General features: G+C 41.5%; 21 protein-coding genes and 1 long non-coding RNA gene across 42 annotated transcripts; 8 read left to right on the top strand and 14 right to left on the bottom strand.

Moving 5' to 3' along the window:
• Window positions 1-8,193: 8,193 nt before the first annotated feature.
• On the bottom strand, window positions 8,194-20,545 carry LOC119651101 (heparin sulfate O-sulfotransferase). Its single transcript, XM_038054456.1, has 7 exons — window positions 20,056-20,545; window positions 19,767-19,993; window positions 9,544-9,629; window positions 9,329-9,467; window positions 9,163-9,260; window positions 8,849-8,971; window positions 8,194-8,773 (listed from the first exon to the last, which is right to left on the bottom strand). The coding sequence occupies exons 1-7, from the start codon at window positions 20,189-20,191 to the stop codon at window positions 8,530-8,532; spliced, it is 1,053 nt and encodes a 350-aa protein (XP_037910384.1). The 5' UTR covers window positions 20,192-20,545; the 3' UTR covers window positions 8,194-8,529.
• A 411-nt stretch (window positions 20,546-20,956) lies between these two features.
• On the top strand, window positions 20,957-31,590 carry LOC119651102 (probable RNA polymerase II nuclear localization protein SLC7A6OS). Of its 2 annotated transcripts, none has more exons than XM_038054457.1 (5): window positions 20,957-21,161; window positions 21,245-21,412; window positions 21,473-21,903; window positions 30,972-31,147; window positions 31,215-31,590. In XM_038054457.1, the coding sequence occupies exons 2-5, from the start codon at window positions 21,245-21,247 to the stop codon at window positions 31,436-31,438; spliced, it is 999 nt and encodes a 332-aa protein (XP_037910385.1). In that variant the 5' UTR covers window positions 20,957-21,161; the 3' UTR covers window positions 31,439-31,590. The 2 variants fall into 2 exon arrangements, with proteins under 2 accessions (XP_037910385.1, XP_037910386.1); XM_038054458.1 differs by having other exon boundaries at window positions 20,957-21,186.
• Window positions 31,591-31,613: 23 nt separating this feature from the next.
• LOC119651098 (intraflagellar transport protein 88 homolog) lies at window positions 31,614-41,271 on the top strand. Its single transcript, XM_038054455.1, has 8 exons — window positions 31,614-31,886; window positions 31,984-32,147; window positions 32,216-32,417; window positions 39,122-39,722; window positions 39,785-39,981; window positions 40,040-40,874; window positions 40,927-41,031; window positions 41,087-41,271. The coding sequence occupies exons 1-8, from the start codon at window positions 31,752-31,754 to the stop codon at window positions 41,218-41,220; spliced, it is 2,373 nt and encodes a 790-aa protein (XP_037910383.1). The 5' UTR covers window positions 31,614-31,751; the 3' UTR covers window positions 41,221-41,271.
• Window positions 41,272-48,583: 7,312 nt separating this feature from the next.
• Window positions 48,584-61,511, bottom strand: LOC119653048 (peroxisomal acyl-coenzyme A oxidase 3). Its single transcript, XM_038057512.1, has 12 exons — window positions 61,074-61,511; window positions 60,869-61,001; window positions 51,104-51,241; window positions 50,735-51,050; window positions 50,502-50,676; window positions 50,275-50,435; window positions 50,072-50,193; window positions 49,546-50,014; window positions 49,326-49,480; window positions 49,132-49,263; window positions 48,920-49,075; window positions 48,584-48,859 (listed from the first exon to the last, which is right to left on the bottom strand). Exons 1-12 carry the CDS (start codon window positions 61,091-61,093, stop codon window positions 48,752-48,754), a joined length of 2,085 nt encoding a protein of 694 aa, XP_037913440.1. The 5' UTR covers window positions 61,094-61,511; the 3' UTR covers window positions 48,584-48,751.
• A 6,823-nt stretch (window positions 61,512-68,334) lies between these two features.
• Window positions 68,335-122,439, bottom strand: LOC119653049 (choline/ethanolamine kinase). Of its 6 annotated transcripts, none has more exons than XM_038057517.1 (9): window positions 121,952-122,439; window positions 81,592-81,704; window positions 81,388-81,526; window positions 76,952-77,095; window positions 76,721-76,893; window positions 76,455-76,658; window positions 75,910-76,011; window positions 75,235-75,664; window positions 68,335-69,864 (listed from the first exon to the last, which is right to left on the bottom strand). In XM_038057517.1, the coding sequence occupies exons 1-9, from the start codon at window positions 121,973-121,975 to the stop codon at window positions 69,772-69,774; spliced, it is 1,422 nt and encodes a 473-aa protein (XP_037913445.1). In that variant the 5' UTR covers window positions 121,976-122,439; the 3' UTR covers window positions 68,335-69,771. The 6 variants fall into 6 exon arrangements, with proteins under 6 accessions (XP_037913445.1, XP_037913446.1, XP_037913442.1 ...); XM_038057518.1 differs by lacking the exon at window positions 121,952-122,439 and adding an exon at window positions 113,782-114,182; XM_038057514.1 differs by lacking the exon at window positions 121,952-122,439 and adding an exon at window positions 81,790-82,030 and having other exon boundaries at window positions 75,910-76,008.
• Window positions 122,440-122,712: 273 nt separating this feature from the next.
• Window positions 122,713-140,244, top strand: LOC119653050. 2 transcript variants are annotated; one of them, XR_005249634.1, is made up of 7 exons: window positions 122,713-123,073; window positions 123,146-123,387; window positions 132,789-132,977; window positions 133,034-133,143; window positions 139,686-139,914; window positions 139,989-140,087; window positions 140,138-140,244. It is a non-coding gene; the product is annotated as an uncharacterized LOC119653050 (long non-coding RNA). The 2 variants fall into 2 exon arrangements; XR_005249633.1 differs by having other exon boundaries at window positions 122,715-123,073; window positions 139,974-140,087.
• A 10,998-nt stretch (window positions 140,245-151,242) lies between these two features.
• LOC119652842 (enolase) lies at window positions 151,243-153,487 on the bottom strand. Its single transcript, XM_038057179.1, has 2 exons — window positions 153,330-153,487; window positions 151,243-152,943 (listed from the first exon to the last, which is right to left on the bottom strand). Exon 2 carries the CDS (start codon window positions 152,934-152,936, stop codon window positions 151,635-151,637), a length of 1,302 nt encoding a protein of 433 aa, XP_037913107.1. The 5' UTR covers window positions 152,937-152,943; window positions 153,330-153,487; the 3' UTR covers window positions 151,243-151,634.
• Window positions 153,488-162,619: 9,132 nt separating this feature from the next.
• Window positions 162,620-165,136, bottom strand: LOC119651166 (probable serine hydrolase). Its single transcript, XM_038054584.1, has 3 exons — window positions 164,936-165,136; window positions 164,670-164,732; window positions 162,620-164,046 (listed from the first exon to the last, which is right to left on the bottom strand). Exons 1-3 carry the CDS (start codon window positions 164,979-164,981, stop codon window positions 163,202-163,204), a joined length of 954 nt encoding a protein of 317 aa, XP_037910512.1. The 5' UTR covers window positions 164,982-165,136; the 3' UTR covers window positions 162,620-163,201.
• Window positions 165,137-165,243: 107 nt separating this feature from the next.
• Window positions 165,244-165,987, bottom strand: LOC119651167 (exosome complex component RRP40). The gene has a single exon (XM_038054586.1). It carries the CDS (start codon window positions 165,934-165,936, stop codon window positions 165,247-165,249), a length of 690 nt encoding a protein of 229 aa, XP_037910514.1. The 5' UTR covers window positions 165,937-165,987; the 3' UTR covers window positions 165,244-165,246.
• Window positions 165,988-170,958: 4,971 nt separating this feature from the next.
• On the top strand, window positions 170,959-187,564 carry LOC119653163. Its single transcript, XM_038057703.1, has 3 exons — window positions 170,959-171,172; window positions 178,103-179,834; window positions 187,127-187,564. The coding sequence occupies exons 1-3, from the start codon at window positions 171,099-171,101 to the stop codon at window positions 187,367-187,369; spliced, it is 2,049 nt and encodes a 682-aa protein (XP_037913631.1). The 5' UTR covers window positions 170,959-171,098; the 3' UTR covers window positions 187,370-187,564.
• Window positions 187,565-196,323: 8,759 nt separating this feature from the next.
• LOC119652164 lies at window positions 196,324-196,814 on the top strand. The gene is made up of 2 exons (XM_038056109.1): window positions 196,324-196,392; window positions 196,449-196,814. The coding sequence occupies exons 1-2, from the start codon at window positions 196,324-196,326 to the stop codon at window positions 196,812-196,814; spliced, it is 435 nt and encodes a 144-aa protein (XP_037912037.1).
• A 16,122-nt stretch (window positions 196,815-212,936) lies between these two features.
• Window positions 212,937-327,914, top strand: LOC119652981 (solute carrier organic anion transporter family member 4A1). Of its 2 annotated transcripts, none has more exons than XM_038057391.1 (8): window positions 212,937-213,394; window positions 267,762-268,072; window positions 279,620-279,785; window positions 294,222-294,324; window positions 317,762-318,132; window positions 318,200-318,746; window positions 326,768-326,950; window positions 327,029-327,914. In XM_038057391.1, exons 1-8 carry the CDS (start codon window positions 213,193-213,195, stop codon window positions 327,270-327,272), a joined length of 2,127 nt encoding a protein of 708 aa, XP_037913319.1. In that variant the 5' UTR covers window positions 212,937-213,192; the 3' UTR covers window positions 327,273-327,914. The 2 variants fall into 2 exon arrangements, with proteins under 2 accessions (XP_037913319.1, XP_037913321.1); XM_038057393.1 differs by lacking the exon at window positions 212,937-213,394 and adding an exon at window positions 225,645-225,847.
• Window positions 327,915-344,646: 16,732 nt separating this feature from the next.
• LOC119652599 (solute carrier organic anion transporter family member 5A1) lies at window positions 344,647-521,108 on the top strand. Of its 2 annotated transcripts, XM_038056827.1 has the most exons (15): window positions 344,647-345,178; window positions 414,968-414,988; window positions 470,137-470,326; window positions 483,237-483,784; window positions 483,979-484,335; window positions 484,402-484,509; window positions 488,128-488,228; window positions 488,281-488,455; window positions 488,520-489,065; window positions 489,129-489,540; window positions 489,625-489,773; window positions 489,845-489,995; window positions 498,863-501,705; window positions 508,780-508,947; window positions 509,298-521,108. In XM_038056827.1, the coding sequence occupies exons 3-13, from the start codon at window positions 470,193-470,195 to the stop codon at window positions 499,767-499,769; spliced, it is 3,588 nt and encodes a 1,195-aa protein (XP_037912755.1). In that variant the 5' UTR covers window positions 344,647-345,178; window positions 414,968-414,988; window positions 470,137-470,192; the 3' UTR covers window positions 499,770-501,705; window positions 508,780-508,947; window positions 509,298-521,108. The 2 variants fall into 2 exon arrangements, with proteins under 2 accessions (XP_037912755.1, XP_037912756.1); XM_038056828.1 differs by having other exon boundaries at window positions 498,863-499,313; window positions 508,780-521,108.
• A 4,895-nt stretch (window positions 521,109-526,003) lies between these two features.
• LOC119652676 (protein tyrosine phosphatase type IVA 1) lies at window positions 526,004-705,165 on the bottom strand. 5 transcript variants are annotated; one of them, XR_005249575.1, is made up of 7 exons: window positions 704,637-705,165; window positions 562,447-562,521; window positions 546,644-547,387; window positions 533,574-533,740; window positions 533,372-533,503; window positions 527,263-527,791; window positions 526,004-526,235 (listed from the first exon to the last, which is right to left on the bottom strand). XR_005249575.1 is itself a non-coding variant. In XM_038056945.1 (6 exons), exons 3-6 carry the CDS (start codon window positions 546,761-546,763, stop codon window positions 527,680-527,682), a joined length of 531 nt encoding a protein of 176 aa, XP_037912873.1. In that variant the 5' UTR covers window positions 546,764-547,387; window positions 562,447-562,521; window positions 704,637-705,165; the 3' UTR covers window positions 526,004-527,679. The 5 variants fall into 5 exon arrangements, 4 of the variants coding, with proteins under 4 accessions (XP_037912873.1, XP_037912875.1, XP_037912874.1 ...); XM_038056945.1 differs by having other exon boundaries at window positions 526,004-527,791; XM_038056947.1 differs by lacking the exon at window positions 704,637-705,165 and adding an exon at window positions 576,438-576,651 and having other exon boundaries at window positions 526,004-527,791.
• A 13,075-nt stretch (window positions 705,166-718,240) lies between these two features.
• Window positions 718,241-742,633, bottom strand: LOC119652209 (protein croquemort-like). Its single transcript, XM_038056149.1, has 6 exons — window positions 742,452-742,633; window positions 720,238-720,376; window positions 719,863-720,165; window positions 719,003-719,799; window positions 718,854-718,944; window positions 718,241-718,794 (listed from the first exon to the last, which is right to left on the bottom strand). The coding sequence occupies exons 2-6, from the start codon at window positions 720,361-720,363 to the stop codon at window positions 718,636-718,638; spliced, it is 1,476 nt and encodes a 491-aa protein (XP_037912077.1). The 5' UTR covers window positions 720,364-720,376; window positions 742,452-742,633; the 3' UTR covers window positions 718,241-718,635.
• Window positions 742,634-742,969: 336 nt separating this feature from the next.
• On the top strand, window positions 742,970-760,941 carry LOC119652287 (dTTP/UTP pyrophosphatase). The gene is made up of 4 exons (XM_038056283.1): window positions 742,970-743,092; window positions 743,160-743,416; window positions 755,259-755,405; window positions 760,793-760,941. The coding sequence occupies exons 1-4, from the start codon at window positions 743,003-743,005 to the stop codon at window positions 760,932-760,934; spliced, it is 636 nt and encodes a 211-aa protein (XP_037912211.1). The 5' UTR covers window positions 742,970-743,002; the 3' UTR covers window positions 760,935-760,941.
• A 9,729-nt stretch (window positions 760,942-770,670) lies between these two features.
• Window positions 770,671-783,009, bottom strand: LOC119652866 (argininosuccinate lyase). Its single transcript, XM_038057223.1, has 3 exons — window positions 782,262-783,009; window positions 771,060-771,460; window positions 770,671-770,994 (listed from the first exon to the last, which is right to left on the bottom strand). The coding sequence occupies exons 1-3, from the start codon at window positions 782,977-782,979 to the stop codon at window positions 770,683-770,685; spliced, it is 1,431 nt and encodes a 476-aa protein (XP_037913151.1). The 5' UTR covers window positions 782,980-783,009; the 3' UTR covers window positions 770,671-770,682.
• Window positions 783,010-787,839: 4,830 nt separating this feature from the next.
• LOC119652306 (CD63 antigen) lies at window positions 787,840-802,389 on the bottom strand. Its single transcript, XM_038056316.1, has 5 exons — window positions 801,930-802,389; window positions 788,808-788,996; window positions 788,554-788,724; window positions 788,251-788,484; window positions 787,840-788,168 (listed from the first exon to the last, which is right to left on the bottom strand). The coding sequence occupies exons 1-5, from the start codon at window positions 802,011-802,013 to the stop codon at window positions 787,965-787,967; spliced, it is 882 nt and encodes a 293-aa protein (XP_037912244.1). The 5' UTR covers window positions 802,014-802,389; the 3' UTR covers window positions 787,840-787,964.
• Window positions 802,390-809,160: 6,771 nt separating this feature from the next.
• Window positions 809,161-810,410, bottom strand: LOC119652162 (odorant receptor 2a-like). The gene is made up of 3 exons (XM_038056108.1): window positions 809,827-810,410; window positions 809,279-809,639; window positions 809,161-809,211 (listed from the first exon to the last, which is right to left on the bottom strand). Exons 1-3 carry the CDS (start codon window positions 810,408-810,410, stop codon window positions 809,161-809,163), a joined length of 996 nt encoding a protein of 331 aa, XP_037912036.1.
• A 5,782-nt stretch (window positions 810,411-816,192) lies between these two features.
• Window positions 816,193-837,149, bottom strand: LOC119653100 (tetraspanin-3-like). Its single transcript, XM_038057614.1, has 4 exons — window positions 836,714-837,149; window positions 832,864-833,226; window positions 829,391-829,606; window positions 816,193-816,338 (listed from the first exon to the last, which is right to left on the bottom strand). The coding sequence occupies exons 1-4, from the start codon at window positions 836,783-836,785 to the stop codon at window positions 816,222-816,224; spliced, it is 768 nt and encodes a 255-aa protein (XP_037913542.1). The 5' UTR covers window positions 836,786-837,149; the 3' UTR covers window positions 816,193-816,221.
• Window positions 837,150-845,746: 8,597 nt separating this feature from the next.
• LOC119651921 (CD63 antigen-like) lies at window positions 845,747-879,262 on the bottom strand. Its single transcript, XM_038055749.1, has 5 exons — window positions 879,082-879,262; window positions 858,545-858,660; window positions 847,399-847,764; window positions 845,975-846,202; window positions 845,747-845,899 (listed from the first exon to the last, which is right to left on the bottom strand). The coding sequence occupies exons 2-5, from the start codon at window positions 858,611-858,613 to the stop codon at window positions 845,825-845,827; spliced, it is 738 nt and encodes a 245-aa protein (XP_037911677.1). The 5' UTR covers window positions 858,614-858,660; window positions 879,082-879,262; the 3' UTR covers window positions 845,747-845,824.
• Window positions 879,263-893,003: 13,741 nt separating this feature from the next.
• LOC119651024 lies at window positions 893,004-1,038,586 on the bottom strand. Of its 8 annotated transcripts, none has more exons than XM_038054329.1 (15): window positions 1,037,893-1,038,586; window positions 970,464-970,822; window positions 945,328-945,681; window positions 945,025-945,251; window positions 928,208-928,539; window positions 921,391-921,578; window positions 920,291-921,320; window positions 920,089-920,229; window positions 912,011-912,055; window positions 911,089-911,922; window positions 910,806-910,931; window positions 910,167-910,720; window positions 909,452-910,106; window positions 895,412-895,490; window positions 893,004-893,513 (listed from the first exon to the last, which is right to left on the bottom strand). In XM_038054329.1, the coding sequence occupies exons 2-15, from the start codon at window positions 970,611-970,613 to the stop codon at window positions 893,468-893,470; spliced, it is 4,761 nt and encodes a 1,586-aa protein (XP_037910257.1). In that variant the 5' UTR covers window positions 970,614-970,822; window positions 1,037,893-1,038,586; the 3' UTR covers window positions 893,004-893,467. The 8 variants fall into 8 exon arrangements, with proteins under 8 accessions (XP_037910257.1, XP_037910256.1, XP_037910258.1 ...); XM_038054328.1 differs by lacking the exon at window positions 1,037,893-1,038,586 and adding an exon at window positions 970,907-971,105; XM_038054330.1 differs by lacking the exon at window positions 1,037,893-1,038,586 and adding an exon at window positions 970,907-971,105 and having other exon boundaries at window positions 920,089-920,187.
• Window positions 1,038,587-1,114,594: the final 76,008 nt, after the last annotated feature.

Raw genomic sequence — 1,114,594 nt, 5'->3', positions numbered from 1 at the left:
CTTGTTACACCATTTTCAATGGTTATAACAATTATTAAGAAACTGCAGTAAGTGAAGCATATACCGAACCTGGGAAGCTTACAGGCAATGGACAGTTTCTTGCAATTAACAGACCAAACCGAAGAAAAGTTGAGGAAGGCCTTAAGGTTGTCTTGGTTGCTTTATTCGAGAGCAGTTTTAGTGCAGGTTTCCAGTTTACGTGGATGGTAAAGGGGAGACGTTTGGTTGGACTCATGAAACATCCACTTGCATGCTCGGGATGGTATCCAACTCAACTCCGGTTCTAAGAAACCTGACTGACAAAGCCAAACTGCAGGTTCATGATTGTGTGCAGATACGTAAACTTCTTTCACTCACTCGTTCAAACAAAAAGTGCTTCTGTGGAAAGCATGCGGCCAGAATGGCACAAGATTTCATCCAAACTTTTCCGAAAGCCAATGAGCTAATCTCCAGCCAGCAAAAATTAGATGCTTCCTCTAATATTACTTTTCCTTCTCAAGATACCCCCTCAATCTTTTTTTGCATTTTTGGCTTTAAGCAAAGCTCAACGACGGTTACTTCCTAATGTACCGTTTAAAATAGTTTGTACATCTCCAAAATCCATCTCTAACTGAAACCAAGTTGTTAGTACCCCCCGGCGTCTGTTAGTCAGTGGCGTAACCACGCTGGAAAAAAAAACCAAATGCGAATATCATCACCAACAAGCTTGAGTAATGCAAAATTACACTTGGATCTACCTGGATTGTAAAATATGTGCATATATTCAACGAGATACCAAAGTTCAAATGCAATTTAGTGTAATTTACGTCAAGCCGTAATTAAAGAGATGTTCACAGGCAGTTGTAATTATAACGTGACAAAGTTTATTGAGGGTATATTAGGGAACTTTAAAGGTTTTATGGGAGATAAAGTTTTATTAGAGTTTGAAGAGAAATCAGGTCTCTTAAAATAGTAAACCAACAGCGAAGAGGTACAAGTAAACGATTTTAGTAGAATTAATGGTATTCAGCACAAACTGGACACTCCTGTGAGTTATTGAGGAAATTTCCAGGACAATTGTTTAATTATTATCTCCGTTGGGGCACCGTAATTAATTTTGTCTTTTTCTTGGAAATATTATGGTCGATTCATCTTCTATCATATCTCCGGCTAGACGACAATTAGCAATTAACAAACATACTAGAAGGTCTAAAAGGCCCACAAGATTTGGACATTGTCATCTACAAGGACGGAGCTACCTATAAAAGCAAAAAAGTGGTGATAAAGCAAACATTCTCCACGTGTCAACATTGATGTGGAGCCCGCTTTTGAGGAAAAGTGCAAAAAAGCAGAAGTGCATTGAGTAAAACTCCAATCAACATTGCAAGGTTTTGTTTGTAAAGCATGGGGGGGGGGGGGGGGGGGGGGGGTTGGTGTTGTAAAATTTTTCTTCACCGAGTGTAGTCATGTGGGGTAGCAAATAAGAGGTTTCGATTAGTACCTTTCGAAACTAGTCTTAGTTTCGGCATATGTTGAAAATCTGGGTAGCGCGAGGAGTCGAAATTGATGATTTCTTTAAAGGGGTCATCCCCTGTCTCGGATCCGAGGAATCGAATTTTTTTTGACATCAATTATATCTATATATAGTGTAGAATATACGGACAAAGTGATTTTTTTTATATTCGGAGTCGTTCGGAGATTATAGTGTTAAATACGTAATAAGTCACATGCCAGATTTATGTCGATCGCCGTAATAAAGCTCGTATTTATCGGTCCGGATGACGTTCGAATGACTTCCCTGAGAATTGAAGCCAAGGCTGTCCATGTGTTTCTTCAAGAAACCTAAGGTTTATGGACTAGGTATAGCAGATTAATAATCAGTTAAGATTTTATGGCTAAAAATCGCATTCTACTTTTTAAATGCGTTTTCCTGCATGTTGAAAATCGGCTGCCACCATAGCCCAAAATCTATCCAACCAAATTCTTTGAAATTTTCACGACTTATTCAGAACATATTTCTACGGTCCGCAAACTAGCATAATTGCGATTCATTCAGTAGATTTTTTTTCTATTCATTAAAGAAGCGTTAAAAAAAAACACCAAAATTCACAAAAAAAAATTTAACACGGCGCCAAAACTTTAGTTTTTAATATTTTTTAATAATCCTAGTTTGCGGACTGTAGTTAAGTCTGCACGTTAAAATGCCGTTTACTTTTTTTCTTTAAGATGATCGGAGCACCCTCTAGCGTGGCAGCAGAAAAAACACCTTTTTTTGAAGATGGGTGTATAAATTGCTCTGTATTTCAATAATGAGCTATGCTATCGGGCTGGAAAAATTATTACGCATGCTCAAGATATGAGTTAATATATGCTGTATCTTTATCCCGTTCTTCACAAAAAATTTCTAAAAAAGCGAAAAAAAACGGCCCTTCACACGCGATGACCCCCTTAACGGGCTCATTCTCAGAAACTTGAAACTACCTAACTGGAAAATCAGAAAAAAATAATGAAGCCTCTGTGCGGTGTGCAGGTCTCTCCTTACAGATATCTGGCCAAGTTTGAAACTTGTTAGCACTGAAGAAGGGAACAAGTGGTTCCCGAAATATCGGTATTTGCAAGAATAAACATTCACACCAACGGAAAAGAAACAACAAGTTTTTAATATTTCGAATAATTAATCGTTGGAAACACCGCATAATTTCACTCAGAGTATATTAGTTGTTGGGAAATTGTGTAAAACAAAACCTTATTAAAATCGATTTACTGTCTGTCCGTCTGACGGATTTTTCTATGAAACGGTTCGAAATCCCCAATATTTACAGAGATACAGACGTTTAAAGTTTTTCCCAAGATTCATTCATGGTACTCAGCAACGTGATACCTCTACAATTGCTGCACTGCGTGATATCCCCCTCTTTATGTATGAGACAGATAATGCCTCGTTGCCATTCGTCAGGCATTGATTCGCTGTCCCATACTTTGAGCATCAGTTGATGAACCACTTAGTGTAATTGGTCGCCTCCATATTTAACCAATTCGGCTGTAATTCCATCGGCTCCTGGCGGCTTATGATTTTGAAGCCGATGAATTGCGCGGACTGTTTCTCCTATACTTGGTGATGGCAGTATTTATCCGTCGTCTTCAGTTGGCGGGACCTCCAACTCGCCGATGTTGTGGTTGTTCAGTAGTTCATCAAGGTACTCAACCCATCACTCCAATATGCCCATCCTGTCGGAAATCAGATTTCCCTCTTTGTCTCGGCAGGATGAGCATCGTGGTGTGTAAGGCTTCATCCTGCTGACTTGTTGGTAAAACTTCCGCGCCTGGTGCGGTTGCTCTCTGTACTTTTCGAATTCACAGGCCTGTTGGTTCTCCCAGGATTCCTTTTTCCGTCTGTGAAGTCGCTTCTCCGCTCGACGGAGTTCGTGATAAGTCTCCGCGCGTGCCCGCGTTGTTTGAGAATGCAGCATTACTCGGTTATCAGCATTCTTCCATTCCGTTCCTAGCTTACATTCATCGTCAAACCAGCCGTTCCGAAGTATATTTGTGGCAGTAGTTATGATAACGTTCTTCAGGCGATTGTGAAGATCATCGCGAATTTCACTCCTTTTCTCGAAATCCCCAATATTTACAGAGATACAAGCGTTTGAAGTTTTTCCCAGTATTCCTCCAAATTTCAGCAATTTTCCTGGCACTCAGACCCCACAACCTATATATTTTGAAGCTCAGACCCTCCCACAACACCAGTGATCACGAAATTCACTCCTTTTTTCGAAATTCTCATATTACGGAGATATAAGTGTTTAAAGTTTTTCCCAAGATTCCTCCAAATTTCAACAATTTTCCTGGCACCCAGACCCCACATTTTTCGGTGAAAAAACGACATGTTTAAACATGAATAACTCGAAAACTAATACTTGTACTGTAACTGGGACGAAGCAGTAGAATGCGTGTCAAGATATACTGACGTCTTCTACACCGATTGCTCAAAACAGCAGGAGCAGGAGTCTACCACGCGGATAGAAACGTGAAGTGGGCTTTTCCCTTGGGACACAACGGTCTTTCAGGCTGAAATGTATGCGATCCTAAGAACGGACGACGTGCGGTTGAAGGGCAGGCACATCGCAATCTGTAGCGATGCATTGAACGCGTTGAATAGTATTTTGATCACTTCAAAAATCGGCCAGGAATGTATAAACCGATTGAACTCTAAGTGTAATTGTGCAGTATTTCCAGCGATTAATTATTTGAAATAATAAAAAACTTGTTTCTTATTCGCTAGTTTTGACATCTTTATTTTTGCAAATACCAATATTTCGGGAACCCGAAATATGGGTATCTGCAAAAGTCAACCAGTCACCAGCGAATAAGAAAAAACAATTTTTTTATTATTTCAAACGATTGAACTCGGTTTTTAGATTCAATACGGTGGAATTGTTTTGGGTACCTGATTATTGTGGTGTAGAGAGAAATGAAATCTCGGATGCCTTAGCAAATGAGGCTTCAACCTCTCCCTTGCCAGGACCGGAATCACTAATTTTAGTGTCACTAGCATTAGCTGATGCTGCTTTCAAAAACTGAGAACAAGCTCCCCATAATGACAGGTGGCGAAACCTTAATGTAGCTAGACACAGCAAACTTTTCCTGTCAGAAAAAAAAAACAAATATACTGCAAAGTTTATCCTGTCGAAAAGCAGGAAGATCTGCAGAAGTAGTGTGGCATTCTGACTGGCCATTATTCACTAACTGGGCATATGTTCAAAATAGGAACTATCCAAGATGATACGTATCTATCCTGTAATGAGGAAGCGGAATTTATGGAACATTTTCTATATGAGTACCCCGCCTATGGGCGCATTAGATATCCGATTTTTTGATCAGCATCCTCCATGCTCCACATCCACTAACGGAAATCCTGCGAAACATAAACGAATCCGGGATATTCCGTTAGACGGGAGAATCGAATACAATGGACCATTAAGGTCTGAATGCTCAGAAGTTTTACCTCTTCCCCACCTGAAACACACACACACATACTGCTTGTACGAAAAAATTTCATCAACCATTTAATCGATTTCTGTAGTTATTTCGCAAAAAAAAACTTGATATGATGAATACCCGATTGGGGGATATTATGCCACTCCTCCACCACAGCGGTCTCTCCCAGGGTCATAGAGGCTGGTACTCTTTCTCATACACGTCATCTCGAGTTGAAATGCATTGATGTCGGCCTTAACCTGGCCTGCGGGTTTATGAGCCTGTCTCCGGAAATCGCCTGATGGCATCCCATACCGTAGTACGTATACGACTGTTGGCTATACCAAACATCAGCTAAAGCCACTGCACCAGTTGCATCGAGTGGTATTTACAGTCAGAAACAATAAATGAACAGTATACACTCAAATTAAACTATTTTCACACACTATAGCAGAAAAGAACGGGGAAAGGTTACGACTAAATTCCAAAAACCCGTCCTCAGTACAAATTTAGGAAACGAAATAACGGTGTTAATGCTTAATTAATTGCAAGGGTACCCACTTGACAAAAAACGTAACAGTTGATATTATATATATTATATAGGTGAGCGGTTAACTGAATATTACTACAATTTTATGTAATTGGCTGTAAAACCCATGCAGTAATATAAGCTATAATATAAAGTATTGTCCTGCCAAATAGATAGAAATCGCACTATTACTAACAAATAAAGTAATTGGTCAAAGCTGTCGCTTTAGTGCAAATTCTAAGACTTTGAATGTGAGTAGAACGCGAAAGTGAATTTTCTGACATAATATATGCATATACATTACGTGCTAAGTACTAATGGGGCAAATGTCCGCTCAAATGTTTTTATATAAGCAATACACAAAACCTATCATAATTGAAGCGTCCAGCTTCTAATTTCCCGACTTGTTTTATTAAGGTTTTGTGTGAACCAAATCATCATGAACGTCAACAGTGCAACAACCGGTATCCTGTCTAGGCCGCCTTAGTAAGAAACTCCAGACATCCTGGTTTTGCGCCGAAGTCCACCAATTCGATATCCCTAAAAGCTGTCTGGGGTGCTGGCCTACGCCATCGCTCCATCTGACGCAGGGTCTGCCACGTTTTCTTTTTCTACTATAAATAGGCCGGAACATATAGGGGGGGCCAATAAAGATTCGGATCACTATCTCGTTGGCATGGTGCTCCGAGCTCGAATAACAACATCACCCACAATCCCCTCTGACAATGCGGTGAAAGTGAATACTAAAGCCATTCACAACACAGCCCTCTGCAATACCTATAAGGGGAATGGATGCCGCAGATAACCGCAGTCAACAGAGATCCTGAAGATGAAGCATCAACAAATGATCTTCACAATCACCTGAAGCACGTTATCATAAATACGGCCACAAACATACTTGGCCCCAGCCGCAAAAAGAGTCGGAACGGCTGGTTTGACGATGAATGTAAGCTAGCAATGGAATGGAAGAATGCTGCATATCGAGTAATGTTGCATTCACAAAGGACGCGGGCACGTGCGGAGACTTATCACGAACTCCGGCGAACGGAGAAGCGACTTCACAAACAAAAAAAGGAAACCTGGGAGAACTAACAGGTCTGTGGACTCGAAAAGTACAGGGAGCAACCGCACCAGGCGCGATTGTTTTACCAATAAGTCAGCAGGATGAAACCGATGTGTAAGGTTTGCTCATCTTGCCGAGACAAAGAGGAAAATCTGATTTCCGACAGAATAGGCATATTGGAGCGACGAGTTGAGTACTTTGATGAACTACTAAACAACCAGAATATCGGCGAGTTGGAAGTTCCGGCAACTGAAGCCGACGGACAAATAATGCCACCACCAAGTATAGGAGAAACACTCCGTGCATGTTTGATCGAATTAAAAATCATAAGTCGTCTGGAGACGATGGAATTACAGCCGAATTGCTTAAATATGGAGGCAACCAATTACACCAAGTGGTTCATCAACTGATGCTTAAAGCATGGGACAGCGAATCAATGTCTGACGATTGACAATGAGGCATTGACATCAGTTGCACCATCTTTTCATCGACTTTAAAGCCACCTATGATAACATAGCCAGGGTAATACTGCACACGAAATTGATAAGACTGACTAGACTGACCCCGACTAATGTGCGAGGCCAGATAAAAGCTGTAGGATCACTCTCAAGACCATTCGACATCAACAACGGTTTAAGACAAGGGGATGTCCTATCATGCGTCCTCTTTAACCTGGCCCTGAAAAAAGTGATCTGTTATGCTGACGTTAATGCAAGAGGTACGATCCTCTTTAAGTCCACCCAACTATTGGCCTTTGGTGACGATACCGACATCATGGGAAGAATGACCCGAGACGTACAAACCGTCTTCATACAGATCGAGCAGGCGGCGCGAGATCTTGGTCTGTACATCAATGAATGCAGGACAAAATATATGGTGACAACGTCAGCACCGAAAACCAACCAACCAACAACATCGAATCGCACTGGTCAAACGGGAGGAATAAAGATAGGAGACTTTTGATCGTTGATAATTTCTCCTACCTAGGGTCGAACATGACAACCGTTAACAGCTACGATGACGAAATCCGCGCATGGTTGTTGTCAGCCAACAGAGCCTATTTCAGCTTACAAAAACTGTTTTCGCTCGAAACGTCTCACCATAGGGTGAAAGCTCTTGCTGTACAAGACAATGATCTTGCCAGTCCTCATGTATTCCTCGGAGATTTGGGTTCTTAGCAAGAAGAATTGCAAACTCTTGGCCACGTTCGAGAGAAGAATCCGATTCCGTAGTCTACATAACGACGAAAACTATGAGCGATACCATGACCGTCAGGTTGTGGCTAAAATCCGGCTCAATAGGTTACGGTGGGCCGGTCACTTAATCCGTACGGATGAGGATGATCCCACCCGAAAAGCCTATAAGGGCAATATCTATGGTAGAAAAAAGACGAGGTAGATCGTGCCTGAGATGGAAAGATGCTGTAGGCCATGACGCCAGACGGCTTTTAGGTGTGCTGAATTGGTGGACCTCGGCGCAAAACCGGAATGTCTGGAATTCCGTATTAAGGCAGGCCTAGAACGGATATCGGTTGTTGCGCCGTTGATGACGATGATGTATTACAGTAACGGTTTGCAAGGAGATGCATACCGCCCACCATGAAAGTGAAAAAATACATGAAAATAAATATAAACAATCGTTTTACTTCTTTATAAAATCTTAGCACTTTATTTCATTCGTTCTATTTTCCTATCCGTGTTTTAAACAAAATTAGTTTCTTTGCTTCTTAGCGTAACAAAATGGTTTAAGGGAATATATTGTAAAATATATAAAAAATAAAATTCAGTCATACAATCTTTAAGCTGCGAAAAATAACAGAATTTCTCAAGGAAGGGAGCGCATAAAATATCAAAAACATTATCTATCTACAAATGTATATGAAAACTATATTGGAAAACAAGACATATCGAATGATTCGAGTATTTTTAATACATAAAATAATTACTAAATTATTTCTAAATAAAATACACGTTGAATGTTATTACTTTGGTCGTATTTTCTCATACATAAAAGTTTGTAGCTTATTTTTATCGGGAATAGTCAATTTCTTTCTTGTGAATTGAAACTGTTTCAAGGCAAATTCATATAATTCATTCTCCATTTTCCATATTTTAGATTGTTTTATTGCGGCTATAGTCTCATCACTGGGTGGAATTTTTGATGAAGTTTGCCGTAAGTGTGATTTATTGGAATGTTGATAGTGTTCTTTGAAGCCTTTAAATAGCCTGTAAGGCAATAAAAGAGAAATTAAATGTAATTTGACTAGACAGTGACGACAGTGACTCCTAGTGCAAACTCACCGTGGCAATGATTTCTCTAGGAGATCTATGAAATCTTCCATCTCCTCAGTTACTCCTACTAAAAAGTACTCATTAACAAGATTTTGCTTAGCTTGATTTAGTGCCCATTCGCTGCCAGGGTCCCTGTTAAAAATACATAAATATGAATCATTGGCACTATCTTGACATTGAAATTGGAAACAATTTTCCCAGTTTTATAGATGATACTTTGGAACACGATGTAACTCTAACAAATATATATTTATTGCCATTTTCCGCTTGCACGATTCTAAGCGAGAATTCAATAAAATAATAAAGTTATGAATAGTACTCACCAGCATTCTGCTGCATGCCCACAGAAAAATGGTATTTGCAGCCACATATTTTTCGGATCACAGTCGGGTTGCTTTTCTTCCACGCACTCATCAAATGTCTAACGAATATGTAAAAATATAGACGTCACTTACTAATAAAAGCACTCTTCCAAGGAAAATAACTTACCATTTTATTACCAGCTTTCTTTCTCACTAAGTTTGGCCTATAGTTATCACCGTAACGTAGGAAATAATAATATGAAACTAATCTATCTAACGGCTTACGCACTAAATTAATGTAAATTGGTTTGAAGGGCATTTGAAACCTGGAAAAAAATACATTTATTCACAATCAGATAATGGAGCCCGAATCGCCAAATTTTTAACATGTCTCCTATTTACCTGGAAAAATCAAGAAAGGCCATATGACCATGATAAAGTGCTGGCTTCATGGCATTCCACCCTGTAACATTCCGTACAAAACTGACCTGAAATTAAAAATGATGAAGTATAATAAAAAAAAATTATGGGATTAATACAGCTGCTTACGACAAAGTGTAGAGCAAGTAATAGAATTGAATTACTTGGGGTCAAGAATAACGTCATCAAGAAATTAGGCAAAAGAAGTAAAAACACGAGACACGAAGGTGGCTTGTACATCCTTGTACTCAAGGAACATTATGTGGCAAACTATACATATGCATGTGATAAGCGAAGCTCGTTATTTTAAATATGCCTAAGACTAAAAATAACATATTCAATAGAAACGCTGACTGACAAAAAAGTCACAACAGATCGTTAACCCATTTGAAATACTAATCCTAACTATATTGAGCGTCAATAGAAGTGATCAGATGAATAAATAAGAGTGTAAGGAAAGTCTGTGAAAACAATTACATACATAAATGGAGCTAAAACTGGCAATAGGACCAAATCCTCTATCGAGGAAAAGAACAAGAATTAATACAATTTTCAAGCTGGTATAGCACCTATGTGCCATTGTTCGTGGTTACCTGAAATGCATTTCAGCTCCCCCCACGAGTTCCCGAGATGCCTTCACCCCTCTACTGTTCTGCGCCAAGTGCCCTTGAGACGACCCTCTTGTCGACCATCTTGGGAGAGTGGACCCTACTGCATGACGTAGTCACCAATGCAATTATCGCCCATTCTTAATGCGTGAACATCATATTGCGTATGCGTGACAGGTCTGTACGACGACCAAGTTCTTCGTTTAAAATAGTATTAGGTCAGCACACTGATGAAATGATACGTCGCAGACAGGTCTTCACCATAATCTCAACTTGATCTTGGGGTTAGACAAGGCAGCGGAAGAAAATCTAGTACTGTTAATGCGTGGGGCAACATCCAGTTCGGTACCACGGTCGGCAGAAACCACGGTTCCTACATATACGAATTGATCGACGTCTAAGGTGGCCTGCCGAATAATGTAGACAGGTAAAGGACAATGACCCGTCAGGCTTAGAATCTTGATTTTGTGAATGTTTAGCATATCTTCAGTCCAAATCTACTTGCCTCCCTTTCAATATCAAGAGCCACTTAACTAACGTCCATCACCCGCTGAGAGAGCAAGCGGATGTCATCAACGTAGTCAAGATTTTTGATGAAAAATCGAAAAAATTGAACTCCTCCGCTGCCTCCGGACAAGGCAGCATTAAAAAGGTCACCCATAACAAGAAGAAATAATATCGGTGACAAGATGTAACCCTGGTGGACTCTGAATTGGACCTCAAATTCCTCTTAGATTTTATCTCTGTGCAGCATGTGACATGTTACGCTGTCATATGTCGCTCTGATAATAACTATTAGTTTCTACGGAATGCTCCTCCTGCGTAGAGCACCCCAAATATACTTCCTGTTCACGGTGTCCAAATCCTTCTCGAAAAAGATGAAGAGCAGATAACCTTCGCATTGCCACACTCAAAAGGAGTTTCCTTTTTGGAATCTTAACGATTCTTACATTCTGTAGAAAAGATCTCGGATTTGCAAGATTTCCATACGAATGGAAGTCACAGAGTTGCACTAATTGCAGATGCAGCGATAAATAACTCTGCGGGGGAAGAGAAAAGCAATGAATCCAAGGAAATATCAACCACAACTGAGCCATTAGGAGAAGATGCAAAATATAATGTCGAAGTTGACAGAACAGTCCATCAGGCAATTACAGAGTTTGAGAAGAGTACACTTATAAAGGAAGATGTGGCGTTGTTGCACAGCTTCAAGAACGCGACAGTGACAGTTCGCAGCGATATGCAAGGCTGTTTGTGAGAAAGAATTTAAAGTGTTGAGGGATGGATTGAGGCAAAGTCGGAGGAACCTAGGATAAAACCAGACATTTTGGAATCGTGATTGATGATGTCAACGAAGTAGGAATTAAAACGAAGTTTATTATCGAAGATTACACCTAGACATTGAAAGAAAGTCACTAATGATAGGGGTTGTCTACCAATAGAGTAAGAAAAGTATTTGGAGAAAGTTTAAACGAATAGTGCATCTAGTGGCGACATTTGGAGTCATCTTGTTAGCCGCAAGAGAGCATAGTCCAGCGGAGACGAAATGAAGGCAAATAATTTAAAGTAGCCTCGGGCAGGTGAGGATGAAGGCAAGGTCGTTAATGAAAAATAAGGATAGTAGGGGCCAAGTATAGAAGCCTGGGAATCACTAGCGGGAGCAGAGAAAGAGCGGGATAAATAACCATCAAAAGAAACTCGGCAGAAACGATTTTATAGGTAGGGAAATAATAACAGAGTAGGTCACAGGATTGTTGTGTTGTGAGCAATTGGCAGTGGAGTCAATAAAATTGATGAAAGAAGGGAAAGACTGGGTGGGGTTATGGGAATAGTGAAAGGTTTCAAATCACCGCGGACAAGACCGGCCTTGACGCTAAATAAGTAACTGGTATGCGCTTTTTTAATCATAGACTTCACAGTAGAGCCTTAAAATGAGCAAAATCGGAGTCATTCTTAGAAGCCAGAAACTTCTTCCGCAGTGCATTCTTCAGGCTAATATTTTTAAGGAACTCTGTAGTGAACCAAGTTGGATAAAAACGAAGACAAGAGGACGATCAGAACCGAACCTGCAAGCGACTTATCTGAAGTGACTCTTGCCACAATGCCTCACCAGAAGTTATTTGGTACAATGGGAACCGGGATGGCCCTCTGAGAGCACATGTTCCAGGAAATTCTTAGAGGATGTGCTCTCGGCCCAGTTATTTGCGGTTGGTCCCCTTGTGGGAGTTTCATGGTTGTTGTACAATTCAGCCGCCGTACGCCTTAATTGCGGCTGAAGTGTGAGATAAGCCTCGGATCCATTGGTATGAATGTTGAGCCTGCACTGAGTACAAACCAGCACCGCTATGCCAGTCACGGCGGGGCTCTGATTGTGGTCCCCAAATCAAGTGTCTTTCGAAGAAGACCGTAGGATTATGCCTATATGGCGGATACGCCCCCAGGATTTTCATGTCGCTGCTCAGAGACTCTAAGCTGTCGCCAGCATATTGTCTACACTGTATGCTTCGTTGGTTTGAACAAAAGAGGATGAAGCAGCACAAAAAACCAGTCGGCACGCCGGAAATGTGGCCAGCTAGTCAGCACTTGAGTCAACGAACATTAGAAGCTGAGCTTATAAAACGGGGCAGAAAAACAGATATCAATTCTAGTCCCACGGTACATTGTGGAATATGACCATCAAATTGAGAATGTTCAAAGATGTCAAACAAAAAATTAGGCCAATACGATAGTCTTCATTGGAAAAGAGCATCAGGAGCACCGTTTGAATACAGATATGAATAATGCATATTTATATCTGTATTCGTTGATACCATAAAAGGGAAATGTAAATTAATAATTATAATATAACTAAAATAATTAAAGTTTTGTCAAGTATTAAAATATTTAGTATATATTTAGACTAATGACATTTATGGGCTTAGTCCGCTGAAGAATGCAGCAAGTGGCTGCCGAAATACGTATTCCGTAAATAGTAAAAAATTCATGCACTTAAAGAAAATTGGAATTTGTTAATTCCTGAGCATGAATTGAGTCAATGAAGGAGAGCCGAGCGTTACAGGCAATACTATCAAAGATGAGCTTTTTCAAGCAAAACAAAGCAGCAGCGGATAGGGCCGCCCAGGCAGAAGAAATCTTTTGATGAGTGCAACGCTGTCCATTCTGCTCGACGGCGCGGAGGTTATAAGGATGGGTCGGTGAAAGAAATGTCACTTCTCGGCCCCGCCCTCCTCCTTTGTTCATTAAGTTTCAAAACAGAAACCAGCTTTAAAAAGAACTAATCGAGACTTTTCATTTGACACCTCACATGAATACATTCGGTGAAAAAAATGTTACACCTCCCTTTTGTATGTATAGAACATAGAACGATGTAACTCATTGTATATGTGGGCGTTCATAGTTCCAAACTTCCTATCAAATTTTGTGTCAATCGATATAACCGTTTCTGATAAATGCGTGTCACAGAAGAACAGACTGACCGATTTCAATAAGGTTTTGTTTTACGCAAAATACATGGGAAAATGGGAAATAAAAATAAAGAAGTACCTTGTAAACAGAAGACGAATTTCTACGTTCGAAAATTGGAACCAATTCTAATTTCAGAATGGCACTTGTAAATAAATTGTTTGCTCTAATTTCCAAGCTTTTCTAATTTCTGCGAGCGGTTACAGTAATATGTTTCAGTTGTTTACCACGATTAGGGGTTTCAGTTGTGTTCGGATATCTCAGTGGTTAGACCACTAGGCTGTCATACTGCCACTTCCGTCTTCTGATCACAGTGCGGACGAATGCCAGGCTTATTCGCCGGATCTACCGATGTTAATACGTTGGGCAACATCCAGTTCGGTGCTACCGCCGGCAGAATCCTCGCTTCCTAGATATACAAATTGATCGACGCCTTCGCTTAATGCAAAAAAGGGAGCGTGCGATGACCCGTCACATTGAGAACCTTGGTTTTGTTGTTGTTTATCTTTAGTCCAACACTACTGGCCTCTCTTTCCAAATCCAGAGCCATTTGGCCAATGTCCATTATCTCGCGGTAGAGCAAACAGATGTCATCAGCATAATCGAGGTATTTGTAGAAAGATGTCAAAGTCCACTAAATTTCTCCACGTCCTCTGGACAAGACAGCATGAGGGACGTCACCGATAACAAGAAGAAATAATATCCGTGACAGGATGCGGTGCAGCACGTGACATTTTGCGCCATGATATGTCGCTCTGATAATAGCTATTAGTTGACCCTTCTGCGCGCCATCAGTCCAGTCCAATAGAACCTTCAACCACTTCCGTTCATCGATCCGCTTCCACGATTCCGCCGTCAGCCAGGTCTTATGAGGTCTCTTCGGAATGTAGCCGACGACCTATGCAGCACCCGAGAAAAGAACAATTTTAATGACAGCCCAATGCCCATCGATATTCTCAGGCGGGTTACTCAGTATCTCTGCCATTCGATCAGCAACTCCGCCATGCTAGGTAGAGGAGGGTTTGAGGCAGCGTACTCTGTACTATCATCAGTAAAATAAAAATAAAATGCTGAGATCAGAGAAAGAGATAAATAAAATATAGTTGGAGTCATTCCACTATGCTAAATCCTACCTGATCTCTCGTGGTGACAGGTCCCGCGACAGACCGACCAAGAAAATGCATACAATGTTGTTACAAACAAGTTGATCGGATTGAGTCATAAGCCTCGGAGAAATGCTAGGGCGTCCACCACAGTCTACGCGGCAGGACGGGCCCCGATCCTGTCGAGAAATAGGCAAGGGTTCTTGACGCATGGACGGCGTCAGGACGTAAGCAAGTTAGTCCAAACGAAACGAACAAAACAAATACGTGTCTGCACGCTAAATGTTGGTACCCTAACTGGAAAGATCGAGGAACTCGCAAGAGCCCTTCGGAAAAGGCGCATTGATATCTGCGCTCTGCAAAAAACCCGATGGTCTGGTGCCAAAAACTGTGACATTGAACGCGAACGCGGTAAAAACGGCTATAAACTTCTCTATGTTGGTAGCCCACACACTCAAGATGGTGTTGGCATTGAAATCTCAGAGGGTTTCCGTGATTTAAAGAAGTCGAACGATTTGATGATCGGCTGATGAAGCAAATCGACTATATTCTCATAAGACGCCAACATTTTACCACTGTCACTGATTGCAAAGCCGTTCCCTATGAGACTATTGCACCTCAACATCGGTCGTTGATTGCCGTCCTGCGAATTAAGCCACCGATAAAATAGCGTGAGGAACGTACTGACCCACGGCGCATTAAATGGTGGCGATTTAGTGAGAACAAAGAAGAAATGATCTCACTCACACGATTACCGACTATTACAAATGTGGAAGAATCGTGGGACCAAATGAAAGACACGATCCACAAAGCGGCCTCTGAAACCCTCGGGGTCACCAAGCCGGGTAAACGGTACATCAACCGAGATACTTGGCTTTGGAATGACGATGTTGGAATGAAAGTCCGTGAGAAGAAACGCCACTACCACAAATTTCTCGACGATAAAACGCTTGCTAATTGGCAGATTTATAAGAATGCAAACCAGGAACCAAAGAAAGCAGTCGCTGTCACCCGAGCAGATCATTACAAAAATCTTTACGATAAACTAGACACTCGGGATGGCGAGAGAGATCTGTATCGAGTTACTAAAAGCCGTAACGAACGTACACAGGATATCGAATACTTATGTTGTGTTAATGGAAAGAACTGTCGAGTCTGCACGGCTACTCATCTGAAGTGGCAATAGTTACGAAACTTTACCAGGGATATACTGGTACCATGGGAATCGGGATAGCCCCTGGACTCACATATTTCAGGAGAATTCCTATTGTATGTGCGTTCAGCTCGGTTGTTTGCGGTTGGCCCCCTAGTGGGAGCTTCATTAAGGGGATCATCCCGTGTGTCGGGTTGGAGAAATCGATTTTTTTTTGCACGAATTGTATCTATATATAGTGGAAAATATGTGGGTAAAGGGATTTTCCGATATTCCGAGTAGTTCAGAAATTATAGTGTTAAACAGGTAAGGAGTTTGCAGCAGCGGCTAGAGTACTGGATGAGAAAGAGCATCGAATCTTTTTTTACCTGTTAGTTCTTTACCTGAGCCTTATAAATTCGAACACAGGTATAAATATAAAAAGATGGAAAACCAATCAATTGTCTAAACTTATTTGCTGTTTGGAATAAAAAGGATAATCCAGTCCAGAGTGAGCACTGAAAGGCTTTCAAGCTATACTCAGTTATAGTTTGTTGTAAGTATTGTGCTGTTTGTGTGTTCAGTGATTTTTTTAAATGGATCGTACGAAGGGAGATCGCTTTAACGTCATACTCGCACTAAAAAACGAGTATTTCATGGGAATCGATACTTATCAGAGAAGAAAAAGGACTTCGCATCAACATCAGCAAAGAAACTTTTAGCAAGCAACATGGATGTTCCAATTGCGACAAGTTTTGTATATTGTATATTGGATTTTGCTGGAGTTTGCTCCGGTATTTCTGCAAGTTTCTGCAAATAATAAAATATACGTAGTAGTAAAAAAGGAATGCGCAGGACATGTCGAGAAAAGAATGGGAACGCAGCTTAGAAATGCAAAGAAGAATCGCAAAGGCATTGGTGGAAAAGGGGCTGGAAAACTTACTGATAAGGTTATTAACGACCTCACTACATTTTTTGGGCTAGCTATTTGTCGACACGCAAATTCGATAGAAGGAATGAAGCAAGAAATTTGGGCAACTTTCTTCCATAAATGTTCTACAGATGAAAATCCTCAGCATCAAAATTGTCCAGCAGGCGAGGACAGTTGGTGCAAATGGCGCAAAGCTAAAGGAGAACTGGATAGTTTCCACCACGAGAAGGCACCTTTGACTGAAGAAGTTCAAACAGTCATCAAACCAATCAACGAAGATTTGTCACGGGATGATCTCTTGTACAGATGTTTAGGAGCAGAGACCCAGAATAACAATGAGTCGTTAAATGCATTGATTTGGACTTTCGCTCCTAAACACCCTCATTCTGGGGCCAAGGATGCAGAAATAGCCACTTTTCTGGCTGTAATTATTTTCAATGAAGGATTCAATGGCATTTTCAAAATCCTAGTGACAATGGGATGTCAAGTTGGTCACATATGTCAGGTTTATGCCGACCGCCTAAATGGAGCGCGAATTTGGCGGTCCGAACGACGATCGACTGACCTCTCTAAAAGAGCCAGAATTGAAACCAGAGGGCCACAATCGGCCTTACAAGACTTTTTTGAAGAAACGGAGGGTGCTCTCTATGGACCAGGTATAGCAGATTAATGCTGAGTTAAAATTTTACTGTTGATAATCACATTTAAATTTTCAAATGCGTTTTTCTCGAAACTACATCTTGAAAATCGGCTGCCACCATAGCTCAAAATCTATCCAACCAAATTCTTTGAAATTTTCAAGACTTCTTTAATACATATTTCTACGGTCCGCAAACTAGGATAATTGCAATCGGACTGGTAGTTTTTTTTAATTCATAAAAAAAGCCGTAAAAAAACACCAAAATCCAAAAAATAAAGCCCACCAAAAATTTACCTTCTAATATTTTCTAATTATCCTAGTTTGCGGACCGTAGAATATTGTCCACATTAAAATGCCGTTTAGTTTTTCTTCTTCAGATGAACACAGCGCCCTCCAGCGTGGCAGCAGAAAAACACCTTTTTTTGGAGATGGGTGCATAAATTGACACGAATTCCGAAAACTAGCTACGATATCAAGCTGAAAAATTTATCACATATACTAGAGATATCAATAAACATATGGTGAAAAAATCACCTTTCTATCTTTATCCAGTCCTCCAAAATAATTTTTCAAAAAAAGGCAAAAACGGCCGGGATGACCCCCTTAAGGTCTCAGCGTGGTGTTGTGTTTCAACACGGGTGCCGTACTCCTTAATTCGGTAGAGATTTTGGTAGATCTTGCATCCACCAGTATGAATGCTGAGCCATGCACTCAGTATAGACTGGTACCGTCGTAGCTTGCTGCGGCGGGGCTCGCATTGTGGTCACAAAATCAATCCGTGTCTTAAGAAGACCGTGGGATTAAGTCCACGAGACAGGTACTCACGTAAAACCCCCACGACCATCGATGTCAGCGCAACTGAAGTCGAGGAGGCAATAAAACGAATGAAATCGGGGAAAGCCACAGGACCCGACGACATCGCATCTGAGCTCTGGAAAACGAAGAGCTGGCACCCACCACTGTGGCTCTGTGAATTCTTTAGTCGGGTTATCGGGAAGGAAGAACACCATCTGACTGGTAAGAAAGTACCACTGATCCAATATGGAAAAAGAAAGATAGTCCAGCAGAATGTTCAAATTACCGTCCGACAACTGTAATCGCGAAATCGTTGAAATAACCGTTAATCAAGCTGGATTTGTCAAAAACTGCGAAACTACTGACGCAATACATGTTGCGCGGTTATTCATGGAGAAACACCGTGAGAAGCATCGCCCTCTGTACATTGCATTTCTGGATCTAGAGAAAGCGTTTGACCGTGTGCCACACGAACTAGCTGGTATGCTTTACGACAACACTTAGTACCAGAAGAACTCGTGCGCTGGGACCAATTGCTCTACCACGATCCGAAAAGTAAAGTTCGAAGTATGGAGGGCGTATGAAAACCGCTTCGTGTCTCTGTTGGCGTTCATCAAGGAAGCGCCCTCTCATCACGTCTCTTTGAACACCGTCACACGGGACATCCAACGTTTTTCTAGCATCGAATAGCAAAAATGATCTCGTACAACTTGTCCAAAAATAGAATGATCGCCTCATGAAACACGGTCTCAGATTGAATCTAACTGAATTTTTGACGACCGATCCCCATGCGTTATGAAATTGCTTCACGCATTAACGCAACCTGGATGAAGTGGCTTTCCACAACTGGTGTTCTTTGTGATCGACGTATCAACGAACTTCTCAAATCTAAAATTTACCGCAATGTCGTCCGTCGCCCTCCATGGTTCTGAGTGTTGGCCGAAATGAGGATATCCACGATCGTTATGGGGTTGCACCGATCGTGGGAAAATTGCGAGAGAGGCGTCTTCGATGGTTGGGTCACGCAATTCGTGCTAACGAGAATTCACTTGCCACGATTGGTCTGAATATCGAAGTTGATGGTAAACGACCAAAAGTCAGGCCGAAACAACGGTGACTTGATACGCTGGATAGAGATTTAAAAAAAAAGTCCCACCATCTGACTCCGCTTATGCCCAGAATGTTCAGTTTAGAGAAAGCAAGAAAGCAAGCATCCTTAGGACCCTCGCTACCGTTGTCGAGGAGCCTGTGCACATTCCAGAAACCAATCGCAGTCCGTGTTTTCGATAGCCAAAGGTCTGTGCCGTGAGGTCAGTCCCTATCCGAGACATTGTTGACTTTTCGGTAGCAATAATGTTTCAAAATTTGCAGTTTGCTAGTGCACAAATTTCTATCCCTTTTAGTCGCCTCTTACCGCAAGCAGGGAAGGCTTTGTGTATATTCTTAAGCCCCAACTCTCAGGGCGGATATTGGTCACCTTCGCCTTGGGCAGCACCATAAGGATTAAAGCTCTTTTAAAAGAAATTCAACTCACCTGGTTCGGCAACGATAGCACATGCATGTTGGCCGTTACGTTGATATGTAGCACATGATACTTATTCCGTTTACAGAGATCGTAGGCAATATTCACGAAACTCGTTGACCCTGTTTTTGGGACACGATTATAAATCACAACCAAATTTTGATCGAAATCATATGTAGCAGGCGCTGACAAGGCTAAGGAAGACGAAGGACCCCCGGCGGCTGATCGCAACGCTGCGCCTGGAATAGGAATTGTAAATATGTAAGTACGTCATGAAAAAATGACTGAAGTTGGGTCCTACCATCTGCCAAGCGGTTACTCCTAAACTCTGTAAACAAAATCCAATAGAATGCGCAGCTAATAACCACCAGAGCCGCCACGATAATCAACAAAAATAACTGCTTTGAAGTTAACATTTTGCCGCGTCGAAATCTCATCGGATTCAGAGTAGAATTTCATTGCATTTGAGGGACAATTTCTTTTCCGTATGGGACGACGTTGGCGAAATTGACGAGAATATCACTGGCGCGCGTAGCTAACGACCGTCTAACAGCAAGTTTGCTCCACTTTGTGTTACTACCCGAAAATTTGTACAATTGGCGTTTCTGTTGGAATATTTATTGGTAATCAAAATATAGGTGTGTTACATGACGGCCGGATAACACGAGCGGAGAATGGGCAATTGATGTTTTGACATTTTGACATTTCTTATCAGAAATCGGGCGCCTGCGGCACAGCACATCTTGCGATTTTTTCTTGGACGGGGAATTTTGTAAGACACTGTTGGCATTCTTGGATGGAGTATGCATCCTCTGCGATTTTTATATATTTTCTTTGCATAATAACTGTTTATTCAATTGATCATTGGTTTTGAATAAAATCGAAGCTTTTAACATATACGGGTGGTTTCACTGAATTAACTTTAAGCCAGATTTCACCACCTCCGAAGCAACTTTGGTAACAAAGGAAATTCTCGTAAAAACTGCAAAGATTTTTCGAAATATTAAGAAAGTTTAAATTTAAGAAGAAAATTCAAATAAAACAAGGTTTAATATATGTTATCTTAAAGAATGACAACTTGTAATTTCCGAAAAAGAAATTCTGATGTGAACCTCATTCCCGAAAAATAACCGCCACTTTTGCACCTAAAGTCATTGAACGAACTCTCTCTCTTTTTCCGCTCCCTGAGATATTCGTGAAGCTGATAAAAATCAAAAGTGCGCGTGCTGTCAAAGTGTGGAATTCGTTTGCGCTGTTGCAGAATCTCAATTATCCGGCGTGCGTTCAGAAGTTCAAGCATATTTTCCGACATTGCTGGTCAGCCGTACAGCGGGTGCAGCACTTGATTGAGTGCTGATAGCTGGATAGTGTTACAGAAGCTGCTGATAGCAGGCACAAGCATAGAAAGTGAGTTGCGGACCATTATTTTCACGTAACCTTGGCGTTCGTTGTATTCCTTGTAAACATATTCACCTCTCATTCCACTCCAGATGGCAGCGGTCGTACGTGTGAAGCGTCGAATAGACGAGGAACCGCTCGGGGCATTTATAATAAACTGCAAAAAACCAAAACTCAATGAACAGGACTCCGAGTCCCTGCTGGCATCCAAGGATGAAGTCTCAACGATTGTGAAATTCGCCGGAACCCTAGAGTCACAGGTAAGCCAATAGAGCTTAGGCTAATGTTACCAATGACTCATTCCGTGTTTCCTCAACCAGGATGAAGAAGCCACTTTGCAAGTGGCAAAACTAACAAAAGACGAGGCCAAGGAATTGGTCTCGAAAGTGCACAAACATCCCAACGCACTGGACCGGAATCGACAACAAATGCGCGAAAGAGCACATGAGAATCGATTTAAAGTGGTGAATTGCTACCGCGCGATAGAGAGCAGTCAAAGTGCTGGCGACTCAAAAGAAGTGACTATCGTGGACGTAGAGAAACAAACCTCGGAATCCCTGGTGAGCAGTAGTCAGGAGGGAGCTTCTGTGGAGGCAACACAAACAAGCTCTACGTCGAGTACAGCATCGACATCAGACCCGTCGGGCGTCTCACAGAACGGGCAACCACATAACTATGTCTACGACCTGTACTTGGCCGACGAGGCGGATCAATATGTGGAAAATGCAAATTTGGCTGATAATTATCTCAGGTTCGTGTACCACGTCGATCAGTTCTATTTCTCCATGCGTTACATTTAGGGTTAGTGCAGGTTTGCGCGAATCCCGCGAGTGGAAATAGTATTATTGCGCCCTGTCTGGTCGTTCTGAATTCCAGGCCGGGATATTAGATAATTCACTTTGCTGCTCTGCGATGAAAATAAATCCACGGATAATTTTAAGGTTTAAGTTATGGAAACGGCAAATAATATTTACAAAACAATTTTGAAAATAAAGTCGTTGTTAAGAAATGTAATTTGTTGAGTTTAAATGGCCTGCCTGGCTGCGTTTTGTTTAAAATTGTTCTTTTCTCTCTGATTTATTTTCAAAATTGGTTTGTATAATTTTCAGGAACGAATTCGATTTCTCTTTTAAGGGATTATCCCGTTTAGATCGTTAGCAAAAAGACTGGGTTTTTAAATATCATTTTTGAGCTTCTAAAGGTTTGTCATTTTGTTTGCCATATAGGAAAGCTGCTTCAAAACTAACACTTAAAGTAAAATGAATTTGTGTGTGTAATTGTTCGCCTGTATACCCTCCGGGAAAGAAGCAGTAATTTCTCTTTTCTTGGTTTCAATGCGATTGTTAAATTAATACCAGACCTGTTTGGGATTGTTGCTGTCGCCTTCGGACACAACATTATTTTCCAAAGAGTCCCATATCCCATATCAAACAGACTATGACATTATCTTAGCTTGCACTAAAAACCTACAATCCAATGTCGCAATTGATTCCGTGTACCTCCCTCCGTCAACCAATGTACTACTTTTCGCGCAGAAATCAACAGGTTCTTTCAAATTTTCGGGGGCAGATCAAACGTTGTTCTAGCTGGTGATATCAATGCACGTGTTCAAACATGCGGTAAAACTACCAATTCTCCCAAGGGCCGAGCTCTTTCGGAACTCTCTGGAACAGAGTTTCGAATACTCTATAATAAGAAACCTGCCTACCACAATCTCATCAACAACACACAGACTTACCCTTGGGTCCCGGCCCTAACAATAATCAATATCTCCAGCTTAGGATGGCTATGGGATACGCTGATCAACTCCAGACAATCCGGTTTTGCGCGAGATCCACCAATTCGAAATCCCTAAAAGCTGACTGGCGTCCTGGCCTTCGCCATCGTTCCGTTTTAGGTAGGGTCTGCCTCGTCTTCTTTTTCTACCATAGATATTGCCCTTATGGCCGCCGGGCTGGTTTATGCTCATCCATACGGATTAAGTGACCCGCCCACCGCAACTTGTTGAGCCGGATTTTATCCACAATCAGTCGTTCATGGTATCACTCATAGATTTTGTCGTTATGCAGACCCCATCCTTATGTAGTGGGTCAAGAATTCTTCGGAGGATTCTTCTCTCGAATGCGGCCAAGAATTCGCAATTGCTAATAACCGAAAAGTATCCGGGGATTACATGAGGACTGACAAGATCATTGTCTTGTACAGTAAGAGCTTTGACCCTATGGTAAGACATTTCGAGTGGAACAGTTTTTGTAAGCTGAAATAGGCTCTGTTGGCAATCAACAACCGTGCGCGGATTTCATCGTCATAGCTGTTTTCGTTTGTGATTTTCGAACTTAAATAGGAGAGATTCTAGCCGATCTCGAAGTTGTAGTCTCCTATCTTTATTCTTCCCGTTTGACCGGTGCGGTTTGATGTTGTTGGTTTTTGGTGTTGACGTTGCCATCATATACTTTGTCTTGCCTTCATTAATGTGCAGCCCAAGATCTCGATGAAGGCAGTTTGTAAGTCCCGGGTCGTTCTTCCCATGATGTCAATATCGTCAGGATAGGCCAGTAGTTGGGTGAACTTCAAGAGGATCATATCTCTCGCATTTACGTCAGCATCAAGGATCACTTTTTCCTGGGCCAGATTAAAGAGGACGCATGATATGGCATCCTCTTGTCTTAGACCGTTGTTGATGTCGAATGGTCTCGAGATCCTGCTGCTTTTATCTGGCCTCGCACATTGGTCAGGATCAGCCCAGTCAATCTTATCAACTTCGTCGGGATACCAAATTCTCTCATAGCTGTGTATAGTTTTACCCTGGCTATTCTGTCCTAAGCGGCCCTAAAGTCGATGAAAAGATGGTGCAACTAATGTCTATATTTCAACAGTTGCCGCACAGAGAAAATCTGATCTGTAGCTGATTTGCCTAGAGGGAAGCCTCTTTGGTATCAGCCAATGATGTTCTGAGCGTAGGGTACTATCCGGCTTAGCAAGATAGCGGAGAATATCTTATTGATGTCAGTCAAAAAGGTGATACCTCTATAATTGTTGCACTGCGTGATAGCCCCCCCTTTTTATGTTTGGGACAGATAATGCCCCGTTACCAGCCGTTACGCATAGTTGGTCGCGTCCATATTTAACCAATTCGGCTGTAATTCCATCGGTTCCTGGTGACTTATGGTTTTTAAGCCGATGGATTGCACGGACTGTTTCTTCCATGCTTGGTGGTGGCAGTATTTGCCCGTTGTCTTCATTTGGCGGGACCTCCAACTCCTGATATATTGGTTGTTAAGCAGTCCATCAAAATACTCAACTTAACACTCCAATATGGCTGTTTTGTTGAAAATCAGATTTTCCTCGTTGTCTCGGCAGGATGAGCATCGAGGTGTATAAGGCTTCATCCTGCTTGCGTTTTGATAAAACTTTCGCGGCTGGTGCGGTTGCTCCCTATACTTTTAGAGTTCACAGACTTGTTGTTTTTCCCAGGCTTCCTTTTCCGTTTGTAAAGTCGTTTCTCCGCTCGACGCGTTCGCGATAAGTCAGTCCGTTCTAGCTTACATTCATCTTCGAACCAGCCGACTTTTCTTGCGGCTGGGGCCAAGTATGTTTGTGGGCGTGTCAATGATAACGCCCTTCATTTGTTGATCCATTTCCCCCTTATAGGTGTTACAGAGGGCTATGTTGTGAATTGCTTCAGTATTCATTCTCACCTTGTTAGAGGGGATTGTAGGCGATGTTGTAATTCGAACCCGGAGCCCTATGCCAACGAGATAGTGATCCGAGCGTATATTGGCCCCCTATATGTCCTGACATTCATCAAGGCTGAGAGGTGGCGCCGTTCAATCACCCGCTGATTGGTCAATTTGGTTGGAAGTGGTCTCGTCTAGAGAGCTCCACGTATGTTTGTAGACCATTATTCGCGCAAACCATTTCGTGCGATACTGCTAACTGAATAATTCGCAGTCCGTTGTCATTGGTATCCTTATGTAAGTTATGGGGGGCGGTGTATCGTCTGAATACGGGCTAAGTGCCTACTTGACTATTGAAATCTCCAAGTATAATTTTGATATCATACCTGGGACAGGCTTCGAGGGTCCACTCAATTGCCTCGTAGAAGGTATCCTTCTTCGACTCCGCAGTTTCCTCTGTAGGGGTGTGAATGTTTATGAGGCTTATATTTCTAAATTTGCCTCGCAAACACAGAGTGCATAGCCTTTCGCTTAGGTTTTTAAAGCTGATAACAGCAGGTCTCATATTTTGACTGACTAGGAAATCCACTCCGAGCACACGGTTTACTGGATGGCCACTATAATATGACGTAGTGACTCTTCTCCAGGAAACCGTTCCTTGTCCAGCGCATTTCTTGCAACGCTGGGATATCAGCCTTATATTGGGACAAGGTATCGGCTAGCTACTGAGCAGCATTCGGTCGGAACAGAGAGCGCATGCTCCATGAGAAAATGCGTAAATCGTTATTCGGTTGCCGGGTTCGTCCATCCAGTCCGAGGCTCCTTCTTTGGCTTCGGAATTTCGGTTTTCCATGTAGGGTGGTCTACCCTACCCAACCCTCAACTTGGAGGACCAGTTGGTACAATTTGTCCTGTTCTTAGGTGCGGGAGACTCGCGTTCGTTCAGCCTTTTCCGTCTGCAGTTTTTCATTAAAGAAGAACTCCCAGCGATCACCACGTGGAGTTGGAGATAGGGCATGATAATAGAGCTGTTGGTGTTGGTGCAGCATGCGTTTCCCAGGTTGTATACTCCAACGTGGGTACCAATCCACGTTTCGCCTTGGGACCTACACTACATTTTGACCAGCCTTGCAATCACCTTCGGACACAACATTATTTTCCAAATAGTTGCATATCAAACAGACCATGACATTATCACACTTTGCACTAAAAAACTACAACCCAATGTCACAACTGATTGCGTGTACCTTCCTCCGTCAACCAACGTATCTACTTTTCGCACAGAAATCAACAGGCCGAGCTGTTTCAGAACTCGTTTGACCAGAGATACACTGATAACAAAGCCCAATTTTAATCTCATCCACTTCTACCACTCAAAAGTCAGAATTCTATAAAGCACGCAGTTTACTAAAAACAATCTAGTAAACATAACCCTTCCCACAGAAGTAAACAGTATAACCTCATACCTACAGTTTGAAGTGCGTAAAGTCACCTTTCACATTGAAAACAACTCTAGGAAGCCAAAAGGCTGGTGGAATCCATTTCTAAGGCCTTTTTTCGACGAAAAGCAACCTTGCTACAATGCAACACACATCAAATCCAAGGAGTTTTATTTTATTGAAAGAAGCTTCAGAGGAATGGGAAAAAGAAGTTCGGGAGGGCAAACGTCAGTATTGGAACACCAAAATAATTCAATCCTCAAATCTTTCAGGATTCTGGACCTTCATCAAACCATCCATCCAAAATCCCTCGAAGGAAATTCAACCTAAAATTCTCGTGGAATGACGAATACAACGTCAAATACATTGATCTGCTAAGGGTTCAATATCATTCACCCGTCGCGATTGCCTCCGTCTGAACCAACTATGGCTGAGGTACCCCAACCTTTTTCATTGATGAAAGTACTTTTTAAACACGTTTCCCATCCGCTCCAGGGGTGGATGGCATCACCTATGGTATACTACGTAGCCTGTGCCGGTGCCAGCTGGGTGGAGAATCATTTGTGTAGTTCCAAGCAATTTCAGACTAATATCGCTAATCAACGTTTTTGCCAAAACACTCAATGCAATGGTTAAAGATCAGAAGATTTTGAATGTTTGCTAAACCGAAGCTACGCGTTGCTTCCTAAATCCACAAGTACATGTCCCAATGAACTTCTGTTACACAGAACTTTGGAAAAACAGGAAAAATTGCATGTGTCAGCCATTTCCTTTGACATCCAAAGTGCCTACGAAAAGGTTAAGTTAAACCAACTGAAATGTTACTTTACATTTCATGCTATTCCTATAGACATTATTGATTTTCTATCAACTTTTCAACTTTATTCTTAAAATCTAGTAATTATACTAAAAGTAATATGTATATTATTTATATTTATGCTCCAGGAAAGATTCACAAAAACCTAGATTAGCTACCTTACAACTATCTTAAGTCTAGCTTAAAGTATCTTAATAACCTAGAATCTATCTTTGCTACGAGCAGAAATTATAGAGCGGCCCTGATTAGAGGGTTTTCCAAAGATTCAACTTTCTGAAGAAATTTGGCTAATCTTCTGCTTGAACATTTGCAAGGCGATCAGTTGAAAAGTCCCATGCCTTGTTAAGCATAATTTTAAGGCATTTGTTTTGTGGTACCTGTAGTTTTGATTTGTGGCTCCCTGCAGCTTGAAACCAAACTGGTTATGTTATTATGGGTTGAATAGATGTTTTGTACAGTAGCATTTTATTCTAAGGTTTACAGAGATAGTCCCACGCAATATCTTGGCCTCCAATATCGCGAGGCACCATTCATTATCTTTTATAGTCAGCCAACATTCGGAACCATAGAGGGCGACAGGACCGACGACCCTGCGGTAAATTTTGGATTTGAGACCTTCATTGATATGTCGATCACAGAAAATAGCAGTTGTAGAACGTCACTTTCTCAAAATTGTGCTAATACATAAAGCAATTACATAACGCAGTTCACTATTGGTTGATATCATCAATCCGAGATATTCAAATCACTCAGCGCTGGGCAAGTCACTGTCACTGATGCCTGTTTCACTAAGATCGGTCGTCAAAAATTCTGTTGTTCGGATTCAATCTGACACCATGTTGCCTCATGCATGATCATTCCATTTTTGAACTGCTTTTTTTGCTATGAGATGCTAGGAATACATCATCTGCATAAAGCAGTGTACAGGATGCTGCCTTATATAAATCTCGGGTGTGAATCATAATGAAACAAAAAAACGCCTAGTTCAGGCTTAAGGGAAGAATAATGTAAAAATTTCAGCCCGGTCGGTTCAACATAATTTTAGTTGTGCTTCCCACCAGTTGACAAAATGTGAGTTCGAGAGAAACGCGTTTAAAATTTTCGTTTTGTATGCACGTCAACATGATGTAAGGTGATTAAACATTAGAACGTTAGTTCTAATATAGTTCTTGACGACCTTTCCGCCGTTTTGAGTAAATTGGTCTGAAAGATTTAGGGCGAAAAGGATCCTACCCGCTTTCGGAATAAAGACTACTTTTGCCGTCTCGATGCACTTTGTAGATATCCTCCATATGCCCCTTACCACCATCAGAAGAGACTCTAAGATGATGTCTACGCCTCTCTGGATTTGCTGGGAAGATGCCATCTACTCCGGGTGATTTCAGTGGTTTAAAAGTTCCCAGCACACCTTACCCTAGCTTCTGAGCATATCTCTTTTGGTAGTTTCTAGTTTTCCTTTCTTGCCCTTTTATTCGTTGTTGGGGTGTCAGGCAGAATGTGGTCGCCTGCCGCCCTGGGAAATAATTTCTGAGAAGCAGGTATACTCTGTCTTCCTCATTCTCGGTAAATGTCCCATCCTCATCCTTCAAACAGACAGAAGATATTACCCCATTACCCCGTCTTTGACTACAGCTTTGTAAAATCTGATTGCTTCTGTAGTTTGTTCGATCCCTTCACAGAATTCCCTGAAGCTGTTCCGTTTTGCTTCCGTGATCGCGATGCTATACGCAGTCAGTGTATTTTTGTACCTCTGCCAGTCCCCGGTTTGTTCTGCCTGGTTGAAGAGTTTTTGTATCTCTGTTCTCTTGCTGGCTAAGTTCCTATTCTCCCAAGGTCCATCCATTGATGACAGTGTTAACCGGACAGCTAGCCTCATATGCGTCAGTGATGACTATGTTGAGATTTTTTCCACCACTCTAGTTCCAGTTTGCTCCTGATATCGATCGATGATCACCTTGAAGGTGAACCCTGTTGTTGCTCAGGTGCATTGCATAAGCATCCCAATTCCTTCTCCTGGAATTCATTATTTTTCTTTTTATTTCGGAGTTGCCCTCACTGTCGAATGTGATTATTCTGTGATCAGACATAGAGGGTTCATCCGCCACCCTCCTCCAATTCCTGATCAACCCATTCATTAGAGTATTTCTTGGAATCATGTCTGGTACTTTTTGTCTAGTGCCGGTCACGAATATTGGATGCTTCCCTATGTTATACATTTCTAACTTATTGCAAAGAATAAATTCAAGAGGGTACTTACCTTTGGTGTCGCTGTTTCCCCAGACTTCGTGACAGGCGTTGACATCGCAGCCGAGGAGAAGTGGTAACGCTTCAAGTAAGACTTGGATAAGATCAAGATAAAGTCAGGAACTCTGAAAGACATATATATTTTTTTAAGCTCTTTTCCCCTGTCGGGGTATCACCCTTCACCTCGGACATGGTGTACTCCTGCGCGTCGCTGTCCATCCTAACCTCTAAAAGATCTAGAGCTAGGTTGTTCAGCTTCTCCTCTTCACTGGGCGGCAGGTCTACTTCTCTGACTGATCCACTCCTTTCCGTCTGTCCCTCTCCGATTAGGAGGTCTATGAGATCTTCCGTCTCTATTGTTGCTTTCGGGAGAAACACTGTTATCATGCTCCTGCTGTATCATCCCCAGCACATATTGACAGTTCTGCTCCTTCCAAGCCTGCCCTTGCAAATCTGCCTGACGATAAGGTCTTCGATAGTTTTCTGCTCCTCACGAGTGAGTATTTGCTCGGGAAACATTTCTGACAGTAAGGCCAGTCGCCCTTGACCGCACTAACATAGCTAATGGCGGGCTTCTTGATTCCTGCCTTCATAACAGATTTCCTCTGATTTTCTCCCCTCTTGGTTTCAGGTTTGCATTTTTTGGGAGCATTCTCTTCATGCGGACTAATCTCTGCTGCTCCCCGCTTTCTTGGCTCCGATAAAGTTGGCTTAGCTATATTCTGAGTCTTCTTCACGAGTATAGGGGTTAGGAGATTCGCCGTGCCATAGCCCCCCTTAACAAAGGTCAAACTTACTCACTGAAGTGACCAGATATCAGTAAGGCTCCGTTGGAACACAGTCTGTTACCCCCGACTACAAACTATGTGGTGGGCACGGATCGCATGACACCCTGGAATGGGGGAGGTGTTGTTCGACTCCCCAGTCTAGATCCGTATCGTTTTGATAATAGAAGAGTCACCTTGTACAGGGTATAGCTATCACCACTCACTAACGGTCTTGGTAGACGAGAGGCTTGGCCCCTGGAAAGCCACACATCACCCTAGATGAGAGACAGCTCACTCTCAGAGGGAAATATGTTGGCCCCAGGGAGCTGTATTCAGCGTCAGTCTATCCTCCGGGTTAGTTGCCAACAATTCTGGTTTCTTCAAATTTAATTCCAGGCTAATCTTTGAGGCGATCATTTCACGTTCATGCGAGTTGTTCGAGAGTAGCATTTAGGATCTCTCATCGAACCAGTTTCTCGTGTTTCTCTTTTATATGTCCGGACTGCTTGCCACTTTCAGCGTCTGCGGTTTCAATAACGAAACACCCACTGGTCACCACACGGAGGTGGAAGTGGAATTCGGGGGTAGAGAAATTGGTGTTATTTACCGCAGGCATTCCACATAAGAGCTCATCTGTGGAACAGATCATTAGCAACACTGGCTTTCAATAGAAACACTCAAAGATACCAGATCAGAGCGATTTGTTGGACTCGAATTGAATCGATGGTTCCACCGGATATTTATTTAAATAAAGGAGTAGAAGTAACCTTTTCAGTCGACATAAGCCACGGCCATCATCTTATCACTCTAGATGGGACGTTCCTTTATATAGATGCTTCATTTACTGTTCATTACTGGTACAAATTTCTTTGCAGCGTTCGTCCATTTGAAAATCTTGTTTATGAGGATTACAATGACGATTATTACGATGAGTACGACTCAGAAGATTCAAATCAAGAGAACTATTTCAAAAACGATTATCCTGACACAGAAGAAGAAGATGATATGACCGTTGAAAATATGAGGCAAGCTATGGAAGATGCAGATTTAGGTATAATTAACCATTCCTTCGTTAAGTTTGTTGCACTTTCTCAACTTTTTATCTGTAAATTACATAGATGATCTATCCAGTGATGATGAAGAGAATTGTAGGAATGGATTCGTATATTCAATCGATTCAGATGCAATAGGATTCGAAGATGATATCGACTATTGTGATGTGAATCGCTACGGAGAAACATATGCTCGATATAGAGGACGATCAAAAAGACGTCCTGAGGCCATTTACAACGATAATGAGAGCGACTATAGCGATTATCGTAACTCGGACGATGATGAATGAAATATATAAGTCTGATTTTTGTTGTGATGAATTTTACTTAGATAGTGATAGTTTTGTGCTTATTTACATGAATTTAAATCGTAAATATGAAGTTTCGAAATAAAAATGCGAAAATATCCGAATTGCTAATTTGATTGAAGTTCCTACATGTAGAACGCATGCGTAATAGTGAAACTGAATGTACCATACATTATACTTCCCCTCATTTTTCGGGCGGTTACCATAGTTACAATCAGTGCAAACTAATTTCAAGAGGAAAAACAAACTTTTCTTTTATAAGTGTTATTCCTGGTGAACTGTTCAAATTAAAATAATGGAGAAGTCTGAAATAAGTGACGATATTTACGATGGGTTTGTTCAGCACCCAATGGAAAAGCTGTACTATGAAATGGAAAGTCAAGATAATTTCGAGCCAAACTTTGGACCAATGACTGCTGATTTATATTCGGTAAGGAAATGAATTTCGACGTGGCATCATTCACATTTTACTTGCAAAGGCTATACGAAAATTACTGCGAGATAAAAAAAAATATTCAATTTTTCAGCGTGGCAATCTAATTAGCAGTGGAATCCCTGGAACAGCTGATAAAAGGCCATCAACTGCAGTTCGTGCCGTTGGATATACTTCCGAAGCCGGTCATATGTTCGACCCAATGTTGCGTCATCGAACCAATAAAAAAACCATTGTCCTTGAAAAGAAGAATTTGGAGTGAGTAATGATCTAATTGTGGGGAGTGAACTAACATCTGATTGATTGATTTAATTCGACTTTTATAGACCGCATGAGAAATATAAACAATTGGAAGGAAAAATACAGAATTTGGTCGAAGAGTCTATTTTGATCAGTACGGGCCCGAGCCCAAATTATGTACAAGGATTGAATAAAGCCAAAGAGGCTTCATCGTTGGATAGGACATTGTTAAGGCTACGAGATCAGAATAGTGGAACGGCTTACCATAATTTTGACTTGACATACACAGTGAGTTAGTTGTATTACAATTTAAAACGGTTTTTTAGGACTTTGTTTATAAATGAATTGTAGTCGCTTGCATCGAAGCCATGCAATAACCGAATCCCGGGTGAACAAAACTATGTCACCAATTTGAAATGTTCTTGATATAAGTTTCACGAAACCTGAAAGCTTCTGACAGATTTTAATTTCACTTTCAATTATATTCCAAATTGCTTGGTAAATTGAAGTATCACTAGATAACATTAGCTTTTGAAAAAGTAAAGGGAATAGCTTTGAAGACATCTCAGATTAAACCATTCGCAATTATTTGTCATATAAATAAAATTATTATAGTTTCCGTTGATGATGGCCAGGAAGTTATACTTTTTCGGGTTTCATCTTCAATTTCACTTTTGTGTGAAACAAGACTTTATTAGGATCGATTCAATGGCTGTCTGTCATACCGGAAACGGCTGTGGTCGGTGACTCCCTTTACATATAGCAACTACCGCCATTTTGTGTTGAGTTTGCAGAAGGGGGATGTAATTTTTTTTTTCATCGAATAGAGTTATGTGGAATACCAAAGGAAAGGACCCGATTAGTAATTTTCAAAAATAGTCTTATTTCTGATATGGGGTGTAACAGGTGCCGCCATGAAAAGTAACACCTGTCGTTCTCAGAACCTATCCAATCGAAAAATCTGAAGAACAAAATCACAATGGTGTACTATGCAAAATTTACGCACGAAAATACATCTGATTCCGCTATTTGATCAAAAAAAAGTTAATAATAGCATGTTACCATATTTTAGAAATTTACCCGAAAATGCAAAATTGAGTTGCGAAATTAATGCGTCAAAACATTGTTAGTATCATATTTAAGTGAATTTGTTCGATATCAAGATCATGTATTCTTCCATTTAATGCGTAATATTCCTAAATGTTCCATAATTAAGTCCATCGTTTCTACATGTCAATTAAAAGCTAACATAATGAGGCAACTTTTATCAACTTTACAGGTTTAAAATATCGTTACGATATTGCATTTTGAAATTTAGATGAAAAATCGATTTTAAAATTCCTTTAAAGTTTGAACAGTTGTCTTCGGGGTGACGATTTTTGCAATATCCATTTTTAAGAAAGTTTCCGAAAATGGTAGCAAATCTGAGATTAAGCAGCTTTATTGTGAAAAAAATAGTTACTTATAAATCACTCACAGTATTGCCCGTCGCTAGTTTCACCTTTTCCCGATTTCTCTGGGACAGTTCGAATATCGTTACGATAAAAGTGTTCGTCTCTTGCTGCTATCCACGAATCAAGCCATTTTTCGTTGTTTCATATGAGCGGAACTACTGATCAGCCGAACGGCACAAGCAATGGTCGGACGGCGCAATATCTAGGGAATATAGCAGGTAGGGTAGGGCTTCTCAATTGAGTGTCTTAATGTAGGTTTTAACGGGTTTCGCAACATGAGGCCGAACGATGTCTTGCAGTAGAGTCACTTTTCCATGCCTCTATTCATATTGTGGCCATTTTTCGCGCAGTACTTGACTCAATTGCATTGTTCGAAGGCGATACTGTTGCTTGATGATGGTTTCATTCGGATTCAACACCGACCTGGTCCATCAAATACATAGTATAATCTTCGCAGCGTGTATATTCGGTCGAACCCGCAACGTAGGAGCATAACCGGGCAGTCCCCATGACTTTCTTTTCTTTGGGCTGCTGTAATAAATACATTTTTTATCACTCGTCACGTGCGATGAAGTAACCGCCTCCTTTTTTGTTCTACTTGACCCCAGCCGCAAAAAAAGTCGGAACGGCTGGTTTGACGATGAATGTAAGCTAGCTACGGAACGGAAGAATGTCGCATACCGAGTAATGTTGCATTCTCAAAGAACGCGGGCACGCGCAGAGTCTTATCACGAACTCACAGACGGGAAAAAGAAAACCTGGGAGAACCAATAAGTCTGTGAACTAGACAAGTACAGGGAGCAACCGCACCAGGTGTGAAAATTTTACCAACAAGTCAGCAGGATGAAGCCTTATACACCTTGATGCTCATCCTGCTGAGACAAAGAGGGAAATCTGATTTCCGACAGAACGGGCATATTGGAGGGATGTGTTGAGTACTTTGATGAGCTACTGAACTACTAGAACATCGGCGAATTGAAGATCCCGCCAACTGAAGACGACGGACAATTACTGGCACCACCAAGTATAGGAGAAACAGTCCGTGCAATTCATTGACTAAAAAATCATAAGTCACCAGGAGCCGATGGAATTACCGCCGAATTAGTTAAATATAGTTAAAATAGTTAAATATGGAGGCGGCCAGTTACACCAAGTGGTTCATCAACTTGTGTTCAAGGTATGGGACAAGGAATCAATGCCTGACTATTGGCAACGAGGCATTATCTGTCTCATACATAAAAAGGGAGATATCACACAGTGCAGCAATTATAGAGGTATCACGTTACTGATTATAAGATAAGATATTCTCCGCTATCTTGCTAGACCGAGTAGCCCCATACGCCCAGAGCATCAGTGGCCCATACCAAAGAGGCGTAACTCCAGGCAAATTAGCAACAAATCAGATTTTCTCTGTGCGGCAAGCGATGGAAAAACTGTTGAAATATGGACACCAGTTGCACCATCTATTCACCGACTTTAAAGTCGCCTATGATAGCATAGCCAGGGTAAAACTGTACACGGCCATGAGAGAATTCGGTATCCCGACGAAATTGATAAGACTGACTAGGCTGACTCTGACCAATGTGCGAGATCAAATAAAAGCAGCAGGATCACTCTCAAAACCATTCGACATCAACAACGGTCTACGACAAAAGGATGTCCTATCATGCGTCCTCTTTAACCTGGCCCTCGAGAAAGTGATCCGTGATGCTGAGGTAAATGCAAGGGGTGCGATCCTCTTTAAGTCCACCCAACTAGTGGCCTATGCTGACGATATAGACATCATGGGAAGGACGACCCCAGACGTACAAACTGCCTTCATCCAGATCGAGCAGGCGGCGCGAGATCTTGGTCTGCACATCGATGAAGGCAAGACAAAGTATATGGTGGCAACGTCAGCACCGAAAACCAGCCAACAACATTAAAGTGCACTGGTCAAACGGCAAGAATAAAGATAGGAAACTACAACTTGGAGACCGTTGATAATTTCTCCTACCTAGGGTCGAGCATGACAACCGATAACAGCTACGATCCGCGCACGGTTGTTGGCAGCCAACAGAGCCTATTTCAGCTTACAAAAGCTGTTCCGCTCGAAACGTCTTACCATAGGGTCAAAGCTCTTACTATACAAGACAATGATTTTGCCAGTCCTCAACAGGTTGCGGTGGGCGGGTCACCTAATCCGTATGGATGAGGATGATCTCATCCGGAAAGTCTATAAGGGCAATATGTATGGTAGAAAAAGAAGATGAGGCCGACCTTACCTGAGATGGAGCGATGACGTAGGCTTTTAGAGATATCGAATTGGTGGACCTCGCGCAAAATCGGGATGTCTGGAGTTCCTTATTAGGGCAGGCCTAGACCGGATACTGGTTGTTGCGCCGTTGATGATGATGAAGCAGTTGTTCACAAAAAAGTTCCTGGTCTCCAAATCATAAGGAGCCCAAGTTCCTTGCTGTTGAGTTATTCCCAAATCGGGTAACTTTTAATCAAACTGTTTCTGAATTGACACGGCTTTGATGGTTCGGTCTTCAAGTGGACAGTTATCAACATCGAAATCACCGTCTTTAAAGCGACGGATGTTGCGGTACGTTACGTTATGGTACGTTGTTTCGCTTAGAGCAGCATTGTTTCAACTGTCGATGCGCTTCAGCCGCCTTTTGCTTTGAATTAAATAAAAAAAGTAACACTTCCCGCAGATGATGAATATTTGGCACAAAATCAGACATTATTTTGCAATTATTTTTGTTGTACTTATCAATTTTAAACTGTGCTTCATTATAGTATAAATATCTGTATACTCTAGTCTGATTAACATCAGTTACAATTTCCGTATATTTTGTTTGCTGGCAAAGGCCGCACTGATTTTTAATAAGTTTATCGATGCCAACAGTCTTGTATAATATATTTTATCTCTGTTGAAGTTAAATGTTCCTTGTATACCTGTCTACTGTCTGAGTCAGCCTCAGACATAAAGAAGTCTCTATCAAACAACAGGCAGACAGATGTCTGTGTCGGAAGCAAACAGTTGGTTAGGCAATTGACTCATACAATACGTGCATATAAATAATCGCTACTTACGAAACCCGGATAGGGAGATACCGGGGACAAGGGGAATTGTCCCTCACATTGCTTACATACATTTGTGCGCATCACAATTCAACATTTCGCTGTGTTTACAAATTACAAACAACCGATCAAATATTAAATTTCGGATCATCTATGTGCGTACCGCGAGGTGTGGTTTTGCAATTCGTACACATATATGTAGATATCTACAAGTGTGTTAGCTGGAAGCCGAAGTAACGAATTGTGATGCGCACAAATATATGTTGCACCGTGGTCTAGACTGGCAATTACTTATATACACGTACTATATGAGTCAATTGTTCAACCACATGTTTGCTTCAGACCCAGATATCTGCCTGACTGTTGTTTGATACAGAGCAGACATTCATCTGAGGCAGGTTCAGACATTTGTCTGATATAGAAGTAGACTGCTTGAAACAGGCTTTTATCTAAAATAGACATTTGTCTGTCTGATGTCTGATACACGTACAGATATTTACGTGACAAAAGCATAGAAGAAGAAGAATGTGTCTTTATTTTCAAGTACAAAAATTCTTCAGGCTTAAAAATATCTTTCGAATTTATATGTACATACTTTTTTGTTTACTCCCTGCAACGCCTTTTCATTTTCTTATTGGATATTAAGTTCAACACTATACGTACGTACATAGATCAGCTCATTAAGGCGCCAATATTCGCTACCCGCATTCCAATACAAAAAATTCGAATTCGCACTTGTAAATACAAATATTCAGCCAACAGAATTCGTATTCGTACTCGTAAATACAAATACGTTTGTATTCACTTTCGGACGTGAGAATACAGCCATATTCGTATTCACTTGTGTAAATACCAAAATATTCACTTTTTCGAATACGAATATATTCGTAGCAAATCATCGTATGAATTTATTCGTATTCATATTTATGAATACAAATATGCCCAAAACTGCTGCCCAGAACTGAGCGATTTAAATACAAGGTGTCTCAAAAGAAATTTTATATTTAGTGGATCGATTAAAAAAAAATAAAGCCGTATATAGAAAAAATGTTTATTAATTATTAAAATACAGTTTTTGGGGATTTATTTTTAAAAAATAATATCGTCTAAATGTAGACCCTCGCGTTCTTGGCACTCATTTAATCGAACAGTAAAATTACTTATGACGTCTCGGCAGGTTGACTCAGGGATGGCTGCCATTTCGTGATGGATATTTTCTTTCAAATGCGCCAGTGAAGTTAATTTATTGGCGTAAACTTTAGATTTAAGATAACTCCATAGGAGTTAAATCTGGACTGCGTGGAGGCCAATTTATGTATATATTATTTTATATATTATATATATGTTATATTGGACGTGTGAAGTTGCTCCGTCCTGTGGGAACCATGTTCTTTGGTTATAACCAGGACAGTTTTGCAGTTCAGGTACCAAGAAGTTGTCTAACATCTCCACATAACGCTCTGAAGTCACTGTAACTGCACGCCCCCTTTCGTCTTCAAAAAAGTAAGGATCGATAATTCCTCGCACCGATATCGCAGCCCATACGGTCACTTTAGGCAAATGTAGGAGTTTCTGATGTTTGTGTTTTGGATTCGTTGCATTCCAGTAGCAGCAGTTCTGCTTATTTACGTGGCCATTAAGATGAAAATGGGCTTCGTCCGAAAACAAAATGTTGGTAAACGTTGAAAATCGCTCAATCACCTGATTTACGAAATTAAGCCTCTGACTGGCATCTTGGGCCTTTAATTCTTGCACCAATTGAATTTTGTAGGGGTGCAGCTTTAGGTCTTTGGGCATAATGTGATGTAATGGTGATCTATGCACATTTAAAGCACTTGTGTGCTTCCGAATTGAAAGGTTCGCGTCGGCACGAACAGACTGATTAACATTCTCCAGGTTTCCTACCGTTCTTGATGACCTAGGTCGCCCGGATTTTGATTTATCCAGCGGTGATCTAAACTTCGCGTTAAGTTTTGAAATGATTCGAAGGATGTTATATGTTCAATCCAGACCAGAAGTCAGCCTGAACTATGTCAATATGAACCAAGGTGCATTCCAGGATGATTTTAGTTTATATCTTCACGACATTGTCAAGACAGAAGCCCATTTTTGGAATTTTAACATCATCCCTTCCACATACTGGGAAAGATATCAGATTCTCAGGATTCAGAACCCTCAAGAGAGCTTCTAATTTCGGCATTTAATAAGGTCTTTTGCAGCAAGAAATATTTCCCACTACTACACTATTAGAAACTAATAGAGAAAAATGGCAAATAAAAACCTCTTAAACTTCACTTAAATTTAGTCATTACCCTAGCTTAAGCTATTGCTGCTATTATTGAATGCTATTATTCATTGTATTTATTTGTTTCTTCATTGTTTTAAAAGATTACTCTCATTCATAAAAACGGTTGTTGAATATGAGAAAATCCCTCTATGACACAATGCCTTAAACATTTTTTTCTACAGGTATTTTTCAATTTAGCCAATCTCTACACAAAAAATGAAATGTACGTCGAAGCAATCAACACCTATAGCATTATGACTAAAAACAAAATGTTCCCAAATGTGAACCGTCTTAAGGTAAACATCGGAAACATTTACTTTCGCATGGGCAACTATCCGAAAGCTATAAAAATGTATCGAATGGCCCTCGATCAAGTTCCTAACAATCAAAAGGAACTTCGTCTTAAAATAACTCACAACATTGCAATACTTTTCATTAAGTTGGGACAATATTCAGACGCTGCGGCCAGTTTTGAATATATCATGTCTGAACGTCCTGATATGAAAAGTGGAATGCATTTAGTTTTGTGTTACTACGCCATTGGAGATATTGAGAAGATTAAAAAGGCATTTCGGCAACTGGTCGATGTTCAACTTGATTATGACGAAAGTGCCAAAATACAGGCAGACGTCGAGGATAATCAAAATCAACAATATGTATTAGATGTGATTCGAAACGATGAACTCGCTTCTCTTTTCAATGTGAAGAAAAAAGGAGCGGAAAAGAGTATTATGCTGTTGGTGGATCTTATTTCGAGTATAATCGAAGAGAACTACAATGACGGTAAGTGTTAGGCATGCTTTTCCGTAATTTTAATAATTTCAAGAGCTGATCCAATTTTCCAGGATATAACTGGTGTATTGAGTCAATAAAGACATCGGGATTCGCAACTCTTGCAAATGAATTAGAATTGAATAAAGCGCTTGTATATTTGCGACAGAATGATGTCAACCAAGCTATTGAAACGTTGCGTTTCTATGAAAAGAAAGAGCCGCAAGTCGCCGCAAATGCAATTACAAATTTGACATTTATTTATTTAAAGGTGAGCAGATGTCTTCCCTGCTGTATTTATTGAAGAATGATCGCCTTTATTTCTTTAGTTGGGTGATCTTCAAAACGCCGGTAAATATGCCGAGCTAGGTCGGAAAATTGATAGTTACAACCCTGCAGCTTTTGTGAACAGTGGGGTCTACGAATTCCAAAAAGGAAATTTCGAACTTGCTAAGCAGTACTTTGAAGGTGCCCTAGAAATTGATATGACCTCCTTTGAAGCAACTTACAATTTGGGACTTGTTCATAAACGACTTGGTGATATCAATGGTGCAGCTGCATATTTTCATAAAATCAAACAAAATCTTTCACATGCAAAGCATCCTCACGTCTACTATCAAATGGCTAGCATTCACGAGAGTTTCGGTGAGAAGAATGAAGCTTTAGACTTCTACCTGCAGTTGCTTGGCATTCAGCAGGAAATGGACCCAGGCGTCCATCAGAAAGTGGGAGAGATTTATGAAAGCTATGACGACCGTCAGGAAGCCAATCAGTATTACAGCGAATCATTTCGATTAAACCCCAGTGATATAAATATTGCATCTTCAATTGGATCATATTTCATTCAATTACAAGCCGCAGAGAAGGCAGTTTACTATTACGAACGTGCAGTTTTGGCGCATCCAAATGAGCCGAATCTAATGCTTCGAGTTGCAAGCTGTTTTCGTCATATTTATAGTCCTCGAAGATATTTGCAATTATTTGAAAACATACACTCAAGATTCCCAGAAAATTTGGGTTGCTTGCGAGCACTAATACACGTCACTCAATCACAAGGGATGATGGAGCTTTGTGAGAAATACATGGCGGAATACAAACGAATAGAGCGAATTCTACAAACAAGACAAAGGATAAGTAGCACTGGAACAACATCAGGAATGAAAAGTAAAAGTTGACTTAATTGTATTGTACTGGATCATGTTATTTCTATTTTTAGCTCCTCAACGTCTTGACACTGGAAAATCGTCAAGAAGTTCAGCTGGACATGAAATGAATTCATTGAAATCTTTCGGTGGTGACAGTCAACAAATTGAAAGCATTGGTACTAAGATCATGATTTTCTTAAGAAGCAGGGTTGTAATTTGGATATTTGTTAGGTAGTGCAGGTGTAAGGTACTATGCGGATCCATTGGGTCCTCCAGCAGAAAGGCCACGTACTGGACAAGTTCCAAAAACAGCAAGTCGAGAATCAGATGATGATTTAGATGCAGAAGAATTACTACCAATTTAATTAAGTCAGTTCAAAATCTTTTCAAATATATATTGAATATGTTTAAATGAACGAACGCTCATAATTTTCCTCGAGTATATAATGTGGTGGTTAGAGCACAAGGCTATTGTACGGAAGGTCGCGGTTCAAATCTCTCTGGTGACAGTGGGATTTGAATCGTGATTTGATGTCGGATACCAGTCGACTGAGCTGTGAATGAGTACCTGGGTCAAATCAGGGTAATAAACTCGGGCGAGCGCAATGCTGACCACATTGCCTCCTAAATCATACTGTAGTGTACCGTTAAGGTCTTGAATGAAGTGCTCTAACACACTTCAAAGTCCTGATTCAATATGGATGGATGCGCCAACGCATTAAATTATTATATATAATATGGTAATGAATGGAAGATATTTGTGTTAGAGCTACTGTTAACACGAATAACTACATATGATTGCAAAAATTGAACAGCGACACTGCGCCGCAGTATTCTTATGTATAATTCAGTTCTTCGAACTTATTCTTTAGGTATTTGGACAACGTGTTAAAATCATTCTTGCCTATGCGGACATTCGAATTCATACTTGGAAGCTTCACATTTTGTAACTGCGACTTCAATGAGAAGCGATAAAATAACTCGTCTCTTTGCCAAATAGCAGTTTTATGGACTATACGAATAAGCATCAGTGATGAACGTATGAGTAAAAATTGTGAACGCAATGGTCAAGTAAAGGTTGAAAACGTTTATTGAAGATCATCGTCATCGACGGCGCAACAACCGGTATCCGATCTTGGCCTGCCTTAATAACGAACTCCAGACAACCCGGTTTTGCGCCGAGGTGCAAAAATTCGATATCCCTAAAAGTTGTCTGGCGTCCTGACCTACGCCATCGATCCATCTCAGGCAGGGTCTGCCTCGTCATCTTTCTCTATCGTAGATATTGCCCTTATAGACTCCGGGCTGGATCATCCTTATCCATATGGATTAAGTGACCCGCCCACCGCAACCTGTTGAGCCGGATTTTATCCACAACCAGACGGTCGTGGTATCGTCATAGATTTCGTCGTTAAGTAGGCTACGGAATCGTCCATCCTCATGTAGGGGGCCAAAAATTCTTCGAAGGATTCTTCTCTCAAACGTGGCCAAGAGTTCGCAACTTTTCTTGCTAAGAACCCAAGTCTCCGAGGAATACATAAGGACCGGCAAGGTCATTGTCTTGTACAGTAAGAGCTTTGACGTTTCGAGCGAAACAGTTTTTGTAAGCTGAAATAGACTTTGTTGGCAGTCAACAACCGTGTACGGATTTCATCGTCATAGTTGTTATCGGTTGTGATTTTCGACCCTAGATAGGAGAAATTATCAACGGTCACAAAGTCTCTTATCTTTATTCTTCTCGTTTGACCAGTGCGGTTTGTTGTTGTTGGTTGGTTTTCGGTGCTGACGTTGCCACCATGTATTTTTTCTTGCATTCATTGATGTGCATTTACCTCAGCATCACAGATCACTTTCTCCAGGGCCAGGTTAAAGAGGACGTATGATAGGGCATCCCCCTGTTGTAGACCGTTGTTGATGTCGAATGTCTTGAGAGTGATCCTGCTTTTATCTGACCTCGCACATTGGCCAGGGTCAGCTAAGTCAGTCTTATCAATTTCGTGAGGATACCGAATTCTCTCATGGCCGTGTACAGTTTTACCTTGACTATGCTATCATAGCCGGCTTTAAAGTCGATGAACAGATGATGCAACTGTTGTCCATATTCCAACAGTTTTTCCATCCCTTACCGCAGAGAGAAAATCTGATCTGTTGCTGATTTGCCTGGAGTGAAGCCTCTTTAGTATGGGCCAATGATGTTCTGGGCGTATGGGGCTATCCGGCCTAGCAAGATAGCGGAAAATATCTTATAGATGGTACTCAGCAACGTGATACCTCTATTATTGCTGCACTGTGTAATATCTCCTTTTTTATGTATGAGACAGATAATGCCTCATTGCCAATCGTCAGGCATTGATTCGCTGTCCCATACCTTGAGCACAAGTTGATGAACCACTTGGTATAACTGGTCGCCTCCATATTTAACCAATTCGGCTGTAATTCCATCGGCTCCTGGCGACTTATAATTTTTTAGCCGATGAATTGCACAGACTGTTTCTCCTAAACTTGGTGGTGGCAATATTTGTCCGTCGTTTTCAGTTGCCGGGACCTCCAACTCGCCGATGTTCTGGTCGTTCAGTAGCTCATCAAAGTATTCAACCCATCACTCCAATATGCCCATTCTGTCGGAAATCAGATTTCCCTCTTTGTCTCGGTAGGATGAGCATCGAGGTGTATAAGGCTTCATCCTGCTGACTTGTTGGTAAAACTTACCCGCCTGGTGCGGTTGCTTGCTATACTTTTCGAGTTCACATACCTATTTGTTCTCCCAAGCTTCCTTTTTAAGGTTTTGTGTGAAACAAAACCTTATTAGAATCGAGACGGTGTCTGTCTGTCCGTCTGTCTGTCTGTCTGTCCGTCTGTCTGTCTGTCTGTCACACCCGATTTATTCGGAAACGACTAGACCGATTGTCACGAAAATTGGTGAGAGTATGTAATCTGGTGATCCCTTTACATGCAGTAAGTGGCGCCATCTTGTGTTAAGTTTAAGGGGGGCTCCCCATACATGTGAATGGAGGGTGCAAATTTTTTTTTCACAGAATGTAGCCATGTAGGGTATCAAATGAAAGGTCTCAGTTAGTACTTTTCGAATCTGGTTCAATATTTGATATTAGATGAAACATAGGGGAGTGAGGGTTCAAAATATGACCCACAAAAAGTGTAACAGGTCTCGTTCTCAGAACCTATCCAACCGAAAAATCTGAAAAAAATCACAGTAGTGCATCTCTACGAAATCTAGGCCCCAAAATATATCCGGTTCCGATATCTGCACAAATAAAGTTAATAATAGTATATTCCCACATTTTAGAAATTTACCCGGCCCCCCCTTATGTTCATCCCAGAAGTACAAAATTTGGCATGCGTGTAATGAAGAACATAATGCACAGTTTGGTCAAGTTTGAAGAAAATCCAACTATTATTAACAAAGTTATAGGGGGTGAAACTTTACAATTTTTTGTGAATTTCGTGCACTCTACAACCTGCATGACGTCATCATCACATATCAATTCGTCAATACCACAACGAAATGAGTTCTTATGAATTGGGTCCCAGAGAATTATTTTGTTTTAGTTTTTTAGTTATTAGTCAACCAGACATGTGTGTATGTAGGTATATAATATATGCGTGCTAATGAACTTTGCGGGTAGTGCCTAATTCAAATAGATATAAGAAGTAAATCGGAAATATGGGTACGATCAATTTATATACGTGCATATATGTGTACAGTATTCGGAAATAGGCAGTTTGTTTGTTTAGGGTGAGCGTGATATCTATGGCTGTAATATGTACGTATGTCTCGTAGTTTGGAAAAATATGAAGGATTATGTTGGATTTGTAGCTATAAATGTGCGTTGAAGTTTCTCACATAAGATGAACACAAAACCTTTATACCCGAAGCGTGAGCTTCCGGTATTCCGACTTGTTCCATCTGTGAAGTTGCTTCTCCGCTCGACGGAGTTTGTGATAGGTCTCCACGCGTGCCCTTCTTCTTCTGTTCCGTTGCTAGCTTACATTCATCGTCAAAGCAGCCGTTCCGACACCCTTTGCCCTGGGCGCAAGTATGTCTATGGGCGAATTTATGATAACGTTCTTCCGGTGATTGTGAAGATCATTTGTTGATGCTTCATCTCCAGGATCTCTGTTGACTGCGATTATTGCGGGATCCATTTCCCCCTTATAGGTATTATGGAGGGCTATATTCTGAATTGCTTTAGTATTCACTCTCACCGGATTGTCAGAGGGGATTGTAGGCGATGTTTTCATTCGAGCCCGGAGCCCTATGCCAACGAGATAGTGATCCGAGTCTATATTGGCCCCCCTATATGTTCTGAGAGGTGGCGGCGTTCGATCAGCACGTGATCAATTTGGTTGAAAGTGGTCTAGTCTGGAGAGGCCCACCTTTGTTTGTGGACCCCTTTCCGCGCAAACCAGGTTCTTCCAATAACCATTTCGTGTGAGACTGCTAATTGAATAATTCGCAGTTCGTTATCATTTGTATTTTGATGTAAGCTATGGGAGCCAACCTATCGCCTGAATACGGGCTCCGTCCCTACTTGGCTGTTAAAATCCCCAAATATGATTTTGATATCATATCTGAGACAGGCTTCGAGGGTTCGTTCTACTGCCTCGTAGAAGGTATTCTTCCCCGACTTTGCAGTCGACTCTGTAGAGGCGTGAACGTTAATAAAGCTTGTATTCCTCAATTTGCCTGGCAAGCGCAGAGTGCATAGCCGTTCGCTTATGTTTTCAAAGCCGATAACTGCAGGTTTCAGTTTTTGGCTGACTAAGAAACCTACTCCGTGCACATGATTTACTGGATGGCCGCTATAATATATGATGTAGCGACTCTTCTCCAGGAAACCGGTCCCTGTCCAACGCATCTCCTGCAATGCTGTTACATTAGCCCTATATTGGGACAGGGTATCGGCTAGCTGCTAAGCAGCTCCATCTCTGTACAGGGAGTGCACGTTCCATGAGAAAATGCGCAAATCGTTATTCCTTTTCCGTCTGCAGCTTTTCGTTAAAAAAGAACTCCCAGCGGTCACCACGTAGTAGAGCTGTTGGTGTTGGTTCAGCAGCCGTTTCCCAGGTTTTATGCTCCCATCGCGGGTACCAATCCACGTTTCGCCCTGAGACCTATACTACCCTTTGACCACCAAGGCTGGTATGGAGCTCCTAAAGCTTTGTACTAGCGTGTGCTGACAGCAGCTTCCTGGAGGTGTTGCATTTATAGGTTCCTGATGGGCCCCACAACATCTCTTAAGTTACCAGGGAAAGTTTGAACGTGCTCGAATAACAGCAATCCACGTATTCGCACACTACTTCAAAAATTCAGAAAGATTACTGCTGAATGTATATAATACCTCCCAGCCAGTTAAGGATAACGTTGATGACCACATCAACACTGCTGGCTCTAGAATCTTCTCAAGGTTGCAACCTTTATCATCCCAAAAGCTCGCTGTTGCACGGAAAGAGTTGAATGACTACTTATAGAGACCTTCTGATAGGTGTTAGTCATCTCTACTCCATCTGGACCCCAAGAGAGATTACAGACGACTGAATATCTCTCATCTAAGACTTCGCGAATTACTTAGCAAACCGTCATGTTTTTATGGACCTTGGATCTCGCCGAGCCATACCACCTGTACCACATGTAACTCCCGGAGATATTCCAAAGGCAGCAATTTACATACCTTTCTGACTCTTGAGTTCACACGAATAACTTTTGGCTTATGCAATATACCGCAACCCTTCTAGAAATTCATCCACTCTGTGCTACGGAGCTTGGGCTTCTATTTTGCATACTTGGATGATATTCTGATCACCTTCTCCATCGAGTCCGGTCGTTTGGTACATCTCAAGGACTCTTCTCTGACCATAGTCTAGTTTTCAACGTTAGAAAATGCAAGTTCCTCTAACTGCAGGTAAAATTTCATCACCGTTGATATCGTACTACCCGAACCAGGCAAAGTACAAACGATCGGATTGCCTAAAACAATGAAAAAAGTCAGGAGATTCTTGGGCATGGTAACTTATACCGCTGTTTTCTACCCGAAGCCGCTTACCACCAGTCTCTCCTTAATACCGCCCTGTTTAAGCTTGAAACCAAGGAATCGCGGAAGGTCGTGTAGTCTCTGGAAGCGTCTAGGCGTTTGAGAGCACCAGACAACAGCTGGTAGGTGTTATACTTTTGATATTACCTCAACAGGATGCATCCCAGCCGTGCTCAACGACACCTCAGGCATCGCAATAAGCACTGCTATCCACAAAAAGGTAAACTAAAGTTGACAGTCGTTGAATTTCTTCTCGAAGCAGTTGAATCCCGTTCAACGGAACCACAGCACCTACGATGATAAGGTATTAGTCGGGCACCTGAGCATCGAATACTTCCGTTTTTCCCTTGAGTTCAGGCCGTTCACTTTGTTCACGGACTATAAGACTCTCAATCCCGACAAAGCGACTTCGGCACTTAACTTTCATTACCCAATTTACTTCGGACATTACCATGTGTCCAGCAAAGGCAACGTAGCCACTGACGCTTTGTCCCGGATTTCAGAGATTAACATCTCACCCACAGTAAATTTTTCGACAATCGCTACGGCCTAGAATGGTGACTTATTTCTTCAGAGCCGGCAGTCGGACTTCAAATACACGTTCAAGGAGATCCCTATCTTCGGCACAGGAGGAATTAGGAATTAGGCCATATATTCCGGTGCTTTCTTTATGAAAATATTTCGCTAAGTGCACGGTTTTTCGCACCCCGGCATTCGGACAACGAATCGGCTAGTCGCTAACAAATGTTTCTAGCCATTCAGCAAGGACATTAATTGGGAGAGTCCATCGCATGTCAGGAGTGTAAGGTAATTAGACATGTTAAGAAGAAAGTAGGTGTACTCGCTAAGTCAACAAAGCGCTTCCACACCATACATCTCGACATTGTAGGCCCTTTGCGAGGCCCGCACGGTTAGAAATATTCTGTCACGATCATTGATCAGTTTATGTGGTGGTCTGAGGCAATACCTCTCAAGAACGTTACAGCACGATTATGTGCTGAGGCTCTCTATCGAGGGTGGATACCGCACTTTGGTGTTCCAACTGTAATAATCTGCACTCTTCTCAGAGATCGAAAAGCTCCTCGGTTTCAAACGTCATCGGACAACTGCATATCATCCACAGTCCAATGCGAAGCTGAAACATTGGTACCGGACCCTGAAGGCTACTATTATGTTTTAGTTGCACGTCTTGACTTTTGTTCTGCTTAGTCTCAGTACAGCCGCCCACGAAAAAGTTGTTTCCACCCGATGAACTCATCCGCTGAACATTTACGACTCCCTGGCGACCTGGTCCTCGACAAGAAAATCGGTGTTAGAGAGGTTGGTTTGTTGCGGCTGCTACGGGAAGCCGTTGGCAAATTGAAGTCACCTCTGCCTCATCACGCCCAACCCATTGGTCAACATCCCTAGGGACCGCGAAGTCTGCACTCATGTCCTGGTGAGCACTGATGTAACCCGGAAGCCGCTGCAACATATCAATAAAATGCAGTCCAAAAAGGAGTGCTTAGCATCATAAATTGATTCTATTGCTGGCTCCACAATGCTGCCCTATCCTAAAAGGCACAGAACAATCGAAAGGTGCAAAAGCGGTCGAATGATTTATGTGCGCCTTATGCTCCACATAACTAATAGTGCAAAAAGTCACACCACACTGAACGTAAAATTCAAAATACATAAATATACGTAATATATTATATTATGGAGAATAAAACTTGCATACATTCACCACCAAATTACTCAAACTTAAAACTCACGAAAATATTCTAAAACGTAAAACTAAAAGCACTGGTCACCTGTAATACTCATATCTTCCAATATGCATTTACATTAACAGACATTTCAAAGTTTATAGCTTTGGCTTCAAATAATCCTTATTAACGACATCAGCCCACCATTCCGGTCGTTCCAATGCCTGCGGGGCTAACATGATGCCCGCTTCCAAATGTTGATAAACCTAAAAATGATATACAGATTTTAGCTAGTTATTTTATGACGATCCTATTCCTTCTCCTACATTTCCATCGCTCATTCCTAGTGCTGAGTTCAAAATGAAATCCGGCGGAGCAATGGAATCCACTAAAGCCACACTTTCTGGTTTCAATTTAGGCAAAAGTTGTATGATTCCTTCCTTGTACAATTCAGCTGGTTCTGGACCCTTGAAATATCCACCCTGAAACGATTCACGCATGTAGTATCGAAATGTTTTTTTAGGAATCTTCTTTCAACCTGGTAAAACATTCCTAAATTCTTGGTAATTAAATCAGCACCAAAGAGTGATAGCACCATTGATAACACTCTCTTCTCGGGACTTTCAGGCAGCTCATTGACGCGGTTGAAAAACACGAAGAAAATGTTTCTCTGATATAGGAAATAATGCTTATTGATTTTTTTTAGATCGAGCAAATAAATTTCATTCAAACCTGTCCATAAGCAATTGATAAATTCCTTGCATAGAACGTTTGGCTATTGTTTCGTACATCAAATGTGCTCAATGATTTCGACTTCAATTCTTCACATTTTTTGACTGTAGACTTCAATAACCAGGAACACAACCAATTCAGTGCATGCAGAATAGCTGTAAAATAAAAATACATAGTAAGATATGATCACAGCAAAATCGACAAATAATGTAATACTCACTTTCTGGGCTTAGAGCATCGTTCAAAGACGTACTTTTGAAGCTTGACCTCAAAATCGCATCCACGTCACTGAGAAAATCACATGACTTCAAAACACTTGCTTCCTTAAAGGAATTCACCCCTTGCTTGTAAAGCGAAATCAACCAATTGGATGCTTGCTGAATCAGTACGTTATTCTCTCCTTCATATGTACAATTTGCGTCATTATCATTTCTCAAGTCCCCAATTCCGGCGATTTTCAAATATCCGTGCCCTCCACATGCTTCCCGACATTCCTGAATAGCATCACGTGCTGCCCAGGTACAAACTGGCTTTACGGCTGATGAAAGCGCATGAATTTCCATTCCCAGTCGGGATACATCTTGCCCTTCAAAAGTTTTCAGCTGCATGCCAAAGTTCATGTCAATGAACCATGTGGAAAAGATTTTCAAAGCGTATGTTACGGCCAAATGAGGGATTAGGCGATATTGCTGTGGAGGAGGTGATTGTTGAGTTTCAAGTCATAAAATTCGTGATTTTCATAATACCTGTGATTGGTACTCCAAGATCGGAAGCTCTTCTGCGGAATCATCAGGACCAAATTGTTTTCTTACTGCTGCATATCTTACAGCAATTGATATTGCTTTTGTTAGATATACCGTTGCGATGCCTACGGATTGTACGAATATTATGCGATTTTTCAAATTAAACCGATCTACATATTAAAAGCTCCTCAAAAACTCCACCTTACCACAAATATTGACCCGACCAGCGGATAAAGCGCCAAGAGAAGCACCCAGTCGTTTCCTGCTATCCTTAATCGCGGTAACGAAGCTGCCATCTGGTTTGATGTCTCCCGTCTTAGACAACAAATTCTCTCGTGGAATACGATAATTTCTGAACATGACGAACCTGACAACCAAATAAAAGACCGCATTCTGGCTTTTTTTCAATTATAAGCAGCTTTTGACAACTTACCCATTATCAATCCCATTGAGACCTACTTTAGCTCCAAGATCACCAACTAACACTCCTGGATGAGCCTTGAGGGTCTTAGTGTCGCGAATTGGTACCAGAAATGCATTCAGTCCTTGATTTTTTCCATCATTTGTAAAAAGTTGAGCGTACACGACAGCATGAGTGCATGTTTTGCCTTAGAATTTATAATTATATAGAATAAAAGTGTCACAGTAAAATACGAAATAGTTTACCCAAATTTCCGACCCAACATTTAGCCGCCTCGAAATCCGGGGTATGTAAGATAAATTCTTCTGTTTTAGAATCGTAAGTGGCTCGTGTTCGCATGCCACGTGCATTTGTGCCGTGAGAAATTTCTGTTAGAGCAAATGCTCCTAAAACTTCTGCATTTAGATTGCCTTCGATATAGGGGAACAAACGATCGGTACCCAGGGAACGCAAAACACTTGGGAACATGCCGAAACATAGTGTGTATTTTACAGCAAAACTTCCATCATAATTAATGAGGGCTTGGGAGAATGCGATGGCCAGTCTTGGGTTGCGGAAGAACTAAGGAAAATCCCATTATTTTTTGAGAGATTTAAGTGTACATCGATAATTACATCTTCCATAGTATAAAATTTTTCATTCCAAATTATCATTTGTTGCCGCGTTGCAATGTGACGCAGATCATCCATTGTTAGTGCTTTTTGGGATCGTTGGAATTCAGGATGTTCCTCCATAAATTTCCATATTTTTCGCTAAATATGAAGAAATTTAAAAAATTCATTTTAAAGACCTTTATGTAAAGTTGCTGAAATATTTTAATTCAAGTTTAGACAATCTAAAGCAAAGGTTGTGGGAATTTTGGCGGCGTTCAATCAACAGCTAATCTTCGTAATTCGACTCGTCCAATACAATTAAAGTGAGTTTGTCTATTGTTATAATACCAATGTGTAGCATCTGCGACTTAGCGACATCAGCATTACTTCATCCGCCTCTATTCCGGGATCAATGTAACAAGAGAATGCATTGAATATTGCATAATATTCCCTTTTTTCTCACATTTTTTTATACCCTTAGTTTTTTCAATTATCCCTTTCGATTTTATCTACATGCAATATTTAACATTCCAAATACTTAATTTTACTTATTTTTAAAACAACCTAACAACTGGTCGCTTTCCTCTAAATTCAAGAACCCAATTTTATTCGAATAATCCCATTTTTGTCATTGCGATTGGCGCCCAAAGTGCGGCCCAAAACTTCCTAGGTTCAAGCATTTGTTTGGTTCAAATATTTGAGTCAGTGGAAGATAGTCTATTCCGGCTCACCACTTCATTTTTGTTCCTGGTGTTCCTGGCTAGGCTCTACGTGCACTTGACTTCACCTTTCAAGTTAAGGTTTCACGCCTTTTGCCCTAGAAGCAGTTCCTATGCCTCATTTTCCCATCCCACCTTGTTGAGTACAGTTTCCTATCCTATCCTTGGTATTATATGGCAAAAGCTGGTTATTTCTTGTGTTGTCTTTGAAATTTAGCGTCTCGTAGGTGATTTCCTTCCTACGGGTTTTTGCGGCTATACGTTGAAAGGTATTGCCATCCAGGCTTCTGAGGAGTGTCCTTCTCCACTTTTATGTGAAACGGTTACCTCTTCGTTTCACTAAATGAAAATTGAATATTCTTTCTTCTTCGTCAAGATGAAATGACGGGTGATGGATGAAATCTTTGATGGAATACGGAGGCGGTCGGGTAAATGCTGTGCCCTTTGTCCTCAATAATTCATCCTCATTTTGTCCTTTGATTTCAAACCAAGAATATTGAATTCTCGCGATTCCTTTTTGCTTGACATTGCTCACCTAATACTCTGCGACAGGGAGCAATTCGATTGGTGTTTCTCTGTTGATAGGCACTGTGGGCGGGCGTTTTCTGCACACATGTTGAAAACAAATTTTTGAGGTTGGGATGGCACTTTGGCCATCCATGAGTTTTCCGAGAAGTGTATGAGAGCTGAACATTGGTTTTAATTTCGCAAGATTGTTAGTTTGATTATTTGATTCTCCTAACTTATTTGGTGGAATTCTTTCAACTGATTAGGCGAATTTTACTTTCATATAGTATAGCGATGGTGGCCCGAATCCCGACGAACGGGGAGCAGCGGGTCGGGCGCCGACCCTTCATGGGACTCGTGAGAAGCAGCGCGGGACTCCGGCCACCCTCGATGATTCAGCATATCCTTCGACAGATGACACAAAACGGGGTTTTCTAACTCATGCAAGAAGAACGTACGATGTAACGCCGGTGTCGTATCAGGAGCCTAGACTGACCTTGTTTGTCAAAGAGGTGTTGGGCGAGGAACAGTGCTCATCCACTCTGAAAAAACCCGCCGATGATGGAACGACCCCCAGCTCCTGTGTCGCTGTCTTTGCCGTTGTCCCCTTTGACACTCCCAATCAGTTCGACTGCTGGTGGCATGATGTCCCCTGATAGGATATCACATATCTTAAACTCTTGGATTTTAAAGTATGAAGATTCAGATAGGTCATTGCCTATAGACAAATTCCTTTTTAGAGTCGACCCATTCAACTCTACAAGAGAACTTCTCTTTATTGCTAGAGTACACGTATATACTCTTTGCAGGAGAAGCGGTGGACTGGTACGCTGATTTTTTTTGGGACATCAGACATCTGGTGTGAAGACCGCAACCGCCCAAGGAGGCTGAACTGGTTGCAGTTTGTGGCCCGAAATCATGCGGGCAATCTTCTCCATTCACATCCTTACTTTTCGTGAGCTACGTGGCTGGACCGAGAAATTTGAAAATCAACAGAATCGCTTAACCGTACGCCAAATGGTTAAAATTTCAAGGTTCAAAGCGTCACTTCTCGGAAGTGGACACGGCAGAAACTTCCTGCAAAATGGCCACCCAGGATCTCCTTGGCAGTCGGGAAACGGGGGTCGAAGCTATACAGCCTTTTGGTTGCTGGAATTGCGGTGGGTTGGGACACCAGTGGCAAGATTACATGAGGAGTCACGTTGCTTTTGCTAATGCTGCGGAACTCCTAATGTCATGAAGCCACAGCGCCCTCGCTGGGGACTCCCAAAAAACTGTAGAACTCGATCACCTGGAGAAGGAAGCGGCAGGACCCAATTGCCATCACAATCTTAGCCATCTCGACTCCCGGACTACCTCCTTGAGACGCTCGGACCCAGCTACTATGAATTACCCAGATTTAACCCCACCACCTATTATTTCACAAAAAGCTACTCGACAGTAGGCAGAGTGTCGGCCAACATCACGTTTCGTGATCAGAGGGAATCAATATCGTTCTCCTTATCCCGTTGTTAACTCAACATTTATTATTCAGCGGTGATTTTGCTAGCAAGTTCAGTTTGGTCAATGGCCAATGTCGAGAACGTCAACCAACCACAGTTGACGACACACTAGCGACCAGGGCTCGATGCAGTCATTGACAGTTTTCTATCTTTCGAGCCGGAGGTTTTAGGAAGTACAAGTCTTTAGGAGCTTGTATTCTTTTCCTTTTGACATGTTTTTCGTATTTAACAAAGTTCAATACACAATTTCAAAAAAGTACTCCTATTATAACTCCGAGATATTAGAAATTAAACTGATTTCCGTCTGTAACTATTTTCTTTCTGCACAAAACTCGTTCTTCTCACCATGACTGCCAACTGTCTTTTTTCTTATTATAATTATTTTTTTATCTGACGTTTCTCGTCAGCTACTGTGTTCTTCACTCTTGTAGCGAGGTCTGAACTGAGTGGAGCGCCGTTGACGTCATCTGTCCGCTGGTATTCGCGACATTCAAAATAAATTTCGAATGCCGCGAATCCTGCCGCGCCACAAGTCTAACGACACAATGCTGTTAATAATAAACCGATCAAACAGAAAGACTTCTCAGTTTCTTCTGCCATCGAGAAACTCCTCTACAAAAAGAATAATCGGATGCTGGCTTTAGAAGTCATCGAAAAATCGCAAAGCGCCTAGTGTTCGTCAGTCACCCTTGGTGAAACCTGGTGAAGTGCGTCTTTGTCTTGATGCGTGTAAGGCAAACACTGCCACCGTGAAGGACGCTTACCGTTTACTTCTCATTGAGCGGATTTTCAACCGTCTCCGAAAGACTACGTTTATTACAAGTCTAGATCTGAAGAATGCGTTCTCGCAATTGCACGGGATGACGCGTCCAAGGAAAAGACTATCAGTAGGGGCTCTTTACTCTTCTCGCAAAAATGTTCACCTTAGGCATCGGAAGTCTTGTTGCTAATTTTCATCTTGTGGCATATTCTAAAGGTATGTATAAATGATGTTCTATCGAGAGTAACATTTAGGATTTGATAATGTTTAGTGGTGAAGATAGGTTGGTTGGGTATTGATAGATCCAACTGCGTCTTTACTTCTTTGGCCCATATGGTAAAAAGATCGTTTTGAATCTTAGGTCCAGAAAGTTTCAAACTCTTAATGATGAAGAAAGTTAAGTTCATTCAGATATCCAGGGAGACGTGAATCAGATGCCGTGTGGGTTGCAAATTTCGAGTGGTTAGGGCGTCTTGACAGCATGCGATAATAAGATAATGAGTGACAGCTTCTGATAAGTTTTTTTACTGTGAGATTCCTGTTCAAGTTAAAGAGCATCACAATTGCACCAAATGGGACTTCCTGTATAAAAGAGAAGGATGCTTTCTACTTCCTACTGCATGCAGTTCGGGCGAAGTTTTCTTAAGCTGACATCGTGATCGTGATGAATGATCTGAGGGACATCGAGCTTCGATTCCCGAATTCAATATATGTCGTCTAATAGTGGAACACATTTCTTACTATGCGAATGGCCTGAGAATATAGATACGCCGTCATCAAAGGCCTCTGTTGCTAGTCAAGTTGTTGCTCATGTTTTAAACTGCTTGCTATGAGTCTGCGACGTACTAGAGCTCGGTTACGTAATAAAGTATGAAGCCTGCATCATTTCGTAATTTTTTCAAAATTTAAAACTTTACCATTACACTAGTCATGGAAGCAGTAACTTATGCACAACAAATATTGAAATTCATCATAAAAACACAACTCTATTACGAGCTATGGTGTCTAATGAAGTGCAGTATTCCAGGTTGGCCGGTAAGTAAGTCACCTTAGAGCTGCGTGGCGAGGATAGGCGAAGGAAGATTAAAACCTTTTTCGAAAGTCTTTGGAAGTTAAAGTACGTTACCAGAAAACGAAAGTGATGGCGCGTAGGTGTGGTTAATGTGCTGTGCTCCCGCCATCAAGGGATAATCCCCCCTTGATGGCGAGGAGCACAGTAAAGCATCTTAAGTAAAAGAGCTCAGAAACACACTCCAACATTTCAGTCTCTGCTCTGATATTGGCAACATTATTGCTCGGTTGTTGTCGCCTGAATAGGTATATTTTCATAATAAACTATTCACGCATGAACAATACTAATTTAAAATATACACTAAGTTAATTTCCTTCATTCATTCATTCCTTTTCATTTTTCATGTTATAATAAAGTCCAATGTCCTATAAATGAGCCATTTTTATTGCTTCCACAAAGTAGAATTCATAATACAGTTCGATACTCTTCCTAACCCACAATCAGCTATTTTTCTTTACATATTAAATTCCATTTGCTTACGTAATTAGGTCATACAGTTCACTACGTTTAATTATAAATACATTGTACACTTCTTTTTCCTTTCTGTGTAGTTCATTTATTTCATTTCACATAATTCAAAATAGCCAACATATTTCCATAGAATTTTATGAGTTTGTATTTTTAGCTTTCACCCGAGTAACAATCTTTTTTAAGGTTTGGTGTAAAACAAAACCTTATTGAAGTCGGTTTCTGTTTGTCTGTCTGTTACACGCATTTTTCTCGGAGACGGTTACAACGATTGACACCAAATTTGGTTGAGAGGTGGGTGGTAACTATGATCGCTGTTATCATTCTACGTCAAATTTAAGGTTTGTTTCATCAAATATAGTCGTGTGGGATATCAAATGAAAGGTCTGCGTTAGCACTTTCCGAAGCCGGTCCAAATATTGGCATTTATTGGAAAGGTGGGGAGTGCGGGGGGTCGAAACGAGCACTTAGAGCGATTGCTATGAAATATTTTTCTAGCAACCTCTTGGCAGAAGGTTAAGGTAGTCGTCATACCGAAACCTGGGAAAGATGACTATTCTAATCCAAAGAACTTCAGACAGATCAGCTTGACTTCATTCTTGCTGCAAGGCTTGCTGTTGATTGGGATCTTGGAACGGAGTGTAGAAATATACAACGTACCGTTGATCAGTTAATCCAAATAAAACCATATGATATCATTCACAAAAAGGAGAAAACTGGATAGACTTTGCCTCGGAAAGATGAAGGGTACAACCCTTCAACTCTCCGAAGAAGTGAAATATCTGGGAGTCTAGATAAAAAACTTCTTTGGAACAAACATATAGAGGTAAAGTTGAAATGAGCTCTCACAGCTGTCCATCGGGTGCAGCTCTAAATGCATTGCTTAATTTGCAGTCCTTGATATATTTACTCAAAGCACTGCAATGAGAGCAGCTCATAGACTAATTGGATTGGATCTATAGGGAAACAATGGATGTAGGGGGCACAGAGCATTGGATGGTCTCCCCCACCACACACACCCAACCGAAAAATCTGAAAAAATAAGAGGCTGCCACTCCTATAAATAGAGAAGAAGTAGAACTTTTGCAGATCGTTAAACAACACATTAGCTAACTGATGAGATTTTCAAAAAACTGAAGAGTTCTAGAGCCAGCACGGCGTCGAAACCGCTAGTCGTGGGGCGGTTCGACGTCTAGGCACCACGACGACCAGGAGCACAACCTCGCCTGCTGCAGCTATTTCGCCACAATCTGTGGCGACCATTTCAGTAGGTTCGCGTAGGCAGCGGATGAAACGGACTGAAGAGATGAACCTCTTCATCAACTGCTCCTACTACGAAATAACAGCGGGGGCGGGTACAACATCTTACTGCCCCTTGTTGCACCAAAGATTCGTCGAGCGTTTCCCGCAATTCGCGCACGTGACTGTGCAGCGAGTCGCAGACCAGTACCGCTTTATTACTCGCAGTGACACAATCCCGGCCACCATCAGGGAGCGTGGTCGACTTGAGGTTATCGTGGAAACTGGTGACCGAGAGTCGATGGGGACAGAGGCGGCGGCATCAACAAAACCACACCACACTGCAGGCACTAGTTTCAGTACTCGCCGAATCACTCTTCTCCACCGTCCAGGTTTCCGCTGAGGTTCGGTACGAATTCCAAAGAGCGTGTATAGAATTCTCGGAAATGGATCCTTTACATAGACCAGGTATTCCCAGGCTCTATGCATCTCCAGCAATTCCGAAAATTCTATCTTAAGTCAATGATGAGATTGCATCTCGACTGTGTGCTGATATGTCGCTGCTGGAACTACAAACACTTGTGTATTGTGGTGCAGTTGCGGCTATCAGATTGCACGGTCAGAAGATTCGCTTTCGTGTTATTGGTTTGAGTGACCAAAAAAATCCACCCTGGAAAATTCGTCTGGAACATGGGCGGGACTCACTAAGGCAAGACATTACTAGACTGATTCAGATCAGCACTGGCAATGCCAGCAGACGAGTGAGAAATAAAATGGAACTATGCCATCCCCAGTGAGACGCCCGTAGTTGAAATTCTGGACACACTAAAGCAGAAACTTTCTGTAATATAGAGTCGGTTACGACGGTGTAGCGAAAGTTATTCTAGACCTGTTCACAATGCAACATACGCGAATCACCACCGAAGGACCCGCCATGCCAATAAGCCTGGCATGAATTTTACTGATGTTACCGAAGAGGAAGTTCGACGAGCCATAAACAGCTCGAAGAACTGAAGGGGCCCAGGTCTGGATCGGGTGCAGAATTTCTGGTATAAGAAATTTACCAGCGTACACAATCGGTTGATACACAGTATGAATAAGGTCATGAATCGGCCGGACGAATTTCCACCCTTACTCACCGCGGGGATTACCTACTTTACCCCTAAGAAGGAACCCCGCAGATACAAGACCGATTACTTGCTTACCAACCCTCTACAAATTCATCACGTCCATTATTAGTGAAAGGATCAATGCCCACCTCGAGACCAATAACATTCTGTCCAAGGAGCAGAAGGGCTGTCGAGTTGGGTCAAGGGGTTGCAAAGAGCAACTCATTATCGACTCGGTAGTTGTAGGACAAGCAACTAGAGGCCAAAGAAACCTTTTTAGTTGCTATATCGATTATGCCAAGGCTTTTGATAAAGTTCCGCATACCTGGCTAATCGATATCCTACATCTGTATCGTCTTTGGCGACAGTCATGGAAGGGTAGCGTACCACCTTATCAGTGCGTACATCTGTGGGTGCTAACACCTCAGAGCCCATCCTTATACGGAGGGGCATCTTCCAGGGGGATTCGTTGGTCCCCTTTGGTTTTGTATGGCACTGACCCCCCTTTCATAGCTACTGAATGAAGCTAGAGGGCATAGTTTTGCAATAAAGTATGGCCTACGTGCTCTGCTGTCCGAATTCCTGCGACGTGTAAAGCTGGTGCTGAAATCGCATCTCTCGGGGAAGAATAAAATAAGCGCGTTGAATGTATTCGCTATCCCTTCACTGGCTTATGCATTCGGAATATTGCCGTGGACGAAGACCCATCTGGAAAACGTCCAGCGGCGGATACGGACAACTATTTCCAAATTCCGAATGCATCACTCAAAGTCTGACGTGGAGCGGATGAACCTGCCTCGTGACATCGGAGGTAGAGGCGTGGTTGACGTGACGACACAACATCATCGCCAAGTCGACTCGCTGCGCGCTAATTTTTACAGCAAAGAGCAGGCGGGTCCCTTGCATGCGGCTCTCTGTAAGGCAGACTGTGGACTGATTCCACTTAATTTGAAGGATTGATCTTTCAATCCTCTGAGTGGGATGAAGTCCGACCAAGAGCGGATCGAATTGTCTTTGAGACAAATGGCTGTCAAAGACAATTCACGTGTTTCAATTTGCATTTGTCGAACAGATGGGTGTGTGCTGGGAAGCTCTTTGCTGAGATGGAGGGGTTCATGTGTGCCATTCAGGACGGCGTAGTCGCCACCCGAGCTTATAAAAAGCTCATCATGAAAGAACGGGTGGAGAACGACCAGTGCAGAATGTGTGGTTCGGCGTTAGAGACGTTGGACCATCTCATTTCTGGCTGTACTGTTATGGCACCGGTGCAATACATTACCAGGCATAATGCTGTATATAAGGTTATCCATCAAAACCTTGCATACAAGCATGGGCTGATCATGGGGACATGTCCGGTTTACCGATATGAGCCGCAAGCAGTACTTGATAGTTCTGCTTACAGCATGTATTGGGACCGGCAAGTTCTGACTGATCGCCACACTCTACACAACAAGCCTGACGTACTGTTAGTTGACAAGACGGGTCGCTCCGCGTATATTATTGATGTTGCTATCCCCCATAATAGCAACATTGAACCTATGAGCCATTAGCTCGGAAAATCAAAAAAATTTGGCGTCACGAGCGGGTGGTTGTAGTTCCCATAATATTGTCAGCTACAGGTATTGTACCTAAATCCCTCACGGCTTCCCTTGATGTCCTGGGACTTTCGCACAGTCTGGTTCAAACCATGCAGAAGTACACCATTCTGCATACGTGCTCGATGTTGCGGGGAGTACTCGACGGATTCTTCCATTGTTCTACCACTGGCCACTACCACCAGCGCCTCCGTCCGAGCTTAAACGCTTCGCACTTAGTGCTAGTGTTAGGTAGAATCCGGCATCTGTCGAGATTGTGACAACTCGGAAATAATAAAAAGATAAGAAACAAACTTGCACTTTATCTCGAATTAGGGTTTAGGTTGAATAATACAAAGCTGGCAACTGACGGCTTATTACTTTAGTTATGAAGGAGGTTTTATGGTTTCCTAATGTAAGAAATTCTCGATATGCATATGACCAGATAATATGGGTATAACCGGATGAGATGCAATTGCATTCTCTTTCTGACGTCATTCACTTGCAGTTAATCATTATATGATTGCCTGGGGTTTAGAGCATAGTAAATTCAAATATGAAGGCCAACTTTGACCTTTGAATTACTAAACTTAGTCAACAAAGGAGTCTCTGCCAGAAATTATCTAATCTATCTGACGTTACGTTGCTGCTTTTCTGGAACAAACTCAAGGGGGCATCCCGGAGAAATTCCGTGATAAGATAAAATATTATTATTAACTTAATGGGCATCGTCCGCATACTCACGCAACCACACACGCTCTATAAAGCCACTTCAATAATATATTCGGTGCTTCACATCGTAAAGATAATCATTTAAGAGAATGTTTTTCAATTACCTGTAATTTAATGTAATCCGGATCTTCCAAAATAAGTCTCATTCGTTTCCAACAGAAACTGGCTGATTTCCGGTAAGGTGTTAACGGTCCATTACGAAAAGGCGGGAAAATTTGCTCATCGGCCAATAAAGCACTAGAATCCAAGCGTTGTGTGTCAATTGCCTTCTGTTTTTTGCAGTGTATTGTGTTTACAAATTTCACTAACCTTTGATCGCTTGTTGTCATCTTTGGCCCCGGATTTTATTATCAAAATGGATGGAGTTTCTCACTTGCTCTATTGCTCTAAGTTAATACTAATCATGCGTTCAATTGATTATTTACTGACTAGAAACACTTTTTATAGCAAAGTACATTGAAATTTGCAGAAAAGAAGCGATTCGGGTCAAGAGAAGTTCTGACTTTCGGTTTCTCACTTTCGATGTCACGAACGATATTTTATGTGATTTTTCCCCGCTTAATGTGTTAACCCGCTATTACCGGTCGTTGCACACTTTGATATATCCGGTTGTCGCGTTCTACAGGTGTCACCCGCGCCTAATGACTTTAATTATCTTGAATATTGGCGAGCGCCACTGCTTCGCGCTTCACTCTCAAACCACAAATGAAAGCAATTCTCACCATGATCGTTGAAATTTTAATGACCTATGGTCGACGGTTTTGATTAGAGCGCGATTGTTACATATCTTTATGTTAATGAGTGATAAGAACCATTGGTGAGTGCAAATTCTTTATTTTTATAAAACTTTGGGGGGTAGTACGTGATGTTTTGTAAACGATCAAGGAATTCAAGTGTACTTTGTAACAAGTATGGCCAGATGATTTCCTTACTAAATCGATCAGTGATTTGATTGTTTGGCGCATCAGTAATTCTTTTCCAAATGATATTGAAGCAATCGTACAACTGCTAAATGGCGCAGAGCGAATCCGGGAACCGGAACTTCAATAGTTTTAAGCAACGTAGCTCTGGGAACCGCATTCGCCGCATCATCGCCACATCAATGCGTGAATCTCCCACAACTACTTCAGAACCGACGCGGGAAACACGATCAAGCGTTCCGAGTTCTGTGTTCTTTGTACTATGGACTTCCTTTGAAACTGCCGGCGACCAGGCCGCGGTGGAAGTCCATATTATAATACAAATAACGCAGAAATCGGAGCGTCTAACTACTCTCTTTGGACGCCGGCTCTTCATCGTTATATATAATATATATACATATGTTTACATGATCCGCACCATCCAGAGGTGTTTCACTAATAAGTTTAATAATGACGATGAATGTTGAAGATGGCCAATCCGATCATCCGGGCTGATTGGCATCCAGGGCTGTGGGGAGAAAATCTGGGCCCAGGGTGAAAATTATTCGGGGCCCTCTATTATCCCTTAGTGCTAGTCGCTGCTTTATGTGTCTCTATTCCGGGTCCGAGGGTAATAAGGTCATTACCTTCTTTCTTTCCCCTTTCCTCAGGCCTGGGAAATCCGCTGGGCATTGCGCGTTCGGTAAGCACAATTCGACATCCTTGAGCTGTTTCGTCATCGCAACTAATGCTACTTTGTTGCTCGTTAAGTACATCATTGTACATGACGTTCCACAATAGTAAGATACCTGTTGAGGTAATGCTCTTTGAGTTCTTTAAGTGTCGTACCAAAGCCGCGGTTCCTCTGGTCGGCTGTCGAGAAAACCAACGAGAGACGGGAATTTCAATCGTCGTTCGAGAACACGTTCTTCAAATCCACATAGTTTCAGCCAAGCCAGTAACCAGTTTCATGATTTCGAAAGTCAGATCGATTTACGGAAACCTAATTGCCAATCTCAAAAGTTTCTAAACCATCAACAACTCAGAACTGTCATTATATGTATATGGGCCCGTAAGATAATCCTCGCCCAGAAGTTTACGAAGTTTGGGTACCAAAAGAAGTTCTCCCATAGTGCAGGAAATATGTTTTCTGCAATGCATGATTTGGACAACTCAGTAAACATATCCCACTTTTTTTTCTTTATCAAGAGCTGAAATACCTTATTAAGTTTGTCTGCCGGACCCAATATCATATTGCAAATTCGCAGTAGCTCTTCCCTAATTTCAATAGTACACATCTTCCGATACCCTAACGACAGTCACGAAAAAAATCTTTAAATGATTTTCAACAGAAGATTAGTCCACGAAATCCGCGAACAATGGAATTTGATTGTACCGGGAGAATCGGGCCCGAAGTAAATGTGGACCCCTTTGTATTATCAAGCAAACCTAATAGTTTTAAAATCCCTTTTTCGGACCTTTGAGACATCTCCAGGCCCGGGAATAATCAACCTTCCTCATCCCCTCTCATTGGACCTCCCTGACGTTTCACAAAGGACTAAATAGAAAAACATGTTAGTTCATTGTGAAGCGTAAAAGTTGCAAATTATGTTTGCCAAACTGCAAATCAGGTTGGTTCAGCTGACTGAAAACGTTAACCGCGTTAGAAGCAATGACAACTAGGATGCTCAGAACACAAACATGCTTGCAGACATGAGTATGACTGAGACCCCCTCCCTCCTTCAACTTCACATGTGTTAGAGCCTAGGAAAATATCTCTCCTGTAATCGCTGTACCACAAGACTTCGAACAACTACTTTGTTATTCAATCGGAATAATAGTAGCTTGAGGAACGTTAGTATTCCGAGCTTGGGTACATATTTGAATATTATTTCCGAGTTATCACAATCTCGGCAGATGCCGGATTTTACCTAATACTAGCACTAAGTGCCAAGCATTTAGGCTCGGACGATCCTATCCACTCAAAAACTAAAGGGGCACTGGTGGTGGCGGCCGGTGGTAGGTCAGTGGGAGAATCCGTCGAGTACTCCCCGCAACATCGAGCACGTATGCAGAATGGTGTACTTCTGCATGGTTTGAACCAGACTGTGCGAAAGTCCCAGGACATCAAGGGAAGCCGTGAGGGATTTAGGTACAATACCTGTAGCTGACAATATTATGGGAACTACAACCACCCGCTCGTGACGCCAAATTTTTTTGATTTTCCGAGCTAATGGCTCATAGGTTCAATGTTGCTATTATGGGGGATAGCAACATCAATAATATACGCGGAGCGACCCGTCTTGTCAACTAACAGTACGTCAGGCTTGTTGTGTAGAGTGTGGCGATCAGTCAGAACTTGCCGGTCCCAATACATGCTGTAAGCAGAACTATCAAGTACTGCCTGCGGCTCATATCGGTAAACCGGACATGTCCCCGTGATCAGCCCATGCTTGTATGCAAGGTTTTGATGGATAACCTTATATATAGCATTATGCCTGGTAATGTATTGCACCGATGCCATAACAGTACAGCCAGAAATGAGATGGTCCAACGTCTAACGCCGAACCACACATTCTGCACTGGTCGTTCTCCACCCGTTCTTTCATGATGAGCTTTTTATAAGCTCGGGTGGCGACTACGCCATCCTGAATGGCACACATGAACCCCTCCGTCTCAGCAAAGAGCTCCCCAGCACACAGCCATCTGTTCGACAAGTGCAAATCGACAAATGGCTGCCAAAGACAATTCACATGTTTACCGTGCATTGCCTTCGACTCCCATTCATCGATCCGCTCTTGGTCCGACTTCATCCCACTCAGAGGATTGAAAGATCGATCCTTCAAGTTAAGTGGAGTCAGTCCACAGTCTGCCTTACAGACAACCGCATGCAAGGGACTCGCCTGCGCTTTGCTGTAAAAATAAGCGCGTAGCGAGTCGACTTGGCGATGATGTTGTGCCGCCACGTCAACCACGCCCCTACCTCCGATGTTCATGTTGACGTGTTGTAGGATGCAGTGAAAATCGCATAAAATATGGGGTGTTTTTAGAGGCGGAGAATTTCAAGTGGAAATAAAAAACAGAAAGATGTTTTTAATATCCATGGGATTAATTTTAGTTCTCAAATAATTTTGGTATTAATATTTGAATATGATTGACCACTTGTCCAAGCCACCGTGACTACTTATATGGCATAATTTCAAGGTCTTATTTTCACACACTTTTTGCCGGAAATCAAGCTATATTTTGGCAACAATTTGTCGAATGTTGACTTCCAAGTGCTTGTTTCTATAGACTGTATGGCATGAGGCGCCGGCTTGCTAAAACCGCATATCAGCATGGATTCCAATTGGAGCAAGAAAAAGTTAATAAGCATGTCTCTATAGCACTTACCGTCGACCGTACCATTTTTGAAAACTTGTGGACCAATGCTCACACTGGCCCATGAAGCGCACCAAAGGTTGGCTTTTTCTATTAGGTTCTTGCAGATGAAATATCGGGTCTAATGAAAATAAATTTTATTAATCAAAATAAGCACCAACAGATTTGACGCACTTCTCCCGGCGAGATGCCTTGTTTCGTAGAAGTTCGACTTTCTAGGTCGGGTGAATATGGTGGATGAGGCAGAGTCTCATACTGCAATTCGTCTAATTTTTGGGCCGGTATTCTGAATAAACTTCCACTTATAGTCCATTGAAGTCTTCCACACCTTCTGGATAAGGCAGCGGGAAAAATGTTATCGATAAGAAGAAATAATATCGGAGACAAGATGCAACCCTGGCGGACTCCGCAACTGCAGGAGGAGGAAACATGTTATAGTCCATTGAAGTCTTCCACACCTTCTGGATAAGGCAGTGGAAAAAATGTGTATCGATAAGAAGACTCCCCTTTGATCCGCAACATCCTCTAAGATTTTACCTTGGTATAACCCGTGACATTTTGCGCCATCATATGTCGCTCTCATAATGGCTATCAGTTGCTTCTCAATGCTCTCCTGCGAAGAGCGCTCTAGATACACTCTCTGTTCATGTTGTTGAAAGCCTCTCGAATTCGATGATGAGCACCTGAAGTGAAGATCTAAACTTTCACTGTTCCAGAATGATCTGTAGGGTGTTGATGTATTCAATGCAGGAGGACCCGGAACGGAAGCTTGCTCGCTCTCTGTCAATCAAGCTTTCGAGATGTTTTTTGACGTTTTCCAGGAACATTTTAGCTATTTTTGATGGCAGGGAATACGCAGATACCCCTTTCAATTGTGACACTCAGAACGGGTCGAACGCATCAAACTCGTAATCACTCGCTACGGTCAATAGAGCCTTCAATCCCTTCCGTTCACATCTTATGCCGCAATTTTTGGACCTGGCCAATGACCTGCGTAGCACCCGAGAAAAGAGCATTTTTTGTGGCAGTCCAATGTTCATCGATATTCTCCGGCGTATTACTCAGTGTATCTGCCGTCCGATTAGCAAAGTAGCTCTTCCACTGTCGTGCGATAGCTGGATCAATCGGTCAATGTTCAATTTGGCGAGGTCCTAGCATTCCAACGCGGACGTAACGCGTAAGCGACTATCAGATGGTGATTCTTTTCGAAGCCAATGTCACCACCTCTCTTGTTACAAACATCTAGGGGACAATTCCTGCTGGTCATCGCAAAGTGGTCAATTTGATTGCTTGTACCCTATCGATCATCAATGACGAGGCAGTGAAACTTGCACAAGTCCATAAACCTTCCACATTTCTCATTATTGTCGTCAAGACCCTGCTTCCCCATCATATGTCCGAGTAAGATGTTGTCAGAGCCCCCTTCCTATCCATATCAACCATCATGATCACAATGTCATCTTCAAGAAGCTTCCCTTGAACTGCATGTAATTACTCGAAGAAAGCATCCTTTTCCACTATATCGGAAGCCTCTTGCCGCCTTGCGGTAGTCGTCAGAAACAGCTTGAAACCGGATTCGTGTCTGCTACCACTTGGCTTTCCAGAGTACAAAAGCACATTGCGATAAGTACGGCAAAAGGGAGAGAAGTCTCCAAAGTCCCACCATCTTACTTCGCTTACGCCCAGAATATCCAGCTTATATCGTTTGAATTTTCGTTTGAACTCTCTCGCGATAACTCTGAGGACCCTCGATATTGTTATTAAGGAGGGTGCACTAATTCCAGAAACCAATCATAGTCCGTTTTCGATAGACAAAGGTCTTCGGTGTGAGGTGTGTTCCTATCCAAGGCGTTGTTGAAGTTTTGGTAATAGTAAGGTTTCGGAATTCTGCAGGTTGCTAGCCCACAAATGTCTATCCCTTTTAATCGCATTTTACAACAAACAAGGAAGACTTTGAGTGTATTTTTAAGCCCCAACTTACAGGGCTACAGCAGGCCTAACATTTCAAGTTATCAACATTTTATAGAGGAGGCCTAATACTTCTGGTCTAGGTTGTATATGAAAGAAACAGAAGACGCGGAAGATATTGTCCCACTGCGTGGAAGATATGCTCCGGCGTAGGATGGGACGTCAGATAGCCCCCATCAAATCAGTAAACCTCCTTACAAAGTTGGAATGCTTAGAGTTCTTTTCTATTGATGATGATGATGAGAAATTATATATTCCCGGTTACTCTACGTTTTATTGTGGAGGGATGAATAAACTCATCGTTGTTCTCTGGGTTCCTTTTGTTTAGTCTAGCTGGCTTACCAAGTGGGACGGAGATGCTTGAGAACGAAAGATTATTTCTATTATTCCATAGCGATAAATGAACCTTTACTAAATAAACAGTCTCAACATTTTTTTAAAAATATTGTTGAATGAGATGAAGGTCTCGGCATTATCGGCAGTGTCGAAGACAATTTTGTATCGAGGGTGGATTTGTTTTACATCAACAATTCTTTGAAATTTAAATTCAAAAAACTGCAAACCATCAAAAGTTTTTTTTATTCCCTGTGAGGATAGAACCTTATCCACAAATGCTGAATATGACTTCTTGAACGTGTCAGCACTATGCAATAAGCTCATTAGTAGTTGTTCCCAGCTTATTTCTCTGCGAAACGAACATCGGGGACTTTTGAACCTTGCATATCTTGACAAACTGATCCATCAACATCACATTTTCTATATTTGCTAGATATTTTATTCCAATTTATACAGATTCACTGGTTCTTGAATCTCCTCTTTATGTAACCATCTGCCATTGCGAGAAACTTAAATTTTCGCTCTCTTCTGTCCTGATGGCACTCGTAGTGTAGAAAGGCATTTCAGTTTCCTGTTGCCCACTAGCAATTATCCTAAAAAATTGGTATCAGTTTGGGAAATAAACAAACTAGTCATACCCGTTCCATACTCAACAGGATTCAAAACAATCACGAATCGCAGCAAACCGTTAGCGACGCCAGGAATGATTTATAAAAGATAGGATAGATTCGCTGTCTAAAACTGTTTTTCCTCTTTTAAGGATGTATCTTGTGCCAAATATGATATACTGAAAATATGCTTCAGTGCAATTTATCAAAAATATATTTTCTAGTAAGCAGAAGTGTTTGGGAGTAGTAGGGGAAGTTTGTTTAATTGGGGAATGATACTCGTTCCCTCTGCTTCAAGGAAGATAATCTATTACAAGAAACGCTATTTAAATTGTTTACTCTTATCTGGGAAGCCGGGGATTTTGAAAAAAAACTAAGTTGTAGAAGATAACATTTATTCAGATCTTAAATAATATAAAAAACGAAATCAATAAGTCTCTTTTCTAAATGAAAAGAATCTTCATACATTTTCTGTCATATTAATTAAACTTAATTTTAAATATTTCAACTTAAAGTTTAATACAATATGTAGAATATTATGCGTTAGGTGTTTCACCGCGTTATTAACTTTCTTGTCTCCTTGGCCGAGACTTTATCGGATATACATAGTTACTTGCCTTCAAGGTATCTTTTCAAGTTTATAAAAATTGTAAAAGCAACTGTTAAATGAGAAATTAAAATTATGACCTGGCTTAGATAGTTTTTCGCGAAAATGATATTTAATTTGGAATTAACTGCAACCAAGTATTCACTGAGCACCAATCGGAACACCGCGAATGTTTAGTAAGTTTTAGTTGCACAATTCTGTCTATTTTTTCTGTGCCTATTAAAGCTTGGTTTGACTTTTTTCTGTGTGCTGAGAATGTTTTTAATCGTTGCAAAGAACGCAACCATATTTGAAAGGAATCAGTGCGAATGTTTTAATTTATTCAATTCTAAAACATTTTAAGATAATGCTTAATACACTGGCTCGTTGCCTCTCATAATATATCGTAGTTAAGTTCACATTTCCAATGTTAACCTTTGTTTATGTAAATTCATTTAATGGGTGATGTTTTCATTTCAAATGAGATCTTAGACGCTGTGATAATTTTTTGAAAAATGACTGATTATAAGCGAGATCCACATGAATAATATAATAATCATGATAACCACGACAGCTGTTATATTTCTGTCTGTTATGTATCTTAACTTGAATCGCTATAATTTCTCTTACTTTGTATATTTCCTTAGTTGTAATGGAAGTTGTAACGATTTCAGATGTAATTTTGTTGAACGGGCGAGAACGGTGAATATGATATTTACAGGATATTGTGTTTCTAATGATTATTCGATTTTTAGCTTAAGTACATATGTTTGTTTACAAGAAATTAAATATTTTTATTTTTGGATTTCCATTATATTTCCGTACTTTTCAAAATTTTTCAATATAAATAATTTTAACTAATTAATATTGTACAAAATAGATGTCCAGCAATGCTTTTAAAAAGCGACATTTCGACATCGTATTTTGAAAACCGAATTCGAATCATATTATAAGCGCCGTTTATGTTAAAGATAATTAATTCATCTTCCATTCACTTTTCCACATTGTATTCAATCACTCCTTTCCGCTATCGAGTCTACTTCCGTTCAATCTTGCTTTCCGGAAATGTAATGTAGTATTTTATGATTTTTCGTATCACGTTTCTCTCGTATGCTGTATGTGATGTTGGATGATTCATGCTTCGTTACCGAAATCATGAATCGGAAGGGAATCTACTGATGTGGTAACATTTGTGTAGAATATTCCTTCCTTAATCATTATTTTGTCGCTTATTTAGGATCCAGTGGTTTGTGAGCCCTATACAAGCTGATGAATTCCTTCTTTTTTACCAAATATTCTCTCAGTCGTGATAATGCGTAATCCTGGTAATAAATTGATAATATATATTTATCTGTTTTTCAATGCAAAAAAGTTTGTGAGATTAGTTCCATAAATAACTTGGTTCGCATACTTAGATAAGATATAAAGTGATAAGAGATATGCATCAAATGCAGGTTTATGATGTGAATTCATACTTTTTCTGGGAGAGAGAGAGTTGCGAAGCTTGGTCATTGGATGATTTGCTCTTATAAAATTTCAAGAATCTTATCCATCGGATTAAAGCAGCATAGGCATGCCTACAAAGTCTATGCATAATTGTTTTAGCTGATAATAGTAGAGTTAAATCGATTGAGTACATTTCAGTGTACATTGAAATGAACACAGGAACGTAAAATTTACATCGGCCATCCTGGAACAGTGTATTCCATTGCATAGCATAACCTCCAATGGAACTATTGTCCTTTCTCAATGTGTGATCTACTCACTGCCACTTTAGCTTCCAGATCAACACGTCAATGGGCATCTGGCCCGTATACCTACAAAATTCTGCATTTGTTATTGTCTTAGAGCAGAGGACCTCGAGAAACAGCGGCGTCCACTTTGAGGAAATTACAAAAAGGTATTTTAAGACCGTCAACTTTCATGTGAACTAGCAATGCAAAATGCCAAAATTTTATAAGTTATAAGTTCGTTCTTTAATCAAATATTACTTTCATATAGTGGAAAGACAGTTCAAGGACAAGCCTTTTATGATATATGCTTTTCAATTTTATCATCTCAGGTTTACATGAATATTAGAATTTTTGATATATCAAATTGCCAAAGTGATGGTTTTTACCTCGTAAGATTTTGATATTTGGTACCCGTAGATAGCTCCGTAATTAAATTTTATACTTCTAAATGAATGTTTTGATTGTCATGTAGATCAAGAACTTTTATTCCAATTGTGTTTGAAATAGCTGTTGACAACCCCAAATAGGGTTTTGAATTTGAAATTAATTTGGAGCTTTTTTGTCTCAGATGCTTCCTAGAATTCAATCTTCTTCAACGGCATACCCGCTTGTTCAACAAATTAACTTGGAAAGACTTCGCTTTCTTGATTTCATCTATCAAGTCATCATTCATTATTCAATCCAGATGGTATTTATGGTCGCTTGATACTGCTTATGAGTTTCAAAAGACGATCTGTGGTGTATTATAGAAATTTCAAAAGATCTGCGTGCATCGTGGGTTTACCATGGGGACCATAGATCCAAAAAGCCTACCTTGAGATACTCCGGGGAAGAAGTCATTTTAATTTTGAACACGTGGCCAACATGACAAAGGCGATAAATTTGCCCGTGTTTTCCCTTAACCTAAATTGATGAAATGGAATGCTATTTTCCCCTATTTAAATTATGATTATTATAGATTATTTCAAAAAGTGTCGAAAGCATGGGCTTTCACAAGTGACAATGTGTTTTGAAATCATGGTTACTTCGGATAAATTTAATCTTTTGGAAAAGATTTTAAGTTGAATTAGTGCACTTCCGAGTCCCTCAGATACCTAGGCTTGTTAAGCGGAATCTGCGATCATATCAAACCAGTACATTAGGTGGCAGCTAAACTTTTTTCAGTTTCTTTGATTCAGTTCTAGTTCTATTTTCTAATATAAAAGATTGTTTTTACTCTGAGCGCTTTTTCCACCCTAGTGAAACCGTATTCATCGATACTTTACACATTGGTGTTGCTCTTCAACGAAAAGTGAACTAAATCTAGCAATCGTTGAGCTTCTTTTCTACGCAGCTGAGCCCCAATCAACGGAATTACAGCGCTTACGATCGTGAGTTATTAGCCGCTTACATCGCAATTAAATACTACCGGTATTCGCTTAAAACCATAGTGTTCACGGACTATAAACCACTCACCTTTGCTTTGAAACAAAAGCCCGACAAAGCATCCCTTCGCCAACTTCGGCACTTGAACTTTATCAGCCACTTCACTTCCCACATTTAACACCTGCCTGGAGACGATAACGCAGTTGGTGACGTTTTGTTATGTGTTGCAACATCCCCGCCATCGTCGTTTTCCCAGTAATCGTAAAGGCGCAGAAGGACAACGCAGTTCTTCAGGGCCTTAGGATCAACTCCAGATACTCATTTAGGGAGTTTCCTGTCTTCGACTCAACGTCTAGTATATACTGCAAGACCTCAGACAAGGGACCAAGTCCATATATTCGGACGATTTCTGTAAGCAAGCATTTGACGCTGTTTACGATCTAGCGCATCTAGGCATCTGGACAACGAATCGGTTAGTCAACAATGTATTATTTTTCTGGCCGTCCAGCAAGGGCATTAATTCTTGGACCATATACTGCCTCGAATTTGCTGCAAGACCGGCCGAGCTGGTATATGAAGTGAACCTGAGGCTCCCCAGCAACTCTGTAATTGACATTAGGTTGAGACTTAACAGCACCGGTTTATTGCATCAGCTAAGGCCACCACCACCCGCCAACCATACGTAAAGCAAACGTTCAAAAGAAAAGGATTTGTATATGAATACTACAAAAAAAAAAATTGAAGCATTAATGGAAGCACACACCCACAATAGCCTGTCTCATTGGCATACCGAAAGTTTTGGACTTCGTGTAGCAATGCGGGCTCTTCCTTAAGTTAGTATCATTCATACTGATGAAATACTGATCGTATAAGGTCAATAGATGACTTTATGAACAACCTTACACGGTCAGTTTCCCATAAGTCTAACATCAGTCGAAATTACAAAATTATTACAAACTGATTTTTAATGGCAGTGGCTGATGGACTTAAGAATCTGACCAATGAATATTTAAATTTTATATAAACTCTGTTAGTCTGGTCGGACTGATGACAGGCAGTGTAGTGCAATTGTCTTCCTGTTGTTAGTCAGAACATGGCTTTCGTATGGCTTGGATGTTTAATTGCGTGCAACACATTTTTTTCCTCTTATTTATACTAAACACGTCAGTCCTTAAGTTTCTCATCAGTCAATTTTTGATGAAATAATTAATTACAGGCTGATGAAAAATTGATCGTTTAAGATTGCTCTATGGTTTTTACCATCATAAGAGACATCGAACGTAGTGAAACTCGCCTAAATTCTTATTTGTATGAACGCTTCCGATGTTCTACTAATTGGCAATCAGCCCTCGACCCACTAAAATATCAAACCATTCTCCGGAAAAGAAAAATGAAGTTGACGTCGAAAATGGCCTCTAATCTTAGAATTCTGTACCCCAAAAACAGTATATACTTCTTCTATCCTCATTTATTTTAATGTTATTATAACCTCGTATCTTTCCAACACTTCTTATATAAATCGTACAAATGACCTTGCAATCGTTTCAAATCGCTTTATCCAGCACAATTAACCCACATCCACCCTCACCCCGACGTTCCAAATTGCTTTTTGTAGATTCGACCACTGATGCCTTGCGCTTTCATCTTCATTGACAGATGAAGAGATCACGCTTCAACACAATGCAGGTAAAGGAGGATGGTTTGAGGCAACGTACTTTGTACTATCCTCAGTAAACCAAAAATTAAAGAGATACAGAGACAGGGAAAGAGATACATAAACGCGTAAAAATGGCTATAAACTTCTCTATTTTATTAGCCCACACACTCAATACGACGTTGGCACTGCCATCTCAGATAGTTTCCGTGACGCCAGAGATACTACTTTGGATATATACTGCAATAGTTAGGCCAATGATTACATATGGGGCGGTAATCTGGGCAGAAAAAACCGAACTCAGTACAAAAGCCAGGGAATTACATAAGCTACAAAGGCTGGCTGGGGCAATGAGGACATGGCCAACGGCATCCCTGGAGGTCCTTCTGGTATTAACCCCTCTCCATCTGCACATACAGATGCAGCCAAGGAGGGCAATATTTGGGATGGCCGGGAATATGGCTGAGGCGGGGATCTGCCTAAACCGAAGGAAGATTGATATTCTTTCTAGGTTGTATCCCGAATTACTGATACCAGGGGATAACATGATAACGAGGTTTCACTTCAATAAGAAGTTTGGAACACGTTGAAGTAACAAGGCAACTGATTATTTGGTGCACTCACTGAGGGATCCCTCACAGCAGAGGGAGCGGGTGCCAGTGTCATTGGTCCAAGGAAAATGTACTTTGAGCCAATGGGCTGGAACACAAGCATATTCTAGGCGGAAATATACGCCATTGAAAAAGGTGCCTCCTTTAATCTGCAAAGGAACTACAGGGGGCAGAACATAGCTACTATTCTCACCGATAGCCAAGCAGCGATCAAGGCACTTAGGTCCAACTAGGTGTGGGAATGCCTTGAGAGACTGAATACACTCGGCTCATCCAACAAGATCTGGATACTTTGGGTTCCAGGCCATGCTGGGTTGGTAAGCAACGAGGCAGCGAACGAACTAGCCAAGAAGGGAGCAGGGACGCCTTTACACGGGCCAGAGAACTTCTGTGGAATCGGAAACGGTTTCACGGCTATGATTCTAAGAAATGAAAAGAAACGGTTGAGGGAACTATGTTGGGCGGACCTACCAGGGATGGAGCAGTCCAGGGTGCTTATTGGGGATACGAACCCATGCGCACAAAGGATTGCTTAAACCTCACCAAAAATAACCTCCATAGTGGGAATTCTCAATGGTCATTGTCGGCTGAACTATCACCCAGGGAAGCTAGGAATATCTATGAACACTGCCTGTAGGTTTTGTGAGGAGTATGACAAAACCTCTATACACGTCCTGGGACAGTGTCCGGCTCTTATGCAAAGTAGGTCGAGGCACCTGGGAAAGCACTTAATATCAGATGCAAAGCTGAAAGATCTGGAAGTAGTGAACATACGAAAGTTCCTGACGGTTATAGGTCAGCTTGAGATACTATGATCAATAGGTACACTATACCCAGTAAAAGGGGCACAATAGTTCTTTAAGGACGCGGTGCGTCTTTCCCTTAACAAAATAATAATAATCTAAATGTAATGTTCCATATAGGGCCACAAAAGTTGCTACTTCAAAAAAAGTTGCTTTCAGAATTTCGACGTCGGTCGACATGAGGGAATGTTTTAACCTAGGCATGTGATGCAAAATTGAAGTGGTTGCACAGCGTTACTTATCGCAATTTTGCCCAAATAGATTTAAAAATGTTCAGCAAACGTTGCATTGCCAGATGAATATTCATATTTTGACATCAATTTATTTTCGCTAAAGGAGGGGGAACAAAAAAAACGGCTTTAACGAGGACATCAGAAATTTTGAAAAATTCTAGCAGTTCAACTATGCCCGCGAATACTATGAGATGTATTATAACATTTAGAATTGTCTTCCATGTTGAACCAAATTAATTACTGAACTACTCTCGTAAATTGTCTAGAAAACTAGGATAATTCAATTTACTTACCCAATAGCCGAATTCAATTACTTGATGAACGTTTACGATCGCCCACAGTGCCCAAAACAGATGTGACGCCATTGTGAAGCAACTAATTTCTTCATTTATTTCATCTAGTTCCTCTTGGCTAGGAACGTAGGTATCTGAGTCCTTGATAGTTCTCAAGTATTGTACTATGAAATCTTCACGCTGTTTTATTGTTGGGTATTTATTTACGCTATGGTAAAAATAGGGGAACTCCTTGCTTGTGTAATCTATTGTCCATTCAACAAAATGATTCGCAATATCAAATCCTCGATAATTATAGGCACAATATTCGTAGTCGATAATTATCAATTCTAGATCACAGTCCTCTTCATCATCATCAAGCTGGATGCCGTTGATCATAGATGCATCAGCCGATACGACTTCACTAGCACCATTGATTATTAGGTTTTCGCTGCAATAGAAACGAGAATGAATCTTTTATCATTTAAATATAGTAGACAAAAAAGTAATCAACGTGATTCGTTTTGAAATCAAATGTGAACGAGATGAATGCAGATTTGCCGTACTCAGCCGCAATATGAATAGTATGACATTTTCTAAAAGTATAATCTATAAAATGTTTGATAAGCGAAACATAATGGTGCCTAATATTCTCTGTAAAATGAATAACACTTGGAAATCAAATATTTGTCCAACCTGATATTTCCATTCAGTATATCCTTACTACCATTATCATAAGCCTCAATGTCGTTTCTCCTTGGTCGTGTGTGACCATTTGCCATAGCACCATGTTCACTACTGAAAGAACATAAAAAAATTTTAGGTGTTCATGATCACATCTCTAACTAAATATCACATCAACGAAAATAGCGCAAATTTGAGTAAAATATGAATTGAATCAATTACTATTTTTTGCACGCATGTAGAATGTGTGTGTTAGATTCGCAAAAATCTTCAGACATTTTTTGATAGTGAAACAACATGAATGAGTATGAAGACAACGATATTGGGAAGTAGAGACTCGGCGACCATAAGCGAATTACAGAGAAAATGCATAATTCAACAACACACACACACCGTCGACAACAGTGGTGTCTGCCAACAGTTTCCAACCCCTCTTTTTCCACGACATTTCTTTCAATAAAAATAACTACTTTTTTCTCTCTTTCACAATTTCCAACTGGAATTAAAAAGGCCATTTTTGGAAAATTAAACAATAGATGGAATCGTGAAGAAATTACCTGAGAGTATCTCTTGGCATTAGCCTTTCATCTGACTCTGGAAGTCCTTTGACTAAGATATTACCCTCCTGAAGGTCGTTATGACAGAATAGCACAGGATAATTGGAACTTTCAATCACAGACTTAAGCCATTCGACTTCCTTCGACAGATCAGTCTTACGGATTTCTTGGATGATATCACGGTTATGAGGTGAGCAATCATGTCTGTAAAAGAGGAATGAGGATTTTAAAAAAGTAACCAACTTTGAATCATCTTTCAAACTTACTTTGTTGTTTCGAAAACGGTTTTGATATTCTTCAGCCATCGGCCCATTGATTTCCACATCCACTCGGGCTCCTTGGAAATTGGTAGGTTCAATGAATGAATCTTTGCCATTTTGGCTGCAATTTTCATTGAAATGCCTGGTTTCGCTAGTTCACCCGTTTTAAGTGGTCTTGCCTAGTGTTAGATTATTTACTTGCAGTCGTTGAAAATATATTTACGTCAGGCTTCTTACCGGTATGTACTGTTCAATGCGGCCGCCGGGAAAGATCCCATGTAATTTTGGACCCAGATTACGTTCACTGAGCAATGTGAAAACAACTAATTCGGTAAGCATTGCCGAATCGCCATGTGATTGCCCATAAATTCTCAAAAGTACCTGTAATGAAGAAAAATATCTTGTTTAGTTAAGAAGGAGAGAGAATGAGTTTTTACACAGAACCGATATGGGTACACCAACACATCTTTATCGGTAAACAGGTTAATTCGGAACTATAAAAATAATTTTTATTTATTTTTTGTTATCAATGAAAAATGGTTCCAGTACTCTCGTTTTTGGGATTTCAAGTAGAAGAAGTTCTTCTCCACCCCAATGCAAGGCCTCACACCGTTCTTTAAATCAGCTGCCGTGCAGTGCAGTGCAGCATTTAAAGGTTCGTTTTTGGACTTTGTGAGAATCCTGCACACCAGTCTCCTACTTATCGACCACCCTGGCATTTCTGCTACAAGTCGCAAGTAGGGGCTAATTATATATCTTTTGTGGTATATTTTCGATACCTATTACGTGATGATACGGTCTTTGGAAACGGACTTTCATTATTTGATGATCGGCTAATGAAACTCACCATTATATCAGCTGATCGCACTATTCACTTCTTCACCGCGTACGCACCATAGACAGGTCGACCTGATGCCGAGAAATATGCCTTCTTGCAACTTTTCGATGAAAATACTTGTCACGTGCCTGCTGACGACTATATTATCATTGCCGCGAACCTTAATGTTCATGTGGGTCAAAAGGCAGACTGTAACAGATTCCATGGGGGAAAGGGGTTCGGAGCGCGCAACGAGGGTGGCGAGCGTATAATCGATTTGGCAGACACCCATGACCTTGTACTTATGAAAACATGATTCATCAAACGATTGTCTCATCTTCGTACATTTTATAGTCGGAGTAGTAAAACGCAAATCGACTATATTCTCATAAGACGCCAACATTTTACCACTGTTACTGATTGCAAAGTCGTTCCCTATGAGATCATCGCACCTCAACATCGGCCATTGATTGCCGTCCTGCGAATTAACCCGATATAGCAGCGTGAGGAACGCACTGGCCCGCGGCGCATTAAATGGTGGTAATTTGGTGAGAACAAAGAAGAAACGATCTCACTCATACGATTGCCGATCATTACGAATGTGGAAGAATCATGGAACCAAATGAAAGACACGATCCACAAAGCGGCCTGCAACCCTCGGGGTCACAAAGCCGGGTAAGCGGTACATCAACAGAGATACTTGGCTTTGGAATGATGATGTTGAAATGAAGGTCCGTAAAAAGAAACGCCTCTACCACAAATTTCTCGACGATAAAACGCCTGCTAATTGGCAAATTTATAAGAATGCCAACCGGGAGGCAAAGAAACCGGTCGCTGTCACCCGAACGAACCATTACAAAAATCTTTACGATAAAGTGGACACTCGGGATGGCGAGAGAGATCTGTATCGACTTGCTAAAAGCTGTAACGAACGTACACAGGATATCGAACAGTTCTGTTGCGTTAATGACAAGAACGGTACTTTGCTTACCAACCGTGGAGCCGCAACGGAAAGATGGCGAGAATACTTCGAGCAGCTTTCAACTGAAGGATTTGCTCATCCTCCACTTCCACAATCATTGCCGACATTTGGACCAGTTCCACCTGTCAGCGCAACTGGTACTCAAAGGTGGCGGTGAGGAAGACGGGGCGGCAACCCTGTCGGCCAAACCAAAACCAAGTGGCCGAGGAGAATCTCCATAGTGGTGGCACCGGAAGACGCTGTACTCACTTTGGTTTGCTGGCCGTGATGCAATAGGCGAATGCTCCACAGGCCTAATCGTCACGAAACCTTACTAAGGGTATACTGGTACCATGGGAACCGGGATACCTCCTGGACTCTCATACTTCGGGTGAACTCCCGTTGTATGTGAGTACAGCTCGGTTATTTGCGGTAGGCCCCCTAGTGGAAGTTGAATGGGGGCTGTGGTTATGCTCAAGCGAGAAGAGACCTTCAGGTCTCGGCGTGGTGTTGCGTTTCAACACGGGTGCCGTACTCCTTAGTTCGGTAGAGATTTAGGTAAATCTTGCATCTACCAGGATGAATGCTAAGCCATGCACTTGGTATAGACTGGTACCGGGGCTCTGATTGTGGTCACAAAATCAATCCGTGTCTTAAGATTAAGATTGCAGTCTCAGTCTCCACGACAGGTACCTACGCTAAACACCCAAGGTCTTAACTGTTACTCACGGTTACTCACGGAGAAACACCGCATCGCCCTCTTTACATTGCATTTCTGGATCTAGAGAAAGCGTTTGATCGTGTGCCACACGAACTCATCTGGTATGCTTTACGATAATACTTAGTGCCAGAAGAACTCGTGCGCTGCGTTCAATTGCTCTACCACGATTCGAAAAGTAAAGTTCAAAGTATGGCGGGTGTATCAAAACCGCTTCGTGTCTCTGTTGGTGTTCATCGAGGAAGCGCCCTCTCACCACCCCTCTTTGTTCTTGTTATGGACACCGTCACACGGGATATCCAACATCCAGCGCCCTACACACTGCTTTATGCAGATGATGTTTTCCTAGCATTTGATAGCAAAAATGATCTCGAGCAACTAATCCAAAAATGGAATGATCGCCTCATGCAACACGGTCTCAGATTGAATCTAAACAAAACTGAATTTTTGACGACCGATCCCCATGAAACAGGCAAAATCCCCGTCAGCGGCAGTGATTTGCCTAGAATTGAACTATTTAAATACCTCGGGTTAACGCTATCAGACAATGGAGAACTGCGTTATGAAATTGCTTAACGCACTATCGCAACCTGGATGAAGTGGCATTCCCCAACTGGTGTTCTTTTAGATCAATGTCGTCCGTCCTGTCGCTCTCTATGGTTCTGAGTGTTAACCGACTATAAAAGACAATGAGCGGCGTCTTGGAGTAATGGAGACGAAGATGTTACGTTGGACCAGTGGCGTGACACGTTTTGATCACATCCTAAATGAGGATATCCGCGATCGTTATTGGGTTGCACCGTTCGTGGAAAAGTTTCGAAGGAGGCGTTTTCGATGGTATGGTCACGCAATTCGTGCTAACGAGAATTCACTTGCCAAGATTGGTCTGAACATCGAAGTCGATGGTAAACGACCAAAAGGCACACCGAAACAAGGATGGCTTGATACGCTGGATGAGAATTTAAAAGCATCGAGATTGCACCCAGATCAGGCATTCGATAGAGCCAAATGGTGAAACCGATCATGACGAGCCGGCGCTGCTTGTGAATGGGACAAAGGCTGGAGAAAAAGAAGAAGAATTACTTGGGCATTTACTGACTTAATATGTTTCATTTACATAAATGTGTATTCGTAATTGGACAGCAAGGTTTAAAATTTTTTTCCAATTTTCTCGATTTTGTTTATACTATTTTGTACGAATTTTCATAGTTTTAACGGAGATTTGGTTTGAATCTGGGGTTTCGTTTAACTTTTTTTTCGCATTTACAATGATTATTTGCAACACCACTTTCTCTCCAGATAAAGCTTAGTCAGGCTCCGCAATAAAAGTCTCAAAGAAATATTCATACAATATATTTCGTTAAATAAATAATTGGCTTTTCAGGCGAATCAATCCTCAATTGTAAAGCTATTTCTTACGAAACCAACGTTTGTGCAATAGTGTTTCATTCAGTGTGTGTCCTTTGTTTTTCAAAGTATCCGATTCTTTTCTAATTAAAAAAAAATTGTAAAAGGGGGTGTATATGATCTCTCCTAATCAATTTCTTTCTCTGAGGTTTTAAATCTCTACCCCACGCTGATTTCGCCCCACTTGTGTTTATGATAAAAATAGTCAATATCAATTTATCGCAATTTTTTATAAGATATAGATTAAATTTTGTTGTTAAACTTCTTATCTCTGCGTATTTTTACACCAAAAACATGATGGCCAATTAACGCAATTCGTTCAGTCTTTTAATCAGATAAGATAAATGGATTGAATGGTCCCAATTTATCAAAAGAAATGGCTAGACGTTCCCTTTCTTTTCCTTTTTCAATTGATATAAATTTGAGCTCCTGTCACTAAACCAAATCCACTCTCTTTCTCCCAAGTTTATTGATGTCAATATTGTTATTATTCTTTTTAGGAATAGGCATGGTGTAAAGATAAACCAAAGAATAGCTGAAGTCACTATTGAATCTGAGATTATTTACTTGAATTAGGAAATTTAACTTATTGATCTAATTTAGTGACTTGCCATGACAATGTTAAACTCGTAGAATTTATTCTAATTATTCAGAGCGGTTGCTATAATTGTGCAAATGATTACTTGGAAAGTCAGAACATCAAACTGTCTTGAATTGTCAACAAAGTTGCCACCCACCACCACGGCGTAAATATTGATTTAGATACTAACCTCTTTTGGTTCGCCTTCCTGTTGTGAACTATCCCTTCGAAGCCGCTTTATCGATTGTTGAGAAATTGTGGAGGCAGAGTTGTTATTATCAAAGCCATCTGGTAAGCTAACGTAGTACAAGAAATTGGATAAACCCCCACTGAAAAAAACAAAAAAGTTTATATATAAAGCAGAATTTGAGTGGAAAATCAATGCAACCCTTACCTGATTCTTCGAAATTTTATATCTTCAGCATTCACCGTCTTCCAAGCACCATGTAAGTAGTCACGGCATATTCTCGCTGCAACCTCCCTCATTTCATCAATTGATGCAGAATTCTATGGAAAAGAAGTGGAAAATGAAGGTTACTTAGAACTTGTTTACAAAATCAATGCAGATTAGCTGTTAAGGGCTAAATCGTACATGAACAGATAATGGCACCTTCGGAATATCCCCGGAACGAATAAAATGAATTGAGTTTCTCTGATAGAAACGTCTTAAAAGGCTTGTGCACTGCCTAATTATGCGCGTTATAATCTTAAATATGTAAAATTCAATAAAACTTATTACGAAATCGGTATAGAGTTCCGAAAGGCCTGAGATTGATGACTTTAATCGATAAGACGTTGTTGCGCCGAGCATGACGAACTGTTATGGGGTATGTAGGTTGGAAAAGCCACCGAACATGGAAAAATTTTTATGACGCATGGCAAGTAATGAAGGCCATTGTTAGGTGGAGGCAATAGTCATATTATAATTAGAACCATCGTTTTATTTAAATTTGTGTAACGGAATCATTTATGTACACCAGATTGTCTTAGGTTGCTTTTGATAGGATGTGGACACTGAAAGTTGGGGGGGAATGATATTGGACACGTGGACAGTTTCGAATATTATTACTTGTCACTGAATTTAGACAACTGATTGGAGTTAAAACAATTTGAATGTTCTTTCACAGACAAACTGACAGTAAAGGCAATGTAGGTGGGATCTAAATGTACATATAAACTGCCTAATGTGAGGGGAAATATGAAAAGATAGGGTAGACAACATTCAATCAATTATAAACGCAACCAGCAGTTTCTTATTTTGTCTTTCTCCCATAAAGCTGAAGTAAGTACAATCCAAGGGCGTGTATTGCACACCCAACAAAATTTAATCCTGGATGGATGATAAAATGTCAAGCTCGGAGCTTCTCGGAATACTCCTTGATCGAAATCAGCAAGTTAAATTCTGAAAATATTCTATTTTACGGCAATTTTATGCCTTTTCAACCTCTATGTACATTTTTTTTCACCAAATATAGTTATGTGGGATATCAAATAAAATGCCTCGATTAGTACTTTTCAATGCTGGTCTCTCTTTGGGCATTTCATGCACAAGGAGGGAAGGCGGGGGCTGGGAAACAGGCATTTCTTTCACGGACCCATTCTCAGATCCTACCCAACCGAAAAATCTGAAAAAAAATCACGAAACTGCCACTATGCGGTGCCTAGGCTCCGAAATACTCTCCATACCGATATCTTTTCAAATAAAGCTAATAATAACTATTACTAGGGCAGAGGCGAGGCAGCGTCTGATGAGTTGTCGTAAATAAAACCAATAATTAGGCCTTGATTTTGATGTGTTCCTGGTCTAATATCAATGTTTATAATTCGTTCTTTAAAAATCTTTATTTTTAGTAAACACCAACGCAAACAATGGAGAAAAAAAGTCTGGCATCTTCCTAAGACGCCAGTTGGGTAAACAATGTTAACGAAAGGCCCTTAATAATTAAGGGGGCCACTACACATTTTCGTCGAAAATTGGCAGTTTCTTTATTTATTAATATAATCCTTTCTGGAGATTTTGCAATTGGTTTCATACAAATCTGAGCAGTAAACTTTTTAAACACTTTCTACACAAGCATACCTCACAAGAGCAGTATTCGCAACGGATCTTGGTCAAGTTTCAGGCTATTTGTTTATATTCTAGTGTGAATTATCGACTAAAAGTAATGGATTCTAACCGCAAACTAGTTCTAGATGAAACATAAGTTCTTACTGCGCAACAGGAAACTTGATAACAATTATAAGAGGTGTATTTCGGCTTTTTTCATTTCCTGTAAAGTCATGCCTTTTACCTTTTGGGAACAGTTTTTCGTAAAGTAATCAACATATCAGAATATTTTTTTTCACACATTGATTTAAAGTTGTCTAAAGAGTACACTGAATGAAGCATTTTTAGACCCGAGGGGATTTATAGAAAAAAAATGGTTTACTTACAAAAAAAATCGATAAAAAATGTTAGTCAAAACCTAAACTTTTGCTTCATTCAGTATGTTCTACTACTAATTGGTAATATGCTCAAATTATGAAAACAATTGTTCCAGCCATCAAGGAGAAAACGTTCCTGTTCTAGGTCAAAATTCTCCATAAGAATAAGGGATTTAAGGATTTGTTTCTATACAAGACCGAAATGTGCATTAAATACTGTTAAATGCTTTTTAATGTAGTTTGAAAGAATATGTTTTCGGCTCTTCAAAATAATCGATCCTATGATTCGGACCAAAATCCCACTCACAAAAATCTTCCAATTTCCTTTCTAAAAAGGAAGTGATGACATACACTGTGGTCTAGAAAGCAATTGCTTCGTCACCCTGGCTTTTCACGAAAGCTAACAAAATATTTACGGATCTCTGCAATGCTGAAGATTGGTACCTTATTTTCATGAATGATAAGTTACATACGCTTACTAATATCGCGGTAGAGACACTAAGAATAAATTCACTCGTCAACAGTGGGAGAGTATATTATTATCACTCACTCAGGCAAAGCCCCCAAAGTAGATAGGGTAAAAGTCATATGACGGACACTATTTACTATTTTTACAACTTTTTTCGTTTTGAGAAAAAAATGTTAAATACCTATTTCTACATAAAAAGATAGTCAACTGTGACATGAGACTTAGAAAAACCACTTGCTCTTGTTGAAGCTGTACAAATAATAATAAAACTTAAAAAATGAGGAAAAGAAGTAAGTTAAGGTCTGGTACGGATAACCGGCGCGGCGTGACTTGTATGATATGGTGACTGGGTTGGGTTCCTGTAATGAACAGCATGGCGTCGAAACCGCTTTTCGTGGGGCGGTCCGACGTCTTTGAGCTACGATGACCAGGAGCCCCGCTTGCTCCAGCTATTTGGCCACAATCTGTGGCGACCACTTCAGCAGGTTCACGTAGACAGCGGATGAAGTGGACTGAGGAAATGAACCTCTTTATAATCCTCTTAATACGATATAACAGCGGCGGGAGCAAGCACAACACTCGCTGCACCAGAAATTCGTCGAGCGTTTTCTGTAATATGGACATGTGACTATGCATCCAGTTGCAGACCAGTACCGCCTTATTACTCGCAACGACACACTGGTGACCAAGATTCAGTGGGTGAAAGGCGGCAGCATCAACAGCACCATACTGCATTGAAGGCAACAGTTTTAACATTTGTCGAATCACTCTTTTATCGTTCGCTGGATTCGAGTGGGATTCCAAAGAGCATGGATAGAATTTTCGGAAATGGATCCTTTGCATAGATCAGGTATTCCCACGCTGTATGCGTCTCTAGTAACTCTAAGAATTCTATCTCAAATCAATGCTGAGATTGCATCTTAACTGTGTGCTGATATGTCGCTTCTGCACTACAATCACTTGTGCATTTCGCTGCACATTTCACGGTTAGCGGATTCAATTTCACGTTATTGGTTGGACCGACCGAAAAAAATCGTCTGGAATGTCGTCATGACTCTTTGCAGCAGGCCATTGTTAGGTTGATTCAAATCGATATTGACAATGCCGGAACTATGCCATAGCCCCAGTGAAGTATTTGTAATTGAAATTCTAAGCACACTAAAGCAGAAACTTTTTGTCATATGCAGTCGGTTATGACGGTATGGCGAAAGTCAATTCAGACGTGTTTAGAATGCAACGTACCAGAACAACAAGCGGAGCTTTTTCAGATCACTTAACGAATCCCAACAGAGCATCCAAAAAGTACAGTTTTGGGAAACGAAAGCAAAAGAGTATTGGGGGTGGAATTCGGGGGTCACCCGTCCAAAATGCTTAATGAATTATAATCCTCTACAAGCTTATAATTTCCATTATTAATGGAAGGGTCAATGCGCACCTTGAGACCAACATTCTGTCCGAGGAGCAAAAGAGCTTCCAAGTTAGATCAAGGGGTTGCAAAGAGCAACTCATTATCCACTACGTAGTTGTAGGACAGGTAACTAGAGCCCAAAGAAATTTCCTTAGTGGCTATATTGATTATGCGAAGGCTTTTGACAATGTCCCGCATAACTGGCCAGTCGATGTCCTACGTCGGTACCGCATTGATTCCAAACTAATGAAGTTTTAAGCAACAGTCATGGAAGGATGACATACCACGTATGCCGGACATAGCCTTGGTAAACTCCACATTTAAGTTATGACCGAAACAGACTTCTACAAATACCTAGGAATTCTGAAGGATGCTCTGCTATTCGAATTCCTGGGACGCGTGAAACTGGTGCTAAAATCGCATCTCTCGGGGAAGAGCAAAATTAGTGCATTGAACATATTCGCTATCTTTCCAGCGGCGGATACCGACAGGTTTTTTTTAGGTAGAAACGTATAGGAATAGCCAAACAATATCAACAAATCAAATTGAAAGAACATACGTCTTGAAGTTCTATGAACTTTCCAATTTAAATCTATGTAGGTTTCTGTAATCTCTTTAGCCTCGTAAGAAATCAGGCAAAATTATACGTAATATAATCAGGTGTATTGCAACATTTGGCATCAATCTCATCCATGCTGCCTGGAGTAGTAGTTTACGAAATAAGTATTATGTTTGGCGTTAGTTGTAAGAGTACGGATTTTCTCCTAGACTGTTCAATTGAAAACTTGTTATATCCCATCTCGATGTCTACTCAAGTAAAATGAGTAATAATATAGTACATATTACTATATTTTGGAAGTTTGCTGCAAAAAACCCTTAAGTTCCTCCTAGAAGTACAAAATTTTGCAGCAATATGTAGATGTGTAACTAAATATGTGTAACTAGATAATTTGGTGGAAATCAAACTACTGTTAACAACATCACAGCACGCCAAAATTGTCATTTCGTTTTGACTTAAGACGTAGTACCCAAGGCACTAAAAAAATGTCAAAATAGCATTAAAATAACAGTCTAACTTTATGAAAGTACGCATATATTTATTATGAGAATTTTCTTGCTCCCTGCTCCTCTTATTTTTAGGTTTTTTAGTCAATCAATAATAAATAGTTTTTCTATTCTAATTATAAACTGTAAAAATCAATAAATTTTTGATAAATAATGCTGAAGTATGATCTCCAGGACTAAGTCGTCGTCGAAGTCCGAAACTTTCAGTTTTCGATTTGTTTATCGAACCACTGCAGATATTGCTTTTATTGCCTTTTATGGTGGAAACTTTGGGGCTTTTCTTTATTTGTTTTACCGGCCTACATACTTAGTTTGTCAAGTGGTGGGTACAGTTGTACTTGATATTTGAAATTCAATAAAATCACAAACCACTTTTCAGTTCATATCTACAGAATACCAAACAATTTATTGCGTTTATTTTCGCTAATTACCCTCGCTTTCTCTATGAATCTCTTAATATGAAATAAATTCAAAATTGATATTTCCCTAGTGCATTCCATTTCCAGAAATCAATTATTGAATCGTATTGCAGTTGCGGTTTTGGTGAACAGAATGAAATCATCATTTGAATGATAATTTTCTCAATTATTTGATTTATGTACTATTGTCTACAGCTGGGTTACATATCAATTTACAAAAACCGCTTGTGAACAATCACGTAATTGTAAATTCTTGGAAAATGTATAGTCTTTAAGTAAAGACAAATATGTGTATGAAATATTCCATAAATCTCACTTAATTCTCAAGCAGATCCATAGAAATATCAACTTAACTTGAACAATAAGATCGTAATCGCAACCAGGGTCATTAGGAAAGTTTTTCAAAAAAATTCCACTTCCATATACATATTTAAATGCACTTATTTGTAGACATAGTTATCAGTAATCGCCGGAAAAGTGTTCTTCCTGCTATTTGCACTATTATAAGCTTTAAGAGCAGAACACAATTGATACTTGTTGTATTATACAATTATAATATAATATTCTGATTATAGTAATTTTCGGAAAATTCTTCAATTGTGGGTATTATTTTAATCTTCTGAACCATTCATAGATTGTAGTTAGTATATTTATGGCTTTGTTTACGATTCATATGTATAAATATCAGCAATGTATGAATAATTGATGTCGTTGCAATCATGCAAAAAACCACATTTCGTTTAGGCACAATGAATCAAGATAATTTGTCTAATGTGCGACAATTCATTAAAATCACCTTTTAATTGATTATTAAGGTAATCCATTTAATGGATAGGTAACTTGATAGCTACCATAATCGGATTGTCTTTTATTTTGATAGTATTTAATTATTTTATTTTCGAGAAAAATAGTAACTCTCTAGCGGAACAAATAATCGCACATCTAGCAAGCAAAGAGTTAGCTTTAATTGCAATGTTTTGATAAATTAAGCTTAGAATATCACAAAAATCGAATTTATTAAGGAAAATTACGCTTATGTTTTGGAGTTACTCATCCATAATTGGTACTCAAATGACAATGATCACCAGTTGCGCAGTAGTTTTTATGTCGGGCTTTCCAGTATCATTGTTTCAACCGGACGTGGACGAACTTTCAACTTTTTACTGACCGAAGCTACTGCGCATTAAGATAAATTTCAGACTAGCAATTTTAACCCTTATTCACATTGTTTTCAGCAAAGAAATCAGTAAGTTAGTTAGCAGATCCTTATTTTACTAGCGGCAGAAACAGCGCCTTTAGCATTTCTAATTTTGGTAGCCTAATCCTCTCCTTTATCACGACCCACAAAGGATGTAAGCCCTTCCTTCGATCTGCTTCTTTGACGCTTGAGAGGTAGATCTAGATGTCTTCATCTTTTTCTATTCTACCGTGTAGCATTTCATTGATTCCCTTTGCCCTCAATTAATAAAAATAACATATGCAATATACACGCTTGCTTTTGTTGTTGTTATGCTATTACTGCCTTCTAGATGTACCACGAAGGGAAGACCGGTTGACTGATGGTTACTGAACGAGCTAATCTGATGTGTGCTCTTAGAGTTTCATATTACTGTTGAACCGCGGTAGGAAAGTGAAAATCAAATTTTGAATAGTGCTCATTTAATTAAAGTTATGGACGCTGATGTTGGATGCAGCGTTTCCCAGAAGTTTCACGTCATGGACGTTTTTGGATTGATCTTTATTTAGGACGACAAGTTACAGGTTGATAGACTGACAGTACTACAATTCTCAATACCGCTTAATACTTATTCACCACATCACAGTTAGCTTATTTTTCAAATTGTTAGTTTCTATGATTGACATATGGATGGATATAAACGCGCGGCACCTGTTAATAGTCAGTTAATTGCAATTGGCAAATTATGAATCCCAAAGTAGTTGTCTTCAAATCCACCGTAAGGGTGAGTTTCTATCCCTTTGAAACTTTAATAAACCTTCAGTGGCGTTGTTTTAAAAATGATATTTTATCACTCAACCAATTATTCACAGGCGACACAGATTTTATAATGGAGTTTAGTAGATAAGAGTACTCTTTGAGTTGAGGATGTTTTCCTCTTCCGTCTAACCCTCCAAAGAGCTCAGTGTAGGGGATATTTCAAATTTAGCAGATGTAAAGGAAGGGTAGCTCAGAGTGATAGATGGCAGCAACAAAAATGCCGTCGTTTCATCGCGTATTGCCTGGAGTTCCTTATTAAGGCAGGCCTAGACCGGATACCGGTTGTTGCGCCGTTGATGATGATGTTTGATATTTAGCCATTTAGTTCACTTCAACTATTTTTTTCTAATTCAGTTTGGATTGCATTTTGGGTTACATGTAAGGCAATGCTTAGAATTAAAACCATTTTAGATTCAAGTCTTTCCAACCAAACCTAGAGATAGGTAGGCGATGCATGTAACATTACAAAATTGTTATCATCGTAAAGTGTAATATCACATTAACTAACGTCACCGCATTACTTAACATCATCACATTACCTATTATCACCACATTACCTAACATCACCGCATTACAAAAGTGATGCTGATATTATTTATGTGGTAGGTAATATTTTGTAATGTGATATTACATTACAAAACATCAACGCTCTTTGCAGTACAAGTGACGGCTGCAGTTGTCCAGTGCCATTCTGATGCCGATACAGAGCATCGCTTGCGAATCTCTTGTAGTTAGGATTGGTATGATGATTCTTAATTTTAAGTAATTGATTTGTAATGTTGTCGCTTGGTAACATAATGAATGAATGTCGGCTGCTTATGTGTGTCCACTACTTAGTGGAGTATAGGGCATCCACACAAGCAGACTGTGCTTCAGTTTGTCTATAATCACACTTACCGCTGTGCAAGTGATAAGCTCACAGCAGTGTTATATTTCCTAGTACAATTGGCCTAGGCGACTGTCGAGTGCCAAAGCTGCCTATCGGGCGCGAATCTGTTCTTTCGGCTCACTTTGTTGTGAAAAGTTGATTTCAATTTTGTGCCCAAGCGAGATAACTTCTAAGTGTAGTAATGTTTGTTCGCAGAAATCATTTTTAAGGTTTTGTGTAAACACAGAACCTTATTAAAATCGGTTTACTGTCTGTCTGTCCGTCTGTCTGTCTGTCTGTCCGTCACACGCATTTTTCTCGGAGACGGTTATAGCGATTGAGACCAAATTTGGTAGAAAGGTGGGAACTGTGATCGCTCACGCATGCAGTGAATTACATCCTTTTACGTCGAATTTAAGGGGGGGGGGGGGTCCCCATACATGCAAAAGGGGGGTGTAACATTTTTTTTCATCAAATATAGTCATGTGGGGTATCAAATGAAAGGTCTCGATTAGTACTTTTCAAAGCCGATCTTAGTTTTGACATTCGTTGGAAGGGTGGGGAGCGCGGGGGGTTGAAAGTGATCACTTCTTTAAGGGGGCCATTCTCAGAAACTACCAAACCGAAAAATCTGAAAAAAATCAGGAGGCTGCCACTATATGGTGCCTGGGCTCCGAAGTACCTTCCATGCCGATATCTGTTTAAATAAAGTTAATAATAGTATATTACTACCATTTTTTGTAATTAGCTAGAAACCCCCCTTAAGTTCATCCTAGTACCATGGAATTTTGCAGTGATATAGGCTATAATATAGAGCATGATCTTACCAAGTTTGGTGGAAATCGCACTATCACTAACAAAGTTAGATTACCTCAAATTTGTTGCTTCTTTGAAAATTGAAGACTATGAATGTCAATATCACCCGAAAGTGGATACTCTCACATAATATATGGATATATTACGTGCTACGTACAAAGAAATACACAAAACCTTTCGTACCTGAAGCGTTTAGCTTCCGGTTTCCCGACTTGTTCCCTATTTTTCATGTGAAGATATTGTACGTGCTATTAAACTTTTACTTGAGACCTTTTTGTCCTCTCTGGCATGAAAAATTCATTCATTTTTTATTGATACCTATAGCGCGCTACCGTACTTTTACGCTATGAATGTAATAAGTCCATCTAAATCACTCTAGTGATAAGTAGTATTTGATAATATTGCTGCTGAGTGTTCATACTTTATGTTGATGATATAGCATCATATGCACGAGTAGGGTAATGGAAGGTGATGTTTGCGATATTACTTTGTAATATCACTTTTTTTAAAAAGTGATATGATATCACATTTACCTAACAAGGTGATGTTTCGCGCACCTCTAGTATAATAAAAACATGTGTTATCTTATTGAAAGCCCATACTTTGAATTCAACTAGTACACGTTTGGTTGCAAATTGGGTCCTCTGTCTTTCAATAGTAAGCAACAAATCTTACTCAGATCTGTGGATGACGGTTCAACTCTTATAAAATATTAGCTTCTTTTAACGGTGATAATCCTTATACACTTGGTAGTCGTTGGATCTGCAAAGCCTGATAATCGCCATCGACTGCACAACCAATCACTTCGTGTGGATAATTATGATTGAAGACCATAGATTCATAAATGTTGCTCCATAGATGAATCTCTGCTATCACTAGTATATCAATATTGTTTTATAAGTACGAGGGCTTCTAATTCATTCTTTAAATCTATTAATGGATTTATTAATAGATTCTCAGTAAGTGCTGCGAGCTCCATTCTATTGATTGCATTTCGATGGCGAAAGCGCTGGGAGAAACTAAGTCAGTTGGATGTTGCCAACAGTATCTTTAACTATGGCGACTTGCTTGTTACATAAGGGAGTTCTATCGCATTGAGTTAAAATAACTTATCTGTATTATACATTGTCGACTAGTTTTGCTTTAGCTTTACCGCTAAATTTCACCTCGATTTTTTCTATGTTCACTTCTTGGTCTACACCTTCATTTAGCATCGCTAGCCACATGGAACATTTAGCAAGTTTATGTCGAACTTGATTTTTTATTTCTATTAATTATATTATAGTTACCTTTTCTTCTTTCATGGCGATACCTTTCGAAGCCTTCGCCTCCATTCTTTTGATCAACGTTCGCGCTTTCGAATTCGTGAACCCTAACACATTGCTTTTGGAAGTTCCTTTTTACTCTAAGTGTGTTATTGCGGTGCTTCTAGCGATTAAATTAATGAAAATATTTGAACGTTTTTTCCGCTAGTTTTTTTTTTTGGTTTTAATGCGCATATTCCCATATTACCTAAGGATGGACGATTCCGTAGCCTACATAACGACGAAATCTATGAGCGATACCATGACCGTCAGGTTGTGGAGCTCAATAGGTTACGGTGGGTGGGTCACTTGATCCGTTTGGATGAGGATGATCCAGCCCGGAAAGTCTATAAGGGCAATATCTATGGTAGACAAAGAAGACGAGGCAGACCTCGCTTAAGATGGAGCGATGGCGTAGGTCAGGAAGCCAGAGAGCTTTAAGGGATATCGAATTAATGATAATGATTCCGACATTTCGGAAACCACTTGTTCCCTTACTCGGTGCTATAGTTTGGACGGAAAACACTGAAGAAAGGAACAAGTTTTTCAGGAATCACTTGTTCACTTCTTTAGTGTTATACATCCGGACGTTAAATGCATATTAAAATAAAATACCTATACTAACGGAAAACAAACCAACCATTTCCACTTTGTTTTTTCATCGCCATGGTTTGTCTACGATCCCTGATTCTTTATTTGAGATATACAACTACCTATTGCACCTAATTTGCCTTATACCATCTCCTTTTATTGGGTCTAAAATTCTACTGAGGACTCGATGTTCAAAGGCATTGTTTGTCGGCTCTGAGATTTAGATCATTGTTCATGTCTCGCTACCGCAAACAGGAACAGTTCAGTATTGACAATACCAGGTAAAATTTTTTGTTTGGAACATGATTTGTCTTATGAAATTGTCCCTTTCATTAGTTTTTGCAATTCTTACCCCTAAGAATACAAAACTATCGTTTCTACTCCTATTTTTAATACTTGATTGGTGTCTCCTTTCTCGTTTATCATATTTTTCATTTTATTCTTATTTATTTGTGGACTATATTTTGTTACTTCGTCGATCATCTTCTGCGTTCACTCACGCATAGATTAGTATCTGGGTCTAGGTCTTACTGCTATTTTTCCCATAATATGCTCCAGTACCGTTCTAAATAAAATACGGAATATTTGAACTTTTTACCGAAACAGGATACAATTTGGCCATTTTACAGCGGCACGTACCACCACCAAAGAGGTCCCAATTAATTTCATCTTGACCCTATTTATCGCATTATTTCGACCTGGATCTGGGTTTTACACAGGCACATCCAATCTTAACTTGGAGGTAACTTGTGAATCGTATTGGTATTATGACGGCACAATATTGATGTAGCGGGTAGCGGGTTGACCCAGGATGTGGTCATATGAGAAGGATACTTTTCAAGAAAACCGAAACCGAACAATTGCGACAACAAGGATGTTAAGATGTCGAGATCACCGAACAAGAAGGTTTTGTCACTGTACACCACGAAGTGACGTGTGAAATGCTGCTTCAACGGTACAAAAGAAAGTCTTTTCTTCATCGTATTGTTACGAGCGACGAAAGGTGGATTTTCTTAGAGAACCCTAAAGGCAACAAATCGTGGGTGAGACCAGGTGAAGCATCGACATCGACGGCACGACCAAATCGTTACGGTCGGAAGGTCATGCTGTGTGTGTGGTGGGACCAATGTACCATCGCATAAGTCGAAAGTCGTTCGCGACACGCTGGAAAAACTCAAGTGGGAGGTGCTTAACCATGCGGCCAGACCTGGCTCCGTCGGATTACCACCTCTTTGCCTCGTTGGGCCACGCACTTTCTGAGAAGCGCTTCGACTCGTACGAAAATTTGGAGAATTCCTAATATCAGACGCAAAACCTGAAATACGTAGAAGTAGGAAACACCCTAAGGTTTTATTTTGCTTATAGGACCGATGGATATACTATTGTTAGTAGATGTACAATGACCCTTACATGGTTCTTTAAGATACACTGTGAGCCATCTATTAGTCTACGTGCATAATCGCAGCACCGCAAAAAGGTAGCACCTGAACAGTTGCACGTGGCGCTAGACAAACCAGCTCATTTCATAAATATTTCTCATTTGAAGAATTATCTTATATTTCTAATTATCTTACCCAATAGTTAATATAATGTTCAGCGATAACTTATGTCATTATGCAAACAATTCACCAAGCGTATATCACTTCATTTGACATGCAATCGACAAATTAATCTCTGATGCGTTGTTATATTTTTGATATGACATCGAAACTGAAAAATTCCATCTGACCATTTGTCCAATTTTTGATTTGATGACGGAATTATTTTCAAAGATTCCATTGCAGAATTTAATTGATAAATTAAAAAGTTAATATATAAACTATTAGACGGGAATACCAGCCTAGATTTCTAAGAGATAATTTATATTTTATTACTTTTTCCTACTATTCAAATTGAACATAAATTCCATTGAAATAAAAAGAAAATCATTGACTGTTATCAATTCAATTAAACATTGCGATTCATTCAACAGTTTTATATGAGCTTAGAGTTCTCACTTCAGTTTTAAGTCGAAGTCTAATGAATTTTATGAATAATATTGTGTTTTTGGGTGCATATTTTTCAACGTGCATCATCAGTAATTGAAGAAAGTTCCAATACATTCAGCCGCTCAGAGACCGAAATCAGTTATTAAATTGATATATATAGTCTGTGTGTTCAGGCTGTGAGTGTTAACTTGAGCTACAGCAAAATATTGATTGAGCTCGTATAATTCTCTTCATACCCTGATTAAAGCAGAGTAAATAACCTGCTGTCTATTCGAAGGAGATAAGCTAACTTATTTAGAAAAATCAAAAACTTATTAAATATACTATATGGCGGCATTTATTATTTGATTCGATGAAATTATTATGTTCAAGAATAATATCCGTCCAATATTAATTTTCTACGCAGCTACAATATTAATTTATATATGTACATTTGCCGATAACACGAAACTGGTTATGATTTAACTATCTAACTAACATAAATTTCGCGAATCAGCGTTTATTAAAACTGGCAATATTTGAGAGAATTACGGGCTATTGAACTTTATCTAAAATGGTTTTGAATTACAGGAAAAATGATTGTTAAACACTCCTCAATCATGACTCGTCAAAGTTTTCGTTTATATATTTGAACGCATGATGTTAACTAGGTTGTGAAGAGATTGAGTTTTTAAAGTGAACCCTCATTTACGCAGCTAATGTTATTTTTCGCTTTTTTGCTAAAAGGTTTTTTTTTTGTTTTTCAGATACTAGAACAACTTCTACATCCCAGTTCTGTGTGCTAAAGTTCGAGTTACATTGGCTAAATTTCCTTCATGAAGTTCGGGTTGAACCGTTTCTCAGCTTTGCTGATTGTTCAATCACATTCATTCAATTTCCCCGAGTATGGTAAGAACCCTATTTTTAATATGTAAACCGTTTCATCTCTTTTGACTCTCCAATCCTATCCTAACAATACCTCCAAGGTCGTTCTGGGCAAAATCTAAATTTTTATAGTGATTACAGGGTGCAGGTGAAGCTAAAGGCAAAGAGGCAAACAAACAGCTTAGGGTAGATTTTTAGGATTAAGGAAACTGTGTCCATTTCGATGAACCCAGAATCGCCTAATGTCCATTCTGACATCAATATAACTAGTCAATAAAATTTATAATTGGGATGGCTCAGTGATTACAACTTCGCAGCGGAAGTTATGGACTGATGACAGAGGTAATGGTATTGTAGGTTGAATGTTGGATATCAATCGATTCAACTACGAACAAGCTCCTGGGTCAAATTAGGATAACAATAACAGATGAGAACAATAATAAGTGGCTTTTTCGGGGTTGCGATTTTAGAATAATATTTAAATAGGCCCAGGTTACAGTTGAAGTAGTCATGAATATTCAACTTTAAAAAATCGTTCAAAATTTTCAGCGTGTGTAAAATGTAGAATAAATAAAAGAAAGCCGATTGTTTGTTTTTTGAATTCATTACACCTTCAAAATTTACCTCTAAATATATTTTAGAAAACTCTTCTGTTAACGGTTTGAAACATGAGCGCATTTTCGACTCCTCGCAGCTACTTATGGAGTCTCATGGACTCGAATATGTTTCGCTTCTTTCCAAAATCCGGATTTTTTCTATTCATTGATAAATGAATAATAATAATAATAATGTCCTGGAACTTTCGCATAGTCTGGTTTAAACCATGCAGAAGTACACCATTCTGCATACGTGTTCGATGTTGCGGAGATTTCTCGACGGATTCTCCCATTGACCTACCACCGGCCACCACCAGCGCTCCTTTAGTTTTTAAGTAGGTAGGATCGTCCGAGCCTAAATGCTTGGCACTTAGTGCTAGTATTAGGTAAAATCCGCCGAGATTGTGATAACTTGGAAATAAATTGATGTGCAAAAAACTGACGAAAAAAATGGTTGATTTTTCAAATCTTTTTTCAAAAAAACTTTACTAAAGTCGGTTTACTGCCTGTCTGCCTGTCATACCTTATATCTCAGAAACGGTTACTCCTATTGATACGAAATTTGGTGGAAAGGTGGGACCTGAATCCCATTGCATGTAAAGAGTAACATAGTTGTACGTTGAGTTTAAGGGAAGGAGGTCCCCACACATGCAAAGGGGGTATAATTTTTTTTGCACCAAGTATAGTCATGGGGGGCATCAAATGAAATATCTTGATTAGTACTTTCTGGAACCGATATTAGTTTTGACATTGGTTGTAAAGGGGAAGAGTGCGGGAGTCCGAAATGGGTCAGTTACTGCAAGGACCTGTTCTCAGAAGCTAACCAACCGAAATATCTGAAAAGAAGTGCGGTGGTTCATGCACATGGTATCTAGGCCTCAAATTACTCTCCATACTGCTACCGGTTTAAATAAAATGAATAATAGTGTATTATCATATTCATTATATGTAAGTAATTTTTTGAAAATTGGGAAAGTATCCGCCTTAAGTTTATCCTAGAATTACCAAGTTTTGAATTTGAGTGTCAGTATCATCAATGGTCAGACAAACTAATTGCATAAACATTACGAGCTAGGTACAAATGGAACAAATGTCCACTCAACTATGCTTACATAAGCAGTAAACAAAACCTTTTATACCTGAAGTATTTAGCTTCCGGTTTTCCGACTTGTTTACCCTTTGTCAATTTCTCATAAACGGGGGTGAATTGTGATGAAAGGGACCTTGCGATGAGGTACTTTTTGAGGTGTCAACTTTCAATTCATAAAAATTGGCTTTTTCCGTTTTCTCATGCAAACCAGCACCTTCAAATCATTTTTTCACAAACCAAATTTGTTCGAGTTGGCGTGAAAGATTAAAAAAGAAACACTTGATCAATCACTTTTTAGAATGGAATGAGCTACGATGTGGTTAATTAACACTAAATACAACAAGTTAAAAAAAAACAAATCCGAATATCGAAAGTTGGTGCTTCGGGTATAAAGGTTTTGTGTTGTGAGCAACTTTTTATGCACTTTTTTCCATTCATATATGGTTGAAAACCCAAAATATTCTTTCGTATTTTTTTAAACTACAAGATATAGGTACATATTACAGCCGTAGATCTTATGCTCACCCTAAACAAACAAAACATTGCCTATTGCCGAATACTATACTTATACATGTACGTGTATAAATTGATCATACACATATTTCCGATTTACTTCATACATAAAAGCATACATATGTACATATACAGGACGTATATTGAATATCGTTGATTTAATATACAAATATGTCTATCTAAATTAGGCAGTACCCCAAAGCTTCATTAGCATATACATATAAAAACATACATATGTATATCTCGAGTAATTGATATATATAAATTATTAAAAAACTAAAACGAAATATTTCCCTGCTACAAACCATTCATATGGGCTCACTTTGTTGTGGTATTGACGAATTGATATGTTATGATGACGTCATACACGTTTTAGAATGCACGAAATTCACATAAAATGTAAAAGTTTCACCTTCCATAATTTTGTTAATAATAGTTGGATTTCCTTCAAACTTCCCAAAGTTATGCCTCATGTTATCTCTTATGCTCGTGTTTCTATGAACTTAAGAGGGTTTCCAGCTAGATGTATTTTGAGGCCTAGATTTCATTTATATACACCACTGTGATTTTTTTCAGATTTTGGGTTTGGATAGGTGAGCATGAGACCTGTTACACTTTTTGGGGGTCATACTTTGAGCCCTCACTCCCCTACGTTCCACGGGATATCAAATATGGAACCATGGATTCACAGATCACACATTCTCACCAAATTTCATGACAATCGGTTCAGCCGTTTCCGGGCAGACAGATATCGATTCGATTCACACAAAACCTTAAAACGGCGCCTTTTTTTTTGTTGGTCGAACATTTTTCATTCTAAGCCATCTTATGAAAAATTTCACACTGCTTAAAACCCTGTATTTATTTTTCCTTTTATTTTTGATACCTTCCTTTCGAAACCATCCATGCCGTCAATTTTTAATATTTTATTAAACGATCTGTAGCAGACAAAAAATATTCTTATATATATGGTCGTCATTTACCCCTTGTTGGTGTATAGTGCGAGGTGTTTGAGGAAAAATGTTATCGTCCATTGAACACTTTCACGCCCTCCGGGCAAGGGAGCATGAAAAACGTCACCGATAACAAGAAGAAACAATATCGATGACAATATGCAACTCTGGTGGACTTTCCTTTGGACCTCAAATTCTTCTGAGAATTTACTTCGGTGCTGCACGTAACAGTTTTATCTATATGTCGCCCTTTTTTTACAAAATAAAAAAATTTGGAAAATTGGAGACCGTCACGTTTCCATAAAATTAAAAATGACGGTTCTTCCTTTTTGGACTAAAATTTAGTTTATTCAAGCAAACATCGTATTTCGGGAATTAATTGTTCCTTTCTTCAATGTTCATTTCCTTCTGCAGTTAATTTTTCAACATTTTTGTAAACTTGCTGGGAACATCTATTTTGTCTGAGTTGCAAATGGCATTCTAGGCAACGATTGTTTTTTGCAAACACACTATAATAGTAGAATCAATTCCAGCTACAACTCTTGAAATTTCCCGAACATATTAACCATATTCTCATAATTTTCCCCAATTTAATATGATAGTCAATTTCAATATCTTCGTTTTCTAACCCGCTTTTCGATTCGTTAACGCTTTGCAAGTATAAAAAAAGTTATATCCATAACCCTGCTACATGGTGCGACTACTTTCAGATATTCTCAAAATCTGCTGAGTCAGTATAAAGTCGTTAAAAATCGTGCATGGTACCTTTGATAACTTTGATAGAGAGATACCTTTGATCACTTTGGTAGAGAGAACTTTATCGTCCGTATAATATACATACATATGTAAAAGTAGAGAAAATAATTGTTTTTGGGATTTCGGGGTCAGATCCTCCTTCTTTATTATTAGGTTGTTGCACATGAAGTGGCCGATTTGCCAATCAAGTGGAGTTAGTTGCGATTTTGCTCTATCAAACCACGACCAGTTGGCACTGTTGGTGTCGGATAATGAAGTATACATACTCCTACATTTAATCAAGGAGTCATTTCAGTTTTAACTATCGTTGTGATAACAGTGAATAAAAAGGAAAAAAGGATGGAAAAGAGCCAAGAGCGTATAGTCTTGCTGTATGAGTGAGTTTAAATTCGGTCATAAAGCAGCGGAGGCGACCAGGAACATTAACAGCGCATTTGGAGCTAATACGGTAAGCGAACGAACCACAGGGCGGTGGTTCGAAAAATTCGGGTCAGGCGACGTAAACCTTCAAAGTGAGCCAGGTGGACATCCAGGACCGTCGATTGACAACGACGAGCTGCGTTTGCTAATCGAATCCGACACACGTCAGTCTGTGAGAAACATTGCAGAGAAACTGGGCGTACACTATTTGACAGTTTCCTGCCACTTGCAACAACTTGGAAACGTGAAAAACCTCGACAAATGGGTTCCGCTTGTCCTTACAGAGCAAAACATGGTGCTTCGAATGGAAAGTCCTTTACTCTCCCGTAACAGAAGCGATCACTTTTTGCACAGAATAGTGACATGCGATGAAAAGTGGATATTATACGACATTCGTCGCCGATCAGCACAATGGCTAAATACTGATGAGCCACCGAAGGATATGCCGAAACCGAGCCTCTATCCGAAGAAGGTAATGGTGGTATACAGCTGGAGTTATCTGGTAATGGTGACTATTGGTGGTCTACAGCTGGAGTTATCCACTATTTTTTTTGACACCCGGAGAAATGATAAATGCACAGAAATACTGTGCCCAACGGCCGAGATTAGTCAACAGAGATGGTGTGATACTCCTTCACGACAATGTACGATCTCATGTATTCAGAACAACGGTTCAAAAGTTGAACGAATTGCAGTATGAGACTCTGCCTCTTCCACCATATTCACCGGACTTTTCGCCAACCGACTACCACTTTTTTAAGCATTTGAATCATTTTTTGGCGGAAAATTAATTTAGGAATGAAGAGGCCATCAAAATTGCCTTCGACGAGTTTATCAACACCCGAAAATTGAACTTCTGCGAAACTGGCATACATGCTCTTGTATCGCGCTGGGAGAAGTGTTTTGAATCGACTGGCACCTATTTTGATTAATTAAATAATTTTTTTAAGCTTTACAGTCGTTTCAAGTGTTAGTACCAAATCGGCTATTCCATGTGCAACAACCTAATACTTTGACTAATCTGATCGTTACGAGTACTGAGGAACAAAGTAGCATCATCTACAACCTAATGATTGAATTTTGCCCATCACCTTAAAACGATATTTATTTCATGTAAATTTGGCGCCAATGGGAAATTATGAACAATAAACCAAACGTCTCTTTATTTGCAATCCAAACCGTCCAACTTTTTACAATGATAAGCTTTTATAACCGGTATTGTCTGCTTCCAACAATCAAAAGTTATGAAAAACTACCATTTCGTTATCGAAATCACTGATTTACACAGAAATCGTGACTACATTGAATCCAAGTTCAATGTCGTTGAATGTGATTACACTATGCTAACTACAAGTCACGCAACGAGAAATCCCGCCAATGTTTACGTATATTCCAAAGGTGAAGTTTTTTGTACATACTTAACATAGACATAAACTCAACTATTCGAACGATTTTTTAAAAGCGTACATATTTTCATAGGCATACACGAGTAAAATTGCAAATAAAGTTTTCATTGCGTCATATGTACTCATCCATTTCTCTCAGAAAGTACCAATATAGAATTCGACGTCAGTGTTTTGAAAGATATTCATTGAAAAACGATTTTTGTTAGGGGCTTAAAGTAATGTCGCAGAAGAGGCAAAAATGAATTTTCATAAAAAAACTATGTAGATGATATTTTAACAGTGGGAAAAATAAAGCCATTCGAAATTTCGGTGGTGGTAAAAAACTTGTATCGTTAGTGGATGTCGGATACCAGTCGTGTAATCTATGAATGAGTACGAATCGTACGTTAAATCAGGATACTAAATACGGTCGAGCGTCATACTGATCACTTTGAGTGCTAGTGTGAGGTCTTGAACGAAGTGCTCCAATACGCTCAGGGCCCAGATCAGAATTGGATTTTTGTGCCATCGAACATTATTATTAGAACAAAGAACAACTTCAATTTCAAATAATGTAAAAACTCTCTCTTAAATCTAAAGGGAAATGTCGAAGAAAATTCAGATACTCACGAAGTAGGATTCCTTCTTTGATATACACGTAAATTTAGATTTGATTTTTAACTCTTCCACTGAAGAATGGAATCATTGGTTCCGGAAATACTATATACGTATTTTTTATTTAAATTTTTGTTCCGAGTCCGAGGGGGATCCCCTCTCCTCTGCTTTCACCCCTCTCTCAGCCTGCAGTCATTGCATGATCCCTGTCATCGCAAAGTGTGCCAATTTTTACATTTCAATTGCACTCGAGCAACTTGACCAAAAATGGAATGATCGCCTCATGCAACATGGTCTCAGATTGAATCTGAATGAAACTGAATTTTTGACGACCGATCTCCATGAAATAGGTTCAATCACTGTCACCGGTAATCACCTACCCTAAACTATCTAGGGTCAATGCTATCAGCCAATGGAGAACTGCGTTATGAAATTGCTTCACTCATTAACGCAACAGATGAAGTGGCGTTCCACAACTGATCGACGTATCAACCAACGTCTCAAATCTAAAATTTACCGCAATATCGTCCGTCCTATCGCTTTTCATGATTCTCAGTGTTGGCCGACTAAAACGACAATAAATGGCGTCTTGCGGTAATGGAAACGAAGATGTTGCGTTTTACTTGTGGCGTAACACGTTTTGATCACATCCAAAATGAGGATATCCGCGGTCGATGTGGGATTGCACCGATCGTGGAAAAACTGCGAGAAAGGCGGTAATTCGTGCTAACGATAATTCACTTGCCAAGATTGGTCTAAACATCGAAGTCGATGGTATGCGACCGAAAGGCCGGCCGAACCGGTGGCTTGATACGCTAGAGAGGGATTTAAAAGCCTCGAGATTGCATCCAGATCAGGCATTTGATAGAACCAAATGACGAAACTGACGGGACAAAGGCTAAAGGAAAAGAAGAAGCCATTTCCGAGTAAATTGGCAGCGGAAATATAGGAAGTCGTGCGCCTCATGTATACAGGAAATATGATTATTTTGTGTCGTCTTCAAGACGACAGGGGAGGGGGGAGGGAGTGAGGATAATTTGCCTTTTTCTTTAAACATAGTCATGCGAGATATCAAACAAAACAAACAATTTTTAATATGAACTGAAAAATAAAAGTCTGTAACTACCGAAGTACATTTAGCCGTCGTAGGTAGCGACCGCTGCATATATTGTTCTCGGAAATCGTTATCACTCGCTAAGAAAAAGAATCAAATGTTGAAAATCATGCCTGATTATGCCTATTAGTTATTTACGTTCTTCCTATATTTGTGAAATTACAATTTTGTTCAGATATTGAAAATTGCATACTGTGCATTGAAAAAATAATAACAAAAATAATGCCGGAACATATGAATATTTAGATTTTAGCTTTGCAGCATGCCCTAAAAATTTGTCAAAAGGTGATGCTTGTTAAGATGAAGAAATAAAGTAATTTCAAATATTACCCGGAATTTGCCACAGTATCAATACAAGTTGTACGATGGGTGATTCAATAATTGATATGTGCTCTATGAATTGAGACTTAACAATATGATCAAAGTCTTCCCTGCTTGTCGTAAAAGATGATTGTAAATATCAAAACATCACTGCTACCGAAACAACACCTCGGATAGGGATTGACTTATGATATGACGCTATGACCTTTGGCTATCGAAAACGGGTTATGAATGGTTTCTGGAATGTGCGACCGCTCCTTGATAACGGTATCGAGGCTCCCCAGAATTCTCGTTTTCTCCAACTTTAGCGAGAACATATATATAAGTTGGAGATTCTGGACCCAAGCGAAGTAAAGTGGTAGGATTCTGCAGAGGTCTGTGTGCCAAGGTGGACTTTGACAACACTTGCTCGAATGTGTGATGGCGTAGCACGGTTGCCTGCCATAAGGTCAGTTGGATTTCAACAGACCGACACCATATAAGCAATCAGCTTGATCACTTCGCGGTCAGCAGTATATTTAAGAGTTTCCTTCTGGAATTGTGCAGCAAAAGAAGTGCTGATTTTGGCCTCGTAAGGGATCCACCATCTGAAGGCCAAAAAATTCTCTTTTCTCGGATGCTAGGTCGTTGGTGCCGCCCCGATTGGGCGTCATAAAATCTAGTAGACAGTTGAATCGTGGAAGCGGGTCGATGAACGGAAGGGATTGAAGACTCTACCCACTCTACTCTAGACCGGTGTGAGAAATGACGGGCGTGACGTGCTGGAACTCCGATGCCGTGCGAAATTCCCAGAAGTTCAAACTAGTGTGCGTAGTGATACAAGGGAATTCGTTATTGCGCTGGACAGGGAAGCTGAAGATGCCATAGAATGAAATGATCTTAGAAGTATATACCGCATCACGGTCGACTCCTAATCCATGCTGACGAGCAGCTGAAGAAGTGGAAAGAACACTTACCATGGTTTTAACCGTATCACATCCGGTAAGGTTCCTCCTCTTGTGGACGAAATGGCTAGTCATCGTAACATCCGGATGCGAATCTTCTTTCAAGCAGAAAAGAAATCCTTTAAACAGAAAAAAAACATTTCGACCATTGATGCACGCACTGGGCTCAAGGAACACTTCAAAGACTTGATAGACAGAGAGAAGACTTGTTTCCGCTCTGAACCACATCAACACCTTACATCTTGGAATAATTCGCAGAGTTTAAATCTTCGCTGCACCTGCTTTTCATCAATTTCGAGAAAGATTTCCACAGGGAATGTATCTGGCATGCTCTACGTAGGAAGGACAGTCCCGATAAACTAATAGTTACTATCAGAGCGACATGGCACATACTGGCACGAGCTGCATCGGGGTAATATCTCAAAGAAATTTGAGCTCCCAAGCGAAGTCTGCCAGGATTGCAGGCAAGTAGAGTTGGACTGAAGATAAACTCCAACAAAATTAATGTGCTCAGTCTTACGTGCCATCGCACACTATCTATCTACATTAATGGGCAAAGCATTGAAGACGCAAACAATTTGTATATCTAGGGAACACCGAAATAGATGTCATTCGATGTATTAAGAGCACTAGATCCGCTTTCGCTGCTTTGTCTAAAATCTGTAAATGCCATTATCTCAACATCAAGTTGAGACTGTTTTGTTCTAGGGGGGAGTACAGTTGGAGTCACTAACACTCAAAAGCTTCTAATCTTTGTGAACACCTGTGTGCGATGTATCATCGTAGTATGCTTCTGATATTATTTCAAACAAAGAACTTGGTCGGCACACTGCCACGGCATGATGATGTTGTCGGAAGGTGGAAGTGACAGTGAAAGGACACAAATTAAGAAGAGTGACAATTGCATTGCTAGCTAAGCTATGCAATGGAACCCATTCACCTAAGATGGTAGAGGCTGGATCATCCCTAGAACACTTGGCACAGAACAGTAGAGGAGATTTGTGGGCATCTCGGGAAGTCGTGGGGGACGTTGACGCGCATTTCAGCAAACCGTGAACAATGGAACGTAGGTGTGGTTCATAGCAACCATGTATAAAAGTACAAAGAAAATTATAAATTTAATTTAGTTTTCTACATGCAGGTAATATGTGTGCTATGAACTAAAGCCGGTTTTTCTTTCCTGGAGAATTGGAAAATTATGACAGTTTTTAATTGATGTTGCGTGAGGGATCAAAGCGCTCAAAGGAGCCTAGCCTAGCTAGCACAGAGGCGTGAAAGAACGTGTCAACCGAGCACTTTGATGGAGCTTCAGTCTTTGTAGGTGGACCTTCACGGTCAATTTCGCCAACTTTTTAGGTTTCTGGGATAGGTCTTCCATCTAGGTCGTTCTGGGCACATACGATGATCGTCTGATCCTCCTATTTCCCCAAGGTTCATTACAATAGGTATGTTTTTTTGACGGCTTTTTTTTAACATCTTCACAACTAAAATCCCATTGAACCGATCGGGCTGAAACTTCTACATTTTATTCTACACATTATTTATATTTTCATTAATTATTTTTATTTTTATTTTGGATTTTCAATGAAAAATATGATTTTTGAAGATTTGACTTTGGAGCTCCGCCTTTTCAATGTTTAGTAAGATGAATTGTGGGAAAAAAGACTAAATTTTGTTTTCTAAATGCCGAATAAAGAGTTTTTTATTGCTCATATATCGGTATTTCGAGGACCAGTTGTCTTCTTCCTCAGTTAGAGTTTTAATCTTAGGAAGTATCTGTCCAGATACCGCTATATGAGCAATAAGAAACTTTTTATTCGGCATTAAGAAAAGAATATTTAGCCATTTTCCCCACTATAAAATAAGACGAAAAAACGACATCAGATAAAACAAATGGAATTATAATCGTGGTTTGGACGATAGATACAGAAAACGTTTAAATTTGTGGTTCCAAATAACTACAGATTGAGAAATGCTTCGCGCCAACAATCCACCTTTTTATAGAGGAAACTATCAAATTCGTTAATTGAGTCAGTATCATAATTCAAGACCCCAAAAAAAATATATTAAAAAGATGAAAAGATTGATTGATTGATTGCTAAAAATATTCTAAAAAATGTGAAAATATCGAATTTCATATAGGAAAACTCCTTTAACAAATCCTATATTTGGCCTTTAAGCAAAGCAATGATAATTAAAATTAAAAATTCGAATTTTCCTTGTGTTTTACTAAGCATTTATGCCTTTATCGAATATGCTAGGATTCGAGTGAGAAAATTGAATCCTTGGATTTATATTTAATACGTATGTGGTGATGCAAAGGAGGAGAACATCTATAATAATTATCAAGGTGTATATGGTGGTGCAAAATGTCACGTAACGTATCGATGTTATATCCGAAGTATTCACAGTTTTCAGCCTTAGAAACAAAATATTTCCTCCATACAACAATCATTTATTTAAAGCTGCCAATTGTTTGTAAATAACTTTGCATTAATTTGAATAAAGACGCCATCAGCAAACAGAGCACGTTACGTTCCGGGAAACATTTCGACGTAAGGATTGTTTATTCTGGATGTCTATTTGATAAATTCAGAAACCAGCCTTGATCTCATCGATGTTTGTTCATAAAATGAATGCACCCAAAATCATACAAATTTTATATACTCAAAACACAATATTTCTGCAAAATTTCCCAGTTTAGTAATGTAAATATCTACTTATGACCTTATGGCATAATCAGCCATGCATAAAATTAGTTCAACGTATTTTTTGTAAACAAAAACATGTTTACACAGATTATTGAAATTCCTATGACTAACATTTTTCACAGAAAAGTGGCAATATTTTTTACACGTGAACATACCGCCGGAAATTGTACCGTGAATGAATGAATGAAAGCTTGTTGATAACAAGCCAATCAACTAATATTTTGGAAAATAAATTGGCAATAGCAGTTCAGTTATTATCCTCGTTCAAGGCATAGTTAATATCAATAATTAAAGGTCATAAGAGTGGGAGATCTCTCGCATTCTTAGTAAGATAATTACCCTGCATTACGCAAATTGAGATAATTACGAGAAATAATTACTAGCGCTCCCCGTTTTGCATTATTCCCAATATCTAGTTCATACATCGCATAATTTGAAAGAATCTGATATTTCCATCGTGATCATGCTGATAAGTTATGCACCGACCATTGTTATGAAAACTAATAATTTATGGCGATCTACATATGCGGCTGATAACAGACCGATAAGAAAATTATTAAATTCCTTGAGCAGAGAACGTGAAGAAAAAAAATCAGAAAAATAATTGATCAACCTTTGATATGAATCACACGATTCGAGTTAGTTGGAAGTTATTCACCTGCGTGCCGGCATGCTTGCTGTGTAGTAATGATGCAATACTATTATGATTACATTTGTGAATTTTTTATGGTAATTATGAGAGCGTTCTTTATAAAATGTGCGTGAATACTTCTGAATTCTTGGCTTTCATGTGGATTTTCTATTTAAAAATGCACAAATATGAATCATTTAAACGTCATTTGGACGTTCGTATTTTCATATAATATAAAGGGTGATCCAAAACTATGGGACTTCTTTTATTTTTTTGTTTGTTTTGTAATAAAGTCTACAATTACCGACGGTTTTTTGTTAGTCTTACAAATGCCATCTACAGGATATAGTATTTAATCATGTAGAAATTTTCTGAAGAAACCACTTCTTATCGGGGAAGATTATGAAAATAACATATATCATGGATAAATTATCAAATTGATTCGAATTACAAGGTCATGAAAGTCTACCAACTTCCAATCGCCTCTGGGCAAAAAACATTGGCCTTCAAAAAGCTAGATGCATTGAATTTTGCAAATGAGCTACACCCGGCTCTAAAGTCTTTGAATAATAATATAATATAAATAAACGCGAACTGAGAAATTTGATGTACCTAGATAACATCAAGTTGCATAGACGGTACCTTAGCAGTCTGTCACCAATAATAGACATGTTCAGCCGTGATATTGGAAAGGAATTTGGATTAGACAAGTATCGAATTCAAGTCATCCGCAAAGATCATTACGAGCCGCATGCCGGAAGTAGCCTTGGTGACCTCCATATCCAAGCTTTGGCCGAGACAGACTTCTACAAATACCTACGAATTCTGCAAGGAGCCTTTGCTCGAGTTGGTGATCTGGAGGATTCTCTGCTGTCCAAATTCCTGCAATGTGGGAAGCTGGTGCTAAAAACGCATCTCCCGGGGGAAAAACAAAATAAGCGTCACTGACGTACGCATTCTGAATTCAGACTAGTATGTCGAATGCGTCATCAAAACTCTGCGTGAAGCGGATGAACTTGCCTCTTGACATCGGAGGCAAGGGCACGGTTGACTTCGTGGCACAATATCACCGCCAAGGCGATTCGTTACGCGTTTCTCCTTACAGCAAAGGGCAGGCGAGGCCCTTACATCCAGCATGTTTGTAAGGCAATTTGCAGGCTGACTCCACCTAACTTGAAGTATCGATTTTTCAATCCTGTGAGTGGGGTGAAGTCTGACAAAATGCGGATCGATAAATGGAAGTCGAAGTCAATGCACGGTGAATTGTCGATTTGCATTTATCGAACAGATGGATGTATGCTGGGGAGCTCTTTGCTGAGACGGAAGGATTTATCTGACGGCGTGGTCGCCATCCGAATTTATCAAAAGCTCATAATGAAAGAACGGAGGGAGATACACCAGTGCAGAATGTGGGGTTCGGCGTTAGAGATGTTGGACTACCTCATTTCTGGCTGCACTGTAATGGCAATATACGGACAGCCATGTTGCTGTATGTAAGGTGACCGATCCAACAAAACCTTGCATACAAGCATGTGCTGATCATGACAACACGTCCGGTTTACCGGTATGACCCACACGCCGTACAACAAGCCTGACGTGCTGTTAGTTGACAAGACGGGTCGCTCCGCGTATATTATTCCGAGTGGAAAGTGTGTTTGGCACAACAATTAAATTGGATCAGGGCCTTGAAGTGTGTTAGAGCACTTTATTCAAGACCGTAACGGTACACTACAGGATGACAGTACCCTATAGAAGGTAATGTGGTCAGCATTACGCTCGTCTGGGATTATTATCCTGATTTGACTCAGGTACTCATTCATAGCTGAGTCGACTGGTATTCGAGGTCAAATCACGATACAAATTCCACTGCTACCAGTGCGATTTAAACCGCGTCATTTCGTACGACAGCCTTGTGCTCTAACCACTCAGCTATTCGGACAGTGTGCTTTTACATTTGATTTTTATAAATGTTGGGTGCCATGTAACGCGACAGATTTTCCATAGGATTGAGACGCAAACTATTCACTGACAGCTCCAATATTGGCATTTTGCATTCTTTGAACCGCAAAATTGACATTTTGGAGTCATATAAGAAGGCGTTGTCGTTCAGATAAATGTAGTTTTCACCCATTTGAAAGGGATAGGAGCACCTTCCAGCATTTTGGGAGCAATGAAGCAGTGAGTTGCTGGAAATGGTACCCAAACCATAACACTTTTTCCTAAAAAATCGTTTTTCGACGTAGAAACATTTTTTTTTGTTATTTCATGGCAATAACAGAGGACAGTGCCAGAATCGTCTAAATATTTTTTTTTCATCTAAGAGAACAGTTTTTTTCCACTCGATTGTCCATCTTATCTACTTTTTGCCAAATTACAGTCTTGGACTTAATTTTTTTTTCTATTTTACGTAGATTGGTAATTTCATTGATTTTAACCGATGTGCAATCTGTTAGGTTGTCACAGGAACTTTCAATTTTTGTTGTATTTGAGTTGCATTCAAATTATTGTGATTAGATTCATATCTAATGACATTTATTTAGAATCTAAATAAAAAACAGTTGATTTCTTTCTAAAATAGGGTAGGTTATTTATCTGCATATACGTATTTCGGGCACAAGTTGTGCCCTTCCTCAGTGTTGAATCAACTAAGATATTTTGTTCTATTCTGGTCCTTAAATAGTAAAATTTAAAGTAGTGATTTTTTGATTGCTAATGTTGCCCGGTGCCATCCTTGTCACCTCTCTCAGAAGCTTCGATTGCATTTTGCCCGTGTCGTAGTTCAACCTATTCCCTTCTGATTCCCTGAGGATCGCCAAGTTCTTTTGCACGTACAACTTCCTACTATTTTCTTCCTTGATGACCGCTGCGTTGTCGCATGTGATACTATGTCTCTCCTCAATGATGTGCCGAGCTATCACGGGTTCCAACGTTGTGTTCTTCTTATTCTTTTTTCCTGGCTATTTCTGCTTCTCTCTCGTGCTTTCCCCAGCCTACCGAAACCAGTCTTTTCGTTCGTTCTATGTAGCACTTCTCACAATCTGGGCATGTCACTTTATATATCCCGCTGGATTTGTGTTTTAATTTGCGGTTCTTGGGAGATCCTAGAATGCTTTTGAGCTGATGAATCCTACTCGATGGTACCATGTTGATGTTTAACCCTTCCATCGTTTTTATAAGTTTCGACGAAGCAGAGTGGGTGATTCCAATTCTTCCTTTCCCTTCGAAGTTATTAACGAAGTATGTCAGTGCCCTTATTTCTTGTCGTTTCGTCTTTTTCCACATGAATTTTTCAATAATCGACGGGCCCCTTCACTACGGTGTCGATGATATACACCTTTTCTTCCTAAATCTTTCAGCACAGAGGGGCATGATGTGCAATCGGTGGATCATTCATTGCATGGAAAGGGGTCATTTTATCTTAAACGGAGTGGTTCGAATTTCCCGGAATTGTTCGCTGCTTGTGTCTAGGCTTTCTATAGATATCAAAAGAAATCCTCCTTTCCTCAGTGATGATCCTTAAACCAAGAAATGAAAGTTCTCCCTTGTGAATTTTAGATTCTGACGTACCTTATTCAGGAGTTCCAGCATCTTCTCCATTTTGTCTTCATGGGAAATGGTGGAAATGTCATCTAGATACCTTGGTCAGATCTTTGGGAGCAGGCCTTTGGATTGTAGGTCATCCAGTACCGGGTTGGGTATCCGAAGTTGTTATGTAGTTCCTACTCGTTTAATTGAATCCGGCAAAGGGTGAGGAAAGATCTAGACCTATTCATTATGAAGTCCAGAAATATTACTCTTCTATTCGGATTAACCTTCTTGACCGACGGCCTTATCAAATGGTTTAGTTTTTTTCCCTAAGGTTACTCTTTTCCGTGCCTTTTCGCATTGGAACCCTCTCTGGATCTTGTCCACAGAGTCGATCATATCTCTCCGTTGTGGATTTTAGATCTCTTAGGGAGGATCGTCTCAGCCAAAATACTTGGCACTCAGTGTTAGTATTAGGTAAATTAGGTAAAATCTGGTATTTAAGAAATTAGATTTTTGTCTGCCATTTGTAGTCTGACTGGCAAAGAGGCATTATCTGCCTCATACATAATATGGGAGATATCACGCAATGCAGCAATTATGCTGAGTACCATCTATAAGATATTTTCCGCTATCTTGCTAGGCCGGGTATCCCCATACGCTCAGAACATCATTGACCCATACCAAAGAGGCTTCACTCCAGGCAAATCAGCAACAGGTCAGATTTCTTCTCTACGGCAAGTGATGGAAAAACTGTTAGAATATGGACTTCAGTTGCACCATCTTTTCACTTTAAAGCCGCCAGGGTAAAACTGTACATGGCCATGAGAGAATTCGGTATCCCAACGAAATTGATAAGACTGACTAGGTTAACCTTGGGCAATGTGCGAGGTTAGTTAAAAGCAGCAGGATCAGTTTCACGAACATTCGACATCAACAACGGTCTACGACAAGGGGATGCCTCTTTAACCTGGCCCTGGAGAAAGTGATCCGTGATGCTGAGGTAAATACAAGGGGTACGATCCTCTTTAAGTCCACCCAACTACTGGCCTATGCTGACCATATCGACATCATAGGAAGAACGACTCGAGATGTACAAACTGCCTTTATACAGATCGAGCAGGCGACGCGAGATCTTGAGCTGCACATTAATGAAGGCAAGACAAAATATATGGTGGCAACGCCAGCACCAAAAACCAACAACACCAAACCGCACTGGTCAAACGGGAAGAATAAAGATAGGAGACTACAACTTTGAGATCGTTGATAATTTCTCCTATCTGGGGTCGAAAATCACAACCGATAACAGCTACGACGATGAAATCCGCGCACGGTTGTTGTCAGCCAACAGAGTCTATTTCAGCTTACAAAAACTGTTTCGTTCGAAACGTCTCACCATAGGGTCAAAGCGCTTGCTGTACAAGACTATGATCTTGTCAGTCCTCATGTATTCCTCGGAGATTTGGGTTCTTAGCAAGAAGAATTGCAAACTCTTGGCTGCGTTCGAGAGAAGAATGCTCCGAAGAATTTTTGGCCCCCTACATGAGGATGGACGATTTCGTAGCCTACATAACGACGAAATCTATGAACGATACCATGACCGTCAAGTTGTGGATAAAATCCGGCTCAATAGGTTACGGTGGGCGGGTCACTTAATCCGTATGGATGAGGATGATCCAGCCCGGAAAGTCTATAAGTGCAATATCTATGGTAGAAAAAGAAGACGAGGCAGACCCGGCCTGAGATTGAGCGATGGCGTAGGTCAGGACGCCAGACAGTTTTTAAGGATATTGAATTGGTGGACCTCGGCACAAAACGGGATGTCTGGAGTTCCAGAGAGAGGCAGACCTAGACCGGATACCGGTTGTTGCGCTGTTGATGATGATGATGATGATTTGTGGTCTAGCCTAAAATTGATAGACAAGGGGTAGCTTCCTCCAAACTACAATTTTTAGTTTTCTATGTAGATATATATTTCGGGAGCAACTTACCCCCTTCATCAGTACAAAGCTACTAGTTAGCCGAGATCTGACGAGATTATGATTGATAATCTTTTTTTTTTAAAAAATCATTTTCAATTTTAAAAAAGCTACTGCCACCGCGATATGAAATGTGCGAATAACTTTTTGTGAGCAGAATTGGAAGGTACGGATTATTGTGATATGTGGTTTCAACGGCTGATAGCACTTCACAAGGTACTATCCTGAAGCAATGATATTAATTGGTCGCATTCGTGTGATGGGACTTTTTTCTTAGAGGTTGGGTCAAGGATAAAGTTTATACAAATTAGCCATAAACAATTCCAACCCTGGAATCCAGTACTCGCCGAGTCATTAATAAAATCTCAAGAGCAATACTTCGTAAAATCTTGGTGAACACCGGAGGCGAGTTTTTTACAAAAAAAAAGTCATCTTCAACTCAAATTTTATAGATAAAGAATAGTATTTTGGATTTCTTTCGCTTTGTCAAAAAAAATAAATCGGGCAGCGATTTATAGAACACCCTTTACATGCCTACGTATTGTTGTATAATTCTGATAATATACGTTTCGAATGTATTGATCGTTGAAAGCGTTTATCGCACTTATGACGCTTCGAACGGGTTCTGCAGAAATTAGTTTTAAGCGGATTTTCAGAGTAATCGATAGGCACGTGGAATGCCAGCCTTCCTTATCATACATTTTCCGAGCAATATCAGCTGTGAAAAATTTATTTGATTTCTTTTAAGCTTGGAAACAGCTTGTATTTTTGGTTTCCGCTTACTGCCACTGGCATCAGACTTAAATTTACATAACTTACCGGTAGTGATATAGGAGACATCTTCGATCAATTCCTTCTACTTCCAACAGCCAATTAACATATGTATGTAAATTTTCAATTTTCCGATAGTGCGTAACACCTTTACACTAAAATAGAATCGTACGATTCCACGTTAAAATATCGGACTTTAATATCAACAAATAAAATTTTCCGATTTTACTGTTGTGTTATTGTTCAATGATTTCTTTAGCAAATATTATGTATATATATGTATGTTTGTATGCACGTATCACAATCCTCACTAATATGCAATGCACAAATAACAAAAGCTGATTTGTAAAAGAACCAACTGTTTTAACCAAGTATTCGAATACAACTGACGATAGTAATGCACGCGAAGCATATGAGTTCCCGACCAGTGTGCTATGAGCAAGCTCCCATACTATTGTATGAACAAGAATAGCATTCACCAAGTGTGCGACATCGATATCTGCTGGCGAAACCAGTAATTGTAATCAAAACGTTCGCAGTCTTCAGAATGGAAATGAAAAATGCCGATATAGTATTCAAGTACGTAAGATACTGATAAGGTGCTCGACAGTGCTGATTTTCTAGATTAGAATTCATTTGAGGGTTGCAAATATGATACATAACATAGTAACAACTTGTATGTTAATGAGTCTGCCAAAGTGGGACGTTATCTCCCAGTTGAGTCAGAACAATGCATATATTTTATACTCGCATGTATTGTTCAGTCGGTAGACTGTATAATCCCCGTAGAAATGAGGTAGGGATGTCATGACCAGGTCAACCAAATTCAAAACCGGTACTTAAGGCTGGGTCGATATACACATTCCAAGCCGGTCTTATCCTTTTCATGACCCAGACCGGGACAACTTATACATGCATATATGCTTAGCGATTTTTTGCATGCCGCATCCTTGGAAATTCGCGTTCGTGACGAGGGTAATTTGCACTTGTACTTCGTCTTTGTACAAGAGTACATCCAATTCTTTCATCGATTCACGAAATCATGCAGCCGGGGGTAAATAATGTGGCGAATAAATAAGCAATCCGTGAAATAAAAGCAAAACATGGTTCATGATTTATGTATGTATATTCGTTTACTTCTCATTGTTTAGTACTTCCCCTTTGATGATAGAGTTGGCGTTTGTGCCTGTCAGAGATACCAGTGATACAATATATAGCGAAGTGTTTACGTAAAAATATCGTGGACTAACAACAAAAGGACTGAAAAACATTCATTTGTAGTTATATATAATTTATCGATTATTCAGTATTCCAGTCTTTAAATTTATCTATTTATAAACTTAGAAATGGACAACAATGGATTGAGTTGGGCGTCCTAGGAAGACGGTGTTCTGCCAGATTGTGTGTGGGATCTACTACTACCAGCTCCATCCCGACTTTCCAATTGCTGCTTTCTTCGCAGACACTATAAAATTTTACTTTAGGCCGGGGGGGAGTACCCACATAAAAGGGATGTGTACTTTTTTTTTCATCAAATATAAACATGTGGGGTATCAAATTAAAGGTCGATTGGTACTTTTCGAAGCCGGTCCTAGTTTTGTTGGAAAGGGGGGAGGGGGAATTGTGGAGGGTGAAAATGATCATTCTCTTTAACCCATTCTCAGGAACTACCCATCCGAAAAATCTGAAAAAAATCAGGGGGCTGCCACTATATGGTTCATAGGCTCCAAAATACCCTCCATATCGATACCTGTTCAAATAAAGTTAATAATAGTACAATACTATAATTTTTTGAGCAATGTAGGCTACAGCATAGAGCACGATCCCGCCAAATTTGGTGAAAGTCGCACTATTACTAACAAAATTATACTAGGTAAAAGCTGACGCTTATCTGCAAATTCAAGATTATGAATGTCAATATCACTTCAAAGTGGATATTTTCACATAATATACGCATATATTACGTGCTACATACTAATGGGACAAATGCACACTCAAATCTCTTTATAAAAGAAATACACAAAACCTTTCATACCTAAAACGTCTAGATTCCGATTTCCCGACTTGTTTCACCATTACCTGGAACAAATTATGAAGTACTGTGCCCACATTCACGACTTTTTCAAAATTGTTAAACCGTTGTTGCTTTTTGTTGTACAACTCCTTCGTTGCACATTTTTCATTTCTTGTAAGAATAGTGCACCTCAATCTCTAAAAGGTCCATAGGGATCACTCCGGCGATGACGCATATGCGATATTGTCTATGATACACAATGGACGATTTCAGCGGAAAATCATGCGTCTTTCGACGACCTCATTTTCCCCAATCTGTGTGTTGACAGTATTATTTTTACTGCTACTAGTAACAAGGGTCGTCTTATATTTTAAGCAGATCAATTCATTGACCCTGATTTGGTATCAATCGTTTCACTTACGTATAGTTTACTTCTTTGGTCGGTCTTGTGACCCAAGACGATCAGAAGATCATTTAAACACCTACCGCCGTTTTTTTTCTGGAGTTCGAAAGTCGAGCACTCAACAGATATTACATTTCCTGCGGAACTGCATTGTACGAGTGATGGAGCGAAAATCACTCGTCTACAATAAAAGTTTTCCTAAAAGGTGATTTTCATCATTCGCTCTTTGCCGCAAATTTTTCCAAGAGATAGTTTTCGATTAGGCGAGCTATGTAATTAGGCACATCTGATTCAGCCCAACTCCTATTGATTCAATTCAGAACAAAAGTATTTTTGGCATCCAGCGCCACCAACTCACTTGACGAAGATCATCCGCAATCCGTACGCTGAACTCGATATTGTCTCAATGGCTCGATTAACTTATTGTATATCACCATCTCCAGGGTCAGCCTGTTTATTTCTATGTCCGGAAACCCAGAGGAGAAAGACATTAAGCAAACTGCCTAGACTAGCATTTGCTCACCCGCTTGGAGGATATTATCATCGACTCGACTCTTTGATGGCCGCTTAACTGTCAGACTGGGAATCGACAAGCCTCTAGTATCGGTAGTATCTCCGCCTAGAATACAGTGGGATATTCTGAAAAATTGCACGGCCCAGATAAAGTTGTAGGAATCTTAGAAAGACCCCGCTGCAATTTCACGATTCGTTTTTGTTCCACCGAAGAAAAATAAGGTGTCGTAACCTTGCAGCAAGCCAGTGCTCCACTCCACCCTCATTGGGAATCCTACAGCAAAATTTTTCTTGAAGCTTAGCTTTCACATAGCATAGTTTGTTGGAAGTTCCCAAAATCGCTTTAGTAACAGACCCAGAGCCTTAGGACTGCGCTTTTCAGCACCCTGATTCTTGAAGTCTGTCAACATTGTACGGTATCGGAGATCGAGTGGAAAACGTTGTAAAGGTACGTTGCAAGCGTCTAGTTGGCAGCCTAGTAGTGTTCATACATGCAGTTTTTCCTAATTCTTTTAAGCTTGATTCCACTGTATTCCCCATCCAACTAAGGCCAGCACACAATAGAACTATAGGCTGTCTACATTCAAGAATCATTTTTGAGCAGAGCTTCCATTTTTTCACGAAGATATTTTATCAATCTATGCTTGATTTCTTGACTGGCAGAAGATGATATGCCAGACCGCTTGTAGGGATATCGAATGTATGGCGCCATTTGTTGTTAAGGCTAGCATAAACAGGGTACCGTTTATACAAATACAAATGTTTGTATTCTTGCTCCAGCTCCTGCTGATCGTCTTTTGACTGAATCTTCCAAATGGAGGCAAAAAGATCTCAATGTCTCAATTTCTTGGTTTTACCAGTAGTTTGGTTTCCTGTTGAAGAGTAAAAGTCGTCTAGGTTCATGTAGCTGTCCCGATTACGCGTTGAGATAATTTTCCGATCTTATCCATCGTAGATCCTTTCCTTCTATCACCATCAGAAATGTATTCTCCTCCTAAGTCTCGGCGGATCAGCCAAACACTATGTCGTTGGCAATTCCTTTGCTTCCAATGTCGAAGAATATAACCTGTTAACCGCTATGGATGTAATTTTTGCTTACACACTACCTTACCCACTTCTTCCGAAGGAGCTAACTATTAGTCACTTTTTCCAAAGGCGTTGTATGAATTCGAAGTATCTAAACCTGCCATTGAAGATACCTAGTCCCTGGAGCTTACATCTTTACTTTGCCAATAGTAATCAGTTTAAACGCTGGATCTGATGGCAAGTATTTTTCTCTCCATACATATTGTTAGTGCCCTTTATGACCTTTACTTCTAAACCATTAAGGACTAAACTGCTCATCATGTATAGCGCGGATTTTTTTCCGCGAGGTAAATTCATCTCCTTATCATTTACGCGTTCTTACTTCAGCTTGTATACTTAATACCATAGGTCTAGGAAGGAATATGTCTATGTCACTGAACTTATTTACTTCAACATCAAATGTTCTGTGTTCGGTAGATATTGCATACACTATCACCCAAGTCCGCCAAGTCGGGATTCTGGTTATGTTTATTCAGTGTTCATCAAGGAAACACCCTTTCATCACTCTTCTTTTTTCTTATTATGGACATTATGTCCTGCACACTGCTTTATGCAAATGATGTTTTCCTAGCGTCTCATAGAAGAATTGAACTGAATTCAACTGAGTTTTCGACGACTAATCATAATGAAACAGGGACTGTCACCGTCAGTGACCAGAGCTGAGCGATTTAAATATCTTGAATCAACGCTATCAGCCAAATGTGAACTGCATTAGCGCAACCTGGATGAAAAAGGCACTCCACAACTGGCGTTCTTTGTGATTAAAGTATCCACGAATGTCTCAAATCCAAAATTTACTCGTGTCGCCGCCCTGTTGCCGTGATCACATCCGAAATGAGAATATACGCGATCAATATGAGCAGGATCGTAAAAAAATTTGCAAGAGAGGCGTCTTCGATGATATGGTCACGCAATTCGCGTTAATAGGAATTCACTTGCCAAGACGGGAAACGACCAAAAGGCCAACCGAAACAGTGGGGGCTAGATACGCTGGATGGGGATTTGAAAGTCTCACGATTGCATTCACAACAGGCTTTTGACAGAGCAAAATGGCGCAACCGATCACGACGAGTCGAACGCGCTTCCAAACGGTCGGAAAGGGCCGAAGGAAAAAAAACAGAATCTTTTTGGGCACTATTGAAAAAATTAGTCCTTTTTCGGGTTTTCCAATTATAAAAAAGCCGGAGAAAACCACTTACATATCAATAAAGCTAACTGCATAACTACATTTCTCACTACTGATGCACTGCGATCTTTGGATATCCACTGTCGAGCTGGTTTCCGAAACTCTCTACCCTATTCGTCTCTCTCTTGTGGATATTGATTTCTAACTTCTGCTTCTACGTAGTTAGTTTAAACTGCGACTTCCAGATTTTGTCATTAAGGTGATGTTCTTTTCGAACCACATTTTTTTTTAGAATGGAGGAGTCCTGAGTCCGTGATCCAATTGGAGAGAAACTTTCTCCCAATTTTCTGGTCCATGGGCTAGTCATTTTGGGCTAACACCCAAAGTTCAAAAAATATACAGACGACTGCGTCCAAGGCAGAGACAACTCATCATATGCTGCCTCGCCTCTGCCTTCGGAGCAGCGTGACCGAAGGGGTTACTTTAAATGGTTCGCTTCCTTATATTAATTCACAAAAACCTCTTTGCTGCAAATTGTATTCACAGGAAAAAATGCAACGTAAGAAGGCCTTGAATGTCTCATAGAAAATACTATTCTTATTTGTATTAGAAGTCGCCGACGATGCATAGCATTTTTATTTTGACAATATCTTTCCTTATGCCTTCAAATGGTTTTCCTCTTTTCGGACGTTATCTTGAGCAGATGTCCTCAATGTGATCAAGCTTTTTGAGGAATGATATCATAATTTTCTCAACTCCTTCATGTTCTCCATATAAAATAGTATAAACAACGTCAGCCACCACAAGGGGAAATAGGGTGAATTCTGATTATAATGTACACACCACATAACGCTTTGGTTTCTCTGAAATATTCCACCTGTACAGAGCAATTTTTTGCTTTTTAAATTAGGACCTGGTGACCTCTAATTTAAAAAGCGATCTCCTTTTTACTTAAAGCAACTCGAAAGTTCAACACCAAAATTACGAATTAATATTTGCAATAACGCATGGATGGTGACTTTCACTTGTTTTCGAAGGCTCTAAACTTTCGTTAACAATTGTCTACGTCGTCTCATTAAAGTACTTCGGTCTGATACAATTTTTAAGAAAAAATTCGAACGCGCGGATAGTTACTCGTGGACGTATAGATCAAAAGGCGACAACTCCATTGTGGGTTATGCCAATCAATGGAACCTACTATCTCCGGGTGGCTGACGAGTGAGTCGCTCTAGATATATATAGCGTAAAACAGTGGAAGCGGAATATAAGCTTCTCGGAAAATCGCGGGGGCAGCTGAAGCACATTGCCAAAAACCGATAGCACTTGTGTCTAGGTTTTGTTGACGTGCTATACCCCACGAAGGGATTTGTGGCAACCACCATTCGCAGTCGTCATTGGAGCTTTACGCCTGTTGCGGCCATCGATCTGCCGTCATGTTCAGCATCCAAGTAGATTTAAAAAGGTCTGTTTTTCAGGTAGCCGATAGCTTGACTTAATCCAAAAAACACTCTTCTGTCGACCCTGAAACTAGATAATTTACCTACTGCTGAGCGACAGTCATATCGGGTTCAATTAAGGACATCATGCAAATAGACACTGACGCACTGCGTAAGAGATGTTGCACTACTGTAAGTGATAAGCAGCTCCAAGGTAGATGTAAGCGCCTATGATGAAGACGCGGTGAAATTTGCTAAAATCTAGGCAAGTCATCGTTATTATTGTTGCAATTCATAAGGACTTATTACACCGTCATATGCTCAACTAAAATGTGATCATAGTTCATTTTTGAATTCAGACCAGGATCGGAATTTGACAGTAAATATTTATTCTGATATCGGTTCCTAGATCGCAAAGGCGCACCTTATAAGTACCAGTGTTTACTCCTGACAGGGTACATTAACATAGTTAAAAAAATGGGAACGAAAAACTCTCAAGAGTGGCACCATCTGCAGTGTTGTTTTCATTTGCATAAATTTTGCGTTCAGATCGCTGACGATTCTGCCAATCGGTAGAAAAGGTCGATGCGCTTGTGAGAAGCCCATTGTCACTTAGCACCACCACTTGAAATACCACTACTTGGCAACGAGGTTACCCGATATGCGAACGTCATAAGTTATACTTATCTCGTCAATTTAATTATACGTAGGCGGAAAAATACCATAAGGCATTCTCAATATCAGTAAGAGTTATCTCAACGAGGTTTGGAAAAATTTTGTCAGAAAATTTCCAGATGCTTATCCAACAATAATAGTTTGTTATTGAATGCGAATTACCTTCATTATTTAAGTGCTTATTGTTTACTTCCAACTTCTTATCTGATCACTACTGTTTGCGTTAATCTGGTAGGAACCAGTTCCGAGGAAACCTTGCACCTATCACTGGAAATTCAATTGTAAATTTCCTTTTTAAGAGTTTTTGATTGGACTGTTCAAAAAGGAGATCTTCCTTATGATAATCTTGTGATCGGGAAAACATATACGAATGGAAGCTGAGCAAATCTAGATTACGTTTAGAGTCATGCATATGGGAATGATTTTATTGCTTTACAATTTTTAATTGACAACAGATTCTGCTAAGCCGGCAAACCAACAATTTGCGGTCAATATTTGTTATCAAGCCATGTATCAAATATCAAGTTGCGATTTATCTCTCCCAAAACATGTTATTAAAAACAACACTACACGGAGGAACGACATAGAAGTGGGACACGTCTCACACGGACATTTGTAGTACAGCATCACAATATCTTGCATGACATGGAATTATAAAAACTTAACCACTGACCTATTAAGATAATGCGCTTTTGGGACAATTTAGCTATCTGGAATAAAGCCAGCAATTTTTTGGAACTAGAACACGATGTCAAATGTGTTAAGGGATAAATTGGCACAACCAGTATAGCAGTATAGACACACTATGCGCCAAACTGTTCTTTTTAAACCTCAATTTTCTCTACTGTTGTTCACCTAAAAATAAATAAAAAATAAGAGAACAATTTTAAAGAAAGGCCTTTCGGCCAATCACCAATTTAATGTACATTTAATAGCTATGAATAATGATTTTAATAGCTACTTACTGGGGCTGGAAAAATGCAATCCATTTTTGACTCTGGGAGAAAATACACGTGTTTTAACTCTAGCACTTTGCTTTCACTAAGCCACTGTACAGATGTTTAAACAGTTTTATTTATATTTCTAGATTTGCACAAGACACTAGTCTGAAATTCAGATGAAATCACTTGTTCACTTCACTTCGTAGATAAACTCAGTTGCAATAAAACGGACTAAATTTTCTGTTTACTCGAAAACAGCCTCTGTTGTCAATTGTTGTGTCTCCCAAAATACTCAGCGAAAGTACGCAAGAATATTTCACTGAATGAATGTTGCCCTTCGTGAACAAAACAAAATGTTATTTTTAGCAAAAATTTGGCTGCCTCAACTGAGAAATTTTTCACGATTGGAAAGATTTCCTTCAAAAAAGCAAATAAATGGTTTTCACTCGTTCACTCCCCGCTGCCAGTTTACGCAGATTAGGCTCGCTACTATTAGCAAAATAACCTATTCTTTGCAAATAATAAATGTTCATCAATTATATGATTGATTCCGCAGTTTTTATTGTTTTTTAGTTGCGAACTTATATAACGCCTCCGAGTTTTCGATATCAAGTCTATGTTCTTTGTGGGATTCAGATAAACTAAGCCTCATCTGTGCGATTCCCCTGAACTAAACAGTGTAATGTTTGCACACAGGTTTTTCCACGTTTCGTGCTGCTCCTGCTTTAGTAATTGAGAAGCAAACATTGCAGAGACTGAAACTATTTTCTATTTGCAAAAGATGGTCGTGACACAACTCAAAGTTGTTTGCGTTGGTCTGGTTTCCTCCCCCGAAAGTAAAAAGTTTATAAGCAGTTGAATCATTCATCGCATGCCTGAACGGAATGAATAATTTATAAATGAGGAAGAGAGCATGTTATTAAAAGTTGCTTTTTTCCAAAGTTAACGGCCTATACACAGGTCTTGCCCCCCAGAGGAATGTTTTCGCGAAAAGAGTTAAATTTTTGACGATAGTGAGTGGGTTAATTCTTTTATTTTCCTCTCTAATAGAGCAAAAACGAGTATAATATATGTAGAATTGTGGGCACCTGCGGAATAATTCAAGTTTTGCTCGAAAAACATTCGAAATGTGTTGCTATACAAAAAGTTGGTAAAAATGTTTTTGTCCTTTAACATTATTGCAATATTAAGAACGAAATTCTTTGTTTTTGATTTCAGGTAAATGTTCGTGTTAAGTAAAGAAGAACGTCATTACCAGGGTCTTATGTGCTGCAACTTTACTTGGGATTGATTTCTTCCGCTTTGACGTACACAATAGATGATGCGAAATAGTATGTAGGAATCTGAAGGGACTCGACAAATTTTAAAGTGTGACAAAACCGTTGAGACCGTCCAGAGTTAATTGTTATCAAGCATAAAGTCAACGCTATAACCCGAAAATGGTAAAATTTGGCGCATAGGTATGCATAATAAGATTTAATTTGTATTATCTAGAGAAGTTCCAATTATTCTGTATCATTTATGTAGGGTTCTAGCTTTATTTTGCACTTCTTCATGTCCAAAGGAACAGCTACCTCCTGGCGTAAAGCCACCAGTATCGCCGTGTCGGCCTAACGCCACGTTCCGCTCCGGACATGGATTGATTTGGAGACCACAATAAGAATCCCGCTGTGACTGGCACAACAATACAGTTTATACTGATGGCAGGCTCAACATTCATACTGGTGGATACAACTCCACATTTAAGCCCATAAGGAGCGCAATGCTGACCACATTGCCTCCTAGTGTACCGTTACGGTCTTACCTCTGGTAAAACTTCGTGGCTGGACTCACTTTAGATGAGTCCTGTGCAGACTGATTATAGCGTTTCCCGGTGGTTCCACTTGGAGGTTCTCCTTGACGACTTGGTGTTGACTCAGCCGACAGGGTTGCTGCTTCTCCACAATCAGAGCCCCGCTCTGCTCAGATATGTGAATTCACTTTCGCATACTGCATCATGGTCAGCAAACCAAAGTGAATACAGCGTTTCACGCTGCCACCACGTGAAGATTCTTCTCGGCCACTTGCTTTTGGTCTGCCCGGTCTACCTCTTCGTCACTTCTAAGTACCGGTCCAAAGGAACAGGAGGATTTAGGAAGCTGATTTCCACCGCATGAAAGATTCCACGTTTAAGAACCCATTTAAAACAAGTATTCGTATAATATAGCCTTACAGTCTGATGCCGACCGTTCACCATCATCATCAACAGCGCAACAACCGGTATCCGGTCTAGGCCTGCCTTAGTAAGGAAATTCAGACAACCCGGTTTTACGCCGAGGTCCACAAATTCGACATCCCTAACAGCTGTCTGGCATTCTGACCTTCGCCATCGCTCCATCTCAGCCCGGGTCTGCTTCGTCTTCTCTTCCTCCTTAGGCAGGGTCTGCCTCGTCTTCTTTTTCTACCATAGATATTGCCCTTATAGACTTTCCGGGCTGGATCATCTTCATCCATACGGATTAGGTGACCCGCACACCGCAACCTATTGAGCCGCATTTTATCCACAACCAGACGGTCGTGGTATCGCTCATAAATTTCGTCGTATGTAGGCTACGGAATTGTCCATCCTCATGTAAGGGGGGACAAAAATTCTTCGGAGGATTCTTCTCTCGAATGCGGCCAAGAGTTCGCAATTTTTCTTGCTAAGAACGCAGGTCTCCGAGAAATGCATAAGGACTGACAAGATCATAGCTTTGTACAGTAAGAGCTTTGACCGTATGGTAGGACGTTTCGAGCGAAACAGTTTTTGTAAGCTGAAATAGGCTCTGTTGGCAGCCAACAACCGTGCGCGTGTTTCAGCGTCATAGCTGAAGAGAAAGAAGAAGCTGTTATCGTTTCTGATTTTGAACCCTAGATAGAAGAAAACGTCAATGGTCTCAAAGTATAGTAGTACCTGACGCTGCCACCATGTACTTCGTCTTGCCTTCATTAATGTGTAGCCCGAGATCTCGCTCCGCTTCTTAGATCTGGATGAAGGTAGACTATATATCTCGGGTTGTTCTTCCGATAATGTCAATATTGTCAGCATAGTAGTTGGGTGGATTTGAAGAGGATGGTATCTCTTGCATTGACATCTGCGTCGCAAATCACTTTCTCCAGGGTCAGGTTAAATATGACGCATGATAAGGCATCCTATCTTAGACCGTTGTTAATGTTGAATGGTCTCGAGAGTGGTTCTGCTGGTCAGAATCATCGTAGTCAGTCTTATCAATTTGGTCGGGATATAGAATTCCCTTATGGCCGTGTACCCTGGCTATGCTATCATAGGCGGCTTTAAAATCGATGAAAAGATGGTGCAACTGATAGCCACATGCCAACAGTTTTTCCATCGCTTGCCGCAGAGATAAAATCTGATCTGCTGCTGATTTTCCTGGAGTGAAGCCTCTTTGGTATGGGCCTATGGCACTATCCGGCCTAGCAAGATAGCGGAGCATATTTTATAGATGGTACTCAGCAACGTGATACCTCTATAATTGCTGCACTATGTGATATCTCCAGGCAGATGATGCGTCGTTGCCAGTCGTCAAGCAATGATTCGCGGTCCCACACCTTGAGCATCAGTTAATGAACCGCTTGGTGTAGTTGGTCGCCTCCATATTTAACTAATTCGGCTGTAATTCCTTCGACTCCTAGCGTCTTATGACTACGATGCCGACCGTCGGCGGCCTAAAGTCGTTGCCTCCTTTTTTCTCGATTAATCGACAGCGCGCTCATACGTTCCGGAGTTTTCCAATTCTTCGGTTTGCTTTTGAATAAACCTTGGAAAATTTTCTATCAGGCATGGCCTTGTAGCAAATAATTGATTGTCTGTCCTCGAGTCTGATCGCTACCGGAACATAGGAACAAAGTTGTTGTTAGCTAGTTTTACTATATACTCAAAAATGTTATTAAAATTCGTTTATTATCTGTCCTTTGACTCTTACCAAACACTTATGTATATGGAACTCTTATTTACGAAAACCCTTCCCTCTTCATTTTCCCCGCGGAACTGCATGTAATACTACGTCGCGGAGCTGGATCAAAATATCTGGTGCTCGTGGTAATCTTTGTATTCACTTCTACTTCCTTTTGAATTACCATCATCGTCTTTTCGAATTTACAAAAATGTTTTTGGGTTTTAAATTTTTCCCCGTTACAGCTGCAATGCTGCAATCTCCATATCCGCATTATTTGATCCCTCTTAGAATATGAACATATGATTTTGTATGTTCAGTGGTATCTTTCTGATTTCACTTCCCTTGCCACTCAACGGCTTTACCTGTGCAAACTGCCACCAGCGTGTAGAAGATTCTCCGAGGGAAAACGCGCGATCATAAAGACGTTATCAAGTTTGCTGCAACTTTTGTAGATCTCGTCTTTCACAATACACACTTTGGAATATTTGCTAATATTAAGATGGTTCACCCAAGACTTGGTTGGTCTGGTAATGGGTACTACCTTGTGTTTCTTTAAAATATCTGGTAAATTCTGGGTAGAGTATTTTCAATGCTACCATGACTGATGCTTTAAGAACTTTGTTCGGGATACTATCCAGGCCAGATGCGTTATTTTCGGTTATTATTTTCGCTACTTCTAGGATCTCCTCAGTTACCATTGGGACTACCTGGACAGTGAGGAAATAAGCAGTGCTCAAAATCGCGGATATTGAGTGGTCCGAGTTGGCTTCCTTACACAGTAACTTTCACTTTGGTATCATATAAGTTGTTCATGCTTCCTAGTGTCGCTTATACTTACTTACATCCAAATCGGCTTCTGTTTTGCTAACTGTGTCTTCTACCCTTATGGCAGACCTTGCGGCATCCCTCTATCTCGAAGTTTCACCAAACATTTTACCATTTTTTCGTCATACCGGTTGACTGCACAACTTATAACCGTCTTCTTGAACCGATGATGGCCACTATATATGTGATATTTATTGATGTACTGCTGGAGGTCCCTCCCTAATGTATTGCTAATTATTATGACAACTGCCACCCCATTCCCTCGTTCGAAAAGTATTGACACTTCCAGTATTTGCGAATAAAGTATTCAGACAAGAACTTAAACCAAATAATATACGGGCTATTTTGTTCTTTTCCTCAATGCCCGATTCTTCAGTCTATGCGTTAAAATCGTCCGCCATTATTCTAGTATTGTGGCCCCTTCTTTCCACCGCTCACCTCTCATTCATAACTTTGAATTCCTCTCTCGGAAACTTGATGCCGCACAGCAACTGTGGGCTAGACATAATTATGCTGGTCATAGGCCCCTGCCTATCACATGGATTTTATTCGCAAACATTCGTCGTCCATTTTGGTGGACATATGGCAGCTATGAAATCTTCCTCGTGGAATTAATTGCATGATTTTATTTTGAATTCAAGGGGGATTACCATACATATAAGTCGCATGCAGTCATGTGGGTATCAAATAAAAGAACTTGTTAAGTACTCTCTGAAAGAGGTCTTAATTGTCGATGAAGACCCTATAGACGTTGTGACTGCAATTCTCGATCGCGGTTTTGGTCGTTTGTATCAAACGTTCGGGAAACCCATTGGGCTGAGTCATTTGCAATGGCAAACCGAATTACGATGCCGAGATCGAAGTAACATTGCGAAAATTCCAAGAACATTACAAAAATAAACGACTTGCGGTTTCGTCCAAGGCAGAGGCATCTCACCAGGCGCCACCCCTGCCCTGGGAGAAGTAGTTATTAAGTGTTGTTTGCTCCCTTATATACAATTCATAATATGCCATGGGTATGAATTATATTAAGGAAGGATTTTAGGGAGGCCCGAGTGCGGACCGGACCAATTGGAAAGGAACTTTCCTCCTTTTTTTCTGGTCCACGGATCCCTCTGTTCGGGGTTAGGACCCAAGTTTACAATAATAGACGATTTACGATGAGGCAACGTCTGATGCGTTGCATCTGCCCTGGATGAAACCGCAAGTTGCATATCTTTGAACATTTGGGTTCTAGCCCAGAACAGTGGTGTCCGTGGACATGAAATAGAGGAGGAAAGTTTCTCTTCAGTTGGTTCGGTCTGCCATGAGTTGATGGTGGACTCAACACGTCCAATATAATGGTTTACGTCACGTCATATTTTAGACTTCGAACGATATAATATTAAAGCCAGGTTTTTCATGAGATGAATACCTGAATGATCACGATATAGTTACTCAGGGAAGATCAGGTGGAGCTTTCTCAAGTTAATGACACGATCACTGGTCATTCTTATTATAGGTAATAATGTCGGATATTCTGACCTGTCATCGTGTCATCCACGTTCTTCATTTGGAGCAAATTAGACTGCGAACGCTTAGAAAACCTCTCCTGAACTGCCCGTAATTGTCCATAGAAAGACTCCGGTGATGGTTTCCACTGCACAATTATGATGCTCCTTAACCTGGACCGGAATGTTGCATTGAATTTCCTGTTGGAAACCGGTTCCCAGGTCCAGAGAGCACGCCTTGCGGTAGTTGTCAGTAACAATCCCATACGAATTCACGCCTGTTACTATTTGACTTTCCAGAATACAAAAGCATATTGCCGCGAAAAGGAGAGGAGAAGTCCTCCGAGTTCCATTATCTGACTTTGTTCACGCTGAGAATGTCTAGTTTATATCGCTGGAATACTTGCTCGAGTTGGAGAAAGCAAGCATTCTGAGGACCTTCGATACATTTATCGAGAAGCGAACGCACAATAAAGATACCAATCATAGTTTTATCTCGGTAACCAAAGGTCTTTGGCGAAAGGTCAGCCCCTATCCCTGTTGATATTTCGGTATCAGTAAGGCTTCAAAGCTTGCAAGTTGCTAGCCCACAAATTTCCATCTCTTTTATTCGCCCTTTATTACAAGCAAGAAGTACTTTGAGTGTATTCTTAAGCCTCAACTACGAACGCCGAAAAACTAGCAAATAGAAAAATTCGACTTATTATTCTATTTGATTTAATCGCTAGAAACACCACGGACATACATTCAGGTGGTTTCAATTAAAGCTCAGCTCGGGCGGCAAATATCTCCGCCTTTCTAAATATTAGTTCCTAACAAGTCTCGTTCAAATTAACTGCATTTCAAAGAAAATAAATTTGCAATTCAAATTTTTTTGCAGTCTGTTGTCTTTTAATGTTAACAATGCAAGGCAAAGGTATAAAGCTTTTTTCGCAAGCATCATCCATGATTTTTAATTTCGTTCATTGCGTCCTCTGTGGTGTGTCTCTGTGGTGGTCTTTCAAGAATCTAAGAAGAACTTCTAAAGGCAGGCAACGTGCACATCTTTCGTTGAAGAGAAACCTACCAGGATATCTTCGTCTTACTGTCTGAAGATTGGACTGGACAACGGTTTTTAAATCCTTCTACTATAAAGAGAGCATGAATATCGGTATAAGGCCCGCCACAAAAATATTTGCCTCCCCGCAAAAGTTCAATTCATCCCATTGAGCACCATGTATCCTTCTTGCGACGTTACCTTTCAGAAGCTTCTTCACAGCATATATATAAGAATAAAAGTATAACAATAAAATCCAGCGCCTATCACACCATTATGGAACAAGACTCCGAGCTCTATCGACTAAGTTTAAGGCTAAGTTTTTCTCTTGCGAGAGGTGGGATGGTCTTCGCCAGCAGCTTTATGCAGACACAGGGGAGCTCTCTCCAGACAACATTGTCAGAGAGATGCTGAGGAGCGCTGGCAGTTGGAATCGTAATGCGTATTATGTTCGGGCTCTTCTTATTGCGAAGAAGATTGAACTCGACCGGCGGAGGGATCAGACGGTAAGGGGTTCTCTGAAAATCAACTCCCGTTGATGAAAGGAATTCCCTGACTTGAAGGCTCCCAAAGCCGGGAGAGCGAGAGGGCTAGCCCGAAGTAATGTGTCAAACGGTTCCAGGCTAGTTCTCTGATAACAGGGAGGTGTTTAGTTGATAGTCCGCCAGCATGCTGTTGCGGGAGTCCAACACTCTGTGCGTAAACACATTCACCCACCCTACTCCCAAAAAAAGGCTAAATTTTAGTTGATATGATCCTTCCACTTGTGCTATTTGCACTACTTGACTATCAGACTACCAGACATTCTTCTGCTTTCAAAAGAATGACATATATATATATTATTTCCACATGGAATATGGTAGTTATTTGTCCAAGCGTGTGTGCCACTTCCATTTTCGGTATTTCCGAAAATATTCCTGACCCTGAACCACTTTTCAATAGTGTCCCGTCAGTTAAAATTAAGTTCTGCGTCTATAATACTAATGGACCTGCGGTAATTTGTTGATCACACATCTTTCAGCGATTACGATGGAGTACCTCTTCTCAAAAACGTTTTAAGTTGGCAGATATAAGAGCCATTTGATGTTTCCAAGGGGTTCATAAATAGACATGTGCCCGCACGTATTTTCGTCGTTCGAAATTTCAATGGTACCCAGTCTAGTTGTACTGTGAAACCAGGATTTCTAAAATTGTTTGTTGAGGTGATTTTTCCACGATAATTTTAAGTGCAGATATACTCTCATTTGTTTGTTGGGACCAGCTGGATTTCCGGAACCGCTAGAGTGCATAAAATGTAGATGAGGCCTGCTTGAGATGGAGCCATGGTTTAGGTCAGGACGCCAGACAGCTTTTAGGGATATCGAATTGGCGGTGCAAAACCGAGGTGTCTGGAGTTACTTACTAAGGCAGGCCTAGACCGAATACCGGTTGTTGCGCCGTTGATGCCGATGATAAATACAGTCTGCACAGCGCTCACAGTTAGTCTGTTTTCTAAACACCAACTCTGAATTGTCTATAAAATTGCAATTCAATGTGTCTGTCTTTTTTTTTTTTTTACTGAGGGAAATTCATCATGAATACGCATCTGGAATCTAGGGCACACATGCCAGACTCTTACCGACTAAAACCTCCCATATTTTCTCCACACTCTCCCCACGGGACCATCGTTTCGGTATTGCTTCGCGAGTTTGTTCAGTTCTTAGCTGTTCACTCTAAACGAGCTGCTACCGCTTTGCGTGGCCCTGGGATAAGCCTGTGTATCCACCGGCCATTCTCCGCCTGGTCCCATGCTGTTTGCTATGCAGCCAGTGACCGCAAACGCTCCCTTTGCTTGTTTAGGCTTCCTTCCTGATTTTCGTACAGACGACTTGCCTCATTAGTTAGAATATCTACCGGGATCATCCCCGCAATCACGCATGCTGCCTCATAAGATGTTGTTCGGTAGGCGTAACATGTTCGGAGAGCGCTTAATGGATATGCAGCTTGTAGCTGTATATGATTTTCTCCGATTTTCATCGAAGACGCCCACACTGACGCCGCGTATAAAAGTATAGAGCTGACTACTCGCGATAAGAGTAATCGTCGATTGTGCTTCGATTACTCTTATCTCAAAAACGGCTATACCGATTGCCACGAAATTTGGTGAGAAGGTGGAAACTATGAACGCCCAGAGTGCAGTGAGTGACATCCTTCTACGTTGAAGGGGGGGGGGGGGGGTGACCGAATATAGTCATGTGGGTTATCAAATGAAAGTTCTTGATTAGTACTTTCCGAAGTCGGTCTTAGTTTTAAGATTTCTTAGAAAGGCGGGGAGTGGCAGGGATGGAAAGTGATGATGAAAGTGTGCCCAGGCCTCAAAATACTCTCTATTACGATGTCTGTTCAAATTAAGTTAATAATAGTATATTACCATATTTTTGGGAAAAATTAGTAAAACCCCCCTTAAGTTTATCCCAGAGTTATAAAAGTTGGTAGTAGTATAAAATATAATATGATGCATATTATCTCCAAGTTTGATCAAAATCATACTATTAGTAACAAAGTTACAGTAGCTCAAAGTTGTCTTTACCGTGTAAATTTACAACACGAAGTACTAAACTGGCATGCTAAATGAATATACATAACGGGTTACGTACAATTGGGATAGTTCTACACTCAAATATACTCACAGAAGAAGCAAACAAAACCTTTCGTACCTTAGGCGCCCAGCTTCCGGTTTCCCGACTTGTTTAAGACTTTATTCGGCGATCTGTTCCACCTATCTATGTCGGAGCGAAGAATGAAGATGAAGAATATTCTCCTAGAACTTTGGAACCTCAAATGGATGGCTTGAAAGCTTCACCTTTCACTATATACATAAACAACTTCTACAAAAGCGTAGATTTGACCCTCGAACTGTTATCACTGAAAACCTTAGTACAAAAAGATAACCCTCAATCGTCTGTAACTAAGGGTACAGTCAGCTTTCCTTGTACATTACTGACGCTTATGGGAATATCAGCCATTGTGTTGAGATGTCTTTATTTTACATTGAATTACAAAAAATCATTAAACGATAAAAAAAAATCGTTCGTGAAGCCCTAATCGACGCAAAAGGACGAAACGTCGACCATTCTTTATTCGTTTAAAAGATAAGATTAGACCGGGAAATTTTACTTGGGTTTAGTTAAGGACGGATTGTATAACTATTAGCATAAAGCGTTAATCTCTAAGTGGGCTTTAAGTGAAGATAATAAGAAAACACTTGCTCAATTGACTATCCTTGACGTCTGTCTGCAATGAGTACTACTAAAAATGTCTAAGGTTAGTGCACTTGCCATGAACGTTGCTACCAGAGATATCAATGTTCATGATGATTTCATGGCGTTTTGATCAAATTACGAGACTATAACGAGCAACGCAAAAGAATAGCAACTCGTTATCAATAGCGCAGCAGACTAAAACAAGTCTGTATTTGGGTGCAGAATAATCAACACATTTTATTGTATCTTATTTCCTTTTTTAACGTACTCGCATATCTGCTCGTATAATGTAATTAAACAACGGCATTGTACTCGTATATGATATCATTCCAGGTTAACCAACTCGAGATTAGTTTCGAAATATTCCGTTACTACGGTTATCAAATAGGAGAAGAACCTTAACTACTTCAGTAACTTTTAACCTAAAATTGAGTCAACTCTAAGCCGCGTGCTATTTTCGAATGAAGATGAAAGATTGGAAGATTGGTAGTTTTCAAAACAATTGGAACTATCCTGGCAATTGTAAGTAGAGAAATGAATTTTGGGAAGCAGATTTAATCTTGTCCTTATGTATTTAGAATTTTCAGGCAGGCAGATAGAGAGAGAATATTATAGCGACAATGATCATCTTCGCTTTCCTTTTGCCTGTATTTGTTGCCAATTCTGGAAAAGAATGCTCCAAAAAACAGTAAGATATCAAATTTACCATTTCTAGGGTGAGCTTAGTAGCCAATCTTTTACCTGAAAATAATAAGGAGGGGTTTTATTCGTTGACTATAATTTGCCTTATTCAAACAAATATACATAATTCTCCTTTTACACGATAGTTACGTTCTAAATAAAATCGTGTAGAAATTGGTTCCAGACTTAAAAAAGCAACTTCAAAGTACAATAAACAGTATTAAACAAGGCGGAATACCGGAAGCTAGTGCTTCGTGTATACAGATCCGCGTTCATCGTATGTGAAAAACACCCAGCATATTCTTTCATATTTTTTCAAACTGCATGATATACGTACAAACATTGCCTATTACCGAATACTAAACTTATACATGCACGTATATAAATTGGTCGTACACATATTTCCAATATACTTCGTGCACAAAAGCATACATATCTACATACACAGCACATATATTGAATACCGCGGGTTTAATGTACAAATATATCTATCTGAACTACTCCAAAGCTTCATTAGCATATACATACATATGTCTGTCTCGAATAATTGATATTGATATATAAATGATTAATAAACTAAAACGAAATCCACAGTTTCCTTTCTCTGAATTGTTCTTATAGTACCTTCACGAATACCAAAATGCTTTCCTATAACAATTGCATCTTGTCCTGTTGCAAGTCGATGTAAAATTTAAAATTTAGTATCTAAACTGATCGCTTTCCTCTTGTTAATTACTACAGATGATTTATGTGTTAGGCCCTGCAAAGTACAGGCATACCTCGACTTATCACGTTATTTAGTTCCATGAAAGTGCGTTATAAGTCGAAGCGTAAGAAATACATGCTCGTATGCGTAGGGTAAAGAAGAGTAGAATACTTCGTTAATTGCCGCTTGTTGCTTATGAAGTACCAAAACTAACATTTCGCATGTAGCACCTATTAAGAATCAATTCAAACTACATACAAAAATGTAAACGGTTTTAGTTTATACTATCAAAATAAAGAGGATTTATTAGAAAATATTATCCAATACTATTGTATCGTCTAAACGTTCCACCAACTGCCTGAAAATTCGACGCAGATAGTAGGCTTTAAAGGTAACGATTACACTTTGGTCCATGGGTTGCAGCAGGGAAGTGATATTTTGCAGTAGGAAGACCGCTTTCACATTTTCATCGCTTTGGTTGAGAGTTGCAGGATATCCATAAACCTTGTACGATAAGTTGTTCTTCCTACAGTATTCTTTGACTCCTGGATAGAATTAATTTCTAAATCATTCAGCGAATAACGCCAAAGTTACCCAAACCTTTTTATTATGTCTCCAAATAACTGGCAGCGTGGTTTTCGAAATATTTTTAAGGTCCTTGGATTTTTCGAATGGTACACCAGTAGAGGCTTCAGTTTGGAATCGCCAGCGGCATTTCCGTCTAAAACAAGTTTAAGCCTGCCTTTGGACACTTTGAAGCCTGGTATTGTAGCTTCTTCCTTGGAAATAAATGTACGGGATGGTAAACGTTTCCAGTAAAGTCCTGTCTCACCGACATTAAAAATTTGTCTCGGGCTGTAACCGCCTTCATCAATAATACTTTTAAGCATGTCGGGAAACTTTTTCGCTTTTTCATAATCAGCACTAGCCGCTTCTCCAGTCAATTTTAAATTATGCAGACCAAATCTTGATTTGAACTTGCCGAACTGTCCTCGACTTGCATTAAATTCGAAGTCTTCGTTTTCACTTCTGACGTTATTGAAAAAACTCTTCGCCTTTTCTTGGATAACTGCAACTGAAATTGGTATGTTTCTCTGGTTCATGTCGAGAATCCAGGCATACAGTTATTTTTCCGTCTTCTCTAATACATAGGGCCGGTATTTTGTTATTGTGGTACTTACTGGTGAAGAAATACCCGCCTTAATATGCTCGATAATTTTTTCCGCATTCCTTTTTGTCTGTCTGATAGCACATGCTTTCAATCCTAAGGAAACGGCAAATTGCACGGCTTTCTCTCCTTCGTCCAAACGTTTAATTATTTCCATTTTTGTTTTTAAATTAATAACTTGCGTCTTCTGCTGTATTCTTTATCCATACTGCTATATGGGTTTTTGATCCTTTTTTTGTTAAAACAATTTTGTCGCTTAGAATAAGAAGGTCCATCCAAAAAGAAAGTGTAAGTCGTTAATTTCTTACTCGAAATCAAACCAATATTGTATTAGGCGTCTTCAGTTCTGCTACCAAGATTGAATTAAAACTAACGAGGCTGTAATCTTGCAAACCAACCATAATAAACCAAAATAATTTGTTCAGATGGTTCCTTTTGTTCACAACCATCGAAGTTTGTTCACGTGCACCAAGTTATTCCCTTTCAACAAATATGTTAATACGTAACTAAAGATCCCGAAAACAAGGAATCAATAAAATACATTCACACCTCTCAAACGCTTCTAATAATCGAAAACACCGACCACTTGTGTGACCATTCAGAGCTATATTCAATACATATGCCAAAATGGCGTCAGTAATTAGAAGAAATATTTTAACTTGAACATATGTGCATACACATTGCCTCCAATCCAATTTTATCTAAGCGGACGAACTCCAACAATGAAAGTGTATAGAATTAAAAATATGTATGCACATAGTGCTAAAAATTGTGGGAGCAAAGCAAGTTAACTCGACGCATCATCATCACCATCAACGGCGCAACAACCGGTATCCGCTCTAGGTCTGCCTTAATAAGAAACTCCGAACATCCCGGTTTTGCGCCGGATATCCCTAAAGCTGTCTGGCGTCTTGGTCTACGCCATCGCTCTATCTTAGGCAGGGTTTGCCTTGTCTTTTTTTTACCATAGAAATTTCCCCTAATAGACTTTCCGGGCTGGATCGTCCTCATCCATATGGATTAAATGACCCGCCCACCGTAACCTATTGAGCCGGATTTTATCCACAACTTGACGATCGTGGTATCGCTCATAGATTTAGTCGTTATGTAGGCTATGGGATCGTCCATTCTCATGTAATAATAATAATAATAATCGTTGGCGCAACAATCCATATTGGATCAGGGCCTTGAAGTGTGTTAGAGTACTTCATTCAAGACCGTAACGGTACCCTACAGTACACTGTAGGAGGCAATGTGGTCAGCATTGCGCTCGCCCGAGATTATTACCCTGATTTGACTCAAGTATTCATTCACAGCTGAGTCGACTGGTATCCGACGTCAAATCACGATACAAATCCCACTGCCACCAATGAGATTTGAACCGCGACCTTCCGTATGACAGCGTTGTGTTCTAACCACTCAGCTATCCGGACACCCTCATGTAGGGGGCCAAAAATTCTTCGGAGGAGCATGCTCCTTAATATTGCGAGTGTGTTCAGTCAAAAATGATATAAGTCGAAGTGTGATAAGTCGAGGTATACCCGTACAATAAAAAATTAAATTCAATCCAAAAATTAATCATTTAAAACTTACCTGTTATTGGATTAATAAATTTTATTAATTTTACTTCTAACTTTTTAAACCCCATGGCAACTAAAAGTCTTTTTTAAGGTTTTGTTTGTAAAACAAAACCTTATTAAAATCGGTTTACTGTCTGTCTGTCTGTCCGTCTGTCTGTCTGTCTGTCTGTCTGTCTGTCTGTCTGTCTGTCCGTCACACGCATTTTTCTCGGACACGGTTGTAGCGATTGACACCAAATTTGGTAGAAAGGTGGGAACTGTGAACGCTCATGCATATAGTGAGTTACATCCTTTTACCTCGAATTTAAGGGGGGGTCCCCATACATGCAAAAGGAGGGTATAAATTTTTTTTTCATCAAATATAGTCATGCGGGGTATCAAATTAAAGGTCTCGATTAGTACTTTTCGAAGCCAGTCTTAGTTTTGACATTTGTTGAAAAGGTGGGGAGTGCGGGGGGTTGAAAGTGGTCATTTTTTTAACGAACCCATTCTCAGAGACTACCCAACCGAAAAATCTGAAAAAAATCAGGGGGCTGTCACTATATGGTGCCTAGGCTCCGAAATACCCTTCATACCGATACCTGTTCAAATAAAGTTAATAATAGTACATTACTATAATTTTCAGCAATTGACAGGAAAACCCCCCTTAAGTTCACCCTAGAATCGTAAAATTTTGCAACCATATAGGCGATAGCATAGAGCATGATCCTACCAAATTTGGTGAAAATCGCACTATTACTAACAAAATAATACTAAGTCAAAGCTGTCGCTTCTCTGCAAATTCGAGACTATGAATGTCAATATCACTTGAAAGTGGCTATTTTCACATAATATATGCATATTTTACGTGCTACATACTAATGGGGTAAATGCACACCCAAATCTCTTTATAAAAGAAATAAACAAAACCTTTCATACCTGAAGCGTCTAGCTTCCGGTTTCCCGACTTGTTTCAATTCTCAAAACCACAACGATTGGCAAACAAAAAAAATTACGTCTTTACTGTATGTATAATTCGGGGAATCTCATTCAAAGAGAAAATATGTGCGCATATAATCGGCAGAATAGATAAGTTTGGTATCGAAACGTTTTGGTAACATTTGGTTCCAATTTCAATTTCTCCTTATATTTTTACATTAAACTGAGTTGAGGAAAATATAGTACGATATTAAATTATATAATTTGTGAGTAGTAGTAGAATCAGCGGAATTCACAAAATATAAAAAAAAAAATGTATAAAAAATTCTTAGAATATTTAGAAACGTGTTAAACCGAAACAATTCGTGTAAAAAGAGAAAAATGTTATCTTTTTAACCCGGTGTTAAATGAAATTCGTGTAACAAGATAATTAGTACCGTAGTTAGGGAATCAGTTTTTCTTTAAACAAAACACACATTTGTTTGAATAAAGAGAATCGTAGCCAACAAATGGAACCCCTTCTTTTCCTTTTCACACAATAAGTATATATATACATATGTCTGCAATTTAACGCTGGATGTTGCTTAGCGCGCCAATCACGCCTACGCGCCATCGTTCCGGTTTTCTGTAATGTGATCTAACATCATCATCACGAGCGGCGCAACAACCGCTATCCGGTCTAGGCCTGCCTTAATAAGGAACTCCAGACATCCCGGTTTTATGCCGAGGTCCACCAATTTGATATTCCTAAAAGCTGTCTGGCGTCCTGAACTACGCCATCGCTCCATCTCGGGCAGGGTATGCGTCGTCTTCTTTTTCTACCATAGATATTGCCCTTATAGACTTTCCGGAGTGGATCATCCTCATCCACACGGATTAAGTGTAACCTATTGCGCCGGATTTTATCCGACGTTTTGAGCGGAACAGTTTTTGCAAGCTGAAATAGGCTCTGTTGGCAGCCAACAACCGTGCGCGGATTTCATCATCGTAGCTGTTATTGGTTCTGATTTTCGACCCTAGATAGGAGAAATTATTAACGGTCTCAAAGTTGTATTCTCCTATCCTTATTCTTCCCGTTTGACCAGTGCGGTTTGATGTTGTTGGTTGGTTGGTTTTTAGTGCTGACATTGCCATCATATACTTTGTCTTGCCTTCATTGATGTGCAGCCCAAGGTCTCGCGTCACCTGCTCGATCTAGATGAAGGCAGTTTGTACTTCTCGGGTCGTTCATACTAAAAAGGAATTTCGTGTGTTAATAAAGCATTGCTTTTTGGCGAAAAAAAATACTGTTAAAGCTAAGGCTTGGCTTGGTAAACATTATTTAGACTTTGAATCAGGAAAATCAACCGTTGAGATTTGGTTTGCTAAGTTTAAACGAGGTGAAATGAGCACAGAGGACAATGCACGCAGTGTACGTCCCAAAGAGGCTGTTACCGATGAAAACATAAAAAAAGTCCACAAAATAATTTTGGTCGACGGCAAAGGGATGTTGATCGAGATAACTGAGGCTCTAAAAGTACTAAAGGAACGTGCTAGACATATCGTGAATCAATGTTTGTGTATGCGAAAGCTCTGTTCAAAGTGGGTGCCGCGCGAGCTCACAATCGCGAGATTACGATTCTGAGCAGTGATTGAAGCTCTTCCTCCATGAAAAACACAATCAATCCACCAGAATCGGAACGATGTGAGTGGACTGTAGGTGGTGAAACGACTCCAAAGCGCGCAACGTACGAAACAATTGCCTGGCTATGGCATCAGTATTTTGGGATGCGCATGGTATAATATTCATCGACTATCTTGAGAAGGGAAAAACATCAACAACGACTATTACATAGCGTTATTGAAGCGATTGCAGGATGAAATCCCGAAAAACGACCCCATTTGAAGAAAAAGAAAGTGCTGTTTTATCAAGACAATGCACCGTGATACAAATCGATGAAATCGATAGAAAAATTGCAGGAATTCGACCCCCGGTGAATTTTTCCTGTTCTCAGACCTCAAGAGAATGCTCTTCCTTCACTTCTCCCGCCATGTATTCCCGAGGCAATCCGCTTGTTGGTTATCCCATCACATGGCATAATCAACACTGAAAGAATTAATATGAGCATGTTACCGAGTTTCTAATAATATATCTTTGTTTAAACGAACACAATTGGTAACCATGTGAACATTTTTAGGAGAACCATGAGCTCAGCCCATCAGCATAACAGTCTAACGGAGTCATAAGCACCGATAACCGTGAATTTCCGAGCAGGCCCTTACATAAAAATTGAAGATTATTTAGCTGGTAAAACCATAGCTCGGAGAAAATGCAAATACTGAAGCAGATTATTTAACATGAAGATGCCTGGCAAAAATCATGCAACGCAAACCCAAGCTCCGGTTCAGTACATTATCATAAAAAAGGTAAAATGTTAACTATAAAACAAATTTCTGTTGACTATTATATTTCTTGTAATTTCAAGTCTCTCCTCACGAAGGTCCGCTGCTGACTGAGTAGCTTCAATTTGGAACATGACTGTTGTGTGTTGTGTTTTCGATCGCAGTACAAAATAGGATAACATTACTTTTGTTTTTAGGTAAGTTTCCAAAAGCTATTTTCTAAAAAGATTATTATCATGCTGTATAGCAATTTCTCCGCAAATCATGGTAAAGCAATTGTTATTATCCGCTCTCACCATCCACATAATTCAAACTAAGTACTTTGAAGAAAGTGGCAATCGTAATCGTCATACTCAACATCTGAAACTGAAAAAAAAATCGACTGACTGTTAAAGTATTCTAAAGTAGTTATAAATTTTAATTTCCGCATTTAGTATAGAGTTAATATAAGTTTAATATATATGTATATTTAAAATATATATGAATCATGTATCCATCATTATTATGTATTACAGTCGGAAATGCTTTCCATACTAAAATAATGGATATGTGTAACTGATATGGCTAGGAATCATTCCCAATAGTATAAATTATTAATTAAGATATTTCTGCGTAATTGTGATATCTCCTATACAATAGCAACATGACATACAATGTAATTTTCCGTTCCAAAGAAAACTAATCCCAATCTCGAACTGACAAAAGCGATAGGAAAAGTATGTACGGGTCTCCTTATTCGATGCGTAATCATCAATCTGAAGATGGAAAAATAGTTGGAGGAGCTCAAACTTTATAGCCACATGTACAAGCCTATCAAGTTTGAGCTCCTCCAAATATTTGTACATTTTCAGATTTCAGATACGCCTAACCAAAAACATCAAAAGTAAGGGCATCGTAAGTCAACTCCTGATTTATAAATTACAGTAGCCGCTCGAAAATTAGAACTCACAAATTAGAGGAAGCAGTTTATTTAGATGTTGCGCTTTGAAATTGGAATAAGTGGTTCTAATTTTCGAGCTTAGAAATTCGGCATTTTCTTATAGATATAATATATCTATATATATATAATCCATCTGACAATGTTGTCCGGAGAGAGCTGTCCTGTATCTGCATAGAGTTGCTGATACTTCCCACGATGATATAATCGGCGCCCCATTACAAGACACTTATGCGAATGACACTGCCGTCTTAGAAGCTAGATAAGGAAATAATTAAACTCACCATGCTATAAACCTAAGTTGTCGATGAGCCGAGTAGTTTATCTGCTTCTGGACTCGTCAAAAAGAGAGTTGCCACCACCTGCCATGAATCCCCACCATTGCGCTTTAAACACTTTTTTGATTTACAATTTTCATTTTTATTTGCGGCCTCACTCCTCCTAAATACTGGAAACTTTATGAGGATGCTAGCCTCGTAATTATTGTTGAATATATTTTTGGCAAGAATGAAGAAAGATGGAGTCTAAATTATCTTGTCTTCCTTTAAAAAAGTGCAAGGCTTGCCTAAGCAGTTTTAACTTGAGTGTAGTCTTCTTGGTCGTGATTTAAAACTTGAATGGAATGCTGAAGTCAAATGTGTGGGTTTAAATCGGTTTAAGGTTCTGCTTGTAAATACAAGACAGACATCCGATCTAGACAAAAATGAAGAACTGAAAACATTTTTGTATCCAGTTGGTAGTATTATGGTAAACACCTTCACCACGCCTTCGATAAAATATTTTCTCGGCAAGAACCTGAATCCTTTGAAAGAAATTTTCAACTAAACAATGAAACTTGCTTTTGGAAGGTAAGTTTTCCTCAAAAACATGTTCGGTTGCATGTCAGCTACTTAGTTTCCAGACCGAAGCCTTTTTTCAATTCTTTGTCACTTAAGGGAATCTATTGTAACAGTGCCAATTACTAGCAGACACCTGTCTGGAATTATAACTTTTAATTGCCTTTCTTTTCTACCGAAGTGATCTACTCCCTAAATGTTAGCTAATTGATAGAGGGTTAAGTAGAGCAGTCACTCAGTAAAAGAGTCAGTCTACTTATTCACAGCTTTCACTTTGTGAATATCGCAACGAGAGGCAGGATCGATATTGGATTTAAATAAACATATGACATATATAATCACGGCTTTGATTCAACTTCTCTATCTACCTGGCATCTCCCAAACTGTAAATTTTGGAATGTAAGATTCTTTCGGTTTTAAGCTAGCGTTTCCCAGCATAGATACGCAATAAATTCACGAACACTGCCTAAACGGTCTGTGTGGCGACCGTTTATATACCGTTTATATACCGTCCATACTGATAGTCCAGTCGGATCTCACCCACGTTCCGACCGCTGGTCAACGACGGATTGTTCGGGTATAACTAACAGCTCGGCCCGATCGTGGATAGCGGCCTTTAGAAACGATGTCGTACTAGTCGTACTAGTTCGCAAATCACCTCCTCTAATATAGAAATCGTTATCCAATTCCTTTAACATTTGCTTTAGGAATGTAACTTCATTTTTCCAGCTCAGTTCGATGATTTATTTTATCGGCCACTGCATATTTAAAAGGTATAAAATACTATTTATAAATGCAATATTGCTTATTTAATGGTGCTAAAACACTATCTACCGCATTAAGCCATCGGTGAGTAGCTAACCATCTATTTGGATGTCTAGGCCCATTTTAGCTTAGTCAGAATGTTATCCATTGAGCTGGGATATAAAAATATACTCCAGGTATTGCCTGAATGTCGTAGAAGCTGGCTAAAAGGAACAGAAATTTCGGGGCTAGCGACCTACAACTTTCGAAACTTTTCTCCTCCAGAGACGTCTTAATCTAACGCACCTCGGATAAAGAATTGTTTTAAAACTGCCACATTTGCCTATCGAAACGGTTTTTAATTAATTGGTTTCAAGGATGTGCGTAGCTCCTTGACTAACGCATTAACGCTTTGCGCAACTTCTACTAGAATTTCGACCATATTAGCTGGACATTCTGGCCATTCTATGCACCAACAGATATTTTAAATATAGAAAAGTAGAGCAACTACACGCAGTTCAGGTGTGGCTTCCGGTTGATGTGATTGTGATAGGATTAAATGATTGAGGGAGTGGGAAATTGTAATTTTTTTGGGAAGGTGAAGCTATGTGACACTAATCACGAAAAACGCTATATCTCTGAAATAATAAAACCTTGTTATTTCTTTTTCGTTGGTGTGAATATTTATTCTTGCAAACACCGATATTTCGGGAGCCACTTGTTCCCTCCATCAGTGCTAACAGGCGATATAAAGTTTTTTATTATTTCAGATAATTAATCGTAGGAAACACCGTGTATGCTCGCATATTTTTCTTTTTAAAATTCTATATATGAAGCAACGTCTTAGAATTTGCTATTATATTTTCAACAAAATACTCAGGATTGAAAACTGTTATTTCCCGAAACAAAACTACATCAAACTTTTTTGAGCTGCAGAGAGCAATTCTTCATTGTCAATTTTTTTAACATGTGATCCAATGAATTTTAGTTTCAACTTAAAACTTCCAATTTAATGTCTGCCCCAGGATATTTTTTGATTAAAGGATCATTTCACATTTTGCTTTTTCACATCAAATTCCGGCCACGATAGTCAAAGATAAGATGCATATTTTGCATATTCGTCCTGTACTACCATTGAGAAGTCGACTATTTTAAAATTTCAAAGAAATTGCCACATATTGGCATGTACACACAGAGTCGAAATAGGCGGAGACTAATCGAAGCGCACGAGGCGCCCGTACCTGAAACTATTGAACAATGTAGAATTCCAAGCAGAGTTGTTTTAGTAGGAAGAATTAACTGGAACTGTTCAAAAAAAAAAATATTTCAACTTTCACCATTTTTTTCACTAATTATGGCAATACGGTAGCCTGATTTTCTAAAGACATTTAACATGTCACAAAAAGTCGTATAAATTTATAAATGTGAAAAGCATATAATCTAAATTGATTTAAAAACGTACCTTTAATTTACAAAAATTGGCAAGAATATATTCTTTTATTTCCTTCTTCTAATTACTTTTGGTGAACATTATGGTACCGTACAGTCTGCCACTTTGGAAATAATGTTACTTTTAAAGTGATCCCATATTTATGAATACTATGCCCCGGCCAAAGTTACCACATAGAAACACGGTTTTCAAATTCGTCGAGAAAACATTTTAATGCATCTGACCATCGATAGAAATGTATCTTTCTTTTATTTGAAAATTTACTCCATTTGTATTATAAATTGGGAGAATCTAAAAATTCCTTACCCATCAACGTAAATTATGCTATTCTGTTCTCTTTGTAAGCAGCCGTTGTGAAATTTTGCATCTTTAAAACGGTACTTACTGCTTACACAGATGAATAACAATAACTTATAGTCACTAATAGATATAACAGAATTAACCTTTTTAAGGGGGGCGACCACATTAGGCGGTTTTTTTTATTGAATAGATCATTGACCTAACTATCCCAGGATAGGCTGCAAAATTTTCAAAGCGAAATTCGTGTTTCTTTAGATTTTATGAGCGTTACAGGGTGCACGAGGTAATCGCTTTATGCCCTTACGTAATCTTGTGGGGTTATGTAAATAGCTTATTTATAAATACTTTCGATTTTGATTATTTTCATTTGTATTGAGAATTATATTCTTAGAAAATAAGTTAATAATGTAAAATTAAAACCTTGTTAGGTTCAGTTAAAAAATTGGATTCACTCTGCGTCTCGCAGCTGGTGAACTATAGTTACGACTTTCAACGGACTAATAGTCCTAACTAAGATGGACTTAAGGCACCTTCAAAATTGTCGATCATTTGTCTTAAAATGATTAAATTTGCTGTCAAAACTTAAAGGGAAGCTACGCTAACTACACGGGCTCAAGACATTACTCAAGATTATTCAAAAATTCCTAAATATTCCATTGTTTATAACAAGCAACACACGATGACAGCACAATTCATAATCGCACTTTCATTAAGATTCTACCATCCCGTGCCGAGAGCTCAAAATTGAGCGAAAGTCAAAGTACTGAGCGGAAGTCGAATACAGTTCAACATAGTTCACTCGGTGCGTTTGCATACGGTAGGAGAAACTTTAAAACCATTTAAGTCCATCATAATTGTGGCTAATGTCGCATAACTTTGTTATTTTTGGCTTAAATTATTCCAAAAAAATCTCACTTGTTCGAAATATGATAAATATAATGTCCAAATTGGATTGAATTCCAATTAATTCTCCCCATTAAAAAAAACAAGACAAATCATGGAAATATGGCTTGCCCTTCCAACGGTTTCCAAAAATTGATTTTTCCTTTTGTGTATATTTTGAAAGCAAAATATGTTGGGTGTATACTGCAGAAATTTTAGACCAAAATTCAAAATATTTACCAAGTTACAGCTAGCAAATGAACACATGCCATGTTGACGTGCATATAAAACGAAAAATTTATATGCGTTCTTTTTCGAAACCACATTTTTTCAGTTGGTGGAAAACAGCAAAATTCTGTTCAACCGAGCGTGTTGAAATTTTTACACATCAGTAGTTCTCGCCCCATTATGTATTTTAAGTAATAACTTCGAATTTTATTCGGAATTTTCAATGAAAAATAGATGTGATTATTGAATATATTTAGTGAGGTAAAATAGAGTAGAATAGAATAACAAAGTGTTTGAATTGGTGTTTTCAGAATATTACAAATGGGGATGGACCTTTTTTAGAGAAGCTCACTTTGACCGCAAACAACAAATACAAACGATTATCAAATTCATTAATTAAAAATGTTGTATCATAATTTAGGAATCTAATAATAACATATGAAACGATTGAAAAGATTACATTTATTTTTTTTTAAAATGATCCACTTTTATTCTCTTCCGTTTGATTACAATCAATCAAGACAAAGGCGCTTTCAATTCGTTCCTGCTGATTTTAGCATTGCAGAGGTTTGAGGACAGTCACAGACCTGGATTCTTTGTATCTAGAGCTTTATCGGTAGAGTCACGAAGGTTTTTGTATTTATTTGGTAAGTTACTAGATATTTCTTAGTGACCTTTGAGAATCTTTTGTGCATTTCCTTCCAAGAAGAAATTCTTCAACAACATCCATAGTATCTGTTGATGTTGCCTAAGAGATTAAAGTTTTGCTATAAAAGGAATCAGTAAGATGCTGTAATGTAAGAAGGGTATTAAGATCGGCAGACAATGCAATTTCCAAAGACGTATGTATATGTGGACAATTTCAAATTGGAAGTGCAAATTTAGGGAATTCTCAGTTGCCATCATGGGAAATGTTTGCGGCTATAAATGTTCCTTCAGTTGGAAACCGGCCATTTTGAGAAACATGAATACCTTTAATGAGAAGCATATATACAACTTATGCTCAAGGTTTGGGACAGCGAAAGCAATTATAGACGCCCATATTAGAAGGCTTCACTCCTCAGTTCTCATGTATTCCTCGGACCCTTGCATGCAGCAAAAAAAATCTAACTCTTAGTTGCGTTGAAGAGAAGAATCCTCCGAGGAATTTTTGTATTTACAGTTCTTCGAGCTGTTTATGGCTCGTCGAACTTCCTCTCCGGTAACATCCGCAAAATTCATGCGTCTTGGCATGGTGGGTGCCTTCGGCGGTGATCCACTCAGAATGCTGTACGGATAACCCCCAAAGTCCACCTCAGTATTCTTTCGCTTCCGTCACTGAAAACTGTGCTGTCTGGGCGGCCTGTTGGGATTCGCTAAGAGATCTGAAAAAACTCCGCTGGTTTCTCGCGTATGTTGCATTCTGGATACGTCTGGAATGACTTTCGCTATATCGTCGTAACCGACTGCATACGACAGAAAGTTTCTGCTTTAGTGTGTCCAGAATTTCAACTACGGGTGTTTCACGGGGAATGGCATAGTTCCGTTAAACCCTCTGCACTCTCTTCGGTAACTCAAACCAATAACGCGAAAGCGAATCTTCTGACAATGCGATCAGACAGCCGTAACTACCCCACAATACACAAGTGATTGTAGTTGCAGCAGCGACATATCAGCACACAGTCGAGATGCAATCTCATCATTGACTTGACATATAATTTTCTGAGTTGCTGGAGATGCATAGAGCCTGGGAATACCTGAACTATGCAAAGGATCCATTGCTGAGAATTCTATACACGCTCTTCCTTCGGCGAGTACTGAAACTGTTGCCTGCAGTGCGGCGTGGTGTTGTTGATGCCGCCGCCTCTGTCCCCATCGACTCTCCGTCTCCAGTTTCCACGATGACCTCAAGTCGATCAGGCTCCCTGATGATGGCGGGAATTGTGTCGCTGTGAGTTATAAAGCGGTACTGGTTTGCAACTTGCTGCACAGTCACGTGCGCGAATTGCGGGAAAAACTTGACGAATCTCTGCTACAACAAGGGGCGGTAAGATGTTGTACCCGCCCCCGCCGTTATTTCGAGGTTCATTTCCTCAGTCCATTTCATCCGCTGCCTACGTGAACCTGCTAAAGTGGTCACCACAGATTGTGGCAAAACAGCTGCCGCAGGCGGAGCAATGTTCCTAATCGTCGTGCCGCCTAGACGTCGAACCACCCTACGACTAGCGGTTTCGACGCCGTGCTGTCCATTACGGGAGCCCGACCCAGTCATCAAGTCAGACGACTCCCGCCGGTTATCCGACTTCACATTTCTCCTTCTTCACATTTTTGGTAGTGCATTTTATCCCTAGCTGTCTGATGATGATGAGTGAGTGATCTGCAAGACTGCAAAGTTCCTGCACTTTCCTCACCTACCCCCTGAGAATCCCTTCTCCTTTCACAACCGGGCTTAGGACCGGCTACAGCGGATATATATATTTTTGCTAAAGCAAAATTCTTCCTTTGAGTCAATGAGTTATTTATTATCCCATATGCGCATTTCAGTAACAACTTGCTTCATCAGTGAATTATGAAAATTTGAATATTTCCACATCGTCGATTACATGCCCTGCTTCTATTATGTGTTTCCCCACGGATGATCTTATGTGTTGCCTATTCTGGCGTTTGGCTAATTCTACCTCCTTTAGGTGCTCTATCACCCGGGCATGAACCAGTCTTTTTGTCTGGTCAATATACGTTTTGGGGGCAACTATTGCACTTCATCCGTTGTATCCCGCTCTTTTCTGTGTTGTTTTTGGTCGTTGTGATTTTTAGACAAATTCGTTCATATCTCGTTAACTAATTCCTTGGAGTAGGTGATGTCTATCCTATATGTTTTGCTTTTATTTTTTTTTCGTTTAAACAAGATTGTGTAGTTGTTTGGTCTATCATCCGAGGATAAAATCCGTTTTTTGTTGCTATATATCTGATGAACATTCTTTCTTTGTTGAATCTTTCATCGGTTAGGAGGCGGTGTATCATGGAGTGACATGCGGAATCTCATACACTACGATGAACAATTGAAGAGGTGGAAAGAACACTTCACCACGGTTCTTTCTCCTCTTGTAAATGAAATGGCTAGTCAATATAACATGCGGATACGGACCGTTCCTCCGAACAGAAGAGAAATCATTTCGGCCATCAATGCACTCAAACGGAGTAAAGCCACTGGGCTTGACGGTCTCCCCGCAGAGTTATTTATTGCTGCACCTGCAGTTACTGCTGATCTGCTGCTTCGACTCGTACAGAAATCTTGGAAATCCGACACTTTTACCCAAGAGTGGAAGAAGGGGATGATCGTCAAGATCTGCGTGCTCCCTACATGCAAAGATAATGGCTAAAATAATTCTGGAACGCATCAAACAGCATCTTGTTCGACAGAAAGTAGACTGGTTTTCTCTCGGGATCCTCCTGCATTGATCACATCAGCATCCTAGGGATAAGTTTGGAACAGTGCCGGAGTTTAGATCTTAGTATTCGATAGCGTGAACAGAGAGTGTATCTGGAGTGCTCTACGCAAGAGGTACATTCCAGAGAAATTAACAGCTATTAACAGAGGGACATATGACATTTATGGCAAAACGTTCCCTGTGGCAGCGACGCAAAATCTCGAAGGATTTATCACTCCAAAGTGGAGTCTGCCAGGGTTCCATCCTGTCACCAATATTATTTCTTCTTGCTATCGGTGAAGTTTTTCATGCTGCCTTGTCCGGAGAACGTGGACGATTTCAGTGGACAACGACACGTTTCCTTAAACACTTCGGTTACGCTGATGCCATCTGTTTGCTCTCCCACAGGGTCATGAACCTTAGCCAAATGGCTCTGGACTCGAAAAGAGAGGTAAGTAGAGTAGGATTCAAGATAAACACCAACAAAACCAAGGTTCTCAGTCTGACGGGACATCGCATTCTCCCTATCTATTTTAATGGGCAGGGTATGGAAAGCGTGTTCAGATGGGTCAAGTGGTTAGAGCCCTGGGTTGTCGTAGCGGAAGGTCGCGGTTCAAATCGCACTGGCGGCAGAGGGACTTGTAATCGTGACTGGATGTCGGGTACCAGTCGACTCAGCTGTGAATGAGTATCTGAGTCAAATCAGGGTAATAATCTCAAGCGAGCGCAATGCTGACCATATTGTCTCCTACAGTGTAGTGTAACACACTTCAAGACCCTGATCCAAGATGGATTGCTGCACCAACGATAATTATTATGATAATTATGGAAAGCGTCGATCAATTTCTATATCTAGAAAGCGTGGTTTCTGCGGACGATAGCACCGAACTGAATGTTGCCCGACGCATTAAAAGCGCTAGATGCGCCTTCACTGCCTTGTTTAAAATCCGGAAATGCAGTTATCTCCACACCAACATCAAGTTGAGACTGTTCTGTGTTAGTGTTCTTTCTCTGTTGCTATATGGAAGTGGCACATAGAGAGTGAATTCCACAGCTCCAAGTTTTTGTCAATACCTGTCTGTGTCATGTCATCGTGCGCTGGCCCGACACTATCTCAAACGAAGAACTTGGTCGGCCTGCTACTCGTACACACTTTGATCGGAAGGACCTGTGGATAGGCCACAGTTTAATGAGGGCGACAATCACATTGCGAACTACGCCATGCAGTGGAATCCACTCTTCCAACATGGGACGAGCGTGTCATCCCAAGGGCACTTGGCGGAGAACAGTAGAGGGCGTCGCGGTAAGTTGAAAAGCATTTCAGGTAACAGCAAGCGATGGCGCGTAAGTGTGGTTGATGCACTATACCCCACCAAGGAGTGAATGGCAACCGATTTTCAGATAATATGCGAAGTAGCGCACTTTTTGCAATGCTTACTATGTCTGCTAGCTGGTGCATTTTGAATCGACGATCATACAGTATCTCTTTCTAAATTTTCTGCATTATTTCTGGAGTCATCACCTCATTTGTTCAAGCGCTGCGATGTTCGTCTTGGCAGTTGGTACGGCCTCGTCTAAACTCTGCTACTCAAGTTTTTACTATTGTAAACAAAAGATGAGGTTAGGCCGAGTACTTACGGGATATCCTAGATATAATATCGGAAATCCTCAGCTACTGGGATATGTCCAGATTGGCAATGATGCTTTGTAAGTTGATATCCGGGATGAACTTCAAATTTTAGAAGATATTCTCCTAATTGCAAGAAATGGTCATGATAACAATACAATAAAAGTACCCGATTCCATCAGTCAATCGCTAATTTGCAAACAGCAAGTTTGTCAAGGGCTCATTGGTGTCGGTTTCTTGTCGGGTCATATATGAAGCGAACAATTCTAATATTCAAACTGTTTGGCTGCACCTATTCTCTGGAATGTCCAAGCACTTCGCGACTCTTTTCTTATTACTTCCAACTCTAGATCCCTCGCCATCAAAATTTGATGAAAAATTTCCCCAAGCTTGTTTCGACTTACGAAAGGTTTACTAAACAATAAATGGCCAAGGTGACCCTCAAAATATCAGTCACATCAAAAATCTTCTGTCTCCGGAATAAGAAAGCTGTTGACACTCAGCCTCACTTCCCGGAATCAAAATATTATTCACCTCTAACCCATCGTTGAAAATGACGCACACACCTCCTACATGAAAACAAAACGTGATTGCATGCACGCTCCTCTGAAATATCCACACGCGCTTCCTCCGTATCAATTTCACTCTCCATCAAACGCCAAGCAAAGGTTGAATGTTGATGTTGTGGACAAAGTCTTTAATATTTTTCGAGAGCAGATCGTGATTATAGATTATTTCGAGAATATGCCTTCTTCTCAATGCATTGAGATCGTTCGTTTTATTTGTTCATAGATAAGAGTGCGGCAGTAACACCATATTCACAGTAAAAGCCGGCATGATCGTCTCTAATCCTTCCTTCGGAGGAATTCGGCAGTACAGAGGGGAACGAGCAACAATATTTCACGTCTTAAGACATAAAATGAAAGTCACGTATTTTCAGATTATTGTAATTTACTTTTAATATTCCCTGGAAATACATATTTTCGCTTGGCGTTTACACACTAGTACGGTGCGCTACAAAATCTCAATTTTCCAAGTCTCAGTAAAATAAATTAAATGAAATTATGAAATAATCATTGAAAAAGAGAGAAATCCTTAACATCTAGCGAACAACAGTTTAACACTATCATCAAATCTTTGTGGATCATGCATAACATATTTCGCATTCTATTGCCGTCCTGCAACGAGCCGGCCAAAAAATTAAAACACATTTTAGCGTTGCTGATGATTAGAATACGTTAAGCCAATGATTTCTTAAAGAAACGACAGAATGAACTCTCACGGCTCGCTGCAGTCGCACTGCTCCAACTCATGTCTTTTAACTATCAACGATTTACTTGGGGGAGCGGAAGCCCTTGCCGGCGTACTTGGCGTTCGCGCCCAACTCCTCCTCGATACGAAGAATTTGGTTGTACTTGGCCAGACGCTCGGAACGGCATGGGGCTCCGGTCTTGATTTGACCAGTGCTCAAGCCGACGACCAAGTCAGCGATGAATGTGTCTTCGGTTTCGCCTGAACGATGTGATACCATGGTGCCCCAGCCGTTGCTCTTGGCCAGCAAGTGGGCCTTGATAGACTCGGTCACTGTACCGATCTGGTTAACCTTGAGGAGCAAGCAGTTGCAGGCCTTCTTCTCAACGGCAGTTTGAATGCGTTTTGGGTTTGTTACTGTCAAGTCGTCACCGACGATTTGGATGTTGGTGGCGGCGGTCATGGCGCTCCAGGCATCCCAGTGGTCCTGGTCGAAGGGATCTTCAATGCTGACGATGGGGAACTCCTTGATGAATTCTTGGTACAAGTTGGTCAACTTGTCGGGGCTCAACCATTGGCTCTTGTCGCTGTTGGGGTTCTTGAAGTCCAAGTCGTATTGTCCGTCCTTGAAGAATTCAGAGGCAGCAACGTCCATGCCAATTTCGACTTTTCCGGTGTAGCCAGCCTTGCTGATGGCATCTTGGATGAGGAGCAGAGCATCTTTGTTGTTGAGGATGTTGGGAGCGAAACCACCTTCATCTCCGACTGCGGTCGCGTCCAAGCCGAACTTATCCTTGATGACCTTCTTCAAGTGGTGGTAAACCTCCGAACCGATTTTCATGGCTTCCGTGAACGAGGCGGCTCCGGTGGGCAAGATCATGAATTCCTGCATGGCCAATTTGTTGCCAGCGTGGCTACCGCCGTTGATTACGTTGAAAGCCGGCACAGGCAAGATAATGTTAGCGTTTCCGGCAAGGTCAGCGATGTGTTTGTACAGTGGCACTCCCTTCTTGGCTGCTCCGGCTTTGCAGACGGCCAACGAAATTCCAAGAATGGCGTTGGCACCGAATTTCGACTTATTTTCAGTTCCGTCCAACTTGATCATGAAGCTATCGATGGCTTCCTGGTCGGTCACCTCGAGTCCCGCCTTCAACAGCTCGGGGGCGAGGGACTTGTTAATATGGTCGACAGCCTTGCGAACTCCTTTGCCGTGGTAGTTGTTCTTCTCTTCATCACGTAATTCAAGGGCTTCATGGACACCGGTCGAAGCGCCTGAGGGAACAGCAGCACGGAAGAGACCCAACTCAGTTGTAAGGTCGACTTCCACGGTTGGGTTGCCACGGGAGTCAAAGATTTGACGGGCTACGATGCTCTTGATCGGCATTTTTGCACTGAAAAGGGAAAAGACACAATAAGATAACAATATCGCGTCGAGTTTATCTCAAAATTGCAGACAAATTACGGTGATAGTGATTTGACCTCTACAGCGAGGCTAAGGTCAAACCCTTATCAGCCGCCAAAAGGCAAGTTTGGGGCATAACCACTGGCAGGGTTTCTTCGGGAAATCGAAATATGCATTCATTTCATCCGCAGGGACTTGCACAACGCTTCCGCCCTGTAAAAATTTTCCACTTGCTCCCTGCGGCTCGGTGGCCGCCTTCGTCACGATTTTCTTTCTCTTCTCACTCAGCCGGTCCGAGAAAATCTCATTCGTTCCGGTCGAAATTGAGTTTCTTGAAAATTGCTTCTGTTAAATCACTAATGCTTGTAAACTTACATTAATCGAAAAATGATTTATTACAGGTTACACTGAAAACGGGGTTTACACCTTTAGTTTGCGGCGGAACAACGCGAACTCCACTGGAAACGAGCGACGACTTGGCCAATTCTTCCCGCACTCGGATAATCGTTGGATTGATAAAAGCTCGACTAGCTGGGCTCTGACCTTCCACAAGGTGACATAAGTGGAAGTGCCCGATGTGCGCAATGTCGTGATGATGAGTGAAAGCTTGAATGCAGGTTCCACGTATGTGGTTTGGATATTTGATGTGCGAAGGAAAGTTAATCAATTTCTTATTGGAACCTTTTTTTGGCGGGTTTTAGCTCAAAATTAACTGACAGGAAATGACGTGTGTATTTTCTGACGTTCTTTTCTCCAGAAAGGGTGATGCTAGTCCAATAATGGTTGTCAAGTGTGAAATAATGAATTAGAAAGTGAGTTAGTCAATCTATTGAATATAGTTTGTATTAGACTATTAAAAGAAAAGAAAGTGGTACTTGAAATGGTTAAGATTTGATTTGGAGAATGCAAGAAATTACTTTGGTGGCGACGGAAGGACTGATACCTGCGCTGCTTCCGAACTTCATAAATTTCAAAGGTGAGCTGATTACATTATATTATATCGTAATAAATTGAACCGAACTGCGAATTAAAATGCTTCTTGCGGTGTATCTTGCCAAAAAGGATAACCCAAGGCCTTGGATAGAGAAGATAAGTGAGGGGGTACAACCAGAGTGGGCCATCCCCACAACAGCATATAATAAGAGATTTGCGCGATTTCTAAACCTGTTTTTGTTGAAAACCAAACCTTATTAAAATGACTACCGCTATAACTAAACCCAAAGACTGCATTTTCGTCTCCTCTGCCTCTTTCAACCTGCACTGAGTCTCCTCTACCATATCGTTATCTGCAGCCCAGTTCTCCTGGCACCCAAGCATTTTCCCAATTATATTTTCCGGTGCTACTGTTCCTCCGAATGTTTCTCCTAGACTGTTCCTTTTCTCTGCGAATCTAGGATGGGTAACTAGGGTAGGTATCAGTGGCCGCTCCAAGGAGCCCAATTAGCGCTTTGGTGCGCCGTTTTGATGTCACAAACTCCTAAGACCGTGACTGTTGTTATGGGAGCAGGGAGGCAGAGTCCAGTCGGCTCAGATCTTTAGAGCCAGCCCGTAGCATTCACGAAAGAAAGCAGCTCTCCCACCCTGCAGCTAGAAATCTCTCTGAGGTCCCCAAAGAATGGTTTACCCAGTGTCCGCAGCCTGACTCTAGCCAAAGCTGGGCAATCGCAGAGAAAGTGCATGAGTGTTTCCCTTCCTTCTCTCACAGCTTCGGCAATGCGTATTGTAGGGTATGTCGAGCATAGCGGCATGATCTCTTATGGGCCAGTGCCCCGTGCAAACCGCCGTAATCTAGGATAATGGAAGAATATATGATCCTTGTCCTCCGGAATACCGTCGTAGCTGGGACAGTAGGGTGAACTGTCCAGTTTAAACCTATAGAGATTTCACGGTAATCGCCATGTCCCGTAAGAAATTGCGTGAGATCATAGTTTATCTCACCATGCGTTCTCTGCATCCACATCTTGATACTGGGAATCAATCTGTGGGCCCATCGATCTTTTCCGCCCGTTTCCACCTGTTTAAAGATTCCATCATTCCGGCTACCGCGTAGGCCGCTTTGTCTGAGATAGTTCTATAACCATAGCACACTCTTTAGGCGGTTTTTCTGTAAACCGCGCTCATCTTCTGAATATTGCATGTGGTATCAAATACAGTTGACCAAATTGGCGCCGCGTAAAGCAGTATAGAGCTCACCACTCTAGTTATAAGCAATCTGCGAGTGTATTGCGGGCCACCAACATTTGGCATAATCGTTGCCAGGGCCATGCTAACATGTTGTAATGCTGCTTGTAATTCAGCTTCGCATCTATCATCACTCCAAGGTATTTAATTACTGAGTTTGAAGTGAATATATGCTTCCCTATTCTGATACGGCCGGCTTCCTGTGGATTACTTACGCCACTTCGTGATACGCAACGCCTGTGTTTTATTATTATCTTTCAGCCAATTCTTTGTAGTAGTGATTGCTTCGGATGATGATCCGCCAGATGTTTTGCAATAACAGTGCCCTCTACCTGTTAAATAGCTGTCGACTAGCGCAGTTAGGTAACTGGGTACACCAATCGCCAATTTTCAGCGAAGCCAATGACCAGTTTGATTGCGTCGAAGGTTGATCTGGCCATACCGAAGCCAAATTGTCGATCTGATGTGCCTTCCAGACCCCCTATATCCGGGAACAATCTGTTGTAGATTATTCGCTCCAATATTTTCCCCATATAGTCCAATATAAATATAGGTATGTAAGAAGAAGACCAGGAGGCTTACCTGGTTTACGAAACAACACTAGCCTTTGTCTATTCCATGTCTCGAGAAAGATCCCATCTGCCTGACAAGCAACCACTTTACGAATGTGTCTGGCCAGTTTAAGGGCTTTGTTTGGTATGCCGTCGAGGCTCGGTGCTTTATTATCTCCCAGCCTACCGCAAACTTCCAGTACTTCTTTCGTCGTTACTGGAGGACTAAAGCCACATCTAAAGATGTCTGTATACTGTAACCGCTTGTGCTCTCCTGTACGAACAAACCCTGAACAATTTTCATTAGGAGATCGGGACATGTAATTGACCTCTAAATATCCCCATTACAACCTGGTAGGGGCTTCCCCATGGCTATAACCGCCTCAACGCAGAGCTGCTTGAAGTAGTCCCTCTTGCTTCGCTGTGCAACCAGCTTCACGTTTCTTCGAGTTTCATTGTTGCAATTTTCATCGCAGTTGGGCCTTCTACTGGGGAAAGTATAACGTCTCGGGATCGATGAGTCACATGCCATCGCATTACACTTCCTGATATCGAGGGCTCTTTCCGAGGGTGTGCCTATATCCTCATTCTTAGCTGAGCAGGTTTCAAACCGCTTGACTTGTTCTTCAGGTTAAAGACTATTGCCTGGTGATCACTGTGAGTGTAGTGTTCACTGACGTCCCAGGATATATCGCGAGCTAGTAACAAAAGTCAGATCCACAACTTAACCGGACCCTCCTTTCCGGTAAGTATTAACCTGACCGTCGTTAGCCAATATGGTATCTAACTGCGCGAAAGCCTTGAAGAGACAATACCGTCTTGCGATGACTCTCCCGGCATGCCCAAATGCCGTCTGTGTACCTGTATAACGGATGCCTCCTGCAAGTCGTGAAGCTTGACCTGTTTCGCTAAGGTAGTGTAGATTCCACCTTAGAAGTGACCTCCTCTAGGTTCTTGCACTGTGTAACGATCTCATGCTTTTGAACACGCACGGCAGCACTTTCCCAAATAAACTTTTAACTTAGTTGCGGAAGCCTTTGGCTTTGCTCTCTTCGGACCTTTTCAGTTCCAGCATGTGATCTCCCTTTTTGTTCCTACGGATCCTGCTTACAATTCGCCCTTGTCTTTGAGATTAGTGCTTGAAATGATGATCGCCTCAGGACGGATCCTTATCCTCTCCTTCTTCTTTTTTGCTTTTTTTGGTCCAACCGTCGTGTACTTTTTGATCAGATATTGGCTCCCTTATCGACGCCAGTGTTTCAAGCACTATTTTCCCCCCAAAAGAGGTTTTAGGCCTCTCCTCAAAGCGGCTGATTCCCTTTTTTGTTTTTTTTTGGTATTTTCTGGATATCTTCCTTTTCCCGAACACTCTTTTTTCGCTGCCCATCGGCGAGTATACGGCTGGGTGTCACCCGCGTTGACTGCGTTACCATCGAACGAGCAATTTTAGGACTCTCCTTTGTTCTTTCGCATCTTTCCGCGATTTGTTATATGGAACCCTGATGGCTCTCACTATATGCTTGACTGCACGTTGTATTTATTTTTGATAAATTCCGACAACTCAATAATTCTCGCTCCAAACAAATGACTCTTCCAGGTCGAATTTCTATTCTACGGCGTCCATTTTCCTTTCCGCACATTTTGAGGCATTAACGCGGTTCCTCCGGCCCACCCTTGGATATTGGAGGAGATCTCATTATCGTTGAACTTCTCCTAAACGAATCCGACTCTCGATCCTGAAGAGCCTCACGCACGCCTTAAATTTATTGGGATCCCTAAAATTGTGCGGTAGTATAGCTGTTAGTATGAGGCATCCTACTGGTTTGGTGGAAATTCTAATATTATTAACAAAATTATAGTGGATCAAAGTTGCCTCTTTCCCGTGAAATTACTATTACCTAAAAGATAAAATGTCACATCGAATTGAATATCGGATAGATTCTACATATATAGACTATGAGCTATGTATAAATGGAACCATCGTGTACCCAAATATTCTTACATAAAAAATCAATAAAACAATTCCTACCTGAAGCGCCAGGCTTCTGGTTTCCGACTTCTTTATAAGGGAATTGAACAAGACGAATACTTTACCTTACTAAACCCTTTGCAATTTTGCAGTTCGATGGCCCACTCTGGATCTGATATGATTTGGCTCCAAAGCCATTTGGCTAAGACCGAAGATCCGTTGAGAGAGCAAACAGATGGCGTCAGCATAGTTGAGATGTTTAAACAATATGTTATCGTCCATTGAAGCCCTGCACCTCCTCCAGACAAGGCAGCATGAAGAACGTCACCGATAACAACAAGTAATAAAATCGGTGATAGGATACAACGCCCTGGACCTCAAAATCCTCTGAGTTTTCACGTTGGTGCTGCACGGGACATTTTGCGCTATCATATGTCATTCTGATTAGTTTCTCTGGAATGCCCCTCCTGCGTAGAGCACTCCAGAAGAGCAATGGCAGCGATATTTGATTACCATCGTCATTATTTTTGGTTAACCCACTTTGCTTTACTATCTGTGAGTATTCCAATTTCTTCGGTCTATCAATAGGCGCGGCAATGCTTTCCACAAGGCTCAGTTTGTTTTTTTTCGGGAGTTGCTATCCACGACGGTGGCATTCCTTTACATCCTAGCTTCTTCTTCTTTCGCTGCTTCACAGTCTTTGAATTAGCCAGTTTCGGCCCTTACAATTTGCACACTTTGTCGGAGAAGGTTTGTTGTTGTTTCCCGCGTTTCCCGCGATAAAACGCTAGCCAATTGGTAAATTTACAAGAATTTCAATCGAAAAGCGGTCCATTACAAAGATCTTTACATTAAATTGGACACTTGGGACAGTGAGGCAGATCTATATTGGCAACAACGGCACTTTGCTTGGCGATCGACCAGCTGCGACGGATAGATGGCGGAAATATTTTGAGCAGATTTCAACTGAAGAATTTGTTCATCCTCGTGGTGGCACCGGGAAATGCTGTATTCACTTTAGTTTGCTGCCTAATTAGGGCGATCAGAACCGAATCTACACGGAGACTCATCTAAAATGGCTTTGGTCATGAAATCTTACCAGGGGTATACTGGTATCATGGGATGTTTTATGAGAAATTCTGGAATATGTGAATTCAGCTTGGTTGTTGTGGTTGACCCCTTGTTGGATTTCATGTGGGTTGTTGGTTGTACGTTCAAGCGAACAAGAGACCTTCGAGTCTCAAACGTGGTGTTGTGATTCAACCTGGGTGTCGTACTCCAAAGTTCGGTAAAGGTTTGCGTATCTTGCATCCACCAGTATGAATAAACTGAACCTCACACTGAGTATAACTGGTACCATTTTGCTTGCGTCAGTGGGGCTCTGATTGTGGTCACAAAATCAATCCGTGTATTAAGATTACCGTGGAGTTAAGTCCACTGGACAGGCGCTGACGTTAAACCCATAAAGATATAATTGTCAGCGGCACTAAAATCGAGGAAGCACTAAACCGATGATGACATCGCACCGGAGCTCAGGAAAGGGAAGAGCACCATCTGACTGCCAAGAAAGCATGACCGTTCTGATATGAAAAAGAAAGGTAGTCCAGCAGAATGTTCAAATTACCGTCCATCGCTCAAATAGCAGTGAATGAAGCCGGGTTTGTCAAGAACTGCGAAATTACGGTGTTCATCAAGGAAGGACCACCTGTCCTCTCACCACTCTTCTTTGTTTTTGTTATTGACACGGTCATACGGGACATCCAACGTCCGCGCCCTATACACTGCTTTATGCAAATGTTGCTTTTCTGGTGGCTCATAGCAAAGCTGATCTCGAACAACATGTTCAAAAATGCAATGATCGCCTCATGCGACACAGTCTCAGATTGAATCTGAATCAAACTGAATTTTTGACGACCGATCCTAATGAAACAGACACTATTACTGTCAGTGATCTGCCTAGAACGATTTAAATATTTCGGATCAATGTAGTTAACCAATAGTGAACTGTGTTATTAAATTGCTTCACGCATTAGTGCAACCTGGATGAAGTGGCGCCTGCTTGCTCTCAGCGGGTCATGAATCTTAGCAACAAGGCCCTTGATTTGGAAAAGGAAGTAGGTAGAGTCGTATCCAAGATAGATACCAACGAAACAAAGGTTCTTTGTCTGTCCACAACTGGTTTTCTTTGTGATCGACGTATCGAGGAACGTCTTAAGTCGAAAATTTACGGCAGTGTCGTCCGTCATGTCGCTCTCTCTGATTCTGAGTGCATTTCCTGAGTATCGTCCTTTCGAAGCGTTGAAGGGCTTCTGCTGCATTGTATAAGAAGGCTTTTGGTGGCAGAGAAGAGGGCATTTTTTAAGGCAGCTGAGGCCTTAGAAGCTTTGAAAATAGATAATCTGACGTGGGGGTTGGATTTAAGTTTGTTGTAGAGAGAGATTCCCATGTGTTTAAGGTTTGGTTTTCTCTTGAGAGTGTGGTTGGCAATGCGTAGATGAAGGTTCCTGATGCCGGAGAAGCATTGTCATTGGGGAGAAAGGGCAGATGAGGGGCTGCCTGAGTTGCCGTTGGCGTAGGGGATAAGTTACAGGGGGAAGGGGAATATCGTGGAGGAAGTTGTTAAAAAATTTGGGGCATAGGATGAATCCCTGAGGGACTCCTGAGTTTACTGGGAAGTCGATGGAGCGAAGTCCATCGAAGCACACGTGGGAAGTTCGGTTGGGAATAAAGTTTCCAAGGATTCTGAATAAGGGGAAGGGGCATTTCGTCTGAATTAGCTTGGAGAGCAAGCCCTCTTTCCAAACTGAATTTCAAGGTCTAAGGCGGAGGCTACGGTGCAATGCCTATTTTCCAGGTGATTGAGGAGGTGATCTTGCAGGTATAGGATTGCTTGGTCGGATCTGAGGTTTTCGAAGCCGAATTGATTAAGTGGAATGGTAGAGTAGTGTCTATTGAAGTGATTTAGTAGGATAGGTTCGAAGATTTTTTCAATATTGAAAAGTAGAGAGATAGGCTTTATATATTTAAGATCGCCCAAGCATCCCTTTCCAGGGATAGATATTAGGAGAGCTGATATCCATGATATCGGAAAGTGTTTGTTGTTCAGGCAGTTGTTGAAGAGGATGGCGAGACGTTCTCTGATGGTAGGCGCACGCTTCCACATGACAAAGTTAGATATACTGTTGGGGCCGGTTTATTTTTTATTGTTGGACGGGAGCTAAAGAATGAGGCGAATGGGCCTATATCAATCGGATGGCTGGGGGAAAGGAGCAAAGATAAGACCCTTCCAAGTGCAACCTTTTATCGTTGACAGTAGTGGCGACCACCCAGTTCCAGATGGGGTTCGCGGGCGATTTGGCTCTAAATAAGTGGCTGAAGTAGTCTACGCAGGCGGATGTTTTTTCCTCAGGAGAGTGGAACTGGAGGTTACCTATTTTTATCGGGGAGTAATTGACGTTGAGAGTAGATTTTTTTTCTTCCAACCATGGATTAATTATTTAGAAAATTTGTGGGCCAGGCCTGAGTGGTTTGAGAAGTTTCTTGTAGGATGAATTCAGTTTGGACCTAATAGTTCCATTGATTTTGCTGGGCAGGTTTTCAGTGATCTCGGAGAGAAGACGGTAGTCAGTGTTACATCTGCTCCATAGCCGGTCAAATCAACGTTTCCTGCGCTGCAGTAGTCTGTTTCTGTCGCCGACTAAGAGGAGGGTTGCGGTGGAAACACACCCGTATTTGTAGTAACCAGGCTCTTTGACTGGAGCATATTTGTTGGATGTAGTTTCGAAGGCAGAGTTGAATTTCCAGATATAAATATCTAGCTCATCGTTACAGTGAATGCGTGATTTGTCCGGGGGAGGACTCAGCGTACTGGATAAGTCGCGATGAAAATGGTCCCAGGAGCAGGACGGGAGTGCGGGATGCTTTTAGCTCTCTGTTTACATTGGATTGATTCCAATCTACGGGGGCATTTGGAGAAATTGCTTTGGTGACGCAGTTGGTCACATTTAGCGCATTTGACGGGCGTCGCCGACTCCTTGTCGTTGTCTTGCTCAGTCGAATTAGGGCAGTCCCTAAACGACGTGTGGACCCGCGCACTTGACACATCTGGGGTCATATACGCAGTTTGAGGAAACGTGGCCAAATTGTTGGCAGTTAAAACATTGGGTGACATCTCCTTTTCTGGGTTTCTCATAGCGGAACCGCTCATGAAAGTAGGGCATTTTGTTGCGTGACAATGGTGGCATCTGTCTCGGAAATGAGGGTCACATGAAAGAAGTTTAAATTGTTGTCGTTGGCTCGCGACCACGTGGTGGAAAGTCTTGATACGCGAATCGGTGTAAGCTGTGTTAACTCTTTGATTTCCGATGCCACGTCGTCGAGAGTGAATTCCTGTGGGGAGATTCCTCTAAGAATGAGGGTTCTCTTCTTCTCCTCTTTCTGGGTGAAGGAATGACCTTCCAGTTTGGTGATCTTGATTAGGTGAAGGAGTTTCTTATGGGTATTGGGGGAATTGAGCCGGATTTCGAAGCTGTCTCAAATTTGACTGTTTTGTCCATATTCTTGATAACAAAGCCCAGTGCCCTGGCAATCAAGCCGTACAGAAAAATCGGAGGGAGAAAGTTAGTTCTATTCTTATCTTTAACTACGGGCGGGTTGGCCGATTCGGCGCATTTTGAAGTTCCGGGACGTGCGTGCGTCGCTTCGGGGCGATACTCGTTGGCAGAAAGAAGATGGAAGCGGTTTTTGTTCGCTGGGAACTCGGTGTCCGAGATGTCCAGATCCGTTTTTTTTTCGCTTGAAGACCGACATACCTGAGGCAGAATGAATCATTCGCTTAGGCGGACACAAGCGAACCGATCAAGAGCCTACTCCACTTCTACCAGAGATTGGCAAACTGGATTAAATGTCTAAATGCGAAGCTTCCTGACCAACTTCTCTACTCTAATTAGAATAAAACGCGTATCGCAGTTGATAATAATTTATTTATGCTCCAAAGCCATTTAAAATCAAAACCAAACACATTTTACTCATCCATTAAACATCCAATGTCGTCATTTTGTTCGTACCTCAACTTTTTACTTTCAAAGAATTCCAATCTTACAGATATTATCGACCTATTTAGCGTGTATAATTTGTGCACATCACAAAGTTGTAATTTAATTTAATGTTTCCTAAAGCCTACAGAGCTAATTGATATTTTACACCATTCACGTTTTCCTTGGCTTGCGATACAATAAATATAAAAAATATATTTCTTATGATGTAGTTAAAAAAATAAATAATACCTTCATTATGTGTTCACTTGCTTTAAACCTAGTTTGGGGGAGGAATGGCAGAGGCAATCTGCTATGATCTATGCGTCTGACGTCCAATGTAGGACCATTGAAATTTGTAGATTGAAAGGATATTTATAATTTTTAGCAGCCACCAATTCCAGCAATAAACTTGTTCTTCCCGTTACGATCCGATCGACACATTAATCTGCAGCATTGCCCCCGTCTGTTCATAATTCAGCCTCAGAAAACGTTCCCACCGGGCCTCTCCCATTACTGGTCCAGGAACTCTCCTATGATCCCAGAGACACGTTCGGGGGTGACCAAATGTAAATGATGTGTTCCAGGTACTTCCTTGTAAACAACTAAGCTGGCGTTGCGCCTCATAGTTTCTATCACATTTCTGTATACGTCGGGCCTTTCCAATGTCATCCCCGGGTCCGCGCGGATATTTAGGACTTTGCATTTAATCTGCTCTGCATAGCACTGAACCTGTTCTTCTGTGAACATTGCTAATCCCGACACCTTTAACCGTAAATCACGAACAAAGTGAAAGCCCGGCTTCTCGTAATGCTTTGGAGTTGGAACCATGCCACGCTTCATAAGAATTTTAACACTGTGGCGGTCCACGGAGCCCTCGTATGCGTCCAAAACTAAATCAATCATCTCGTCGTAAGCGTAGCAGGGCATCATTGATGTCGGTAAGGTTTCATATTTCAGCAGACGGTCAATAGCCAGGCCGGTGTTCATTGCTTGTTTCCTATGATTCCGTATCGGCGGTCCATTTATATCAATGCTGATGAATTTATCGACGTCCAGTGGAAAACTTGCGGCGTACATAAAGCTCAACGCACCGCCCAGAGAGTGTCCCATCAGGGTGATATTGCCCCACTTGAAATGCTTGACAATGCGACGGATCAGCGTGATTCCGTCCCAGAAAAGGTAATATTGCATTCCAGGTGGGTAGTGGGAGGATTTCCCGTGTCCAGGCAAGTCAATGCAAAGATAGGAAAATTTGTCCGGCAACAGTGGAATGAGACGGTCAAAGGTCCCGCAATTGTCTTGCCACCCATGCAGGCAGAGGATAGGCTGTCGTTCTCGTGCGCCCCACCATTTACCTGGAATTTATAGGCTCATTAGTGATTATATTACAAGTTCGGCAGCTAATTAAAATATTCATGGGTTGACAATTTCACTTCCCGCCTCAACCGCTCTTGCTGTATTACCGGGTATTAAATAACCGCGGCAATGACACATTTCGCATGAGGAATGCATGAATTTTGTTTAAATGTTTCACTTAAGGCCACCTTTGACCTGGACGTTTCCAAATGCTGTCTGTGCTGTATGCTAATCAGCAATAAACCTTATGACGCACGACCATTCATTCCACACGTGTTGCATCATTCATTCTGCTCGTCTTCAATAATTGTGCGACAATTAATAAAGCAAAGCTTATCTAATCAATAAATGGCGGAGGAACCATCCAGCTTAGTTCACACGACTTTCGCGGATATGAATGAGGAATGGACTTGAAACCCAACTCGCGCATGATGAATCGACGCTTATATAGCAAAATATTAAAGCCGCAAGCATCATGACTAGGCAAAAATTAAACAATTGTTTATTTTGTCGCACATCAGGTGTCAAGTTTCATTATGCGTTTTGCAGCCCTTTCTCAGGAAAGTTATGAAACTTCACACCGTAGCGAGCTGTGCTCACACTTGCTTCAGCTGAAACGTACCAGCTACGATTCCCCAGGGCACAGGTATCTCTACTTCTTGCCAGCGATCATCATTGTCTCCATCTGCAAGTAGAAAATTGGTTTCGGTTAAATATGAAAGTTGAGCATGGTCAGCCGTTGGGGAATTCCATGGCATGATTTCAGATCAGCTGCTTGCCCAATAAGATGACTATTGGACAATGCCATTGAAGCCACACGAGATAATGCCTCACAATCTGGTGACCCAACGTAAATAAGATAGGAATGGAATCTCTCCAGAAACTCACTTTGAATGTTCTGCTGGGAGGAACCAATCCCATTTGCTTGAGCCATTTCGGGCTTCAGAGTAGAAGGGAAATCAAAGGTGGAAAATTAAATTGTTACGTGGGATGTAAAGGCACCGCACTGACTCGCTCCGAATCACAAAACACCCGTACAATCCACTACTTGTCAATAAACTGAAATTTCTCCGAGAAGCCCACGCTTGCATAATATTCGATGAACCGCTGCAAATGGACACCAGGCCGGCAATCAGTTTTGAAGTAGCTGATGACAGCTAGGCGCAGAGAACATTATGGAAATGAAACACTCTTTCTACTTATGTAAACAATATATTTCCAATGTTTTCGCACAATTTCCTAATATCATCATTCGAGACGAATTCTGTAGCTAGAATGGCATTCCCTACAGCAATCGTCTCTCGCATTGTCTTCGCCTTTATCCATATTCTTCCATTCATTCCGACGGCGACTTCGAACGGCATCTCTCTCTGCAAGGCTTGCAGCAAAGGACAGTTCTTATTCAGGATCTTTCTAACTAGGTTAATGCTACAGTTGAACACGAAACCGTCATTCAACACGCCCAGCTTCTCCTTTTTGCCATGTGAATTCACGCAGACCAACTCTGGCTCCAAATCTCGGCTCGCCACGACCAACCTGGCGTAGAGCAAATCCCCCAGCTGTATGTCAGGACGATTCTTCTTTGTGGCTCCTTCAAAGGCCAAGTACGACAGGCAAGCTTGCTCGTGTGCTCCAATATCGACGCGAAAGATATCGCCCGCCTTCTGGGTTACTACGCCGAGGACGCATTCACCGCGCACCGGGACGTACCGACGCTGGTAGCTGTCAATCCAAAACATATTTGGAGCCTTTTTACACAAAACTCCTGCCTTGCATGCCAAAACAGAGTCATTGGTACGACGGAGGCCAGGACCGAGGACGACTTTTTTGGTTTTTGCTACCTCTTCGATTTCAGAAACGGCTTCACCGGGCACTAAAACCGCGCTCATGCTGAACGTGTACGGGGAGAATTGTTTACTAATTTCAAACTGTCATTTGTAGGGCACATGGTATGGAATGACAGCAATTGGGCCAATTTCCGACTGATGAGTAAATGGAAATGAGATTTCGAGACATTAGAGATCGGGGGAATTCCCCTTTCCAATAGGAAGATTTCTCAAAACGCTTACTTCTTTAGTTTTTCTAATTTTATTTTAATTCTACGTAAGTCTAAATAAAATATATGGTCAATCATACTATACTAGTTTTTCGTTGTGTTGATTAGACGACACCCAACGTTCTCTTGTTGGTTTAGGTTTAGTTGTTCCTTGGGCACGTCAGTCACAGTTTTCCTGTGGCTGGCGGGTGGTGGCGACGTCAGCTTCTGCATTGCATCCCTAAGCAGAAGCAACCAACCCGGTTCGCTGGAGAGTCTCAGGTTCTCCCCGAAATTGCAGGTGATGGTACATTTCTTAGTCTTTTCGGCGAACCCCGATAATTGCCGAAGGTTCCGACGACCTACTGTCCAATCCTCCATTTCGGCAGGCGGATCTACAAAAGACTAAAGGAGCAGCCCATAGAGCGCCTGGCAGAAGTGAGACGGGTAAACTTAACCACTTACTGACAGAGCTAACGCTAGGTGGCCATGCGTCAAGCCAACTGCTGCGTGAAATGAAGCAAAGGTGCTATGCGTTCAGGAAGTAGGATCTAGTCCTACTTTCGTTTCACGCAGCAGGCGTTTTATAAGCTGCTCCTTTAGTCTTTTGTAAAACCAGTCCTCGAAGACAAGTTCAACTGTCTCCTTATCTAGCCCGATCAGCGCATGATCGAAGCAAATGACGTCCCTTGTGACGACAGCGAAAGTAATTTGGGCCTCTAGTTGGAGGAACCACGCTGCTGGGCTCCTTCGCCAAAACGGCGGCACACATACAACCACGGCAGTTATCGAGGGACTTGCCTCTATTCTAGTGAACATCGTGAACGGAAGCGAACAACTCAGGAGAGATAAAAAAACGCGCAAGCGGAACGAGTGCAGAAAAGAGCAGAAGAAAGGAGCGGCGTGACGTGTTTTACTTGAATAACACATAATAACAGGGAACAACCGGTACCCGGTCTAGGTCTACCTTAATAAGGAACTCCTGACATCCCGGTTTTGCGCCGAGGTCCACCAATTCGATATCCCTAAAAGCTACCTGGCATCCTGGCCTACGCTATCGTTCCATCTCAGGCAGGGTCTGCCTCGTCTTCTTTTTCTGCCATAGATATTGCCCTTATAGACTTTCCGGGCTGGGTCATCCTCGTCCATACGGATTAGGTGATCTGCCCACCGTAACCTATTGAGCCGGATTTTATAAACGACCAGACAGTCGTGGTGTTGCTCATAGATTTCGTCATTGTGTAGGCTACGGAATTGTCCATCCTCATGTAGGGGGCCAAAAATTCCTCGGAGGGTTCTTCTCTCGAACGCGCCCAAGAGTTCGCAATTCGTCTTGCTAAGGACCCAAGTCTCCGAGGAATACATGAGGACTAGCAAGATCATTGTCTTGTACAGTAAGAGTAAGACCCTATGATGAGACGTTTCGAGCGGAACAGTTTTCGTAAGCTGAAATAAGCTCTGTCGGCTGCCAACAACAGCGCACCGATTTGATCGTCGTAGCTGTTATCGGTTGTGATTTTCGATCCTAGATAGGAGAAATTATCAACGGTTTCAAAGTTGTAGTCTCCTATCTTTATTCTTCCCGTTTCACCAGTGCGGTTTAATGTTGTTCGTTGGTTAGTTTTTGTGCTGACGTTGCCACCATACATTTTGTGTTGCCTTTATTGATGTGCAGCTCAGATCCTGCGCCGCCTGCTCGATCTGGATGAAGGCAGTTTGTACGTCTCGGGTGGTTCTTCCCATGATGTCGATATCGTCAACATAGGCCAGGATCGCTTTTTCCAGGGCCAGGTTAAAGAGGGCGCATGATAGGGTATCCCCTTGTCTTAGACCGTTGTTGATGTCGAATGGTCCTGAGAGTGATCCGGCTGCTTTATCTGGGTTCGCACATTGGTCAGGGTCAGCCTAGTCAATAGTCAATTTCGTCGGGATACCGAATTCTCTTATGGTCGTGTGTAGTTTTACCCTGGCTATGCTATCATAGGCTACCTTAAACTGATGGCCATATTCCAACAGTTTTTCCATCGCTTGCCGCACAGAGAAAATCTGTTGCTTATTTGCCTGGAGTGAAGCCACTTTGGTATAGGCCAATGATGTTCTGGGTGTATGGGGTTGTCCGACCTAGCCAGATAGCGGAGTACATCTTATAGATGGTACTCAGCAACGTGATGCCTCTATAATTGCTGCACTGCGTGATATCTTTCTTTTTATGTATGGGGCAGATAATGCCTCTTTGCCAGTCGTCACCTTAAGTATAAGTTGATGGACCGCTTGGTGTAATTGGTCGCCACCATATTTAACCAATTCGGCTGCGATTTCATTGGCTCCTGGCGGTTTATGATTTTTAAGCCAATGAATTGCACGGACTGTTTCTTCTATACTTGGTTTTGGCAGTATTTGTCCGTCATCTTCAGTTGGCGGAACCTCCAACTCGCCGGTGTTCTCGTTGTTCAGTAGTTCATCGAAGTACTCAACCCATCGCTCCAATATGCCAATTCTATTGGAAATCAGATTTCCTTCTTTGTCTCCATGAGATGAGCAGGTGTGTAAGGCTTCCTGCTGACTTTTTGGTAAAACTTGCGCGCCTGTTGCGGTTGCTTCCGAACCGCAAGCAAGCACACCGAAAGGCAAGACTTGCGACCAAGACGGCTCGTGGCACACCAAATGGCTGCCTTCCAATTTTAGTATATAGTTTCCCGAGCTCCGAGGAGAATAGATTCAAATTGTATTCACTGGTCTGTGATGATGACGGCGGGAACACTGAAGCGTGCAATCAAATCTCGACAGAAGGCCACAATACATGACTGTCCTGTTATGTCTTTCAGAGGTATTGCCTCAGCTCACCGCGTAAACCGATTAATAATCATGAGGCAATACTTGTAGCCGAGCATGCCTTGCAATGGTCCTATAGTGTCGAGGTGTATAGATTGGAAGCGCCTTGTCCACCTAGCGAATACATCTACTTCCTTCGTAGCATGTTTAGTGACTGCACTTTTGGCATGCGATGCACTATATGCCGCAAGAGTTCATGTTCTTGCTCATGGACGGCCAGAAATACTTGCGGGAGACTAGCCGACTCGTCCTCCGAATGCCAGGATGCGAAAGATCGTGCACCGAGAGAAACACTTCCTTACGAAAAGCGCCCGGAATATATGGCCTAGGTCAGAGATCTCGCAGTAGGGAGGAGAGGTGAGCAATGTGAGTCGAAGATAAGGAACTCCTTGAACTTGTATTTGGAGTCCGATTGGAGGCTCTAAAGTACTCCGCGAAAAATTGACTGCGGCTGGGATGTTGATCTCGGCGATCTGGGACCAATCGTTCGAGACTAAGTTATCTTTACCGGACATATGTTGAATGTCCAATGTGAATTGGCCTGGTGATGAGCGGCTTTGGACAGGAAATGATGGTAGAAGTTTATCATGCCCAAGAGCCTTCTAAGGTCTTTAACCGTCTTTGGCAGCAATCGCTTGCATCTTATCTGAGTCGGGTTCAATGCCGTCAGGGGTGACGGAATGGCCTAGAAATTTCACTTGCTACTGAAAAAATTTGTCAACGTTAAGAATTAGGCCATTTTGAAGGAGATGTTGACGCCAAATGGTTGGACTCGATGGAAGATGCAACCAGAACGTCATCGAAGTAGACGAAGCAGAAATACAAATTTCGTAATACAGAGTTGATGAATCTCTGGAAGCATTGCGCCACATTGCACAGGCCAAAACTGAGAAACTCGAAGAGTCCAAAATGTATGCAAATTGCTGTGTTTGAAATATATTCGGGAACTGCAGAGATTTGATGGTAAGTCTTGGCGAGATCCAAGGTCGAGGAAACACGACAGTTTGCCAAATAATGCGCAAAGTATTGGGTAAGCGGAATGTGATACCGGACACGAATTGTCTAAGCATTTAGGCCCACAAGGTTACCATTCGTCATGGGGCTTGGGGACCAAATGGAATGACGATAATCAACTGCTGTTGGAAGGTTTGCATATACCCTGCTTAAGTAGTAGAGAATGCACCTTCGAGAAGATTGGGAATGTAGTGCTAGACGTCATCCTTAACTAGCTGAGAGAGACTACATTCGGTAGTAATGTTGCGCTATTTTTGCAGGAGTGCGCGAATGCGTGAATCGGCAACATCTTGAAAAATAGTTTGTTGGGTCTGGAGACGGGAATTACCCGATAATTGCCACCACTAAGGGGGTCGTACACTGTAGGGCGACGTGTCGCTGCACTTCCGATAGACGTCGCCTTGCCCTCAGCGAACTCAGCTTTTTTGATTCGCGATACCAGTGGATGGGGTGGTGCATTTCGTAGCTTGATGCGCAAACCTACGGTGCTACCAGCACTTCGTTATTATGAGGGGAAGCAGCGTGTAATGGGTTGCCTCTGCCCCGGACGAAACCGTTAGTCTTTCTTTTTGTATACTTGAGTGCTATGCCCCAAACGAGGGGTTTTTGGATCAAAAAAACGTGGGAGTAAATCGCTCTTTGGTTCAAGTGAATGTCAACTTAGGATCCGTCATATCCCAAACGAAATTCATTATTTTGTTGAAACTAAATGCTCTGATTGGGGTAAGATTATATGCATTTTTGTCTCTTATTAATCAAGTTTTAAACGCTCAACTTCGTCTATACCATTCTCCTTAAACCATTTACTATCATTGCGAACTGGCAAAACTACCTGAAATCCCAACCTAAAAATTCCTGTTTCCAAATAGTTTTCGGCACCACATAAGTTATCTTTGCTCCCAACTCCATAAATATTCCGTTGAGTCTAAAGATGGCGCCGCGATCTGTGTAGAGGGAGGGTTTCATCTCTCGTCCGAGCTTCATCTCTATATGTTGCCACCCCTGTCACTTTTAAAAACAAGTTTTGAAGAGGCATAGTCAGTTAAATGTCGGCCGAGACAACTTTGTCAAAAATTAGGATTTCATTCGCTCGAGTTCTACAATTATTCTGCGAGTTTCTGCAAGGAATTCTGTAAAGATCAGATAAATATATTTGTGTGGTACTTAACAATGTCGGGGTTGGAACAATGGAATCGGAGGGACAGTGCTGTGTGTCGTCTAAAAGAGTTCCTGTTGCGAGAACGGTTTGTGTTTTTGTTGTTTGTTTTTGTAGATGTGCTAGTTTTTTTATTTATCTAAACATGCATGAACATGAAAGTTAGTGTGGACTCTAGTTGTGGAACCTGTCTTTCAACGGAGTAAGACTAGAAGCAGTTATGGTTAGATTTTCGCTATTATTAACGGTAACGGACATTATACGTTTTTTCCTCTTCCATTGAATAATGGAAACAAGCGGCTGTTTTTGCAAGAAGTTGTCGCATATTGAGGTTTTGTGTTTGTCTTATTGTTGGGCAGAGAAAAATGTCTTACTCTCCATATGGGGAAACTGCTAATTGTGTATGTAATTTATACCTGATATTACATTCATTTTTAATGGCCAAAACCGCAAGTTTCTTGAGTGGTATCTAAATCCTCAATCAGCATATGCGCCTGTGATTCCCACTTATGACAAGGATTTCCATTCTTTGCCTCAAGTTATTTAATACTCATCCCCTATAATTTTGTACCAGTCAGTCCTTGGACTAATGATGCAAGCTCTTTTCTGGGAATCTAAAGTGGATTCTACTCTATTCTGCAGCAACACTCGATAAAAACTTCCGGCTGGCATTTAGTTGCACATTAATATTTTTCCAGATTTTAAACAAAAAGCTATCCCTTTAATGGAGCATTCTGAGTTTCATATTTTCTCGACGATAAAACGCCTGCTAATTGGCAAATTTATAAGAATGCCAACCGGGAAGCAAAGAAAGCGGTCGCTGTCACCCGAGCGAACCATTACGAAAATCTTTACGATAAACTGGACACTCGGGATGGCGAGAGAGATCTGTGTCGACTTGCTAAAAGCCGTAATGAACGCACACAGGATATCGGACACTTCTGTTGCGTTAATTACAAGAACGGTACTTTGCTTACCAACCGTCGTGCCGCAACGGATACATGGCGAGAACACTTCGAACAGATTTAAACTGAAGGATTTGCTCATCCTCTACTTCCACAATTATTGCCGACATTTGGAGCAATTCCACCGGTCAGCGCAATTGAAGTCGAGGAGGCAATAAAACGAATGAAATCGGGGAAAGCCACAGGACGTATGAGCTCTGGAAAGCGAACGGGACAAAGGCTGAAGAAAAAGAAGAAGAGGGAGGTGAAATGCATTTGAGCACAAAGTGTAGGACTCTTGCTTCAGGTAGACTACTGGCTAAAACATCCCCCTGGGGTGTGCAGGACTCTGACCCGAAATTGTTCGTCACATTATCACAAGCCAGGCCTATTCAGCATCGGAGAAAAAGCCCGTGGATTCAGGCAGCCTCAACTACGTTGGCATCTCTCCTATCCATCTCCCTCTTCTTCGTCTTAAGAGTATCTTGGGTGCAACATACCACTCGGCTCCAAGTGTCTTCGCTCTGCACCATGGTGTCTGGGGACCCAAGATACGCTTCCATCTGTGGCGCTCCTTCCTTCTGCAGAAGAAAAATGTGTGCCAGGCATCATCCATCATGTCCGATTGTGTGTAGGTGAAATTGAAAATACTCGTGCCCACTGTGCAGTCGGGTTATGTAATAGTCAACCTCACCGTGCTTTCGATTGAACCAAGCCGCACGTCTTTTATGAGATAAGCAGTCCATCTACCTCTCGATTCTATTTTCCAAGATTGCTGCCATGCGCAGAGAGTACGAGCTCTCTCTTAACAAGCGACAGTTTCATTATTTTCCTCGCTTTTTCCTGAGGTATATAAGCCTCCGTTCGGCAGCATGGAGAGTGATCGGAATAACTCCCGCTATCACTATTACAACTGGATCCCGCACGGTAAAATAGGCAAGCGCAACCCGCAAAACCTCTTGTTTACGGTACATTTCCTTTCTGAGGGAGGCAGCCCATAATTTGGAACCGTAACGAAGGACGGAGGAATCGCGCTCAAGTGACTCCTGTTGGATAAAGGACCTCCGACGTTGGACATTAGTCGGCAAAGCCGCAGACTGCGGTGTTGCGAATCTGCTCGAAGAAGCTCATCGTGTCGTATCTTGATACCGAGGTGTTTCACCGCCGGGTTCGACAAAACCATGGTGTTCTCAATTTGAATAGGGAAGGCTGTAGGAACCCCCTTCTTGATCAGCACAATGACTTCAGTTTTCTCTAGAGCTATGCAGGATCCATGTTCAGCCATCCATCTGCTTATTCGTCGCACCACCATTCCCAGTGCCGTAACACTGTCCTGTATCCGATCGGATACGATTCATCAGGCATCTCGAAACGTAAAAGGCTATCGTATAAGGTGTTTTGGAACACCAGACAAAGGATAGATCCTTTAGCCTGGAGTATGGAAATGATTTTGCAGTGTCACAAGCATGTCACACCACCTCGCAGAATTAAAGTCGTTTCTTACGCCTAGGGTCATAAGGCGACTGTGTACCTCAGCCAGTTTTACCGCTGGGCCCACCATCGCAATGGCAACAATTGTGGATCGTCCCGCTCTGGTGAGTAATCTCCCGCAGGACATATTGTGTCAGTCAGTCGTTACTTCATGAGCTTCTCAAGCAACTTCCCCGCTGTGTCCAACATACCGAGTGGACGATACATTGACATCGCCTATTGGTCGCCTTTGCCCTTGCTTATCAACACAAATCTTGCTACCTTCCCACGGGAGGGAAAAATGCCCGCGTTGAATGCGCTAATTTATATACAAGTTTCAACACTTCGCTGGGAATGCCAACCGCTCCTAGTGCTTTTTTGTCCTTCATGGACAGGACTGCCTCCTCTAGTTCCTTTGCAGTGAAGAGTGGGCATTCCTCATCGACAGCGTCAATTCGGATGAGTTGGACACGAAAAAGCCTGTACGATTTCATCCATTTTCATCGAAGTCTGAGGCAATTCCTTCGTAGGCTTGTGATTTCAGCCGCTCGCCAGCACACGGGTAATTTTCCGGAACGTAGTTTCCTTTTGGGAGACGATGTATTATTACAAGCTGCGGTAATAAGGCTCATTGTTGAATGAACTAGCGATTCAGTTGCAGTCCTTCTGTCTGCGCCTGGATCTTGTCGCTGATTTACCCTTCTTGAGAGAACTTTGACACTTTTCAACGTCGATTTTCCCGATGTTTCATCCGGTAGGTGTTTGCCGGACGACAGAACATTGGGAAGAGCCGTTTGTCATTTCGACGGAAATGTACTGATGATCATTGGCCGTGAAATTGGATTGCTGACACTAAGGACTCCGTAAAAACAGTTACGTCAGGGATAGTGCGCTCACAACCAGGGCCTCGGAATGTCCTGACCTGGCGGCCATCGCCAAAATCGGCGTGCCTTGAAAATCTGGTTGAAGCATGCCCAATTCGGCCACCGACTGCTGGCGGCTTATGATACGATCGGAAATTAATTTTTCTTCTTTATTTCGACAGAATGAACGTCGAGGTATATAAGGCGTCGGTTGCTCCCTGTATTTTTCGAGTTTGCAGACTTATTGGTTTTCTCAGGCTTCCTTTTTCTGTCTACGAAGTCGATTCTCCATTCGACGAAGTTTCCAGGGAGGATTGTCAGCGGTGGTATTTCTATTCGAGCTCGGGGCACCATGAAAACGAAATAGAGGTTCGGGTTTATCTTGGCCCTCTATGTGTTCTGACATTAATTAAAGCTGAGAGGCGGCGGCGTTCGATTAGCGCGTGGTCAAATTGGTTGGAAGTGGTTCCGCCTGAAGAGGTTCACGTATGTTTGTGGACCGTTTTCCGCGTAAAAGAGAAGCATCCAATAATCATTTCGTACAAAACTGCTGGTTGGATAATCCGCAATCAGTTGTTACTCGTAGTTTTGTGTACCATAAGCTATCGCCTGTATAGGGGCTCCATCCCTACTTGAATGTTAAAATCTCCAAGTATGATTTTGATATCATATCTGGGGCAAGCTTCATGGGTTCGTTCAATTGCTTCGTAGAAGATATCCTTCTCCGACTGCAGTCTCCTCTATAGGGGCGTGGACGTTAGTGAGGCTTATATTTCGAAAATTGCCTCGCAAACGTAGAGTTTTCCGCGCCTAAAAACGGGACAAATTGTACCAACTGGTCCTCCAGCTTGGGGATTAGGTACGTGGGCCTCTACAGACAGGACCACTTTCAACCACATGTTGATCGAACGCTGCCATCTCTCAGCCTTGATGAATGTCAGAACATATAGGGGGCCAATATAGACTCGGATCACTATCTCGTTGGCATGGTGCTCCGAGCTCGAATAACAACACCACCCAGAATCCCTTCTGACAATCAGGTGAGAGTTAACACTGAAGTCATCCACAACACAGCCCTCCGCAACACCTATAAGAGGGGAAAAAACAAATGATCTTCATAATCACCTGAAGATCGTTATCATACATACGGCCACAAACATATTTGGCCCCAGCCGCGAAAAGAGTCGGAACGGCTGGTTTGACGATGAATGGAAACTAGCAACGGAACGGAAGAATGCCGCATACCGAGTAATGTTGCATTCTCAAAGAATGCGGGCACGCGCAGAGACTTATCACGAACTCCGTCGAGCGGAGAAGCGACTTCACAGACGGAAAAAGGAAACCTGGGAGAAACAACAGGTCTGCGAACTCGAAAAGTGCAGGGAGCAACCGCACCAGGCGCTGAATTTTTACCAATAAGTCAGCAGGATGAAGCCTTACACACCTCGATGTTCATCGTGCCGAGACAAAGAGGAAAACTTGATTTCCGACAGAATGGGAATATTGGAGCAATGGGTTGAGTACTTTGATGAACTATTGAACAACCAGAACATCGGCGAGTTGGAGATCCCGCCAACTGAAGACGACCGACAAATATTGCCACCACCAAGTATAGGAGAAACAGTCCGTGCCATTCATCGGCTTAAAAATCATAAGTCGCCAGGAGCCGATGGAATTACAGCCGAATTGGTTAAATATGGAGGCGACAAATTACACCAATTGGTTCATCAACTTGTGCTCAAGGTGTAGGATCAACGACTGGCAAAGAGGCATTATCTGTCTCATATATAAAAAGGGAGATATCACACAGTGTAGCAGTGTATCACGCTCAGAACATCATTGGCCTATACCAAAGAGGCTTCACTCCAGGCAAATCAACAACAGATCAGATTTTCTCTCTGCGATAAGCGATGGAAAAACTGTTGTGCATCAGTTGCACCACCTTTTCAACGACTTTGAAGCCGCCTATGATAGCATAGCCAGGGTAAAACTGTACACGGCCATGAGAGAATTCGGTATCCCGACGAAATTAATAAGACTGACTAGGCTGACCCTAACCAATGTGCGAGACCAGATAAAAGCAGCAGGATCACTCTCAAGACCATTCGACATCAACAACGGTCTACGACAAGGGGATGTCCTATCATGCGTCCTCTTTAATCTGGCCCTCGAGAAAGTGATCCGTGATGCTGAGGTAAATGCAAGAGGTACGATCCTCTTTAAGTCCACCCAACTACTGGCCTATGCTGACGATATCGACATCATGGGAAGAACGACCCGAGAGGTACAAACTGCCTTCATCCAGATTGGGCAGGCGTCGCGAGATCTTGGGCTGCACATCAATGAAGGCAAGACAAAATATATGGTGGCAACGTCAGCACCGAAAACCAACCAACAACATCAAGCCGCACTGGTCAAACGGGAAGAACAAAGATAGAAGAATACAACTTTGAGGTCGAAAATCACAACCGATAACAGCTATGATGATGAAATCCGCGCACGGTTATTGGCAGCCAACAGAGCCTATTTCAGCTTACAAAAACTGTTCCGCTCGAAATGTTTCATCATAGCGTCAAAGCCCTTACTGCACAAGACAATGATCTTGCCAGTCCTCATGGACTTGGGTTCTTAGCAAGGAAAGTTGCGAAATCTTGGCCGCGTTCGAGAGAAGAATTCTCCGACGAATTTTTGGCCCCCTACATGAGGATGGACGATTCCGTAGCCTACATAATGACGAAATCTATAAGCGATACCATGACCGTCAGGTTGTGGATAAAATCCGGCTGAACAGGTTACGGTGGGCGGGTCACTTAATCCGTATGGATGAGGATGATCCCACCCGGAAAGTCTATAAGGGCAATGTCTACGGTAGAAAAAGAAGCTAGACAGCTTTTAGGGATATCGAATTTGTGGACCTCGGCGCAAAACCGGGATGTCTGGAGTTCCTTATTAAGGCAGGCCTAGACCGGATACCGGTGGTTGCGCCATTGATGATGATGAAACGCAGTGGGCATAGCCTTTCGCTTATGTTTTCCATCAGAAAATGCGCGAATCGTTAGTCCGTTTTCGTTGCCGGGTTCGTCTTTGTGTTGTCAATCCAGTCAGAGTCTCCTTCCTTGTTTCCGTAACTTTATTTTTCCGTGTAGGGTTTCCAGCCCTACCCAACACACAATTTGGAGGATAAGTTGCTACAATTTGTCGCGTTTTTGGCCCGGAAGACTCATCCTACATCCTTCTCCGTCTGTAGTTTTCATTAGGAAAGAACTGTCCGGAATTACCAGGTAGAGGTGGAGGTAGGGTTTGGTAGTAAAGCTGTTGGTGTTGGTTCAGCAGGCGTATCTCCAGGTTTTATGCTTCATCGTATGTACCAATCCACGTCTAGCCCTGCGAGCTATGTCACCCTGTGACTGCTAATAATACGTCAGATTTGGAATTTTTTAAGCCTCAATTTGAGGAATGTGATACGGAAAGTTCAAATTGCGAACATTATTGGTTTATTTTTAAGGTAACAGGGGTATTAAAGCAGCAGACATGACGTTGAGTATGAAAAAATACTGTTCACATGTTTTAGAGGTGGTTTTCTATCACCTTCCCGTTTTAATTAATATGAATAATAGCGTGTTCTTGTCGAATTGGGTTGCAAAAACATGCATGATATTTATGTCACTAGTTCGCATGGTAGTATTCTTGTTTTCAGATGAGCTGCTACAATACAATTTCTTAATTATTGGTATTTTTTAGCCCCCCGAACGCTAGAGAGAGTCTAAACTCGTCAGACGGTTCGGATGAAAGCTTCTCTTTGGATCTCGATGAAAGTTTTCAAAAAGTGCTAAGCGCCCATATGAAAAAAAGAAATAATATCGTGGAGGACAAAGAGAACTTGTACAAAACAGCATGTGAAAATACTCTCTACGCAACAATTAATCAAACAGTAGCGGAAGCTACAACCGATAGGTCCGAAACTGTGTACAGCTTCAATGATTCTACAATAATAGAAGATACTTCCAACGATTCCGACGATTGCTTTGAAGAATTGGAAAGGATGTGTGATAAGACATTTTCAGATCCCGATAATACAATCCACCAATATCTGGCCAAAAAGAAGCTTGAGAAGTGTAGCCTTAACAAAGAAAATGAAACTGTTAACATCTCACAACCTTTGAAGGAAGCTAACAGGCAATTGAATGCGAGCAAGGTCGATTCAGGAGAACAATTGAACGATATTGAAGAACCTTCGGGATTATGGGACATCACAATTGCTGGTGATATATCGGGCATTCAATTTACCCCCAGCAAGCCAACGAAGTTTCAACCAGTAATAACGGCAATCAGAGAAGAAAGTATATCTAAATTATCGAATCAATTTTCGAATTTGGGAGGTTCTATGCATGGGGCTGAAGAAAACTCATATAAGTCGCGTAGTGCTAGTGAATCTGGTACTGATGAATCTCAGAAAAGTACAATTGTTTTCGGTGGAAAAGAAGCGGAGAAAGATGTTGATACTACAATTTTGATTAATTTGAGTTGTCCTCAGCTAGATGACACTTTATATGATGAGAAAACAACGACGACAGATTGTTACATTACAGCTCATGATACTTTCCCGACTTCGGAAGTAAGTAGAAACAATTCAAAAAAAGTACATCACAACGTAGATTCGTTGATTACAAGAGATGGTGAAAAGTCATTTGCGAATCATGCAAAAGATCTTTTGAAAGATTTTAGTCGAACTCCAAAGCAAAAAACATCTCAACAAAAATTCAACGTCACGCACGATTTGATCGATTTAGACGCCTCTCTGCATGTCCCAATTAAAGAGGAAGAGAATATCACTGATTTATTTGCAACCAAAGCAGATGACACAATTATTTTACTTTCGGACGACGAAGATCACGAAGCACACAACACTGCATTCTCTTTAGACATGGAAGAGTCGCAGACAGACTTATCAGGAATGGAGTACAACGAAAAGCAGCTCACCTTCAACGACACCTTGGAAGAAGTGGATTACATACTTAAGCAGGGAATGAAATATATGGCAGAAAATCAGGAGCAGCTTAAACCTCTGAAGAAAGAAAGGTTTCCAAGTCCTGCGCCATTCTCACCACAAACACCGCAGACAGTCATCAAAAAGCCGAAACCATTCCTTTCACATGAAAAACCAAAGAATTTGGAAGAATTTAAACGGCCGCTTGGTACTAGCAGAATCCCACATTGTAAAGCAGCGACGGTTGGAAAGAAACCCGCTTTTTTCAAACATATTGTCAGCCCGGTTGGAGCATATATTAATAATACTCCGCAAGTACCATTCAAGGTAGATTTTAAGGCAACAACTAACGTGCTCCAACCGAAAGCAGCTCGCGGTTTAGATTATGGTGCGAAGGACAGTAGTTGTAAGAAGAAAGAACAGCCATCGAAGGAATGTTTCTCCAGTTTACCTAAGAAGGCGTATATTTCGTCTGAGGTTAAACACGTAAGTTTATTTTCTTCATTATCATGTTTTAGTAGATTTTAATATTATGAATGTTATCAATGAGAACGAAACTTGCATGCAATAAGGACTAACGACCTATTTCTGGTAACATGGTTTATTTTACGAATTCAAGATATTTTTTTTAACTGTCCATTCTACAATTCTTTGTTAATTTTTTTATTTGTCCCATCACATCCTCTAATTTGTGCAGCTAGGCAGTGTTTTCTACTAAATCTTTGCATGTATCCTGAGGTTTTCAAGGTGGAGGAAGTTGTTTTCCTCTGTGTCAGGGTGTTTCTGAATCCCTTGCAGATAAAAGATACTTTTTTATATTTTCGCATGTGATATATTGTCGAAACACTCAATGTCCAGAAAAGTACACACAACTGTTTCTTTTGAATCTATGTATTTTGGTGTGGATGTATCAACTTTCCCTTTTACTCTTATTCACCTTTAGAACAGTTTCACTGTCTCGTCAAGTTTCGCGAGAACCTTTTTGGTGTTTATTTTTGACTGTGTCAGTATAGTTCTATCATTCGTAGCATTTCTAGACATGCTCCCGTGCGAGTTGGTTCGTTGTTGAATAGAGTTAGGGCTCAGAAGAGTCAAGTATTTATGAGAACATTTTGATTTCAAGATAACGTGGAAGCACCCAATCCATGAACAACATCAGAAATCTTGCAGATTACTCTGGTACTGACAGACTGCAATATGTAATGCCTGGTGGCTTTCATCACAACGAATTCATTGAACCCATAATAAAACCCATTTTGAAGTGTGCATACATCCCTTGGTGGCCGAGATTAAATTGATGGCGCAGATATAAAGACTCGGATGCCTAAGAGTTACCGGAACAGTAAGTCGTTCTACGCCGACCACGCCACTCAAAGCCATCCTAAATCTACCCTCCATTCAGTTAGAGGTGCAACGGAAAGCAGTTAACGCCGTATAAATGTTTGATACCGTTGGCGCGTGCAAATGTGGCTTATCTTGCGGTCGTGCCTTCATCTGGAAATTCCTCGGCAAACATCACGTGGCTCTGATGCCTGCCGATCATTTGGGTTCCAGATTCGTTTTTGAAATTATTTACTCCGTCGTAATCAAGAAAAGAGAAGAATGGTTCTGAGTGTTGGCCAACTAAATGAACGGCGTCTTGCGGTAATGGAAAGGAAGATGTTATGTTGGACTAGTGGCGTGACATGTTTTGATCACATACGAAATGAGGATATCGGCGATCGATATGGGGATGCATCGATCGTGAAAAAACTACGAGAGGCGTCTTCGATGGTATGGTCATTCGTAATTCGCGCTAACGGGAATTCACCTGCCAAGATTGGTCTCAACATCTAAGTCGATGGTATGCGAACAAAAGGCTGGCCGAAACAACGGTGACTTGATACGCTGCATGAGGATTAAAAAACCTCGGAAATCCAGATAAGACATTTGATTGAACCAAATGGCGAAACCGATCATGACGCGCTGACCCCGCCGTGGACGGGGAAAAGGCTGAAGAGAAAGAAGAAGAAAAATGGTCGATAAATGGCCACGAGTTTTCTTGGATTACAGACCTAATAATGTTCATCGACGGGTCAGTCATGGAAGACGAATCGAGCGCATGGGTGTTCTCAGGAAATCCGATTATGGAACTGATCCGCCCTCTGGGAAAAATGACGACTATATTCAAGGCGAAGATGTATGCCATTCATTGGCAGCAGATGAATATTTGTGACAAAAATGGTGGGGTCGCATCATTCGAATCTGACAATCGGGCAGTGTTTTCAGCACCAAAGAGACGTAACAAGCCAGTTGGAGTGGAGTTTTCACCAGTTGCTGTTGCAACTTAGCAGACTGAACGAAACATTCCTGTTGTGGGTGTCAGTGCACTCGAACATCGCCGGTAATTGGGTCGCTGATAGACTGGCTCGCCAAGGGTCTGAATCCACAATGGTGGGGCCAGAGTCACTTTTTGGTATCCGTCCTGACCCTGTCAAGTCTACTCTGACGGCCGAAATGGCAAAGATTCATACAGTCTAATGGAAAAATTTTAGCTCCTGCTGGTAGGCGAAATTCTTCTGAAAGAACCAGAGGCCGCTAGAGCGGTATTTTTATTGTCTACTAAGAAATGGGTCGTGAAAACTCTAGTAGGATTTTAATGGAACATTGTTTCTTAAACCACCACATGGAATAAATTGGATGGTGGCCTCGGCTACATGCAGTCAATATGAGGATGATCAGGGGCCGCTGCACTTCATATGCCGCCTTATCAGGTCTCACGAAGTCTAGGGTTCATACGCACTAACATTCAACCGCCTAGATAGTTGCTGGACGCGGTTAATCGCAAGACGTGGTTGGGTGCTGCGAGACGCGGTTGGAATTACTAGCGGTTGCCCAACCGTGTAAATAGAACACTTTGTTATTTTTTAATGCTTTTATTGCAGCCTCGACTTCCTCGAGTCTGTGTGTGTATAAGGGGGAGAGGCAAACCCTCAGAGCATGCAGGATCTCCACTAGTTGATGTGATGCTACCCGATGCAGCTGGGGAACATAAGCGCCTCCATAGGCGAGGCACTGACATAGAAAACGATGCGTGGATTCCGCTTCCTCATACAATGGACACGTATCATCTTGGAGAATCGCTATTCTGAACATAGGTCCCGCTGGTGAATTATGGTCAGTCAGAATGCCCACAATACATCCGCAAGTTGTGATTAATTGATTTTGATTGGAGAAGTTTGGTGTGCCCAGCAGCGTTAAGCCTCTGTTATTATCGGAAACTTATTCCCAGCTTTTGATGCCCTATGCTATTCACACTCTAATTGTTGGTCAGGTATCCAGAGCAGTTCCTCCGTATTGAATCTAGAAATAGAGTTCAATCGGTTTCTACATTGCTGAATGACTTTTGAGTTGACCAAAAAATTGCTTACCGCCCTCAGCGCAGTTTGACTATCTGCCCTTTAATCGTTGGTCAATCACCCAGGTTCCAGTCCTTCAGTTTGTGTTTGCGATGTCTTACTTTTTGAGTCGGTGGAGGATACAAAGAATCGTAGGGTAAGTAAGGAGAGGTAACAATGATGTTTCTCCCCTTGCCGTTAATCTGGTATTGTAAGATGCCCGCAACAAACATGGGAACACCATGGTGCGGTTTAACAATTTTAACATCAGGACACAGGCTCTCGGTTTTGAGGATTTCTAATCGAAGAAGAGCCCCCTTTACTGCCATCCTCCCCTCCCTGTCATCAGAAAACTAGCCTGGAACCGTTTGACACATTACATCGGGCTAGCTTTCCCGCCTTTGGGAGCCTTCAAGTCAGGGAATTCCTTCACCAACGGAAAGGGAGGGGAGGAAGGAATTGTCAGTTCAGGGAACCGCTTGCTATGCGATCCCTCCGCCGGTCGAGTTTAATCTTCTTCACAATAAGAAGAGCCCAAACATAATGCGCAATACGATTCCAGCTGCCAGCACTCTTCAGCATCTCTGAGAATGTCGTCTGGAGAGAGCTCCCCTGTATCTACATAAAGTTGCTGACGAAAGCCGTCCCACCTTTCGCTAGAGAAAAAGGTGTGTTCAGCGTCGTCTGCCACTCCATTTTGCAGAATACACGATCAGGAGATCGCGCTTTCCCGATCCTGTGCAGGTAAGACTGAAAACCTCCATGTCCATTTGTCGATGAGCCGCGCAGTCCACTTGCCCTTTGGCTCATTTTGCCAAGAAAGTTGCCACTCGGTAATGGTGCGTTGACGTTCTTCATGGGCAACCACCTCTCTTAAGTTCTTGCCCTTACGGCGGTAGATAGCTTTACGCTCTTTGGCAAGGGGGTCACTCCCACGATCACCATCACAGCCGATTCCAAGACGGTGCGATAAGCAGACGCCACTCGCAAAGCTCCCCGCCTCTGAATTTGAGCAAGGTGTTTACGATGCACCTCCTTGTCAAGGGTAGCAGCCCATCCCTCCGCACCATAGAGCAGAACCGACTGCGTTGCTCCCGTAAGGAGACGTTCCCTAGTTGATATAGAGCCCCCGACATGCGCCATTAGCCAACTCAAGGCCGCGATTCCAGCTGCAGTCCTGCCCGCTGTTGCTTTGATTTGCTCGAAGAAGCTCATCTTCCAGTCAAGCATTTAACCAAGGTAGGCCGATTGATATGGGACCCAGGATCGAGATTCTCCTTCTGGTCAAGATGACAACTTCGGTCTTTTTCCAGCGCAAGGCTGAAACCGTGAGCAGTCATCCATCCGTTTACCCGTCGCATCAATATGCCAAGTCTGCTTTGCGCCTGTTCAACAGTGCGTCCGGGAACAAGTGCCCCAATGTCGTCTGCATAACCGACCAGGTGCGATTCTTCGGGCATATCGAGTCTCAGCAGATTATCATAAGAAGCATTCCAGAGGTCCGGCCCTAGGATGGATCCCTGTGCTATTCCCGACGTGATTTCCATCCTCCTTTGGCCCCTTAGCGTCTCATAGAGCAGGGAGTGGTCTTTCAGATAATCCCTCGATATCCACAAGAGATAGCGTGAAATGATTTTTCTAGTGTGCTAGCATATCTGTCCATCTTACGAAATTGAGGGCATTTCTGACATGAAGCCTTATGAGGAGCACTATCCGCGGCTGTGTGGCTCGGCTCGATGAACCGCACCTACGACCTCCATAACATCATCCACTGTAGATTTCCCGTTCTGAACCCGAACTGCCTTGAGGATAAGTCCCCGGCAGCGCGCATTGCTTCAGCGAGTCTACTCCTGATGGGCTTCTCGGAACATTTTTCTGGCCGTGTCCAGTGTACACAGCGGTCGGTAAGCAGACGGGAGCTCCGGGTCTCCTTTACCCTTACTGATCATCGCGAGTCTGGCCACTTTCCAGCGACAAGGAAAAATGCCCTCCAAGCAAGCGTTGAACACTTCCAGCAGCAATTCTGGCCGTTGGCGGAACACCAGTTTGTAAACTTTCACCAGGATGCCATCAGGGCTTGGCGCCTTTTTATTTTTCATAGAGAGAACTGCTTCTTCGAGCACTCTCATTGTGAAAAAGGGGCAATCCTCGACACTTTCCGCGCTATTCCACCGAGTCGTGGATCTTGGCCAAATAACTCTGGATTTGAAGGAGGTAAGCGGATTAACACCAAAAAGCCAAGCTTATCAACATGACAGGTCATTGTATTCTTCCTATTTGCATTAACGGGCAGAATGTTGATGAATTAGTATATCTTGGTAAAATTTGGCTACGCTGTACAATATTTCAGAGTGGTGGACGAGGTGGTCGCCCTAGAAATACGGAGCGTTATACAGTAGAAGAGGAGTTTAGGCTTCTCGGGAAGATCTGGAAGCAGCTGAAGCAATTTTATGATACACGGGCGAAATAATAGTCCTTAAACTTAGAGATAACTGGGATAACAATGTTTTGCAGCAGAGATAACTTGTTCGGTTCATTAATGTTTGCCACTCTCAACATTATGCTGGCGACAAACTGTGCGTAATCAGAACGAATTAACTCACATATCAGACATAATTTGAAAAAAAATTAGTAGTGTCAAAAAGTGCTCGTGTCGAAATGGATGCCCTCGAAATGACCTTGTAGAGTTGAAAATCTTTTCTGTATCTAACAGGTCAGGGCATTTGTCAGAATCCGTGGTTCCTGCCGGGATCCCTTATTGAAGGACTGAAATTCGTATAGCCGTCTTTTATATTTCTTTCTCCATATCTTGCTCAACAAACAAATAGGGTGATATGGTCTCCTAGTTTATCTGGTTTGGGAAGCAATATCAATTTTTCCAGTGGGCGAATGGTCCACCATTTGTTCTCTGTTCCTTTTCGAGTGAGGGAGACTAAGTCATCGATAAGTCACCTGTGATTATCATTACCCCAGGGGTTCATATTGATCTCTTCCATTCTTTAAATCTTCGTTAACTGCCGGTATATGAATTACTGGCAGAAATTTCTTTGCATGAAGCTGCATCAGGCAGCTATCAACAGTCCACCTGCATTGGGTTGCCTGTTGAAGAGGATTTGCCTTGTGATCATATTGGCATTAAGTGGCCGATGCTCAGAAAATATGTCATTATCAGGGTTCTTGGAAAATATGTTCTCGTGTTAATCTGTTTGGAAAGCCCATAGTCTCGTTAATATATCGAAATGATACGTTGACATGGACTCTAGACCATTACTTGGAGGGTACATACATATGTATATGTTTCTCATTTCCGCGAGCATTCCTAATCCAAGTTTCTAAAGAGATTTGTATCGCAATGTGCAAGTAGTTCACACACTCATGTCCTTTGAATTGCAAGCGATGTGCCAATATCCTTATCGAAAACAGCATGGGTGCCGGCTACATGTTTATACTGATGGTTGTAATCTGCCCTGCTATGGGGCGCTAGCTGCCTATTTGCATTTAAAGTCCGTTTTCATGACTTCGCGAATATTATTTGGGGTGCCATCGTTGCACTACTATTTATCTCTATCTGCTAGTCTTTATTTTTCTTTTTTCAACAACTTTTCCTTTATGGAATGGATATTTTTTCTTCGATTAGGGACCTCTGACTGTTCCTTAACTTTTCTCCATCGTGATGATTAAGCAGCTGAAAACTAGGAAGGAGTAATTCATCACGATTCTGAATCTTTAACATCTGGTGAATTTTGATTTCTCATAAACTATAACATGCGAATACGGGTTTCTCGTCCAAACTGAAAACTATTTTTGCTATCAACCCGCTAATGGAAAGAACTCACAACCCTTGCAGCCTGTGCTGAAGTACTGCTTGAAATCATGAGAATGTAATGTCTTTCCGAGTGAATGGGAGAAGATGTTCATTCACTTCCGAAGAAAGGCCTCGTCTTTGCAGCAACAACTGAAGGAGTATTTACATGTTTCCTGCTAACGCGATACTTCGAAAGTTTATACGAAGAGCAGGCTAGTTTACGATTTGGATCTTCCTGTACCGAACCCATAAACTTCTTTTGAATCATTGTAAAACAGTATGCGGAATTTAGATTTCCAAGAGCTTTGAATAGAGAGTTTAGCATGAATAATACAATGAAGTCCTGATGGTTTTCAATTCGTTGAGAGTCTTACTCTCCAATAGGTGTTTGTTACCGTCTGGTGATTTAAGGAACGGTTTTTTTTTTGTATATTTGAAGCTAGATTTAAAACATAGTTCTTCTTATCTAGGTGGTATATATTATTTTTCTTCAGTGGCCTAGGCCATAGTTCTACCACAGACCAATGAATAAGCTCAGATATGAGTAATGCATATTGCGAATTATAGTGCTTTACCTTCCAATTTTAACGTTCCAGGTTGTTGATCAACGCAAACCAGTCACAATTCCTGGTGGAGAAAAGATACATAGATATCTACAGCCTATTAAAGTTCCAGCAGTTATACGGCATGAAGGCAAAATCAAATCAAATATTCCGTCGGCACATCAGCGGGCTCCTTCGATAAACATGGTAAACAATAGTTTAGCTGATTTGTCAACGGTTGCGGGTGATATATCACTACATGTTCTGAAAGATGCGAAGCGAAATTTAAAACATTGAGGGAAATTTTTATTTATTTTAATGTGAAAACTGCGGCATGTATAAAGCTGTTCTTGTGGTGATTTACAGTGTTTATATATATTAATCTATTGTATTGTATATGAAATGTGTTAAGATTTAAGGATCAACATTTGATTTATCTCGTATTTTTTACAGCTTAGATTGAATAAAGACATTTTAATGATTATAATTATATTAGGACGCGTTTACTAGTCTGAATTTCTTTTTAGCAGTGAACTATATATTTAGGAACATTAAATCAGGTCGTCATCATTCACAGATCGTCTCAAATTTAAAGTATCTTTGAGGGGTGTAAATAACTCATAGAGAATTTTTGTTAGGCCGATCGACTGATGGCAATCACTTTTATGACGAGTGTAAGTTGTTGAAATAGTATAGTTTTCAGTCATTTCTTCACTGGACCCGCCGAATTGAAATCTACTCTGTTTTATCAGTAGGTAAATTGAGTAATCTCATATTTTTAGAAAATGTTTTTTCCAGTAATCACAATTTCGCTTGAAGTCAGATTTTTATCTACTAGGAATAGTAAGGGTTCGTATAATTCCACGTAATAGTCGCTAGAGTTCAGTTTCAGCAGTTATGGACGTTGGATGTCCCGTCTGACAGTGTCCATAGCAAGGATAAAGAGGAGTAGCGAGAAGGTATTTTCTTGATGAGCACCAACAAAAACAAGAAGCCCTTTTGATAAATCTGATACATTTCGAACTTTACTTTTCGGATCGTAGTGGAAAAATTTAATCCAACGCATGATTTCCTGTGTAGTAGGTATTCCCGTGGAACATAGCAAAATTGTTCGTGGAGTTCGCGGTCAAACGTCTTCTCTAGATAGATAAATGCAATGTAGAGGAGACGATGCTTCTCATGTTGTTTTTCTATAAGTAACCGCACATTGTGTATTACGTCAGTAGTTTCGCAGTTCTTGCCAAACGCGATCTAGTGCACGGTTATTTGTCAAGAATGCATTTCAAAATCTTTATATGTGATAACACTTGGATCGGACCATAATTTGAACATTCTGCTGGATTCCCTGTTTTTAAGGTTTTGTGTGATACAAAACCTTATCAGGATCGACTCGATGTCTGTCTGTCTGTCTCGATTTTTTCGGAAACGGCTAGACCGATTATCACAAAAATTGGTGATAACATGTGAATGAAGAGTGCAAAATTTTTTTTACAGAATGTAGCCCTGTGGGGTATCAAATAAACGGGCTCAATTGGTGTTTGGTTTGGTCTCATATTTGATATCGGGTGGAAGGTAGGATAGTAAAACCGTAACAAGTCTCTTCTTAGAACCTTTCCAACCGAACAAATAAAGTTAATAATAGTATATTGTCCACTGTTGTCCGGATAGCTCAGTGGTTAGAGCACTAGGCTGTCATATGGAAGGTCGCGGTTCAAATCTCACTGGTAGCAGTGGAATTTGCATCGTGATTTGACGTCGGATACCAGTCGAGTCAGCTGTGAATGAGTACCTGAGTCAAATCAGGGTAATAATCTCGGGCGAGCGTAATGCTGACCACATTGCCTCCTAGTGTACCGTTACGGTCTTGAATGGAGTGCTCTAACACACTTCAAGGCCCTGATCCAATATGGATTGTTGCGCCAGCGATTATTATATAATAGTATATTAGCATATTTTAGAAATGTAGCCGGAAACCCCCTTAAGTTCATGCTAGAACTACAATACTACATTTGGTACTTGCATAAAGGATAACATAAGGCATAACTTTGGCAAGTTTGAAGGAAATCAAACTATTATTAACAAAGTTATAGAAGGTGAAACTTATATTTTGTGTAAATAACGTGTACGACGTCATCATAACATATCAATTTGTCAATACCACAACAAAGTGAGCTCACGTGTATGAGAGGTCGTATTTCTTGTAGTTTGAAAAAAGTATAAAGGAATATTTTGGGTTTTTAGCCATATACGAATGGAAAAATGTATGTAGGAAGTTTCTTACATATGATGAACACAAAACCTTTACATCCGAAGCACCAGCTTCCCGTATTCCGACTTGTTTCCAGATTGGAACGTGCGTGCTTAGTTATCAGTCAGATGGTGTTCTATCCTCTTCAATAACCAGATTGGCAGAGCTCATTTGCGATGTAGTCAGGTTTTGTTTGAAGGCTTTCTCGACTTTTGTTGCGCTGGCATAAAGGTTCTGGGGGGTAACGTGAGTACTTGCCATATGGGCATAATCACATGGTTTTCTTCGGACACGGATTAATTTGGAGATCACAATCAGAGCCCCGCCATAACTATAGTACAGTGGTACAAGTTTATATTGATTGCATGCTCACCATTTATACCAGTAGATGCTAGGAGTCCTAACACCTCTACCGCAACTAAGGGGTACATTGCCCGAGTCGTACAATCCAACTCCACGCTTGAGTCCACAAGGAGCTCTGCCCGCCATATGGGCATAACCACCATGAACCTCCCCCAAAAAGGGTCAACCGCAAATAATCGGATCGATAGCATATTTTTCAGGAATTTTCCGGTAACATATGCGCTCAGAGGACCATCCCAGTTCTCATGGCACCAGATAACATCGGGTGACGCTTCGTGGGAAGAACTACTTCAGATGAGTCCCTTACGGACTCGGGCCTGATCGCTCTCCTCGAGTACGTGGGGACGATACTCTTGTTGCGTTGGCAGGAGGACTTGCTTCAAATCTCGTTAGGGCATGTGGATTCTGCTTGAAATGTAACATCGGGTAAAATCGTTCGCTTTTCTTGCTTCCCGGTTGCAATTTTCATTTGGACATTGTGATTCCAAGTATCTAGGTTGTCCCTGGTAAGCGGGAGGCCGCTTTGTGGATGTTTTTTTTGCATGATTTCTCGATTCTTCAACGTTTGTAATGGTCGGCAATTGTGTGAGGACACTTCTTTTTTCTACGGAGATGGAAAAATCTCACCCTGGTAGAAGAAATAAGACAAGCGACTTAATTTTAAAAAGCTCTGTTGCTATAAAGTCATAATAGTCATTAGAATATTTTCTTTTTCCACAATTCTAGCAATGACTCTAATTTAAATTGAATACACAAGTTATCCCCATCGACTGTAATGTACTTAGCCAACATTTGATTTAATTTTGGAAACGGTTTTTGTGGTGTTTGGTACGTCCATCAGAAATATCTTCAATTTTTTCATGACTTCAATCACGACTGCAGAAACGCATTTCTCGTATTTATTCTGCGAGTCAATTGAACAGAAAGAAATCTCAAAGAGCTAAATCAAGTTCTTCAGTTTTCAATATGATTAAGGTGTCATTTATGTATTTGTTGCAAAGCACTAATTCTCGTAAAGGGTGACTGATGTACGTCAGGAAGATTTGTGCTCTGTTCCCCGCATTAGAAAATGGAGAAAAATGGATCTTATGGGATTTGCTTAGGTCCGACTAGTATCTGGTGGTATTTTCTCATCACATGACGCGGTGTGAAAGTTGTTCATTCACAGAGGGAATGAGCAGAACTGCGAACGTTTGGTGTCAGAAATTATTTAAAAATTTAGTCTTTGGTAGCCTGTATATGGTCCTCTTCTCGTCACCGTTCTTGAATACTTGATGCAGGATCCTGGTCGCTAGCGGGTAATCATGGCCAGTCAGTACAGGCTGTGTTCTCTTGTCGAGTTCTCTGGTGATTATCATTTTCTAACTGTCGAGAAGTCATTGGTGTTTTTTTAAGGATTTATGTAAAACAAAACAAGCAATCGGATCACTGTCTTTCTGTCTATTTTTCTATTCGTCTGTCTATTTAGTATAATAAATATATTACCATATTTAGTAAGCTTGTCAGAAACCAGGATATTAAACAAAACTCGATAATATAGAGCACAATATTGAGTATTACATTGAAGTAATTAGTCTGACATAATTAACGCATATACATTGCGAGTTATGTACAAATGGAACCAAAGAACAAAATATTCCTACATAAGAAAAAAAACGTGCATAGAAATTTCCTCACCTAAGATAAAAACAGAACCTTTATACCCGAAGCGCATAACTTTCGGTATTCCGACTTGTTTTCACGTTGAATCAGATATTTAAACTTTTTTTGCTGCCACCAACACCGAAAAATTATCACTTTGATAGTTTCCGGTTCCGGGGCAAAAACATCTTCTTAATTAAAAAATCTACGTAGGCACTAGATAATCATTACCGTGAAATACATACCCATTTATATATATGAATTGATAAAAAAACATAACGTCCAATCGACAGACGGAAGCTACTTTTGGTTTGAAATTTGTCAAAGGCTAATTAAAACTAAAACAAAAAGCAGATTGACATCTTTAATGTTGATTTTTGGCACTTAGTAGGCATTTCCATATGTTGAACAATTTTTCTCTCTGGCTTAGCTACTGCTAATGTTGTTTATTCATCATTCAATCACACCACACATATATAATACATGTATAAAAAACAATGATTTACAATAAAAATTATTTTATTTTCGATTTGATTCAACAAAAGATGAAATTTTCGCCGCCAGTGATTTTCTTCCTAAACATCGTTGCAACCGATGAAGACCTTTTTCGGCTGAAAACTAGGTTTTTTCGGTATAGGCTCATTCGTAGCGCGCCATTTACATGCCCGAATAAACCCTCATCTTGTTCGAGAATTCTCACAATGGCTTTTTAATCGTCATCTTTTGTTTTTTCGACAATCGGAAAATTTACTATAAATGCAGCAATAATCCGAGTAATAAATTCGGTCCCCAGTTCGTCTTGATCGGTTGGTTTATGTATTTTGTTCTGTCAAAGGATTGACCTGATTGCGGTCGCGAGGTTTTCAAATCACCATCCAGCGTGTCAAACCACCGTTGCTTCGGCTGGCTTATTGGTCTTTTCCTATCGTCCTCGATGTTCAGATCAATCTTGGCAAGTGAAGTCTCGTTCGCGCGAATTACGTGACCATACATACCATCGAAGATGCCTCTCTCGCAATTTTTCCACGATCGGTGCAACCTCATATCAATCGAATTTAATCATGAATTGTTAGGTTACGGGTCCAAAGTAACATCTTCGTCTCCATTACTGCGAGGTGCCCTTCATTGTCTTTTATAGGCGGCCAAGACTGTGGACCATGGAGAGCGACAGAGCGAACGACACTTTGATAAATTTTGGGTTTGAGACATACATTGATAGTTCGAGCACATAGGACGCCAGTGGTGGAACACCACCACGCCCAGGTTGCGCTAATGCGTGAAGCAATTTCATAACGGAGTTCTTTTTTGTCTGATATTAAATGAAATCTAATACAAACTCCTTTTTGTGGATTCGTTTTTGTTATAATTTAGTAAAATTTGGAGAGAATGTCAGGAACAAATGTGACATTCTAACCAAAAACTGGTCGAGATGTCGGAAGCTTCGCGCTTCAAATTTAAAGTTTTGTGTTCATCTCAACCCTCTATGGACGATTTTCCAATCCTGCATAGCTAACAGTACAAAATATTGCTTCATATTTTGCCAAACTCCAAGATACTTATTTGTACATACATATCAAAGACAAATATCGTATTCATCCTAAATAAGCAAACATTGACTATTATCGCATGCCAATGCATACATATATGTGTACGCATCTAAATTTATCTACCGGATCTTCATGCACTTTATTCCGTGCACAAAAGCATACATATATATATATAAATTAAAAACCGCTGGTACCAACGTGCACGCAAGCCTATAATATTGGTTACTACCACTACTACTAAACTCTGGTAATTGACACTGATATCATCATCATCAACGGCGCAACAACCGGTATCCGGTCTAGGGCTGCCTTAATAAGGAACTCAGTTTTGCGCCGAGGTCCACCAATTCGGTATCCCTAAAAGCTGTCTGGTGTCCTGACCTACGCCATCGTTCCATCTCAGGCAGGGTTTGACTCGTCTTCTTTTTCTATCATAGATATTGCCCTTATAGACTATCCGGGCTGGATCATCCTCATCCATACGGATTAAGTGACCCGCCCACCGCAACTTGATTTTATCCACAACGTGATGGTCATGGTATCGCTCATAAATTTCGTTGCTATGTAGGCTACGCAATCGTTCATCCTCATGTAGGAGACCAAAAATTCTTTGGAGTATTCTTCTCTTGAACGTAGCCAAGAGTTTGCAATTTTTCTTGCTAAGAACCCAAGTCTCCGAGGAATACATGAGGACTGGCAAGATCATTGTCTTGTACAATAAGAGCTTTGACCCTATGGTGAGACGTTTCGAGCGGAACAGTTTTTGTAAGCTGAAATAGGCTCTGCTGGCTGCCAACAACCGTGCGCGGATTTCATCATCGTAGCTGTTATCGGTTGTGATTTTCAACCCTAAATAGGAGAAATTATTAACGGTCTCCTATCTTTATTCTTCCCATTTGACCAGTGCGATTTGATGTTGTTGGTTGCTTGGTTTTTGGTGTTGATGTTGCCACCAAATATTTTGTTTTGCCTTTATTGATGTGCAGCCCAAGATCTCGTGCCGCCTGCCCGATCTGGATTAAGGTAGACTGTACGTCTCGGGTTGTTCTTCCCATGATGTCGATATCGTTAGCATAGGCCAGTAGTTGGGTGGACTTGAAGAGGATGGTGCCTCTCGCATTTACATCGCGAATCACTTTCTCCAGGGCCAGGTTAAAGAGGACGCATGATAGGGTATCCCCTTGTCGTAGACCGTTGTTGATGTTGAATGGGGGGGGGGGGGGTGCGTGTATACCGAATTAACAAATGATATAACCTCAAAAGTCGCAGTCGGACGCACACAAACTATATGGCAATTAAAGTGTATACATGAAGCAACTGAAATGTGAAAAAAGTACGAAAGAATATTTGGAGACTTTTTTAAAAGCCTCTTCAAAGTTACAACTTGAATGATGGTGATTATTCTAAATTTACAGGCCAGCAAGACAATTTAGTGACACAAATATTTTATTTCAAAACTACTATTTGAAAGTATATACCCTGCTAAATATATTCCATATTCGGAGATGAGCTTCTATTAAAAATATGAGCCGCTTCGCGCGAAAGGTAAAGGTCAGCTGATGTAGCGATTATTTAAAAAGGAATGAATCCTTAACTTTGCCATTGTTATGTAATAAAAAATATAAACAATGGTAAAAACTCGTAAACCTATTTTTCAATTTTCGATGTTTGTCCACTAGACGATGCACTGTGAGAGCTGTGCGAGAACTTGGGTAGCACATTAACGAAGACAAGACGAAATTCATGGTGGCAATGTCAGCATCAAAAACCAAAAAATAACATCAATTAGCACTTCCCAACTGAGTACAATAAAGATAGAAGAATTCAACTTTGGAACTGTTGAATTTGCTCCTATCTAGGGTCGAAAATCACAATCTATAACGGCTATGACGACGAAATAAGGTCGAAGCTTTTGCCAGTCCTCGTGCTCCTCGGGGACTTGCTCTTATTTTTATGATGAAAAATTCCGAACTCTTAGCTGCATTTCAGAGAAAAATCCTGTGAATAGTTTTTCCTATTCCACAGAAGGGTGCTCTATATAACGAGGAAATTTATGAGCGATAAGTTGCGGTGGATGGGTCACCTAAAGATGGGGCCTGGAAAGTCTATGAGGTTAATATTTATAATATAAACAAAAGAAAACATGGTAGACTCATAAGGGTTCCAACCGTAAATAGCCGAGTCGAGAACATCCCAAGAATTCTCCTGGAACATATGTTCTTATGGGCCCACCCCGGTTCACATGGTACCAGAAAACTTCGGGCTTCATGGCAAGAGTCACTTCAAATAGATTTCTTACAGAGTTGGGTTTGGTTGCCCTCCTCAAGTACGTGGGACGATACTTCCCAATAGCATGACTGGAATTAGCGCGATGCGGAGAACCGTAACGAAAACTTTCCACCAGTGAATTGCCACTCTGCACCCTTAAGACTTGTATATGTTTTTTTTTCAAGCCGAATTTCGAAATTATGGTACCTCTTTCTCAATGCTGCACCTCAAAATTAGCGTAGGCTGCCATCAAGTACAACCGGACTAAGGCTCAAGTGATATTCTTAAATAAATATATATAACATTTGCAAAATGAATCCATAATTCATCAAATTAAATTAACGTTTAAACATATCAAATTAATTCTATTGCAAATAAAATTACCGTTCTAATAAATTAAATTAATCTTTTAACAAATAAAATTAAGTCTAATAAATGAATAACCATGTTTGAAAACAAATTAACTATCTTTCAAGACAAATCAAAGATCTGTGGTGAAGTTTTAACATAAATTAAAGCGTGCGCGGGAAGAACTTTTCAATTTTCAGTGGGGAAATGAAGCCTTAATTTTCTCTAAACGGTTTCGACGTAAGTATGTCGACGGTGAATAACGGATGGACTAAACTTGGTATAAACCTGAAACTTATTCACTTTGAGTTAGATAGGTTTAACGCTCCGCGTATTATGGTGGTCAGAAAAGAGTATGCCATCGAATTATCGAGAGATGCCAGTCAACGCGACAGAAGGTGATGTTCATTGCCGGGTTTGGTTTTAATTTACACCTTTAGCGTCATCAGGCTCGATCAAAAAACTATCTATTAAAATCTATATAGGTCGTGATAGTCCAGTCATTAAAGCTGAAAACTGGGTACGACCTCCGAATCCTTCCAGTCAAGACCGATTGACATGCAATTTGGGGTGGGTGTAGAGGGTGGCATAAGAAACAACAGTTATCTAGCGCAGATGTTCGCCTCCCCCCCCCCCCCCCCCCCCGCGACGCAGTTTATGTGAAATTGTTACCCGAGTGGCCGCGTAAAATAAAAGGTGAAAGATGTCGCCTAAATCCCTTGATGTTTCATTTGAAAAGCGCCAGTTGGTGATTTTTAATTCGAAAACGTTTTCTCCGGGCTTATAAAAACGAGGATAGGATTGACAGGAAACCGCGCTCTGGTCGACCTGAAAAAATGTCGTTGCAAGACAAGCGAGTTATCCTTCGAAAAGTTCAATGTAACCCTAAAGTAAATGGTGAATTGGTTAGTCGAGAGTTCACCAAAACATACTGTAAGCAAATTTCGGGTCAAACAATTAGAAACTGGTACCGGTTTTAATTCCCGAACTGCTCGCAATACCGTACATCTCCTCAGTGAATAAGAAAAAGCGCCTCAAGTTTGCAGAAAAGTATTTTTTGAAGGACGGAAGTTTTTGGAAAACGGTTATCTTCTGCGACGAGTCTAAATTCAATTTGTTCGGTAGCGACGGGAAGGTAAAAGTCTGGCGAAAATCAAGCACTGAATTTAATGAGAAAGATGTGGATGTGAACATTATACAAGTTTGTTTCGCGGCGTTAGGGGTAGGCGCACTGCCGTTTATTGAAGGAAAGAACAAAGACAACAAAGACAAAGACTACATCAAAATTTTAAAAGAAAATCTGCGCCAGAGTGATGAGAAACTATGAATTTAAGACTCGTTCCAGCTTTACCAGGATAACGATCCGAAACACAAAGCGTATGCAATCCCGGGCATGGCTCCTTTACAACTGTCCTGAAGTATTAGCCATGCCTCCCCAATCACCGGATCTTAATCCCATTGAAAACCTATGGGACCAATTATACCGCGATATTCGCCAGCGCCCACCCGTTATAAATAAAGCAGAAACGAGAACGTGACTCCTCGAAGAATGGAATAATCTTCCTAGACATTATCTTTGAACCCGGGTGGAATCGACGCCTCGTCAGTTGCTAGCCGTAATTAAAGCCAACAGTGGATGCACGAAGTATCAAAAACTGTTTTGATCCTGTTTTTTGAGCGCGATTGATCTCATTGTGTTGACATACTTTTTTTTGACTGTGAAGTTGAATTTTCTTTCATTTTCCTCCGGCTGTGCTAATTTGGTTCAATTTTCTCCATGTTTTTTTTGTACATTTGTATTGAATAATGTTTCTTTTGTAAGTTACAACCCATTCTGGCATAAAGAAATTGTTTTCCTACATTTCCCCTCGTGTTCATTTTATTGAGCGTTGTTGACAATTTTTTTTTGAGCACTGTATAATAACTATGCTAAGCTATGATTAAAATAATGAAATTACCTGAATTTTGAATAAAAAATCAATATAAGCTAAACGTGGTTTTCTCACATAAATTAACAGTTAGCCGAATCTCTTGAAAATCTACTGGCCCACATCAGCGTTATATAACTTTTGTTTCCTATCCCACCCTGTATCTACACCCCAAATTTCATGTGAATCGGTCTTGATTGAAAGCACAGTTAGATACTAGACAGCTACCTCACTCCCCCTTGCCCCTCAAGGGGGGAAATCAGTGCGAATACACACGATTTCAAATTGTTTTGCCCTTGAGCATGAGCGAGATGTACCGAAAACCCGATCAGCTGTGTTTGACATACCGCCCGGACTTGCCAATGCATTGGTGAGATTGGCAAGTTTTTGCTTATGTATAAGTGAATACGTGAAACAACTTTTTGCTATATGGGAGAGCACGCCGTAGTACCAGAATAGCAAAAGCTCACCGATCTCTTTCTTACCAATACGATTTGACGAAGATTATGCCTTCTCCTTGTTTAGCGTCTCTGATGTGTACAGATAAGCTTCTGCAAGCACATTTGCAAGTGGGGTAATTTTTGTAAGGGTACTGCCTATAGTAGATCTACTGTGATTGAAAGAATTCGGAGGTCGCACCCGATCTTTAGCTTTAATGGCTTGATTAATATACCGCAACATATACGCAACAGTAACAACTTCAATAACATTCGATTGATGCCACAAATCAATTTCAAAGTTAGTTTCTGATCTACTACTGTAGCCGATACTATGAAGGCTATCTGAACGGTGTTGGGGTTTGACTACATGAGAATTGCGCTTTGTAGCTTTAATTTGCGTTGAAGATAAACCCTACTTTGCATACAACCTCTTTTGACTTTACACTTTATTTATAAGTCAAAAAATTGAGAGAAAAATACGAATTAACTCTCGCCTTTTATGCCGAGCAACTTGAAGGAGATTGTGTAATACAGACAAGTATTCGAAGGAACTGTTAAAATCGTCGTTAAACTTTTAATTACTAAATATATGAAGAAGTTATGTATTTACGATGTAACCAATAACTTATTACTATCCATGAAATATTTACATTTTCTTTGCAGTTCGATTCGCAATAGATCGTTGGAAGTTGTGTTTGAAGTTTGGGTCGGTTTCGGTGTTATATTATTTTTTCGGTATTTCTGGTGATTTGCAGCGTAATTCATTTACTTAAGATATCTTAAATCTATCTGCAGATGGAATATTGTGGTGCATTAGTCTCAATATATTAGTCAATATCGTACTCACCATTAGCTTCATACCAGCCAACGATGAGCAATGAAAAGCCTTCTTACTTTTTTTCCCTTCGCTACGCTTAGATAAAAGTTAGTGTTTTTTCTGTGAGTAATGGCTCACGATCTATTTTTTCTCTTCATCTTAACATGGATTAGTTACATTTTATCGAGCTTAAATGTTCGTTGTTTAGATGGATCAACTGCGAACAGTGCTAGTAAAAGTGAAGGAAGGAGTCATTAGAAACAAAGATCAGGGTTTTCCATTATATGCAGCTAATTGAAGGTGAATTTTATCTCTATCGAAGTGCACTCTGGCGAAGTGTTGTAATTGTCGTAAAGTAAATAGCAGAGGCTTCGGTGAATAGATAAATTGTATATAACAATACCTAAGAAAAACTTGATAGATTTCAATGGTTATTCACGACAATAAAAACCTATAGAAGGCGAGAATGGAATGAAAACTGATGTTAGAAATGAATGTGACATTATTGACTAGTACTGCAAGCAACGCTTTTTATTGAAATTCAAAATATTTCTAAAGTTATATCGTAAAGAATGGAGCGCGTCCCAATAGGTATAACCGGTAGCTGCTCCAAACGTGCCTTCTAAATTATACCCTCGATCATCTGCTGCAATATTCGGTTAACTCCTTTCTAAAAATATATACTTTTAGAAAATAGGAATTTGACCCAGTATTCGAGAAAGAATTTTGGAACATCTCATCAGTGAGCGTTATCTTGAAAAATCAATTATTAAAACTTTGAAAAGTTTCACTCGAAACCACATTTTCAGTTTCGGAGAAGCACTCACAAAAAATTACTACACGCCCGTGCCTTCATTCGCGTCATTTTATAATAATAATAACCATTTAACATAAAAAACGATTTTAAAAAAAATATTTGAGCCTCCACATATTGTCCCCGCCTGGAATATAGTCGTCATTTTTTCGAGAGGTTGGGTCGATTCTATCTTCTTATTTTCCGACCTCTCTAAACATGATGACACATTATTGAATAATTAAAAGGTTTGTGTCAGTCTGGCTGGTACATTTTTCTTTCGATGATGACGACAGATTATATTTTCTCAGAGACGAGTTTGGAAATTATATAGTTCGATTGCATCTCAAGCATTTTTACTAAGGGGTTTTGACATGAATATGCTGCACGTGGTCAGTTGTTTTCATTTTGGCCGCTAGGTGTGGCTTACGTAAGGGCTGTCTGGTCCTCAAGAAGCAAAACCAAGTTCCTAAGACACTTTACCGCAATCAACTTTTTCCCGGCAACAATAAGGATCTTTTTAAGTTGAAACTTGTGTCCATGTTTTATTTTCTACAGTAATTATAAATTTAGCAAAAAAAAGAACTAGTTTTTTTCCTTATTCTGTAAATTTGTTTTGTTTTGTATAGCATACAATTGTTTCGAAGACCACGTGTCTCCTTCATCAGTGCTAACACCTAGTTAAATGATTTGTTTTAAATTACGCCTATTTATACGGTTACTTTCAAGTAAATAATTATCGTATAACTGTTTTATATTTTCCCCCACTCTTTCCGTTTTTTTTTGTGTTTTTATTACCGGCTATTTTCTTGTTTGCATACCTTTTTTATTAAGCTCGTTGTGCAGTTTCCTTCATCGTGATTCAAGGTTACCTGCCTCCCTCCAAAGAGCATATGGTTTCCGCTGCATCTAAAAGATGTGCGTTTCGCACCCGCTTTATAACATCCACATCATCTATCTTTACGGTATGTCCCCTTTCCACCATATACCTTGCTACCATTGACTTAATGTTTCGGGCGTCGCCGCTTTTTTGTTTGGTATAATCTCTTATGTGCTCCTCGAATGTTGCCTTTGTCAGACCAATATACATTTTTTCACATTCCGGACAGCTGACGTTATAAATTCCACTCATCTCTTCTTTTTGTGTAAAACAAAACCTTATTAAAATCAGTTTACTGTCTGTCTGTTTGTCCGTCTATCCGTCTGTCCGTTTCTCACACACATTTTTCTCGGAGACGGTTGTAGCGATTGACACTAAATTTAGTGAAAACGTGGGAACTCTGAACGGTCATGCATACAGTGAGTTACATAATTCTACATCGAATTTCAGGGGGGGGGGGCTCACACATGCAAAAGGGGGTGTCCATTTCTTTTTCAACAAATATAGTCATGTGAGGTACTTTCCGAAGTTGGTCTTAGTTGTGACATTTGTTGGAAAGGTGGGGACTGCGGGGGGTCGACAATGATCATTTCTTCTCAGAAACTACTCAACCGGCTGCCATTATATATTACCTGTGCTCCGAAATATCCTACATAATTTTACTTATATTACTATAATTGACTGGAAAACCCCCCTTAAGTTCTTCCTAGTAACACGAAATTTTTGCAGCAATATCGGCCATGGAGCATGATCCTATCAAGTTTGGTGGAAATCAGACTATTACTAACAAATTTATAAAGGGTCAAAGTTGTCGCTTTTTTGCAAATTCCAGACTTTGAGTGTCAATATTTGACTTCACATAACATATGCAATGGAACAAACGTACATTCAAATGTGTTTATAAAAGAAATACACAAAACCTTTCATTCCTGGAGCGTCCAGCTTCCGGTTTCCCGACTTGTTTGTTGTTGAAGAGTGTTGTGAGTTTCATTCTAATTTGTTTTCTGCGCAATATTCTATATATTTCCTCCTTACTATCTATATTCGTTTTTCGCTGCTGTGTCTTTTATTTCAATTTCCTTTTGAAACGCTCCTCCGTCAATGGTGTCGCTAGTAATATGTGTACTATACTATGATAAACCGCGATTTTCTGCCCATATGTGTGGCGAGCAGGCGAGTCCCTTGCATGCGGCTGTTTGTAAGGCAGACTGTGGGCTGACTCCACTTAAGTTGAAGGATCGATCTTTCAATCCTTTGAGTGGGGTGAAGACGGACCAAGTGCGAATCGATGAATTGAAGTCGAAGGTAATGCACGGCAAACACGTGGACACGTGGCCCACCGATTCTCTGTGGGATTCCTGTGTGCCATTCAGGACGACGTAGTGACGTATGAGCTTAAAAAAGCTCATAATGAAAGAACGGGTGGAGAACGACCAGTGCAGAATGTTTGGTTCGGCTTTTGACTGCACTGTTATGGCACCGGTGCAATACGCCACCAGGCATAATGTTGTATGTTCTGATCACGGAAACATGTCCGGTTTATCGATATAAGCCGCAGGCAGTATTTGATAGTTCTGCTTGCAGCATACCGCACAGCAAGCCTAACATGCTATTAATTGACAAGACGGGTCGCTTCGCATATATTATTGATGTTGCTATCTTCCATAATACAACATTAAACGAAAATTTGTGTAGAAGAAGGTGAATTATGAGCCACTGGCTTGGGAAATCAAGGAAATTTGGCGTTTCGAGCGGGTGGTTGTAGTTCCCATTATATTGTTAGCTACAGGTATTATACCTAAATCCCTTACGGCTTCCCTTGATGTCCTGGGACTCTCACATAGTCTGGTTCAAATCATGCAGAAGTACACCATTCTGCATACGAGCTCGATGTTGCGGGGAGTTTTCGACGGATTCTCCCATTGATCTACAACCGGCCACTATCACCAGCGCCCCTTTATAATTTAAGTAGGTAGGATCGTCCGAGCCTAAATGCTTGGCACTTAGTGCTAGTATTAGGTAAAATCCGGCATCTGTTGAGATTGTGACAACTCAGAATAAATAAATAATCGTAAAATTTACAAAAAAAAAAAAAAAAATAAATTGAAAATTTTATAAATAAAACTAAAAAAAATATTCAAGCATAAGAAATAAGGAATGAATTAAAATAGAAAAGTAATAAAACAACCGCCCCTTTCAGAGCCTTAAAGGAAAAGGTCTACAACGATATCTCCCATTTGTTTATAAATGGTACTTTTGTATAAAATCATAAACCCTATGGGGTGAAATTTCAAGTATTATCTTGTAGTTCATTTTCGTGTTCTAAATGGTATGGATGAATGTAAATCTGTTTCAGAAATTAGATTGTAAGTTTCATCTTAATCTTGTCTTTTGTCTCTAAAGTATTTTAATCGAGAGTTCAGGTTCATTTCATAGCACAAGCTTCACTAGCGATCACCATTGCAAATCACGTGTTAATTTCATCATCATCATCATCAACGGCGCAACAACCGGTATCCGGTCTAGGCCTGCCTTAATAAGGAACTCCAGACATCCCGGTTTTGCGCCGAGGTCCACCAATTCGATATCCCTAAAAGCTGTCTGGCGTCCTGGCCCACGCCATCGCTCCATCTTAGGCAGGGTCTGCCTCGTCTTCTTTTTCTACCATAGATATTGCCCTTATAGACTTTCCGGGTGGGATCATCTTCATCCATACGGATTAAGTGACCCGCCCACCGTAACCTATTGAGCCGGATTTTATCCACAACCGGACGGTCATGGTATCGCTCATAGATTTCGTCATTGTGTAGGCTACGGAATCGTCCATCCTCATGTAGGGGGCCAAAAATTCTTCGGAGGATTCTTCTCTCGAACGCGGCCAAGAGTTCGCAATTTTTCTTGCTAAGAACCCAAGTTTCCGAGGAATACATGAGGACTGGCAAGATCATAGTCTTGTACAGTAAGAGCTTTGACCCTATGGTGAGACGTTTCGAGCGGAACAGTCTTTGTAAGCTGAAATAGGCTCTGTTGGCTGACACCAACCGTGCGCAGATTTCATCATCGTAGTTGTTATCGGTTGTGATTTTCGACCCTAGATAGGAGAAATTGTCAACGGTCTCAAAGTTGTATTCTCCTATCCTTATTCTTGTTCGTGTTTGTGTTTGACCAGTGCGGTTTGATGTTGTTGGTTGATTGGTCTTCGGTGCTGACGTTGCCACCATATATTTTGTCTTGCCTTCATTGATGTGCAGCCCAAGATCTCGCGCCGCCTGCTCGATCTGGATGAAGGCAGTTTGCACGTCTCGGGTGGTTCTTCCCATGATGTCGATATCGTCAGCATAGGCCAGTATTTGGGTGGACTTGAAGAGGATCGTACCTCTTGCATTTACCTCAGCATCACGGATCACTTTCTCTAGGGCCAGGTTAAAGAGGACGCATGATAGCGCATCCCCTTGTCGTAGACCGTTGTTGATGTCGAATGGTCTTGAGAGTGATCCTGCTGCTTTTATCTGGCCTCGCACATTGGTCAGGGTCAGCCTAGTCAGTCTTATTAATTTCGTCGGGATACCGAATTCTCTCATGGCCGTGTACAGTTTTACCCTGGCTATGCTATCATCGGCGGCTTTAAAGTCGATGAACAGATGGTGCAACTGTTGTCCATATTCCAACAATTTTTCCATCGCCTGCCGCAGAGAGAAAATCTGATCTGTTGCTGATTTGCCTGGAGTGAAGCCTCTTTGGTATGGGCCAATGATGTTCCGGGCGTATGGGGCTATCCGGCCTAGCAAGATAGTGAAGAATATCTTATAGATGGTACTCAGCAACGTGATACCTCTATAATTGCTGCACTGTGTGATATCTCCCTTTTTATGTATGAGACAGATTATGCCTCGTTGCCAATCGTCAGGCATTGATTCGCTGTCCCATACCTTGAGCACAAGTTGATGAACCACTTGGTGTAACTGGTCGCCTCCATATTTAACCAATTCGGCTGTAATTCCATCGGCTCCTGGCGACTTATGATTTTTTAGCCGATGAATTGCACGGACTGTTTCTCCTAAACTTGGTGGTGGCAGTATTTGTCCGTCGTCTTCAGTTGGCGGGACCTCCAACTCGCCGATGTTCTGGTTGTTCAGTAGCTCATCAAAGTACTCAACCCATCGCTCTAATATGCCCATTCTGTCGGAAATCAGATTTCCCTCTTTGTCTCGGCAGGATGAGCATCGAGGTGTATAAGGATTCATCCTGCTGACTTGTTGGTAAAACTTCCGCGCCTGGTGCGGTTGCTCCCTGTACTTTTCTAGTTCACAGACTTGTTGGTTCTCCCAGGCTTCCTTTTTCCGTCTGTGAAGTCGCTTCTCCGCTCGACGGAGTTCGTGATAAGTCTCTGCGCGTGCCCGCGTTCTTTGAGAATGCAACAGTACTCGGTATGCGGCATTCTTCCGTTCCGTTGCTAGCTTACATCCATCGTCAAACCAGCCGTTCCGACTCCTTTTGCGGCTGGGGCCAAGTATATTTGTGGCCGTATCCATGATAACGTTCTTCAGGTGGTTGTGAAGGTCATTAGTTGATGCTTCATCTCCAGGTCCTCTGTTGACTGCGGTTATTGCGGCATCCATTTCCCTCTTATAGGTGTCGCGGAGGGTTATGTTGTGGATGGCTTCAGTGTTCACTTTCACCTGATTGTCAGAGGGGATTCTAGGTGGTATTGTTATTCGAGCTCGGAGCACCATGCCAACGAGATAGTGATCCGAGTCTATATTGGCCCCCCTATATGTTCTGACATTCATCAAGGCTGAGAGGTGGCGGCGTTCGATCAACACATGGTCAATTTGGTTGAAAGTGGTCCCGTCTGGAGAGGCCCACGTATGTTTGTGGACCGCTTTCCGCGCAAACCAGGTACTTCCAACAACCATTTCGTGTGACCCTGCTAATTGAATAGTCCGCAGTCCGTTATCATTTGTTTTTTCGTGTAAGCTATGGGAGCCAACGTATGCCTGAATACGGGCTCCTTCCCTACTTGGCTGTTAAAATCCCCAAGTATGATTTTAATATCATATCTGGGACAGGCTTCGAGGGTTCTTTCTACTGCCTCGTAGAAGGTATCCTTCTCCGACTCTGCAGTCTCCTCTGTAGGGGCGTGAACGTTTATGAGGCTTATATTTCTAAACTTGCCTCGCAAGCGCAGAGTGCATAGCCGTTCGCTTATGCTTTCAAAGCCGATAACAGCAGGTTTCATTTTTTGGCTGGCTAAGAAACCTACTCCGAGCACATGGTTTACTGGATGACCGCTATAATATATGGTGTAGTGGCTCTTCTCCAGGAAACCGGTCCCTGTCCATCGCATCTCTTGCAACGCTGTTACATCAGCCCTATATTGGGACAGGGTATCGGCTAGCTGCTTATCAGCTTCATCTCTGTACAGGGAACGCACGTTCCATGAGAAAATGCGCAAATCGTTGTTCCTTTTTCGTTGCCGGGTCCGTCGTTTTAAAATCCGTCCTATCCGAGGCTCCTGTTGTGGCTTCGTAACAAGTTGTTTTCCGTGTAGGGTTGTCAGCCCTACCCAACCCCCAACCTGGAGGACCAGTTGGTACAATTTGTCCCGTTTTTAGGCGCGGGAGACTCGCCTTCATCCTTCTCCGTCTGCAGCTTTTCGTCAAGAAAGAGCTCCCAGCGGTCACCACGTGGAGGTGGAGATAGGGTTTGGTAGTAGAGCTGTTGGTGTTGGTTCAGCAGGCATTTCCCAGGTTTTATGCTCCATCGTGGGTACCAAACCACGTTTCGCCCCGGGACCTATACTACCCTTTGACCACCGTGTTAATTTAGTTGTCGTTTATGGTTTTTTTACTTCATCCGTGGGACAATTCTACAGAGTAAAGCGAAATCTCGGCTGGGTCCGGTCGAGAGCGGGTTCCCTACAACACCCTGCTGTGATGTTCGGTTGGTTTGACGACAGTCACAAGCACATTCTGGGCTGTTATGTTGCCAATGCAATGTAAAAAACTTTTGCAACTTAGCCTTTGCTCGGCTGCTCGGTGGACAGTCATTTCATGCGTGGAATCCGCCCCCAACCAATTATCAAACGCTTGAGCCATGCATGGGTCGACCTCCCGCCCCAGGAATGCAATTTAAATGTTCAGTTGCCTTCAAATCGTGGTTTAGTTTAAAATTAGCTCCATAAAAGGTGCACTGCATGAAGAATGCCCGAAATCGCTACCGGCTCAATTTTGTTTTTCATAAAAAGAAGCTGAAAGACTGCGGAATGGTTCCCCGAGAGTGTATGGGCCAGAGTTTTCCGATTAAATACCGCTTCCAACAGTTTTCAATAACTGCAGTAATTGCGATTAAGTTTAAAGAAAGCGAGTCTTCGACCAGGATAGCGACTTTGCTCCGTCCCAAGCATATTGATTCGATTTAATTTTCTTCTATCCATTTGCTTATGCTTTTCAATCTCCCAATTACAACTCTACAGCATTACTTGCAATGTCAAATATTGGAATGACTACTACTATCTAGTACCAAGAGATGAAATTACAAACTGTTATTTGATATTTTACTGTATGTTTTCACAGTACTTTTTTTTATATGTTTCTGGGGCACCTCACTTATCACGAACTCTGTCGAGTGGAGAAGCGACTTCACAGACGGAAAAAGGAAGCCTGGGAGAACCAACAAATCTGTGAACTAGAAAAGTACAGGGAGCAACCGCACCAGCCGCGGAAGTTTTACCAATAAGTCAGCAGGAAGAAGCCTTATACACCTCGATGCTCATCCTGCCGAGATAAAGAGGGAAATCTAATTTCAGACAGAATGGGCATATTGGAGCGATGGGTTGAGTACTTTGATGAGCTACTGAACAACCAGAACATTGGCGAGTTGGAGGTCCCACCAACTGAAGACGACGGACAAAGACTGCCACCACCTAGATTAGGAGAAACAGTCCGTGCAATTCATTAGCTAAAAAATCATAAGTCGCCAGGAGCCGATGGAATTACAGCCGAATTGGTTAAATATGGAGGCGACCAGTTACACCAAATGGTTCATCAACTTGTGCTCAGGATATGGGACAGCGAATCAATGCCTGACGATTGGCAATGAGGCATTATCTGTCTCATACATAAAAAGGGAGGCATCACACAGTGCAGCAATTATAGAGGTATCACGTTGCTGAATACCATCTATAAGATATTCTCCGCTATCTTGCTAGGCCGGATAGCCCCATATGCCCAGAACATCATTGGCCCATACCAAAGAGGCTTCATTCCAGGCAAATCAGCAACAGATCAGATTTTCTCTGTGTGGCAAGCGATGGAAAAACTGTTGGAATATGGACAACCGTTGCACTATCTATTCGACTTTAAAGCCGCCTATGATAGCATAGCCAGGGTAAAACTATACACGGCCATGAGAGAATTCGGTATCCCTACGAAATTAATAAGACTGATTAGGCTGACCATGACCAATGTGCGAGGCCAGATAAAAACAGCAGGATCACTTTCAGGACCATTCAACATCAACAACGGTCTACGACAAGGGGATGCCCTATCATGCGTCCTCCTTCATCTGGCCCAAGAGAAAGTGATCCGTGATGCTGATGTAAATGCAAGAGGTACGATCTTCTTTATGTCTATTCTATGCAGACGATATCGACATCATGGGAAGAATCACCTGAGACGTACAAACTGCCTTTATCCAGATCGAGCAGGCGCATTCGGCGCGAGATCTCAGAAAGAAGGCAAGATAAAATGGTGGCAACGTCAGCACCGGAAACCAACCAGCCAATAACATCAAACCGCACTGGTCAAACGGGAAGAATAAAGATAGGAGAATACAAGCTATGATGATGAAATCCGCGCACGGTTGTTGTCAGCTAACAGAGCCTATTTCAGCTTACAAAAACTGTTCCGCTCGAAACGTCTCACCATAGGGTCAAAGCTCTTACTGTACAAGACAATGATCCTGCCAGTCCTCATGTATTCCTCGGAGACTTGGGTTCTTAGCAAGAAGAATTGCGAACTCTTGGCCGCGTTCGAGAAAAGAATCCTCCGAAGAATTTTTGGCTCCCTACATGAGGATGGACAATTCCGTAGCCTACATAACGACGAAATCTATGAGCGATACCATGACCGTCCGGTTGTGGATAAAATCCGGCTCAATAGGTTACGGTGGGCGGGTCACTTAATCCGTATGGATGAGGATGATCCCACCCGGAAAGTCTATAAGGGCAATATCTATGGTAGAAAAAGAAGACGAGGCAGACCCTGCCTAAGATGGAGCGATGGCGTAGGCCAGGACGCCAGATAGCTTTTAGGGATATCGAATTGGTGGACCTCGGCGCAAAACCGGGATGTCTGGAGTTCCTTATTATGGCAGGCCTGGACCGGATACCGGTTGTTACGCCGTTGATCATGATGATGAGGCACCTCACACCTACAATTCTGATATCCGCACTTGGACGATATTTCACACTCCACCTCACCATAACTTCAACCACAAAATTCTCTCAGAAGGTTAAACAATTATCCATTTCACCGAGTTTTTTTTAGATCTTCTTGACCGTGTTGACCTCAAACGGGTTTCCACCCAGACATCGACTCAGCTAGGCCACAGTGTATGCATGCGCAATATTTCGTCTTAGCTAGAAACAAGCGTTAGGAATGCATTTCATAATATGCAAAATTATTTAAAGCTATGTGTAAACAATAACAATGTTTTCGAAATGTTAGAACATTTTTATATTAATCTTGAGGAGGAGTGTAATGGAGGTGTTGAAGGGAGTTAATTTGTTTATTTATTTAATTTATTTAATTAACGGATAACAAACAGAAAGAATTCCAATTAATTATTGTCCTCAGGAGGAGGAGAAAGCAAAAAACTTATCCTACGTTTAAAACTATTTAAAGTAGGGAAGTTAAAAGGACCAAGCTGTTTTGCATTATAATTTCGGCAAAGCCTGGGAATCGGAGAATGAAAATAGACTTCGAGCTCCGCGAAAGGCACGTTCAAAATATCTGCGTTACGTGTGTTATAAGACCCAGGACGGCAGGTGATCTCGTCAGCGGCGGAGCAGTCCATCAGGCCCGAGGAAAGTTTAAAGAATGTGCATAGATCCAGATAGGATCTACGCTGTTGTAGGAAGGGAAGGTTTAGAAAGCGGAGGCGGGAGGGGTAATCCACACGAGGGAAGCTTTTCTTAAAGAAGAGGAAGAAGAGGGAACGGGTGAATTTACGTTGTACATTTTCAAGGGCAAGACAATCACAGTTACGAGTGGGTGACCAGATCACGGAGCAATACTCGAGGGTATTCCTCACAAGGAAATTGAAGAGAGCTAAGGAGGGTTGGATGGAGTCAAAATCAGAGGAGGAACGAAGAATAAAGCCTGACAATTTTGCTTCTCGATTGATGACATCGAGGCAATGGGTGTCAAAGCGGAGCTTATTGTCGAAAGTGACTCCGAGGTCTTGAGTGGAATTTAAGCAGGATAAGGAATGTCCGTTAAGCGAGTAGGAGAAAGAAGTGGGTGAGGATTTTAGGGAGTAGCACATAGAGTGACACTTTCTGACGTTTAGCGCTAAACCATTAGTCGAGCACCAACGAACCAGAGTGTCCAGGTTATTCTGAAGGGAAACACAGTCCATAGGCGACGATATAGCGGAAAACAGCTTAAGGTCGTCTGCATAGAGCAAACAGGGACAAGTAAGGAGGGGAGGAAGGTCGTTAATAAAAAATAAAAATAGCAAAGGACCCAGAATAGACCCCTGTGGGACGCCAGAAGAGGGGGAGAAGGAGCGGGAAGTACAGCCGTCAAAAGAGACGCGGCAGGATCGGTTGGAAAGGTAAGAGGCAAGCCATAAAACAAGTGGTATGGGAACGTTTAGGGACGAGAGTTTGGATAGAAGTATCTTGTGATTTACAGTGTCGAAGGCTTTCGCGAAGTCAGTGTAAATGGTATGCACTTCTTGCCGTGAATTTAGACATTTGGCGACAAAGTTTGTAAAGTCAAGCAGGTTGGAGGCAGTGGACCTACGTTTAACGAAGCCGTGTTGTTCTTTCACTATGTGTTGCCCAAAGTGGGCGGACAACCAGTCGCTGACATATCTTTCCAGGATTTTGGAACAGGAGGAGAGGAGGGAAATGGGACGGTAATTCTCGGCAAGCGAACGATCGCCACTTTTGTGAATGGGGATAATGAGAGCCTCTTTCCACAAGCTGGGAAAATGATTCTCTTCAAGGCTTTTGTTGAAAATAAGAGATAGGGGAAGGGAGATGGACTTACCAGTTTTGATCAAAAAGAGGTTTGGAAGACTATCGTAGCCAGGTCCGACCTTGGCATCAAGTTCGCCAATGAGGTATTCGACAAGGATAGGAGTAAGAAGGGGAATGGTAGGCGATGCGGGGCAGGCTACATCTACTATCGGGAGGGATTCGGAGGAAGGAGGAGGAACATAGACTGACGAAAAGTAGCGGCAGAGTAAATCACAAGATCGTTGGCGGGAGTTAGCAGAGAAGCCAGAGAATTTAATGGACGGAGGGGATAACTGGGCGGGGCAGCGGGAGTTGCGAATGTGAGACCAGAAAGGTTTCAGATTTCCGCGCTTTAGTGAGTCTTCCACGCTGGACAAATATTCGTGTCTGGACTTACGTATTAAAGATTTGACCGAGGAACGAAGGGATTTGAAAAAAACTAAGTCAGCAACGTTTCTAGAAGACAGGAACTTCTTTCTCGCAGTCTTTTTTTGACGTAGTTTTTTGTGAATTTCAGTGGTGAACCAGACGGGGTAAGAGCGTAAGCACTTAGGAGAGGAGGGAACGTAACAAGGAAGAAGATCAGATAATATGGTATAGAAAGTGTTGAGTGCTTGATCACATGTAAATGGAGAGAGCATGGGGACCCAGTTGATTGACGCCAGGGCTGAGTTCAGACCTTCGAAGTTCGCCTTACGAAAGTTGAACTTGGTAGGCTTGCGAGCGACAGGAGAGTGGAGTCGGGATATCTGAACATCGAACTCGAGAGGAGGATGATGGGCGTCAGGGGCAACGTAAGACGGAGCATGAAGGGATTGGGAAAGATAACGTACAGGAAGGTTAGAGAGGACAAGGTCAAGAGTGCGATCTAATTGGTTTCTAGAAAGGTTAAATTGGAGGGCCCCACAGGTGTACATGAAAGTGGATAGAGGAAGGGAAGAGTGGGTCGAGTTATTAGGGAGGGAGGGAAGGCCAGGTGTAAAATTGGGTGAAATGGAAATATGCTGCATATAAGGAGATGAATCTCTAGTCCGCTCGTTATAAAACAAAGAGGACTAAATGATTCTAAGAAGTCATGGACACTGCAAGGTACATAACTGAGCCAAGAAGACAATAAAGTTTTAAAGGTCACCACAGTTGGGAACAAAGTGGAGAGGTTTAGTTTCATTTCTATTTCTCAATTAAAAAATGAATTTTGCAGCTGCAGATATTTTCTAGGACTTCATATTATAACGATTTAAAGCCTCATCTTGGTAGCCATTTATAATGAACATCCTAGTTAATTATTATCAACCAGGAGGACAGAACTTAGGGATCCAAAATCGCCAAATTTCTAAAGGAGAATTATATCTCTGTTCTGTTTGTTGACAATGCCGAACACAGGTTGATTATGTGATCACCCCCAAACCCTTACCTGGGTTCTGGGTTGCTTCTCATTAAACTGTCATAGTCCATATAATTTAAACCGTCTTCAGGTATAATAATTCGGACTTGTTCACTTGAAATCTAGTGCTAATTTACCAGTTAACAGTTATTGGAATGTATAATGAAACGAATCATATTTTTATATTTCTCGGTGGTATCTGTTGGATTCTTTTGTAACAAGAATGTACTATTTACTTGTATAGCAAATATGTATGCATTTCAGGCTCAGCATTCAATTAAGATCTCATAAGATTCCAAACAAAAGCATCTTTCGATTACGTCCCTTCACTTTTTTCCCATCACAAGACTGAGTCCACTATCCGAGTTGCCGAGGAGCCATCAGAAGGTATGCCAAACCATCAGTGATTAAGATTACGCGGGTATTCTCAAATCAACACAAATCGGCTTCTGAAGCATGTAGACATGGTAAAAGCAGTCCCAGCATCAGACATGAGATAATAAGTGCATTTGAGTCATCTATTCATTCATTTTTTCTCGAATAAATCCTCCTTTTAAGAAGAAATAAATAAAAGCGGAAGCCCATCTGCGACGCGTTCGACTCCCAGCACAAAGAAGGTTCCTCAAGAACTAGATGCGTCCGTAGGAGATAATCACGTGGTCTTCGATGTGGACCTTACAGGTCGGGGCATAATCATTTGGGGTATTTATTCAGTGCGATGCGAAGGCATGCGCCTGGAATTCGTGCCCACACGTATGGGGGTGGTTTCGAGATTTACATCGTTTTTATGAATGAAAATGGTCCACAAGCATTGCGGGTGAATTCTTGAAGATGGGGTCGCCGGTTCAGCCAATCTGTTCTGTCGTATGTAGTGTCGTAGATACATTTCTTATCAACTCTTGAATTTAGATATTGGATCGGTGAAATTTGTGGAAGTTTAGAGTCAGTTTCGGTCCAGACTGCACTGAACAAGGTCGCGTCGAGGATAAGCGCTAAGTGGCGATTTGTTTGTTTTTAGGCGCTCAGAGGTATTCCTTCAACATTTGAAAGTGATAGTTTGTTTTAACCTTCGAAAGATACATAGCATACGCAGTAATGTTTACACACTAGTCCGTCGTATGTTTACCTTTTTGAGATAACAAATTGTTTGTTTTGTAGTCTCGGGATTTCTTCCCGTCGTTTTTCGATAAAAAAGCGTAGGTGGACTTAACAAAATGGATAATGCAAACGATGAAGTGAATCAACAGGGCGACCCGAATAATAAATTCTTAAGTGTTCAAAATAATTTGAAAGTGAATAAAAGTAACATTGTCACGAAAACCTACGGATGGGGAAAGTTTCAACCGAAATTCTTACAAGGATTGCTGTCGGCAAAATGGGCCCTGTTTTGGCTATGTTGGGCAGGTGCAATGCAAGGTATGGAAATTATTTCACCTTTTACTTATGATTTTATCTGTGATTAATTCAAATAAATTCCTCCAGATTCATTGCTTATGTTTTTGAAAATTATCGCTGATGATGTTTCACGGTTTTGTCAATTTATAACGAGTTTACCAATGTCTTTAATTACAACTACGGATATGCCGAATGCGAATGTTACAACTTGATATTGTGTCAACAATTTCACGTATTTTTAAATGCATCTTTATATCTATTTGACATAGAAGGATACCAGTTATTTCCAATGAAAAACGATCATATAATTCTCTTGTCAAGTGAGGAGTAGCCAATTGCTAAAATTCCTCAGAAAATTAGTTTACGATATCTCCACCCAAATTTCACACATGTAACTTCAGAATTTCGTATTTAGTTTTGGTTCCTAATCATTTTTTAACCGCAACACTTATTTCCGGGTTGCAGACTAGTTAGACATGTTATCGTAAGTTTTGATTTTTGCGGAGATATAAATCTAGAGAGCCTATGGCCTTTATTTTGGCAAGGTCGGACGCTACTAAAGCTGATTTTAATTACATTTTGTGAAAAAATGCGAGGCGGAAAGGTTATTTAGTTGCATTTGGTTTATTGTTTTGAGCTTTAATTATTACTGGATCGATCAGTTGAAAGGTTTCTTTTGAGGGACCTAAGTTGTGCGTTTATATTTGCATCAACCAAACAAGCCAGATTATATTTTTAAATAAATTATTGGAGCGGTGACAATACATCGCAACTTTCCTTGCTAAGAACCCAAGTCCATGAGGACTGGCAAGATCATTGTCTTGTATAGTAAGAACTTGACCCTATGGTGAGACGTTTCGAGTGAAACAGTTTTTGTAAGCTGAAATAGGATCTGTTGGCAGCCAACAACCTTGCGCGAATTTCATCGTCGTAGCTGTTATCGATTGTGATTTTCGACCCGAGATAGGAGAAATTATCAACGGTCTCAAAGTTGTAGTCTCCTATGTTTATTCTACCCGTTTGACTAGTGCGGTTTGATGTTGTTGGTTGGTTGGTTTTTGGGTTCTGACGTTGCCACCATATACTCTGTCTTGCCTTCATTGATGTGCAACCCAAGATCTCGTGCCGCCTGCTCGATCTGGATGAAGGTAGTTTGTACAGTCTCGGGTCGTTCTTCCCATGATGTCGATATCGTCAGCATAGACCAGTAGTTGGGTGGACTTAAAGAGCATCGTACCTCTTGCATTTACCTGAGCATCACGGATCACTTTCTCTAGGGCCAGGTTAAAGAGGACGCATGGTAGGGCATCTCCTTGTCGTAGACCGTTGTTGATGTCGAATGGTCTTGAGAATGATCCTGCTGCCTATATCTGACTTCGAACATTGGTCAGTCTTATCAATTTCGTCGGGATACCGAATTCCCTCATGGCCGTGTACAGTTTTACCCTGGCTATCATAGGCGGCTTTAAAGTCGATAAAAAGATGATCCAACTTGCGGCCATATTCTAGCAGTTTTTGCATCGCTTGCCACAGAGAGAAAATCTGATCTGTTGCTGATTTGTATGGGCCAAAGATGTTCTGGGCATATGGGGCTATCCGGCCTAGCAAGATAGCGGATAATATCTTATAGATGGTATTCAGCAACGTGATACCTCTATAATTGCTGCACTGTGTGACATCTCCCTTTTTATATATGAGATAGATAACGCCTCTTTGCCAGTCGTTAGGCATTGATTCGCTGCCCCACACCTTGAGCACAAGTTGATGAACCACTTGGTGTAATTGGTCGCTTCCATATTTAACCAATTCGGCTGTAATTCCATCGGCTCCTGGCGACTTATGATTTTTAAGCCGATGAATTGCACGAACTGTTTCTTCTATACTTGGTGGTGGCAATATTTGTCCATCGTCTTTAGTTGACGGGACCTCCAACTCGCCGATGTACTGGTTGTTCAGTAGTTCATCAAAGTACTTAACTCATCGTTGGAATATTCCCATTTTGTCGGAAATCAGATTTCCCTTGTCGTCTCTGCAGGATAAGCATCCAGGTGTATATGGCTTCATTCTGCTGACTTGCTGGTAAAACTTGCCCGCCTTGTCCGGTTGCTCCCTGAACTTTTCTAGTTCACAGACTTGTTGGTTCTTCCAAACTTCCTTTTCCGGCTGTGAAGTCGCTTCTCCGCTCGCTGGAGTTCGTGTCCTTTGAGAATGCAAGATTACTCGGTATGCAGCATTCGTCCGTTCCGTTGCTAGTTTACATTCATTGTCAAACCAGCCGTTCCGACTCTTTTTGCGGCTGGGGCCAAGTATCTTCGTGGCCATATTTATGATAACGTTCTTCAGGTGATTGTGAAGATCATTTGTTGATGCTTCATCTCCAGGATCTTTTTTGCCTACGGTTATAGCGGCATCCATTTCCCTCTTATAGGGGTTGCGGAGGGCTGTGTTGTGGATGGCTTCAGTGTTAACTCTCACCTGATTGTCAGAGGGGGTGGTTCTGGGTGGTGTTGTTATTCGAGCTCGGAGCACCATGCTAACGAGATAGTGATCCGAGTCTATATTGGCCCCCCTATATGTTCTGACATTCATTAAGGCTGAGAGTTGGCGGCGTTCGATCAACACATGGTCAATTTAATTCAAAGTGTCCCGTCTGGAGAGGCCCACGTATATTTATGGACCGCTTTCCGCGCAAACCAGGTACTTCCAACAACCATTTCGTGTGACTCTGCTAATTAAATAATCCGCAGTCCGTTATCATTTGTATTTTGATGTAAGCTATGGGAGCCAACGTATCGCCTGAATACGGACTCCTTCCCTACTTGGCTGTTAAAATCCCCAAGTATGACTTTGATATCATACTTGGGACAGGCTTCGAGGGTTCGTTCTACTGCCTCGTAGAAGGTATCCTTCTCCGACTCTTCAATTTCCTCTGTAGGGGCGTAAACGTTAATGAGGCTTACATTTCTAAATTTGCCTCGCAAGCGCAGAGTGCATAGCCGTTCGCTTATGTTTTCAAAGCCGATAACAGCAGGTTTCATTTTTTTGGCTGACTAAGAAACCTACTCCGAACACATGAATTACTGGATGGTCACTATAATATATGTTGTAGTGACTCTTCTCCAGGAAACCGGTCCCTGTCCAACGCATTTCCTGTAACGCTGTTACATTAGCCCTATATTGGGAGAAGGTATCGGTTAGCTGCTGAGCAGCTTCATCTCTGTACAGGGAGCGCACGTTCCATGAAAAAATACGCAAATCGTTATTCCTTTGTCGTTGCCGGGTTCGTCGTTGTATTATCCGTCCTGTCCGAGGCTCCTGTTGTGGCTTCGTAACAAGTTGTTTTCCGTGCAGGGGAACAGCACTACTCAACCCCCAATCTGGAGGACCACTTGTTACAATTTTTCCCGTTTTTAGGCGCGGGAGATTCCCCTTCATCCAATACATGTGCTTTTAAAATTGCGACATTGGCCCTACAAGTTTTTCGGTAACTTCTGTAGGAATAGACCTCCAGATATCCTTTATGTGATTGTTCAAGTCCTTTTTGCTCCTTATCTTCCTTGGGTGTAGCTACTTTTTCACATGTACCAAGTGTTTTATCGGATTTGAATTCAGGCTTCGAGGTGGATGAGGAGAAGCCTGACTCGATTTGTCATTGCCATTGTTGTAAACTAACATTATAGCAGATGACAAGGTTATATAGCAACTGCTGCTGGTATGTCAAGGTTACCTATTTTAGTGAAGTATTCTTGGATTACCTAGAGTGACCCTGGTTTTTTAGACTCCATTGCACTCCACAATATGAGAGAGGTTGAGGAAGCAGTTCTCACCATGGAATACAAGAAGGCGTTAGGTCCTTTTTAAGGTTTTGTGTAAACACAAAACCTTATTAAAATCGGTTTACCGTCTGTCTGTCTGTCTGTCTGTCTGTCTGTCTGTCCGTCTGTCTGTCTGTCTGTCTGTCTGTCCGTCACACGCATTTTTCTCGGAAACGGTTATAGCGATTGACACCAAATTTGGTAGAAAGATGGGAACTGTGAACGCTCACGCATACAGTGAGTTACATCCTTTTACGTTGAATTTAAGGGGGGGTCCCCATACATGCAAAAGGGGGGTGTACATTTTTTTTGCATCAAATATACTCATGTGGGGTATCAAATTAAAGGTCTCGGTTAGTACTTTTCGAAGCCGGTCTTAGTTTTGACATTTGTTGGAAAGGTGGGGAGTGCGGCGGGTTGAAAGTGACCATTCCTTTAAGGGGGCCATTCTCAGAAACTACCTAACCGAAAAATCTGAAAAAAATCAGGAGGCTGCCACTATATGGTGCCTGGGCTCCGAAATACCTTCCATACTGATGTCTGTACAAATAAAGTTAATAATAGTATCTTACCATAATTTTTAGCAATTGGCTGCAAAACCCCCCTTAAGTTCATGTTAGCACCATGAAATTTCGCAGTAATATAGAGAATAACATAGAGCATGATCTCACCAAGTTTGGTCGAAATTGCGCTATTACTAACAAAGTTATAATACGTCAAAGTTGTCGCTTCCTTGCAAATTAAAGACTATGAATGTCAATATCATCCGAAAGTGAATATTCTCACATAATACATGTATACATGTATACGCATTTATTACGTGCTACGTACTAAGAAATACACAAAACCTTTCGTACCTGAAGCGTCCAGCTTCCGGTTTCCCGACTTGTTTGTAAACTGGTATTACGCCAATGGCCAGATTGTTGCTCGGCGTGCTCAACGCTTGCCTGAAGGAGGACACTTTTCCTTGTCACTAGAAGATTGCGAAACTCGCGCTAATCGGTAAAGGAAAGAGGGTCTGCATACCGACCACTGTGTATGCTTGACGCGGCCGGGAAAGTGGGGGGAGAGGGTACAGAGCAGGGAGATCCACCGTGGATGCTGTTATAGAGGTCGTGGATGCGGTTCATCGAGCCGAGGCAGACAGCCGCCGATCTCGACGGATAGTGCTCCTCTGACGCTTGATGTTAGAAATGCCTTTTATTCCGTAATATGGACTGATATGCTAGGTACATCAGAAAACTTATTTCACGTGCCGAGCTATCTCTTGCCGATATTGGGGAATTGGGAGATGCCAAAGCGTTAGAATTCATGTCGGGAGTAGCGCAGGGTTCCACCCTACGGCCGATTGGCGAGTTGACTATAATATCACAACGAGCGACTCAAAGATGAAATTGCTCGAACAAATCAAAGCAGCAGCGGACAGGGCTGCAGCTGGAGTCTCGGCCTTTAGTCGGTTAATGGCGAATGTTGGGGGCCCTATATCTACCAGAAGACGTCTTCTTTTGGGAAAAACGCAGTTAATTCTGCCCTACGTCGCGGAGGTATGGACTGATGCTTTTGAGAAGGAGATGCATCGTAAGCGCTTTGTCCAAGTGCATAGACGGATAGTTTTACGAGTATTTTTATTGCCTGCCTGCCTCAGAATTGGCCATGATGGTGATCACGGGAGTGATCCTCGTTGCCCTCCTTGTCAAGAAGTGTAAAACTATCTATAGCCGCAAGGGCGAAAACTTAAGAGAGGTAGGTCCGTGGAGAACGTCAACGCGTCCTTATCCGGTGGCAACTCTCTTGGCAAAATGGGGCAGATGGACTGCGCGGCTCATGGCGAATTTAGATACGTGGCTGAACGTAGTGAGATTGATTACTTCCTTACACAACTTTTAATTGGGCATAGAGGTTATCAGTCTTACTTGCTCAAGATTGGGAAGGCACGATCTTTTGATTGTGTGTTCTGCAATGGAGTGGTAGACGACCACACTTTTTTCCCTTGTGAGTGGTGGGATGGCGTTTTTGTGAAGCTTTGTGCAGATGCAGGGTAATTCTCTCCAGACAACATTGTCAGAGAGATGCTGAGGAGCGCTGGCAGGTGAAATTGTGTTGCGCATCATATTCGGGCTCTTCTTGTTACGACGAAAATTGATTTTGACCGGTGGATGGACCTGATGGCAAGGGGTTCCCTGAACTAACAACTCCCTTCCTCCTCCCCCTTCCCGTTGGTGAAAGAAATTCGCTGACAAGAGAGCGGGAGGGCTAGCCCGAAGTAATATGTCAAACGGTTCTAGGCTAGTTCTTTGATGACAGGGAAGTGTTGAGTTGGTAGGCTGATGGCGTATTGTTGCGGGAGTCTAACACTCTCTGCGTAAACGTAAAAAACCCTAAATGATGATGATAGTGCTACCGCCCTGTTTAATTGACTCAACATTATGATCGTGAGCTATCGGAGCCAAACATGTCGAATTAAGACTCATCGCAAAAATTATCATCAGCATCATCGCGGTTTTCCAGCGCTTTTCTATCTTCTTAACAAACTTTTGAGTATTTTTCTCTATCTTTTCAATATTTCTTTGGGAAAGAATTACTTTCTCTCGAAGTATAGGCCCTATATCTCCCTCTGTGAAGAAAATATCTAACGGTTTAAGGATGAACTGTTACTATACATTTGTTCCTAAATTTTGCAAAGAATACTGCAGTTGTCTTGGAATTGTTCCGTATGTCTCGCAAAATGTGACGTTTTGATTGCTCGCACTAGATTCGCGTAGGTTCATCACTGTTTTGCGTAATGAACAGTGGAGTTTGTTTTTTTTTGTTTTGTTGGGTTACTTCCTAAATGCTTTCATTATTATTGTAATATTTAATGATCACCTCTTATGAGTGGCAGGACAACGACTTATGTCCATTTTCAGGCCCTCAATGCGCAATACTTGCAAATACAATACGAAACATAACGGTCCTTTTGAGCAACAACGATGTTACTTGTTGCCGATATGAGATGATAACTTTCAGTGTCCCAAGTTTTTTTTTTGCTGGGATAAGCGCCCACTTTTCGAAATAATAAAAAACTTGTTCTTTTTCGTTGGTGTGGATATTTATTCTTGCAAATACCGATATTTCGGGAACCACTTGTTCCCTTCATCAGTGCTAACAAGATTCGCAGCATATCACGTACTCCATGGAGGTAAAATCTCTAAGAAATTTTAATTCCAAAGCGCATTCCGACAAGATTACATTCTGTCACCGATATTATTCCTTCTCGCTATTAGTAATACCCTTCACGTTGCCTTGTCCGGAGGTCGTGGAAGACTTCAATGGACCATTACATCCTACCTTAAACACATTGACTAGGGCGATGACATCTTGCTTGCTTTCTCATTCAGTTATGACCTTGGCAAATAGGTCTGGATTTGGAAAACGAGGCCGACAGACTCGGATTGCAGGTAAAAACCAACAAAACCAAGGTTCTCAGTCTGACAGATCTTCGCACTGTCCCCCAACTGAATTAATGGGCGAATCATCGAAGGCTTTGATTGATTTGTATATCTAGGAAGGGTGGTTTGCGCCGACAGCGTTAACAAATTTAATGTCATTCGAAGGAGTAACAGCGGTAAATCCACCTTCGTTGCTTTGTTCAAAATCTGGAAATGCGATTAACTCAATTCCAACATCAAGTTAAGGCTTATATGATTATGCTCATAGCAAGCCCTCTTCATTGTTACTCGGAAATTCCATCCCTCTAACTCTGGCTTAATACAATTTCAAACGAAGTACTTGGCCGGTCTACGGGGCAGAGACGGAATTGGCAGCCGATAAATTATACTTCAAAGAAAGGCAAAAACCCCATTTCTGGCTATTCAATGAAATTTATTAGCCTAGAAAGTGACTGGTCTTAAAAATACATAGTGCAGAACAGTAGAAGAGAATTAGGCTTCTCAACAGGATCTGGAAGGAGCTGGAACTGATTTCGGCGAAGTAGCATCGATGACGCATGCGTGTGGTAGGCGCGTGTGTGATTAAACCTTTCGATATTTAACTATGAATCTAGTATGCGGTGCAAAATGAAAATGTTTTTCATGATAACAGATAGATATTGCCATTTTACAACTGCTTATAATTCTCTTATCGTTCACTGTTTACTTTTTTTTATGTACTTGCGTATGATATGTAAGTCAAGATAAAAGATTAATGTAATTTATTGGATCGAAACAATTTTAATATTTATGGAGTTATTATATTTTTAGACAATTAAATGAACAAGTTGAGAAGCGGGACTGCTTTATTTCTTATGTGAGGAACTTTGTTTACGATTGTCTATAACTTCGTCAATAATAGTACTACACTAAGGGTGTCCAAAAACATGTGAAAATGGAAGCAACAGATTGCAACTCTCCAAGTGGTACGAAGTCACAATCCACCCGCGTTTTTAAGAAACCAGGTCGCGGCCGAGGCACAGATTTTGGAAGATTTCCATGAAACGCTGTTCATCTTTTCCTTCAGTTTTTTTCGCATCTGGAGGGGAGCTCGGCTCGTCATGATCGCCACTTTGCTCGGTCGCAGGCCTGATCTGGAAGAAGTCGGGCTATATCATCGAAGATGCCTCCCTGCCAATTTTTCCTCGATAGGTGCAATCCTAGTGTGGATCTCCTTGTCCCAAATTGAGGATGCCCGGATGTGATAATGGCGTGTTGCCCCACTAGTCCAATGTAACATCTTCATCTCCATTACCGTGAGACGTCGATCATTGTCTTTCATAGCCCAGCCCAGCACTACTTTCAGGTTGACCTCCCCGTAAATTAGTCAATTGGCGTTTTAGAGGCGTTCATCTCACGGATGTTCATTTGGACATCGTCATTTCAAATAATTCAAATATCTCGGTTGATGAACCACTTACCAAGCTTGCTGACTCCGAGGGTTGCATAGGCCGCTTTGCAGATTGAGGTTGGATTTCCACAAAACGGTGCAGTCTCTATTTTATCCAAGTATTTCATCTACATATTAGTGAATATCTGAAGGCTTTTGTAGTTAATTTTGACCATATGGGTGCAGGATCGTGGAAGGAAAATCCGGGCGCGGGGTTAAAAAATATGCAAAAAATCGTGGCGGGGTGAAAATTATACCGGACTTTATATAATCGCTTTTTTTGAAATTTAGGGCAAATTCCGGGCCCGGGGGAATCCCCTCTTTTACACTTCCTTCTCGTCATCATCATCATCAACGGCGCAACAACCGATATCCGGTCTAGGCCTGCCTTAATAAGAAACTCCAGACATCCCGCTTTTGTGCCGAGGTCCACCAATTCGATATCCCTAAAAGCTGTCTGGCGTCCTGACCTACGCCATCGTTCCATCTCAGGCAGGATCTGCCTCGTCTTCTTTTTCTACTATAAATATTGGCCTTATAGACTTTTTGGGTGGGATCCTAATTTGAGCTGGATTTTATCCACAATCTGACGGTCGTGGTATCGCTCATAAATTTCGTCGTTATGTAGGCTACGGAATCGTCCATCCTCATGTAGGGGACCAAAAATTATTCAGAGGATTCTTCTCTCGAACGCGGCCAAGAATTCGCAATTTTTCTTGCTAAGAACCCAAGTCTCCGAGGAATACATGACTGGCAAGATCATAGTCTTGTACAGTAAGAGCTTTGACCCTATGGTGAGACGTTTCGAGCGGAACAGTTTTTGTAAGCTGAAATAGGTTCTCTCATCAGGCCTGTTTAAAATACAAAATTATATACATACATCTGGCGGAAGCAGTGGCCCATAGTTTTTCATCCATGACTGACATTGGTTTTCATGTTTGTCTTATCAATAGGATTTGGCGAACATTATGCGTTTAGTGTGGTATAAAGTTGTATCATGTATCATGGCCAATTATGGCATGAATTTCCTCTAAGCGGAGCTAGTAAGAACTTTCTCTGGAAAAAAAACGTGCACGACTGTGTTAAAGAATGGACCAACAGACTAGAAAATCATGTCCATTGGAATTCTCTTCTGATGCTTCATCTCCAGGACATTTGTAAGGTGCGGTTATTGCGGCATCAATTTCCCCGTCATAGGTGTTACGGAGGGTTGTATTGTGAATGGCTTCAGTGTTCATTGTCACCTGATTGTCAGAGCGGATTGTAGGTGGTGTTGCAACTCGAGCCCGGAAGACTATGCCAATGAGGTAGTGATCCGAGTTTATATATATAACATATATATGTTCTGACATTCATTAAGAGGTGGCGGCGTTCAATTAACACATGGTCAATTTGGTTGAAGGTGGTCCTGTCTGAACAGCAACCATTTCGTGTGATCCTGCTAATTGAATAATCCACAGTCCGGTATCATTAGTATTCTTATGCAAGCTATGGGAGCCCACGTATCGGTTGAATACGGGCTCCGTCCCTATTTGACTGTTAAAATGTTCATGTATGATTTTGATATCATACTTGGGACAGGCTTCGAGGGTCCGCTCAACTGTCTCGTAGAAGGTATCCTTCTCCGAGTCTGCAGTTTCCTTAGTAGGGGCGTGAACATTAATGAGGTTTACATTTCTAAATTTGCCTCGCAAACGTAGAGAGCATTTTTTGGGTGACTAAGAAACCTACTCCGAACACATGGTTTACTGGATATATGGTCTAGTGGTTCTTCTCTAGGAAACCGGTCCCTGTCCAACGCATTTCTTGCAATGTTGTTACATTAACTTTATACTGGGATAGGGTATCGGCTAGCCGCTGAACAGCATTCGGTCTGTACACGGAGCGCGCGTTCCACGAGAAAATGCGCAAATCGTGCCATTTTCGTTGCCGGGTTCGCCGTTGTAAACTCCATCCTTTCCGAGGCTCTTTTCGTGGTTTGGTAATGTAGCAATTTGTAGTAAGCCGCTCCGAGGAGCCCAATTAGCGCTTTTGTGCGCCGTTTTGATACCGCAAACTCCTAAGATCCCGACTGTTGTTATGAGAACAGGGAGGCAGAGTCCAGCCGATACGGATCTTCAGAGCCAGCCCGTAGCATTCACGAAAGAAATCAGCTCTCCTACCCTGCAGCTAGAAATTTCTTTGAGGTCCCCAAAGAATGGTTTACCCAGTGTTCGCAGCCTGACTCTAATCGGGCTATGTTATAAGGGTTCCAAATGTTTCTTGACTTGGCACAGCTTGTAAGCCTTCGCCATCTTAGGTCCGCGGGTGCTAGGTAGTGCGAGTAGACTCCGCCCACGACAACCGCTAGCGGAACACCGACTATATTCGCCGAAGGACTGCCAAGAGCAGAGCCTTGCCTGGCCAATCAGTCAGCCCACATAGAGGGGAATGTTCCTTTGCCCGAGGACCCAGAGGATAGTGACCTTGACCATGCCAGCCAGACGGTTCAGCGCGTCTTTGCATTGCCCCACCAGCCTGGAATATGTCCTCGCTGAGTACTTGGCTGTCGGCTCGAATCTCGCTCCAGCCATCGACAAACTTTCAATATCGCCAGTACTTCCGCCTGGAATACACTGGCGAAACCTGAGAGACCATACACCATGTGTATTCGAGAAAACCTCCGCGCTGACTCCACAGGCCATCTTTGATCCGTCCGTAAAGCATACTGTATCATAGTCTTGCAACACGCCGCCGGTCTTCCACTTTGCCCTGGTTGGAAGTTCCACAGCAAAGTTTCTCGCGCAGTTCAGCTTGCGTGTGGCATAATCCGTGGGGGATTCCCAGATTTCCCGAGGTATTTCATCTAGAATGTTGCTGTGGCCGTAGGACTTTGCTGCCCAGCATCCGGACTCACGTAGTCTTACGGCACTGCACGCTGCAACATATTTAATGTGGAGGTGTAGGGGAAGGAGACGCAGGAGTACATTGAGAGCATCTGCGGGCAGGACTGCAGAGCCCCAGTAGCACCTGCACACGCGGTTCTTTGAATTCTATTAAGCATCGTTCTATTGTATTTTTTCTTCAAAGCCTGCCACCATACACCTGCCCCAGAGTTGCTATTTTTTTAATTTAACAATGAGGTTGTATTGTTTCAATTGACACTGTTTAAATATTAACTTTTCAAAAAGTTGAATATAACATGTTATTATCTTATCATCTAAGATACTATTAGGAATCGTAACAAATAGAATTTATTTATGAATGCAGTGTACATTGTAAAACTTCATGATAAGAGATAAGTATCGGAAGGTGCCACTTTTCAGCTGCTTATAATTCCCTTATGGCTCACTGAGTACTTCAATATTTTGCATACTTGCATATGAAATGCAAGTTAACAAAAGATAAAAGAGAATTATAATTTATTAGTTCGAAGTAATTTTATTATTTACAATCTTATTGTATTTTTAGACAATTAAATTAAATTTGTTTGATTTTGATAATCTGAGTCTTATGAGTTCTCTTTCTATTTTCTTTCGTCTTATACCCGTTCCGTGGCGGGACCGGTTCATTTAGATCGGATTCTCTACTTCTGTCGGTCTGGTGTATCAAGTCATTGCCGTTTGGTCGACCTTTGGCTCCTTTCCTATCAACTGGGCAGTTTTAACTAGTGCAACTCATTAGTGCAGATTACAGGACCATATCATCGAAAATCCAGCTTGCACTGATTCATGGATTAATTACATAGTGCAATTCACCCTTGGCTGAGAACAGTTCACCATTCTCGATCATTTCTGGTCGTGATCCTGACAGTTTCATCAGGGTCGGTTGTAAAAAGCTTTGTGTTAATCAGATTTAGTCACACATCGTGGACCACGAGGCGCTTTTGGATGAGTTGCGCGAGCTTCGCTTTATTATGAGAAGCTAGAAAGGATTGTTTGCATACAGAAGTGTGTAGGCTTCTAAGCGTTGAATGTTCCAAATAACAACGTCCATGACAAGAACAAAGAGGAGTGGCCGAAAAGCGCTTCCTTAACAAACACTAAGAGAAGTGCGAGAAGACAATGAGGTAGGTCTTCTAAACCAAAATGGTTAGGAACTCGGAGTACCCAAACCTTATTATAGTAAACGAATGCTTTGAGCCTATTGAGGGACTTTCATAGCAGTTTAGAGATTACCTGGTTGAACCTAAGTGCATTAGTTGTTGTCTGACTATTAGTCAGAACGGCAATGTTCACCCCCCTATAAGGAAGTTGAAGGAACTTCATTGGCATGAATAATACGGGACACCGCATGAAACGAATATCGTCAATCTTTTTCGAATATCTAAACATTCTGATGATTACCATTCTTGTTTGCATCTGTATGTTAGATGAAAAAGTCAATTCCGGAAAGACCTCCACTGATGCCGTTGGGCACGTCCTCTTGTCCCAGTGATATACACACAAGCCAGCGATTGAAGTTTTTGTAACTTTTATGCTCCGTAGGTAATAATTGGTTCTACTATTGAGATTTATATCCAACGAAGTATTTTCAGGGAGCATTCTTATTAAGGTTTTGTGTAAACACAAAACCTTATTAAAATCGGTTTACTGTCTGTCTGTCTGTCCGTCTGCCTGTCTGTCTGTCTGTCCGTCACATGCATTTTTCTCGGAGACGGTTGTAGCGATTGACACAAAATTTGGTAGAAAGATGGGAACTGTGAACGCTTACGCATATAGTGAGTTACATTTTTTTACGTCGAATTTAAGGGGGGTTTAAATTTTTTTTTCATCAAATATAGTCATGTGGGGTATCAAATGAAAGGTCTCACTATGTACTTTTCGAAGCCAGTTAGTTTTGACATTTGTTAGAAAGGTGGGGAGTGCGGGGGGTTCAAAGTGATCATTTTTTTAACGAACCCATTCTCAGAAACTACCAAACTGAAAAATCTGAAAAAAATCAGGGAGCTGCCACTAAATGGTGGCTAGGCTCCGAAATACCCTCCATACCGATACCTGTTCAAATTAAGTTAATAATAGTACATTATTATAATTTTTAGTAATTGGCAGGAAAGCCCCCCTTAAGTTCACCCTAGAATCACAAAATTTTGCAATAATGTGGGCTACATCATAGTTCGATTTAACAAAATTTGATAGGATCATGCTCTGTTACTTACAAAGTTATAATAGGTCAAAGCTGTCGCTTCAGTGCAAATTCAAGACTGTGAATGTCAATATCACTTGAAAGTGGGTATATGCATATATTAGTGCTACATACTAATGGAACAAAACACTCAAATCTCTATATAAAAGAAATACACAAAACCTTTCATATCTGAAGCGTCTAGCTTCCGGTATCCCGACTTCTTTCTTTTCTGTTATGGACATGGAAATCATCAATGCGCTTGTAGCTTCCCGATATATGTTCCCAACATGCGTCTTCCAGAGTAGTTTTTGGTCTAGTGTGATTCCAAAATAGTTGCCCGCTGTTTCCCGGTTAACCTCCACACTATGGAGTCTGCCGTTCTTAGATAATCAAGCTTGCGCTTTTTTGTGAATGGGCCTACAGTGGCCTTGATGCTCGGGCACTAACAATTCTGAATCCATTTTTCATCTTCTATCACATAGTGTGCCCTTACAAGTTAATTCAATATCATCAGGGTAACCAAATCATCAAATACTATACTCCCCATTAACGGTGATAGTACTTCACCCCGCCAATCTTGAGTAGTCCTCATAATAATAGAATTCGTAGCTGGTCGGCACCGCTAGTTGCCTACGTCTTAACGTTCTCATCTAAAAGGCCAAGGTGTCCCCGACACTCTTGCGGACTAGGGAATTTCGTATTTCTGCGTGCTAGGTGTTTCGATGTCCGCACATCCAGTGCTACTTCTCCAGTTTCTGTATCATCGCGTAAGACATTCATCAGCTGATACAGGGCAGTTTCGGCTGACCGTCCTGCCTGTTGACACTAATGTTTAGATTATGCATTAGAACGTTAGTTCTAATATAGTTGTCGATGACCTTCTCCACCGTTTTGAGTACGAACGATGTTAGGCAAATTGGTCTGAAGGATTTGGAGTGAAAAGGGCCGTTGTTAACTGCTTTCGGAGTTATGATCACTATGCTGCTTTTTACCACCCTTAGGAGATTTTTAAGCGCCTCTGAAGTAGTGCTGGGAAAATTCAATCCACTCCGGATGACTTTAGTGGTTTCCTAGCATACTTCTTTTGCTAGTTTTGAATTTTACTGTTTTCTCCTTCTATCTGTTATTTATCAGAGTAAATGTTGCTGGTTTCCAGCAGGGGCGAAAATGAGGAGGACCCTTCCCCTTTCAGACAGAGAGAGGGTATTCCCCTATCCTTGGCTACAGCTTTGTATAGTCTGAATGCTTCTATGGTTTGTTCTATCCCTTTACGGAATTTCCTGAAGCTGTTTCGCTTTGCTTTCCTGATCTCGTTATTATAGGTTGTCAGGGTTAGCCTCCTGTTTGTTTCGCTCAATTGAAGAGTTTCCGGACCTCAGTTCTCATTCTGGCTAGGTTCCACCTCTAACGCAAGTATTGCGTATTGGACATGCTATGTATTAGCGCGGGCGGTGACCACGCCGTTCTGAATGGCGTACATAAACCCCCCGTCTTTGCAAAGAGCATATAGCCATCTGTACGACAAATGGAGATTGACAAAGGGCTACCGCGGACAATGGATCTGCTCTTGCTATGACTTAACCCCACTCAGACGATCCTTTAACTTGAATGGGGTTAGCTATCAATCTGCCTTTTCCTTGTTGTAAAAATAAGCGCTTAGTGAGTCGACGTGACGGTGATGCTGTTTGGCAAAGTCAAGTACGCCCTCCAAACCCCCCCCCCCCCCCCTGCTTCCTCGAGACAGGTTCATCAGCTCCATGGTAAAGTTTGGGGAATGCAATCGGAGTTTAGACATACAGAGCAGTCCATATCCGCTGCTAGACGTTTTCCAAATTGATCTTCATCTACGGTAGTGCATATACCAGTTAAGGAATAGCAAACACATTCGCTGCGCTTACTGCTGGTGGTATGCTATCCTTCCATGATTATCGCCAAGAACTTTATCAATGGAATCAATGCGATATTGAAGTAGGATATCGATTAGCCAGGTATATGGGACGCTGTTCAAAGCCTTGATCCAGCTGGGTATTCCGTCTGTTCTTTGCACAGAATATCTCGAGGTTTGCATTGACTTTTCCGCTAATAATGGATATTATGAATTTGTGAAGGTTTAGTAAGCAAGCAGTCGGTTTTGTGTTAGCAAGGTCCAAAATCGTATCTTTTTAGGGACCAGATTGTTGACGCAGTGACAAAGGATGTAAATTCCTCCGGCCGACTAATGACTTGGTTTATGATAAGTGCCAACCGACCGTGCACACTAGTGTACCAGAAATTCTTCAGATCCAGACCAGGGCCTCTCCAGGTCTCCGAGCTGTTTTTTTGGCTCAACAAACCTCCTCTTTGATGACATCCGCAAAATTCATGCCTGGAATAGTGGCATGGTGGGTGGTTTCGTCGGTAATCCCTTTACCATGCTGGGTAGGTAATCCCAAAAGTCCACCCGAATATTTTGGTGCTTGCTTCACTGAAAACTGTACTATCTGGAGGCTCTGTTAGCATTCGCTGAGTGATATGAAGAAGTTCCTCCGGCATATGTTCTATTAGTGTGTCTAGAATTTCAATTACAGGTGTATCACTGGGGATGGCATAGTTCGGGTAAATCCTATGTACTTTATCCGTCACCTATCTGTTGGCAGGCCAGTGCCAGTCCTGATTAGAGTCTGCTTGGCAATGTTTTGCTTTAATGAGCCACCATAGTGGACCTCTTCAGCCACTCAAATCAATAACATTAAAGCGAATTTCCTGGAGTTGCTGGAGATGTATAGACCCTGGAAATAACTGGTCTATGGAAAGGATCCATTCCCAAGAATTCTATACACGCTCTTCGAAATTCGTCTTAAAGCTCAGTGGAGACTTCAGCTGGACGGTAAAGAAGAGTGTTGCGGCGAGTACTGCAACTGTTGCCTGCAGTGCTTCGTTGTTGGCGCCGCCGAATCTGCTCCCATCAGCTCTTGGTCACCAGTTTCCATCATCATCATCATCATCAACAGCGCAACAACCGGTATCCGGTCTAGGCCTGCCTTAATAAGGAACTCCAGACATCCCGGTTTTGCGCCAAAGTTCACCAATTCGATATCCCTAAAAGCTCTCTGGCGTCCTGGCCTACGCCATCGCTTCATCTTAGGCAGGCTCTGCCTCGTTTTCTTTTTCTACGATAGATATTGCCCTTATAGACTTTCCGGGCTGGATCATCCTCATCCATAAGTGACTCGCCCACCGTAACCTATTGAGCCGGATATTATCCACAACCGGACGGTCATGGTATCGCTCATTGATTTCATCGTTGTGTAGGCTACGGAATCGTCCATTCTCATGTAGGGAGCCAAAAATTCTTCGGAGGATTCTTCCCTCGAACGCGGCCAAGAGTTCGCAATTCTTCTTACTAAGAACCCAAGTCTCCATGATGACCTTAAGTCGAACATGCTTCCTGATGACGACTGGGATTGTGTCCCTGCGAGTAGTAAAGTGATACTGCGCAGTTACGTGCACCCATTGCGAGGATCGTTCTACGAGTTTCTGGTTCAATAGGGGCGATAAGATGTTGTATGTACCCCCGCCGTTGTTATTTCGTAGTATGGGTGGATGATAATTTTCTCCTCAGGGGTCCAGTCACCAAGTTAGACGACTTCCGCCAGTTATCCATACCGGACCTTAGATTTTTATTATTCTTTCTCTTCATTTAATGGAATCGGCTGTTATACCTATGCAACTGCTACGTATCCTGATAGCTTCCTCAATGAGTAATCTGCGAGGCCCCAAAGTTCCGGTAATTTCCTCACCTACCCCCTGGCACTGAAGCTATCCTTCCTTCTGTAATACCCGACCTTGGGTTCTATTTAAGAGAGAAATTTTTTTTTGTTGAAGATATGGGATTTGTATATTGTCAAGCGCTCGTAAGTTGTACAACAACTAGTAATATTTGCTATTCCTTCCTGGATCCCAAATCAAATATCAAGTGGTCGTTGACTCCATACCTCAAAATAAACCAAATCAATTTGAAGAAAAAATTTAAAGCACCTAAACATCCATTTACGCGAACAAAAGCCACTACAGCCGTGAAGCCCCACGAGAGAAGTGTAGCAAAAATGGACGGTAGCAACTGTGTTCCCTTCGTTTACCACAATTTCTTGTGCGAGTGTGTGAATGAAGAAAAATCCTTCATAACTAATCTTTCGCAGTGAGATTGCTTTTAGGAGTCGTCATTCATGGCAGTTCATTAAATTTTCATAGATTCCTTTTCGAATTCGAAACAGTAGTTGAAATGCATTCAGGTCAATGAGCCCATTTCACCTACATATGTACATCTGCATCCTGAACGATATTAAGTTGTTTTGTGACGAAATGGTAAAACGCTGGGCTCTGCCATTCAGGATTCATCCAGGATGGAGCTCGATTTAAGAGCACGGTAGTAGTAGAGTGCATTATTGAGCTTCATACGGCGAAAGTGGTGTAAGAACGTACCCGCATATTAGATGGTGTCTGAGTTGGGGTTGTCCGGTTTCATCTAATATGATTTTCACGAATGGTAGCTATAATTATTCCAAATAGATGACGATGATCAAGGATTTAAACTAATAACGTTTATTAGATGTTAAAGAGTAGAGGAGTTCGGTGTGTCAGAGAAGGCTGGGATAGGGATTGGGGTTTCTTTGGGTGGGAGGACGTATTGGGCATGTAAATGACGACCTGTGTAGCGAACTACTTTACCTTCCCTGTAGTAATCTTTAGTCATCTATTTTATTTGAGTTTGAGTATACTGTTCATGCGACCAGAAATAAACTTTATTTCTTGTCCCGTGGTACCAAATTTCAGCTCAAACCATTAGCTCTCTTAACTTCCTCCTATCTGACAGCAACTCAAAATCCCCTTGTCCTTTTGCAGATCATGAAAATAAAAAAGAGTAAGCACCCAAATTAAACTTTTTCTTATTATCATCATCAACGGTGCAACCACCGGTATCCGATCTAGGCCTGCCTTAGTAAGGAACTTGAGACATCCCGGTTTTTCGCCGAGGTCCACCAGTTCGAGATCCCTAAGAGCTGACTGACGTCTTGACTTATCCATCGGTTCATCTGAGGCAGCGTCTGCCACTCTTCTTTTTCTACCATAGATATTGCCTTTATAGACTTTCCGGACCCGCCCACCGCAACCTGTTGAGCCGGATTTTATCCACAACCAAACGATCGATCTGGATGAAGGTAAACTATACATCTCGGGTTGTTCTTCCCATTATGCCAGTAGCGTCAGCTTACATAGGACACCTCTTGCATTAACATCTGCATCGCGGATCACTTTGTCCCTTTGTCTTAGACCGCTGTTGATATTAAATGGCCTCGAGAGTGACCCTGCTGCTTTTATCTGGCCTCGCATATTGGTCAGGGTCAGCCTTATCAGTCTTATCAATTTCGTCGGGATGCCGAACTCTCTCATGGCTGTGTACTCTTTTACCCTGACTATGTTATCTTACGCCGCCTTGAAGTCGATGAAAAGATGGTGCAAAATCTGATTTGCTGCTGATTTGTCTGGAGCGAAGCCTCTTTGGTATGGGCAAATGATGTTTTGGGTGTATGTGGCTATCTGGCTAGCCAGATAGTGGAGAATATCTTATAGATAGTGCTTAGCAACGTGATATGTCTATAATTGCTGTAGTGATATTGCCTCGTTGCCAGTCGTCAGGCATTGATTCGCTGAACGGTTGAGCATCAGTTGGTGAACCGCTTGATGTAGATGGTTACGCGCATAGTTAACCAATTCGGCCTTAATTCCATCGGCTCCTGGCGACTTTGCGAATTTGCACGGATTGTTTCTTCCATGCTTGCTGGTGGCAGCATTTTTCCGCCGTCTTCAGTTAGCAGGACCTCCAAATCGCCGATATTCTGGTTATTGAGCAGTTCATCAAAATACTCAACTCATCGCTCCAATATCTCCACTCTGTCGGTAATTAGATTTCCCCCTTTGTTTTGGCAGGATGAGCATCGAAGTGTATAAGACTTCACCCTGCTGAGTTATTGGTAAAATTTGGGCGGTTGGTGCAGTTGCTCTCTATACTTCTCGAATTCCCAGACTTGTTTGTTCTTCCAGGCTTCCTTTTTCCGTCTGTGAAGTCTACTCTCCTCTCGACGAAGTTCGCAATAGGCCTCTGGGCGTGCCAGCGTTTTTTGAGAGTATAGCATTGCCTGGTATGCAGCATTCTTCCATTCTGTTGCTAACTTACATTCATTGTCGAACCAGCCGTTCCGACTATTCTTGCGGCTGTTTGTGGCCGTATCAATGATAACGTTCCACAGGTGGTTGTGAAGATCATTTATTGATGCTTCATCTTCAGGACATTAGTTAGCTGTGATTATTGCGGCATCCATTTCCCCCTTAGAAGTATTACGGAGAGCTGTGTTGTGGATGGCTTCAGTACTCACTCTCACCTGATTTTCAGAGAGGATTATAGGTGGCGTTGTAATTCGAACCCGGAGCACTATGCCAGCGAGATGTTCTGACATTCATCAGGGCTAAGAGGTGGCGACGTTCAATCAACACATGGTCAATTTAATTGAAAGTGGTCCCGTCTTGAGAGGCCCACGTATGTTGGTGGACCTCTTTCCGTGCAAACCTACTTCCAACAACCATTTCGTGTGATACTGCTAACTGAATAATCCGCAGTCCGTTATCATTGGTATCGTTATGTAAGCTATGGGAGTCAACGTATCACGTGAATACGGGCTCCGTCCCTGCTTGACTGTTAAAATCGCCAAGTCTTTGCTATCACACTTGGACAGGCTTCGAGGGTCCGCTCAACTGCCTCGTACAAGTTATCCTTCTCCGACTCTGCAGTCTCCTCTTTGGGGGCGTGAACGTTAATGAGGCTTATATTTCTATGCTTTACAAACGCATAGCTTCTTATGTTTTCAAAGCCGATGACAGCAGCTTTCATTTTTTGGCTGACTAAGACACCTACTCCCAGCATATGGTTTACTGGATGGCCGCTTTACTATATGGTGTAGTGGCTCTTCTCCAGGAAACCGGTCCTTATTCAACCCATCTCTTGCAATGCTGTTGCATCAGCCTTATATTGGGGCAGGGTATCGGCTAACTGCTGACCAGCATTCGGTCTGCACAGGGAGCGCACACATTCCATGAGAAATTGCGCAAATCATTATTCCATTTTCGTTGCTGGGTTTGTTGTTGTAAACTCTATCTTGTCAGAGGTTCCTTTCGTGGTTTATGACTTCGGTTTTCTGTGCAGGTATATCAGTCCTACCCAACCCCCAACTTGGAGGACCAGTTGGTACAATTCGCTCATCTGTAAAAATAATTTTTCGTTATTTTTCTTCCAGTGGAACTCTTTTTTCCTGTAACCGCTGGTTTCTTTTTATTTTTTGTTCGTTTTATGGTCCCAGACTTTCTTGTTATTCCACGAAATATTTCTACGCCAATTTTAACTCGATTTTTCGAGCTGAATGCGTTTATGCACATAGTGCTGGACTCTGTCGTCAATCTTAGGTACTTAACCGTTAGGGGGGGGGGGGCGCTTCCACTTAATTATTAGCCCGTCTATCGACATGGGACATATGGTCGGGATTCGCTTTTTAGTCAGGATGGCTACTTCGTTGTTTTTCCAGCGCAAGACTGAAACCATGAGCAGTCATTTGTCTTACGCGTCGCATCGATATGCCAAATGAGCTTCGCGTCTGTTCCATCGTGCGTCCGGCAACAAGTGCCGCAACATAATCTGCATAACAGACCAGACGTGACTCTTCTGACATGTCGAGTCCCACGGCAGTCTACGTGAGAATTGTTCCAGAAATCCGGCCCTAGGATAGATCCCTGCGCTACTCCCAATGTGAGTTCTTCTGGTCGAAACGGTGTCGATGACCATCTTCGATAACTTGGTGGTCTATACCTCCGGCGCCAGGTTGACACTAGTAGAACTACCATCGCCAGCTGTAAGTAACTGAAGGGTTTCGCTCCGTGGGCCGGCCGTTGCTGCTTCGCTGTTTGCAGCGGTTGCTTCCTGCCCGAGCCCCACTCTGTTCCTTTTAATTTCTTCTTTAACCTCATTCTGGAACCGATTGTCCTTGAAAGCGGTAGGTTTTGCCTCCTCTTGGCTTCCCAGGGGTTTGTTGTTGTATTCCTCGACAATCCCCTGGTATTTAGCGAAGTCATCCCTCTCGTATCAGCTTACTTATTCCTCGCAACTTTACTCATGGAATATGAATGGCCTTCTGGTACTGGTTCTTGAGAAGGACTTCATATGACCTCTGCTTCTTCGCCAGCGTCTAGTAGTCAATATTTTTGTCGGCTGTTGTTCATGGGGGAACACACGACGTTGATGGTTTTGAGGTAGGAGTATTTTGGCTGGTACTCAATGCATATAGTTCGGCGACAGTGTTTTTCACGTTGGAAACCACTAGTCCGCCTGTCGCCTCGTTAGTGGAAGTCCCTGCTGTTGGTACTAGCATAGCGGCCGGCATCAATTGCTCTGCACTGGATTTCATTAAATTCATTACCTCTGCATTTGCGTCGGCTTAGCGTAACTTCGCTTCTTCTATTTCTATTTCTAATTCCACTCGTTATTGTATGAATGGTGAAAATGCAGTCACCTTTGCTTTTTAGATTACCTAATAATTTGATCGTGTAAGTTTGATTTGGAGAAATGTTAATTTCATTTGAAAAGTCGTGAATCTGATTTGGAAAGGTGGGAATTTGGTGTGGAGAGTCGTTAATTTGATTTGGAAAGCTGTTAATTTCATCTGGAATGTTTTTTAATTTGTGGTGGAAATGTTATATTTTGATTGAGAACATTGAGTTGCCATTTAAAACTAACTATTCATATGTCTGTCAAGTTCAACCTCCTGTCCGACAGAACTATCGAAAAAACATTTTATTCATAGATCGATCATTGATTGTTGACCACGCTTGTGTGCCTTGTCTAGTGTGGACACCTGGTTTACCATGAGATCGCATAGAAAGCTTTTTAGTTCGTATATAGGGGTATGGATACGCTCAAATCCTTAAACTCCTTGGAAATTTGAAAGAAGATATCTCCGCTACCAGGACAGCATAGCAATTAATAACAACATTTTTATTGTTTGAGGCGTCAGGAAGAATGTCCTCCATGCAGGAAGAATGTCCACACGAGACAACCAACGATATTTTTCAACAATTGAGTATATAAATTTCCGACATTTCATCAATTTTTCTTCACCTTTACATACATATTACATTTTGTCAAAACATATTTTTATGAAGTCACTTCCATTTCAATTTGTTACTTCCTGCGAAAACACCACTCAATTCTCTGTTATCACATCAAAATGTCAGGACACCAATTCCATTACGGGGGGTGCCTTGTGAAATGTCAAACCTTCGTACCTGCTATTCAATGGCCATAAAAGCGAACTATGGGGATGACGGGAGAAGGTTTTCTTACCCCTGAAGTTTTCACAACCTCAAGAAGCTTTATAAAATACTATTACAAGGACACACTCGGGTCCTTTCATGTATTTAGCTCACTGACAAAATGATTTTTAAGTTGTTACAAATTACCACAAGTGTTAATGGGGTGGTTTCCTCGAACATCCCGTGGGGTTTCCCCAATGAGACCAGGAATAGAGTAAATTTTCTCTACAATAATTCTTCCTTTGCTCAACTCCAAGGAGTCCGACATTTCTCATTTCCAAGAATGAAATTCATTTATCAGATAAGAAAGCAAAAATTGAGGACTTGGTCGTATGAATGACTGAATGTAATCGAAGAACATACTGGCATACAACGATTCCCCGACATTTCCGAAATAAATTTGTGGCGGCTGAAGCCGTTTGTGCAAACAATTCAAGCAATTTATTTGGCTATTAATGGACGGCTTTTTGTTTGGACTGCAACAATATCCACAATCAAAGAACATGGAAACCCTCTTCTACGACATCTTATCAAAATATGAAAAAGGAAATTTATGTCCGGACCAATCTGGATGTGATGTTTGGATCCAATCAGATTAAAAATGTTTTTACAGATGTGGGGAGGATAGATGGTAGTTGAGACTCCATTATAGTTTGTACGGAGTCATATTGCAAAGAACGCGGAAGTCATCTTTGTTGTAATAAAGCGTTCAAGAAAAAAGGTTTTTGCAATTGAAGTGCAAACTCAAAATATCCTGATATACAGAAGTTTCCGTTTTCCGTGAAAAGTCGTCACAATTATTCGAGAGGTAGAGAGAGTAGGTTGGCGAGCAAAGATGAACCGTTCTCTGTAGAAAGGCAATTTGCTCCTCGTGTCATTGCAGGGCTATACAGATATTATAGAAATAAATATTAAACACTCATATTCGATATATTTACATATGTTTAGTATGTAAGAAATGACGCCTTTCTTTTCCTTGTTCAGAAGTTGGGTAGGTATCAATGGCCACTCCGAGGAGCCTAATAAGCGCTATGGTACGCCGTTTTGATGCCAAAAGTTTCGTAGTTGTATGAAATTCGAAAGACTAGGAGAATTCGGATGCTTCTAATGGAGATGTTTCGTTATATATTGAGCACAAACTACATCGAAAAGGATGCAATTTAGACTTCTGAATTGTTTACCGATAAAATCGAAAAAGGTTCTTCAGAAGTACCGAAGGAGGAAATGATAAAATAGTTACCTTCAAAGATGAGTACTGGACAGTGAATCGTATCGGCTTCATGGTATGAGCTTTATACCATGCCCAATAGTTGAGGAGGAGTCATCGATGTGGACTCTTGCGCAGAGAATAGCTTCGATGAGTGTAAGTTTCTCATTCTGAATACAAACTGGTGAGCCAGTTTGTATTCAGAATTCAGGGAACATTAAAGTCTTGAACTTATGGGTATGACAATGATTACGAATATGGAGCTTATACTAAATAGGACGATTTGGATTATAACAAGGATTCACCATCAAAACATACTGTATTTCCCGCTTTATTCTTCTTCTTCTTTAAACTTTGTCTCATTCAGAAGTAGGGTCAGCTCGTCTTGGCCGGTTGCGTCATTTTGTTCTGTCAAAGGCTTGATCTGAATGTAGTCGGGAGTCCAATCCACTGTTCTTTTGGCCGGCCTTTTTGCCATTTCCCATTGACTTCGATGTTCCGACCAATCTTGGCAAGTGAATTTTCGTTAGCGCCTTTCAATGTCATAGGCGGTCAAGACTTAGAACCATAGTGGCCGACACGGCGGAGGATACCCTTTTTAAATTTTGGAATTGAGACATCTTTGCTATTAGACGCTAGGTAAACATCATCTGTCCCGTGTGACAGTGATCATAAGAAGAAGAAAGAGGAGTGGTCGAACAGACAGACAGAGATACGAAGCGGTTTTGATACATCCCTCATACTACAAAGTTTACTGCATTTCTTCTCCCATATTGGAATGGTGGTATTTTCTTGCCACTCAGATGATGTTCTACCTTCCGCAATAACCCGATTGAAGAATTCACTGAGCCACAATGTTTGCTCCCAACTTTTCGTTTTTCAGAGATCAGATGCGATGTCATCGCTTTCTATTGCTTTCCCCGATTTTATTTGTTTCATTGCTTCCTCGACTTCATTTGCATTGGCATCTCCTTACCCCTTACCCATTTCTCGACAATACTGGGGCCCTTCCTGCCGCGTCAACTGAGGTGAACGCCACAGTATTTTTGCCAGACTTATAACACGATCATTTTGTTTGTAACGACATTGGAAGCATTTTCTTGGTCGTATATGTTCTGGTTCGGGGCGATTTACTTTACTACGAGCTCGTCTGTCTTTCCAGTGAGGGTGCCAATATTTAGCATGCAGGCACGTATTTGTTTTATTTGGACAAATTTACTTACGTCCTGACGCTGACCATGCGTCAAGGACCCTTGCCAATTTCTCGACAGTACCGGGGTTCATCCTGCCGCGTCGACTGAGGTGATCGGCCTAGTATTTTTGCGACGACATTGGATGCATTTTCTTAGTGGTATATATTCTGGTTCGGGGCGATTTACGTCAAACTCCCTCTCGCTCTACTTGAAAATCCGGCTTTGTTTTAGTGCTGTTAATGCTGTGAGTGACATCACTCTTGGCGCCACTATTGACAGAAATAACGTCAGCTAAATATATTGATTGATTCTAACTTTTACATATGGCGTATCAGCGGGGTGACAATACCCATGGGTTTTATTTAGCTTGTGAGCATTGGTAACCGAGATGACTTTGATTTTACTTGGAGGAGTACTTTTTCGTTTTTTAGCTTTTGCACGGTCAGTCTTTTGAGAGTGTCCCATCGATTTCGATGTTCAGGCCGTACCACGCAAAAGTCTCTCTCACTTTTGCAGGATGAGTGCAATCGATAGCGCATGTCTTTGGAGGTCGACCTATACTCAGTGCGAATGGCATTGCGGTAAATTTCGGATTTGAGACATTCGTTGATTCGTCGAACAGGAAGATCACACAGGTATGAACCGCCACTCTATCCATGTTGCGCTGATGCAAGCAGCAATTTCTTGGGTCAGTTTACCGTTTGCTGATAGTATTGATCCAAGATACTTAAAACACTCAGTTTTAGGCTGGTCGCTGCCACTGACAGTGATAGTACCTACTTCATTGAGGTCAGTTTGTTTTATTCAGCTGCAATTCGAGATCATCCTGCGTTGGTCAAAGCACTCTCCGCATAGAGCAGTACGTAAGACACTAAAAGTTGGATATGCCGAGTGAGAAAGACTAAGAACAAATAGGAGCGGCAAAAGGGCGCTCCCTTGATGAACACTGATGCGGTTTTGATATATCTGCTACTCTTCGAATTTTAATCCTCGGTGGAGTTATAACTCTCGAACGAATTAAAGGAATTAAATTTGTGTTTCAAAATCTTTTTATAACATATTGCTTTTTCTTGACGGCACTTCGACAAGCCTCCAATTCCCCCCAGAGTTGTGGTGGTGCTATTTTGATATGAAAATGCGGTAGGATCTAATATTTATCGACACCATCCCGCAGGGGAGTAGGATAGGGAGTGAGAAGTCGGAGCTCTTTTTGCTCCAACCCTATTGAAAAATCTTTCCTCAAAGTTTGTGTTGCCTTAAAAGGGGGGACGAGCGGTTATTCGAATACCATCTTGGTAAGCTTCGATTTTTCAACCCCAACCTCGAAGCGGCGGGAGTAAGGAGAACCGTGATAGACCACCCTTTAATCTCACTATAAACCGGCCGCATTCATCTCCTCTAAAAGTTACGACAACCATCATGGTGGTTTTTAAACGAGGTTGGGGAGAAGGAACCTATCACTTCTCCCTCCATACTCTGCGTACATCGTGCGGACGTGATGGTAAAAATTCAACTTTTGCCACCACCTCTAATAAGTATGTACTCCAGGCGGGCATGAAACGCAGTTTCTCCGAATTACGAGATGGTTGGATTTAGTTAGCTCTCCGACAGTTTATTTGTTTGTTTTTCCTGTTATATGACACCTTTGATATATTCTTCGCACTTTTTAAGGCTTACTCCAATATGTCTCACGAATTCCTTTTTTATGGAAATATTAATATAAGTGTTACAAAAATCTTTGTTTGCTTATCCAATTCTTCAACGCCAACGCAAGCAAAATCAATATGAAAGTTAATCGACGGTTGATTTTGTGAGCTTTATCCGTAGCTTTCGATTCGAATCTGGAGATACTTCAGTGGAACATACAGTCGTCTCTGCTTTATTGAAGTTCCGTGAAACGCCTTTTCTAGATTGATGAATGCAATGTAGATAGGGCGCTGCTTCTTACGATTTTACTCTATAAGTAACCCCGCCGTGTGCATTGCGTCAGTAGTTCCATAGTCCTTAATGAACCCGGCTTCGTTGACTGTAATTTGAATGAGGTGATGAACGTGGTTGTTAAGAATGCGTTCAAAAATCTTCATGGTGTGGGATAAAAACCAAATCGGTGCAGCAAACCGCCTTTCCTATTTCCGTTCGATTTCAGTTTGGATTCTATGCGCCAATCGTGTGGAAAAGTTTCTTACCTGCTTACGGTTTAGGCCTGCCTTAATAAGGAACTCCAGACATCCCGGTTTTGCGCCGAGGTCCACCAATTCGATATGCCTCAAAGCCGTCTGGCGTCCTGACCTACGCATCGCTCCATCTTAGGCAGGGTCTGCCTTGTCTTCTTTTTCTACCATACATATTGCCCTTATAAACTTTCCGGGTGGGATCATCCTCATCCATACGGATTAAGTGACCCGGCCACCGTAAGCTATTCAGCCGGATTTTATCCACAACTTGGCGGTCATGGTATCGCTCATAGATTTCGTTATTGTGTAGGCTACGGAACCGTCCATCCTCATGTAGGAGGCCAAAAATTCTTCGGAGAATTCTTCTCTCGAACGAGGCTAAGAGTTCGCAATTTTTCTTGCTAAGAACTTAAGTTTCTGAGGAGTACATGAGGACTGGCAAGATCATAGTCTTGTACAGTAAGAGCTTTGACCCTATGGTGAGACGTTTCGAGCGGAACAGTTTTTGTAAGCTGAAATGGGCTCTGTTGGCTGACAACAACTGTGTGCGGATTTCATCATCGTAGCTGTTATCGGTTGTGATTTGCGACCCTAGATAAGAGAAATTTTCAACGGTCTCAAAGTTGTATTCTCCTATCCTTATTCTTCCTGTTTGACCAGTGCGGTTTGATCGGGTTAGTTGATTCGACTTCGGTGCTGACGTTGCCACCATATATTTTGTCTTGCGTTCATTGATGTGCAGCCCAAGATCTCGCGCAGCCTGCTCGATCTGGATGAAGGCAGTTTGTTCGTCTCGGGTGGTTCTTCCCATGATGTCGATATCGTCAGGGTAGGGCAGTAGTTGGGTGGACTCAAAGAGGATCGTTCCTCGTGCATTTACATCAGCATCACGGATCACTTTCTCGAGGGCCAGGTTAAAGTGGACGCATGATAGGGCATCCCCTTGTCGTACACCATTGTTGATGTCGAATGGTCTTGAGAGTGATCCTGCTGCTTTTATCTGGCCTCGCACATTGGTCAGGGTCAGCCTAGTCAGTCTTATTAATTTCGTCGGGATACCGAATTCTCTCATGGCCGTGTACAGTTTTACCCTGGCTATGCTATCATAGGCGGCTTTAAAGTCGATGAACAGATGGTGCAACTGTTGTCCATATTCCAACAGTTTTTCCATCGCTTGCCGCAGAGAGAAAATCTGATCTGTTGCTGATTTGCCTGTAGTGAAGCCTCTTTGGTATGGGCCAATGATGTTCTGGGCGTATGGGGCTATCCGGCCTAGTAAAATAGTGGAGAATATATATTATAGATGGTACTCAGCAACGTGATACCTCTATAATTGCTGCACTGTGTGATATCTCCCTTTTTATGTATGAGACAGATAATGCCTCGTTGCCAATCGCCAGGCATTGATTCGGTGTCCCATACCTTGTGCACAAGTTGATGAACCACTTGGTGTAATTGGTCGCCTCCATATTTAACCAATTCGGCTGTAATTCCATCGGCTCCTGGCGACTTATGATTTTTCAGCCGATGAATTGCACGGACTGTTTCTCCTAAACTTGGTGGTGGCAGTATTTGTCCGTCGTTTTCAGTTGGCGGGACCTCCAACTCGCCGATACTGGTTGTTAAGTAGCTCATCAAAGTACTCAACCCATCGCTCCAATATGCCCATTCTGTCGGAAATCAGATTTCCCTCTTTGTCTCGGCAGGATGAGCATCGAGATGTATAAGGCTTCATCCTGCTGACTTGTTTAAAACTTCAGAGGGGATTCTAGGTGGTGTTGTTATTCGAGCTCGGAGCACCAACGAGATAGTGATCCGAGTCTATATTGGTCCCCCTATATGTTCTGACATTCATCAAGGCTGAGAGGTGGCGGCGTTCGACCAACACGTAGTCAATTTGGTTGAAAGTGGTTCCGTCTGGAGAGGCCCACGTATGTTTGTGGACCACTTTCCGCGCAAACCAGGTACTTCCAACAACCATTTCGTGTGACCCTGCTAATTGAATAACCCGCAGTCCGTTATCATTTGTATTTTCGTGTAGGCTATGGGAGCCAACGTATCGCCTGTATACGGGCTCCTTCCCTACTTCGCTGTTAAAATCCCCAAGTATGATTTTGACATCATATCTGGGACAGGCTTCGAGGATTCGTTCTACTGCTTCGTAGAAGATATCCTTCTCCAACTTTGCAGTCTCCTCTGTAGGGGCGTGAACGATAATGAGACTTATATTTCTAAACTTGCCTCGCAAGCGCAGAGTGCATAGCTGTTCGCTTATGTTTTCAAAGTCGATAACAGCAGGTTTCATTCTTTGGCTGACTAAGAAACCCACTCCGAGCACATGATTTACTGGATGGCCACTATAATATAGGGTGTAGCGGCTCTTCTCCAGGAAACCGGTCCCTGTCCAACGCATCTCCTGTAACGCTGTTACATCAGTCTTATATTGGGACAGGCTAGCTGCTTATCAGCTTCATCTCTGTACAGGGTGCGCACGTTCCATGAGAAAATGCGCAAATCGTTATTCCGTTGTCGTTGCCCGGTTCGTCGTTGTATAACCCGTCCAGTCCGAAGCTCCTGTTGTGGCTTCGTAACAAGTTGTTTTCCGTGCAGGGTTGTCAGCTCTACCCAACCCCCAACCTGGAGGACCAGTTCGTACAATTTGTCCTGTTTTTAGGCGCGGGAGACTTGCCTTCATCCTTCTCCGTCTGCAGCTTTTCGTTAAGAAAGAGCTGCTAACGGTCACCGCGTGGAGGTGGAGATAGGGTTTGGTAGTAGAGCTGTTGGTGTTGGTACAGCAGGCATTTCCCAGGTTTTATGCTCCATCGTGGGTACCAATCCATGTTTCGCCCTGGGACCTATACTACCCTTTGACCACCACTTCTATACCCTACGTAAACGTGGTAAGCGACCGAATTCAGGCCGTAAGTGGTGTATATTGAATGGTTATGGGAATAAGGTGGAATCGTTATTTTTCAAATAGAGATTACATATATTAAGCGCACAAAGTATCGCACTGAATATCACCATAATCATTCTGGTATCAGTCCGACTGGCCACGACTATTGGACAGATGAACAGAATCAATGAAAATTCTTTAAAAAATTTGATAAAATCTATGAATCTGATGTGGTTGGGTTGATTGGGACTAATGCCAAACTGATGAGAAACTGATCCTGTAAGGTAAGGTCGTTGAAGAATATGTCTTCTATGGCCAGAATTCACTCATTTGGCCTATTGTCCGTGAAAAAGTCTGCAACTTGAAATTTTCAATGGTTGCACAAGTCGTGTTTTTGAATTAATATAAGGGAGCAAATACCACCTTGTAACCACTACGGTCATGCTGCTCCCAGGGCAGAGGTGAGGCAGTGTCTGATGAGTTGTCTCTGCCCTGGACGAAACCGCAAGTCATACAATCTATCATAGTTTATTTTGAGTGAAAATCAACTTGCTTAGTTACTCCTTATGAACATTCTTTACAGTCAGTTGGTTAGTGCACTAAAACAATATGCTTACCATTTCCTTAAGAATGTTTCTAATAAATGAATGAATTTCTGATATACAATTGTCGATAACATATAATAGCTAACATCCGCATAGTTGCTAAAGGCATCGTAAATCCGGAAAACCCCTTACTGTAGCGAAAAATATCCATATAAATGGAGTCCATTGGAACCACTCCGATGCCATCTTACAATAAAACCAGCCAATATTGAAAATGTGTGTGTTCTTGACATTTTTCTCGTGGAACGCGTGTACCCATACACAGTTCCGTTACGCCTTGATTTGATTTCAAATTGAAAGCAATTCAATTTTTTCTCAGCTCCTTGGGTATGTTCGTATCATATAATTACCTTTCGTGAACAGAAATTCACCTTTTAGGGATGGATAGCAGAAATTGCAGCGTCTTATTTTATAGACATGGTCCAAGGATGTTCTTATATTCATAACGCGTGTACCCCACCACCAGGATCGTTAGGATGATTTTAGAAAAGAGTCCTAGTTCAGTCTATATCTTACACAGAGCAAAATTAAGTTTACAATAGTCGAAAGGCAATGACAAAATTATTGGTCCTACTGCGTACTGAAATAGAAAGTGGATGCGAGGACGAGATGCATTCTCCATAGATTGTGCATAAATGTTGAAACCATTTATTACTTGCTCGCTATCTAGAAATTATCATTAAAAAATTGCAGTTTGGTGTATTGCGTGGAAAAGATCGGGGGCGGATTCAGTTTTCTGGAGAACTAAAGGTCCAAAACATGTTAGTGGTTGACGGTTTGCTTGTGGAACCCTACATTCAATGGCTGAGGTTAAGAGTATGTTCAGTAAGTTATCTTGAAAGAATTGTGAATATTTTGCTAATACAAAAATTGTTAAAATCTGTTCTTCCGTCCATTTGTCTGCCCGTCGCTTTTTAAAGTATTGTGTAAAACAAAGCCTTATTAAAAGTGGTGCAATGTCGGTGGGTCTGCTGCCTATCTGTCACCTTTCTCAGAAACGGCTGTATCGATTGAGATAACTGTGTGGTGGTGTATAATTTTTTCACCAAATATAGCCTTGTGGGGTATGAAATGAATTAGTACGAAACCGTTTTTAGTTTTGACATTTATTGGAAAAGTAAGGAGTGTGGGGACTATACGTAGTATAGCTATAAGTTCTGTCAGTCAAACAAATCTTGATTTCTCACGACGTAATAAACCAAATCAATCGAAAAGTACACCATTAGAAAAGGGAAAATAGCGCTTTCAAAAGAAAATTAAAATATTCAAAATGGCCACCAATAGCAGCCATACAGGCCCGAAGTCTGTGAGGCCACGCGTCGATCGCTTCACGCACGGTATGAAGCGGCATTTCTCGAGCTGCACGCACGATGCTAGCCTTCAAACTCTTCAAATCGGTGTAAGTTCGATCGCAGGCAGTCTCCTTTAACTTAACTCAAAGGCTGTAGTCCAGAGAATTCTAATCTCGGTTGCCGAGGCACATTCATCCGCGGGTCTGAAGTCAGGAACATGCGTCGTTAACCACTGCTGAATTATCTTGGCTTTGTGAGCGGGGGCCGAGTCCAGCTGGAAGCACCACGACTCTCCAGCGAATAGAAATAAATTCACTCAATGGCTCGACTACATCTTTTAACATCTTTTCGTACACGCTCGCATTGGTTTTGACGCCGGCCTCGCAGAAATGAATATCAGTTACTCCGTGATATGAGACGCCCCACCATACCATGGCAGAAGTCGGATGGTGACAATATTGGGCTCGCGAAGCATTTTCTTTGGCTTCATAACAATTGTGAGCATATACTCGATCATTTTGTTGGTTGAATTTTTCTTCGATGGTAAACATTTTTTCATCAGAAAATAGCATTTTGCAATATTTTTTACTGGGAAATCGTTACAGAAGATCAGCACAGCAAGTTCGCCGTATTTCCTTCAGTTTTGGTGTTAACATATGGCTTACGCACCAAGACCGAGATCTAGTCGTAAAATACGACTCGTACTTCGAGTTGAAACGTCCATTTCCGTCAACATTCGTTTTTGCTTGCGGAGAGGGTTGCGACGAGCACGTCCACGCACAGCATGCACGACATTCGAGCGACATGTGAAACGCGGGCGCCCCTCCCGCGGCCTATCAACCACATCAGCTGTTTCGCCACCGCGTCTAGCATTTTTGCGTCAGTAGAACCACTTTGCGATGCATTTTGAAGGTTGATTTGCTCTTGTTCCTGTATAAAATTCAGTTAACATAAACATTATTGCCGACAGACCGCTCGAATGGTTAATGCCGAACCTCGTTTTGATTTTGATGACCGATGAGGCCTGTTTTACATTCTCTGGCAATGTTAATAAGCGAAATTGCCGCATTTGGGGCGCGAGATCCACGAAAAGTCATTCCATGACAGAAAAGTGTCTATTTTGGCTAGCATTTGTGCCAAAACCTTTTTTTTATTCAAAGAAAACGAAACAGTCAAAGGAAATCGATGTCCGTGGATGTTGGTTCATTATGTTTATGCACTAATGCGTAAAAAAGGCATTGATGATTGATTTCAACAAGATGGTGCGTCATGTCACACTATTTTGTGTAAAACAACACCTTATTAAAATTGATTTACTGTCTGTCTGTCTGTCACACGCACTTTTCTCAGAAACGGTTACATCGATTGACACCAAATCTTGCGGGAAGGTAAAAATTGTGACCGCCCATGCATGTAGTGAGTAACATCGTTCACTATAGAACGTAAGAGGGTTTACATACATGCAAAAGAGATGTGTTATTTTTTTTTCACCAAATACAGTCATGAAGTCTCGAATTCTCGATTAGTACTTTGCAATGCTTAGTTTTGACATTGGATGCAAAAGAGGGAGAAGTCGGTGGCTAGAACGTGGTCATATCTTTCAGGAAGCCATTCTCAGAACCTATCCAAACGAAAAATCTGAAAAAATTGACCCAATATTAGCGTAATAGGAAAACTTCCTATTGGCGTTAGATCTTATAATATGCTTCCATCGTAAGCATTTTGCACATGGGGTATGATGTCTATTTTTTCCTACTTTCCTATCACCTTAGCCTGCAATTATTTCGTCGGTAACGTTAACCACTGTGTCGATGACATCCACTTTTGATCGGGTAGTGTGTAATCCTTACTGTTATTCCAACGTGTCTGCTGTCTGCCTTCCAATCGAAAGCAGCTTAATAATAATGCTATCTAGCAGCTTTTCCATGCTGTCCAGTAACTAAATGAGCCGATACGAGGATGACTCACGAGGTAATCCCATTGATTGGCTTCTAATTTTGAGCAAGTAAAATTAAGTTCGGCTTTTGTTACAGTTGGAATACCTTCTGGGGGATGTTCTCTTACGCTCGCAGTAGTGCATGTGCATTGATGCGGACAGAATATCGTCACTTTCTTAATAATAATAATCGTTGGCGCAACAATCCATATTGGATCAGGGCGTTGAAGTGTGTTAGAGCATTTCATTCAAGACCGTAACGGTACACTAGGAGGCAATGTGGTAAGCATTGCGCTCGCCCGAGATTATTACCCTGATTTGACTCAGGCACTCATTCACAGCTGAGTCGACTGGTATCCGACGTCAAATCACGATACAAATCCCACTGCCACCAGTGAGATTTGAACCGCGACCTTCCGTACAACAGCCTTGTGCTTTAACCACTCAGCTATCCGGTCACTTTCATACATAATGAAATTGTGCGCTTGGTTTCCACCTTCTTTCAGTTTATTCAGTACCGCACTATTGAATCTATCCCACGAGTTGATGTCAGCGTCTTGGCACAGTTCCTTAAACGATTTCTTTTGCTCATACGGATCGTTTCTCTGTGTAGTAACCTGCTCATCATCACTTCGCGTTGGTGACCCTTTTTGCTTGACATGACTTCATCTCTCCAGTACAGACTTCCCCTACTCGCCACGCTATTTTCCTCATCAGCGCACCACTTACGAAAGTAATATCTACCATCGAGCCTATCCTTCCTTTACGGAAGATATAGGTACTTCTGATATTAATATTAGTAGGATAGTATATTTCACCTTTTCGGTGGCTCATTATCATTATTCTGTTAACAGAAGTTCCATTGCATCCTAGAAAAAGTATTGCGCCCATTTTGCTGATTATAGTGTACCTATTAACTTTAGTATGTCAAGCAACCGACAGGAATTTCAATATATTTCCTACTTCTACTGCCTACTGCCTGGAGTTACTTTGCACAGGGGTGATAGTTTAGTGGGCAGTAGCCGGTGAGTACCTCCACTATAATCCAGAGACTCTTCTTGGTGAGGTTTAAAAAATCCTTTGGCCTTTGTGTTCGTATCCCCTCATGAGCAACTTGGACTGCTTCATTCCTGGTTCGCCCAGTACAGTTCATTCATTCAATATTTTTAGCCATGAACTCGTTTTCGATTCTACAGAAGGGTTCCAGGGATGCCGTTGAGCATGTTCCCATTGCCCCACTGATACTCACGCAAGCCAGTCTTTGAAGTTTGTGTAACTCCCTGGCTGTTGTGCTGAGTTCACTTCTTTCTGCCCAGATCACCGACCCCTAGGTAATCATAGGCCTTATTATTGCAGTATATATCCAACATATGTTTCGAACATGCGTCTTTCAGAGTTATTTTTGGTTTAGTATAATTCCCAAATATTTGAACTCTGTTTCTCATTTTACCTCCATTCCTTGTAACCTAATGGCTCTCAAGTGATCAAGTTTACGGTTCCTAGTGAATGGATATTATGACGGTTTTCGCTGGAATGATGCGCAGCCTGTTATCCTCGGAGAATGCCCTTGCAATCACTGTAGATTCAGCTCTTGCATGGTGGAGGTTTACCTTGGCTATCTTCGTACTGGCCATTGGCTCTATTAGTGCTTGGAGTTATTCTCCACTGTCGGATTATCACCCTCCTCCTCCGATATGACGCTTCGCTGCATATCGCTATCCACCTTGAGTCGTAGAAAATTCAGGTCTGGGTCGTCCAGTTTCTCCTGCTGACGGGGCAGCAGGTCTATTTCTTTGCTTGGTTCTGTCCTTCTAGCCTCTATGTCGTTCACGTTTGCATCAAGCTCTTAGACTGCCTGGTCTAGAGATCGCAGTAATTGATGGTTATCCCTGTTGTTTCTTACTTTCAGGTCTGATAAGGGGCATTTTTCGTTTGTTGTGACGTGGCCCTTGACACCGAATTCTGATCATGGTGTTGCTCGCGATCTGCTACCAGATAGCTGTTTTGCCACGTTACTTGCCTCAATCGAATCCATCGTGGTTGTTTATGCAAATTCAGCTTACTTGACCATAATGATCATCAGACAACTATAGCAGATAGCAAGGGAGATTTTCTTTCGGATTATCGAGATGACCCCCGCGATTTTGACTGTGCTAACTTCCAGCAACCAAACAAATTATTGTCGTTGACGTACCTCCGTATGCTTTCTGCAGTTCTTTATTATAACACTTCCGTTCAGAATTTTGAATTGTCGTACCAGTTCCCTTCATAGTCCTTATTTGTTTCAATTTTGTCGTTTTCATTCTGAGATTCTATTGGCGAATCCAATTCGGATTGTAGACATTATGCTCCTCATGATGCTGTTTCCTTGAAGTTTCTGCATTTTTTGATGTTGGAAGCTTTACTCCCAACATCTTACGTCACTTCTTTGTTTCTGTCTATGTCTTCTATTGCTTTCTACTTTAGGCCCCTCAAAACAACTTTACGAGAAGAATGGCAATTGGTGAAATTCTTTAATAGAATTGCACAGATATAAACGAAACCAACATTTGGAGGAAAATAAATAGATACTGCTGCATAGGAGCGATGTGAATTCAACTCATTATAAAGTTAAACCGAGACCTGATTCAATGTTCTATTTTTGAAGGAAGATTAAACGTTAAATCTCCACTCCCACTATCTTAAACTGATTTGTCTAATAGAATAATCACTGCATTTATCAAACAAACAACTCAGCATTAACCCATTGTTGCACTTCTTTAAATCAATTCCCATATTTTTGAATACTGTCGCGTGGCATGGCCGTAAATATCAATAAAACACCATTTATCCATGTCCATCGCCGGACCACCACTCACATCTTCATTAAATTGATGATTCAATTACAATCACTGTCTGGTCTTTTGCTGATAAATTGAAAATGTTTAGGATTTTTCTTCGAAATGAATTAATTGTGTGGGATTACATGCACACATGAATGTATGTACGTGTTCCGGGCGACCCAACACAAATCAGTTAAACGTTTCGGAAGAATTCGTTAAAAATTTAAGTGGCTCTTTTGCTAGTGGATTTAAAAAATTAGTTCGGCAAATAAATCGCCATGAAGTGGATGAATCAATCGTTTTCATGGTAGCTGATGCTTCCCATAAATAAAGTTCGATAATTTGGGATGCATTATTAAGATAGGGATGAATGGAGATTTCGGAACATCGATTTGGTATTAAATTTAGTAGCAACTATCATACGTCTGTCGGGCATATAGTAGTGATTGACTTTCAGGTGTATCAACCCCACTGTATTTGATATTAGGAAATATTATTAATCATCACTTCTTCTTTTGTCTTTGACATGCTCGGTAGTTGGGTATCAGCAACACTTCTTTGACAGCGTCTTTTACAACTTTGAAAGCTACTATGCCGGTTGTTCTAGAGGGATCGATCAGTGCTACTCGCAAGGTTGGAGTTCAAGAAAAAGTGTGTTGTAACACTGCCACTGTACCCAAAGTCCCGCCCTCGACCAATGCGTTATCTTCGCTGGATATCTTAGGCCGTGACAATGAATAAAGCTAATCGGCGAGTGCAACAAATCTAGTGGAAGTTGAACCGAATACGTTTTCTAATTTGCCAGTCCTGCATACTGCACGTGTAGAGTTGTAACATATACTGACAACTTCCCCCAAGACGCATTAGCGGAGATGTTACATTGCCCACTGACAGCAAAGTATTATGTTTCTTCAGACCCCTTGTCATCAGATCATCAGACCTCCAGGAGGTGTTAACATCGGTCCATCCCTTCATTGTTCTAAATTTATGTGTTGTCATGCCCCCAAACAACTTTTCCTATCCAGATTAGCGTCTAATACATTGAGGACGACGTTTTGAGGTATGTGTGGTTGCTTGTACTAAGCTGATAAAAGGTAACAATCCGAGCCAGGTTATTGCGTCTTTTAAAATAACACGCCCACACAACCTTGATGGATTGACCCTATCGCCGTTCTGCTCACCAGGTGATTTTATCAAAGATTTCAACCGGTGGAACCGCCCCGAAAATTTCCAAAGCGATCGCTGTCCTCGGCGATGCACTTAATTCGGATCACATTACTCGTATATTACCAAAATGTGACAGGCCTCAGAACTAAGCTGCTAGATTTGCAGTTATTGGTATTCTCACTGAACTGTGGCTTGATAAAAATTTTAACTCTGAGATGGGTACTCAGTATACTCCTGTTGTCCCTACCGCCTTGTTAAATACCCGCCCCTATAAGGCAATCACTGCTCACATTTCACCTTTGCACTGCGTCCCATTCCATATCCTTGTGCAGCTTCTCTAGTGGAAGAATTTTTTGATACGCTGGCGGATGATGTCTGAACAAAATATCCGGATCACCCTCTCTGGGGACTTCCTCTCAATTGAATAAACGATTTCTGTCGGTCCGCCCGTCTTTCGCAAATATACCACTCCCTCGTTTCTAGCCCTCATCATGAATCCCTGCGTCCATCACAATCAGAGTAACCGTCTGCTCGATCTAGTTTTTTTCCAAAACTATTTACTTTCGTTTCTTAGCATCTCCCAGTAACTCCGCTTATTTGAAAATTGATGCTCACCATCGCCCTCTTGATTCAGACTTATTAATGGATCTATCGTATAACCGATACATGAGGTTCCAAAACTTAATTTCTACAAAGTTAACTTTCTACCCCTAAATAATTTTTTTAGCTCAGTTGATTGAACCGCATTACGTCAAAATTGACCTTGCAATCAGGCTATCGTCGCAGCGTTTTATGACTTCTTAGAAAAACTGCTTCCATCCTTTGTTCCCATCTCGTGTCACTCCGTGTTCGCTCCGTAGATACCCGTTTTGGTGTACAGTAAAAATGTATGATGCCTTACGTGCAAAACACCGAGCTCGGCTAAAATTTCAAATCTTAAATAGGAGCGACTTGAATTTAAGCCTTTCTTATTTTTCATCAGGTTTTACATCTGACACGCCTTCCTACCCTCCTTCCCATAAACTCGGGATTCTTTCACTTGTGTCCGGATAGCTGAGTGGTTAGAGCGCAAGGCTATCGTACGGAAGGTCGCGGTTCAAATCTCGCTGGTGGTAGTCGAGTTTGTATCGTGATTTGACGTCGGATACCAGTCGACTCAGCTGTGAATAAGTACCTGAGTCAAATCAGGGTAATAATCTCGGGCGAGCGCAATGCTGACCACATTGCCTGCTAGTGTACCGTTACGGTCTTGAATGAAGTGCTCTAACACACTTCAACGCCCTGATCCAACATGGATTGTTGCGCCAACGATTATTATATTTCCGAGTTATCACAATCTCGGCAGATGCCGGATTTTACCTAATACTAGCACTAAGTGCCAAGCATTTAGGCTCGGACGATCCTACCTACTTAAAAACTAAAGGGGCGCTGGTGGTGGTGGCCGGTGGTAGGTCAGTGGGAGAATCCGTCGAGTACTCCCCGCAACATCGAGCACGTATGCAGAATGGTGTACTTCTGCACGGTTTGAACCAGACTGTGCGAAAGTCCCAGGACATCAAGGGAAGCCGTGAGGGATTTAGGTACAATACCTGTAGCTGACAATATTATGGGAAGTACGACCACCCGCTCGAGACGCCAAATTTCTTTGATTTCACGAGCCAATGGCTCATAATTCACCTTCTTCTCCACGTATTTCCGTTCAATGTTGCTATTATGGGGGATAGCAACATCAATAATATACGCGGAGCGACCCGTCTTGTCAACTAGCAGTACGTCAGGCTTGTTGAGTGCGGTATGGCGATCAGTCAGAACTTGCCGGTCCCAATACATGCTGTAAGCAGAATTATCAAGTACTGCTTGCGGCTCATATCGGTAAACCGGACATATTCCCGTGATCAGCCCATGCTTATATGCAAGGTTTTGATGGATAACCTTACATACAGCATTATGACTGGTGATGTATTGCACCGGTGCCATAACAGTACAGCCAGAAATGAGATGGTCCAACGTCTCTAACGCCGAACCACACATTCTGCACTGGTCGTTCTCCACCCGTTCTTTCATGATGAGCTTTTTATAAGCTCGGGTGGCGACCACGCCATCCTGAATGGCACACATAAACCCCTCCGTCTCAGCAAAGAGCTCCGCAGCACACAGCCATCTGTTCGACAGATGCAAATCGACAAATGGCTGCCAAAGACAATTCACATGTTTACCGTGCATTGCCTTCGACTTCCATTCATCGATCCGCTCTTGGTCCGACTTCACCCCACTCAGAGGATTGAAAGATCGATCCTTCAAGTTAAGTGGAGTCAGTCCACAGTCTGCCTTACAGACAGCCGCATGCAAGGGACTCGCCTGCTCTTTGCTGTAAAAATAAGCGCGCAGCGCTTCGACTTGGCGATGATGTTGTGCCGCCACGTCAACCACGCCTCTACCTCCGATGTCACGAGGCAGGTTCATCCGCTCCACGGCAGACTTTGGGTGATGCATTCGGAATTTGGACATAGTTGTCCGTATCCGCCGCTGGACGTTTTCCAGATCGGTCTTCGTCCACGGCAATATTCCGAATGCATAAGCCAGTGAAGGGATGGCGAATACATTCAACGCGCTTATTTTATTCTTCTCCGAGAGATGCGATTTCAGCACGAGCTTTGCACGTCGCAGGAATTCGGACTGCAGAGCTTCTTTCAGATCACCAACTCGAGCATGGGTTCCTTGCAGAATTCCTAGGTACTTGTAGAAGTCTGTCTCGGTCATAGCTTCGATGTGGAGGTCACCAATGCTATGTCCGGCATGTGGCTCATGATGACCTTTGTGGATGGCTTGGATTCGACATTTGTCTAATCCAAACTCCATCCGAATATCAGGGCTGAACATGTCTATTATTCGCAACAGACTTCTAAGATGGTCGTCAGTACTAGCATACAGCTTGATGTCATCTAAGTACATCAAGTGTGTCAGTTCGCACTTAGCACGTAGGCCATACTTTATTGCAAAACCATGCCCTCTAGCATCATTCAGTAGCCATGAAAGGGGGTTCAGTGCCATACAAAACCAAAGGGGACTCAATGAATCCCCCTGGAAGATGCCCCGCCGTATACGGATGGGCTCTGAGGTATTAGCACCCTCAGATGTACGGACTGATAAGGTGGTATGCCACCCTTCCATGACTGTCGCCAAAAACTTTATTAGTTTCGGATCAATGCGATACAGATGTAGGATATCGATTAGCCAGGTATGCGGAACGCTGTCGAAAGCCTTGGCATAATCGATATAGCAACTGAAGAGGTTTCTCTGGCCTCTAGTTGCTTGTCCTACAACTACCGAGTCGATAATGAGTTGCTCTTTGCAACCCCTTGACCCAACTCGGCAGCCCTTCTGCTCCTCGGAGAGAATGTTGTTGGTCTCGAGGTGCGCATTGATCCTTCCACTAATAATGGACGTGATGAATTTGTAGAGGGTTGGTAAGCAAGTGATCGGTCTTATGTCTGCGGGGTCCTGCACCGTGTCCTTCTTAGGGATAAGGTAGGTAATCCCCGCAGTGAGGAAAGGTGGAAATTCCTCCGGCCGACTCATGACCTCATTTATACTGCGTGCCAACCGACTGTGTACGCTGGTAAATTTCTTATACCAGAAATTCTGCACCCGATCCAGACCTGGGCCCCTCCAGTTCTTCGAGCTGTTTATGGCTCGTCGAACTTCCTCTTCGGTAACATCCGCGAAATTTATGCCAGGTGTATTGGCATGGCGGGTGCCTTCGGCGGTGATCCACTCAGCATGCTGGGCAGGTAACCCCCAAAGTCCACCCCAATACTCTTTCGCTTCCGTCACCGAGAACTGTATTGTCTGGGCGCTCTGTTGGAATTCGTTGAGAGATCTAAAAAAGCTCCGCTGGTTCATCGCGTATGTTGCATTTTGGACACGTCTGGAATAACTTTCGCCATACCGTCGTAACCGACTGCATATGACAGAAAGTTTCTGTTTCAGTGTGTCCAGAATTTCAACAACGGGTGTCTCACAGGGAATGCCATAGTTCCGGTAAACCCTCTGCACTTTATTTCTCACTCGTCGGCTGGCATTGCCAGTGCTGATCTGAATCAGTCTAGCAATGCCCTGCCTTAGTGAGTCCCGCCGACGTTCCAGACGAATTTTCCATGGTGGATCTCTTTTGTCACTCAAACCAATAACGTGAAAGCGAATCTTCTGACCGTGCAATCTAATAGCCGCAACTGCACCACAATACACAAGTGATTGTAGTTGCAGCAGCGACATATCAGCACACAGTCGAGGTGCAATCTCATCATTGATTTGAGATAGAATTCCCGGAGTTGCTGGAGATGCATAGAGCCTGGGAATACCTGGTCTATGCAAAGGATCCATATCCGAGAATTCCATAGACGCTCTTTGGAATTCGTCCCGAACCTCAGCGGAAACCTCAGCTGGACGGTGGAGAAGAGTGCTTCGGCGAGTACTGAAACTGTTGCCTGCAGTGCGGCGTGGTGTTGTTGATGCCGCCGCCTCTGCCCCCATCGACTCTCGGTCACCAGTTTCCCCGATGGTCGCCACAGATTGTGGCGAAACAGCTGCAGCAGGCGGAGCTGTGCTCCTGGTCGTCGTGGCGCCTAAACGTCGAACCGCCCCACGACTAGCGGTTTTGACGCCGTGCTGTCCATTACGAGAGCCCGACCCAGTCACCAAGTCAGACGACTCCCGCCGGTTATCCGTACCGGACCTCAAATTTCTCCTTCTTCTCATTGTTGGTGGTGCATTTTATCCCTAGCTGCCAGGTATTGAGATAGCTTCCTTAGTGAGTAATCTGCAAGACTGCAAAGTTCCTGCACTTTCCTCACCTACCCCCTGAGACGCTGCGATGGCGTACAGCCATTCAGACTGAAGCTATCTATCCCTCCTCCTTTCACAACCGGGCTTGGGACCGGCTTCGGCGGAGTATTATTATTATTCTTTCACTTCATGCCTCTTCCATTCCTCCACTGTCTCTTGCTATTGTTGAATTTCTTATTGAAACTTTTGATATTAATGGCGGTTGTGGTTCTGATGGTTTCCTAATCTTTTTTTAAAGAAATATTAGCAGAATATATCCGTTCCCTTTTTCGCTAATTTTCAACAAAACTTTATATTCCTAGACAATTGGAAGGAGGCACGCATCCTTTTCACAAGAAAGGCGATGCCTGATTAGCTCGAAATTAGCGGCCCATATCACTCTTTTGTCCTGGGTCTCACATTCCGCAAGGATGTAATATGTATGCCTACAAATTTAGAAAACGGTTACCTATTACCAAAATTTTATCCGAACAATTTCAAGTAACTTCATATCCTTTCTTTAGGAGCACTTCTTCTATAAGACTATAACCCTCGGTCTTCGGACGAGTGATAGCAACCTCCAGTTTTGAAAACCAACCAGTATGCAACTCGCGCTATTAGTCCATTTGCTTCGAGACCTTTCAGGCGGTTGTCACAAAGGATTGACCGGAACAGTGTCCTGTAGGCTATTAATTTACTTTTCTGTATACAATTTTTCCATATTGGTAGCTCGAAGTAACAGGTTTTATTAGTAAGCATGATTTATCTCTTGATTTTGTGTAAAACAAAAACCTGCTCGTGTGTCCATCTGTGTCTCCAGCACAATTACATCATCTGCATAAGCTTGAACGTGTGTTGGCAGACTTTGCAGTTTGCATAGTAGTGAGTTGATCAGCGTGGTGATAGCACACCTCCTTGGGGGCAGTCTTTTCTCGTTTCCGTTGTTAGGTAGCGATCAGCACCCACTTCAGCACACAGTAATCTCTGCGTTAGCATAGCGTCGATCCACTTAATTAAAGTTTCATCAACATCATGTTCTCTGGCGGCATCACAGAGCTTTCAATGTCGAAGAATGCCCCCATCGCGTACTCGCCTGTCAGAGTTGCGTCCTCTATCTTTGAAGCCATAGTCTATTTCCATATTCCGGAAATAGACCAGATGCGTTCATTTCACCAGCTTCCTTTTCTTCCGCTTTTCCTGATAGAGACGGAAAAGAAGGTTCTGACAGGCAAGTCTGTAGTTCCTTCTCGTTTGCGTCTAAAATTTCCTTTTTCCTCCTCTCCCATTTTTGGAAGTGGAGAGCTTATCTTTTACATATTTCTCCAGATTTTCCATGGGGGAACATGAATCTGGTGAGGCTTCCTAAATCCGTGCTTCGGCCACGACCTGATTTCTCAAAGTCTGTGACTTCTTACCACTTGGGGAGTTACAATCCTTTGTTTCCATCTTTATGCGTTTGTGGACACCATTAGGGTAGTAGTACCAAAGGCTCCTCCACCACGGCAAAAAGGTGTCCGAGATGGAGTGGACCTTGAATACGGCAATCAGACCCCAGTCTGCCAGGGGATTCGTCAGAAATGGCTCTTGCCACGAAGCCTCACCGGAGTGTATTTGGTACTATGGGAACTCGGATAGCCCTCTGAACGCATATTGTGACGAAAACCACTTTGGAAAATTACGTGTGACGTCCAATGTAAATCGTAGTTATGACAATTAGTCAGGACACCAAAATTGTATAACAATAGGGCGAATATTTAGTAACGATAATTGTTAACAGAGGACTCTAATGTCGGCAAGAAGATCTTGCCGCAAACTATAATAGTTTTCTAGTAAAGTATTTACATGTTTTTCTAGAATGTTCCGCGGGGTATAAAAGGGCCGGAAATCCGCCCACAAAGTCAGTCTGGTTCTAGAGCTAGAACAGATCGCGTCGGTTATGAATACGCCTAGAATTGTATTAGTTAAAGAATTGTTCTATAATTAATTATACAGTACGGTTGTATAATTTAGTGTTAAATAAACGCTTGTATCAAAATATTATAGAACGGGTTTTTGTTTAGTGCTATGCAATCCAGTGATACGAGTCTACGTAAAATAAGTAACGTAACCAGTGACGAGTACGGATAGCTAAGATCGTAACAATTGGTGACAGCAGTAGAAGTACGTAATAGCAAACTCGTAACAATTGGTGACAGCGGTAGGATCCCGTAAGCCAGGATGGTCAATTTCTGGTTCTTGAAAGTGGAGCAGCTGAAAAGGAGGTGTTAGCGCTAGATCTCCCTGCGACGGGAATTAAAGCAGAACTGCAGAAGAGACTGGGCGAAGCTTTGGAGTCGCGAGGTATTAATGTCGAGGAGCGTGAATTCCAGTGTGAACCTACACTGTCTGTTGAGAGTCGCGAGGAAGCAGCTGGAACGACCGCGATAAACAACAAAGACATAGTAGCTCTAATGCAAGCTATATATAGAATGCAACAAGAAGAATTTAGAAAGCAACAAGACGAATTTAGAAAACAACAAGAAGAATTAAAAAAATAACAAGAAGAATCTAGAAAGCAACTAGAGGGATTTACAAGACGACAAGATGAAAAACAAAGTAAATTTATGGAAGAATTTATAAGACGGCAAGAGGAGAGGGAAGCACGACAAGACGAAAGGCAGGCAAAATTTATGGAAGAATTCAATCAAGGGTTGGAAGAAATAATTCATGGAAAGGAGGTGAACGAAGAACAAAAGGAAAGCGCTCCGGAAGTAGCGTGCCGAGAGAATGAAAAGTTGCAGTATGAAGGTACTCCAGAAGTAGTAGAACAGATAACAAAACCTACAAAGCAATTGTGTGATTCTCCTGAAGAACCTCAGGAAAGAAAAGAAGCTAGTGCTTTAAAAAGTAAGTATCAGGAAGTACAGAAGGAAGTGATACAGCATGAGAACGCCAATGAGATTCCAAAGTCGATTGAAGAGATGGTGCAAGAAGTTGAAAAACGGCAGCAGGAAGTTGACAATTTACAGTCCAGTAAGGATATTCGAGGATCACAAGAAGTGATCAGTCAAGAGGTGGCTAAAGAGGAGGAGCGAAATTAGTAGACCATGGAGAGGTCATAAGTGAAGGGATGAGGCCATGTGAGAAGGTACGAAACAGGAAGATGAAATTTGTAAGCAATATGAGCATACCTGGCAGGATGATAGAAGTACGTAATAGCAAATTCGTAACAATATGTTCCAGGACAATTTCTGGAGGATATGCTCTCGGACAGGTTCATTTGCCCTTGGCCCTCTTGTGTGATTTTCATGGTGCTTGTGGTTGTGCCCATCTGCGGGCGGAGCTCTTTGTGGGCTTAAGCGTGGAGTTGCTCTGTAGAACTCGGGCGCCATACCTTAGTTGCAAAATAGGTATGAACGCTAAGCCTGCCCTCAGTATAAACCAGTACCGTTCTGATTGAAGTCTCCAAATCAATCCATGTCCGAAGAGGACCGTGCGATTATACCTACACGGCAGGTACTCACGTAAAATTCCCACGACGTACCTCCAACATCTAGTGTAGTGCCAACTGAATCCAGGTCATCGTCCGATTTTGAGAATTGGAAAACTTTGATCTTTTCCAAAAATATGGATAATTCCTTGCCCGGGGTGAAAACCATGTAGGACTCCTGTAATTCTATAATTATTCAATATATGTTAAAATTTCTCTATGATGGACCCCTGAAAAAACCCCGGTCTCCTGTTCATTCCTTCCTATAATAATATATCATAACAGCTTTACTATTATTTGTGTGGCTTCCTGCTTAGGCTTTGATTGCCTTCTAAGCTTGATTTTGATAGGTTTCCCAAGCAGAGCTTCTTGAAAATGCCTTCCCTGTCCTTATTGAATCTTTCTTAGATTTTCGGAATTAGTGCAAGGACTTCTGATAGTTTGTTTTCCTATTGTGTCCTTCTACGCAAATTGATTCATCAAGAATTATCGAAAAGTAATTGAACATCGACATTTTTCTGTACTGGTCCACTCCTGCTTACCCTTCTAAAACGGAGCGGGCAATAAATCGTTGCCTGATGTTGGCGGGAAAAATGTTAAATAAGGAAGCTAAGGCATCCATCACATCAGTACACGATGTTCTGCATCGGCATTTACATTCTAGCCCTTACACGTATCCTTTCCGCTTTAACTGCTGTACTAGAGGCTATCGCCTGCAAAAAGAATTCCCAGAGGAAATGAAGTAAACTCCACTTATCACGTGTACGTAAGTTTGTAACTGTTGGAAGCAACTTGTTACTTTGGATCGGACATTCGCCTGTGCACGTAGTTTGAGCATTAATCTCTGCCTCCTCCTGCTTGAGCAGGTTGAATGGCGGCTTGACGGCAATATTTCAATGTTTGATCTTGAGTAGATTCACTTAGCTCCATTGGAAACTGGGAATAGTTTCGGGTAGTTTGCAAATTGGATGAATTTTGTTTATTTGTTGAAAATACCATGAGGTGTTTGAGTCCTTTGAGTCCTTGAGGATGTAAACATTGGGGGAAAGATATAATACCTCCCCGAATATACTTCTTCAAATGCATGAGTCGGTAATTAGTATCTAAAGTGAATATTGTATATAGGAAACAATATGAAGTCACTCTTTCGTGATGAAGGCAATGCTTAGTACCACGTACAGCTACATATATGTATGAACAATTTGACAGTTTTAAGTATCCTAACGTCATCAGTTGTGAATATTCCATTGAACACGTGACTAGAAGCGCACCGTGTTTAAATTCGATACAGTTATATAATATGGACTCTCAACTATCAACCATCGATAACAGATATTACAAAATCATGTAGCTCTTCCACCAGACCAACAACAATCCTCTTAACCTCATGTCCACAACCATAAAGCCAGCATTCACTTGTCCTGGAACAAATGGTACAACACTCTCCGGTCCGTGTCACTCACATATCTAATGTATTTCCCCGAAAATGTGGAAGGACGAATCGTTTACACGCTCCCCTTCTCAATTTATCAATACATTATTGGATTTCGGGAGGAAACGGTAGCGCCGACCAATGTTGGAGTATGAAGGATTCTATCATTTCTTAGTCGCACTTTAGCTACTTGTCTCCACGATAAATGAACCAGGAAGCAGTCATTGAAGGATAAATGACATGAACGTGACTTGTTGATTTCTTTGCTGCTCATAAGTTCATACTCGTATATCGTTTCAATTAGTTTTATGAGTGTGAGAACGAAGGGACGTGAATTGGAAAAACCTTAAGGAGAAGGATATCTTCTTGATCCATTTCCTAGCTGTCTTGAGAGTTCTAATTTTTCAATACGTTTCGATTGTCACGAATTAATTTTCCATGCTCTTTAAGAGTGCTTAGGAGCAAAGGTTCCAGATCAGTGATATTGGAAGTAGGTCAGGTGGAACTGAGATTAGCGATGCCGGGAAGGTATGATATCCTTAAGAAATGTGAATTCATAGGAAGGGAAGGCGAGTTATCGTTTTCAACTCATGGTGCTGATGAAAGGAACTTTTAATGGTAATTTAAAGTTAACGGAGAATTGGCTTCTGTAATCGGGAAAATACAGTCTATGAAGTGTGAACCGTAGGAAATTAATCCCTCAATTTCTCAGTGGAATGAATATTAAACTTGAAATGCTTTATGGTAATCGAAATACGGTTTTCGCTCACTGGAATTGGTTGTGATAGTAAATAAAGAATGATTATTAACAGATTTTATGGGTAAAGGTTTTTATTTGTAGCACTTATAAAGCTCTCATATACGCGGGGCCATATGCTTCCTTTTCAACCTTCTATTTATTGGAGAGCTGTCTTTATTTGTACAAATCTACTTAATTTATATACTTTCCGATTTAGGATATCGACTACTGATTCATTTTTTATTTTTTTATTTCTACCGCAATGATTTTTAAAAATAAATGTGGCCACTTCGGTCACGCTGCTCCCAGTGCAGAGGTGAGGCAGTGTCTGATGAGTTGCCTCTGTCCTGGACGAAACCGTAAAGCCCTAAAATTTTTTTTGCAACTTAGGTGCTTCCCCAAGACTCAGGAGTCTGTGGACGGCAACCGTGGAAATAAGCTACTTCTCAACTGGCCCAGCCCGCTGTTAAGTAGATGGCGGGCTCAGGACTCCTCTAGTTTCTAAATAAAATCTAATAAATGATGATAGTTTAATGAAGCACTATCACCCTGTCGTCACCGTCTACTGACAACTCTCGCTGTGTGAAGTATTTTGTATTTGGCCTCATTAGAAGGGGGTTAGTCATTAGTTAATCTTTGTTGGCTTAAATTACGAATATTCTTCTTCCTCGTTTTCCATTCGTTTCACCAATTTTTCTATGAAATTCTCATTGCGCCAGTTTATTCTTACTGGCTTCAAGATATAGTTTTCTTCCTTTCTGAATTCTTCTTAGTTTAATAAGATGATGTATATGCGATAGCAGGCGGCGCGAGATCTTGGGCTGCACATTAATGAAGGCAAGACGAAATATATGGTGACAACGTCAACACCGAAAACCAATCAACCAACAGAATCATACCGCACAGGTCAAACGGGAAGAATAAAGATAGGAGACTACAACTTTGAGACCGTTGATAATTTCTCCTATCTAGGGTCGAAAATCACAACCGATAACGGTGTACGACGACGAAATCCGTGCACGGTTATTGGCAGCCAACAGAGCCTATTTCAGCTTACATCGTCTCACCATAGGGTCAAAGCTCTTACTGTACAAGACTATGATTTTGCTAGTCCTCATGTATTTCTCGGAGACTTGGGTTCTTCACAAGAAAAATGGCGAACTCTTGGCAGCGTTCGAGAGAAGAATCCTCCAAAGAATTTTTGGCCCCCTGCATGAGGATGGACGATTCCGTAGCCTACATAACGACGAAATCTATGAGCGATACCATGACCATCAGGTTGTGGATAAAATCTGGCTCAACAGGTTACGGTAGGCGGGTCACTTAATCCGTATGGATGAGGATGATTCGGCCCCGAAAGTATATAAGGGCAATATGTGTGGTAGAAAAAGAAGACGAGTCAGACCCTGCCTGAGCTGGAACGACGGCGTAGGTCAGGCGCAAAACCAGGATGTCTGGAGTTCCTTGTTAAGGTAGGCCTAGACCGGATACCGGTTGTTGCGCCGTTGATGTTCTTTTCTGAATCCAACAATTAGTAAAATCATTGTTGGGATAGTTTGTTAAATGCATTTTGGCCCAAAAGGTTTATGGGAGCTTCACCCTGCTAAGGGACGAATTTGCTCTTATTCTCTTGTAAAAATAGTACGACTTAGTCAGTAGAAGATCTATTGGGATCATTCCAATGATTGCCTTACCCGCTGGGTTTAAAATCGCAGCAGATTCTTAGCTCAGTTAGAGACTCCCATCTGGTTCACGTCGATGCCCAGCGCTTCTGTCGATATAGGAGGCAAATATTCACCGTTCCGGATCACTACTTCTCTATCCCGTAATATTATTCACCATCCATGCCAAACAAGAGCTACATTTAGCTCTGAAGCGAATTCCAGGTAACCGCGAACGATGGCGCGTAGGTGTGTTTGAAGCATAATACCCCATCAAGAAGTAAATGGCAACCATATACGCACGAGTATGTATTAACATGCCTTTGTTTTGGTAACAACTTGTACTCTCGATACCTATATTTCCTCTAGCGGGTTTGACAAAATTTCAACCATTACCATATCTTGAAGAAATGCTGTGCAACCATTAGTCCCTGCCTGTCCCCTCTCATTAATCATTGTTTGTTGAATAACCACTTTTCGCGAGCTAAAAATATGCATAAATTCATTCATCATGCATTCATTCATCACCACCCGTAGCCTGTCTCCTTGACATAAGTAAATTTTTCGATTCCATATGGCAATACGGATTGGTCAATAAGTTGAAAAACATCCGCAATTTGATCTCTTCGGCATATTATTAATGCTGGAATAACGCAAGCCTCCGGTCTTTCTGCAACTCTTTTTTGGGTATTTACAGTGGATATCACTAAGCCCGCTCCCAACTTCGATTCAATCAAAAGTTTTCAATATGCCGACGGTCTCATCATCTATACCTGGGCGAACGTGCCAATTAGGATTAACTCATCCCCATCGTTGTTTATACAGATCTGCAATAAACTCCAAACTGGACAATATTCCGCACTTTACCAGTGTAAAGAAAGACAGTTCCTCGGCCATGGTACCGACGATGTACGAACCACATCTCTAACCGGATGGAAACAAAAGATTGTAACTCTTCAAGTGGTAAGAAGCCACAGGCTTTGAATGCACTCGCGACTTTGGGAAATCAGGTCGTAGCCGAGGCACGGATTTTGGAAGTCTCACCTAATTCATCTAATACATGATTCCCTCTTGGTAGGAGGTGAAGGTAGTCTTCATACCAAAACCTAGGAAAGATGACTATTCAAATCCAAAGAACTTCAGGCATGTCCGGAAAGACTGGTTGAGCTCACATTCATGAGAAGGCGCTAAAGTCGCACCCCCCTAAATGAAAACATGCTTATCAACGGGGAAAGTCCTGCGAGTCTGCTCTTCATTCTTTCAAAGATAGAGGATGCAACTCTGAAGGGTGAGTGCGCGGTGGGGGTGTTCGTGGACATTGAAGGGGCTTTTGACTGTGCGTCCTTCCAAAAGCTCTGTGATGCTGCCAGAGAGCATGGTGGTCACGAAACTCTAATAAAGTGGATGTACGCTATGCTAACGCAGAGATTTTGACAACAATCAACAACAACAACGGAAGCGACGAAAGGCTGCCCTCAAGGAGGTGTGCTATTGCCACTTCTGTGGAGTATGCTGATCAACTCACTATTATGTGAACTGCAAAATCTGTGCTGGCTGTTGGTCGAGATCTCGAAATGGTGTGTAGAAATACACAACGTCATTTGATTGACTGTTGGTGTCTCAGGCATGGACTTTCAGTAAATCCAAATAAAACCACATTGGTATTATTTACAAAAAGGAGGAAACTGAATGGTCTTTGCCTTCCAGAGATGAGGGGTCCAACCCTTCAACTCTCCGAAGAGGTGAAATATTTGGGAGTTATTCTAGACAAGAAGCTTTTTTGGAACAAACATGTAGAGATAAAGATGAAACGAGCTCTCACAGCTTATGGGATGTGTAGGCGGTTCTTTGCCTCGACATGGGAACTTAGGCCTAAGGTAGTAATGTGGATATATGTTGCTATCATTAGGCCGATGTTCGCTTATGCATCCGTAGTGTGATTTGTTAAAGTGAAACAAAAGAGTTTTCGCTGTAAACTAGCCACACTGCAAAGAAATGTGTGCCTAGGTATCGCCTTGTGAATGCATTACTCAATTTGCAGCTCTTGGATATGTTTATTCAGAGCACTGCAATGAGAACAGTTCATAGACTGGGGGCACAGAGCATTGGCAGACGAACCAGAAGACTGCGTGGCAGGATATCCTGACGTCTTCTACACCGATGGCTCAAAGACAGAAAATGGTTCTGGAGCAGAAGTCTACCTCTCGAATAAAAACAAGAAGTGGACCTTTCCTTTGGGACAATACACAACGGTTTTTCAGACTGAAGTGTATGCGATCCTAAGGGCGGCAACCTGGATGATTGACGAGCGGATGAAAGGCACGCACATCGCAATCTGTAGCAATAGGCAAGTTGCATTGAGGGCGTTGAGTAGTACCTTGATCACTTTAAAAATCGTTCACACATCAACATTCAACATTTTCTATGTAAGTGGTCCGCCTACGGACGCATCAGACATCAGATTTTTGGTGCTGATGTGCTCCCTTTGCCACTAGGTCTGCTCCTTCGCTATACAGTCTTCTTGGAGGAGACAAACAATCGATAAAAGGAGATGGGGGAAAAACAGTGTGGATCTGCCGGTTTAAAGACCGATTAGAGATTAAGTATCGTTGAAAAGAGGCGAAAATTCAACAGCAACAACCAAAGTTGAATAACAACTGCAGTGTAGCAAAGTCGAAGTCAACTGCGACTCCCATATCACCACCAAAGAAAACTTGAAGGGGGAAACCACGGCCAGAGGCCATTCCCATCAAGACGAATGAAGGCAGATCTTTCGCGGAAATGCCCACTCTTCACTGGAAAGGAACGGGAAGAAGCCATTCTGTCCATGACAGATAAACAAGCACCAGAACCGGACGATATTCCTAGCGAAGTGCTGAAACTTGTATCCACATATATGCCGGACTTGCTACTCATCGCATTCAACGTACATTTGACAGCGGGTGGAAGGTTGCGAAGCTTGCATTGACAATCAAGGGCAAAGGTAACCCCGAGGCGCTGTCAGCGTACCGCCCTCCCATCCTTTTGGACACGGCGGGGAAACTTTTTGAGAAGCTCATCAAGACTGACTGACTTAATACATGCTGCGGGGGATTACTCACCACAACAATATAGAGATGGGCAACTCATGACTTAGTCGACTCAATTGTGCTACTCAGTCCATTGAGGTAAGTGAGTCGACTCATCAGGTGTGTATTTCAATAGTTCGTTCCTCAAATAAATGTTGCGTTTTAGGTAAATTTGATACCGATCGCCAGAAAAGACCTTTAGGCCAATTTGGCTGGCATTTTTGAAGTCTTTACCACAGTATATATACAGAGTCAACAAACTACTAGCGAAGGATTTACAAATGCGGTGCAGACAGACTATGTACATTGAAAGAGTAAAGAATTCACCACCTTCACTTGAATTTGAGCTATTGTTCGTGAGGCGCGAATCCTTGAAATCTCTCGCATTATAGCACAAATTTATGAAAGTTGCATAATTGTCATGCCCTTTCGCACGGAGTTCAAATGCATATCAGATTGTAACTTCTTCTGCAAAATAGGTACTATTACATACGCTTATGTATTAACATTATCTAGGAAAAATTCTTTTTCGAGAAATGCCGCACCATATTTCCGCACTTAGTTTAAAGCGTTAAAGTAATTATCCCCAGAGAAGCAAATTCAACATAGAATAGTTTTGTTTATACATTTCGTAAATATCCGCAAACTCAAATTCATTATCTGACCAGCATAAAGACCTTGAAATCGCTTGTTTAGATTTAATTTAACCGTTTTATTGTCTTCCCTCGTCAGGACTCATCGTTAATGGCTTCGTCAATGGAGTTATAACAACAATCGAACGTCGTTTCGGCCTGCGTTCCAGTCAAACAGGATTGGTGGCAAGTGGCTATGATATCGCCTCGTTTGTATGTCTCGCTCCTGTGTCCTATTTTGGTGGACGTCTTGGAGCATCTAAGCCCCGATGGCTAGCATGGGGTGTAATCATAATGGGACTGGGTTCGCTAACATTTGCATTTCCTCACTTCCTTGTGGGACCGTATCGGGCGTCCACTGCTGAAATAGACTTGTGTACAACCGGCGAGGGAAATGCTACTGTTCGACAGGTGAGTACTGACCGGTGTTGTTAACTATTGTGTGTTGATTGATTTTGTAATTTTGAGTTCTGTCCTATTTTATTACTTTGTGTGGTGTGTGATTTCACTAGCCTGACTGTTAACGACTTTTTTAAATGGTAAATATTCGTGAGTCTTCCGTTCGTTTTACTTCCACTATAGTCGAGAAAGTTTTATTGTAAGCTCCTGTTGCGCTCCAAGTTTTGCATCCTTAGTATAAGACAGACATTATTTAAAAAAACGCAGCAACGAGGTCTCTACAACCTAGTCTGGTTGTAGATAAAATTCACAGGTTGTGATGGGCGGGTCACTTAATCCGTACGGATTAAGCTCGGAAAGTCTAAGGGCTCTATGGCAGACTCTTTCTCAGATGAAGCGATGACGTAGGCTACCAGATAGTTTTTCATCATCATCAACCGCGCAACAACTGGTATCTGGTTTAGGGCCTGTCTTAATAAGGAAATCCAGACACCCCGGTTTTGCACAAGGTTCACCAATTCGATATTCCTAAAAGCTGTCTAGCATCCTGACCTACACCTGGATATTGCCCTTATATATTTTCGGGGCTGGATCATCATCATCCATATGAATTAGGTAACCCGCCCACAGCAACCTGTTGAGCCTGATTTTATCCACAACCAGACGGTTGTGGTATCGCTAATAGATTTCGTCGTTATTTAGAATATGGAATCGTCCATCCTTATGTAGGGGGCCAAAAATTCTTCGGATTTTTCTCTCGAACGCAGCTAAGAGTTCGAAATTTTTCTTGCTAAGAACCCAAGTTTCCGAGGAATACACAACGACTGACAATATCATAGTCTTGTACAGTAAGAGCTTTGACTCTATGGTGAGACGTTTCGAGCGATACAGTTTTTGAAAGCTGATATAGGCATCGTCATAGCCCTTATCGATTGTGATTTTCGACCCTAGATAGGAGAAATTATCAACGATCTCAAAGTTGTAGTCTCCTATCTCTATTGTTTTCGTTTGACCAGTGCGGTTTGATATTGTTCGTTCGCTTTTGGCGCTGACGTTGCCACCATGAGCTTCGCCTTACCTTTATTAGTGTACTGCCCGAGATCTCGCGCCTTCTGCTCGATCTGAATGAAGGTAGACTGTACATCTCGGGTTGTTCTTTCCATAATGCCAATATCGTCAACGTAGGCCAGTAGTTGGGTGGACTTGAAGACGATGGCTCCTCTCACATTTACATCTGCATTGTGAATCACTTTCTCCAGGGCCAGGTTAAAGAGGACGCATGATAGGCCATCCCCTTGTCTTAGACCGTTGTTGATGTTGAATGGTCTCGAGAGTGATCCTCCTGCTTTTATCTGGCCGCGCATATTGGCCAAGGCAGCCTAGTCAGTCTTATCAATTTCGTCGGCATACGGAATTTTCTCGAGGCCGTGCACAGTTTTATCCTGGCTATGCTATCATAGGCAACTTTAAAGTCGATGAAAAAATGGTGCAACTTATGGTCTTATTCCAACAGTTTTTCCATCGCTTGTTGCAGAGAGAAAATCTGATCTGTTGCTGCTCTGCCTGGAGTCAAGCCTCTTTGGTATGGGTCAATGATGTGGCGTATGGGGCTATTCGGCCTAGCAAGATAGCGGAGAATATCTTATAGATGGTACTGAGCAACGTGATACCTCCATAATTGCTGCACTGCACGATATCTCCCTTTTTATGTATGGAACAGATAATCCCTCGTTGTCAGTCGCCAGGCATTGATTCGCTGTCCCACACCTTGAGCATTAGTTGATGAACCACTTGGTGTAGTTGGTCGCAGATCTGTTAGTCCTCCCAGGCTTCCTTTTCTTATCTGTAAAGTCGCTTTCCCGCTCCACGGAGTTCATGATAAGTCTCTGCGTGTGTCCGCGTTCTTTGAGAATGCAACATTACTCGGTATGCAGCATCTTCCGTTCCGTTGTTAGCTTACATTCATCGTTGACTTTGCTTGTGCCGGTCCGACTTTTCTTGTGGCTGAGGTCAAGTATGTTTGTGGCTGCATCAATAATAACGTTCTTCAGGTGGTTGTGAAGATCATTTGTGGATGCTTCATAACCAGGACATCTGTTAGCTGCGGTTATTGCGGCATCTAATTCCCCCTTATAGGTGTTAAGGAGGGTTGTGTTTTGAATGGCTTCAGTATTTGCTCTCACCTGATTGTTAGAGGGGACTGTAGGCGATGTTGTGATTCAAGTAAAGTTAAGTTCATTCTTGAATTACGAAGCTTGTCATCAGTATAAATGACAATATAAGACAGAATACTGGAAAGTTTGAATGCAATCCAAGTGCCCAGTTTCTGGTATTCTGACTTATTTAAGTTCTTCTTTTGATTTGTAATGACTCACTTGGATCGGTGGTGATCTGAAAACCGTTCTAGGTGGCCGGACTCGGCCTAGAGAGGAGAGCTATTCTAAAAAGGTGAAGCTCTGCCTGCAAACACTGAAGCTCCATTGGAGTATCCCGCCGATACGCGATTGCATGCCTCTGTGCTTGCTAGGCTTGGGAATGTAGAAGGGGGCTCCTTTTGAACACTTCAATTTCTCACTTTATACAAAAATTTACGTGTCATTTTAACCAATGTGTTCACCAAGAACTAAAAACAAAACAAACATCGGATTATCGCGAGAACCTAGCGCAAGAAAACATACGAGCTAAAACTGGAAAATAAAAAAATACCGGCTCGACCGGACTCGTGTTGCCATAAGACTCGGGGCCTGCTTCAAATTTTCATGAGGCGCGGTGTTTGAGGTTTCCGCCATAAAAATGGCAGATGCTCCTCCTTCTTTAGGATTGATTAAATCAACCCACTATCGCTACTCAATATTTAATTAGAATAAATTTTTAAAATTTGCCGCACTTCTTAAAAATACTGCAGGCGAGGAGTTAAATGTTTATCCTCCACGTTAAAACTGCAGGTTCGTTCGACAGCACCCAACAGAACTCCCTAAAATGCTCGAAAAATGCCGCTCCGATATTTGCCACTTAAAAAATTATTATTATTTCCGAGTTATCACAATCTCGGCAGATGCCGGATTTTACCTAATACTAGCACTAAGTGCCAAGCATTTAGGCTCGGACGATCCTACCTACTTAAAAACTAAAGGGGCGCTGGTGGTGGTGGCCGGTGGTAGGTCAGTGGGAGAATCCGTCGAGTACTCCCCGCAACATCGAGCACGTATGCAGAATGGTGTACTTCTGCACGGTTTGAACCAGACTGTGCGAAAGTCCCAGGACATCAAGGGAAGCCGTGAGGGATTTAGGTACAATACCTGTAGCTGACAATATTATGGGAAGTACGACCACCCGCTCGAGACGCCAAATTTCTTTGATTTCACGAGCCAATGGCTCATAATTCACCTTCTTCTCCACGTATTTCCGTTCAATGTTGCTATTATGGGGGATAGCAACATCAATAATATACGCGGAGCGACCCGTCTTGTCAACTAACAGTACGTCAGGCTTATTGTGTGCGGTATGGCGATCAGTCAGAACTTGCCGATCCCAATACATGCTGTAAGCAGAACTATCAAGTACTGCTTGCGGCTCATATCGGTAAACCGGACATGTTCCCGTGATCAGCCCATGCTTATATGCAAGGTTTTGATGGATAACCTTACATACAGCATTATGCCTGGTGATGTATTGCACCGGTGCCATAACAGTACAGCCAGAAATGAGATGGTCCAACGTCTCTAACGCCGAACCACACATTCTGCACTGGTCGTTCTCCACCCGTTCTTTCATGATGAGCTTTTTATAAGCTTGGGTGGCGACCACGCCATCCTGAATGGCACACATAAAACCCTCCGTCTCAGCAAAGAGCTCCGCAGCATATAGCCATCTGTTCGACAGATGCAAATCGACAAATGGCTGCCAAAGACAATTCATGTGTTTACCGTGCATTGTCTTCGACTTCCATTCCTCGATCCGCTCTTGGTCCGACTTCACCCCACTCAGACAGCCGCATGCAAGGGACTCGCCTGCTCTTTGCTGTAAAAATAAGCGCGCAGCGAGTCGACTTGGCGATGATGTTGTGCCGCCACGTCAACCATGCCCCTACCTCCGATGTCACGAGGCAGGTTCATCCGCTCCACGGCAGACTTTGGGTGATGCATTCGGAATTTGGACATAGTTGTCCGTATCCGCCGCTGGACGTTTTCCAGATCGGTCTTCGTCCACGGCAATATTCCGAATGCATAAGCCAGTGAAGGGATGGCGCTCAACGCGCTTATTTTATTCTTCCCCGAGAGATGCGATTTCAGCACCAGCTTTACACGTCGCAGGAATTCGGACAGCAGAGCTTCTTTCAGATCACCAACTCAAGCATGGGTTCCTTGCAGAATTCCTAGGTACTTGTAGAAGTCTGTCTCGGTCATAGCTTCGATGTGGAGGTCACCAATGCTATGTCCGGCATGTGGCTCGTGATGACCTTTGCGGATGGCTTGGATTCGACACTTGTCTAATCCAAACTCCATCCGAATATCAGGGCTGAACATGTCTATTATTCGCAACAGACTTCTAAGATGGTCGTCAGTACCAGCATACAGCTTGATGTCATCTAAGTACATCAAGTGTGTCAGTTCGCACTTAGCACGTAGGCCATACTTTATAGCAAAACCATGCCCTCTAGCATCATTCAGTAGCCATGAAAGGGGGTTCAGTGCCGTAAAAAACCAATGGGGACTCAATGAATCCCCCTGGAAGATGCCCCGCCGTATACGGATGGGCTCTGAGGTATTAGCACCCTCAGATGTACGGACTGATAAGGTGGTATGCCACCCTTCCGTGACTGTCGCTATCAAAAGCCTTGGCATAATCGATATAGCAACTGAAGAGGTTTCTTTGGCCTCTAGTTGCTTGTCCTACAACTACCGAGTCGATAATGAGTTGCTCTTTGCAACCCCTTGACCCAACTCGGCAGCCCTTCTGCTCCTCGGAGAGAATGTTGTTGGTCTCGAGGTGCGCATTGATCCTTCCACTAATAATGGACGTGATGAATTTGTAGAGGGTTGGTAAGCAAGTGATCGGTCTTGTGTCTGCGGGGTCCTGCACCGTGTCCTTCTTAGGGATAAGGTAGGTAATCCCCGCAGTGAGGAAAGGTGGAAATTCCTCCGGCCGACTCATGACCTCATTTATACTGCGTGCCAACCGACTGTGTACGCTGGTAAATTTCTTATACCAGAAATTCTGCACCCGATCCAGACCTGGGCCCCTCCAGTTCTTCGAGCTGTTTATGGCTCGTCGAACTTCCTCTTCGGTAACATCCGCGAAATTCATGCCAGGTGTATTGACATGGCGGGTGCCTTCGGCGGTGATCCACTCAGCATGCTCAGCATGCTGGGCAGGTAACTCCCAAAGTCCACCCCAATACTCTTTCGCTCATCATTGATTTGAGATAGAATTCCCGGAGTTACTGGAGATGCATAGAGCCTGGGAATGCCTGGTCTATGCAAAGGATCCATATCCGAGAATTCTATACACGCTCTTTGGAATTCGTCCCGAACCTCAGGCGGAGCTGTGCTCCTGGTCGTCGTGGCGCCTAGACGTCGAACCGCCCCACGACTAGCGGTTTCGACGCCGTGCTGTCCATTACGAGAGCCCGACCCAGTCACCAAGTCAGACGACTCCCGCCGGTTATCCGTACTGGACCTTAAATTTCTCCTTCTTCTCATTTTTGGTGGTGCATTTTATCCCTAGCTGCCAGGTGTGTAGATAGCTTCCTTAGTGAGTAAGACTGCAAAGTTCCTGCACTTTCCTCACCTACCCCCTGAGACGCTGCGGTGACGTACAGCCATTCATACTGAAGCTATCCATCCCTCCTCCTTTCACAACCGGGCTTGGGACCGGCTTCGGCGGAGTTATTATTATTATTATTGCCCATTTCTTTAAGTATAGCTCCCCGATAATAAGTCCTTTCAAGTCGATCCGAGTGAAATTGGTTGAGATATGATCAAGCGACGACGGCTTTACGGTTTCTTACCAGGGCAGAGGCAAATCGTCAGACGCTGCCTCACCTCTGCCCTGGGAGCAGCGTGACCGTAGCGGCTCGCAAAAGAGCATTCAACATCTGCGAGCCGCTACGGTCACGCTGCTCCCAGGGCAGAGGTGAGGCAGCGTCTGACGATTTGCCTCTGCCCCGTAAAGCCGTCGTCGCTTCAATTTTTTTAAAAGTTTGGGTGCAAGCTCTAAGCGAGGGGTCCGTGGACAGGAAAGAGGGAGTAAGTTGCTCCCCACTTGGTCCGGTCCAGCATTAACTTGATGCGGACTTAGGACCCAAACATTCTCAAAACGAATATTTGAGATATGATCGTTGAAAAAAGAGAATCCGTACCATATATGATTTGCTATTGAAACTTTAAACGCGCCTTTCTACCATGCCATGTTTGAAACCGCCGACGGAAATTATTAAACCGATCTTTTTGAAACTTGGCACTTATTAAATAAAATCTTTCGATTTTTTTCGGTAAAGAAATGAATTATTAGCGAATAATCGGACCATTAACTTTGACTGTTCGCCATTTTGTGAAAAATCCTTCGCTCAAACATTAGCTATTATGTTATTTAATAGCTGTACTTACTTATACATATCATATTAAAGCTGTACTTTAATATGATATGTATAATGATCATTTAAAAAAGTTTAGTAGTTTTCATCAAAATGATCTATTTTTTTGGACTATAAGTGAAGATAACTTTTTCAGATTTTAAAATCACGCAAACTATATCACTGAAAAATAATAATAATCGTTGGCGCAACAATTCATATTGAATCAGAGCCTTGAAGTGTGTTAGAGCACTTCATCCAAATAAAAATAAAATTAGGTAGCTTGCTCCTACTACAATATATTTTAATAGTTAGTAAATACGTATTTCGAAAGCTACTTACTTTCTTCCTCAGTACTTAAGCTACTAAATCATTGGGAAGTTTTTCCTGAATTTTTAAATAAAACAAATTAAAAGTCTGTAGGGACAGATTATAAAAAGTTGCTTAAAAGCTAAAGATCCGTATGTGGGTACAGACTCTAAAAGGTAAAGAGAAAAACGTAAAAAGGTCCACATGCAGGTAGGGATAATATAATAACTTTTAGGGTTCATGGCCATCAATTATCAATAGTTAGTGGGTGGTGCGGTCCCTGTGTTTGTCAGCGAGTTTTTTGATTAGCCTTAATGCACAATTCCCTCCATCTGTGTTCATCAATTTTGCCGCATCCTTTCGCAATATTTCCAAGCTTTCCCATGCGTCCAAGGTGTGTGGCTTATTCACTTGTCGTACCAGCTCAAGATTTGCCCTCGTCACAGAATGCCCTTCCTCTATGACGTACATCGCAACCGAAGAACGCACCGTGTTGGCTCCTCGTCTTTCTCCCCTCTCTACTTCCTTTAGGTGTTCTTGGAACCTAGTAGTGATGAGGCGTTTTGTCTGGCCAATGTAGACCATCTCGCAGTCATTGCAGCTGATCTTGTAGATCCCACTTTAGATATATAGACAATAAATCAATTTTAAAAAGGGTTTGCTTAACTGTATTTCGGGAATCACTTCTTCGGGGCAATTCCTTCTGAAGGGAAGCAGATATCTTAAGTAATTAGTGTAGCCAAATTTGCCTAGAATCATCGGGAAACTTTTAGCTTCAGTTGATCTTATATTGTTGGTGGGGTAGTCAGGGGCCTAAACTTCCAACATACTGACCTATTGTATGCCAATGGAAGCGATCGACCCCGCACCTGCATGGTAGTCTCCAAAGACTTCCAGGCTAACTTGGTTAACGACCTATGTGATGGCGACACCACATCGGCTAAGCTAACCATAAAAAGTCAGCAGGGAGATAAAGAGATACTATGGCGCTCTGCATATTTTCCCTACGACGCAGAAGATGTTTCCAGTGGAACATTCATCAGAGCTATCCAATATGCCAAAAGTACAGGCATGGGGTAATAGCAGGATGTGATGTCAACGCTCACCACATATGCTGGGGAAGTTCGAACATCAATACAAGAGGATTGCGACTACTGGAGTATCTAGTAGGAAGCGATTTGCAGATCCTAAATGCGGGTAATGAACCCACTTTCTTCAACGTGGTCAGGTGAGTGGTCATCGACATCACGGTGGCATCTCCTGACATCACGTCTCTGATCGGAGAGTGGAGAGTGTCAAACGATATACTCTCGGATAACAGACGCATTGATTTCGTTATGGGCACCCACTCCATTTCGGAATTCGAGGAAAACAGATTGGGTGATGTATCAAATAGAATTGAGCGCCCGAATCACGATCCCTGGGAAGCGCATCAAATCCATTGCTGGAATTAAGAAGACAACCCAGATGATCACAACTAGCATGAGAGAAGCTTTCGAAGAAAGCTGTCCCCTCAAGATGCCAAAGAAGGGTAAAACACCATGTTGGAACTCGGATTTGGCAAAACCGAGGAAAATGGCAAGGATGCTCCTTAATCGTGCTCTGAAGGGTGAATTAGGCACTAGCTGGAATCGCTATAAAGAGGCACAGAAGGCTCTAAAAAAGAGCATAAGATTGCCTAAACGATCATCATGGAGACGCTCTTGGGGCAACCTTAAAGCTGAAGCGGATTCTGGTCAAAGAACGTAGCCACAAACTGGGTTAATTACGTTTACAGAATGAGGAGGAAGTACATGGAAAGCGATGAAGAAACGGCAAACCATTTGCTTGAAGTGCACTTCCCAGGCAGCATCCAAAATCTAATCTCGGAGCCAACAGCCCTCAACCGAGAGACTGGAATCTGGCATGCAAAGTAGTATCACTGGAGCGAGTGAAATGGGCATTTAACTCGTTCCATAGATACAAGTCTGCAGGTCCGGATGGCATCATCCCCGCTAGTAATAGAAGGAATGGATGCCCTGGGTCTGGGTCGGAATATATATCGTGCATGCCTAGCACACGCTTATATTCCAATTAAATGGCGGGATGTGAAGGTGTTGTTCATTCCCAAACCAGGAAAACCCACCTGCACAGACGCAAAAAGCTTTTGACCGATCAGCCTAACATCTTTTCTGCTAAAAGGACTAGAAAGACTAGTAGATTGGTTCATAAGGGATACACACATTCCTAAGTGGCCACTTCACCATAGGCAACACGCCTACCAGAAAGGCAAATCCACGGAGACAGCACTCCATGAATTTACGGCAAAAATTGAAAAGACGATGTCCGAAAAAGAATACCCCTTAGGCGCATTCATGGACATTGAAGGTGCCTTCAATTATGCCTCATTCGCGGCAATTTGTGATGCGGCAAGACAGCATGGAATCGAACCGCTGTTAATCAGTTGGATCCTTCACATGCTAGAGTGGAGGAAAATCCACATATCGGTCGGCCAGAAGTCTATTGAAGCAGGATGTCTCAAGGGCTGCCCACAGGGAGGAGTTCTTTCTCCACTGTTATGGCTCTTGGTAATGGATACCCTGCTGTGGCTCCTGGAGGACAAAAAAGTCTTCGCGCAAGCATTTGCGGACGATCTAGTTGTAATAATTGCCGGCAAGTTAGCGGACACAGTATGTGACCGCTTGAATGCAACTCTGCATGTAATCCACAGCTGGTGCCTCCGCAATGGATTCACGGTGAATGCTAGGGAGACTGGACTAGTTATTTTCACTAGGAACGCTACTTACCTTCGTAGGGGCGGAAATCCAGCTGCACAAACAGTCAAGTACTTAGGAGTACATTTCGACTCCAAGTTAACGGGGAAGCATCATATCCAGGAACAATATCAGAAATCCTGCAGATTGCTTTGGTGCTGTAGGAATGCGATAGGTAAGACCTGGGGGCTTTCACCCAAACGGATATACTGGATGTATACATACACAATAAAACCCATTTTGATGTATGCATGCATCGTCTGGTGGCCAAGACTGAACTTTGCTAATAGCAGGAAGCTGCTAACGCAGATTCAGAGACTTGGTTGTCTAAGTATTACTGGAGCAATGAGTACTAAGGCGACTGCGGCACTTGAAGCTATCCTAAATTTATCCCCCATTCACTTGGAGGTGAAACGGGAAGCGGCCAACCACGCATATAGACTCGATACCATTGGGGCGTGGAAAGGCGGCCAAGCAAACGGTCATGCGTCTATCTGGAAATTCCTTGAAAACATCCGGTAGCCCTGATGCCGACCGATCATATGGTTTCCAGATTCGTCTTTGAAAAGACATACACTGTCGTAATCACCGAAAGAGAAGAATGATCGACAAGTGGCCATGAGTTTTTTCAGATTACAGACCTAATAATCTTCACCGACGGGTCAGCCATGGAGGATGGCTCGGGCGCAGGGGTGTTCTCGGAGAATCCGATTATAGAACTGGTCTGACCCCTCGGAAAAATGGCGACCATATTCCAGGCGGATATATATGCCATTTCATTGGCAGCAGAAGAATGTCTGCGACAAAAATGGAGGGGTCGCACCATTCGAATCTGTTCCGGCAGTCAGGCGGCATTATCAGCACTAAATGGCAACAACATATGAAGCTAGTTGGTGTGGAGTTGTCATCAGGTGCTGCTGAAACTTGGCCGACTGAACGAAACATTCCTGATGTGGGTGCTAGGGCACTCTAACATCGCCGGTAATGAGGAGGCTGACAGACTGGCTCGCCAGAACCAGCTCTTGGAATCCGACCATCTACTGTCAAGTCTACTCTGAAGAATGAAATTGCAAAGATTCACGCAACCGAGTGGATAAATTTGGACTTTTGCCGGCAAGTGAAAATCCTGGTGAAAGAGCCTAGGGCCACTAGAGCGGCACTTTTGTTGTCCCTTAAGAAGTGGGAGATGAAAACCCTAGTAGGGCTTTTAACGAGACACTGCTCTTTAAACTACCATATGGAAAAGATTGGGGTAGTGGTTTCGGCTATGTGCAGCCAATGTGACGAGGAGGAGGAGACGGCCCTGCAATTTTTATGCAGCTACCCGGCATCCTTAGATCTCAGACGAAGACATCTTGGCAAGGTTTTCTGCAATAAAGAATCTGCACACTCTCTGCCTCTGGAGAATGTTCTCAGATTCGCTAAAGCCTGCGAGCACAGTAGGCGGGAAGCCATTGAATAGGCAACTTACGGGGATAGTACAATGGGCCTAACAATGGCCTGCGTGCTCAGAGCTGCGGGTCCCCCCAGTTAACTAAACTAACTAGATGATCTTATACTCTCGGTGATTATAACTAGAGTTATCTATGAGCCAGTTAGTATTATATGTAGTGTTTTTGTTACTTGCGTTCGTGTCATAACAAATTCCTCTTTCAGACGAAGTCATATTGTATTCTGAATTAACTCTGATTGCCCTATTTTTCCAGAACATAGATTCGATTAAATTAATAAAAAAAAGTCTGGATTTATTTGGATTTACTTAACGTTTATATATTCTCATGTGTGATATACATATATGTACTTATGCGTATAAAACGCACTTTATATTCTTTATGCATGGATGAATAAACTACGTTTATTATTTGTTGTTTTGTAATACGATATGTGTATTTTCCATAACATATCCCCATATTTTCCTTTCAGCATTGCGAGGGTTCCACGGAATCTGAAAATGAGAATCTCACATGGACCGTTTGGCTTTTCTTCGCTTCCCAACTTCTACATGGAATTGGAGCTGCTCCACTATACACACTTGGAGTTACCTATATTGATGAAAATGTCTCAAGGAAAATGTCATCGGTTTATTTAGGTAAGTTTCTTTAGTTTCGTATTTCATTTGGAGAGAATGTATAGTATGATTTGCTTTGTCAGGATTCAAAAGTATTGTATTTTTCTCCGACGTAGTTGAAGTTAAGAGCATGAATATTGGTCAGTAAACTCAGCCAATATATGCACGATAGTTTAATTCAATTTCTCCTGGATATTATCAGGATGATGACACGATCAAATATATACACCTCAATTTAAGATATTTCGACTCAATTTAAGATATTTCGAGTTTTTCCTGTTCCTCGTAACTGACGACTGAAACGGATAGAAATTCGTGGGCTAGCAACCTGCAAATTTCGAAACCTTCCTGCTACCCAAATGGCAAAAACATCTCGGATATGGACTGGCCATACGGCGACCATCTTTGGCTATCGAAAATGTCTTCTGAAATATGCCCACGCTCCTCGAAAATGATATCGAGTGTCCTCAGAATGGTCGCTTTCTCCAACTCCAGCGAGAATTCCTACGATGTAGGCTAGACTTTCTGGGCTGAAGCGAAATAAGATGGTGAGACTCTGGGGAGTACACCTCTTCTTTCCTTCTTACGATAATGTGCTGTTCTGCTCTAAAAAACCAAGAGGTAACAGACGCGGATGCGATATCGGATGGTTGTCGATGGCTACCGGAAGGCGCGCTCTCTTGTTCTGGATGCCGATTTATCTCAGCATTTTCACTACAAGATTCCGGTCCAGGTTAAGGGAAACACAATTGTACAGTGCTATGCACCAACGGATAGTGGAGAAGGATACTTTCTAGGACCAATTATACCTAGTTCAGGAGAGGCTTTTTAAAGGTGACATTGTGATGGGTGATCTAAATGCCTGGGCCCCAACAACATCTAGCTCGGACATGTTATGGGGAAGCACGATTTTGGCGAACGATAATGGTGGGAGGTTTATGGATTTCTGCAGCTTCCACCTCTTCGTTATTGGCAGCACATTGTTCGAGCATAGAGCTAGCCATAAGGTTAGTTGGGTTTCAACTGACCGAGACGTACGAAAAATCAGATTGACTACTTTGCGATCAACTGTAGATTTAGGAGTTGTTTTCTGAGTAACCCGTCTGAGAATATTGATGAGCAAAGATGCTTTTTTCTCGAGTGCTCCAGAGATTGTCGGATATATCTAGAAGGACCATTACAAGATCTAGCTGACTGCGGAATCATGGAAAAGGATCGATGAACGGAAGAGATTGAAGATTTTATTAATCGCTGCAAGTGATGGGGAGCGTGATGCTCGCCAGTAAGTGAAATCCTGGGAAGTTTAGTGTAGTGTAGTGTATGCCGGGGCAAAAGAGAATTTGTTATTGCATGTTCTTAAATGGTGAGTTATTGTACCATGCGGGTACGGAGTGTTCCTCCCAGTAGAACAGAAATCATCTCGGCCTTCAATGCACTCAAATGAAGTAAACCTGCTGGTCTTAACATTCAGTAAAGGCAATGGGATTTTGGTTGTGAGAGCAAAGTATGGAGATGTCGGTCAAGCTCCGAGAGAGGATTATTAGTTGGAAGCTTAAATAGTCGTTTGTAGAACGCCGGAATGAGTGAGTCTATATTTTGCTTGTGGCAGACATTGACGGTGATATCATATTACCAGGATTGAAAAAGGGATCTTCATTTATGGTGAATACCAGATTTCGCTAGATTCTACTCGGTACAATTTTTTATAGGAACAATTGAAAGGGCATACTGCCGATAATCGCTACAAAAGATACCATGGAAAAGCTAGTTAAGAGATTTTGCGAAATAAAGGGGGCACCAACCGAGCAGTCAGTAAAGATGAACGAGTTTACAGCCGGTATCGCAAAACCAAATTGAGTCTGGTAGAGTCATTTTTCGAATCCAATTTAAGCAGCATGTCGGGCCTGAGAAAACTTCCCGAAACTCTTAGCAAAAGGCGCGTTTATTCGCACAACTAGGGAAAATATTAACCAATGCTTTAAGAGACCACCATTTAGCATTTATGGAGGAGTGCTAACGCTCGATTAAATGGTAGAAGTGCCAAAGGCCACCCAAACAGGACAGTACTATAACGTAGCTCCGAGTAGTTTTCAATGCATCTCAGGCAACATCGGTAAGTAAACTGCTCAATGATAATTTGCTGATCGATCCTTACACCCAGAATAGAATCACTCGTATATTGATGAAATGGAGAACATATCAATGTTTGATAGTAACTGGTCTAGAGAAAAAGTACTGAGTGAATAATGGATAATGACTGACCCTATCCATTATAAATTAATACTATGCCGGAGTTGTTCATCCGAACCCAACAAACGCTTCAAACTAACAACGGTTACATATGGCACTGCGAGCACTCCTTACTAAGCTATGTACACTTCGCATCAATTGTCGAAGATCATGTCAAAATTTTTCTCCTCGAAGAATTGCTTCTTCTTCAAGGTCATCAGCTGTGTTCACGAGACAATAACTACTTTCCGAGTTAAAATAGGATGGTTACAACGAACAAACTAGGATAAACCAATCACAGAGGAACATGACGAAATATGGCGAAACTTTCGCTTGCAGTTGTCGGTAATCCAAAGAACTTCGATTTCAAGGTGGTTATGCTGTAGTAATCCAGCTTCCACTAATCCGTTGATGGTTTTTGCTCCTTTACTATTATTTCATTTGATGATGATAGGCTGGGGCTAGGGTGACAGGGTAGAGAAATCTGGTATTAACCAAAAAATGAGTGGCGGAATGTACTGAGCTCTTCTATTCCGACAGTTCAAAAACAGAACAGGGCTCTTTTAGGCCAATATATAATGGTCTTTGAGGTGTATGCGATCCTAAGAGCGGCAACTTGGGTGATTGATGAGCGATTGAAGAACAGGCCCATCACAATACTGATAGTCAAACTGCCCAAAGGGCATAGAGCAATCCTTCGATCTTCTCAAAAGTCGTTTAGGACTGTAGGCATCGTTTGAACTCTGTATCCATGTGGAAATATCACGGTGGAACTATTCTGCGTAACTGTTCGCCCCGATGTAGAAGGAGATGGAATCTCGGATGCTTTGGCAAAAAAAGGTTCGATGTTGGGACCGGAATCAGTACTTGGAGTGCTAGTAGGATTGGCTAATATTGGTAACAAAAATGGGAACAAGCTTTCTATAAGGACAAATGGTAGAACCTAAATATGCTGTACACACCAACTTTTCCTGTGAGAACCAAACATAGTGGACAGTTTATTCTGTCGAAATGCCTGCCGGTATGTGATCGCGTCGGTTGTGGAGGTAAAGCGTCAGCTTCCGAATCTCGTTGCTCTGGGTTCGAATCCCAGTCATCTTGTGTTTGGTACGTTGCTGTGAGCTTATCACTCTTACAGCGTTAAGTGTGATGATAGTGAAACGAAGGAGTGAACCGAAAACACTATATCTGATCGCACAGTACCGCAGCACTTCACAGCTCTAACCGTGGGATCGGTTGAACTTTAGACTTCGACTGTACGCAAATATACGCTGCACGGAACTTGCCAATCAATTAGAACAAGAAGTTGATAGGACAACAACATCAGACAGTCGAATGATTGAGATCTATTTGATTCTCCTTCTCTGTACTATAACAACAATTTTTGAATCTCTAAAGAATAACTTTAGTGCTAAGCTGAGATATCAATCAATAACTTAGTAAGAAGGATTAGTTTCACACCGGAAAATGTTTGTTTTATGTTTTCTGTCCAGTGCTTTAGAGTCAGCATACACAGAGCCCGGTTAAGCTTTATCGCATTGAGTAATAAAATCTTTGATCTTCGCGAATTTATTAAGACAGGTATCAGGTTGGCGTACGGCGAGACGCAGAATGAAAGAGGTGTGAAGGTATCCGGCTTCGAAGTAAACCTTGAGAGTACATTATCTGCGGCAGATCACCCGATATGTTACGGAAGCATTGGATGCAACCATGACCTGAGGGCGACTACACCCCAGTAGGTAACCCAACTACTGGTGGAACAACGAAATCGCAAGTTTGCGAAACGATGCATGGGCAACTGTGGGGTGGCGTGAAGCAGACGATTCACAAAAGTAGACGGAATTTCTTCCATCAGTTATGCGAAAATGCTGATTTAATCCCTTGAGGTAGGGTTTACAGGGTAGTAATGAAAAGACTGGGAAGATCGCTCTAAGTGACCTGCCCGCGCCTGTTACCACTCTGTTTGCTTACCATCAAAACAACGGAAGGCAAATGGTAGCCCAGGTCAACGTGTGTGTGATATATCCAGTTACCCAAGAGATTGGGTAAATATATAAAACGATCGGTGGCAATAAGGACCCAGATTTGTGTGGCACCCCTAGCAGAGTTTTGAAGCTGGCAGTAAGGCTAGGACTGATCTTTTCGTTAACACCTTTAAGGTATGCCTAAAAAAGGAATATTCTCCGCCTAGTGGAAGAAGCAAAAGTTGATGTTGCTTCCCCAATCCAATAGACCACTTGAAGGTCCAGCATCACATCGTCCCAGGCAGATTGGATGATGGAGAGAGTCATTTACAACATACTGGTATCAACTGTCGGAAGTGGCAATCGCCCGGAGTGCTTGTACTTGTCGTTTCAGACGAAGTTGCAATTGTAGCTTTGCCAATGAGCTGGCTGCAGTGGTTGCAAAAACACTCAGGGGATATGGAAGTTTGCGCGATGGAGATGATAAGAATGGAAAAACCTGACTGGAATAGGCCGGGTTGACCCTGGTGATTGAGAAAACGGAAGAGGTCTTAATAGCGAACCGTAAAAAAAGCGCCGTGAAGGTCGAAGTCGGTAGACATATAGTCGGCTCTAAGCCAGCTATCAAATACCTGGCGGTGAAAATTTACACCAAACTGAGCTTTAGGGAGCACCTTCAGTATGAACGTCAAAAGGCAGCTAGTGCCACCGCGGCGTTTGCAAGAACGTTGTCGAATATCGATAGGCCGAAATAACCAGAGGGGTGCGATGCATTCTGCTTTACACGTCAGCTGTGTGGTAGAGGCGCTTGCAAACTCTCCGAGAAGGTAGCAGGTGAATTCGGTTTACAGGCTGATGGCTCTGAGGGTATGCAGACCACGGGCATGATCTCAGTCGACATTCCCATGAATGAAATGCTATATCATGCAAGACGGATGGAAGGGTTAGCAAAATGCAGGAATGCGGCAAGGTCAGAATCTTATGATCTCTTGTAACACAGATGGGGCAAGTATTCAAAAGGTCGGGGGGGCGCATGCGAACTCAACGTAACAAGATTGACAGGAAGACATTTTACTTGTGCAACTAACTTTCCCGGTGTCCGGATAGCCGAGTGGTTAGAGCACAAGGCTATCATACGGAAGGTCGCGGTTCAAATCTCACTGGTGGCAGTGGAATTTGAATCGTGATTTGACGTCGGACACCAGTCGACTCAGCTGTGAATGAGTACCTGAGTCAAATCAGGGTAATAATCTCGGGCGAGCGCAATGCTGACCACATTGCCTCCTACAGTGTACTGGAGTGTACCCTTAAAGTCTTGAATGAAGTGCTCTAACACACTTCAAGGCCCTGATCCAATTGGATTGTTGCGCCAACGATTATTATTATTATTATTAACTAACTTTCCCATCAAAACTAATAGGATCGATATTGTGAATAAGTTTGCATTTATAGTATGTCCTCATTCTATATATAAGGAGTCGTTCAGTCGGTACCAAGTTGAAATTCAAATGCTTCAATTCAAATTGAATTGCAAATAAAAGCACTAGTCCTGCTTTCTATGCAAAGATATTGATAATACTACTAATTCAAAGTGTTTGACAATCCAATTACATCCAATCGAATTGTATCTGGAACTCCGGAAATAAATTCTCAAAAATGCAATAACATCCAATCAGGACCTCCCTCTGATCCTTTTTTACACGTCAAAAACGGAACTCCCATTGAGGCTAATTTTCCATTCTAAAGAATACGTTTTCCGACTCTCACCATCTCCACCCACCACCCTTGAATCCGGTTTATTACAATTACATACGCACAGCATCCAAGCGTATGGAGAATTGAAAAACTTCAAGGAACTTCCACAAAAATTTCGGACAAAAGGGCTCCAAACGTATACAGCCAACATTCATTTTTTCCACGAAACGATATGAGCCATGAAACAAGAAAAAAAATTTCATCAATGAAAGCGAAAAGTCCGTGAAATAAGGGAAAGTACTTTCGCTATGTGTACCACATATTTTCCTGTAGTGCGGAAATCCGATTTCACCCTTGGACGAAAGTATGGGGAAACGCAATAAAAATTCATGCTCACTCAATTTACCCCTAAATAAACTGTTGCCATAACTTGATTTATGAATACAAAGTTGTTTTCCTTATTTGCTTCATCATCTCTGCATGGCGTATGAACATGACGCGACATATGAGTAACAATTTTTTCGGAAGGAGCAGTTGGAGTCAAAACGAAGGAATAAACGGTTGATGGCTAGTAGACTTTTTCGGATGGGGGTAGTAAATGCAAAATTCAATCAACCTAGTTTCTGGAGCTACTTGAGATTCATTCATGAGGATGAATCTGATTTTGAGATGGAATCGTTTGGAATCGAGTGACCTTATCTTTGTTTTGAAAAGAATAGGGGAGGGGGATTCTTATAGCATTGATTTATTGGACAAGTTGAGTAATACAGTGATAATTAGAATGTCTAATTATAGTAAGTTTTCATAACGAATATCAAAAGGAAGCTGCTCCTTGTCATTGGGTGTCTTCAAAGGAATTTTGTCTGGGCAAAGAATGACCACCGTCTTCTGATTTTTGGTAGAACAGAATCTTCGGAAAAGGTCGCGGCTATTGTCACGAAATTTGGCGAGAACTTGGGATCTATGAATCCCTTTATATATAGCAAGTGGTGCCACTTTCGGTTGAGTTTAAGGGTGCTCCCCACACATGCGAAAGAGGGGGTTTACATTTTTTTCACAGAATGTGGTCATGGGTAGAGGAGTGAGGGTTCAAAGTGTAATATGCCTCGTTCTCAGAACCTACCCTACCGAAAAATCTACAAAAATTCACAATGGTGCATCTATATAAAATTTAGGCCTCAGAATACATCCCATTCCGATACCCGGTCAAATAGAATAATAGCATATTACCATATTTTAGAAATTTACCCGAAAACCCCCCTTAAGTTCATCCTCCTAAGTAATAGTATAATACACAATTTTGGAACGTTTGAAGGAAATTTAACTATTATTAACAAAATTATAGCAAGTCAAAATTTTGTATTTCACGTTAGTTAACGTATATGGTGTCATCATTCTTGGCTTACTTTCTCCTCTGTCCTAGCCTCAAACTGACAAAAGACAACAACACCGGCCGGGTGATTGCGTCTTTCAAGGTGACTTATCGTCACGAAGTCCTCAGTAACCCTTCTTTCTGGCCTGAAGGTGTATTCATCAAGCCATACAAGCGCCCGAATTCGCGGGTAAATTTCAGGACAACCCGCCTGCCTCTCCGAGCAATATAACTGGATCCATGTTTGCTGCCCGTCTGTTTTATCAGAATGTTAAGGGTTTAAGAGGTAGCTTTGTACTGATGAAGGGGGTAAGTTGCTCCTGAAATATATATTTACATTGAAAAATAAAAATTGTAGTTCGGAAGAAGCTACTGGTCTATCAATTTCAGGCTGGGGGCCTTCAATTTATCCGCGCTGACTCAGCAACCCCATGCCATCTGTATCCCCGAAAGTTGGCTGGACGATGCCACATTAAACTCCGAACTCCCTGAATGGTACTCCACTTTCCACTGTGGCAGGGACCGGAATGCATCTCGCAAGTCCACCGGTGGAATCCTAATTGCAATAAAAGATACACTCTCCCCCGAACTCGCCTTCTCCTCCTCTGGCTTCCCTTTTGGCTGTCTTGCTCTCGCGCCCTGTGAGTTGGCACTTACGGCTGTATTCAAATTATTTATTTATTTATTATTTCTATATACTGAAAAAGAAAAGCTTTTTAGTCAGTTTTTTTTAATAACGATACCTCGATCTGAATTCAATTTACTACCTCCCGGCGTCCAGCTGGTTAATTTTTCTTACCTGTTTTAGTAGAGAAGAAAGCTTAACTTCTGCAACACGTGGTAAAACGTCGGCAAATACGTTATCCTTTCCAAGCATTTGCTGAAATAATGATAAAGCTCAGACGGCGAAGTTGGTGAGAAAACGCTGTGTAAAGCTCCTGTTTCAGAGAAAAGATGAGTAGCTTATGGTCCGTGAACGACCTACTTTCAGTTGAGTACCGAAAATATTTTGTTGCGAAATCTGCGGCTAATAACTCACGATCGTAGGTGGTTCAGTTTTTTGAAGAAGAAGCTGTTGCCAGATTTGTTTCATTTCAGCAGCATTTACGGCAATGTCTGAAGCATTGAAGAATACGGCTAGAGGGGTGGTTTGCTGAGGGAATGTCAAAAGTGTGAATTCCGCCAGTTGTTGCTTGGTTTTCTAAAACACCTGAGCACCTCAGGGGACTACGTAATCAGGTGAGAGTTTTCGGTCTTCGGCCCAGACAGGTAAGCGTCAAGGATCGATTGACGGTAATCGTCAAGGATCGATTGATGGTGGGCGGCCTTGGGCAAGACACGATGTTCGACGTTTAATGTATCCAAAAACCTTTCCTTTCAAAAATGATGGAAACAGTATTGGACATGTAGGTTGAAATTCTTCCAGATGATCTAACAGAGGTCGTGCGGCTATTGTGCAGATCCACTAACAATCCATAGTGGCACAGAAAGTCTGCGCCTATGATAGGCATGCTAATATCCGCTATAACGGAGCGTAAGAAAAATTTTGTCGAAGTCCTAGAGTCATGTCAACCTCGTTGAGCAATTTGCTGCTACAATCTTGGCGTTTGTGCAATTTGCCGATGATTCCGGAATGCGGGGAGAACCGAGACTTCAGCGTCTGTATCTGTTAGGTAGTAGCGCCGACTCAAGTGATATTTTGGTATACTTTGTGGCTTATTCGGCGAACCTTCGGTGCTACCAGCAACTCCTGCAGTGATCTAATCCTACTTTCCGAACGCAAAGCACCGACCATCTCCCCTAACTGCGCCGTCTGCTGCAGCTGAGCCACTTGGTTTGATATTTTACACGACATCTCACCAACCAAAGCTTGTGACTCGACCTTTTGCATTTTATCGGTGGTAGCGTCAAAGTGTACATACATTCATACCAAGGTGGCCAGTGTGCTCTCCGAAAGTCTCTGCAGCCACAACTCATCTCGCGCAGCAGTTGGCATGCCGCACGTTCACCAAGCGTTAGCTCTGTCTTCTTCTTCTTTTTCTTCAGCCTTTGTCCCGTTCACAAGCGGGGTCGGCTCGTCGTGATCGGCTTCGCCATTTGGCTCTATCGAATGCATGATCTGGGTGCAATCTCGAGGCTTTCAAATCCCCATCCAGCGTATCAAGCCACCGTTGCTTAGGTCTGCCTTTTGGTCGTTTACCATCGACGACGATGTCCAGACCAATCTTGGCAAGTGAATTCTCGTTTGCACGAATTGCGTGACCATACCATCGAAGACGCCTCTCTCGCAACTTTTCCACGATCGGTGCAACCCCATAACGATCGCGGATATCCTCATTTCGGATGTGATCTAAACGTGTGACGCCGCTAGTCCAACGTAGCATCTTCGTCTCCATTACCGCAAGACGCCGTTCATTGTCTTTTATGGTCGGCCAACACTCAGAACCATAGAGAACGACTGGACGGACGACATTGCGGTAAATTTTAGATTTGAGACGTTCGTTGATACGTCGATCACAAAGGACACCAGTTGTGGAACGCCACTTCATCCAGGTTGCGTTAATGCATGAAGCGATTTCATAACGCAGTTCTCCATTGGCTGATAGCGTTGACCCGAGGTATTAAATCGCTCAGTTCTGGGCAGATCACTGCCGCTGACAGTGATTGTGCCTGTTTCATGGGGATCGGTCGTCAAAAATTCAGTTTTGTTTAAATTCAATCTGAGACCGTGTTGCATGAGGCGGTCATTCCATTTTTGAACAAGTTGCTCGAGATCATTTTTGCTATCAGATGCTAAGAAAACATCATCTGCATAAAGCAGTGTGTAGGGCGCTGGACGTTGGATATCCCGTGTGACGGTGTCCATAACAAGGACAAAGAGGAGTGGTGAGAGGGCACTTCCTTGATGAACACCAACAGAGACACGAAGCGGTTTTGATACACCCGTCATACTTCGAACTTTACTTTTCGGATCGTGGTAGAGCAATTGAACCCAGCGCACGAGTTCTTCTGGCACGAAGTGTTGTCGTAAAGCATACCAGATGAGTTCGTGTGGTACACGGTCAAACGCTTTCTCTAGATCCAGAAAGGCAATGTAAAGAGGGCGATGCTTCTCACGGTGTTTCTCCATGAGTCAGCAACTAATTTAGCTTAACCGTTGTAGAAGCAGTCTTTTAGCACATCGGAGACAACATATTCAACTTGACGAGCGCGTGGTTAAACCGCGTGGTGTCCATCGTGACGCCGGCTAATGCAAACTGTGCCTCAAGTTGGTGGAACCATGCTTGGCCAGAACGGTGACATGCGCGCTGTCACGACAGTTATTCTCTATATACTCTATACTTTACTCTATTTTGAAGGTGCCGAAACACAACCTGCAGCGGCAAATAACACTCAATTGAAACAAGGACTGAAGGTATTGAGGGTTTAGCGCGAGCAACTGCCGTGTAGTAATAATCTCACTTTCCTCTTCGAAAACGGATTGATTTGGACACCATAATTATACTAGTGGATGCGAGGCAGATCTAATTTCTCTGCCGCAAGTAAGAGCACGGCGCCCGAGTTATACAGCTCAGCTCCACGCTTGAGCCCACGAGGAGCTTTGCCCGCGAACCACTAGGAAACTCCCATAAGGTTAATAATAATAATAATCGTTGGCACAACAATCCAATTAGATCAGGGCCTTGAAGTGTGTTAGACCACTTCATTTAAGACCGTAACGGCACACTACAGGATTACAGTACCCTGTAGGAGGCAATGTGGTCAACATTGAGCTCACCCCAGATTATTATCCTAATTTGACTGAGGTAATCATTCACAGCTGAGTCCACTGGTATCCGACGTCAAATCACGATACAAATTCCACTGCCACCAGTGAGATTTGAACCAGCACCACCACTTCGGTCAGGCTGCTTCCAGGGCAGAGGCAGGTGCTCTCTCTACCCTGGACAAAACTGTAGTCGTCTCTAGTTTTTTTTTTTAAATGATTATATTCTCGGTACATTGATACTAATGCAGTGTAGTATAAGCCATGCCAAAAGGAATTCCACCATTGCGCCATGAGGGTAGCTGAGGCTGCCGCAAATGATGGTGGTTTGGTTATCGTGTACTGCACCACGAAAGAATTTGTGGGTGGTTGTAAGCCTTTGGATGGTCCTGTGAGGGACTTTAACGGTGGGGTGGGATTTTCATTTGTAATGATGAGCAACAAAAGAGGAAAGAACATTTCAGCACAACTCTGATTATAGATAAACCTTCAGAGATTCCGATTTGCGTATTTCCTATACTACTACTACTACTACTGTGGAATTTGTCAATCAACTTGAAACCTTAATCTACAGAGAACAGGTTTGCTTTCGCTTTGGTTTTCCTCCGCATCATTGTGGTATTGATTTAAGGTCTTCGCTCTTTATCGGTTTCAAGAAAGCTTTCGACAGTGTCAACAAGGCTAGTAAGTGAAGAATGGGGGGGAGGCATTCCGCAGAAATCAATAGCTGCTATCAATGCGAAATATGAGGGCGCAAAATGCAACTTGTTGCATCGAGGTAAAATTTCAAAGGTCGAATTTTATCATCGATGCTTTCTCTTTTCATTATTGGTGACTTCCTTCATGCCGTCTTGAATGGACTACGTGGAGATTTCAATGGAATATATCATCTTTCCTCAAACTCCTCAGCTATGCTAATGTTATCTATGTACCCTCTTAAATTTTGAAATTTAACCACGTCAACATCAACATGAGGTTCTTCAGCGCCAATGTTCTCTCGGGATACTATATGGGAGTAGCAAATGGAATGTGACTGCCACTGTTATTCGGAAGATCCTAGCTTTCACCAACGCATATTTTTCTTATGTCATCGGGGTTCTGTCGTTTGTGACAATAACAGATAAAGAACTTAGTCTGTATACGAGTCAGATGCTGTGCAAGTGTTGATCAGAATGTTGAAGTAGCAGTGGATAGATCACATTTTGAGAAAAAAGAGCAATTTCATTACAGGTTATGTTACGCAGTGGAACTCGGCCCAAAACAGGGAAGGAAAGAGAGCTCCTCGAAAAGTCGTCGGAAGAGCCAAAGCATATTGGAATTGACAGTGGTGGTGTATGAATTTGTTTTATGCGCTATGTTTCACATAGGGATTTTGGGTGATGGGATAAAGAACAATCCCATAAACATTAGTTAAACCTGAAATATTTTTCAGTCTTACTTCCTAGAATACATCGAACCAGATGAAGGCGCATTGTTGTCGCTTGCAACATATTTCGGCTTTTGTCCCGATAAGATATCATTAGTTTTTCATTAAATGCCTTTATTTACATCTGAAGAAATTTTCATCGAATGACGCGAATGTAGCAGAAGTGGTAATGAGTCCGCCCTGATTCTCGAATTGTATTAGGATACAAGTACGCAGCGCGGACCTGCATGGTCAACGTATTAACGGAGATTAATGCCGATTTGATTGATCAATCAGGGATTGAATTCATACGCTAGCTAGTCCAGAAAGACGCCTCTAAAATAATGTAGGAATTATGGACACAGATCGAATTGTGTTGAAACTGTCGACGCAGGATCGGTATTGGAAGGCTGACAAGGTATGTAGTATATGTCAGCCTGGAGACTAAAACTGCTGCTGTAAAATGTCATTATCAAGTTGAATTGCTGGAGAATGATTGCTAACGCCTTATAATAGGGGGATTTCAATTTTCTCATTGTCAATCTACTAATTTAGCTAAGATGCTTGATAGAATGTTTAGTGATCTTTTAAAGAACACTACCCCCGGAAAAATTTAGAACAGGATTTTCATTACATTGTACTCTAAATCCAACAAAAGTTTAGCAGCAACTTGAAGTGACTTTGTTTGGGACATGATGGATGTGACGTGTTATATCTTATCTTATATTTTCTACACACAATGCAACAAATGAACAAGGACGTTTCCTTATAAGTCTTCCCCCATTTTAATGGAACTATTTACATTTGAGTGCATTACACTTCTGATGCCTTAACCTGCATGAGACGCCTCCCCTGAATCCATTGATTGCAAAGATGTATGTCTACCACTAACCCACTTCTTAAGGACAATATGCCAGTTACTAGACTACCAATTTGCCTCAAGCAACCCAAAGAATAGTTGTTTTGCCTTTTTGTCTTCAGATTCTTTTTATTTTTCTCAATAGAATCCCACTTTCTTCCAATGTCTGCTGATTCCCTTGCAAGTGGAAAATCTTCAACGCTAAATGCAAATTTATAGACCCCTTTTAAGTGTCACAGGTGGTTTCAAGTCATTGAAGCAATTTATAGCCTCGCCTGAACGTTCAAAATACCTTCTACTTAGATGAAGTATGCTTGTTCGTGTGTATCGCATCCTGCGCCCTTCCTCCAATCTTGCCCTGGTGTACATTCGTTTTGTGTCTATTAAAGTGTCTTACCCGGATGATTACGAGCCAGTCGTTGGAGTGTGCCACACTCTGGATTTATTTCGATATATATTTGTTGCTACCTTCCACGCTCTTAAGTAGTCCAATATGCTCCACCTTGGGGGATGATTTAAAGCGGGCGAAAAAGACATTTCTCCTCATATAAATAATGAAAGCATTCATTGAAGATTTGTTTAGCGGCGGGCGTTCATCTGTGGTGGTTCATCGATATGATCCTTTGGCTTCTAAAGGCCGTGGTTAAGTAAAGTCTAAAGTACTTTTTCGCATATGAATGTGGAATCGAGACAAACAAACACTTGAACGGAATTAGGTCCTTTGTCTATGCGATTGCTAGAGACACTATTTGTGCATACGTGGTTAGAGTTGATGGGAAAGTGGAAGAAAGTATGTCCTTGAGTACAACCTGAATGAATTGTGTCTAATGGCGGTATTAATTTTAATGCCTACGCTGCAAGTATCTTTTGTATATTTCCCGACAAAGTTACACTTGAAAGAGGCGAAACCAAAATAAGACATGGCTGTAGCCTGTCTATTTTTAAATATGCTGGATTACCTTTGAGGGCAGAAAAATCCATGCCCTTGAGGACGGGGTCATATTTTTGTAAACGTTTGTCTAGAAAATCCTTTGCTTGAAAATTAACATGATGAGGCAATCGTACCGTATGGTAGAATTGTCGAAATACAAATATGTACACATATGATACAGCCTTTAATTAGCTTTAAGCAGGTGGATAATAAGGAAACATTTTTTACATTTACAGGAATATACTACACGATGGCAATTATTGGACCAGCAGTTGGATACGTTGTAGGTGGGCAGCTGCTACTTATATACACAGACTTTATGACTGTGGATTCAAATACGTAAGTAGTTTATTCTAAAAAGGAACATCCATATATTTAGCTGATATTTCCATGCATAATGCAGTAACGTTTAACATCATGATATATTCTGTATGTTTAATTAATAACCCTCAGTTGAAGAATTACCCTATAAATTTCATTGTCACAATTATCATCATCATCAAAGGCGCAACAACCGGTCTCCGGTCTAGGCCTGCCTTAATAAGGAACTCAGACATCCCGGTTTTGCGCCGAGGTCCACCAATTCGATATCCCTAAAAGCTGTCTGGCGTCCTGGCCTACGCCATCGCTCTATCTTAGGCAGAGTCTACCTCGTCTTCTTTTTCTACCATAGATATTGCTATTATAGACTTTCCGGGTGGGATCATCCTCATTCATACGGATTAAGTGACCCACCCACCGTAACCTATTGAGCCGGATTTTATCCACAACCGGACGGTCATGGTATCGCTTATAGATTTCGTCATTGTGTAGGCTACGGAATCGTCCATCCTCATGTAGGGGGCCAAAAATTCTTCGGAGGATTCTTCTCTCTAACGTGGCCAAGAGTTCGCAATTTTTCTTGCTAAGAACCCAAGTTTCCGAGGAATACATGAGGACTGGCATCATAGTCTTGTACAGTAAGAGCTTTGATCCTATGGTGAGACGTTTCGAGCGGAACAGTTTTTGTAAGCTGAAATAGGCTCTGTTGGCTGACAACAGCCGTGCGCGGATTTCATCATCGTAGCTGTTATCATTTGTGATTTTCGACCCTAGATAGGAGAGATTATCAACGGTCTCAAAGTTGTAGTCTCCTATCTTTATTCTTCCTGTTTGACCAGTGCGGTTTGATGTTGTTAATTTGTTCGTCTTCGGTGCTGACGTTGCCACCATATATTTTGTCTTGCCTTCATTGATGAGCAGTCCAAGATCTCGCGCCGCCTGCTCGATCTGGATGAAGGCAGTTTGTACGTCTCGGGTGGTTCTTCCCATGATGTGGATATCGTCAGCATAGGCCAGTAGTTGGGTGGACTTGAAGAGGATCGTACCTCTTGCATTTACCTCAGCATCACGGATCACTTTCTCGAGGGCCAGGTTAAAGAGGACGCATGATAGGGCATCCCCTTATCGTAGACCTATGTTGATGTCGAATGGTCTTGAGAGTGATCTTGCTGCTTTTATCTGGCCTCGCAAATTGGTCAGTCAGCCTAGTCAGTCTTATTAATTTCGTCGAGATACCGAATTCTCTAATGACCGTGTACAGTTTTGCCCTGGCTATGCTATCATAGGCGGCTTTAAAGTCGATGAATAGATGGTGCAACTGTTGTCCATATTCCAACAGTTTTTCCATCGCTTGCCGGAGAGAGAAAATCTGATCTGTTGCTGATTTGCCTGGAGTGATGCCTCTTTGGTATGGGCCAATGATGTTCTGGGCGTATGGGGCTATTCGGCCTAGCAAGATAGCGGAGAATATCTTATAGATGGTACTCAGCAACGTGATACCTCCATAATTGCTGCACTGTGTGATATCTCCCTTTTTATGTATAAGACCGATAATGCCTCGTTGCCAATCGTCAGGCATTAATTCGCTGTCCCATACCTTGAGCGCAAGTTGATGAACCACTTGGTGTAATTGGTCGCCTCAATATTTAACCAATTCGGCTGTGATTCCATCGGCTCCTGGCGACTTATGATTTTTAAGCCGATGAATTGCACAGACTGTTTCTCCTAAACTTGGTGGTGGCATTATTTGTCCGTCGTCTTCAGTTGGCGGGACCTCCAATTCGCCGATGTTCTGGTTGTTCAGTAGCTCATCAAAGTACTCAACCCATCGCTCCAATATGCCCATGCTGTCGGAAATCAGATTTCCCTCTTTGTCTCGGCAGGATGAGCATTACACATCGAGATAAAATTTCGAGAGAATTTGAGGTCCGCAACTGAGAATGGGCAGACTTGTACCTGAGCGCTACCCTGGTGGTTTACAATAGGTCGATTAAACATGGCTCAATCATTCAGGTTCCCCAACTCCTAGGTCCATTATAATTCGTAACAGTATATTAAATATGATTTTCTTCAGCATTTGACACATTTGACACTGCGTTGTCCATCATAATTTTGGAAGCTATAAATTCTGCGTTGTCCATCATAATTTTGGAAGCTATAAATTCTAGGTTTTGTTAACCTCAATCTTGCATTGAATTGCGTTGCGTCGCCCGTTGCCATATTTCTTCGAAAAGACACGATTTAAACAAGCTTTCCATTAATAATAATAATAATCGTTGGCGCAACAATGCATATTGGATCAGGACCTTGAAGTGTGTTAGAGCATTTCATTCAAGACCGTAATGGTACACTACAGGATTACAGTAAATTGTAGGGGACAATGTGATCAGCATTGCGTTGCCTGAGATTATTACCCTGGTTTGACTCAGGCACTCATTCACAGCTGAGTCAGCTGGTATCCGACGTCAAATCGCGATACAAATCCCACTGCCACCAGTGGAATTTGCACCGCGATATTCCGCACGAGACCTTCTGCTCTAACTACTCAGCTATCCGGACACCTTTTTGCCTAGAAAATGTTCTCACTTTGGCTCATGGTCGCTTCGAGGTTACCTCGTAAGTGCTTGTATGTCCACTTTCGTTCACCCCTGCCGGATGGTCTATGAGCGACTGCGTTATATTGCGAGTATTGCGTTAAAATGTAACTACTATAATTCCGCTATATATAGCTCACTGATTATGGCCAGATTACTTTCTTTCTTCCGGATGGCTTGAGAATCCTCTCTCCTCCCTAACAATTAGCTGAGAATGAATACTGAGGCCATCCACAACAAAGCCCTCCATAACACCTATGAGGAGAAACTGGATGGCGGAATAACCACAACTATCAGATGTCCTGGAGATGAAGTATCAGCAAATGATCTTCGCAACCACCTAAAGAACGTTATCGTTGACACGGTCAAACACATACTTGGTTTCACTCATAAGAAAGTCAGAAGGGCTGGTTCGACAGTGAAGATAAGTTAGCAATGGAACGGAAGAATGCTGCATACCGAGTAATGTTGTATTCTCAAAGAACGCGGGCACGCGCAGAGACCTATCACGACCTCCGTCGAGTGGAAAAGCAACTTCACAAACGGAAAAAGGAAGCCTGGGAGAACCAACAAGTCTGTGAATTCGAAAAGAACAGGGAGCAACCGCACCAGACGCGGAAGTTTCACCAACAAGGAGCAGACTCATACACCTCCATGTGCATCCTACCAGGAGCGGATGAAATTACAGTCGATTTTTTTAAATATGGAGGCGGTCAGTTGCATCAAGCGGTTCATCAACTGATACTAAAGGTGTGGAACAGCGAATCATTGCCTGATGATTGGCAAGAAGGCATTATCTGTCTGAACGCGTCCTCCCTACGCTCGAAGACCATATGGGGACCCTCTGATGGAGGCAGCAGTGGCATTCGGGTGGCACTAGTCCAACGTGGGTGCAGACTTCTAGATCCCTAGGGGTGTGGACCGTTAGCTGCGTGTAATATGATCACGAGTCGATTTAGGAATGGTCTCTCGCAGCAGACGCAGCAATCTGATCATTCTAAGACCGTCTTTCTTGTCGCCGGGGTCCGAGGTTCTCCCTGTAAACCAGCAGGGCTGGCAGTAAACTCCTCGTGGACGGCTGTACGGAGGCCAAGCAGAACGAAAGGTAAGACCTGCGATCAAGACGATTCGTCGCGCGATAATGGCTGCCTTCAGTATCCGATGCCAACGTTCTAACACGCCATTGGACTGCGGATGGTATGCGGTTGTCCGCTGGCGTTAGAATTCAATTAACAATGATCATGAGGCAAAACTTCCAGGCGTACGAGTCTCGCAAACGGCCTACAATGTCAAGGTGTATGGTGTGGAAGTGGTTTGTTGACTTAGCGAATATGTCTTGTGACCTTACGCTTTTGGGATACAATGCACTCTCTGACCCAAGAATTCACGCGTTTGTTCATGGACGGTCAGAAATATTTGCTGGAGACTAGTTGGTTCATCGTCCGGATGCCGCGGTACCCAACATCGTGCACCGAGCAAAACACTCCTTACGGAAAGCGGTCGGAATATAGGGCCTAGTTTCCTTTTCGGAGATCTCGCAGCTAATATAGAAAGATGGGCAACTTTTTAAGCCACAGCAATTACCGAAAAATTGACTGCGGCTGGGATGCTGATTTCAGAGATCCGAAATAAAGCATTAGCAACTAAATTGTCTTTACCGGACACGTGTTGAATGTCCGATGTATCATAAATTGGCATATGTGCCGAAGTTGGTGAGGGGACGCTTTGCCGGGCATCTGCCTTATGGCAAAACTTAGAGGCTTATGGTCTGCACGTCAAAGAAAAAACGAAAGTACTTGATGCTCAGATCAGATACGCGGTTAGTAATTCACATCATGAGCGCTGTAATTCAGTTGAGGGAGATTCCAATATTTTGTGAAGAAACCCGGCGGTTGCCAGCTTTAATTCACTGTCTGGTAAAGAGCAGAGCCTACTGCGATGTCTGAGGCATTGACGAAAATGATTAGAGCTTCTTCTTGTTGCGAGAATGCCAAAAGTGTAGCATCTACCAGCCGGTAGCTTCAAACGGTCGAACGGCTACAACCTCCCGCGATTCTTTGGTCTCAGGACCAGACAGGAATGCGTTAACTAAACCTTAAGGTGAGCGGCTTTGGGCAAGAATCTTCTAAAATCTTTGGCAGCGAAAAGCTCGCTATCGCTTGCACTTTGTCTGGGTCAGGTTGCCACCAGGGGTGATGGAACGGTCTAGAAATTTCACCTGCTGCTGGAGAAATCTTCACTTTCCAACGTTAAGAATTAGACCATTGTCGAGAAGACGTTGTAAAATGCACTCGAGATATGCTCAATACTCGGACTCGATGGAACATGCGACCAGAATGTCATACAGGTAGACGAAACACAAGTCCAAATTTCGTAGTACAGAGTGGATGAATCTCTTGAAGATTTGTGCCGCAATGCACAGGCCAAAAGCCGTCCATCTGAGCTCGAAGAGTATCTTCGGGAGATACAGGGATTCTGTGATAAGCTTTGATGTGATCCAAGGTCAAGATAACACGACAGCTTGCTAAATAAAGGCTTGGATGAGTAGAATGGCGTATCGGTACGGAATCGTCTGAGCATTCAGGCGTCTATAATCTCCACCAGATGGAGTGGAAATGAACAATCGCTGTTGGAAAGTCTGCATATACCCTGCTTAAGTAGTTATTCAAACTCTTTTCGCGCAACAACGTGCTTCTGCGTTGATAAGGGACGCACCTTCGAGAAGATTTGGCAACCAGTCGTGTTAATGTGATGCAGAATATCATATTTAAATGGTTGAGATATATTGCATTCGGTAGTAAGGTCCCCAAAAATGATGGAAAGAGTATTGTTTGCGCCGAGTCTTTCAAGAATTACATATCCATCAGCGGCCCATAGGGAATAGGACGTCCTCGTATATTAGGCACAGACCTCCTGTGTCACCTGTGATCTTAGCCAGAATAAAGCGCTACGAAAAAGCCCTACGCAAGCCAAGATTAACGTCTTCCTACTTGTAGCCATAAGTCGTGATGGGTATGAAGTTTGCTGCCGCTAATTTCAGCTGCTGAGGGAAAAGCACGCTGGATGTAGAGACTTCCGCGCCTATGTCTGTCAAGTAATTTCGCCTATTAAGGGGCTGGCAATGCGGTTAAACGTTGCCGTGTCCCACAAGGAACTCAGTTTTTTTTGGCCGCGCGAGACGTGCATGGACTGATGTTCGTTGTAGCGGCTACCCGAGGGCCCACTTCTCGGGGTGAACGTCGAACGTGTTCGTGACCACTTTATCGGAAGCATTGACCTCACGCAACACCTCCGCGACCACTGGGCACACGTGCATCTTATAAATTTTGTCTGCGGTCACGGCCAACACCTCCAAAGAATCACCGTCGGCACACGCTTAATGGCCTGCGTGCCCTTAAGTAGTCGCGGAATCCACAAGGGCTCAAGTTCTGAACCAACCTTGCCCCACTCAACTACTTCATCTCACGAAGTAGCTGGCTGGGGATACGGTCGCCAAGCGTCAGAATCGTCAGCAAGTGATGCAGCGTGGTTGTCTCACTTACTGACAGAGGTGCCTGATGAGCTGTTACTTAAGTCGAGCGTAGGAGTCCCGGCTCAGCACGACAGACGGGTTTGAATGACTCCTCGCCCAGACTGACCACCGCCTAATTAAACTTAGTGGCGTCCATCGTGACGTCTGCCAGCGCGAACTGCACCTTCAACTGGAGGAACCACGCCTCCAAGTTTCGAGTTCCGCCAAAATGGTTTTTTAGATGCCCTATTTTAACAAATTATAAAGAAGTGGAGCAAGTCCAGAAACCAAAGAATTCTGTTCTGTCTGTGATTATATGTCTTATAATAATAACTTTTCCTACTTTAATATTCCGTCCAAATTTTCTCCGTTCTACAGTAAATTGAGGTACACTAATCGATATTTCAGGGTTTGAATTTTTTTGAGAAGCAATGCAACTTTGTATCTTAGATAATAGAACATTGTGAGTGGAAGTTCGGATGCCTTGCATTTGCCGTTACTGTTACGCAGAAGTGGGATATTAATCAGGGAAAACTTGGACTGCTCTTCAGTGTCGAATAAATTTTTCGGCTTTCACTAGCCTTTAGGGAAACATTAATGTATCACTGAAGCAGACACCTTACTTCATAGAAGTTCTCTTCAATGAGTGCCCGTGGTTGTACAGTACTTTGCTAATGTTACTCCATAATTATTCCATTTTCATATTTGGCGGACGTATCTCAAGGGGCCGGCTAATATCTTTTGACTAATTTAAACATTTCTTCTCTTTTCTAGAAATATTTTTCCCTTTCACACAAGAGGAATACATATTGAATTGTATAAAAAAAAATTGTATTTTTTGGCTCCAACATGTCAGTGATATGAATGCCTTAAAAAATCAACTGATTGGCAAGCTCTAAAAAGTCTGACGACAAAAAAATTAAAATGGAAATTGAAGTAAAATGTGGCCGCTACGGTCCCTGTAAGAATTAAGAACTTTGAATTAAAAAACGTAAAATTGCGAGGTATCACGTTGCTGAGTACTATCTACAAGATATTCTCCGCTATCTTGCTAGGCCGTATAGCCCCATACGCCCAGAACATCATTGGCCCATACCAAAGAGGCTTCACTCCAGGCAAATCAGCAACTGGTCAGATTTTCGTTGCGCAGAAAGCGATGGAAAAACTGTTGGAATATGGACACTAATTGCACCATCTATTCATCGACTTTAAAGCCGCCTGTGATAGCATAGCCAGGCCATGAGAGAATTCGGTATCCCGACGAAATTAATAAGACTGACCAGGCTGACCCTGACCAATTTGCGAGGCCAAATAAAAGCAGCAGCATCACTCTCAAGACCATTCTACATCAACAACGGTCTACGAAAAGGGGATGTCCTATCATGCGTCCTCTTTAACCTGGCCCTCGAGAAAGTGATCCGTGATGCTGATGTAAAAGAAAAGAAAAGTCCACCCAACTACTGGCCTTTGCTGATGATATCGACATCATGGGAAGAACCACCCGAGACGTACAAACTGCCTTCATCCAGATCGAGCAGGCGGCCATTGAGGCGAGATCTTGAGCTGCACATCAATGAAGGCAAGGCAAAATATGTGGTGGCAACGTCAGCACCGAAGACGGATCAACCAACAACATCAAACCGCACTGGTCAAACAGGAAGAATAAGGATAGGAGACTACAACTTTGAGACCGTTGATAATTTCTCCTATCTAGGGTCGAAAATCACAACCAATAACAGTTACTACGATCAAATCCGCGCACGGTTGTTGTCAGTCAACAGAGCCTATTTCAGCATACAAAAACTGTTCCTCTCGAAACATATCACCATAGGGTCAAAGTTATTACTGTACAAGACAATGATTTTGCCACTCCTCATGTATTCCTCGGAAACTTGGGTTCTTAGCAAGAAGAAATGCTAACTCTAGGCCGCGTTCGAGAGAAGAATCCTCCCAAGAATTTTTGGCCCCCTACATGAGGATGGACGATTCCGTAGCTTACATAACGACGAAATCTATGAGCGATACCATGACCGTCCGGTTGTGGATAAAATCCGGCTCAATAGGTCACTTAATCCGTATGGATGAGGATGATCCCACCCGGAAAGTCTATAAGGGCAATATCTATGGTAGAAAAAAAAGACGAGGCAGACCCTGCCTGAGATGGAGCGATGGCGTAGGTCAGGACGCCAAACAGCTTTTAGGGATATCGAATTGGTGGACCTCGGCGCAAAACCGGGATATTCGGACAGACCGGATACCAGTTGTAGCGCCGTTGATGATGATGATGAAAATTGCGACATTTCGAATTATTTGACTAATTTATTTTTTTTTAAGTTATGCCGAAGGACTATTTATTAATAAAAATTCAAATGTTTGGCCTGGGCTGTAACTACACATGCGTTCAACAATGCCTGAAAATTTAAGTCAAATGGATCGAACAGATCGTTCACAATCATGTCTAAAAAAACGTCGTTTCGAATTAGGTACGTGAGAACAGTATACTAAAAACGCGTATTAGGAATTTGCTCAGACAAGAGAAACACTGAATTAGAGTCCTTTCGAACTAACAAAAGCTAACTTCCAGGCATGACGTAAGGGGGTGGCTTTCCACCTCCCTTTGGAGGGATTCCTCCCGGGCCCGGAATTTTCTCGGGAAAGAAATCTGATTCAAAAAAGGATAATAGGCAGGCCCGAATAATTTTCTCCCCAGATCCGTATAATTTTCACCCCGGGCCCGGATTTTCTCTTTACGGCCCTTTCCATATGCTGCACCGCCTTAGGTCTGGACAATAACAAAGATAACGGACACAAGATCAACTCGATGTATAGTGTATCCCGAGCCTCCACAAAGGTTTCATCTACAGGTCCTGCACAGCATAGCCCCGTAACTTCACTTTCCTGATGCCACCACGAATAGATACTCTTCTCGGCTGCTTGCATTTTAATGTAGTATCCAAAAAGTTGTCCTGACGGGGAGACATGAGATGCATAGGTTAGTCCAGTAGGGTGAAGACTTGATGAAGCATCTTTGAATAAATCATTTGATATCTTCCTATAGCCTCCTGCTGGGACTGCAGAAGAGGTGAGCATGCTCCACACTCGCGGAAGTTTTAGTCTGAAAAAAAGTTTAAAACTGGATGAACATGGCGTCTTCCATTAAAGTTATCTAATACGCATGGGTTCCAGCATTAATCATAAGGTCGTTTCCGGTTTAAGAACAACAGAAAATTAATTGGTGCACGCCGATATCAGCCCCAGATAGCAATGGTGATTACAATCATATGTGTACATAACATACACATATAAAAGTTGAACCAAAACATGAGAATTTGTGGATTCAAACAATTATCTTCAAACGTGATAATCGTTAGTTATTACTGTTAAGCAATTTATTACCACCGTTGGGAGTCTCTAGGTGAACTTATCAGATTAAAAGATCGTTGTTTCACTTTAATCCGTCATTATATTGTAAATAGTTCCAATTGACTAATCAGCTCCTTATCAGATGAATTTATTTATTTATTATAATATTTGTTTTCCTATTTTTATGCTTTTTGATTTAATATCACAATTCAATCATAAATTTGAAGTTCAAGCAAAATCAATGATTTTATTTTTTTTTTAACTGAGTTAATCAGTAAGTAACCAGTTTTTATTCAGTTTTTCCCTCATCATGGGGTCAACATCTCACTACTGTTATAGTCAATGCTTCAAATTAAAGGCAATTTTTCCCTGGAAGGGTTGAATGGTATTTATGTATGAACTTTTTTGTGAAAAAGGTGTTGATAGACAGATTATCATTAAAAACACATGATTCCTATAAACTCCCCGCAATCAACTCTTTGTCATTTTCCAAATGGAGACACCCGTGTTTCTGTTTACCTAAAGCTTTCAGCGCTCTCATTGCTCCTTTCGACAGTTCAGTAACTCGAACAACGATTACCTTCCCTAATATCTGCATTTATCATCGCCTCGGGTGGCATTCTGCTATTACCCGGGTAACAAAGAACAAGACTTCTGAGTCCTTGGTACCAACCAGTCGGTAGTCAACCTACGAAATATCATCACCCTACCTGATATTCCGTCACCCTATTATTCGAGGGTAAGTTGACTTGTACATTTGTCGGTCGTCGCTTTTGTCTGTTCTCCGAAAGTATTTTTATGTAATAAGGAGCGTAAATAACCCGCAGGGATGGATTTTTCTCTGTTTACGGATATCTCCTGTTGCTATTACTATGAATACCACCGTGACATTGTATCACATCACAAACGTAGAGCTTGCTACCTGTTCTACTGTGTTTTGCACGTCATGAATTTTCCCACTTTGGAAATTTTCTTTTAAATCAGTTGGGATTTCATTCATTTCATTACAAATTTATATTGGGGCTTGGGGAAGCGGGTGCGGATAATGCTATGATATTTTCTATTTTCCGGGTAATTGAAATTTATTAGCGTGGCTATAAAATTTCCTTGTTCTACTTTATTTCACTAGCACAATAGAAGCCTGTAATGGGTCCCAGATAATGCAACTTGCTTTGCATCTAATCATCTGAAAGTATTGACTTTCAAATTAGGTCACTTTTGAGAAATTAGCTGTTTTGCAGAAAAATGGCTTCGAAATTGTGAGTTCATCGTTGAAGCAATGCATTACAGCATCTCACGATAATCGTTCAAATTCGGATATAATACGTCCCAGCTTCTCATCAAAATAAGCGCCCCAGCACTACCAGCCTTTCAAACAAATGTCCAAACTAAGACCCACATGACCATATTTGGTGAACAAAAATATATACCTACTTTTGCATGTAAGGCGTAAGGCAATTTATACGCGCTATCACAGCAACACCATGCCATTTGTACCTCCGAAAGCTGGCTGGACAATGCTATATTAAACTTCGAGGCCCTCGAAGGGTACTCCCCTTTTCGCTGTGACCGGGACCTCGTAAATCCACCGGCGGTTGGGTCCTAATTGCAGTAAAATATACACTCCGCGTCCAACTTTTCTTCTTCTCTCGCTCTCCTTATGACTGTGTTGCCCTTCGTATTTCCCCGCCTAGCACCCTCCCATTAATTGTTTTTTTTATATATATCCTCTATGCTTGCCCTTTTCACCTGTATGAAGAATTGTTTGACAGTTTGTTTAAATTCCTTACAGTCAGATTCCCTTCCTTCCTTTACGGAGATTTTATCCTCTCCGTGCTCCACTGGCCTAACCATCCTAGCCTTCCAATTTCTTCCAACTAACTCTCCCATTCTTCTCACCTACTTTCTTCCTTTATGAACACTTGCTCTACCCTGAACTTCGATACCACCAAAAATTTCTTGGACCGCATTTTCGATCTCTTCCTATCCAACCTCCCCGAGCGCCACCGCTCTTTATTTCCTTGTACATCCCCATATGACGCTCACCACCGGGAACTTGAATTTGAAGTGTACCTCCCCCATTCAAACTTCAAAACTGCGGGTAAATCTACTAAGTTCAACTTCCGTAAAACCAACTTTTACGGTCTCAACTCGGCTTTAGCGTCTTTCAACTGGGTTTACATATTAAGCAACTCAACGTGTGATCAAGTTCTCAGCGCCTATTACAATATCCTGTCCGATCTCCTCATCTCTTATGTCCCTTCTTCCCTTGCTTGCCTGCGTTCGTACTCAACTTGGTTCCCAACGGAGATCCTTAATAACATTCACCTCAAACATACGCTGCGGAAGAAGTTTCGGGCTTCTAAGAATGACGCCAACCTTGCTCACGTTAAGCCTATGCGCTCCACTGTGAAGTCGATGATTAAAAGAGCACATAAAAGATACTTGTTTAGCGTCGAAGTCGCCCTTGCTCGCGGTAACTTGAAACCGTTCTGATCCTACTTTCGCCATTCCCATACTTCCATCCAATGCCAACTTCCCACAACAATCCTATGGCCTTCCCTGTACGTACTTCTCTTCCAGGTTTTCTCCCTCGACCACTCCACCCTCTGCGCCTCTTTTAACTGTAAATTGCTCCGAATCTCTGGTCATTCCTCTTCTTACGCCTCCCTTAGTTGAATTCCTCATTGGTAATCTTAACACCAATGTCGGAGCTGCTCTGCCATCTCTGATATTATTTTCCGTACCGCCTCTCATAATACACGCAGTGCGGACATTTTTGAAGTACCCCTCGCGGAACTTGAGATCTACTTTCACCCCCGGATTCCGAAGCTATGCCGGTCCTACAACGCTCTACAGCTTGGGTTTTGACTCTACCTCCTTCTTTTGCTTTAAGCGTAAGGTAAGCCATTTTCTTGCTCCTGCCTGTGAGGACAATGTGTAACAAGGAATTTGCTTCCTGTATATTGTTTCAAATAAGATAAATAAATTACCGACTGAAATTTTATTATATATCCTACTTCCAAGTGTTTCAACCTGACATCTGGTATTAAGTATCCCCCTATTTTGTACAAGTTTTGGTCACTGTTGCAGGACATATGTAGAAGTTTCATCACTCTCCTCACGGAATTTACGGACAGTGTCTGTAGATATCCCCAGCTTTCCCAGCCTGTAGTAACTAGTGAGGATTCCCACTATCATCTGGAGGCTCTTCTTGGTTGGTTTAAAAAATCTCTTGAGCGTTTGGGTTCATATCCCCCTATAAGCACCCTGGACTGTTCCATTCCTGATAAGTTCGCCCAGTAAAGATCATTCAGCCGTTCGTCTTTCAATGTCGTAGCCATAAACCCATTTTCAACTCCACAGAGTGGCTCTAGCACGTATAACGGCGTCGCTGCTCCTTTCCTGGTCAGCTCGTTCGCTGCTTCATTGCCTTCTAACCCAATGTGGACTGGAGTCCAAAGTATCCAGACCTTATTGAGCGAGCCGAGCGTGTTCAGTTCAGTTAGTAGAACTTAAATGCCTTAATAGCCGCTTGGTTTTCGGTTAGAATACCAGTGTTCTGCCCCTTATAGTTCCTTTCGAGGTTGGAGGAGGCACACCTGTCTGTGGCATATATTTCCGCCTGAAATATGGTGGTATATTTACCCATTGGTGCAAAGTGCGTTTTCCTTGGACCAATGACCTCGGCGTCTGCTCCCTGTTCCGTAAGGGATCCATCAGTGTACCAGCTAATCAGTTGCTGGCTTAAGGCGTATGCCAATGTCACAGTCCCAGTTTGCTCTGTTACTCCCATGTGCTTCAAATTTCTTTTTGAAGTGAAACCTTGTTATCATATTATCCCTTGATATCAGTAATTCGAGATGCCGCCTATAGAGAACACAAATTCTCCTTTGATCTCGATCGATTTTCCACTCGATGTCTCTTCGAAAATGTCTCTTCTCGGCTTTTTCCTGTGGACGTACACACGAGTATATTGCCAAATCTGTAGTTCATGTGGCAATTTCGACGTTTGATTGCCTCCAGTCATTCACCGCTATTGTGAGGAGTCTTAACTTGCCCTCCTCCTTGCTTCTGCATAATCGCATATGGAGATCCTCACTGTGAACAATTAGCAGGCCCAAAAGATGCTTCGTCTCTAGCACTCCGACTTTGGAAGGAAACACTGTCTGTGCTGTAGCACATGTCGAAAATTCTGCTCATTTCCAACCTGGCAATTTAGGGACCATAGTCTTAACTCATTCCGTAGCCTTAGTCGAAAGCGAATCTCGGTAAACACAAGCTTCGCATCCCATTTCTTGCACAGCTGTTTGACGACAAGGTCTTCGATAGATTCCTGCTCCTCACGAGTATTTGTTGCGGAAACGCTTTTGACAGTATAGCCTATTGAATGCTGGTTTCAGGCCTCCATCAGATAACCTAGGTACAATTTAGCACCAGCGCCACTGAACCTTGGCTTCTTCCTTCTTCCTGATCGCAGGCGTCCTTTTTCTTGTCTCTACTTTTTGAGCAGTGGCTTGTTGGTTGCAGTGCTCGTAGTGAGCCAAAGTTGACCTTGGCTCCACTGTTTGACCCCCAATTTCTTCTTTTTTGGGTGTAATAACCTGTATCTCAATGTTCCGGATATATGACTCCGCTTGCTGGGCCAGTTCATATGCGGTACGTGGTGTCGCTTGTTTGTTATTATTTTTTTTGAAATTTTTCTCTTTTTGATATAGTCATTTGGTTCCCAGGAGTGTGGGAGTTAAGAGGTGCGAGGTGTAATTGCCACAGGAAGGTCAAACTTACTCACTGAGGCGACTAGGTATCAATGATGCTCTGTTCGAATCAATTACCCCGACTGCGAACTATGCAATGGACATGGTTCACATAATACCCTGGATTGGGGGAGGTGTTTTTCGACTCCCCAATCAAGATCCATAGCATATTAATAGTAGGTTCATCTCGTACAGGGTGTGGCTATCATCACTCACTAACTGTCTTGGTAGACGGGAGACTTGACTCTTAGAGAACCACATATGTCTCTCGAAGCAAGATAAGTTAGCTCCCACTCTAAAACCAGCCTCAGAGAGAGACAGGTTGGCTGCTAGGGAGCTATACTCTGCTTCAGTCTATCCTGAAGCCCAGTGCCTAACCCCAACGACGCCCTCAGAGGTGACATAATGGTGGCGAATATCAGGGTGGACGCATTTACAGAGCTGGAAACGAAAATCCGAAAACTAATAGAGTTTGCTAATGCTGGTCAAAATGTACATGGTTTAGTTAAGGAGCAATTGAAGGCTACGATGGCTACTTACCTCAAAGCAAGAGGTCATGGAAGCATAAGTGGGATACGGTAGAATAACCTAAAACACCAAAGGCAACTATCTCCCTCAAGAATGTGGTGACCAAAAGTCCTCAGAACGATAATCCTACATCGGAGCACCACAAAACTAATGGCGAGGTTACTAAAAAAGCTGAAGAAAAAAACTGAACCAACCTACATGACAAATCTGACCTATGTTGAAAGTACGGAAGGGTAGAAAATTTTGCGAATAATTACGAAGGGAAACCCTAGCGACTACTCTGTAGAGGCTCGAATAGTAATGGTTGTGCACATTTGAGAGGGAGCGTCAAGCGCCCGGTGTTGCGGAAATGGGGAAATGAAGTTGATACTACTCAATCCTAACCACGGCCAAACGACACAGGATTTGCTTAGCTAGAGCATATATAAGAACAAGATCGACATTGTGGCTGTTTGCGAACAATATAAGGACCTACAATTCGATATATGGACAAACGACAAGAGTGGAAGAACTGCGTAAATCGTTCTATAGTGGAGCAAATGGAAATGCGGCAAATTAATTTATTCAATCTAAGATAATGGGGATATATATCTATCCAAGCACGGTGAAGAATTATTCTCGGAGGTATTGCTACAAGATACAAAAATTGTCAGGGAATTCAATGGGTTTGGCTACGCAGATTCTAAAACTGATGATAAAACTGAGGTTTGTGACGCTTCTATGCCGCGACGAACAGGATCACTGATGCGAAGACCAAGTTTCTGGTGGAATGCTGAAATTAATTAATGTCGTAAAGTATGCTTAAATGCGAGAAAGCGATGTCAATTCCACAGAAACAGGCAAGAATATGAGGAGCCACGCCAACTATATAAGGTTGCCAGAAAAAAGCCCAGATCACTACAGCAAAAAGCAAAACCATGCACTTCAAGCAACTCTGCAGGGAAACTGACTCTGATCCTTGCGCTGTAGACTACTTACTGCAACGCATTCTTGAGGCTGCTTATGTTTGAAAAGTAGTGCATGTTGTTTACGTTCCTTATGTTTTCATGTTTGAAGAGCAAGCATAAGGACATCGACGAAGTACTTAATATCCTAGCAGTAAAGTCTCAAAAGAGGGGGTCACTGGACAAGGGTTCTAGCCCCACTCCTTGGCGAAAACGATAAGGGCTACAACGACATCGATGAACCCCTGTGCGACCAGCCCGTGGGACTACAATCTGTAACTCAGTGGCTGTTTGGCCGAACGCTAGATCGATTTTTAGTTTAGCGGGAAACTGAACACTATAATCGTATCAATCAAAGAAATGATTGGGGAGAGAAGTCGATATATAGAGTGTCCAGGTGGTGTGTACTTATTTAACTGCAGTAGATTACTGCGACGATCTTTATAACTAGATCAATGTATTCCTGCAATGCTTTGTGGTAGGGATGAACAAATGTCCGGATCCCGGTGAAGGCGTTATTTCTGGAGTTTCACAGATTGCAGGATGTATTACAAGCATACCTACCCTCTGCTTCGTGGACAATTGAGCTCTGGTTACAAATTTCACATTCATCAAATGAGAGCATGTTCTCAGGAGTGTCATCACATTCGAAAAAACGCTAGAGTGCCTTTTGGAAATCTGCAGTGGAGATGTTGGATATGCATGTGTTGACCAAAGTCAATTTGTTGCCGACTTTCAAAGAAACAAGTCGGGATACCGGAAGCTAAACGCTTCAGGTATGAAAGGTTTTGTGTATTTCTTTTATATAGAGATTTGAGTGTGCATTTGTCCCATTAGTATGTAGCACGTAATATATGCATATACCCACTTTCAAGTGATATTGACATTCACAATCCTGAATTTGCATTGAAGCGACAGTTTTGACCTATTATAACTTTGTTAGTAATACTTCGATTTTCACTAAATTTGGTAGGATCATGCTCTCTGATGTAGCCTACATTTTTGTGATTCTAGGGTGAACTTAAGGGGGGCTTTTCTGCCAATTACTAAAAATTACAGTAATGTACTATTATTAACGTTATTTGAATAGGTATCGGCATGGAGGGTATTTCGGAGCCTAGGCACCATTTAGCGGCAGCCCCCTGATTTTTTTCAGGTTTTTCGGTTAAGTAGTTTTTGAGAATGGGTTCGTTAAAAAAATGATTACTTTGAACCCCCCGCACTCCCCACTTTTCTAACAACTGTCAAAAATAAGACCAACTTCGAAAAGTACGTACCGAGACCTTTCATTTGATACCCCACATGACTATATTTGATGAAAAAAAATTTACACCCCCCTTTTGCATGTATGGGGACCGCCCTTAAATTCGACATAAAAGGATATCACTCACTATATGTGTGCGCGTTCACAGTTCCCATTTTTCCACCAAATTTTGTGTCAATTGCTACAACCGTCTCCGGCAGTACAGAGAGTGGGTGCGTCGAAGATCATATTAATCTCGGTCGGATAAGCCATTGCTGCTGTCGGTAGCAGTCTGTTCTATATAACATGCATCATCATCATCCTGGACAATGTATAGTAACGTTTGATCTTCAAGTATCTTACTGGATGCAGCAACACCAACTTTCGCTTTTTCCGCTGAGCAGGGAATATTCTTTTTCTTAGGCACGCCCCGAAAGTGTAAGTGAAAATGTGGGGCTTAGCATTTTTGAAGCGACCACGCAATTGCCCACCTTCTTGCCTGGAAACAGCGGCTCTTAAAATTTGCAAATTCGTTGTTCCACCAGTAGTTGGGCTGAATACTGGGGAGCAATCACCTTCAGAAGAAGCATCGCATGCTTTATCACCCATCGGGTGTTTTGGGTGACTTTTTCTCTAGCCATACCATCCAGATAGCTGAGTGTGTTGTCGTACGGAAGGTCGCGGTTCAAATTTCACTGGTGGCAGTGGAATTTGTATCGTGATTTGACGTCGGATATCAGTCGACTCAGCTGTGAATGAGTACCTGAGTCAAATCAGGGTAATAATCTCGGGCGAGCGCAATGCTGACCACATTGCCTCCTAGTGTACCGTTACGGTCTTGAATAAAGTGCTCTAACACACTTCAAGGCCCTGATCCAATATGGATTGTTGCGCCAACGATTATTATATACCATCCAGGGGAATGTCGGGCTTAAATGCCGGGAACAAAAAGGTGTTCCCATTAAAAGCTTTCAACGGCCAAATCCCCGGTATTCTGAAAGAGCTATTTTTCGAGTTCGATTCGCCCTTGATTCCCGTCCAGATTACCTGGTGGTCACTGTGAGTGCTAAAACGGTGCTTAGGTGTGTCAAATCCTTCGAAAATTTATAAGCTTCTGAGTACCACATCTAGCTTTGCGAATTCGATTTTCGACTAACGTCCTCTTGCTACCAAAAGCAGGGCTCTCAGCATCTGCTCATATTCGGCAAGTGTAGTCCTGGGTGGAGCATAGCATGTAGACAGGGTGTTTCAAAACTACCGGACAAACTGTATGCCAGACGACACTTCATGCAGAGCGTCTGTTTCCCAATCTCGTTAGCTTATCACTTGCAAGGTAATAAGTATGATGATAATGAAAGAGAAAAGGAGTTTTATTTGTGAAAAGAGAATAAGCTATGCAGAAGTTATACCTCTCCAAATGGAAGGAAAATTTTGCTATTTTTCCCAATTTTTCTCGAACTTTAACATACACAATGTATTAATTTTTTTACAAAATATTAAATGCCGTTTTGCGCCTGGTATACGGTTTGTTTGGTACTTTTCCCTTTCAATTTTGCTTTGACGAATGCATCCTTAGGATGCTCCATTGTTTCTTGGAAGACTTGATTTTCTTAAGCCTATAGTGCTCTTTGCCCTCTTTGGTGTTTGTAATTATACCCACAAATATGTTTCTTCTGGTGGATGGTTTATAAGACTAGGTCCCGCGTAGCATGACAGTAGTTACTGTTGATTTGTATTAGCCTCATCTGCGATTTGCGTTGACAACTCTCCTGTATTCCGAGCACCTGATGCTGCGGAAATGTGGCGTTAGTCTACACCCTTCTTCTCTGTGAGCAGTAAGCAATTTGGGTTAGTCCCACAGTTCTTGCTGATATGGCCTTCCGTTCCGCATCTCCTACACTGTTTCATCCTGCCATTTGAACTGGAACAATTAAAAGATCACTTCAGCACTACTTACTCTCTAAGCGAAACATAACCAAGCCTATTCTTACTCTCCCTGCTACCAACAGTTTGAGTGCTGTCTCCATTGTTAAGCTGATGATGACGGTTTGTATTCCACCGTAGATTTTTCTTAGCGCTGAATCTTTTAGTCTGATAAGACCGAATTGCTTTTCCAAAGCCTTGCGAACCTCGTGGTGATCTTATCTACTTCCTTGCAGACTATAGTGATCTCCTTCCTGGTAGCTCTTATGTCGGCTTCCTGTCCTAATGACTTTCCATTTGATTCAAGAATTTAACCGGGGTTATATCCTTGAATTTCTTGAGCTCCAATATAAGGACTTTTTTTTGGAACCGTCCAATCCGGTTAACATTATCTCTCAAATTCGAAGTTTGCCTTCACTCGTCTGAGAATATCAGCGTATGACCCTTTTTGCTCATTTGAAGATAATGATGACCTCCGGTCTTATCTTATCTACCACATTTCTCCAGGTTTCTACATCCTCCTTGAAGAGTCCACTCCCTTTTCTCTGAATTGCAGCTACGCGTTGTTGATCCGTTCAATTTTTTGCGCATACTCTTTGCCGGTTCCTTGATGAACTCACGGAACTCCATGATTTTGTTACCCAGTGTGATAAAGGCGTCTTATATCACTCAGGTAGTTTGGCATCAAGGTCTTCCTTTTCCCATCCTCCCGATATACGTCATTGACGCATATGAGGCCAGCTGTCCGGCTAAGGCAATTAAGTCGCCAAGGGATGTACCATGGTGGAACAAGCACGTGGCCAGAATGAGAACAGAGGCACGAAAACTCTTCAACCGGGCAAAACAAACCGGGGATTGGCAGATGTACAAAAGTGCACTGACTGCATATAGCAACGCGATCAGGGAAGCGAAACGGAACAGCTTCAGGGAATTCTGTGAAGGGATCGAACAGATCACAGAAGCAACCAGGCTGTACAAGGCTGTAGCCAAAGACGGGGGAATATCCTCTGTCTGTTTGACGAAGCAAGATGGGACATTTACCGAGAATGAGGAGGAGAGGGTACACCCCCCTTCTCAAAACTCATTTCCCGGGGTTCTACCCCACGGTGGCAGGCGACAACACTCTGCCTGATACCCCAACAGCGAATAAAAGGGGAAGAAAGGAGAGCTGGAAACTGGCAGAAGAGGTATGCTCGGAAGCTAGGCTAAGGTAGGCAGTGGGAACTTTTAAACCACTGAAATCTCCCGGAGTAGATGGCATTTTCCCAGCATTAATCTAGAGAGGCCTAGAATTATCTTAGAGTCTCTTCTGAGAGTGGTAAGGGGAAGCATAGTACTGAGATACATACCAAGGGCATGGGGACGAACAGAAGTGGTTTTTATTCCGAAAGCGGGTAAGAAGGATCCTTTTCACCCTAAATCTTCAGACCAATTTACCTAATTTCGTTCGTACTCAAAACGATTGAGGAGGCCATAGACAACTATATTAGCACTAACACTCTAAAGCGTAATCCCCTACATCACTGTCAACACGCTTACCGGGCAGGACGGTCAACTGAAACTGTTCTGTATCAGCTAACAGAGGTACTACGGGATGCCACAGAAACAAAAGAAATTGCACTGTGCGCGTTTTTGGATATCGAAGGAGCATTCAACAATACATCGCACACAGAGATACAAGATGCCCTGAGCGGCAAAGTAGTGGGAAACACCCTGGCAATCTGGAAGTACCGACATGCAAATTCTACTGTCATGAACACCGGTGCTCAGAGGTGGCGGCGAGAAAAATGGGGTGGCAACCCTATCGGCCAAACCAGAACCAAGTGGCCGAGGAGAACCTCCATAGTGGTGGCACCGGGGTACGCTGTAATTACTTTGGTTTGCCGGCCGTGATTCAGTAGGCGAATGCTCCAAAGGCCTAATCAGGGCGATCAGACCCGAGTCTGCACGGGGACTCATCTGAAGTGGCAAATTGGTCACGAAACCTTACCAGGGGTATACTGGTACCATGGAAACCGGGAAAGCCCCTGAACTCACATACTTCGGGTGAACTCCTGTTGTATGTGAGGACAGCTCAGGTATTTGCGGTTGGCCCCCCTAGTGGGAGTTTCATGGTGGTTGTGGTTATGCTCAAGCGAGAAGAGACCTTCGGGCCTCAACGTGGTGTTGCGTATCAACACGGGTGCCGTACTCCATAGTTCGGTAGAGATTTAGGTAATTCTTGCATCCACCAGCATGAATGCTAAGCCATGCACTTGGTATAGACTGGTATCGTTGTTGCTTGTCTCATCGGGGCTCTGATTGTGGTCACAAAATCAATCCGTGTCTTAAGAGGATCGTAGGATTAAGTCTCACGACAGGTGCCTATGAAAAACACCATGGGCTTTACTTGTCATGAACACCACTCAAGGCTGTCCACTGGGTGGGGTACTAGCGCCGCTGATGTGGAGTATGGTAGTGGATGAACTCCTGGACGTGTTAACAAATACTGGAATACAAGTCCAGGGCTACGCGGACGGCATTGTCTTAATCTGTAGGGGCAAATATGAAGATACCCTATGTGATAGAATCCAAACTGAACTAAGGGATACTAGTGCTTGGTGCAGGAAGGTGGGGCTGCAGATCAACCCAGCCAAAACCACCATAGTACCATTCACTAGGAGGCGCAAGCTTGACCACCTGAGAGCCATAACATTACATGATATGGAGGTGAAACGAGAAACAAAGGTCAAATATTTGGGAATTACGCTAGATCAAAAATGTCGGAAACACATGTCGGAAAGCCACGAAAGCTCTGATGACTTTCAGATCCATAGCAGGAAAAAAATGGGGTTGCAGTCCGAAGATACTACTTTGGATATATACTGCAATCGTAAGGCCAATGATTACCTATGGAACGGTAATCTGGGCAGAAAGAACTAACCTCAGCACACAAGCCAGGGACTTACATAAGCTACAACGGCTGGGTTGCGTGTGTATCAGTAGGGCAATGAGGATCCCTCACAGCAGAGGGAGCGGGTGCCGGTGTCATTGGTCCAAGGAAAATGTACTTTGAGCCAAGGGGCAGGTACACTAGCATATTCCAGGCGGAAATATACGCCATAGACAAATGTGCCTCCTTTAATCTGCAAAGGAACTACAGGGGGCAGAGCATAGCTATTCCCACCGGTAGCCAAACAGTGAACAAGGCACTTAGGTCTACTGGATACTGGATTGGCAGCGGACGAAATATCCAAGAAGGGAGCAGGGACGCCTTTACACGAGCCAGAACCCTTCTGTAGAATCGGAAACGCTTTCATGGCTATGAATCTAAGAAATGAAGAGAAACGGTTGAGGGAACTATACTGGGCAGGCCTACCAGGGATGGAGCAGTCCAGGGTGCTTATTGGGGGATACGACCCCATACGCACAAAAGATTGCTTAAGCTCCGAATCATAGTGGGAATTCTCATTGGTCATTGTCGGCTAGGGATATCTACGGACACTGCCTGCAGTTTTTGTGAGGAGTATGACGAAACCTCTATACACGTCCTGGGACAGTGTCCGGTACTTGTGCAAATAGGTCGAGGCATCTAGGTGAACACTTAATACCCGATGCAAAGCTGAAAAATCTGGAAGTATGGATCATACTAAAGTTCCTGAGGGTGCTTGAGATACTATGATCAATAGGTACACTATAGCCAGTAAAAGGGGCACAATAGTTTTTAAGGACGCGGTGCGACTTTCCCTTAATAAAATAATAATAATACGCTCCTCACTCGGGATAGCGCTTTCGACCGTGGGTCCTTGTGCCCACATGGATGGTGATCTGGGAAGAATCGAGCTTCTTCGGAACGGGTCCGTCGATAGCGCCAGTTCTAGTCCTTCCCGCGCACTTGTACAATTAGACGCCACGAAAGCCAAGGTTCCCGCTACTGAGGCCCTGCGTTCGTTGAGTATATATGTATCTGGGCACCTATCTATATATATGCACATACATGTACTCGTATATACAGTTTGAATAGAAAAATAGCAAACGGATGGAAAGGAAAAGGAAAAAACAGTTGTTCATCTAAGGTGAAATTTAATACTTAAATATACAAATTCAATCTATCGTTACAACAATCTAATTTAACCAGGAAGTCATACAACAGGTTCTCGATTCATTCAAAACAGAATCAGACCGTCCTTTCGTCCTTTGCAAAGTTTTCGGCGACGTGTTTCCAAGTTCACCACCACAATCTCCGCCTCTATTTGTTTGAACAAATTGTTTCCGCAAACATGAAATTCTACATTATAAGGATTCCTTCCAATTACCGAGAAACAAGGGGTGTAATATAAAAGAAACTCTTTAACTGTGCAAACTTTATTCATTGTGCGTTTTAATCATAGAAGTTGGGTTTGAATTCCTACGAGTCTTGTCGCTTACCTCTGGCAAATGTATGTGGAAGTTTCACAGGTGTAAGGGCTGGGACTCATTGTTGGAATAATATTCGTAAGTCAACGCAACAATTTGCAATTTCAGGGCTTTGTTCATAAATCCCAGATCAAATTTTCAAATGTTCCTAACTCATTTTAATTGTGCTACATTTACCCACCATTTTACAATTGCAGACTCGGTTTAACATCACAAAGTAAAGTTTGGATTGGAGCATGGTGGATCGGGTTTGTATTTGCGGCTATTGCCTGCATAGTTCTCGCTATTCCGATGTTTGGGTATCCTGAATCGCTACCTGGGTCAGAGGAAATTCAACAGGAACGAGTCTCTGAGGCGCACAATGGCAACACAAGCGCCAATAAATCCTACACCAAACTCAAGGATATACCGAAGGCATTTTGTGCACTTTTGAGGAATCCGACGTTCTGCCTACTCAATTTAGCTGGAGCATCTGAAGGACTCATAATAGCTGGTTTCTCTGCATTTTTACCGAAACAAATCGAAAATCAGTTCAGTATCTCTCCGGTTTGGGCTGCATTGCTAATGGGTAAGGATTTCAACTCCTTAGAAACAGTAAGAACATTCATTTTAATAATTTCGTTTCATGATTCCAGGTGTCGTTACAGTACCAGCTGGAGGAGGCGGAACATTTCTCGGAGGATATCTTGTAAAAAGACTAAAGTTAACCTGTTCAGGGATCATTAAACTCTGTTTGATCGTGAGCATAACGGCTACCTTCTTCACTTTGTGTTTCCTACTGAGCTGTCCAAACTTGCCTTTTGCTGGAGTGACTTCGGCATACTCTTCTCAAACGAAACTGCTTTCAGACGTAGACTTCAGAAGGGTTGACTACGATTTAGATTCAACATGCAATATGAACTGTGGATGCAATAAATTCGACTATGACCCCGTTTGTGGAGCTGACGGCGTCATGTACTTTTCTCCATGTCATGCTGGATGCGATAAGGAACTCAACATGGATGGATCGAAAATTTATCTGAATTGTGAATGTATACATAGCTCTGCAAACAGTTCTTATGATGCTATCAATACGATATGTGAGACGACCTGCAATAATTTAGGATATTTCATAGCGGTCTGCTTTATGCTAATGCTGTTCACGTTCTTGGCAACCATGCCTGCATTATCGGCAACTTTAAGGTAAGTTTGAAACTTATTTAAATAAATCTGCTAAATGAACACACAACATTGGTTGATTGATTGGCTTACAAGGTTGACTCTTAGGCTTAATAGCGCTTGTGTGTGCACGAGGATGTGTGTTTGTGGTGGAGGAGAATCTTTTTATAGCCTCTGAGCACTCAGACCGTGGTGACCCATTGTAACCGATTCGTTTTCGTACCGCAGCATTTACGTTAGTGGATGTGATACCCGTTGCAACTGGACCACATCAGCACGAAAGATCTGATGTCTAATGTGTCCATAGGTGGGGGCGTTCATTTCCGCTTCCTCAGCACAAGAAGGACACATATCATCTTGTGCATTCTGAACATACACATATGCCCAGCTAAGGAATTATGGCCTGTCAGAATGCCTACAATACTTTTGCATATACTTTTGTATATCTTCCTGCTTTTCGACAGGATAAACTTTGCGGTATTCATGTTAGGTTTTGATAGCTGTGTCCAGCAACATTTAGGCTCAGCCACCTGTCACTGTTCTCAGTTTATGAAGATGGCCTTAGTCTACTGATACTCCAGTTGCTGGTTCCGGTCCCAGCACGGAGAAAATTGAAATTGAAAAAACAGTTGCATATTGTCCGAAAGCCCACTTCTCATTTTTATTGGTGAGGTAGAATCTAGCTCCAGAACCCTGTTTTGTTTTTGAGCTGCTTTCATTGCAGTGCTTGGAATATATATATCCAAGGGCTACAAACTGAGTAATGCATTTAGATCGATAATACCCAGACACACAGTTCTTTGCAGTGCGGCTAGTTTACTGCGACCATTTTTTTTGCTTGACCTTAACCCACCTCAATACATACATACATCAGCCTAATAATAGCAACGTGTTTCCACAATGCCGCATTAGGCCTGAGCTACCATGTCGAAACAAAGGTCCACCTACACAGCACATAAGCTGTGAGAGCTCGTTCCAACTTTACCTCTACATGATTGTCTGAAAAAAGCTTCACTTCTTCGGAGAGTTGAAGGGTTGTGTTTCTCATCCCTGAGAGACAAAGACAACGTGGTTTTATTCAGATTAACTGAAAGTCCATGCCTGAGGCATGGACTGTCAATCAAATCAACATCACGTTGTTTACGCAGAGTTTCGAGATCCCGATCAACAGTAAGCATAGCCACGTCATCAACATAGCTTCAGCATGTATTGAAAAATTTTGCAATTCGCATAGTAGTGAGTTGATCACATACTTCGCAGAAGTGGCGATAGCACACCCTCTTGGGGGAAGCCTTCCTTGCTTCTACTGTTAGATAGCGGTCGACCGCCACTTCGGCCCACAGCAATTTCTGCGTTAGCATAGCATGGATCCATTTATTTAAAATATCGTTGATACCATGTGCTCTGGCGGCAACACAAAATTTTTCGAAAGGCACATAGTCAAAATATTCACGAACACCCCCTCGCGTACTCACCCTCTATCATATGCATCCTCTATCTTTAAACCCAAAAAATGAAGAGCAGACTCACAGGACTTTCCGCGTTGGTATGCATGTTGGTCTTCATTTAGTGAGTGCGACTTATCCGCCTTCCCACGAATGTGATGCTCAACCAGTCTCTCCGAACCTTTCAGCAAGAATAATATCAGGCCGATCTGTCTGAAGTTCTTTGGATTTGAATAGTATTCTTTCTCAGATTTTCGTATGAAAACTACTTTGTCCTTCTGCTAAAAGGTAGACAAATAGCCCAAAGCAAAAATGCTAGAAAAATATTTCTTAGCAGTCACTCTAACTGTTCTAAGCCTAATTTACCATTGCTGGATAGATGCCATCCATGACAGGTGCTTTCAAGTATTCAAAGGATAGTTTTACAGCTTTTCCTTTTCGTTCAGAAGTCGCCTGAGTTTTTCCAGCTCGCGGTTCCATCAATCCACCTATTTAGCCTCGGTAAACAGGTCAAGCCTCTTCACATCACCCTGAAAGTGTGCGATCCATAGAGTAGGGGTGCGTCCTTCGTTTGCACTCATTAGACCAGCTGAAGTGATAAAATCAAATAGCTTCTCTTCTCAGAGTTCATTTGCTGCTGCCCCAACAAATATGTTGAGCGTTCGCTGCAAAATCTATTAAGAGTTCGAGACCACTTGATTCTGCATACGCTACCAGATCCCTTAGTTGCTGCGTCAGTGGAGAACACAAAGAATTATAGGGTAAATAAGCTGCAGCAACTATGATCTTTTTCCGCTCACCATCCACTCTATTGTGAGAAAGCGCACTGAAGATGCTGCAATTTGCCCTATCCTTCGTGAGTCAAAGACCATCATTGTTCTTCGCGCTCAAAATGGAAATGATATTCTACAGTTTCCTGATATGATTGAATTTTAATTTATCGAGGGAAAAGTGGAGCCCCATATGGTGAATGTCCCTGAGCACATTCAGACTCTTTTGGTCCAGTTCAAATACCAAACTGAAACTCTTCACGTTTGTAGATTGGTTTTCCCTGGTCTTCATGAACTTTACCCCGAGCGTTAGAAGTCCATGCCTGGGTTTTGTTCCCCCAGCATACGAATGATGTCCGCTGCCTTCCTTTGAGAGCTAGGTATCCAACATCCGACATGTTCTGTCCTGCCTCGCCCAGTGTTCACAATAGTGAACTTGGACCGACCGCCAGAACTCAAACCCAGGATTACCTGCTGGAGCTACTTTAAGGCAGTCTCATCAGTGCACTCCAAATGGAGGAGCCTATCGCGAAAACCTTGACTGTTAAATCTTGGCCTCATTCCAAGCTCCAGCATTTTTTTCCACAGGCACTCCCGGAGGATGGTAAATTGTTTCTCTGACATTTTGCCATCTTTGGAGGAAGTTTCCACAGCAGTGGCAAAAAAGAAGCTGCAGGTTGCGCATACGTCCTCTTCCTTCTCGCCTTCATGTCCGTATTCCTATGAAAGGGACCAGCCTCGTTGAGGTCTCTCTCGCTAATTTGATCATTTTCCGGCACACCGGTCTTAGCGCTTAATCCGTGTTAATAATATGCATCATATTACGAAAAACGCTTGAGAGAGAGAGAGTTCAGTTAATCTATTAATTAGATCCAATTTTCAAAGTTACTCAACTGCAACCGTGGTTGTTCAAATAACATTGCCAAAGACGAAGAAAATGAATTCCTCATCTTGCACAGCTTCAGAAATCTGTATTGTGAAGGAGTGTCCAACTTTATTTAAATTATTCTATTATTCAATTTCTCTGAGACTTCACCTCGGTGCAGCGCGTCACATTTTACTCCATCATATATCACTCTGATAATAACTATTAGTTTCCTTGGAATGCCTCTCTTCCAAAATGATCCGTAGAGTGTTGATGTGATCAATGCATAAGATAAGAGGGGGTTCATAAGATCTGATCAGCGAAGCGCAAAATGCCGCGAAATGCAATGACTTCAGAACACGAAACACCTTGCATGTGGTCGAAAATCTTTCGATGGTCCTGTGAAGGAGGTTAACGATCGGCTTCTCATCCGCGTTGATGAGCAACCGAATGAGATTCCACCTCTTGTGGATGAAATGGTTGGTCACTGTAACACGCGGATACGGACTATTCCTCCAAGAGAGTCATTTATCGATACTAAAGATCTGCTAGTTCCACTTGTTCCAAAATCCTGGGAATCCGAGACCTTTCTTAAAGAGTGGAAGAACGGGATGATCAATAAGATTCCAAAGAAGGGCACTCGTTCTAAGTGTGACGGTTGGAGGGGTATCGGTGTGCTCTCTGCTAAAATAATAAGCTTGATTGGCAGAAAGCAGGTTGCTCTTCGCACCGAATGCTCTTGCATTGACCACATCAACACTCTACCGCTAATTTTGGAACACTGCGCGGAGTTTAGATCTTCGTTTCACCTGCTCTTCATCGATTTCAAGAAAGCTTGCGACAGCATGAACAGGGAGTATATCTGGTGTGATCCTGGCTAATAGCTATTATTAGAGCGACATATAATAACGCAAAATGTGTCGTGCTTCATCGAGGTACAATCTCAAAAGAATTTGAGGCACAAAGCGGAGTCCGCGAAGGTTGCATTTGTGACTGATATTATTTCTTTTTGTTATCGGTGACGGTCTTCATGTTGCCTTGCCCGGAGGAAAGAGAATTAGTTTAATGAACGATGACATCTTTCCTCAAGCACGTCTAAGCTGGTGACATCTGTTGGCTCTCTTACCGGGTCATGGACCTTAGCCAGCTCTGAATTTGTAACGAGAGGCAAGTAGATTTGAACTGGAAATAAACTCCAGCAAAACCAAAGTTCTCAGTCTGACAGGTCAGCGCACCATCCCTATTTGAATTACTAGGCAGAGTGTCGAAGACGTTGATCAATTTATATATCGAGGAAACGTGGTTTTTACCGAAGGTGGTGCCGAACTGTCTGTCAACCAACGCATTACCAGCACTAAAACCACTTTCGCTGCCTTGTCTAAAATCTTAAAGTGCAATTACTTCAGCACCAGGATCAATTGTGACTGTTCTGCGCTAGTACCACTATTGTGTGTGTCATATCATCGGAGTACGCTGGCCTGGTACTACTTCAAACAACGAACTTGGTCGGCACAGAGGCCTTTCTTCTTTGGGCGATGTGATTAGAAAGCGGATGTGGCGCCCTTAGAGCAGTTGTCGCAGAATAGTAGATTAGGAGTACCGCTAATTCGGGAGGCCCTGGGAGGAGCTAAAGCACATTTTAGCGAACCGTGCAGGATGGCGTTTAAATGTTGTTGATGGGCTACACCTCACCAAGGGAGTAAATGGCAACCCCATATACATATATATGTGGTTCTCTGTACTCCACATCAAACAGTGCACAACCCACAATGAACTAAGAACATTGCCTCCGCCCTATAGATGATTGTAAACATGAGCACTTCGCCTGGTATTTCTGAAACTTATCGCAACCGTCACATCCTCTTCTACAGAGAACGAAAGCTTAAGTCTGGTATAACGCAGCTTATTTAGAGCAGAAACCAGTTCATAGCATTTATGCGGAATATAATACAGGAAATTTTTGAAAACCAGACAATTATCTTCCAAAACCTTTTTCGGAATAATGAGGTCAGCTAGCATTTGTATCGGCTTCAAAAGTATTTGTACTCGCAGTTCGTATAATATTGTCAATAGATGACCTGTAATTCGAATTATAACATTCTGTTCGCCATGGCAGCAACCATTGGATTGTATCTTTCTAACTTATTCTGCCGTTTATGAGTAACTTCTTTATCCTTCACTTTCATTCTTTCGAAATGCCAATATGGAGAGACACAGGAATTACATAAAGTGAAGTCAGCTGTAGTTATGGGGAATAACCACACTTCCGTCTAACCTAAACCTACTACTACTAAACCGAGGTTTTCCGCAGCGACCATACCTCGTCTGCTTTTTCGTTAATATTTGCAATGTTAGCCTTGTTTTTTAAGGTGTTGGAGTCTTAACGGCAGTATCTCTGCTGGAAACCTTAATTTCAGTTTTATTTATGCAACACATTTCAAAGGTCATAGGCATATCTTTTTAGAATATCGTCGATGGTTTGTGAAGACCAACTGTTGCCACAATTGGTGCTGTAGCACCTTTTCAAGAGATAAAAGTTAACTCCCATTGAAAGTCTATTTCGCTTTACACCGTGTTACCCACTAAAGTAATGTTAAGGCCACGCTTATATTCCAATTAAATGGCGGGATGTGAAGGTGTTATTCATTCCCAAACCAGGAAAACCCACCTACACAGACGCAAAAAGCTTTCGACCGATCAGTCTAACGTCCTTCCTGCTAAAAGGACTAGAAAGACTAGTAGATCGGTTCATAAGGGATACACACATTCCTAAGTGGCCACTCCACCATAGGCAACACGCCTACCAGAAAGGCAAATCCACGGAACACTACTCCATGAACTTACGGCAAAAATTAAAAAGACGATGTCCGAAAAAGAATACGCCTTAGGCGCATTCATGGACATCGAAGGTGCCTTCAATTATGCCTCATTCGCGGCAATTTGTGATGCGGCAAGACAGCATGGAATCGAACCGTTGCTAATTAGTTGGATTCTTCACATGCTACAGTGGAGGAAAATCCACATATCAGTCGGCCAGAAGTTTATTGAAGCAGGATGTCTCAAGGGCTGCCCACAGGGAGGGGTTCTCTCTCCACTGTTATGGCTCTTGGTAATGGATACTCTGCTGTGGCTCCTGCAGGACAAAAAAGTCTTCGCGCAAGCATTTGCGGACGACCTAGCCGTAATAATTACCGGCAAGCTTGCGGACACAGTATGTGGCCGCTTGAATGCAACTCTGCATGTAATCCACAGCTGGTGCCTCCGCAATGGACTCACGGTGAACGCTAGGAAGAGTGGACTAGTTATGTTCACTAGGAACGTCAGGTGGGGCAGCTATACGCTACCCACCTTAGCAGGGACGGAAATGCAGCTGGCACAAACAGTCAAGTATTTAGGAGTACATTTCGACTCCAAGTTAACGTGGAAGAATCATATCCAGGTACAATATCAGAAATCCTGCAGATTGCTCTGGTGCTGTAGGAATGCGATAGATAAGACCTGGGGACTTTCACCTAAACGGATATACTGGATGTATACATCCATAATAAAACCCATTTTGATATATGCATGCATCATCTGACTGAACTTTGGTAATAGCAGGAAGCTTCTAACGCAGATCCAGAGACTTGCCTAAGTATTACTGGAGCAATGAGTACTACGCCGACTGCGGCACTTGAAGCTATCCTAAATTTACCCCCCATCCACTTGGAGGTGAAACGGAAAGCAACCAACAACGCATATAGGCTCGATACGATTTGGGCGTGGAAAGGCGGCCAATCACACGGTCATGCATCTATCTGAAAATTCCTTGAAAAACATCCAGTAGCCCTGATGCCGACCGATCATATGGTTTCCAGATTCGTCTTTGAAAGGACATACACTGTCGTAATCACCGACAGAGAAGAATGGTCGACAAGTGGCCATGAGTCTTTTCAGATTACAGACCTAATAATCTTCACCAACAGGTCAGTCATGGAGGATGGATCGGGCGCAGGGGTGTTCTCGGAGAATCCGATTATAGAACTGGCCCGACCCCTCGGAAAAATGGCGACCATATTCCAGTCGGAGATATATGCCATTTAATTGACAGCAGAAGAATGTCTGCGACAAAAATGGAGGGGTCGCACCATTTGAATCTGTTCCGACAGTCAGGCGGCATTATCAGCACTAAATGGCAACGACATATGAAGCTAGTTGGTGTGGAGTTGTCATCGGGTGCTGCTGAAACTTGACCGACTGAACGAAACATTCCTGATGCCGGGTGCCGGGGCACTCTAACATCGCCGATAATGAAGAGGCTGACAGACTGGCTAGCCAAGGGTCTGCCAGAACCAGCTCTTGGAATCCGACCATCTACTGTCAAGTTTACTCTGAAGGGTGAAATTGCAAGGATTCACGCAACCGAGTGGAGAAATTTTGACTCTTGCCAGCAAGCGAGAATCCTTGTGAAAGAGCCTAGGGCCACTAGAGCGGCATTTTTGTTGTCCCTTAAGAAGTGGGACATGAAAACCCTAATAGGGCTTTTAACGGGACATTGTTCCTTAAATTACCATATCGAAAAGATTGGGGTAGTGGTTTCGGCTATGTGTAGCCAATGTGAGGAGGAGGAGGAGACGGCCCTGCAGCTGCAGCTGCCCGGCATCCTCAGATCTCAGACGAAGACACCTTGGCAAGGTTTTCTTCAATGAAGAATCTCACTCTCTGCCTCTGGAGAATGTTCTCAGATTCGCTAAAGCCTGCGAACACAGTAGGCGGGAAGCCATTGAATAGGCAATTTCCAGGGATAGTACAATGGGTCTAACAATGGCCTGAGTGCTCGGAGCTGCGGCTCCCCCAGTAAACTAAACTAACTTAAGGCCGAACTTAAATTTTTTCACATGAGTGAATCTAATCGTCACTCACTGAACAATTTTTAAAAAAAACCTTTTTTTCATTTCAATACTTTCCACGTTGTTCTACCCAAAGATGCGTTCACGACGACCAGCGTTCCTTTGCCCTCGGCATTCAGTGGATCAAAGTACGTATTTTCGGAACAATACCAGCACCTCTACTATTTGGCGCAATAATTGATGAAACCTGCATTTTATGGGAAGAATCCTGCGACGACAGTGGCGCTTGTCTTGTTTACGACAACAAATACATGAGCAAGTAAGTGGATCTTCTGCCTCCCTCACAAGTGCTCCCTATCCTTCCGGGTGAATATATCTAATTTTTATCATTTTATAGATACATGTGGATCCTAGCGCTGATTGGTAAAATATGTTCGGTGGTATTCTTTTTCGGCGCATGGTATTTCTACATCCCGCCCAAAGGACTCGATGATAAAGCATCAGAGGAGGGAAGCGATGCGGAATCACAACATCAACAACAGCCGAATCAACAGGTGATTATCAACAATACAAAGACTGATACTGTGAATGGGAGTGTGACAAACGAACACGAAGGGAATCACACTGAAGAACGGTATTGATAAGACAGCTACGTAGAATAGAATTCCTTGGTTTTCTGAATCGGAGAAAACTTGAAAGAAATAGATTCAGATTTTCGCGATGTAGATGGCAAATCTCAACAAACAACGATAAAAATTATCTATTGAATAAGCGTAACTCGGCTAAGTGTTCACCGATGTCTGGCTGTCTTGAATCCTAAAGATAATATCTGAATTCGGATTGACAAAAAATATCTTTATGAGTTCTTTCACATTCCAATCTTGCATAGATGTTTTTGTACTTTTATACGTATAAAACAGCTCTAGACTGCCAAATTTATTCTAATCTATGAAAGCTCATCGTTTCCACTTTTGTAACGATTACTCAGTGTAAATGTAGATTTTAAGGGGACATTCTTTTTATACTGAAGATCTAGGCAAACTTCAGTTAGTCGTTATAGATTTCAGGGAATATAACGAAATTATGACGACGGCGTTTTATTAAATGAGTTGTGGACGCCTGAGGTAGCTTAGAGGGCGTATTTATGTAGTCGATTATTAAGTAGTGATTAAGTGGTCGTATGTAGATGTAATTTATCGAGTACAGATTTGAATATGTATGTATCTGAACACTGCGTGAGATTAACGTTAGGAAATAAAACTTTTCAATGAAAAAATATCAAATTCGAAGGAGTTTATTTAATAGGTATTAGGTGAGCAGTTAATTTTCTATTCCTTTATATTTTTAAGCATTTGATGATTTATTTTTAGCAAAAGTCGTAGAATGACATGGTAGATTTTTGACCCGATAATATAATAGGTATATATGTATATTCGACCACCAATCAGAATAAACCAATGCCATTGTCAGCTAGAATTAGTTACCTAGGTCATATTTGTATATGCTATTTTGAACGACTCTTTTGACTGTATACTTTTAATTTTTGAAAGGATTTCAGGTCTTGGCGTTTAGGCTGCCTTTCCTCCAATCATTTCGACATCCATGGTGTCCTGCAGTTTGAAAATCCAAGCAGTAATTCACTGGTTTCGCCCAACGCTTTCGAGGTTTTGATTACCGGTCTTCGTCCTTCTGCTCTCCTTTAGAATACTATTTTAGGTATCCGAATGTCTTTCATGCCTTAAACATGGCCAACCCATTGCAAATGCCGAAATTTGATTAATTTGGAAACTTCCGGGGCTATATCTAATTTGCCATTGGTCATTCTCTTGTTTAGCTTTAACGTTTTGTATACTCAGAGCTTTGCTTTCCTTTGCCTGCTTTTTAAATTCGAAGGACCGATATCTATATCATCCCCATATACGACGATTTGGCATGACCTGTAGAGCAACGTGCCTTTTGTGTCCACAGGCAGCTTCCGTAAAACCTTCTCCAGTGCCAGATTGCACAGTAGAAGTGCCAGTCCATCTCTTTGCTTTAATTCGACGTACGTCTCAAACGCATCTCCCAGGCTATTAGCAACTCTAACTAGTGCTGTTGTGTGGCGCATTGTCATTCTGGTAAGGCTTACCAGTTTTGCTAGAATTCCCAAGTCAAGCATTAGTTTGTACAGAATGTTTTGGTCAATATTGCCATATATCAGCTTGAAATCAGCGAATATTTAATGGACATCGTTGTCTAATTCTTCTCTCGACAATTTTTGTGAAGATTTTATAGGACGTACAAAGTAGTGAGATACCTCTGTAATTGTCACATGTCAACTTGTCACCGTTTTTGTGGATAAGGCATATTACACTTTTTGACCAGTATTACGTGACCTGTTCTTGGTTCTAGATGGATAGAGCCAAATTATAGACAATTCTCATGGTCCATAGACTGCCTGATTTAATGAGTTCAGCGCGGATGTCATTTATGTCAGGCCCCTTGTTCATTTTTTGACATTTGATTGCTGACTATTTCTTCCAATGTTTGCTATTCAATGAATCTATTATGTTTGACTATAATTCTTGCAAACTCTAGTGATTGAGTTCCATGCGGGGGGCTGAGGAGTTCTTTGAGATAAGTTTTCGACAAAATGTCTTCATCATTTTGTTCTTCTTCTTTTTCTTTAGCCTTTTTCCGGTTCAGAAATGGTGCGGCTCCTCGTGATCGGTTGCGGCATTTAGCTTTGTCAAACGCTTGATCTGGATGTAGTCGCAAGGCTTTCAAATCACCATTCAGCGTATCGAGTCACCATTGTTTCAGCCGACCTTTTAGTGGTTTCCCATCGCTTCGGTGTTCAGACCAATCTTGGCAAGTGAATTTTCGTTAGCTCGAATTATGTGACCATACCATCGTGACCACACCATCGAAGATAAGATCGGTGCAAGCTCATATCGATCGCGGATATCCTCATTTCGGATGTAACACTCCTTGCGTGTTACGCCACTAATTCAATGCTATATCTTCGTTTCCATTACCGCGAGACGCTCTTCATTGCCTTTTATAGAATAAAGAGGTGTGGTGAGATAGCGCTTTCTTGATGAACACCGACGGAGACACGAAGCGGTTTTGATTCTTCCGCTGAAATCTACTCGAAATATTCTCGCCATCTATCCGTCACGGCTCGTCGGTTAGTGAGCAAATTACCGTTCCAGTCATCCGCAACAAAAGTGTGTGCCCGGTGGTGTTAGCTTTTGATAAGTTGATACAGATGTCTATTTTTGTAATGGAGTGTTTGGGTAACAACGATCGCTTTCTTTGCTTTCCGGTTGGCATTCTTACAAATTTGTCAATTAGCCAGGATTTTATCGTCGGGAAATTTATGGTAGAGACTTTCATTTTCACGGACCTTTATTTGGACATTTTCATTCCAAAGCCAAGTATCTCGGTTGATGAACCGTTTACCTGGCTTGTGACTCCGAGGTTTGCATATGCTGCTTTGAAAATCATCATCATCATCATCAACGGCGCAACAACCGGTATCCGGTCTAGGCCTGCCTTAATAAGGAACTCCAGACATCCCGGTTTTGCGCCGAGGTCCACCAATTCGATATCCCTAAAAGCTGTCTGGCGTCCTGGCCCACGCCATCGCTCCATCTTAGGCAGGGTCTGCCTCGTCTTCTTTTCCTACCATAGATATTGCCCTTATAGACTTTCCGGGTGGGATCATCTTCATCCATACGGATTAAGTGACCCGCCCACCGTAACCTATTGAGCCGGATTTTATCCACAACCGGACGGTCATGGTATCGCTCATAGATTTCGTCATTGTGTAGGCTACGGAATCGTCCATCCTCATGTAGGGGGCCAAAAATTCTTCGAAGGATTCTTCTCTCGAACGCGGCCAAGAGTTCGCAATTTTTCTTGCTAAGAACCCAAGTTTCCGAGGAATACATGAGGACTGGCAAGATCATAGTCTTGTACAGTAAGAGCTTTGACCCTATGGTGAGACGTTTCGAGCGGAACAGTCTTTGTAAGCTGAAGTAGGCTCTGTTGGCTGACAACAACCGTGCGCGGATTTCATCATCGTAGTTGTTATCGGTTGTGATTTTCGACCCTAGATAGGAGAAATTGTCAACGGTCTCAAAGTTGTATTCCCCTATCCTTATTCTTGTTCGTGTTTGTGTTTGACCAGTGCGGTTTGATGTTGTTGGTTGATTCGTCTTCGGTGCTGACGTTGCCACCATGTATTTTGTCTTGCCTTCATTGATGTGCAGCCCAAGATCTCGCGCCGCCTGCTCGATCTGGATGAAGGCAGTTTGAACGTCTCGGGTGGTTCTTCCCATGATGTCGATATCGTCAGCATAGGCCAGTAGTTGGGTGGACTTGAAGAGGATCGTACCTCTTGCATTCACCTCAGCATCACGGATCACCTTCTCGAGGGCCAGGTTAAAGAGGACGCATGATAGCGCATCCCCTTGTCGTAGACCGTTGTTGATGTCGAATGGTCTTGAGAGTGATCCCGCTGCTTTTATCTGGCCTCGCACATTGGTCAGGGTCAGCCTAGTCAGTCTTATTAATTTCGTCGGGATACCGAATTCCCCCATGGCCGTGTACAGTTTTACCCTGGCTATGCTATCATAGGCGGCTTTAAAGTCGATGAACAGGTGGTGCAACTGTTGTCCATATTCCAACAGTTTTTCCATCGCCTGCCGCAGAGAGAAAATCTGATCTGTTGCTGATTTGCCTGGAGTGAAGCCTCTTTGGTATGGGCCAATGATGTTCTGGGCGTATGGGGCTATCCGGCCTAGCAAGATAGTGGAGAATATCTTATAGATGGTACTCAGCAACGTGATACCTCTATAATTGCTGCACTGTGTGATATCTCCCTTTTTATGTATGAGACAGATTATGCCTCGCTGCCAATCGTCAGGCATTGATTCGCTGTCCCATACCTTGAGCACAAGTTGATGAACCACTTGGTGTAACTGGTCGCCTCCATATTTAACCAATTCGGCTGTAATTCCATCGGCTCCTGGCGACTTATGATTTTTTAGCCGATGAATTGCACGGACTGTTTCTCCTAAACTTGGTGGTGGCAGTATTTGTCCGTCGTCTTCAGTTGGCGGGACCTCCAACTCGCCGATGTTCTGGTTGTTCAGTAGCTCATCAAAGTACTCAACCCATCGCTCTAATATGCCCATTCTGTCGGAAATCAGATTTCCCTCTTTGTCTCGGCAGGATGAGCATCGAGGTGTATAAGGCTTCATCCTGCTGACTTGTTGGTAAAACTTCCGCGCCTGGTGCGGTTGCTCCCCGTACTTTTCTAGTTCACAGACTTGTTGGTTCTCCCAGGCTTCCTTTTTCCGTCTGTGAAGTCGCTTCTCCGCTCGACGGAGTTCGTGATAAGTCTCTGCGCGTGCCCGCGTTCTTTGAGAATGCAACATTACTCGGTATGCGGCATTCTTCCGTTCCGTTGCTAGCTTACATTCATTGTCAAACCAGCCGTTCCGACTCCTTTTGCGGCTGGGGCCAAGTATATTTGTGGCCGTATCCATGATAACGTTCTTCAGGTGGTTGTGAAGATCATTAGTTGATGCTTCATCTCCAGGTCCTCTATTGACTGCGGTTATTGCGGCATCCATTTCCCTCTTATAGGTGTCGCGGAGGGTTGTGTTGTGGATGGCTTCAGTGTTCACTCTCACCTGATTGTCAGAGGGGATTCTAGGTGGTATTGTTATTCGAGCTCGGAGCACCATGCCAACGAGATAGTGATCCGAGTCTATATTGGCCCCCCTATATGTTCTGACATTCATCAAGGCTGAGAGGTGGCGGCGTTCGATCAACACGTGGTCAATTTGGTTGAAAGTGGTCCCATCTGGAGAGGCCCACGTATGTTTGTGGACCGCTTTCCGCGCAAACCAGGTACTTCCAACAACCATTTCGTGTGACCCTGCTAATTGAATAGTCCGCAGTCCGTTATCATTTGTTTTTTCGTGTAAGCTGCTTTGAAAATACTACTTTTTACTTGACTCCATGATTTCCCTACGCCCGGTATGATTGGTAGTCTCGTAATTGAGATTATTTCTTCCTTTTTCTCAAGGAATTGTCACCATTTGATACTCAGTAAGCCAGTGCCTTCTTCACACTGTTTTATCGGCGATTTGACTCGCAAGAAAGCAACTAAAGATTGATGTGGAGGTGCATGGGTCTCATAGGGAACGGCTTTGCAGTCAGTGACGGGGATAAAATGTTGGTGTTTTACGAGATTATAGTGGAATCAAGAAGTTGCCAAAAGGCATCCTTCTCGGCATCAGGTCGACCTGTCTGTGGTGCATATGCGGTGAAGAAATGAATAGTGTGGTTGGCTGATACAAGGATATATGCCAATACCCTTTTTCCAACGGCTTTTGTAAGTTCCTCAGTCTTTCTAATGAGAGTACCAAAATTTAATGTGCAAACACACATTTGTTTTGCTCCGAATTTACTTACGTCGTGACGCCGTCCATTCAAGAACACTTTTCCATTTCTCGATAGAACTAGGGCCTGTCCGGCCGCGTCGACTGAGGTGAAGCATTTTTCCGAGGCTTAGTATATCTCACTATGATCATGTTGTTTTTAACGACTTAGGAGCATTTTCTTGATCGGCCTGTCGCGGGACCTGTTACCAAGAGAACATTTAACATAGTGGAATAACTCCAACTATATTTATCTCTTTTCCCGATCTAAGCATTTTATTTTTGTTTTACTGAGGATAGTACAAAATAAGTTATGAGGTTCGAAAGGACAGCAAATAGTGAGACATTGCAAGCCAAAAATTACCCCACCTGGCAATGGAGTAGCCACATATTTGCCGATACGACGCTTCAATATCGTCTCCGGAGCAGCAATATTGCGATCATTATAAATAGCGATGGAAGACCCTCAAAAGCAGAATCCACGTCGCCTTTGCCGGACAATAATAGTAAACTAAACAATTCGGCAGCGGAAATCCACCCTCCACCTCCAGCGAAGGAAAACATTAAGTCACTTCCAGGATTTTCACATTCAAAGGTTGATGAATTAATTAGCTTTTTGAAAAAAAAGAAATTAGAAGAAACAATGTTGACGAGGAAGACTACATATTTATGAGTAACGCTACAACATTCAAAACATTCCGGACAGGGATTCAAGCGATATGAAATTAAAACTGGTAACTCTCTCTTCGCAGAAACGGAGCTGAATGAGCTGCAAGAACAGCAATATTTGAGTTTTTCTCGATTATGTAATATAATAATAATAATAATCGTTGGCGCAACAATCCATATTGGATCAGGGCCTTGTATTGTCTTAGAGCACTTTGTTCAAGATTATAACGGTAATACAGAATACTGTAGAAGGCAATGTGGTCAGCATTGCGCTCGTTCGAGATTATTACCCTCATTTGACTCAGGTACTCATTCACAGCTGAGTCGACTGGTATCCGACGTCAAATCACGATACAAATCCTACTGCCACCAGTGAGTGATTTGAACCGCGACCTTCCGTACAACAGCCTTGGGCTCTAACCACTCGAAAAACCTAAAAAGATGGCGAAATTAACCGAGAAGCTCCGCCCGCAAATATTGAAGCTCCATCGAAGTGCTCTGTAGACACTTGCTTTGATTAGCTCTATGCTAGCCAAGCTTGGGAATGGCGGGGGTTTTCAAACACTTCGATCGAATGATTTTTGTTGGGAATTGGGAGAACCCTGAATCCGCCGTCCACTTTATGGCGGACCAGATCAATTGGAGAGAAACTGCTTTTCATTTTTCTGATCCGTGGGCTTCTCTTTTTGGGTTTACATGCAAAGTTAATTTTTTCTACAGACAACTACAGTTACGTCCAAGACAGGGACAGACTCTGATGAGCTGTCGCGGTACAAATTACCAAATATGTGTCCCAAGTATCGAACATTATTACATCATTACAAATTGGCACTTTCGCCATCACACATTGTCATTGCAAGTGGCGCTCAGCATTTCCTATAGCACAAAATTCGTTTGGTTCCATCAAATAAACCAGTAGAAGGTAGCTTATTCCGGCTCCCAACTTTATTACACGCTTTTTTCCCAGAAGCAAGAGTTCCTATGTCTCATTTTCCGCTTGCATCTCTTATCCTGTTCTCGGTAGTATACCTCAAGAGCTGCTAATTTTTTGTGCCAGAAGAACTCGCTGACGTCCTGCAGGCTGCCTTGTCCGGAAGACCTTGGTTACACTCACTCACTCTCATCGGGTCATAGACCTTGGCCAAATGACTCGGAATTTAGAAAGAGAGGCAAGTAGAGTTGAAATGAAGGTAAACGCCTAGAAAATCAAGGTTCTCAGTCTGACAGGTGATCCCACTCTCTCGATCTGCATTAATAGGCAGAGCATTGAAAGCGGCGAAAAATTTGTATATCTAAAAAGAGTGGTTTCTGCAGACGGTGGCATCGAACTGGATGTTGCTCAACGCATTAACAGCGCTAGATCCGCTATCGCGCCCTGTCTAAAATCTGGAAATGCAGTTATGTTAACACTAAAATCAAATTGAGACTATTCTATGCTAGTATTCTTTCTGTATTGTTATATGGGAGTAACACATGGAGCTGAAACTCCACTGTTACCCAGAAGTTTCAAGCTTTCATCAATACCTGCCTGGGTGGTATGATCGGAGTATACTCGCCTGATGCTGCCTCAAAAGAAGAACTTAGTCGACGCATAGGCTTGGCACTAGTATGTACTGTGATCGGAAGACGGAAGTGGCAGTAGATAGGACACACATTAAGCAGGGGTGAGAATTGCATTGTGGGCTACACAGCAGTAGTACTTGGCGCAGTAGGGGGTTAGTGTGAGCGTCTCGAGAAGTCGTAGGAGAGCTAAAGGGCATTCCAGGTAACAGGGAAGGATGGGGCGTAGGTGTGGTTGACGGGCTATACCCCACCAAGGGCTGAATGGCAACCATATTCGTCTATGGTGAAAGGAGGGATAAACAAAGCATACTTGGCCGAATCAATAAGTGGTACCGCAATATGGAATCTACGATGGAGGAGGAATAAAACGGTAAAATTCTCTTTCTCGACGTCAGAATGCTAAAGAAAAATAACAGCTTCGAATATAACATATGCAGGAAGCCAACGAATACACAACGCACCATTGCATCGTTAGGGCGTCTTACCACTCACAACAACATAAAGGGGCCTCTTCCTGATGCATGATCCATAGACTTTTGTCAATACCTAAGAAAGGTTTGAGAAAGAATATATTGGAGAGTTAACATAAATTTCGACGGCCTTTAGTCCGTAGTTTAATAAGGGAGATGCAGAATAGGAAGGAAAGGAATCGCTTGAGAACGTTGTTCGAACAAGAGAGATGAAGAAAGACCCACGAAGAACCAGCATAATATACTCGACGGAAATGTCCTCAGCCTTGCGACAAATCGTGGCCAAAGAAGGTATCGAAGCGGTAATGCGCACTCATGCTTGTATTCATTGATACCATAGAAGGGAAATGTAAATTAAGATATAATTAAGGCCTAGTCATTAAGATAATTAGATAAAATATTTAGTATGTATTTAGGTTGAGGACATTTCTGGGCTTATTCCGCTGGAAAAGTCAGCAAGTGATTGCCAAAATACTTATATGTATAATAAAAATCTTACTGACTTAAAGGAAATTGAAGTTTGTTTATTGTTGAGCATGAGTCAGTCAATGCAACGAGCCGTGTGCAACACCATATTTTACAAATTTACCCAGAAACCTCCTTTAAGGAGGGAAACCGCATTAGGAGGTTTTCAAAATCGGTTTTTTTATTACATAGACAGCTAACTCGGCTATTCCACACGCTGCAAAAAGTTGAATTTGTGATCCCTTGGATTTTATAAGCGTAGAATAGAGCACATATCAGACGCTTTATGGTGCAAAATTTTTAATTTTTATTATTTTCACCTGCATTGAGGTTCATATTCTTAGAAAATAAGCTAGACATGTAAAATTATTTTTCGTGTGGTCACAATCTTGGCAGATGCCAGATTTTACCTAATACTAGCACTAAGTGCCAATTATTTGGAATCGGACGATCCTACCTACTTAAAAGATAAGGGGCTCTGGGAGTGGTAAGTTAATAGGAGAATCTATCAAGAACTTCCCGCAACATTGAGCACGTATACAGAATTGTATACTTTGCATGGTTTGAACCAGACTGTGTGAGAGTCCCAGGACATCAGTGGCTCATAGTTCACCTTCATCTCCACGTATTTCCGTTCAATGTTGCTATTATGGTGATGGGACACATATTCAGTGCGTTTATTTTATTCTTCCTCCAGGGATTCGATTTCAGTACCAGCTTTATATGTCCTAGGAATTCGGACAGCAGAGCATCCTTCAGATCACCAACTCGGGCATACGTTCCTTGCAGAATTCCTAGGTATTTGTAGAAGTCTAACTCGGCCTTAGCTTGGATGTGGAGGCTACAAATACTTTGTCCGGCACGCGGCTCGTGACGACCTTTACGGATGGCTTAGATTCGACACTTTTCTAATCCAAATTTCATCCGAATATGACGGCTAAACATGTCTACTATTCGCAACAGACTTCCAAGGTGGCCGTGACTACCAACATGCAGCTAGCAGCTAGCACGTAGACCATATTTGATTACGAAACCACCCTCTAGCATCATTTAGTAGCCGTGAAAATAGGTTCAGCGTCATGCAAAACAGGATCACATAAAGTTAATAATGATTTTTAGTAAATGACTGCGAAACCCCCCTTCAGTTCATCCCAGAATCACGAAATTTTACAGCAATGTAGGATATAACATAGAGCAGTCTACTAAGTTTCGTGGAAATCCTACTATTATTAACAAAGTTATAATAGGTCAAACTTGTCGCTTCTGTGCGCCCACCGTAACCTATTGAGCCGGATTTTATCGACTACCTGACGGTCATGGTATCGCTCATAGGTTTCGTTGCTACGGAATTGTCCATCCTCATGTAGGGGGCCAAAAATTCTTCGGAGGATTCCTCTCTCGAACGCGGCCAAGAGTTCGCAATTTTTCTTGCTAAGAACTCAAGCATCCGAGGAATACATGAGGACTGGCAAGATCATAGTCTTGTACAGTAAGAGTTTTGACCCTATGGTGAGACGTTTCGAGCGGAACAGATTTTGTAAGCTGAAATAGGCTCTGTTGGCTGACAACAACTGTGTGCGGATTTCATCATCGTAGCTGTTATCGGTTGTGATTTTTGACCCTAGATAGAAATTGTCAACACCACCACTGCTAGCGAGATAGTGATCCGAATCTATATTGGCCTCCTATATGTTCTGACATTCATCAAGGCTGAGAGGTGGCGGCGTTCGATTAACACGTGTTCAATTTGGCTGAAAGTGGTCCCGTTTGGAGGGGCCCATGTATGTTTGTGGACCGCTTTCCACGCAAACCAGGTACTTCCAACAACCATTTCGTGTGACACTGCTAATTGAATGATCCACAGTCCGTTATCATTTGTATTTCGGTGTAAGCTATGGGACCCAACGTATCGTTTGAATACGAGCTCGTTCCCTATTTGGCTGTTAAAATCCCTAAGTATGATTTTGATATCATATCTGGGACAGGCTTTGAGGCTCTAGTGCCTCGTTGAAGGTATCCTTCTCCGACTCTGCAGTCTCCACTGACGGGGTTTGAACGTTAATGAGGATTATATTTCTAAATTTTCCTCGTAAGCGCAGAGTGCATAGCGTTCGCTTATGTTTTCAAAGCCGATACAGCAGGTTTTAATTTTTTGGCTGACTAAGAAACCTACTCCGATCACATAGTTTACTGGATCGCCACTATAATATATGGTGTAGGGACTCTTCTCCAGGAAACCAGTCCCTGTCCAACGCATCTCTTGCAACGCTGTTTCATCAGCCTTATATTGGGACAAGGTATCGGCTAGCTGCTGGGCAGCATTCGGTCTGTACAGGGAGCGCACGTTCCATGAGAAAATGCGCATATCGTTAATCCGTTGTCTTTGCCGGGTTCGTCGTTGTAAGATCCATCCTGTCCGAGGCTTCTTTCGTGGCTTCGTAACGTTGGTTTTCCGTGTAGGGTTGGCAGCCCAACCCCCAACCTGGAGGACCAGTTGGTACAATTTGTCCTGCTTTTAGGCGCGGGAGACTCGCCTTGATCCTTCTCCGTCTGCAGCTTCTCGTTAAGAAAGAACTCCCAGCGATCACCACGTGGAGGTGGAAATAGGTTTTGGTAGTAGAGCTGTTGGTGTTGGTTCAGCAGACGTTTCCCAGGTTTTATGCTCGATCGTGGGCACCAATCCACGTTTCGCCTTGGGACTATAATACCCGTTGACTACCTTCATGAGGATGACCATATAAAAGCACTTGGGTTACGATGGCATTCTGCCAGAGATTCATCCTCCTTCAAGGTCTTACGAGCTCAATTGTCACCATTTGAAGAGTTATCTATCCCTCGATGGTTAAATTAACCAAGCGGGGAAAGCATCTAAATCCACGGATTTTGCGACGCATATGAAGCCGCTTACGCAGCAGTCATTTACATACGCATACAAAAGCCGGAAGGAAAATTCGTCGTCAGACTCCTTTCGTCCAATTTAAGGGTAGCTCTCCTAAAGTGACAGCCTATACCATGCCTCGAGTACCCTGCGGGCACATGGATGGATACACGTTACACCATATTATTGGACCGATTCTACAATTGCACTATATTGGCTCCAGAGTCCAGCATCCAAGTGGAAGGTTTTTGTAGCCAATCGAGCGAGCCAGATCCAAACCAACTTGAATCTAAAGCAACGGAGATACATAGACAGCAAGCCAAACCCGGCAGATAGCGCATCACGTACCTCCCATCAACAACGAATTATGGTGGAATGGATCCAAACGGTTACGCGAGTTCGAGAACCGGCAACATGTGTCTCATGAGTGTCAAAAGTATAAATAGCTCGGGCATCACCCAGAAGTTCTCATCGTCTACGAAGTTTGTCAGGGTCATAGCATATGCCGTAGATGGAAGAATAAGCTGATTAACTCATTTTTACGACAAGACTCCTTTAGAGCGTACTGTGAGGAACTGGAAGGTGAAAGAGAGGCTTCAAGGCTATGCAGAGTCCTCAAAAGCGATGAGTCGGCCAAGTTGGATTCTTTTAGAAAACTCGACGGTACTTTCACGAGCTTGAGACTGGATTCAGTACAGGCCCTCTTGTCACATTCGTGGAAACGTACTTAGGTCGCACTCACTTAATGAAAACCAACACGATTACCAACGTGGAAAGTCCTGAGGGGCTGCTCTTCATTCTTTGGTCACAAAGATAGATGATGCAACTTTGAATGGTGAGTACGCAATGGGGGTGTTCCAGGACATTGAAGGGGCTTTTGACTGTGCGCCTTTTCAAAAAATTGTTGATGCCGCCAGAGCACATGGTGTTGATGATGCTTTAACTAAGTGGATCCATGCTATACTAACTATGATGAAATCCGCACACGGTTGTTGTCAGCCAACAGAGCCTATTTCAGCTTACAAAAACTGTTCCGCTCGAAACGTCTCACCATAGGGTCAAAGCTCTTACTGAACAAGACAATCATCTTGCCAGTCCTCATGTATTCCTCGGAGACCTGGGTTCTTAGCAAGAAGAATTGCGAACTCTTGGCCGCGTTCAAGAGACGAGTCCTCCGAAGAATTTTTGGTCCCCTACATGAGGATGGACGATTCCGTAGCTTACATAACGACGAAATCTATGAACGATACCATGACCGTCCGGTTGTGGATAAAATCCGGCTCAACAGGTTATGGTGGGCGGGTCACTTAACCCATATGGATGAGGATGGTTCCACCCGGAGAGTTCATAAGGGCAATATCTACGGTAGAAAAAGAAGACGAGGCAGACCCTGCCTAAGATGGAGCGATGACGTAGGTCAGGACGCCAGACAGCTTTTAGGGATATCGAATTGGTGGACCTCGGCGCAAAACCGGGATGTCTGGAGTTCCTTATTAAGCCAGGCCTAGACCGGATACCAGTTGTTGCGCCGTTGATGATGATGATGTTATGCTAACGCAGAGATTGCTGTGCGCTGAGGTGGGTGTCGATCGCTATCTGACTGCAGAAGCCACGAAGGGCTGCCCGAAGGAGGTGTGCTTTCGCCACTTCTGTGGTGTATGCTGATTTCCCAATACACGCTCAAGCTTATGTTGATGAGGTGGCTGTGCTTCCTGTTGATCGGGATCTTGGAACAGTGTGTAGGAATATACAACGAGCCGTTTCAGTTAATCCAAATAAAACCACAATGGTTTTATTAAAAAAAAAGGAGAAACTGGATGGACTTTGCCTTCCTGAGATGAGGGGTACTACCCTCCAACTCTCCGACGAAGTGAAATATCTGGGAGTCACTCTAGATAAAAAACATGTAGAAGTAAAGATGAAACAAACTCTCACAGCTTATGGGCTATGCAGACGGACCTTTGCCTCGGCATGGGAACTCAGGCCTCATGTGGTAATATGGATATACGTTGCCATCATTAGGCCGTTGTTCGTATATACATCCGTAGTCCTGGTGGGTTAAGGTGAGACAAAAAGGTTTTCACCGTAAACTAGCCGCACTGCAAAAAACTGTGTGTCTGGGTATCACTAGTATCATGAGCACGACATCCAGCGCAGCTCTGAATGCACTACTCAATTTGCAGCCCCTGGATATATTTATTCAAAGCACTGTAATGAGAGCAGCTCATAGACTAATTCGATTAGATCTATAGGGAAACAACGGATGTGGGGGCACAGAGCATTGGAAGAGTTACTGGGAGGACTGAATCCAGTTCTTACAATGCCTTCCGATTCTCGTGTCCCCACACATCTGTTTGATAGAAGATACGTAGTTATCCTGAAGCGTAGAGACGACTGGGAAGACCCAGAGGAATGCGTGGCGGGATATACGGAAGTCTTCTACACCGATGGCTGAAAAACAGAAGAGGGTTCTGGAGCCGGAGTCTACCTCTCGAATAAAAACGAGAAGTAGGCTTTTCCTTTGGGACAATATGCAACGGTTTTTCAAGCCGAAGTTTATGCGATCCTAAGGGTGGCAAACTGGGTGATTGACGAGCAGTTGAAGGGCAGGCGCATCGCAATCTGCAGTGACAGTCAAGCTGCACTGAGGGCATTGAGCAGTCCTTTGATCACCTCGAAAATCGTTCAGGAATGCAGAAACCGTTTGAACTCTATGTCTAGATTCAATACGGTATAGTTCCCAGAGTAGTTACTCTGGGTACCTGGTCACTGTGGCATAGAGGGAAATGAAATCTCGGATGCTTTAGCGAAAGAGGGGTCAATCTCCCCTATGCCGGGACCGGAGCCAGCAATTGGGGTATCAGTGGCATTGGCTAAATCTGTTTTCAAAAACTGGGAACAAGTTTCCCATAATCACAGGTGGCAGAGCCTAAATGCTGCTCGACACACCAAACTTTTCCTGCCAGAACCCAACATACGTACCGCAAAGTTTATCCTGACGAAAAGCAGGAGGACTTGCAGAAGTATTGTGGGCATTCTGACTGGCCATAATTCACTAGCTGGGCATATGTTCAGAATAGAAATTATTCAAGATGATACGTGTCCTTCCTGTAATGAGGAAGCGGATTCCACGGAGCATTTCCTATGTGAATGCCCCGCCTATGGACGCATCAGGCAGCAGATCTTTGGTGCCGATGTTCTCCAATTGCGACGAGTAGCATCACATCCACTAACAGAAATCCTGCGATACGCTAACGAATCCGGAATATTCTGTTAGACGAGGGTGGCGAGTACAATGGGCCAACACGGCCTGAGTGCTCAGAAGCTGTAGCTTCTCCTCCACCATACACACACACACAGCAATATTTTGTGTTAAGTTTAAGGGAGGCTACCTGCGAAAGGAGGATGCACAATTTTTTTTTTCACAAAATGTGGCCATGTGCGGTATTAAATAAAAGATTTCGATTAGTACTCTTCGAAACTGGTGCCATATTTGATATCAGGTGAAACGTAGGGGAATGAGAGCTCAAAATATGACCTTCAAAAAGTGTAACAGGTCTCGTTCTCAGAACCTATCGAACTGAAAAATTTGAAAAAAAAATCACACTGGTTTTACTAAACGAAATCTAGGTCTGACAAAAAATCCCATTCCAAAATCACACACACACGTACAAATAAAGTAAGTAATAGTCCGGATAGCTGAGAGGTTAGAGCACAAGGGTGTCGTCCGGAAGGTCGCGGTTCAAATCTCGCTGGCGGCAGTGGGATTTGTATCATGATTTGACGTCGGATACCAGTCGACTCAGCTGTGAATGAGTACCTGAGTCAAATCAGGGTAATAATTTCGGGCGAGCGCAATGCTGACCACATTGCTTCCTACAGTGTACTGTAGTGTGCCGTTACAGTCTTGAATGAAGTGCTCTAACACACTTCAAGGCCCTGATCCAATATGGATTGTTGCGCCAACGATTATTATTAATAGAATGTTAGCATAGTTGAGAAATTTAGCCGTTATCCGGAAACTAAGCTTAAGTTCATGCTAGAACTGCAAAATTTAGCAGTAATATAAGGATAACATATGGCATAACTTTGGAAGGTTTGAAGGAAATCCAACTATTATTAACAATGTTATAGAAGGTAAAAGAAACTTTTACAATTTATGTAAACTTCATGCATTATAAAATGTCTATGACGTTATCTTAACATATCAATTCTTCAATGTCACAATAAAGTGAGCTCATATGAATGGGCGGAAGGGTCGCAGGGAAACATTTTGTTTTAGTTTTTTAATCATTTATATATCAATATCAATTACTCGAGACAGATATATGTATGTTTTTATATGTATATGTTAATGTAGCTTTGGGGTAGTGCCTAATTCAGATAGTTATATTTTTACATTGAACCAGTGGTATCCAATATAGATACGTACTTTATATGTATGCTTTTATGCACGAAGTAAATCTGAAATTGTGTACGATCACAAGCGGTCGATGTTGAATTTAGGGGGTCGCAGCTCCCCAATTCTGCTAGAAGTAACGGACGCAACACGCAAGCGAACGTAAGCGATTATCAGATGGTGCTTCCTTTCGAGGCCAATGCAACGTCTCTATTGTTACGCACGTTCAGGAGTCAACTCCTAAACCTACCGCGAAGTGCTTGATCTAATTGCTCGTACGGCGTGGGTCAGTAGAAACCCAACAGTAGAAGCCTATCAGAAACTCGCTCCCAGGTCAAGAGACCGTGCCTTGCGGTAGTCATTAGAAGCAACCCGACACCGGATTCGCATCTGCTACCACTTGGCTTTCCAGAGTACAAAAGCATATTGCCGCAAGGAGGAGAGGAGTACTTTCCAGAGTCCTACCATCTTACTTCGCTTTATATCGCTGGAATTCCTGATCAAGTTGGAGAATGCGAGCATTCTGAGGGCTCTCCTACCGTTGTCGAGGAACGTGCATACATTCTAGAAACCAATCATGTGAAGTTTCTCACACAACATGAACATAAAACCTTTTTACTCGAAGCGTCCCGCTTAAAATATTGTGATTTGTTTTTCAACGGATGTTGTTTTAAGTGAAGCGTAGCATATTGGCCATTGGAAACAGCGCAGCGGAATCTTTTTCACAAGTGTTAGCCTACTCTCTTCCCCAAATCAGGACAAACCCTTTGAAAAGAAATTTCGATTTGTTTCTTTGTCGTTAATTAATTGACTACCCAGAACATAAAGAAATATCTACGTGATCATAAATCGTTGCCTAAGCTAAAAAGTTTCCTTATTTGAAGTTTTGCTGTCCAATTTGGAGAAACATTTTGAATTTATCTAAACCATATTAATGTTATATTTTTGGAAGTGCCAGTCGAACACAGCATTAATAAGACGCCAGCATATGGGTTTGACGTTTACTATGGCATGACTCAATGCAACTTTAAGAGAATACTCGAAGTCGAAAGAGGGGAAATTCGAAATAGTCCTCTTGAATTTCGAAGACGAATCCAGCCAAAGAAAAATTGGAGAAAACATGTCTTCAGTCTTTCAGAGAATCCAATAAGAGTTGGTTGGTGCGTGCCCTGTCGGGTGAGTGATCCGCTAAGTTTCTTTTGCCAAGTGCAAGTGCTCCAAAGGAACGAAAATATGCAAAGCGTGGATTGCACTTGAATTGTGACCGCCAGTGATTGTGTGCTTGTGTCGCTCGTCCGCAAGGTGAACTGCGTGACGCGTGTGATCCGAAATCGCCAAGTGTTGTCGCCTGTGCGTGGGTGGAATCGGCTGCAAACCTGAACAAGTGGAGCCCAACGTGCGACGTTTCTCGCGTTCTTTGGGGCCCGAAACTTTCACCGCGTCACGAACTCTCGTCAACTGCGGTCCAGCGTGTTTTCCGTGCGTCCGCGGCTGCAAAGTGTCGACTTCGGCGTTGCGGAAGAAAACCTGAACCCTTGCCCAGCTGGGCCGCGAGTGTTGCACAATCGTCGAGTCTTTGTTCCAGACTTTCTCGAGGGAAGGATTTACGCTCGGCCGCTGCCCGGAGGATCCTGCAGACGCGGAGGCGGACCCTCGCCGTCGCCATGTAAGTGATTTGTGGATAATTATTCGTTGCGAGTTAATTGCGTGGGTATTGATTGATGGCAGCAGGAAGGCTCTCGGTTTCATGGCAGCGTATCGATTTTTCCCCAAACTCCGCGGCGGCTTCGGGGCTTTGTTTTGGTCTCCGCAGTCATGTCCTTGCGTCAGCTGTTCGCGGCGCCCCCGCACGCTGCGCCGTGGTGGAAGTAATTTCCGCCGTGGAGCGAGTCGGCTGTCTTCGGACGGAATGGAAAACGCGGCGAGTGGTTGGCCCCAATGTAAACAGAGCGCGCCATGAAAAATTCATCGCGGCTCGGACCTGGACTGCTTTCTTACGCAATGACCCGTTCCAGCTGTTGGGCACCAGGCGTTTGTTTGGGATTTTGCAACGGTCGATCTCGCCGCTCGTGTGCAGGCGGACTAGAAAGATTTGGGTGCGTGTCATGTCCGTTTTCTCGCGTAATTTGTTGCAAGTGCGACCATGCATTTCACTGGGTGTTGTAATCAGACGAACGGCTCAAAAAAGCGCAGCCCCCGATTCAGTCCCAGGTCCTGTTTCCCTTCGGCCTCTTATAATTTGGTTCGAATTGGAAGTCGACGAGGAACATAAAAGCAATCTCGGACCAGCTGATGAGATGGAGCGAGGGGAAGTCGTCCGCGGGTTCTCTTCGTTTTCTCGCTCTCTTTGTTTAGAAGCACTCGCTCATGCATCTGCACTGACAGACCTTTGCGGGGGCATGCCACCGCACAGTCTGGCTCGTTCTGGTTCTTGTTTATTTTGTGGAAAATGAAAAAACGCTGAAGGTTTTTTACGACGTGGACAGGACAGAAGCTAATAAACTGAAAATGGTTGCATTCTCCACGGATTTCATTCCAGTAGTTCTGGCGAACAGAGCCCCAATGCATAGAGATATTTTCCTCATAAAATTGACCATAAACATGCAAATCAACGTCGCCAAATTCGCGTGGACAACAGAAAAAGTCGTTTCTAAGCGGGTCAGTTTCCCTTTCCCATAAATTTCCCATTGAGTTTCACTTGGACAGAAAAATGGTTGTTTGGAAACGAAGACATGGGAACCAGGAAGAAATGGAAATTTGCACGAACAATGATTTCTGCAAGAAAGGGGAGTGTTTCCATCGAGAATTGTCTAGTTGACCTGGATAATACGCACTTTATGCCGTGAAACTGACCCTTTTGGCGTGTGTTGATTAGGATGGTCAAAAGAAGGCGAAAGTCAGGAGTTCCTTATTCTAGGATTGACCAGTTTTAGGATCTTCTGAACTTTCTGATTGTCTGTGTGACTTTCTGACCTTTGTCAATCACTAGGACAGATTAGCTTCACATTTGGACTTTGGTGAACGTGGTCGTTCAGGACTGTACGTTATAGTAACTATGCAGACCCTAGCTGTAGCTGTTTGGGGAATGTGGGTGTGGACTTTGACAACTTCCGTCCTTCAGACCTCGCAGAAGGCCTGTCTTCAAAATGGAATTAAAGAGATAAAGAAAGGGGGATCAATTAGAAAAGAGGCCTAGGGGATACCGGGGATAGTTGGCGTAGATTTTGCTTTTCGATTTTTCTTTTTTTTTTTTACGATGATACTCGCTATAAATTTGATTACTGATAATTACAAACTAAAATGCCTAACCCCAGATGTGGGGCAAGTTGGCATTTTTTTATGGGTGGAGGTGGAAATTTTAAAATGACGCTACTGCACCAGATTGCAGCAGTATGTGGAATTCTCATCCACTAAAACCACACCCACTTCTCCGCCCATATCCTCGCGAGACCACCGTGAAGTATTACTTCTCGAGGAGGGCTCTGGTTTATACCAGCACAACTAAGTCACGCGTTCGTCGCGATTTTCGAGATCGTTCTAGTTCCTTCAGCTTCTCTTGTCTCACAGTTACTTTTCCATTTATTGCACTCCAGTTTGCTGCGGATCTTAACATCTCCTCCACGAAATTATGGGGTCTGATAACTGCCTTGAGGGCATCGATTAACCTCCTTCTTTCATTTGCGAATCTCGGACAATGGGACATAACATGTTCCGGGTCCTCGAGTTCCGACAATCTGGAGACTCATCTAATCCGAAGCGATGCAAGTACTTTCTGTATCCACCGTGTCTCGTAACGAACTCCATTAGGTGGTAATTTAATTCTCCATGTTTGTGCTCGACCCATCTCTCAATACACGGGATCAGCGTATGGTTTCAGTGGCCTTTTTCGGGATTATCCTACAGCTCCTTTCTGGCTTTTAGGAAGCGCGCAGTCACTTCAGCCGGATTCACCCTCCTTTTCCGGTAGAGAGAGTGTGCCTCATTTGCCAGAAGATCCAAGATCACCTGATACCGTCCTATATGCACTGCACACCCTCAACGCGATTGGCCAGTATGCCGAGCTTATACCTTACACACAGGAGGAGCCGCGATAAGCAGCCGGCGACTAGATTTTGGCCCTCCGATATTTGGCATCATCCTTGTTAGAAATGAACTAGCCTTTGTTGCCTTTTCGCGAGCATAGTCCAGATGTCTCTTGGTCAACTCGGCTCAACTCGGCATCGATCATTACCCCCAGGTATCTAATGATTGATTTTGAAACGACCTCGTAATTACCAACCCGGATTTTGACAGTGTTGTTTGTTTTTGCGATTGATAATACGGACCGCCTCCGTCTTATCTTCCGCCAGGACAAATTCACCATTTGGAGCCATGCTTTGATAGAATGAACGGTTTCACTTGCATTCAATTCCATGTCTTGGTGGTGTTTCGCAACTACTACTACTGCCAGGTCGACTACAAAACCACTCAATGTTGCCTCCCTTGGCATGCAATGGCCGAGCGCTGCGTCATACATTATGTTACACAGCAGGGGTTCCAGTACGGAGCTTTGGGGAACATCTGTTATCACAACATATTCCTTCGGTCCATCGTCCGTCTCGTCCCAAAGAAATCTCTCAATTATCCGAGCTAAGTAACCAGGGACATCCAGTTTAGCCAGGGTGTCTCTAATCCAACCGCAGTTGGCTAACTTAAAGGCGTTCCTGACGTCCAGCATTACCACCGCGCAGACCTTACCAGGGGCCGATGCCTCCCGGGCCAGGTCCATGACCGTTGCAGCGGCATCAACTATGGACCGCGCTCTACGAAACCCATACTGCCGCTCCGGTAGACAACCCGCTAGCTCGACGTATGGAAGTTGCCTGTTGCTCATTACAACCTTGTAAACAGTGCCCCACGGGTTCTTATTTGCTTCAAGGCGCAATTGCTTGTAGCAATTCCGTTTACTTTCCCGTATAGCTCTCTTAAGGTTACTTTGAAGATTGTGGTATTCTTTCTCCGACTGCTGATGTTCTAGCTTCCCTCTAGTGTTTTGGCAAAGCATCCTCGCTCGCAGACACGATGCCTCAGCAGTGTTTCCTACTGTGATGGAACTTCCGTCGCGGCATTGAGGGGTCGCAGGCCTCAGTTATAACGGACATAACTGGCAAACTTTTGCAACGCCGTTCCATTCAGGTTGTAACCTCCTTCTAAAGCCACCAGGAATGTCTCTTCCTCGAAAGCTCTAGTGGACCACCCAGTTATCCTGGTTTTCCCGCTTTTGATGTCGACAAAGATGGCCTGATGGTCACTGTGGGTATAGTGTTCACTCACCCGGCAGACCATCCCTCTCGTCAACGAGGTGCTGAAGTAAGTCAGATCGACGACTGAGCCTAGCCCTCTTCCTCGGAAAGTGGGTGCACATCCAGCACCTGCTAGTACGATGTCGAGCTCCGCGAGGGTTTCAAACAAGATTTGGCCCCTGGTGTTCGTCACTCGACTTCCCCAGTCTAAAGCCCACGAGTTGAATTCGCCGGCAATGATTTTGGGACTGTGGTCTCTAGCGTCTAACACCAAGCGGTCTAGCATCTCCTGCGTTAATATTGCACTAGGAGGAGCAGAGCAACTGTAGATATGGACGCCGTTCACTTTCGCCCGTATAAAGCCGGCTTCCGGGATTGCTATTTTTTCTTGAATGGTTTGCCGTCCACATGCCCATGTCGCCGCGTTTCCCGATGAGTCTTTCACCCACTTAGCACTAATGAAATTTCGGTACAGCTCACATATTACCGCCACGTTCACATTCGACTCTGGAATGGTTTGCGAGAGCAAGTCTTGAGCTGCCTCGCACTGGTCAAGTTTGATTTGTATCAACTTCATTTAGCCTTACAATTCAGCTCCCTCTTATATGCCGCGCATCTGCCACCACCTGCAACGTGCCGGTCATCTACTCACGTTTTCCCTTTGTACAACATGCATCGTGGATCTCCAGTGCAGTCTTTGATAAGGTGGCCCTCTTCTCCACACTTTCTGCACCTTCTCGACCTCTCTCTGCCCATGCACGCACATCCCCTGATGCGTGCATGGGCATACCCATAACGCATATAACCAGTGTTCCTTTATCCGCAGGAACGGACGCGCCTGATATAATAAATAGTCATTGAATAGAGTCGCAGGCAGAGCTAATATATTTTTTAAGCGGCCCGAAAGCACTCCTGTTCAAAGGTTGTAACTTATGGCTGCAGTGCGGGGGAAATGATAAAACCACAACCCCGTTCTCTTTAAGCAAATCAAGAACCTCAATAGACAAGTCGGGGTTGTGGTTATCAAGGAGAAGAAGAACTTGTTTCTCTTTCGAATACCTCGTAAAATGAATGAAATCTTTTACAAACTTTATAAAATTAGTCTCCGTCATCCAACCTAATTTGTTAGCACCTCCGTTTGAGCCACGTGATGCCCCTTGGTGAAAATGTTCCTTGAGCTTTATTCGTGGAAAAACAAAGGGGGAATCGTAGTACCTCCCGCTGAAACGCATGTTGCGAGAGTCACCTGACATCCTCTTTCAGCTGAGATTATGCGTCCTATTTGCTTTAATCCTTTTCATGTAACTACTTTCTCTGGTTTTTGCACTGTTTTGATTCCTATCTCGTCGTTGCATTTATTTTGACGCTCAAATTTATATTTATCTAATACAGATTTTAATTGAAGTAAAAAATCTTGAAACATTTGTTCTATTGAAATTGGTAGCTCTCGCCAAACTAATTGCTTCCGGAGTGCGCAGGGATAAACATCGGTGTCTCTTCATGAAGTTATAAAACCAATCCGATCCTGTCATCTTGTTTATTCCTTATAACGGGTATTTTCGTTGAATTTGCTTTCGCATGTGTGTGTTTGAGGTGAGGGAGAGGCGAAGCCTCTGAGCACTCAGACCATAGTGGTCCATTGTACTCGATTCCCCCGTCTGCTTTTCAGCCACATGACAATTAAAGTCGCCGGCAATGAAGGTATAGTCATCAGCAGGCACGTTGCAGATGTTTGCATCGACAAATTGCCAGAAGGCATCTTTCTCGGCATGAGGACGACCTGTTTGTGGTGCATACGCGGTGAAGAAGTGAACAGCGCGATCAGCTGATATAATGCTGAGCTTCATCAGCCAGTTATCAAATCGTTCAACTTCTTTAATGGCATCACGGAAACTCTTTGAGTTGGCAATACCAACACGTATTGAGTGTGTGGGCTACCAAAATAGAGAAGTTTATAGTCATTTTTACCGCATTCACGTTCTAGGTCGCAGCTTTTGGCACCAGACCATCGGGTTTCTTGCAGATCGCAAATATCAATGGACTTTTTCCGATGGGCTATTATGAGTCCCTCGTTCTTTCCAGTTAGGGTGCCAACATTTAGTGTGCAGACACGTATTTACTTTGCTCGGACTAACTTACGTCCTGACGCCTGATCTCAGCATTTTATTTTGGTTTTACTGAGGATAGCACAAAGTACGTTGCCTTAAACCCTCCTCTTTTACCTGGGCTTGGGAGGTTGTGGATTTCTGCAGCTTTCAGGACCTCGTCATTGTTGGCATATTATTCGAGCACAGAGTCTGCCATAAGGTCGACATTGTACGAACAATCTGATCGACCCCTTTGCGATCGACAATAGACAATGTGTGTAACAACAGAAACGCTGACATCGGTCTCGAAAAAGATCACCATCTGATGGTCGCTTACGTTGACTCGTGTCTCTCGCTTGTTGGAGAGCTGCGACCCCAAGTTCAACATCGACCACTTGTATGATCCAGCTGTCGCTCGTCAGTAGGGAAACTACCTTGCTGACCGGAGGGCAGATGCACTGAGTAACCCGCCTGAGAATATCTATGAGCATTGGGCTGCCATAAAAATAGCTTTTTGCTCAGGTGCTACCTTGGTCGTAGGCAACATCCCAAAGAGGCACTATAAGATCTGGCTGTGTGCGGAATAGTGGAAGCGGATCGATAAATGGAAGGGGTTGAAGGCTCTACTGACCGCTATGAGTGATGGCAGGCGCGAAGCGCTCGAACTTCAATACCGTATGAAATCCAGGGAAATTCTGCATAGTGTGCGTCGTTACAAAAGAGAATTTTCGCTAATCAGAGAAGCGGAAGATTCCTCTGAAGTGTATAATTAATTAATTACTGATTTTATAACCTCACACGGCTGGGCCTGCATACCCTCTAAATTTTGACCCACATCCCTCCTCGCTTGCGCGGAATCGCATATGGACTAGCAGCTCCAGAGTCTTATTAAAAGATTCCATCTACAAGGCTTCCGACTCTTTAAGAAAGGATGGGCTTCTAAGTTCCTTGTCCAGAATGTTACTGAGTCGCGGAGACTTGCTGGTGCTTGCAATGTTCTGACATAGTTCATCCAGGACTGCTCCCTGGTCGACTTGCACCTCTTCAGGTAGTCCTTGCATGACTGAAAGTATTTGTGCCTGTGGAAGATGTTGAAGACCTCTTTAGTGATTCTACATTTCACCACGGTGACAGTGGAGGAGGAATGCAAACTTTTCGGAACATTCTAGAGGAAGCTGAAACTTATTTTAACTAACCGACAACGAAAAGGTGTAAGGGTAAATGGCAACCATATACGCGGAAGACAAATGAAAGTAGACGAGGAGAAGTAGACGAGGGGGGGGGGCAACTTATTCCCACATAACAATACCGAGAGCTACATACTTTCACTTCTAGACTTTGGGCGAAACGAAAAAGATAGACGTCAGGATCTGTGCCATTGTTGGTAAAACCAAGGCATGAAGAGGCTGAACGATTTTAAAAAATTGAATCTGTCACTTTCACGATAATAAAAAAAGGTTCCGTCTCAATTATCTGCCGGAATACTGTGACAGAATAAATGAAAGCAGTATACCATCTACGCCTAAATAATCGCCATTTTTTAACCAAATTTTTCGCGGGAAATCACTCTCATATGGTGGCAAAGACACCTAAGAAATATTCTTCATTTTACCCAAAATGTTTGGAGAGAAATCAAATCTTCCCATAAACCTTGCAATGATTCATTGTAAACTCAGCTCCCAAATTCGTCATCCATTTCGGACCCTGCAAAGTAGGTCAGACTCGCTGTCAGTGGAAACAACACAAAGCATGTGAACGTGAAACAGAAACCCAAACAATTCAAGGCATAAAGTCAATTAGCTCTCATTACGGAACCCTACGATCTCCAGTAGCCCCTCCGGCTCGATTATGCTGAACGTATGACTCTCGCCACGCACATTTCAATTTAGATAGTTCGCCATAATATCATTATCGTTATCATGCAAGCATCGCCCACAACGTGTACCATGAACACAATGAATGTGCTAATTGACATTTTCTCGCAATTAATTGATAAGGTGAACTTTGGGATCCAGCCAGGCATCTTGAAGCCTCCAGTTTACGGGAACACAATAGGAACCTTCCATCCGCCACGTAGATACTATTCTCAGCAGTACTGTTGCGCGGTACTTGTTGTATTTTATCTCACGCGTGGAAATCTCCGCTTCCATAGTTCCCACTTCCCAGATAGTGGTCTGAAGCCTGTTTTATGGCTTAGCTGTGTCTTGACTGCGAGATGTTGCTGGGTAGGTTGTTAGCTTCTGGGATCTTGACCTTTCCGCTGACTTGTACTGCTTCGTAGCGCATCTTACATGGAATTAGGTTGTTTACTTTCCACGATAAGAACAGCTTTGTGTGCTGCTCGACAGCGGAGAATAATTAACCAATTCTGACGATGGCAGACTCATGACAAAGACGCTCATCCAAGGCGAGTCAGTTAGATTGTGATTTGGAGCTGATTTCCATTGTTTTGCCTTCCCATTTGTAAGTGATTTGACGTTAATGAACAACTATTACAGCGTTTCATGGTGCATCATGCAATTGGCTGGAAAACTGTGTGATTTGGAAACGTTAAACATCAAGCAGGTACCGCACCGTAGTAGCTGCAGTATTCTGTTTTGGTTATAAAACACTTCGCTAATATAAGGTCTCATTTTTCGAATAAGAAACTGGGACAAGGTTGAAGATTTGCTGAAGGCTCTAAGTGCGATATGAGAAAACTCAGCATTACAACTCACACGCGAGTAATGTTGCGGATAACTTTTTGAAAATTATAAAGGAATGCATGAAGAATACTTTTTTGGAATTCCGTGACATGTGCACACATGTGGTGCATATGCACCAAATCGCTTTAATAACGATGAGTAAGATTCAATGTAAAGTTGTATACATTGGAGAGAAAGCACTTTATCTAATAAATTACAGCACAAATAAATTTTTGGAATCATCCAAGGGAGAAGGAAGTGTTACTATAGAATGAATGACTGATAAATGTCTAGATATTTCTTGAACTAAGTGGAATGAGCCAGCTAGCTGAAAGCAGGCCCCTAAAATTGTTGACTATGTTAACTTTCTTCAAATGGTTTTAAAGTAGACATGGCTACGGCACACCATTGTCAATGGCTATCAGAATACTCTCTTCCTCAAGCTTAAATCGAAATCTATGTATCTTACCGCTACCACTTTCCATTTCGTATAATTTTGTTGTATGGTAAGCCTTCCAACGATAAACATGAGTCTGGGCAGAATTAGAAAAGAAAACAGGTGCCACATTCGTCCCTATGTGGCGCGGCAGGATCTCGAAATTTATTTCGAATGTTGCGGATGCGGACGGGTAGATGGCGAACTCTCCACTCAGTCATTTTCTGAACGCACCAGGGGAGTGGAGAATTAGCGGTGGAAAAATGCCGTTGGTTGGGACAGTAAGGACCGCATGGAAATAAGTCGGTCTCTTCTGTATCCAACCGCGGTGCTGAACACTCGGTATTAAGGTAGTAGTCTGGTAACTTATGCCTATTTTCATGACTTTTTTGGGGGTGGTTTTTTATAGGAAAATGAAAATGAATTATCTTGAATATTTAGAGTGTTTTTATTTAGATATTGAAAATATAAAAAAAAATTTATTTGAAAAAATTTAATAGTTTATAACTATTATTATTGTCACTCGAAGTTGGAACCTCAAAAAAAATGCACATGGGTGGCCCGGGTGATTTTGGCTCTTGATGTCATCTGAAATCAAATATTCTTGATTATTCTTAATCTATAGACATCTCATTCTGGTCGGATCTACCGAAGTTAAATTTCAAGCGTAAATCACAAAATGGCGGACTTTGAAAAAAAAAGTCCTTTTATTTTAGCAAAGAAAGGGTTGTAAAATAAAAAGTTAGGGGTGGAAAAAATTCTCTTTAGTACCGACGAGAACTATACGTGTGTAGAACAGCCTGTTAAAATTTGAAAGCAATCGGTTCAGTAGAAAAAAAGTTAGGACCCGGGCCGACCAGAAAAACAATGTTTTGAGAAAAACGCGCTTTTTCACATGTAAAACGCACTCATTTTTTTCAACTTTAGGATCATTGTTATAAATATTTGCTTCTAGTAAATTTTTATAAGTTTTGGAGTCCCCATCACCAATATATTTTTTATATTTTACACCGAGCTCTTCAACGGATCGTCGAAACATTTCAATAACTCCGTCAACCTCCATCTTACCAGAACTTCCTTCGTGATTCGCCGTACACTCAGTCTGATGATCCTCGTACCATTCTAAATATTCATCTTTATTTTCTTTACCCACCCACTTTTCACAAGCTTTACAAACTTTAGATTTAACGATAACGTCTATAACTTTATTAGAGTACTTTCCGATTAAAGAAACGATACCTAGTAGTGACGTAAAGCCACGTTTTGCCCATGAACCATCACCCGAAACTGTTATTTCATCTGCAATATTTCCTTCTTGCTCATTTGCTTTTTTTCCTTCTTGTGCTGCTTTACGAAATAAAACTTTAGCAACACTTTTAACAGCAATATGTATTGTATCAAGGATACTGTAGTATCCGCTCTTACTTAACCCTGGTCCCAAATCCATCATGGCACAAAAAATGTTTATACCCGATAAACCAACACCGAGTAGTCGCATAACAAAAGTAAGACGTCTGTTGACCTCAAACGCATTCCTCACTTTTGGGCAAGAATTAATAGTAGTGAATTCATTGCACTTACACTTTATACACAAGTTAAATCCCAATCCAACTTGAGATTTTTTTAGAAATTTTATATAACTCTTGCAAGCTTTACAAATCAGAACACTTTCTAAAGCACTGAATACTAAAGTAAAAGTAAGTTGAGCTCTCATCAATGGCTACTTCAATATCTTCTTCATTTTTTAATTTTTCAGCAGACTTGCTCACACATGTTACATCTTTTTCAGCAGTGTATCTATTACCGTGAAATTTTCGCTTGATGCCTGGATCTCCAGGACTTTTCGTACCACGTTTTTTTCCTTTCCTATCCATCTTAGATGCTTACGTGTCAACGCACGATCAAATACTAACGAGTACTGTGAATTTTGAGTTGAATATACTTTAAAGTAAAGATATATTATATAAATATATATATATATATGATATATATATAATAGAATAACAGAGTCAACCCAGGTATAAAAATGCGCGCAAACAAAAGAAGGGTCCAAGCGGTTGCAGCTGTGGGTCAACTTGAAAGGTTGGACTCCGAGGCGCTCTAGGAAACTCGTTATAACTCCCGAAATATTTCGAATTTCTGTCTGAAATTTTCACAGTATATTCTCAAGACATTGCACTTTCAAATTAAGCAAAAAAAAAATTTTCGATTTTTTGAACTCAAGTTACCAGACTACCACCTTAAATCACTCGTGACTTGAATCAACATTTAAAACGTTTTATTATTATTATATTTGTTATTTGACTTTTCAACGAGATTAAGAGTAGTTCGTGTTAATTGAGTTCCTCCAGTGTTTTAGCGTAGTTCCTCTTAAATTCAAAATATTGTAATCAATTACAACTCGGTAGATTTCGCGCTAGAAAATTCTATCTCATTTAAAATTGACGAGAGTTTGTGAGTCATTTGCTTGAAACACGAATAACGTGAAGAACTTTCCAATTTCGAGCAAAATTTCACTAAAAAGTTATACCTAAGTGGTGACCCCGATAAAAAAAGAAGAGGGAAAGGATCGCAGTGTTTTCCCCAGCTCAGGCATTCCTCCACTCATTTTGCTGCGCCGCACTTGCTACCAAACACACTTTTCCACGAATTTCGATTCGACGGTTCAGTCTATTTTCCACACGAGAACGTTATAAAACCACCATCGAAATTCACTGAATCGCTCGTTCTTCGCAAAATCTCGGTCTACAGTCCGGCAACGATCAACAACAGCAGCAAACGGCCGTCCCCAGCACCGCCAACGCCGCAGCTACAGCCCGACGAATTCGAACCAGCGCCGCCGTCGAGGAGGACCCCAGCTCGGCTTGAAAGTAGCGAAAATCTCAGGCTTCATATTTTATCCACGGAAGGAACTAGTTTATAATTATTACGACGTCGTTACTATTGTACTTTATCCTAAAAAGGTGAAATTATTATTATCTCATCTCTGTACTCATTTTATATCCGTATCAAATTCAATTGTTAGCATTCGCACTAATTGTTAATTATATTAAAAGTTAAAAAGTGATAATAAAAATTAAAGCCGCTGCAAGAGACGGCGTTGAGGTGTTTCGCATCGCGGGTTCTCCGTTTCCTTGGTGTTTTTGGTCTGCGCTGGAGAGCGTCCGCTTCGGTCGTCGTTTTTCTCGGTTCGTGCGTGCATTTGTGGGTGCGGCCTGCCGTGTCGGAGTAAAATTCACCGCGTTTCATTATAAACTCACCGCGTCTGCATCACAAACTCGTACTTTTCGGTAAGCAAAATGTCGTTTGACAGCAAAGACGCGGCAGGCCCATCGGACCCACAAGTGACCGCCCTCGCCGTACGCGTTCCTCCGTTTTGGCGGCGGAACCCCGAGCTGTTTTTCGTGCATTTGGAAGCGCAGTTCCAAATGTCCGGCATCACATCGGACGCGACCCGCTTCAACTACGCGGTGGTCGGCCTGGACGAAGAGTCCATACTTCTGGTGTCCGACGTAGTGAAGTCGGCATCGTACTCGCAGCTCAAGAGCGAGTTGATCAGGCGCCTGTCGGCAAGCGAGTCGGCAAAATTAGACCACTTGCTGGCGGGTTTAACGTTGGGTGATCGAACTCCCAGCCAATTGCTTCGTGAAATGAGGCAATTGGGTGGGAGCAAGATCGGCGACGATCTGATCAAGTCGCTCTGGCTGCGTCGGCCCCCGGAGGGCACCCAGGCGATCCTAGCCTGCGTCTCCGGTTCCTTGGAGGAACTAGCAGCGACGGCCGACCAGGTACAGGAGGTGTACGTTCGCCCAACCATAGCGGCCGTTCAACCACAGTCGGATGAGGTGAGCGACTTACGGCGCGAGATAGCGGCTTTAACTGCCAGCGTGGCCGAGATGCGGGCGACGTTGGACGCTCAGCGTTCGAGTGCCAGGTCACGAGCTCGCTCACGGTCTGCCACACGAAAAGGGCGTTCGGGTAGCAGGTCGTCAGGACAGCCTGCGGACCAAGGTATTTGCTGGTATCATCGTAAGTTCGGAGATAAAGCGACAAGATGTACGCTACCTTGCAAATTCGCGCCTACCGCAAAAAACTAGGTCCGCGGGGGGTCTTGGCGACGGCCACCCAGAGCGCAGCGCCACGTCGCCTAACTATTTTCGACCCCCTCAGCAGGCGCAACTACCTCGTCGACACGGGTGCGGAGGTTTCGGTTCTTCCCGTACCTCAGCATCATCAACTATATCCACAACCCCTCAAACTGGCGGCAGCAAATTCCTCCCGCATCAATACATACGGGTACAGACAAGTGGACGTGAGTCTTGGCTTGCGTAGGACGTTTCCGTGGCGTTTCATCCTGGCGGATGTCAGCTTCCCCATATTAGGCGCAGACTTCTTGTGTCACTATGGGTTGCTGGTGGACTTGCAAAATAAGTCCCTTATAGACCCCACAACCAACCTAAATTCGTCGGGCCAAATGGTATCTCACGCTGACAATAACCTTTCCGTTCTTTTGGAAGACATCACCGACTCTCGTGTTCGGACACTCCTCCAAAAGTTCAGCCAGATTACTACCGAGTGTAGTCTCTCGAAACCAGTGAAGCACAATGTGCAGCACCACATAAATACCACTGGTTCCCCGATTTTCTCAAAGGTGCGTCCTCTACCACCCCAGAAACTGGCTATCGCGCGGAAAGAATTTGAACAACTTGTTCAACAGGGTATCTGCAGGCCCTCAAACAGCTGTTGGTCTTCTCCTTTACATATGGTCCCTAAGCCAAATGGCGAATGGCGTCCCTGTGGGGATTACAGAAGGCTAAACGCACAGACTGTTCCTGACCGATATCCGATTCCACTCATCCACGACTTTGCGCATCACCTCGCGAATTGCCGCATCTTTTCGACCTTGGACTTAGCCAAGGCCTACCACCAAATCCCAGTAGCTCCTGAAGACATTCCAAAGACGGCAATATGCACACCCTTTGGACTCTTCGAGTTCACCCGAATGACTTTCGGATTGTGCAATGCGGCGCAAACCTTTCAAGGGTTCATCCACTCAGTCCTGCGAAACCTTGATTTCTGTTTCGTCTATTTGGATGATGTTTTGGTCGCTTCTTCCACTGAGTCTGAGCACTTAGCCCATCTCGAGTGCATTTTTCAACGTCTCCTTGAGGCCGGTTTAGTCCTAAACGTTGAGAAATGCAAGTTCCTTCAACAATAGGTGAGATTCCTCGGCCACTCCATTTCCTCTGAAGGAATACAGCCCGACCCAGACAAGGTGCAAGCAATCACAAGCTTTACATATTTGGAGCTATTTGATATATTGGTGAACTGTTGAGACTGACATTTTAGTCAATGTCTATTGGGTTGGGCAATAAGTGACGCCCAAACCAACCACAGTGTTCCAGGCTCAAATTACGACACCATCTACAATGTCCTATGACCATCAGGTGAGAGTGAATACTGAAGCCATTCACAACACATCCGTCCGTAACATCTGAGGCCGCAATAATCGCAGCTAGCAGATGTCCTGGTGATGAAGCATCAACAAATGATCTTCACAACCAAATGAAGAACGTTATTAATGATACGGTCACAAAGATACTTGGCTCCAGCCGCAAGAAAAGTCGGAACGGCTGGTTCGACAATGAATGTAAGCTAGCAACGGAAAGAACGCGGGCACGCGCAGAGACTTATCACGAACTCCGTCGAGCGGAGAACCGACTTCACAGACGAAAAAAGGAAGCCTTGGAGAACCAACAAGTCTATGAACTAGAAAAGTACAGGGAGCAACCGCACCAGGCGCGAAAGTTTTTTCAATCCAGGTAAACCAGCAACAGATCAGATTTTCTCTGCGGCTAGCGATAGAAAATCTGTTGGAATATGGAAACCAGTTGCACCATCTTTTCATTGACTTTAATGCCACCTATGACAGCATAGCGAGGGTAAAACTGTACACGGTCATGAGAAACTCAAGAAAAACTATTGTGTGCATCGGAAAATATTTATTTATTTTTTATAATGTAGGTACATGTCTAAAGTTTTTATTTACATTGTTTTGAAGATCAAATCTGTTAGGTGACGTCCCCCATTCTCCATACATTGCGTAAACCGATTTCTGGCGTTTGTCATGACTCTTGTTAGCATAGCAGGTGTTATGTTGGCAATTTCTTCTTGGATTGGTCTTCAAATCTTGTAGGGTTCTTGGACGGTTCACATAAACACGGGATTTCAAAAAACCCAATTGAAAAAAATCACAAGGGGACAGATCGGGAGGGCGTGCCGGCCATTCCAAATCGCCTCTAATTGAGATAAGGCGCTCTGGAAAGTGTTCCAGATGCTCTTGAAGTGTGTTCTGTTGCACCGTCTTGTTGGAACCAAGTGTCCCCCAAATCCAAATTTTCTAGCCGTAGGAAAAAAAAATTCTGTAGCATGTTTAGATACCGGTCCGAATTCACTGTCACTGTAACCTCATTTTCCATCGCATGTTTTGTTTGTTTCCAGCCAGTTTGCCAAAAGGCGATAAAAAGTTTTCTGTAAAGCAGAAATATAAAAATCGGTTTAGTCTCTGCCTCCCAAGTGCATTCCGAACTACTGGTTAGAACCATCCAAAGCTTCTCTAAACTCCTCAAGGAACTGTCCGCATTATTTCACGAGGCTGGTCCAGTCTTCCCAATAAGTGGGGCTTCAAACAATATCGCCTGGCACAGAATAGTTTTTGGATGCTTCAGTAGACGATTCCACACACCGTGTTCACTCATGAAGCGCGTTATGTCGCAGTTTCCTTCGCCGTGTTTTTGGTTACTCCATTCCTCGCCTGCTCAAAGTTTTTGTTTTCACATCTTGCTGCATGTCGGTAAGCTTCATCAGCGAGGATTTCAGTCAGAACTATCCCTGCGATAATGCATTCTGCTTCGTGTGATGTTATTCGATGGGTGCAACATGTTCAAGCATATTTTCGCGTCATTCTAGAATATTGAGTGTCGGTATCCACACTGGTGCCGGATACAAAACAACTAAGCTAGCAGTTCGCGATACAAGCAATCGCCAACTCGGCATCGAACCATCTATGGTATATTGCTTTACTCCCAACATCCTTCAAACGCCGTTTAAAACGCAGCTTTGTTCGATCTGTGTTGCCTCGAACTCCTTTTGCTATGTCAAAACTTGATCAGGAATCACACCGAAAGTGTCTCGGTTTTTGCTTTTGCTCAACAATTCAGTAGTAGAGGGAGATTTTTTTCCGTTAATTGCCGACATTACGTTTTTGGTGACAGTTTTAATTGTGATCTATGTGTCTTGATGGTTACTATTCATGTGTTTCCTAGCGAGTCATTTGACATTTGGCCAAACGAGTTACTTTCTATGATCCATGAAAATGGCTACTTTTTAACGTATCTACATGTCTACTTTTCCAACCGTGGCGTGGATGATTTTCAGGTGAATAAAATTCTTCCCTTTTCGTTTGTTTCCCGGGTTCTTCAACATACTGCCCACGCGGCGAGGTCGCCAGCACTAATCTCCGGAATGAGATGCTTAAGGTCTCTAATTATTTTATTTAGTTGGTGTGACGCGATAGCTCTAAATACAGGCATCATTGATCTTAACCCTTATAAAGTCTCGTTCGCAATGCTTCATTACTTGCTGCATGACTCGATTTCCGCAGGCTCACACTGCAGCTTTTCCATTTACCTCTATTTCCCAATCGCTTCCAGATAGTTGACTTCCTTTTGGAACACATAGACCAGTGTGGATTTATTTCGATCGAACAGCCAGTACGACCACGTCCTTCTATATCCCTAGATTACTCCTATTTTGCTCTGGTGACTTTACGAATACAGCAATCGTAGCAGTCTTCCAGAATGCTGGGAAATATCCCCCCTTAAACCATCTCGGATCACTGCAGAGGAGGATTTTCTTCTCTCCGTTATCGAGCAAAATCCCGGAAAGTTCAGAAAACGAACACTTCAGCACGGTCCTTAAGGCTATCACATGCTAAGAAGTTCCGCCGCTTGTAGATAAAATGGCTAATCAAAGTAAAAAAAAACGGTAAAGCTGCTAGGCTCGATGGGAGAGCTTAGATTTTCACTTAATCTGCGCTCCATCGATTTCGAGAAAGCTTTCAGTAGCGTAAACAAAAAGAGTATCTGACGTGCTCTACGCAGGAAGGGTCAATCCAGAGAAACTGATAGCTGTTATCAGAGCGACATATGATGGCGCAAAACATCACATGCTGCATCGAGTTAAAATCTCAGAGGAACTCCCAATGCCGAGTCCGCCAGGATTCTTGCTATCAGTAACGTTCTTTATGCTGCTTTTTCTGGAGAACGGGGAGGAGTGCAGCTACCTTAACGACATGGCAAATGGCTCTGGATTTGGAGAGAGGGGCAAGTTGGGTTGGACTGTACCAAGAGAACCAAGGTTGCCAGTCTGAAGGGTCATTGCACTGAACCTATCTACATTAACGGGCAGAACATCGAAAGCGTCGATCAATTTATATATCGAGGAAGCATGGGTTCTGCCGAATTGGATATCGCTCGATACATTAACAATGCTAGACTCGCTTTCCTAAAAATAAAAATCGTTGGCGCAACAATCCATGTTGGATCAGGGCCTTGAAGTGTGTTAGAGCACTTCATTCAAGATCGAAACGGTGCACTGTAGTATACTGTAGGAGGCAATGTGGTCAGCATTGAGCTCGCCCGAGATTATTACCCTGATTAGACTCAGGTACTCATTCACAGCTGAGTCGTCTGGTATCCGACGTTAGATCACGATACAAATCCCACTGCCACCAGTTCGATTTGAACCGCGACCTTCCGTACGATAGCCTTGTGCTCTAACCACTCAGCTTCGCCTAAAATCTGGAAATGGAATTATCTCAACGGCAACATCAAGCTGAGACTATTCTGTGCTACTGTTCTTCCTGTATTGCTATGTGGGAGTAGCACATGAACGCTCCAAGCCTGCATCATCACCTGTCTGCGACGTATCATCGGAATACGATGACCTGATACTATTTCAAACAACGAACTTGGTCGCCACACAGGCCTGTCTATCATGGGTGATGTGATCAGAAGGAATAACTGGCATATTAATGAGGAGCGCTATGAAGTTGAGTCTATTCTCCTAAGATGGCCGACGAGTGAGTCGCCCCAAAGTCACTTGGCGCAGATCAGTAGAGGGTGGGTGGGGCATCTCGGGAAGTCGTGGGAGCGAACCGCAAACGATGGTGTTGGAGTTGGAGAAGGCAAACAGGAGGAGAGAGGTCATTCCTCTCAATCGCGGAAAGGGTTATCGAAAACTTCTTAAGCAGGGTATTTGCAGACCTTCAGACAGTAGTTGGTCTTCGCCACTTCACATGGTTCCTAAATCTCCGAATGGAGATTTTGTGACGACTACAGACTTCTAAATGCTCAGACGATTCCAGACCGATGCCCCACCCACGATTTTGCGCACTCTATCGCAAACTGATGTATTTTCTCGACCTTGGACTTAGTCAAGACATATCATAAGATCCCTATAGCTCTCGAAGACATTCCGAAAACGGTAATATGCACACTTTCCCGCTTCAAAAAACTGCAAAGGATCTGAGAAGGTTTTTGGGGATGTTAAACTTCTATCGTCGTTTCTTACCCAAGGCCGCCCACCATAAATACATCCTTAACGCCTTGTTGTCTGCACCGAAAACCAAAGACTCCCGTCTGATTGTGTAGTCCCCAGAGGCTGTTCAGGCATTTGAGACCATCAAGCAACAGTTGGTGAAGGCTACACTTCTAGCATTCCCTCAGCAAGATACACTCCTGGCCGTGTTTGTCGATGCCTCACACTTTGTCGTACGTGCTGCTTTTCATCAAAAAGTGATTCAAATTTGACAACTTTTGAGCTTTCACTCCAAACAATTCAATCACGCTCAACGGAACTACAGTACCTATGATCGTGAATTACTCGCCATATATCTCGCAATTAAATACTTCCGGTACTCCCTTGACAGCAGGCCATTCACATTGTTCATGGAACATAAACCATTGGTTTCCAAATACACATTTGGGGAGTTTCCTATCTTCGGCTTAACATCTAGTATATACTGTGAGACCTCAGACAAGGGATCAATTCCATATATTCCGGCCAATTTATAATGGCCCAAGACGACGCTGGCCCCGCGACCAAGGCGAGATGCGCGCGATGCGTCCCTTTTGACTTGCGGCAGCCGGATTGAGGGAGCCATGCGTCTGGTTTCTCATTGAAATCCCCCTTTGGTTTCAGCTGGCGGTAGAGTGTTGTGGGGAAGCGAACAACTTGCGTGTCGCATGCACGCAAGTGTGAATCGCGTTAGCCATGACATTGAATCGATTTCAGTTGGAGGGTCAGGAGGAGAGTGGTCACTCCTAAATTAAAAAAAAGTAAAAATAATTAATACTGAAAAGTAATGGAATCAAGGGTTTAAACTATAACCAAACATTTATCTTGAAAAAAGTCAAGCGATGACGGCCTTACGGTTTCTTACCAGGGCAGAGGCAAATCATCAGACGCTGCCTCACCTCTGCCCTGGGAGCATCGTGACCGTAGCGGCTCGCAGATGTTGAGTGCTCCTTTATATAATTCGTAGAACACGACATGGCTACATGACCAGAGTCCTAAGCGAGGAGTCCGTGGACCAGGGAAGAGGGAGTAAGTTGCTCCCCATTTGGTCCGGTCCAGCATTAAGTTGATGCGGACTTATTTATGCAGAGTCCTTTCATCACAACCTATCCAGAATGTGTCGGCGAAGGACAGAGAATCGTAGAGAAGGTGCACAAAGGTATCTACAGCCTTTCCCCTCTTACCACTAAACTGGTATTGTAATATGACCGCGCAACTAGGTCCCGACTAAAGGAAAGGAAGAGGTCTTCTTTTACTTAACAACAAAGACAACTTTTATATAGGTAGAGGGAAAATACCTAATTATATACTCAACATCCTACACGGCTACTTAGGTAGTGCGCAGCGGGATACAAAGAAAACTATCCTTAGGAACATTTTATGATATCCACCATTCTTATAAGTTCGCACTAGGGATGTTATTGCCAATGGAAAAAGAGGTGGGATAAGTGCATGCAATAAGAAGTGCTTTGAAGAAAATTGGAGGTTGTACGTCAACGAGTTTTGTAAAATAAAATTTTTATGACTTCAGTGCGCGTATTTATTGGACAGAACTCATATAACCAGGATAATAATCTAGAAGTTTATTGAATTTCCCTCTCCCCAGTTCAAAGAAAAGTACGTTGTTTTCATCTTTGGTCCATTCGCCTCCGCCGTTAGACATCTGCCATATCAAACCACAACCATTTCGCCAAAAAATTATTCCATTGAACTCTTACTGTTTAGAATGTCAGCACTACGAATTTAGCACCGCAATAATTTTTACGAGTTCTTGTAAACAATCCACGTCGAATTCGTTGATGATGTCCAAGCGCATTATCCCCTGGAAATTTTCTCCAAAACACTTTCAATTTTGAGATCATACACGAATACATCATGGAGGATGTGCGTTAGGCTAATTTTAAACTTTTCAGCGAATGCAATTGAAATAAATATTTGTTCCAATATCCGGAAAAAGATCAATCATGGCTGGTTTCAATTTGATGTTTGCTTATGCGAACATTAAATGCTTATAAAATCTAACGGTGCCTGTTAACACGGATAAAATTATAATTGGAAAGCACGAGATAATTATTTAACTTTACGCAATTGCAGACAATCTGTTGTCTAATGGCCCATGGTATACTTAAGATTTATACGGTAGCATTAGAAAGCCAAAAAGCTTTTTTTCTTAAGGCAATATTTATTTCGAATTTACGTTCCTCGATGTTTACTGGGCATATTTTCCTTTTTACAACTATCTGTGCTAGTTTCCCATAACGTACATTTTAGAACCTCAAAAGTATGTCAATTGGACGCTGCCTTTATAATTAAAACTGTTTAAGTTTTATTGAAAAGTATCTAAACTGCAACTTTACGAAGCAGTCATGAGGCCGGGGTGTCATATTGGAACCAATGCACTGGGTAGAATCAAAGATATTCGCTGACACTACTAGTTGGAGTACAAATCTGACAAAATTCATGCCTCGCTTATTTAACTCATATGAACATAACATAAGCAACATAAAAGATGGATGAGTATAAAATCATGCACACGTAATTTACGCCAATCATCTACTGCGGAGTTTATTGTACACAAGACGGGCATTACATAATGTGAAGAAAAGCGGAAATAATGTTGATGATCTTGAATCTTGTGCTAAATGCCAAAATTCAAACTTTTTTGTGACTTTTGTCAATCAATCAGTTTAGAATATTTTAAAAATGAACATGTTTTAAATAAGTGCACATCATTCAAGTTGATGACTAATATTGATGGCATATTTGTTTGGATTTTTTAATGCGAATAATTTCCTTGGTTGACCTCCAAGATGGGGAGGGAAGGGGATTCTGTGAAGGAAAAAATAAAGTAGAAGCATCGGCAACTTTCGGAGTTACTTTCTTTGCTGCGATTTTTCTTGTTTTTGCCGCTCCATTTGTGTAACCACCACGCTTTCTTTTTGTGTGAAACAAAACCTTATTAGAATCGATGTTTGTCTGTCTGTCTTTTTTTTATGGATGGAGGTGAAAATCTTAGAAAGACACTGCCGCGCCAGGTTGCAGCTGTGTGTGGGATTCTCACCCACTAAAACCACACCCACTTTCTTCTTCTTCCTTTGCCGCGTCGCAAAGTATTACTTCGCGGGGTGGACTGCGTTTGAAGCGACCAAACCTTCCGTTCTTCGCGTCCTCCTTACGCGCTCTGCTTTTCCAAGTTCCTCTTGCATACTTTTGATTTTGAGTTCACAGAACACCAGTTTCCCTCCGACTTTAACATTTCAGGGAGTCTTCCAGAATCCTCTCTGAGAAAAATCATGGACAGTAGAACATAACATGCTTCGTGTCCTCAGGTGTGCAACACATTCAGGACAAAAGGGAGAATTATCCAATCTGAATTGGTGCACATACTTCCTGTAACCACCATGTCCTGACTGGAATTGCGTCAGATAGTAGTTAATCTCGCCGTGTCGTCGCTGGATGCACTCCTCAATACAGGGAATCAAAGTGTGGGTCTTGCCGCCTTCCGGTATTCTGCATCCTTTTCAGACGGATTCATTCTCCTTTTCTCGTACATGCAGCGTGTCTCCCTTGCCAGAATGTCTATCGGGATCATTCTCGCAATAACACACGCTACACTCCCTTAGAGCCACTAAGCGTTAAGTCATATTTACCCTCCTCCGATTACTCTCACACGTTAGTGCTTCCTTCCCAACTGGTACCACGTATAATAGTGTGGAGCGAACCACTTCGGCCACAAGTAATCGCGATTGTATTTTGGGCCTCCAATGTTAGGCATCATCCGCGCTAATGATACGCTAGTATTTGCCCTTTCTCATAGGCATAGTCCAGGTGTCCCTTGAAATTGATTTTAGCGTCAATCATCACCCCTAGGTATTTGATAACCGGTTTCGAAGGGATGATGTGACCACCAACACGCATATTAACCGTATTCCTCTTCCTACCATTGGTAATCATGACGACTGCCTCCGTCTTTTATTCCGCAAGGTCAAGCTGAACCATCTCCAGGCACGCTTTTATGGCGTTAATGGTTTCGTTAGTGTACGCTTCAACGTCTTCAGGTTGTTCCGCGACGACAACCACAGCTAGATCATCTGCCAAACCGATTATCGTGGCCTCCTTTGGCACGGGAAGGACAAGGACCCCATTGTACATGACGTTCCACAGGAGAGGACCCAACACTGAGCCCTGTGGTACTCCTGCGGTGACGGTGTACTGCTACTCACCAAAGTGTCCTTTCCGAAAGGTAACTGTCGAGGAGCTTAGTCAAATAACTAGGGACATCCGTTTTAGCCAGTGAGTTTTTTATCCACTCCCAACTAGGGAAATTGAACGCACGTCACCAGGCACAGCATTTTTTAGACGACATCGCGCCTCGAGCCAGCTTCAAAACAACGTCTACGGCGTGGATCGTTGAGTAGGCATATCGAAATCCAAATTATCGCTCCGATAGTCCATTCTTATATTCAATGATAGAGAGCAGTCTATTGTACATTGCCCTTTCGAGTATCTTTCCTATCGTGTCGATGAGGCAAATCGGGCGGTATGATGATGGGTGTCCTGGGTGCTTATTCGGCTTCGGGAGCAACACTAGTTTTTGCCTCTTCCACCGGTCGGGGACCGGTCGGAGAAAACTCCTTCTACCATGCATGTTTCAAATGCGCTGATAATCCAGTCGGGTCTGGTCTTAACAGCGAGTTTAAGAGCTCTATTGGGAACAGCAACCAGACCGGGTGCTTTGTTATCACCAATGCTGCAAAATTGTTTTACAGAATGTAGCTATGTCCCCATGCGTCCCACATTTGATATCAGGTGAAGCGTAGGAGAGTCAAGGCTAAAAATATGACCCCCAAAAAGTGCAACAGGTCTCGTTCTCAGAATCTATCCAACCGAAAAATCTGAAAAAAAATCACAGTAGTCTATCTAGGAATCTGAAACCTAGGCCTCAAAATATACCCCGTTCCGAAATCTGTACAAATGAAGTTAATAATAGCATATTAGTATATTTTAGAAATTTAGCCGGAAATCCCCCTTAAGGCATAAAGTATAATTTATGGAAGTTTGAAGAAAGTCCAACCATTATTAACAAAGTTATAGAAGGTGAAACTTTTACATTTTGTGTAAATTTCGTGCACTCTAAAACGTGCTTGACGTCATCATAACATATCAATTCGTCAAAACTACAACAAAATGAACTCACGTGAATGGGAGGTCGCCCGCAAACATTTCGTTTTATTTTTTTAATCACTTATATATCAATATCATTTATTTATGGTATGTATATGTAAATGAAGCTTTGGGGTAGTGCTTAATTCAGATAGATATCTTTGTACATTAAACCAGCATACTTCATATGTACATATGTATGCTTATGTACAAGTAAATCGGAAATATGTATTCGGTAATAGGCAATGTTTGTTTGTTTAGGGTGAGCATAATATCTACGTCTGTAATATGTACGTATTCATTGTAGTTTGAAAAAAATATGAATTAATATTTTGAGTTTTTAGCCATATATGAATGGACAAATCAGTGAGAAACTTTCTCACATAAGATAACACAAAACCTTTGTTTTTTTTTTATCAATATCCATGAAGAGAAACTGGCTAACGATGATCTTCTGGTGAAAGTCAATCTTTTCTATCAATTTCGTGAAATAATTCCCGTCATAGTGGGGAGGTCGGTTTCAGCGAGGCGTGCTGCCCAGGTCAAGACTATCATTTTCAGAGTTGGGCAAAATCATGATTTGATTATTTCGTTATTTCATGATTTATATGCATCTACATGTCCATGATCGTGTTCGAAGCAAAGTGCCAATTTTTTACCTACAGCAACTCCATACCAAAAATGTACATATCCCACAATAAATAAATCCTGCCTCTAAACTTAAAATTGTCCCAATGATTGTCTTTGTTTTAATACCTACAATTGCGGTGTTAACAATGAAATTATAATCATAATTTGCTGCTGCAAGAACATATTGCACAGCACAGACCTCCCCTCCTATAAAAAGACCAAAACATGATCGATAAATATTCTAGATGGCTAGAGGACCATTCACTATGGCTATCGAGGAATATCGTTAGCTTCTCATCACTAAAAAAGCCATCACCAACCACCGAAATCCATTATTATTAATATCATTTCCCCCAGCGTATCTCAGGTTGAAGTTATTAAAATTGGTAGACTGTCTGTCCGTTTGTGTGTCTGTCACACGCATTTTTCTTGGAGACGGTTACAGCGACATCAAAGGTGGTGGGAACTGTTAACGCTCACCGATACGGTGATCATCATTCTACGTCGAATTTGAGGGGGTCCCCATACATGTAAAAGAGGGTGCACATTTTTTTTCTCTGTGGGGTATCAAATGGAAGCTCTCCGTTAGTAATTTTCGAAGCCGGTCTTAGTTTTAACATTTTTTGGAAAGTTGGGAAGACCGGGGGGTCGAAAGTAATCATTGCTTTGACGGAAAAAAATCAAGCTGCCACGATACGGTGCCTAGACTCCGAAATACCCCTCTACCGATATCTGTTCAAATAAAGTTAATAATAGTACATTACTATAATTTTTCGTAATTGGCTGGTACCACCAATCCCAACCCCCCGCTCCTCATCCCCATAACTTCATACTAGAATCATGCAGCAATCTAGGCTATAACAGAGCCTACCAGGTTTGGTGGAAATCGCACTATTACTAACAAGGTTATAACAGGTCAAAGCTGTCGCTTCTGTGTAAATTCAAGACTTTGAATGTCAGTATTACGTGAAAGTGGACATTCTCTCTCTCTCTCTATTCTCTCATATAATATATGCATATATTACGTGCTACGTTCAAATGGGACAAGTGTCCACACTAATGTTTTTATAAAAGAAATACACAAAAGTTTTCATACCTAAATCGTGGAGCTTCCGGTTTCCCGACTTGCTAATAACAAGATTAGGCAATCAGGATTATGATTGCCTGATTCCGTGATTGCAATAGAAATCAGCAGAGCTCAATTACGATTAGAATAAAATTTAAATTATAATCACATAATCATTGATTATAATTTTACTGAACTCTGACCATTTATTAGGCTTTGTGTAAAACGATATCTTATTAAAGTCGGTTTACTGCCTGTCTGGTTTGTTTGTCGTTGAAAGGCGGAAAGGTGCATAACCTATCGTTGGCTCCTATTATCCGATTATCTGAGACCTACTCACTAAAACCACCTGTTCCTTCGCTCTGCGAGATTGCCATTTCGGTATTACATCGTGGGCAGGGTCAGTTACGAACTGCGGCTCGTTTTGGAAGCTCCTCCTTTAGCATATTGTGCATCGCCTTCATTAGTTTTCGCCCCCCCCAAGATGTTTCAAAAGCTAGCATGTGGTCCACAATATTCTGGGATGTCAACAGCGCCCTGGCGACAATTTCCAACTCCGCCCTCTGTGCAGCGAATCTCGGACAGTAAAAAACAACGTGAGTTGGCACGCCTAAAGCGGTAAAGATATGCGCGATATCTTCCGTGTCCGCTTAAGTATTGAGTTAGGTCGTAACTAACCTCTCCATGGCATCGTTTAATCCAGTTTGAGACATCTACCACTACAGAATTGCTTCAGTTCGCCAGCCAACTTTCGACGACGACGGTGTAAAATTCGCTGATTGCATATGTTGGGTCATAGAAACGTCAACCCTCGTTCGCCAAGATGTAAATGGCGACCATGCCTGCTATCACCCATGCTGCTTCGTCAGATATTGTACTTTAGAGGCACGATGTCCGCTATGGAGTTATTGGGTATGGATGCGCAATCCTTTTCCTATTTACCTTAAGTTGCAATGCCCAGACCCAGGCAGGAGTTGCATAAAGCAAAATCAAGCTAACAAGTCTACAGATAAGGAACCGAAGACTTTGCGTAGGTCCGCCTATATTCGGTAACATTTTCGTCAACAATATATCAATTCCGGATGCTAGTAAACTTTCAAAATGTGGCTTGAAGTTTGATTTTAGGTTAATCATGGCTCCCAGATATTGTTCTATGCTCTGCGAATGCCCGACCAGCGCGTTCTAGCCAAGACATGATTTCCCAAATTGTTTCATTTGTCAAAATCTTGATATAAATATGAATCCGATATCATCTCCAAAACCGATAACTTCGCAAAGGGGTGACCCCTTTGGGAAGTTGTAACCTCAAAATTCCATCGTTCATTATTATCCACAAAAGAAGACCGAGAATCGATTCTTGTGGAACCTCGCAGGTTCTCCGAGGTGTCTTAGGTTCATCGTCAGAATCGTAACAAAGTAATCTCTCCGTGAGGTATTTGGGAGTGCTTAATTTGCCTCAATTATTTTACAACAGTTTGCAGAATTGAAAGCATTCCTCACATCGAGAGTAATTACCATGCAGGATTTATTGGCGTCCATTGCTGAACTGCTCGAGGGTCCACCCACCTTTTCTGTGATCGATACAACCCTGTTGTAGATGACCCGCTCGAAAAGTTTGCCGATGTCGTTTGATAGGCATATAGGTCTAAAAGAAGAAGGATCGACCAAGGGCTTATTTGGCTTTCAGAATTAGCAGTAGTTCTGAATGTAATTACGATTAAATTATTTGAAATAATTTAAACTTGCTTTTTATATTCGCTACTGTTATTATTGATCTTGCAAATACCGGTATTTCGGGAACCACTTATTCCCTTCATGAGTGCTAACAAGCCAAGAGTTGAGAGGTTTCGATGAGTACTTGCCAAAGCAGTTGATGCAAAAGGAGGAAGAAACTACCGAGTCCAAAAATCTGAAAAAACCTCTCTCCATCTGTTGACCATAATAATAGGATATTGCCATATTTATTGTTATCACACTATTACTAACAAAAGGAAGTGTCAGTAGATAGGTCATATATTGAGAAGGGGCGCCATATTTATTGCGGGATATGCTATGTAATGGAGCTCACTATTCCAGAATGGCCTACGAATGGGTCGCTCTAGAGCTACGTGGTCGAGAAAAATTGAGGAAGAGTGCAAGCTTGGAAACTAGTTCAGGGCATATTAATGCATTTCCGAGATTAAGAGGCTCTAATCCAATGTGAAGTTTTTTCGATACCTTCAGCTGCCAAGGAGAAATTACGGGTCATCTGTGCCACTGTTCGGGTAGAATAAAACTCTGTAATTGTATGGATTAGATGATATGCAATAGACCGATGGTCTATCAAAGGGATAGTAGGAGTCGTCAATTTTACTCGAGATTCGATGATCTTCGACAAGTACTACAGGACTCTGTGGCTGGACGTTAAAACTGCTTTTCAACTCCAATAACTATATTGGCAAAATTGATAACTGCGGATGTTAGGAGAATCATACCTAGTTTCGGTTTTAATTTCACTAAACACATCGAATGGAGGCTACGTAAAGTTTAACGACGCAATAGTTGAGTTTGTTGAGCATCAGCGGTCAGATTCGGATCAAAATATCGGTCGTTATGGTTGTTTATGTTTGCTTTGTGTTGTTCCGTCGATGCAGGCTTGTCACTTGCACATAATTAAGCGTGCTGATAGTGAAATTGAAGCAGAGTCTTGTTGAAAATAAAATGTGGGAAGAAATAATAAGCAGGAGTTGACTCCAGAAAGGAATGAAAAGGAGTTGTGTAAATACATCGAATATTATGAAGCTCTAGTTAAAAGATACTAATTTTATAACACCTCACCCGGTTTTAATTTATATTTTTTAACTACAGTTGACATATGGGAGATATTTTATTAGCCAAATTTCACTTTGAAAAAAAATTTGAATCCAAAAATATTATTTTCATTTATTTTTTCTTCTTTTGCAGGTAAGTGTAGAAAACAAATTAATTCACTGTGCATAATTCTTATCGTAAGTAATGAATGAATTCAGTGGTTGTTGATGCATCCGCCACACTATTGAAGGTCAACATTTTGATCTTGAAATTTTTGTATAATTTATAATATCAACATCTAAAAATATTTTCTCTAAGTAGCTTTGTGTAGTTTGAAATAGATTTCCGTTTTGCACTAATGACTTTTTGAACAGAATTCTTGGGACATTCGCAAATAAGCTCGTAACAACAAAAACACGCCTTTGTGTTTCTGATTGTTAAGTTTTCATTTTCTCTCGAAACTGAATGGGGCCCGTTACTGAGCAATTAAAGAGTGTCTTCCAACAGCGTGTTTGAACGCATGGCTGACTACAATCGGTCCAGACGGTTAGTCTGAGTTCGCAAGTTCCTAAACCTCGAACGTTTTTGTTCTTAGGGTGTTAGCTTCATTTTCAGCTTTTCGCCTATGCCCTCTACTTTTTTTAGGGTTTTGGTCTTAGGTTGTAATTGTTAACTGAGTTCCCTTCGATGCTATATATTAAGTACCAAAAAATTGTTGGACCCTGATAAGGCGATATTATGGCTGCCTCAAAAAAGTCACTTTTTTAAATGGTTGACACAATGTCCCAGTTTTTAAAACTTTAAAAAAAATTTAAAGTGTATTTTGAATTATAAGATAAGTCCGTACCAGAATCAAGAATTTTAGGTAAAAAAATGAGGCAACTTTTAGGTTATGTCGGTAAAAAGAGTTAAATATGAAGAAAAATTCACAAAATATCAAGCTGGGGAGCTAGCATTTGGTTTTGTTTTCGTTCTATTTGATGTCTCTTTAGGATCTTGAGGGTCCAGCTCGACATAAATGGAATTTTATTTGCGAGATTTCCGCAATATCTATCTTTAGTCTCTATTGTTTCTTCATTGTTGTCTAAAGTAATAATTTAGGCAGGGATAATACAGTGAAATTCGAATAATTCGTACATGGATAACTCGTATTTCCGGTTAATTCGGACAAATTTGCCGCTTCCCAGAGTCCCTGATATTTTCTACCAAATCGTCAGACCCTTGATCACACGAATTATCGGGATTCTACTGAACTTTTCATTAGATATCCTTTCGTTGAACTTATTAGGGTCTAGAAAAGTATACTCTCATTTTTAGCGACTAGCTCCAGTGGGGTCCGGATATTGTCTTGGCGTGGCGATGTAGAATCTGTTGCCAAACACAAAAAACACGATCTGCAGAATTTATTCAACAAGTGCAAGCGATCATTGACGAGGACCCTTCAAAATCAATGAGGACATTGCGAAGGAGCCTAATGTTTCCGACGGTCTTATTCGTCGAGTTGTCCACGAAGATCTCCGGTATAGATCCTTCGTTATGCTCAGAAGACTGTTTATGTCGAAGCAAACACGAGAACAGCGAGTTATCTGATCAAAACGTCTTCTAAACAAACTTAAATGTCCTGAAGCGCCTGAGATGTTATCCTTTTTTTTCTGACGAAAAAAATTTTCACCAACACCAAAAGACCAACCGCAGAAATGACAGATGGCTATGTTGCAATCTGCAGAAGTTCCTGTGGTCATCAATACGAAGTTTCCAGCGAATGTTATGGTTTAGGGTGTTTTGGGCAACAAAGGACATGTCACGCCACCGCGCTTCTTTACTCAAGGAATTCCAGTGAATTCCGCTGCATTTATCGAGATTATAGAGACAATCGTGAGACCCTGGCCTGATAGTATACGCGATGACAGCCCATACATCTTTCAGCAAAAATCTTCTCCTTCACACAAAATGATGGCGACACAAGATTGGAAGGCCACCAATTTCCATGACCACATAACACGGCACTTATGGCCGCCTAGCTATCTAGACCTTGAGCGTGAAACCAATAAGCATCCTTAGAACATCATTTCTTCTCTGAAGGCTGCAATTATCGTTATGGTCAATATAAGTAAGGAACATTTGATTCGGACATGCAATTTTTTCGGGACCCGCATCGAGGAGGTTATTGCAGCTAAAGGAAATGTTATTGAATGATCTGCTAGATATGTTATAAATTAATGTTGTATAAAAAAAGGGTTTCATTAAATTTTGTTCACAGTAAAAGCTAATTGATTTTACTCCCCAGTTGCCCTCAAATACCAACGCCTCTGTATATTTTAAATTATGATTAAGAATGATGCAAGCTCTAGGTTTTTTACAAGAGGAGTCCCAAATTATCTGCATGCTTCCTCCTCGCAGACCGCAAATCTCCTCCCGGTACACCTAGGCCGATGGTAACCTTGAAACTTGCCTTGCAATTACTGCAGATACAGCTTCTCCATGGTGGAGGTTTACCTGGCCTATCTTAGTGCTGGTCATTAGCCCCGTTGTTATTTGGAACTCTTCTCCATTGTCGAAGTATCACTCACCTCTTCTGAGATGGCGCTTTCCTACATCTTAGAAGATCTAAGTCTAGGTCGTCCAGCGCCTCTTCTTCATTGGCCTCTGTAGTCTCCGATATTCCTTCGGGGATTTCAGTAGGTTTTCTACCGGATATCTCCTCCGAAGTGTCTTTCTTCGGCTTTTTCTGCCAAATCTATAGTTGATGTAGTAACTTCGACGTTTGATCGCCTCCAAGGATCGGTCATCTTTGCTCCTGAAGACTCTCCATAATCGCGTATGGAGATTCTCATTCTGGGCAATTAGGAGGCCCATGAGGTCTTCCATCTCCAGTGCTAAAGCTTTAGGAAGAAATACTGTCATCATGTGTGCTCCAGGTATATCATTCCCAGCAGATGCCGACAGTTCTACTCTTTCTCAGCCTAGCAATTTAGGGACTATAGTCCTAAGCCACTCTTTAGGGTTCTCCGTCGTTGAGTCCACCAGTATGTGAGCTTCGTAATCCATCTGCCTGACGACAAGGTCTTCGATAGATTTCCTTCGCCTTTTTTGGGATTAATTTGATCAAATAATGCATTCCATAGTGTGCAATTATTTTCAATTTCGCCATATATTGCACATTATTGAATGCATTCGGGTGAATTGATCGAGGCCACTGCAGCATGAACTCTAGATGGGCAGGGGACATCATTTTTGACTGTTGGTGAAGAAGGTTTAGATTTCGGACTTGCTAGAAGTGAGTGTGATTTGGCAGTTGTGCTGTTCTTTGTGCCGACAAACGAGGAGGATTTTGACCGCGAGAAATCACACTAGGAAATGAAGGAAATAGACCGAAATCGCTAGATTTTATTGAAAGGTCGCCATTTCGAGCAGCATTTTCTTTTTGGTTTCTAATTTGTAAACATCTCGTATTTTTTTTTAGATAACTTCACGAAGAAGTGAAAAATTGGTGGGATTCGGTGAACGTTGTCCGGACGGATCGAAACCGCTAAATTTCTGTAAAAGTAGATATTTTGGATCGCTAAGGAGCAGTTAGTTCGCCATCCTTTGTGAAGTCGAGCTCTCTGATTTCTAGGGGTGTGACAATTGAAAGGAGAACGGAAGTTTTTCGCAACGGAGTCACATCGAACGGGACCATTGCATTGTGTTTTCCGCGATTTTCCTTTTCAGTCAAGGAGAATTTATCTAACGACATTTTAGATTTTCAGTAGTCAATTGTTTTGTGCCGTTTTCTCTGAATTTTGTGGGTTTTATAGCCTTAAAACTGGCAAAGTTAGCAACCGATCGTGGTGAAAAAACAAAAAGTTGTCTTGTCTTTGACGAGTGAAAAATTGGTTTTGGAAAAAGAGTTTCTTTCCTGCGTCAGTTTCGCTTGAAATTGCGTGACATCGAGTGCGGGCACTTGGAAAACTACTCATAGTTTGAGAAGAGTTTTGCGTTCGGCGTAGAAGAGGCGCTATGCTAGTTTTCGACTCCAAGTGTTTTTGTTTAATTCATTTTTTGATTTCTGTGAATTGTTGTATGATTCCGAAGAAATACTGTCAGTGAATATTGTGGTTAATGTATTTAATATTTAGATAACTCCGTGGTCACTCGACAAATTGGAAATCTTATCGCTCGATCCGGTAATCGAGCTGCCTGCGAGTAGCGCGTGCATGAACAGAATTTCAAGAAAATTAAGAAATTTTCCTTTGGAGTTGTGATTGCAATGTTCAGTGAATGTCAGTTCTCGCCGTTCATCAGAACAGCTGTCGCGTTTCCCCGCAGTGTTTGTTATTCTTGACCGGAGAATTTATACGAAAACCAACCTTTAAACAACCCTGGCCTCGTATCTATGTCAATATTGACTCAGTCTTTGACTCGTTCATCCTACCAATTTCCGTCGAGGGTGAAAGTGTTTTGTAGGCTTTCCAAACAATTCCGAGGGACTTACGTTACATTTATTGAATTCATTTATTCTTTTTAAGTTTTTTTTTTATTTTTAAATTTTATTATTTTGCTTTTATGATTTTATTACTTTTTTGTTATTTTAATATTTTATTATTTTAGTTCTTAGCTTCTCGTTCTCTGGATCCATTCTCTCCTTTGAATATATCACGTGGAATGAAGAATAATTAACCTGATTTAATGATTCCTTTCTTCTCTCCTTCTCCCTAGTCCCTGCAAAGCTCTCACAATTATGAACTTGAGAACATCAGGGGCCGCGCCTCAATAACTATCAAATTCAGGAGAAGCAAGGATCGAGACTGTGGGATTTTCCCCCTTCGATCGCGGCACTTAGGTTCGGTTTGCTCGGGAAATGCTTTTTACAGTCCGGGAAATCGAATGTCCTTGACTGCACTCATGTGGACTGATTCACGTTGCTGCCCGTTTTTTTTGGCTCCGATAAAGATGGCTTAGCTTCGTCCTGAGTCCTCTTAAGCTCTTCTGATTTCAGACCTTCCTTCAGATATCGCAGGTACTATTTAGTACTCGCCACAGAGTCTTGTCTCCTTCCTTATGTCTGATATATTAATCTTAGACGTGCTTTTGCTGGTCTCTGCTTTTTGGAATTTGCCTTTGTTGGCTGTAGCCGTCGCAGTATATCAAAGTTGATTTTGGCTACACTGCTTAACGCCCCAACTTCTGTGTTGTGGAGATGTGGCTCCGCCTGATTGTGTGTTATGGGGTCTCGCCTTTTTTGATTTTATCTTTTTATTTTTTATTTATGTACTCATTTGGTTGGAATGGGGATTAGAAGTTCCGCTGTGGCGTAACTTCCCGTAGCACGGTAAGGTCAAACTTACACACTGACAGCAAACTATCCAATGGGCACGGTTCGCATGACACCCTGGATTGGGGAAAATGTTTTTCGAATCTTCAGTCTAGATTTGTAGCGTTTTGTTATTAGTAGGATCACCTCGTACATGGTGTGGCTATCATCTTTCACTAACGGTCCTGGTAGACGAGAGAGTTGGCTTCTGGAAAGCCCCATATCATCCTGGAAGAGAGACATATCACCCTCAGAGAGAGATAGGTTGGTCACAGGGAGCTATATTCCGCGTCAGTCTATCCTGCAGTGCACTGTTTGATCCCAATACATATATGTATTATCATTGAAGACCAGTTAGTTAGGAAATGAAAATTACATTACAATGCAAATTATATTTTCTAAAATATCTCAGATGGATGTAGTACCTTCTGAAAGCAAGCTTTTCCACTGTGAAAAATCACTCAAAATCAAATAAGGAAAAAAGCTTGCATAGTGAAAAACATGTGTGGATGGAGCATACCATTTCAGGACAACATATTTTAGTTGCCCTAAACATAATTATGCAGGAGACCATAATTAAATCATATTGATAATACTAGCCGAAGAAGCCCAATAAAAGCTAATTAGTACTAGTTGAAATATTTGAAACATTTTTCTGAGACAGTCTTGTTCTGATTGTCAATTGCCTAGTTTCCACCAGTCGGACGTGGAACTCCGACATAGTTATACATATCTATCTGCCCTCAACGCATACGTGGGCATAACACACCTTAAATTAACTAAAACGAGCCAATTCTAAATGTTCCACAAACACGAATTCGAGCTAGTAACCGGCTCACATTACTAAACTCGTTGCTTTTGCTATATTTCTTCTCCGTAATTATGTGCGAAATGTATACCATGCAGACTGTAAACTTTGTTAAACTAATATTCGGTGTTGTCTTTATAAAGCCATGTCAGCAGTTTCCATATTTTTTCCCAGTTTATATTTCTACCTATGCCTTTGGTTTCAGAAGTAAATTGAGTCATGCAGGGATCCAATATCTTTTGATTCGTATTCTTGCCAGGTTACTTGATCCTCTTAGTACTTATCAGATGGACAGAGTCTGGGAGAGATTAGAATTTCAGTCAAGGTCGGAATATCTACTTTGAAATGGCGGACTAGTCATCTAATTACGTGAACATGCAAATTTCATGTGGAAGTTACCGTTCGGAATGGAGAAATTCGCTGGTTTTATATGAATTCCGATGGATGTATACAAAACACTTCTTGCAAAAAAGCGCGAGGCCTACCTCAGAAATTATATGAGTAACTTTATACGAAAAAAACTGACAAGATAAAAGAGAAACAGACATTTCGTTAATATAGGCCTGGCCTGGGCTAGGCCAAAACGATCATAGTTAACCGGAACAAACGTGGTGCGAAAGTAAAAGTAGTTTGCTTTCGTAATCGTAACCCAAAGCGTGGACTGGTGAAGACTTTTGAAGTAGCGGCGGATGTGCTGAGTGCATATGGTTACTCGTCCACTAATGGCTCCAGTGGAGCTGCTTCAACGGGTTCCCAACGCATTCGCTTACTCACTCACCACTCAAGGTGTGTTGTCCCATTAGACGTTTAACGAGTTGTTTAACTCAGATCCGGAGCAACCATTACGGCTGCCTTTTAAATGCAACAACACGTTCATGTAAACTATGTTACAATGGCCTTCAATTGTTACGTCACATTCCGATTAACCAAAACCAATTTCAACTTCTTGTCTAGCCATTACCATGATAAATCGCGGATTAAATGCTGTGGAGGCGATTTGTGTAGACCGGTTTTTGAGCAGAATTACTGGTGTCTCATGGTCTCACAAGAATCGAGAGCCAACCACTCAGTAATTGGCTTAGCTGGGATCCCGAAGATTTGCAATATTCGTTCGTTTTGTCCAAAGACTTGATTAGATCGAAAACTTTCATTCACGCAGCCGATTTATGGATCTTTGAACTTCTTCATTTGAATTTTGGGGACAACATCAAATCCTTATTTGTAACTCGATTAATTTATGTAGAATATAAAATTTGCTAATCTTGCGAAAGATTCGGATGATTTCATTTCATTTCATTCAGGATTTTTCCGGTTCTACTGAGCTCGCAATGAATAATTAAGAGTCCACCTATTCCAGGGTGTCCAAAATTCAACATTGCCAGTTGTTTATTTTTAGAATATTTGTCCGAAAGATGGCTATGGTCTATGCAAGGGAAAGAATTAAGATTCAAAACTTATAGTGAAGGGGAAAATTTGAAAGTAAGTAAAAAATCGGAGAAAACAGGTTCAGATCTATTCATAATTAACGCATAGTATCAAGATGCTGGTGATCATTCACCACAAATCTTTGTTGTCAAGCAGCAATTCGATGTTGACAATTAACTATGATGATGTCAGTTGAAACAGCTTTGTCATCTTCTAACAAAACAATGACAACTGAAAGCAGGAATGGATAACAATAACGCGTATCAGATTCTGCAACCAAATTAGCTTGATGAAAGCCAGGGGTGGCACGCTATTGAGCACACCCTGATACGTGCGTCTTAAAGCCATACAAAACAGAATAAGTTTATATAGCAAACATTTATTTTGCTGAAAATTTGCACATTTGTTTATTGATATTCAAACTTCATTTTGTAAGATAAAATTGTTTTTAATTCAGGGAATATACACTTGGAAATATTCTTTATAAAAAAACCTACATCAAGCTGTCCACACACCTGAAAAAAAAACGAGAAAAATATTAAATAAATTTTAAAAAATCATAGAAATATATGAAAATGTAAGTTATATACTTACTTGATATTAAGTTGGATATCCTTTTTGTGAAATTACAACCAAACATCGTCGTTGCATAGAAGCCACCCATTTTTCACATTCATCCTTCGGGATCTGCTTTCAATCTTGTTTAATAACGGCGCAAAATTGTTGGACAGTGGTTCATTTCAGTGTGCCATAACTCGCCGTTTAATTATTGCCAGTAGATTTTCTGTTGGATTTAAATCCGTACTTTGTGCTTAGGCCAGTCTATGGTTGATATGGCCTCATCCTCGAACCCTTGCTACACAAATTGCGACTTATGACGCGTGACGTGACGTTGTCTTCCTGGAAAGTTGCCTTTGAATAAACTGACAACGGGAGGTTTGACAGCAAATTCCGGTAGGCTAAACGGTCAAGTGCCCCCTTGATTTTGACAATAAGCCCTACTCCATGTTTGTTGGAACAACTCCATACCATAACACTACTGCCACCAAATTTTACCGACTCCCTGGTGTACCTAGGATCCAATTCCTTATTAGCAGGACGTCGCATATAAGTTTATTTATTTATTCATTTAATGAGGACAATATACAGAAAATAAATTCCTTATTACATATTGTCCTCAGAGGGACGTGCAAGTGATTGGCTTATTTTACGCTTAAAACTAGAAAAGGAAAGAAAGAAAGCTGTAGGGCGTGGTAGGACCGGCATAGCCTCGGGATCGGCGAGTGGAAGTATATCTCGAGCTCCGCGAAGGGTATATCAAAAATGTCCGCACTACGTGTGTTATGAGACGATTCGATACGGAAAGTAATATCCGAGTTGGCGGAGCAGTCCATCGGACAATTGCAGGGTTTGAAAAGAGTACACATATCAAGGAAGATACGGCGTTGCTGTAGGGAGAGGAGATTAAGGGTGCGGAGTCGTGACGGATTATCAATCCGTGGAAGGTTCTTTTTGTAAAAAGAGGCCCGGGTGAATTTGCGTGGTACAATTTCAAGAGCGCGGCAGTCCCGAATGCGAAAGGTTTCTGACAAGGGAATTGAAGAGTGTTAAGGAGGAACGTAGGATAAAACCAGACATTTTGGAAGCTGTATTGATGATGTCAACGAAGTGGGAATTGGAACAAAGTTTGTCGTAAAATATTACACCCAGGTCTTTGAAGGAGGTTAGTAGTAAAAAAAGTTGTCCACTGAGAGAATAGGAAAAGGATGTTGGGGAGGGTTTAAGCGAATAGCACATCCAGTGGCATTTGTTGACATTCAGTGTTAACTTGTTGACCGAACATCAACGGAATAAATCATCAAGGTTGGACTGTAAGGGAGCACAGTCCAACGGAGACGAAACAGAGGCAAACAATTTAAGGTCGTCTGCGTAAAGCAAATACGGGCAGGTGAGGATGGAGGCGAGGTCACTGATAAAAAACAAGAAGAGTAGCGGGCCAAGTATAGAGCCTTGGGGAACACTAGAGGAAGGAGAGAAGGAACGAGATGAGTAACCATGAAAAGAAACTTTGCAGGAACGGTATGAGAGATATGAGGAAAGCCCGGAGATGCCTGAGGGAGGGAAATCTAATAATGAAAGTTTAGAGAGGAGAATGTTATGGTCAATGATATCAAAGGCTTTGGAGAAATCAGTATAAATAGCATGTACCTCCTGTCGTGAATTCAAGCATTTAGCAACAAAGTTAGTAGTTAGACCAGAAGGGTTGAAGCCGTAGATCTATGTTTCACGAAATCATGCTGCTCTTTGACAATGAGGTGACCGAAGTACGCGTCAACCAGTCGTTGACGTATCTTTCGAGGTTTTTGGAGCGAGATGAGAGAAGAGAAATGAGGCGGTAGTTCATAGTAAGAGAAAGATCTCCGCTCTTGAGGATAGGGGTTATAAGGGCCTCTTTCCAGAGACGGGCAAAGTAGCATTCATTTAGACTTTTATTGTAGATTGTACTCAGGGGGAGGGAAATCTGTTTTCTACTGTTAAGGAGGAAGAGGTTAGGAAGCGCATCAGGACCAGGTCCGACATTGGGGTCAAGATTAGCAATGACGAACTCAACCAAGGAAGGCGTAAGGAGAGGAATGGCCAGAGATTCGGAACAAAAAAAACACTGAAGAGAAGTAGGTGCGGAGTAGGTCGCAGGATTGTTGTGAGGAGTCGGCAGTGAACGCTAGTTATTTTTTCCAGTTATCATGTGTAACTTTTGGTTTTTTTAATTTTTACCATCCTCTGAGACTGTTCGTCAAATGTCGTTGTTTGATTGATCTGGTAGGAATGTTTACATCACAATTTTGTTGCATTGCGCTTCTTATTTACGTGGAAGTAGCGAAAGGATCATGCAATGATTGTCGAACAAGTGAAGAATCTCGTTTTTCTGTGGTGCTTCTCGGCTTACAACGTCTTACATTGGTAAAACTTTTATTTTCTGGTAGTTCTACGGTTTGAGCAATTTTGTTAAGCCATGCGGCTCCTCCACCGGTTGAGTTTTATTCCACAACTTCAGCGCGCCTTTCGAATCTTGTGCAGGTACGACTGAAAACTTCCATGCCAACTTAAAAATTGGATGAGGTTAAAAATGGAGTAAGGTCAGTCTCACCATGCTTCCGATTCAGCCACGCTCCTAAGTTGCCGATGAGCCGCGCCGTTCATCTGCCTCTAGTTTCATTTTGCCATGAGAGCTGCCAATCGTCTAGAGTGCGTTGCCGTTCTTCACGAGCAACCACCTCCCTTGGCTCATCTCCTTTGTGCTTGTATATGGCCTGACGCTCCTTAGCAAGAAGGACAAAGGGGATCACTCCCGCGATCACCATCATGGCCGGTTCAGTGACAGTGCAATGGCTTCTTTACAATTGCCCAAATGTCATTAAAACACCAGCTCAAAGCCCCGATCTCAACCCAATTGAGCATGTGTAGAGTATTTTGGAAAAAAGGCTTAGAGATCGCCACTTCACTAATGTAAACGAATGGCGAAGATCCTGAAGGAAGAGTGGCTGAAAAACGACGCAGAAACGACAAAAAAATTTGGTGCAATCGATACCACGACGATTGTGAGAAATTATTCGTCGTAAGGGAAGAGCCACAAGATATTAACTTTTTTTTTATTGAACTCCCACTAGGGAGCCGCCAATCCCAAATAACTGGATCTACAGCACATGGTCCAGGAATTCTCCTGAGACATATGAACTCGGAAGGCTATCCCAGTTCCCATGGTACCAGATGACCTCTGTTGAGGCTTCGTCGCCGAAGCTACTTCAGGCGAATCCCCGTGCAGAATTGTCTTCATGCTAAACAGATTCTTTCTTGAAGTCGATGTGTATCAGGATCTACCCATGCTTTTTTTCGCTAAAAAAAATCAGCTTTCCGTCCCAAGTGCTTTTGCGAGCAAAATGTCATAAGTGTTTTCGCGTCTCTCCGTTTTCCTCAAGTTCAATTCATATGGTACTCTTCTTTTGAATTTTCGCCAATTTTCCTAGGCGCCTGAAAACAGCGTGTTGACTAACGCTCAATTGCTCTGCGCGGTGCGGTGGTGTTTGCGATGATCGTCTTCCAACAATGTCGACAATTCCATATCTTCGTATCTTTTTGGTGGTTTTCCGCTTTTCTTCGCTACAACATTGATGTTACCACTTTTATAACTCCCAAGCCATTATTCACACGTATCTCTCTTTCCCATTTCGGAACTAATGTCAAAACTAAGATCTGCAAGTACTAATCGAGACTTTTCATTTTAATACCCCATATAATATATTACACCCCTCTTTTGCATACATGGGGACCTCCCACCCCTCCCCTTAAACTTAACCTATAGCAATACCGTTTACTGTATGCGTGGGAGTTCACACTTCCAACATCTAATTTCTTATCAATAGCTGTACCCATTTCCGAGAAAAGGGCGTGTGACAGACAGACAGACAGTGAATCGATTTTAATAAGGTTAACCGTAAAAGAATTGACACGCAAAAATTTGCATGAAAACAAACTGCATGCTAAATGGGCACTGTTACGTATTCATATCATTTATTCTAGTAAAGGATAAAATACCGGAACTGAATCCTTTTTCCCAGAAAAATTCATTCAAATATTGTGCCCAGACATTTCTTACAATGGGTGGTACAGATGCGTACCAATAACCATACCAATGTAGAAATCTGAGGAAACCAAAAAATAATTCAACATTGTTTCACCAACCATCGAAATTAATATCCGTAAAATGTTGTTATAAAATTTTCCATAACTTGCTTAAAATATTATTTATTATTTCAATGTGTAGAGTAATAACGTATTGGTTTTGTAACCAAATTAAATTACAATTACTATTTTTGTTGCAAAAGTAACTACAACTTTTAGAAAATGATGTTCCCAAAAAAATAAAGACAGCAAGTTCATTACCTGTCTAAGCTTTCACATCATTTTTGGTGGTATTGATTGCTATAAATCAACTGAACTTGAAGTGATGTTAGCTACCCACATTTCACGCCTCTGCTGCTATAATATAATAAATGATTATATGCAAAAGTAGAATTCGTGTGTTTGCGAATTATTCCTTTCACGAATGACCTTCATATCAATGTTTTAATAACAAATTCAGAAAGCTGATGAAGACAGTATTTATGATGATTTCGTTATAGTTTAGTAATATAAAAAGATTCAGTCATGTTCTGATAAGCTAAATTTTATCTTGAAAAGATGGGGGGGGGGAGGGTTGGACCCACCTACACCTAAACCCAGTGCCATTGAAGTGCCTGCGATACGAGTGCGTATGCCAATAACTAGCTGGTTCGACAATGTAGCCAGAATCCTTGGTAATTCTGTCCCTCCCACATTTTCATATAAAATACCACAGCACATTCACATTTTATCCTTATTCAATACTTCCCTTAACCTCAAATGAAACTGGGATCCCCCTTTCGGTCTCCTTGATAAAATCAGTGATGCCACATATTATTGTTTAAGGTATATAGCAGATGGCGTATTTGGATTGGAAAAGGCATAGAAACTGTCATGGCGCTGCGCTGATTACGCTTGACGCATCTTTTTATGCATCTCCCGGCAGCCATCTCTCTCTGGTAGTGCATAACGAATTCCAGCTCCCAAAGACATTCTACTTCCGAGCCTGTTCAAAACGCTACGTTGTCACTGCCGCCAATAAGATCGCTTTTCGTCACTCAACCCTATCCATTGTCGTGACGAAGTGGGGGATAGTCCTTCTATTGGTGACCGTTTGCATTGACGATCAAGTTCCCTAGACTTGCTTGAAAGTATTCCAGTGAAAAATTGATTTTATTTTGTGGGCTTTAACGCAGAGAAAGTGGTCCTTCTGGGGAAATTGGTTTCTAACGTGCTCCAGCAAATCTTGTACACACTGCACTACACAGACCAAAGTGCTAGTTGTAAAAATTATCCTGTACGTTGGGGATTAAGAATTGATAACTGGCATTTAAAAGGGATTGAAGTTAGTAAAATTCGAAATCACACAACTACCAATATAATGTTATTCACGCATCAGGTAAGGAAAGGTTTCAACGATATTGGCTGGAGAGTTTTGGCTTGAGCAAACTACTGGATATCATTCCGCTTCTTGCTATGAAATCAAACGATTCCTAATTTTCGAATTGATGCTAAAGGCTTCGTCAAGGAATCTTTATAATCTGGGAAACGGCTTCAGAAAGTGCAGTGCAGAATACGCCTTGACAGAAAAAAATTTACCAATGTGCTTGTCAAATAAGAACGACTGTTAAAGCGCGTCATATCACGGAAGTACTTGCAGATGGACGTGGTCTTTGGATGAGCTAAAGGGTCGAACGAGCGTTCCACCACGATTGTCAATCAAATAATATCCGACGAAAGTGGACATTGATAAACGAATGAAGGAAAATCTGAAAAGCCTGATCGACAAAAAGGCAACTGTTTTTTTACCTCTCATTTCTCTCTTTCGTATGCTTTTTGATGCGGAGCTTTCCTTGAACTCTACACAAAATCTTAAATTAATAGAAGCAGAAGGTTAAGTGCGAGGTTAGCTTTATCTACCTCTCTTCTCACTCATCGATTAACTTTCTCGCATCTTCTGTTTTCCTCAATCTACCTTGACTACACATTACCACGCGGTTAACTATTTTGCAAACGTTTTCCCAAACAGATCCTCCGGTGCCACCAGAATGGTGTCCCCCAATGTCTTCCCTAGATCTGTTTTGGATTCCAACCTCTTCATTCTCAACTGGTCTAATCATCCGAATTTTCCAATTGCTTCTACTCTCCTCTTTTTCTGAACACTTGTTTTGCTCTGCAATTCAACACCACCAAAAAGTCCTTAAACGATTTCTTCCTTTTGAACCTGTGCGATTCCCACTTCTCCATATTTCCTTCCACATCCAAATATGTCAAACTTAAGGCTAACCATCCCCCATTTGAACTTGAAACGGAGCTCTATCGTTCAAATTCCAAAGCCGCGCGTAAATCAACTAAGTTCAACTTCCGCAATTTTTACGGTCTCACCCCACCCTTAACTTCAATCAACTCTGATCACGTATTATCTAACTCAACGTGTGATGGTCCCTACCAATTTTTACAATATATTTTACAATTTCCTCTCCTGTTATGTTCCTTCCTCTCCGACTTATCCCCGTTCTTACCCAGCTTAGTTCATCACGGAGATCCATAAAACATCCGTCTGAAACATGCACTGTGCAGGAATTTTCTCGACCCAATTTTTCCCTTCTTCCATCAATTTTGCTGACTTCGCTGCTAACTCTCCACAACAATCTTGCAACCTACCCTGTTCTTACTCCTCTTCCGTGTTTACTTCCTCGACTACTACAGCCTCTACGCCTCTTATAAGTTCCTTAATTGAGCTTCTCCTTGTTAATCTTGACCCCAATGTCGGACCTGGTCCCGTTGGGCTCCTAACCTCTTTCTTGTAAACTATAAACAATAGGTTTCCCTTCCTCTGTGTATAATCTGAAACAAAAGTCGCGAAGAATACTACGTTCCTCGTTTTTGGAAGGAGAACCTTATTATCCCTAACCTCAGCCTTTGATATTGTTGACCACAATATTCTCCTCTCCAAACTACCTCTTCTCAATGTCCTCTCCTTAACTATCCAATGCCTTTCCTCCTACCTTTCAAGTTCCTGAAGAATTTATTTTTATGGTAATTCACAAAGATGTGCCCTGTGTTATTCGGGACACCGTTCCAGTGGGAACAGCTCAGTGGAGTGCCCAGTTGCAACTCATGTGTTGGGGGAAATTATAAATAATCTCTCCGTGCTTTCTCTCTGTCCAGACCTTGATGTTGGGAATTTGTCTGTAAGTCCAATGATCCTTTTCTGATCATCCATTCAGGGATTCGTCCCTTTCGGCATTTTTGATATGCCAATCAGAAGAGCTGTGGTCAATCGTCTGAAACGATTCTGAAGGCGCAACATATTCTCAGTATAGCCTTTCTATTGCACATTGAGTATAGCATGAAGTAAAGTTGTATAATCAGGGGTTGCGTAGAGCAGTATGGAACTCATCACTCTGGCTATAATCGGCCTGCGAATGCATCACAGACCTCTAACATTTGGCATCATCCTAGCCAGAACCATAGCGGGGGTGTACATTGTTTTTGGTACTAAAATAATCGTGTGGGTATCAGATGAAAGGTCCCGATTATTACTTCACGAAACATTTATAATGTTGTAGGGGAACAAGTGGTTAAACTACGAGTGACTACTGTTCATTGGGAACGACAAGTCAGCCAGATGAAATGAAAAGTTTAAAAAAATGAAAAACAGTGCGGCAAGTTTCATGCCATTGTTTGATGGGCGTTTACACGGGGCAACTTGTTTGATGATTAACCAAATTGCTGAGCATATCGTATCAGGGGTACCCCGCATAAGAGAATCAAGGAACCCTTCATAACTGAAGTTCTCAGCTTCCCATACCCCATTTGTTATTTCTTATTGCCTTACTCATAATGAAGATTCGGATGGAGGGTTGTAGGAATGAATGGGAGGTATATATAGTGTTGGGAAAAAAGAAATTTTTGTCAATAGATGACGACACTTAAACATATCTTGTGTTGTACTTATCGTATCGGGTCATACTACACGGCGATTTGAAGACGATAATCTGTGCAACAAGTGCCTCTTTCATAGTGTACGTTTCAGTCCCAGGTTACAGCGCGTCAAAATGGAGTCCAGCAAGCAAGACATTCGTCATATTTTACGTTTTTACTACCTGGAGGTAAAAATGTAACGAAGGCAGTCGAAAAAAAATTGTGAATAATGAAGTTGCCTTCTAAATGGCAACTATTTTGCGAACAAAACCGCGCATATTTGACTTAAATCGGATAATTCTAACTATGTTAAATAAAGCGTTAAACTTCGATCACAAATATGAAATTTCTTTTTCCCCAACTAAATATTAAAGGTTATAAGTAGATATATGAAATCAAAATAGAATGTTTTACAGCGTCAGTCTTGTCATTTAAAATCCGCATGTCGCAGTGCTCACTTTTCCTTCAAATGCTGATACTTTGTGTACAACTTTTCCTCAGAACAGCAATGCTGGATCAATCAACTGAATTCACATTTTTGACTGCATTCCTTGCATACGTATGCCTGTTTCTCAATCATTAGTGAGTTTGACAAATATCTACATATATACAAAGGCAGTGTAAGTGCACCACTTGGATTCAATAAATTAGTTACAAAGAAACAATGAAAATAATCATTGCGTTGTCTTAAAAATTAACACTGATGTGTGCATACCTAACGTTAATCGGAAGTGAGGCATCAAAATATCTCCGCATTTTTATTTTATCGATCATTTATAGCGTCAATGACGATCTTTGTTTGGATTCCGCAAATGCGTTTGGACACTATAATTCTACCTAGGGATTTGTTATAATTGAACTTCGATCATCCAATTTATGCACATACGAATTGTCACAGAGTAGACTTGTTAGCACTGATGAAGGGCAAGCCTTTATTATTTCAAAACAAGTCGGGAAACCGGAAGCTGGGCGCTTCAGGTATGAAAGGTTTTGTTTGCTTCTTCTGTGAGTATATTTGAGTGTAGAACTATCCCATTTGTACGTAGACCGTTATGTATATGCATTTAGCATGTCAGATTAGTACTTTGTGTTGTAAATTTACACGGCAAGGCAACTTTGAGCTGCTGTAACTTTGTTACTAATAGCATGATTTTGATCAAACTTGGGGATAATATGCTTCATAATATATTTTATACTACTACCAACTTTTATAACTCTGGAATCAACTTAAGGGGGTTTTACTCAATTTTCCCGAAAATATGGTAATATTCTATTATTAACTTAATTTGAACAGATATCGATATGGAGAGTATTTTGAGGCCCGGGCAGTTTCCTGAATTTTTTCAGATTTTTCGCTTGGGTAGTTTCTGAGAATGGAATCATCCCTTTCCACCCTTCCCACTTCCCGCTTTTCTAACAAATCTCAAAACTAATACCGGTTTCAAAAAATACTAATCGAAACCTTTCATTTGATACCCCACATGACTACATTCGGTGAAAAAAATGTGTACACCTCCTTCTTTTACATGTATGGGGACCCTCCTCTAAATTCAACCTAGAAGGATATCACTCACTGCATGTCTAGGAGTCCACAGCTCCCACCTTTTCACCAAATTTCGTGTCAATTGGTATAGCCGTTTCTGAGAAAAGTGCGTGTGACAGACAGACAGGAGAAGCTTTTGCGCAGATGGACATGGTTTTGGCTAACGAAGGTGCTGTAAACACCTTTCAGAAAGGGGGGTCAGACTCGGTTGTAGACCTGAGCTTTGTCAGCCTTTCGCTGGCACGTCGTATGTCCTGGTGCGTCAGCGAACGCTACACCCACAGCGATCACCAGGCAATCTTCTTTGAGACATGTGTCGAGCCACAGGGCAAAGAGCTATCATTCCCGAAACCGAAAAAGATTTCAGGCTGGTCTACAAAATCTTTGGATGAACAGACCTTCATAGAGGTGTTGTTAGATCAACATGATAAAGCAGGTCCCTCTACGGAAAGAGCCGTCCTTCTGGCTGAACGCGTCGCTAAAGCATCTGACGCGTCCATGCCTAGGAGGTGCTCATTCGCCAGTAGAAGACCAAACTACTGGTGGAATGATGAACTGACCGGTCTTCGATCAGCCTGCTACCGAGTCAGAAGAGCAGCTCAGAGGGCGGTAGGTAGAGTCGATCAGGGGCGAAAAGACTGTGCCTATAAGGCAGCCCGCAAAACCCTCAAGCTCGCCTTCCAGCAAAGCAAGAGGAAATGCTTTAAGGAGCTCTGCTCAGAAGCGGACGTAAACTCGTGGGGGAGTACTTATAGAATCGTGATGGGGCGATTCAGAGGCCGTTTTTCTCCGCAGATCACGTGTCCCACCTTCTTGCTGAAAATCATCCAGGGGTTATTTCCCCAGCAAGAGGAGAGCACCGACATATTCCAACCACCTCTGAACGTGACGGCAATTCCTCCAGTCATCGGAGACGAACTGCTGGAGATCTGCGGCAGAATTGGAGACAATAAAGCACCGGGTCTGGACGGAGTACTGAATAAAGCCCTTAAGCTTGTCGTGAAATCCAGGCCACATGTTTGAAGTTGGTACTTCTGCCTAACCCTGGTAAACCTCCAGGTGAACCATCCTCAAACCGACCCATATGTCTTTTGGACACGGTGGGGAAAATGTTAGAGCGAGTAATCTATAATAGATTACTCCCAGTTGTTGAGAGCCAAGGCGGCCTTTCAGATCGGCAGTTTGGGTTCCGTAAAGTCAGTTCAACCATTGATGCCATCAAAATGGTTACTGGCCTGGCCGAAGATGCAATCTACGGGAAGGGTAGTACCAGCAAATATTGCGTGGTAGTAACCGTGGATGTGAAAAATGCATTCAATTCGGCCAATTGGAATCTAATACGGAAATCTTTAGCGAAGGTTGGCATTCCCGCCTATCTCGCCGCAATTGTCGATAATTATTTAACTGAAAGGACGCTGTGGTACGACACTGATGACGGACCGCAGGAGTACGTCGTTTCCGCGGGTGTCCCACAGGGCTCTGTATTGGGCCCACTATTGTGGAGCATCATGTACAACAATGTACTTAATCTTCCCCTTCCGGAGGAACCCACAGTGGTGGGTTACGCTGACGACATAGCACTGGTTGTTGCCGCAAAGCATCTCGAAGATGCTGAGTTATACTCAAGCGAGGCAATCAGTGCTGTTAAAAGTTGGCTAAAGAGCTCAGGTCTGACACTGGCAGAGGAAAAAAACAGAAGCGATCCTCATCACCAAGCGCCGAAACAGAAACTACGCCTATATAAGAATCGGGAATCATATCATCACTTCCAAGCCGATCATCAAATACTTGGGGGTGGTGATAGACAGGAAGCTCAGCTATAAGCAACACGTGCAGTATGTTTGCGATAGATCGTTCACTGCTAGTATGGCCCTGGCGAGAATGATGCCGAACGTGGGAGGGCCACGGTATACTTCTAGGTTGCTAATATCTAGGGTGGTGGCCTCAATTATGCTCTATGTGACCCGTTTGGAGGGGGGCATTGCAGATGTCAGTTAGCTCTGACAAACTGAGTGCAGTATACAGAAGGACAGCCTTGAGGGTATGCTCTGCCTTCAGGACTGTCTCAGATGATGCAGCATTCATCATCTCTAGAATGATGCCGATTGACATCTTAGCAGATGAGATGGCGAATGTATACAATGCGAAGCCAATCTCTTCCTTATTACAGACGAAGAACGCTGAGAGGGAGAGATCCATAAATTAATTATAATCTCACCCAGTTTCTCTCGGGGCATGGAGGATATCGCCAGTACCTGTTCAGGTTTAAAGTAGATACCTCACCCGATTGTCCAAATTGTGATGAAGTCCCAGAGACCCAGAGCATGTATTCTTCCCCTGCCCGAGATTTGTGGAAGAAAGGAGGAAACTAGAGGGGACTCTAGGAGAGGTGCTGGTACCAGAAAATCTGGTGCCGAAAATGCTAGCACATCAAGAAAATTGGGATGCGGTCAACTCCATGATCGCACCTATTCAAACCAAACTGCGGAAGGCAGAGGAGAGGAGAAAAGCGCAGTCGCGTGCGCCGCGTATAGAAGAAAGGTGACTAAGCTAGAATGATGTGATGTGATGTGATATAATACCTTATGGTGGTTCCGCGGGGCAGGGAGGGAGTCGGGGGTGGTTTTAATGGGTAAAAATCCCACACGCTGGTGTGTTCAGACCAGTCTTTTGAAGATTTCCACCTCCTGAAAAAAAAGACAGACAGACATTGAACCGATTTTAATAAGATTTTGTTTTGCAAACATAACCTTAAAAAAAAGAATAGTCGCAGGTTTGATAGAAGCTGATGCTGTGTTCGATGAGAAAGTAGATTATTCACATAGCTTTTAATAGAAATGTGGCAAATTTTTTTTTAATTGAAACTGCACAAAAATTGTCAACCAGATGTTGCACAAATATCCAGCTGCTGGTAAGTGTTCCAAGGAGCCGAATAGTTCAGCAAATCCGTTTGTTTTCATTGGAAGCCCACCCATTTGCAAATGAAGGTAACGCGGCGTAACTAGCACATGTTCTAAACAAAGCGTGATTTATATAAAACAGTTTGCCTGCGATACATCCATTTTCAATCAAACATCAACAATAATTCCTCTGTTCAGCGCAACAGAGAACATAGCAAACAATCGAGTCTGTGTCTGATATTTCTAGCGTTGATGACGATCTGTTAATTACAGTGGCATCGCAATTCCCTGTAATTTACAGCAGACACGGATGTGTGCACATATCTAGATAGCTGAATTTTACGTCTAGATATTATGTTTCCACGCTTACATATGTACGTAGACTTGTGCTGCAAATTTCTTTTCTCGAAATCCTAAAATTTGATTTTTTTGCTCCCGTACCCAAGCAAATGGCTGATGTTATATAAAGTGTAGTGGACCAACTGGAGCATGAAGAGTCTTAAATGCGTCTTGATGGCTTCAGAAATTTCGACTCAATTTTGAACATTTTTTCAGTGTTGCGGAACGAAATTTGCACTGAAGTAAGTGCTAATTTTTACTTTTTTTAATTAGGTTGTTACATAAACTATGTTCGTGAGAATAGTTAGGTCGGTTTTTTAAGGAGATCACATTTTTGTTGAAAGTAAGTTTATTTTATTTTTTAATGCTAACAAGCTTAGTTATACACCATTTAAAAACTTGAAAGCAAAGACAATAGTTATTTCTTACGAAGAGAGAGAGACTAATCAATTATTGCTGAATATAGCAAGTGCTCCACAATAACGGAGAGATAAAAGAAATATTTCCTCTATTGCAACGAGCTTTGACCTAAAAAAATCAGTAATACTATTGGAAACAATTTCATTTTCGATATTTCCTGCAAATCAAAACCTTATTATCGTACACCACTATCTGACTGCCTATCAACCAGACAGAAAGATACTGTTGAAACTACCTCTACGCTGGTAGAGAATGGCATGCTCTTAATTTATATTTTTTAATTCTTCTTAGTTTCAACCTTGATTACAGCGGAGGGGCCAAAAACACAGAAGAAACAGCGAAGAAGTGGGATCGAACTCGTTCCCAGAACTATTAGAAGATACTAAAAAATATAGTGAACCTGAACCTGTTTATCAAAATACATCCTGTACCTGCGGCAAATAATAAAATCAGTAATAACATATATAATAATAATCGTTGGCGCAACAATCCATATTGGATCAGGGCCTTGAAGTGTCTTAGAGCACTTCATTCAAGACCGTAACGGTACACTACAGAATAGCCTGTAGGAGGCGCCCGAGATTATTACCCTGATTTGACGCAGGTACTCATTCACAACTGAGTCGACTGGTATCCGACGTCAAATCACGATACAAATTCCACTGCCACCAGTGAGATTTGAACCGCGAGTTTCCGTATGACAGCCGCCACTGGACATTTTCCAAATCGGTTTTCGTCCACGGCAATATTACGAATTCATAAGTCAGTGAAGGGATAGCGAATACATTCAATGCGTTTATTTTATTCTTATTTATCATTCAGTAGCAATGAAATGGGGTTCAGCGCCATACAAAACCAAAGGGGATTCAAAAATCCCCCTGGAAAATGCCCCTCCGTATATGGATAGGCTCCGAGGTATTAGCACCCTCAGATGTACGCACTGATAAGGTGGTATGCCATCCTTCCATCATGATTGTCGCCAAAAACTTTATTAGTTTCGGATCAATGCGATACAGAAGTAGGATATCGATTAGCCAGGTATGCGGGATGCTGCCGAAAGCCTTGGCATAATCGATATAGCAACTAAAGCGGTTTCTTTGGCACCTACTTGCTTGTCCTATACTTACCGAGTCGACAATGAGTTGCTCTTTGCAACCCCTTGACCCAACTCGGCAGCCTTTCTGCTCCTCGGACAAAATGTTGTTGGTCTCGAGGTGCGCATGACGAATGATGGACGTTATGAATTTGTAGAGGGTTGGTAAGTTAGTAATCGGTCCTGTGACCACGTCTTTTTTAGGGGCAAGGTAGGTAATTTCCGAAGTGAGAAAGGGTGGAAATTCCTCTTCAGTAACATCCTCAAAATTCACTCCAGACGTCCACTCAGCTCAATTGAAGGGTAACCCCCAAAGTCCACCCCAATATTCTTTTGTTTCCGTTACCGAAAACTGGACGTTATGTTGGGATTCGCTGAGAAATCTGAAAAAAACAACACTAGTTCCTCCTGTACGTTGCATTCTGAACACGTCTGGAGTGATTTTCGCCATACCGTCGTAACCGACTGCATACGACAGAAAGTCTCTGCTTTAGTGTGTCCAGAATTTCAATTACGAGTGTTTCCCTAAGGATCGCATAGTTCCGGTAAACCTTCTGTACTTTATTTCTTATCCGTCTGTTGGCATTGTCAGTGCTGATAACATACGTGCTAACATATATATTCGGAAGAAAGTGCACTCATCGAATATCAATTAGCAAGGCCTTTAGTTTTCCGAATGCTTAAATCCTTATCATTGATTTGCAATTTTAATTGTAAATAATATTTTTATCGCCTTTGATTAATGCTCCTCTAAGCCGGTCGTTGGCTTAGTTTAAAGGTATGTTGGACGTCTTGGACGCGAAAGGATGGAGACCAAAAATCATTACCGGTGACTAACGTATGGACCACAAAATGAGGAAGTTCTCTGACGGATGTAAAAGGGCGTTACTAGAGATTTTCGTGTTGTCATATGAGTTAACGGTGGTTTAGGTTAATAGGTGCCATAAAGAAGGGGCCTAATTTTCCTTAGTCATTCACTGGCGTGTTATATGGCTTGGAACGCCAAGCATTATATCCGCAGCGGCCACTGGCCAATCGACTTTGACCTGAAGAATAAGTCAGGTGATTTACTTCCAAGAATGAGAAACACGTCAGGCTAGTCTGCGAAAACAGTTGGCGTTTATGACAGTGTAGTTGGGCCAGGACATTATACCAAGGAAATCCTTTGAGAGAATCTTCCATATCACGGAGTGCATTGCAACGATGCGTGACTCATCTAGACGTTATATTTTTGCCAAGTAAACGGACTAACTGCTGGTGGAGCACGCTATCTTGCCAGTTGAGCGGCTCAGCTATCAAATGATAGGACTGATACTAGTTATACTGTGGAGCAAAAAGGATTGCTTAAATCAACTCTACGTAGAGACAGATACAAAACCGTGGGGATCAGCATACACGGGAATAATGGCTAGATTCTCTTCAATTTTGATGCTCCCGTCTCCTCTTTAAAAGTATTCAAGGTTTCCTAATGACGGAAAGTATGGCAGCATTTTCCAGGGACCTTTTTTGGGGCAGGATAAATGAACCTGTTTACGCACATAGTGTTGGACTTCCGCAATGATACGCGGTCGGACCACCAACTAAACACCTTCCTATCGTCAGCCCCCGAGCTCTCCCGCCTTGGGAAGACCATGGTTGTAATAGCAACGAAAAAGGAAGTACTAAAGATTTGCAGTAGGCTGGAAGATAACAAAGTCCCACGCCTTGATATTCCAAACAAAGCCCTTTAACTGGCTCTAACATTGATGTCGGACATTTTGTGGAGTTGTTTGAAGCATTCTTGATAGATGGAGTGTTCGTGATAGATGGAAACGCCAAAAGCTAGTGAGACTGTTTACCTAAAGCTGGTAGACCTCCTGGTGAACCGTTCTGGTGCAGATCTATATATCTATTGGGCACTATGAGAAAAATGTTGTAATGTTGTTACAACACCATTGCTCCCGGCTACAGGGAGTCTTGACGAGCAGGAAGAAGGCTTTAGTACGACACAAACAACGAACCCAGGAAATACATTGTTTGCTCCGATGATGTTCCAAAGGGCTCCGCTGAGCTGAGACCATTATTGTGGGACATCATATACAACGATGTTTTCAACGTTCCAGTGCTAACGTGGCCATGGTAGTGGGTTACGCCGATGACATAGCGATGATTGTTATTGCAAAACATCTCGTGGATATAGAATTGAATTAATCTGAAGCAATCATTGCTACAAGATCCAGGGTTAGCACTCGCTGTGGAGCAGACAAAAGGGGTACTTATTACGAAGTGTCGTAAGGAAATGACTACTTGGATCAGAATGGAAAACCACATCGTCACTTCAAAATCAGCAGCCAAATACCTTAAAGTGAGATAGATGCTTCATTGAATTTCAAGCAACATTTACAATATGCCTGTATTTTCAACATGAGCTTGGCAAAGATGATGCCATGTGTTGGAACCTCACGATGCTCTCGTAGACCGCTTAAAGCTAGACTGGTGAGCTCTATACTACTCTACTCAGTGCGAGTTTGGGCAATTGCATGCTCAAAGGATGGGTAGGTAGGTATCAGCGGCGTTTCGATTAGCGCTGTGGTGCATTCTTTTGATGTTGCAAACTCCTAAGATCGCGACTGTTATGAGAGAGCAGCTTCGGCAATGCGAATTGGAGGGTATGCCGAGCCTGTTGGCATGGTCCTCTATAGCAGTATGCCTGGCACAAGAGCTCTCTTGATCGGGTTTTGTTATAAGCGGGACAAACCCTCCTTGGCTTGACCTTTGCCATCTGAGGCCCGCCGCTGCTAAATAGTGCGAGTAGATTCCGCCTTTGACAGTCGCCAGCGGAACACAGACTATACTCGCCTAAGGGCTCCCAAGAGCAGAGCCCCGTCTGGCCAATCCATTAGCTCGCTTATTCCTCTCCATGTTCCTATGACTGGGAATCGAGAAGAGGGTGACCTTGAGCGTGCCGCCCAGATTGTTCACCGCGTTTCTATCAGCCTGGAGGGTGTCGTTGCTGAACACAAGGCTTTAGTGGCCGCTTGATTGTCAGTCAGGCTTTAAAATCATCTCAGACGAAGTGATCTACGTAGTAGCTGGAATTTTCGGCCGGAAAAGGGTCGATGGATCCATGGACTGATTCTCAGCATTAAGGTGTGGACGCAAAGAACGCGTGCTGAAATAAAGACATGATCTTATGCAGTTTCCCGCGGGGTCATGGTGGATATCGTAAATACCTATATAAGCTTAAACTGGACACCCCACTCAGCTGTCCTAGCTGCGACGATATTCCGAAAGACCCGGGGCATGTCAACTTCAATTGTACTACATTCGCTAAGGGAAGGAAAAGTTTGGAGGAGACATTCGTTAGGACGGTAGCATCAGAAAATCTTAATGGATAAATGTTGTGTGCCAGGAACGCTGGAATGCAGTTGACCACATGGTGGAGTGAATTCAGTGTAGGTTAAAAGAGGATGCGAAAAAGGGATTGCTTGCGAATGCAGTCAATAAAAGGAGGAAACTGGAGCCATGTTCAATCCGCGGCATAATACTTTGCGGTGATTTCCCGGAGAAGATTACACAGTACAGAGTATAGTTAGGGGTTAGGGACAGTAATAAATTGATAGAGACCTTCAATGCATTGTTGCATTAATGCAGATAACTTTAGTTTTATTGGTATTTATTTTCAGGCGAACTCTACTTGTCCCCTACCTCCAAATCAGAGTAGACGACGCATTTGAAGGAAGATGGCATAGTCAATTTTACTCCTCCACTTTCAGGAGCCAAGGCAGCATGGAGAGTGTGATCGATAAGGAAAAGAAACAATATTGATAGCAGAACACAGCCCTGTCAGACTCGGCAATGGATTTCGAATTAATCCGATATTTACTTCACTTGCATGATCATATATTGCTTTGATAACTCCGGAATGTCTCTCCTGCTTGTTGACGCGATTAAAAATTTTCTGGGAGCTCATAAAAGCAGGCGAAGTGGAGGTCTAAATTCCACATAATGTTAGATCTTAATGCTCATCTTCTTACTCTCACTGGGAAAAATGACAGCATTTAAGAAACGTCAGGGGCTGTAAAATATAGTTCAGTTGAGAGGCCTTAAGGTTTAGCGGCTTTAATTTTCGTGAGGCGAGAATTGAAAGCCAAGATGATTTCATTCTTATTTGCAGGACCCATCCCACAAGAGATGGGCTTCACTGTAAAATTTTCGAGGGTGATTACTGGCTGATTGAACATTCTACTATCTCCAACCTATTCGACCTTGCAATTTTGTTGCGGTTCAGCAATCAAGCACAAGATACCCTTGTCCAAATTCGCTTCACTCGACTTCTCCCCATCAATTATCACACAGTTCGTCTCCTATCTTCCCAACCGATTTTACAGAGTATCTCTTGATCTCATATTCTTTCGCCTTGCTCTGAAGTTCCTTAAGGGTCCTTATTGGGCCTCCTATTATTCCTATTTTCTATTTGCTTAGATAGGAGGAGGTGACTAGCGGCACAAAATATATTGTTATTGCGAAAGGAAGACTGGAAGCCAGGTAATTCTTACGTTGTTGTGGTTGATGTCTTAAGTTTGAGGTGCTTATACCTGTATCCCGCTGTTATTTTTGTCAGTTGGCGAAGCGAAAATGGGATATAATGATCTCATGATGCGCATTCGCCAAATTGTTCGGAGATTTTTTCGAAGGATGAGATGAATGGAAAACCATGTGCCAGTACATAGGAAATTGCTGCAGTTACTGAACGAAATTTTCAAACCTTTAAATAAATTAATAATTATGTAGGTGTGGATGAAGTATCAAGCCCTTTAAAGATAAGCCGAAATTCAATTAAAAATCATCTTCCGGTTATTTCGGCTTGCAAAAATTACATTGATACGACAAATGAGGCCAGGTCACAGCAAAATCTTCAATCCCATAAAACTGAAACTGTGTGTATATTATTCACAATTAAATGAATTGTTTAGATTTCCACGATTGACTTATTTGCTTGGCCTTTTAGCATCAATTAATATTCAGTAAGTGAACGAACTGTATAGTTGGATTACATTTGATTTAGTGGGTATATGTACTTGCTATTATGCACAGTAGACGTTGAATATGAATAAACTCTACACTCATGTTATGCAAATTTGGAGATGTGGAGATGCGTTATATTTTATTAGGTAGGAACTAGTTATTGATATCTTATATTCGGGAGATTTGAATACGTGAATATTGTAACAATCAACGATTCAACAGTTCTAGACTACTCGTAAATAGTCGCTTGATTTATTCGGAGGAAGAATAAATAGGGGGTCTTGAGATTGTCCGTGCAACCCAGTCTCAAGTTCAAATCCTGGTCTAGATTACAAGTTTTTGTCTATGCTTGGGCCTTTGCTTCACCGCATGTAATTTGAAAACAAGTCGGCAACTCGGAAGCTAGTTGCTTCAGGTATAAAAGGTTTGGTGTTTCCCTATGTGAGGAATCTGAAAAGCCCTTCGCACTAGGAGTTCAATATTATTGACAAATGTGAAGAAGAAAACCAAGAGCAGGTACAAACAAGTTGGGAAACCGGAAGTTGGATGCTTCAGATATGAAAGGTTTTGGGTATTTCTTATGTAAGAATATTTGAGTGGACATTTGTCCGATTAGAACCTAGCACGTAATATATGCATACATTATATGAGAGTACCCACTTTCCCATGATACTGACATTCAAAGTCTTGGATTTGTTCAGAAGTGACAACTTTGACCCATTATAACTTTAATAGTAATAATATGATTTCCACCAAACTTGGCAGGATCATGCTATATGTCAAAGCCTACATTGGTGCTAGGATAAACTTAAGGAGGGTTTTGCAGCCAATTATTTGAACAGATATCGGTATGAAGGATATTTCGAAGTCTAGGCACTATATAGTGGCAATCTCTTGATTTTTTTTCAGACTCTTCGATTGAGCAGTTTCTGAGAATAGGTCCCATCTTTCAAACAGATGTCAAAACTAAGACCTACACCGAAAAGTACTAATCGAGACCTTTCATTTGATACTTTTGAATATATGGAGACCCCCTTAAGTTTGACCTAGAATAATGTAACTCATTTTATGCGTGAGCGTTCATAGTTTCCACTTGGTGTCAATCGCTACAACCGTTTCCGAGAAAAATGCGTGTGGCAGACAGACGGACAGACAGACCTTAAACCGTTTTATGCAAAATTTAGTGCTCCTAGGATGAACTTAAGGAGGGCTTTTCAGTCAATTTCTAAAGGTTGGTAATATACCATTAGTAAGTTTATTTGAGTGTCCGGATGGCTCAAATGTTTCATATGACAGCGATCTTTTATCGTCAATCGACATTGCCCTTTACAGTGTACTTTAGTGCCCCGTTACGGTATTGAATGAAGTGCTCTAACACATTTCAAGAACCGGACCTGATCGTGCAATTATTATTAAGTTTATTTGAGCAGATATCGGAATGGGACATATTTTGATGCCTAGATTTCATATAAGCGCATCACGCTGATTTTTTTCAGATTTTTGGATTGAGTAGGTTCCGAAAATGAGTTCTAGCTTACTTTAAGTGTGCACATTTTAGATCCTTATTCGTGCACTTTGCAATTTATGTCAAAACTAACATCACATGACTATATACGGTGAAAAAAAATTACATCCCTCCTTTGCACGTATGGGGAGCCCCCTATTAAATTGCACGTAAATGTATGTCATTCATTGGATGGGTTTGATTTCAAAGTTCCCATATTTCCACCAAATTTCGTTCCACATTTCATCGAATACACATTGAAAATCGAAGTATTTGTTATGAATGCTGCTTACCGTTCCAAAGAGGCTCATTCAAACATTGAAGCGTTAATCAGGCTTGTTACCTTATCTTTTCAAGGAAACTCGTCTTTGGGTTAGAAAAGCCTAAGCAACAAAAACTTTCATATTAATTCGATGTTGCCAGTAAAGAGGCGAACTTGTCACAGGAGTCCAGGTGCAACCAAGACCATAGTAACTAGGAGTAATCTAAAAATAATGATAATAATTGATGTGTATATAATATGTAAATTAATTTTTTGTGGCAATTTCCATGAAAAACCCCCTTAATCGCAAGTCACTTGCAGTTCTGAGGAGTTCCAAAAAACAGCATCATTTTGCCAGAAAATATAGATTAGAATGAATTTTTCCTATCAACGACCCCCAAGAACGTTCCTCATCAATAATTTTTCAATGAAACTATATGGAGCGATAATTAATCTGTGGATTTAGATTTTAGCAGTGTTGTGCGGATCCAATTCTAGCTAGATTTCTAGAAAAGCGATACAACATCTATAATTAACAACTAGCACAGTCTAGAATTTCGGAACGACATCGTCATTTGGTACTGACCATGAAATTCATTGCTTTTCTGCTAAATGTTAAGTTAAACAGAGTTAATTGTTTCGTATATTTACGAATGATTATTACATGGGCATTCAATCATACTTCAAAATGCTTAAGGCAATTTTCGGAATGTTATTGATAAAATTGTCATTTGTTATAACAATTGTGTATATTATAATTATCAAATGTTTACGCGTACATATGTATGTAGAGAGTATATTATTTATATTATAATTTATACATGTACGGCTAACTCCACTAAAAAAGAAAAAATAAGAAAATATATTTGTCAAAAGAAGTAAACTGGAAAAGTAAACACTTTAAATCTAAATTGTATGAATATGTACATATACGACATTCAACAAAAAATATGTGTTGAAAATCACGTATCCACCAATAGCGACTACGTTACTGACTACTGCGACATCACTGATTTTCAATCGAATAGTTTATAAGTTTATTAGTTTCAAAATAGAGAAATGTAGACCATTATCAAATCGTAGCTAATACTTATCAGTCAAATGTTACAACAGATTTATTGCATCAGACGCAAAGGAAGTCGCATGCACGAGTACTTCTAAGAATAAATTGAGACAAATTCTTTAGCCAATTGATGAACTCAAAAATAATAATTGTATTATATTTAGTTTTAATTAAGAAACTATGTTTTCACTGCGTCGCTAGTATTAAACTATCAAATGTGCTAGCTTTTATTATAACAGCAACTTGGCATTTTCCTCTAGAGAACACAACTTTTCATTGTTTCTTTACTATTTACCAATTTGGTTGAAATTACCTATTTTTACATGGTTTGGATTTTTCTTGCATTCTGCTCTTTTTGGTGTGATATTAAAACTCTTTTCCGATTTGGCCCATTTTACTCACCCAAATTTCATCTGCTTTGTCATGCAAAACAACTGATATAATTTTTATGGATTTTTTGTTCCACTTTTCTAATAATTTCACCGAATGAATATATTCTTTAGGAATTTGTCTTACACTACGCTACGCTCAAACAGTCCGGGAACTTATGTAACTTTTGATCCGAAATATACAAGACATTTATTAACAGACGCATTTCTAACCTCGTGTTAATAGGTTTGACCGATTTTAAGAAAAGTGCGTGTAATAGTCATAATAAAGTTTTCTTTTACACAAAACCTTAAGAAGGTAAATTAGTATCGCGCAATGTATGAAAAAATGCATTTATGTTAATATTGTATTACGCCTATTCAATCAACATAAATGGGGAGAATGCTTCCATACAACATATCCTATCATAAACAATTAGTAGGTTAGATTTGATAGAATTTTAGTCGCAAAATTGAAAATGTACACACAATATTTACATTGGTTTCACTGTTACCATTGATAATTTTTTTTTTACTTGACGTGGAATTTTCATTTCGCTTACTTCCTTTATATACATGAATATTGCATATTTATCAATTCCTGCAATTACTTAATCAATCAGTTCATATTAGTGCCGCACAGTGCTAAATACTGCAAGGAGTATATCATCTTCATTAATGGCGTCACAACTGGTATTTTATTTAGATATGCCTTAATAAGGAACTACAATATCCCGGTTTTGCGGCGAGGTTTACCAAATCGATATACCTAAAAGCAGTTTGGCGTGTTGGCCTACCCCATTAGTCCATCTCAGCAGGATCTACCACGTCCTACCATAGATATTGAGCCGCATTTTATCCACAACCAGACGGTCGTGATATCTCCCATAGATTTGTAGCGCGGCAGGATTCGCAGCATCCGAAATTTATTTCGAATGTTGCGAATGCGAACAAATAGATGGCGCGGAACTTTCCACTTTGTAGAGCTCGCCACGGGAGTGGAGGACTAGCGACGAAAGTGTGCCATGAGTTGGGGGCAGAAAGAACCACATGGAGACAGAGCGTTCTTTTCTGCCTCTAACCTGGCGATAGACGGTTGTCTTCCGGTGTAGCATTTATAAATTTCCTTAAACGCTTTCGTTCGAATTAGTGGATTTGGATTTATGAATTTCTTTAAACTCTTTCGGTCTAAAAGTGATTTCCAAGTTGTTAAACATATACAAAAATATGAAATTACTGAGTTTGGTCTGAAGGGTGTAAAGAATCGTAAGAACTGTGAATTGCCAGACGATACTGAAATTTTCTTAAAGTTGTTGAAACGGAATTACACTCGGAAATCGTTAAGCAGACTAGTGCAATTGCACAGATTTCTTCGTTACATAGGCTGCGGAATGATCGATTCTCATGTTGGGGTCGAAAATTCTTCGGAGATAGGGGAAATTATCAACGGTTTGAAAGTTATATTCTCATATCTTTATTGTATTCATTTGATCAGTGGCATTATAAATAGGACAGAGGCCATCAGGCGGGATTAAGCGCTAAAGTGAGCTAAAGTCTGTATCAACTCCAAACAGTGCTTGCCTAGAAGCTTGCACTACCTCTCCACTGTTCCGCGCGATGTGTTTCTAAGGCGACCAACTTAGGATGTGTATTTCTATTGCAAGGCATAGTCAGTCACTTCCGTCTTCTCATGAACTCGTCGACGGGTATCTTCATCGACCTCAGTCGGAACAGCCTCAGATTGATGTTGGTGCATTTCCAGATTTCGGAAAAATTAGGGAAAGTGGATCTAGTTGTCTTGAAACGTCAACTACATTAAGTTTGGTGGCACCGTCGGCTGGAACGACGAAATGATCAATATTCCCAATGATCTTCCTATTCAAAAGGTGTGATGATTAGCCAGTTTGCGAACCTTGGTTCTCTTCGAGTTTATCTTCAGTTTGACTCTATTTACGTCCATCTCGTAATCCAGAGCCATTTGGCCCAGGTCCGTGCTGGATGAACAAGCACATGTCTTTATCGTATTCCATGTGTTTTAAGAACGATCTCATGCTCAATTGAACCCCTCCCGTTGTTCGGATAACACAACATGGAGAACGTTAGCAATATTGAGAAGAAATAATATCGACCACAGAATACAATTCGGGCGGACTCCTCAGAAACTTTCGTTCAATATAACAACCCCGATAATCGCGGCTTACTTCTCGGGAATGCCTCTTCTGCGTAGAGCATTCCATATACAGTCCTTTTCACGCTATCAAAATCATTTTCGAAATCGATGAAGAGCACACCAATTCCGCACACTGTTCCACCATAATTCGAAGGGTAATAGTGTGGTCTGTGCAGGAGCATCCAGCACGGATTCCATCCTGTTTTTTTTCGACTGAGCTTTCGAAGTTTTCCTTGAATGATTTAGAAAGGGAAAGATCTTGTATTCTCGGGACTTCCTTATAAGTTGAACTACCAACTCTGCGGAGACTACAAGGGCTGCACAGGAAAGTTCGACAGAGAGACCATCAAGTTCAGCAGTTTTACTTCGCTTGAGCCCTGGCGAAAGTTATTTTGCTTCTGGTTTGAGATGTTATAGGGTGGTGAAGTCTAAGTAGCGCCCGGGGAAAGAGCATTTTAATAGTGACCTAGCGCTCATCAATATTCTCACGCGGACTATTCTAGACATCAGTAAAATAGCTTTCCCATTATTGGACAGAAGTTGGATCATGTAGACAATGGGTGTAGAGGTAGAAGCTCCTCAACCCTGCTAGAAGCAACGAATGCAACAAGCAAGCGAAGGTAAACGGCCGTTAGATAATGATCCCTCTCGAGACCAAAGTCGCTTTTTTTTTGCTACGTACATCTAAAAGATAGTTCTTAAATCTACTGAATCTACTGCAAGTCGCGATGTAGTCATACGTTTCCGGTCAGTTAAAACCCAACTGATCTTATGACAGGCTCTATACTATGACAATATGTCGCTAATAACGAGGTGATAGAATCTGCAGACACCAACAAATCTCTTACCGTTACTTTTACGGCCGTTAAGACCGTGTTTCCCCATCACATCTCTGAGCATGGTATTGTCAGCGCATAGCTTGCTATTGAGATCATCCATCATAACCACAATTTCCCTTTTAAAAAACCTCACCTAGACTGAATTCAATTTCTCATAGAAAGCCTCCTTCTTCTTTGTGTTGGAAGTCTGCATTGGTGCGTAACACTCATTTTAATTCACATTTTTACGTTCAGTATTCCGTCCGCAAACAGCCCTCAACTAATGAAGGCATGACTTCTGGTTACAGTGAGCATTAATTCAACACTGGATTCATGCTTATTTCCCTTGGGCTTTTTGGCTAATAATGTGAAATTTGTTCGGAGGAAGTTATCCAAAATTCCCTTAAATTGGGTGACATGGTAGCTCCATTTCACATTTGCAGGAAACATGAAGATAAGCCGCCGACAAATCACCATTTTCAGGAAAAAGGCCCCTAAAAATAAGTTAAGCGTGTCGCTAGAAAGCACAGAATGTAATAGATTTCAAGCCCGAGTAGAAAAAATCAAATATAATAGAAAGGATTTTACAAGGATGGTTGAATTTCGCGCACTGTATGTAAACCTCGGTTTAGAGCGTTTTAGTAAATTTCTGTAGCCGTTTTCATTTTCTATAGGTAAGGTAGGTTGAAGGTTAACAGAATAATATTAAGATGGCCTTAGTACACCATTAACCGAATAATTTACGAAATTTCATCAAAATAGGTTCAGTAGTATTTGAAGAACTGTTATGTCTGCATACCTCTATCGGCTTGTTTGACTGCGCGGAAAACATTGAAACCTGTAGGATTGGGGTTTAAATCGCCCGGCTACAAAAGGTTGATGACTGGAAGAAAAAGCAGAATTGAGATGATGCCGTTTTGGCCACGGAATATTTTGGAAAAATTATCTTTTTAGAAAATCCCAGTTAGATTCCGTCTAGGAGGAAGAATTAGACTCGTATTTAGTAAATAAGTCTCCAATCATTCCTAGTTAAAGATTTCCTCATTTTAATCTATTTAGGAAATTCTATTTCAATATTAACTAATTACTTCCTACATTTCGTAGCCTAGTTGTTCTATGTTTGAGCCCTTTGACGCCTTTACTGGTGTTGAGAAAAATCTAGATTAATTTCTATTAGTTAAATATAAAGGGTAAACATCACACATCCCAACACAACACTGGAAAAATAATTTTAAGGTCATAAACGCAAAATATGTATATTGTTTATTCTCTAACTTACGAAACAATAATCAAATGATTTCAAAATTAGTCTGCATGATTCGGGATGCGTAATAAAATCAGATTATTATAGACACAAGTCTCTTTCATACGTAAGACAGTACACAAAGTAGTACAGTTTTGTAATCATGAAATGAAAAGATACTACGGCTATGCTTTTATGATGCAAAGAGGTCGAAAGGGTCAATTCAAAAATCATATCATAGCCTTCCATGTTTCTAATTAACGCCCCATAGCTGTATTCTGATGATCCGGACTGTTACTCTACTGTGATCATTATAAAGTATTTATGTATCCACACATTTTATTTAAATATGCAATCATACGTAGATTTATAAACATATTAAATTTTCTCCGCTGGAAGGTATAAACGGCATATTTTCTTCTAAACGAGTTTTCCATTTCTTCTTCAAAATCTTGATTCTTCAATCTTCACAATACCATACAAGCATATAATGAACTTTTAGTATTTTGATTTATTGGAAAATTAAATGTGAATCTGGTTTCCAATTCATTCTAATCTGGCAAATTATAAAAATGATTACTGAAAGCTGCGTAATCATTTGGAATCTTCTCTAAAATAGAAATTGCGGTGATGCAACCTGGCTCAGCCGCTTATTATATGTATATTTAATAGAAAAGTGAGGAGACCACTCAAATATAATAACTCTGCATCTAAAATAACTTTCCCACTCCTTGACTTAGTAGTTTACTATAAGAGTGCTTCGTGATTCTGCTTTCCTTTTTGATTGCTTGGTTTCATGCAACGAAATGTCCTCCGATTTTCCCTAAAATATGAATGTTGATGGCTAAAGCCTGCAAGTCTAGGTCCTTGGAGAACTCACCTTGTCCTTTTGTGAGATTGCTTTTTGAATAAATTATTGAATATTTCATCAGCCCTTTGTTCGAGATCTGGATATCATGGGTGGTTACTTTACCTTTTGGTTGATTGTGCTTGATTCTTGTTTTAGTGGACAGATGTCAAACGAGGAATGATTAATTTACTTTTTTTTTAAATCATCGCTATTTCATTATTTATGTGCGGCAAAATGTGTATTAACTTGATCGTCTGTACGGTCTTTAGTGTTTTGGGCTAAGCTTGCAAACTAACATTTTTCCTGTTACTGTTTTCCCATTTTCCACTTTGTTCTCCGTAGATTGTTTAAGAGATGCATGGTCACAAAAAAGCTTCGTAAATCGATTTGGCACCAAAATGAAACATTGATCTCAGAACATTAAGCTTTTGGAATGGATGTCTAGGACCCTGAATTATAAGAGAACCTGAATTAAATCAAGGTAATCGTCACGAGAAAATCCGTTAGTATCTCGAAATGAGGAGCCCTAACAAACTTGAAATGATCTAGATTGAAATTGAACTGTCTCTTTTTTAATATTTCACGGTTGCCCTAGTTGTGATAGGACTCCATCTCCAGTATCCAACTTCAAATGTAGAAGGGGTGTAGGGGTTCATTATGGATTTCACGAACTGAAACTGACTGAAACATATCTACCGTATTATTTTTCCTGTAGTTACTAATGAAAAATAACTCTGTCTTTTGTTCCGCATGGGCTAATTTGATTAATATGGCTCTAGCTAACCATAGATGGTGATTGATGTCATTGCGCCTTCGAAAAATGACGTTTTGAATATGGAACTATCTTGATGAAATATGAATACTATTTCTACTGTTGTGTATGCCGTTTTGTCCGGCTTGTTTATAGCTAGAAAAATCCAAAAGGGCTAGCTTTTAACGAAATATGTCGATGTTTCGGCATTTCAGGAAAATTTAGCATTTTTTTGGTTTTTGTAAATAAATCAGGGTGGATTGATTCAAATCGTGATTTAAATTAATGATTTTGTTATTTAAAATCATAATTTAAATTAAATTCGATTCTTTTCATAAAAGTTCTTAGTTTAAAGTTACTTAAATTAAAAATGCTTATTCAAATCCACAACTTTTATCATAACTATAATATGCATTAGAGTAAGTTACAATTGAATAAGAAAATCAATCAGCATGAAATATTTACTAAAAATTCCAACAACGAACATCAATTGTACAGCGTATTCACTATCCAGGCTGCTCCGAAGACCAATCGTTGAAAAAAATTCTTTATACAAAGACCGAGAAGCTTTCTGCTGTGATCAACTAACACAAGATAGAGGTTAGTTGACCAAGCTTACCTATGCTATTCAACTGTGATTTAGACGACTAGGAAGAAACACTCCAGCGAAAAGACAACTCACCAGAAGCTGCCTCACCCTGGATGAAACCGTAGTCGGCTGTATTTCAACGCGCATTTTTCTATCCGTATATAGCACACTACACTACATATTCCTTCATATTTTTCCAAACTACGAGACATACGTACATATTATAGCTCACCCTAAACAAACAAACTGCCTATTTCCGAATACTGTACACATATATGCACGTATGTAAATTGATCGTACCCATATTTCGGATTTACTTCTTATATCTATTTCAATTAGGCACTACCCGCAAAGTTCATTAGCACGTATATATTATATACCTACATACACACATGTCTGGCTGACAAATAACTAAAAAACTAAAACAAAATAATTCTCTGCGACCCAATTCATAAGAACTCATTTCGTTGTGGTATTGACGAATTGATATGTGATGATGACGTCATGCAGGTTGTAGAGTGCACGAAATTCACAAAAAATGGAAAGTTTCACCCCCTATAACTTTGTTAATAATAGTGGGGTTTTCTTCAAACTTGATCAAACTATGCATTATGTTCTTATTACACGCATGCCAAATTTTGTACTTCTGGGATGAACATAAGGGGGGTGCCGGGTAAATTTCTAAAATGTGGACATATACTATTATTAACTTTATTTGTGCAGATATCGGAACCGGTTATATTTTGAGGCCTAGATTTCGTAGACATGCATCACAGTGATTTTTTTCAGATTTTTCGGTTGGATAGGTTCTGAGAAAGAGACCTGTTACACTTTTTGGGATCATATTTTGAGCCCTCACTCCCCTATGTTTCACCCAATATCAAATATTGAACCAGTTTCAAAAAGCACTAATTGAGACCTTTCATTTGATACCCCACATGGCTACATTCCACCAGATTACATACTCTCACCAATTTTCATGACAATCGGTCTAGCGGTTTCCGAATAAATCGGGTGTGACAGACAGATAGATACACAGACAGACACCGTCTCGATTCTAACAAGGTTTTGTTTCACACAAAACCTTAAAAAGATTTTGATCTAATCTAATATGATATTTCGCCTGAATAACTGTTCATATTTTTCGACAGCAAACGGATTACTTTGAAAATATTGAAAATTTGCACGACAGGCCCTCGTATCACTTTAATATCCAAATTCTTGTCAATATACCTTCTTCATTCTCATTATCAGTTTATAAGTCCCATCGCATTCTTGTCATATTCGTTTGCAAAATTCATTCGTAACTAAATTTATAAGTCTATCTTTCTACTCATTCTTATATCTTTCTATTGGATAAATCAACTCTATGAGGTTTTCCAGGTATGTCAATCATCATCATCAACGGCGCAACAATCGGTATCCGATCTAGGCCTGCCTTAATAAGGAACTTCAGATATCCCGGTTTTGCGCCGAGGTCCACGAATTCGATATCCCTAAAAGCTGTCTGGCGTCCTGACCTACGCCATCGCTCCATCTCAGGCAGGGTCTGCCTCGTCTTCTTTTTCTACCATAGATATTGCCCTTATAGACTTTCCGGGCTGGATAATCCTCATCCATACGGATTAAGTGACCAGCCCACCGTAACGTATTGAGCCGAATTTTATGGTATGGTATGGTATGGTATCGCTCATAGATTTCGTCGTTATATAGGCTAGGAAATCGTCCATCCTCATGTAAGGGGCCAAAAATTCTCCGGAGGATTCTTCTCTCAAACGTGGCCAAGAGTTCGCAATTTTTCCTGCTACGAACCCAAGTTTCCGAGGAGTACATGAGGACTGGCAAGATCATTGTCTTGTACAGTAAGAGCTTTGACCCTATGATGAGACGTTTCGAGCGGAACAGTTTTTGTAAGGTGAAATAGGCTCTGTTGGCCGTAAGCAAACGTGCGTGTCATAGCTGTTATCGGTTGTGGTTTTCGACCCTAGATAGAAGAAATTATCAACGGTCTCAAAGTTGTAGTCTCCTATTTTTATTGTTTTCGTTTGACCAGTGCAATTCGATGTTGTTCGTTCCTTAATTTTTGGCGCTGGCATTGCCACCATGTACTTCGTCTTGCCTTCATTAATGTACAGTCTGAGATCGCCGCCGAGATTACCGCCTGCTCGATCTGGATAAATGTAAACTATACATCTCGGGTTATTTATTCCATAATGTCAATGTCGTCAGCGTAGGCCAATACTACGGTGGACTTGAAGAGGAGGCCTCTCGCATTTACATCTGCAGCGCGAATCACTTCCTCCAAGACCAGGTATGATCCTGCTGCTTTTATCTGGCCTCGCACATTGGTCAAGGTCAGTCTTACTAATTTCATCGGAATACCGAATCCTATCATGCCCGTGGACAGTTTTACCCTGGCTATGCTGTCATAGGCGGCTTTAAAGTCGATGAAAAGATGGTGCAATTGATGTTCATATTCCAACAGTTTTTCCATCGCTTCCCACAGCGAGAAAATCTGATCTGTTGCTGATTTGCCTGGAGTGAAGCCTCTTTGGTTCTGAACGTATGGGACTATCCGGCTTAGCAAGATAGCAGAAAATATCTTATAGATGGTACTCAGCAACGTGATACCTCTATAATTGCTGCACTGTATGATATCTCCCTTTTTATACCATATATGGGACAGATAATGCCTCGTTGCAGTCGTTAGACATTAATTCGCTGTCCTACACCTTGAGCATCAGTTGATGGACCACTTGGGGTAATTGGTCGCCTCCATATTTAACTAATTCAGCTATAATTTCATCGGCTCCTGGCGACTTATGATTTTTAAGCCGATGAATTGCACGGACTGTTTCTTCTATACTTGGTGGTGGTAGCATTTGTCCGTCGTCTTCAGTTGGCGGGACCCCCTAATCGCCGATATTTTGATTGTTGAGCAGTTCATCAAAATACTCAACCCATCGCTCCAATCTGCCCATTATGTCGGAAATCAGATTTCCCTCTTTGTCTCGGCAGGATGAGCGCGCCTGGTGCGGTTGCTTCCTGTATTTTTCGTGTTCACAGACCTGTTGGTTCTCCCAGGCTTCCTTCTTCAGTCTGTGAAGTCGCTCCTCCGTTCGACTGAGTTCTTGGTAGGGCTCTGCGCGTGCCCACGTTCTTTGAGAATGCAACATTACTCGGTATGCAACATTGTTCCGTTCCGTTGCCAGCTGACATTTATCGTCGAACCAGCCGTTTCGACTTTTCTTGCGGCTGGGGCCAAGTATGTTTGTGGCCGTATCAATGATAACGTTCTTCAGGTGATTGTGAAAATCATTTGTTGATGCTTCATCTCCAGGACATCTGTTACGGATATTGCGGCATCAATTTCTCCCTTATAGATGTTGCAAATGTGTTGTGAATGGCTTCGGTATTCACTCTCATCTGATTGTCAGAGGAGATTGCATTGTAGGCGGTGTTGTAATTCAAGCTAGGAGCACTATACTAACGAGATAGTGATCAGAGTCTATATTGGCCCCCTTATATGATCTGACATTCATCAAGGCTGAGAGGTGGCGGCGTTCGATCAGCACGTGGTCAATTTGGTTGAAAGTGGTCCCGTCTGGAGATGCCCACGTATGTTTGTGGACCGCTTTCCGGGCAAACCAGGTATTTCGTGCGATACTACTAACTGAATAATCCGCACTTCGTTATCATTGGTATCCCTATGTAAGCTATGGAAGCCGAAATATCGCCTAAATACGGGCTCCGTTCCTACTTGACTGTTGAAATTTCCAAGTATGATTTTAATATCATACTTGGGAGAGGCTTCGAGGGTCCGCTCAACTGCCTCGTAGAAGGTATCCTTCTCCAACTCTGCAGTTTCCTCTGTAGGGGTGTGAACGTTTATGAGGCTTATATTTCTAAGCGCAGGGTGCACAACCTTTCGCTTATATTTTCAGACCCGATGACAGCAGGTTTCATTTGTTGGGTGATTAAGAAAGAAAGCCCTATATTGGGACAGGGTATCGGCTAGCTGCTTGGCAACTCCATCTCTGTACAGGAAGCGCGTGTTCCATGAGAAAATGTGCAAATCGTTAATTCGTTGTCGTTGCCGGATTCGCCGTTATAAAGTCCATCCTGTCCGAGACTCGTTCCGTGGCTTCGCAACGTTAGTTTTCCGTGAAGGGTTGTCAGCAGGCGTATCCCAGGTTTCATGCTTCATGGTGGCTACCAATCCACGTTTTGCCCTGGGACCTATACTACCCTTTGACCACCCATTATATTATTATATTACTGCTCAAATAGAGGTTAAATCTGATCTAGTAAAATATTCTTTATCTGAGTTCAATTGAAATATAATACTAATATTGTAACTTCAAAGTGATTCCCTCTTCTACAATTAGTTTCAAATATTTGAAACCCTTGCCGAAGACATAACGCTTGTTTCCATACTTCATGAAAAGTGATATTTTCACGATAATAACAAGAAGTTTCAGAAAACTGCTAACCAAGGACATTTTTATTACTTATCAGTAAAATTCAATATTTACACATAATATTTAAATCAATTATTTTCGCAGCTATTTTTTACTGGTTTCATGTATTCTCAGGGAAACAACAATGCACTGATCGTAAATTAACGTCTCTTTTTCTATTTTCAGATTAAAATAATCAAGATAAAGGTAAGTGAAATTAAAAATAAGTTTCTTTGCATTAAATCTCAGCGGGAAAAGAAATATATCCGCGAAAAATTTATGTTTTGTTAATTTTTTATCTGCACGTCTGTTTGCCTTTCTTCTATGAATAAAGCTAGTTGAAAAATTATCGCTATCCTGTTTTGAAAATGCAGTATTTTTATTAATATGACAGTGCGTTGTAGAGATTTGTCTTTTCTAGACAATAATATCCTGAGCATCTTAGAGGTTAAATTCAGGATAGTGGCACATAAATTTACAAAAACGAGTATTCGAGCAAATTATGCTGCCATAAAAATTATCACATTCTAGATGTGATTCTAAAGTAGAATTTGAATATGTACTGTCTAAACTGGGACAGAAGAGAAGAAAGCAGGATAAATTCTCTGCTGTGGTCAAAATATTTATTTTGTTACTCATTTCCAGTATTTCGGGAACCATTTCTTGCCTTTGATTGTTCGAAGTTATTCTGTAGTTCTCTATAAAAGTATGAAATAATTACAAAAGGAATTTTCTTAAATTTTCTCTTCGCCAGTCTACATAGTTCATTTGTCAATTATGATTAAAGCAAAATAGCGAAAGTTGACCGAATGAAAGAACCAAATTTTTTGATAATATTTTCTCGATAAGTTGACGAAGGTTAATGTAAGGTTCTGTCAAGTAAAATGTTGTTTTTAAACTGAATTTATTAGAAAACAAGTCAGAAACCGCAAACTCGGCGTTTCAGTAATGAAAGATTTGTTAATTTTTTTAAGAATATTTGGGTGTAAGATAGTTCCATTTATACAAAGCTCGTGGTGTATAGGTATTAAATAAGTTAGACTACTAAATTTAATATCATACTGTATGTACAGTAAATTTACACGAAACAGGCAAATGACTTATTATACCTATTATTACCTCGCTAAAAATAGTAGGATTTTCACCAAACTTTCCAATAACATATCCTATAATGTGATTTTTTTTGCAGAGTTTTGGGCTGGATAGTTTTGTGAGAATGGTCCCTTAATTTAATAATAAGCATTCGGGCAATAATCCAATTGGATTGGCCTTGAAGTGTGTTAGAGCACTTGTGATTATTACCATTTGACTCAGGAACTTATTGACAGCTCAGTCAAATAGTATCCAACGACAAGTCGCGATACAAATGCCACTACCGCCAGTGAGATTTAAACCGCATTCTTCCGCTATGAGAGCCTAGCACTCTAGCCACTGAGTCACTTCCATGCTTTACTACTGATCTCAAAATCAAAACTAGCTTTGGAAAGAACCAATCGAAGCCGGCTATACTCTATAAAACCTACACCACCTTGTTAAGCTCAACGTAGAACAATGTCGTTCACTGCGTGCGTGTGAGTTATGAAACCGTCCGCACCGTCGGCATCTTTTAACGACCAGCATAAATCCTGGTTCTAAATAATAATAAACGAAGATGCATCTGCGCATCTTCTTTCCTCCGTATGACCAATATAAACATTTCGGTCTTTATCATTTGCCATATCTCGACTCTGGTCAAATGTTTTTTTTCACAACATGTCCTGTTGTTGAATAATAAACGAAGATGCATTTGCGCATCTTCGCTGCTCAGAATGACCTTAATAAAAGGATTGGATGTTACGTAGATAAGAACCATATGTTAATATGTGTTATGTATTAGATAGTTTCATAGAAGATAAGGAACATATGTATATTATGTAAATAATTTTAAGTAAATATAAATACGAGGTGACCGAGAAGGAACCTCAGTCTTGTTTCGATATTACAATAGTCTTGTTTCTATATCACAGTACGGAAGTACTAAAAGAAACAACTGTGTAACAAATACACACTAAGTGTTGTTACTTAACTTGTGTGTTCATAGTGCCAGCCTTTCCGCCAAACTTCTTGTCAATAGATATCACCGTTTTAAGGGAAGTGCGTGTGACAGGCAGACAATGGACTGATTTCAATAAGGTTCCGAAAATGGATGCTGGACGCTTCAGATGTGAAAGGTTTTATGTTTTCTTATGTGAGGCTCGCGAAGTTAAAAACAAATACAAAAGAGGGGTAGGGAAAAGTCAGCATTATACTTCTACTGCTTAAGATGCAGTGAATTCTTACGAAGTAGACAATTTTGACCTGCAATAACTTTACCATTAATAGCAAAGGTTGCACCAAACTTCCCAGTATTATGCGTGATACTATTCTTTATGCTACTGCGCTACATCCTAGACGAACTACCTTGGTAACTCTAGGCTTTCCCTACAGACTACATCCCACACAAGCCGAACTTTGTTGTGGGCTCTCCGACAAGAGCACAGTGGAAGACCTGTAACGTGTTGCACAATATCCTTCACCAACGTATCAAAGATGGTCTGTGAAGTCGGTGCAGGAGTTATCTCGGATACACACAACGTAGCCGAGTTGTATGGTCTCCCAGGATTCGCCAGTGTATTCCAAGCGGAAAAACTGGCGATAATGGAAGGCTGTCGGTGGCTGGATCCTGATCCTAACCCCAAGAGCAACAAAGCCATTCTGACCGACAGCCAAGCGGCCATTAATGAATGCCTTGTACATCAGTGGCGACATCCTCCAGGTTGATGGGTCAGTGCGGGAACACGATAAACAGTCTTCACTTCACTCATGGGCGCATAGAAAGAAATGAATGGGCTAACGGATCGCCCTGGCGGGGTTCTGCTCCTCGGGAAGCACAGTCTTTTCCCGCTTTTAAGGGTGGAATCTACTTGTTCTACTAAGAGCTCTTGCGATCGGGTCTCGTCAAAATGGATAAAAAATTACGGCGGTCTGCACGGAATACTGACCTGTAGGACATAGCCTACCATTCGTATTGCTGAAGCTGCGGAGAGGAAGAAGTAAATCTTCCCTTGCGATTGCCCAACTATAGCTAGAGCCACGCTACGGATACTAGGTAAATCATTCTTGGAGGAGCTGAAGAGATCTCTTCCAAACGTGCCAAATGTTCCTAAAGAGCTGGAAAGTAAAGATACGTTTTCCTCGGAGTTTATGTTTGATGCAGACCTAGACATTTTCGATTGGATTAATATCAGGCGATTATGTTGATCAAAAATGCCTTACTCGTGTCGTAGTCAATGTTTGTCGGTGTATTATAACTACCCACACAATAATGACTAAGAATAGCAACTTGTTCTATGTCCATTCCTTTCTACTTCAATTTTACTTGTTCTTGGCGCAAGGACAAGCAAGGATCCATGAAGGCAAAACCATGATAATTTTTTCGTAGGTTCTATCGAACAATGATTTGAGGGATCGTATTTAGTTCTTGCTGGGTACAAAAAATCATTGATGGCAGTTTATGTATTTCTCCGACAAAAGATCGACATAAACTAAAATATGCTGATCACAGTACCAAAAGACCTCCTATGCTTTTAATGAACTTACTGTACATCATTTATTATTAAAAATTGTTTGAAATTCTCCATCTAAATATCATTGATCCCTAAACAAAATTTAAAAAGTCATCATATTTTCGACATTAATACAAAATCTAACGAACAAATATCCTTTTGAATAACAAAACTTTCTTCCCATTCATACTTATTATTCATTTGGAATTTGGTCGGTAAAGCCATTTTCGGCGTGGGGGACGAAGATTCTTTAATCTTATTGTAGGCTGAGCTGACAAGACAAATCTTGTGAAGTGGTTATTGATTTTCTGTTATTGCTTGTATGGCTTGTTCTTTTCTTATCTTTGTGGCTATTGACCCTACCTCTGTGAAATGATTATTTTAGGTCCCAAGACAAAGTTTATCAATGTATGTAATAAACATGTGCTCCTTGAAGGAGAATCCTATTACCCGAGGAGACAAGTGCATTATATGATTTCTTAGTTCTTTACAAAATTAACACTTATCATTTCATCTTATTGTTATTTTGGGGAAGGTCACTACAAGTTATACCTAAGTGGAGCTTTATTATGTGATGTATGGATGTTACGAACAATCAAATCAAATCTAATTAAGGCAAATTTTTTTATACGCAATGTTTGGTGTGCCCTTCGCAACTATCTTCGACTTTTTATTAGTGTGTGTTTTTCTGACTTCATTAAATAGAGATCCGAAGGAGCCAAACCTGGAAAATTTGATGGTGTTCGTTGCGTGCTTGATAAAAACAGGAAAGAGGGAATGGTAGCATTGTGCGTTATCGCGAAGCAGTTTTTCTCACAAATCGTTTTGACCAATTTCTTCACGTAAGAGTTTCATGACGTCGAGAAATTGTTCACTGTCTGATCTTCACCATGCCCTTATCACCAATTTTGTGAAAAACAACGAATTCTTCAAGTCTTTCTTTGCCTGATTGTGTTTAAGGGCACATTAATCTTCTTTTCACGTAATTTTTCATTTGCTTCACCCAAAGATATTTTTGGGGACCCTCCTGGATGAAGGGATGATATCATTATCTATTGCCTTATTAATGCCTGAATTTATCAACCTCCCCGGAAGATGTTTGACGTTGCCATGACTTTCAAATCTGTTAATCTATTTGGGTACGAATGGCTTTGAAACTTTTAGGTGCGTAGCTATCTGAGTTATTTTTGAGTCCTTTTTTTGACAGGCAAAAAATTACCCCCTTAAAGCGCTTCTTGCACTTGGTATTAATTTTTACAGAGCTAACTACTTAAAATTGAACACAGACTGCTAGGAAATCCTGATTTTCTGAATTCTATGTTTATAAATAAGGCTGCGTTTGCATCTAACACTTATGTCGCGACATTTATGTCGGACGGAAATCGAAGAATTTATGTTAGACATATATATTTCCACCACCAGGTATTTCTGTCGATACTTCTAAATGAGCAAATGTAACCACCGATTAGTTGAAAATTCAAGGTCTTTGACACTTATCACAAAAGCTGATTGTTCGTCTAATTTTCAGGATAGAGAAATAAGTGGCGGGTGAATATGAGGGAAAAAAAGAGTAGTTTAAAGCCGAGATCGAAAAATTGATTAACATGTATCACGGTAAATCCGAAGTGTCGGATGTAACAAACAGTAATTATAAGAATAGACTCCAGAATCAGGATGCCTTTAGGGAAATGGCGGAAAAATTTAGAACAAGGGGCGAGAAATACGAAGCAAAACTCAACTTGGAGAATCAATTTTATAATGAATTTAAAAATGCAGCAACACAAGACCGGGCCAAAGTGGTCATGAGTAGTAAATACCAAAGTGGCTCTATATGGCCAAGAAACTTCTCTTAGTTACTTGCAAAATAGTTTTCATACTATGCGTGTACTTCCCTAGTGTCATTTCAGTGGTTATAACTACCCTGGTGTACCAAGGGTAGGAGGTATCTGTTGCCAAATCTTCATGCCGCCAGTTTACAAGGGAACAAACTTTGAAAGCAAACCTTAAAATCAGCAGGTTTCATTCTTAATAAATTCCAAGTGGTGCAGGATCTTCAATGCTGAGGCTCAGACATTAATTGGTCGGAGGCCTTTTCCCCTTCATTTTTAGAATAATACAAATCGGAGAACCGGAAGCTAGACATTCCAGGAATGAACATTCTTGTGTTTTTTTCTATGTGGGAAATCGTGAGTATACGATATTTCCTCTTTTACATATGTCTACGTTGCATTTTTTCAAGAACTATTTACAGAACTAACTTCTCAAACGTTAGATACTGTCTTCTATTTGTAGTTAAGTCTAAAATTGAGAGACCAGTAGCTTACTCCAAACTACAATTTTATTTTATTATGTAGGTAGCCTTGTACTGAAGAAGGGAGTAAGTTGCTCCCGAAATATATATACATAATAAAATAAAATTCTAGTTTGGAGTAAGCTACTGGTCTATCAATTTTAGAACTAACTTGTTCTAGAAGCAACTGTATCGAAAATAGTCGACTTTCATTAGTATCTTGTTTCAGAGTGAGAGTTGAATATTCTTCAATCGGGTTATTTTGGAATCTGACTAACTAGAAAGTACCACCGTTCCGATATGGCAAGAGGAAGGTAGTCCAGCAGATTGTTCAAATTAACATCCGTTCCGGTTGCTGTTCCATATCATGAAAATTTATGCTTGTCAAGACCGATCCTAATGAAACAGGCACTATCAATGGCGGTGACTTGCCCAGAATTGGACAAGTTAAATATCTCGGATCAAATTGCTTGATGCAGTAGCGCAACCTGGATGAAGTGGCGTTCCACAACTGGTGTTCTTTGTGATCGATACATCAACGGATATCTCAGACCCAGAATCTACCTTATTGTCGTCCACTCTGTCGCTCTCTAGTTCTGCGTGTTGACCGACTGTAGAAGCCAATGAACGGCGTGTCGCGGCAATGAAGACTAAGAGATAAGTGGACTTACTCACTATGATCACATCCGAAATGAGGATTTTCGCGATCGTTATGTGGTTGCACCGATCGTGGAAAAATTGGGGAAGAGGCGTCTTCGATGGTATGGTTACGTAATTCGCGCTAACGATAATTCACTTGCCAAGGCTGGCCTAAGCATCCAGGCCAAAGGAAAACGACCAAAAGGTCGACCGAAGCAACGGTGGCTTGATACGCTAGGCGGTAATTTGAAAGCCTCACCACTCCATCCACATTAGGCAGAACAAAATGGTGCAACCGATGAGGATGAGCCGACCCCGCTTCTGAATGGGACAAAGGCTGAAGAAGAAAAAGACCTTGATGGTTTTTTAATGAGTCCGTCCACTTAAAACAAATACAAATAAGTCGGAGTATCGGCTTAAGGTATAAAAATATCATCATTATCTTATGTGGGCAACTTTTAACATATTTTCCACTAAAAAAATTAAAAAATCACTCCAGATTTTACAGTACAGTAATAATAATACAATCAAAAGAAATTACACTGCGACCAAGAAGAACGATTGTGTCACTTTATTGGTTATTGTAACCTATTAACTGTAATCAATAGGAATTTTGTTCTCAACTTCCAAATATTTCAACTGGCATCTGTTATTGCTTTGAATATGGGGATCCTAAGTCCACATCCACATAATGTTGGACCGGACCAAATGGAGAGCAACTTGCTTCCACGTTTTTTGGTCCACGGACCCCACGTTTTGGGGCATAGCACCTAAGCATTCAAAAAACAAGGACTAACGGTTTCGTCCAGGGCAGAGGTAACTTTTCAGATGCTGCCTCACGTCTGCCCTGGGAGCAGCGTGATCGAAAGTGGCAACAGGTGGAAAAACGCTTCTTTATATAATCGCAAAAACACGATAAGGTTGCGAATTATATTCAAGTTAAACCGTCAACAGTTTGAGCCTAAGCTAGGCTAAAGCTAGGTTATTGTTTTGGATATGGGGATCCTGAGTCCATATCCACATGATGTTGGACCGGACCAAATGGAGAGCAACTTACTCCCACGTTTTTTGGTCCACGTACCCCTCTTTTCCTTTGCCCTGGACGAAACCGTTAGTCCCTGTTTTTTGAAATCTGTTATTTTTCCCTCGTTATCACTCTATCCCTTGTTTACAGTAATTCATTATATTGTCTAGAAAGAATCTCAGTCTTCCTTCACTTTGGGGAGCTTCCCACCTCATTGATACTCCCGCACATCCTGAATATCGCCCTCGATATCTGCATCTGTATGTGAAGATGGAGAGGAGTTAATCTGGCACGTTTGTATAACCCCTTATCTGTCATACTGAATAGTACTATGATGGTCTTACCTAGATTGATGCGCGGCCTCGCCTTCCTGTACTAAACACTGATGATTCTTAGTCCAGTTCAGTTGCATGAATGGGAAGCTACCTATAAAATTCACTTAAACTTATTTAACCCACTATATGCATGGGATTTCATAGTTCCTATAGGTTCACCAAATTTCATCTGAAATGATGCAGCCGGGAAAAGTGCGTGGGACCGGCAGACAAGTGTAAACGGCTCGTACATTTATTCCAAAATTTTCGAAATAAATGTTTGTAAGTTCTGTCATACACTTATTTATGATATAAATATATTCCAATTTCTAGCGGTATGTAAGCGGTCAAGGCAATGTCTGTCCGACATTCGCCAATTTATTCTGGACAGAAGTTTCAGATGTAAACGCAGCTTATGGAAATGATGGCGTGCCCGATTTTAATAAAGATATTGTACTATATTTCTTTTAGCATACTACATGCTCTTATTGCGTTTTGAATTTGAACAACTATTAATTTCTTATCAACCCAATATCAAGCGCTTATTCATGCATTTTGTTTGTCTAAATCTTGTATAATGGACTATATATATACGAATTTCAAATAATTTCTAACTTCACGAACCCATTGAAATAATTGCATGACAAAATAGTCTTCTCTGACAATATGTAATTTATTAATAGCTTTCGACTAAAGGAATATTAGCTAGCATCGTTGGCTGCATGAATTTATCATGATTTGAACATTCCATCAATATAATAGCTTGCCATGGATCGGATTACAAGGAAAGTTAGGGACCTACTTACTGTATTTATCTCTAATGTTCTTAGTGCAAAGCTTATAAAAGACTTAGAAAGAAAAGAAAACTGATCTTCCTGACCTAATTGTTATAAAGCCAATGGATTTAAAAGAGGTAGAAAAGTAGGAAAATTCCATTTCCTTGGCTCAATCATGAACAAGATTAGTGGCCATTATTTGTGGATATGCATATGTATATATGGAAATTACTGTAAAATAAAGTCAAGAGTGGTTTGTGGCTTGAATTTATCAAACTCAATCCTTTATTTAACAGAGTTCACTGACTGATTGCTGTATTATGAATGTGATATTACATCTTCGAATCCATAGGGAAAATTGGTATTAACTAATTTTTCTTTTAAAGTTGGCAACTTTCGTGGAAAGGAATTCATTTTAAATGAACTTATGAATCACAACAAAAGAAGTTAAAAAAAAGAATCAGGATAGATTTCAAAAGTTAGTTTCGACCTTGTAACACTGTGATGTTGTGATGTTTTCGTCCAATGTTTGCCTCCAGTTGGGCAGCGATAAGGGATTAATAATTGTGTCACGCATTACACACAAATCTCGCTTCTACCTAAATTTTATTAAAAAATACTTCGAGGAAAAAGGAAGGATTCTACTTGGAAATATTTAACTTACATTAAGCAGCCGTTCTTAGAAAGTATCCACTCTAAAAAATTGAAAAATAAATCCATACCTGTATCTGCTCAAACAAAGTTAATATTATAGTACATAATTTACTGGAAATCCCCTTAGGTTCAGATTAGAAGTACAGAATTCCCGAGTTATATAGATAACAGCGCAAGACACCATACTAGGAAGTTTGTTGAAAGCCCTACTATTATTAACAAAACTATGGTGAGTGGAACAGATAATTTCGCGCCAATTCACTGCACCCTAAAACATATGTACAGAGAATGTCAGTAGCACGTTATAGTGAATAGCCTGGCTTATCTAATATGAGTTATGAGCTTTGCACACACCGAACCATTGAGTGTCCTTTTATAGCTGGTTTTCGATTTGTTTGAAATTTGAATCTGCTAAATTCTTGTGGCATGTCGAAAATTTTAGAAATTTTTATGTATTTGGTTTTTTTTAGAAAATTTCCTAGTGAAATAAAGCAGAAACCATAAAAAATATTCATCAGAAACATGAAAATAACTTATTTTCTAGGTCAATGTCAATATAAACTTTTAAAATCATTAAAATTTGGGCAAAGTCTGATTACTACTTTGCTAAATTTAGCGCAATGCCACATAGAGTATAAATACGAATTATACGGATCAGATAGTCAAAACTAGCCCAGGGTAAATTCCTATCTGGATTTGTGCATTGCTGACGCATGCCTTTTTATGAAGGTTCTGTTTGATGGACGAAAAGTTCGCCTTCTGTCAATGGATAGTGGTGTCCAAGGGCTGAACTTGAAACAAACAAATTGGAAGAAATTCCAAGAGAGGTTTGTTCGGGGATATCGAGATGAATACTCGCCTTTTGATGGGGAAAACGATATTGCAATTGAGTCAGGTGAAAATATTTAAGTATCTTGCCAAGCTGGAGAACTTGACACTGGACACAACTGAACAAGTCGTTCCTAGGTTTATACCTTAGAGTAATATGGAAGGATGTGAAAACTGGAGCGATGAAAAGACTAAGAAGACTGAAAATCCTACTCACTCGCGTCAACAAAATATATTCGAGATATGGCGGCTATCACTATCCTATACTGCTTGAGTTCAAATGAATCCTTAAGATTGAACAGAATTGGGGTTCAGTCCTACAATGCAGGCTGATCTCATACCGAGTAATAATCTACTTGATTATTTTGTCTCTAGTGGAAAAATAACCTGTAAATTTAAACGGTATGGATGGCATTCCCAAAGTTATCCTCATGCATCTATCGGACTTTGCAATTCGCAAATACTTCATCCTGTTCAATAATCTATTGAACAAACCCCGGACAGTGGAAGAAAGCCCTAGTGTTCCCGATCTTAAAGGGAGGGAAGGATTCTTCCAGTTCTAAAAGCTACCGCCCAATCACTTTGCTATCTAACATCAGCAAGGTGTTTGAGGTGTTGGTATTGAAAGCCGTTAACGGGCATATCAAAAAGAAAGCATTATTGTTGAATGATTTCGATCTGGGCATTCGACAATACACACAATAACGAAGGCACCGTCGAATATTTGCGAGTGGATTAACAATGAGAGTTCGTGGGTTTCTGCCTTATAGACATGGAGAAAGCCTTTGACACCGCCTGGTTGGATGGACTGATCTTCAGGTTCTTGAAGAATGAGTTTCTCAATCAATTCGTAGCGATGATGTGTAGTATGCCGTATGGCAAATGCTTTGTTTTGTCATCACAGATGGAAATCTCACTACTAATAGAGTATTTCAGAACAGTGATTACACCTACACTTTTTGTAGTATTTGTTGGCGAATTACTTACCTTCTTCTAAGGCGTTAACTCCACTTGTTGCGCAAGAAAATATTGCTTTATCCCGTTTTTTTACTCATTATATCGTGTTAAAGTACATACATTAAACAACTTTCAGTAATTTTTTTATTGAAAAATATTATACAGTTATCTATGTTGCATATGACGTCAAAAAAAATGTATTATGTTTTGGGGTGGCCAACATTTTGCGAACTAGATCATTTGAACCAAAAAATAACACAAAAATTTAGTGTTTGATACAAGGATTTGAAAAAACGCATTTTTTCACAAAGTGGTGGGCAGTCATAATATTTCGATTTGGGTTTTTGGGTTATAAAACGGTCATTCTTTAGCAAAAAAAAATTAACACCACATTTGAATAATAAGTTTCAAAAAGATCGATTTAGTAGCTTCCGAGGAATTTTGGCCACTGGTTTCAAACATGCCATTTGTTGAAAAACGCATTTAAAGTTTCAATTGCAGGTCGTTTACGGTACCGATTCTTTGCTTTTAACAACCATATCTCAATCAATTTTATTCGGATCCACTTGAAATATTAAGGACGTGCATAACCTGCATCCAATAAAAACTTGTCACTTACAACTTATGGGGATCATCGGGTGTGTCGGATCCGAGAAATCGATTTTTTTTGGCATCAGTTGTGTCCAGATCTAGTGTAGAATATTTGGGAAAAGTGTCGGAAATTACAGTGTTAAACAGGTAAATGTCGGCTACCGTAATGAACTGCGAATTGACTGGTCCGAAGCCAAGGCTTTACATGCGTTCTTTAAGAAACCGAAGATTTATTGACTAGGTATAGCAGATTAATGGCCAGTTGAGATTATATAGTTAATAGTCAGATTCCACCTTTTAAATGGGCTTTTCTCGAAACTGCATCTTGAAAATCTGCTGCCACCATAGCCTAAAATCTATCCAACGAAATTCTTTGAAATGTTCATGTCTTATTCAAAACAATACTACGGTTCGCAAACTAGGATAATAGCGATTAATTGGGCCGTTTTTTATTCATTAAAGAAGCCGTTCAAAAACACCAAAATTTACAAAAAAAAGTTTAACAAGGCCCCAAAAATTTACCAATCAATATTTTTTTAATAATTTTAGTTTGTGAACCGTGGTTTAGTCCGCACGTTAAAATGCTATTATATTTATTTATTTTTTCATTAAGATGAGCACAGCGCCCTCTGGCGCGGAAGCAGAAAAAACCTTTTTTGGAAATGGGTATATAAGTTACTCTGTACTTCAATAATCACCTCTGCTATCGGGCTGGAAAAACTACTACGAATGCTCAAGATATTAATAAATATACGGTGAAAAATTCGTATTTGTATCTTTATCCAGCTCTTCACAAAAAATTCCCAAAAAAAGCGAAAAAAAACTGCCTTTACACGAGATGACCCCCTTAATAAATCTTCGAAAAGGTCGTTGCTGCCCACATATCACACAAGAAGGTAACTGAGGTGCAACTTGATCATCCAAAGATGTTAAATGACATTAAGTTTTTCACAAACAGCTGGCGGATGAAAATCAACGCGCAAAAATGTGAGACGATTCTGTTACGAAATTCCTTGGTGCATACGCAGAGGAATTTGAAAAGGAATTGGAGAGATTTCCACACTGTCATGAACGAGGATGATTCTGAGTGCATTTCTCATAAGAAGTGCGTTAGATTCTTAGATTCGTGCTACCTTACTCTGGTTAGACCACTACCTACCTACGGGTGTCCTATTTGGTTCAACTTGAGTGCTAGCCAGATGGAGAAATTAAGGATCTTTGGAAAGAAGGCTGAACAGAACTGCTTTGTCAACTTATGGGCAACTTTATATAACTAAGGAGAAAATCGACATAGTTTTCGTTAGATCGATTGGGAATCATATAGTGCGATCCTCTTCGCATGTTGAAATGTGTTTTAAAAATTCCTAGGATCCTTGCATAGGATGAAGAATGAAATTCTGAATTATCAATTTGGGCAGGTGATGTTTCAGGAGGTATTCGTTCCCTTATTGTACTCGTCCTCAAATGGCAGGTAGAGAAGTGCCCTTACCAGGAATAAAAATGTCATAAAAGATGTGTTTATTTCTTTCTTGAAGAAACATTTAATGAGCTACAGCAGCAATACCTTAATAATGAATTGTTTACAGCAAAGGGCGCAATGCATAATACTCAGTTAGTTTGAATTCACGAAATCGTTTACATCCGACGTAGATATGTTTGTATAGGATCAAAACAAAAAAAAAAAATCAGTTTGGCATTCAAATACGCCATCAAGAAGATCTTTTTAGTCGATGCAATTAGGAAACTACTTTTAGAGTCAGCGCAGTTACACAGAATGTAGATGCCGTAGATATAATGGCTAGGTCCATCCGACGACTGTTAAAGGTCTCCCAAAACAGGAAGAGTCAACTAGAGGAATCGGGTTGTAGGGCAACGAAAATAAAACGAAATTTATTACCTAAAGAAGGGAAAATCTTCCAATTCGGCATAATATTGAAGTGAGCCACCTCAACATTGAACATTTTTTCTACTTGGATTCGCCACTTGCTTAGGCCAGGAATAAGAGAGATGAATGCAGCGGCGAATCACTATAGCGCAGTGAACTTGCTTCGCAGTCCTTCTGATGATCTTTTACTTATTTGACCTTTGTCCCGCTCGGTAGAGGGGCCTGTTCATCTAGATGGGACTTGCTGCTATTCTCGGTCATAGTCTTGTCCGGGTGGAGACGAGAGGCTCTCAAATCACTATATAGTGCATCAAATTTTCGCTGTTTCGATCGATTTTTCAATCGTTTTCCGGTTAATTCATGGTAATCTAAATCAGCAAGTTCTCATCATGCGAATCACTGAACTATACCAACTAAAACACATCTCTTCCATTTTTTTCACGATGTGTACAATGCGATCATAGCGTGTTACACCACCAATGCGTCTTTGTCTCATAAGGTGACGTTCATGGTATTTGATAGTCGGCCAGCATTATCAGTACTGACACTGTACTAAATTTTAAATTTATATTGTTCCTTATGGAACGCTACTTCATCCAAGTTTCGCTGATGCGTGAAACAATTGCTTTGTGGATATCACCGTTGGCTGATAGCATTGATCGGATCAGAAGGTCCTTGTAACCGACAATGATAATGCTTGTTTCATAGTGGTCGGTCGTGAGGCACTTTATTTTGGCATGAGACAATCATTCCTTTTTTAGGCCAGTTGCAGATCGGCTTTGTTGTGAGACTCTATAAAATATCATCTACATAGAGCCATGCGACAGAGTAGATAACGAAAACAAAAAAAATGGTACCAAAAGGGTGGTGAACACCGACAAAGATTCGAAGCGGTTCTGATGTATCTGCCGTATTTCGAATCTAATTCTTAGGATCGCGGTGGGACAATTACACCCATCATATGAGTTCTTCTGATAGACAGGTTTGTGTAGCACATGACTAAATGCCTTGTCAGGAACGCAATGTCAATAAAGCGCTAACAAGTGGAATTACTTCAATTGCTGACAGTGCTTCGGAAGTTGGGAATGAGTAAAGTTTTCGGTTAAAATCTGTTTAAGTTATTCCCCACATTTATCCATGGCGGCTTATGCGGTCAGAAAATAATATATCGTTTTTGTCCAATTAACCAAGGAAATAACACGGGAAAAGGTACAGAAAGAATTATATGATTTTCTCGCCGAGGGGGGAGCATTAAATTTACTCACACTCCAGAGACTTGGAAACGCTTTGTAAGTTTGATTTTAAGAATACCTCCAAAGTATTCCCTGCTCATTGTCTAAAAAGCACAGATATTGTTGGCTTAGCAACATGCAAATTTCGAAACTGTATTCCTATCGAGACGTCAACAGCACCTCAAATATCACGACTATGACCTTTTGCTATCAAAAACGGTCGCAAGATGCACTCTCTTGACCTAAGAGCCGGTTTTTGACAGGACCTTGTATACGAGGTTTCGGTTCAGGTTAAGAAACATCACAATCATGCAATGGTGCATAACATGAGTGAGTTGGCCTGGAACTATGTGGCATAGAACACTGAAGGAAGAGTGAACTTCTCAAGAAACCCTAAGAAGAATTGGACCACATTATCAAGTACCGGTAATAATGGCTCGTGGGAGTGATTGGCACGATGTTCCTGACAGGCTTGTCGAAACTCGATCACAACGAAGGAATGGATAAATTGGTGGGTTGGCCTCGAACTACGTGGCATAGAACTGTGGAGGAAGCAAGCTTCTCGGGTAATCATAAGGGGAGTTGGAGCACATTCCCAATTACCGGCATTGATGTTGCGTGGGTGTGATTGATGGACCGTGCACCACATAGGGAACCCCGAAAAGTCGAGTGGATCGAACAAATCGAATTAGTCGATTTATTCAGAGTATCTATAAGGACACTGAAGAGCCACACTCGATGTAATTGACGCTGGTAGTGCCGACTTTTTGAAAATACTTAATTCGAGGATGGCAATTATGAGAATTAGAGGAGAGATCAAACATAAAACGCGTGGTAAATACGGGAATTAACATGGTTTCTCATGCCACTGATTCAACCAAGTAAACAATAAACCTTATTTTGCTTAAAAAATTTCTTTTTCTAATGTTAACGAAGACTTGCTTCACGAATTCTCTAATAATTAAGATAAGAAAGAAGAATTAGAAAAAATAACGCTTATCGTCAAAATTCAACAAAAGTGTTGGGTCGACTTTATTGACATATTATGTCCCATCGACACAAACTATTAAACGAAAACTTAAAACGTCATTATAAATAATTGTATTGTATTATTGCGGCATCCATTTCCAAATAAATAATCAAATTTATAAATACAACATTATTTTGCGTAATGAGACCCACATTACGCGCCCCAATCGGATGTATATTTTTAAGAGTATAAACAACATCAACAATATGATCGCCCAAGTATTTCTAGCTTTGTTTATTTTACATTCCATGCAATACAGCGGGATAGTCGTCATAATCACCAGTCACGGGGTTTCATTAGTTTCCCACATCGTCCGAGTACATTATGCAAAGTATCTGCAATGGGTCAAAATCGCATTACCCGTGAATTATAATCTGTTCGATTCGTTTTTGATCTGAATCGGAATGCAAATGGATTGCGTTAAAGGAAATCATCATGAACTGTAATGCCTGTAGACGTTCTTATGAACGTACATATGTGGCGCGCTCGTGCAATAGATGAGCCTGTATTTGCCAACTTCAGCCGGCACCACGTCCAAAATAATGCTATAATTTACACCGGCACATGTGTTTTGACGATAAAACAATACCTACATACCTACAAGCACGAGCATGTTGTACCAAGTACAAATATTTGTGTGTCTTATTAGCTCTAGTGCTGAAATACTTAGTTACCTATAAATATTACAAGTAGCAGATACAAGATACATTCATTTTGAATGTCGAAAGCGGACTTTGAATAATTGCCACTGCACTTGTACAGAATACGCGACCGCAGCAGAAGAACCAAAAAACACTGGATTCATACATGGCTCCGTACTTTTTGTGGGATTCGGGGGGCTCAAAATAGGTCAAACAATTTCAAAATTTGGATCGATTTCAATTGGATCCACTCTATGGTTACCTCACATTTTCACCTTTTCAAACTTTCGGTTACCTGACATTGAGGTGGGAAAGAAGTGGGGTTTGCATCTATCATGATGAGGCGCTGTATGGACATATACATGTACATATGTGTGCGAGGCTAAACCATATTCCTTACATAAGAATTTGTGATTCTTGCTGAAGAAACGAATTTGAGCAATGCGACGAATTTTAATAAGGTTCATCTGACAACCTCGAAAATAATGAAATTATAATTGCATGTCTGCTGGTAAGTTGTGCAGGATCATTTGATTGCTTCTAGGTCTTGATGTACGTGCCGAATATGGATTATCTCAAATTTATAATTCACTAGTTGGGCGAGCCAATTTTATCACTTACAGAAATAAAAAGTCTGGTCTTTAAACTTTGAAATTGAAATTGAATTCCAACCTTTCTTGTGATGAATTTTCGATATATAAGAGGGCATTGCGTATTGCTGGAAACTGAGATGTCACCATATTATGTATTGTTAATTGATTTATATAACCTCGTCATCTGTCCGCTGGTATTCGCAACATTCGAAATAAATTTCGAATTCCGCGAATCCTGCCGCGCCACAAGTTTACTGAAAGATTTGCCTTTGAAAATATTATCCGTTTTATTGGCTAAAAGTATTTGGTAATGTATACAAATACGAATTTCGGGGACCAACTGTCCCCGGTTTGCTTGTGTTTTATAAAACACTGAAGAAGGGGGCAGTTGGTCCCCGAATTTGTATATACTTTTAGCCAATAAAACTGAAAATATGTTCAAGGGCCAATCTTTCACTTAAAATTTCGGCTAACTAACTATCTCCTAATTCAAAACAGGACTTGATCAGATCATCAAATATTTAGCTTTAACGATCATCTACAAACTCTTTTACGTTGCGGTATACGGTACTTAATTCGCTATTATTCCTTGTCTGCCAAGCGCAATAACAAATTTGTTTTTGTCACGGCGCACGATGCACTAAATTTCTCAGGATCTCGCACGGCATCGGAGTTGGAGTGCTTACATTCACTATCACTAGCAATAATCACATGATGCTGCACCGGACCAAATGGAGAGCGACTTACTTCCACTTTTTTGGTCCCCGGATCCCTCGTTTGGAGCAAGGCACCCAAGCATTTAGAAAACAACAAGGAGTAACAGTTTCGTCCAGGGTAGAAATAACTCTTCAAACGCTACCTCACCTCTACCCTGGGAACCAAACCATTAGTCTTTGTTGTTTTTTGAATCCTTGGGTGCTATGTCCCAAACGAGGGGTCCGTAGACCAAAAAAGTGGGATTAAGTTGCTCTCCATTTGGTCCGGTCCAACATCATGTGGATGTGGACTTAGGATCCCCTATATCCCAAACATTAACTTAGTTTTAGCCTAGCTTAGGCGGTTTAATTTGAATATAATTCGCAGCCTTGTCGTGTTCTTGCGGTTATATAAAGGATCGTCACGCTGGTCCCAGGGCATAGATGAGGCAGCATCTGAAGAGTTGCCTCTGCCCTGGACGAAACCGTTAGTACTTGTTGTTTTTGGCAGTTATGTTTTTATTTGATAGCAGAATCACTTCGATAACAGTATGGATGGTTTCAAAGCATCTACTTATGGTAAGGAGGGGGGTCGTATTCTTCACTGTGATCTGTTCTTTTCTTCTGAACTTTCGGACAATACGCACATTACCGATATTGCAACGACGTCGATGTCTTCAATGTCTATCCTTTTGTTCTGTGAACCATTTTAGATAGGTTTTTGATTAGTAGTAACTTAAACTTAAAAATTACGACAACGCATTTCAGAATTATTGTATAGGTGGAATCATCATCAATGTTGCAACAATCGGTTTCCCGTCAAGGCTTGCCTTAGTATGGAGCTCTTGATATCCTGGTTTGTGGCTAGGTCCGTCAATTCCATATCCCTAAAAGCTTTCTGATCTCCTGGCCGACGTCATCTACGTTTCCCACGTCTTATTTTACTATCATAGATATTGCCCTTATAGAAACCGATACGGATTAAGTTATCCGCCCATTGCGCATAAATTTCGGCGTTATATAGACTACGGAGGATTCTTCTCTTGCTATTTTTCTTGCTAAGAACCCAAGTCTCCGAAGAATACATGAGAACTCTTAAGATGTCTTGTAGAGTAAAAGCTTTGACTCTATTCTGAGATGTTTCAGGCGATACGCGCGCAGATTCGTCATAACTGTTATCGGTTGTGATTTTCCACCCTAGATTGGAGAAATTATCAACAGTCTCAAAGTTGTAGTCTCCTATCTTTATGGTTGGTACTGATGTTGCCATCATGTACTCCGCCTTGCCTTCATTAAGGTGCAGCCCAAGATCTCGGCCCCCTTGCTCGATCTGGATGAAGGTAGATTACATCTCAGGTTATTCTTCGCATAAAGTTAATATCGTCAGCTTAGGGCCGAAGTTGGGTTGACTAGAAGAAGATGGTGACCCTCGCATTAACATCAGTATCTCGGATCACTTTTTCCATAGTGCATGATAGGACAAGCCCTTGTCTTAGACTGTTGTTAATGTTGAATGGTATCGATAGTGATCCTGCTGTTTTTATCTGGCCTCGCACATTGGCCAGGGCCAACCTAGTCTATTTTAGCAATTTCGTTGGGATACCGTCGGAATAGTGTATAGGATAAGGAGTGACTTCAATTTCTTCAAATTTATTTAATGTTTTTTGAGCAGTCTTCTGACTCGATGTGATCATTATATTCCCCAAGGATTGCCATTATTTCTTTCCCGGGTGACTGTTCCCTCCAACAATCTAGCATTACCGACGGTTATATCATCATTGCGGGTAATCTCAATGGTCACTTGGGGCGAAAGTTTAAGCACAGACATCACTTGGCTCACGTACTATTGTATAATGTATAAAAAAAAACGCCTGCATCGCGAAGTTCTCATAATTATATTGATCAATTTGTAAGTTTATCGAAATGCGAAATGTGAACCAAAGAAAGCGATCGCTTTTATTCGAGTTTTCCAATAAACTAAACCTACGAGATGATAGGAGAGAATTTCATCAATTTGTCAAAAAATTACGAGAGCGCATTCACGATATAGAGCGATGATTGGCGAAAGACGGATGGTGGGTATACTTCAAGCAGATATCAACAAACGAACCATGTCTGCAAACACTGCTGATATGTGGAGTGATTCCACCGATCAGCCCCACAAAAGTTAATAAGGCAATCATACAAATGAAACCAGGGAATGTTCAAATTACCATCTGGTTCATTCATTATCCGGTTGCAAGATAAATGCGTTCGCTGCATCAATAAAATCGACTGTCGACCAAGCAGAGTGTGTCAAAAATTGTGGCATTACTAACACAATTCATACCACGTAGTCGACTATAGAATACCACCCTTAAAAACTCTCTTGTCTTCCCGGATCTAGAGAATGCATTTGACCGCATACTAGACAGGCTCATATGTTATGACAATGCCACAGGAACTGGTGCTCTGCCTACCACGATTCAGAGCAAAGCTTGCTCTGTGGTAGGTACACAACAACCATTATATTCTTCTTTCTTCTCATTGTTGGCGAGGTCCTTCAAACTGTCTTTCTTTAGAGAAGGAAGCAAGAAGAGTGGAGCTGCAGGTAAATGTCAACTCAATCAAAGTATTCTGTCTGATGAGTCATCATAGGACTTCTATTTTTATTAATACCCAGAATATCGAGGGTTAAACAATTTGTATATCTCTCCGACGTACTAATAACGTTTAATTCGCTCTTTGCTATTTGGTCCAAAATGTGTAATGGAGTTATCTCAATCCCAACATCAAATTGATACTGATCCGTGCCAATATACTCTAGGGCTAATTATATAGAAGCAGCACATAAAAAGTTGGCAATAATCGAACCTATCTAACATCTCCTGACTATCAGTGCGGCAGTAAATTTGGAAAGCGAAATACGACGCACTGAGCCATGAAGTGACGTTGGATTTTGTATTTACCATGAAACTCAATGTCGTCTTCACCATGAAACTCCTCCGTAGGTGCGTAATAGTTTGACTGAAAATAAAATACTCGGGGATATCCAATAGTGTAATGTGCTTATTATAGATACCTAGGCGATATATAGCCTAACTGGCGGCCACTCAATAGTGGATTCCTCGTGCGATATTATTATTTGCCACTTCTGAATGGCCCATATTGAAAGTAGATATCGGTATTACTCGGTAGATAAAGTTTTATTGCAGCAGAAACTCACGGTTCAAATCTTCCTGGTGGCATTGGGACCTGTATCGTGACTGGATGTCAAATGTCCGTGGACTCAGCTGCAGATGGGTCTGTTACGATATGGAAAGTCCCTGCCGAAAGCTTCAGATACTTTTTGTAGGCAGTGATTAGAAATTACTGTCCCGAAGTGAGCCAGCGTAGGGAATGTACTGTACCTCCGAGTAAGCAAACACAAAATTGACTAAAAGCCGAGCTCCAATATTAAGCAAGTATGTCATTAGCTGTGTTCAAGCAGATGTTGACGTCTCTAGGAAGAGAGTTCTGCTGGTTTCATGTCTAAGGCTCTAAGTGAGAGAAGGCCTAGCAACTCCAGTTGGTCTTGAGTCGGGGGTAGTTGTTAAGTTTTCGTCCGATGGACCTCTTGAACACATCTGGCGGTGATCTTAGGACACTTGAAATGAATCAATTCTTCAACCATACAGAGCGCTTTTTTCCCGTACTATTCCCAGTGATTAAAGATATACATAGTAGAAGATTTCTGATGGTGACTAGAAATGGCCAGTTCCATCGGAACTATTGAATTCTAGCCATTTCAATCAGTGTCAGCTCCACCAGGGACTCCAGTAGGGAGAAGGCATCTCAGTACCACCTGACACTATCTCCGGTCAAAGTCTACGTATCCGGACAATTGCCAACCCCTTCGGAACCAGGACCGACCCCTAACCAGCCGAAAATCACAGCTCTACTACAGTCTATGGCTGGACTTTGTCCAAAGACAGTCACCACATTAGCCCAGTATTGGGTCCGACATCCCCACTCACTCACTTACCAGTAAAGTTCGCCCGAAGTGGCAACCTAGGGGAGGCTGAAAAGTGCGGCAACGGCTAGAAAGGTGTATGCCACGTCTACTCCGGGAAAAAACATCGGTCGGGACCTTCGCAAGTTGAAACAAAGGTAGACGCTAGAAGAAGCAAAACATCGAGCGCCGGGACGTTTGAAACCAACTGGTGTCGAAGGCTCGGAGGAGGCGTACGTGATGCTTCTGAATTCCGAGATTCTCCAGGAACTAGATTTGACAATCAGGGCCATGATGAAATAAGAAATAGAGAAGAAAAACATATAGTTCTTTTAATTGGTCTAGGAACAACAACAACGTACGAAGTAAAACCCAGATGAGACGCGTACAAAACAGTCAAGCTAGAGAAATAAACAAAAAATAAATGTACTTTGGGAAATAGGTCCCAAGGTGCATGGAGGTAATACATAGCAAGTAACTGAGTGAAATCAGAGAAATAATCACAAACGAGCCCAATGGTGACCATATCGCCTCCTACAGTGTACTGCAGTGCATCGATAGGCCTTGATTCAATTGGATTGTCACGTCAAGGATTAGTTTTGACTGTGGAACAGAAAGGGAACAGATGGAGACTTCCCAGTGGAAAAAAAAACAAAATTACAAGACTGCTCCCACCTTGATTACGCATAAATTCTATACGACGATTCCAAGACCTCCACGATGCAGAATAATTTAAGAAAAATGAAAATTTCTGAAGAAATTCTGAGGAGAATTGAAATAAAAAGGCAATACCAATACTGGTTTTAAATAATGATGTGCGCCGCCTTTATTTTGAAATACTACTTCATGACTCAACCACTCCATTTAATCACTAACTTAATTATCGTGCATTGCATTAACACAACAACCGCCGGCACCTTTTCTGGGCAATATACCACTTCTTTCTTCGTCGTATCGGTCACCACGCAGTTTATAATTGCTTGTCAATCACTTGACCTTCGATGCGGAGTCGATGAAAATAAATTAATTCTCAGTGCATACCAAAATAGAGTAAGTTCGAAGTCGTTTGGTTTCCTTATTCTCGCCCACACAAATATCGTGTCAATTATCGACTAACAAACGAAAAGTCATTAAGTATATGAGCCGCAAATGGCTTCCCAATCTACAGATTTCGTACTCCTTAGTATGATGGCAGCAACTTACGCATTACCAAAAACGTCTTTCAAATTGCTGGCTCCCAAAACAGAACGTCGGCTTACTGTGGCAGCATTTGAGGACTGGGTTTGAAAAACTTTAAGTTAATTTAGTATCTGATTTCTTCACCGCTATTGGAGCTTGAATGCGTTGAACTCAGTTCCAGCCTGAAGCCGGGACGAGCTTATATGCATAAATTCTACATGCACTCTAGAATGCGTTCTAGAACTTGAAGGGCTTCGGTTATGAATCTCTTCGGTTGCCATCTGCTTGGATGGCGAAATGATCTTTCTGGCGGCCTATCTAATCATTGATGTGATTCAGATTTAAACTGGAATCGTAGGTGGTGCAGTGTTGTAGATTGTTGCCTGGAAATCCTATTAGATAGGTGGAGAGGTAAGTCGATACGAGCTTGAAGGCGTTCTTTTCTAAACAAGAAGCTGAGGTTGTTCAAGCGTTAACGCAAATGATTTCAACTAAAGTGGATTTTGAAGAAAAAATTTAAAGGAGGGGGACCCCGAATTATAATTAAAATTGGTTCGACTTCATTTTTTCCGTGAGTTTTGATTTTTGAGATTATTTATAAATAAAAGACTGGTTGTATGTAGAATGTAACCTCTTAATCTCTAATAGTAGTGGACTATCTCCCTAGCTTGAATCTGAACTTAAACCAACCGTTGCCAGTTGTACTTTTTATACTTGCAGTCGAGGAGTCGTGCAAACTTCTCGAAAAGACCTGGGAGGCTTGCATCTGAAGCACATTTCAGTGAACCAGTAGCGATGGGGCGTAGGTAGGTGTTAATTAAGGCTTAAAACTTTGAGTAACAGTGGTGGTTGGTCAGCCTCCATGTGTTGGTTTCATAGAGTAGCATAGAGAAAACATTGACACAGAACAAGCTCAATTTAATTTTGATGTTGGAGTATCTGTCATCAGCCTCGAGTGAGACCACTTGGTGGTTGCTTGCTTTCGTCTGCGTTTTGCGTCCGCATCTACCCGCAGGGGTGAAGAGTCTCGTTTCCCGGCTTACGCTGTACTTTCTGGATCCGGCAATGAGAAAACTAATTTATTGACAGGGCGGCAAATATCTTGACGATCTCACCGAAGAATATTAATGGATATTGTTCTATCATCAAAAATGCTATTTCCTATGGTGCCAGTCAAGTTATTGGTGACACCACAAAGGAGATGCCATAAGAGTTGGCTGATTGCTGAAACTGTCTAGGGAAGACTCTTGCTGCTTATAGTAGGGGAGGGGGTGTGTTCTCCGGCACCACGGACAGTTGGAAGTGCTTATTATTCTGAAACATATCAGAAAATAGCTTGAAATCTTCACGGACAAAAGACAGGCTGGTTTTCTGTCCAGAACCCTAACCACATCAACACCCTGCGAATCATGTTGGAACATTGTGCGGAATTCAGATCTTACTTGACCTGTTCTTCATCGCAAAAGATTTTGACAGTGTGAACGGGAAGTGTATTTCGAATGCTTTACGCAGGAGGGACTTTCCTGAGACACTAATGAATATTGTCAATGTGGCCTATGATGGCGCATGATGCATTCTGTTGCCGATACTATTCCTTGTTGTTACCGACGGTGTCCCTAATGCTACCTTGTCCAGCAAAAGTGGAGGGGTTTATTTTTAATGTACTACATACGTTGACTTTCTTGAAACATTTCGACTACGCTGCTTACCCTCTCACCGAACCATAAACTTTGATGAAATGACTTTAGAATTGGAGAATAAGGAAAACAGATTCGGATTGAAAACAAAGCGAAGGTGCTGAGTCTGACTGATCATCGCAAACTTCCTATTTGTTTTAATCAAAGGCTTCGATCAATTTGCCTATCTAGGAAGCGTTGTTTTTGCTGCTGGCGGCACCGATTTTTATGCTACCGGGCGCAGTAACAGCGCTATTGGATAAAATATGGAAATGCAGATGTAATATGACTTAATTTTACTTGGACACTTCTCTTCGGCTATTTTCCATTATCTGTGAACTGTGTGAAGTTCTAGCCCACGTGACCATGCCTCCGTTTAGTCCAGCTTTCGAAGTTCGGTATCAACCTATGAGTCCAGTGTCCTTTTTTGCTCTCGTCCTATCGTGTCTGCCATTCTATTAGTGATAGATTCCTTAATGACTGTTGTCGAGCGGCATTATTTTCACCAGTTTCCTTGATTCGTGGAGCTTCAATCGTCAAGATATCGATAGGCACCATCCCTGCTATTATACATACTGCGTCGTCGGATGCCACTCTGTAAGCGCAGTCTAAGGGCACTGAGTCGACAAGCTGCTGCAATTTTTCTTCTGTTATTGATATTACCTAGTGCGGTTGCCCACACGGGTGCTGCGTACAATAACACCGAAGTAACCACACTTGAAATGAATTATCGACGACTTTGTCTTATATTCTACACTCGGTCTAGTCTATATTCGGTAGCATTCTAGTAATCAATCAGCTGATATTAGACTTCTGATTGAAAATCATCCTGAGACATTTGAGAGCAAGCTGGGAATATATATTTGGCCTCCGAATTTAATCTTTATAGACGTATTCTTCATACGCTTAGTGATCAGAACTAATTCTGTTTTGTGTTCTGCGAGTGATAGTCCAACATTTTCTAACCACGACTTTATCTGTCATATTGCTTCGTTGGCATATATTTCGACATGGTCAACGTGGTTTGCTACGACACCACCAGGGAAACGCAACGTTACTACTCCGTTGTGCATTATATTCCACAATAAAGGGGGAGGACTGATCCTTGTGGCACACTACAGATTTTTTGGTATTCATTAGGGCCCTCATTTGAATCGCAACAAAGTCTTCTTTCTGTCAAAAACACGAGAACAATATGTATGTGGCATATTGGCCTAAATGACGAAGGTTCGCCTAGTGGCTTGTTTGACTTCGGAATGAGTATTAATTTTTGTTTCTTCCACTATGCAGGGAAGACACCCTCTTTCAAGCACGCAAAGTTATTTGTACTATCCCTACTGCCAAGTTGATAGCTATGGTCGGTATGCCATCTAAACCACGAGCCTTGTTGATTTCCATATTATTGACCGCTTCCAATATCTCTTCGTCGCTTATCTCAGTTGGCTGATTTGATCGCTCGGAAATATTCTGAGGGGATGTCTGTCTGTTTGTGTGTCACACTCACTTCTCTCATTTCAATCAATTTCTTGATTACGTAAAAGTGATATCGGGGTTTTTGTCACGCGAGTAGTATGCTTACCACTGGGTTGGGAATTACACTTAGGCAATAATGATCTGCCACTGCAAGTTGTTAGTCTGAATCCACAGTGCATGGCTTCCAAGAAGATTAAAGAGGCAAACGAAATCTTACCTTTCTAAACTAAATCGAGACGGGAAGGACATTGGCGTTATTTTTTCATTTTTGCTAGAGAATTACCAATAGTCGCAGCCTGCATTTTGTCGTTCTCAGTTGTCTGATCCTCGTGATGGCTGATGTCTTCTTTGACGCACATGTGTTGTGTGGCACAATCAAAAGCCACAGCTTTCTAAGATAAAGAATATGTTTTCTCAGTAGGTGAAATGATTCGCAACTCACGTACAGTGCGCAACAAAAAGATAGCACAGATGAAAATTTTTATGTGCTACAGAAAGATAGCACCTAATATGTACATTCCTTTTAAATTAGCTCGGATTCCTGAATCAGCTCAATAAAAATTCGATCTTCAAAGAGTGATCATTAAAAATTAGACATTCAGTGTAGAGGAAAGAAAAGAAAGCATTTTATTCTATCTGTCCACTTTGTGTTCTATATCTTACCGACCTACATCCAGAAGTTTGGGAAATAATATGAAGAAATGTTCAGATGTGCTATCTTTTTTTCGTGCACTGTAAATACTGATGTAACCAGTTCCAAGGCATAATTTTTTGGGAAATTTGTCATTTTTTTGTCTCTTTACCTTATATTGTTTAACTTTTTCAAATTTTTTTCTTTTCATTGTTCGCCAAATCTTTTATTTAAAATGTCAATTATATCTAAGATATAATAGTTTTGAGTATTCATTATTTTTGATCAGTGTGCCTTTTGCTACCTTTGTGTGCATACAAATGCATAATGTTTTTGTTGGGCCAGGTTGTTTTTTTCGGAAACTGTGTGTTCGCGTGTTTCTTTAGGTGTTAATTTCTGTAGTTCTTCTGTTAATTCACAGCCTTTGTATAAGCCGGGTATTGTCCTTTACATTTCACATATTTTGAGGTAGAAGCTTCGGTTTTGGGGCGTTTCAATGATTCATGGTCATGAATACATTCCACAAAACTTGGATTTCAATAACGATGCCATTGCTTGTGGTTAAATCCCTTTTTGCTTCCACGATCCAGTGTGTTCCTGCTAGCTAGATCTCCAGGAGCTACTAAATTACTGGGAGTGAATCAGCTTGAAACGTTCTCTTAAGGATTTCGTTTTCTAACTGAATATTTCTAATTTGAATTTCTCTGGCTTGTTAAGTTTTTCTTCTTGTTTGCAAAACAAAACCTGATTAAAATCGGTTCAATGTCTATCCGTCTGTCTGTCCGTCACACGCACTTTTCTCCAGAGCGATTAAACCGATCCGAACGAAATTCGGTGGGTAGATGGGAACTATGAAATCCCACGCAAACAGCGAGTGATATAAATTTAGGTGCAGTTTATAGGGGGGCTCCCCATACATGCAAAGGTAGGTAGGTAGGTATCAGTGGCCGCTCCGAGGAGCCCAATTAGCGCTTTGTTGCGCCGTTTTGATGCCACAAACTCCTAAGACCGTGAATGTTTTTATGGGAACAGGGAAGCAGAGTCCAGTCGGCTCGGATCTTCAGAGCCAGCCCGTAGCATTCACGAAGGAAAGAAGTTCTCCGACCCTGCAGCTAGAAATCTCGCTGAGGTCTCCAAAGAATGGTTTACCCAGTGTCCGCAGCCTGACTCTAGCCAGAGCTGGGCAATCGCAGAGAAAATGCATGAGGGTTTCCCTTCCTTCCCCGCAGCTTCGGCAATGCGAGTTGAAGGGTAAGCCGAGTCTAGCGGCATGGTCCCCTATGGATATAGTCGTGTTAGGGTATCAAATGAAAGGTATGCACTTAAAGTGAGACAGGACTCATTTTCGGAAACTACCCAACCTAAAAATCTGAAGAAAATCAGGGTGGTGCGCTTAGATGAAATCTAGCCCTCAAAATATGTTCCATTCTGATATCTGCTCAAATAAACTTACTAATAGTATATTATCAGCTTTTAGAAAATTACTAAAAATCCCCTTGAATTCATCCTAGGACTAGCATAGAGGATCATATTTTACATACACATGCCAAATCTCGTGAAAATCTGGCCATTAACGCCAAAGTTATAGCAGTTCAAACTTAGCAATTTGACGTCATATTTAACGAGAATAATTGACATTAGAATGATATATTAAAATTTCATTCATGAAAAATCTACTTTTTCCCAGTCTTTTTTAAGGTTTTGTTCCCATACATGTAAAAGGGAGGTGTAAAATTTTTTTTCACCGAATGTAGTCATGTGGGATGTCAAATACAAGGTCTCGATTAGTACTTTTCGAAGCCGGTCTTAGTTTTGAGATTTGTTAGAAATGGGGAAGTGGGAGAGGCGGAAAGTGATGATTTTTTTAATGTATGTACCCATTATCAGAAATAACCCAAGCGAAAAATCTTAAATCTTAAAATCTTAAATCTCATGAAGCTGCCTCTATATAGTGCCCAGACTTCAAAATACTCTCCATATCGATATGTATTCAAATTAGGTTAATAATAGTATATTACCATATTTTTAGGGAAATTGAGTAAATTGGGAAATTGAGTAAGTTTATCCCACAGTTATAAAAGTTGGTAATAGTATAAAATATAATATGAAGTATATTATCCCCAAGTTTGATCAAAATCATACTATTACTAACAAGGTGAAGAAGCAAACAAAACCTTTTATACCTGAAGCGCCCAGTTTCCGGTTTCCCGATTGTGATGATCTTATACGCCTTGAACTCCTACTTGAAAAATCAATTGCATGTCATGAAAATAATCCATAGAATCATCCTTTTGAGGACGGATTGTCCAGCACAACTAACCTACCATCACAGCTCAGATTCATATTTTGAAATTTATAAATTTTCGTAAATCAACTCATTTACAAGACAATATTTCTCAAATTTCTTTGAAGTTCTTATTAAAGTTGTGTTCGATCAAGATTTCTTAGCTCATTTAATCACTTCTTAACTCGTTTAATGTGTGATTCAACAGAATGTATACCGTCGCTTTCATTCTGCGTGTGTCCAATGATTAGATATTTGTGGGTAATGAACTTGATATTTTTGAAGCAATGTGCTGCGTTATAATCCATAGCAATTATGGTTCATTGACCGCCACAATTATAGAATATATGTGTAAAGTAATGTCTTTAAGTTCGGTCACTGACAGATTTAATTCTTTGAAGAATCTACACGCACGTTAGTATTTCTCTGGAAACACGTTTCCTTTCTCATTGATACCAAACAAAGCAATCGACATCCGTTATTTTTAGACTGAAATTCGTAAAATTAGATACACTTATATTGGAAGCGGAGTAAAATATCGATACGTCATGCACAAGGCAAGGTAAGACCTTTTGAATATTTTGAAAATGACCTCTAAACTGTTGAGAGAAATACTAATACTGTCTTTCATAATCATTAAATCTTTCTCTAATCGGCGAATAATATGAGTATTTATGAATTTCATGACTTTGTTTGTTAGTTAAATTCTCTTATCTGCCGCATAGATCACATAAATCGCTTTTCCGGAGAAAGAAGTACCAAAAATCGCATAGTAAGATATATTTGGAGATTACGCACAGGCCTGGCACTTCGCACTGTGATCGGCGAAATTAGCGATAGATAGGTAACACAATAAGGGGGGGAGTCATTTGCATGCAGTGCAATCGTAATCCACCTTCCCGGGATGGCATTTTGCTTCTTCTCTATCGCTGCGATCCGACGTTGATTCTTGGCCTAAAGAACTCTCGCTTCTAGCCTTCTCGGTCGACTGACCGTATCCTTCAATTTCGGAATTCGAATGGTGTGTATTTTGTTGTGGAAATTGAGTCCACCTATCTTTTTGAAAGCTTCTAAAACGGTCATTTCCCCTTTATCTTATTCTTGATTAAGCGTCTGAAAATTCTCCTCTCGCCCATCCAGTTTACTTGGTTTGCAAATTTTGATGTCTGGTTCATTATCGGCCATCCTTCATTACAGGGTCTAACATTTGCATGAGAACTCACACTTATCTACCCTCCGACCTGGATCATTGTCCAAGTCTAAATTTCCTAATGCACGACTGGGAGAAATCAATGTCCTATTGATAGTTAAGCAGCAGAGGTTATAGGTCTTTTTTAGCAAGTACGATCTGTCTCTTGATTTCGTCAGTTTCATAATTGTTATTACGAAGGACCTAAATATAAAAAGCTATTCCAAGTTGTAATCGTTCAATGTGACGTTTTCTCTTGTATTTTTTTTTCTGATTTGGGTCATGATTTTAATTTTAATTCGACTTTTTTCGCCGACTCGTTGTATCAACTACTTCTTGGCGGTTACTTTCGATCTCACCAAGATGTTGATATTGTTCCGATAAATGTATAGAAATTATCCTTCTTCTAGCATCTTACTCCTCAGAGATATTGAATAATTTTGGGACCAGCCCGTAGACTTTTATTTATTCCGGAGTCTGTCACGAAACACCTTCTTAGCTAATTCCACAGCTTTACTTGATTGCTTTGTTGGCTCATTCTGATTAGCCTTACTAATTTGGACAGAATATCAAATTGTATGTAGTAATGATTAATTAACTATTCTACTCCTGAATATTTGAATATTTGATGTATTCCCAGTATTTTCATCAAGAAAATCTAGTAAATTGTTGATTCTTTCCCCTGAAAACCCTCCCTGGTGTTCACAAACTATATTTCTTGTGAAAGGTTCCAGTTATAATTTATTGTAGCTCCTTATGCTCAATAATGATATCCCTGCTTAGTTTCCACAGCAGAGTATTTCGCCTCTTTTTGTAATTAGGGCATATCATACTCTTGGGCCATAAGGAATCCCTTTCCTCCAAAATGAGACCAATTTTTGGTTAGTAAATCCTCATCTTTGGTGAAAAATTTGGATCCAATTTACCGGCAAATGTTATCCGCTACCTAGTTGTGAAGGGAAAAAAATTCAGTGATATGTTTAATGTGGTTAAAACTGTCTGTGGGGGTTGCCAACTAAACGTCTAGCAACAGTGGCGTCATATCTTCTTTTCAGCCTCTGCCAAAAAAAAACAAACCCACAAAATCAGCCATAAAAGTCATCGTATCCGTATTCCGGGATTATAAAGGCATAATTTGAATTGAATATCTAGCTCACGAGGAGACTATTATCGGAGAAAGATACTGTGTAACGTACTGACAAAAAGAGTCCGCACGACAATTTCAGACCTCACATCGCCAACGTTCGATGTATTTTCAGTGCACCCATGACTTCTTTAAAATATGTAAATTTCGAAGTATGTAAATTGCACCGTTGTGGAGAACACTGAAGTATTGGACTCATCGTCTTTTAATCTGCTCTATGTTTCCGTTGGATCCTCTTCAGCATCCTTTGCCAAGTTATTGTTCAATTTGCAGATATGGCCATTTGGTATTAAAATCGGTTCAATGTCTGTCTGTCTGTGTGTCACATGCACTTTTTTCCAGGATTGACCCGAAATTTGATGAGAAGGTGGGAACTGTGAACGCGCACACATGCAGGGAATTACATCCTTCCACGTTGAGTTTAAGGGGGGAGGAGGGAGGGGGTCCTCAAACATGCAAAAGGAGGGTGTAACATTTTTTTCCACCGAATATAGTCATGTTGGGTATCAAATGAAAGGTTTCGATGTCGGTCTTAGTTTCGAGATTTGCTGGAAATGCGGGGACTGCGGGAACACAACCGAAAAATCTGGAAAAAAATCATGAAGCTGCCCCTATACGGCGTTCAGGCCTCAAAATACTGTCCATGTCAATATCTACTCAAATTAACTTACTAATAGTATATTACTATGTTTTTGGGGAAATTGATTAGGAACCCCCCTTAAATTTATCGAAGGGTTATAAAAATATGCAGTAATATAGATTATAGTACGAAGCATCTCCCCAAGTTTGATCAAAATCGTACCATTATTAATAAAGTTACAGTAGCTCCAAATTGTCTTATCCTTGTAAATTTCTCTTCTGCACTCAAATATACTTACACAAGAAACAAATAAAACCTTTAATGTCTAATAATTTCCTCCGCCCCTCTTTAATTGCAGATTTTAACAATTACAATAACACTTCTATTTTCATCCTATAGCTTTCAAACAATAGAGGTCGGCCTAATATTACTATATTTGCTATTCGGCATCGAAATGTCATTGTAACTCAAGTAGAAGGGACCACTGTCAAAATTCACTCCGCAATATGTGTACTTCGCGGAAGCTAGAGGTGTTTCGTTTTTTGATAAGAACAAAATTTATCTAATTATATAGTATGTCCTTCTGTATGAGAGAAGCTTATCTTCTCTTAAGGATTCTCTTATGAAAATCTCCGTTGCATGCAAATTCTATAAGTCGGCTGTCATTTCCAAAATATAACAACGAATAAATTCATATTCTTGCATTTAATGGCCTGATAGCTGTAAGACAATAATTCCGTGGTCCAGACGTTTCTCTGTTTTTTAATACAATGTCCAAACGTAATTGAATAATCTCGCTACTTATTAATTTTCCCCTTTGGGTAACCAAGAGAGTCTGGACTTCTCAATCTGTTTGAAAAGTCCTCTGAAAGCGCCTGTTCTGAACAGAGCGTATACGTTTCAGGTTTCAATATGTTTCCGTCGTTGTAAATTCATCATTATTATCTCGTCATTGGCCATTCGATTGTTTTTACATGTTTATCAGCCTTGTACTTATTTTTCCCAACGGTTGTGACTTGTTGGTTGTGTGTTTTTCTCGATGCTTCCTCACTTCTATCTTGGAAGCAGTATGACTGAAAGTGAAAACCAGATGTCGGTTGCTCTTTTTTATTATTTCTTTATTCCTTTATTAGTCACAAATTATAATAAGCGAAATTGTCTGATTCAGGCTGGCCACGGCAGAGACAATTTTATTTTGGTATTTAGGGAACCCTGAGTCACTAACAGACCGCAACAATTGGGAAGAAGTAATTTTCCACTTTTTTGTGGTAAGGACTCCTCTTTTGAACATTGAGCCACTTGCTGACAGATCACCCCAATTGGGAAAAACATTTCCCAGGTTTTTGGTGTAGGGACTCCTTTTGAACGAAACGCCCAACTTGTAACTGACGGTTTCGTTCGGCACAAAGACAACTCATCAGTTCTTAAATGCAACATAAACACAACTGTTCTTTACCGTCCTCCCTAGGAATTACCTCTGTGGTTCATATTTTGAACTTATTTGTGAAATGATCCTAATTCCTTCCTTTTTGAAATTCTGTTACCTTTATCTGTAAGTAGCAGTATTATCATACGTCTTGGATATGTCAGTCTGAACTGAAAATACATTTGCTCTAAATAATACTTGACCGGTTGTCAATCAATCAATTACTGCCCCTCAACTTCAAATGCAGTAAATACATGAATCCTTTGGTAGTCTTTCAAAGAAGGAACATTACAAATTATTGTATATATTCATTTGTTCCATCTACAGTGCCGATAGTCTCTCAGATTATACTTTACTACCATTATAATGAATTTATATTTTGTTGGTAATGGTTCCAGAACATTTCTTTGGATTATTTGAAAAATATCAAAGTGTCCTATCTCTAACCCTATCTTCATATCGACAATGAAATTTCTGCATGGTAATGGTTCCACAGCAGTTTAGCGCTATTGCATTTCCACTAAACTTGTCTACAACAATGCAGCCAAAAAAGTTCGCTTTCTTTAGTTCTTTAATAAATCAGAAAGTACTATCAACTTCGTTGGATACTTCTGTGAAAGAAATTCTACCGCAAAAAGAAATCATTTCATAATCACTTTAGAAGTTTTTACCGTCTGCGTTTTATTATCAGAAAGCAGATCTTAAGATTTCGTCCAACAAACAAATGGAGAATGGAATTGTCTGCAAGAAGCTGCTACTGTATTTAAGATGATATTGCAGATGAAAGGTTAAAATTACTTTTTTATAGAAAGTTCTCCCTTGAAAGACAAAGCTACTGTTCCGTGCTTTCTTTATTGCTATGATTTTTTATAATTTTTTAAGTTTTAATTAGAAGACGAATTTCATACTTTACCCTGATTTGGTACCTATTGGAAGTCTTTGAACACAAGGGTCGACAGCAAGCGTGATCGCTATCAACGGCGCAACAACCGGTATTTGGTATAGGTCTGCCTTGACACGGAACTCCAGACATCCCAGTTTTGCGCCGAGGTCCCTAAAAGCTGTCTGGCGTCCTGACCTACGTCATCGCTCCATCTTAGGCAGGGTCTGACTCGTCTTCGTTTTCTACCGTAGATATTTCCCTTATAGACTTTCCGGGCTAGATCATCCTCATCCATACGGATTAAGAGACCCGCCCACCGTAAAGTATTGACCCGGATTTTATCCACAACCTGACGGTGATGGTATCGCTCATAGATTTCGTCGTTATGTAGGTTACGGAATCGTCCATCCCCATGTAGGGGACCAAGAGTTCGCAATTTTTCTTGCTAAGAACTCAAGTTTCCGAAAAGTACATGAGGACGATCATTGTCTTGTACAGTAAGAGCTTTGACCCTATGGTGCGACGTTTCGAGCGGAACAGTTTTTGCAAATTGAAATAGGATCTGTTGGCCGCCAACAACCGTCCAGGGGTTTCGTCATCGTAGCTGTTATCAGTTGTGATTTACGATCCTAGGGGAAATTATCAACGGTCTCCAAGTTATAGTCTCCTATCTTCATTCTTCCCGTTTGACCAGTGCGTTTTGATGTTGTTGGTGGCTTTTGGTGCTGATGTTGCCACCATATATTTTATCTCGCTTTCATTGATGTGCAGCCCAAGATCTCGCCCCGAAAGCCGCCTGCTCCATCTGGATGAAGGCAGTTTGTACGTCTCGTGTCGTTCTTCCCATGATGCCGATATCGTCAACATAGGCCACTAGTTGAGTGGACTTAAATAGGATCGTACCCCTGCATTTACTTCAACATCACGGATCACTTTCTCCAGGGCCAGGTTAAAAAGGACGCATGATAGGGAATCTCCTTGTCGTAGATAGTTGTTGATGTCGAATGGTCTTGAGAGTGATCCTGCTGCTTTTATCTGACCTCTCACATTGGTCAGGGTCAGCTTAGTCAGTCTTATCAATTTCGTCGGAGAACGGAATTCTCTCATGGCCGTGTATAGTTTTACCCTGGCTACGCTATCATAGGCGGCTTTAAAGTCAATGAGCAGATGGTGCAACTGATGTCCATATTCCAACAGTTTTTACATCGCTTGCCGCAGAGAGAAAATCTGATCTGTTGCTGATTTGCCAGGAGTGAAGCCTCTTTGGTATGGGCCAATGATGTTCTGGGCGTATGGTGCTATCCGGCCTAGCAAGATAGCGAAGAATATCTTATAGATAGTACTCAGCAACGTGATACCCCTATAATTGCTGCACTGTGTGATATCTCCCTTTTCATGCCAGTCGTCAGGCAATGATTCGCTGTCCCATACCTTGAGCATAAGTTGATGAACCACTTGGTGTAACTGGTCGCCTCCATATGTAACCAATTCGGCTGTAATTCCATCCATAGCTGATAAATTGCACGGACTGTTTCTCCTATACTTGGTGGGGGCAGTATTTGTCCGTCGTCTTCATTTGGCGAGACCTCCACCTCGCCGATGTTCTGGTTCAATATTTCATCAAAGTACTCAACCCATCGCTCCAATATGTCCATTCTGTCGGAAATCAGATTTCCCTCTTTGTCTTGGCAGGATGAGCATCAACGTGGATAAGGCTTCATCCTGCTGACTTGTTGGTAAAACCTGCGCGCCTGGTGCGATTGCTCCCTGTACTTTTCTAGCTCACAGACTTGTTGGTTCTCCCAGGCTTCCTTTTTCCGTCTGTGAAGTAAATTTTCCTGCCCGGAGGGCTGTGTTGTGGATGGCTTCAGTGTTAACTCTCACCTAATTGTCAGAGGCTATTCTGGGTGGTGTCATTATTCGAGCTCGGAGCACCATGCCAACGAGATAGTGATCCCAGTCTATATTGATCCCCCTATATGTTCTGACATTTATCAAGGCTAGAGGTGGCGGCGTTCCAGCGTAAACCAGGTACTTCTAGCAACCATTTTGTGTGACACTGCTAATTAAATAATCCGCAGAGGTGGCGGCGTTCCCGCGTAAACCAGGTACTTCTAGCAACCATTTTGTGTGACACTGCTAATTGAATAATCCGCAGTCCGTTATCATTTGTATTTTGGTGTAAGCTAGGGGAGTCAACGTATCGCCTGAATACGGGCCCCTTCCCTACTTGGTTGTTAAAATCTTCAAGTATGATTTTCATATCATATCACAGGCTTCGAGGGTTCGTTCTGCTTACTGAACGTTAATGAAGCGTATGCCTCTTAATTTGGCTCGCAAGCGCAAAATGCATAGCCGTTCGCTTATGTTTTTAAAGCCGATAACAACAGATTTCGTTTTTTCGCTGACAAAGAAACCTACTCCGAGCACATGGTTTACTGGATGGCCACTATAATATTATATATAGTGTAGCGGCTCTTCTCCAGGAAACCGGTCCCTGTCCAACGCATCTCCTGTAACGGTGTTACATCAGCTCTATATTGGGGCAAAGTATCGGCTAGCTGCTCAGCAACTCGTCTCTGTACAGGGAGCGCATGTTCCACGAGAAAATGCGCAAATCGTTATTTCGTTGTCGTTGTGTAATCCGTCCAATCCTAGGCTCCTGTTGTGGCTTCGTAACAAGTTGTTTCCGTGAAGGGTTGTAGGCCCTACCCAACCCCCACCCTGAAGGACCAGTTGGTACAATTTTCCCCGTTTTTAGGCGTGGGAGACGCGCCTTCATCCTTCTCCGTCTGCAGCTTTTCGTTAAGAAAGAGCTTCCAGCGGTCGCGACGTGGAGGTGGAGATAGAGTTTGGTAGTAGAGCTGTTGGTGTTGGTTCAGCAGGGGTTTCCCAGGTTTTATGCTCCATCGTGGGTACCACTCCACGTTTCACCCTGGGACCTATACTATCCTTTGACCAATTCAGTATAGAAAACAAAAAAAAAAGTAAATCATAGTGGAAATGAATCAGTTAAATAATATTTGTCGGCATGAAATGGGAACCAACAACCAATTACTAGATCACCAAAATCTGCAAAAAAATAAAAGACTTTCAAAGAAATGTTGTGCTTCATCGATGAATCTCATTTTTGACAAGCGTAATATTGGGTTTAATTAGTAGAATCCGCTTAAAAATAGTGGATTATCTTTTAGCCGAAAATAAGAGAGGATGTAGGCTAGCAACTGTTTTTAAAGACAATGAAAGAAAAAATTTGCGTAATGGTTAAAAATTTAGTTCAAATTAAATGGTATTAATTCAGATTTCAATGTGACCATATCAGCTGGAAAAATCGCCGAACGCTACAAGCATCTGTTTAAGAGGAAGAAACAACGTCTATATTTCTCAAGAAAGTATTCGCAGTGAACTGACGACCTTAGGTAAAGTGTTCTGGTTCGACGAGTCCAAAATTAACTGTCCTATTCAATTTGGAGACGGTTTCGTAATAGTGGGGAGATGTATGATGGGCAGAGGCATTAGAACAGTTGACAAAATCCCCAAAAAGAGGACTGGAACATCGTATATTGATATTTTGAGAGCCGAACTCCCGGAGTCTACAAAAAAATTTTATGTATATACTGCGAATATCCAGCAAAACATCCCGGCTATTTCGTATAAATTTGCCGGTCCTCAGAGTTAATTTTCTTTATTTTGCACTCACGATATTTCGTACCAAATAGTCAGCCCCTTGACCACACAAATTATCGGGATTCTACCGTATTACGATTCTTGAGTTGCTCCCACAGTCTGCAGACCTCAACTCTATAGGCCACCTATGGGGAGCCTTAAAGAGATCGATTACTGACAAGACGGGAAGTAAGAAAGAGTTGTGGATAAAAAAGCATCCTCCTTGTTGGGACATTTCCGCAAATGTGTGCAGGGATCATCTTGGTAGTATATAAAGAAGATTTAAGGCTATACTGGACACTAAAGTGAATATGCTCGCGCATATGTCAAAATTTTTTGCGCATAATATGGTCATGTGGGGTGTGAAATGAAAGGACTCATTAGTACTTTACGAAACTAATCTTATTTCTGTTATTAAGTGAAACACGGGGGAGTGAAGGTTCAAGATATGAGCTCCAAATGTCAAGCAGGTCTCGATCTCAGGACCTATCCAACCGAAAAATCTAAAATAATCACAATGATGTATCTATATGAAATCTAGGCCTCAAATTACATCCCGTTTCAATATTTACATAAATAAAGTTAGTAATAGCACAATATCATGTTTTAGAAATTTTGCTCTTTCGAATAACTTTTACAGACTTTGCTTGGATGCATATATCTTTCTGGGTGAAATGCGAGGAGAAGGAAATAGCATAAATGATTGCTTGTGGGGGCTATCTTAATTCGGAAGTATTTTTCTGGTAGAGATATAACCATTGTTCCGAGACCAACTTCCCACTTTAAACACTCCCCTGTTGATTGTAGGATTCAAATCTGGGATCGGGATGGCTCTATTCAATTTAGGAGCAATAGCTACGCTGAGGTCTCTCCTGTCCATCTCCACCGTTTTCGTCCTAAGAAAGCCTTGAGCTTGACTAAACTCACTTTGCACTATGGTCTCAACCAAGCGCTTTGGAAGTGCGTGACGCGCTCCGACAAAGAATCGTTGACAACGGCGTTCTCACCTTGTATAGAAGGAGGAAGTGTGACAAGTCTTACAGTAGATAGAATTCGAACGGTGATTTCAAAGTCAATAAATAAAGTTTCTTTCGCATAAATAAGTTCTGGAAAGAAATTCAGTGTAATGTTTGTGGGAAAAAGATCTCTTTATTTTTGGTATATGTGGATAAATACTCTAGTCCCTTTAGTGATAGATATATGTTAAGTATTATTTTAATGGAGGTTTTGCCACATTTTCCATAATGCTTCGGTTAAACGATTTCAAATTGGCATGTCGTATTCGGGTTCAACATTGTTAATTGACCAATTCAGATAAGAGCTCAACAAAGGCCAAATTTAGGCTTAGATCTTTGAGGTTACTTCGACTTATAAGCTGTATAGTTACAGCTTAGTACCCTGGGACAATATCCAATAAAGAAGATGGTGCTCAAACATTTCAAAACTAATTCCAGATAATTTTTTTCATAAACTTTTGTTGTGGTTTTATCGCTTCCCTCACAAACATTTCAAGAAATTTCGTACTAAATCATTTCAAAAATCGGGTGCTGGTCGTTCACTCTTTGAACCTCGCCTCTGGCTTCCACTGGGTAAAGGGATATAAACTCTATTATTTTACTGAGTGAACTCTCCTTCGACGCTAAAATGTTGTACCACAACAGAGCTTCAGCGCTTTTGCTCTTCCCAATTCGATGGGGTTGGATTTTAGAGTAAAGAAATAACCAGCCTTTTGGTCCTACGTGTTGTGTTTATGAGCACGAAACTATTTATGAAGGGAGTGTAAATGGAGTTTAAGATCGCCGGGCAAAAACGAATTTGCCACAGTTCGTTTAATCACTGGAGCTGTTTGTGGCTGCTTCACCAGTTGACATCACCATCCAAAATATTCACATAATCATCCGGGATGAGCTATGTTTGACTAGGATTCCGGCTCAGTGTTTCAAGCTGCTCGAACAGAAAAAAATCGATCGCCTCCAAATTTGTTTACCGCTTCTTAATCTATCTTGGACTGAGACAATCCCTTGGCTGTGTTGAGGCTTGTGTCTATCTGCCGCCTGTAAGCAAACAAAAGACGTTTACGCATCAGGGAATTTCCGTAATTGAGATTCAAAGCGTTTTTTTATACAAATAGATTGCCCATAATAACAAGTAATGTTTAATTCTTTCATTATTGTACTGTCTGTGATCAAATGAAGGTTGCTTTTCAGAGATAAGCGTGACAAAAATAGGGACGTTTTTTTACTTGAAATGCTCTGGAATTTCTTTGAACATATAGTCCAATCTCATGATCATACAATCCAAATTTATTGCCAGAGAACCAGTGGAAATTCCAGCTTCTGTTAAAAATACTTCTATGAATACATTTTTGCAAAATAAATTATTGTTCGGTCTGGTAGGTGTCATAAGCTCTATACATGCAACAAATTTTCACGAATGAGGTATGCTAGAAGACCCAAAAATCGCTTACTGAAGTAAGCTTCTTCAAAATTCTGCATAGTTGTGTAGTCGTTTAGGTTTCCCCCTTTTTAGAATTTTCCCCGCGTTTTTAACGTCTGAATCTTGCAAATATCCTACGGTCAAATTTTAATAAATCTGATCTAAAGCAATCTGTCCGAAAATATAATGATCACCTCATGCAACACGGTCTGAAATTGGTGCTCATAAATTTTGTTGTTGTTGAAACCAAAGCAAATAGTTTAGAAGAAAAGTAGTGCAATGAAATCTTGGAGAATTCAAGAAAAAATATAGGAAGAAGTTGTTTTCGTAATATGTTAAGGAGTTATATGCGTTTGGAGCCCAAAAAAGGGTTTTTTTTTTTTAAATTTTTCTGTGAATTCATTTTTAAATTATAGTCCCCAAACAACCACAACCATTTACCAATTGCTTCAGGAACTCTTTAGGAATAAAAAAACATTTTAGAACCGACACTTTTTCATGAAACGGCGGCTGTAGAAGCGCAGAAACAATTCAAGATTTTTCGAAGATTCTCCGTAGCGGCCGGTAGAAGTCCCTTGGATCACCATCTGCAAACATAAACAATTTTTTTCAAGCACTACATGAATGTAGCTAGTGAAGTACACATGATTATAATTTTTTTTCCCGCAGAATGGCAAAATTTAAAAAATATATTCATTTTCGACGGAAAAATTGATTTGAATTTTTAACCTTATTAAAATCGGTCTGTTTGTCTGTCCGTCGCACGTAGTTTTTTCGCAGACGGTTATAGCGATTGACGCCAAATTTGGTAGAATGGTGGGAACTGTGAACGCTCGCGCATATAGTGAGTTACATCCTTTTACGTCGAATTTAAGGGGGTCCCCGTACATGCAAAAGAGGAGTGTACATTTTTTTCATCAAATATAGTCATGTATGGTATCAAATTAAAGGTCTCGGTTAGTACTTTTTGAAGTCGGTATTAGTATTGACATTTGTTGGAAAGGTGGGGAGTGCAGGGGGTTGAAAGTGATCATTTCTTTAACGGACCCATTCTCAGAAACTACCCTACTCAAAAATCTGAAAATAATCAAGAAGCTACTACTGAAGGGCGTCTAGGCTCCGAAATACCGATACCTGTTCAAATAAAGTTAATAATAGTACGTTACTATAATTTTTAGTAATTGGCGGGAAAACTGCCTTTAAGTTCACCCTAGAATCACGAAATTTAGGATACAGCATAGGGCATGATCCCACCAAATTTGGTGAAAATCGCACTATTCCTAACAAAGTTATAATAGGTCAAAGCTGTCGCTTTTGTGCAAATTTACGACTTTGAATGTCATTATCACTTGAAAGAGGATATTTTCACATAATATATGCATATATTACATGCTCCATACTAATGGGACAAATGCACACTCAAATCTCTTTAAAAAAGAAATATACAAAACCGTTCATACTTGAAGCGTCTAGCTTCCGGTTTCCCGACTTGTTTGACTTTACTCTGCTCTCAGCAACATACAATTGTCATTTCACAGCTGCATTTTGTTCCTCGCTTCCCCGAATTTTTTGCTTTATCGGAAAGTGAGTACCCAACAAAATTTTCAACAGTCATTTGGTCTTCTGATTGAACTGGGTCAAAAAATCAGTTTCATCAATGAACCCACCAGAGTTTAAATGCAACTAACATCCATTTCTAAATTTAATTGTTTGGTAAGTTCGACAAATTCTGATCTGATCTTCTGATCACCCTTCCATTCCGTTTCCAGACAAAACATGGACAGTTTTGTCCACATGTCATTTAATTTTTTTACGTTATCTCACCTCAAGATTGTTCAATGCTTCTCACTCTTAAACAATAATTTGCTTGCAAAAATGTAAGCCTAATATGCTTCGCTATTTTATCCAAAATCTGGAAATGAAGCTACCTCAACATCAATTCAGGCTGCTTTGCATCAATCTTCTCTCTATGCTAGTATATGGAAGTAAGACATGAAAAGAGTGCCATTGTTACTCGAAGTTGCAAGGTGTTGATCAGAAGCGGGAAGTGGCAGTGGGTAGATCAGACATTGAAAAAATTCGTCAACGTTATTGCGGTCTATGCGATACAATGGAATCGATACCGGTAGTATGTAGGCGTGGCTGATGCGCTACGTCCCATAAGAGAGTTTATGGCGACGTTAAAAGAAGTCGTTAGGAAGCTCATTGCGATGTCTCGTATTTTCATGGGGGTGTGCATATTTATAATAAAGAAGAAAGATAACGTTAAATTTGGTGTATGCCAGTGTATACGAACATTACCAAATCAATCCTTCAAAAGGAAAACCGTCGCTCGATCAACCTTCTCGATTTTCAAATCGCGGGCAAGTCATCTTTAACTTTATTTTTTAGATCTCTTTAAGTTTTTCTTCTTCTATGACAACCAGCGAAACAGACCGGTCTCACTCACGTTTCCTTTTACATTACAATATTATTCAATGTCAAAAGAAGGGAAAGGACATTTTCTCATTTTGTAATTAATTTCGTTGCCTTTTGTATGACAGCCGGAATAGGACAATCTAAACTAACTTTAATTGTTGAAGACAAGTCCTAAGTGGAGGTTGGTTTTCTCCCAATAATATGTTTCACCATTGAGTTCTGTTTCCCCTTTGTTAATGCAATAGGACCAAATGAATGAACTTAACGGATAAACACAACATGTTATTGATTTTATAATTATACTGGTCTTTCCTTGGAACATACAAGCTAACCGTCCTATGAAAGCACTTCCGATTAAACATTAATGAAAATTTATATACCACATACCACATTAACCAGAGCATATAGTCCATTGTCTAATTTCTAGCCAAAATTGTTTTTGAAACAATGTCGGTCACTGCTACTGGTAGTAGATAGGACGACGTGCCAGGACTAAATCAATAGAGCCGCAACCTAAATAATGGCGCAGTAAGCATCCAATAAACGAACATATGTATGCACAGGGAACGTTATTCTGTACTTTGTCGTCGGCACATAAAACCTCCCTAACCTAATTTTTCCTTCGGCCTCTTCTCTGCAACATGGCATGATACCATGCTGTATGTTCACAGGTGAAATGGAGCCAATAGCAAAGAAAGTGATGAAAGTAGCAGGAAAAGGAACAAAAAACTCAGCGAAGAAAACTACTCTATTTGTACATGAAAAAGTCATGAATCAAAGAATTTATAGTGCACAGAAAAATTGGTGTGGGGATAAAAGAGAGGAAGTGGTTGTACAAACAAGGAGAATCAATGAAAATTGATTTCCTCACCAGGAACCACGATGCAATCCGTACCCGAAGTTAATGGAAACAAATTTGGTATGAAATAAGGATTGGTATGCAAAGCAATTCCTTTCCAATTAAGGTTACAAATTAGTGCAACACGAACAGAGAAAGTTTATATCCAAAAACAAAATCAATCTAAATCGTTTGTTCTATCAAATGAATATAATAACGAAAGTTAACCATTTCCTATTATATAAAATCCCACATGTTTCTACTATCGTCCTTTGATAAGAGGCTTGAATAAAACTTATTTTTTATTGGCTTAAAGATTTCTAGAAAAATTTCCAATGGTTTTTATGTAATTATGTAAGTATAATTGCTAGTGGTTTAAATAATAAATTACACAGGCCAACAGCAATTTTGATTCCGCCGTATTTCGAACTTTACGTACTGAATTCAAATATGGCACTTTTTGTCTAAGATCCGTAATAGATCTGACAGTAGTGAAGTACGCGTTATATTACGATATATCAAACATAAAATAAAACTAAACGTTGAGTTATTATTTTTGCTTTCCGAGTTGTCACAATCTCGGAAGATGCCGTATTTTACCTAATATTAGCACTAAGTGCCAAGAATTTAGGTTCGGACGATCCTACTTACTCAAAAGACAAAAGGACGCTGGTGGTAGGTTAATGCGAGAATCCACCGAGAATTCCCCACAACATTGAGCACGTGTGCAGAATGGTATACTTCTGCATGGTTTGAACTAGACTGTGTGAGGGTCCTAGGGCATCAAGGGAAGCGGTGATGGATTTAGGTACAATATCTGTTGCTGACAATATTATGGGAACTACAACCACTTTCTCGCGACGCCAAATTTCTTTGATTTCCCGAGCCAGTGAGTCATGAGTTCATCTTCTTTTCCACGTATTTTCATTCAATGTTGCTATTATGGGGGATAGCAACATCAATAATATACGCGGAGCGACTCGTCTTGTCCACTAACAGCACGTCAGGCTTGTTGTGTAGTATGTGGCGATGAGTTTGAACTTGCCCGTGTCAATGCATGCTATACAGGTAAGCAGAACTGTACTGCCTACGCCTCATATGGGTTAACCACACTTGTTCCCATGATCAGCCCATGCTTGTAAGCAAGTTTTTGATGAATCGCCTTACATACTGCATTGCTTGTTCGTGTATTGTACCGGTGTCATTAAAGCGCAGCCAGAAATGAGATGGCCCATCGTCTCTAACGCTGAAAAACACATTCTACACTGGTCGTTTTCCACCCGCACTTTAATTATTAGCTTTTTATAAGCTCAGGTGGCGATCAAGTCCTGAATGCCATACATAAATCCCTCCGTCTCATCAACGAGCTTCCCAGCAGACAGTCATCCATTCAACAAATGCAAATCGACAAATGGTTGCCAAAGATAATTCAGGTGTTTACCGTGCATTGCTTTCGACTTCCATTCATCGATCCGCTCTTGGCTTGACTTCACCCCACTCTGAGGATTGAAACATCAATCCTTGACGTTAAGTGGATGCAGCCCACGGTCTACCTTACAAATAGCCGCATGCAAGGGACTCATCTGCTCTTTGCTGGAAAAATAAGCTGGTAGAGAGTCGACTTGTCAATGTGTCAATCACGCCCCTACCTCCGCTGTCACGAGGCAGGTTCATCCGCTCCACGGCAGAGTTTGGATGATGCATTTGGAATTTGGACATCGTTGTCCGTATCCGCCGCTGGACGTTTTCATCGATTTTCATCCACGGCGCAATATTCCGAATGCATGAGCCAGTGAAGGGATAGGAATACATTCAATGCGCTTATTTTATTCTTCCATGAGAGATCCGTTTTCAGTACCAGCTTTACACGTCGCGGGAATTCGGACAGCAGAGCACCCTTCAGAGCACCAACTCGAGCATTCCTAGGTAATTGTGGAAATCTGCCTCGATCATAGCTCCGATGTGGAGGTCACCAATGCTATGTCCGACATGCGGCTCGTGATGACCTTTGCGGTTGGCTTGGATTCGATACTTGTCTATTCCAAATTCCATTGGAATATCACGGCTAAACATATCTACTATTCGCAACAAGCTTCTAAGAAGCTTAATATCATCTAAGTACATCAAGTACGTCAGCTCGCACTAAGCACGTAGGCAAAACTATGCCTTCTAGCATCATTCAGTAGCAATGAAAGGGGGTTCAACGAATTCCTCTGGAAGATGCCCTCCGTATACGAATGGGCTCTGAGATATTAGTACCCTCAGATGAACGGCCTGATAAAGTTGTATGCCAACCTTCCATGACTGTCGCCAAGAAGTTTATTAGTTTGTATCGCATTGATTAATGCGATACAAACGTAGGACATCGATCAGCTAGGTATGCGGGACCCTGTCGAAATCCTTGGCATAATCGAGACAGCAACTAGAGAGGTTTCTTTGGCCTCTACGTCCGCCTCTACTACCGAGTCGATAATAAATTGCTCTTTGTAATCCCTTGACCCAACTCGGCAACCATTCTGCTCCTCGGTACGGTGCGCATTGACCCTTCCAATAATAATGGACGTTGTGAATTTGTAGGGGGTTGGTAAGCAATCGGTCTTGTGTCTGCGGGTTCCTGCATTGTGTCCTTTTTAGGGACAAGGTGAATAATTCCCGCAGTGAGGTTAGGTGGAAATTTCTCCGGCCGAGAATATACCAGATATTCTGCAACCGACCCTGGTGTGGGTCCTTCAGTTCTTCGAGCTGTTTATGGCTCGCCGAACCTTCTCTTCAGTAATATCCACCGTATCCGCAAAATTCATGCCAGGCGTAGTGGCATGGCTAGTGTCTTCGGCGGTGATCCACTCAGCGTGCTGGGCAAGTAACCCCCAAAGTCCGCCTCAATATTCTTTCGCATCCGTCACCGAAAACTGTACTGTCTGGCAGTGCTGGGCATATTTGTATCCGTGAATACGAATAAATTCGTTCGACGATTTTCTATGAATACGAATACATTCGTATTCGAAGAAGTGAATATTTTGGTATTTACACAAGTGATAATGAATACGACTGTATTCTCACGTACGAAAGTGAATACGAATGTATTCGTATTTTCGAGTACGAATACGAATTCTGTTGGATTAATATTTTCAAGTGCAGCGAATATGAGCGGCTTAATAATCTGATCATGTTGTACGTACGTATGGTGGAATTGGACTTAATATCCAATAAAAGAATTAAAAGGCGATGCAGATGTAGACAAAAAAGTATGTACATATACACTTGAAAGATATTTTCAAACCTGTCTTAGTCTGTGTCAGACGGGCAGATAGATGTCTGTGTCTGAAGCAAACAGGTGGTTTGGCAGATGACTCAGACATTGCCTGCATATAAATAATCACCACTTACGAAATACGCATACACATACATATAAACATTTAAGCTTCTAAATAGGGAATAGTCCCTCATTGTATACACATATATTTGTGCGAATCTCAATTCACCATTTCGGTTTGCAACCAAACTGCAAGCCTTACTGTCTTCAGAATTTCAACTACGGATGTCTCACTGGGATGGCATAGTTCCAGTGGACCCTCCGATCTTTTTTTTTCACCCGTCTTCTGCTATTGCCAGTACTGATTAGAATGAGCCTGGCAATATGTTGCCTTAATGGGTCATGCTGACGTTCCAGTTGAATTTTCCACGGTGGATCTCTTTAGTTACTCAAACCAATAATATGAAAGCGAATCTGCTGACTGTGTAATCTAGCAGCCGCAACTGCACCACAATACACAAGTGACTGTTGTTGCAGTAGCAACATATCAGCATACAGTCGAGATGCAATCTCATCATTGGTTCGATATAGAATTCTCGGCGTTGCAGGAGATGCATTGAACTTGAAAATACCGGATTTATGCAAAGGAACCACTTCCGAGAATTCTATACGCATTCTTTAGAATTTGTCCCGAACCTCAGCGGAGACTTAGTTGTATGGTGGAGAAGAGTGCTGTGGCGAGTACTGCAACTGTTGTCTGCAGTGCAGCATGGTATTGTTGATGCCGTCACCTCTGCCCCCATCGACTCTTGGTCACCAGTTTCCGTGATGACCTTAAGTCGAACACGCTCTCTGATGACGGTCGGGATTGTGTCGCTGCGAGTAATAAAGCGGTACTGGTCTGTGACTTGCTACACAGTCACGTGCGTGAATTACGGGGAATTCTCGACGAATCTCTGATGCAACAAGGGTCCACTTTATCCTGCGATTCATTACGGGAGCCCGAACCATTCATCAAGTCAGATGACTCCCACCAGTTATCCGTACCGGACTTCAACTTTCTCCTTCTTCTCATTCGATAGTTTTGCATTTTAAACCTAACTAACAGATGTGGTGATACCTTCCTCAGTGAGTAATCTGCATGACTGCAAAGTTCCTGCACTTTTCTCACCCACCCCTGAGGCGCTATGGTGGCGTGCAACCATTCAGACTGAAGCTATCCATCCCTCTTGATTTCACAACCGTGCTTGGGATTGGTTGCGGCGGAGTTATATTTTTCATATTATTATTAAATATTATACACTATAAATCAAGTAATAAAAACTAAATCATCTAAGACCCTTGAATACTTTCAAAGCAAAACGGTCCTTTTAAACTCCTGCAGTAATCTATCATCTGTTATGATGTGGCTAAACCCAGCTGTAGTATCAAGTGATGTGTGTGCGTGTGAGGTGGCAGAGAGGTAAAACCTCTGAACACTCCAACGCTAGTGGCCCATTGTACCCAGTTCTTCCATGCAATAGTATATCCCAGATTCCTTTATGTATCGCAGGATTTGCGTTAATGGATATGATGCTACCCGCTGCAAATTGGACCATATCAACACCAAAAATCTGATGTCGGATGCGTCCATAGACGAGGTACTCACATAGAAAGTGCTCCGTGGATCCCGCTTCCTCATTACAGAATGGACGCGTATCATCCTGGAAAATTCCTATTCTGAATATATACACAGTGAATTTTGGCCAGTCAGAATGTCTAAAATGCTCCTGCGAGTCTTTTTGCTTTTCGTCAGGATAAACTTTACCGTATGTTCCCTCTTTTGCTAAGGCATCTGAAATGACCAGGTACCCACAGCAGTTCCATTGTATTGAATCTAGAAATAGAACCATCGAACTATATTTCTGGATGATTTTTGAAGTGACCAAAGGACTGCTCAACGCCTCCAATGCAACTTGACTATCGCTACAGATTGCAAAGAGCCTGCCCTTCAACCGCTCTTCAATCACCCCGGTTGTTGTCCTTAGGACCGCTTACACCTCAGCCTAAAAAATCGAAATTGCATGATCGACCCGGAATTACTGTCATGATATCACTAATTCATCACAGACCGGAATTTATGAATAAAATTCAGAATTGATTTACGTAAATGACAGTGCTGACGTCCCTATTAACTTTTCGATCCTTCGCTGGAAGATTCTCAACTTCTAAAAATGTTTCTGTGAAACTGTCGTTATTAATAGAGAACAACCGAGGCAGTAAACGTTGAAGGGTGAATTTTCAAAGAATAACATTTCATTTTCTTACATCTCCTTATATTGGCTTTGCTAATTTCTATCGAGCAGAATGTCCCAACTTGATTATCTCCTACTCACTATAATACCCTTAGAGATAAAAGTTGACACATCTGAACCTTTTACGAACTGAGTAATTTCGAAAATACAAAGCTCCTTTAATGCTTTAATGGTTGGATATGAAACTAAATTTAATTCCGCCATTGTGTAAACCACAAGTACGAGTAATATAGTCTCGTTGCTTGCACCGATTTAACAAAGGAACTTTAAGTACTACGTGTACAAGATGTACATGACTTGTCGGTGAAGACTTAACACGCTTAAAATAACAAATTGCTTACTAAATCGGTGAGCATGAAAGCGACAAGATATGCTAAAATTATTCCAATTCTTAAAAGCCCATGAAAAAAAAATTGTACAAGAATCGCCTACGTGCTAATAGAAGGCTAAAAACAATAGCAAAAAGTTAAAGAGAGAACACATCCTGAAAAGTACTTTTGCACTTCTTCGTGTTGTGTTGTTTGCCTGTCTTTCTGTCTACTTGAAAACGGACCGGATTCGGTCAGGTGAAGACAATGTGTACATACATAATATCCGCCAAGCCAAAGTACCGACTACTTATGAACACACCAAGAGTCTGCTCTCACATAACAACCTGCACTCGAAATAAGTTCATGTCGTCGCTGACAAGTGACAGGCTTTTAATACAATGCATACATCTCCTTCAAACGCTTCTCATTTTCATTCATCACATAAAGTCGGCAAGAAAGTGTTGTGGAGAAACCTAAAGATGGTGCCATGAAAAATTGAAGGGATTTTAAATTTATACCAGCGTTAAAAGGGGACACAACTAGGCATGGCGCAAAGCATCAACTTAGCATTTAGTGGAAATGTTCTCCAATGTCTTACAAAGCTCACACCGTCTTACTATGTTTATTTTTGTGGATACCATATTGAGAGATCGCTGGAAACATAAGAGGTTTGTTTAGTATCATGTTCACGAAGTTGTAAATTATCTTGGAATATTCCTCATTCTTCATTAACGCACAATTCCGGCTTCTATTGCTCATTGAATGATCCTCCAGAGAAAAGACATGTCCAATTCTGTTCTGTCTTCATTGTATCGAAAAGATAATGGATTCCTTCAAACAACCAGTTAGACTGCACAATGGGGCTGAAAGTGCTAACCAAGCTACAAATAGCTGCAATCAGCCATACATCGCTGCTTTGTTATTTGTCTGGTTAAGTAGCACTGCTGCGTGGTTATGATGTCATATTTTGTTCAATGGAAGAACTATAGAGTTTTGATTCGAGTGGCAGAGATCAGAGAAACTTCGTATCTACGAATATACACTGTTTGCTATTTAACTTGGAATGAAGCTTCCTCCGCAAATGAAACCAATAACCGAGCGATTTGAACGAGTATTTTATTGATTGATTATCCAGCGGAGAAAATCAAAAGCACTAAGCGGTTGAGCTAACAAAATATTTGGTTCTAGAATCATCTTAAACATCCTTTTATTATCGGTTGACAAATCAAAACATCTTTGATTATTTCATCACTTACTTACCCCAAGTCGTATCTCGATGTTATGCGGACCTGTAGCAGTGAGAAAAGCTTAAGCAAGTCGTCCCGTTAGGAAGGCGCTTATTGAAGGTTTTCTGTAAAACAAAACCTTATTAAAATCAATTTACTGTGTGTCCGTCAGTCGCACGCATTTTTCTCGGAAATAGCAATGACGATTGACACCAAAAAGTGGGAGCTGTGAACGTTCACCCATAGAATATGAGTTACATCATTCTACGTCGAATTTTTATGTGAATGGGGGGGTAGGATGTAAATTTTTTTTTCATCAAATATATCCATCTATATGCCAATACCTTGCATACCGATATCAATTCAAATAAAGTTAATAATCGAGTATTATTATAATTTTAGTAATTAAATGCAAGACGCCCTTTAAGTTCATCCTAGAATCATGCAGCAATATAAATAATAACATAGAGCATGATCCTACCTAATTTGGTGAAAATTGCACTATTGCTAACGAAGTTATAATAGGTCAAAGTCGTCGCTTCTGTGCAATTCAAATGTCAAATGTCTGTCAGTATCACGCGAAAGTGGATATTCTCAGATAATATACGCATATATTACGTGCTAGGTACTAATGACACAAATGTCCACTCAAATGTTCCAGCTTCCGGTTTCCCGACTTGTTTCGCTATTTTTGGGTTTTTTTTTAAAGAAATAAATAAAGATACAAATGCGCTTTTTTCACCCCATATTTAATAATATCTTGAGTATATGTAAAAAATTTTTCAGTCCGATAACATCGCCCATTTCCTTCATTTCTCGCTCTTTTAGCGAGTAATTTTCCTAAAAGGGCGAAAATTGAGCACCATTCGCAATCTGACTTATAACATCTTACCTGTTTAACACTATAATTTCCGAATCAAAAAATATCTGGATACAATAGACGCGGGGATTATTTTCACTAATGACGGAAAGAATTTCAATGCTTCTATGGTGTCAAATGTCAAAATTAATTTCGTGTGTGAAATGTCAAGAAGGACGGTGAAATATTGTTTCGTGGCTTGCTGCATAAATAATTCCGTAAAAACTTCGCTGGATTCCTTATATTCCACCAAGGAGTGAACAGGAAACACCAATTCGGTGGAGACAGGCCTTGGCGCCAACATTAACACAATATTATTCTACTTGGTGTATTTACTATTAGTACTAGTCTAGGGTCGAAAATCACAACCGATAACAGCTATGACGATGAAATCCGCGCACGGTTGTTGGCAGCCAACCGAGCCTATTTCAGCTTACAAAAATTGTTTCGCTCGAAACGTCTCACCATATTTTCGAAGCTCTTACTGTACAAGACTATGATCTTGGCAGTCCTTATGTATTCCTCGGAGATTTGGGTTTTTTGCCAAAAAAGCTGCGAACTCTTGGCCGCGTTCGAGAGAAGAATCCTCCGAAGAATTTTTGGCCCCCTACATAACGAAGAAATCTATGAGTGATACCACGACCGTCTGGTTGTGGATAAAATCCGGCTCAATAGGTTGCGGCAGACGAGTCACCCAATCGGTACGGATGAGGATAATCCAGCCCGGGAAGTCTATAAGGGCAATATCTATAGTAAAAAAAGAAGACGAGGCAGACTCTGTCTGAGATGGAGCGATGGCGTAGGTCGGAACGCCAGACAGCTTTTAGGGATGTTGAATTGGCGGGCCTCTGCGCAAAACCAGGGTGTCTGGAGTTCTTTATTAAGGCAATCCTAGACCGGATACCCGTTGTTTCGCCGTTGATGATGATGATATTTAATATATGATAAATAACAGTCTAACCTTTCGGTTTTGACACCCTCTTGTTTCTGGACCGTTGTTGTCATATTCTGCTCTATAGCTCGCTACCACTACTGCAGAAACACAAGGTAAATTGAATGATTGTCCTTTCACGTAACCATTTCCCTTTTTTCTTGGATTGATTACTTAAGAAGTAACAAGTAACAACCATCGAACCGAATGTTTTCACGTAGATAGGACTCAAATAACCCCCTCACAGTGATGCCACATGGAGCATCAATGAATCACTGCGTTTTCATTCCCACGTTATGAGAATTCAGTTCTAAAGCATTATAATTAATGAATGAACGGTTTTTTCAACCGATATGGTAATTGAGCAGGGGAAACTAATATTTTGGCGTAAAAAGACATATTGCCTTTTCTAATGCGGAAAGTCACGGGATGACCCCCTTAAAGGTGGATCAAGTCGGAATACCGGAAGCTACCGCCTCGGGTATAAAGTTTTAATGTTCATTTTATGTGAGAGACTTTCTACGCACGTTTTTCCATTCGTAAGTAGCTAAAAACCCAAAATATTCCTTCATTTTTTTTTCAAACTACAAGAAAAATGTACATATTACAGACGTAGATATTATGTTCACTCTAAACAAATAAACATGGCCTATTACCGAATATTATACTTATATATACTATACATGCACGTACATAAAGTGATCGTACACATATTTCCGATTTACTTCAGGCACAAAAACATAAGTGTGTACATATAAGCTATGTATGTTGAGTACCGTTTTTACAATGTACAGTTATATTTATCTGAATTAGAATGAAGTTAATTTGACAGTTCGGAGGAACCGTCCGTTACACGATCAGTATTTCATCCGTCTGCTATAAGTCAATTTGTCAAAAATGGACTGATGGAATGACGTGTTAGTATAAACAAAACGACAAAAAATAGTTTTCGTCGCATGGATTTAAACATCCAAACCATTCGGAAGTCATGTTTCGACTAACATTACAATGACAACTGCATTATACTCATTCCAGTTGGACTGACAGATTTCATTTAAAAATTTCATCAGTCCACCAGTTATTGCCATGGACCATAATTTTGTCATTCTAACATCACGTCTGCTACACCGATCTTCCTTTACAGTCTCTTCTTTCTTTTGTTCCTTTATTTTATTTTTAATTAGCTTGTTCTTATGTTTTATTTTCATCACACTATCCCCGATGTGTGTTAGTTCACATCGCCTAGAAAATTGATCACATTTTACAGACAGCGAATGAAGTAATACATTGTAATCACTTCACTCATTTTGCCCATTGTACATTCATAAACCTAACATAAGTATGAATTATTATATATTCAGGCCAAAATTGACCAGTAAGCTTACGCTGAAGTCGGCGGAAACAGAATTAAATTTGTTGTTTAGGAATTGAGGAAGTCCTTACACCGGACCAATTGGGAAGAAACGGACCACTCTGTTTTAGGTTAACACCTAATTTTTCAAAAACACAAAAAACAGACGACTTGCAGTTTCACAAAGTAGGATGACCAAAGAAGGTAGCTTTATTTCCATAGTATCAGTTATCATACTTTTTCTAGAAGCATTTTGTTTCCGAGACACTTACCTAGTAATTTTAAAAATACTATAAATTGTCTTTCCAACTATTGTATTAACACTCCGTGGGAAGATAAAAAAAGCAGCTAAACAATTTTATTGCGTATAAGAAAACGTATTTCAGACAACAGTGGTAAATTTTCTCTTAATTTTTGCCCTTGCCAATTGGAAAGCCACATTTATTAAATGTGGAATGTATCTTTACTGATATCAATATCAGGAATTGTCTGAAATTCTATTTGGGGAATTCTATAAAATCTCTAATTTAAAACTTTCTCAAAATAACATTCGAAAGTATTTTTCATCAATTTTAAACTTCATATTTTCATCCGTTTCAATTCCACAGTGACTCATTGCATGCTAGTAGTAAATAAAAAAAAATTGCTGGTGAATGACATGAACATCGCCATCGTGCACTAGCACTTGAGTGGTAGCCTATTAAAGTTTCTAAGGAATGAGTCAACTTGGCAGCCATAGGTTGGCAAAAGAATGGTTTTATGGCTAGTGATTTGCATACGTACGAATGTACCTTTGCTACCATATGTATACTTTCCATCAGGGAAATGCATTTTGATATTCCGAAACGAATTAGAAGGCAAACTATATATAATACAGAATATTTCTTTCTCCGTCCTTTTGGAGTGGCTAGCAGGAATTATTTGCACACCCACCGCCACCCTCTGCAACGCGCATTATCCGCTTAGAACATAGACTAACACTCATTATAGAAAGTCCACAAGTATATAGTCATGATTTCAAAGGAGAAAGTTTATTTGACGGGAACAACCTTGTATTGCATCCGTATATGGTGATTGCTTTTGAGTGGTTAAATTTCAATATTCACGTTACCTTTCGGCGTGCATTTGTAATAGAAAATGGTTTTCAGTTTTGAACTCCTTGTCGTTAGATAAGAAGGCTTTATTACTATAAAAATAGTTAAATTGCTCCGCTAATTGTGCAGGTGCATTATAAGTGCAAGGTCTTATCTATTATATTCTTAAGGTCACATCAATGTTTCCTAGGTGGGTTCGGTAAATATACGCCAATGACTTTTTGTAATAAATCAGTGACAATGACAGTGACTCAATAAAACCCGACAATGAATCTGAATTTTGACTTTTGAATATTTCACCCGTGTCAAAATTAAACTCATGCCCAAAATCATTCCAGTTCTTAAATTTATGTTGCTTTTGGAGAATAAGCCCAGTAACAAAAATACCAGCAATTTTTCTGTTTTTAGATTTAAAAATTTCGGATAAAAATTATTGTAAATGTCAATATCCTCATAAATCCTTGTTTATTACTGCCCTAATAATCATAAAAAACAACTCTTCCCTTGCAGATACCAACCAAATGTTATGATAAACGGAAATCTAGGCTCAATTTATAGCTTCGAAAATGCCCCAAACAGCTGGAGCACCGCAACAATCAAATGGCCTGCAACTGACTGGGGCAGGTATGTCGAACGATGCTCCTCCCAACACCGATGGATGTGAACAAAATGCGACTGGTGGACATCGAAAAGGACACAGGTGAGTTTGTTTAACGATTAAGTGTCTTTTTCTCTTTGTAGAAAATATCGGATCTCATTTATCGGTATTCGTTCATTCTCTTGACTTTCAGATAAAATGGGTTTTAATAGCCCCTCATTTTCCTTTTTCTGAACGTTGTAGGGAATCACGCAAGGTTTGGGAGAACTAATGAACCGTTCTCTAGAAGCCGGAGAAAATTATATTTGGATGAATTCATTGATAATGTAATAGTTCGTTTATCGTTATTCGCTCTATTGATTTATCGGCAAAGTGATTACCGGCATAAACGTTACTGTTCCTTTGTGGAAAGCATAGTTAACGTGTTTTCATGCACGAACTTATTATAATTTCATTCAAATTGGATCGTCATTGTATTTTATGAATGCCTAGAGGACTTATAGATTGTCTTTTTTAAGATATTGTGCTTCTAATGTTTATCCAAGCTATGGTAATACATTCGTCTGTCTACCGAGATGCAGTAGGCTGTCTTTATATTACGATACCTATTTGGAATATCGATGAAATGTTCCTAAAGAATAGGCGAGGACTCCTTATATGCTATTCCTGATGGCAATGAGAGGAACATGGTTGCTCTAGTTAAAAAATATGTGATGAGTGGCTAGCATCTGACTTTGGCCCTTATTTGCCGAATTTCGAATGCCGATTATAGTCTACAATTATTAACCCGATATAGATGCATTTTTGAATGATTTTTCAGTATAATATATTACCCTAAGCTTGTAAAAATAGTACAGTAGGAGCAAGCAAAGATAGGGGAACAAAATTTGTTCTCTCCCAATATGGCCATGTGGGGTATCCAACGAAAGGTGTCGATCAGTGCCTTAAAAAGCAACTCTCAGATTTAACATCAGCTACAAATTCCGGAGTAAGGGGTCAAAAATTGTGGATATAAATTGAGACAGGATCCATGTTTGGAAACTACCCAATGTAAAAATCTAAAAAAACAAATATTATTGACGCGTATATGTGAAATCTAGGTCAAATGAAGTTAATAATAATATATTACTATCATATGTTGTCGATGATCGTTGCTAGCTCGACAAACGGAACTAGCCGTATATCACCCTCTGCAACATCTTCCTAATAGTGTCTAATAGACCGATAGAGCGATATAAAGAGGGTGCGTCAGGCAGTTTTTGTTGCTTCGGTAGCAGAACCAACCTCTGCATTTTCCACTAGGCGAGAAACACTCCTTCCGCCATACACGATTTAAATGTGCTTATGAACTATGATTTTAACAGCCAACTTGGAGGCTTCGTTTGCAATCCTGTTCAATCGCGAAACCTTATTATCTCAGTTTATCGACAGATCTCTCGTGGTTCCCCATCGGTCACGCCCGGTATTGGGAAGACATCCTGCCGAAACTGTTGGTTTCCTGTTACTGCTACTTCGAAGATCGTGATATTTTTTCTTCATCTACCGATGTTCTGGCTTCCCTATTGTTTTTTGGCAAAAACTCACCCGCAGAGACGATGACGGCAGTGAAATTTCCTCGCTTCACCAGTAATTTGGTTTCTTACTGTGATGTAAACGCCGTCGCGAGATTATAGTCGCATGCCTCAGTTATCTGTTGGCATAGCTGATTCACGTTTCTAGCGCCTTTCCATTTGGGTTGTGACATCCTTCTAAGGCTAATGCCTCCTTTTCGAAAGCTCGAATGGATCAGCCAGATAGTTGACTTTGGTTTTTCCACTTGTGTTGTGCATTCGACTGTCGTCGGGTAAGATGGCGTGGTGGTCACTGTAGGTGCAGTATTCACTCACTCGCCACATCTTCCCTCGCATCCCAAGTTCGCTAGTACGATGTCCAGCTCCGCGATTTTTCCCATAATGTTCATCACTCGACTTCCGCAGTCTAGGGCCCAAGCGTTAAAGTTGCCGGCAATAAATTTAGGACTGTGATCTCTAGCGCCCAACATCGCGTTGTCTAGCATCATCATCATCAACGGCGCAACAACCGGTATCCGGTCTAGGTCTGCCTGAATAAGGAACTCCAGACATCCCGGTTTTGCGCCAAGGTCCAGCAATTCGATATCCCTAAAAGTTGTCTGGCGTCCTGACCTACGCCATCGCTCCATCTCAAGCAGGGTCTACTTCGTCTTCTTTTTCTACCATAGATATTGCCCTTATAGACTTTCCGGGCTGGATCATCCTCATCCATACGGGTTAAGTGACCCGCCCACCGTAACCTATTGAGCCGGATTTTATCCACAACCGGACGGTCATGCTATCGTTCATAGATTTCGTCGTTATGTAGGCTACGGAATCGTCCATCCTCATGTAGGGGGCCAAAAATTCTTCGAAGGATTCTTCTCGCGGCCAAGAGTTCGCAATTCTTCTTGCTAAGAACCCAAGTCTCCGAGGAATACATGAAGACTGGCAAGATCATTGTCTTGTACAGTAAGCGCTTTGACCCTATGGTGAGACGTTTCGAGCGGAACAGTTTTTGTAAGCTGCATCTCCTCATATTACACTAATGTTGCCCTAGGAGGAGTGTAACAACTGTAGAAATGGACGCCGTTGACTTTTGCCCTTACAAAGTCGGCTCCCGGGAATTCCATTGTTTCGTGTATGACTTGCGCATATCGACGCATTTCCAGATGAGTCTTTCACTTACGTTGCACCACCTAATTTCGGCAAGGTTTGCAGATGAACGCCACGTTCACATTCGCCTCCTGAATCATTTGTGGGAGCGGACCTTGAACTGCCTCGCAATAGTTGTATCTACCTCATTTGTAGCTTGTCCTACAATTCAGCTCCCACCTGCCATTGCCAACAACGTGGTAGCTGCCCACACCCTTTTCCCCAAGCACAATATGCATCGTGGATCTCTAATGCAATTTTTGATAAGATGGTCCTCTTTTCCATACTTTCTGCACCCTTTCGACCTATCGTTCTTGTTAATGCATGCTGCTGCAAAATTACCGAAATTGAGGCATCTGTGGCATCTATTGGGAGACTCTTATTCCCTGACGGCACACGACTCAGCCTTTCTCTTCTGTGCTAATCAGTTTAACCGCTGATTCCATCGGCAAGCTAATAATTTATGTGTGTATCTCCATACGCCTTCGTCATCCTCTTTATCACACTTTTTCTATTTCGCTAAGGTTAAATTGTTTCTTTAGCACAACACAGGTATGCTCCCGCGATGTAACCTCGTCTAGGTCTTTTCACTCGATTACTACCTACTGTTTTAGAGCTTCCATTTCTCTCTTTTTTCCACCTGGCCGTGAAAATTATCTATTCCTTCTCGCTGGATTTGTTTAGCGGCAATATCAGATCCTCTTTGTCCGTACGCCTAGTACGACTCAGATTACCGCTCTGGTCTATTAATTCGGGATCGGCTTTAACTTTGCGAAGGTAAAACATATCTCCTTTCTTAGAAAAAAAGATTATATCCGAACGAATCTTCTTTTCATTTATTTGTTCACTACTTTTATCCATTACTCGGGTTTATGAACTGCAGACTCTTCCTATTTTATTATTGAGCTCGTAATCGAAGCACTGCCAACGTTTCCCGGAACTATCGCCGGCTCAGCTTACTGTGTATCAAGAAGCTCACTAATTCCGTCCCTACCCCTTTTGTCCGTATTCTCGAGTAGCTTATTTTGAAAAGGTGTCACCTGCGTTTCTCGCATGATTTCGCCACATGACGCATGGACGTTTTTTTCCTCCTCTGCTCCCATATTGGGAACTTAATGTTCTTGCATCGTATAAAACTTCCTTTTTCGTCCTCCTTTGATTTCCGGCGTTTGCTCCTTTTTTCTTAACACATTCAATTTATTTTGTTTGATTTTGTTACAGGTAGTTTATGACTAAAATTAATACTAGACTTATCTCTAACAGCTTAACTTTACCTAGAAATTAACATTTTGCTTAATACTAGACTTAATTTACGGTGGTATTAATTTATCCTATGGCTAATGCTATAGAGGGGAAAGTCAGGAAAAACCCCTCTTATGTTGTTGTTTGTTCGTTGGATAATTGTGTTGCATGAATGGATGGAGGAAGGATACATATAGGGGAAGGTGGTGTTATTGGGCGGTGGAGTAGACGAGGCCAGGGCGATGTCGATCGTATGGGCGGTTGAATATGATCATCTTCCCGCCGCGATAACTGCTGTTTTGGGAGGAAAGGGTTAGGAGGTCTGAAGGGAGGGGATGGTGGCGGTATGTGGGGTTAGTGTTATGGTTGCGTATGTGGGAGTAAAACTGGATGAGGTTGTTTTCATGGGCTTGACATTTGATGAGGAATTTGGTTAGTGAGGTAAGGAGGATCTGGTCTATGCGGGAGCACTTTACCTCGTCGTAGACAGCTTGGTTGGAGTGGATATTGGACTGGGAAAGGGAGAGGCGGAAGAACCTCCTTTCGCGTACCCGAAGGCGCTCCATTTGAGCTGAGGAGACGTCACACCATGCGACGAATCCATATGTAATTAAGGGACGGATTAGCTGCTTATAGCAGTAGAGTTTCACTTTGGGGAGGATGGCGGAGTCTTTCTTAAGGATGGGCCATAGGGTTTTTAGTCCTGTTAGGGTCTTTGAAATGATGGAATTTACCTGGGGTATGGGTGATAGGCGGGTATTGAGGGTTATTCCCAGGTATTTAGTAGATTTGACGGAGGGAATGGTAGAAGGTCCGATCTTGATAGTGAGGTTGCGGGTGTCGGCCAGCATCTTGCGGGTAAAGGTGGCTCTACCGCGGAAGACGATGGCTTCGCATTTGCAGGGGTTGAGTAGGAGTTTCCAGGATTGGAGGAATTTGTTGAGGGTTTGGATTGAGGTATTGATGCGGTTTTGGGCGGATTTTATTCTCCGGGAAGAGGTGTAAAGGATCAAATCGTCAGCGTATTGGATGGTTTTGACTGCTTGGGGGGAGTTGGTAGGGTGCTGGAGCGGGATATCGGCGGTGTATAGGGAGAAGAGGGTTGCTGACAGAACTGAACCTTGGGGGATGCCTGCGGGAGGACTGTAAGGGTCGGACAGGGTATCGTGGATACGGACTAAGGATTGGCGATCAGACAGGTAGTTAAGGATGAGTTTGCATAATTGTGGGTGGAATTTGAAAGTGTGGGAGAGTTTGTAGGTGAGGCCGTCGTGCCAGACCGCGTCGAAGGCTTTCTGGATATCGAGGAGGCAAGCTGTGGTGGGGATGTTGTTGTTTAGTTGGGATAGGATGTCGGTTTTGAGGACTAGGAGGGCATGTGAGGTGCCGTGGCCGCGCCTGTTGGCAAACTGGAAGGGGGGGATAATGGCGTGGTCGGTGATGTGTTGGAGCATGATATCGTGGATGACGTGTTCGAAAATTTTCGATGTCACGTTGAGGAGGGAGATGGGGCGGTAGCTGCCCGGGGAAGCTGAAGGCTGGTCCTTTTTTAGGATTGGGACGATGTGGGCTCGTTTCCATGGGGTGGGAAAGTGTGCAGAGAGGAGGCATTGATTGAAGAGTTGGGCGAGAAAGGGGCTTAGGGTTTTGGCGCATTTTTTGAGGATGATGATGGGGATGTGGTCGGGTCCCGTAGATTTTTTATTGTTTCGAGAGAGGATAATGGATTCAACTGTTTGGGGTGTGACGGCTTGTATTGGTAAGCAGTAGGGTGTTGTAGGTTCGGATGGTGGGATCGGGAATTCGGTGTGGATGGCTGGCGTGGTAGTGATGTTGTGTATGTGTTGGCGCACCGCTGTTTCTGTGGGTGGGTCGGACAAATGTTGGGTGGTGTGGTGGGCGGCTAGAAAGCTGTTAGCAATCAGGTCGGCGTGGGCTTTGGGTGAGGTGTTGTGTGGGAGGACGCTGGCTGAGCGGGGTTTGGCTAGTCGGGGGCAGGTACCCCGGAGTTTATTGCATGTTTGCTGATTAAGCGAGATGTTCGCATGCTTTACCGCGTAGTGATCAGCGTATAGCGTCTGGATCTGGGATTGGATGCGTTGTGTGAGGGAGTGGATTTGTGACTTGAGGAAGTTAAATTGAGGAGCGTACCTGTGCCTGTGGAGTTGGCGTCGTAGGGTTGATTTTTGTTTGATGAGGTCTAGGATGTGTGGTGGCAGGGTGATTAGGCCCTGGTAGTTTAGTGGTCTGAGAGGGATGGTTTCGTCGCAAGCCTTCTGTGTGGATTCCGTGAGTTTTTCCACGGCTGAATCGATTTCGGTAGGAGACGGATTGGACGGGAGGCGGATGGTGGAGAGTTTGTCGGCTAGGTTGTAGTTGAGGCGTTGCCAGTTAGTGGCAGCGTAGTTGGGAAGGAATTTAGGCTGGGATTTGGGGAGGCGGTCGGTGATATTGAAGTGGAGAACCACTCCGTCATGGTCGCTCAAGCCGGGGATGGTTGGGAGGTCTTGGTGGGAGGTAGGCGTGCTGGGGTGTACGAGAAGGTGGTTCCTTACCAGGAAGAGGTCGATGAAGGAGTGGGTATTTTGCCTGTGGTAGGTGGGTTGGTTGGTGGGGAGGAGGGTGAGCTGTAGAGGGTGGGAGTGTTGTGAGTACCAGTTGGCTAACCTATTGCCATTGGCATTTATAGTGGTGTTATACCAGGTGTTATGTTTGGCATTTAGGTCGCCCCCTAGTACAAGGGAGAAACGCTTGTTTCGGCTGACTGGGAGGGCTTTGAGATGTTGTGTAAGGTTGGAGATGTCAGCGGGGTTGAGGGTTTGGTCGGGGCAGTAGAGGCTACCTAGGAATGTGATGGAGGAAGGTGTGGCGATGGAGACAATGGTTAGCTCCATGGATGGGGCAATAGTGTTTGGGATGTAGACCCGTTGAGCGTCTAGGGGATTTGCCACTAGTATGGCTGTGCCTCCGCCTGGGCGGTCAACACGGTCGGAGCGGAAGGTGGTGTAGTTGGGGATGTGCAGCTTATGCCTTGGGTGCAGTTTGGATTCAGTGAGGAGGAGTAGGTTAGGTTTGTGGACGGACAAGAAATTAGTTAGATCGTGGCGTTTTTGTCGACTGACCACCGAATTTACGTTCAGTAATACCACTTTAGTGGACATTACTGGGGGACACTTGGCAGAGGAAGGAGAGGAGAGCGAGTCTCTTCTCCATCGGCGAGGAAAGGGAGTTGTATGTGGGGAGGAATGAGGTGAGTTGGGAGGCTAGTTGGGTGGTGGAGGTGTTGAAGAGGGAGTGGATCTCGGAGCCGAGGTCAAAGGTGGGGACCGGGCGCGAGGCGTTCCTGGCCATCGCAGCGTAAGAGAGTGGTGGGGACGTAGGGTTGTACGGGGCGGGGACCTGAACGGGTTTTGGTTGGGGATCGGGTTTGGTTGGTGGAGCAGGGTTATGCTTTGTGGGGGGTGATTGTTGTGTTTGGCGGGCGCGGGCTTGCACGAACATCGGGCAGTTGCGATAACTAGCCGGATGAGTGTTGGCTCCGCAGTTGATGCAGGATGGATTTTCTTCCTGCTTCTTTGGGCATTGTCGTGGCCCGTGAGGGGTGTTGCATTTAACGCAACGGTAAGCCAGATTGCAATTTGACGCTGCATGCCCAATGCGCTGGCAGTTCCGGCATTGGGTGATTTCGTGTAGCTGGACGGCTTCGAACTTCACGATGCAGTGAAACATCGCCCTGGCTTTCGTGAGAGTGGCCTGCTGGAATTTGGGGGAAAACGTTACAAGGAAGAGGTGGAGGGGTTTCGCGTTTCGTCGGGAGGAGCTAGTCTCGTATTGACGAACGCTGATTGCTTCGGAGATGCCGAGGCGGTGTAGCTCCTTGAGGATTTCATCGGGAGAGTATGTAAAATCTAGTCCTCGGAGGACTAGGTTGATTGGTTTGAGGTGTGACGGAGTATACGTGAAGAAGGGGTGGTTTCCTTCTTTAAGTATGTTTTTTGCAGAATCGTAATCTGCCTGGGAGGTGGCGAGGACGTGGGTTGAGCGTATTGATGTTTTTTTAAGGGATATATTGTTGGGGATTGTGGACAGAATTTTGTTAGTGATATCTTTAGTGGTTGTGGGGTCAGCGCGGATAATTAGCGGCGGGAATTTTTCCTGACTTACCCTTGGTGGGGTGGATTTGGCTGGTTGAGCGGCTTGCTGCGTGGTTGTGGTGGTTGTTATCGGGGTGTGTGTGGTTGGTTGTTGTAGCTGTCGGGCTGGATGTTCGGTGACATTCATTGTTGTTGTCGTTAGATCGGGTGAGGGTGTAGATGCTATTGCTGAGGCTATTTTTTGTTGTGGCTTCGGTGTGGAAATTTCCATTTCTGCCATCGACCGTTCTTCTTGGTTCTCATGAATTGATGTAGTTGCTGTGTTGGGCTGCTGAGATGACTTGTTGAGGGCGATGGTAGATTCCACTAATGAAGAGCTGAACAGCGCAGAGAGCCGGTCGTACCGGCTTGTCATCTCCTTCAGGGAGGTTCTCAGTTCTTGGACCTGTCTCCGCAGGGCGGCGACATCGTGTTGATCGTCGTCTGACGTTTCGCGAGCCATGTCTGACTCGCTATCTTCTCGGGCGGGTTCCCGACTGGCTTCGGGACTTGATGGAGCCTCGCTTTCGCTGTCCCCAAGGGGGTGAATCCTCTTGGGCTCAGGATCCATCCCCTGGGGCGACAGTGACCTGTCCTCAACCGGGCGCTTTGACATAGCGCCTCGCCGCTGAATGTTTGATCGAAAACACTACGGTCGCGATTGTGTTTTGTTTTGTTTTTCACTCCGCACTTTGGATTTTTCACTCGGCACTTTCGTGAGCACACGTCCGATCGTCTCGGACGCTTGAGACTGAACTGACGGCGTTTGCTCCCGCCTACGACAAAAGCACCCATATGCGCGGGCGTCCTGGTATGTACATGTGCATGCCCGTTAACCTAGCGTTCGCTTATTCGCATGAAAGGATTTACCTGATGGCAGGTTTGGCAACTCTACACAGGTATATGTATAATATCCTGACATATGGAATAAACAAAACCTTCCATATCTAAAGCGAAGGGCTTCTCGTTTCCGACTTGTTTGTTTTACTGATTTCAAGTATTGAACATCAAATGAGAATTGGCAAAGGCGTGTATATTGAACACTAACCTGTATAAAAGTAGGTCTAGACCTGCCTTAATTAGGAACTCTAGACATTCCGATTTTGCGCCGAGGCCCACCAATCCAATACCCCTAAAAACTGTTTGGCGTCTTGGCCTACGCCATCGCTCCATCTCATGGCAGGGTCTACCTCGTCTTCTTGTTCTACCATAGATATTGCCCTTATAGACTTTTCGGGCTGGATCATTCTCATCCATACGAATTAAATTCCCCGTCCACCGACACCTATTGGGTGGGATTTTGTTCATAACCGGACGGTCGTGGTATCGCTCATAAATTTCCTCGTTATGTAGGTTACGGAATCGTCCATCCTCTGGTAGGGGACCAAAAATTCTTCGAAGGATTCTTCTCTCAAATACGGCCAAGAGTTCACATTTTTTCTTGTTAAGAATCCAAGTCTCCATGAGGGCTGTAAAGATCATTGTCTTGTACAGTAAAAGCTTTGATCTTATGGTGAGACGTTTCGAGCTAAACAGTTTTTTGGATTTGCTTGCTTTATTTAAATTTGGTTATGCATGGACTAGGCTGTCGCGACGGAACGTTGCGACTGAACTCCCACTTGTGGCAGAGAGATTCGTATCCTGACTGGAACTCCGATACCGGTCGACTCAACTGTTAATTAGTACCTAAGTCAAATCAGGAATAATCACGGGGGAATGCAATGATGTCCACATTGCCTCCTAGTGTACTGTTAGTGTTCCAACGTACTTCAAGGCCTAGTTCCAACTAGATTGTTGTCTGAGTGAAATTATGCGGTGTTTCCAACGATTAATTATTTGAAATAATACAAATTTGTTTCTTTTTCGTTGGTGTGAATATTTATTCTTGCAAATACCGATATTTCGGGAACCACTTGTTCCCTTCATCAGTGCTAACAATTACTATCGAAATATCGGTATTTGCAAGAATAAATATTCACACCAACGAAAAAGAAACAACAAGTTTTTACTATTTCAAATAGATTGTTGTGTCAAAGATTATTCCTTCCATTTTTTTATAAGGACTTGCGTGCATCCAGAGCATCCCAGCCCCTCAAAAGCGACTCATGGAACACATTACCAGTGAAGGTCTCTTTTGTCAAACATAATACTCGCAGCCGCTGTCTCTTACTATATTATCTCAAAACCTCTGCATTCCTTTGTAGAACCAATAATTAGCTGCTCCCAAATCAATGTTTCTGGAGCATTTAGGACGTTCTTTTTTGGACTTGCATCCGGAATTTTCTCAACATTATTGATAACTAATTTTCCTCAATTGTATTATGATTTATTGCATAATGCCAATGAGTACAACCATTTCTGTATGAAAAAAAAACTTTAAAAAGGGGATAGTAAACTTGGAGATGCAAATTTCAAGATAGAATGTTAAATCCAATTTGAACGGCTTGAGAGATTTGATAATGATATAATGTGTATGTTGTGCTTGTGGTGAAGGTGTGGGATAGCGAATCAATGCCTGATAACTGGCAAAGAGGCATTATCTGTCTCATACATAAAAAGGGAGATATCATACCGTGCAGCAATTGTAGAGGTATCGCGTTGCTGAATATCACCTTTAAGATATTCTCCACTATCTTGCTAGACCGAATACGCCCAGATCATCATTGCCCCAAACCAAAGAGGCTTCACTCCAGGGAAATCAGCAACAGATCAGATTTTCTCTCTGCAGCAAGCGATGGAAAAACTGTTGGAATATGGGCATCAGTTGCATCATCTCTTCATCGACTTTAAAGCCGCCTATGATAGCATAGCCAGGGTAAAACTGTACAAGGCCATGAGAGAATTCGGTATCCCGACGAAATTGATAAGACTGACTATGCTGACCTTGACCAATGTGCGAGGCCAGATAAAAGCAACAGGATCACTCTCAAGACCATTCGACATCAACAATGGTCTACGACAAGGGATGCCCTATCATGCGTCCTCTTTATCCGGGCCCTCGAGAAAGTGATCCGTGATGCTGAGGTAAATGCAAGAGGTTCGATCCTCTTTAAGTCCACCCAACTACTGGCCTATGCTGACGATATCAGCTTACAAAACTGTTCCGCTGGAAACGTCGCACCATAGGGTCAAAGCTCTTACTGTACAAGACAATGATCTTGCCAGTCCTCATGTATTCCTCGGAGACTTGGGTTCTTAGCAAGAAAAATTGCGAACTCTTGGTCACGTCCGAGAGAAGAATCTTCCGAAGAATTTTTGGTCCCCTACATGAGGATGGACGATTCCGTAGCCTACATAACGACAAAATCTATAAGCGATACCATGACCGTCAGGTTGTGGATGAAATTCGGGTCAATAGGTGGTGGTGGGCGGGTCACTTAATCCGTATGGATCAAGGGCAATATCTATGGTAGAAAAAGAAGACGAGGCAGACACTGCCTGAGATGGAATTTCGTCGTCCTAGCTGTTATTGGTTACGATTTTGAACCTTAAGTATGAGGAATTATCAATGATCTCAAGGTTGTCGTCTCCTATCTTTATTGTTCTTATTTGACCAGTGTTATTTAATGTTGTTGGTTCTTTGGTATTTGGTGCTGACAATGCCACCATATATTCCGTCTTGCCTTGATTGATGTGCAGCCCAAGATCTCGATCGGGATGTAGGTTGTTCTTCCCATGATGTCGATATCATCAACATAGGCCAGTATTTGGGTAGACTGCATTTACTTGTACTTCACGGATTACTTTTTCCAGAGCCAGGTTAAAAAAGGTACATGATAGGGAAACTCCTTGTGTTAGACTGTTGTAGATGTCGAATGGTTTCGAGAGTGATTCTGCTGCTTTTATCTGACCTCGCACATTGGTCAAGATCAGCCTAGTCAGTCTCTTATCATTATCAAATCGTCGGGATAGTGAATTTTCTCATGGTCGTGTACAGTGTACCCTCGCGATTTTATCATAGCCAGCCAAGTCAATGAAAAGATGGTGCAAATGGCGTCGTTCGATCAACACGTTGTCAATTTGGTTGAAAGTGGTCCTGTATGGAGAGGCTCACGTTTGTTTGTGGACGCCTTTCCGCGCACTACTAATTCAATAATCCTTAGGACACTATCCTTACGTAAGCTATGGGAGCCGACGTATTGCCTGAATCCGTCCCTACTTGGCTGTTAAAATCCCCGAGTACCATTTTGATATCATACATGGGACACTCGTCGAGGGTTGTCCTACTGCTTCGTAGAAGGTATCCTTCTACGACTCTGCAGTCTCCTCTACAGGAGCGTGAACGTTACTACGTTACTAATGAGGCTTATATTTCCAAATTTTCCAGTACAAAGCCGTTTGTTTATGTTTTTGAAGCAGATAACAGCAGGTTTCATTTTTTGGCTAAGAAACCTAGTCCGGGCACATGGTTTGCTGGATGGCCACTATAATACATGGTGTAGCGACTCTTCTCCAGGAAATCGGTCCCTGTCCAGCGCATCTCTTGTAACGCTTTTATATCAGCCTTACATTGGGACAGGGTATCGGCTAGCTGGTGGGCAGCATTCGGTCTGTAGCTATTTCCCAGCTTTTATGCTCCATCATGAGTACCGGTCCATGTTTCGCCCTGAGTTCTATAATACCCTTTGATCACTCAGGTATATTTATAATAGACAATATTTACCTTCAAAAACTTATGTTTACATAACATCTAATTCAACTCATCATCATCATTCATTCGTTCCCCCTTCGAATGTAAACATAGGTTGATACCTTCTTAGTATCGTTCAGTTATTTCCCTATTAGTTACCGTTTCGCAATTACCAATAGTGCCGCTAAATTCACTAGGAATTTTTAGTCAGTATATTTTTTGAAGATTTGTTGAATTACAAGTCAATTGAATTTATTTCTTTGACTTACTATCTCATATATGCATCATCTTTCTACTTACAGACGACAGGAGTCAATGTATGAAATGACAGGACTCTATTCGGAAAGGAATGGAGACGATAGCAGTGTCGATGTTCCACAAGAAGGTGGCAATGAATCTCCTGAGCCAGCTATACCAATTTTCTCACAACATTCAACTCAAACAAACCTATCAGATGCCGTAGTAAAATGCCATAGTCGCCAGCCATCTAGCTCTTTAATTGATAATCGAGAGAAGGCCGCTCAACAGTCGTGTCAACAGAAAGAACATCAATCCGAGGATGATGACTTGAATCGCGATTGTGGAATCCTAACATGTCGTCCATTTATTATTCAGAAATTCGCAAGAATCAAAATATTCGTGCTTCTGCTATCCATACTAGTCACATTGCAGCAAGCTCTGAGCTCTGGATATATTAATTCCGTAATTACAACTATCGAAAAACGATTCGAAATACCATCCAGCTACTCGGGACTGATAGCATCAAGCTACGAAATCGGAAATGTAATAACAGTCATTTTTGTTAGTTATCTAGGAAGTAGAAGACATATCCCCGTCTGGATTGGAATAGGTGAGTGTTTGATTATTCAGTAGAGACGCATTAAATTATTTATTTTGCTCGCCTGGCGTTGTCATTGCCAAACTTTAAGTTTACATAGACCTATCATAAAAATATCACAAAACTAATTATAGGATCGATGTGATGATCTTAGTGGAAATCGATGTAACTGTGAGACCAATTTTATTGAGTTCTTTTCTTTGCAGGAGCGGTAATCATGGGAATTGGCTCATTAGTATTTATGGTGCCACATTTCACGGGCGAACCGAATCCAGGAGTGACACTACAGAATAAAACCTCAGACAATATCTGCAGAGGTGTATCCTTGCGTGAACAAGACATGGGTTTAGGACGGCTTTCTAGTGGTTTATCAAATCCACCTTTATCGCCGCATAATATTCGTGGTGACAATTGCATTCAGGGCAAATCATCAACATTTGGTCCAGTTCTATTATTCATCATAGCTCAGCTATTACTGGGGTGTGGTGGCAGCCCGCTTTTTACACTTGGAACGACATATGTGGATGATCATGTAAAGACTGAAAGTTCGTCAATGTATATAGGTAATAATGTTTTATTTACAATAGCCGAAATTATTTCGACAGTAAACAAATGCTCTTGACTTTTAGGATGTATGTATAGCATGGCTGCGTTTGGTCCAGTTTTAGGATTTTTACTTGGTGCCTATTTATTATCATTTCATATGGACTCATTGTCTGGGAGCATCATTTCAATTGGTAAGTTAAATAAAGTTATTTTAATAAATGTAACACTACAAAGCAATTATATATATTTCACCGAATTCATTCATCGTCTGATGATTTTTGACTCATGTAAATAAAAATGAAGTAAATCTCTTAAGTCTAGTCTAAACAATGTTTTGTGCAAATTGCACTCATCCAATTATGCGGGCAAAATTATTCTTCGGTATTTATTCTATATATAGGTGATGCGAATTGTCAAATATCAACGAACCAGAAAAATGTCCCATTGTTCTTGGCCAATGGGCTTTCTACTCAAAAATAGAACATACAGCAGCTCCACATCTGGTAGAACTTTCCCTGTATACAAGCGATGCCATTCGTTTGCATACTTTTCGAATACCTGGCCATAAGCAAATTACGAGCTTATCAGTCCATTAGTTTTGCAAACAAATTAAGTCATACTCCGCCAAAATAAAGAATAAGATTATACAAGCTTGAACACCTGCTCGTATTTTCACAGACTTTATTTTCCACTGGGGTATTACGCAATTTATGTTACAGTTTGCGCCAGCTTTTGGATTTTATATAATTAATTCTGATATTGTTGTTTAAAGAAAGCTCATGGTTGACTCAGGAGTGTCTTGGAATCTACGTGTAAAATAAAAAGTGAACTAAAATCATTGACCTCTTAGACATAAAGATACATACAAAATCTAGTTTGAATTTGAGTGCTCTAATTGAGGTTCATGTTTTAATAACTTCATTCAATGAAATGAGATTGCTGTTTATGCAATACTCCAAGCACACCTAACATCATTAAAGTTACCAAAGCAGTTCATCAGGTTTGAAGTAGGCTCCATTCCAAGACATTCATTTCAGTTGAGCATTTTCAATTTTGTTTGAAACGATAAAAACATTGTGTCGATTGACGATGCCTTGGTGATGTTTACTCATTCAGTTCGTTTTATAATATCTAGAGGGAAGTAGTATATTCTTGGGTGGAAACAGGTATTCAACTGGAAACTTGGAGTGATTTTTATCGAGAATAGGTGGCGTCTACCATGTTCAATTTTCAGCAACCGAATCGAGCCGGATAGAGAAAATCCAACCCCGGGGTGAAGATGATGCGGAAAAACTAGACCCATAGTGAAAATTGTGCGTGCCCCATTATCACTACACCCACTATAAACCATTTCAAAAGTCTAATTCTCCTCTATACAATCGATCACGAATTAAGCTCCTTTTCTTGAAATTCTCAATATTAACGGAGATACAAGCGTTTAAAGATCCCCCACTTTACGGCCACTTTCCAGCCGCCTGTATCCTGTATAAAGTAACAGAGTATCCGAAAATATTTGAAAAACGTCTATAAGGCTCTTATCTTTTCCAGGAATTGTTTCCACACGCATCTGCTTGTGGGTGTTTGTGATCATCTGGATTGTACTCCAGATCTTCTCCATCCGCAAGTCTTTATTTATCTGTATTGGCTGTCGAGTGAGATGCTATAACCATCTTGCATGCTACTTCAATTGTCCTTTTACAATGTGGACTTACATCATTCACAACTTCTTCTTGAAAGATTTGTTTGGTTTACTAAACTCTTGTGATTCTTCGTCAAAAAGCACCACAAACGTATTCAACATTTGTTGCGCTTGCGTATCGTGTTTCCGTGCCTTTGTTCCGTTATTCTTTGGGTTGTTTAGCGACATTCTTCGCTGAGCTGCCTTCGTTTGCTTTTCTGGAACTTCAAGCTGTCAATGAATCTCTGATATTCCACTTTTGCTCTCAAAATCACTCACACTGTCAGCCCAATTCCAATTTGCAAGTAAGTAGCGATGCGAATGTCTCGAATTGAGCCCTCTCAATTTTGAAAATGTGGTCCACCGTTGTATCATTCTTTTTCGCCAACGACGGCGACCAATGATGTAGTGAAGATTGGAGTGAACAAAACGAACCGAAATTGTATGAACGCAGTCAAATGCATTACATGTTTACGAATTTTGTTATTTTGTTTTTTTTTTTTGTTGGGTGTCAATTTATTATGTAATTAGTATATTAAAACTTAATTTATTATGATCAATTATATTTTATTTCTTAATTGAAAAATATTTACAACTTTTAGTGGTGAATTCTCAGAGGAGAGTGCCTCTCCCTCTGCCAAAATTTCTGTTATACTTTAAACTCTTCAATCAATTCAGACGCCTCAAGCTGCAGCTTCAAAATCATTGCTCTGTTTGGTAAGGTCCCACTACCAACATTTTCTATTTCTTGTTGGATTCTAAAGAAGCGTTCAAGTTGTCTGCCATGGGTGATCTAGATTAAGATAGAATGGCTAAGTTCTATTACTTGAGAAAATATATATAATAGGGAAGAACTTACCATCGTCAGTTTACCTTACACTGATACTTCCTGGTTGCATTGAATATCATGACATCTTGATTGAGATAGGGAAATGACAAGGGTAAATTGACAGCACTATTCTACAATTGAGTCTTTACATATAAGTATCTGATTCCCAAGATGAAAGAATATGGGATATATTCACAGAGCTACTTGGTAACTTATCAAGATTAATCATCGGACGCAAACCCGTCTTTGTATTGTTAATATTGGCTGTGCAATAGTTTGTATATTTTATTTGATTCACACGCAAATATAGTCCGTCGTTTGCTACTCTTTTCGTTTTTGTGGCAGTCAGCCCTAATCATACGAAATGTGCCAAATCATATTTAAATATTTCATGCACTCGTTTCTCTTTTTCTTTTTTGTCTTATGCCTATATTCTAATTTATGCCATAACTGACATTGTCTCCTCTCAATCTTAAATGCACGATTTACTTTTATAATCTCTTTAAGTTTATCAGGGCCTCTTTGGTCGAACGGGCGTACATTTACATCATCTAACTAGGGTAGAAATGGGATCATTCATATAGCAATATGTTGTGTCGTTCAGATCTGGCATTTTTCCAATTCCATGCTTGAGAGCAGCCTTCGATAATGTTTATTTAGCTTGTCGCCTTCTTTTAATTCATTACCTCTTCCGAAACACTTTGCGGGTGTATGTTTTTGCTTCATGGCTCACTTTCTTGATAACAAGAAGGGCATCTTGTAATAATTTCCATCGGGGCCATCTCACTAATTATCCACTTGTTTTGTATATTTTTTTATATTAGCATGAACATTTCAATTTCTTTCCATTGGTGAATAATAGCGATATCCCTTCATATTGATGTTAACAGGCGTCAGTTTGTAATAAATTAAAAGATCAGATGAAACTTTTATCCGAGTGTACTTATCTTCTCAGAAATCTGGTTAACATCACTGTTAGTTTGCATTCTGAAAGTTCTCAATCTCTTGTTGAAGTTTTTGTCATTGGTCTTTTATCGCTTCCATGTTTACTATCAGATTGCCTGCTGATATTAATTACTTATTCAGATTCAGAAGAATTTGTTCCTTCACTGAAAATGAAATATTTGGGGACAATTTTGCAAAAAGCGTTAAGTCTGATTGTGAGAATGTTCGGAAAAGTAATCACAACAAAACATTTCAATATTAAAAAAATTACTTTCAAAAATCAATCTTCGAAGTCCACTAAATTTTCAAATGTATACATGTAAAAGCTCTAATAATAAACAATTTTATTCATTTCAGATCCTGGAGATCGCCGTTGGGTGGGTATGTGGTGGGGTGGATTCCTTTTATGTGGCCTACTTTTACTTATGGTAGCAATACCATTCTTTTCATTTCCTAAAGTGAGAGAATATACTCTATTGTGAATATTTGTACTAATAATTGTTTTTCTAGATCCTTACACATGAAAAGAAGAAGATCCGAAAAATGGAAATAAGATTACAACAGGTGCCTCCAAACAACTGCAATAGTTTGCAACGACAGAATCAAGAAAAGCAGAAACAACAACAAATCGAGAATGAAAAAGTCAAATCTACAGTGGATACTGGATATGGAAAAGATATCAAAGGTGCGCCGCAATTGTCGCATTCATTTGTAAAGATGACAATACTTAAATTCCTATTTATCTGCAGACATTCCGCAATCTATGTGGCGTCTCGTTTGCAATCCAGTGTACATAGTTACATGTCTCGGAGCTTGTATGGAACTTATGATTGTATCTGGATTTGTAGTGTTCCTCCCAAAATACCTGGAAACACAATTCAGTTTGGGCAAAAGCCAGGCAAGCGTGTTCACAGGATCAATAGCTGTTCCGGGAGCATGTATTGGGATATTCATTGGCGGATGTTTCCTGAAACGTTTCCAATTAAAGCCAAAGGGTGCAGTGCAATTTGTACTTATTTCAAATATCGTGTGTTTATGCTGTTACGGTTTGTTGTTTTTCTTGGGCTGTGAGAATCTGAAAATGGCTGGAACCACGATCCCGTATTATAATAGTTCAACTCATACATCGCCTGAACCGTTTCAAGTGAATTTAACTGCAGCTTGTAATTTCGGATGTGAATGTCATATGAGTGACGTAGAACCTGTTTGTGGAAACAACGGTTTGACTTATTTCAGTCCTTGCCATGCAGGTTGTACAGCGTTTTCATCCCGTTCGAATTATACAAACTGTGCATGTAAGTATCAAAGTTGTTAATATAAAATTGAAAATGGTATCAAACTTGTTTTTCTTTCTACAGGCGTTCACTCCAATATTTCGAACGAATTCAAAGGTGTTGGCGGAAGCACAGCACAGGCTCTGAATGCACGCGAAGACTTTGCTGAAGTTACTGTGGTTCCCGTGGCCACAGCAGGACCTTGCACTACTCCATGCAGAACAATTTATCCATTTTTAATTTTACTTTTCTTTATGACATTTATTGTGGCTGCTACCCAAATGCCTCTGCTTATGATAGTATTAAGATCCGTATCTGAGGAAGAACGGTCGTTCGCATTGGGAATGCAATTTGTTATATTCCGGCTGTTTGGCTATATTCCAGCGCCTATCGTATTTGGAAATTTAATAGATTCAACATGTCTACTCTGGAAGTCTACATGTGGCGAAAAAGGAGGCAGATGTCTTATATACGATATTGAAACTTTCAGATACAAGTGGGTTGTGTTTCACATATATAAATTTGCAAGCAAATTGAATGATAAATGAGATACAATGTTCGAAATTTTATATTGTTCTAGATACGTTGGTCTCTGTGGTGGAATTAAAATTGTAGCCCTGGCCATTTTCATGATCGACTGGTGGCTGGTTAGGAGGCGAAAGCAATTGGAAAAAGCAAAACCAATTACTGCCCAAGAAGTCGTTGGTTCTATAATTAGTTTAGATAAATGTTAGTATTATTATTTGGTCTGTATGTGTATGAAGTATGATTCTATCTCTAAAGTGTATTTAAAATTTCAGTGTTCGAAGAAAAAATCGGAATAGATAATCAAGGCATGCCATTCAGTGGTGAACTCGTACCTGCAGATGGTTATACAACGGACGGGAAAAAGGTCATAATCACTTCTCGGCATTCGAGAAATGATTCGAAGAGTATACAACTGGAATTTCGGTGAGATATTTTTTTATTCACAATTATCAGTTTTTATGATGCCAACCAATTTAATTAAAATAGATAAAGATGTCATAGCAAATAATTAATTTTGATCACTTTTGCTCTCGCTTATAATTTCTAATTTTCGAAGCCAATAGAAACCTACATCTGTTCAGAACAACCTGTATTGCAATCTGAAAGCTTAAAATGTGTCCACCTTTAATTCGCCTAATATACCCTTCCATAAAATGACTTCTTGAGAAGGAGGCACAACATTCAATGCATGAGTGCAATTCTGCAAGGGGTGAACGAAATCATTGTGAATGCTAGGGCGATTGGAAACGGCAGCAGCTTTGGGTCACATAAACTGAGTACCAGTTGCATTGGGAAGGCGGCCAATCATGCAACCATGCATGCATTCGTAAATTTCTAGGCAACTATTAGGTGGCTCTGATTCTTGCGGATCACATAATTTTCAGACTAGTCGGTGAGAAAGGCATATTTTGTCGGAATTCTTTTGTACTACGGACATAATATTCATCGAGGAGTTAGTCATGGAAGAAGGATTACGATCCTATTACCTAAACTATTCCTGGGCAGGGTTTGTAAGGAAAAGGAAAAGACGGTTCCTGCACTTCATATGCACAAACTGATCGAAGAAAATTGTACTTTGTATGTCTGGCATTTCAGTGTTTGTATTTTCTTACGAGGTTTGGTGGGTCAACGGTGTATAGTATCGTTTGTGATGTTGCTATTTGCATCAATTGCAAGTTCTAGTGTAAATCCATTGACCTATATTCGTCGACGGCGCAACAATTGGTGTCCGATCTCGATCTGCCTTAGCAAGAAGCTTCCAAATAGCCAATTGCTCCGAGGTCCATCAAATCGATGGTTGGCACTTTATCTGAAGCAGGATCTGCCACGTCTTCCTTTTCTACCGTAAATATGTAGGATTTCTGGGCCAAATTATCTTCATCCATATAGATAAAATGACCTGTCGCAGCCTATTGATTTGGATTCTACTCACAACCAAACGGTCGAAATATCGCTCATAGATCTAGGATACGGAATCGTCCATTCTCATATCGAGCGTGACCAAATGCATGCAATTTCGTCTGATTAGAATCCGAACATCTAAGGAATATATGAGGAGTAGATTTTGCGTTATAGAGTAGCTTTGACCCTATGTTGTTATTAATTATCCAGCGCTATTGACGGTTATTTTTTTTTTGTGCTGGCCGTGATATCGCCCATAAATTCTGTCCTTATATAAGCTACGGAATTGTTAATACATTTGTAGAAAGCCAAAAATTATCAACGGTTTCAAAGTTGTATTCTTCTATCTTCATCGTTCTCATGATAAGGCATCCCTTTGTCTTAAAATCGTTGTGTATGGTGAATAACGTAGAGAGTGATCCTGCTGCTTTTATCTGGCCTCGCACATTAGTCAAAGTTGCCCCTCAAGGCGGTGAGCAGTTTTACCATGGCTATTATATCATAACGAAGTCGACATAGCAATATTCCAATTATTTTTCCATTGGATTTTCCTGGAGTGAAGCCTCTTTGGTATGGCCCGATGATGTGCTGGTCGTATGGGCCGTATCCAGCATAGCAAGCAGAATATCTTATAAACGGTGCTCAGTAATATTATGTCTTTATAATTGCTGTACTGCGTCCCTTAATATATATGGGACAAATAATGCTTTGTTCGACTCCTAGCAATTTACCATAGAAATGTTAAGTCGATGAATTGCACGGACTGTTTCTTCCATGATTGGTAATGACAGCACGTCATCTTCATTTGGCGAGATCTCCAACTCGTCGATATTCTGGTTATTTAGGAGTTCATCAAAATACTCATCGCTCCAATATGCCCATGCGGTTGGAAATGAGATTTCCCTCTTTGTCTCAACAGGATGTGCATTTAATTGTATATGGTTTCATCTCGCTGACTAGTTGGTAGAACTCGTGCGCCTGGTGCAGTTGCGCCTTGTACTTTTCCAAATCACAGACCTTTTGGCTGATTTTCTACCTGTGCAGTCGCTTCTCCGCTCGACGAAGTTCTCGATAGTTCTCTGTGCGTGCCCGCATTCTTTGAGAGTGCAGCATTCTTCCGTTGCTAGCTTACATTCATCATTGTTATGACAATTTTCTGGGTACTACTGGAGCCCAAAAACGTTCTTCAAGTGGTTATAAAGGTTATGTGTCGGTGCTTCATCTGCGGTTATTGCCGCATCCACTTCCCCCTTATAGATGTTACGGATGGCTTTTTTGCGCTGTTATATCAGAGGTCAGGGATTTGGCCAGCTGGTTAGCAGCTCGTTTTCGGTACGATTTACGTTTATGAGAGTTTTATGAGAAAATGTGCAAATCTTTCGTCCTTTGCCGGGTTCGTCGCTTTAAAATCCACCCAATCCGAGACTGCTTTTGTGACTTCATAACAGTTGTTTTCCGTGTAGGGTTGTCAGACCAGTTAATACAATTTATCCCGTATTTAAGCGCGGGAGGCTTGCTTTCATCCTTGCCCATCTGTGCCATTTCGTTAAGGAAGAACTCCAAACGATCACAACGTGGTGGTGGAGATAGGCCTTGGTAGTAGAACTGTTGGCGTTTTTGCCTTTACCCTTTGACCCTTTGATACTTCTGCTGATTTGAATTCTTAAAGAATTGCTGACAAAATATTTGATTTTATTTAGTTGCAAGCTCGATTTACAATGTCATATGACCTACCATTTTTTCAAAAGGGAGGCATAGTCTTCGTATATGTCAGCTTTCATCCCTGCCATCGTTGAACGCTTTGCTGTAAAATTCTGCCCCAAACGTAACTAATGCAATCATCATTACATATTCCGTCAATGCCTGTAGTAGAGTAAGACTGAAACCTTTTTTTGGTTAAAGAGCAAATCACAATAATTTCGGTGTTAATTGTAGCCTTATGGGCACATTGAGTGCATAAGTTGCTCTCTGCTATTTCCTATTCGAGTCGTACTGGTAACAGCAAGAAAATCTAGTTTTTTATCATGATTTTCCTTGTTTTTGGTCATGTTAAGTAACATTTGTCTACCAGTTTCTGGTTATTTCTCCAAATAACTAAACAAATTGACAGTCCGGTATTTCTACAAATAAACAGCAATTTTGGGATCCTCGCTGTGGGTAGCCAGCTTTCTTCACTAATGTCCGCTTGACAAGCAAACTTTCACTTCTCAACTATGATAGGTAAAAGTGAGCAAAATCGTAGTCATAATTACCATTACAATTATGGGTAAGAATATAATCGGGAAGTGGGCATTGTAAATGGTTACGTGGTTGTAATCAAATTCCCAGTCCATGATTACAATCGCAATCGTAATCACCATAACCATAATCATGCAATCATATGAAATCATATGTAGTATCGTTTGTGTTTTATGAATCAGTTCACCTATTGGCTAGTTAACCTTTTAACTAAATACATTTGTGGATTGGTTCCAACGATCAGAGGAACTAACAACTGATTTGGTTATTGGCTAACAACTGAAATTATGTTTTCGTGCAAATTGATAACAAAAAACAAATGTCTGTGCTCATTTCAGACATCAGACAGACAAATATCTGTCTCGGGTAAATGTTTGTTCCAGACTGTTATGTCAGGCAAAAATCTGTCCTTGTATTAAACAAATGTCTGTCTTTGCTTCAGACATCAAACAGACAAATGTCTGCCTCAAATAAATTTCTGTTCCAGGCCTCAGACATCAAGGAGACAAATGTCTTTGTCCACCTCGGACAACAGGCAGACAAACTTCTATCTGAATCGAATATGCTTCCAACTAGATTGTACTTCGCGTCCTACATAGTTATGATTGCCTAGGCATACTTCGCGAATATTTTGTTTTAAAACTTGCTTCGTAAGGTTTTGTCTCTCATAAGCCGTTTGTTTTAAAACACTCCAACCATTTTTAATTTGGTCGATATCAGGAAACTTGGATGGCCAAGGAAGAGCGACGATGTTTCGACTGGAAAAACACTCGTTGACAGATTTCGCGATATGGCGGGGCACATTGCCTTGCGTAAAGATTGTAGAATCTACAATTACTTCCATTCGTTGTTTGAACGACAGAATAGCATTATTTAAGACTTTTAAATATTGTTGTTTCTTGCTGCATTCTACAAAGTGTAAGCGTCCGGTACTTTTGCTCGCTATCACTCCCCAGATCATTATTGAAGCAGGCTGTTTAACAATTGCTTAAACGCAAGAAGGGTGGTACTTTCTCCTCATCATCGTTAAACGGAAACAAACTAGTTTGTTAGCACCTTCAAAGTGGATTCATCAGTAAACAGGAGCTAAAGAAACAAAATTATCGGCAATAAGTTTTGGTAATAGCAAAGACTTTAAAATTACTTTTAATTTAAGTCCTACTTCTACCTAGTCAATTGCAACGAATGCTTTGCACTGCTTTGCGAAATTCAAACGGATCTTTTTCATTGTCTTTTATGACATTTGGCCTTTTTGTGGATCTTTATAATTTTCGGGCAATTTTCGAATGGACAAAAGGACCCCACTAATTTGCTTTGCTTTGTGGTCCTCCAACAATTTGACTAACGGTTTCCCAGAGGGCAGAGACAACTTATCAGACGCCACCTCACCTCTGCCCTGAGAGCACCGTGACCGAAAGTGGCAACAGGTGGAAATCGCTTTCTTTTATATAATAGCAAACATGATAAGGATCCGAATTATATCCAACCTAAAACCGCCAGTACTTTAAGCCTAGGCCAGGCTAAAGCTAAATTTTTGTTTGGGATATGAGGAATCCTAGGTGCCTGTTTTACCAATGTATAATAATGCTGCAAACCACGACACGCAATGATGCTCTATTACGTGTTTATTCGGTAGCGTAAAGTAAAACATAACGGTACTTTTTCTAGTGTCAGCAGAGAGCACAGACATGGGCAAATAATAAGAAGCTTATGTATATTAAAAAAATATACATAGCATAATACTACATACCCTAAATTTCATAGTTGCATTGAAATCAGCGCTGTTCATAATTCGCTGGCACTGCACTGTATGTACATATGTGTTTTGTGAGCTGAAATTGTAAATTCCGAAACATACATACGAGGTTAGACAATTAAGTAGTGAGACTGATTTTATTGCTGCGCTTGGGGTAAACTTGCAACCTTGAAATTCCCTTCCTTTTCCCCGGCATTCTTCCCCTCTCCATCTATATATTCACCATCGTTCTAGCTTGTTTAATTCGCCAGCTATGTCGTGTTGAGTAGACGTGTTGGTGGTGCTCGTCACGAAAATGGAGAAACGAAATCTAGAGCAACGCGTTGCGTTAAAATTTTGCGCCAGATTGGACGGAACAGCTTCGGAAACGTACAATTGTAAAAGTGCATGGTGATAATGCATAAAAACTTTAAGGAGTGGGAGACCAGTCGAGGTGCGGACTGATGGGAATACGCAGCGTGAAGATCGGCATTTGGCAGTTCGAATATTGGCCTCGGAACTGAATATGAACCGTGAACAGTCAGATAAATTTTAACAGGCGATTTCGGGAAGAAAAAGTTGTGCCCGAAGATGGTTCCAAAGAACCTTTCTGAGGAGCAAAAACAGCATCGAATGACCGTCGCAGAATACTGTTTGGAACAAGTGGAAAATGATCCCACGCTGCTTGATCGAGTTATTACAGGCGATGAGAGCTGCTTTCTCCAATACGACCCGGAAACCAAACGCCAAAGCTCACAATGGTTGTCTCTGCACATTCCTCGCCCGAAAAAAGCGCGAGGAAATTGAAGGTGAAAACGATGATTATTACCTCTTTTGATAGCCGTGAAATCGTCCACAAAGAATTTGCTTCATCGGCAAACCGTAAATCAAGTCTACGATCACCAAGTACTCGAAAGATTGCGAAAACGAGTCAACAGGGTGCGTCCAGACATCGCTCGTAACTGGATCCTTCATCACGACAACGCGCCGTGCCACACCTTCTAAAGGGATCGCCTTGCTGCAACAGAAGCCTTATTCGCCCGATATGTCACCCTGTAACTTTTTTTTTGTTCCCGAGAACAAAATCGGTGGTCAAAGGAACCTATTTTGAGTCAATTACGGACATCCAAGCGGCCGTGACGAGGGTACTCGCGGACATCGCAGTTGAAGCGTTCCAGAAATGTTACAAACAGTGGAAAACGCGCTGGAATCGCTGTATAGCTGCCCAAGGGGACTAATTTGAAGGGGATGGCAGAGTTGTAGAATAATTTTTAAATATACGGTTTTTATGGAATCAGTCTCATTACTTAATTGCCTAACTTCGTACATATAGATTAGTATTTCGTAAGTGGCAATTGTTTATATAGTATGTATGTACTGCCTGAATGGCGAAGTACAATGTAGATGGAAACATTTGCCTGACTCAGCCACACACACACCTATCTATCTGTTGTCTGAGGCAGATCTGCCTGATATGTTACTTAACAGACCCACTAACTCCATTTGATATAATTCTAACGTTATAACGTTGTGAATAATGAAATTGCAATCATAATTGCAAGCTCCTCCAAAAGTCCAAAACGTGTTCAGTAATTATCCGGAGTTTTATAAATGGCTCTGATTAGATAGTCTAGGATCAAAATAAATAAAAACAATTGATTTATTCCTAAAACGGGATATGTTATTTATTTTTAGATACGTATTTCCAGTTGATTATGTACTGAGGAAGGGTACAAATGGTGCTCGATATATAAATAAACAACATATACCACTTTAGGAATAAATCAACTGTTTTCATTTATTTTGATTCCAGTAGAAAGCGTGTCTTGTTTTAATTGACGAAATTGATGTAAATATTCTAGTTCCTCTGACTGGGAAATATCGTTTGCTTTACACTATCTTACCTTACCTCAACTTCAAGTCATAACGATGTATAGGTTATCAAACAGCGAGATTAAGCAATCGTAACCCAAAATACAGGATTATAATTAAATAATTACGTGACTACAATCATAATCACGAGAGCCCGACTATAGTCACAATCATGTAATCGTAAAATTCGTAATCATAATCATGTAATCATGAATATGATTGTGCGCAAGTCTGATGGCAGGTTGCTAATTGACTCCAGTGAAGTGGAGTCATCATGTTTATTACAAGCATAACAACCCATTTAATTATGAGATTTGATGTCACACTAATGAAATTTGTACCTTTCTGGCCCCACATTCGCAACTTCGGCTGTCCTGCCCAGCTATTCTCCCCTATCATTAAATTATCTGGCTCCTCACCTAACTCCCCCCGAACTATATTCTCATTTACTCTGCCGTTACTTTTCCTCAGTCTAGGTTCCTTCCCGCTAGTGGATGTAGTCTGCCTTGTTTCGCCTATCATTCCCCTTCTTAGGCCTCTCCTTGTTGAGTACTTCATTAGCAAATTATGCAATATCGGTCCCTTATTTTCAACAAAAGCCTCAAAAAGAATCATTTTCCTAGCTCGTGGGAAGAGGCTCTCATCATCCCCATTCACCAAAGTGGCGATTGTACGCCTGCCGAGAATTAGCGTCCCGTTCCCCTCCTCTCCTCCTGTTCCACTGGTTGTCCGCCCACTTTGGTCACCACATAGTGTTAAGCGTAGGTCCACTGCCTCCAACTTGCGGAACTTTACCAACTTTGTTGATAAGTGTCTAAGTTCAAAGCAAGAAGTGCATACCATTTACACTGACTTTGCTGAAGCCTTCGACACTGTAAATCATAAGATACTTTAATACAAACTTTCGTCTGTAAGCGTTTTCATATGGCTTACCTCTTACCTTTCCACATTCCGCTCCTTCTCCCCTTCTTCTGATATTCTGGGGTCCGTGGACCAGGAAAGAGGGAGTAAATTGCTTCCCATTTGGTCCGGTCCAGCATTAAGTTGATGCGGATTTAGGACCCCATCATTCCTAAAACGAATATTTCAGCTCTGGCCAAGCTCTGGTCAATAAGGCGGATTTGCGCTCAATATAATTCGTAGTCATGTCGTGTTCTACGAATTATATAAAGGAGCACGCAACATCTGACAGCCGCTACGGTCACGCTGCTCCCAGGGCAGAGGTGAGGCGGCGTCTGACGATTTGCCTCTGCCCTGGTAAGAAACCGTAAAGCCGCCATCGCTTCACTTTTTTATAAAATAAATATTTTTAATAATAATCAATTTGTGTTTTGAACTCTCACTAATCTTAATAGTAGTGATAATAATCAGAGGGGACTACATCCTGTGCTCTATAACCGACAGAAATTGTAGAACATCTCCTATGTGCTTCTAGATGTTTTCACCTTTTGCCTGGTATTAGATACTCTCTCTCTCCCCCCCCCCCCCCCCCCCCCCTCTGTGTCTCTTTGCTGTGCATAAGTGTCGGATATTGTTCCAAAATATATAATAGACTTTCAGGGGTCAGTTGCGTTTCGACTGAATGCTAACGAACGTTTAATCAGATGTACCATATCACGATTGGCAATAGTCTTCTTGTCTACTGAATGCGTGTAAAAAACAGGTTTAGGTAATATCTGACTGTTTCGTTGCAGACCAACTATAGTTCCTTCAGCCGTTTGTTTTCTTTTTTTGACTGTCATAGCCATAAACCTCTCCCCGATTTCTAGTCTACTCTCTTCTAAGTCAGGTCAATTGTTCCCTTATTGCCTTCCCTTATTCGAACCAAGTATACCCTGGAACCCAGAGTATCCAGACCGTATTGTACGAACAATTTTCATTTCAGTATTGAGAGCTTGTGAATTGATTCGGATATACTCAAAAAAGAAGTTCCAAGTGGAATGTTGAATAAATTCATTTTCAAAGAAAATACAATTAAATCCTTAATCTTTTTGATTTTCATGCATAAACAATTAAATAAACTTTAAAAACTGTATTTTTTCAGATATGATAAATGCGACAATACAGCCAACCAACCATTTGCGTCTGCACCTCATACAAAATCTAAGAAACATTTCCGCAGCAATTCTTGCGACGTTAAAATGATTCGAAGCTCCTCGCGAGATAACGACACATCGGATAACAACACGAATAACAGCAACAAATATAAGAACACAAAATTCATCAAATCTCATTCCCGCAACAACTCACATGATCTGGCATCCGATTTCCGACAAAAGCTAACACATTCCAGGACAAATTCACGAGACGATCAAAACTTGAATATCAAATACATTCTAAATCATCTGAAGAAGGATGATGACAGCCATCGTGCTAAGAAGCATTCGCGGAACCATTCCTACGATCAAATTTACACCCCGAACAACATTCGATTTGATCAGGATCTGTTCAAACTGAAGAAAAGTGTTAATCTGCTCAAGAACCTGGAAGCAAAGGTAAAAAATTCGAATGAAACGTCCGATCTAAAGTATAACCATCATTCGCGTAATAATTCGAAAGATCTCAATGCTAAAGAGATAAAGCCACTCGTTGAAGTTCCTCTGTCGGTGTCTAGTATCTTAAGACATCGTCGCACCAATTCCAAGGATCTTAATAAGATGGTTGTTAGTCCCATAGACTTGCCGTCAACCGCCGTGAGCGGCGGTAGCACTATCGTCAATTGCATTCCTAACTGTTCGTCAACATCGTCGAACACTGTCACCGTTAGCAATATTATTAGTGGTAATAATAGTAATACTTGTAATAGTAGTAGCAATAGTAATAATGTTGGCGTTGCAAAGCACAAACGTAATTCGTCACAGCATAAAATTCAAATAGAAAACGAGCAGGAGTCTGCTCAGCTGTTATTGACTAGCAGTAGTGATAGCCATAGTGAGGATCAACTTATGTGAGATAGTGATACAGCAAGCGTTTGAAAAGATTTCTAGAAAATGGTTAAGAGTTTTAGGAGCTTTGAGCTCAAAGGTGGTATCTGGAACACTGAGTGGTGCGAGGAGATCAAACTGCATGTACCGTCCATTTGCATTCAAATTGATCAAAGCGTCTGCATTAGGAATGAACGTAGCCTACCTGCATATTGTGTGTCCTAAGACTTAGTAAGCATATGAATCTCTCAGAGTAGCTTTGTACTAATATTGTCTAAGATCAGTGAGTTTTGAAACACCGCACTCAGTGATGCACTCAAAATATTCATATTGAATGGACGTTTTGCGAATTATAACTGAAGATCCAACAGTAGAAAAATATATCAACCTAGAATTCAGTCGTTAACTGCTTGGGGTCGGAAGAATTTTTACTACGTTGTTCGGAGCTTCCTCTTGACTTCACTAGCGGTTTTAGATATCATTTTTGAGTTTTATGGTTAAGAGTCAATTGTATATAATATATACAATAATGTTTTCGTTATAGTTTTTAGAGACGAGAAATGATAACGTAGAATGCAAAATATACTATATATTTTTTCTAGTGAAAGATCCGTTTTAAGTAGAGTGAATATGATAAAATGAACTATTTTAGAAAGAAACCAAGAGAAATATGAATAACGAATAGAGAAATGTGCAATTATTATACTGCCTTTAAAGTAATTTATTTTTTTTTCTTGATCCCTTTAAATACATTTTTTTCATATCCTGGAAATACAGCGAATCTTGTATGATTACTCACTAACATTTTCAGAAACATTGAATTCCTTTCGAAATAAAATTGTACTCCGCGAGAAGATGATAGGACGCTCCTGCCTTTGATCGTTTTCCCTTAGGTTGAACAAGGTAAAAACCATGTTTCTCCATTAATATAACGGCCTCCTCTTGAGAGTAATTCAATATTTTTTTAAGAACAGGTAGAAAAGTGTGAATAGAAGGCACAGTTAATCTGTAAATCTAATATACATGTACGAGTATATATTCTTTCAATTAATAAAGAAATGCCTTCTCCAAATACCTCCTCCAATTTGCAGTGATTTGATAGCGTTTTGTTATATTTTCGATGAATATTTATGGCCATTTGAGTTCAAGTTTATTAGCATTGATTTTGATTCAAATTGTTGATTGCCTCAGTGAGTGATTCGAAGTCAGGTACATAGTTTCTCAATAACATTGAGAGACGGCCCAGAACGTCGGTAAAAAACGAAAACATTCGAAAAGTCCTTTTGGCCATGTGCAATATGAATAGCTGCGTTATTCTGCTCTTGTTAACTTTTACTTATTCCTCCTTTCCCATGGAGAAATACACTATGGTACTTTATGGATCTAACTGTTGTGTTCAATAATTTGGTCCATCTAAACAAAAACGAATGAAAAATAGATCATATTTTTTTAGCCATGTTCCTAAGTCAATATTCAACTTTTCTCGTTTTTTCGCAGTTTGGTTAATTTTCCTTGAGCGCTTCTTCCACATTTCTAACACTATTTTTCTTAACAACTTGTTTTAAGTTCAACCTATTTTTTCGCGAACACACTTTGCTTTCGGGAGTTTCTCCTTCCATATTTTTCTGCTTGGCATTTGATTAGTTCTATAAGTTTTCTGACAGTTGTGGATTGCTTGTTTCAAGTCGATTTTTTTAAATTTTCTAGATAAAAGGGGTGTATGATTCTACCGAGTTGAATGTGGGCTATTTTTCTTCATTTTTTATTAAATTTACGATCATCTGGTTCTCATCACTTTTCTTGGGGTCATGACTTTATTCTTTCTGAAAATTGAACTTATCAAATGTATTTCATTTGATTGCACAGCTTTTTCCGAGGCTATTTAATAATAAGAACCTGAGAATCTTTAATAAGTCCAAATATATTATGGCAGGTGGAATGGAAAAGTCAAAGCTTCTAAAAGGTAAAAATTATATAATTCAGTCAATTTAATATTTGTGAATATGCAAAAGTGTGATGTTAAGACAATGATATACGAGAATTTCGTTGAACAAGAATGTAAATTTCCGAAATATATTGCACTATTTTTCAGGTTTGTATCTAAGGAGAGCATAGGTAGTGAAATATACATAGAACGTGCAATTGTTTCAGTGGTTAAGAAAATGTGAAAGAGGAGAAAAGTGTTGTAGTTTGCGCAAATCATAAATTAAGGTGGACGTGTATGTAGCTCCATTCTAATTAACTCCAGAGTTGATTTGTGCAGTTATTATATTTTTTCTTTTATACATCTTATTTACAAAAGTGTACATACGAACATTTGTATAATTGAAATAATAAAAACTTGTTGTTTCTTTTTCGTTGGTGTGGGTATTTATTCTTGCAAATATCGATATTTCGGGAACCACTTGTTCCCTTCATCAGTGCTAACAAGGACTATAGTTTTTATTATTTCAATTAATTAATCGTTGGAAACACCGCATAATTTCACTCTGACATTTGTATAGTTCGCGGCGTTCTTCGACTTTAGGTTATTACTCTTGCCTTACTTTTGTTTATTCCAAAGCCGCGGCTTGGGACAGTTTGCCTTCCGTCTAGAAAAGATCGTAATAATATATAGGCGTAATAATACTATGCGTACACCGTCACCGTAGTTCAAATGATAAATTAGCTGCATAGCTGCACTTAACATATTCCAACATCCTTCAAAATTCTTCCGAAAGGCCATCCGTGTGGTCTATTGTATGGTGAATTCCTACTGCCGGGCTTGATGAGAGGGAGTGAGAAAGGAAGAATTTTCCCCGGACTCGGAGGTTTTCCAGGGGCCCAGGATACAAATTTCAATAGAACAATAGTGGGCCCACATAGTTTTCACCTCACTCTTTTTCATCGTAATTTTCACCCTGGGCCCGGATTTTCTTTCTACGGGTTTAACTACTGCTCATATCACTATTTGTGCCGCCCACGTTTCATACATATAAACTTTGCTTTCCAGATACTTGGATACACAAACGGATTTCTAGATTTTTGTAGATGTCAAGTAAGCGCAGGTAGCCGTCAAGTATGCTACTAGTCCATCTTTATTGAATGGTTACATGGTCGATTTATTAAAAAGTTTAGCAATTCGTTATTATATATATTATATGAATCCAACGATCTGAAAAGGAAGTCGAGTTAACGACCGCGTCTCTAGACGTGAAATCCATTGTCGTTATTTCCATTATGAAGGTAGAGGCTTTTTATTGTTTCTCAGTATATAATATTTTTGTCAAACTCATCGCAAAACTTCCAAATAGATCTCTTAAAATCACCAAGGGCCAATGAAACATGAACCCTCTCCAAGTGGCTTTAGAACCCCGGCCTTCATTTGATTTGTTTTCAGATCTTGAGAAAATTCTTCATTGAGATTGTACTGAACGTTGAAAGTCGTAAACAATAAATTCTACTTCTTATTCTCTGTTTGCCGAGGAAATACCACTTTGCAAATTTTTTCTCATACAGTGCGATGACTTTAAATTTACATTCGATAATCTGCTCCAGACGTGTCATGGTAACGGCTAGTTTGTGCAAGGATTATAGGCTCCAGGCTTCTAATACAGTAATCCTAGTCCATCTATAATTTCTGGTATTTTTACCTTTTGACTTGATTTGAAAGTCCTTCTCGATCAATTTAAACTAATTTTAGGTGTTCAGCAATTTTTTGTCATCTGTAGAACTTTAATACAAATTGTGAAAATAAAACATGGTCGATGAAAACGTTACCAGATATTATGAACGGTGGCAGTCCCAGTGAGGGATGATTAAAATTCCTCTGGTGAACAGCTATATTTGTATAATAGTTTATACCATCTCAGGATGGACTATAGTGTTTGATGTTTATTTCTTGGTGGAGTATAGGGGATCCATACAATCTCTGATGAGACTGCGCTTCAGTTTCATTATCATCACCCTTTACGCTGTGCAAGTGATAAGCTCACAGCAGCGAACCATAGACAATTCAAACACAAACATCCATAACCACTGGATTTTGCACCCAGAGCAAGGAAATTGAGAGACTGACGGTCTACCCCCGTTCCATCAAGGATTCACTATGGTTCATTTTTCTATCAAGAACTCTGCAGAAAATTTAGAGCAGGACACCTCTTCCCTTTAAACTTAAACAGCTGAAAATTTTCGAAGCAGAATCTATACGATAGTGATTGGTTGCAATCCATCTGACTGCCGTGTTCTTCACTACTCCAGTACCGACATGTAAATTCTGCATTGGTCCCTCACAATTTTTATAAACCGGAAACGTCTAAAATATATTTAGCCACATCGTCACATTTTATTGTATTTTGCAGAGTGGATTAAATTTAGTATATCTAAAAACATGTAATCATCATGCGATCGCTATGCAGCGACAGTATCACTGAATATTGAATATTGAAATAATTTCAGTATGAATATCGATTTACAATTGTATGGAATGGACACAATCTTATTGTCAATTTTGGAGCATGGGATATCCAAGGAACAGCAATAGTCATTTCGAAGTAAACTTTTTGGAAAGTTCCCTCAGTAGTCGGTTGTGGTAGTTTCGTCCTGGCTATGGTTGACCTATATCGTCATTTTGCTCGACGTGGTGATGCTCCTTGTTTCCCATCGGGTGCCAGTATCAGATTAAATAGAGGTACTAATCCTTTCGCACCTGAGGCAACTGTTAGATTTTTTCATGATCCCTGAGATGATTAAATCGAAATTAAGGAATCCTGAAAATTTCAAACTTTTGGAGTTATTGGGACACTAGATATTGGAAGTTCCATATATATATATATATATATAACTTTGGGTCTTTGAAGAAGTATTTCATGACATTAAAAATGAAAGCAAATTTTTGACACCTTATTTATTCTTCAAGTATTTTATTTTAAAGTACGATAGAAGACAATTTTTATTTGTGTTGCAACATAAGTGGACACGACGACAAAATTGATCTGTTTCTCCCCATACTACACAATGACCGCTTTAAACATGTCTCTTTGAATTTGCCGGAACATAAGTAACTCTACAGCACTCGAAACTAGAACTGGGTGTGAAAGAAAACGAAGCTGACATTGATGAATCTATTTCCTCTTGTTCCAAAATAATTCCACTAGGTGGCCCTCTTTTTCTTTGCCCTGAGCTCGAGGAGGATGGTGTAACATTTAGCTGTTATTTGCTATTTCCTCCTGGACTTTTAAAAGTGGCATATGCTCTACTTTCGGCTTAACCAGTTTTAGTTGATTGCGATATATAAGCCAGTAATTGGCTATTGCCATTTTCAAGGATAAGTAAAATATTCATAAGTACCATATAGGAGGGCGATGATTGTCTTACAGAGCTCCATTGGCATGTGAGAGAAATCAACTCCTGCCATGTGCTTCTTGTACTCTGCTACAACACTTGGTCTCGCGACATCAATAGATTGTTTCTTCTTTGCCCTCTACCGATGGCACCTTCAAATTGACTCATCTCTAAGCAATATAGATAACAACTGCAGTCTAGCCAATGAACGGCAGCAATTCCATGGTTGACTTCGTATTTCGTATCGTAGCATCCTCTATCAAGCTTCTTCAAATCAAATTCGAATTTCAGTTCACAATATCCCATTCTGTTTTTTTTTTGTGACAGGGTCGATGCAAAATATACCCATTTAGTTTTTAAATTTCGAAACTGAAGATGCCAAATACAAAACGATATCCCAAGTCTATCTTAGGGAATCCCCCATCGCCAACGTAGAGAGCAAAGTCATACATAAATGCTCATGTAAACGTTTTCATTCCCCATTCATGGGATTTAGCGGGATTATATTGCTAGAATACTTCCTGCAAATGTAATGTACGCGGTGTCCAGAAATATTCCTTTTTGACATCGTGAATATTTGTACTTACTTTAATCCTTCTTTGCTCATCAATACTTTGGTGTTCTTTTTGAGGTAGACCGTTAAATTTGTCTTTGAGCATTGATTAAATTGGACGTATTTCGTACAGCTTTTGATATGACATCAGCTTTCTGTGGGTTACTTCATTTTATCAGAAAAATGTCGGAATTTCCTTTTTTTCCCAAATGATGCGTGAAAGTGAATTGCTTACTGCAGTCAACTGCAGCTCTTGGGACCATGCAATTTTGAAGCTGAATTACATCTTAAGATTACATAACCCCACAGTACCGACGAATGTCTTCTTTAGTGTATTTAAGTTCCGAAATAAAGAACCGGAATCTTAAAGTGTGTATCAGTTGGTCTCTTTTACAATCAATTCAATAAGTGTATCGTCAAAAAACGAACTCAAATACTGTATCGAGTTGTTGTATACCATTTCAACATCCTCTAGAGGCTTTTTCTATGATGCTTCTTTTCTCCGTTGCAATGTCGATGACCTTATTCTTTTAACGGCAAGAGGTTCGGAATTCTCTGGATACTCTTTAGCACGTGCTTCAGAGACGATACCTTCTAGTAAGTCGATCTCGATTTCCCCGCCCTTCTCTGAAATTTCTTTCAAACTATTCACCAAAAACTGTGCCTCATCATCTTTGCACTCTTCATCAGAAGACTCGTCCCAGTCAAACCACAGTATATCTTCTAGAAGCGCTTCACAAAGTCTTCGATTTCAAAGTTTTTGCTATAACCGTTGCCCAAAGTTGGTCACAAGAAACTTCAGTAAATTAAAAAATATAGGTCAATTACAATGCAACTTTTTTAAAATATTTTTTATTTCAAATTTTAATGTTAAAACTGTGTACTTGCTTTTCGAAATTATGACCTATAAGAATTTTTATTTAATTTTTACCTTTTGCATTAGAATTTCAACAGGTGCGATTCGTTGACTTTAAATAGGCCGCGCATCCACTGATAGTCAACATACACTTGATATAGACCAATACTTGCGCTCTAATGTTGAAAAGTGCTGACAGACCTCCCCCTTTTTCCATCTTTTGATCCTTTCTTGGTTAGGCATTCATCAAAAACTCCTTCTCTGTCTCATTCAATTTAGGATTACATTTTTAGAAATTGCAGAATTTCCAGAAGTTCTGTAACCAAAATGTCGATAAAGGCTTCAATCTAACTAATACTCAAATTGTTTCTTTTCCCCATTAACTTCTAGCTTCGCCTTCCTTTAATGCCGACACAAATAATCCTTATGGCTTCAACACATTCAACAACGCAGAATAGGAACTGGATTTTTTTATCAACTACTTCAATAGATATGAGAAGAGACCAAAAAGATTCCTTCTCAATATTTTCAATTCATGCAAGTAAACCTTACATATCTCTCGTTTCGTAGAAATAAAAAAAAATTCACTATCGGAAACAAAGTACATACTAGAAGTAATCAAAAACTTTAGCCTCAATACATCAATTGTCTTTGCTCCTCTGAAAGAGCTTATATTTGTCACCTTTGCCTGAGCAGTTTAATCCTGAATTCCAAGGGTCTACCGTCAAGTCTTAGGCTTACGGCCAACAACTTGTGCCCGGTTTACGCCTGACATAGTAAAGAACTCCACATCTTCCGGTTTCGCCTTGATCAATTCGATATCCCTACTCCGGTATTCTGTCCTACGTCTTCGTCTATGTGAGGCAATGTCTGTTGGATTGTCATGATATCGCTCGTAATTTCGTCATTATATAGGCTACGGAATCCTTCGGTCTATCCTCTTCAGTCTTCTCTCGAAGGCGACAATTTTTCCTGCTAAAAACCCAAGTCTACGAAGAATACATGAGGACTAGCAAGATCTTTGACTTGTACACTAAGAGCTTTAACCCTATGGTGAGATATGGTTTCGAGCGGAACAGTTTTGTAAGCTGAAATAGGCTTTATTGGCTGCTGACCACCGTACACAGATTTCATCATCATAGCTGTTATTGTTTCTAATTTTTGACCCTAGGTAGGAGGAATCATCAACTGTATCAAATTTGTATTCCCATATCTCCATGTATTCAGTTGAGAAGTGGTATTTATTGTTTTCGATTTTTGCGCTGACGTTGCCATATATTTATATTGAAGATCTTTTGTCACCTGCTCAATTTTGATGAAAGCACTTTATGCATGTTGCGTTATTCTTTCCATTTCTTAGCATCGTCGTCGTTGGTCAATAGTTGTATGGTGAATTCGTAGAGGATAGTGCGTCTCACGCATCATTTTTTTCACAGTCTGGTTAAAAAGGATGGATGACAAGCCATCCCCTTGTCTTAGGCTGTTGTTGATGGTGAATGGTCTCCAAAGTTATCCTGCTGCTTGTGGCCTCACACATTAGTCAGAGTCAATCTAGTAAGTGTTATTATTTTAGTCGAAATATTAAATCCTTTTATGGCTATGTACAGTTCTACCTGAGTGGCGACGTTGAAGTCAAACACAAGATGATACAATTGATGGCAGTATTCCAACAGTTGTTTCATCGTTTGCGGCAGAGAGATAATCTCACTGTTGCTGATTTATCTGGAGTGTGGGCAAAAATGCTCTGGGCGTATGGGACTTTCCGTTCTAGCAAGATACTATAGAATATCTTATAGATGGTACTCAGTAACGTTTTACCTCTATAATTGTTGCTTATGATTCTTAAGCCGATAATTTGTACGGATCATTTCTACCATGCTTGGTGGTAGCATTTGTCCGTTGTCTTCAGTTGACGGGGTCTCCAACTCACCGATATTCTGTCCGTTAGATAGTTCATCAAAATCAAATTATCATAGCTCCAATATGCCCATATGGTCGAAAATGAAGATTCTCTCTTTGCCTCGACAGGATGAGCATCGATCTGTATATGGCTTTTTCCTATTGCCTTGTTCTTCACAGTTAACATAACTGTGGGCCCTCTCATGCTTCTTTTTTCTATCTGTGAAGCTGCTTCTCCGTTTGTTAAACCCCTGTGCGTGCCCACTTTCTTTGAGATTGCTGCATTGCCAAATATGCAGCATTCGTCCGTTCCGTTGCTAGCTTACAATCACATACAGTGTTTGCTTATATTAATATAATTCGAAGTTTTTCGGGATATGTTTTACAATTGCTCCTTTTGGTTTCAGACTTGAAGGAATCATTATACCGTGAATTTATTTGATATTGGCTGAACAATTCTATTTCGAGTCATGTAGTGTAGATTCGACTTCACAAGGACGAAACACTGACTCTTTAAAGGACTGTTATTCGAACATTGAGAGTTATCTAGCCCTCGAGGATTCAATTTTTTCCAGGTCAGTGAAATTTCAACTTTTATGTTTTTATAAATTTGGGGAACGGTAAAAATCGAAAGTTACTCACTGTCATATTAGAAAATCACACTCAGCCAACTTGAACAGAACCAAATATATATACTAGAAAAGTGTTTTTACTATGGTGGTGATTTACTGTCTCCTTCTAGAATACTGAAAAGAGTTAAGTTCGGTGAAAGTTACCGTTTCCTGCATTCATTAGGGAATATCTTCAAACAAAAAAAAATGATGCTACGTTTTTTAAATGCAGGGGAAGCAGCGTTAGGCGTAATTTCGTTTTATTGTTGTTTTTTCGCTTGAAATACAAACTAATTGGTATGGGTTCATTTCAGGGTAGAATACTAAAGGACATTTCTTATTAAGAATCGTTACTCAGTAGCCATGGATAACTGGAACGCTTCGACACGTGTGCAAGACTTTACATTCAGGAAGTTTTTAGCCAAGCAAATTTAACTGATTTGATGAGCTTAAAATTGCTTTTGTACCTCGTTTTTTGTTAACTATCTATTAAATTTATCTTAATTCTGTGCAAAAAAGGTCAAAACCGATTGTTCAGTAATATCAGTTGAATTACATGAACATTTTCAAACATTACTTTTGCTATTTCACTTTTCAATAAACTTTAAAGTGATTATTGCTCTTCGTCATTTGTGTTTCCTTTATCAAAAAGTTTGCTTTTATCCTTAATAAGGTCTCATTTTTTAACCAACGGATGGTTTACATTATTTGGGGTAGGTCATTATAAAAAGGTCAAAAACCTACCTCTCTTCCGTCGTCATCATCATCGTCAATGGCGCAACAACCGATGTTCGATCAGATATGCCTTAATAAGGAAGTCCAAACATACTAGTTTTACGCCAAGGTCCATCAACTGCCTGGGATCGTAGTCAACGCTATCGCTCTATCAGGATCTGCCATGTCTTCTTCTTCTACCATAGATAGATCATCCTCACCGCATTTTATCCACAACCAATCATCACGTCATCGTCGCAGATCACACTTTTATAGGAGCAAGTTTAAAAAATGGTTGATAGAATATTCCCTTGTTTTAGACCGTTGCACATAGGGGTATTTGCCGAGTTAGCCAGCCAAAATTGTTCATTTAGTTTATATTGTTTCTTACAATTCCTTGATTAACTGTATGTCAATGAATAATGACTTGAAATATTGGACATGAAAATGCTATAAAACTACACATTTTTAATCTACGATTAGATATTTATTTTCTATGAAATACAGTTTATGTATTTTTTTGAATTAAGATGATGATAAGTGTTACGGTTCCTCATTGCCCTGATTACTATCTGTGCTATCAAAGGCTTCTTTCAAATCTGAATCATTTTCAGAGTCAAGTTCATCGAGAGTCATCAAATCAATTGCATTTGTCGTAAACGGCATGATCCGAATCAAGTAAAAGCCATCCATATTACACTTGGCCTGTAGGGCCAGAAATGATTGTCTCGTGCCTCAGCGGCATCTTCCGATAGATCCAATGTCCATTGGGCAACAATGTCTTATCTAAGACAGTCGTACTACGCACTAGAATTTTGGGGGTCGCAGGTGTGGCAGGTATCGCAGGATGCCACGGATCATTAATTAAAAATTATATAAAATTTTGCAATTCGTATGCAATAATCTTCAAACTTGCCCAGATAGGCTTTGTTGCATATCATTTCGAAGATGCATTTGATTCGGTAAATCAAATTATAATAAACTCCAATTATTTCCGCAACTAATTAGGAATTGTTTACAGTTACTGTTAGCCTTCACTTCTAAATTTTTCTTGGAAATCTTTTTTCCTCGCCATAACGACGAAGTAGATAATCCAAAAGAAACTGCATTCACGCTTTTGCGACTACCATTGCAAGCATCATTGTATATTTACGCAACAACTTCCAGTAAAAATGTCGTATTTTATAAAGTTTTGATAACATTTTGCACATACTCAATCTCTTCTTTGGTTATATCCGCAGTTTTTTTACGAATTATTTTCGTGGATGTGTCGATGAGAAAGTGATCCTACTAATCATCATAATTTATATCGTTTAAGAGAAGCAGAGTCACACCCCTACTCCTCAAAGTTAATAATCACACCTTTGTTCATGTCAAGTATATCACCTTCTTAGGCAAGGAAATAACGAGGACTTGTTCGGTCAGATATCATTTGAACTCTATTATCCCGAAAACCTTAAAGGTCGGCAGGCTGATTAATTTTGCAACTTGTTTTTTTTTTTTGGGACTCACACCCTCTTTATAGACCGGTGGTAAGGCCTATCTTAGAGTATGCAGCTACGTCCATTATGAATCCGCCCAGATACTTTGAAACCAAGCTTAACTCTATATCTGCTTGTATTCTGAGAAGATGCCTGGAGCTGATCAGAACCAGCCCCTTTGCTATAATTTGGTGGTATGAAACCCGGATGCTAACACTGGTCTGTCCTCGATCTATAGGTCGTTCCGGATCATGTTTGACACTGTAGTTTCCAATGAAGTTTCCATGATTTCAATAAGGTTCAGATCATCTTGTCTTATGATTTGGGAGGAATCTGTGACAAGGCCTGCGTGGCGGTTACTTGTGGTAGGTAGGGCGATGGCCTTAAATCTAGAGGTTTTCTGGTCCTGATGTCGGATGCTGCCTGATGATTGGGCCTGTGCGGTGATTGGTCCCGATCGGACCCAGGTCTCACGCTTTTTCTTGAATGTTAAGTTCGGTTTTGGCGGCTGAACTTGAAGAGAAGGTTGCCATCATTACAGACTCTATGCATACTTGCAAATTACTCAAATAAACTTCGCGATCGCACTACCTAGTAGGCAAAATACATGCCCTGGTTTCTCACCTGAAAATTCTCTGATGCCCCGCTCATGTGGGGCACTCATTAAATAAACTTGCCCATGTAGAAGCCCGCAAGTCTCTGGGTTTGTATCCCACGAGACTGGTCGAGCCCTCTCCCCTGTCGATGTTCTAAAGGGCGTTCAGGAACACTCTTACAAGGAGTGGGAGGATGACTTTTTGGCAACGTCGCTGGTGAAAGGACATTTTCTCCCCAACACTCACGCAACTTTACCTATAATTAAACCGGAGGCACGCGTATACTTATAGCTTTCGAGGAGAAATTACTGAATCGTCTTGAAACCAATCACACATATAATAAAGTCCTTCTGAAGAGATTTGGCACATATTACATATGTAACACTTGTAAAGTTGGGGAAAGTGATGAACACATAATCTTTTGGTGTAATGAGTATATCAGGTTTCGGGTAAAGTGTAGATGGTGTAACAAGTATTTTAACCTTCAGCAAATCGTGTTGAGTAGGGATTTTTGCATGATTGATGACCTTTTATATTTTTTTAAGGAAGCTAGAGTTAGATTATGATACTTTTTGTATTGTCTCGGAGCGCGGCGTTTTCTGCCACCACCGTCTTTGGTTCTTGGCATTGATATATCCCCTGCCTCTCTACGCTTCAATGGTACGCTGTTCTGAGTAGAGTCGCGGTGAAGTTCCTATTTCATACTTTGCTGGTTGCAGTTATATTATCGTGCAGCCTTCATGCGTTCGTGCATCACGTATTTAGGGATGGAGATATCATCACTTTAGCTTCATCAACGCAACGACAACTAAACACTCACAATCGTAAAGCATTAAGTTGAAATTAATATCCATGTTTTTTTTTACAGTTAATATATAAGTTAAGGAAAAAGCTAGGTGGTTTTCCTTATACTGTAAATATTTTTATTTTCGTTTCGCATACAACTGTTTCGGAGACCACGTTTCTCCTTCCTCAGTGCTAGTACCTAACCTAAAGCATTATTGACTAATACTGGATTACATCCTGTGTTCCGGATCTCATCGACATCTGAATAACGACTAAAACTGCTAATTGTTCTTGGTGTACTTCGAAGGTAGTATCAGGTCCTCTTTGGACTGTTAGCCTGCCGGATCCCAGGGGACAAACAAAACCAAACAACGACAACAACGATGAGCAAGCGAAAGTTGCAGTGAATAGGTGACATTTACTTTGCATGGTGTAACCAGCAATACTAAACCAAGATGGCCGACAATTGGGTCATTCCAGAAACACATGGCGCAGAATACTGTGTGAAGAGAGCAGGCTTCTCGAAAAGCCCTCAAGGGAGCTGAAACTCATTTCAACAATAATTTTTCCCAAGTTACTTTATACTTTGTAGATCTTGTCGGAGAAGTCATAAGCCATTGTTTAAGTATACGTGAGACATATTTTTTTCCAGATGCTTGTAAACGACTTTGATGTTCGGCCGTAATTGCTAGGCTGCGCGCTTAGCATTTCAAACGCTTTTCTTGTCCATTTGCCGTTAGTTTGAAAAATCCAGTTTCCGTTTTGTCCACCTTTTCCCAATTTTTGTTTAAATTCTAACTTCAAATGAGAAAATTTATGCTTCAGCTACTTAATTTTATCATCAGAATAGTGTTCGCTAGACTTCTTCAAAATTTAATTAGTTTTGTTTTTGCATTTTATTCAAAAGTCATCTACGGGTCCCTACTTTACAACCTAAACTTATTGTTATCTATCCACTTAACAGTGATAATCAGTTTATTTTTACTTGCAATGAAATTTTAAAAATTCATTTTTGACCAGCTGGATTTGTCAAATATCCCTATTATTGTTATTCTGCTGCTTTTATCATGGCCACTTAAAGTTCTCCTGACTATGGTATCGTAGGCAACTTGGACGTCGATGAAAATATGATGCCATCAGGTCTGCCGAGAGGAGGTGGAAAGGGGGGATTCCCCCGGACCCGGAGTTGAATAGAATTTTTTATGAAAAAAGATATAATAAGGAGCCTAGATAATGCTCACTCAAGATCGGTATAATTATAGCCCTGGGCCTCGTTTTCCCTCTGGGCACTGTTTTTTCTTCTACGGTCCTGAGTGCCGTTCATGGCCATATTTCAATAGAGGAAATTCGATCTGATTTATTGATGATTTTCCTGGAGCGAAGCCACTTTGCGGGTGATGTTCTGGGCGTATGGGGCTATTCGGCATATCACGATAGTGGAGAATATCCTACCGATGGTGTGGAGAATATCTTACGGATGGTTCTGAGTAACGTGATACCTCTATAATTGCTGCGCTGCATGCGCTTGTTTGTTGCAGTTGGTTGGTGATTGCATCAGCTCCCGACAAATTTTGGATTTTGGCAAGATTCCCAGCTAGTCCATATTCTGTTTCTTGAACAATTCATCAAAATACTTAACCCATTGCTCAAATATGCCCATAAGGTTGAGAATTAGATTTCCCTCTTTGTTTTGGCAGGATAAGCAAATAAGAGTCTGTTACTGTAACTGTGACTGTAAGTCACTGTCGCTGATAGCTGTATGTGGAATGAATGAGTGGCGAAGGGAGCTTTTCTTGATAATACGAATTCACTAATGGGGAAGTATATTAATTCCTCCCACGCTAGATATTCATTAATCTACATATATGGTCATTTTTGGTCACGGTTATATATATGACAATATTCTAATCCTCCTATTGATATTTGTGAGTCACGACAGCTGCTCAAGAGATTTTAAATAATATTATTCTGTTGGAATTTGAAAAAAAATTTGAATACACTTTTTTTCCGAAGTCATTGCTGATTTCAGATAGTTTTTAACCGAAATATTTCCTTGGACTCCAAACTAACAAATTTGGTCGTTTAATCGATTTATTTTCGTATTTACAAAATGTCATTATTTGATAATGATGTACATCGAATCATTCGTTTTACGAATTTTTATTTCGTTTTTAATTTACAAACAGTGTCCAATCTAGGCATGATACAGGTCCACAGATCCCTAATTGCAGAATAATGTATAAACCAAATTACAACACTTTTTCCTTCCGGGAAATGAATTTTATTGTAAAATGGAAAACATTGCTCGCTTTACGTTTTATAATGAAATGTGCTGTGACGAATATATTGAAGAAAAGATAAATATTTAATTTTGTAAAATTACTCACGATTGAAGGGTGTGTAATGGATAAAAACTGAATACAATATACTGATTTAACGCAATAAGATATTTAGAAAAATCTAGAAAATAGAAGTGTGTTAAATCCTAAAATGCAATCAAAACTTTTGAATTGCCGTAGATTACATAGTGGATAGATTGATTTGAGCGTTGCTATTGTTGAAGCGAGTTAGCTCAATCACCTGGACTCATAAAGTCAGCAAATTTTATATTTTTAGTAACAAGTCAACGTTCGATGTTTCAGAATGATTGGATCGCTATGGTTAAGAGGCTCTCATACTTTTTTAGCCAACTGTGGAGACTGGTTTCACAAGCAGCAACTGGATAGCAACATTAAATTTAACATGATCATCTCGTTAGATATAAAACATACATATATTTGCCATGGAATGGGCAGCAAACTTTATACACATTATGTATATGTTTAAATGAAAATTGCCTACATTATTTGAAATTTACCTTATCTCTTGCATATCATATCTACAATTTAGTAAATGTGTCATGATCATCAATTTCCTTAACGCTTTCAATTGCGTTGCATTATAAATTATCAAAGTGGATAGAAAATTTCCATAACAGTCACGTAAACTAGTTTAAATTCCACGATATAGATGTTAACATTGTCTCTAAAAACGAGTGCAACGCTCGAAATGATTATGAAAACTTGAGTAAGGAATTATAACTAATCAGTTTGTTTGGTTACGCACATCATAAACTTCTTCGAACTGAAGCTGAAGGACCTCATGTAGCACTTTTTACATCCAAAATACGAAAGCAAATTGTTTAGGTTGTGTCGGAATATATTCCGCTTTTACTCTTAACATCAACCATATTGGTGGCAGAATCCTCCATTTATTTTGGGCCACTCAGCCCTGTATAGTGTAGTAAGCCATCATAGCTTTTATCCGCTCATTTAAAGCCATCTGCATCTTCGAATTGTAGGGTTTGCCGAGTCTGGCGGCCTGGCGCCATCTAAGGTCCGCGGCTGCTAAATAGTGCAAGTAGATTCCACCTTTATTAGTGGTCAGTGGGACACAGACTGTGCCCATCGAAGGATTGCCAAGTGAATGCCCAGAGTTCCCGAGGTATTTCGTCTAGGATGCTACTATGACCGTAGGCCTTCACTGTCCAGCATATGGACTCACGTAGTCTAACGCTACGTCTAAGGGGAGGAGGTATAGGAACACATTAAGAGCATCTGCCGGACAGTACTACAGAGATCCGGTTGCATATGCATATGTGCTTCTTTGAATCCTATCAAGCTTCGTTCCATTGTACTTTTTACTCAGTGTCTGCCACCACATAATAGAACCAGAATAATCCTCGGCTGGAGTCCCCATTTCCTTGGAAAGGTCTACTTGCAGGCAAAGAAGGCTATACAAGTCTTCTTAACTCCCAGTTCTATGTTCAGTCTCCAATTTAGGATTACTCCCAAATACTTTACATTGGAGGAAAAAACCAATCTTTGTTCATTCAGCCGCGGTAGGTGGAATTAGGGTACTCTTATCTTGATGGTGATGTAAGCCGCGAAAATATACATGTTTTCCGCCCTCGTTTGCTAACATTTTAACATGACTCAACCAAGATTTGTCTCGATCAATATCCCTTGTGCAATGGAATTTAGTCCACTAATATTTACCTTGCAGTCCTTTGATTGTTTGGCCTTCTCCGATCTTCTTTAATTCGCCGTCTATGTCCTCCTTTAGGAAGAAGACCAGCAGATTAACTGATGCGCACTTCAAATGCGTACGATTTATCTGCGCGTCAATTGGATCCAGGTCGTCGTCCGGTTTCGTGTAACGGAACACTTTCGCCTTTGACTCCGAACCGCACTTTATAATCTGCCTTTTTCAGTGCCTTCAGGCACTCTCCGATTATACGGAGCAGAAACTCCTTGATACCCACCCAATCGTTCATAGCAATTCCGAGGTTTTGAAAGTACTAGGATTGGACGAGCTTGTCGTTATCCCTGCGACAACTAGATGCAGATCCGGGGGATCTTATTATATGGGATGACTTCGAGCTTTACTCCCTCCCAAGCGTCGCTGATCGTTGCACGAACATGCAATTCCTGGAAAAGTAGTCATCGCATGCTATAACGGGGAAACCACGGACTAACTGGGAAGAATCGAAGCTGTGAATGAATTCCGACTTTGCCTTCCAGCAGATGCTCGATGATTATCTCTGGTACACACCTCCGGCACTAGCTTTCCACTAGCAGAATTATATTCTTTAAAAATTGTCTGCTTATGAGCAAGGTCCTTTTCATGCCTACTTATTTATGGTAATCTCGTCCAGAAAACATATGGTCTTCTGGTACTGGTTCTTGAGCAGGACTCCACTATGCATCCGCTTCTTTATTGGTTTCCGCTGGCCGATATTCTTGTTAGCTCCTCCTTTTGAGGGAGCTTTCGATTTCGATCACGCTCACGGAGGTCTTTGTTATTGGGTTCAGTGCAGCGCTGCTACGATTGGCGCCGACTATACTACCCCGACGGCTATTGCCTCTTGGCTGGACCACCTATTCTTCTATCGCAGCTTTTGGATTTCTTTGAGTCCATGTGGTGATCCCACGATCCTCCCAAGATATTCAGAGTTCGCATATTAAACACTAAAGCACCTATGGGTCATGCAGTCCTCAGAGTATGGTGTTCCACCTTAGCTTGTATTCCTCTTAGTACCTGTAGTGAGTACGATCCCCGGGCTTTTGCTTCAACTCACCGCCTCCAGATACGCTTCCCGCACATGACCTGCAAGCAAACAAATCATCGTAAGTTGGACGAGCCTACTCTCAGCCCGCCTCCAAGACAGTTTTCAAATTCCACGGCGAGATTGTCATGTAAGGACTTACCCAATCATCCAACCTTAATCTAAAGCATAATCAGACCGGGCACCTCCACCCCGTTATTTGAACGTGAAATTAAACGTGGGAGCAAAGGGCGTGACTGGCTGATGCTTGCTTGCTTCGGCGGTATTATAATTAATGTGGGTTGCTCTTTGTTAGTCTCCTTGATTTTTTTGCGAATTATCGTAACAATGTATAATCGCACGATTGTTATTTTGTATTGATATTTGAGTTCTGATAGATTTTCAATAAATATACGAAACTCAGCAACTCTTTGGAATATTGAACCTATTTTGCCTGAGAAATATTGTTAGTAAAGGTTTTCTTCTTTGTCTCTACATATGTAGGTCTTTCGTCAAGTTTTCTGATGTTGCCATTATTATATCTTCTTTGTTTCTTTATTTTCATTTCATCTTTTTTTGTGTAAACTGTTTTCTCCATGTATTGTTTGTGTGCAACATGTTTCTTCGTCTAATACATGTATTGTTGCCATTAATTCCTTAGAGAGGTATAGCATATCATCCACACCTACGCCCCATCGGTCGCAGTTACCTGGAATGCGCTTGAACTCTCACCAGCACTTCGCGGGATGCTCACATTTTTTTTCTACTGCTCTGCGCCAAGTGTTCTTGGGGCAACCCGCTCGTTCGCCATCTTGGGGAAGTGAATTCCACTGCAGCAATACAATTGTCGCCCTTCTTAAGGTCTGACCTATCTACTGCCACTTTCGCCACATCGGGAAACATCCAGTTCGATACGAAATTTTTGCTACTAGCAAAGTATATCCGCACTCTCCTGTCGTATCCTTCGCGCGACCAGCTTTTGCGTTAAACTCCTCTAGAATCTTATGTATTTCTAAAGTATTACATCTTTTAGGCATTCTCGGGAACGTTAAAGATGTGCTTGGTTGATTCATCATTGTTTTAGTTGGCGCATGACACTTTATCGGTCACACATTGAAGAATTTTGGCTTTAGACGTATCACACATAATCTCTAGCTAATGGGTTTGAAATCTATAATGAATATTTTAAATGTTTGTGAGAAGTGTACGCCCCTCGAATTCTCGACTTTCCGACTTTTTTCCACATGTAAGGAGAATGTGCGATCACATGCTATTGATCGGATATATAATCCTTCCGTTTCTTGAAGATCAGGATATTGATATTATATCTCAAAACTTCCTGAAAAAGTTCTCTTAGCGCACCTGTTCTTTTGAGCGTTCTTACATTCCAAAATCTACTAGAATAATCCACTTTTCATTACCTGTTTCTGAAACTCATTTTTTTTTTACCGGACGAGTAGTTAACTCTTCTCTAAGAGATCCTGAGGATATCTCCCGAAGATAAAGGTAGGGAATGCATAAGTATTTCGTTCAAGATCTTTCTGAGGTATCTTCGTCCGATGTCCTCCGCAAATGACAGTTCTATCTGCAGGCGGCTTCCTCATTTTCTCCGCATTAGCTGCAAGCGGAACATTTCCAGTTTCACCAGGAGATAGTTTAAAGAATAGTGCCCCGTTGAAAGTGATACTCCTTGCTTATCGGTATAAGTTTAAATTTCTTCATTTAACTATGTGAATCAGGGCGATTTAATCCTAGTCAAACTATTCCCGCCAAGCTGACCCCTGGCAAGCGAGTCTGCTTATTTTTTCCGGGGTTTGTTGCAGTGTTTTGGCACTGACATCAGGAGCAGTTCGTTCAGTTGACCGAGTTTAAGAAGCAAGTAGTGGCAGCTAAACATCAAGCAGCTTGATATAATGACGGAATCGATTTGAGTAGTGCATTTTCACCGATTTTGTTTTAAACATTTTTCTGTCGCTTTTAAAATAGCACCTCCAATTCCACCTGAAATGTGTTTGTCATTTTTCCAATGAGCTGAGCCAGTTTCAAAATCGGGTTTTGCCCAGAGCACCACAGAATTTGATCCCTCTGTTACTTACATGTAATTCGTCCATAATTCCAAAGGCCCCGTGGTTGTTTGACGACCATTCTTTTCTCTTGGCGATTAGCATGGAATTGTGTTGTGATTGTTGGTAGGTCCTCAGCCTTCTTGCAGTTGTATTGCACCAGAGTCTCTGTGATATCCTTCCGAGATGGGGAATCGCATGGCAGTTGGGTGCCTATTATCACGAGCCATTTCAAGGCCAAGATACCCTCGCCACCCCTCTTGAGAACAACGCCTAAGAAACGAATGTTAACCCATTGTCATTTGGAACAGTTTTATACACAATTCATTTTCAAGTTGAGTTTGTTGAGCCTCTCGATATCGTTATCCCGGGGTCGAATCGCCGTTCATTAGGGACAGTTTTGTTTACCTTGGTGCTGCCCACTGGTGCAAGCTTCTCATTTGCATAACACTGAAAGTGATGATCATCACCAAAACACAGGCTCATTGAATATCAAATAAAAATAAAATCATATTTAGTCTACACAGGACTGAACAGGATACATAGATATTTTTCGCTCTGCTAAACCTCGGTTGAAATTTTATTGATTTCACCTTTCACCTCATCCTTTCTGTAAATTTCTAATGATTTTCCGGGACTCGAATTGTGTTTTTTTTATTTATTACAATACAATATTTAATTAGTTATTATTTATTTGATATCATTTTGAGTTATCTGTTAGGAATAGATAATTAGGCATTATTTATTATCCCAACTTTGTTAAATATACAGATCTTCTTGATGTCCTGATTTTTTTGTCAGGATTTTGAGGAAAATTCTCTTATTTTATCATGCAAAGTTGGCATAATCACAATGAAATCAAATTTTGACTACCGAAATGTTTTCGTATTTGAGATCTAAACAGTGTTTGAAGCCTGCAGCAGTTTCCATATTAAGGAATAGAAACATCAATCAACTCACGTTTATTTTCCTTGTGCATGTTTTAAGCTCCTTTTTCAGAGTAACATAAAAACACTTTAAACTGTCGTTTTATCTTAGAGAACACTAGAACATTGCCGGTTCTGTGACGTGCCAGGTTTCCTTCACTATTGTCATTATTTGGAATTCCTAACACTTGTAGTTCTGAAACAACTAATCGCATACGTAGTACGAGTAGAAGTAGAATAGCTGGGAAACTACTTAAGATCTCTCTATTCAGACTAGAACAAATAAACTATTGTTTCTCGTGATAAGACTCGGTAATTGTTTGTTCAAATGTGTGATGCAACTATAAATTGAAAGTAACAGAATATTAAATGAAAATATGGTTATATCAACAGTTTGAGAGTTAAATATAAGATCATGGAAAATTGCCTTAAAATTACATCTTAAAAATAATATACAAGATATTGATTGAAAATAAGTCTTTTACTTACAGTTGATAATTTAGTCCTGATGTGCATCCTACTTTTTTCTAGAAATGCGATGAATTTGGAGAGGTTAAGTTTGTTCTAAAAGCAGTAGTTGACTTGACTCAGGCCGACTGGCATCTGACCCCCAGTCAACACAAGCCCTCTACCACCAGTGAGATTTCAGCCGCGATCTTTCGTTCCGACAGTTTAGCGCTCTAACCACTAAGTCATCCGGATACGTAATAATATTGCTAATAATAATAATAGTAACTGACGTACTGTTAGTTGACAAGACGAGTCGCTCCGCGTATATTATTTATGTTGCTATCCCGCATAATGGTAACAATGAACGGAAATACGTGGCCCGGGAAATCGAAGAAATTTGGCGTCTCGAGCGGGTGGTTATGGTTCTCATAATATTGTCAGCTACAGGTAGTGTACCTAAAGTCTTTACGGCTTCCTTTGATGTCCTGGGACTCTCACACAGTCTGGTTCAAACCATGCAGAAGTACACCATTCTGCATACGTGCTCGATGTTGCGGGGAGTACTCGACGGATTCTCCCATTGCCCTACCACCGGCCACTACCACCAGTACCCCTTTAGTTTTTAAGTAGGTAGGATCGTCCGAGCCTAAATGCTTGGCACTTCGTGCTAGTATAAGGTAAAATCCGGCATCTGCCGAGATTCTGACAACTCAGAAAAATAATAATAATCATTCGTGAAGTGTGTTAGCGCACTTAATTCAAGACCGTAACTGTACAGTACAGGATTGCAGTACCCTGTAGGACGCCGAGATTATTACTCTGATTTGACTCAGGTGCTCATTCACAGCTGACGTCACATCACTATACAAATCGCACTGTCATCAGTGAGATTTGAAAGCGTTAAGAATGTAATGAAAAATAAAAGGCTAACCAATTCGGCTCGACTAAATGGATGTATATGTTGATGTACCCATAAAGTCAGCTGAGTTTCAATTGACAGTAGATTCAGGATGGTCTCCTGGATGTACGTAAAATGAGAGGCAGTCACGTTGGCCTTGGAAGAGATGCGCATCGAATGGTGCCTCACTCTCGCTTGCGTATTGTGTCCGCGACTTCTCGCGGGGTTGGGGAACTGCGACCCCCCAAGTTCAACATCGACCGCTTGTATGATCCAGTTGTCGCTGATCGGACGGCAGATATTCTGAATAACCCGTCTGAGAATATCGATGAGCATTGGGCTGCCATCAAAAATGCTCTTTTCTCGGGGACCACACAGGTCGTCATAAAATCTGGCTGACTGCGGAATCGTCGAGCCGGATCGGTGAACGGGCGGAATTGAAGACTCTATTGATCGCTACGAGTAATGGCGGGCGTGACGCGCTGGAATTCCGATACCGAGCGAAATGCCGGCAAGTTCAGCGTAGTGTGTGCCGTAACAAAAGGAAATTTGCTATTACACTGGACAGGGAAGCAGACTGTCGCAGAACACAATGATTTCAGAAGTGTGTACCGCATCACAAAAGATCTTGGGTGTAGTCGCAACTCTTTCGATGGACGATAACTTGCTCTGGAACGATTTCGATAAAGCTTTCTTTCTTCTTCTTCATAAAGAAGGAGTGGATCTGAGGTTCTCTACGCAGGAGGGGCATTTCGAAGAAACTAATAGCTATTATCAGAGTAGCCTTTGATGGCGCAAAATGTCAAGTGTTAAATCGAGGTAAAATGTCATAGGGATTTAAGGCCGAAAGCAAATTCCGCCAGGGTGCATCTGGTTGCCAATATTATTTCTCCTTATATTCGGTGACGTTCTTCCTGCTGCCTTGTCTGGACAACATGGAGGTGTTCAATGGATATAGATGTTTTTCTTCAAGCTCCTCGACTACGCTAATGACATCCGTTTGCTCTCTCACCCGGTCATGGGCCTTGGAAAAATGTTTCGAATTTAAAAAGAAAGGCAAGTAGAATTGGACTGAAGACAAACACTAACAAAACCAGATCTAGATCCGCCTTAGCTGTCTTGCCTAAATCTGCAAATGCAGTAATATTTCTCAACATCATGATAAAGTTGAGATTGTTCCGTTCTGTTCTTTTGTGTTGCTATTCGAGAGCATATGGAAAATTACTCCCATTGTCACTCGAAAGCTCCAAACCTTAGTCACAAACTGTTAGCGCCGTATCATTGGAGTACGCTGGCCTGATACTATTATAAACAAAAAACTTGGTCTGCGCACAGGCTTGGTTCCCATACAAACACAAGTAGAGGCGACAATTGCATTGCGGGCTATGTAGCGTAGTGGTAACCTCTCCTAAGATGATCGACGAATGTACCATTCCAAGGGCACTTGACGCAGAACAGCAGAGGAGTGCAGACGTCTCCGAAATTCTTGAGGGGAGTTGAATTAAAGTACTCAACCCATCGGCTGCGCTCCAGGGTCTTCAATACAAAAAAGGTAACGTTTATTGGTCGAAACTCTCCGTATGAAAAGAGTATGGTACGTATCCCAAAGAGAAGAGAGAGAGAATTTCGACAAGTCACGATACCACTCTTTCTTGCTGTTTGTTTCTTTTATATGCCTGATTTGCCATCGGATACCAGTCGACTCAGCTGTGAATGAGTACCTGAGTCAAATCAGGTTAATAATCTCGGTCGAGCGCAATGCTGACCACATTGCATCCTACAGGCTATTCTGTAGTGTACCGTTACGGTCTTGAATGAAGTGCTCTAACACACTTCAAGGCCCTGATCCAATATGGATTGTTGCGCCAACGATTATTATTATTATTAATTACTGCATACCCTCCTGTAAAAGGAGACATGAGTCTACAGCTGCAAGGGTCTTACCCGAAGATTCCGTCCAGGAGTCCTCCGACTTTTTGAGAAAGGATAGGCTCCTATGTTCCTTGTCTAGAATCTTATTGAGTCTCGCTTCTTGATAGCCGACTTATATCTCTGCTATGGCTGCCAATATTTGTGCCTATAGCAAATGAAGTCCTCTCCAGTTAGCTTTCGGAGATGGACAGATCATTCACCACGGTGGCAATAACTTCTTGCTTTATTTATGTATTTTATCATCAACGGCGCAACAATCGCTTTAGTAAGGAATTTCAGATATCCCGATTTTCCGCCGAAGTCCACCAATTAGATATCCCTAAAAGCTGTCCGTCGTCCAGGCCAACGTCATCGCTCCATATCAGGCAGGGTTTGCCACGTCTTCTTTTTCTATCATAGATATTGCCCTTATGGGCTTTCCCGGGCTGGATCATCCTCTTCCATACGGATTACACACAACTTATTGAGCCGGCTTTTATCCACAATCTGACGGTCATGGTAGCTCATAGATTTCGTCGTTATGGATCCATCCTCATGTAGGGGACCAAAATTTCTTCGGAGAATTCTTCTATCGAAGGCTGCCAAGAGTTCGCAATTTTTCTTGCTAGGAACCCAAGTCTCCGAGGAATACATGAGGACTGGCAAGATCATTGACTTGTACAGTAAGTGCTTTGACCCTGTGGTAAAACGTTTCCAGCGAAACAGCTTCTGTAAGCTAAAATAGGCTCTGTTGGCTGCCAACAACTGTGCGCGGATTTCATTGTCGTAGGTGTTATTTGGATACATTTCGAAAATGCTGCATTGGATATTCACTGCACACTGGGTGGTAATCTGGGCAGATAGAATGGAACTGGAAGGGAGTAACACAAACTTCAAAGATTGGCTTGTCTGTGTACTAGTGGAGCGATGAGAACGTGCTCAACATATTCTTCCTTCTAGGAACATCCTCTCCATCTTTACTTACAGATGCAGGTGTAGAGGGCAATTTTCAGAACATTCAGGGATATTAGCGAGTTGGAGAACTACCTAAATTAAAGGAAAGTTGACTCCCTGCTAAGGCGCTATTCAAGATGCCAGATGACAAGGGATAGCATGACAATGATGTTCCATTTCGATAAGAAATTTGGAACACGATAGAGCAACAAGGCTAATTGAGGCGTGCGGCGGCAGTACGACTTAAACCATCAGTTGACTGCTAGGTACACTGAAGGGTCTAACACGACAGAGGGAGCGGGCGCAGTAGTTATTTTTCCAATGGAAATGTACTTTGGACTAATGGGTAAGTACATTAGCATATTTCAGGTGAAAATACGCACCATAGATAGATGTGCCTCCTTCAACTTCCAAAGGAACTACACAGCAGGACACTACTATTGTGATCGACAGCCAAGCAGTTATTAAGCTTCTTGTATCCAACTAGAATCTTAAGCGATTGAGTACGTTTGGCTTGAACAATCAAGTGTGGTAGGTTCCAGGTCATCTTGGGTTAAAAGGGGAGGAGGAAATGGATAATCTGGCCAGGAAAGGTGCAGGAGCGTTGCCATTCGGACCAAAACGCGTTTCTGAAGTCAGAACGGGGTAATGGACTTGACGCTAAGGACTGAAGAGGAACAGCTGAGGAACTATGCTAGGCGAACTTATGAGGAATGGAACGGCCCAGGGTGCTCACGCAGGGATACGAACCCAAGCGTTTGCAGGATTGTTTAACCTTACAAAGAAGAGCCTTAGGATCATAGTTGGAATACTTATCGGTCATTGCCGGCTAAATTATCACCTGAGGAAGCAAGAAATATATAGGCATCTGTGAGGAAGCTGATGAAACCGCCATACATGATGTGAGGCAGCATCCGGAAGCTGTGCAAAGTAGATTTAGGTACCGGGCGAATATTTAATATCAGATGTCAGGCTTAAACAACTGCTAGAAGGAAAAATCTTAAAATTCCTGTCGGTTATAGGTTTGGTCGACATGCTATAGTCAGTGGCTGTACTATGATATAACCATTAAGAAGGCGCAGTAGTTCTTCTAGGACGCGGATTAACTTCCCTTGATACCACTATTAGTATTATACAGAAAATAAAAGTCAACGGTTTGGAATCTAGTTACTATTTCTTTTTTATTTTTATTAATCGAAATACCATAAAAAATTTAAAATAACAATATTTCAATCAAATTTATCTTACAAAGAATAATATGTGTCAAAAAGCAGAAAGTACATATATTCAGTTACTCCTTTTCAGTATAGTTTATGGTATTGACAAAATATTCTCAAGTACGTGTGTTACAAAGTGTGTCGCACTAAGTCGCTCAATTGTCGGACACCTGCAATTTTTCACAATAATTAAAGATGATTAGCTCATGTTTCTCTGCAAAATGTTGCATACAATTGACGCGATTTGCTTGGTCGCCTATTTTCATAAATTACATCATAGCGTGCATTAAGTTAGCGTATAGTACAGTTATTCATCGATTTCCCCGAAATCGGTCCCAACTCGTAGAAACCTTTCTCGCTCTTCCCCAAATAAAGATGCGCACGATTTTAGCTATTGCGTTGGTTATAATAAAAAAATATTAAAAACAATATGCTGCCGTTTGTCTTTACAGTAGAGTTAGATACAAAGTATGTACAAAAGAGATTTCTATTCTGTCTAGTCCCTCTGTCTACAGTTGCTTCTACACTGTCCAGTGTCGTGATGGTGTTAATGGAATGCATTTATTTATTATAATGAATCTAGTGCTTGAGTAGTTGTTACTTTCGTTACAAAACAGTACATACAAAATTTACTAAGTACAGAACCGAGGAGTCAGAATTTAGTCGTTTCAGTTGCTTGATGCATGAATACTTGAGTTAATGCAATGTCAATACCCGCAGAAAGCATTTCAATCGTTTTGCCGTGCGAAGTCCGTTGCACTAACTGGCGGGCATACTGCGTGGGGTGTGCGGTGTGGGGGCAATGGCAGGGCCTTCAGCAGGTTCTGGCGGAAAACTGAGAACGGGACCACCTCTTCCTCAGGCGAGTGTTGAGAAGCAATGAAGCGCAACGAAACCCGACAGCTTCAGCAATAAAGGACACAACTGAACCTCTCCGCGTTCCGAAAGCGTCGTCTCGATGGCCACACCCACACGCCACGCAATATGGCCGCCAGTTGGCACTAGACCCCAAATATTTTGTTTTCTCTAAATGTGTTACAAACTAGAATCCTCAAGAAATTTTGGATAAGAAATTAATTTAAATAAAAAATGATGGCGACTCGGGTTTGAAATCTACAAAAAGTCGTGCCTTAAATATGATAGTCTTGGAAATTATAAAAAATAGTGGTGAAATTGTTTTCTTGTTTTTTCTCTTACAATTTTTCCCTCGCTAGTTTCAGATAATTTGCGTCGTCGCAATGCGTCTTTCTCGTGTGTTCTTGGTTGGAGTCGATATCCTTAGTGCATTCCAAGCGGATGGGGTCTACATTATCGACATTACGTTATTGTTTAATTATACCCATTTTACCCATTATCATTTATATATCGTTGAAGAGTTACGTGAATATTGTGGTAGTTGCTAGTGTGGTTGGATTGCTGTCTATTGTGATTCGGCGATAGTTCCATTTGCTATGGTCTCTCATCGTTAGTTATTTGTTTCAGTTGCAGTTATGTATGGTTTCAGCTTGGTTTGCCATCTTCTATTTAGATTATTTAAATTTTCTTTAGTTTAATTTAATATATTTTGGATAATCGGTAAATGAACACTTTTTATCTGGTGGGAATTTTTGATATCTATTGCACACAGCACGAATTCTTGTGACCATTTTTGTGCTTTAGTCGCGATTTTGGCTTGTATTTTTCTAGATATGATAGCTGCTTAGCGTTGATAGCTCCTCGGCGTTTGCTGGAAATAAAAGAAAAAACAAAAATGTTAGTAAAAGTAATAAACAGAATAAACATTATCGTCATAAATAAATGGGAGGTACATGTTCAGGATTACTGCCAAAAATGATCGTCAACATCCAACATTCTCAGTTCCAAAAATTAGGGCTCTAGTGATGCAAAATGCAGGAGGTACATTTTTTTTTATATCCCACCTCAGTAGGCGTGAACTTTCAAACCGCTTTTGTGCACACCCGCGACTTTATTTTTTTCGTAGACGAAACAGTGAACTTCAGCCGCAAATACGTTTAATGATTTAATAGGAATCTCCTCGAAATATTAAGATATCTCAGAAGGTAGGAATCGAAGGAGAGCAATCGGCGCATTAACTGTTCCATTAAAGAGTTCGAAGAACTTCTTAAGCAGAGTATTTGCCGACCTTCAAACAACTGGACTATACAATGCGGTGCAAAGCTTCCAGAGATTCGTCAACTCTGTGTTTTTGTTTCGTTTATTTGGATCATGTTCTGGACGTCCCTTCCTTTGATTCCGAGTACCTCAAGTGCACTTTTCAACGTCTCCTAGTACTCCTAGTTGAGAAATACAAATTCTTACAAACGCAGATGATACTCCTCGGCAATCTGATTACTCCCGAAGACATTCAACTGGACCAGTTCAAGGTTCAAGTGATTTCGAGTTTCAGCTTCCAAAAGCAGTTAAGATTCTGAGAAAGTTCTTGGGCATATTAAACTTCTACCACCGTTTCTTGCCCAAGGTCGTCCACCATCAGTCGATCATTAATGTTTACTTGTTCATGCCGAAGACCAAAGATTCCGGCTGTCATTGCTGCCAGGTACTTTGAAATGTTTAAAGGACAGTATGGCAGCTCTCACCTTTTGACTGGTAACAACCGCTTTCGAAGTTTTCCAGTTCACCTTGCAACACTTACGTGTTTAATGAGTTGCAGGAACCGCCAACTCTTCCCCTTCCATTTGTCTCACTTGTCTTACCGGATGTTCAAGCATTTGAGACCACCAAACAACAACTGGTGGAAACTATACTTCTGGTATTCCCTAAGTAAGACGCACTCCTAGCCATATTCGGCGATGCCTCAGACATTGCCGAAGGTGGTGCCCTTAACCAAAAGATGAACCAAATCTGGCAGCCATTTTCTCAAAGCAGCTTAACCTCGTTCAACGAACGTTCGGCACTTACGATCATGAGTTATTAGTTGCGTACCTCACAATTAAATACTTTCGGTATTCCCTTGAAAGCAATCGGTTCATAATGTTTATAATCCACTCAGCTTTGCTTTGAAACAGAAGTCCAACAAAGCTCGATGCCCTCGCCAACTCTCTGACATCTGAACTTTATAAGCCTTCACTTGCATAGTTGCTGACGCTATGCCACGCTCTGCGGAGATTTAGATCCCCGTCACTGCCGATTTTTTGGCAATTGCGCAGAAGCAGAAGAAGGACACAATACATATTTAGGTAGAATGCATCGGTTGGTCACCGCAAAGTATTTCTGGCCGTCCAGAGATGAGGACATTAATTTTTGAGCCAGACAGTGCATCGCATGGCAGTAGTGCACGACTACGAAACATGTGAGAAAACGTACCTACTCCCTCGTGCTGCAAGTCCAATGGAGCTGGTATACGATAAGCACCTGAAACTCTCCAGCGACGCTGTTCGACATTAGGTCGGGTTTTAACACCACTGGATTCTTTCATCCAAGATGCAATGTGCAAACTGAAGTCGCCACCACGCGAAAAATGTGTTCGTGCCCAAAGATCTCGACTCCTGCACGGTTCTTCTAATTAGCACAGACGCCTCCAGGTGGTCAGTGCAGCTATCTTACGAGAGCTTCCGAGGTTCTCAAGCGAGATCCATATCATTTTAGCCTCGACGGCGGAGGCACGATCAGCAGCGCCTCCTTGGTCCGGCTAAAACCTTTTTTCGTGGAAAAAAGCGCAGCCAGGAAGAGAAACGCACGACGCCTGCATTTCCATTTGTGAATGCTGTGGCGGAGGGAGCAATTTGCATAATAACGGCACGTAATTGTGAAAGCTCTGAAAAGAGTCGACTCGGAGACTTTGAAACACCTTGACTTTGATAGCTAATAATAATTGAAATAATAAAAACTTGTTGTTTCTTTTTCGTTGGTGTGGGTATTTATTCTTGTTTGCACTGATGAAGGGAACAAGGGGTTCCCGAAATATCGGTATTTGCAAGAATAAATACCCACACCAACGAAAAAGAAACAACAAGTTTTTATTATTTCAATTAATTAATCGTTGGAAAGACCGCATAATTTCACTCTGAGCTAATAATAGTTTTTCAGTTGAGAAGTCCGATGGAGGTGGAAGTCAAAAGTAGAAGTCTGGTGGAAGTCAGTCGAAGAGTATTTCAATAATGCCTGTATAAATATTTATTGAAATAAGTCAAAACTTACAACAACATCGGAATGATTATGCGCGGGCCGGATAAGTGGGAACAAAACTCTCACCCGTGGATAAAAGTTGGCAATGGGAAGAAATAAAACCAAACATGGAGAAGAAAAAAGAGAGAAAGCTACGATGCAGGGCTTCGGAAAACCGGTACCGGTGGTTTTTGGCCGTCGATATCCAACGATGGCAGTGACTCAGTAGTGGGAAACTTAGCTACTGTGGCATCTAATATTACAAGCACAGGGAGAGATTAGAAGTGGTTTAATGGACGATAATTCACAGATCTGCACTCATATGGATACAAGTACCCACGATTGAAATTGATATCCTCTTGGGGAGGATATGCATATATTATATGAAAATGTCAACTTTCAAGTGATATTTAGTGAGTAGTTTCTAAGAATGGGTCCGGCTTCGGAAAGTACTAATCGAAACCTTTCATTTGGTACTCCCCTATGACTATATTTGATGAAAAAAAAAAATTTACATCCAATGGCATGTATGAATAGAATTATGTAACTCACATTATGCGTGAGCGTTCATCGTTCCCACCTATCCACCAAACTTGGAGTCAATTGTTACAACCGTCTCCAAGAAAAATGCGTGTAAGAGACCGACGGACAGACAGTAAACCGATTTTAATAAGGTTTTGTTTTACACAAAACCTTGAAAAAGATGTGGACCTCTCAGGATAGATGTCTAAACCGGGAGAGAAGTGGCAAATTGGAAAAGAAAAGGTTAAAGGAAAATAAAGCTGGAGGTGATCAGAACGCGATGGAGAGTCATACGCTGAAATTTTCAGGAGAGCCACCAATTTTGGAGACAATGTTAGCCGCATTAAACGGTCCCGGAAGGGCCTAAAAAATTACAAGGATCTAATCATGGATCAATTCTTGAGCCAAATTGGAAATCCTTTGGAACAGGAACCCGACATTAAGGTTAACAGGGCTTGGAAAAGCAATTTGACCTACAATTCGGACTACAAAAATCAATGGTGAAAACGCAAAGGGAAGCTTACGGTGGAACACACACCGCCATCAACAGCCTACCAGAGTAGAGAAAGTAAGAATAGGCTAGGTTATGTGTCGGCTTGGGGAAGCACTGCAGCGGTGCTTTAGATACCGTGTTTTCGGTCTTGAGATTGACAGAATCCTTGTGTTGATACTTAAAACTGGTAAACTTTTAGGCGAGCCATCCTATTACTTCCTAATATATCGTTTGCGCAATATGGGAAAAGTGTTGAAGCAGATAATGCTCTGGGTAGTTGATAGCCTGGAAATGTTTTACATTTTCAATCTGATTTCCATGAAGTAATCCGAATATTTTAACCATAAAACTGGTTTGCTTGTAAATGGGTGGATGTGATTGTAATTCTGCCAGCTGGAAGCAAATCGAAAGCTCTATAACGACGACTGATATTTTTATTTTCCTGCATTTGTCGACATCTATCCGAACACAAAATGACACCTTTACGACGCTGATGACCTACTCAAAGGGTATATTTTCTCCCCTGATATCAAATAGGACTCTACACTGCACCTGGTATTGTGGAACATAATGAGCAGCAATGTTGGTAATCTTCAGAAAGCTATGGTAACAGTGAATCTCAAAGGTAGCATTGGTGATAATTACAAAATATCTTAAGGTTGTCATGTGAAGACAAACTCCTGGAACTGGGGAAAATACTCATCCTAATAAAGTGCTGAAAAGGAAATTGTGTTTTTACTAGCATTGGGGATCACATAGTTATTTTTAAGGTGGTCGATATGTGGAAGTAATGATAATCGAAACGTTCAGTTTTAATCACTTCCTACAATTCACTATTTCGAAGAATCCAACCGGAGTATAAACCAGGCGAGGTTACTCAGCCATGAGTAGAGAATAGCGATAGAGATACAGCGAAATAGCTAAAGATAAACGAATAATCAAAGGGTCCGCATGATTTTCACCCCACGCTCGGTTTTTCTCTCTACGGTCGGGTATATAAGGATTATTCAAATGTAGACGGCAAATTCGGTGGACCGATTGAACATTTGGTTCGAACAATAGAATGGGATTCTGGGAGATAACCACTGGGGCGCAAATTGCGTAAATGGTTTGGTGATTCATCCTTTTACAATCAAGTGGTTGGCGCAAACCAGAGAGATAAAAGTAATCTCTCGATCGCAATGAAGCTGTACGTTGCCTTATTTAAGGAGGCCAACACGTTACCATCACTGGAAAGTATCTGAGATATCCGTACGATCGTACTCTCTTCAATTTGCCAATAACTTATTGATTGGGAAAAGCGGGACTCTTTTACGAAAATGCATGGCGATAACTTGAGATGGGCTTTGTCCTACGATTGCACACCTGAAAACAGGCAGGTAAGAAAAGAATGACGGAGGGAGAGATTAGCACGGAACATAAGCAACACAGGTTATTTGTATCCATTTCGCAGAATATGATAAAAAACATTGCTTGATCATTGGTTTCTAAGGATAAAAGAAAGCAAGCAAGTTCTTTCCTTATAGGGTTGGCTTTTAACCAACGTTTTCGCAAAATAATAAAACAACAATTATTTCAGGTTCATCGACTGATATTGTATACAAACGGAATGCAGAATGCCAGATTGATATTGGATATTGATCCAAATTTGTAGACCTAGAGGTGGCGATATTTATTGATTATGTTCATAAAATCGAGAACAGTTGGGTTGATTCTATCAAGCTCAGGATGACTTTCAGGGAGACAACATACTTATATGGTCCAATTGCTTTTCCTGATTATCGTTGATAACAATTGGTTTTCGAGGCGGATTTCCTCGTGGAAGGTTGTCATTATAACCTTGCGACAGAAAATATGTGTAGACTGAATCCTTTCGAAAAAAAGAAGTTAGTTTCGCATTATTATTATAAGCAGCTTATTGGCAGCTCTCCAAACGTGACATCCGGAACGATTGAACGAGGGCTAAATATAAGATGAAAGTAGGATATGTGTAACGGAATATGGAAGTGTAAAAATATCTTACAGTCAAATTTCACATTGGGGCTTACGCACACAACATTGTGTATCATTTCCAAAGTAAAGAATAAAAGGCAGAATAATTGAGAAAATTTGAATCCTGATTAAATTAAATATTCAAAACAAAGAAATATTAATCTCTATACTCACTCTCTAATCATTTCCACAGCAGCCTCATACTTGAGACCAAGTTCAATTAGAGCCAATGCAACTAAAACAGGTGCTCGTCCTAAGCCAGCTACGCAATGTACCGCCACACAAGCTTCAGGATTCTGTGAGTAGCTAAAATAATAATAGTAAACGTAAGAAGCCGCTTCATACAATACTAACAAATCAATGATATTTCACTCACTTTTGTTTCAATGTTTCAAACCATTCATCAACAATTTTCTGTGGTGGAAATGTCCCATCTTCAAATGCTAAGTCTTTCACGGCGATTCCTTGCGCTTCCAACTCATCAGTTTTATAGCTTGGTTCGCATACACGTACCACCGTGCTGACATTGTGCTTTTTCAGTTCCTAAAAATCAGAATTAGTTACATTACATTATTGATTGTTGTAAAGATAAGATTATAACCAACACAAGGCTTTAGCAACAAAGTATTGCAAATATGTCCATAAAATATTGACAGAGTTTTCATGAATATATAAGACCCCGCTCACGTGGATTTCCCTTTTGAATACTCTACTTCATTGTATTGAAGTATCATAGATATTAGAGAAGCTTAATTTAATGTTTCATTTGTTTATTTGCAAGAAAAGATACGTATTCGACCTCGAGTCTACAAAGGTTTATATTTAATGAATATTAGCTAGCTCCCTGTACATGCATTAATGAGGGAGGATTTATTTGGAGGCAACATCTTCCAATTTGCTTTCATCAATTCTACGGACCGCACATTCCCTGCATATCCGATAAGCTTCTGTCAACGCCAGGTCGCACGGATGGTTCACTTGGTTGCGAGGCAACCGAGATAATCTCGTGGAAGGGTTTGTTTAGAAATTCTCGATGCTGTGATTGATAATCGATAACGCAACAGAGTTCTTCAAAATTCGTGTAGGATTGCGCTTCCTTGCAGCCCTGGACATAGTTAACTTTCCGGAAGCCGCAGTTATAAGCATTCAGACTTTTCGGTTGGCCAATTGCACTATCTCTAAAATCGCCTGTTCAATGAGAAAAAACAAACCTTACCGAGGTACCTTCATCTGAAGTCTGAGGAGGGCGGCCAACTGGATATGAAGTACAGGCCGTCTCGTACCTTTTTCACATTGGCTACATACTATATAGCTTAGACAGCCACCCCATTTTTTTCCAAATGGTAGTTTAAGGAGTCATGTCTCATTGAAAGCCATCCTTGGGTTTTTATTTTCTACTTCTTATAAAAATAAATGCCGCTTTACAGGCCCACAGTTCTTTCACAAAATCAAGAATTCAAATTTTTCCATTCCGATGCATGAATCCTTACAATTTCACGCTTCTAGCAGAATTGACAGTGGATAGCTGGACTGCAAATGCTATTTCTGGGCCAATTTGCCAGCTTCCTTATTACCAGCGATGTTCGGGTGCCGTGGGCACAGGAATGATTCATTCAGTCGAGCAAATTTCAGCAGCAACTGATGGCAACTTCACACCAACTGGCTTGATATATTATTGTTACTTACTGCTGATAACGCTGTCGAAGCCTCAGAACAAACTTGAATAGTGCGACCCCTCCATTTTTGTCGCAAACATTCTTCTGCTGCCAATAAAATGGGATATACCTCCGCCTAGAATATGCTCATCATTTTTCCGAAAGGTCGAGCCACTTCCATAATCAGGTTTTCCGGAAAATCCCTGAGCCCAAACTGTCTTCCATAACTGATTTAAAGTAGCCTGGAGTGTCGCGGTCGTATAGTATACATTGTGCCATCAGCTTCCTGCTGTCAGCAAAGTTCAGTCTCGTCCACCAGACGACGCATGCAAATAGGCTTTATTATGGATCTGTACATCCAGTCAATTCGCAGAGATGGAAGTTACTTATTGCAGTACTACAGCACCAGACAAATCTGCAGGATCTCTGATATTTTTCCTGGATATGATGCTTTCACGTCGACACCTATTCCTAAATGCTTGGTACTACCAACTATATTTCCCCTAATGATAAGGTAGATAGCGCGTAGCTGCCCTACCTAACGTTCTTAGCGAACATAACTAGTCCAGTCTTCCTAGCGTTCAACATGAGTTCGTTACGGAGGAACCAGCTATGGATTACCTTCCGCAAATCGTACAATAATTATTACGTCAAGATCATCCACGAAAACGACGCAAAGGCAAACGGTTTGCATTTCTGGTAGGCATTTTACCAATTTACCAACTTGTCCTCAAGGTATGGGACAGCGAATTAATGCCTGACGACTGGCGACGAGGCATTATCTGTCTAATACATAAAAAGGGAGATATCACACAGTGCAGCAATTATAGAGGTATCACGTTGGTGAGTACCATCTATAAGATATTCTCCGCTATCTTGCTAGGCCGGATAACCCCATACGCCCACATCATTGGCTCATACCAAAGAGGCTTTACTCCAGGCAAATCAGCAACAGAACTGTTGGAATATGGACACCAGTTGCACCATCTATTCATCGACTTTAAAGCCACCTGTGATAGCATAGCCAGGGTAAATCTATACATAGCCATGAGAGAATTCGATGTCCCGACGAAATTGATACGACTGACTAGGCTGACCCTGACCCATGTGCGAGGCCAGATAAAAGCAGCAGGATCACTCTCAAGACCATTCGACATCAACAACGGTCTACGGCAAGGGGATGCGCTATCATGCTTCCTGTTTAACCTGGCCCTCGCGAAAGTGATCCGTGATGCTGAGGTAAATGCAAGAGGTACGATCCTCTTTAAATCCACCCAACTACTGGGCTATGCAGACGATATCGATATCATGGGAAAAACGACCCGGGACGTACAAACTGCCTTCATCCAGATCGAGCAGACGCCGCGAGATCTTGGGCTGCACATCAATGAAGGCAAGACAAAATATATCATGGTAACGTCAGCACCGAAGACGAATCAACCAACAACATCAAACCGTACTGGTCAAACGGGAAGAATAAAGATAGCATATTATAACTTTGAGACCGTTGGTAATTTTTTTTATCTAGGGTCGAAAATCACAACACGCACGGTTGCTGTTAGCCAACAGAGCCTATTTCAGTTTACAAAGGTTCAAAGCTCTTACTGTACAAGACAATGATCTTGCCAGTCCTTATGTATTCCTCGCAAACTTGGGTTCTTAGCAAAAAGAATTGCGAACTCTTGGCCGCGTTCGAGAGAAGAATCCTCCGAAGAATTTTTGGCCCCCTACATGAGGATGGACGCCTCTGTAGCCTACATAACGACGAAATCTATGAGCGATATCATGACCGTCAAGTTGTGGATAAAATCCGGCTCAATAGGTTATGGTGGGCGGGTCACTTAATCCGTATGGATGAGAATGACCCAGCCCGGAAAGACTATAAGGGCAATATCTATGGTAGAAAAAGAAGACGAGGCAGACCCTGCCTGAGATGGAGCGATGGCGTAGGTCAGGACGCCAGACAGCTTCTAGGAATATCGAATTGGTGGACCTGGACGCAAAACCGGGATGTCTGGAGTTCCTTATTAAGACAGGCCTAGACCGGATACCGGTTGTAATGCCGTTGATGATGATGATGATTTTACCAACAGTGAAGTGGCCACTTAGGAATGTATGAGCCAATCTACTAGTCTTTCCATGGAAAGGACAGGAAGTTTTTTGCACCGTATAGGTGAGTTTCAAAGATTTGGGAATAAATATCTCGATTATATTACATCAGCTAATTGGAAAATAAGCGTGTGCCAAGCATACGCGATATATTTTCCAAATACCTATGTGAATCCAGGGTATTATGTCCCACTATTACTAGAGCAAGAATAATGTCATCAAGGCTTGTAGACTATCGAACGAATTTTCGGGCAGCTGATATCATTCCTTTCCTGAATTAAACCAGTGAGAAATTTGCCTAGTTTTCCCATGCTGCAAAGCATACATTCGAAAAAGTTGTAACCAACTCAAAGCTGATTACGATTTCGAAATTCCACTAAATATCCGTCCTTGAAAGTCGACTCCATGTAGTTTTATTTGTTAAGTTTGCTGAAATATATAGTCCCACTTTTTATCCCACGTCAGAAGTGGGTGGATAAATGATAGCCTGCGATGGCTCGATTGGTCGATGGATTTACTTCAACAGTTTTCTGATTTTCGAGTCCATCTACCCTTTGCAGTGAATGTTCTGTCTTTTGCTACGAATTTGTTCGGCTCCAAATCCGATAACCTGTCGTAGAACTAATCCGTAAGTGTTTCTTTTTGTCGGCACTGGGAGCACTTCTCTATGGCTCATTACCAATCACTGAAGTTTCCACCAAACAGCAGGTAAGCGTGCTCACATAAGATATGAAAATTGTTTTCTATGTTAAAACTTGCCCGGATTAATCTGCAAGGGAACTAGTCTAGGGATAACGGAGCATCAGCCGCAGAAGTGCAAAATTTGAAACATTTGGCAGATGATGGTGTAGATCGACCGCAAATAACGGAGCTGATTCAAATCTTTCCCCTAATTCCACTGGAAGAGGACTGTACAATCAATGGTCATTGGGCCAAGATGGACAATTCTTTCAATGTTTAGGATCCCTGCTCGTCGCCCAGCACTTTTTGGAGACATAGCTCAGCCTTGACATCATACGAGCCAGCAGATATGTAGGATACCAACGGTGTACCGGAGCGAGACATCCTCAGGGACAATATCGTGCAAACTGGTGTAGAGTTGCTCCCCCATGAACTAGAAAAGTCTATCAGTTAGTTAAAGAAAAGGAAAGTAGGAAATATACAGGTCAGGAGGATTTCTCAAAACAACAAGAGAGGATATGAGAAAGAAGCATGTCTTTCTCAGAAGTTCGAAGGTCTACTGAACACAGCCTAACTTCATACCAAATGCAAAGTGGCGATGATGGATTGTGAGCTAACTAAAAATTAATTTTTATAAAAAAGGGTAAAATAGATACTCAAAGGTTTTCTAAGCATGACTGGTGTACTAAAAATATCGCAAAAGAACTATTCAACTCATCACTCATCAGTTTCCTCTTTTCGGTAAAGAAGAAAAAGGCCAAAGGTATCGCTACGTTAATTCTACAGCGAACCCGGAGCTAGCATCGTGTCGCTGGAAAAGGAGGAGGATATTTTGGCTAGCAAACCCATTCAGGCCTGTCAGCCCTGAACTGAGATTTTGGATGCTGCCTGGAAAGTACACTTCAACCAAATCGTTTGACGATTCATCGTTTTCTGTTTAGCTCTCGCTCGGTTTACTTAGGTGATCCACCTGCTGACTACGTTTATTTATAAGAATTCATCATCTCCATGATGATCGTATAGCCAACCTTATGCTCTTCATTAGAGCTTGTTGAACATAGATGTATCGATTCCACCGAACAGCTGAATCAGACATCGGAGCCCGATTCAGGAGTACCTTTATCTTTCTCCTGTTTTTCCAAATCTGACTAAAACAGATGGAAGTTGCCGCCTCGGTTAAGAACCAATAAGAGGGATATTTCAATCGTACCGTGCTACGGTACGGGGACTTTTAGTACAGACGAGAAGGAAGCATTCTATGAGCAATTGAATGCATTTCAAGAGAGATTTCCTAAAGATATCATTGCGGTCGTAGTGGATGATCTGAATGCCAAAGTGGACTCTGACATATGCTAGAACATTTGATTCGAAATACGGTCTTGGCGACCGCAACAACAATAATGACAGGTTGTAGATTTCTACAACATCCACCGCCTTGTTATGACAGATTGTTCAAGCACAGGGCCTGCCACATATTCAGTAGATCTCAACTGACCGGATGGGGTAGTCATTAAGGAGGGATAACAACTCCAGCGGAATCCACTATATCAAAATGGGCGATGACTAGGTCGCACCAGAAATACATTGCGCAGGATAGGGAAGTGCAAACTGTTCGGGAAGTCCAGGAGGCAGCTGGAACACATTTCAGCAAACCGTCAACGAAGATAAGTAGAGGTGTTTGACGCATTATGCCCCATTTACGGGCAAATGGCAATTATATATATTATTATTTGACGATACTGTTTGGACAATTTCTGAGAAGATGATGCTAACGAGAGCCGCTGAAGAGATCGCCAGATGATACAGAAAATTCTCTCTACTCAACTTTCATTGGCAACCAACGAGCTACTGACTATTTGGATTACAAACTACAACACTAATTTCGAATGAATGATTCAGAGTTCGACAAGTATTAATTTCAGTCAGCCATAAAATTGTCTGCTCAGAATCTTTGCCATTTAAAAAAAATCTTTATGGTCCATTGATACATTTGCAATGCGAAACTACGTATCTATTATGTCTAACCCGTTGAGGTAGAATTTCGCTTATTGTTTAAAGTTATGTCTTCATCTTCTATCCTATCAAATCTATCAAACATCCAGTTTGGTGCTGTGTTCTATTTATACCACTAAAATTCTTGTTTATACTTTGCATCACACAAACGATGAAAAGGTACCATATCGAAGAACTTTCATTAGTTTTATTCGACTAGTCACGTATTATTGATTCCAAGTATCCTGTTATCATTTTAGATAAAATTCTGACCCCATACGAATTACGAATGCGGGAATTTCCCCAAATATTAAAATTGTGTTAGAAAAGGACCCGCCCTAAGTAGGTTGCTTTTAACCAAATGACAGCAATCTTGTATTCGAAGGATTATTCCACAGGATATGAAATTCAATTAGGAATCAAATTAACTGCACAGAGTGTTCGGAATTACTTGCATGGACTTGGCCTGCGCTATTGCATTCGTGCTCGCAAGCCATTCGTTAGTAATGTCAATATCTTAACAAGGGGGAACCAAGTTGGTTCCCTGAGAGTGGTACAGGAGAATTCCTGAGGATGTGCTCTCCACCCGTTATTAGCGGTTAGCCTCCTTGTGGGTGTTTCATGGTAGTTGTGGTCATATAGTGGACAGAGCTGCTAGTGACCTCAAGCATAGAGTGGCGCTATTCAATTGGGTGCCGTACTTCTAGTTGATCTCAGAGGTATTAGATAGATCTCGCATCCACTAGTATGAATGCTGGACGTGCACTCATTATAAACCAGTATCGCTGTGTCAGTCCCTGCGGACCCTGATTGGGGTCTGCAAATCAATCCGTGTCTGAATAGGAACGTGGAATTATGCCCTCACAGCAGATATTTACGTTAAACCCTCAGGACTTTCAATAGAGAGTATCTACCGTAAGTATCGTCGCCATTCATCAAGCTTCAATCGGTTCTAAATAAACTACATAAGCTTATGCCGACTCCAAACGACTTATGACCTGCCTTATGTCCCTGGGATTGAGGTTCAGCCAAAGGGCGGCCTCATAAGGAATAACCAAAGGTCATTTACGAAGAAGATTCTGAATAGATCTAATTTTTATAGAAATTTCGCTATGCTTGCGAAAAAAAGACAGACAGAGATGCCGCTTTCCACATCGGGCGAGACCAGACTTGGCCACCAGCGTATAGTCTGCCGCCAGTTCACTTGAGAGACAGAGAATGAGGCAAATGTCGAGAGACTCTTCAGGATGCTCAACTTCAGCCGCTGCAATCATCTTCGGAGGCAGATGCCCTGGACGAAGCCGTAGTCGTGTGTTTTCCTCCTAGAACTGTTTCCGAATTCTCGCGACGTCTTGTCGTGATAGATGACCACAATCTCAATTGTTCTTTTGATTTTCAAACACCACAAAACACTCATTTCAAAAAATTGTTCGTAATGATTCCCATTTCCCTTAAATGACCCTAAGGACTAACGATTTAAGCTGACTATGTGAACAATTCAGCAGTGACAGTCACACACAAATAAACCTCTCAAATCCTTCATCATGGAAGAAAACTTTACCGTTAACGTCTTTCTGCAGATCATTCAAAGACTTCAACCTGCTCCAAACTCCTTCGTGATTCAGTATGTGGATTTTAGATCCTTGGTCCCTTTTAAAGCCACTAGCCAGGTGCGGTCAATTATGAAGTCCGTATCCCTCTTACTATTATTGGGGTGTTTAAAATTGCTGGGACTTTCGATGCTGATGTCTCCCCAAAAAGGAAAACATGGAGGTCAATTGCTGGAATTAGGCGTCGACATTACTCTCTTTTTCACTTGAAGAGACTTTTAGAGAAACTCTATATGTAGATTTCAGTCACGATAGGATGAATCATAGAGCCAATGACGCCGGAATTCTCAATCAAGCTGGAGAAAGCGAATATTCTGGGGACCCCCGATATCATTGTCAACCAGCGTGGCACATTCCAGAAGTCAATCGAAGTCCATTTTCGATAGTCAAAGGCGGCAATTGTAAAGCTGACGGAGTCGTGTTTGACGTATTTGAAGTAAAACAGTTCCTAAATTTACAGGCCACCAGTCTAAAGATTTCTATCTCTTTTAGTCGCCTGTCGACCCAGCTAAAAGCAAGCAAGAGGAATCAAATGAAAATGGGAAAATTTCATTGGATGGCGAGCGATAAAACGGCTGCCAATATAAAGGCCACCATCCGTGATCAGACCGTCCTGTCAGTTACGCCCGAACAATTCACAGCTGACCGGCGACCGGGGGGCGGCAACGACTTTCATGGGCAGAGTTGAACAGATGGTGCCGTACGGCTGATCGGTACGTGGATGGCCTTTCCAGTTGAACAAACGGCCTAATGGACTGTTGTCTGACAGACTTGCCCTTTCGTGGATGGTTGTTTTAAGATTCTATTCAGTGCCCTGTACAGATCACGCTCCACCGGATAGTCGGTAGATTTCAGTGTCAACCTAGTTGAAAGAATGAAGCCATTCCTTATAATAAATTTATTATACAAAAGTCATACGCCTAGATGCTGTTTCCATCCACCAGATTGCCATCATTACGTTTTTCAGATTGTTTGAGTTTACGAGGGTATATTTCGGGTCGGGCATCGCCTAAACATTTCAGTGGTTCGTCAACCCAATGTTTCGAGATCTACCTTTTGTCTTTACCCATTTAAATCTTATGATTTTTTCTAGATTTCGGAGTAACGCTTCAAGGTATTCCCAGCTAATCAAAATATCTGCCTACTTCGCAATTGATATAGCTATATTTGAGAAATGGCAAATAGTGTTCAAAAGTGACACTGGAACAAGCCGGCTCACATACACAAACCGAATTTATATTCCACAGAAGTGAGCTGCTTGAACTTCATCAGTTAATTCACTGTCAAATTATTACCTGAATAGACATGATGAATGGTCGGGGGTTCGAATCTTGGTCAACATGGGTATTTGTGTTCGTTTTAGTGCTTATTTCGCTGCTGTAAGCTTATAATTTCTACAACTAATGATAATGAAACTGAAGTTCAGTCTCATTGAAAATGAAATAAAGAAAAATATAATAATATTAGCATTTTTGTATTGCAGTAGTCCGATTCCACAACGAGACTTAATGTAGTACCCGTCAGTCCCTAATCAACTCTAACAACTTCGAAGTGCAGATTGTTCGATCAATTATTTCACTTTACCTTGGCCTCACGAATGTAGAGACGCACCCTACGATCGCGATCATCAGAATAGCTGAAGTGATAAAATCAAATAACCTCTCTCCTTTAGGATTGCTAAGCGTTCACATCACAACCTACCACTTGGTTCTGCGTACACTTCCACATGTCCTACCTCTTGAGTCGGTATAGCGCACAAAAAAATCATAGAGTAAGTAAGCAAAGTCAACTATGACGTTTCCCCTCTTCCCATTAACCTGGTATTGTAAGTTGGCTGTAAATCTAAGTCCTGGGAACAGAATTGTCTCAGCATGGTTGCCTCTAACAATTCTGACATTAGGAGGCGGGCTCTCGGTCTCAAGGATCTCGCATAGAAGAAGACCCTAGCTCCCTTTGCTGATCCAACACTGCAGGTTTTGTTATGGCTCTTGCGCCAGAAGTATGTAAGGACAATCCTACAACTTTGTCAGCCTTACTGCCAGTAGATACAAAGAAACTTTAGTAATAATGCAGGTTTATGGTATAGTCTAATATGAAAACCGATGCTGATTGAATAGTCTGCGGGGTGCGTGGGCCTCCCCGGGATTGCCACTTTTGACACAACTTCTGCCGAAAGTCTCGCTTTCTTGCGTGCGATTTCGCGTATTATTCTCATACTTGGTGGTGTAGCAACGCCCACGTACACATTTCAAACAAATTTCGCCTTCTTTCGCAATACCTTTCACTGTCGTCGATTGGGAGCAGAGGCAAGAGAGAAGGTGCTGATAGGCAAGATTTAGCCTGCAGTCCCTTCTCTCTCTTTTGCGGCTGAAGTTTCTTTCTGTCGAGCGTTCCTCTTCCGTTTTCGACGAGTTTCCAGTTCCCCTCACTAAAGAAGTTTCTGTACTCTTCTTTCTTACTGACCCCGCCGTAGAAACTTCATGTAGGCCCTGCAGTAAAGTGGAGAGCATGTCTCGATTGCTGAAAAACGCGGGATGATTTGAAGTCTGCGACTCCTTACTACTTGGAGACTTACAATTCGATGCTTCCATGTGTTTTGAACATCCTTATTGTGGTAATAAATTACTACAAGCTCCTCCACCACGCCAAGGTAGTATCCGTGGGGGACTGCTATGGCATTAGTAGCTAATAACAATTTTTTTTCAACCTTTCTTCAGGAGTACAAGCAATAAGCAATACTTTTTTGGTGTTTCACCAGAGATAAATAATGAAGCAATATCCGCTTCTTTATTTGCCCTTACGGGTCATCAGCGATCTTTAACGGGTCGGCCAATGTTACAGCGGGACGCATAAATGAAAAGAAAGCCTTACAAGGGACGTGGCTACCGCTGCGGGGAGGGCAACTCTGTAGGGTCCCTGTTCAGGAAAAGAACAGCTGAAATTGCTAGATCTGAGCAGGTGGAGGATTCGGACATGAACCGAGTAGAAGAACAGTCTTTCGTCGTAGGTAGAGCCGAAGAGGAAAAACGACAAAACGCAAGACACTTGCGGAAGTCCTCAGTGAAATCGGCTATAGGATGGAAATCGAAGCCAATGGAGCAGAAGTGTCTTCCATACGGAAAACGCAGGGTTGGGGAGAAGCCCTCGTTGAATTAGGCCTGAAGACGACTAGAATAAGTACGTTCTGCGAAGCTAGGGGAGAAGGCCCTCGTTTCTATTCGAGAGCCTATGGGCTCTTTGGAAATTCTAGATCCTGACCGCCTCACAGAAAAGGTCGAATTGGAAGAGGTCGTAAAACATGAGTGCCGAGAGGTTTTTTTTTTGCCCAGAGGTAATGCCCCTGTGAATGCTCGAGACCTCCGTCGAGCAACATCTGAGGAAAATCCTTATAAGAGGAAAAATCGAAATCGGATGCATGATACGAATTCGGATAACCTCCAGCAAATGTTACAGGTGTCTGAGCTATAGAGGATCGTGATGTGCCTAGGGAAAGCATTGCGCATGTGCAACCCCGAGGGTTTTCAATATGCACCGGAGTGCAGCCGCTCACGAGTTGCTAACGCAGTTCGCTGCTGAAGTAAAAGCTGATCTAGGTTAACTAGCGAGCAATACCGAAACAGGAACCTGAATTCATAACATCTCGATTTATCGGGTACCGCTGCCATTCGAACTCTTGTTCTTGCCCAAGACTGAAGCATTCATCTGTCTGGATTCGGTGTTTAGGGATACTGTCTTGTAATGTGGAGGACGCTGTTTGGGGCACGGAAGGACGAATCCTGGCAAAAAATGACTTTAATGCTAGGGCCCTTGAATGAGGCATGCGTTGCCAAGACTCTAGAATCCAGATTCTGGAAATGGCAACGATAACCGGGCTTGTAGTTTTAAATACCGGATCCACGCCAACGTTCCGGTGATGCGAACGAAGCCTACCTGACATAACTTTTACGTCAGAATCGTTGGCACTATAGGTGAATGAGTAGTGAGTTCTAGAAGATTTCTCGTTAAGGGACCATCAGTCCATCGCGCTCGAAGTAGTTCACCCTACTCGCCGGCATGCACCAAACCCGGCGCTCCTCTTGCTTGTGGAACGTAGCGAGGGTGAACATTCCGAGATTCGCACTGGAGGGCACTTCGGGGATTGCAGCTGATATTGTCGTAAATTCAGTGATGAATCTGATGACGACAGCCTTGCATGACCTACGAGAGGAGTGTCGTAAGCTTGCCCGTTTACCGCATGCAGAGTTTTACATTCAATTGCCCTTTACACCCCAATTAAATTTTATTCATTAAGCTTAAGAAGCAAGACACCACCAAATTGAAAAATTCCACTGCTGATGCACAATTATCACGGCAACAACAATAATCTTGTTCAAAGGAAATTTCGGTAACATAGACCCTGCTCGACCACCAGTTACTTTGTAACTAATCAGCTAAACTTATTTGCGAAATGAGCGCGTAACAGAAGATAACTCATGATAGCACATTTGTACAAATTTGACCTTGCATCGCAGACGATAATGAAAAATGCAAGGCAAACAAGAACCTGATAGAATAATAGCAAGGTCAACCACAACTAGCCATCAGAATCAAATGTATGAATTGAAAAACATGATAATGATTTCGGGGGATCGATTAGCAAGGTCAAATTGTATAAGAAGCATGATTTTTGGGCATCGTATATAAGATGTTAGAGTTCCTGGGTTTTTTTCCGAAATGTTTCCATCACAATATAGTAAATTCTTTATTCTGTATCCGTGTAAAAAGCTTTATTTCGGAATAATGGGGGCAATATATATATTTCTGAAAACTTAAACATTTTTTCGACTTGTGTCTAGTAACCCATTCTGTCCGGCTGACAAAACAGTTGTGTACTAAAAAATTATTTCTGATACCGGTCATTGCAATAGTTGCGTTCGGCCCTCTTTCTCCTCTTTCTATTGCAAACCTCATTGAAGGATTTACGAGGGTTATTCGAATGGTGGCATCAGAATCATTAAAACAATAAGAGAACCACTTTGTTAAATTCTGTTTAACTTCTAGTCATTCCATTTTACCGGTTGTCTCTGGTTGAACGGCCGAACAGAATGGGTTAACTCACACTTTATGACTCCGACAAAAACCACGTACAATTTTATTATGACGCCATTGTCACTTTCACTGTCGAAATCATTGTAACTTCGTTTTCTGTAGCATATGTATCCCACCCAACACCATTTCGTTAAATATTTCTGTTTTTAATTTTACAACGTTTCTTTCAGTTTCAAAAGAATTTCATATTCGGTACTCCAAGATGCAGTTCCACATTAAAATTTGCATCACTTTTTCTACCACAAATTTAAACTGGATTTTGTATTTCGATCTAGTTATCTTTATCTTATGAAAACAAGCCAACTACTCACCTGTATATAGTGATTTATAGTAATATCTGAAGGCCGATCAGTAATTAGGAACTGCATTCCTTTAAATTCAATACGTGCTGGTGCGGGTCTAATGTCCTTCTGACGCATGATGCTTGTCATTAAATTAACTATTTATACACGAGAATTAAATATGTATGCCTTTACTTATGGATTTTATTATTTGTTGATTTTATATATATCAAGATGTTGTTTTTCTTTTTCACTAAATAACCAAACAGAATATTCCGTTAGAGTTTATTTAAACTTATCCTTTTTGTGGCCGATCTTTTATTACTTTTCTAGTTGTTTTCTTTTAAATTATGGCAATACCGTGTATGTATTCCTTGATTTTTATTGGAGTAAGATAGTTGTTCTTTAAATATAGATTCTTTTTTTAGTTTCTTGGTTTGTTTACTAATAAGTCAAGCATCCAGTTTATTTAAACCTTTTTTTTAACGAGAGAGTCTTTGCAATAGATTTGTCTGTTTAATAAAAATGTATAGTTGAAGGCCTTTGGTAATTTTTCTTGGTTAATTTCGCCTTTTTTTAGAGAATTATTCAATTGATGATGATGTCAACGATTAGAATTATCAAGTTTCACCACATAAAAATTAAAAATAAATGAAAATAACTAATTTTTGTTTGAATAGTGAGTTATTTCGGATTGCCTACGATCGTTTTTTGTATAATATTGATGACAAATACGTAAAAAAATATGTTCGGTTTCAATAGCTCCCGGTGTGCCTGGAATAAAGAGAAGATAGATTGCATTAGCTTTAAATCGACACATCACTTTGGAAATTTAACATGATCTCAATAAAAAAATAAACCCTGTACCGAAACAAAAGCTGATAAAAACACTGCAGAGGTATTTTTCACTTGCCTACTTGAATAATACTAAGAGATAATGACATTCGAAAATCACATAAAAGATTGCACAAAATGATAAGATTTCTTGTCATACAGATACTGTAAGAATAACATTATTTTTTTCTTTTTCTTCGAAGCAAAAGGCAGATAGTGGGAGACGAGAGGCGTTAGTACATCTTTTTCGTTACAGATAGCATTTTAATTTCAGAATATATAAAGCATGTTCATGTGTTTTGATGGACTTATTTTCATAAGTGATTCTGCTTCGTTAAATATTTGAATTTAAATACCGATTGTGGAGAAGCATTCAAACACAGTTTTTTAGTGAACAGAAATGTTGGATGTAAATATTGAAACCTTATTTTTAGCTCAAAATGAGTCACTGTTTCACAGAAGGAGAATATTTATCACTTTCAAGTTATGGCTTTATTTAGCTAACTCTTTGCGACACTGAAGTTCATCAACACCATCCCTCTATAATCAACGTCCTGGAAAATTTCCGGCACAATATAATTTTTTAATCGCTTTGTGATAATCACTCAATCAGCCTATTGTAGATATCTATAATATTCGTCATAGTTGCTTAATTGACATCACAGAATAATGTATTAGCGTCACATGTTTAATTGTATTTTCATTATATGCTATCATAAAACGTGAGCGAGATTCTGCAGATAGCAGCTTGATTCTATATAAATAAGAGAAAAGTAAAAAAAATAGTGACATATAGTTTTAGCACTCCACTAACCAAATGCAAAAGCGGATAGAATTAAGCTGATATACAGGCCCCAAACTTAACCGTTTTTGAGATACTCGAGTTTATTTTTTTTTTTTTTGTAAAAATGGCTATTGATTTAGATACTTTGAAATTCGGGACCCTTATTATTATTTAATTTTTACATGTAGAATAAGATACGTTATGACCTCAATAACCGTAACTACACGTAAGTTAACTAAATACGAAGGGGACCCAACAAAAAACGGGAATTTCGTCATAACTTCTTTATTTTTCAATATTTCTACACCAAATTTTGATCACCTACAAAGTATTCGCCTTTGACTACAACACACTTCTCCAAACGATTCTTCCATTGTTCAAAACATTTTTCAAATTCACTCATCGGGATGTCCTTTAAGCCTTCCAGCGATTTTTGTTTCATCTCCTTCACAGTGGCGAAACGTTTTCTTTTCATATTCCTTTTGAGTCTGGGGAACAAAAAAAGTCACAGGGGGCTAGATCCGGTGGACTATCGGTGTCATGTTTTTGGTCGAAAATTGCTTCACGGAAAGGGCGGTGTGAGCCGACGCGTTGTCATGATGGAAGAACCAATCGCCTATGCACCAAAGATCTGCTCTTTTCTTCCGGATACTCTCCCTCAATCTTTTCAAAACCTCCAAGTAGAACTTCTGGTTGACAGTTTGACCTGGGGGAACGAACTCCGCATGGACAACACCTCTGCAATCGAAGAAACAAATGAGCATTGTCTTGATGTTTGACTTCACTTGGCGAGCTTTTTTGGGACGAGGAGAGCCAGCTGTCTTCCACTGGCTTGTTTGCTGCTTTGTTTTGGGGTCGTATCCATAGCACCACGATTCATCACCAGTAATCACCTTGGAAAAAAATTCAGGGTTCTCTTCGAGTTGATTTTGAAGCTCAAAACATGCCTGAAGTCGACACTCCCTTTGCTCGTCTGTGAGAGAGCGCGGGACGAATCAGACTGCAACCCTTCTCATCTGCAAATCTTCGGATAAAATTCTCTGACATTCCCGAAATCTCAAAGAGTTGATCAATAGTTCGACAATGATCTTCACGAACGAGGGCATTGATTTTGTCGACGTTTTCATCAGTTCATCAGTTGAAGAACGTCCTAAACGAAGTTGGTCTTCAATAGACATTTCTATATTTTTAAAAAGTAAAAAATAATCGTAAACGCTGGTTTTACTTAAGGCAGCATTTCCATAAGCAGTCTTAAGCATTACAATAGTTTCCGCGGCCAATTCCCCCAACAGGAAACAAAATTTTACAGTCGCGCGCTGTTCTCGATAATCTGCCATTACGTTTTCGCCGAAATGTAAAAAGTTGTTTTACTAAAAAAAACTCACAGGCGAACTGATGAACTCACAGCGACACAATTTCGCACATTGACGCAGGTAGCGTAACACTAACGGACATGCGGTCAAACAATAGGTTCCCCCACTCTCCCTCCCCACCACAGCGTAATTCCCGGAACTTATGGGTCCCCCCTCGTAGATCGTTGTAGACGATTGAAAGTTAAAAAAGTTAGTACAAATTTAAAAGGATTATTTTTCTTTGCTGGATATATAAAAAAACATGGCAACTGCTTTGTGGATGTGTCTAAAAATATTTACATTTTATCAGCTATCCAACGAGGTATAACAATCTAGGTTTTTATTTAAACTCATGCACCCGGGAAGAAATTAGGCGACTACTGACCCCCACCAAGTGAATGGCCCCAAAGAAAAGAGCATCGTCCAATCATTACAAAACTATTAAAGAATTAAGAGAGAAATCCGTCTTCTACTCACATCAGACAAAGCAAACGCTGTGGTCATCATAGACAAAGAAGCATACGACGACTTAGTACGCCAAAAATTAGAAGAAGGTAAGTTTCACGTCATCAGGGAGGACCCTCTGCCAGACTCCGTTAAAAGAGTGGAAAAGGCGCTGGCTGAATCCAAGCCCATTATTAAGAAAGCTGCCGAATTGAGAATGCCCAACCCATCTCTGCCCAGAATCAAATGCCTCCCCAAAATACATAAAGAAGGTAACGAGGTCAGAGAGATTATCACAGCAACGAATTCACTGACCCAAAATATTGCGAAGTGGCTCTTGAAAGAAATCAAAAGGTTAGGCCTTAAATTAGGAAAACGATATACGATACAAATTAATAAAATATTATCATAGTATCCTTCGACATAAAAGCGCTGTTCGCAAGCGTACCTATAAAGGAAGCTCTACACTTGTTCGAGGAATGGATCACAACGCACGAAAACTCATCCGAATGGAGGAAGAAGGCTAAATTGTATAAGAAACTGGCCTTCACGGCGTGAGTGTATCCAATTTCACTTTCAGAAATAAATTTTATAAAACAACTTCCGGGGCAACAGAGAGTAATCTCCTCGCACCTGGGTAACCCCCTCTCATCGCTGCTATGCGAGGTATTTATGGAGAACTTGGAGGATGAACTCGAGGAAGCTGGGACACTGCCGAAATTCTGGATCAGATACGTGGATGATGTGTTAGCAATCATCAAAAGAGAAGAAGCAGAAACAATCCTCGAGAAACTCAACGGGGCACACAGGAACATCGATTTCACCATAGATTTTGTGATTATAATATCCTAGTTAGGATAGGATCCAGACACAACCACATACACCTCAAACCATCATTTCCACCATAAGATGGCGGCGTATAACTTCAGGGTTCACAGGATGGTCACAGCACCGCTCAATGAGGAATGAAGAAATAAAGAAAAGAATTACATCCTGGAAACAGCCAAGAAAAATGGATACAACAGGAATCAAAAAGAAACTACGCCAGGCCTCAACAACTATCAACATTTTCTCAGGAGGTGAATACAGAACTTGCAATGGATAACACTAATCTACTCGGGTCGGACGCAGAACATCAAAAGGCGGCTACATAAACGTGGATTTCGGGTCACCTCGACTAGCAGACGATTCCTACACTTAGGACCCGGTTACGATCAGTCAAGGACAAAAAAGAATGTACCGAAAAAAGTGGCACATATATAGTCTCCTGCCCAGCCTGTGACAAGATGTACGTAGGACAAACAAAACCACAGGGTGTTAAACACTTAAAAGAGGCCGAATCCGCTAAAAATAAGAATAATCCCGTCATAAGGTCCGCGGTTGCCAGACACACAATAGAGCAGGGACACCACATGGTCAACGCCAATATCTTGAAGGAGGTGAACGACGTTATGAGACTAGATTCCTACGAGAGTCTCCACATTTCGAAAGGTCCCTCCGAAAAAAGGTTAAACACAGTTATGCAACAATTTTTCCCCCTTGGTGGAACTTTTAGGAGAATAATAGAAGCCTTACTAGGATATTATAATCACAAGAACAGGTATAAAAAACCCCAATGGGGGAAATTTTTTTTGAAGAAATAAAAACACTCAAGAACTGTCCCCAGTTGGTCCCCGAAATATGTATTTGTTTAAATTAGACACTTTTAGCCAATAAAACGGAAAAATATCTTCCAAGGAAATCTTTTATTTTAAGACTTCGGCTAACAAATAAGCTCCTAATTCAAAGCAAAAACTTAGCTTCTTATGCTACATGGGATTTAAAACTAATGGCGCTATCCCGGCCGACGAGTGCCGGATGTTAGCATGTTCGACGGAGTTTATTGAAGACTTCGAGAAACTGGCTCTGTTTCAAGACGACGTACAGACTTGGGAAGACCACGTGTCATTGATGACGACGAAGAACAAGATAATGAGATAGTGGAACAATTTAGATTAGATCCAATCACTTCCACTAATATTGTTGAACGTGAAGTAGGACTCGCTCAATGGAAAGTGTGATTTACAGTACATACAGCGGGCCTATACCGATACACGCCGGTAAAAGCTATCGAAGAAGGAGATTCCACGAGAAGGTTAGATTTCTGCAGATTTATGCTAAACGCTGATGTAGAAGACCCGAATTTCCTTAAATTAATATTATATACTGATGACTCAAAATTTGATAAAGAAGGGATTACGAATTACCACAACACTCACCATTGGGCCTCAAAAAAACAAGGAAATCCTAATAAGAAGAGAGTAAAGGGGTCACAACGTAGAATGCGTGGATGGACATCATTTCTAATCATTTGATTGGGCCTCATGGCGAAGATTGCGAAAGTTTTGTGAGAGATGACCTAGGCGACTTACTGGAGGATCTCCCATTCAATCTACTTCGAGACATGTGGTTTTAGGTCGATGGCTGCCCTGCATATTTCAGGAGAAGTGTCAGAGAATGGCTGGACACAAATTATCCCAACAAATGGATTGAACGAGGTTGACCTTTACCCTCGCCAGTCAGAAGTCCAGACCTAACCCCCATGGATTTATCTCGAGTACAGCGAGCCCAACCCAATTTCATCTATTGAATTTCTAAAAGAAAGTAATTAATGCGGCGAATGAAATAAGGGCTTCGACAACTGGTGTAGTAAAAAGTGGACTTCGCAAGAGTGCGAAAATGTGTGCAAAACAGAGGTGGACATGTGGAACATGAAATTTAGAGGTATTTTATTCGAACATAAAAGTTAAATAAATGTTATTTTGTACTGATCTATTGTTTTATTTAGTATCTAAGTTCAAAAAATAAATTAGATTAAATAAGTACCATTATTTGGAAATCCCATGTAGCATAAGCATAAGACTTACGTACGATTATGGTTATTGAAGTCATAAAGCATGTTATTCTACATGCAAAAATTAAATAATAATAAGAGTCACATATTTCAAAATATCTAATTCAATTTTATAAAAAAAAAATAAAAATTTGAGTATCTCGAAAACGTTTGGGGTAAATGGTGGATACTACATGCCCTTAACGGATCTAGGTCGCCTTATCATGTACTCCTGTATACGTACAAAGTATCAGCGAGAAAGACAATATTTCATCAACTCAACAACATAGGCGACCCCTCATACATGGTGTGTTCAATATACCTATTTCATTACATTAAATAGTAAGGTCATGTACAAGAACAAGACAGAGAAAGATTTCAGACTGATCAAACCACCCCTATCTCAACCGCCCACATAACCCACTGTTGAGAATTGCCCTTAATATTCGCTTGCTTTGTTGCTTGTTTGGTTGTCTTCTATTTGGATAGATCGGTGAATAGATTCGAGTGACCTTTTCAAGGTCTCCTTGGCTGAAATGTTTAGTTGGCTTCGATAATCGCAGTCTTGATAATTTTTGGTCACGCTTTCCATTAACAACGAGAAATAGTAAATTGTCTGATCATTTTATCTTCAAAGTAGAAAATGTACAACAATCAGACATAGAATCCACTTTATTTGCGATAGTGCCAACTCTCTGGAGTTATTGATTTTAGCGAGTTTAGGACAGAAACTTCAATAGAAACGCTCAACAACACATATTCAAGGAACACTGAATTCTGAAATGATTCACGTAGAAGTCGCTATGCGTATGAGTACAATCCCAACGTTGTGAGGATATGTTCAAAAATCTTACTTTAAGGTGCATTTTGAAATTAGCGAAGACAAAATTAGCACACGTAACTACTTCATATTTGAGTCGTGTCACTTTCCGTTATTGGGTGGTTTGCCGCATCCCCACCCATTCACGCAATCCTTCGTCCGGAGGTTAGGCAATATTAAACTCCCCGTGTCTATGAATATTGTTGCTACTACTGAATTTTTCAAAAATAATATCCCGCGAAGGAAGAAAGGATTATACCAGATGAACCAATCCCGAAGATGATAGAACCAAATTCATCGGTGAATAACCCTATGGGGACTATTTTTTAGGATGCGAAAGGAATTATTTTTATTGGTTACTTTCAGAAGAGTAAGACCACTACTAGTGAATACTACATAGAGTTATTGCAACGTTTTGAAAAACGAAGGGCAAAGAAAACTAACGCCTCTGGCACCTGATAATTATTGCAAGGGCTAAAATCAACGAGCTGATCTTTCAAATTGTTCTCCTATTCAGCATATTCACTTAGCCTCTCACCTCAAAAAATGACTCCACCTTCCTTTCTCTAGGGTTATAGGTTTAAATGCATTCTTCCAATCTCCATGAGGGTCTTTTGGCAAACCATCTGATTAAAGATAAATGAAGATTGGATTTTTCCACTGCCCCCTTACTCGTACCACAGCAAGCTGATTTTCATTTTTTAGACAGGCACAAACCATAGGTAATTCAAAGGTCAGCAATAAATGTCCTCCTCATTAACTCCACCGACTGTTCTCTCGCCAAGCATCTACTTTGCTTTTAACAGTGGATAACTTCTACCTATACAGTCAGCGATCTAAATTTGGCAATATGCTAATGGTCCCATCCTCTGCATCGGACCCCACGAGATATATAGTACAAATGAAAACTGGCTCTGATTTCCATAATTTCCAATCTTTCATCCACCCAACGAATTGACTGAAATATGCACGCTAATAAAAGGACTAGCCTGCAGGGGTACCATTATTGGTACCATTCTAACGTTGTCTAAAATTATATGGAATGTAATCTCAGCGTCATGCATAACGTAGTCCTGACCAGTGCATCGTGTGTGGGAAACCATTTCCTGATGACATCACCAGGAGGTTCTCCTTCGGCCATTTGGCTTTTGACATGCTATCAGGGATGCGGCTTCGAGGGCAGTTCAGTAGTGATCTTTTCCCGCCGGAAGTGTTCTTTTTTGCCTCTATTTTTTATAGAGTGCTGGTGATACTTGTAACGCTAACCCAAAATTTCAACTCCAATTTTTACATCTTTAGCTTGTCTCCATCTGTCAACACCACTCCCCTTTAAGATAAATTCATGACAACGATGGATTTTCTCCTTATTTAAGTGTCTCAAAATACTGAAGTTAGGACTAAAATTATTAGGTTAAGATTATTAAGATTAAGATCAGCCACAATTTGGTGGAAAATATAGTAATGAAACCATTTTGCAAAGAAGGCCCCTTCGTCTTTTGATCAAACTTTCACAAGTACATTTCATACATTGGTAATTCAGAGACCCCTCCAAAGTACGTAGTATATTATGCTCATAATAAAAACTGGCTTTTTATGAGAATATCTTATCTTCTGTTTTGTGAACTTTACCCAGGGTTTGTTATCCATTACCAATACAATTTTGATACCCACATAGGACACTTTTACAGTAATTTCAAAAGCAATAAATGTTGAATCCTCTTCTGACTTTATCGCCAAATTAGCAGAATAGAATGCGACCCGATTTATTTTCACGTGATAATGATATCTACTGATTTGTCACTATCACCTATCACGTAAGCTGTCACTGAGTAGATTACCCCCTTATCACAATAATAATTTCTTTGTATTAGTCACTGTTTAGTAGCAATGCGAGGCGATTATAAATAAATGTTTCAGGAGTAAAGGAATATATGGAAAGATTTGAATGAGTTGTTTGAAGAAGATTTCCATATGAACGGAGCTTGGTTGACATTTGACATACCAATTGAAAACTTTTCTTTCATTATTCATTACAAAAAGAAAATAGGTACAATAAATGCGAACCAAGGCGCTATGTGATTGATAAAAAAAATCCTCCTGTCCGGTATCAACCAAGAAAGTATTGGAAGGTTTGCAAATGACATTTTTCTTGCTTCTCAGAGAGAAGGTATAACATTCAGTGAGCCAAACTTAAATGAAACCCAGCACATCATAGATGGTATCTCGATGCTGCTTTGACTAAGTTCCTCTGATACGTAGATGGTGGTTGCATTAAATAAAGAGGCAAACAGTTCCAATATTTTGCTCTATCAAATGCTCGTCATGCAGAGAGAATTTTGGACTTGGCTTCGAGAGCAGTCAACGTAATTTCCGTGAAATTTGAACCGTCAAAATTTCTCACTCGCCAAAAGCTTATCTAGTGTGCTTCGCGTAATGCATGCATCCATTTACTTTCAGTTATGATTGTTATATCAAGAACATTGTATACCGGAGATTCAACTATCCTTGGGCATCTTCGAAAGCGATGATAATTGCGTAAGTTTCTCACAGTGACTGACAGCAAAATTGTTCCCTTCAAGATTGCTGTCCTGTGTATCAACCCACTGATATAGCAGCGGGTGACGATTTCGTGAGACGATTTCCCTCATTCGAGTCCCAACCATAGCGAGTGTCGCTGAAACGGAAGGAATCAACCCTTGGGTAAGTGATTCATCAACCAAAATACTTGGAATGACGATTTCCAAACGAAACTCCGAAAGACAGGTCTCTATCATAAAAAGCGATCGATCTTATTGGGGTCGTCCATTAGAAAAATCTTGACCTTAAACTGAACACTCCGAACGGGGGGAGAGAGATCTATATCAGATCTATATCAACTTGTCAAGTAGCTGTTGCCAGTACACACAGGATATTGAACGTTGTTAATTATCAAAACAATGCGTTGCTTACCAACCAACAAATTGCGACAAATTGATAGAGGCAAAACTCCAAACAGATTTCTTCGCAAAAATTTGCTCATGCTCCACCTCCACAAGAACTGTTGAAATTTGGAACAATTCTACCTGATACCACCACAGAAGCTGAAAAAAATCAAAGAACTGACATCGAACAAAGCAACAGGACCTGACGATATTGCAGCTAGGTTCTTGAAAGCAAAAGTTGTGACCCAACAAACTGGCTCAATACGGTAATTGAAGAAGGTAGAGCCCCATTTTGCTAGGCAAGAAAGCATAACTGCTCCGATGTAGAAAAAGAAAGCCAATCGAACGGAGCATTGACGCAACACATATTATCAGAATAGTTTGGGCTTGGGCTTAAGGGGGTCATCCCGTGTGTCAGATCTGCGGAATCGATTTTTTTTGGCACCAATTGTATCTAGACATAGTGTAGAATATATGGGCAAAGTGATTTTTTTATATTCGAAGTCGCTCGGAAATAATAGTGTTAAACACGTGATAAGTCACATGCCAGATTTATGTCGATCACCGTAATAAAGCTCGAATTTATCGGTCCGAATGATGTTGAAATGACTTAACGCTAAAAGGATAAGAATTGAAACTACGGCTGTACATGTATTTTTTGAAGAAACCTAAATTTTATGGATTAGGTATAGCAGATTAATGGTCAGTTAAGGTTTTATGGCTAAAAATCGCATTCTACTTTTTAAATGCGTTTTTCTCGAAACTGCATGTTGAAAATCGGCTGCCACCATAGCCCAAAATCTATCAAACGAAATTCTTTGAAATTTTCACGACTTATTTAGAACATATTTCTACGGTCCGCAAACTAGGATAATTGCGATCCATTCAAAAACAGTCCGTGCAATTCATCGGCTAAAAAATCATAAGTCGCCAGGAGCCGATGGAATTACAGCCGAATTGGTTAAATATGGAGGCGACCAGTTACACCAAGTGGTTCATCAACTTGTGCTCAAGGTATGGGACAGCGAATCAATGCCTGACGATTGGCAGCGAGGCATAATCTGTCTCATACATAAAAAGGGAGATATCACACAGTGCAGCAATTATAGAGGTATCACGTTGCTGAGTACCATCTATAAGATATTCTCCACTATCTTGCTAGGCCGGATAGCCCCATACGCCCAGAACATCATTGGCCCATACCAAAGAGGCTTCACTCCAGGCAAATCAGCAACAGATCAGATTTTCTCTCTGCGGCAGGCGATGGAAAAACTGTTGGAATATGGACAACAGTTGCACCATCTGTTCATCGACCTTAAAGCCGCCTATGATAGCATAGCCAGGGTAAAACTGTACACGGCCATGAGGGAATTCGGTATCCCGACGAAATTAATAAGACTGACTAGGCTGACCCTAACCAATGTGCGAGGCCAGATAAAAGCAGCAGGATCACTCTCAAGACCATTCGACATCAACAACGGTCTACGACAAGGGGATGCGCTATCATGCGTCCTCTTTAACCTGGCCCTCGAGAAGGTGATCCGTGATGCTGAGGTGAATGCAAGAGGTACGATCCTCTTCAAGTCCACCCAACTACTGGCCTATGCTGACGATATCGACATCATGGGAAGAACCACCCGAGACGTTCAAACTGCCTTCATCCAGATCGAGCAGGCGGCGCGAGATCTTGGGCTGCACATCAATGAAGGCAACACAAAATACATGGTGGCAACGTCAGCACCGAAGACGAATCAACCAACAACATCAAATCGCACTGGTCAAACACAAACACGAACAAGAATAAGGATAGGGGAATACAACTTTGAGACCGTTGACAATTTCTCCTATCTAGGGTCGAAAATCACAACCGATAACAACTACGATGATGAAATCCGCGCACGGTTGTTGTCAGCCAACAGAGCCTACTTCAGCTTACAAAGACTGTTCCGCTCGAAACGTCTCACCATAGGGTCAAAGCTCTTACTGTACAAGACTATGATCTTGCCAGTCCTCATGTATTCCTCGGAAACTTGGGTTCTTAGCAAGAAAAATTGCGAACTCTTGGCCGCGTTCGAGAGAAGAATCCTCCGAAGAATTTTTGGCCCCCTACATGAGGATGGACGATTCCGTAGCCTACACAATGACGAAATCTATGAGCGATACAATGACCGTCCGGTTGTGGATAAAATCCGGCTCAATAGGTTACGGTGGGCGGGTCACTTAATCCGTATGGATGAAGATGATCCCACCCGGAAAGTCTATAAGGGCAATATCTATGGTAGGAAAAGAAGACGAGGCAGACCCTGCCTAAGATGGAGCGATGGCGTGGGCCAGGACGCCAGACAGCTTTTAGGGATATCGAATTGGTGGACCTCGGCGCAAAACCGGGATGTCTGGAGTTCCTTATTAAGGCAGGCCTAGACCGGATACCGGTTGTTGCGCCGTTGATGATGATGATTCAATAGTTGTTTTTATTCATTGAAGAAGCCGAGAAAAAACGCCAAAATTCATAAAAAAAAGTTTAACACGGCACCAAAAATTTAGTTTTTAATAATCCTAGTTTGCGGCCTGTAGTTAAGTCTCTACGTTAAAATGCCGTTTACTTTTTTTCTTTAAGATGATCGCAGCACCCTCTAGCATGTAGCAGAAAAACGCCTTTTTTGGGGCGTATAAATTGCTTTGTATTTCAATAACGAACTATGCGATCGGGCTAGAAAAATTATTTATTATTATAATTTATCCAATTCTTCACAACAAATTTGTAAAAAGAGCCAAAAAAACGGCCTTCACACGGAATAACCCCCTTAAATTGCTTTACCGCTTGTCCCTGATGATTTTCGACCACCGACCCCAATAGAACAGGCACTACTGCTGTCAACGACTACAATAATAATCGTTGGTACAACAATTCATATTGGATCAGGGCCTTGAAGTGTATTAGAGCACTTCATTCAAGACCGTAACGGTACACTACAGAACATTGTAGGAGGCAATGTGGTCCGCATTACGCTTGCCGGAGATTATTACCTTGATTTGTCTCAGGTACTCATTCACAGCTGGGCCGACTGGTATCCGACATCAAATCACGATACAAATCCCACTGCCGCCAGCGAGATTTGAACCGCGACCTTCCGTACGACAGCCTTGTGCTCAGCTACCCGGACACGACAACGACTACAACCTGCTCAAAAATTTAATAGATTGAAAACAGTGAACTGAGTTATGAAATTGCCTTATGCCATAATTGTCATCCTTTTCGATGAGCGCCTTAAAATCTCTCATAGCGTCGTACACCTCCCTCCCCTCACCTTCTATGATTCCGTGTACTGGATGACTACCATCAATAACGAATGCCGCCTCGCGGAGACAAAAATATTGCGTTGAATTTGTGGCGAAACACGCTATGATTCTGGGTAATGCTGCACTCTCAAAAAACGCGGGTAGGCGCAGAGACCCATTAAGTACGTTGTCGAGTGGAGAAGCGACTTCACAGACAGAAAAAGGAAGCCTGGGAGAACCAACAAGTCTGTCAACTGGACATATACAGGGAGCAACCGCACCAGGCGCAGAAGTTTTACCAACAAGTCAGTAGGATGAAGCTTTATATACTTCGATGATCATCTAACCGTATAGGCATATTGGAACGAGAGGGAGAAAACTCAGTCCAGAAAGTCTATAAACGCAATATCTATGGTTGAAAAAGAAGACGTAGTGCCTTAGATGGCACGATGCCTTAGGTCAGGGCGACAGACAGTTTTTAGGATTATCGAATTGATGGACGAAACCGGGATGTGTGGAGTTCCTCACTAAGGCAGGCCTAAATCGGATACCGGTGGTTGTGCCGTTGATGATGATGATGATTTGGCATCACCTGAACGAAGCGCATAAACTAAAATGGACGATTCGGATCTGGATGAACCGAAACCACTACCAAACGGAACGGAGGTTAAAATAAAAAAACAAAAAAGTTTAAAATGAAAAAAAAAATTATCATTGTAAATAAATCAACTCTAGGCACTGAAGGCCACTAGTTCAGTTACTCGCCGATTTGTAAGAGTTTGACAGTACCATCTAGTAACTGCCACGTTCTAATCAAACTTGCGAGTGACTAATGCGCGATTGTTTCTCGGATAGTTCTACTTTATTTTTCATGTAGATAGAAGGATGTAGATAGGAAAAAAATCTAAAAAACCTGAAAAATAAAGTGGCTTAAAAAACCCTCCATGGAGCAGAAATGAAAATTGATGACCCTTCAACTGACCAATGAATCGAAATTATTTTGTACGTGTTGGACAAAGGTGGTATTGCTTTCTTCTTTGGTTATCGTCTGAAAGTTGAATTCATAACTTGAGATTGCTAAGCTTTCTTACAGTTAGTTCCAGGGCGAACTTAGAACCAGCCACTTTATAATTTCACAGACGATTCACTGGACGGAAATAAATAAGTACCCTTACCCTTTGATTCGATGAAAACGGATTATAAAATCCTTCCAAAATTTTAATAAAAATATTTTTAATAGGAAGTTGTTTGTTTGGAAATTTTCGAAAAATGCTAGATATTTCTACTGTTAAGGAGAGGGAAGGCTAGGTTTTAACGTTTTTCATTTTTTTTTGACTTTTTTTTTGTTTGTCTGAATGGAGAGCGTTTCAAGCAGAGCCAAGATGCCCTCCTGAAGCCACGTTTTGGGGGTTTTACACAGAACAACAATGAAAGTTCGAACCAATTTACGTGGAAAATCTCATCGAAGCACTTGAATGGAATCTTTGTCATCGTTGAGATTGTAGCTTATATAGCAGCCTTTATCTTCGATGAAAGTCCTTTGCTTTTCTAATCCTTATGTAAGGCATGGGAATCAGTAGTGGACCAAGTGCTAATGAATGGGCGCGATAAGCTAAGTGAAGCCGGGAGCTGAAAAGCAGACTAAAGAAGGTAGGATTCGCCGTAGTCAGGAACAAAAAGGGGGTTTAGACATCATGGATGATAACAGCATCCTTTATGGACCTAGCATCGATGATTCAGTGTGAGCTAAATCGATCGCTTATGATCAGTTTATTCAAAGCGTTTTTCCCACAATTCATGTTTCAAAGTCGATGCGCCTCATAACTTCAAAGCTATTGCACTGATCCTTCTGAAATTTTGAACACTATTTCTGTACATACTTTACGAAGTAGCGCTGAAGAGTTTTTTTTTCAAGTTTGTTAATAATTTTATTTTGCAATAATAAATTGGTCGATTTTTTTCGACAAAAATGGCATTTTCACTAAAAAGTGTTTCCAAAAATTGAAAAATTGAAATTTTGAAAAACCCTTCTAGCGTTACTTGAGAAAAGCGATCATGTAATGAAAGAACTTTGATTTTTTGATTTCAGGTGATCCAGCAATGAGTTATGAGAGCATCGCAATTCTATTTTTTTTGGAGACGCTTCCGAATAATTGCTGCCATTGCATTATTTTTTAATCTTTCTTCATGAAAATTTTACCCAATATTCTTCGAATGTCATACTTGAAAGAACAATTGGTTTTAATAAATCATTTCAACTGTGTCGTTGAAAAAAAAAATCACAAAATTGTGCCTTTTTTTGTACGAATTAACGTTACCCCGCGAAAGCCAAAGAACCCCTTATGCGAAGATAATATCATAGATCTCGAAGAGTTATATATATATGTATTTGCGTGCCAACTTTTAGAATTACATCGTTTTCATTTTCGTAGAATTTTTCATTTCTTCATTATACTCTTTGAACTTAAATTTTTCCGATGCTTACATATACTCATGTATCCATAAATAATATAAAAAGTATATTTACTTATTTGTGCTGGGCCTGGCAGTACTCTGCGCTGTCTAGGTGAAACTCCATAGAGGTGAGAACAAGTCGAACCAGCTGAAATAAAAAAAAATAAGATAAACATCAAAATTGAATATAAAATTTATTTCAAATTAGCAATTGCTTAGATACTAGGGGAATTCCGCGTAAATTCTGTAGAGCGTACAAACGACTGTGCTATAATGATACAGACCTCAAGTATGAAACTATTGGGCACTGATATTAAACTAACACCCGGCACAAAAAACTTGATTAGAAATCCTTTTTTATGTTTAAATGTATACGCAGAATAAAAATCCTTCTAAAATTCAATGGAATATACGCAGTATATAAGGAAAATCATGAGGCATGAAACTTTTACTAAAGAAACGTTCCCGTTTTCTACGAAACTTAATCTGTGTAGTCTCTTTGTTCACAAATTTTACTTAGTATTCTATTTGAAACTATGCTTAAGTGTCATTGTCTGCCGTGGAAGACGTATGCTTGAAGGAACGGGACAACCAGAAAAGCACACATAAACATCCATGACCTAGACCACGACTAGAGCTCGAAGCACGATCTCTCATTAGGGCCAAGGAAGCAACATTCTACTCCCACATGCACACGTGACGGGATTTATATATACATATTGATATGCTTAGTTAAAAATCAATATAAATCTGAATCATTTGTACAATTATTTTATTGCGATTTGTCAACTTATCCCAAGAATTTGACTTGCACAATACGTAATACACATCCCTATCAGTTTCAAAATGTCCGCACCGCAAATGATAAAAATAACTGAAAACAACGTGATTCAACTGACTACCAGCCAACGTTGACGTAACATGGCAGCTACGAAGCTTAACACCCTATTTTACATGTGCCTCCAGCTTCACGTTATCAAGTAATGTGACATTGCGGGATTGAATGCCCTTGTGCCGTACATACACTCGCATTGCAGGTAACGTCGTTCAACGGTTGCACTGTAGAAGCTGAATATAAATAGAAAGCATTGAGAGATGCCTCCTCGTGATAGTACCAAGGAAACATAGAATGACAACATTTACGTTTGAAAAATTATAATAAGATGCACTTTTGAGAAAAAGCTAACCCCGAAAATACATGCTTAGTATACCCACCCTTGAAGAGCTTCGTGAAGTATGATTGTCAGAAGTCATACAGTTCGACGAAATGAGTTTGTGAGTGAACCTATCTTGATTAAATTTGGGAAATTTATTATTTTAAGAATTTTATCAATGCGATAATTATGACAAACATGATTAATGTTCGCAAGTAGACATAACATAATCATGTAGACTGCTTAAATATGTTGGCTGTAGGAGATACTCAGCACGATTCGATGATATTTTTCTAAAAAGTTTAATGTGACAATAATGGGAAGTATGTATATAAGCAAAAGATTTGTGGGAGACACTTAGAGTACACACCACCCCAAAACGAGGGGTGTATGTTGTCAGGTGACAATTTCAAGTTGAGGTGGCATGAAATTAGATGTATGCACCGATGGTGTTATGAAAGAGTATTTATTTTGTCTACACATATATACTATGCTATACTATATAGAGTGTGTACGGGCACAATGCGCACCCAATAATTCTAAGAAACGCCAATTGAGTTCATTTTGTATATTCTACGAATTTTATTGTTATGTTGTTGCCTGAAAGATTTAGTAGTAGAAAGCTTTATTGAAATCAATCCATTGTGTTTCTTTCTACTACACGCCATCAACTAGAAAATTGCCGTGAATAATCTGAGGAAATTTACTGGGAATATGAGAACCGATGACCACATGCTGAAAAAGTTATCAGGACGTTGCGTCATTTCAAAACACCACCCCACTTGACAAGAGTTCAGAAAAATATTAAACTAGAACATAGACAATATTTCATTGGTTTTTCATTAACAACTCTTCACAAAGTTTTTAGAATCCTTAATTCAAATGCTAATTTTCTTCAAAAGTCAGCCAATTATCGGTGAATATTTATTGAAAGGCGAGGACTTTCTCTTCGGTCTACATATCCTCTTTAAATCCTCCCCTCAAGAAGTGATTCCACTTTACAATAATATCAAACATTATTGTATAAATAATATCATTTAAGGGAAGGCGATCGCGACGGGTTTTCAACGGATTTTGAGAGAGAGGACTTCCTACTTTTTCCTTCATACCCTTGTTTGCTCTTGTGGGGATAGGGTGCAAAATTACACCTGCTGGTTTTGATATGAAAATATAACCTTGGCAACGTGCGGTACACCACATCCCTTTCAATTTTTTTCAGAGAATTACAAAAAAAAAATTCACAAGGAGCAGGAGCTTCCTATTTATCGTCTATTTAAAATAAGGAACAAGGTTTTGTGGGGTGGGCAGTCAGGTTATGAAGCAATGGAATCATACAACTTTTAGTAAAAATTTGCCTACATCTATATCTTCCTGGTCGAGCAGCTTGTCATCCGACAGCCACACAGCAGGTACAATATTTCCTAAACTTTCAGGAGGAAAATTTAGCCAGACACCACCATTATTTTGAGGCTTGATTTTATTTGGAGCATATTTTCGCAGTGAACAAATGAAAAGCTGTGATTTCAGATTTCAACTGAAGAACTATGATCCGTGTGGAATTTCGGATTTTCCAAAACTCGCCAAGTAAGCACCCTAACTTCTATCTGCTTTGCGATTAGGAGCCAAATTATGAAATCATCCTGTAATCGAGGGTCCCTCAGTGCAAGGATAACCACACGAAGTCTGCGGCTACAAAACATAAATTTACATAAACTGAACAGAACCTAACATAGTGGCGTAGCTTAAGGGGAGTGGGTAGCAAGTTTATCCATATGGGAAAACACCTCGTATATTTGATCCTTTTTCTCAAAAAGTACTAATCCGAATTTATTGAAATTTTGTCTGTTTATTCATGAATCTGAATGAATATTTAACATTCAAGGTAGAAGGAATGATTCTAAATGGTACTCTTTTTTTTAGAGCAACATGAAAATTGTGAAAAAATTCCCGCTGTTCTTCCTACTTTGATATTTATGAATGTATTTAAAATTGTTCTACCATAGTGAACGAAGAAGCATTAATCTATACTCCTGCAAAATTCTAGAACGATTAGTTCACCTGGTTCCAAAGGAACATTAATCGGAAAAAACGTGATTTTTCAGGAGAGGCAAAAAACGTGGCGATTCATATTTCCCGGCTTTCTTATCGATTTCTTTCGATTTTTCGCCCTAGAGTTGTTGCTTTAACTCTCTACTATCCCTGCAGAGTGCAGGGAGAACGATTGTTAACGATTTTAGAAGAAAAATCGAGATCAATCGACATATGTGAAGCCCGGAGAAGCGTATATAAGTGAACCTCAACTCGTGTTTCAACAACTTGTGTTATTTCGCATCATTTAATATTAGTTTATATTAGATTTTCGCGATGCCCCGAAGCACACGTGTTTTTTAAAAAAATGGAAGAGTGTTTAGGGGAAGAAGACCTCAAGAACGCCAGGAAAACATACTTCGACCTTCTACCCCACAGCCAACAACCGGACCTTCCATTGCAGGGTCTGTACAGGAAGTACATCGAAGGGTGAACAGCCCGGAATCCTCTCTTTCAGAAAAATCCTTTTTCTCTTCCTTCTCGAAAGTTAATCACCACTTAGAGGAGTACGACAGCTTTGAGGGAAATGAAAATTGTAAGATCATAAATTTTAGTATGTAAAGTAATATTTCTTGCAATTTTTCTGATTACTTTTATTTACTTATACTTATATATATATTATATTTGGAATAGAAATTTTCAATAAATCTCTGGGGAACATGGGTTGTTATATAACTTGTCATGGTAAGCTCGAGATGTCAGTAATTTTTAGACGTGGTCTTGCTGCAAAACTTCAATTGCTGTGCAAAAATTGTGGAAAATTTTTATAGTATTCATATATATTTTTAGGTGGTCAAACTGACTTTGACATTTTGAACGTCAGGTTCACCTATGTCCTCAGAGCAATCGATAAAGGTCCTACTGCAGGCAAAATTTTATGCGGCGTTATGAACCTGCCTCCTCCCATCACCAAACATGCTGCATACGACAGCATCTTGGTGTCTGCTGCCAAACAGGTGGCCAAGGGATCAATGGCGAATGCACTAAATGAAGCCGTGGAAACGAACGACAATTTTAGGGCCATAAGTGTGGCTCTCGATGGCACATGGCAAAAGAGAGGCCACACTTCCCTGAATGGTGTTGTCAGGGCGACCTCCATTGATAATTGTAAAGTACGGGAATCACCAAACCAGTTATTTGAGTCAAAATTTTATACTGTATTTTATTATAGGTCATTGTCATAATGTCAAAGTTTTGCCATTGCTCTGGCAAACTGAAAAATGAGCATGATGCCGACTGCTAGGCAAGTTTCATTGGCTCCAGTGGGACGATGGAAGTTCCTGGGGCCAAACAGATATTTGAGAGGTCACAAGAGAACTACGATGTGCGGTATAAGGAGTGCCTTGGTGATGGAGACTCGAAAGGCTTTCTTTCTGTTGTTGAGAGTAAACCGTAAGGGCCAGATTTCGAAATACGCAAGTTGGAATGCATATGCCATGTGCAAAAAAGAATGGGGACCCGTCTTTGCAATTTAAAATCAAACTTGGGGGAAAAAACTCCAAGATAGAAAACCAACTGGAGAAAAAAACAGGTTGACGGATGCAGCCATTACCAAAATTCAAAATTTTTATGGTAATGCTATCCGTCAACCTGAAAACAATACAGTTGAGAGTATAAAAGAAGCAGTTTGGGCAATATTTTTCCACATTGTATCGTCTAATGAACACCCCATTCATGACCTATGCAAACCATCTTGGTGCAAATTTCTGAAATGTCAAAATGAAAATACTGTGTATGATCATTCAAAATATTTTCATCTGAGCAGGGCAGTGATGGATGAAATAAAGCCTGTATTTCGACAACTGGCCCACCCTGATTTGTTACGAAAGTGTGTTCATGGCCGAACCCAAAACCCGAACAAAAGTTTCAATAATGTCATTTGAGCTCGCGTTCCAAAGACCACCTCTGTAACAAGGAAAACTCTTGAGTTTGGGGTTTATGATGCGGTATCTACCTTCAATGACGGCAATATAGCCCGACGTAGTCCTTCGTTACCTAGATATTGAACCAGGGAAGTTCTGTTGTGACGCTCTCAAGAAATCTGACGTCGAGAGAATTCAGAAGGCAAAAAGAAAAAATGTGGAGACGTCACAAAAAACCAGGCAGAAAACGAGAAATGCCAAAAAGAAATTGGAAGAATCATACTATATTTGGAAGAGGAAGGTAGCACTTCCTATAGCAAGGGAAAATTCTGATGTATCGAAAGTTGTGAGTTAATTAAAAAAAATTTATCTATGAATTCTGGTTTCTTTTTATACCTCTTTTCATATGATGTAATACTTCATCATATATATCACATTGCTTCATCACATGTCATCTCTTTAATATGAAATAGTCTTGGTTTTGACTGATTTCATGGTCCGCTAGCTCACAGGTCATAACAATTTTTTTTTTTCAATTTTTGCTACCCACTTCCTTTAATTCAATAAATCAAGAATCGTTACTTTCTAGTATCCCACCAATTCAATGTGATACTCTGCAGTCCGTAACCCACCAAGTTCATCCAAAAATTGAAATTTAAGGCCTAAAAACTCCCGTAAAGTTAGCTAGCTTTAGAGGCCTACTGCGAGGAACACAAAAGATCATATTAAGAATAGAAAAGTGTAGACTCATTGCACAAATAAAAATATAGAATTAAAGGATGATGAGATGGGAAAAAGGTGAACTGACAATCCAAAAAAAAAAACTCAGATAACAGCAGGACTACCTTATGTTGGGCAGCAATTTCTAAAAAGGGGAAAATGAAGCTAGAATTGTTTCGGCATAAGTCATTAGAGAACAAGAAAGAACCATTGCAAATCGTTCGTCTGCGCTACTGGCGTGTTGATGACAGATAATTTCTCCTAGTTGTGATAAAAGCTGGATAGCTCACAAGCATAAATTATTTTATTTTTCCCAATCAAGCTAAGAGCCAGGTTAGGTTTGTAAATTCGTGATGTATTGAATTTTTCACTTTTTAACTTGAAATGGAACACGGCTGTTTTCAAAGTGATTATTTTCATTTGGGGCTGTGTGATCTCTTGTGCGAGGGGCAGTGCCACCCTTGGCACTTTGGAATCTTGAAGAGATAGAAGCAGTTTTGACGTAACGTTTATGCGATATCAATTATTTATTATATTATTATTAAGGGCCAATACACTGTCAAACAAATTGCGCCACAGAGCGATTGGCAACGTTGCGTTGTGCAATTGCATTTCCCATACACTTCCACAACACTGTTCAAACCACTACATAGTACAAGTAAAGCTCTATTCATACGGTCCAGGAGCTAGCGTCTCCAGCACCTAACTTGTCCTCAGACACGGCACCGTAGAAGCCAAGAACACTCGCTTTGCGCCTTGAATTTAATTTCCTCAATACAAACTGATGAAAACTGAATGCATTTAATTAATATCGACAAATGGAACTACCATTCTCTCTGCATGACATTGTAATCATTCGTTCGTTGATGATAAATTCACAGTTGAAAAAGGAACGAATTTGCGCAACACCGCCATCTTCGTGAAATTTCAAATCAAATAGAAGTTCGCAATGCATTCTCCACATGGAACCACTTTATACTTGCGAAAATGATGCTTGAATTGTTGAGAGGTACATTTTGATATAGATTGGCCTCCGGTGGAACAATTCCTAAAAAAACGGCCATTAGAGAATTCGGTATCCCGGCAAAATTGATAAGACTGACTAGGCTGACCCTGACCAATGTGCGAGGCCAGATAAAAGCAGCACGATCACTCTCAAGGCCATTCGACATCAACAACGGTCTACGGCAAGGGGATTCCCTATAATGCGTCCTCTTTAACCTGGCCCTCGAGAAAGTGATGCGTGATACTGAGGTAAATGCAAGAGGTACGATCCTCTTTAAATCCACCCAACTAATGGCCATCATGGGAAAGAAGATCCGAGACGTACAAACTGCCTTCATTCAGATTGAGCAAGCGGCGCGAGATCTTGGGCTGCACATCAATGAAGGCAGGACAAAATATATGGTAGCAACGTCAGCATCGAAAACCAACCAACGACCAACATCAAACCGCACTGGTCAAACAGGAAGAATAAAGATGGGAGACTACAACTTTGGGACCGTTGATAATTTCTAGGGTCTAAAATCACAACCGATAACAGCTACAATGATGAAATCCGCATACGGTTGTTGTCAGCCAACAGAGCCTATTTCAGCTTACAAAAAATGTTCCGCTTGAAACATGTCACAATAGGGTCAAAGCTCTTACTGTACAAGACAATGATCTTGGTAGTCCTCATGTATTCCTCGGAGACTTGGGTTCTTAGCAAGAAGAATTGCGAACTCTTGGCCGCGTTCGAGAAAAGAATCCACCGAAGAATTTTTGGCCCCCTACATGAGGATCTATGAGCAATATCATGACCGTCAGGTTGTCGATAAAATCCGGAAAGTCTATAAGGGCAAAATCTATGGTAGAAAAAGAAGACGAGGCAGATTCTGCCTAAGATGGAGCGATGGCGTAAGTCAGGACGCCAGAAAGCTTTTAGGAATATCGAATTGGTGGACCTCGGCGCAAAACCGGGATGTCTGCAGTTCCTTATTAAGGCAAGCCTAGACCGGATACCGGTTGTTGCGCCGTTGATGATGATAATGATGTTAATTCCATTGATGATGCCAAAATTGAGATTTATGTGTCCAATCTGGAAGCAAACCCCCTTTTACCACGAAAGTTTGTTTGAATGGTCCCAAATATCTTCAACTGTAAAGGTAGCCTTAGCTTTCCTTTAAGAGAGATCTATGTATATAATATGAAAGTTTATCAACAAACTTAAAACGGTGCTATAAAAACACCACTGTATCAGCAAGTTCGATTAATTTTGTACATTAGAAATTTCTATCAAATGTTATTACTCCACATTTCTGGTCTTCCAGTTCTGTAATAGTATTCTCTGAAAACTTTCCCTGCAATAAACATTCTGAATGTAGAAAAAATTCTAAATTTGCTTGCCCAACTGTCGCACTTGTGTAAACTTTCCCATAGAGAACGCAATTGAAAAAACATCGAAAACAAACTAATTGCGGACGTAACAAGTTAATAGCATCGCTTGGAAATAACGCGAAATTACTTTCACATTTTTTTCATAGTTAAAATCCAATATCCTTTAATTGACAGGAAGAAATTAAATTCAGTCAGCAATATATTTACTCGATAACTCTACTTCCGACGAGGGAAGCATGATTCTGCATCGTAATTCAGAACATTGTCGGACTGGTTCTTCAGAGAAGGGATTGGACGACGGGCTAACAACTTATCTCCATTAAACAATTATAGTTCCCACTGTCCTTCCGTGGATGCTTGAGGTATAATTTTAAAAATAATCGAATGTACCAAAGTGATTTCAGATTAGTATGATTGACGATAAATCGAACGGTCTGAGCGAAGCAAATGCTTAAAAAGTACGGCCTTGATATAATATATATTAGATTTGCGTACAACCGCTTGCTCTGAAGAGAATTCAAAGTCAATGTCACCCTCTCATTTCTAATCTCACTCACTTAGTATAACCCATACCCATCTTGAATGTTTCTTTGCTATACATTAAGAACAGTTCACTTCGTGTTTAATCTAGTCCCTCCAGGCGAAGGACAAACTTTACAAAATTTATTCAATCAGATCGAGTGACACCACTTCTCCGGAATATGATGCTTTTAATCAATGGTTCTGTGGCGGAAAAATTTGTCTGCCAGTATATGAAAGATGAATGCCAGAAATACTGATATTCAATTCTATATACTGGCTCGGCGGGTCGACAAATGAGCAACTCCTCGTCAAGGTAGAACTGAATTAAGACACCAACTAAACAAAGACAAACTTTATAAAAGCATCGAAGCACTGTATAGGTGGTTAAAGGGTAGTATAGGTGCCAGGGCGAAATGCGGATTGGTACCCACGATAGAGAATAAGACCTGGGAAACGCCTGCTGAACCAACACCAAAAGCTCTACTACCGAACCCTATCTCCACCCCCACGTGGTGACCGCTGGGAGCTCTTTTTTAACGAAAAGCTGCAGACGGAGAAGGATGAAGGCGAGTCTCCCGCGCCTAGAAACGGCACAAATTCTACCAACTGGTTCTCCAGGTTGGGAGTTGGGTAGGGCTGACAACTCTACATGGAAAACCATTTGTTACAAAGCCACAAGAGCCTCGTACTGGACGCATAAAACAACGACGAACCTGGCAACGACAAAGGAATAACGATTTGCGCATTTACCAAGCAACTAGCCGATACCCTGTTTCAATATAGGGCTGATGTAACAGCGTTACAGGAGATGCGTTGGACAGGGACCGGTTTCCTGGAGAAGAGCCGCTACACCATATATTATAGCCGTCATCCAGTAAACCATGTGCTCGGAGTAGGTTTCTTAGTCAGCCAAAAAATGAAACCTGCTGTTATCGGCTTTGAAAACATAGGCGAACGGCTATGCACTTGGGGATTTTAACAGCCAAGTAGGACGGAGCCCGTATTCAGGCGATACGTTGGCTCCCATAGCTTACATCAAAATACAAATGATAACGGATTGCGGATTATTCAATTAGCAGTGTCACATGAAATGGTTGTTGGAAGTACCAGGTTTGCGGGGAAAGCGGTCCACAAACATACGTGGGTCTCTCCAGACGGGACCACCTTCAACCAAATCGACCGCGTGTTGATCGAACGTCGCCACCTGAATGTCAGAACATATAGGGGAGCCAATATAGACTCGGATAACTATCTCGTTGGCATGGTGCTCCTCTGACAATCAGGTGAGAGTTAACACTGAAACCATCCATAACACGGCCCTCCGTAACACCTATAAGGGGGAAATGAATGCCGCAATAACCGCAGTCAACAGAGATCCTGGAGATGAAGCATCAACAAATGATCTTCACAATCAGCTGAAGAAAGTTTTTATAAATACGGCCACAAACATACTTGGCCCCAGTCGCAAAAAAGAGTCGGAACGGCTGGTTCGACGATGAATGCAAGCTAGCAAAGGAACGGAAGAATGCTGTATACCGAGTAATGTTGCATTCTCAAAGGACACGGACACGCGCGGAGACTTATCACACACTCCGGCGAGCGAAGAAGCGATTTCACTGACGGAAAAAGGAAGCCTGGGAGAACCAACAGGTCTGTGAACTTGGAGCAACCGCAAGTTTTACCAACAAGTCAGCAGGATGAAGCCTTACACACCTCGATGTTCATCCTGCCGAGACAAAGAAAGAAATCTGATTTCCGACAGAATGGGCATATTGGAGCGTTGGGTTGAGTACTTTGATGAGCTACTGAACAACCAGAACATCGGCGAGTTGGAGGTCCCGCCAACTGGAGACGACGGACAAATACTGCCACCATGAAGTTTAGGAGAAACAGTATCAGGTATATTCTCCGCTATCTTGCTAGGTCGGATACCGCCTACGCCCAGAACATCATTGGCCTATACCAAAGAGGCTTCACTCCAGGCAAATTAGATCTTCTCTCTGCGGCAAGCAATGAAAAAACTGTTGGAATATGGACATCAATTGCACCATCTTTTCATAGACTTTAAGGCCACCTATGATAGCGTAGACAAGGTGAAACTGAATACGGCCACGAAAATTCGGTATCCTGACTAGGTTTGCCCTGATCAATGTACGAGGCCAGAAAAAAACCTATGCTGATGACATCCACATCATGGGAAGAACGACCCGAGACGTACAAACTGCCTTCATCCATCTTGGGCTGCAAATCAATGAAGGCAACACAAACTATTATATATGGTAGCAACATCAGCACCGAAGACGAATCAGCCAACAACATCAAACCGCACTGATCAAACGGGAAGAATGAAGATGGGAGACTACAACTTTGAGGCATCAACGGCCTATCTAGGGTCGAAAATCACAACTGATAACAACTATGATGACGAAATCTCTGAACGGTTGTTGGCAGCCAACAGATCCTATTTCAATTTACAAAAACTGTTTCGCTCGAAACGTCTCACCATAGGTTCAAAACTCTAGTATAAGACAATGATTTTGTCAATCCTCAGGTTCTTAGCAAGAAAAATTGCGAACTCTTGGCCGCGTTCGAGAGAAGAATCGTCTGAAGAATTTTTGGCCCCCTACATGAAGATGGACGATTCCGTAACCTACATAACGACGAAATCTATGAGCGATACCACGACCGTCAGGTTTTGGATAAAATCCGGGTCAATAGGTTACGGTGGGCGGGTCACCTAATCTGCATGGATGAGGATGATCCAGTCCGAAAAATCTATAAGGGCAATATCTATGGTAGAAAAACAAGACGAGGCAAACTCTGCCTGAGATGAAACGATGGCGTAGGCCAGGGACATCGAATTGGTGGACCTCAACGCAAAACCCGGAGTTCCTCATTAAGGCAGACCTAGACCGGATACCGGTTGTTGCGTCGTTGATGATGATGAATTAACCGTAATAAGATTCCAAATTTAGAGGTGTACATGGCAGGATTGAGACGAGTCGGAAAAGGCAACTATGGAGGCCAAGGCACGACACGCACTGCTGCGCCTTTGGTTAAGACGTTGTCTGGCGATAGGAGCGCTAAACATTACTGTTATGGACTGCGAATACAACTACAGACGTTGTTAATCTCGCGCAAAGTGGGGTTTTTAAATTGTATATTGAAATTTTTTGAATTACTTTCTCGAGAAAAGTAATGAGTTAATGTTACTGAGAAATTGGCATGTTCTATTTTAGGAGAGATTACTGGACGCAGTTGTATACAGCAAGTGGAACTGAACTAATAAAATTAAAAAAGTTTGTAAACATGGTAAGTTGTAGTCTCAATTAGGAATCGAGTTATATATCTATATACGTATTTGTTACGCTAAGTCTACTATGTTGAGTACATTTCTTCTATGGCGTTTTTATCAATTTAAAGCGATTACATAACTCATTATATTAATAGAAACAGTCCATATCGATTGGCTCTACTGATATCAATACATAGGTTGATAACTACTTCCAAATTGTCTGAGTTTATGACATTTTCGAAATGTTAACTTGGAGTTCTTCCAACAATTTTGCTTAGTTCTCTTCCAAAAATAAAGAATGCATTTAAACACGCTTCAAGTTAGAACACGTAGCACAAATTAGAACAGACGAATTAGCAAGTAACATTGACCTTAATCGTAAGACGAATTATCATGTTCTCGCGAATAATATTATTTCACAATTATCATCAATTCGTTACTGACTTTTATCGTTCCTATTCGATCGTTTCATGTGGTTTTTATTTGCAATAAGTAACAACATTCAATTATTTCGCTTCAAGGAGAGCTCGTAAAAACTTTGTGTCACATTTTGGCAATTATAAAAGCCACTCACGAAAATTGTAAATGATAGACTTGGAAAGTCGGCATTAATTTTTCTTTTATTTCTTTCATTAGTGTTTGGTTAATATGATACCGAATGGAATTTCTGAAAATTCAGCGGTTTCGATGACTCAGTTTTAGTTTGTGTGGTTACGCTTTGGCTTATACAGAAAGTCTTTCTGAAAAATTTCAGTCAAATATTCCAAAAAGCAAAGTTTCTCAGAAACCTCTTCGCGAATTTTAAAAACACGACAACAGAATAATAACACGCGATTACTTAATCACAAATTAGAATCACATGAGATGCATACAGCTTGGCAAGAAGTTATCAATTATTTACATTGCATGAGTTTCATTGAGTTGATTTTCAAATTGTTACTATGTGGTGAGTTAGTCAGCCTTAAGTATTGCCTTAGCCGAGGTTGGTATGAATAAGGAACCCATGCAGAGGATAGTTCCCATGTGTGCAGACTATCTTCATTCCCAGACTGGTGGAATCTTAACATCGTTTATTCCTAATAACTAATTTTACAGCTTATTTCCGTGCAGGTCTGATAAGAAAATACTGATAGTGGTGAAGTCTGTTCGAAAGTCATTCCTGAAACGCGGCATGACTACAAATACCCGGAATTATCAATAAAATAACACATTTTACCTGTGTGATGCTGATTGTACTACGTAGGTGTTGCAGTAACAGCAGTAAACATCCACGTTGTGTATTTTCCCGCACAACAGAGAAGTGTTTTAATGATGAAACAAGAAAATCTTTAGTGAGATGCGCACAAAATATTTCCCAATTTTTCTTCTTTCGCCGCAAAAATAAGCAGCAAATATATTTACTCAAAACAAAATCACAATGCGAAGTGTATTGGAAAAAAATATTAGCACGTCATCACAAAATAAGTGTGTTTTCAGCGAGGAAAAATATTATCGCCACAAACTGGTGCTAGGTTGCTCATGAATACATGCATGAATCAGATTAATGGCGAATTAATTAAATTTTTTATATAGTCTATATCACAGATAATATTCAGCACGTATGGTTGCAATATTGACAGCGCGCATCACATTTGCGAACGATTCAGGGCCACTTTTCAAATATTCGCCAAACACTATAACTTGCGAAAGCCTCGATCCACTTGTTACTTCCAAACGAATCAACAAACAACAAACAAACAGTTCTCGCCTTTGCGATTTGCGATTTTCCTCTAATTTTCTCTACTATTTTCCACAACCTGTTTTAAAAGACATCTCAATGTGATCTAAATTTACACCGAAATGAATCTATTTTTGGAGGGAATGTCAACAACAGGTCCCGTCGTTCAAATATGAGCCCCACACGCCAACGGTTGATCCAACGTACTAATGTCGCCAAAAGATTGCGTGATGACGACCTGAAGCCTTCCTTGTGGAGGGATAGATCCCGAAAAGATACTGCTTCCAAAAATTGCAGAAAAAATTACAAATCTCTGAAACTAATTACCAGTGTGTATCGTCAATGCGTTCGTTGCGAGTATCGAGGAAGCTCTATTGTTGTCAGTTTATAGCCAACAATTGAATAAATTAATTCACATATTTTATAAGTTATGACGTCGAGATATAATTTCGCGTAAGTACCGACAAGTGTCTATGCGGACGCGATGGTCAAGAATTTTAAGCGCTTTGCGACAAACCAGTTTCATTATTTGAATGAGACTGAAGCTCCGGCCGGGCCGCAGAATGAGGCTCCATTTCCGAGCTGCTATTGCAAAGGGGGGCGGGAGCATTGAACGCGAAAAAGTCGGCAAGCTGGGGGAGATAGGGCCCGAAGAAAACGCCAGCCGAACGACCGGAAAACCCACTACATGCCAGCCAAGAGTTACCGCTCTGCAGCAATTCAAATTCATCCACTTGAATGAGAGAACATTTTATATTTAGAATGACTTGAACAAATGTTGTAGAAACGAGATTAACTTGTCGAATAGATGCGTACGTAGAACTTGTAATGCCAATTTACCGTCTGCTACCTATGAAATTGACCTTTCGACCCACACATGAGATTCTTTGTAAAGAAAACGAACAAGGGGGTGTGCTTCATTGTAGGCATGAATGGCCTTGAAATATGTTTCGTTTCTATGAAAAGCAAAAAAAAATTTAACTTTTCAATTTGTTATGAAATGCGATTGATGCTATCCCACATTTCCGATCACTATAGAAATTTCCTGATGGAATTGTAGACGACGCAAAATTATATCATGACCAATTAAATAGCCTAAATTAATTTAGTCGCTTGGAAACCATTAGGTTTTCCGACAATTGATAATAATTGCTTCTTTTCTCATCAGAAGCAACAGAATCAATACTTCAAATTAAATTTTGCGTCCGCGCGACTAAAAGCAGGAAGCTAGGTTTGGCAACTATTTCTGAACTGCAAGAGCTCATTTTGGTTCCATTTGAGTAACCAGGTGTTAGTCTGCGACTTTAGCAATCTGTCGTGATGGAAAGTTCAGTGTAAAGAGATATACGTACTATCGTAGCAATATAGATAGTATAGCACATTGTATCTTGCAGGCATTGCAGAAAATAACAACAAATTGGCTTTCAGGAAAAGTTAGTGTATCCTAACCTTGGATCTAAGGGATATTAGTTTTTCTGAAATCAACGAAACCTCATTAAAACCAGTTCAGTGTCTGTCACACGTACTTTCTCAGAACCGACTGTACCAATTGACACAAAATGTGGTGGGAAGGTGGAAACTATGAACGCCCACAGGTGCAGTGAGTTACATCTCTCTATGTTGAATTTTTGGGGGGATGGTCCCCATACATGCATTTACATACATTTTTTTACCAAATATAGCCATGTGGGGTATCAAACGAACGGTCTACATTGTACTTTCAGAAGCCAACCTTAGTTTTGACATATGCTGGGAAGGCGGGGAATGCAGGGGCTGGAAATTGATCGCTTCTTTAACAGGCCCATTCTCAGAAATTACCCAACCGAAAAATCTGAACAAGTCGAGAAACGGGAGGCTAGATGCTTCAGGTATAAAAGTATTTCTGTTTCCCTATATGAAGAGCATAACGCAGCTCTCCATTGGTTGATAGCTTTGACTGGAGATATTTAAATCGCTCAGTTCTGCCAGCGGCAGCGGCCTGTCCCGAACTGAGCGATTTAAATATCTCGGGTCAATACTATCGCCCAATGAAGAACTGCGTAATGAAAATGCTCCGCGCGTTAACGCAACCTGAAAGTGGCGTTCCACAATTGGTGTGCTTTGTGATCGACGCGATCGATATGGAGTTGCATTCATCGTGGACAAAACTGCGAGAGAGGCGTCTTCGATGGTATGGTCACGTCATTCGAGCTAACGAGAATTCACTTGCCAATATTGATCCGAACATCGAAGCCAATGGTAAGCGATGAAAAGATCGGCCGAAACAATGGTGGCTCGATACCCTCGATGGGGATTTTAAAGCCTCGTGATTACATCCAGATCAGGAATTTGATAAAATAAAATGGCGAAACCGATCACGACAAGCCAACCTCGCTTGTGAACGGGACAAAGGCCGAAGAAAAAGAAGAAGATGTGAGGAGTGATGAGTGCCTGACAGTTCCGTGTCACATAATTAAAAATTCTATTGGCTTCTATTTTTTAGAAAGCGATTTAAATAAATCATTTGATGGAAAGCACTGTATTGAGAATAGTCAGCCTCATATGCTTTTCGCTCGGAATTTAATATTATTGGCTAATATGAAGAACTTAACCCAGAACAAATACGAACAAGTCGAGAAACCGGAAGCTAGACGCTTCAGGTATGAGAGGTTTTGTGTATTTCTTTTATAAAGAGATTTGAGTGTTCATTTGTCCCATTAGTATGTAGCACGTAATATATGCATATATTATACGAGAATATCCACTTTCAGGTGATATTGAAATTCAAAGTCTTGAATTTGCACAGAAACGAGAGCTTTGACCTATTATAACTTTGTTAGTAATAGTGCGATTTTCACCAAATTTGATAGGATCATACTCTATGCTGTAGCCTACATTACCGCATTTCGGGATTCTAGGAGGAATTTAAGGTGAGTTTCCCTACCAATTACTAAAAATTATAGTAATATACTATTATTAACTTTATTTGAACAGGTATCGGTATGGAGGGTATTTTGGGGCCTAGGTACCATACAGTGGCAGCCTCCTGACTTTTTTCAAATTTTTCGGTTAAGTATAATAGTTTCTGGGAATGAGTCCGTTCAGGAAATGATCACTTTCAACGCCTCTCATAGTTCCCATCTGTCCAGCATATTTCGTTCGGATGGATTCAGCAGTTTTGGAGGAAAGTGCATGTGACAAACAGACAGACAGTAAATCGATTTTAATAAGGTTTTGTTTTACACAAAACCTTAAGAAAATCATAAAGCTGCCTCTATGCGGTGTCCAAGCCTCAAACTACTAGGTTTATTCTAGAGTCATAGAGACTATAGTATGAAGCATAATATGCACAAGTTTGATCAAAATCGCACTACTACTGATAAAGTCACATAGCTCAAAATTGTCTTTTCCGTGTAAATTTTTTGTAAACCAAAATACTAAATATCAAGATCACATTAAAGTGACAGTCAGATAGTTCTGCACCTCACCTCACACTCAAAAGTACTTACATAAGAAATAAACAAAATCTTTCATACCTGAAGCGTCGAACTTCGGGTTTCCGAATTGTTTCTGTATGGCCGCGGTTTTCTTCTTAATTTGGTTAATCTAGCGGCGTATTTGTCTTTTAATTTTTCAAGAATAGCTTGAATAAGTTGCAGAATCATAACAGTGTATGTTTCTAAGTTCATTACGGAGCAAATATTTAGTCCCCTACAGACTTCTTCCAGATGTCCAGAACCTAGAGTTTCCGAAAATAACTCACCAAACCGAGTCGGAAGTATGGCATGTCACCGAACCATACTAATGGTGATGTCACTGGTCACAATGCTAGGATCACCAGCACTCAGCCGATTAGCTGTGAACAAACTAAACATCGCGAAAACGGTATTCAATATCATGATCAAGTTGAGATTAGCTCCTCCATGGTCCTTGCGCTGCACTCTACCATATGAGACTCAAAAAACAATGCGTGGAGACTGCATATTATTATATTATATTACAGAGCATCCAGTTCGACACATCCATGATTTCGTCAAGCTTGCTTTGCCTAAATCGTCGACTTACTGTATATACTCAGGGGCAAAAACACGGACGTTGACTAAATTTGTTGTTTTTACATATGTATTCGTATTTTTGTCCTCATTCATAAAATAAATATATAGTAAGGGTAAAAAAAGTGGGCACAGCTGAGTAGAGTGTTTAATTAAAGATCGCAAGAAGATTTCATTTTCATTCACAAAACAAAATTTTTTTAACTGTTTTTCTAAAGTTAGTAGAAAATCCTGGGAGTCAAAAAATAGAAACAATCTCTATAATTAGTATTTATTTGGATGTCTGATAACGAAATGCTGTCAAGTGGTGTAAAAATGAAAGAGGAGCGCATTTGAGAGACGTTGGGAAATGTTTTGACGTCCCTCCGTCAGTCGTATAAACAATTTATGTAAAATGGGAAAATCCTGGTACAAAAGAAAGGCAAAACGGAAATGGACGACCTTTAAAATTAGAAGAAAGGCTTAGGCGAAATCTAATACGAACTATCTAGAAAGATGCCGCCAAAACCAGTACAGATATTCGAAAAGTAGTGATCAAAAACCATCATAATCAGATGTCGGAATCTGCGGTCCAGTGAATTTTGGGAAAATATCTCCAATGACAATTATCCTAAATATAACATAATTTTTTTAGAAGAAATAAAGTTAGCGCTGTAGGGCCATAACAAAATTTTTTTATTTCAAGGAAAAATTTGGGAATTTGCTTCCCTGGCCCATACTGGCGCACGCGACGGTATTTGGTATATAAGACGCACAACGAATTAGCGACCCCATTTGAAATGTTAAGGGGATCATCCCCGTTTTTTGGCTTTTTTTAGAATTTTTTTGTGAAGAACTGAATAAAAATACAAATGCGAATTTTTCACCCTATATTTATTAAAATCTTGAGCGTGCGTAGTAATTTCCAGCCAGATGGCATAGTTCGTTATTGAAATATAGAGCAATTCATATACCAATCTCCAAAAAAAGGTGTTTTTCTGCTGCCAGGCTAGAGGGCGCTGCGATCCTTTTAACAAAAAAAAAATGTAAACGGCATTTTAACGTGGAGACTTAACTACAGTCCGCAAACCAAGATTATTAAGAAATATAAAAAGCTAAATTTTTGGTGCCGTGTTAAAGTTTTTTTGTGAATTTTGATATTTTTTCTCGGCTTCTCCAATGTATACAAAAAAACTACTGAATGAATCGCAATTATCCTAGTTTGCGGACCGTAGAAATATGTTCTGAATAAGTCAAAATAAAAAAAAAAATTTCAAAGAATTCCGTTCGGTCGATTTTGGGCTATGGTGGCAACCGATTTTCAACATGCATTTAAAAAGTAAAATGCGATTTTCAACCATAAAATCTTAACTGAACTTTAATCTACTATACCTAATCCATAAGCCCTAGGTTTCTTCAAGAAACACATGTACAGCCTTGGATTCAATTCTTGTCCTTTTAGTGAAGTCATTCGGACCGACAAATACGAGCTTTATTACGCCGATCGACATAAGTCTGGCATGTGACTTATTATGTATTTAACACTCTAATTTCCGAAGGACTCCGAATATCAAAAAATCACTGCTCATATATTCTACACTATATCTAGGTACAATTGATGCAAAAAAAAATTCGATTCCGCGGATCCGACACACGGGATGACCCCCTTAAGTACCATAGATAACGCACGCAAGAGGAAACGCTACTATTTAGAGTATGACTTAAATTAATTAAATCACTCATTTTCTTAATATGTTCAATATTCATTGTAGGTTGTTTTTCGCACGATGGAATTTTACTGCAAGTTGAGGGTATCCTAACAGTCTAAACTTACTGTATATTTATGGACTAAATATGCCCCCTTATGCTCATGAAATTAGATGATAAATTAATTAATCAACTGAGCTTTAGATATTTCAAGATGATCATAGTCCGAAGCATTCATCTAATTATGACCGTCGCAGAAATCCGATCTAAACCTCAATGTAAATCTTTGGGAAGGGTTAAACTGATGTGTTCGTATGAAGATATTTTTTTGAAACGGCGTAATTAACGTTAATGTCACAGGAAGAATCAATGAAGACTCCGACTCATAATAATAATAATCGTTGGCGTTACAGTCCAATTTGATCCGGATCTTGAAGTGTGTCAAAGCACTTCATTCAAGACGACAAGATTATAGTACCTTGTAGGAGATAATGTGGCCAGCGTTGCGCTAGTCCGAGATTATTACCCTGATTTGACTCAAGTATTCACTTTACAGCTGAGCCGACTGGTATCCAGCGTCAAGCTACGACACAAATCCCATTGCCACCAGGAGATTTGAACCGCGACCTTCCGTACGACAACCTAGTGCTCTAACCACTGACCCATCCGGACAGCCGATTGATTAATCTTGTAAACTCGATGCCTCGCAGATGCGGGCAGGCGATAAAGGCAAATGGCTATGCACTACATTTGAATAGAAAAAAACGCTCTAAAGCTTGAATTTAATGTTTATATGGTTTTAAGGGGGTCTCCCATGTGAAGGCCGTTTTTTCTCGCTTTTTTTTGTGAATGTAAAAATGTGAAATTTCGTAACTAAGAAATCAACTTTCATATTCAAGGACGCGTGTGTAAGACAAAACCCTTTAAATCGGTTTATAGTTCGTGTGTCTGCCAGTCTATTACATGCACCTTTCTCAGAAACGATTATAACTATTGATACGAATTTTGCTAGAGCTGTGAACCCACACGCGCAGAGCGAACTATATCGTAACTTAAGGGGGATTCCCAAACAACAAACAACAAAAGCCTCGATTAGTTCTTTCCAAACCAGGTCTTAGTTTTTCGCCGGTTGCAAAGGGGACGGGAAATGAGACTCAGAAAAAGGGCACTTAAATTAAACAACCATTTTCAAAAATGACCCACTTATGCTTAGTTATGCCACTATCTACACGTATCTACTACTGACATCTGCTAAAATAAAGCTAATAATATTATTCTGCTATTTTTTCGGAAATCAATACGTGCTTCCTTAAATTCTTCCTAGAATAATAAAATTACAATAATATAGGCTAAATGATGGAGCATCATACTGGTAAGATTGATAGAACTACTACCATTATTAACAAAGTCATAGTAGATCAAAGTTGCTGCGACCGATGAAGTTTGTGTGCTAAATCTTCCATTGAGGCCAGTGAAGAAGAAGGATGGGCAAATATGACGACTGTCCTTATTGAACGAGAAGGATAACCGATTATGGCGGACAAATTAAAGTCCTTCCTATTTAGTTAGGTCATACACCCAAAATATTGAAATCAAAATTCGACCATCTCCTTATTTCGGTGTCGACATGAGTGCAAATGCATATTGAGGATATGGAGTTACTCGCCGACAGAGCATATTAATACAATGCGAGTGTCCTAATCATTATACATCTGAATTCTAGTCTTGGAATAATACCTCTAAAGAATCTGGTACTAACCATAAAGAGTCCACGTTTGAGTCACACGTGATAGCGTTGATACCCCAAGTAGGCCTTTCTTCAATTCTATAATGAATTATCTTTATGAAACTTGCATTCACCGCATATCAACTCATCCTATTAACATAGCAATACTAATCGCCAACAGTTTAACCACACCAGCCAGGTAAAACTACATAAATAACAATGTAATAAATTCTTCTAATACGAACCTGAAGCACACGATAAATACAAAAATTCAGATGAAAATGATCAAGCTAGAATAATCTGCTTTCTACGTATTAGAAGCGCTTGCAGTTAATTATTCTAGAGTAAAATACAGGAAAAGAGTAATATTCCCGTGAAGTTAATACGCACTACATATTTACATCATTGTAAATTGAGGTAATCCATCCTAATAAAATTATATATACAAAAGGAATATTGAGTAACAAATTGTTCCAGGAAAAAATCTTTTTGATATCAATACATAATACTATGGAACACTCCTTCCTTAATATGAACATACGCGTAGGAGCACTTTCATCGATTTTGAAGAATTTTGTTTGTTTTTCTTTTAACGTATGCTCAATATTTCCACTTACTATTCAATTCAATTGGATAGGTCCACTCACCTACTCAGGATTTATATCCATCTGGTTCCCATAAAATAAATCCATAAAACTAACAAGTTTATTAAGAATCGAAAACATCATAGTTGCAAATCAAAAATTATCCACACATGAACGTACTTTGTTGATACAGCCAATTGTGCATTGGCGTTTTGACCTCCGAAAACAGAGTTAATGGATGTTTATGAGCTTTTGTTTATGATATATTGCAATGTTTACCATATTTTTGTTCTTGTGATTTTGTTTTAAAAAAACTATAATAATATTTTTATATATAATTATTATAAGTTTTTCAAGATTCATATGAAACTACTTATATATCTGGTCGTAAACCTCACCCTCTACTTTTAGTCTGTCTGCCAATATATCATTGACTTACCGACCTGGTATGCGCATCTATAGTGTTATCCTGTACAGCCTTTACCTCGACTGGTGAGTTATTTAAATTTTTTTGTTATCAAAGGGATCTCGATTAGCATTGTATGATATAGACTCTAGTGTTGATGTCAGTTCAGAATTAAAACAGTGAAGGGTCAAAAATACAGACTTAAAGGTGGGATCGATTCTCAGAAACTAACCCCTGAACATGGTGTCTTCATATAATATCTAGGCCTCTTCAAATAAAATCAATAATGGGTATATCTTATTAGTTTACTGCAAATCTTCTTGAGTTTATTCCAGAAGCAAAACATTTTACAGTGATATGGGCCATAATATACAGCCCGGTACTGAGAAGTTTAGTGAAATTCGCACCTTATTCTCACTTTTTAGCCTTTTTCCCGTTCATAAGCGGAGTCTGCCCGTTGTCATCGATTGCGCCATGTTGCTCGGTCAAAGGCCTGATCTGCATGGAATCGTGAGGTTTCCAAATTATATATATATTATTGTATTGATCGCTTCCCATCGACTTGGATGATCAGATCAAACTTGACAAGTGAATTATCGTTACCGTGAATTACGGGACCATTTCATCGAAAGCGCCTCTCTCGCAACTCCATATTGATTACTAATATCCTCACTTCGAATGTAATCTAGGCATGTTACGTTATTGGTCTAACACTTGTCTTTTATAGTCGGCCAACGCCCAGAACCAAAGAAGGCGACTGGGCGGACGATACTGCGGTAAATTTTAGATTTGAGACGTACGTTGAAACGTCGATCACAAAGAACACCAGTTGTGGGATGCCATTTCATCCAGGTTGTGCTAATGCATAAAGCAACCCCAGAACGCAGTTCACCATTGACTGATAGCATTGACCGGAGATATTTAAATCGCTCAGTTCTGGGCAGTGTCTGTTTTATGGGGATCGGTCGACAAAAATTCTGTTTTATTCTTGTTCAATCTGAGGCTGCGCATGCATGCATGAGGCGATCATTTTTGGACGAATTTTTCGAATTAAACTTCGCTATGAGACGCTAGAAAAATGCTGCATAAACCCGTATATAGGATGCTGGACGTTGGATGTAGAATTCCTATCATTATTAAGAAAGCTATATGTAGCCGCTCCAAAGTGTTTTTTAGGTGAATTTGCTGCACCTTTTGTTTGCATATGCACTTTTCTCGTGAGGATTAAGTGGTACATGTTTTTGCCAAGTGAGACTTTTATGGTTCTTTGCAACAACAGCCGAGTTTTTTCTAGGAATTATTTGTCATTTTGTCGACGTTTAAACTGGAACTCTGTTCCTTTAATTTAAATTGGGATATAATGGGTCTTTCGCAGCGCAAAACTGAATATCTTTTTAAGGATGTAGCAGCAAACGTAGACAACATTCAACTTTAGGTTTCTAAGTTCCACTTAGGGGATCTTGCCCCGCGGAGATTAACAAGGTGGGAAACCAGAAACAGTAATTGATAATAACGTTTTAGAAACGCAATAAAGACACGCACACATGCGGAGCAATTGAAATATAGTTTATACCAAATTATCTGAAAGAAAATGCAATATGCCAGTAATAAATAATAAAAATATATAAGCCTTTTTAATATCTGCTTGTGTGCCTCCAAAAATGATATTGATGAAATCGCTGACATTCTGGTGTAGTACTAGTTTAAGTCAAAAAACTCAACAATTATATAAAATTTAGCGCTGTTAATGCGTTTGGCAACATCCAATTCGGTGCCATCACCGGCAGAAACCACGTTTCCAGATACACAAACTGATCGACGTTTTCGTTACTCTGTCCATCAATGCAGATAGAAAGAGTATGACGACTCGTCAGACTGAGAACCTTGATTTCATTGGTATTTATCTTGAATCCGACTTTATTTGTTTCTCTTTTCAAATCCAGAGCCATTTGGCCAAGGTCTATGAACCGTTGAGAGAGCAAACAGATGTCATTAGAACTGAACTCCTCCGGACAATGCAATATGGAAATCTTCACCGCTAATAAGAAGAAATAATATTGATAACAACAAGATGCAACCCTGGCGGACTCCGCTTTGGACCTCAAATTCCTCTAAGATTTTTTCCTCGATGGAATACCTAACATTTCGCGTCATCATATGTCGCTTTGATAATAGCTAATAATTTTGCCAGAATATTCCTCCTGCAAAGAGCACACCACATATACTCCCCGTTCACGATATCGAAGGCTTTCTTAAAATCGATGAAGAACAAGGGATGCGAAAATAGAAGATTCGTGGGTTGCAGATGTTGACAATACAATGATGTTTTTTGATGCTTTTCAGTATTATTTTAGTTATCTTTGCGACGACAGGGAACATGTAGATACCCCTCCAATTGTCGAACTCAAAACGCGTGCCTTTCTTTAGAATCTTAACGATCATCCCCTTATTCCACTCACTAGGAAAGGTCTCGGATTTCAAGCATTTGTAGATATAGCAATAAATAAATCCGCGGGGAGACCTTCGTACCAACCAACATTATTCCGTTTGATGGTCGAAATAATTTCTCTTCTGCTGTGAGGAACAGTCGGTATTCGCACGTTCCAGTGGCTAGCCACTTCATCCACAAAAGGAGGTACTTCGCCGGATGCGATATGGTTAAAAACAGTGGTGAACTATTCTTGCTACCTCGTGGACGTTTAACATCAAACATGCAAGTTCTTTAATGATGCATTATACATTTCTGAAATCATTGTGTTCTGCGGCATCTTCCGCTTCCCTGACCAGAGCAATAACAAACTCCCATTGGCCAACGCACACTATGTTGAACTTCTGGGGATTTCGCATGAAATCGGAATTCAAGCCTGTCACGCCCGTCATCGCTCACAGCAGTCAATAGAGCCTACAATTTCTTCCGTCCATCGATTCGCTTCCACGAATTCGCAGTCACCCAGATCTTATGACGTCCCTTCGAGACGTGGTCGACATCCTGTGTAGCGGCCGAGAAAAAAAGACACTTTTATGGCGACTCAATGTTCATCGATATTCTCAGGCGGGTAACTCAGTATATCTGCTGTTGGACTAGCAAGATAGCTCTACCACTTTCGAGCGATAGCTGAATCATACAAACGGTAAATTTTGAACTGGAGGGGTCGAAACTCCTCAACCATACAAGAGCTGGCGGACACAGCACGCAAGCAAAGGTAAGCGACTATTAGATGGTGATCCTTTTCGATGTCGATGTTAGCACCTCTATTGTTACGCACATCCAGAAAACAACTCCTAACTTTACTGCTGATCGTTAAGTGGTCAATCTGATTGCTCGTACGATATCGGTCAGGTGAAACCCCTTATGGCAAGCTCTGTGTTCGAACAATGTGCCACTAATGACGAGGCATTCAGATCGTCCATCACGATCACAATATCACCTTTAGGAAGCCTCTCTTGAAGTACATGTAAATGCTCGGAAAAAGCATCCTTCTTCACTATATCTTTCAGTTAGAATCCTGTCCTCCCAGGGCAACAGAGCGCATCTTGGGGTAGCCGTCAAAAGCGACCCGACACCAGATTTACTTCTGCTACCACTTGCTGTCCAGAGTGCAAAAGCACATTGCCGCAAGAGGGAGAAGAGTACTGTCCAGATTCCTACCATCTCATGTCGCTTAGTCCCAGAATGTCCACACACACATTCCAGAAATCAAACATAGTCCGTTTTACATAGACAAAGGTCGCAGCTGTAAAGTTTCGAAATTTGTTCCTTTTAGTCGCCTTTTCCAGCAAACAGGAAAGATTTTAGGTATATTCTTAAGTTCCAATTCACAAGAGCTTGGCATAAAGCCTCTATATAAGTAAGTTTTTCATATTTGATTCCGCAAATCTCATACTGTCCAGAAAGTGCTAAAGTCGATGATATTTCTCCAATGGACCATCGCTTTTCCTGCAGTCTGGAGCCTTTTTGTCGACAGAAAGTATTCCAAAACCAAGCAGATATCATGAAAGACTTCGTAGCGTCTAAAATGAAGCCTTCTGTAAAAAGGGGTCTGAATTAGGTTGGAGGAAATTTATGGATGCTGACGGTTCATATTTTGATTAAATAAAAAATTATAAAAAAAATATTAGCTTTTCCGTTTTTATCCTATAAGTCAGATATTTCATGTGATGCAATCTTATTTTCAAGGGCTAGATCCTAATGCAGATATGTAGTAAAATAAGGATAATAAATTTAAATTTCATTCAAATTTACGCTACGAGTACAATATTTCCATATAGGCACTATGTTAGCAAGTTTCGTGTAAATCCTGCTACATTTAACAAAATTCTCGTAGATTAAAACGTGATTTTCTTTTGAATTTATTGCTATGTTACACCCGAAGACATAAAATATATATTATGAAAATTTAAATTGTTTCTCCCTTAAAAATAAAAAGCACAGAAATTTTATTAGCTGAACATTGTTATGTACGTATATCATTTTCTACGTATTTCATGTATAATCATTAAATTTTGATAATTCCAGTAGAATTTCGGCGTTCGCTTCTTTTTAGAATGACTCCATTTCGGTGATTGGTTAATTGTGTGCATAATAATGCTCATGCTCACGATATACTATTTATTTAAGTGCATACAATTTCATTTCTCATAAACAAAGTTTTTTCCACTTTCATATGGAATGTAGAAAGGCTTTCTGCTTATAACGAAGAAAGAAATTTTAATGATTTACAATAAAATTGTTGAGCGAATTCTCATATTGGTTTGATCTTACTCTAAAGAAATCCTAAATTCAGTGAACGATTTCAAATGTACGTAGTTCAAGAAAATAATATGAGACGCAGTTTGGAAAATGACATTATCCTAAAATACTATATTTCATTTAATTGAAAGCTTGCGGGGCCGACACCACGGGATGGCATCCTATTTCTAGCTATTTTCGGGAGCTCTTAACAAATCCAAAACTCTGTTGTAGTCATCGAAATATCTGCCACTCAATCGGTCTCTCTCTCCATTAGATTAGTTCGGAAATGTAGGTGTTACAGTTCCAATTATTCTTTCTTTTTTTAAAGGAAATATTTTGTCATTTTATGAGTTCTGAGAACATATAACCGCCATTTTCACACTAATTTCATGTCATTGCATATCATTGTTTTACGTATCTATCATGTAATCTGTTTTCATTAGTATTCTATGCTCAAAACTTTGTCTCATTATCGACTTAGATTCCGCGTACAATTCGTTTAGACGCAGTTATAATTAATAAATGTAATGAGTCAATTTCGTCGAATTTTTTTTAGAGTACGGTAGGTTAAACACACGTCAACTCGGACTCTAACTAAAAGACGAAATTTGGAAATAAAGATGACACAGCACTTATGTCACCGTATAATTATTTTGTGGAAGCGGCGTTATTTCCTCATGTTGTTAACGGTCAAATTTTTGAGAACAAGAAAATCTAAAAATATTTTTCTCCTGAGCTGCAATAGGCAATGGCATGAGGAACGTTGGTAAAAGAGTGCGCACACTTCGAAAGAGTAAGAATTTTGTGGTCAGTACCACTTTATTAATCACAGCAACTTGAGGTCATCGTGGAAACTAATGAACAACAGTCGACGAGGACAGAGGCGGCGGCATTAACAACGCCATGCCGCACTGGTTCGCGACGAATTTCAAAGAGCGTGTACAGAATTTTCGGAAATGAATGTTTTGCATAGATAAAATATTTTCAGGTTCTATGCAGCCGCAGTAACTCTGAGAGTTTCACCTCGAATCAATGATGAGATTGTATCTTGACTGTGTCGCTTGTTGACGTCTGTATCCTATTGATTCTATACTAATAAAGTTTGAAGCAACAACCATGGAAAGGTGGCACATTATCTTGTCAGTGCATCTGAGGGCACCCACGACTCCAACTGCATCTGAATACGAAGAGGCATTTTTCAAGGGGATATACTGAATCTCCCTTTTATGTTGTATGATACAAAATCCCATCCCCTTTCATGGTTACTATATGGTACTAGAGAACATGGTTTTACCTATGCCTATGTGCAAAGGGCGGGTTGACACCTTTGATCTAGTTAGAAGGCATCAAGGTGTATGCTGATATTGATGCTAAACTCAGAAATCTGTTTCAAATAGTAGACATGGTTGGCCCATCGTATTCAAGATACTCCAAGTCATCCGCAAAGATCATCACGAGGTGCATGCCGGACATGCCATTAGGGACCTCTACATCCAGATAGGCTTCTACAAGTATCTAGGAATTCCGCAAGGCTGTAATCCACCTCATTCGGGAAAGAATCAAATAACCACACAGAATGTATTCACTATCCCACTGGCATATGCATTCGAACTATAGCGGTGGACGAAGATCGATTTGGAAAATGTCCAGGGGCGGATACGGACTACTATGTCCAAACTCCGTTTCCGGATAGCTGAGTGGTTAGAGCACAAGGCTGTCGTACGGAAGGTCGTCGTTCAAAGCTCACTGATGGCAGTGGAATTTGTATCCTGATTTGACGTCGGATACCAGTCGACTTAGCGGTGAACGAATAACTGAAACAAATTAGAGTAATAATCTCGGGCGAGCGCAATGCTGACCATATTGCCTCCTACAGGGTACTGTAATCCTGTAGTGTACCGTTACGGTCTTGAGTGAAGTACTCTAACACACTTCAAGACCCTGATCTAATTGGATTGTTGCGCCATTTTTATTATTATTATTATGTTTAAACTCCGAATTTTGCCGTGGAGCGGATGAACCTGCCTCGTTATATCGGAGGCGAGGGTATCATTGACGTTGCGTCGACTTGTTATGCGCTTACTTTTACGATAAAGAGTAGACGAGTTCTCTGCATGCTAAGGCAGATTGCTGGCTAACTCGATTTAATTTAAAAGGTCGATCTTTGAATCCTCTGAGACGGGTGGAGTCATACCAAGAGCGGATGGATGAATGGAAGTCGAAGGCGGCCATTTGTCGAACAGAGAGGAGAGGAGAGGAAGTTATGTGCATTCAGAATGCGTGGTCGGCACCGACTACCCTACCACCTGCCACCACTACCAAAACCCCTATATATTTGTAACTAGCTAGGATCGTCCATGACTAACTACTTAGTAGTTATTGCTGGCATTAGGTTAAATCCGGCATCTGCCGAGATTGTGATTTATATTGTTTAAAAAATTACACCCTTTTGGGTGTTCTTTACACTATAAGCAAATGAATCTTGCATCGAAATTTCTACATCAAAACAGTGAATGATCAACTAATATGCAAGCATTAATAGAAAAATAACAATAGAAGTGGCAATATTGGTCAAACTCTTAAAAATCATATCTGTCTATACATTTTTTATTTGGGAGCTTTGGCCCAGATTAGTCTTCAACTATTTTTACGTTGAGTCGGGATATCAGCATCGAGAAACATGACGATGCATACTATCCGTTTACAGAAAGGAAGCCAAAACTTCGGTCAAGTTAAATTATCCTCGTATTTCTCTTTCTAGTTGGTATTTATGTATTATCAAATATTTGTTAATATTTCCTCAATGAAAAAAATCACGGATGGTTGTTTTGTAGTCTTGCAAGTCCCTACCGCATGAGAGCAGAAACACAAACGTCTACTGTGAAGCAAGCGTCGTCTATCCACAAACAAGTTGAAATACCAGAAACTGGGCGCTTGGGTGTAAAGGTTTTGCGTTCATCTCGTGTGAGAAATTTCCTATGCACGTTTTCCCATTCGTACATAGCTAAAAATTTTAAATATTCCTTGATATATCCAACTTCACCGGTCATATGAGTCCAGGATTGCGATAAATTCACGTGAAATACAAAACTTTCGCCTTTTATAACTTTGTCAATAACATTTTTTCAAACTTTCCAAAATTTTATTTTATAACGGTACCAAATTTTGGACTTCTAGGATAAATTTAAGGGGGGTTCTTGGGTAAATTTCCAAAACATGATATTATGCTTTTATTAACTTTATTTGAGAAGATATCGGAATGGGATGTAGTTTGAGGCCTAGATTTTGTGTAGGGACATCATTGTCAATTTTTTCAGATTTTCCGGTTGGAGAGGTTCTGAGAACAAGATCTGCTACTTACATCTGTTTCATCTAATAGAAATCAGTTTAGATCAACTTCGAAAAGTACTAATTAAGCCCTCTTATTTAATACCCCATATGACCATATTCTGTGAAGAAAAAATTGCACCCTCTTTTCGAATGTAAACTTCACAGAATATGGCACCACGCTATATGCAAAGGGATTTACAGGCCACACATTTCCACATAATTTCGTGACATTCGGTTCAGCTGTGTCTGAATAAATCGAGTGTGACAGACAAAGATGTAATCGATTCTAATAAGGTTTTGTTTCAAATAAAAAAAGTGCGTAGTAATGACGGTATCTGTTGCGCTGTATATACGTAAGACGAAACTCTCGCCGTAGCACATACGGCATTAGCAGCCAACGTGCTAAAGTATCAATAAATAATCTTTTTTAAATTTTCTTATTTCCATGTAATATGGATGTTTTATCTACAACATCTGAGTAAAACGAATAATGAACCATACAAATTTATTTCTAATATGGATTAACCTAAAAATATTTGTGTCGACATCTATATTGCTAACAAATAAAATATTGGACCTAATCCAACACAAATGGAACAAATTATCAATTAATGTTCATTATACCAAATAAATTGTGCATAAAAATGGAGTAGTGGGAAAATCATTTGTTTATTTTTCTTAAGATTTCATTGCAAAATATCGTCCAACGAAAAGCCATGGGAACAAACCGGTTCCTGCGAAAAAGAAATAGTCATCATTCTCCCAAGAATTTTTAAATAAGACTTTCATCGTAGTTGATACTTTAATGTTTCCAATTTTTTTCTATTTATACTCCTATTATGCGATTCGCAAGATTCTGAGAAGGCGCTCACCAAGTAGCGGAGGCGGAAATTGCCAAACTTAAAAATAATTGTTGCAATGAATTAATGAGCATTCGTAGAAAAGAAGAATACGTAAAAATAATTTGCGATACAAAGATAAAAACGTAATATTCGTAGGCAACTGCCGTGTGTGCCCATTGTTGCTTTACCTAAAGATAGCGTACCTTAACCGATCGATGGGCACGTGTACTTCATGAAAACCAGTCAAATTATCGTAAAGGAATACAATTGTACAGGCTCAATGGGCGTCGATGGGGCGTTATTACACGAGACAAGAATAACAAAATGTAAAAGTACGTAGCAAATAGTAATTCGAATGAATTGATATGATAAGAGCATGATAATTATTTTATTTTTAGAACTCTTTGATATTTAACCGGGAGTTGTATTTTGCATTTAGGATAGGTAAATTAGTAAGGACAAACCTGTCAACATCTCAAGTACGTAGATTTTTGGTCAATTGGTGGCATCTGTTTCTTGCAGAGCGGATGAGGAATTGAGCCAATTGGTCTCCAAACAATGTAAACAACATGCGGGCTTTCATCCCTATTACAAACACGCGATATTCAAAACTTTTACCATTTAAAAATTATCCAAATTATACCCAAATTGGGAGAGAAAATTGGTAAAACCACTTATTTGTGACATGACAGGAATAAATTGCAGCTGCTCTTGTATGGATATGTATTGAATTTATCCTACTTCACACTTACTTCCCAATAACTTAAGCCTCCAATTTTATTGTCTTATTTGATGGCTTAATACTTGTCAATAGGAAAGTTAAAGTAATGAAGGCTGATATAGTGGGAATAGGCGACAGCCACCAATTCTCGAAAGCAATTATTTTTTGGAGAGTAGACAACTCACCAGCAAATAGCCTATAGGATGGATAGGATCAATGAACAGTCGTCATCTATATGGTGTCCCACGTTAGCTAAGATCGGGCTGACATACAAGTGATGGAAAACAACCTAAAGGCCGACCGAACCAGACGTGACAGAGATGGCTTGACAGGCTAGAGAGTATTTTGACAGATTCTCGTTTCCATCTCCAACCAATGCTAGCCAAGGGGAACTGCGCTATGAAATTGTCTGGGCAAAAAGCGTTCCATAGCTGGCATTTTTTGTGACCGACGCATTTTTTTTTTTAAATGGTTTTTTATTTTTAAGAAGTAGGTAACAATAATATATAGATTGGAAAAATTAACAAAAAAAAAACAATCCATGGCCACTGTGGGCTCTAAAAATTTTTGAATTTTTGAATAACGATTTACAGACAGAGAAGAGAAACAGTAAGAAATAAAAATCTAATTTTACAATAAGTTGTGGGGAAATGGCCAAAAACCCGGAAGAATTCACTTGGCCTTAGTGGCAAATAAAGAAATATAAAAGTAATAATAAATGTTTGATCGCTTCAAAAGATACTTTTAACTTAAATTATTGTTCTTACAACTATCATAATTAAAAACTATTTACTTTTCGGATTATATATTTTTTCTTTTTTTTTACAATAACATCCTTAGGGAGAAAAAGTAATAATAACAGTTGTAATATTTACTGTCCATCGGCAGAGGGCGAACTCTTCGTCCATCTAACAGAACTTCAATAAGAATAGAGTTATGGTCGCTATCGTAAGGAAGGGTCTGCAGATTCCGTTGAGGATTTCTAAAATTAAAGTTTAAGCGCGCGCCAGATAGGAATTTTCCCTGGGCCAGGTTGGACTCTCTGACCTATATAATTCGCATTTATACTGCTACTGGTATTGCTCTATCCAAGACTTGAGGAATACCCCTCTGGGATTCTTTGTTGCGCTTAGCCACGAGGTATGCATTCAAGTCGCCAGCTATAATATAATAATTATGCAGCCTGTTCAGTTCGAGTATCGTAAACAGAGAATGGAATTCCTCCTTGAACTTGGCTCGATTGTTTCCCACTGCATAGACTGACAGAATGTAAAAATTGCCCCCTCTAGATAGTGAAAACAGAATAAAAGAGACTTCCAAACATTCAAAGGTTTCAAATTCAGGCCTATTAAATGCCTGAAACTATAATGGCGACCCATAAGTATACCGATACCACCCCCCTATCACAATTTCGTCTATCGTTCCTCACGAATTCAAAATCACTGCCACTTGCATGTTGCTGGGGCTTCTTAGCTCCCCCTTGTCGGACTACTTCTGCAAACGGGATCTCCGGGACGATTGGTGCCGAAGGGACGGTATCGTTCGACGCCGTAGACACCTTCGTCCTTTGGGCCGATTTTGACGCCTGCTGCCTTGTGACCTTAACATTGCGGTATGCAGGACCTCTACGGTACGGAGCCGGATGCCCTCCGCTTTCGCAATTGACACAGAAGGTTTTTTCCTTGCCCTCTGCTTCAGTCAGCGAACATTCGGCTGCGGTATGGCCTTTCCCGCACTTTACACATCGCAAGGTCATTTGACAGTTCACTGCCGAGTGACCATAGCGCTCGCATCTTCGGCACTGGACTATTTCGCCCCTCAACAGGTGCTCAAAACCGACGCATCTGTATTGAAATTGTTCAAAAAGTAATATTCAAGAATATAAGCATATTCTATAATTAACCGGTCTCAAGTTTCGATATCCAATTGGTGGTAATAATCATCTAACATCAAACAGATTATTGCAAATAGCCCTAATTAATTCCTAAGTTCAATGCAAAATCGGCTGAAATTATCGGCAGCTAGATAGAATATTGTTCTGAAAATAACATTGAAAAAATTCCATTAACACCCCCTGATCAACTAATAAATTTTCTGACTATATATAGAATATTTCAATTAAAAAGATAGCTACTAAATTTTACCGTCTAGACAGATAATTCAGATAGTCAGACATGAATGTGTGGGAAATGACAAATCTGGTCCCTTAAATAACATATGGTAAAAAAGATGACAGACGGTCCCTGTAGGGAAAGAGAAAAGGTCAGATAAACTTTCGAAATTCCAACAAAGTTACCCAGATTTATGACATTCTCTAACCTTCGGATTAGAAATGAGAATCCGAAATGTGCTGTAGGACTCAAGAGAACAAGGAAACTTTTATGGCCTTCAATCTCGGAGACACGATGAATAGAGACTTCAGTCTCCAATCGAAATTTCATTGTGGATTGAATTTAAGATAGCTTTATAATGTGCAATGTATGAATATAAAGAATATATTAGGAATTCAACAAAATTCAATTCTCACAAACAAGAAGGTTGATCATTTCGTTTCTTAAGGAATTTAACTCCCTATTATGACTGAGCTGCTAAACTTATGTACATATATGTATAGGCGTTTTATCGAATGAGGTCAAGTCGATTAGTATTTTCTGAATTAATTTTGACATCAGTTGCAAAGTGGAGGAGTGGGGGAATTAGAAAAAGTCACCAAACTTAAAGCGGTCTTCTACCACCAAGCGTAAATTTCAGGCCTATTTTTGGGAATTAAATACCAAGCAACCACTGAAGATATACACCCAGCGAAAGAATTATATGTGCAAAAATATATTTGGTATGATTTCTTTTTATAATAATTGTTATTATTCATTGAGTACGCAGATAACTTCGTGTATGTGTGTAGTTTCTTAACACAATCGGTTTTTTTCATTTTCGCTCTGTTGCGGTACCGTTATTTAACAAAAACCTGCGGCGGCGTCTGTCTGTTGAAGGAAATATTTATCTGTGCATTTCAATAGCGATAGTGTTTTGAAGCGCGCAGTGTGAAAGTAATTACGTTTTGTGAGTATTTTAATCAGTAAGGAAATTCAAGAAGAAGGTAAATTTATATTTATAGATTAAAATAGTTATTTTTCGAACAGAAAAATTTTTTTTAAAGCACTATGCCACGTGGAACCACTCTGACGGAAAATGAGCGTGGGATCGTAATTGGTCTTCATGAATCTGGTATGAAAATTGGGGAAATTGCTGCAAGAGTTAATCGCCATCGGAATACGATTAGAAACTTTCTGGACGACTCTGAAAATTATGCCAAAATCAAGCGAAGTGGAAGAAAACCCATGGTTTGTGATAGGACCAAACGGGAAATCGGTCGCCTAGCTGTGTTCAAAAACATGAGTGCTGGACAAATTAAAGCAGAACTGGATCTGCAAGTGACTAGGCGTCGTATTCAACAAATTTTACATGAAAGCAGTAACATTCGATATGAAAACCGCAGTGCCAAACCCAGACTCTTCCCTCACCATAGGAAGGCACGTCTCCAGTTCGCTGAAAAATATAAATTTTGGCACGAAGAGTGGCGAAATGTCATCTTCAGCGATGAGAAAAAGTTTAATCTGGATGGACCAGATGGTTCCCAAAAGTATTGGCGAGATTCCAGACAACCACGACAGACGCGCTACTCTCGCAATTTCAGCGGCGGATCTCTGATGGTATGGGCAGGTTTCGGGTACCATGGAAAGACACCAATTTGCTTTATTTCGCATAAAGTCAACGCGCAAATGTACGTGGAACTCCTTAACGATGTATTGTTAGACTTTGCTGAAGATATTTATGGTGAGTCCTGGACTTTTCAGCAGGACAACGCTTCAATACATTCTGCTAAGTTTACAAAGCAATTCTTTGCTTCCAAAAATGTGCCTTGATTGGAGTGGCCTCCTGTCAGTCCAGACTTAAATCCAGTGGAGAATTTGTAGAGTATTCTTTCTCAGCAAGTCTATAAAAATGGCCGCCAATTTGACACCCTCAAGGACCTCAAAGAAGCTATCAAGGAAGAATGGGCCAAAATCGACGATTCTACGCTCCATTCCTTAATTAATTCTATGCCATTTAGATTAAGTCAAGTGGTTTATAATAATGGAGACCATACTAAATACTAAAATATCAATTCTTGTTTTTATAGCTTATCTTTCTTATTTTTTTTATAATCTAATTTACTTTTGCACATATAAATATTTCCTTCGGAGCTTAATTTTTTCGCTTTATATTGACTAAAAGAGCCAACAGAATAAAAAGGGCAATCTATTTTTTGTATTCTTATATTAAACCTGTTTCAATAAAAATATAAACAAAATCAAATAAAACCACTTTTGTTATCAATTTCAAAATAATTGTTTGCACATATAATTATTTCGCTGGGTGTAGTACAACATTTTTTTTTGTATTTAATTTGTACATGTTTTGACTTTTTAAAAATATTTTTGAAAAATATCCATCGTTTTTCTAGTGTCCTTGTGATAGTCCTTGTTGAAATGTCTTGGACAACTTTGCGGCACCTGAACGATCATTTTAGCTATTCGAAATAAAAAAATATATTTCTAATTAGCAAGTGTTCCTTTCCCGTTCCGGATTTTTATTATTATGAAATTTGGCAAAAATATACATCATTTTATAAAGAAGTTGTAATTTGCACTGTTTTTAGCCATTTAGAGGCGGTAAAAATGGAACAAATCAAAATTTTCAAAAATTGACTGGGAAAGTCATAGCGAGATGTTCACTGAACAACTGACAAAACAAATCGGGAAACCGGAAGCAGGACGCTTCAGGTATGAAAGGTTTTGTGTATTTCCTTTATAAAGACATTTGAGTGTGAATCCCATTAGTACGTAACACGTACTATACGCATATACTCAACAAACTCGTATTATGTGAGAATATCCACTTTCGAGTGATATTGACATTCTCTTCATGACAAATCTTGAATTTTCAACTTCGACCCATTATAACTTTGTTAGTAATAGTGCGATTTCTGCCAAACTTGGTACGATCAAGCTCTACATTGCTGCAAAATTTCGTGATGCTAGAATGAACCTAAGGGAGGTTTTGCAGCCAATTACTGCGAATTATAGTAATATACTATTATTAACTTTATTTGAAGAAAAATTGGTATTTAAGGTATTTCGGAGCCTAGCCACCATATAGTCGCAGCCCCCTGATTTCTTTCAGATTTTTCGGTTATGCATTTCTGAGAACGGCATTGTTAAATAAATAATCACTTCCAACCCCCCGAACTCCCCGCATTTCCAACAAATGTCAAAACTAAGACCAACTTGGGAAAATATTAACCGAGACCTTTCATTTAATACCCCACATGAATATATTTGGTGAAAAAAATTACACACCCCTTTTGGCTGTATGGGGCCCCCTTAAATTCGACGTAGCAGGATGTAACTTACTGTATGTGTGAGCAGTTCCCACCTTTCCACCAAATTTGGTGTCAATCCGTGCTACAGTCTTCGAGAAAAATTGCGTGTAACGGACAAACAGGCAGACAGACGGACAGACAGACAGACAGTAAACCGATTTTAATAAGGTTTTGTTTTACACAAAACCTTAAAAATGATTAAATTCGATAATATTCTTGGTAGAAGTAATGTTCCAATGTTTGAAAAAAATCAACTTTCGGGAAAATGCGGTTGACTCCATTTTCTTCTCTTTCTGGTGAATCCGAACCCCTTTTGCAGCGTCACTGACCCTACGCTCGGAGCGTTTCTCGTCTGCCAAAATAATCCGCAACAGGTCCATGACTTGCAAAATGCACAAAAATTCTTTGTTGAAGATCATTACTGCTAAGTGGGTAGCAATTTCAACCACCTGTACAGCTTTTGAGGGTTTCATTGCTGTTTTGAGTGTGAACCAAGCACTTTCTAATAAACTATCTCGATTTCATCAACTGCAAAATATGGGATCGATGGGTATTCTATCATGCCGAAAACTTGTGAAAATCCCTTGGCCATCAGTTTGACGCCACTTTATTAGCGGAGCGGTCGGACGCCACTAAGCGCTTAAGAAAGCCGCAGGTGTTCATATTCCCCTCCCAAAATGCCTATGAAGGAAGGTATTTTTTACGAAATCCTTTTTATGGCGTATTGGACTATTTTTTATTTAGATTCGCGATACAATTCCCCAGCCCCTCTATCGAGTGGAACTCGAACCTGATGGAATAAAATTAAAGAAGGGTGAAATACATGCAATAATAACCTACGCTATCTGCTTCATCGAAGAGTCATCGTGGAAGAATCACGTGAAGTACCTGGCCCGGTGCAGTGGAAGAATTGTCAAGAATTCGCAGGAAACGATGAAGCAGCTTATGGTGGACACAGATCTTATAGGACCTTCTCACAAGCACACGACATTTCTTGCTTGAAGAAAAAATCGACATAATGCTCATATCCAAATGATCTTCTAGAAGATTACTGCCAAGACTAACTCCAAGTAAATTCAATCCGATTGCTGGAGTGTACCAGCGAGATAACCGTCACTGCGATCTACTGCCCTCCAAAGTTTAAATTGACTTCTCAAACACACTAAGGAACAGATTTCTTGCCGCTGCGGACGTTAATGCTAAGCACATTTATTGGGGATCTAGACTAGACTACACTCCCAAAGGAAGACAGTTGTGGGACATACAAGCCCGTGACACTTGACTTGATATTCCATCAGGACAGCCCCTTTTTTGGCCAGCAAATCGACGATAAATTCTGGATCTGATTGACTTGGTTGTTACTAGAAACGTGAAGTGGCAGCTGATAACGGGCGAACCCTGCTATGAGCTGCCTTCAGGCCACTTATTATGACACTTGCGAGCGTAGCTCCTGTAACAAGCAATGCAAGTATACAACTGAGAATCAAATCAAGGAACTGGTTGAATTTCTGTAAATATACAGGGTGGCGGGCCACAGGCATATGGATTTGAGAGTGGGGGCATTCCTCTTGTAGCAGATCTGGGTGTAGGGGATCATTGGTATTGGTATTTTTGGATAGAGGAGAATGGGAGGTTTGTTGTGAAGTCAGTCAGTCGCTAATGTGGGGTGGTCTGCGCAACAGCGCAGGTTTTGTGTAAGAACCTATTTTGAAAATACGCATTCAATAATCCACGTACAGCTTGCCTTTTGTTTGAGGTTCAATATTGCCTCCTGCGGTCGTGTTTCCGATCGAGATCAAATTGTTTCGTGGGTGAATGCATTCGAGACTACTAAAAATGTATCGTCAATCAGAAGGATGCACCAAAACAGTCACTACCCCAGAAAAGAGAAAAGGTTCGGGCAGCCCTTTAACATCCCTCCCGGAGTTCCATACGGAGACAACCAAACATCTTTGGAATTTCGAGGCATTCCATTCCTCAAATAATTGAAGAACATCTTCATATGCATCCTTGGTCGTCTATGAATTGCTTCCACGTGACTATTATAAAGCCAGACAACTTACTTGTGAAAACATACTTGCTGCGCTTCCGCGGGACGCCGTCATTTTCTTTTTGGGCCAGGAAAATTTATTTTAATTTTTTTTGAAGAAGATTACTGAACCGTTCCGGTCAATTCAGGTCGTTACATAACCATGGTGGATTTTTTCTTGTCTGAATTGGATGAGCTAGAAATGGAAAACGTTTGCAGGAGCAGGATGCGATAACAGCCCACACAGCAAGGATTGTAATGGATTTTTTGGAGCAAGGTTCCTCGGACGCCTTATCTCTTTAGGAGGAGATTTGAACTGGCCAGCGCGCTCTTTTGATTTGACCCCTTGTGTTTTTTTTTCAGTGGGGACACCTCAAATCCAAACTTTACAATGACCGCCCTAGATCCCCCAAGAACAACACCCGGGCCAATATCGCAGAAATTGCTATTAGAATGTTTCAAAGTGTGCACGAAAACTTCAGGAAAGGTTACTACGGTGTATACGGGGGTACGGAGCTTATTGGAGTGATACACTGTTTAAAACTTTGTAAATTTAAATTTCTATTGTTATAAAAAGAGGGAAAAGTAGAAAACCTAAAAAATGTTCAGCAGTTTGGGATTTATTCAATATCCTTATCTATTTGTCTGTGGCGCTCCACCCTATATAAGTGCTCATCTACAATTAACACACCCTTGAAAACCAGGGCTAAAGTAGACAAAGCCCTGCTGAAATTCAATGAAATAATTACCGTGACTGTACAGCTCTCTACCCTACGCCCGTGTATTATTAATCGCCATCTGGTTCAAGTAAAGCGTAAGTTGAAAAGACAATGGCAGGCTTATGATCTGAAAAAACAATTAGGCAGAGCAAGTCCATCGCTCATGAAGCCCTTAAGGATCAACGAGAACAGGAGTTACAAAGCTGCTTACGAGGTTTATCCCCTACAGGAGGTTAAAGAGACCTGCTCAATGCGAATCGCTACTGAAATCGGAAGTCGGCTACTGGCCAAGAAATGATGCCGAAAAAGGGGCAGCGTTTGCAAAATACTTGGAAAAGGTATTTCTCCGCCATCTAGATGGAGCCAAGACTTGCAAAAGTATCAATGGTTACACAGAACGGAAGCTTCTCATTTAAATCCAAACAAGTTGCTTGAGCCTTTAAAGAACAAGTGGATCCAAAGAAAGGATATGACCTAATCAGGGTAAAAATTTTAAAGGAATTTCTAAGGATCGCAATGACTGACTTGGTCCACATCTCGCCAAGGTTTGGAAAAGAATAATAATAATCGTCGTTGGCGCAACAATCCATATTGGATCAGGGCCTTGAAGTGTGTTAGAGCACTTCATTCAAGACCGTAACGGTACACTACAGTAGTATATTGTAGAAGGCAATGTGGTCAGCATTGAGCTCGCCCGAGATTATTACCCTGATTTGACTCAGGTACTCATTCACAACTGAGTCGACTGGTATCCGACGTCAAATCAGGATACAAATCCCACTGCCACCAGTGAGATTTGAACCGGGACCTTCCGTTCGGCAGCCTTGCGCTCGAACCACTCAGCTATCCAGACACATCCTGTCAAAGGTGTTTGAAAAATTACAATTTTCAAAAATCTCACTATTAGTGGAAAACAAAGTTGTTCTTCAGAACTGGCTTTCGGCTTTTGAGTGAAGGGTGGTACAATCAAACAAGTTCACAGAATTGTTTCTGAAATAAGGAGAGCACTGGCAGATAGAAAGTATTGCTCAGTGATCTTTTTGGATGTGACGCAGGTTTTCCACAAAGTGTGGCAAGAAGGGCTGATATTTAAAATGATGAAGTTGCTTCCAGTAAAGTTTAGGGTCAAATACAAAAGCTTCACGTCTCGCGGCAGGATTTACATACATGCGCCAAATATAATGATGTGAGGTATCAAATAGAGAAACTTTTCGAAGTTGGTCTAAGTTTTGACACCGGTCTTAAAGGGGGGGTAGCGGGGATAACAATTAATCACTTCTTCACGTTCTTATTCTTAGAAACTATTCAATCCCAAAATTTGAAAAGATTGTAAAGCTGCCCCCACACGATCTCTAGACTTCAAAAAACCCCCATACCAATATCTACTCAAATAAAGTTAACCGTAAAATATATGCGTTACTATGTTTTTAGGGAATTTAGTAGAAACCCCATTAATTTTATGCTGGAGTGGTACAATTTTGCAATATAGCCTATTACGTAACACATGATATTGCGAAGTTTGGTGCAGATAATACCGTTACTGAGTTATTGTAGGTCGAAGTTTTGCTTTTTTATGTATCATAATCTAAAGTGAATAAGCTGACGTACTAAACGCATATAAATCACTGGCCACGTACAAACGGACAAGCTGAATACTCAAATATTCTTATATAAGAAATACAAAAATCCTTTCATATTTGCAGCGCTGAGCTTACAATTTTTGACTTGACAGACAAGAAGACAATGAGGTTTGAAAATCATGAACATTGATAACTTGCACTTCTTCTAGGATTTAAACCTATTGCTGTCTAGTTTGTTTTTATAATAGTCGAGAATACCTTTGCTTGTCAGGTTATGAAGTTGTTGCAAAATAAAATTTAAGGAACATCAAGAATAGCTGTTTTATTCCTTTTTTATCCCAGATGTTATAATAATGTTTAATATTTCAATGGAAATTTAAATTACATTTCATAGAAGTTATTTCAGCTTATAGGGCTTAATAGCCTTCATCCATTTCATTCATCAACATTAATGCTTTTGATTTCAATTCGGGTCTGATTCATAAATAGTCCTTATAGTTGATTTTCTCATTAATATCTAATATTTACTTACAAGCAATAAATTAGGGAGCCAAATGAGAATACTGAATTAACAAACGTTCTACTATTATATATGAAGGCCACCTTAAATTTCTAATTCATGTGTTTATCAATTAATGACCAAAAATTAAACTGGAAGATTTATTAACTAAATAAACATATTTGTTTGATTTACCAATTGACATTATTATAAACTATGTAATGATATTTTAGAGAGCCAACAGTTATTTGAAATAACTCTTGATTGAATGGAAGTGGATTATTTATAGGATTCTTATTTTAGAAATCAATAAGATCGGAAAGCTTAAGTGGTAATTTTTGAGAAAATATGAAAATTAAATAAAAAAGCAAATATGATTCGATCTCTTACTAAAACCCGGAAAGTCATGGTACGCGGTTGAACGAATTGATAAATTTTCAAATGAATTTGTAATAGTTGTTTTATGTGCGCATATAAAATAGACGTTGGTTTACATAAATAATAATCCTACCGTTTATCGATTTAGTGTAAGATTTAAAGTGTTCGCCGATATATTAGCATAATAATTGCATATATTGACATTCGATCGAGGTTGGATACAAAATATTAAGCAAACATTTTCATTTTGTCATTATTCGTACAATTTCTATTTAGCGTTTTTCTAATTTTTTATTTGAGTTGTATTTTTTGAGATTTTTTCTGTGAGCAAATTTACAGGATAGACCTAAGTCATCATTATCTAAGCCAAGAAAGTGGTGAGCAGCGGAAATTAGCCCACGTGAGGAAAATACTTCCAAAAACACCAAAAATGAATCCAAGGGGGAAGGGGGAATCCCGGGTAGGCCAGAGGTGAAGATAAGAGTCAGTAAGTCCGTCATTACCTATACTACTACGGCCAAGGGCATTTTAATTACCATACTGCCAAAAATGTTTCCCGAGCAAATACTCATCCGTGAGGAGCAGGAAACTACTGAAGTCCTTGTCGTCAAGCAGATGTACAACAGATGGAGTACGAAGCTTGTGTTCATCGGGATACGCTTTCGACCAGTCTTATGTTGCACGATGGAGGACACTGCAGTATGGTTTAGGACTATACTGCGTGAATTGGCTGGACGACAGGTCTGTCAGGTAGATATGCAAGGGATGAAATGCGAAGCTTTTGTTCATCGGGATACGCTTTCAACCAGGTTTTATGCTCGTGAATTGGGTGACGGACGTCACTGCTGAGTGGTTTAGGGCTATACTCCCTAAATTGGTTGGACGACCTAGACTTCGATCTTCTAATTAATCAAAGAGATGAATTAGGCGATGTGCCCTGGTGAAACAGGAACCTTGCCAGAATGAGAACAGATGCTCAAAAACTCTCTAAACTTGTAAAACAAACTGAAGACTGGCCGATGTATAAATATGCAATGACTGCGTATAGCAACGCGATCAGGGAAGCGAAACGGAACAGTTACAGGTAATTCTGTAAAAGGATAAAACAAACCGCGGAAACAACCAGGGTATATAAAGCTATAGCTAAAGACAACAATATCTTTTGGCTGTCTGATGGCGGAAGAATTTACCGAGAATGGAGAGGACAAGTTACATTTAATAATAATACCCTACATCCGTGTCGACATGTTTAACGGACAGGACGGTCAGCCGAAGTGGCCCTGTATCAGCTAACGGATATATTACGGGATGCCTTAGAAACCAAAGAAATAGCACTGTGTGGATGGACAGAAGATTAGAAAGTAGGCGATTAGAAATACCAGTATAAATTCTATTGTCATGTATACTACTCAAGGTTGTCGCTGACGACATTGTTTTAATCTGTAGGAATTCAACTGGACTAAGAATTACTAGTCCATGCTGAAGGAACGCAGGGCTGCACATCAATTCAATTCATAGTACCATTCACTAGTAAGCGTAAGCTTGATCACCCTGAGAGCTTCATAGAATGGAGGTGAAACGAGATACAGAAATCCAACATTTGGGAATTAGACTAGACCACAAATTACTCTGAAAGGCACATGTTGGAAACACATATCGGAAAGCTACAAGGGGCGGTGATTTGGGCAGGAAAGACTGGACTCAGCACAACAGCCAGGGAGTTATACGAACTCCAAAGACTAGCTCGCGTTTGTATCCGGGACGCAATGAGGACATGCCCAACGGCATCCTTAAAGCACCCTCTGGGATTAGCTTTTTTCCATCTGGATATACAGATGCCGGCAATGGGGGCGATCTTCAGAATGGCTGGGAGTATCAATGAGGCGGTGAACTGTATAAATACAAGGAACATTGATATTTTTTTAGGCGGTACCCAGAATTACTGATGAGAAAAGAGAAGTTTCATTCCAATAAGACGTTTAGAATACGTTGGGGTAACAGGGCACACTGGGTGGGCGTGGCTTTGACATACGGCTTAAACCAGGAACTGATTACCTGATACACTGATGGATCCGTCGCAATAGTGAGAGCGGGCAGACATCCGAAGAAGCAGGAGGACATTGGTCCAAGGAAAACGTAATTTGTATATTCCAGGAGAAATATACGTCATAGACCAATGTGCTTTCTTCAATCTCGACAGGAAATATAAGAGGTAGAACACTGATATTAGCCAAGCAACAATCAAGGCACTTGGTCAAACCAGGTGAACTTCAAAATGGTATGGGAACGCCTTGAGAGACTGAACACCTGTATATTTTGGGTTTCAGGTCATGTTGGGTTAGAAAGTCAAGTGGATTATAGTGGGAATACTCACTGACCACTGTCTACAGGTTTTCTGCGGACTGTGACGAAACCTTCATACACGTTCTCGGACAGTATCTGGTGCTTGTGTAAAGTAGGTCGAAATACCTTGGAGAAAAGTTAATATCAGGTGCCAAGTTGTAACACTTGAAAGCAGGGAATATATTAAAATTCCTGTCGGTTATAGGTTTCCTTGACTTACTATAGTTAACAGATACATATTTTTGATCACTTTTTTTCCCTCTATTTAATTTTTAATGAGCCAAGTTCATTGTCACTCAATCCCATCCTGTGCAAGTGCCTAAACCTGTAGCAGTTTCAATAGGTGTTTCCAACTTTGGAAGTCAATCATGATTAAATTTGAGTTGCTGCTAATATCGTATTATTTGTATTATGTCTCATTCATTAGCATAAGTTCACCACTGCTCACAGGAAATAGCTAGGTAAGTCGACTTTCACTCAACTGAATTAAGCTTATTTATGAATAGTTGCAGCGTATGCACTGTATGTTTCTAACTTGAATTAATTTTTCGCGCACTTAATCCAATCGGTCATCATCCCTGCGATTATTACTTGAAAATACGACGCAACTGTCAAAATCTACGAAGTTTACCTTTTTCTGACAATCAGTAGCAATTTTATTACGAAGCAACAAAAAACACAATTGTTGGATCTGAAATAGTGCTCTATCACATATTAAGGAATTTCCATTATACTGGATGAGGCCCTCTGATTAACTTTAATTTTAACAAAAGAAGGCCACCTTGCACCTTCTGAATTAGAAGATCTGCAAATGATTGGAATATGATTCTAAGAAGAAAACATCTCATAATTCATAGCGGCTGAAGGGCAATGATTTAGAGGGGAGAGGTCTTATCGGGTTTTATTTCATCGAAGCCGCTACTGCAATTCAATCGTATTCTAAGTGAGAATTTTCACCTAGAAACCACCTTCTGGTGTCCTTAACCTTCCTTAGTCACAAGAATAATTAACAACTAATGTGATAATTCGATCCATTTAAAGTGATGTTTATCGAGTTATGTCTGATAGTTAATTTGCGCATTCCAGTCAAATCCAGTTCGTATGTATTTTTCTAATAAAATCTTACTTTGCAGAATGCGAAAAATAAATAACTAAAGAAAAAGTGTTTCTGCTATCACCTATTCACGCTGTGAACAATGCCAACTTCACATACATATATAACTTTTTCGATTTCGGATATACGTAGGTCATGAGAACATAAATTCTTATGATAACAAATTCAAATTACTAGAGGAGTAAAGCAAACCACGAAGGTCAGAGACTGTGATATAATTTTCCGCGAGAAAGCTTTCTGATGTAGACACTATTCCGTCCTAATATAGTTCGTGATAAATACGGCATTTCCAAGCTTAGGATAGAAACATTCCTATAATTTAGTACCATGAAAATAGCCATATAAAGCTACATATGTTATTATCCCTGCTTACACGTTGCCTTTCGCTAACATCTGAGCTTTCTTACGCTACGAAGTTACAAGACTAAACAATCTTAAGCCTACACACAAACTTTATTTTAAGGGATACATATGATATGATGGCTGAAATGGTTTATTGGCTCGGAAAATTCAAGAACATTGTACTCTGCATTACTCCAAAAATAGTATCTTTTTTTCATGAGGACGCATATAAACATCGGATTTACATTTAACATAGTGAGTTTTAAATATTATCAGGATTCTCTTCGTAAAAAATACAAACAATTTTCTTGGATCTGAACATTCTGAAAATAGATGTTCCAAATAAAAATATCCAGTCAAATGTTACAAAAAACCGTGGGCTTCGGAGAGAGAAGCTACTTTTTCATCTGTGTCGGCGTAAATCAAGGGGATCAGGAAAGGAGTCCTTTCAAATTTGGCTGTATCTCGTAGTAGGTAGGTAGGGTTGGTTTCTTATGACCTAGCCAGATTGTAATATGAATCTCTGCCTATTCATCAGGTGACCATATCTTCAATAAAGACGAATATACTATTTTTATAACAGTTTTATGTTAATTATATTAAAATTTTAATCTATTGCTTCTAACTTCTACAATCTGACACGCAGATTCCCCGCTGATATATAGGGTTGGGGAAAAAGAAATGCCGTATTTTGGCAATAGATGGCGACACTTAAACATATCTTGTGTCGTACTTATCGCATCGGGTCATACTATACAGCGATTTGAAGACGACAATCTAGGCTACAAGTGTCTCTTTGAGAGTGTTGCGATCTTACGTTCCAGTCTCAAGTTATAGCGCGTCAAAAATGGGGTCCCCCGAACAAGAAATTTGTCATATTTTATATTTTTACTACATGAGAGGTAAAAATGCAACGAAGGCGGCCGAATCATTTTGTGAAGTTTATGGGTCCGATACTGTAACTATTCGCACAGCATAGCATTGGTTTGATTGATTTCGTTCTGGTGTAGTGGATGTCGAAGATACACCCTGTACTGGTAGGCCAATCGTCGTAGAAACCAATAAAATCGTCGAAATCATCTAAGTAGACCGGCATGTGAGCATTCCCTCGATTGGGCAGGAACTGGGTATAGACCATAAAACCGTTTGGAACCATTTGCAGAAGATTGGATTCCAAAAAAAAATGGATGTTTGGGTGCCAAACGATCCACAAAAGTGGATCACATACGACAACCTCAAGCGAAAAAGATCATGATCGAAGCGCGACGAGCCGGCCCAACCCATCGTAAAGCCTGGATTGACGGCTGTGTGTTTGGTGGGATTGGAATTGAATCATTCATTATGAGCTGCTCAACTGTGGCCAGATCTTCAACTCGATCTTCTACTGTGAGCAACTCGACCGTTTGAAACAAGCGATTGAGCAGAAGCGGTCAGAATTGGTCAATAGGAATGGTGTTGTGTTCCGCCAGGACAACGCTTGGCCTCACACATCTTTGATGACCCGGCAGAAGCTACGGGAGCTCGGATGGGATGTCCTATCGCACCCACCGTATAGTTCGGAACTGGTACCAAGTGATTACCATCTCTTCCGGTCCATGCAAAACGCTTTTGATGCTACTAAGTTGGCTTCAAAAGAGGCTTGCGAAAAGTGGCTGAGTTTTTTGCAAATAAGGAGGGGAGGGGGGAGAAAGGTGGTTTCATAAGGGGGGATAATGAAGTTGCCTCCTAAATGGTAACAAGTTTACGACACTTGCGCGTATTTGATTTAAATCGGATAATTCTAAGTATGTTAAATAAAGCGTCAAATTTCGATCACAAATGCGACATTACTTTTTCCGCAACCCAATATTATATTGCGCCGATTTAAACAAAATCAACTGTGTAGCAAATATAATGCATAGGCAAATATGCAGCCAGTTGATGCTTCCGCCGCAAGGAAGGGTTGCAATGTGTACAATTGGTGTTCCAAATTAATTTATTATTTGGTATTGCAACCTCTCATTTCATTGATTTCTTCTGATGATTTTAGGTAATAGATTTCAAGTTTATGCGATTGGCACGCAAAGTGATAATCACTTCGTCGTTAGTCGACTATTCTGAATGGTTATTATAAAAAGGAATGAGATCTCAATATAGTGAAGCTAGTCTGCGGGTATGACTTTACGACTGATTACTTACGGCGACAGATAAAACTGATGGTTTCCATTGAGGTGCAGTGGACCCCATGGGTACCGTAGCTCGTTTTATAGTATCCTTATTATACTTCATAAGGCAGAATTGTTTTGTTGTTTATGCCTACTAAGTTGTATCGCAGTTGTGTCCTATGTCGCAGCCCTAATTATTGTTGCGACTCATGGATAAAAGTTTTGTCGTCCGACACGGAAAACATTCTACGCAGAATGCACTCTCTCTTTCAGCGCAATTCCGAAAATGCCATCCTATTTTCAATCTATAACGAAGGGGATTCCTCAAAACCTAGCGTTTTCCAATAGATATGGCTTTGCTAAGCTGATGCCATATCTCATGATGTGTACATCACAACAGGCCATACTAAATGGTAATTGAAAATTGAAATTAAGCTTAAAAAAAGTTTTTCATCAATTTTGTATTACAGGGAGAGAAAAGAGAAAATTCAATATAGTTTTCAGTACCATTACGACCAAGGTGAAAAGGCGCAACATGCGATCAAAAAATGGGCATTTTATGCATCCAAAACAGTATTGACTGCAAAAACAAAGCAGTAGTTCCATCGAATTCATTCTGATCATATGCACGGCAAAAATGGAACACGTTGTGGTAGACCAGCGTCGAAACTGTCGATAAAATCACTTATATCGTCGCGTCGGACCGACATGTGAGCACCTACTACTTAGGAACCCCAGATTAACCAAAAAACTGCTTAGCATCATTTGCATGACGTTGGTCGCAAGAAACTCAATGCATGAGTGCCACACCAATTGATGCAAAAAAGTCCTTTGTATCGATTTGATGCTTGCAATTTTTTTGCCAAATCGACTGAAACATAACGACTCAACCGATTTTTGAAAGGGATTATAAATGGTAGTGAAAAATTTGTGACAAACGAGAACAACAGCCGGGAAAGTCAATCGCTATGAACTAGCCCAAACCATCGCGAAGCCTGGTTGCCAAGATGATTCTACTGTGTGCATGATGGACTTGCAACAAAATCATCCAACACACCATAAGCAGCTCCCATGTGACCAATCAGTGAATTTTCAGCTCTACTATCAACAACTAACCAGGTTGAAATAGGTAATTGGCCACATCTTTTACCGACGCACCAGAAGCTCCGAGAACTGAGATGGGAGGTTTTACCACACCCGCCATATAGCTCACATTTTACACCAAGCAACTACAACATTCGCAAAATTGTCTTGACTTGTCAACAGTAACTGGTTGAAGTTTGTACGAATCGAAAGGGAGAATGCAGAACTATGAAATTGCCTCCAAAATGGATAAAGATTATTGAACGTTATTGAATAAAACGAGGTACACCTATTTGATCTAAATAGGATCTTATGCCAACATCAATTGTTGCAAGGAAAAAACTCGGAGAATTTTTCACCTCATCCAATATTCTGTAAAGGCTCTTTCCAATTTATAGCCTTTTTTGAGAGACTTGCTCGTCAACACTTTCGTCCAGAGAAACATTGCCTGTCGCCGATGATAGCATGATAGAATTTCATTGATGACGTCTGATATGACGATGTTTGGTAGGGTACGACGGAAATTCTCGCTGGAGCATCAATGAGTTTTGTAGATTAAGTTAAATTTGTGTAGAGTTACTCATAGGTCTAATTAACTCCTGAATAGCTGATTTTGCGAGATATTGCCCAGTGACCACCTGGGTCGATCGAAATCAACCATGAAACCTGAGCTATCCCAAAATCTATATAAAATGGCGAAATTGACCGTGCATGTCCGCCAGCATTTGAGTGTAGCGTTACTATAGTGTCCCCATCGTCATGAGCTTATATGTTTCTGTGATAGCCGGGCTCGAAAATTATTATGTAAAATTCCATTGATCCTTATCAGATCCATGCAAACATGAAATCCACTAGGAATATCGCGCAAAATTTCATAAACGAATGCTATGCTAAACAGGGAAAACAAGCCGGGATACTGGAAGCTGGGCGTTTCGGATATAACGGTTTTGTGTTCATCTTATATGAGAAACTCTCTATAATAATAGTTAGATTGCATTCAAACTTTTCAAAATTATGTCCTATATTATGCTATGCTGATGTCAAATTTTGTACTTCTGGGATGCGTTTAACGGGGGTTTTCCGGTTTTGTTTTACGCAAACCCTTAATTAAAAACGGCTCCACCTCGTGTGTGACTCGAGTGCCGCGACGGAGATAGAAGATGCGCGTTGCTCAGTCTTGGTGTCGCGATTATTTCGAGGCGGAGCTCGGATGAATCTTCGCTTGCACTGCACCGCAATGAGTTCTCCAAGACATATTCACTTTCTGATTGACTTTACTTTGATTTCTAGTCGCGGACAAAATGATTCAATTTGCTCAATTTCACCTATTCTACAATCTACTTGAAAATTACTTCCAGTATAGTTCAGATTCTAAAACTCCGCACAAAACATCTCTGCAAGCTAGCTCTTTTTTGACAATTTCCGAGTATTTTCGACCTCTGAAAACCACTCAAAAATCTTCCGCAGACTTATTTCGTTAAGAATAGCATCCGATCAGGTGATTTGTCGGTCCACCGGACGACACAAAGAGCCGAAATCTCTTTATCCAGATCGCGGACAGGTACAACACGTCCACGCTGCATTTTGTCGCTATCACATAGTGCCGCGAGGCAATAACAAAAAGTTCAGGCACCCGATTTCATGCAATTAGGGTTTTCCTCACTTTGGGATGGCGGTGGTAGAATTCTGCACCTTAAGACAGCATACTTTGCACATATGCGCACTTTGTTAATAATATTAGGATTTTCATCGAATTTCTAGGATAGTGCTCTATATAGCAAACTATTTTCCTGCAAAATGTCAGTATTAGATTCAAAACTATTTAATAATAATTGCTGCCGCAACAATACAATTAGGAGGTGTTAGAGCACTTCATTCAAGACCGTAACTGTACAAAGCTTGGCGATTCAGGTATGAAAGGTTTTCGGCATTTCAAATATGAGAACATTTTGTTACTACTATTATACTTACTACTGTGAATAGGTCGTAACGTATATGAATTTCAAATGTCAAGCTATGTATTCATTTTAAGATCGTGGTGAAATCCTTTGCTGCTTTAGAGTATAGTAAATTTTTATAAAATTATTTAATCCTAAAATAAGAATGAGTCCTGTCCCACTTCTAATTTGTACTTTTTAACCCTTCACTTCCCTTTTTTGCGACCGATATCAAAACTGTGTGAGAAAGTACTAATCGAATTCTTCCGTTAGATATCCTACACGATTATTTCGGAAAAAAATGCTGCACCCCTTGCGCTTGTATGAGGACCCATTTAAACTTCGCACGAAATCATGCCTATGCGTGGTAGCTCACAGTCTGCATCTTTGTACCAAATTACATTTTAATAGGATTAGTTGTTTCTGAAGATAAATACGTGTGACAGACAAACAGACAGTTTTACAATTTGAAATTGGCATATATTCTCTCGCTTGTTAACTTTTGACCTAGACAAAATAAATCACTTTATTTTAGAGGCATATAGTTTGGAAAATTTAAAAAATGTGGAGACTATTCAATAAAAAAAATACATTTTTACGTCAAATTTTCATCATTCATCATTTCTGTTAAAAAAAATTTTTTCAAACTTATCGAAAACAATTTTAGAAGGTTTGAGTTTAATTGCACGGTGTTTCTAGCGATTATTTATTTGAAATAATAAAACTTGTTTTTTTCTATTCGCTAGTAGAGAATTTTATGTTACAAATACCGATATTTCGGGAACCACTTGTTCCCTTTATCACTGATGATATAAGTGGTTCCCGAAATATCGGTATTTGCAAAATAAAATATTCAGCGAATAGAAAAAACAAGTTTTATTATTTCAAATTATAGAAGGCACTCATATCATTTAGATGTGTACAAAGTTTCAAGTTAATCAGTTGAATATTTTCCAGACTATCGTGTACAATAAGGTTCCCCTATAACGAGACCTCAGCGAATATATAAATGGACGAAATATCTAAACGCAATTTTGATCCTTTACAACGTACAACCGTATACATTAGAAAAATACTTTTTAGGACTAGATTTGTGTTTTTGAGACTTGATGGTCGTTTGAAACGGCTCTCTCGCTCAGTATTTTCGGAACCATTTGTTCCTTTCTTCAATGCCTTAAAGCATAACTTCCGTAAATTGTCCATTGTTTTATTTGCATTCATTTCTGTAAGTAACGTGAAATTTTAAAATCAGCTTTTACTCAATTTACAGATAATTCAATTTGCTACAAAAAAAAGTTTTCAGTTCAGCTCAGTTCTGTCGTTAACGAAATTCATACATGTAGCCAACAAATTAATTAACCTCATTTTTAAAATGGCGCCAGTGTAACTTCTCCCCTGACCCCAGAAACTTGATTTTAACCATTCACTATTTGGTCTGACAATCGAAAGGCGCTTTCACTAGAACATTTATTTGTTCTATTTGTAGAGAACTCAATATCTCTTCAATTTGAGCGGTTGAAGTACTTTTTGTTTGTTTCTAGGAGGAGAAGTAGTCGTTACTGAACGGAAAAAGAGTTATGAACAAAAGATAGCACTAAGGGAAAATGTACCGTGTTTCTTTGATATATTTTTACTGAATGAACTCGAGATAGATATCAACGTTTCTTGTCGAAATTCATCAATGAAATTATCGTCATATTCACTATCGAAACAGGAAACCAATTGCACAATTGTACCTGATATTTCCGGAAAATAATGAACACTTTCATTGCTTAATTAAATTTGATTTCCTAGAGATAATGTTTACACAATGCTGCTACTGTACCAAAAATCAGATCAAATTGCTTGAAAAATTCACGTTAAATTTTCCAAGTTAAAAATAGAAGCTCATACCACTTCATTCATCTGAAGCTTGAGTTGAAAATATAATTACTGCGAGCTGTCAATGAAAATCGTACTCTACTAAGTAATCAACATGGCAGATAGTTTGATAGGTAATTTAATTGGCACAATTGGAATGAATGAAAGTGAAATGTTATTGCAAAATATTATTCGCTTCCGATGGATGTGAACTTTTCCAAATATGAGCCAGCTCATTGTTTGACAGTAACTTGGAGAAATCCTTCGGATTAAAGTGACAGTTCGATGGGATAATAATTGATGGCATTATATATTGTACATATTTGGTTCGTGCAGGAAAAGGCAAAGAGATGGGAAGCCCATGAGAGAATTGTAACCGTATTGGATGTCTCCTGTTCTCATGACCTTCAAATTCAACAACTACTTTAAATGAAACTGGGCAAATATCGCAAGGGAAAATCATCCTACCGGAAGCACTTAATAGCGAAATACCAAAAAGTGATTAAGTACAGCCTATGTGTGTATCTAAATTGATCTGATGCATCCTCACGCATTTCCACTTCACTCCGTGCACAAAAGCATATATATATTTCATGTATGTAAATTAAAAACCACTGGTAACCAGGTACACGCATAATAGTTACTACTCGCAAGCGTTATTAGCAAAAAAAGAAACTAAAACGCCCAGATGGACCCCGCCGTTCATATAAGTTCACTTTATATGTTGATGACGTCATACACATATTAGGGCTTTATAAATTTTAGCATAATATAGTTGCATCACTTCGATTTTTTTCAGATTTTTCGGTTGGATAGTTTTTGAGAACGAGACTTATTTCACCTTTTGTAGCACACATTTTCAGTCATATGTTTCACCCAATATCAGAATAACCATATTCGGTGAAAAAAAATGTACACCTCCCTTCGCATGTATGGGGAACCCCCCTTTAAAGTCAACACAAAGTGGCGCCACTACGTATGTAGAGGGACACAGAGAACACATCTTCTCACCAAATTCCGTAACAATCTGTTCAGCCGTTTCCGAGTAAATTGGATGTGACAGACAGACAGACATTGAACCGATTTTAATAAGGTTTTGTTCCACACAAAACCTTAAAAATCCCAAATAATGTCCAAATTGAAGAGAATATAATTTATTATATCATACTGCCACTGTATGTGGACTGGAGATGTGATTGGTTCATATTTTTTTTTTCCAAAATTCCGTTGCGTGATTAACGAAGTAAACCTGTCATTTTGCCAAAAAGTGATTGAAAATTTTGATGAAAGATTCGATACCGATCAGATATAATTTTATATTTATAATTGCCAAAGCTTATCCATTCTAATATTTTTAATTTAATCATTTTAATTATTTTAATTTAAATTCTTTGTTTTATGTTGTTTTGAAAAACACTGTACTCGTTGAAAAACCATTTATTGGGTTTTATTGATGTCAATAAAAATTCGAATTTGCGTTGTTCCTGCGTTTTGGGATTGGGAATGCGATATAAAACAACTTCCCTTTTGTCACGTTGGAAACTTCTCGGCGTCAATTTTTTTGATTTTGAACCATTTCTTCAACATTTTGAGATTTGACGTGTCAATTACGCGGCAATCTTATATTGTGTTGGGCGCGAATCGTCGTCCTATAATATTTTCCTCACATTGCGAATCCTTCTGAATGAACAATGGATTTTAACAAAGATGGTCGCCTTTTCAACACTGTTCATTAAATTTGCTAAGAAGTACTTTAAGTAAAATATTCTGGTCAAATTGACCATGAAAAAGTTGAAGAAACAACCGATAGCTTTACAGATTAGAAGGTCCAAGCAGCGTGGGATTGAATACCCTCTGTAAAGTCTACTACAAACTATAATCAGGCGCGCCCCAAAATGAAGAAAAATTGCTTACTACTGCCTTTGACGGAGGAGTTGAAAAGAAATGTTAAAAGCTGAGTAGAGAGCTCTAGGATATCACCAGAAAAGGCGTCAATAGAGAGGGTTTATGCTTCATTTAGGGGAGAAGGATCTGATCACACACGAAGTTAAATATTTACGTTCGATATTGGGCGGCAATCTTCTTAAAGTTTATATAAAATTGGAATACAGTCTAACTTATTGGCATGTAATGTTGTTGACATCAAGGAGACTATACACAGGAGATCCTGTGAAAGCTGGTTACCTTTACTTCTATACATATATATAAAGAAAACCACTGATGTACACCAATTATTCGTGAACATTTTTCAGTATACATTGTATCTATTGTGTGTTTCTTACAGCGGATTAGATCAATGTAGAATACTTAATACCAAACCAAAATTCAGATAATAGTTATTGACAGTTCCGCCTCAAAGGTAGGACAAAATGAAGATTTGGCTTGCACCTAATTGTCGAATTTCATTTCAGAATACATCATAAGAAGAATTCCAACTATTGAGAGGAAAGCAATACACATAAGTGCGATAAAGGAAGTAATTGAGCCACATTCTCTTTATGTCATTGTACGGTTGAAAATAAAACTAAAAAAGTGGTGGAGTCAACAAAAAAAGTTGAATTTAATATCCGCGTTTAGTTGAAACTCATGGCCGAGTCGAGCGAAAAGGACCTCAGTTCAGTAAAAGGTCATCATAGACGAGTTCAGCTTCAAGCAAGTGAACTATTTTGTCCGGAGTTCAACTTTCAAGGACGTGATTGAAAAGGATGATAGCCAGGAGCAAACAGCAACACACGAAACGCATTATTGTGCTCAGAGATTTTTCTTTCTGTGCTATTGGGAAAGGTGGGAGATAACTATCGCGTTTGAAAAGTGCATTGATTTGTTTGAGTGACTCGTGCAATAGGGAAGCCAATCAGGCATCAAGGAGGCATTATTAAAAGCTGCCATTCATCTCACTCTAAATCACGTCGACTATTGAGTTAGTGGAGCTCATAACCTTCATGTTGTTGTTAGATTATGCGCATCAATCAATGCATACCCATTTTGCCGGACTTAATTGCGATGAAACTAACACTTTCAAATACCTTCATTGTACACTTCACACATTTCACTAGAGATTCCATAAACTAGTAACGATTTTAATGTAAATAAATCTGTATTTCGAGCGAATAGAACCAACTACACACTACCTTCCCGGTAAATTCGCTGTTCATTATACACAATTTATCGCCGCTGATAATCAGAACATTCTGAAAGGTCGCAAAATAAATCACAATCAAAAGAGATGCATTGGCGGAGTTGTTAGAGCGCCAGTCTCTCGCTCTCGGACATCGGGTTCAAATCTCGATTTCGCTATGAATATCTGTGTTTGTTATATAAATATGTATTGAAGTGAAAATCTCAGGGACAAGCGAAAAAAAAGAGGCGGTGTGGATGATCTCCACAAAGGATTAAACCAGAGACATATATTGTATAATAATACGAAAACTCCTCCACGGAGGATATTGAAGAGAAAATGCTAAGACCTTTCAATATGAGCGAATGACAATATTGATTCAGTAAACATTAACCAACGTTCATGGCTATCATTCTCATAACCAACAGAAGGAAATAGAAACTTTAGAAACTAACGGGCAAATTCAGCACAAATTTCTTTGAAAGTAACTAAAGCAAAGGAAAAGATGCCTTCAATTAGATCGACCAAAGGACCAGACACAGACGAAATCTGTGAGCGATACCATGACCGTCCGGTTGTGGATAAAATCCAGCTCAATAGGTTACGGTGGGCGGGTCACTTAATCCGTATGGAGGAGGATGATCCCATCCGGAAAGTCTATGAGGACAATATCTATGGTAGAAAAAGAAGACGAGGCAGAAGTTTTTTGCAATACTAACGGTATTCTTGACATCAACACGTAAATTCCCAATAGGGTTGAGGTCTGGCGATTGCGCTGGCCATTTCAACACCTCTACCCTATTGTCCTGGACCATTTCTTTGCTTTTCTGTTCGTGTTTTTGGTTGTTGTCTTCCTCAAAGACCCATTTCATCAGCATGTCGTCAGTGACGTAAGGCAGCATGATGTTTTCCAATATATAGACGTAAACACTTTAGTCAATCGTTGATTTTATCTAATATATTGGGCATACACCATAGAATGAAAAAGCAAGCCTACATCATATTGCTTGAACCGCCGTACTTGACTGTTTTTACAGTATATTTAGGGTCAAAGACGGCATGAGGTGGATGTCTTACATAGCCCCGGGACCCTTTGTCATCATACAAAAGAACCTTGGACTCATCAGTCTATAAAATGTTTCTCCATTTCTCGGTCTCCCAACTTAAGTGGGTTTTGGCGAACTGTAACCGTGCCGTTACATGCCGTTTACTGAACAGAGGAACTTTTCTAGTCCTTCCAGCTTTCAAATTATTCTCTCTTAATCTCCAGGGAACAATTTGAACCATAGCTACTACATCACGTTCGTCTTTTAGCTGGGTTGCCGTCATAAAAGGGTTTCTCTTGCTGCAACAGGCTAACTGCCTCACTAACAAAGGGTACATTGCTCGCTTCCTACCTCGAGTTTCAAGCTTACTTTCGAATTTGAGTGCATTTGCAATCATTTTCGCTGCAAAGGGCGTTAAATTAATCATGTTTTTTTTTTATCAATTCCTTTTTCTCTGGGATGCAGTGATTTCCACATCCCTTAACACTCTATTATTCCCGTCGTCTGGGAAATCAAACGTAACCATTTAAAGTGCTTTTTCCTAGAAACGTGCAAAATTTAGTACTCCTAAGATGAACTTAAGGAGAGTTTCTCAGTCAATTTCTAAAAGTTGGTAATATACTATTAGTAAGTTTATTTGAGCAGATATCGGAATGGGACTTATCACGAAGCTTAGATTTCACATAAGTGTTTTACACAAAACCTTAAAAACGGGCGGAGAAAAGTAAATTCTTCATAAATGCGACTTTAATATTTCACGCGAATGTCAATTATTCCCGTTAATTATGACGTCAGCATCTTATTTGCATGGTTTTGGAAGCAATACTTTCGCGCGAAATTGCTAAGTTTGAGCTGCTATAACTTTGGCGTTAATGGCCAGATTTCCATGAAATTTGAGAGGTATATACGAAATATTGTCCTCTATACTGGTGCAAAGTCCTGGGATGAACTTAATGGGGGTCTTTCAGTCAATTTCTAAAAGTTGGTAATACACTATTAGTAAGTTTATTTGAGCAGATACCACATGTTTTGGGCCCTAGATTTCATCTAAGCACACCACCCTGATTTTGTTCAGATTTTTGGGTTGGGTAGTTTCCAAAAATGAGTCCCGTTTCACTTTGGGTGTGTGCATTTTGACTCCTTACTCGTGCATTTAGCAATTCACGTCAAAACTAATATCAGATTCGGAAAGTACTAATTGAGACCTTTCATTCGATACCACACATGACACATATTCGATGAAAAAAGATTGTGTATCCCCCCTTTACATGTATGGGGTGTCCCCCTTCAAACTGCATGCAAATTTATGTCATTCACTAAATGGGGGGGAATTTCATAGTTCCCATATGTCCACCAAATTTCGTTCGGATCAATCTAACCGTTTTGGAGAAAAGTGCGACAGATAGACAGTGAATCGATTTTAATAAGGTTTTGTTTTGCACAAAACCTTAAAAAAGCTAGAGATCGTAAAATGAACGCTTCTAGGTTTGAAAAGAAATGTTTCAGTAAAACTCTTTAGTGTTTATCTGAGTGAAATTATGCGGTGTTTCCAACGATTAATTAATTGAAATAATTAAAGCTTGTTGCATCTTTTTCGTTGGTGTGAATTTTTATTCTTGCAAATACCGATATTTCGGGAACCACTTGTTCCCTTCATCAGTGCTAACAAGCAATCTATGAGCATTACCATGACCGTCAAGTTGTAGACAAAATCTGACTCAATAGGTTACGGTGGGTGGGTCACTTAATCCGTATGGATGAGGATGATCCAACCCGGAAAGTCTATAAGGGCAATATATATTTTAGAAAAAGAAGACGAGGCAGACCCTGCCTGAGAGCTAAGGACGCGGCTATAAAACAAGCTTCAGTAAACGAAACATCAGACGGTACGACAAGGAGGTGTAAGCAAACCCGTACGTCGGGTTCGAATCCTGGACTCGGTCATGTGTGTTTGTGACTGTTTGCATAAGAATGGACCTACAAAGTCGTGGGAGCTGGAAATACGATTTACCCTTAAAAAAACTTACAAATCCTGACATTTAATCAATTTTTTTAATTAAATAAAATTTTTTTAATTTTATTTAAATTTTGAAAATTGGAGAACAGCATTGACTCCCTACGTTATAATAAAATTAGCTGAACATGGCAATAACTAATATCCATCATTACCAATCCATTGTTAAAAGTAATGTATAACTCTAACATAAAGCCTTGGATGTTCAAATTATTATCTATTTTCGTGAGATAAAGTACGCACGCATCCACATTCACTTTCTTTTACTTTTAAACAAACAAGTCCACAAAATTTCCCATGTCTTCACATCTTTACCGTCATTGATCCGATTTGTCACCAAAACAACTGGCAAATAGGAATTAACTTTGATCTTAACAATGTCAGTTTGTACCTGCTATTCACAAACATTTCAGGAATACTCAATATTCATTTGTCCTCATGATTTTCCAATTTCCAAGAGTAGCTACACCATTGAACCTATAACCATTCATTTGATTATATATTCTAAAGGAAAGATTAGTATTTCCTTAGAAACCATTAGAACTCAAATCTGTCTCCCTACCTGCAAGTAAATCCAAGATGAAGACTTCAACAAGGCAAATGAATTGGATGATTTACTGTATCTTTACTGTATCTGTGAATAACCTCATAATCGGAGAGCATTATTTCCAATTATTTTATATATTTCAGTCAATTTCAAATGGAGATGAATCCCTACAAACGATTTTTCTACTAACTCGACAAAGGACCTTTCAAGTTTCAAGTAAATACGATTCATCGTATACCAACTAGTATTGGCCAACCATAAAAGATTTGTCGTTCCAGATTTTTCATATTTTCCTGAAATTGTTCTCAGCTTGTGCCCGTCCCAATGTTCCAATCCAAAGCCCTGCGGAAAACGTACTGCACCATCTTATCGCCTTAACGACCCAAAGATCGTCAGTCCTACGTGGCCTTACAAGCTGCTGGCCTTGTGCCGCAAAGTGTTGAAATTCAATTAACCCCGGTATGTTCTTGGCTTTTGTTATCGTCATCTCAGTGCACATTATAATATAATATTTGAGTAAATCTGACCCAAAAGCAGGTACCCTGATAGATATAACAGTTTCAGATAACACCACCCAAGTTGATATGATGGCGTAATCATCAAAGTGCGTGGATGAATTGATAGCTTGCAATCAGGTCTGGTTTTTATCTGCAGGTGTTTTGAAATCATATCCTAAAGACTTTGTAATAACACATTAGCAAAGTGAGATTGAACAGTGTCGAAACATGAGCTGTAAAGTTACCCCTCTTACATAATGCGTATGGAGCAGTTTTCCTGGTCTTCTTTCAATCATATCTGGTCAGCAAATAAACAAAATCTTTTGCACACTTCTATTATATAATCGCTGATAAATGCCATGTTTAATCAGATCTATCCAAACTTGCATATCGAATATCACACGTATCTCTGTTGTTTGTTGATTTAATGAAGTAAATAAGAACACGTGCGTTGCAATTTACTTTATTGTTGTATTACACTATAAACACAGATCAGTTCGATGGTGGTCTCTCCAAACATAAACATTTGCAAAAAACGACGCAGAAGGAAGAGGAATGCCCTTGCAATTAGACAATCTCCGATTAATTTATAATGTTGTCCTGGATAATCTAAACAATAAAGCCCGCCACATACTCTTTTTGAAATGGTTGGTTTCACTGGTGCACAGAGATCCCCTTTTTCCTGTTAATAGTGCGAATTTAGAGTGACTTTTATAAGACTTCCCAAAGGCAGGTCAATTAGACCGACTTTTGGCAAATAGTGTCTTGTTTTCTTTGGCTCAAATTTTTCACTTGTGAGTTGCTCCTGAAACCGTAGTAAAGAAGTTTCACCTGGTTGAATAATTTTCGACCCTTCATTTTGGTGTCCAATATACAGCTTACACCTCAGCGATATAGCTAACATCAAGTAAATATAAATACAACCCAGAAAGTGCGAAAGGCACGTACACACATCTCACTATAAAATGTCCTTTGACAGTTTTTAGTTGGCTGCCTATTGTAAACTCTGCAGGAGTTGAATTTCATGTACGCGGTACTTTTTTTTCGGCGGTAATTGGGTTCCATTGGAATAAGGGTAGTAGGATGAACCCCATTCGAAAATCAAATGAAGAGATCAAATTCGAAAAACGACACGTCTGTGACGGGCCGCAGGGTGGTTTCCCGACGCCAGAAACCTGAGAAGTATCTCAAGGGAAAGAAAAAAATCGTACGTCTTTGCAACTTTCTGATACGAGACGTCGCAATTGTTCATTGGCTGTTCGTTATTCCAAACAATTAGAAAATTCAACATTCATCTGATGCGTGTGCTTTGTCTTGTGTCTTTATTATGAAATATGAAACGAAAACAATATTTTTACTTACTCAGTTTTCAAACTTCATGTGTCTGAGGTCTGAGGTTTTCACTCTGAAGGCCGATAACAATATCGGGTTCTTATTTAAATTGCTTCTCAATGTTTGTAGCTGTTTTTGCTACGTAGTTCATCGTAAGAAACTTAGAATTGGAAATATGGTAAGAGAACTTTTTTTATTTTTATACGATGTAAAAGAATTGCAGAATTAGGGCTCCAGGGAAGAGGTTATTTTTTTGACAATTTACAAACGACTCTAAACAATTTTCAACAAGATTCTGGTTTAAATCTGTGTCTAATCGGTATATCTTAGGTTCTTAACTTATGTACAATATATCTATTTTACTTTATATTTATTCAGATGACAGTATTTCTATCGTAATCGAGATTGGTTAAATATTTCATTGAAAATAAGAGCCATGTGTCAATTGCATCCTCTGAACAGGCCTTTTAAATGCAGCAAAGGCCAATCTCAATCGCCTGGTACTTACCTGTAAAAGAAAAAAAAATTGTTTTAAAATATATCGTAGACTTGAAGTAATTATTTAACTAGCAAGGTCAATCAAAAGAATGATAGTTATCGCTTATTTACAAATTCAATTAATATGTATTGGTGTACCTCACATGACTGAGAAATTAAAAGACATCAACTATTATTATAGAAACCGATTAATGAGGAAAGACTAAATTTAGGAAGCAAAAGTGTGTTTATATTTTGTCCCACATCTACTTGATGTTGGACCGGACCAAACGCAAACCAACTTACTCTCACGTTTTATGATCCAGCGACCCCTCGTTTAGGACTTAGGATCCCTCGTATCTCAAAGAAAAATCTAGTTTTAGCCTGGCTTAGGCTCAAACTGTTGACGGTTCAAACTTGGATCTAATTCGCATCCTTGTGTTTTGCGATTATATAAAAACGAACGTTTTCCACCTGTTGCCATTTTCGGTCATGTTCTCTCAGGGCAAAGATGAGTTGCCTCCGAATCCCGAACAAACTTGCACACAGGCACAATGATCAACCTTCGAACATGCAATCATGAATGCTAAGAACGTCACGGGTTTAAATCGATTGGGTGCGTAGGAATAAACTCGATTTGTTCTCCTAAGTTAAGCCAACTTCCACTACAAGTACAAGCCTTCTCAACCCAATTTAAACCTCAAAATTGTTCAACGACAAGTTCTTTTCTGTATAACCCTTTATACCTCATAATGCTCTCCACATCCGGCGCCAACCCAACAAACTCATTGACTGGAATGGCTTCTTCACCATTGAGTAGTTGGATCAATCTTACCCAACTGGCAAATCGACATACCTAATCTTAGATTCCCATCGCAAACTCACCGCCAGCTGACCTCAAATCCTGTTTTGGCCCGACACCCCGTTTTTAAAGGCATTATTATATATATGGTTGCGATTCCCCCCCGCCCCGCGTATAGCGGGTAAAACACACCTAAGCGCCATCGTTCGCAGTAACATGAAATGGGCTTCAGCAACCCCACGCTTTCTCGAGACGCCTGTACTACAGCTGTGCGCCTAGTGTCTTTGGGGCAACCCACCCGCCGGTCATCTTGGGAGAGTGGATTCCACTGCATGGCGTAGCCAGCAATGCAATTGTCGCCCTCCTTAATGTGTGACCTATTCACTGCCATTTCCGCTTTCTTATCACAGTGCGAACAAGTGTCAGGCCTATGTTCGAAATAGCATCAAGCTAGCATACTCCGATGATACGACGCAGACAGTTGTTCACGAAGGCTTGAAGTTCTGGCAGTGGGGTTCAGTTTCCATGTGATACTCTCATATAGCAACACAGAAAGAACACTAGCGCAGAACAGTGTCAAGTTGATTTTGGGATTGAGACAGCTGGATTTACAGGTTGTACACAAGGCAGCGAAAGCGGATCTGAAGCTGTTAATGCAACATCCAGTTCGGTGACACCGTCGCCAAAAATCACGCTTCCTAGTATATAAATTGATCGACGCCTTCGATGCTTTGCTCATTAATGCAAATGTCATAGTCCATTTAATTCAGGATCAGGATCATCATCGTTACACTTACTGCTGTGGAGTATAGATCGAATTTTCGTAAAGGCCGTATTGGACGATCGAAGAGATAATCAAAGTAGGCTTTGCCGGTTTACCGAAAAATTGAAGTAGTGACAATTTTGATACTACAGCCCTTAAAAAATTTTATATACGTCAGCTTTGTGAGATAGTTTCGGGTGATTATTTAGAAGCAGCGAGCAAAGTTTTAATGTTTTGCTATGCGTTTATAAGAAATACGAAGAAATCTTCCCAAAGCTTTTTGTTATCTCATCTGCTGAACGGAAAAAAAGAAGGCTAAACCGGGACCTTGTTTAGCTAATAAGCTCTATGATTTTTGTTGGTGTTTATTAATTGCGGCCAAAGGAGAAATTTTTGAATTGTGAGATGAGGGACCAGCTGGACTGGTGGGTCGAGAAGGAGAGTTTCTTTGGACGATGGCGAGGAACGAACAGCTGGACTGGTGGAGGACGAAGAAGAGGAGATCGTTCTGGCCTTGGAAGAAAGAGGAGTTGCAGGAGGAAACGAAGACGGTTGTTGTGGTTTTTCTTGAATTCTTGGAAGGTGTATGCAGTTTTCAGAGGTGATAAAAAGGGAAGTTACTCAGCCACATAACATCTCCTGAATATCATTGTTTCCTGGATGCCTTCCGAGAAACAAAGTCGGCGATTCGAACAAAAAGTGATTGCTAGAGCTTGCGGTTTGTGGCGTTTTTTTTTTGTGGAGGTTAATTGAAACCCCAAACCGTCGATTGGTTGAGTTGTTGGTGTTAATTCTGCTTTTCGGACAATAAACACAAAGCTAATGAAAGCCATTCATGATTGCTTTTAATATATTTATTCATATTTTATGCTTTCGGAACTACTCATAGTTTTGACTTCTGCCATTGTGGACAATTGTTCAAAGACTTCATTCGTGGTTATTACAAATTTCGTATATATAAATAGCTACAGAAGTTCTAAATCCAAAGGAAACTCAGTAGTAGATCATAAATTTTTAAATTCCCATAATAATCTTTGAAAAAATTTTTGATTGATTTGAGGACTTCCTCCCTCTTTCTTTCTCCTTGATCTCGCAGAACCTTTATTAGGGACATCCTCTGAAAAAAAATTGGAGATGTCAAGGAAGGGTGGGAACCACAGCGGCCGCACCTCAATCACAATCTGAAGCAGAAGAAACGATGATCGGGATTGTGATCCGTCGTGGATACTCCCTCTTGATCGCGGCACTCGGGTCCGGAGACTTACGACTCCACCCGCGCGGTCAAGCCGTTTTTTTTTATTTTTAAATTTTAACTCGCCTTCTGGATTTTATTCGTTAGGACGTCGCGACTTCCTCCGTTTATTGTCTTTTTGAAATCCGATGCGGACCCACGCATCGGAAAAGACACGTTAATTTTGTAATAATAACACGTGAGGGATCAAAGCGCCCCATCCTCCTATTTTTTAAGGTTTTGTGTGAAACAAAACCTTATTAGAATGGTGACGGTGTCTGTCTGTCCGTCTGTCTGTCTGTCTGTCTGTCTGTCTGTCTGTCTGTCTGTCACACCCGATTTATTCGGAAACGGCTAGACCGATTGTCACGAAAATTGGTGAGAGTATGTAATCTAGTGATCCCTTTACATGCAGTAAGTGGCGCCATCTTACGTTAAGTTTAAGGGGGGCTCTCCGTACATGTGAATGGAGGGTGCAAATTTTTTTTTCACAGAATGTAGCCAAGTAGGGTATCAAATGAAAGGTCTCAACTAGTACTTTTCGAATCTGGTTCAATATTTGATATTAGATGAAACATAGGGGAGTAAGGGTTGAAAATATGACCCACAAAAAGTGTAACAGGTCTCGTTCTCAGAACCTATCCAACCGAAAAATCTGGAAAAAATCACAGTGGTGCATCTCTACGAAATCTAGGCCTCAAAATATATCCGGTTCCGATATCTGCACAAATAAAGTTAATAATAGTATATTTCCACATTTTAGAAATTTACCCGGCACCCCCCCTTATGTTCATCCCAGAAATACAAAATTTGGCATGAGTGTAACGAAGAATATAATGCACAGTTTGGTCAAGTTTGAAGAAAATCCAACTATTATTAACAAAGTTATTGGGGGTGAAACTTTACAATTTTTTGTGAATTTCGTGCACTTTACAACCCGCATGACGTCATCATCACATATCAATTCGTCAATTCCACAACGAAATGAATTCTTATGAATTGGGTCGCAGACAATTATTTTGTTTTAGTTTTTTAGTTATTTGTCAACCAGACATGTAGGTATATAATATATGCGTGCTAATGAACTTTGCGGCTAGTGCCTAATTCAGATAGATATAAGACGTAAATCGGAAATATGGGTACGATAAATTTAGATACGTGCATATATGTGTACAGCAGGTAATAGGCAGTTTGTTTGTTTAGGGTGAGCGTGATATCTATGGCTCTAATATGTACGTATGTCTCGTAGTTTGGAAAAATATGAAGGATTCTGTTGGATTTGTAGCTATATACGGACAGAGAAATGTGCGTCTCTTACATAAGATGAACACAAAACCTTTATACCCGAAGCGCGAGCTTCCGGTATTCCGACTTGTTAAGGTTTTGTGTGAAACAAAACCTTATTAGAATGGATTCGATGTCTGTCTGTCCGTCTGTCTGTCACAGCCGATTTATTCCGAAACGGCTGCACCGATTATGACGAAAATTGGTAGGAGTATGTGATCTGCCTTTACATGCAGCAACTGACGCCATTTTGTGTTAAGTTTAAGGGGGGGCTCCCCATACATGTGAAAGGAGGGTGCAAATTTTTTTTTCATAAAATGTGGCCATGTGGGGTATCAAATGAAAGGTCTCAATTAGTATTTTTCGAAACTGGTTCAATATTTGATATTGGGTGAAACATAGGGGAGTGAGGGCTCAAAATATGACCCCCAAAAAGTGTAACAGGTCTCGTTCTCAGAACCTATTCAACCGAAAAATCTGAAAAAAATCTCAGTAGTGCATCTCTACGAAATCTAGGCCGCAAAATATATCCGGTTCCGATATCTGCACAAATAAAGTTAATAATAGTATATTTCCACATTTTAGAAATTTAGCCGGCACCCCCTCATGTTCATCCCAGAAGTAAAAAATTTGGCATACGTATAATGAAGAACATAATGCACAATTTGGTCAAGTTTGAAGAAAATCCAACTATTATTAACAAAGTTATAAGGGGTGAAACTTTACAATTTTTTGTGAATTCCGTGCACTCTACAACCTGCATGACGTCATCATGACATATCAATTGGTCAACACCACAACGAAGTAGGTTCGTATGAATTGGGTGGAAAAGAATTATTTTGTTTTAGTTTTTTAATCATTTGTATATGAATATCAATTATTCCAACGAGACATGTGTATATGTAGGTATATGGTATATGCGTGCTAATGAGCTTTGCGGGTAGAGTCTAATTCAGATAGATATAAGAAGTAAATCGGAAATATGGGTGCGATCAATTTATATACGTGCATATATGTGTACAGTATTCGAAAATAGGCAGTTTGTTTGTTTAGGGTGAGCGTAACATCTACGGCTGTAATATGTACGTATGTCTCGTAATTTTGTAGCTGTATACGGATAGAAAAATGTGCGTTGAAATTTCTTAGATAAGATGAACACAAAACCTTTATACCCGAAGCACGGGCTTCCGGTATTCCGACTTGTTTTAAGTTCATTACAGGGTGTTGATGTGGTCAATGCCCAAGGATCCGAAGCGAATCTACTCTGTCAATAAAACTTTGGAAACGGTTTTTGATGCGTTCTCTGATTATTTTAGCCATTATCTTTGCGGATGCCCTTCTTTGGAATCGTAACGATCATCCTCTTCTTCCACTCTCTGGGAAAGTTCTCGAATTTCCAAGATTTCCGTATGAGTGGAAGCAGCAGATCTGCAGTAACTGCAGATGCAGTGATAAATAAATCTACGGGGAGACCGTCAAGCCCAAAGGCTTTACTTCGGTTGAAATTCTTTTATCTTCTGGTTTGAAGAACAGTCCGTATCCGCATGTTACGGTGACTAGCCATTTCATTGACAAGAGGAAAAATCTCACCCGATGGCATACGATTAAGAACCGTGGCGAGGTATTCTTTCCACCTCTTCAGATTCTCGTCACCGTGGAATAGAAGTCGATCGTAAACGACCTTCACAGGATCATTGAAAAATTGGTGACCACACGCTAGCTCTTTCTGCGCCATCTACCGCTTATCTGACCAGTGCAGTCAACCAGACGTGACGGGACGTGGCTGACGATCCGAGAAAAAGAATATTTTTGATGGTGGCCCAATGTTCACCGATATTCTCAGGTGGGTGACTCAGTTTATTCGTCGTCCGATCAACAAGATAGCTCTCCCACTGTTGACGGACAGCTGAATCATACAAACGGTCGATGAACTTAGCGTATCGCAAGCGAAAGTAAGCGACCATCAAATGATGATTCTTTTCGAGACCTATGTCAGCGTCTTTCTTGTTATACGCACCCAGGGGACTACTGCTACTGCTGATTGGTCGATCTGACGGCTCGTATACGGTAAGCGAACGAACCACATGGCAGTGGTTGGAAAAATTCCGATCAGGCGATGTAAACCTTCAAAGTGAGCCACGTGGACATCCAGGACCATCGATTGACAACGACGTGCTGCGTTTGCTAGTCGAATCCGACACACGTCAGTCTGTGAGAGACATTGTAGAGAAACTGGGCGTACACTATTCGACAGTTTCCCTGCACTTACACCAACTTGAAAAGGTGAAAAAGCTCGACAAATGGGTTCCGCATGTCCTTACGGAGCAAAACATGGCGCTTCGAATGGAAATTTGCAGTTCTTTACTCTCCCACAACAGAAGCGATCTCTTTTTGCACAGAATAGTGACATGTGATGAAAAGTGAATATTATACGACAATCGTGGTTGATCAGCACAATGGCCAGACGCTGATAAGCTACCGAGGAATATGCCCAAACCGAGCCTCCATCCGAAGAAAGTAATGGTGAATGTTTGGGGGTCTACAGTTGGAGTTATCCACTATTTTTTTTTGGCACCTGGAGAATCGATAAATGCACAGAAACACCGCGCCCAACTCGAGGAACTGCACCAAAAATTGAGAATTCAACGGCCGAGATTGGTCAACAGAGATGTTGTGTTACTCCTTCACGACAATGTACGACCTCATGTATCCAGAACAACGGTTCAAAAGTTGAACGAATTGCAGTATGAGACTCTGCCTCATCCACCATATTCACCGGACCTTTCGCCAACCGACTACCACTAAGCATTTGGATCATTTTTTGGCGGAAAAACAATTTAGGAACGAAGAGGCTGTCAAAATTGCCTTCGACGAATTTATCAACCCTCGGCAGTTGGACTTCTACGAAACTGGCATACAGGCTCTTGAATCTCACTGGGGGAAGTGTTTTGAATCGACTGGCACCTATTTTGATTAAATAAATAAATTTTTGTAAGCTTTACAGTCGTTTCAAATTTTAGTACCAAAACGGCCATTTCATTTACAACAACCTAATATATCTATGGTAACAAAGGAAGGATTTATTGAATTTACAAATTTTATGAGGAAAACACTCTTCCTTTATTTATAACTTTCCCAATCTGCTAAACAACAAAGAAATCTTCACGTTCATCAAAGCATGTATCTTTATATTTTATGCACAGGACATGAAGCCGAGTGTATTGTATTCACCGTTTCTCATCATTTTATGCAATTCAAACCAAACACGAGGGTAAGCTCGAATCAGGAGGAATGTAAATCTGTCTAGACGTCTCCAATAAAACCCACACGAGAACTGGTCAGTAGCCTTCCTTTCGTCTGATTATGATGCTATTTGAGTATCTACGGGGTACATAGAACGTAACGTCGTTGTCGATGCCGCGGTGTTTCGAATCTTGGTCGTATCTCCGTTCCCATCATAATCACACGACTGCTTCTCTCCGCACATTGTGTAATTTCACAAAAAAGGTCCTTGGTCGCCTTGTTCATCTTTCTTTGCTCCCAGGTTGATGACACTGAATTCCTTCTTGTAAACTACTTTGCCCGGCCAAGATAAACATAATATGTACTTTGATATGCTTTTAGCATGAAGGAAACATAATTTACGATTCTTAATACTTGGTGAAAGGGAATGTTAATATTTGACCATCAAATCAATCAACTGAATCGCTCAGTACGTGAATAATATTTCTTGATTTGAATTCCTTCCCATTTCCCGGAGCGAAACAAGGAAGGCATGAACTTTAAACTTAGAGAACTGGTTAGGATTAAACTTTGCAATCATTTTTAATATTATTTTGTAATTATACCATAAATTGTCAGCATGAATTTTGTAGCTGTGAGTCTAATACCAACACAATCAAGAGTTTAATTTTCACAAAAGTTCTCAGAACGTCCTACGCAACTGCTATCCAAATTAATAATTACTGAACTTTATCCGCGCTTCCTGTGTTAATAACAATAAACCTTAACATACCTCACATTCCATGAGAAGGGAGTGAATGGAATAACTCTGTATACAGACATTCATTCCACAATAAATCCAACCCGAGTTAACAGTGAGGTATGTGGTTACCGACAGTATTGATGTCAATGACTCGAAGAAGAGAACGGTTCGTTGCCTTCTCGAACTTGAATTGTCTGCTTTTCACGAATAAGATAATTATCCTTGCAGGGAGTTAGATTCTTTTAGGGGCGGGCACCATGACGCGCCAAGACTTCGTTCATTTACCCAACGTAGCCATTAAGAGTTATTTACATTGACGAGAACAAAAATAAATCCCGGGGTTGGAAAAATGCTCGGCAGCTTCAGCTAACGCACGAGTATTTCATAATAACTCAACCCACAATCTCCTTGAGGTAGGATAATACACGCAAGAATATGAAATTTGGAAGTAAACCCATTGGGAAATAATTCATTTGATATTTTTAGTAGATAATGGAAAGATTTCAATGGATTATCGAACCAGAACCTTTGGTTCATACTTCAGAATTTGTGATACCTAATAAGTCCCTATCAAGCTTTAATATGAGGAGTCATCAGTCATTACGTCAACAAACTACTTTTTCTGAAGAAGAGGTCATAGGGCAGAGATATCATTTCATAATCATCATCACCATTGTGGTACCTTAGAATAGTGTGGCGATTCACTTTCATGCTCAGGAAAATGTCTAAGAGGAAAGATTAGAAAATCACTTCGTGAGAAGCATGATAAGCAGGAATTTACACAAGGTTTGCACAGTTTTAGAGAATGCAATCGTTAGCAAAACGAATCAGGGAACAAAGGGGCTTGAAATAAAGGTCTAATTATAAAGCGTCGTCCTTTATTTACTCATAAGTTTAAGAACATACAAGATGTACATATATGCGAGTTGATTATTTTATGAATGGAGTCCAACCTGTGCATCTGACAACAGGGAACTAGGACTTTCAATGTTAGGCGACGGTGTTGGTAGTCTAAGAAGTCAACTCTCTCTCTGGATCCCTAAACTTTCAGAATATATCAAATATAAACATCCGACCCAATCCAAATGGCGTCCATGCTATAGCGAAGAATAAAGCATGATACAATAGACGCTATTCAAGTTGTTGGAGCAAGCATGCAGCTGGGTTTGAGTTTCATCATCACCTGTGTTCCAGACCAACCCTTGCGGATCTCATGATGACCAAAACTATTGGACTGAATTGAACTTATTCGCCTAGGTTTTGTGAAAATAAACTATCACTAGCACCAGTCATACTGTCAGCCATAACTTTTAAAAATTCGCGAGAGATGCCCAGTTCATTCAAAACGATTCACTCTGCCACTTCGCCACATGCTGCTTTGGGCCCAGATTTCTGCTGGCGAAGGGCGACTTACTGTCTGAGACAAATGAAGAACTCCGTCGGCATATGAGTCAGATGATCACGAACGTGTTAATCAGAATTAGGAAGTGACAGTGGATAAGTCTTACATTAAGAAGGGGTGACAACTTCATTTCGTATTATCATCATCATCATCAACGGCGCAACAACCGATATCCGGTCTAGGCCTGCCTTAATAAGGAACTCCAGACGTCCCGGTTTTGCGTCGAGGTCCACCAATTAGATATCCCTAAAAGCTGTCTGGCGTCCTGACCTACGCCATCGCTCCATCTTAGGCAGGGTCTGCCTCGTCTTCTTTTTCTACCATAGATAGTGCCCTTATAGACTTTCCGGGTGGGATCATCCTCATCCATGTGGATTAAGTGACCCACCCACCGTAAACTATTGAGCCGGATTTTATCCACAACCTGACGGTCGTGGATGGCTCATAGATTTCGTCATTGTGTAGGCTACGGAATCGTCCATTCTCATGTAGGATTCTTCTCTCGAACGTGGCCAAGAGTTCGCAATTTTTCTTGCTAAGAACCCTAGTTTCCGAGGAATACATGGGGACTGGCAAGATCATATTCTTGTACAGTAAGAGCTTTGGCCTTATCGTGAAACGTTTCGAGCGGAACAGTTTTTGTAAGCTGAAGCTTTGTTGGCTGACAACAACCGTGCGCGGATTTCATCATCGTAGCTGTTATCGGTGTGATTTTCGACCCTAGATAAGAGAAATTATCAACGGTCTCAAAGTTGTATTCTCCTATCAGTATTCTTCCCGTTTGACCAGTGCGGTTTGATATTGTTGGTTGGTTGGTTTTCGGTGCTGACGTTACCACCATATACTTTGTCTTGCCTTCATTGTTGTGCAGCCCAAAATCTCGCGCCGCCTGCTCGATCTGGATGAAGGCAGTTTGTACGTCCCGGGTCGTTCTTCCCATGATGTCGATATCGTTAGCATAGGCCAGTAGTTGGGTGAACTTAAAGAGGATCGTACCTCTTGCATTTACCTCAGCATCACGGATCAGTTTCTCGAGGACCAGGTTAAAGAGGACATATGATAGGGCATCCTCTTGTCTTAGACCGTTGTTGATGTCGAACGGTTTTGAGAGTGATCCTGCTGCTTTTATCTCGCCTCGCACATTGGTCAGGGTCAGCCTAGTTAGTGTTATCAATTTCGTCGGGATACCGAATTCTCTCATGGCCGTGTACAGTTTTACCCTGGCTATGCTATCATAGGCGGTTTAAAAATCAATGAAGAGATGGTGCAACTGATGTCCATATTCCAACAGTTTTTCTTTGGTATGGGCCATTGATGTTCCGGGCGTATGGGGCTATCCGGCCTAGCAAGATAGCGGAGAATATCTTATAGATGGTACTCAGCAACGTAATACCTCTATAATTGCTGCGCCGCGTGATATCCCCCTTTTTATGTATGAGACAGATAATGCCTCTTTTCCAGTCGTCAGGCATTGATTCGCTGTCCCACATCTTGCGCACACACTTGGTGTAATTGGTCACCTCCGTATTTAACCAATTCGGCTGTAATTCCATCGGCTACTGGCGACTTATGATTTTTAAGCCGATGAATTGAATGGACTGTTTCTTCTATACTTGGTGGTGGCAGTATTTGTCCGTCGTCTTCAGTTGGCGGGACCTTCAACTCGCAGATGTTCTGGTTGTTCAGTAGTTTATCAAAGTACTCAACCCATCAGCATTGCTGGGTATGCAGCATTCTTCCGTTCCATTACTAGCTTACATTCACCGCCAAACCAGCCAGTCCGACTCTTTTTGAGGCTGGGGCCAAGTATGTTTGTGGTCGTATTTATGATAATGTTCTTCAGGTGATTGTGAAGATCATTTATTGACGCTTCATCTCCAGGATCTCTGTTGACTGCGGTTATTGCGGCATCCATTTCCCTCTTATAGGGGTTGCGGAGGGGTGTGTTGTGAATGGCTTCAGTGTTAACTCTCACCTGATTATCAGAGGGGATTCTGGGTGGTGTTGTTATTCGGGCTCGGAGCACCATGCCAACGAGATAGTGATCCGATTCTATATTGGTCCCCCTATATGTTCTGACATTCATCAAGGCTGAGAGGTGGCGGCATTCGATCAACACGTGGTCAATTTGGTTGAGAGTGGTCCCGTCTGGAGAGGCCCACGTATGTTTGTGGACCGCTTTCCGCGCAAACCAGGTACTTCCAACAACCATTTCGTGTGACCCTGCTAATTGAATAATCCGCAGTCCGTTATCATTTGTGTTTTGGTATATTTACAATTCAAAAATTAATCATGATCTGCTCCGCCACGGAGAACACCGATGGTGGCCACTGTGAATCGAATTAAATTTCGAATGTTGTTAACCACGCCGCGCCACAAGGAAAGATTAGAAAATCACTTGGAGATGAACATAATAGACAGGAATTTACACATGGTTTGCACAATTTGAAAGGGTGTCATCATTACCAAATCGAATCAAGGAACCAAGGGACTTGAAATAAAGATTTGATAATAAAGCGTCGTGTCCGAATAGCTTAGTGGTTAGAGCACAAGGATATCGTAATGAAGGTCGCGCTTCAAATCTCACTGGTGACAGTGGGATTTGTATCGTGATTTGACGTCGGTTACCAGTAGACTCAGCTGTGAACACCTGAGTCAAATTAGGGTAATAACCTCGAGCGCAATGGTAACTACATTGTCTCCTACAGGGTACTCTAGTCCTGTAGTGTACCGTTACGGTCTTGAATGAAGTGCTCTAGCACATTCAATATGGATTGTTACGCCAACGATTGTTATTATTATAATAAAGCGTCGTACTTTTTTTACTCATAAGTTTGAGGACATGCAAGATGACGTGGGTGCATTTGTAATGGCAACAGTCAAAATTAGGACTTTCAGTGTTGGACGACATTGGTAGTCTAAGATGTGAACTAAAATATACCTTTTGTGCATCCTTAAACGTGTTGAATATATCAAATATAAACAACCGGTACATTAAAAATGACGCCCATGTTAGAGCGAAGAATAAAGCATGATACCATAAATGCTATTCAGGTTGTTGGTGCATGCAAAACATGCAACTTCGTGTGAGTTTCATCATCAACTGTGTTCCAGAATGACACTTGCGGACCTCACGATGAGCAAAACTATTGGACGGAACTGAACCTATTCATAAGAATTTTACGTTCCAAATAGTCCAGAATATTTCGCCTAGGTTTTGTTAAAATACACTATCACTACTACTGAACTTTTTTCAGAAGATTTAAGAAAAATCACCATTCATAATTTTACCATAACTGTTAAAAAATGCCCAGTTCATTGAAAACGATTCACTCTGCCACTTCGCAACACGTCGCTTTGAGGCCAAATTTCTGCAGGCCAAGGGAGACTTACTGCTGCCGCTACCATCAATGGCAGTTAATTAAATTTTACTTTGGTTCTTATTAATTCATGTCTGCAACATGTCAGGTTGCTCTGGCCTGGGACAAATGAAGAGCTCCGTCGGCGTACGGACCAGATGATCACGGACGTGTTAATTTGAATTAGGAAGTGACAGTGGATAGGTCTCACATTAAGAAAGGGGATAAATTTATTTCGAATTATGTCACGTATAAAAATCTATTGTCGCAGAATGGCCTACGACGCAGAGAGATACAAGAAGAGTGCCAGCTTTCCGGAAAGTTGTGGGAAGCGTTGAAGCACATTGCGTGGTATAGGCAACAATGAAATGATCGCCCTTTCTTAAAATGTGGATTGACTGTCCACTGCGCTTCCGCGCTTTAATCAAGACATCTACCGGTACGTGGCCCATATGCCGTTCTTCGTTCTTCTGTCGGGTCAGAGTATGCTGGTGAGATTATGGAAATAGGTATTAGCGAAGGTTTGGAACGTACAAGTAGCAGTGGATGTAATTTCCCATATAATGCTCCCATATGAAAGCGCGGAGAAAACATTGGTGGGAAAGAACCTCAATTTTACGTTGTGTTCTATCTGCATTTCCATATTTTGGAAAAAATAGCAAACAATGCTATCAAGATAGACAAATTGACCGAAGCCCTTGATGCCGATAGGAAGAATGCAATGAACCGTCGTATAAGTTATCTTGGTTTTGTTGTCGCTCTTCATTCGGTCAAGGTCTATGATCGGTGAGAAAACAAACAAATTTTGTCGAGATAATTGAAGAAACATGTCATGTTTCATTGAAGCTTTCCACGTCCTCCGGTCAACGCTTCACGACGAACGTCACGAATAAGACGAAAAAGTATTAGTGACAAAATTCAACCCTGGCTTACTCCTCTTTCAACTACAAATTCGTTTCAAATTTTACCTCTATGCGACACGCTACATTTTACACCGTCATATGTGTCATAATGACAGTATTCCTCCAGATATATACTCGTACTTCCTGTGCACTTCAAATATACTTTTTATTGACGTTGTCGAATGTTTTCTCGAATTCGGTGAAGAGCAGATGGCGCGGAAATGCAAACTCGGAATAACGTTCCAAAATGATCTGAAGGGAGTAAATATGGTTAATGCAGGAGGACCTAGAGCTGAAACTAGCTTGCTCTCTATCGATCAAGCTTTAGAGGTTTTGTAACGCGTTCCAGGATGGTTTTAGTATTCCCGCGACAGTAGGAAGTACGCAATACTCCTCCAATTGTCGGGTATCTTTTTTTCGGGATCTTAATGATCATCCCCTTCTTGCACTCACGAGAAAAGATTTGACTTTCCCAAAATTTACGAATGAGTGGAAGTCGAAGATCTGCAAAAACTGCAGCGTAATAATAAAGTGCCTTTTGACATAGCACACACCAAACCGCATTACTGGATATTTACCGTAGTAGCGGAGCTCAAGCGTATCACGTTCGCCCTTGCTAACAGCGGTAATAACAGCTGTCAATTCCGTTCGCGCATCAATTCCAAGATTCGGCCGTTAACCAGATCGTTTCAAGATCTAGCCAAAAACTTGACTTGCGCCAAAGACATGAGCACTTTTCATGGCAACACAGTGCTCCGAGTCGGTTTTGTTGGAATCGGTTCACTGTCTAGTCTGTCGGAGAGACGGACACTCTGTCCTTCTGTCTGCCACACCCACTTTTATCGGAATCGACTGTATGGATCGACACAAAATTTGGTGGGAAGGTAGGAACTGTGAACCCCCACACATGTGGTAATTATTTTGTCGTAAATCGAACTTAAAGGAGGGGGGGACCCATATACCTAAATGATGAGTGCAACATTTTTTTACGCCGAATATAGCCATGTGAATGAATGAAAGGCCTCGATTACTACTTTTCGAGCCAGATATTATTATAGTTTTGACATTAGTTGCAAAGGGCAGAAGTGGCTAAATCCGAAAGAGGGCAATTACTTCAAGGATCCGTTCTCAGAAACTGCACAACCGAAAAATTGGAAAAAAATATGGTAGTTCGTGCACATGCACTAAGATATTTTTTAGTAGGGAATATCATATTGGAGTTTGGTGGAAATACGACTATTAGTAACAAAGTTATAGTAGGTCAAAGTTGCTTCTTTCGCCCTAAATACCTACTTGCTAAGAGATAAAATGTCAATACCACGTCGAATTAAATGTCAGGTATATTCAATTTATATACGCTACAAGCTACATATAAGTGAAACCATTGTATAGACAGGTATTACTACATTAAAAATTAAAAAAATCTTTCATATCTGAAGCGCCGAGTTTCCGATATCCGACTTGTTAAGTTTGTGTGCCAAACATGTGAAAGGGCGTGAATATTTTTTAAACAGAGAATGGTCATGAGGCGTATCAAATTAAACGGCTGAATTAGTGCTTCTTAGGACTGCCTATATCGGCTCAACGTTAGGGGAGTCAGGACCCAAAATGTACCTCTCTAGTCCCATTCTCAGAATCTATCCAACCACAAAGTCTAAATAAAATAAAACAAAAAAATTATTCGAAAAACGATTCCTCATCTGAATGCTGGGCCAACAGCAAATAAATGCTGCCCGAAGTGATTGTGATGTGGACGCTGGAGTGAACGTAGAAGACACAGTTGCAGTTGGTGTCCTTGCAACATCACACTCTATTGTGGACATCTTTCCAGTGCGTCGATTGTCCATATCGTTGTTTAGGAAAGCCATAAGAAGCCGAAGTCAATATGATGAAATTCTTCAGGAAAACGATAAAATTCGCTACTGTCATCCAGCCGCTTTCATTTACATATCCAAGAGACCCCGACGGTGAATTTTCAATGAAAATGGATTTCATGTTTTTGCGAGAAAACAAAAAAAGGAGGAATGGTATTGCCAGCAGCGCTTACACCGGCGGCAACTTTGGCCCTACGCTCATCTGCAGTAGAAGAACTAAGTTTGGTCTCTTTCTGTGCGACGTTTTTCACATCGATTTTCACTTTCATCGATATTCCAGATTTGGTATCCCGCAAATTGCGTCTCCTCCAAAATAGCTTTCAAATTAGTGATTCACCGATGTTCTGCAAAACCCTTTCCATCGTTGCAAGCTGGTTGACTGTGGTTTCCGCAGCGATATATTGGGATGGCGGCCTATGAAGCTGTAATACCAATCCGTGGTCGCTTTACCAGCTTCCGCCTACCGTTTCGGCATCGCATACACACACTTTCTCCAATATTTTTAAGTCAACGAAAATTATTGCACATTTCACAATGTACGTTACTAGTTTATTTTCCTCAGGCGAATTAAATATCTAAATACACGGATCATACAAGAACGAAGAAAAGAGGAGATTTTAGTTAGCGGACATCTTGCGACTTATCCCGTGCGTTTTCTATTAAAAACAAGGTACTGCCAACAGAAACAGATGGCACTATGCGGTTCTGTTAAATTTCGATGTACATACTAGATATCAACATTGTTGCACATAACCACACTTCACCATACGTATATTGAATACCGCTGGTTTAATGCACAAATATATCTATCTGAATTAGGCACTACCCAAAAGCTTCATTAGCATATATGTACATATAAACACATACGTCTATCTGTCTCGAGTAGTTGGTATTGATATACATATAAATGATTAAAAACTAAAAATGAAATGTTTCCCAGCGAGCCCCCATTCATATGCGTTCGCTTTATTGTGGTATTGACGAATTGATATGCTATGATGATGTCATACACGTTTTAGAATGCACGAAATTCACATAAAATATAAAAGTTTCACCTTCTGTAAATTTGTTAATATTATAATAGTTGGATTTCCTTCAAACTGGCCGAAGTTATATCTTATGTTATTTTTTATATCACTGCCAAATTGTGTCCTTCTTGCATCAACTTACGGGGGAAGCATTCCTCACATCGCGTTCGAAGTGGTTGACGCTACTTACCGGCGAGCACCAACGTGACGCACCCCCTGCGTGCGGAATGTCGCAAGGGTGAACATCGAGAAGTCTGTCGAAGCTCTTGGAGCAGGCAGAGCCGCACTAGGGGGCGCTCCAGAGGGTGATAGCGTCGCAGCTGACACCGTCGTAAATTCAGTGATGAACCTGATAACGACGGCGCGTGAGGCTTCCATGTCCCGGAGGGGCCCCAACCGCGACAAGCCTTCTATGTACTGGTGAACGGCAGAAACTGCCTATTTACGGAGGGAGTGTCGTAACCTCCGCCGTTTGGCACAACGTTTACACGTCAACGAGAATGCATGCGCCATAAAGGTACAGCATAGATCAATAAAAAGGAGACTCCGCAGCGCGATAAATAAAGCAAAGCTGGCGGCTGGCAGAACCCGGTTAACGAGGTGAATGAAGACCCGTAGGGACTTGGTTATAAGCTTGCTTCAGGGAAAATCGGGGCTCTGCGGAAGCCCTGCATACTAAATACCAACCAAATGGACCACATTGTACGGGCATTATTCCCCAGACGTCCTGCACGGTTGATGAAAATACCGCAGAAAGCGTCGGGGATTGCGCCCTTTTCATAATGAGAGAGCTCGAAGAAGCGGTTCTAATTATGAAAAACAAGAAAGTGCTGAAAGGTGGCCAGACTCGCGCTGATGAGCAAGGGTAAAGGACACTCGGAGCTAACGTCTGCATACCGACCGCTATGTGCGCTTGACACGGCCGGAGAAGTGCTCGAATAGACCTCGCTGACACGTTGATATCAAATATGGGACCAGTTTTGAAATGTACGCTCTTTCATTTGATATCCCCCATGGCTATATCCCGTAAAAAAAATTGCACCCCAGTTTCGCATGTATTAGGAGCCCCCTTTCAAACTCAACACAAAATGGCGCCAATTGATACATATAAAGGGACCACATGTTCTCACCAAATTTCGTTACAATCGGTCTAGCCGTTTCCGAATAAATAGGGTGTGACAGACAGACAAACAGACCTCGACTCGATTCTAATAAGGTTTTGTTTTGACATTTGTATTGAATTCCGTTCTCATTTCTACTGAATTTTGGCTGTTCTCACATCCCAATTTCACCAATTCGGTCAGAATTCGAATTTATCATAAAGCGATAATATAGAACTTTGGCATATAAATATCTAGAAAATTTGATTTTAAATAGATGCGGCCAAGTAAAATAAAAAATATAATTTTCAGGAAGTAAACAAAATTGACTCCCAGTATATCATTGCGGTCTGCCGGTACACTTTTTAAGGCCAACCTGAGTCATCGCCTATTATTATTATTAATTCACATGGCGCCTAATGTGGAACTAAAGATTATAAATAATTTACATTTCATTCTCTGCATACAGCCCCTTGGCTCCCTGGTATTGAATCTATATTTTTCCCCGCAATGTTACCTCAATCATCCCTCAATGTGGTAAGAATTTGTTCTTAATCTTTCCTGCCCATTAGATAATTATTCCTAACTTAATAAATGTGTAGATTGCATTTGGAGTAATATTTTCTATTCTTATAGCGGGTTGCACACTAACAGATGAAGGGATAATGAACACTTTTTGCAAATGGGTATTTTCAAAAAGTCTCATTAGACATGACTTACATCAACCTCTAATCCTGCTGTGTCAGTCTTCGCAGAAAACTATGAAACCAATTCAACCCATTTAAGATCTAATTTCATTTTTATTTCTGCAGATTTCAGGTCTTTTGAATGAAATTCCATGCGACTCTCTTTCTCTATTTCGATTAGACGATTATGTTCACGATCCCTTCTAGGAAATATATTAGAACACACAATCAACTTCTTAAGCTACTTTTTGCTTCCAAGCAAAAAGGTTGTTTCATATTGCCTTTTTCTAGTAGATTACATCTAGAAAAAAATTAGCGTACTTGGACCCCATTGAACCTAACAACTTGTCCTTGAATTCGCACGGTTGTTAGAATGCCTCTTGTTGTTGAGAAGGTTTTCATGCCTCGCCGACTTTTTTTTACCTCTTTAAAGCGGAAGGCATTCCTCTCCACTTAGTTTTGGGAATTGTTATAAACGTCTGGCTCGCTCAAATAACAAACACAATATCGTGTTTCCTCCCAACAACGGCGTTGCTTTTATTTTGAATTTTTACAAAAGACTGCCGGGCTGACTGGCTGGTGAGTGACCGCCTGTATGTATCTCACCTGGTCGAAAAAATTATTTACATGTCTCATCATATATTCACAGCCACATAGGGAAAAGGTCATTGTTTGATTTCAAGAGCAATTCAGTTCAGCCACTTCTTATGGTCTGGTCGCTTGCATGCACATACATTCCGTGCATGGTGTCTGAAGGGGTGTTTTTGATGGAATTTGTTTTATTGTTTTCGATTAATTTATGGAAACATGCGAGTTACACGTAAGATTTGCATATAATCACGTGAGGATATTAATTGTGCAGATTTGACCGTTAGAAGGAGTTTGAGCTCGTGACTTAAAGGCAAGGATTAAGATTCAAGATATAGTTCAAGAGTCATGAGGCTCAAAATAAAGTTCAAGGTGAAGCATCTGGGCAATGACTTGCGATTAGGAATATTCACAGAAAGTGACGAAATATACTATTCAACCACAGCGTGTCAAACAAATTACAAACTTACAAGTGGAAAATTATTTATTGTTTATATTGGTTAAGTTTAGCAATGAAAAGCTTTCAGGAAACAGGTTTGCTCGACTTCAGGGGAATGATACAGCGAAAGAACTCGCGAACAGCGAGGGCTCCAATTTATATGAGTTATTTTAACAAAACAAGGAGAATTTTTGGTTTTCCTGAAGAATCTTTGTTGCCTTTTAACTAATCACCTTCATATATACATTTGAGCCAGGGCCTTTACCAATCTTGGATGCACATCTAGAACTCACTTTTCGTTTTGGCGTTCAACTCCATCAGCGAGTCTATTCATGGTTGATTTGCTCAAAGTCGTCTTTTCTGCAGGAGAATAACAAAACATAAATAGAAATTTTCCTGTCCCATGAATTTCGTCCAGGGCAGAGGCAACTCATCAGGCACTGCCTCACCAATGCCCTGGGAGCAGCGTGGCCGATGTGGTTACAAGGTGGTACTTGCTCCCTTTTATTAGGGTTCATTAAAATGGGTTCAATGTTTGTCTATCTGCCCGTCTGTCTGTCACACGCACTTTTCTCAGAAACGGCTATACCGATTGACACGAAATTTGGTGAAAAGGTGGGAATCCCAGACATACAATGAGTGATACCCTTCTACGTTGAAATTTAGGTGAGAGCCCCATACATGTGAAAGGGGGGTGTAAAAACTATAGTAGACTATATAATATAGTCATGTGGGGTATCAAATGAAAGGTCTCGGTTAGTACTTTTCGAAGCCAGTCTTAGTTTTGAGAGTTGTTAAAAAGGCGGAGAATGGGACGGGTGGAAAGTAACGATTTTTTTAACGGACCCATTCTCAGAAATTACCCAATCGAAAAATCTGAAAATATCACGAAGCTGCCTCTATATAGTGCCCAAGCCTCAAAATACTCTTAATACCGATATCTGTTCAAATTACGTTAATAGTATATTACCATATTTTTGGAAAAATTGAGTAAAACCCACCCAGAATTATAAAATTGGTAGTAGTGTAATATATAATATGAACGCCCAGCTTCCGGTTTCCCGACTTGTTAATTAAAAACACGTCATGTGTATGAATTATAACGAACACAAATCGCCCTTTTTTAGGCTTTTTTTGTTTAAGAATCGAAGGATTCTTGCACCTGGTCCGGTCCGCCATTAAGTGGATGGCGAACTTAGGAATCCCTCGATTCTTAAACAAAATTTTCATTAAAGATGTTCGATTTCTGAATATCCTGTATTTTTGTAACGCACTGTTTCTTTCGTAAGTACGACATCTTCCCAATATTCAAACTTTAGATTGTATTTTCATCAATTCACAATTTTTGGTGGGATTATAGCTGTAATGTCTTATCACACACCCATCGATAAATAAGCAAATACCATACTTGATTCGCGAGTATTGTTCGAAACACCAATTTGGAAAAAATTTTGCTGCGTTTTATGACTAAAAACTGTTGACATAATTGGCAGCACACTGTTCGAGCATATGGCCCGTGATAAAGACATTTGAGTTTCCACTGATCGGTAACGGTGGTGCTTCGTTAGCCAGACAAAATACGAGGGATGTAGCGTAGCACACACCATAAGAAACGAACTTCCACTACTACAGGACAGGCCATTTAATGTGGGTCCATTTGGGACCCGTGTAACTTTTGGCAGGAATGTCAAATTGACTAATTACATACCGCGTTTGAAGCGTCAGTCTAAGCAGTACACTCCAAAAGAACGCGCTGAAATAATTCAGCTTTACATTCAAAATAAGCTCTCAATTGTGTTAACTCAAGGTGCATTTCTTTAAAAAAGATAAAGTGAAAAGTGCTGCACTTTGCAGCCTTTATACGCAAAATTTATTAACCACGGTAGTCTCAGCAATACTAGTTACGCATCCAGACAACGTATAAGATGTTCTCATCGAATTTTGAAGCCGTACGACCCAGTATTAAGGAGACTCCGAGAACATCGAGTTATCGCCGTTCCTAGGAGTTAGGCATTGGAAGAACCACACTCAGGCGCATAATTCGTATTGATTTAAAAATGTTTCCGTACAAAATTCAACTGGCACAAAAATTAAACCCAGCTGATTATCCGAAACGCTTTGGCGAAAAATCATGATGTCAGACGAGCCCCATTTTCAGTTAAATGAAGGCGTAAATAAGCAAAACTGTCGCTTCTACGCTACCGAAAATCCTCAATTAATTGAAAAACAACCTCTCTTCGATCAAAAAGTGACTGTGTGGTGAAGTGTTTGTGCGGAAAAGGTCATCGGACCGTTCCTTTTCGAAAATGACGAAGGAGCCTCTGTTATCATCAATGACGAGTGTTATTAGGCCATGATTCGTGATTTTGTCATGCCAATCATCGAAGAAAATGACATGGAAGCGTCTGATGAGTTGCCTCTGCCCTGGACAAAACCATCAGTCAACATTTTTTTGCTTTTTTGACAACTTGAGTTTAACTCAAAAAAGAGGAGTCCGTGAACTACAAAAGAGGAAGTAAGTTGCTTCCCAAGTGGTTCGGTCCGACTCAGGACTCCAGCATCCGCAACAAAAAAATATATATATATATTTACTTCGGCCTGGTTTAGGTATGAACTGATGACAGATTTCCCTTGAATATAATTCGTACCCATTACGTGTTTGCGATTATATTTAATTGGAGCAATTACCATCTGTCGTTACGTTCGGTCACGCTGCTCCCAGGGCACAGGTGAGGCAGCGTCTGATGAGTTGCCTCTGCCTTGGACGAAACCGTCAGTCAACTTTTTTGCTTTTATTTAAGGCTTCGGGTTTCAACAGGATGGAGCAATTTGCCACACTTCACGCGCTACAATCGATTTTTTGAACCCATTGTTCCCCGGAAAGTTGATATCCAAAAATGGTGATTTTCTCTGGCCACCGAGATCACCAGATCTGACGCCACCAGACTTTTTTCTGTGAGGCTATCTCAAATCCAAGGTATACATCAACAATCCAAGGACTCAGCTCAACTCAAAAACAACATTCGACGCGAAATAGCCGGCATATAGGCCGAAACGATGGAAAACGCTAAAAAAAGAGCACATTTGGCCATAAATGCGAAAGGTAAACATTTGAAAGATATTATTTTCAAAAAATAGCTGGAACAAATCTTCTTGAACTAAAATAAATGATTTTTAATATGAACAGCAAAAAAAATGTTCTTTTTTAAGGTTTTGTGTAAACACAAAACCTTATTAAAATCGGTTTACTGTCTGTCTGTCCGTCTGTCTGTCTGTCTGTCCGTCACACGCATTTTTCTCGGAGACGGTTATAGCGATTGAGACCAAATTTGGCAGAAAGGTGGGAACTGTGAACGCTCACGCATGTAGTGAATTACATCCTCTTATGTCGAATTTAGGGGGGGGGGGGGGGGAGGGTCCTCATACATGCAAAAGGGGGGTGTAAAATTTTTTTTTCATCAAATATAGTCACGTGGGGTATCAAATTAAAGGTCTCGATTAGTACTTTTCAAAGCCGATATTAGTTTTGACATTCGTTGGAAGGGTGTGGAACGCGGGGAGTTGAAAGTGATTACTTCTTTAAGGGGGCCATTCTCAGAAACTACCGAACCGAAAAATCTGAAAAAAATCAGGAGGCTGCCACTATATGGTGCCTGGGCTCCGAAATACCTTCCATGCCGATATCTGTTTAAATAAAGATAATAATAGTATATTACTACATTTTTTGTAATTGGTTAGAAACCCCCCTTAAGTTCATCCTAGTACCATGAAATTTTGCAGTGATATAAGCTATAATATAGAGCATGATCTTACCAAGTTTGGTGGAAATCGCGCTATTACTAACAAAGTTATAATACCTCAAATTTGTTGCTTCTTTGAAAATTGAAGACTATGAATGTCAATATCACCCGAAAGTGGATACTCTCATATAATATATGGATATATTAAGTGCTACGTACTAAGAAATACACAAAACCTTTCGTACCTAAAGCGTCCAGCTTCCGGTTTCCCGACTTGTTTTAATGTTTTTTTCCAGAAACAAATGGCTTACCCTGTACATTGGTCAGTAAGCAAAAGTTGCCGCAAAGAGCTACGAATTTGTTACGTGTATCGAATACTGAAAAACCTTATAATTGCAACTAGGCAATCGTATAATATCCTATCATGTTCACTTTCACTTTCGGATATACCACGCTGCGGAAGTAATAGTTCCCAATATTTTAGACTGCATTCTTTGAAGGATTTCGATGTTGGAGCATCCAACCCCCGATCCCCAAAGTTGTGAACCACAAGTCCAGATTGGCCTTATTACTATTTTATATATCAGCGCTTTGAACTCTAAGGGCAACTTAGAAACTTATAGGACTTTACAGGATTTTTACCTTCCTTTGAGATCATTGCTATTTGTGAAAATATTATTAACAAAATTACAGAAGGTCAAAATTTTGTATTTCACCTGAATTTATCACAATCTAAAGCGTATTGATCATATAGAGTGAACTCATTTGAAAGGCGGAGTTGGATATATCAAGGAATATTTACCTTTATACCTCAAGCGTTCAGCTTCCGGTATTCCGGTCTATTATTTTTGAACACTTTGGATGATGTCCACATTGCACATTGGGATTTCGGTGTTGCATGCAGGGCAGCTGAAGTATGCTAAATCGATTCTGTGAATGCTTGCTAGCCGGTAATATTTTCGTCGCACTTTTTTCTTCAATACTCACCTTATTATGGGATTTTCGATTGCCATCGACATACTTCGGCTCTACAAATATTTCTCTTGGGCAGTTGAAACCGGTGCTCGAAATTTGAATATCTGCGCACTCGCTCAAATGGTAAGGTTAGATGCGTGACAAACATTTTAGCAGGCATGCAGGCAAGGATGTCTTTTGGAGTAGAATAGAGTCAGATTGAAGATAAATATGAACAAAAGCCAGGTTCTTAAACTGGTTGATCACTGCACCCTTCCTATCTCTACTAATGTGGAGAACACCAAAGGCCTCAAAGAACTTGTATATTTAGCTTTAGTGTTCTCCATATGGGAGTAACACATGAAACATATCTTCGCCGTGTCACTGAGGTACTCTGGACTGAGGCAAATTCAAACGAAAAAGGTCGCTGAAGTACGGGCCAGATGCCCTGGATCGTGGATCTTAGCGCATCACGAATATTGAACGCTAAGCAGTATGGTGTGTGTTCCTTTGATAATACGAAATCCACCATATAGCCACCATTGATAACATCATTGGAGTATTCAATCGCATGTTTCTCGCTATTTGTTTTACCTAAAGGCCATGAAAAAATGTTAAAATTGCCGGTATTAAGTGATCTATTCCAAGATAAATGGTGCTACAAATCACCATCGAAATGAATATATGATCCTTGAAGGTTATGCTGATGAGTAGAATGGAATGTTGCCTATCAAAAGTTGTTTTATTAGTCATCCATCGAATGATGCATCAAATTACAAGCTGCTATCAACAAGTAGCCTGTGAAACTTTGTATCTTTAAATAAATACTCCTTTGAATAATATAAGGGTAACAGTCGACTCAGCTCTGAGCCAAATCAGAGTAATAATCTCGGGTGAGCGCAATGCTGACCACATTGCCTCGTATGGGCTACTCTAATCCTGTAGTGTACCGTTAGGGTCTTAAATCAAGGGCTCTAACACACTTTAAGGCCCTCATCCAATTGGATTGTTGCGCCAACGATTATTATTATTATTCCATTATGTGTGTCAACTACTCAGTACCCAGACTAAACACTAAAGGTACCCAAATCGATGAATCGTACAGTTGCATTGCCAAAAGCAAAATCCATCTTACACTCAAACCTAATAATTATATTTAGATAAAACCATTCAAAAAAAAATTGTTGTGAAATTTCACCTTGAATTTATCGAATTCGTGTCTGCGAATTGAAAATGCGTGCGAATTGATTAGAACAAGTCAACGCTTCAGATTGTGGTTCTTCAAATACGCTAATATAAAAAATACATATAATTTAAAAATTGTTGTGAATTCTTTGTCGAATTTATGGCTCTTACAAATTTTTCGATAGGGCACCTTTGGGAAGAAAAAACTGTCTATATATTTTATTCTTTCACTCTCGTATAGTATAGTTTGTATAATGATTGCGGAGCAAACTCCTAAGAAAGGCGATCAAAAGATCAATATGAGTTGATAATTGCCAACCACCAGAGAATATATATATGCATTGTTGCTATATACCCCTGGGTGGGATTTGCCCGAAATGAACTTCAGCGGCTCCCAGGACTCCCGGAGATGCCCAAACTCTTTCTCTACATTTCTGCGCCAAATGCTCTTGAGGCGTGGTCATCTTGGGAGAGAAGGATACAGTGCAAGACGTAGCCAGTAATGCAAGGCACTCAAGACGGATCTAGCGTTGTTAATACAGGGAGAGGAATCGGATTCCCAGATTTCCGCACAGTTAAGTCCTTGGGGTTTTACGTGAGCACATGTCTGGGAGACTTAATCCCACGGCCTTCTTAGGACACGGATTGATTCTGGGACCACAATCAAAACCCCGCTGTGACAAGCAACAACGGTACCAGTCTATACCAAGTGCATCTGTAAAATAAATAATGCATTCGAATTGCACTTCATACCTGAACGATACATGTGAAAATATTGTATGCTTCCTGGGGCGACCTTTCCGAATTCCTCGTAATATTAAGACAATCACTTTATATTATTGGGCATTTCCTTGTAAATAAAAACTCAAATGTTTATGTTGATCATAAAATCTTACTACTTAGAATATTGGCATTGAGGAAAGTGAATAGTTCGAATATAAATATTTGGTGTTAATATATGTATTATTGTAATTAGCCGAGTGACAAAACTGTCTTAATTATTAATGTCACATAGAGTTCTCAGTGTATCAAACACCTTGGGTTATTTTTAAGCCAAGTATCGTTATTTCATGGATATTTCCAAAAGATTTAGAGAGAAGTGTTCTGCTGTTTCTACACAAACTTGATTTGTTATTTTCGCCAACCTGTTCAAATAACAAAACGCCCAAACGCATTCATACTGGTGGATGCAAGACATACCTAAATCTCTACCGAACTAAGGAGTACGGCACCCGTGTTGAAACGCAACACCACGCCGAGGCCCGAAGGTCTCATCTCGCTTGAGCATCACCACAGCCCCCATGAAACTCCCACAAGGGGCCAACCGCTAACAACCAGCTGTAGTCATATACAACGGGAGTTCACTCGAAGTATGAGAGTCCAGGGGCTATCCCGGTTCCCATGGTACCAGTAGACTCCTGGTGAGGTTTCGTGACCAATTTGCAGACTCTGGTCTAATCGTCCTAATTAGGCCTTAGAGCATTCGCCTACTGCATCACGGCCACGGAAGTGCACTTTCATCAGGGGCAGCGATGAATGATTCTGCGGGAGACCGTCGAAGCGACGGGCTATATTCCGTTTGGGTGGCCGAAATGATTTCTCTCCGGCTTGGAGGAACAGTCCATATTCGCATGTTCTGTTGACTAGCCATTTCATTCACAAGAGGAGGAACCTCACTATCATACTATTCAGCGGGTAATGTGTTCAGCACTGAACATCGCAGACACAAAAAAATTCTTCCATACATTTGTGGCGCAGCAGAGTTAGCATCGAAATAAATTTCGAATGTTGTTAATTCAACTGACAGATGCCACCACCGATGTTCTCCGTGGCGTAGTAGGCCTGGCCAACCAATTTAGATTAAGAAAAAAAGAATTGAGACCAATTTTGTGCATGAGTAGCGAGTTTTAGTCAGAAATAATTCAAAGTTCACGAAACATTTAAAGTGGTGATCCCGAAGAACTCGCAGCAAGGTCAGTTCGGGCTGTTTTTTGTGTACCGTTCGTTGTGAAGACGACGAAAAGTAGGGAAACCTTGCGCCAGAAGGAGCCAGACTCAGCACCGCAAACGCGGCTTCGATTGGGTGACCGCAAGAAATCTGCCGAGGACGCCCCGTATCAGCACCGACTGGAAGGTTCGTGCCGTTTATTTCACTGGGCGAGACGCGAAAAATTCCGTTGGTTTTTGTGTGCCCTCGATGCCTAGTGCTGAAATCATTAACCAGACCGTCGAGCCGCCAGCCTCTAAGAAACGGAAGCTGACTGCGACGACGTCGCCGCAGGGAGCCGGAGCCGCCGTCAAGAATCAATCGCAAATTCAGGAGCCCCAACCTTTAAAAAATGCTGTCAGTGCAAGCCGCCACAGGGAAGATTCAAATAAGGCCACAAGAAGGTATCACCCAACAACACCACCAGCAGCAACATAATCAACAAGCGCCTCATCGACAATAACTATTATTAAATAGGTTAGGTCATTATTCTTTTTGTAATTTTTTGTTAACATTAATAGTAATTATAGAACTGCCGCAAGAGATGGGGACGATATTTTTTTTTTTAAATTCACCGTTGGAGTTCCGGTCTCTTGGCGAGTTTTTTTTTTTTGTTTCAAGCGTCCGCTCCGGGGTGCGTCGGTGGTTATTTTCTCGCTCATACGGACATTTGGGGGGCGCGGTCAGCCGTCGTCAAATTAGGGTCTGCTAAAACTAGGAACAGCCGCGTCCTCGACTCAACTCAGATCGTTAAACTTAGCTCTTGTCATGTCGCTAGACAACAAAGACGCGGTAGGCCCATCGGACCCTCAGATGACCGCCCTCGCTGTACGCGTCTCTCCCTTTTGGCGAAGGAACCCGGAGCAGTGGTTCGTCCATCTGGAGACGCAATACTATGAGATTATTCATACTATCCAGCAGCATGACTTTCGTATCTAGCACGAAGGGTGTCAGACACAGCATCGGTAACAGCCAAGAAGATCCATCTACCGGTTTGAATTCGTTCTGCACATTCCAGTTGGATCAATGATTTCATCATTGCAAACTAATGAAAAATAGAAAATTATCATAGTATGATCTTTATAGATACATGCAACTACCATTCTTTCTGCAAGAGATGGTAATTATTCGTTCATTTATCCAAGGTGATGATAAGTTCACAATCGATGAAACATTTGACATATAACAAATATTAAAGAATGCTCAATACACTGTTATTCTTAAAAATGTTAGGATAATGAGCACTCATGTATTTGGGGAGTGTCAGGCCAGGACATTCAACTGAGACTCACTCATTCGGAAGGAAACAATAATATTTAGCATACCAAGCGGGTAAAATTAGATGAGTACCAGAATCAAGGAATTAAGTTCTACTATGCGACGTCTTTTTTGGCTTTCTTTAAAAATTTTTTGTGAAAAACTGGATAAAGATATGCAAATTCAATGCACTTAAGAATGCGATTTTTAACCATAAAATCTTAAGTGATCATCAATCTGCTATACTTAGTCCATAACCCTTAGGTTTCTTGAAGAAATACATGTAAAGCCTTGGCTTCAATTCTTGTGATTTTAGCGAAGTCATTCGGACCGATAAATACACGCTTTATTACAGTGATCGACATAAACCTGCCCTATATCTAGATACAATTGATGCCAGAAAAAAAAATCAATTTCTCGGATCCGACACACGGGATGACCCCTTAACTAATTTTCTCCCCACCACTATAGCGAAGACACTTTGGCACATAGTGATGCCGTTTCTTCCCACAGTTATAGCAGTTGCTTTTGTGAAAGGCTTCTAGACATTAATCAGCCAACGGTTACTCTGATTCTGGGCCAACTCAGCCAGGTGACGATGCTGAGTTGGATGAATATTACGTTTGAATCCCCAACCTAACTCGTCTGTCATTGTAAGAGACGCCGTAGTATTGGTACAGTATTTATTGTGCGGTGAAGTATGACGCGTTGATAGATGGTAATTGCCTCCGTCGTAGTGTTTCAACGAGCTCAGACTCCCAAGAGGATCGTTCCAATTGTTCATATTGATTGTTGCTGGATGGCTTCCAAGAATTCGTCAAACATTTCTAACAGCTTTTCAATTTGATGACGAATTAAACTACAAAGATATACATCCAACAATTGATCCTTATATCGTCCATCAATCTGCACCAATCACACCATAATATAGTCAATATTCCATCGCAGTGTGTCACAAGGATGGCATGTGCGCATGATATACCATAAGGTTCAAGTTACTTTGCAACGTTGTCTGGACCAGAATCTCAACTTGGAACCAAAATTGTTCCATTAGGATGGATTCTGGTTGGGCAAGCGAACTTAACACCCCAGAATTTAATAATGGGAACCACATTCTCCGAAGCTAGAGCGGTTCAAACGCAGGATGAAGGTTCGACAACAGGAAAGAAGTTCATCACCATCATCAACGGCGCAACAACCGGTATCCGGTCTAGGCCTGCCTTAATAAGGAACTCCAGACATCCCGGTTTTGCGTCGAGGTCCACCAATTCGATATTCCTAAAAACTGTCTGGTGTCCTGGCCTACGCCATCGCTCCATCTAAGGCAGGGTCTGCCTCGTCTTCTTTTTCTACCATAGATATTGCCCTTACAGACTTTCCGGGCTGGATCATCCTCATCCATACGGATTAAGTGACCCTCCCACCGTAACCTATTGAGCCGGATTTTATCCATAACCTGACGGTCATGGTATCGCTCATAGATTTCGTCATTGTGTAGGCTACGGAATCGTCCATCCTCATGTAGGGGGCCAAAAATTCTTCGGAGGATTCTTCTCTCGCACGTGGCCGAGAGTTCGCAATTTTTCTTGCTAAGAACCCAAGTTTCCGAGGAATACATGAGGACTGTACAGTAAGAGCTTTGACCTTATGGTGAGACGTTTCGAGCGGAACAGTCTTTGTAAGCTGAAATAGGCTCTGTTGGCTGACAACAACCTTGCGCGGATTTCATCATCGTAACTGTTATCGGTTGTGATTTTCGACCCTAGATAGGAGAAATTATCAATGATCTCAAAGTTGTATTCTCCTATCCTTATTCTTCTTCGTGTTTGACCAGTGCGGTTTGATGTTGTTGGTTGATTCGTCTTCGGTGCTGACGTTGCCACCATATATTTTGTCTTGCCTTCATTGATGTGCAGCCCAAGATCTCGCGCCGCCTGCTCGATCTGGATGAAGGCAGTTTGTACGTCTCGGGTGGTTCTTCCCATGATGTCGATATCGTCAGCATAGGCCACTAGTTGGGTGGACTTGAAGAGGATCGTGCCTCTTGAATTTACCTCAGCATCACAGATCACTTTCTCGAGGGCCAGGTTAAAAAGGATGCATGATAGGGCATCCCTTTGTCGTAGACCGTTGTTGATGTCGAATGTTCTTGAGAGTGATCCCGCTGCTTTTATCTGACCTCGCACATTGGTCAGGGTCAGCCTAGTCAGTCTTATTAATTTCGTCGCGATACCGAATTCTCTCATGGCCGTGTACAGTTTTACCCTGGCTATGCTATCATAGGCGGCTTTAAAGTCGATGAACATGTCACATGTTGTCCATATTCCAACAGTTTTTCCATCGCTTGCCGCACAGAGAAAATCTGATCTCTTGTTGATTTGCCTGGAGTGAAGCCTCTTTGGTATGGGCCAATGATGTTCTGGGCGTATGGCGCTCTCCCGCCTAGCAAGATAGTGGCGAATATCTTATAGATGGTACTCAGCAACGTGTACCTCTATAATTGCTGCACTGTGTGATATCTCCTTTTTTTGTATGAGACAGATAATGCCTCGCTGCCAATCGTCAGGCATTGATTCGCTGTCCCATACCTTGAGCACAAGTTGATGAACCACTTGGTGTAACTGGTCGCCTCCATATTTAACCAATTCGGCTGTAATTCCATCGACTCCTGGCGACTTATGATTTTTTAGCCGATGAAATGCACGGACTGTTTCTCCTAAACTTGGTGGTGGCAGTATTTGTAAGTCGTGTTCAGTTGGCGGGACCTCCAAGTCGCCGATGTTCTGGTTATTCAGTAGTTCATCAAAGTAATCAATCCATCGCTCTAATATGCCCATTCTGTCGGAAATCAGACTTCCCTCTTTGTCTCGGCAGGATGAGCATCGAGGTGTATAAGGCTTCATCCTGCTGACTTGTTCGTAAAACTTGCACGCCTGGTAAGGTTGCTCCCTGTACTTTTCTAGTTCACAGACTTGTTGGTTCTCCCAGGCTTCCTTTTTCCATCTGTGCAGTCGCTTCTCCGCTCGACGGAGTTCGTGATAAGTCTCTGCGCGTGCCCGCGTTCTTTGAGAATGCAACATTACTCGGTATGCGGCATTCTTCCGTTCCGTTGCTAGCTTACATTCATCGTCAAACCAGCCGTTCCGACTCCTTTTGCGGCTGGGGCCAATTATATTTGTGGCCGTATCCATGATAACGTTCTTCAGGTGGTTGTGAAGATCATCTGTTGATGCTTCATCTCCAGGTCCTCTGTTGACTGCGGTTATTGCGGCATCCATTTCCCTCTTATAGGTGTCGCGGAGGGTTGTGTTGTGGATGGCTTCAGTGTTCACTCTCACCTGATTGTCAGAGGGGATTCTAGGTGGTATTGTTATTCGAGCTCGGAGCACCATGCCAACGAGATAGTGATCCGAGTCTATATTGGCCCCCCTATATGTTCTGACATTCATCAAGGCTGAGAGGTGGCGGCGTTCGATCAACACGTGGTCAATTTGGTTGGAAGTGGCCCCGTCTGGAGAGGCCCACGTATGTTTGTGGACACTGCTAATTGAATAATCCGCAGTCCGTTATCATTTGTTTTTTTCGTGTAAGCTATGGGAGCCAACGTATCGCCTGAATACGGGCTCCTTCCCTACTTGGCTGTTAAAATCCCCAAGTATGATTTTGATATCATATCTGAGACAGGCTTCGAGGGTTCGTTCTACTGCCTTCTCCGACTCTGCAGACTTCTTGTGGGGGCGTGAATGTTAATGAGGCTTATATTTCTAAACTTGCCTCGCAAGCGCAGAGTGCTAAGCCCTTCGCTTATGTTTTCAAAGCCGATAACAGCAGGTTTAATTTTGTGGCTGAATAAGAAACCTACTCCCAGCACATGGTGTACTGGATGACCGCTATAATATATGGTGTAACGGTTCTTCTCCAGGAAACCGGTCCCTGTCCATCGCATCTCTTGTAACGCTGTTATACCAGCCCTATATTGGGACAGGGTATCGGCTAGCTGGTCATCAGCTTCATCTCTGTGCAGGGAGCGCACGTTCCATGAGAAAATGCGCATGCGAAAGAAGTCGCTCGAGATAATCTAAAAGGAGATTTCATTCCTTCCTGTGTAGGAGCTCGCCATTTTTGTTAGCGATAATTTTTTCAAGTTAGCCGAGATCTCTTAAGCTCACGAGAGGCCCCACACCCAGGGGTTTTTAGCGTCACGCTCTGATGGATAACTTCTGAACTGACAATAGTTTTGTTGTATTAATGGAAATTGTGTAGATACTCAATGCTCCACAAAAGAGTGGAGTTGATTTCGGAAGACATCATTGAAGAAAACTAGATGTACTTTCCGAAACGAAACAGACCAAAGGAAGTGGCGTATGTCTTAATGCACGTAATATTAATAATTTTAGACATTTCCAAGCTTTCGCGTCAATTGCTTTGAAACACATGGATAGATTCTAATAATATTTTCCTTCTAGAAAATTTTGTAAAATATCAAAAATCATTTACAGCAATTCAACCCCCTGCCCCCCATACCTAAAATATTTCTTCTTCATTGCAGAAATTCCTCCTCAATCTCCCCTTTTATAAGCTTCTCATTTTTTCGGAAGAATCTCTTCAACAGAACATCCTTGCGGTCGTATTATTCGAACCATTTTTCATAATGCAACATTAGCAAACCAAATCAGCAAATATTTAGCCAGATTTCACAATAACTTTGGCCGATAAATGTTCTCATAACAATTTAAAAGCTGGGCAAACTTTAACCACCATTCCTGGAGCACATAAATTATTTCTCTCGTAAAAGCAAACGTCTGAAAGGCATCCTGTCCTTGCTTAGGTATCGATTTTTCTAGTCACAGCTGGGAGTGAATGCCATCGCCAGAAGATACTCCAACATTTATGTAAACATCGCCTTGAATTTTATGCTGCGTTTTTTTTTGCCGCACATTTCGCAAATACCTAAGCGCTCGATAGTTGTGTTTTTGTTCAGAAAGTAAAGATATTAGCTGGCTTGAAATTCCCCAGTACAATACACACCAAAGCTAGTCCTCATCCTGTATGCCTGCTAGCTTTACCACAACTACATGTGCACGTTGGATTCTCCCTTTATAAACGATATATAGATATTCGAAATGTGTCTGCTACATATCTACTTTGGGGTACATTAACCCGAAATGCCGCCGCCACACCGAGGGACTGTGGACATTATCGCGACTCCACTCCACGCTCCCACCCCACCCACCCTCTCTGGCCAAACGGCGGGCAACTCCTTTATTTTGCTGGGGCCACACGCCTTGGGAGTGATAGAAACAGTATTGTGGCAATGGGAGGACGAGTCAAGGGGAATGCTTATGCGCAGGATCCAACAAACAACAAAATGAGTTCAGTTTTCTGTTGCTTCCATTTTGTGTGCATCTTTTATAAAGCTCCATTTATTCAATTGCCGCAGACAGTTTGCCATTATGTTGAGGAATCAGATGATTAATACGAATTTCGCCTGATTTTTTGTTCAATAAACTTTATAGGGCTTTGAATCTGATGAACGACAATGGATAGATGGGATATTATTCACATTTGGTAATATTATTGCATCTACTCAAATAGCTTTTGTGCTTCCATTCCATGTATATCCATTTATTCTGACAGTAAATTGTAATTAGCGGTTGTTGCATAATCCCCATCACAATGGAATGTTTTTTAAATGGAAATATATTTCAAGCTGAACAATCGTAACTGCTTTGTGTCTAGCAGTGTAAGGAATATCGCTACAATTTGTATATATCTATCAGTATAATAACTTTCAATCAACCAAAGGTTACTTATAACATTTAAGTTTCCGCAAGCCTTTTATTCAATTCTAGTGCTCAGCTCAGGATATAATTACAAATCGAACGACAAGGAATGATTATTCAAACAAGTTACTTGACATTCTAAACAATACTTTCCACGTGCCGAACTATCTCTTACGGATATTGAGGGACTATCTGAGGAACCCTCCCCTCCCTGCTCTATGAACCACTAGAGTGTCAAAGGAGGATGAAAGTCATGTCGGGGTAGCACAGGGATCCATCCTAGGGCCAGACCTCAGGAACACTACCTATGATAGTCTACTTAAACTCGACATGCCAGAAGAGTCTCACCTGGTCTATGCAGATGATGTCGCCGCGCTTGTTGTTGGACGTACTGTCGAACAGGCGCAAAACAGGCTCGGCATATTGATGCGACGAGTAAGCGGAAGGATGACTACTCATGGTTTCAACTTTGCACTGGAAAAAACCGAAGTAGCCATCCTGACTAAAAAGAGAATTCCGACCATGCGTCCCATATCATTCGACGAATCAATAATCGAGTCAAAACCAGCGGTAAAGTACCTCGGGTTGACTCTTGACTCAAAGATAAGCTTTTTTGAGCAAATCAAAAAAGCGGCGAACAAGGCTGAAGCTGGAGTTTCGGCGTTAAGTAGGCTAATGGCAAACATTGGGGGTCCTACGTACAGCAGGCGACGTCTCCTGATGAGTTCAACGCAGTCTGTCCTGCTCTACGGCGTAAAGGTATGGGCTGACGCTCTTAGCAAGGAGATATATCGTAAACGTCTCGCGCAAGTACAGAGACGGGGAGCTTTGCGGATGGCGTCTGCGTACCACACTGTTTTTGAACCGGTCGTGATGGTGATCGCGAGAGTGATCCCCGTTGCCCTTCTTGCCAAGGAGCGTTAAGCCATATACAAGCGCAAGGGAAGTGAGTCAAGGGAGGTGGTTGCTCGTGAAGAACGGCAACACACTCTAGATGAGTGGCAGCTCTCTTGGCAAAATGAAACTAGAGGCAGATGGACTGCGCGGCTCATCGGCAACTGCGTGGCTGAATCGGAAGCATGATGAGATTGACTATTTCCTTACCAAATTTTTAAGTGGGCATGCAAGTTTTCAATCTTCGCTGCACAAGATTGGAAAGGTGCGATCTCCGGATTGTGTGCTTTGCAATGAAGTTGTGGACGACGCCCACCACACTTTTTTTTTCTTGTTGAAGGTGGGATGGGGTTCGTCAGTAGCTCTATTTAAACATAGGGGATCTCCCTCCAGACAAGATTGGCGAAGAGATGCTCAGGATGTTTAACAGGTAGAGCGATGTTGCACATTACACACACTGTAACTCCCACATTGCACACATTGTAACTCCCGAACCGGGAGTCCAACACTGTGTGCGTAAATGCATTCACCTATCCTACCCAAAAAAAAAAGTTACTTGCATTTAAAATAGTGGCCATCAAACTGCGAATCAGTTCGAGATTGAATGGGAAAAAGCTACAATTAAAGATTCATAAAGGCAATCTCAGTTTATAGCGAAAATAGGGAGAGTTAGACACTAAGTTCTGAATGACAGAGAAACATCAAAGTGAAAATGTAATGATGAATTCGGGCATGCGTGGCTAATATCTGAAATGAAACGCCCAGTTTTTCTTGGACGATTCATCACTTCAAAGTATATCTAATTGCTTCCTGATTTTCTACTCTTTACTGAACTTGAGGATCAAACAAAAATGTTTCACTGAAGAGACATTTGATATGTAGACTTCCCTTCTAGTTTTAGATCTCACAGGTGACACGATCCCGAACGTGTAAGATTCAGTTCGAGGGACTGTGGACATTATCGCGACTCCACTGTAAGATTCAGTTCGCGCCTGAAGCAGACTCGGAAAAAAATGTGGGCTGACAAGATCGCGATCGCAACAGGATCTCACGCCATTACAGGCGAGCCCTGGAAAGCAAAGAGCTGGAGCCAAAGATTATGGTTTCAATCAAAATATAACAACGAACCGGTCAAAAATGTGTTTCCCATAATTGTTTATTCAACATTCTTTTCTGGAAAAATAAATGGAATTCGCATAGTTCTGATAGCAACGGATGTTACGATTAGCTCTCATCGACCTGTTTGGTCCTTTTTGGTGCAGCATTTTTGACGGTTTTAATACTTAATATTGCTTTAGAAATCTCTGTTGCGACCATATTGAAACAGTACGCTAGGTAAACCTTGGGGTCTGTCACTTGGCCAAATTCTTCAACATCTTTATATTGTTATCACTATATCCTTTGCATCCTGCTGAACTGGCAATATCTGGTTTCCAGATAGATAGATCAATTTCTCTCTTTGAAAAACCGTTGCACCAATCGATTCCTCCAGACTTGACATTACCCCAGATTTAAGATTTCAAGTTTCATGGCTGGCCCCGAATTCCTAAGCCAACCGATGTGCTTCAGATGGAGTTAGGGCGTACATCAATTCCGTAGATCCTTTCAGATGGAACAAGCTTGGGGTCTTGCTCTGAGATAAAGATTATTTGCTGCGTATGACCCAAGGCTATGTTACTCGTCATTTCCTTGTCACACATACTCTTCAGTTTGTTAACAAACCGAGAGAGAGAATAGAACAGTTCACGTAGAATTCCCTTGATGTTTCCTTATTGACCGATCTTTTTATTTTCTTTTTGTCATCAGTAGCTTCGCGGCTCATAATATCACACTCTGGGCGTTTAACCCCTTTCAGGTAAGCGTTTATAATTTTGCATTCTACTTGCAAATAGAAATATGAAGCACCTGTTAATATGTGGTTTCGTAAATGTTCAACCTTGGCCCAAACTGAGTTTCACACTTCCTGTTTATCAGTTTGTTAAGGGAAGTTGCAGTTGCCTTTAAAGAACTATCGCGCCCCTTTTACTGGTTAAAGTGTTCCTATTAACTATAACACGCCAAGCAAGCGTATAATCATAAGGCATTTCAATGTGTTCCAAGTATTTCAACTTGGAATCTGGTATTAAGATGGTGCCTCGAAATATTTTGCACAGCTGCCGGACATTGTCCCAAAACGATTGCGTCACATTCCGCACAGAACCATAACCATGCAGGCAGCGCCCATAGAGACCCCTTGCTTCCACAGGTGAATAAGTGAATATTCTCACTATAATTCAGAGTTACTTCTTGGTGAGATTTAAACAGTCCTTTGTTCGCTTGGTTTCGTATCCCCCACTCTGGATTGTTCCATTCCTAGTAGGTTCGCCCAGCGGTTCCACTTCATTTTTTTAATGTCATAGCCGCGAATCCGTTTTTGGTAACAAAAAAAGGTTCTAGCCCGTGTAGAGGCGTTCCTAATTCCATCCTGGACAGTTCTTTCGCTGCTTTATTTCCTTCCAACCCAATATGCCTGGAGCCCAGAGTACCGAACCCCTATTCAAGGCCTCAAAGCATTGGAGTTCGTCTGGTTTACCGCCACTTGACTGCCGGTCAGCAAAGCAATGTTCTGTCTCTTACAGTTCCTTTGGAAGTTCACAACAAGCGGATTTCTTGTAACGAAAACAACGTGTGACGTGAAAACTGGCATTTTTACTTAGTCTGTATAAAAACAATCTTCTTGCATCTAGAAGTGACAGTGATGACGAAATGATTCCCACTTACCACTAGTGATAGCTGACATAAAAACGAGCGTTTTATCCAAACGGCAAAGTAGAACGGATTTTAATCAATTGTTGCAACTTACTTTAATAAATACAACACAGAATCAAACGTTTTTCTTCGATCAACAAAAATATTCATTATCGATTCAAAAAAAGATATTCAAACACAACCTGAATTCCTTTTTTAAGAACAGAATGATTTACTTCCCGGAACCGCCTCCACTGATTATATGAAAAGAAAGCTTGGAAGAACTTCATATGCTTTTCTTTGATTTAAGATTTTTTTCTTTTTTTTTGTAAGAATATTTGAAGCAATGATATAATGACAATGAACCTACGTAAAATGTCCGAAGAGTTTAAAAACCACTCATCGAGACATGACATGAGCAGAAATGAGTTTAATGGACAATCCGAAATCTTCTTCGGACACTTTTCTCTGGAAATAATAGCGTTGTTTCGGCAAATGGAAATGCCAAACTTCAGCCAGGTCAACTTATAAATAGAGTTATATTTGCATTTTTCTAGGAAACACAATAACCTTGTCTTTAATTACACTTTATATGGATCTTGAAGGAACCCATATCCTACTGTTACTTAGAATGTACAAGTTTCTGAAACAATTTCTAATGAACGTAGGCGAATGGGTTAAATGTCAGTGAATGAAATAATTTAAGAAAGGATAGATTTGCTCGTCTATATAGGAGCTAAGGGCGGTGATTCCATTGAAGGTTGTGCTGCGTGTTTGTAGTGCCTTTTCCAACATGGCTGACAGATAGATTGCCCAAGCAACATAATAAAGAACAGTTAAAAATTGAAACTTATGGCCAAGAGGTGGCAGCATTATAATATTTATTAATATGAAACTCCAAACTAGGAAAGCAATAAGAAATTGGCTTACCAAGGATCTCATGTTATCAAAGGTGATAAAAGAATCTTAATGGATGAGCACATTCACCTTTATTTCTTATTAGGAAGTCTGGTGTCAGTTTATGTAAATTATGATTGTAGTGCTCAACAGCCCTTATCATGATTATAATTTTATGGAAAATACCAAAGACCAATATTGAATGAACGCCCCCACAAAACGATTCAATGCTTTTAAGTCTTTCTAAAAATAAATCCCGTTGATTATTTTCGTATCGATTTCTTGTCTAATTCAAAAGAAAACCCATGAATGAAATCCCTTGATCTGAATGTTTCCAAGAAAGAGAATTTTCCCTCGTTGACGTAGGTAACACTCCTCTCATTCCTATGGACATTATGCCATCATTTCGCATTCGTGGGGTTCGACTAGAAATCGTTTCGGGCACAATCTTTTTGTTTTAAAATACTTTGCAGCGACTCAAAAATATGTAGACATTTACTCAAATAAATGTTCATAATTTAGAAACAAGGAAAAATACGCATTCAGATGCTAGAGAAGTTATAGTCTGCTCATCATCCGGGCTACAAATTAAGTCTGTCAACTGCTCCATTATTTTTATTTTAGTTTGTTTATAAATGTCATGAAATAGCTGCTTCTATTCATTGCAATTCTGTTCACCTAGCTGTTTGCCAGTGGAAGTCCGGAAATTAACACGGAAAGAGTTGAAAATTCAAGATAATCCCAAGAATTGAAATCGTGCATATTACCAAATTGTGGATTAGTGTCCATTTAGCACTTACCTGAAAATAGAAAGAAAATGAGATATTAGATGACCTTTAAAGCAAATTAGGGTCACTTTGATTATTCGTTCTGTACGTTTTAAGGATAGCAGGTCAGACCTGCTAGCAAATGTTGACAGGATCATAGTAAATTTATTATCAGCCAATACATTTAAAAGATGAGAAAATTAGAATGGATTTATCAATCTAAGAAGTGAACGCAGAAAGTATTTAAATTATTAGTAATGAAATGAATCCTAGCATTGAAGAAATCAAATCTATTCTGGCGGGAGACAGTATAAGATAAACTATTCTGTTCGTAACTACCTAAAGGATCCCAAAGATTATATTCAACGATACTGGGGAAATATAACAAAAGTTACAAATCGAAATATTTTAAGAACCATATTAAATAATATTGTCAGATAAATGGAAAATCAATCGAGAACAAGGACATCAGTGCAAACCGGAAAGAAAACTTACAATCAAAACACATCACGCGTCGATTGGAATTCACAAGGATGGCCTGAGAAATAGGAAAATTTTATTTTTGGAAATAAAAGGACGAATTAACTTTTAACATACACTAGGGATCCAGGGCGACGCAGAGAAATATTGTTCAAATTCACTCTTTGATAATTTTTTTTTTAAATTGTGATTTTAGGTAGTTTACCTTAGAACATTTATAAAAGGATGTAGAATTTTTTTAGACTTTATAAGTATGTAAAAATTGGCAGCTGTTTAAAGTTGTTGGGGTCGAGAAAAACTGGGCAGACATTTTTTGTAGTTCAACAGGATACCACAAGTATTGAGAATGACACGGGTTTCAAAAAATGGATCAGAACCAAAAATATCACCTTTTGAATTGGACCGCCTCGACCTAATCATTTTTGCAAATGTATAGCAAGCAGACGTCGTTAGATTTTTGATGTTATAAAGATGGCAAATGATGAGAAAATAGACCAATTATCGCACCCTAATTATTCGAAAGAAGCTCCACATCCTGTGTCCATTGGTGTCGGATATTGACAGGTCGCCAACCCCGAATGTCCAGGTTGTCCATTACAAAGATTTTTACAATAAACTGGACACTCGGGATGAGGGAGATCTGTATCGATTTGTCAAAAGTCGACACCAACGCGCACAGAATACCGAACACTTCTGTTGTGTTAATGACAAGAACGGTACTTTGCTCACCGACTGGTAAGTCGCCACAGATAGACGGCGAAAACGGAAGAATTTGTTCATCCTTCACTTCCACAATCACTACCGATATTCGGACCAATTATGCGTGGGGTAACCGCTCTCCCACAATCCGAAAAGTAAAGTTCGAAGTGTGACGGGTGTATGAAAACCGTTTCGTGTCTCTGTCGGTATTCACCAAGGAAACGCCCTGAAAAACGCTCCACTTTGTTCTTGTTATGGATACTGTCAAACGAGATATCGAAAGTCCATCACCCTATACACTGCTTCATGCAGATGACGTTCCCCTAGCGTCTCATAGCAGAGCTGATCTCAAGAAACTTGTCCAGAAGTGAAATGATCGCCTCATGCAGTAGGGTCTCAGATTATATCTGAATAAAACAGAATTTTTGTCGACCGATCCCCATCAAACAAGCACTATCACTTCAATGGCAGTGACCTGCCCAGAACTGAGCAATTTAAATATATCAACAGATAAGTGACCAGATGGCTCAAGTGGTTAGAGCACTGGGCTGTCGTAGCCGAAAAGTCGTGGTTCAAATCTCAGTGGTGGCAGACGGGTTTGTTGTCGTGACTGGATGTCGGATACCTGGATGTGGTCTTCCCCCACTGGAATTTTTTGCAGTCGACGTATCAACGAACGTCTCAAATCTACAATTTACCGCATTGTCGTCCGCCCTGTAGTTCTCGATTGTTCTGAGTGTTGACCGAATATAAAAAATAATGAACGGCGTGTCGCGGTAATGGAAACGAAGATATTGCATTGCACTAGTGGCGTAGCACGCCTTGGTCACATTCGAAATGAGGATATCGGCGATCAATATGGAGTTGTGCTGATCGTGGAAAAATTGCGAGAGGGGTGTCTTCGATGGTATGGTCATGTGGTTCGCGCTAACGAGAATTCAGTTGTCAAGATTGGTCAAAACATCGAATTCGATGGTAAACGACCAAAAGGCCAGGGGAAACAACCGTGTCGAGTGGTGATTTAAAAGCCTCGACCTACCTAAATGACAGAACAAAATGGTGTAACCGACCACAACGAGCCAACTCCGCTTGTGAACAGGACAGGAAGATAGTTTTTCGATTGAAAGAACTTTCGATTCATAAATTAAACAATTGTTCGCTTCGCAAAAAAATTGAAACATGTTCAAATTCTTACTGCATGGATGCGACAAATGATAGTCGAAAAAGTATCCCTTTCCTGAGTGGTTTTAGCAACATTCAATATTCGAAGGATTGACTTGGTGCATCACTGTTACAAATTCGGTAAGTGATTTTTTTCACAAACACTATGGAAAGTATTTAGATGGAACATCTCTTCGAAGTAATAAACCTTTCAAATCGGTTGAGCTGTAGGTGTGTGATGGGAATCCAAAAAAACTTCTACACCTAAAGTACAAACTGACGTAGAATTATATCTTCAAGTTGTAGTCAACGAAGGAACCCTGAACCCTGAAGACCAAATGTACTGAAAATTTATATAAAATTGGCAAGAAAGCGATCAAAAATCTTACAACAAAAAATCGATTCAGCTTGCTTTGCCCCGAAAATGGCAATAATATTTATGTGCATCCAGGAGGTTAGAAAGCCGATTAAAGTCGATTCCCATTTACTTGTATGAACGCAGCAGCATCATCAAACGCTTTACTCAAAAAATTTGATGTACATGAGACGGTACCAACAATTTACGTATTTGTACGTAGTCCGTTATGTTAATGTATTTAGCATGTCTGACTACCCACTTTAGTGATATTGATATTTAGTTGCAGTGAATTTACACGGCAAAGTCAACTTTGAGTCCATTGAAGAAATCATCACTTTCCACCCCTCCCACTCCTCGCCTTTCTAAAAAATCTCAAAACTAACACCGGCTTCGAAAAGTACTAATAGAAGCACTAGTACCCCATATGGTTATATTGGGTGAAAAAAAATTTTGCACCCCCCTTTTACATGTATGGCTCCCCCCCTAAATCTCAACGTTGAAAAATATCACTAACTGCATGTCTGGGTGTTCACAGTTCCCACCTTCTATCCAAATTTCGTCTCAATCGGTACAGTCGTTTCTGAAAAAAGTGCGTGTGACAGACAGCCAGACGAACAGACAAACATTGAACCGATTTTCATAAGGTTTTGCAAACAAAACCTTAAAAAGGAATGGATCATATTGGATATTGCCGAGCCGACTTCTGAAGGAGTCACCTGGAAATCCAGAAACTGTCGCAAAGTCGGAATAGACGAAGAAGAAGGTAATGCTCTGTTGCTGTGCATAGGGGAGTGAATCTTCGACAATGAGCTCACGCCTGAGAAACTAATAACTCTAATTTGGACTGTCAGCAATTGAAAGAGAGAGACTCGAAGATTAAATGAAGTATTAAGAAAGGCGCATAAATTCGAGAAAAACTCGAGGTGGTATCTCCTGCAGAAGCAAGAAAGGAAATGAATCTTGATCAAACTTCTCTCTTGATTATTCTTTTTAATTTAAATATATATCTAACAATGTACAGGCTGGACGGAAAGTAGGGTATGAGTTAAAACTCCCCATATTTTCTTATTTGGAGAAAGGTTCTAGACATTGAAAACCGTTGTGAGTGAAGTTTAGTTAATCGATGAGATATTTGTAAAGGCTAACGACGTACTTCTTGTTACTAGCGTAGTATCGATTTTTTTTTGGAAAGGCATTCACTGTGAAAACAGTCAATATAAGGTAAGAATCAATTTTAATAATTTGGTAATTTTCAAGAGGTCGGCACAATTTTCATCTCATGGATATTTTTCATGTAGGACCATGGCTTTAACAAAAGAAATACGCAAAAGGATTCTGGATTTGTATAGGTAAGGAGGCAGCATTGCTTCGATCAGTCGCCAACTTGCAATTTCATGGAAGGTCGTAAAGCTATGGACCTGCAGGACAGCTCGACGAACTTTTCAAAAATGGTACACCCTCTGTCCTGCCATCGACGGATAAAAGAGAAATCACATCGCTTGTTTAGGGTAAAGTCGGTGTTAGAGTTAGAACTGTGACAAAAATCTTAAATCAGTCACCAGAACTTCAACATCGTGGGAAAAATGTTAGCAGGATAACTATCAGGGATTACATCAGAAGCTGTCCCTGAGGAAAACATGCTTAAGTAAGGCCAGTGAAACCAATTTTGACTCAAAAAAATATTGACGATAGGAAAAGTTTCTGTAAAAGTCTAATCGATGAAATCTTTACACTACATAATGCAAGGGGGCAAGCAACAACGAGTTCGCATCTTTGTTACGGACGAATCCCCAATTGAACTCTACCCAAAACTGAATCGGCAGAACATACAAACAAGGACATCGGATCCAAAGTCGATAAAGCCAGTGCAACTATAACCAGGGTTTCAAATTACGGAGGCATAAGTTTATACGGAAAATTTGAGTTTATCATCATAGACGAAAATTGCTCTGTTAACGGTGAGTATTATCAAAATCGACTTCAGCCAATTTACGGAAAGTGCAACAAACTCCGACGGCAATATCTCCGATATTGATGCAGGATAGAGCTGGCTGTCATCCTGCGCAAGCCAGTACCCAGAAGGCCAAACAGTACTTTTCTACGATTTGGACAGATTGGCCTGGTAACTCACCCGATCTTAACCCCATTGACATTTTGTGGGCTACATTAAAGGAAACAGTATTCAAGGAATCTATTCCATGAAATCGTCACTCTTTATCTGAACGAGTGCAGTCGTATTAGCGCTGTCGGCATCTACAAACTCTGCGGTAGTTTTGGACGAAGAATAATCAAATGCCACGAAAAGGGAGGACAGCACATAAAGTACATAAATAAATAATAAATAAATTAGTAGTGATCCGAAAGCTGATGTATTTGTGACAATATTTAAGGGGGTCATCCCGTGTGAAGGCCGTTTTTTTCGTTTTTAGAATTTTTTTGTGAAGAACTGGATAAATCTATTATACAAATGTGAATTTTCCACCATATGTTTATTAATGTCTTGAGCATGCATAAGAATTTCCACCCCGATAGCATACTTCATTAGTGAAATACAGAGGAGCTTATATACCCATCCGCAAAAAAAAAAAATTGAAAACTAAATTTTTGGTGCGTCGTTAAACTTTTTTTTGTGATTTTTGGCGTTTTTTCTAAGTTTCCTTGATGAATAAAAAAAACTACTGAATGAATCGCAATTATCCTAGTTTGCGAACCGCAGAAATATGTTCTGAATAAGTCCTGAAAATTTCAAAGAATTTCATTGGGTAAATTTCTAGTCTATAAACCTTAGATTTCTTGAAGAAACACAAGTAAAGCCTTGGCGTCTATTCTTATGATTTTAGTGAAGTCATTCGGACCCATAAATATGCGCTTTATTACGGCGATCGACATAAACCTGGCATGTGACATTTTACCTGTTTAACACCGTAATCTCCGAATTATTCCGAATATCCAAAAATCACTTTGCCCATATATTCTACACTATATCTAGATACAATTGATGCAAAAAAAATGGATTCCTCGGAACTGACACACATCGGGAAGTCGGGAAACCGGAAGCTGGCACTTCAGGTATGAAAAGTTTTGTGTATTTCTTATATAAAGACATTTGAGTGTGCATTTGGACCATTAGTACGTAGCACGTAATATATGCATATATATATTCATGGTCTTTAATTTGCAAAGAATCGACAAATTTGACCTACTATAACTTTGTTAGTAATAGTGCCATTTTCACCAAACTTGGTAGGATCATGGTCGATGCTATAGTCTATATTACCATATTACTAAAATTTCATGGTACAAAGATAAGGGGGGTTCTGCAGCCAATTACTAACAATTATAGTATTATTAACTTTATTTGAAAGGATATCGATATGAAGGGTATTTCGGAACCTAGACACCATATAGTGACAGCTTCTTGATTTTTTTTCAGATTTTTCGGTTCAGTAGTTTTTGTTTTACACAAAATCTTTAAAAAAGTAGTGATACTCTTCTATCCGTCCACCCTGCATATTATTTGGATGTACTTCGCATTTTTAATATATATATATGCATCCTCCCGCTAGTCAAACTGAAGAAACTCATTCTTTATCTATATTTGAAGTCTCAATGGAATTTGAAAACAAATATTATTTCACCTTACAAAGTTCTCCAGTTTACCTGAATTACTTAAACTTCGATTTATTCCATTGCAGGGATCCTGAATGAAATTCCTCCCTTAGAAACTTTTTCAAAATACCAACAACAATCCCCATCATCCTGGCTATGCGAGATTATCCGCCCCTAATTCAAGATGATTTTCCACTTGGAATCATCACTTCAAAGGCCAAAGTAAATACTCATAACCAGAAGCTCTTTGACACATCAAAGGAATCACGAAGTTGCAACTATTAATGAATACTTCCTCTGTTTAATCGCAGGGATGGTCTCACAAAGCAGCTAAATTAAACGGCGGAGTGATGCTAAATAGTGCATTGTAATGAATTAATTGGTCTATGCCATTCAAGAATCTCCATGATAAACAGTTGGATTCAAGATGTATAAATTATTGCTTTTGTATTTCATGGATTTCGTCTTCAGAAATGTAGCCTCAGCGAAAATCGATTAGCATAATTAAACAGAATAAAAGTACAATTTCTCACATCCTTTAACCTGAATTCTTTACGAGTCGATAACCTGCTTGTACAAACATTGTAGAATCTTCAGATTCATAAACAATTTTGAATAATACAACGGATTGCTCTGTGAAAATATAAATGAAATCGAACATATTTCCGTCATTCACCCACAATTTTTCTAGGATAAAAATAAATTCAATTTATTTTCAGACTTTCAGTAGCTTTTTAACTTATTTCAGGAAAGAATAGGAAAAGTCGACGACGTACCATTTTTTATGAAATCAAAACTTAATTTACTTTCCTCGTGAAATATAATATAAATATTAGGTTGTTGCAAATGAAATGTCGGATTTTTCAATGAAGTGAAGTTAGTTATGATTTTAATGTTTAAAACTGCCGCAAGGTGACTCTGGTGGTATGGGATAATTGAGTATAAATAGTCGTTCGTTCGATCAAGGAGTCATTTCAGTTTCAATCGTCATTGAAGTTCCAAGTAAAACTCGAAGAAAAAAGCATGGAAGGGAGTCAAAAACGTCTACTTTTTCTATATGAATTTAAACTTGGTCACAACGCAGCGGAGGCAACCAGAAACATTTGCAGAGCATTTGGAGCTGACGCAGCAAACGAACGAACGACACAGCGGTGGTTCGAAAAATTCCGATCAGGCGACATGACCCTCCAAAGTGAACCTCGTGGACACCCAGGACCATCGATCGACAACGACGAGTTGCGTTTGATAGTGGAATCTGATCCCCGATCATCGATTCGTGACATTGCAGAGAAAATAGGCGTACACTATTCGACAGTATCTCGGCACTTACAACAGCTTGGAAAGGTGAAGAAGCTTGATAAGTGGGTTCCGCATGAACTCAACGAGTAAAACATGGCGCTGCGAATGGAAATATCCAGTTCTCTACTCAACCGCAACAGGAACAATCCCTTTTTGCGCAGAATAGTGACATGCGATGAAAAGTGGATATTGTACGACAACCGTCGCAGATCAGCGCAATGGCTAGATGCCGATCAGCCTCCACAACACATGCCAAAACCGAGCCTTCACCCGAAGAAGGTAATGGTAACTGTTTGGTGGTCTGCATCTGGAATTATTCATTATTCGTTTTTGGAGCGTGGTGAAACAATTAATGCAGAGAAATATTGTGCCCAACTTGATGAAATGCACGAGAAATTACGTGTTCAGCGGCCTAGATTGGTCAACAGAGATGGAGTGATACTGCTCCATGATAACGCCCGACCTCATGTTTCCAGAATGACGGTCCAAAAATTAAATGAATTACGATATGAGACTCTTCCTCATCCACCATATTCACCCGACCTCTCGCCAACCGACTACCACTTTTTTAAGCATTTGAATCACTTTTTGGCGGGGAAACAATTCAGCAATGAAGTAGCTGTCAAAAGTGCCTTTGAAGAATTTCTTAGCTCTAGAAATCCAGACTTTTACGAAACTGGAATAAATGCCCTTGTATCTCGTTGGGAGAAGTGCATTGAAGCTGCTGGTTCTTATTTTGACTAATAAAATTAATTTTCATAAAAGTTATAGTTTTTTGAAATTTTACTCAAATATCCGACATTTCATTTGCAACAACCTAATAGAATGCAATTGATTATGATGGAAAAAAATGAATTGGCAAACTTTGTTGCAAAAAAAAAATTCTTCAGCCGCAAGTACGTGAATCTCTTCAAAATAAAAAAGTTAAAGATCGTAAAATGGACGCTTCTAGGTTTGAAAAGACACGTTTCAGTATAACTCTTTAGTGTTGTCTTTTTGCTCCCAGTTCATTTGTATCTCTTTACCGTTTCTCATTTTTCAGGACTTTATTTCCTTCAGTAGGTGCTTTTCATTACTTTTCAACATCAAACGGAACGAAATTATTATATGATTATTACGTTTTGCTGCGTGATAGAATAATTGAAAATTTGAACTGGTAATACCGTGCAGTCTGCGGACGGTTAGTAAAATAGGCCAAATTTACCTTAAAGTGGCGGCCTTGTCTGATTATGTTTCAGGTGTCCGGGCCAGCCGGACAGGTGGACATTCTTCCCGGACTACTCGTGGGACCAAGACATGGACTCAATTCTCAAAAAACAAAAATAAAAAACGACGATAGAAGAAGAGGGGGTGATGCCAGGCGGATCATCGGAGGACGAGCTGCTGACCTCCAGCCAGAAGGCAGTAGCCGTCGAGAGCAATACACTCGGTGCCAGCCGTAGCACCGTTGTGCTGAAACCAACCGCAGGGACCTCTCGGAACAAGGCGGCAGACGATCTAGTAACTTCCAGCCTGGAATCCACTGCCGTCAAGCTTGGTGTAGCGAGTATCAGACATAGTACTTCTAACCCGAAACCCTCAGCGTCGGGGGATCCCTCGAAAGCAAAAACCGACAAGAATGTCGGTCGCCGGAAACCGGCTAAGAGGCGAAGGTCCACTGGTGTCCTGCTCAAGAGCTAGTACCAAAAGGCCATGCATATTCTCAACAAGATTGCTAAGAATAAGGAGGCCGGTACTGTCAACGAGCGAGATGAAAAAGGCCTCGCTAAATACCAGGCGATTGTTGATGAATACAACAGCAAACGCCTGGCTAACGAGCAAAAAGCGAAGCCCATCGCCCTCAAACACAATCGATCTCAAGACGAGGTCGAGCCAGATAAGAAGCGGAGCAGAGTGGACAAGAGCGCAGACGCTAAGCAACATCCGAAGGAAATTGCGCAGCAACCGTCAGCCGTCAGCCACGAACTGCAAAGCCCTTCAGCGACGTGGTCAGAAGGATGGCAATTCTGCTAACGGCAAACTAGCGCTGGAGGTGTGGACCCGTGTTGAGATCAGGCTGTCGGGTATGGTCTACGAGCATCTCCTGGATGCCGAAGACAAACACCCGCGGCTCATCTTTCACTTTGATTCGTCTCAGGTGGTCCGTAGGTTCCACGTAGTAGCCTGCATGGACCAGTTCTCTAAGGACTTTCTCGGTTCGTGTGTCGCTAAGATCAGCGACGCCTGGGAGGGCGTTAAGCTCAAGATCATCCCTTACGACGAAATCCCCAAGAGACCGGTCGTTGACATCTGTTTGTCGAAGATCGGCATGGATAAGGACAAGCTCGCCCAATTCCTGTGCCTTCACAACCCCGGGATTCCCATGGACGACTGGGTTGTTATCAAGGAGAAGGAACCTCAGACAAACAGCCAGCCTGTACTACTCCGTATAAACGAGGAGTGTCTGGAGACACTGGAAAAGGCCAACTAAAAAGTGTGGTTCGGAGTCAGGAATGCAAAGGTAAAAGTGTTCCGCTCTACAAAACCGGACGACGACCTAGACCTAATCGACGCCGCCAACGAGCTGTTGGAGGAGACGACGATCGACGGTCCGACGATGACTGACGAACACAACACGCAAGCAAATCATGCTGAGGGTAACGCAGGTCAATCTGCAGCACTCGAAGTGCGCCTCAGCTAACATGCTTGTCTTCCTCTTAGAGGAAGACATCGGTATCGCATTAATACAGGAGCCCTGGGTCGGAGGCGACCGAACCATCAAACGGCTCCAAAACAAATATTTTAATTTATTCCACAGCACAGGAGACGCTGATCAGGATAGACCTAGAGCATGTATTCTTGCGAGGAAGAGTCTGCACGCTTTCCTGTGCCTGCACCTGAGTTCCAGTGACCTAGTCATGGTCAAGCTCAAGCAGGCGGGGGCAGGGAACGTGTATACTTCCTCGGCTTACATGGCTCACGACCGATCAGCTCCCCCAGAAGAACTACAATATCTGACGAACAACATAGCAACAAAGAAAGCCAACCTGCTGATAGAGGTGAATCATTCTTTGATTTGATTATAACTTCAAATCTATCGGTGTGTAACAGGAGCAGTACACCAAGCTTCCATTTCCCCAGCTCGGAGAACTGTAACGGTTAGAAGGTCCTTGATATCACCCTAATAACCGACAATGGGATTCTTAGGGTGGAGTGGAGAGTGTCTGACCAGAGATCCTCCTCTGATCACAGTTGGATACTTTTCAGTCTAAATCTCGCCGCAGAGGTCTCCAAGCCCTTTAGAGACCCCAGGAGGATCGACTGGAGAAAGTTTGGTCAGGTAATTAAGAACTCTCCGGTGCGCAAATTGGTAAGATTGGCACGACAGACGAACTGGAGTCAAAGGTCGTGGCTCTGGAAAAGGCATTCGATACCGCCTTTAAAGTTTCGTGCCCTACTAAGTACAGCAAAAAAAACCTGCCACCGTGGTGGAATGAAGATCTCTCTAGCCTCAGGAACTGTCCAGAGAAATCTTCAACATCTGCTACAGGCAAAAATACTGGCAGGCAAGGAATGCCTGAAGAAGTAGAAGTCGGCCATCAGGACCGCCAAGAGGTGGTCTTGGTTGGACTATTGTCACAACATCGAAAGCACCAATGAATCTGCGAGGCTCAGTAAGATTCTGTCCAAGGAACATAAGAGCCTATCCTTTCTTAAAAAGTCGGAAGGCTCCTGAACGGAATCTTCTAGCGAAAACCCTGGAGCTGCTGGTTCAAATGCACTTTCCCTCCAGCGAGGAGAAATGTGAGTCAGAACCTTGCTTGGAGGGTTTGCGGCAATCCCAGCTGAGCGAGACTATCAAATAGGTAATTACTGAGGATAGGATCGGCTGGGCTATAAACAGCTTGTCCGTATACAAATCTCCAAGCCCAGATGCCATAATGCCAGTTATGCTACAGAAGCAGCAGGAAAGGGTTGTACCGTGGCTTGCTGAGATTTACCGGGGCTGCATCTCTTTAGGATACGTACCGCAGTCCTGGAGGCGCGCGCGAGTGGTTTTCACACCGAAAGCGGGCAGGCGCAGTCATAAGTCCGCGAGGACTTTCGACCAATCAGCCTGAAGACCCTAGAACGCGTCCTGGACATTCATTTAAGGACGATTATGGAGAGAGCGCCTTTCTCTAAGTCCTAGCATGCCCACGAGGTAATTGGCACGGTTGCTGCAGTACAAGCAGTATACCCTAGCTGCCGTCTTGGATATAGAGGGAGCTTTTAACAACGTCAGTACCAACGCCATCAAGGAAGCCTTAACCGGTATTGGATTGGTGAGGTATCTCACGCATTGGATTATATCCATGCTAATCCTGGATCCCAAGCTAAATTGGAGAATGAACATAGAACTAACGGTTAAGAAAGCCTGTATAACCAAGAGAACCTTTACAAAGAAATGAGGTCTCCGGCCGAGGATGGTTTTCTGGATGTACACCCCTGTAGTGCGTCCGATCCTAACGTACGGCTCTACTATATGGTGGCAAGCTTTGAAGAAAAAATACAATAGAACGAAGCTTAATAGGATTCAAAGAACCGCGTGTGCAGATGCTACTGGGGCTCTGCAGTCCTGCCCGACAGATGCTCTTAATGTACTCCTGCATTTCCTCCTCCTAGCTTCCACATTAAATATGTTGCAGCGTACAGTTCCGTCAGACTACGTGAGTCCGGATGCTGGGCAGCGAAGTCCTACGGCCACAGCAACATCCTAGATGAAATACCTCGGGAAATCTGAGCATCCCCCACGGACTATGCCATACGCAAGCTGAGCTACACGAGAAACTTACACGAATACAGTCGATGTTCCGCTGGCGGCTGTCGGGGGCCGAGTCTACTCGCACTACCTAGCAGCCGCGGGCCTAAAATGGCGAAGGCTTACAAGTCAAACAGAATTTGGCCCGCTTATAACATAGCCCGACCACGAGAGCGCCTGTGCCAGACGCGTGCAAATGCATTCAAGATTACGGTGGTGTGCACGGGGCACTGGCCCATAGGGGGTCATGCCGCCAGGCTCGCATACCCTACAATTCGCATTGCCAAAGCTGCGGAGAAGGAAGGAAAACCCTCATGCACTTTCTCTGCGATTGCCCAGCTCTGGCTAGAGTCCGGCTGCGGACACTGGGAAAACCATTCTTTGGGGACCTCAGAGAAAGAAGCTGCAGTGTGAAAGAGCTGCTTTCTTTTGTGAATGCTATGGGCTGGCTCTGAAAATCCAAGCCGGCTGGAGTCTGCCTCCCTGCTCTCATAACAACAGTCACGGTCTTAGGAGTTTGGAGCATCAAAACGGCGGACCAAAGCGCTAATTGGATTCCTCGGAGCGGCCACTGATACTTACTTACCTACCCTTCCCTTAAAGTCATAAAGGCAAAATAGTGGTTTCCTCAAGTCATCAAAAATATAATTGGAAAAATATTAAGTTGGATATAAAGTGGAACCGTAGCCTACATATCGATGAAATCTATGAGCGATACCATGACCATCAGGTTGTAAATAAAATGCGGCTCAATAGGTTGCGATAGGCAGGTCACTTAATCCGTATGGATGGGAATGATCCAGCCCGAAAAGTCTATAAGGACAATATCTATGGTAGAAAAAGAAGACGAGGAAGACCCTGCCTGAGATGGAACGATGGCGTAGGCCAGGTCGCCAGGCAGCTTTTAGGGATATCGAATTGGTGGACCTCGGCGTAAAACCGGGAGTTAATTATTAAAGCAAGCCTAGACTGGATACCGGTTGTTGCGGCGATGATGATGATGATGATAAAGTGGAACGATCGACTGCAGAGGTTGACACTTCAAAAATGAAGTAATTCGTAATTCACAAAAGCTTCCGTTAAAAAGTATTACAAAACACAACAGGGAAATTACTTATAATAATAATAATCGTTGGCGCAACAATCCATATTGGATCAGGGCCTTGCAGTGTGTTAGGGCACTTCATTCAAGACCGTATCGGTACACTATAGTACATTATAGCAGGCAATGTGGTTAGCATTGCGCTTGCCCGACATTATTACTCCGATGTGACTCAGGTACTTATTCACAGCTGACTCCGACATCCAAAAACGATAACAAATCCCTCTGCCACCAGTAAGATTTGAACTGTGACCTTCCGCCCTCTAAACACTTGAGCCATCCGGGCACGGAGAATTACTTGCTTGCCAAAAAACACAGAATCAACCTTTCCACGTTCTGTAGTTTTGACAAAAGGTTTAAAGAAAGGAAAACCTGTTCAAGTTGCCTGTAGAATTCCTACCTCAAGAAGAACTCATGATCAAGCCTCTATTCTATGTAAGTGATGTAGTGTTACTTGCTAATCTAAGGAAAGCGTTGACGTTACGCAACCCTGATTTGGACGTGGTGTGTGGCAGACGAATTGATGAAGGCAAGTCAATTAAATATTATTTTGATTTTGTCAACACCTACTGTCAAAAGTTTGGTTAGAATACAGTTTTGAAAAAAAAAAAATTAGAAAAGTAGACTTGACGAGTGAGACTGATATGGCGTCCGTCAAGTTCTCATGACTGAATTTTATGACAATAAATGCTAACGGATCCGAAATAAATCCCTTGTGACCAACAAATAAATAAACAGGAACGTGAAAAAACCGGTCTGGTCACCCAAAGGTAATAGCAACAATAAAATTTTGTTATCCTCCAAGCATTTCCAAGTGCTAATTTTCTTTCTAAAACAAGTCAACAATCTTTTGTGTCCATTTTTAAGCAGCCGAAATTCATATCTCCACTAAAAGTTAAATACTTTTTCGTTATACAGAATTGGCAGCGACATTTTACGCTGAGATTGACCTCGATGGACTCTGTTTTGGCACCGTAAAAATAAACACAAGCTGTATATTTAAAACGCTTTTTGGCAGGGGTATAAATCTGCCAACTGCGCTTCAAGTCGCACAAAAATTTTATCTTTTCCCTGAGAATTCATTCCGTCATTAAATATATCTTATATCTGCTTATGATCATAACAAAATTGCAAAAATAATATATAATCAAATGCATTTTCAAAGAAAAAATATGAAATAGGCACCATTAAAATTGAAGTTCGTGGTAGGAGGTATCTTCGTGGTATCTTTATATAGACCAGAATAGCAGATTTCAGGATCATGACGCATAATATGGTTAGATTTGACTTTTTCTGCATTTTTGTATAATAATATTTTCTTTCTCAACCCGAAGAATATGCATATGAAAATATTTTGAAACCCAGAAAACGCAAAAGCTGTTTTCCTAACAATGAGGAAAAGATGGACAGGAGAAAACATTTTGCGAGCTTATAATCGTTCTGATGATTTAAGAAGTTTTGCTTTTGCCAAATGGCAAAATTCCAAAACGGAACAATGGTCGGTGAAATATGTTAGAAATATTCTATTATCTGATCTTCCAAATACAGTTAGTGAATCATGTGGTTAGCAAAAACTATGCCAACATATCTAAAGATTGCTGATAAAAACTGCTATAATAAAATTACTCGGAGGATCAAACCAGGTTACATTTTTGTCATTATAAAAAATGTTAAGAACTACGAATGAAAAATACATGGTGATATTACGTATTAAGTGGATCTCTCGAGCTCAATATATTTATTTTCATCTTAAAATCTAGTTAGATAACATTTAAATTTAGAGTGAGGCAGGGGTCATTTCTATTGTGTGCAGACATGACTTCTACGAATAATCCTACAAAGGTAAGTAACAATGATGCAGAAAAAAATTCTCCCTACATATATCTCTCTGGCTTTGTTAAGGACTGTAGAATATCTTCTTTTTCTTCAGCCTTTGTCCCGTTCACAAGCGGGGTCGGTTCGTCTTGATCGGTTCCGCCATTTGTCTCTATCGAATCCCTCATCTGGGAGCAATCTCGAGGCTTTTAAATCCCCATCCAGTGTATCAAGCCACCGTTGTTTAGGCCTGCCTTTTGGTCGTTTACCATTGACTTCGATGTTCAAACCAATCTTGGCAAGTGAATTCTCGTTAGCACGAATTGCGTGACCATACCATCGAAGATGCCTCTCTCGCAACTTTTCCACAATCGATGCAACCCCATAACGATCGCGGATATCCTCATTTCGGATGTGATCAAAACGTGTCACGCCACTAGTCCAACGTAACATCTTCGTCTCCATTACCGCAAGACGCCGTTCATTGTCTTTTGCAGTTGGCCAACACTCAGAACCATAGAGAGCGGCAGGGCGGACGACATTGCGGTAAATTTTAGATTTGAGACGTTCGTTGATACGTCGATCACAATATATACAATATACAGAAAACAAATTCCTTATTACATATTATCCGCACAGGGAGAAGCCAAGCACATGGCTTACCTTACGCTTAAAACTAAAGGAGGCAGAGTCAAAGTACCCAAGCTCTATTGCGTTGTAGGATTGGCATAGCCTCGGAATCGAGGAGTGAAAGTAGATGTCGATCTCCGCAAAGAGCACTTCAAAAATGTCTGCACTACGTGTATTATGAGAGGCGGAGCGGAAAATAATATCAGAGTTGGCAGAGCGGTCCATTAGGCAATTACAAAGTTTGAACAGAGAACACATATCAAAGAAGATGCGGCGCGGCGTTGCTGCAGGGAAGGGTTACTGAGGGTGCGGAGTCGTGACGCATAGTCAATCCGTGGAAGATCCTTTTTGAAAAAGGAAATCCGAGAGAATTTACGTTGTACAACTTCAAGAGCGCTACAGTCATGGATGCGGAAGGGGGGACCAGACTACACAGCAATATTCAAGGATATTTCTGACAAAGAAGTTGAAGAATTTTAAGGCGAGGTAAAGTCGGAGGAGGAACATACAACCAGACATTTTGGAAGCTCTATTGATGATGTCAACGAAGTGGGAATTGAAATGAAGTTTGCCATCGAATATTACACCCAACTCTTGGTGGGAGATCAGTAGTAAAAGGGGTTGCCCACTAGGAGAATAGGAAAAGGATGTTGGGGAAAGGTTAAGCGAATAGCACATCTAGAGGCATTTGCTGACATTCAGTGTTAGCTTGTTAACCGAAAACGAATGGACCAGAGTATCAAGGTTGGATTGCAAGAGAGCACAGCCCGGCGGAGATGAAACAGAGGCAAATAATTTAAGGTCGTTTACGTAAAACAAACACTGGCAAGTGAGGGTGGAGGCGAGGTCATTGATAAAAACAGGAAAAGTAAGGAGCCAGCATGTACCTCCTGTCGTAAATGACAGCATTTAGCAACGAAGTTGGTAAAGACCAGAAGGAGAGATTTGGTGGGATTACGGGAATAGCGAGTGTAGGACCAAAAGGGTTTGAAGTATCTTTTATGCGTTTTTTAGTCATGGAGTTCACAGTGGAGCGCTTGGTCTTAAAGTGAGCAAAGTCAGCGTCATCACCCGAAACTTCTTCCGCAGTGTGTGTTTCAGGCGAATGTTATTAAGGGTCTCCGTTGTGAACCTAGTTGGGTACGAATGCAGGCAAGCAGGGGAAGAAGGTACATAACAGGAGCGGAGATCGGACAGGATATAATAAAAAATGCAAAGACCTTGATCACACGTCGAATTCCATAATATGCGATGCCAATTGATAGACGCTAAAGCTGAGTTGAGATCGTTAAAGTTAGCTTTGCGGAAGATGAGCTTAGTATATTTACGCGCAGTTTTTGAATTTGAACGGGGGAGCTCAAATTCAAGTACGGGGTGATGGACGTCAATTTTGACATCGAGGATGTGCAACAAAATAAACAGAGGTGGCGCTCGGGGAGGTTGGAGAGGAAGAGATCAAGAGTGCGGCCTAAGTAGTTTTTGGTGGTCTTGAAATTCAGGGCAGAGCAGGACAAGTTTTTATAAAGGAAGAAAGCAGAACGGTAGAATAGGAGAGGTTATTGGAAGGATTTGGAAGGCTAGAATGATAAGGCTTGTGGAGACTCTTTGACAACTTGCTACAGTTTGGTATAAATTGTGGGAGCATCCAGGCACGGTGAACCGGCTACTAAGCAGAACAAAGCTTACAGAAGCCCATAAAGAAATTTGCTACCATGCAGTAACTTACGATGAAATATTAAATGAATTAAGAAAGGTTAGATGCGAATTAGTCAGTTTGTTGACCCCAGCTACAAAGTGAAGAGAGGTGGAGAGAAATGTAAATATCGGGAAAAGCTTGAAACTGAAAAATTGTCAGGTAATAATAATCGCTGGCGCAACAATCCATATTGGATCAGGGCCTTGAAGTGTGTTAGAGCACTTCATTCAAGACCATAACGGTACACTACAGTATACTGTAGGAGGCAATGTGGTCAGCATTGCGCTCCGTGCCAGATAAGCATAGACCTATAAATGGGAGGGCAAGGGCATGTCTCTCCTGGAGTAGGCTTTCCTCGCTACGGCCCTGAATAAGCCTATATAGTCGGGAAATGCACTTTAGGATGGTGAATATATGTTACGGAAATGTATACGACTTCTTATTGAGGAACATGGCAAACTGAATGAAACATCTTTTCAGGTCTTTTTCGAAATAACATCATTACTGAAAAGATCAATCAAAAGTTGAAAACTTCAATTAATTTATTGACAAAGAAGAACTGGCAATTCCTTGTTCAAATTTTGAAGACTTTATAACAAAACTGAAAAAGAACAGAATTCATCCTTCATCTTTGAGTCTGTTGAAATTATCGTCCATTTGACAAATTTATTTTAAAATTTCAAAACCTTTTGTAGGGGTTGAACTCTAATAATTTCTCCTCGTTTGTATTAATCCCATTATATATAGGTCATCTTCTCTATTTAAAAAAAATTTCTCGTATCTGCAAACAGATTCCATTGGCGCTTTGAAGTTATTTGTTAATTTTTGTTAATTTTAGATTCCCACTAGTTAGATGGGTTACTCTTTTTCCCATTAATTGGAAACTCTTCCCTAGGACCTGTCATGGACTACTGAGTATATCGATTTTCTCGCTTGTTCTCATCTCTTTTCCATTTTCTTCATCATGTAGTTCGTGATCTAAATATGTTTCTTTTGTTTTACAGTCCAGTTTACGACCTCAGTCAGGATCTGAAAGCAGTCAAACGCCATTACAGATAACTTTAATCAATTGTTCACATTCACACGTCATAGATTTTACCATTATACCCCAGTATGTGAACCCTTCCATGTTCTCTCCTCTCAGATTTTCATTTATGTATTGATTCTTATGTATTTCAAGATATTCATTTTCAATGTAGTACCAAATCCCACCCAATTCAATGACCTTTTACGCAGAACTGACTAAAATCTGCAAAAAATCGAATGATTCCCTTTGGTTATAAAATCATGCTCATCTCAAAATAATAAACTGTATCGGCAGCAAATACTACAAGGAGGATGGTGAGGCTACTGAGCGTCTAGGAAGCGAACTTGAGTTGAAACGGGAAGCTACTCTCAACACTGGAAGGAAGCTGGAATTTTTTAGTTAAGAAATTTTGCACGGCTCTTTCACAGAAATGCAGCTAAAGCGCGAGACACAAGTTACTCTTCACAGATTCGGAAATTCACTGTTTCGCTAGGATACAACCATCAAAATTGTAGGCAGTTGCTTCAAATAACTCAGCAGCACACTACTTAAGGAAAAATTGTCTCAATCATGATTGGCGTCGGAATCTGAGCCACCAAAAAAATCCCACAAATAAATCTATGCATTCAGTTTCCGACAGGTCACTAAGTACGTCCTCAACTGGGAAGTTCCTTAAAAAATAAATTATAAAACAAGCTACTAATTTTTCAGTTCCGCTGTGTTCACAACCGTACGGAAAATCGGAAAAATTTGATATAAAAATGAAGTCTAATAAGTTGTGATGCATAGGAAAATTATCAAAGCTGCAATTCCTGAATTATTATAATTTAGTGGTGATCGTTTTGTAAAAAGCATATTTCCCGGAAGAAATCAAATTCAAAGTAACGGTCGCACTTCCACCGAATCATAGTGGGAATTCTCACTGATCATTGTCGGCTGAACTATCACCTAGGGAAGCTAGAGATATCTACGGACACTGCCTACAGGTTTTGTGAGGAGGAGGACGAAACCTCTATACACGTCCTGGGACAGTGTGCAAAGTAGGTCGAGGCATCTGGGTGAACACTTAATACCAGATGCAAAGCTGAAAGATCTCGAAGTAGGGAACATACTAAAGTTCCTGAGGGTTATAGGCCTGCTTGAGATACTATGATCAATACGTACACTATAACCAGTAAAAGGGGCACAATAGTTCTTCAAGGACGCGGTGCGATTTTCCCTTAGCAGAATAATAACGGTGGCACACAAAAATTCGATTTTCTCAGAAATTTTTATTAAATGGATTTCTTTTCTAGCGAGCTTCGCGACAGATTGAAAAACGGACCAATTTGGAAGGCCACAAATATTCCAATCGGGCGATTAGGAAAAAAAAAGAACGCTGACCAAGGATGAATTGGGAGTCGGAACAGTTACTGAGATCCAGTTTTAAGGAAAGGAGCCGCCTGAAAACATGCGTTTGTGAGGTCAACGAAGCCGCTTTTTACTGAAAAGAGCATTAAAGATAGGAAAGTGTTTTGTTTGTCGACCAAGGTATCACCCTAGAAAATAGGAGTGGTAACAAACAACGAGTTTCCATATTTCTTACTGCAATAGTTTCCCAAGGCGAATAAATCAATGTTACTTACTAAATAAATTAAAACCAATAATAATTTTTATATTTTTTGTAATATTTGAAAAAATAAGTGATACCATACTTTTCCCCTACCCTGCCTTTTCGACTAATGTTGCCCCATTTCTTATGTCTCCTATTATTATATATTTGTGTGAAACAAAACCTTCTTAAAATCTATTCAATGCTTGTCTGTATGTTGCACTCGATTTACTCGGAAACTGATGAAGCTATTGTCAAGAAATTTGATGAGAACATGTGGCCTGTGTGTCCCTTTGCATGCAACAAATTTCATCACTTTGCGTTGAGTTTAAGGGGGCTCCCCATACTTGTGAAAGGGAATTCGCTGAATATGGTCATGTGGGGTATCGAATGAAAATTATTCACGTTTTCAGTCAAGATAAAAATAAAATATAGCATCATTTCTTTTCACTGGTGTTCATCTTTGACGAGCATTCAAGCGAAATTGAATTAACCAATCTTAAAACCGTCAAAACAGGGTAATCAGCAGAAAATGTCACCTTTCCAATACAAGTCAGAGCACATACAATGCTATAGCCATCTATTGGAAAAATAATAGATTTCTATTTCTATTTATTACACCTAATTTTTTCTAAGCGAAGAAAATTTTGTTCATTGATTGTAATATTTGTTATATCATTGTATTTTTTACTATATTTTATTTAATTCGCCAACATATGGTGAATAATGTCGACTGTGGGGTCGTAAGAACCCGCTTATCGCCTGCTACTAGCAAAACCTCATGAAACTTTCTGTTTGACTCATAATCAAAGTATATCCACATTAATCATTTATATTATACATTACGTCAGATATTTCAATATTTCTATAAAATCGACGGAACTAAACTGTCAACACTTCTACCTGTAAATCGTTGCCACTAATTTCAAGTTGGATTGGAATCCAAAGCCTGCTAGAGCCAAGGAAAGTCGAAATCAAAGCCTACAATCTTATCAAAAAGATAATTACGACAAAAAGTTAACGATAAAAGCTGATCTACGGTTGCTGATTGGATTAAAAATAAAATATCAAATATATGATAACATAATTAACGCTCACTAACACTGAGGTGCACCGAGAAAAATGGTCGCTTCTAAACCCAATTGAATCTGCCATGGAAATATCGTTATTTCGCGTGAGATAAAGTTTCAAGCCAACCACCATTTACGTAGACGATTCAACAAAAGATAAACGTCAGTTAGGAGTACATTGTCAATCAATGTTACTGGTTTAGCGGCAAAAAGATAAGTTTGCAATTGATACGATTGTCTACATGCTCGAGTACCCTCAAAGCATTTGAATGTAATTAGTTAAAGATAAATTCAACGACTGGTACTATATTTGATTGTGTGGGACACATGTAGATATGTGCACTTCGAACATATATTTTTAGTACCTCGCGTGGAGGTATGCATTAGATAATTACCAGTGTGAACCACAAATTGCACTTTAGATGGTTTCCCTAATGTTCGTAGAATATTTGGTCTAGTTGAATCAATAGATATTATCCATGATATCAGCACAATGTTTAGTCGCAACGTGACAGCCGTGTCCTTAGCCTTAAATTCAGGGTATGAAAAATAGATAGGTAGATATACATAACTGCATATATTGTATATTACAGAAGGAATACTATCTATTTCAGAAAATAATATAAAGTACCTTGCTTTAGTGAGGCGCGCTTCTTTCCTAGTCGAGTTTTATATATACGTTAACAGGAGAATCGCTTGGCTTTCCACAGGACCGGACGACATCGAATCTGAGCTCTGGAAAGCGAAGAGCTAGGACCCAACACTATGGCTCAGTGAATTTTTCAATCGGATTATTCAGGAAGAAGAACATCATCTGACTGGCAAGAAAGTACTACTGTTCCAATATGGAAAAAGTAAGGTAGTCCAGCAGAATGTGCAAATGGTCGTCCAATCCGGTTACTTTCCCATACCATGAATATTGTTGAACCCATTCTTGACAACCGTATTCGCGAAATCATTGAAATAACCGTGAATCAAGCCGGATTTGTCAAAAACTGCAGAACTACTAACGCAATACGCGCTGCGCGGTTACGGTCACCGTGAGAAGCATCGCCGTCTTTACAGTGCATTTCTGGATCTAGAGAAAACGTTTGACCGTATGCCACACGGACTCATCTGGCATGCTTTACGACAACACTTAGTGCCAGAAGAACTCATGCGCTGGATTCAATCGCTCTACCACGATCCGAAAAGTAAAGTTCGAAGTATGGTGGGTGTATCAAAACCGCTTCGTGTCTCTGTTGGTGTTCATCAAGGAAGCGCCCTTTCATCACTTCTCTTTGTTCTTGTTATGGACACAATCACATGGGACATCCAACATCCAGCGCCCTGCTCCAGTCACTGCTTTTTGCAGATGATGTTTTCCTAGTGTAGTAGTCATGTAGTGGGCTACCCCCATAAACAGCTTTAAGCTTATTAAAAATCTTATCAGGAGTCTTTCCCTTCATAACTAGGTAGCGGATCGCGGCGCGGATTTCGCACTTGGTGGAAAATTATATCGGTATTTTTCATGAGAGATAATCCTGGGTCAACAGCTTTCAACATGCTAACTTCGAATTTGCCGCACTTTGAAGAGGAAGAGTTAGGCCATGCGGTGGTGTTGTCAATTTGTTGAAAACCCACGTTGTGAGGACCCTAGCGCACTTACTTTTTGGACGTGTCTGGTATATTTGCAGCTTGGTAAATAATAAATAAAAGTAAATAACAATGTACACACTTCTGAGTGTAATTATCCGGAGTTTTCGACGACTAGACTTGTTAGCACTGATGAAGGGAACAAGTGGTTCCCGAAACACCGGCATTTGCAAGAATAAATATCTACACCAGCGAAAAAGAAACAACAGGTTTTTTATTATTTCAAAGGTACACACTATTTTCGTCATCTTCATAGAATCAATGATTTTCATTCCAAACCAATCGTGCCAACAACCGTGCGCGGATTTCATCATCGTAGCTGTTATCAGTGTGATTTTCCACCCTAGATAGGAGAAATTATCAACGATCTCAAAGTTGTATTCTCCTATCTTTATTCTTCCCGTTTGACCAGTGCGGTTTGATGTTCTTGGTTGGTTGGTTTTCGATGCTGACGTTGCCACCATATACTTTGTCTTGTCTTCATTGATGTGCAGCCCAAGATCTCACGCCGCCTGCTCGATCTGGATGAAACAAACTGACGCCTCGGGTCATTCTTCGCATGATGTCGATACCGTCGGCATAGGCCAATAGTTGGGTGGACTTAAAGGGGATTATACCCCTCGCATTTACCTCAGCATCGAGGATCACTTTCTCCAGAGCCAGGTTAAAATGGACGCATGATAGGACATCCTCTTGTCGTAGACCGCAGTTGATGGCGAATGATTTTGAGAATGATCCTGTTGCTTTTATCTGGACTCGCACATTGATCAGGGTCAGCCTAGTCAGTCTTATCAATTTCGTCGGGATACCGAATTCTCTCATGGCCGTGTACAGTTTTGCCCTGGCTATGCTATCATAGCATAGCATCGACTGAGCTGTGAATGAGTATCGCAGTCAAATCAGGGTAACGATTACGGACAAGCGCAACTTGGACCACATTGCCTCCTACAGGATAGGTTGCGGTCTCCAATGAAGTGTTCAAGGCTTTGGTCCTATCGGATTGTCACGCCAACGATTATTATTTATTCCGAGTTGTCACAATCTCGGCAGATGCCGGATTTTACCTAATACTATTATTATTATTCTGTTAAGGGAAAGTCGCACCGCGTCCTTGAAGAACTATTGTGCCCCTTTTACTGGTTATAGTGTACCTATTGATCATAGTATCTCAAGCAGGCCTGTAACCGTTAGGAACTTTAGTATGTTCCCCACTTCCAGATGTTTCAGCTTTGCATCTGGTATTAAGTGTTCTCTCAGATGTCTCGACCTACTTTGCACAAGTGCCGGACACTGTCCCAGGACGTGTATAGAGGTTTCGTCCTCCTCACAAAACCTGCAGGCAGTGTCCGTAGATATCCCTAGCTTCCCTAGGTGAAAGTTCAGCCGACAATGACCAGTGAGAATTCCCACTATGATTCGGAGGTTCTTTTTGGTGAGGTTTAAGCAATCCTTTGCGCGCATGGGTTCGAATCCCCCAATAAGCACCCTGGACTGCTCCATCCCTGGTAGGCCCGCCCAATATAGTTCCCTCAACCTCATACTAGCACAAAGTGCCAAGCACTTAGGTTCGGACGATCATATCTACTTAAAAATTAAAGGGGCGCTGGTGGTGGTGGCCGGTTAATGGGAGAATTCGTCGAGAATTTCTCGTAACATCGAGCACATATGCAGCATGGTGTACTTCTGCATGGTTTGAACCAGACTGGGCGAAAGTCCCAGGATATCAAGGGAAGCCGCGAAGGATTTAGCTACAATACCTGTAGCTGATAATATTATGGAAACTACAACCACCTGCTCGAGACCCTAAATTTCTTTGATTTCTCGAGCCAGTGGCTCATAGTTCACCTTCTTCTCCTCGTATTTCCGTTCGATGTTGCTATTATGGAGGATAGCAACATCAATTATATACGCGGAGCGACCCGTCTTGTCAACTAACAGTACGTCAGGCTTGTTATGTAGAGTAGGGCGATAAATCAGAACTTGCCGGTTCCCATGATCGGCCCATGATTGCAAGGTTTTGGTGGATAATCTTACATACAGCATTATGCCTGGTGATGTATTACACCGGTCACATAAGAGTACAGTCAGAAATGAGATGGCCCAACGTCTCTAACGCCGAACCACACATTCTGCACTGGTCGTTCTCCATCCATTCTTTCATGATGAGCTTTTTATAAGCTCGGGTGGCGACCACGCCGTCCTGAATGGCACACATGAACCCCTCCGCGAGCAAAGAGCAAGAGCTCCCCAGCACATAACCATCTATTCTAATGGCTGCCAAAGATAATTCACGTGTTTAACGTGCATTGTCTTCGACTTCCATTCATCGATCCGCTCTTGGTCCGACTTCATCCCATTCAGAGGATTGAAAAGTCGATCCTTCAAGTTAAGTGGAGTCAGTCCACAGTCTGCCTTACAGACAGCCGCATGCAAGGGATTCGCCTGTTCTTTCCTGTAAAAATAAGCGTGCAGTGAGGCGACTTGATGATGATGTTGTGCCGCTACGTCAACCATGCCCCTACCTCCGATGTCACAAGGCAGGTTCATCCGCTCCACGGCAGAGTTCGGATGATGCACTCGGAATTCCGCATCCGCCGCTGGACGATTTTCAGATCGGTCTTCGTCCGCGGCTATATTCCGAATGCATAAGTCAGTGAAGGGATAGCGAATACATTCAATGCGCTTATTTTATTCTTCCCCGAGAGATGCGATTTCAGCACCAGCTTTACACGTCGCAGGACTTCGGACAGCAGAACATCTTTCAGATCAGCAACTCGAGCATGGGTTCCTTGAAGAATTCCTAGGTACCTGTAGAAGTCTGTCTCGGTCATAGCTTCGATGTGGAGGTTACCAGTGGTATGTCCGGCATGCGGCTTGTGATGACCTTTGCCAAAGATTGGCTTGTGATGACCTTTGCAGATGGATTGGATTCGACACTTATCTAATCCAAACTCCATCCGAATATCACGGCTGAACATGTCTATTATTCGCAACAGACTTCTAAGATGGTCGTCAGTACCAGCATACAGCTTGATGTCATCTAAGTACAACAAGTATGCCAGTTCGCACTTAGTAAGTAGGCCATACTTTATTGCAAAACCATGCCCTCTAGCATCATTCAGTAGCCATGAAAGGAGATTCAGTGCCATACAAAACCAATAGGGACTCAACGAATCCCCCTGGGAGATGCCCCTCCGTATACGGATGGGCTCTGAGGTATAAGCACCCTAAGATGTATGCACTGATAAGGTGGTATGTAACTCTTCCATGATTGTCGCCAAAAACTTTGTTAGTTTGGGATTAGTACGATACAAATGTAGGACATCGATTAGCCAGGTATGTGGGACGCTATCGAAAGCCATGGCATAATCGATATAGCAACTAAAGAGGTTTCTTTAGCCTCTAGTTGCTTGTCCTACAACTACCGATTTGATAATGAGTTGCTCTTAGCAACCCCTTGACCCAGCTCGGCAGCCCTTCTGCTCCTCGGACAGAATGTTGTTGGTCTCGAGGTGCGCATTGATCCTTCCACTAATAATGGACGTTATGAATTTGTAGAGGGTTGGTAAGCAAGTAATCGGTCTTGTAATCCCCGCAGTGAAGAAAGGTGAAAATTCCTCCGACCGACTCATGACCTTATTTATATTGTGTGCCAACCGACTGTGTACGCTGTTAAATTTCTTATACCAGAAATTCTGCACGCGATCCAGACCTGGGCCCCTCCAGATCTTCGAGCTGTTTATGGCTCGTCGAACTTCCTCTTCGGTCATATCCGCAAAATTCATTCCAAGCGTAGTGGCGGTGATCCACTCTGCATGCTGGACGGGTAACCCCTAAAGTCCACCCCACATACTCTTTCGCTTCGTCACCGAAAACTACTGTCTGGACGCTTCTTACTACTATTACTAGTACGGTATGTGGGTAAGGGCTTAAGATACAGTAAATTCACCCAGAGAACATAATTTCGACCTCCAATGACTTTGTGAATTATAGTAATATTTACACCAAACTCCCCAGTGTTATGACCTATGTTACCTTTTTCCCTTTTTTAAAAAGAATTTGGAGAGGAGGAAGGTTTCAATAAATACGAAATACGACCCTTTTCTTGTGGAATGAATGGAATGCTCTTTCAGAAATAGACGGAGTTAGAGTTATCTATTTTATACTTCAAATTCGACATCTTCCCTTTGCTTTTAGATCAAACTCATCTAAATTTATGCACAGTATTTATATCTGTATTTGACATAGTTTAAACGGGATTATACTGCAGATAGAAAGTTCCATGCTATCTAAATAATTAGACCATTGTGTTACTTTGGTGAATTTGACAACTGAAAGAGTAAATTTTAAAAGTCCTTGACTACCCTTCATCTACATACACAACAAAATCAAAGAAATGTTATACTTATCTCCTTCTGTTTTGAGAGCAAAGTGTATTTCTGTTTCTACAAAGTATTTACATTTTAAATTTTGAAGCCCTAAAATATTATTTTGGAAATTCCCTAATCGCATGAAAGGACGATTTGAAAACTGCCGAGTGCTGGGAGTTCTCACTGTATCGGATGCATGGTTAAGTGAATTGAAAATGTTTTCAAAATAGACAGTAAGAGAAAATCATTAAAATCGTAAACCAAATCCGAATCCTTACATCACCTTCGATCCCAGAAGAATTTCATGCGCCAGAAACCCGAATTCTGTGTCGAAATCCTATTGAGAAAACCATGTCATCCACGAACCGTTTATTCACATGCAAACCCACGCACATGACTAGCAAATATCTGGTAGGCATATAATTTCTTTGACATAGATACATTCTACACGCTCCACCAGCTTTTTCTTTGTGTGCACAATGAGCACGTCAGCCTTCTATATTCCAGCAACTGGCGGCATGTCTGTTGCTAAGCGAAATACATTAAAGCTCCTCGAATCCATACACGGGCTCCTACTTCTCATAACAGCAATGTGTCCTATATCCTTGACTTGGTGCGATGTCATTTGGAAATTATGAAGGCTACCGTTTATTGTGAAAGTAAGAACATGGGATGCAAAATAATATCGTCCGAAAAGAGGATTCGAGAGCGTAGCACATGCTTCAGGATTTAGCTTCATTTCGAGGCTCATTGTTGAAAACAAAAGAGAAAGTCCTTGAATGTAATTCTATCTAGGGCGAGACATTTTAATGATCCAATGTATGTATGGGGATGATAATTTTCAATTGTTTTACTGAAGAGGATGAGATTATACGTACTGTTAATAATTTTTTTAAACTGTGGCTTAGATTAGCCAACTTTCAAATGAAAGAATTCCGGCCTTACTGAAATTTGTGGGAGGTATATCTATGTCTCCTGTGTCCTGTTCACTCCTTTGTGAAATATAGAGCCTCCACACAACCTGTTTTGTATTGTTATATTTCTTCCTATTTGATTTTCAACGAGACTGTGCCCAGATTTGATTATTATGAAGCTCAATATTGTGAAATAAATGAGCTTACAGCAGCAGGACGACACAAAGACTAAAACAAGTAGTAAGGAGTATTTGTGTCCTTCGTGTCGTTCAGAAAATACTAACTAAAATCATATTAGGAAGCACCAACGAGCACCTCCAAAATTTTAGTCAGCAGATATCAGATTGTTTTATGCTACCGATCCTCCTGAAACTACCGCATTAATATCCCTAAGATGATGTGGAGAATGGTGCCGATTTTAAATCACCGCTCTATCTGCTATTTATCAATTTCCAAAAAGCTTTCCATTCAACAGGAACTGTATATGAAGTGCTCAGGGAAACATTCCAAAAAAACTAATAGCTATTATCAGAGCGTCATATGATGGCGATGACACCTGGAGGTAAAATCCCAGAGGAATTGAATGGATTGACACTGTACTGCTGGCCGGCATCCCGGATAAGGCCGAGGCCCAAGGCCGAGAATGCGGCCTTATCTGGATTCGGTGTTTAGGGTTAACGTTTTTCACTGTCTAACACTAAATAAGATGATGTCGGACTTTCAACGCAGGGTTAATGCTCTGGAGGATGCTACCTTGGGCACGGAGGGACGGATCCTGGTCGGGGGTAACTTCAATGCCAGCTCATTTGAATGAGGTATACCTCACCCCAACTCCAAAGTGAAACGGATTTTCGAAACGGCGGCGATAGCAGCACCCGCGTTCGAAATAGTTGACGCAACCTCGATGTGTGCGCCACCCCGGTGATATTTCTGTGGGTGGAACCTTGCGAAGGTGAACACCGGAAAATTTGTCGACGCCTTTGGAGCAGGTGGGGCCGCGCTAGAGAGTACTCTAGAGTAAATTCAGTTATGAATCTGGTGACGACAGTCTGCGGAACTTTCATGACCAAGAGGGCATCGGGGCGTGACAAACCTTCGATGTGCTGGGGGACGGCGGAAATTACCGAACGCCAGAAAGAGTCACAAACTTCGTTGCTTGACACAACGTTTAAACGACCGAGAAGAGGCGTGCACTACAACGATAGATCAGCCAAAAGGAGACTCCAAAGCGCAATAAACAGAAGCAAAGCTCGCTGCTGGCAGGAGCTGGTCAACGAAGTGAATGGAGACCCGTGGGAACTCGGTTACAAAGTGATAACAAGAAAAATCGTGTTTCTGTAGCAACCCTGTTCACTTAAGGGTATGGGCAATATTCTGGCTTGGAAGACAGCGAGGGCTACCCACTTTCCTCTATAAAAGACCTGGAAGAGGCATTCCTCTCCATAAAAAACAAAAACGCGCCAGGACCCGATGGTATCCCGGCATAGATATACAAACGGGCTCACCAACATCGGGCAGGCCTACTACTCGGCGTATTCGACACTTGATTAAAGAAGGACATTTTTCCTTCCCAATATAAGGTAGTGAGGCTTGCGCTGATCCGCAAATGGAAAGGCGAGTTTATATACCGACCACTTTGTACGCTTGACACGGCCGAATGTGTTCGAAAACCTCGTACGAAGTAGACTCGCTGAAGTTGTACGTGTTACCGGAGACTTATCGCCACAGCAGTTCGCTCTTACAACAGGGAGATCCAGAATGGATGCTATGATGCAAGCCATAGATGGGGTTCATCGACTGGAGGCACACAGCCGCCGAGCTCGGTGCTCCTGATAACGCTTGATGTTAGAAATGCCTTTAATTCCGTAAGAAGAAAAGACATTCTAGGTCCACTAGATAATACTTTCCATGTGCCAAGCTATCTCTTACGCATATTGAGGGATTATCTGAAAAACCACTCCCTGCTTTATGGGGCACTAGAGAATTAAAGAAGGATGGAGGTCACATCGGGGGTACCGCAGGGATCCATTCTAGGGCCGCACCTCTGGAGCGCTTCCTACAAGAGAGCTTTGCGGGTGACGTTCGACACTGTCTCTCAACCGGCCGTGATAGTGATTGTGGAGTGATTCCCGTGGTCCTTCTTGCTAAGGAGCGTAAAACCATATACATGCCCAGACGAGAAGAGAGAATGGGGGGTCGTTGCTCATGAAGAGCAGTAACGTACACTAAATGAATCACAACTTGACAAATCGAGACAATAGGCGATTGGCATCTTAGGTGCGTCGTTGAATTGGAAACATGCCAAGACTGATCATTTTTTCCCCAGTTAAGTGAGCATGGAGCAGCTTTACTTGCACAAGATTGGGGAGGCATGATCTCCCGATTGTGTATTTCGTAATGGAGTTCTGGTCGACGCCGATCACACCCTTTTTTTCTTGTGGGATGGGATTCGTCAACAACTTTTTTTTAAACACAAAGGAAGTTCTATCCAGCAAAAATTGCCGAAGATACTACGGAGCACTGGCAGGTGGTCCTGTATTATGTATTACATTCGAGTTTTTCTCGTTGCCAACAGGATAAAGCTCGACTGATGGAGGAGCCGGATGGCTATTGAAATAGCAGTTCCCTTTTCCTCCTCCTCCCCAAAGCGGGAGAGTTCGGGGGCAAGCCTGAAGTAATGTGACAAACTGTTTCAGGCTACCTCTCTGACTATGCACGTGCTAGGTGGTAGTCTGATGGCATACCGTTGCGGGAGATCAACACTCTGTGGGTAAAGGCGCGCGCTCTTGCTGGTCGTATGGCAGAAACCCTGAGTAACTCGTCTGAGAATATCAATAAATATTCGGCAGGTCGTTGGCTACGTCCTGAAGATCGTTAAGCTCCGATGCCGTGCGAAATTCCGGGAATTTCAATGTAACATTCGCCGTCACAAAAAAATAACTTATTACTGCGCTAGTCTAGAAAGTAACGAAAAGCTGCCGCAGATAACAGCATCCACAACTGTACACTGCATCACGAAAGAACTTGCATATGGTCGATCGTCTTTTAAGGGACCTTAACAGTCGAGTTCTCATCCACCACGGTTCTTAACCATATCACATCCGGTGAAGATCCGCCTCTTATGAATGAAGTGGCTAGTCATCGTAACATGCGGATACGGATTGTTCTCCCAAATAGAAGAGAAATCATCTCGGCCATCACTGCACTCAAACGGAGTAAATTCACTGGGCTTGACGATTTCCCCGAAAGTTCTGCAGAGCTGCTAGTTTCTCCTATACCGTGTATCTTACGTACTCTACGTAGGAAAGGCATTCCGAATAAACTAATAGCTATTATTAGAGCAACTTATGATTCAGCAAAAAGTCATGACGTGCTGCATCGAGGTAAAATCTCAAAAGGATTTGACGTCTAGAGCGGAGTCTGCCAGGGTTGCATTCTGCCACCGATATTATTTCTTCTTGTTATGGGTGGCGTTTTTCATGCTGCCTTGCCCGGAGAACATGGAGCAGTTTAATGAACGATGACATCTTTCCTCAAATACCTTGACTACGCTTAGGTTCTGCCGTAGAGCAAATGGACCTGCCTCTTGACATCAGTGCTAAATCGACTCCCTACGCAATTATTTGCATAACCAGAAGGAGGAGGCTGCATGCCGCTGTTTGTAAGACAGATTGACTCGCTTTAACTTGAAGGATTTATCTTTGAATGAAATCAGACTAAGAACGGATCGATGAATGGAAGTCGAGGGCAATGCACGGTAAATATAAAAAAAAAATAAAATCCAGTCTACATGCTCAAAGAACTCATGCCATGTTTTTGAAATAATCGCCAGACACGGTGTAAAATTCAAATCTTTGAGAAATTTACTTTGAATAAAAAAGCTTTAAAAGTATGTTTTGAGTAATTTAAGAAATAATGGTTATCGTATGGAGGACCACCATAGCACGATATGCGACGAGCCGGAAATATTCCTCCGTCAACACCGTCAGTACACTAAATAGAAACAGGCTGCAAACGTGCTCACCGAGATAACAAACGATTGGAGGCATCTTATGCTGAAACTGAGATTCGACATTTTTTTTTGGGAGTAGGATAGGTTAATGCATTTACGCACAGAGTGTTAAACTCCCGCAACAGCACGCTGGCGGACTACCAACTAAACACCTCCCTGTCATCAGAGAACTAGCCTGGAACCGTTTGACACATTACTTCGGGCTAGCCCTCCCGCTCTCCCGGCTCTGGGAGCCTTCAAGTTAGAGAATTCCTTTCACTAACGGAAGGGGACGGGAGGAAGGGAGTTGTTGTTAGTTCAGGGAACCCCTTACCGTCCGATCTCTCCGCCGGTCGAGTTCAATCTTCTTCGCAATAAGAAGAGCCCGAACATAATGCGCAATACGATTCCAGCTGCCAGCGCTCTTCAGCATCTCTCTGACAATGTTGTCTGGAGAAAGCAACTCTCTTCAGCATCTCTCTGAGCTGTCTGGAGAGAGCTGTGTCTGCATAAAGTTGCTGACGAAAGCCGTCCGACCTATCGTAAAAGAAAAAGGTGTGTTCCGCGTCGTCCTCCAGTCCATTGCAAAACACACAATCCGGATATCGCACCTTCCCAATCCTGTGCAGATAAGACTGAAAACCTCCATGCCCACTTAGAATTTGGGTGAGGAAGTAATCAATCTCACCGTGCGTTCTGTTCAACCACGGGTCTAATTTGTCGATGAGCCGCGCAGTCCATCTGCCCCTTGGCTCATTTTGCCAAGAAAGTTGCCACTCCCGGGATCACCATCATAGCCGGTTCGGAGACAGAGCGATAAGCAAACGCCACTCGCAAAGCTCCTCGCCTCTGCACTTGAGCGAGGCGTTTACGATGCACCTCCTTGTCAAGGGCATCAGCCCATACCTCCGCACCATAGAAAAGAACCGACTGCGTTGCTCCCATAAGGAGACATCTCCTAGTTGATATAGAGCCCCAGACATTCGCCATTAGCCGACTCAAGTCCGCGACTCCATCTGCAGCCCTGTTCGCTACTGCTTTGATTTGCTCGAAGAAGCTCATCTTCGAGTCGAGCATTAAATCAAGGTATTTAACCGCTGATTTTGACTCTATAGTCAACTCGCCGATCGATATGGGACGCAGGGTCGGGATTCTCCTTCTGTAGAGGTTCGGAATAGCAAGTATTTCTACGAACAGATGTCTTTCAAAAAAAAGTCAAGCGACGACGGCTTTACGGTTTCTTACCAGGGCAGAGGCAAAGAAACCGTAAAGCCGTCGTCGCTTGACTTTTTTTTAAAAGTTTGAGTGCAAGCCCTAAGCGAGGGGTCCGTGGACCAGAAAAGAGGGAGTAAGTTGCTCCCCAATTGGTCCGGTCCTGCATCAAGTTGATGCGGACTTAGGACCCCCTTCATTCTCAAAACGAAGATGTCTTTCACTTGTATCTTTCAGCTAAAGGTGTCAAATCCCTTTATTTTCAACAAATAATAAAAACAACCATGACCTCTATGCCAACCTCTTCCACTAATTCTTTGAAATTCAAGTGCAGATATCCTTGCCGACGATACTTCCAAAATGTCGCCAAAGCTCATGAAACAACCAATTACAGTGAGTGATTTACGTCATGTGACACTAACATTTCAAGGTTGTGTTGAATTTGAATTTCCTAAACCCCAAATCGCAGCGCAGATACTTTCAGCAGACAAAGCTGAAAATACCTCGCCAATTTCTTTTCGGCACGAAGGTCACTTTCTGGTGGATTTTCTCGAAATAAAACTCTGCAGTAAGCACACGACTCGCCTCTTATATTACGTGCATTTTTTTATTTATAGAACCATTACTCTAATTTCTGCTTTGTAAACCAAAACTCCGACTAGTAATGAAGCCGAATGCCTATGAGTCGCGTGCAATTTACAGCATTCAAAGCATTCGAAGCGAATCTTCTAGAGCCAAGGCTGCTTTATGTTAACATTAAATTCTTTGCATGCGAGCATGAAATAAACGAAACCGCAATGTGCAATCGTCATCAGACTGTTCGAATAAAAAAAAAGTTGCGTATATTGGTGACCTCTAGATTATAGCCAAGAACATGCGAATCGATAGCAAATATGAGTTGATCGATGACAACACCTATTCTATGTGTGCATCCAACCGTAACTTAATTAAGTCGTTAAGTGGAAGTAATCCAGCAAAACAGCAGAGCAATTTCTTGCCAGCGAACTAATAATGGTTGAGTACGTAAGACATTGCGACAAATGTATTTGGAGACAAATTCCCTCTGCTGATAAAAGCTGGCTGTGGAAGAAATTCAACGACACAGCCCGGACGAGGTTGAATGAAGAATTTTAATTGATGGCATTAATTTCCGGTTGAGCTTTCAAATTATTTGTAAGCATCATGATAATAAATTACTTTGCAATGTGTAGTAATGAAACTGATGAAGGAAGGGGTGTGTAGTCGGGAGACTGATCGCTACCCATAATTGAATAGAACAGAACATTGTCCACGCCAAACCTCATTCTGAATCCGGTGGAACGATGACAATGGATGATCACCACCTGCTCGATCAGATGGAGATGTGTGTTTTTCATAAATAGACCTCACCTGCGGATCTATGACACCACAAAACAGACTTAGAATTTAATTATAAAAGAACTTGCACTGGAAAAGGAGACAACTGACGCATAAAGTCCCCAAAACAGATCACATGCAAAATTGAAATACCTCAAACCAAAAAAGGCATCTTTTATTTTGGAGTTCATCCATCCTTGACTGTTCGAATGATATGCATTTTGCCGTGTCTACTCCACGGTTTATGCAATAAATACATATGTCAAGTGCTATGCTATGTTGATGTTGGAGGTAAAAATGGGCTCAACAACATCCCCCAATAAGCACCCTGAACTGCTCCATCCCTGGTAGGTCCGCCAAGTATAGTTCCCTCAACCGTTCACCTGCTTTTGGTTGAAATCAAGAGGTCCTCGAAACAGCAAGTCCTTTCGGCCTCGCTTTGGATTTGATCATGGCATGTAGTGTCACAGATCCAATGCAACATATTTGTCTTTATTGCCACCATTTTTGTCGTTTATTGCTTTTCGTGGGCGACCGACCTTCGAAACAATAGAGGGTCGCAAAGCAAACGACGCTGCACAAGACTTTGACTTTTAGAGGGAATCGATTCTGATCGGGCTGATGTGTGAAGCAATTTCCTGTCGTAGTTCATCATTGAAGTTGATGCGGGTTATGAAGCTAGGTTTGAGACGCCGAACATCAATTTGTCAAAAATTGCTACCAGCTTTTGAAAACAAGCTGACTAATTTTCAATCGTATGTTATTGGCTTGAGAAAGGAAAACAGCTACGCGCTATTCCATATAGGAAATGCAAATGGAACTCCAGTTTATTTTGACATGCCTCCAAATCATAGTCTTAATGAGAAGGGTGCAAAGGAAGTGAAAATGAAACAAACAGCTCTGAGCCCCATGGAAACAAATTGCCACCTTAAATCGTACTTAATCGTAAGACGATTCCAAAAGAGGTTCTCTCCAACGATATGGCCATACTAGCACAAGAGAAAGGTTGGATGGCAAGTGAGCTCTTGGAAGGCTGAGTGCGGGTGATTTGGAATGCACGTCTCTCCGTGGAATATATTGGTTCTTGATGTTTCAAGCGGCATACTACTGACCACACTAAGTCAATTTTGCGAAATGGAAACAGCGACATGCTTACGATTCCAGGAGGTACGACCAGGCAGCCCTAACCTTTCGACGTGTCGATCAACAAACCGCTTTAGGACCACTTGAGAGAAGAATATCTGAAGTTACTAGCCAGCCAAAAAAACAAAACATGCAATTGCATGAAACATTGATTTAGGCGTTTCAAAAATAATTTTTTCTTTTATATTGAAAATAAACACGCATCGAAAAAGTTTCAAGTCGGAGAATTATAGAGTTAATTTCATAAGCTGAAAACTGAACACCCAGATTCATTAGGAGGAGAAGATTAAGAAAACTACAATGCATGGCTTCGAAAACTTAATACCGGCGGTTTTTGGAAGTGGGGACGGGCTCTTGGCTTTCGATGCCCAATGATCGCAGTACCCTAAAGTAGGTATCTCACCTGCTGTGATCTCAAATGTTATAATGGCGCGGAAAGAAAAAGAATTGGTTCCACTGTCAGAGCCGGTCAGAAATTTGTTTCTTCATAGATTTGCCATCATAAGGGCAACTGTACCCTTAACTGAAAATGCTTCACTCAGTGATCATCAAATCTCAATTAAACTCCCAAGAAAGTAAAGGAGACGAGGATGGACTTGCTAACGGTGTCTGAAGAAAGAAGTGGACCCTACACGGAGGAGACAGAAGCATGGATGTTTGACGCCTAAGAGAGGGAGACATAGAGGATAATACGACCGGAGATGATCATAGCCTCCAAACGAGGTCGAGGGAGGCGGACCTTCAATTCACCCATTTAATTGATAATATTAGTTTCATCCCCCTATCTCCACCTCAACGTGGCGACCGCTGAGAGTCCTTTCTTAACGAAAAGCTGCAGACGGAGAAGGATGAAGGCGAGTCTCCCGCGCCGTCAAAATGGGACAAATTGTACCAGATTGGGGGTTGGGTAGGGCTGACAACCCTACACGGAAAACCGACGTTACGAAGCCACAACAGGAGCCTCGGACTGGACGGATAACACAACGACAAACCCGGCAACGACAAAGGAATAACGATTTCCGCATTTTCTCATGGAATCTGCGTTCCCTGTATAGAGATGAAGCTGCCAAGCAGCTAGCCGATACCCTGTTCCAATATAAGGCTGATGTAACAGCATTGCAGGAGATGCGTTGGACAGGGACCGGTTGCCTGGAGAAGAGTCGCTACACCAATATTATAGCGACCATCCAGTAAACCATGTGCTTGGAATAGGTTTCTTAGCCAGCCAAAAAATTAAACCTGCTGTTATCGGCTTTAAAAATATAAGCGAAAGACAATGCACTATACGAATTTAGAAATATAAGCCTCATAAACGTTCACGGCCCTACAGAGGAGACTACAGAGTCGGAGAAGGATACCTTCTACGAGGCAGTAGAATGAACCCTCGAAGCCTGTCCCAGATATAATATCAAAATCATACTTGGGGATTTTAACAGCCAAGTAGGGACGGAGCCCGTATTCAGGCAATACGTTGGCTCCCATAGCTTACATCAAAATACAAATGATAACGGACTGCCGATTATTTAATTAGCAGTGTCACACGAAATGTCAACAAGTCAACAGAGATCCTGGAGATGAAGCATCAACAAATGATCTTCACAATCACCTAAAGATCGTTATCATAGATACGGCCATAAACATACTTGGCCCCAGCCGCAAAAAGAGTCGGAACGGCTGGTTTGACGATGAATGTAGGCTAGAAACGGAAGAGAAGAATGCTGCATACCGAGTAATGTTGAATTCTCAAAGGACGGGGGCACGTGCGGAGACTTATCACGAACTCCGGCGAACGGAGAAACGACTTCACAGACGGAAAAAGGAAGCCTGGGAGAACCAACAAGTCTGTGAACTAGAAAAGTACAGGGAGCAGCCGCACCAGGCGCGGAAGTTTCGCCAACAAGTCAGCAGGATGAAGCCTTACACACCTCGATGTTCATCCTGCCGAGACAAAGAAGGAAATCAAATTTCCGTCATAATTGGCATATTGTCGCCAGGAGCCGAATTAGTTATATAGGGTTGGGGAAAAAGAAATGTCGTATTTTATCAATAGATGGCGATACTTGAACATATCTTGTGTTGTACTTATCGCATCGGGTCATACTATTTGAAGACGGCAATCTGGGCTACAGGTGTCTCTTTGACAGTTTTATGATCGTACGTTTCAGTCTCAAATTATAGTGCGTCAAAGATGGAGTCCACCAAGCAAGAAATTCGTCATCTTTTACATGTTTACTACCTGAGAGGTAAAATGCAACGAAGGCGGCCAAAAAAATTTGTAAAGTTTATGGGTCCGATACTGTAACGATTCGCACAGTACAGCGTTGGTTCGATCGATTTCGTTCTAGTGTAGTGGATGTCGAAGATACACCCCGTGCTGGTAGGCCAATCGTCGTAAAACCGATAAAATCGTCGAAATCATCCAAGTAGACCGGTATGTAAGTATTCGCTCGATTGGCCAGGAACTGGGTAAGGACCATAAAACCGTTTGGAACCATTTGCAGAAGATTGGATTCCAAAAAAAGCTGGATGTTTGGGTGCCACATTAGTTGACGCAAAAAAATCTCTTGGACCGAATCAACGAGGTTTTGCTGTGTGTTTCGTGGGATTGGAAGAGAGTGATCCACTATGAGCTGCTCAACTATGGCCAGACCCTCAATTCGGTCTTCTACTGTAAGCAACTTGGCCTTTTGAAGCAAGCGATTGGCCAGGATTTGTCAATAGAAATGGTGTTCTGTTCCACCAGGACAACGCTCGGCCTCACACATCTTTGACAACCCGCCAGAAGCTACGGGAGCTAGGATGGGATGTCCTATCGCACCCACCGTATAGTCCGGACCTGGCACCAAGTGATTACCATCTCTTCCCGTCCATGCAAAAGCTCTTGCTGCTACTAAGTTCGTCTCAGAAGAGGCTTGCAAAAACTGGCTGAGTTTTTTACAAATAAAAAGGGGGGTTTTATAAGAGGGGGGTAACGGAGTTGCCTTCTAAATGGCAACAAGTTTGCGATAATGCGGATAATTCTAAGTATGTTAAATAAAGCGTTAAAATTCAATCACAAATGCGACATTATTTTTTCCCCAACCCAATATATTCATTTCTTCTTGTTTAATATCGAATTGAGTGCGCTTCAGTTTCATTATTGTCACACTTAGTACCTTAGTACGAAGTAAGCGATCATGACGTCCACTAACAAACAGATGAACGAAAAATATAGGACTTTTTCCAGGAGGCAGGCATTTTTACCAAAACTTTCGTCTTCATTGGTCTCAAGAATACCATCAAAGGATCCTTATAGAAGTCTGTTAAGAGGTATAGATAACGAATACAATGGAAACAAAACAAATTTCGGAGGCTCTCTTCACATCGAGAACACTAGAAGCAATTGCGCACATTTCTAATACTTCCCATTAACGTTGAAACACTTCACACTCCCCAGATTTACATTACTGAATGCGTCCACCTGTTACCTGAACACTGGCTCCGAGTTCATGCCCGGGCAATGTAATTTTATCATCCACATGTGGTTCTTGCCTGACACGTTCATATTTCAAGCCCAGATGATGGCGCGAACGCATGGTGCCTGGAACCTCAACAAAACAAACAAATGCAGCGCTTCCCTGACACTCAGCTGTATTGAGCAACTGCATTGACCGATGCCATTCAAATTTCCGCCAGCCACCCTCGCAAATATGAGAAAATCCTTCTCCTATAAGGAAAACCGAGCTTCATAGGGTGAGAAGGGTTAGGGGCGCCAGAAAACCGAGTGGAAATCAGTGGGAGAGTTCGAGGGCGTTACATGTGGAAAACGTCAAGGACTCGTCTCCCAAAGATGCACAAGCATTCCCAAATCACTTCCCTGATGCTCGCATTGTTTCAGTGACGTCTTGATTAGCAGACGACGTATTTGTGCCGTCGTGACGTCACGGGCCCACTACACATGGTAGAATGCGCCCTCGCGCGTGTACTTGCCCATGTCTACCCGCGCCCAACCGCGCGCGATTGACGTCTGGCCGCCCACGCGCCAGTCCCTTCCCTGGCGAATTCCCTCACCCAGAAAGCGCATTAATTAGCCTCAACCTCCCTCGCCACTTCGAGGCCGTCAGACTGCACCGCGAGGAACGGCCTCTTTATTTTTGACATTTTGCATTGTAATTCGATACTCGACAAAATACACAAATCTCCCATGAAAAGCGAAGAAAAGAAGAAACAGACGGAAAACTCGGCGCACACATGCACAGCCGCCCGTGTGTCATCTCCGCTCGCGCTGGCTGTGTGTGCGCCGTCTGCTCGACGAAAAAATCGAGAAAACGCGATGAAAATGTCGACGGGGTGAAAACCCAGGCCCGACCCGCTCGCTTTTGACCTTTCTGACTGGAAAATTTCACAACAAGGCACAATGGGCGCGCAGTACTCACCGGAATAGCCATACACATCGGAATTGGGTAGAAACTATATCGGACGGATTCGCACCGTGGTTGCAGCGAAAAACTCTAGAACAGAACTCTCCGTCCGTCCTCGACGCGACAGGCAACTTTCACCCGCGTAGCTTGGCCGCTTTACCGCCGCGAAATGCACCCACGGACCCTCACAACACACAAGTTCGCTGGAGAAACGGCTGACTCCTCGCACGGAATCACTGCACTGCCACGAGCCGAGCCAAATTCGAGCCACTGAGGATCACTTGCAATTTTCACGGACTGGGATTTTCCCTGCGCTGGGACTTTTCACGGTTTTCGACGCGCTCGCTTCGCACTTAGGGCGAGAATCAAAGGAAACCACACGGAACTGGCTGGGACGCAAAATTCACACCGCGAACGGACTCCTTACAGCTTGCGGACACTTCGCAACGAGAAATGACTTTTCCAACTTCTGAAATTCGATTTTCCTCCTTTGAAGGCTGACGAGGCGACGACGAAGACTCCGCTCCCCGCACGAGTCGTTGACAGATAGAATGCGAAACCAAACACGACACGACTCCGGCTGCGAGAGCGGGACGACAGCAGTGGCAGACGCTTCGACTCTCGAACGCTGTTTGCGGTTCGGCTGATTCATATGTGCAGCTCCAGTAAGAACTCCAGCGTGTCGCATGCGAGTTTCCCGCTGACACACGTGCGGGAGTGGATGACACACGCGGAGTTCCCGGGAATGTTTCAAGTGAAAATGAAATGGGCAGTGCTGCCAGTGGATATTTCTAGAAAGAAATAATTCCAGTGGATTTAACTGACTTCAAAATGTGGAGAATGTGATGTACATTAGATTGCAACTTCATTCTCCCAAATGAATAGAAAAATGTTTCGCAGCTGCGTCATTGGACGCGCATAAATACTCAACAGCAAAACGTTTTCCATCAACAAATTCTTTACGGTTGATAGAAAAGCATCTTTGTGGGAAACAACGTATGAAAGTATCGATTGAGGATTTATATTTGGAGTTAGCAGAAGCCGTAATTACCTAGCGACTTTGGTATATATATTGAAATACATAAGCCACAGCTGCTGCACTGGAAAAATCCTCTTTACAAAATTCAGAGAGTTCAGTTCAGTGTATGGCGTTTTCCGGAATTGTGCAGCTTCTTCCTAGTAGTTTTCCGGAAGCCTACAGTTACACCCGCCGGATTCGACCCCTTCTATAGTAGAGACAATTTGCCTCATTCACTAAAAGATTCAATGGAATCATTCCCGCGGTGACATACACTGCCTCACGCCGATACTGTCCATTACGCGCGGCACCTCTTCAACGTTATTTCAGGAGTAGGGTAAGTGAATGCGTTTACCCACGGAGTTTTGGATTCCCGCAACAGTACGCTGTCGGACTAACAACTAAATACCTCCCTGTCATCAGAGAACTAGCCTGGGACCGTTTGACACATTACCCCACCTCTGCCGGCATGGGAACCTTGAAGTCATGGAATTCCCTTCACTAACGGGAGGGAAGGGGAGAAAGGGAGTTGTTAGTTCAGGGAACCCCTTGCCATTAGGGCCCTCTGCCGGTCGAGCTCAATTTTATGCACAACAAGAGGACTGCGATCATAATGCGCAACATGAGTTCATCTGCCACCATCCCCCAACATCCCTCTGACAAAGCGTTCTGGAGGAAGCTCCCCTATGCCTGCATAAAGCTGCTTACGAAAGCCGTCCCAGGTTTCACAAGGGAACTCCATTGCAGAACACACAATAGGAGATCGCGCCTTCTCTATCTGGAAACCTTAATGTCCACTTAGAAGTTGGGCAAGGAAGAAAACAATCTCACCATGCGTACGGTTCACTTCACGCCTCTTGGTTCATTTTGCCAAGAGAGTTGCCACTCGGTGAGGGTGCGTTGACGTTCTTCACGGGCAACCGCCTCTCTTAAGTTTTCGCCCTTGAGGCAATAAATAGCTTTACGCTCCTTAGCAAGGAGGGCAATGGGATCACTCTCGCGATCATCATCACGTGCCGGTTCTGAGACAGCGCGATAAGCAGACGCCACTTGCAAAGCTCCCCGTCCCTACACTTAAACAGGGGGCTTACGATGCACTCTTTGTCAAGGGCATCAGCCCATAATTCCGCGCCATAGAACAGAATCGACTGCATTGCTCCCATAAAAAGACGTCTCCTAGTAGATATACGGCCCCCAACATTCACCATTAGCCGATTCAAGGCCGAGATTCCAGCTGAGCCCTATCCGCTGCCGCTTTGAGTTGATCGAAGAAGGTCATCTTCCAGCCGAGCATTAAACCAACCGTTGCTTTTGTTCAACTGTGCGTCCGGGAACAAGTGCCGCAACGTCGTCTGCATAGCCGACCAGTCGCAACTCTTCTGGCAAGTCTTAGCAGACTATCGTAGGATGCGTTCTGGAAGTCTGGCCCTAGGATGGATCCCTCTGCTGCTTCCGACGTGATCTCCATCCTCCTCTGGCCATCTAGCGTCTCATAGAGTAGGGAGCTGTATTTCAGATAATACCTCAATATCCGCAAGAGATAGCTTCACACGTGAAATGAGTTTTCTAATGTGCCTAGCATATCTGTCCATCTAACGGAGTTGAAGGCATTTCTGACATCAAGCGTTATGAGGAACACTATCCGTCGAGATCGGCGGCTGTGTATTTCGGATTGATGGGCGGCATCTACGACCTCCATAACACCACCCACCGTAGATTTCCCTGTTCTGAACCCAAACTACCCTGGGCGTAAGTCTCTGGCAGCGCGGATCGCTTCAGCGAGTCTACTCCGAATGAGCTTTTCGAGAACTTTCCAGGCCGTGGCAAGCATACATAGCGGTCGGTATGCAGACGGCAGCTCCTGGTCTTCTTTTCCTTTGCTGATCAGCGCAAATCTCGCTACCTTCCAGCGACAAAGAAAAATGCACTCTTTCAAGCAAGCGTTGAACGGCCCAAGCAGCAAGTCTGGCTGTTTGTAAACTTCCGCCAAGGTATCATCAGAACCTGACGCCTTCTTGTTTTTATTTTGAAAAAGAGGGCAATCTCCGTCGCTTTCCGCGCCATTGACATCAACCCGTACGAGATGTCTGGGGAATAATGTCGGTACAATGCAGTGCATCCGATCAGTACTTAGTACGCAAAGCCTCCGCAGAGCCCAAATTTTCCACGTGCCAAGTTTATAGCCAAATCTCCACGGGTCCACATTTGACCAGGTTCTGCTAGTCGCGAGCTTTGCTTTTATTTACCGTACTGCAGAGTCTCCTTTCTGCTGATCTATACTCTGCCATTAAGGCTCATGTCTACTCGTTACCGTGTAAGCTTTGTGCTAAGGGGCAGAGCCTATGATGCTTCCTCCGTCCTTCCGTCGACAGGTACCTAGAAGGCTTGTCACAGCTGTGGCCTCTTGAGGCATGGGGGCCTCAAACGCTAACGTTATCAGATTCATAATTGAGTTTATGATAGTTTCAGCTGCAACGCTACCACCCCCCGGGGAAGGCGAGTACAATGGGCCAACACGGCCTGAGTGTTTAGAAGCTGTAGCTTCTCCCCCACCATATACACACACACCCCCCGAAACGCCCTCCAGTGCGACTATGCCTGTACCAAGAACTTTTCGATGTTCACCCTCGTAACATTCCCCACGTAGGAGGAGCTCTGAATTTGGTGCACGCCAACAAGTAGCGTCAATCACTTCGAACGCAATGTACTGGTGATCACTTGTCCACCGATGGTGCCAGAGATTTCGACACAAAAGTAATGTCAGGGATGCTCCCTTCGCAGCTTGGTGGATTCGTGTTTAAAACTACGAGCCCGGTTCTTGCCGCCATTTCCAGGATCCGTTTCCCTCTGGAGTCTAGCTGAGGCATGTCTCATTGAAGGACTCAAGCATCAAATCAAGTCACTGCCCACCAGGATTTGCTCCTCCGTGCCCGAAACGGCGTCCTCCAGAGCATCAAGCCGGCTCCGAAAGTCGGCATCACCTCATTCGGCGTCAGATAAACACCAAAAAACGTTATCCCTAAACACAGAATCCAGACAAACCCCAACACCCCCCTCAGCCTTGGGAAACAACACAAAATCGAACGCCGTCCTGAACCCAGATAGCAGCGGTACCCAATAAGTAGAGATGCCATGATGCTTGTTCCGGTATTACTCGCTGGTTAGTACTAGATCAGCCTTTGCCTCCACAGCGAACTGTGCTAGCAGCTGGTCAGCGGTTGCACTCCGGTGCACATTAATTTGTACGATGTGGATCATGTTGGTCGCTTCCTAGTCCTTTCTAGTTCCACTCTAAAGATTGGACACTGTCCCGAACCCACATTGTTTGCGACGCTCTCACCAGACGCGCTACGCTTGGTGATCTCCCTGACCACATCTACGGCATGCTGTCCTCCTATCGGGTCGTTTGCAAGTTGCTGACGTGTGTCCATAGTTCAGACACCTGTAGCACCTGATGGGATTGCCCACATTCGTACCCTCCATACTACCCATCCAATTTTGATTTTTCCACTGCGAAGGAGTTTCCTCCCATATTGCTCGAGGACTTTGACCACAGCTAGTTTTTGGCCTTGAGCATTTACAGAGGTGGTACTTATTCGGGTATTGATTACCTCTGGTCTCCCACGCTTTATGGCATCCTCCACTTCGACCTTTTCTGTGAGGCAGTCAAGATCTCTGATTTTTAGAGAGCGCATAGACTCTAGACTAGAACCGAGAATCTTCTCCCCCAGTAAACCCTTTACCGCTTCGCACGTACTCTTGCTAGTTGTTTTCGAGCCTAGTTCGATGAAGACTCTGCCACTTTTCGTTTTCCATATGGATGGCACTTCTCCTCCGTTGTCTTCGGGTTTCATCGTGAAGCGGATTTCACTAAGGACTTCCGCAAATGTCTTGACTTCCGTCGGCTTAATGAGCAGAGTTGGCGGTTTAGTTCTTCTTCGTTTCCTCGCTTTTCTGTTACTGGCTTTTGGTTTGTAGCCTCCTTGTCTTTGGACAGGCGTAACCAGTTGTTTCCTTTTGTCCCCCTTTGCGTTCTTTTTGGGCCTAGGAAACTATTTGGATAAAGTCTCCTTCAAGCAGGTATTCCTCTTTCCGCTTTTTCCTCAGTTCGCTTTGCAGTGCACTATCTCCCACCGTTCGACACTTGCAGTGTTCTTAGCGGGAAGTGCGGCTGTTTCTGTTTTCCACGCGTCTTCCGCTGTCCTCTACATTCGCCTGTAGAAGGAGATGCGATCCAGTTGTTTCTCCAGTTCCATCGGTCCATTTTTGACGCCTTTGTCGACCGCATACGCTTTACCATTGCCGCGCATTTTCTGATGGGCTTTTCCCTTCCGCCCTAGTTAGGACGGTCGAGCGCACTTCCACTCGATTCGTATCCGAATCCACTTGCTCAGAACTAGCGATTTTGACTGGGATTTTTTCGGAGCAGGGACACTACAGGGTATTGGAGTTGCAGTCCCCGAAACTCACGGACGGATCAGCGCCCGCTCGGGCAACGCGGTCTACTAACACCGGTTGAATGCACACTAACAGACCAGGGTTACGAAGAGGCTGGCTCCTGATACACGTCGTAACTACCACCTTGGCAGAGCTAGGCTCACATCACCTCATCGACGTCGACAGAGAGTTGTAGACGGCTCCGAGGACTCCAAGTGCGAAGATTTCTCAAGGTTGCTAACTAGGACCCAGGTATACTGCCAGCAAAGGGGGATAACTACTTACTCGGGCACCTTGTGGATTTCAGACCCCGTATACGCTTAATTCTTACTAGGGATGAACTAACCTTTGCTGCCTTTTCTGACGCATAGTACACTTTGGCATCGATCATTAACTCCAGGTATCTAATGATTTTGAAACGATGTTGTGATTATCAACCCGGACTTTAACTTGTTTTTCCCGCGATTGCTAATAAGGACCGCTTCCATGTCCGTCCGGTAGGTCCATTTCCATAAAGTTCCACGTCAATAAAATGCAAAATCAATAAATCTCCTCGGGAGGTAATTCTCGATTATCTGAGTTAAGTAACCAGTGACAACCAGTTTAGCCAGTATACCCTTAATTTAACCCCAGTTGGGCGAATTAAAAGCATTCCTGGCATCTAGCGTCACCACTGCGGCGCACCTACCAAGGGCCGACGCCTCCCCAGCCAGGTCCACTGGGCTCGCCGAAAACCATATTGTCTCCGATAGACCACCGACTAGCTCGATGAACGAAAGCAGCCTGTTGTATATCACCTTCTATAACATCTTCCTCATAGTGTTTAAAAGACAGATATGACCATATAAAGAGGATACGCCGGGTGGTTTTTGGGGCTTCGGTAACAGAACCAACCTCAGCATCTTCCACTGGGCGTGAAACACTCTTTCCACCATGGACAATTCAAATGAGCTTATGAACCATGTGGGACTGAACTTCAGGGTTTTCTTTGGAACCTCTTCCATTCCCGGAGCCTAATTATTCCCAATACATCTCTTGTAATTCCTCCCTGGTCCCCCGGGGATCGAGATGATTTACTTGTGGTGTGGTCATCAAATTAGTCCATGTCTTTAGAGGATCGTGAAGTTAGGTTTAAACGGCAGGTACTCCCTGCTCCTATTGCCACGTTTCGAAATGTGTCCCTTAGGCACGTAGCACTACCGTCATTTCGATAATGTTCGCATATTAATGCCACGCCCACATTCGACTTTCAAATGGGTAGCCAGCTGCCTGGAATTGGTTAAGGTTGATTTGTATCAATATCATATAGCTTTACGATCCAACTCCCTCTTTTAAATCACTAACTGCAACGTGCTAGTCATTTATCCCTTATTTTCCTCTAAGTCGTTACACGACGCAACCTATTCTTACCTTGTTCACCACCGTGTTCAGCTTAACCGCTGATTTCAGCGGCAAGCTAATAATAGCGGTCTGTGCACCCACGTATGCCTTTTTCATTCTCTTCATTGCGCTATGCCAATTCCGCTAAGGTTAAATTGTTTCCTTAGCGCAACACAGATATTCTTCCTGATGTACCTTCGTCTAGTTCCTTGCACTCGATTACTACCTTTTCCACCTATCCGATGACTTATCCCTAGATTTGCTTAATTCTACCATCATATCCCCATCCCCAGCTTTGCATCCGCTTGATGTTACTTACATTACTGTCTGTCCATTTTGGATCCGCTTTGACAGACATCCATGGTGACTGTGTTTCGAACCCAGATCAACGAGATTGAGAGGCTAACGCTCTACTCCTTCAATCATCCCCCGGTGTGCTAACGTTATTGCATCAAAGTCTTTTTTTACTATGATCGCCCGATATTTACTGATCGTGCTAACTGATATACCCAACTGGACAGAAATTCGACAGTGAGAATGTCCTTGCTTCGTTTTTTTTTTAAATTCCCGTGATTAAGTCGGAATTTATCGATTTTATCGTAAATGAGGATGTAGTAGCCACAATAACAATTCTTATTGAGTCAAAAATCCATGAGAAATATTCAAAGAAAGTTTTGAGTTAAAAAAATAAAGAAGCTTTGCAAAAGATATGAAATTTTGACTAATTAATATTACACATTTGAGACTCACATAACTGATCGAATGTGTGGTTCTAATTTTGACAAGAATTTGTCAATATTTTTATAAACGAGAACCATTTCCAGTCTATCACGCAAATGGTAATATTTTAAGCTGAACACGCTCTTGGCGACATTTGGTTTCGAAAATCCAATAAAGGTAAAAAACCTTAATTATATACGAAAAGTGAATTGGTGAGTCTGTACTTAGTGCTTTATTTTTCCTATATTTTATTGAAGACCTCTGCTCTTTCCTTACCTGTCTGTGCTTACTCTGCACCTGTGGACTCTCATCCCCTTATCATGATTCCTAATTACGAACTTTGGCAGCAACATTAAACTCAATTTCCATTCACGTTTCTTCGATATGGTCAATTGTGCTGCCAAGATATCTGCTTTTATCTTGCGTTTCTTTATCTATTTAATTCGAATCCATCTCCCTTTACCCTTTTGTACTTCCTCATTAAAAACATCGTTGAATAGTGTCCCATGATTAGAATTCTCTTGCTCGGTCTCTTCTGAAATTTTCTTCTTTAGTGCGGCAAAATATTCAGTTCGCCGTTATTTATGCCACATCTGGTGGTGGGGTTGAATCGGTAAAGTTTCTGATGGCCTTTAATTCGGTAAAACAAAACCTTATTACAATCGGTTTACTGTCTGTATGTCACACGCATTTTTCTCGGAGGCGGTTATAGCGATTGACACCATGCAATGAGTTACATTAGTAATTGATTGCAACCCCCTCCTCCCCTTAAATTCATCTTAGAATCATGAAATCAACAATGTAGGCTATTAGGCTGTAGAGCATGATTCTAACAAGTTTGGTGGAAATCCCACTATTATTAACAAAGTAATAATAAGTCAAAGTTGTCGCTTCAGTACTAATTCTAAGACTGAATATCAGTATCACGTAAAATTGGATATTCTCACATAACATGAGCATATATTACGTGCTAGGTACTAATAGGACAACTGTCCACTCAAATAGTTTTATAAAAGAAATACACAAAACCTTTCATACCTGAAGTGTTTAGCTTCTGGTTTCCCGACTTGTTTGTATTTGATCGATCCTTTTAGCAGGAGATCGACGGTTACAAGCTCAACAAGTTAGGGAAACTTACATTACAGCTTAGTTGGCAAATTAAAGAACTACAACAGGAAAAGGAAATCCTCAAAAAAACAACTTAGGTTAGTTCACTCCCAACGAAGTGCCGCTGCCCTGGTTTAAATGAACTAAAAGGATACCACGCAGAGGAAGAAGAATTGGCCAGAGAAACTGACTCGATCTTGCAAACAAGAAGAACGTCAAAGAAAAGAAAGACAGACTCGCCACTGAAAACCATTGGACAAAGTCCTGTGAGAAGCGATAAAGTGTTTTCGCTTTACGCTAATGAAATTGAAACTTCTTTCGCCGATTAATATTAGCGGAATCGATAAGCACCAGAAAGCTAAAACCCTCCTATTGGTAGCCATGATAAAGGAGTATTCAATAGTTGCTCTAAACAACAATGTTTGGAAAGTACATACTGTAAACGCAGATGACTACAGATCCTTCTCAAAAAAGCTGAAGATGGAAAAAATCGAATGGTACACGTATGAAGACAATAGGCTACTGAAGGTTGTAGGTAGGGAACTGCACCCAACGTGCCAACAAAAAACGACATTGTGGGCGACCTAAAAGAAAAGGGATTTCCTAGACGTTGTGAATATTTTGAAAAAAGGAAAAAATTTCAATGAAAAGGGAGAAACAATAATCAATAAACTTGGACTCCCACTGTTCATACTTACTTTCGACAATAGTGAAGACCCAAACAGAATTCACAATAAGCTATCCTTAATATGAAGGTCAAAAATAGAATCACTGAGAAAAGTCAGCGGCCTAATACCCCAGTGCAAAAAATGACAAGGTTTCAATCATGCACGAAGGTATTGCAATTGAAATCTAAGCTGTGTGAAATGTGCTAGTGACCACAAATCTTCAAAATGTCCAGCCAATTACAGAGGTTGTAGAGCAGCAAAAGAATAACAGAAGTGAAGACGTAAAGGACCGCTGCCGCCAAAGTTGACTGTTCCCGAAAAACCACAAACTGACTCAACGTCTGCTGTTAGATCCGAGAAAATAGAATACCCGCAGGTGGTAAGGCAAAGTGTTCTAACCAAAAAAAAAAATGACGATGGTAATCAAATACTAAAAACTATTTTAGATAGACTTAATTTTAAATAGAAGACAACCCGAATCAGAAAAGTGGATCATTATCCAAAACAAATGGGCCTCCTCGCTACGAACTTATTACAAGGAGAATATTAAAAGAATTGCCAGAAAAGGTTCTAGTCAAATTATTACAAATAATTAATGCAGCTTTTTAACATGTCCCTCGGCAATGGAAAGTGGCCGAAGTTATAACGGTCCCCAAACCAGGGAAGGAGCCAAGTAGAATCGAATTGTATCGACTAATATCGCTACTCCCTACTACAGCCAAGCTATTCGAAAGGTTTCCTTAAGAGATTGAAGCAAATCATTGAGGATCGAACTCTTTTCCACGAAAAGCGCTCCACAATCCAACAGGTGCACAGGATCACGAATCCGATCGAAAATCCAATGGGAAAAGGCAGGGTGCTTAGCTATTTTTCTGGATATCTCTAAGGCATTTGATAAGGTGTGGCAGCAAGGTCTGTTGTATAAGTTGCAGAGGGACCTCGCAGAAGAATTTTTCGATATCTTAAAATCATATGTATCAGAGCGCCTATTCAGAGTGAAATAAGAAGGAACCTACTCTGAACTAAAAAAAATGCAGCTGGAGTACCGAAGGGCAGTGTCTTGGTCTTGGGCCCAACACTGTTTCTCCTGTATACCAATGATATTGCGGACGACACTGTTACCCTTAACACAGGTAAAACTACGGAAGAAGCAAAAATAAAACTTCAAACAGCTATTGACAACATTGTAGAATGGAAAGCAAATTAACGTACATTAACTTCACAAACAATTAAGACAATCCAGCTTAGTTCATTATAAGCGGACAAGATGTGCCGCAGGCGAGTGAGGTCAATTTAGGTATGAATATGGAATAGATACATCCTAAGAAAGAAAGACGGGCTAAATGCCAGATGCGGACAAATGTACTGGCGATTGGGGAGGAATTTTCAGCTGACCATCGACAACAAGCTGCTTATTTATAAGTAGATCCTAGGCTCATATGGACGCACGGCACCCAGCTCTGGGGTTGTGCCAAAGAATCAAACGTTCCAAAATAAAGTGCTTAGAAGCATAGTAGACGCTCCCTGGTTCATTCGCAATGGAGGTTTTTATAGGGACCTGAAAGTACAGCTGGTTATTGAAGTCATCAAACACCAAGCAATTGAACATAGTCGCCGACTACGCTCACATGAGAATGCTAACATAAATGATGCGTAAAGATATAAGCTACTGAGTAACAGTCAGTTCCTCAGCGGAGCTAACCGAAGTGCTGGGTTGGACACAGGGTTTTCTCCCAACAAAAACGAAACCTAAATATGCAAAGAAAGCCACTCGATGGTAAAAATTCAGTCGAAGCTTGGTGAGAAGTGGTTTTAGTGGGTAAAAATCCCACACTCTCAGGGATGGTAAACCTCGAGGTTAGTGTTTTGAACGTTGTCTCCCTGTACAGAGATGAAGCTATTATAATAATATAGGGCTGATGTAACAGCGTTACAGGAGATGCGTTGGACAGAGACCGGTTTCCTGGACAAGAGTTGCTACACCATATATTATAGTGGCCATCCAGTAAACCATGTGCTCGGAATAGGTTTCTTAGTCAGCCAAAAAATGAAACCTGCTGTAATCGGCTTTGAAAACATAAGCGAACGGGTATGTACTCTGCGCTTGCAAGGCAAATTTAGAAATATAAGCTTCATTAACGTTCACGTCCCTGCAGAGTCGGAGAAGGCTACCTTCTACGAGGCAGCAGAACGAACCCTTGAAGCCTGACCCAGATATGATATCAAAATCATACTTGGGGATTTTAACAGCCAAGTAGGGAAGGAGCCCGTATTCAGACGATACGTTGGCTCCCATAGCTTACACCAAAATACAAATGATAAGGATAACGGAACGAAATGGTTGTTGGAAGTACCTGGTTTGCGCGAAAACCGGTCCACAAACATGCTTGGGCCTCTCCAGCCGGGAGCACTTTCAACCAAATTGACCAACTGTTGATCGAACGCCTCCGAGCTCCAATAGCAACACCACCCAGAATCCCCTCTGACAATCAGGTGAGAGTTAACACTGAAGTCATCCACAACACAGCCCTCCGCAACACCTATAAGAGGGAAATGGATGCCGCAATAACCGCAGTCAACAGAGGACTTGGAGATGAAGCATCAACAAATGATCTTCACAACTACTTGAAGAACGTTATCATAAATACGGCCACTAATATACTTGACCTCAGCCGCAAAAAGAGTCGGAACGGCTGGCTTGACAATGAATGTAAGCTAGCAACGGAACGGAAGAATGCCGCATACTGAGTAATGTTGCATTCTCAAAGAGTGCGGGCACGCGCAGAGACTTATCACGAATTCCGTCAAGCGGAGAAGCGACTTCACAGACGGAAAAAGGAGACATGGGAGAACCAACAAGTCTGTGAACTCGAAAAGTACAGGGAGCAACCGCATCAGGCGCGCGAGTTTTACCAACAAGTCAGCAGGATGAAGTCTTACACACCTCGATGCTCATCCTGCCGAGACAAAGAGGGAAATCTGATTTCCGACAGAATGGGCATATTGGAGCGATGGGTTAAACAACCAGAACATTGGCGAGTTGGAGGTCCCGCCAACTGAAGACGATGGACAAATACTGCCACCATCAAGTATAGGAGAAACAGTCCGTGCAATTCATCGGCTAAAAAATCATAAGTCGCCAGGAGCTGATGGAATTACAGCCGAATTGGTTAAATATGGAGGCGACCAGTTACACCAAGTGGTTCATCAACTTCTGCTCAAAGTTTGGGACAGGCATTATCTGTCTCATACATAAAAAGGGAGATATCATACAGTGCAGCAATTATAGAGGTATCACGTTGCTGAGTACCATCTATGATATTCTCTGCTATATTGCTGGGCCGGATAGCCCCATACGCCTAGAACATCATTGGCATCAGAGGCTTCACTCCAGGCAAATCAGCAACAGATCAGATTTTTTCTCTGCGGCAAGCGATGGAAAAACTGTTTGAATATGGACAACAATTGCACCATCTATTCATCGACTTTAAATCCGCCTATGATAGCATAGCCAGGGTAAAGCTGTACACCGCCATGAGAGAATTCGGTATCTCGACGAAACTTATAAGACTGACTAGGCTGACCCTGACGAATGTGCGAGGCCAGATAAAAGCAGCAGGATCACTCTCAAGGCCATTCGACATCAACAACGGTCTACGACAAGGGGAAGCTCTATCATGCATCCTCTTTAACCTGGCCCTTGAGAAAGTGATCCGTGATGCTGAGGTAAATGCAAGAGGTACGATCCTCTTCAAGTCCACCCAACTACTGGCCTATGCTGACGATATCGACATAATGGGAAGAACCACCGGAGACGTACAAACTTCATCCAGATCGAGCAGACGGCGCGAGATCTTGGGGTGGACATCAATGAAGGCAAGACAAAGTATATGGGGGCAACGTCAGTACCGAAAACCAACCAATCAACAACATCGAACCGCACTGGTCAAACGGGAAGAATAAAGATAGGAGAATACAACTTCGAGACCGTTGATCATTTCTCCTATCTAGGGTCGAAAATCACACCGATCACAGCTACGATGATGAAATCCGCACACGGTTGTTGTCAGCCAATAAAGCCTGTTTCAGCTTACAAAAACTGCGATACCATGACCGTCTGATTGTGGGTAAAATCTGGCTCAATAGGTTATCGTGGGCGGGTCACTTAATCCGTATGGATGAGGATGATCCCACCCGGAAAGTCTGTAAGTCTGTGAACTGATCACCACTGTTTTTCGTTTTAACCCGTCAAGAATTTCTAAACAAAGTTTGTAATAATAACACGTTTCTTTTCAACAAGTTTGTGGCTTGGATGGCCATTTTATTTACCAGAATCAAAAAGTTTTTTACAAAAAGACAAAAAATTATCAATAAGGAACAATAAACAAGTTTAACACTGGTCGGGCGAAATTTGCAACTTATTTTCATAAATTTGATATAACTGAATACGGAATTATCAATAGAAAAATTTGGGTTGCGAAACTGGACAATCGTCCTTGAGGTAAAGCTAGATATGGGTCTCATACTCATCATACCGACTCCTCTAGAAAAAATAAACTAAGAGTGCCCTTCTTAAAAATTAAGTGATGATAATACTTTTTTTTCTGGCAAAACAGGAAGGCAACAGGAACGAACTTCCTTATATATTTATTGCTTACATGGTAAAAAAATAATAAAAAAATCTTTAATTCATGTTATCGGTAAGCACTTCCTCATCTTCTTGGGTACTGCGTACCCAGGACTTTGTTAGACTTAACACAATGCCTACTACTATAATTATCACAGCTACGGTAAATAGTCCACAGGCAACGTAGAATCCTAAACCTGGAAGCGATAAGGCAAGCTGAAAGATTGTAGTCAAAATTAATAACCAAATTCGGTGATCGAACATCAAACGGTTACCTTGACTTGGCTGGCAAAAGTTTCATCTATAGACACAGTCATGGCAAACCAAAATGCTGGCAAAAGTACATTCTGGACATCTTTGTAGACACTGAAAAGAAAATTCCTTTTTAATTTTGCATCCTAGTACAAGGATCAAACTGACTTACTCGAAGTATTTGTCCTGTCGAAGAAACATGTTCAATTGAATCCGGGCTGCTAAATCCAGCGGTATCCCCGTCTTTGGTTCTAAGGCGGCGGTAAATTTGTGAAGGGATTCGTTAGGGCTTAAGCCACTTACTGCCTTCACGTATCTTGGATCAGCTAAGTAAAAATGCGGATAGGACATTGCAGCAGGCGCACCGAATTTGCACTTTGATATGTCTAAAACCCCAGTGGGTGGGCACTTATTGAAATCTTTTTCTGGACAAAAACATCGAGTGTCTTTGTAAATATGACCATTGTCAAATACATGATTGTCTCCTGTATACTGTGAGCCTTCAAGGCCATACTTTTCGAACTTTTCATTGATGTTTAGGGTAATGGTTCGGCACAAATCCGGTATGAAAATAGATTTCGGACTATTCGGCTTCATTTGACGTGGCCATAGTTCACCACTAGAGCCGAAAACTTTCCCACATTCGCCTTCATAATATCCTGTCAGGTTTCTTCCGTTCCAATGTGTTAAGTACCCAAGAGAAGTTGCGTCATATTGATCGGTGAACATTGTAAAGCGGCCATCATAGGTGTAGGAATTGTTTCGACCGAAAAACCAGCCAAATTTATTAAAGGGAATGTTGGATATGTTTAACTTCTTCAAAAACGCCAACAGGGGGTCTTCGTATCCATCGAAAAGAACCTCCCTAACTTTCTTGGTAGCAGTTAGTGTGCCCCCCTTTTTAATTAACAATTTGTTAACTATTTCTTTAATGATCGGCCATTTGTCTTTCATCATATTGACGACCGTCTGAAAGGAGGTGAATGGGAGATCTTCGTAATTTTCCACTAAACTTGAAACTTTGCAACTTACCGCTGTAACTGGATTAAGAAATGTGATCATATCATCTAAACTTCCATTTGACAAAGATTCATCGAAATGCCAGGTACGTATTTGATTGTACGATATCGTCCCGTTGTCGTGCCATGTGAGGTTTACTCGGGTATGTTTCTCGGTAAATACGTATGGACCACATTCTTCGAAATGGGGCTTAACACTAGCATTGTTAATTTTCTCGGGGTTCGTCCAGTTGAATAAATGGAATTTTATGTGTATTGGGATTGGTGTTTCCAGCCAACTATTGAACAGCATTGATCCATTCTTGAATTTTAATTTCTGAAAAATTAACGACAAGAAACCTTTCAGTGATTATCTTTCAGTTTTTTTCGATGATTGCAAAACTATTACCGAATTGACGATACTTTGACCCAAGTTAGGCCATATTAACCCTAAGATTATTGCACAACAGGCAAGGAAAACTCCGACTCCAAACAGCCAGCATTTACGTTGTTTTTCGCTGCAGTTCGAGCACATTATGATGCCGATGCTGAAAGTAAAAGTATGTATTGAGATTTTGTATGTATGATGAGAAAATTAATAGTTAAACAGTTAGCCATTGGGCGGTTTTGCTGGTGAATGCAGTGATTCCCCCAATTTTTATTTCTATTTACTTTTTTGTGTCTTGTTAGAATAATTCGACCGAAAATTGGATTTGTTCTGCTTATTACTGTGATCAATTTTTAGTGGTTCATTTTCACATCAAACTCAGCTAGACAAATTGATATTTTGATGAAAAAGTGAAAGCCTCTTTGTGTTGAAACGTTGGAGAATGCCGAGTTAATGAATGTGGCTTCGGAGATAAGGTTTCACAAAAAATGAGGCGAACTAGCAAAAAAAAAAATAACTTAATAAACGAGTGAAGTAAGCACTTTCAATTAAATGGTTGTTTGTACTTGGAGTGAAGGTCTTCCACCGGTATTTGCTCCGTAATAATTTACAAAATTAATAAAAATCTTTAATATATTGTAGATGAATAACAAAAAAATTTACTATAAAGTGGTGATCCCGCAGAACAGAAATGTTTGGAATGCGTTTGGCAACCTCTGCTTACGTATCTTGACTTGTGCAATAATCGCGGCCCCGCCACCCGAATTTTTTAACCCTGTGCAATGCAACTAGAACCGCCGCCGTCAAAAAGTGTTGATTAATCCGACCCCCCGCCCCCAACCAAGGAGATAGCACGGATCTGCCAGCAGCCACAAATCAAAACGAGTGTTTCATTCAATTCTGCCCACTTAGCTCCTGTGGATCATCGGAAATCGGCGCAGAAATTCCATCGTGCGGAAAACACGATTACTTACCTGCTTTGTTCGCTTGCCTTATAATGACTTAGCTGCGGGCTCCTCTTATACGGCATTCCCAAGCAGGTTTAGTGACTGCCCATTAAATTGGGTATTGAAATCGAATCCCTGAAATCAGGCCGCCCGTTTTCGATCCCACGCCAGTGTGGTGGAACGACCAACTTGCTTACTACATACATGCGAGATGTAAGTTGGTCTTTCCGCCATACCTGTAGCTCCCGAAGACATTCCGAAAACGGCAATATGAACACCTTTCAGACACTTCGAGTTCACAAGGATGGCTGTGCAACGTGGCGCAAATCTTTCAGTGATTCATCCACTCTGTGATGCGAAACCTCAATTTCTGTTTCGTATATCTGGTCGCGTCTTCCTCTGAGTCTGAGCATTTGAAGCACCTTAACGTTGAAAAGTGCAAATTTCTACAATCGCAAGTGAGATTCCTTGGCCACCGGACCCAGTCAAGGTGCAAGCAATTTCGAGCTTTCCGCTTCCGAAAACTGTTAAGGATCTCAGAAGATTCTTGGGCATGTAAAAACTTCAATCGTCGTTTCCTGCCCAAAGGCGCTCACCATCAATCGATCCTCCCGTCTGATTGTGAGGCCAGGCGTTTGAAATCACCAAGCAATAGCTGGTGGATGCTACACTTCTGGCATTCCTTCAGCAAGATGCACCTCTAGCTGTATTCGTCGATGCCTCAGACATTGCCGTAGGTGTTGCTCTTCACCAAAAAGTGAATCATATCTAGCAGTCGTTGAGCTTATTCTCTAAACAGCTCAATCCCGCTCAACGGGACTACAGCACTTATGATCGTGAGTTACTCGCCGCGTACCTCGCATTTAAATACTTCCGATATTCCATGGAAAGTAGGCCGTTTACGTTGTTCACGGACCATAAACCACTCACTTTTGCTTCAGAACAAAAGCCCGACAAAACGTCCTCTCGTCAACTTCAGTACGTGAACTTTATCAGCCAGTTCATTTCCTACATTCAACACGTATCTGGAAAAGATAACGTGGTTACTAACGCTTTGTCACGTGTTGCTGAGGTCAAGATCCCCGTCATGGTCGATTTTCCGGCAATCGACGAGGCGCAGAAGGATGACGCAGTTCTGTAGATCTTAAGGACCAACTCCAAATATACGTTTAGGGAGTTTGCTATCTTCGGCTCAACATCTAGTATATACTGCGAGACCTCAGACAAGGGACCAAGGCCATATATTTTGGGCGATTTCCGAAAAGAAGTATTTCACACATCCGGGCATTCGGACAACGAATCGGTTAGTCACCGCAAAGTATTTCTGGCCGTCCATGAACAAGGATATTAATTTGGTCCAGACAGTGCATTGCATACCAGAAGTGCAAAACTACAAAGCATGTGAGGAAAGAGGTAGGAGTTTTTCTTCGGTCTACCAAGCCTCTCTCGAGAATGGATTCCACCCTTTGGTGTGCCAGCAATTATAATCACCGACCAAAAAATGCAGCTTGAATCCTCTTTTTTCTCAGAATTGGGCAAAATCACGGCTTTAAACGCCTCCGCATAACCGCGTACCACTCGCAGTCCAATGGGATGTTCGAAAAGTAGCACAAGACGCTGGATGCTGATATAATGGCCTAAGACGACCCTTGTTGGTCGCAGGTCCTGCCACTTGTTCTTCTTGGCCTCTGAACAGCCAATCGCGAAGAATTTGCTGCAAGTCCTGCCGAACTGGTATACGGGGAGAACGACCCTGTTCTCGACATCAGGTCGGGACTCAACCCTACCGATCTGTTGCGTATGCTCAAGGACGTAATGCTAAAGCTGAAGCCGCCACCACCCATGAACCAAGCGAAACCCGTAGCCGTACCCGTGCCCAGGGATCTCGATTTCTGTACGCATGTCCTAATTAGATCGGACGCTCCTCGGAAGCCGCTGAAGCCATCTTATGAGGGCCCCTTCGAAGTCCTTGAGCAAGGCCAACATCATTACAGCCTCAACGGCGGGGGCCTTCGTTCAGAGAAGGGCGTTGCGTCTGTTTTAAATTGCGGCAATTGAGTTGTGTGAGCTGTGCCTCGGGTTCCTCGCTGAAACCCCCTTTGGTTTCAGCTTGGGGTGGAGTGTTGTAGCGGAACGACCAGCTTGCGTGTCAGACGCACGCAAGTGTGAATCGTGGTGGTAATGACATTGAAAAACAATTCTTGACAGCAAAAATTGTTTTTCGATGTGAGTTGAAGTTTTAGTCAAGATTAGCTCGAGGAGAGAGGTGACTGCTCTCTATTTAATTTATATCGTGTAATTTAAATTAAGAAAATAAAGACTAAATAAATAAACTAAACTCCGCCGAAGTCGGTTCCAAGCGCGGTTGTGAAAGGAGTAGGGCCACAGTACGCCACCGCATCGTCTCAGGGGGTAGGTGAGGAAAGAGCAGGGGTTTTGCAGTCTTGCAGATTACTCACTGAGGAAGCTATCCGCACACCTCGTATTTAGGTATAAAATGCAAATCCATCTATGAGAAGAAGAAGGAATTTAAGGTCCGGTACGGATACCCGGCGGGAGTCGTCTGACTTGGTGACTGGGTCGGGCTCTCGTAATGGACAGCGCGGCATCGAAATCGCTAGTCGGGGGGTGGTTCGACGTCTAGGCGCCACGACGATCAGGAGCAATGCTCCGCCTGCTGCAGCTGTTTCGCCACAATCTGTGGCGACCACTTCAGCAGGTTCGCGTAGGCAGCGAATGAAGTGGACTGAAGAAATGAACCTCTTCATCATCCGCTCCTACTACGAAGTAACGGCGGGGGCGGGTATATCTTACTGCCCCTTGTTGCACCAGAGATTCGTCGAGCGTTTCCCCGCGATTCGCGCACGTGACTGTGCAGCGAGTCCCAGACCAGTACCGCATTATTACTCGCAGCGACACAATCCCGGCCATCATCAGGGAGTGTGTTCGACTTGAGGTCATGGGGGGAAACTGATGACCGAGAGTCGATGGGGGCAGAGGCGGCGGTATCAACAGCACCACGCCGCACTGCAGGTAACAGTTTCAGTACTCGCCGAAGCACTCTTCTCCACCGTCCAGCTGAGGTTTTCGCTGAGGTTCGAGACGAATTCCAAAGAGCGTGTATAGAATTTTCGGATCTGGATAGACCAGGTATCCCCAGGCTCTATGTATCTCCAGCAACTCCAGTAACTCAATCTCAAATCAATGAGATTACACCTCGTCTGTGTGCTGATATGTCGCTGCTGCAACTACAATCACTTGTGTATTGTGGTGCAGTTACGGCTGTCAGATTGCACGGTCAGAAGATTCGCTTTCGCGTTAATATTTTGAGTGACCGAAGAGATCCACCATGAAAAATTCGTCTAGAACATCGGCGGGACTCACTAAGACAGGACATTGCTAAGTTGGCTCAATTCAACTTTGGCAATGCCAGCAGACAGGTGAAGAATAAATTGCAGAGGGTTCACAGGAACTATGCTATCCCCAGTGAGACATCCTTAGTTGAAATTCTGGACACACTACATCAGCCGGTAACAACGGTATGGCGAAACGCACTCCAGACGTGTCCAGAATGTAACGTACGCGAGGAACCCACGTAGTTTTTCAGATCTCTCAACGATTCCCAACAGAGTGTCCAGACAGTACAGTTTTCGGTAACGAAAGCGAAAAAATATTAGGGTGGACTTTTGGGGTTACCCGCCCAGCATGCTGAATGAATCATCGCCGAAGACACCCGCCATGTTACAACGTCTGGCATGAATTTTACGAATGTTACCGAAGAGGAAGTTCGACGAGCCATAAATAGTTCAAAAAATGGAGGGGCTCAGGTCTGGATCGGGTGCAGAACTTCTGGTACGAAAAATTCACAAGTACACATGGTTAGTTGGCACACAGCATAAATCAGGTCATTAGTCGGCCGGAGGAATTTCCACCATTCCCCACTGCGGGGAATACCTACCTTATCCTTAAGAAGGACACGGTGTGGGACTCCGCAGACACAAGACCGATTACTTGCTTACCAACCCTCTACGAATTCATAACATCCATTATTAGTGGAAGGGTCAATGTGCACCTCGATACCAACAACATTCTGTCCGAGGAGCTGAAGCTGCCGAGTTGGGTCAAGGGGTTGCAAAGAGCAACTCATTATCGATTCGATAGTTGTAGGACTAGCAACTAGAGGCCAAAGAAACCTCTTTAGTTGTTATATCGATTATGCCAAGTTTTTCGATAGCGTCCCGCATATCTGGCTAATCGATATCCTACGTTTGTATCGCGTTGATCCGAAACTAATAAGGTTTTTGGCGACAGTCAAGGAAGGGTGATATACCACCTTATGAGTGTATACATCTGAGTGTGCTAAAACCTCAGAGCCCATCCGTTTACGGAGGGGCATCTTCCAGGGGGATTCCTTGAGTCCCATTTGGTTTTGTATGGCACTGAACTCCCTTTCGTGGCTACTGAATGAAGCTATAGGGCATGGTTTTGCAATAAAGTATGGCCTACGTGCTAAGTGCCAACTGACACACTTGATGTACTTAGATGACATCAAGCTGTATGCTAGTACTGACCACGAATAATAGAGATGTTCAGCCGTGATATTCGGATGGAGTTTGGATCAGACAAGTGTAGGATCCAAGCCATCCGCAAAGGTCATCACAAGCCGCATGCCAGACAAAGCATTGGTGATCTCCGCATCGAAGCTATGACCGAGACAGACTTCTACAAGTACTTAGGAATTCTGCAAGCAAGCCATGCTCGAATTGGTGATCTGAAGGATGCTGTCCGAATTCCTGCGACGTGTAAAGCTGGTGCTGAAATCGCATCTCTCGGGGAAAAATAAAATAAATGTATTCGCTATCCCTTCACTGGCTTATGCATTCGGAATATTGCCGTGGACGAAGACCGATCTGGAAAACGTCCAGCGGCGGATACTGACTACTATGTCCAAATTCCGAATGTATCATCCGAACTCTGCCGTGGAGCGCATGAACCTGCTTCGTGACATCGGAGGTAGGGGCGTGGTTGACGTGGCGACGCACCATCATCGTCAAGTCGACTCGCTGCGCGCTTATTTTTAAAGCAAAAAACCAGGGGATCCTTGCATGCGGCTGCCTGTAAGGCAGACTGTGGACTGACTCCACTTAACTTGAAGGATTGACCTTTCAATCGTCTGAATGGGGTGAAGTCGGACCAAGAGCGGATCTATGAATGGAAGTTGAAGACAATGCACAGTAAACACGTGAATTATCTTTGGCAGCCATTTGTCGAACAGACGGCTGTGTGCTGGGGAGCTCTTTGCTGGTTCATGTGTGCCATTCAGGACGACTTGCTCGCCACCCGAATTTATAAACAGCTCATCATTAAAGAACGGGTGGAGAATAACCAGTGCGGAATGTGTGGTTCAGCGTTAGAGACGTTGGACCATCTCATTTCTGGCTGCACTGTAATGACGCTGGTGCAATACTTCACCAGGCATAATGCTGTATGTAAGGTCATTCATCAAAACCTTGCATACAAGCATGGGCTGATCACGGGAACATGTCCGATTTATCGATATGAGTCGCAAGCAGTACTTGATAGTTTTGCTTACAGCATGTATTGGCACCGGCAAGTCGCCATATTTTACATAACAAGCCTGACGTACTGTTAGTTGACTAGACGGGTCGCTCATCGTATGTTATTGATGTTGCTATCCCGCATAATGGTAACAATGAACGGAAATACGTGGCTCGGGAAATCGAAGAAATTTGGCGTCTCGAGCGGGTGGTTGTGGTTCCCATAATATTGTCATAGGTATTGTACCTAAATCCCTCACGGCTTCCCTTGATATGCTGATTTGCACAGTCTGGTTCAAACCATGCAGAAGTACACCGTTCTGCATACATGCTCGATGTTGCGGGGAGTTCTCGACGGATTCTCCCATTGACCTACCACCGGCCACCACTACTAGCGCCCGCTTTAGTTTTTAAGTAGGTATGATCGTCCGAGCCTGAATGCTTGGCATTTAGTGCTAGTATTAAGAATCTGTCATCTGCCGAGATTGTGACAACTCGGAATATAATAATCGTTGGCGCAACAATCCATATTGGATCAGGGCCTTGAAGAGTGTTAGAGCACTTCATTCAATACCGTCCATTTTTACCAAAAGTTATTATCATTAAGCCATATTAGTAAAAATCAATTGTTTCACAACCGCAAAAGACGCTAAGCAGCTGGTGTCGATATTTGAACATTATAATTCAGCAGCTTTCTTCGAACATGTGTACTATTTTTGTGCAAATTGTCTCGCGCAGCGTTAATCAAGGATCTGCGCATTGATTTCGTTAAGTGAGTTAGGCATCCACCTCTTTTTCAACGATCTACCGTACACCTTTCTGTTTTTGGACTCTGCATAGCGCAGAGTTTGTGACACCAAAAAGCACTCCGACTTCTCATAAAGTGTTACCATTCTCGATTGCACTTATCGGTAGTTAGTTTTAGTACGAGGCATCTTTTAAAGACTGTAAGGTTAAAAAAAAGTCTTGACCGGTTAAAAATTTTACAATTTCAATTCACAGCTGTAACCTCCATGCGAAAGAATATACAGAAAGTTTCAACACAAAAAAATTTTGTTGAAATACATCAAAAAATAAAAATTTTACAAGCATTTGATTCTCTTCACAGAGCCTGAAGAAGGACAAGTCGGCCATCAGGATCGCCAAGAGCCGGTCTTGGTTGGACTATTGTCAGACGCATCAGTGAATCCGCGAGGCTCAGTAATATTCTGTCCAAGGAACATAAGAGCCCATCCTTTCTTAAAAAGTTAGAAGGCTCCTGGACGGAATCTTCTAGCGAAACCTTGGAGCTGCTGGTTCAAACGCACTTTCCCGCCAGCGAGGAGGACTGTGAATCAGAACTTTGCTTGGAGGGTTTGCGGCCACCCCAGCCGTGCGAGACTATCAAATCGGTAATTACCGAGGATAAGATCGGATGGGCTATAAACAGCTTCCCCGCATATAAATCTCCATGCCCAGATGGCATAATGCCAGTCATGCTACAGAAGCAGCAGGAGAGGGTTGTGCCGTGGCTTGTTGAGATTTACCGGAGCTGCATCTCTTTAGGACAGGTACCACAGTCCTGGAGGCGCGTACGAATGGTTTTCATATCGAAAGCGGGCAGGCGTGGTCTTGGGTCCGCGAAGGACTTTCGACCAATCAGCCTGACCTCTTTCGTGCTGAAGACCCTAGAGCGTGTCCTGGACATTGATTTAAGGACGACTATGGAGAGAATGCCTTTCTCTAAGTCCCAGCATGCCTACCTCAAAGGAAAATCCACTGAAACCGCCCTCCACGAGGTAATTGGCACCGTTGCCTTCTTGGATATAGACGTTGGTATCAACGCCATCAAGGAAGCCTACGACCATAGCAACATCCTAGATGAAGGACCTCGGGAAATCTGGGCATTCCCTACGGACTATTCCGCACGCAAGCTGAACTTTACGAGAAACTTTGCTGTGGACTTTCCCACCAGGGCAAAGTGGAAGACCGGCGGCGTGTTACAAGGTTGTGACACATTATTCTTTACGGACGGATCAAAGATGGCCTGTGGAGCCGGCGCGGGGGTTTTCTCGAATACACACAGTGTATCCAAGTCGTGTGGTTCCCAGGTTTCGCCAGTGTATTCCAGACGGAAGTACTGGCGATATTGGAAGTCTGCCGATGATTGGAGCGAGATTCGAGTCCCAAGCGTAACATAGCCATTCTAACCGACAGTCAAGCGACCATCAAGGTCTTGTACTCAGCGACAACATCTTCCAGGCTGGTGGGGCAATGCGCGGCACGCTCAAGGTCACTCTCCTCTGGGTTCCCGGGCATAGGAACATAGATGGAAATGAACGGGCTGACGGATTGGCCAGGCGAAGCTCTGCTCTTGGCAGTCCTTCGGCGAATACAGTCGGTGTTTCGCTGGCGGTTGTCGGGGGCCGAGCCTACTCGCACTACCTAGCAGCCGCGGGCCTAAGATGGCGAAGGCTTACGAGCTGTTCCAAGTCAAGGAGAATTTGGCCAGCTTATAACCTAGCCCGATCACGAGAGCTCCTGTGCCAGACGCGTGCAAATGCATTCAAGATTGCGGCGGTCTTGACGGGGCACTGGCCCGTAGGGGACCATGCCGCTAGGCTCGGCATACCCTACAATTCGCATTGCCGAAGCTGCAGAGAAGGAAGGGAAACCCTCATGCACTTTCTCTGCGATTGCAGAGCTCTGGCTAGAGTCAGTCTGCGGAAACTGGGTAAACCATTCTTTGGGGACCTCACAGAGATTTCTAGCTGCAGGGCGGGAGAGCTGCTTTCTTTCGTGAATGCTACGGGCTGGCTCTGAAGATCCGAGCCGGCTGAACGCTGCCTCCCTGCTTCCATAATAACAGTCACGGCGCACCAAAGCGCTAATTGGGCTCCTCGGAGCGGCCACTGATACCTACCTACCTGCCCCTTCACAGAGTAGTTCACAAAGTTTTGACCACTACTGTATATCCTCCAAAAAACCACCTAGTATGACACTAGCCCCATCGGATATAAGGGAAATTCATCATGTAGACGTACGGCTTCAAGATAGTAAAAGTCCATATCTTGCATGTATTGATAAATTTAGCAAATTTTTAACTGCACCGAAATTAGCCAATAGACAATAGGTTACTCTTATAAATTCGTTACAGAATATATTTAATAGAATAGCCCCAAAACCCATAGTATTTGACAATGATGTCCCCATCATAAGTATTAAAAATATAAGAATGGCAAGAAGAGCAAGGCATATCCTCTCTTTTACGCTCACCGTATCACAAAATTGGAAATTCTTTTGAATTGAAGTTACGCAAGAGTTCTTAAATGAATAATTACGGATATCTTTGCAAAGGCAAAAACAAGAAGATCAAGACTTCAAATTACTTGATTCAATAGAACTATGTTTGTATCTTTAAACAATAATAAATACATAACGCCAAATGAGATAGCTTATCTCAGTAAAAAAGATATTCTCACAAATACTGTAAGAAATAAAGAGAAATGGATAACTAAAGCAAATACTGATAAAAAGCCTCTACCCCTTGATGACAAATATCGTAAAAAAGGAATTAGATCTTAGATATATTATCGGTGAACACATTTTAATATTCAATATTCATATCAAATTTAAGAATGGATATCCCCATTGATAAGATAATGATATTCATTGAAATGCAACTAGCTGTTGAAATACTATTACCAAAATTTATATCATAATTAAGGAAAGTATTCCATATTCCGTAGAATCAGATTTACTAATCCACGGCTAATGCATACTTAATAAACAACCACATGACTCTACTTTAATAAAACTGACACAAGATGCAATTAGACAGGCTGAACAAAACTAGGGTATCACTAGTTTTATTGAACTGAGGGGTGTCATTTGTTTTGTACGTATACAGGTAAGTGAATCTACGTATTTAGTTCGTTATAGGTCATTGGTAACATGTTTCTAGTACGTTCTTCAAGAACTGAGTTATAAAAGGACGAGTGGCCAACAACGTGTTAACAATTCTATAATAGTACAAAGAAAATATTCATTAGATAAAAATTCTTGCAATCTTTAAACAAATATAATTTTTGTAAGCGATCTTCCCTTGTTGTCTCCCGGGAAATGTGCTTTTTATAAGATAATCCAATAAATTGCAGTTTTGAAAAAAAAACCCTACTAAAATCGTGCGCCAGACTACGGGAGTTTGGATGCTAAACAGCGAAGCTTTACGCCCATAGTAAAATCCTAGTTCAAATACCTCGGAAAACTAGGGCAAAGTGGAAGACCGACGACGTGCTAACACAGTATTCTTCACCTATAGATCAAAGATGGACTATGAAGTCGGAATGTGGATTTTCTCGAATACACACAGTGTATCTAATGGATTGGGGGTCTTTCGGCGGGTACAGTCTGTATCCCGCTGGCCACTGTCAAGGGTGGAATCTGCTCGTACTACTTAACAGCCTGCTGTACACTGTAGTTAGAATCAGACTGTGGACACTAGGTAAACTATTCTTTGCTGACTTCAGGAAGATTTCTAGCTGCAAGGTGGAAGAGCTGCTTTCCTTCGTGAATGCTACGGGCTGGCTCTGAAGATCTGAGCCGGCTGGACTTTGCCTCCTGGCTATCATAACAGCAGTTACGATCTTAGAAGTTTGAGGCATCAAAACGGCGCACCACAGCTCTAATTGAGCCCCTCGGAGCGGCCACTAATACCCATTTACCTACCTACCCTACCTCTAATTTTCAACCGATCCCGTTAGTTCGGGCAATAACTACATGTGTTCTAAAAAAATAATATTTACCCTTCCTTCTTCGGATTCACGGTTTGGTTAAAAAGCAGGAGAAGTTGGATTAAAGTTTCAAAAAAAGAGCAATTCTAACAACTAATATAGTTCTGGGTATAACAAAACGTCAAAGGGTAGTATCCCAGGGCGAAACGCCTGCTGACCCATCACCACCAGCTCCACTACCAAGTCCTATATCCACCCCCACGTGGTGATTGCCGGTAGTTCTTCTTTAATGAAAAATTACAATCGAAGAAGGAAGAAGGCGAGTCTCCCGCGCCTAAAAATGAGGCAAATTGTACCAACTGGTCCTCCAGGTTGGGGGTTAGGATGGGTAGGGCTGACAACCCTACACGGAAAACCGATGTTACGAAGCCACAAACAGGATAGACTTTAAATGAAAAACCCGGCAACGACAACGGAATAACGATTTGTGCATTTTCTCATAGAACTTGCGTTCCCTGCACAGACCGGATGATGCTGAGCAGCTAGCCGATATCCTGTCCCAATATAAGGCTGATGTAACAGCGTTGCAAGAGATGCGCTGGAGAGTGACCGATTTCCTATAGAAGAGCCACTACACCATATATTATAGTGGCCATCCAGTAAATCATGTCCTCGGAGTAGGTTCCTTATTCTGCCAAAAACGAAACCTGCTGTTATCGGCTTTGAAAATATAAGCGCGGCTATGCACTCTGCGTTTGCTAGGCAAATTTAGAAATATAGGCCTCATAAATGTTCACGTCCCTACAGAAAAAACTGGACCCTCGAAGCCTATCCCAAGTATGATATCAAAATCATACTTGGAGATTTTAACAGTCAAGTAGGGACGGTGCCTATATTCAGGCGATACGTCGGCGCCCATAGCTTACATAAGGATACCAATGATAACGGACTGCGGATTATTCAGTTAGCAGTATCGCACGAAATAGGGGTCAAGCAGTGTACTGCAGGATAGACTGATGCGGAACATAGCTCCCTGAGGCCAACCTATCTTTGTCTAAGGATGAGTTGTCTCTCCTCTGGGACGGTGTGTGCCTTTTCAGGGGCCAAGCCTCTCGTCTACCAAGACCGTTAGTGAGTGGTGATAGCCACACCCTGTACGAGGTGACCCTACTATTAACAAAACGCTACGGATCTAGACTGGGGAGTCGAAAAACACCTCCCCCAATCCAGGGTGTCATGCGAACCGTGCCCATTGGATAGTTTGCAGTCGGGGGTAACTGACTGTATTCGAACGGAGCCTCACTGATACCTGGTCGCCTCAGTGAGTAAGTTAGATCTTACCGTGCTACGGGGGGCTATGGCACGGCGGACCTCTTAACCCCCATACTCGTGGGAATCAAATGAGTACTAAATTGAAAAAAAAAACAAAAACCAAAAAAGCGGGGCCCCGTACCGCACCAAAACTGGTTAATCAGGTGGAGGCACGTCTCCGAATTACTGAAAGCCAGGTGACTACACCCAAGAACGGAGAAGTTGGGACGTCAAGCAGTGGATCCAAGGTGAGCATTGGTATACTGCATGGACTACAGCCAACGAACACCACTGCTCAAAGAGCAGGGACCAGCAAAAGCACGTCTGAGATAAATATAACAGACGTCAGGAAGGAGACAGGTCTCAGTGGCGCCGGGGTTAAATGGTACCTGCGCTATCTGAAGGAAGGCCTGAAACCAGAAGAGGCCCTTAAGAAGGCTCAGGACAGACCTAAGCCATCTCTACCGGAGCCGAGAAAGCGGGGAGCAGCAGAGATCAGCCCGCATGAAGGGAATGCCCCCAAAAAACCCAGACCTGAACCCACGGGAGGAGAAAACCCGGGCAGGTCAGGAGTGAAGGCAGGACCCAGGAAGCCCGGCATTAGCTATGCTAGTGCGGTCAAGGGCATTCGACTGGCCATACTGCCAAAAAGGTTTCCCGAGCAAATACTCACTCGGGAGGAACAGGAAACCATTGAAGAACTTGTCGTCAAGCAGATGATCAAGGGATGGACGTCGAAACTGGTGTTCACCGGGATACGCTTTCGACCAGGCCTTATACTGGTGGACTGCGCGACGGAAGGTACCGCAGAATGGGTCAGAACCATAATTCCTAGATTGCCAGGCTGGGAAGGGGTGGAACTGTCAACATGTGCTGGAGATGATATACCAGGAGCCCACATGGTGACAGTTTTTCTCCCAAAGGCCGCGGCAATAGTAACAGAAGACCTCATGAGACTCCTAATTGCTCAGAACGAAGATCTCCATACTCGACTATGGAGAGTCTTCAGAAGCAAGGTGGAGGGAAAGGGTAAACTCCTCACGATCGGGGTAGATGACCGATCCCTAGAGGCAATTAAACGTCGGAGTTTCATATCAACTACCGATTTGGCAACATACCCGTGCATGTGCACAAGGAAAAGCCAAGGAAAGAGACCTCGGAGGAGGCATCGGGTGGAAAACTTACCGAGGTCCCTGAAGAAGTCGCGGAAGCCATAGAGGCGGAAAGAACGGGATCAACCAGGGAAATAGACCTGCTGCCCAGTGAAGAGCAGAAGCTGGACGACCTAGACCTAGGACTGCTAGGGCTCGGGGTGGACAGCGACGCGCAGGAAAGCGCCATGTCGGAGGAGGAGGGTGACACTCCGACAGTGGAGAAGAGCTCCAAACAATAACGGAGCCAATGGCCAGCACTAGGATAGCCCAGATAAACCTCCACCATGCGAGAGCTGCATCTGCAGTGATTGCAAGGGCAAATTCCAAGGAGAACATTGGAATAGTGCTGGCTCAGGAGCCCTGGGTGTACCGGGGGCAGATTCGCGGTCTGCAAGGAGGAGACATGCAGGTAATTTGGGACTCGTCTTGTGAAAAACCAAGAGCTTGCATAATTCTCAAACGTAATCTAAAATACATATGTCTTTCAGAGTTCTTAACCGGGGACCTTGTGGCTATCCAAGTCTCATTGGAAGCCGGGAGGAGCACTCGAAAGGTAGTGGTAGCATCGGGATACTTCCCAGGAGACGAGAGCCGGGCTCCACCGGAACAAGTCGCAAAGCTGACTGAGTATTGCGAGGAGAGGGCGTTACCACTTCTTCTCGGCTGCGATGCCAACGCCCACCACGTAGTGTAGGGAAGCAGTGACACTAATCGTAGAGGTGAGTACCTTCTCGAATTTATTCTTAGTAATAAGTTAGAAATATACAACGTAGGGAACACTCCAACATTTGTGACCAGCACCAGACAAGAGGTACTAGATATAACTCTAGGAAATACCCTAATGAACGGGATGGTCAGGAATTGGAGGGTGTCGGATGAACCCTCAATGTCTGATCACAGGATAATCAGATTCGACATTGAGGGTAACTCCGAAATAAAAAGAATAATAAGGAATCCCAAGAGAACGGATTGGGAATCCTACACAATGCACCTGAGCAACAACATTGCCCACCTTCAAGGGAGCGGTGACATCAGGAGCGAATTAGAATTAGAAACGGTGGTGGAAGACCTCAACACAATCGTCATTGACGCATATGAGGCCAGCTGTCCGGCCAAGACAGTCAAGTCATCAAGGGATGTACCATGGTGGAACAGAAACTTAGCCAGAATGAGAACGGAGGTACGAAAACTCTTTAACCGGGCAAAACGAACCGGGGACTGGCGGAGGTATAAGAATGCACTGACTGCGTATAGCAACGCCATCAGGGAAGCGAAACGGAACAGCTTTAGGGAATTCTGTGAAGGGATTGAACAGATCACAGAAGCAACTAGGCTGTACAAGGCTGTAGCCAAAGACGGGAGAATATCCTCTGTCTGCTTGAAAAAGGAAGATGGGACATTCACCGAGAATGAGGAGGACAGGGTACACCTGCTTCTCAGAACTCATTTCCCGGGGTCCTACCCCTCGGCGGCAGGCGACAATAATCTGCCTGACACCCCAACAACGAATAAAAGGGGAAGGAAAGAGAGCTGGAAACTAGCAAAAGAGGTATGCTCAGAAGCTAGGCTAAGATGGGCAGTGGGAACCTTTCAACCAATGAAATCTCCCGGAGCAGATGGCATTTTCCCTGCACTTATCCAGAGAGGCCTAGGAATTATCCTAGAGTCTCTTCTGAGGGTGGTAAGGGGGAGCATAGCACTGGGTTACATACCAAGGGCATGGAGACGGGCAAAAGTGGTCTTTATTCCGAAGGCGGGTAAAAAGGATCCTTTTCACCCTAAATCTTTCAGACCAATCTGCCTAACATCGTTCGTACTCAAAACGGTGGAGAAGGTAATAGACAACTATATTAGAACTAACGTTCTAAAGCGTAATCCCTTACATCACTGTCAACACGCTTACCGGGCAGGAAGGTCAACTGAAACTGCTCTGTATCAGCTGACAGAGGTACTACGGGACGCCATTGAAACAAAAGAAATTGCACTGTGCGCGTTTTTGGATATCGAAGGAGCATTCGACAACACATCGCACACAGAGATACAGGATGCCCTGAGCCGCAAAGGAGTGGGAAACACCCTGGCACTCTGGATGGGCAAAATGCTAGAAAGCAGACAAATAGAGGTACAAACAGGTACAAATTCTATTATCATGAACACCACTCAAGGCTGTCCACAGGGCGGAGTACTATCGCCGCTGATGTGGAGTATGGTAGTGGATGAACTCCTGGACGTGTTAACTAATACTGGAATACAAGTCCAGGGCTACGCGGACGACATTGTTCTAATCTGTAGGGGCAAATATGAAGATACCCTATGTGATAGAATCCAAACTGGATTAAGGGTTACTAGTGCCTGGTGCAGGAAGGTGGGACTGCGGATCAACCCAACCAAAACCACCATAGTACCATTCACTAGGAGGCGTAAGCTGGATCACCTGCAAGCCATAACATTACATGATATGGAGGTGAAACGAGAAACAGAGGTCAAATACTTGGGAATCACGCTAGACCAAAAATTACTCTGGAAGACACATGTCGGAAACACTTGTCGGAAAGCCACGAGGGCTCTGATGACTTGCAGATCCATAGCAGGAAAAAAATGGGGTTGTAGCCCGAAGATACTACTTTGGATATATACTGCAATAGTAAGACCAATGATTACCTATGGAGCGGTAATCTGGGCAGAAAGAACCCAACTCAGCACACAAGCCAGGGAATTACATAAACTCCAAAGGCTGGCTTGCGTGTGTATCAGTGGGGCAATGAGGACATGCCCAACGGCATCCCTGGAGGTCCTTCTGGGATTAACCCCTCTCCATCTGCACATACAGATGCAGGCAAGGAGATCAATATTCAGGATGGCCGGTAGCATGAGTGAGGCGGGGAGCTGCCTAAATCGAAGGAAGATTGATATCCTTTCTAGGCGGTATCCCGAATTACTGATACCGAGGGACAACATGACAACGAGGTTTCACTTCGATAAGAAGTTTGAAACACGTTGGAGTAACAAGACAAACTGGGAAAGCGTGGCTGTGACATACGGCTTAAACCAGCAACTGATTACTTGGTACACTGACGGATCCCTCACAGCAGAGGGAGCGGGTGCCGGTGTCATTGGTCCAAGGAAAATGTACTTTGAGCCAATGGGCAGGTACACTAGCATATTCCAGGCGGAAATTTACGCCATAGACAAATGTGCCTCCTTTAATCTGCAAAGGAACTACAGGGGGCAGAACATAGCTATTCTCACCGATAGCCAAGCAGCGATCAAGGCACTTAGGTCCAACCAGGTGAACTCTAAACTGGTATGGGAATGCCTTGAGAGACTGAATACACTCAGCTCGTCCAACAAGGTCTGGATACTTTGGGTTCCAGGCCATGCTGGGCTGGAAGGCAATGAGGCAGCGGATGAACTAGCCAAGAAGGGAGCAGGGATGCCTTTATACGGGCCAGAACCCTTCTGTGGAATCGGAAACGGTTTCATGGCTATGAATCTAAGAAACGAAGAAAAACGGTTGAGGGAACTATATTGGGCGGGCCTACCAGGGATGGAGCAGTCCAGGGTGCTTATTGGGGGATACGAACCCATGCGCACAAAGGATTGCTTAAACCTCACCAAAAAGAACCTCCGAATCATAGTGGGAATTCTCACTGGTCATTGTCGGCTGAACTACCACCTAGGGAAGCTAGGGATATCTACGGACACTGCCTGCAGGTTCTGTGAGGAGGAGGACGAAACCTCTATGCACGTCCTGGGACAGTGTCCAGCACTTGTGCAAAGTAGGTCGATACATCTGGGAGAACACTTAATACCAGATGCAAAGCTGAAACTTCTGGAAGTGGGGAACATACTAAAGTTCCTAACGGTTACTGGCCTGCTTGAGATACTATGATCAACAGGTACACTATAACCAGTAAAAGGGGCACAATAGTTCTTCAAGGACGCGGTGCGACTTTCCCTTAACAAAATAATAATAATCGCACGAAATGGTTATTGGGAGTACCTGGTTTGCGTGGAAACGGTTCCACAAACATACGTGGGCCTCTCTAGACGGAACCACTTTCAACCAAATTGACCACGTGTTGATCGAACGCTGCCACCTCTCAGCCTTGATGAACGTTAGAACATATAGGGGGGCCAATATAGACTCGGATCACTATCTCGTTGGCATGCAGCTCCGAGCTCGAATTACAACACCACCTACAATTCCCTCTGACAATCAGGTGAGACCGAATACTGAAGCCATTCACAACACAGCCCTCTGCAACACCTATAAGAGGGAAATGGATGCCGCAATAACCGCAGTCAACAGAGATCCTGGAGATGAAGCATCAACAAATGCTCTTCACAATCACCTGAAGAACGTTATCATAAATACGGCCACAAATATACTTGGCCCCAGTCGCAAAAAGAGTCTAGCAACGGAACGGATGCTGCATATCGAGTAATGTTGTATTCTCGAAGAGTACGCGCAGAGACTTATATGAACTCCGTTGAGCGGAGAAGCGACTTCACAGACGGAAAAGGGAAGCCTGGGAGAACCAACAAGTCTGTGAACTAGAAAAGTACAAGGAACAACCACACCGGGCGCGGAAGTTTTACCAACAAGTCAGTAGGATGAAGCCTTATACATCCCGATGATCATCCTGCCGAGACAAAGAGGGAAATCTGATTTCCGACAGAATGGACATATTGGAGCGATGGGTTGAGTACTTTGATGAGCTACTGAACAACCAAGACATCGGCGAGGTTGAGGCTCCGCCAACTGAAGACGATGGACAAATACTGCCACTATCAAGTATAGGAGAAACAGTCTGTGCAATTCATCGGCTAAAAAATCATAAGTCGCCAGGAGCCGATGGAATTACAGCCGAATTGGTTAAATATGGAGGCGACCAGTTACACCAAGTGGTTCATCAACTTGTGCTCAAGGTATGGGACAGCGAATCAATGCCTGACTATTGGCAACGAGGCACTATCTGTCTCATACATAAAAAGGGAGATATCACACAGCGCAGCAATTATAGTGGTATCACGTTGCTGAGTACCATCTATAAGATATTCTCCGCTATCTTGCTAGCCCTATATGCCCACAACATCATTGGCTTATGACAAAGAGGCTTTGCTCCAGGCAAATCAGCGACAGATGAGATTTTGTTTGCGGAAAGCGATGGGAAAACTGTTGGAATATGGACATCAGTTGCACCATCTCTTCGTTGACTTTAAAGCCGCCTACGATAGCATAGACAGGGTAAAACTGTACACGACCATGAGAGAATTTGGTATCCCGACGAAATTGATAAGACTGACTAGGCTGGCCCTGACCAATGTGCGAGGCCAGATAAAAGCAGCAGCATCACTCTCAAGACCATTCGACATCAACAACGGTCTACGACAAGGGGATGCCCTATCATCCGTCCTCTTTAACCTGGCCCTCGAGAGAGTTATCCGGGATGCTGAGGTAAATGCCAGAGGATATCGCCATCATGGGAAGAACGACCCGAGACGTATAAACTGCCTTCATCCAGATCGAGCAGGCGGGGATGGGCGCGAGATCTTGGGCTGCACATCAATGAAGGCAAGACAAAGTATATGGTGGCAACGTCAGCGCCAAAAACCAACCAACAACATCAAATCGAATTGGTTAAACGGGAAGAATAAATATAGGAGACTACAACTTTGAGACCGTTGATAATTTCTCCTATCTAGGGTCGAAAATCACAACCGATAACAGCTACGATGATGAAATCCCCGCACGGTTGTTGACAACCAACAGAGCCTATTTCAGCTTACAAAAACTGTTTCGCTCGAAACGTCTCACCATAGGGTCAAAGTTCTTACTGTACAAGACAATTGCCAATCCTCATGTATTCCTCGGAAAGTTGGGTTCTTAGCAAGAAAGATTGCGAACTCTTGGCCGCGTTCGAGAGAAGAATCTTCCGAAGAATTTTTGGCCCCCTACATGAAGACGAATGATTCCGTAGCCTACATAACGACGAAATCTTTGAGCGATACCACCGTCACATTGAGGATGAAATCCGCCTGAATAGGTTACGGTGGGCGGATCACTTAATCTGTATGGATGAGGATGATCCAGCCCGGGAAGTCTATAAGGACAATATCTATGGTAGAAAAAGAAGACCCTGCCTGAGATGAAGCGATGGCGTAGGTCAGGACGCCAGACAGCTTTTAGGGATATCGAATTGGTGGACCTCAGCGCAAAACCGGGATGTCTGGAGTTCCTTACTAAGGTAAACCTCCACCGGATACCGGTTGCTGCGCCGTTGATGATGATGATAAATGCTATCAACCAATAGAAAACTGCATTATGAACTTGCTTCACGTATTAACGCAACCTGGATGAAGTGGCGTTCCATATTGTGTTCCTTGTAATCGACTTATCAACGAACGTCTCAAATCTAAAATTTACCGCAATGTTGTCCGTCCTGTTGCTTTCTATGATTCTGAGTGTTGGCCGACTATAAAAGACAATGAACCACGTCTTACAGTAATGGAGACGAAGATGTTGGGTTGGACTAGTAGCGTTTTGAACACATCCGAAATGGGGATATCCGCGATCGTTATGGTGCTGCACCAATCGAGGAAAAATTGCGAGAGAGGCGTCTTCGATGGTATGGTCACGCAATTCGTGCTAACGAGAATTCACTTGCCAAGATTGGTCTGAACATCGAAGTCGATGGTAAACGACCAAAAGGCAGGCGGAAACGGTGGCTTGATACGCTAGATGGAGATTTAAAAGCCTCGAGATTGCATCCAGATCAGGCATTCGATGGAGCCAACTGGCGAAACCGATCTCGACGAGCCGACCCCGCTTGTGAACGGGACAAAGGCTGAAGAAAAAGAAGAAGGTTGAGGTGGGCATGAGGGGATTATCTATGGTAGAAAAAGAAAACCAAGCAGACCCTCCCTGAGATGGAGCGATGGCGTAGGTCAGGACATCGGACAGCTTTTAGTGATATCGAATTAGCGGATTTCTTTATCTTTAAAATGAAAAAAACCACAAATCAATATATTATTTCATTTTCGAGAAATCACAATTTCTACTAATTGCGCTCTGGATGTGAGAGACTGAAGTGTCTCCCCCAAACCTATTCTCGAGCCTGGCTAACACAGAGGCGTGCCGATGGGCACTTCAGTAGAAGTGCAGGTAGGTACTGGTGGAACTACACGGCCAAGTTTTTAGGTTTAGATAATTCTGGGGTCGTGGTTGGCCATGGCCAACTTAGATATTGACTTGGGTGGTCCCTTCTTCAAGAAGTCATTACAAATAGGTTCCGCAATTGTGAACTTACAACAAAAATCAGTTGGGAGGACTCTGTGGTTATCGTGAGCCGGACACGTTCCGACTTTACACGTGGAGGGTGCAATCGCTCGGTCAACAAGGATTCCTACGGTCTGCTCAAATCCAGCCAAAAGTTAACAATGGTAAAAGTATCGTGGAAGAAGAAATCTATTTCAAAATTGGACTCAGCAGTTGATAGACGAACACCGTACCAAAGGTGATCGCCAGTTCATTGCTGATAAGCCCATGGATATTTTTAGAGTCAAACTATCATTTCTTTGTACTCGACACACATTACCCCACGGGGCTTGAGCAATAACCGCGATAGTTTGCAGTGATTTGGCCTTGGTTTGGCAAGTTGAGTTGAACTGTTGACCTTGGGCGTTTCCTAGCCCAGACAACAGCGAAGTTAGGAGAGTGAGATTTGCATATTTATTAGAACAATATTAAAAACTCATGAACGCCAGAGTTCTGAATTACTTGGAAGTGGAACTTAGTCAACAAACGACTAAGCGGCTTAGTCATGAGACCAATGTACATTTCGCTTCTTATGTTTAGAATCTGAGGCATTCGGAATACGGTCTGTAACTGATAAGCCATGTTTTTTTCAAGATTGAAACTCAATTATCTTCTGTTTTGGCGAAGAGGAGCGCAGCGTGCTCCACTTGCGCGTGAATATCACTATCGCAGCGAACTCTTCCAATCAAAAGCGTTTTTACGACGCAGTATTGTCAGCCAAAATGACGAAAACTTAAATATTGTCGATTGTGCGCCTGTTTTTGTGCTTCCCTAGTCAGGCCAGGTTTCATGATTTCCGGGGCCGTTTGTTGGTCGATTGGGCTTAGTTCGCTTTTCAATGCCTGCAAATGTGCCCTTCAAAATCGGATCAATAACGGACTTTCAACGCCATACACTTTTCAAATTCTAGCGCATCACGGCAGCGAAACCTCCTGGTTGCCACCTCGATCTCTTGGCTCCAAAGAGATAACCAAATTTACTTTTGAATGACAAACGACCGCGGGTGGAAGCTAGCGTGCTTCTTCCCACCTTTGCGCAATCCGCGAGAAACCAAGGCTGTTTCACAGTCGCTCTTTGTGCGAAATTGTTTTTGTTTACTTCTGCTCGAAGGTGTGCGATTAGTAATCGAATCTTGGGCGAATTCACCACGGAGCGATGATGCGGGAAAAACCAGTAGAACCACTTTCAGCAAGTCCGCCTTTCCGGTTAATAAAAATTGCGAGGCTACTTACCAGCCCAATTCACACTCAGGTAATAATTTTCCGAATCAACTGCACCGGGGAGACGACACTAAATGCGCTCGGTTCAACCATGAAAACAAGTGCGAAATTGCTTTGTTCGCGTCACACGAGATATTCGCGGGTCTAATCTGACGACTAATCGGCTTATCAAAAGTCACATTAATGCAGCGAACAGCTGGCGCGTTGACATTTAAGATCTGGTGGCTGCGGACTTGCCAGCTGGAACCGATATGAAATGGATGAGATTTGAAAGTAATTGCAAAACTTAAAATTGGTTTACGGGTCAGAATTACAAATCCAAGGTAATTTTAATCAGGTTCTTATTATATTGGATTTATGAGTAAATATTAATTATAAATATTTAATTGGAAGTAGAACTTCGCATGTTAGCATTGTTTTCTTAACTTAGGTACAGATGGAGCTACTTAAGAAATAAACACGGTAATTGGTTCAGAACGTTACTCACGATTTGACACCTCCGCCAATCAGCTGAGTTTTGTTTTGGTTTTACACGCGTTAACTTCTCGACTTGAAAAGAAACCATGTTAGCTCCCATAAAAAATATCTTAAAGAATCACAGAATCATTTTGGCAAGCGGTTCGCCCCGCCGACAAGAACTGGTTCGCGGTCTGGTATGCTCCCAGCGTTATTTGCTTTGGATCAATTCATAATTCCAATAATATCTGAAATTCTTTGTAGGGATTCAACGCCGAACTTCTTCCCTCCACATTTGAGGAAAATCTGGATCCGGATGATTTCCCCAGTCCTAAAGAGTTCGTTACAGCGACAGCAGGTGGGAAAGCTTTGGAAGTTTGGAATCGTGTTAGAGATACTAAGAATGAATTGGAGGCGAGCAAACCGACCATTGTGATAGCTGCGGACACAGTTGTGGTGCTGGACGGGAAGATTTATGGAAAGCCAGAACGGCCTGATCGGGCTGTGGAAATGTTAACAGAGTAAGCTCAGATTGGTGAACATTTAGAATAATTTCAAGTGTTTTTGTTGTATGTGGAATGCAGCCAATATATTTCTTCATAGTAACTGGTTACATGGGGTATTATGGGAGGCAAGTTGGTTTTCGGACTATTCGGGCTGTTCCGCGCCAAGGATTTTGTGAGTTCTGTGGGAGTAGCACATGGGGGGCGCTACTCGAGAGATACAAGGTTTCATCAACTCATGTTTACTACGTGCCATTGAAGACTCTGGTCTGAAACAATATCAAATGATGAACTTCGTCGTTGACAAGGTGGAAGTAATAAAAAACTGGTCGCACATCGAAAAAGGAATGGAACCCCCATAATCTACATGGACCAGGCCAGTGGTGGTAAAGTAAGGGCCTCTTGGAAAGAATTGAGGGAGCTTAAGCGCAGTGGCAAAAATCGATAGCAATGGCGTGTAATTCTGAGTGTAAACGGGAGTATATGGCAACAATTTACATAAGGAAAATTCATTAATTGGAAGTGTTACTTGCCTTAGTAGAAATGATTACAAAAAAAGAAAAAGTTGGCTGACGGTGTCGTCCAGGGCAAAGGCAACTCATCAGATGGTGCCTTACCTCTACCCTGGGAGCAGCGTAACCGAAAGTAACGGCAAACACGTAATGAGTACGTATTATATTGAAGTGAAATCCTTAACAGGTTCAGACCTAAACCTGGTCGAAGTGAACTTCTTGTTGAAGGTGCTGGGAGTCCTGAATCTGCACCCACTTGGTCACGGACGGTGCTTGCCAAGTGGTTCGGTTCGTGACCAAGTGGATGCGGACTCAGGACTCCCAGCATCCTCAGCAAGAAATGGCTGTCTATTTCGTCTATTTATTCAAGACATTTCGTGCATCTTAGCTCTGTAGACTGTGACAATTACCTTTCCAATTTGCTGTTTATTTATTTCGATTGGGAAATCCTCGTAGAACAGTCCTTTGTGGAGTCGGGGGTTTAAGCGCCAAGTTGTCGGGCTTAAAGTTATCTGCCTTAACATTCCAACACCACACTCTCTGCATTACTGAAACCTGGTTGGAGGGCAGGAGTTTAGATTCGGAGCTATCTTCCGCTGTGACAGAGACTGCTTTGCGCTTGGCAAGACAACCGGTAGAAGTGCCCTAATAGCTGTTAAGTACCCTCGCGCGCTGAAACGATCTTTCGTCCTCTTTCTCCACCTCAGTTAGAAATCTCTCTGAGGTCCCCGTCCCCCCCGTCCCCGTCCGTAGCCTGACTCTAGCTAGAACTGGGCAATCGCAAAGAAAGCGCATGAGGGTTTCCCTTCCTTCTTCGCAGCTTCGGCAATGCCAATTGTAGGGTATGCTGAGCCTAGCGGCATGGTCCCCTATGGCCCATCTGGGCCTAGAGATTTATATGCGGAGGAGCTGTTTATAGCCCAGCCGATCTTATCCTCTGTAATTACCGATTTGATAGCCTCGCACAGCTGGGATGGCCTCAAACCCTGCAAGCAAGGTTCTGACTCACAGTCCTCCTCGCTGGCGGGAAAGTGCATTTGAACCAGCAGCTCCAGGGTTTTCGATCGAAGATTCCGTTCAGGAGCCTTCTGACTTTTTAAGAAAGGATGGGCTCTTATGTTCCTTGGACAGAATCTTATTGATCCTCGCGGATTCACTTGTCCTTTCGATGTTTTGACAATAGTCCAACCAAGACCGCCTCTTGGCGGTCCTTGGCCGACTTGTACTTCTTCAGGCAGTCCTTGTATGACTACCAGTATTTTTGCCTGTAGCAGATGTTGAAGATTTCTCTGGTCAACTTCCTGAGGCTGGAGAGCTCTTCATTCCACCACAGTGGCAGGTGTGGAATGTCTTTGGAATGCGATATGGAATGCCTTTTCCAGAGCCCCGACCTTTCATTCCAGTTCGTCTGTTGTGCCAATCTAACCAATTTGCGCACCGGAGAGTTTATTCTTAATTACTTTACCAAACTTTCTCCAGTCAATCCTCCTGGGGTCTCTGAAGGGTTTGAAGACCTCTGCCGCGAGATCTAGACTGAAAGGTATCTAGCTGTGATCAGAGAAGGATCTCTGGTTAGACACTCTCCAGTCCTCCATCCTAAAAATCCCATTATCGGTTACTAGGGTGATATCAAGGACCTCCTCCCCACCGTCACAGTACTCCAAGCAGGCTAAATGAAAGGTTGGTATATTGCCCCTATTACACACCGGTGGGTTTGAAGTAATAATAAAATCAAAGAATGACTCACCTCTCTTGTTGATTTCCGAGCTGCCCCAAAGCGTATGCCTTGCATTGTCGGCGCAATCTATCAACAGGTAGCCTTTCTTTGTTGCTATGGTGTTTGTCAGATGTTGTAGTTCTTTTGGCGGGGCTGATCGGTCGTGAGCCATGTAAGCCGAGGAAATATACACGTTCTCTGCCCCCGCGTGCTCCAGCTTGACCACGACTAGATTGCTGGAACTCAGGTCCGGACACAGAAAAGCGTGCAGACTCTTTCTCGGGGGAATACATGCTCTAGGTCTATCTTGATCAGCGTCTCCTGTGCTGTGGAATAAATTAAAATATTTGCTTTGGAGCCCTTTGATGGTTCTGTCGCCTCCGACCCCGATGTCTTCCTCTAAGGAAGTTTAACTTTCATAAGGCAAAATTCGAAGATCTACACTCAGTACTGGCGACAATCAACTCGGTTCCCCTCCTTTCTCCATTTACGTGTGACCAAGCACTGAGATGGAGATGAAGCATCAACAAATGATCTTCACGATCACTTGAATGGAGTAAGTTGCTCCCGAAATATATATATACATAATAAAATAAAATTGTAGTTGGGATTAAGCTAATGGTCTATTAATTTTAGACTTAACTACAAACAGAAGGCGATATCTAACACTTGAATGGCGTTATCATTGATATGGCAACAATCATACTTGGCCCCAGCCCTGCAAGCAAGCAAGCGGAGAAGCGACTTCACAGACGGAAAAAGGAAGCCTGCGAGAACCAGCAAGTCTCTGAACTAGAAAGGTACAGGGAGCAACCGTACCAGACGCTGAAGTTTTACCAACGTGTCAGCAGGATGAAGCCTTATACAGTTCGATGTTAATTCTGGCGAGACAAAGTGGGAAATGTGATTTCCGATAGAATGATCATATTGGAGCAATGGGTTGAGTACTCTGATGATCTGCTCAGCAAGCAGAACATCGGCGAGTTGGAGGTCCCGCCAACTGAAGACGACGGACATATGCTGCCTCCACCGGCTTAAAAACTATTAGTCGCCAGGAGACGATATGGAGGCGACCAACTACATCAAGCGGTTTATCAACTTATGCTCAAAGTGTGGGGCAGCGAATTAATGCCCGACGACTGGCAACAAGGTATTATCTGTCCCATACATAAAAAGGAAAATATCACGGAGTGCAGCAATTATAGAGGTATCACGTTGCTGGGTACCATCTATGATATATTCACCACTATCTTGGATAACCCCATACGCCCATACCAAAGAGGCTTTACTCCAGGCAAATCAGCGACAGATGAGATTTTCTGTTTGCGGCAAGGAATGGAAAAATTTCTGGAAAATAGCCATCAGTTGCACCATCTTTCCATCGACTTGAAGGCAGCATAGCCAGGGTAAAACTGTACACGGCCATGAGAGAATTCGGTATCCTGACGAAATTGATAAGACTGACTAGGCTGACACTAACCAATGTCTGAGGTCAGATAAAAGCAGCAGGATCACTCTCGAGACCATTCAACATCAACAACGGTCTAAGACAAAGGAATGTTCTATCATGCGTCCTGTTTAACCTGGCCCTGGAGAACGTGATTAACGATGCAGATGTCAATGCGAGAGGGACCATCCTCTTCAAGTCCACCCAACTACTGGCCTATGCTGACGATATTCACATTACGAGAAGTAAAACCCGAGATATATGTCGTATGTACGATTTATGTTTACCTTCATCCAGATCAAGCAGGCGGCGCGAGATCTCGGGGTACACACTAATGAAGGCAAGACGAAATGCATGGTGGCAACGTCAGCGCCAAAGAACAAAGAACCAACGACATCGAATCGCACTGGTCAAACGAAAACAATAAAGATAGGTGACTATAGCTTTGAGACCGTTGAAAATTTCTCCTGTCTAGGGTCGAAAATCACAATCGATAACAGCTATGACGATAAAATCCGAGCACGATTGTTGGATGCCAACAGAGCCTAATTCAGCTCACAAAAACTCTTTCGCTCGGAACGTTTCACCATAGGGTCTCTTACTGTACAAGACTATGATCTTGCCAGTCCTTATGTATTCCTCGGAGACCTGGATTCTTAGCAAAAAACTGCGAGCTCTTGGCCGCGTTCGAGAGGAGAATCCTCCAAAGAATTCACATGAAGATGGACGATTCTGTAGCCGACATAACGACCAAATCTATGAGCGATACCACGACCATCTGGTTGTGGATAAAATCCAGCTCAACAAGTTGCGGTGGGCGGGTCGCCTAATTCGTATAGATGAGGATGATCTAGTCCGGAAATTCTATAACGAGACGAGGCAGACTCTGCCTGAGATGGAGCGACGGCGTTGGTCTCACTTGATCGCGGAAACCTCAAACATTTCTGGTTCCACATTCGCAACTCTCGCAGTGCTCCCCAGCTATCTCCTCCTTCCGTTAAATTTTCTGGCTCCATCGTTGGTTCCCCCCAACTATATTGTTATTTACTCTTCCGCTATGTTTCCTTATTATATGTTCCCGCTCCCCCTCCTCTTTCCTCCTCCTAGTGGATGTAGTCTGCCCCGCATCTCCTATCATTTCCCTCCTTATCGCTTTCCTTGTCGAGTACCTCATTGGCAAGCTTGATACCAATCTAGGCCCCGTTTACGATCGTCTTCCCAATATCTTTTTGCTTCAAATTGGTCAACCCATCTCTCTTTCCCACTTCATTATTTCAAACAAAAGCCTCGAAAAGAACCATTTTCATGGCTTGTTGAAAGAGGCTCTCGACATCCCCATTCACGAATTCACGATCGCACTCTTGTCGAGAATTACCGTCCCATTTCGTTCCTTTCCTCCTGTTCCAAAACCTTGGAAAGGTCGTCCGCCCACTTTGGTCACCTCATAGTGAAAGGACAAAATGGCTTTGTTAAGCTTCCAATTTTTTCTACTTCACTAACTGTCGCCAAATGTTTGAATTCACGGCAGGAAGTGGAAGTGGCCGCACATATCTTCCTCCTCTGGGGTTCCAAAGGGATCTATTCTGGCCCTTTATTATTTTCATTTTTTATGAACGACCCTGTACGGAAATCCTGGGATTTCGAGACATTTCCCAGAGAATGGAAGAAGGGAATTATCGTTGATCTAATCGGCAAGATTGTTTTGAGTGTTACAATTGGAGTGGTATCTGCGTGCTCCCTGCCGTCGCAAAGACAATAGCTAAAATAATCTTGGAACGTATCAAAGAATATATTGGTATCAAAGAACATATTGGGTTCTTAATTCACAGGGAATAGGCTGGTTTTCGCTCCGGATCCTCCTGCATTGACCAGATCAATACCCTATAGACCACTTTGCAAGAGTGCGTTTCTGTCTTCGCTATAATTCATACACATGTCGTGTTTTTGAATTGATATAAAGGAGAAAATGCCACTTTGTAACCGCTTTGGTCACGCTGCTCCCAAGGCAGAGGTTAGGCAGTGTCTGATGAGGCAGCGTCTGCCCTGGACGAAAAGGCAAGCCATATACTCTTTGCAGCTTGGGTGATTGTCCAAGAATGAGGGTTCTGTGGAAGTATGTTTTTTTCCAACTAGTCGGGTCCGTCATCAATTGGATGGCGGACTTAGGAATCTCTTGATTCTCAAACAAGAGTCTACCAATATCAAGTTCAGGCTGTTCCGTTCTAGTGTTCTTTCTGTGTTACTATATGGGAGTAGCGTATGGAAAGTGACTACTACTGCCACTGGAAAGCTCCAAGCTTCCGTGAACACCTGTCTGCACCGTATCATCAGAGTACGCTGGCGTGACAGCGGTGGAAATGAAGGGGCGACAATTGCATTGCTGGCTACGCCGGCGCCTTGCATTGGAACCATCCCTCCCAAGATAACCGACAGTTGAGGAGGACTACAGGCGTCTCGGAAAGTCCTGGTGGGAGCTGAAGTGGGAATGATGGCGCGTAGGTATGGTTGCTGAAGTGAATGGCAACCACATCTCGGATGCCGAGTTTTACCTAATACTAGCAGTAAGTTCCAACCATTTAGACTTGGACGATTCTACCAACTTAAAAGATAAAGGGGCTTTGCTGGTGGTGGCTGGTTGTAGGGTAATGGGGAATCTGTCGAGAACTCCATGCAACATCGAACACGTATGAAGAATGGTGTATTTCTACATGGTTTGAACCAGACTGTGTGAGAGTGAAGCAGTGAAGGATTTAGGTATAATACCACTCTCTCGTGACACCAAATTTCTTTGATTCTTCGAGCCAGTGGCTCATAGTTCACCTTCTTCTTCACGTATTTCCGTTCAATTTTGCGAGTTATCACAATCTCGGCAGATGCCGGATTTTACCTAATACTAGCACTAAGTGCCAAGCATTTAGGCTCGGACGATCCTACCTACTTAAAAACTAAAGGGGCACTGGTGGTGGTGGCCGGTGGTAGGTCAGTGGGAGAATCCGTCGAGTACTCCCCGCAACATCGAGCACGTATGCAGAATGGTGTACTTCTGCATGGTTTGAACCAGACTGTGCGAAAGTCCCAGGACATCAAGGGAAGCCGTCAGGGATTTAGGTACAATACCTGTAGCTGACAATATTATGGGAACTACAACCACCCGCTCGAGACGCCAAATTTCTTTGATTTCACGAGCCAATGGCTCATAGTTCACCTTCTTTTCCACGTATTTCCGTTCAATGTTGCTATTATGGGGGATAGCAACATCAATAATATACGCGGAGCGACCCGTCTTGTCAACTAGCAGTACGTCAGGCTTGTTGTGTGCGGTATGGCGATCAGTCAGAACTTGCCGGTCCCAATACATGCTGTAAGCAGAACTATCAAGTACTGCTTGCGGCTCATATCGGTAAACCGGACATGTTCCCGTGATCAGCCCATGCTTATATGCAAGGTTTTGATGGATAACCTTACATACAGCATTATGCCTGGTGATGTATTGCACCGGTGCCATAACAGTACAGCCAGAAATGAGATGGTCCAACGTCTCTAACGCCGAACCACACATTCTGCACTGGTCGTTCTCCACCCGTTCTTTCATGATGAGCTTTTTATAAGCTCGGGTGGCGACCACGCCATCCTGAATGGCACACATGAACCCCTCCGTCTCAGCAAAGAGCTCCCCAGCACACAGCCACCTGTTCGACATATGCAAATCGACAAATGGCTGCCAAAGACAATTCACGTGTTTACCGTGCATTGCCTTCGACTTCCATTCCTCGATCCGCTCCTGGTCCGACTTCACCCCACTCAGAGGATTGAAAGATCGATCCTTCAAGTTAAGTGGAGTCAGTCCACAGTCTGCCTTACAGACAGCCGCATGCAAGGGGCTCGCTTGCTCTTTACTGTAAAAATAAGCGCGCAGCGAGTCGACTTGGCGATGATGTTGTGCCGCCACGTCAACCACGACCCTACCTCCGATGTCACGAGGCAGGTTCATCCGCTCCACGGCAGACTTTGGGTGATGCATTCGGAATTTGGACATAGTTGTCCGTATCCGCCGCTGGACGTTTTCCAGGTCGGTCTTCGTCCACGGCAATATTCCGAATGCATAAGCCAGTGAAGGGATAGCGAATACATTCAACGCGCTTATTTTATTCTTCCCCGAGAGATGCGATTTCAGCACCAGCTTTACACGTCGCAGGAATTCGGACAGCAGAGCTTCTTTCAGATCACCAACTCGAGCATGGGTTCCTTGCAGAATTCCTAGGTACTTGTAGAAGTCTGTCTCGGTCATAGCTTCGATGTGGAGGTCACCAATGCTATGTCCGGCATGCGGCTCGTGATGACCTTTGCGAATGGCTTGGATTCGACATTTGTCTAATCCAAACTCCATCCGAATATCACGGCTGAACATGTCTATTATTCGCAACAGACTTCTAAGATGGTTGTCAGTACCAGCATACAGCTTGATGTCATCTAGGTACATCAAGTGTGTCAGTTCGCACTTAGCACGTAGGCCATATTTTATTGCAAAACCATGCCCTCTAGCATCATTCAGTAGCCATGAAAGGGGGTTCAGTGCCATACAAAACCAAAGAGGACTCAATGAATCCCCCTGGAAGATGCCCCTCCGAATACGGATGGGCTCTGAGGTATTAGCACCCTCAGATGTACGGACTGACAAGGTGGTATGCCACCCTTCCATGACTGTCGCCAAAAACTTTATTAGTTTCGGATCAATGCGATACAGATGTAGGATGTCGATTAGCCAGGTATGCGGAACGCTATCAAAAGCCTTGGCATAATCGATATAGCAACTGAAGAGGTTTCTTTGGCCTCTAGTTGCTTGTCCTACAACTACCGAGTCGATAATGAGTTGCTCTTTGCAACCCCTTGACCCAACTCGGCAGCCCTTCTGCTCCTCGGACAGAATGTTGTTGGTCTCGAGGTGCGCATTGATCCTTCCACTAATAATGGACGTGATGAATTTATAGAGGGTTGGTAAGCAAGTGATCGGTCTTGTGTCTGCGGGGTCCTGCACCGTGTCCTTCTTAGGGATAAGGTAGGTAATTCCCGCAGTGAGGAAAGGTGGAAATTCCTCCGGCCGACTCATGACCTCATTTATACTGCGTGCCAACCGACTGTGTACGCTGGTAAATTTCTTATACCAGAAATTCTGCACCCGATCCAGACCTGGGCCCCTCCAGTTCTTCGAGATGTTTATGGCTCGTCGAACTTCCTCTTCGGTAACATCCGCGAAATTCATGCCAGGTGTATTGGCATGGCGGGTGCCTTCGGCGGTGATCCACTCAGCATGCTGGGCAGGTAACCCCCAAAGTCCACCCCAATACTCTTTCGCTTCCGTCACCGAGAACTGTATTGTCTGGGCGCTCTGTTGGGATTCGTTGAGAGATCTGAAAAAGCTCCGCTGGTTCCTCGCGTATGTTGCATTCTGGACACGTCTGGAATAACTTTCGCCATACCGTCGTAACCGACTGCATATGACAGAAAGTTTCTGTTTTAGTGTGTCCAGAATTTCAACTACGGGTGTCTCACAGGGGATGGCATAGTTCCGGTAAACCCTCTGCACTTTATTTCTCACCCGTCGGCTGGCATTGCCAGTGCTGATCTGAATCAGTCTAGCAATGTCCTGCCTTAGTGAGTCCCGCCGATGTTCCAGACGAATTTTCCATGGTGGATCTCTTTTGTCACTCAAACCAATAACGCGAAAGCGAATCTTCTGACCGTGCAATCTGATAGCCGCAACTGCACCACAATACACAAGTGATTGTAGTTGCAGCAGCGACATATCAGCACACAGTCGAGACGCAATCTCATCATTGATTTGAGATAGAATTCCCGGAGTTGCTGGAGATGCATAGAGCCTGGGAATACCTGGTCTATGCAAAGGATCCATATCCGAGAATTCCATACACGCTCTTTGGAATTCGTCCCGAACTTCAGCGGAAACCTCAGCTGGACGGTGGAGAAGAGTGCTTCGGCGAGTACTGAACCTGTTGCCTGCAGTGCGGCGTGGTGTTGTTGATGCCGCCGCCTCTGCCCCCATCGACTCTCGGTCACCAGTTTCCCCGATGACTTCAAGTCGAACACGTTCCCTGATGGTGGCCGGGATTGTGCCACTGCGAGTGATGAAGCGGTACTGGTCTGCGACTCGCTGCACAGTCACGTGCGCGAATTGCGGGAAACGCTCGACGAATCTCTGGTGCAACAAGGGGCGGTAAGATGTGGTGTGTGATTAGTAGTATTATTAGTAGTATTATGAATAGTAACATCAAAAGGATACGCAGAATGACCTATCTTGTCAACTAAAGGCACGTCGAACTTGTGCGCTATATGGCCTTCAGTTAGATTTTGCCGGTCCCAATACATGCTGCAAGCAGAATTATTGAGGACTGCCTGCGGCTCATATCGGTTAACCTGACATGTTCCCATGATTAGCCGATGCTTGCATGCCAAGTTTTGATGAATCACCTAACATGCCTCACAGTATTATGTCTTTTTTGTATTATACCGGCACTATAACAGTATAGGCAAAAATGGGGTGGTCCAACGTCTCATACGCCGAACTACATATTCTGCACTCGTCGTTCTGGACCCGCTCTTTCATTTTGAGCTTTTTATAGGTACGGGTGGCGATCACGTCGTTCTCCATGACACACATGAATCCCTCGTCTCAGCAAAGAGCTCCTCAGCACACAGCCATTTGTTCGACAAATGCAAATCGACAAATGGCTGCCAAAGGCAATTCACGTATTTGCCGTGCATTGTTTCGACTTTTATTCATTGATACGCTCTTGGTCTGACTTCACTCCACTCAGAGGATTGAAAGATCGATCCTTCAAATTAAGTGGAGTCAGCCCGCTCTCTGCCTTACAATTCTCGGAGTTGTTGGAGATGCATAGAGCCTGCGAATATCTGTTCTTTGCAAAGCAAGTACTGCTCCATCGACTCTTGGTAACCAGTTTAGGTTATGATCTCCAGTCGAAAACGTTCCCTGATGATGGCCGGGATTGTGTCGCTGCGAGTAATGAAGTAGTATTGGTCTGCCATCCGCTACATAGTCACGCGCGCATATTGCGGGAAATGCTCGATGAATTCCTGGTGCAAAAAAGGGCGGTGAAATGCTGTACCTGCCCTCGCCGTTATTTCGTGATAAAGAGGTTCATATCCTCAGTCGATTTGATCCGCTGTAGATTTCCTTTCATACTTATTATCGATTGTGATTTTCATTCTAACTGAAGAAATTTTCAACGGTTTCAAAGTTGTAGTCCTCAATCTCTATTGTTTTTAGTTGATCAGTGCTATTCGATGTTGTTTTCTTCATTTTTGATGCTGACGTTGTTATCATTCGTTTCGTGTTGCCTTCATTAATGTTCAGCCCAAGACCTAGAGCGAGCGCTTGTAAATCGCGGGTTGCTCTTTCTATAATGTCGATATCGTCGGGTGCGGTTGCTGAAATGGTTCAGCACAACCCCTTTGATTTCGTTATCGCGGGTTCCAATCTTCCTTGTTTTGGATGTTTGTGCTCGTATTTGTGCTGTCACCTTGCTGGGGGCTTATCACTTGCACAGCATTAAGTGTGATGAACATGAAACTGAAGCACATTGAAACCTGAGACTATGGATGCTCTGCGCTCCAAAAAGGAGTTGATATCCTACACTCCACAAAGGGGGGAATATTACAAATACCTGTTTTAGACCGTTGTTGATAGTGATCTGCTGTTTTTGTCTGGCCCCGCATATTAGTCAGGGTCAGTCTCATCAGCCTTATCAATTTGGTCAGGAAGCTGAATTCGCTCATGGCCGTGTACAGATTTACCCTAGCTGTGCTATCATAGGCGGCTTTGAGGTCTATGAAGAGATGCTGCAACTGATTGTCATATTCCAATAGTTTTTCCATCGTTTGCCGCAGAGAAAAAAATCGGAATTGAAGCTTCTTTATTCCCTTTTAGTCGTTTTTTAAGATGACAGGCAATCATTATTTAAGTGGGGTATTTGGGGCATTCATTTTTCCCATTAATTACTACTCCCTGAGAAACCTAGGCTTTTCAGGGTCATTGAGATTAATGTAGTTCTTCTCATTTTCTTTTTCAAATGGGCTTAGGATTGTTTCATGTGTTCATTTTTGATAATTATTAATTAATGGAATTTGTTTTTTTTTCTTTTATAGACTGTCTGGAAATACGCACGAAGTTTATACAGGAGTCGTTATTAAACATAGTGAAGGAGAAGTCCGATTCTGTGAAACGACAAAAGTATCTTTCGGAAAGCTGAGTTCGGAGCAAATTAAAGCTTATGTTGATAGTGGGGAGCCATTGTAAGTACGAGTGATATAAAATTTCTTTTGTTACGCAAATGCATTATTTACTGTAGTGTCTAAGTTTTTTTTTAAAAAAAACGGGTTAGGCCTTCTTACTTGAATCAATGTTACGTTTTCTGGTCAATTCAAAGTTCCTTCTCATGTGTTTTCAAACATGTAGACGTTATCTTGATTTTACTATGACATTGTAGTCGCCATTTCCCCATCAACCGCTCTAGCGGTTTTATTGAATGGCAAAAGTTGTCCAACATCAGCCATAATTATTTCAACAGAAGTATATTGCTACACATTCATGTAAAAGATAAAAAAATCTAATTTAACAAAATTAAACATTAAATTGATGAATTGAATAATTAAGAAATTAGTATTCCGTATTCTCCTCTTTTGCATCAATCACAACTGATAATGGTTTAGATGTGGATTTTCCTAATTTTTGTTAGAAATCTGTCTGAAAGTGAGTCCCAGATATTTTTAACTTCTTTTGATTCCGCTTACTTTGTTGAAGTAGCAGCTACACTTTCATTTTTTATGTATGACCAAATATGTTGTAGTTTGGAGCTTGAACTCCAACTCCATTTAAATAAGTCTTAATCATCTATTTTTTGTGGCGTCGTGTATTATCCTGTTGAAGAATCCCATTATTTTTATGTAAGAATCTATGACCTGATGGGAACGCGTGATCATTTATTATGGGGATGTATTGATTCTGTGGCAGATTGCCGCCAGTAGTAGAAACTAAATTTCCAGCCCCATAGTACGAAATACACCCCGAAAATATCGAGCCACCACTGTGTCCTTGTATTCGCTTTGCAACCATTTGCTTCCGCAATTTCTGATGTAGGCACATGTTCTACCTTTTATAATGTCCGTGAAATATAAAGGAACAAAATATTTTTCCAAAAGTTGAAAGGCATGGAAACAGACGTTTTTTCTCTCTTGCTAAGAGAAATAACCGCTACATTTTTGACGATGAAAGGTTTTAATCGATTCCCTACATCTTCTATGGATTATTCTGTTCCTCACCTCCACATCTACTAGTTTTTTCGATCTAACGGAAACCGTTTCTATGGAAATAGTTGGGGTTTCATTGATAATTCGATCCTGCCTTACTGACGCTCAATTGACCACGATGACCTGACTCTATTTTCTACCGTCCCAGATATTTTTCTTCTCTAATAGTGACATACATATCCTGCCAGCTCCAAGACTGAAATCCCCACTTTGAAGTTTGTTTCAACCGCAGAAAGGATCTCAACCCTTACTTTTCTCATTTTTACCATTTTGAATTTACCCTACGGAAAATTATCCATTAACTGTTGAATGATATGATGGCTATGAATTCCCCAATTGGATAACATTTGTTTCCAGTTATTAAAAAAGCTGCACTGCTGCAATATTCACGTTATGTTTAGGAGTATGTTGAAATAATTATGGCCGATGTTGAAATGTAATACTTTTGTTAATAAAACCGTTAGAGTGCTCAACCAAGGACCTTATTGTTTTTACTGTCAATCAAGAATCCTAGTTCCTAGTATTCTTCATACTAACATGAAATTAGCTCAGTCTAGATTAACGCGATCACATAACGGAGACACGACTTGCTGTCAAGCTTGGAAACTTTGACAACATGCGCATCCTGAAGACGACCATATTCGTCTTTGATTAGATGTTCGTTGCCGGTCAGTTGAGGCTTGAACAATCTGTCACCAACGACGATACAGAAGTATGGTTGCGGAATTGCGGAAACTTAGTTTCTTACTTACATCCATTTATTACTATTGTTATGATTGCGAAGATCATGTCTTCCCATTTAAAAAAAACAAGCTACGTCTGTATCATCATCAACGGCGCAACAACCGGTATCCGGTCTGCTCTAATAAGGAACTCCAGGCATCCCGGTTTTGCGCCGAGGTCCACCAATTCGATATTCCTAAAAGCTGTCTGGGTCCTGACCTACGCCGTCGCTCCATCTCAGGCAGGGTCTGCCTCGTCTTCTTTTTCTACCATAGATATTGTCTTTATAGACTTTCCGGGCTGGATCATCCTCATCCATATGGATTAAGTGACCCGCCCACCGTAACCTATTGAGCCGGATTTAATTCACAATCTGACGGTCATGGCATCGCTCATAGATTTCGTAGTTATGTAGGCTATGGAATCGTCCATCCTCATGTAGGGGGCCACAAATTCTTCGGAGGATTCATCTCTCGAACGCGGCCAAGAGTTCACAATTTTTCTTGCTAAAAACCCAAGGCTCCGAGGAATACATGAGGACTGGCAAGGTCATTGTCTTGTACAGTAGGAGCTCTGTTGGCTGCCAACAACCGTGCGGGGATTTCATCATCGTAGCTGTTATCGGTTGTGATTTTCGAGCCTAGAGAGGAGAAATTATCAACAGTCTCAAAGTTGTATTCTCCTATCTTTATTCTTCCCGTTTGACCAGTGCGGTTTGATATTGGTTGGTTGTTTTTTGGTGCTGACGTTCCCACCATTCATTCATTGATGTGCAGCCCAATCTCGCGCCGCCTGTTCGATCTGGATGAAGGCAGTTTGTACGTCTCGGGTGGTTCTTTCCATGATGTCGATATCGTCAGCATGGGCCAGTAGTTGGGTGGACTTAAAGAGGATGGTATCTCTTGCATTTACCTCAGCATCACAGATCACTTTTTCCAGGGCCAGGGTAGAGAGAACGCATGATAGGGCATCCCCCGGGATACTGAAATCTCTCATAGTCGTGTACAGTTTTACCCTGGCTATGCTATCATAGACGGCTTTAAAGTCGATGAAGAGATGGTGGGCCAATGATGGGCGTCTGGGTGTATGGGGCAATCCGGTATAGCAAGGCGTTGATTTGCTGTCCCAAACCTTGAGCATCAGTTGATGAACCACTTGGTGTAATTGGTGCACGGACTGTTTCTCCTATACTTGGTGGTGGCAGTATTTGCCCCGCCAGCGCTAACTCGCCGATGTTCTGCTTGTTCAGTAGTTCATCAAAGTACTCAACCCATCGCTCCAATATGCCCATTCTGTCGGAAATTCGATTTCCCTTTTTGTCTCGGCAGGATGAACATCGAGGTGTGTAGGGCTTCATCCTGCTGACTTGTTGGTAAAACTCGCGCGCCTGGTGCGGTTGCTCCCTGTACTTTTCGAGTTTACAGACCTATTGGTTCTCCCAGGCTTCCTTTTTTGTCTGTGAAGTCCCTTCTCCTCTCGTCGGAGTTCATGATAAGTCTCCGCGCGTGCCCGCGTCCTTTGAGAATGCAGCATTACTCGGTATGCAGCATTCTTCCGTTCCGTTGCTACCTTACGTTCATCGTCGAACCAGCCGTTCCGACTCTTTTTGCGGCTGGGGCCAACTATATTTGTGGCCGTATTTATGATAACGTTCTTCAGGTGATTGTGAAGATCATTTGTTGATGCTTCATCTCCAGGATCTCTGTTGATTGCGGTTATTGCGGCATCCATTTCCCTCTGTGTCCGGATAGCTGAGTGGTTAGAGCGCAAGGCTGTCGTACGGAAGGTCGCGGTTCAAATCTCACTGGTGGCAGTGGGATTTGTATCGTGATTTGACGTCGGATACCAGTCGATTCAGCTGTGTGAGTATCTGAGTCAAATCGGGGTAATAATCTCGGGCGAGCGCAGTGCTGACCACATTGCCTCCTAGTGTACCGTTACGGTCTTGAATGAAGTGCTCTAACACACTTTAAGGGCCTGATCCAACATGGATTGTTGCGCCAACGATTATTATTATTATTTCCCTCTTGTAGGTGTTGCGAAGGGCTGTGTTGTGGATGGCTTCAGTATTCACTCTTACTTGATTGTCAGAGGGGATTCTGGCCGGTGTTGTTATTCATATGTTCTGACATTCATCAAGCCATTCGATCAACATGTCGTCAATTTGGTTGAAAGTGGTCCCGTCTGGAGAGGCCACGTATGTTTGTGGACCGTTTCCCGCGCAAACCAGGTACTTCCAGCAACCATTTCGTGTGATACTGCTAATTGAATAATGCGCAGTCCATTATCATTTGTATTTTGATGTAAGCTATGGGAGCCCACGTATCGTCTGAATACGGGCTCCGTCCTCATTTGACTGTTGAAATCTCCAAGTATGATTTTGATATCATACCTGGGACAGGCTTCGAGGGTCCGCTTAACTGCCTCGTAAAAGGTATCCTTCCCCGAGTCCACAGTCTCCTCTGTAGAGGCGTGAACGTCAATGAGGCTTATATTTCTAAATTTGTCTCGCAAGCGCATTGTCCATAGCCGTTCGCTTATGTTTTCAAAGCCGATAACAGCAGGTTTCATTTTTTGGCTGACTAAGAAATCTACTCCGAGCACATGGTTTACTGGATGGCCGCTATAATATATTGTGTAGCGACTCTTCTCCAGGAAACCGGTCCCTGTCCAACGCATCTCCTGTAACGCTGTTACATCAGCTCTATACTGGAATAGCGTATCGACTAGCTGCTTGGCAGCTTCATCTGTGTATAGGAAGCGGACGTTCCATGAGAAAATGCGCAAATCGTTAATACGTTGTCGTTGACGGGTTCGTCGTTGTGTTATCCGTTCAGTCCGAGGCTCCTGTTGTGGCTTCGTAACTTCGGTTTTCCGTGTAGGATTATCAGCCCTACCCAACCCCCAAACTGGAGGATCAGTTGGTACAATTTGTCCCGTTTTTTGGCGCCGGAGACTCGCCTTCATCCTTCTCCGTCTGTAACTTTTCGTTAAGAAAGATTTCCCAGCGGTCACCACGTGGAGGTGGAGATAAGGTTTATTAGTAGAGCTGTTGGTGTTGGTTTAGCAGGCGTTTCCCAGGTTTTATGCTCCATCGTGGGTACCAATCCACGTTTTGCCCTGGGAGCCTTCCCTTGACTACCCTTCCATTGAATTCCTACTTTAAGGTGAAATCGTCTAGGTAATAGCGGATTTCTTTATGCATAGCGAACCGATTTAAACGAACAGTACAAGCAGTGAAGAATGTATTTTATACCTAATTACACCAACTTTACTTTACCAGGGGATAACTGGGTTTATTTGATCCGTGTAGTTTCTTTCGGGGAGATGTTTGTGGAAAATCTCTCTATATTCGGATTTGGCAGGAGGATTCAGTTTGCAGGAAACGAAAATAACAATTTCAAAATATGTTGAATGCATCATTACCATCCGTAATAATGCAGATGATTTAAAGTCCCTTTCTAAACCACTACATCTAATATTTGTAACCAACGGTTTGGAATTCTGCGCGCATCTTTCGATTGACTACCATTCAATAATTGCTAATTTTGACACGAAATAATGTTGCAATTGACGAATTAGATAAGTGATGAATATCTTTTCATCTCGGCATATTTTGAGTAACATTTTCTTTCAATTTTTTATTTCAGAGATAAAGCTGGCGGATATGGCATCCAGGGTGTTGGAGGTTCGATGATAGAGCGAATTGATGGTGATTATTTCACCGTTATGGGACTACCATTGTATCGATTATGTGTAGAGTTGTGTAATATATTCGAAAAACGAGGCTAAAAACTAACAATGGTTGTTTTCTTTAATCAGATATGTACTCTTATTGTGAACAGATACCCAAATATGAAGAAACATTTAGTTTTTACCCAAAGAATAATGTTAGGGTGTTTCCCGAGTTGCGAAAGATTTTAAAGCAAAATTATAGTAACAAATTAATTTCAACAAAAGTCACAAAGTATCGTTGGAAAATGAAAACAAAATTTTATTTAACGCAGGCTATTTTTGAAAATCGATGTGTGATTCACCCCTTCAGACGTTGTGGGAATTGATCAATCACGACACGACACGACACGCTATTTCAATCTATGCTTTCATGCGTCAGTGATTCAACCGAATTGTGAGGTATCACATAACCTTTCGCTTTGAGGATCCTCTAATGAAATAGTCCAAAGGACTTAGGTTGAATAAGGTGAGCAGTATTTCACACTGATGAAGAAGTAAGTGGATTTTGAGGAAGAAAAATGTTTTTTTTTTCGATGAACTGGTGTTGAATTTTGCTGGATGATATTGGTGATATTGCTGACGTACTTGCTGTCGCTTATTTTGAACACCCGCTCCAAAATGGATCGTGGTTAGAGTTTATTCAGCCAAACAAGAACTAAAAAAAAATCTTGCGATGATGCGCCTGCGTATATGAAATCTAGCCTTCAAGATCCATCTCATTTTCATACCCGCTCAAATAAAGTAAATAATATGTACAACTTAGAAATTTACCAAAAACCCTTAGATTTTTGTTTTATGGGTGGGGTAGGTGAATGCACAATGGACTATCGCAATGCAGTGTTGGACTACTATAACGGTACGCCGACGGACTACCAACTAAACACCGTCATCAGAGAATTGGTCTGGAATACTTTGGCACACTACTTTGGGCTAACCCTGTCGCTCTCCCGGCTCAGGGTGCCTTCCAGTCAAGGAAATCCCTTTCGCCAAGGGGAAGGGAGACGTGGAAAGGATTTGCTGGTTCAGGGAAATCCTTGCCTTCGTTATAATAAGCGATTCGTTAAAGATTGCAGACGACCCCTGACCCCCCTGCTATTCGAAACACACATACATATGAAGTTTGTAGGCAGTATCCAATTCAGGTACATGTAGGCATATTTGTTATTTAGCTATTTTATAAAGGCTTTCAAAGTTGGCATCTCAAAAGTATCTCATCATATAGACGGCAATCTCAAAATTTGCAAGTCTGGAGGAGAAAATTCAAAGTGGGCTTGAAAGTGCAAGGTCTACTACGTGACAATCCACCACCGTTTATGAAAAATTGACAAAGATAAAACAAGTCGGAACACGGAAGCACGACGCATCGGATATACAGATTTTGTGTTTATCTTATGTGAGAAGCTTCCTACGTACGTTTCTCTATTCATACATAGCTAAAAATTCAAAATAGTCCTTCGTAAATTTACAATTTGCAAGATGTAGACATGTACATATTAAAGCCATAAATATTATGCTCATCCTAAACAAACAAATACTTCCTATTACTTTTTTTTCTGAGTTATCACAATCTCGGCAGATGCGGGATTTTACCTAATACTAACACTAAGTGCCAAGCATTTAGGCTCGGACGATCCTGCCTACTTAAAAACTAAAGGAGCGTGGTGGTGGCCGGTGGTAGGTTAATGGAAGAATTCGTCGAGAACTCCCCGCAACATCGAGCACGTATGCAGAATAGTGTACTTCTGCATGATTTGAACCAGAATGTGCGAAAGTTCCAGGACATCAAGGGATTTTGGTACAATACCTGTAGCTGACAATATTATGGGAATTACAACCACCCGCTCGAGACGCCAAATTTCTTTGATTTCCCGAACCAATGGCTCATAGTTCACCTTCTTCTCCATGTATTTTCGTTCAATGTTGCTATTACAACATCAATAATATACGTCAAAACCTGCCGGTCCCAATACATGCTGTAAGCAGAACTATCAAGTACTGCTTGCGGCTCATATCGGTAAACCGGACATGTTCCCGTGATCACCCCATGCTTGTATGCAAGGTTTTGATGGATAACCTTACATACAACATTATGTCTGGTGATGTATTGCACCGGTGCCATAACAGTACAGCCAGAAATGAGATGGTTCAACGTCTCTAACGCCGAACCACACATTCTGCACTGGTCGTTCTCCATCCGTTCTTTCATGATGAGCTTTTTATAAGTTCGGGTGGCGACCACACCGTCCACACATGAACCCCTCCCTCTAAGTAAAGAGCTCCCCAGCAGACAGCTATCTGTTCGACAAATGCAAATCGATGAATGGCTGCCAAAGACAATTCACGTGTTTACCGTGCATTACCTTCGACTTCCATTCATCGATCCGCTCTTGGTCCCACTTCACCCTACTCAGAGGATTGAAAGATCGATCTTTCAAGTTAAGTGGAGTCAGTCCATAGTCTGCCTTACAGACAGCCGCATGCAAGGGACTCGCCTGCTATTTGCTGTAACTTGACGACTTGACGATGATGTTGTGCCGACACGTCAACCAGGCCCCTACCTCCGATGTCACCAGGCAGGTTCATCCGCTCCACGGCAGACTTTGGATGATGCACTCGGAATTTGGACATCGTTGTCCGTATCCACCGCTGGACGTTTTCCAGATCGGTCTTTGTCCACGGCAATATTCTGAATGCATAAATCAATGAAAGGATAGCGAATATATTCAACGCGCTTATTTTATTCTTCTCCGAGTGATGCGATTTCAGTACCAGCTTTACACGTCGCAGGAATTCGGACAGCAGAGCATCCTTCAGATCACCAACTCGAGCATGGGTTGCTTGCAGAATTCCTAAGTACTTGTAGAAGTCTGTCTCGGTCATAGCTCCAATGTGGAGGTCAACAATGCTATGTCCGGCATGCGGCTCGTGATAACCTTTGCAGATGGCTTGGATTCGACACTTGTGTAATCCAAACTCCATCCGAATATCACGGCTGAACATGTCTATTATTCGCAACAGACTTCTAAGATGGTCGTCAGTCCCAGTATACAGCTTGCTGTCATCTAAGTACATCAAGTGTATCAGTTCGCACTTAGCACGATGACCATACTTTATTGCAAAATCATGCCCTATAGCTTCATTCAGTAGCCATGAAAGGGTGTTCAGTGCCACAAAAAACTAAAGGGGACTCAACGAATCCCCCTGGAAGATGCCCCTCCGTATACGGATGGGCTCTGAGGTGTTAGCACCCTGAGATGTACGCACTGATAAGGTGGTATGCCATCCTTCCATGACTGTCGCCAAAAACTTTATTAGTTTCGGATCAATGTGATACAGATGTAGGATATCGATTATCCAGGTATGCGGAACGCTATCAAAAGCCTTGGCATAATCGATATAGCAACTAAAGAGGTTTCTTTGGCTTCTAGTTGCTTGTTCTACAACTACCGAGTCGATAATGAGTTGCTTTTTGCAACCCTTTGACCCAAATCGGCAGTCCTTCTGCGCAGGCCTAGACCGGAGTGTTAGGCATTTTTTTTTAAGCAAAGAAAACTTATTCTTCTCATTTTATTTAAAGATCAACTGAGAATAAGATCCTTCAAATAGCCCTGATCTTAACCTTATTCAAAAGTCCATTGGGTCATTTTTGCACCAAAACTTTATGATCGTGATAACGGTACTTACATTTCCAAAAATTTCACAAAAACGGCCTAAATTATGACATTCAAAACAAAGGGGCCACGCTTTCCTTTAAGCATATTAAAGAGAGAAAGAAAATCCTACCATAAAGATAGTCCCAATTTGAGGTACTATATATTTTTGAGAGAGATAATCACCTCAATTCTCAACCGAGTTAAAAAGGAGGGTCTTCCCCTTCCTCCCGCATATTCCTGCCATCCCCTCACCTTTCGGGGTTTGAATTGACAATTCAAAATTAATCATGATATTATCTGAAAACAGCACTTTAAGGAGCTTTCACTTTTTAAGGGGTAAGCTCCCCCTTGCCGCCATAAACTCTTCATCTTTTGCGGGGATGGGTTTTCAAAATTTAACCTCTCCTTTTTCTTCAGCCTTCATCCCATTCACAAGCGGAGTTGGCTCGTCATGATATTTTTCGCCATTTTATTTTAACAAATGCCTGATCTGGATACAATCGCGAGGTTTTTAATACCAATATAGCGTATCAAGCCACCGATGTTTCGGCCGGCCTTTTGGTTGCTTACCATCGACTTTGATGTTCAGACCAATCTTGGCAAGTGAATTCTCGTTAGCGCGAATTACCTGACCATCGAAGACTTCTCTCTCGCAGTTTTTCCACAATCGGTCGCGGATATCCTCATTTCGGATGTGATCAGTTTTCAAAATCTAACTTTTACCATTATTTTACAATTTAAAGATTATTTGGTGTTATGAAACCAAGATAAATCCTTGCTAATCAAGTGGTAAGGCATGACATTGAGAAAAGCCTACTCGAGAGACCCATCCAATGGCAGTTAAGGAAACGGTGGAGCATAGTGCCAGCTCTTTAACTGTAAAGGACTGGATCGCATCCTATAAATTTCGCGTTTTAAAGTAACAAGGACAGATCCCAATTCCATAGAAAATGAAGAGAGAACACCACCATGATGCATGATAATCAATATTACCTGAATATGTCGCCAAAATCCATGATTCTATGCCAAATATGATAAAACATTTGAAAAAAGCAAAGGGGTATCACACTAAGAACTAAATGTTGGTGCGAAACTGGTCCAATGTCCCTTGATAAGACTTATTAACTTTTATGAAGAATCAAAGTGAAAATATTGCTTTTTGTTTTATCCTATGTGATATTAGGCTTTGTTAACTCCGCCATGGTATTTTTTTTTTGGGAGTAGGGTAGGTGAATGCGTTTACGCAAAGAATGTTGGACTCCCGCAAAAGCATGCTGTCGGACTATCAACTAAACACGTCCCTGTTATCAGAGAACTAGCCTGGAACCGTTTGAAACATTACTTCGGGCTAGCTCTCTCGCTCTCCCGGCTTTGGAAGCCTTCAAGTCAGGGAATTCCTTTCACCAACGGGAGGGGAGGGGAGGAAGGGAGTTGCCAGTTCAGGGAACCCCTTACCGCCCGATCCCTCCACCGGTCGAGTTCAATGTTCTTTGCAATAAGAAGAGCCCGAACATAATGCGCAATACGATTCCAGCTGCCAGCGCTCTTCGGCATCTCTCTGACAATGTTGTCTGGAGAGAGCTCCTCTGTGTCTGCATAAAGCTGCTGACGAAAGCCGTCCGACCTCCCGCAAAAGAAAAAGGTGTGTTCAGCGTCGTCCGCCAGTCCATTGCAGAACACACAATCAGGAGATCGTGCCTTTCCAATCCTGTGCAGGTAAGACTGAAAACCTCCATGCCCGCTTAGAAGCTGGGTAAGGAAGTAATCAATCTCACCGTGCGTTTGGTTCAACCATGGGTCAAAATTGTCGATGGGCCGCGCAGTCCACCTACCCTTTGACACATTTTGCCAAGAAAGTTGGCACTCGGTAAGGGTGCGTTGACGTTCTTCACGGGCAACCACCTCTCTTAAGTTTTCGCCCTTACGGCAGTAGATAGCTTTGCGCTCCTTGGCAAGGAGGGCAACGGGGATCACTCCCGCGATCACCATTATAGCCGGTTCCGAGACGGTACGATTAGCAGACGCCACTCACAAAGCTCCCCGCCTCTGCACTTGAGCGAGGCGTTTGCGATGCACCTCCTTTTCAAGGGTATCAGCCCATACCTCCGCATCATAGAGCAAAATCGATTGTTGATGTAAGGCCCCCGACATTCGCCATTAGCCGACTCAAGGCCGTGACTCCAGCTGCAGCCCTGTCCTCTGTTGCTTTGATTTGCTCGAAGAAACTCATCTTCGAGTCGAGCATTAAACCAAGGTATTTAACAGCTGGTTTTGACTCTATAGCCAACTTGCCGATCGATGTGGGACGCAGGGTCGGAATTCTCCTCTGATCAAGATGACTACTTCGGTTTTTTCCAGTGCAAGGCGGAAACCATGAGCAGTCATCCATCTGCTTACTCGTCGCATCAATATGCCAAGTCTGTTTTGCGCCTGTTCAACAGTGCGTCCGGCAACAAGTGCCGCAACGTCGTCTGCATAACCGACCAGGCGAGACTCTTCAGGCATATCGAGTCTCAGCAGACTATCGTAGGAAGCGTTCCAGAGGTCCGGCCCTAGGATGGATCCCTGCGCTACTCCCGACGTGATTTCCATCCTTCTTTCGTCCTCTAGCATCTCATAGAGCAGGGATCAGATAATCCCTCAATATCCGCAAGAGGTAGCTTGGCACGCCATGCTATTAACATAGTATGCTGGTCCCAAGCCCAGGTAAAGGAGTAGGGTTTGAGGTAACGTACTTGGAGGAAAGGGGTTTGGAGCGCGATGAGGTCGCGAGCGTATAATCAATTTGCTGACACCCATGACCTTGTACTTACTGGTTCTTAAAACGATTGTCTCATCTTACATTTTATTGTGGGAAAAGTAAAACGCAAATCGACTACATTCTCAGAAGACGCCGACAAAGCGGCCTCTGCTATCCTCGGGGTGAAAAATTTATAGGCATGCCAACCGGGAAGCAAAGAAAACGATCACTATCACTCGAGCAGATCATTACAAAAATCTTTACGATAATCTGGACACTCGGGATGGTGGGAGATATCTGTATCGACTTGCCAAAAGTCGAAACGAACGCATACAGGATATCGAATACTTCTGTTGTTTTCATGACAAAAACGATACTTTGCTTACCAACCATCGAGCCGCAACGGATAGGTGGCGAGAATACTTCGAGGAGATTTGAACTGAAGAATTTGCGCATCCTCCACTTCCACAATCATTGCCGACATTTGGAGCAGTTCCACCTGTCAGCGCAACTGGTGCTCAGAGGTGGCGGTGAGGAAGACGGGGCGGCAGCCCTGTCGGCCAAACCAAAACCAAGTGGCCGAGGAGAACCTCCATATTGGTGGCACCGGGAGACGCTGTACTCACTTTGGTTTGCCGGCCGTGATGCAGTAGGCGAATGCTCCAAAGCCTAATTAGGGCGATCAGTCCCGAGTCTGCACCTGCCTCAAACCTTACCAGAGGTATACTGGTACCATGGGAACCGGGAAAGCCCCTGGACTCTCATACTTCGGGTGAACTCCCGTTGTATGTGAGTACAGCTCGGTAATTTGCGTTAGGCCCCCTAGTGGGAGTTTCATGGGGGTTGTGGTGATGCTCAAGCGAGAAAGGACCTTCGGGCCTCGGCGTGGTGTTGCGTTTCAACACGGGTGCCGTACTCCTTAGCTCGGTAGAGATTTAGGTAATTTTTGCATCCACCAGTATGAATGCTAAGCCATGCACTTGGTATAGACTGGTACCGTTGTTGCTTGCCTCAGCGGGGCTCTGATTGTGGTCACAAAATCAATCCGTGTCTGACGAGACCCGTAGGATTAAGTCTCCACGACAGGTACCTACGTTAAACACCAAATGGCTTAACTGTCAGCGGAACTGAAGTCGTGGAGGCAATAAAACGAATGAAATCGGAAAAAGTCACCGAACCTGACGACATCGCATCTGAGCTCTGGAAAGCGAAGAGCTGGGAGCTAACACTGTGGCTCAGTGAATTCTTCAATCGGGTTATTCAGGAAGGTATTATAGAACACCATCTGATTGGTAAGAGAGTACCACAGTTCCACTATGGAAAAAGAAAGGTGGTACAGGAGAATGTTCAAAATACCGTCCGATCCGGTCACTATCCCATACCATGAAGATTTTTGAATTGATTCTTGACAACCGTACTCGCGAAATCATTGAAATAACCGTGAATCAAGCCGGATTTGTCACGAATTGTGACTACTGACGCAATACACGCTGCGCGGTTACTCATGGAGAAACACCCTGTGAAGTATCGCCCTCTTTACATTGCATTTCTGGATCTACAGAAAGCGTTTGACCGTGTGCCACACGAACTCATTTGGTATGCTCTACGACAACACTTAGTGCCAGAAGAATTCGTGCGCTCGGTTCAATTGCTCTACCACGATTCGAAAAGTAAAGTTCGAAGTGTGACGGGTGTATCACAACTGTTTCGTGTCTCTGTTGGTGTTTATTAAGGAAGCGCCCTCTCACTACTGCTCTTTGTTTTTGTTATGGACACCGTCACACGAAACATCTATCGTCCAGCGCCCTATACACTGCTTTATGCAGATGATGTTTTTCTAGCATCTAATAGCAAAAATGATCTCGAGCAACTTGTTCAAAAATAGAATGATCGCCTCATGCAACACGGTCTCAGTTTGAATCAGAATAAAACTGAATTTTTGACGATCGATCGACATGAATCACTGTCAACGACAGTGACCTGCCCAAAACTGAGCGATTTAAGTATCTCGTGTCAATGCTATCAGCCAATGGAGAACTGCGTTATGTAATTGCTTCACGCATTAATTCAACTTGGTTGAAGGGCGGTCCACAACGGGTAGTCTTTGTGATCAACGTATCAACGAACGCCTCAAATCTAAAATTTACTGCAATGTCATCCGTCCTGTCGCTCTCTATGGTTTTGAGTGTCGGCCGACTATAAAAGATTATGAACGGCGTCTTGCGGTAATGGAGACAAAGATGTCGCGTTGGACTAGTGGCGTGACACGTTTTGATGACATCCGAAATGAGGATATCCGCGACCGATCGTGGAAAAGTTTCGAGAGAAGCGTCTTTGATGGTATTGTTACGTAATTTGTGCTAACGAGAATTCACTTAACGAGATTGGTCTGAACATCGAAGTCGATGGTAAACGACCAAAAGGGCGGCCGAAACAACGGTGGCTTAATACTCTTGATGGGGGTTTGAAAGCCTCGCGATTGGATTCAGATCAGGCATTTGATAGGGCCAAATGGCGAGGCGATCATGACAAGCCGACCCCGCTTGTGAACAGGACAAAGGCTGAAGAAAAAGAAAGAAGAAGGATTAGTCTTTGTTGCTTGAGAAAATAAATTATTGACCAATTAAATACAGAAAGTGTAACAACCATTTGCTTGAACATTATTTTTCTAAGTTATTGGACCAGTTTTGCACAATATTGTAGGGTTCTCGCAAATGTATAATTTGCCCTATTTACAAGACGGTAAAAAGCCGGCTGCGAGAACTATAGATGGATGTCGTGGTTGTGTACATATTGAAAAGTATTGTAGAAATAATCGAAGATCCCACATACGTATCTATGCGGATGACATAAATATCCTGGCATGATCGAAAGAGTGCATGAAGGAGACCATGGTGAAGCTTGACGAAGTTGTGAGGGTACACGGTGGATGGCGAATGAGATACAACAGTTAACGAATCACAAGCCGCCATCGATATAAGGATTCGAAAGTTCCAGTAGGTAGGTCATGTAGAGGGTGTGGACGAAAGAAGAATCATCTATTTAAAAGCAAGTTGATAGGAAAATAACCAACAGGAAAATTCCGAAGCAGATGACAAAGCAAGCTAGGTAGATTCTGTTCGGTTTCTGAAATTGGGAGTTGAGAAGAATGGAGTCGAAGACTTCGGAAGGCCAAAGACCGACATCGGACTGTAGTGCCATAGAAAAGGAATATTAGCAATGAATCTCACATGAGGAGATATTGCCTCTCTTAGGAGGTTGACCTTTTTTTGACTGAGTGGATAAATGTTACTGAAAAATTGAAACGCCAAAAGTGGAGGTTAAAACTAAGGGTGGAGATAAATAGATGAGGAGGCTATAATTTCCAGATGAATAAAAAGCACGGAGTTCGTTTAGCATTCATAATTTTTATTTAAAGTGCCAAGCTATTGACTTCATTTATATGCTTGCAAGCTTGAATATTTTTTACAATTTCTGATAGAATATCAACTTGTGTTTTAACTGCAGAGCTACTGGTACCACCTATGACGTCATATTGTTCAACACTTCTCAAATAACTATTACATTTCTCAATGTCTACGGAAAACTTATCGCAAATCGATTCCAAGTCAGCAAAAGGAAGTTCGAGGATGCTATGTTTATTTTTCTCAGCCAAAGCGACACATTTTCCGACAATATGGTGCGCAGTCCTGAATGGTATTCCTCTCTTCACCAAGTAGTAAGCCTTTGAATAATGTGAACATTGGAATTAATATTGACTAAGAACATCAATTTTAATTTCATCCATACCCAATCTGTCGCTAGCATGTCTGGACTGAGTGCTTTCTCACATTCAGCGACGTTTACTTCCATCGTCTGTATCACACCTTCCATCACGTTCAGGACCTGTTTCAAGGAATCAAAGGAGTTGAAAATTGACTTTTTATCCAATTGCAGATCCTTGTTGTATGTAGATGGTAGTCCTTTGAGTGTCATCATGAAACCTGACAATGAGCCGAATATTGATCCAGCTACTCCACGAATGAGTTCTAATGAGTCAGGATTTCGTTTTTGAGGCATCAAACTGCTTCCTGTTGAAAACGCATCGGAAATTTTTATGAAGTTGAATTCCTTTGTGGAATATACAATTAAGTCTTCGGCAAGACGACTCAGATGTAAGCTAGTCATGCTAGCGGCAAAGTTGAATTCGGCTGCAAGAAAAAATAAACGAATAAACGAACGAAGACATTTTAACGTGGTATTAATTGAAATGATCATCAATTAAATAATATTATATTTGGGAAAGAAATATTATACAATCTGCATACATTGCGTTGATAGTTTTATTTCGTCCTTGAGAAGGATTTTGTAGTTTATTCTACCCTCTATCAATTGTGTAAAGGGTTTTGAGCGGTTGAATAAAGCTTAAAATTTTTTTCGGTATCTTATTCGTCCCAAAACTTAAAATCTATATATTCGGAAATTGTGCAAATCATCGAAGGTCAAATACATAGGCTACGTAAATTATTCATAAGAAGCGTGACCAATATCAATTGGAATAATCCATGATTTTAAAATTTATCATAACAATCTTTCAAAGGGTAGTATAGGTCCTAATGCGAAACGTAGATTGGTACCCACGATGGAGCATAAAACCTGGGAAACGCCTGAACCAACACCAACAGCTCTACTACTAAAGCCTATCTCCACACCCACGTGGTGGCCGCTGGTAGCTCTTTCTTAACGAAAAGCTGCAGATGGAGAAGGATGAAGGCGAGTCTGCCGCGCATAAAAACGGGGCTAATTGTACAAACTAGTCCTCCAGGTTGGGGGTTGGGTAGGGCTGACAACCCTACACGGAAAACCGAAGTTACGAAGCCACAACAGGAGCGTCGGACTGGACGGATAACACAACGACGAACCCGGCAACGACAACGGAATAGCGATTTGCGCATTTTCTCATGGAACGTGCAATCCCTGTACAGAGATAAAGCTGCCCAGCAGCTGGCCTATAACCTCTCCAAATATAGGGCTGATGTAACAGCGTTACAGGAGATGCGTTGGACAGGGACCGGTTTCCTGGAGAAGAGTCGCTACATCATATATTATAGCGGCCATCCAATAAACCATGTGTTCGGAGTAGGTTTCTTAGTCAGCCAAAAAAAGAAACCGGCTCGGCTTTGATAACATAAGCGAACTGCTATACACTCTGCGCTTGTCAGGCAAATTTAGAAATATAAGCTTTATTAACGTTCACGCCCCTACAGAGGAGGCCTATGAAGTGGTTAAAGCGCTGGGCTATCGTAGCAGAAGGCGGTGGATCAAATCTCACTGGTGGCAGAGAGATTTGTTATTGTGGCTGGATGTTGGATACCAGTTGATGTGAATGAGTACTTGAGTCAAATCAGGGTAATAATCTCGGGCGAGCGTAATGCTGAAGACATTGTCTTCTACAGTGTACTGTAGCATACCGTAACGGTCTTCAATGAAGTGCTGTAACACACTTCAAAGCCCTGATCCAATATGGATTGTTGCACCAACGATTATTATTATTATTATGATAGTATAGGCAGGGTACAAACTGTATAGGGCCATGACAGAATTCAGTATCCCGACGAAACTGATACGACTGACTAAGCTGACCCTGACCAATATGGGAGGCCAGATAAAAGCAGCAGGATCACTTTCAAGCTCATTCGGCATCAAGAACGGTCTACGACAAGGGGGATGCTCCATCATGCGTCCTCTTTAGCCTGGCCATGGAGAAAGTGATCCGTGATGTTTAGGTAAATGCAAGAGATACGATCCTCTTGAAGTCCACCCAACTATTGGCCCAACTATGCTGACGATATCGACATCATGGGGAGAACGACCCGAGACGTACAAACTGCCTTAATCCAGATCGAGCAGGCAGCGCGAGTTCGTGGGCTGCACATCAATGAAGGCAAGACAAAGTATATGGTGGTAACGTCAGCACCAAAAACCAACCAACCAATAACATCAAATCGCACTGGTCAAACGGGAAGAATAAAGATAGGAGACTACAACTTTGGGACCGTTGATATTTTCTCCTATCTAGGGTCGAAAATCACAACCGCTAGCTACGACGATGAAATCCGCGCACAACTGTTGGCAGTCAACAGAGCCTATTTCATCTTACAAAAACTGTTCCGCTCGAAACGTCTCACCATAGGATCAAAGCTCTTACTGTACAAGACAATGATCTTACCAGTCCTCATGTACTCCACGGAGATTTGGGTTCTTAGCAAGGAAAATTGCGAATTCTTGGCCGCATTCGAGAGAAGAATCCTCCGAAGAATTTTTGGCCCCCTACATGAGGATGGGCGATTCCGTAGCCTACATAACGACGAAATCTATGAGTGATACCTCGACGGTCTGGTTGTGGATAAAATTCGGCTCAACAGGCTGCGGTGAGCGGGTCATTTAATCTGTATGGATGAGGATGATCCAGCCCGGAAAGTCTACAAGGGCAATATCTATAGTAGACAAAGAAGACGAGGCATATCCTGTCTGAGATGGAGCGATGGCGTAGGTCAGGACGCCAGACAGCTTTTAGGGATATCGAATTGGTGGACCTCGGCGCAAAACGCAAAATGTCTGGAGTTCCTTATACCGGTTGTTGCGCCGTTGATCATGATGAATCTTTCACAGCTTGAATTAACTCTTGAATAGTCTTATCTCGATTTTTACTATGATTAAGACAATTCTGTCCTAGTTAAGCAGTTCTAGATAGCATAGCATCTCCCATGACCCATAGATATCGACACAGAGGCTAGTCTAAGCCAAACCTTTAAAATATTTGATCCGAAGATAGATCTTATAAAGATTTTACCGGTATTTAGAACATGGGGAAGGTTAAGTGGTTGCTCCGAGGAGTCTAATTAGCTTTGTGTCGTACTGTTTTGATGCCGTAAATTTCTAACTATGTGACTGCTGAGGGCAAGGAGAGGAGAATTTAGTTGGCTCAGATCCTCAGAGTTAGCTTCTGCGCTTACGAATGATAGCAGCTTCCCCACTGACAGTGCGAGTTGTATGGTAGTCTGGGGGCGTAGCCCCAATAGGCCAGTGCTCTGAATAAATCGTGAATTTGGCCCCAATTCCTCGCGATCAGGTCTTATAGAAGGGCGTCCTTTGCATGCCGGTTGAAAGCTTTCGTCTGTTCGGCTGTTACGTAGTGTGGATAGATTCCACCCTTCACAATCGCCAGCGGGACGCCTATTGCACATACCAAACAACTGTCAAGAGTGGAGTCCCGCTTTGACATTGAGGGTATTGTCCGGAATTTTCAGCGCTTCCCTGCGCTTTCCTATCTGTCCGGAGGATGTCGCCACTGAATACAAAGGCTAAGTGATGGTTTAGTTTTCGGTCAGAATGATTATGTTACGCTCGGGTTATACAGCTATCGACAGTGCTCCAGTATCGTTAGTACCTCCGCTTAGAATATACTCGCGAATCCCGGAAGACTGTACGATTTGACTACATTATGCGTATTCGAGAATACCCCCGCTTCGGAAAGAATTTTGATTAGTCGGTAAACGGAAACCGTGTCATAACCTTGCTAGTTAGGAAGTCTACAGCGGAATTCCTCTTGAAGGTCGGATCGAGTGTTGCATATTCATTGCACTGCTCGACATAGCTTATTTAATATGATGGTCTAGGGGGGAGGAAGTGCAGGAGTGCGTTGATAGCCAGGTTACAGAGGACGCATGATATGGCATCCCCTTATCGTAGACCGTTGTTGATGTCGAATAATCTTGAGAGTGATCTTGCTGCTTTTATTTGGCCTCGTACATTGGTTAGGGTCATCCTAGTTAGTCTTATCAATTTCGTCGGGATATAGAATTCTCTCATGGTCGTGTACCGTTTTACCCTGGCTATGCTATCATAGGCGGCTTTAAAGTCGATGAATAGATGGTGCAACTGATGTAATTGGTCGCCTCCATATTTAACCAATTCGGCTGTAATTCATCGGCTCCTCGCCACTTATGATTTTTAAGCCGATGAATTGCACGGACTGTTTCTTCTATACTTGGTGGTGGCAGTATTTGTCCGTCGTCTTCAGTTGGCGGGACCTCCAACTCGCCGATATTCTGGTTGTTCAGTAGTTCATCAAAGTATTCAACCCATCGCTCTAAGATGCCCATTCTGTCGGAAACAAGATTTCTCTCTTTGTCTCGGCAGGATGAACATCGAGGTGTGTAAGGGTTCATCCTGCTGACTCATTGGTAAAACTTGCGCGCCTGGTGCTGTTGCTCCCTGGTCTTTTTGAGTTCACAGACCTGTTGGTTCTCCCAGGCTTCCTTTTTCCGTCTGTGAAGTCGCTTCTCCGCTCGCCGGAGTTCGTGGTAAGTCTGTGCGCGTGCCCGCGTTCTCCAAGAATGCAGCATTACTCGGTATGCATCATTCTTCCGTTCCGTCGCTAGCTTACATTTATCGGCAAACCAGTCGTTCCGACTCTTTTTGCGGCTGGGACCAAATATGTTTGTGACCGTATTTATGATAACGTTCTTCAGGTAATTGTGAAGATCATTTGTTGATGCTTCATCTCCAGCATCTCTGTTGCGGTTATTGCGGCATCTATTTCCCTCTTATAGGTGTTGCGTAGGGCTGTGTTGTGGATGGCTTCAGTGTTCACTCTTACCTGATTGTCAGAGGGGATTCTGGGTGGTGTTGTTATTCGAGCTCGGAACACCATGCCAACGAGATAGTGATCCGAGTCTATATTGGAACCCCTATATGCTTTGATTTTCATCAACGCTAAGAGGTGGCGGTGTTCGATCAACACGTGGTTAATTTGGTTGAAAGTGGTCCCGTCTAGAGAGGCCCACGTATATTTGTGGACCGCTTTCCGCGCAAACCAGGTACTTCCAACAACCATTTTGTGTGACACTGCTAATTGAATGATCCGCAGTCCGTTATCATTTGTATTTTGGTGTAAGCTATGGGAGCCAAGGTATCGCCTGAATACGGGCTCCTTCCCTACTTGGCTGTTAAAATCCCCAAGTATGATTTTGATATCGTATCTGGGACATGCTTCGAGGGTTCGTTCTACTGCCTCGTAGAAGGTGTCCTTCTCCGACTCTGCAGTCTCCTCTGTAGGGACGTGAACGTTTATAAGGCTTATATTTCTAAATTTGCCTCACAAGCCCAGAGTGCATAACCGTTCGCTTATGTTTTGAAAGCCGATAACAGCAGGTTTCATTTTTTGGCTGACAGAGAAACCTACTCCGAGCACATGGTTTACTGGATGGCCACTATAATATATGGTGTAGTTGCTCTTCTCCAGGAAACCGGTCTCTGTCCAACGCATCTTCTTCAACGCTGTTATATCAGCCCTATATTGGGGCAGGGTATCGGCAATCTGCTCAGCAGCTTCATCTCTGTACAGGGAGCGCACGTTCCATGAGAAAATGCGCAAATCGTTATTCCATTGTCGTTGCCGGGTTCGTCGTTGTGAAATCCATCCTGTCCGAGGCTTCGTAGCATCGGTTTTCCGTGTAGGGTTGTCAGCCCTACCCAACGCCCAACCTGGAGGACCGGTTGGTACAATTTGTCCGATTTTTATGCGCGGGAGATTCGCCTTCATCCTTCTCCATCTGCAGCTTTTCGTTAAGAAAGAGCTCGCAGCGGTCACCACGTGGAGGTGGAGATAGGGTTTGGTAGTAAAACTGTTGGTGTTGGTTCAGCAGGCGTTTCCCAGGTTCTACGCTCCATCGTGGGTACCAATCCACGTTTCGCCCTGGGACCTATACTCCCCTTCGACCATCAGTCGGGTGCGGTACATGTCTGAAAGAATTCTGCGATTAATCTGCGGAGAAGCTCACCATAGGATCCAGGAGCTGTCTACCTTTTTAAGAAAGAATGAGCGCTTATGCTGCGGGGCGAGAATCTTACTGAGTCTCGCAGACTTGCTGAAGCTTTTCATGTTCTGAAAATAATTCAGATATCTTCAGGAAGTCCTTGCATGGCTGCCTGTAGACCTTTCTGGTCAGCTCCCTGTCATTAGGTAGGACTTCTTTCCAACACGGTGGTCTTCCTGCTGTATTTTGTAGGGCACGAGACTCTAAAGGCGATTTTGATTGCCACTTCCAGAGCTTGACCTTTACCTCCAGTTCGTCTGTCATTTCAATGATTATATTGGAAAAACCGGAGAGAGAGAGTTTGTTCTTGCTAACTTTACCAAACATTCTCCAGCCGATCATCCTGGGGTCTCAGAATATTTGTTTCGAAATTTTGAGGTTAGTATTTTATTCTCTCTGGGGAAGAAAATCCATCACCTAAGTAGTGCTCTTGAGCTGTTAAATTTTATGGTCGGAATATAGTTGATTAAGAAGTTTATTTCCGAAACAGTATTAACTTTAACGTGATATATTGTAGATATGATGTTTGAGATTGAAAAGCCAACTTATATTCTGGCGTATATTACTGTCATTTTAAACTACTAGGGTGAATGAAGAGGGATTCCCAGTATATTTCCATACAAAAACAATGAACTCTGCCGCTGCCAGCCCCAAATCTGTTTGTGAAAAAAGGAGAGATGGATAGCTTCAGTCAGAATGGGCATCGCAGGAAGTAGGTTAGAAAAGCGCAGGAACTTTGCGATCTCGTAAATTACTGAGGAAGCTAGTAGCACACTTCCGAACTGTATTAAAAGAGCCACAAAGTGGTTAGCCGCAGTCACCTTTTGATGCTCCACTTTTTCCTGGCAAGATAGAAATTCACTCACATCACGAAACTGTAGAGAATCATTGTTTTTAGGCTTCGACTCATTCAAATTATATGAAATTGCAGGAATACAGGGTGGATCCACCATGCATCTACACCTAACCTTTTACTGGATGAAGCGGAAAAAGATCTACCAGAACCCAACACTTTGAAGTAAAGAATGTGTTAAATGGAAAACAGAAGAATTTTTGAGTGAAAAGACGAGACCCCCCTTGGTTCAGAACATGCGCTCTGTTGCACCATCTTCTCAAGGAAGCCGATCATGAGAGGATCGAGCCTTTGACGGTGCAGTTTTAACTGTTAACTGTTACCGATATAAGACTAAGTCTATGACGAAAAACATAAAGGTTGGTCAAATTAACTTGGAGCATGCTAAAGCCTCTTCCGTTCTGCCGGCAGCAAGACTGATAACGCTGAAGGAATGCGCTTATATTTTTCTGCTGTACGAGGCATGGGTGCAATTTAACAAAATCTGTGGTATTGGATCAGTCAAGTGGCATGAATGAAGGAATCTAGGAGCGTATGCAGAATCAATTGGTCTTGACCTTTCAATAGGCTTTGATGTGAACACTCAACACGTTTGCTGAAGCAAATGAAATCATAGAGGAGAGAAGATATTTGCTTCCATCGCGATTTTAGAGTTTATTAGAGACTGGCGGGTACTAGACAAAGTTTCAGTGTCTTTTTATCGACAGTCAGAACTCAGTTTGACTGTTACGAACATAATACAACGACGGAATCCTAGGAAAACGAATTGGGAAAAGTTCAATGAAATTCTTGATAATAAAGTGCATCTTCCTAGGTGACTAGGGACTTCTCTCTAGAGGATCAATTGGAAGTTTTGAATCACACACTTTTAGAGTGTTTGATGGAACCGAGGTGTACAAAAACTCAGGAAATCAACCAGGGCCAAGAACGTATAGCGTGAATATAAGGGGCTTGACAAGTCACCCCTTTAGAACGTATCGCGAGGATCAGAAAAGCGAAAGATAGACTTCTACGCTGTGGATAGTCTTTGAAAAGGATGGATCGGCCAAGTTGGATCCGCTTAGAAAACGGGATGTAACTTTCACGAACTCCACACTCTTGTTGAAATACACCATCCAACAGAATAGATGACAGAAGTGAAAGAGAGAGAATTGGCGGGTTTTACAAATCTTTCAACCTAAAAAGGATGCAAGGGGAACTGGAACACCGCGCGAGTTGTTGCTAATGAAAAAGCGAGAGCTACTATATTGTCCTTTGAATACCACAAAGCATCTATTTACCAATGCTAAGAGAGGGTATAGATAACCTATGATTTTTTTAGCATGCTTTTATCTAGGCTACCTACCTATCTCTTAGCAGAACTTTGAGCCTCATATTCGTTAATCAAGCATGCTTACTTACAGGCGTGGAAAGTCCAGGTAGCTAACTCTTCATTTCTTGGTTTCAAAGATAGAGAACGCAACTCTGAAAGGTGAGATCGCGATGAGAATGTTCGTGCACATTGAAGTAGCGTTTGACTGATATAGCCATTTCGGTACCAATTTACCATGTTGCCATGTCCAAGTTTATGCAGATTAAATGGCTATGTTAGCTGTTGATCGAGATTTAGGAACAGTAGAAATATACAATGCGAAGGTAATTTGCCACCTTTCAACTTTCCGAAGAACTGAAATATCTGGAAATTATTCTAGATAAGACGCTTCGCTCGCCAATTGGCAAATTTATTAGGATGTCAACTGGCAAGCAAAGTAAGCGATCATTGCCACACGAGCAGTCCATTACAAAGAACTTTACTATAAACTGGGCACTCGGGAGAGCGAGAAAGATTGTATCGATCTGACAAAAGCCGACCCGAACGCACTCAGGATATCGAATACTTCTGTTGTGTTCATAACAAGAATGGTATTTTGCTTATTCACCGTCGAGCCTCGACGGATAGATGGCGAGAGTATTTCGCGCAGATTTCAACTGAATTTGTTCATCCTTTGCTTCCACAGTCATTGTCGACATTTGGAGCAGTTTCACCTGTCAGCGCAACAGATGTTGAGGAAGCAATAAAACGAATGAAATCGGGAAGAGCAATATGATTTGGCGACATCGCATTTGAGCTCTGAAAAGCGAAGAGCTGGAACCCAACACCGTGGCTCAGTGAATTCTTTAATCGAGTTATTCAGGAAAATTGAATAGTATCTAACTAGTAAGAAAGTACCACCGTTCCAAAATGGGAAAAGAATGTTCAAATTACCGTTCAATCCGGTTACTTTCCCATACCATGAAGATTTTTAAATGCATTTTTGACAACCTTATTCGTGAAATCGTTGAAATAACCGTGAATCAAGCCGGATTTGTCAAGAACTATGGAACTACTGACGCAATACACGCTGCGCGCTTATTCATGGAGAAACATCGCCCTCTTTACATTGCGTTTTTGGATCTAAAGAAAGCGTTTGACCGTGTGCCACACGAACTCATCTGGTATGCTCTATGACAACACTTAGCGTCAGAAGAACTCGTGCTCTGCAACGATCCAAAAAGTAAAGTTCGAAGTATGACGGGTGTATCGAGGTAGCGCCCTTTAACCACTTTTCTTTGTTCTTGTTATGGACACTGTCACACGGGACATCCAACGTCCCGCGCCCTATACATTGCACCATGCAGATGATGTTTTCCTGACGTCTAATGGCAAAAATGATCTTGAGCCCCCCATGAAACAGGAACAGTCACTGTCAACGGCAGTGACCTGTCCAGAACTGAGCGACTTAAATATCCTGGGGCAATGTTATCAGTGAATGGAGAACTGCTTTATGAAATTGCTTCACGCATTAACGTAACCTGGATGACGTGGAATTCCATCACTGGTGTTCTTTGTGATCGGCGTATTAACGCCGCGATCGATATGGGGTTGCACCGATTGTGGAAAAACTGCGAGTGAGGGGTCTTCGATGGTATGGTCACGTAATTCACTCCAAAGATTGGTCTGAACATCGAAGTCGGATTAGCAATATACCTTTTGCACAAAAACGAGAAGGGGGCTTTTCCCTTGGGAATTCGTATTCGGTCCGAAGGGCAACGAGGTGGGAGATTGACGAGCGGTTAAAAGGCAGGCGTATCGAAATCTGTAGCGACAGTCAAGCTGCATTGCTTTAAGCAGTCCTTTGGTTATTTCAAAGATCATTCAGGACTGTTAAAACCGATTAGATAGATCCAATACGGTGGTACTCTGAGTACTTGGTCACTGTGGTGTACAGTACATTGGACCATTGCGGCTTATGTTTTTAAGGAAGAAAACGTTCATGTAAATTTAGTTCAAAGTGCTCTATATGCATATCCGGAACTAGAAATCAATGGGTTCAGCTCTTTGAAAAAAAATATGGGCAATATGCTACGGCATTCTTTGCTGGTCGCATTGAAGACTAACGCTTTATTCATACTTACCAGCACGTAGCGTGTTCAGCATATATATAGGCGTCGTATAAAAGCCCTAAACCAGTCATAAATTAGTTCAATGCTTCTTTGTCCATTTTTAATATGAAAACTAGACGTAGCAAATTTAATTGAAAACATTTTGCACTGTTGCGACAAACATGCTTACATAAAGAATGCTTTTGGGTCTGACACCCTGTGTGCTGGACACGCTACGGTTACTCCTTGTAAATGTGAATACCCGGATAGTGCTGCACACGCTTCGGTTACTCCTTGTAAATGTGAATACTCGGATAGTGCTGCACACGCTACGTGCTGGTAAGTATGAATAGAGCTCATGTCATCTGGTGTTAATCCGCAGTTGCAAAGGTGGCTATCCCTGTTTTAAAATTAACTACAGCTTCCATCTCGATATTATGGCCCTATATTGTCTTGGCGACCCTCCTTGTAAATGAAGCTACTGGTTCTGATTTCAGCGAGCAAAATATCATACATAACAGTCTCATGGTTTGTGGCTTAGAAATTGTTTCTCCCTCTTGTTTGCTTTAAAATTCTTTAGGGTTTTCAAGGAGCGTAATTGCTTTTTTTTCATTCCTTCAGTGTTACTCTTCAATCTGAACCCACCTTTGATTATAAGGACTCGAACTGCTAAAGGGCACAGGTATTTGCTGAAATACGTTATTTGCAAAATAATATACTTTTTGGTTAAGAAATCATCACACATTTTTTGCAAAATTGGTCCACAAATCACTTATTAAGTCAATTATAATGCAAACGTATTAATTTCAGGAAATAAATTGCAAAGCGTGACTATGATGGAGGTCATTGGCTATGCAGGGAATTAGCAATACTTACCTATGTAGTCACGATCACCAACAGCATGCATGCTATTCTGACTAATTTTAGTAAATCCCAGCAAACTGGCCAGAAGTTCTCGGTCGATGCCAAGTGGATTTCCAGCCAGTGCTCCACTGCCCAAGGGGAGCACATCGACTCTTTGAAACAGATCCTTAAATCTCAAACAATCCTCTCGTAATGCAAAAGCATGGCTAAGGAGCCAATGTGCAAAACGAACAGGCTGAGCTCTTTGGAGATGTGTATATCCTGGCAGCAGCACATTTTTATGTTCATTTGCCGTTTTTACGATGGCACTAATGAGTCCTCCAATCGTTACGAGAGTTTCATGAATTGCTCTTTTCATCCATAGCCTTACATCGGTCACAGATTGATCATTTCGACTGCGTCCAGTATGAAGTTTTTCACCTATATTTCCACAGTATTTCACTAGGAGTCTCTCATTCAAGGTATGGATATCCTCATCAGAACTTTCGATTTTCACTGCCTTTTCAAGCCAGTCAAACCGTATCAATTCTAAACCGTGGCCAATTTCTTCACTTTCTTTTTCGGTAATGATTTTAGCTTTGGCTAACGCTTGAGCATAGGCTTTACTTCCGTTTAGATCCTCTGCGAAGAGCCTCGCATCCTCATCGATGCTTCGGTTCAGTTCCTCAAGACTGTTGTTAATCTTTTCGGTGAAGCGCCCGCCCCAAAGACACTTTGGTTCCTCCGACATTTCGAATTAAAAGTTTAAGTGAAACTAAAGTGCTTTAAGAGATTTTGTCTGAATTGTAAATTCTTTATCAGCTGCTCATATTATGCTATCTGCGAGAGGTGAAAGGGTCGATTCGCTGTAGCTTATTCCAGAAGATATTCCCTATATTGAAACAGATAATTTGTACATGTAAGGGTTACATAAGATTGAATTGATTCCAATTGTGGTGGGAAGCTGTGTCTTTTGCTAGAAGCTATTCATACAAGATAATTGTAACTCTAATTGTACAGAATTTATAATTCTCATTAACTTCGGCTAGTTTTATAATGTAACTATATATCAGTCGCTTATCTGTTGTGTTTCAGGTATTTCACTCTGTTGGATTTTCTTTAAAATTTCAGGAGATGAGATTAATTCAAATAACTGGTTTCTAGTTATAAGTCTTGATCAAGGTTTGATGAAATCCCCCAATATTACGGACTTTGTAATTTAGCACGGTTTAACTAAGTTATCTTTTAAGAGTCGTCAAGTCTGGGTGCCATAGGCAGGGGTCTCGAAACAATCTGTCTGTCATACGCAGGAATGCCCAGGAAGTGTCAATTCGAGGTGGGTGAACATCGCTGAAGGCGGATCCACCTCGCTCCATATTTTCCTCAGTGCGCCTTTGGACATTAATCGTAATTATCTGAAGGAAGCGGCAAATGGAAGCAGCAGGTCATTTTGATGGGGAGTGGACGAACCGGCCAATGATTATATGCCTAGAAGCTTTAATAATCCTTCATTTCAAACTCCGCTGGGTTCAGTTTGTTCCGTTGTCAGTCACTTTCCAACCTCCAAACGTTCGAACAAGCAATGCATTTGCTTGGTGAAAAATTGATGTTAAAATAGGTGAGGTGGGCTAGTTTATTCTATTTTAAAGCTGGTAGCATTATTTACCTTTCCATTAAATTCAAACTAATGGAAGAAGCGGTAGTAGCACCCTTGAATGTGGAATAAGTTTCGACGTAACTAACATCTTGTGTGCCGTGTATTGGTAGAAGGCTTCTTATCGATTGAAAATGCCATCTTTTCCCTTATCGTTTCGGTCCTAGCTTTTGTACAGATTAATTACACCCCGGAGAGGAACGAGGTTCATCTGACAGAATTAGTGGAATGCTGGAACCTTTAGGTAGTACCAAAGTCCAAAGGCCAAGGGTAAACCGGATCAGAAGTGGTTTTCTAACGGACCCAACTCGCCAATACAAACGCCAACCAAAGAAGAGGGAAATCTGATTTCCGACAGAATGGGTTGAGTACTTTGATGAACTACTGAACAACCAGAACATCGGCGAGTTGGAGGTCTAGCCGAATGAAGACGACGGACAAATACTGCCACCACCAAGTATCGAAGAAACAGCCGTGCAATTCATCGGTTTAAAAATCATAAGTGGCCAGGAGCCGATGGAATTAGAACCGAATTGGTTAAATATGGAGGCGTTCAATTACACCAAGTGGTTCATCAACTTGCGCTCAGAGGTTGGGGGGGGGGGGCAACGAGGCATTATCTGTCTCATACATAAAAAGGGAGATATCACACAGTGCAGCAATTATAGAGGTATCACGTTGCTGAGTACCATCTATAAGATATTCTCCACTATCTTGCTAGGCCTGAGAGCCCCATACGTTTAGAACATCATTGGCCCATACCAAAGAGTCTTCACTCCAGGCAAATCACCAACAGATCAGATTTTCCCTCTGCGGTAAGCGATGGAAAAAACTGTTGGAATATGGGCAACAGTTGCACCATCTATTCATCGAATTTAAAGCCGCCTATGATAGCATAGGCAGGGTAAAGCTGTTCACGGCCATGAGAGAATTCGCTGCCCCTGACCAATGTGGGAGGCCAGATTAAAAACAGCGAAGAGAACTCTTTTGAGGTAACCTAAAAGCTGAAGCAGATCCTTGTTAAAGAACGTAACCAGAAGATGGGTTATTTACGTTTACAAACCGGGAGGTATACAGAAAGCGATGAAGAAATGGCAAACCATTTCCTTGAAGTGTACTTTCCAGCCAGTATCCAAAATTTCATCTCGGGGCCGACAAGTGCATACAGCTCTCAACCGAAAGATTGGACTTTGGCATGCAAAGTAGTATCACTGGAGCGAGTAAAATGGGCGTTTAACTCGTTCGATGGCATCATTCTTGCGCTAGTAATATAGGGAATGGATACCATGGGTCTACATATTCGAAATATATACCGTGCATGCCTAGCACACATATATTCTAATTAACTGGCGATGATATTTATTCCCAAACCAGGGAAACTCACCTGCATGGAAGCTTCCGACCGATCAGTCCCACTCCCTTTCTACTAAAAGGAGACTAACAGGTATACGGGATAATATGAGATAAACACATTCTTAAGTGGTCACTTCACTATAGGCAACACGCCTACCAAAAAGGCAAACCCACGGAGGCAGCAATCTATGAGTTCACGGTAAAAACTGGAAAGCTGATGTCCGAAAAGGAATACGCCTTAGGCGTATTCATGGACGTCGACGGTGCTTTTAATTATGTCTCAATCGCGGCAATTTGTGACGCGGCAAGACAGTATCGAATCGATCCGATTCGATCAATTAGTTGGATTCTTGACATGCTGGAGTGGAGAAAATTCACATATTGGTCGGCCTGCAGTCTATTCAGGTAGGATGTCTTGTTGATTGCCCACAGGGAGGAAACCTTTCCCTTCTTTTATGGCTCCTGGTAATCGATATTGTCTTCCCACAAGCATTTGTGGACAATCTAGATGTTATAATTACCAGGAAGTCTGCAGACACAGTATGTGACCGCTTGAATGCAACTCTGCATGAAATCCACACTTGGTGACTCCAGAATGGACTCACGGTGAATACTAGAAAGATTGGACAAGTTATATTCATTAGGAACGTCGTAATTTTGATATATGCATGCATCGTCTGGTGGCCGATATTGAACTTTGCTAACAGCAGGAAGCTGCCAACGCAGATTCAGAGGCTTGGTTGTTTAAGTATTATTGCAGCAATGAGTACTACGCCGAGTGCGGCACTCGAAGCTATCCTAATTCTACCTCCCATTCATTTGGAGATGAAATGGAAAGCAGCCAACGACGCATATAGTCTCGCTACCATTAGTGCGTGGAAAGGCGGCCAATCATACGGTCATGGGTCTATCTGGAAATTGTTTGATAAACATCCGGTAGCTCTGATGCCGGCTGATCATATAGTTTCCAGATTCATCTTTGAAAAGACATACTATGTCGTAATCACCAAAAAAGAAGAATGGTCGATAAATGGCCACGAATTTCTTCGGATTACAGACTTAATAATCTTGACGGATGGGTTAGCCATAGAAGGCGGATCGGGCGCAGGGGTTTTCTAGGGTAATCCGATTATGGAACTAGCCCGACCCCTCGGAAAAATGACACCCGTATTCATTAGCAGCAGAAGAAAATTTGTGACAAAAATGGCGAGGTCGCATCATTCGAATTAGTCGGGCAAAATTATCAGCACTAGGCAGCAACGACATATCAATCCAGTTGATGTGGAATTGTCAATAAGTTGATGCTGAAACTTGGCCGAACGAATGAAAAAATCCTGATGTGGGTGCGAGGGCAGTCAAACAATGTTGGTAATGGCGAAGTTAGCAGACTAGTGCACGAATGTTCTGGGTCCACAGTAGTGAGGCCAGAACCAAATTTTAGCATTCGGCCATCCACTGTCAAGTCTACTCTGAAGGATGAAATTGCAAGGATTCATGCAGTCGAATGAAGTAATTTGAACCCTTACTGACAGGTGAAAATCTGCAGGGCCGCTAGAGCGGCATTTCTGTTGTTTAGGATTTTAACGGGACATTGCTCTTTAAATTACCATATGTAAAGGGGTGGGGTGGTGGCTTCGGTTATATGGCTTCCCGCATTAAACTGAACTAAATTAATTAAACTACCCGATTACGTCATCTTCTTTACACTGCCTATTGAAATAGGACTCTTTCTTCCTTCCTTCCTTCCTTCCAATAACAAGAATACAATTCTTCATTGAGTTGTCCATGTAATGTGATCTTTTGCAAATTGAAAGCATCTTGCGTATCACTGGAAACATGGTAATCTTTGAAACTTTTGTTTTTTGACTTTAATTACTCCTATTGATACGAAATTTGCAGTGAGCAACATAGTTCCCCGTAGCCTATATAACGACGAAATCTATGAGCGATACCATGACCGTTAGGTTTTGGATAAAATCCGGCTGAATAGGTTACGGTGGGCGGGTCACTTAATCCGTGTGGATGAGGATGATCCAGCCCGGAAAGTATATAAGGGCAATATTTATTGTAGAAAAAGAAGACGAGGCAGAACCTGCCTAAGATGGAGCGATGGCGTAAGTCAGGACGCCAGACAGCTTTTCGGGATATCGAATTGGTGTACCTCGGCGCAAAACCGGGATGTCTGGTGTTCCAGGCCTAGATCGAATACCGGTTGTTCCGTTGATGATGATGATGAACATAGTTCCCCATTGAGTTTAAGGGGGGCCACGTGCAAGCAAAAGGGGGGTGTACAATTTTCTTTCACCGAATATAGTCATGTGGGGTATCAAATTAAAGGTCTCAATTACTACATTCCGTACATTTACATTGCATACCTAAAGCGTTCAGCTTACGGTTTCCCAACTTGTTTTAATTAACTTTGAAATTACAACTCTTCACATTAACGACCAACGACTTTAGGAATACTTACCGACTGTACTTTTGGGAAAACAAAGCGTTTAATTCAGTGTCCGTAATCAAGTAAAACAAAATTAGTAACCTGGAAAGCTACATTATATGTATGTGTGATATTATTAAATTAAATTCAATTGATATAGATTAAACTATAATATAAAGACCTTTTATTTATTTCTCAAGAGCATATACAAAATAAAGCTTTATTTAAATAGATTGTTTTTGGTTTTGCAATAATACATGAAGTACCACGTATGGCATATAGCATAAATGTCCTAGTTCACACTTGGACTCTTGTAGGTGATCGGCTCCGTTGTCAATTCAGACTTCTCCAATTGCGTATATTGTGGATCGTATACGCTCTTACCGCTGGCGTCCAAACCAAGGCTGTGCTGTAGTTGCCATTTCCGAGCTGCACGTAGTGATTTAGTACGGCGAATTGTTTTGGCTAGCATGAAGGCGCAGACGACACCAAGTAGCTGCAATTTAGTAAGTCACAAATATAAAATTCAACATCTTTTTTCATTAGTAACCGATATATGACTGAAAATGTGAAACTACCTGAACAAAAGCTACAGTTGTTGCTCCGGTAGCGATTAGGGTCGCACTCTGCGAGATGACGAAGACCATCCTGTTCAGGCATCCAGATGTGTAGTAGAATACGCATTCTTGTGAATCATCATTGAATCCAGCACAGCAAGAGTTTGGTACATATAGTTTGGAGGTATCATTTCCTTCTGGCACATTGAGTAATGTATCCCAGTCCTTTGGATCAAAAACGCCACAACATTGGAGCTGAAAATTAGGGAGGAGTAAATTAGAAATTGTAGGGATTCTTCAATTTAACCCATGAGTGCCACTTACCCCTTCTTGCATAAAATCAACGGCAGCATGAGCAGCTTCATCAGTCTCGTAGAAGTGCAAAGCTGATCCCATGGTACGAACCAACATATTGTAAATTTGGCCCTGCAGAGCGAAAGCAGCTATTGCGGCGGCAACTTCGAGAATGAACACCAGAAGAAGGAAAACTCCATACTGGAAAGATTATATTTATTATCTCATTTGTAAGCGATATTTGTTATGAATGAGAATGTTTTTGAACCTTGTGGACTACTTACGACATTTATTAACATAGTGCTTTCTCGTAGAGCCCCGAAGCATCCAAATGTGGCAACGATCATTAGGATACATCCGACGGCTACAAGGAGTGCGGGAGGTGATAGGAAATTTTCATATATAAATGTTTTGAAATCTCCGAAGATAGTTTGGATTGTTGTTCCAACCAGAATCAAAAGAATCGATGTAAGCTGTAAATATCAGAAAGAATTTAGTATAGTCAATAAGCCAATGAAATTCAAAAAACAGAAGGTTTGATGAATATTAAATTGTTCCATCAATTATTGTGCAGTGGGAAATTTGCGATAGGAGAGTATCGTGGAGTTCTCTTCGAAATACTGCACGGTTCTTAATAAATGGTGAGTTTGGTAATGTACGAGCTGTCGCAATTTCGGTGGATGCCGGATCTAACCCACTTAAAAGATAAAGGGTCTCTGGTGATAGTAATGGAAAAATCCGTCGAGAATTCTCATCAACATCGAGCACGTATACATCATTCTGGATTTCTGCATGGTTTGAACCAGACTGTGTGAGAGTCCCAAGCCATCTTCCCTTCTTCTTCACGTATTTCTGTTCGATGTTGCTATTATGGGGGATGGTAACATTAATAATATACGTGGAATGACCCGTCTCGCCATCTAACACCACGTCAGGCTTGTTGTATGGTATATGGCAATCAGTTAGAACTAGCCGATCCCAATACATGCTGTAAGCATGCATACAACATTAAGCCTGTTCGTGAATTACACCGGCGCCATAACAGCGCTCCTTTATTATGAGCTTTGAGCTCGGGTGGGGACCACACCACCCCCAGTGATACAAATGAATCGCCCCCTAGCACACAGCCGTTCAATAAATGCAAATGGACAGTACTTGTAGGAGTCCGTCTGGGTCATAGTTTGGATGTGGAGGTCACCAATGCTATGTACGACATCCGGCTCGTGATGATCTTTGCGGATGGCTTGAATTCGACATTTGTCTTATATAAATCATGGCTAAATATGTCTCTATTCGTAACAAACTTCTAAATTCTTAATGCCATCAGGTGTGTCAGTTTGCACTTAGCACATAGCTCATACTTCATTGAAAACCATGTCCTCTAGCATCAGTAGCCATGAAAGAAGGTTTAGTGATATACAGAATCAAAGAGGACTTATCAAATCCCCCTGGAAGATGCCTTTCGGCATATGGATAGGCTTTAAAGTGTTGGTACCCTCTAATGAATGCACTGATAAAGTGGTGTGCCACCCTTCATTGACTGTTACCAGCAAGGTTGTTGTTTAGGATCTGCGGGATCCTAAGTCCCCATCCACTTGATGGTGGACCGGACTAAATGAGGAGCAACTTACTCCCTCGTTTTTTAGTCCATGGATCCCTAGTTTGGAGCGTAGCACCCCAAGCATTAAAAATAGAAAAAATCAAAAAATTTGACTGACGGTTTCGTCCAGGGCAGAGGCAACTCATCAGACGCTGCCTCACCTCTGCCCTGGGAGCAGCGTGACCGAAAGTGCCAACAGGTGGAAAGACGCTCCTTTTTATCATCGCATTCGCGACCTTGTCGTGTTTTTGCGATGATAAAGGGGAGCGTCCTTCCACCTGTTGGCACTTTCGGTCACGCTGCTCCCAGGGCAGAGGTGAGGCAGCGTCTGATGAGTTGCCTCTGCCCTGGACGAAACCGTCAGTCAAATTTTTTGATTTTTTCTATTGTTACCAGCAACTTTATTAATTTGGGATCAATGCGATATGACTTTAGGATATCGATTAGCCAGGTGCGCGGGACCTTGGGGTAATCGTTATAGCAATTGAAGAGGTTTAGAAGAAGCAAAAAAAAAGAAAACTACATTTTTCTTGATATGCGAGTAAGAATTTTTATTTCCCATATTCCGATACTTCGAACCCCCCCCCCCCCTTTTTTTTTCTCTCAATAAGTTTTAGTCTGACCTTATGGACCGGCTTGCCTTATGATTCAATTGCTTACCTAATAACTAAAGAGATTTGTTTGTATCTAGTTGCTTGTCCTACAACTACCGAGTCGATAATTAGTTGCTCTTTGCAACCCCTTGACCCAATTCGGGAGCCCTTCCGATCTTCGGACAGAATGTGGTTGATTTCGAGGTGCGGGTTGACCCTTCCCTTCCCTAATAATGGACGTTATGAATTTGTGGAGGGTTGGTAACCAAGTAGTTGGTCTTGTGTTTGCAGGGTCCTGCACCGTGTGCTTCTTCTTCTATGCGCCAACCGACTGCGTATTCTGGCAATTTTATATACCAGAAATTGTGCACACTCAGACTTCCAGTTCTTCGTGTTTTTTATGGATTGTTGAAGCTTCTCCTCGGAAACATCCGCGAAATTCATGCCAGGCGTAGTGACATGGCAGGTGCTTTCAGCGGTGATCTACTCAGCATGCTGGGTGGGTAACCCCCTAAGTCAAGTCCAACCCAATATATTTTCGCTTCCATTACCGAAAACCGTACTGTCTGGACGTTCTGTAGGGATTTGTTAGAAGATCTGAAAAAAATTTACCAGTTTCTCGCTACGTTTTATTTTGAAAACGTCTGGAGTGACTTTCGCCATACCATTATAGCCGACTGCATACGACAGAAAGTTTCTGCTTTAGTGTGTCTAGCATTTCAACTACACGTGTCCAGCTGGGAATGTCATAGTTCCTGTAAACCATCTGCACTTTATTTTCCACTCGTCTGTTGGCATTGCCAGTGCCAATTTGAATCAGCCTACCATAGCCTTGCCTTAATGAGTTCCCCCGACGTTCCAGACGAATTTTTCATGGTGGATCTCTTTAGTCACAAGCTCAAGGAAGCTGAATAAATGCTAATGGTGACGAAGTGTTTGAGAAGGGTAATCCGGCAAAGACTCATAAGAAAACAGAGCCCTATCCGGAGGAGCTATTTTTAATGCATCTTGGAGCAAAATTTGTTGAGCTGTGCGAGTTTATCAAGGACAAACATAGTGTGTACCAAGCTATCAAACATCACAGGAGGAGGAAAGAGGTCACAAAGAAAAGCTGAAATCTGCTAACTGAACACAAGTCATAAGCGATTCAGGTGACCCTTAACCGTATTACCATTGACCTGTCACAAAACAAAAGCTTTCGGGGGAGGAGAAGATGGGAATTATCCGGGAAATTAGCAGGCCTTTAAGAAGAAGAAAGGCATATTACCAGTTCCAGTCCCATTGATTTAGAAAGGCACCACAAATGAATGTTGCTCGAAGGGGGAACAGGATAACCGGATAACTTTGCTCTCAATGCAAGGGGACGAAGTATAAAGGTGATTGCTTGTAGTTTTCATGCGAACGCTCTCGAAAGGTGAAGCAGGAAGACTATCGCAAAAGCCGAAATCAATTGGAGGGTTTTGCGTAGTTGGATGTAGTTCTGGCCACTGAAGGTGAATGAGCAAAAGGGAATGTTTAAGAAGTCCCGATCGGAGCCGTGGGAGGGCTCCTACAGAATTGTGATGGGACGATTCAGTCGACGATCAGATCATCCCCGCGGATGATCTTGGGAGGGGGAGAGTGACATCTTTCAGAGATCTAATATGATGGAAAGTTGCTCAATAGCCAGAGATGAGCTGCCAGAGATCTCTAGTAGAATAGGCGATAGCGAAGCTCTAGGCTTGGCCCCTGGTTTGGATCGAGAATGTAATTGGGGGGGGGGGGGGGGGGGTCCTTTGAATACTTCAATCTCTTAGGTGTCATTTAACAAAACTTCCATGTTTTTAATCAATCCGTGGGTCCGCAACAGAACCTGAAAAATCAAGCAATATGAGAATTCAAGTGAGCGTGAATCCATAAAACTCTGGACTCGAGTGCTGCGATTGAGAGGAAAGATCCAGGATGGAACGGAAGAATGCTGCATACCGGGTAATGTTGCATCCGCAAAGAACGCGAGTACGAGCAGAGACTTATCAATAACTTCGCGAGCGGAGAAACGATTTCACATACAGAAAAAGGAAGCCTGGGAGAGCGAACAGGTCTGTGAGCTCGAAAAGCTCAGCTTGCAACCGCACCAGGCGTGGAAATTTTACCAGCAACTCAACAGAATGAATCCTTATACACCTCGATACTCATCATGCTGAGACAAAGAGGGAAGTTTGATTTCCGACAGAATGGACATATTGGAGCGATGGGCTGAGTATTTTGATGAACTGCTCAACACCTAAAATATTGGCGAGTTGAAGGTCGCGCCTACTGAAGACGATAGAGAAATACAGTCACCACCAAGCATAGAAGAAACAGTGCGTACAATCCACCGGCTTAGAAAACATAAGTGGCCAGGATCGGTTGGAATTATAGTCAAATTGGTTAAATGTGCAGACGACCAATTACACCAAGCGGTTCATCAGTTGATGCTCAAGGTGTGGGACATCGAATCGATGCCTGATTACTGGCAACGAGGCACTATCTGTCCCACACTTAAAAAGGGAGATATCACGCAGTACAGCAATTATAGAGGTATCACGTTGCTGAATACCATCTATAAGACATTTTCCGCTACCTTGCTAGGTCGGATAGCCCCACATGTCTAGAACATCATTGGCCCATACCAAAGAGGCTTCACTAATCAGTAACAGATGAGATTTTCTGTTTGCGGCAACCGATGGACAACTGTTGGAATATGGACATCAGTTGCACCATCTTTTCATCGACTTTAAAGCTGCCTATGACATCATAGGCAGGACAAAACAATGCACGGCTATGAGAGAATTCGGTAAAATTAATAAGACTGACTAGGCTGACCCTGACTAATGTACGACGCCAGATAAAAGTAGCATTATCACTCTCGAGACCATTCAACATCAACAACGGTTTAAAACAAGGGGATGCCATATCACGCGTCCTCTTTAATCTTGCCCTGGAGAAAATGATTCGCGATGCAGATGAGAATGCAAGAGGTACGATCTTCTTCAAGTCCACCCAACTACTGGCCTACGCTGACGATATTGACATTATGGGAAAAACAACCCAAGGTGTACCTACTTTCATCCAGATCGAGCAGGCGGCGCATTTTGAGTAATTGATATTGATATTTAGATGATTAAAAAACTAAAACGAAATATTTCCATGCAACCTCCCATTCATATCAGCTCACTTTGTTGTGGTATTGACGAATTGATATGTTATGATGACTTCATGTACGTTTTAAGATGCATGCAATTCTTATAAAATGTATAAGTTTCACCATCTATAACTTTGTTAATAATAGGTAGATTTCATTCAAACTTCCCAAAGTTATGCCTTATGTTACCCCTTATAACACTGCCTTGTACCTTTGGCATGAACTTAAGGGGAGTTCCTGGCTAAATTTCTAAAATATACTATTATTAACTTTATTTGTGTAGATATCGGGACGGGATGTATTTTGAGGCCTAGATTTAGTTTAGATTCACCGCTGTGACTTTTTTCAGATTTGTCGGTTGGATAGGTTCTGAGAGCGGGACTTGTTACACTTTTTGGTGGTCATATTTTGAGCCTTCACTCGCCTACGTTTCACCAAAAATCAAATATGGGATTAGTTTCGGTACTAATTGCGCCCTTTCATTTCATATCCCACATGAACGCATTTTTTTCAAAAAAAATGTTGCATCCTCCTTTCGAATGTAAACTCGATACAAAATGTCGCCACTTATTGTATGAAAAGGAATCCACAGACCACACGTTCTCACCAAATTTCGTGATAATCAGTTTAGCCGTTTCCGAAGAAATCGGGTGTGACAGACCGACAAAGCAAGGATTGGTACTCCTGCCTACCTTGCAGCTATTGTCAACAGCTATTTACAAGAACAGAGGCTTTCGTATGGCATTGCTGACAGCAACCAACCAGCAGCCTGCAACCAAATACTTGGGAGTGATGATATACGGAAAGCTCACCTATAAGCAACACGTGCAGTATGCTTATGATAAAGCATCCACCGGAAGTGTGGCCCTGGCAAGAATGATGCCGAATGTGGGAAGGCCACGCCATGCTTTCAGGTTGCTTATAGCTAGGGTAGTAAGTTCGATCCTACCCTATGCAACTCCATTTTGGGGAAAGGCATTCCAGGTCAAATTTAACGTTAACAGAGTGAGTGCAGTCTACATCTCGGGAATGATGCTTATTAACATCTTGGGAGGTAAGACGACGATCATATACAATGCGAAGTCTATCTGTCCTTCATCGCAGACGAAGAACACCGAAAGGGAGAGATCTCTGAATAGATAGCAAGAGCGTTGGGAACGCTTAGTGGACACACAGGCTCATCCCTGCCATCAAAGAGTGGCTGGAGAGACGGCATGATGAGATTAATTGTAACCTTACCCAGTTTCTCAGGTTTAAACTAGATTGTTCAAACTGCAAAGGAGTCCCAGAGGAGTCAGAGCACATATTCTTCCACTGTCCAAGATTTGTGGAAGAAAGGAAGGATCTAGAGGAGACTCTAGGAGAGGTCCTGGTACCAGAAAATCTGGTGCCAAGAATCCTAGTATGTGAGGAAGACTGGGATACGATCAACTTCATGGTCGCTTCTATCCAGAGCAAACTGAGATTAGAAAAGCGCGGCTACGTACGCTATGTAGAGGCGAAGGGTGACCGAGCTAAAATGAGCTGACTCCGCCCCGTGATGTACAACAACATTAAAAATTTATTTCGAATGGTTTAGGATGCATTAAATTCGCACGAAATTGACAAGTTTGAACTGCTGACAGCCGGATTTCCATGACGGATTGGAATGCGTAAGTGCGATACTGTCCTCTATGCCGGTGCAGAACTACTCCTAGGATGGATTTAAGGGGGGTTTTTCAGTTAATATTTGAAAGATGGCAATATACTGTTAGTAAGTTTATTTGAGCAAATATCTGAGTGGGACATATTTTGAAGCCTAGATTTCGTATAAGTGTTTACAAAAAACCTTAAAAAGGGCTGGAGAGAGGTAGATTTTTCATAAAGGGGACTTCAATATTTCATGCGAATGTTAATTATTATCGCTAATTGTGACGTCAGCATCTTATTTACATGGTGTAAGCTGCAGTACATTTATGTGAAATTGATAAGTTTGAATTGCTACAACTTTGATAGTTATAACCGGATTTCCATGAAACTTGGCAGTATTATGCGCGATTTTGTCCTCTACGCTGCTGCGTAAGTTGGTATTATACTATTAGTAAGTTTATTTGAGCAGATATCGGAATGGGAGGCTTAGAGCGCAATACCCTGATTTTTATAGATTTTTGGGTTGGGTCGTTTCCGAAAATGAGTTCTGCCTTACTTTAAGTGTGCTCATTTTGCCTCCTTATTCACGCATTTTCAAACCTGCGTTAAAACTAATATCAGTTTCGAAAAGTACGAATCGAGACCTTACATTTGATACTCCACATTACTACATTGGTTGAAAAAAATGTTACACGCCCCTTTTGCATGTATTGGGAGTCTCCACGCAAATTTATGTAACTAACTATATGCGTGGGATTTATATTTCGCGGCGATCCACGAAGTTTCGGATCGGTTAGCCGTTTTGGAAAAAAGTGCCTGTGATAGACAAACAGACATACAGTGAACCGATTTTATAATACCTTAAAAATATTGCACGTCTATACTGATTAAATGCACCGCGGACATTGTGCGCCTAAAGCATAATATCAGACGAAGCAGGATGCGTAATAGCAGGCATGGTCCCTATCGAGTCCGAGCGAATCCTACACCTATCGTCGGCAGTTGCTATGCTCTGAAGCAATACTGGAGTGGCAGAAGAGAGAGAACGATTCTCTTGAAGGACGCGAGACTTATAGAGTTTTCCCAGATGTCGCAAAGTGGATTAATCGACGCCATGGAGAGGTTAGCTATGACCTAACTCAATGCCTAAGTGGGCGGGCAGGCTACAGTGCATATCTTTACCACTTTGGGCGGGACTAGTCCCCATATTGCCGGCATGTGATCTGATTCAGGTGGATATAGAACACGTTGTTGCTAACTGTCCGAGATTCCCTGCATAAAGTGCGAAAATGGAAATTGCCGCCGTAGTGCAGTTGACATCCGAGAATGTCATGGACCACATACTAGCCTCTGAAACATCTTGAAGGGTGGTAGAAAAACTGATCAAGGCGATCCACAATACGCTAAGGTAAGAAGAACCTCGGAGTAAGATGATGAGTCTCCCCCTCGGGCACCACCTTGTCGTGGTGGGGCAGCTTGTGGTAGTTTACTACTATACTAAGAGTGTCCAAAAACACATGAAGATGGAAACAAAGGATTGTAACTCTCCAAGTGGTAAGAAGTCACAGACTTCGAATCCACCCGCGACTTTGAGAAATCAGGTCGTGGCCGAGGCACGGATTTTGGAGGCCTCACCTAATTCATGTTCCCCCATGAAGAAATCTGTGGAATATAGGCTCTCCCCTTCAGTGGAAAACCTACACCCGGTGTCTACGATGCGGTCAGCCAAAAAGGATAGTACAGCAACTCCCTTAATGAGAGCAAGTGGAAATCTGACTACTGGCGGTCGGTCAGTGACACTGTTATCTAACTCTTCCAAAATACGGGGGAGGAACTACAGGCTTGCTTGTCAGAAACTTCTCCTCCGCCTGTACCTGTATGGCTACAAACATAGGAGTTAATCAAATCAGCATGCCAAAGCTTCTTCCTATCTACTGGTGGCAAAGCTGGCAAAGTTGCAGGACTGTCCTTATATATTTCTGTTTCAAGAGCCATGGGTTCATTTTAACAGAATCTGTGGCATTGGATCAGTCAATGGGATCAGGATCTTCTTCGATGAAAGATCCTCGAGAACGAGGGCCTGCGTTCTGATATTAAAATTTTTAGAGGCAACCATGTTGAGACAATTCTGTCCACAGGACCTTGTTGCGGTCAACTTACAATACCAGGTTAATGGTAAGAGGAGAAACGTTATAGTTGCCTCTGCCTACTTACCCTATGATTCTTTGTGCCCTCCGTCGACGCAAGAACTAAGGGATCTGGTAGTGTATGCAGAATCGATCGGCCTTGAACTTTTAATAGGTTGTAATGCGAACGCTCAGCATATTTGTCGGGGCAGTAGCAAATCCTATCCTAGAGGAGAGAAGCTTTCAGCTGGTCTGATGACCGCGAACGTAGGGTGCGCCCTTACGTTCTTGGGGCCAAGAAGAAGTGAAGTAGTTGACCTAACAATCTGCACTTCAAAGTTGTTAGAGTTGATTAGAAACTGGCGAGTACTAGATGAAGTCCCACTCTCAGATCACCGTTACTTAGAATTTAGTCTAACTATTACACACGAACAACAAAGACGACTTTGAAGAGGCTTGTCCTATTTCCCGAGGCCAAAGTGGTAAAACGGTTCCATGGTGGAACCGAGAACTGCAGAGACACAGGAAATCAACCAGACGACTTCTAAATCGTGCTAGCAAAAGCAATAGAGATGAAGACTGGCTAAACTTCCGGAGCTCATAGCGTGAATATAAGAGGTTCGTAAAACGTTCGAAACGAGACTCTTTTAGAGCGTACTGTGAGGAACTGGAAGGCGAAAGGGACACTTCCAGGTTGTGCAGAGTCCTGAATAAGGATGAGTCGGCCAAGTTGAACTCTCTTAGAAAACCGGATGGTACTTTCACGAACTCCATAGTTGAGTCTATACAGACTCTCTTGGAAGTACACCACCCAGGAGAACAGGTCTCAGTGTTAGGAAGAGAATTGGCGGTTTCTGCAAACCCTTCAACACGAAGGTGTTGCAAGGGGAATTGGGACACTGGGGGAGCGGTTGTTATCAATGAACAAGCGAGAGCTGCTATACTATCATTTGAACACTTCAAAGCATCTGGTATGGATGGCATCTACCCAGCGATGCTAAAGGAGGGTGTAGAGCACTTAGAGAAACTTCTAAGAAATATTTTTCGAGGATGTCTTGCTCTGGGCTACGTGTCTTCCTCTTAGCAGAAGGTAAAGGCAGTCTTCACACCAAAGCCTGGGAAGGATGACTATTATAATCCAAAGAACTTCAGACAAACGAGCCTAACATCATTTTCGCTGAAATGTCTGGAGAGACTGGTTGAGCGTCACATTCGCGAGAAGGTGCTAAAGTCGCACCTCCTAAATAAAAACCAACATGCTTACCAACATGGAAAGTCGTGTGAGTCTGCTCTTCATTCTTTGGTTTCAAAGATAGAGGATGCAACTCTGAAGGGTGAGTACGCGATGGGGTGTTCGTGGACATTGAAGGGGCTTTTGACTGTGCGCCCTTCCAAAAGTTCTGTGATGCCGCCTGAGAGCATGGTGTTGATGAAACTCGAATAAAGTGTATCTACGCTATGCTAACGCAGAGATTGTTGTGTGCTGAAGTGGGTGTTGATCACTATTTAACAACGGAAGCAACGAAAGGTTGCCTTCAAGGAGGGGCGCTATCGCCACTTCTGTGGAGTATGCTGATCAACTCACTACTATGTGAACTGCAAAATCTGCCAATACACGTTCAAGCTTATGCGGGTGACCTGGCTGTACTGGCTGTTAGTCGAGATCTCGGAATGGTGTGTAGAAATACACAACGCGTCGTTGATTTGACTAACAGTTGGTGTCTCACGCATGGACTTTCAGTAAATCCAAAGAAAACCACAATGGTATTATTTACAAAAAGGAGGAAACTGAATGGGCTTTGACTTCCAGAGATGAAGGGTACAACCCTTCAGCTCTCCGAAGAAGTGAAATATCTGAGAGTTATTCTAGACAAGAAGCTTTTTTGGAACAAACATGTAGAGGTAAAGATGAAACGAGTTCTCACAGCTTATGGGCTGTGTAGGTGGACCTTTGTCTCGACATGGGGACTTAGGCCTCAGGTACTGATGTGGATATATGTTGCTATCATTAGGCCGATGTTGGCTTATGCATCCATAGTGTGGTGGGTTAAGGTGAAACAGAAGAGTTTTCGCTGTAAACTAGCCACACTCCAGAGAACTGTGTATCTGGGTATCACCGGTGCTATGAGCACCACATCCGGCGCAGTTCTGAATGCATTACTCAATTTGTAGCCCTTGGATTTGTTTATTCAAAGCTACTGCACTGAGAGCGGCTCATAGACTAATTCGATTAGATGTATGGGAAAACAATGGACGTGGGGGTACAAAGGATTGGAAGACGCATTGGGTGAACTGAATCTAGTTTTCCCGATGCCTTCTAATTCTCACATCCCCATACATAGATATGATGATATCTTGAAACGGAGAGAAAGCTGGGACGAACCGGAAGAATGCATGTCAGGATATACTGACGTCTTCTACACCGATGGCTCAAAGACAGAAAATGGTTCTGGAGCAGGAGTCTACCTTTCGAATAAAAACAAGAAGTGGGCTTTTCCTTTGAGACAATATACAACGGTCTTTCAGGCTGAAGTGTATGCGATCCTAAAGGCTGCACCCTGGATGATTGACGAGCGGTTGAAGGACAGACGCAGCGATAGTCAAGCTGCATTGAGAGCGTTGAGTAGTACTTTGATCACTTCAAAAATTGTTCAGGAATGTAGAAATTGTGGATTGTGGAATGTGGATTTACTCTGGGTACCTGGTCATTGTGGTATAGAGGAAAATTAAATCTCGGATGCCTTACCAAAGAGGCTACAACTTTTCCCATGCCCGGATCGGAACCAGCAATTGGGGTGTCAGTAGTATTGGTTGATGCTGCTATCAAAAACTGGGAACAAGCTTTCCATAATGACAGGTGGCGAAGCCTTTATGCTGCTAGGCAGACCAAACTCTTCCTGTGAGAACCAAACAAACATACTGCAAAGTTTATCCTGTCGAAAAGCAGGAGGACTTGCAGAAGTATTGTGGGCATTCTGACTGGTCATAATTCACTAGCTGGGCATATGTTCAGAATAGGAATTATCTAAGATGATACGTGTCCATCCTGTAATGAGGAAGCGGAATCCACGGAACATTTTCTATGTGAGTGCCTCGCTTACGGACGCATCTGACATTAGATTTTTGGTGCTGATATGCTCCAACTGCCGCGGATAGCATCACATCCAGTAACGGAAACCCTGCGATACATAAACGAATCCGGGATATTCAGTTAGACGGGGGAATCGAATACAATGGACCACTATGGTCTGAGTGCTCAAAGGCTTTGCCTCTCCCCCACCTCAAACACACACATAAGATCATATATACCAATACGAGGCGTAGACAGACAGGCATTGAATCGATTTCAGTAAGGCTTTGTTTCACACAAAATCTTTGAAATGTGCTCAATGAAAAGTTTTATGGATGCCTTGACCTCAAATCAGAGGCGTAGTCATAAAATACCAGTTGAAACGTATGCTTCGGGTGTAATAATAGTAATAAGACAGCTTCATGTCACATATCCTTATCTGATTATAATTTTAAGTTACTGCCAAACAAATATAGGCGTAAACATAAGTGAAACAATCGAACCACTGAGTAATGCCATATTCCTTACGTGTACAATAAGACCTTCTACCAATTTAGCTCTGAACAAATAAATAAATAAGGAGATAACAGCCGAACAAAATGGAGCTATCAAGCAGCTGTGGTAATTTTAGAAGACACTGAATTTTGTTGTGTAATATCTGAGGTACGGCTGGGTGCGACAATAGTTTATAATCATCATCCTGTAGTTTGGAGCAGTCATTAGAAGTTTCGCATAACCATAAAAGATTATTGTTTTCATTTTTTTGCCATAAATTTTCCTTGGTATAAAGGTTGAATTTTCCACAACGCATTTGATATTGGTTTGCACTTATTCACCAATTACTCAGAGTGCTCGTTGCCTATGACTTATCGGTTGCAGATGATATATGAGCAATATCGATAAAGCTCGAAGTTTGGTGATTTATAATATAAGAAGTTATTTTCCACAAAAGAATGAGGAAACACATCATAGGGGCGTAGATTGGATTCGTACCGCTTTTACATATATTTTTTCTCCGTGTAACTGCTACTCAGGACCATATAAATAAGAGTTAAATTTTATAGGCTTAATAGGCGGATCTCCAGAATAAAAGTTAGAAGATGATTATTCGCTCATAAAGTACATTAGAAATGAGGTCATCCAGAAGCGGATTGAGATCAGGCTTTACCACTTAGTTCATAGGCAGCTCCCCAACATTTGTCCTCAAATAGGCAAAGGGACTTACCAGGAACATGAAGTTGATGATGATCAACATATACTTCACACACTTCATCCCAGCATTTAAATTGTAGGGATTATCGGCCGCCATTTCCGTATTTTTCCTTATATAATTCACTGCACTTTCTCTGAAACACCGCCACACTCTATTTCCAACCAGCACTTGGTTTCACGTAAACTAGTAGCGAAATCTTGGGACTAGCCTAGAGTTGCACACAATTAATCGATATATCGTAAAACGACGGAAAGAGAAATAAAGTTAACTTTATTCGTCCGTGAATTTCACTCTCGCGTTTGTTGTCCGTGTGAATAAAAAATATATGACTGTAATGAAAAATCGTTCAGGTGAATTCTATGCGTATATTATTTTCCGTTTTCGTTATAGACTTTCTTATCTTATCATCGTTGTCGGCTTTGACGTTTTATCTTTATATTTTCAAAGCCGAGCAGTTTTGTTTTGTGGCGAGCTTCGCTATTTCGATCGAAAACGACTGCTTTGTTTCTTCTCATTGCGAAATGTATTGGCATCGGGAAGGGGGCCTCTGCGTTGCGGACTCAGTTTGATAACGATAAGGTGATAAGAGCCATTTACTCGCGATAGTTACATGCTTATCTAAGCAACGGAGAATGCCTTTGGCAAAAAGCAGGTGGGGCTTATCAGTTTTTAATACAGTGACAGGGCAATGGGTATGTGTATGGCCGTTTCAAGTACCAAATTGTTAATGCAATGCAACCACGTACTGCAAAATGTGCAAGTCGAGTTAAATTTCAACAGATTCAGTCAGTGAAATTTACTTGCATTCTAGACAGTTAGAATTCCGAAATTTATTCCATTTTTCAGCAAATATTGAAGGTCAGTGTGAAAATTACTATGACTGGATCTTTACTCAATATTTTTCACTAGCTTTTATCTAAAATTAGTCATATTTGTTAAAGCGTTGGGGATTTCCTTGCGGATTTCCTCTACTGAACTCTGACTGTATACCGATATTCTTGTTGAGGGTTTTTCATAATGTTATCAATGGTTAATGACATTTATCAGTCGTCGGATCAATAGCTGCAAGACATTTATATACCTCATACAAGAATCGTGGGTTGTTGGTGGAGCAGTCAGGGGCCTAAACTTCCACCTATTGTATGTCAATGGAAGCGATCGATCCCGCACCTGCATGGTAGTCTCCAAAGACTTCCAGGCTAACCTGGCTAACGACCTATGTGATGGCGACACCACATCTGCTAAGCTAAGCATAAAAAGTCAACAGGAGATAAAGAGATACTATGGTGCTCTGCATATTTCCCCTACGACGCAGAAGACGTTCCCAGTGGAACATTAATCAGAGCTATCCAATATGCCAAAAGTAGAGGCATAGGGGTAAGAGCAGGATGTGATGTCAACGCTCACCACATATGCTGGGGAAGTTCGAACATCAATGCAAGAGGATCGAGACTACTGGAGTATCTAGTAGGAACCGATTTGCAGATCCTTAATCTGGGTAATGAACCCACTTTTTTCAACGTGGTCAGGCGAGAGGTCATCGACATCACGGTGGCATCTCCTGACATCGCGGCTCTGATGGGGGAGTGGAGAGTATTAAACGATATCACACTCTCGGATCACAGACGCATTGATTTCGTTATGGGCATGGATCCACCTCCACCGACTAAATTTCGGAATCCGAGGAAGACAGATTGGGTGATGTATGAAATAGACTTGAGCGCCCGAGCCACGATCCCTGGAAAGCGCATCAAATCCATTGTTGGAATTGAGAAGACAACCCAGATGATCACAACTAGCATGAGACAAGCTTTCGAAGAAAGCTGTCCACCAAGATGCCAAAGAAGGGTAAACCATGGAACTCGGATTTGGCAAAACAGAGGAGTACGATAAGGATGGTCTTTAATCGTGCTCTAAAGGGTGAATCAAGCACTAGCTGGAATCACTATGAAGAGGCACAAAAGGCTCTAAAAAAGAGCATAAGATCGGCTAAACGATCATCTTGGAGACGCTTTTGCGAAGAGACTAACTCTCTTGAGGCAACCTCAAAGCTGAAGCGGATTCTGGTCAAAGAACGTAGCCAGAAACTGGGCTATTTACGTTTACAGAATGGGAAGTACACAAAAAGGGATGAAGAAACGGCAAATCATTTGCTTGAAGTACACTTCCCAGGCAGCATCCAAAATCTCATCTCAGGGCCGGCCGAGAGACTGGAATCTGGCATGTAGTAGAGCGAGTGAAATGGGCATTTAACTCGTTCCATAGATACAAGTCTGCAGGTCCGGATGGCATCATCCCTACGCTAGTAATAGAAGGAATAGATGCCCTGGGTCTACACATTCGGAATATATATCGTGCATGCCTAGCACACGTTTATATTCCAATTAAATGGCGGGATGTGAAGGTGTTGTTCATTCCCAAACCAGGAAAATCCACCTGCACAGACGGAAAAAGCTTTCGACCGATCGGCCTAACGTCCTTTCTGCTAAAAGGACTAGAAAGACTAGTAGATCGGTTCATAAGGGATACACACATTCCTAAATGGCCACTTCACCATAGGCAACACGCCTACCAGAAAGGCAAATCCACGGAGACAGCACTCCATGAACTTACGGCAAAAATTGAAAAGGGGATGTCCGAAAAAGAATACGCCTTAGGCGCATTCATGGATATCGAAGGTGCCTTCAATTATACCTCATTCGCGGCAATTTGTGATGCGGCAAGACAGCATGGAATCGAACCGCTGCTAATCAGTTGGATCCTTCACATGCTAGAGTGGAGAAAAATCCACATATCGGTCGGCCAGAAGTCAGAAGCAGGATGTCTCAGGGGCTGCCCACAGGGAGGGGTTCTCTCTCCACTGTTATAGCTCTTGGTAATGGATACCCTGCTGTGACTCCTGGACCTAGCCGTATTAATTACCGGCAAGTTTGCGGACACAGCATGTGACCGCAATGACTCACGGTGAACGCTAGGAAGACTGGACTAGTTATGTTCACTAGGAACGTCAGGTGGGGCAGCTATACGTTACCCATATTAGCATGGGCGGAAATCCAGCTGGCACAAACAGTCAAGTACTTAGGAGTACATTTCGACTCCAAATTAACGTGGGAGTATCATATCCAGGAACAATATCAGAAATCCTGCAGATTGCTCTGGTGCTGTAGGAATGCGATAGGTAAGACCTGGGGATTTTCATCTAAACGGATATACTGGATGTATACATCCATATTAAAACCCATTTTGATGTATGCATGCATCGTCTGGTGGCCAAGACTAATTTTTGCTAACAGCAGGAAGCTGCTAACGCAGATTCAGAGACTTGCCTGCCTAAGTATTACTGCAGCAATGAGTACTACGCCGACTGCGGCACTTGAAGCTATCCTAAATTTACCTCCCATTCACTTCGAGGTGAAACGGAAAGCGGGGGGTGGGAAAGGCGGCCAATCAAACGGACATGCGTGTATCTGGAAATTCCTTGAAAAACATCCGGCAGCCCTGATGCCGACCGATCATATGGTTTCCAGATTTGTCTTTGAAAAGACATACACTGTCGTAATCACCGAAAGAGAAGAATGGTCGACAAGTGGCCATGAGTCTTTTCAGATTACAGACCTAATAATCTTCACCGATGGGTCAGTCATGGAAGATGGATTGGGCGCAGGGGCGTTCTCGGAGAATCCGATTATAGAACTGGCCCGACCCATCGGAAAAATGACGACCATATTCCAGGCGGAGATATATGCCATTTCATTGGCAGCAGAAGAATGTCTGCGACAAAAATGGAGGGGTCGCACCATTCGAATCTGTCCCGACAGTCAGGCGGCATTATCAGCACTATATGGCAACAACATATCAAGGCAGTTGGTGTGGAGTTGGCATCAGGTGCTGCTGAAACTTGGCCGACTGAACGAAACATTCCTGATGTGGATGCCGGGGCACTCTAACACCGCCGGTAATGAGGAGGCTGACAGACTGGCTCGCTGAGGGTCTGGATCCACAACGGTGAGGCCAGAACCAGCTCTTGGAATCCGACCATCTACTGTCAAGTCTACTTTGAAGGGTGAAATTGCAAGGATTCACGCAACCGAGTGGAGAAATTTGGACTCTTGCCGGCAAGCGAAAATCCTTGCGAAAGAGCCTACTGCCACTAGAGCGGCATTTTTGTTGTCCCTTAAGAAGTGGGACATGAAAACCCTAATAGGACTTTTAACGGGATACTGCTCCTTAAACTGCCATATGGAAAAGATTGGAGTAGTGGTTTCAGTTATATGCAGCCAATGTGAGGAAGAGGAGGCTCTGTACTTTTTATGCAGCTACCCGGTATCCTTAAATCTCAGACAAAGACACCTTGGCAAGGTTCTCTTCAATGAAGAATCTGCACGCTCTGTGCCTCTGGAGAATGTTCTCAGATTCGCTAAAGCCTGCGAACACCGTAGGCGGGAAGCCATTGAATAGGAAATTTACGGGGATAGTAGAATGGGCCTAACAATGGCCTGCATGCTCGGAGCTGCGGCTCCCCCAAGTTAACTAAACTAACTAACTAATGATATTTTATTTTAAAGAATTCAGGCACGAGCATAAATTCATCAAGGACCGGAAACGTCATTTCACACACAGATAAAGGAAGCCTAGGAAAACCAACATGAATATGAACTTGAGAAGTACAGGAAGTAACCGCGTCAGGCACTGAAGCTTTACCGATAAGTCAGAAGGATGAAACCATGAACATTTCGATGCGTACCTCGCTGAGCTAAAAAAGGCAATCTGATCTCATCATACGAAATGGCGCCCAACGGGGGGGCAAAAACCTGAAGAAAAGTGGCAAACGTTGATCGTGCAAGTCCACAGAAGCATCCCGTCGCGCTTGTATAATCACAATGGATTAAGTCACCGTTGTTTGGACTCCCCATCCATCCTCGGCATCTTCTGGCGTGTGATATCTTGAATGAGGCGACTAGAGTTGAAATACCTCGTCGGAGGTTTTGTGTAAAACAAAACCTTATTAAAATCAGTCCAATGTCTATCAGTATTTGCTTTTGGCGTTAGAAGAGGGAAAGATTTAAAACCTACTCCTGGCTCCTACTATACGGTTAAGTAAGGCTTCTACTCACTAAAACCACTTTCTTCTCCTTCGCTTACTTCGTGGGACTGTCGGTGGTGTCGTTATTTTCTACTTCCTCGGAAACTTCTACTTCCTCAGCAGATTGTGGATAGCCTTCATTAATTTGTCCATGGTATTCTTGGATGACAGCCTCGCTCGGCTTCGATATCCGCCTCCACTATGTGTGGTGAAATCCGGCAGCTACGTATCTACAGGAATCATCTTGCTTGTCGGGCGATATGGGAAGTCGTCATACCGGAAACGATAAAAGCATACACAGTACCCTATGTGTCTGTTTAGGAATTGAGTTAGGTCGTAACTAACTGCACCGTACCTTCGTTTGATCCATTTTGAGATATCTGGAATAATCCTGTGAGACCAGCGTCCTTTAGGTCAACGCTATCAGTTAATGGGGAATCGCGTTATGGATGAAGTGGTATTCCACAACTGGAGTTCTTTGTGGTCGACATCTTAAATCTAAAATTTAGCGCAATGTCGGTCGCCCTGCTGCCCTCTATGGTTCTGAGCCTTGGCCGATTATAAAAGATAATGAATGGCGCCTTGCGGTAATGAAGTCGAAGAAGAAGAAACTACGTTGGAATAGCGGTGTGACACGCCTTGATCACATCCGAAATGAGGATATCCGCGATCGATATGGGGTTGTACCGACCGTGGAAAAATATCCGGAGAGGTATCTTCAACGGTATGGTCATGTAATTTGCGATAAGCAGAATTTCGCCAAAGTTGATGGTAACTGACCAAAAGGCAGGCCAAAATAACAGCGGTCTTATACGAATGATGATGATTTGGAAGCCTCGCAGATCAGGCCTTTCATAAAACCAAACCGCGCAACTGATCATGAGGATGTCTGTAAACGGGACAAATAATAATAACAGTCGTAGTCGGTCCCAAGCTCGGTTGTGAAAGGAGGAGGGATGGATAGCTTCATTCTGAATGGTTGGTGAAAGGAATTTCCTGTTTTGACGGCTCTGCAAGGCAAGTTCGGGGACTAGCCCGAAGTAATGTAACAAACAGTTCCAGGCTAGCTCTCTGACGATGGGGAGGTGTTTAGTTGATAGTCCGACGACGTACCGAACCGGGAGTCCAACACTGTGTGCATAAATGCATTCACCTACTCTACCCCAAAAAAAAAAAAAAAAACAAAAAAATAAGAGATCTTTAAGGTCGACATCAAATGAATTGCAGGCTTGACCGAAAATGCCATTTACAGAATGGATAGTTCCAGTTAATACCCGGGGACGTAAGAAATACGTGTTAAGGCTTGGGTGGAGAGTTCTACACTGATTGTTGTAGGGGATAAACTGAAGCGGCCATCATTACCAAGCTCAAAAAGAAATTTATTATTTTCCCATATGGTAGTTTAGGGACTTGGGTCCTGCTAATAGCTCTACCAGGCCTTTCATGCCCAACTTCTCATGGGGCTCAAATTTCTCCATTCAGCTGAGTGCATTCTCACAATTTCACCGTCCAGAATAGACTTGATAGTGGGTTGCCGGATTGGAGCCAAATGGTGGCTCTGTGAATCGAGACTTTACCGAGCTAGTCTGTTACATATCTTTGCTTGGTTGTTATTTTTCAACAGGTTCTCCGAGAATACCCTGAGCTCGATCCGTCTTTCACTACGTCGGTGAAGATTAGATCCTCCTGGTGATTACGTCGGAGTATGTCTTCTCAAAGATTAATTTGGAAACCATATGATCAGTAGGAATTAAAATGGGTAGATTGAAAGATAAAAATGCTCGATTGTTACGCAAAATATCGCATTTTTTCAACTGTTGTATTGTGGTAATAGATGGGAGGATTGCTTTGTTGGAAGAAAGCTGCAATTCCTGTAAATTTCTGACTCTTCTTTAGTAACGACAATGCAGAAAGCTTCTCTGTTTATGGTGCCAGATCTAAGTCTTCTCCTTCTTTCTTTTCTTCCTTCCTGACTCATAAATGACGCAGTAGTTAATAGAACTAAAGGCGCCTTTGGGAGGAAGTGTCGCGAGATTATAATTACTACAAAAATTCTCAACTAATTCTAAACGCTTCGTTCACTGATTTATGCTTTATTTAAATTGATTTCTGAGGGTGCTATTAGTGCAAAAATTGTTTTAAAAAATTGTCTTTTATTCTTCATGTGACTTTCACAAGTACTGCAAAAAGTGAGTAGGAGCTTTTGATCAACTGAAATATAAAACGAAAGGATACATTTTAGGAGTCATTCCACTTTCAAAATAACTTTGAAACTTACCGACATAAAGGAGCTCAAATTCACAACAACCATGCCACCCGCTTTAATGACCATTTGCCTTTGAGTCATCTGCATGAACATGATAAGGATTTTCTTGAACTGTGGGCTTTGTTCAATCCAGTTGCACATGTATATAGCATCTGTTATGAAACTGGTTTCGTACATCAATTCTTGACCATAGTAGCAGCTCATTAAGATTTGCAAGAGGACGCATATGAGATACAGTACCAGATATAGTGTGTCAAATAGAGTTCCATTCGCGAACAGGACGTAGACCGCCGTGATGCAAGTTACCACTCCTGTTGCGAAAAATTGTAACAACAAACCATATGATGTCACGTTTTGTACAACCAGATGATACCTGCGAAAAATCAATTGTGGTTAATATCCTTGGATAAAAAATAGATGAGTATCTCGGGTATGATTCTCAGATGCTATTATAACTATGGTGCTGCAAAGAACAGGACCACAGTCAATTGTGTTGGACGAAACCATCAGCAGGGATTTCCTTCACTCATATCCCAGGATTTAATCCACTAGTAACTTACTCTGTCAATATTTGGTAGTCTCGTACACAAGTTATCAACTCTTCATAGTTTTCATCCGAAGATTTATCTGGTTTGCTTCCAATCGATCGAATTCTCATTGCTAATGCTTGAATGTGCGCTGTTAGTGCAGCCAAATAAAGAGCTGGGAACGTGTTACTCGTGGCAGATTGCACAATGCCAATAATTATTCCAGTAAATTGGTAAACGTGGATTATTGCATAGTTAGTTTCGGAATTCTTCCAATCAAATGGAAACCAAGCCGGATACACAAGACGTTGGGTTGACGACAAGAACGTGGCTATTTCATTAATGATTCCAGTTCCAATGCACAGCAAATAGTAAATACGAACCAATCTAGTAGATTTGTCTACCATGTTTTGGAGGAGGTCATGTTGAAGGATGTCCTGAGATCTTGAATCCAACGTGCTTAGATAATCGTGTAAAGGCAGTAAATTCCTATTATATATGAGAATGTTCGTTGTAGTCAGAGTGAGAGCTTCCAAAAGTTGCTTAACATTTTCCGTGAGGAATATTTGAACGGTGAACGTTGTCGGGTATAGGATCGTTATCACTATGTTCAACATGATGGAATATATGTAGTACAAGTATCTCAGCCGTTTTGTTGGATAAAATCCAAGCCATAAACCAGGTGTATCTAAAAACTAAACTGGTATTTAGGTTGGACATTTGGGGCCGGATTGGTTTTGGATGAGAGGAAAGTATCGCAGATTATAAGCTGAAAGTAAATTTGAAATAAAAACATTGGTAAAATTCCGGTGAAATGAATGCTGGTCTAGGGTAGATGTGTTATATTCAGGTCTGACGAGAGGGGGGCGAAAAGGGAAGGATTCCTTACGAGATTCTCTCGGAGGTTCAAAATACAAATTTCCATGATAAAAAACGGATAATAGGGAGGGTCTGAATAATTACCGCCCTGGGACTAGTTTTTAAGCTTGATTTTCCTACGGGCTGTAGAGTTTTTTTCTAGGACCCTGGCTGTCTTCCCATTTATTTTATGTAGGTTCTGTTACGACTTTATATTTGTTTCATTGTAATATGTTTTACGGGTGACATTGTTATTTCGCATCTAGCCCAGTTTTAGCCAAAATTAGGTTGAAATTAGCATGTGTAGTTTGAAAGATCCAAAGATGGAGGTTTTTCCAGAAAATGGGCAATTTATTATCAAGAAAAGAGTAGAGAACTCAGAATTAACCTGTTCCTTATTTTATTCCAGAAATTCACCATTTACTTTTCTCTTCTGTCAGCGCATTCTGGAATATTCGTTAAAATTTGCGACTTCGTCAAGGTAGAATTTTATTTGAAGAAATGCCGAGAAAGTTAAAGCATTACGGGGAATTATAAATTACAAAAATTAGTTGAAATGGTATACTGTAATCTTACCAAATGCGAGCCCACGAAATGCGACCCTTGTTATGCAAAGGATTTTTTTATCTGGCCACAAGTGTATATCCTCAGTAGATGTGTTTACTTAGAACTCCGCCATTGAACTAAATGGTCCTGAATATTTCGAATGAGTTAAATCAAAGTCAAGGAATTGTTTTCCATTTTTGAAGCAATTACAGCACGTGGCAATGAATCATTTATAATGTGGAAGTGTACAATTGAATAGAGCAGCTATTATGCCATGGGCAATTATAAAACAACTTTCAATATTCTTGATTAATTCTTCTTATGAAATGAGGACACAGGACTCTCTGGTAACTATAATAGTTACAATATCAGCTACTTAAAATTAGCACATTTTAGATTTGTTTTATGTGCAACTTTCAGCATGTTTGACAGAAGCACTTATGTGAAACAACGTATATCATTCATGCCTCGAAGCTTTTCTTCTATTCAAGATTTTTTAAAAATTTGCTGTGCTTCAATTGTGATGTAATTTTTAGGTGATTTCTTTGCCACTTTCGGTGGGAAAGTCGGTAGCACTGCGAAGCATGAAGAGTAGTTGAAATGCCACCGGTTCCTAATATGTACCTTACTTACATTCTGGCGTAACTATTCATTTGTAAGTAAAAATAACCTTGATGCTAACGAGTGACATTGGGCGGTCGTTTCCCATGATCGTTTTCCGCATAATGAAACAAGGGCTACATATATACATAGCTCCCCACGCGTAGAATTTTAACTCGTTACAGTACGTTCGGACCTTGATTTCCAGGATTCTTGGCCCGCAAGGTGTCCCTGGCATCCTCCAATTGGAAAGTCGTAAAAGCAATTTAGGGTCTGTCATTATTCCTCGGTTTCACCACTTGTCTTTTGCTTTAACTTTCATATGACAACTCTTTTATCATCCATTGCACCACGTGGCTAGTCGCTTACAGAGAGTTTTATGGAATTTGATGTGCTGGTTGATCGTGTAAGACCTGCTCACTATTGTGATGGATTTGCTAGTCGGATCCATCTTTGGTTGCGTCCATGGTTTTTCAGACAGATCAAACTGTTCAGCGTCAGTTTAAGTCCTGTCTAATTTTCAAAAAATAGCATGACCAGAAGATTCAAACAAGCCATACCGGAAGTGCGACACTTTGAGTATAAAGTTTTTGTGTTCATCTTGTGTGAGAAACTTTCATACAGGTTTTTCCACTTGTACAGCGCTAAAAATTTCAAATTTTTCTTGATATGCCTCGAAACTCCAACTCCGCCGTTTATATGAGGAAGGCACGCACCCACTGGGAACGCATTTTGTATTTCTGAACAGATGTTAAAATGGGAGGTATTTTGGGACTTTCGTGTGGATGCATTGTGATTTGATTTTTTGCAAATTTTCGGCCGGATAAATTCTGAGAACGAGAGCTGTTTCACTCTTTGTGGAGCACATTTTCAGTACTCACTCCCAATATAAAAAATAATAATCGACCACTTCATTGCAGAACACACAATCAGAAAATCGCGCCGTCCCAAACCTTTTCTCCGTAATTGCGTAAGGAAGTGAACAATCTAACCGTGCGTTCGGTTCAGTCAGGGGTCTAAATTGTCGATGAGTTGTGCAGTCCATCTGCCCATTGTTTCATTTTGCCAAGAGAGTTATGACTCGGTAACGATCTTCACGGGCAACCACCTCTCTTAAGTTTTTACCCGGTAGATAGCTTTACGCTCCTTGGCAAGGAGGGCAACGGGAATCACTCCCGCGGTCACCATCACGGCCGGTTCTGAGACGGTGCGATAACCAGACGCAACTAGTAAAGCTCCCCGTCTCTGCACTTGAGTAAGGAACTTACGATGCACTTCCTTGTCTAGGGCCCATACCTCCGCGCCATAGAGTAGAACTGACTGCGTTGCTTCCATAAGGAGACGTGTTCTAGTAGATATAAAGTCCTCAACATTCGCCACTAGCCGACTCAAGAACGAAACTCCAGTTGCGGCCCTGTCCGCTGCTGCTTTGATTTGCTCGAAAAAGCTCATCTTTGAGTCGAGCATTAAACCAAGGTATTTAACCACTGGTTTCGAATCTATAGTCAACTCACCAATCGATATGGGACGCAGGGTTGGGCGTCTCTTTTTGGTCAAGATGATTACTTCGGTCTTTCCCCGTGCAAGGCTGAAACTATGAGCAGTCATCCATCCGCTTACCCGTCGGATCAATGTGCCAAGTCTGCTTTGCGCCTATTTAACAGTGCGTCCAGCAACAAGTGCCGCGATTTCATCAGCATAACCGACCAGGCGCGACTTTCCTGGCATGTCGAGTTTAAGTAAACAATCATAGGAAGAGGTCTGGCCCTAGGATGGATCCCTGTGCTACTCTCGACGTGATTTTCATCCTCCTCTGGCCATGTAGCATCTCATAAAACATGGAGCGGTGTATCAGATAATCCTTCAATATCCGCAAGAGGTAGCTTGGCACGTGGAATGAGTTTTCTAATGTGCCTATCATATTTGTCCATCTTACGGAGTCGAAGACATTTCCGACATCAATCATTATGAGGAGCACTATTCGTCGAGATCGGTGGCTGTGTGTCTCGGCTCGATGAATCGCATCTACGACCTCCATAATAGCATCCACTATGGATACGAACTACCTTGTGGATAAGTCCCCGGCAGTGTGGATCGCTTCAGCGAGTCTACTCCTGATGAGCTTTTCGAGCACTTTCCTGGCCGTGTCAAGCATACACAGCGGTCGGTATGCAGACGGGAGCTCCGGGTCTCCTTTACCCTTGCTGATCAGCGCGAGTCTGGTCACCTTTCAGTGGCAAGGAAAAATGCCCTCCTTCAAGCAAGCGTTGAACGCCCCAAGCAGCAAGTCTGGCCGTTAGCGGAACACTAATTTGTAAATTTCCGCCTGGATGCCATCATGACCTGGCGTCTTCTTGTTTTTCATAGTGAGAAACGCTTCTTCGGGCTCTCCTATTGTGAAAAGGGGAAAATCCTCGACGCTTTCCGCGCTATTGACATCAACCCGTACAGGATATCTGGGGAATAACGCTCATACAATGCGGTCCATCTGGTCGGTAATTAGTATGCAGGGCTTCCGCAGAGCCCCGATTTTTCGAGTAACAGGTTTATAACCAAGTCCCCACGGGTTCTTCACTTCATTGACCAGGATCTGCCAGTCGCGAGCTCTCTCCCTTTTGCCTTTGTGGCGCATGTCTCCCTTTTATCCTTTGTGGCGCATGTCTCCTCGTGGGCGTGTAAACGTTGTGCTAAACGGCGGAGCTTATGACAGTTTCGCCGTAGGTCGGCAATTTCTGTAGTCCACCAGTAGATAGAAGGCTTGTCGCGGTTGGCGGACCAGAACATAATTGGCTTATACTAAAGAGGCTTCCCTCCAGGTGAATCGGATTTACTCTCTGCGGCAAACGATAGAAAAACTGTGTGGAATATGGCCATCAATTATATCGCCTATAATAACATAGCAAAGGGGAAAACTGTACACGCTAGATAAAAGCGGAAGGATCACTCTCAGCGTAATTCACAACCAGCAACGGTCTAAAGCGGTGCCCTATTATGCATTCTCTTTAACCTGGCCGTGGAAAACTAATCGGCGAAACTGACATTGATGCGAGAGGCATCATCTTACACTCAATTACTGGCCTATGCTGACGGTGTTGACATTATGGGAAGAACAACCCGATATATATAATCTACCTTGATCCAGATCAAGCAAGCGGCGATTGGTGTGAGATCTTGGGCTGCACATTAACGAAGGTAAGACGAAGTACATGGTGCCAATGTCAGCACTAAAATTAAAAGAATGAACAACATCAAATGTCACTGGTGAAGTGAGAGCAATAAAGATAATAGACTACAACTTTGAGACTATTGATAATTTCTCTCATCTAGGACCGAATATCACAATCGATAACGGCTGTGACTATGAAACCCGCGCACGGTTGCAAACAGTCAGCAGAGCCTATTTTTGCTCATAAAAACTGTTTCGATCGAAACGTTCCACCATAGAGTCAAAGTTCTTACTGTACAAGACAATGATTTTGCCTATCCTCATGTATTCCTCGGGGACAGGCATTGCTGTCCCACACCTTGAGTGTCGAGGTGTATAAGACTTCACCTTGCTGCTTGTTGGTAAAACTTCCGCGCCTGGTACGGTTGTCCTCTGTACTTCACGAGTTCAGGGACTTGTTGGTTCTCCCAAGCTTCCTTTTTCTTTCTGTGAAGTTGCTTCTCCACTGGACGGAGTTCGTGATAGGTTTCTGCGCGTGCCGCATTCTATGAGAGTGTAGCATTGTCCGGTATACAGCATTCTTCCGTTCCTTCACTAGTTTATGTTCATCTTCATACCGACTGATTTTCCGCTGGGGCCAAGTGGGTAGGTGGTATCAATTATAACATTCTTCAGTTTGTTTGTTGATGATTCATGTCCAGGACCTGTATAGACTGTGGTTATTACGCGATCCGCTTTCCGCCCAGACTAGGTACTTCTAACAATCATTTTGTGTGATATTAGGAACTGAATAAACCGCAGTTCGTTGTCATCACTGTTTTTATGTAAACTAAGGGAGCCGACATATTACCTGAAAACGGGCCAGGCCAGGCGAGATGTCATCGACTTCACGGTGTCATCCCCTGGCATGGCGATTCTTGTTGGAGAGTGAAAAGCTTTCTGATCACAGCCAGCATTCAAAACAGAATTGAACGTTTGAGTTACGATTATCGGAAAGCGCATCCATTGCTGGAATTGAGAAAACAACCCAGATGATCACAACTAGGGTAGCTCAATACGCCAAAGAAGGTTAAAAGACCATGGTTAAATTCATGTTTTACAGAAAAGAGAAGACGACGAATCCTCAGTGAGCCGTAAGACTAGCGGATACTACCGTAGTCAAAATGCATATGAAGTAAGACACATTTAGATTGAGAATTCATATGAACTAAGACACATTAAAATTTGTTTTGAATTTAAGAGGTTTATTGAAAAATTGTTATATAGAAAATACATCGCATTTCTCCTTGTTTATAAGCTTGTTTTTATCTCGATTTCTTTCTTCCTGAAGCTGCAGCAGATAATGGGCGAAGAATGCACAGGAGAGGCCAGTGAACTGCAAACGATAAAGAAAAAATATTATTTTGAATCTTGGTAGGTTCATATTAGAATTTATATTTGTTTTATATGTTTAAGTTCGGATTACATTTGGGATCTGGCCAAATATTAATTAATTTATTTCATTTTATTCATTGATTTTTTGAAGCTACGACGGAAAATGCCACCTTCTTAAGGTTTTGTGTGAAACCAAGCTCTCTGCAAATCCACCGACATATAAACCGTAAGTCGCCAAGAGCCGATGGAAATACAACCGAATTGGTTAAATATGAAGGCGTCCAATTACACCAAGCGGTTCATCAACTTTTGTCGGTTGACGGACAGTGCGGGACAGTGAATCAATGCCTGACGACTGGCAACGAGGCATTATCATCCTAGTGCACCAATTGTAGAGGTATCACGTTGTTGGGCATCATTTATAAGATATGCTCCGCTATCTTGCTAGGCCGGATAGTCTAATACGCCCAGCACATCATTGGCTAATACCATAGAGGCTTCACTCTAGGCAAATTAGCAACAGATGACGTTTTCAAGCAATGGAAAAACTGCTGGAAATGGCCACCAGCTGCACCACCTTTTCATCGATTTTAAAGCTGCCTATGACAGCATAGCGAGGGTAAAACTGTACATGAGAGATTTCGGTATCCCGAAAAAATTCATAAGACTGACTAGGCTGAGCCTAACCAATGTGCGAGGCCAGATAAAAGCAGCAGGATCACTCTCGAGACAATTCGACATCAACAAATGTTTAAGACAAGGGGATACCCTATCATGCGTCCTCTTTAATCTGGCCCTGGAGTAAGAGATTCTTCAAGTCCACCCAACTACTGGCCTACGCTGACGATATCGACATCATGGGAAGAACGACCCAAGACGTACAAACTGCCTTCATCCAGATTGAGCAGGCGGCAGTTGGGGCGAGATCTCGGGTTGCACGTTAATGAAGGCAAGACGAGGTACATAGTAGCAACGTCAGAACGAAAGACCAAAGAACGAACAACATAAATCGCACTAATCAAACGAAAACAATAAAGATAGGAGATTACAACTATTAGACCGTTGAAAATTTCTCCTATCTAGGGTCGAAAAGCACATAAGAGCTATGACGATGAAATCCGCGTTGGCTGCCAATAGAGCCTATATCAGCTTACAAAAACTGTTCGCTCGAAACATCACACCTAAGTTTAAGTCTAAGTTCTTACTGCACCAGGCTATGATCTTACCAGTCCTTATACAGGGTGCAGCAGCATAACTTCCTTTTCTCAAAACTCAATAAAAACTATTGTATGCATCGGAAAATATTTATTTATTTTTAATAATGTAGGTACATGTCTAAAGTTTTTATTTACATTGTTTTGAAGATCAAATCTGTTAGGTGACATCCCCCATTTTCCATATATTGCGTAAACCGATTTCTGGCGTTTGTCATGACTCTTGTTAGCATAGCAGGTGTTATGTTGGCAATTTCTTCTTGGATGTTGGTTTTCAAATCTTGTAACCGACCCACACAAATGAAAATGGGCTTCATCGCTAAAAAAAACAATAGCACCCTCGGGAACGACATCAAGAAGAAGCTCACACGCGTTCATCCGAGAATTGAAGTCACGTTCTGAAAGTTGCTGCACTATCGCCGTCTTATAGATATGAAAATGAAGATCATCACGAAGAATTCTTCTCATAGAACGATCGGATAGTCCAAGGGCAGATGCGTGTTTGCGCGCAGAACGCCGTGGCGATCGCAACATTGACGCTCTAACTGCTTCAATGTTCTCAGGTGATCTAACGGGCCGAGGGACTCCAGTTCTTCCTTTTGTCGCACTTGCAGCTTGTCTGAATGTAGTGACCCATGTAACAATTGATTTGCGGTCTGGGACGGGAGCCAACGGGGCTAAATTAAAGCGATTCCGAAATGCACGCTATGTTGCAATAACCGAACATCCGCTTGAAAAGTAAACCTCAACGGCAAAGGCACGCTCCTCACTATTCCAACACATGATGGCGACTGAACCGTGTCGAGACATAACTTTACAATATCCCCTCTTGAACGAGATCACTAGCGCTCCGCTATGACATCAACTAACTGAGTGGCGCGCATTTTAAAAAAGGAAGTTATGCTGCCGCACCCTGTATATTCTTGGGGAGACTGGGTTCTTAGCAAAAAAATCTGCCAACTTTGAGCTACGTTCGAGAGAAGCATCCTTCGAAGAATTTTTGGTTCCCTACATGAGGATGGACGATTCCGTAGCCTACATAACGACGAAATCTATGAGCGATACCACGATTGTCAGGTTGTGGATAAAATCTGGCTCAATAGGTTGCAGTAGGCGGGTCACTTAATCCGTATGGATGAGGATGATCCAGCCCGGAAAGTCTATAAGGGCAATATCTGAAGAAGACGAGGCAGACCCTGCCTGAGATGGAGCGATGGGGTAGGTCAGCACGTCAGACAGGTTTGAGGGATATCGATCTCGGCGCAACCGAGATGTCTGGAGTACCTTATTCAGGCAGCCCTAGACTGGATACCGGCTGTTGCGCCGTTGATGATGATGATATTGCATATTCCCTTCTTCTCTGTTTTCTCTTTAGTTACGTGTTCTTCTTGTTCGTGGTTCCTTACTCTCTGCCTGGCATGTGAATGTGTTACTGTTGCCCATTTGAACTTCGGTTTCACGTTTCTCCTTTCTCACAGTTTTGAAAGTTTCGTTTATCGAAAGTCCATGGTCTAAGGGAGTCTATGTCTAAGGAAGACGAAAGATTAATCCATCTTTAAATATATTTCGAGGGTCCATGTTCATTGATGCTTTTCGGACCAAAGCCTTGGGTCCTAAATTGGATAGAGTCTAATTATCCAATATCAATCATGATTGTCCTTATTTAGACATCCCATACATCACAGCTAACTTTGCCTAAAATTGGAAGATGAAGGCGGGACTGCCCTTTTTAGTCACTGGATGCCACCTGAATAAAACTGATTCGACCTTAATAAAGCTAATAGCTAAGAACAATTGGGACAACAACAAACCATTGCATTTTGAAGCGGAAAAGGATATGGCGGTTATTTATTAGTTATTTAGATTATTCGAAATTTTCCAAGGAAAATGTCAGTTAATTTTTCAACAATGGGTAAAGTTAAAGTTATTTAAGTTCTATCGTTAAAAATTCCGAAGTAACAGCTTCACTGCAGACAATACTCGACCAGCTAACAACGGAGGTAAGCAAAGGGATATCGAGAGGAAATTCCCTTTGAGCACTTTGGTCGATATTGACGGAAAAATGCTTGCAGCAATTATTTACGACACGCTAAGATGGCAGCTACATGCTTTTCACCTTATTGGCACTCAGATTATTCTGGAGCTGCAGACCTGCGATAGGCAAATGCTGGTGTATTCATCATAGCAGTTTTACTGGCTGGGTATATTCATAATAAATATTTCCGAAGAAGGGTACACGTTTTGACCGCGAAAGTTGGATGGTTATTTGCGTTCTTCCCGTTGTCCCCGAGGTAACAGTTAAATTTATCCTGGAATGCATAAAAAAACGTATTGAAAGGAAGTAGATTGGTGTGTGCTCTGGATCATTCTGTATTGACCACATCAACACTTGTGATCATTGTAGAATGGTTGCACGATTTCCACAGCGCAAACAGGGAATGTATTTGAAGTGCTTTGCACAGGAGGGATATCCTAGAGAAATTGCTAAAGTTTATTGGACTGACATTTAACAGCGTAAATTGTCACAGCAGCATAGGGGTAAATTTTGAACGAGTATGAAGTTGAGCCCTCCATGGCTGAATTTCGTTGTTGATACATATCTTCTTATCATTGGTGACAGCCTTCATGCTCTCTTGCCCAGAGGAGGTATAGAACTTCAAAGGACTATAATCTCTTTCCCTCTAATATCTCGACTACGTCAATGAACTTTGCTTGTTCTCACACCGAGCCATGGACCTTGGTTAGTCATGCACGTTTTAGGAGAAATTGCCATGTACAAAGAACAGTGGAGGAAGAGTACAAGCTTCTCGAAAGGTGTGGGGGTAACTGAAACAATCAGCGACTGCACGTTGGTGTGTTTTTTATGTTATGTCCCACATATGGGTTAACGATAATCGGGTGTTTGGGACCCCGTACACCATTGTTAATGGATATGGTAGTGCATTGACTTGCGCAGAACGTTGTTCCACAGTGGTGGCACCAAAACTGGTAAAACTAAGTCAAAAGGCCATGCATAGTGCAACGATGAGCAACAAAATTAGCACGCCCCTGAGAGCAATTTCCAAGTGTGATAGTTAAAGCGAAGCTTTGCAAGACGAAAATAAGCACTCCAATCCGAAGAACTCAAATCAGAGTTTGAGATCGTGACGGCGGCTGTACCAACAGGCAATAAGACTCCGATGGGTCAGGAAAATGAAAAGGATAGCCTTAAAAAGCAGAATTTATGCCTCCTGAGGTAATTTGAGGTAGTGATGATAAAGAAAAGTTCCCAGGAAGAGCTAATCTAGAAATTAGAAGCAGTTAGCACATCACGTCAGGCGGCCATAGGGTCTTTCGAAGTAACCATTAACGAAGCCTTCAAACAATTTAATACTCTTTCCTCTTTGTCCAAACACAACAAGAAACAAGTCGGAATACCGGAAGCTCGCACTTCGGGTATAAAGGTTTTGTGTTCATATTATCTAAGAAATTTCAACGCACATTTTATCCGTATATAGCTACAAATCCAACATACTCCTTGATATTTTTCCAAACTACGAGATATACGTACATATTACAGCCGTAGATATTACGCACACCCTAAACAAACAAACTGCCTATTTCCGAATACTGTACACATATATGCACATATATGAATTGATCGTACCAATATTTCCGATTTACTTCTTATATCTATCTGAATTAGGCACTACCCGCAAAGTCCATTAGCACGCATATACTATATACCTACATCCACACATGTCTCGTTGGAATAATTGATATTCACATACAAATGAATAAAAAACTAAAACAAAATAATCCTTTTCCACCCAATCCATACGAACTTACTTCGTTGTGATATTGACGAATTGATACGTGATGATGACGTCATGCAGGTGGTAGAATGCACGAAATTCACAAAAAATTGTAAAGTTTTACCCCCTATAACTTTGTTAATAACAGCTGGATTTTCTTCAAACTTGACCGAATTGTGCACCATGCTCTTCATTACACCTATGCTAATTTTTGTACTTCTGGGATGAACATAAGGGGGGTGCCGGGTAAATTTCTAAAATGTAGAAATATACTATTATTAACTTTATTTGTGCAGATATCGGAACCGGATAAATTTTGAGGCCTAGATTTCGTAGAGATGCACTATTGGGATTTTTTTCAGATTTTTCGGTTGGATAGGTTCTGAGAACGAGACCTGTTACACTTTTTGATGGTCATATTTTGAGCCCTCACTCCCCTATGTTTTACCTAATTTCAAATATTGAACCAGTTTCGAAAAGCACAAATTGAGACCTTTAATTTGATAAACCACATGGCTACATTTTGTAAAAAAAAATTTTGCACCCTCCTTTCACATGTATGGGGAGCCCCCCCCTTAAACTTAACACAAAATGGCGCCAATTGCTGCATGTAAAGGGAACGGGAGATCACATACTTTTACCAATTTTCGTGACGATCGGTCCAGCCGTTTCCGAATAAATCGGCTGTGACAGACAGACAGACAGACAGACAGACGGACAGACAGACAGACAGGCAGACAGACATACTGTACGTGTTGCTTATAGCTGAGCTTCCTGTCTATCACCACCCACAAGTATTTGATGGCCGGCTTGGAAGTGATGATATGATTCCCGACTCTAACACAGGCGTAATTTCTCTTCCGGCGCTTCGTGATGAGGACCGCTTCCGTTTTTTCCTCCGCAAGCGTCAGACCAGAGCTCTCCAACCAGCATTTGACAGCACCGATTGCCTCGCTTGAGTATAACTCAGCATCTTCGAGATGCTTTGCGACAACAACCAGTGCAATGTCGTCAGCGTAACCCACCACTGTGGCTTCCTCCGGAAGGGGAAGATTAAGTACATCGTTGTACATGATGTTCCACAGTAGTGGGCCCAATACGGAGCCCTGCGGGACACCCGCGGAAACAACGTACTCCTGCGGTCCGTCATCAGTGTCGTACCAGAGCCTCCTTTCAGTTAAATAACTATCGACGATAGCAGCGAGATAGGCGGGAACACCAATCTTCGCTAGGGATTTGCGTATTAGATTCCAATTGGCCGAATTGAATGCATTTTTCACGTCCAGGGTTACTACCACGCAATATTTGCTGGTACTACCCTTTCCGTGGATTGCATCTTCGGCCAAGCCAGTAACCAATTTGATGGCATCAATGGTTGATCTGGCTTTACGGAATCGATACTGCCGATCTGAAAGGCCGCCTTGGCCCTCAACTACTGGGAGTAATCTATTATAGATTACCCGCTCTAGCATTTTCCCCACCGTGTCCAAAAGACATATGGGTCGGTATGAGGATGGTTCACCTGGAGGTTTACCAGGCTTAGGCAGAAGCACCAACTTCTGCCGCTTCCATACCGCTGGAAATATTCCCTCGGACATGCACGCTTCGAACAACTCAGCAAACATGTCCGGCCTGGATTTCACGGCAAGCTTAAGGGCCTTATTTGGTACTCCGTCCAGACCCGGTGCTTTATTGTCTCCTATTCTGCCGCAGATCTCCAGGAGCTTGTCTCTGGTGACTAGCGGGATTGCCGTCACATTCAGAGGTGGTTGGAATGTGTCGGTGTTCTCCTCTTGCTGGGGGAATAATCCCTGGATGATTTTCAACAAGAGGGCTTGGCACGTGATCTGCGGAGACGAACGGCCTCTAAATCGTCCCATCACGATTCCATAAGCTCTCCCCCACGGATTTCGGTACGCTTCTGAGCAGAGCTCCCTAAAGCATTTCCTCTTGCTTCGCTGGATGGCCAGCTTGAGGGTTTTGCGGGCTGCCTTATAGGCGCACTCTTTCTGCTCCTGATCGACTCTACCTACCGCCCTCTGAGCCGCTCTTCTGGCTCGGTGGCAGGCTGATCGAAGACCGGTCAGTTCATCATTCCACCAGTAGTTTGGTCTTCTACGGGGGAATGCGCACCTCCTAGGCATGGACGCGTCACATGCTTTGGCGATGCATTGAGCCAGATGGACAGCTCTTTCCGTAGAGGCGCCTGCTATATCAGGTTGATCCAACCACACCTCTAAGAAGCTCTGCTCATCCAAAGATTTTGCAGACCAGCCTGAAATCTTTTTCGGTTTCGGGCATGATAGCTCTTTGCCCTGAGGTTCGACACATGTCTCAAAGAAAACTGCCTGGTGATCGCTGTGGGTGTAGCGTTCGCTGACGCACCAGGACATACCACGCGCCAGCGAAGGGCTGACAAAGGTCAGGTCTACAACCGAGGCTGATCCCCCTTTCTGGAAGGTGTTTACAGCACCTTCGTTAGCCGAAACTATGTCCATCTGCGCAAAAGCTTCTAATAAACTGCGCCCCCTAGCATTTGATTCCCTACTACCCCACTCTAGGGCCCAAGCATTGAAATCACCAGCAATCACCTTTGGACTTCGTCCCTTCGCGTCGAGAACAAGATTATCAAGCATTTGCTCGAATTCAGACAGTGTCAAACTTGGCGGGGCGTAGCAGCACCATATACACCACTTATTTTCGCCCACACGAAGCCACTGCCTGCCTGACTTGCAGTACATTGTATGGCCTGTCGACCGCAAGCCCATATCGCCACTCCACCAGTCGAATCTTTGACCCATATGCCACCGTGACGGTGTCTATACGGTTCGCTTATGATGGCGATTTCCATCTCAGATTCGAACGTGGCCTGCTCAAGTAAATCCTGAGCGACCTTGCAATGATTCAGGTTTATTTGAATAAACCTCATTTTCTTATTGCAGTGAGCGCCTTCCTAAATTCTGGACATTTACCACTCCCGGCAATATGCCGGTTATCCTGTCCCTCTTTTACTTCGCACAATAGGCACTTGGGGTCCCTATTGCACTCTCTGGCAATATGGCCTTTCTCCCCATACCTTCTGCATCGATCGGATCGATCAATGCTGCTGGTGCATGCCTTCGCGAAGTGTCCAAACATGAGGCATTTAAAGCACCTCTTCAGTGAAATTTGTTCCCTTAAACGGCAGACAACCCATCCAATCCGAACCCTTCCGGCAGCCAATAACATCTGTGCTGCCTCCGCTGGTACTCGTATTGTGGCTGTTTGAGTACCACCATAGGCTTTTCGTAAGCCCACAATAGACTCCTCGGTGAGTTCTTTCAACTTGAATTGCTCCTTCAGAGCAATACAAATTTCTTCTTTCGATGTTACTTCATCGAGATCCTTACATTGAAGGTAGATCTCATGTTTTTGGGCACGCACTGTGGCATTCTCCCCAAGTGAGTTTTTCACTTGAGTGCGAAAGTCATCAGTTTTGCCCACGCTGGATCTTTTCAGCTCGAACATGAGATCCCCTTTCTGGTTCTTCGGATTCGGTTTACATTCCCGCTCAGATCTTTTAGGTCGGGATCCGCTTTGACCTTTTTGAGTATCTCCGCGTAGGACAGATTGCCCTTACTGGAGATAACAATTACATCTGGACGAGTTCGCACTTTTGCCTTTCGTTCCGCTTTTTTGTTGGTAACTTTAGTCCATCCATCGTTTTCGCTGGTCTTAGGCTTCGCAACGCTGGTCGAGTTTCCTAGATTCGCTGTACGGTTTCCTCCTTCTGACCTGTTGGTGTTGGTTTTCCGGATGTCCTGTCCGCCTTTTTTTCTCTTTGGCGCCTTCTGATTACTTAAAGGATCCCCCTCTTTTTCACGTACTCGCTTATTTCGCTGGGATTCGATGGTAGTACGGTTAGGCGTCACTTGGGTCGCTTGTGATACTGTTGGCACAGCGCGGTTCGGCGTGTTCTTATTATTCTTTTCCTCCATCTGTGATCTATTATAGAGAACTCTAATAGCCCTCACCATATTCTTTATGGCTTGGTGCACGTTATGCTTGTCCTTGATAAACTCGGAAAGCTCAACTATTTTTGCCCCAAGCTGGGTGAAGGGTAATTCCTCCGGATCGGGACTCTGCTCCCTATAAGTCCCGGCAGGGTTACTCCTTTTACATGGTCCTTCACTTTTGGCCTGTACTTTATCCTTCATCGTCTTTGGCATTGGTGGAGATCTCAAAGTTGATGAGCTTCTTTTGAATGGATCTCTTCCTTGTTCCTGGAGCACCTCCTGCTGTCGAGCATCTTGAACATGTGCGGTGGGTGTTGTCACGGTTTTTGTTGTCCAAAAAGCTGCTTTTAGTTCATCTTTGTTTGGTCTTGTTATTGGTGTTCTCGGTAAAGTCGTACTTCGCTTGAATACTTCCTTCTCCAGATCCAAATCACTTGTAGCATTATATGCCAAGGTGGCCAAGTTGTCCACCACCGAGGCACTGCGGTCGAGGGATATCGACGACCGGGAGCCCGCTTGCTCACTCCCAAAAGCCGCCGGTACTGGGGTTCCGAGCCCCTGCACCGTAAGTTTCCTCCTTCTCTCGTCTTCCATGGTGGTTTTATGTTCTGGGTATCCTTCCCATAGCCATTTTGGTCCGCGCACCAGAGATGAGCAAACACTAGCCCATGCACAATCAAAAAAGAAAAGTGCATGAACACATATTTACACATCAATATGTATGCCCCTATCCGCCAGCTGGGGTCGCGTCTGATGGGAGATCTGGCCACTCCTCACAGGACCAAGGCAATCAAGGCATCAAGGCAATCTAGTATACACTTGTTGGTTTTGAACAAATCAATCATGCGACAAGAAATTATTACCTGACCGACTGCTGCGTCAAGTGTCGTGAGGTTCATGGTCCAGGCGAATACTGCAAAACAACGGAGCGAGCACCAAAGTACGTCAATGGAGTAATGTTCAAAAGCGAGCACGACTATCCTGCTCATTCCATCTCAGACTACTCGAACGTCGACGCGACCCTCTACCAATCCGGTTTTCCCATATCCGTCCGTATCTTTCGCAGACGCCTGCGAGGCGGCGCCACATCATCTGTCCGACCACATACAGCCAACCTCATCAACGTATCCAATTCCGATATCTTCGAAATCGCAGGTATTTCTACAGACATTTAACGTCAAGAATGTGCAAAAACAGATTGCACTATAAGTATCATACAAACCCAGCTTTCCCAACTTCAGCCTTTCCCATACCGGCCGCCGACAGTCCAATCCTCTCTACATAGGTAATAGTACAGCAATACTTACGGTCGGGAAATTCCTTTTTCATCAATATTTCCCTCCTGCCAGTGGCTTTAAATTACCCGAAGTTACCTTTATCATCTTTGAAATACAATTGTCATCTGTTTTCGTTATGGATCCACCTTCTGTGCCCCCCAACCAAAACCCACAAGGTAAATGCTGGTATTTAATAGTAGGTGATGACTTCAATGCAAAGGTATCAGTTTTGATTCAATACACTCGAATCAAAATAGAGAAAGGCTTCACTGGTTTTTAACAAACACTTTCCGAAACATCAACTTACCCCACTTTAGCCAAGATCTTCCCACCATCAATAAAGGGTTTTACCACTCCTATCTGTACCAGTAGTAATATTACTGTTAATCTCCATTCCAACACCTTTCCTTTTCTGAAAACTGTCCCTGGCATCAGGACCATGATGGCGTAATCCCCAACATTAAATTTTCCGGAAGAGTCACCCGTTCCAACCCATCCTCACTACCGAAGCTGAACTAGAAACTCATTTTCGGATCCTTAAATCCAAACTCGATCCACTTTCGCGTACGCTGAAATAATTCAGCAAATATGCAATGAACTGATTCCGACCCGCCTCCTCAACTATCGCAACTTCATTTCACTCCCCGATGGTATTCTTGGCGATATCGAATACAAAAACACCCTCCCGCGGAGACTATTTGGAAATAGATACTCTCCACAATCCTCTTACCTCATTGGAGAAATCTGCAATATGCAGGTCAACTCGTCAACGAATTTAAATTCTGTGTGACGAATACTTTCACACGCGACTCTCCAAAATTGAGCAGAACTCTGGCGCATTCAAAGAAATCAGAAAAACTTACCCTCGCCTGGGCAAACCAACCCGGCAAACCGCGATCCTACCTCAAAACATCCCTCCGTTCGAAAAGGCTTCCTAGCAGAAATATGAAACAATTGTGTTCAATGGCAATATGAGCGGGATACTGCTGCCCTTTCACTGAAAATCCATGATACCCCATTTCCACTGTGTTTTTTTTTATTTAATATTTTTTTTATGGATGGAGGTGGAAATCTTAGAGAGACGCTGCTGCGCCACTTTGCAGCAGTGTGGGGGATCCGCACCCACTAAAACCACCCCCACTTTTCCGCCCCTCCCTGCGGGACCACCGTGCGCGTCTGGTCTCTGGTTCGCTATACCAGCTCGTCCATGTCACGTCTCCGTAGCGCCGTACTTCCGAGCTCGATCCAACTCCAGCAGTTTTGTCTGCACCACGGCTACTGCCTCATTTACCGCCATCCAGTTTTCCTCCGACTTCAGTATCTCTTCCACCAGGTTCGAGGGCTCGATGTTCGCCCCTAAGATGCTGTTCAACCTCCTTTTCTGCTGCAGAAATCTGGGACAATGGAACATAACGTGCTCCGGGTCCTCGGGGGTAGCACCGCATTCAGGGCAGTTGGGAGACTCGTCCAACTCGAAGCGATGCAAGTACTTCCTATAGCTACCGTGTCCCGTAAGGAACTGTGTCAGGTGGTAATTCAATTCTCCGTGCTTTCGGTTGACCCATTTCTCGATACACGGGATCAATGTATGGGTCCATCGGCCCTTGTCGGAGTTATCCCATCGTTGTTGCCACTTACCACACAACTCTCTCCTGATGGCTTTTCGGAAATCCGCGTTCACCTCGGCTGGATTTGCCTTCCGTTTTTCGTAGAGCCAGTGTGCCTCGCTCGCTAGAAGATCTATAGGGATCATTCCGGCGATGACACACACTGCCTCCGTCGACGCCGTCCTAAATGCGCTGCACACCCTTAGCGCAATTGGCCGGTATGCCGAACTTATCTTCCTCCGATTGACAGCGTGGTTCAACGCTCCCGCCCAGACAGGGGCCGCGTATAGCAGGATCGACCTCACCACTCCCGCGATGAGTAGCCTGCGACTATACTTCGGCCCTCCCACGTTAGGCATCATCCATGCAAGGGATGAGCTGTCATTTGCTGCCTTCTCTCGCGCATAATCCAAGTGTCCCTTGAAACTCAGCTTGGCATCGATCATCACCCCCAGGTATTCATTTCCACTGTGTGTGAAGCCATCTACCTGGGGGTAACAATGAACTCTCGTCTTTCCCACTTATTCAATATTTCGAAGAAAACGTGCAAATGGTCCCAGCAAATCGCTGTAGTCCATGCTGAAATACAGCGCTCCAACGCCCCTGATAATAAAGATATTTTGTTACAAATAGCTTATCAGAGCTCTGCTCATTTTTGTCTTCATTTTCTGGTCCGACAGTTTCCCCTGCCCTTGACGCTGTTCTTGCCCGTTACACCATTAACTTTCTACCAAAACCAAATGCCAGACACACCCCAAACCGAAGAGAACTTTTTTCGTAACCATCTGTTTCCTCAACTGTTCTTATCACTCTTCAGTCCCCAAGGTGGAGTAGTCTTCCACACCAGTAACTACTCCCAGTCCCAATACTTAAAACCTACTCACCCTTAGTACTAATAGTTAGCTTTTAACTTCCAATTTTGTCCTGCTTATAACCCATCCTGCGCCATGTGTTTATTCCTTTCCATTCTCCTACAACCAATGAGTGGAGTTTTTTTTACTTACCTGAAAGATTACAGATAAATATTTCTTTCCATTTACACCTTTAGTAATTTAGTAGTTTAGGCTTTAAATATCTTAGATTAACTTTAACTGTTAAGATAGTCGTAGGTAAAGCATATGTTAGTTACAATGATTAGGGAAAAAGTGGTGTTTCGGGATAGTTACCTGTAAAACTGCCGAGAGAATTCCCATTTTTGTCGTCATTATTGTTTGTTCTTTTATTATACTGGCAACTGGAATGGCACACCCAGTTGAGTAAACCTTAGATTCATCACATGTTGTGCTATTTGTAGTTCCAGAATACACTGGGCAGCAGCTTACTGGTATGCCATGAAACATATCTAGCCAATTCGAAACATGGTCCGTGCCACAACATTTATTCTATAAAATTTAAAACCATTGGTATTAGGTATCATTTCTGCCCTTGCAATTCATTATTTAAAAATATAAATAAATTGTAAAAGTATTTGTGTTGTCTAATTTAATAAAGATGAGAGAGCAGAACACGAATAAGAATAAAATTAAAAACGGGGAACAGGATTATCCCGGTGAACACTAAAGCTTTTATTGATCATATGCTGTCCCTCTAATATACGCTATGCTACAGAATCATGATGGCACCACTACAGCCCTGCCAATCATGTTCCAGAACCAAATGTCGCAGTGGGCTATTTGGCTAAGACGACCTTTCGAAACTGTAATAAAGTCAACTATGTGCCCTCTGTTAGCGATCCTTAACATATAGATTACGATAGGAGGGGACGGGAGTAGCGTCCCCGAGGTGTCCGAGCAAGTAGTTCCGACCCCCTTGATGGCATCGCGTCCTAGATAGTAGAATTGAGAAAGTTCTCGAAGAGCGAACTGGTAATGACTGATATACGTCGGGACACACTGGGAGTCCCCGAGCCGTCTGCAACTCCTTGCCAAACAGATAATTCGAATATAAGCCGAGTGGGCGCACAGTCGACTGTTCAGCCAAAGAGTTGTGAAGTGCATGCGGTCTCCAGCGACGGGCTGAGAGCACCGCAACCGTCAAATGGATCCCAGGTACCCTGTTGCAAAGCAGATTGGGGAAAAACGAAAGGAGCAAACCCGAAGATAACGTAGCGGAAGTGTCTTCCATTCGGCAAACGAAGGGGGTTATAGTCAAATTAGGTCCGAGGACAACAGAAAAGGTACTGGGAGAGAAACTTTTGGTGTGTGGCCTGGAAGCTATGCGCCCTCTGGAAATCCGAGATCTTGTCTCACACCAAAGAACGAAGTAGCAAACGCTATCAGGCGCAAACGTCCGGAGGTAACCAATGCTCAAATTGGAATCACTTCTGCGAACTACCGAGACCAAAAAAATCGCTTTGGTGGAAGTTGCCGAGCAACCGCGAAGAAACTTTTTTAATAGCGGGAAAATCAGAATTGGTTGAGTAATATGAACCTCACGTAAAAAAACAAACAAAAGAGACCCCGTTCCGCAGACAAACTGGCCCATCAGGTGGAGGCACATCTTCGCAACACTGAGGACCAGATGACTACACCGAAGAAGGAGAAATTCGGGGGTCCGGAAGTGGAGCCAAGATCAACATTGCGCAATCAAGAACGGTCACCTCTCAAAAGGCATCAGCATCAGAGCCAAGAAAAGAGGAGCAGCGGAAATTAGTCCGCAAGAGAGAAATGCTTGCAAGAAACTTAAACCCAAGCCTATGAATGAGGATACCTCGGAGAGGTTTGGGGTAAAGGCAGAATCCAAGAGACCCGCCGTTGGCTATGCTAATGGGTATAAGAATATTTGACCCGACTATAACAAACCAATATTTGTGACAAGTTCCAAACCCTAACGGACCCGATAGCCAGCACTAAAATAGCCCAAGTAACCGGGGGATTTCTACACAAGAAACTGAGTGACAATATCGGTCATCTACAGGTGAGCGATAACATCAGGAAATACAGCTAGAAACAGCAGTGCAAATCCTCAATAGAGCCGTCGGTGATGCAAATGAGGCCTGCTATCCGGCTAATATAGTCAAGTCATCAATGGATGTATCCTTCTGAATTCTGTGAAGGGATAGAACAAACCACAAAAGCAATCAGGCTATATAAAGCTACATAAGGCAATATCTTCTGTCTTTCTGAAGAGAGAGATTGAGGATAGGGTTCATCTGCTTCTCAGAGCTTATTTCCTGGGGTGCTACCCCACGTCGGAAGGCATTAGAATTTTGTCTGGGATATCAGGCAGGAGGAGAAAAATGTTAATTGGAAACTAGCGAAAGAGGTATGTTCATAAGCTAGAGTAAGAAGGGCAGTGGAAACTGCTGTCTGATCAGAAAATGTGACGGACTGATCCACTGGGTACTAAATCCATGGTACCGGGTTCTAAATCAACCAACACTTCACGTAGCACGTATTTGCCGTCGGATGCATGCTCACCGGAGATGATTTCCCAGAACTTGGCTCCAATCTTGTTTCCGTATTAACTGCTTGAATATGAACGATTTCACTCTTTTTTTCGGCTCACGGATTTATTTTCACAAAATTACAAATTTTCAAACAGCGCATGCATTTTCTTTCAAATTACAATTGAGCTGCACAAGACTCGCTTACAAATTGACGACCGCCGGTCCAACTCATCAGTTGTTCCTCTAATCAGTCGGTCTCGGTCCCGCTAATCTGGTTCCTGGTCCATGGCTTTGAATTTAGAAGCAACATACACTGCTGCTGAAGGGTGCGGCAGGTCATTCCCCTCAGCCACGGACAATCGCCTGCCTGTACCCAATAATGTGCAATATGAGCAAGTTTATGAAAAAATAGAATTTGAAATAGTTTAATTGAAATTGGACTATAAAATTTGACTGAAAGGGACCAGTTGTGCGATTGTTTGTAAAAAATAAGAAAATTTAATTAGCTGAAGTATTAAGTATTTTATTTAAATGAAGGGTGTGATGGGAATTGTGACATAAAGAGAGATAATTGGGATAATTAAAAGGGTAGAAAAAATGTGAGGATAAAGAGACTATTAAACATTGTTGAATGCATTGTTTGGTCAAATTGGCCCCAGAAAAGGTGAATGGCGCTCCTGTCGCTAATCCGCAGACACTACAACCCAAATGGTTGGTTCAAATAACCGATTCCGCAACCATGTCAAACTAGTTGATGTGGAGTTGTCACAGGTTCCTGATTAAATTTGGCCAACTCAACGAAACGCTTCAGAAGTAGGTGGCCCAATGTTTGAATATCCTGGTAATGTGGATGATGACGATGACTCACCAAAGGTCTTGGTCTTTACAATAGTAGGACCATAAGCCAATTTTAGGTTAAAGGCTCTTTAACGTACTTCTTAGCCATTGTGATACTTTGCAGGTATTTGTGACTTTGGCCTAATTGGGCTTACTAAGAAATATTTCCAACCACCGAAAATTATAATTTCTGATATTTTCTTGAATCCTGAAAGTGATATTTAAACATTTATGGGAGAAATGATTATAGCATGTTCTGTACGATTGAATAAAAGCTTATATAATTATTCGCCTGAGAGCATTAATCGCAGTTCACTCAACATTTCAGAATTACGAACAGTTTATTACCTACATATTTATGCCTTTTATGTTGCAGGAATATATAATATTAAACAATTTAAAAAAAATGCTTACATCTGTTTGAATTTGGTCCCAAAGTTCGGCTATTTCTGTATTAGTTGAATTGTAATATTCCATAGAACTATTCATTTTCCTGTGAACTATCTCGTCCGTAAATCTATTGAACAGGTATCCGCTAATACTTCCAGTTATTTCCAGGGTTAGAGTAATTCCTAGTAGGTAAGAAATGAATACATGCAACCATATGTTCTTCTTGTATGCTGCGCAATAGCAAAGAAGGGTTGCTACTAGTATTAAACATCCAGTGATCACAAGTATCTGAGACATTGTTAACAAATTCGACGTAACGAAGAGTTCGAAAGAGGCGTAGATGCAGCCGGAGGAGAACCCAGTGATTATATTTATCAGACCTGTCACCTAAATGGAAGATAAAATATATTAAATTGTTTAGTGTTATATAGATTTTCGTCTGTGTATGTTAAACTTAATTGGAAAAGTTGTTAAAGGACATCGGAAAAAAATATCTTAATATTGTTTACTCCACTTAACGCCAAAAATGTTCGTTAAGATCCGTGGACTGTATGTAGATTTCATGCTAGTTCTTCACTTTGCTGCAAGAGCCTTCGGTTTTGCCCAAGATGGATGTATTCAGCACAAAAAAAAGATCGCTTTTTTTTGGTTCTTCGAATGTTGCTGAGATTTCCACCCAGATCCCTTAGGTCGGGGTCCGATTTCACCTTTCTTAGAATCATCGCGTGCAACAAATTACCATTAGTGGAAATGACAATTGCTTCTGGGCGAATTCGCACTTTTGCTTTCTTTTTCGCCTTTTTATTAACGACCTGTTAAGGAGCATATTAAGAAGCCAGAAAAGTCCTGGAAAAACGTAGTTTTTTCGGACAAGAGTGAATTTTATATTTTTAGGAACAGGGGACGAAAGCTCGTCTGGAGAAAACGAGGTACAGCGCTAAATAAAGAAAATGTCGAAACTACTGTTAAACACGGCGGTGGTAGCGTTATGGTGTGGAGTGTATGGCAAGTAGTTGTGTAGGTAATACAACTTTATCGAGTCAATCTTCCTTAATGAAAAATTGTAGACGGATAGGGATGAAGGCGAGTCTCTCGCACTAAAAACGGGACAAATTGTACTAACTAGCCCTCCAGGTTGGGGTTTGGTTAGAGCTGACAACCCTATACGAAAAGCCGAAGTTACAAAGCCACGGAAGGAGCCTCGGACAGGATATATTTTACAACGATGAATCCGACAACGAAAACAGGACAATGATTTGCGCATTTTCTTATGGAACGTGCGCTCCTTGCACAGACTGAATGCTACTGAGCAGCTAGCCTATACCCTGTCCCAATATGAATACTAGCCATTCACCAAAAAGCCCTCCGTAACACATATAGGGCAAAATGAATGTCGCAATAACGGCACTTAATAGATGTCCTGGAGATCAAGCATCAACAAATGATTTTCATAACCACCTGAGAAGCGTTACCAACGATACGGCCACAAATATACTAAGCCCCAGCTGCAAGAAAAGTCGCAACGGCTGGTTTGACGTGAGTGTAAGCTAGCAACGGAACGGAAGAATGCTTTAGAGCGAGTAATGTGCCATTGCGCTGAAACTTATCACGAACTTCGTCGAGCGGAGAAACGACCTTACAGACGGAAAAAGGAAGCCTGGGAGAACCACCAAGTCTGTGAACTCGAAAAGTATAGGGAGTAACCACACCAGGCGCGGAAGTTTTACCAACAAGTCAGCAGGATGAAGCCTTACACACCTGGATGTTCATCATGCCAAGACAAAGAGGGAAATCTGATTTCCAACAGAATAGGCATATTGAAGCGATGGGTTGAGTATTTGCATGCACTGCTCAACAACCAGAATATTGGCGAGTTGGAGGTCCCGCCATTTTAAGATGATAAATATTGCTACCACCAAGCATAGAAGAAACAGTCCATTCATCGGCTTAAAAACCATAAGTTGCCAGGAGATGATGCAATTATAGCCGAATCGGTTATATATAGAGGCGACCAACTACGCCAAGCGGTTTATCAACTGATGTTTAAGCGAGTCAATGATTGACGACTGGCAACGAGGCATTATCTGTCCCATACATCAAAAGGGAGGTAACACACGCCATGCAGCAGTTATGGAGGTATCACGTTGCTGAGTATCGTCTATTAGATATTCTCCGCTATCTTGCTAGGTCGGATAACCCTATATGCCCAGAACTTAATTCGCCTAGACCAAAAAGGCTTCACTCCAGGCAAATCAGCAATAGATGAGATTTTCTGTTTGCGGCGAGCGATGGAAAAACTTTTGGAATATGGACATCAATTGCACCATTTTTTCATCGATTTTAAGGTCGCCTGTGATCGCATAGCCAGGTCAAAACTGTACACGGTCATGAGGGAATTCGGTATCCCGGCGAAATTGATAAGACTAACTAGGCTGACCCTGATCAATGTGCGAGGCCAGATAAAAGCAGTAGGAACGCTCTCAAGACCATTCGACATCAAAGCGGTTTTCGACAAGGGGATGCCCTATCATGCGGCCCCTTTAACCTGGCCTTCGAGAAAGTGATCCGTGATGCTGACGTAAATGCAAGAGGAGCGATTCTCTTTAAGTTCACCCAACTACTGGTCTATTCTGACGATATCGGGCATCATGGGAAGAACGACCCGAGACATGCCAACTGCCTTCACGCAGATCGAGCAGGCGGCCCGAGGTCTTGGGCTGTACATCAATAAAGGTAAGACAAAATACATAGTGGCAGCGTCAACACCGAAAATAAACCAGCCAACAATATCAAACCGCACTGGACTACAACCTTGAGACCGTTGATAATTTCTCCTATCTAGGGCCCAAAATCACAACCGATAACAGCTACGACGATGAAATCCGCGCACGGTTATTGTCAGCCAACAGAGCCTATTTCAGCTTACAAAGACTGTTCCGCTCGAAACGTCTCACCATAGGATCAAAGCTCTTACTGTACAAGACAATGATCTTGCCAGTCCTCATGTATTCCTCGGAGATTTGGGTTCTTAGCAAGAAGAATTGCGAACTCTTGGCCGCATTCGAGGGAAGAATCCTCCAAAGAATTTGTGGCGTCCTACATGAGGATGGACGATTCCGCAGCCTACATAACGACGAAATCTATGAGCGATACCATGACCGTCAAGTTATGGATAAAATCCGCCTGAATAGGTTACGGTGGGCGGGTCACTTAATCCGTATGGATGAGGATGATCCCACCCGGAAAGTCTATAAGGGCAATATCTATGGTAGAAAAAGAAGACGAGGCAGACCCTGCTGAAGATGGAGGGATGGCGTAGGTCAGGATGCCAGACAGCTTTTAGGAATGTCGAATTGGTGAACCTCGGAGCAAAACCGGGATGTCTGGAGTTCCTTATTAAGGCAGCCCTAGACCGGATACCGGTTGTTGCGGCGTTGATGATGATGATGATGATTTTCGGGTGCAGGATTTGAAATGTTGGGAGGAACGTTGCGGTAACGGCCGTTGAAACCAGGAAACAGTAGAATATTTTTGAATTTTCGTCTTTGAATCGCGAAGGTGCGTACCTTATGCTTCAGAAATTCCATGCTTGTTAGTAATGCGTGAGTTGTTTATTGCTGCGTCATCGCATCATGCTAGATGAAAACATCTTTTACAATTGCACAAAGGCGAACTTAAAGGAGCTCAGATTTATGTAGATTAATTAATCGTTTTTAATAGAAATGAGATCAACTTGATGGAATTTCTCTTGATAACTGTGATTAACAACACCAATATTTTTATAGAGAGAGTGTGTCTAATCAACAATTTTCATGAAATTTTTCTTCTAGGTTAATTATTCCAAGCTGACCAAAAGAACATGAAAATTACGTACCACTAGCAGGCAACTGTAGCCGATAAATAAGTATTGATCGATGTTCGAACGTTCGGCAGGAATCATCCCCATCTTGTATCTCGATTCAAAACGCAACCGTTTTTACTTGTTTGGAAAACTTTCACTTCACACTTCACACACGTCAGAAACAAGATTTTCGTTTGGAAAATCGATACTGCTTTCCTCGAATTGGTAGCAGAGTAATGTGCGGTAATAATGCACTCTCCCACTGTTTTCCAACTAAACAAATCGTCAATATACTCTTATCTACGGTTTATTTTCGAAGCAAAATAATATGACTGAATATCGTATCAAATGTAATTTATGGTCGCCATTTTTAGAAATGCTGATTTCCTTGTGGAGAAAATTTTTACAAATATTTACGTCTTACTACTATGATTGAGAGTAATTGCACCATATCCGGAGAGCATCTTATGACTGAAAGTTCAACCCGATTATTGTGAGCCCAGATATATGATTGTATGCATATATGTATAGGCACGTTAATAACTGTATAACTGTAATTACACGAATTAGGAATAATCATTGATAACGATATACGTATATAAAGTCTACATGCATAATGGAATGGTAACCCTAAGGTAAACTGTGCCGTATTTTACGTTCATTGCAATAAGTCAATCCACTTCGATATTTTGGATAACAGATTTTTCGGTTGGATAGGTTCTGAGAACGAGACCTATTACACTTTTTGTGGGTCATATTTTGAGCCCTCACTACCCTACGTTTCATCCGATATCAAATATGGGGCCAGTTTTGTAAAGTACTAATTGAACCCTTTCATTTGATACCTCACATGACTACATTGTGTGAAAAAATTGCTCTCTCCATTCGCATGCCCCCCTTAAACTTAACAGAAAATGGCGCCACTTGCTATATGTAAAGGGAACACCAGACCACATGCTCTCACAAATTTTCGTGACAATCGGTCCAGCCGTTTCCGAATAAATCGGGTGCGACAGACAGACCGACACGGAGACATCGAATCGATTCTAATAAGGTTTTGTTTCACACAAAACCTTAAAAAATGAATTTTAATTTTTTGGTCATAATCACATCTGTGAGAAAAAATTAGCTACAGTCACGTAATTGCAATTGTAGCTGGTAGAGATTTTTGATTTACAATTTTTTTGCAAAGACATGTGTGGGTATGAGGGAATAATAATACATAGTAACTTTACCAGAGGAATGTGCACTGCAATCTGAAGAACCTTGTGTACCTTTAATAGTTAAAGGGTACCTAATAACTATACTATAACGGCTGAACTCGGGAAATGTTGTTGTCCTGTCTATATTTGTAAAAACTGTTGATTTTCTTTGGGTACTCGAATGCTCGTTATAGAGTGCAAGGACCTAGATGAGGTCACTTCTAAGGCGGAAATCTGCGCTGCCCTAGCGGGCCAGTTCAAGGTGTACAACTTCAAGGGGGCATCCATTGTCAACCTTAGAAAGGCGTATGGAGGTACACAGCAGGCTGAATGTCGGGAAGGGGTCCGTATTGGATGGGTAGTTTGTCGCCTTAGAGGGCAAATCTCATTGAAAAAATGCTTCAAGTGTCTCTCGTATGGACACCTAGCGAGAGTGTGCACAACTGAGGTTGATCGTTCCAGCCGATGCAGACGTTGTGGTGAAATAGGCCACATTGCTCGGGATTGTAACAAGGATCCCAACCGCATGTAGTGTGATGGAAAGGAGGGCCTGGACAGCAGGTATATTGCCGGAAGTGACAAGTGTCCTGAGTTAAAAAAGGCGCTAAGTGCAGCCAGAAAATGAGGTTTGTTCAAATCAATCTCAGTCACTGTAGGGTCGCACAGGATCTGCTCTCGCAGACCATCCATCAGAGGTGCAAGTGATTATAATAAGTGAACCCCATTGAAACCCTAACAATAATGTATGGGTAGCCGATCCAACAGGTGGAGCGGTCTTGTGGGCATGCGGGGACCAATGTATGAGGCAATCCACAAGTGAGTTCGTATGGGCAAAAATAAATGGCGTATACGTCGATAGCTGCTATGCTCCTCCAAGCCTGACATTGGCCGAATTCGAGGACATGCTGGACAGATTAGTTCTGCATGCAAAAGGACGGAAACCAAAAGTCATACTAGTGAATGCAGAGAACGTTGTTTCTTGGAGGCTTTCGCGCAGTTAGATATCATATTGACTAGATGGTCAGGTTAATACTTCCCGGAAAGAGGGGTCCGGTTCGGTTGTGGATCTGACTTTTGTTAGTCCTTCACTTGTTAGCGATATGTCTTGGAAATCTACTCGCCCAAAAAATGTCAGGTTGGTCTGCGAAAGCAAACTTTCTTAGATGTGTGGTTGGAACAGGACACTATACAAGGTACATCATCGAAAAGAGTCGTCCATATCGCGAAGTGTTTCGCGAAGGCATGCGACTCATCTATGCCGAGATGTTATACTTTCTCCAGTAGGAGGCCCAACTACTGGTGGAATAGCGAATTGTTAGATATTCGGTCGGTGGGCCATCGGACCAGACGAGCGGCTCAGAGAGCAATGGGTAGGATTGACCAGGAGGTGGAAAAGCGTGCTCATAAGGAAGCCCGAAGAAACCTGAAGCTGGTTATACAGTGAAGGAGGAGGGACTGCTTCAAGCAACTCTGCACAGAGGCGGATATAGACCCATGGGGAAGCGCCTACAGGGTTATGATAGGGAGATTTAAAGGTCAGGCAGATCCGCAAATTACATATCTCGATCTTTTACTGAAAAACGTTCAGGGTTTCTTCCCTCAGGAGAACAGGGTGCCAGTCTACATACATCTTTAGATATGGTTGTAATACTCCCAGTAACGACGGAGGAAGAACTGGAGATTTGCGGTAGGCTGGGAGACAACAAAGCGACCGACCTTGACGGCATACCCAACAAAGCCCTTAAACTGGCCGTCAAGTCGAAGTCAGACATATACGTAAAGTTGTTTGAAGCATGCTTGGCGGACGGGATCTTTCCTGAGACATGGAAAAGCAAAGGTTGATGTTGTTGCTTAAACCTGGTAAGCCTCCTGGTAAACCATCTTCCTACATGCCTACATGTCTATTGGACACTATGGCGAAAATGTTGGAGAGAATAAACTACAACAGATTGCTCCGGCTGCAGGAAGTCTGGGATGCTTATTAGGGCGGCTTAACTGTTATTTAACATATAGAAGGCTCTCGTACGACACAGACAATAGAACAAATAAATACATTGTCTCTGCGGGTGTTCCACAGGGCTGTGTTGGGACCGCTATTGTGGAACATCATGTATGATGTCCTCAATAGCCCAGTTGCTAGTGAGCTAACAATAGTGGGTTACACCGGTGACATAGCGGTATATTGCTGTTGCAAAAGATATGGCGGATGTGGAATTATATTCATCCGAAGCAATCACTGCTATAAAGAAGTGGCTGAAAGATGCAGGTCTTGCACTAGCGGAGGATAAAACAAAGGTGGTGCTTATCACGAAGCGGCGTAAGGAAACCACTGCCCATATCAGAATGGGGAAGCATATCATCACTTTAAAACCATCAATTAAATACCTTGGAGTTATGATAGATGCGAAGCTGAATTTCAAGCAGCACAAACGTTTGTACATTCAATGTTAGCATGGCCCTGGCAAGGATGATGCCAAATGTTGGGGGCCTGCGATGCACCCGTAGACTGCTTATAGCTAGAGTGCTGAGTTCTGTGCTGCTTTACGCAGCGCCAATTTGGTCAAGTGCATGTATAGAAAGATCGCCCTAAGAGTGTGATGTGGTTTTAGAACCATCTCGGACGAAGCCAGAATGATGTCGATGGCATTTTGGCCGATGAGATGGCACGTACCTATGATAGACTCGATTTTTCCTCTGATCGGCAAATGAAAAACGCCGAAAGGGAGGAATTCTAAAGCAGGTAGCAGTATACGGTGGGAACAGGCAAAAAAGGGTCGATGGACTCACGGATTGATTCCCAACATCAAGGTGTGGATGCAGAGAATGCGTGGTGAGATAAACTGTGATCCCACGCAGTTTCTCACGGGACAATACGGCCACCGTAAATACCTCTATAGGTTTAAACTGGACATCTAACCCAACTGTCCCAGCTGCGACGGTATTCCGGAGGACTTGAGCATGTTTTCTTCCATTGTTCTAGATTCGCTGAGGAAAGGCAGAGTCTAGAGGAGACGTTGGGAGGAGCAATACCACCGGAAAATATAATTGGAAAAAATGCTTGCATGCCACGGGAGCTGGAATGCAGTGAATGATATGGTAGGGCGGAGTCAGTGCAGATTAAGAGAGGCAGAGGAGACGAGAAAGGCGCGGTTGCGAATGCAGTCGATGGGTGAAGGGAGAAGTTAAAGCCATGTCTACCCCGCGAGGAAATACTTTGTGGTGCTTCCGCGGGGAAGAGGACAGGAGTTAGCGGGTGGTTTTAGTGGGTAAAAATCTCACACGCTGGAACATGTGTACCAGTGTCTTTGGAAAATTTCCACCTCCGACAAAAAAGACAGATAGATAAACTGACAGGCAGACATCGAATCGATTCTAATAAGGTTTTGTTGCACACAAAACCTGGATTTTACTTTTTTGGACAAATTAGCTACAGTCACGTAATCGCAAGATTTTTTATTCACATTTTTTTTGCAAATGGTGTGGGGGAATAATAATAGTAACTGCATCAGAGGAATGTGAAATGCGACCTGAAGAACCTTGTGTAACTTTAATCGTTAAAGGGTACCTAATAACTACGATAAAGCAGCTGAACTCGGCAAAGGTTGTTGTCCTGTCTATATTTCCAAAAACTGCTAATTTTTTTTTGGGTACTCGAATAAGTGAACAATTTTGATGATACAGTTACCCTTGCACGTGCTCGAGGATGGCGGTCAGATCCGAGTCTGTAAGGGACTGATTTGAAGTGACTCTTACCGCAAAAAAGCGGAACTTTCGGTGGAAGGTAACGACAAGCTGGTAACCCCGGTGAGATCCACACTGAACGCAGCAGACTTTTCAGTTATCATATAAGACTGCACTTATTGCTACAAACATAAGAGTTAGTCAAATCAACGTGCAGCATGCCAAAGCTTCTTCCTATCTACTGGCAGCAAGGCTGGTAAAGTTGCAGGACTGTCCTTATATATTTCTGGTTCAAGAGGCATGGGTTCGTTTTAACAGAATCTGTGGTATTGGATCAATCAAGGGGACTAGGATCTTCTTCGATGAAAGATCCTCTAGACCGAGGGCCGGCGTTCTAATGTCAAAATTGCTAGAGGCAACCATGCTGAGACAATTCTGTTCCCAGGACCTTGTTACCATACCTGGTTAATGGTAAGAGGAGAAACGTCATAGTTGCCTCTGTTTACTTACCTTATGATTCTTCGTGCCTTCTGTATGCAGAATCAAGTGGCCTTGAACTTTTAATAGGTTGTGATGCGAACGCTCAGAATATTTGTTGGGGCAGTAGCAACTGCAGTCCTAGAGGAGAGAAGTTGTTTGATTTTATCACTTCAGCTGGTCTGATGACCACGAACGTAGGGGCCCACGTTCATGGGACCAAGAAGAAGTGAAGTAATTGACCTAACAATCTGTACTTCAAAGCTGTTAGAGTTGAATAGAAACTGGCGAATGCTAGATGAAGTCTCACTCTCAGATCAAATTGAATTTACTCTGACTTTTGCGGGTGAACAGCCTGTAATACAAAGACAGAATCCTAGGAAGACGGATTGAACAAAGCTCAATGAACTGCTTGGTGACAAAGTTGAGCTCCCTAGGCGACTAAGGAATCCTTTGGCGATAGAAATCAATTGAAAGCTCTCAATCACACACTTGTACAGTGTTTTGAAAAGGCTTGTCCTATTTCTCGAGGCCAACGTGGTAAAACAGTTCCATGGTGGAACCGAGAACTGTAGAGACTCAGGAAATCAACCAGACGACTTCTAAATCGTGCTTGCAAAAGCAATAAAGATGAAGACTGGCTAAACTTCCGGAACTCATAGCGGGAATATAAGAGGTTCGTCAAACGTTCGAAACGAGACTCTTTTAGAGCATATTGTGAGGAACTGGAAGGTGAAAGGGAGACTTCTAGGTTGGGCAGAGTCCTTAATAACGATGAGTCAATAAAGTTGGACTCTCTTAGAAAACCGGATGGTATTTGCACGAACTCCAGGGTTGAGTCTACACAGACTCGCTTGGAAGTACACCACCCGGGAGAACGGGTCTCAGAAGTGGGAAAAAATGATTTGGCAGTTTCTGCAGACCTTTTAACACGAAGGTGTTGCAAGGCGAATTGTGACACTGCGTGAGTGGTTGTTTGCAATGAAATGGCGAGAGCTGCTGTACTATCATTTGAACACTTCAAAGCACCTGGCATAGATGGCATCTACCCAGCGATGGTAAATGAGATAAAGAGCACATAGAGTAATTTCTAAGAAATATTTTTCGAGGATGTTTTGCTCTGGGCTACGTGCGTTCCTCTTGGCAGAAGGTGAAGATACTAAAGCCTGGGAAAAATGACTATTTAAATCCAAAGAACTTCAGAAAAATAAGCTTAACATAATTTTCGCAGAAATGTCAGCAGAGACTGGTTGAACATCATATTCGCGAGAAAGCGCTAAGGTCGCACCCACTAAATGAAAACCAACATTCTTTGGTTTCAAAGATCGAGGATGCAACTCTGAAGACTGAGTATGCGATGGGGTTGTACGTGGACATTGAAGGGGCTTTTGACTCTGCGCCCTTCCAAACTCTAATAAAGTGGATCTACGGTACGCTAATGCAGAGACTGCTGTGTGCCGAAGTGGGTATTGAATGCTACCTAACAAAGGAAGCGACGAAAAGGTGCCTTCAAGGAGATGTGCTATCGCCACTTCTATGCAGTTTGCTGATCAACCCACTACTATGCAAACTGCAAAATCTGCCAATATACGTTCAAACTTATACAGACGACGTGGTGATCGAAATCTCGGAATGGTATGTAGAAATACATAATGCGCCGCGGATTTGATCAACAGTTGGTGTCTCAGGACTTTCAGTAAATTCAAATAAAACTACAATGGTATTATTTACAAAAAGGAGGAACTGAGTGGTCTTTACCTTCCAGGAATGAGGGGTGCAACTCTTCAACTCTTCGAAGAAGTGGAACAAACATGTAGAGATAAAGATGAAACAAGCTCTTACAGCTTATGGGCTGTGCAGGCGGACCTTTGCCTCGACAAGTGGACTTAGGCTTCAGGTAGTAATGTGAATATATGTTGCCATCATTATGCCGATGTTAGCTTATGCATCTGTAGTGTAGTGGGCTAAGGTGAAACAAAAGAGTTTTCGCTGTAAACTAGTCACACTGTAAAGAACTGTGTGTGTGGGCTTCACCGGTGCCATGAGTACGACGTCCGGCGCAGCTCTGAATATATTACTCAATTCGCAGCCCTTGGATTTGATTATTCAGAGCACTCCAATGAAAGCAGCTCATAGACTAAGTCGATTAGATCTATGGGAAAACAATGGACGTGGGGGGTACACATTGATAGAGTCATTGGGAGAACTTAATCTAGTTTTCGCAATGCCTTCTGATTCTCAGATTTCCATACATCTTTGGACCGGTCCGGCATCAAGTGGGTGCGGACTCAGGAGTCCCGAATTCTTAAAAAAAATCCACACATTTGTTTGGTAGAAGATATGATGTTATCTTGAAACGAAGAGAAAACTGGGACGAACCAGAAGAAGAACCAGCGGGGCAAGAGGTAGTTGTGGGGAGAGGGTGGGTAGGAGGCGCACGTTTTTGTGCGTTTCTCCTTGCCACCACTTGGACGAACCGTGGAACCTTTTTGTAGTTGGCGGGGTGGTCGTTGCCCCCACAGTTAACGCACTTCGGTGCTTGCTCCACCGTTTTGGCGCATTCGTCAGAGCCGTGTAGCTGGTCGCACTTAACGCACATGTATGCGAGGTGGTAGCAGGTTGCCGCGTGTCCGATGCGCTGGCAATTTTTGCAGTATAATATTATACTTGCTTATTTTCGATTTGTTCGAAGCGAACAATCATGTGCAGTATGGCCTTTACAGCGCATAACTGTTCCTCGCTAAAGGTTGCGTCAAACGTGACCAAGCACAAGTCGGGGTTGATGCTGTTTGTTTTTGCCTAGGTCGTGGCAAAGGGTTTTGCGCTGAGGGTGCTTGAGACTCCCTGAGCCTTCACTTTTTCGACGATCTCCTGAGGGGAGAAAGTCGTATCAAGGCCTCGGAGGATGAGACTGGTCGCCTTCTCAGAAGGGAGGGTATATGTGAAGAACTTATTATGTTCTCCACAAGGATTTTTTTCACGGGCGAATAATCTTCCGGCGTTTTTGTGATAATATGGTGGGAACTACCTGATTTCTTGCGCTCTAATCACTCAGCTATCTGGACGCCTATTATTAATACGATTTAAATTGAGGTAACATATATTTTTCGCAAAGGGATTTAGGTCACAATATGTGACTTTGATTGGGTTTGTCATTTCGATTTTTTTCTTTAATTAAATAACTTTCCAAGGTCCAATGTCCTAGTTGATGATTGTGGAGTTCCTTTTCGTTTGGAAATATATTTATCCAATCTGAGTTACGGTCGTTTTGCCCAATTTCCTTTCAGGTGGTGCTTAGCCAAATTCGTTCTGACTTTTGTTTTATGATACTTCACAGTATTTTTGAGAAACTCGTCCTTAGTAAATAATTGTTCCTTCTGCGAATTTATCAAAACTTGTCCACACACAATGGCTGGCCGAAAGTTCAGATCTCCAATCAATGAAGAATCTATATTCTATTCTTAAAAGGCGAATGTAAAGCCAAAAGGACATAATTAAATTGATTTTTGATATATGTTCTTTTCGAGGGTCTTCTTTCGTTTCCGTAGAACTATTTGTTAGCCTTTGCAACGTAGCGACAAAATGTTTACATTTTGTATACTGGTTTCTGGGAGGCATTCGTCCTTGCGAATGAATGGCATTCATACATTGCCAGGTAGCATTTAACTTCCTTCATCCATTCTTATCTGATTTAAACTTAGCTAGATCTGGTTGTTGTTTTCTTTAACTAATTTATTTTGTTTATTTACAGCAGAAAATACTTAAAGTTTACATATGCAATATCCTAGAAGGGTCCTGTTCCTCCATGTTTGATTCTTATTTCTCGTGCAATGTAACAGGCGAAGAATATACCAACAAACTGAAAAGAAAACATCAATGAGGTGGGAACTTTGGAGGATACTTATTTCCTATGGATATGCCAAATTCAACTTACTTGGATGACCGCTATAACGATACCCGCTGCTCCCAAACTTACGGCGTGGCCGCTGATAAAGTCGCTGAACTTTTCCAAACATCCGTCCTCATAAAGACGCGTATTACCTTCGATGTTCTGGCATGAAGTGACATTTAGTGCACCAGTCTCGAAGGAGCAGCAACTTACTGGAATTCCATGGTAAGTATCTAGCCAGTCCGTATAGTTGTTCAATCCACAACAATGGAACTGTAATAGGAATCGAATTGTTTCAAAATATAAGCGAAGAAATATGCCAGAAGTGAGGCTGCCAAACAATTCTAAATATAGAAAATGGGAACTAAATACATTTATAATAATTTAAATTATCATATTGAAATCTATTTTTGAAGTTTTGTGCCAAAAGGGGACGAAATCGATGTTTCAAATGGGCGAATGTTTTGATTTTTTCCCATTAGAACCACTTCCTTCTTGATTCCAAGGTAAAGAGGACTGTAGAATAAGTTTAAACTATTATGGAGGAGAATGGTGTGACTTTGGGAAGCACTGCTCTTCCTCTTAAAGCTCCCTGCCGTTGTACTTTGGCAAGTGAGCCAGGAGTTTTTTGTTTTTTTTTTGGGGGGGGGGGGGGATAGGTGAATGCATTTACGCACACAGTGTTGGACTCCCGGTTCAGTACGTCGTCGGACTACCAACTAAACATCCCCCAATCGTCAGAGAGCTAGCCTGGAACCATTTGTCACATTACTTCGGGCTAGTCCTCGAATTCTTTCGTCTTGCGGAGCTTTCAAATCAGGGAATTCTTTTGACCAACGAGAGGGGCAGGAGGAAGGGAACTGTTAGTTCAAGGGACCCCCTGCCATCCGGCTCCTCCGCCGATCGAGCTCAATGTTCTTAGCAACGAGAAGGCCTCGAACGTAAGTGTGCCAGAAGTAAGTGTGCATCCGGTGTCGGATTAATGCTTAGGCTTGTTGAATAGGTCATCGGAGAATATTGATGAATATTGGGCCGCTATCAGAAATGCCTCCTTTTGCGGCGCAGGTGAATTCTTGGCCGAATCCTGAAAATTTGGAAGCAGATCGACGCGCGGAAGAATTTATCATCGTGCTGGTTAGGGCGGCAAAAGCTACGGTATCATGAAAGAAGTTGCAGATGGTCGCGAGCTTATTGAAGGTCCTGTGGCGGATGTTAATAATCGACTCCTCATGGAGGAGACGAGGAACCTAAGAGGTGGAAGTGGGACTTCACCACAGTTCTCAGCCACTTGTGTTCCTCCAAACAAAAGTGGAATCATTTCGGTCATCAATGTGCTCAATTAGCTCAACAACAAAGGCCTTTGTGCTCCTGTGTATGATTTTTGCTGCACATCAATATGATAGTTTAACATAGTGGAATAGAAATAAAACTAGTAATGAAAAATATCTAGCACAATCTGATGTACTTACGTCTCTTTGAACTTCATCCCATAGATAAGCAACATCTAATTTATTCGTTTGATTATATTCCAGCATCGTAGAACGAAGCTTGTCCTTAATCAGTGACTCAGCATCATTTCGAAGAACGTATCCACTGATTCCTCCGGCCAACTCCAGAATGAAAATTAATCCAAGGAGGACGGAAAATGAAAAGATCATGCAATAATGCTCCTTAATTGCACCGCAGCAACCGAAGAAGGCGATAACGAAGATGAAGGCTCCTGTTACGATTAGTAGTGTTGGAATGGAGAAAAAGTTTGATGCCAGGAAAAGTGTATAGTTGTCGTATACGGCTGCAACCGCTACGCCGACTGATATTAAAATGATACCAGTGATCTGGAAAAATATAATTTGACTGTAATGAATGGTATGGATCTGAACGATTTAAATAACAAACTATGGCAAATGTAATCGAACCGTTAGATATTATGTCGATTAAATATTATTATCTATTTCTAAATTGTTGGTACTCTCAATTCTCCGACGTCTGTCTGTTTGCATTATAGGGGATTAACGCTTTCTGATACCGTGACATATGTATCTTCTAGTGTAAATGCTCCTAGCTGCTTCAATAGCGAACTTAGGGTCCCGAAAAGTTCGGTGATGGGGTGCAGGGTAACATAGCTTTCAATTTCAACTACACCTGATGTTTTATGGTAAGGAAACCGCTGATTTAACTCCCCAAGGTTTTGCTGTTCTGTGATTTATTTTCCTTGGGAAGAACAACTGAAGCTGGTATTGTTTTCTATGTTTGGTCAGTAGGTTTATGTTTTCATTCCTTGTGAATTCAATTAGTATTTCTTAGCTTACTTTGTTTACGCTTAGTATCATTTTTACCACATAAAATGATAAATGTGCATTATGCCACTTTTTCTTTGTTAAACACAGTTTTGGTGATCCCTGACTTTTAACATCAGTTGCAGCATCTTTCCATCGACTTTAAAGCCGCCTATGACAACATAGCCAGGGTACAACTGTACACGGCCATGAGAGAATTTGGTATCCCGACGAAATTGATAAGACTGACTAGGCTGATCCTGACCAATTTGCGAAGCCAGATAAAAGTAGCAGAATAACTCTCGAGAACATTTAACACCAAAAACGGTCTAAGACAAGGGATGCCCTATCATGCGTCCTCTTCAACCTGGCCCTGGAGAAAGGGATTCGCGATGCCGATGTAAATGCGAGAGGCACCATCCTCTTCAAGTCCACCGAACAACTGGTCTACCCTGACGATATCGCCATCATGGGAAGAACAACCCGAGATGTACAGTCTACCTTCATCCAGATAAAGCAGGCGGCGCGAAATTTTGGGCTGCACATTAATGAAGGCAAGACGAAGTACATGGTCGAAACGCCAGCGCCAAAACCAAAAGAACGAACAACGTCGAATCGCACTAGTCAAACGAAAATAATGAAGATTGGAGATTACAAATTTGAGGCTGGTGAAAATCTTGAAAATAACTACCGATAACAGCTACGATGATGAAATCCGCGCACGGTTTTTGGCAGCCAACAAAACCTATTTCAGCTTACAAAAACTCTCGCTCGAAACGTCTCATCATAGGGTCAAAGCTCTTACTGGATAAGACAATGATCTTGGCAGTAATCATGTATTCCTCGGAAACTTGGGTTGGGTAGCAAAAAAAAACTACGAACTCTTGGCCGCGCCACTAGCCTATGCTGACGATATCGACATCATGGGAAGAACGACACGAGACGTACAAACTGCCTTCATCCAGATCAAGCAGGTGGCGCGAGATCTTGGGCTGCACATCAATGAAGAAAAAAAAAATGGTGGCAACGTCAGCATCGAAAACGAACCAACCAACAACATCAAATCGCACTGGTCAAACAGGAAGAATAAGAATAGGAGAATACAACTTTGAGACCGTTGATAATTTCTCCTATCGAGGGTCGAAAATCACAACCGATAACAGTTACGACGTACTGTTACGTACTGCTAAGGAGGAAATCCGCGCACGATTGTTTTCAGCCAACAGAGCCTATTTCAGCTTACAAAGACTGATCCGCTCGAAACGTCTTACCATATGGTCAAAGCTCTTACTGTACAAGACTATGATCTTGCCAGTCCTCATGTATTCCTCGGAAACTTGGGTTGGGTAGCAAAAAATACTACGAACTCTTGGCCGCGTTCGAGAGAGGAATGCTCCTAAGAATTTTTGGCCCCCTGAGGAGGAGGATGGACGACTCCGTAGCCTACATAACGAGGAAATCTATGAGCGATACCATGACCGTCAAGTTGTGTATAAAATCCAGCTCAATAGGTCACGGTGGGCGGATCACTTAATCCGTATGGATGAGGATGATCCAGCCCGGAAAGTCTATAAAGGCAATATCTATGGTAGAAAAAGAAGACGCCGCCTACCCTGCCTAAGATGGGACGATGGCGTAGGTCAGGACGCCAGACAGCTTTTAGGGATATCGAATTGGTGGACCTCGGCGCAAAACCGGAATGTCTGGAGTTCCTTATTAAGGCAGACCAAGACCGGATACTGGTTGTTACGCCGTTGATGATGATGATTCTTAGAGTATCTCCCCCATGGGATGGGTACATGGAATAATGGGCCCACTAAAGAGTTCAGTGCTGGAAGTATGGTTTCTCCTTTGAGAAAAGTTTGGTCATTACACCAGAAGTAATGAGAGTAAACAAGAATTAAACCCCAAGTAAAGAGGTCGAGAGGTTAATACTTAACTAACTCGGTCATTGCGTAGTGGCCTAATTGCAGAGACTTTGGACTTAAACTATCCGAAAATTTAACTAAATTTTGTGGCGTCTTACTTTTGATTAGGTTGCAAAAAGCGGTACAGATATTATATTTTCTTTGTTCATGAAAATAAAATTATATGACCGATAGGGGCAGCAATAAACGTTAACTTATCAACAGAGAAGTGACAGAGGTGATATGACGCGCATTTTCAGAAAACGTATATCTTTGAACAGTTGTTGTGTATAATACAATATTAAAACAATGTTAAGTTAATAATCAGCAACGTAAACTGCCATTGTTGTTAATATTTTTAAGGAGAGATCGAGAGTTTTTAAAGGGCAAGTACAAAGTGTTCGAAGATTGTGATATATGAGTTTTAGTCCGGTGAATGCAAGGTAAACCTTTTCTGGGGGTGTTCTACAATGTCAGATGACAGGCTGATGGTGGGATATGTGGTTGAAACAGTTCTGATATAAATTCATCCGGCAAACGAAACCTCTACAGATTTTGTGGCTTTCGTTGAATGATTGCATATGTTGAAAATATTTCCGGGCACTAGCACGCTTGAAATGACTTCTCGGTTTGAAGAGGGAGATGTAGTCTCGGTTCATACTATGTTTGCCGACCTGCAGAGTATTTGTCGTTGAGTTCAGGTAAATAAAGTATCTGTTGGCTCACAGCGCACTGGAAACTTACATATATTAATGAGTTTATGACACTTGTGACCATCATTTCTCAATCGACAGCCATTTTGTTCAGTCCATTATTGGCATAGAACAAACTAACGTTCTGTTAATGAACTCAAGACCAGCTAAGATAGAGATTATATACTAACCATCGAGCGGCTGCAGGCTCTCTAGAGGGTGCTGCTTAATGGCGATGAAATGGTAATAGGCTGTATTTTTAACTCTCAAATTTGTAAAAAAGGGTCAATGCACAGCATTTCGCACTTTTTTCGTTTATATGTTAGTCTGATAAAAAATGAATCCTACTTTGCCAAGACCCTTCAGCATGGAACAATCAATATGACCCTGCTCAAATCCTCGTAATGCAAGATATTTGGGGGTCTAAACTTCAGATTTTTCCTTGAAAATTGTGAAAAACGTTGTTCGCATAGTAAATAGAGCAGCATGAGCTTATTTTAGTCTCATGTTCAAATTCTCTTCGGGCAAGAGTCAATTTTTTTTAACAGGATAATTAATACCTATGGCAAATTACCGGTAATGAAAGGAATTGTTTCAAACTATCCTCCAGTCAGACTATTACTGATCATATTTTTCGTTTGAAAGGCACATTAAGTTTGTCGGAATCCTGTTAGTCAGAACCTCACTTCAAACAAGCCTCTAACACTTAAACAACCCGAGCTCATCATAGGCACTTTAGAATAAGCGTTTGGTTTAATTAACAAAAATATAGAAGAGAGTCCAAAAGATGAGAAAAGATATAAAATTGTGTAAAGTTAATGTAATCATTTGATTTTTTTTATATAATTCGGCGCATTTTTAAGAATCAAAGGCAAAAGGGTCTTGAATGAAGTGCACATTTCAAGGCCCTGATCCAACATGGATTGTTGCGCCAACGATTATTATTATTATTAAAGGGCAAAAAAGGCATTTAATTTTCGGTTATCAATTACTTTATTGTAACAGGTATAATGATTGTGTGAAGATACATACTAAGCACATAAGGAGATTAAGAAAATATCTCAGCCTACTTTCTGGGCTAAAGATGAGGGAGCCCGTTGCACTTACATAATAGTTAAGGTGGAGTTAGTGTTTCAATAGTGGAAAATTTGATAACTTGCGCTATAAGAAAGCATGAAGGAGTAGACCCTAAGTCCACGCCATATATAAAATGTCGGGGTGATGAGTTCACTACCCATAAAACTGCTCTCTTTCGCCAGTGTGGGAACCGGATCAACACGCACATCACATTCAGCAGAAAGAACAACAAAATATGGGACGGTACAATGACAGCGTTCCTCGCTAGGTGGGTACATTAATTAACTGTGCAACTTCCTAAATATCGACAAAAGGAGCCGGGTCATGATAAGCTTAGAAGTCAAGAAAGCAGGTTGCAGTAATCAACAAGTCCAATACTAAATCAAGACCAGTAAGAAAAAGAGAAACGAAAAAGTCCGTCTGAAAATAATTATTTCCAAACAAGTCGGAAAACGGAAGTTAGGCGCTTCAGGTATTAAAGGTTTTCCTATTTTTTTATGTAAGAACATTTTGGTACAATATGATTCCATTTATACATAGCTCGTAGTGTATATAGGTTGAATATTCAGGATATTCAATTCTATGCGGTACTGACATTTCACCTCTTTGTGAGTAGTAATTTGACGCGTAAGAGGCATCAATCTCAATCATTGTGAGGCAACTGATTCGGTTGAACATTCGAGTCACAGCAACCTGACGGCACTTAGATGGTAATAAGAAAGTGAAAGGCAACAAGAAAGGGAACCAGGAAATTGAGGCGTTGAGATCGCCCTGCATTCGGCAAAATTTTTCATACCCCCCTAAATGTCTTTTAGACGATCAGCTAGGATATTAATTGGATCCGGAGTAGTACGAAAAAGTAAATTAGCAACTGAAATAATTGGGGCACAGCGGCTATAGAAAGTATGTTAGTCGCTATCGGTAAGAAGATTTTAAAGAATATAAGGATAAAGGGAAGCAGAAGCACAAGGTTTTTATTAAATTTTGATCCTTCTTTAAATAATGTTAGTGTTCTGAATTAATCTCGATCTGATCTGATCTGAATACCGCTAATGTCATGAAAGTTCGTGTTTGTCTATATCCTTCTGCCGCTGCTGTAGGGTTATCACTTGTACGTGGTTCAGTATGATGAAAATGAAATTAAAGCACAGTTCAATTGTAAATAAAAGGGGAAAGAACATTAAGAAGGAAGGGATTGTGTGGACGCTCTATGCTCTAAAAGTAAATAGCTGTGACCTACAAATCCTTTCCCCTTTATTTCTCATAATTTAACTCCTATTTCTGTGAAACAAAGCGAAAGATTCTTATCGCATAACGCAAAAGTTTCGAACTCTGCTTGAAGTATACGGACTTTCATCGAGCATGTTCTTGATGCTAGATAGAGGAACATTTTCCGGACACTGGAAAGGAAATTACTAGCGCAACTTAAAACCGAAGAACTAGCAATCCGCCCCTGAAAATGACCTGGTCAGAAATCAAGGACATCATCTCGGATACAATAAACTGGCAACGAACTTAGAAATGGAGAACAGACAATGCGATTGAAACCGAATGTACGACCATTAAGCAGTACCGAGGATTTGTGTGAACTTTTTCGGGAAGTGATCAACCCACTTGCCATCTGAAGAGAGTCGCCAGTGAAGTGGATGACTAGGGGACATACATTGTATTTTCCAGCAGAAAGCCTGATGTTTTGCAGTCGATACAGTATTTAGAAAACGAGTTCAAATTCATCAGTAGAAAAATTTGCGCGATTCGTCTGAAAATAAAATTTTTCAAAATAGAACATGACGAAAAGGATAATGGTGTTAGAATGAAATGGATTTAATTTTTAAGAAAACCTTTGAACATCTGCCTTTTAAGGATGTCAAATTCTTTATTTCAACACCATGGTTATTGTGGAGGAGACTTATAAAGAAATCTTAGAAGAGCTTAGCCTCCTTGAATCATCTAACGACGACGTAAAAACTTACAGCCTGATCGGTCATTACCTTATTGAGAAAATGGTGGCCACTCCCAATTACGTCAGTGACCACTTTTTCATTAGGGCCAAAGGAAACTTTTGACAGTGGAGACCTAGGACGGCTCCGAGGCAACTATCGAACAAATATGGCAAACCTAGGAGTCTACCTACGGCAAATTGCAAAGATGTGCTAGAATACAGGAGTAAAGGAGCATAGAAAAATAGTTTAACTACGAATACAGGAAAGTAGTAACGAAGTTTAAAAACTGTTAATTAAGACCAGGGAAATATATAACAACGAGCCTAATAAATAAACATTTCTTGAGGTTAAACAAAAGAAAAAAAAATTAGAATCTTTGGCTTTACTTTGTGGAGCTGTTAACGCCCTGCAATGGCTCTGTCGACTTGGATGGACTGCGTACAGAGACAACATCTGCTGAGAAATGATAGTCCTCTTAACTTCGAAATGGAACAAGGTTCCTTGCAAGCAAAACAGTTCTTAGTGGTCGAATTCAAAAAAATTGCTCAAAAATATGAATTGTCGAGAAATTTTCGAGGATAGGTGCAAAAGTCTAATTTGTACGTACACAAAAAAATAGATCGATTGTGTTGCCAAATTATAGATGTACATATATTCCTTTTGTGCACGTTCTATAAGATTGTGACCAAAATTATCAAAAAATGAGGATATTATTGAAAAGTGGGAAAATGGTACCAGATGATCAATTATTGGCAAGGTATTCCCAGTGAAGCAAATACTGGAAAATTGCTGCTAATTTCACATTGGGGTGTACGATCTTTACGTAAGTTATCTTCAGGCTAACTGAATCAATGATCGCAACGTTATGCACAAACTATTGCTGGAATAATTACGTTAGTTCAGTCAGTCAAAGCCACAATGGATAATATATATTGCCAAATTAGAATTTTATCTAAAGCAGGAGAAATTTGCAATTCGGAGGTAGGTTTCTCGCAAAGTGATAACTTTATCTCTGTACTTTAGTGACGTTAACATTGAACTCTAAAAAGAAGCTTACGCTTACAACGCAGATATTACAATAAAAACTTTACGGCCCCTGGAAAGGTGTTCCAAAAATTAGTGGAGTCTGTAAAGGAAGTTGGCTTAAAACAAAAAACTACACCATGGGCGATGCCAATATCGAACAAACGTCACCCGTCGCCACTTTTGGTCAAGTTGCTCCCAGAGCAGAGATAAGACAGCGTTTAATGAGTTGCCTCTGCTCTGGACGAAACCGTCAGTCAACGTTTTGTTTCTTTAAAAAAACTTGGGTGTTTAACTCAATATGATTGGTCCGTGAACCACAAGAAAGGAAGTAAGTTGTTTCGTGGTCGGGTCCGTCATCAAGTGGATGCTGGACTCAGGACTCCATCCTCAACAAAAAATTCACTTCGGTCTAGTTTAGGTCTGAACATAAGACGGATTTCACTTCAATATAATTCGTACTCATGTCGCGTTTGCGATTATATATAAATGGAGCGAATACCACCTGTCGCCACTTTTGGTCACGTTGCTCCTAGAGCAGAGGTGAGGCAGCGTCTGATGAGTTGCGTCTGCCCTGGACGAAAACGTCAGTCAACCGTTTGTTTTTTGTTGAACAAACGGATTTTTCTAGTGTCGGGAGCCAATTTTGCAGTGGCATCAACCAATGAAACGTATTGTTCAGTTCTTTCTTCCAAGCGTTTAAAAAACTACATTTAAAAAATAAACTCTGGTCCTATAAGACGGTGGCAAAAGAGGTTTTTAAGTATTTCTTGTATAAGAATATTTGAGTGCAATCGTATATGCATATATCATGCCAGACAATTTAGTGTGATACTGACATTCAAAATCTTAGATTGTAGTAAATTTGCACAAAAGCCACAACTTTCACTTACTATAACTTTTTTGCGTTTATACAAACTTGCTAGTATCATGCTTTATAATATAGCTTGCATCACTGCAGAATTTTATGATTCTAGCATGCACTTAATGGTATGGTAAGCTGCTATTATATTATTAACCTTATTTGAGCAGATATAGCTATGGAACGTATGATACTTTGGAGCCAAGACACCGTATAATAAAAGTTTTGTGATCATTTTCAGATTTTGTTGGGAATTCCAGCTTCCAAATTCTCCGCTTTTGTAAGTTGGGGCTGAGCTTTGCAAAGTTACAATCGAGATCCATAATTTGATCCCCTACATGACTCTGTTCCATGAAAAAAGATTTGACTCCCCCTATTTGCATGTATCAACTCAACGTAGAGCGAAGTTATTCACTGCATGTGTAGGACTTTAAAATTCCCATCTTCCCACCAAAGTTCGCATCGATAGGAGTAACCGTTTTTGAAAAAAGTGCGTGTGATAGGCAAACAAACAAACAGCGATCATTAGAATATCATCTTCAAAACCTTACATAGGAGTGCCAATAAACAGAACAACGATGAGCTGAGTAACCAATGAAATTGATGCGGAAATATTCAAGGAGGTACTCCGGGAAGATACTATATTATTGAAAGGTGCATAAGAGAAAGTTTCGAGGAATGCCGAAAAACTATCTCAAACTAAGGAGGCGCTCCCAGTGCAGGACAAACCGATCTGAGTTCGCAAGTAGCTATCATGAAGAGCAAAACCAATCGTTACGAATGGGTATACATCAAAGCTGACTCGGATCAATGGGGTAACGCATACAGGTTGTTGATATCATCACTAAAACGCAAGTGCAAATTACTTGCCCTAACTTAGTTGCTGCAGAATATAGTGAACACTTTTTTCGCAGAAGATGAACACTTCTGGCACTGGCTTTTAGCAGTATACGTAAATCCGGCCGAAGGTAGAAGATGAGGAAATTCTAGGGGCAAAAAAATTCAATGAAAATAAGAGCCGGAAGGTGTTCCGAGTATCGTTCCGAGAATGTCAGCCAGGACATCACGAAGCATGTTGTTCCAAGTTGTTACGGCATACTTTAGAGAAGGAGAATTCCCCGAGCAATTGGAGGTACAGAGGTCGATACTGTTTCCAAAGTCAGGTAAACCAATGTAGGACCTCTCTTCATATAGACCGATATGTCCATACTATTGATTAACTATTTGAATGGACGAGGCTGCTCCCAACAGCAGAAATGAAGGAGGCCCTTTGGGGGGTAAGAGAAAGCCAGCGTATTCTTCTTCTTCTTCTTCTTAGTTCTGCATTATTTTACGCAGCTCCAGTATATGCAAATGTGCTGGAAAATAAGCTAAGCTAGAGGTAATTAGAAATGGCGGCTGAAGATAATTAGTATGCATATTAGCAGCGTTCCACACTTTCGACGATAGATTCGACAAAGTCATGAGGAATTAAACTACAGATGACGCAATTCTTGAACAGACATGGATGTTATCGGGCATCACCACATCCACTTGAGTGCGACGAAAAGTGTTGGGAACTAGTTTAGGTAGGAAGGATTCCGAAGAAAGAAAGAAAGAAAGGACTCATCCAGCACCGCAAGGCAATGCTTTAGAGCCGGGAAAGTGGAAGGAGAGGGAGCAGGTTTTAGTATAAAAGTCTAACATAATTGTATGGCACGAGCTATCAGTAGTTTTCGAACCTTTCCACCTTCCAACGAGAAAAAAATTTTTACACAAAACTTTAAAAGCAAATCCATCTGTTCAAACGATGGCTTCTCTGGAATTTATTTGGATCTATCAGTCAGGCAAATGCAAATCGTGCATTAAGTTCAACGCTCTGACGTACAAACTTTTTGATATATTCATAGCGTATATTCTTTTAAAACTTCCAAATTTCCAGTGAGTTGGCCAAAGGGTAATCTCGATGGGATAAACAATTGACGTAGACAGCATATTGTAAGCGATATATCAAGAAGACTAGATGTGAAGTTGGCTTGTTTTGCTATAGACGAAAAATAATATGAAAAGTTTTTAGGCCACTTTTGTGGATCTCAGACGGAATATCCCTCAGCCTTCATAAAAGGTCTTCTTGTATGATGAAATATCAGATAAACTCGTAAGATATTATATGAAGTGGAGTAAGTTGGGAATTTAAAAAGTAAAGTCTATTAAATTCAAGATGCAGTCCCACGTTGGGTGCCATTTGAACAAATCTTGTCATAATCAGGACAAAGACGCACAAAAACTTCCGAGAACACTAGCAGAATCACTCGGCAAACATATTTATTCCGATGTAGGTACTGGCAGGACTGTACCAAACGTTTTGTGATTTTGTGATATTTTAGCAGCAGTGACGCATCGGGTTTTTATGAAGCTTCTCAAAATTCTCCTTATTTATGCACATTTAACATTTCCTATTGTGTTTGTATTTCCACTTGAGTATATTTTTCTGAACTTCATATCTTTTCATCTCCAAAACTTCGTATCTTTCTGTAGAATAATTTCAGGTTCAATCTATCTATGACTCATGCCTTCAAGTGATCAGTCCGACTGCTAATCAAGATAGCATATTATTTGTAGACTAAACCGTCATCAGATAATGCTAAATGGTGTAATGAATTAACAAATTATCCATTGGAATGTTAAAAATGTTCCGCCTAATACGAAGATTAGTGTTGTTTATAGCAAGTACACAGTCAAATTGGCAGTAATATTTTAAAACTTTCACAAATAAATTTATAACGAAAGATACAAAAAAAGTTAAATTTTATAAATTAATAATAATAAATTGCTTAATGAAAGTAAATCACTTACCACAAATACAAAATTGAATGCAAATAAAACATATTTAATGCAATTCGCACTTCCCGTCAGTCCTGTCATTGTGAAGAACTATGTGTTGGCCTTTAACCGAAAGATATCACTTTGTCCTAGAAATAGACGAAACAAATAACAAATATAAACTGAGGTCGTTTTCATAAATTTTCAGAATTAAACTCAATAGCAGGTGAGACGATAGACTTATCGCCAGGTGCGAACAAAGACTTCGATTTAGATAATGACGAAGTTCGCTTGATAATGTTTATCTATTGAAAAATTATGATCTTATCTAGAAAATCTAACTTCGTCTTTTATACGAACAAAATTTTGTTTTATTGGAACTTCGGTAGATTCTGGGCGAACATCGAAGCAGGAAAAGGGATTTGTGCAAGGTGCAATGTCTTAAATTAAATTAATAAATTTTCAGTCCTTTGTAGCTGTACATTTATCTGGTAGCCTTGCCTTGCCTTGCTATATAAAATGTCGGGATTGATATACGGGATTGATATGCGTTCTGTGATTAAAAATATGACTAATACAAACAATGACAACACAACATAATAAAGTTCAGCTGTGTATGCTGAATCATCCAATTAATTTACAGTTTGGGGAGTTTTGGTTCATAAATAAGCACGAAGGTGTAACCAAGATTAAAGTTACGCGAAAATTCAAATAGTAATGGTAAGTTCCGTCCTTTTGAAGAGAATAAACAAATATGGGATAAATCGTTTGAAAGCCGTCTCCTATATTGTATGAATAGTGCCACCAAAAAAACCTCGGCCACTATTTGTGAAACACCTTGTAAAGGAACAGCTTTTTTGAGATTCTGAAATTGGCTCTCGAACAGTCGAATTGCAAAGCAGTGTAGACGATTCGACTTGATACTAGAGATGATTAGATGATGTATGAGGTATTACAAAAATGATATCACTTTAAAGTGTAACAATACATCACCATCACTGAAGGTAATCCTAATATTACAACGTTACTTCACCGCATCACTGAATTGATGAGTAATATTTTGTAATGGCCGGGGCGATGTGATATCACATTATAAAACACTATAAAACATTTTCTTCAGGGTCAAATGGCGCTTAGTAGAAAATAATGATTCCAGTTCTGTTTTCTTCTCCCTTTTGCATGAAAGATTCATTTATACTTACTTGGACCTATCGTACATTTCACTCTATAAATAAAATAGATATTTCGCAATATCGGCTGCTTAGTATTAACATTTAATGTTGGTAATATAACGTAAATATACGTATGTACGGTTGAGTTAGTCAAAGCTGATGTTTATGATATTAATTTGTAATACCACTTTTATCAAAAAGTGCGTTATCTACTACTTAACGCCTTCTTTGCTCACCAATAGATAAATTCTGTAGAGAAGTTTTGAGAACTTCTTCCAAATTGTCTGACAATTTAGTGTGAGCTTGAGTGCAAAGAGGAGGATAGTCGAGTATCATAAATCTCAGATAGACGAAGGATTGACAGATGTGATCCTCTAAGCTCGTAAAGGAGTAAAAAAAGGCCTGGTACTGTGTGAAATTAAATATAAATACGGCAATGCCAATATCTGCCCATGGATGTCCGAAAAAGACTGGCGCCCGGCTTGGCATATCCCAGAAATGTAAGATTTCTAATTCTTGTTTATTCGACGCTACAAACGATCTCTATTAAGCAAAATCCAACAATTTGGGTCAGTGATTTTCATCCTATTATTAAGGAAAGCTATTTGATGGACAAGATAGCACACTTGATTCTACATGGAACACACCATCCGATTTGGTTATCAAAATTTTGGAGTGTGTTTTTGACAAGAACCTTCACAATATCGAAGAAAGTATGGTCATTCAAGCCTGGCTTGTTTAGAATTCTGGAACTATGATTAAACATGATTTTCGTTGATGCAGAAACATTTCCTTCCCCGATATAAGGAAAACGTTTCGCTGTGAGTCACAAAAGTTTATCTGGTGTGTATTGCAACAAAAACCAATGCCAGAGGCACTTTTCTCTTTCTACTTCTTCGGCGCCTGTCTGGTTCGGTAGCGACCATAAGTTTGGTCCAGGTAGAGTTGAGAGGCTGTCAAATCGCCATCTAATGTATAAAGCTACTGCTTTTCGTTTGACCTTGGGGTTGTTTTCCATTGGCTTTGATGTTCAAACCAATCTTAGTTAGTAAATTCTTGTCAGCGCCAATTATATGACCGCATCATCGAAGATGCTTCTCAACTCAGTTTTTCCCAATGGGGTGTTTCCATTTCGGCCGCGATCATAGCGTGATCCAACACAACATCTTCGACTCCATTTCCGCTAAGTCAATCTCATTCTCTTCAGTAAGCGGTCAACACTCGAAAGTATATAGGTCAACAGGGCTAACTATGGTAGATTTTGAATTTGAGACATTTTTTATAGTGCCGATAACAAAGAACGCCACCTCATCCAAGTTACGCTAATGCGAAGCAATTTCATTGTCCAGTTCGCCGTTGGATGAGAACGTTGATCTGAGTTACTTAAATCACTCAATTCTGGGCAGGTCATTGGCACTAATAGTGATCATCATCATCATCAACGGCGCAACAACCGGTATCCGGTCTAGGCCTGCCTTAATAAGAAACTCCAGACATCCCGGTTTTGCACCGAGGTCCACCAATTCGATATCGCTGCCTGGCGTCCTGATCTACGCCATTGCTCCATCTCAGGCAGGGCCTGTCTCGTCTTCCTTTTCTACCATAGATATTGCCCTTATAGATTTTTTGGGCTGGATTATCCTCCTCCATACGGATTAAGTGACCCGCCCACCGTAATCTATTTAGCCGGATTTTATTCACAACCTGACGATCATCTGTGAGAGATAGATTTCGTCGTAATGTAGGCTACGGAATCGTCCATTCTCATGTAGGGAGCCAAAAATTCTTCGGAGGATTCTTCTCGTTCGCAATTTTTCTTGATAAGAACCCAAGTTTCCGAGGAATACATGAGGACTGGCAAGATCATAGTCTTCTACAGTAAGAGCTTTGACCCTATAGTGAGGCGTAGGGTCAGCATAGGGTCAAAGCTTCCCATGATGTCGATATCGTCAGCATAGGCCAGAAGTTGGGTGGACTTAAAGAGGATCGTACCTCTTGCATTTACCTCAGCATCATGGATCACTTTCTCCAGGGCCAGGTTCAAGAGGACGGATGATAGGACATCCTCTTGTCGTAGACCGTTGTTGATGTCGAATGGTCTTGAGAGTGATCCTGCTGCTTTTATCTGGCCTCGCACATTGGTCAGGGTCACCCTAGTCAGTCTTCTCAATTTCATCGAGATACTGAGTTCCTCATGTCGTGTACAGTTTTACCCTGGTTATGCTTTCATAGGTCGCTTTAAAGTCGGTGAATAGATGGTGCAACTGTTGTCCATATCCCAATGGTTTTTCCATCGCTTGCCGCACAGAGAAAATCTCATCTGCTGCTGCCTGGAGTGAAGCCTCTTTGGTATGGGCCAATGATGATGTGGGCGTATAGGGTCGTCCGGCCTAGCAAGTGGAGAATATGTTATATAGCGTACTCAGCAAGGTGATACCTCTATAATTGTTGTACTGTGTGATATTTCCCTTTTTATGTATGAGACAGATAATGCCTCTTTGCCAGTTGTAAGGCATTGATTCGCTGTCGTTAACAGTGATAGTACCTTTTTTATTAGGATCGGTCGTCAAAAACTCGGTTTTATTCAGATTCAGCCGGAGATCGTGCTGGATGAGGTGATCATTGCACTTTTGGACTAACGACTTGAGACCAGCCTAATTGTGGGCTGTAGGTCGGTGCAGAGTGGCTAGAAGACACGTTCTTTATGAGCACCGATAGAGACACGAAGCAGATTTGATATACCTGACATATTCCGAACTTTACTCTTTGAAGAATGATCGGCGCACGAGTTTCCTGTTATTAGGTTTTGCCTCAATACACCCCAAATCAATTTATGTGTTAGTAACCGCGTGTATTGCGTCAGTAGTGACACAGTTCTCGGACTGCCTTCGTTTTACGACTTTGGAACGGTCGTGCTTTCTTGCTGTGTTCCATTCTACTCGCTCCCGGGAGTTTAGTTTAGTAAAGATAAATGGCGCGTTAGGCCTGCTATCCTTCGGTTTGTCGGTTACGCTTTAATAATGCGCATTTGATCGGCGACCGTAATGTCGATGGGATGTAGTTGGCGATCGAAAATGATTCGGCCAACCGGCGAGACATACTATATTTATTTCGGATGTGACTGAGGAATTCATGTTTATTTAGGCTGTGAAGGAGCATCTCCATCGCCGGTGAACATTTTTGATAAATTGTCACACACAAAAATATCTCAAATTCTGTCGCAAAGCCTCCAGGTCCAGAGTTGAACTAATGATTTTGCGATTTGCAGGACCTGAATGCTTTCAGTTTAACTGGCGGGCGCGTCTATTGTGGACCTATTCCAGGTAAGTGACAGGTCAAATTGAACGTGCATGGCGGGCCTTCATTCAGGACCGTACACTGAGGTACACTGCAGAAGACAATGTGATCAGCATTGCGGTCGCCTATGATTATTACCTCGATTTGACTTGGCTCAGGCGACTGATATCCTACATCCTGTCACGATACAAATTCCTATGTCACGAGTGAGATTTGAACCGCTGCCTTCCGCTGTGAGAGCCTAGTGGTTTAGCCACTGAGGCATCTGAACACTAACTCGGACAGAGTTTTGTGTTCGACAAATATTCCATTCCAAACCCGAGTATCCCAGTTGTGTTTTTGGTTTATTTGCAAATTTTTTCTGATGCTCGTAGTGGTCGACACCAGCCTGAGTAAGATCACTTTTTCGCTTTTCTTATGAACGTGTCACCATTTAATTCACGGCAATTCAAGGTGTTCCTCGCGTTTTTTCAACAGTTGATAATGTTGAAGTGTGATGGTTTCGCAGGGAAAGGCTTTGCTATCAGCAACAGTACGAAAATATCGGTGTCTTATGAGAATATAGTTGAATTGTGTCCTTTTGTGCCTACTATAAAATGTAAGAAGATGAAACAACCGATTAATAAACCATATATCCACAAGTAAAAAGTTGTGAGGGCAAATTCGACGATTAGTTCGCTAGCTTCCTGCGTGTATCAAAGCCCCTATGGCACCGGTTGCCATCTGCCTGTTGCCAACATGGTTATTACAGTCACCCGAAATGACGGCATAGTCATCGGCAGGAACATTTCTTTTTGTGTAGTAGCAGCTGGTGGGTTTGGCGTAGACGACAAAAAGATAAATTGTGCAACTAGCTGAGATAATACTGAGACTCCTTATCAGTCGTCGAATCGCTCTACTTTTAATGCCGTCATGGAAGCTCTGGCAAATGGTAATGGTAATAGGAATTTATAGCCATTTTTACCACTTTGACGTTCTATGTCGCAGCTTTTGGTACAGTATCCTGGAGTTCCTTGCAGCGTGCAAATACTGATGCGTCTATTCCGAAAGATTCTTGCAAGTGGTTTGCACGGATTTCTGCGGCTCTGACTAAATTGCTGGTGCTTCTTGATTTCTCGAGTAAACCGGCGTGTGCTCTGCCTGCCGTCTGACGATTTTTCCAATTCGTGTTAATTGGCGTGACCATTTGAAACGTCTCACCATAGGGTCAAAGCTCTTACTGCACAAGGCAATGATCTTGCCAGTTCTCATGTATTCCTCGGAGACTTGGGTTCGTAGCAAGAAGAATTGCGAACTCTTGGCCGCGTTCGAGAGAAGAATCCTCGGAAGAATTTTTGGCTCCCTACATGAGGTGACCGAATAGCTCAGTGGTTAGAGCACTGGGTTGTTATACGGAAGGCCGCGGTTCAAATCTTGCAGGTGGCAGTGGAATTTGTATACTGATTTGACGTCGGATACCAGTCGATTCAGCTGTGAATGAGTACCTGAGTCAAATCAGGGTAATAATCTCGGGCAAGCGCAATGCTGACCACATTGCCTCCTACAGTGTTACTGTAGTGTACCGTTACGGTCTTGAATGAAGTGCTCTAACATACTGCAAGGCCCTGATCCAATATGGATTGTTGCGCCAACCATTATTATTATTATTATTATCACATGAGGATGGACAATTCCGTAGCCTACATAATGACGAAATCTATGAGCGATACCATGACCGTCAGGTTGTGGATAAAATGCAGCTCGATAGGTTACGGTGGGCGAGTCACTTAATCCGTATGGATGAGGATGATCCAGCCCGGAAAGTTTATAAGATTTGGCAAGGTTTACCATAATGAAGTGACTTCAATTATATTTTATTTATTTAGCTGATCTGACGGGTTAAGCTACTGTTCCACATTGCAAAGAGTGGAGTTCGAAGTGTGAATAGTATAGCAAAGATACGTGGCGACTTTGTCAAGGTTAACCAACTCCGTCCACTCCGTCTTCGTTACCATCATGGACGCAATAGAGGTAAAAGGATTTTTCATAAAGGATTATTCATTAAGTAACGGAGTTAACTTGCAGGATTTCGAAGGTCAGGGTATGTTGGAGATTGCACAACTTCGACGTTTGTTTCAACATTTAGATTACAAATCTAGATAAAAATAAAATTAAAAATCCAAACCGAGGGTCGCTATACTGGAAATCGGTCACTAAACCTACTGAATTTAGTTTAGTTAATTTTTAATGTTAAATGTCAACAGCGACGAAGTCAAAGTCAGGAATGAAAGAAGAGTAAGACGATAGTGATTTAATCTTCTCATTTGGGATTTACATGACTTTTGGTGATAACTGACATTTAGGAGAAAGCTGGGTAGCGCTGGTCGAGTGTAGTTGGCAATATACCCCAAAAACAGTGGACTCTTTTAACATACACGAGTCACTTTTGATCTATGCCAGGCTAAAGACGGGTGTGTTAGAATGTGTTTTGGATTCAGTGTGATAAATAGATGGAAGAGGCAAACAGCTAGGCAAATAGCTAATTAAAAATTTATCGTAATTTTTGAATATTTTCCATTTATTTTATTTTCTCTACGACTTGGAAAAGTTACCCCGCAAGATTTCCCCTGAGGCAAAAGAGGACACAAAATCGTTTGTTTAATTATCTTGTCATAGAATTCAGTAGAAAACTGGATGAGTTTGGAGAGAAGGGTGATGACGTTGAAATAAATTTTGTAATTGAGAGCGATGAAGAGACTGAGGGGCAGTAAAAGTTTGTCATATATCCCAGTGCAGAGGTATTTGTACTTGTCGTACATCAATTGGCGATAGCAATACCTACATCTACCGCGATTTTACCTCTTCCTCCACCCTCTCGGCTCTCGCCTTCCAGGACATATCTCCGTCCAACCTTCCAGGCCTAAGGTCCTTAAACCTGCAAACTTCCGTGAAGCCCCTTAAACTTTTTCACGGGAAACCAATCTTCAAAATTGATCCTGTTGGAACAGAATCCAAGGATTTTTCAATCTACTTTCTACAGGAGATTTCTTACAGTTGGTAGTGGAAGAAGTAAACTTATCTGCGACAATAATCTTGCTGAGCAAATTACTGGAGTACTAGTAAAAAGCTTAATTTTTCTCATTTCTGGAAGAATATAGGATGCCCATTTCATTGCAGGCATTTCATTTTGCTCCAAATATCATTTCTGATGTTGGGCAAATGTCTGACATTCTTTTTCCAAAATTTATCATTTTGCTCCCTACTTCTATAATTAATTTGAGGAATTCATTCCGACTGTATTTGATTTTAAAATGGCAGAAATACGGATGGATGGAGCCCGGCATGTTAGCTCATTTTCTTTAGTGTTTTGTGTAAAAAAAACCTTATTAAAATCGGTCAGTCTGTGTGTTGCACCCATCTTTCCCTAACCGCCTGCACCGATTTAAATGACATTTGGTGGGAACTATGTATGACATGAATTTACGTGGAGTTTATGAGAACCCTTATACATGCAAAGGGGAATGCAAAATTTCTTTCACCTATTGTATCCTTGTGGTATCAAATGAAAAACCTCAATTAGTACTTTCGCATTAGTTCGCATTAGTTCCAAAGTAGATTGCAAAATGCCCGAGTTAGTGTGTCAAAATGTGCACACTTAAAGTGAGACAAGACTCAATTTGGGAAACTACAAGGTGATGAAATCTAGGCCTCCAAATATACCCCGTTCCGATATGCGCTCAAACGAACTTACTAATGGTATACTAACAGCTTTCTGAAATCTACAGGAAAGCCCCCTTAAGTTTATCCTAGTAGTACTGGAAAGTTTGGTGAAATCCAACTAGTATTAACAAAGTTACAGTAGGTCAAAATTGCCTCTTTTGTGGCAAATTGGTACTCCCTAAAGCGCCAAGCTTCCGGTTTTCCAGCTTGTTTCTTCACATTTGCTGATAAAGTTGAACTCTTTGTAGGAAGCCTATGAAATGATTAAAACTATTATCGATAGAGTGTTTTGCAGCACATTTGTGTAAGGGCTATTGGAAAATGATACGCAATTTAATTTTAAATTAATATATCCAATTGTAATGCACTCAAAGTGCAGCTTCCAGTTTCCCGACTTGCGTGTTTATGAAAGCGTTGTTGATCAATGCGACCACGTATCTAAAGTTGTCCGCAAATTAGTGGTCGGTTTTTTTGGGGAAGCCTAGAGTTAACTTCAACTCTTTTGAATTAGCAGCATGATGTTCTGGGAGACGAACTCTAAATAATTAAAAAACAACTCAGCCAAGGATATTGATGAGCACTGAGTGCTATCAAAAATGTTTTTATCTTAAGCGCAGATGAAGCTGTCGCCGTGTCCCAGGAGGACGCCGAAATATCTGGCTCACTGGGGACCGATGAGCGTAAGGAGCCGAGATGGAACTCCGTTACTTTGAAAATGTGAAGTGAATTGTAGTATACGCCGTGACAAAAGGAGGTCCACGATCGCGTTGGTGAAGGAAATAGAAGGTAAAGCAAACGGGAATGATTTCGCTACCGTATACAGCATCACGAAAGAGCTTGCTATCGCAAAGAACCTAGTTAATATCATCCTGGAAAGCATTAAAGAACACTTTGAGAGTTTGATCCACAAAAAGCATCGTGAACAGCATCGTGAAAATTCTTTTTATCCAAATTTGATACCGTTAAAAGATTGTCAGCAAAATAGAAAACTTTATTTGACGATTCGGTGGTTATTGCCAAATAAATTAAAAAAAAAAATAATTATAGATTTAGAACGACCATGTATTATAAAAATTAATGCACTATAGAAAAAGTGAAGGAGAATGCATTTAGTGAAAGAAAAGAACGTGATTCGACCCACTCTTGTATGGATTCCAGCGTAAGTACGCATTTTAAATTCCAAGAAAATATGCTGACTAATGTTGATTTTCAAGTGAAATCTAAGAAGATTATCGATAACAAAGAAAGGATTTAAATATTGTGACTTTCAGATAAACAAAAAACGTCTGTCATAAATTTATAATAGTAGATAACATATGTATAAGCAATCTGTTATGTATATCAGACCTTATTACGAATTTGCCTCCAATGAGTTGAATAACTTCAAACGGAACTAAAGAAATATTTAACCAACGAGGGTGTTATATCCGTAATTAGGAGAATGGCAAGTTTAAATAAGTCGGAAACTGGAAGCTCGGTGTTTCCAGTACAAGAAGTTTTGTGTAGTTCATATATGAGAATATTTCGTTACACGACGATTCGATAGTTGGTAGGTCAAAATGTGTATGAATTTAATATTCCAGGCTATTCACTTTTATGTGATACTGGCATTCCATGCTGTCCTAGTATAGATAACCTTAACCTACCACGACTTTGTTATTAAAAGTACGATTCTAATCAGATTTTTCAATATTACAACCTACATTGGGCTTTATGTTTTTCCAATTTTGCCTGAACAATAAAATTCAAAACTATATAAATACACTATTATCAACTTTATTTGAACAGAGATCGGTACGAGATGCATTTTAAGACACAGGCTGTATAGGTTCATGATGTCCTGTTTCAATTAAAATTATTACTTTTTGGCGCCTTGAAACCAGTGTCAAATCTACGACAGGTAGTACTAATAGTCACCTTTCACTTGGCACCACACCCTGTATTTAGCGAAAAATAATTTGGATCATTCTTCGTTTTTATGGAGCCTCCACAAAAAATTTTGCCTTTCACATATGCGAGGGATTTAATATTCTATTTTCACCCGATTTTATTGCAATGGGTGCAGTCGTTTCGTAGAAAGTGGATGGGAGGGACAGCAAACCGGGTTTAATAAAGCTTTGTTTTTACACAAATCCTTAAAAATGGTAAACATATTGTTGGATTAATATCTTGTGTAACTTGGTATTCTGTTTCTTCTGTTTTCCACAAACAAACCAAGCCACATAAACAGTCCACGAAGGTCAATGTATTGAAATCAGAGAGTGGAAATTGAATCTTTCTTTACTTAAAGAGAGAAGTATTTGAAACAATTTGATATATGTAATTCTGTAGAAAGGAAATGTATATATTGTTTGGTCTACTACTAGGGAGGTAAGGGCTGACAGTTGCGAAAGCATATTTCTGAGCATAAATAAGCTGGTTTATTTAAAAATTAGCGAGGAAAGTAGTAGTGGTAGTGCCAAATTCCAGTAGTCTAAGCTATGGTTAAGAGAAGACGAAAAAATGGGATAAGAAGCAAAGATATTATATTTGATATTTATAAAAGGATGCTTACTAGAAAGATTCACTTTTAAGATCTAGCTAATTTCAAAATGTTACAAAGGAGGGGGAATGGTGCATACTCACCTTATATGAGTGCTCGATACCTTTCCTATGTCAAATTCGAACTGCGGCATATCTATACCTCAAAGCCGTAATACGCACTGAGGAATCGCTATCAGCAATCTTTACGAGTGGATGGAAGAATGTCGACCCGTAAAAATGTGTTTAGGTGCCAGTAGTAGCGAATTTGGCTTCTTAATATGCAACTGCATCCCATCAGAGGCAAATAACACAAATTATGAACCGAGGCTAAATTTTGCTTATGAAATGGTCGACGCCTTCTACAATAAGATTACTTTCTAACTTAAAACTCATTTTCATGTTAACCGTCAAAGGTTATGGTTTGAGCTGGCCTTGCAAGGTGGGGTATCATTGGTCCGTTTTTCTTGGGAAGAAGCATGTGCGTGGTAGAGGTTATACTTCCTCTGAAACTGATTTTACGGAGGGTAGCTCCAATAAACACTGATTTAGGTGCCTACACTTTAAAAACAAAGTATACATTCTTCAAAATCAGACAACGTTGCGGCAATTGTAAATTTCAACATTCAGTAAGAAATAAAAGTCGTTTCAAGAGAAATTCATAAAAAAAGCTTTTCGAGATTTTCGTAGCCGATTGAGTGAGTGCCTGAAGTCGAGAGGCCTCAAATCACCATCTAGTGTATCAGGCCATTGCTTTTTCGGTCAGCCTTTGGTGGCCTCTCTTCAGGCCAAATGAGTTTTCGTCAGCGTGAATTGCATGGTCGTACCGTCGAAGACGCCTCTCTCGTAAATTTTTCCCAGTGGATGCAACCCCATATCAATTGCGGATATTTTCATTGATCCAATGCAACATCTTCGTCTCCATTATCGCCAATGCTCGGCAACATACAATACGACAAGGTGAGCGGTACTACGGTAGATGTTGGATTTATGACGTTCTTTTGGGGACCGGTGCCGGAGGAGTATTCTACTAACGCCGAGATTCTGGTCCACGATCAGTAACATCTCAATAATGCAGTGATACACACCGATGGAGATTTTTTGCGCAGGAGCAGAAGAGCAACTCAACACAGCCCAGGAGAAGTTACTTAAAGGTGACATTAGGCTCGTGAATACCAACGTGGCTTGGACATGTGATGTACAACCTTCTTGGGGACCCTAAAGACATTGGTGGGAGATTCACGGCTATCTGCAGTTTCCACCGCCTTGTTATTGGGGGCTGATTTTTCGAGCACAGAGCCTGACATAAGGTCAGTTATTTTGACCAACAATGTACATCTAATAAGATAAGCGGCCTCCAGCGAGATCATAAGTTGATAGTCGCTTGTCTTCACTTCACGTGTTGCATCTGCATTTTCTCACAGGGGTGTTGATTTTCGACTCGGCTTTCGTTTGGCCGTGGGAAAACTATCTTGCTAACCAGATGACAGACAACTTGACTAGCTCACGGGAGAATATTGATGAGCACTGGGCCGCCATCAAAAGTGCTCTTTTCTCTGGCTTGGGTACGCGGCAAATCTCGAGAAGGGGAGCATATTCTGCGCATTGGCAAAGAAAAATTAGTTTTTTGTAACGAATAAGAGGATGGATGATTGCTGATGGTTTCATCCATGCCCTGGGAAAAATTGAAGTAGACATCTTGACCAAAAAGAGAACCCCAAACTGGCGTCTCACAGCTATCGCCGAGTTGATTATAGAGTGAAAACCAACGGTTAAGTACCTTGATGCTCGATTCCAGGATGAGTTTTTTTTCAAGCAAATCACAGCAGTAGTAGATAAGACAGCAGCTGAAATTTCAGTCTTAAGTCTTCTTATGAGTACACCGAACCGAAAGCATGGTGAGGTTGATTACTTCCTGACCCAGCTTCTAAGCGGACACGAGGATTTCCAGTATAATCTGCACAAGATTGGAAGGGCACGATCCCCTTATTATGTGTTCTGCGACGAACTCTCCCTGGAGCTCCGGAAGATGCACAACGAAAGGACACCCAACTACCAGAATCTGATACATAAATCCCCAGGAAAGAATCTTATGTTCAGAGAATTGATCCACTAGATAGTAGTCGGGTGCAGGAACGTCGAACAGTATACGATGAAGGAGAATGGAGGGAATTGGTGTGACAATTTCAAATTGCAGATGAGACTGATACGCAATAAAGAATTGGCAACAAGCATATGCCGGCTACAAATGACAATCAAGTTGCTGAAAGCTCACCAATTCCAGAGTAGTAGATCGTCTGTAGGATCGAAGCGAAAATGTCGTTGATATAGCCGGATCTTGAACAAGCAAACACGAATACATCTGATTAATATTGAGACATGTCTAAAAAGGATACTTGACAAGGATTTGTGAGAAAGATGCAGGCTTTAATAGAAAGAACCAAAGAAGGAAGCGGGAAAGGTTCACAATGTAAGACTTCGTTCAAATAACTGTAGCAGAAACGAAGTTTGTCAAGAATTGCGGAAATACTGACGCAATATACGCTGCCCGTTTACTCGTGAACAAACACCGGGAGAAGCATCGCCTTGTTCATATTGCATTTCCGCACCTATAGAAGATGTTTGACCGCGTGCCATACAAATTCATCTGGTAGGCTCTACGACAACATTTAGTGCTAGAATAACTCGATCACTGGGTTGAATTGCTTTACAACGAACACCGAAGTCGTTGATAAGCGACCAAAAGGCAAACAACGTTGGCCTGATACGCTGGAGGGTGATCTGAAACTTAATGCATCTAGATCGGTCAAATAACATAATAATGTAGTGCAACCGATCACGACGAGCGGGCTTCGCTTGTGATCGAGACAAAGAGTAAAGAAAAAGAAGAAGATGTAAGAGAGATACAAAAGTAAGGAGTAAATGAAGTTTGTTCAGACGGTTGCAGTTCGATACCTAAAAATACGGTGTTATTATTTATTATCCACGATGTTAAAATTTTTGCAACTCTGCACAATGCGAGAATATTATAAGATCCCTAAACCCGCCGGATGTGTCCACGTATATTTAACAAATCATAAGGGACTGCTACACGGATCGGAAGTCCCTCAATAACACTTAAATAGGTCCAGCTGGATATTTGAAATATCTATCATCATAGTAGTCAATAAAAATAAAATCATTAATAGGTTACAATTTGTGTTTTAACACCATAATTTTGTGAATATTAGTAGTATTCCCGGAAAATTTTGCAGTATCGAATTTCATGTTTTAAATCTATTTTATACGGCTCCGCCGTAGTCAGTCCATAGCCTGATTATAAAAGAAGGAAGGATAGATAACTTCATTCTGAATGGCTGTTCGCCAACGAGGAGATAGGTGAAGAAAGTGCAGGAACTTTACAGTCTGACAGATTACTCACTGAGTAACTAACTAACTAGCAGTTAGGTATGAAATGCAAACCCAAAAATGAGGAGAGGGACGAATTTGAGGTCCGGTACGGATAGTCGACGGGAGTCATCTGACTTGGTAACCGGGTCACCAGGAAATGCAGTGGACCGAGAAAATGAACCTCTTTATCCTTCGCTTTTACTAAGAAATAACGATGGGGTGAGTATAAGATCTTACCGCGCCTTGTTGCACCAGAGATTCGTCGAATGTTTCTCGTAATTCGTGCACATGACTGTGCCCGAGTCCCAGACTAATACCGCTTTATTCCTCGCAGTGACACAATCGCTGCCGTCATCAAAGAACTTGTTCGACTCGTGGTCATCACAAAAGCTGCTGATCAAGGGTCGATGGGGGCAGAGGCGGCGGCATCAATAACACCATGCCGCACTGTAGGCAATAGTTTCAGTACTCGCCGAACCACTTTCTTTCACCGTCCGACTAAAGCCTCCGCTGAGGCTCGGGACGAATTCCAACGAGCATGTGTGGAATTCTCGAAAATTGATCCGTCGCATAGCCCAAGTATTTCCAGGCTCGGTGCATCTCCAGGAACTCTGAAAATTCTATATCAAATGAATTATGGGATTGCATTTCGACTGTGAGCTGCTATGTCACAATCACTTGTGTATTGTGGTGCAATTGCGGCTGTCAGATTGCACGGTCTGAAGATTTGCTTTCGCCTTATTGGTTTGAGTGACGGAAAAGATCCACCAGGGAAAATTCGTCTGGAATGTAGGCGTGATTCAATAAAGCAGGATATTGCTGAACTGACTTAGCTTTGGCAATGCCAGCAGACGGGTGAAAAGTAAAGTGCAAAGGATTTACATGGACTATGCCATTCCCAGTGAGACACCCATAGTTGAAATTCTGGACACACTAAAGCAGAAACCTTTTGTTGTATGTGATCGATTGCGACGGTATGGCAAAACTCACTTCAGACGTGTCCAGGATGCAACTTATGCGAGGAACCAGCGGAGCATTTTCAGATCACTAAACGAAACCCAACAGGGCTTCTAGATAGTACAGTTTTCGACAACTGAAGCGGGTGAATATTGGGGGTAACCTTCTTAGCATGCTGATTACTGCCGAAGATACAAAAAGTTCACCAGTATACATGGTCAGTTGGCCATGGTCATTAGTCGGTCCGAGGAATTTCCATCCTACACTGCGGGGATTATGTAACTTATCCCTAAAAAGGATACAGTGCAGGACTCCGCGGACACAAGAGTGATTATTTGCTTACCAACCATCTACAAATTCATAAAGTCATTATTAGTGGAAGGAGTGCGCATCTCGTGACCAACAGCATTATGTTCGAGTAGCAGAAGGGCTGCCGAGTTGGGTCAATGAGCTGCAAAGAGCAACTTATTATCAATTTGGTAATTGAAGGAAAAGCAACTATAGGCCAAACGAACCTCTTTAGTTGCTATATCGGTTATGCCAAGGCTTTCGATAGCGTCCCGCATACCCGACTAATCAATGTCCTACGTCTGTATGGCATCGATTCGAAACTAATAAAGTTTTTGGCGCCAGTCTTGGAAGGTAGCATGCCATCTTATCAGTGCGTTCATCTGAGGGTACCAATACCTTAGAGCCCGTCCGTACACACAGGAACATCTTCCAGGGGGATTTGTTGAGTATCCTTTGGTTTTATATGGAACTAAACCTCTTTCATGGCTACTGAATGATGTTAGAGAGCATAATTTTGCGATAAAGTGTAGCCTACGTACTAAGTGCGAGGTGACACACATGATGTACATAGATAACATCAAGTAGTGTGCTGGTACTGATGACCACCATAGAAGTCTGTTGCAAATATTGGACATGTTTAGCTGTGCATTGCATACAAGCATAGACTGATCACGGGAACATGTCTAGTTTACCGATATATGCTTACAGCATGTATTGGGACCGGTAGTTTCTAACTGATCACCACATATCGCACAAAAAGTCTAACGTGTTGTTAGCTGACCAGGCGGGTCGACATAAACCCCTCTGTCACCGGTGAGATGCAAACCGTTGCGACTGCGTTTAACCACTGACACAACAATATTTTTAGTGCATTGTTTTAGGAGGGAGAAGGATGGAGAAAGCACGACTAAACACGTATGAAGCTATACAATGAAAACACCAAAACATATTTTTCCACGTAAATGTATTGAATTACGTCCAAGGAAAATTCGTTGCTAGCTTCTAAGAATATCTTCCTGAAATCATTTTTGGAAGTTTGAGTAAATGCTACCGATGTTGATACAAGTTAAGGTTTACCGATTGGTGAGATATATGGAGTCGACGTTAGATATTATACAATAATCATTCTCTTGTCGAGAAGAAAGTGAACTTGGGGTTACTGGAAAACAAACGGTTGTTCTATACGGTTCACAAAGGCAGCCCGTTTTCTGGATTATTTTCGGAGATAAATAGTTTTATAGTGCCCCTGCGACTATGAAACTTCGTTACTCACAATACTATGCGTCTGCTCTAGAAGTAAACTTGTCTGGATGTCCCCTACAGAAGAGACTACAGAGTCGGGAAAGAATGCCTTCTACGAGGTAGTTAACCTCGAAGCCTGTCCCAAGTATAATATCAAAATCATTCTTGGGGATTTCAACAGTCAAGTAGGGAAGGAGCCCGTAGCTTACATAAAGATATCAATGATAACGGATTGCGTATTATTCAGTTAGCAGGTTGTTGGAACTACCTGATTTGCGCCCACGGTCCGCTAACATACGGGTGCCTCCCCAGACGAGACCACTTTCAACCAAATTGACCACGTGCTGATTGAACGCCGGCACCTCCAAGACTTGGTGAATGTCAGAACATATAGAGGGGGCCAATATAGACTTGGATCACTATCTCATTGGCATATTGCTCCGGGCTCGAATTACAACACCACCTACAATCCCCTTTGACAGTCAGGTGAGAGGAATACTGAAGCTAACATAACCCTCCGTTATACCTATAAGGGCGAAAAAGATATCGTAATAATCGTTGGAGATTAACAAATGATCTTCACAACCACCTGAAGAACGCTATCATTGATACTGCCACAAACATACTTGGCTCCAGTCGCAAGAAACGTCGGAACGGCTGGTTCGACGATGAATGTAAGCTAGCAACGGAACGGAAGATTGCTGCATATTGAGTAATGTTGCATTCTCAAAGAACGCGGGCAAGCGCAGAGACTTATCACGGACTCCACCGAGCGTAGAAGCGATTTCACAGACGCGAAAAGGAAGCCTAGGAAAACCAACAGGCCAGTGAACTCGAAAAGTACACGGGGAAACCCCACCAGGTACAGAAGCTTTGCCAAGAAGTCAGCAGGATGAAGCTTCATACATCTTGATGCTCATCCTGCCGAGGCAAAGAGGAAAATCTGATTTCCGACAGAAGGGGCATATTGGAGCAATGGGTTGAGTATTTCAATGACTTACTCAACAACCAGAATATCGGCGAGTTGGGGGTCCCGTCAACTGAAACGACGGACATGTGCTGCCACCACCAAACATAGAAGAAACAGTTCGTGCAATCCATCGGGTTAAAAACCATAAGTCGGCAGGAGCCGATGGAATTACAGCCGAATTGGTTAGATAGTGGTTACACCAAGCGGTTCATCAACTGATGCTGGTGTGGACAGCGAACAAATGCCTGACAATTGGCATTATCTGTCCCATACATAAAAGGGGAGATATCACGCAGTGCAGTAGTTATAGAGGTATGACGTTGCTGAGTACCACATTGGCCAATACCAAAGAGGCTTTTCTCCAGGCCGATCAGCAACGGATCAGATTTTCGCCCTACGGCAAGCGATGGAAAAACTGCTGAAAGATGGCCATCCGTTGCACCATCTCTTAATCGATTTTAAAGTCGCCTATGACAGCATAGCCAGGGTCAAATTGTTCACCGCCAAGAGAGAGTTCGGTATCCCCGGAGAAGACTGACTAGGCCAAATAAAAGCAGGAAGATCATTCTCGAGACCATTCAGTATTAACAACGGTCTAAGACAAAGGAGTACTTTATCATGTGTCCTCTTTAATCTGGCCCTGGAGAAAGTGATTCACGATCCAGATGTGAATGCGAGAGGCATCGTCCTTTTCAAGTCCACGCAACTACTGGCCTACGCTGACGATACAGACATTATAGGAAGAACAACCCGAGATGTATAGTATATCTTCATACCGATCGAGCAGGAGGCGCGAGATCTCTGACTGCAGATTAATAAAGGCAAGACGAGGCACATAGTGGCAACGTCAGCACCAAAAAGAAACCAATCAATAACATCAAATCGCACTCGTCAAACGAAAACAATAAAGATAATAGACTGCAACTTTGAGATCGTCGAAAATTTCTCATATCTTGGGTCGAAAATCACAACCGATAACAGCTATGATGATGAAATCCGCGCACGGTTGTTGGCGGCCAACAAAGCCTATTTCAGCTCACAAAAACTGTTTCGCTCGAAACGTCTCACCATAGGGTCAAAGCTCTTACTGTACAACACAATGATCTTGCCAGTCCTCATGTATTCCTCGGAGACTTAGGTTCTTAGCAAGAAAAATTGCGAACTCTTAGCCGCGTTCGAGAGAAGAATCCTCGAAGAATTTTTGGCCCCCTTACATGAGGATAGACGATTCCATAGCCTACATACCGACGAAATTTATGAGCGATACCCTGACCGTCTGGTTGTGGATAAAATCCGGCTCAATAGGTTACGGTGGGCGGGTTACTTAATCCGTATAGATTAGGATGATCCAGCCCGAAAAGTCTATAAGGGCAATATCTATGGTAGGAACAGAAGGCGAGGCAGACTATGCCTGAGATTTAGCGATGGCTTAGGTCAGGACGCCAGACATCTTTTAGGGATATCGTATTGGTGGACAAATGTATGTATGGAGTTCCTTACTAAGGGAGGCCTAGACCGGATACCGGTTGTTGCGCCGTTGATGATGATGATGAATGACGTCGTGTTATTTCTGCACTATCAACTTCTGCATTGGATCCTTCCACTGTATACCTAGTTTACTTGGTTATTTTATATATTTTATGATTTTCGCCTATTTCGTGAAGTGACCACAGGAAGTGAAACATTACAATTCAACTTTCCAGTCATTTTGTCATTCAACATAACACAATAATTGTACTGACGAACTTCAAACGTTTGGTACTAAAAAGCCAACACTGCAGCTGAGTCGACTGGTATCCAACGTTAAGTCTCGATAGCAATCCCACTGCCAAAAGTGGGATTTGAACCGCGACCGTCCATGTGACAGTCTAGTGTTCTAACCACTGAGCTATTCGGACACCAAAATTTATCTTTTGGTTAATTATAACATATATTTTATAATTAGCCAAAAAAAAAATGTAATTAAAGTTTGTATCTGGTCCACATCTATCAGCAATTACCAACGACACTTCAACATCAGTGACCGAAACAAAAACAATTATTAGGGTTTTGAGAATCAGCGATGCAGTTCGAATTAAGGGCGGAACTCTGTAATTTTGGTAAATATTTCGTGAGGTCTGGAATTCTTCAGTAAAAATAATCAGGTTGAATACGGAAGTCTCGGTCGGTATCCATGCAGTAATGGATTTAAGAAGTGAGGGTAAGTGAAGTGCCATGAAAGTTGATGTGGATCAACTGAAGGATGATCAGGAATAGCAGGTCAAAGTGAATGCTTTGTACCTTTCTATTCATTGGTTTCTATGCGCGAGTCATCGATAACAACGAAAATGATTAAAAATTCCAAAGTGAACGTTTTTTGGTAAGGTGGCGGTTGATAAGTGATAGCAATCATTAATGTGTATTCAACTTCATAAAAATAGCTTATTTGAGCGCTATTATTCGTCTTTGTAACGAATTCTATTTGCGCTCTTCATAGACGAATAGAAATGATTTACGAATGCACCAACAAATTCTGAGTTATCAGTTGAACATTGAGTTACTCTCAGTGTAGAGCACGAACAAGTTTGGATAAATTTGATGTGACGAATATCAAGAGAAAAAAATTACATATAGAAAGATAATTGCATTCCTCTTTTGATTCAACGCTTTGATAGAAAAGTACCAGTATGGATGTACATGTATCTTATATCTTGTTGGCAATTCACTAAAATGTTATTCGTATTACATATCAGCTGGGTGCGATTTATACACCGAAAACACGATGTATTTTAGTAATTTCCATTCTCATATAAATGGAACGTTTGCGCTATTGAGCTTATTGATTTACACTTCGATATCTTATCATCCGGCCACTATTAAGCACTCACACAAATGTAAATATATATCTTAATAATATTACAGGCGAGAACACCACGCGTGCTTCTACGAACAGGCACTACGATAAGAGGAAGAACTTGCTGAAAATCCATGAAAATGTCAATTGACACGCGAACAATTTTCAATTTCACGGAAAACTTTTGGGAAACTCTCACCTCTCGGATGGTTTCAAAACACTTCCTTGGGACTGCACTTGCTATCCGCTGAAAAGATAGTTGATCGAGTTTAACCTGCAACACGTATCCAACGTGTGATATGTTGTATCCAATTGATATAATTCACGTTGTACTGAGATCGGCTGCCTGCTAGGCCAACAAAGTCGTACTGCTATCGAATTCGATTGCTTGGGGGGGTGAGTAGTGAGAGGGGTCTTAGCAGGCAAGTGGGTATGGTGATCGCGCACTGCTTATCAAAAAAAAAAGGTCCAGTGAAACTTATCGAAACAGATACGCAGACAGGAACTACATTCAGGTGATGAACTGGTTACGTTGCTACTTCAATATCAAATTTACAAATTGTTTATACCATTCCCTCGAATCCATTGTAAATGCGAAGAGGCTCAAGTTCATATCGAATATGTATGCTAATTAATGGATATAAAGCGTGGACCGGCACACAGTGTATCTGCGCGATATAACGATATAACTGGAATCACATTGATTGCTACCAATATATCTTTAGCATATTTCATTGGTAATTTACATTCTTACTCATTTACGCCCATTATGCATTGGTTGTTTAGTAGAAACTTACTAAGAAACTTGCCATTTGCAAGCTGATAGTATTCATACTTATGGTATTTGGTTTTTACAGATTTGCAATTAGTGGAAATACAGCTAAGATCTCTATGGATTTTCCAAACCTTAGATTTGTAAATTTGTTGTTTGATGTGGGGTTATCTATTATATAATATAACTTATAACCTATTATAAGTTGTTGCTGTTTATATCTGAAGTCGTTCAACCGATCGCCATGAAAATTGGTGTATTTACATATGTATCCTCGTAGGGGTTGAGAAGTTTATGGCACTTCAAAGTTGGCCTTCGTCGTCATGGTAATGTTTTAATTTTCAACCATACCGCGTTACGGAGAAAGAATCGAGCAGATATGCAAGGGGAACCCCGTTAAAAAATCGATACGACTATCCTCGCTTAAAAATTTTATGGCGCTTCAAATGGGGGTATTTCGATATCATCATGGTAAAGTTTGATTTGTCTGCCGTAGAGGGAGGGGATAAAGAGGATACCCAGAAGGAAGAATGGGGACTTAAATGCTAACATCGTTGAAGAATTGTGGCGGTTATCCCTAGTTGATATATTATGGCGCCCCGAAAAGGGACTATTTTTGGAAGAGTAATGAACTTATTAATAACTTAAACTTATTATGTCCGGATGGCTCAAGTAGTTAGAGCGGTGGGCTATCTTAGCAGAAGGTCACGATTCAAATCTCACTGGTGGCAGAGGGATTTGTTATCGTGACTGGATGTCGGATACCAGTCGACTCAGCTGCAAATGAGTACTTGAATCAAATCAGGGTAATAATCTCGTTCGAGCGCAAAAATGACAATATTGCCGTCACAGTGTCCTGCAGTGTACCTTTGCGGTCTTGAATGAAATGCTCTAACACGCTTCACGGCCTTTGTTTTAATTTTTGATGTGATAACGTCTTATAAATTGGTTAACAATGGCTGCACGCATGAAAAAGTGTCACGTTCTGAGCCTGAGCGTGCTAGTCAGAGGCACGATCGCCTTAAGCGTCGGAATTTATCTCTTTTCTCGCGTGACGTCAGAGCTAGCAGTTCGAAGAGTTCTGCTACTGGAACGCCGCCACGCAAACTTATTATTTATAAGTACTCCCCGAAACAATCATAACGGTGGTGTATGTGGCGATGAGTCGGGTAAGGAATATCACGGACAAAGATGCAACCTTCATCTTCAAACACGGTCGAGATGCTAACGACTCCCAGACTACGCAAGATGTTCATAATGAATACGTTCGACTCCGTGGACACGCACTTCAAACAATCACTAAGAAAGCAGTAAAATTCTGTGATGACATTAACAACGCTGGACAAACTATAGTAACAGATTTTAATTCTCAGAGTTTGTCTGCTGATTCCATGGATATTGAAACGGATACATTGATACATAGGTCTGATTATTTGGTATTGACTGAAACGTGGATGCCTAACAATTGTGATCCAGTTCCAGTCAACTATTATGAATATGTATTCCGGCAGAATAATTGATCGGATTCAGATACAAACGCAGCCGGTGGAGTAGCAATCTATCGCAAATTTTAATCAACATCCACGGCCAAAGTTCCCCAAAGTACATTGTCTGACACAACTCGTGTCATCAAAAGCACAGGTGACGTGTGATTGGCCGAAATTAGATGCTTCGCTGTTGACCATCATCAACGGCGCAACAACCGGTATCCGGTCTCCAGGCATCCCGTTTTGCACCGAGGTCCAACAATTCGATATCCCTGAAAGCTGTCTGGCATCCAGACCTACGCCATCGCTCCATCTCAGGAAGGATCTGCCTCGTCTTATTTTTCTACCATAGATATTGCCCTTATAGACTTTTCGGCGTGGATCATCCTCATCCATACGGATTAAGTGACTCGCCCACCGGGACCTATTGAGCCGGATTTTATCCACAACCTGGTCATGGTATCGCTCATAGACTTCGTCGTTATGTAGGCTATGGAATCGTCCATCCTCATGTAGGGGCCAAAAATTCTTCGGAGGATTCTCCTCTCGAACGCGGCGAAGACTTCATAAGTTTTCTTGCTAAGAACCCAAGTCTCCGAGGAATACATGAGGACTGGCAAGATCATAGTCTTGTACAGTAAGAGCTTTGACCCTATAATGAGACGTTTCGAGCGAAACATGTTTTGCAAGCTGAAATAGGCTCTGTTGGCTGCCAACAACCGTGCGCAGATTTCATCATCGTAGCTGTTATCGGTTGTGATTTTCGACCCTAGATAGGAGAAATTATCAATGGTCTCAAAGTTGTATTCTCCTATCTTTATTCTTCCCGTTTGATCAGTGCGGTTTGATGTTGTTGGTTGGTTGGTTTTCGATGCTAACGTTGCCACCATATACTTTGTCTTGCCTTCATTGACGCGCAGCTCAAAATCTCGGGCTGCCTGCTCGATTTGGATGAAGGCAGTTTGTACGTCTCGGGTGGTTCTTCCCATGATGTCGATATCGTCAGCATAGGCCAGTAGTTAGGTGGACTTAAAGAGGATAGTACCTCTTGCATTTACTACCTCAGCATCACGGAGCACTTTCTTGAGGGCCAGATTAAAGAGGACGCATGATAGGGCATCTCCTTGTCGTAGACGTTGTTGATGTCGAATGGTCTTGACAGTGATCCTGCTGCTTTTATCTGGCCTCGCACATTGGTCAGGGTCAGCCTAGGCAGTCTTATCAATTTCGTCGGGATACCGAATTCTCTCATGGCCGTGTACAGTTTTACCCTGGCTGTGCTATCATAGGCGGCTTTAAAGTCGATGAATAGATGGTGCAACTGTTGTCCATATTCCAACAGTTTTTCCGTCGCTTGCCGCAGAGAGAAAATCTGATCTGTTGCTGATTTGCCTGGAGTGAAGCCTCTTTGGTATGGGCCAATGATGTTCTGAGCGTATGGGGCTATCCGGCCTAGCAAGATAGTGGAGAATATCTTATAGATGGTACTCAGCAACGTGATACCTCTATAATTGCTGCACTGTGTGATATCTCCCTTTTTATGTATGCCAATCGTCAGGCATTGATTCGCTATCCCATACCTTGAGTACAAGTTGATGAATCACTTGGTGCAACTGGTCGCCTCTATATATATTAAACCAATTCGGCTGTAATTCCATCGGCTCCTGGCGACTTATGATTTTTTAGCCGATGAATTGTACGGACTGTTTCTCCTAAACTTGGTGGTGGCAGTATTTGTCCGTCATTTTCAATTGGCGAGACCTCCAACTCGCCGACGTTCTGGCTGTTTAGTAGCTTATCGAAGTAGTCAACCCATCGCTCCAATAGGCCCATTCTGTCGGAAATCAGATTTCCCTCTTTGTCTCGGCAGGATAAGCATCGAGGTGTATAAGGCTTCATCCTGCTGACTTGTTGGTAAAGCTTCCGCGCCTGGTGCGGTTGCTCCCTGTACTTTTCTAGTTCACAGACTTGTTGGTTCTCCCAGGCTTCCTTTTTCCGTTTGTGAAGTCGCTTCTCTGCTCGTCGGGGTTCGTGATATGTCTCTGCGCGTGCCTGCGTTCTTTGAGAATGCAACATTACTCGGTATGCGGCATTCTTCCGTTCCGTTGCTAGCTTACACTCACGTCAAGCCAGCCGTTCCGACTTTTTTTTGCGGCTGGAGCCAAGTATCTTTGTATAATTTATTGTTTAATAAACGCTTGTATAAAAGTTATAGAACGGATATTTGTTTAGTGCTACGCAATCCAGTGATACGAGCCTGCGTAAAGCAAGTAATGTAAGTAGTGACAAGTATGAATAGCTAAGAATGTAACAATTGGTGACAGCGGTGGGATTACGTATAGGAAATCGTAACTATTGATGACAGCGGTAGAAGTATGTAAAAGCAAATTCATAACAGTATAGTTGGAGTTATCCCTTTATGTAAAATTCTACCTGAGTTCTGTAGATGATAGTTCTCGCGATAGTCCGACCAAGAAAATGCATTCAATCTCATTAGAAACAACATGATCGGATTGACTAACAAGCCTCGGAAAAAATGCTAAGGCGTCCATCTCAATCGACGCGACAGGACGGGCCACAAAGCGGTCTCTGTTGGAACCGCCTAATCATCACTTCTCTTGGTTCTTGTTATGGACACTGTCACACGAGACATCCAACGTTCAGCCCCCTGTACACTGCTTTATGCAGATGATGATGTCCTTTCGTCTATTGGCAGAAATGATCTAGAGCAATTTGTTCAAAAATGGAATGAACACCTCACGCAACGCGGCCTCAGATTGAATCTGAATAAAACTGAATGTTTGACGACCGATCCCCATGAAAGAGGTACAATCACTGTCAGCAGCAATGACCTGCCAAGGACTGTTAGATTTAAATATGTGGGGTCAATGCTATCAGCCAATGGATGAAATGGCGTTCCACAACTGGTGTTCTTTTTGATCGACCTATCAACGAACGTCTTGAACATAAAATTTACCGCAATGTCATCCGTCCTGTCGCTCTCTATGGTTCTGAGTGTTGGCCGACTATTAAAGACAATGAACGGCGTCTTGTGGTAATGGAGACGGAAATGTTTCGATGGACTAGTAGCGCGACACGTTTTGATCACATCCGAAATGAGGATATCCTCGATCGATATGCATCGAAAGCAATCACGATGAGCCGACCCTGCTTGTGGACGGGACAAAGGCTGAAAAAAGGAAGATTCTGGGATGGCTAAGTAATTTTCACCTTGTCATAATCGACTTTTTTTGTTGAATAAATCATTAGCCTAGCTATCCCAGAAATTTCAAAGCGAAATTCGTGCCCGTTTAAATATTATAAGGGTAGGAGCGAGCGATTATCGATTATCAGGGTCTAGCCCTCGGGTTGTAGTCTCTTTATGTTTTTAGGAAATCTGGTAGCCTTATGTAAATCGTCATTAACGGCGCAAAAACCGGTATTCGGTGGAGGCCCGTCTTAGTAAGGAACTCCAGACCTCCCGGTTTTGTGCCGAGGTCCACCAATTCGATATCCCTAGAAGCTGTCTGGCATCCTGGGTTACGCCATCGCTCCATCTCAGGTTGGATCTGCCACGTCTTCTTTTTCTAGCACAGATATTGCTCTTATAGACTTTCCGGGCTGGATCATCCTCAGCCATATGGAATAAGTGACCAACCCACCGCAATCTGTTCAGCTGGCTTTTATGTTCAACCTATCGGTCGTGGTAACGCTCATAAATTTCATTGTTGTAGAAGCTACGGAATCGTAGGGGCCAAAAATTCTCCGGATAATTCTTGACTCGAGCTTTGCAACTATGGGGAGACGTTTCGAGCGAGCCAGTTTTTGTAAGCTGAAATAGGCTCTGTTGACAGCCAACAACTGTGCGCGAATTTAATCGTCATAACTGTTGTCGGTTGTGATTATCGACCGTATGGTCGGGACCCTATTAAGGATCTTGTAGTCTCCGAACCTCATTGTTCGAATTTCGATTCGATGTTGCTGGTTGGTTGGCTTTTTGCTCTGTCGTTACCAGCATGTACTTCATCTTGTCTTCATTAATGTGCAGTCCTAAATCTCACGCTGCCTACTCCATTTGGACGAAGGTAGACTGTACATCTCGGATTGTTCTTCCCCATGATGTCAATATCGTTAGCGTAGGCCAGTAGTTGGATGGGCCTGAAAAAGGTGGCGCCTTTTATTAATACATCTGCTTCTCTTTTCTAAATACATCTGCATCGCGTATCTTTTTTCAATTGCTAGGTTAAAGTGGACGCATGATAGAGCATTCCTTTGTTTTAGACCATTGTTGATGTTGATTTCTCTCATGGCCGTGTACAGTTTTGCCCCGAGTATGCTATCATAGGCGGCGTAAAAGTCGATGAAAACATACTGCAACTAATTGCCACATTCCAGCAAGTCTTCCATCCGGCGGAGTGAAAATCTGATCTGTTGCTGATTTGCCTGGAATGAAGCGTCTTTGGTATAGGTCAATGATATTCTGGGCATATTGGGCTATCCAGTCTAGCAAGATAGTGGAGAATATCTTATAGATGGCGATCAGTAAAGTGATAACTCTATCATTTCTGCACTGTGTGATATCTCCCTTTTTAAGTATGGCACAGATAATGTCTCGTTACCAGTCATGAGGCATTGATTCGCTGTCCCACACCATGAGCATAAGTTGATGAACCACTTTTTATAATTGGTCGCCTCCATGTCCGTCATTACTCGGTATGCGCCATTCTTCCGTTCCGTTGCTAGCTTATATTCATCGTCGAACCAACCGTTCCGACTTTTCGTGCGGCTGGGGCCCAGTATGCTTGTGGCCGTATCAATGATATGTAACGTTCTTCACGTGGTTGTGAAGTTCATTTGTTGATGCTTCATCTCCAGGACATCTACTAGTTGTGGATATTTTGGCATCCATTTCCCTCTTATAGGTGTTACGGAGGGCTGTGTTGTGAATGGCTTCAGTGTTAACTCTCACCTGATTATCACAGGGGATTCTGGGTAGTGTTGTTATTTGAGCTCGGAGCACTATGCCAAGAAGATAGTGATCCGAGTCTACACTGGTCCCCCTATATGTTCTGACATTAATCAATGCTGAGAGGTGACGGCGTTCGATCAACACGTGGTCAATTTGGTTGAAAGTGGTCCAGTCTGGAGAGGCCCACGTTTGTTTGTGGACCGCTTTCCGCGCAAACCAGGTACTTCCAATAACCATTTCGTGTGACACTGCTAACTGAATAATCCGCAGTCCATTATCATTTGATGTAAGTTATGGGAGCTAACGTATTGCCTGAATACGGGGTCCCTACTTGACTGTTAAAATCCCAACAGGCTTCGAGGGTTCGTTCCACTGCCTCGTAGAAGATATCCTTCTCCGACTCTGCAGTCTCCTCTGTAGGGACGTGAAAGTTAATGAGGCTTATATTTCCAAATTTGCCTCCCAAGCGCAGAGTGCATAGTATTTCGCTTATATTTTCAAAGCCCATAATAGCAGGTTTCATTTTTTGACCGACTAAGAAACCTAGCACGAGCACATGGTTTACTGGATGGTCTCTGTGCAACGCATCTCTAGCAACGCTGTTACATCAGCTTTAAATTGGGACAGGGTATCGGTTATCTGTTGAGCAGCATTCGATCTGTACAAAGAGTGCATATTTCATGAGAAAATGCGCGAATCATTATTCCTTTGTCGTTGCCGGGTTCATTAGATATTTCCCAGGTTTCATTCTGCATCGTGGGTACCGTGTTTCCGTGTTTCGCCCTGGGATCTATATTACCCTTTGACTGCGCTAAGTCAGACAATGGTCGATTTGATTCCCCGGATCCATTGTTCCAGTTGCCTACTTTTAACGCCAACTTTTTCTAGTTTGTGGAGGAAGATCGCGTTCTGCTTTGGTGGCGTTATCTACAACTGTATAATTGGAACCGTATCCAGTGTCAGATTCGCTCGCCGAAATTGACGGTGACTCAGTCGCAGACGCGTCTTCGTATTCCGGCTGGAACTGAATTATTATCCGCCCTCAATGACGGCGGTTATTGTTTTTTATTAAGCTGCCTAAATAGTGCGCAAATCTGCTTTTACTTTTCCAGACGCACCGGGTCTTCTGTAAAATATAGTTTCACATTAAATGGAATCTACTTGATTGTGTTGCATGAAAAGTAATCTGTCGTCATGTGAGTCTCCTGTTTTTGAAGCGTAGGGCATGCACACAGCTCAGCCTACTATTTTTTCCCATTTTGCTTTTAATGCGGCCGTGCTTCAGACTCATCACACTTAATGCTCTGCAAGTAATAAGCTTACAGCAGCAGAACCATATAAAGGTGAATACAAGCACCCATGACCGGCGGAATTTGAACCTGAGGGGACGAGATCGAGAGGCTGACACTCAACCAAGTCTGCCATCGCAGCGTTATGCTTCATTTTAAGTTATCCTTGAAGACCATTTTTCGTAAATTTGATAACAACAAGCTCACTTGAAACACATACAATGCAGAAGTGCAAGGTCCCGAATGAATGAAGGCATTCATTTATTTATATTTTTCGTGGGTTGTTACCCATTCTAGTTTTAAGTACCATGAAAAGAAGGTTTATAAAAATTTCAGATATTGAAATTGGTTTGTCATGTGTTTACTTTAGATTCAAATCAACGACAAATTTGGAACAGTTTCTGTATAAATTGACAAGTTGATAAAATACCCACTGCCCCAACCAGCGATACTGTTAATTGGAGTCAGCATTTAGATCATTTCTAGGTGAATCTAGGCTCGTCTGTGGTATGAAATAATTAGAGGTACCATGTCTAAAAGTAAAGGTTTCTAGTAACGCATTCCGATTCGGTTATGACTCTTAATTTATCAGAAAATGATAACGAACTGATAAGAACTACTCAGTAATGTGCTGAGATATGGCGATATGTGGGTGGGTGCTAATAAGTAGCACTAATTTATAAGGCGAATTCCACAATAACCGTACACGAGTGAATCAGTTGTATTAGTTGAGAAAGGGGCAAATGAGATGTATTCGCTCTTTCCCGAGCCATAGGCTGACCGCCTCGCTAGCTGTGTTGAAATAATTAAGCTTCACTGTAGACATTCCCATTGAAAGTAATGATGCAAATTTTCTGTGACCCGTCTGCTATCTTTGGTCTAATTTTTCTGAGAAAATGATCCGTTTGCAAAGTGATTCGTGCAAATATCAGAAGCAATCAGAAAGAAGTTTGCAGCAAATCAATCTCGATTATTTTAATTTTATTTGAAGCATCTGAATTACATTTTGCTCTTTACAATTTGCTGGTATATTGCCCTTTGAGTGTAGTTTTTGTTTGAGTATTCTGGTTCCCCCTTCAATGGCAGAAGTCGTTTGTCGCTCGAATATACGTAGAAGTCCGTTGAACAATGGGTTGCAGTATAGGCTGTTGGGGATTATAGCTCTCTGGGAGCTAAATCCTCTCAGAAGTTCCAGATGGCAAGCTTTGCGTCTTCCAAGATCGTTATTGTATGGCCATATCCAAACCCTACTATAGTGCGTTTCGTAATCACAGAACCACCTACGATTTGGCTAATTTATCTTTTCTTTGTAATCTAGACCAAATAAAATCTATTGTTCTTGAAGAAGCTTCAACGAGCCGATGTCGAATGGAAGTCCTTATTAGCCGAGAACCTTGAGGCGAGCATTTTTCGCGGCATTTACAACAACAACGTACATTATCATAACGTTAATGACCTTAAGGGGGTCATCCCATGTGTCGGGTCCGAGAAATCGACTTTTTTGCCAAGCTGAAAATCTACTTTCGTCGTAACGATGAAGACGAAGATAATATTGAAATAGTGCCGACTCCTGAACGCTGTATGTACCGCAGACAGCTTCGTGGTTTGAAAGGAAGAAGTATGCGTCTAATTTGCAACTCCTGTAAACCAAGAGCTTGAATCATCTGTAATTCCAAATTAAAATATATATCTCTTACAAAGTTTCTGACTAGAGTTCTCATGGCTGCTCCAATTCTATTGGAAGCTGTTCGGAGAAGGAAGTCGTGGTACCAACCTACTTTGAAGAAGACGACACCCGGGTCCTAGGACAGCAACTACATAGTGAGGTACTGCAAGCGGAAGACGCTACTACTTAACCCCAGCTGCGATGCCAACGCATACAGTTCTTTTATGTGCGGACTAGTGACCAACTGGAGATTAATAAGATTTGACATTGTGAACAACTCTGATATCGAGAGAATAGTAAGGAATTCTAGGAGAATGGATGCAAGGCATCGCAGCAATAACATTAATGTCTAGAGGAGGGTGATGATATCAAGAATGAACTGGAATTGAAGACAGTGGTAGAAGCCCTCAACAGAGTCGTGGTTCACGCACGTGAGAATCATGCAGGATATACAGGGTCGTAATCAAGGTTCGAGGAAAAAGAGGGCAGCGTACTCAAGCGTAGTTCAAAACGGTAGAGGAAAGTGCCATTCTGTCTGATACCCTAAAAACAGGTAGGGGTAGCAAAAAAATTGGAGAACAGCAAAAGAGGTAATGGGGAGTTTTAAAGCAGTGCAATGACTTGGATTAGATAGTATCTTCTCAGCACTACTACAGAAGGTGCCTAGAAATAATTTTAGGTTCTCCACTATCCCCGTTAGTAGGGTATACCTTTGGAATATGTACCCAGGTTATGGAGGGGTAAAAGTTATTTTGATTCCGAAAACGGGTAAAAGTGTCCTTTTGCGCTTAAATCAGAACTGAAAAGAGTGGAAAAAGTTGCGGAAGTTACCTTTATATTATAACCAACGCTCTAACGCGTAATCTCCTGTATTCATGCCAGCATTCCAGACCGATCAATGGAAACTGCCTGGCATAAATTGACGGATGTATTACACAATACAATATAGGGGGGTACCACTGAAGCCGAAACTGGAAGAGCATGGCAGCATGACAGTGAGAGCTTAAACTAGGAACCGATTACTCGGCACACTGAAAAGTCCTTCGCAGTAAACGTACTTCAAACTAACGGGAAATTATATTCTAGTCGAAAATAAATGAATTACTTTAACCTCCAAAGGAACCATGATGGGCAGAATATTGCGACTTTAACCAACAGAGGCGGCTATTAACGCACCAAGGCGCAACCGAATGAACGCTTGGCTTCCACAATAAGGTCTGGGTGCTATGGGTTACGGGTTATATTGTATTTGAAAGAAATGAGGTAGTGGATGAACTGGCTAGTTAAGGGGGAGAAAAGCCGCTATAGGGACGAGAACTCTCCTATCGAAAGTAGGAAGGAATTAATCGCCATGAAAATACCGAAAAGGAACTACACTTTGAAAATTTACTAGGAATAGAACATTTGGGGAAGTATCAACCAAAGCGTTCGCAGGATTGTTTAAAGCTCACGAAAAGCCTTAGGATCTTAGTGGAAGTACCCTTGCATCACTTCCAGCTAAACTACCTGGAGTAGCTACGGATACTGTTTGCAGGTTCTGTGGAGAGAATAATGAAACCTGCTTATGTATTCTGCAATAATGTTCGAAATGCGCGGACAGGGAGCGAAGAACAGTCTTCCATTCATACAAAACAGAACCGCGCGCGAAGGATAGTAGATATAGTGGCGGGACTCCCGCAAGGGAGCTCGCACCGACGAAGGGACTACAGGGTAAATCTTCACTTCTTCTATACATTTAATGCAACAAGCGGGAGAAAAGGAAGCCAGAGATGTGAACAGAACTGACTCGATGCCAGTTCCTGGAATCGGATCTGCACGAATGGAAAACAGAAGAATGTTTTGCACTTTGACCTCTTATAGATGCAGTTGTTCGTGGATACTGAAGGGGTCTTTGATTGGTGTCCTTTTCGAAAACTTGATGATGCCGTCACACAATGTGGGGTCGATGATACTTCAATCAAGTGGATCTATGCTATGTTAACGCGGAGATTACTGTGTGCTGAAGTGGGTGTTGTTCGTTGCCTAACAACAGAAGCGACGGAAGGTTGTTGGCGGTCCCAAGGAAAGGTCCTATCTCTATCAACTCACATCGATGTGAACTCCAAAGCTTGTGCAGAGAATGGAACTTTTCTAGCTCGATCGAGGTATGGGAACGGTTTGTAGAAATATATAATGCTCCCTTGATTTGACTGGATGCTGGTACTTTGGCATGGAGTTTCAGTAAATCTTCACACACCCTTTAACTCTCCGAAGCAGTTAAATATGTAGGAGGTATGCTAAATATACAAGCTTTTTTGCAACAAAATTATAAACTTAAAAATGAAACGAGCTCTAACAGCTTATGGACTGTGCAGGCAGACTTTTGTGTCGGCAGGAGGACACATGCGTCAAGTGGTAATGTAGGTTGCATGTAGGACGCATGCGTCAAGTGGTAATTAGGTTGCTATCGTTAGGTCAATGTTCGTTTATACATACATAGTTTGATGGGTTATGATGAGACAAAAGTGAATAACTAAGTGTCTGGGTATTACCAATGCCATAAGCGCGACATCCAGCGCAGCTCTAGATGCAATTGCAATTTGGATATATCTTTCAAGAGATCGCAATGAGAGCAGGTCAGAAACTAATTTGCTTAGATCCTTTCGTTTTGTTCGTACACGGAAGTGGAAAATTTTGGAAAGGCACGTCATCTACAATAGACTGCTCCCTATCATTGAAAATAAGGATGGACAATCGGAGCGACAATTTGGATTTCGGCATGCCCACTGAACGATCGACCCTGTAGACGTCGTTTTGAAACTGGCTCGAGACGCGATGTCGTCTAAAAAATGCTCTGCCCTGGTCACGTTGGACATCAAAAATGCGTTCAATTCCGTTAGTTGGGAGTGGATAAAACGCTCATCAGCTAAAATGGGTGTCCTTAGTTATTTGACTAAGCTCCTAGACCGTTACCTTTCGAAGTGGACACTTTGGTACGACACGGATGAGGGATCCAAGCAGTACACCGTTACCGCGGGAGTACCACAGGGCTCAATGTTGGGTCCTCTGTGGATCAATATGTATTATACAATGGGGTCCTTCTCCTTCCCGTGGCACGCTGCCTGTACGAGAAAATGGAAATTAATCCTCCTGACAAGGATGCAGAATACCGAAAAGCGGCAAGGCGAGAGTCACTGGAGAAGTGGTAGAAACGGTGGGATGACTCGCAAAGGGGTGGCTGAACCTACACTTTGATTTCCCGTATTGAGGAGTGTATCAAGCGACGACACGGCGAGATTAACTATCATCTGATTCCCGTCAGGACATGGTGGTTACAGGAAGTATCTGCAAAAATTTTGGCTAGATGATTCTCCTTTTTGTCCTAAATGTGATTGTACACCTGAGGACTTGGCGCATGTAATTTTCCATTATCCACGATTTTTCTCAGAGGGGGGACTCTGGAAGACTCCCTGAAAACAAATCTGAGCCCGCAGAACATCGTCGGGAAATGTTGAAGTCGGAGGAAAACTGGTGTACTTCGTAATCAAAAGTATACAAGAGGTACTTAGAAAAGCGGAGCGCGAAAGGAGAACGCAATGAACGGAAGGCTTGGTCGCTTAAAGCGCAGTCCACCCTATGAAGTATGCTTTGCGGCGATTCCGCGGGGAAGAAAGAAGGAAAAAAGGGGGTGGTTTTAGTGGGTGAGAATCCCACATGCTGCTGCACCTGGCGGGGCAGTGTCTTTGTAAGACCTCCACGTCCATCCATAGAAAAAAAAGACAGTCAGGCAGACAGACATTGAACCGATTTTGCAAACAAAACTTTAAAAATGGCTGAAATATCGATCATCACATAGGAAACCCCCTTCAGGAGGTTTCCTATGGCAAAGTTCTGGTTTATATTTAATTCACCTTCCTACAACTTTCCTCATTTTCGAACAAAAAAAAAGGTGTAGAATATGATTTTCATTTAGTTTTCATTGTTTATTAGGTGTTTCATTTTCGATTTGTATTTTAAACAATCATAAGTTTGAGTTTCCAAATAAGCACATCTTATAGAATACTGAAATTATTGAGATTCATTTTATAGTGAAATGTTAGTAACATACGTTTCCAATTAAATTACATCATAAATTCAAATATTTTAATTTATTGAGGAACTTGATTCAGATCCAAATATATATTTACGTAGTTCAATATAATATTCATATGAAAAAGTAAAAATAATCATGTTTAGTAATTACTTTAATTTGTAGTTAATAATATTAAATTGAAATCATTGTTTCCAAATATTAATCACGCATCAAAATCACATCAATCTTATTGTTAGCTTTTCTTAAATTCATGTTTCAGATGTTAGTATTATTTATGTTTATATTTAGAGAATTTAGGTTCTCATTTTCATAATTGATTAGTAGGAGATATCATTTTCGTGTATGATGACGACTGCTACGTTTCGATGAAGACGATCTGAAAACATAGGAAGAAGTGCATTAACTTTCAATTAGATATTTTCGAGTGATAATTCTGCATAGTACACAGGTTTTAGAAGGGAATTAGTTCTAAAATTTGTTATTGTAGTTGGTACTTTCATGAAATTTAATCAATGTAGTAGTTTATTATTAAATTTCAATTCGACTAGTCTGAAGTGAAGAATTCTGGAGATCACTAAAGATAGCTTTTCTAGAAAAAAGTTTAGAAGTGACTTCAAATAGAGACGATAAGTTTTAGATAAGAGTATTCAGTGCGGGGCGCAGAGACTACATTATACATGATAGGATAAATGCACTACTATTTTTACTTAGTAGATTACTGATATAATAACTGGAGATATATGACGTAAGTTTTTGTATTCGTTGCGATTACGAAAACCGCAGAATACATCCGCATTCTTTGAGAAATGAAAAATAAAACTACGACTACATAATCTAAGAATATTGAATTTCTTCGGAGCTTACGCTTAGAACAAAAAGTGTTATTAGGATGCAAATACAGAGTTAGATGATATTGACAGTGCAGCAAATGGAGATGGTGAGTAGAACAGAGAAGTGCCTCTATTAAATTAAGAACAACAGTTGATTCAGACGCCGATTTCTATAGAGGTTGATAGATACTAAAATTTCACAAAAGTAGTCGATTGTAGTTATTTATTAGATACATATGAAGTGAATCATTGAATAGGGGCCAGTATTGTTAATAAAAATATACTATCGAATTCGAGAAAGATAGAATTAGTAATAGAAGGGGATAAGTAGGAGAACAAGATTTTTCAGGCAAAACTAGGGAAGCAATTTGTTGAACTTGGGAGGAGATAACATACACATATGGTATTCCATTTTGAAAACTGTGGTATATGTATGTTATAAATACCTTAAAACAATGTTAAAGCTACTATATAGCGGAACAAGCACGCTTACACTTACTCCTATTTTCTTGAAAAGAAAGGTATTGTTGTAGCTATACTAGCTGTTTCTTAAGCTAAGCACAAATAATTTGAAATAAAACCCTCCAAGTATAGCTTTAAGTCAAAACTTGTGTCGTTACAGTAAGCGAGCATGTTTATCCTTATATATGCTGCTTACATCGTTCTAAATATTCTAGAATTTTACTAAGAACTGTAGAATAGGATACAAGTTTGAGAAATGGGAATGTTTCGCTTACATGAACGGCCGTGGGGTGGGGTTATACACAAACCGATTAAATTCAAAGCATGCAAAAATTAGAGACAAAAATATCCTTAAGGAATTGTATGCAGAATTCGTTATTCAATAGAATTAAATAATTAGTGAAGAATTTTACTTGGAACGTGCTGGTAAATCAGATACCAAGAAGATTAAAAAGAATTTACAAGAGATGCAAGTAAGAAAAGATATGAAAGCTAATACCCAAACAAACTACTAAGAAAATAATAATAATTTCCTTACAACATGTTTATGGGATGTTTTTTGTTTTGTTTGAATTTTAGGAACTTCCCAGGCATTTGCTTAGATATTTGCATATCTATTTTAAGTAATTTCGATCTTTGGTAGATTGATTTTGGGGACTATTTACAATTGATTTGTTTAGGTGTTGTTTTTTTTTTATTTACGATTTGTGTAAGTGATGTATGTTTTTTATTTTTTGTGCGTATATTTTGCTATGAACATATACAAAGCCCCAAAGATTTTCGTCTTCTTTGATATTTGACTATTTGATTATTTTTCATTTCTCGTTTTCGCATCGACGATGCGTAATTCGTTGAGGGAAGGTATGTAAAGGAGGACGAACAACTATGTTGAACGTTTCTTAATTGATTTCGTCGCTTTTTTCTAGGCGGTGGTACAATAGGGTGTTGATGTTGTGATTGTTGTGTTTGCTGAAATACATACGTTGATGATGGTACAACTGCCGATGTCGGTTTCGACCGTGACATCTTATGTGAATCGTTACTCGATCTTGTTGATGAGACTGTAAATATAATAATGATTTGTGATAAAGGATGCGCATACAAATTCACGAATAGTGCATGCACATTACAACAATGTTTCAATATACAATATTTCTACAAATTGTTAGCCTAATGAAAATTCGAAGGTTCTCTTTCAAACCGGCTTCAGTACGTATGTAGGGGCCATAGATCTTCAATTGAACATTTATTTTTTTTCTTGTTAAATCTATATCTTCTGAATTTCTAGATTGCTGCAACAACTTGTAATCTGCAATTAACATAACAAGCCATAACAAACCACGCAACATATTGTTACTCCATTTAATTATTGGGCAATGATCTATTAACAGTGTTGGGCATATTTGCATTTGTAAATACAATAAATTCGTACGACGATTTTTTATGAATAAAAATACAAATTTATTCGTATTCGAAAAAGTGAATATTTTGGTCTGTATTCTCACGTCTGAAAGTGAATGCAAACGTATTCTTATCTACGAGTACGAATACGAATTCTGTGGGATTAATAATTCCAAGTGCGAATACGAAATTTTTTATGTAAAGAAATGTGGATAACGAATATTAGCGCCTTAATGATTTGATCATGTTGTTCGTATGTATGATAGAGTTGGACTTAATATCCAATAATTATATAATAATAAGTTTTTTGTTATTTCCAATATTTCATTTTCAATGAAATTGTGTTCAGAGTTTCATTATCATCACACTTATAGCTGTGCAAGTGGTAAGCTCGCTACAGAAGGAACACAAAAATGAAAACAAACATTCATGATGAACAATGATCTGAACGTTGGGGTGGTTCTGGAGAGAAGCTATAAAAATTGGCTCTTAGGTGAAAACCCTTTATCTATTCGGTACAAGTTGAAAGAGATTGGACAAATTCATGAAAAAGTTTTAATGTCAGAATTCCTTCAGAATATCCAGAAATCCTGTGAGCTTAAGTTTGTCATCTTTTCTTCATTTTCTCCACAATAACTCGTAAAATTACATGCAGAGTTGCAGGTGTATCAAAACCGCTTCGTGCCTCCTTCTCTGTTGGTGTTCATCAAAGAAGCGCCCTCTCCCCGCTCCTCTTTGTTTTTGTTATGGACACTGTCACATGGGACATTCAACGTCTAGCGCCCTAAACATTGCTTCACACATATGATGTTTTTCTGGCGTCTCATAGCAAAAGTGATCTCAAGTAACTTTTCCAAAAATGGAATTATCCCTTCAACTGATTTTTTGACGACCAATCCCCATGAAACAGGCACGATCACTGTCGGCGGCAGTGAACTGGGCGTTGCAGGTACAGGCAAAAAAGCAGGTACATATAAACTCAAAAGATATTTTCAAGTTTGAAGAGTTGCATAGCAAAGAAATTCTTCTTCTTCTGGGGTTGTGTCAGATAAATGTCTCTGCCTGTATCAGATAGACAAATCTCTACGTCAGACAAGCAGACAAGTGTCTGAGTCAGCCTCAGATATCAGACAGACTGTATCAGACGAAAGGCAGACATATGTCTGTGTCTGAAGCAAACAAGTGGTTGGGAAATGGACTCACAGAGTACGTACAGAGTAAGCTTCTAAATTGGGGACAGTCGCTCACATTGCATTTACATATTTGTGAGCATTTCAATTCGCCATTTCGATTTGTAGCCAACATGCTTGTAGATATGTATATATATGTGCACGAATTGCAAAACAATTCCTCACGGTACACACATGGATGATTCGAAATGGAATATTTGGTAGGTTGTTTGTAATTTGTAAGTAAAGCGTATCGGCTGCAAGCCGAAATGGTGAACAAAAAAAAAAAATTGTACTCGCACTTGAAAATTCACAAAAATTTGTATTCGTATAATATTTGTAAATACGAATACTTTTGTATTCACTTTCGGACGTGAGAATACAGCCGTATTCGTATTCACTTGTGTGAATACCAAAATATTCACTTTTTCAAATACGAATATATTCGTATTCGTATTCATAGAAAATCGTCGCATTTACGAATACAAATATGGCCAACATAGTCCATTAAGTGCCGTGATCAAAATTTGATATTGACCTTGACCTTGATCCCAATTCGAATTATTATACTACTGTTCTCGGAAAGCGCATTGAGTCACTACTTAGGTTGAAGGGAGAATATTTGCTTTTTTCAAGCAGCTATTATCCAAGGTCTCTCAAAAGTTTTTTACAATTTATTTTGCCCATAAGTGACGAGAGGGATCGAGGGGTTCTACCGATTGCTAACTGCGTGTTTGGAAATTCAAGAGGAGAACAAGCGTGCTGTGTCAAACATTTTGTACTTTTTTCAATGCAATATCATCAACGGCGCAACAACCGGTATCCGGTCTAGGCCTACTTAATAAGCAACTCCAGACATCTCGGTTTTGTGCCGAGGTCCACCAATTCGATATCCCTAAAAGCTGTCTGGCGTCCTGACCTACGCCATTGCTCCATCTTAGGCAAGACCTGTCTCGTCTTCTTTTTCTACTATAGATATTGCCCTTATATATATATCCTCATCCATACGGATTAAGTGACCCGCCCACCGTAACTTATTGAGTCAGATTTTATGCACAATCTAGCGGTCATGGTATGGCTCATAGATTTCGTTGTTATGTAGGATACGGAAACGTCCACTCTCATGTAGGGGGCCAAAAATTCTTCTGAGGATTCTTCTCTCGAATGCGGCCAAGAGTTCGCAATTTTTCTTGGTAAAAACCCAAGCCTCCGAGGGATACATGAGGACTGGCGACTGTCTTGTACAGTAAGAGTTTTGACCCTATGGTGAGACGTTTCGAGCGGAACAGATTTTGTAAGCTGAAATAGGCTCTGTTGGCTGCCAACAACCGTGCGCGTAATCGATTCTGATTTGCGACCTTATATAGGAAAAATTATCAACGGTCTCAAAGTTGTAGTCTCCTTATTCTGCTCGTTTGAACAGTGCGGTTTGATGTTATTAGTTGGTTTGTTTTTGGTGTTGACGTTGCCACCATATATACCTACTCTTCATCGGTGTGCAACCCAAGATATTATGTCGCCTGCTCGATTTGGATGAAGGCAGTTTATACGTCTCGGGTCTTTCTTCCCATGATGTCGATATCGTCAGCATAGGCCAGTAGCTGGGTGGACTTAAAGAGGATTGTACCTCTTGCATTTACCTCAGCATCACGGATCACTTTCTCCAGGGCCAGGATAAAGATGACGTATGATAGGGCATCCCCTTGTCATAGATCGTCGTTGATGTCGAATGGTCTTGAGAATGATCCTGCTGCTTTTATTTGACCTCGCATATTGATCAGGGTCAGCCTTTTTTCGATTGCACCAACTTATTAAAGCATACAGTGAGCAAAAGTGAAATCCGGACACAGTTGTACGAAATACACAAGTGCTTAGAAAAGGAGAAAAAGGAGTTGAAATATATGCATATATTATGTGAAAGTATCCACTTTCGGATGATATTGACATAACTTTGTTAGTAATAGTGCGATTTCCACCAAACTTGGCAGGATCGTGCTTTGTGCTATAGCCTACATCACTGCTATAGCCTAACCAACTGTACCACTTCGTGATACTGAGATCAGCTTCAGGGGGGTTTTGCAGCCAATTCCTAAAAATTATAGTAATATATTACACCATATGGTGGGAACTTCCTGATTTTTTTTCAGATCTTTCAGTTGGGTAGTTCTGAGAATGGGTCCGTTAAAGAAATGATCACTTTCGCGCCCCCAAAACCTTGAAAACACGCATGTGGTGGTGTTCAACTATCCGAATATATTCAAAACGAAGAGATCGGATAGAAAATTTCAATGCAAAGCCATATGTGTAGATGCAGCTTTGCAAGAGTCTTTCGATTTTAAAAAAAACATTCTGTTCCAGGAGGACGGAGCATTTTAATTAATAGTTCCTTAATTTTTTCCTGGAAAATTGATATCCAGAAGAGGTGTAAAACTGCCCTCTATGTAGCCCAGATTTGACAGTAATGTATGTTTTTTGTGGGATAACTTTTTCATCAAAGGTATACAGAAATAATTCTACCATTGGAGGTTAATTGGAACAAAATATAAGAAAATAAAAGCGAGTGATCAGAAAGAATACGCTCCGAGTAGTTTCCCAAATTTTGCTTTTAGGAAAGCAACTAAGTTATATTAATGTGAGTCATTAAATCAAAACCTGAAGAAAAGTGTTATAACTCAATTAAGTGTCCGGGTAGCTATCGTACAGAAGGTCGCGGTTCAAACCTCACTGGTGGCAGTGGGATTTGTGTCGTGATTTGATGTCGGATGCCAGTCGACTCAGCTGTGAATGAGCACTTGAGTGAAATCAGGGTAATAATCTCGGACGAGCGTAATGCTGACCACATTGCCTCCTACAGTATACTGTAGTGTACCGTTACTGTTTTGAATGAAGTGCTCTAGCACACTTCAAGGCCCTGATCCAATATGGAGTGTTGCGCCAACGATTGTAAGTGTAAAAAACCAAACAACATGAAGAGTCTGAAAGGATACGCCGAAGGAAGGTGAAAAGTTCTGATGTAGATTAGAAGTGCGCACAGAGTGCTAGAAAGAAAGGCGTGTGTTTATTATTAAATTACAAAAAAGAAAAACCGGTGGTTGAATTGTTAATTTCTCTTGCAGAGTAAAAAGAAGAATATCCACGAGAAAGATCGGTGAAAATAAGTATCCATGAGAAGTAGGATAAACAGTTTCTGCATTTAATAAATTAATCAACTAATTTGACTAGTATTCTATTCATATTGTAACTTGCACTTTATGTCCCGTCAACTTTCGAAAGCGAATGTTATGTTGGGAATGGAGGAAAAAACACCACATGAAATTAAAGGAAATGACCCGGAGAATTGAAAATTGAGTTTGAATAATTTGAGGGGAAGAGGAAGTGATGAAATGTGGTGGAGATGTTTCAAATCGTTCAACTACACTTGCGCTGACTGTTCCCGAAGAGAAGGCACATGACCTTTGCATTTTTTGTTCTAGTATTCTAATTCTTCATGCATTCTCTTTACTAAAGAAGGCTTAGACTGAACACCAGTTGTTGCCCGACAGGTGGTGATGTTTGTTATTGAAGTTAGTTATTGATAAATATTTTTATAAACTTATTGAATTCCAAATATTTATCATCTTACTCGCGTCTCGATTCTTCAATTTAATTAATTCATAGTTGAGGAAATATATTTTTACCATGTTCGGTTCTTTATGGCAGGTATCTGCATTGCCTTTTCTCTTGTAAAGTTTTTTGTTATTTCCAATATTTCGTTTTCAATGAAACTGTGTTCAGAGTTTCATTATCAACTCACTTACAGCTGTGCAAGTGGCAAGCTCGCTACAGAATGAGTACAAAAATGAAAACAAACATTTATGATGAACAATAATCTGAACGTTGGGGTGGGGCTGGAGAGAGGCTATAAAAATTAGTTCTTAGGTGAAAACCCTTTATCTATTCGGTACAAGTCGAAAGAGATTGAACAAATTCATGAAAAAGTCAGAGAGAAGCTGTCAGAGTTCCTTCAGAATGTCCAGAAATCCTGAGAGGTTAAGTTTGTCATCTTTTCTTCATTTTCTCCGCAGTAACTCGTAAAATTACATGCAGAGTTGCAGGTGTATCAAAACCGCTTCGTGCCTCCTTCTCTGTTGGTGTTCATCAAAGAAGCGCCCTCTCCCCACTCCTCTTTGTTTTTGTTATGGACACTGTCACATGGGATATTCAACGTCTAGCGCCCTATACATTGCTTTACACATATGATGTTTTCCTGGCGTCCCATAGCAAAAGTGATCTCAAGTAACTTTTCCAAAAATGGAATTATCCCTTCAACTGATTTTTTGACGACCAATCCCCATGAAACAAGCACAATCACTGTCGGCGGCAGTGAACTGGGCGATTTAAATATCTAGGGTCAATACTATCAGCCAACGAAGAACTACGTTATGAAGCTGCTTCAAGCGTTAACGTAACCTGACTGAATTGGCGTTCCACAACTGGTGTTCTTTGTGATCGACACATCAACGAATATCTCAAATCTAAAATTTAAAGGAGTGTCGTCCACCCTGTCGTCCTCTATGGTTTTGAGTATTGGCCGACTATAAAAGATAATGAAGGGCGTTTTGCGGTGATGGAGAGGAAGATGTTGCGTTGGACCAGTGGCTTGGCACGTCTTGATCACATCCGAAATGAGGATATCCGCAATCGATCGTGGTAAAATTGGGAGAGAGGTGTCTTCGATGGTATGGTAAGGTAATTCGCGCTAACAAGAATTCACTTGTCAAGATTGGTATGAACATCGAAGCCCATGGCAAGCAGCCAAAAGGACGGCCGAAACAACGGTGGCTTGATACGCTGGATGGTGATTTTAAGGATGGATGTGGTCATCTAGGTCAGACCTTTGATGAAATAAAACGGCACAACCGATTACGACGTGCCGACCCCTTTTGTGAACGGGACAAATGCTAAAGAAAAAGAAAGAATTTTATACCGGATTTTTCAACAAAAAGGAACATTTTTAATTTCATGTTACTTTTATGATGCTAACATGGAACTATCGTTACAGTAACATTTGGCAAGGTAGAACTAGTTTGTAAAGTGCGTACTGCTTTCTTTCATCATTAAGCGCTTTTCGCACTGGTTAGTGTCTGGATGGCATAGTGGTTAGAGCGCTAAGTTTTCACACCGGAAAGTCGCGGTTCAAATCTCTCTGGCGGCAGAGGGATTCGTATCGCTTATGTCGAATACCAGTCGACTTAGCTATGATCGAGTACCCGAGTCAAATTAGAGTAATAATCACAGGTGAGCACAATGCTGACCACATTGGCTCCAACATCTCATATAAGTTGGAGTCTTGCTCGTTCTCATTAAGCCATACTAGCTGAAAATATAGCCATTATAGCTCATAATCCGGCTGAAACCCGATCGTTACACATTTCATGAACCTGGTTTGCATCGCTTTTACTTGTAATGGACACACAAATTAACTTCAGCGAATCATGCATAATAATTCAAAGAAAATAACGAAGCTACTTTCAATCATTCTGAACACGTAACTAAGTATAACTGCCGCTTCGAAAGCCTCAATATTCAAATAGTCTTTTTCACCCGGAGTAAAGGGGAATTTATTTGGTTCAATTCTTTGGCTAGCAATATAGTCGGAAAATATTCTTTGGGAAGTACATTCTTCAAATCAAAGCAATGCCTACAACATGACTATGAATCAGACTATGATGATAATTTCCAAGTAATTCTACCCCTGTCCAATATCCCCACTGGTAACACTCGTAGATGTAAGGACCTCAGGGCAAACCTGAGCACTCAGGCCATGTTGGCCCATTGTACTCGCCACCCCCATCTAATGGAATATTCCTGATTCATTAACGTATCGCAGGATTTCCGTTAGTGAATGTGATGGTACCCGTCGCAACTGGAGAACATCGGCACCAAAGATCTGATGCCTGATGCGTCCATAGGCGGGGCATTCACATAGGAAATGCTCCGTGGATTCCGCTTCCTCATTACAGGAGGGACACATATCATCTTGAGTAATTCCTATTCTGAACATATGCCCTCCTGCTTTTCGACAGGATAAACTTTGCGGTACGCATGCTCGGTTCTGGCAGGAAAAATTTGGTCTGTCGAGCAGCATTTAGGCGCTGCCATCTGTCATTGTCGGAAGCTTGTTCCCAGTTTTTGAAAATAGACTTAGCCAATGTTACTGATACTCCAATTGCTGGCTCCGGTCCCGGCATAGAGGAGATTGACCCCTCTTTCGCTAAAGCGTCCGAGATTTCATTTCCCTCTACACCACAGTGACCAAGTATCCAGAGTAGTTCCACCATATTGATTCTAGAGACAGAGTTCAACGGTTTCTGCACCTCTGATCGATTTTCGAGGTGATCAAAGGACTGTTCAATGCCCTCAATGCAGCTTGGCTGCCACTGCAGATTGCGATGCGACTGTCCTTCAACCCCTCGTCAATCACCCAGTTTGCCACCCTTAGGATCGCATAAACTTCGGCTTAAAAAACCGTTGCATATTGTTCCAAAGGAAAATCCCACTTCTCGTTTTTATTCGAGAGGTAGACTCCGGCTCCAGAATCCTCTTCACCACCAAGTGACTGCTCTATTTAGCGTTCTAGAAAGTTTTAGGGAGTTGGTCACTTCGCTATAAAAGAAAGGTAATTAAACAAATTTTAATTTCAGGCAAGTGTCTGGAAGTTATTAGCACTACCCAGTGATTGAGAGCAAGCAAATTACGATAATTTGTTGCTGTTATGTTGTTGTTATTGTTGAACTGCTAGTGGTGCACGAAATTACTGAAGTGCCGCCTGGCAATAATCAGCAAATCAAACCCGTTTGTCGGATTTCGTTGTATTTTCCACTGCAGGTTATTAAGCGGGAGTTTGCGGTTTTCGAGATGCTTCTCCTGAGAGCGGGTGTTGGTTTGATATCAGGTTCCCCCCGATGTGTTGGTTATTGTGTAAGAAAGTTTGAGTTGATCGATGTTAGCACTGGTCATTACGTTGGGGGCATTGTCTAGCAAGCTCAAGGTAGCAGGACTGTTTCTCTATCATTCATCGATTTCGCAGCCCCGGTAGACGCTTATATCAGCATCTACGTCCGTAGGCTGTACTGCACTTTCGCATTTCGGTTGGACCTAAACATGCGTCGTACAGGGAATGAAACGGGGCCATTTGCATTCCTCCAAGTCCAATTACATTGTTTCGTGCATATGATGGCTTCGAAATTGAGCCTTCAGTAGCACCAATATATATACTGGGGCGAAGATTTTTAGAGGTTGCCTGAATTCTCGTTGTAGTGTTAACAATAAAAGAGCGGTGACGAGACTCACGTTTCTACTCAGTGAATTCTCTACTTAACCCTCCAGTAATTCGTTAAGCTCTATTGAGTAGATCCGTTGGGTGGAAAAGAAAGGTAATTAAACAAGTTGTAATTTCAGGCAAGTAATTAGCACCACCACACCCTCTTTGGGTTAACTAAAAGTGGCGCCCAATGTGGGTCGTGAACATATAGCCTCAGTCTGCTGGTTAAGCTTGTCGGCGGTATTTTTAGTCCTCAGCTTTCAAAAGTAGCAAGGTGCCCCTCGAATCTGTTCAAACCATGCAGCAGCCGATGGATTGCTGGTTTCTTCTCTTTGCAATAAATTCATCCATTTTAAAAATACGTTGGCTACAATTTTTCGCTAATAATTTTTTTTAATTAGCCGACGAAATAGCATAAGAACTTATGTCAGATGTTAATGTTAGTTGCATCAACATTAAAAGGAGGAGAATAAACATAAATTCGGACCATTTACAATGGCGGAAAAAAAAATGTGCTTAAAGTAATTTTTCGTGCTCAAAGTATATTTCTTAGTTTATTGTTGATTTATTCTATTGTTAGAAAACACTTGTCCGAGGGGGTGGAGCCCTTTATAGTTAAAGTGATGTAAAAAGTCCTAGTCAGACAGTAGTTGCTGAGGGATTCAGCATCTCGCAGCCCGATCCCGTAACAAGAACGCCGTTGCAAGAAAGAAGGGCAGCGGAGATCCGAGGAAATCAACTGATGCCCCGGACCGTCTGCTTGTCCGTATTGTATAGAAAGATCCATTTAAAATGACGTCCTTATGTGGCGGATTAGGCCGACAACTCGTGGAGTTTTGGAGTTACGGCAGGTGCGACAATGAAATTTGTTTTTTTTATGTCTTATTTATGTTGTTACATGTCTAGGCATGCAAAACCGATTGCTATTCGACCCACTCGAAAACCACTATCATTGGGAAAAACCGTTATTTAAGATAATGATTCGCGAAACAGCACATTGAATGGAGTGTCAAAGGCTGGATCGCCGTGTCTTATGATTCGACTAATAAAAATTCCTCTTTTCATGAGAAAGGATCCCTCATGTTCGACTACCTTCTGAAAAACAGGCAGACCTATGACGGTACTTTCTTGTTTTTCTAGTGGTATAGTTGCCCCAATGTCTAAGGTTGTGGTTTTAGTAGCTGGAACCAAATACTGTAATTTATTATCGGAATCTATGTTATCTTACTTATGCGACAAATAGGACAATGATTGGATTTTTATACACATCAATAATCCGAAACTTTCAACTCGAATGCCGAAGTCCATCGCTGGCCACTACTTTTTCCCATCTATCCGGCAGCAAACGAATCCCGCGTCGAAAGGACTCGTCATTTTTTGAGGTGATCCATCAATCAATCCAACTTTTCACTTCATTGTAAGATTCGAAATGCTGATCAGCCAGGTCGTACGCCATTGATTGGAAAAGGTGGTAATCAGATGGAACAATGTCAGAATAGTACAGCGGGCGTGGTAGAACTTTCCTTTCAGTTTTTCCAAGTACGTTTTCACCGGTTGTGCCATATGGGGGCGAGCATTGTCATGCAGCCAAATCACTTTGTTGTACCTTTTCTCGAACTGAGACCATTTTTCTTTCAGTGCCCATTTCAAACGTATCAGTTGAGTTCAATATCGCTCGTCTGTAATGGTTTCGCTCGAAATAAACTACACCGAGCTAGTCTCACCAAATACAAAGCATAACCTTGAAGCAGTGAAAATTGGACAAACCCCATGATTTTCTGCGTTTGGGATTATCGTAGTTAACAAATTTGTTGTCCCCAGTCATGACATGGTGCCGAAATCCCTTCCGTCGCTGCCTCTGAAGCAGTTGTTCACAAGCAAACAAATGCTATTCAACGTCCTTCGGCTTTAACTCGTCCGTGACCCTTCCTTGCATCTGAACCATTCCTACATACAATGACTCCGCGAAATCTGATGAGCTTCTTTTATTTAGATGTATTTATTTTCCATACCGAACTGGCAAGTATAAGTTTTTTAACGAAGGAAAAGTAATAAAAACATGTTTGTCCTTTTTAGTTTTTTCTGAAGTAAAGCGTGCACAGACAGTCGTTATCTTTTCCTACTTTGTTTCCGATAAAACTATGCTTCAGCTTCATTGTCGTTAGTTCTTAAAGCTATATAAGTGTCAAGCCTACAAAAGTGGAACAAACGTCCATGACTGTAGCCAGGATTCGAGCCCGGGCATGAGATCGAGATGGCGATGAACCACCATCGTACTGTCAAAAATAAAATTGAACACAATTTTCACATTCCTATAAAATGTTCAATAATATATATAGATACAGGGATAAAATCTGCAATAACTTCGCCATGCTATTAACATAGTATGCTGGTCCCAAGCCCAGGTAAAGGAGGAGGGTTTGAGGCAACATACTCTGTACTATCCTCAGTAAAACAAAAATAAAATGCTGAGATCAGGGAAAGAGATAAATAGAGTATAGTTGGAGTTATTCTACAATGCTAAATCCTACCTGATCTCTCTTGGTGACAGGCCCCGCGACAGGTCGACCAAGAAAATGCATAGAATGTCGTTACAAACATGTGGGTGAAAAGGCAGACGGTAACAGGTGCTATGGGGGAAAGGGGTTCGGAGCGCGCAATGAAGGTGGCGAGCGTATAATCGATTTTGCGGACACCCATGAGCTTGTACTTATGAATACATGGTTCATCAAACGATTGTCTCATCTTCCCACATTTTATAGTGGGAACAATAAAACGCAAATCGACTATATTCTCATAAGACGTCAACATTTTACCACTGTCACTGATTGCAAAGTCGTTCCCTATGAGACCATCGCACCTCAGCATCGGCCGTTGATTGCTGTCCTGCGAATTAAGCCACCGATAAAACGGCGTGAGGAACGCACTGGCCCGCCGCGCATTAAATGGTGGCGATTTGGTGAGAAGAAAGAAGAAACGGTCTCACTCATACGATTGCCAACCATTACGAATGTGGAAGAATCATGGAACCAAATGAAAGACATGATCCACAAAGTGGCCTCTGCAACCCTCGGGATCACCAAGCCGGGTAAGCGGTACATCAACCGAGATACTTGGCTTTGGAATGATGATGTTGAAATGAAGGTCCGTGAAAAGAAACGCCTCTACCACAAATTTCTCGACGATAAAACGCCTGCTAATTGGCAAATTTATAAGAATGCCAACCGGGAAGCAAAGAAAGCGGTCGCTGTCACCCGAGCGAACCATTTCAAAAATCTTTAGGATAAACTGGACACTCGGGATGGCGAGAGAGATCTGTATCGACTTGCTAAAAGCCGTGATGAACGCACACAGGATATCGAACACTTCTGTTGTGTTAATGACAAGAACGGTACTTTGTTTACCAACCGACGAGCCGCAACGGATAGATGGCGAGAATACTTCGAGCAGATTTCAACTGAAGAATTTGCTCATCCTCCACTTCCACAATCATTGCCGATATTTGGAGCAGTTCCACCAGTCAGCGCAACTGAAGTCGAGGAGGCAATAAAACAAATGAAATCGGGGAAAGCAACAGGACCTGACGACATCGCATCTGAGCTCTGGAAAGCGAAGAGCTGGGACCCAACACTGTGGCTCAGTGAATTCTTTAACCGGATTACTCAGGAAGGAAGAACACCATCTGACTGGCAAGAAAGTACCACTGTTCCAATATGGAAAAAGAAAGGTAGCCCAGCAGAATGTTCAAATTACCGTCCGATCCGGTTACTTTCCCATACCATGAAGATTTTTGAACGCATTCTTGACAACCGTATTCGCAAAATCGTTGAAATAACCGTGAATCAAGCCGGATTTGTCAAGAACTGCGGAACTACTGACGCAATACACGCTGCGCGGTTACTCATGGAGAAACACCGTGAGAAGCATCGTCCTCTTTACATCGCCTTTCTGGATCTAGAGAAAGCGCTTGACCGTGTGCCACACGAACTCATCTGGTAGGCTTTACGACAACACTTCGTGCCAGAAGAACTCGTGCGCTGGGTTCAATTGCTCTACCACGATCCGAAAAGTAAAGTTCGAAGTATGGCGGGTGTATCAAAACCGCTTCGTGTCTCTGTTGGAGTTCATCAAGGAAGTGCCCTCTCACCACTCCTCTTTGTCCTTGTTATGGACACCGTCACACGGGATATCCAACGTCCAGCGCCCTACACACTGCTTTATGCAGATGATGTTTTCCTAGCATCTGATAGCAAAAATGATCTCGAGCAACTTGTTCAAAAATGGAATGATCGCCTCATGCAACACGGTCTCAGATTGAATTTAAACAAAACTGAATTTTTGACGACCGATCCCCATGAAACAGGCACAATCACTGTCAGCGGCAGTGATCTGCCCAGAACTGAGCGATTTAAATACCTCGGGTCAACGCTATCAGCCAATGGAAAGCTGCGTTATGAAATTGCTTCACGCATTAACGCAACCTGGATGAAGTGGCGTTCCACAACTGGTGTCCTTTGTGATCGACGTATCAACGAACGTCTCAAATCTAAAATTTACCGCAATGTTGTCCGTCCAGTCGCTCTCTATGGTTCTGAGTGTTGGCCGACCATAAAAGACAATGAACGGCGTCTCGCGGTAATGGAGAGAAGATGCTACGTTGGACTAGTGGCGTCACACGTTTAGATCACATCCGAAATGAGGATATCCGCGATCGTTATGGGGTTGCACCGATCGTGGAAAAGTTGCGAGAGAGGTGTCTTCGATGGTATGGTCACGCAATTCGTGCAAACGAGAATTCACTTGCAAAGATTGGTCTGAACATCGAAGTCGATGGTAAACGACCAAAAGGCAGACCTAAGCAACGGTGGCTTGATACGCTGGATGGGGATTTGAAAGCCTCGAGATTGCACCCAGATCAGGCATTCGATAGAGCCAAATGGCGAAGCCGATCACGACGAGCCGACCCCGCTTGTGAACGGGAAAAAGAAGAAGATAAAATCTGCAATATGAGTGAAATTATATCTAAATTTCATTAATTATGCATGATTAGAGGGTTCTAAGAAAATGCATCATAGAAATTATGATGTAAGGGCCATTGGCTCTCCATATTACAACTTCTAAGACAATTTGATTCTCTTCTATTTCTCACCTTTCGATTTAGTTGTACCAGTTTTATCAGTTTTTTCACCTTTCGATGATCGAAGCGAACCTCCCTTTACTGTTGAGTCGCCTGATCCTTTATGGCTTTTCGTGCGATCTTCAGTCGTTTTGACCGTTGACCGTGTAATTCGTTGATTTTCATCGATCTTCACGACGATCCTGTCTCTTTCCTTATCTCGACTCGATGAAGTCGGTTTCATGCGTCGAGATCGCCGAAGAGTCTCATCACTAGAGTGACCATGAACGTTACCGCCATTATGCAGATCCTCAGATGAACTCGCAGTCGTTCGGTGATTTTCGCGGCTACTTGATCGATGTTGCGTTTTTGACGGGCAGTCCTTGTTGTTCACAGATGTGCGTTTTTTATTCGATGGTTGCATGTTAACGTATTCATTGTTTTGAGCCGCTTTCGATCTGAACGATCCTGACAGGCGACTTAAACTTTCCGTTGAAGAAATCGATGAAGATCGATTTGAACAACATGAACGACGACGTTGTATTTCAGAATTGTGGTTTGGAGTTGATTTTGCCTCCTTTTGAACATGCTTAGAACTCCGTTTTTCATCGATTGTTTCAAGAGGTTTAGACGATCGTTGTGAATTTCGTCGGTGATGATCACGAGATGATTTGTCGGTGCTTATAGCCTATAACAACAAAAAGCCTCGATATCCTAGGATTGGGCACACCGTGAAATGTAAAATTACCTGTAATGCCTGCTCCGCTTCTTTATTCATTTCCTTCAAGATCATCTCATCGCGTTCCAAATCTCGTCGCCGATTATATGAACTTGGTTTCTGTAGATTTTCGTAAACAGGACCTTGTTTCAATCTATTATTTGTTTCTTTCGCAATTTCGGACTTTTCCGGGATGCTCTCAATTTCCTTTTCAGCATCTGATGTAGTAGCTGGACTGTGCCTCAATAGATCTGGTGTATCACTCGATAGTTTCCATTTTTGCCCGTTCGTACCCTCAGCGGTTATTGTTTTTGTTTTAGTTATTTCTATTAGTTGCTCGTTAGCTTTCTTATATTTATCGCTCGATGTGCTTGTATTGGTTTTTCGGACCCTCTCGTTCGGATTTGAGAGTTTCACACCAAAGTAGAGAAGTTCATGATCCCTTAATTTTCTAGTGCCACCGGTTTCAATCTTTAAGGGTGTGTCGTCCTTTGCTGGCTCGTTTTGGAATTTATTACGAAGCAAAGATTCGGTATCTACTTGGGTTTCCTCCAGAATACGTTGCTTTATTTCGGCAGTTTTCACTGTTGATAGTGGAAAAAATATTTAAATTGAGTTGATGGAAGTATTGAGTTAAAAATATTCTATATATAAGGAACCACCGAATACCTGATTGTCTTGGTTGTGGGGTTGGAATTTCATGAAATGTTGGCTTCGAAATTTCCCTGGAATTGCGTTGCATCGTTACAGTTGGCGAATGCAATTCAATAGTCATAACATTCGATTTGGGTAGTTCTGAAGGAAAAAGGGAAGGTCAAGTAGAAGTATATATAATAACTGCAGGATATTCACTGAAATTTAACAAATGCCACAGAAAGTTGTTTTTTGGGATATTTAAACTTTCTTCGGACCTAACTTTTCTCATTGATACATGAAAATGAGACGAATATACCTTTGAGATCAGATTTTATTTGTTGTTTTACGCTCGCTCGTTTCGCTTTGATCCTGCTCCAACTTCCTGATAGCTCTGTAGTTTTTTCCTCCATAGAAGATGCGGTACTGCTGTAACCTAAATATAATTTAACTTCTTCGTCGGCTTTAGCACTACTATCATCATCACTATCCGCTTCGGCAGCATCATACATTCTCCGTAGTTGTGATAGCTGATGACTCACAGCGTTTGAGGAACCAATGACCTTGATTCTAGGCGCAGCAACAGGTTTCCTTTCTCGATTCGAAAATTCCGAAGAATCTCCTTTAAGGAACTCATTATCTGCATGCGTTACTTCAACCTGATCACATTTCACAGCTCGTTCATATTGAAAAGATGCGGACGAAGTGGAGCTGAAACTGGATGATGAGACAGTTTTGCTGCTGTGACTAGATACGTCATCTTCAGTGAAATGATCCTTGTTGTTCAGAAAGTCTCTAGTGAAACCCGGAATCCTTGTTTTCGTATCTCCAAATGAAATACTGTTCATGCTATTTGACTTTGAGATTGAGTTCGACTTAGGGACCAGCCTAGATGAAGGGCAAAGGTTACTGCTGATGCCAATGTACTTCTCATTTGTGTTGAAAATTTCGCTGGAGACGGGTTGGTTTTGGAGGTGTGGAATGTGTAGGCGAAACGAAGATTCATCGTAGCAACTTTGTGATCGTATTGTTCTCATTATTAGTGAAGTGGATTTCAAGCTATCACTTAAATTTTCGAAATGAGTTGATTTCCGTCGGTCTTGGAAGTGTGGGTTAAAAGATACGCTTAGATCACTTGAATGAGATCTTAAATCTGAAAAGATGGTTAATAATGTTTGTGTTGATGATATTATTTCCGAGAGGTCAAAATTCGAGAATGCTAATTGGTTGTAACTGCCTACCATGCAAAGTGTTGAAACAGCTTATATTTACATGCTTTCTGTTCACTATAAAGGATAGAGAAGAATTACTAGGTTTGAAATTTAAAGTTGTTAAATCGAAACACGGCCTAGAATAGAAAACCGCATAAGATACAGCCTCATATAATATAAAAAGAAATGTGGATATTTTGGTGCGGCTTTATGTGAGCGAAAAAGTAAAGCAGCATTTGCTTTAGTAGTAATAAGTGCAAGCTTAACAGTTAGATGTAGTTATTAGAAAGAAAAGATATTGCCTTTAGCAGCTGCGCTTTTATACGAGAAAAGGTCGCGCAGGTGGAGTAAGAAACGTCATTAGAGGTTCATGAGCTGCTTTTCCTTCAGACATTTAAGATACACCCATAGACACAATTATCCGCCCACCTATATAACTTGTCACTCTGTATGTTCACGTTAACTATGGGTTGTCAACTGTTTTGTTTTTTGTCAATAGGTACTCTTGCAATAAATTAAACATTAATACTGTTATTTCTTAAATCTGTGTCACCGACTATCACCACCTCCACGTATTGATCGCTGGGAGTTCTTTCTTCATGAAAAACTGTAGACGGAGAAGGATGAAGGCGAGTCTCCCGCGCCTACAAACGGCACAAAATGTACCAACTCCAGGTTGGGGGTTGGGTAGGGCTGACAACCCTACACGGGAAACCGATGTTACGAGGCCACGGAAGAAACCTCGGACAGGATGGATTTCAAAACGACGAACCCGGCAACGACAACGGATTAACGATTTGTTCATTTTCTCATAGAACGTGCGTTTCCTGTATAGACCGAATGTTGCTGAGCAGCCAATATCCTGTCCCAATGTAAGGCTGATATAACAGCGTTGCAAGAGATGTGATGGACAGGGACCGATTTCCTGGAGAAGAGCCATTCCACCATATATTATAGCAACCATCCAGTAAACCATATGCCCGGAGTAGGTTTCTCAGTCATTACCGGCTTTGACAATATAAGCGAAAGGCTATGCACTCTGCGTTTGCGAGGCAAGTTTAGAAATATAAGCCTCATTAACGTTCACACCCTTACAGAGGAGACTGCAGAGTCGGAGAAGGATACCTTCTACGAGGCATTTGAGCGAACCATCAAAGCCTGTCCCAAGTATTATACTAAAATCGTACTTGGAGATCTCAACAGTCAAGTAGGGACGGAGCCCGTATTCAGGCGATATGTTGGCTCCCATAGTTTACATAAGGATACCAATGATAACGGATTGTGCATTATCCAGTTAGTAGTATCACACGAAATGGTTGTTGGAAGTACCTGGTTTGCGAGGAAAGCGGTTCACAAACATACGTGGGCCTCTCCAGATGGGACCACTTTCAACCAAATTGACCACGTGCTGATTGAACGTCACCACTTCTCAGCCTTGATGAAGGCCAGAACATTTAGGGGGCCAATATAGACTCGAACCACTATCTCGTTGGCATAGTGCACCGATCCCGAATTACGACACCACCTACAATCCCCTCTGACAATCAGGTGAGAGTAAATACTGAAGCCATCGACAACACAGCCTTCCACGACACCTATAAGAGGGAAATGGATGCCGCAATAACCGCAGCCAACAGAGATCCTGGAGATGATGCATCAACAAATGATCTTCATAACCACCTGAAGGGTGTTATCATTGATACGGCCACAAACATACTTTCCCCCAGCCGCAAAAAAGTCGGAACGGCTGGTTTGACGATGAATGTAAGCTAGCAATGGAACGGAAGAATGCCGCATACCGAGTAATGTTGAATTCTCAAAGAACGCGAGCACGCGCAGAGACTTATCACGAACTCCGTCGAGCGGAGAAGCGACTTCACAGACGGAAAAAGGAAGCCTGGGAGAACCAACAGGTCTGTGAACTCGAAAAATCCAGGGAGCAACCACACCAGGCGCGGAAATTTTACCAACATGATGAAGCCTTATACACCTCGATGCTGGTCCTACCGAGACAAAGAGGGAAATCTGATTTCCAACAGAATGGGCATATTGGAGCGATGGATTGAGTACTTTGATGAACTACTGAATAACCAGAATATCGGCGAGTTGAATGTCCTGCCAACTGAAGACGACGGACAAATACTGCCACCACTAAGTATAGGAGAAATAGTCCGTCATCGGCTAAAAAATCATATGTTGCCAGGAACTGATGGAATTACAGCCGAATTTGTTAATTATGGAGGTGACCAGTGGTTCATCAACTTGTGCTCAAGGGTATGGGACAGCGAATCAATGCCTGACGATTGGCATTATCTGTCTCATACATAAAAAGGGAGATATCACACAGTGCAGCAATTACAGAGGTATCACGTTGCTGAGTACCATCTATAAGATATTCTCCTCTATCTTGCTAGACGGGATACGCCCCATAAGCCCAGAACATCATTGGCCCATACAAAAGGCAAGACAAAGTATATGGTGGCAACGTCAGCACCGAAAACTACCAACAACATCAAACCGCAGTGGTCAAACGGTAGCCTACATAACGACGAAATCTATGAGCGATACCACGACCGTCCGGTTGTGGATAAAATCCGGCTCAATCGGTTGCGGTGGGCGGGTACCTTAATCCGTATGGATGAGGATGATCCGGCCGGAAAGTCTATAAGGGCAATATTTATGGTAGAAAAAGAAGACGAGGCAGACCCTGCCTAAGATGGAGCGATGGCGTAGGTCAGGACGCCAGACAGCTATTAGGGATATTTAATTGGTGGACCTCGGCGCAAAACTGGGATGTCTGGGGTTCCATATTAAGGCAGGCCTATACCGGATACCGGTTGTTGCGCCGTTGATGATGATAATAATGACGTCTTTTCCAGGTATTAGAATCATTGCCATAATTGCATTCTTCAAACATCAACATCATGATCGTTGCATTACAGCTCGATGTCGGGCCCTGGCCGCCTGGATCGCAGTAGTTAGTCGGCGTCCGTATATAGACGGATGGATTCTTCCAACAATATACGAAATTTACGATTACAACAGTTTGGGGAAATTTACTGGTAGCTGTTTCATCGTGAAAAAACTGGCTACATTATATCCTGGAGTCTCTTTAGGGTTGAGTTTTTCCCGAATAATACTTTGAACTTCTTTCAAGGATGTTTGCAGGCGGCTTAGCTTCGTGCTAATTGGACTTCTGGAAAGTTCGAGTGGCATTTGGTGATTGATTTGTTGAAATACTTTTTCAAGGTGTGCTGTGAATGCTTTTACTTTGTCCTAATTACGCTTAACCGAATTTGATAAGGGAGTTTTTGAGGGAGAGTCTTTAAGCGGTGGCTTATGAATTTTCACATCAAGCAGAAGTGGACAGATCGCGCAGGAATCGCCGTAAATTAGACTCTTGATGCGCTATAAGGGCTGACCTAAACAGTTTGTTAGACTTGTTTGAAATTGGCTTTCTACGGAATATTTGATGTTGCTACAGAGACTGCGTCTAATATAATTTCGTGCAAACGCTCAAGGACTTCAACGATGTCAGATTTTCGACAGAATTTCTGCAGCAAAATACAGCGCTTGAAGGAAGTGCAGAAGCTTTACAGATCGGCGAAAAGTTTCGGCGAGCATGTGACGCAAGTTCTGAACTTTTGGTGGAATTCTGAAATCGGAGAATGCCGCAAGGCCTGCCTCAAGGATAGAAGGCGCGGTCAGCGAAATAGAAACCGATCTAGATACGAACAGTTACATGAAGAATACAAACACGCTCGGATGTTGCCATAATAAAAAATAAAAGCGAATACTTTAAGCGACTGTGTAAGGAACCTGACGCGAACCCCCGAGGTGACGCCTATAAAACCATAATATTGAAAATCAAAGGCGAACTCTTTCCACCGATTTCTTGCCCTACCCTGCTTAATGAAATAGTAACGGATCTTTTCCCACAGAAAGTGAGTACCGCTAACCTTCCCACTGTCGAGATGGACACCGCCGAATTTCCCATGGTAAGTGAAAAGGAGGTCCTCGAAGCTGCGGATAAAATTGTTGGAAATTAAATATCTGGTTTGGATAGCATCCCCAATAAAGCTCGCAAGGCAGCAGTAAAAATAGCTGTTTGCTGAGGCGTTCACCACATGCCTTAAAGAAGGAGCATTTCCTATATAATAGAAGAAGCAGAAATTAATACTAATCCCCAAGCCAAACAAACCTTTGGGGCAAGCTTCGTCCTACAGGCCAATATGCCTTCTAAATAATACTGGCAAATTATTCGAACGAGTGGTCTATAACAGATTACTTCCAATTGGCGAAAAGGATGGCGATCTCTCCGAAAATCAATTCGGTTTCCGAAAGAGGAGGTCTACAACGAATGCAATTGTCCTAGTAGCTAACACAGCTGAGACCGCAATTGACAAATGTTGTGCAGTGATTACACTTGATGTTAAGAACGCCTTCAATTCCGCTAGATGGAATAAGATACTTGAGTCTCTAATCAAATTAAGCGTGGCGAAGTACTTGGTGCATATCGTTGCCGACTTCCTGATCGATAGGATTCTGCGCTGCGAAAGAGATGAAGAAATGAAATTATACCAAACAACATGCGGAGTTCCACAAGGGTTTGTCCTAGGGCCACTCTTGTGGATTATTATGTATAACGGAGTACTGACCCTAGACTTTCCTACTGATGTGGCATCTATTGATTTTGCGGACGATATTGGGGTGACCGTTGTTGGAGTCGAGCTTTATGCGAATGAAGCAGTCTACGAAATTAAACCCTGGTTAGAGAATGCTGGTCTACAGTTGGCAGAGCATAAGACGGAAGTAGTACTTATTATTAAGCGGAGAAAGTGCACTGCCATGAAGATTAAAGTTGAAACGTAAACAATTCATTCCAAGCCTGCACTTAAGTACTTAGGCGTAATGATTGACCAGAGGTTAAATTTCAGATTCCATGTGGAGGGTGCAGCAACCAAGGCATATAAAATCAGAGCGCTGGTTGCGAGAACGCTACCAAATATAGGTGGCCCACGACCGAGCCCTCGAGTCCTTATTTCGAGAGTGGTCAGTTCGATCCTACTGTATGCAGCCCCAGTATGGGCAAATGCACTGAAAAATATAGGAAATAAGAGAAAGATTGGAGCTGCGTATCGTATAAGTGTACTCCGAACATGTTGCGCTTATAGAACAATATCCAATGAAGTAGCTTGCGTGATAGCAGGAATGGTCCCGATGGAGATTCTGACGAAAGAAATACAACGACTTTACGATCCAAAGTATCTCACCGGAGAATCTCCTGCCTGTCGGCGACAGTTTACACGAGCTGAAACTGGTGAAAATGGTGATAGCTTCAATGTTCAGGAATGCAGAATTTGAATGAACTCTGAATTGTTCAGGTATGTAGAACACAGTGAACTCTATATGTAATAGATTCGATTCGGTGAAACGAGGTGAGGGAAATGAAGTTTCCGATTCTTTATCAAAAGAGGATTTTATTTTCCCAGCTCGTGGCTGGAACCAAAAGTCGCCTCAAGTAGTTTAATTACCTTTCTTTTCCACGGGAGTGATCTACTCCCTAAAAGTTATTCAATTGCTAGATAGTTAAGTAGATCAGTCACTAGATAGTCTACTCATAGTCCCTTCCTTACCCTGTAGGCATAAACACATTAAGGTGTAATGTAAAAAACCGAGAAAGCCCAAGAATAGATTACATTTTTCCTATGACTGGATCGGCAGTCAAACAGACATCGGACAAAAACATTTTTAGCAGGAATTTCCTGTTTGTCAAGGGCTGATTTAGAAGATTACGCCGTAGTGTCGATGATGGCTAATTGAAAGGATTGCAAACTCACAATGAAAAGAATATGAAATCCTTAAGAAAGGAAAGTGAGGAAAGAACGTTAAGATTTCTTCAACATAAGGAGATTTTTTGACATCATTAAAGATAACATAGCCCCTCTCAATGCTCAAAGGGCAGTATAGGTCCCTGAGCGAAACGTGTATTGGTACACACGATGGAGCATAAAACCTGGGAAACGCCTGCTAAACCAACACCAACAGCTCTACTATCAAACCCTATCGCCACCTCCACGTGGTGACCGCTGGGACCTCATTGTTAACGAAAAGCTGCAGACAGTGAAAGATGAAGGCGAGTCTCCTGCGCCCAAAAACGGGACAAATTGTATCAATTGGTCCCCTAGGTTTTGGGTCAAGTCAGCAGGATGAAGCCTTACACACCCCGATGCTCATCTTGCCGAGACAAAGGGGAAAATCTGATTTCCGACAGAATGTGCATATTGGAGCGATAGGATGAGTACTTTGATGAACTACTGAACAACCAGAACATCGGCGAGTTGGAGGTCCCGCCAACTGAAGACGACGGACAAATAGTGCCACCACCGAGTATAGCAGAAACAGTCCGTGCAATTAATCGTCTTGAAAATCATAAGTCGCCAGGAGTAACACCATATATTATAGTGGCCAGAGACATATAGTGTCTCATACATAAAAAGGGGGATATCACACAGTGCAGCAATTATAGAGGTATCACGTTGCTGAATACCATCTATAAGATATTCTCCTCTATCTTGCTAGCCTCATACGCTCAGAACATCATTGGCCCATACCAAAGAGGCTTAACTGCAGGCAAATCAGCACAAGATCAGATCTTTTCTCTTCGGCAAGCGATGGAAAAACTGTTGGAATATGGACATCAGTTGCACCATCTTTTCATCGAGTTTAAAGCCGCCTGTGATAGCCTAGCCAGGGTAAAACTGTACACCGTCATGAGAGAATTCGGTATCCTGTCGAAATTGATAAGACTAACTAGGCTGACCCTGACGAATGTGCGAGGCCACATAAAAGCAACAGGATCACTCTCACGACCATTCAACATCAACAATGGTCTACGATAAGGGGATACCCTATCATATGTCCTCTTTAACCTGGCCCTCGAGAAAGTGATCCGCGATGCTGAGGTAAATGCAAGAGGTACGATCCTCTTCAAGTCCCCCTAACTACTGGCTTATGCTGACGATATCGACATCATGGGAAGAACGATCCGAGGGGTACAAATTGCCTTCATCTAGATCGAGCAGGCGCCGATCAGCGTGAGATCTTGGGCTCCACATCAATGAAGGCAAGGCAAAATATATGGTGGCAACGTCAGCACCGAAAACCCCCAACAACATCAAACCGCAGAGGTCAAATGGGAAGAATAAAGATAGGAGACTACAACTTGGAGACCGTTGACAATTTCTCCTATCTAGGGTCGAAAATCACAACCGATAACAGCTACGATGATCAAATCCGCGCATGGTTGTTAGCAGCCAACAGAGCCTATTTCAGCTTACAAAAACTGTTTCGCTCGAAACGTCTCACCATAGGGTCAAAGCTCTTATTGTACAAGACAATGACCTTGGCTGTCCGCATGTATTCCTCGGAGACTTTGGTTCTTAGCAAGAAAAATTGGCCGCGTTCGAGAACAGAATGCCCCGAAGAATTTTTGGCCCCTTACATGAGGATGGACGATTCCGTAGCCTACATAACGATGAAATACCGGCGTTTACTTTTATTCTATCAATAACTTGAAAGTATAGTGCATTAAATGGTCAGTGAACATCCCATGAGAGTCTTCCATTAACTAAACTTAGAACCTTAAAAATAAACCGTTTAATAGAATCAAAAAGGATGATTGAAGAGGGAAGAGTCCAAAATAAAGAGCAAGTTGCGACTACTTGGAGAAATTCTAAACTATAAGAGAAAAAGTTTGCCAAATATAAAAAAGTCAGGAAAAAGTGTGAGTTAGTCCGAAATTTGTTACAGGCGAACTATTTTCAAGTTCCAGAAGAAAGACGATAATATGATTCTGCAAGAGAGCCTAATGTTACGCTGCTATCTATATACACATTAAACATCAAGCAATCCAAATCGATGTTTAAAAATTACAAGCTTATGGCCAGAATAATACATTTGCTAGATGCATGCTGCAAATTTACAATGTGAAAGTATATTATCCCAAAAAACAACAAACTCTACAGGCTAAATATGTATTTCACGTTAAGATCTAGGCAAGCATTGCGAGCATTAAAAAAGAAAACGAAAATAGTTTTAACACTCACCTGGAGCTTCCCAGGATCGTGGGGAATTCGAGAGGCTGAGGTTGATCTTCGTGGAATAGCCGGCGCCATCCTTGCGTTCTTCAACGATACGCACACGTTCTGCAACAGATGAGGTGTTATCAGATGTAATTTCATGTTTATCTGAATATGATAAACAGAAGCTAATGATTCACCGCAGAAGCTAGAAAAATATTGTACATACCACCAGGAGTATCCTCAATTTTCGTACCGGAAAATTCGGCAGATACTGGTCTTAAGCGAACACCCCAAAGACTTTCACTACTTTCGATGTTTTCGCCGAGATGGTATGGCTTAGGTTTGACTGGTTTATTTTTCAGGATACCGCGGATTGAAATTTCGTCAGACAGAGACTCTGCCTCCTCCTCCTGCACAGTGCAAGGAATAATCACGTCCGGAGTTCCATTCGTTATAACAGTTACATTGTTGCTCTCCTCGACTAAAGTATTCTGTGGAGTTTGTTCGTACTGTGTTTTGCAGTTATCTCCGAAATGAATAATTGGCTTTCCAGAGTTTATGGCTTCTAAGTATGCATTGCTAATTGGTCCACCTGAGCTTCTTCGTCTTCGCCGAAAGTTGTTAGTGGGAGGGGGTTTTCCATCGGTTTCAACAATGTTCACTCTCCCTGATTCAGCAGCAAAATGAACTTCTGTTTTGCAGAATTCAACCCTCTTCTGACGTTTTCCATTGTCATCAAAAACGGTAGACTGTGTTGAATCAATTTCTCTTGAATAAAATCCATTGAGATTTATGGACGTTTTCGCATCAAAGCCATTGCGAAGATTATCACGGACATATTTTGATTCATCTACAGCAATAGAATGTCTTTTTATTTCCATGGATTCGTTTTGTGGATCAAATATTTCCTTGTAACGTTTCACAGGACCAGGATTCATAAGAGTGACTGACGTCTTCGGAGATGAACTGCCGCCATTCCCGAACGTAATGACTGTTCCACGTGGAGTATTTTCTGTTGGTGACCAACTGGCAAGTTCTCCTGATCGCCCGATTCCGCTGTCCGTGGAGGATTCTTGACGGAACATGGAGGTTGATGGAGGTACCATTTTTTCAAAACCATAAGATTTGCGCCGAAGATACCATTCACTGGACGTTGTATCACGGTGTCGTGTTCTGTTTTCAAGGCTGTTTGTGTTGTGAGATGTATCCGCCTTTGATCTTATTTGCAATGTTGGTTGATGAACTATTTTTGCATCCTTATGGATAAAAAATTGTAAAATTTGTTAGAAAAAATATATATTACGAATTACACGTTGAAGTATTTACTTGCATGACTGCAGGCTTCGCAACTGTGAACTCTTCTTGGCACTCATCATAGGTTTTACTTTTTTCAGGATCGTTTTGTGTGATGAAATCTTCTTTGTAAAGAGACTCGTCGCTCAGTTTTTTCAGCTTGCCACGAATTTCTTTCAGTGATTCTGCTGTGAGGAATGTGTTCTTTTTACTTTTAGGATCTGTATAACAATAAATAATATATTGTATATTTTAGTAAGGAATATTCAAAATAATACTCGTAACACTATATCCTATATATGTCTATATCCTTAAATTTTAATTAATTTTCAACACAATCTTTTATTAACCAAAAAATAGTTTATTGTTTGATGGAGGGCCTCGAATTTATCAGGATACTATCCAGTATATTGTGTTGCATGGTTGACCATCGGGTAATATTCCTCATGCCAAGTGCCAACGAGAGATGGTTAAAATACTGTCTAGTGAACCGACTATTTGAGATATTTTCTCATGCCGGATTAGCGCAAATATTGGTGGACTATCTTAAAAAGAGTGACCAGTGGGAATGCCACAAAAATCTAACGCTTCTTACAATTGTCCACTGCTGTCGCCTCTTTGTAACAACGAAATCAATGAGCGATACCATGACCGCCAGATTGTGGATAAAATCCGGGTTATGATGGGCGGGTCACCTAATCCGTATAGATGAGGATGATCAGCCCGGAAAGTCTATAAGGGCAATATCTATGCTTGAGATGGTGCGATGGCGTAGGTCAGGACGCCAGACAGCTATTAGGGATATTTAATTGGTGGACCTCGGCGCAAAACTGGGATGTCTGGAGTTCTTTATTAAGGCAGGCCTAGACCGGATACGGGTTGTTGCGCCGTTGATAATGCCGACGAATGGCGTTTAGAAGCGGTGACTGAGGTGGCAAATTATGTTCGGGGAAGAAATGGTGAACACACTGTATGGTTAAAAGGATTAAATATCACTCAGAAGCAATGATTTGTAGTAGCATTCCTGAGCAAGGATCTGGTCCAATGCAATTTATTGAAGATACAATGCGATCTAAGGAGGAGGAGGTAATAAAAGGAGTGTTTGTGTTATATATGAACAATCTGGACTTCTGCGCACGGAATATGCAGGATGGTGCACCTTGCTATACATCCAGAGCTAACATGAATTATAGAATCTAGCGATCTGGATCGTTGGCCCGGCAATTCTCTGGACTTAAACCAGATAGAGAATTATTGAGGTTATCTAAAACACAAGGTCTATCAGCGCAGAGTAACTACGCTAACAAGTTTTAAAGAAAACATTAAGAATTTTTTGTGCAACGCCCTTAATATAAAAACAATGACTAGCAATTTCGCAGTTCATCTGATCGCATGATAGATGCAGTAAAAAAAGGGAGCAGTATTAAAAGTATTAAATCCAAAGAGAGGTTGGGCTTCAACAATATTGAATACGTATGTCACTGAAATAATAAAGACATGTTTTGTTAAGTTAGATTGAAAACTTTAGTTTTTATTTCGCGGCGATAGTCTCAGCTGTTTCGAATAAATCGGGTGTGACAGACAGACAGATAGACTTACAGACAGTTACATTGACCAGACAGACGGATAAGCAGATATTGAATCGATTTTAATAAGGATTTGTTTCACATAAAGCCCTAAAAATGATGGTACAACGGTCCAGGATTAAACTCCTTAGTTTTGGAAGAAATTTTCGCAGACCGCAGATCTAAGGTAGAGCATGGTACAATTAGTATAATTTATTTGAAGATTTTTTTAGAGAGATACGGTACGTGAATTTTACACACGGAGTGCTGCAGATCTGCCTTTGGACTACCAAATACACACCTCTCTATCGCCAGAGAGATAACCTGTAGCCATTTGACACATTAATCCAGATTAGCCCCATTCTTCCGGGTTAGGGAATCTTCAAGTTTGAGAATTCTCAAGGAGAAGAAGGAGAGAGTAAAAAGGAGAAACTGGAAGTAATACGCAGCACGGCTCCATGTGCCAGGGCTCATCAGCATTTCTCTGACAATGTTGTGTCGAGAGAGATCCTCCATGTATGTTTAAAGCTGTTGACGAATATCACCTTACCTTGTACAAGAGAAAAATGTGTGTGACTACTCCATTGCAGAACACACAGTTAGGAGATTAAACCTTCCCAATTTTGTGCAGGTGAGACTGAAAACTTGCATGCCCACTTAGAAGCTAGGTAAGGATTTCAATCTCATTATATTCCTGAACTAGCTACGCATTTAAATTGCCGCTTGACTCATTTTAGCAAGATAGTTGCACTCATTTAGTGTATGTTGCCATTCTTCACCCGCAATCATCTCCATAGCAGCCGTTCTACAGCAAGAACGCAACGGGGTGAATGGGCGCTTTCCGTTGCATTGTTTTTCTTTATGAGTCGGAAGAACCGCATTCGCAAGCAGATTATGCTGAAGGTAGCTCAGATAAATCTGAACAACTCGAAGTGCGCCTTAGTTAATCAGCTCACCTTCCTTCTAGAGGAAGACATCGGCATCGTATTATATATACAGGAGCCCGGGATCAAAGGAGGTCGAACCATCAAAGGGCTCCAAAGCAAATATTACAATTTATTGCACAAGAGACACTGATTGGGATAAACTTAGAGATTGTATTCTCGTCATGAGAAACCTGCATGTTTTTCTGTGTCTGAATCTTAATACTAGCGGAGCCTGTTGACGGGTTGCGACTCCAATGCAAGGCATACGCTTTGGGGTGGAAAGCAACGAAAGAGGTAAATTTTTCTTTGACTTTATTATTAACAAAAAGCTATTGGTGTGTAACAAGGGCAATACACCAATCCAATATGACCAGACATCCTTCTCAGATCATATTTGGATAGTTTTCAGTCTAAGTCTTTAATCCGTTCAGAGACACCAGAAGGATCACCTGGAGGAACTTTGGTCAAGTTATCAAGAACAGACTCTCCGGCGCTCTCAATGGTAATGTTGGCACCGCAACTGTAGTCAAAGGTCAGAGCTCTGGAAAAAATACTCGTATCAAAACCGGGCAGGCGTGGCCATGAGTCTGCAAAGATCTTTCGACTAATCAGCCTCACCTCTTTCGTGACCTTCCTAGAGTGCGCCTTAGACATCCACTTAAGGGCGATTATGAACCCTTCTCCGAAGGCAAATCCGCGGAAATCACACTCCACCAAATACCTAGGACGTATTTGAAATAATTAAAACTTGCTTGTAGGTAGGGGTAAGTGAATGCGTTTTGGATTCCCGCAAAAGTACGCTGTCCGACTACCAACTAAACACCTCCCTGTCATCAGAGAACTAGCCTGGAGGCATTACTTCGGACTAGCCTCCCGCTCTCCCGGCTTTGGGAGCCTTCAAGTCCCCTGACTTTCCCTTTCCCACTGTCGCAAGAGAAAAAGGTGTGTTTATCATCGTTCGCCACCCCATTGCAGAACACACAATCAGGAGATCGCGCCTTTCCAATCCTGTGCCGGTAAGACTGAAAACCTCCATGCCCGCTTAGAAGTTGGGTAAGGAAGTAATCAATCTCACCGTGCCTTCTGTTCAACCACGGGTCAAAATTGTCGATGGGCCGCGCAGTCTACCTGCCCTTTGGTTCATTTTGCCAAGAAAGTTGGCACTCGGTAAGCTTGCGTTGGCATTCTTCACGGGCAAATACCTCTCTTAAGTTATCACCTTTACGGCCGTAGATAGCTTTGCGTTCCTTGGCAAGGATGGCAACGGGGATCACTCGTGCGATCACCATCACACCCGGTTTGGAGACGGTGCGATAAGCAGACGATACATGCAAAGCTTCCCGCCTCTGCACTTGAGCAAGGTGCTTAGGATGCATCTGCTTGTCAAGGGCATCAGCCCATACCTCCGCGCCATAGAGAAGAACCGACAACGTTCTTCCCATAAGGAAACGTCCGCAAGTAGATATAGGGCCCCGGATATTCGCCATTATTCGACTCAGGGCTGTGACTCAGCAGCCCTGTCTGCTGCTGCTTTGATTTGCTCAAAGAAGCATTAAACCAAAGTATTTAACCGCTGGTTTTGACTCTATAGTCAACTCGCCGGTCGATATGGGACGCAGGGTCAGGATTCTCCTTCTGGTCAAGACGACTGTTTCGGTTTTTTTCCACCGCAAGGCTGAAACCGTGAGCAGTCATCCATCCGCGTACCCATCGCATCAATATGCCAAATCTTTTTTGCGCCTGTTCATTAGTTGAGCAATCACTACATTATAAACAATATAGTCTAGCAGCCTTCCTGTAGAGGAAGCACACAACAACGTTAATACCGAATCCATTGAGGTAGTTCTAACTAGGATTGGATTGCACGGGTATCTTACGCATTGGATGTCGCAGATAGTAGCTTCACCAGACCTGTGAGTAGAGGTACTATACTGTGAGTAGAGGTGAGACCTTTTCTTCGGTGTTCTGCTTGATAGTGATGGACAAAATCTTGCTCACATTGGACAGGAGCGAGGTGAAGGTGGTTACATATGCTAGCTACTCGGTGATATTGGTGTTAGAAATGCCTCGCATCGCAAATAATGGAGGGCGCTTCGGGAAAGGTGTGTACGGACTCGTCATAAATCCAACTAGAACAGAGCTGATACTATTCACCAGCAACCAATGGTACCGGAATTCCACCTCCCGCAGCCAAATGAATAAAGTATGGCTCTTCCCTTCAAAGTGAAGTATTTGGGTGTAATCCCAGGATAAATTGGTGACTGACATCAGAAGTGGAGTAAAGAAGGCCTGTAAGAAAATCTTTGTAAGCAAATGGTGCCTTTGGCCGAGAATGGTCCTCTGGATGTGTACATTTGTGATTCGTCTCATCTTAATGGCGGTATTGGTGTAGTGGTGAAAAGTGCAATAAAACAACTCTCCTCCCCTTGGACCTCCACATTAAATATTAAATACGTTGTAGCAAGTAACGCTGTCGGAATATGTGAGTCCGGACGACAAAAACCTACGACCATAGTAACATCCTAGATGAAGTACATCAAAAAATTTGGGCATTCCAGGTTTTCTGGGATATACACAACGTAGCCGAGTCAAATTGTTTCTCTTCAAGCGGGAGGTGATAGTGCAAGCCTGTAGATTAATGGTGCATGATCTGAGCCCTAAGTGTAATATCGCCATTCTCACTGACAGTTAAATCGCTATTAAAGCTTTTTACTCATTGGAAGCATCCTCCAGAGTGATGGGATAGTGTAAGGACGCATTAAATAGTCTGGATGACACGCTCAAAGTCGCCTCCTCTGGGTTATCGGTCACAGGAACACAGCAGCAAATGTACGGACTGACCAACTGACCAGACGGGATTCTGCTCTTGAAAGTCCCTCTTGGCTTCAGTCTGAATCCCACTAGTGACTAGCAGGAGGGGTATTTATTCGCAGTGCTTAGCAGCCACTGATTTTAAGAGGTGAAGGTTCACGACTTGCCCCAAGTCAAAAAGGATTTGGGCCGCCTATAACAAAATTCGATCGCAATAAGTTTTGGACCAGACATGTGCGAATGCGTACACGATAACAGCGAGCTGCATAGGGCATTGAACATGCCGCAGGACTCGGCATACTCTACAATTCGCATTGCGAAAACTGCGGAAAGGAGGGAGAAACGTTCATGCACTTCCTTTACGATTGCCCAGCTCTAGCTAGAACCTGGGACACTAGGTGTATCATTCTTTGAGAACCCCAGAGAGATCTCTAATGGCAGGGTGGAAGAGTTATTATCCTTCATGAGCTATAGCGCTCAGAAGCGTTTCCCCAATCACAAACACATCCTTCCTGAGTACTACAGGCTAGCTCTGAAGACTTGAGCCGGCTAAACTCTACTCGCCTCATGACATCAAATCGTCGCACCAGAGCGCTCCTCGGAACTCCCACTGATAGCGACCTATCTGCCTCTTCGACAGTTTGCGTTTCATCATATTTACTTCCGTGATTTTCGGTAGTTTTCCTTCTATGGCCCACTTCCTTTCAAATAGCAAAGGTAATGACTATATGCTACATAACTGTATACATGTATAATCTAAAAGGATTCTTTCTATACCGTAGATTAAACATTATAAGAGGAAATAGTTCAGATGGTTTCCCTACAAACCTCCAATTCCAAAAGAAACCTTCATCGAAGCCCCAATTTTTTTGCTTTACTATGAAAAGAGCAATTTATACAGCTTATCGCACATACAATTAAGGACTTTCATTAGAATTTTGCTTTACTCCATTGTCCAGGTGAAGAACAATTCAAAAAATGCTTGTTTATTGTCCCCTACAGTGGCTTAACCCTTGAATTGATGGAATTATTCTAGAGCGTCTAAAAAGGAGTACATTATGTATTCTCCAAAAGGTTAAAAATGAGTAATCTGCCCTAAAGTTAACCTCTACTAAATAATTTTTATTTCATAATATTTGGCAAACGTAAAATCCCACATGCGAAGTGATATCTACGTAAGGTGGCTACAAAAGCTTTAGATAATGCTAATGAATATGTAGATAAGGCTCGAAATTACTTTCAATGATTTCGTGATGATGGATACACGATGAACTTTTATGGTACTAGTAACCTAGTTGATATGTGATAAAGATGTGTGATATCACTCCCTTCATTCATCAGTTTCTTTTACCTACTAAAACACTGTAAGTGACCCACAAATTCGTTAGATAACCTCCTATGTAGAAAGAGCAGTATAAAAGATAGGAAAACTCTTTCGCTGCAACAAGCCATAGATTGATGACAAGCCCCAAGACGTTCTGCATATCAATGTAATCCAGGTACAATATACAAGAACTAAACCAATCATTGTAAAAGTTTCCAACAAACCTGTTTCCGGTGTCGCTGAACCATCATCGCCATTCAAGATGCTATCAAGTGCAACCAGATCCACATGGTTGTTTCGCATGGCCGTACTAAGACGACGGCAGTTCTCCAGCTCTTGTCGGATCCGCGACACTGAAACCGAGTTTTCTGGCAAATCCAGGGGCCGACTTGACTTAGGCGGTGATGAGCTTTTTGGAGATTGAAAAGATCGCCGGATCTTACTCACACGACGCCAATCTGAAGAATCATCGCCATTCACTTGCTCCCCATGATGATCCCAATGATCAGAGCTAGCAAGATCATCGTTGGATATTGATCGACCACGATGTAGGTGCCTGTGAATAGAGAAGGTGTTTAGTGCAAATTTAGATACATTGTTGGCGGAAGTAATTAGACTAGCGCTGCCAATTACAGAGTAATTACGAGAGGAAGAATGAAGCCTGAAAAAGATTGCGATTCAAGGCTTTCTTCTATGCATCGTTACGATTGACTTATTTCAAATTTGAGGAAAGAATTGCAGATCGGCATATAACCCCACACTTTTAGATATGAAATTTTATAACAATAGTGGCGCACACTTAAGAGCCTTCGAAAGTAGTCCACAGATAAAATAGATACTAGTAAGGTCTATCTTTGGCGGTGGAGGTATGAACAGGCTTGGGTATTGTGTATTGGTATATGAATCCACATATCAACACAGGAAATTACTTTAAATACGTTCCAAGGCAGTCTATTCTGAGGCCAATAGTTATTACATTTTGAAACGTAAAATAGAGAAGATCGTATTTATTTTCCTAAAGACGCTCCACTATGTTAGAATGGAGTGCGTAGATTGAAGCTCATGCGGGTCTGTCCATATCTCCCATTAGAGCGGCCATTTCAGATCAGTTCCTCATCTGTCTAGCATAAATCTCTATCCATCGTCAGTCAACTCCGCCACAGCAGACTGACAAATTTCATTAAAAAATTTAAATAATTTTCGTCAGTCTGGTTCATGAGTCATTACGTTCACACCATCAGCCTAACTGATGTCAGAATTATCGTCTAAGGTCACTCTTAGAAAGTGTAATTTTCAGTTGACGGTTTTCCACTCGGAGGGTATGGCCGAAATGGGTGAGAAAACAATCTGACGAGGTGCACCCAAATAAATGTTTTGGTATTGTAACTAGTAAAATACTTGTTCTTCACTCTGCGTTTGCGAGGCAAGTATAGAAATATAAGCCTCATAAACGTTCACGCCCCTACAGAGGAGACTGCAGAGTCGGAGAAGGATACCTCTACGAGGCAGTTGAGCGGACCCTCGAAGCCTATCAGAAGTATGATAGCAAAGTCATACTTGGAGATTTCAACAGTCAAGTAGGGAGGGAGCTTGTATTCAGGCAATACGTTGGCTCCCATAGCTTACATAGAGATACCAATTATAACGGACTGCGGACTATTCAGTTAGCAGTATCGCACGAAATGGTTGTTGGAAGTGCCTGGTTTGCGCGGCAAGCGGTCTACACACATACGTGGGCCTCTCCAGACGGGACCACTTTCAACCAAATTGACCACGTACTGATTGAACGCCGCCACCTCTCAGCATTGATGAATGTCAGAACGTATATTGGGGCCAATATACTCGGATCACTATCTCGTTGGAATGGTGCTCCGAGCTCGAATTACGACACCACCTACAATCCTCTCTGACAATTAGGTGGGAGTGAGCACTGAAACCAACCACAATGCAGCCCTGCACGACACCTATAGGAGGGAAATGGATTCCGCAATTACCGCAGTCAACAGAGTTCCTGGAGATGAAGCATCAACAAATGATCTTCACAATCACCTGAAAAACGTTATCATTGATACGGTCAGAAAGATACTTGGCCCCAGCCGCAAAAAAAGTCGGAACGGCTGGTTTGACGACGAATGTAAGCTAGCAACGGAACGAGTAATGTTGCATTCCTAAAGAACGCGGGTACGCGTGGAGATTTATAACGAACTCCGACGACCGGAGAAGCGACTTCAGAGACGAAAAGAGGAAGTCTGGGAGCAACCGCACTAGGTGCGGAAGTTTTACCAACAGCAGGATGGAGAATTATATACTTTGATACTCATCCTGCCGAGCTCCCCCTCGGACACCACCTTGTCGTGGTGGGGGAGCCTGTAGTAGTTTACTACTACACTAAGGGTGTCCAAAAATATGAATATGGAAACGATGGATTTAAACTTTCCAAGTGGTAAGAAGTCACAGACTTCGAATCCACCCGCGACCATGAGCAATCATGTCGCGGCCGAGGCGCGGATTTTGCAGGCCTCACCACATTCATATTCGCCTACAGATCAATCTGTAGAAGGCATGCTTTCCGACTCAGTGGAAAGTTTGCACTTGGTGCCTACGGCGAAGTTAGCCAGAAAGGAAAGTACGGAAACTTTCAAATTGGGAGAAACTGGAAATCCGACTACGGCTGAATTCTGCCTGTCAGAACCTTCTCCTTCATCCTTACCAGGAAGAGCGGAAGAACGGGAAGCTGGTGACGTGGACGCTACTGGTTTAACGCCGGTGTGTGGAAATGGATCCAAGCGGTCCGGACACCGTGAACCTGGAAAGGCCCGAAGCCGACGGCAGAAGAGAGCACTGCGAAGGAAGATGAAGCACCTTGGGAATGAGGACATGGACGTGGCTGTACCACTAGGCGCGGTAACGTCCAGAGAAATCGGACACAAGGAAGCGGAATCTCCGGCGGAAGGTGGGGATAAACTGGAAACCCCGGTAAGATCCACACTGGACGCACCAGACTCTTCTGTCAGCGACAATAGTCTAAGTTTATGTCGAAAAACATAAAGATTGGTCAAATCAACCTGCAGCATGCCAAAGCTCCCTCCTACCTGTTGGCAGCGAGAATGACAAAGCTGCAGGATTTCCCCTATATCTTTCTGGTGCAAGAACCGTGGGTTCGATTTAACAGAATCTGTGGCATTGGATCAGTAAAGGGGGCTAGGATCTTCTACGACGAAAGATCCATAAGACCGAGAGCTTGCGTCCTGATGTCAAGACGGTTAGAGGCAACTATGCTGAGACAATATTGTTCCCAGGACTTAGCTACGGTCATCATACAATACCAAATAAATGGCGAGAGAAAAAACATCATAGTTGCCTCCGCTTATTTACCCTATGATTCTTTGTATCCTCCACCGACGCAAGAACTTAGGGATCTGGTGGCGTATGCAGAATCAAGTAGTCTCGAACTCTTAATAGGTTGCGATGCGAATGCTCAACATATTTGTTGGGGCAGTAGCAAATGCAATCCAAGAGGAGAGAAGCTATTTGATTTCATCACTTCAGCTGGTCTTATGATTGCAAACGTAGGGTGCGCCCCTACGTTCGTGGGACCGAGAAGAAGCGAAGTAATTGACCTAACAATCTGTACCCCAAAATTGTTAGAGTTGATTACACACTGGCGAGTGCTAGACGAGGTCTCACTGTCAGATCACCGATATCTAGAATTCAATCTGACTATTGCGGGCGAACAGTCTGCAGTACAAAGGCGGAACCCTAGGAAAACGGATTGGGCAAAGTTCAATGAACTTCTTGGCAATAAAGTACAGTTCCCTAGGCGACTAAGGACTCCTTTGGTGCTGGAAGATGAATTGAAAGCTCTAAACGGCACACTTTTAGAGTGCTATGAAGAGGCTTGTCCTATTTCCCGAGGCCAAAGCGGTAAAACGGTTCCTTGGTGGAACCGAGAACTGCAAAAACTCAGGAAATCAACCAGGCGACTTCTAAATCGTGCTTGCAAAAGTAACAAGGACGAAGACTGGTTAAATTTCAGGAACTCACAACGTGAATATAAGAGGCTCGTGAGGTGCTCGAAACGAGACTCCTTTAGAGCGTACTGTGAGGAACTGGAAGGCGAAAGGGAGACTTCAAGGCTGTGCAGAGTCCTCAAAAGGGATGAGTCGGCCAAGTTGGATTCTCTTAGAAAACCCGACGGTACTTTCACGAGCTCCAGACTGGACTCAGTACAGACCCTCCTGGAAGTACACCACCCGGGAGAACGGGTGAGAGAAGTGGTAGGGGGAGAGTTGACGGTTCTTGCAACCCCTTCAACACGCAAGTGTTGCAAGGGGAACTGGAACACTGCGAAAGCGGTTGTTACCCATGAAAAGGTGAGAGCTGCTATACTGTCCTTTGAACATTTCAAAGCACCTGGCATGGATGGCATCTATCCGGCAATGCTAAAGGAGGGTATGGAGCATTTAGAGCGACCTCTAAGAAATATTTTCCGAGGATGTCTTGCTCTGGGCTACGTGCCTTCTTCTTGGCAACAGGTTAAGGTAGTTTTCGTACCGAAACCTGGGAAAGATGACTATTCTAATCCAAAGAACTTCAGACAGATCAGCCTGACTTCATTCTTGCTTACCAACGTGGAAAGTCCTGTGAGTCTGCTCTTCATTCTTTGGTCACAAAGATAGAGGATGCAACTTTGAATGGTGAGTACGCGATGGGGGTGTTCGTGGACATTGAAGGGGCTTTTGACTGTGCGCCTTTTCAAAAACTTTGTGATGCCGCCAGAGCGCATGGTGTTGATGATGCTTTAATTAAGTGGATCCATGCTATGCTAACGCAAAGGTTGTTGTGCGCTGAGGTAGGGGTCGATCACTACCTGACTACGGAAGCGACGAAGGGCTGCCCCCAAGGAGGTGTGCTTTCGCCACTTCTGTGGAGTATGCTGATCGACTCACTGCTTTGCGAACTGCAAAATTTGCCAATACACGCTCAAGCTTATGCTGATGACGTGGCTGTACTTGCTGCTGATCGGGATCTTGGAACGGTGTGTAGGAATATACAGCGTGCCGTTGATTTGATAGACAGCTGGTGCCTTAGACATGGTTTGTCAGTTAATCCAAATAAAACCACAATGGTTTTATTCACACGAAGGAGAAAACTGGATGGACTTTGTCTCCCTGAGATAAGGGGTACTACCCTTCAACTCTCCGAAGAAGTGAAATATCTGGGGGTCACTCTAGATAAAAAACTTCTTTGGAACAAACATGTAGAGGTAAAGATGAAACGAGCTCTTACAGCTTATGGGCTGTGCAGACGGACCTTTGCCTCGACATGGGGACTCAGGCCTCATGTGGTAATGTGGATATACGTTGCCATCATTAGGCCGATGTTCGTATATGCATCCGTAGTGTGGTGGGTTAAGGTGAGACAAAAAGGTTTTCACCGTAAACTAGACGCACTGCAAAGAACTGTTTGTCTGGGTATCACTGGTGCCATGAGCACGACATCCGGCGCAGCTCTGAATGCATTACTCAATTTGCAGCCCCTGGATATATTTATTCAAAGCGCTGCAATGAGAGCAGCTCATAGGCTAATTCGATTAGATCTATGGGAAAACAACGGATATGGGGGGCACAGAGCATTGGAAGAGCTACTGAGAGGACTGAATCCAGTTCTTACAATGCCTTCCGATTCTCGTGTCCCCATACATCTGTTTGGTAGAAGATATGAAGTTACCCTGAAGCGTAGAGAGGACTGGGGAAACCCAGAGGAATGCGTGGCGGGATATACGGAAGTCTTCTACACCGATGGCTCAAAAACAGAAGAGGGTTCTGGAGCCGGAGTCTACCTCTCGAATAAAAACGAGAAGTGGGCTTTTCCTTTGGGACAATATGCAACGGTTTTTCAAGCCGAAGTTTATGCGATCCTAAGGGTGGCAAACTGGGTGATTGACGAGGGGTTGAAGGGCAGGCGCATCGCAATCTGCAGTGACAGTCAAGCTGCACTGAGGGCATTGAGCAGTCCTTTGATCACCTCGAAAATCGTTCAGGAATGCAGAAACCGTTTGAACTCTATGTCTAGATTCAATACGGTGGAACTACTCTGGGTACCTGGTCACTGTGGCATAGAGGGAAATGAAATCTCGGACGCTTTAGCGAAAGAGGGGTCAATCTCCCCTATGCCGGGACCGGAGCCAGCAATTGGGGTATCAGCAGCATTGGCTAAATCTGTTTTCAAAAACTGGGAACAAGTTTCCCATAACGACAGGTGGCAGAGCTTAAATGCTGCTCGACACACCAAACTTTTCCTGCCAGAACCCAACATACGTACCGCAAAGTTTATCCTGTCGAAAAGCAGGAGGACTTGCAGGTGTATTGTGGGCATTCTGACAGGCCATAATTCACTAGCTGGGCATATGTTCAGAATAGGAATTACCGAAGATGATACGTGTCCCTCCTGTAATGAGGAAGCGGAATCCACGGAGCATTTCCTATGCCCCGCCTATGGACGCATCAGGCATCAGATCTTTGGTGCCGATGTCCTCCAATTGCGACGGGTTGCATCACATCCACTAACGGAAATCCTGCGATACGTTAACGAATCCGGAATATTCCGTTAGACGGGGGAGGCGAGTACAATGGGCCAACGCGGCCTGAGTGCTCAGAAGCTGTAGCTTCTCCCCCACCATACACACACACACACACACACACATCCTGCCGAGGCAAAGAGGGAAATCTGATTTCCGACAGAATGGGCATATTGGAGCGATGGGTTGAGTACTTTGTTGAACTACTGAACAACTATCATAGAACATCGGCAAGTTGGAGGTTCCGCCAACTGAAGACGGAGTTACAGCCGAATTTGTTAAATACCAACCAATTACACAAAGCGGTTTAACAAAACAATGCCTGGCGACTGGCAAAGAGACGATATTTGTCTCATACATAAAAAGGGAGATATCACACAGTGCAGAAATTATATAGGTATCACGTTGCTGAGTACCATCTATAAGATATTCTCCGCTATTTTGCTAGGTTAGATAACCCCATACGCCCAAAACATCATTGGCCCGTACCAAAGAGGCTTCACTCCAGCAAATCAACAATGGATCAGATTTTCTCGCTGAGGTAAGCGATGGTAAAACTGTTGGAATATGGACATCAGTTGCACCATCTTTTCATCGACTTTAAAGCCTATTTCAACTTACAAAAACTGTTCCGCTCGAAACGTCACACATTAGGGTCAAAGCTCTTACTGTACAAGACAATGATCTTACCAGTCCACATGTATTCCTTGGATACTTGGCCGCGTTCGGGAGAAGAATCCTCCGAAAAATGTGCCTACATGAGGATGGACGATTCCGTAGCCTACATAACGACGAAATCTATGAGCGATACCACGACCATTGTGGTTGTGGATAAAATTCGGCTCAACAGGTAGCGGTGTACGGTTCACTTAATCCGTATGGATGAGGATGATCCAGCCCGGAAAGTATATAAGGGCAATATCTATGGTAGAAAAAGAAGACGAGGCAGACTCTGCCTGAGATGGAATGACGGCGTAGACCTGGACGCCAGGCAGCTTTTAGGGATATCGAATTGGTGGACTTCCGTGGAAAACCGGGATGTCTGGTGTTCCTTATTAAGGCAGGCCTAGACCGGATACCGGTTGTTTGCATCGTTGCTTATGACGCTGATGAATTAGTTTACTTATATAGGATATTTTAACAAGGTTCAAAATATTGTATAATTCGAAGATGTAATCTAATTTTAGAGCAAAAATCCATCCTAACGCGTTGGTCTAGTTTTTGCTTATCTATGAAGATTATCACGTTTAAAGCTCATTTTCGGTCGGCAGCCAAAGGGTAATACAACTTGAAAGTCGAAAACATGAACATACGATGAAGCATAAAATCGGGAAAACACTTGCTGAATCAACACCAAGCTCTACTGTCAAACCCTCTCTTCACTTCCACGTGGTTTTCTTAATTACGAAAGTGCACCTAAAACGGGACAAATGCAGGCTGGAATATGGGTAGTGCATAGAGAACTTACAAAGCTACAAAAAGATAGTGAATGGAGCTTACAATGAGGGAATTGGTGATAAAAACCAACAAACCATTTGCACATTATCTCATAAAATATACTCTCTCTGTACAGAACAAGAACTAGCAAGTACCTAGCCAATATTCGGCCATACAAGAGATACTTTGGACTCGCACCGGCTTCGTCGAGAAGAGCTTGTAATTGCCCATATATTTTACTGGCCATACAGTAAACCAAATACTCGGAGTACTTTTCTCAGTCAGCCGAAAAATTATACCAGGGACTACCGCGCTTGCAAAACAAATTTTCAATATAAGCCTCATTATAGACAATACCCCTACAGAGGTGACTGCATAGTCGGAGAAGGATACCTTCTATCACGAAGTGGAACGAACTCCTTTAAACCGGCCCCGGGTATCATATCGAAATCAGACATGGGGACTTTAAAAGTCAAGCAGGGAGAGCAGAGCAGAGAGTTATGCGTCCCATAACTTGAATAAAACTGTCAATAACAACTGACGGATTACCACTGCGACACGAAATGATTGTTGGAAGTGAATGTTTTGCGCGGAAACGTGGATCTCTTCAGATGGGACCACTTTCAACCAAATTGATATATAATTGATTGATTATTATCGAATGCCGTCACCTTCCAGCTTTGATGAATGTCAGAATATATAGTGGGGCCAATATAGACTCGCATGCCTAACATTGTTGGCATGGTGGCCCGGCCTGGAATAACAACACAACCTCGGATCCCCTCTGGCAGTCAAGTCAGAGCGAACATCGAGGCCATCCATACGAAAGTCCTTCGTAATACCTATAAAGGAGAAATAGATACTGCAATAGCTATAGCTAGGAGAGGTCCTGGAGCTGAAGCATAGACAAACGATTTTGGAACGGCCACAAACATATTTGGTCTTAATCGCAAAAAATACAGCAATCTCAAAAAAACGCGCCTACGCGACGTGACCTTTGTCGAATGAAGAAGCGACTTCACAGACAGAAAAAGGAAACCTGGGAAAATCAACAGATCTGTGAACTTGAGTAGTACTGGGTGCAACCGCAGCAGGCATAGAAGTTTCATATATTGTACAAGTCAACAGGATGAAGCCATAAACATCTCGGTTCCCATCCTGCCGAGGGAAATTTGAGTTCTGACCGTAATAGCCGCGTTCAAGAGAAGAATCCCCAGATAAATTGTTGGCCCGCTATAGGAGGGGGTAGCTTATATAACGAAGAAATTTGAGGCGAAACCACAGCAGTCTGGTTGTAAGTAAAATGCGATTCAATAGCTTGCGGTTGAGGGACACTTAACCCGTATGGGTAAGGATGGAGTATCCAACCAGGAAAGTCTATAAGGACAATGAAACTCTATGGCAGAATGAAGACGTGGCAGAACCGACCTCAGATAAAGTAATAGCGTCGAATGGTAACGAATTGGGGAGCCTCGCCATAAAATCATATCGATTGCCAATGTACGCAAACAAAGTAAAGCTATTTAGGTTGGCGATCTTCCAGCGGGGCTGTTTCTTGCAATTTTTGCGATATTTGCAGGGCAGTTTTTTTCACCTCTCCGAAAATTCCAGGAATTGGAGGTTTTCCACATGAAATAAAAGGAGGAGGATGATCGTTAAGACTCCAGGGAAAAGCCCCCATCTTGAGTGCCATAACGTGCTTCTCGCAGTCGCAAAAATAGCAATAGCATATTTGAGCAATGGGGTAAGTATTTTAATTCACTGCTCAACATCCAGAATAAAGGCAACTTTGAGATCCATCAATTGAAGACAACGAACAAATGCTGCGATCGCCAAACATGGATGAAACAGTCCGTGTAATTCATCGGAGCCGATAGAATAGAAGCTGAACTGGTTAATTATGGATGCATTCAGCAATTGATACTCATTGTGGCAAGAGGTGGGAAAACTGTTGGAATAAGGCCATCAGTCACATAATCTTTTCATCGACTTTAAGGCTGTTTATAACAGCATAGCCAGCGTAAAATTGTACACCATCATGTGTGATCCGCGATGCTGATGTAAATGCGAGAGACACCATGCTCTTCAAGTCCATTTACCTAATGGCCTCTGCTGACTATATCGACATTATGAGAAGAACATCTCAAGATGTACAATCTATCTTCAGCCAGATCGATCAGCTGACGCGAGGTCTTGCCCTGTAAATTAGTGACGGCCGGACGAAATACATGGTGACGGCGCTGATCAACTAAGAACAATAAAGGGAGGGTAAAAAATCATACAGATAATGGATATGACAGTAAAATCCCCACAAGCTTGCTGGCAACACAACACAACAGCTTACAAAAACTGCTTTGCTCGAAAAGTCTCACAGTATTCCTCGGAAACTTGGGTTCTTAAGAAGAAACTTGCGAACTTGCCGCGTTCGAGAGAAGAATTCCCAAATAAATTTTTGGCCCGCAATAGGAGGTTGGGCGATGCTGCCGCTTATACAGGGTGCGGCAGCATAACTTCCTTTTTTCAAAACTCAATAAAAACTATTGTATGCATCGGAAAATATTTATTTATTTTCGATAATGTAGGTACATGTCTAAAGTTTTTATTTACATTGTTTTGAAGATCAAATCTGTTAGGTGACGTCCCCCATTCTCCATACATTGCGTAAACCGATTTCTGGCGTTTGTCATTACTCTTGTTAGCATAGCAGGTGTTATGTTGGCAATTTCTTCTTGGATGATAGTCTTCAAATCTTGTATGATTCTTGGACGGTTCACATAAACACGGGATTTCAAAAAACCCCATAGAAAAAAATCACAAGGGGGCAGATCGGGAGAGCGTGCCGGCCATTCCAAATCGCCTCTAATTGAGATAAGGCGCTCTGGAAAGTGTTCCCTCAAAACAGCCATCGATGCTCTTGAAGTGTGTGCTGTTGCACCGTCTTGTTGGAACCAAGGGTCCCCCAAATTTTCTAGCCGTGGGAAAAAAAAAATTCTGTAGCATGTTTACATACCGGTCCGAATTCACTGTCACTGTAGCCTCATCTTCCTCAAAAAACCAGGGACCAATAATTCCAGTTGAGGAAATTGCACACCACACTGTGACTTTGGGTGAATGACCCACACAAATGAAAATGGGCTTCATCGCTAAAAAAAACAATAGAACCCTCGGGAGCGACATCAAGAAGAAGCTCACATGCGTTCATCCGAGAATTGAAGTCACGTTCTGAAAGTTCCTGCACTATCGCCATCTTATAGGGATGAAAATGAAGATCATCACGAAGAATTCTTCTCACAAAACGATCGGATAGTCCAAGGGCAGATGCGTGTTTGCGCGCAGCACGCCGTGGCGATCGCAACATTGACTCTCTCACTGCTTCAATGTTCTCAGGTGATCTAACGGGCCGAGGGACTCCAGTTCTTCCTTTTGTCGCACTTGCAGTTTGTCTGAATGTAGTGACCCATGGCAACGGCAAAGGCACGCTCTTCACTATTCCAACGCATGATGGCGACTGAACCGTGTCGGGACAAAGCTTTACAGTATCCCCTCTTGAACGAGACCACTAGCGCTCCGCTATGACATCAACTAACTGAGTGGCGCGCATTTTAAAAAAGGAAGTTATGCTGCCGCACCCTGTGTAACGATGAAATTTGGGAGCAATACCACAACTGTCTGGTTGGGGGTAAAATGCGATTCAATGGATTGCGGTTGAGGGGCAGTTAACCCATATGGGTGTGGATGGAGGATCCAGCCCGGAAAGTCTAGAAGGGCAATAGCTATGGCAGAAAATGAAAACGTGGCAGAACCAGCCTCAGAAGGAATAATAGCGTCGAATGGTATCGAATTGGTGAGCCTCGGCGCAAACGTAAGATGTGAAGCGTTTCTTACTAAGGCAGGCTTAGACCGGATACCATTTGTTGCTCCATTGATGATGGTGATTATTCAGCATCCATTATTGGAAGTAATAGGCTATAAAACCATATCGATTGCCAATGCACGCAAGCAAAGCAAAGCTGTTTAGGTTAGCGATCTTCCAGCAGAGCTGTTCCTTGAAGCCTCTGCAATATTTGCAAGGCAGCTCTTTTCCGGTTTCCGAAAATTACAGGAATTGGAGGTTTTTTCCAAATAAAAGGAGGAGGATTTCCGTTAAGACCCCAGGGAAAAGCGCCCATCTCGAGTGTCATAACATGCCTCCCACAGTCGCAAAAATAGCATTTAAAATAATCATAATCAACTATGATGATGACATGGACCGAGACGTGGAAATTCACCCAATGGCTCAGAATTTGGGTAAGGTTGTCAGCCTGACGAGTCATTATACTATTTCCATCTATGGTCAGTGCATTGGAGGCAGCTATCAAATCGTGGAAATTGATTGTTTTGTTTTTGCTGGCGACAACAGCAGACTTAACGTCATTCAGGTTAACAGCGCTGGATACACCTTCGCTATTTTGTAGAAAATTTGAATATGAGACACCAACACCGAGTTGAGGTTGTTTCGCTTCAATGTTCTCTCTGGGTTATTATGTGGGAACATCAAATAGAGGGTAATCGCCACCATAACTTGAGTCAATGGGAATATTTTGACCTGAGACCATATCAAATAAAGAACTTGGTTGTCAAAAAATATAGGTACGTTAAACATTGTGAGAGGCTGCCTATATCATGCAGGGGACTGCATAACAGCAGAGAAATAGTGAGAGCCAGTCTTTGGGGAAGCTAAAGCATTTTTTTCAGCAACGAGAAACAATTCAAAAAATTGTATAGTCTGGATCTGAATTCAGTTGAGCATTTTTAATGAGACCGTTGACAATTTCTCCTATCTAGGGTCGAAAATCACAACCGATAACAGTTACGATGATGAAATCCGCGCACGGTTGTTTGTCAGCCAACAGAGCCGATTTCAGCTTACAAAAACTGTTCCGCTCGAAACGTCTCACCATAGGGTCAAAGCTCTTACTTTACAAGACAATGATCTTGCCAGTCCTCATGTATTCCTCGGAAACTTGGGGTCTCAGCAAGAAGAATTGCGAACTCTTGACCGCGTTCAAGAGAAGAATTCTCCGAAGAATTGTTGGCCCCCTACATGAGGATGGACGATTCCGTAGCCTACACAATGATGAAATCTATGAGCGATACCATGACCGTCCCGTTGTGGATAAAATCCGGCTCAATAGGTTACGGTGGGCGGGTCACTTAATCCGTATGGATGAGGATGATCCCACCCGGAAAATCTATAAGGGCAATATCTATGGTAGAAAAAAAAGACGAGACAGACCCTGCCTAAGATGGAGCGATGGCGCAGGCCAGGACGCCAGGCAGCTTTTAGGGATATCGAATTGGTGGACCTCGGCGCAAAACCGGGATGTCTGGAGTTCCTTATTAAGGCAGGCCTAGACCAGATACCGGTTGTTGCGCTGTCGAGGATGATGATGATGATTTTTAAGGAGAGTGTTGTATAATATCTCCTTGGATTCTAGGATTTAAAGTTGTACCAGCAGTAACTAAGTGCATTGAGCTGACACTGTTTTTTGACTTTAGGTTTATGGTGATTATGTACAGAAGAATTCCTGCACAGATTGATGCCAAATGAAAAGAGAAGCAGTCAGGGCCGATCAGAAGTGAAAAGAGCAGGATCGCAAGGAGCAATGTTTCTAGAAAACTCTGCATACAACCATTCAGGTGCTGTCTATTTTGCTTGTCTTTTCAGTTCACTTGAAATCTTCAGGCGCTGCTGGACATTGGCATACTGCAAAGTTCATAGTTTGGATGGCATCCAAATAATCTAACTGAGCTGTTTGAAGGATGCACATGACAGTCAATCCTTATTGAAGCAGTCGAAACTAGTGTAAGGGGAATTTGGTAATCTACCATATAAACCATACTCCTGTAGACCCGTATGTCTTTTAACACTATCCGGAAACTTTGGAAGGGTTAATTTACTGAGTTGTTCGATAAGCCATAGCAGTTTTTCTCAATTTGAATTGACGAGTTATAAATAAAATGTATTGGCATATTTTATTGTGTTATTCCTTATTTGTTACTTCACATGACAGTATAAGAAAATAAAGTGTCATATCGATAAAAATGAGCATTTTTGACTCCTACTTTTTTTTTGTCTTTAAACGAAGTGCCAAAGCCATGGAAGTTACTCGGAAGGTTTCTGCCGAAAAGGCGCAATACCTGCTAGGTTCGAACATCCCCTTGAATCGCAAAGAGACTGTGTTGTGAATATGGTGGGACTGGGGTGATATAACCTACCACAAACAACTCGATCGGAAGCAAACAATGAATGCGAAGCTTTACATGCAGTAAATGCAAAGCGATTGGTTATCGTCAAACACGGTAATGTCCGTTTTCAAACCGCCAAGATGATCAAGGAAGCAATTCAAACTCTCGATTGGGATGTGCTAGGTCATCACCCGTATTTTCTCGACTTGGCGCTATTCAATTTCTATATTTTCCGCTCGATTTCTAACGCTTTGTGTTGTTTTTCTTTCAAGAATGACGGTGAACTGTCACTGAAAATTGGTTCGTTATTATATTTTCTTACAAAAATATAGTTTTATGGAACTGAAAAAACAACCACGACTTATCGGACAGCTTTATATAATAGGCTGAGTTCGGTAGTTGCGTATGAAATGGTTAATATAGTTTCCGTAAAACCATTCATGGAAAGGGTAGTACTGAGTGACGCATTTAGTTTGCCGAAACCTGATATTTCCGCGACTTTGGGGACAATTGGCATTCCGAATGATCCCACTGCAATTTTCGGGAAATACATCTTTAAGAAACGAAACTTTGATACGAAGATCATAATAAACCCAAGGAGTAGGTTGTTTTCGCGGGTGTCCCACAAGGCTCAGTATTAACACCACCATTGCGAAATATGGTTCGCAATGAATAACTTAATCTTCCGCTTCTGAAAAACTGAGGGAGTAGAACCCAGTCCATCATTGCTCTGGGTTCGAATCCCAGTGTACTGAAAGGAAGAAGTCTGTGAGTAGCTGACAATAGTGTTGAGATTTCCCTTAATGAATCATAGGACTTCCATGTCGATAGTTTTAGTAATAGTCAAAGAAATCGTATAGGGAGGTCAGTTATAAGGGGGTACTAGTAGCATTTACTTTTCCATTGATTCATGAACGGAAGGAGAAACCAGAAAATTGATTACGGATGCATCCAACACAAACTGAAAAAAGTAGAAGAAGCCAAGAAGGCATGGTTACGAGTTCCCTCAATGAACGGAGGAAAGCTTAGTTATAGCTTGGAAGATTCATCGCGTAATGACATTCCTCAGATCAGATTTTCTCTCTGCGGCAAGCGATGGAAAAACTGTTGGAATATGGAAAACAGTTGCACCATCTGTTCATCGACTTTAAAGCCGCCTATCATAGCATAGCCAGGGTAAAGCTGTACACGGCCATTAAGAGAATTCGGTATCCCGACGAAATTGATAAGACTGACTAGGCTGACCCTGACCAATGTGCGAAGCCAGATAAAAGCAGCAGGATCACTCTCACGACCATTCGACATCAACAACGGTCTACGACAAGGGGATGCCCTATTATGCGTCCTCTTTAACCTGGCCCTCGAGAAACTGATCCGTGATGCTGATGTAAATACAAAAGGTACGATCCTCTTTAAGTCCACCCAACTACTGGCCTATGCTGACGATATTGACATCATGGGAACGACCCGAGACCTACACACTGCTTTCATCCAGATCGAGCAGGCGGCGCGAGATCTTGGGCTGCACAACAATGAAGGCAAGACAAAATATATGGTGGCATATATGGTGGTTGTTGTCAACCAACAGAGCCTATTTCAGCTTACAAAGACTGTTTCGCTCGAAACGTCTCACCATAGGGTCAAAGCTCTTACTGTACAAGACTATGATCTTGCCAGTCCTCATGTATTCCTCGGAAGCTTGAGTTCTTAACAAGAAAAATTGCGAACTCTTGGCCGCGTTCGAGAGAAGAATCTTCCGAAGAATTTTTCGCCCCTACATGAGGATGGACGATTCCGTAGCCTACACAATGATGAAATCTATGAGCGATACTACGACCGTCCGGTTGTGGATAAAATCCGGCTCAATCGGTTGCTCTGGGCGGGTACCTTAATCCGTATGGATGAGGATGATCCGGCCGGAAAGTCTATAAGGGCAATATTTATGGTAGAAAAAGAAGACGAGGCAGACCCTGCCTAAGATGGAGCGATGGCGTAGGTCAGGACGCCAGACAGCTTTGAGGGAATTGGTGGACCTCGGCGCAAAACCGGGATGCCTGGAGTTCCTTATTAAGGCAGGCCTAGACCGGATACCGGTTGTTGCGCCGTTGATGATGAATGACACTCCTCAGGTTATTTGCTCGAAAAAAGGTTAGTAGGGTTTTGGGGGTAGAAATTCCACCCAATAGCATATTTGAGGCAGTGTATTTTAATGACTTTCATCCAGAACAGTAAGAGTACCGACCTTTGATTACTGTCACAGTCAGGGAAAGATCTTTGGAGTATCCACAAATTCATCTTGTTTAAAGTGTGATAATCGAAAAATTCGCATCAAGGTCTGTGCGATAGGCATGAACTACGATTTATGGTAAAAGAAGCACTATTCTTGATTTGCAATTATTCGATCGATCACCGTAGAATACACAATATCTACTCCGCTGATTACTGAACTGAATAATTTACGAATAAATTGAAAATGTCTACATTTTGGGTGTGATGCACCATTCATCATGCAGTGATGCATCATGTAATTTTCAAAATGCATTTACATCTCGATGAATAGATTAAAACCGTTCCTTTCGTACTCGGGGTGCATATTAAGCTGATTCGAGCCTATTCCCGTCAATACAGATCCAAATATGTATGCTCCATGTATCACAAATTAACTCACGATTGAAATATCTACACTTATCAACACATATGTTTTGTATTGATTTGAAATCACATCGGGCGAATAGGAACATTCGAATATATCAAACATTCTTATGCAAATAGTGTCAATATTATAATTAAACTTACTGCAAACGATCTTTATCCAAAGTATCTTTTTCGCTGTGCCTCAGGTCTAAGTCATGAGGCTTGTGACTATGAGCTTCGTACGAGCTTCCGCCCACACGATCCGTAGACCTTACTGTTGTGGGTTGTGTTACGTCGTGGTGATGACGCTGTGATACCGACGAACCAAACATAGTTGGCGAGCGTGGGCTACTCCTTGAAGAACTACTGCTCGATGCAACACTGTTTTTCTAGACGATAAAGGAACAGAAAGATACTTGTAATTAGGATTACTTTATTAAGGAAATAATATGCATTTGAACTTACCATTAGGGAACTGAGTTTCAGGCTGGGTTCCGTGATGAACTGATGATTGCTTCCATTACTGTTATGACTAACGTGATGAGATTCGTGGTTGCCGTTTGTCATAGCGTGGTTGCCGCCATTTGTGATCATATGTAATGGAATACTAAATCGTTGACCGGCTAAAGATTGTGTAGTTTTAGTTCCACCGCTTAATGAAGATGACGACCAACGCGACGAACTCATCTGAACTGTTTGCGTCTGTGCTCGCACAACCTGCAGCGATCCCGAGGATGTGCGAGCTTGCAACACTTCCAACTGTTTACGCTGCGTATGTTGTATACCATTTGGTTGAGATACGTTCTGAGAATCGACTACCTGTGAAAGGTGGGGAATTTATACACATGAGTACTGAGATCTAAGTACGCTCGGTCAATAGAAACAGCGAGTTGAACGTTATTGGAGAAAAATCGAGTTGCACGTAGAATTTAGCGAATGTGAGAAGATACCGTTGATAAACGAGTTCATTCCTAACTCGCATAGAAAGTGATTGGAAGATACATAGCAGACGATTGCAGTTCTTGGAAAAAGATGCTTAGATGAAAGTATACAGTAAAAGGTGCCAGCTATAGCTAACTGAGCAAATATCGAAACAACTTGGCTATGCTCAGTTAAATGATCACTCACTTTACGTAAGTTTAGTAGTTTACGTTTTGTGTTTGGCTCATTCTCAATTCATACACGAATAGCAGTTAATCTTTAATCTTTTCAAACGCTAAAATAACATTGCACTCAATACATTTAATTGTCACCTATTTAGCAATTCAAGTTAAACTGCCCTCAATGAAGCAAGCTCTTGATCGTGAAGAAGCGGTAGCAAATACTTATATATAGTGCAATTTATGTAATTCACCATGTAATATATAGATTTATGTAATGGGAGGAAGAGAAGGGGAGAAAGGACAATACATACATTAACTTGGTGAAGTTGAACTATAATGAACATCTTATGTACAAATATAAATGTATCTATTGAATGTTATCCCAGCTACTTAACCTACGTTGGGCGCCCTTTAAAGAAATACGATTTAACTTTAACAATGGCTCTTTTTCTAATGTTAAAACATTCCAGCAAGCCTTATTGTGTTTATTGTGCGTTAAGCCTCACAAAATTATTCAAAAAAAAAAACCAAAAACAGAAGAGCATTATAGTCTGCATTTAGCGCTAATCTGAGGATTAACTGCATCGATATCAAACAGGAATATGTAAAGCTGTTATGGAACTCACGTTATTGTCCTGTTATGATGATGAGGATGATATGAGAATGTTGAAAATAGGTTGCTCTATTAATTGTATTTTTTCACTTTCTGGCCAAAAATGTGATTGAATTGCATTAGTTCAAAAAGTCTACAAAGCGACTATACCTTGTTTGGTATTATTCGGCGAAAAGTATGGAAATAGGCATGGACCCATTACAGAAAAGCAGACTTCAACGTGAATTTTGCAGTCACCTCTATGGTCACCATGTGTTGACAGGCACTCTCTATACATTTTGCGTAAGTTCTAAGGAGGTTGGACTCATGACGATTGCTGCAGTTGACGTCCAAGTAGCCAATGTGTATTGTTGCCTTTTCCAACACGGTGGCCACAAACTTGACTCCGCATAAAATTTAGATAGGCTGCCTACATCCCTCATAAACTGCTAATTCAACACCCCTTTTCGGTCAAAAAATTAATATCCGGTAGATGCTCCCTCATAGTATCACACTAGCTTTGGGAGTAAAATGAACTCTCCTAAGACGATTACTGTCCAGCAGTCAGCAAAACATAGCGATAATTGTAAATGTGAATTGTTTAAATTACAAACAATATTGGGTCCTGCAGAAACTGAGTTTTCCTTCCTAAGTAGGAATCGATGCATGAATTATGCGAATTATTCCATTTAGTTGGTTTTTGCCCCAAGCAACAGATAAAATACTGTCAAGGAACCTACAGTGCATCCTAAAAGAAGAACTTGTGTGCCCCTTTACTGGTTTTAGTCACTTTTCTCACAGAATCTACAGACAGTGGCGTCTTCCGGAGTAGTTTCTAGTCAACTGTGATGATGTGTGATGTGAGTCCTGGTGCCTCAGGCGATTAGGCTTCCGCTACCTAGCTAAAAATATTATACTGGCCTTGGTTGGATTGATGCGCAGCTCCGCCTTCCTGCACCAATTACTAGTGATTCGTAGTCCAGTAGGGATCCTGTCACATAGAGTATCCTTGTATTTGCCCATATAGATTAAAACAATGTCATCTGCGTAACCGTGTACCTGTGCCTCCCAGGAGTTTGTTAACTACCAAACTTCCGATTAGTGGCGATAGTATCTCGTCTTGCGGATAACCTTGAGTAGAGTTCATGACAGTAGAGTTAAAGACCTACCGGCATTTCTGCTTGCCTACTCTCTGAAGCCCGCTATCTACGTCCAGTTGGTGGGATGCAGTTGGTCTGTCAGTTTTTACTGTTCAGGCGGCTGGTGATCGAATGAAAAATGATTCGGGCAGCCGGACAGGTATGTTTGTTTAGGCTGTAAGTGACAATTTCATGGGCATCTTCAACGCTGGTGAACATTTTTGATAAATGCTCACACACGAAAATATATCTAATTGTCGTCTCAAGGCCTTCCAATCCAGAGCTGAACTAATTATGTTACAGCTTGCTAGTACGTGGATGGTGCTTTCAGGTCAACTGGCAGGCCGAACTGAATGTGGATGCCGAGTATAACATCCTGCGCATCCAGAAGGCTAAGTTATTTGGTACCCCTTTGTGGATCAAGCTATCTTATATCTTTGTGCGCGATGTGTTGTCGAACTCTCTTTTGATGACCGCAAGGTACAAACTGATTGTCTCTCTTACAAAGGTAGGAAATAAGTAACCTAGACTATATAAAAAGGGAATCACTACTGCATAAAGTAAAATACTTGAAAGTAATCATATAAACTGAAGCGCAAAAATGAGCGTGTTTATGCAACTTGCAATGAGTAATTTTCACTGAATCTGTAAACCCCGGAAAAAAGAAGCAATGCATAAAGCATTGTATAACAGATATAACTAATTGCTAGCGTAACCAATATAAAAATCAACCCAAGATTTCATTCGATATATTTCAATGTATCTTGGAATATTTAGTTATCTTTTGTGCGAACAGGGAAACGTTCGGCGGCCATGTTAAGAAATGCATGGACGCATCCAGATTACTGTTTATGTGAGAAGATAGGAACAAAGACCCAAAATTACCTTTAATAAAAGCTAGTTATGAGAAAGATCATCAGCAACGGCGTAACAACCGGTATCCGTTCTAGGTTTGCCTTAATAAGGAACTCCATACATCCCGGTTTTGAGCCAAGGTCAACCAATTCTAAATCCCAAAAAGCAGTCTGGTGTCCTCGCCTACTCCATCGCTCCATCTCAGGCAGGGTCTGGAACATCTCTTTATAGACTTTCCGGGCATGATCATCCTCATCCATACGGATTAAGTGTCCCGCTCACCGCAACCTATTGACCCGGATTTTATCCACAACCAGACGTCATAGTATCGCTCATAGATTTCATCGTTATAGAGGTTGGGGAATCGTCCATCCTCATGTAGAGGCCAAAAATTCTTCGGAGGATTCTCCACTCGAACGCGATCAAAAGTTCGCAATTTTTCTTGCTAACAACCCAAGTCTCCGAGGAGTTCATAAGGAATGGCAAGATCATAGTCTTGTATAGTAAGAGCTTTGACCGTATGGGGAGACGTTTAGAGCGAAACAGTTTTTGTATACTGAAATAGACTTTGTTGGCTGCCAACAACCGTCCGCGGATTTCATCGTAATAGCTGTGATTTTCGACCCTAGATAGGAGAAATTTTCAACGGTCTCAAAGTTGTAGTCCTCTATTTTGATTGTTTTCGTTTGACCAGTGCGATTCGATGTTATTTTGGTTTTTCGTGGAAACGTTGTCACCATGTACTTCGTCTTGCCTTTGTTAATGTGCAGCCCAAGATCTCACGCCGCCTGCTCGATCTGGATCTGAAAGTAGACTGAACATCTTGCGTTGTTCTTGCCATAATGTCAGTACCGTCAGAATAGGTCAGCAGTTGTGTTGACTTAAAGTGGACGGTGCCTCATACATTTATGATACATTCGCATGGCGGACCACTTCTTCCAGGGTCAGATTAAAGAGTACGCATACCCTACACTTACATCGTTGTTGATGTTGAGTAGTCTTGAGAGTGGTCCTGTTCCTTTTATCTGGCCTCGCACATTGATCAGGGTCAGCCTAAAAAGTCCTTTAAATTTCGCCGGGCTACCGAATTCTCTAATGGCCATGCACAGTTTTACCCTGGCTATACTATCATAGGCGGCTTTGGAATCGATGGAAAAATAGTGTAACTAATAGTCATATAATGGGGCTATCCGGCCTAGCAAGATAGCGGAGAATGTCTTATATACGGTAATCAGCAACGATATACCTCTATAATTGCTGTACTGCGTGCTATTCCCTCTTTTATGAATGGAATAGATAACGCCTCGTTGCCAGTCGTCGAGCATTGATTCGCTATACCCCAATTTGAGCATCAATTGTTGAACCGTTTGGTGTAGTTCGTGGCCTTCATATTGAACCATTCCGGCTGTAATTCTATCGGCCCCTGGCGATGAATTATACGGATTGTTTCCTCCATGCTTAGTGGTGGTAGCAATTGTCCGTCATCTTCAGTTGACGGGACCTTCAAATCGCCGATATTTTGATTGGTGAGCAGTTCATCAAAATAGTCAACCTATCGCTCCAATATGCCCATTCTGTCGGAAATTAGATTTCCCTCTTTGTCTCGGCAGGATGAGCATCGAGGTATATAAAGCCTCATACTGCTGACTTGTTGGTAAAACTGCCGCGGTTGGCGCGGATGCTTCCTTTATTTTTGGAGTTCACAGACCTGTTGGTTTTTCCATGCTTCCTTTTCGTTCAATCAACATGTGGTCAATTTGGTTGAAAGTGGTCCAGTCTGAAGACGCCCACGTATGTTTGTGGACCGCTTTCCACTCAAATCAGGTACTTTCAATAACCATTTGGTGCGATACTGCTAACTGAATAATCCGCAGTCCGTTCTCATTGATATCCTTACGACGTATCGCCTGAATACGGTCTTTGCCCCTACTTGACTGTTAATATCTCCAAGTTTGATTTTGATGTTATACCTGGGACACACTTCGAAGGTCCGCTCAACTGCCTCGTAGAAGATATCCTTCTCCGACTTTACAGTCTCCTATGTAGAGGCATGAATGTTAATAAGGCTTATATTTCTAAATTTGCTCCGCAAACGTAGAGTGTATAGCCTTTCGCTTATGTTTTTAAAATCGATAATAACAGGTTTCACTTTCTGGCTTACTAGGAAACCTACTCCGAACACATGGTTTACTGGATGGCCACTATAATATATGGTGTAGTGGCTCTTCTCCGAACACCGAAAACTAAAGGGAACGTTTTTACAGTATTAGGCTCTAGAAATCCATCGGTGGTTTTTGGGAGTTGAGAAGGTTCTTGGGTATCAATGTCCAGAGGTTGTAGTACTTTAGTAGGGGGAACTTGGCTACTGTGTCATCGAACGTTACAATAGGTAATAGTGGAGTAAAAATTATATCCCTACGTCCTACAAAGGGAAAAGGCTTCCTAACGCCAAGTGGGAAAGTCAATTAGGAAAAATAATTGACGCCTCCTCATGATAAGGTAATCGAAAAAGCATTTAGGTAAAGTTGAGACAGTATCAGTGAACATTAGTATCCTAGTAAACGGTGAAGAATGAAACACTTCCAAAGTAGAAAGACATAGAGAGAAATAAAAAAGAACGCAGAGAGGGGATTCGATGCTTGAATTAAATAGTTCAAGGGAGAAATCAGTGGATTATTTTCGCGGCATGGTGGAAAAGGCAGCATCAATTGTATGAAAGGCCCTTCATTAGGTTGGTATAACATATATCTCTCAGTATTTGTGTTTTCCTAAATAAATAATTCAATCTTAGCTGTATACAACCTCATGCCATGAAAACGATGGTTGGCAGACGTGAGTAGCCGTAAATTGCGTTTAGAAGCGGTCAAAGCAACAAAAGCTGGGTCATACGCAGAGAACAAGTATCTATAAGGGGTCCTTCAGTTGACATCATTTGGCCTTCTTTGAGTAGCTAACATGACAGACCCGAAGGTTGCAAACAATGCGGAGAAAAGAACGACTGTGTCAAAGATTACACCAAAGATTCTCGATATATGCTATATAAAGCGGAAGAGGGGGTGAGCAATTGGCATAAACCTGACAAGTAGGAGAAACGGACTTTGCCATATGTCAGTTTTAACCATTGCATCACAAATAGGCAATTCAAAGTCGAATTTAGACCTTGCGGTAATATACGAACCGTACTGGAATTATGCTAGCAATTCGTGGATGCAGGAAATGTTTGGGCATGCTGAAGACATCTCTGGAGTTGGAGGCGTAGACTCGATTAATAACCTGAGCAACTTCAGTACCATATTAGTGGGAAGAATTAGTGGGGGTGAGTGAGCACTAAATCCGCAGGGGTCATCAGGCCATCCTCCCCGACATTGGAAATGAATGAAGCGATGATAGAAAGCAGCCTTTATTAAAAAAATTATGATTGTTGACCCATAGTGTGTGGCTGTGGTTCATTAAATTCGCGCATGATTATTACCCTGTTGCGACTCATATATTCATAGCTGAGTCGACTGATATCCGATATCCAGTCACGATGCAAATCCCTATGCCACCAGTGATATTTGAACCACGATCTTCCATTACGATAGTCTAGTGCTCTAACAACGAAGCCATCCGATCATTGCTTCTGGCTTTTAGGTAGCCATTCTCTGCTGCCCCCTGACACTGTTCACGGATGGCACCAACTAGTATAGTGACATGAAGACTTGAAACCTCTCTAAGGAACGTATATTGAATCAACGAGAAGAAATTGTTGCGGATCCTAGCATCAGGAGTCTTGGAAACTGAAACTGCTTTATTTGTAATTTTCTAGGGCATCGCCATGAGAACTAATGGGTCGAGTTCCCGACGAAACCCTCAATCATTTTAAAGAAAGTGTATTTCAGAGTTTCTGACTGGAGATCTTGTCGTTATCAAACTTGAATTGGAAATCAGTGGGCGAACTCTTGAAACAGTCGTGACATCGAGCTACTTCCCAGGAGATATCAGTTGCAAATCATCGTAAAAAGTGTTTAGATTTGTGAGGTACAGCGGGAGAAAAGCATTACTAGTTCTTCATTGCTGTGATTTCAACGTGCACAACCAAATTTGGGGAAGCCGGGACACCAACCGAAGAGGTAGTTAATTTCTTAAATGTATCCTTAATAAATCCAATTACCAATTACCTTTGGGATGGTAACCTCAGTCGACAAAGCTTAACTTGGCAAACAAATGGGTTTGTGTTTCTATTATTGAGGCTACAAGAATAACTCCAACGGCATTTCGAGAAGTCCTTCTGGGATTGACTCCTCATGATCCTCATATACAAATGCATGAACCAAAGAAAGATTAACATTTTTTTTATCCGGTACTCAAAATTACTGACACCGCGGAATAGCATGACAATAAAATTTCCTTTCAATAAGAAATTTGAAAGATAATTGAGTAACAAGGCAGACTGTTTGGTCCGAGGAAAAATACATCGAACCTATGGGTTAGCATAACACTGGATACGTTAACTGATAATCAGGCGGTTATTAAGGCATTCAGAATTTGTTAAACTTCAGATTAGTACGGAAATGACTTTAAAAAATCGATACGTTTGGATTGTTGAAAAAGGTCTACATACTCTGAGTTATAGGCTTTATTGGATTAGAATGTGATAAGGCGATGGATTAGTTGGCCCTTAGTTCATTACCTTAGGTAATTATAGGAAGCAACACTTCGGCTGTTCACCCATGCAGTGAGTACTCCAATAGTAGAATTTTCATAAGGAGGATAATTAACAATATAGCATATATGTATTACTCCAAAGGGGTGAGTCGTTCAAGTTGGACTCTCATAGAAAACCCGACGGTACTTTCACGAGCTCTATCTAGATTGGATTCAGTACTGACCCCCCTGGAAGTACACCACCCGGGAGAACGGGCGAGAGGAGTGGCAGGGGGAAAGTTGACGGTTCTTGGAACCCCTTTAACCCCTGCAAGTGCTGCAAGGGGAATTGGAACACTGCAAAAGCAGTTGTTACCCATGAAAAGGTGAGAGCTGCCATACTGTCCTTTGAACATTTCAAAGCACCTGGCATCGATGGCATCTATCCGACAAAGCTAAAGGAGGGTATGGAACACTTAGAGCGACCTCTAAGAAATATTTTCCGAGGATGTCTTGCTCTGGACTACGTGCCTTCCTCTTGCCAGAAGGTTAAGTTAGTCTTCATACCGAAGTCTGGGAAAGATGACTATTCTAATCCAAACAACTTCAGACAGATCAGCTTGACTTCATTCTTGCTGAAAGGTTTGGAGAGACTGATAGAGCGTCACATTCGTGGAAACGCACTCAGGTCGCATCCACTTAGTGGAAACCAACATGCTCACCAGCGTGGAAAGTCCTGTGAGTCTGCTCTTCATTCTTTGGTTACAAAGATAGAGGATGCAACTTTGAATGGTGAGTACGCGATGGATGTGTTCGTGGACATTGAAGGGGGTTTGACTTTGCGCCTTTTCAAAAATTTTGTGATGCCGCCAGAGCGCATGGTGTTAATGATGTTTTAATCAAGTGGATCCATGCTATGCTAACGCAGAGATTGCTGTAGGATGAGGTGGGTGTCGATCGCTATCTGACTGCAGAAGCAACGAAGGGCTGCCCCAAGCAGACTTTTGAGTATGCTGATCGACTCACTACTATGCGAACTGCAAAATTTGCCAATACACGCTGAACCTTATGCTGATGACGTGGTGTTGATTGGGACCTTGGAACAGTGTGTAGGAATATACAACGTCCCATTGATTTGGTAGACAGTTGGTGCCTGTTAATCCAAATAAAACCACAAGGGTATTATTCACAAAAAGGAGAAAGCTGGATGGACTTTGCCTCCCTGAGATAAGGGGTACTATTCTTCAACTCTCTGAAGAAGTGAAATATCTGGGAGTCACTCTAGATAAAAAACTTCTTTGGAACAAACATGTAGAGGTAAAGGTGAAACGAGCTCTCACAGCTTATGGGCTGTGCGGACGGACCTTTGCCTCGACATGGGGACTCAGACCTCATGTGGTAATGTGGATATACGTTGCCATCATTAGGCCGATATGCGATTCTAAGGACGGCAAACTGGGTGATTAACCAGTGCTTGAAGGGCAGACGCATCGTAATCTGCAGTGATAGCCAGGCTATATTGAGGGCTTTGAGTAGCTCTTTGATCATCTCGAAAATCGTTCAGTACAAGAAAAACCGTTTGAACTCTATCTCTAGACTCAATACGGTGGAACTATTCTAGGTAATTGCTTTAGCGAAAGAGAATTTATTCTCCCCCATCCCAGAACCGAAACCACCAATTGAATGTCAGTAGCGTTGGCTAAGGCTGTCTTCAAAAACTGGGAACAAGCTCCTTCCAATGACAGGTGACAGAGCTAAATGCTGCTAGATACACCAAACTTTTCCTGTCAGAACCGAGCATGCGTACTGCAAAGTTTATCCTGTCGAAAAGCAGGAGGACTTGCAGGTGTATTGTGGGTATTCTGACAGGCCATAACTCACTAGCTGGGCATACGTTCCGGATAGGAATTACTCAAGATGATCCGTAGCCCTCCTGTAGTGAGGAAGCGGAATGCACGGAGCATTTCCGATGTGAATGCCCCACCTATGGACGCATCAGGCATCAGATCTTCGGTGCCGATGTTCTCCAGTTGCGACGGGTAGCATCACAACCACTAACGGAAATCCTCCGATACGTTAACGAATGCGGAATATTCCGTTAGACGGGGGTGGCGAGTACAATGGGCCAACACGGCCTGAGTGCTCAGAATCTGTAGCTTCTCCCTCACTACACACACACACACATATATATATGTATGAACACAAACCTTCCCCTATGAGGTTAACTATCCATTGCTATTCTCGAAGCTATTTGATAATTAAAAATGTTCTTTTATTTGAATTTTAACGTTATTAGCAATTTGTTCAGCTTAAATGATTCAATACAGTATCTGGTATGTGCTTGCTGTGGTGGAAGTAAAATCTGCAATTTAAAAACTTCCAAAAAACGATTTAATTTCATACTTTTTACAGAATATTCAGAGATTCATATCAAATTTCTTTTTTCAAAACCGGAAAAAACGCTAACGATCGCAATTATGCAGCCATTGTTTTGCTACTGTTCAAGCATACCCATTTGGACAAAACTCAGCAGCCACGACCCTCCTTTTTCCAAAGTTATATAAAACATTACTTGGCGGTCATGAATTCATCATCCACTTTGAAGACTCAGAAGCCATCTCTCTACTATCACAGTACACCACAGATTTCTCCTGCATCTTTCCAACCGACTCCGCTGATTGTCTGACTATATCAATTATGACCTTATATCATGCGATAATCAACGTTGATTATGGAAAAATAGAAAATTCAATGGAAATATGATCGAATCAAGATATCCGATCGGAATCGAAAACAATGGGCTACTTAGTGCTTCAAGATCGCTGCAGACCTCGACAGCGAGAGACTTCTGTTTGCGGACGCTGCAGCCGCGCATGATGCGTCCTCCTCGACATCCGTTGAAGTTCAATGTCTGCATAAATTACTGGTCCATCATCATCATCATTATTATTGGGTCCGACCCGCCGTACTATTGTTTCTGGTTGTACACTTAACGTTCGAGATCGTGCTGTTAAAGATAGTATTTGTTGAGGTAGTACTTGAGAAATTTGCGTTTGCGTGTAAGAGCCAGCGAAGCAGAGTAATTCAGGTTGGATGAGGGGCGTAGATGCTAGCGCAAGGTGCCTACATCGCAGGGCATCGATTCGATCCAAAGGCCGTTCCTTGCGCAGAAGCAACATAGACACCTTTTCAAATAACTTGAGAGTAGTTGTAGGACCACTTTGTACTGCTATAAAATGCATTTATTCAGTCATTGATTTAATCTTGTTGAAGGGCCTCTTTACTTTGATGTTGCAGCGAGACCCTGGTATCCATCTTGAAAAAAACTATCTTGTGGCATTGGTCACATCGATACTTGTCTTAGATCCCTGACTTTGTAAGAAGTTCATTTTAACGTCGATCCACAATGGTACACAACGATCCAGTCTCCGGTGACCGTCACTGGAAATGTTTTCTGAACTTTATGCATTCGCTTTCCATTATTTTTCTTTTAATATTTTATTTCATTGACACGTGAACATTGTCGGCATATTAATTAGCACGTTGCATGCAGTGACCAAATACTCGCACTTTAGGAACGATCATAAAGTTACATCGAGGTTTTCGCTTGTCAGCAGTGAGGCAGCCAACCATAATTGTACATAAATTAGCACTGTCCGGGTCAAGTTTAAGTTCGTAGTGTAATTAGAGGAAACATATGATATGTAATGTTTGATTAAACTCGAATAGGGTTCGAGGGCATGTCCATGAATCTGCAATTTGTTGATTAATGGAAAGTTGAGACCTAATTAAGTTTGCTTTGATAGATTTTGATCAATTGAGATCACAGACAATATTACTTATTATCCAGACCACTCCTTGTACAATGGCTTTCCCGAACAAATAACTTTTAATTGTTCGAAATTAAAATGCTATTTACCTGCCTTGGTCTTTGCCGTTGGTGGTTGCACACCTTTCGATGGCCCAATTTGATAAATAGCTTGAGTGAAAAGAACATTTCTCTACAATTCTAAATCATATCCAATAAAGTTCCGCCGAATATGAATCAAACAGATGGTCGTCGTAATGCAGATACTACTGAGCATTTTAGCAAAAATTAAATTATTTCTGCCATTAATCAAATTCCAGGTTTCATGGCTTCTTTGTAACATTATGTCGATTAGTGTTCGCCAATCTTCACTATCTTTGTAACAAAATTCTATCAAACTGAAGCCTTTCTCCAAAATAGGAAGCGAATGATAGTTGAGGTTTTGAAGAAGCACTCCAGGGTAGAATTGCATAATCCCTGCTTTTGTAAAGCTGATGCTTGATTTGCTAGGTCTAGAACATTATCAATTCTGGGTTCCCCTCTATTCTAGATGGTCTGCGCAGAAAAGCTTACTACCACTAAATCGGCAAATGACCGCGTATCCTAACATCTCTTCAGCAATATAACCCATACACCCACTCCAGTGTTTTTTCAATGGACAATAAAAGTGATTGTGGTTCATTTAATAAGATGTGAAGAAATTATTGTCAGCAGCTTGTCACTTGCATCCGGTCTAGGCCTGCTTTATTAATAAACACGAGACATACCAATTTTTCGCCAAATCAAATTGGAACATGGACTGATAGTACTCCCTGCTTGACGTAAAAGAATACTAAAAAAGATAGATACTTGTGAGCAAGCAACCTGCAAAATTTAAAATTTTCTCGCTACCAAAACTTCAACAGGGCCTCGAGTAAGGACTGATTTCACGACTACGACCCCTGATTGCTTACTACTGGTTTCTGGAATGTGGACACGCTCCAATACAACAATACAACAGCAATATTGAGGCCTCTCAGAATACAATTTTTCTCTAACCTGAGTGAGAATTCCCGCGACTTAGACTGGACAATGTGAAACCAAACGAAGTGAGAATGAGACTCGGAAGAGTGCTCCGTTCCTTCTTGTGGCACTCTGGTTTCGTAGTCTGGAAAACCGTGTGGTAACAGATGTGAATTCGATATCGGACTATTGCTGACGACTACCACAAGGCGCACTCTCATAACCTAGAAGCCAACTTCTGATAGAATCATGACTTCGAGATTCCGATCCAGATTAAGTTGTATTACAAACTTGTGGTATTACATAAGAACGGAGATTTCTGATGTAGTGGAAAATAGTGATTTTTGCAAAGAACAACATGCAGGAGAGAGAGTGCCTAAAGGTTATACTGTGATTGAGGTAGATGATTCGAATGGCAATGAAGGTTCTGACAATATCTTATTCGGGCATGAAATGGGAAAGCATGGTCTAAATGACTGTAACAACAACGCTCGAGAATATTGATGAACACTCGGCCGCCGTTAAAAGTGTCTTCATCTGTAGTGCGGGTGGAGTTGAGTGGAGGTTTGGTTATGCGGCATAACCACCTGGCTGACTGCGGAAACGTGGAGGCAGTTTGATGAAAGTAAAGAGCTGAAAGCCGGGCTGCGAGCGGAGGTGCAGTGTGCGCGACGACAAATCGAACTCCAGCATTGCACTGGCGAGTACAGCTTCTGCTGTACTTGCCAGTGCAATGCTGGCTCAAATAATAATGATTTCAGAACTGTACGAGACCCGAAAGAGCTAGCAGGAGGTAGTAAGCTTTTCGATGGTCCTCTGTTAATGTTAACTCTAGACTTCTAATCTTCTCTGATGTTCTAGAAAGTCGAACGAGCACTTCACTACGAATCTGAATTGAAAACATCCGATGAGATTCCAACCTAATAAAGGGATACGAACTGCTCCTTCAAACAGAAATTTTCTCTGCCATCAACGCCCTCAAACTCCGCAAAGTCACCAGTTTTGACGGTTTCCCTGCAGGAATTTTCCATGCAGGTTCTGTAGTCCCTGCACACTAACAGCTTTCATAAATTAGTTTTAATTTACGAATCTAAAATCTTTCCCAACGAATGAAATAACTGTTTAGACTCTAAACAAGCCGGAAAACTGGAAGCTGGACGATTCAGGTATGAAATGTTTTGTGTATTTTTTTCATAAAAACATTTGAGTGGACATTGGTCCATTAGAACCTAGAATGTAATATTTGCATATATTACATGTGAATATCGAATTTCGCGTTATATTGACATTCAAAGTCTTGAATTTGCAAAGAAACGACAACTTTGGCCTATTATAACTTTGTAAGTAATTGTGCGATTTCCACCAGACTTGGTAGAATCATGGTCTCTCTCTAGGTTATAGCCTATATTGTTGCAAAATTTCATGATTGTAGGATCCATTTAAGAGGGGTTTACATTATTATTATAGTAAACTGTAAAGTAATGTACTGTTATTAATTTTATTTGAACAGATATCGGCATGGAGAATATTTCGGAGCCTAGGTACCATATAGTAGCAGCCTGTTGATTTTTTTTTCAAATTTTTCGGGTGGATAGTTTCTGAAAATGGGTCGGATAAAGAAATCGTCAATTTCAACCCACTGCTCCCCCCCCCCTTTCCAGTAAATATCAAAACTAAGACCGGCTTCAGAAAGTAGTAACCAAGATCTTTCATTTGATACCCCACATTTGGTGAAAAAAAATGTACACCCTTCTTTTTCATGTATGACCACGCCCTATAAATTTGACGTAGAATGATTTAACTCACTGCATGCGTGAGCGTTCACACTTCCCACTTTTCCACCGTATTTGGTGTTAATCGCTATAACCGCCTCCGAAAAAAATGCGTTTGACAGACAGACAAATATCATATCATCATACCGCCTGATTTGCCTTATCTACACGGTAGGAGGGATGTTCGAAAGGGCCATCTACAATAGGTTATATAAGCCCACTCAACGATCGCCGCCGTAGAAGTTGTTTTGAAGCTGGGTGGAGACGTGATGTCGTCCAATAAATGCTGTGCCGTGGTCATGTTGGAAGTTAAAAATGTGTTCAATTCTGCCAGTTGGGAGTGGATGAAAAGTTCGCTGGTTAAAACGGGTGTCACTCGTTATTTGACTAAGCTCCTCAAAAGTTACCTCCTGGAGAGGACACTTTGGTACGATACGGATGAGGGATCCAAGCAGTACACCGTCACTGCAGGAGTACTACAAGGTTCAGTGTTGGGTCCTCTCCTGTGGAACATGATGTAACAGTCGAGGTCATTGTCCTTCCCGTGCCAAAGCAGGTCACGATAATCGGCTTCGGAGATGATCTAGCCGTGATTGTCGCCGCCAAACATCCCGAATGAAACCATCAGCGACATGGTTCAGCTTGACCTTCCGGAAGAAACGACGGAGGTGATCTTGATCACCAACCGTAGGGAGAGGAATACGGCTAATATTCGTGTTGCTGACCACATCACCGCTTTTAAGGCAGATTATCAAATACCTGGCGGTAAAAATTGACGCGAGGATTAATTTTAAGAGACACCTGGGCTAAGCGTGTGAAAAAGCGACGAATACCAGCTTACAGTTAGCATGGATGATGCCTAACATTGAAGGTCCAAGACACAACTGCAGATTACTCGTGGCCGAAGTGGTTCGCTTCACACTATTATACGCAGCAGTTTGGGAGGAAGCACTAGCGTGTGAGAGTAACCGGAGGAGGGTAAACATGACTTACTGCTTGGTGGCAGTAAGGGTGTGCAGCACCTTCAGAACAATATCAGGCGAGGCAACATATATGGGAATGATTCTGATGGACATTCTAGCAAGTAAGGCAAGTCGTCTGTATAAGAAAAGGAAAATGAACCCACCTAAAAATGATGCAGAATATCGCATTCCAGGGCGAGAGTCATTGGAAAAGTGGCAGCATCGGTGGGATGACTCGCAGAGCGGTCCGACCCACACTTTGGTTACCCGCATTGAGGAGTGTATCCAGCGACAACACGGCGAGATTAACTACCATCTGATGCAATTCCCGTCAAGGAATGGTGGTTACGGGAAGTAACTGTACCAATTTAGGTTGATTAATTCTTCCTTTTGTCCTGAATGTGGTTGCACACTTCAAGACACGGAGTATGTTATGTTCCACTGTTCACGATTTTACACAGGGAGATGGAGCCTGGAGGACTATCTGAAAAAGAATATAAATCCGCGGAACATCATCGGAAAAATGCTGAAATCGGAGTGAAACTGGTGTACATTGAACTCCCCAATCAAAAGCGGAAAAGCGGACCGTGCAAGGAGAAGAACCGAAGGTTTGGTCGCTTAAAGCTCAGTTCCACAGGGAAGGGAGAAGGAGAAAGTGGAAAGTGATTTTAGTGGATGAGATTCCCATACTGCTGCAACCTGCCGCGGCAGTGTCTTTCTAAAGTTTTCACCTTCATCCATAAAAAAAAGCAGACAGATAGATAGACGCATAGACATGCAGCAAACCGACTTGAATAAGGTACTGTTTTACAGGAAACCTTCAAAGGGACACCCATCTTGATTGCAACAACAGGAGTAGTATTACGTATTTGCTATTGCCGCCCAAATACAAGCTAAATCATCCCGTGAAATATCAGCTAGATAGCTTGATCGACAGAGCGCAAACTGATTTCCGCTTTGGATCCTCCTATTCCGACTAGCTTTTCACCATGGATGGCTTCAGTGTTTGTTCTGACCTGATTATCAGAGGGGATTTGAGGTGGTGTTGTTGTTTAAGCTCAGAAACGCCATGTAATCGAAAAAATGATCAGAGTACATACTGTAGCCTCCTATGTTGAGACATAAACGTCAACACGGCTAAAATTTCGAAATTTTTCGCGCAAGCGGTGAATGCACAGTTGTTTACTTATGTTTCCAAAACCGATAACAGAAGGTATCATTTTTTTTTTGCCGACTAAGAAACATGGTAGGTAGGTAGGTATCAGTGGCCGCTCCGAGGAGCCCAATTAGCGCTTTGATGCGCCGTTTTGATGCCACAAACTCCTAAGACCGTAACTGTTGTTATAGGAACAGGGAAGCGGAGTCCAGCTGGCTCGGATCTTCAGAGCCAGCCCGTAGCATTCACGAAGGAAAGCAGCTCTCCGACCCTGTAACTAGAAATCTCACTGAGGTCCCCAAAGAATGGTTTACCCAGTGTCCGCAGCCTGACTCGAGCCAGAGCCGGGCAATCGCAGAGAAAGTGCATGAGGGTTTCCCTTCCTTCTCCGCAGCTTCGGCAATGCGAGTTGTAGGGTAAGCCGAGCCTAGCGGCATGGTCCCCTATGGGCCAGTGCCCCGTGCAGACCGCCGTAATCTTGAATGCATTTGCACGCGTCTGGCACAGGAGCTCTCGTGATCGGGCTATGTTATAAGCGGGCCAAATTCTCCTTGATTTGGCACAGCTTGTAAGCCTTCGCCATCTCAGGCCCGCGGCTGCTAGGTAGTGCGAGTAGACTCGGCCCCCGACAGCCGCCAGCGGAACACCGACTGTGTTCCCCGAGGGACTGCCAAGAGCAGAGCCTTGCCTGGCCAATCCGTCAGCCCGCTCATTCCCTTCTATGTTCCTATGCCCGGGAACCCAGAGGAGAGTGATCTTGAGCATGCCGCCCACTAAGAAACATACTTCAAATATATGGTCTACTGGATGACTGCTATTATGTATGGTGCAATGACTCTTCTTCAGGAAGCCAGTCCCTATCGACCGCATTCCTTGTAACACTGTGACAGCAGTCTTATATCCATCAATATGAAATTGCACAGTTATTTTGGAAAAAGGGGGCCTGATTCTTAACACTTCCGTCCTTTAAATTCATTGAACCAAAATTCGAAACTCAAAACTCAAAACTATTCAATAAGGAGAACCATAGAGGCATGTCCATTGCGTACGTAAAAAAGTCATTGTTAGATTCAATAAGATATATATTCGTATCTTTTCTGCTTCCTTTGAATGTCAAATGTTTATGCACGCATTACACTACTAAAATTCACTCTTGGACATACAGCTAAAAGGTCCGAGCCTCTCTTCTGCTCTGCTTTTAAACTTTATTCTATTTAATTTAGTTTAGTTTTAAGGGTAATGAGTCCAGGCCCACATTGGGCGCCATATCCAATTTCTTAAGACATCGGCTAAAGTGGGAGCGACCAGCTTGCGTTTCTTGTTATCTGACGCTAACCTTATTAGATTATCCCATGGTGTTGTTCACTCTAGAGAAAAGTGGCTTTCGATTTGGAGAAGGAGGCAGATCGAGTTAGAGCACTAACGAGGTTATCAGTTTGACTTGTTATCGTACTTTCCTATTTCCATTTTTTCCCAAATTTTGGAAATGCAACTATCTGAATGCCGCTCTATGCCAATGTGCTCTTTGTGCCATTATATGGGAACAGTACATGAAAAGTCGCGGAAATGACACTGGATAGGACACGGTTCATTATGGGTTATGCTATGCAACAGAATCCACTATTTCAAGGTTCCGCCGAGTAGGTTGCTCTTGAACAGGCGAGGAGCTTCACAGAAAATCAGAAGGTGAGTTAATCGGGTTGCAAGGAAGTGGTCTCGGGATGGTTTCTTGAAATAGACGTACCTAAAAGATTATATTTTTTGTCTTACTATTCTGCCTGTTGTATGGCGCTCCTTCGTTTCACTGTATGGCATAGCCAGCAATGAAGTTCTTAATATGTGACCTACCCACTTCCACTTCCGTTTTGCAATCTTAGCATCTGCTCGCACTGGTATCCGGCCCGTAAACCAAAATAGAGTTGTGTTTGTATTTAGACAGATTATCCAAGTGAGCTGACAGGAACAGGTGCTAATGAAGAAGGTCGGATGTAGGAAGTCAACCTTTACCTTTCAATTTTATTGAGGCTTATTTCCTCCCGCTCTCATTTGCCAATGAAATATTCAAGTTTCTGAATAATGAGGCATATACATAGTATAGTGTCGACCTACTGTCCACAGCAGCTATTGCAGAAACTTTGTGGCTTCTACTACTCATATCCATTGATTTGCTAAACATAACATAAGGAACCTTGCGTTTTTACACTGAACGAGCCTCTTCCTATCATTTAACGATTTACTCTCCCATTCTCACCATATTTGGAATAATTCAATATCTTTTGAGACTGATACATTTTTTCTCAAATCAAACCGAAACCATAATGTAAAACTGAATAAGCACCCGAAATGAAGCTGACCCCTAACATCTCGATGGTCATCATCCGCCGTACTTTCAAGACTATTCGCAGAAATAAAGACATGCAACTGGCCACTCTTCCATAGTCAATGCCGCAACAAATACCCGCCGACGCATGAAATTTTCTTTTGCGCTACATTCTTCGCGCATTCGACAGTAATCCAAGACAATACGTTGTGGTCACCGGCTCGGTGACTCTGAAACGTACAATAATGTTCAATTGAAGCTGAAGGTGACAGAACTGGTTGTGCTTGCAAAAGAGTGAATCGACCGAAGGCCTTCCGCTTGTGAAACACACTCTCGAGCATTGGACACTTATTGCAAAAATAGAGGAAGAAATCATTTATAAGGAAACAACTGAAAACTCAAGACTACTTGACAATATCGCGGGGGTGGCGACTCCAGATTATGGACAACAGCTATATTTTCAATAACAGAAAAATCTAAATCCGGAAAAAGTGGAAATGGACGCAAGGCATGCTTGCAACATAGATGTAGGTGCGCGGGCGGAAAGTGTCGGGATTAATTGTACACGCTAAGTCCATTGTTTGTATGCTAAGAACAAATGCAATGCCGCTAGTAATCGAACCTCAGAGGTGAAAGTGTGACCCAGATTCTTACTTTCCTTTCTCAAATGCTTCTGTGATTGACTTGAGAGGTAATAGTGGTTTGCATTTGTAGCTGTCCATTTTGCATGACAAGCGAGGAAAGTAAGTGCACTCATTTTTCATTTGCGGCCAAGTGGAGATACAGTTCTGCATGAATAATTAAAGGTCCCAGATCAAATGTAGATGAAAAGAAAAATAAATAGCAGTTTGAGTAGATATTCTAACGAATCAGGTTTAGATATAATACGTGGGCATTGAGTTGCATTCAAGAGCAGCCAACTCTAACCCTCAATACATACAAGTATGAAACAACTCCATTTTCGGGTACCAACTCAATAAGTTTGCATTCTTCTCAAGTGCAAATATATGCTCATCGCGCAAATCATAGATCTGTATCATATGCCATCTTTTGAAAGCGAAAAATCCAAGAGTTTGGATAAAATTTAATTAATCTAACTGAAAAATGTAAAAAACCTTTTAGTTCTATAGTAGCCGTTATGAAATTGATAAAAAACAAGTCGGGAAACCGGAAGCTGGGCGCTTCAGGTATGAAAGGTTTTGTTTGCTTCTTCTGTGAGTATATTTGAGTGTAGAACTATCCCAATTGTACGTAGCCCGTTATGTACATGCATTTAGCATGCGAGACTACTCACTTTAGTGTGATATTGATATTTAGTTGCAGTAAATTTACAGAGGAGATTCAACTTTGAGCTACTGTAACTTTGTTACTAATAGTATGATTTTGATCAAACTTGGGGATAATATGCTTCATATTATATTTTATACCGCTACCAACTTTTATAACTCTCGGATAAACTTAAGGGGAGTTTTAATCAATCGTGTCAATTGGTATAGCCGTTTCTGAGAAAATTGCTTGTGACAGACAGACATTGAACCGATTTTAATAAGGTTTTGCTTTACAAAGAAAACCTTAAACAAGTCGGAATACAGGGCGCCCGCGCTTCAGGTATAAAGGTTTTGTGTTCATCTTATGTAAGAATGCACATTTTTCTATCCGTATATGGGTACAAATCCAACATAATCCTTCATATTTTTCCAAACTACGAGACATACGTACATATTACAGCCATAGATATTACGCTCACCCTAAACAAACAAACTACCTATTTCCGAATACTGTATACATATATGCACGTATATAAATTGATCGTACTCATATTTCCGATTTAGTTCTTATATCTATTTGAATTAAGCTCTACCCGCAAAGTTCATTAGCACGCATATACTATATACCTACATACACACATGTCTGGTTGGAGTAATTGATATTCATATACAAATGACTAAAAATCTAAAACAAAATTATTCTCTGCGACCCAATTCATAAGAACTCATTTCATTGTAGTATTGACGAACTGATATGTGATGATGACGTCATGCGGGTTGTAGAGTGCACAAAATTCACAAAAAAATATAAAGTTTCACCCCCTATAACTTTGTTAATAATAGTTGGATTTTCTTGAAACTTGAACAAACTGTGCATTATGTTTTTCGTTACACGCATGCCAATTTTTGTACTTCTGGGATGAACAGAAGGGGGGGGGGGTCGGGTAAATTTCTAACATGTGGACATATACTATTATTAAGTTTATTTGTCCAGGCATCGGAACCGGATATATTTTGAGGCCTAGATTTCGTAGAGATGCACTACTATGATTTTTTTCAGATTTTTCGGTTGGATAGGTTTTCAGAACAAGACCTGTTACACTTTTCGATGGTCATATTTTGAGCCCTCACTCTCCTATGTTTCACCCAATGTCAAATATTGAACTAGTTTGGAAAAGTACTAATTGAGACCTTTCATTTGATACCCCACATGGTTACATTCTGTGAAAAAAAATGTGTCCCCTCCCCTTAAACTTAATTCAAAATGGCGCCACTTACTGCATGTAAAGGGAACACCAGATTATATACTCTCACCAATTTTCGTGACAATCGGTCCAGCCGTTTCCGAATAAATCGGCTGTGACAGACAGACAGGCAGACAAACGGAGTAAATTGTTTTTTCGCCAACTTTGATTTTCACAGTTGTGTTCTTTCATCTCTTGCTAATATGAACTACTTCTGTTTTATGTTTAGCAAGTGAAAGGCTAGAATTTCTCAACCAGGAATTGATCTCCCATATCGCTTCATTTGCATAGATCTCGATCTCGTCTTGGTGCTTTGCAACCACTGTTACTCCGATATCATCGGCGAAGCCAATAGTTGTCACGTTGTCCGGTAGGCTTAGGGTCAACACTCCATCATACATCTTCTGCGCTCTAGGGTAGTCAACTCCGTGCTACTCTACGCAGGTCCAGTCTGGGCAACTGTTCTGAATAACAAAGTGAACTGCCGAAAATTGGGAATGGCGTATCGGCTAAGTGCACTCCGGGTATGCAGTGCGTATCGAACAACTTCAGGAGAAGCAGCATATGTACTAACAGGGATGCTCCCCATAGACATCTAAGCGAATGAAGGCCGGCAACTCTATGACAAAACGTATGCAGTTGGACAGTGTAGCGCATTTCTACGGCAACTGGCACGGTGGGAATCTATCGAAGGGTGGCAAAAGCGATGGGACGAGTCACAAACTGGTCGTTGGACATACCGCATCATTCCGGATATTCGGAGATGGTTTGAACGAAGCCATGGGGAATTAAGCCACGAGTTAACACAATTCTTAAGTGGACATGGAGGTTATCGTGCTTATTCACATCGATTTGGTCACGACGAATCACCATGCTGCCCAAGATGTGGTAACGTGGCTGAGAATGCGGAGCATGTCATATTTGATTGCCCCAGGTTCACCGCGCACCGAAAAAGAATGAAAGCAGTCGGAGACAGGCGTTTAACACCCGAAAACATTGTGGAGTTTATACTGGAGTCAACGAATGCCTGGAATCAGGTTGTAAGGGAACTGCAAGCTATTCACCAACAACTTAGGCAGGAAGAACTACGACAAAAACAAGGAAGATAGAGAACCATGACGAGCCGCAGTTAAAAGCTGATCCAGCCCCGCGACGTAATACTTTATAGGAGTTCCGTGGGGAGAGTGGAATGAGAAGGAGGTGGTTTTAGTGAGTAGAAGTCTCACATAACTGCGTGGCAGCAGCCAGCAGTAGGTTTTGAACATTTCCACCTTCCAACGCCGAAAAAAAAACAGACAGACGGACAGACAGACACCGACTCGATTCTAATAAGGTTTTGTTTCACACAAAACCTTAAAAAGAAGACCAATTGGGATAGTCTCATTTAAATATCTTCTACAAACTTTTGAATTAGTATTCCTTCGTTTGCACAATATATATAAGAACATTTATTAGAACTTTAAATAGCGAGAGCCCTTAAAAACTTTTTGTTCGAATTTGCTTGCTACCTTTCATACTTGTAATCAAACTCCTCTTTTAATTTTCTTATACCTAAAAAAGTGTATCTTCTCACTCAGTTAAAGCTCATATTGTACAATTCTTCACATATTGTGAACCTTCACCTACAAATGGACAGATGGACTAAAATCGCCTTTTCAATTACCTCCCGCCTGCGGCGTTTGCAAGCTTTTCTGAATCTGAACAGATCTCCCAGAGGCAGGGAGTATATCGATTCTTCACTGAAGAAAACTTTATTGAAGTATCTCCGTCTGAGATCTGTGCCGTCTCCTCCTCTCCGTTATATTGACTATATAGTCGAGACCATCACCTCAAATTTTCCATGTTATAGTTTAGGAAATAGTGTCACTAGCAGCGTTTTCATGTTCGACTTCTTAACGCACAATAAAAATGTCGCGCTAGAGATCCCGAATTTTTCACAAAGCAGACTTGACAGTGGATGGCTGGATGTCAAATGCCGGCTCTGACCCAACCATAGTAGATACAGATCTTTGGGGAACTAGTATGTCAGCTTCTTGATTACCAGCGACGTTCGAGTGCCCTAGCACCGACATCAGGAATCTTTCGCCACTGTTTCGACAACTCCATACCAACTGGTTCGTTATGTTGTTGCTACTTACCATGAGCTCCATACAAGGGGTACTAGACATAATTCTAGGAAATACTGTGATGAACTTACTGGTCGGGGAATGTGTGTCAGATGAGCCCTCTATGTCTGATCACAAAATAAACAGATTCGACATTGAGGGCAACTCCGAAATAAAAAGCCTATTTCAGCTTATAAAAACTGTTCTGCTCGAAACGTCTCACCATAGGGTCAAAGCTGTACAAGACAATGATCTTGCCAGTCCTCATCTATTCCTCGGAAACTTGGGGTCTTAGCAAGAAAAATTGCGAACTCTTGGTCGCGTTCGAGAGAAGAATCCTTCGAATAATTTTTGGCCCCCTACATGAGGATGGACGATTCCGTAGCCTAGACAATGATGAAATCCATGACCGTCAGGTTGTCGATAAAATCCGGCTCAATCGGTTACGGTGGGCGGGTCACTTAATCCGTATGGATGAGGATGATCCCACCCGGAGAGTCTATAAGGGCAATATCTATGGTTGAAAAGAAAGACGAGGCAAACCCTGCCTAAGATGGAGCCATGGCGTAGGTCAGGACGCCAGACAGCTTTTAGGGATATCGAATTAGTGGAACTCGGGGCAAAACCGGGATCTCTGGAGTTCCTTATTAAGGCAGGCCTAGACCGGATACCGGTTGTTGCGCCGCTGATAATGATGATGATGGAAAATTTTTGAAACGACTACTTTCGTTTATCTAATTTTCCCAACCAAATAACTTTCCAAAATAATATAAAATCAATTATAAATACTCCTGAAATCAGCCAGTATTCAGCATCGATTTCATTGTAATTACCCATTTATAAGAAAACAGCACTAACAGAATCGATAATGGTAATTACGCCTTGATTTTTTCAGGGCCATCACACGAAATGCCGAGCTAACGTAGTGTATGCTTTTGTAGCGAACAGACTACATACAACCAAGCAATTACTTTCAATTTTTCCAGTATTCTCAATGGAATCAATTTAATGGTACCATAATTGAAAAAAAATACTATTACTACTAATAAAAGTCAAAACTATTATACTTGATCATTCGTGCAGACATCGTGGCGATTTAATAGTGTCGAACAGAATGCCTCCGTCTTACAACGAAGCCTAAGACTATCCAAGCAAGATCACGCTAAAAATCAATTGTAGCAAAATTGCAAAATTGAAATCGGAGCGGTAATAACAGAAAAAAATTGAATTAGATTTCTTCATCGTGAATCTGGTTATTCTAGCCATTTTCTTCACTGCCATCACTGCTTCCTTCGTCTCGAGAGTGACTACAATTGAAGTAGCTTCAAATAAAACCTCAATTTCGAATATGCACATACATATCTTGTAGAGAATCTTTCTATTAAATTTATATCTGAATGTATTGACTATCAGTTCGTGATCTAGCAAATACAATGTATAGCAGCAATGAAAAGTGAGGAATATTGAAACTCGTATTTGGTAAATGATCATGATTTCTATATGGGATTAACGCAAACATCGAAGAAAAACTTGTCACCACATCACACTAGTGAGAAGAAAATATTCTCGACGTAATGTAAGAATAAAATCTCGCACGTCCCACAGTCGCTGCACAGAGAAATCAAGCAACACTTATTCCTACGACTTACCTTTCCATAAGCATTCTGTGGTCCAGTAATCCATCGATCAGCTTCCAAACGACCGGTTAATAGCGCTCCCGTATTTGGATCGACACGTTGCCATTCGCGAACTTCACGCTGAAATGGCGGACTGCCATTACTGCCGATCGCTACCTCCATTGTATCCTTCAGAAGCTCACAGCTACCGTTTAACTGCAGGCCCCAAAGACAGGTTTATTTGGCGGCTTCTTGCTGCGTCCAAGTTATACATCCAAACGCGTCTCCTTGGCAATATTACGCGCCCTACACGGTACGTTGGGTTACGTTGGTGGCATTCGTTAATCAAAAGTAACTTTTGTAAAGCCAGATCTCGACTTGACTCCGTTTAACTGTAAAGAAAATGGAAAGATAATGAATGGCTGCCTTAATGGAAATCACTGAGTAATCTGAAGTTTTCATGGTGAGTCTTATACCTAGTGAGGCATTAGTGAATGCCGAGCAAGGTTACCGATGGCTCGTTACCAATCGAAAAGCCAGACACAATTGATGGACTTAGAATTCACATTTTTGATTGTATCTACTGTTCCTCTCCCGAAAAGTCATATAAACTGGAAGATGCGTTTTGCTTCCGTCGCAGCATAAACCTAATGAAGACATTAGTTCTCGTCGAGAGGAAAGTAAGTTACTATTTGATGCGTAGGAACCTTCTATAATCGTCTTCAAATGCAATCATAAATTACATGAGTCAAATTATTAGTCATGGCTATCTGAGCAAATTATATACTTGGGAAGTTAGCCAAGCCAACCTCTAATCACGCAACTTGTGATTGCTGTTTGTTTCGTAAAGTTCACTGCTACATTAACGTTGACTAGATTATTATTACCGAAGATAATGCTTAGGTATCTCCATGTTAGCTAAGATCCGCTACAATTGATTTACATTTGGGTCTTTCAGATAGGAAGATCTTGTTAGCAGTCATGATTCTATGAGTAAGCAAGTGAGATTGCAGTGGAAAATGCAGCACAATCTCAACTGAACCAAAAAACTTTGTAGTAAATGTTTGTCAGCAAAGTAGGGAGAAAGAGTGAATGCAACCAGAATAAAACCGATTTGTTTACTTCGAAGCTACCCTTGAGTGTAGATAAAAGTTTAGAAGTCTTTATATTTCATACATTTCGCAGTTGGAACTTTAACAATCTCCAAGCTCCGAAAAAATTCTACAATTAACGGAAGACAATCTATACTTAACTAGCGGTGAAGGAGGGACAAATATACTTTTATTGTGAATTGACGTTAAACAGTTTTCCGAGACCCTCACAATATATCTGGAATGCTCTAAGTAGGAGGGGCATTCCGGAGAAAGTAATTATCAGAGCAACATATGATGGTGCAAAATGTCACGTGCTGCATCGAGATAAATTTGAGGTTCAAAGCAGAGCCAGGATTGTATTCTGTCTGATATTATTACTTCTTGTTGATGATGACCTTCTTCATACTGCCCTGTCCGGAGGACGTGCAGCAATTCAATGAACAATGACATCTTTCCTCAAACACCTCAAACAACTGTTTAGCGTCTCACCGGGTCATGGACTTTGGCCAAATGGCTCTGGATTTGGAAAAAAAGAAAGTAGAGTTGGACTGAAGATAAACGCCAACAAAACTAAGGGTCTCATTCTGGCGAGTCATCGCACCTAACATACCCTATCTGCGTTAATGAGGAGAGCATCGAAATCTATCTAAAATCCCTCGAGTTATCTCAACACTAAGATTAAGTTGAGATTGTTCTGAGCTAGTGTTCTTTCTGTGTTGCTAATTTTGAGTAGTACATGGAGAGTGAACTCCACTTTCGTCAATACCTGTCTGTGCCGAATCATCGGAGTACGCTAGCCTTAGACCATCTCAAACGAACAACTTGGTCGGCGCACAGGTTTGGTACTCGTATGCGTTGTGATAGGAAGGCGGAAGTGGCAGTGGATAGGGCACACATTAAGGAGGGGCGACAATTGCATTGCGGGCTATGCCATGCAGTGGAATCCATTCTCCCTAGATGGCCGACGAGTGGGTTGCCCCAAGGCACTTGGCGTAGAATAGTAGAGGAGGAGTGCGAGCTTCTGGGGAAACCGGGAGGGGTGGGAGCAGACGGACATTTCAGTTAACCGCGAGCGATGGCGCATATGTGTGGTTGATGCGCTATACCGCCCCAACAACAATATCAACAAGTGAAAAAGAATTAAATTTCAAAGTAAAGACAATTTGAATCTATAGCTAGAATCCATCTATCACCATCTGTTTTTGCCGTTATCTAGATTGTTGGAATTAAGGCCATGAAGAAAGTGCGCCATGGAGCGAAAAAGGTGATAGATGGCGCAACGTCCGGACTGTAGGTTGGATGCGGAAAAAGTTTAATGGCGTCGAGTTTTTTATTTTATCTTGGGTTTGTCTGGCAGGAGAACGCGCTTTACATTGATCAAAACCTGGGACATCCGATCAAGTTGGGCACAGTAGAGGTCTACGTCTATGGTTCGACCATTTAGAACCAGCTCGAACTGAATTATACCTTCGAAAGTCCATCAAACGCACAAAAGTGTCTTCCTTAAAAATCGATTCCGTTTTACAACGTGTTCCGCCATTTACCCGGGGTTCAACCATCAATTTTGTTTGTCTGCATTGAAACCTACTTTTCTTCCCAAGTAACGATTCTGCTGACAAAACGATCGTCACCTGGATTTGGCCACAATTTTTGGGAAGTCTCGACACGTCGTTGAGCTTGGATTTCAGTCTATTCTTGGACAATGTGGAGGCTAACGGACAATCTACGAATGCTGATTGAGGGATTTGCTACACTGGCTTCACGGATTGCGTGAAAATTCACAGTCGGAGGTCAACCTGAATGTGTTTTGTCTCCGAAGTCAGTGTCGTCGACGCTGAACCTGTTTCGCTCAGTAAATCCAAGACCATGTTCTCACCTTCAGCTTCACATATCTTTTTTGTTGCTGCCGCTGCACTGAAGCCTTGCTTCCAGTAATGGCGTAAAGCGACTCGAATTGCAGATTTTTCCATTATTTTTCAATGAGTAAAAAAAAAATAGTACATAGAACATGCATATCAGATTCCTTTCTTTAGCAAAAAATAATAAGACAAAAAGACAAGTCGGAAAAAACACTTTTGGTTTGCCCCTATATATTGTTGTCCTACTGCTTTAAACTTGTCATTTGCACACCATTAAGTATGATGTTAATGAAAATTATAAACTGAAACTGTGCGGACGAACTATGCTCCATAAAGGAATGAATAAGAGTCATATAATCCACTGTATATCTAATATTTATCGTTGAGAATCTACCAGGAGGTGCTTCCACGGATTAAAGGCACGTTCGATAAATAGGTTCAAAACGCACTGGCTGGTTAGGCGTTCCATGGTACTTTACAAGATTGATCAAGAAATATCCTTCGAATAAGATACTCTGGTACGGATTAGACAATGCCATCCGAGGGTACAACGTCACAGCGGAGATTCTGAAACCCTCTATAGCGGAATATGATACACACATCACAGGATTTTTATGAATTCACCATCAGCATGAGGTTACAGGAATTGTCACTGCGAAATAACAGGCGGATGTGGTCATCTAGCAAAGGAGTCCTAGCTTATTGGATCTTGGTGTTGCAACAGCGTCCAAAAGCGATGATGTTTACAAACCACAGGAAGCGGTAAAACTACGGTAATCTCAAAGTCGAATGCTAATTATAAGAGGGAGATGTCTGATGAAGCTTCAATGCAATAACACCACGGGCAAGAATGTCACCGGTTATCTATATATCTATATCTATAAATAAATGATGCAATCCACATCTCTGTACCCATCGCTCGAGAACTGAGAGAAGAGGAATTCGCGGGACAGCGTCTGCATCAAGGTTCGAGGCTAAAAGATGGAGGTTAAATCAAATGTGAAAGGCGAAACTTCAACGATGAGTATCGCTAGGGAGATATTTAAAACAGAGGAAAACCAATTTATAATTGCGAATAATATATTAAAAATTCAAAAAGAACTGTAAGAGACAAGATCTCTTTTTAGTGTTTGCCTTCAGTCCTCTAATATAGGACTGAGTATGAGGGCTTCAAAACTGAAGGAATACCCCACTGAAAAATAGGATGCTCTCGCTCGGTTCTATATACAGTAAAATGTCGTTGACAGCGTGTTGATTGAACCGATTGTGAGTCAGCTTCTCAATCTCGTTGCTTCGGGATGGAATCCTGGCCGTAATGAATGAATGTGCCCATTTTTGCGCTTGTCTCGCTACTATAGGTTTATTTTGCAAAGCATCAAGTGCGCTGATAATAACGCACTCCCATTGCAAATAAAAGGGGAAAAGTATTATAGAAGAAGAATAAAGAGATTGCGTAAATACCCTAGAAATAGATATATATGTAGCAAATAGAAATAAGCAAGTGTAGGGCATTAATTAATGTTATTACGATGGAATTTACCATTTGTTGATGTTTCAGTCAAAATGTTGATAACGATTAAATTTTCCTGAATGAAACCAAATTTAGTAAAGATCAACATCATAGAGGCGAGAAATTTTCTTTTTTCAATTGAGGTTATTTTTTGAATCAAGATTTAACCGGTTTAACCGGTTCAAGCGTCAATCCAATCCAATCAAGCGTCCATCCAATCCAATCCAGTAAATTAGTTAATCACGTTCAATGGTAATCGTTAATTGACAAAGTGATCACCTTGTGAAATATTTAAGGACTTACTTCCTATTCTACATTAGATTTTCAAGCTATTCGGCAATCCTGATTAACTTTTATTCTAAGTTGACCGGTAAATCGTGATTAATGATTAGACTGCTCATTAATCAACCAACTTAGACAAATCATTAATAACGGTAATCGTAAATCTTTAGTCGCGAATAACTTTTTACGAACAATGCTAACCAGAGGAGAAGACAGGAGTGGTACTAATCCTTAACCTGGCGGACAATAGAGGAAATATGTATGTTGGAACCCACGAGATGACTACATACAGTGTGGGGTAAATATATTTTTTCTTCTTCTTTTTCTTCAGCCTTTGTCCCGTTCACAAGCGGGGTCGGCTCGTCGTGATCGGCTTCGCCATTTGGCTCTATCGAATGCCTGATCTGGGTGCAATCTCGAGGCTTTCAAATCCCCATCCAGCTTATCAAGCCACCGTTGCTTAGGTCTGCCTTTTGGTCGTTTACCATCGACTTCGATGTTCAGACCAATCTTTGCAAGTGAATTCTCGTTTGCACGAATTGCGTGACCATACCATCGAAGACGCCTCTCTCGCAACTTTTCCACGATCGGTGCAACCCCATAACGATCGCGGATATCCTCATTTTGGATATGATCTAAACGTGTGACGCCACTAGTCCAACGTAGCATCTTCGTCTCCATTACCGCGAGACGCCGTTCATTGTCTTTTATGGTCGCCTAACACTCAGAACCATAGAGAGCGACTGGACGGACGACATTGCGGTAAATTTTAGATTTAAGACGTTCGTTGATACGTCGATCACAAAGGACACCAGTTGTGGAACACCACTTCATAATAAAGATGTGCAATAAACCAGAAGTATAGAGTTTCATTTTAAAAATTAATGGTCGGATCTTTTACGTCAGCATTCACATTTTTCCAATTAAACTAGGCCCCCAATATCTCTAATAGCGGGTAAAGTTGCCAATTTTATAATGTTGACTTTGAAAAACTGTTCAAACCTTTCAATAAAATCAAATCACAGCACACTGCAGAGACGTCAAGGAACATTTTTGGGCTCTGTATTTTTTTTTGGATAAAGCCGATTTGCGAAAATTTGGTGGATGAATAAACTAAGAATCATTGCTTAATTGAAAAATCATATTCATAATCATTCAATAATATAATAACGAATGCGACTCCACAAGGAGCAAAATACATAGGAGATCACGGCGATTAGCCTATAATTGTGAAAAGAATTTTTGCAGGCACTAAGAAATAGATTAAGCAAAAATCGAAGAAACGAGTTAGAATTTTACACAGTTCCGTATTGGGCCTGGAGACATAAATATCGCTTTGAGTTAAAAGAGCTTCCAAGCTGTCAACAACCTGGATCAAACAATATTCCATTTTCCAACGTTTATTCTTCACTTTCAATGTTTCTTCTTCACTGATAACACACAGCTCTCGATCTCGTTCCTCGAATTCAAATCCCATTCGACATGGGTATTTGTGTTCGGCTTTGTGTTATCCTATTTTTATAGGTTTATCACCTGAATAGCAATAAGTGTGATAATGATGCATCTGAAACACAGTTTCACGGAAAATTAAATAGGAAAAATTAACAATACGAAATAGATAATGTGTGAGCTTCTATACCCCACCAGCGGGGGAAATACATGAAATATACCTCAGATAAAAAAGGGAATACATTTTCTTTTCTAAATTTTTTATTGCTCATATACTGGTATTTCGAGGACCAGTTGTCCTCTTCCTCAGTGAGTTTTTGTCTTTGTCGAGAACATACGAAATAGAGGCTGGTTCGCCCAACAAATTTAAGGTACCAACCCATAAAAATGCGGCGATAACCAAGAAGTGTATTGAGAGACTAGAAGAGAAACTAACTCCGCTGCTGCAGAATATTTTCGACGGAAATTTAAACAACACTTGGTGGGATTCGATAATACGATACCACAGGACAATTTTTCACAAAGTAGGATTTCACATATAAAAGACCTTTTCTGAATGAACTCTAACCAGAATTAATAAGAAAAGAGAAATACTATTCAGTTAATTTTGTAATTGGATATTATAATAGCTATATATAAGCTGCCTACTACTTTTTGTCCCAAATCTCTCCTCAATTATTCGTCTCCGTCCTCGTGACGCAGAAACATCCGTGCCAAAGCCCCTGCTACGTTAGGAGAGATACCAGACTCAGATGAAGGTGAAATACAACCTTAGGATGATCAGGACTCAAGCTCGGACTTTAAAAATGGCACTAAATCAAAATTTCTCTCCCACCCTTATGATTGGACAAAATAATATTCTGCGAGAAAACTTGGTTCCGCCAGAAAACATTCCTTTTCTTCACCTTCATATTAAGCTAGACTCTAAAGCATTTTATCAAATATCTCCTCAAAGACGGGAAATATTTCAAATGCTTGACTAAAAAGTTTCAAAGTCTCTCGGAGGGGAAGTTAAAAGAAGATATATTTGTTGGGTCAGATATCGGAGGACTCCTAGCGGATCAGGACGTTGTCAATATCAAAGCAGATTTCCAGAAGCAAGAATAGTTCGCATTTAAAGATATTGTAGACAGATTTTTCAGTAACAATAAAAATCCTGACTATAAAAATATAATCAGAAAAATGCTTAAATCATGCAACTCAAAGTACATTTTCTCCAAACTCACCTGAATTATTCTGCTGAGAATTTAGGAGCTATGAGTGAAAGAGAAGAAGAACGTTTCAATCAAGATATCTAGAAGATAGAAAAAAGATATGAAGGAAATTAGAGCATAATAATGATAGCAGACTGCTTTATGCTACAGAGGGGCATTCACGATTGCAAGAGAAGCAAGCAGAATCAGACTGGATATCAATACCAATAAAACCGAGTTAACATGAAAAATTTAATTTAGTTTCCCTTTTGCTTTACTAGCTTTTATTTATTTGCTACTAAACATGTAAGTGACCAAAAAGCCAGCCGAAACGACCATGTGTTGATACGCTGGATGCTATTTTGAAAGCCTCGTCACTGCATCCATATCAGGCCTTCTATAGCCAACCAATCACGACGAGCCGGCCCCGCGTGTAAAAGGGGCAAAACCTAAAGAAAAAGAAGAAGAAGAATTCGAAGCCAAGGCACTAAGGAAGGCGATAACTAGTCGGCGACGTTGTTTCTGCCAAGATAGAACAAAAGCTTAGCGTCACCCGACGCATTAATAGCGCCAGATCCACCTTTGCTGTTTTGTCTAAAATTTGGAAATGTAGATAGCTCAACGTCATCATCAACAACTTTAGGTCATTCCGCGCTAATGTTCTCTCTGTCTTCTATATTATGTGTATCCGCCGTGTTATCGGTGTACGTAGGTACAGAGTACAAGAAAATCTCGAATGATGGCCCAAATGGGTGTACCAGCCAGTTATCATTAGACGTGTTAATGAAAGGACGGAAGTGGCAGTGGATAGGTCACACTTTAAGAGAGGAACCTATTTTCTCGAATGGCGGACGAATGGATCTCCTTATAAGTCCATGGCGCAGAACAGTAAAGGAGAAGTGTAAAGTCCTCAGGAAGACCTAGAAAAAAGTAAAGCACATTTCGTCGAAGCAAGAAAGATGGCGTGGTGTTCGCACTCTGGTTCACTTAGGAAATATTGCCCACCATATGTAGCTTGTGATAATATTCCAACAGGGCTTTTGAAACAACGTGACCAGTGGACTAGAAATGCTAGCTAACTTCGACAGCCTCTAGAACCAAAACTACAATTTGCCACGCATAACATTATAATTGCCTTCGAAGAGACATCTCCAAATTCACTGAAAGTAAATATTTATTTCGGATGAGTGCAATCATTTCCAAAAATAAGAGAGACCAGTTTGTTGATCATCCAACATTGTATGTGTTTTGTGATTGTTGCAATAATTTGATTTTCTTTTTCTGCATATCAAAGCCAACACATTCTAGGATATCTCACTACTAGCTGTATTTGAACGCTCTTGGGCAATGAACAAAAAGTTTTGGCTTGTTATATGTATTATGTAGATATATATACCATATCCGCCACAGGCAGAACCTCATGAGATGAAAATAGGCAATAGCACCATATTAGACTGAACGAAATAATCATTCTCACTATGTATCCACCCTGAGCGCTCATAGTTCTAATTCATGGTGGGTACTTTTTTATTCTAGTGTCCTAGAAGAAACCTCTGTAGACAAACCATGCTCTGAATAAATTTAAAATAGACGGTGCTCTACACCTATCGAAAAGCAATAAAACTATATGTAGTCCTTAGCTATACATTAAAAAAAAGTGCTCACAAAATGGAATATCGTGAATGAATATTTTGTGCACGATGACAGGCCAGAAAAATCTCCCATCAGAACTGCTGCAAATAAAATGAAGATAGCAACGATGCGTAATCCTCATATAAAACCCGGAAGAAAAGTAGCAGATTAGCTAATTAACATGAGATGTCAGCTACTGTTCCTTCTGGTATGTGTGTTCTTTTATGTGTAACCCAAGTGAATGGCTTAAAATCACCATAAGTTAAGCTTCCTTATGAAACTCAAAGAGCTTAATACGATGGACATAATTGTATCACCTAATAAGATCCACTTTTCGAAATTTGTGGTCCCTGCAGTCCATAAGAAATCAAAGTATATTTAAATAAGGTCAACTCGTTTCTCAATCTTAATTCGCCCATAATTCCAGTTGATAAATTAATGGCATCGACCATGCGATTTTTTCGCTGAACTCAGCATGATATAAACTTAACTCTTTTCCTAGAAAAATATTAATTTTTACAGGCAGACAACGGCATTGGTTATTCACCCTCTTTCTTACTCACGGAATTCGAGTAAATCTTGACAGCGTGCAAGACATCAGCTGCCAATTGTCTGAGGAAGAATAACCGGTCCATGTGGAATAATCGATCCTATCCCATAATGTCAAACCTGAAAAAAGTAGTTTGCGGTTCCATATAAAGATCTGAGCCAACATCGTATCGGTATGTTACTTCTGTGATATTAAAACCCACACATTGGTGGAGAAATCGATCGCAATTTCCAAAATTTTTTTCCTATTCAGTGTTGACTCAGAGGAGGCGTTAAGGTGTTATTTTCTTTAATTATCGTATTGAGTTTCTATCGTGGCTGCAAGTGATTGATGGCTATTATAAATGATGTTCTCTTTTTTAGTGGAGGAGAAAGGAACCGTCTATTTGCAACAAATAGGTAAGTATTAAATATTTTCCACATAAAAAAAACGGACATCGACCTGTTGCCAAATATGGGAAGTTAATAATTTGACAAGATTAATGTTAAGATCGGGATTGGGACCTGAAATTCATAAAACACTCAGTTCTCCTTTCATATGGTTGCAAATATTATTAAGTTAATGTGCATAAATCCATTCACGTACATAGAGCTTTCATAAAAGGAAAAGTTCAGGCACTCTTAACAAAACTGAAATTTGAGTACTTCCAAAATTATTTTTGGTTGCAGGCTACAAGGTAAAGGTGAAGATCTTGTTATAACAGAAAAGCATAAAGAAGTCATTTTTAAGGAAACAGTCAAAATTGGCTGGATATTCCACCATTGTATTTGCAAATGTAGAGTTTTGTCCTTAATAAATTCAGTGTCAGTGATAATTCATATTGAAGGTTATTTTGGTGTATCTATTCGCTTTCAGGAATGAGCGCTAAAAAATAAGCCAATGTGTTTACGGGGAGCATTCGCTCGTATTTACATATTAGAACTAGCAACTTTCCCATCATCGATCCGACATCAAGTCGATGAGGACTCAGAACTCCTTCAACCATCAAACAAAAATAATTTCTCTTCGGCCCTCAATCCTCAAACAAAAATGGTTTGAAATAATGAAAAATGTTTTTTAGCTTTCCCGCTCGGTAGTGGAGTCGGCTCTTCTGGAAGAAGTTCACCACTTGTCTTGATGGTAAGATATACATATTCTGTATGGATTCGCCGGGTTTTAAGGTCGGTGTTTAGGTTGTTGACCCATCGCGGCCATGGTTCCATCCACATCCACATTGCGTCCAATTTCAGATAATGAGTTACCAACACTGCAAATGATGTGGCTGCACTATCGAAAGTGCTTTCCTCATCACCTCCAGCAAGAGGGATAAGTTTTTCTAAATATTGCATATCTCCTTTCATATTAAGTGTATATACTTTTCTCTCGGCCCAAAAAGTCTTTTGGTTATATATAATCACCCGTGTGAAAAAATGGTTGTTTGTATGCTCGTCCAACCTTTTTAATTTTCTTACTCATCAGAAAAAAATTAGCCTGCTATCATCGTAAAAATATCGTGCCTTACTTCCAGCGTCTTGATGACGTAGTCATTGATTCTTTTTTCAGTGCTTTTTTAAGGGACGATTAAACTCCAGGAACCAAATAACCGAGAAGACAAACAAACAAGGAGAGAAGAACGCGAAAGGATAAAATAAAGTACTGGCGTAAGGCAAATAAATTAACAGTTCAAGTAGCAAAGCGATGAAGTGGCAAAATTACTTTCGACTCCAAATGAGAATAAGGACCAGTCACAAACCGCCCTTGCAGGATACACGAGTGTAATGCTGATTACGTCATCTGCGCTCAAGACTTTGAGGGGTACCTTTGTGTGGGAAGAAATACTCCCGAAATTATCAATGTTTGTTGATTAGCAAAAAGTTTAGATAGTATTAGAACAACAATCCTCGATCCTCCAAGATCGCTTACATTAACAACCGAGTTGACTTTTGTCAACCACAATAGTAGAGTTATCACCGAAACTGAGAAAGAGTCCAACTCCACTAAAGTATCCACTGAATCGTACTTGTTTGCAACATTGAAATCCAGTTCTAGAACAGAGCGCAGATCTTAACTAATATAGGAATAGGCTTTGAAGCCTAGAACGAAATCGGCACCCACATAAACCTTTAAAGGCTTGCCGATAAAATTTGAGAAAGAAAAAAAGGCTATGTCAACCACCTGGACGTAAACTTCTCGCTACCCAGAAGCCGCAATCAAAGAAAGGAAAGAGTTAGGGCGGATAGAATCCCCACTGATGCTTTTTAAATTGAAGGAAGGCTCCGCCTTGAGTTCTAAAAGTAGCGAAAACTATAGATGATATCAACGCATCTGATGATGAGAATTCAAATTGGTTATCAGTCAGAAGGAACAAATAAACAAGGATAGCACAGACGAAAGTAAGTAATGCTTCGACAAGTTGAAGGTGAAACATTTAATACTATGATCAAGAAATAGTAAGACTTTTTAAATAAAACAGAAATTTATTTCGTCTTCTTCAAAGTAATACCCTCCGGATGCAATACATTTATGCCAACGTTTTTTTCCAGTCCTCGAAACAGATGTTAAAATCGATTTCCTGAATCGCCTTTAGGGCCTTCTTCGAGGCGGTTTGAATCTCCTCAATCGAATAAGGCGGCTGCAGTACGATATGCATTGAATTTTTTATGAAAATGTCATGGAGAACCAATGGTGTGTGCGAAGGTGCATTATTGTGGTGAAGAAACCAAGAATTGCTGGTCCTTTAAAATCGATTGATCGTTCAAAATCGATTGAATTGAGCCAAATGATACGTTGGTGAGTGACGATTTTTGAGCACAGAATCCTTGATCTGGTTGACGCGGTTCTCACTGGTAGACTTGGAAGGACGACCAAGACGCTCATCATCCTCAACGCATCCTCTGCTTTCTTTGTATGATCTACAACCTACGAGAAACTTCTGAGTGAATCTGTTTTTGAAGATGAAACTAGATTTCCCTTCTTTAAAGCATCGGGTTTATAAAATAAACTTGTGACATCGGGCATCCTTTTGTTAGCCAACAAGCAGTACCTCCAGAGAAATCAGGGTATTTATAATGCTCCTCCATCTTGCAGCCGACAAATAATTAATTAATGGTGGTGACCTCCATCCTAATAGGTAGATTTCCATTTAAAGATTTCAATCAAAGAAATTAGGTGAAAAGGCTACAAAGAAATTTCTTCAGGCCTTGTACTGGTACTTCTTGAGAGCCGTCCTCTTTCCACGCCAAACTGCTAACCAGTCTATGGAAACTAAAAGGGCGTGAACTGTTACTGTTGTTCAAGTTCTAATAAGCATCGGAAACGATAACTAATCTATATCTTAACCTTTATAAGATTTTATGTAAAACAAACCCTTATTAAAATCGATTTACTGTCTCTCTAGCCATCTGTTTGTCGGTCACTCGCAATTTCTCAGAAACAGTGGAAGAAGGGGACCGTGAATAGCGTTCTATGTAGAACTTAAGAGGGAGGAGGAGGGGGGGGGCAAGATTGTCGTGTGGGATATTAAATGAAAAATCTCGATTAGTACTTTTCAATGCTGGCCTCAGTTCTGATATTCAATGCAAGAGAGTAATCATCTTCTTCACGGACACATTCTCAGAAACTACCTAACCGAAAAATCTACAAAAAGATCACGAAGCCTCCAAGGCTATACCGTGCCAAGGCTCCGTAATACCCTCCATAGCGAGATTTATTCGAATAAAGTTAACAATAGTATACCACTATCATTTTTAGTAATTGACTGTAAAACCCCCCTTAAGTACTTACCTTGGTTGGAGGAAATCGCATTATAAGTTATGATAAGACAAAACTGTCGCCGCTTTAGTGCAATTCTGACATAATATATGCACATACATTACATGCTATGTACAAATGGCATAAATGTCTAGCCGAATATTTTTATATAAAAAATATACAAAACCTTTCATACCCGAACTATTCACCTTCTGATTTCCCGACGCGATATTATATGGTTTTCATTAATAGCATGCAATAGAGTGCATTTTTAGCTAGCGGGTCGATGCTGGCAATAAGAAAACATTTATTTATGTGCTGTTTGGAAGCGGGGATTACGTAAGGCAATATTTGCATAGAAGTAGGCCACCATGTTCTTCGTCTCCCAAAAAAGGTTAATAACTCGATGCGAGTGCCCGGTGCTGCCAAGCAAAGGATTAGCGGGTATATATATAATATAAGTATATTTTGGAAGTCAGTCAGAAAATCCGAAAGCTCGTCTATCGGGTATCCAAGAGAGCCTTCCTTTAAGCACTGCAAAGAAGGGACCCCGAATCATTTTGGAATTTATGGCATTCTGGTTCTTTGATTTCAAAACGGAAGTCGAGGGTCATAAATACATATTGAAAATTCGGGTGATAAGTGAGGAAACTTGCAATTTTTTGGGAGGGTCTTCTTATGTGTGGCTAGTGAAACTAACGAACACATAATCTTAGAGTGTAAGGATTATACCCGGTTTCCGGTTAAGGGTAGATGGTATAATAAGTTTTTAACCTTCAACAAATCTTTTTGAGTAGAGATTCTTGCATGATTGATGACCTTTCGGAGGGAGGATGCAGACAACCTTTTATTTCACCCGAAGGAATACTAAATCTTGATTTTTCGGATCTCAACCACCCTCGATTCTACAATGCATTCTGTTTTTCCCGGAACTCGTCCTTTTATATACTAAAACTTATCGTGTGTTTCTGGCAACATAAGCTAATTGCCTGGCATCAGTCCTGTTGGTGTACTTTATGGGTTTTATCAGGTCTTGTTTGGAATATTAGCTGGGTCCCAGAGGACAAAAAAAAATGACAACAACAATAAGGGAAGCATCGTTCCTAAGTTGATTTAAAATCAAAAGTTCGAGTAGGATTTATCATGAATAGAATTCTACATATCTAAAAAGCTCATCAGAATTCACAGTTTGGGCTAGTAATAGTCCGGAACTAACGACCACCATTAATCAAAAGCGAGTTTTCTGATGAGGAAGTGTGAAATTTCATTGGTGTATGATTGTGACGTGACATGCAGTGGTCGTCCAATGATTGCGCGAGAAAGGAGTTAGCAGCGGGTCCGTTTTTGCAGGGTTAACATCCACTGTTTACTACTTAGGCAAATGGCCAAAAATTTGAATTTCTCATGAAAAATGTTGTTTTTGAAAACCAAACAGATAAAAATAGGTCGTTGCGGAGTCAGCGTTTTTCTGAATAGTGTCAAAAAGCTTGACCATCCCAATAAAATCACAATTTTCTACTTCCTCAATCATTTAATCCGAGATTTGATATCACTTTCGACAGCTACAGAAAATTACTTATAAATGGATATTTCTCCAATTGGATATTTTTCCAAATACAACGGTCACCATCACTCGAAGGTACAACTGTTTAAAAATCAAAGAAATTTCATAATAAACTTTTTATATAAATTTCAATGTGCATTATTGTAACTTACTTTAAAGTTCAAAACCTGAAAAACTGATAAAATATTTTACCTTTCCATTGACATGTGAAAATGATGGGCTTAATTACGGAAAATTTAGGAATATTACACATTAAATAGGAGGAATAGGCGGGTTAATATGGAGCAAATTCACTTAAATATGGTAGTTCTGATGTTTTAAGGCATTAATTTTCCATTGTTCACATTTGAAATTATTATTTAAGTGTAGACTAGGTTTTTTCCCATTTAAGCGTAATATTCATAAATTTCCCATAATTAAGCCATTATTTTTACATATCATTTGAAGGCTACGATGAGACTACTTTTGTCAACTTTTCAGGTTTGTAAATTTGAAGTACCGTTATAATAATGCATATTGAAATTTGGAGGAAAAATCGATTTTTCAAGTTTGAACAGTGAAAGTGAGGATGACCTTTACGTATCAAACTGGAATTAAATGATTGAGGTAGTGAAAAATTATGATTTTGTGGTAAGGTCTAGTTTTTTTGACACTATTCACGAAAAACGCTATAACTCTTTAACGGTGAAAGATCCACTTTTCCTCAAACAAGTAATACTATCCACCAATTAAATTTCTTCCATCGTGAACGGGACACTCTGTATAACACACTGATTGATTTTAAGTCTTGTTGAAACATGTTCAGATGCTGACAAATTAAGTTTCCATTATTATTCTTATCTATTCTTATCTTCTCAATTGTAAAATCCCGACCAAAAAAGCTTTTGGAGTATTGGTATCTTAAGATGGAAGGTATTTCCTAAATTCATGTCCTAAAATATCCACCGGCGAGCCTGCACTCCAACTGCTTGAAGTGAATAGAAGTCCATCTCGGCAAACAGGAGGTGGTCGCGTAGGTTTGAACTTCTGGCATTAAAATTTGAATACTTAGGACAAAGTTTTCACTTTCTAATAGAAGTACAGAGAGCATCTCTCTTAATCGTTGGTTTTTTTAATAGCGCAATATATTTTTTCCATCCTCAAATCAATGCTAGCTTCATATTTTTCAGTGCTGTCACTTTCAATCCACTTTGCGAACTCAAATTTCAAGGATGTTCTGCCAATTTGCTATTAAACTATAGCAATGATAAATGAATGTAATTATAACAATCTTATTCATCCTCGTTCTTTTATTATATTTGGTCATGCGGAGTTTTTGCAAAGAGATTCATCCCTGGCATGCTGGAGAATTCAAATTTATTACCACATCACAATATAAAGAAACTCTGGTTTGATTGCCTTCCACCTCAGAATTATTACAGTTTCATGTTACCTTGAACCAAATAAAAGCAGATCATGGAGCAACTACACCATAAACCTTTTTACACTGCGGTTGTTACTAAAAACTTAACAAGATAACTAAATACAATATTGGCACACAAAGAGGATTGTACATCCGACTTGTGAAGTAATAGCAGCTAATCAATCTGTGTTTCAACCGAAACATCATGCCAATCCACCACTCATTTGCTGGAGACTTTAACGAGTTATCTTATAACTCAAGAAAAAATAATAAATTTCATCCCATTTAGTAGAGTGCAGAGTGATTTAAAACGAAATTTAATTTATTGTCGATTTTCATTAACTGATTCAGATGTTTCATCATTTGTCCGTGCGGAAGCAAAAAAGGGACATGCTGACCTCGCAAACATTCACAACAAACAACATGAATTGATGACTCGACTATAAAAATAATTTACACGGGAAATCTTTCAACGATAGGCGAAGCAAACGGAGGATTTCATGGTATCTGTAACTGAAATTTCATTAAATCATTTCTATTTATAGCGAAACGTAACAATGGATGCATTGTATTAGGTAGATTCTTCCGGATGTTGGTTTTGTAATATGCAGATGAAATTTTGCCCAATTTTAAGGTTTCTTGAAGTTCAAAAGAAATTCGAAAATTAAAGCTAAATATTGGTTAATTCATATCTTGTATCCAATCGCTGACATCTAAAAGTTTAAACCCATTCTTAGACTAAACACAACAATTTAAATTCAATATTTTGCACAACAATAATACAGTTGATGAAATCGATGTTGTTAATAATTACTTGCATATATAATATGTATGCTATACGATAATGAGGCCTAGCAACAGGAATAAATATCAACCTTACTGAGTGGAACTAAAGAGAGGAATGCAAATGGTTGATTTTCCATCAAAGGTGAACAGTGTAGAAGGATTGGACTTTAAGGATGAAAAGGTACCTGAATTCGCATTGCTGATGAGCCTCAACCAAAAAGTTATGGACGTAACACCTTTTCAAGCAAATTTCCAGAAGTGATATGAGTATTGCATACTATATTATTATATTGATCTTCACGACGGTGTTAAGTTAACAAAATCTTCAGTGCTGATCAGCGTATAAATCCTCTTTTCTCTTTTCTTTAGTTTCTGCGAGAATTCGGAGGATACTGGAGAGAAGTGAGAAGAAAAAACAACAAGGAGCAACATATTCGAAAGTTTTAATCAGGAATTGACGGCTCAATTGTATTCATTCATAAACATATGTAATATGATTACGAATTATATTAAGTGAAAGACTAAAGCTCACCAAAGTTGAGAAAGCTTTGTATACTCAGACGAACAATCCAACTGTGGCCTACTGACCTATTATAACATTCATATATTACTCACACGAAAATGACAACTTGTACTTATCGAGACTTCCTTTGATAATTGCAGGAGTTCCTCCAAGCTGAGCAATACCTTGTCTTTTGTCATGTTGCAGTAACATAAACCACAATAGAATATACGGTTCTAACATGAACTTAAAGGAGGTTTGCCAGTAAATTTCGAAATTTAGTAATGTGCTATTCATAACTATATTTGAGCATAATGAAAGACAAATTTTATTTTTTAAATGCCGAATAGTGAGAGGACAACTGGTCCTCAAATACGGGTATATGAGGAATAAAAAACTCAATTTTCGGCATTTAAAAAATAAAATTTCTCTTTTTTAAGGTTTTGTGCAAAACGAAACCTTATTAAAATCGATTTACTGTCTGTCTATCTGTCACACGCAGTTTTCTCAGAGACGGTTGTAGCGATTGACACCAAATTTGGTGGAAAGGTGGGAACTGTGAACGTGAACTCTCACGCATACAGTGCACGCATCATTCTAGGTCAAATTTCAGGGGAGTCCCCATACATGCAAAACGGGGCTGTCAATTTTTTATTCACCAAATATAGTCATGTGGAGTATCAAATGAAAGTACTTTCCGAAGCCGATCTTAATTTTGACATTTATTGGAAAGGTGGGAAGTGAAGCAGGTTGAAAGTGATCATTTCTTTAACGGGGTCATTCTCAGAAACTACTTAACCGAAAAATCTGAAAAAAATCAAGAGGCTCCGAAATACCCTCCATGTTCAAATAAAATTAATAATAGTATATTACTATAATTTTCAGTAATCGACTGCAGAACCCGTCTTAAGTTCATCCTAGCACCGTGAAATTTTGCAGCAATGTAGACTATAATATAGAGCATAATCCTACCAAGTTTGGTGAATGAATGTGAAAAACAAAATGAATCTCGCTTTTACTAGCAAAGTTATACTAGGTCGAAATTGTCACTTCTTTGCAAATTCAAGACTTCGAGTGTTAACATTTGCTTGAAAGTTGACATTCTGGCATAATATATGCATATATTCGTGTTACATACTAATGGAACAAATGAACACTGAAATGTCTTTATAAAAGAAATACACAAAACCTTTCATACCTGAAGCGTGCAGCTTCCGATTTCCCGACTTGTTCCATTATAAAATAAGCCGAGAAAACGATACACACCACCGGAGAAATAGCAATGGCAATCAAGCTCATGTCGAAATTTAATCAACTGCTAAAACTCAAAAGAAAATGATAGCTAATACCAGCGAGGATATTCGTTTTTTAAAACTTTGCGTTGAATACCACATTACTCTAAAAAGCAACCAAACCAAAGCAAACCCGCAAATACCCGGATCTAATACTAGAAAAACTAATATTAGAAAAACTTCTTCTAAGGAACAGCTTCAATAATTGTTATAAAAAAATTTCTAACCTTACGCTCAAAGCGTATACCATTCACCTCCTAGGTAAAGAATCTTCAGGACAGAAAGGAACTATAGAGGACACTATCGGCAAAGTCCAGTGGGACTGCGAATCTGAAAAGCGAAGAAAACGACCGATCCTGATGAAAAAACTGAACTTTTAAGATACAAAAAACCATCAGAAATCAAGGCCAACGTAGAAAGCATCGCGAATCTTGTCGTTAACAAATCTTCAGAGACATTTTCAAAAACACAACTAGAGCTGCTTAATAATGGACTCAACTATGGGATCTGCAACAATAAAATTCCAAGGGAAGGAATTATCATCGACATTGAAACTGCCATAAATACGAAAAGGAAAAGGAAGAGATACGAAAACCAATACGAGAATAATAGAAAAAGCAGTAGAAAGGAAGGCAAGGAACATGGAAGAAGGAATTGTGGAAGAATCGAACACCAAACATGTTTATTACCTCCAAGCCGACAAAGGAAACAAAATAGTGATTATGAACAGAAATGCTACGACAAAGTGATCGTGGAAAAGCTGGAAAACGGAAACTTCCACGAATTAAGAACAAACCCAATACCGGACTCTATAAAACGAATTGAACGGACTCTAAAAGAATACTCAGACGTAATAGAGAACTCAGCAGCGCTCAGGACAACAAACCCGTCTCTTCCTCAGGTCAGATGTCTACCACAGATACACAAATCAAGTAATGAGATATGTGAGATTACAGCGGCGACAAATTCTCCAACACAGAAGATAGCACGATGGCTATTACAAAGATTCAACGAACTAGGGGTATCAACGGGAAAACGAACTATAAGGAACAGGGAAGAACTCATTGAAAAACTTCGAAACACAGAAACACTTTTGGATGAGGAATGTATGCTTTCATTTGACGTTAAAGCCCTTTTTCCTAGCATACCAGTAAAGGAAGCACTGGCATACTTAGAAAAAAAACTAATTAATATCGACGAATCACCGTGGGAATGGAGAAGGAAAGTACGATAATATATGAAGTTAGCTACCCTTTGTATGAGTGAAAGCTACTTCATGTTCGGGAATCTATACTTCAAAACCATAGGGGACGTCAACATGGGTAATCCGCTATCACCATTTATCAGCGACATCTTCATGGAGCGAATAGAGGAACATATAGAACAACTTGGTATTTTACCAAGATTCTGAGCCAGATATGTTGACGACATTTTTGCAACTGGGAAACGAAGCTAGTTTGAAACCATACTCAACAAATTGAATACGGTCCACAAGAATATTACATTCACCATGGAAGTCGAATACAACCACCAACTACCCTTCTTGGACTTACTCATCATCAACAAAAGAAGAAAAATCGAATTCGACATTTACCGAAAACCAACATCCACGCAGAGAATCACCCCAGCAACATCACAACACTCCTTCTCAAACTTAAACATGAGAAACGCCACATCATTGAAGCTGCGAAAAAGAGCGGGTTCAACAGGATGACCATAGAAGGAATAATCAGTAAAAAAATGACGAAAGTGGAAAGGAATAACCTGGCGACAGCTTTTACACAAGTGGGACCATCTAAAAAACATCGAGTTCTTATCATCCATTCTCAAATTCGCTACCAGATGAAAGCGTCCCAACGAAACGTAACATCGAACTAATATCTACCAGCAGACCAGATCAACTGAAGACACGATTAGGAAGCGTCAAGGACCCCAAGGAAGACAGGAATCTATCAAATAACCTGCTCCGATAGTGAAAAATCATATATAGGGAAACGTCAACAGTTGGCTTTTTGGGTTAATTGGGCAATAAAATTAACTAACAATTAAGGTTTGGATTTAAGTATTTAAAACTCACTGATAAAGAGGACAACGGGTCCTCGAAATGCCTTTATATGAGCAATTAAAAACTCACTATTTGGCATTTAAAAAATAAAATTTGTCTTTTTTTTTATTAAAAGATAAGCCGAAAGAACGACACACACAACCGAAAATATATTTGCGCAGATATCGAAATGAAAAGCATTTTTGAAAAATATTCTTTGGATTTCGGTCGTATAGTTTCTGAGAAGGAGATCTGTCTACCTCTAAGTTTCCACTTTTCTATCCAACTGTCTATCAAATCAACGGAACGTTTTATATTTCTACACACCGTGCCAAGGTCTTCCCTGCAGCACGCACAGCCACGTCATCACCATCAATTGGAGCGTGTATTGGCGAAATTTACAGTTCGTATAATAGTGAGTCGATCAGCATACTCCACAGAAATGGCGATAGCACACCTCCTTGAGGGCAGCTTTTCATTACTTCTGCCGTTATGTAGTGACGACACCCATTTCAGCACACAGCAATCTCTGCGTTAGCATAGAATAGATCTATTTAATTAAAGTATAATCAACACCATGCCCTCTGGGGGTATTAGAGTTACCCCCCCTGTCTTTGAAACCAAAGAAAAGAAGAGTAGATTCACAGGACTTTCCACGCCGGTCAGCATATTGGTTTTCATTAATTGGGCACTACTTAAGCACCTTCCCACGAATGTGACGTTCAACCAAACCGTTTTACAAGGATGAAGCCAAGCTAATCTGTCTGAAGTTCTTTGAATTAGAATATTCATCTTTCCCAGGCTTCGGTATGGAGACTGCCTTAACCTTTTGGCAAGAAGTAGGCATGTAGCAAGACCTGCTAGAAGAAAGTTTCTTAGCAATATCTAAGTACTCCATACCTTCCTTTAGCATTGCTGGATAGATGCCATCCATGTCAGTTGCTCTAAAGTGTTCATCTTTTCATAGATAGCAACCGCTTTCGCAGTTTTTGAGTTCACCTTGCAGCACTTATGTGCTGAAGGGGTTGCAAGAACCGTCAATTCTCCCGCTACCACTTCTCCCACCCGTTCTCCTGGATGGTGCACTTCCAGGATTTCAGTTTCCAGACTTCATAAAAGTACCATCGGGTTTTCCAAGAAAGTCCAACTTGGCCGACTCATCCCTTTCAAGGACTCTGCAGATACTTAAAGTCTCTCTTTCGCTTTCCAGTTCCAGAGTACGCACTAAAGGAGTATCGCTTCGAACACTTAACGAGCCTCTTATATGCGCGCTATGAATTATTGCTTTTACAAGTACGGTTCAGAAGTCGCCTGGTTGATTTCCTCAGTCTTTGCAGTTCCTGGTTCCACCAAGGAGCCGTTTTACCGCTTTGGCCTCGCGAAATAGGACAAAAGTCTTCATTACACTCTCAAAGACTGCAATTCAGATGTTCCAATTCTTCATCAAGCGTCCTTAGTCGCCTGGGGAGCTGCACTTTATTGCCAAGCAATTCGTTGAACTATGTCCAATTTTCCTAGGGTTTTGTTTTCGCATTATAAACTGTTCGCCCGCAATAGAAAGATTGAGTTGTTAGGTCAGTACTTCACTTTTTCTCGGTCTCACGAACGCAGGGACATACCCTACGCTTGCAGTCATGACCAGTTGAAGTGATGCAATCAAATAGCTTCTCCCTCAGTAACTGGACAGTATTACGTCTCGTTAACATATTGTACCGGCTGAGCGAAGGAACCCGGAATGAACATCATCATTCGAAAATGAGAAAGATGCTCTTACATCGAAACCATGACCGAAAGTATTTGCGTATTTTCAAAGGCCACAATTTTCGAGCTAAAATTTAAATTGTTAGAACATCTACCGTATTCACCGGATTTATTTTCCAGTGACTTTTATTTTATTGTCGAACTAAAAGAAGAAAGAGATCATTAACAAAACAGATGGCTATTTTGAGGACCTTCCAAAATCTTAAGTTGAACAGACGCTTGGAATAACATGCAGAGCTGAGGGGAGATTATACCGAAAAATTAAAAAAAAACCTCCTAAAAAATATTTTGTGTTCCCATGAGTTCTAATGATTTATGGAACGACCTTCGTAAATTGAAGACATGGTACTGACGACGAGACCATTTAATAAAAAGCTGTATAGAAAGAAACAGTACTACCACTGATTGATAAACTTTAATAATATACTAATTTGGCTATCGCCATTACCAAATGAACTATAGTTGAACGTAATCATGTTTACAATTTATTTGAAGGATTGTCTGAAATTATTAAAAAAAAACATTACACTCTCAATAAGTTTGATCTGTGGCCCATTCTTACTAATACCATTCATTCTGTCTAAGTTTGAATACCTCAACTACTGTAACTTCTTAATATTCTTCAAACATTTCTACTCTTTTGAATGCATATTAAGGCATCGTGAAGTGACCACTATGAAGAAATTTGTGAAATTTTCCCACGAAAATAAAACATTTTTTGTTGTTTTGGAGGCTTTTTCATGTCTGGGGGTTTTGTAGGAGATATTCAAACTGCTTGCAATGGCGTGCAAATGTCTAGCTTTTCCATTCACTATTTGCATAAACATATGTACATGCATGTATGGTATATATATGCAATAAGAATGGAACATCTTCATTGTCCTGTAATTTAAAATTCTGAGCTCGATCAATATGATTATATCATTATGTGACCCGAAGAAGTTTTTCTGAAAACGAAGTGAATAACCATCACAAAAGATTTATGAATTTAGTGCTGGAACAAATTGACGTAAAAACTGCATAAAACTGAAACTAATGATATTCAAATTAATGCTTCAACAAAGGCATTTGGCAACCATATCAACGGCAAAAAAGCACAACAAAACCCTCCTTTGCCACATGAAACCACTGGGCTCCTCTAACTGGTCTATTATTATGCCCCTTAAATATTTACAACACATAATAACACGCATACTTTTAGGTAGTTTACTTTTTCCCATTGCGAAATGAAACTTGAGAAAAAGTGCTGCTGTTACGCATAAATAACCAACTAAGTTTTGGAAAAGATCCAACTAACAATTTCTTTTATAATAATTTACTTTCATTGTCATCAAAAGTCTACTTAAGTAGACAGCAAACAACAAATGCCAGGCAATTGTCTTTATAATGGAAGACGCAGTCTCACAACGAAACACTAACCACTAAGGAAATCAATCTGTGGAGAACCACCTCGAAAATTGCAAGTGTTGAATGAGAGGCAAAGACAAAGATTAGTTATGGCAGCTGAAAAAAGTAAAATCCAAATAGTATTAATGCTCATTTGTATGCAGCTCGCTTTCAACCAGGAACATTTATTATGATTTACGCATAATTGTTTATAGTTTGGTATGTGTCGGTAAGTCTTTTTAAGAGAGTTACTGCGGTTCAGTCCACAGTGTAAGATTAAGTCGTAATGTCTTTTTTTGCAAGTTAAAGATAAAAGACCTAAACAAAGTTAAACAAAAAATAGGTTTCCGAAAGGTTAGGTATGTGTACTTGACAGCCAAATTTAAATTATTATGAATATTCATGAAAAGTATTACAGAAACAGAGTTTGTTGAGTTATTGATGATAAGCACATATTAGCATAGTGACATTTCAAACTATTCCACAGAAACAAAGCAATAACCTCACTATAAGATTTTTAAAAAAATTTATTTTTAATTAAAACGTAACCATTAATGATCAATGAATCAAATACATGTATTTTTTATGTTTTCGAAAAATGTAACATGCGACACACTAAATCAGATGCATCATTACTATCTGTTGTTGGTTTTCCTTAATCGAAAATATTATACTAGTATCTGTTAGTATCACTCACGTATAGACTTCTGAAATTATTTTTCAGGAATGTGAATAAAATTGTGAATAAACATTAATGTTGTCTTCGATAGATAGTCTAAATAACAATAGATTAATAGTAACAAGTCGGGAAACCGGAAGCAGGGCGCTCCAGGTATGAAAGGTTTTCTTGATTTTTTATGTATTATAAGAATATTTGGCTACACGATGGTTCCACTTTTATATAGCTCGTAGGGTATCTATGTTGAATAAACCTGTCAGTTTGGAACTGACACTTTATCTCGTGGGGAGTAGTAATTTGATGTGAAAGGGTCTACTTTGACCTACTATAACTTGGTTAATAATAGTAGGATTTCCACCAAACTTTTCATTATGATACTCCTATCAAAGTCTACTTTGCTAGATCTAGGATGAACTTAAAAGAGTTTCGTTGTAAATTTTCAAAATGTAATAATGTAGTATTATTAACTTCATTTGAGCGGATATCATAACGGGGAGTGAGGGCCTAAATACCATGTGCACGGACCACCATGACTTTTTTTCAGATTTGTGGGTTGGGTAGTTTCTGAAAACAGGTCCTTGATATAATTGACTTTTTCGGGTCCCCACACTCCCCTCTGTTGGTATCGATCTCAACACTAATATCTGAATCGAAAAGTGCTAATGGAAACCTTTTGTTTTATACCTCTCATGACTATATCGGTGAAAACAAAAATTTGCGTTTCTGGGGATCGTCCTTAAACTAAACATAGAACGCAGGGGATTCACAGTTCCTACCTTTCCAATAAATTTCGTATCAACAGGTGTAACTGTTTCTGAAGAAATGGAGACAGACGGACAGACAGACGGACTTTAAGGCTAAATGGGACGCAAAAGCACGCGAAGTAGGAATAGTGCCGACGTGAGGGTTTCCATAGCAACATGAATTATGTTGAAAACATCTCATCCCAAGAAGCTCTTTGGCGAAGAAGGTATCCAAGGTGAAAATGACACTCAGCAATGCGCAATAAGCAATAAAGAAACATCAGCGAAGAGGTACAATCACCCCAACGGACAGCAAAACGCAGAAAGGAGACACCAATGCCGGCGCAACCTAGGAAGGCACGAGACGGAAGCTTATCGACCTATCCGAAAAAAACCATTAACCGCACCAAAGACTCTATTTGCACCAAAGTAGAAAATAAGAAACGGTTGCAAAGGAAAGCTAAGGCGAGCGTGCTGACCATAACAAAAACCAACGAGCTGAAGTACGCGGAGATTTTGTGTAAAGTAAAACCAGACATGCCGGCACATTTTTTTTTCTTTGTTTTTTTTTTTGTTTTTTTTTTTGCCACATACCAAGTAATGTTGCATTCTCAAAGAACGCGGGCACGCGCAGAGACTTATCACGAACTCCGTCGAGCGGAGAAGCGACTTCACAGACGGAAAAGGAAGCCTGGGAGAACTAGCAAGTCTGTGAACTAGAAAAGTACGGGGAGCAGCCGCACCAGGCGCGGAAGTTTCACCAACAAGTCAGCAGGATAAAGCCTTATACACATCGATGCTCATCCTGCCGAGACAAAGAGGGAAATCTGATTTCCGACAGAATGGGCATATTGGAGCGATGGGTTGAGTACTTTGATGAACCACTAAACAACCAGAACATCGGCGAGTTGGAGGTCCCGCCAACTGAAGACGACGGAAAAATACTGCCACCACCAAGTTTAGGAGAAACAGTCCGTGCAATTCATCGGCTAAAAAATCATAAGTCGCCAGGAGCCGATGGAATTACAGCCGAATTGGTTAAATATGGAGGCGACCAGTTACACCAAGTGGTACATCAACTTGTGCTCAAGGTATGGGACAGTGAATCAATGCCTGACGATTGGCAACGAGGCATTATCTGTCTCATACATAAAAAGGGAGATATCACACAGTGCAGCAATTACAGAGGTATCACGTTGCTGAGTACCATCTATAAGATATTCCCCGCTATCTTGCTAGGTCGGATAGCCCCATACGCCCAGAATATCATTGGCCCATACCAAAGAGACTTCACTCCAGCCAAATCAGCAACAGATCAGATTCCCTCTCTGCGGCAGGCGATGGAAAAACTGTTGGAATATGGACAACAGTTGCACCATCTGCTCATCGACTTTAAAGCCGCCTATGATAGCATAGCCAGGGTAAAACTGTACACGGCCATGAGAGAATTCGGTATCCCGACGAAATTAATAAGACTGACTAGGCAGGCCCTGACCAATGTGCGAGGCCAGATAAAAGCAGCAGGATCACTCCCAAGACCATTCGACATCAACAACGGTCTACGACAAGGGGATGGCCTAGCATGGGTCCTCTTTAACCTGGCCCTCGAGAAAGTGATCCGTGATGCTGAGGTAAATGCAACTGGATTACAAAAACTGTTCCGCTCGAAACGTTTCACCAGTCTTACCATAGGATCAAAGCTCTTACTGTACAAGACTTGATTTTGCCAGTCCTCATTTATTCCTCGGAAACTTGCGTTCTTAGCAAGAAAAATTGCGAACTCTTGGCCGCGTTCGAGAGAAGAATCCTCCGATGAATTTTTGGCCCCCTACATGAGGATGGACGATTCCGTAGCCTACATAATGACGAAATCTATGAGCGATACCATGACCGTCCGGCTGTGGATAAAATCTGGCTCAATAGGTTACGGTGGGCGGATCGATGAAGATGATCCCATCTGGAAAGTCTATAAGGCCAATATCTATGGTAGAAAAAGAAGACGAGGCAGACCCTGCCTAAGATGGAGCGATGGCGTAGGTCAGGACGCCAGACAGCTTTTAGGGATATCGAATTGGTGGACCTCGGCGGGATGTCTGGAGTTCCTTATTAAGGCAGGCCTAGACCGGATACCGGTTGTTGCGCCGTTGATGATGATGATGATGAAAACCAGATACCTTCCTGACTGAACGGAGTTGTAATTTCACGCGTACAAGACATATGCAGAAAGATGATCTGTTGCTGGAGCTTAAAGCGGGTGAAGATGTAGGCCAAGCAAAGACCTGAATGAAGTCGTATTGGATGGGTTTTTTGTCGGATACGAGAACAAAATGAAGTAAAAAAATGTTTTAAGTGTTGGCAGTTCAGCCACATTGCGAAAACTTGTACCAGCTCGCAAAATAGATCTATTTTGTGCCGTCAGTGCGGAGAACAAGGCTATTTCACGAAGGATTGCGACGGGAAGCCCAAATGCGTATGCTGTGTCAAAATGAAAAATAGCGACAGCGCCCACGTTCGAGGGAGCAGTAAATGTCCAGTGTAACGAAAGGCATTCATAAATAAGTTCAAATGAAGTTTATGCATCTCATCAATCTGAATCACTGCCCAGCGGCCCAAGGCCTGCCTTCCCAGAGCGTGTTCGAAATCAATGTCGATATAGCTATTGTATCCGAGGAATATGAAAACCTGCACAACAGAGTAGCAGCAGACAAAAATAGCAAAGCAGCGATATGGAGCTGCGAAAGTCCAGCTGTAGCTGAAAAAACATCTAGATAATTACATGTGCCAAAATAGGAGGCATGTATATCTATGTATAGCTATTATGCAGCCCTGAGTCTCACAGTGGAAGAATTCTTTTCACAGCTAGAGAAACTATCCTTTGATACAAGACGTTACAATCCCAAAGTAATAGCCGGCGGCTTCAACGCATAGACAGAATAATGGGAACGTAGAAAAACAAATGCAAGGGGACAAATACTGCTAGAGACATCCTCGTGCTTAAATGTCGCACTTGCGAATTCTGGGGGAGTCAACACTTATCGGAGGGGAGAACTACAATCGGTAGTAGACCTCACTTTCGTCAGTGATATCCTTATTAAAAACCTCCAGTGGCATGTCAACGAGGAGTACCACATACAGCGATCATCAGGCTATCGTCTTCCAAACCTCGCATATTTTATTTTGAAGGCTCCCAACAGGTTTGCTCTGTGCTGCTGATGATCCTGGAAATTTTTAAAGTACACACATTACGTGAATTTATTCCAAGCAGATCTTAATTTAAAGAGAAGAGAAAGCTGAGAAAAACATCAGGTAAGAACCACAAAACAAAGAAAGTAAAAACTTTCACTTTTTACAGCCAGCTACATTGTAATTCTCGTTTTCACAACTAACAAACCTTTTTGTATTTCTCTGAAGAAGGGCTATATACATATTTCCCACACACTCATAAACAGACAGCATTACAAGATGTGGTCTCTTTGATCAAATCCGCCATGAATTGACCAAAACACTGACTTAAGATCGGTACGCGGTCCTGTATTACGGCAGTGAGGCGTTGAGTTTAGGTGAGCTGGAAATCAATACAATCTACAGCTTAGAACAAATCAAAACGACCAAATAGCGAAATATTATATAATAATAATCGTTGGCACAACAATCCATATTGGATCAGGGCCTTGAAGTGTGTTAGAGCACTTCATTCAAGACCGTAACGGTACACTACAGTAAACTGTAGGAGGCAATGTGGTCAGCATTACGCTCACCCGAGATTATTACCCAGATTTGACTCTTCCCATTTACAGCTGAGTCGACTGGTATCCGACGTCAAATCACGATACAAACCCCACTGCCGCCAGTGAGATTTGAACCGCGACCTTCCGTACGACAGCCTTGTGCTCTGACCGCTCAGCTATCCGGACACTCAGCGAAATATTGGGTCGGGGAAAAAGAAATGTCGTATTTGTGATCGAATTCTAAACCCTCCCCCTCCCCTCCTTATTTGCAAAAAAACTTAGACAGCCAGTTTTCGAAAGTTTCTTTTGAGGCGAGCACCAAGAGCGTTTTGCATAGACCGGAAGAAATGGTAATCACTTGGTGCCAGGTCCAGACTATACGGTGGGTACGATAGGACATCCCATCCGAGCTCCCGTAGCTTCTGGCGGGTCATCAAAGATGTGTGAGGCCGAGCGTTGTCCTGGTGGTACAAAACACCATTCCTGGCCGTTTCTTGTCTATCGGCTGCTACAAACGGTCGAATTGCTCACAGTAGAGGACGGAATTAAGGATCTGGCCATAGTTGAGCAGCTCATACTGGATGATTCCCTTCCAATCCCACCAAACACACAGCAAAACCTTCCTGGCCGACAATCCGGGCTTGGCGATGGTTTGGGCCGGCTCGCCGCGGTTCAACCACGATCTTTTTCGCTTGAGGTTGTCGTACGTGATCCACTTTTCATCACCAGTCACCATCCGCTTCAAAAATGGGTTGAATTTGTTCCGTTTCAGCAGTACATCGCAGGCGTTGATTCGGTCGAAGAGATTTTTTCCGTCAACTCGTGTGGCACCCAAACATCCAGCCTTTTTTGGAATCCAATCTTCTGCAAATGGTTCCAAATGATTTTATGGTCCATACCCAGTTCCCAGTCCCCCAATCGAGTGAATGCTCACTTGCCGGTCTACTTGGATGATTTCGATGATTTTATCGGTTTCTACGACGATTGGCCTACCAGTACGGGGTGTATCTTCGACACCCACTACACCAGAACGAAATCGGTCGATCCAACGCTGTGCTACACGAATCGTTACAGTATTGGACCCATAAACTTCACAAATTTTTTTGGCCGCCTTCGTTGCATTTTTACCTCTCAGGTAGTAAAAACGTAAAATATGACGATTTTCTTGCTTGGCGGACTCCATCTTTGACGCGCTATAACTTGAGACTGAAATGTACGATCATAACACTGTCAAAGAGACACTTGTAGTAAATTGTCATCTTCAAATCGCCGTATAGTATGACCCGATGTGATAAGTATGATACAACACAAGATATATTTATGTAGCGTCATCTATTGACAAAATACGACATTTCTTTTCCCCCAACCCAATATTAGTCAATTTCACTTCAACCTGAGAGGTTACAAGAGCCTTGCATGTACAAAAATAAAATAAAACCCTAGAATTGATGAAATTTCTTTGAGTTGTTGCGGAAAGGACTCAAACATTCTCCACTAGGTAATTTTCAAAGTTTGATAAAATAATAAACTAACTGACGGACTTAAAAAGTCCCATGGAGAGGATACAATTGTATTACCTAGAGATGCATTGCATTCAAAAACCCTCAAGTTAACCTAGAATCCTGGACCGAAATATCATTCTTAGCAGATACCTCTCGGCTCATTCTTGACTTGTCTTAAGGACATGACTTTATGAAATGGAAAGCATGGAAAACAGAATTTTACGTAAAGTTACTAGAAGAGTTTCCCTGAAAGGAAGACAACAGTGGAATACCATGTTAAAAAATTGTTGCCTCGACTTTATCTCGGCTAAATTTTCAATCCTATCGATTTTGGGGTCACAACACGGAGGAAGTGACTTTTAAGATTTGGCTTCAAAGAGTAGCACAAAAGACGAAAACGAAAAAAGCTCACTATCGCTACTTAGTCGTAGCAAAAAAAGTAACGTGTTTCTGAATGAAATTTGGTTCCATGATAAACTTAACGGGGCTTATCAGTTAATTTCCAAAAGATATAGAAATATACTAATGTTAATGTTATTTGAGTATGACGGTATATAAAGGCGGATTCATGTAATTTGACTTTGATTTATACCTACACCTTTTCTCCCGCCTCTCAGCTCCCACTCGGAAGAGTTGTGGAGTTCATGAAGCCAAATGGAAAAGATACTGCTAACTATTCATAAAAAAGGCAGAAGGAGTTCAGAAGGAAATAAGATAGCCAGAGAATTCTAAGGAGCCGCCATATCCTTCACGCAATACTTTCTAACAGCCCCGCAAGGAGAGTGGAACGAAGACGTATTGGTTTTAGTGAAAAAGATTTTCCGCCTTTATACCTTCTAGGAATAAAAAATAAAGCGGACAAACAGGGACCGGACAAACCGGATATTTAGGTTGGTTGAGTTTCATTTTATACAAAACCTTAAAAATTTGTTCCACAGCAATAATTTAGCACTTTTCCAGCAATGTGATGCTCCATGTGAAGCGAGTAAAGAGTAGCGTGAAACCTGGATGATCAGGTTGAATGAAGCAGTAATGCAACATTTACTTTGCGATGCGATAGAGGCCCGTGTTTGATTCATAAAGCAAAATAATTTAATCTAAACTAAATACATACATACATCCTTTCCTGTTTCTGAACAAAAGAAAAGTTGCTTCGATTATCCATCCTAACACTATAATTAAATCAAACAAACGAAGTCATTCTAACACTGAATTGGAAGCTATATTTGGCTCCGGTCTCTTAATATATTAAATATAATTATAGCATGTTAAAACTTATTATTATTAGCTCTAATATTTGCAAACATTTTGATAATCTGTGAGATAAGATTGACATCATTTTTTGGCATACTATTCCAAATGAATTTTAACAAACATTAAAATGTGTATCGATAATCTAATTCCGATATTAAAAACAAATTCACTGAACTAGTTATTTTAGTAGCAGCTGCAAGCGTACTAATTTTATAAAATGTATAAATGAATTTGAACTCCACTTCCAAAAATATCTTCATGGAAACATCTTCACTTTATATTCCAGCTAAGAACCCGATCGAAAGGCAAAAGTCAAAAATAAAGATTTTATTGAGACTTCTAATTTATTTATGACACAAGTAAAAGGTTAATTTGGCCCAGTTGTTGAAAACTTAACTCGGCGCCATTCCAAAATTGTTGACCTATACCAGATGCTAATTGCAGTTTTGCTGCTTTTTTTTGCATCTTTTTAAATATGTGCATCAATTTTCGATTGTCTTTCGAAAAACTTGTTGTGTATGCAAATTTTGTTATCAACCTTGAAATAAAAACTTTTCTTGAAAATGAAAACGAGGGAGAGAGTATTGGAAAAAAACAACATCGACCGCGAAATTTATTCAAAAACCACAAAAAAACCAACAAAAACTATATATTATGTAGCGAATTTTCAATCAGTCAAACGATTGCGTCATTCAACGATCAATATACCAAACATGTGACGGTATAATAACGATGACTACTAGAAAATTATAGATACAAGTATAAACAGTTAGAAAAGTTCAGTTACACCACATCTAAGACTCGTCTTCTTTTCCAGCTTCAAGCCAAACAAGAATTGCAAGATATTGAAACGACATTATGTTCATGAACGTGAGAGGTATACTAGAAAAAAGTTGTAAGTAGCAAGTTCATGGCACCGGTCAGCCGGTGGTCATCTAGGCGATCTCCCAACTGTATTCAAGCCATTTCCAGAGATACGATTGCAGAGATGAAAATTTAAATTTCACATAGTTGTACTTTCATATGCCGCGATTTCAGGTACACCATCATACTTGTAGCTTAATGGGGTACAAAGGTGATAAAGAAGTTTGATTTGGAAAAATTCTACCAAACATGCTATGTACATATAAGCAGATGGTGAATGAGTACGAATTGCCGCAGGTTGCGTAAACGACATGGTCGTGGTTATTACTTTGGGGGCGATGAATCAGTCATTTCGCAAATATTATTGAATATGGTCATTGATTATACCGTGGAGAAAGCAAAGCAATTCAATTTCATCGCCTTTCGTAAAAGTCACCATTTTGCAGAATTTAAATCAAAAGATTTAGGCGAGCAACCCTAAAATAACAAACCATATGAGGTCATGTTAAATGCAGACAAAGAGTCAACATGTAGAAAATCGTCAAATATGTTTTCAAAAAAAAGAAAAAGTTAACTGACGGTTTCGTCTGTATTTTCCCTGCGTAACTGCGAACGACATTCTGCAATGATGATCGTAAATGGTACATATAAAGCATTAAGTGACACATTCTTATGGCAAGGCACATTGGCAATGACACGTAAGTAAATTTCGAGCATTCAAAGAATATTAAGCGAATTGTACTGTCTGTGTCACTCAACTGCCTTAGTTTCAACTTCCTTAGTATCTACCAAAGGGCATCGAGCAATCAAAATGAAGTTTTCATACACCAAAAATTGACTTCCACCTGCAATCAGTTTACCTGAAGCGCTTCGGATACTTCTAGGACACTTCGAAGCTAGACCGTCAATAGACACTCAGCGACTTTAATGTAGACCCCAGTAACAACGGATAGTGTGTATCAGAAACATAGTGGTTTATCTGATACTTGTGTAAAAGTATCCACAAGCAAACTTAGGCATCTGCTAGTCACCCCAGTTAATGGTCTAACTTACAACCGAACAGATTACACAATTTTCGCGAAGATGGCATGCAGTCGCGTTCTTGACACAAGATCAATATTGGGCCTGGTCATCAGTTCATAAGGCTAAATACCGTTCGGATACCACCTTCTCGTAGTGGAGAGCCTATAGTACTATACTAATATGCTAAAGGTGTCCAAAACACAGAAAGATGCAAGCAACGAATTGTAATTCTCCAAGTGGTAAGAAATTACAGGCTTCGAAACGACACGCGATTTTGAGAAATCAAGTCGCGGCCGAAGCCCAGAAAGAAGAGTACGGCAACTTCTTTAATAAGAGGAACTGGAAATCTGACTTCTCCCTACCTATCGCTGAAACCGTTGCCTATTTTTCTCAGAAAATGGGATATGGAGGCTCGGTAGAAGGAAACTTTATCAATAGAGGGGACAAGGATCTTCTCCGAAGATAGATCCTCTAGACCGAGAGCCAGCGTCTTGATGATAACATTGTTAGAGGCAACCATGCTGAGATGATTATGTTTCCTGGACCTGGAGGTGAATTGAAAGAGGAGAAACGTTGTAGTTGCCTCTGCTTGTTCGCCTAAAGACTCTTTATGTCCCCCGCCGACGTAAAAAATAAAAGATCTGGTAGTGTTTGGATAAATAACTGACCTTGAACGCTTAATAAGTTGCAATGCGAATGCTCAGCACGTTTGTTGAGGTAGTAATAAATACAATCCTAGAGGAGGAGCTAAATGAAGTCGTGCGTGCAAACCCTTCCACTCGGAAGAGCTGCAAGGAGAAGTGGAATACTATGAGAGCGGTGGTAGACAACGAAAAAGCGATATTTGCTATACAGTGCTTTGAACATTTTAAAACACCTGGCTGGCAACCAACGCCATCTATCCAACAATGATAATGGAGGGTATAGAGCACTTGAAACAACTTTTAAGGAATACGTATCGAGAATGTCTTGCCCTGGGCTACGCGCCTTCCTCTTGGCAGAAGGTTAAGGTAATTTTGGTACTTACGCCTGGAAAAAATGACTATTCAAAACCTCAAAACTTCAGACAAATCAGTTTGTAATCATTTTCACTGAAATATCTAGGGAGACTGATAGAGCGTCACATTCGTGAGAATCCGCTAAGGTCACACCCACTTAATGGAAACCAATATGCTTACCAACGTGGAAAGTCCTTTGAGTCTGCCCTTCTCTTTTTGGTTTCAAAGATAGAGAACTCAGCTTTGAAAGGCGAGTACACAATGCGGGCTCGTGGCCATTGAAATGGTGTTGATTGTGCGTCTTTCTAAAAGGTTTGTGATGTTGCCATAGAGCATGATGTCGACGAAACTTTAACTAGGGAGACCATTGTTTTACTAACGCAGAGATTATTGTGTGCTGAAGCAGATGTGCTGCTTCTATGGAGTATGTTGATGTTGATCAGTTTACTACTATGCGAACTGCAAAACCATACACCCCCAAGCCCATGTGGATGTGCTAGTTGTTGGTCGGGATTTCGGAACGGTGTTTAGAAATGTAAAATTCACCGTTGCTTTAATTGATAGTTGATGCCTCAGGCATGACCTTTCAGTAAATCCAAATAAAACCACAGTGATATTATTTTCAAAAAGGAGGAAACTGAATTGTTTTCTGCCATCCACAGGGTACAACCCTTCAATTCACCAAAGAATGAAATATCTGGGAGTAATTCTAGATAAAAAGCAGGAACAAACATGTTGAGGTAAAGATAAAACCAGCTTTCTCAGCTTATGGGCTGTGCAGACAGACCTATGCCTGAGGTACTAATCTGGATTTATGTCGCTATCATTAGCGCGATCTTCACTTATGCTTCCGTAAGGTGGTGGATTAAGGTGACAGCGTGACCGAAAGTGGCTGATAATTGCTCCTTTATGTATAATCGCAAACATGACATGAGTGCAAATTATACCCTAGTGAAATCCGTCCTATATATACCATCTGTAGCCACTTTCGGTCACGCTGTTAACAGGACAGAGATGAGGCAGCGTCTGATGAACTGACTGTGACTTGGACGAAACTGTCAGTCAGTTTTTTTTAATTTTGGGGTATTTAGTCCAAAAAGATAGGTCTGTGGACGACAAATGTGGAAGAAAGTTTCTTCTCAATTGGTCCGGTCTGACATCAACTGGTTGCGGACTTCGACCCCCGACAACAGAAATAACATACTGCAAGTTTATCTTGTCGAAAAGTGGGAAGACTTGCAGAAGTATTGTAGGTATTCTGACTAGCCTTAATACACTAGTTTGGCATATGTTTAGAACAGAGATTCTCCAATATGATGTATATCAATCCTGTAATGAGGAAGCGGGATCCGCGGAACATTCTCTGGCCCGTCTAGATATCTTTTCTTTGATATTGATGTGAGCAGCGTAATAAATTAACGGAAATGCCGCGATATATAAACGAGTACAAAGGATCACTAGGTTCTGAGTACTCAAACGGTTTGCCCTACCCCCACCTTACACACATACATAGTACGTTAGAATTACATAAACAAAAGTTGCATTCTCAATTTTAAATTGAGACAAACTAAAAAACAACTTAACCACAGTGGCTTACAAAAGGACTCTGGAGGAGTATTTTGCACAAACGTCTTCGAAGGGCAAAGCCCAAGTTTAGCAAATATTCCAGCACAAACCGAAATCGCTTCTGAAAGATAAACATTGTCTTATCTAGTTTGTAACACTCAGAGGGGCAAGAAGGAATTGACTTTTGCAAGTTAATTTCGAATGAATCTTCAAAACCAACTAAAATTGAAAAGAGATTGAGTCACGAAGCGAAAACTACGACCCGAATCATCGACCATGATTCACAACCCTCTCCTGGGCCTAAACAAAATACTTCTGGGAAAACTGAAGTAGAATGAAAGCTATTGTATACGAATGTAATTTCATAATTCATACGATGATTTGCTTATGAGTAAGTGATTGGTCCCTATTTAAAAACTATTTTAACGAAGATATGCTTCTGTTTATAAGAAAGAATCAAAATATATTTCAGTGGATTCCACACATATTAGCAATAAAAAAGACAAAATCCGGGTGTTAAAATATTCGTAAGTACCTATATCCAATTCTACGTAGTACTTCAGAAGTACTCCATCCTCCTCTGTATCTATAAAAGTAAACATCATCTTACCCCCGGTCAGAATTATTAACCTACCCACTTTTCATACAATTGCTGAAGCAACCAAAAAAAGTATTGAAATTTTCTATTGTACTAACGCATAGTAGTGTGTGAACATCCATTATAAATATTCAATCATGTAAGGTCTACTGAGTGACTAACAAATTTTTTCCGGACAATGAAAATTATTCCACGTATTATAATTTGAATAATAGCCGGCGAAGAAGAATTATCCGAGCATTATGCTAATCAAGTGTTCAAGTGGTAAAAATAGTTAAAAAAATGTAAATTACAACTTTGAATTTAAGATTAAATAGTGAATTAGAATAGATAAAAAAATAGAACACACAATGAGTATGTTTACGTATTTACTAGGACCATATTCGAAAAAGGATGAATACAAAACTTTTTTCATTGAGAGAGAAAAAAATCTTCGAAAAGACAGAATAGGGTTTTTGCCCACTAAATAAACTTATCATTAGTAAACCACGACCAATTTAACGAAAATGGAGTATTGACTTTCCTTGATGAAGATTTCTCATATTTACCAGGGAAATGTATCGCCGAAGGTTGCTTTAATTTGTAATCAAACTCAGAATTTACATGGCGATGGAATCGCTGGTTATGTCTAACCCCATGCAGGAAGGACAGTACGTGGAACTTATCAGGGTCCATCAAGTGGGTCGTTTGGTAACTTTTTACAAATTTTCAAGAATTGTTTTTTACTTTTTGTAGAAATATTTATTTATGCATTATATCGTTTTCATACAAGAAAGCACAAAAACAATATCTTTTTGGCTCCTATATGGTTACGATATGGCTGCATCAAAAAATCAATATTTTAATTAGTTGTCATAATATCTCAGCTCTTGAATAAAGTCAAAATCGGTATTGAAGTATAAGGTAACTGCTATAGCCTGTACCAGAATCAAGAATTTTAGGAGAAAAAGACAAACAAAACTGTGACATTTAAAATCTCTTTTAATCTTTGACTTTATGGGTTCAGAGGGTTTCAAAGGCTGAAAGCGGAGACATTTTTACGATTTATTTTTATATATATAATGAAGTATTTTATTCAAATAGTTTATCATATAAAAGATACATATTTGATAAGTACTTCGTGAAATTTTATTAAAAAATTTTGAAAATTGACCCATTGGGACTTCATCTGCTGTGACCAAAAAAAGTTCTCTCGGCGTAGTCAGAATAACTCATGACAGATTCATGTGAAATTCAAAAACCAAAGATTTTCGATTGGTATATGTTTGAACGAAGGAAAAATATATAAAAATGTATGTATACATTAAAATTTTCATTTTTTACTGAGTCCATCCAAAAGTCATATTTTTTACTTAAATTTGCAGCCTTCCTTCGTTCAAGCAGTAGAAAATAACTTATAAAAGAAGTGTGCAAAATTTGAAAAAAATCGGCTCATAGCTTTTTCAGAAATTGTGACTAACGACTTCAGAAACAGAGTTTCAAGAAAAAACCGATTAAATTTGCAAATTCATTTATTTACATAGAGTTCGATTCCAGCACCTGTAATCAATGCTGTAGCGGCAATATCCAGGGCATCCTTTTGCTCTTGTCTGTGACGAACTCTTGCTTCTCGAATTCCAGCGACCAAACTCGTGGCCAACTCCCAAAGGCCTTATCTCGTATTAGAATTTTACTCGGGTCGTTTTAAAAAATTCTAATTCTAAACATATTGTATTATAAAACAAGCAAATAAAAAGAAAAAATGATTTTTTTAAATTTTGAAACCCATCTAACCCCTTAAGTTATCCTCCTAAAAAGTAATCTAATCTAAAAATAAGCATCCCACAAACATTTGCTTAGCTGCCTGGCCTATATAGTATAATGTATATTATATACTTTAAGAAAAAGTCATTTTTACAAAACGCAATTTGAATATGAAAAGCCAGACTGTCCCATTTACTATATCACGAAGTACTTTATTTAGAGAAGTTCGAATTTGTTTCATGTTTGACTTGCTTAAGTACAGCTAAATCAAAAATTTCCTTTTAATTTATACGGTCAAGTCATCACCGAGCCCTTTTTGTTGTTTAGATTATTACAGAAGTTTTCCAGTTCATCAAGGTTACAGTAGGTATTTAAGCTTGAACAATTTTTTAACAACAGTGGTATTTTCGTCTGGTATTGTCTGTATTAACGGCTTTAAAGCATCTGCAAGCTGCTCTGTGAAGGTGTTTTCTTTCAGTTTAGCAAGAACTAATCCACTTTTCTTCATCTCACTTCAGAGGGGATTCCTGCATTTGCGGTCTCTCCAAGCTTATGACAACCTTCCAAAATGAATAATCAGCAAACTTGTCTGCAAACAGGTTAAGTAAGAATCTTCAAATGCATATATTTTTAAGTGCACAAAAGAATATTTGGGATTTACGCCAGAATGGGCAAAATATCTCATTATCTTGCGAAAATTCTACAATTCCTCATCGCCCTGAGAGCGCTCCGATAAATATCAAAGATATTGTGACATACGTTATTTCAATCTTATATAGAAAAATCACTTTTAAACCCCTATTTTTATGAAAACTATCCCATCTTTAAAAAATACCATATTTCGGGGGACCAACTGAAAGTAAGAGCACTAAACAAAGAAATTGTTGGCTCCAAAGTACGACTACGATGTCCGTTGATTAAAAAAAAATTGTTTAGTCAAAAAAGGGAAAATACTTTTCGTACTACTTTCAGCCATTGAATATAGCTTAAAATATCATTTCATACCTCAAATATGATGCAAGAAATCGCTAAAGACGATTGTTAGGCAAAGGTAGTTGCAGAAAGCTAATCAAGGCCGAAGTATAAGCATTGAATGTTTTTTTTCATAACAGAAATGGACGATTTCGCCACGCTACGCTTTCACGGTTGTATTAGGCTAACGTCGCATTTTCAGGTCCGTGAAGGATTTTTAAATCTTTGTGATAAAAATTACTGGCAGAGTTTCATTTGGTGGTCAAAGGATAGTATAGATCTCAACGAACCCGGCAACGAGAAAGGCCTAACAATTTGTACATTTGTACGCTGAAACCGTTTTTCTGAAGAAGAGTCATTACACCATATATTATGGCGGCCATCCCGTAAACCATTGGCTCGCAGTAGGTTTATTAATCAACCAAAAAATGCGACCTACTCTTATCCGCTTTGAAAACATAAGCAACAAACTATGCACTCTGTGCTTGGGAGGCAAATATAAGCCTCATTACCGTCCACGCCCATACAGAAGAAACTGCAGAGTCAGAGAAGGATACCTTCAACGAGATAGCAAAACAAACTCTCGAAGCCTGTCCCAGTTATGGGGGGCGAAGCCCGTATTCAGGCAATATGTTGGCTCTGATAGCTTACATGAAACCTCGAATGATAACGATTATTCAACTATCAGTGTTGCACAAAATCATGGGTCTCTTCAGATGTACCACTCTCAGCCAAATTGGTCATGTGTCGATTGAACGACCCACCTCACAGCTTTGATGAATGTCAGAACATATAGAGGGCCAGTATAGATTCGGGTCGCTATCCCGTTCCCGCGGTGTTATAGAGAGATTAGGTTGCTGAGTATAAATATTTTCCGCTATCTTACTAGGTCGAATAGCCTCGTACGTCTAGAATACCGTTGGCCCATACCAAAGAGGCTTCGCTCCAGGTAAATTAGCGACAGATCTTTCTGTGGCAAGGGAAGGAAAAGCCGTTGGAATATGGCCTTCAGTTGCACTATATCTTCGTTGACATTAAGGACGCCTATGATAGCATAGTCAAGGTGAAACTGTACACGGCCATGAGAGAATTCGGTACCTCAACCAAATTGGTAAGATTGACTAGGCTGACCAACATGCAAGGCCAGATAAAACTAGCAGGGTGACACTCGACACCATTCAAAATCAACAACAGTCTAAGATAAGGAGATATCTTATCATGCACCCGTTTTAATCTGTCCCTGGGAAAGTGAGCTGCGATACTGAGGTAAGTGTGAGAGGCACCATCCTCTTTAAGTTCACCCAATTACCGGCCTATGTTGACGATATTGACATTAGACCGTTGATAATTTCTCCTATCTAGGGTCAAAAATCACAACCGATAATAACTACGACAATTAAATCGGCGCTCAGTTCCGCTCGAAACGTCTCACCATAGGGTTAAAGCTCTTATTGTAAGAGAGAGAGAGTCCTATTGTATTGTCCGGAGACTTGGGTTCTTAGTAAGAAGATTTGCGAACTGTTGGCCGCGTTCGAGAGAAGAATCCCCCGAAGAATTTTTGGCCTCCTACATGAGGATGGACCTACATAAGGACGGAATCTATGAGCGATACCATGAACGTCTGGTTGTGAGTAAAATCCAGCTCAATAAGTTGCAGTTGGTGTGTCATTTAATCCATAGAGATTAGGATTATACAGCCCGGAAAGGCTATGAGGGCAATATCTATGGTAGAAAAAGAAGACGAGGCAGACCCTACCTAAGATGGAGCGATGGCGTTGACCAGGACGCCAGACAGGTTTTAGGAACATCGAATTGGTGGACCTCGACGGAAAACCGGTGTGTCTTGAGTTCCTTATTCAAGCTTAAATATGAACAATTATTTTTTATGACAAATTGAGAAAGGGGATAACAAAGCATGAGAAAATCAGAGGTGCTACCTGTCTATTCAGGAAGGGCTAAATAACTGACATTTTGAAGGAAGTGATGAGAATGGAAGAAACGGATATATATATTTTCAAACTAACAACAGAGCAGGTGAAAAAAAAAGCTGAAAATAAGACGTGAACCGCATGTTCCACTGTATAATGCTGTTATTTACTTATTTATTTAACTAATACAGAATAGATAATTTATAATTACACATCGCAGAGTAGGGCACAGGATTGTTGCAAAATTTCGGGATGAAGAGAATTGAGTAGGGTTACGGGAATAACGAGTGTGGGACCAAAACGATTTCAATTCACCGCAAGTAAGGGCCGCCCCGACACTCAACAAGTATCTCTTATGGATTTTTCTAATCATAGACCACACAATGGAGCGGATAGCCTTGAAATTCATTCTTCAAAACCAGAAACTTCTTCCGCAGTGCATACTTCAGCTGAAAATTTTTATAGAGTAGAAAAGGAAGGGATATAATAGGAGAGGAGATCGGAAAGGATATTTTTTCTAAGAGCTTGATCACACGTTGAGTTTGGCAATATGTGATCGCGCTGCGTTGAATCCATCAAAGTTGGGTTTGTGGAAGCTACGATAAACCTGAGTCTAGATAAAAAGTTACAATAATCACCTTATAAGAAACCGACATCAGCGTCAAATAAACATTTAACGAATGCTTCCTTTTGAAAAACTTAGCCGAATAGAGGGCGAGGGTAATGGGGGGAAGCAATTTATTTGATTTGAATGTCTAATAGATGTGGCTAAAATATATACGCAAGCCAGAAAAACGATATCCAGATTAGCAATCTATAATAATTTGATAGATTTATAGATACAAATTGGGGTCTATTTTCACAACGGGTTGGAAATTTAGGGGTACGCCATCAACGCGCCGGTTTGGCTTATGAACTGAAGGTAACAATTCCACCTACTTAATGAAGAGAATATTTGTTGTCTGTGGCACAATAACAGTTTCCTTCTTATTTTCCAACCATGCTTCGGGGCGACTTATCGTACGCTCAGCCTCCCTACCTCCACCTTTCTGGTTAAAAATGTTTACAAAACAATCTAAACAATTAGAAAATCTACCTACAAATTTCTTTTTAGAAAACTAGATACATCCAGTAAATCATCCGGTCTAGCTCTTCGAATAAATAACCAAAGTTATCTGGAAATTCGATTGACATTTATTTGGAAGCAATTTTTAGTATATCTTTAAGTTGATTATAAAGCAAAATCGATTAACAAATGTTCATAATTATTTCGCTGAAAGGAAGCTGATAGCGGATATGTTTACCCGAAGAGAGCAGGTGAATTTCCTCGAATATCAATATCTTGCATTATTTTCAATGTAAATGTTCGTCTAAAATGATAACGGTTGAAGTTTCAGGTGGCAAAAAGAAAGTGCAAAAGACGCATATTCTTTATAGGCTAATAGAAGTCACACAGTGATAAAGACTAAAATAAATACCTAAGATTGAATTAGATTTAAATTTGGTTCTTAGTAATGGTATACATATGTACGTAGATCATTTTTAAAGATTAATTTTTTTTTCAAGCTGTTTGATTAGAATATGCTTTCCTGCTGATCTATTGATGTTTGTTTTTGAGAGGACATGTTCTTGGTATTTTCGCAATTTCTCAAGAACCCGTTATTCACTTCTGAACTAGAATCAAAACATAACAATTCAGAGGAAACATGTTATCGATCTGGAAATTCTGGTTTTTAGATTCGCTCCCTTTCTTATAAAAGGGGTGAAAAACTTCATTTGCATACCAGGCACTATAAAATCTAAATCATCTCCTAATCGTACTTTTGGCCTCCAGAAGAAAAAATCTGAGTCATTCAACTATTAAAGCACGCCCGAACTACTTTAGAAAAACAAGTCAAGGTGGTTGTCCTGAAATCTGGAAAACATGTGTATTACCCTCTGTTATTATTTCTCAAATTCTTGGTATCCCCACATATGCTAATTAGCGTCATTATGACTAAATGTGGGACCACTACGAAATTGCAATGTTTTACTGGAGGAACATGAGTTCTTTCCGGCCAATGATCTTTTCATTGTTTAGAACATTTTTCATTTCACACGTTTCGTCCGTCACACAAGTGATCTTGCTGATTTTTACTCAAAATTATTCACACATTTGTGAGTTTACTCGCCATATTGCGGACTTTTTATTTTTCATATTTTACTACAAACGATGTGGTTAGTTATTTTTATTATATGCCATTGCGGCTTGAATAATGCTTGGTTTATTTTAAGCAGAATTGCATCTGGATATTGGCAGAATGTAGGAGTATTTGGTATTTTTCCTGTTAAAATAAATTACAGGCAGTCGTCTTGAAATATTAATAGAGAGGCGGCTCGCAAATAAGATTACCTTAAAAGCTGCGTCCCACGGATGAGAGATCTTCAGACGAGGTGAACCTTCATTGGATTCCTACATCCAAGATTGGACAGATTGCAGTGAAATATAGTGGTATTGTTGTAATTTTTCTGAATTTTCCTTAAAGAGATCTTGGTATTATGAATTTTAATCAATGATTGGCAGAACACATTTTTCATTTCATTCTTGTGCCATCTTTTGTAAACCAATACCCATATTTCAAGTAAACTAGGCAAATCACCTTCTGATAAACTATTACTAATGGATTGGAATGAATTTTATAAATTTCCTTGTTAATAGCTTTTGGATGAACTCAATTTGAATTGCTTTCCTAGCCACAACTATTAGACGTTAATTATGAATGTACTCTGAATCTTTTAAAAAAAGCTGACAAATAGTGAAATTACTGTAACTTTGTATTTATTAATTATTTTATCAATGCCCTAGTATAATATGGAAACTTATATAGAATGTATATAGTATTTCATATCCTGAAAATCAAATACTACATTTTTAACTAAAATCTTATTATGTTGAGGATGCCCTAAGTCTATATATATATTAGGTCCTATTTGGACGTTGTGATTCATAACTAAAGTAATAAAGATTCAGTATCACAGAAAAAAAGGAAAAAAATCCAATGGCGCCCCGAACGTATGAAGTGTATAATTTCATATATATACCAGAACAGTATTTGCGGTATGTTCGAATCATTGTCCTGTTGGAACCAGTAATCACAATCAATTCCCAGTTCTTAAAAGCCAGGTTTCAAATTTTATCTTAAAATGCTAGGCGTCTCATAGTACACTCCATTGCTTTTAACGTACCATAACGAAGGTGATGTAAACACTTATCGGAAAAGGGGATCTGGTTCAATTTTAAATCTGGTCAGCTCTGCGCTGGCACGTGACATGTCCTGGCAAGTTAGCGAGGGCTTTGAACTAAGGACGGAGCCACACATGAAGCCGAAATCCAAAAGAAATGCCAGGATGGACTGCAAAAGCGATGGGTGAACAAACATTCATGGAGGTGTGGTTGGACCTGCCTGCTGGGCACCTATACGGATAGAGCTCTCCATGCCACATAAAGCATCTCTAAAGCATATGACGCATCGATGCGTAGGAGATGCTCATTTCCCACTAGAAGACCCAATTATTGGTGGAATAGTGAGCTTGCCTACCCTCAATCAATTTGTCACCAAGCCAGACGAACGGCTCAGAGGAGAAGCCCGCAAGAACCCGAAGCTCGCAATCCAGCGGGGTAAGAGGGAATGTTTCAAGGAGCTCTTTTTGAAAGACGACCTAAATCCGTGGAGTAGCACCTATAAAGTCGTGACAGGACAATTCACAGGCCCTTCATCTTCGCAGATCACTTGCCCTATGCTCTTGTTGAAAATAATCCCCAGCAAAAGGGGGGTACTGACACCTTCCAGCGCCCCCTAAATGTAACGTCGATTGCACGAGCTGCTGGAGATCTGCAGTCGAATAGGCACAGCAAAGCCCCGGATCTGGATGGCATACTAAATAAGGCCTTCAAACTTCCCACCAAATGTAGACCGGATAAGCTCTTCGAGCTCTTTGAAGCGTGCATATCCGAAGGTATCTTTCCTGCACCATGAAAGCAGCTGCAACCAAAGGCTAGCAAACCTCCGGGGGAACCGTCCTCCTATAGACCAATATGTCTTCTAGACACTACCGGGAAAATGTTGAAGCGGGTAATTTATAATAGATTACTTCCGGTCGTCAAGAGCCATGGGGGCCTTCCAGATCGGCAGTATAGGTTCCGTAAAGCCAGATCATCCATTGATGCCACCAAAGTGTTTACTGGCTTGGTAAAAAATGCAATTCACGGAAGGGGTTGTACCAGCAAATATTGTGTGGTGGCGACCATGAATGTGGGGAATGCGTTCAATTCCACCAATCGGGACCTTATACGAAAGTCTCTGGCGACGATTGGTGTTCCCATCTACATTGCTGCTATTGTCGATAGCTACTTACAAGAGCGGGCGCTCTGGTATAATACCGAGCGACCCAAGGAGGGGCCTCCCACAGGGTTCTGTCCTGGGGCCACTACTGTGGAACATCATGTATAATGATGTTCTTAACCTTCCGGTTCCGGAGGAGGTCACAGTGGTGAGTTACGCCGACGACATAGCGCAGCCTGTGGTCGTAAAGCATCTTCAAGATGTTGTGTTGTATTCGAGCGAAGCAAACAGTGGTATTAAGGCTTGGTGAAAGAGTGGTGGACTGGTACTCGGGGAGGAAAAGACGCAAGCGGTTCTCGTCACTAAGAGAAGAGGGAAATTACGCCTGCATTAGAATCCGGAATCGTATCATGACGTTCAAGCCGGCCTTCAAATACTTGGGAGTAATGATGACGGACAACTCAATTTTAAGTAACATATAGAGCTTACTTGGGAAAAAGCATCTGCTGCGAGTATAGCCCTGACAATGATGATGCTGCGGTCTACTTACAGGCTGCTCATAGCAAGGGTGGTGAATTCTATCTTACTGTTTGCAGTCCCAGTTTGGGGAAACGCGTTGCAGCCTTAATGGGTGTGTTCTGGCTTTAAGACCGTCTCAGATGATGCAACGTTGGTCACCTCGGGAATGATGCCTATTAACATCCTGGTAACCGAGCTGATGAACATGTATAACACCAGGTCCATCTCTCCTTTATCGCAGGTGAAAATTGTCAAAAGGGAGTAATCGGTTAGCAGATAGCAACAGCGATGGGACCAGTCAGAAAAGGGTCGGGGGGTTTTACTGGGTAAAAATACCACACTCACGCCCAGACCAGATTCTTCTGCAGATTCGCAACATTTTGAAAAAAAAGACAGACACACAGACGAGTAGACAGTAAATCGATTTGTATAAGGTTTTATTTTACACAAAAACTTAAAAAAGAAAGGCATGATCATCACCGGAAATTATTAGACAAAGTCCTGTAAATGTCAATAAAGCGAAACTCCTGAAAGTTAAAAACCAACTATCGGCAGCCATGATGTGTGATAATATTTGAGGCAACTGGAACTTCGTCCTGGATGAGTGTTGATTATGTTTACCACTATCAACCTTGCCACATTGATCAACTAATCTCCGGTCCTCAACTTTAGCTGCAATCTCATTATGTCCCTTGTTTGCACCCTTGCGGCTACTCCAATACCACATATTTGCAACCACTCCACTGACGTTTCAGGCGTTCAGCAGTTGAGTTGCTGACTCAGAGATGATGAGGGTCCACTTTAAGACCATACACAGCAGAAGTAACTTCAGCGGTACAGGTGTATTGAATCTTATTGTGCAGATTTCGAAAATGGACGAGGTAGGTAAGTGGTATTGGAAGGGAGTATTCGGCAGGAAACAGATGCATTCGAATGATTGATCTTGGATCCATCTACTTATTTCCTCCACACCTCCTAAGAGAACAAACATGGATCAACTACCACCAAGCTTCGGATAGAGCAATTTTGAAGCATTATTCGCTCACTGATTCCATTAAGATCCATTACCATTAACCCGAAATGAATCTTTAAGGAAGTTCTGCATTTGGTTCTTGCTGGGGTGTGAGAAGGCATAAGCAATTGTCCAATGTCTGTTATTTTTGCAAATGCTGCCACGTGCTCGCAACAACTCGCGACCATGTGCCATTTGCAGCCATATACACGGCACTAACACCAGTCCTTATGCGCGGAATTTTTCTTCCGCAACACCCGTCGCGGTCGAATCTATGCAAGACTTTACCATGTCTATAAAATTTCAAAGAATGTGCTCGGAGTTGAATCTTCTGCGTATAGTCTTCTTAGACAGCTGTGATCCAGAATCAACTAGTACTCTCAAAGAGATGTTCCTCACTTTAACTCTGGCTATGGCTAGTAGTAGTAGTATTGGTGTATGCAGGTATTTGTCCTCGGCTAAAAGTCTATCTAACTGCACTATATTGTTCGTATATATCTCCACTATATGGTTGGTATGGAGAAAGGTATGGTGGCAATTGACACGTGAGACATCTAGATTTGTCTAGGTAATTGTTGATTGTATGTCGTTTGTGTAGGCAATGGTATCATTGTCGATGCTTCCTTGCCGCTTTTGCCTCTGTTCCAGACTCATCTCTGTGAACTTCTTGCGCTGGTATATATTGTGGATTTCCTGGCAAATCTCACACTTCTTTATTTTATAAACTATAATCGAACCAAATATCTGTCCTTTCTTTGATAAGTTCAAGGCTTTTATTGCCCAGAAGTGGCTCGTTAGGAAACTCAAAAACATTTCCAGGGTGGGTATTTCTCCCAATGCTCCAATCTCATTTTGTGGCTCACTTGCTGAGTAACCAAAAAGACTATCAAAATGTCCCAATGCACTATTGTGACACCGGAACTATGAAAGCAGAACTGGTATAGTGTCTGTAAATTTTTTAATGGTGGTAGCGTTTTCTTCCTTAGCCGTCGGTAACTTGTGGAACCCATGTAAGTAGTTCCAGTCTATTGCGTTTTTGTGGTTGAACCGACTACGGAGAGCCTCCAATGCTGCATCGTAGTTCTCGCCGCTAACGTTCAAACGTGCTGCTTCTCCAATCAGATGGATTCTGCTATGCCTTAATGGAACATGGTCGGCTTTGAATGCTGCTTATAATTCTAAGTATTGTTCCTCGTGTTGCTCAAAGTCGTCGAGATAAGATTGACGCCGATCATGGTGCACTGCCGTCTCGGCGAACATCATAGGATACTAATGCCCACAATTCCTGCAGTCGTTGTAACAATGTCTTGAATTATCGTATTGTATCGGCCCTGACTACCCTTTGAGTAATTTCGCTTCATCCTTATGATGCATGGGGTTGTCATTCTGCGAAGTCAAGCTCGCTACTGAAGTTCACTTGACTCCTTTGGATTCCGGCATCTTGCTATGCGTTATCTTCTTTCCGAAGACATGGGTTCCTGCGGCTTCTTCGTTACTCTTTCTTCAAAGAAACCAGGTATCCGTCTACATCAAATTCTAACAAAAAGAATTGTCTGATGTCGGATGTATCCGCGCTTAGAACATAATTTCGTCCGTGCAGAAGCTGAACAAGGTTTAAATATTCACATCGATGGTGACCTTTATTATGGATTGAACGGTCAAACCGTGATAAGTGCCTAAGGAATGCATTTAAGTATTATACTTAGGCAGTATCGCCTAAGCTTTAAACAAATAGAGAAGCTTGTGGTGCTTGAATAACATTCAAATTTTAATGCATCGAACACTCTTTGTATACACAAATGTGCACTAAATTCTTAAATCTCTTAAATCAGTAATATATACAAGTTATAATCTTCGGTAGCGCTGCAGCTCAAATTAATCCTTGGCCTCTTGGTTGCATCCCCCCAATTATCTTGATCCAAAGACCCCGTCCTTCAGTTAGAAAATCTTGGAATTGATCTGCACTGAGACCTCCCAACGTTTTCTTCACCTCCCTTTTGGTCGGCTGCCATCTGCTCTGCCTTTCAGCGTTCGTCTCGAAATCCTTCCCTTGTGCATTCGTTCGATGTGACCAACCCGTTGTAATTTCCGGATTTTAACTAATGTATTTGCTAGTGGGTCGTCAAATAATTAATACAATTCATCATTATGTGTGATTCGCCAGGCATCTCCTTCCTTTACCGCTCCAAAAATCTTTCGACGGGCTTTTCTTTCGAAGATATCGATCTCCTTTTCCGACATTTGCGTCATTGCGACATTTCAAAACTCGAAATGTTCTAATACTTTCTTCGTACCAAGCATCGATCGGGCAAGAAGGTCCACGTGGTCCGCGTGTACCACTAGTTGCTGCCGCGAATTTTACCAATAACGTACCTTTGTTATCAACTGAGGACACGTTCCTATCAACATATTCGCGCACCAAGTTAAAGAGGGTGGGGGCGAGATCATCCCCTTGCTTAATTTCTGATAGCGTAAGAAAGCTTTGTGTCAGCTTATTTTGGATTTTCACCTGGCCCTCATTGTTAATTATTGAGGCTTTCACTAGCTGGACTAACTTCCATGGGATTTTTAGCAAAATCATTACAATTTATATTATTGTATGCATGATAAAAGTCAAGGAACAGTTGGTACACATCCATGTCATATTTCCAGCACTTTTCAAGTAACTGCTTAACTGCGAATATCTGGCCCGTCGTCCATCGTCCGGATCTGAAGCAACCTTGGTATTCCTCGATGATGTTGTCTGTATTCTCTCTCACACGTACTTCGATTATAGTCATCAGCACCTTGTAGCACATGCAAAGCAATGAGATTCTTCTATAGTTTTCACAATACAGACGACCACCCTTTCTGTACACTGGACAAATTACACTTTTCCTTCAGTGGTCAGGTATTTGTTCGGTTGCCCAGATTCTGCTGAATGGTGAGTAAGTACGGCTGGTGACCCCTGTTCCCCCCTTTTTTTTAGTAGTTTGGCTCTCAACTCCGAAAGCTTTATGTGATGTGAATTTAAGCAAAGCTGCCTCTACATTGCCCAAAGAGGTGTGGGAACTTGTTCTCCGTTTGGGTCATCCGGAGGGACAAAGGGGTGGGACTTTATAATCGTTGCGGTCAAGAGGTCTTGAAAATATTCATCCCATCTTGCTTTTATTTGAGTCGTAGCGCTGCCATTCTGATCTCTACAGAGGTTCGCAGTTGAAACCCCATCCTCATTTGTTTCAATGTACCAAAGGCTACTCGTACATCTTTATACTTAAAGCTGTCGTCGGTCAAATTTTGCTGTTATTGAATTTTCGTTGTTCCCATCTGAAAATCTTCTTAGCGTATCGCCTTAGTTCGTGATATCTGCCTTCTCTAGCAGAGGTTCGTCTTTCAATTAATAGTCGGTCAGTCATTCTGACAACTGTTATCAAAATTAAACCAATTGTAACCATTGCACCCTTCTTTTCTTTGAAGCTTATATGGGAACATCTCCTTAAAATCAACATAGTTTCAATCTTCCCATAGGTCCGTTACTGAAAAAAGGGCGCATGAGAGACAGACAGAGCGAACCGATTTTAATGAAGTCGTCTTATTCACAAAACTCAAAAAATAATTGCATACCAACTGGTGAGATTGAGACTCTTGCAATCTACAGAAAAATAATTCTCTATCGGTAACAAACAATACTATGTTGTTTTCATGCATCGCTAAGAAACAATTCAAGGGTATACATCTCTGCGCGACTCCAGTCAACACGTGGAGTTGTTTTTTTATTATCCCATTGTTGGCCACTTCGAACATTACCTGTAAGTAGAACTATAGAACTTTGAATCGATTTTAATTATTAGTGTATTTATGTTATTTCTGCCTCCTCATACGCTACATGACGAGCGACATTGAGACCCGACCAGAGGTTTGATTTGGGGGCACTTAATCCGGGATTTCTTCGAAAATACCCTTCCGGTCCAGTCACTTGGGTTTGGCCTCTTTGTCGGACTTTCAGAGTGGTGGAGGGCTCTTTAAGCTTAGCAAGGGTTTTGGGAACTTTGAAGCTTCCTATCCTATTATTTGAGCTTTTTATGGAGAGTGGAGTTAAATTTCGTGGATTCACGTGAAATCACTAAAAACACCTTCTTTGCATTATTTGTACATCCCACGCATACAATCTGTGGTTGCCACTGTCAAGTCGCACGAAATTCAATTAGTATCTAGTTTGATGTTAGTATTCTCCCCTAGGAGTTGGTGTAGCTCTCTGAAAGTGAGGCTTTTGCAATATTAATATTTGACCATGTTGTCATTCTAGCTAACTAACGAAGTCATTGCCCAATTCTTCAACATTTTGCGAACAGAATTACATCAAGGGACTGTTACCTGCTTAAACTTATGATGCCTACTGAGAGGCAATCAAGGGTGCAAACTTATTTCTACATTAAAAGATTTTTTACGTGAGTGGCACAATTATTTAAAAGTGGACTATTTCCACACCCCTTCTCTATAGATTCTAAATCGAAAGTGTCCTGATGGTTAGAGAATTTACTTTTCTCTGCAAATTTAAATCTAAAGAAACTGATCAGTGTAAATGATACAAAAACAAAACCTAGTCTAGGTGACTATAATATCAATTCTTTGGGATTAAGAGTAATACCAGAAAGCGAGGTTTTTGACCATACACGAAAGCAATATATACATATATGGTTGCCATTCACCCTTTGGCGGTGTATAGCATCAACCATACCAACGCGGAGGGGTTACATAAAATGCCCATCAGCCTCCCCCACGACTTCGCGAGACATTCACATTCCACCTCTACTGTTCAACGCCAAGTGCTCTTAGGGCGACCCATTCGTCGGTCAACTTCGGGGAGTGGATTCTACTGCATGGCATAGCCAGCAATGCAATTGTGGCCCCTCCTTAATGTGTGACTTATCCACTGCCACTTCCGTCTTCTGATCACATTGTGTGCGAGTAGGAAGTTCTTCGTTTGAGATAGTGTCAGGCCAGCGAACTCCGATGAGACGACGCAGAGAGGTATTGATGACAGCTTGGAGTTCTTGAGTAACAGTGGAGTTTTCTCTCCATGTGCTAGAAACACTTAAAGAACACTAGCACAGAATAATCTCAACTTGATCATGGTGTTAAGGTCATTGCATTTCCAGACAGGCCAGTGAAAGCAAACAAAGCCAAAATCCCAATTTTGAAAGTTCACGGGAAATTTAACTGATAAATATGGAAAATATTAACCAACTCATTAAAAATTATTATTAACAAAAATTTTCCAGGACAGCGAAGAAATACAAAAGTCACTTTCGAGAAATATTGCATCCTGGTCGCATTCCAAGAAAAAATAAACAACAGATGTGTAAACCGGAAAATTCACTGAAAAACAATATTAATGTATAACCACCAAGAGAAATTTCCTGTTTTTTCATTATCACATTAAAAATGCCAAACTAGAATGCATGCTTTAAAAAATATCAGAGTTCACCCAAAACTTGGTTGTTATTAATTAAATAAAATTGCCTAAAGCTATTTATTTATCGATTTCTTCCTGGTGGGAGATAATTTACAAAAAATAATATATTTGCCGAGCGCTTAGAGGAACAACAGATTATATTAAATGTTTTTATAATCAAAGGTTAGACTATCGCCTATTAATCCAACATATTTATTTCGGCAAGGAAAACATGATTTAACCGTTTTTGATCAAATTCAAGAACTGATCTGCAGTGACGTATGCAGCAGACCATGAAGGAAAAAAGATTGGTTTAATAAACTCATGGCATAAAATTCTTTAATAGAAAGACGACATAACTCGGTTAGTTACAATTAGACAAAGGGATTACTTTACTGAAGCAGCACAGAATTTTTTCCATACATTTTTGAAGAACTATACCAATAGTGTGGCTTGTATAATCTATATTTAAATTCATGTGATTTATCATCAACATTCTTGCTGCCAAGTATAGATAATCTTGGTCTACTTTATGTCTCATTGAATCACAATGAACACTAACAAGTAATATAAAATATTGAAAAAAATTGGGGTGGCATTTCAAAGACGAATAAAAGCAGTGTTAAGGAAGAGTGTAAGCATTCTCCACAGTGACATTCTTTTACACATTCTTCGTCTAACAGCCGCCCTCCTGCAGAAATTTGAATAGAAGATATTGTCCACTCGTCATTTAACTCATACTACCGCGTCCTGTGTGCGGAGGCACACAAAATATCACGATGCCTTCAACAATGAATCGCTGAAATAGTGTAGTAAATTCAGTATTTCATTATTTTATAAACACCCAAGTTTAACAAAAAAGTCGACTGATGATTTCGTCCAAGGCAGAGGTGACACCTCTACTCTGGGAACAGCGAGACCGAAAGTAGCAATAGGTAGTAATCGCTACATTTATATATAATTGCAAACACGACATAAGTACGAATTAGATTATATTATATAGTTAACAACAACAACAACTACAAAAATCACTTTCGCTTGATTTAGGTCTGAACTTGCGACGGATTTCACTTTAATATAATTCACGCTTATGTCGTGTTTGCGATTATATATAAATGGAACGTTTGCCACCTGTTGACCGAAAGTACGGTCACGCTGGTCCCTGGGCAGAGGTGAGGCAGCGTCTGATGAGTTGCCTCTGCCCAGGACGAAACCGTCAGTTAACTTTTTTATCTTTTACTCTTCCTTACTTAGGTTGACGATAGTCGAGTACAGAATGCAACCCTCTTAGAGCCCCTACATATGCCTGTTTTCATGTGGCTCTCCTTAAGAGACAATAAAAATACCATTCTCGATAGCCGCATGTTTTCAACGAGAATTTTCCTCTGTGATAGGACTTGATTCGAATTCATCATTCTTTGCAACTTAATACTTTAGTATAGTACTGAGAGGCGAGGTCATGGCGCCAAAAACTGGCTCTCGTTCCATCATTACATGGCCAGTTCCGGTAGCCACTTTCTTCATAACCAATAATCCTCAAATGCCTTGGTACTCAGGTCAAAAATGTTTCGTTTATTTCACCAATCTATTAAGGAGCAGTTCCACGCTATTTGGTATTTCTATTTGGTGTTAATTGCCTGATTTGCCTAAGGTATTGTAATAATTCTCTCAAGAGGTCAATTGCATGATCAGGTTCGTAGCCTTTTCAAACGCTAAACGTTACTCATTAATTATCGTCCGAATTTCATCCCAGTTGAGGTAGCTCTTTCCGAGAAAAGTGCGTGTGACATACGGAAGGCAGACAGCGAACCGATTTTATTAAAATTTTGTTTTTACACAAAAGCTTAAATGCAGATGCCATTCAGTGCTATAATTATTAGAAATACGGGACAGATAAACGCTGCAGAATCACTCTTGAGACATTTCACCATCAACAGCACTATATTCACCAAGTCCACCTAATTACTGATCTAGGCTGCCAATGTAAAGCTTGTTTCTGCTTACAAGGACTATTCGAAACGTTCCACGATTGGGTCAAAGCTCCTGCTACTTGCTCTTAGCCCCGCTCGGGAATTTAGAGCCCCGAAAAGCCAATCTACTAGTTTTTCTGGTCTTTTGGGAGAAAGGAAATAAAATTAAGGTTTGGAAAAAAATATCACCTTCACGTTTTGCCAGGCCATTTGAACATTCGTACCCTCCACCTATTACTCAAGCAGAAATGTTACCGCCAGTTTGTATCTATAGAATGAGCTAGTGTTCATTTAATTAGTTCACGTGGCACAAATGAATTAAGCAAAATTTGAATTAAACTAACAATTGTGACCAAATTTGGCATCGGATGCCAGATAAAAGTCAAAGCAACAATATTTACGTGATGCATTCGAAACCATGAATCATAACTAAGATATGAAGTGAACTAAAGGGTTGTATCCTAAATGCAAAGAAAGGCGATTAGAGCCAAAAAATATGAAACCGCAGCATTGCAGTCGCTTAGAGCCAAAAAGCTTGTAAACGACGTTAACATCGACTAACCCAAGTCTCAAACAAAAAGAATGCCAAGTTAAGGTAATAACAGAAGGCAGATGAAAAAATAATAATAATAATAACTCCGCCGAAGCCGGTCCCAAGCCCGGTTGTGAAAGGAGGAGGGATAGATAGCTTCAGTCTGAATGGCTGTACGCCACCGCAGCGTCTCAGGGGGTAGGTGAGGAAAGTGCAGGAACTTTGCAGTCTTGCAGATTACTCACTAAGGAAGCTATCTACACACCTGGCAGCTAGGGATAAAATGCACTACCAACAATGAGAAGAAAGAGAAATTTGAGGTCCGGTATGGATAACCGGCGGGAGTCGTCTGACTTGGTGACTGGGTCGGGCTCTCGTAATGGACAGCACGGCGTCGAAACCGCTAGTCGTGGGGCGGTTCGACGTCTAGGCGCCACGACGACCAGGAGCACAGCTCCGCCTGCTGCAGCTGTTTCGCCACAATCTGTGGCGACCACTTCAGCAGGTTCGCGTAGGAAGCGGATGAAATGGACTGAAGAAATGAACCTCTTCATCATCCGCTCCTACTACGAAATAACGGCGGGGGCGGGTATAACATCTTACCGCCCCTTGTTGCACCAGAGATTCGTCGAGCGTTTCCCGCAATTCGCGCACGTGACTGTGCAGCGAGTCGCAGACCAGTACCGCTTCATCACTCGCAGTGACACAATCCCGGCCACCATCAGGGAACGTGTTCGACTTGAAGTCATCGGGGAAACTGGTGACCGAGAGTCGATGGGGGCAGAGGCGGCGGCATCAACAACACCACGCCGCACTGCAGGCAACAGGTTCAGTACTCGCCGAAGCACTCTTCTCCACCGTCCAGCTGAGGTTTCCGCTGAAGTTCGGGACGAATTCCAAAGAGCGTGTATAGAATTCTCGGATATGGATCCTTTGCATAGACCCGGTATTCCCAGGCTCTATGCATCTCCAGCAACTCCGGGAATTCTATCTCAAATCAATGATGAGATTGCATCTCGACTGTGTGCTGATATGTCGCTGCTGCAACTACAATCACTTGTGTATTGTGGTGCAGTTGCGGCTATCAGATTGCACGGTCAGAAGATTCGCTTTCGCGTTATTGGTTTGAGTGACAAAAGAGATCCACCATGGAAAATTCGTCTGGAACGTCGGCGGGACTCACTAAGGCAGGACATTGCTAGACTGATTCAGATCAGCACTGGCAATGCCAGCCGACGGGTGAGAAATAAAGTGCAGAGGGTTTACCGGAACTATGCCATCCCCTGTGAGACACCCGTAGTTGAAATTCTGGACACACTAAAACAGAAACTTTCTGTCATATGCAGTCGGTTACGACGGTATGGCGAAAGTTATTCCAGACGTGTCCAGAATGCAACATACGCGAGGAACCAGCGGAGCTTTTTCAGATCTCTCAACGAATCCCAACAGAGCGCCCAGACAATACAGTTCTCGGTGACGGAAGCGAAAGAGTATTGGGGTGGACTTTGGGGGTTACCTGCCCAGCATGCTGAGCATGCTGAGTGGATCACCGCCGAAGTCACCCGCCATGCCAATACACCTGGCATGAATTTCGCGGATGTTACCGAAGAGGAAGTTCGACGAGCTATAAACATCTCGAAGAACTGGAGGGGCCCAGGTCTGGATCGGGTGCAGAATTTCTGGTATAAGAAATTTACCAGCGTACACAGTCGGTTGGCACGCAGTATAAATGAGGTCATGAGTCGGCCGGAGGAATTTCCACCTTTCCTCACTGCGGGAATTACCTACCTTATCCCTAAGAAGGACACGGTGCAGGACCCCGCAGACACAAGACCGATCACTTGCTTACCAACCCTCTACAAATTCATCACGTCCATTATTAGTGGAAGGATCAATGCGCACCTCGAGACCAACAACATTCTGTCCAAGGAGCAGAAGGGCTGCCGAGTTGGGTCAAGGGGTTGCAAAGAGCAACTCATTATCGACTCGGTAGTTGTAGGACAAGCAACTAGAGGCCAAAGAAACCTCTTCAGTTGCTATATCGATTATGCCAAGGCTTTTGATAGCGTTCCGCATACCTGGCTAATCGACATCCTACATCTGTATCGCATTGATCCGAAACTAATAAAGTTTTTGGCGACAGTCATGGAAGGGTGGCATACCACCTTGTCAGTCCGTACATCTGAGGGTGCTAATACCTCAGAGCCCATCCGTATTCGGAGGGGCATCTTCCAGGGGGATTCGTTGAGTCCTCTTTGGTTTTGTATGGCACTGAACCCCCTTTCATGGCTACTGAATGATACTAGAGGGCATGGTTTTGCAATAAAATATGGCCTACGTGCTAAGTGCGAACTGACACACTTGATGTACCTAGATGACATCAAGCTGTATGCTGGTACTGACAACCATCTTAGAAGTCTGTTGCGAATAATAGACATGTTCAGCCGTGATATTCGGATGGAGTTTGGATTAGACAAATGTCGAATCCAAGCCATTCGCAAAGGTCATCACGAGCCGCATGCCGGACATAGCATTGGTGACCTCCACATCGAAGCTATGACCGAGACAGACTTCTACAAGTACCTAGGAATTCTGCAAGGAACCCATGCTCGAGTTGGTGATCTGAAGGAAGCTCTGCTGTCCGAATTCCTGCGACGTGTAAAGCTGGTGCTGAAATCGCATCTCTCGGGGAAGAATAAAATAAGCGCGTTGAATGTATTCGCCATCCCTTCACTGGCTTATGCATTCGGAATATTGCCGTGGACGAAGACCGACCTGGAAAACGTCCAGCGGCGGATACGGACAACTATGTCCAAATTCCGAATGCATCACCCAAAGTCTGCCGTGGAGCGGATGAACCTGCTTCGTGACATCGGAGGCAGGGGCGTGGTTGACGTGGCGGCACAACATCATCGCCAAGTCGACTCGCTGCGCGCTTATTTTTACAGTAAAGAGCAGGCGAGCCCCTTGCATGCGGCTGTCTGCAAGGCAGACTGTGGACTGACTCCACTTAACTTGAAGGATCGATCTTTCAATCCTCTGAGTGGGGTGAAGTCGGACCAGGAGCGGATCGAGGAATGGAAGTCGAAGGCAATGCACGGTAAACACGTGAATTGTCTTTGGCAGCCATTTGTCGATTTGCATCTGTCGAACAGGTGGCTGTGTGCTGGGGAGCTCTTTGCTGAGACGGAGGGGTTCATGTGTGCCATTCAGGATGGCGTGGTCGCCACCCGAGCTTATAAAAAGCTCATCATGAAAGAACGGGTGGAGAACGACCAGTGCAGAATGTGTGGTTCGGCGTTAGAGACGTTGGACCATCTCATTTCTGGCTGTACTGTTATGGCACCGGTGCAATACATCACCAGGCATAATGCTGTATGTAAGGTTATCCATCAAAACCTTGCATATAAGCATGGGCTGATCACGGGAACATGTCCGGTTTACCGATATGAGCCGCAAGCAGTACTTGATAGTTCTGCTTACAGCATGTATTGGGACCGGCAAGTTCTGACTGATCGCCATACCGCACACAACAAGCCTGACGTACTGCTAGTTGACAAGACGGGTCGCTCCGCGTATATTATTGAAGTTGATATCCCCCACAATAGCAACATTGAACGGAAATACGTGGAGAAGAAGGTGAACTATGAGCCATTGGCTCGGGAAATCAAAGAAATTTGGCGTCTCGAGCGGGTGGTTGTAGTTCCCATAATATTGTCAGCTACAGGTATTGTACCTAAATCCCTCACGGCTTCCCTCGATGTCCTGGGACTTTCGCACAGTCTGGTTCAAACCATGCAGAAGTACACCATTCTGCATACGTGCTCGATGTTGCGGGGGGTACTCGACGGATTCTCCCACTGACCTACCACCGGCCACCACCACCAGTGCCCCTTTAGTTTTTAAGTAGGTAGGATCGTCCGAGCCTAAATGCTTGGCACTTAGTGCTAGTATTAGGTAAAATCCGGCATCTGCCGAGATTGTGATAACTCGGAAATAATAATAAATAACTCCGCCGAAGCCGGTCCCAAGCCCGGTTGTGAAAGGAGGAGGGATGGATAGCTTCAGTCTGAATGGCTGTACGCCACCGCAGCGGGGTAGGTGAGGAAAGTGCAGGAACTTTGCAGTCTTGCAGATTACTCACTAAGGAAGCTATCTACACACCTGGCAGCTAGGGATAAAATGCACTACCAACAATGAGAAGAAAGAGAAATTTGAGGTCCGGTATGGATAACCGGCGGGAGTCGTCTGACTTGGTGACTGGGTCGGGCTCTCGTAATGGACAGCACGGCGTCGAAACCGCTAGTCGTGGGGCGGTTCGACGTCTAGGCGCCACGACGACCAGGAGCACAGCTCCGCCTGCTGCAGCTGTTTCGCCACAATCTGTGGCGACCACTTCAGCAGGTTCGCGTAGGAAGCGGATGAAATGGACTGAAGAAATGAACCTCTTCATCATCCGCTCCTACTACGAAATAACGGCGGGGGCGGGTACAACATCTTACCGCCCCTTGTTGCACCAGAGATTCGTCGAGCGTTTCCCGCAATTCGCGCACGTGACTGTGCAGCGAGTCGCAGACCAGTACCGCTTCATCACTCGCAGTGACACAATCCCGGCCACCATCAGGGAACGTGTTCGACTTGAAGTCATCGGGGAAACTGGTGACCGAGAGTCGATGGGGGCAGAGGCGGCGGCATCAACAACACCACGCCGCACTGCAGGCAACAGGTTCAGTACTCGCCGAAGCACTCTTCTCCACCGTCCAGCTGAGGTTTCCGCTGAAATTCGGGACGAATTCCAAAGAGCGTGTATAGAATTCTCGGATATGGATCCTTTGCATAGACCCGGTATTCCCAGGCTCTATGCATCTCCAGCAACTCCGGGAATTCTATCTCAAATCAATGATGAGATTGCGTCTCGACTGTGTGCTGATATGTCGCTGCTGCAACTACAACCACTTGTGTATTGTGGTGCAGTTGCGGCTATCAGATTGCACGGTCAGAAGATTCGCTTTCGCGTTATTGGTTTGAGTGACAAAAGAGATCCACCATGGAAAATTCGTCTGGAACGTCGGCGGGACTCACTAAGGCAGGACATTGCTAGACTGATTCAGATCAGCACTGGCAATGCCAGCCGACGGGTGAGAAATAAAGTGCAGAGGGTTTACCGGAACTATGCCATCCCCTGTGAGACACCCGTAGTTGAAATTCTGGACACACTAAAACAGAAACTTTCTGTTATATGCAGTCGGTTACGACGGTATGGCGAAAGTTATTCCAGACGTGTCCAGAATGCAACATACGCGAGGAACCAGCGGAGCTTTTTCAGATCTCTCAACGAACCCCAACAGAGCGCCCAGACAATACAGTTCTCGGTGACGGAAGCGAAAGAGTATTGGGGTGGACTTTGGGGGTTACCTGCCCAGCATGCTGAGCATGCTGAGTGGATCACCGCCGAAGTCACCCGCCATGCCAATACACCTGGCATGAATTTCGCGGATGTTACCGAAGAGGAAGTTCGACGAGCCATAAACATCTCGAAGAACTGGAGGGGCCCAGGTCTGGATCGGGTGCAGAATTTCTGGTATAAGAAATTTACCAGCGTACACAGTCGGTTGGCACGCAGTATAAATGAGGTTATGAGTCGGCCGGAGGAATTTCCACCTTTCCTCACTGCGGGAATTACCTACCTTATCCCTAAGAAGGACACGGTGCAGGACCCCGCAGACACAAGACCGATCACTTGCTTACCAACCCTCTACAAATTCATCACGTCCATTATTAGTGGAAGGATCAATGCGCACCTCGAGACTAACAACATTCTGTCTGAGGAGCAAAAGGGCTGCCGAGTTGGGTCAAGGGGTTGCTAAGAGCAACTCATTATCGACTCGGTAGTTGTAGGACAAGCAACTAGAGGCCAAAGAAACCTCTTCAGTTGCTATATCGATTATGCCAAGGCTTTTGATAGCGTTCCGCATACCTGGCTAATCGACATCCTACATCTGTATCGCATTGATCCGAAACTAATAAAGTTTTTGGCGACAGTCATGGAAGGGTGGCATACCACCTTGTCAGTCCGTGCATCTGAGGGTGCTAATACCTCAGAGCCCATCCGTATTCGGAGGGGCATCTTCCAGGGGGATTCATTGAGTCCTCTTTGGTTTTGTATGGCACTGAATCCCCTTTCATGGCTACTGAATGATGCTAGAGGGCATGGTTTTGCAATAAAATATGGCCTACGCCCTAAGCGCGAACTGACACACTTGATGTACCTAGATGACATCAAGCTGTATGCTGGTACTGACAACCATCTTAGAAGTCTGTTGCGAATAATAGACATGTTCAGCCGTGATATTCGGATGGAGTTTGGATTAGACAAATGTCGAATCCAAGCCATTCGCAAAGGTCATCACGAGCCGCATGCCGGACATAGCATTGGTGACCTCCACATCGAAGCTGTGTTAAGTAGACAGACTTCTACAAGTACCTAGGAATTCTGCAAGGAACCCATGCTCGAGTTGGTTATCTGAAGGAAACTCTGCTGTCCGAATTCCTGCGACGTGTAAAGCTGGTGCTGAAATCGCATCTCTCGGGGAAGAATAAAGTAAGCGCGTTGAATGTATTCGCTATCCCTTCACTGGCTTATGCATTCGGAATATTGCCGTGGACGAAGACCGACCTGGAAAACGTCCAGCGGCGGATACGGACAACTATGTCCAAATTCCGAATGCATCACCCAAAGTCTGCCGTGGAGCGGATGAACCTGCCTCGTGACATCGGAGGTAGGGGCGTGGTTGACGTAGCGTCACAACATCATCGCCAAGTCGACTTGCTGCGCGCTTGTTTTTACAGTAAAGAGCAGGCGAGCCCCTTGCATGCGGCTGTCTGTAAGGCAGACTGTGGACTGACTCCACTAAACTTGAAGGATCGATCTTTCAATCCTCTGAGTGGGGTGAAGTCGGACCAGGAGCGGATCGAGGAATGGAAGTCGAAGGCAATGCACGGTAAACACGTGAATTGTCTTTGGCAGCCATTTGTCGATTTGCATCTGTCGAACAGGTGGCTGTGTGCTGGGGAGCTCTTTGCTGAAACGGAGGGGTTCATGTGTGCCATTCAGGATGGCGTGGTCGCCACCCGAGCTTATAAAAAGCTCATCATGAAAGAACGGGTGGAGAACGACCAGTGCAGAATGTGTGGTTCGGCGTTAGAGACGTTGGACCATCTCATTTCTGGCTGTACTGTTATGGCACCGGTGCAATACATCACCAGGCATAATGCTGTATGTAAGGTTATCCATCAAAACCTTGCATATAAGCATGGGCTGATCACGGGAACATGTCCGGTTTACCGATATGAGCCGCAAGCAGTACTTGATAGTTCTGCTTACAGCATGTATTGGGACCGGCAAGTTCTGACTGATCGCCATACCGCACACAACAAGCCTGACGTACTGCTAGTTGACAAGACGGGTCGCTCCGCGTATATTATTGATGTTGCTATCCCCCATAATAGCAACATTGAACGGAAATACGTGGAGAAGAAGGTGAACTATGAGCCATTGGCTCGGGAAATCAAAGAAATTTGGCGTCTCGAGCGGGTGGTTGTAGTTCCCATAATATTGTCAGCTACAGGTATTGTACCTAAATCCCTCACGGCTTCCCTCGATGTCCTGGGACTTTCGCACAGTCTGGTTCAAACCATGCAGAAGTACACCATTCTGCATACGTGCTCGATGTTGCGGGGGGTACTCGACGGATTCTCCCACTGACCTACCACCGGCCACCACCACCAGTGCCCCTTTAGTTTTTAAGTAGGTAGGATCGTCCGAGCCTAAATGCTTGGCACTTAGTGCTAGTATTAGGTAAAATCCGGCATCTGCCGAGATTGTGATAACTCGGAAATAATAATATTGCCAAAAAGTTTAGAGAATTTTGTTTGGACCCTGTCTGGGGGCTTCAGGAATGAAAGGTTTTGCGTATTTCTTATACAAAAATATTTGAGTAGGCATTTGTCCCATGAGCACCTGGCATGTAATGTATATGCTTTTATTATATCAGAGTATACACTTTTGCGTGCTACCGACATTCAAAGTCTTAGAATTTGCACTGAAGCAGCAATTTTGAACCTATTATAACGTTATTAGCAATAATGCGATTTCTACCAAACTTAATGGAATCATGCCTTCAATTACAGCCTATATTACTACAAAATCATCATTTTCGCTGAAATGTCTGGAGAGACTGGCTGAGCGTCACATTCGCGAGAAGGAGCTAAAGTCGCACCCCCTAAATGAAAACCAACATGCTTACCAACGTGGAAAGTCCTGTGAGTCTGCTCCTCATTCTTTGGTTTCAAAGATAGAGGATGCAACTCTGAAGGGTGAGTACGCGATGGGGGTGTTCGCGGACGGGGTTTTTGACTGTGCGCCCTTCCAAAAGCTTTGTGATGCCGCTAGAGAGCATGGTGTTGATGAAACTGGATACACTGGATCTACGCTATGCTAACGCAGAGATTGTTGCGTGCTGAAGTGAGTGTTGATCGCTACTTAACAACGGAAGCGACGAAAGATTGCCCTTAAGGAGATGTGCAATCGCCACTTCTGTGGAGTATGCTGATCAACCCACTACTATGCGAACTGCAAAATCTGCCAATACACGTCCAAGCTAATGCGGATGACGTGGCTTTACTGGCTGTTGATCGAGATCTCGGAATGGTCTGTAGAAATATACAACGGGCCGTTGATTTGATTGAGAGTTGGTTTCTCAGGCATGGACTTTCAGTAAATCCAAATAAAACCGCAATGTATTATTTACAAAAAGGAGGAAACTGAATGTTCTTTGCCTTCCAGAGATAAAGGGTACTACCCTTCAACTCCCCGTAGAAGTGAAATATCTGGGAGTAACTCTAGATAAAAAGCTCTCACAGCTTATGGGCTGCGTAGACAGACCTTTGTCTCGACAAGGGGACTTAGGCCTCAGGTAGTAATGTGGATATATGTTGCTATCATTAGACCGATGTTCGCTTATGCATCCGTAGTGTGGTGGGTTAAGGTGAAGCCGAATAGCTTTCGCTATAAACTAGCCACACTGCAAAGAACTGTGTGTCTTGGTATCACTGGTGCCATGAACACCTCATCTGACGCTCCGAATGTATTACTCAATTCCCTAATCAAAGACTAATTCGATTAGATCTATTGGGAGAACTAAATCTAGTTTTCGTAATGCCTTCTGATTCTCAGATCTCCATACATCTTTGGTCCGATCCGGTATCAAGTGGATATGGACTTAGCACTCCCAATTTCCTAAAAAAAGTACATTTGTTGGGTAGAAGATATGATGTTATCTTGAAACGGAGAGAAAACTGGAACGAACCATAAGAATGCGTGTCAGGATATACTGACGTCTTCTACACCGATGGCTCAAAGACAGAAAATTGTTCTGGAGCAGGAGTCTACCTCTCGAATAAAAACGAGAAGTGGGCTTTTTCTTTGAGACAATACACAACGGTCTTTCAGGCTGAAGTGTATGCGATCCTAAAGGCTGCAACCTGGATGCTTGATGAGCGGTTGAAGGGCAGGCGCATCGCAATCTCTAGCGATAGTTAAGCTGCATTGAGGGCGTTGAGTAGTACTTTGATCACTTCAAAAATCGTTCAGGAATACAGAAACCGATTGAATTCTGTTTCCAGATTCAATATGGTGGATTTACTTTGGGTACCTGGTCATTGTGGTGTAGAGAGAAATGAAATATTGGATGCGTTAGCAAAAGGGGCTTCAACTTTCCTCATGCCCGGACCGGAACCAGCAATTGGGGTGGCGGTAGCATTAGCTGATGCTGCCTTAATGCTGCTAGACAGACCAAACTCTTCCTGTCAGAACCAAACAAACATACTATTCTGTCGAAAAGCAGGAAGACTTGCAGAAGTATTGTGGGCATTCTGACTGGCCATAATTCACTAGCTGGGCTTATGTTCAGAATAAGAATTATCCAAGATGATGCGTGTCTTTCTTGTAATGAGGAAGCGGAATCCACGGAACATTTTCTATGTGAGTGTCCCGCTTACGAACGCATCAGACATCACACTTTTGGTGCTGATGTGCTCCAACTGCAGCAGATAGCATCACATCCACTAACGGAAATCCTGCGATACATAAACGAATCCAGGATATTCCGTTAAAAGGGGGAATCGAGTATAATGGACCACTAAGGTCTGAATGCTCAAAGGCTTTGCCTCTCCCCCACCTCAAAAAACATACACACTACAAAATTTCATGATGGACTTAAGGGCATCAATCACATTAATTGCAGTCAATTACTAAAAATCATAGTAATATGCTACCATCAACTTTATTGGTATGGAACGTATTTCGGAGCCTATTGGTGTTATGGGACTTATTTCGGAGCTTAGGCATCATATAGTAGCAGCTTCGTGATTTTTTCCAGATCCTTAGGTTACGTAGGCTCTGAAAATGAACCAATAACAGAAGTAACTCCTTTTTAACCCCTGTCTTCCCCTTATGCATTAAATGTCAGATCCGAGACCAGCTTTAAAAAGTACTAATCGAGATTTTTTAATATCCCACATGAATATATTCGAAATGTAACCCACTGTAGGCGTGGGCGTTAATAGTTCAAACTTTTCAACCGAATTTAATATCCATCGGGATAACCGTCTCTGCGACAAACACCTGTGACAGATGAACGGAGAGACAGACCATATACCGATTTTAATAAAGTTTTGTTTTACGCAAAACTACGCCTAGAGAATTCTCAAGCGGAGATTACACACACAGCCAGTACGAATCCCCCAGAAATTCCCTCGCAAAATGCCGGGTCTGGTAAGGTCAACGGCTTTCGAAGAGTTCCTCTGGTTTCCGTACTATCATTGGTGAACATCTATCGAGTATGTAGAATACTGTTGATACAATAATGCTCTACAACATGCCAATTACATCTGAGGAGCTTATTGTTTTGGTCAAGTTGATGTCAAGCCGATCTGTTTCCGAGGATGCAGCAAGTATGACATGACCTTACCAAGGAAGGTGTTTTCTTCTAAATACGCATTCATATAGAGAACATAATCCAAAAAATTTCATTCATAGTTATGTCCAATGGAATCTACAATTTAACACACCTAAAATTTTGCTATGCGAATAACTTAAAAATTCTCATAAATTTCATGCTAATAGAAGCAGAATGAATTTGTCTGTGGCGATTTCAATCGTGAATAAAATAGAAAAACAAGTAAAGTCAGAGAACAAAATGTTTCACCTGGAACTACCGATCAAGAAAAATGAAAACTAATATAAAAACCTGGTGCTATGCGTAGACTACGAACTAACAAAACGGACAGCGAAACACGAATGAAGTATTATAATAAATTGCCCGCATTATGCAGCTACTCAAAACCCAACTTCTAATTAAAACATGAGAATTCCTGCGGACAGGACGTTTGGGCGGATGGAGAATAAATTCATTTCGACCACCTGTCAAAAAGCAAAATAGTGGTGCCGAAACCTCTTGGAAATTCTCGGAATAAATAGACAAGTGAATCTTCGTTTGAACTGGCAGACTAAAATTCTCGGCAAACTGAAACATTAGAAGGGACTACTTTGTGAAACCTGAGAATTAATGAGGTCCATGTGAAAAATCTTACACACAAGCTGCGCTGCAAAGAATTATCTAAACTCATAAATGGAATTATATTATGTAAATTAAATTAAAGTTTCCCATACAACTCAAGAGTGTTTACAACTAAAAAATATTCTCGCCACAAATAGACTCATCGAAAAATCCAATTAATAAAGCGGCTTTTATTTATTATTTTACCGGCTGAATAAATCTGTGTAATGAATCACTTCAAACAGATCGCTCTGCTATACCAACGATCTCAATGAAATGATCTCATCACGGCCAATCTCGTAGCTCCGGCCAAGCGAAAAAGCTTAAGATATCTGATCTCCTATAACCACTGTCAAAGCATACAACATTAAAAATGACTCGCGTGTCTGGACCAAAAACAAAATAAACAGCATAAAACTTACCAATCGACGTGGTCCTCAGTCGATGACTGCAAAGATATCTTAAAAACTGGTTACCCTTCGCCGGCTTTTATATCTTTGTATCCTTCCACATGTGCCGCTTGTCGTTAGCGTTTTGAAACGTTCCCGTTTTGTGCACACTTGCTAAGTGGTCGAACTATACAGCCTACACTTTATTATAACCAAACTGCAGCAACTGATTCTCCTTGCTTTTTTAGAGGTTGCAATTTTTTTCTGCACTTTCACTTATCGGAAAATATTTATGCAGTTTGCCAGAATTAGATTAAGACACTCTGTTGGATATTTAGGTTTAGAACTTCACAGCACATTTGATGGTTTATCAATCTTTTATCAGAATCAATGAATAAAGACTGGAATAATTAAGACTTGCATAGAGTAAAGTTGTTTAAAAGTTCACATTTGCACAACGAACCTATTATGCTCAATTCAAACAAAAAAATACACTATCTACATTAATCATAACAGCTTTCCATGTGCTTCAAATAGTTGGTAATATTCTTCGTATTTATATATCTGTGATACCGCAAATGTTCGTTCAAAATTGAGCTATCTTTTGTAACTGACAAACTATCTAGAAGAAATATTTAAGCTATCGCTTCCAATAAGAAGCTGAATCGACCGAAAATCAAAGAGCGACTACGGCGGCGAAAAATTGAATAAACCGCACAAACGTCTGGGCTGCCCGCCAACGTTAAACTAAAACCAAGAAACCGAGGTCTAAGAAAGAGTCAAACTAGTAAATGGCCAATGCCTTCAAGTCTAAGACCTAAATAAGAGTTGCCAATCAGACAAACAGTTAGTTTGTGGTATAAGATGAATACATATCTCTTATTCTGAAATAATATCTGAGATCGCACTCTGATTGTGCCTATGTTTTAGATACAAATAGATGGAGCAGCAAGCTCATTGAGTGTTACAATTACTTGCATTGATAAATTCCATCAATTCAATTCAATTCACATTGTTTTGAAATTATTATCCCAAAAATAAATTTTCATAAATCCATGTTTGTTTCTTGTCATTTAGAATTTTTTAAAATATCTGCTTGTTTTATTGAACATATATGAAGGTGGCAGTGCTAATAAAGTTCCCCCTAGTAAAGCAATTGTCTAAACAACTTGGGAAAGGTTTACAGCGAGCGAATCCCTTGTCTTTTCAAAAGCATTTAGATCTGGACAACAATTCTTTACTTCCATTGCAGTATATAAAAACAATGCGATATCTCACTGTTTCTAGGTGAACTAGATATTGTATGACTAAGAATTTAATGTAGATAAAAAATTAACTATCGAGTCATAAACCACGAAAGACTCGTTCGCTTATTTGCCTTTAAGTAACTTTCAGGTTTGTCCAGCGATCAAATATTCGTTTTGAGAATGAAGGGGGTCCTAAGTCCGCATCAACTTAATGCAGGACCGGACCAATTGAGGAGCAACTTACTCCTTCTTTTCTGGTCCACGGACCCCTCGCTTCAAATATTATTTTCTCCAGAATGACAAATGACGCGATCAAATATTATTTTCTCCAGAATGACAAATGACAACCGCTTTAGATAAGTGGATAAAATGAAAGACTTAAGCGAGCAACCCGAACGTAATTTCGTTTGTAAATCTGAATGGGATGCTTTCGTAAGGTAAAAAACAAATATAAACCAATTTATTCATTATCACTATCTTTGTGGTCTTGTTGTAAACAGTATATACCGACATATTCTATTGTTTTCCTATCTCGACCTTGATCAGAACTGAAAGATTCTCATCAAGATCAGATATCACATTTTGGAAACTTTCCTTGCTCAACACAGATTCCTATTAAAGAAAAAAATCTTCATGTTTCAAGATCATTATATGCGAATAGGAACCGCCCAAAATAGAGACTTGGTTCCACGCTGCACCTCTTTTTCACTTCAGACCTCCCTACAGGCAGTCGCCTTAAACTTCAATATTCGCCTAAATGAAATACCTGATCCTAACCTCAGTAGGCTTGAGTACGCAGTACGTTTCTTACAGCATTAAGAGTAAAAATGGATTACATCAAAAGTTTTCAAACTATGTTTATACTTAACTGGAAACATTAAGTATAATGTTTTATATTAGCACACATTAGGTGTTGAATATTTCTTCCATTGGCACCTGGATCGATGGTTAATAGGGAGGGAAAGTTGCTTTAAGGTCTTTGAACATTTTTTGTATTTTTGTATTCTTTTATATTTTTATTTTCTCAATCTTCGAAGAATATCGTGTGAAAATTTAAGATAAATTGGAGCAAAGCTGATGAAGATACAGCGGTTTAAGCAACTACGTCTCATACATGACGAGGACTCGTGGTTCCAATGGTAAAAAGCTGCAGCTGCTAATGCATTGGATTCGTTCAAACATGTCTAAAGTCCTCTTCTCAAGAGTGTTTTGAATGCCATCACGCCTATCCTGGAGCCATCTGTCAGACGTTTTATACAGAACAACAATGAGAGCTCAAACCAACTTATATGGAAAATCTCACCAAAGCGCTTAATTGGAACCTCTGTCGCCGTCGAGATTGCGACTTATGTGGCAGTCTGCGTCTTCAATGAAAAATTTTGCTTTACTATTCATCATGTAAGAATGTGAGAATCAGTAGCCGACCAAGCGCCGAGCGGGGCCGAAAGCTGAAAAACAGGATAAAGAAGGCAGGATTCGTCGTAGATAGGAGCAAAAAAGTATTTTAGACATCATGGATGATAGAAATATCCTTTATGGACCTACCATCAAAGGCACACTGCGAGCGAAGCCGATAAAACTCCCTCATGACCTTTTTTTTGTTGGGGATGCTGGGAATTCTAACTCCGTATCAACTTCATGACGGACCGGACCACTTGGGAAGCAACTTATTCCCTCTCTTCTAGTTCACGGAATCCTCTCTTTTGGGTTAAACACCCAGGTTTATCAAACAAGAAATTGACTGACGGTTTCGTTCAGGGCAGAGGGGCTTCTCTCCTCCATAAAAAATTCACGTCGTGTTTGCGATTATATATAAATGGAGCGATTACCATTTGTCGCTACTTTCGGTCACGATCCTCCCAGGGCAGAGGTGAAACATCGTCGGTGAACTCCTTTTAATAATTTAATACTGAAAAGAATGAGCTATAATTCATTCTAAAAGGTTCATTAGAAATTATTAGAAATCATAAAAATAAAAAGGGTCGAAAACGAGCTTAAAAGTTTTGGAGAAGAAAGTTGAAACGTATCCATTCGGTTGCACCGTAACCAATTACCATTCGTCTACTTTTGGCTTTGTATCTACTGAAACATTGAGTATTAGACTCTGTAACTTTGTGTACATGCTCAAATATACTGGGAATCGATTGACGAGAAAATTCGATTTTTTTTTGCCTCTTGATGCAAGTTTCCCCTTAAAGCCTGTCTTGACTCTAGGGATCAGAGAATATCGCGAATAAACTACTCCAATAATAGGCTCAACTAAAGTTACTGCCGACTACCACTCTATACAGTATACGAAGAACTTGAAAATCTCTGGGGACCAGAAAATTCCAAGTGTCTGTGATAAAATCATTCATATAACAGATATACATATGTACCATATATGAAAAATGGATGATAGAAGATAAGATAAATCAACTAAAAATTATATTTTTTGAGACTATCCACGAATCAAGCTTCATGTCTTTATATAAGTGGAACTGCTGATCAGCCATACCATGTGCCACCGAATGGATCAAGTAATGATCCAACGGTGCTATATCTGGGGTATATTGCGAATGAGGTAGGACTTCCTATTTGAACGTTTCCAGGTAAAATTTAACGGTTTCGGTAATGCGAGGCCGAGCGTTGCAACGCTTTTCGTGCCTCTGCTCGTATTGTGGCCGTCTTTTATACCCAATTGAAGTTGGTACCTTTCACGAGTGATGGTTTCGTTCGGATTCATAATAGCTCATAACAAATAACACCAACCTGGTTCTGTCAACCTTCCCAGTGTGAACATTCAGAAAAGTCGGCGAAGTGGAAACATGACCAGACACTACAACTGCAACTATTATACTTTCATTGGGTTGCTGCAATGAATCTATTTTCTATAATCCATTACGATGCGATGAAGAAAACCCTTCGTTTTATGCTGCGGAAGCAGTTGCTCACAAGTGGAAAAAAGACCCTCAATAACGCCCAAACAAAATCACTAATGTGTCAAAAACGGTTGCTTGCAATATGTCTAAGCTCGGTTCATGACGTTTTGGGTATATCAAAAACGACCAGTAGTTACTGCTAGATCCATTTATTTAAAAACAGAGGGAACTTAGTTAATTATGTTAATATATTGGTAATATAGAAAGGGCCCTATTTATTCCCCGATATCCTACACTCCGCAAAGGAATGAACAGAAGAAAACATATGTTCTTATAACTGTTCCATTCGGTTTGCCACATTTTTCTGTTTCTGTTTCGGTCGCTGCCGACAAATGTGAAACGGTATTTCGAGGCCAGGTTTCAACACAGTGCGAATTCGTATGCACGCAACAAAAAACAATCAACACTTTCACACAAGCACGGTTCAGTTTCGCTCCTTCTTGTAAGGAAAACCTATAACGTTGGCAAGTAAAGACATCGAATTCGAAACTGATCCTACTGACATCTCTGTAGCGCTCTTAAAATTTGGCTTCAACCTCTATTTAAGGTGGAGTTGGAACCAGAATCAAAGGAACTCGACAAAGGTAAAATTCATTCAATTTATAACTTGCGACACCTTCTGTATCAGGAGGATATGGAGAATAACCGCTGAAAAAGAATATAAAAAGATTCATACAGGATCTTAAATGGCACAAGTTTGGACACACGAAATAGTACTGTGCACTATAGACAGGTAAGATCTCTCAGAAAAGAAAAGGAGTAGCTTCAATATCAACTACATTATCAACTAAAGGAGATGACTGGGTATGTTGAAATCAAAGATTCCAATTATCAATCAAAAGACCCTTTATAGACAATCTAAGGCCAAGCCCTGTTTTCGACGTTGACTTAAACCATTACCTAAACCGATCCTGCCTTATAATATGCTGGCGCTATGAAATTCAACCGTTCCGAATGAAATGAAAGTGTCGAATCCGCAACTAACCTAGGATCAACGATGGTTAAACCCATTTATTATCACTACATAATGTAACACGAGAGACGAGACGCTAATTCTTAAGCCCCCTTTGCAAAAAAGAGGTCTTTTGCCATCTACCATTGTAACGCGAATGGTATTAGCCAACATAAAATTATAAGTAACAGTTGATTGTGGAGTATTATTGGAGGTTCATCTCACTAAGAAAAATAAATAAACAATAATCGGCTACAGATTCTACGATACAAAACACCTTAATGACAAAGGCATGGTGGTTCTAGAATTATTATTAGAAATCGTATATGGCACAATGTCGCATATAATTTCGCTAAAAACTATATGCAAACAACACTCATTAGTGTAGTAGAGGCGGAGATTTTATCACACTTTCTGGTGCGTACTGCCCTGCACGACTTTCAATTTCTTCAAACCAGTTTGTAAGCTTTTTCAACGTCAAACACAAGCATTGGTGTTCGAGGCTAATCTCATTCATTTGCGAAGACCCCGGACAGCCATATCAACAAACTTTGAATTCGGTGGTCTCCCAGGCTACTGGCAAACTAGTCACTGTCAGATACCTGATTTTATCGACTTTGGAATAACGACGATTATAAAGAAGATATATAAAATATATCTACACATCATCATCAACGGCGCAAAAACCGGTATCCAGTCTAAGCCTGTCTTAATAAGGAACTCCAGACATCCCAGTTTTGCGCCGAGGTCCAACAATTCGATATCCCTAAAAGCTGTCTGGCGTCCTGGCCTACGCCATCGCTCCATCCTAGACGGGGTCTGCCTCGTCTTCTTTTTCTACCATAGATATTGCCCTTATAGACTTCCCGGGTGGGATCATCCTCATCCATACGGATTAAGTGACCCGCCCACCGTAACCTATTGAGCAGAATTTTATCCACAACCGGACGGTCATGGTATCGCTCATAGATTTCGTCGTTATGTAGGCTACGAAATCGTCCATCCTCATGTAGAGGGTCAAAAATTGTTCGGAGGATTCTTCTCTCGAACGCGGCCAGGAGTTCGGAATTTTCCTTGCTAAGAACCCAAGTCTCCGAGGAATACATGAGGACTGGCAAGATCATAGTCTTGTACAGTAAGAGCTTTGACCCTATGGTGAGACGTTTCGAGCAGAACAGTCTTTGTAAGCTGAAATAGACTCTGTTGGTTGACAACAACCGTTCGCGGATTTCATCATCGTAGCTGTTATCGATTGTGATTTTCGACCCTAGATAGGAGAAATTGTCAACGGTCTCAAAGTTGTATTCTCCTATCTTTATTCTTCTCGTTCGACTAGTGCGGTTTGATGTTGTTGGTTGGTTTGTTTTCGGTGCTGATGTTGCCACCAGATACTTTGTCTTGCCTTCATTGATGTGCAGCCCAACATCTCGCGTCAATCGCCGCCTGCTCGATCTGGATGAAGGCAGTTTGTACGTCTCGGGTTATTCTTCCCATGATGTCGATATCGTCAGCATATACCAGTAGTTGGGTAGAGTTAAAGAGGATCGTACCTCTTGTACTTACATCAACAACACGGATCACTTTCTCCAGGGCCGGGTTAAAGAGGACGCATGATAGGGCATCCCCTTGTCGTAGATCGTTGTTGGTGTCAAATGGTTTTGAGAGTGATCTCGCTACTTTTATCTGGCCTCCAACATTGGTCAGGGTCAGTCTAGTCAGTCTTATTAATTACGTCGGGATACCGAATTCTCTCATGGCCGTGTACAGTTTTACCCTGGCTATGCTATCATAGGCGGCTTTAAAGTCGATGAACAGATAGTGCAACTGTTGTCCATATTCCAACAGTTTTTCCATCCTTTGCCGCAGAGAGAAAATCTGATCTGTTGCTGATTTGGCTGGAGTGAAGCCTCTTTGGTATGGGCCAATAATGTTCTGGGCGTATGGGGCTATCCGGCCTAGCAAGATAGTGGAGAATATCTTATAGATGGTACTCAGCAACGTGATACCTCTATAATTGCTGCACTGTGTGATATCTCCCTTTTTTTGTATGAGGCAGATAACGCCTGGTTGTCAATCGTCAGACATTAATTCGCCGTCCCATACCTTGAGCACAAGTTGATGAACTACTTGGTGTAACTGGTCGCTTCCATATTTAACCAATTCGGCTGTAATTTCATCGGCTGCTGGCGACTTATGATTTTTTAGCCGATGAATTGCACGGACTATTTCTCCTAAACTTGCTGGTGGCAGTATTTGTCCGTCGTTTTCAGTTGGCGGGACCTCCAACTCGCCGATGTTCTGGTTGTTCAGTAACTCATCAAAGTACTCAACCCTTCGCTCCAATATGCCCATTCTGTCGGAAATCAGATTTCCCTCTTTGTCTCAGCAGATGAGCATCGAGGTATATATCTACACAGCCGTACTTATATCTAAGCTCCAACCCTTCCCCGGTCTTGGTAAAATTCTCAAATTTTCAGCCAATCCCTACCGAGTTAATCAAGCTTACGACAAAGTAAACTGACTAGCTTCAGTATTGGAAGTATATCTCTTCGCACTACAAATAAAAGTGTCCTTGTCAAAACTCAAACTCGACAAGGCTGAACATTGCTTCACCGGTGCGGCACCTAACTCCCAATGTCTAGTCCCAGATACTCAGATCTAATAGGAACTAGAAAGAGCTACGAAAAGCACTGGAAAGGAAGAAACAGAAAGATTTAAAGTACTTTCTTAAAAATCTTTTCCCAAATTCTCTTTGGAGAGCGGTGAAGAAACATAATAAGCCAACCCTGTGCGAATTACGAATCCAATTATCGGACGGAAGCTAGGCGGGAAATGATTTTAAAAAGGGCTCAATCTTTCCTCAATATTTGAAAGACGTCCTTCAACGAAACCGACAGCTAACAATGGGAAAACTTCCACCTTCAATTTCCCAAAATGTATCCCAATCTATTCAAAGTGGCAAAACATTTAGTTTTCTACAAGAACGCAATAACTCTAAAAAGGTTCTTTATGTCAACTTTATCCAATAATTATTCAACTGACAGACTTATTTATATTGTATTTGCAAATTATCACAATTTCGACTGATGCCAAATTCTACCTAATACTAACATTATTTGAATTTGAATGAATTTGAAGGTTGGACCGCCAACGTTTGTCATATCCCATGAGCCGATAAATCCGCTCCCCCAGTGGGGGCTTTTCAATAAATTGCTACTATCCAACTTTCAGCAACACTTGGCAGATAAGGGAAATATTCCTCCTATATTCGGTTAGACCCCGAGATAAAGTACACTTTGTAGGATACAAAGTATACAAAGTATTGCTCACTTATTTACCTCTACCTTTGCAATGGCGCCGCGCTTCTTTGCATACACTCCAGTCCTAGTGTTGCTTCTAAAGACTGTAAGAATCACTCGATAGAAGTTGATCAGCAAAGTCAACAAAGTAAATTCTAGTTATATCACCTTCAAATCGAAGAAACGAACATGTACCAGAATTACCCTGAATGGTATATACATTCCTCAGTTTAAGGAGGTGAAATACTTTGGAATAATCCAAACTAAGCTTGAAGAAAATATATTGAGGCAAAAAAAAACTCGTGAGATTCAAAAAGATTCATTGGCTACTCAAAAAATATTCAAAGGTAAACATCGAATTCAAAGTACTGGTATACATAGCGGCCATAAAGCCAATCTGAACTTCTGGTGAACAACTTTGAGGCTCTACTCGCACACCTTAGTAGAATCGAGTCTATGTCTGTCTGTCTATCTGTTACACCCGATTTATTCAGCAACGGCGGGACCGATTGTCACAAATAAATATATTTTTACATTGCACAATATACGCACTTTAGATGTACATATAACTACTTTTATGCACGAAATAAATCGAAAATAGGTGTACGATCAATTTATATACATGCATATATAATACAGTATTCAGTAATGGGCAATGTTTGTTTGTTTAGCCTGAGCATAATATCTAGGTCTGTAATATGTACGTATTTCTTGTAGTTTGAAAAAAATATGAAGGAATATTTTGGGTTTTTAGCCATATGCGAATGGAAAAATGTGGGTAGAAAGTTTTTCACATAAGATGAACACAAAACCTTTATACCCAAAGCGCCAGCTTCCGGTATTCCGACTTGCTCTACTATATTCTGGAGAAGTTGTCTCCCATTCTTCTTTAAGTGTTAAGCTGTATCTTATTGGATATTTCGTTTTGTCGGAAGCATTTTTCTAAATCCTCCCATAGATGTTCTATCGGACAGTGGTGGAGTATTTAGGGTGTGAGGAATATTATACAAAACCCCCATTCGAACTTCCCAAGCCTTGCGATCGTCGTCATGTTGGAAATAATAAGCATTCCCAAGACCTAGTTTTTAAGCACTTACTTTTAAAATTTCCTTGAGAATATTACGATAAATAGGCTTGTATACATTTTGGTGGATAAACGCAAGCTTCCCAAGACCAGACGATGCCATACACTCCTAGACTAATACTTCACATCCACCTTGATTTATTGCGCTTACAATATTTCTTTTAACTCTAATTCGGCACGGGGCTTACTACGATCACGTGTTCGTCCATAGCCTTGAAAAATGTTGTATTTGAACGAAACAGTGTCCCACAACTCTGTACTTTTCATTTGGTATTGCTTTGCAAACGCAAGTCTTTTCTTTTGATTCACTTTGCTAACGCATGACTCTTTCCTGGGGATTCGTGAAGTATAGCAGATAGTGAAAGAGCAACACGGCTTCGTTAAACATAGGTCCACTGCCTCCAACCTGCTTGACTTTACCAACTTTGTCGCCAAATGTCTAAATTCACGGCAAGAAGTGCATACCATTTACACTGACTTCGCTAAAGCCTTCGATACTGTAAATCACCAGATACTTCTATCCAAACTCTCGTCTCTAAACGTTCCCATACCACTTGTTTTATGGCTTGACTCTTACCTTTCCAACCGTTCCTGCTGCGTCTCTTTTGACGGTCATACTTCTCGCTCCTTCTCCACCTCCTCTGGCGTCCCACAAGGATCTATTCTGGGTCCTTTCTTATTTTTATTTTTTATTAACGACCTTCCTCCCCTCCTTACTTGCCCCTGTTTGCTCTATTCAGACGACCTTAAGCTGTTTTCCGCTATATCGTCGTCTATGGACTGTGTTTCCCTTCAATCTAATCTGGACACTCTGGTTCGTCGATGCTCGACTAATGGTTTAGCGCTAAACGTCAGAAAGTGTCACTCTATGTGCTACTCCCTAAAATCCGCACCCACTTTTTCCTCCTACTCTGTTAACGGACATTCCTTATCCTGCTTAAATTCCACTCAAAACCTCGGAGTCACTTTCGACAATAAGCTCCGCTTTGACACCCATTGCCTCGAAGTCGAGCAGCAAAATTGTCAGGCTTTATACTTCGCTCCTCCTCTGATTTTGACTTAATCCAACCCCCCTTAGCTCTCTTCAATTCCCTCGTGAGCAATACCCTTGAGTATTGCTCCGTGATCTGGTCACCCTCCTGTAAATGCGATTGTCTTGCCCTTGAAAATGTGCAACGTAAATTCACCCGTTCCCTTTTCTTCAAGAAAAGCTTCCCTCGTGTGGACTACTCCAACCGCCTCCGCCTCCTTCCTACAACAGCGTAGATCCTATCTGGATCTATGCCCATTTTTAAGGTTTTGTGTGAAACAAAACCTTATTAGAATCGAGACGGTGTCTGTCTGTCCGTCTGTCCGTCTGTCTGTCTGTCTGTCTGTCTGTCTGTCTGTCTGTCTGTCACACCCGATTTATTCGGAAACGGATGGACCGATTGTCACGAAAATTGGTGAGAGTATGTAATCTGGTGATCCCTTTACATGCAATAAGTGGCGCCATCTTATGTTAAGTTTAAGGGGGGGCTCCCCGTACATGTGAATGGAGGGTGCAAATTTTTTTTTTACAGAATGTAGCCATGTAGGGTATCAGATGAAAGGTCTCAATTAGTACTTTTCGAATCTGGTTCAATATTTGATATTAGATGAAACATAGGGGAATGAGGGTTCAAAATATGACCCACAAAAAGTGTAACAGGTCTCGTTCTCAGAACCTATCCAACCGAAAAATCTGAAAAAAATCACAGTGGTGCATCTCTACGAAATCTAGGCCTCAAAATATATCCGGTTCCGATATCTGCACAAATAAAGTTAATAATAGTATATTTCCACATTTTAGAAATTTACCCGGCACCCCCCTTATGTTCATCCCAGAAGTACAAAACTTGGCATGCGTGTAACGAATGCACAGTTTGGTCAAGTTTGAAGAAAATCCAACTATTATTAACAAAGTTATAGGGGGTGAAACTTTACAATTTTTTGTGAATTGCGTTCACTCTACAACCCGCATGACGTCATCATCACATATCAATTCGTCAATATCACAACGAAATGAGTTCTTACGAATTGGGTCGCAGACAATTATTTTGTTTTAGTTTTTTAGTTATTTGTCAACCAGATATGTGTGTTTGTAGGTATATAATATATGCGTGCTAATGAACTTTGCGGGTAGTGCCTAATTCAGTTAGATATAAGACGTAAATCGGAAATATGGGTACGATAAATTTAGATACGTGCATATATGTGTACAGTAGGTAATAGGCAGTTTGTTTGTTTAGGGTGAGCGTGATATCTATGGCTCTAATATGTACGTATGTCTCGTAGTTTGGAAAAATATGAAGGATTATGTTGGATTTATACGGACAGAAAAATGTGCGTCTCTTACATAAGATGAACACAAAACCTTTATACCCGAAGCGCGAGCTTCCGGTATTCCGACTTGTTTAAACTTTCCTCGGGTCTGAAGGACATCACCTGCCGTCCTGCGTCTTATAACACACGTAGCGCAGATATTTTCAACGTGCCCTTCGCAGAGCCCGAAGTCTACTTTCATTCTCCAATTCTTAGGCTTTGCCGCAATTACAACGCAGAACAGTTTGGTCCTGTTAACTCCTCTACTTTAAGAAGTTTTAAACGTAGGATAAGTTATTGTCCTGAGGACAATAATTAATTAGAATTTATTCTGTTTGTTGTCCGTTAAATCAAATAAATAAATAGTCACCTCTATGCAGCATATTCCGGATTGTTCTAGGGGACATTTCTTTACCAAATTCTATTTCCACACACCCTTGTAAGTTTGTTGATGTTATCATTGTCTCCAGTTTAACATACTTTATCAATTTTCGCCCTTTGCAGGGAGTGAAACGGTATGGACGACCACTCCGCGAATCAGTTTCCAAACTTTTAGTATCATAAAAACTTATACACTAGGCAGAAAAAGTGTGCGTACACTCAGTAGTATGATACTTTTCCTTAGTAAAACAAAAAAATTAAGCTAATTTTTGTGGCGAATTTATTATCCAAACATTACAAATAGTTCCGTAGTTTTAGTGTATTTAATTCACTAAGTTATAAGTCTTACAAAAACCAGGTTATAAAGCCAAAAATTAAAAGAATCGCAATAATTCAGTAGAAAAAGTCTGCGTACAGTAAACAAATATTTAAAAAAAATTATATTTGAGTAAATATGAAAAGCAAATCAGTAGCTTGTAGGATACCCTTTTCTTTTTATGACCTCTTTTAATCTTTTCGGCATAGAAGATACAAGTTTAGATGTTTCTTCAACACTTATTTTATTCCATTCTTCTTGTAATACATTTTTCAGCATATCCTTTTAAGTTATATCGTATTGGCGAATTCTGCGTTCTAATAAATCCCACAGATGTTCTATGGGATTTAAATCTGGCGATTGTGGGGGTGTATGTAACTGTTTGGGAACATTATATAATAGTCACAGCTTATTAACCTCAGCCGTATGCTTAGGGTCGTTGTCATGCATAAAATAAAATTCGTCACCCAGGCGTAAATTTTCAGCACTTTGTTTTAAATTACGTTTTAAAATATTTAGGTAGTCATATTTGTCCATGGTAGACTCTATAAATTGCAGATTTCCTACGCCACCACTTGCCATACACCCCCAAATCATTATTCCGCCACCACCATGCTTTACCGTTGGCATCAAATTTTCGTTATTCAATGCTGTACATGCTTTTCTCCATACTATTTTTCTTCCTTTTATTCCAAAAATGCAGTATTTACTTTCATCTGAGAAAAGCACATTTTCCCAGAATTCATTTGATTGGTTTACGTACTTATTCGCAAATTTTATTCGTTTTCGCCTATTAGTTAATGAAATAAATGGTTTCTTACGTGCAACTCGCCCATGGTAACCAGCTCTCTTGAGTATTTTCCGTGCAGTATCAGCACAAATTTTTTTGTTGAACTTAAGTTCAATATCTTTCGCGATTTGTGGTGCAGTTATTCGTGGATTCTTTTTCACCGAACCTATAATACTTCGCCTTTCCCTAATCGACAACTTCGATGGACCATATCGTGGCTTCGATGTTATTATTCCCGTCGATTTAAAGTTGTTAACTACCCTTTGAACAGATGAATGTCGCCTTCCTACTATCCTGGCTATTTCGCGGAAACTTTTTCCTTCTTCCCATAATTTTATTATAACTTTTCTTTCACTTACACAAATCTCTTTTCGCTTCAATTCCATAATAACAATTATACACACAAAATAACGAAAAAACGTCCTTATTTTTCACACTTCAAACACAGCCATAAACCAATAACTCACAATCAATTTACTCCAAATGGCAAGGATTTATATTTCGGGGAATCACCTAATTATGTGGCTGTACGCAGACTTTTTCTACTGAACATTTGTGACTTTTCTTATTTACCTTTTTTTTTTATTTCAGTTTCCTTGAATTCTAATTTCGTAAAAGTGGCCTTATCAAAGCAACAAGACCACAAGCAATATGCAAACAATAAAATGTTTTTAAAAAACTAATTTATTCGTGTGTTTTACTAACGAATAACCAGGAACTGCTTAGTGTACGCACATTTTTTCTAGCGAGTGTATGACACTTCTCACTGCACCTTTACTTCTATTAACTATATATATTTCATTGAATGGTTTTTCCATTTTCACTAAGATTTATTACTATTTGTCACTCTTCTGTGCTGGTTTCTTCCGCTTATCAATTAACAGCAGCCGATCTAAAATGTAGCCTCACAATTTGTCAAAGTTTGTTATTTGGGATTCCCCGAAAAATGTGTCGTTCGTTTGCTGGTCATCAGACATCAGTACACATCGAAAAGGACTATTTGTTCCCTATGTTTGGGCGAGAGCGAATGCTTGTTTCCGTTAATTTATGCAATAAATGAAATATTTGCTTTATTTTCCTGTTGTGCTTACTGTCCAATTCTGTAAGTTAGATTATTTTTGGTATGCATATGTATAACTGTTTATGAGTAACAAGGTAATTAAAAATGCTAATACCATTGCAAAGATAGATCTTCTGTGCAACTTTGGGATAAAGAGCACTGTATATATGTTGCCATTTACCCCTAATTGGGTATAATGCGTCAACCACACCTACGTGGTGCGGCCCAGGGTAATTATAGCTATTATTTTAGCGACGGCAGAGATCCCGCAGATACTCCCCCTCTCCCCTCCCGTCAATTATCATATTCAAGACGGGTGCCCTCCTTTCGAATCTTAACGATCATCCAATTCCTCCACTCTCTGGGATAGGTCCCGGATTACCAGAATTTACGTACGAGTGGAAGTAGCAAATCTGCAGGGATAAATAACTTTGCGGGAGACAGTCGAGCCTTACTCCGTTTGACTACATTGATGACCAAGATGGTGTCTGTTTTGTTTGTATCCACATGCTGCGGTGACTAGCCATTTAATCGACAAGGTGGGGAGCTCTACTGGATGTGGTACGGTTAATAACCATGGGGAAGTGTTCTTTCCTTCTTCAGCTGCTCTTCATCGTGTATGAGGAGTCGACCGTTACGTCATCCACATAACTATCAAAAGATTTGTGACCACATGCAAGTTCTCTCATAATGTAGTATACATTTCTGAAATCATTCAGTTCCGCTTGCCTGACCTACGCAATAAGAAATTCCGTTTTGTCAGATACTGGAAGCAGTTACATTCGCACTGTAGTACATTGTTCGTCACTTTCGCTACATACCCGTCAAAACAGGTACAATTCATTTTTATGACTGAGGGAGCTACGATTGGACATTCATACATTCAGTAAGTAGCATGGTTCTACATTGGGTTTAAGGGGGCCCATACAAGCAAAGGGGGTTGTAAAATTTTTTTCATCAAATATAAGCATGTGGGATCTCGATTAGGACTTTCCGAAGCCGGTCTCACTTTCGACATCAGTTGCAAAGGCGAGAAGGAATTCTGGAACTACAAAGGGAAACTCCCAAGTTTGGTGAGGATCCTATTTCGTCCTTTGAATGTCATCGCTGAACAAAACTACTAGTCTACCGATGTCCCACCTCGGCCGACAACACTGACCGTACCACACACACTTCATGTATTTCTTGTCTTCTATCAGCCAGCCGCGCACTCCATCCAGGTATGGTAAGATCCAGACAGATATTACAATATTAAGAAGTCGAAGCGGTTAATTCATATGTATGTATATAGTTGCTTATGCATCGCTTTTGCTGCTCTTTTGCCAGTCGAGGCTGATGAGCTTTTCCTACCAATTGCTGTTGATAGTGTGCGGTTTGGAGTGCAGTTACTTGTCTAACTGGTATAGCACTTATGAGCTTTAGTGTTACTCTGATGTGCCGGTTGCGATTAGGAGTTGTATATTGTTTTGATTAAATTTATAATAATAAATGGCGCTTAAGTACCTTGACGCTGATCTCATTAGCATTTTTTATTAATAGAGTTAACCGTATTAGGTGCTGCTTTGCCATTTGATTTCAAATTATCATAACATGATAATTGATAAATATTTTAATTGATGAAACCAGGTAAGAACTGAATTGTTCGCAATTTTTTAGATACGTGTATGTATTGTTCACTATTGTCTACTTAAATACAATCGGAAATGCCTAAGGATTTCTGAAAAAGCAAATACTCATTTGCAGATTTTTTTCCAATTTAATAAGGCAAAGGCATTGTTCGAAAATACATTGCACCTTTAATTGGAGTTCATCTCATCTATTTAAAAAACATGTGTCCAAATAAATCTGTTGAAGGTCTCTTTACTTTGCTGCATTCATAAGGATCCCTTTAATTAACTGCAGCATTTTATTAGAAAATAATGGACATCGCAATTTCAAAATATACTTAACCTACGAAACCTTGACAGCTAAGTTAATCTAAGCTTATAAATGTGGAACTTAAGCCAATAAAATTTCATTCTGTTATTTGTCGTTAATGTTCTGCACTGGAGGAAAGATTTTTAGAAAAATACTTAATCATTTCGGTTCATTTATTTCGACAGACCGTTGAGGAAAAGAGGGAAGACGGATGGGATTTCGGAATAGGAGGAGAACTGGATTAGTAACGGTTTAACCCGTTTTCATTGTGCGGGGGAACGTATTGCGAACGGAGATGACGGCCGGTGTTGAAGGCTACTTTTCAGGATCGAGAACTAATTTCCACTTAGTAAAGTATCCGTAAAGGCCATCAGACAGGCTTACCTGGCTACTATATCCGTGGATGTATATACGGTCATTGGCATATTTGGGGGTGTTGGTGGAGTTGCGAATAGGCGCGGGGCCGGGAATATTTGCTCCAAAGAGCAAGAAGAGGTTTGAGGAAAGAACGAATCCTCGTGGGATCGGGCACCATCTAGAATCTTCCGGATTCGTTAACGTATCGCAGGATTTCCGTTAGTGGATGTGATGCTACCCGTGGCAACTGAAGAACATCGGCTCCAAAGATCTGATGCCTGATGCATCCATACGCGGGGCATTCACATAGGAAATGCTTCGTGAATTCCGCTTCCTTATTACAGGAGCGACACGTATCATCTTGAGTAACTCCTATTCTGAACATATGCCCAGCTAGTGAATTATGGCCTATCAGAATGCCCACAATACACCTGCAAGTCCTCCTGCTTTTCGACAGGATAAAGTTTGCGGTACGCACGTTCAGTTCTGGCAAGAAAAGTTTGATGTGTCGAGCAGCATTTAGGCTCTTCCGCCTACCACTGTGGGAAGCTTGTTCCCAGTTTTTGAAAACAGATTTAGCCAATGCTACTGATACTCGAATTGCTGGTTCCGGTCCCAGCATAGGGGAGATTGACCCCTCTTTCGCTAAAGCATCCGAGATTTCATTTCCCTCCACACCACAGTGACCGTGTAGCGAAAGTAGTTCCATCGTATTGAATCTAGAGATAGAGTTCAAAGGGTTTCTGCATTCCTGGACGATTTTCGAGGTGATCAAAGGACTACTCAACGCCCTCAATGCAGCTTGGCTATCACTGCAGATTGGGATGCGCCTGTCCTTCAACCACTCGTCAATCACCCAGTTTTCCGCCCTTAGGATCGCATAAACTTCGGTTTGAAAACCCGTTGCATATTGTCCCAAAGGAAAAGCCCACTTTCGTTTTTCTTCGAGAGGTAGACTGCGGCTCCGGAACCCTCTTTTGTTTTTGAGCCATCGGTGTAGAAGACTTCCGTATATCCTGCCACGCATTCCTCTGGGACTTCCCACGCTTCAGGGTAACTTCATATCATCTACCATCTACCACGAGAATCGGAAGGCATTGTAAGAGGTTAGATATTGTCTTCTATTTGTAGCTAAGTCTAAAATTGATAAACCAGTAGCTTAATCCAAACTACAATTTTATTTTATTATGCACATATATATTGGAGGAGCAACTTATTCCCTTCATCAGTACAAAGCTACTACTATTATACATTGTTGTTTTATTTGGATTAACTGGAAGGTCATGTTTGAGGTACCAACTGTCTATCAAATCAACGGCACGTTGTATATTCCTGCTTCGTTCCAGGCTTCAGTATTTTTTCCACAGCCATTCCCGGAGGATGGTAAATTGTCCCCCTGACATTTTGCCATCCTTGGAGGAAACTCCCACGGCAGCAGTCAGAACAGAGGCTGCAGCTTACGCATACGTCCTTTTCCTTCCCGCTTTCATGTCCGTATTCCTATGGGAGGGACCAGCTTCATTGACATCTCTCTCGCTGATTTGATCACCTCCCGGAACACCGGTCCTAATCCCCATGAGACGCGTGGATGTAAGCCCTGGTGCGGAGCACAATAACGCGTTGGTCACAGCAGATGTGTTGGTCTTACGCTTTTTGTGCGCATTACCGCTGACAGAATAGTCTGGTGGGTCCAGTGTGGATCTCACCGGAGTTTCCAGTTTATCCTCACCTTCCGCAGGAGATTCCACTCCACTTCCTTGCATCTGATTTCTGTGGACATTACCACACCTAGTAGTACAGCCACGTCTATGTCCTTATTCCAAAGGCGCTTCATCTTCTTTCGCAGCGCTCTCTTCTGCCGCCAGTTTGGAGCCTTTCCAGGTTCACGGTATCCGGGCCGCTTGGATCCATTTCCGCATACCGGTAGCGTCCACGTGACCAGCCCCTTCTTCCGGTCTTCCCGGTAAGGGTGAAGGAGAAGGTTCTGGCAGGCAGGATTCAACCTGTAGTCCCCCCTCCTTAGTGGTCGAAGTTACTTTTTGCCGAGCCTTTCTCTTCCGTTTGCGGGTAGATTTGGGCTGCCAGTTTCTCCCAAGTTGAGAGTTACCGTACTTTCCTTTCTGGCTAACTTCGCCATAGGCGCTAAATGCAAGCTTTCCACTGAGTCGGAAAGCATGCCTTCTACAGATTTATCTATAGGAGAGTATGAATGTGGTGACGCCTTGAAAGTCCGCGCCTCGGCCCCTACATGATTGCTCATGGTCGCGGGTGGATTCGAAGTCTGTGACTTCTTACCACTTGGATAATTTATATCCTTCGTTTCCATATTCGTGTAGTAGTAAACTACTACAGGCTCTCCTACCACGACAAGGTGGAGATAGAGCTGGTGAGATATGTCAAACAAGTTGGGAGAACTAAATTCTGGAAATGAAATGCTGGCCGTTTGGAAATATGATGATGTGGATTTAAGGAAGGTGATTGATGCATTGACTTTGCTTTCGGAGCTTTGGTCAAGCATGATTTGTATCGCGACTAAATATCGAATATCAGTCGACTCAACTGCGAATGATTCAAATCAGGATAACAACTATTGGCCAGGGCAATGCTGACCAGATTGCCTCTTACTTTGTAGCCCCTGTAGTAGCGTTACAGTCTTGAATAAAGTACTCTAGCACACTTCAACACCCAAATGATTATTATTGTTATAAATGTTTTGGGGGTAAGATGTCATTGCAGCTGGCAGCTGGTCTAGAAACTGCATTAAGTTGCACGGAGAGTTTTCAGAAAGGATTATTGTGGAGAGTATCTAATTCTAAATAATCGCCGTTTTTTGTATTGTATACCTTGGAGGATGTCATCAGAAGGGGAAATTGTGGTAATTGAGGGTGCGGATTGGCATAAGTCCTTCGGATACTTCCTAAATTCCTTCAGTGTATTGGCGAAATGTGTATTGGCGAAATGTGCTACCGGCGGACAGATGACGTCACCAGCGCTCCCCACTCAGTTCAGACCTCGCTACAAGAGTGAAGAGCAGAGTAGGTGACAAGAAATGTCAGATGTCATTGAGAAAAAAGTGAATACGGAAAGAGACAAGACGTGATTAGATTAATAAAAATAACGAGCACCAGTTGTGTCGTTGGATATAGTGAAAGGATTCTATAAAAAGTTTTTATGAAATTCACCTTTTGTTCAAGCATTGCAGTTCCATTGTTTTTAATAAAATAAAATGAAGTGTTGTAACAGTGAACATTGTTGTTATTAACTTCTAAATGCTGTCAATGATATCATTTGAGACCCGGTTATTTTTATGAATTCCGATTTGAGATAATAATAATAATAATAATCGTTGGCGCAACAATCCATATTGGATCAGGGCCTTGAAGTGTGTTAGAGCACTTCATTCAAGACCGTAACGGTACACTACAGTACACTGTAGGAGGCAATGTGGTCAGCATTGCGCTCGCCCAGATTATCACCCTGATTTGACTCAGGTATTCATTCACAACTGAGTGGACTGGTATCCGACGTCAAGTCACGATACAAATCCCACTGCCACCAGCGAGATTTGAACCGCGGCCTTCCGTATGACAACCCAGTGCTCTAACCACTGAGCTATTCGGACACTTGAGATACCTTAGATATAAAGGACTGGTTAATGCACAGTCAGGTAGCGTTCCTGAAGTCCGGTGCTGTTAAAACCGACGAACACATTACTCTTTTGGAGAGTTTGATATTACAAACCGTGGTCATTGACACCAGGAACAATTTCCAGGAGGCTATGCAATCAAGGGGTAGCTAGATTAACAGTGGCATATCCGTATGTTGTAAGTAGGGAGTGCCATGCTAAAGTAAAAGATATTCCAGGCAGCAGGACTGTCAGGCAGTGGTGTAACTGATGACCAATACTATTTATGTAAAATTCTAACCAGTAAGTATATCTAGCATTTAAGCTGCCTCCCAAGGCTAGGGACCAAGGTTTGACGAATGTACGCAGTTGAATCGTGCAAAAGAATATGATGCTGGCGATCTTGTTCGGCTCACATGGTAGTGCCTCCGGCAAAGTGCATGTTTGACTGGTTATGATAATGTCTATCGATAGGGAAAAGGTTACAATTAAGAAATGGTGGAGTCTTTCAGCAATGCAACCTAGTGTCACCCGGGCGCACTATTTGGGGATTGTGTTTACAGAACAAAAGTTCGAGCTCGTGACTACGAATCAAGTCGAATGAAAGCGAGCGTTGAAATGACGCAAGGTTTATTTGGTTGGATCGGATTACCCGCAATAGGGGAGGCCGTTTTTGTGCGTTCCTCCCAGGCACAATTCTGGTGAAGTTATTTGGTGTAGTTGGTGGGATGATTACTTACCCCGCAATTCACGCACCAAACGCTTTTGCGCCGCTTCTTGAGACACTCACCTGCCTCGTGTGTGTCGTCACATTTGACGCAACGATGTTAGAGATGACAAGAGTTAAAACGGAGGGTCTCATGGAAAGCACATTGTATATGAATTGGGCCCTCAGGTCCTCAGCCATCCCCTATGGGAATTTTATGTGATCTAGACCACAAATCATAAGAAGTGAGAGTATAGATGAAGAACTATGCCTAGTTCTTGACGAGAAGGAGCTTGGTTACTGTGCAGTTTTCTTTGTTCTTGAAGAGTATTGGATGATTGGAACTCTTTTATTTCTTAACTAGGAAGTCCTCGCTGACTAAACTGGGCCTTTGTCGTGGCTTAGCCCACGTTTGAACCTACGATTCCTGTTAAAGCTCTTAAAGCTTTCTTCAATTCTAATTTCCTTTTTCAAAGTCCTGGATTATTTACCATAGTGGTCCAGCAATTTTCCTTACTTTAGTTGGATTTTCTTCTTGAGCCCAGAAATTTAGCATGGAGTCAAGCATTATGCCAAGATATTAATTAAATAGATTAGATAATGACTACGTTCTATGTCGCCAATATATTGTCATATATTTGCATCTCGATTTCTAATTGTGTGTTTCTTGGTTTAGACCGATGGCCTCCAGGCGTAATTAAGTCCTTAGCGTCATATAGTTTAGTCTTCGATTAGCGTTTTTCATATCGTGCCCAACTATTACGGCACAACATCATTGGTATACCTCACTAGATGAATATTATCCGGCATTTTTGCGCGTGCAGTCTTATTGTTTGTAATATTTCAAGGATGGGAACCTATAATGGACCTACCGCCACATGCCATGGATAACACTGCAGTATATTTAGCAAATATCCTAAAACTTCAAAAATGTGTTCTAATGCCACTATGATATCAGGTCACCTAAGGCTTCTAAAAACGTTATAGATGCGGTAAAACTACACGTCTCGAAGAGTGATTTCCAGACTTGTTCCTCAGAGAGGTCATCAACATTTTCAGTAACTTCCGATTACATCCAATATATAGAGAAGTTTGCAGATAGCTTGGTGAAATCCCCTTCGCCTTTACTATGCAAATTCAGTTTGTACTTTTTTCAAATTTCTGGGACAGGCAAGCATTACACGCTACTTTCTCTGCTGCAATCAATTCCTCTTCTGCGAATGGAAGAAACACATCAGATATTATTTCAGATTTTTCCCTTATCAAGTCGTACAAAGAGAACTGCGTTACAATTGTGCATCCTAATCTCCAAAGATTGCTGTTTCGATAAGTTCTTCGAATTTGACCTTTTTACTTTTACTTCAAGTCCTTCTTAGGTTGCTTGAAGTGTTTCGTTTCTCTGAACGTCATCCCAAACATGCAATTGTGCGGTTTTTGATGTTTACCACAGTGTGGATGGTTTTCTACGGCTTGTTCAACCCTGGTCATCACCGCGTTGCATTGTTGGACGATTCGTTGCATACTGCATTGTCGTGTTTACTCAAAATGAGGTTGCTACCTTAAATCTTTTATTGGATCCTTATGAGGACCGCGTTAAATAATTTACATATTGTAATAGACAAATGGTATGACTGAAATATCTCGCATCTGTGCACTCCACCAAAAACATTATAGCAAAGCTTTCAAAATAAATATATTACTCAATGTCAATAACAATATCTTTGTCACATTAAAAAAACCGAATTCCTCTGTTCTCTGATTGCTATGAACTTTAAGGTTCGAAAAAAATATTTGATTTAATATTTCGTTTTGTTGGCATTGTGGAAACTAACACTAAATTGTTTTGTTTTTTGCGAAAAATCAGTGCATTTATACTTTATAATTAACGCGAAATAATTTTCAAATTTGAGTGCAACTACCAGATTTTCCATTCTGTTTTTATATTATTTTATTATATCCTGATTGCTTTCATTCTCAAATCTGTGCGATGAATCGTCACACTGAAAACGCTTGCATCTCCTTCCAATCCACTCCACTGAAAGCAGGTGGAGCAGCGTAGACTCCGGAGCGGAAATCGGTCTGCTTTCTGTCGATCAAACTTTCAAGATGTTCTTTGATGCGTCCCAGGATGATTTTATCTTTACGACAGCAGGATGCACGCAAATACTCTTTAATTGTCATATTTGAAACGAGTGCCCTTTTTTGAATTGCTTCTTCCGTTTGAGTACATTGATAGCCGAGAAAATGTCTCTTCTGCTTGGAAATACATTCCGTATCCGCATGTTGCAGTGACCAGCTATTTCATCCACAAGAGGAGGAGCCTCACCGGGTGGAATACGTTTAGGAATCGTGGTGAAGTGTTCTTTCTACCACTTTAGCTGCTCGCCGTGGTTGAGAAGTCGACCATTAAAGTCCTTCATAAAACCATCGGAAGGTTTACGACCACATCTAATTTCTTTCGTAATGCGGTATACACCACCAAATCATTGCATTCTGCGGCATCTTCTGCTTCCCTGACCAGTGCAATCGCAAATTGCCTTTTGTCACGGCGAGGTCAATTGAGCCTCCGATCCCTTCCGTCCATCGATCCGCTTCCACGATTTCGCAGTCAGCCAGATCCTATGTGGCCGGCGACCTGTGTTGCATTTTTTATGGCGCCACAATGCTTATCGATACTCTCGCGGATTACACGGTATATCTGCCGTTCAATCAGCAAGATAGCTTTACCACGTCATGCGACAGCTGAATCATACAAACGGTCGCTATTGAACTTGAGGTGTCACAGTCCTCCAATCCTGCGAGAAATAGCAGAACGAACGTAAGTGTCCGTCAGTTGGCGACCTCTTTCGAGGTCGATGTCAACGCCCTTCTTGTTACATTCGCTCTAGGCCTGCCTTAGTATGACACTCCAGGCATCCCGGTTTCACGCCAAAGTCTACCAATTCGATATCCCTAAAAGCTGCCTTTCGTCCCAGCCAATGCCATCGTTTCATCTCAGGCAGGGTCTGTCTCATCTTCTTTTTCTCTCATAGATATTGCGCTTATAAACTTTCTGGGCTACATCACACTTAACCATATGGATCAGGTGACCCGCGCATTGCAACCTATTGAGCCAGATTTTATGCACAATCGGATGGTCGTGACATCGCTCATAAACTTTGTTATTATGTAGGCTATGGAATAGGGGCCAAAAATTCTCCCGAGGATTCTTCTATCGAGCACGGGCAAGAATTCACAAATGTCCTGCTACTGACAAGATGTACAGTACAAGCTACGCCCCGTGATGAGATATTTCGAATGGAACAGCTCTTGTAAGTCGAAATACGCTCTGTTGATTGTCAACGACAGCGCGGATTTCATCATAGGAGAAATTATGAACGATCCAAAAGTTGTAATCTCCCGTCTTTATTGTTCTCATTTGACAAGACCGTTTGATATAGTCGTTCCTTTGTTTTGTGGTGCTGACGTTCCCCCCATGTACATCTGCATTGATTAATGTACAGCCCGAGATCTCGCGGTGCCAACTTGATCTAGATGAAGGTAAATTGTTGGTCTCGGGTTGTTCTTTCAATTGTGTCAATATCGTCAGCATAGGCCAGTAGTTGGGTTAGCTTAATGGGGATGGTGCCTCTCGCATTTACCTCAGCATCACTTTTTCCAGGGCCAGGTTACAAAAGGTGTCCGATTTTGCATCTCCTTCTCTTAGACTATGGTTGATGTCGAATGATCTCGAGAGTGATCCTGCTACTTTTATCCGACCTCGCACATTGGTCAGGGTCAATCAATTTCACCTCTTTGGTATTGGTCGAAAATGTTGTGGACGCATGAGACTATCCACCTTAGTAAGATAGCAGAAAATATCTTACATATGCTACTCAACAACGTAATACCTCTATAATTGCTACACTGCGCGATGTCTCCTTGTTTATGTATGGGTCAGATAATGTCTCTTTACCAGTTATCAGTGATTAACCTACTGTACTACACCTTTATATTTAAACAGTTGGCTGTAATTCAGTCACTGTGCTCCTGGCGATTTTTAAGCCGATGGATTGCACGGACGGTTTGTGCTATGTTTGGTGGTGAGAGCATTTGTTCGTCATCTTCAGCTGGCGGGACCTCCAGATCGCTGACATTTTGATTATAGCGCAGTTCCCATCGCCTAAAGGTTCATCCTGCTGACTTGTTGGTAGAGCTTGCGTGGCTGATGCGATTGCACCCTGTACTTCTCGAGTTCACAAATCTATTGGCTTTCCCAAGCTTCCGTTTTCTGCTGGGAAGTCGCCACTGGGGCCAAGTATGTTTGTGGCCGTATCAATGACAATGTTCTCCAGGGGATTTTGAAGAACATTTATCGATGCTTTATCTCAGGAGCCCCATGAGCTGCGATTATTCATTTCGCCTTTATAGGTGTAGTGGACGACTCTGTTATGGAGGGCTTTAATGTTCACTCTCACCTGATTGTCAGAGGGTATCCGAGGTGGTATTATTGTTCGAGTACCATGCCAACGTGATATTGGTCCGAGACTATAGGTATTGACCCTCCGATGTGTTCTGACATTCATCAAAGCTGAGAGGTGGCAGCGATTCGCACGTGGTCAATTTGGTTGAAAATGCTCTAATCCGAAATGGTATACGCATGTTTTTGAACCGCTTTCTACGTGAATCAGGTACTTCAAAATACCATTCCATGCGACACTGTTAGTTGGATAATCTGCAGAGCGTTGTCATTGGTAGTTTTGTTTAAGTTGTAGGAGTCAACGAATCACTTATACATGGGCTCCGTCCCTGCTGTCACCATAGAATAGCCCGACAGAGAATACTGTAGCCAACAACACACAATGTATGTAGATTTCAACAAATATGACAAGCTATTTGTTAGGAAACTCAGTAGTCTACCGCACATGCCATCAACATATGACCCATATTCCATTTCCAGTGAAGTATGGAATATAAATCCGCAAAAACAATTGTATAGTAAAAATTCACAATGACATGTGCACTTGGAAAAGGTACCGACCCAGCAGTATCGGTAATAAAAACAAACTCTAGCCAGGTAAAAAATTAACTTAGTAAGCATTAGATATTAAAATCTCCAATTCATATTTTGATATCATACCCTTGGCACTACTAAAGGGTTCTTTCTACTGTCTCGTAGAAGGTATCCTTCTGCGAAGCCGCAGTCTCCTTTATATAAGCATGAACGGTAATGAGGCTTATATTTTGATTTACCTCGTAAACGCAAGGTGGGTAGTCGTCCGCTTCCAAAGCCGATAACAGCAGGTCTCATTTTTTGGCTGACTAAGAAACCTACTCAGATACTTGGTTTGCAGATGGCCGCTATCATATATGGCGTAGTGGCTCCTCCCTAGGAAGCTGTTTCCTGTGCAGCGCATCTCCTTCAACGCTGTTACATCAGCCCTATATTGGGCCAGGTTATCGCCTAACTACGGGGTAGCATTCGATCTGTACAGGAAGTACACGTTTCATGAGAAAATACTCACATCCTTAGTCCGCTATTTCTGCCTGATTCGCCGTTGTGTATTAATTCCAGTATGAGTGTCCTTTTGTTACAGTCGTCAAGACCGTGTTTCCCCATCACATGTGCGAGCAAAGTATTGTCCGAGCCAGACTTGCCATTCAAATCATCATTCACGATTGTAATGGCTCCCAGAAAGCATCCTTCCTCGCTACATCGGAAGTTTCCGTTGGTGCATAGTAATGTACAATTTTGATGCTCCTTAACCTGGACCGAAGTCTTGCAGTGATAATCCTGCCAGGAACCGAATCCCAGGTCAAGAGAGCAGAAACCAAATATAATTTTCGTTTTGAGAATGATGGGGTCCTAAGTCCGCATCAACTTAATGCTGCACCGGACCAAATGGGGAGCAACTTACTCCCTCTTTCCTGGTCCAAATCGATTTGCCTGGTGACAGTTCTTCAGAGTCTGCAGTTGGGCTCCAAATACAAGTTGAAGGAGTTTCCCATCTTCCGACCACCTTCCTCTACCTGCTGCGGGATCTCCGGAAAGAGTGCTAAGCCATATATTCCAGTCGCTTTCCGTAAGGAAGTGTTTCCCTCGGTGCAAGATCTTGCGCAAATCGACAGTCGGATAATGAATCGGTTTGGCTTCAGTGAATATTTCTAGCTTTTCAACAGTGCGAAATTGATAAGAATGCAAGCAAGGAAGTAGGGGGTATTCCCTAGGTCGACAAAGCACTTCCATACTATACATTTGGACTTTGTAGGCCCTTCGTGAAACACGTACGGTTGTAAATAGTCCCTTACGATCATTGTTGGGTTTACACGGTGGTCTGAGGCACTACCTCCGAAGGACCCTCTCGAGAGAGTAAATTTCGCGTTTTGGTGCTTCTGTCGAAATCATAACAGACCAGGGAATGCAATTCGAATCTACTCTGTTCTCGGAGTTCAGAAAGCTCTTTGGAATTAAATGTGTAGTGACCGCGGCTTCGCAACAGGATCGGAATCTCATTCGTCTCTTTCTGAATTAATTTGCTCAAATAATGCATTTCATAATGAGCAATCACCCGAATGTTCGCGCAGATTGTACCTTATTAAATGCATTCGTTCGAATTATTTTTGACAGAGGGGAATGATTTGCATCCGTAGGGGCACGCGCATATTGCTACAACATGAACTCAACAGAGTTCAAGGCGAACGTAGCGGCATGAGAAGCGGTTCTCAGGTGAACAGCTGGACTGGCAGGTGACAAGTGGAGATCATTCATGCCTTTGAAGAAAGTTCGGTTCTGGTTTTTAGTAAGGGAGGATGTTGAAAGATCGTTTTTTTCTTTTGGCGGTGAGATTTCAAACATTTTCGCCGGGAAACATCTGGAAAGGAAAAGTTTGGATGCTTTTCGCGGGGGCATTTGGCGGTAAGGAGCAGCCTCTGTCCGGACTCTGGAAGTGGATTTTTTTCCGATATCGACAGCGACAGGAGGGTAAAAAGGCGCCGATGGAGTTGTTATCCCAGCGGGCGTGCCGCGTAAACCTGGAAGGAATCGAAGTGATTGGTTCAACACCAATGCTGATATCGTTCGCGATTTAACTTCTGCCATTGCGAACAATTGTCCAAAGACTTCAATCGCGATTATTAGAAATCTTGTGAGCTCGTGTGTATCAATTGCCGCAGAAGTTCTAAAATCCAAAGGAAAGACCTATCCCTATCGTCTTTCCGGTGTTTCAATTTTGGATATTGTCCTTACTCGAAAATTGATTTTGGATCCATGTCAAGTTGATGTGAATACCGTTGTTTTTCCGGTGATCGGTGGACATTCCGGGGTTACAATTATTCCGATGATATCACAATGCAAACCAAAAGTGGCGTTTTCGCAGCCCAATCTTGAGAAAATCCCAGTGCGCAGCATTGAAGCAACCGCGAAATCTAATAGGGTTTTTTATAAAAAAAGGAAAATGAAGTAGTAGATTGTAAATTTTTGAAATTCACATTGTAATGTTTGAAATATTTTCTTTTAGCCACTAACAGAATCAGCATCATCAGATCTACACAACACGCCGACCTCGGAGTGATCCCATGTGTAAGTTTTAATTTTTCTTTTGTTTCAAGTTCATTTCTTTTTCTTCTATTTTAATTTTTTGATTTCATTGGGTTTCTTATTATTATTTTCAATTTTCCTTTGATTTTTATATTTGCTTTTTTCTGTTGGAGTGAGCAATATACAATGAATGAGGATGTCAAAGAAGGGAGGGAAGCGAGCGCGCCTCAATCACAATCCGAGGTAGAAGAAACCATAATTGGGATTGCGATCCATCATGGATCTTCCCTCTCAATCGAGGCACTCGGATCCAGAAACTTACGGCTCCTTGCTCGCGGTCGAGCGGTTTTTTTATTTTTCAATTTTAGCTCGCCTTCTGGTTTTTATTTGTTAGACCGTTTTGAATTCCATTTATTGTCTATTTTGAAACCCGGTGCAGACTCAAGCATCGGTTTAGACACGTTGATTTTGTATTAATGACACGTGAGGGATCAAAGCGCTGAAAGGACCGCCCCCCCCTTACATTCCCGAGCCTGGCTAGCACAGAAAAACGTGTCGACCGAGCATTTTAATGGAGCTTCAATCTTAGCGGACGGACCTTTATGGGCAATTTAGCCAACTTTTTAGATTTCTGGCTCGTTTTCCGCCACTTAGGATCGTCCGATCCTCTGATTTCCTTAAGTTCATTACAAATGCTAGCGGACAACCACATACCATCCGCCATCCAATCGTTTGCTAGAACGTTGGCATCGGATGCTGAAAGCAGCTTCCTGATCGCAAGTCTTGCCTTTCATTCTGCTTGGCCTCGTACAACCGTCCGCAAAGAGTTTGCTGATCTAGTGTACGGGGATAACCTACGGCGAATTGGTCCTCGACAAGAGAGACTAGATTGTTGCGCCTGCTACAGGAGGGTACTCCCAAATTGAAGCCGCCGGCAGAGAGTTCGCTAGAGAGCTATTTTTTTCCCTACGTATGGCTTGGTCAGAAGGAAAGTGTTATAAAACTTGCTTTCGATTTTTCCCAATCAATCAACGCTTGCATAGATACTCAAATTCAGCTTAAGAATAAAGTTCAAAATAAATAAATTTTAAAGCGGAATAAAAAAGAAAAGGAACAGTTTTTCACTTAAATGAAGGTACTATTTGGTACCTTCTTGCCACGTTTTTCGATACTATAATTTTTTCGCTTCCGACAACAATTCGCACAACAAATATGCAGTGCAGCTGAGGTTTTTAGGGCAGCACGAGAAAATAAAGCTGCGAACTAACTGCTATTTTATTCTAGGGTGTGAAAATTTACATACAGTAAATTTAAATGTATCCTGAATCAGGGAAAAAGATGTTGCCGCGAGTGCTAGAAATTTGGGTTTCTTATACCACTTTAAAAAACTTACAAATGAAAATGGAATTTCGCCACGTTCTGAATCTTATTATATTCAGCAAAATAGAAAAATTGGGTAGTCCCCACACCATCCGCAAATATCATCTCAGTTGTTCAATATTAGAAAGGTTGATTCTCATAAGTCGCGTTGGACAGATCGCATATAAACTTCGTGTTTATTTCGTTCCGTGTCCGTGAGCAGTCTCGGTGAAAGTTAGGATATACAGAATAGAAACGACAGCAACGGCTCGTGATCGCTATTGGAAAAGCTATATTCCGTTTGGTGATTCACAGGAATCGCACACATATGCATATATGATATAAACAAAAAACTTAAGCGAGTAACTTGCCCGGAATTTCATATTTGACTACTCATATTGTGTTTCAACCATTTGTGATCAATTTTTATAATAATCTATTCAATAAACTGAAAATGGATATTTAGATCAGACAAATCTCCATAAATTTCAAATAAAGCCTACGACAGTTCCCCCAACATACTTGCCGTGACTAAGATACGGCCTTAAATAGTCTTCGATAAGGTTATAATATTTTTATATGTCTAGGACTTTCAAGTTTATGAAATGAAGTGTGAAATTGGATTTTTCTCGTTAAAAATGAAAGCAGTCGTAAGTCATTACATTAAGATATCGGCACTATAAAATTTAAGAGAGATTTAACAGATCAGATAATTAATACCAGTACTGAATTTCATGGTTGCTAAAAATTAGAAATGTCCAATTCTTAGCGCAGGTAAGTGAAGTGTCTCTATGAATTTATTACGCCAAATTATGAAATAATTATTGGATTAATGTCAAAAATAAATGAACTCATAAATTTTTATTAAAATATGAAATCTTCTTAAAAGTTATTGCAAGACAGGAGCAATAATTACAGGAAACGTTACGAAAATTCAAATCCTGGTCAACACCAACCAAACACTGCTCTAAGTTCTGCTATTTGCCCATATGTAATCCAAATGCACAAATAATTGCATAACACAAACGAGTGGGGTTATTAAGCGAATTTACATTGAATAGTACACAAAGTAGTTCATGGTTTAACTTTTGTTTGCCATCCTAAACACCATGCAACCGCATGCACTTATTATTTAAACATTACTTTTCATAATTTATCCATTATGCCAGTGATTAATTTTTCATCGCATTCTGTTGAAATCGTAATACTTTTCATTAAGACTTATGAGTACTGAGTCGACTAGTTTTCATATATTATAGTTGGTGTTCAAGCAAGCACTTAAAACTACAAGGTTTTGTGCTTTTGATCATCAGGACCGAAAACCAGAAGAAATTGAAATGGGGATAAAACAAAACCAAAACAGTCGAAACTCTATAAACAAAATCGGAAACCCACACACTTTTCGCGAACTAGCAGCAAATCTACGGGGAAAAGGTTATCTGTCGTTAAAAATAAAATCTGAGATTCATAAAGTACAAAATATTAGATGCACATATGGTTGAAATTATGACTACCAGCCAGCTACCGTTAACGTCATTCATTTTAATTTTCGTACAGCATCTTTTCGCAAGCCAACGCATTTTTCCTTTCCATTTGATGTCAGATTAATCGAATTTAGGCATCGTTTTTGCAATTTCAAAGTGCACTAGAGGTTCGAGGAACATTCGCCTGAATATATTGTAATGCTGGAGCTAAAATCGAGAAAACGCCTCTTCAATTCTTGTTTGTAGCTCTATTTTTGGTTTGAAATGATGAAAGTTCACATCCATTTATAGAGAGTTGAGAGCACCCCAAAGAAAAAGTAAATATCATGATTTTGAGAAATGTTGTCTTTGCCTTTTGGAATTAAGTGAATATATAACGGAGGTTTATTTTTGACTTAATTCCAAATCATTTGAAACAGTTCAAGAAAGTCTTAAAAAAAAGGCGAGTGATTTTCGAACACTTACTATCCAATATACAAACATTGACGCTGCTTTCATATGACCTAAATTACAAACATCCTGATTCAGAAAAAAAATTAATTGAAAGTCTGGTTTGGATACATGTTGCATGTAGTTAAGAGAGTATAACGGGGAATATATATTAAATGAATTGTAGCTGTATCGAACTATATTAGAGAAGTCCTCCAACGAATCACGGGCATCTCACCTGGCACAAACACTACCCAGGGTTGATGCACTTTTGTAAATCATGAGCGCAGAGATACATCCACAAAAGTGATCACCGAGACACGCTTGGACCCCGGTGTCGGCGGCTTTTCAAAGTTGGACAGCAGGCTGTCGATATCTTTTGATTGCAACGACTCGGTAGTGGATTACTTGACCATCGTTGGATCTTACTCTTACTTAGTCCCCCACATCCGGAGATATTCCGGCCTACACCAGGAACAGAGCCAGCTCAACTATGTTAACTGTCTCGTGTGTGAAACTGTCAAAGGATGGCTCTCCCGATCGAATGATAGCTTCCTTCAAAGTTACATATCCCAACGACTTCAACGCTATCATCCAATCTTCCTTTTGTCCACAATGGGTCTTTTTCAAGCTTTATCAGAGGACCAAGCTTCGATGATTTTAATAATTTGAGACTTTTTAATGTAAGGAGTCTAAAAACCAAGCTACCTTAGCATTTCAACACCACGTCATCTGCGTTACTGAATCCTGGTTCGCTGACGTCAATCGGAGGTGCCCTGATAGGTGCAAACTCCCCTCTCCGCGCTGAAATCATCTTCTCCTCCTCATTCTCCACCTACGATTCTGTCATCATGTCACTCCGTCAAATGTATGCGCTTTTACCGTATCCAGTATATATTTTTTGCCGCAACCCTCCTTCTCCGCACAAAGGTTTTTTTGGAGAAATTACCAGAAGTTCTAACCATTTCAATCCTCTCTCCTTCTGTCATTTTAACCTTTCTATGCCCATAACCTTCGTATGCTCTCTTGGAACCTACGCTGTCCTTGTTTTATTTCGGAAACAAATATCCGGCCAGGAGTCCTGTCAAACAATCTCCTCCTTTCACTAAATTCTCTGACTGCTCTGCAAACTCCCCCAGCTATCTTGTGATTTTCTCTGCCACTTCTTTCCATCAGTCTATGTTTCCTCTCCTTACTCTTCTTCTCTCCCACTAGTGGATGAAGCCTGGTCCGTATCTCGAGTACTTCATCAACAAGCTTGACGACAATGTCAATGACAAATTGATCTGCCCATTCCTCTTCTCCTCTTTATTATTTGTAGGAAGAGCCTTGAAGAGGGCCATTATCATTTTATTATTTTTTCATTATCAATAACCTTTATCATCAACGACCTTCCCCCTGTCCTTACTTGTCTGTTTTTGCTCTATAATGATGATCTTAACCTATTTTCTGCTATATGTCTCCCATAAATCAAATGTAGGCAAGCTGGTTCGCTGATACTCTGCTAAAAGTTGAGCACTAAACGTCAGATAGTATCACTGCAAGAGCGCTCAACTACTCTTTGGAGACCGCAGAGTCACTTTCGACAATAAGCTCCGCTTAACCCTGGGGGTCTGAAGAACTGCTCTGCCTCTAACAATATCACTTGCTGTCCTGCGCCTTATAATACATGCAATAAAGACATTTCGAACGTGCCCTTCGCAAAACTTGAAATCTATTTCCAAGACTTTGTCGAAGTTATAACGCACAACAGAGAGCAGTTTTAAGCGTAGGTAAACATTTTCCTTTCTCTTCCTTCTGAGGGCAATAAGTTACTGGAGTTTACTCTGCTTATCGTTCATTAATAAATAAATGAATAAAAAATAAAAAAAAAAACAAGCACTCCAATCAATCTGGAGAAAGAGGTTTTTCAAGGGATTACATCATTCCCACGAATACTTATTAAAAGACATAAGAAGATGCCTCACACGCTGGGCTAAATGAATGCCCAGCTCAGGGTGGGGTGGGAGATGTCACAGGAACTAGTGCTCGGTGAAAGGTGGGATTCAGAAGAGCTCCCGAAAAACTATTATAATAAATACGGAAGAGCACAAATAGAAAACCAAGCAGAGGAGCAATGTTCGAATACGAACGAATCGACTTTCGTTTTGGTCAGAGGAAAAATAATAAAGTTACCCGGATTCATTAAGGATAAAGACAATCTGCACCATATGATTAAGAACATAGTCAGAGCCATTAAGGCTCAGTGTAACAGTGCCAAGCAAAAACAAAATCGGAAAGAGGAACCGAGAGAGAGCAAAAGATTCTTATGGACCCTTGCAGGATGGTAAAAGGCCAAAAGACTTCTCACCGGAGACGGTACAGCCCAACAAAATAATCAAACCTTCGGAAGCGGGGCCAATGGACAAAACGAGAAACTACAAAAAGGAAACGAGGAAGTAATGACCGATCTATTCCAAGAAAAAAGAGACACACAAAAAAAAATTATGACCCGAATTGAAAAAAATAATATGACAAACGCCGATATTGTCAGGATGATCAGTCTTTCGTAGAACTAGACTTCGAACTTGCGCACATCGGAATTTCATTCACTTTTCAGGTAGACATGCTTGTGCTGATCTATTATATTTGACATATGTAAATGGTTAATGGGGGAATGCTATTGGAGGACCATGATCCCAATAATGCCGCTTCAAAAAAAGTTCGGGGAAATATCGAGATGCATTTCGAGAGTATACGCCACCATATAAGGGGGGGGGGGGGGTTAAACTTCTATCGTCGTTTCTAGTCCAAGGCTGTCCACCATCAATCAATCCTTGACGCCTTCTTTTCTGCGCCGAAAACCAAAGACTCCCCAGAGGTTGCCCAGGCGTTTAAGACCGCCAAATACCAGCTGGAGGATGCTACACTTCTACTATTCTCTCAACAAGATGCACTCCTAGCCGTATTCGTCGATGAATCAGGCATGCTGTTCTTCACCAAAAAGTGAACCAAATTTGGCAGGCGTTGAGCTTCTTCTCCAACTGAACCACGCTCAAAGGGACTGTAGCACCTATGGTCATGAGTTACTTACCGCGTACCGCCCAATGGGAATACCGGAAGTATTTAACTTCCGGTATTCCCTTCAGGGTAGGCCGCTCACATTATTCACGCACCATAAGCCATTCAGTTTTGCTTTAAAACAAAAGCCTGACAAAGCATCCCCTCGCAAACTCCGGCACTTGAGCTTTGTCAGCCAGTTCACTTCCGACATTCAACACGTACCTCCAACAGATAACGTGGTTGCTGACATTTTGTTACGTGTTGTCCAGAGCTTAAGGACCAACTTCAAATACAAATTTAGGGAGTTTCTTTATTTTCGGCTCAACATCCAGTATACACTGCAAAACCTCGGACAAAAGACCAAAGCCATATATTCCGGCCGATTTCCGAAGGCTGATCCGGCGCACTCAGACATTCGGACAACGAATCGATAAGTCACCGTGAAGTGTTTCCGGCCGTCCATGAACAAAGACATTTATTCTTGGGCCAGACAGTAGATCGCATGCCAGAAGTGCAAAAGTGTTTCCTCATTCCACCAAGAGTTTCCACACAATCCACCTTGACATCACTAGCTCTTTGCGAGACTCGCGCGATTTCAGGAATTGCCTCACAATCATTGATAGGTTCACGCGGTGACCTGAGGCGATACCTCTGAAAGATATTACTGCACAATCTTGTGCAGAAGCCCTCTGTTGAGGATTCCAGGCTTTGGTGTGCCGGCAATTATAGTCACCGACCAGAGAATGCAGTTAGAGTTCTTTTCTCAGCGTTGGGCAAACTCCTCGGCTTTAAACGCCACCGGGCAATTGCGGAAGTCGGGATCGGCAAAAGCAAGAATTAGCGGGATCCGGACCGGCTGTTGAGGCTGCACCTAAATCAGCTGGATTGACCTGGGGAGTTGGATTGTATCTTGGACAGAGTGAGGAATCGAGGCAAGATCGTCTTTTCTTTTTACAATGGAATATTGGATATTGAGTTGAAGCAGAATCGTCTTCTCTTTTTGCCGTGAGGGATTGGTGTTGGGGGATGAGTTCGTCATCGTGCAAAATTATCGTAGTTTAACGCGTGCATTCGTTACTCTCTTTCAACTAGAAGGGTTAGTTATAGCTGTTTCGTTCCTGAAGGTTTTCATTCGATACTTATCTGGAGACAACTGAATATTTAACTTTTGTATGGAGCTGTGGATGAGGGGTGTTCGATCTGCTTCTAATATTTTATGACTTTATTGCATTATTTTGATATATTTTATTCTCTGAATTCATTTTCTTTCTATTTCTTTAAGCTTATTTTCTCTTGGCCTTGTGACAATTTGCACTGAATTATTGTTTTATTTATTATTCCTTTCGCTGTATGTAGCTGACTTTTTAGATATAGAGGGACCATTCAACAGAGTTAGTACCAACGCCATCGAGGAAGCCTTGACCAGTATTAGATTGGATCTTACGCATTGGATTATATCATAGGTAAGTACCAAGATAATCCACTCGAATCTGGGAGGCAACCACTTGGCCAGAGCTGTGAACAGACACACGCCCCAGGGTGGAACCATCTCTCCGGTGCTCTGGTTAATAGTAATGGACCAAATTTTACGAATATTTGGCAGCGGGGTGAAGGTAGTGGCATATGCCGACGACTTGGTGGTATTGTTGTCAAGGATGTTACCGTCCATTATGAGCGACATGATAGAAGGACCGTTGCGAAAGGTATGCCTGTGGGCGCAAGATGCGTCCTCTAAAGTGGCAGGCTTTGAGCAAGAAGTACAATAGAACGAAGCTTAATAGGATTCAAAGAACCACGTGTGCAGGTACTACTGGGGCTCTGCAGTCCTGCCCGGCAGATGCTCTCAATGTACTCCTGCATCTCCTCCCTCTAGGCCTGCACATTAAATACGTTGCAGAATGCAGTGCCGTCAGACTACGTGAGTCCGGATGCTGGAAGCCCTACGGCCACAGTAACATCCTAGATGAAGTATATCGGGAAATCTCGGCATTCCCCACGAACTATGACACACGCAAGTTGAACTTCACGAGAAACTTTCCTGTGGATTTTCCAACCAGGGCAGAATGGAAGACTGACGGCGTGTTGCAAGGTTATGACACAGTATTCTTCACCGATGGATCGAAGACGGTCTGTAAAGTCGGTGTCGGAGTTTTCTCCAATACACACAATGTATCCGAATCGGAGGATTTGCCTGCGGAAGAATTGGCGATAAAGCAACTCCGTCGATGGCTCCAGCCTGATTCGAGCGCCAAGCGCAACATAGCCATTCTGACCGGCAGTCAAGCGGCCATTAAAGCTTCATGCTCAGCAACAAGATTCTCCTGGCTGGTGGGCAGTGTAAAAACGCGGTGAACAATCTGGGCGGCACAGAACATAAAGGGAAATGAGCGGGTTGATGGATTGGCCAGACGGGGCTCTGCTCTGTTAGTCTTTCGGCAGGTACAATCGGTGTCTCGCTGTCAATGGCGGAATCTACTCGCACTGCTTAGCAACTGCTGGAGTATTTGGCCCGGTTACAACATAGCCCGATCACGGGAGCTCCTGTTCCAGATGCGTATAAATGCGTACAATATTGCAGTGGTCTGTACGGGGCGCTGCCCATAAGGAACTATACCGCCTGACTCCGCATACCCTACAATACCGAAACTGCGGAGAAGATGGAAAACCCTTAGGGACTTCCGCTGCATTGAAGAGGACCCAATGCAAATAAGTATAAGTTTACTGAGAAGCTGTAAAATGAAATGAAGTGCCATACCGAAAACAATAGCAACGCAGTATAAATGTAATTTCCACCACCACCGCGACCGAATCTGACACTCCTTTACACTTTTTGCAGTAAGGGTAGTTTACGTCCACCCAATATCTCATCCTCTTCTACGTGAAGCTAGATTCATTGTACCATCGCTGAGCAATCACTGGTTCAGTAAATTTTTACTTAAACAACACATTAAAGCCATCAATGGACAAATTTGTTGAGAAGAATTAGCACCTATGAAAATAAAAAGTGATAAATAGGCTTTTGCGAATTTCGCATCGGTCCCATGTCTTTACTAATGGTCTACAAATTTAAAAAAATTAAATATCTTGAACACGTTTTTATAAATATTCTTGAATTTTTCAATGTCTCACGGGTATCTTTCAATATGGTAGCCTAATAACATTCCTGGCCAAATTTGTCGAAAGCACAAATGTAATTTTGGTTTATTGTATTAACTTTCTGGCAAGTCATGTTATATGTCAGCCGAAAAATCTTTAAATTTATCTTTTGTCTTACATTTTGGGTTTGAATTTCGGATTTGAATTCAGTCATGCGAGATGTACATATCTTATTTTCCGTCGGCATGTTTAGGCGGTACATGCCGTTAATAATTTTCTGTTTTCCGTTTAATGACTTGTCCTGGTTGTGCGCTGTGTTGTGTTATGACACTTCAAAGCTATGTACCCCCGGCTCCACATTTGGCTTGGTTTCACCTTTTTGAACAAGAGTAACGCGATGTACGCGGTGCGGTTCGGTACAAACGTTTTTTTCACGCATTTTAAATGACCTGGGTTTTCACAATACGTAGGCTTGGGAGGCGCTCCTCTGTCTGTTTTTGCAGCAATAACCGTGGTGACAACAGCTGTTGCTGTTCAGCTTAAAACGCTGTATGCAAATTTCTTAACATTTCAGTCGATTGCATTATTGTCTCGGCTGAACGTATGACTCGCTCCCCGGTTGAATGCTGTCTTTTGTCACAATTGTTCGTTACCTTTACGAGTACCTTTTATGCATAGATGATGATTGATATCTTTTCTTGTCTTGTCTTTAATCCTACAGTGGAAACGTCATCTCGTCGTCATCCTCCACGCGGGTGGTCGCTAACTAAATGAATTCCTGCAATTGTATCACTCTCAAGTGCTTTCATTGCATGGTGGTCTTTGTTCGATAGTGAAAGACATGAATGGGACCTGATTGATTGATACAGGATATACATAAGCTATTTACCGTAGCTACTATGTTATCAATTCCACTGGATTTTACTGCAAGCTAGCATACCACGAGATACTATTGAGCAATTGCACGGAGTTAACTTATTCATTTATGCAAAAAAATGCGTTCGAATGAAATTCTCTTATCCATATTCAAGGAATTACCTGGAGTGCAATTTTGAAAAACTATTTGCATCCAAAAATTTAATACTTAAGGCATCCATCATGTTTTGGGCCCACCCACTCGAGTGTGCAAGAAGCAACTCTAAACTGGGTTCATATTCGACATTTGGACATATCTACGACATTCACAACTTCGGAATCATTCAAATGGAAGCTGACCACTATAATCAAGTCCACTGAAATTAGGCTAGACGTGTTTAATTTGAAAGTATTTTTTTCATAAGCAACTATAATGATGTCTTTGATCTCATAAACTCCATAAAGTCAACACTCATTCACCTACTCGAAAACTACAGAAAAAAGATTTCTCACGCTAACAGCTCTTCAGATTAGCATAGAAACATCCGAAAAATATGATGTATTGTATGTGAATGTGAATAAACGCAGGGTGTTGCATTAATTTATAGCAAATTGGTTGGTGAATTCATTTGAGAGCAACGAATTTAATTAAGTTGGAAGGGAAAATGTGAAATAATGGTCTTCTCCAATCTTTAACATAGTCAAATTATACTATGTATTTAAAATTCAGCGCGTCCGTAGTAATACGTAGGATTGAACGAAATTTGAAATTTATCAGAAAATAATATCCAAATTCAACCTGTTATTTGTGTATTCACATAACCGTGCTGCACAATTACATCACATTAAATCACATAATCAAATTATGATAATAGTACTACGTTACGCAAATTCAAGAAATATGTGGACCTATAGATATTCCCTTTCATATACATGCAGTGGCGTCAAAAATACAATTCATTTTACTTTTACTGTTTACACTGGTACACAGTTCCTATATTAGACCATTATTTTAGGTTCCTGTCAACCAGGTTCACGCTTTCTCTTCTACTTTGCACCATGTGATTCGGATACAACCCATTCCTGGCCCTTACTGAAAGAGTGGAGCCAACTGTAAACCAAAGCCTGCCTTTCCAAATAAATGATCTAGTCAGCACCAGTTTCGGATAATTCGTCACTCAAGACTGTGTCAAGTAGTAACCATGGGCGGACTAAGTCAGAAACCAGTGAGGAGCGGCCAGATCTCCTTTCAGGCACGACCCCAGTTGGCAGATTTGGTCATATCTACTGATGTGTAAATATGTCTGTGTTTGCTCATCGCTGGAGCGCATACCAAAATAGCTAAGGGAAGGATACCCACAGCATAAAACCACTATGGAAACCGTGAGAAGGAGGAAACATACGGTGCAGGGGCTCGGAACCCCAGTGCTGACGGCGTTTAGGAATGAGCAAACGGGCTCCCGGTCGTCGATATCCCTCGACCGCAGTGCCTGGGTGGTGGACAACTTGGCCATCGTTGCATCTAATGCTACAAGTGTTTTAGATTTGGAAAAGGAAGTGTTTAACCGAAGTACCACACTACCAAGAACACCAGTAACAAAATCGAAGAAGATTGAATTGAAAGCAGATCGCTGGACGACAAAAATGGCAACAACACCGAGCACACATATTCAAGAGGAGCAGCAGCAGGAGGTACTCCAAAACCAAGAAAAGGACCCATTCCGCAGAAATTCGTCAACTTTAAGATCTCCGCCAATTCCAAACATCAAAAAAGATAAAAGGGAGGGAAGGTCAATGAATGCCAAATTTGAAGGACTATTTAAAAGTAGCCAGCCGGTTAGCAGAGGCATTACCTTTCACAGAGCTTGGTGCAAAAATAGTTGAGTTGTCTGAATTCATCAAGGACAAGCACAAGGTGCACCAATCCGTAAAAAATATGGTAAGAGCTATTAGCGTGCTCTACAATAAATCACAGCAGGAGGAGTAAAATTCCAGGGGCAAGTCAAAATCTGTTGCCCCAACGGTGTCGCAGGCGACTCAAGCGGCACCTAATCGCATGTAAATCAACTTGCAACCAAAAAATAGAGCCTAGGAGGAAAAAGGCCATACAAATAGTTCCGAAAAACGGAACTAAAAGCACCGAAGCGAAAGCATGTCCCTCAAGTGTGAGCCCCGGCAATCGAATCGGCAAAATCCAAGGGGAATGAAAACGGTGGATGGACCAAAGTAATTAATAAAAAACGAAAAAATAGGCAAAAGTGCGAATTCGCCCAGAAGTAATTGTGACCTCCAGCAATGGAAATCTCTCCTATGCGGAGATACTGAAAAGTTAAAGCTGACCCCGACCTAAAAGATCTAGGCGGAAATGTCAGCAGGATTCGAAGAACCCAGAAGGGTGACCTCATATTTGAACTGAAAAAAAAACAACTTCGAACTCAGGTTAAGAACTCATTTGGGGAGAATGTCACAGTACGGATCCAAAAACATGAAGTTGTGGCGCAGCAGGGTTAGCAGACAGGCAGATGCCACTACCGGTGCTCTCGTGTAGTTGTCGTGTGAAGTAGGCCTTGCCAACTGATTTGACATTTTGTATAAATTAATTGAATATAGTCAGTTGAGAACCATCGACCCGTCTGGTCACCTTCACTTAGCAGAAAAATAGAAAATGTTCATTTTAAGTCTATTGAAAGATCATCAAAAAATTTGATTTCGTATTTTATCTAAAACTAAAATAATAATTATAAATATAAGTTGTAAAATAAACAAATGTGGAAATAACACTTTTTATCCATTCTATCCCGAATTGGAGACGCAATTTTTAAAAAGTCTATCTACAGTGCCAGGATCTCGATGAAGTGACATCCAAAGGAGAAATTTGCACTGCCTTGATGGAACTGTTCAAGTTGCAGGAACTTGCCGAGGAATCCATTGTGAGTTTGCGGAAAGCCTATGCCAATACTCAAACGGCCACATTGCGATCACCAGTGGACGCATCGCAGAAGTTATTGACGTCCGTAAAAATTCGAATCGGATGGGTTGTCTGCCGCCTATGAGACCAGATATCTCTGAAGAGATGCGTCGACTGCCTCGCATTTGGTCATTTCACAGAGGCAGGTACCAGTGACATTGATCGGTCCGATCGATGCAGAAGGTGTGGGAAGAAAGGCCATTTTGTCAGTAGTACAATAGTGACCCCGAATGCTTGTTGTGAGAAGGACAAGAGGAACGAGATAACCGACATACTGCCGCAAGTGTTAGATGCCCAGAATTTAGGGGGGCACTAGCTTCAATGAGAAAGTGAGATTTATTCAAATAAACCTCAATCATTGCAGGGTTAATAATAATAATCGTTAGCGCAACAATCCATATTGGATCAGGGCCTTGAAGTGTGTTAGAGCACTTCATTCTAGAGCGTAACGGTACACTACAGTATACTGTACGAGGCAATGGGGTCAGCATTGCGCTCGACCGAGATTATTACCCTGATTTGACTCAGGTACCTTTCACAGCTGAGTCGACTGGTTTCCGACGTCAAATCACGATACAAATCCCATTGCCACCAGTGAGATTTGAACCGCGACCTTCCGTGCGATAGCCTTGTGCTCTAACCACTCAGCTATTCGGACACTGCATTGCAGGGTTGCTCAGGATTAACTCGAGCACACCATCAACGAATTAGAGGTGGAAATTGCGATCATTACCGAACCCTATTAAAACTGTCGCGGTGGCATACAGATTCGACTGGCAGTGCGGCGGTATAAGCATGCGGTCGACAAGCCATACAACGCACTGTGTCAGACAGCCAGCGATTTATGTTTGACAGTCTTGACGCAAAGGGCCGTAGTCCAAGGGTGATAACCGGATGCTTCAATGCATGGGCCCTTAAGTGGGGTAACAGAGAGACAAATGCAAGAGGCCTTAATCAATTAGACGCTTTTGAACAGATGGATATAATTCTGTCCAACGAAAGTTATGTAAACACCTTTCAGAAAAGGGGGTCTGCCTCATTCGTAGGTCTAACCTTCGTGATCACCAGGCTTTTTTTTGAGCTATGGGTGGAGCCATAGGGCAGAGAACCATCATGGCCGAAACCGAGAAAGATGTCAGGCTAGTCTAAAAAAGCGCTAGATAAGCAAACCTTCAAAGAGGTGCAGCTAGACCAACCTAATAAAGCAGGTCCATCCCTAGTAGAATACCAAACTACTAGCGGAATACTGAAACGACCAGCCTTCGGTCAACCAATCAACAAGCCAAAAAAGCGGCAGAATCGACCGAGAACAAAAGAGCGCGTCTATAAGGAAACCCCGGAAACCGTCAAGCTCGCTATCTAACGAAGCAAGAGGGAATGTTTTAAGGAGCTCTGTTCGGTAATGGACGTAAACGATTCAGAGGCCGTTCATTTCCGCAGATCACGTGCCCTTCCCTCTTGCTAAAAATCATCAAGGGGTTATTTCTCCAGCAAGAGGAGGGCGCTGACAACTTCCAGCAACCCCTTAATCTAACGACAATACCGCCAGCCACTAGTGACGAGCTACTGGAGATCTGAGGTTGAATAGGAGCAAATAAAGCTCCGGGTCTGGATGGCGTACCGAACAGGGGCCTTAAGCTTGCCGTTCACTGATTTATTCGAAGCGTACATATCCCCCAAGGCTAATAAACATCCAGGTGAACCAACCTCATACAGACTTATATATCTTTTGGACGCTGTAGAGAAAATCTTACAGCGAGTAATCTACAATAGACTACTCCATGTTGTTAAGAACCAAGAAGGCCTCTCAGACTGGCACCATGGGTCACGTAAAACCAAATTGGCCATTGATGCCATCAAAATGGTTACTGACTTGGCCGAAAAAGCAATTCACCAAAAGGGTAGTAATAGCAAATATTGCGGGGTGGTGACCCTGGACGTGAGAAATGCATTCAATTCGGCCAATTGAAAGAAGATTGGTATGCCTGCTAATCTAACTTTTGTCAACAGCTATTTACAGGAACGGAGGCTTGGGTATGATACTAATGACGGACCCCAGGAATACGTTGTCACTGCGTGTGCCCACAGGATTTTGTGCTGGGCCCACTGCTGTGGAACATAATGTACGTCGATGTTGGTGGTGGGTTACGCCGACGATATAGCGCTAATTCTAGTCGCAATCAGCCTTGTTAAGGATTGGCTCGAAAGTTCTGGTCTGACACTTGTGGAGGAAAAAAAGCGCCGAAAAAGAAATAATGCCCATATTCAAATTGGGAATCATGTCATCATCTTTAAGCCTGCCATCAAATACTTGGGAATGATGATAGGCGGAAGCTGCAGTATGCTTATGACAAAGCATCCACCGTAAGTGTGACCCTGACAAGGATGATGCCAAACGTGGGATGGCCACGATCCTGCTCAATGCAGCTAAAATTTGGGGAAGGCATTGCAGGTCACAGTTAACGCTAAGAAACTGAGTGCAGTCTACAGAAGAGCAGCCCTAAGAGTGCGCTCTGGAGCTGACTTCGCCCCGTTGTGTCATACCTCACAGTGGATCCACGAGGCATGGGAGAGTGGCGCCTTGGTTTTAATAGGTAAGAATTCTATAGGCTGGCGTGTCCAGGTCAGTGCTTTTGAAAATTTCCACCTCCTCGTCAGAAACGCATACTGTGAATAATTTTTCGGAATGAATACAAATGATCGAAATTCCTCACAGTATTCTGTGTGCCGGTACCATGCGATCAACATATGTGAATCGGGGACAGAAATCATTCTGTCGTGTATTTAATCATATTCTCAAGATAGTCTTCATACCCTCTAGTAGACCAGCTTCTAAGGGAAACATCAGAACACATTGAATATCCGGTATACCCGAGCAAAGAAGCAGACGCTGGACAAGATTTTCAAATGAAAAGGTACATAAAATATGCGTAGATAAATTTGGAACGAAAAAATTACCATCCGAGTTAAGTGTTCTCGCGAGGGCCAAGCTATCAAACAAACGGAAAAGATGATTGTTAACACCATTTCCTTGGCTAGGTAATTACTTTTTACTTTGCATACGCCAGTTTTTCTAGAACAAATCGTTCTTTTCTTCAGTGCAAACCTTATTGCTTTCCTCTTTACTAACTATATCGAGAACGTCCGTTGGATTCCTTCCAACTTCGGTCCCCCAAATGTCATTGCCAAAAAATCGGGTATTTTGGGTTTATCGAATTGGGACCTGTACCAGAATGGATCTTAAGATTCAAATATTGATCAATATCGCAAAAGAAAAAAATTAACCAGTACTCAGATGCGGTCATCAAGGTAACTCCGTTTTTGACTAAATTTTACTTTTCTATCGCAAACACAGCGTTTCCTTAACCATTTCTTCCCTTATATTTAATTTATATGCAAATTGAATCCAATTAAATGTTGCCCCTAGAGTAATTATGCTTCCTTTTTACTGCTTCGTGGAACGTATTGCCATCCACACAGTATCAGTTTTCAATGAGGGTTTATTTCAGCTTAATTATCATCATATTTTATGCTGCGTAACACTACAAATTCCAAAGTAGGGCACCCATCTTGACTGTGAGACTTGGAAGAGTATCTGCATGCGCCCAGTTATCACTAGAACAAGAGCTAAAAGAATCCTGGAACACATAAAGGAACACCTCGAAAACTTGAAAAAGAATAGACTGGTTTCCGCTCCCCATCCTCCTGCATTGACCACATCAATACCCTACGAATCATTTGGAAACAGTGTGCGGAGTTCAGATTTTTGGTTCACCTACTCTTTGTCGATTTCGAGAAGACAGCCTGAACAGGGAATGTAGCTGACACGCGTCACTCAGAAACGGCATTCCGGGAAAACTCATTGCTATTAAAAATTATGCCGCAAAATGTCACGTGCTGCGCCAAGGTAGAATCTCAGAGGAATTTGAGGTCAAAAGCGGAGTCCAGTCAGTTATATTATTTCTTCTTGTTATCAATGACCCTGCCCGGAGGACATGGAGGAGTTCAATGGAACATGACATCTTTCCTCAAACACCCCGACTATGTAATTGATCTGTTAATTCTTTCACCGGGTCATGGACCTCGACCAAATGATTTTGAATTGGGAAAGAGAAGCAAGTAGAGTAGGACTGAAGATAAACAGCAACAAAAACCAAAGTTCTCAGTTTGACGTTCCGTTGCACTCTCTCTATCTGTATTAATAGCCAAATTATCGAAGTCGTCGATCAATATTTATCTCTGCCGATACTGGCACCAAACTGAATATCACTCGACGCATTAATAGTGCTAAATCCTCTTTCACTGCTTCGTCTCAAATCTGGAAATGCAGTTATCTCAACACTAAGATCAATTTGAAGCTGACCTGTGGAAAGTGACTCCTGTTACTCACTGTTAAATCATAACATTCTGGAAGCACGACCCCTTATCATCGAAAGTTATGCCGAAGTCTCGGATGCAGCTCAGATGTGATAAAGCGTGTCCGCAAGAGAACAAGAAAAAGAGTGTGTATTATCTAATTGCAATATGGGGCTTAAGAATCTACTCGCACTTTTGTCTGCTTGTCAAAAGATTCGACTAAAAGAGATAGAAATTGTTGGGCTAGCAGCCTGCAAATTTTCAAACTTTGTTCGTACCGAAACGTCAACAACGCCTCAAATAGGGACTGGCCTCACGCCGAAGACTTTTGACTATAGAAATCGGGCTATGATTGGTTCCTGGAATGTGCGCACGCTCTCCGAAAATTAGGTAGAGCCTTCAGAATGATCGCTTTTTCCGGCTCGAGAGGGAATTCCAATGATATAAGATATACATTCTGGGCCTAAACAAAGTAAGATGCTGGGACTCTGGAGAGTATTCCTCTCTCTTGCCACATTTCTGGCAATGTGTCTTTATGCTTTGGAAAGCCGAGTGGTATCAGACGCTAATCCGGTGCCTGGGAGCCGGTTTCTGAGAGGATTCCTGATTAAAGAACACACATTTGTACAACGCTATGCACCAACAAATATTGCCGATATAGTGGAAAAGAATGCTTACTACGAGCAATTAAACGCAGTTCAGGGTGACATTGTGATGTTAATCGGTGATCTGAATGCCAAGGAGATTCGCGGGTTTTTGCAACTTCCACTGCCCCATCATTGATGGCACATTAGTTGAACATAGATCCTGCCATAAGGACGACGCAGTTCTTCAGAGCTTAAGGAGCAGCTCCAAATTCACTTTTGGGGAGTTTCCTATATTCGGCTCAAAATCCAGAATATACTGCGAGACCTCAGAGGTGGGGACAAGGCCATATGTTCCTGCCGATTTCCGAAAGAAGGTATTTCACGCCATTCACGATCTGCGCACCCAGGCGTTCGAACAACGTCACGGTGAAGCATTTCTGGCCGTCCATGAACAAGGACATTAGTTCTTGGGCCAGACAATGCATCTCATGCCAGAAGTGCAAAACTATAAAGCATGTGAGGCTAAAGGTAGGGGTGTTCCCTCGGTCCACTAAACGTTTGCACACATCATTGGCATTCTGTTAGATATGGTTTCAAGTATTGCCTCACAATCATCGATAAATTCACGCGGTGGCCCGAGGCAGTACCTCTGAAAGACATTACTGCACAATCTTGTGCAAAGGCCCTCTGTCGAAATGGATTCTACGCTTTGGTGTGCCGGTAATTATAATTGCCGATCAGGGAATGCAGTTTGACATTGAGCTGCGACCCCTCAAGTTCAACATCGGACGCTGGTATGATCCAACTGTCATTGAATACTCAAGGATCGGACCGCAGATATTCTCAATAACCCGCCTAAGAATATCGATGAGTATTTGGCCGCCATCAAAAATTGCTTTTCTCTCTTCGTGCTATACAGGTCGTCGGCGACGTCCAAAAGGGCCTTAATAAGATCTAGCTGATTGCGGAATTTAGGAAACGGATCGCTGAAGGGGAGAGGTTGAAGGCTCCATTGACCGCTGCGAGTGATGGCGAGCGTTACATACTGGAACTCCAATCATCATAATCATCATCAACGGCGCAAAAACCGGTATCCGGTCTAGGCCTGCCTTAATAAGGAACTTCAGACATCCCGGTTTTGCGCCGAGGTCTACCAATTCGATACCCCTAAAAGCTGTCTGGCGTCCTGGCCTATGCCATTGCTCCATCTCAGGCAGGGTCTGCCTCGTCTTCTTTTTCTACCATAGATATTGCCCTTATAGACTTTCCGGGCTGGATCATCCTCATCCATACGGATTAAGTGACCCGCCCACCGTAACCTATTGAGCAGGATTTTATTCACAACCTGACGGTCATGGTATCGCTTATAGATTTCGTCGTTATGTAGACTACGGAATCGTCCATCCTCATGTAGGGGGTCAAAAATTTTTTGGAGGATTCTTCTCTCAAACGCGGCCAAGAGTTCGCAATTTTTCTTACTAAGAACCCAAGTTTCCGAGGAGACTGGAGACTGGCAAGATCATTGTCTTGTATAGTATTAAGAGCTTTGACCCTATGGTGAGACGTTTCGAGCGGAACAGTTTTTGTAAGCGAAAATAGGCTCTGTTGGCTGACAACAACCGTGCGCGGATTACATCATCGTAGCTGTTATCGGTTGTGATTTTCGACCCTAGATAGGAGAAATTATCAAAGGGTCTCAAAGTTGTATTCTCCAATACCGAGCGAAAATCCGGAAAGTTCAACGTAGTGTGCATCGTAATAAAGATAAGATGATAACGGAGTCCTGCCATGGTATCCCATTGTTGATTTATTTCTTCTTGTTATCGTTGACGCTCTCCATGGTTCCTTGTACGGAGGACGTGGACAGGTTCAAGGGAACATGCCATTATTCCTCAAACACCTCGACTGCGCTGATAACATATGTTTGCTCTCTAATCGGGCTTTGGGTTTGCAAAAAGAGGCACATAGGGTCGGACTGAAGATAAACACAAACAAAACGAAGGCTCTCAGTCTGATGGGTCAGCATACCCTCTCCAACTGCATTAATGCGCAGAGCATTGAAGGTGTCAATTTGTTTATCTGGGAAGTGTAGTTTCTGCAATTGTGATACCGAACTGATTGTTGCCCGAACCATTAGAAGCACTTTCACTCCCTTATCTAAAATCTGAAAATATAGTTATCTCAGTACCAAAATCAAGTTGTGATTGTTCTGTGCTGGTGTTCTTTCTATCTTGCTATATGGGAGTAGCACAAGTTACTGTAACTGTCACTAGAAGGCTCCAAGTCTTCGTCAACACCTGTTTGCCTCGTATAATTAGAGTACACTGGCCTGACACTATTATAAACGAAAGCAGATCTGGCAACATTACCCGATATGAAGACATAAAATGGCAGTGAATTAATACCACATGAAGGAGGGATGACAATTGCATTGCTGGCTATGCAGTAGAATCCATTCTCCGACGAATAAGTCGCCCCAAGGCTACTCGGCGCAAAATAGAGAAATAGCGCAGGCGCCCCGGGAAGCCGTGGGGAAAACTGAAGCGCATTTTACGTAACCATGAGCGATGGCGCGTAGTTGTGATTTACGTGCTATACTCCACCAAGGGCTGAATGACAACCATTTATAAAAAGATCCACAGATGCTTACAGGAGTAAGTGCCTGTAGGAACAGGACAGCATAAAGACAAGCACAAGCATCTATTGCGGACCAGGATACCACTTCGGGCAACTTTTCGAAAAAAAGACACTCAACTAACTTGGCGAGCGCACCAACATACCATAGCATGCCACATATAGCACAATATTTCATAAAACGCAATAATTGATTTAATAATGAAATATTATGAAAAGAAACTATTTTATTTCCATTTGTTACTTTGGATGTTAAATATAACTTAGCATACCTTCGTCCAACAACTAATTGTCTGTCATCATTTCGTCTTTAATAATAAGTGAATAAAAAAACCTTATAGTTTGAAGGAAATCTTTGTATTGTTATTGCAGCCTATGGTACAAATATGGATATCTGACTTAAAATTTATAGAAAACATTTTCCTTGTTATCAGCATGATTTTTTTGCCATCACGAATGTTTCCTTCTGAAATTCAGTTTCGATTTTAAACTCGCGGAAACGGGAACGGTTTTAAAAATCACACTGACGTTGCATTTCTCATTTCATTTCAATTGTAAATCATTACCAAAACAGCATTGCAAACAAAGATCGCGAAAATAAATTTGTATTTGCAACATAAAATCATATGAAAGCACTTTCACTTGGCAAATATTGTAACTTTTTGTTCGGTCCATTAAAAGATCAAACCAGGTGCACTATGGGTGTTAAATTTAACTGAAAACTTTCCATGCTTCTGATTTAATAATTCGAAATTCTATCGATAATTTAATTAGTCGCTGATTCGTATACAAATCAGTTGCGCTTCTCGAGAGTACGGTCATTTTGTGCTTTTATAATGGCTAGTAATCTCAGTCTGATTTCTTTAAAGGTAAAACTTCTTTAAGTTTTTGGAGCATAACTTTACACTAAGTTATTAGAGGAATTATTATAGTTATAAACTGACTTATAGATTTTTTTTACATTTTAGTCTCATATTAAGTAGTAATCTCCTAGCAACCGAAATCAACACCATGCAGGAGACAGAGGATCGTTAAAAATGATTGATCATAATCGATCATGAAACCAAACTCCAACAGATTTATGAATAACCTTCCCCTCTAGAAATAACAAAAAATTGAATGTCAGCGGCCCGATTCATCAAATGTCCACCTAATATAAAATAATAAATCTCGAGCTATATACATATAAACTGAAATTAAATTATTGACTTCATATGTATTAATATGCACCACTGCACCACACGATTAACGATGATGGCATATAAACTAAAACCAAAAAAATGTCAACCTTTTGTGAGAAAAAAAATCAACAAGCCCCTATTATCTGCCTAAACTTTTTCAATAACTTTTTATAAGCATCACAAAAACCACCGAACTCATTTGGACTCACCTTGGGCGAAACGAATGCCATAATTGCAGGCAGTCTAAATAAAAGATAGAAACGTATTTGTCATATTCTCATGCTGTATGCAATAAGGAACAGTAGATCTGTGATGAATTTGATGGATTATTGAGGGAGTCGACATATTACCTAATAACCCTGAAATGTGATTATTGCAAAGCCAGAAAACTTCAAATTAGAATTCAATATGGAAATGTTTTTGACCCCTGGAATAAAAGTCTAACAAAGTTGTCAGAGGAATCAGCGTACTAAGAAGCTTAGTCTCAAGAATTGAATAAGGCGACAAATATTACCTTTAATAAAACAAATTCTAATTAAGCTGTTTTGAAAAACAGAATAGTAAGTTGCAGTTGGTCTTTAAAATATGTTCGAGAATTTTGCATTTGGTGTTGCTTAAAAATGTTCAGGCCGTATTTCGGGCTGTTTTATTTAATATAATTTTGCTACCAAAAAGTGGCTGTAGAAAACAAAAACCTATTAAAGTAATTTTACGGCCTGCGTATCTCATTACCTGTCCATCTACAAAAAAATCTACATTTTAGGTTTTTACCCACTAAAACCGCTCCTATCTGCCGATACTACCCCTTAGCATCTCACTAACAATGTTTGTACCTGCTATTTAAGTTGCCGCTGATCCATGCAATCCATCTGCCTCCTGACTCGTTTCCCGAAAAAAGTTGTCACCCATTGTATGTTGTCGTTTTTCACAAGCAACCATTTGAGTTCTCCCGCTTGGTCCAATGGATTGTTCGGTGATCACCATCACAGCCGGTTCTGGGATAGCGCGGTTAGCAGACGGTACGTCTAATCAAAGAGAAGATTACCTTTTCCCCGTCCCTCATAGTGCAAAGTGACAAAGTTAACTTCCACAGTTTTGTTATCAACCAGAACGTAATCCGTAGGGAATAACATCCAGATGTTTGTCGTCCTGCGGAGTCTCCTTTTATCTGCTCTCTACCCTGTCATTGTAACGCATGTTCCCTAGTTGTCGTTTAAATTGTGTGCCAAGCGGCGGAGCCTATGAGATTTCTTCCACAAGTCGGAAATTTCCGTCGTCCATCAATGATTACTCCCTGTAAGTTGGTGTTTAAGAATACCCTCAAACCTTGCCTGCTCGTCGGAAAAGGCGACTGAAAGGGATATAAATTTGTGGGCTAGCAACCTGCAAATTTTCAAGCTATATTCCTACTGAAACGTAAACAATGCCTCACGGCAACGACCTTTAGCAACACGGACTATGATTCATCATCATCAACAGCGCAACAACCGGTATCCGGTCTAGGCCTGCCTTAATAAGGAACTCCAGATATCCCGATTTTGCGCCGAGGTCAATCAATTCGATATCCCGAAAAGCTGTCTGGCGTCCTGGCCAACGCTATCGCTCCATCCCAGGCAGGGTCTGTCTCGTCTTCTTTTTCTATCATAGATATTGCCCTTATGGACTTTGCGGATTCTCATCCATACGGATTAAATGACCCGACCACCGTAACCTATTGAGCGGGATTTTATCCACAACCTGACGGTCATGATATCGCTCATAGATTCCGTCGTTATGTAGGCTACGGAATCGTCCATCCTCATGTAGGGGACCAAAAATTCTTCACATGATTCTTCTCTCAAATGAAGCCAAGAGTTCGCAATTGTTCTTGCTAAGAACCCAGGTATTCAAGGAATAAATAAGGACTGGCAAGATCATCGCCTTGTTCAGTAAGACCATTGACTCTATGGTGAGACGCTTCGAGCGGAACAGTTTTTGTAAGCTGAAATAGGCTCTTCTGGCTGTCAACAACCGTGCGCGGATTTCATCGTCATAGCTGTTATCGGATCTCGCGTCGCCTGCTCGATCTGAATGAAGACTGTACATCCCGGGTTGTTCTTCCCATAATGTCAATATCAGCAGCGTAGGCCAGTAGTTAGGTAGACTTGAAGAGGATGGTGCCTTTCGCATTTACGTCTGCTTCACGGATCACTTTCTTTAGGACCAGGTTGGAGAGGATGCATGATAGGCCATCCCCTTGTCTTAGACCGTTATCGATGTTGAATAGTTTGAAGAGTGATGCTGCTGTTTTTATCTGGCCTCGCACATTGGTCAGGGTCAGTCTTATTAATTTGGTTGGGATACCGAATTCGCTCATGGCCGTGTACAGTTTCACCCTGGCTATGCTGTCATAGGTGGGTTTGAACTCAATGAAAAGATGGTGCAACTGATGTCCATACACAGTCTTTCCATCGCTTGCCGCAGAGAAAAAATCTGATCTGTTACTGATTTAGGGCGTATGGGGCTATCCGGCCTCACAAAATAGCGGAGAATATCTTATAGATGATACTTAGCAACGTGATACCACTATAAGTGCTGCACTGTGTGATATCCCCTTCTTATATATGCGGCTGATAATGGCTCGTTGCCAGTCGTCAGACATTGATTCGCTTCTCACACCTTGAGCATCAGTTGATGAACCAATTGATGTAGTTAGTCGCCTCCATATTTAACCAATTCAGTTGTAATTCCATCGATTCCCGGTGACTTATGGTTTTTCTGCCGCTGGATTGCACGGACTGCTCCTTCCATGTTTGGTGGTTTGCGGGACGTTCACCTCGCCGATGTTCAATTCATCGCTCCAATATGCCCATTCTATCGGAAATCAGATTTCCCTCTTTGTCTCGGCAGGATTAAATGTGTATACGACTTTTGGAATATCCCATCAGTAAGCGTTGTTACGAAAAATCGAATATAGAAATTTTAAACACATGATATACTATAGTTTGAAACATATTTTCAAAATTTTGGGTACTCCTACCAAATTATTCAACTGATTTAGTTGAAATTTAAATCCACTACTCTACATATCCATACCGATATGCGGAACCTCAAAAATATTTAGTTTTATAGTTATAAATTCATCATTGTATTATATCTACACAGAAAGGTGTATGCTTCCCCGAATAGTAGCAATTTGGTAATATTCTATTCTTCTACTACTAATATTATTTGAGTATATATCAAAATTGAGTTTATTTTGGAGCCTAGATTCGGATATTTAGATTCGGTAGATTCTGAAAATGAGTTCTGTCTTACTTTAAATTTGTCCTTTTTGACTACATACTCATTTTGCAGCCGATATGAAACTCCTCGCGAAAGTACTAATTGGAGCCTTTCATTTGACACCCCACCTAAGTACATTAGGAAAAAAAATGTAGACCCCGCCCTCCCCTTTACATATACGAGAACCCCCATTTAAAATGCTACTCCTGGATACGTGTTTGTTTTGTTTTTTGTTTTGCGGATTCTCTTATATTACCGGCCATACTAACACTAAATTTTTAGAATGAATTCACAAGAGGTTTTGTGATCAACTTCTAAAGTGTAGTAAGTTACCGTTAACTTTATTTGAACAAATATCGGAATGGGATATATTTTAAGTCCTAGATTTCATATCGGCCAGAATCGTGATTTTTTTTATTTTCCGTTTGGACAAGCTCTAAAAGCGAGCCTTATTACACTTTATAATACGATAAGGTTCAAACTCCCTTATCGTCCAGCTAGATCCCTTTATTTTATATCCTACATAGCTATATATTGGAAAAAATGTTATCCCTTTCATTTCAACACAAAATCATATCACTCCCCAAATTTTATAAGAACAGGTTGAGCTATTTGGGTGTGCCAAATAAATTGACGGATGAATAGGCAGAAAATTAGTAAATTTTAGTAAAGTTTTGTTTTACACAAAAGAAAACTCAAAAAAATACCCAGCACCCAAAGGGAGCTGAGAAGATTCTGAAGTCTATTCTCTGTAAACCCAGAGAAACTTTGAGGGACCCTTCCGGTATTAGATGATTTAGTTTGATCAATTTCTGTATTTACAAAAGGTTTACATCTTTAAATCCAAAGCAGAAACTCCCGTTCAACTAAGAGCACAGAATAAACGGAAACGTGCTTCATTGACAACGGCTCTTCTCAACCTGAATAAACACGGAAATTTGTCATTTTGCGGCTAGAATACCCATTTTCATAATTCTTTATAACCTCCACCTCTCCGTTTTTCCACGCGTGTTTTTCAACACGCAATTCATGAACGTGAAGCTTCATGGGTTAAACCACTTAGCAATTTCAGTGGAAAGCATACTCTCAGAACCCTATCCGTATATGGCTGAACAAGATACTAAAAACTCAAACCGGCACTTCAAATTTACAAAGTTGAGAACCGGTTGCACGAAGCACAATAAGATGCGGTTCTGACCCACGTTGAAGTACTACGAAAACTTATGGCACTGACCTAGGTGAGGTAAGAACGGCATGCATGACAGGAATGGTCATCTGCTCGGTTAAGAACCCTTAAAAATCACTAAGTCACTTTCCAACTCATTATATGACTCAATTACAATACGATTTAATTGAAGTAGCATTTCAGTTCAAAAAGATGACATATGCGGAAACAAGATAAAGTGTGTATTGTTCCGCAATAATGCTTGATTGTTTTCAGAGTTTTTTGCCGAAACTGCGCCAACTGCCGGATTGTGCATAGTATATACCTCTATATGATCGTAATTACTCGTCTTTATAAAAATGTAGTTGAACTTACCTGCAGACACCAAATAATTTACAGCGAATCTGACTGAAATAGATCCTCGACATACATGTGTACATTTCAAACTACTGAAACGGTTCATGCGGGCTAGAAAGAAAATAAATTATTTTTCCATTAATATCGTTTATCTATCAAAACACAAAAGGAAAGCGGGTATCGAAAACAAATAGAAAATCATAGGGAAACCCGTAACTGCTGTATCTTTCTCTAAACACTGGATCACAAATCGCTTCTGATCATCTCACGTGTGCTCTTGTTACCTTAATTACACCTAACCACACTATCGTTTGCTAATCGTTCATTATTGCAACCATTCCTAATAGGAAATGACTACAAACCAACATGAGATAATTCATCACCGCCAACATCATCATCGCCATCATTTCTGCCATAAACTAATTTCAGTGAAACGGTAGTAGTTAAGTTTTAATTGCCATTTCGATGAGAACATTCGGAAGAGGAGACAATACGAAGTTAAATCTGCTGAATTCGAGTATTATGTATGGGCCAAGCAATAAAGAGTGCGGCAATCCAAAAGATGCTTTCACTTTCCTACGGCTCCCATTATAACAACCACATGCTAGTGAAAGTTCAATTAGCAATAAACGCCGACAACTTGTATAATCGTTTTGTACACTTGACATTGTCCATTGTTTAAGTCATAAAATGAAAAAATACAATTGCAGTTGTGACATCCGATCCAAGTACATCTCAATTATAAGATTTTCTGCTAAATTATTGGCAAACAAGACAATCTTTTGCCCATGCCGCGATTTCGAGGTGTACTGGACGCTCCAAGATAGTATTTAGTTTATCATTTCGCCTACAAGTTTCTATGCTTTCGTGAATGGACCCAACTGAATTCTTCTGGACTTTCTCAACCTTTTGTGGTTTTAGAAGAATTGTAGGATTCATCATATTGCAATGGCATGCACATATTATACATATTATATCTCTTTTGTTTTTTGTCTGCTCGAACAAACTAAAGCCCTCTAACTTAGTTTTTAAGCCTCTAACATTCTGATAGAATAATTAGACATTGAAGACAGAATGAGTTGCATAGTCGGAGAGAAAGAGCTGTTTTGATGAGGAGGCCACATTTAACGCAGAGCCCCTGTTGCGAGTAGATAAAGTACTTGGATTGAGTGGAGCGGCGGAAGCTGGTGCTTCGTCCACGGCGCTACGCCCAATTCTTGATCTGTTGAGGACACGAAAGCAAAACAACATTGCAGACTTTTTCAGAACAGTCTCAGCGGCCCCTTTTGGTAAATGATCTATTTCCCTTCTATTGACTGGGGGAAGTTTCATTCATAGTATAATATCACCTGGACCAGAAAGTATGATTGTCATTTACTCCTTGGTGGCCTGTAGCACGTCAACCACATGCCATTACTCTCAGTTACCTGAAATGCGATTCAGCAACCCCCCCCCCCCCCCGCCATGACTTCCTGGGACGCCCGCACTCCTCCTCTACTGCTTTGTCCCGAGTGCCTTTAGAGCGACCTACCCGTCTGTCGTCTTGGGAAACTGCATTCTACTCCATGATGTCAGCCAGCAATGCAGCAATATTTCCGAAATGCCCCACCTGCATAGAGCACTCTAGATACACTCCCTCTTCACACTATCGAAAGCTATCTCGAACTCGATAAAAATTGGGTGAAGCGGAGATTTAAATTCCGCGCACTGTTTCAAAATGACCCGTAGGGTGTTGATTTGGTCAATGCAGGAGTATCCGGAGCGAAAACCAACCTACTCTCTGTGCCCTTCATTGCAACCTTAATAATCATCTCCTTCTACAACACTCTGGGAAAGGATATCCGTACAAGTGAAAGTAGCAGATAAATAAATCTTCTAGAAGACCATAAGATCCAGCGACTTTACTCCGTTTGAGTTCATTGATGCCAAACTCGTGCGGTGTCGCTCAGTTGAAACCCAACTGACCTTATGGCAGGCTGTGTCGTCGAGCAAAGACGAGGCAATGGAGGCTGAAACAAGTCGGGAAACCGGAAGCTAGACGCTTCAGGTATGAAAGGTTTTGTGTATTTCTTTTATAAAGAGATTTGGGTGTGCATTTGTCCCATTAGCATGTAGCACGTAAAATATGCATATATTATGTGAAAATAGCCACTTTCAAGTGATATTGACATTCATAGTCTCGAATTTGCAGAGAAGCGACAGCTTTGACCTAGAATTACTTTGTTAGTAATAGTGCGATTTTCACCAAATTTGGCAGGATCATGCCCTATGCTGTAGCCTATATTGTTGCAAAATTTTGTGATTCCAGGGTTTTCCTGTCAATTACTAAAAATTATAGTAATGTACTATTATTAACTTTATTTGAACAGGTATCGGTATGGAGGGTATTTCGGAGCCTAGGCACCATATAGTGACAGATTTTTCGGTTGGGTAGTTTCTGAGAATGGGTTCGTTAAAAAAATGACCACTTTCAACCCCCCGCACCCCCCACCTTTTCAACAAATGTCAAAACTAAGACCGGCTTCGAAAAGTACTAATCGAGACCTTTAATTTGATACCCCACATGACTATATTTGATGAAAAAAAAAATTACACCCTTCCTTTGCATGTATGGGGATCCCCCCTTAAATTCGTCGTAAAAGGATGTAACTCACTATATGCGTGAGCGTTCACAGTTTCCACCTTTTTACCAAATTTGGTGCCAATCACTACAACCGTCTCCGAGAAAAATGCGTGTGACGGACGGACAGACAGACAGACAGACAGACAGACGGACAGACAGACAGACAGTAAACCGATTTTAATAAGGTTTTGTTTTACAAACAAAACCTTAAACATTCACAAGCCTCCTACCATTAGCATTACGGTCGCCAAGACTGTGCTTTCCCTTCACATATCCGAGTAAAGTTTCGTCAGAGCTCACCTTGGCATTCAGATCACCCATCGCAATCACAATGTCACCTTTAGGAAGCCTCCCCTGGATTGTGTTTGAATACTCGTAGAAATTCTTCTTCTCTAGTATATCGGAAGTCTACGTTAGTGCATAGCACCGTACAATTGTGATGCTCCTTAACCTGGACCGGTATCTTGACTATTGAAGGTATGTAGGTTGATTTTTCGATTTTGAAGTGCTATCTAAAGGCGTTACGATGTCCGCATTCCCCTTGCGGGGCGAAAATCTAACGATGTTAGACCTATCAAATTGCGGTTGTTAGCTCAAGTTCCAGCAACGGTTACAAGAATTTAGTTTGCAACCTGAAAAGCAGCTTTAGTATGCTGCGACGTGCAGTTGTGTAGTGAAGATTCAAAGTTTTATACGTGACCTGCTAATACGCGCTAATTATGTTGACTGTTCTTCTCCTCTGGCCACTGAACGTTTTTCTTCGATCAACTGATTGATTTTTCTATTAACAAAATTTTAATTAAAAAACGAATGAAAACTCCGACCAAAGAGCCTCTTAGAATTGTATACTCCTTTTTTCTAAAATAAGGACTTCTTCTATTCATTCGTTACATAGAAAAAATCTTACTTTTTTATGGATCAACAGATTAATCAATTATAAGTGATAAAACTCAATTCCAAGATATTCCACAAATAAAAAGTCGAAAATTTTAATTGAGTTTTTCTCGAAACGGCGTTTTTTCCACTGGCCGCTAGTTACTCTCAAGATCTACTCAACCGATTTAAATAAATCTTGTCCGATACCGACAACTTGACCACAGAACTGAAAATATTCCTTTTGGACCACATAGCCAACCGGTAGACCTAAAATTATTGGCAATTTTAAAACAAGTCCCTTTACTGATTGTTCAGCCATCGACCTCGAAATCCAACAATCCGAAATATAAATATTCTTTAACTTTAGCCAAACAATAACTATTTTGATGTTGTTTTTGTCTGCAATAACTCGCACGTTTTGCTTACCTTGCAATTGCATTTCCATTCCAAATATTATATTATAGGAAATTCAATTCACTTTAGACTTAAGAATAAAAAAGTCGGAGTATGGAGGGTATTTCGGAGCCTAATCACCGTATAGTAACAGCCTCTTGACTTTTTTTTCAGATTTTTCGGTTGAGTAGTTTCTGAGAATGGGTCTGCTAAAGAAATGACCACTTTCAACCCCCCGCACCCCCCACCTTTCCAACAAATGTCAAAACTAACCGGCTTCGGAAAGTATTAATCGAGAGCTTTCATTTGATAGCCCACATAACTATATTTAATAAAAGAAAAATTTACACCCCCCTTTTGCATGTATGGGGACCCCCATCCCCCTTTAATTCGACGTAAAAAGATGCAACTTACTGTATGCATGGGCGTTCACAGTTCCCACCTGTCCACCACATTTGGTATAACTGTCTCCGAGAAAAATGCGTGTGACAGACAGACAGACCCGACTTCGAAAGATTGTTTCACAGCTAAAACACGAAACACAAAAGCGTGTCAAGAAACCCGTTGACGATTCAACCATACGCCAACAGGTACAAAAGAAAAAAAAGGAAGGATCCCCCGCCAAAATATCGGGCAATGCTGGAGTAAAGGGAGCCAACAGCTAAAGGAATCCGAGCGCAAGTTGGACTTTGGTTAAATCAAGGAAGGAGGGGGATGAAGCAGGAAAAATAATTACAAAAGGAAACCATCAAAAAGCGACGGTAATAACAGCAAAAGAGGGTATATCCTATGCTGATATTTTACGGAGGACTGATCCTACGCTAAAGGGGCTTAGCGACAATGTAATATGAATTAGGCAAACACAAAAGGGAGGATTGCTGTTCGAACTAACGAAGGAAAAGAAGGATCACTCTGATCTTCAACGGAATCTAGAGGCTTCATTCGGCGAGCAAGCGACCGTCCGCGTAAGTCGGCCAATGGTTACGATAGAATGTAAAGATACTGACGAGATTACTACCAAACACCAGTTGAAACTGGAGGACGTGTAGGAAACGAACATCAAGAGCTTAAGGACAGCGTACGGTGGAACGCAGACAGCGACCCTAACTACGTCTATGATCTCAGCTACAAAAGCACTGTCCGCGGGTAAAATCCGCCTCGGTTGTAGGCTGCGCAAGCAAATTCCACTAAAAAAAGCGTTTTAAATGCCTCGGATGCGAACATATGGCACTAGCACTATTGATAGATTTAAACTGTGTCGAAGATGTGGAGAGGAAAATCATTTGGCGAAGGACTCCAGTAAAAACCCTCTTTGCCTTCTATGTAGGGAAACCAAAAATAACGATTGTAACCACATAACGGGTAGCACCAGGTGTCTAGCTTACAAGATAGCTTTAGGTACTCTACGTAAATGAGAGTCATTCAGCTGAATCTAAATCACTGCCAAGACGCCTAGGACCTGTTAGCACAGAAAGTATATGAAGCGGAAATCGATGTTGCTATTGTCTGCGAGCAATACAAAAGTCTCCATTACGGCGTCTGGGAAACATACATAGGGGGAAAGGCTGCGGTGTAGGCTTGCGGTAATCGAGCGTTACAGCAACCAATGAAGCACCGCGAACACAATTTTGCAAGGGTTAAGATCGATGACCTCTACATATACAGCTGTTATGCCGCCCCAAGTATGACAATACCAGGGTATTGCGACTTGCTAGATAGACTGGGGAGAAACACCGAAGATCGCAACCCCAAAATTATTGCTGGCGACTTCAACGCTTGGGAGTCAGGGAGTGAGGAAGCCAGAAATTAAATGAAAGGGAAAGAATCTTACACCCTGGCTAAGGCTAAGGGTAAGCAACCTTTAGGTGTGGAGAGCTAGGCTCCGTTGTAGATCTTACTTTTGTAAGATCAGATGGTCAAGCATCTACACTGGCATATTAGCGAAGATTACACGCATAGCGACTACCGGGCGATATATATTACTATTGATAAGGGGCCCAGAACAATAAAACCTCACCTGAACAAACTAGAAGCAGGTTGGTCATCAAGAACACTTGATGAGTATACATTTCTTGAGGTATTGCAGTGGAACACCAAGTTTACTGGAATGGCCATAGAAAAAGCATCGCAGCTGTCCTAACAGATATACCGAGAATGTGACGCTTCCATGCCAAGACGTGCACACTCTCGGAAGCGTAACCCTAACTGCTGGTTGAAAGCTCGTACGTGTCATACGGAATGCTTGAAGGCCAGAAGGCGGAGTCAACGCCGAAGACACATTCCAGAGAATGAACAACGGTACCTCGAATATAAACAGACACGAAAAAAGTTGGAGTGGGTCATCACGAAAGGTAAAAATTATTGCTTCAAGTGTACAAGTCCATTATGTCAGCAATAAAAGGCAAAGGTCCCCTCCTATTATGTGCCCTAGATTATTGTGGGAGATAGTTTCGACATTGTTCCCCCAGCATCCGGAAACAATCTTCCCAATGATACCAATGGGTGCCGAAGACATACCTCCAGTAACCAAAGACGAAGATTTGGACGCAGTGGAAAGGGTCCGGGATGCCGCATCCCCCGGCATTGATCAAATTCCCAACAAGGTGCTAAAACTGGCAATGAGAATGGAACCAAACATGTTTGCACGGGTATTTACAGACTGCCTAAAAGAAGGGTCCTTCCCCGTGGAGTGGAAAATACAAAAGCTTGTATTGATCCCGAAGACAGGTAAGCCAATAGGTAAACCTATAGACCTATCTGTCTTTGGAATACAATAGGCAAGGTCCTTGAGTGAGCAATCTATAACCTGCTATATCCGTTAATTGATAGTAGCGGCTATTTATCGAATAGGCAGTTTGACTTCCGGAAGACTCGGTCAGCGGTTGATGCTACCAAACTGGTTTTTGAACTAGCCAGAAAAGCCTACGACGAAGGGAAATACTGCGCACTGGTGACTCTTGGCATAAAGAACGCGTTTAATTCTGCCAGATGGAACCATAACATCGAAGCGCTCATCGCGGCACAAAAACCAAAATATATATTAAATATAATCTTCGATTACTTCCGACAGCCCAAGCTACTTTATGATGCGGACAAAGGGTCGAAGATGTATGTAATAACGGCAGGACTTCCACAGGGGTCTGTTTTGGGCGCTCTGCTATGGAGCTTATTGTTTAATGGCGTTTTACGGCTTCCACTAGCTAAACAAGCCGTTGTCGTCGGATTCGCAGATGACGATGGAGTGATCATAACATTCAATCACCCCGACGAAGTACAGATATATGCGAACGAGACTGTACGAACGATCAAGTCTTGGCTTAAAGACTACGGAATGAAGCTTTCCGAACGCAAGACGGAATTAGTGCTCTTTACAAAGCGGCTCAAACAGAAAACTGTTGAAATTTTCATCGGGGCGCATGTTGTTAGCTTTCAACCATCGCTGAAATACCTGGGAGTCGACTCCAAGCTGAGCTTTAAATCCCACTTAAAGCTTACTGTACTGAAAGCGGCAACTATCAGCTCAACACTGGCAAGGATGCTTCCAAATATAGGCGGCTCGAAGCACGGTCGCCGATTACTCTTATCGCGAGTCGTCACCTCTGTACTCTTATACGCGGCAGTGTGGTCGACGGTAATAAAAATCGGAGAAAATCGCAGACAACTTCAAGCTGCATATCGATTAAGCGTTCTCCCAACAGCGGCGCAACAGCCTACCCAACAACATCTTATGAGGCGGCATGCGTGATTGCGGGGACGATTCCAGTAGATATTCTAACCGATAAGGCAAATCGTCTGTACGAAAATCAGGAAGCGAGCCTATACAAGTAAAGTGAGCGTATGCGGTCGTTGACTGCATGGCAAACAGCGTGGGATCAGACCAAAATTTAAAAACTCAAGGAGGAAGCTTGAAACAGAACTAAATACCCGTTTAACAGTGGAAAATATGATAAGGTACATGGTGCAATCAAATACAGCATGGGACGCGGTATTTGCAATGATGAAACGGATCTACTAGCAGCTGAAAGCAACAAAAGTACAGCGGAAACACAGAAGGGAAGCTACTGCAATTAACACCACGCAAATCGGTAGCAACTCGTTTAGAGTGAACAACCCCGCGAGGCAATACCGGAACGGTGGTCCCGCGGGGAGAGTGTGGAGAAAATATGGGAGGTTTAGTCGGTAACAGTCTGGCATGCATGTCCTAGATTCCAGATGCGTATCCATGATAGATTTCCCCCAGTCAAAAAAAAGAAAGTAAACCGATTTTAATAAGGTTTTATTTTACACAAAACCAGAAAAATTGTATTTTAGACATGTAGTTTTAATGTATAAATTTGTGCAATATTGTTAATAAAGTGTAATCAATTGCGAACCTAACCATCAATTGTTATTCATGTGCCATTGAGCACAATTCCTTGTGACTACTAGCTTTTGAACGGGTTCTGTATTTGGTCAACAGCAAAAAAGGCATATCGGATTTTGCATTCGATCGACTGCTATACAAGCGGGCTAAACTTGGATCGCTATACAAACATTTTTGGTAACGAAGATGTGATCTTTAAGGTTAACCTTGGGACACTCAGGGCCCAAACAAATGAACTCATGTGCATAGTCCACATTTAGCCACTTCGGACAAAGCGTGTTGCGAGCAGACATGGAGCAGCTTCAGGAGTTGACTCGCGACAAGACGTGACCAGCCAGCAAATACACCGTCTCATCTCTAACTACCGGAAGGACTCAAGATAGAGGAAGACCGAGGAATATCTTGCGGTACGATCGACATGACTAAATGAATTTTTTGCATCATTCTTCAAAATAAATGATGACATTCAGCAGATAAACTACATTTGTCCCAATCACCTGTACTTTACGAAACAGTTTTTCAATGCGGTTGAGCGCGAATACGTCAAAGTTTCATGGTTCTGAGAGAACCTCGAATATAGCATTTACTATAACCCCACCAAATAAGACCAGAGAAGCAGTAGGTCGTTGAGGCTCCCGTAGCAGCCAACGTCGGCCCAGCAATATCATCAGATGAAATCACTGAACTGATCAAGCAACAATAGTGCAGGATGCGCGCAATCGAGCATATTATCAGCGGAATTGATGGAGTCGAGGAAGCGCAACATAAGTCCTATTACGAAGCGAAAGTTACAACAATCAGAGCGACTAATCCGTCATCTTCACATCACTGACGAAAACTATAAGATGGCGTGAGAGATTCTGCGGAATCGGTTCGATTGAGCCCATGTGTGTGGGTGTGGTCGAGGAGAAGCTGCAGTTTCTGAGCACTCAGGCCGGATCCGTCATGGTATCGCAGGATTTCCGTTAGTGGATGTGATGCTACTCGTCACAACTGGAGAACATCGGCACCAAAGATCTGACGCCTTATGTGTCCATAGGCGGGGCAATCACATAGGAATTGCTCCGTGGATTCTGCTTCCTCATTACATAAAGGACACATATCATCTTGAATAATTCCTATTCTGAGCATATGCCCAGCTAGGGAATTATGACCTGTCAGAATGCTCACAATACACCTGCAAGTCCTCCTGCTTTTCGACAGGATAAACTTTGCGGTACGCATGTTCGGTTCTGGCTGGAAAAGTTCGGTGTGTCGAGCAGCATTTAAGCTCTGCCACCTGTAATTATGGGACGCTTGTTCCCAGTTTTTGAAGATAGCCTTAACCAATGCTACTGATATTCAAGTTGCTGGTTCCCGTCCCGGCATGGGGGAGATTGACCCCTCTTTCGCTAAAGCATCCGGGATTTCATTTCCATCTACATCGCAGTCACCAGGTACCCAGAGTAGTTCCACAGTATTGAATCTAGAGATACGGTTCCTGCATTCCTGAACGATTTTCGAGGTGATCAAAGGTCTACTCAACGCCCTCAATGCAGCTTGGCTATCACTACAGATTGCGATCCATCTGCCCTTCAACCGAATTCAGTACTCTCAGTAACTCTGCCAATACTCTGTGGACACACCGTTCAAGATCCCGATCAACAGCGAGCACAGCGACGTCATCAGCATAAGCTTGAGCGTGTATTGGCAAATTTTGCAGTTCATATAGTAGTGACTCGATCAGCATACTCCACAGAGGTGGCAAAAGCACACCTCCTTGGGGGCAGCCTTCCGTTATTTCTGCTGTTAGATAGCGATCGATACCCACCTCAACGCACAGCAATCTCTGCTTTAGCATAGCATGGATCTACTTAATCATCAACACCATGCGCTCTGGCGGCAACACAAAGTTTTTGAAAAGGCGCAAAGTCAAAAGCCTCTGCAATGTCCACGAACACCACCATCGCGCACCATTCAAAGTTGCCTCCTCTATGTTTGTAACCAAAGAATCAAGAGCAGACTCATAGGACTTTCCACGCTGGTAAGCATATTGGTTTTCATTAAGTAGGTTCGACCTAAGTGCGTTTCCACGAATGTGACGCTTAGCCAGTCTCTCCAAACTGATCTGTCTTAAGTTTTTTTGGATTAGAGTAGTCATCTTTCCCTGGTTTCGACATGAACACTACATTAACCTTTTGCGAAGAGGAAGGCACGTAGCCTAGAGCAAAACATCTTAGAGGGCGCTCTAAGTGCTCCATACACTCCCTTAGCATTACCGGATCGATGGCATCCATGCCAAGTGCCTTGAAATGTTCAAAGGGCAGTATGGCAACTCTCACCTTTTCATGTGTAACCACCGCTTTCGCAGTGTTCCAGTTCCCTTTTCAGCACTTGCGTATTGATGGGGTTCCAAGAACCTTCAATTCTCCCCCTGCCACTTCTCTCATCCGTTCTCCCGGGTGGTGTACTTCCAGGAGGGTCTATACTGAATCTAGTCTGGAGCTCGTGAAAGTACCGTCAGGTTTTCTAAGAGAGTTAAGCTTAGCCGACTCATCCCTTTTAAGGAATCTGCACAGAATTGAAGTCTCTCTTTCGCCTTCCAGTTCCTCACAGTACACTCTAAAGGAGTCTCGTTTCGAACACCTAAGGAGTCTCTTATATTCACGTTCTGAGTTCCTGAAATTTAACCAGTCTTCGTTCTTATTACTATTCAGAAGCACTATTCAGAAGTCGCCTGATTGATTTCCTGAGTTTTTGCAGTTCCCGGTTCCACCAAGGAACCGTTTTACAGCTTTGGCCTCGGGAAATAGGACAAGCCTCTTCATAGCACTCTAAAAGTGTACAGTTCCCAGTTTCCAATTCATCTTCCAGTGCCAAAGGTGTCTTTAGTCGCCTAGGGAGCTGCACTTTATCTACGAGAAGTTCATTGAACTTTGTCCAGTCCGTTTTCGTAAGATTCCGTCTTTGTACTGCAGACTGTTCTCCTGTTCGTCAGATGGAATTCTAGGTATCGGTGATCTGACAGTGAGACCTCGTTTAGCAATCGTCAGTGTGTAAACAACTCTAACACTTTTGAGATGCAGGTTGTTAGGTCAATTACTTCGCTTTTTCTCTGTCCCACGAACGTAGGGCCGCCCCCTAGGTTTGCTGTCATAAGACCAGCTGTAGTGATAAAATCAAATAGCTTCTCTCCTCTTGGATTGTATTTGCTACTGCCCCAACAAATATGTTGAGCATTCGCATCACAACTTATGAAGAGTTCGAGACCACTTGATTTTGCATACGCTACCAGATCCCTAAGCTCTTGCGTCGGTAGAGGAAACAAATAATCATAGGGTCAATAAGCGGAGGCAACTATGATGTTTTTCCTGTCGTCATTTATCTGATATTATACTATGACCGTAACTAAGTCCTGGGAACAGAACTGTTTCAGCATACTTGCCTCTAACCGTCTTGACATCAGGACGCAAGCTCTCGGCGTTACGGATCTTTCATCGTATTATAGAAGATCCTAGTCCCCTTTACTGATGCAATGTCACAGATTCTGTTAAATCGAACCCACGGCTCTTGCACCAGAAAAATGTAAGGGAAATCCTGTAGCTTTGCCATTCTCGCTGCTAACAGGTAGGAGAGAGCTTTAGCATGCTGCAGGTTGATTTGACCAATCTTTGTGTTTTTCGACATAAACTTAGTCTATTGTGTTATGAAAAACAGTTAGAAGCGTATGTGGCAGTCCGCGTGTGACGGGGTTTCCCCACACCGTACCGCCAGAGACTCAATCCCCTCGTGTTTGATTTCTCTGAGAAAAGCCGCACTTGGAGGCACCGCAATTCCCATGTCTCATCCAAGAAAAATCTCATCTCATCCTGCAGAGCATTCACTTAGCACCTTGATTGGTTTGCGGTGTCCGGTTTGCATAGATTCGATCACTCGAACTGGCATCAAGACAGTTTCGCTCACGTCCCTAGCTTCCCTTTCTCCCGCCTGTTCCTTGGAAGGTGTAGGAGAAGTTACTAGCAGGTAGGTTTTCCTCTGTAGTCCCTTCACCAGTGCGAGCCCCCATACGGGGGTTCCGCCCCTGTATGCACTATCCTCCGCGCGCAGTTCCATTATGGGATAGCGTACCGAAGATCCTGCAATTTGCTCTATATTATGTGAGTCGAAGACCATGATTGTTCTTCGCTCTCAAAATGGAGATGATGCCCTACAGTTTCCTGATATGACTGAATTCCAATTTGTCTAGTAAAAAGTGGAGCACCATATGGTGACAACACCTGAGCACATTCAGACTCTTTTGGTCCAGTTCGAATACCAAGTTGAAACCCTTCACGTTTGTAGATTTGTCCTTCCTAACATTCATGAACTTTACCCTCCAGTGTCCAAAGTCCATGCCCGGGTTCTGTTCACCCAGAATGCGGATGATGTCCTCTGCCTTCCTTCGAAGGCCCGGTAACCAACATCCGACATGTTCTGTCCTGCGTAGCTCAGTGCTCACAATAGTGAACTTGGACCGACCGCCGGAACTCAAAGCCGGGATTGACTGCTGGAACGACTTTAAGGCAACCTCGTCAGTGCACTCCAAATGGAGAAGCCAATTGCAAAAACCTTGATTGTTAAATCGCGGCTTCGTTCCAAGCTCCAGCATTCTTTTCCTCAGGCATTTCCGTAGGATGGTAAATTGTTCCTCTGAAATTTTGCCATCCTTGGAGGAAACTCCCATGCAGCAGTCAAAACAGAGGCTGCAGCTTACCCATACGTCCTCTTCCTTCCCGCCTTCGTGTCCGTATTTCTATGGGAGGGACCAGCTTCATTGAGATCTCTCTCGCTGATTTGATCACGTCCCGGCACACCGGTCCTAATACCCCCGAAACGCGTGGATATAATGCCCTGGTGCGGAACACAATAAAGCGTTGGCCGCAGCAGATTTGTTGGTCTTACGCTTCTTGCGCGCATTACCACTGACAGAAGAATCTGGTGCGTCGAGTGTGGATCTTACCGGGGTTTCCAGTTTATCCCCACCTTCAGCCAGAGATTCCGCTTCCTTGCGTCCGACTTCTCTGAACGTTGCCGCGCCTGACGGTACAGTCACGTCCATGTCCTCATTGCCAAAGTGGTTCATCTTCCTTCGCAGTGCTCTCTGCTGCCTTGGGCCTTGGAGCCTTTCCCGCCGCTTGGATCCATTTCCACATACTGGCGCTAAACCAGTAGCGTCCACGTCACCAGCTTCCCGTTCTTCCGCTCTTCCCCGAGGAAGTGGTAGTAACTATGGAGAGAATGCGGAAAAAATTATCACCGCACAAATTGCATACCCTTGTGCACTGCTTGAGCCAAGAACATCCTTTTGCTTAATTAAGGATAATTTGTATGCTTACGTTTGTAGTCATCTTTCGTCAACCAATTTGCGAGAAATAAGGAGTTCAGTGATGACACTTTGTTACATCCTTCATATTCGACGCACTTTTTCCCTACGGGCCTTCCCACTAATGCTTTAAAAACGGAAACACCACATCTGAAGCTGTGGTCTCTAGGAAACCAGCTTTTTATGTTATTTGTTTAACAACTAAAAATAATAAACTTAAATGAACATTTAAAAGTGTGCTTTATTTCCTGTTAATTCACACATACCAGTTTATCCATATATATTACCAAGTTCCAATATTATGACACCCCTTAATCAAGCGAAGCTCTGATAATACAGCAAAAACTTTAATGAACATCTACAACAGATGGTTATATTAGAATTTATCCATCAGCATCACTAATCGAAAGCGAAGGTTGCAAATCAATAAATTCTCGTCATGGTTAGCAAAAAACATGTAGATGATTTCCTAATAACGATGACTAAAATAATTCCAATAACAGACGAATGGTCATTCATCGAACTCTCAACTTTAGTTGGCTTTGGCTGGAATACTATTTACTTTGCTGCTGTAGAAAAAGTTTGTATCTTTTCGTATAAAGAAAATCAAACAAAATTGCTTGCAAAATTTAAACACTGATTTTTAGCTTTTTTGCGAATGGTGACTAACCGAACCCCATGCAATTTTGCACCAACGAAACATGTCTTGGGTCGCGTGCCTAATTTTTCAGTCAATAATTGGAAAGAGAAAATATTTAATATTATTTGGATTTTTTGTAATATTGAGAAATGTTACTTTATTATTAATTTTTTTTTTTTTCGAAAATAGCCTTCTACATAGTGTTGTAGACAAATTGATGATAAATACAACATTTCGACTTTTGCATATATTCAAATACGAAATCATCATAATTATTCTTTAATATATTTTGAAACTAATATGAAGACATTGAAACTTAAAAAATGATCCTCTTGTTCTAGGCGAATTTTGGCAAAGTTCAGGGTGACATAAAAAGAACTTCCGCCATCGATGCATATCAAATGCATTTCGCCCAACTTTATGATCCAAACCACCTTGATAAGAATGGAAAGCAATTTAAATAAGTCAGTGGAATTTTCGATTAAAAGTTGAAAGTTTCATGGGAGACATTAAAATGGACGGCCCCATGGCATACTTTAACCTTTAAAATGAAGGTATACAATTTTTTGCATTAATCATTCAAAACATATTAATTAAAGTTGACCGAAGCACGTCCTGTTATGACGGAAATTAAGTTTACGTTTGAATTGCTTGAACGCTAGAACTGGATTGCTGATTTTGATGAGGGTTAAATGTCTATGTCCGTAATTGATACGCCCTTTTTTCTACAACGAGTGGAACAGTTGAGAATTAGTTTACATTACGTATACAGTGAAACCTTTTTAAGCTCTGATTTGCCAGGGAAAAGTGTTCGAGTTATTGCAATTTCGACTCAAGAAATTAAAAATCACAACCACATGTGTGTACTTTATAAGCATATATACATTAATTTCAAACAGAATCATACAAAAACAAAATACGTATCAGGATAAAATATAATTCCGAGGCTTTTTTAATTAAGTAGTTAAAGGAAAGCAAATAATGCATTTATTAATAAAGAAAAACTGTGTGTAATCTAAATTTTTATCAAGATGTTGAGGGATTACAGAGGTAGGGCAACGATTGACGAGATGCCTCTGCCCTGGACAAAACCGCAAGTATAGTTCCCAGGGCGAAACGTGGATTGGTACCCACGATGGAGCATAAAACCTGGGAAATACCTGCTGAACCAAAACCAACTGCTCTACTACCAAACCCTATCTCCATCTCCACGTGGTGACCGCTGGAAGCTCTTTCTTAACGAAAAGCTATAGACAGAGAACGATGAAGGCGAGTCTCCCGCGCCTAAAAACGGTACAAATTGTACCAACTGGTCCTCAAGGTTGGGGGTTGGGAAGGGCTGACAACCCTACATGGAAAACAACTTGTTACGAAGCCACAACAGGAGCCTCGGACTGGACGGATTACACAACGACGAACCCGACAACGACAAAGGAATAATGATTTGCGCATCTTCTCATGCGCTCCCTGTACAGAGATGCTGCTTCTGAGCAGCTAGCGGATACCCTGTCTCAATATAGGGATGATGTAACAGCGTTACAGGAGATGCGTTGGACAGGGACCGGTTTCCTGAAGAAGTGCCGCTACACCATATATTATAGTGGCCATCCAGTAAACCATGTCCTCGGAGTAGGTTTCTTAGTCAGCCAAGAAATGAAACCCCCTGATATCGGCTTTGAAAATATAAGCGAACGGCTATGCCTATTCCAGATATGATATCAAAATCATACTTGGGGATTTTAACACCCAAGTAGGGACGGAGCCTGAATTCAGGCGATACATTGGCTCTCATAGCTTACACGAAAATACAAATGATAACGGACTGAAATGGTTGTTGGAAATACCTGGTTTGCGCGGAAAGTGGTCGACAAACATACTTGGGCCTCTCCAGATGGGACCACTTTGAACCAAATTGACCATGTGTTAACGCCGCCACCTCTCCGCCTTGATGAATGTGAGAACATATAAAATAACAACAGCACCCAGAATCCCCTCTGACAATCAGGTGAGAGTTAACACTGAAACAATCCAAAACACAGCCCTCCGCGATACTTATAAGAGGGAAATCGATGCCGCAATGACCGCAGTCGACAGAGGACGTGGAGACGAAGCATCAACAAATGAGATTCACAACCACCTGAAGAACGTTATCATTGATACGGCCACAAACATACTTGGCCCCAGCCGCAAAAGGAGGCGGAAACGGTTGGTTTGACGAAGAATGTAAGCTAGCAACATCATCATCATCATCATCAACGGCGCAACAACCGGTATCCGGTCTAGGCCTGCCTTAATAAGAAACTCCAGACATTCCGGTTTTGCGCCGAGGTCCACCAATTCGATATCCCTAAAAGCAGTCTGGCGTCCTGACCTACGCCATCGCTCCATCTTAGACAGGGTCTGCCTCGTCTTCTTTTTCTAGCAACGGAACGGAAAAATGCTGCATACCGAGTAATGTTGCATTCTCAAAGAACGCAGGCACGCGCAGAGACTTACCACGAACTCCGTCGAGCGGAGAAGCGACTTCACAGACGGAAAAAGGAAGCCTGGGAGAACCAAAAAGTCTGTGAACTAGAAAAGTACAGGAAGCAACCGCACCAGGCGCAGAAATTTTACCAACAAGTCAACAGGATAAAGCCGTATACACCTCGATGCTCATTCTGCTGAGACAAAGAGGTATATCTGATTTCCGATAGAATGGGCATATTGGAGCTATGGGTTGAGTATTTTAATGAACTGCTCAACAAGCACAATATCGGCATGTTGGAGGTCCCGCCAACTGAAGACGACGGACAAATACTGCCACCACCAAGTATAAGAAAAACAGTCCGCGCAATTCATCGGCTAAAAAATCATAAGTCGCCAGGACCCGATGGAATTACAGCCGAATTGGTTAAATATGGAGGCGACCAGTTGCACCAAGTGGTTCATCAACTTGTGCTCAAGGTATGAGACAGCGAATCAATGCCTGACGATTGATACATAAAAACGGAGATATCACACAGTGCAGCAATTATAGAGGTATCACGGTATCACGTTGCTGAGTACCATCTATAAGGTATTCTCCGCTATCTTGCTAGGCCGGATAGCTCCATACACCCACAACATCATTGGCCCATACCAAAGAAGCATCACTCCCGGCGAATCAGCAACAGATCAAATCTTTTCTCTGCGGCAAGCGATGGAAAAACTGTTGGAATATGGACATCAGTTGCATCATCAATTCATCGAATTTAAAGCCGCCTATGATAGCATAATCAGAGTAAAACTGTACACGGCCACGGAAGAATAAAGATAGGAGAATGCAGCTTTGAGACCGTTGATAATTTCTCCTATCTAGGGAAAATCACAACCGATAACAGCTATGATGATGAAATCCGCGCACGGTTGTTGTCAGCCAACAGAGCCTATTTCAGCTTACAAAAACTTAACCGTTCGAAACGTCTCACCATAGGGTCAAAGCTCTTATTGTACAAAACTATGATCTTGCCAGTCCTCATGTATTCCTCGGAGGCTTGGGTTCTTAGCAAGAAGAATTGCGAACTCTTGGCCGCGTTCGAGAGAAGAATCCTCCGATGAATTTTTGGCCCCCTACATGAGGATGGACGATTCCGTAGCCTACACAATGACGAAATCTATGAGCGATACCATGACCCTCTGGTTGTGGATAAAATCCGACTCAATAGTTTCCGGTGGGCGGGTCACTTAATCCGTATGGATGAATATGATCCCACCCGGAAAGTCTATAAGGGCTATATCTATGGTTGAAAAAGAAGACGAGGCAGACCCTGCCTAAGATGGAGCGATGGCGTAGGCCAGGACGCCAGACAGCTTTTAGGGATATCGAATTGGTGCACCTCGGCGCAAAACCGGGATGTCTGGAGTTTTTTATTAAGGCAGGCCTAGACCGGATACCGGTTGTTGCGCCGTTGATGATGATGATCTCAAGCAGGCCTATTACTGTCAGGAACTTCAGTATGTTCCCTACTTCCAGATCTTTCAGCTTTGCATCTGATGTTAAGTGTTCTCCCAGATCCCTCGACCTCCTTTGCACTTTGAGTAATATAAATGACTTTTTGTATTATTCATAACAGTTAATTTAATTTAAATTTTAAATTCTTTTTATTAATAATATTATTTTCTAGACACGTTCGTTCTCTACAGATGTCAGCCCACTTCATCTTTGAATACTAGTTCAACATCTTTGGATACCTTTATCAAGATTTATCAATCACTTTCCTGAATTTTCATTTAATGTCAATACAATCCTCCGTCATTCATAAACCGTCCAAGATACTCGTCTTTAATGTAGTCACATTCACATATGTAGTACATACGCATCATTATTGACAAAGTCTACTTTATTCCGTAAAACAAAATTTGGTCGATCCTTCAGTTAAATTAATCTGGAAAATATTAAACTTGCGGAAACTTGCATACCCGTAAATTCAGAAGAACTGCATAGAAGGGAACTCTTCCTATTTAGTCTTTACAATGAACTATCCAAATGTGAAGTAAGCGTGCATACGTCCGTGTCAATATTCACGCTCCTGAATACCATGGCAACAATAGAATTTTAAATTAGAACTGAAGGAATCCCCGTGAATACTCCATAATTCATAAAATTAAAACTATAACAGAAATTGTCCATATTCATCGAAAAAAAAGTTTAGAATGCACGTAGCCAATTATTTTTAGTAGGAACTTCAACCTACACATAATTCTGAGAACAATAATTTAATTCTGAAAAAAACTTTTCCGAAAACACAAGAATATTCCATGCATATAATTATATTCACGTAGCATATTAGAAAAAGGGTAGCACCTGAAAGTTGATTTATATTTAAAACCATACAAAGAGATGACGTTGAAAACAAGAAGCTAGAAATTCACCCAAATAAAATGAACTGCTTGATGTTTATTTTATATGTCTTCAATCCCCCATCTTTGCGGGTCATGAGATGGATAATCAAATTTAATTTAGATACATTTAATATATAAATAGTAACTTGCTAATTCTTAATATTATTTATCTGGTCTAGGAAAAATAGGAAAATTCGTTCTGTGACTCTAAAACACACCATACATGAACTAAACTCCGTCAACTTGTTGCCATAATTGATTTCACAGTTATCAATTCAATGTAAATTAACAACATCCCACTCATGTACTTTATGGATATGTATTTTGAATGGCTCTAACGAGGTTCTCAAGACCACGAAAGTTAACAAATGGTAGTCAGTTAGATACAAGAAACTCAACTCTAATTTCAAGTGCAAGATCTTAATCTTAATCTGAAATCTAAGAAATGACGTAACCCACATCCAATGTGGGAGATCACTGACCATAGAGTTAAAATTTTATCGCGAAATGGCAGAATGGAATTATAGATAGCTTTTTTAATTTTCAATACACATATAGGATTTATGTAAGCATAGGATGCCAAATTAATTCATCAATTTTATTTATGATGTCTCTAGATATATAAGATATACTAAAACTAGAAACTAGATTTCGCGGGCATTTACTTACATTCTAAAAACTTTATCTGCTTCGTTACTTTGTCTTTCCTATGGTTACTATTAACACAATAATATTCTAGCTGAAAAAATCTATGGGCTTCGGATATTATAAAAAACCTATCAATACAGCTCATTTCAAAAAATATAATATAAACATATTTCCGTGGTTTATGATGAAAATAATATAGAATATATATATGCATAGTAATATAGGGTAAACACATGTATTAAAAATTTGACGACCGGATAGCTGGGTTGGTTAAGAGGGACCTCATTATGTCTTTTAGAAAATGTTGTGCGTTACAAATCTGATAATTTCTCAGGATATTTTTTGAAGGTAAATTAATTTTGACATTCCTTCAATAATAATTTCTTGAAGTTATGCTCTCCCCATCTTATCAGGTAGACATCATCACCACGATGGCATAGCTGGCTCACCTCTCACCTGCTTTTAATAGCTAAAAACTCAGCGCAGAGTACTTAAATAGGGTTTAAAATAGTCTGAAAACTTAAACCATAAAAAAAATAATTGGTAATAAAGTAAAAAAAAATCAAATTATACATCATCAAAATTTATTCTTTTTTAACTATTATGTTTGAATTAATACACTCTTTTTAAACAAATTAAACGGAAACACTACCATTCAGTCTCTCATCTAAGTGTTAGCCACGGTAGTTAGCGGGCGGTAGTACTTTAGAAATCTAAACACTTCCGCATCACTTCGCACCAAAAAGCGAATATCGCTCGCACTGAGAACCTACAAACAAGTATTCGTCTTCCGTCCTAAGAAATTGAGACAGACATTTACGTCAAATGTTCCATTATTGAGCCCTGCATCATCTCTCCTGTATCCAAAGTCATTTTTTGTGCCAAGAGTCCTGCACCCTATCATGACTTGGGCCCCTCCAGTTCTTCGAGCTGTTTCTAGCTTGCCAAACCTCCTCTTCGTTAACATCCGCACACATTCCTGCCAGACAAGGTGGCATAGCGGGTACCATCAGCGGTTATCAAGTCAGCATGCTGGTCGGATAATTCCAAAGTCCACTCCAATATTCTTACGCTTCCGTTACCAAAAACTGTGCTCTCTGGACGCTCTTTGGGGATTCGTTGAGAGATCTGAAAAAGCTCCGTTGGTTCCTACTTTGTATTCTGAACAGGGCTGGAATTACTTTCGCCATACTGGTCTGGGACCCGCTGCCCAGTCATGTGCGCGTATTACGGGAATCGTTCGACGAATCTCTGGGGCAACAGCTGCAGCACGCGAGCCATGATCCAGGTCATCAAGACTCCTAGACTTCGAACCACCTCACGATTAGCGGTATCGGCGCCGTCCTGTCTGTTACGGGAGCCCAACCCAGTCACCAAGTCAGACGACTCCCGCCAGTTATCCGCACCGGATCTCAAATTTCTCCTTCTCATTCGATGAATTTGCATTTTATACCTAACTAGCAGGTGTGGTGCTAGCTTCCTCAATGTGTAATCTGCAAAACTACAAATTTCCTGCACTTTTCTCACCTAACTTCTGAGACGCTGTGGTGGCGTACAGCCGTCATTCACACTGAAGCTATCTACCCCTCCTCCTTCCACAACCTGGTTTGGGACCGGCTACTGCTTGCATTTTACTTTTATTTTAATTTTCTTTCTTTGGCTTATTTATAGTTTATTATTTCAGTATTTTTTGTGTC

The sequence above is a fragment of the Hermetia illucens genome, chromosome 3 (assembly GCF_905115235.1).
Source record: "Hermetia illucens chromosome 3, iHerIll2.2.curated.20191125, whole genome shotgun sequence".
Taxonomy (NCBI): Eukaryota; Metazoa; Arthropoda; class Insecta; order Diptera; family Stratiomyidae; genus Hermetia; species Hermetia illucens.
The sequence above is the reverse complement of the archived record's forward strand: the minus strand, read 5'-3'. Positions and strand labels throughout refer to the sequence as shown.

Coding starts and splice junctions, on each gene's coding strand:
- LOC119651102 (XM_038054457.1), top strand. CDS start 21,245: ATGGCAGCGGTCGTACGTGTGAAGCGTCGAATAGACGAGGAACCGCTC. Junction 21,413..21,472: donor CCGGAACCCTAGAGTCACAG/GTAAGCCAATAG, acceptor TTCCTCAACCAG/GATGAAGAAGCCACTTTGCA. Junction 21,904..30,971: donor TTGGCTGATAATTATCTCAG/GTTCGTGTACCA, acceptor ATTTCTTTGCAG/CGTTCGTCCATTTGAAAATC.
- LOC119652866 (XM_038057223.1), bottom strand. CDS start 782,979: ATGTCGGAGGAACCAAAGTGTCTTTGGGGCGGGCGCTTCACCGAAAAG. Junction 771,461..782,261: donor TGGTGATCGTGACTACATAG/GTAAGTATTGCT, acceptor TTTTTCTTGCAG/CCGAATTCAACTTTGCCGCT. Junction 770,995..771,059: donor ACATGCTAGCGACAGATTGG/GTATGGATGAAA, acceptor CATTATTCAAAG/GCTTACTACTTGGTGAAGAG.
- LOC119651921 (XM_038055749.1), bottom strand. CDS start 858,613: ATGACAGGACTGACGGGAAGTGCGAATTGCATTAAATATGTTTTATTT. Junction 846,203..847,398: donor GGGATGAAGTTCAAAGAGAC/GTAAGTACATCA, acceptor TTCCTATTACAG/TTCCATTGTTGTGGATTGAA. Junction 845,900..845,974: donor TCGTTATAGCGGTCATCCAA/GTAAGTTGAATT, acceptor TTTTCTTTTCAG/TTTGTTGGTATATTCTTCGC.
- LOC119652842 (XM_038057179.1), bottom strand. CDS start 152,936: ATGCCGATCAAGAGCATCGTAGCCCGTCAAATCTTTGACTCCCGTGGC.
- LOC119652981 (XM_038057391.1), top strand. CDS start 213,193: ATGGATAATGCAAACGATGAAGTGAATCAACAGGGCGACCCGAATAAT. Junction 318,133..318,199: donor TTGGGCTGCATTGCTAATGG/GTAAGGATTTCA, acceptor TCATGATTCCAG/GTGTCGTTACAGTACCAGCT. Junction 318,747..326,767: donor GCATTATCGGCAACTTTAAG/GTAAGTTTGAAA, acceptor TTCTACCCAAAG/ATGCGTTCACGACGACCAGC.
- LOC119653100 (XM_038057614.1), bottom strand. CDS start 836,785: ATGGGGATGATTCCTGCCGAACGTTCGAACATCGATCAATACTTATTT. Junction 829,607..832,863: donor GGGACCAAATTCAAACAGAT/GTAAGCATTTTT, acceptor TAAATTTTATAG/AATAAATGTTGTGGCACGGA. Junction 816,339..829,390: donor TTCTCTCGGCAGTTTTACAG/GTAACTATCCCG, acceptor TATCGTTTGCAG/TTCACTGGCCTCTCCTGTGC.
- LOC119653163 (XM_038057703.1), top strand. CDS start 171,099: ATGTCGGGGTTGGAACAATGGAATCGGAGGGACAGTGCTGTGTGTCGT. Junction 171,173..178,102: donor GAGTTCCTGTTGCGAGAACG/GTTTGTGTTTTT, acceptor GGTATTTTTTAG/CCCCCCGAACGCTAGAGAGA. Junction 179,835..187,126: donor TTTCGTCTGAGGTTAAACAC/GTAAGTTTATTT, acceptor TTAACGTTCCAG/GTTGTTGATCAACGCAAACC.
- LOC119651024 (XM_038054329.1), bottom strand. CDS start 970,613: ATGGAGGTAGCGATCGGCAGTAATGGCAGTCCGCCATTTCAGCGTGAA. Junction 910,932..911,088: donor AATAAAATCTGATCTCAAAG/GTATATTCGTCT, acceptor TTTTTCCTTCAG/AACTACCCAAATCGAATGTT. Junction 893,514..895,411: donor GCAGTTGTACCATCATCAAC/GTATGTATTTCA, acceptor CTATGTTTTCAG/ATCGTCTTCATCGAAACGTA.
- LOC119652162 (XM_038056108.1), bottom strand. CDS start 810,410: ATGTTGAACATAGTGATAACGATCCTATACCCGACAACGTTCACCGTT. Junction 809,640..809,826: donor GACTACCAAATATTGACAGA/GTAAGTTACTAG, acceptor GATTTTTCGCAG/GTATCATCTGGTTGTACAAA. Junction 809,212..809,278: donor ATTTGAGCTCCTTTATGTCG/GTAAGTTTCAAA, acceptor TTTATATTTCAG/TTGATCAAAAGCTCCTACTC.
- LOC119651166 (XM_038054584.1), bottom strand. CDS start 164,981: ATGGCTCAAGCAAATGGGATTGGTTCCTCCCAGCAGAACATTCAAA. Junction 164,733..164,935: donor CTCCCAGCAGAACATTCAAA/GTGAGTTTCTGG, acceptor TTCTACTTGCAG/ATGGAGACAATGATGATCGC. Junction 164,047..164,669: donor GCCCTGGGGAATCGTAGCTG/GTACGTTTCAGC, acceptor TATAAATTCCAG/GTAAATGGTGGGGCGCACGA.
- LOC119651167 (XM_038054586.1), bottom strand. CDS start 165,936: ATGAGCGCGGTTTTAGTGCCCGGTGAAGCCGTTTCTGAAATCGAAGAG.
- LOC119652306 (XM_038056316.1), bottom strand. CDS start 802,013: ATGGCGGCCGATAATCCCTACAATTTAAATGCTGGGATGAAGTGTGTG. Junction 788,997..801,929: donor TCATCAACTTCATGTTCCTG/GTAAGTCCCTTT, acceptor TGATATTTACAG/CTTACATCGATTCTTTTGAT. Junction 788,725..788,807: donor GCACTATGTTAATAAATGTC/GTAAGTAGTCCA, acceptor TAATCTTTCCAG/TATGGAGTTTTCCTTCTTCT.
- LOC119651101 (XM_038054456.1), bottom strand. CDS start 20,191: ATGAGATTTCGACGCGGCAAAATGTTAACTTCAAAGCAGTTATTTTTG. Junction 19,994..20,055: donor GAGTAACCGCTTGGCAGATG/GTAGGACCCAAC, acceptor TTCCTATTCCAG/GCGCAGCGTTGCGATCAGCC. Junction 9,630..19,766: donor TGCTATCGTTGCCGAACCAG/GTGAGTTGAATT, acceptor TTTTAATTTCAG/GTCAGTTTTGTACGGAATGT.
- LOC119652599 (XM_038056827.1), top strand. CDS start 470,193: ATGCCCCAAACAGCTGGAGCACCGCAACAATCAAATGGCCTGCAACTG. Junction 483,785..483,978: donor CCCCGTCTGGATTGGAATAG/GTGAGTGTTTGA, acceptor TTTTCTTTGCAG/GAGCGGTAATCATGGGAATT. Junction 484,336..484,401: donor AAGTTCGTCAATGTATATAG/GTAATAATGTTT, acceptor CTTGACTTTTAG/GATGTATGTATAGCATGGCT.
- LOC119652676 (XM_038056945.1), bottom strand. CDS start 546,763: ATGACAAGCATCATGCGTCAGAAGGACATTAGACCCGCACCAGCACGT. Junction 533,741..546,643: donor CTATAAATCACTATATACAG/GTGAGTAGTTGG, acceptor TCTGATTTTTAG/GAACTGAAAAAGCACAATGT. Junction 533,504..533,573: donor TTTGAAACATTGAAACAAAA/GTGAGTGAAATA, acceptor TTATTATTTTAG/CTACTCACAGAATCCTGAAG.
- LOC119651098 (XM_038054455.1), top strand. CDS start 31,752: ATGGAGAAGTCTGAAATAAGTGACGATATTTACGATGGGTTTGTTCAG. Junction 32,148..32,215: donor CTTGAAAAGAAGAATTTGGA/GTGAGTAATGAT, acceptor CGACTTTTATAG/ACCGCATGAGAAATATAAAC. Junction 41,032..41,086: donor TCAACAAATTGAAAGCATTG/GTACTAAGATCA, acceptor GATATTTGTTAG/GTAGTGCAGGTGTAAGGTAC.
- LOC119652164 (XM_038056109.1), top strand. CDS start 196,324: ATGTCGTTGCAAGACAAGCGAGTTATCCTTCGAAAAGTTCAATGTAAC. Junction 196,393..196,448: donor CTAAAGTAAATGGTGAATTG/GTTAGTCGAGAG, acceptor TCAAACAATTAG/AAACTGGTACCGGTTTTAAT.
- LOC119653048 (XM_038057512.1), bottom strand. CDS start 61,093: ATGACAACAAGCGATCAAAG. Junction 50,015..50,071: donor TCTTGGAGTACCAATCACAG/GTATTATGAAAA, acceptor CCTCCTCCACAG/CAATATCGCCTAATCCCTCA. Junction 48,860..48,919: donor TAGGAATGAGCGATGGAAAT/GTAGGAGAAGGA, acceptor TATCATTTTTAG/GTTTATCAACATTTGGAAGC.
- LOC119652287 (XM_038056283.1), top strand. CDS start 743,003: ATGTTAGCTCCCATAAAAAATATCTTAAAGAATCACAGAATCATTTTG. Junction 743,093..743,159: donor AAGAACTGGTTCGCGGTCTG/GTATGCTCCCAG, acceptor AATTCTTTGTAG/GGATTCAACGCCGAACTTCT. Junction 755,406..760,792: donor GTTGATAGTGGGGAGCCATT/GTAAGTACGAGT, acceptor TTTTTATTTCAG/AGATAAAGCTGGCGGATATG.
- LOC119653049 (XM_038057513.1), bottom strand. CDS start 82,008: ATGCTCGGCGCAACAACGTCTTATCGATTAAAGTCATCAATCTCAGGC. Junction 77,096..81,387: donor AGGAAGGCGAACCAAAAGAG/GTTAGTATCTAA, acceptor TCTTCATTACAG/GTACTTTTGAGAATTTATGG. Junction 69,865..75,234: donor TAATTGAATTCGGCTATTGG/GTAAGTAAATTG, acceptor ATTTATTACCAG/GATTACGCATTATCACGACT.
- LOC119652209 (XM_038056149.1), bottom strand. CDS start 720,363: ATGTGCTCGAACTGCAGCGAAAAACAACGTAAATGCTGGCTGTTTGGA. Junction 719,800..719,862: donor TTCTTAATCCAGTTACAGCG/GTAAGTTGCAAA, acceptor ACCTCCTTTCAG/ACGGTCGTCAATATGATGAA. Junction 718,795..718,853: donor CTTTTGCCAGCCAAGTCAAG/GTAACCGTTTGA, acceptor ACAATCTTTCAG/CTTGCCTTATCGCTTCCAGG.